Source organism: Salvelinus fontinalis, chromosome 6, assembly GCF_029448725.1.
Source record: "Salvelinus fontinalis isolate EN_2023a chromosome 6, ASM2944872v1, whole genome shotgun sequence".
NCBI classification, from domain to species: Eukaryota; Metazoa; Chordata; class Actinopteri; order Salmoniformes; family Salmonidae; genus Salvelinus; species Salvelinus fontinalis.
Window position 1 is genome coordinate 41,321,173 of NC_074670.1, and position 1,153,433 is coordinate 42,474,605.

General features: G+C 41.2%; 2 protein-coding genes, 1 long non-coding RNA gene and 1 other non-coding gene across 4 annotated transcripts; 2 read left to right on the forward strand and 2 right to left on the reverse strand.

Annotated features, from left to right (window-relative positions):
* The first annotated feature begins 198,753 nt into the window (after window positions 1-198,753).
* On the forward strand, window positions 198,754-198,830 carry trnar-ucu (transfer RNA arginine (anticodon UCU)). The gene has a single exon. It is a non-coding gene; the product is annotated as a tRNA-Arg (tRNA).
* Window positions 198,831-457,745: 258,915 nt separating this feature from the next.
* LOC129857846 (SLIT and NTRK-like protein 4) lies at window positions 457,746-463,944 on the reverse strand. The gene is made up of 2 exons (XM_055926483.1): window positions 463,146-463,944; window positions 457,746-462,572 (listed from the first exon to the last, which is right to left on the reverse strand). Exons 1-2 carry the CDS (start codon window positions 463,236-463,238, stop codon window positions 460,029-460,031), a joined length of 2,637 nt encoding a protein of 878 aa, XP_055782458.1. The 5' UTR covers window positions 463,239-463,944; the 3' UTR covers window positions 457,746-460,028.
* Window positions 463,945-911,523: 447,579 nt separating this feature from the next.
* Window positions 911,524-921,666, forward strand: LOC129857848 (SLIT and NTRK-like protein 2). The gene has a single exon (XM_055926484.1). The coding sequence runs from the start codon at window positions 912,125-912,127 to the stop codon at window positions 914,690-914,692; it is 2,568 nt and encodes an 855-aa protein (XP_055782459.1). The 5' UTR covers window positions 911,524-912,124; the 3' UTR covers window positions 914,693-921,666.
* An 87,956-nt stretch (window positions 921,667-1,009,622) lies between these two features.
* On the reverse strand, window positions 1,009,623-1,012,364 carry LOC129857849 (uncharacterized). The gene is made up of 2 exons (XR_008759955.1): window positions 1,011,961-1,012,364; window positions 1,009,623-1,011,857 (listed from the first exon to the last, which is right to left on the reverse strand). It is a non-coding gene; the product is annotated as an uncharacterized LOC129857849 (long non-coding RNA).
* Window positions 1,012,365-1,153,433: the final 141,069 nt, after the last annotated feature.

The following is a 1,153,433-nucleotide window of genomic DNA, read 5'->3' on the forward strand; positions in this document are numbered from 1 at the left end:
CATAGATAACAACAGAGAGTAGCAGCAGTGTGGGGGGATGCAAATAGTCTGGGTAGCCATTTGATTAGCTGTTCAGGAGTCTTATGACTTGGGGGTAGAAGATGTTTAGAAACCTCTTGGACCTAGACTTGGCACTCCGGTACCGCTTACCATGCGGTAGCAGAGAGAACAGTCTATGTCTAGGGTGGCTGGAGTCTTTGATAATTTTTAGGGCCTTCCTCTGACACCGCCTGGTATCAGAGGTCCTGGAAAGCAGGAAGCTTGGCCCCAGTGATGTACTGTGCCGTACACATTACTCTCTGTAGTGCCTTGTGGTCGGAGGCCAAGCAGTTGCCAAACCAGGCGATGATGCAACCCGTCAGGATGCTCTCGATGGTGCAGCTGTAGAACCTTTTGAGGATCTGAGGACCCATGCCAAATGTTTTCAGTCTCCTGAGGGGGAATAGGTTTTGTCGTGCCCTCTTCACAACTGTCTTGATGTGCTTGGACCATGTTAGTTTGTTGGTGATGTAGTCGCCAAGGAACTTGAAGCTCTCAATCTGCTCCAATACAGCCCCGTCAATGGAAATGGGGGTGTGCTCGGTCGTCCTTTTCCTGTAGTTCACAATCATCTCTTTGTCTTGATCACGTTAAGGGAGAGGTAGTTGTCCTTGCACCACACGGCTAGGTCTCTGACCTCCTCCCTATAGGCTGTCTCATCACTGTCATCAGCAAACTTAATGATGATGTTGGAGTTGAGCTGGCCGTGCAGTCATGAGTGAACAGGGAGTACAGGAGGGGACTGAGAACGCACCCGAGGGGCCCCCATGTTGAGGATCAGCGTGGCGGATGTGTTGTTACCTACCCTTACCACCTGGGCGCGCCCCGTCAGCAGGTCTAGGATTCAGTTGCAGAGGGATGTGTTTAGTCCCAGGGTCCTTAGCTTTGTGATGAGCTTTGAGGGAACTATGGTGTTGAATGCTGAGCTGTAGTCAATGAATAGCATTCTCACATAGGTGTCCCTTTTGTCCAGGTGGGAAAGGGCAGTGTGGAGTGCAATGGAGATTGCATCATCTGTTGTTGCGGTATGCAAATCGGAGTGGGTCTATGGTTTCTGGCATAATGGTGTTGATGTAAGCCATGACCAGCCTTTCAAAGCATGTCATGGCTACAGACATGAGTGCTACGGGTCGGTAGTCATTTAGGCAGGTTACCTTAGTGTTCTTGGGCACAGGAACTATGGTGTTCTGCTTGAAACATGTTGGTATTACAGACTCAGACAGGGAGAGATTGAAAATGTCAGTGAAGACACTTGCCAGTTGGTCAGTTTATGCTCGGAGTACACGTCCTGGTAATCCATCTGGCCCAGCTGCCTCGTGAATGTTGACCTGTTTAAAGGTCTTAATTACATCCGCTGCGGAGAGCGTGATCACACAGTCATCCGTATCAGCTGATGCTCTCATGCATGTTTCAGTGTTACTTGCCTCAAAGCGAGCATAGAAGTTATTTCGCTCGTCTGGTAGGCTTGTGTCATTGGGCAGCTCTCGGTTGTGCTTCCCTTCGTAGTCTGTAATAGTTTGCTAGCCCTGCCACATTCGATGAGCGTCGGAGCCGGTAAAGTACGTTCCGATCTTAGTCCTGTATTGACGATTTGCCTGTTTGATGATTCACCGGAGAGCATTGCGGGATTTCTTATTAGCTTCTGGGTTAGAGTCCCACTCCTAGAAAGCGGCTGCTCTGCCCTTTAGCTCGGTGCGGCACCGGGATCTTTTGCCTCAAAATCTATAAATCTCAACCGTAAAATTCCCAACCAAGATTTCTCTAAACAAAGGACATATTTCTCTGCTTTGTAGAGCATGTGTTTCCCTCTGCAGTCCCCCCATGAATCAAGCCTTGTATGATTCTCCCAGCTCCAGCTCAGTGCAATAATGACTGATTTACTAACTCTACTAACCCACAGAGGGAAAAGACAGACGCCAACGTGGCTCCGCTTCCACTCATTGGTTCTGCCCCTGAGAGCTATTATTGTTTTGTTACATCATTTGTTATGAGTGATATGCAAATGTTCTTGCACAATGATTAATCTGCCTTCCATTTGGCCTGTTTTACTTATAATTTTTTTGTTTTGTTATAATACCGAAAATGTTCTTATGTACTGATGTATTAGGTATGGATGGAAGATTTATGCATCGTCATTGGCTTTTAGATTGGTATGGTGGTGCTGCAAGTTGTTTTATAGATTTTCCATATTTCTCATTTTTTGTGACAAGTCTCTCCAAATGGGTTTCATATAGGGGGGTTGTATCGCTGATGTACAGAACGCAAATCAAAGTTGGTTTGACACAGCATTCTGTCTGTAGGCAGGCCTCATAAAACAGAATCTACTTGCTTCAGCAAAGTATTTCACTACATGCAGTCATTTTTTAAGACCAAATTGACAGTCTCGGGGGTCTTTGAACCTGTCCTTACAGCAATTTAATTGGTTCATTTGGCACAATAACGTTCTGTCATACCACTGCTCCTGTACAGTATGCTGACATGTGATACAATGGGTCACAGACATTGTCACTGTTGATCTTAGAGTTTCAGTAGTTTCAGTTTTAATTTGTCTGAAATCATTTGAGTACTTTGTAGCACCACCACTTTCTATCAGATCACTGGTACTATACAGTACGCAGATATGTGACACAATAGGTTACAAACAATGTCACTTTCAAACTAAGTTTCAGTGAGAGTGTCAGTTTTTATTTGCCTCTGAAAACATTGCAGCACCAAGCTACTGTATCTAAATATGAATTGGAAAACCAAACAGGGAAAGATCCTCTAGTTGGCAAGAATACAGCAGACAACAAGTGATAGGACTTTGAGCATCCTCCCCTGGTTCTATACTCATTAAAAACGATTAAAATGTTCTTGCAGAGTTTTCTGAGCTCTGGCCAATGAACAGAGCTTCACTCTGGGACAGCTTCCCTCACTTTTATTTCCCTTTTCAGTAGGTCGTCCTTCAAAAGTCACTGCCACATTAGTGTTCACTGCTTCACTGTTAACACCTATTGTTATTGTCTGAATTCTTATTAGGGGTTCATAGCAAAGCTGTTCATAGCAAAGCTGTTCATAGCAAAGCAAAGCTCAATTAACTAAACTATAGATTGGTAACTTTTTTCAAATTTGGCACACAGAAACTAGAAGCCATGAGTAATTTGTTCAAAAATAATATCACCGATTGGCCTATAGGTGGCGCTGTTATAAGCAGTCTATCAGGATAGATTTTCCTACATCTTGGACATTTTACAAAAAAAAACAAATTTGGTTTTTCAGCCCATGGTACATCTCTTAACTTAGTTTATGAAAAGCTAAGGGATTTGTTATCACTATCATGGACAAATTTGGTATTGATATCTAGAAAAACAAGGGAACTATCAACTCATAAACCATTAGTGAAATTGACTCCCGAATTGGTATATAAACTCAATTACGTACTGACTAATGATTACCTGCTGCATTCAAAAACTTTAATTGCGTCATCCTTGTGGTATTGAGAGATAAACATGGTAACTCTTTCACGGATTGCACACACTTAAAGGAAGATAGTTCCTACATGATAGAGTGCTCTTTTTGTTATCCAAGTGATCTTGTGTCCTTTCTGTCATCCTGTGAACCCTGTTCATTGCTGCTCGTAGATATATTTTATATTTGTTGCCTTTCGTCTTGGTGCTCTCTAACTCAGAATAATGTTCCACCTGCTAGTCTGTCAAGATTTGACACATTTTATCCACTTAAAGGTCTGTCACAGGCGTCTGACCAGCACCATTTCATGCTAATTCACTGTTACGTTCCCCAGTTTCTGTGTTGTAGTTTGTGTGTTTGAGTGTGTGTTTCAGGAGTTGGCTTCCTGAATTCTCCCCAAGCAGCTGATTGGTCAACTCCATGGCTAATTGGAGCTGACCCCGCCCCCTCGTGGAGACTCAGCTGTCTCCAATTACCCATTCCTTCTGAAGCTATGTAAAAGCCAGTGTTATGTTCAGAAGGGAGATCATTGCTGACAGTGACACAGGCAGTCGGTATGTACTATGTTAGTTGTGATGGAAGCAGATTGGTATGTTCGTTTGTTGCTCAGATAAAGCTTATTTGATGTCTTGTGTTTCTCAGTTTGTTTGTGAAACTGTTTAATATTCTTTTTCTTTTGATCCCAGGGGGGAAGGGGAAGGCACCTAGGGAGTGCTTAGGCAAGAGGCCCGCGGGCATACATACACCCGTAATATGTTCACTGTCTAGGCACACTAGCTAAGATCTGGGCGGACCACCCCCTTTTGGTTAGGGCACCAGGTGGTGCTAAAATATGTGGGTAGGCAGGTGAGGTAGGAGAGGGGTAATTTGATTTTTACTTTCTTTGCTTTGGTTCCGTCCAGCCCCTTTTCCCCACATTACCGTGTGAAGGAATAAATTCCTAGTAAATGGTAATTATCTGCCTTTTGTCATCCTTACTCGCACCTACAGTCCCATACCTCTTTCGCTTCACGGTGAGTTGAGTGGCAGCAGGGTGTTGCGTTCCCTCTTCTTAGAGGCGTGCGTAACATTCACCTTAAATGGAAAATACTTTTATTACTGTCTATAGGTTAGTGAGAAGAATCTGTTAGCACCTCCAAGTATACCGATTCCAGGGACACTGTCTGGCCATCTCAACCCTCACCAGGTTGTTTTGATTGTGTCATTCTAATGGATTTAGTCTCAGCTGGATGATAGTGCGAGTTGATCCGAAAGAATCCTAGTCTTGCATATGTGTATCACTGTCCAAGCAATCATATTTGACTTTGAATCACTGTGCCTGACAAAGTTATTTTGAGTGTCTACTATAATCTTATCCCATTAGCAGTCTGTCTGTGTAACAAAGAGTGCACCGTATTTTTTTTTCAATCAAAGACAAGTCATTTTAATGCAAACAAATTAACTTGTATTGCTGTACATCCTACATTTGGTGATTTGAGGACCAAAAACGAGAGCTGAAACAAATAGAATGATTCATCAAATTGTATGTAAAGAAGTATTGTTAAATCAGAGTTGTACATTAGTCACCACATTCCACATTCTCAAAGGAGAGAGAGAGAAGCCAAATAAGACACATGACTGAGGAGACAGACTGAGGCCATGTTTGAAGCCACCCTGTGGGTGTGGTGGTTAACAGGGGAGGGAGGAGTCATCATAGAGCAACCTGACCAGCAGGTGTGGACTGTTGTCTGGAGCTGTTCAACTACTGAGCATTCCCCTGGTTGTTTCAAATGACACCATATTTCCTATTTAGTGCACTACTTTTGATCAGTGTCTAAAGTAGTGCGCTATATAGGGAAATTGTTGACATTTCGGACACAACACCTGTCTATTCCCTAGAATAGGGACTGCCACTCCACTCTGCAATCAGTTCACTAGCTCTCCCCTGGTCTTATTTTTATTTTTTGCCTATCATCACCAGCCACCAGCCAGGCGTCCATGTGAGAGAAAGAGCACTCCTCCAGACCCTCATACAATATTAATGAGTAATTAGAGGTTGAGGCTGACCCCAGCCCTCTGATGAGAAGCAGTGCTGAAGAGACCACCATCTGAGTGCTAGCCCTATTTTGCGACAGAGACCTTTTAGTCCCCCCATTTATTACAGAGCACAGGGAGTCAATGTCCAATGAGAAAACAGCAAGGGTTGGGCCTTGCATGCACTCACCTTGTCTCACCCCTTGTGCTTCGCCTGGTTGTTTACATTTGTCTCCTTAATATCCTACCAATAATTACAGTATTTTGCTGTGATTGCACAATCTCAGGTGGATATTGCCTAAGGGGGGCTAGGTTTCTCCAGCCAATGATCATGGCCCATATTGAACGTCTTCAATATTGGAGCATAATTTAATTATTTAGGATGGCTAGGAGCGCTAAAGGGGTGCTGTGCAATGCCTAAAGTTGTTAACAGCAACACTCTAGGCGTCCAGGACCTTTCTGCTTGACAGAGGAATAACTTGTAGTAGTATTGTTTGGGGAGTCAACAACCTCAACTTTTAAGTAATGATAAAAAAGTTGCTATAAAGATTTTGGGGTATTGAACTTCCTTCAGGCTGCACACATTTGCCCAGGAAGGAGGCATCAACCAGAGTAATTTACATTTTCTGTTCAGTTAATGTGAAGTCCTCAATCTGAGCTGTGGGATAACACACGGGAAAATTGATTTCTTAGATCACCCGTAAGGGCATTAAATGGGTTTGGAGACACATCGCCACTTTCTCCTTACAAAGTCAAATAGTTTTTTCCCCATGCTCTATCACTGGGCTCAAATTCATCCATTATCAAAATGGCCAAAAATGGTTATTTGAAAGTGGTCCCAGCATGGCTTTATCAATGAAAATGTACAGTGCCTTAAAGTATTCACACCAATTGACTTTTTTAAAACATTTTGTTGTGTTACAAAGTAGGATTAAAATGGATTTAAAGATGCAGTATGCAGACATTCTAATAATTCACCTAATTTCAGTTTATGTGAAATAACAAGCACGTCTTTTTAAAAATGTATTAAGATCCCCATTAGCCAATGGCGACAGCTGATCTTACTTGGGTCCAACACATAACAGAAAATACATTACAAACAAAATACTTTGCAAGTTAAATACATTTAAAAACATTAACATGTTGTGTATGTGTGTGCCTCTATAAATTACACATGTATGTCAGTACATACACACAAGTAGGTCACAGGGGGGATATGTGTTGTGCCGTGAGGTTTATTTGTTTTCTAAAACCAGGCCTTTTCTATTTTTGGCTGTTTGAAGCTGGTGTAAAAGATGTAGCCGAAAGTAAAATACGCAGCATAGAAATAGCGCACATAGAACAGATCTACTGCTTCTTAGACTTGCTTTCAATGAGAGAGATCAAAACTGCCACATTTTTATGTGACTTTGGTCGGGTCACCCAAAAAGTTACATATTGCAGCTTTAATTGTCATTTGTTGTCAACAATCTACACAACATACTCTAATGTCAAAGTGGAAGAAAAATTCTAAAGAAATATGAAAAAATAAAACACTAATATATTTTTATTAGATAAGTATTCAAACTGAGTCAATACATCTTAGAATCACCATTGGCAGCGATTTAAGCTGTGAGTCTGGGCCAGTAACCGAAAGGTTGCAAGATAGAATCCCCGAGCTGACAAGGTAAAAATCTGTCGTTCTGCCCCTGAACAAGGCAGTTAACCCACTGTTCCTAGGCTGTCATTGTGAATAAGAATTTGTTCTTGACTGACTTGCCTAGTTAAATAAAGGTAAAGTTAAAAAAAAGTCTCAAATAGCTTTTGCACACCTGTAATGTAAAATATTTACATATCATTTTTTAAATGTCTGTCAAGTTGGTTGTTGATAATTCCTACACAGCCATATTCAATTCATGCCATAGATTTTAAGACGATTTAAGTCAAAACTGTAACTTGACCACCCAGGAACATTAAATGTCGTCTTGGTACACAACACCAGTGAATATTTGGCTTTGTGCTTAAGGTTATTGTCCTCATTATAAACCCACGTTGCTGACAGATCTTGTTTCTTTAAAAATAGTACTACTTCCTGTGTACTACTTCCTTTCTCATTGAATGATGAGATAATGATCAAACAGTAATAGCGCTCGTCAGCTTGTAGTCCTAAAACCCGGAAATATGTGAATTTGTCTCCCGGTGTCTATTGGAAACTGAACCAGATTTTCCTCTAGGATTTTGCATGTGCTTAGCTCTATTCAGTTTCTTTTGATCATAAAAAAACTCCCTTGTCCTTGTCGATGACTACCATACCCATAACATGATGCAGCCACCACCATGCTTGAAAATGTAAAGAGTGGTACCCAGTGATGTGTTGGATTTGCCCCAAATATAAGGCTTTATTTTCAGGACATAAAATAAATTTCTTTGCCACATTTTTTGCATTTTTACTTTTGTCCCTTTTTGCAAGCAAAAGAAATTCCACAAATTAACTTTTAATAAGGCACACCTTTTAATTGAAATGCATTCCATGTGGCTACCTCATGAAGCTGGTTGAGGGAATGCCAAGAGTGGCAAAGTTGTCATCAAGGCAAAGGGTGGCTACATTGATGAATCTCAAATATAAAATATTTTGATTTGTTGAACACATTTTTAGTTACATGATTCCATATGTGTTATTTCATAGTGTTGATGTCTTCACTATTATTCTACAATGTAAAAATAAAGAACAACCCTTGAATAAGCAGATGTGTCCAACTCGGAATTCCAAGTCGGGAAGTCGGGCCTCTTTCTAAAGCTATGACCTGAAGATCACTGACATCATGATTCAAACTTGTTTTTTTTCCGAGTTCCCAGTTGTCTTGAAAGCACCATAAATCCAGAGAATGCAAGACTTTGATAACAAAGTTTGATGACAAAATTTGCCCACGAAGACTGCCGTGCCTCTTTCCTGTTCAGCACAACAAAGTGAGTCTAAAAATGTATTGTGTGCTACTGCATAAATTATGTTTAATGCCAAGGAGATATGTATACTGTAGCGAAAAAAAGAAATACTAAGTGTATGTTGTGTAGTAAGCTGTTAGTAGCCCATGTACCTCACCCTAATAATTTGGTCCCTTTCCCACTCATAATTTTGCCTACTAATTGGTGGTGCACATGTAGCCTACAGCCTGTTTTCTAGAAATGTAATCATCGGATATTGTAAGAGCTTTCATTTGCTGCTTTTATGCCCACTTTATTTATCGTACGGTTCTGACTTGGTGTACAGGAAGAATACTGTAATATCAACCCATCTTCTGAATTCTGTCGCTGTACATTTCAGAAGTGCTGAAAAAATTGTTATATTAAATACTTCTGTTCTAGCTCGCTTATTAATGTCTTAATCAGAATTACGGATTGCCTTTTATCCGCTCGTCGCCCCCTTATGCCATAGTTTGTACATCTCAATTGTCAGTACAAACCAAATTTGTTTAAGCAAGTCAGCCATATCAGCTATGTTTTTTTAAAAGGCAGTAAATGAGGCTGAATGAACTGTTTCGCTGCCAGACGAGGCTCTGATGATTGCCAGGTGTAGCAGTGGTAAGGATTCACTCCATGGTGCTGAAAAGAATGCTCTGCTGTTGGGACAACTTTATTTAGGCCCTAACAGTTTGTGTGCACCGTTTGTCACATTTTTTTGCCCAACCAAGATTTACATGCTAAAATCGGCACTGGTCCTTTACACATTGCTCCCTTCTCAGTGCACTGGATGTCTTAGTCGCTACTTATATTCCACTGTGAAAAATGTTACTCATAATTGTGCCTCTCTCATGGGCGGACCGCATGCTCTTTGTTTCCTGGGAAATGGAGCGGCGGGCCGAGGTGGGGTGAAGAGACTGACAAACATGCAATTTAAAATATGCCATCATAACCTCACAGCACGGGAGTGACTCTCTTGGATTATCCACAGAAAGCCTCTTCTATTGCCAGAGAGGCATTATTTGATTTCCATCTCGTCTTCTGGCCAGGTAACACCCCCGCTGAAGCTAAAAGGCTGCGATTGGTTACTCGCCGCTAGTCTCGAAAATCCTCCTCATTGGCCAGCTGAAGAGTGCAGCAGGCAGGAACCACAGACACCGTGATATAGCTTGCTAGCTGCGTTGCTGTCTACTAGAAAATAAACTACTAATAAACTCTAAAGGGACAGGGAGACTAATTTATTTGTATCCCCGCTAACAGACACAGTGTGGCGTCTAGAGAGAGCAATGCATTTTTATTGCTTTCCTCCCTTAGCAATAAACACACAGATCAACAACTCCATTGGATTAGCTGGTTTATGCATCCTAAAATGCAGTTCCTTCCAACACTTTTTGAAACCAAAAATCTGAGCAAAAATGTCTACCTTGAAGTTGCTGAACATGGTAACAGAATGTAGTAGCAAATGCAGTACACCCCAATGTTAAATACTGCCCACCAATATCATGGCCATTCATTGAGAAGGTGGTGAAATGCAAACTTTGCAAGGTGGAATTGAGCTACAGTGGCACTACAGGTGCAATGCTTAACCATCTGAAAGGGAGGCACCGTGAACATGAGACCCAAACCATTGCTGGCAGCTGTTTGCTTAGGTTCGTTGTTCTTTTGGGAGGTGAACTTTCGCCCCCAGTCGGAGGTCCTGAGCGCTCTGAAGCAGGTTTTCATGAAGGATCTCTCTGTAATTTGCTCTGTTCAACTTTCCCTTGATCCTGACCAGTCTACCAGTCCCAATCTTGGTTTCATCAGACCAGAGAGTCTTGTTTCTCATCGTCTTAGTGTCCTTTAGGTGCTTTTTTGGCAAACTCGAAGTGGGCTGTCTTGTGCCTTTTACTGAGGAGTGGCTTCTGTTTGGCCACTCTACCACAAAGGCCTGATTGGTGGAGTACTGCAGAGAAGGTTGTCCTTCTGGAAGGTTCTCCCATCTCCACAGAGGAACTCTGGAGATCTGTCAGAGTGACCATCGGGTACTTGGTCACCTTCATGACCAACCATGACCAAGGCCCTTCTCCCCTGATTACTCAGTTTGGCCGGGTGGCCATCTCTACTAACAGTCTTGGTGGTTCCAAACTTATTCCATTTAAGAATCTTGGACGCCACTGTGTTCTTGGAGACCTTCAATGCTGCAGAAATGTTTTGGTACCCTTACAAACATCTGTGCCTAGACACAATCTTGTCTCAAAGCTCTACGAACAACTCCTTTGACCTCATGGCTTGGTTTTTGCTCTGACATGCACTGTCAAAAGTAGGACCTTATATAGACAGGTGTGTGCCTTTCCAAATCATTCGCATTTACCACAGGTGGACTCTAATAAAGTTGTAGAAACATCTCAAGGATGATCAATGGACACAGCATGCACCTGAGCTCAATTTTGAGTCTCATAGCAAACGGTCTGAAAACTTATGTAAATAAGGTATTGCTGATTTTATTTGTAAAAAATTAGCAAACATTTTTGAAACTGTTTTCACTTTGTCATTATGGGGTTATTGCGTGTAGATTGACGAGGATTTTTATTTATTTAATCCATTTTAACTTCACTAGCGTAGGGGGCAGCATTGGGAATTTTGGATGAAAAGCGTGCCCAAATTAAACTGCCTGCTACTCAGCCATAAAACTATAATATGCATATAATTAGTAGATTTGGATAGTCAACACGCTGACGTTTCTAAAACTGTTTGAATGATGTCTGTTAGTATAACAAAACTCATATGGCAGGCAAAAACCTGAGAGAGAATCCAACCATGAAGTGGGAAATCTGAGGTTTGTAGTTTTTCAACTCATTGCCTATCGAATTCACAGTGTCTATGGGGTCATATACTTCCTAAGGCTTCCACTAGGTGTCAAGTCTTTAGAACCTTGTTTGAGGCTTCTACTGTAAAGTGGGGGCAAATGAGAGGGGATTGCGTTAGGTCTCTCCCAGAGTGCAATGAGCTGACCATGCGCGTTCACGTGAGAGGTAGCTTGCGTTCCATTGCAATTCTAAAGACAAAATAATTCTCCGGTTGGAACATTATTGAAGATTTATGTTAAAAACATCCTAAAGATTGATTCTACACATTGTTTGACATGTTTCTACGGACTGTAACGGAACTTTTTGACTTTGTCTGCACCTAGTGATCGCGCTTCATGAATTTTGATTACTGGGCTAAACGCGCGAACAAAAAGGAGGTATTTGGACATAAATGATGGACATTATCGAACAAATCAAACATTTATTGTGGAACTGGGATTCCTGAGAGTGCATTCTGATGAAGATCAAAGGTAAGTTAATATTTATAATGCTATTTTTGACTTCTGTTGACTACACAACATGGCGGATATCTGTATGGCTTGGTTTTGTGTCTGAGCACTGTACTCAGATTATTGCATGGTGTGCTTTTTCCGTAAAGTTTTTTTGTTTTTTAAATCTGACAGCGGTTGCATTAAGGAGAAGTGGTTCTAAAATTCCATGCATAACAGTTGCATCTTTTATCAATGTTTATTGTGAGTATTTCTGTAAATTGATGTGGCTCTCTGCAAAATCACCAGATGTTTTGGAACTACTGAACATAACGTGCCAATGTAAACTCAGATTTTTAGATATAAATATGAACTTTACTGAACAAAACATACATGTATTGTGTAACATGAAGTCCTATGAGTGTCATCTGATGAAGATCATCAAAGGTTAGTGATTCATTTTCTCTTTCTGCTTTTTGTGGCTCCTCTCTTTGCCTGGAAAAATGGCTGTGTTTTTCTGTGACTTGGCTCTGACCGTTTGGTGTGCTTTCATCGTAAAGCCTTTTTGCAATCGGACACTGTGGCTGGATTTACAACAAGTGTATCTTTAAAAGGGTGTAAAATACTTGTATGTTTGAGGAATTTTAATTATGGGATTTCTGTTGTTTTGAATTTGGCGCCCTGCAGATTCACTGGCTGTTGACGAGGTGGAACGCATACCCTAGTGAAATTAAAATAAGACTGTAACATAACAAAATGTGGAAAGAAAGTCAAGGGGTCTGAATACTTTCCGAATGCACTGTACATTTACATTTTAGTCATTTAGCAGACGCTCTTATCCAGAGTGACTTACAGGAACAATTGACAGATTTTGAACAGTCGGGGAACCTTCAATCAATATTATTCTCTGCGGCTACCCGGATTATTTCCCAGTCCAAGTCATCAAAACAATCTTGAATCGTGGATTCCGATTGGTAAGACCATTGTTGAACAGTTCTCATCACGGGTACATCCTGTTTGAGTTTCTGCCTATAGGATGGGAGTAGCAAAATAGAGTCGTGGTCAGATTTGCCAAAGGGAGGGGGGGGCCTTGTATGCACACGGAAGTTAGAGTAGCAGTGTTTCAGTGCATTGCCCACATGAGTGCTACAATCAATATGCTGATAGAATTTAGGTAGCCCTTGTTCTCAAATTTGCTTTGTTAAACTCCACAGCTACAATAAATGCAGCATTAGGATATATGGATTCCAGTTTGCATAGAGTCCAGTGAAGTTCCTTGATTTTTAATGTATTATTATTATTTTCTTAAAACCTTTTTCTCCCCAATTTCATGATATCCAATTGGTAGTTTGTGATGGATAAATTACGTATTTACCTCATTTGTTGGATATTTACCAATTATTTACTTAACAAACAGTAACATATTTCTGTCCTGCTAATGCTGTGTTTTATGGTCTCCACTCTATTACCCTGCAGCTAACCTGGGCATATAGTTTTACTAGAGCTAGCTGTACGGACAATCAATTCTATGATTAGTGGTGCATGTGAGACATATGTCTCCGGTCTGATGAAGCTAGCATTCCATAGACAAGATATGGTGTGTGTTTAGCCTGCCATGACAGCATTTTTGTGTCTACTATATACAAAACTATGCATTTCTGTAAAAGTTAACCTTTAAATAAAGATCATTCCTCGAATAATTGTTCAAGTCTCTCTCAGTACTGAACTTTCCATGACAAATTACAGTCTTGTCCCATCACTGCAACTCCTGTACAGACTCAGGAAAGGTGAAGTTTGAGAGCCATGCATCCTCCAAAACACAAACCTGCCAAGCCGCACTGCTTTTTGACACACTGCTCGCTTTACCCTTCAGCAAGCCGCACCAATTAGTCCGAGGAAACACAATCCTACTGGCGACAGTGTCAGCGTGCATGCATCCCGCCCGCCACAGGAGTCACTAGAACGTGATGGGACAAGGACATCCCGGCCGGCCAGACCCTCCTCTAACACGGATGATGCTGGGCCAATTCTGCGCCGCCTCATGGGTCTCCCGGTTGCGGGAGTGATGCAGTGACTTAGACCGCTGCGCCACTCGGGAGGCCCACACTGTATATTTCTTTTACTTTTATGTAGGCCTAAATCATAATCATATTGCTGTACGTGAATCATAATCCTTTTCTAACGTAACTGATTTTATATTATTCCCGCTACAGTAAAAATAGAAAGCTAAATCACTCAAGTGGTGTTGGAGGGCCAGTAGGAGGCACTCTTTCCTCAGGTCTGAAAAAAATATCCCAATGTCCCAGGACACTGCCCTGTGTAGGGTGCCGTCTTTCGGATGGGACGTTAAACGGGTGTCCTGATTCTCTATGGTCACTAAAGATCCCGTGGCACTTATCATAAGTGTTAACCCCGGTGTCCTGGCTAAATTCCCAAGCTGTCCCTCACAGGGTCACCTAAGCCTACACTTGGCTCATTCATCCCCCTCTTCTCTCCTGTAACTATTCCCCAGGTCGTTGCTGTAAATGAGAAGGTGTTCTCAGTTAACTCACCTGGTAAAATAACGGTAAAAAAATTGAAATAATATAAAAATTCAATAGCAAAGCATGCTCGAAAGTAAATAGACTGGTAGTCTACCCATGTGACAGTATGGGTAGGCTACAGTATTGCTGTGCAATAGGCTATTATATCGCACTCCTAATCATATTTAATTTCAGAGCCTGTGCCAAGACAGGAGATAGAAACACAATCATGTACTGATGAACAAAATGTTGAAAAATATTTTGTATTTTCTATAAAATTGTGGGTTGTAGCATTTAACCTAATTGTAAATTGTTTGAACGGACAATCAAATTTGCACGGCCAGTGTTTGGCACTCTAGGTTCTAGGCATTCTGCCCACACCTCTACAGATGTGGTCAAATTTGCAATATAGTTTTCTTTTAGGAACTATCATGGCCCAGTTCCAACATCTCCCAATCATACAGCAAATAAGTGTTTTTGTTACTATAAAAGGTGAAGGAGGGCGTTATCCAGATGGGGTTGTAGCGCTCGTTCACGACCGAACAAATATAGTATGGCTCAGATTTTATGAAAACACATACAGTTGAAGTCGGAAGTTTCAATACACCTTAGCCAAATACATTTATACTCAGTTTTTCACAATTCCTGACATTTAATCCTGGTAAAAAATCCCTGTCTTAGGTCAGTTAGGATCACCACTTTATTTTAAGAATGTGAAATGTCAGAATAATAGTAGAGAATGATTTATTTCAGCTTTTAGTTCTTTCATCACAATCCCAGTGGGTCAGAAGTTTACATACACTCAATTAGTATTTGCTAGCATTGCCTTTAAATTGTTTAACTTGGGTCAAATGTATCAGGTAGCCCTTCCACAAGCTTCCCAAAATAAGTTGGGTGAATTTTGGCCCATTCCTCCTGACAGAGCTGGTGTAACTGAGTCAGGTTTGTAGGCCTCCTTGCTCGCACACGCTTTTTCAGTTCTGCCCACACATTTTCTATACGATTGAGGTCAGGGTGTTGTGATGACCTCTCCAATACCTTGACTTTGTTGTCCTTAACTTCTTATGGCTGAAGTGGCAGTATTGAGTAGTTTGGGTGAAAGGTGCCCATATCAAACGGCCTGCTCCTCAGTCACAGTTCCTAATATTTGCATATTATTATTATTATTATTGGATAGAAAACACTCTAAAGTTTCTAAAACTGTTTGAATTATGTCTGTGAGATTAACAGAACTCATATTGGCAGGCAAAATCCTGAGTTGAAATCAAAACAGGAAGTCAGAAATCTGAGCCTGTGTGTATTCACCAGAGTCCCTAAAGAAATCCACTTGAGATATTAATGATGTTGCACTGCCTTGGGCTTCCACTAGATGTCAGCAATCAACAGAACTAAGTCTGATGACTAATGTGAAGGGGGGTCGAATTACACAGAATTTAGTATCAGGTCCCATGAGGTGACCATGCATTTCCCACGCTCGTTCACGTGAGAGGCAGCTCCGTTCCATCTCTCAATTGAAGTCGATGTAATTCTCCGGTTGGAACGTTATTTAAGATGTATGTTAACATTCTAAAGATTGATTCAGTACATCGTTTGCCATGTTTCTACTGACTGTAACGGAATGGTTGGACATTGTCACGTTATAGTGGTCGCGCTTTGAGACTTTGGTTAGGGTTTTGGTAAACAATTCGAAAGTAGCTAATTTGACATAAATAACGGACATGAACGAACAAATCAAGCATTTATTGTGGACCTGGGATTCATAGGACTACATTCTGATGAATTCCTCAAAGGTAAGGAAACATTTATCATGTATTTTCTGGTTTCTGTTGAGTCCAAAATGGTGGCTAATCACCTGAGTGCCGTCTCAGATTATTGCATGGTTTATATTTCCGTAAAGTTTTTTTGAAATCTGACATAGCGGTTGCATTAAGGAGAGGTATATCTATAATTCAATGTGTATAACTTGTATTATCATCTATATTTATGATGAGTATTTATGTTGAAACGATGGGCTATGCAAAGTCACTTGATAATTTTGCATTTAGTCAATCTAGTCGCCTCAATGTAAACTCAGATTTTTTGATATAAATATAAATTTAATCAAACAAAACATGCATGTATTGTGTGACATGAAGTCTTATGAGTGTCATCTGATGAAAATAATCGAAGGTTAGCGATTAATTTTCTCTCTTCTGGTTTTTGTGAAGCTATATTTAGCTGGGAAAAATGGCTATGCTTATTGTGGTTTTGTGGTGACCTAACATAATCGCTTGTAGTGCTTTCGCTGAAAAGCATATTTGAAATCGGACACTTTGGTGGGATTAACAAGAATATTACTTTTAAAATGATATAAGACACATGAATGTCTGAGGAATTTTAATTATGAGATTTCTGGTTTTTGAATTTGGCGCCCTGCACCTGGACTGGCTGTTGTCATATCGGTCCCGTTACCGGGACTGCAGCCATAAGAATTAAGCCATTTTGCCACAAGTTTGGATGTATGCTTGTGGTCATTGTCCATTTGGAAGACCCATTTGCGTCCAAGCTTTAACTTCCTGACTGATGTCTTCAATATATCCACACAATTGTCCTTCCTCATGACGCCATCTATTTTGTGAAGTGCACCAGTCCCTCCTGCAGCAAAGCACCCCGACAACATGATGCTGCCACCCCTATGCTTCAGGGTTGGGATGGTGTTATTATGCTTGCAAGTCTCTCCCTTTTTCCTGCAAACATAGCGATGGTCATTATGGCCAAACAGTTCTATTTTTGTTTCATCTATTTTTGTTTCATCGGACAAGAGGACATTTCTCCAAAAAGTACGATCTTTGTCCCCATGTGCAGTTGCAAACCGTAGTCTGTTTTTTATGGCATCTTTGGAGCAGTGGCTTCTTCCTTGCTGAGCGGCCTTTCATGTTGTTGACATATGACTACTTTTACTGTGGATATAGATACTTATGTACCTGTTTCCTCCAGCATCTTCACAAGGTCCTTTGCTGTTGTTCTGGGATTGATTTGCACTTTTCGCATCAAAGTATGTTCATCTGTAGGAGACAGAACACATCTCCTTCCTGATCGGTTTGACGGCTGCATACTATTGTTTGTACAGATGAACGTGGTATGTCCAGGCGTTTGGGAATTGCTCCCAAGGATGAACCAGACTTGTGGAGGTCTACAATTTTTTTTCTGAGATCTTGGCTGATTTCTTTGGATTTTCCCGTGATGTCAAGCAAAGAGGAACTGACTTTGAAGGTAGGACTTGAAATACATCCACAGATACACCTCCAATTGACTCAAATGATGTCAATTATCGTATCAGAAGCTTCTAAAGCCATGACATCATTTTCTGAAATTTTCCAAGCCCTTTAAAGGCACAGTCAACTGGGCATGTGTAAACTTCTGACCCACTGGAAATTGTGATACAGCGAATTATAAGTGAAATAATCTGTCTGTAAACAATTGTTGGAAAAATGACTTGTGTCATGTACAAAGTAGATGTCCTAACCGACTTGCCAAATCTATAGTTGTTAACAAGACATTTTTGGAGTGGTTGAAAAACGAGTTTTAATGACTCCAACCTAAGTGTATGTAAACTTCCGACTTGAACTCTTTGTTGTGTGCACTACAAATGTCCATTATAAAATGGGTGCTTCAACCACTGAATGCTGATTGGCTGACAGCCATGGTATATCAGACCATATTCCACAGGTATGACAAAACATGTATTTTTACTGCTGTAATTAAGTTGGTAAGCAGTTTATAATAGCAATAATGCACCTCGGGGGCTTGTGGTATATGTCCATAATACTGTAATTATACATTGGGTGGTATGGAATTCCCATTGTTAGAGCCTATCCTGCCCATGATATACTAGACAACATACACATAGCCACATTCATAGAAAGTGCCATCATTTAAGTCCTTACCTAAGTCCTTACCAATGCACTACTACTTTCACAGAACCACTGTCTCATCTGCGCAGCCATGCAACTTATAAACTTGATCCCCACTGTAAAAGTATCCTGGGAGAGAGAGAGAGAGAGACACAGCTGCATGTGAGCTCTCACATTTTTCAACATGTTTTTTTAACAAAAGGATAGAGGTAGATAAACTTGGATTTTTTGTCAGGGACATATTCATGATGCTGCTCTCCACAGCATGGCCTTCGGTTCAGATCAAAACTCCAAACCTACAACCTAATTTTGGCAAACATTACCTGGAGGGATTACTGCTACCAAGGATTCCATTTTCCAAGCTATACAAAGAGTGCTCGAGCAAACAAACAGCAGAGACCCGAGGATACCAACCAACCTGGAACTGAGTGAGTAGTGTTTGGTCTGATGCTATTTTGAAAGCCAAGAAGAAAATTAATGATTTTGTATGATTTTTTAATATAATAAAGTAAATTACAATAATATATTTTACTGTATGGGACTGAATGCTGAGTTAAGGCTGCCAGGCTTGCTAGGACAGACCAGATACAACTTCAATTAGCACTAAGGTGTGAAGTGAGCTGTGTCGAGGCCTTTGGACCCAACAAGTGGCAGGAGTCTTTGAAGTCCCCTCCCGCTGTTCAAAGACTATCCACTGGCATTTTCTACAAGAAATCTGCCTCCAGAAAAAAGCTTCTCCCAAGTGGGTGTGACACCTACTCCTGTTGCCTGCTGCACTGCTGCTTGGATTCCTGGCGATCTGTTCACCATCTGCCCTGGCCTGTCTCCCCCTCTCTGGTACAGGTACTGTTGGGGTGACTGACGCTGAATTTACAATGGCTATCCCCAAGTTGTTATATGTATATTTTAAATATTGTAGATTTTGTTATTTGCCTCATGACTCCTGCATGCTTTGTTGACTATAAACTTTCTTGTTTACCCAACCGTGGGACAGACTATGTTTGTTCCCACACTCGGGACTCTGACTCTCTATTGGTTACGCAGACTTTTTGCCTCCCATCCTATTCTAACCACCTCTCGCCAGCTTTGTATTCATGTTATCTGATGTCATAAAGCCACACTGCAGAGCCTTCCCTGTCCTACGCCTTGCCTTGATAGTATTACTGGTGATGATATCTGGAAATGTGCATGAACACCCTGGCTCATCTACTGTTGCTAGCTCCAATTCTGACTTGTGCTCTGATATCTGCTTCACTGATTTCTGTTCTCTTAAACTTCTTTGGCCAAGGCGTGCCGCTACCGACCCACCTCGACAGCATTCGGTGAAATTGCAGAGCGCCAAATTCAATTTACCGAAATAGTAATAATAAACATTCATGAAAATACAAGTGTTATACATTGGTTAAAAGATTAACTTCTTGTTAATCCAGTCGCTTTGTCAGATTTCAAAAAGGCTTTACAGTGAAAGCATAACATGCAAATATCTGAGAAGAGCGCCGCACACACAACAGTATACAACCAATTTCCAACCAAGCAGAGGAGTCACGAAAGACAGAAAGAGTAATAAAATAAATCACTTACCTTTGAAGATCTTCATCTGGTTGCAATCACAAGGGTCCCAGCTACAAAACAAATGGTCCTTTTGTTCGATAAAGTCCTTCTTTATATCCCAAAAACTCAGTAATCCAATGGCTCAAAGGCGGTCAAACATGCAGACGAATACATCCTAATAGCACCGGTAAAGTTTGTTGAAACATGTCAAACATTGTTTGTAACTAATCCTCGGGGTGTAAATGATCTAAATAATCTATAATATTTAAACTGGACAATAGCGCATTCAATAGAAAGGAAAAACAACGAAGAGCGCGCACAGTCACGCGCGCAAACCAGTACTGCATGATTCCCCAGTCCCCTGACCAAAAGGTCTCATTCTTCTTCATTTTTCAGAAAACAAGCCTGAAACCATGTCTAAAGACTGTTGACATCTAGTGGAAGCCATAGGAACTGCAATCTGGGCCCTAACCCAAAACATAGTCAATAGGCATTCAGTGGAAAACCACTCACATAAAAAAAAATAATGACTGTCATATCAGTTCTGTTATACTCACGGACATTATTTTAACAGTTTTAAAACTTCAGAGAGTTTTCTATCCAATGCTACCAAGTATATGCATATCCTAGCTTCTGGGCCTGAGTAACATGTAGGTTTACTTTGGCCATGTCATTTATCCAAATTTCCGAATACGGCCCCCTATCACTAAAAAGTTAAAATCCTGGGTTTTCGGCACGTTAACACTTGACTTCCGGCGCTGACAGAGATGGCCGCCTCGCTTCGCGTTCCTAGAAAACTATGCAGTATTTCGTTTTTTTATGTGTTATTTCTTACATTGGTAACCCCAGGTAATCTTAGGTTTTATTACATACAGTCGGGAGGAACTACTGGATATAAGAGCAACGTCAACTCACCATCATTACGACCAGGAATACGACTTTCCCGAAGTGGATCCCCTGTTTTGCCCACCACCCAGGACAATGGATCGGATCCCAGCCGGCGAACCAAAACAACGTCGCCGTAAAAGGGGCAGACGAAGCGGTCTTCTGGTCAGGCTCCAGGGACGGGAGCGCACCGCTTCTGAGCATACTACTCGCCAATGTCCAGTCTCTTGACAACAAGGTTGATGAAATCCGAGCAAGGGTAGCATTCCAGAGAGACATAAGAGACTGTAACGTTCCTTGCTTCACGGAAACATGGCTCACTCGAGACACACTATCGGAGTCGATACAGCCAGCTGGTTTCTTCACGCATCGCGCCGACAGAAACCAGCATCTTTCTGGTAAGAAGAGGGGCGGGCGGTATGCCTTATGATTAAATAGACATGGTGTGATCATAACAACATACAGGAAGTCAAGTCCTTCTGTTCACCTGACTTAGAATTCCACACAATCAAATGTCGACCACATTATCTACCAAGAGAATTCTCTTCGATTATAATCTCAGCCGCATATATTCCCCCCCAAGCAGACACATCGACGGCCCTGAACGAACTTTATTTGACTCTATGTAAACTGGAAACCACATATCCTGAGGCTGCATTAATTGTAGCTGGGAATTTTAACAAGGCTAATCTGAAAGAATTTAGGGAGTCATGTTATCAGCATATCGATTGTGCTACCAGGGCTGGTAAAACCCTAGAGCATTGTCATTCTAACTTCCGTGACGCATATAAGGCCCTCCCACGCACTCCTTTTGGAAAAGCTGACCACGACTCCATTTTGTTGCTCCAAGCCTATAGACAGAGACTAAAACAGGAAGCTCCCGCGCTCAGGTCTGTCCAACGCTGGTCCTACCAGTCTGATTCCACGCTTCAAGATTGCTTCGATCACGTGGATTGGGATATGTTCCGCACTGCGTCAAACAACAACATTGACGAATACGCTGATTCGGTGAGCGAGTTTATTAGCAAGTGCATCGGCGATGTATTACCCACAGCAACTATTAAAACATTTCCAAACCAGAAACCGTGGATTGATGGCAGCATTCGCGCGAACCACTGCTTTTAACCAGGGCAAGGTGACCGGAAACATGACCGAATACAGTGTCGCTATTCCCTCCGCAAGGCAATCAAACAAGCTAAGCGTTAGTATAGAGACAAAGTAGAGTCGCAATTCAACGGCTCAGACACAAGAGGTATGTGGCAGGGTCTACAGTCAATCGCAGATTACAAAAAGAAAACCAGCCCCGTCGCGGACCAGAATGTCTTGCTCCCAGACAGACTAAACAACTTCTTTGCTCGCTTTGAGGACAATACAGTGCCACCTACACGGCCCGCTACGAAAACCTGTGGACTCTCCTTCACTGCAGCCGACGTGAGTAAAACATTAAAAACGTGTTAACTTCTACTTCATCACAATCCCGGATCCGGGAGCACCCCAATCAGTAAAAAAGCTGACTAGCATAGCCTAGCATAGCGTCACAAGTAAATACTAGCATTTAAATATCATTAAATCACAAGTCCAAGACACCAGATGAAAGATACACATCTTATGAATCCAGCCATCATTTCTGATTTTTAAAATGTTTTACAGGGAAGACAAAATATGTAAATCTATTAGCTAACCACGTTAGCAAAAGACTGCACTTTTATTACTCCATCAGTTTTTGACTCCATCAGTAGCTATCACAAATTCGGCCAAATAAAGAAATAAATAGGCACTAACCAAGAAACAACCTCATCAGATGACAGTCTGATAACATATTTATTGTATAGCATATGTTTTTTTCGAAAAATGTGCATATTTCAGGTATAAATCATAGTTTACATTGCAGCTACATTCAGAAATTGCACCGAAAGCAGCCATAATATTTACAGACACCAACGTCAGATACCTAATTACTCATCATAAAACATTTCTGAAAAATACATAGTGTACAGCAAATGAAAGACAGGCATCTTGTGATGCCAGACAATATTTCCGATTTATTAAGTGTTTTACAGCGAAAACACAATATAGCGTTATATTAGCTTAGCACAATAGCCAGAAAGACTTGGGTGCCGGCGCCGGCGCCTACGACAGATATATGAAATAACATCATAAATTGGGTCTTACTTTTGCTGATCTTTCATCAGAATGTTGAACAAGGTGTCCTTTGTCCAGATGATGTAACGGCGTTCCTCCTCCGGTCCATTTTCGGAAAAGGAGGAGTATTGAGGGAACCAAGGCGCAGAGAAGTTTGAACACATAATGATTTATTAAATAAACAAAATAGACAAAGACGAAAACGAACTATACTGGATATAACTAACAAAATAACAAAAGATGTAGACAGACCTGAACAAACGAACTTACATATACACGAAGCACGCTGACACAGGAACAGACTACATAAACCGAAACGAAACGAACAACCGAAACAATCCCGTATGGTGTAAGACATAACACAGACACAGGAGACAATCACCCACAAACAAACAGTGAGAATGCCCTACCTAAATATGACTCTTGATTAGAGGAAAACGCAAACCACCTGCCTCTAATCAAGAGCCATACCAGGCAAACCAAAACCAACATAGAAACAGAAAACATAGAATGCCCACCCAACCTCACGTCCTGACCAACTCACACACATAACAACTAACATAAATAGGTCAGGAACGTGACAGTACCCCCCCCACAAGGTGCGAACTCCGGACGCACCAGCACAAAGTCTAGGGGAGGGTCTGGGTGGGCATCTAACCACGGTGGTGGCTCAGGCTCCGGGCGCGGTTCCCACCCCACCATAATCCATCCTAACTTCCTCCCTCCAAGAATGTCCACCCTCTTTTTTCCCCCACACAATTCTCTTAATAATATATCTAATAAGGATAACACCGGGACAGAGAGATAAATCAAGATAGAGGGATAGATAAGAATATAGAGGTAGATGAAGATAGAGAGGGAGATCAGGATAGAGGGGCAACTCCGGACTGAAAGGCAGCTCCGGACAGAGAGACAGCTCTGGACTGATGGGCAGTTCTGGGTATTTAGCCTTTTCAGGCTGAAGGGCAGCTCATGGCTGACTGACGACTCTCGACGCTCATAGCAGGCTGACGGCTCTCGACGCTCATGGCAGGCTGACGGCTCTCGACGCTCATGGCAGGCTGACGGCTCTCGACGCTCATGGCAGGCTGACGGCTCTCGACGCTCATGGCGCTCTGACGGCTCTCGACGCTCATGGCGCTCTGACGGCTCTGGCTGCTCATGGCGCTCTGACGGCTCTGGCTGCTCATGGCGCTCTGACGGCTCTGGCTGCTCATGGCTCGCTGACGGCTCTGGCTGCTCATGGCTCGCTGGCGGCTCTGGCAGATCCTGTCTGGTTGGCGGCTCTGGCAGATCCTGTCTGGTTGGCGGCTCTGGCAGATCCTGTCTGGTTGGCGGCTCTGGCAGATCCTGTCTGGTTGGCGGCTCTGGCAGATCCTGTCTGGTTGGCGGCTCTGGCAGATCCTGTCTGGTTGGCGGCTCTGGCAGATCCTGTCTGGTTGGCGGCTCTGGCGGCTCCTGTCTGGCTGACGGCTCTGGCGGCTCCTGTCTGGCTGACGGCTCTAGCGGCTCCTGTCTGGCTGACGGCTCTAGCGGCTCCTGTCTGGCTGACGGCTCTGTAGGCTCATGGCAGACGGGCGGCTTTGCAGGCTCATGGCAGACGGGCGGCTTTGCAGGCTCCTGGCAGACGGATGGCTCAGATGGCGCTGGGGAGACGGATGGCTCAGATGGCGCTGGGGAGACGGATGGCTCAGATGGCGCTGGGGAGACGGATGGCTCAGATGGCGCTGGGGAGACGGATGGCTCAGATGGCGCTGGGGAGACGGATGGCTCAGATGGCGCTGGGGAGACGGATGGCTCTGGCCGGATACGGTACACTGTAGACCTGGTGCGTGGTGCCGGAACTGGAGGCACCGTTCTAATGACAAGCACCTTCCTACTAGTGCGGGGAGCAGGGACAGGGCACACTGTATTCTCAAAGCCTACTCTATCCCTGATGCGTGGTACCGGCACTGGTGACGCCGGGCTGAGGACAAGCACATCAGGATTAGTAGGGGGAGAAGATACAGTTTGTTTAGGGCTCTGGAGACGCACTGGTAGCTTAGTGCGTGGTGCCGGAACTGGAGGCACCGGGCTAGATACACGCACTACAGGGAGAGTGCGTGGAGGAGGAACAGGGCTCAGGATACGCACTGGTAGCCTAGTGCGTAGTGTATACACTGTAGGTACTAGGCTGGGGCGGGGAGGTGGTGCCGGAAATACCGGACCGTGGAGGCGTACTGGCACTCTTGAGCATTGAGCTTGCCCAACCTTACCTGGTTGAATACTCCCGGTTGCCCGACCAGTGCGGGGAGGTGGAATAACCCGCACCGGGCTATGTAGGCGAACCGGGGAAACCATGCGTAAGGCAGGTGCCATGTATGCCGGCCCGAGGAGACGCACTGGAGACCAGACGCGTTGAGCCGGCCTCATGACACCTGGCTCAATACTCAATCTAGCCCTACCAGTGCGGGGAGGTGGAATAACCCGCACTGGGCTATGCACTCGTACAGGAGACACCGTGCGCTCTACTGCGTAACACGGCGCCTGCCCGTACTCCCGCTCTCCACGGTAAGCCTGGGAAGTGGGCGCAGGTCTCCTACCTGCCCTTGGCCCACTATCTCCTAGCCTCCCCCCAAGAAATTTTTGGGAATTACTTACGGGCTTTTTTGGCTTCCGTGCCAGACGCGTTCCCTCATAGCTCCGGTTCCTCTCCCCGGTAGCCTCTGCTCTCCTCAGTGCCTCCAGCTGTTCCCATGGGAGGCGATCCCTCCCAGCCAGGATCTCCTCCCAAGTGTAGCAACCCTTTCCGTCTAATACATCGTCCCATGTCCATTGCTCCTTCTTTTCCTGTCCCTTTCTCCATTGACTCCGCTGCTTGGCTCTGGAGTGGTGGGTGATTCTGTAACGGCGTTCCTCCTCCGGTCCATTTTCGGAAAAGGAGGAGTATTGAGGGAACCAAGGCGCAGCGAAGTTTGAACACATAATGATTTATTAAATAAACAAAATAGACAAAGACGAAAACGAACTATACTGGATATAACTAACAAAATAACAAAAGATGTAGACAGACCTGAACAAACGAACTTACATATACACGAAGCACGCTGACACAGGAACAGACTACATAAACCGAAACGAAACGAACAACCGAAACAATCCCGTATGGTGTAAGACATAACACAGACACAGGAGACAATCACCCACAAACAAACAGTGAGAATGCCCTACCTAAATATGACTCTTGATTAGAGGAAAACGCAAACCACCTGCCTCTAATCAAGAGCCATACCAGGCAAACCAAAACCAACATAGAAACAGAAAACATAGAATGCCCACCCAACCTCACGTCCTGACCAACTCACACACATAACAACTAACATAAATAGGTCAGGAACGTGACAGATGAGTCGTTGTTTGGATTCAGAATGGCAACTTTCTCTCTCCATTTAGCAAGCGCGCTAGCCGGGTTGCACGGATCTCTCCATGTAAACAAACGGAAGAGAACGGAACACGTCAAAACTCCCGAAAAAATTTCAATAATCTGATGAAACTATATTGAAAAATACTTTACGATGATATGGTGACATTTATCAAATAAAATTAAAGCCGGAAATAATAGTCGCCTATAACGTCACAAAACAAAAGGCAACCCCACTGTCCAAATCGCGTTCTTCAGAGTACCGGAAATGGGGTACACGTCATTCCAAGAGGATTTATTCCATCCCAGATCGAGATAATCACCTCATTTCTTCTCTCACAGCGTTCTTGACAACCAGAGGAAGGTGTATGACGTGCATGTATACTAATAGCTCTTGTGCCCATTTATAGGCAGGAAGAGGAAGAGAGCATCGATTTCAGACTTTGAACTTCCGGGTCAGGAAATGTGCTGCAGAATGAGTTCTGTTTCACTCAGAGAAATAATTCAAACGGTTTTAGAAACTAGAGAGTGTTTTCTATCCAATAGTAATAATAATATGCATATTGTACGAGCAAGAATTGAGTACGAGGCCGTTTGAAATGGACACATTTTATCAGGCTACTCAATACTGCCCCTTGCAGCGAAAACACAATATAGCATTATATTAGCTTACTACAATAGCCAACCACACAACAGCATTGATTCAGGCCAACAATAGCGATAACGAATAAACCAGCAAAAGATATCAACCTGTTGAGGACAGAGGGCGCTGTTTTCACTTTGGGGGAAAAACGTGACCAAAAGATATACATTTTTTCACTAACCTTCTCAAAACTTGTTCAGATGACAGTCCTATAACATCATATTACACAATACATATAGAGTTTGTTCGAAAATGTGCATATTTAGCGGCACAAATCATGGTTATACAATGAGAATAGTAGCCAAGCTGCCAACAATATGTCGGGAGAAATCTTGGGAGAGGCACCTAATCTAATCAGTAACTAAATTTAAACTTGACTAAAAAATACAGGTTGGACAGCAAATGAAAGATACATTAGTTCTTAATGCAATCGCTGTGTTAGATTTTTAAAATTAACCTCTAACGCTTCCCTAACCCGGATCCGGGATCCCCCCCCCCCAACACAAAAGCTGACTAGCATAGCCTAGCCTAAAGTTACAGGGATATCATAAAATAAAATGTTCATGAAATCACAAGTCCAAGACACCAAATGAAAGATACAGATCTTGTGATTCAAGCCATCATCTCTGATTTGTAAAATGTTTTACAGGGAAGACACGATATGTAAATCTATTAGCTAACCACGTTAGCAAAAGACAACAATTTTCTTACTCCACCATTTTCTTACTGCATCAGTAGCTATCACCAATTCGGCCAAAAAAAGATATTGATAGCCACTAACCAAGAAAAAACCTCATCAGATGACAGTCTGATAACATATTTATTGTATAGGATAGGTTTTGTTAGAAAAATGTGCATATTTCAGGTAGAAATCATAGTTTACAATTGCACCCACCATCACAACTCGACTAGAATAAATACAGAGAGCAACGTGTATTACCTAATTACTAATCATAAAACATTTCTTAAAAATACACAGCGTACACTAATTGAAAGACACAGATCCTGTGAATCCAGACAATATTTCAGATTTTCTAAGTGTCTTACAGCGAAAACACAATAAATCGTTATATTAGCATAGCACATGTGCAAACATTACCCCAGCATTGATTCACGGCAAAAAGAGCGATAGCATTATCACCACCAAAATGTATAAATTTTTTCACTAACCTTCTCAGAATTCTTCAGATGACACTCCTGTAACATCATATTACAACATACATATAGAGTTTGTTCGAAAATGTGCATATTTAGCCACCGAAATCGTGGTTATACAATGAGAAAAGTAGCCAAGCTGGTCAGAAAATGTCGGGCGCCATATTGGACAGTGATCTTGTCTAATGCATAAATACTCATAAACTTGACTAAAAAATACAGGGTGGAAAGCGATTGAAAGACAATTTAGTTCTTAATGCAATCGCTGAATTACATTTTTTTAATTATCCTTACTTTTCAATACAGGTTGCGCCAAAGCGAAGCTACCCCAAAGAAAATGGCGGCATAAGCGTATAACATTTTTCGACAGAACGATTTATCATCATAAATAGTTCTTACTATTAGCTGAACTGCCATCAGAATCTTGGGCAATGAATCCTTTCTCCGGTCTAATCGTCTTTTGGTCGAAAGATGTCCTCTTGTCCCGTCGAAATGGCCACTAACGTTGACCATGCACTAGAAAAGTGCCCAGCTCCTCGAAGTGCGTCACACATAAATGCCATAAAATCGCCCTAAATGGATATAAATTGCTATAAAACGGTTTAAATTAACTACCTTATGATGTTTTTAACCTGTTGGGGATGGGGGCGCTGTTTAGACTATTTATGCTAATTGGGTAATTTTTGAAACGGCTTCCCACAAAATCCTTGATCGTACAATATGCATATTATTATTATTATTGGATAGAAAACAGTCTATAGTTTCTATAGGAGTTGAAATTTTGTCTCTAAGTGGAACAGAGCCCATTCTACAGCAATTTCCCTGACATGGATTCAGATTTCAGAAATGTTGGCCACTGTTCTGAAGTCAGTTAAAAGGGCACTGATATTGCTATGACTATACGGACACTTCTTACGTCTTCCCCTGGATGCCTTTACGTGATGACGATTCCAATGGGGTCGATTGCGCGTTCACAGGCCCTATAAATCAAAAAACCCTGTAGCTAGCAAGTCTTTTCTTGGTGCGTCACGCGCGTGGAGGACACCGACCCTCTCCTGTTCCAAGCGTTAGTTTAGCCTGTTATATTTCTCCGGTCATCTTTTCACTCGTTATAGGAGTTAAAAACATCATAAGGTAGTTAATTTAAAGCGTTTTATAGCAATTTATATCCGTTTAGTGCGATTTTGGGACATTTATTTTTGAAACGATGTGAATAGTTGGGCACGCTTTTCAGTTCATCCCGAACGCAGTTGGCATTTCCACATGGCAAGAGGACAGCTTTCCACCAAAAGACGTTTACTCCCAAGAAAGGATCCTTTGCCCAAGATACTGATGGAAGAACAGCTCAAGGTAGGACATTTTTATTATGATAAATCGTGTTTGTCGAAACATTTTAGTGGCTTAGGACGCCATGTTTTTTGACGTAGCTTCGCTTGGCGCAAACTGTATTGAAAAGTAAGGATAAATTAAAAAATGTAATTCCGCAATTGTATTAAGAATTAAATTGTCTATCAATCCCTGTCCACCCTATATTTTTTTAGTCACGTTTATGAGTATTTATGTATAAGAGTAGATCACTGTCTAAGTGGCGCAAGGACATTTTCTGACCAGCTTGTCTACATTTCACATTGTCTAACCATGATTTTGGTGGCTAAATATAAACATTTGTGATCAAACTCTATATGGATTGTGTAATATGATGTTACAGGAGTGTCATCGGAAGAATTCTGAGAAGGTTAGTGAAAAAATTAATATCTTTTGGCGATGTTGACTTTTATCGCTCACTTTGGCTAGAATCAATGCTGGGCTGCTATGTGCTATGTGCTATGCTAATATAACGATTTATTGTGTTTTCGCTGTAAGACACTTAGAAAATCTGAAATATTGTCTGTATTCACAGGATCTGTGTCTTTCGATTCGTGTATGCTGTGTATTTTTACGAAATGTTTGATGATTAGTAAGTAGGTAAACACGTTGCTCTAAGTAGTTTTTCTATTCCATTTGTGACGGTGGGTGCAATTGTAACCTATGCCATCTACCTGAAATATGCACTTTTTTCTAACAAAACCTATCCCATACCATAAATATGTTATCAGACTGTCATCTGATGAGTTTTTTTGTTGGTTAGGGGCTATAAATATCTTAGTTTAGCCGAATTGGTGATGGCTACTGGTGTTGGTGGACAAATAAAAGATGGTGGATTATGCTAATGTGTTTTTAGGTAATAGATGTACATCTTTACATATTGTGTCTTCCCTGTAAAACATTTAAAAAAAAAAAACATGTTGACTGGATTCACAAGATCTGTGTCTTTCATTAGCTGTATTGGACTTTAATGTGTGAAAGTTAAATATTAAAAAAAAATATTTTTTTTGAATTTCGCGGCACTGGTTTTTCAGTGGGGGGGGGGGGGTGTGCCGCTAGCGCCACGCTGATCCTAGACCTATAACGAGTAAAAACATGACCGGAGAAATATTACTGGCTAAACAACAGCTTGGAAGGAGGCAAGTCCGAAATCCATCGTGCGTCAGGCGCAGAGACGAAAAGAAAGCTACTTCCGGTCATTGGTCTTTTATACAGGCCCTGATTGCGCAATCGACTCCATTCAAAGCGTCACCACTTACTGACATCTAGAGGAAGACGTAGGCAGTGTTTGTTTCCCCATAGCATTTACAGGGACATTACAACTGACCTGGGAACAGGGGCCAAGATTTCTGAAATCCCACTCCCTGTCATGAAAAGTGCTGTAGAAGGAGTTCTGTTTCACTCAGAGACATAATTCCAACAGCTATAGAAACTAGAGAGTGGTTTCTATCCAATAATAATAAAAATATGCATATTGTACGAGCAAGAATTGAGTACTAGGCAGTTTAATCTGGAGATGAATTTATGCTAAGTCGAAACAGCACCCCCTATATTCGCAAGAAGTTACTACGACATACAGCGTGCGTTAAAGGGAGACTGCACCGAACTTAATGGCGGAATATGAGTTTTACATTTTTCAACAGAACAACGAATTAACATCATAAATAGTTCTTACTTTTTGATGAGCTCCCATCAGAATCTTGGGCAAGTTGTCCTTTTTCCAAAAGAATCGTTGCTCGGTTGTATATTGTCGCCTTCAACGTTGGAATTAGCAGTAAACATTAGCCATGTGGGCCAGATGTGCCCAACTCCCTAGAACGCAGCACAAATAAATACCCGAAAATCGCAATATACTGATATAAACTTATATAACTCGGTTTAAAATAACAACATTATGATGTCTTTAACACCTATATTGAATAAAATCAGAGCCGGATATATCTAAGGGCTATAACGGGAGCTTTCTAGAACGCCATCCTGAGGTCTGTCTTGCGTCATGGCGAAGAGAAGAAAGGGAGGACCCCACGTTGCCAGCCCATTTATAAGGCCTCAGATCTGCCTAGCAACTCCATTTCAATTCTCACTATTCGCTGACATCCAGGGGAAGGCATATGCAGTGCATCTCAACCAATAGAAGACATGCAAATTAATAAACCGACCTCAGAACAGCCTGCAGATTTCAGATTTCTCACTTCCTCATAGGAAAATTGCTCCAACTCGAGTTCTGTTTTACTCACAGATATAATTCAAACGGTTTTAGAAACTAGAGAGTGTTTCTATCCAATAGTAATAATATGTATATTGTACGAGCAAGAATTGAGTACGAGGCAGTTTAATTTGGAACGAAATTATTACAAAGTGCAAACAGCACCCCCTATTGAGAAAAGGTTAACCCTCGCAAGGTTGCAGGCCCAGACGGCATCCCCAGCTGCGTCCTCAGAGCATGCGCAGACCAGCTGGCTGATGTGTTTACGGACATATTCAATCAATCCTTATCCCAGTCTGCTGTTCCCACATGCTTCAAGAGGGCCACCATTGTTCCTGTTCCCATGAAAGCTAAGGTAACTGAGCTAAACGACTACCGCCCTGTAGCACTCACTTCCGTCATCATGAAGTGCTTTGAGAGACTAGTCAAGGACCATATTACTTCCACCCTACCTGACACCCTAGACCCACTCCAATTTGCTTACCGCCCCAATAGGTCCACAGACGACGCAATCGCAATCGCAACCACACTGCCCTAACCCATCTGGACAAGAGAAATACCTGTGTGAGAATGCTGTTCATCGACAACAGCTCAGCATTTAACACCATAGTACCCTCCAAACTCGTCATCAAGCTCAAAACCCTGGGTCTCGACCCCGCCCTGTGCAACTGGACACTGGACTTCCTGACGGGCCGCCCACAGGTGGTGAAGGTAGGTAACAACATCTCCACCCCACTGATCCTCAACACTGGGGCCCCACAAGGGTGCGTTCTGAGCCCTCTCCTATACTCCCTGTTCACCCACGACTGCGTGGCCATGCACACCTCCAACTCAATCATCAAGTTTGCAGACGACAATACAGTGGTAGGCTTGATTACCAACAACGACGAGACGGCCTACAGGGAGGAGGTGAGGGCCCTCGGAGTGTGGTGTCAGGAAAATAACCTCACACTCAACGTCAACAAAAACAAAAGAGATTATCGTGGTCTTCAGGAAACAGCAGAGGGAGCACCCCCCTATCCACATCGATGGGACAGTAGGAGAGGGTAGTACGTTTTAAGCTCCTCGGCGTACACATCACGGACAAACTGAATTGGTCCACCCACACAGACAGCGTGGTGAAGAAGGCGCAGCAGCACCTCTTCAACCTCAGGAGGCTTAAGAAATTCGGCTTGTCACCAAAAGCACTTACAGATGCACAATCGAGAGCATCCTGTCAGGCTGTTTCACCGCCTGGTACGTTAACTGCTCCGCCCACAACCGCAAGGCTCTCCAGAGGGTAGTGAGGTCTGCACAACGCATCACCGGGGGCAAACTACCTGCCCTCCAGGACACCTACACCACCCAATGTCACAGGAAGGCCATAAAGATCATCAAGGACATCAACCACCCGAGCCACTGCCTGTTCACCCCGCTATCATCCAGAAGGCGAGGTCAGTACAGGTGCATCAAAGCAGGGACCGAGAGACTGAAAAACAGCTTCTATCTCAAGACAATCAGACTGTTAAACAGCCACCACTAACATCGAGTGGCTGCTGCCAACACACTGACTCAACTCCAGCCACTTTAATAATGAAAAAATGCATGTAAAAAATTTATCAATAGCCACTTTAAACAATGCCACTTAAAATAATGTTTACATACCCTACATTACTCATCTCATATGTATATACTGTACTCTATACCATCTACTGCATCTTGCCTATGCCGTTCTGTACCATCACTTATTCCTATATTTTTATGTACATATTCTTCATCCCTTTACACTTGTGTGTATAAGGTAGTTGTGGTGAAATTGTTAGTTTAGATTACTCGTTGGTTATTACTGCATTGTCGGAACTAGAAGCACAAGCATTTCGCTACACTCGCATTAACATCTGCTAACCATGTGTATGTGACGAATAAAATTTGATTTGAATTCTCTCAAAGATGACCCTACTCTCAGCCCCTGCTTAACACTCACCACATGACTCTTACAGAGCCAACAAGGAATGATTGAACAAAGAGGCTTAACACAGGAAACGGCTCAGGGTCTGCTCCTACAGCCCTCAATATTTAACCTACACACAATATTGCCATGGTAACAATACTTCAAAAACAATATATATACATATATATATATATGTTTTTTTTGTGACAAATGCCAAAATGCAATTAGCTTGCCTATATGAATTTACATTTTTAGGGATTAAATATAGAAACAATATTGAATGGTGTCTTATGTTAACATTAAATACAATCACTTTTCTTTGTGTGCGCTGCTATATTCACTTATCAATAATACCATTGCTGTTATGGTGATAATAAATAAGGCCATTTTACAGAAGCCATTTACTCCAAATAAAGTGAAGGTTGTTTCCAGCACCCCAGATGAAATGAGAATTCATTATCTCTTCCCAAATTAGCAGAATGCTGGAAGGGAAACATATTGCTGCTGTCTTTCATTTCAGTGATTAAGCACCTGAAACTAACAACGATTTATCAAGCGGATATTACATTTCCGTAATATGTTGACAATCTTTCCCTCACTGAAAAAGATGGGACATGTGGTTGTCTTGATTAGGAAGTGTGAGGAACTGGTTTTGGACCCTATGTATTTTGTGACAGTAGGCCTCTTATCATTATTCAACCCATAAAGAACAGTGAGGGTAGCAACGGTCATCAGAATTGCGGTCATAACAGAGATTTGCACAGTCGTAAAACTAATGGGAAGATGTGCTTTGTGCAAGCAAGAGTTTGAATGTCCATTGCTTTTCTTTTCAAATAAATGTATTCAGCAACAATTATGTAACAAGTAAATTTACAACCCACAAAAACAGGAAAATAATGGCTAGAAAGACGGGCAGGTAATGCATGTTGCTTGATATAGCCAGCATCACCTCACCAGCACATATACTGTGCAAACGAAGGGCAGGCAACCATGGAAATGTGACAGCACCCACAAGTACACACTGCTGAGGGGGCCTCATTTAGCCAACTCTCAAGCCTAGATCCACACTACCTTAATTCCAAGACAATACGAGACAATTATTTATACAGCAAATGACACAACAGCTTCTACGCTAATTAGAAAAAGTGTACCTTAAAGAATGTTCGGCTTCAAAATGATCCCAAAAGGCAAAAAGCACCTTTTATTAATTAGACTGATTTAATGTGTTTCTGCCGTAACTAACACAGGCTCTAAAAACAGCCTTGGACAACAATGCCTTTATACGTTTTGGGTAATATGATTTATCATTCAAATTCCCCTAGTGCACCATAGCCCCTGTCCACTTCTGATCACCATCCCACCCCACCCCACTTCCCTCCATCATCATGAGCCTTGAGGGTCCCTCATCATGGGCCTTGGCACTAAGTGGACCACCATAGAGGTAAGGAGCAGCTTATGAGCCTGACACTGGTACTACCGCATTATTATCTGCCAATAAGCCCTTAGCTGAGGGCCATGGTCAACCTTTCGCTTCCAGATGAAGTCCCTATGATCTCCCACTCAGGCAATTAAGGACAATTATGAAGATATTTAAGTATGTAGAATTTAAATAATTGTCTCTTACTGAAGAGAATATGACTGGATCTAACTCAGTTGCCATCACCTTTTGGCCTGCATTGGCATGATTGGCAAGGCTCTTTGAGTTATACCATACATTGATTCTTGAGGGTGCAGTTACATTTGGGAATGATGAGTGTTGAATTTAAAACTTCTTCGGGATCGGTGTCCCATCCACGGGTGGGACCAAAACGTGATTTTTCTGTGTTTTATATATACTGAACAAAAATATAAAATGCAACATGCAACAATTTCTAAGATTTGATTGAGTTCCAGTTTATTTAAGGAAATCAGTCAGTTGAAATACATTTGTTAGGACCTAATCTATGGATTTCACAGATACAAAAACAAACAAAAAAGTAGGGGCATGGATCAGAAAACCAGTCAGTATCTGGTGTGACCACCATTTACCTCATGCAGCGCAACACATCTCTTCGCATAGAGTTGATCAGGCTGTTGATTGTGGCCTGTGGAATGTTGTCCCACTCTTCAATGCTGTGCGAAGTTGCTGGATATTAGCGGGAACTGGAACACTCTGTCGTACATGTCGACCCAGAGCATCCCAAACATTATCCACGGGTGACATGTCTGGTGAGTATGCAGACCATGGAAGAACTGGGACATTTTCAGCTTCCAAAGAATTGTGTACAGATCCAATATCCAGCAACTTCGCATAGCATTGAAGAGTGGGACAACATTCCACAGGCAACAATCAATAGCCTGATCAATTGAAGGAGATGTGTCGAGCTGCATGGGGTAAATGGTGGTCACACCAGATACTGACTGGTTTTCTTATCCAAGCCCCTATCTTTTTTTAAGGTACTGTATCTGTGACCAACAGATGCATATCTGTAATCCCAGTCATGTGAAATCCATAGATTAGGGCCTAATGAATTCATTTTAATTGACTGATTTCCTTATATGAACTGTAACTCTTTGAAATTGTTGCGTTTGTATTTTTTCAGTGTAGATAGATGAAAAAAAATATTTACCTTCACACAGAACAGCATTTAAAAAGAAAATAAACAATAAATAAAACACATTTTAAAGTGTTTACATTATATTAAAATTGTATTATATCAAAATTGTAATGTAAGATTAGTGAATAGCCCAAAAGGCCTTCACTACAGCCAAATCAGTCATCCAGTTGTTCTAAGAAGATTACAGTGTGTATAGCAGTGCACTGATTGATCAGTTGTTCTGGTATGGATTTGTTGTCTTGACTAAATCTACACTGCTTGGTTGAGGACAAGTTGACTTAATTCTGATGAGAAAAATAATATTTTGTTTAGCTTGTAACTCCCTCAATATAGGCTATATGTGAGTCATAGATGGATCAGTGGCTTGCAAGGCATTTCCATGGATGCACTTTCACCCTTGAGACAAAACCAGCTGGTTTCCCCACATCACCGAAAAGGCCTTCCCACTCTGTATGTTGGATTCAGTCTTTTCCGATTATAACATGTCAAACTGTGTGATGTTAACAAATTAAAATATTGATATCAACCTGGCCAGATTGTATGATTTGCTTCAGTTCTGTTGTCACATTCTGCGATTGGCTTGCGAGGCTATGTCAGCCGACGTAGGCTACATCAACTGCAGCATTGTATTTGATCTGCACATGTGCCAGTACCAGCAACACAAGCCTCCCAAGTGAGTTTGTAAAAAGTATGCATCTTAGAAATAGGTCGCGTAAACTTTATATGTCTGAATTAGGTTCCCAAAAACAACATGGTCACTGTTGTTGAATGTTTAATTTGATCGCCGAATTAGTGCATTTATGAAAATCCGATCATGAACCCTGATTTAATATGTCATGTAAACAAGCGAATTACGGAAATAGTTTCTTGCAAAGCATGTAACTGTTTAAAACAAACTATTATATGAATGTGACTATTCATAATAGTCATATAATTGGGTGCGTACTCAGTGCCGACTGTGTTCGTATTGGTCAGTTACCGGGATTGGCTCGTAACACCAGCCACACTACACATCTGACATTGCCAAAACCTTTCCTACGCCCGCACGTAGTGTTACTTAAAATCATCCGATGTAGACCCTGTCACACTGAACGAGCCAAGACGTCCAACAATCGCTTATAACTTCATAATTGTTCCACGATGTGGACATTTTGTATGGGAAGGCAACATCGTGGCATAAGATGGCTAAAATCATACATTCTGTGCGGGCCTTAAGGGTAGTCAAGGTCAAGTGCTTTTACACTACATTTCTCACTGGGGCTGAGGAAGTCTGAGTATTTGTGTCTCTCTGTATGCCTGGCTACCTATTTTATCATGGTAAGTAAATGAGCATAAAGGGGAAAATGTGGTGGGATGGTGTGCATTACATTGAAAGACTCTATCCCCTGATTCACAGTACCTCTAATTATATTTTACCGTGAGCCATTTTGAAAATCGGCAGAGGCAATATAAATGTTGTATCACACAGAGAGAGGCCAGCTAGGGTACCAGCCGCTCGTGCTTCATCATCCCACTGTATCCTGCTAGCTGGGGGTGAGGGAGTTTCACCGTCTCTTAGCAATAAGTCAAGCAGGTTAACCTGTTTGGGCTGCAGGGGCAGTATTGAGTAGCCGGATAAAAGGTGCCCATTTCAAACGGCCTCGTACTCAATTCTTGCTCGTACAATATGCATATTATTACTATTGGATAGAAAACACTCTCTAGTTTCTAAAACCGTTTGAATTATATCTGTGAGTAAAACAGAACTCATTTTGCAGCAAACTTCCTGACAGGAAGTGGAAAATCTGAAATCAATGCTCTGTTCTAGGCCCTGCCTATAAATGTCCTTGATATTTATTTGTATAGATGCACTTCATACGTCTTCCACTAGATGTCGACAGGCAGTGAGAGAAGAAATGGAGTGTATAACTTGATCTGGGGTCGAATAAAAGCTCTCGGCATGACGTGTCACCAGTTTCCTGTTTTCTGGAGAGCGCGTCAAGGGACCTGGTTTTGCCTTCTGATAAGCTGACGTTATAGATGACTAATATCTCCGGCTTTGATTTTATTTGATACATGGGACAATATCATCGTAAAGTATGTTTTTTCAATATAGTTTTATTAGATTATTGAAATTTATTTGGGACGTTAGGCGTGTTGCGTTGTGTGCCTTTGTTCAGGAAGGAGAGCTTTGCGCTACTTTGCTAGCTTTCCGTGCTAATTGACTGGAGAAGAGGACATTCTAAATCCAAACAACGATTGTTCCCGACAAAGGACCCCTTGTACAACATTCTGATGAAAGATCATCAAAAGTAGGACCCATTTTATGATGCTATTTCATATATCTGTCGAACATGTGAAATAGTCGTTTGCGCCCAGATTTTGGGTACTCTCTCGCTATACCTAAGCTGGATGTCGTAATGAAGTTATTTTTAGAATTCTAACACGGCGATTGCATTAAGAACTAGTGTATCTATCATTTCCTATACAACATGTATTTTTTTGTAACGTTTATGTATAGTTATTTGGTCAGAATAGTTGAGTGCCATAAAAATATCCGCACATTCTGGGAAAAAGCTGCTACGTTAGCACAATGTATAACCACTGATTTCAGCTCTAAATATGCACATTTTCGAACAAAACATAAGTGTATGTATAACCTAATGTTATAGGACTGTCATCTGATGAAGCTTATCAAGATTAGTCAAAAATTATATATCTTTTGCTGGTTTATTCGCTATCGCTAACGTGCCTATTGCTATCGCTAATGTGCCTTGATGAATGAATGCGGTAGTGTGGTAGGCTATTGTAGTAAGCTAATATAATGCTATATTGTGTTTGCTGTAAAACACTTTAAAAAATCTGAAATATTGGCTGGATTTACAAGATGTTTGTCTTTAATTTGCTATACACCATTGATTTTTCAGAAAAGTTTTAGGATGAGTATTTCGGTATTTGACGTTGGTGTCTGTAATTACACTGGCTGCTTCGGTCCTATTTGTGACAGTAGTTGTGATGGTAGCTGCAATGTAAAACTGATTTATACCTCATATGCAAATTTTTCAAACAAAACATGGATTTATTGTATAACATGTTATAAGACTGTCATCTGATGAAGTTGTTTCTTGGTTAGTTTGGTTGGTTCTTCGTTAGTTAGGTTGGCTTTGTGCATGCTACCTGTGCTGTGAAAAATGTCTGTCCTTTTTTGTATTTGGTGGTGAGCTAACATAAATATACGTGCTGTTTTCGCTGTAAAACATTTTAAAAATCGGACATGTTGGCTGGATTCACAAGATGTTTATCTTTCATATGCTGTATTGGACTTGTTAACCTGTCTGGCCGAGGCGTTCCGCTAGCGGAACTCCTCCCACATTACACTGAAAAGGAAGAGCGCGAAATTCAAATTTTTTTGTTGTTGAAATACACTGCTCAAAAAAATAAAGGGAACACTTAAACAACACAATGTAACTCAAAGTCAATCACACTTCTGTGAAATCAAACTGTCCACTTAGGAAGCAACACTGATTGACAATAAATTTCACATGGTGTTGTGCAAATGGAATAGACAAAAGGTGGAAATTATAGGCAATTAGCAAGACACCCCCAAAAAAGGAGTGATTCTGCAGGTGGTGACCACAGACCACTTCTCAGTTCCTATGCTTCCTGGCTGATGTTTTGGTCACTTTTGAATGCTGGCGGTGCTCTCACTCTAGTGGTAGCATGAGACGGAGTCTACAACCCACACAAGTGGCTCAGGTAGTGCAGTTCATCCAGGATGGCACATCAATGCGAGCTGTGGCAAAAAGGTTTGCTGTGTCTGTCAGCGTAGTGTCCAGAGCATGGAGGCGCTACCAGGAGACAGGCCAGTATATCAGGAGACGTGGAGGAGGCCGTAGGAGGGCAACAACCCAGCAGCAGGACCGCTACCTCCGCCTTTGTGCAAGGAGGTGCACTGCCAGCGCCCTGCAAAATGACCTCCAGCAGGCCACAAATGTGCAAAGGCGGAGGTAGCTGGATGAACTGCTGGATGAACTGCACTACCTGAGCCACTTGTATGGGTTGTAGACTCCGTCTCATGCTACCACTAGAGTGAGAGCACCGCCAGCATTCAAAAGTGACCAAAACATCAGCCAGGAAGCATAGGAACTGAGAAGTGGTCTGTGGTCACCACCTGCAGAATCACTCCTTTTTTGGGGGTGTCTTGCTAATTGCCTATAATTTCCACCTTTTGTCTATTCCATTTGCACAACACCATGTGAAATGTATTGTCAATCAGTGTTGCTTCCTAAGTGGACAGTTTGATTTCACAGAAGTGTGATTGACTTGGTGTTACATTGTGTTGTTTAAGTGTTCCCTTTATTTTTTTGAGTAGTGTATTTTTACTTTCACACATTAACAAGTCCAATACAGCAAATGAAAGATACACATCTTGTGAATCAAGCCAATATTTCAGATTTTTTAAGTGTTTTACAGCGAAAACACAATATAGCATTATGTTAGCTTACTACAATAGCCTACACACAACCGCATTCATTCATCAAGGCACGTTAGCGTTAGCGAATAAACCAGCAAAAGATATCAATTTTCACTAACCTTCATAAATCTTCCTCAGATGACAGTCCAATAACATCAGGTTATACATACACTTATGTTTTGTTCGAAAATGTGCATATTTAGAGCTGAAATCAGTGGTTATCCATTATGCTAACGTAGCTTCCTTTTCCCAGAATGTGCGGATATTTCTATTAGACTGACCTATTCTGACCAAATAGCTATTCATAAACATTACAAAAAAATACATGTTGTATAGGAAATGATAGATCCATTAGTTCTTAATGCAATCGCAGTATTAGAATTCTAAAAATATCTTCATTACGACATAAGGCTTATGTTATAGCGAGAGAGTGGCCAAAACCGAGGCGCAAAACTACTAGTATACAGTTGGACAGATATATGAAATAGCATCATAAAATGTCTCTTACTCTCTTGATCTTCCAGCAGAATGTTGGACAAGGGGTCCTTTGTCCAGAACAGTCGTTGTTTGGATTTAGAACATCGTTTTTCCCTCTTGAATTAGCAAGCACACTGGCTAAGTGGCGCGAAGCTCTCCTTTCTGAAAAAAGGCACACAACGCCACACGCCTAACGTCCCGAATAAATGTAAAAAATCTAATAAAACTATATTGAAAAAACATACTTTACGATGATATTGTGACATGTATCAAATAAAATCAAAGCCGGAGATAGTAGTCGCCTATAACGACGGCTTTTCAAAAGGCAATTCCAGGTCCATCTGCGCACTCTCCAGAAAACAGGAAATGGATGACTCGTCTTGCCAAGAGGATATATTCCACCTCAGACCAAGATAAACACTTAATTTCTTCTCTCACATCCTCTTGACATCTAGGGGAAGGTGTATGACGTGCATGTATACTCATCGTATCATGCCCATTTATAGGCAGGCCCTTGAACAGAGCATCATTTTCAGACTTTCCACTTCATGGTCAGAAAGTGTGCTGCCAAATGAGTTCTGTTTTACTCACAGACAAAATTCAAACGGTTTTAGAAACTAGAGTGTTTTCTATCCAATAGTAATAATAATATGCATATTGTACGAGCAAGAATAGAGTACGAGGCCGTTTAATGACTGAAATTACAAAGGTTATATTTCTTTGTCCCTCGCAGAGAGCGGGATTTATGTGAGCTGGCCCAATGTCAAGTGTGATCGGTAGGGGCTGGGCTTTTCACCGACATCCTGACAATGTGAATTGACAAGGCAGCGACTCTCACTCTTATTTAAACAATGTTTCCCCCCTTTCTCTTTCTCTCTCCTCTCTCTGGTTCTTTGAAGAATGACCAAATCTTTATTAATGATGCTGTGTAAGTATTGGGTCCCGAGGGTTACCTTGGTGGCCTTTCGTTATTGAGTGGCTGACAGGATAGAAAGGATTTGTAAGTTTCATAAAATGTCAAAGACAGCCTTGAGCGATATATACAAGGATGCCATTGATGTGGTTGGATATACTTGCACACAAACATTTTGAGGCTTCATAATAAACAATAATATATAGCCAACTTTGTTATGTGAATATATTATGTCCTTGATAAAAAAAAAGGGTTCATGGTATTTCTATACGCTGGTATGATAAGATCATAGCATTTTGACCGTCAAGCAGCTGTAGATCATTGCAGAAACATGTATACACTAGATCAGTGTGATGTTTTAAAACTTGTTAGGGCTAGGGCTAGAGTCTAGTTTCCTGAATTTCACCCTGACTGACGTGCCCAAAGTAAACTACCTGTTACTCAGGCCCAGATATGCCAGGATATGCATATAATTGGTAGCATTGGATATAAAACACTCTGAAGTTTCTATAACTGTTAAAATAATATCTGAGACTATAACAGAATTGATATGCCAGGCAAAAATCCAACCAGGATTTGGATTTTCAGCTCCCAGGCTCTTTGTTATGGAAACCTATTGCTTCTATATATGTCCGTCACCTAAATTGCAATTCCTATGTGGCTCACGGTTGAGTGAGCATCATACAATATATATGAACTGTTGTTTTCTTTTTAGTTTACTTCTACTTTTTATGGATAACTTACTCATTAGCAGAGCTTCAGTTATCTTGTAACGTGTATTTTCTGATCTTGTACTTCTATTCCCAGGCAGATAAGGTAAACAAAATAGTGAATTTCCTAATGTATTATGTTGTATTACTCAACATACTGTAAGTGTTGTCAGTGAGTGTTGAACAGCACATGATTACATGCTCCTTTGACAAGTCCTCACCCAATGACAGTGTCAACATAAATTCTGAACCTTTAGTGCCTTTATCAAATGGCTCTCCTATTTCGTTACTTTTATTCAGCCCACCGTTCTGTCTCCAGTATATTACAGAGCTGCATTGTGCTAAATGTCAGGGGCACTTTTCAGGCAAGTAACAGTTTAGGATACATTAGAACCAGCCGGTGTGTGTCAGGAGTTTAGAACAGTTACATCAGTAAATGGGTCTTGTTGACAACCCACTTTACCCACAGCCCACCTTCTGAAACACATTGTCAATCAGTTTGAGGCTGAGGAACCAGACATCATTAGCACAGGTGGTTGGTGTCACCGTGATTGAGGAGGACAGGCTTGTGGTAATGGCTGGAGCGGAATCAGTGGAATGGTATCAAACACATGGTTTGACGCCATTCCGTTTGCTCTGTTCCAGCCATTATTATGATTCGTCCTCCCATCAGCAGCCTCCACTGATCAGTAGCTACAGTATGTCTGCTTAAACTCTGCCCCCATGATAATTCAGCTGCTGAAAATATTTCATATTTCTCACGTGGCTCAATTAGCAGCAGAGGAGGGGACAGTGTCAGAAATGTTGTTCTTCACAGCTGTTAAGTGGAGCTCTTGTTGACCTGGAGTAATGCTGGTATCTGGAGAACATGTACTTTATGAGGCACCAAGGGGAGGGCTCAGCTAATTAACACAGCATCTGCTTTAAATGGCCGCAGACTTCAACCTCTCAGATAGCGTCTTCTGGGGCGGGACTGTGCTGTTTGGTCTTGCTCGCTGTGCTGAGAGGAGGAACACTGAGGTTACAGGGGAGAAAGGATTCCGCTGTAATCTTCTCCGTCCACGACACCACTGAAACCAATAATCTCTTACCTAACTATGTCATCAAATGTGAAAGGTTTACACATAGCTTTATGATGAACACTAGATGTGCAGCGTTTCTAAAAAATAGTGTTGCTCTGCTCTACCCCATCCATCACTCAGTAGGGTACCGTTCAGCAATGTATTTGTTTTAGATTACATAAACGAGGTGAGCTGTTGTTGATCTTCTATCTGAGCCCAGCTCACACCTTGTCATGCACTGCGTCCTTATCACTTCAATATGATGCTTCAGTAAAGCCCAGCTCATTGGCTATCTAGCTAGCTTCGTTTGACCCCGATTGGTGCTTATTTAACAAAGTTACAGTCAATCAAATGAAGACCGCCCGCGTCATCGGGGTGCCATGAAGGCGTCGCTCTCTGACCAAATATGGTGTCCTATAGTATATACTACACCCCTACTGATATAGTGAAGTCTCGTTACGTTCTAGGATCTCTGAAGAATACATACAAACTTAATTTGAATGGTTGAAACAACGTTTAGGGTGAGAATTTCACAGGTTCCTTTCTTTGTAAATTGAATGAGTGGAAATACAAAATCGATCATGCGTGCTATATGGACCTTTATATGATATGAACAATTATTTTATCTAACAAACGACACTTCATGTTATCTCTGGGACCCTTTGGATGATAAATAAGAGCAATATTTCAGAATGTATGTACACATTTCACCTTCAGAGGGGGATTTATCAAACCTATCGCGGTGAAAAAAAGTGTTTTGTTGTTAGGAGCTCTCCTCAAACAATACCATGGCATTTTTCTGCAGTAATCGCTACTGTAAATTGGACAGTGCAGTTATATTAACAAGAATTTAAGCTTTCAGCCGATATAAGACACTTATATGTACTGACATTTTTTGTTTCTCTAAAATCTGCGATGGTGACACAAGGCGCTGTATGATTTACAACATCCCCATTGACTGGATGCCTAACCCTAAAAAAAGCTGTGTAAAACAGGATTACCTACACATAGTGACTCAAATTGTCACACCATGACCTGTTTCACCTGTCTTTGGGCTTGTCTCCACCCCCCTCCAGGTGTCGCCCATCTTCCCCATTATCCCCAGTGTATTTATACCTGTGTTCTCTGTTTGTCTGTTGCCATTTTGTTTTGTTCGTCAAGCCTACCAGCCTACTAGTTCCTGTTTTCTAGTTTTCCTGGTTTTGACCATTCTGCCTGCCCTGACCTTGAACCTGCCTTCAGTTCTGTACTATTGTCACACCACCCTGGATTATTGATCTTTGCCTGCCCTGACCCTGAGACTGCCTGCCGTTCAGTTTCTTTTTGGACTCTGATCTGGATTACTGACCTCTGTCTGCCCTTGACCTGTCGTTTTTCCTGCTCCCTGTTCTAGAAATAAACTTTTGTAACTTTGACACTGTCTGCATCTGGGTCTTCTCCTGAAACGTGACAGTACGAACTGGCCATGACTGATCCAGCAGACTCAGACTAGCTCCGCAATGGCATCTCCTCCTAAGGAGCCACCATTGGAAGGCACGAGGAGTTGCTTCGTGTCTTGTGGAAGGGTTCCAGACCTTGCCCGACATCCATGACCGAGCGTTGACCCCATTGCTGGAGCAATTCCACAGGTTGTCTGTTAGGCAGCATACCACAATGATAACAACCCCTCAGTAACATGGCTGATACCAACGCCGCTTCCCCGGTCACCCCAATTTCCCGGGAACCTCCCTCGGAATGCTTCAATTGAGAGTCGGGCACCTGTCAGGCGTTTCTCGCTCAGTGATGCTTCATCATCGAGCTGCAGCCCTCCTCCTTCCCCTCAAACTGCTCTAAGATAGAGTACCTCATCACTTCATCACTTTGATGTCCGGGAGGACTCTCGCCTGGGCTACGGCAGTATTGGAACAACAGTTGGCCGTATGCTTCAGTATGGAGGGGTTTGTGGTGGAGGTGAATAACGTTTTCAATACTCCATTGTCCGGAAGAAATTCTGCCCGGAATATGCTCCAGCTTCGGCAAGACTCCCGCAGTGTGGCAGACTATGCAGTGGATTTCCACACATTGGCAGCTGAGAGTGCCTGGAACACGGAAGCACTGTTCGACATGTTCCTGCACGGAGTATCGGAGGAAGTAAAGGACAAGCTTGCAGCCCGGGAACAACCAACGGATCTCGACTCACTCATCGCCTTGACCATTTGGATCGATGGGCGACTACGGGAGCGAAGGAGGAAGAGGAGGTTCGATTTCACTCGCCTGCCCAAGGCTTCCACCTCACCGAGACATCCCGGAAGTCCCCGACTGCTTCGTTACCGAGAGAAACCGAGGCTACCCGAGCTCCCACGAGAGTCTCGGAAATCTGCCAATTCACCTCTTCCCTAGCCGATGCAACTAGGCATAGCTAGGCTGTGCCCAGCCGAACAGCTATACAGGCTTCACACAAACAGTTGCCTCTACTGCACGACTACTGGTCATTTCGTGGCCACCTGTCCACTAAAAGACCAGGCTCACCAGTAGGAGCGATTACTCTGGTGGGCCATACTGAAAACCTTTCCTCTCACTCCTTTTCATGCTATCTTGCTGTGGGGGAACCAGTCAATCTCTAAGGGTACTCATCGACTCTGGGGCCAATGAGAGGGGGCTCTATAGGCCGGGTCACCCACAATATCACCCCCATCAACTTAATTTAAGGGAACCACAGCGAGACTATCCAATTCCTGTTCATTAACCTCTCTGGGATAGCGGGACGGTAGCGTCCCACTTGGCCAATAGCCAGGGAAAATGTAGAGCGCCAAATTCAAAAAATTATATAAAATCAAACTTTCATTAAATCACACATGTAAGATACCAAATTAAAGCTACACTCGTTGTGAATCCAGCCAACATGTCAGATTTCAAAAAGGCTTTTCGGCGAAGCATAGATGCTATTATCTGATGATAGCACAATGTCAACAAAGAGAGAGTAGCATATTTCAAAAACGCAGATATAAAATATAAATCATGCATTACCTTTGACGAGATTCTTTTGTTGGCACTCCAATATGTCCAATAAACATCACAAATGGTCCTTTTCTTCGATTAATTCCGTCCATATATATCCAAATTGTCCATTTATTTGGCGTGGTTGATCCAGAAAAAAACAGCTTCCAATTTGAGCAAAGTCACTACAAATTATCTCAAAAATTACCTCTAAACTTTGCCAAAACATTTCAAAGTACTTTTGTAATACAACTTAAGGTATTTGTAAACGTTAATAATTGATCAAATTGAAGACGGGTTTATCTGTTTTCAATACAGGAGATAAACAAACTAACGCTACTTTCTTTAGTCTTGCGCAACTCTCAAACAGTACACATGACGTTACTCTAATTCCTGATGGCCTTCTTCTTCATTGCACAAATGAATAACCTCAACCTATTTCCTAAGACTGGTGACATCCAGTGGAAGCAGTAGGAACTGAGAACAGAGTGATTAGAAATCTGGCTTCCCAATGAAATCTCATTGAACAGACAGTGACATAAAAAAAATAAAAAATAATGGTTAGTCCTCAGGGTTTTGCCTGCTACATAAGTTCTGTTATACTTAAAGATATGATTCAAACAGTTTTAGAAACTTCAGAGTGTTCTCTATCCAGATCTACTAATAATATGCATATCTTATATTCTGGTGATGAGTAGAAGGGAGTTGAGATTGGGCATGCTATTTTTACAAAAGTGAAAACTTGGGAATCTCTTTGCTCCAGTGACACAATCCCCTTATTGATTGGTCTGCTGGTGCCATCATGGTCTGGAGCCCGTTCTGCAACGCTCATTGCCTGAAGTCAGCTCAGCCTGCCCCGGAACGTCTTCCTGGGGGCTCGGAAGTTGCCCCTGGGCTCTCTGCCATTCCTGCGGAGTACCAGGTCCTCCGGGGGGTGTTCAGTAAGGCCCGGGCCACTTTGTTTCCGCCGCACCCACCCTATGACTGCAGGATCGAACTTCTCCCAAGCACCACTCTGCTCCGGGGATGACTGTACTCTCTGTCGGGTCCGGAGACCAAGCCTATGGCGACCTACATTGAGGACTCCCTAGCTGCAGGGTTCATCCATCCTACTGCCTCCCCCACCGGCACAGGGTTCTCCTTTGTGTAGAAGACGGACAAAACCCTGAACCCGTGCGTCGACTACCGGGGCCTCAACAACATCCCGGTGAAGAACCGCTACCCATTACCACTCATCTCCTTGGCCTTCAAGCTGCTCCAGGGTGCCACGGAATGCCTACCACCTTGTGCGGATGCGGGAAGGGGACTAGTGGAAGACTGCCTTCAACATGGCCAGCGGTCACTACGAGTATCTGGTCAAGCCATGTGGCCTTACTAACGCCCCTGCTATGTTCCAGGCTCTGGTGAATGATGTTCTCCGCGACATGTTGAACAGGTTTGCCTATGTCTACCTCGACGACATCCTCGTTTTCTCCCGCTCCGCCCAAGAACATGTGCTCCAACGCCTCCTGGAGAACTAGATATTGGTGAAAGCAGAGAAGTGCAAATTCCATCGCTCCATCACCCCATTCCTGGGTTATATCCTTGCTGCAGACGGTGTACAGATGGATCCCAGGAAGGTGAGAGCAGTGGTGGATTGTCCCCAGCCTAAGTCCAGAGTGCAACAACGTTTCCTGGGATTCCCCAACTTTTATCACCGCTTTATCCGGGGTTACAGCACCCTGGCTTTCCCCCTGGCTGCACTCACCTCTCCAAAGGTTCTGTTCACGTGGACCCCAGTTGCTTACCTGTCGTTCCAGGATCTCAAAAACCGTTTCCCCACAGCTTCCATCTTGGTTCATCCTGACCTGTCCCGCCAGTTCGTGGTGGAGGGCAATGCTTCGGATATCGGTGTGAGGCTGTCCTGTCCCAGCATTCTGCCTTTGACCTCAAGTTACATCCCTTCGCCTTCTTCTCCCATTGCCACGGAGAGGAACTACGATGTGGGGAATCGTGAGAAATTTTTTGGGTGGCCTACCATGGTTCCTGACAGCTCCGCATTTGTCGCCACATGCACGATCTGCAGAACAAGACTCACCGGCAAGCTCCAGCTGGTCTCCTTCAACCTCTGCCTGTTCCTCACCGTTCCTGGTCTCACATCTCCCTGGAATTCATCACGGGTCTCTCCCAGTCTGATGGCAACACTGCCATCCTGACAGTAGTGGACCGGTTTTCAAAGCCGCCCACTTCATTCCTCTCCCCAAGCTACCCTCTGCCAAAGAGATGTCCCAGCTCATGGTGCAGCATGCTTTCCGGATCCATGGACTCCCAGTGGACATGGTCTCCGACCAGGGTCCTCAGTTCTCATACCGGTTATGGAAAGTGTTCTGCACACTCATTGGGTTGTCGACCAGCCTGTCCTCCGGGTTCCACCCCCAGTCCAACGGGCCAGTCGGAGCGAGCCAACCGAGACCTGGAGATGACTCTCCGCTGCCTGGTCTCCGCCAACCCCACCACCTGGAGCCAGCAACTCATGTTGGTCGAATATGGCCACAACACCCTTCCTTGCTCTGCCATGGGTCTCTCACTCTTTGAGTGTTCCCTGGGTCGGCATTCCCTCAGCCCAGATGTTTGTCCTCCCCTGTCGTCGTACCTGGAAGAGAGCCCGGTCGGCTCTTCTAAAAACCACCTCCAGATATCGACGACAAGCAGACCGCCACCAGACCCCGGCTCTCCAGTATCGTCCTGGGCAGAGGGTGTGGCAGTCCACCCGAGATATGCTCCTCTGGGTGGAGTCCCGCAAACTTTCCCCCCGGTTTATCAAGATCATTTGCCCCTCTGCTGTTCATCATCTGTTGCTCCGTACCCTCCGTACACATCCCACTTTTCATGTGTCTAGGATCAAACCCATGTCTCACAGCTCTTTGTCTCCTGTCTCCCCGTCTCATCGACGGCGTACCATCATACTCTTAAATCAATGTCATCATCTGTGATAGCAACATGTATAACAGGCAACATTTCACAAAAATGAAGAACCAGTGAATATTTTGGTAAACAGCAATCAGTTAGAGTGTATTGTATATTCTAGAGAATATGGCAGATTGATGTGCCCGGTTTAATCAATTTTGTCATTCTTCAAATGAAATATGAAATTGGAAGACATTTACCCTCAGATTGAAAAACCTTGAGTTGGGTGAAGCCGTATCCCTCCCCCTCAGACTTCTTGTTAGCAACAGTGTTGTTATGGAGGACACACTGTGGACGGCCAAGGGTTTCCTCATCAAAGGGCTGAAATGTCAACTCAGTGGCGCCAGGCACAGAGACAGAGAACATGTTCTGGGGGTATTGGAAGTGGGTTGTAGCAGAGCTTTTCCAAAGCTACGATATCAGGTATCAGGCTCTGCATGTAAATGAAAGGCATAATTATTGAAGGTACCTTGAGGTATTGGTTGAAACCTGGGAGTGTAGTCTGAATAGGCATTGGATGCACATGGATGAAGAAACTAAACAAGAACTGGGTTCTTGAGGTTCACAGAGGAATAGAAAGCATAGTGTTATTTTTTTAAATAACTCTAATTTGCATTAGAATGGATCTCTGGGTGGTAGTTTGTCATTACTTTTGTGTGACTCGCTACTTCAGCTAAACAAGTCAGTTGAATACCTTGGCTGGAGGTTGCTGTCTGTATCCAGGAAATATCAATCAAACTGCATTGGCTGAATAGAGTAGATTATGTGGATTTGAAAGTCCCCTCTGCATCTCCAGGCGCTGGTTCATAAATCACCAGCAGACTACTGTCTAAGCCACATTTGGGAATCAATGTTGCTTCTCAGCTAGCCTGTTTGGGATAGGGGGCAGCATTGGGAAGTTTGGATGAAAAGCATGCCCAGAGTAAACTGCCTGTTACTCAGGTCCAGAAGCTATGATATGCATGATGTGTGTAGATTTGGATAGAAAACACTCTAAAGTTTCCAAAACTGTTAAAATAATGTCTGTGAGTAAAACAGAACTCATATAGCAGGCGAAAACCTGAGAAAAAAATTCTACCAGAAAGTGGGAAATTGGAGTTTTGTAGTTTACAATTCAGCGTCTATCTAATATCAAGTGTCTGTGGGGTCAAATTGCACCTCCCAAGGCTTCCAGCAGATGTCAACAGTCTTTAGAAGTTGATTGCAGACTTCTATTGAGAAAGGGAGTCAAATAAGACCAGTTTGATTAGGTGGCTCGCACGAGGAAAATGGGATGGTTACCTCTCGGGAACACGGGCGCACCAGTTGTTCCTTTTCCTCTGTAATGGAAACGCTATTGTGCGGTTGTATTATTACTGCATATTTATGATAAAAAACACCCTAAGGAATGATTGAAAACATTGTTTGGCATGTTTTTACGAACTGTAATGGAGCTTAACCTCTAACGCCTCACAAACCCGGATCCGGGAGCACCCCCATCAAAAAAGCTGACTAGCATAGCCTAGCCTAAAGCCACAGGGATATCATATAATAAAATGTTCATGAAATCACAAGTCCAAGACACCAAATGAAAGATACAGATCTTGTGAATAAAGCCATCATTTCTGATTTTTAAAATGTTTTACAGGGAAGACAAAATATGTAAATCTATTAGCTAACCACGTTAGCAAAAGACACCACTCCCAAACTCCACCATTTTCTTACTGCATCAGTAGCTATCACAAATTCGACCAAATAAAGATATAAATAGCCACTAACCAAGAAACAAACTCATCAGATGACAGTCTGATAACATATTTATTGTATAGCATAGGTTTTGTTCGAAAAATGTGCATATTTCATGTATAAATCATAGTTCACAATTGCAGCCCGCATCACAACTCTCACTAAAATGACTAGAATAACTACAGAGACCATCGTGTATTAGCTAATTACTCATCATAAAACATTTCTTAAAAATACACAGCGTGCAGCAGATGAAAGACACAGATCTTGTGAATCAAGACAATATTTCAGATTTTCTAAGTGTTTTACAGCGAAAACACAATATATTGTTATATTAGCTTACCACAATAGAAAACCAGACAACAGCATTGATTCCAGCCAAACATAGCCATATCGTATTCACCACCAAAATAAAATAATTTTCCACTAACCTTCTCAGAATTCTTCAGATGACAGTCCTGTTCGGCCTCGTACTCAATTCTTGCTCGTACAATATGCATATTATTCTTATTATTGGATAGAAAACACTCTCTAGTTTCTAAAACCGTTTGAATTATGTCTGTGGGTGAAACAGAACTCTTTCTGCAGCGAAATCCATGACAGGAACTGCGAAGGTCTGAAAACTAGGCTCTGCTCTCAGATCAGTTTAAAGCTCTGTATGTATCCTATGGGTCGACATGAACTGCACCCGCCTTCCCCTGGATGTCAGTAACCAATGAGAAGTGGAATGGACTTTCTACGTAGTCCCCAGAGTTTATAAAAGGCCAAGGAGCGAGAGGACCTCTTTTCAACGCTCGCCATTACGCAAAGCAAGACCTCAGGATGGCATTTTGAAACGCTCAGTTATCGACCTTAGATATATCCGTCTGTAATTTAATTCGATATACGCGTTTGAAACATCATAACAAAGTTATGTTAAACCGAATTATATCAGTTTATGCGAGTATATTGCTATTTTCGGAATTTCCTTAGTATTGAGTTTGAGGATTTGGGCATGCTGTGGCCATATAGCTAATGTTAGCTGCTACTTCCGAAGTTGAACACGACGTTTTACAACCAAGCAACAATTATTTTGGACAAAGGACCACTTCGCCAAGATTCTAATGGAAGCTCGTCCAAAAGTAAGAGCTATTTATGATGTTATTCTGTATTTATGTGGAAAAATGTAAACGTATTTGTCCGCCATTATTGCGGCACTAGTCTGGCTGTAACGCACACTGTATGTCTAGTAACGTTAATTTTAAAAATCTAACTCAGCATTAATAACTAATGCAACCGCTGAAATCCAAATAAGTTTTCCACTAACCATCTCAGAATTCTTCAGATGACAGTCCTGTTCGGCCTCGTACTCAATTCTTGCTCGTACAATATGCATATTATTCTTACTATTGGATAGAAAACACTCTAGTTTCTAAAACCGTTTGAATTATGTCTGTGGGTGAAACAGAACTCTGTTTCACCCACAGACATCATATTACACAAGCCATATAGGTTTTGTTCGAAAATGTGCATATTTAGCAGCACAAATCGTGGTTATACAATGTGATTAGAAGCAACAGGTCATGCATTCTGGCCGGCGCCATCTTGGAAAGGCACCTAGTCTAATCAATAAATAATCGTAAACTTGACAAAAAAATACAGGTTGGACATCAAATGAAAGATGCATTAGTTATTAATGCAACCGCTGAGTTAGATTTTTAAAATTAACGTTACTAGACATACAGTGTGCGTTACAGCCAAACTAGTGCCGCAATAATGGCCAATACAGCATTTGAAAGATAAACATCTTGTGAATCCAGCCAACCTGTCCGATTTTTAAAATGTTTTACAGCAAAAACACCACGTATATTTATGTTAGTTCACCACCAAATACAAAAGAGGACAGACATTTTTCACAGGACAGGTAGCATGCACAAAGCCTACCTAACTAACCAAGATCCAACCAAACAAACCTAGAAACAACTTCCTCAGATGACAGTCCTATAACATGTTACACAATAAATCTGTTTTGTTCGAAAAATGTGCATATTTGAGCTATAAATCAGTTTTACATTGATGCTACCATCATAGCTACAGTCAGAAATAGCACGGGAGTAGCCAGAGTAAATACAGACACCAACGTCAACTACCTAATTACTCATCATAAAACATTTCAGAAAAATATATGGTGTATGGCAAAATGAAAGACAAAGATCTTGTGAATACAGACAATATTTCCGATTTTTTAAGTGTTTTACAGCGAAAACACAATATATCGTTATATTAGCTTACTGCAATAGCTAACACACAACAGCATTGATTCCAAGTAATCGGTAGCGATAGCACAGTTCGACAGATGTATGAAATAGCATCCCAAATTGGGTCCTTATCTTTGTTGATCTTCCATCAGAATGTTGTAAAGGGGTCCATTGTCCAGAACCGTCTTTGTTTGGATCCAGAACGAACTATTTCCCTCTTGAATTAGCAAGCACACTGGCTGTGCGGCGCTAACCTCTCCTTCTTGAACAAATTCTTCCAACGCATCACGTCTAAAGTCCCGAATAAATTTCAATAATATAATTAAACTATATTGAAAAAACATACTTTAGGATGATATTGTGACATGTATCAAATAAAATCGAAGCCGGAGATCATATTCACCTATAACGACGGTTTTCCAGGAGGCAATTCCAGGTCCAACTTCGCGCCTTCGAAAAAAAAAAAATGTCGGACCTCTCACTCCAAGAGGATGTATTCAATCCCAGAACGAGATATTCAAGTCATTTCTGCTCTCACTTCCGCATGACACCCAAGGGAAGGTGTATGACGTGTTTCTATAGTCCCAAGTGACATTTTATAGACAAGCTCTTGAAAAAAGACCTGGCTTTTGGAAATCTCACTTCCGGATAGGAAATGGGCTGCAGAAAGAGTTCTGGTTCACTTAGAGAAATAATTCAAACGGTTTAAGAAACTAGAGAGTGTTTTCTATCCAATAGTAATGATAATATGCATATTGTACGAGCAAGAATTGAGTAGGAGGCCGTTTGAAATGGCCACCTCTTTCCAGGTTACTCAATGCTGCCCCTTCAGCCATAACAGGTTAACACCCTTCCATTGTTGCAACATGTGATATACCCTGCCTACCAACCTTAACCTTCACTGAAACTGTTCTGTGAATATTGAGAGAGGTAGAGGAAAAACTCAGGTGTACTACTATGACAGTGTAATCTGAGACCGTCAGTGTCAAAAACTTCTTAGGGCTAGGCGTCCCATCAGCGGGACACCTGTCGACAACATCCAGTGAAATTGGAGGGCACGCAATTCATAGAAATAATCACAATATTAAACATTTATGAACATACCTAGTTTTTAATCTTAACAGTTAAAAGCTAGGGGGCAGAATTGTTATGTTTGGAAAAATAACATTCCCAACGTAAGCTGCCTATTTCTCAGGTCCAGATACTAGAATATGCATATAATTGACAGAGTAGGGTAGAAAACACTCTAAAGTTTCCAAAACTGTCAAAATATTGTCTGTGAGTATAACAGAACTGATTTTGCAGGCGAAAACCTGAGGAAATCCAATCCGGAAGTGACTCTTATTTTGAAAAATCACTGTTCTTTTGGCTGCCTTTCGTCCATTTAAAGGGATATCAACCAGATTCCTTTTCCAATGGCTTCCTCAGGGTTTGAACAGTCCTTAGACATAGTTTCAAGCTTTTATTCTGAAAAATGAAAGAGATTTATCAAAACGCGTCAGTGGATAGACGGAGGTCCTTACATTAACTCAGCATTAATAACTAATGCAACCGCTGAAATCCAAATAATTTTTCCACTAACCATCTCAGAATTCTTCAGATGACAGTCCTGTTCGGCCTCGTACTCAATTCTTGCTCGTACAATATGCATATTATTATTACTATTGGATAGAAAACACTCTCTAGTTTCTGAAACTGTTTGAATTATATCTGTGAGTAAAACAGAACTCATTTTGCAGCAAACTTCCGTGCAGGAAGTGAAAAATCTGAAATCGAGGCTCTGTTCCAGGGCCTTCCTATTAATTTGCCTGAAATCTATGGATCTACATGCACTGCATACGCCTTCCACTAGATGTCAACAGGCAGTGAGAGGTGGAATGGGGTGTCTAGCTTGATCTGAGGCCGAACAAGAGCTTTTGGAATGACGTGTCTGGAATTTTCATTGTCTTGGAAGGCGCGAGAAGGAACCCCAGGTTGCGTTCTGAAAAGCTTTCGGTATCGACGTTATATATCTCCGGCTCTGATTTTATTTGATATATGTGATAAAAGATCATAAAGTAGTTATTTTAAACCGAGTTATATCAGTTTATTGAACGTTTAATTGCGATTTTCTGAATTTTATTTTCTTTGCGTCATGTGAAGTTGGGCACGTTTGCACCACATGGCTAGCTTTGGTTCCTAATTCGACAGGGGAAGAGGACATTCTACAACCAAACAACGATTATTCTGGACAAAGGAGCCCTTGTATAACATTCTGATGGAAGCTCATCAAAAGTAGGAACCATTTATGATGTTATTTCGTATTTCTGTTGAAAATGTTTAGTCATATTTTCCGCCCTTATTTTGGGCGCTGTCTCGCTATAACGTAAGCTGTATGTCGTACTAAAGTTATTTTTTTTAAATCTAACATAGCGGTTGCATTAACAACTAGTGTATCTTTCATTTGCTGTACAACATGTATTTTTTAGTAAAGTTTATGATGAGTTATTTGATTAGATTAGGTGACTGTCCAAGATTTCTCCGGACAATTGTGCATTTTGACTACGTATTCACATTGTAAAACCACAATTTGTACCGCTAAATATGCACATTTTCGAACAAAACATGTATGTATTCTGTAATATGATGTTATAGGACTGTCATCTGATGAAGTTTGTCAAAGTTAGTGAATAAATTTATATCTTTTGCTGTTTTTTTGCGATCGCTACCTTTGCGGTGAATGAATGCGGTTGTGTGGTTGGCTATTGTAGTAAGCTAATATAATGCTATATTGTGTTTTTGCTGTAAAACACTTAAAAAATGTGAAATATTGGCTGGATTCACAAGATGTTTGTCTTTCATTTGCTGTACACCATGTATTTTTCATAAATGTTTTATGATGAGTATTTAGGTATTTCACGTTGCTCTCTGTAGTTATTCTAGCTGCTTTGGTGATATTTGTGATTGTAGCTGCAATGTAAAACTATGATTTATACCTGAAATATGCACATTTCTCGAAATAAACATAGATCTATTGTATAACATGTTATAAGACTGTCATCTGATGAAGTTGTTTCTTGGTTAGTGACTAATTCTATCTCTATTTGGGGGTTTTGTGCAAGCTACCTGTGCTGTGAAAGAAATGTCTTTGCTTTTTTGTATTTGGTGGTGAGCTAACATAAATATACGTGGTGTTTTTGCTGTAAAACATCGGACATGTTGGCTGGATTCACAAGATGTTTATCTTTAATTTGCTCTATTGGACTTGTTAACAGTTTTGGAAACTTTTAGAGTATTTTCTATCCAAATCACCAAGTTATATGCATAACATATCTTCTGGGCCTGAGAAGCAGGCAGTTTAATTTGGGCATGCTTTTCCTCCAAAATTCCGAATGCTGCCCCCTACCCTAGAGAAGTTAAAGATTGCTGTACACCAGCGGAACCCATCCAACTTGAAGGAGCTGGAGCAGTTTTGCCTTGAAGAATGGGCAAAAATCCCAGAGGATTTTGTGCGAAGCTTATAGAGACATACCCCAATAGACTTGCAGCTGTAATTGCTGCAAAATGTGGCTCTACAAAGTATTGACTTTGGGGGGATGAAAAGTTGTGCATGCTCAAGTTTTGTTTTTTGTCTTATTTCTTGTTCATTTCACAAGAAAAAAAGTTTTGCATCTTCAAAGTGGTAGGCATATTGTGTAAATCAAATGATACAAACCTCCCAAAAATCCATGTTAATTCCAGGTTGTAAGGCAACAAAGTAGGAAAAATGCCAAGGGGGTGAATACTTTCGCAAGCCACTATACAAACATTGGACTAAAACAAGCTTATATTTTGGGTTTTGAACGGGGTATGACCGTTGAACTAAGATAATGAGGCATGGTTAAAAGTTACATTCTTCAAGAATCAATGGGTAAATATAATTTGTTTATAGGTCCAAAAATGGATGTAGCTACTGCGAATTGCCCCTTTACGGACCGCAAAGACTTACATTTTTTTGCCATCTTCTGTCACATTTTTCCATCCCAGGCAAATTGTCCACTTTGTGTGCAAATTCTTAGGTCATAAACAATTGTCGGATGTCTCGGCTTCTTCAGTGTGACAGGGTGTCACGCCCTGACCATGGTAAGCTGTTTTTTCTCTGTTGGTTGGGGAGTGATAGTGACTTGGGTGGGTCAACGAGGTGTTTTTGTATTTCTATGGTGGCCTGATATGGTTCCCAATCAGAGGCAGCTGTATATCGCTGTCTCTGATTTGGGATCATATTTAGGTAGCCATTTCCTCATTTATGTTTGTGGAATCTTGACTATGTGTAGTTGCCTGTCAGCACAATTTGGTATAGCTTCACGTTTCATTTGTTCATTTTGTTGGTTTGTTCGGTGTCCATTCATTAACCTCTTTGGGCTCAAGGGGCAGTATTGAGTAGCCAGATAAAAGGTGCACATTTCAAAAAGGCCTTGTACTCAATTCTTGCTCGTACAATATGCATATTATTATTACTATTGGATAGAAAACACTCTCTAGTTTCTAAGACCGTTTAAATTATTTCTGAGTGAAACAGAACTCGACTTAGAGCAATTTTCCTGGCTGTTCTGAGACCTGTGTATTAATTTGCCTGTCCTCTATTGGTTGAGATGCACTGCATACGCCTTCCACTGGGTGTCAGCGAATAGGGAGAGTTGAAATGGAGTTTCTACGTAGGTCCCAAAGGTTATAAATTGCTTGGAACCGAAGTGTCCCATCTTTCCACTCTTCGCTCTGACGCAGGGAGGGTCTTGGCATGTCATTTTAGAAGCTCCCGTATTAGCTCCTAGATATATCCGGCTCTATTTTTATTCGATACAGGTGTTGAAGACATCGTAATGTTGTTATTTTAAACCGAATTATATCAGTTTATGTCAGTATATTGCGATTTTCGGGTATTTATTTTCGTGACGTTTTAGGAAGTTGTGTATCTCTGGCCCACATGGCTATTGTTTACTGCTAATTGCAAAGTTGAAGACGACGTTCTCCAACCTAGCAACGATTCTTTTGGACAAAGGACACATTTCCCAAGATTCTGATGGGAGTTCATCGAAAAGTAAGAACTATTTATGCTGATAACTCATTGTTCTGTTGAAAAATGTCAAATGCATAAGACGCCATTTCCTACAGTGTAGCCTTGCGTTATCGCAGCCTGTATTGCGCAGTAAGGTTAATTGAAAAAAATGTAATTCAGCGATTGCATTAAGAACTAATTTGTGTTTCAATTGCTGTCCAACCTGTATTTTTTTTGTCAAGTTTATGAATAGTTTTCGATAAGAAAAGGTGCCTTTACAAGATGGTGCCGGAAAGATTGCTTGACGTTATAGACACTATTCTCATTGTATAAGCACGATTTGTGCCGCTAAATATGCACATTTTCGAACAAACTCTATATGCATTGTGTAATATGATGTTACAGGACTGTCATCTGAAGAATTCTGAGAAGGTTAGTGAAACAATTAATATATTTTGGTGGTTTATACGTTATAGCTATTTTTGCCTTGAATCAATGCTGTTTTTATGTTTGCTATTGTGCTAAGCTAATATAACGCTATATTGTGTTTTCGCTGTAAAACACTTGATAAATCGGAAATATTGTCTGGAATCACAAGATGCCTGTCTTTCAATTGCTGTACACTATGTATTTTTCAGAAATGTTTTATGATGAGTATTTAGTTATTTGGCGTTGGTGTCTGTAATTTTTCTGTCTGCTTTCGGTGCAATTTCTGACTGTAGCTGCAATGTAAACTATGATTTATACCTGAAATATGCACATTTTTCTAACAAAACATATGCTATACAATAAATATGTTATCAGACTGTCATCTGATGAAGTTGTTTCTTGGTTAGTGGCTATTTATATCTTTATTTGGTCGAATTTGTGATAGCTACTGTAAAAATAGTGGTGTCTTTTGCAAACGTGGTTAGCTAATAGATTTACATATTGTGTCTTCGCTGGAAAACATTTTAAAAATCGGACATGTTGGCTTGATTCACAAGATGTGTAACTTTCATCTGGTGTCTTGGACTTGTTAAAACTTCTTGCGAATATAGGGGGTGCTGTTTCGACTTAGCATAAATTGGTCTCCAGATTAAACTGCCTAGTACTCAATTCTTGCTCCTACAATATGCATATTATTATTATTATTGGATAGAAAACTCTAGTTTCTATAGCCGTTGGAATTATGTCTCTGAGTGAAACAGAACTCATTCTACAGCACTTTTCATGACAGGGAGTGAGATTTCAGAAATCTTGGCCCCTGTTCCCAGGTCAGTTGTAATGTCCCTGTGAATGCTATGGGGATACAAACACTGCCTACGCCTTCCTCTAGATGTCAGTAAGTGGTGACAATTTGAATGGAGTCGATTGCGCAATCAGGGCCTGTATAAAAGACCAAAGAGCGGAAGTACTTTTCTTTTCCTCCCTGCGCCTGACGCACGATGGACGTCGGACTGGCCTCCTTCCAAGCTGTTGTTTAGCCAGTAATATATCTCCGGTCATGTTTTTACTCGTTATAGGTGTTAAAAACATGATAAGGTAGTTAATTTAAACCGTTTTATAGCAATTTATATCCGTTTAGTGCGATTTTCTGGCATTTCTTTGTGACGCACCTCCAAGAGTTGGGCACTTTTCCAGTACATGCCGAATGTTAGTGGCCATTTCGACGGGACAAGAGGACATCTTTCGACCAAAAGACGATTAGACCGGAGAAAGGATACATTGCCCAAGATTCTGATGGCAGTTCAGCTAATAGTAAGAACTATTTATGATGATAAATCGTTGTTCTGTCGAAAAATGTTAAACGCATATTCCGCCATTTTCTTTGGGGTAGCTTTGCTTTGGCGCACCCTGTATTGCACAGTAAGGATAATTAAAAAAATGTAATTCAGCGATTGCATTAAGAACTAATTTGTCTTTCAATCGCTGTCCACCCTGTATTTTTTTGTCAAGTTTATGAGTATTTATTCATTAGACTAGATCACTGTCCAATATGGCGCCCGACATTTTCTGACCAGCTTGGCTACTTTTCTCATTGTATAACCACGATTTTTGTGGCTAAATATGCACATTTTCGAACAAACTCTATATGTATGTTGTAATATGATGTTACAGGAGTGTCATCTGAAGAATTCTGAGAAGGTTAGTGAAAGAATTAATACATTTTGGTGGTGATAATGCTATCGCTCTTTTTGCCGTGAATCAATGCTGGGGTAATGTTTGCACATGTGGTATGCTAATATAACGATTTATTGTGTTTTCGCTGTAAGACACTTAGAAAATCTGAAATATTGTCTGTATTCACAGGATCTGTGTCTTTCGATTAGTGTATGCTGTGTATTTTTACGAAATGTTTGATGATTAGTAATTAGGTAAACACGTTGCTCTATGTATTTATTCTAGTCCATTTGTGACGGTGGGTGCAATTGTAAACTATGATATCTACCTGAAATATGCACATTTTTCTAACAAAACCTATCCTATACCATAAATATGTTATCAGACTGTCATCTGATGAGGTTTTTTTCTTGGTTAGTGGCTATCAATATCTTTGTTTGGCCGAATTGGTGATAGCACCTGATGGAGTAAGAAACTGATGGAGTTAGAAAAGTGGTGTCTTTTGCTAACGTGGTTAGCTAATAGATTTACATATTTTGTCTTCCCTGTAAAACATTTTAAAAATCTGAAATGGTGGCTTTATTCACAAGATCTGTATCTTTCATTAGGTGTCTTGGACTTGTGATTTAATGATATTTAGATGCTACTATTTAATTGTGACGCTATGCTAGGCTATGCTACTCAGTGTGGGGGGGTGGGGGGTGATCCCGGACCCGGGGTAGATACTCGTGAAAGGTTAAACGTTGAATAAACTGATTAAACTCGGTTGAAAAAACCTACTTTATGATGTTTTTCTAATTTCTATCAAATAAAAACAGAGCCGGAGATATTAGCCGTGTATACCGAACGCTTATCATAAGAGAACATGGAGGCACTTCCCGCGCCTAGGTAGAGAAAGGAAATTCTGGTCACGTCATTCCAAGAGCTCTTGTTCGACATCAGATCAAGTTAGACACCCCATTCCACCTTCCACTGCTTGTTGACATCTAGTGGAAGGCTTATGCAGTGCATGCATATCCATAAATATTAGGCAATTGAATAGGCAGGCCCTGGAAGAGAGCATCGTTTTCAGATTTTTCACTTCCCTTCTGGAAGTTAGCTGCAAAATAAGTTCTGTTTTACTCACAGATATAATTCAAATAGTTTTAGAAACTTGAGAGTGTTTTCTATCCAATAGTACTAATGCTATGCATATTGTACAATCTAGAATAGAGTACGAGGCCGTTTAAATTGGGCACGATTTTTTCCCAAAGTAAAAACAGCGCCCCCTATTCACAAGAAGTTAACCGTCCATGGCGGACACACCAACTGGCTCAAGGGAAACCCGCGATCCACCGAAAGAAAAGCCATGGACCTGCCTAAGATCTGAAAGAGGGTGTCAGGAGGGTGGTTACGGTGTCCAGAACAGAGACAGATGAATAGAGTGAGACTGGCATTTCTTGAAAACAATTATTATAATTTTTTTTATTTGAGATCCGAGGTAGCTGCCATCTAACTTTAACACCAACATTTACCAGATGAAAACTAATGTAAGCATCCAAACTTGTGTGGGCCGGATGACCATCCAAACCTGTGTGGACCAGATGGAAACTAGACCTGTATGGACTAGTTAATATTTAACTTTCACACATTAACTTCTACCGACTCAGAAACCCGGATCCGGGAGCACCCCCACCTCCCCCACCAGTAAAAAAGCTGAATAGCATAGCTAGCAAGTAAATAGTAGCATCTAAATATCATTCAATCACAAGTCCAAGATACCAGATGAAAGATCCACTTCTTGTGAATCCAGCAATCATTTCTGATTTGTAAAATGTTTTACAGGGAAGACACAATATGTAAATCTATTAGCTAACCACGTTAGCAAAAGACACCATTTTTCTTTGTCCACCATTTTTTCTCTCCACCAGTAGCTATCACCAATTCGGCCAAATAAAGATATTGATCGCCACTAACCAAGAAAAAACCTCATCAGATGACAGTCTGATAAGATATTTATGGTATAGGATAGGTTTTGTTAGAAAAATGTGCATATTTCAGGTAGATATCATAGTTTACAATTGCACCCACCGTCACAAATGGACTAGAATAAATACATAGAGCAACGTGTTTACCTAATTACTAATCATCAAACATTTCGTAAAAATACACAGCATACACTAATCGAAAGACACAGATCCTGTGAATACAGACAATATTTCAGATTTTCTAAGTGTCTTACAGCGAAAACACAATAAATCGTTATATTAGCATACCACATATGCAAACGTTACCAGAGCATTGATTCTAGCCAAAGAGAGCGATAACGTAAACATCGCCAAAATATATACATTTTTTCACTAACCTTCTCAGAATTCTTCAGATGACACTCCTGTAACATCACATTACAACATACATATACAGTTTGTTCGAAAATGTGCATATTTAGCCACCAAAATCATGGTTAGACAATGACAAAAGTTGCCCAGCTGGTCAGACAATGTCGTGCGCCATATTAGACAGTGATCTAGTCGTATACATAAATACTCATAAACGTGACTAAAAAACATAGGGTGGACAGCGATTGATAGACAATTTAATTCTTAATACAATCGCTGATTTACATTTTTTAAATTATCCTTACTTTTCAATACAGTTTGCGCCAAGCGAAGCTACGTCTAAAAAGATGACGTCATAAGCGATTAACATTTCTCGACAGAAACACGATTTATCATAATAAATTGTTCCTACTTTGAGCTGTTCTTCCATCAGAATCTTGGGCAAAGAATCCTTTCTTGGGTCTAATCGTCTTTTGGTCGAAAGCTGTCCTCTTGCCATGTGGAAATGCCAACTGCGTTCGGCATGAACTGGAAACCTGCCCGGCTCTTCAAAAAGTCTCAGAAATAAATGTCCCAAAATGCGCACTAAACGGATATAAATTGCTATAAAACGGTTTAAATTAACTACCTTATGATGTTTTTAACTCCTATAACGAGTAAAAACATGACCTGAGAAATATTACTGGCTCCACTAATGCTTGGAAAAAGAACGGGTCGGTGTCCACCGTGCGTCCGGCGCAGCTGGAAAGGAGTTCCTACCCACACGTGTTTTTGTTTTATAGTGGCTGTGATTGGGCAATCGATACCATTCAAAGCGTCATCACGTAAAGGCATCCAGGGGAATGTAAGCAGTGTCCGTATCCTTATAGCGTTCACAGTGGCCTTTAAACTGACTCCAGATCAGGGGCCAAAATGTGTGAAATCTGACTCCATGTCAGGGAAATTGCTGTAGAATGAGTTCTGTTCCACTCAGTGACAAAATTCCAACGGCTATAGAAACTAGAGACTGTTTTCTATCCAATAATAGTAATAATATGTATATTGTACGATAAAGTAGGAGAGTAGGAAGCCGTTTAATCTGTAATGCAAATATGCTAATGAGTAAACAGCACCCCCTGTAGTCGCAAGAAGTTAATGCAACCGCCGTGTTAGATTTTTTAAAATAACTTTACCATTACAAATAGCTTACGTTATAGCGAGACAGCGCACGCAAAAAGGGCGAATAATAGGACTCAACATTTTCCACAGAAATACGAAATAACATCATAAATTGTTCCTACTTTTGCTGAGCTTCCATCAGAAACTTGTACAAGGAGTCTTTTGTCCAGAATAAATCGTTGTTTGGTTTTTAATGTCCTTCTCTCCTGTCGAATTCGCTCCATAAGCCTAGCCAAAGTTGATGACGTTCCCAATTTCTCTCGACGCAGAGAACGGAAAACTCCAAAAGTCCCATTAACTTCTTGCGACTACAGGGGGTGCTGTTTACTCATTAGCATATTTGCATTACAGATTAAACGGCTTCCTACTAAATTCTTTATCGTACAATATGCATATTATTACTAATATTGGATAGAAAACAGTCTCTAGTTTCTATAGGCGTTGGAATTTTGTCTCTAATTGGAACAGAACTCATTCTACAGCAATTTCCCTGACATGGAGTCAGATTTCACACATTTTGGCCCCTGATCTGGAGTCAGTTTAAAGGCCACTGTGAACGCTATAAGGATACGGACACTGCTTACATTCCCCTGGATGCCTTTACGTGATGACGATTTGAATGGTATCGATTGCGCAATCACAGCCCCTATAAAACAAAAACACGTGTAGGTAGGCACTCCTTTCCTGCTGCGTCGGACGCACGGTGTACACCGACCCGTTCTTTTTCCAAGCATTAGTGTAGCCAGTTATATTTCTCCGGTCATGTTTCTACTCGTTATAGGAGTTAAAAACATCATAAGGTAGTTAATTTAAACCGTTTTATAGCAATTTATATCCGTTTAGTGCGCATTTTGGGACATTTATTTCTGAGACACTGAATCTCTGGGCACGGTTCCAGTTCATGCCGAACGCAATGGGCATTTCTACATGGCAAGAGGACAGCTTTCCACCAAAAGACGATTAGACCCAAGAAAGGATTCTTTGCCCAAGATTCTGATGGAAGAACAGCTCAAAGTAGGAACAATTTATTATGATAAATCGTGTTTCTGTCGAGAAATGTTAATCGCTTATGACGTCATCTTTTTAGACGTAGCTTCGCTTGGCGCAAACTGTATTGAAAAGTAAGGATAATTAAAAAAATGTAAATCAGCGATTGTATTAAGAATTAAATTGTCTATCAATCGCTGTCCACCCTATATTTTTTAGTCACGTTTATGAGTATTTATGTAAACGACTAGATCACTGTCTAATATGGCGCACGACATTGTCTGACCAGCTGGGCAACTTTTGTCATTGTCTAACCATGATTTTGGTGGCTAAATATGCACATTTTCGAACAAACTGTATATGTATGTTGTAATGTGATGTTACAGGAGTGTCATCTGAAGAATTCTGAGAAGGTTAGTGAAAAAATTAATATATTTTGGCGATGTTTACGTTATCGCTCTCTTTGGCTAGAATCAATGCTCTGGTAACGTTTGCATATGTGGTATGCTAATATAACGATTTATTGTGTTTTCGCTGTAAGACACTTAGAAAATCTGAAATATTGTCTGTATTCACAGGATCTGTGTCTTTCGATTAGTGTATGCTGTGTATTTTTACGAAATGTTTGATGATTAGTAATTAGGTAAACACGTTGCTCTATGTATTTATTCTAGTCCATTTGTGACGGTGGGTGCAATTGTAAACTATGATATCTACCTGAAATATGCACATTTTTCTAACAAAACCTATCCTATACCATAAATATGTTATCAGACTGTCATCTGATGAGGTTTTTTTCTTGGTTAGTGGCTATCAATATCTTTGTTTGGCCGAATTGGTGATAGCACCTGATGGAGTAAGAAACTGATGGAGTTAGAAAAGTGGTGTCTTTTGCTAACGTGGTTAGCTAATAGATTTACATATTTTGTCTTCCCTGTAAAACATTTTAAAAATCTGAAATGGTGGCTTTATTCACAAGATCTGTATCTTTCATTAGGTGTCTTGGACTTGTGATTTAATGATATTTAGATGCTACTATTTAATTGTGACGCTATGCTAGGCTATGCTACTCAGTGTGGGGGGGGGGTGGGGGGTGCTCCCGGACCTGGGGTAGATACTCGTGAAAGGTTAAGAACTAGTGTATCTTTCATTTGCTGTCCAACATGTATTTTTTAGTAAAGTTTATGATGAGTTCTTTGGTCAGATTAGGTGAGTGTCCAAAATATCTCCGGACAATTTGTTATATCGATGCTACATATTCACAATGTATAACCACGGTTTGCAGCTCTAAATATGCACATTTTCGAACAAAACATAAGTGTATTGTATAACCTGATGTTATGAGACTGTCATCTGATGAAGTTGGTCAAGGTTAGTGATTCATTTTTTATCTTTTGCTGGTTTTTGTGATCGCTACCTTTTGCTGCTAATAAATGCATTTGTGTGTTTGGCTATTGTGGTAAGCTAATATAATGCTATATTGTGTTTTCGCTGTAAAACACTTAAAAAAATCAGAAACATTGGCTGGATTCACAAGATGTTTATCTTTCATTTGCTGTACACCATGTATTTTTCATAAATGTTTTATGATGAGTATTTAGGTATTTCACGTTGCTCTCTGTAATTATTCTGGCTGCTTTGGTGATATTTCTGATGGAAGCTGCAATGTAAAACTATGATTTATACCTCAAATATGCACATCTCTGTCGCGTTAGGCTAGGCTATGCTAGTCAGCTTTTTTGATGAGGAGGATCCCGGATCCGGGAGAGAGAAGCGGTAGAGGTTAACTTCTTGAAGCACGGATCCCATTAGCGGGATCATTTTCGTAAACAACCGCTGAATTGCAGAGCGCCAAATAAAAATAAAAAACAAAAAATATTTATAATCAGTAAATCACAAGTTAAATATACCAAAACACAGCTTATCTTGTTGTTAATCCAAGCGTTTGCGAGTTTATCAATTACTAGACAAAACAGTAAGAACAGCTAGCCGCAAATTAGCTTGGTCACGAAAGTCAGAAAATAAATAAAATGAATCGCTTAACTTTGATGATCTTCGGATGTTTGCACTCACGAGACTCCCAGTTACACAATAAATGTTCTTTTTGTTCGATAAAGATTATTTTTATCACCAAAAACCGCCATTTGGTTTGCGCGTTGTGTTCAGAAAACCACAGGCTCGTGCCGGTCCTGAAGGGAAGACGAGTGCAGACGAAAATTCCAAAAGGTATCCGTAATGTTTGTAGAAACATGTCAAACGTTTTTTATAATCAATCCTCAGGTGGTTTTTAACATACATAATCGATAATATTTCAACCGGATGGTAAACTTTTCAATACTACAGAGAAAGAAAATGTCGAGCTATAACTCTTGGGCGCATGAACTAATCAAAGGACACCTGACGCGTTTTGATAAATCTCGCTAATTTTTCAAAATAAAAGCTTGAAACGATGTCTAAAGCCTGGTCACAGCCCGAGGAAGCCATTGGAAAAGGAATCTGGTTGATACCCATTTAAATGGAGGAGGGGCAGGCAATGGAACAGGCGTTTTTCCAAATAAAAGGAACTTCCGGGTTGGATTTCCTCAGGTTTTCGCCTGCAAAATCAGTTCTGTTATACTCGCAGACAATATTTTGACAGTTTTGAAACTTTAGTGTTTTCTATCCTAATCTGTCAATTATATGCATATTCTAGCATCTGGGCCTGAGAAATAGTCCATTTACCTTGGGAACGTTATTTTTCCAAACATAAAAATAGTGCCTCCTAGCTGAAAGAGGATAAACCCAGGTCATGAAGAGCCGTCAGTAGATGGAGTTTGATGTCCCATCTGGGTCGCCAGATATTGTGGTGGAAATTCTAACCAAGTGAGAGAGACTTTGTTATTTCTTCAAACAATTATCTTTATTCAATATCGATGAATTATTGTAATAATGAAACCATCGACCCCACACTCCAAAGTGTGTGTATCCAAGAACTTAACTGATAATGAAAAAACAGACCATTTATATAGGACCTAAAAATGCTTAATCACGGCTGGTTCCACTCTTCCGAAGACACCTTGGTACATCTCTTGGTTATCTGCACGGGATGTTGTTTTACCCCCATCCGGCTTAGTTTCCCAAATGCCAGGAAGATAAGACAATGAGCGATTGTTCTAAATTCTTCCAGGCTATCTCTATCTCGGCTCACACACACCACATCTTGTCTATGGAATGTCGGCTGTAGGTTTTTATCACCAAGTCATTGTCAGCTCAAGCTATCTCTGGCAAAACCCATTTTCCTTGACCATCCGCCCAGACTAACTGCATGAAGCTAGAGTGGAAACCATCCCTTAGAGAAACACAGAATTTAACAGAACAGAAATGTCTTACTATTCATTAACTTCTTATGGCTGAAGGGGCAGTATTGAGTAGCTTGGATGAAAGGTGCACAGAGGTGCCCATATTAAACTATTGTTCTGAGCTCCGTCTCAGATTATTGCATGGTTTATTTTTCCGTAAAGTTTTTTTGAAATCTGACACAGCGGAAGTATATCTATAATTCCATGTGTATAACTTGTATTATCATCTACATTTATGATGAGTATATCTGTTGAAACGATGAGGCTATGCAAAGTCACTTGATGTTTTTGCAACTAGTGAATCTAACGCATCAATGTAAACTCAGATTGATTAAGTTCATATTTATATAAAACAAACAAAACATGCATGTATTGTGTAACATGAAGTCCTATGAGTGTCATCTGATGAAGATAATCAAAGGTTAGTGATTCATTTTCTCTATTTCTGTTTTTTGTGAAAGCTATATTTTGCTGGAAAAATGGCTGTGCTTAATGTGGTTTTGTGGTGACCTAACATAATCGTTTGTAGTGCTTTCGCTGATAAACATATTTGAAATTGGACACTTTGGTGGGATTAACAACAAGATTACCTTTAAAATGATATAGGACAAATCTATGTTTGAGGAATTTTAATTATGAGATTTCTGCTTTTTGAATTTGGCGCCCTGCACCTTCACTCGCTGTAGTCATATCATCCCGGTAGCGGGATGGCAGCCATAAAAGGTTTTAAGTATATAATCATTAACGATTAATATCAAACAAATCAGGCAAATACGTAATTTTCTCTCACAGTTTCCCAAGAAATGATCACAAATATGATGTGAGACAGACAGATCCTAACATTCATTCAAACCCACGGCACCTTCTCCTTGCACTCATTAGTGGCATGGCTTACTTAAAACTTCTTGAGAATACAGGGGGTGCTGTTTTCACATTAGCATAATTGCCTCTACAGATAAAACTGCCTCTTATTCAATTATTGCTGTTACTATATGCATATAACCATATGCCATTGGATAGAAAACAAGCTATGGTTTCTAAAACCGTTCCAATTTTGTCTCTGAGTCAAACACAGGTCATTTCACAGCACTTTCCCTGAGCCAGAAAAAGATTGCAAGATGTGTATGCTCGCTTCAAAGCTCTGCCTATATATGGTCACGCGACCTATGACCCGAAACACACTTCCTTCTTCTTCCTCTGGGTGTCTGGAAGACGTCAGAGGAGAAATTTTTTGTTTATCTTGTACTGACGTGAAATAAGACCTATTTCTTTAGCGTGACCGACAACTTCCGGTTTCCTGAGATGCGCGTTTAGAGAAGCCATTGACTTTTGTTATGCTGACGTTACGGATGAAAACTATCTCCGTGTCAAAGTTTGTTTGATACATGTGACCATATCACCGTAATGTATGTTTTTTCAATATAGTTTAATCAGATTATTAGAATTTTTTCGGGAGTTTTGCCGTGTTCCGTTCTTTGAGTTTTTTAACTTTGGACAGAGCCGTGCTAGTCGACCAGTACCCAGGCTAAATGAAGAGGGGAGGTTGCCATTGTGAATGGATTGAACGACTCATCAGGACTAAGGACACCTTGATCAACATTCTGATGAAAGACCAGCAATAGTAAGACCCAATTTACGATGTTATTTCATATATCTGTCGTGCATGTGAACTGGTCGCGCGCGTCCAGCTGGTTCTGGCTGGCCTGGTTATGCTAATTAGCGCTACATTTTGTTTTCGCTATAAAACATTTAAAAAATCTGAAATATTGTTTGGATTCACCAGATGTTGGGCTTTCAATGTCTGTACGCTGTGTATTTTTTCTGAAATGTTTTAAGACAAGTAATTAGTTATATAACGTTGGTCTCTGTAATTGTTCTAGCTGCATCAGCACTATATCAGATTGCAGCTGCAATGTAGAACTGTGATTTATACCTGAAAAATGCACATTTAAAAAAAAAAAACTATGCTATACCATAAATATGTTATCAGACTGTCATCTTAAGAATTTTTTTGTTGGTTTGTGGCTATCAATATCTTAGTTTAGCCGAATTGGTGATAGCACCTGATGGAGTAAGAAACTGTTGGAGTAAGAAAATGGTGTCATTTTGCTAACGTGTTTAGCTAATAGATTTACATATTGTGTCTTCCCTGTAAAACATTTAAAAAATCTGAAATGGTGGTTTTATTCACAAGATCTGTGTCTTTCATTGGGTGTCTTGGACTTGTGATTTAATGATATTTAGATGCTACTATTTAATTGTGACGCTATGCTAGCGATGCTAATCAGTGTGGGGGGTGTGGGGGGTGCTCCCGGATCCGGGTTAGGTACTCTGTAGAGGTTAAACACCCCAGCAGAACTTTCCTAAATCCCTGTGGCCCTAAGACCGCACGTCTACAGTGACAAAGCTCAGGGTGAGGGACTGTGAATCACAGACGGACAAAAGACGCAACAGACAATCACGTAGGCTAAATGACAGTGTATCAGTTTGATTGACTGGACTTAATAATCACAGTGCAGTCCTGCCGCATCTGGATTCTGATAAAGAATCATTACGAAATAATCTCTTTTCCCATACTTTTTTTGTACCATTGTTTGTTCTTAACCTGTCTAGGATCAGCGTGGCGCTAGCGGCACACCCCCCCCCCCCCACTGAAAAACCAGTGCCGCGAAATTCAAAAAAAATATTTTTTTAAAATATTTAACTTTCACACATTAAAGTCCAATACAGCTAATGAAAGACACAGATCTTATGAATCCAGTCAACATTTCCGATTTTTAAAATGTTTTACAGGGAAGACACAATATGTAAAGATGTACATCTATTACCTAAAAACACATTAGCATAATCCACCATCTTTTATTTGTCCACCAACACCAGTAGCCATCACCAATTCGGCTAAACTAAGATATTTATAGCCCCTAACCAACAAAAAAACTCATTAGATGACAGTCTGATAACATATTTATGGTATGGGATAGGTTTTGTTAGAAAAAAGTGCATATTTCAGGTATATGGCATAGTTTACAATTGCACCCACCATCACAAATGGACTAGAATAATTACAATGAGCAACGTGTTTACCTAACTACTAATCATCAAACATTTCGTAAAAATACACAGCATACACGAATCGAAAGACACAGATCCTGTGAATACAGACAATATTTCAGATTTTCTAAGTGTCTTACAGCGAAAACACAAGAAATCGTTATATTAGCTTAGCACATAGCAATTAGCAGCCCAGCATTGATTCTAGCCAAAGTGAGCGATAAAAGTCAACATCGCCAAAAGATATTAATTTTTTCACTAACCTTCTCAGAATTCTTCCGATGACACTCCTGTAACATCACATTACAACATGCATATACAGTTTGATCGAAAATGTTTATATTTAGCCACCAAAATCATGGTTAGACAATGTGAAATGTAACTCGGCTGGTCAGAATTTGTCCTTGCGCCACTTAGACAGTGATCTACTCTTATACATAAATACTCATAAACGTGACTAAAAAATATAGGGTGGACAGGGATTGATAGACAATTTAATTCTTAATACAATTGCGTTATTACATTTTTTAATTTATCCTTACTTTTCAATACAGTTTGCGCCAAGCGAAGCTACGTCAAAAAACATGGCGTCCTAAGCCACTAAAATGTTTCGACAGAAACACGATTTATCATAATAAAAATGTCCTACCTTGAGCTGTTCTTCCATCAGTATCTTGGGCAAAGGATCCTTTCTTGGGAGAAATCGTCTTTTGGTGGAAAGCTGTCCTCTTGCCATGTGGAAATGTCAACTACGTTCGGGATGAACTGAAAAGCGTGCCCAACTTTTCACATCGTTGCAAAAATAAATGTCCCAAAATCGCACTAAACGGATATAAATTGCTATAAAACGCTTTAAATTAACTACTTTGTGATGTTTGTAACTCCTATAACGAGTGAAAAGATGACCGGAGAAATATAACAGGCTAAACTAACGCTTGGAACAGGAGAGGGTCGGTGTCTTCCACGCGCGTTACGCAGCAAGAAAAGACTTGCTAGCTAAAGGTTTTTTTCATTTGTAGGGCCTGTGAACGAGCAATCGAGCCCGTTGGAATCGTCATCACGTAAAGGCATCCAGGGGAAGACGTAAGAAGTGTCCGTATAGTCATAGCAACGACAGTGCCCTTTTAACTGACTTCAGAAAAGTGCCCAACATTTCTCAAATCTGACTCCATGTCAGGGAAATTGCTGTAGAATGGGCTCTGTTCCACTTAGAGACAAAATTTCAACTCCTATAGAAACTATAGACTGTTTTCTATCCAATAATAATAATAATATGCATATTGTACGATCAAGGATTTTGTGGGAAGCCGTTTAAAAAATTAGCCACATTAGCATAAATAGTCTAAACAGCGCCCCCATCCCCAACAGGTTAATGACGAGAGAGAGAGAGAATTCTTGACTCTTTGTGTATGTAATATAAATATATATTCTTAATGTGTCCACAATGGAAGTCATTGACTCCTGTGGTGAATAAGTTCAAAGTAAAAACCCGTTAATTCCTCTGAGGTTTGCTATCACCTCTTGAGAGCGTTAACCCAACAATATCCCTTTGATGGACCCCATACAGTAAGAAATGTACCTAGTATTCCTGAGCAAGGAAACACAGCAAGCATATTAACTTCTTGATGATAGGGTGCAGAATTTTCACTTAGGGAAAAATAGTGTGCGCAATTTCAACTTCGTGCTACTCATCCCCAGAATATAAGATATGCATATAATTAGTAGATTTGGATAGAAAACACTCTGAAGTTTCTAAAACTGTTTGAATCATATCTGTAAGTATAACAGAACTTATATAGCAGTCAAAACCCTGAGGACTAACTTTTTTATTGTTAAGTTCCTCTATGTTCAATGGATTGTTTTGGGCAAACCAGAATTCTAATCAGTAAATGCGCAGTTTCTACTGCTTCCACTGGATGTCGCCATTGTATGGAAAATGGTTAAGTTTTTTTCTTAGTGAGGTGAACAAGATATTGACCCGGAAGTGGAGGGACGTCGTTTGTTTATGTTTGAGATTTGGGCAAGACGTGAAATGTTCCGTGAGTTTGTTGATATCCTGTATTGAAAACAGATTGACCTGTCTTCAATTTGATCGATTATTAACGTTTACAAATACCTTAAGCTGTATTACTAAAGTACTTTGAAATGTTTTGGCAAAGTTTAGAGGTAATTTTTTTTAGATATTGTGTCGTGATTTTGTTCAAATTGAACGCTGTTTTTCCTGGTACAACGGCGCCAAATAAATGGACAATTTGGATATATATGGATGGAATTAATCGAACAAAAGGACCATTTGTGATGTTTATGGGACATATTGGAGTGCCAACAAAAGAATCTCGTCAAAGGTAATGCATGTTTTATATTTTATATTAGCGTTTTGAGTAGCGCTAGCATGGTTGAAATAGCCCAATGTAAACAAGAGTGTAGCCTATCATCAGATAATAGCATCTTATGCTTTCGCCGAAAAGCCTTTTTGAAATCTGACATGTTGGCTGGATTCACAACGAGTGTAGCTTTAATTTGATATCTTATGTGTGATTTAATCAAGTTTAATTTTATATAATTTTTTTGAATTTGGCGCTCTACATTTTGACATGGCTGTTGGGACGCAAGCGTCCCATCTATCCCAGAGAGGTTAAACTTGCTGCCTCACGCTCACTGAGTATTTGCCATGCATTACCTCAGCTAACATCAGCATCACTAATTACCCCCTACTGCAACCACATCCCCATGTGGATCATAAATTTGTTAGTGGTAATTAAAACAGGCCATTCAGATTTAATCCAAGTGACTCCCATTTCCAAATAGAGCCAAGTGTGAAATATAAAATGCCTATGGTTCTCAAATCAACTTGTTCTTGGTTTTTAATAGTCTGACTGACTAGCCTGTATGGGTGTTTTAACATCAAAATCTCATATTTGTCTTTCAAAAAACATTTCCCCTGTCAATTAAAGCAGTATGAATATACATTGAGAACAGTGGTGGTCAGTGCCGTTTATGATGAGGGAGGACAACATTGTTTTCATGAGCATATCCTTATTTCTATTACAGCATGTTGGATGACTGTCATTCATATTCCATTCACCCAGTTCAATGTAACATTGATAGGTGTAGGCTATTACATGATACTCAAATTTTCCACATGCCCATTATAAGGTTGCTACAACCTAGCCTATGAATGAAAATTTACAATGTAGGTGCACACAGGTCGAGAGAAACATTTGAGATGGCAGACAGTGACACATGGACAGACAGTGACATATATAATGCCGCCTTGCACACTCTTGCCTGCATCAGCTTATCTAGGGTGTAATCATTAGTCCAACAGTTTCTAATGGACAAATTCAGGCATTTTTATCCCTGTTTCTTTTGCTAAAATTTAAGAAAAGTTAACAGAATCAGAGTTCCAGTGTTGCGTTGGAAGGTCATAGCCAGCTAGCTAACATAGCTTCCCTCTGTTTGAGTGGGGTGTTTGAGTAACTAAACTAGCCAGCTACATTTGCTAACTAAGTAAGTGAAACTGAAAGTGAAAAAAAAGAATCTCTTTCTTGTTCCCTCGCTCTCTTGCTTCTCCTTCATTTTTGAAGAAATTAATATGTTGAAAACTGTTCAACTATTTTCTATATCTCTCTTTGAGTCAACTGCTCACCACATTTTATGCACTGCAGTGCTAGCTAGCTGTAGCTTATGCTTTCAGTACTAGATTCATTCTCTGATCCTTTGATTGGGTGGACAACATGTCACTTCATGCTGCAAGAGCTTTGATAGGTTTGAGCATGTACTCCAGAAGTTGTCATAATTACTATGTAGTCTATGGAAGGGGGTGAGAACCAAGATCCTCCTAGGTTTTGCATTGAAGTCAATGTACCAAGAGGAGGACGGAAGCTAGTTGTCCTCCGGCTACACCATGTGCTCACCTTTAGAGTGCTGTTTGGCTACTGTAGACTTTCATTGCAAAACAGTGTGTTTTAATCAATTATTTGGTGATGTGAATATATTTAGTATAGTTTTATCTAAAAAGTATGACTTTTTCAATTTTGTCCTCCATGTTTTACAATTTTTATTTTTATGAAATTCACCGAAGAGGATGGTCCTCCCCTTCCTCCTCTGAGGAGCCTCCACTGACTGAGTATACAAAAAATTAAAACATATTTTATTTCCATGACATAGACTGACCAGGTGAATCCAGGTGAAAACTATGATCCTTTATTGATGTCACTTGTTTAACACTTCAATCCATGTAAATGAAGCAGAAGAGTAAGGTTAAGGATTTTTAAGACTTTGGAATAGGGGGCAGCATTTTCACTTTTGGATGAATAGCGTGCCCGGAGTAAACTGCCTCCTACTCAGTCCCAGATGCTAATATATGCATATTATTATTAGTGTTGGATAGAAAACACTCTAAAGTTTCTAAAACTGTTTGAATGATGTCTGTGAGTATAACAGAACTCATATGGCAGTCAAAAACCTGAGAAAAAATCCAACCAGAAAATCGTCGTTTTTCAACTCATTCCCTATCGAATACTCAGTGGGATATGGGTTATTTTGCACTTCCTAAGGCTTCCACTAGATGTCAACCATCTTCAGAACGTTGTTTCAGGCTTCTACCGTGAAGGGGGGCCGGATGAGAGATGTTTGAGTAAGGCGTCTGGCAGCAGCCTCGTTCTCTGTCAGGTGCGTTCACATGAGAGGTAGCTCTCGTTCCATTGCTTTTCTACAGACAATGGAATTCTCCTGTTGGAACATTTTTGAACATTTATGGTAAAAAAATCCTAAAGATTGATTCTATACTTAGTTTGACAAGTTTCTTCGACCTGTAATATAACTTTTGAACTTTTCGTCCGACTGGACCTGAACGGCGTTTGGATTTGTTTACCAAACGCCCTAACAAAAGAAGCTATTTGGACATAAATGATGAATATTATCGAACAAAACAAACATTTATGGTGGAACTGCGATTCCTGGGAGTGCATTCTGATGAAGATCATCAAAGGTAAGTGAATATTTATAATGGTATTTTTGACTAATGTTGACTGCGCAACATGGCCGCTATTTCTTTTGGCTGGTTTGGGCTCTGAGCGCCGTACTCAGATTATGCTTTTTCCGTAAAGTTTTTTTGAAATTTGGCACAGCGGTTGCATTAACCTGGGTCAAACGTTTCGGGTAGCCTTCCACAAGCTTCCCACAATTAGTTGGGTGAATTTTGGCCCATTCCTCCTGACAGATCTGGAGTAACTGAATCAGGTTTGTAGACCTCCTTGCTCGCACACCCTTTTTCAGTTCTGCCCACACACTTTCTATAGGATTGAGGTCAAGGCTTTGTGAGGGCCACACCAAAACCTTGACTTCATTGTCCGTAAGCCATTTTGCCACAACTTTGGAAGTATGCTTGGAGTCATTGTCCATTTGGAAGACCCATTTGCGACCAAGCTTTATTAACCTCTACAGAGTACCTAACCCGGATCCGGGAGCACCCCCCCCCCCCCCCACACACTGATTAGCATCGCTAGCATAGCGTCACAATTAAATAGTAGCATCTAAATATCATTAAATCACAAGTCCAAGACACCCAATGAAAGACACAGATCTTGTGAATAAAACCACCATTTCAGATTTTTTAAATGTTTTACAGGGAAGACAAAATATGTAAATCTATTAGCTAAACACGTTAGCAAAAGACACCATTTTCTTACTCCAACAGTTTCTTACTCCATCAGGTGCTATCACCAATTCGGCTAAACTAAGATATTGATAGCCACAAACCAACAAACAAATTTATAAGATGACAGTCTGATAACATATTTATGGTATAGCATAGTTTTTTTTTTTTAAATGTGCATTTTTCAGGTATAAATCACAGTTCTACATTGCAGCTGCAATCTGATATAGTGCTGATGCAGCTAGAACAATTACAGAGACCAACGTTATATAACTAATTACTTGTCTTAAAACATTTCAGAAAAAATACACAGCGTACAGACATTGAAAGCCCAACATCTGGTGAATCCAAACAATATTTCAGATTTTTTAAATGTTTTATAGCGAAAACAAAATGTATCGCTAATTAGCATAACCAGGCCAGCCAAAACCAGCTGGACGCGCGCGACCAGTTCACATGCACGACAGATATATGAAATAACATCGTAAATTGGGTCTTACTATTGCTGGTCTTTCATCAGAATGTTGATCAAGGTGTCCTTAGTCCTGATGAGTCGTTCAATCCATTCACAATGGCAACCTCCCCTCTTCATTCAGCCTGGGTACTGGTCGACTGGCACGGTCAATTCCCAAAGTTAAAAAACTCAAAGAACGGAACACGGCAAAACTCCCGAAAAAATTCTAATAATCTGATTAAACTATATTGAAAAAACATACATTACGGTGATATGGTCACATGTAGCAAACAAACTTCGACACGGAGATAGTTTTCATCCATAACGTCAGCATAACAAAAGACAATGCCACCTCTGAAAACGCGCATCTCAGAAACCGGAAGTTGTCGGTCACGCTAAAGAAATAAGTCTTATTTCACGTCAGTACAAGATAAACAAAAAATTTCTCCTCTGACGTCTTCCAAACACCCATAGGAAGAAGTAGGAAGTGTCATTCGGGTCATAGGTGGCGTGACCATATATAGGCAGAGCTTTGAAGCGAGCATACACATCTTGCAATCTTTTTCAGGCTCAGGGAAAGTGCTGTGAAATGACCTGTGTTTGACTCAGAGACTCAATTGGAACGGTTTTAGAAACCATAGCTTGTTTTCTATCCAATGCTATATGGTTATATGCATATAGTAACAGCAATAATTGAATAAGAGGCAGTTTAGTCTGTAGAGGCAATTATCCTAATGCGAAATAGCACCCCCTGTATTCTCAAGAAGTTAAGTTCCTGACTGATGTCTTGAGATGTTCTTTCAATATATCCACATAATTTTCCTTTCTCATGAGGTCATCTATTTTGTGAAGTGCACCAGTCCTTCCTGCAGCAAAGCACCCCCACAAAATGATGCTGCCACTCCTGTGCTTCACGGTTGGGATGGTGTTCTTCAGCTTGCAAGCGCTTTATTCTCCAAACATATTGATGGTCATTATGGCCAAACAGTTTCATTTTTGTTTCATCAGGCCAGAGGACATTTCTCCAAAAAGTATAATATTTGTCCCCATGTGCAGTTGCAAACCGTAGTCAGGCTTTCTTATGGCGGTTTTGGAGCAGTGGCTTCTTCCTTGCTGAGCGGTCTTTCAGGTTATGTCGATATACGACTCGTTTTTACTGTGGATATAGATACTTATGTACCTGTTTCCTCCAGCATCTTCACAAGGTCCTTTTCTGTTGTTTTCGTATTGATTTGCACTTTTCGCACCAAAGTATGTACATCTCTAGGAGATAGACAGCGTTTCCTTCCTGAGCGGTATGATGGCTGCGTGGTCGCATGGTGTTAATACTTGCGTACAATTGTTTGTACAGATGAACGTGACACCTTCAGGCACTTGTAAATTGCTCCCAAGGATGAACCAGACTTGTGGAGGTCTACAAATTTTTTTCTGGGGTCTTGGCTAATTTATTTTTATTTTCCCATGATGTCAAGCAAAGAGGCACTGAGTTTGACGGTAGGCCTTGAAATACATCCCCAGGTACACCTCCAATTTGCTCAAATTATGTCAATTAGCTTTTCAGAAGCTTCTAAAGCCATGACATAATTTTCTGGATCTTCTTTTCTTCATTGGGATAGGGGGCAGTATTTTTTTACGTCCGGATGAAAAGCGTGTCCAATGTAAACTGCCTGTTTCTGAGGCCCAGAAGATAGGATATGCATATAATTGGTAGATTTAGATAGAAAACACTCTAAACTAAAACTGTTAAAATTATGTCTGTGAGTATAACATAACTTATTTGGCAGGCGAAACCCCGAGGACAAACCATCCAGGGGAAAAAAATGTTGAGGTCACTGTGTTTTCAATTAGTTTTCTATGGGAAACTATATTCATGAGGAACCTGGTTGCAGTTCCTATGGCTTCTACTAGATGTCAACAGTCTTTAGAAATTGGTTAATGTTTTTCTTTTGAGAAATGAAGAAGTAGGGCTGTCCATTGTGAGTGTCAAGCCAAGTGTGTGAACTGGAGCTCGCTCCACATTGTTTTTATCCGCTATTGAACACAGTATATTCCGTCTTAAATGTTATCGATTATTTACATTTTAGGATATCTACGGTTGGATTTGGAAAGTTGTTTGAAATGTTTGGACCAAGTTTACAGGTAATTTATTAGATACTTTGGAGTCATGTTGGGCGAGTTGGAACCGGTGTATTTCTGAATCAAACGCACCAAATAAATGGACTTTTTGGGGATATAAAGAAGGAATTTATCAAAGAAAAGGACCATTTGTGATGTTTCTGGGACATTTTGGAGTGCCAACAGAAGAAGATCTTCAAATGTAAGGCATGAATTATATCGTTATTTCTGACGTTTGTGTCGCACCTGCCTGGTTGAAATATGCTTTTCATGTGTTGGTATGCTGGGCTCTGTCCTCAGAAAAACGCATGGATTGCTTTCGCCGTAAAACCTTTTAGAAATCTGATACGGCGGCTGGATTTACAACAAGTGAAGCTTTTTTTAATGTATTGCACTTGTGATTTTATGAAAGTTAAATATTTATAGTAACTTCATTTGAAATTGGCGCTCAGCAATTTCACCGAATGTTGTCGACGTGGGACGCTAGTCCACTGATCCGAAAGAAGTTAAAGGCACAGTCAACTTGGTGTATGTAAATTTCTGACCCACTGAAATTACTGTAAACAATTGTTGGAAAAATGACTTGTGTCACGCACAAAGTAGATATCCTAACCGACTTGCCAAAACTATAATCTTTTAACAAGAAATTTGTGGAGTGGTTGAAAAACGAGTTTAATGACTCCAACCTAAGTGTATGTTTACTTCCGACTTCAACTGTATGTGAGTGGTAAATTCATGCAGGTGAAAGGATACCAAAAAGGAGTAACTACTGTGAGAAATGGCTCTGTCAAGATAGAGGGACTCCTGAGAGCTTGGTTCTGTTGGAGTTACCATAAAGGTGAGCTTGATGAGGGGGCGATGGTGTCTTCAGCTCTGACTGAGGCAGCAGAGTTTCCATCCCATTCACTTGGCTCTGCAGATAGATCCCATAAGAGGCTTTCCCTGTGTGTGAGATGAAAGGCAATGTGAATCCCACCTTAACCTCTTCTCTATTCCACTGACAGACAGTATCAACTGTTAGGGGATTTATGTGAAATAATTTAGAAAATATTAGCTCCATTTTGAATGATGTTCTACTCGTTGTAAGAATACAGAGACATGCTTGTTAGTTAATTGGCCTTGGGGTAGCCTAACCCAAGTCCAGTCACAGTTTGTAATGTTGGATTGAGTAGTTCACTTTTTGATCTGCACAGAGGGCAAATTCTCCATCATCGACCCCATCACAACACAAATTTACCTACCTCACCCCCCATACTGCTTTTATTTATTTACTTTTCTGCTCTTTTGCACACCAGTATCTCTACTTGCACATGATCATCTGATGATTTATCACTCCAGTGTTAATCTGTTAATCTGCTAAATTGTAATTATTCGATGTATTGCCTACCTCCTCATGCCTTTTGCACACATTGTATATAGATTCTCTTTTTTTCTACCATGTTATTGACTTGTTTATTGTCTACTCCATGTGTAACTCTGTGCTGTTGTCTGTTCACACTGCTATGCTTTATCTTGGCCAGGTCGCAGTTGCAAATGAGAACTTGTTCTCAACTAGCCTACCTGGTTAAATAAAGGTGAAATAAAAAATAAATAAAACATTTAAAAATATCCCCAGGCATTCCATTCAGGCAGAAAGAATATAATGTTGACAGATCTCAAGGGGATTGTTCCCCAAATTAGTGTTGATCTGGGAAATCATACTTTGCATCACATTGACACTTTTCATTTGATAATGAGCTGCTGTTAGCATGCCAGTTTCACATTTTACATGACAAGAATCACTGTGTATTTACACTGAGTATACCAAAACACCTTCCTAATATTGAGTTGCCCTCAGAACAGCCTCAATTCGACGGGACATGAAAAAAAAGCGCACCACAGGAATGCTGGCCCATGTTGACTCCAAAGCTTCCCACAGCTGTGTCAAGTTGTCGTGAAAAATCCAACCGCATTGCAGTTCTTGACACAAAGTCACTTCAATTTCTTGTCTTACCCATTCACCCTCTGAATGGCACACATACACAATCATGTCTAACCTGTCTAGGACATCGCCAACAGCCAATGAAATTGCAGGGCGCCAAATACAATTCAACAGAAATCTCATAAATCAAATTTCTCAAACATAAAAGTATTATACACCATTTTAAATATACATTTCTCGTTAATCCAACCACAGTGTCCGATTTCAAAAAGGCTTTTAGGTGAAAGCACAACATATCATTATGTTAGGTTAGCACCTAGTCACAGAAAGCATACAGCCATTTTCCAACCAAAGAGAGGAGTCACAAAAAGCAGAAATAGAGATAAAATTAAGCACTAACCTTTGATATTCTTCATCAGATGACACTCCTGGGACAACATGTTACACAATACATGTATGTTTTGTTCGATCAAGTTCATATTTATATCCAAAAAACCTCAGTTTACATTTGGCGCGTTATTTTCAGTAAGGCTTTGCCTACAAAACATCCCGTGAATTTGCACAGAGCCACATCAATTTACAGAAATACTCATCATATACTTTTATACTTTGATGAAAGATACAAGTGTTTTACACAGAATTAAAGATACAATTCTTTCTCATGCAAACGCTTTGTCAGATTTCAAAATAGCTTTCCGGCAAAAGCACATTATTCAATATTCTGAGTACAGTGCTCAGCCATCAAAGCAAGATATACAGTTACCCGCCAAGTTGTGGAGTCAACAAAAGCCATAAATTGAGTTGTAAATCTTCTCTTACCTTTGCTGATCTTCTTCGGAATGTACTCGCAGACTCCCAGTTCCACAAGAATTTTTTTTTTTGTTAGATCAAGTCCATCTTTATATTGTTGCGTCATGAAACAGATCACTCAAAACATGAGCACAATGGCAGCTCTTCCTTTAACCTTTTAGGCTGGCCCGACATCGGTACACTTATGACAACATCCAGCTCAATTGCAGGGCGCGAAATTCAAAATCTATTTTTTTTAAATATTTAAACAGAGAATAAACATGCATTATTTTAGCCAATAAACAATGCATGACACAGCAACAAAGCATGGCTTTGAATAAAGTAAACGTTTAAACAATTTCATCTAGCACTTCAAGCAATTACTTCTGCAGTCAGAAAATATCCACAACAAAAAACATGTAAATTGTGCTAAGCACTGGATGCAACATAATAAATAATTCCAAACATTACATACCAGTTGCGTCTTTAGGGTTGAACAATGAGCTGTTTGTATGTTGAGGACCCAGGCAAAGCTAAGCCCAAACATTTTATACCCATGCTTATCTGCCAGGTGCGCATGTAAAAGTAGTCCCTCCAGAAATCCTGGCTCAATTTTTTAGTTCCACCTGTGTTTTTGGGTTATCTGCCCTCTTGAGGCATGGAGTTCTTTAACTTCTTATGGCTGCAAGGGGCAGCATTGAGTAACCTGGAAAGAGGTGGCCATTTCAAACGGCCTCCTACTCAATTCTTGCTCGTACAATATGCATATTATCATTACTATTGGATAGAAAACACTCTCTAGTTTCTTAAACCGTTTGAATTATTTCTCTAAGTGAACCAGAACTCTTTCTGCAGCCCATTTCCTATCCGGAAGTGAGATTTCCAAAAACCAGGTCTTTTTTCAAGAGCTTGTCTATAAAAGGGCATGTCACTTGGGACTATAGAAACACGTCATACACCTTCCCTTGGGTGTCATGAGAGCAGAAATGACTTGAATATCTCGTTCTGGGATTGAATACATCCTCTTGGAGTGAGAGGTCCGACATTTCTTTTTTTTCGAAGGCGCGAAGTTGGACCTGGAATTGCCTCCTGGAAAACCGTCGTTATAGGTGAATATGATCTCCGGCTTCGATTTTATTTGATACATGTCACAATATCATCCTAAAGTATGTTTTTTCAATATAGTTTAATTATATTATTGAAATTTATTTGGGACTTTAGACGTGATGCGTTGGAAGAATTTGTTCAAGAAGGAGAGGTTAGCGCCGCACGGCCAGTGTGCTTGCTAATTCAAGAGGGAAATAGTTCGTTCTGGATCCAAACAAAGACGGTTCTGGACAATGGACCTCTTTACAACATTCTGATGGAAGATCAACAAAGATAAGGACCCAATTTGGGATGCTATTTCATATATCTGTCGAACTGTGCTATCGCTACCGATTACTTGGAATCAATGCTGTTGTGTGTTAGCTATTGCAGTAAGCTAATATAACGATATATTGTGTTTTCGCTGTAAAACACTTAAAAAATCAGAAATATTGGCTGTATTCACAAGATCTTTGTCTTTCATTTTGCTATACACCATATATTTTTCTGAAATGTTTTATGATGAGTAATTAGGTAGTTGACGTTGGTGTCTGTGTTTACTCTGGCTACTCCCGTGCTATTTCTGACTGTAGCTATGATGGTAGCATCAATGTAAAACTGATTTATAGCTCAAATATGCACATTTTTCGAACAAAACATAGATTTATTGTGTAACATGTTATAGGACTGTCATCTGAGGAAGTTGTTTCTAGGTTTGTTTGGTTGGATCTTGGCTAGTTAGGTTGGCTTTGTGCATGCTACCTGTGCTGTGAAAAATGTCTGTCCTCTTTTGTATTTGGTGGGGAACTAACATAAATATACGTGGTGTTTTCGCTGTAAAACATTTTAAAAATCGGACACGTTGGCTGGATTCACAAGATGTTTATCTTTCAAATGCTGTATTGGACTTGTTAATGTGTGAAAGTTAAATATTAAAAAAATATATATTTTGAATTTCGCGCCCTGCAATTGAGTTGGATGTTGTCATAAGTGTTCCGACCTCGGTCTTGCAGCCCAATCAGGTTAATACTGCTCATTCTACACCAAGCCGAGGAAAATTGCCCTCCTACCTGCTAAGAGCAATTCTAATGATTTCCCCTGCTCTAATTTATCAGCATTATGACTCCTGAAACGTCTTGGCTGTCACAGGCCTTCGGAGACACTCACCAAGTCTACCGAATCAAACACTGAATCATGATTAGAGCTCTGTGAAAAAAGCCCTGGTGGTTGTGATCCTATGTTGCTGCTAGGGCCCTGGCCGGGAGCCAGGGGCACAGTGTTCCTAAGCTGCTGTCCCCACAGTCTTATTAGTTAACAGAGAAAGACCATGATGAGCAAGCAGCGCTGCTTTGTAGCTTTGACACGGTGAGGGGCCAAAATCTGACTACCCCCCTGGCTTGCTCATAGCCAGGTAATTATGGGTTAGGTTGTTAGTACTCTGTTTTTCAGCTTAAAATCAGAGCTATGGAATGTTTTAAGGCCCACATCTGACTGAGTGCTGTGATTGTTATCAGTTGAATCTTGATTCTGTATAGATGACCAGCTATTTTAACTTTGAATCATCATTTATGCGTCGTATTGACTGTTTCTTCCTAAGTGGCTGATGTTTTGCAAGGAGCCAAGTAAGGGCCTTAAATGCGCTTGATCTGTCTTTGATGAACCCCTGCTTTCTATACTTGAGTGTTGTTGATCATGGCTTTAATGTTTGTACACTAATATGCCCAGGATGCTATACTGTGTTTTACATCACTACTGTAACCTTATGAACACATTAGAGCTTTGACACACCCACACCCTGTGGCACAGCTTTCCTCCTATGCATATAAAATAAATGGCACCATCTCATTATCAATTTGTGTTGCTTAGTGTAGATAGTCCCATGGCCTGTTGATAATAGATTAAACATTTAATTTGTTATGGTCATTTGAGAGAGTAAATGTATTTTTGTTATAGGTAAAGTACTGTATATCCTTACTTTCCTCTAACCAGGGATGGGCAACTTCGATGGGGGCCACAAAAAAATCTGAACTCATCACGAGGGGCCGCAGTGGCTCACGGGTCTGAATACCCGTATCCATACCCACACATACAGTCAGAAACGGCCCTAGCCTTTTGGCTAAGCAATATTTTGTTCGAAAATATAAAAATAATATTTTTTTTTAGGTTTTAGATTATAATATTATTTATTTTGTTTAGGTTTTAGAGTTAATTTCATGAAATTATGCACATTTTGCCATGGGGAATAGAGAACATGTTGCCGTTTTTAAAGCAAATTTGAAGCAATTCTACACATTTTGCCATAGCGTGGAGAGAAATGTTTGGAGTTTTGAAGTGAATTTCCTGCAATTCTACACGTTTTGCCTGACTCATGCCATGTTAATATGATATCTGAGTAAGAGTGACTAACAAAATCAATGGGGGCCCCCTGGAGGTCAGGGCCTCTGGGCAAGTGCACTGTGTGCCCGGTCGGTAATTCAACCATGATTACTATAAGTTTAGATAGCTGGCTAAACTAACTTACCAATCTAAAACATTTTAGCTGACATGGTCTAATTGAGTTACTGTCAGTGACTGACAGACATAACAAGAGAAACTGCTGATGCATAACCAAATTTCAAATTTACACCTTATGTATTCTACTATTCTAACTCTCATCAGCACGACATACCCTGTTTTCAGCACAATATTTAGAAAACAAGTAGCTCCTGTGATGGAAAAATTACATATTTACCTGATTTCTTTGATATTAACAGTTAGCAATTAACATTTAACTAATAGTAAGACATTTCTGTCCTACTAATGCTGTGTTTTTATGGTCTCCACTCTAGTTCCCTTCAGCTAAACTGGGCGTATGGTCACTAGAGATGGCTTGAGCTGAAAAAATGAGTTAAAGAGTGTAACTGAGATAGAGAGAGCCTGGAAGAGTTTAGAACAATCCCTCATTGTCTCAAAATCATCCTTGCACCTGGGAGACTAAACCAGGGTGGGGTTAAGACAACAACCCACGGGCAGATAACGACCGGATGAACCCAGAGTGGCTTATGATGCCCCAATCTGCATGGGAGGGGTGGAACCAACCATGACTAAGCATTTTTAGTGTCAGCTATATAGAATACTTTGCATTTGTGTAAATGTTAGGCTACTCGGCCCAACAGTCAAGACTGTGGTGTTGACTGGTCTCATTATTGTAATAATTAATCGATATTAAATAAAAATGAATGTATGAATTTCCACGACACTCCTCTATCACAAAAACATTTAAGGTAAAATAATGACTGGCCATAAATGTAACAGTCCAATCACGTTTCCACTGTCCAATAAAATAGGAGAAGCTAGAACAACAATAGAGATATGGTCAGCCACTAACTGTGTTTATAAATAATCCCAAACTAGACAAGAGTGCCAATGTAAAGAGTGATTCTTCCTTTTGATGATCATAGAAAAATGCAAGCACATAGTGGATGAAACATTTTATTTGCCTATCTGAATCAAGGCAAAAATTGAAAGCTCTAAATATCTTTCACAGGAGATTTACAAAACCTCTCAACTTAACAAAGGTATTAAAAATCAGAGAAAAAGCTCCAGCTAAATGGATGGGGAGAATTGTTGTGAAGGCTGGACCCCACAACAAAGACAGTCAGAGGTTAATGCTTTGATGCCTCAATTAAAGGAACTTAATAATAATGAATGTGCCAACCTCTAAAGATGGAGATCAGTTGTATTTCAGAGCTATTGTCTCCAAGGTATAAACAATAGAAGTCTCGCTCCCATGAGAGGAAGATGAAGTGCTCCTCACAGGTGCAGAGGATATGTCTACCAGGAAATGTCATGATAGACTTGATGAAATTAAAGAGTCTGCTCATTACACTATTGAATGGGAAGCTAAAGATATTTGACATCACAAACAATTGTGTTTTCTTTCAGGGTATTGCCTAGCAGCCTGTCTAAACTGAAAAGCTGCAGGGGTGGGGGGGGGGGGGGGTAGCACTGTGTGGTTCCGTGTCTTTGGCATCATTAAAACTGAAGACATATTTATCAAATAACTCTCTGTAATTATTATTACGTGATTAAACTGATAAATCATGTAACTGTAATTAACTAGGAAGTCGGGGCACCAAGGAAAATTTTCAGATATTTTAATATCTGATCAATTAGTCTTCGAATTAATGAATTATTCTTTACCTCATGTTAGTCTCTTTCCAAACGTCGTAAATTGTTGGTTATCTGCACGAACCCAGTCTTCACTATGAGTCATCAATACACCAATTGTCTCAAATCATGTATTTACTAACTAAGTAATCACATAAAGGAATAAACAAACAGTAGATATAATTACAAGGAAATGATAGCGGAGTTTCCCTTGTGGGATAAACCGGTATCGCGGCTTGGTGGACAAAAGGGAAGTGGGGGTCAACTGAGATAAGACACTACAAAGTTGAAAATTATAACAAGTGAAATGCTAACTCATTCGGGAATAATTGCAATCAATATATATATTTACGCACAGTGTGTCATCGGGATCTCTGTGGAAAGTTTGTTTCTGTTGGAGAGTTTGTCCGCCCTCTCTCTCGCTCTGCCGTGGTTAGAATGGATAGTTCAGAGTAACATTCATTAATGTCGTTATAGAAAAGATGTTTCGGCGGTGTTCGCTCTTCGCGTTCAATGATAACGAAATCCTAGCTGCAGACTAGTAATTAGTATCAAAGAATTTTTCTTTTTCTGTCAGTATCAATAGTCTAAGAGTTTAACCATGTGGTATGGTTAAAAGATTCAGCAATCTACTCAAACCTTAACTCCCTCTGTGATGAGAGTCTGGTCTCAACCCTTAGCCCTCTCGTATTTGAGGTAAGCTCGGTCTGAAGTGGGAAACCCAGGTGGGGGTTTTATTTGAAACAAAGAAAAGGGCTGTCCCATGACGTCAGGTCCTGCCTGTGCTCAGGGGCCGGTCCTCTGATTTAGTTAAACTCCAAAGGGAATTGGAGTTTCCTTCATTAAAACTTCTTATGTCTGAGGGCGCTATTTTCACGTTCGGATGAAAAGCGTGCCGAGAGTAAACTGCCTGCTACTCAGGCCCAGAAGCTAAGATATGCATATTATTAGTAGATATGGATAGAAAACACTATGACGTTTCTAAAACTGTTTGAATGATGTCTGTGAACATAACAGAACTCATATGGCAGGCAAAAACCTGAGAAAAAATTCAACCAGGAAGTGGGAAATCTGAGGTTTGTAGGTTTTCAAGTCTTTGCCTATCCAAGATACAGTGTAAATTTGGTCCGATTGCACTTCCTAGGGCTTCCACTAGATGTCAACAGTCTTTAGAACCTTGTTTCAGGCTTCTACTGTGAAGTGGAGAGAAAAAGAGCTGTTTGACTAAGGGGTCTGGCCATGAGAAAAGTCAGGCCGCGGCCGTGAGAGCGAGCTCTGTTCCTTTTCATTTCTAAAGACAAAGGAATTGTCCGGTTGAAACATTATTGAAGATTTATGATAAGAACATCCTAAAGATTGATTCTATACATCCTTTGACATGTTTCTACGAACTGTAATATAACGTTTTTGACTTTTCGTCTGGACTTAATGCTCGCACAGTGTGCATTTGGATTACTGGACTAAATGCGCGAAAGAAAAGGAGGTATTTGGACATAAATGATGGCCTTTATCAAACAAAACAATCATTTATTGTGGAACTGGGATTCCTGGGAGTGCATTCCGATGAAGATCATCAAAGATAAGTGAATATTTATAATGCTATTTCTGACTTTTGTTGACTCCACAACATGGCGGGAATCTGTATGGTGGCTGAGCGCTGTACTCAGATTGTCGCATGGTGTGCTTTTGTCATAATGCTTTTTTGAAATCTGACACAGCGGTTGCATTAAAGGGGGAAAAAACATTTTGTTTATTTATCTTGGGAATATACATCCAGGTACAGAACCAAATGTGAAGTTCAAAGAAATGTGCCACATACAGTATGCCTACGTAAGTGCAGCAAGTAGCTAACATAGAATATCCATATTAAAATCAGACAATACCTCATAAATTATCTGGTAATATCCGATTGCTTTAATTTATTGACCCCACAAGGTGAGCACAGCAGTAGTGTGACATATAATATAATTGGAGAAGTTCACTGTGGTTAAACCATTTGTTAAACAGCATCCCACTGTCCTGGTTTCTGTGATCTCTGTAGGAACATGTTGAACAATCTGTCTCACATGAATGCTATTAGCTAGGTTTTATCTATGTGCTAAAAACTAGACAAAAACTAGTCCCTCCTGGTTATATTGGATAGGTGTAATACTAGATTACAACATGGGATCTGATTACATTTTGATAATAGCCAGTTCACTGGAAACCAGTCTTCTCTCTACTTGAAAAGAACACGAAACACAGACAAAGCTTTGGTGAACAAACATGTTTCATCTTTGTCTACATATTGTGATATATTAAAATATGTCATGCTCTCAACACAACCGTATGAGGCTGCATTCCTCATCTTGGTTGGTAAATGAGGCATCATGACAAATGCTTCTGTTGGAAATAACGAATGGTACTTGAGTTACTTTTCATTACATTAAGACAATGGTTCCCCTCATTCATTAGAGGATAAGTTGGTGCAGATACAGTAGTACACACAGAAACATTACAAATGATGGCAGCACAACACTTCTAACATCCCAAATGCTACTACCACACCACTGTCATGTTGTTGCCCTCTTTGGGTACAGCAAGCACTATTCCCCATCCCTCTGCACCATCCCCCTCTCTCTGTCTCTCCTACACCCAGGCTGCTGCGACCTCAGGTCGTAAATTCCTGGAGAAGAATCCTGCTCATGGCCAGATAGTATAGAGAGAGTGAGTTTCATAAGAGAGATCAAAGGAATTTCTTCCACAGCCTAGAACTGGAGAACCGAACGATATTCATGTTCTGGAGAATGTATAAAATATCAGTAGAGTAATGAGCTACTTACTGGTCCGTTTGGTACAATTTTGTGAAACTCATGAGAGACAATACAGCCACATTACCACAATCCTATTTATACAAAAGTCTCAGTTATGAGGCTTACATCTAATTGTTGTATAAAATGAATGAGTGAAGATTAAACTATTTATGAAATTATGTAATGTGATTTTAGACTGTTTAACTTCTTACGGCGGAAATCCTGTTAGCGGGATCGATTTGATAACAGCCAGTGAAAGTGCAGGATGCCAAATTCAAACAACAGAAATCTCATAATTAAAATTCCTCAAACATACAAGTATTATACACCATTTTAAAGCTACACTTGTTGTCAATCCCAACACAGTGTCCGATTTCAAAAAGTCTTCACGACGAAAGCACACCATCTGAGTATGTTAGGTCAGCGCCTATTCACAGAAAAACACAGCAATTTTCCAGCCAAAGAGAGGAGTCACAAAAAGCAGAAATAGAGATAAAATGAATCACTAACCTTTGATGATCTTCATCAGATGGCACTCATAGGACTTCATGTTACACAATACATGTATGTTTTGTTCGATAAAGTTCATATTTATATCCAAAAATCTCAGTTTACATTGGCACGTTATGTTCAGTAATGTTTTGCCTCCAAAACATCTGGTGATTTTGCAGAGAGCCACATCAATTTACAGGAATACTCATCATAAACGTTGATAAAAGATACAAGTGTTTCGCATAGAATTAAAGATATACTTCTCCTTATTACTTCTTGAGGATTGGTGGGTCTCCTGCGGAACGGTTGAGATAACGCAGGCTAATGTGATTAGCATGAGGTTGTAAGTAATAAGAACATTTCCCAGGACATAGACAAATCTGATATTGGACACAGTGATTGGATTAACGACAATTTTATCGTTAAAATGGTGTCTAATACTTGTATGTTTGAGACAATTGAATTATGAGATTTCTGTTGATTGAATTTGGCGCCCTGCAATTACATTGGCTGTCGGCTAGCGGATCCCAGTCCTAGACTGGTTAATCAACTGCACTGTACAGTAGCTATTAGAGTGATAGAATACCATACTATTGTTTGAGGAGAGTGCACAGTTTTGATCATGAAAAGTTATTAATAAATAAATTAGGCACATTTGGGCAGCCTTGATGCAACATTTCGAACAGAAATACAATGGTTCATTGGATCAGTCTAAACCTTTGCACATACACTGCTGCCATCTAGTGGGCAAAATCTAAATTGCAGCTGGGCTGGAATAATACATTATGGCCTTTCTCTTGCATTTCAAAGATGATGGTACAAAAAAATACAAAAAAGCAGGTGATTTTTTTCTTTCTATTATCTTATCTAATGTGTTCTATTCTCCCACATTCCTTTCACCTTTCCACAAATTGCAAAGTGTTTCCTTTCAAATGGTAGCAAGACAATGGATATCCTTGCTTCAGGGCCTAAGCTACAGGCAGTTAGATTTGGGTTTGACATTTTAGAAGAAAATTGAAAAAAAGGATCTGATCCTTAATCATGTCCTAAACGGATCTGCAGAACAGATTGAGTGTAGTGAATGAGTTTGAAAATAACCTCCTGCTGCAGGTAGCAACATTGCTATGGAGAGCACTATGTAATCAGTAGAACAAGGTTGATCTACTCACCAGTCACCTTGAAAATCTGCAGAGGATAAGATGGATATTGGTTTTATTTCAATTATGCCCTGCCTTATCTTTCCCGCAACCAATCGTACCACATAATCAGATTATGAAGGGGCTGGCAATTAAAAACCTAAGAAGGAGTGAGATGATCCGACCTTCATGCTTCATTTAAAGAGCTACAGTACTTCTCCAGTCTAGGGGTTTACTCAGACTGATACTAAAAAATGGTTTCAAGACAATGCTGGAAAAATGTTCTGAAAATGATGGAGCACTTACACCAATATCAGACCAGTCTTGGGCCAGTCGGTGCAAATGAAGATAATATAATACACGTTGAATTGCTTATTTCTCAATCAAAAACCTTTAAACTAGTAATTTGATGGAAATTGGGGAATGCCATAATTATAGAGTTAACTGCCCACTTTCCTTTTATCGCAGTAATAGGACTAATTGATGAAACCTGAGTAAGAACGAGAAGTATAATTGGAAAACATTAAATTAGTCATGTTTGAACGTTAATGTATGAGGAACGTGCTGGTGGTGTGAGGAACTCTCAGGCTCAGATACCCAATATGCCACGAGTTCAAGCAAAATGTTATAGCCATTTTAAATATGGAATTTGCTAAATTAAATAATTGGTGTAATTTCAAACCAGATTGTTCCACCATTCTAGAGATCCAGCAATGGCCCCATAAATTCAACTGGCATATGAAAACACTCACAAAGAGACCGACAGACAGAAAGATGCATACACACACCATCGACGTATTGACGATGAGTGTAGCCTCAAGGGCTATTTTACAGGATAGGTGTTATGAGAAAGGTTGGATATATGTTGTCCAGCCTCAGTAATTAGCGGAGCTCCTCTTTAAACAAAGACACAGCTCAAGAGACCTAAGAGGAATTAGTGACACAACTACCGCTTTACTATACATGAGGGTACTTTACTACAAGAATGTATCTGTCACCTCGTCACACGTATGCCACCGGTTGCTCCTGGTGACTCTGCTTCACATTAAGGGGCCTTGTCACTAGGCACATCAACTGAATTCCCAAAGCTCTGGAGGCTGTGTGTGCATCATCATGACTCGTGATGCCTTGATGCCGGGCATGTCATGGTGTATGGGACCCCTGTTGTTATGATAGTCCCAGCTAAGACTTTATCTTTAGTCAACATATAGCATAGGGGTTTGGAGGGGGATTTTGCTGTTGACTGCATTTCGACCTGATATGATAATGTCCAGGCTTTACCCGCATATATGAATACCTAAGCTTATGCAATATGACATTTCCTTCTCCCCCATAAAGAAATGCCATTGTACGCAAACATAAAAAATATACAAAAATACAAAAATATACAAACATCATATGAAATATACAATAAAAGTGTAATACTTATGCAAATATGATCATGGTGGAAATTACTGGTGCAATATGTGACAGACCTTCCTTGATTCGGTCTTATGTAGCAAAATTTAAAATGGTGTTTTTTACATTGGGTAAAGCAGAGACACAGCCCTACAAAATGGTATATCATACGCTGCAATTGAGGAACAATGAGGAAGTTAATTCTGCTTTGAAAGTTGCTAAACTTGGAACCTCACTTTTGAGAAAATGGCCTTTGAATGTTTTGGTACCTACAGTACTGGAGAGCTCTTCTTTGTCTACACCTATTTAGCATCGTTCACACCCTCTTATGCTTTATCCCCCACCCAAACTCTGACAATTTTACTCGCCCTAGCAGAGCTGGTTAGCCTGTTTTCATGTTACCCATAGCGTTGGTGACTATAACTGTGCTGCGACATATGCCTAGTTTCCTGAAACGGGTCACATAGTCTGTGTGACCTGTTCCCACGAAACCAAACATATTGGATCTTGGATCAATATAACGTTCCACTGCAGTCCAAATTCTATCTCCTACCATTCAGAAGCAGCAAGTGTAATGTTTGCGTACAACATTTAGGTCGACACACATTGTTGACCTAAACATTGTAGCTATCATGCAAATACTGTACCATGTTTAAGCACAGTATTAAGGAAATGATTTCCCAAAGACTGAGACTAGAATCAAGAGTTGATGCTCAATCGGGTGTTACTGATACAATATGGCTTTTCTGTGATGTTTTTGAGAAGGGGAGCTTGAGATGCCAAAGACGACAGTCACAGTGGTGTGTCTTACTGTATTGCATTCCAACGCAAGTGTAATGAGTCCGTACTGGCGGCAGAGAAGTCAGGCGCAGGAGAGCAAAGACTGTGTTACAATGGCAGTTTAATAATAAAAATCACTGTGAACAAAAAACAATAAAAATATAAAATGGGACAAAAACCCTTCGCACGCCAGACATAACGTGAACAAACGCTTACAATAAACAAATCCGGACAAGGACATGGGGGAAACAGAGGGTTAAATACACAACATGTAATTATGGAATTGGAACCAGGTGTGTGGGAAGACAAGACAAAATAAATGGAAAATGAAAGGTGCCGACCGCCCGAACGCCGCCCGAACAAGGAGAGGGACCGACTTCGGCGGAAGTCGTGACAGCAAGGATACAATTGTCAGGAAGGTGTTAATAAATGAAAGCAAACCAGTTATAATCACACAGCATCCCAAATGGCAACCTATTCCCTATATAGTGTACAACGTTTGACCAGAACCATATGGGCCCTGGTCAAACGTAGTGCCCCATATAGGGAGTGGGGTGCCTTTTGGGTCACAGACAGTGTCCTCTCCGGGAGGCAGGAGTGGCTGAATGATGGCCATCCAGAAGCCTCCCTAAACTAGGAGGAGATGAAGCATGGCCAACAGGCCCCACCTGAGGAATGCCACTCTTTATTTTCCCTGTACACCTGATGGTCAGTCAAGGGGAATTAAACCAGCACAGGACCGAAGGACCGGCCACTTCACATTGTTACTGATGGTTGTCAACAAGAGGCAGCTTTGGATTTAACGTCTTATGGCTGGGGGGCAGTATTGAGTAGCTTGGATGAATAAGGTGCCCAGAGTAAACTACCTGCTACTCAGGCGCAGAAGCTAAAATATGCATATTATTAGTAGATTTGGATAGAACACAGTCTGACGTTTCTAAAACTGTTTGAATGATATCTGTGAGTATAACAGAACTCATATGGCAGGCAAAAACCTGAGAAAAAAATCCAACCAGGAAGTGGGAAATCTGAGGTTTGTAGGTTTTCAAGCCTTTGCCTATCCAAGATACAGTGTAAATTTAGTCCGATTGCACTTCCTAAGGCTTCCACTAGATGTCAACAGTCTTTAGAACCTTGTTTCAGGCATCTACTGTGAAGGGGGAGCGAATAAGAGCTGTTTTACTAAGGGGTCTGGCAGAATGCCTTGAGCTAAATTATGCGCTCCAAATTAAATATAATTATAATTTGGTATATAAATATTAATTACCAAATTAAAGCTACACTTGTGAATCCAGCCAACGTGTCAGATTTCAAAAATGCTATTATCAGAGGATAGCACCACAGCTAACAATCACAGACTATCATATTTCAACACTCCCGGCGCGACACAAAACGCAGAAATAAAGATATAATTTATGCCTTACCTTTGACGAGATTCTTCTGTTGACACTCCAATATGTCCCATAAACATCACAAATGGTCCGTTTGTTCGATTAATTCCGTCGATATATATCCAAAATGTCAATTTATTTGGTGCGTTTGATCCAGAAAAAAAACGGTTCCAACTTGCACAACGTGACTACAAAATATCTCAAAAGTTACCTGTAAGCTTTGTTACAAACATTTCAAACTACTTTTGGAATACAACTGTAGGTATTTTTTTACGTGAATGATCGATTAAATTGAAGACGGGATGATCTGTGTTCAATACCGGAGGAAAACAATGTGTAGCATGCTTTCTGGTCACGCGCCTCTAACAAACAGTACACTTCACTGGAGCCTCATTCTGAACATGGCTACTTCTTCATTTCTCAAAGGAAAAATCTCAACCAATGTCTAAAGACTGTTGACATCCAGTGGAAGCGATAGGAACTGCAGGAAGGTCCCTTGGAAATCTGGATTCCCAATGATTGGAAAGAGAGTGACCTCAAAAAAAAGAAAAACTGAATGGTGTGTCCTCGGGGTTTTGCCTGCCAAATAAGTTCTGTTAAAGTCACAGACATGATTCAAACAGTTTTAGAAACGTCCGAGTGTTTTCTATCCAATACTAATAGTAATATGCATATATTAGCATCTGGGACTGAGTAGGAGGCAGTTTACTCTGGGCACGCTTTTCATCCAAACGTGAAAATGCTGCCCCCTGTCCTAGAGAAGTTAAAAACATCTTAAAGATTGATTCTATACATCGTTTGACATGTTTCTACGAACTGTAATATATCTTTTTAAAATTTTCGTCTGGACTAAGTGCCTGCGCCTTGTGAATTTGGATTTGTGAACTAAACAAGCGAACAAAAAGGAGGTATTTGAACATAAATGGTGGACTTATCGAACAAAACAAACTTTTATTCTGGAACTGTGATTCCTGGGAGTGCATTTCGATGAAGATCATCAAAGGTAAGTGATTATTTATAATTCTATTTCTGACTTCTGTTGACTCCACAATATGGCGGGTATCTGTATGGCTTGTTTTGGTCCCTGGGCGCTGTCCTCAGATTATTGCATGGTGTGCGTTTTCTGTAAAGCTTTTTTGAAATCCGATACAGAGGTTGCATTAAGGAGAAGTATATCTTTAATTCCATGTATAACAATTGTATTTTCATCAACATTTATGATGAGTTTTTCTGTAAATTGATGTGGCTCTCTGCAAAATCACCAGATGTTTTGGAGGCAAAACATTACTGAACATAACGCGCCAATGTAAACTGAGATTTTTGGAAATATATATGAACTTTATCGAACAAAACATACATGTATTGTGTAAAATGAAGTCCTATGAGTGTCATCTAATGAAGATCATCAAAGGTTAGTGATTCATTTTATCTCTTTCTGCTTTTAGTGACTCCTCTCTTTGGCTGGAAAAATGTCTGTGTATTTCTGTGACTAGGTGCTGACCTAACATAATCACATGGTATGCTTTCGTCATGAAGCCTTTTTTAAATCGGACACTGTGGTGGGATTAACAACAATTTTATCTTTAAAATGGTGTATAATACTTGTATGTTTGAGGAATTTTAATTATGAGATTTCTGTTATTTTGAATTTGGCGCCCTGCAGTTTCACTGGCTGTTGACGAGGTGAGACGCTACCATCCCACATACCCTACCTAGAGAGGTTAACCATCACCGAACGGAAATTGAATTATTTCTCTTAAGAGTTAATATGGACCCCTCCCCCTATAACAGTTTGCCGCTGAAGAGTAGGCGCAAAGTGCACTGCTCAAAAAAATAAAGGGAACACTTAAACAACACAATGTAACTCCAAGTCAATAACACTTCTGTGAAATCAAACTGTCCACTTAGGAAGCAACACTGATTGACAATACATTTCACATGCTGTTGTGCAAATGGAATAGACAACAGGTGGAAATTATAGGCAATTAGCAAGACACCCACAATAAAGGAGTGGTTCTGCATGTGGTGACCACAGACCACTTCCCAGTTCCTATGCTTCCTGTTTTGGTCACTTTTGAATGCTGGCGGTGCTTTCACTCTATGAGTCCGTACTGGCGGCAGAGTCCGTACTGGCGGACTCTGCCGCCAGTACGGTGGTAGCATGAGACGGAGTCTACAAGTGGTAGCATGAGACGGAGTCTACAAACCACACAAGTGGCTCAGGTAGTGCAGCTCATCCAGGATGGTACATCAATGCGAGCTGTGGCAAGAAGGTTTGCTGTGTCTGTCAGCGTAGTGTCCAGAGCATGGAGGCGCTACCAGGAGACAGGCCAGTATATCAGGACACGTGGAGGAGGCCGTAGGAGGGCAACAACCCAGCAGCAGGACCGCTACCTCCGCCTTTGTGTAAGGAGGAGCAGGAGGAGCACTGCCAGAGCCCTGCAAAATGACCTCCAGCAGGCCACAAATGTGCATGTGTCTGCTCAAACGGTCAGAAACAGACTCCATGAGGGTGGTATGAGGGCCCAACGTCTACAGGTGGGGGTTGTTCTTACAGCCCAACACCGTGCAGGACGTTTGACATTTGCCAGAGAACACCAAGATTGCCAAATTCGCCACTGGCGCCCTGTGCTCTTCACAGATGAAAGCAGGTTCACACTGAGCACATGTGACAGACGTGACAAAGTCTGGAGACGCCGTGGAGAACGTTCTGCTGTCTGCAACATCCTCCAGCATGACCAGTTTGGCGGTGGGTCAGTCATGGTGTGGGGTGGCATTTCTTTGGGGGGTCGCACAGCCCTCCATGTGCTCGCCAGAGGTAGCCTGACTGCCATTAGGTACCGAGATGAGATCCTCAGACCCCTTGTGAGACCATATGCTGGTGCGGTAGGCCCTGGGTTCCTCCTATCGCAAGACAATGCTAGACCTCATGTGGCTGGAGTGTGTCAGCAGTTCCTGCAAGAGGAAGGCATTGATGCTATGGACTGGCCCGCCCCTTCACCAGACCTGAATCCAATTGAGCACATCTGGGACATCATGTCTCGCTCCATCCACCAACGCCACGTTGCACCACAGACTGTCCAGGAGTTGGCGGATGCTTTAGTCCAGGTCTGGGAGGAGATCCCTCAGGAGACCATCCGCCACCTCATCAGGACCATGCCCAGGCGTTGTAGGGAGGTCATACAGGCACGTGGAGGCCACACACACTACTGAGCCTCATTTTGACTTGTTTTAAGGACATTACATCAAAGGTGGATCAGCCTGTAGTGTGGTTTTCCACTTTAATTTTGAGTGACTCCAAATCCAGATCTCCATGGGTTGATAAATTTGATTTCCATTGATAATTTTTGTGTGATTTTGTTGTCAGCACATTCAACTATGTAAAGACAAAAGGATTTAATAATAATTTTTCATTCATTCAGATCTAGGATGTGTTATTTTAGTGTTCCCTTTATTTTTTTGAGCAGTTTATATCTTTGTAATCAGTGATTTATTTCAAGGCGGTAACACCAATGACCTGAAACTGAGGGGACACATTATCCTAGTAAAAAAATTGCTTTTTAATAGCATTTGTTTTTATTGATCTATACAATATATTAAATAGTTCTGTTCACTGTCTAGCATTCTAAATAATAGATATATCTTTATTCCATGTCACTACAACTCTACACCTCACTACTGGGAAAAGCCGATTTGCTTACCCTAAGCACTTTAAACGATTCATAAACATATCGTTTTGCAGAATAAAGGACTTGCATTATGTTTTTTCATTGATTAACAGTTCAATATAAACAAAAACATGTATGATGTGTAACTATACTGAACCAAAATATAAACCCAACATGCAACAATTTCAAAGATTTTACTGAGTTACAGTTCATTATGAGGAAATCAGTCAATTGAAATACATTAATTTGGCCCTAATCTATGGATTTCACATTACTGGAAATAAAGATATGCATCTGTTGGTCACAGATACATTTAAAAAAAATGGGCTTCACAATGGGCCTCAGGATCTCGTCACGGTATTTTTGTGCATTAAAATTGCCATTGATAAAATGCAATTGTGTTTGTTGTTCGTAGCTTATGCATGCCCCCACCGCCACTCTTTTCACAACGTTGACATCAGAAAACCTGGTCTGCGATTTTGAGGACAGTTGGATGTACAGCCAAATTCCTTAAAACAACGTTGGAAGCGGCTTATGGTAGAGAAATGAACATTAAATTATCTTTCAACAGCTCTGGTGGACATTCATGCAGTCAGCATGCCAACTGCACGCTCCTTCAAAACTTGAGACATCTTTGGCATTGTGTTGTGTGACAAAACTGCACGTTTTAGAGTGGCCTTTTATTGTCCCTAGCAGAAGTTGCACCAGTGTGATGATCATGCTGTTTAATCAGTTTTGTTGATATGCCATACCTGTCAGGTGGATGGTTTATTTTGGCAAATGAGAAATTGTCACTTACAGGGATGTAAACAAATCTGTGCACAACATTTGAGAGAAATAAGCTTTTGTGCGTATGGAACATTTCTCTGATATTTATTTGAGCCCATGAAACACGGGACCAACACTTTACATGTTGCTTTTATATTTATGTTCAATGTATTTGTCATTTTAAAGTGTTTTTCATGGTTTAAAAGGTAGGGAGGCAAATGCCACCACAATTCAAGATTGCCACAGAAGCAATACTGCCTTACAAAGGCAAACAAAGAAGCTACGCCAATAGTGAGACTGAGAAAAATGGCTTTGAAGTTTTTTGCTATCCAGCCAAGTAATGTTTATGCATATCAACCATAACCACTGATTTGACCTATGACCCCTAAAATGCAGTCACTGCACTCTGCCTTTGTAATGACCTTAAACAACTATATGGGTAATGTAAAGGCAACGTGCAGTATCTACAATCTAAGTGTGTATGCCAAACTTTCTTGTTGGTTTTTCTGTTTGATGGAAACAGTTTGAGAGTTAACTACATTCCAACTCTATTTAATGGGGTTATGCAGTTATGTTTTCATGTTTTGAATGTTGTATTGTAGTAACCCTCATTTAAGGTCAGGACTATTTTATCAGGCAGAATGTTTAAACGTAAAAACTTTTTGGACTTTTTGCAGTATCTACAACCTAAATGTGTTAATCCAACTTTCTTGCAGTTTTTCTGTTTAACTGTGTATGTTCATTTATTTGACCTAGGGGTCATATGTGAAATAAGTGTTAATGGTTGATATGCATAAGAAATTACTTCATAATTAGATAATAAATATACTGTGTGAACAACATTTTAAGGACACCTGCTCTTGTCATGACATAGACTGACCAGGTGAATCCAGCTGAAAGCTGTAATCTCTTATTGATGTCACTTGTTAAATCCACTTCAATCAGTGTAGATGTAGGCGATGAGACAGGTTATAGAATATTTTTAAAGCCTTGAGACAATTGAAACATGGATTGTGTACGTCTGCCATTCAGAGGGTGAATGGGAAAGACAAAAGATTTAAGTGTCTTTGAATGGGGTATGGTAGTAGGTGCTAGGCGCACCGGTTTATGTCAAGAACTGCAACGCTGCTGGGGTTTGTGTGTATCAAGAATTGTCCACCACCCAAAGGATATCCAGCCATCTTCATGCAACTGCGGAAACATCGGCTGGCCAATATGGTGTAGTATGGTTCGACACCCTGTGGGGGGGGGGGCGGGGGTGCAACTCAATATTAGGAAGGTGTCCTTAATGTTTTGTACACTAAGTGTACATCAGTGCATTAACACTTATCTACCTACAACATACAGTATTTGGCTAGACAGAAAATCAACTTTAAGGCAATTTTATCATTTACACTGTTTGCATAGTTACTGCTCTTTGCCTTTGTATTGCAGAGCGGGTAACTGCAGTCAAAACACGGTGGAGCAAAGCCAAAGTGAAGTAACTTCAATTACTGCTGTTTGTTTTTACTTGGATTTTGTAGTTACTGCAAACTTCACACTCCATTCTCTCTGAAACTGAATATAATTGAACCAGGACACTTTGTCACAAGATTCAACCAATAGTTCAAAGGCTGATATCAGTCTTAAGTCAATTTTGACCAAAAGTGTAGTTACTACGTTTTGCCTTTGTAGCGCAGAATAGATATCTGATCTAGTTTAAGGTCTTTGGGATGAATTTCAAGTGTGCTTCACTTCATCCTGACTTTACTTTGTAATAAATTATACTTGGAACATACTGTATGTCTCTGGCTAGGGAGATTATGATGGAACTCGACAGATCCAGACCTCTACATCTATTACCTCAATGGGAACATCCAATGAACAATTCTCAACCTCCAATGCTCAAGAAAGGCATGAATGTCATGAACATAATAAAGTTTATTCACAAATGAACCGACTGGCATACAGAATTAAACCAACACTCCCCAAAATACACTCAACGGTTTAGGCTCAGTCTCAGAATTACAAATTAAAATGCAAATCATGTCTCTGTTTTAGTTTAGCAACAATGTGTTTGTCCTCAAATAAAAGAAAATGTTACATTTATTTCAGTCAAAAATCCAGCAAGAAATCACAAAATAAGATCACAAAGAATCCAGCCACAAAATATATTAAATGTAATGCAGCAATACCAGGGCTGGATTTCACAAAAGCATCGTTGAACTAAGATCATCTTACATCCATTTAGTTTCAATGGAATTAAGATGATCTTAGTACGATGCTTTTGGGAAATCAAGCCCTGTTGTTGTGTGTCCAGAAGAAAACCCCAAAATACAGTACCAGTCAAAAGTTTGGACACACCTACTCATTCAGTTTTTCTTTATTTTTTCTATTTTCTACATTGCAGAATAATAGTGAAGACATCAAAACTATAAAATAACACATATGGAATCATGTAGTATGTTATATTTGAGATTCTTCAAAGTAGCCACCCTTTGCCTTGATGACAGCTTTGCACACTCTTGGCATTCTCTCAACCAGCTTCATGAGGTAGTCACCTAGAATGCATTTCAATTAACATGTGCCTTGTTATAAGGTCATTTATGGAATTGTTTTCCTTAATGCATTTGAGCCAATCAGTTGTGTTGTGACAAGGTACGTGTGGTATAAAAAGATAGCCAAATTTGGTAAGTCCATATTATGGCAAGAACAGCTCAAATAAGCAAAGAGAAATTACAGTCCATCATCACTTTAAGACATGAAGGTCCGACAATCCAGTAAATTTTAAGAACATTGAAAGTTTCTTTTAAGTGCAGTCACAAAAGCCACTATGATGAAACTGGCACTAATGAGGACCGCCACAGGGAAAGAAGACAGAGTTACCTCTGCTGCAGAGGATAAGTTCATTAGAGTTACCAGCCTCGGAAATTGCGACCCAAATAAATGCTTCAAAGAGTTCTGGTAACAGACACATCTCAACATCAACTGTTCAGAGCATGAATCAGGCCTTCATGGTCAAATTGTTGCAAAGAATACCCTACTAAAGGACACCAATAAGAAGAAGAGACTTGCTTGGGCCAAGAAACACAAGCAATGGACATTAGACCGGTGGCAATCTGTCCTTTGGTCTGATGAGTCCAGATTTGAGATTTTTGGATCCAACCACCATGTCTTTGTGAGACGCAGAGTAGGTGAACGGATGATCTACACATGTGTGAAGCATGGAGGAGGGATGTGTAGATGGTGTGGGGGTGCTTTGCTGTTGACACTGTCTGTGATTTATTTAGAATTCAAGGCACACTTAACCAGCATGGCAACCACAGAATTCTGCAGCGATACGCCATCTCACCTGGTTTGTGCTTAGTGGGACTATTTACATTTTAGTCATTTAGCAGACGCTCTTATCCAGAGCGACTTACAGTAGAGTGCATACATTTAATTAAATTTTTACATACTGAGACAAGGATATCCCTACCGGCCAAACCCTCCCTAACCGGGATGACGCTATGCCAATTGTGCGTCGCCCCACAGACCTCCCGGTTGCGGCCGGCTGCGACACAGCCTGGGCGCGAACCCAGCCCAGCCTGGGCGCGAACCCAGAGACTCTGGTGGTGCAGATGCACTGCCCTAGACCACTGCTCCACCCGGGAGGACTATTATTTGTTTTTTCAACAGGACAATGACCCAACACACCTCTAGGCTGTGTAAGGGCTATTTGACCAAGAAGGAGAGTGATGGAGTTCTCCATCAAATGACATGGCCTCCACAATCACCCGACCTTAACCCAATTGAGATGGTTTGGGATGAGTTGGACCGCAGAGTGAAGGAAAATCAGCCAACAAGTGTAGAGCATATGTGGGAACTCCTTCAAAACTGCTGGAAAAGCATTCCAGTGTAGCTGGTTGAGAGAATGCCAAGTGTGTGCAAAGCTGTCGTCAAGGCAAAGGGTGGCTACTTTGAAGAATCTCAAATGTAAAATACATTTTGATTAACACTTTGTATAATTACTACATGATTCCATTTGTGTTATTTCATAGTTTTGATGTCTTCACTATTATTCTACAATGTAGAAAATAGTAAAAATAAAGAAAAACCCTTGAATGATTAGCTGTGCCCAAACTTTTGATTGGAACTGAAAATAAATATGACTTATACATATAAATAGGAAATATAACCTTCCAAACATTGGTCCTTAGAAGCAAAAGTCCACAGAGTGATTGAAAAAAAGCTAGGCTTTTTAACAGATATCAAATAATTCTGACCACAAACAGCTGTGACCCCACCATGTAGTTAGTTTGAGTACTCAGCTTCATATCTGTCTCATCTGTGTATCTGTGTGAGAGCACGAGCAGCGACATTGAGTCTATCTCCATTTTGAAGTAGTCCATGTTTTTGTGTTTGTTTGAAAAAAGCATAAAGCTAATATTGGTGAAATACTGAACCAAATATTGTGTGTCATTTATCGTGCCAAGTAGATGGAGGTGATACAGCTTTAAGCCATTTACAAACCATGCAACCATATTTGAAGAAGAAAATGGTCTGATCATTGGTTGATTGCTCATAAGAATCCCCACCCAGTTGGGTACTTTTAAATAGTGGAAGCCCTCAATGGCAATGTCCATGCATGAAGGGGTTATATCCATGATGAATCATTTAACTAAATCTATGCTTCCACCTTCCTGATACACCCACTTCCGCTTTTACTCAAACCAGGAAGTGACTATGGGTGTGGCTAGGGAGTGACCGGGAGCCCACAGCCTATAGATGGGTTGGCATGAAAATGACGCACAGGTATTAATGTGGCCAGAAGGAGTTTGTTGTTATGATTCTAAACGGTCAAATAGCTAGCAACAATGACAAGAAGCTGCCTTGTGGGAAATAGTAGGTGGCTCATTTCATAACGTTGCATCTTGTTATTGATACCATGTCTTTATTTTAAGGTGTTTTGACATGTCAATGCTAATATGTTTAAAATTCGCTAGCTAGCTAAAAAATAACTCAAATTATGTATTTGAGAGGCAACAAGTGCTCATTGTGCAAATATATTTATGTTTTCAATAGACATTTCGGGAGGAAAAATAGTTTACATGTTGTCAACAGTCAAAGACAACCCCGTCTGTTTTGTCCCATAGTTGTGCACGCGTCGGTTTCGTTGCTAAACAACCAATACGTCTATACAAATCTCAAGGAACCATGGAACAATGAAAGTGGTCTTAAAGTCCATAAAGACATTATTGAGAATGGACCCAAGATAAAGTTATATTGAAATGAACAGATATTCAGACATACTATTGTGCTCTGAAAGTATTAATTTCAAAGCAGTTAAACATCTTTGATATGTTAAATAATGAGCATTTAAACAATCTAATAGTCTAACAGTCAATTTTTAGACTTAAACTCTAATTTAAAAATCATCTATTAAAAGCATCATGGGTTCCTGAGTGGTGCAGCGGTCTAAGGCACTGCATCTCAATTTTAGAGGTGTCACTACAGACCCTGGGTCGATCCCGGGCTGTATCACAACTGGCCGTGATCGGGAGTACCATAGGGCGGCGCACAATTGGCCCAGCGTTGTCCGGGTTTGGCCGGGGTAGGCCGTCATGGTAAAATAATAATTTGTTCGTATCTGACTTGCCTAGTTAAATAAAGGTTAAACAGACATTATCTCACATTTCTTTTAGACTAACATCTAGTTTTCAACAGCGGATATTTGTATAAACCTTGCTGTCTGTGTCTCCAACATTTGCAACATTGTTTCAATATTCAAATAGTAATGAATGTGTCGGGAGTCGGAATGAGAAAGACAGACAGGTAGGCAGCGTTTTTCAGCCAGTCAAAATCATGAATCAGCTAACATAATTGTTATGGATGTATACAAATAAATGTAAATTGAAATAAAGTCAAACTAAACGAAGTGCAGCTAGTTTGCAGTCTTTTCAGCTTCGGTTTGAAATGATTGTGTTAGCTGTGTTGTTGGCTAGCTCCTCTGAACAACAGTGTCCTGACGAGAGATCACATTTTCTATGCCAGGCAAAATCATGCCTTTAAAAGCTCATTGTTATGTATGTGTTCAAATAAATGTCACTAGAAAACAGCTTAAACAAATGCAAATGCAGCTACTGTTGGTATTCTGGCTGCACTGTTTGACGTTACTGTAAGTTTGCCATAACTGGCTAGCTAGCAGGCAAGGGATAAGAATGTTACCAGCCAGTATGGCAATGGAACATTTAGAACGAACGACTGGGTCACGAACGAACCAGCCGGCTTGGGTAGCAACCCTTGAATTGTGTCGGGACTATATCTTGTGTAAGGATGAAATAGTATCAATAAAATCATCAAAATAATGTTTTTAATGAAAATATTTCAATCATTATTTGAATATGTTGGTAACCGTATAAAAGTGATAATGCCCTTGAAGCCAGTGTTTGGAGGATATATTGGCACGGTTTGCTAACAACACCCAAACCAATATATCCTCCAAACACCAGCTTCCTCGGGCATTATCACTTAAATGTGATTGCAATCTCTACCAAATATGTTTTCGAAAGAAAAAAAACATTATTGGAATGGGGATAATATTGAAGTATAGATAATATATGAAAGGTAAAATAATAAGACATGAGTGTTAGTGGTGTCAGATACACTGTGAATAATGTTAAGAACTATTCTACAAATTAAATCAAGCTCTAGTAGTCCTGGCATTCATTTTTTTAAAGCGTTTTTAAGATGATATTTCATGAAAAATGGTAACGAAGGTAATGAAGTGATTGAATGAGCCTTCACTATGTGATTGTCTCGCCAAGCAATTTTAAGATGAATGCACTAACTGTAAATTGCTCTGGATTAGTGTCTGCTAAATGACTAAAATGTAAAATGTACTATAGCTTAGATGTTGTTTAGTCATCCTGTTTGCTGTGAGGGGAGTCTCTGTACGTAATTTAAGCAATACTATGTAAAATAAATATGTATAGAGTGCATTCAGAAAGTATTCAGAACCCTTGACTTTTTCCACATTTTGTTATGTTACAGCATTATTCTAAAAATGATTAAATTGCTTTTTTTCTCATTAGTCTACACACAATACCCCATAATGACAAATCAAAAACAGGTGTAAAAAAACCCTGAAATATCACATTTATTTAAGTATTCAGACCCTTTACTAAGTACTTTGTTGAAGCACCTTTGGCATGACGCACAAGCTTGGCATACCTGTATTTGGGGAGTTTCTCCCATTATTCTCTGAAGATCCTCTCAAGCTCTGTCAGGTTGGATGGGGAGCGTCGCTCCACAGCTATTTTCAGGTCTCTCCAGAGATCCATCAGGTTTGATCAGGTTGAAGTCCGGGCTCTGGCTGGGCCACTCAAGGACATTCAGAGACCTGTCCCGAAGCCACTACTGCATTGTCTTGGCTGTGTGCTTAGGGTCATTGTCCTGTTGGGAGGTGAATCTTCACCCCAGTCTGAGCTCTCTGGAGCAGATTTTGATTAAGGATCTCTCTGTACTTTGCTCCATTCATCTTTCCCTCGATCCTGACTAGTCTCCCAGTCCCTGCCACTGAAAAACATCCCCACAGAATGATGCTGCCACCACATGCTTCACCATAGGGATGGTTCCAGGTTTCCTCCAGACATGACGCTTGGTATTCAGGCCAAAGAGTTCATGTTGGTTTCATCAGATCAGAGAATCTTGTTTCCATGGTCTGATAGTCCTCTGGGTGCCTTTTGGCATACTTTAAGGGGGCTGTCATGTGCCTTTTACTGAGGAGTGGCTTCCGTCTAGCCACTCTACCATAAAGGCCTGATTGGTGCTGCAGAGATGGTTGTCCTTCTGGAAGTTTCTCCCAGCTCCACAGAGGAACTGTGCAGCTCTGTCAGAGTGACCATCGAGTTCTTGGTCAACTCACTGACCATGGCCCTTCTCATCTGATTGCTCTGTTTGGCTGGGCGGCCAGCTCTAGGAAGAGTCTTGGTGGTTTCAAAATTCTTCCATTTAAGAATGATGGAGGCCACTGTGTTCTTGGGGACCTTCAATGCTGCAGAAATGTTTTGGTACCCTTCCGCAGATCTGTCCCTTGACACAGTCCTGTCTCGGAGCTCTACGGACAATTCCTTCGACCTCATGTCTAGGTTTTTCCTCTGACATGCACTGTCAACTGTAGGACCTTATATAGACAGGTGTGTGCCTTTCCAAATCATATCCATCAATTGAATTTACCACAGGTGGACATCAATCAAGTTGTAGAAACATCTCAAGGATGATCAATGGAAACAGGATGCACCTGAGCTCAATTTCGAGTCTCATAGCAAAGGGTCTGAATACTTATGTAAATAAGGTATTTCAAAAAAAAGTTAACTGTTTTCACTTTGTCATTATGGGGTATTGTCTGTAAATTGATGAGGGGACAAATGATGAAATATATTTTAGAATATGGCTGTAACTTAACAATGTGAAAAAAGTCAAGCAGTCTGAATAATTTCCGAATGCACTGTATGTGTTGGATGCATTATAGTTGAACAATAGTATTATTTGTGTATAGACTCCCACCGCCATTGGCTGTTGCACACAAAAAGTAACAGTGGTTATGCCACAGGCATAATGACAAATTGTAGGTGATCCCTTCATACTAAACAATTTAAGTGTATTTAGAACATTTGATTTAAAACATTTAAAAATGTACTATGCTCTAAATAGTAAGAGATCCAATGATCAGATAATATGTCTCTAATTGTTTGTATATTCAAAGATGAACTCCGCTATGAGATTTTACAAACATGAGATAGAGGCTTCTCTATTGTTTCATTCATCACCCATCAACTTAGAACTCTTCTGTTTGAGAAACTATTAGCTAATTATATTAATTGATATCTTGTTTTACTGAAGATGACTTTTAGATATCTCCACTACATCATAAAAGTTCCTTTATAGAAACTCGATTAAGCAAAAGAGCTTTAAATTGGATCTGGCAGCAAACGCGTTGTTTACCATTGTTCATTTGTAAGAAGATCTGAGTGAGCGAGTGAGAATAAAGTGGGGAAAAAATAAATCTCATTTGTTTCCTTACCAATTAACCCCCTCAGGCAAAGTAAACAAAATGTTCTGTGTTGGATGAAAGACAATCTTCAAATTGCATCTGTAAACCTGACACATTGGCTTTGATCTTCTTTTTAAACAGATACAGTTGGTGGTTTAGGGATTCAAAATTGTATTAGTCGATTTCACTTGAAAATATTAGATTGCGCCACGTATCATGCTGGGACGAGCAGTGAGTGATTGAGCCCTTCCAAAAAACAGAGTTCATATAGCACTCTTACTGTATGTATAAGACCACAAATCCTGCCAATTTCACAAATCCTTATTATGCCAATTCAGTTTCTTTGTAAATTTATTTAATTAACTGGGGCATATGAGTTTGAGATTGGAGTGAGAGGTAGCATCTTCATTCTGAATAGAAAAGAGCATCAAGATTCTTAGCCTGAGAAGGATAAAAAGAGGTCATCTGGGAGCAGTGGTGTAAAGTACTTTTAAGTAAAAATACTTTGAAGTACTACTTAACTCGTTTTTTGGGGTATGTGTACTTTACTATTGATATGTTTAACTACTTTTACTTTTACTTCACTACAGTCGTTAAGAAAATAATGTACTTTTTACTCCATACATATTCCTTGACACGCAAAAGTGCTCATTACATTTTGAATGCTTAACAAGATCAATTCACACACTTCTCAACAAAACATCCCTGGCCATCTGTACTGCCTCTGATCTGACGGACTCACTAAACACACGTGCTTCATTTGTAAATTATGTCTGAATGTTGGAGTGTGCCCCTGGCTATCGTAAATAAAATAAAAACAAGAAAATGGCTATACATAAAATGCCCATACATATACATTGTTGTTAACTGACTTGCCTAGTTAAATAAAGGTTAATTAAAATAATTTTTTTTATTTTTTATTAAGGTATCTTTACTTTTAATCAAGTATGATAATTAGGTACGTTTTCCACCACTGTCTCGGAGTGGAGTGGTACCATCCGCTACCAAAGGATTGGGGGCAGAGGCTTTCCCTACAGTATGCCATTCTTCTTCATCAAAATAATTATTGTATAACAATCACACATCTTTTAATCATTAATACATGATGTAAGGAATGTGAAATTAAATTATGCAGGGGAAATGCCACAGAAACCTGACAGGTTATGCCACATCTAAAGCATTCAGGCTGAGAATACTTTAAGATTGATTTAGTTTTCATTAATTCAACCATGTACATATCTCGCCTATCCTTTTCTCCAAGAAAGTATAGTGACTGTTCCTTGTTTTTTCTGTATGGAATGTAAATGCAATATTATGGCTATACATTCAAAACAAAAGCTCAGATGAGATCTGAAATTGCTTTTGCACACACCATTTGCTATCGGCACAGGAGGAAGTCAAGGAAGGGCTACCACCTCTGACAGCTACTAATATAGAGCCTGGTACTGCCTTTAGAATAGTAGCCTGGCTAACTAGTGTAAGGCCATGTGTACTGAGGGTAGAGTTACATGTATCTCATAAGAGGGATTTGCAATTGTCATAAAACACGTTTAAGGTCAAGAGCATAGATTGAACTGTCCCCAGGGATAAAAACCCATACAGTTTAAATTATGATTCAGCAGTTCTCTACCAAACAGAAATGCAAAGTTAGAAGTTTTGGAAGTTACAAAACGGTACTGCTTTGCACTGTTTCGTATTACATTTATAGTCCTGAGCATTTAACAGAAATGATGTATATATTTTGGGGTTATTACACAACTAATTGACCGATGTCGGTTATTACGTGAATTTCATTCAGTTCATATTTTTGTGAGCTCAACGCGCCATTTCTCTAAAGTAGTCAAATCATTCACGAGAGAAGTGGAGTCGATAACTATGTGGGACGCTGGGCTGATTTGGGAGTTCTAGTTTTCATTGTGCAAATATTCAGAAACGTGGTAATTAACTACAATGTCCAAAATCCAGTGTTATTCCAGCATTTTCAGCGGGGTCCCATTTTTTCCTCAAGAATTTATTGCCATCCCACTTTACCCCAAATATAATGACACAACCTTAAAACCTCTACATTTCAATTTTTACATGACAAATAAACTTCAATTCATTACATTTTCAGCTATTATCAAAATGAAAATAAACCAATAAATATTTTCTTTTTTTCAAATTATCTTTCTCAAAAACGTGTGTAGATTGTCCCATATAATAATCTGTACCCCCCCCCACAGATTTTGAATACCACTACCATACTCCATTGCTCCTGTTCTTTCCAGCCACGGACAGAGGTGCACACAGTCTGTGTGTATGCGCCTCTGTCCGTGGCTGGAAAGAACAGGCGTAATGGATTATGGCAGTGGTATTCAAAGTCTGTGGGGGCATGTTCCTCTGCCCCAGGTGTTGCCAACGCATGCCAGATCTTACAACACCTGGATAGGTATTTTAAGTATCAGCTAAACACATACCTTATAGTAATCTGTTGGTTGATGACACAGGCGATGACATGGCGTTCAACCATTGGTTGATGAATGCAATGTCTGAGCAGGGGAACGCAATCCATATGAGACCGCATGAGAGGAATGACACAACACAACAACAAAAAGGATAGAGACAGTTCGTAAGGTACCTCTACCCGATTGATAGTTGTATTGTTGGTAATAAGCAGTCTTGAAAGTATGCCTTATTTACTTAGAAGTAAAATGATTTCGCCAGCCAGCTAGCTTAGCTAAATAGGATGGCGCTTTCAATGGGAATCACAGAGATAACGTTAGATGGTTGTCTGGCTGCCTGACTGCTACTGCCTGGGCAGAGATGAGATTATGACTTTAAGGAATGAAAAATAATAAAGTAATCAAATAAAAACTAGTAATATACACAACTGAAATATTTTTAAGTAATGTGTATAAGGTGACTGTCTGCCATATAATGTTCTGTGTTTTTTCAAGGTACTGAGGAGAGGGGAAATCACAGTTGTAACAGAACAGAAGTTTATTCAGGAGCAACACGTGATGCTTGTTTTTTCAGTTTGACTTGGCCTTTGTATTGAATATCTGACAATGTATTTAGAAAAATGCAGTTACACAAGCAAAAAACACGTTTGTACAAGCAGTCCCTGCAATTAAAAATCCAATTGAATTGTCCTCTGTAGTAAACATGTTTTCTATACTGTCTGGTTAGAGGCCTACAGCTTTAGATTTCCATTGCACCAGAAAATTATACAATTTTGCATGTTCCATATTCAGATATTTGATCTGTTCAGGTCGGTTTGCCGTATGTATCTAAGAATATTTGCCATCTGATATGTGGATGGCAAATATGCATAGTCACTTCACCCCTACCTATAATGTACAAATTACCTCGACTAACCTGTACCCCCACACATGGACTCGGTACCTACCCCCTGTATATAGCCTCGTTATTGTGTTACTTTTTACTTTAGTTTATTTGGTAAATATTTTCTTAACTCTTCTGCACTCTTGGTTAAGGGCTGGTAAGTAAGCATTTCACGGTAAGGTCTACACTTGTTGTATTTGGCACATGTGACAAATAAATGTTGATTTGATTTGAACCATGTTACTGAAATGAAAGCCCTCCATATGTTAAGAGACCCTGTTATGACAAATTCTATAATGCAGAACCTTACACAACCCAACAAACATGGGGGAGAAAACAACTACAATGTCAAAGTTACTGTGGATATTGTTTGTAATTGTTGATGTTTATCTTTTGATTGGTCTTTGCCTTATTCCAATACATACCAGTTCCTTAGTGCATTGATATACATTTTTGTCCTCTACAGCAGATTCCTTCCGATGAACTCTTACTGTTTACGAGCGTTCATCCTAAGTCTGCAGCGCTGAAAGGAACGTGGTGTTTTAATCAGTTTAAAATGTGCACCAGAGCCACTAGGGAACTGGGGGAGGAATTAATGACTGTGTAGCCAGAAGCCTCATGTACTTTTGTATTTGCAGGTGTCTAATTATAGGCTACTTTAAGTTTTTCTACATTAATGATTTTCTAGATGGTGAATTTCATTAATGAGCGTTTTAAGTAAATGTTTGAGTTTGCATAAAGTATGATTGGAATCGCTAATCTGCTCCTAATTTCTTGAATAAAATGTTTTTAAATCACAGGGAATCACCTAAGTGCAGCAACATATCTCAATACCCAGTGAGTCTGTGCAAGAGCACTCCACTGGGGCCAATTACGACAACCAAAAGACTCCTCTCGTGCTTTTGTATTAACTTGATTACTCGCAGGTTGTAATAACAGGTTTATAACAACATTTTGTCAAATGAGCTGTTAACACGGCTACCTTAAGCTGATAAAAGGTACCATCGCAACACATAAATAAATGAGGCCAGAAGTCTTGATTTAGCTCACGACATCTGCTCAGTTTATCTCCTTGCAAATCAAAACATTCATGGTTGATGTAAATAGCTTGCCATCCATCCAGCTATTTATGTTCATGGTTCATCACCAATTAATGAGTAATTTGGCTCATGGTAGCGGAATACCCGGATGAACATATTTCAGCTGCATTAGGTTTAATTAGAAAAGCACATTGCTGTGTTGGTGTGTTTTAAGGTTCATGAACCTTGGGACAAAACTGTTTCCCTGTCTGTATTGATCCAGGTTCAGATTACAAAGATCTTATCGGCGCGGCCATCAATTTCCCAATTGATTAAAGGATCAGGGGTCAGTGATAAATGGGCTACTGTAAGTAATTATGAAATGTGTACAGTATGTACACATTATGATAACACACAGTACCAGTCAAAGGTTTGGACACACCTACTCATTCAAAAGGTTTTTCTTTATTTTGACTATTTTCTACATTGTAGAATAATAGTGAAGACATCAAAACCATGAAATAACACACATGGTATCATGTAGTAGACAAAAAAAGTGTTAAAGAAATCAAAATATATTTTATTTCAGATTCTTCAAAGTAGCCACACTTTGCCTTGATGACAGCTATGCAAACACTTGGCATTCTCTCAACCACCTTCATGAGGTAGTCACCTGGAATGCATTTCAGTTAACAGGTGCGCCTTTGTTGAAAGTTAATTTGAGGAATTTCTTTCCTTAATGCGTTTGAGCCAATCAGTTGTGTTGTGACAAGGTAGGATTGGTAAATATTTGGTAAAATACCAAGTCCATATTATGGCAAGAACAGCTCAAACAAGCAAAGAGAAACAACAGTCCATCATTACTTTGAGACAAGAAGTTCAGTCATTCCAGAAAATGTCAAGAACTTTTAAAGTTTCTTCAAGTGCAGTCGCAAAAAACTATCAAGCACTATGATGAAACTGGCTCTCATGAGGATCACCACAGGAAAGGAAGACCCAGAGTTACATCTGCTGCAAAGGATACGTTCATTAGAGACCAGCCTCAGAAATTGCAGTCCAAATAAATGCTTCACGGAGTTCAATTAACAGATACACCTCAACATCAACTGTTCAGAGGAGAATGCGAGAATCAGGCCTTCATGGTCGAATTGCTGCAAAGAAACCACTACTAAAGAACACCAATAAGAAGAAGAGATTTGCTTGGGCCAAGAAACACGAGCATTGGGCATTAGACCGATGGAAATCTGTCCTTTGGTCTGATGAGTCCCAATTTCATATTTTTGGTTCAAACCATCGTGTCTTTGTGAGACACGGAGTAAGTGAATGGATGATCTACGCATGTGTGGTTCTCACTGTGAAACATAGAGGAGGAGGTGTGATGGTGGTGACACTGTCTGTGATTTATTTAGAATTCAAGGCACACTTAACCAGCATGGCTACCACAGCGTTCTGCAGCGATACACCATCCCATCTGGTTCGCGCTTAGTGGGACTATCATTTGTTTTTCAACAGTACAATGACCCAACACACCTCCCGGCTGTGTAAGGACTATTTGAAGAAGAAGGAGAGACATGGAGTGCTGCATCAGATGACCTGGCCTCCAAAATCACCCGACCTTAACCCAATTGAGATGGTTTGGGATAAGTTGGACCCCAGAGTGAAGGAAAAGCAGCCACTAAGTGCTCAGCATGTGTGGGAACTCCTTGGAAGACTGTTGGAAAAGCCTTCCAGGTGAAGCTTGTTGAGAGAATGCCAAGAGTGTGCAAAGCTATCATCATGGCAAAGGGAAGCTACTTTGATGAATCTCAAATATAAAATACATTTTGATTTGTTTAACACTTTATTTTTTGGTTACTACATGATTCCATGTGTAATTTCATAGTTTTGATGTCTTCACTATTATTCTACGATGTAGAAAATAGAAAAAATATACAAAATGTCTTGAATGAGTAGGTGTATGCAATCTTTTAACCTCTCTGGGATATAGGGGGTGCTGTTTCGACTTAGGGAAAATTGGTCTCCAAATGAAACTGCCTAGTACTCAATTCTTGCTCGTACAATATGCATATTATTGGTATTATTGGATAGAAAACACTCTCTAGTTTCTATAGCCGCTTGAATTATGTCTCTGAGTGGAACAGAACTCATTCTACAGCACTTTTCCTGATATGGAGTGAGATTTCAGAAATCTTGGCCTTTGGTCCCAGGTCAGTTTTAATGTCCCTGTAAATGCTATGAGGATACAAACACTGCCCACGCCTTCCTCTAGATGTCAGTAAGTGGTGACAATTTGAATGGAGTCGATTGCGCAATCAGGGCCTGTATAAAAGGCCAAAGACCGGATGTACCGTTCTTTTGCTCCCTGCGCCTGACGCACGATGGACGTCGGACCTGCTCTCTTTCCAAGCTGTTGTTTAGCCAGTAATATATCGCCGGTCATGTTTTTACTCGTTATGGGTGTTAAAAACATCATAAGGTAGTTAATTTAAACCGTTTTATAGCAATTTATATCAGTTTAGTGCGATTTTGAGTCATTGCTTTGTGATGCACTTTGAAGCGCCGGGCACGTTTCGGGGTCCCGGTCGAACGTTAGTGGGCATTTCGACGGACAAGAGGACATCTTTCGACCAAAAGAAGATTAGACCCAAGAAAGGATACATTGCCCAAGGTTCTGATGGAAGATCACCTCATAGTAAGAAATATTTAAGATGATAAATCGTTGTTCTGTCGAAAAATGTTAAACGCATATTCCGCCATTTTCTTTGGTATAGCTTCGCTTGGCGAACCCTGTATTGCACAGTAAGGATAATTTTAGAAATGTAATTCAGCGATTGCATTAAGAACTAATTTGTCTTTCGATAGCTGTCCAACTTATATTTTTTTAGTCAAGTTTATGAATAGTTATTCATGAGACAAGATCACTGTCAAATATGGCGCCCGACATTTTCAGGCTAGTTTTGCTAGTATTGTCATTGTATAACCACTTTTTTTTGTGGCTAAATATGCACATTTTCGAACAAACTCTATATGTATGTTGTAATATGATGTTACAGGAGTGTCATCGGAAGAATTCTGAGAAGGTTAGTGAAAAAATTTATATATTTTGGCGATGATTACGTTATCGCTCTCTTTGGCTTGAATCAATGCTCGGGTAACGTTTGCACATGTGGTATGCTAATATAACGATTTATTGTGTTTTCGCTGTAAAACACTTAGAACATCTGAAATATTGTCTGAATTCACAAGATCTGTGTCTTTCCATTGCTGTGAGCTGTGTATTTTTAAGAAATGTTTTATGATTAGTAATTAGGTAATACACCTTGCTCTCTGTATTTATTCTAGTCGAGTTGTGATGGTGGGTGCAATTGTAAACTATGATTTATACCTGAAATATGCACATTTTTCTAACAAAACCTATCCTATACAATAAATATGTTATCAGACTGTCATCTGATGAAGTTTTTTCTTGGTTAGTGGCTATCAATATCTTTATTTGGCCGAATTGGTGATAGCTACTGGTGGAGAGAAAAAATGGTGGACAAAGAAAAATGGTGTCTTTTGCTAACGTGGTTAGCTAATAGATTTACATATTTTGTCTTCCCTGTAAAACATTTAAAAAATCTGAAATGGTGGCTTTATTCACAAGATCTGTATCTTTCATTTGGTGTCTTGGACTTGTGATTTTATGATATTTCGATTTTCCTTTTCATTGTGACGCGATGCTAATCAGTGAGGGGGGGGTTGGGGGTGCTTGTCAGTTGGGACGCTAGCGTCCCAACTATCCCAGAGAAGTTAACTGAAGTTAACTATACACATACCTATACAGCCTGGGAGGATTAACAACTGTAATTAGCTCTCATTTAGCAGTCTGTGGAATATACTGTACACACAGACTCATGTGCCAGGTCGCAATTGTAAATGAGAACGTGTTCTCAATTTGCCTACCTGGTTAAATAAAGGTGAAATAAAAATAATGAAAATAAATGTGGATATTACAATGTTGTTGTGTATGTGTGTGTGTTACCATAAATTCCTGAATGCTGTATATGCTGTGAATCAGCTACTTATGTGTTCAATTTGGGTGGAATTTGTCAAACGTGTCTATTAATGTCTATTTAACACAAATTATGATTCAGCAGTTCTCTACCTAACAGCCAATACAGTATCTAAGGCTATCAAAACTTTACAAGTGTAAAATTTGTTTGCCCAGTAAGCCATTTAGCCTGTTGGGGATGGGGGCGCTGTTTAGACTACTTATGCTAATTTGGCTAATTTTTTAAACGGCTTCCCACAAAATCCTTGATCGTACAATATGCATATTATTATTATTATTGGATAGAAAACAGTCTATAGTTTCTATAGGAGTTGAAATTTTGACTCTAAGTGGAACAGAGCCCATTCTACAGCAATTTCCCTGACATGGAGTCAGATTTGAGAAATGTTGGCCACTGTTCTGAAGTCATTTAAAAGGGCACTGTCGTTGCTATGACTATACGGACACTTCTTACGTCTTCCCCTGGATGCCTTTACGTGATGACGATTCCAACGGGGTCGATTGCACGTTCACAGGCCCTACAAATGAAAAAACCCTGAAGCTAGTCATTCTTTGGGAGCTGCGTCATGAGCAAAGTGGACACCGGCGCGCACCTGTTCCAAGCGTTAGTTTAGCCTGTTATATTTCTCCGGTCATCTTTTCACTCGTTATAGGAGTTAAAAACATCATAAGGTAGTTAATTTAAAGCGTTTTATAGCAATTTATATCCGTTTAGTGCGATTTTGGGACATTTATTTTTGCAACGATGTGAAAAGTTGGGCACGCTTTTCAGTTCATCCCGAACGCAGTTGACTTTTCCACATGGCAAGAGGACAGCTTTCCACCAAAAGACGATTTCTCCCAAGAAAGGATCCTTTGCCCAAGATACTGATGGAAGAACAGCTCAAGGTAGGACATTTTTATTATGATAAATCGTGTTTCTGTCGAAACATTTTAGTGGCTTAGGACGCCATGTTTTTTGACGTAGCTTCGCTTGGCGCAAACTGTATTGAAAAGTAAGGATAAATTAAAAAATGTAATAACGCAATTGTATTAAGAATTCAATTGTCTATCAATCCCTGTCCACCCTATATTTTTTAGTCACGTTTATGAGTATTTATGTATAAGAGTAGATCACTGTCTAAGTGGCGCAAGGACAAATTCTGACCAGCTGAGTTACATTTCACATTGTCTAACCATGATTTTGGTGGCTAAATATAAACATTTTCGATCAAACTGTATATGCATGTTGTAATGTGATGTTACAGGAGTGTCATCGGAAGAATTCTGAGAAGGTTAGTGAAAAAATTAATATATTTTTGGCGATGTTGACGTTATCGCCCACTTTGGCTAGAATCAATGCTGGGCTGCTATGTGCTATGTGCTATGCTAATATAACGATTTATTGTGTTTTCGCTGTAAGACACTTAGAAAATCTGAAATATTGTCTGTATTCACAGGATCTGTGTCTTTCGATTCGTGTATGCTGTGTATTTTTACGAAATGTTTGATGATTAGTAGTTAGGTAAACACGTTGCTCATTGTAATTATTCTAGTCCATTTGTGATGGTGGGTGCAATTGTAAACTATGCCATATACCTGAAATATGCACTTTTTTCTAACAAAACCTATCCCATACCATAAATATGTTATCAGACTGTCATCTAATGAGTTTTTTTGTTGGTTAGGGGCTATAAATATCTTAGTTTAGCCGAATTGGTGATGGCTACTGGTGTTGGTGGACAAATAAAAGATGGTGGATTATGCTAATGTGTTTTTAGGTAATAGATGTACATCTTTACATATTGTGTCTTCCCTGTAAAACATTTTAAAAATCGGAAATGTTGACTGGATTCACAAGATCTGTGTCTTTCATTAGCTGTATTGGACTTTAATGTGTGAAAGTTAAATATTTTAAAAAAATATTTTTTTTGAATTTCGCGGCACTGGTTTTTCAGTGGGGGGGGGGGGGGGGTGCCGCTAGCGCCACGCTGATCCTAGACAGGTTAATTATGGTATTTCCCTTCACCAAGAGCAGCCACCTGGAAATGCAGAGGAACCTCTGGTTATATTGGACTTATTCTGTGAGTTATAGCTTGGTTTTAAGTTGACAGCTGCACTATGTTTGGAAAGTCCTACAGGAAAAGGGTGATTTATTGATTTGAGTTCATTAAATGTTGCATAATGGTGAGTCATGCTTAAGTGTGATGATCTTTGCCAGTGTTTCTATGAATATAGGGCATTTTCCTTGCTCATTACATCTATGCTATTTGAAGATTGCTCTTAATAAGATATGCAATGCTTAATGAAATGTCTACTAATTATTCCAGTGCATATCTATATTCAAGAGAAGCAAAGATACATATGGAGAATATTGCTGCGTCATTATGTTAATAACTTAACACAAATTGCCTTCATTTGTAAAAACAAAATGTCATTCTATTCTCCTGGGAAAAAATTCTTTCTTCAGTTTGGTTACAGAACACAGACAGAAACATTTACCATGACAGTTAAACCGAAGAGCCGGAATTGCAGAATACGGGTACAAACTGGCAATCACGTTGTGAGGTTGTGCCTTGAGTGTTAATCACCCAGGGTAGCATACGGTGTCTTCAGTGTCCCAAAGATGGCACAGCAGATGGCTCCACATCTCATTACTGAATGGCAGCACCCTTGGCACCGGTGCTGCAAATGCCATTGTTGCTATCCGTGCAAGGGCTGTGCAGGGTCAGCAGCTCTAACCCTGCAAAAAGCTCCCCTAATCCCAAACTCAATACCTTGTCATTTCTGAGCACAACCTGATGGGCGAGCTGCAGGAGCTCGCTCTCCCTCTCTCTCTCTCTCTCTCTCTCTCTCTCAACCTCTCTCTTTCTTTTTTTCTCTCTCTCTCTCTCTCTCTCTCTCTCGGAGGGTGTAGTGGAGGGGGCTGGGCTAGGGAAGTGTTGTTGGTTGTGTCAGACATTGTCTGACTCTGCAGGTGTGACTGCGATGGTCTCATTCCAGAGCTGGTGAGTCTGAGTAGAAGATCAATGAAAAAAACATATGATTAGAGGATCGCAACAGGATTCTAAAACAACTCAAGAACATGGGGTACATACTAACTAGTCTACCTGAATCCTGACAAAAGGCAGCAAATTGTATTCCTGGTAGCCCAATTTTCTGAACCACATCATAAGCTTTAAAGTTATTCAATAAATAGCTCAATAAAAGGCCCTCAGTGTGACTGTTTAGTACTGAAAGAGAAAAAGAGTTGTCACATTCTTGAGTCCGTGTCCCCCTATATGTTCCCTACTGAGTGGCTGGGGAGTGTTGGTGCATATTAGCTCATCTTTCACACCTGGACTAGTGATGCGGCCAGGCAGGGCCATACTACCAAATGTCAACCCTCCATTGAGTCATCAAAGAACCAGGTCGGTAGCACCACCCCACCCCTACACCCCAGAATGCTGATCAGGGGCAGTTACCATGGGGACGGACCATCGGCGAACCCCTCCACCAGCTCCTCTGGTCCCCCAGGCTTAGTCATGTCTCCCTGGGAAGTTTTGCAGGGCTTTTTACATGATCCAAAGTAGCAGTCGATTTTCCAGCGGCTCAGCCAGTCAAGCACCTGGGAGAATAAATCTCAAATCCAAATTCACAGGATCCCTGGCCAGGTTTTATGATTGGAAATGTAATATTATCTCAGCGTTTGCAGGCAAGTTGTTGCAGCCGGTTGCAGCCGGTTCAGGGAGATACAGTTTAGAGCTAAAATATGTGGTGCAAAACTGTCCATTTATATGTCCTTGCTTGGACAAATGAAGAAAACATATTTAAGAGATTCCTGAAAGTCTTGCCCTAAAGAGACCCTGAGACCATCATATGAATTCTAAGCAGAATGTGCTTTTACTCCCACCATTGGGGATTGTACTACATGCAGCAAACACATACACAAACAGTGGTTCGTCCTTTAAAAGTTGCAGCATATTGCTGCACAGAATTCTATGGCAGGTTATTTAACCTGTTTGGGGTGCAAGCCCGACCTCGGACCGAAAATGACAACAGCTGCAGAGCGCGAAATTCAAAATCTATTTTTTAAAAATATTTAACTTTTACACATTAACAAGTCCAATACAGCATTTGAAAGATAAACATCTTGTCAATCCAGCCAACATGTCCGATTTTTTAAATGTTTTACAGAGAAAACACCACATATATTTATGTTAGCTCACCACCAAATACAAAAGTGGACAGACACGTATGAATTATGATTATGAAGTATGAATTATGATTGAAGTAGCATGCACAACCAACCGAAATAAACTAAAACCAACCTAAAGAGCCCAGAAAAAACGACCTCAGATGACAGTCATATAACATGTTACACAATAAATCTATGTTTTGTTCATAAAAAGTGCATATTTTAGCTATAAATCTGTTTTACATTGATGCTACCCAAAAATGCTAACACATAGCTAGAGTCTGAATCCAGCCGGGAGTAGCCAGAGAAAATACATACACCAACGTCGGCTACTAATTACACCTCATAAAACATTTCAGAAAAACATATGGTGGATAACTAATGAAAGACAGATATCTTGTGAATACAGACAACATTTCCGATTTTTGAAGTGTTTTACAGCGAAAACACAATATATCGTTATATTAGCTAACATCATAAGCTAGCATAAGGCAGCATTGATTCTAGTCAAGCGCTAGCCTAGCATAGTTAGCAGCGTTAGCATTCAACAGTTCGACATATATATATGAAAAAGCATCCCAAATTGGGTCTTATCTTTCTTGGTACTCCATCAGAATGTTGTAACGGGGTCCAATGTCCAGTAGAGTCTTTAGTTGGGTTCCAGAACGAAGGATTCCCCTCTTTGGTTAGCTAGCACGGTAGCATTGCTGCGCCAGAAAGCGTTTCTTCAAAAAATTCTTCCGTCGTTTCACATCTAAAGTCCAGAATAAATTGCAATAATATAATTAAAGTATATTGAAAAAACAACCTTTAGGATGATTTTGTGACATGTAGCAAATAATATCGTAGTCAGGCATCATATTCAAAGTAACCTACCTTGTTCCAGAAGCCGAGATCAAATTATCCTTCGCGCCCGGATTTTTATTTTAACTGCGCATGTCTCACAAGAAGTTCTGTTATTCAGTCCAGGGACGAGATATTCGACCCCTTTCAATTCTCACTTCCGCATTACAGTCTGAGGTACGCCTCTGACGTGTCCGTATGGTCCTAAGTCAAATGGCCTTTTATAGAGAAGGTCTTAAAGAGACACATCGCATTTTGGGAAACTCAATTCGGCTGGGAAAATGGCTGTAAAAATATTTCTGTTCGACTTAGAGAAACAATTCAAACCTTTTTAGAAACTACAGACTGTTATCTATCCAACAGTAGTAAATATATGCATATTGGAAAATAAAAAGTTTCTTAGGAGGCCGTTTGAAAATGTGCACACATTTTCCAGTTTTTTCAATATTCAGCGTGCAGCCAGAACAGGTTTTAAGTGCTAGTTTGACCACCAGAGGGCATCTTTGAGAAGCATTTGATAGCCTTCAATAGTGGCTGTACTAGAGAATGTAAAACCTTTTTTTCTAAGACCATAATATATAGAACTGATTTTAAGAAATTTTGCTTGTAAGGGGTGCGTAACTGGTGGCAGCGAAGTCAGACGCAGGAGAGTAGAATTGGGTAATAACCGGAGCAGTTTAACTTCTTTGGGACTGGGGGGCAGTATTGAGTAGCTTGGATGAATAAGGTGCCCAGAGTAAACTGCCTGCTACTCAGTCCCAGTTGTACTCCTCTGTAAACTGGTCATCTCTGTATACCCATCGCAGACCCACTGGTTGACTGTATTTATAAAACCCTCTTAGGCCTCACTCCCACCTATCTGAAATATCTACTGCAGCCCTCATCCTCGACATACAACACCCGTTCTGCCAGTCACATTCTGTTAACTTCACTAGGGTAGGGGGCAGCATTCAGGAATTTTGGATGAAAAGCGTGCCAAAATTAAACTGCCTGCTACTCAGCCATAAAAGCTAGAATGCATATACTAGTAGATCTGGATAGAAAACACTCTGACGTTTCTAAAACTATTTGAATGATGTCTGTGAGTATAACAGAACTCATATGGCAGGCAAAAAACGGAGAAGAAAATCCAACCAGGAAGTGGGAAATCTGTGGCTTGTAGTTTTTCAAGTCTTTGCCTATCGAATATACAGTGTCTATGGGGTCATATTGCACTTCCTACGGCTTCCACTTGATGTCAACAGTCTTTAGGACCTTGTTCGATGTTTCTAGTGTGAAGGAGGGGGGAATGAAAGCTGTTTGAGTCAGGGGTCTAGCAGAGTGCCTAGGAGCTCAGTCTCGCGCGCTCCCGTGAGAGTTATCTGAGTTCCATTGCATTTCTACAGACAAAGGAATTCTCCGGTTGAAACATTATTGAAGATTTATGATAAAAACATCCTAAAGATTGATTCTATACTTCGTTTGACATGTTTCAACGTACTGTAATAGGACTTTTCATCTGAACTTTCTCCTGGACTTGCCCGCGCCTACTGAGTTTGGATTTGTGTTCTAAACGTGTGAACAAAAAGGTGGTATTTGGACATAAATGATGGACTTTATCAAACAAAACAAACAGTTACTGTTGAACTGGGATTCCTGGGAGTGCATTCTGATGAAGATCAAAGGTAAGTGAATATTTATAATGCTATTTCTGACTTCTGTTGACTCCACAACATGGCGGATATCTGTATGGATTGTTTTTGTGTCTGAGCGCTGTAATCAGATTATTGCATGGTGTGCATTTTCTGAAAATTAAAAAAAAAAAAATCTGACACAGTGGTTGCATTAAGGAGAAGTTTATTTATAATTCCATGCATAACAATTGTATCTTTTAGCAATGTTTATTATGAGTATTTCTGTAAATTCAGGTGGCTCTCTGCAAAATCACCAGATGTTTTGGAACTACTGAACATAACGCGCCAATGTAAACTAAGATTTCTGGATATAAATATGAACTTTATCGAACAAAACATACATGTATTGTGTAACATGAAGTCCTATGAGTGTCATCTAATGAAGATCATCAAAGGTTAGTGATTCATTTTATCTCTATTTCTGCTTTTTGTGACTCCTCTCTTTGGCTGGAAAAATGGTTGTGTTTTTCTCTGACTAGGTGCTGACCTAACATAATCGTTTGGTTTGCTTTCGTCGAAAAGCCTTTTTGAAATCGGACACTGTGGCTGGATTTAAAACAAGTGTATCTTTAAAATGGTGTAAAATACATGTATGTTTGAGGAATTTTAATTATGGGATTTCTGTTCTTTTGAATTTGGCGCCCTGCAATTTCACTGGCTGTCAGTGAGGTGGGATGCTAGCGTCCCGAACGATCCCAGAGAGGTTAACCCTCTGTTCCTCCCATGTCTTTGTGTGGTATTGTTTGTTGTAAGTGCTTGTGCACATTGTTATCTGGTGCGCAACGGGTTTTTATATGTGTATATATATATATATATATATATATATATATAACCAACCACCGGCATCCAGAATAATAAAGAATGGGTATATATATAACCACCGGCATCCAGAATAATAAAGAATGGGTACTAAACCCGTCGCGCACCAGATCACAATGTTACGTGACTGGGGGGGTTATTAACATTTACATTTAAGTCATTTAGCAGACGCTCTTATCCAGAGCGACTTACAAATTGGTGCATTCACCTTATGACATCCAGTGGAACAGCCACTTTACAACAGTGCATCTAAATCTCGTTTTTATCTCGTTTTTAGATTTCTAGGTTGATGGTTTGTGTGGTTCCCAATTAGAGGCAGCTGGTAATTGTTGCCTCTAATTGGGGATCATATTTACGTAGGTTTTTTCCCCACCTGCATTTGTGGGATATTGTTTGTGTTAGTGTGTTTGGGCATTACGACTTCACTTTCTTTGTATGTTTTGTTGTTTTGTTTCTAGTTTCACTTTGTATTAAAAAGATGTGGAACTCAATTCAAAATGCGCCTTGGTCCGTTCATTTCCAAGATCGTGACAACGTGACTCTCCGCCAACAATGACAAGCACCCCCAACCCCCCCCTCACTGATTAGCATCGCGTCACAATGAAAAGGAAAATCTAAATATCATAAAATCACAAGTCCAAGACACCAAATGAAAGATACAGATCTTGTGAATAAAGCCACAATTTCAGATTTTTTAAATGTTTTACAGGGAAGACAAAATATGTAAATCTATTAGCTAACCACGTTAGCAAAAGACACCATTTTTCTTTGTCCACCATTTTTTCTCTCCACCAGTAGCTATCACCAATTCGGCCAAATAAAGATATTGATAGCCACTAACCAAGAAAAAACTTCATCAGATGACAGTCTGATAACATATTTATTGTATAGGATAGGTTTTGTTAGAAAAATGTGCATATTTCAGGTATAAATCATAGTTTACAATTGCACCCACCATCACAACTCGACTAGAATAAATACAGAGAGCAAGGTGTATTACCTAATTACTAATCATAAAACATTTCTTAAAAATACACAGCTCACAGCAATGGAAAGACACAGATCTTGTGAATTCAGACAATATTTCAGATGTTCTAAGTGTTTTACAGCGAAAACACAATAAATCGTTATATTAGCATACCACATGTGCAAACGTTACCCGAGCATTGATTCAAGCCAAAGAGAGCGATAACGTAATCATCGCCAAAATATATTAATTTTTTCACTAACCTTCTCAGAATTCTTCCGATGACACTCCTGTAACATCATATTACAACATACATATAGAGTTTGTTCGAAAATGTGCATATTTAGCCACAAAAAAAAGTAAGTACTGTAAATAAAAACACAGCATCTTGTTTACATCTCTTTTAAATTCTTTATTGTAACTACAATTTCACAAATTTCACAAATTTCAAACGGCCTCGTACTCAATTCTTGCTTGTACAATATGCATATTATTATTACTATTGGATAGAAAACACTCTCTAGTTTCTAAAACCGTTTGAATTATATCTGTGAGTAAAACAGAACTCCTTTTGCAGCAAACTTCCTGACAGGAAGTGGAAAATCTGAAATCGATGCTCTCTTCTAGGGGCTGCCTATTAAAGTCCTTGATATTTATTCGTTTAGATGCACTTCATACGTCTTCCACTAGATGTCAACAAGCAGTGAGAGAAGAAATTGAGTGAATAACTTGATCTGGGCTCGTATAATAGCTCTTTGTATGACGTGTCACCAGTTTCCTGTTTTCTGGAGAGCGCGAGAAGGGACCTGGATTTGCCTTCTGATAAGCTGTCGTTATGGACAACTAATATCTCCGGCTTTGATTTTATTTGATACATGTGACAATATCATCGTAAAGTATGTTTTTTCAATATAGTTTACTCAGATTATTGAAATTTTTTCGGGAGTTTTGCCGTGTTCCGTTCTCTGAGTTTGTTGACGATGGAGAGATTTGCGCCACTTGGCAAGTGTGCTTGCTAAATCGAGAGGGAAAAAGGCTGTTCTAAAACCAAACAACGATTGTTCCCGACAAAGGACCCCTTGTACAACATTCTGATGGAAGATCAGCAAAAGTAGGACACATTTTATGATGCTATTTCATATATCTTTCGAACATGTTGTACTAGTCGTTTAAAGGAGGCTGTGGCACTTCGCTCCGCAGGTAGTATAACTTTTCATTACATTTCATTACATTTCATTATAGTACAACGGTTTGATTCGTCTAATCTTAGCAATTTCTTCTTAGCTAGCTACAAAGCCATCTTTGTATCAAAGATAATTGCGTAATTATCGTATTTCGTCGTCCTAACGTAGTCCACACTGCTATCTGCCCAGCAGCTAGCCAGCTAGCCAGCTAGCAAACGTCCACCGTCTACCGAATAGCAGCACTGTAGAAACTATTTACACTCAACGGAACGACTTGATTAGTGTAGTGTTAGCTAGCTACATAGTTGTCTTTGCTGTCTTCGTATCCAAGATAATTGGGTAGTTCAGAGTGTGTAGTTTTAGAGTGATTATCTTAATTTACCGAGGTTAGCTAGCCAGCTATTTGTCGTCCTTAACGTAGGAAACACTGCTAGCTAGCCAACAGCTAGCCAACGTCTACCGAATAGAACTTCCGCACTCAACAACCCGGTCGCATTCCGCTTCGCTCCACAGGTAGTATCACATTTTCATTTCATTTCATTACAGTACAACGGTTTGATTTGTTTGATCGTAGCTAGCTACATAGCTAGCTACATAGTTTGTATCAAAGATAATTGTGTAGTCTAGAGCGATTTTCTAGGTTAGCTAGCCAGCTATTGTCGTTCTTTTAACGCAACGTAAAGTAATCAACACTGCTAGCTAGCCAGCTAGCCACCGAATAGCAGCACTGTAGCAGCACTGTAGAAACTATTACACTCAACGGAACGACTTGATTAGTGTAGTGTCAACACCGCAGCCACTGCCAGCTAGCCTACAAAGTCACCAACGCAGCCACTGCCAGCTAGCCTACTTCAGCAGTACTGTATCATTTTAATCATTTCAGTCAATAAGATTCTTGCTACGTAAGCTTAACTTTCTGAACATTTGAGACGTGTAGTCCACTTGTCATTCCAATCTCCTTTGCATTAGCGTAGCCTCTTCTGTAGCCTGTCAACTATGTGTCTGTCTATCCCTGTTCTCTCCTCCCTGCACAGACCATACAAACGCTTCACACCGCGTGGCCGCGGCCACCCTAATCTGGTGGTCCCAGCGCGCATGACCCACGTGGAGTTCCAGGTCTCCGGTAGCCTCTGGAACTGCCGATCTGCGGCCAACAAGGCAGAGTTCATCTCAGCCTATGCCTCCCTCCAGTCCCTCGACTTCTTGGCACTGACGGAAACATGGATCACCACAGATAACACTGCTACTCCTACTGCTCTCTCTTCGTCCGCCCACGTGTTCTCGCACACCCCGAGAGCAGCTGGTCAGCGGGGTGGTGGCACCGGGATCCTCATCTCTCCCAAGTGGTCATTCTCTCTTTCTCCCCTTACCCATCTGTCTATCGCCTCCTTTGAATTCCATGCTGTCACAGTTACCAGCCCTTTCAAGCTTAACATCCTTATCATTTATCGCCCTCCAGGTTCCCTCGGAGAGTTCATCAATGAGCTTGATGCCTTGATAAGCTCCTTTCCTGAGGACGGCTCACCTCTCACAGTTCTGGGCGACTTTAACCTCCCCACGTCTACCTTTGACTCATTCCTCTCTGCCTCCTTCTTTCCACTCCTCTCCTCTTTTGACCTCACCCTCTCACCTTCCCCCCCTACTCACAAGGCAGGCAATACGCTTGACCTCATCTTTACTAGATGCTGTTCTTCCACTAACCACATTGCAACTCCCCTCCAAGTCTCCGACCACTACCTTGTATCCTTTTCCCTCTCGCTCTCATCCAACACTTCCCACACTGCCCCTACTCGGATGGTATCGCGCCGTCCCAACCTTCGCTCTCTCTCCCCCGCTACTCTCTCCTCTTCCATCCTATCATCTCTCCCCTCTGCTCAAACCTTCTCCAACCTATCTCCTGATTCTGCCTCCTCAACCCTCCTCTCCTCCCTTTCTGCATCCTTTGACTCTCTATGTCCCCTATCCTCCAGGCCGGCTCGGTCCTCCCCTCCCGCCCCGTGGCTCGATGACTCATTGCGAGCTCACAGAACAGGGCTCCGGGCAGCCGAGCGGAAATGGAGGAAAACTCGCCTCCCTGCGGACCTGGTATCCTTTCACTCCCTCCTCTCTACATTTTCCTCTTCTGTCTCTGCTGCTAAAGCCACTTTCTACCTCTCTAAATTCCAAGCATCTGCCTCTAACCCTAGGAAGCTCTTTGCCACCTTCTCCTCCCTCCTGAATCCTCCTCCCCCCCGCCTCCTCCCTCTCTGCAGATGACTTCGTCAACCATTTTGAAAAGAAGGTCGACGACATCCGATCCTCGTTTGCTAAGTCAAACGACACCGCTGGTTCTGCTCTCACTGCCCTACCCTGTGCTCTGACCGCTTTCTCCCCTCTCTCTCCAGATGAAATCTCGCGTCTTGTGACGGCCGGCCGCCCAACAACCTGCCCGCTTGACCCTATCCCCTCCTCTCTTCTCCAGACCATTTCCGGAGACCTTCTCCCTTACCTCACCTCACTCATCAACTCATCCCTGACCGCTGGCTACGTCCCTTCCGTCTTCAAGAGAGCGAGAGTTGCACCCCTTCTGAAAAAACCTACACTCGATCCCTCCGATGTCAACAACTACAGACCAGTATCCCTTCTTTCTTTTCTCTCCAAAACTCTTGAACGTGCCGTCCTTGGCCAGCTCTCCTGCAATCTCTCTCAGAATGACCTTCTTGATCCAAATCAGTCAGGTTTCAAGACTAGTCATTCAACTGAGACTGCTCTTCTCTGTATCACGGAGGCGCTCCGCACTGCTAAAGCTAACTCTCTCTCCTCTGCTCTCATCCTTCTAGACCTATCGGCTGCCTTCGACACTGTGAACCATCAGATCCTCCTCTCCACCCTCTCCGAGTTGGGCATCTCTGGCGCGGCCCACGCTTGGATTGCGTCCTACCTGACAGGTCGCTCCTACCAGGTGGCGTGGCGAGAATCTGTCTCCTCACCACGTGCTCTCACCACTGGTGTCCCCCAGGGCTCTGTCCTAGGCCCTCTCCTATTCTCGCTATACACCAAGTCACTTGGCTCTGTCATAACCTCACATGGTCTCTCCTATCATTGCTATGCAGACGACACACAATTAATCTTCTCCTTTCCCCCTTCTGATGACCAGGTGGCGAATCGCATCTCTGCATGTCTGGCAGACATATCAGTGTGGATGACGGATCACCACCTCAAGCTGAACCTCGGCAAGACGGAGCTGCTCTTCCTCCCGGGGAAGGACTGCCTGTTCCATGATCTCGCCATCACGGTTGACATCTCCATTGTGTCCTCCTCCCAGAGCGCTAAGAACCTTGGCGTGATCCTGGACAACACCCTGTCGTTCTCAACTAACATCAAGGCGGTGGCCCGTTCCTGTAGGTTCATGCTCTACAACATCCGCAGAGTACGACCCTGCCTCACACAGGAAGCGGCGCAGGTCCTAATCCAGGCACTTGTCATCTCCCGTCTGGATTACTGCAACTCGCTGTTGGCTGGGCTCCCTGCCTGTACCATTAAACCCCTAAAACTCATCCAGAACGCCACAGCCCGTCTGGTGTTCAACCTTCCCAAGTTCTCTCACGTCACCCCGCTCCTCCGCTCTCTCCACTGGCTTCCAGTTGAAGCTCGCATCCGCTACAAGACCATGGTGCTTGCCTACGGAGCTGTGAGGGGAACGGCACCTCAGTATCTCCAGGCTCTGATCAGGCCCTACACCCAAACAAGGGCACTGCGTTCATCCACCTCTGGCCTGCTCGCCTCCCTACCACTGAGGAAGTACAGTTCCCGCTCAGCCCAGTCAAAACTGTTCGCTGCTCTGGCCCCACAATGGTGGAACAAACTCCCTCACGACGCCAGGACAGCGGAGTCAATCACCACCTTCCGGAGACACCTGAAACCCCACCTCTTTAAGGAATACCTAGGATAGGATAAAGTAATCCTTCTGACCACCCCCCCCCCTTAAAAGATTTAGATGCACTGTTGTAAAGTGGCTGTTCCACTGGATGTCATAAGGTGAATGCACCAATTTGTAAGTCGCTCTGGATAAGAGCGTCTGCTAAATGACTTAAATGTAAATGTTTACTCCCAGCTTTTGGGTACTCTCTCGCTATACCTAAGCTGGATGTCGTAATGAAGTTATTTTTACAATTCTAACACGTCGATTGCATTAAGAACTAGTGTATCTATCATTTCCTATACAACATGTATTTTTTAGTTATGTTTATGAATAGTTATTTGGTCAATATGTGTGTCAGAAAAAGTGTCAGAAAAATATCCGGACGTTGTGGGAAAAAGCTGCTACGTTAACACAATGTATAACCACTGATTTCAGCTCTAAATATGCACATTTTCAAACAAAACATAAGTGTATGTATAACCTGATGTTATAGGACTGTCATCTGATGAAGCTTATCAAGGTAAATCAAAATTATATATCTTGTTGGTTTATTCGCTATTGCTAACGTGCCTATTGCTATCGCTAACGTGCCTTGATGAATGAATGCGGTAGTGTGGTAGGCTATTGTAGTAAGCTAATATAATGCTATATTGTGTTTTCGCTGTAAAACACTTAAGAAATCGGAAATATTGGCTGGATTCACAAGATGTTTGTCTTTAATTTGCTGTACACCATCGATTTTTCAGAAATGTTTTATGATGAGTATTTAGGTATTTGACGTTGGTGTCTGTAATTATTCTGTCTGTGCAATTTCTGATTGTAGCTGCAATGTAAACTACGATTTATACCTGAAATATGCACATTTTACGAACAAAACATAGATTTATTGAATAACATGTTATAAGACTGTCATCTGATGAAGTTGTTTGTTGGTTAGTTTGGTTGGTTCTTGGTTAGTTAGGTTGACTTTGTGCATGCTACCTGTGCTGTGAAAAATGTCTGTCCTTTTTTGTATTTGGTGGTGAGCTAACATAAATATATGTGGTGTTTTCGCTGTAAAACATTTTAAAAATCGGACATGTTGACTGGATTCACAAGATGTGTCTCTTTCATTTGCTGTATTGGACCTTTATGTGTGAAAGTTAAATATTTCAAAAAAATATCTTTTGAATTTCGCGCTCTGCCTTTTCAGTGGAATGTGGGAGGAGTTCCGCTGGCGGAACGCCAGAGCCAGACAGGTTAAAATCACCATAGAAATGGCCCTTCTCAACATAGATTGATTACCAATATAGGCAATGAAAGCCAAGGATCGGGAGGTGAAAATGACGAAGGTTTGATTGGTTCATCCAGCTGTCACCGCGTGCCACTGATGTGCGTGCATGTACATTTGTGCGTTTCAAGACCCTTGACTGGCACCGAAATCCAGCCTTGTGTGTGACCTTCACAATCCTTAGTGAGAGGGATAAATCCACAGCTCTGAAGACCAGGGCTCTTAGCCGTCTCGGCCCAATCCCTCCATTTCCCTCAATTGCTCAGCTCTCCCATGATTCCCCACACCAGCCCCCTGCCCCATCTATAGCTCCCACTCTAGTACACACACATCCCTCTCATCCCCTCATCCTCCCCATTGTCCCCTCTGTGTTACCGTTGGTTCGCCACAGCAGATCTGAGGTTCAGAATAAATCCAGGCCCTCGCTCTCCAGGATGAGCTGCTATCCCTGTGCCCATTCCCTAAATAGACATATTATTAATTAAAGAGAGACTCTGGCGGTCACATTAACATCAGCGTCCATCATGGAGCCTCACGCGCTGAAGCTGTAATCACTAACCCAACCCACTACAGAATCATTTTAAGATTGTTTTATTTTAATCTGCTCTTAATTGAATCAGAAATACATTCCAGCATCCCACTGGTTTATGTCCACAGTGACATACTTTTTATAGATATTCCAGATCAAAATAATCTCTCCCTGAGAAAAGTTGTACTTGGACAGAACTACTAGGAATAATGCTTCCGGTTGGGCCTACAAACTTTATTATACTTTTATTTCCTACTTTTTTCTTCCTATCACAAAGTTCACTGACCAACACAAAGGATGATTTTTTTTAAATTAACATGTGCCTTGAAAACCGCATGGGAGCTGTCCATGGTACCTATCTTTCTCACACCACTTCTGCCACTTCCTGAATCATAAATCTCAGACATTCATGTGGAAAATGTTATTCACTTTTTGCTTTCTGTCTTAATAAACTCTGGGACAGCACTGAGGTGGAAAACAGGTGTGAAACTATCTAGGGATTTAACCTTTTACGGGGGCAGCCCGACACCGGTACACTTATGACAACATCCAGCTCAAAGTGCAGGGAGCGAAATTCAAAATCTATTTTTTTTTTTATATTTAACTTTCACACATTAACAAGTCCAAGACACCAGATGAAAGGTGCACATCTTGTGAATCAAGCCAACATGTCCGAATTTTAAAATGTTTTACAGGGAAGACAAAATATGTAAATCTATTAGCTAACCACGTTACCAAAAGACACAACTTTTCTAACTCCATCAGTTTCTTACTCCATCAGGTGCTATCACAAATTCGACCAAATAAAGATATAAATAGCCACTAACCAAGAAACAAATTCATCAGATGACAGTCTGATAACATATTTATTGTATAGCATATGTTTTGTTCGAAAAATTTGCATATTTCATGTATAAACCATAGTTTACATTTCAGCTACAATCCGAAATTGCACCGAAAGCAGCCATAATATTTACAGACACCAACGTCAAATAGCTAATTACTCATCATAAAACATTTCTGAAAAATACATAGTCTGCAGCAATTGAAAGACAGGCATCTTGTGATTCAAAACAATATTTCCGATTTATTAAATGTTTTACAGCGAAAACAAAATGTATCGCTATATTAGCGTAGCTACAATAGACAGAAATAATTGGGCGCCCACGGCCAGTTCACATGCAAGACAGATATATGAAATAACATCATAAAATGGGTCTTACTTTTGCTGATCTTTCATCAGAATGATGACGAACGTGTCCTCTGTCCAGATGAGTCGTTGTTTCGATTCAGAATGGCAAATGTCCCTCTTCAATTAGCATTGGCACTAGCCGAGTGGCATAAATTTCTCCAACGTAAACACAGTCAGAGGACGGAACACGGCAGAACTCCCGAATAAAGTTTCAATAATCTGATTAAACTATATTGAAAAAACATACATTACGATGATATAGTCACATGTATCAAAAAAAAATCGAGCCGGAGACGTTAGCCGTTCGTTACCAAGGCAAAACAGAAGTCAATCCCACTTCCTTCAGAGTACCGGAAGTGGACGGTCACGTCAAAGAAATAGGTTTTTTTCCACCACGGACCAAGAGGAACAAAAAAAAAAATTCTCTGACATCCTCTTTACACCAATAGGAAGGCGTATAGAGTGTCAGCAGACTCCTAAGTGTTAAGACCATGTATAGGCATCAAGTTGAAAAGAGCATCGATTTCTGACATTTCACTTCCTGGTCAGGAAAAGTGCTGCAGAAGGACTTCTGTTTCACTCAGAGAAATAATTCCAACTCTTTTAGAAACTAGAAAGTGTTTTCTATCCAAAAAGAATAATAATATTCATATTGTACGAGCAAGATTTGAGTAGGAGGCCGTTTGAAATGGGCACGATTTCACTGGCTACTCAACACTTTGCCTTGCAGCCATAAGAATTAAGGTAATCTACAATGGTGAGATTCCCACCTCATAGCCTTATCCCAATGAACAGAGATGGCACTGATGTGAGCCTTTTACGCAGGCCTTTCCAAATGTCACGAAGACATAATGGACTCGCTGAGTAGTTAAAAGAATCCTCAGACATCTTTCTAATCAGAGTTCAAAAATTATCTTTTGGCTATCACACACAATTCCCCTGTAATGATGCTACTGCCTAGAAATGATGTCAACGAAGAACATGCATTATTTGTCCCCTAATTCGGGGGAAAGTGAGCTTTGAAACTAACGGATGAGAAATGTCACTCTCCCCATGATAGTGCTGTAATATACTAAACATTTTCTTCAAGGAAGCATTCAACATAGGTCACAGATGGAATTAGTTTACAGGCAAAATTGAAAAGATAAATGTAAACAGGGTGCTTGCTGTTCCCATAATAATAGAGGCACCTGAGTTTAGCATAGAATAATTGCCTTCGCCTTAGCCAAGTCATTTTCTGTTTTCAATTTATTCCACGTGTTCTACAGTAATCTTCCTCCACACTTGGACTGAGGTAAATGCAGAAGCAAAAACAAGGTACATGTCCGCAAACTCACAGTATAATCTGCCAATTGAAATGTTTCCATTATCCCAAAATATTTAATGCTGCCTATACATTGCGTACTGTAACTGTAAAAAAATTATATTGCAAGTACATATTTTTCTCTGCCATTTGAGCTGAATAAAATGACCCTAGTTCTTTAATTCTATATAGTGACGGCCGCCTAGGAAGCTTCTTTGGTTCATTTAATGCTTGTTATACTACAGTATGTTTTGGATCTCCTGGACCCAAATTTAAAGCGTGATTAGCATTAATGTCAGGCAGCAGAACAAGCGTAACCCTGCTCTGTTTAGTCTGATCAAAGAGCCAACCAGGAATCACATGCACAGTCTTACCAACTAGCCGAGCAGGAAGTAGAAATTACCAGTAATTGGGGCTGCTCGCAATATTAACTGAAAAATAATTAATGGCCTGAATGCAGAGCTTGGCAGGCAGCTCGTATTAATGAGGTTGGACTTCGAAAGAGCTGTTTTTCTCATGTCCTCATAAAACAGAAGGGAGAAGGTAACATTTAAAAAGGGCTGTGGCATGTGCCATCCCATTTCAATGCTATAAGGGTGATATAAGGTTGTTTTCAGACTTGGTCCCTTTCAGCCAATTTTTGTGAACTCAGTGCGGGTTCGCATACTTTTTCCGTGCAGTGTGAACACTCCAAAGGATCTCAGACCCCTCAGAAGAGCCCCTGAAGCGAACCGAACTGAGACCATCTCGAGAAGTGGTCTGAGTTTGGTTCGCCTGAATTCTTTGGTCCGTTTCCTTTTTTTAGGACAATGTGAACCCAAACCTCCCTAGGTTTGCTTGTTATTATTCCCGCACCACACACTAGACTACTGCAGCACCGTTTCCCCTGCTATAATCCCACACATTGGTTCTACAAAAGAGAGAAGATGATGATGTGGAGGTTCGCGGATGTGTGCTGTTTTTGGATATTGATTCTGCGATTGTCAAGGACGAACAGAAATTCCAAAATGTGTGAAGTTTTTAGTTCTGATTTGTTTGCAATATGTGATCTATAGGCTAAGATAGCTTCATAAGCTGTTTATTGATTGTGGGGTTTGAATAGTGTGAGAGGACAACATATTTGGTGAGAATCACAACATAGTGTACAACATTGATTCTCACTCTTAAAGGGGCAGTAGCCTACCTTGGGTGTAAAATTTCAAATGGAGCATTATTTGTTCTGCAGTTATTCTATCGCTATTTATTCAGTTACTTATCAAATTTACATGTTAATAGTACCTTCTGATTACAATTATTATCGCTCATATTTTAACTACATTCAATCTATTAGCTTGTAAGTAGGTATATCTAGCTGTCCGATAAAGCTTTCTGATTGAATGGCAATTTTGTTTCTGGTGTCCTTTGACAGCTCTTTGGTCTTGGCCATAGTGGAGTTTGGAGTGTGACTGTTTGAGCTTGTGGACAGGTGTCTTTTAAGTTCAAACAGGTGCCATTAACCTGTTATGGCTGCAGCCCGACACCGGTACACTTATGACAACATCCAGCTGTTATGCTGTAGCTGTGAATATCTGAACATTGCATCCAAAAATAAACTGGTCACATTCTGGACATTCAGTGGGGCAAAAAAGTATTTAGTCAGCCACCAATTGTGCAAGTTCTCCCACTTAAAAAGATGAGAGAGGCCTGTAATTTTCATCATACGTACACTTCAACTATGACATACAAAATGAGAAGAAAAAAAATCCAGAAAATCACATTGTAGGATTTTTAATGAATTTATTTGCAAATTATGGTGGAAACTAAGTATTTGGTCACCTACAAACAAGCAAGATTTCTGGCTCTCACAGACCTGTAACTTCTTCTTTAAGAGGCTCCTCTGTCCTCCACTCGTTACCTGTATTAACTTCTTATGGCTGCAAGGGGCAGCACTGAGTAACCTGAAAAGAGGTGGCCATTTCAAACGGCCTCCTGAATTATTTCTCTAAGTGAACCAGAACTCTTTCTGCAGCCCATTTCCTATCCGGAAGTGAGATTTCCAAATGCGAGGTCTCTTTTCAAGAGCTTGTCTATAAAAGGACATGTCACTTGGGACCATAGAAACACGTCATACGCCTTCCCTTGGGTGTCATGCGGAAGTGAGAGTAGGAAGGACTTGAATATCTCGTTCAGGGATTGAATACATCATCTTGGAGTGAGAGGTCCGCCATTATTTTTTGTTTCGAAGGCGCGAAGTTGGACCTTGAATTGCCTCCTGGAAAACCGTCGTTATAGGTGAATATGATCTCCGGCTTCGATTTTACTTGATACATGTCACAATATCATCCTAAAGTATGTTTTTTCAATATAGTTGAATTATATTATTGAAATTTATTCGGGACTTTAGACGTGATGCGTTGGAAGAATTTTTTCAAGAAGGAGAGGTTAGCGCTGCACGGCCAGTGTGCTTGCTAATTCAAGAGGGAAATAGTTCGTTCTGGATCCAAACAAAGACCGTTCTGGACAATGGACCCCTTTACAACATTCTGATGGAAGATCAACAAAGATAAGGACCCAATTTTGGATGCTATTTCATACATCTGTCGAGCTGTGCTATCGCTACCGATTACTTGGAATCAATGCTGTTGTGTGTTAGCTATTGCAGTAAGCTAATATAACGATATATTGTGTTTTCGCTGTAAAACACTTCAAAAATCGGAAATATTGGCTGTATTCACAAGATCTTTGTCTTTCATTTTGCTATACACCATATATTTTTCTGAAATGTTTTATGATGAGTAATTAGGTAGTTGACGTTGGTGTCTGTATTTACTCTGGCTACTCCCGTGCTATTTCTGACTGTAGCTATGATGGTAGCATCAATGTAAAACTGATTTATAGCTCAAATATGCACATTTTTCGAACAAAATATAGATTTATTGTGTAACATGTTATAGGACTGTCATCTGAGGAAGTTGTTTCTAGGTTTGTTTCGTTCGATCTTGGTTAGTTAGGTTGGCTTTGTGCATGCTACCTGTGCTGTGAAAAATCCTCTTTTGTATTTGGTGGTGAACTAACATAAATATACGTGGTGTTTTTGCTGTAAAACATTTTAAAAATCGGACACGTTGGCTGGATTAACAAGATGTGTATCTTTCAAATGCTGTATTGGACTTGTTAAAACCTGTTGGGGATGGGGGCGCTGTTTAGACTATTTATGCTAATTTGGCTAATTTTTGAAACGGCTTCCCACAAAATCCTTGATCGTACAATATGCATATTATTATTATTATTGGATAGAAAACAGTCTATAGTTTCTATAGGAGTTGAAATTTTGTCTCTAAGTGGAACAGAGCCCATTCTACAGCAATTTCCCTGACATGGATTCAGATTTCAGAAATGTTGGCCACTGTTCTGAAGTCAGTTAAAACGGCACTGATTTTGCTATGACTATACGGACACTTCTTACGTCTTCCCCTGGATGCCTTTACGTGATGACGATTCCAATGGGGTCGATTGCGCGTTCACAGGCACTACAAATGAAAAAACCCTGTAGCTAGCAAGTCTTTTCTTGCTGTGTAACGCGCGTGGAGGACACCGACCCTCTCCTGTTCCAAGCGTTAGTTTAGCCTGTTACATTTCTCCGGTCATCTTTTCACTCGTTATAGGAGTTAAAAACATCATAAGGTAGTTAATTTAAAGCGTTTTATAGCAATTTATATCCGTTTAGTGCGATTTTGGGACATTTATTTCTTTAACGCTGTGAATAGGTGGGCACGCTTTTCAGTTCATCCCGAACGCAGTTGGCATTTTCACATGGCAAGAGGACAGCTTTTCACCAAAAGACGATTCCTCCCAAGAAAGGATCCTTTGCCCAAGATACTGATGGAAGAACAGCTCAAGGTAGGACATTTTTATTATGATAAATCGTGTTTCTGTCGAAACATTTTAGTGGCTTAGGACGCCATGTTTTTTGACGTAGCTTCGCTTTGCGCAAACTGTATTGAAAATTAAGGATAAATTAAAAATGTAATAACGCAATTGTATTAAGAATTAAATTGTCTATCAATTCCTGTCCACCTTATATTTTTTTTATTCACATTTATGAGTATTTATTTTTAAGAGTAGATCACTGTCTAAGTGGCGCAAGGACTTTTTCTTTACCAGCTTGTCTACATTTCACATTGTCTAACCATGATTTTGGTGGCTAAATATAAACATTTTCGATCAAACTGTATATGCATGTTGTAATGTGATGTTACAGGAGTGTCATCGGAAGAATTCTGAGAAGGTTAGTGAAAAAATTAATATCTTTTGGCGATGTTGACTTTTATCGCTCACTTTGGCTAGAATCAATGCTGGGCTGCTAATTGCTATGTGCTAAGCTAATATAACGATTTATTGTGTTTTCGCTGTAAGACACTTAGAAAATCTGAAATATTGTCTGTATTCACAGGATCTGTGTCTTTCGATTCGTGTATGCTGTGTATTTTTACGAAATGTTTGATGATTAGTAAGTAGGTAAACACGTTGCTCTAAGTAGTTTTTCTATTCCATTTGTGACGGTGGGTGCAATTGTAACCAATGCCATCTACCTGAAATATGCACTTTTTTCTAACAAAACCTATCCCATACCATAAATATGTTATCAGACTGTCATCTGATGAGTTTTTTTGTTGGTTAGGGGCTATAAATATCTTAGTTTAGTCGAATTGGTGATGGCTACTGGTGTTGGTGGACAAATAAAAGATGGTGGATTATGCTAATGTGTTTTTAGGTAATAGATGTACATCTTTACATATTGTGTCTTCCCTGTAAAACATTTTAAAAATCGGACAAGTTGACTGGATTCACAAGATCTGTGTCTTTCATTAGCTGTATTGGACTTTAATGTGTGAAAGTTAAATATTTTAAAAAAATATTTTTTTTGAATTTCGCGGCACTGGTTTTTCAGTGTGTGCCGCTAGCGCCACGCTGATCCTAGACAGGTTAATGTGTGAAAGTTAAATATAAAAAAAAAAAGAGATTTTGAATTTCGCGCCCTGCAATTGAGCTGGATGTTGTCATAAGTGTACCGACGTCGGGACAGCCCGCCTAACAGGTTAAAAACCACAGCAGCCTCCATTACCCAGTGATCCAACACATTACATAGTTAGCCCAGGGATGTCATTTTCCAGTGGGCAAGAGTCTCCCGCCCCAGCCCCAATGAACACTCCACTCAGAACAGTCTGTATTGTTGTGTTGCCTCCAGACAGAAAGGACTGAGTATCATCATGCTTTTCCTGTTGCATGAGTTGAGGAGAGAAAGTGTCAAATTAAAAGATCTAAGGGACTCCTCAGGGAGGTACGCACATTTTTATTGCTGTGGAAGACGAGCCCTCTTCATAATTTAGTGCTTCATCATCCTTTATTTTTTTTCTATGTGCTAGCACTTTTATAGAGCTCACTACATTTTAAAATCTGTTGTTCTACACTACAAAACACTGTCATGGAGTACCTATGAGGACAACAACAAAAAATACCTTGATGTGTTAATGCCCATGTTAATTCTTCAAATTCAGACTTTTTATATGCAAATCTTCCTATTCTTCACTTTTTTTTCATGAATATGATATCACAGGTTCAGTAAGGGAATACAATACCTGATAAGTCTCCCCTTGATGTTGAGGTGAACATTTTAGTTTTTTTTTTATTTACTTTCAAGGATGTTATGAGGATGTTCTTGGCATGTCATCTAAGCTGCTTTCTATTGTTTTTTCCATTCATTGCATAAGACGAAATAATGCACCTAACTCACCTTTGCCACTGTTCTGTTCACTTCCATATGAAGAGGATGAGTTCTGGTCCTCAAGCATGGCCAACACTGTGGAATTGTTCCTTACCACCCACAACCCATAGGGAACTTCCAATGTTCAGTCTCTCAGGATCTGATTGAATGGTAATTTGAACCCAAGGAATCAAAAGTTGCTTTTCTGGTGTTCTATAAGCCAAAATAAGCGGGTGTTACATAGCAAAGGCACTGTTGAGCAATATAAATTATGCAGTCTTTTTTGGTTTTTCAGAGCAGAGCCTGAACAATAGGCAAATATTGAAAGTTAAATCCAATAGATGGCATTAGAATACAGGTCATAGTAGTTTTTTACTGACATGTTTCAATTAGTTCCCAGGGTAAAGAAAAATGTAATTAAAATACTGCACATTCTACATCTCAACAACCTCATTAAAACCTCTGACAGCTACCACCCGCTTCTTTCAATTTCCGCCTGAAGACATACCCAAATCTAACTGCCTCTAGCTCAGGCCCAGAAGCAAGGATATGAATATTCTTGGTACCATTTGAAAGAAAACACCCTGAAGTTTGTGTAAATGTGAATTGAATGTAGGAGAATATAACACAATAGATCTGGTTTAGATAATACAATGAAAAAACCATACGTTTTTTCTTTTTAATTGTTGTATCATCATCTTTAAAATGAACAAGATAAAACAAACATTCAGATATGAATATGGGGACAATTTCAGTGAAAAACATGAGGGCACCAGTACTTGTCCAAAGTTTCAGAATGATAATACCTTCCAAAATGAGTGTGCTACATTACATTTATTATGAAGTCACCCAGGTGTCCCACACAAGTAGTCCAAAAGTACCCAAGTGGCCAAATTGGTGAAGGTATACATTTTGAAACAAATAACTCTATACAAAATACCAAAATGGTATTCTAGCCCACCCCCCCAAAAATGGAGGGAAAGAAATGGGGGGGGGGAAAGGGAAAAAAATATACACTGCTCAAAAAAATAAAGGGAACACTTAACCTCTAACGCCTCACAAACCCGGATCCGGGAGCACCCCCATCAAAAAAGCTGACTAGCATAGCCTAGCCTAAAGCCACAGGGATATCATATAATAAAATGTTCATGAAATCACAAGTCCAAGACACCAAGTGAAAGATACACATCTTGTGAATCAAGCCATAATTTCAGATTTTTTAAATGTTTTACAGGGAAGACATAATATGTAAATCTATTAGCTAACCACGTTAGCAAAAGACACCACTTCTTTACTCCACCAGTAGCTATCACAAATTCGACCAAATAAAGATATAAATAGCCACTAACCAAGAAACAACCTCATCAGATGACAGTCTGATAACATATTTATTGTATAGCATATGTTTTGTTAGAAAAATGTGCATATTTGAGCTATAAATCAGAGTTTACCATTGCAGCCACCATCACAACTCTCACCAAAGCGACTAGAATAAATACAGAGACCATCGTGTATTAGCCAATTACTCATCATAAAACATTTCTTAAAAATACACCGCGTACAGCAGATGAAAGACACAGATCTTGTGAATCCAGACAATATTCCAGATTTTCTAAGTGTTTTACAGCGAAAACACAATATAGCGTTATATTAGCTTACCACAATAGCAAACATCACACCAGCATTGATTCAAGGCAAAAATAGTGATAACGTATAAACCACAATATATTAATTTTTTCACTAACCTTCTCAGAATTCTTCAGATGACAGTCCTATAACATCTTATTACACAATGCATATAGAGTTTGTTCGAAAATGTGCATATTTAGCGCCACAAATCGTGGTTATACAATGAGAAAAGTAGCAAAGCTGCCCAGAAAATGTCAGGAGAAATCTTTGAAGAGGCACCTATTCTAATCAGTAACTATTCCAAAACTTGACTAAAAAATACAGGTTGGACAGCAATTGAAAGACAAATTAGTTCTTAATGCAATCGCTGGGTTACATTTTTAAAATTAACATTACTTCAAAATACAGCGTGCGATAAAGCAAGGCTACACTGCAAGTAATGGCGTCTTATGCATTTTACTTTTTTCAACAGAACAATGAATTATCAGCATAAATAGTTCTTACTTTTTGATGCACTCTCATCAGAATCTTGGGATAGGTGTCCTTTGTCCAAAAGAATCGTTGCTAGGTTGGAGAACGTCGTCTTCCACGTTGCAATTAGCAGTAAACAATAGCATGAGAGAGAGAGATACCCAACTTCCTACAGCGCCAAGAAAATAAATACCCAAAAATCGCAATATACTGACATAAACTGATATAACTCGGTTTAAAATAACAACAGTATGATGTCTTTAACAACTATATAGAATAAAAACAGAGCCGGATATATCTAGGAGCTAAAACAGGAGCTTCTAACACGACATGCCAAGATCCTCCCTGCGTCAGAGCGAAGAGTCAAAAGAAGGGACACTTCGTTTCCAATCAATTTATAGACTTTCAGATCTGCCTAGAGACTCCATTTCAAAACCCTCTATTCGCTGACACCCAGGGGAAGGCGTATGCAGTGCATCTCAACCAATAGAAGACAGGCAGAGTTATACATAGGTCTGAGAGCAGGTTGGAAAATTCTGCATTCTCACATCCACATAGGGAAATTGCTCTAAGTCCAGTTCTGTTTCACTCACAGACATAATTCAAACGGTTTTAGAAACTAGAGAGTGTTTTCTATCCAATAGTAATAATAATATGCATATTGTACGAGCAAGAATTGAGTACGAGGCAGTTTAATTTGGGAACGTCAAGATTACATAGTGCTAACAGCTCCCCCTATTGACAAGAAGTTAAACAATACAATGTAACTCCAAGTCAATCACACTTCTGTGAAATCAAACTGTCCACTTAGGAAGCAACACTGATTGACAATAAATTTCACATGCTGTTGTGCAAATGGAATAGACAAAACGTGGAAATTATAGGCAATTAGCAAGCCACCCCCAAAAAAGGAGTGATTCTGCAGGTGGTGACCACAGACCACTTCTCAGTTCCTATGCTTCCTGGCTGATGTTTTGGTCACTTTTGAATGCTGGCGGTGCTTTCACTTGAGTGGTAGCATGAGACGGAGTCTACAACCCACACAAGTGTCTCAGGTAGTGCAGCTCATCCAGGATGGTACATCAATGCGAGCTTTCGCAAGAAGGTTTGCTGTGTCTGTCAGCGTAGTGTCCAGAGCATGGAGGCGCTACCAGGAGACAGGCCAGTACATCAGGAGACGTGGAGGAGGCCGTAGGAGGGCAACAACCCAGCAGCAGGAGCACTACCTCCGCCTTTGTGCAAGGAGGAGCAGATGGAGCACTGCCAGAGCCCTGCAAAATGACCTCCAGCAGGCCACAAATGTGCATGTGTCTGCTCAAACGGTCAGAAACAGACTCCATGAGGGTGGTATGAGGGCCCGACGTCCACAGGTGGGGGTTGTGCTTACAGCCCAACACCATGCAGGACGTTTGGCATTTGCCAGAGAACACCAAGATTGGCAAATTCGCCACTGGCGCCCTGTGCTCTTCACAGATGAAAGCAGGTTCACACTGAGCACGTGACAGACGCGACAGAGTCTGGAGACGCCGTGGAGAACGTTCTGCTGCCTGCAACATCCTCCAGCATGACCGATTTGGCGGTGGGTCAGTCATGGTGTGGGGTGGCATTTCTTTGGGGGCCGCACAGCCCTCCATGTGCTCGCCAGAGGTAGCCTGACTGCCATTAGGTACCGAGATGAGAACCTTAGACCCCTTTTGAGACCATATGCTGGTGCGGTTGGCCCTGGGTTCCTCCTAATGCAAGACAATGCTAGACCTCATGTGGCTGGAGTGTGTCAGCAGTTCCTGCAAGAGGAAGGCATTGATGCTATGGACTGGCCCGCCCGTTCCCCAGACCTGAATCCAATTGAGCACATCTGGGACATCATGTCTCGCTCCATTCACCAACGCCACGTTTCACCACAGACTGTCCAGGAGTTGGCGGATGCTTTTGTCCAGGTCTGGGAGGAGATCCCTCAGGAGACCATCCGCCACCTCATCAGGAGCACACCCAGGCGTTGTAGGGAGGTCATACAGGCATGTGGAGGCCACACACACTACTTAGCCTAATTTTGACTTGTTTTAAGGACATTACATCAAAGTTGGATTAGCCTGTAGTGTGGTTTTCCACTTTAATTTTGAGTGTGACTCCAAATCCAGACCTCCATGGGTTGATAAATTTGATTTCCATTGATCATTTGTGTGATTTTGTTGTCAGCACATTCAACTATGTAAAGAAAAAAGTATTTAATAAGAATATTTCATTCATTCAGACCTAGGATGTGTTATTTTAGTGTTCCCTTAATTTTTTTGAGCAGGGTATACATTTACAAAATAACATGGGTAACTATTTACACACTTTCAATATTTGGAAACCCTCAGTCCTCTATCAAATCAAATCTATTTACATAGCCCTTCGTACATCAGCTAATATCTCAAAGTGCTGTACAGAAACCCAGCCTAAAACCCCAAACAGCAAGCAATGCAGGTGTAGAAGCACGGTGGCTAGGAAAAACTCCCTAGAAAGGCCAAAAGCTAGGAAGAAACCTAGAGAGGAACCAGGCTATGAGGGGTGGCCAGTCCTCTTCTGGCTGTGCCGGGTGGAGATTATAACAGAACTATGCCAAGATGTTCAAAAATGTTCATAAGTGACAAGCATGGTCAAATAATAATCATGAATAATTTTCAGTTGGCTTTTCATAGCTGATCATTAAGAGTTGAAAAACAACAGGTCTGGGACAGGTGGCGGTTCCATAACCGCAGGCAGAACAGCTGAAACTGGAATAGCAGCAAGGCCAGGCGGACTGGGGACAGCAAGGAGTCACCACGGGCGGCAGTCCCGACGCATGGTCCTAGGGCCCAGGTCCTCCGAGAGAAAGAAAGAGAGAAGGAGAAAATTAGAGAGAGCCAAGATTTTCAAAATGTTCATAAATGACAAGCATGGTCAAATAATAATCAGGAATAAATCTCAGTTGGCTTTTCATAGCCGATCATTAAGAGTTGAAAACAGCAGGTCTGGGACAGGTAGGGGTTTCGTAACCGCAGGCAGAAACAGTTGAAACTGGAATAGCAGCAAGGCCGGGCGGACTGGGGACAGCAAGGTGTCAGCATGCCCAGTAGTCCTGACGTATGGTCCTAGGGCTCAGGTTCTCAGAGAGAAAGAGAGAACGAGAGAATTAGAGAGAGCATACTTAAATTCACACAGGACACTGGATAAGACAGGAGAAGTACTCCAGGTATAACCAACTGACCCTAGCCCCCCGACACATAAACTACTGCAGCATAAATACTGGAGGCTGAGACAGGAGCGGTCAGGAGACACTGTGGCCCCATCCCCATCCGGCCCCATCCACTCGATGAGAACCAGCTTCTCCCCTGAACGATCACAATGCTTTAGAATATGTTTCCCATTAAATTTCCACATTAGAGGAATTTAGCTCATGTGGCTGCTGCCACTGTGAGAGAAGAGAATATGAAATATTCTAGATTTATATTGAGAAAAACTCATTTGAAGTGGTTAGGAAATATAATAATTTCTTGAATGTTCATGATTCCTCTGTGTGAAGCTCAAATGTATATTTGAGAGAACATATGTTGTACAATATTTCCAGATCGCTGTTTTCAAGAAGGGAAAACCCTCATAATACAGGTCCAATGGACTGCACGGATATTCTTGTGGCTCTCTTTCTCTCTGGGTTTTGAGTCTGTTCAACAGGATGACTTGTATGTCTTGTATGCTCGGCTCTCCAGGCCCCGGGAACAACTCATGCAGACCACAAGCCGGCAGGGCCTGGAGAGCCGAGCAGCTACTATATAAGCTACAAATATATGTTACAGTGAACAACGGAAATGTCTCTTCTGCACTGCTCTCAACTGCCTTCCTGACAGCATACATCACCTATAATACAGTTGAGACAAGCACAGGGTCAAGATGCAGTACAGCGCCCGTGGATGGAGATCATGTTGTGGGGTTAAGGGCCTTACTCAAGGGCCCAATGGTAGGGGAACATCTTGAGGATGTGAATCCAGCAGCCTTCCAGTTGCCAGATCAGTTCCCCCTTTTTACAGCACCCGGCTGGGGTTTTTCTGACTGGCCACCTTTCGGTTACAGGTCTAACAACTCCTATCAGTACAATACTCCTTATTGTATTTCTGATTCCAATAGACTGACCACTACAGTACAGTATACAGGGATTCCTTTCTGTTATGAATATCTCCAAAGCAACTGTATATTAAACAGTAGTACAGTATCTGGTTGTAAACAGTAAGACATCAACCCCACAACCGCTTAGAACCCAGCAGCTCAAGCATTAGTTCTATCAAATAATATAAGTCAAAATGACATCACATGGAAAGAGCAGGACTGAAGCTTGTTACTTGTCAGACACAATACTCTTAAGGATCAGAGTCAAGCACACAGATCCAGATATCTTTGCCTCTGAGTGAAACTTATGATGTACAATATCTGAAGAATAGTATATGTACAGCAATATTTAAATAGGATAGGCCTTGACTAGAATACAGTGTACACATATGAAGTGAGTAAAACAGTATGTAAACTGTCTTTAAAGTGACCAGTGTCCCATAATTATTTACATAGTGCAGCAGCCTCTAAGGTGCATGGTAGAGTAATAGGTGGTAGCCATCTTGTGATAGTGACTAAAGGCCAGGGTACTGGGCAGTGGCCAGCTAGTGTACTCCCCTTAAGGATGGTAGAGGAGTTAAAAGGCCGTGTCTCGGGTGGCTGAGGTCCTTGATGGTCTTCTTGGTCTTCCAGTGACACCGGGTGCTGTAGATGTCCTGAAGGGCAGGCAGTGTGCTCCTGGTGATGCGTTGGGCTAAACGCACCACCCTCTGGGAGAGCTCTACAGTTGTGGACGGTGCAGTTGCTGTACCAGGCGGTGATGCAGCCTGACAAGATGTTCTCAATGTTCTCTTTACATCTGTAAAGGCTTGTGAGGGTCTTTCTTCAGCTTCAGGAGATTGAAGAAGTGATGTTGCGACTTCATCACCACACTGTGTGGGTGGACCATTTCAGCTTGTCGGTGATGTGTACGCTTAGGAACTTGAAGCTTTCACCTTCTCCATTGCGGCCCTGTCAATGTGGATGGGGGTGTGCTCCCTCTGCTGTCTCCTGAAGACCACAATCAGCTCCTTCATTTAGTTGACATTGAGGTACAGGTTATTTTCCTGTCACCACTCCGCCAGGGCCTTCACATCCTCCCTGTGAGGTGTCTCGTCATTGTTGGTAATCAGGCCTACCACTGTTGTGTAATTTGCAAACTTGATGATTTGAGTTGGAGATGTGCGAGCCCATGCTGTCAGAGGTGAACAGGGAGTACAGGAGGGGGCTGAGTACAGACGCTTGTGGGGCCCCTGTGTTAAGGATCAGTGTAGTGGAGGTGTTGTTGCCTAACTTCACCACCTGGGGGCGGCCCATCAGGAAGTCCAGTACCCAGTTGCATGGGGCGAGGTTCAGACCCAAGGCTCCGAGCTTAAGGATGAGCTTGGAGGGTACTATTGAGTTGAGCTGTAGTCAATGAACAGCATTCTTACATAGGTATTTCTCTTGTCCAGATGTGATAGGGCAGTATGCAGTGGGATGTCGATTGCGTAATCCGTGGATCTGTTGGGGCAGTATGTTAATTGCAGTGGGTCTAGGGTGTCGGGTAAGGTGGAGGTGATATGATCCTTAGCTAGCCTCTCAAAGCACTTCATGATAACAGAAATGAGTGCTATGGGGCGATAGTAATTTAGTTCAGTTACATTCGCTTTCGTGGGTACAGAAACAATGGTGGACATCTTGAATCAAGTGGGAAAAGCAGACTGGGATAGGAAGAGATTCAAAATGTCCGTAAACACTCCAGCCAGCGGGTTTGCACATGCTCTGAGGACCCGGCTAGGGATACCGTCTGGGCTGGCAGACTTGCGAGGGTTAACACGCTTAAATGTCTTACTCACGTCGGCTACGGAGAACAAGAGCTCACAGTCCGTGGGAGCAGTGGTGACCCGCGTAAGTGACACTGCGTTTACCCCGAAGCAGGTGAATGTGTTTAGCTTGTCTGGGAAGAAGACGTTGGTGTCTGCAACGTGGCTGATTTTCCCATTATAATCCTTGATTGTATGGAGTCCCTGCCACATACGTCTCTTGTCTGAGCCGTTGAATTGCAATTCCACTGTCTCTGTACTTACGTTTTGCCTGTTTTATTGCCTTACGGAGGGAATAACTTGACTGCTTGTATTCAATCATATTTCCAATCACCTTGCCGTGGTTAAATGTGATGCTTCGCGCGCTCTCAGTTTTGCGAGATTGCTGCTATTTATCCACGTTTTTTGTCTTTAATCATTGCAGTGGGAACAACATCCCCTATACACTTCCTGATGAACTTAGTCACTGTGTCAATGTATATGCCAATGTTATTCTCAGAGGCATCCCGGAACATATCCCAGTCATCAAAACAATCTTGAAGCATGGATTCGGATTGGTCAGACCAGCATTGAATAGTCATCAATGAGTCTAACCGTGATGTTGGTAGGCCGGTAAGGGTGAAAAAGAGTGAAAGTACAGAGCATGACTACAAAGAGATGTGTGCGTGCACTTTCATCCAAAACCTGAGAAGAACAGGCCCACATAGGGAATAACGTCACTGGTATTGAACAATAAAGAGCTCGGCTCCATGCTCACATACACACAAACTTTTTGGAATTAGTGCTACAGGAAGCAAATGTCTGTTTGATAAAGCTAGCCTTAGCTTTCCTAACTGACTGAGTATATTGGTTTCTGACTTCCCTGAAAAGTTGCATATCGCGGGGGCTATTCGATGCTAATTCAGAACACCACAGGATGTTTTTGTGCTGGTCAAGGGCAGTCAAGTCTGAGGTGAACCACGGGCTATATCTGTTCTTAGTTCTATATTTTTTGAATGGGGCATGCTTATTTAAGATGGAGAGGAAAGCACTTTTGAAGAGCAACCAGGCATCCTCTACTGATGGGATGAGGTCAATATCCTCTCAGGATACCCGGGCCAGGTTGATTAGAAAGGCCTACTCCCTGAAGTGTTTTAGGGAGCGTTTGACAGTGATGAGGGGTAGTCATTTAACCTGTTTGGGCTGCAGGGGCAGTATTGAGTAGCCGGATAAAAGGTGCCCATTTCAAACGGCCTCGGACTCAATTCTTGCTCGTGCAATATGCATATTATTATTACTATTGGATAGAAAACACTCTCTAGTTTCTAAAACCGTTTGAATTATATCTGTGAGTAAAACAGAACTCCTTTTGCAGCAAACTTCCTGACAGGAAGTGGAAAATCTGAAATCGATGCTCTCTTCTAGGGGCTGCCTATTAAAATCCTTGATATTTATTAGTTTAGATGCACTTCATACGTCTTCCACTAGATGTCGACAAGGAGTGAGAGAAGAAATTGAGTGAATAACTTGATCTGGGCTCGTATAATAGCTCTTTGTATGACGTGTCACCAGTTTCCTGTTTTCTGGAGAGCGCGTCAAGGGACCTGGATTTGCCTTCTGATAAGCTGTCGTTATGGACGAGTAATAACTCCGGCTTTGATTTTATTTGATACATGTGACAATATCATCGTAAAGTATGTTTTTTCAATATAGTTTAATCAGATTATTGAAATTTTTTCGGGAGTTTTGCCGTGTTCCCTTCTCTTCCGTTTGTTGACATGGAGAGATTCGCGCCACTTGGCAAGTGTGCTTGCTAAATTGAGAGGGGAAAAGGCCGTTCTAAGTCCAAACAACGATTGTTCCCGACAAAGGACCCCTTGTACAACATTCTGATGAAAGATCAGCAAAAGTAGGACCCATTTTATGATGCTATTTCATATATCTGTCGAACATGTTGTGCTAGTCGTTTGCGCCCAGCTATTGGGTACTCTCTCGCTATACCTAAGCTGGATGTCGTAATGAAGTTATTTTTAGAATTCTAACACGGAGATTGCATTAAGAACTAGTGTGTCCATAATTTCCTATACAACATGTATTTTTTTGTTATTTTTATGAATAGCTATTTGGTCAGAATATGTGTGTCAGAAAAAGTGTCCGAAAAATATCCGGACGTTGTGGGAAGTACAATGTGGTTAGTACAATGTATAACCACTGATTTCAGCTCTAAATATGCACATTTTCGAACAAACAATAAGTGTATGTATAACCTGATGTTATAGGACTGTCATCTGATTAAGCTTATCAAGGTTAGTCAAAAATTATATATATTTTGCTGGTTTGTTACGATCGCTAACTTTTGCTACTGGGAAATGGCTTGTGTTTCTGGCTATTGTAGTAAGCTAATATAACGCTATATTGTGTTTTCGCTGTAAAACACTTAAGAAATCGGAAATATTGGCTGGAATCACAAGATGCCTGTCTTTCATTTGCTGTACACTATGTATATTTCAGAAATGTTTTATGATGAGTATTTAGGTATTTGACGTTGGTGTCTGTAATTAGTCTGTCTGCTTTCGGTGCAATTTCTGATTGTAGCTGCAATGTAAACTATGATTTATACCTGAAATATGCACATTTTTCTAACAAAACATAGATTTATTGAACAACATGTTATAAGACTGTCATCTAATGAACTTGTTTGTTGGTTAGTTTGGTTGGTTCTTGGTTAGTTAGGTTGGCTTTGTGCATGCTACCTGTGCTGTGAAAAATATCTGTCCTTTGTATTTGGTGGTGAGCTAACATAAATATACGTGCTGTTTTCGCTGTAAAACATTTTAAAAATCGGACATGTTGGCTGGATTCACAAGATGTGTACCTTTCATTTACTGCATTGGACTTGTTAAAGGCCGGCAATCCGGCGGAAGCATTAAAGCCCAACGAGCCGGCTGAGGGATGAAAGCCCTACGAACCAGCTGAGGCAGGGGAGCCTGGCGATCCGGCTGACGCATGAGAGCCTGCTGAGGCAGGGGAGCCTGGCGATCCGGCTGACACATGAGAGCCTGCTGAGGCAGGGGAGTCTGGCAATCTGGTTGAGACATGAGCCTGTAGCAGTTCCCGGACCCAACAATCATTACTCTGACTCTGATGCTTCCCTTAGGTGAGGTGTTATTCTGTAACGAGTGCGCTGAGAGTTGGGAAGCAAGTTCAGGGAGTGAGTGTTTTAATAAATAAATAAAAATTAAACACGGAACACAAACAACACACCGACATGAAAACAGAGTCAATAACACCCTTAAAAAGAACCAAGGGGAGTGACAGATATAGGGACAATAATCAAGGAGGTGATGGAGTATGGTGACAGGTGTGCGGGATAATCAGCAGCCTGATGATCTAGAGGCCAGAGAGGGAGTATACGTGACAGCAAGTTTGTTTTTAAGGCACATGAAAGTTCACATTCCAGAAGGCATTTCATCCAAAAAACGCATTTTGGTAAAAAAATGTAATTAAAAAAGTTAAAATGGCTCTCCTGTTAAGTCGTGACGACATACGCCTAGTTTCCTGAAACGGGTCACATATTCCCATGGTCTAGTAAATAGATGACATGGTGTCTACACTCTGTACACAGTCTTTGGAGTAGATAAAAAATACATCATGGCAGGAGAGGAAAGAGTGGATGAGAGTGCGTTTTGGACCCATCCAAAAGTTCCTGCTTATACTTCTAATCAAAGCGATGTGAAAATGCAAAGTTAGTTGAAGATCAAACCCTCTGTGCCCTGGGAGAAGTCAGAAATGGACTTCTTTGTGACGTGAATTGTCAATATCTGAAGCAGCCCGTAGAGCGGGGGTGATTGGTCATAGGATTACATTGGAGACAACGAGAAAGTTTTTAAATTACAACCTGGCCTAGAATTGTATAGGTAAGTATTGTCCAGTACATCACAAACGCTTGCGCGACTGTCATTCTGTGCATCAATGCATCTCGTCTGAATGACTCCTGTTTTAACTGGCTATGTACTTACTTCCATTTCTATTTTTGTTCAGTTACCAAGGCTACCACAATGTTACTCTGTCCCTCAATTGACTGACCACTTATATACCTTTTGCAAAAGCAAGCTACACAGAAGCGTGTGGGAAGGCATTTAGACACATACAGTATAAACACTCATGTATATTTTCATCCACATCAGTGCGGGTTTGACACAGCTAATATGGAGCTGTAATGTATGCAATGTCATGTTTTCCATATTTAACCAACAGTGATTAGTCTTGGCAAGCCAGTGAAGGAAAAATGACATATAATTAAAATGGGAAAAAGACATTAATAAAAATGCACTGACACATAATTATCCACAACATCAACCATAGAAGATATGCTAAACAAGATCAATCATAAAATCCCAGTTATTCTCTGTTTTCAAAAATTTTGTCAACAGCAGTGAAGTTCTATATTTGGCCTCTCTCTAGAGACGGTATCCTGTACTGTATCAAATTGATATATCATGATTTAGTCCAAGATTGAGGAGCTACCACATAGCCACAAAGGTTTGGCATCCAACTCTTTCAAAACATTGATTGACTGAAAGAGCACCCTTTGGAGTCAGATACAAGAAAAAAAGAAATGGTGCTGATCTCAATTTCTCGAAGAACTTTATGCCACTATTTTGCTCACAGGACATGACTTCATTTTTAAGACCACAAAACACGTTTCTAGGAAGATATCACACAGTTATACCCTTAGCTTGATTATATATGTGGGTTTTCTCCTTTTCCCTTTCAGGTTTCTGCAGACTTCAGATTGAGAATAATTTCCAATTTGATGATTTTTTCACCTTTGATTTTGGGCTTTTGAGAATGACACAAACATTTATTTCCACAGATTGCTGTTTCAGTGTCTAGATATTTTTTGTCAGATGTTACTATGGAATACTGAAGCATAATTACAAGCATTTCATAAGTGTCAAAGGCTTTTATGGACAACTACATGAAGTTAATGCAAAGAGTCAATTTTTGCAGTGTTGACCCTTCTTTTTCAAGACCTCTGCAATCCACCCTGGCATGCTGTTAATTAACTTATGGGCCACATCCTGACTGATGGCAGCCCATTCTTGTATAATCTATGCTTGGAGTTTGTCAGAATTTGTGGGTTTTTATTTGTCCACCTGCCTTTTGAGGATTGACGTGAAGTTCTCAATGGGATTAAGGTCTGGGGAGTGTTTTAAAATGGGATTAACCTGTTTGGGCTGCAAGGGGCAGTATTGAGTAGCCAGATAAAATGTGCCCATTTCAAACGGCCTCGTACTCAATTCTTGCTCGTACAATATGTATATTATTATTACTATTTGATAGAAAACACTCTCTAGTTTCTAAAACCGTTTGAAAAATTTCTCAGAGTGAAACAGAACTCATTCTGCAGCACATTTCCTGAACAGGAAGTGAGATTTCTGAAATCGAGGTCCCTGTTCTAGGGTCAGTTTATAAGTCCCCATGTAAGCTATGGGGCTACATGCACTGCATACGCCTTCCTCTAGATGTCAGTAAGCGGTGAGAATTTGAATGGAGTGGATTGCATCATATGGGGCACTATAAAAGCTCATGGAACGGAAGTGCGCAAGAGGGACATCACAATGGCGTCCTGAAAAGCTTTCGTTTTAGCAGTTCTATATCTCCGGCTCTGATTTAATTAGATTTTTGTCATAAAAACTTCATAAGGTAGTTAATTTAAACCGACTTATAGCAGTTTATATCAGTTTATTGCGATTTTCTGGAATTTCTCTGTCTTGCGCTATCGTGAGTTGGACACCCCTCCGGTGGATGGCTAGCGTTAGCTGCTATTTCTACAGGAGAAGAGGACATCTTTCAACCAAAAGACAATTGTTCTGGAGAAAGGACACCTTGCCCAAGATTCTGATGGAAGCTCAGCAAATAGTAGGCAGTCTTTATGCTGTTAACTTCTTATGGCTGCAGCCTGACGCCGGTACACTTATGACAACAGCCAGCTCAAGTGCAGGGCGCGAAATTCAAAATATATATATTTTTAAAATATTTAACTTTCACACATTAACAAGTCCAATACAGCATATGAAAGGTTAGGACACGTTGGCTGGATTCACAGGATGTGTACCTTTCATATGCTGTATTGGACTTGTTAATGTGTGAAAGTTAAATATTTAAAAAATATATATATTTTGAATTTCGCGCCCTGCACTTGAGCTGGCTGTTGTCATAAGTGTACCGACGTCGGGCTGCAGCCATAAGAAGTTAAGGTCTGGGGAGTGTTTAAAACATTTAAAATGTTCTTACAACATTTTAAAATGACATTTTAACAAAATAGTGGGCCATGGACCCAAAATGTTGATGTTTTGTTCCCCGAGCCACTTAGTTATCACGTTTGCCTTATGGCAAGGTGCTGCATCATGCTGGAAAATGCATTGGTTATCACCAAACTGTTCCTGGATGGTTGGGAGAATTTGCTCTCGGAGGATGTGTTGGTTCCATTCTTTATTCATGGCTGTGTTCTTAGGCAAAATTGTGAGTGAGCCCACTCCCTTGGCTGAGAAGCAACCCTTCACATGAATGGTCTCAGGATGCTTTACTGTTGGCATGACACAGGACTGATGGTAGCGCTCACCTTGTCTTCTCCGGACAAGCTTTTGTCCGGATGCCCCAAACAATCAGAAAGGGGATTCATCAGGGAAATTACTTTACCCCAGTTCTCAGCAGTCCAATCCCTGTACCTTTAGCAGGAAATCAGTCTTTCCATGATGTTGTTCATGGAGAGAAGTGGCATCTTTGCTGCCATTCTTGACATCAGGCTATCCTCCAAAAGTCTTCGCCTCACTGTGCGTGCAGATGCACTCACACCTACCTGCTGCCATTCCTGAGCAAGCTCAGTACTGGTGGTGCCCAAATCCTGCAGCTGAATCAACTTTAGGAGAAGGTCCAGGCACTTGCTGGACTTTCTTGGATGCCCTGAAGCCTTCTTCACAACAATTGATCTGCTCTCCGTGGTCCCGTGTGGCTCAGTTGGTAGAGCATGGTGCTTGCAACGCCAGGGTTGTGGGTTCATTTCCCACGGGGGGACCAGGATGAATATGTATGAACTTTCCAATTTGTAAGTCGCTCTGGATAAGAGCGTCTGCTAAATGACTTAAATTTAAATGTAAATGTTGAGGTTCTTGATGAGCCGATAAATGGTTGATTTAGATGCAATCTTACTGGCAGCAATATTCTTGCCTGTGAAGCCCTTTTTGTGCAAAGCAATGATGACGGAATGTGTTTCCTTGCAGGTAACCTTCGTTGACAGAGCAAGAACAATGATTCCAAGCACCACCCTCCTTTTGAAGCTTCCAGTCTGTTATTCTAACTCAATCAGCATGACAGAGTGATCTCCAGCCTTGTCCTCGTCAACACTCACACCTGTGTTAACGAGAGAATCACTGACATGATGTCAGCTGGTCCTTTTGTGGCAGGGCTGAAATGCAGTGGAAATGTTTTTTAGGTATTCAGTTCATTTGCATGGGAAAGAGGGACTTTGCAATTAATTGCAATTCTTCTGATCACTTTTCATAACATTCTGGAGTATATGCAAATTGCCATCATACAAACTGAGGCAGCAGACTTTGTGAAAATTAATATATGTGTCATTCTCAAAACTTTTGGCCACGTCTGTACATGTATATTCCTAGTTTTTGTCAAAATTGCTCAAACTCTTTACATTTGTTTGGGAATCATTGATGGAAAACAAAACATAATCCTAACATTTCCACACCCTAATTGTAGGTTAACCATTACCCAATCTGAATTTCAGTGAAAATAAAAATCTCAGTGATTTATCAAGACCAGTCCCAATGCTTGGAAATGCTTTGTAAGACATTTTAAATATATATAGATATGTATTTTTTTTTTATTCCAGAACATTAACCATGTGTGTTCTCTTGTTTTGTACTGTTCTGTAGTTTTGACCGAATGATTAGTCTGACAAACAAAGCACTGTGCATTCTAAAAAAAACAGTTTGGATTTAAATATAACTTTTGTGAGAGGTCTAATGCTTTGAAATGTAATCATTTCTGCCCTACGAAATGTTTTCATTATATAAATAGGCCCATGATTGATTTATCAAGACCGGTCTCCATGATGTCATTAAGTGATATTTATTCCCATAGTAATTTGTTAATCCCTAAACTCGGCAAGAGTCTTTTGTCCTGCTGATAGTTGAAATAAACATCTGCATTTTGAAAGATTATTTTTATTATTATTTTATTAACGAAAGCCTAAAGATGTTGATGAAGAAAGTCAGTATATGCTTTACCCAACATTTTGCGGTTGCATGATGTTTGTCGTTAGAAATGTAAAACATTAGAGTACTTAATAGTACTTAGAGTACTTAGTATTTATGCTGCAGTAGTTTGTGTCGGGGGGCTAGAGTCAGTTGGTTATATCTGGAGTCTTTCTGTCTTATCCGGTGTCCTGTGTGAATTTAAGTATGCTCTCTCTAATTCTCTCCTTCTCTCTTTCTTTCTCTCTCTCGGAGGACCTGAGCCCTAGGACCATGCGTCAGGACTACCGGGCATGATGACTCCTTGCTGTCCCCAGTCCACCTAGCCTTGCTGCTGTTCCAGTTTCAACTGTTCTGCCTGCGGCTATGGAACCCTGACCTGTCCACCGGACGTGCTACCTGTCCCAGACCTGCTGTTTTCAACTCTCTAGAGACCGCAGGAGCGGTAGAGATACTCTTAATGATCGGCTATGAAAAGCCAACTGACATTTACTCCTGATTATTATTTGACCATGCTGGTCATTTATGAACATTTGAACATCTTGGCCATGTTCTGGTTCCTCTCTAGATTTCTTCCTAGGTTTTGGCCTTTCTAGGGAGTTTTTCCTAGCCGCCGTGCTTCTACACCTGCATTGCTTGCTGTTTGGGGTTTTAGGCTGGGTTTCTGTACAGCACTTCGAGATATTAGCTCATGTACGAAGGGCTATATAAAATAAACTTGATTTGAATACATTGCAAGGATATCTTTTCCCAGCTAGCCCGAGCTAAGGCGAAAGAGTGTCACGTTCCTGACCTTATTTTCCTTTGTTTAGCTTTGTTTAGTTGGTCAGGACGTGAACTGGGTGGGCAGTCTATGTTATTTGTTTCTATGTTTAGGTTCATTGTTATTTAGCCTTATATTGTTCTCAATCAGGGGCAGGTGTTTGACGTTTCCTCTGATTGAGAACCATATTATTAAGGTAGGCTGTTCACACCGTTTGTTTGTGGGTGATTGTCTTCCGTGTCTGTGTATGTACCACACGGGACTGTTTCGTTTGTTTAGTCTGTACCTGTTCGTGCATTCTTCGTGTTCTGTAAGTTCTCATGTCCAGGTCGGTCTACGTCGTTTTTGTTATTTTGTAATTTATCAAGTGTGCTTCGTGTTCGTCTTGTTTAAATAAATTCATCATGTATTCACATAAGCTGCGTTTTGGTCCGATCCATGCTCCTCCTCAGACGAGGAGGAGAACAATCGTTACAAAGAGTCTATTGTCTTGCTAATAGCCCATCATGGAAACATTGTTTGCACCCACAGGTTTTAGGCCTGCAGTAGGTCATAATAATCCATGCGTTCTGTGAATGTTTAAAAGTTATGGGTGGAGTTAAAAGTTTGGCTGTCAGAAGTATTAAAATCAACCAATGTCAACCTTTAAACACTTTATTATCCAAATGTTTAAAGTGTGTGTGGGCAATGGAGAGAATGCATTTGACTGTGTTTAATATTAGGCTTTCAGGGGGAATGGAAAATTGCGTGTCAATTCTTAACCTGTCTAGGACTGGGGTGCACCATTCCACTGAAAAGGCAGAGCCGCGAAATTCAAAAAAAATATTTTTTTTAAATATTTAACTTTCACACATTAAAGTCCAATACAGCTAATGAAAGACACAGATCGTGTGAATCCAGCCAACATGTCCGATTTTTTAAATGTTTTACAGGGAAGACACAATATGTAAAGATATAAATCTATTAGCTAAACTCATTAGCATAAGACACCATCTTTTATTTGTCCACCAACACCAGTAGCTATCACCAATTCGGCTAAACTAAGATATTGATAGCCACTAACCAAGAAAAAAACTCATCAGATGACAGTCTGATAACATATTTATGGTATAGGATAGGTTTTGTTAGAAAAATGTGCATATTTCAGGTAGATGTCATAGTTTACATAGTTTACATAGTTTACAATTGCACCCACCGTCACAAATGGACTAGAATAAATACATAGAGCAACGTGTTTACCTAATTACTAATCATCAAACATTTCGTAAAAATACACAGCATACACTAATCGAAAGACACAGATCCTGTGAATACAGACAATATTTCAGATTTTCTAAGTGTCTTACAGCGAAAACACAATAAATCGTTATATTAGCATACCACATATGCGAACGTTACCAGAGCATTGATTCTAGCCAAAGAGAGCGATAACGTAAACATCGCCAAAATATATTAATTTTTTCCCTAACCTTCTCAGAATTCTTCTGATGACACTCCTGTAACATCACATTACAACATACATATACAGTTTGTTCGAAAATGTGCATATTTAGCCACCAAAATCATGGTTAGACAATGACAAAAGTTGCCCAGCTGGTCAGACAATGTCGTGCGCCAAATTAGACAGTGATCTAGTCGTATACATAAATACTCATAAACGTGACTAAAAAATATAGGGTGGACAGCGATTGATGGACAACTTAATTCTTAATACAATCGCTGATTTACATTTTTTTAATTATCCTTACTTTTCAATACAGTTTGCGCCAAGCGAAGCTACGTCAAACAAGATGGCGTCCTAAGCGATTAACATTTCTCGACAGAAACACGATTTATCATAATAAATTGTTCCTACTTTGAGCTGTTCTTCCATCAGAACCTTGGGCAAAGAATCCTTTCTTGGGTCTAATCGTCTTTTGGTGGAAAGCTGTCCTCTTGCCATGTAGAAATGCCCATTGCGTTCGGCATGAACTGGAACCGTGCCCAGAGATTCACAGCGTTTCAGAAATAAATGTCCCAAAATCGCACTAAACGGAAATAAATTGCTATAAAACGGTTTAAATTAACTACCTTATGATGTTTTTAACTCCTATAACGAGTAGAAACATGACCGGAGAAATATAACTGGCTTCACTAGTGCTTGGAAAAAGTGCAGGTCGGTGTCCTCCGCGCGCCTGACGCACCTGGAAAAGAGTTCCTACCTACACGTGTTTTTGTTTTATAGTGGCTGTGATTGGGCAATCGATACCATTCAAATCGTCATCACGTAAAGGCATCCAGGGGAAGACGTAAGCAGTGTCTGTATACTCATAGCAATAACAGTGGCCTTTTAACTGACTCCAGATCAGGGGCCAAAATGTGTGAAATCTGACTCCATGTCAGGGAAATTGCTGTAGAATGAGTTCTGTTCCACTCAGAGACAAAATTTCAACGGCTATAGAAACTAGAGACTGTTTTCTATCCAATAATAATAATAATATGCATATTGTATGATCAAGAATTTAGTAGGAAGCCGTTTCAAAAATTACACGATTTACATAAATAGTGACAACAGCACCCCCTAGCCTCAACAGGTTAAATTAACTACCTTATGATGTTTTTAACTCCTATAACGAGTAAAAACATGACCTGAGAAATATTACTGGCCACACTAATGCTTGGAAAAAGAGCAGGTCGGTGTCCACCGCGCGTCCGGCGCATCTGGAAAGAAGTCCTACCTACAGGTTTTTTTCATTTATAGTGGCTGTGATTGCGCAATCGATACCATTCAAATCGTCATCACGTAAAGGCATCCAGGGGAAGACGTAAGCAGTGTCCGTATCCTGATAGCGTTCACAGTGGCCTTTCACCTGACTCCAGATCAGGGGCCAAAATGTGTGAAATCTAACTCCATGTCAGGGAAATTGCTGTAGAATGAGTTCTGTTCCACTCAGAGACAAAATTCCAACGCCTATAGAAACTAGAGAGTGTTTTCTATCCAATAATAGTAATAATATGCATATTGTACGGGCAAGAATTTAGTAGGAAACCGTTTAATCTGTAATGCAATTATGCTAATGAGAAAACAGCACCACCTGTAGTCGCAGGAAGTTAAGGGAACTCTGAGACGGGAGCCGTATGGTTAGTGATGAAAGTCCCATTGCAAATGTACGGTCCCTTACCTGACGTCTTAATACGTCGCAGAAAATCGCGGACGGCGTCGGGCCGTGGGCGGCGGAGAGCTCTTTCAGGAAGTCACTCAAAAAAACGTTTCGGAATTTCGGTTTCCGTTTTATAAAAATGACAAATTTTTGACTTTTTTCTGCATTCTCGAAAATTCCCACAAGAGGGAAAATAAATCATATTGCAGGCGCACGAGCACGTGGAAAACGAGCGCGGCCTTTTCTCCTAAACTGAAAATATTTCGAAGACGAAACTCGGCGAGCGTAGGTTTGGAGTAATGGGCAGTTGGCCCCGAACAAGATGGCGTCGAGACCTCAGCGCTTTTTGAGTTATGGCCATTTTTCTGGGATTAAAGGGTTAAAACGCAAGTAGGGTGCTAATTTGACCGCTTCATGTCAAAGTACATAAGCATACGGTGTCAGGAAAAAAAGAACCAGCCCTTTATCTATCGTAATTTAAGAGAAATCGTACATTGACCGTTTGGTGATGTTCACAAAGAGGATTTTTTTTCTCAAAAAAATCACAGATCCAGTTGCAGTGTGTTCAGACGTACATTTTTAAAGTGGGTCTCGAAGCTCTGCGAGAATCCTGTGATTTTATATGATTTTATGAAATAACACACACTCCTTTAACCCTCTTTAAATAAGTCCGCTCTTGACATAAAGACTTAAAACTCAATATTATATAAGAGTCTACACAGAGGAGGGTATGTGTTCACTCTCAGCTTCCTATGTAACCTGGAAGTGCCTTAAAATGGAGCCATAGGGTCAGGTTTGAAGGGTAATAAGGTCAGATCTTTTCAAAACTTCACTTGTGTGATTAGACAACCCTCATGAACTGTAATCAGTCATTTATCCCAACAGATGTCAAAGAAAAGCTCTCTCACTCAAACACACACACACAAAAAGGAAGGATGGAGTGAAAAAGTACGGTGCTTAAAGACACACAAAGCCCAAAATGGCATTACTATTATCTCTAGGCCGTGCCGAGTTCAACGAGATGCCCCGCTTGACCGTAGCTCGCTCGGTCTGAGCGCAGCGACCGTTACAAGAGAACGGACACAAATGACCTTTTGACCTCAATGTCAATTTCATTTGCTTTTGGGACACAGAGAGAGAACCGTTAAGGTTAGAAACACAATTTCACCTCAGGAGTGTTCTTAAGGTCCTCCCAATCTGTGCAAGCCTAACCCTGACCTTGTGGCATTAACCCTTCACAGTTAAAAGAAGGTGTTTACATCAAATAGTTTACAATGAAATGTCTCCCCATTGGAATACATTGACTGCACCTCTAAATTCAACCTAAAGCCTATGTGGGTTATGATTGTCTTATGGACCTGTCTTTGATGTCAGTCCATCAGGCCACCATGAGGTCTACCTGTGTCGATTCTAAGCTTCCTGGAGCAACCGTAAGTGGTTAAATCACCCTAAAAGTGTTTGCCATACCCAACATGCAGTTTGAGAGAAATAGTGCATTCAACCCTATGAAAATCAGTCAAATTTTTAACATACAGACTTAAAACTCAGGATTCTGTAACAACATACTCCAGTGATGATATGTGTTTTTTTTCAGCTTCCTGTGCCAACCGGAAGTGCCATAATTGGTGTCAAATGGGCTGTTTCAAAGGGTTAAAAATGTCAAATCTTTCCAAAACTTCATATATGTGAATAGACAACCTTCCTGAACTGTAAATCAGTCATTCATCCCATCAGATTTAAAAAAAAAATAAAAAAATACATACCCACACAGAAATGATGGAGGGACACACTGAGGGGCTAAGAGGTAGACAGTGCCTGCAGTAGTTACTTTTGTTCCAACTTTTAAAGAACCGTCAGACCTAGAGTTCTGAAAATTTACAAACCTGTTCTAGACCTTAGGTCGATTGTGCACGATGAATTATATGACTCTAGAAGGTTCTCGGATCGATAAAAAGCCTTGTGTATTTGCCATGTTTTCAATTCATTTGACCTCAACGAAACGGACGACCTTTAGAAAAGTCCCAGAGTCTCAAGACTAGGTGCGTTGAAACCGGCTCGGCCCATAGAGACAGACCCCAACGAGCCTGTTTGATTGCTCATTCAAGGACCCCGTAGCAAGGCAAAGAAAAAAGTGGATTTTCAGCACCAATTAGCGTTTTGCTCGGACACCGAATGACCTATCGAGCCGAAACTTGGGATTCGAGGTCGCCTCACATAGGGCTAAACATAATGTGAACATTGGACCCGCAGCTAGAACATAACTATGTCTTATTTGTTTTATTATGGTTTAAAGAGAAGGCGCTGTGAATTTTGGGCCTGCTCTGAAATATGTTATAGTTGGCATCTAAAGGAGTTGTAAAAGTGAGTTTGGAGTCAGATGGTATCAGTTTGGTGTCTGAAAATATCTATTTGACTGATGGACACTGACTTGCTCGTTGACTTTTGTACAATTGCAATATGTTTCAACGGGGAGGTACCATGAGGAAAAAGCGACATGATGAAATTTCACGAAACGAGCGATGGAGAGGAACCACTATCACTGCCCGGCCATCCTGAGGTCATCAGACCGTTGACTTTTGCAATTCTAAAGTATTTAAGAGAATGCACGTTACATTTGCAATATGATGTGATGTTTTTCATATTACAAATGCCTGTTACATTTGCAATATGATGTGAGGTTGAATCATATTGCAAATGTAACGTGCATTCTTTAAATACCTTAGAAATACAAAGTCAACGTGTTTACCTACTTACTAATCATCAAACATTTCGTAAAAATACACAGCATACACGAATTGAAAGGCACAGATCCTGTGAATACAGACAATATTTCAGATTTTCTAAGTGTCTTACAGCAAAAACACAATAAATCGTTATATTAGCATAGCACATAGCACATAGCAGCCCAGCATTGATTCTAGCCAAAGTGAGCGATAACGTCAACATCGCCAAAATATATTAATTTTTTCACTAACCTTCTCAGAATTCTTCAGATGACACTCCTGTAACATCATATTACACAATCCATATAGAGTTTGATCGAGAATGTTTATATTTAGCCACCAAAATCATGGTTAGACAATGTGAAATGTAGCCCAGCTGGTGAGAAAATGTCCGTGCGCCATATTAGACAGTGATCTACTCTTATACATAAATACTCATAAACGTGACTAAAAAATATAGGGTGGACAGGGATTGATAGACAATTTAATTCTTAATACAATCGCGGAATTACATTTTTTAAATTATCCTTACTTTTCAATACAGTTTGCGCCAAGCGAAGCTACGTCAAAAAACATGGCGTCCTAAGCCACTAACATTTTTCGACAGAAACACGATTTATCATAATAAAAATGTCCTACTTTGAGCTGTTCTTCCATCAGTATCTTGGGCAAAGGATCCTTTCTTGGGTCTAATCGTCTTTTGGTGGAAAGCTGTCCTCTTGCCATGTGGAAATGCCAACTGCGTTCGGGATGAACTGGAAGCGTGCCCAGCAATTCACAGCGTTTCAGAAATAAATGTCCCAAAATCGCACTAAACGGATATAAATTGCTATAAAACGCTTTAAATTAACTACCTTATGATGTTTTTAACTCCCATAACGAGTAGAAACATGACCAAAGTAATATTACTCCCTCCACTAATGCTTGGAACAAGTGCGGGTCGATGTCCTCCAGGCGCATTACGCAGCAAGAAAAGAGTTCCTAGCTACAGGGTTTTTTAATTTGTAGTGCCTGTGAACGCGCAATCGACCCCATTCAAATCGTCATCACGTAAAGGCATCCAGGGGAAGACGTAAACAGTGTCCGTATACTCATAGCAATAACTGCGGCCTTTTAACCTGTTTGGGCTGCAAGCCCGACGTCGGAACGAAAATGACAACAGCTGCAGGGCGCGAAATTCAACATCTATTTTTTTTAAATATTTAACTTTCACACATTAACAAGTCCAATACAGCATTTGAAAGATAAACATCTTGTCAATCCAGCCAACATGTCCGATTTTTTAAATGTTTTACAGAGAAAACACCACATATATTTATGTTAGCTCACCACCAAATACAAAAGTGGACAGACACGTATGATTATGATTATGATGTATGAATTATGATTCAAGTAGCATGCACAAGCCAACCGAAATAACCTAAAACCAACCTAAAGAACCCAGAAAAAACTACCTCAGATGACAGTCATATAACATGTTACACAATAAATCTATGTTTTGTTCATAAAATGTGCATATTTTAGCTATAAATCAGTTTTACATTGATGCTACCATAAATGCTACAGCATAGCTACAGTCTGAAATCAGACGGGAGTAGCCAGAGAAAATACAGACACCAACGTCAACTACTAATTACACCTCATAAAACATTTCAGAAAAACATATGGTGGATAGCTAATGAAAGACAGATATCGTGTGAATAGAGCCAATATTTCCGATTTTTGAAGTGTTTTACAGCGAAAACACAATATATCGTTATATTAGCTAACAACATAAGCTAGCATAAGGCAGCATTGATTCTAGTCAAGCGCTAGCCTAGCACAGTTAGCACAGTTAGCATAGAACAGTTCGACAGATATATGAAAAAGCATCCCAAATTGGGTCCTTATCTTTGTTGATATTCCATCAGAATGTTGTAACGGGGTCCAATGTCCAGTACAGTCTTTAGTTGGGTTCCAGAACGAAATATTTCCCTCTTTGGTTAGCAAGCACCACGGCTGTGCGGCGCTAATCTTTCTGTCTTCAAAACATTCTTCCAAAACATCACGTCTAAAGTCGAGAATAAATTGCAATAATATAATTAAAGTATATTGAAAAAACATACTTTAGGATGATTTTGTGACATGTATCAAATAATATCGTAGCAAGAGATCATATTCACCGTTATCGAGCTTCTTCCAGGAGCCGAGTCTAAATTCTGCCTCGCGCCCGGAAATTTTTTTTAACTGCGCAGGTCTCACAAGAAGGTGTGGTATTCAGTCCATGGACGAGATATTCGACTCCTTTCAATTCTCACTTCCGCATTACACCCAGATGAAGGCGTGTGACGTGTTTCTACGGTCCTAAGTGTAATGACCTTTTATAGACAAGGTCTTAAAGAGAGACATCGCATTTTGGAAATCTCAATTCTGGATAGGAAATGGGCTGTAAAAATAGTTCTGTTCAACTTAGAGCAATAATTCAAACGTTTTTAGAAACTATAGACTCTTTTCTATCCAATAATAGTAAATATATGCATATTGGAATATCAAAAATTTCTTAAGAGGCCGTTTGAAAATGTGCGCATATTTTCCAGTTTTTTCAATATTCACCCTGCAGCCTGAAGAGGTTTTAAGGGGGTGATAAGTTTTTGCCAAAACTTTCAAAATCTCAAAATTTTACTCTTGGGTCTTGACTTGCGTTACATAAAGCCTATGAAAAATTTAGATAGAACACATTCGCCCACTATAGGAATTTTGGAGTGTTACACAGCTCATTTGCAGCATGGCATTTGCCATCAGCTTTGGATGAAACACCGCCAGAAGTAGTGTACTTGTCCATCGTGTATATGCTACGCTCGGTGCCAATAACGTGCCATGTTATTTTGTACAATTGGGGGGGGGACTTCCCTTACAACAGTAAAACAAGAATGCAGGAGAACAGGGACTAACACTAGCAGTCAAATCTTTAACATTTTTTGTGTACATTTTGAGAAACTAGCCTAGATAATGGCAATGGAAGAGGTTGAAAGGATTTGCTGCTCCAGCAGTCAGAAAACGGAGTAGGTGTACTAGTTAGTTAGGGTAGGTTTTGGGAGGGCATTATGAAAAGATTCTCCAGTTCTACTCCCTGGAGGAAAACTATGACGACAGACAAAGAAATTGTAATTGTAATATAATGAAGCCTGTTTCTTTGTGAGGTTGTCTGTCCTCAGATATGGAGATTTGTGAAAGCCCGTCTGCAGATGAAGAGGTCACAGTGATTTCCCAATCCTTCTATGCCATGGGTTGAATGTATACTTATGTTAGCAAATGTTGTGTACAACAATACAGTTAAAGGTCACACACAATGTAAGCTATAAACTTATTACAACTTTTTCTATAATCTATTGATGGTCAAATACTTCAGTTGTAACTGTGGAACTCACTTTTTACAGTTGAAGACAACTTAAGCACTCTTAAAAACTCATTTGTATGAGTTTGTTTATTTCTTACAAAAGCCTATATATCTAAACATCTCAGGAGGTGCTGCATGGGCTCATTTGTTGTCTTACTATTAATTACACAGGCTGTATGACCTATTTCTTGGTCGACTCATATCAACATCAGCTCATTAGTGGCGGGGTAGGCTAAGTAAAGACAACAGAATATGCCTAATTAAAAGAACAGTAATGAAGGAAATTAAAAATGCTGGGCAAAGCATGCCAAGAGCTCATGTCTGAGCGGTACCGGAGCAGAATTGGAGCTAGAGAGAAGGCAAACTCTCCAACATATTTGCCATTGACACTTTATAATTATGTGTTGATCTATAAAAGAGACCAGGATGGAGTCTATAAGCTTTGACTTTCTTGAACTACCTGAACATAAAACCTTTACTCCAAAATGTGACTGCTTCCATACGATGTCTGTTTCACCTTCATCTGTCACAAAATGAGCCCAGACCATGATTGAAGGGAGGGAGGAATCCATGAATTGATGGGCTGTGCTATTTTCTCCTTGGAAGTACCCATTTCAAAGTGGCAGAGGCTTTCCCCACTACTGTACAGTCCCTGTTTGTGGGCTAAATGAGTGCTGGTCCACGCCAGCTTTTAAAGCCCATTATCCAAAGGCAGAGAAGAGGGAATACTGCTTCCGACTGCTGTCTCCCAGCCCAGGCTTCTCTCCGGCAAAGCATGAAGAATACCTTCCGTGGCAGAAAACCCTTCCCTTCTTTATGAGTCATTGACATGCAGAGTTACATCCACTATAGAAACCCTTATTCCCTGCATCATTATTAATTCAGAAAGTCAGTTCCCGAATGTATTATTCCGCCATAAATCAGGATTCCAAAACAATATGCCAACTATCGGAGGGGAAATATGATTGAGATGTAGCACTGACAGGGTCATAAGAGTTATCCAAATTTGCATTAATGAGCACTGTTCGTACGCTTTGAGTCCATCAAATACTGTGATTTACTCAAACGATTGAGTCCACATGCCTATCTCTGTACCAAATCCTCCAGTTAGAGCTATCGGTGGCCACCTAAGAGATGTCATGGCTGCCTGGTCGGAACTTGGGGTAAAATGAGGCAGGGGTCAATAGAGTTCACAGCATCATGACACAGTAAAGTCCCAGATCAGAACAAATCCCATTCCTCTAAACAACAGAAAAAAAGAGAATGTCCAGAATATTCCAACCCAGGCAAACTATCAGAAGAAGGTACTCTGGCAATGTATGAGTGAATATATTATGAACATGACAACTTTAGCTAACTAAATATATCTGCCAGGCTGATGCAAGAGTTCAGAGGGGTATAATACAAAGCTGAATCAATTATTTAGCCATCTACCTTTGATAAACAACCCTTAAATAACTATTGGTTTTCTTGTTCATCAGGGACTGATCGAAATTTACTGGGAGGGTCCAAAATAGGGGTGGGTCGTAAAAAAAAAAGTTTGCTTTGGGAGGGTTGTGTGTTTTTTTTATTGTGCACAGGGGAGGGGGAGGGTAGTAATGAGTTTTTCCCTAGTTCACATTTGGTCTTTTGCAGGATTTACTATATCATTTCTTACATCCTAGCCAAATTTCCTCATATGCTTGCATGCACCTCCCCTATATCATTGAGTTTTGGTACTTCCCTTATGCACTACGGTTTTCTGCTCGCTGACTTTACCACAGGTCAATATAGTTTACTAGTCTAACTAACTGTCTATCCTGCTCTCTCTGTCAATCAGTGGCGGTCGGTGCCATGAGGGAGAACAATATATATATGTTTATTTCTGTTACATCATATTGGATGACTGTGATTTATTTTCCATTCACGCAGCTCAATGTAATAGCGATAGAGTTAGGCTACTACATGATACTCACATTTTCCCTATACCCACTATGAGGTTGCTACAACCTAGCATATGAATGAAAGTTTACAATGTAGGTGCACATGTCAGAAGAAATTTGAGTACTCAAGGTGACAGACAGTGACACATTCAATACCGCCTTGCAAAATCTTGCCTGCATCTGGCTGATCTAGGGTGCAATCACTGGTCCAACAGTTGCAAACAAGAGTTTCTATTGGACAAATTCAGGTATGTTTATCCACGTTTTGTTCCGTTTGCTTCAGTTTAAGAAACGTTTTTCAACAGGAATTGGCAGAATGAGAAAGCCCATGATCACACGCAAACACAGTTCACTTTCATAGCAGCCACATACAAACAGCATGATCACTTTGCATGCTGTATAATTCCTTCTCACATCTACACGTTCTCCTCTTCTCACCCTTTCTCTTCGCTTGTGGTCTTCTGTGTACAACACATCAGCTGTCTGTGACCAGGCGCAAAAACCTTTCCAAGCCAAATCTTCATATCATAACCACGTTTATTTATTTTTATTTAACCCTTATTTTAGCAGGTAGGTTGACTGGGAACACATTCTCATTTACAGTAACGATGTGGCCAATTTGAAGCTGGGGATGATTAGGTGGCCATGATGGTATGAGGGCCAGATAGGTAATTTAGCCAGAACACCAGGGTTAACACCCCTACTCTTACGATTAGTGTCATGGGATCTTTAGTGACCACAGAGAGTCAGGACACCTGTTTCAACATCCCATCTGAAAGACGGCGCCCTACACAGGGCAATGTCCCTATCACTGCCCTGGGGCATTGAGCAATTATTATTTTTAGACCAGAGGAAGTGCCTCCTATTGGCCCTCCAACACCACTTCCAGCAGCATCTGATCTCCCATCAAAGATCAAGCCAACTGAGCTTCAGAGGCAAGCAATCTGTGGGATGCAGGGTGGTATGCTACACACAGCCTACATTGTCACCATATTAGCTAATGTCATAGTAAACATAGCTATACGAACTAATGCGTTAGTAAACCCACTACAATCATGCAGTACAGTGGACAGTCAGCAAGCAGTTACACCGGCGGGCCCCGGTGGCAATAAATTAATCAAACCAAAAGCTTACCTTGACTTGGAAGCCTGGTCACCCCTGATGCACTACATCATTTGAACATAAAACGTAGGTTCCAAAGAACTATTTCTGATGTACAGTGCAAGGAAATATCAAAGTCTCAATTCTTAGCTCCGGGTTAGAATCAATGAGAAGCCTGGTATCTTGTTGCTGTCTCTCACTCCCGTAGCCTAGTAGTTATTGAGGTGGTAATGTCTCCCAGGAAGGCACAAGTCAAATTGTACATGAGACTCCTGACCACTACCCTGGCCTCTCAGCCATGGACCTGCTACCGAGGATCAAGAATACTCTGCTCATCTCTTTCTCTAACGCTGCCAGGGGTAAACAGAGATTCATAACAGCATACTGAGGGATAACTATGAATGTAAAGATGACGATACAGTATGTTAAAGATGTGTAATGGTTTTACACATTCCTAAATACAGTTGTAACACCTTTCTATGTAAGCATATGGTGAGGCCATTTTTTAAAAAATATGGCTAAAATGGCTATGACTACAAGGTTAAGAGATGTCTTAGTTAAAGTTGAACTGATAGCATTTTAACTACTTTGCAGATATAAAACACAATCATAATATCAGGAAAAATATACAATTCAGAGTTTATGCTACAAAACCAACTTCATAAGAGGTTTTAAAAATAGTTTATATTGACTCAAAAGTAAGGCATTGTTGGCAGAATAGATGGATGCAGTTCAATGCATGATTAATACAATTCCCCAAAACATTTCTTTGTAGTCCAAAGAATATTGCTATCAGGTTGTAAATCAAAGCATTGTTTGCTCATTGTTAACTACCTCCACCCATTTGGGATGGACTGTTTAAATTTCAATGACTCAATATTTTGGAACAAAAATGGATGACTGTAAATAAAGCTGGGAATGTCAATACAATCAAACTAGGAAGGGCAATGGTCACAAGTCAGTCATATTGTGGGTAATAGGCTAGCGCACATGTCAAACACAAGGCGTGACACATTTCGATCCGCACCGTGCAATGATTTGGGTTGTCAATTCATTTTGGCCTGCTACCATACCGACCGCATTGCGCTGCACTACAAGTCACAGCAAGCACTGCCAAAGTCCTCCCAGACCCACACATAAGCCAGCAACATATTATCACTAATGGTACTAACCGAATCTTCTACCAGACCGGAAGCTTAAAGTTGTTGTAGACTAAACATTCATGCCATGTTCCGGTTCCAAAAGGCTACAGAAAATGTCACCTTGGTTGTCAAAAAGTTATAAAATAAAGGACTCACACGCAGGTATAAATTAGGACACACAAGTGAGTATAAATGAGTCAATAGCTGAGTCATCTACTTTATGAAATTGCACCCTAATGTGCTCACATTGGTGAATTCAACTTCCATTGTGCTGCTTTCCTGTGTTCTGTGTACAGCGGGTATCGGATGGAAAGTGTACAAACATGTGACAGTCCTAGCTAGGCCACTAAAATTATGTAGTGTGGCTTAGGTTTGTAAAGCTTGACAATGAATAACCAAAAAACTAAACCTGCAACAAAACACCATGCAAAGGAGAAACATGTAGGCCTATAACAGCAAACATTTTAGCAGTAGCATAGGCTGAATACATGTGAGAGGGTTTATCTGATGTTCCCTTTTTAGATTTTAGCTCATCTTGTTCTGGCTAGCATTAGCTAGTTGTTCATCTTGGGCTCCCGAGTGGCACAGCGGTCTAAGGCACTGCATCTCAGTGGTAGAGGCTTCACTACAGACACCCTGGTTTAAATCCAGGCTGTATACCAACCGGCTGTGATTGGAAGTCCTATAGGTTTGGTCGGTGTAGGCCGTCATTGCAAATAAGAATGTGTTCTTAACTGACTTGCCTAGTTAAATAAAGGTCCTATTATATACAGTGGGGCAAAAAAGTATTTAGTCAGCCACCAATTGTGCAAGTTCTCCCACTTAAAAAGATGAGAGAGGCCTGTAATTTTCATCATAGGTACACTTCAACTATGACAGACAAAATGAGAAAAAGAATCCAGAAAATCACATTGTAGGATTTTTAATGAATTTATTTGTAAATTATGGTGGAAAATAATTATTTGGTCAATAACAAAAGTTTATCTCAATACTTTGTTATATACCCTTTGTTGGCAATGACAGAGGTCAAATGTTTTCTGTAAGTCTTCACAAGGTTTTCACAAACTGTTGCTGGTATTTTGGCCCATTCCTCCATGCAGATCTCCTCGAGCAGTGATGTTTTGGGGCTGTTGCTGGGCAACACAGACTTTCAACTCCCTCCAAAGATTTTCTATGGGGTTGAGATCTGGAGACTGGCTAGGCCACTCCAGGACCTTGAAAAGCTTCTTACGAAGCCACTCCTTTGTTGCCCGGGCGGTGTGTTTGGGATCATTGTCATGCTGAAAGACACAGCTACGTTTCATCTTCAATGCCCTTGCTGATGGAAGGAAGTGTTCACTCAAAATCTCACGATACATGGCCCCATTCATTCTTTCATTTACACGGATCAGTTGTCCTGCTCCCTTTGCAGAAAAACAGCCCCAAAGCATGATGTTTCCACCCCCATGCATCACAGTAGGTATGGTGTTCTTTGGATGCAACTCAGCATTCTTTGTCCTCCAAACACGACGAGTTGAGTTTTTACCAAAAAGTTATATTTTGGTTTCATCTGACCATATGACATTCTCCCAATCTTCTTCTGGATCATCCAAATGCTCTCTAGCAAATTTCAGACGGGCCTGGACATGTACTGGCTTAAGCAGGGGGACACGTCTGGCACTGCAGGATTTGAGTCCCTGGCGGCGTAGTGTGTTACTGATGGTAGGCTTTGTTACTTTGGTCCCAGCTCTCTGCAGGTCATTCACTAGGTCCCCCCGTGTGGTTCTGGGATTTTTGTGATCATTGTGACCCCACGGGGTGAGATCTTGCGTGGAGCCCCAGATCGAGGGAGATTATCAGTGGTCTTGTATGTCTTCCATTTCCTAATAATTGCTCCCACAGTTGATTTCTTCAAACCAAGCTGCTTACCTATTGCAGATTCAGTCTTCCCAGCCTGGTGCAGGTCTACAATTTTGTTTCTGGTGTCCTTTGACAGCTCTTTGGTCTTGGCCATAGTGGAGTTTGTAGTGTGACTGTTTGAGGTTGTGGACAGGTGTCTTTTATACTGATAACAAGTTCAAACAGGTGCGATTAATACAGGTAACAAGTGAAGGACAGAGGAGCCTCTTAAAGAAGAAGTTACTGGTCTGTGAGAGCCAGAAATCTTGCTTGTTTGTAGGTGACCAAATACTTATTTTCCACCATAATTTGCGAATAAATTCATAAAAAATCCTACAATGTGATTTTCTGGATTTTTTTTCTCATTTTGTCTGTCATAGTTGAAGTGTACCTATGGTGAAAATTACAGGCCTCTCTCATCTTTTTAAGTGGGAGAACTTGCACAATTGTTGGCTGACTAAATACTTTTTTGCCCCACTGTATATATTTTTTTGTTGTGGTTTATGTGCATAAGCAACTAGAACGCATTTGTGAATGTGTTCTAATGATCTAAAGTTGCGCTGTTGCTACTGCCAGCAAACACACAATCCAGTTCAAAGTGAGTGATGGCAGGCCCATGTGGCAAATGGTTTATTTGCATGTAGGTCTACTGCAGCTCTGATTGGCTATGGCGCACCCGTCTGCGTAGTCTCAGGTCCCGTTTTATTTATTGCAGTGTGTATTAATTGTCGATACGTCTACTTTGTCGGCACGTCTACTTTGCCAGTCTATATTGCTAAAGTATTTTCACAAATACCTTACTATACCTAACTCCCAAACATTATATGAATTTCTGAAAATTTGAAAATGACCATATCTAAGTGCTCGCTTAAGATTTAAAAATAGTGTCATATTCTTCCTGGGGGTGTATATGATCACATTTTAATACGATTTCATGTAGCTAAAACACTGTCAGTTCCACTTTAACCTGTTGGGGATGGGGGCGCTGTTTAGACTATTTATGCTAATGTGGCTAATTTTTTAAACGGCTTCCCACAAAATCCTTGATCGTACAATATGCATATTATTATTATTATTGGATAGAAAACAGTCTATAGTTTCTATAGGAGTTGAAATTTTGTCTCTAAGTGGAACAGAGCCCATTCTACAGCAATTTCCCTGACATGGAGTCAGATTTGAGAAACGTTGGCCACTTTTCTGAAGTCATTTAAACGGGCACTGTCGTTGCTATGACTATACGGACACTTCTTACGTCTTCCCCTGGATGCCTTTACGTGATGACGATTCCAACGGGCTCGATTGCTCGTTCACAGGCCCTACAAATGAAAAAAACCTTTAGCTAGCAAGTCTTTTCTTGCTGCGTAACGCGCGTGGAAGACACCGACCCTCTCCTGTTCCAAGCGTTAGTTTAGCCTGTTATATTTCTCCGGTCATCTTTTCACTCGTTATAGGAGTTACAAACATCACAAAGTAGTTAATTTAAAGCGTTTTATAGCAATTTATATCCGTTTAGTGCGATTTTGGGACATTTATTTTTGCAACGATGTGAAAAGTTGGTCACGCTTTTCAGTTCATCCCGAACGTAGTTGACATTTCCACATGGCAAGAGGACAGCTTTCCACCAAAAGACGATTTCTCCCAAGAAAGGATCCTTTGCCCAAGATACTGATGGAAGAACAGCTCAAGGTAGGACATTTTTATTATGATAAATCGTGTTTCTGTCGAAACATTTTAGTGGCTTAGGATGCCATGTTTTTTGACGTAGCTTCGCTTGGCGCAAACTGTATTGAAAAGTAAGGATAAATTAAAAAATGTAATAACGCAATTGTATTAAGAATTAAATTGTCTATCAATCCCTGTCCACCCTATATTTTTTAGTCACGTTTATGAGTATTTATGTATAAGAGTAGATCACTGTCTAAGTGGCGCAAGGACGTTTTCTTTACCAGCTTGTCTACATTTCACATTGTCTAACCATGATTTTGGTGGCTAAATATAAACATTTTCGATCAAACTGTATATGCATGTTGTAATGTGATGTTACAGGAGTGTCATCGGAAGAATTCTGAGAAGGTTAGTGAAAAAATTAATATCTTTTGGCGATGTTGACTTTTATCGCTCACTTTGGCTAGAATCAATGCTGGGCTGCTAATTGCTATGTGCTAAGCTAATATAACGATTTATTGTGTTTTCGCTGTAAGACACTTAGAAAATCTGAAATATTGTCTGTATTCACAGGATCTGTGTCTTTCGATTCGTGTATGCTGTGTATTTTTACGAAATGTTTGATGATTAGTAGTTAGGTAAACACGTTGCTCATTGTAATTATTCTAGTCCATTTGTGATGGTGGGTGCAATTGTAAACTATGCCATATACCTGAAATATGCACTTTTTTCTAACAAAACCTATCCCATACCATAAATATGTTATCAGACTGTCATCTAATGAGTTTTTTTGTTGGTTAGGGGCTATAAATATCTTAGTTTAGCCGAATTGGTGATGGCTACTGGTGTTGGTGGACAAATAAAAGATGGTGGAATATGCTAATGTGTTTTTTAGGTAATAGATGTACATCTTTACATATTGTGTCTTCCCTGTAAAACATTTTAAAAATCGGAAATGTTGACTGGATTCATAAGATCTGTGTCTTTCATTAGCTGTATTGGACTTTAATGTGTGAAAGTTAAATATTTTAAAAAAATATTTTTTTTGAATTTCGCGGCACTGGTTTTTCAGTGGGGGGGGGGGGGGAGTGCCGCTAGCGCCACGCTGATCCTAGACAGGTTAAGAGACAACATTTTGTGCTCTAGCTGTAACCTGCTACTCTTTGGATAGCAGGCATTGCTCGCTAAGGTCTCCTGAGCGGCAGAAGCAGGTATTCCCTCATGGATGTAACCTTGTCTTACTTGGCCTGCGGTATGAGACCTACTGCCACATTGGCTGTTGTTATGGATCACTTCTGGGTTGGAAAAGGCCCACTGCGGCAGGCATACACTTGCCTGTACTGTCAATGTTATTGAGTCAGGGGTGGTACATTTATTTTTCCTCCTTTTTGCCCAGCAGCACTCAATTCCCTTTTAAGTACTTTGTCAATGAAAGCCTTTGCGCTGAATGCCCATCCCCCAAAATAACTAATGGTTTTGCTTGTCTAAGGCTTTTGTGTCCAGGAAGATGCCAGTCAGAAGGCTGGTCAGTTCCAGAGCACAGCCTCTTTACCTTGCTTCTGCCCCTGGTCTTGACTTTGTCCTCCAAAAAGAACCAGCAGGACCAAGCTCATTTACATGAGAAATATTAAATGTACAATATTGATGGTGATATAATGCGTTTCTGCAGTATGACTGCCTGTAGAGATATTTCCTAAAACATATAATGACTCCAAATCAAGTGTTTCTCTTGTGTTCTTCAATCTACGGCTTTCTCTCACTCTTTCTTATGGTTATCTTTGTGATTGTATGTATATCTAAACAAAGTCAAAATAGACTGCCATGAACACACAAAAAACTGAAGTCGGAGTAGTGCTCCTTTCTACTGCAATGCTTCATGTTCATTTTATTTTCTGTCAGCGAGTGCTGTGCCTGGAGTATGCTTTGCTACCACATTTACAAGTGTCTTTATTCACTTTACCATGTGTGTGGCTGAATACTTGAGAAATCGGCAAGAACCGCATGCAGATCTCCCTCGCTGAGTTGAAACAGAATGGGAGAGCATTACTATCTTATTCCACTATTTTACCAGAAACGCAATAGTTATCCGACAGTTCTCTTAATCGCGTGTCATGTAGGCACAAAAATGCTGGAATGTGAAATTTACAGGGCTGCTACGGGGCCATAAACACTGGTGCAGGTCCCACAGTACTCAGCTACAATTAGCCATATTGGGGTAATATTTGAAAAGGACACATTTCAACACATTTGTACTTGACAGTAATGACAATGTCCCATGCTGAACAGACCACTAGTTCTGGTCATTTTAAAAGTCTTGTCGGGGTAGAGCTTTACCTTCATTCGACGAAAAGTCCCTTGCTCCCTTCTTTTTTGCCAGCTGTATGATTGCCTAAATGGCCTGCATCCTTAAGATCACCACACGGGAATTGACATCACCTCCAACTGATTTTGGTCCGGTTTCTCCACAAACTGGGTCACGGGGGAGTTACTCAACCTGAAAAAAAGGATCTCCCATGCTCATCTTCTAGGTTTGTCTATGGAACAATGTAGATAATAGCTTATCCCATGTAGTAAAGGCAACCCATTGAAAAGCTCTTTTTGTACCCGCCAAATGCTCAATATACCAAATATCGTCTGGAGTGGACCTGGAAAATATGGAGAGTATGGAGAGTTATGAAAACTGGGTGTTTTGCAAATGTTGAACTTATAATAGGGCTACTGATACTGGAAAAGCTAAATCACAGTCAGAGTATACAGATATGACTATATTCTTGCAGAAGAATGTAATGTGAATGTAAATGTCTTCTTCACGATTTGCCCAAATGTACCTGGGTGACTTCACATTAAATGTCATGTAGTTTGCTCATACTTCAAGTTAACCATCTGAAACTTTGCACATACACTGCTGCCATCTTGTGGACACCATCGGAATTACAACCAGAGTGACAGCGATATTTGGGACCTTTCTGTTGCATTTCAAAAATAGTGGTAGAAAAAGAACTGTAGTTTTTTTCTTTGTATTTTCTTCTTCAAGATCTATTATGTTATATTCTCCTACATTTAATTCACATTTCCACAAACTTCAAAGTGTTTCCTTTCAAATGGTAGCAAGAATATGCATATCCTTGCTTCAGGGCCTGAGCTACAGGCAGTTCGATTTGGGTATGTCATTTTAGGCAAACATTTTTAAAAAAGGGGGCTATCCCTATATGAAAACCCAAATTTTCTCACTTAGAAGGTTAACATCACATTACATCTTTTCGCAAAGTGTCATGTTTAATCACATACTTTTCACAATATTTAGATATAAACCTGACAGCTAGGAAATGTACACTTTAAGAGATACAATTGTGTGTTTCCTGTCCTTCATGAGATCACCAAATGAAACACACTCGTCTTAAGTGTCCCCGGACCATTCCCACCTTCTCAAAAGTAGAGATATTGTTTAATTCTCCTATTTTGGGGATTAGGAGGTTTTCCAAGTCTCTCTTTGTTCTCTCTCGCCCTCAATACTGCATGTCCAAAGGGGGAGATGGTCCATTCCAGGAATTTACGATCTGTTGTAAATTTACAACATGTCTTTAACCTCTACTGCCTCAGAAACCCGGATCCGGGAGCACCCCCCACCCCCCACACACTGTTTAGCATAGCTAGCATAGCTTCACAAGTAGATAGTAGCATCTAAATATCATTAAATCACAAGTCCAAGACACCAGATGAAAGATACAGATCTTGTGAATAAAGCCACCATTTCAGATTTTTAAAATGTTTTACAGGGAAGACACAATATGTAAAGATGTAAATCTATTAGCTAAAAACACATTAGCATAATCCACCATCTTTTATTTGTCCACCAACACCAGTAGCTATCACCAATTCGGCTAAACTAAGATATTTATAGCCCCTAACCAAGAAAAAAACTCATCAGATGACAGTCTGATAACATATTTATGGTATGGGATAGGTTTTGTTAGAAAAATGTGCATATTTCAGGTAGCTGCCATAGGTTACAATTGCACCCACCGTCACAAATGGACTAGAATAATTACAATGAGCAACGTGTTTACCTAACTACTAATCATCAAACATTTCGTAAAAATACACAGCATACACTAATCGAAAGACACAGATCCTGTGAATACAGACAATATTTCAGATTTTCTAAGTGTCTTACAGCGAAAACACAATAAATCGTTATATTAGCATAGCACATAGCACATAGCAGCCCAGCATTGATTCTAGCCAAAGTGAGCGATAAAAGTCAACATCGCCAAAAGATATTAATTTTTTCACTAACCTTCTCAGAATTCTTCCGATGACACTCCTGTAACATCATTTTACAATATACATATACAGTTTGTTCGAAAAGGTGCATATTTAGCCATACAAAACCGTGGTTACACAATGAAAATAGTAGCAAAACAAGCCTGAAAATGTCGGTCGCCATCTTTCAGAGTGATCTAGTTTAATTAATAGCTAATCATATACTTGACTAAAAAATACAGGGTTTACAGGAATCGAAAGACAAATTAGTTCTTAATGCAACCGCTGATTTACATTTTTAAAATTATCCTTACTTTTCAATACAGGGTTCGCCAAGTGAAGCTATACCAAACAAAATGGCGAAATATGCGTTTAAAATATTTCGACAGAAACACGATTTATCATATTAAATATTGCTTACTTTGAGCTGTTCTTCCATCAGATTCTTGGGCAATGTATCCTTTCTATGTTATAAACGTCTTTTGGTCGATAGATGTCCTCTGTCCTTCGAAATGTCCACCACCAACGACCGACACCCCAAAACGTGTCCAAAGTTTCAGAGTGCACAACAAATAAATTCCTCAAAATCGCACTAAACGGATATAAATTGCTATAAAACGGTTCAAATTAACTACATTATGATGTTTTTAACACCTAAAACGAGTAAAAACATGACCGGAGAAATATTGCTGGTTAGAAAACGATTTGGAACGAGGCAGGTCCGATGCCCTTCACGCTTCAGGCGCACGACGAGAAAGGGCGGTCTCTATACATTTTGGTCTTTTATACTGGCTGTGAATATCCCATCGATTCCATTGAAAGCGTGATGACGTACAGACACCCAGAGGAAGACGTAGGCAGTGTCGGTTTCTTCATAGCATTCACTGTCGCCTTAAAAACAGACCCCAGATCAGAGGTAAAAAAAATTGAAATCTGAACCCTGTCATGAAAAGTGCTGTAGAAATTGTTCTGTACCACTCAGAGACAAAATTTCAACTTCTATAGAAACTAGAAGGTGTTTTCTATCCAATAATAACAATAATATGCATATTGTACGATCAAGAATTTAGCACGAGGCAGTTTAATTTGGAGACACAAATATGCTAATGCGGAACAGCACCCCCTATAGTTCCAAGAAGTTAAGTCATAAAACTGTTGAGAGAGAGAGATACTACCCTCTACAACATAACCTTCACTCCAAATCAAAACTCAAAACCTAAAACCTGATTTTGGACAGAATTACCTGGAAGGCTTACAACTACCAAAGATTATTATTCCAATGCTATAGAGCAAATGCTCTGGAAAACAAACAGAAACCTGAAAACACCATCCAACCTGGAACTGAGTGAGTAATGTTTAGTCTGAAGCTATATTTTATTAGCTTATTTATTAGCTTTTATTTTATCGCTTAGCAACCATGGTGCGAATGGCCACTGAACTTAAGCGAGTAGCTGAGGAATGGGACCCTTTGATGAGCCGTTCATTACAGTTCTCCAACGTAATCGATGGTGGCATGTCGGTGTACAAGGATCTTTTTGCAAAGAAGAAAAAAGAGCGACAACAGCTGCCTATCACTATGTTCTTCTCCCGAACAAACACACCTGCACCGCGGGCTTCAGAAGAAGAGAACACTGCAGAGCGCAGTCAGGATGCAGCGGCCCAGTCTGAAGAGCAGTGAAACGGCCTACACGTGAGTCACTGTATTTGTATACATGTAATAGTTGCTAATTGTAAATAAATAAAAAAATTCTATTTCGCGGATTTCACTTATCGCGGGTCATTTTCGGAACGTAACCCCCGCGATAAACGAGGGATATACTGTATTTTAAAAATACATTACAATGATATATTTTACTTTTTAAGGACTGAATCCTAAGTTAAGGCTACCAAGCTTGATACAACTTCAATTAGGCACTGACGTATCAAGTGAGAGGTGTCAAAGCCCTTTAGCCCAACAATGGCAGGAGAATCAAACAGGCTACCTCGGCCAAATACAGAGGGCTTTGAAGCTGCGTCCCGCTGTTCAGAAGTAATTAAAATACAGTTCCCTGTGTATGTAAAATATTATAAGGCAAGAAAAGTGCACAAAATGAACCTTCTTATGGAAAATCAAGAAACAGTTTTTGCTGACTGTTATAAAAATGGGAACATAAGCATCGTAATCTTCCACACAGGCCATCCCCTGGCATGGAACAGTATTATATTAATAACTTCTTATGGCTGCAGCCCGACGTCGGTACACTTATGACAACAGCCAGCTCAAGTGGAGGGTGCGAAATTCAAAATATATTTTAACCTGTCTAGGATGAGGGTGCCGCTAGCGGCACTCCCCCCCCCCCCCCCCCCCCCCCACTGAAAAGGCAGAGCCGCGAAATTCAAAAAAAATATTTTTTTAAAATATTTTACTTTCACACATTAACCTCTTGGAACTATAGGGGGTGCTGTTCCGCATTAGCATATTTGTGTCTCCAAATTAAACTGCCTCGTGCTAAATTCTTGATCGTACAATATGCATATTATTGTTATTATTGGATAGAAAACACCTTCTAGTTTCTATAGAAGTTGAAATTTTGTCTCTGAGTTGTACAGAACAATTTCTACAGCACTTTTCATGACAGGGTTCAGATTTCAAATTTTTTTACCTCTGATCTGGGGTCTGTTTTTAAGGCGACAGTGAATGCTATGAAGAAACCGACACTGCCTACGTCTTCCTCTGGGTGTCTGTACGTCATCACGCTTTCAATGGAATCGATGGGATATTCACAGCCAGTATAAAAGACCAAAATGTATAGAGACCGCCCTTTCTCGTCGTGCGCCTGAAGCGTGAAGGGCATCGGACCTGCCTCGTTCCAAATCGTTTTCTAACCAGCAATATTTCTCCGGTCATGTTTTTACTCGTTCTAGGTGTTAAAAACATCAAAATGTAGTTAATTTGAACCGTTTTATAGCAATTTATATCCGTTTAGTGCGATTTTAGAGGAATTTATTTGTTGTGCACTCTGAAACTTTGGACACGTTTTGGGGTGTCGGTCGTTGGTGGTGGACATTTCGAAGGACAGAGGACATCTATCGACCAAAAGACGTTTATAACATAGAAAGGATACATTGCCCAAGAATCTGATGGAAGAACAGCTCAAAGTAAGCAATATTTAATATGATAAATCGTGTTTCTGTCGAAATATTTTAAACGCATATTTCGCCATTTTGTTTGGTATAGCTTCACTTGGCGAACCCTGTATTGAAAAGTAAGGATAATTTTAAAAATGTAAATCAGCGGTTGCATTAAGAACTAATTTGTCTTTCGATTCCTGTAAACCCTGTATTTTTTAGTCAAGTATATGATTAGCTATTAATTAAACTAGATCACTCTGAAAGATGGCGACCGACATTTTCAGGCTTGTTTTGCTACTATTTTCATTGTGTAACCACGGTTTTGTATGGCTAAATATGCACCTTTTCGAACAAACTGTATATGTATATTGTAAAATGATGTTACAGGAGTGTCATCGGAAGAATTCTGAGAAGGTTAGTGAAAAAATTAATATCTTTTGGCGATGTTGACTTTCATCGCTCACTTTGGCTAGAATCAATGCTGGGCTGCTATGTGCTATGTGCTATGCTAATATAACGATTTATTGTGTTTTCGCTGTAAGACACTTAGAAAATCTGAAATATTGTCTGTATTCACAGGATCTGTGTCTTTCGATTAGTGTATGCTGTGTATTTTTACGAAATGTTTGATGATTAGTAGTTAGGTAAACACGTTGCTCATTGTAATTATTCTAGTCCATTTGTGACGGTGGGTGCAATTGTAACCTATGGCAGCTACCTGAAATATGCACTTTTTTCTAACAAAACCTATCCCATACCATAAATATGTTATCAGACTGTCATCTAATGAGTTTTTTTGTTGGTTAGGGGCTATAAATATCTTAGTTTAGCCGAATTGGTGATGGCTACTGGTGTTGGTGGACAAATAAAAGATGGTGGATTATGCTAATGTGTTTTTAGGTAATAGATGTACATCTTTACATATTGTGTCTTCCCTGTAAAACATTTTAAAAATCGGAAATGGTGGCTTTATTCACAAGATCTGTATCTTTCATCTGGTGTCTTGGACTTGTGATTTAATGATATTTAGATGCTACTATCTACTTGTGAAGCTATGCTAGCTATGCTAAACAGTGTGTGGGGGGTGGGGGGTGCTCCCGGATCCGGGTTTCTGAGGCAGTAGAAGTTAAAGTCCAATACAGCTAATGAAAGACACAGATCTTGTGAATCCAGCCAACATGTCCGATTTTTTTAATGTTTTACAGGGAAGACACAATATGTAAAGATGTACATCTATTACCTAAAAACACATTAGCATAATCCACCATCTTTTATTTGTCCACCAACACCAGTAGCTATCACCAATTCGGCTAAACTAAGATATTTATAGCCCCTAACCAAGAAAAAAACTCATCAGATGACAGTCTGATAACATATTTATGGTATGGGATAGGTTTTGTTAGAATAAAGTGCATATTTCAGGTAGATGGCATAGGTTACAATTGCACCCACCGTCACAAATGGACTAGAAAAACTACATTGAGCAACGTGTTTACCTACTTACTAATCATCAAACATTTCGTAAAAATACACAGCATACACTAATCGAAAGACACAGATCCTGTGAATACAGACAATATTTCAGATTTTCTAAGTGTTTTACAGCGAAAACACAATAAATCGTTATATTAGCATAGCACATAGCACATAGCAGCCCAGCATTGATTCTAGCCAAAGTGAGCGATAAAAGTCAACATCGCCAAAATATATTAATTTTTTCACTAACCTTCTCAGAATTCTTCAGATGACACTCCTGTAACATCATATTACACAATCCATATAGAGTTTGATCGAAAATGTTTATATTTAGCCACCAAAATCATGGTTAGACAATGACAAAAGTAGCTCAGCTGGTGAGAAAATGTCCGTGCGCCATATTAGACAGTGATCTACTCTTATACATAAATACTCATAAACGTGACTAAAAAATATAGGGTGGACAGGGATTGATAGACAATTTAATTCTTAATACAATCGCGGAATTACATTTTTTTAATTATCCTTACTTTTCAATACAGTTTGCGCCAAGCGAAGCTACGTCAAAAAACATGGCGTCCTAAGCCACTAACATTTTTCGACAGAAACACGATTTATCATAATAAAAATGTCCTACTTTGAGCTGTTCTTCCATCAGTATCTTGGGCAAAGGATCCTTTCTTGGGTCCAATCGTCTTTTGGTGGAAAGCTGTCCTCTTGCCATGTGGAAATGCCAACTGCGTTCGGGATGAACTGGAAGCGTGCCCAGCAATTCACAGCGTTTCAGAAATAAATGTCCCAAAATCGCACTAAACGGATATAAATTGCTATAAAACGCTTTAAATTAACTACCTTATGATGTTTTTAACTCCCATAACGAGTACAAACATGACCAGAGTAATATTACTCCCTCCACTAATGCTTGGAACAGGTGCGGGTCGGTGTCCTCTAGGCGCATGACGCAGCTCCAAAAGAGTGACTAGCCTCAGGGTTTTTTAATTTGTAGTGCCTGTGAACGCGCAATCGACCCCATTCAAATCGTCATCACGTAAAGGCATCCAGGGGAAGACGTAAGCAGTGTCCGTATACTCATAGCAATAACAGTGCCCTTTTAACTGACTCCAGATCAGGGGCCAAAATTTCTGAAATCTGACTCCATGTCAGGGAAATTGCTGTAGAATGGGCTCTGTTCCACTTAGAGACAACATTTCAACTCCTATAGAAACTATAGACTGTTTTCTATCCAATAATAATAATAATATGCATATTGTACGATCAAGGATTTTGTGGGAAGCCGTTTCAAAAATTACACGATTAGCATAAATAGTCACAACAGCGCCCCCATCCTCAACAGGTTAACTTTCACACATTAACAAGTCCAATACAGCATATGAAAGGTACACATCTTGTGAATCCATCCAACATGTCCGATTTTTAAAATGTTTTACAGGGAAGACACAATATGTAAATCTATTAGCTAACCACGTTAGCAAAAGACACCACTTCTTTACTCCAACAGTTTTTTACTCCATCAGTAGCTATCACAAATTCGACCAAATAAAGATATAAATAGCCACTAACCAAGAAACAACTTCATCAGATGACAGTCTGATAACATATTTATTGTATAGCATATGTTTTGTTAGAAAAATGTGCATATTTCAGGTATAAATCATAGTTTACATTGCAGCTACAGTCAGAAATTGCACCGAAAGCAGCCATAAAACTTACAGACACCAACGTCAAATACCTAATTACTCATCATAAAACATTTCTGAAAAATACATAGTGTACAGCAAATGAAAGACAGGCATCTTGTGATTCCAGACAATATTTCCGATTTATTAAGTGTTTTACAGCGGAAATAAAATGTAGCGTTATATTAGCTTACCACAATAGCCAGAAACACTTGTGCGCCGGCGACTACAACAGATATATGAAATAACATCATAAATTGGGTCTTACTTTTGCTGATCTTTCATCAGAATGTTGGACAAGGTGTCCTTTGTCCAGAACAGTCGTTGTTTGGATTCAGAACGGACACTTTCCCCTCTTCATTTAGCAAGCGCGCTAGCCAGGTGGCACGACACTCTCCATGTCAACAAACGAAAGAGAACGGAACACGGCAAAACTCCCGAAAGAATTTCAATAATCTAATGAAACCATATTGAAAAAACATACTTTACGATGATATGGTGACATGTATCAAATAAAATCAAAGTCGGAGATTGTAGTCGCCTATAACGGCAGCCAAACAAAAGACAATTCCACTGTCCAGCTCGCGCACTTCAGAGTACCGAAAATGGTGGACACGTCATTCCAAGATGATGTGTTCCAACTCAGACCAAGATAATCAACTCATTTCTTCTCTCACAGCCTCTTGACACCCAGAGGAAGGTGTATGACGTGCATGTATACTAATAAGTCTTGTGCCCATTTATAGGCAGGAAGAAGAACAGAGCATCGATTTCAGACTTTCCACTTCCGTGTCAGGAAATGTGCTGCAGATGAGTTCTGTTTCACTCAGAGAAATAATTCAAACGGTTTTAGAAACTAGAGAGTGTTTTCTATCCAATAGTAATAATAATATGCATATTGTACGAGCAAGAATTGAGTACGAGGCCGTTTGAAATGGGCACATTTTATCTGGCTACTCAATACTGCCCCTTGCAGCCCAAACAGGTTAACACACTACCCGCATCCGGGACCCTCCTCATCAAAAAAGCTGACTAGCATAGCCTAGCCTAACGGGACAGGGATATCATATAATATAATTTTCATGAAATCACAAGTCCAATACAGCAAATGAAAGATAAACATTTTGTGAATCCAGCCATCATTTCCGATTTTTTTAATGTTTTACAGCGAAAACACTATGTATTTCTATTAGCTAACCACAATAGCCAAACACACAACCGCATATTTTCACCATGTTTCCACCGCATAGGTAGCTTTCACAAAACCGACAAAATAGAGATATAATTCGTCACTAACCAAGAAACAACTTCATCAGATGACAGTCTTCTAACTTGTTATACAATACATTTATGTTTTGTTCGAAAAATGTGCTTATTTGAGGTATAAATCATAGTTTTACATTGCAGCTACCATCACAAATAGCACCGAAGCAGCCAGAATAATTACAGAGAGCAACGTGAAATAAATAAATACTCATCATAAAACATTTATGAAAAATACATGGTGTACAGCAAATGAAAGATAAACATCTTGTGAATCCAGCCAATATTTCCGATTTTTTAAGTGTTTTACAGCGAAAACACAATGTAGAATTATATTAGCTTACCACAATAGCCAAACACACAAACGCATTTATTCACCGCAAAGGTAGCTTTCTACTAATTATATCTCTATTTGGTCGGTTTTGTGATAGCTACCTGTGCGGTAAAAAAATGGTGAAAATATGCGGTTGAGTCTTTGGCTATTGTGGTTAGCTAATAGAAATACATATTGTGTTTTCGCTGTAAAACATTTTAAAAATCGGAAATGATGGCTGGATTCACAAGATGTTTATCTTTCATTTGCTGTATTGGACTTGTGATTTCATGATATTTATATGCTATTATTTACTTGTGGCGCTATGCTAGGCTATGCTAGTCAGCTTTTACTGATCAGGATGCTCCCGGATCCGGGATGGGTGTTAAGTAAAGGTTAACTCTGCAAAAATAGTGTATTATTTCTAAAATGGGGTTTTGGTTTAAAACAATAACAGGTGCACCTTACTATCTTATATTATATCATTCTCAAATATTTCTATCGCTAGTTTGAGTCTACACAGGTCTCTAGCCCACACAGGACCTTAATCCACACAGGGTTTTTGCTATAATGTCTTAACACCCGCCCGCTTAACCCAGAAGTGCACCAATGTGTCGGAGGAAAAAGCGGTCAACTGACACCGAAGTCAGCCTACGGGCGCCCGGCCTGCCACAAGGAGTCACTAGAGCGCGATGAGCCAAGTAAAGTACACTCAGCCAAACCCTCCCCTAACCCGGATGACGCTCGGCCAATTGTGCACCACCCTAGGGGACTCCTGGTCACGGCCGTTTGTGACACAGCCTGGGATCTAACCCGGATCTGTATTGACACCTTTGTTTTATTGTAGCCCCAAACAAGCACACCTGATTCAACTTGTCAACTAATCATCAGACCCTCAATTAGTTGAATCAGGTATGTTTGTCCGGGACTACAACAAACATGTGTGCTGTTGTGGGTACTGAAAGACTGGAGTTTGACTGTGTTGGTGTTGCATGCCATTATCAGCTGAAAAATGGCTTCACATGGCTGATATCATGAAAGTAAAAGAACTTGGAGAGCTTACGACTGAACAAAAAGGTCATGTTCATTTGAGGATACAGAAATACAGAGAAATTGGAGACAGATTGACTTCCCCTCTTTATTGCAGGGTTGTAATCTGTGATTAATCAACAATGACACTTGTTAATCTTGAATAATAGTTTTAAGTTAACAATTAAGACAAGATTAATGTCACGCCCTGACCTTAGAGATCCTTTTTATGTCTCTATTTTGTTTTGGTCAGGGTGTGATATGGGTGGGCATTCTATGTTCTTTATTTCTAGGTTTTGTATTTCTTTGTTTCTGGCAGAGTGTGGTTCCCAATCAGAGGCAGCTGTCTATCGTTGTCTCTGATTGGGGATCATACTTAGGCTGCCCTTTTCCCTCTTTCTGTGTGGGATCTTGTTCTATGTTTGAGTGCAGGGAGTTTGCACATCGAAGCTGTTTGGTCATTGTATTTTTTATTGTTTTGTCCTGTGTTAGTTTCACTTCGTGATTAAATTATGTGGAACTCAACGAACGCTGCGCCTTGGTCTCCTCCTTCCGACGACACCCGTTACAATTAAACACTTTACTTCAAAGAATTAACACTATTTTAATATAAATTCTAAGTGTACAAGTAAGCTAACACATATGTAAAGTTAGTCATCTTAGTAACAAGTAGGCTTTTATTATTAAAGCATTCTTTCAGGTAAACAAAAACAAAGTATATACCAGTGGTGGTCAACCTCGCTCCACTGATTCCTAATCTATTGGGTGAACATATTTATGTTCCAGCCCAGCAATAGCATAATTGCTTATCAACGAATTACAGTTGAAGTCGGAAGTTTACATACACTTAGGTTGGAGTCATTAAAACTTGTTTTTTAACCACTCCATAAATTTCTTGTTTAAACCTTTTCTCAATAGGGGGTGGTGTTTGCACTTTGTAATAATTTCGTTCCCAAATTAAACTGCCTCGTACTCAATTCTTGCTCGTACAATATGCATATCATTATTACTATTGGATAGAAAACACTCTAGTTTCTTAAACCGTTTGAATTATATCTGTGAGTAAAACAGAACTCGAGTTGGAGCAATTTTCCTATGAGGATGTGAGAATGCTGAAATCTGCAGGCTGTTCTGAGGTCGGTTTATTAATTTGCCTGTCTTCTATTGGTTGAGATGCACTGCATACGCCTTCCCCTGGATGTCAGCGAATAGTGAGAATTGAAATGGAGTTGCTAGGCAGATCTGAGGCCTTATTAATGGGCTGGCAACGTGGGGTTCTCCCTTTCTTCTCTTCGCCATGACGCAAAAAGGACCTCAGGATGTCGTTCTAGAAAGCTCCCGTTATAGCCCTTAGATATATCCGGCTCTGTTTTTATTCGATATAGGTGTTAAAGATATCATAATGTTGTTATTTTAAACCGAGTTATATCAGTTTATATCAGTATATTGCGATTTTCGGGTATTTATTTGTGCTGCGTTCTAGGGACTTGGGCACGTCCGGCCCACATGGCTAATGTTTACTGCAATCTACAACCGAGCAACGATTCTTTTGGAAAAAGGACAACTTGCCCAAGATTCTGATGGGAGCTCATCAAAAAGTAAGAACTATTTATGATTTTAATTCGTTGTTCTGTTGAAAAATGTAAAACTCATATTCTGCCATTAATTTCGGTGCGGTCTCGCTTTAACGCATGCTGTATGTCGTAGTAACGTTAATTTTAAAAATCTAACACAGCGATTGCATTAAGAACTAATGTATCTTTCATTTGCTGTCCAACCTGTATTTTTTAGTCAAGTTTAGGATTAGTTAATGATTAGATTAGGTGCCTCTCCCAAGATTTCTCCCGACATATTGTTGGCAGCTTGGCTACTATTCTCATTGTATAACCACGATTTGTGCCGCTAAATATGCACATTTTCGAACAAACTCTGTATGTATTGTGTAATATGATGTTATAGGACTGTCATCTGAAGAAGTTTGAGAAGGTTAGTGAAAAAATGTATATCTTTTGCTGGTTTATTCGTTATCGCTATTGTTGGCCTGAATCAATGCTGTTGTGTGGTTGGCTATTGTAGTAAGCTAATATAATGCTATATTGTGTTTTCGCTGTAAAACACTTAAAAAATCTGAAATATTGGCTGGATTCACAAGATCTTTGTCTTTCATTTGCTGTACGCTGTGTATTTTTCAGAAATGTTTTATGATGAGTATTTAGGTAATTCACGTTGGTTTCTGTAGTTATTCTAGTTGCTTTGGTGAGTTGTGATGGTGGCTGCAATGGTAAACTATGATTTATACCTGAAATATGCACATTTTTCTAACAAAACATATGCTATACAATAAATATGTTATCAGACTGTCATCTGATGAAGTTGTTTCTTGCTTAGTGGCTATTTATATCTTTATTTGGTCGAAATTGTGATAGCTACCTTGGTGGGAAAAAAAAGTTGTGTCTTTTGCTATCGTGGTTAGCTAATATATTTACATAGTGTCTTCCCTGTAAAACATTTTAAAAATCAGAAATGATGGCTGGATTCACAAGATGTGTATCTTTCATCTGGTGTCTTGGACTTGTGATTTAATGATATTTAGATGCTAGTATTTACTTGTGACGCTATGCTAGGCTATGCTAGTCAGCTTTTTTACTGATGGGGGTGCTCCCGGATCCGGGATTGTGTGCAAGTAGAAGTTAACACACTATAGTTTTGGCAAGTTGCTTAGGACATCTACTTTGGGCATGACACAAGTAATTTTTCCAACAATTGTTTACAGACAGATTATTTAAACTATAATTCACTGTTGACTGTGCCTTTATACAGCTTGGAAAATTCCAGAAAATAATGTCATGGCTTTAGAAGCTTCTGATAGGCTAATTGACATAATTTGAGTCAATTGTAGGTGTACCTGTGGATTTATTTTAATGCCTACCTTCAAACTCAGTGCCTCTTGGCTTGACATCATGGGAAAATCAAAGAAATTAGCCATGACCTCAGAAAAAAATGTGTGGACCTCCACAAGTCTGATTCATCCTTGGGAGCAAATTCCAAACGCCTGAAGGTACCACGTTCATCTGTACAAACAATAGTATGCAAGTATAAACACCATGGGACCACGCAGCCGTTATACCGCTCAGGAAGGAGACGCGTTCTGTCTCCTAGAGATGAAGGTACTTTGGTGCAAATCAATCCCAGAACAACAGCAAAGGACCTTGTGAAGATGCTGGAAGGAAACGGGTACAAAAGTGTCTATATCCACAGTAAAACGAGACCCATATCAAGATAACCTGAAAGGTCACTCAGCAAGGAAGAAGCCACTGCTCCAAAACCGCCATAAAAAAGCCAGACTCCGGTTTGCAACTGCACATGGGGACAAATATCATACTTCTTGGAAACATGTCCTCTGGTCTGATGAAACAAAAATAGAACTGTTTAGCCATAATGACCATTGTAATGTTTGGAGGAAAAGGGGGAGGCTTGCAAGCCGAAGAACATCATCCCAACCGTGAAGCACGGGGGTGGTAGCATCATGTTGTGGGGGTACTTTTCTGCAGGAGGGACTGGTACTAAACAAAATAGATGGCATCATGAGGGAGGAAAATTTTGTGGATATATTGAAGCAACATATCAAGACATCAGTCAGGAAGTTAAAGCTTGGTCGCAAATGGGTCTTCCAAATGGACATTGACCCCAAGCATACTTCCAAAGTTGTGGCAAAATGGCTTAAGGACAACAAAGTCAATGTATTGGAGTGGCCATCACAATGCCCTGACTTCAATCCCCTAGAACATTTGTGTGCAGAACTGAAAAAGCATGTGTGAGCAAGGACCTACAAACCTGACTCATTTACACCAGCTCTGTCAGGAGGAATGGGCCAGAATTCACCCAAGTTATTGTGGGAAGCTTGTGTGTTCATATATGTTCATACCCCTCTCTCACTTTGTTCACCATTATTGTATCAAACACATCGGACTTAGCTCCTCGGGTTTCCCGCCCTGTCTCACATGCCCAGCCCCTCAGACAGGCTAATACCAAAGCCTCTTTCAGTTAATAAATGTAATATAGATGATAATAATTATCTAATTAGCAATAATACTATAGATACTCGCTGCTACTACAATAGGCAGAAAGGATAAGAGATAGTGGTTAAACAAATACCATTTTATAAAGCCTAATTTGAATGACAAAATGCGGTCTTGATGCAGCGAGGGGTATAGCGGCAAAATGCAACAATCAAATTCTGGTACGTTGTGCAAAAAGAACTCATGCTGTAAGGGTCGTTATTCATATTTATAACTTAGGCGTCAGAAGGTTAATGTGACAAAAAAGTAAAATCAGTTGAAATTGGACTGTGGATGTATTGGACTTCAGAATTGCACAGGAGGAATTTTTATTTCACTTTACAGCCCAATGAAATTCGGTATCAGTCTACTCAGTACCCAAGTGCTTTTTTTCTACTCAGTACCCAGTCCTCCTCAGCATTATCGGACTCTAAAGCATCCATGCTCTATTATTTTTATTATGGAATAGTGTTCAATACACATAGTAGGTTGACTGGTACACATTTCACAATGGTTTCAGAGTCCTGCAATATTTGACTCACCACCTGGATTCGGTCTTATGTAGCAAAATTGTGTTTTGTGTTTTTTACATTTTATAAAAGTAGAGACTCAGAGCTACAAAATGATATATCATACACTGCATTTGAGGAGCAATGGTAAAGTTATTCTGATTTGAATGTTGATAAACTTGTAAACTCACTTTTGAGAAAATCGCCTTTGAATGTTTTGCAATCTAGTGATGAGCTCTCTTTGTCTACACCCATTCATCATCGTTCACACCCTCACCCTAAACTTTATCCCCACCCATTTAATTTCGCTCTCGAAGCGCACACTTGACACTCTGGCTGATGATTTGTTTACCTCTGAATAACATGAAAACAGCCTAACCAGCCCTGCTGGCAACAATTCCACAGTGCTGGGAGCTAACCAACCATGTTCAATGTTAGCTAGCTAACATTAGGCTATAACTACAACAGCACACGGCTCTGGGAAACAAATAATAATTTCAGCCAGGGAGCCAGCCCGCTAACATTAGCTAGCTAGCTAACAGTACACTTTAGCTTAAGACATATAGCTTGCTAGGTAAACAATGTACCTACCTAGGTAAACAAAGTGTAAGTTCACACATGTCACATAACGTTAGCTAACGAGCCAGCCAGCGAACATAAGCTAGTCATACAACAATGAACAGTGCCAACAATGCCACAGAGCTGGGAGCTAATCAACCATGTTCAATGTTAGCTAGCTAACATTAGCCAGCTAACGTTAGCTTGAAATGAAAACACTTTGTCAAAACTAGAACATGTGTAATATCTGAAAATGTAACGTTAGCTAGCTAACTCTAGACTATCTTCCCTGTATACATCATCGTGCATGGACGCGTCTCCCTGTCAGGAATGCCATGTCTCGGTTGCCCTTAGTTTGAAGATGAAATCCAGAGACAGGTGTTTCCTCCATCTCTTTAGCTATCATACTCTAGTTCCACTGATTTGAAAACGTGATCCTCCAGAACGTGGAGAACCACAATTATGCAGCTCTACCACACAATACATAAAAAAGCCGCATTCAACAGGATTACCAACACAGACTGACGAGCTTCTATGGCAGATCAATCCGAACTCCTCTCTCGGCATGTCATTATCTCAGCCAATCATGGCTAGTGGGAAGGTTGCTGTTTTTTTCTGTGGTTTAACCAACAGGGCTCATAATTTAACATTTGTATTTATATTTACAGATGGCATACGAGTTTGTTATTAAGGCACATAAAAGGTCACATGTTCATGTTTAAGTTGTGACTTGCGACAAAAGCCTAGTTTCCTGAATCAGGTCACATATGAGCTTTGACACTAAATGTTGTCTAATCTCTTCACAGGTGTGTTATTTGGGTGTCATTGAGTAGACTGATACCCCCGTGCCATTGATCCACAATCCATAGTTAAGGCTGTACAGTGAAATAAGTTTGACGCCAATGCAAATCTTTAGTCTAATACATCCATACTGTGTTTTCAACATTTCTCTCAAATATACAATTATTGACTTTTGTTCAATTTATATAACAACAATCCGGCCTTGTTGAGCATTATCTACACCAACTATGGCATGGTTCCATAATTTGCATCACTTTCAAATCAGGGACTTTTATTTTGAAGGCAAACAACAAATTCCACTATTGTGGCTAATCCTTACAGTGGCTAGCTTCACATAGGTAGGTCCACCTATCATCAACCAAATACGAAAATTTAGGGGTATTTTATGACACCTATTTAGACAGTTAGCTAGTTAACTATAGTTACTGAAACAGATGATGTCATTTTGCTGTTTTTGAAGGAGAAAATTGGTTGTATCCATCAGCTAGCTAACTTTTGTTTCTGACCAGGACTGTCCCAGAGCTTGGGAAATATGTGTCTTCCACATGCGGCAGTTGCTAAAGAAAAAAAGTTTACCAGCATCATAGCTTACATATAGGTCAATCGCTGTGACATATGAAATACGAGTAATAGTGTAATCAATGTGTAATAACTATGCAAAAAATTTCTGAATGTGTTAAATTATTATGTGACGTGCAGTCATATTCAGGTCCTGATGGTGAAAAATATTATTTAATGCTTCAAATTGTGTTATTAGACGTGTGTCTTTTTTGACACGCAAGACCCAAACGGTGTTCCATGTCTGGGTGCTTGTTCACAACTGAGGCAATATGTTCAAGGTAACTGCAGTTACCCTTCAATATGATACACACATCATGCTCAACTTCTAAATGAATAATGTGGCTATCATTACCGATTACTTTGAGGGTACTCAGGCATGCTATTTGAAGCAGGCTGACAGGGGTCCTACCACTTGACATTGTAAAGAACTTAAGTTTCCTTCCACTGAGAGTACAACTAAATGCAAATCTTGAGCATCAGCCAGCTTTTCTTTTAATGGATTGAATTAAGCCATTTGCTGTGTCGTGTCTTTGGCATCATTAAACTGAAGACTTATTTTTATCGAATAAATTCTCTGTTATTATTATTACGTGATTAAACTAACTTAATCATGTAAATGTAATTAACTAGGAAGTCGGGGCACCAAGAAAAATATTCAGATTACAAAGTTATAATTTTCCTAATATAACTTTCAGATATTTTAATATCTGATCAATTAGTCTTCTAATTAATGAATTATTCTTTACCTCACGTTAGTCTCATTCCAAACGTCGTAAATTGTTGGTTATCTGCACAAACCCCTTCTTCACTATGAGTCATCCATACATCAATTGTCTCAATCATTTATTTACTAACTAAATAATAACAGAAATGCATAAACAAACAATAGATATAGTTACAAGGAAATGATAGCGAAGTTTCCCTAGTGGGATAAACCAGTATCGCGGCTTGGTGGACAAAAGGGAGGTGGGGGTCGACTGAGATAAAAGACACTACAAAGTTGATAATTATAACAATTGAAATGCTAATCCTTTGCACATGAACGCTCACTCATTCGGGAATAATTGCAATCAATATATATATATGTATGCTCAGTGTGTCGTCGTGACCTTTGTTGGAAAGTTTGTTTCTGTTGGAGAGTTTGTCCTCTCTCTCTCTCTCTCTCTCTCTCTCTCTCTCTCTCTCTCTCTCTCTCTCTCTCTCTCTCTCTCTCTCTCTCTCTCTCTCCTCTCTCTCTCTCTCTCCTCTCTCCTCTCTCTCTCTCTCTCTCCTCTCTCTCTCCTCTCTCTCCTCTCTCTCTCTCTCCTCTCCTCTCTCTCTCTCCTCTCTCTCTCTCTCTCTCTCTCTCTCTCTCTCTCTCTCTCTCTCTCTCTCCTCTCTCTCTCTCTCTCTCTCTCTCTCTCTCTCTCTCTCTCTCTCTCTCTCTCTCTTAGAATGGATAGTTCAGAGTAACAATCAGCAATGTTGTTATAGAATAGATGTTTCGGCGGTTGTCGGTCTTCGCGTTCACGGGTACATATTTCCTAGCTGCAGACTAGTAATTATTATCAAAGATTTGTTCTTATTCTGTCCGTATCATTAGTCTCAGTGTTTAACCACATGGTTAAGTTCAGCAATCTACTCAAACCTTAGCCCTCTTGGTCATCGAGGTAAGCTGGTCTGGGCTCAAACCTTAGCCCTCTTGTAATTGAGGTAAGCTTGGTCTGAAGATAAATTCCCAAGGTGGGGGTTATATTAGGAAGAGCAGAAAGGGGCTTTCCAATGACGCCAGATCAATGTCTGTGCTCATGAGACGAGCCAATGATTTAGTTAAACTCCAAAAGGAATTGGTGTTTCCTTCATAAAACAGTTTAAAATCACAGTACATAAATTCACAAATAGTTTAATCTTTACTCATTCATTTTATACAACAATTAGATGCAAGCATCACAACTGAGACTCTTGTATAAACAGGGTTATGGTAATGTAGCTGTATTGTCTCATGAGTTTCACAAAATTGTACAAAACGGACCAGTTCGTAGTTGGCTACTTCACCGACCGTTTATACATTCTCCCAGATCATGAATATTGTTCAGTTCTCAAGTTCTGTGAGATGGAAGAAGTTCCTTTGTTCTCTCTTTGAAAACTCACTCTCTCTTATACTCTGGCCATGAGGAGAGAACTCCTCAAGGAATGTATGACCTGCCTAACAGAGCCTGGTGTTGGGAGAAGAGAGAGCGGGGGATGGTGCAGAGAGAGGGGGATGGTGCTCGCTGTACCCAAAGAGGGAAAACATCATGACAGCTGCCTGCCCAGACCGAGGGGAGAGCAGCACCCATAGAGAATAGGCATATTGCAATAATACCAGCAGTTGAACATGGACTCTCTAAGGTATTTTTGGACCACTTCAGTTTAAGGCCTCATCCAGTTTCTGAGGGGGTGGGGGAGGTCCTTTGGGTTTTCTGTGGCAAGAAAATCCTTTGAAATGGCACCTAGCAGAGGAGCACGCCAACACTGATATACACTTGGGAAATGCTGACCTTCTCATTAACTGGGTTTTCATAGCCGTCATTGTGGTATTTAGCCTTTTTACTTGTCAAATAAAAATGGGGTAAACTCTGTATGAGTGCCCTGAGCTAAGCAATGGCAATACTGGCAATATTAACTTGATAAGGAGTAATTTGTTGGCTTGGCAATAGTCATGCAGGATTTTACCTATAATACATGGAAGATGGGACAATTAGAATTTACCTGCTCGATATATTGGTGTGTTGATGAGGCGATGTGGATAATTATTTACGTTAAATCAGGTTCAAAGAATATGTCCATGGGAATATTCTGGGCAAATGCTGCAGAGCAGTTTCTGACTTGATTCATTTTTGCCAATTAAATAATCTGGCTCTTAGTACCTAGCATGCGAAAGTCCATCATATATCCGGTGAATCTCAGACTGCCAACCAATCTCTGGCTCCCCTGTCCTCTCTTTAGGAATCATGTGGTTCCAAAGCAGATGTGGGAAGGGGAGGGGCTCACCAATATACCCATAATTTATAGAGAAGGGTCGGGAGTGGAAGGGGGGGCTGTCTGACGCATTGAAACATGTTTAATAGAGACCCTGCAGGCAGGTTATATGGTGATAGACTAGAAGATGACAAATCCACAATAATAACACATTGTCAACAAAGCATCTGGCGTCAGTGGCCCCTCACCATTTCTCCCCACTGAGCGGAACACACAAGCATTTTGTTTGTATGCAATGCCTTTAATCCTCATTGAAGTTCTTCTTAAGTTCTAAAACAATTATTACCTTTAGATCTTTAATGAGTGTAGATTTCTCTAAATCACAAATTGTCCATCTTTATCTTAATTAAAAACAATCTCTTACTTTTGTATTATACATCAAAGTAAGTACACAAGCAGCCCCTAATTGGTGATACTTTTACAATATTTTGTTTTTCAAATTCCTCATGTGTACAGGTCCAGTAACAATTAACATAGTAAAAATAGTTTCAGACAGTAAAGCAGAATGCAGTTCTATCCTAATATTCACTTTCTCTTTATGTTCTGTTTACCAGATTACAGAGGTAAACATTTCCTGTGGGAGCTTGTCCCAATTTATCTTGTCAAAGCATTCACCCACTCAAGGTTATTGTTTTGACATTTACCTGTGAGTGAAATGGTATTGACATTTGGGGAGATTTCTTTTGTTTTAATAGTTGAATATAGATCAATACTGTGGTAATAACAGAGGCTTTATATAGTACTTAGTGTAATGACAACCATTTAACACCCACAACAGGTGATGGAGGACTGTGGACTCATTTACCAAACTCTCTCGCTGCCGAATCATTGATTCATAGATCCCATGTACACAAATAATTCAAATCAGTCCTAGAGTACATGGTACTCTTACCTCTGGTAAGCTTTTAAAACCTCATCAACAAGGTTTCACCAAAGTTAAGAATGACTGAGCAGGGCAAAGATCTGATTTGGACTGAATTCAAGCCCAAAACAGTAGATTGTCAATGCCTATTTCCACATTTAAAATGATGAATGGAAAATTAACCATTGATAATAGTGTACTTCTATTGTATGATAATGAACTGCTGTGGTCCCGTGTGGCTCAGTTGGTAGAGCATGGTGTTTCTAACGCCAGGGTTGTGGGTTCAATTCCCACGGGGGGGCCAGGATGAATATGTATGAACTTTCCAATTTGTAAGTCGCTCTGGATAACAGCGTCTGCTAAATGACTTAAATGTAAATGCTTGAAAGATTCTTGAAATAACTACTACTAGTACCACAGCTGCCTTCCATGGGGTGTTTTTGACCTTTTAGTAAAAAACTACATATTTCAAGGCTAAATCAAAGGGCAAATGAAGCTCACAAATTTTCCCTTCATTCTTTAACAAATTCAAAGAATAAACAATGGGCAATGTGATGCCCAATAAATCTCAGTTCAATTTCTATCTAATGAGCACAGGAGTCGCTAGAGCACGATGAGACAAGGACATCCCGGCCGGCCAAACCTTCCCCTAACCTGGACAACGCTGGGCCAATTGTGCGTCACCTCATGGGTCTCCCGGTCACAGCCGGCTGCGACACAGCCCGGGATCGACTCAAATCTATAGTGACACCTCAAGCACTGCGATGTCGTGTCTTAGGCCGCTGCGCCACTCGGGAGGCAGCACAAGACCTCTTTGAAGTAAGAGGTGAATCAGTGTAATTAGAATCCCACACTGTAATTAGAATCCCACACAGTGATAAAATACATGAATAAATGGCTCCTTGTAACAGAGTCAAACAAAACTACCTCTGCTCCAAGCACCTCTGTAGCTGATCACACATACTGTATATAGAACTCTCAGGGAGAGAAAGAAGATGTTTTTTCTGTCTGATCTTATTTTCCAACAAGGTACAGTACAAGCCCCAATTTACCAGTGGTAGCAGAGGAGGTAGGAGTGCTTCCAGAGCAGATCCCTTTGAACAATAAAACTCCAAGTGGCTAACAAATGTACATCACACACACACACACACACACACACACATCTAGTCACGCACGAACACACAAACATTCACTCACACACAAGCACTTGTACACGCGCACACACACACTGCTGGGCAGGGGAGGTGAAAAATCCGATAAATCTATATGTGATAATCTGTTTGCCCTGAGAGATGATAAACTTAATGAAGCAGTAAAAAAAAACTTCATACAGTACATGGTTAAAATGTTATTTTTGATATTTGTGGTATATTTATTTTAACCCCTTTTTCATGGTATCCAATTGGTAGTTACAGTCTTGTCCCATCGCTGCAACTCCCGTACAGAGTCGGGAAAGGTGAAGGTCGAGAGCCGTGCATCCTGCCTTAGACCACTGCGCCACTCAGAAGGTATGTTTAAACTTATGTTCTTATTTACTGATGTGATTATAAAAAGGTGTGTGGGTGTGATTTCAGATATTATTGCCTAGTCATGTTTTATCCTACACTCTACTTGTTGAGAAAATGTTGCTGATCAATTAAAATAAATGTCAAGAGCTCATCTTCTATTATGCAAAGGTATTTTATACCAAGTACAACAGAGAATACATATTTATCAGTTTCTGACGTGGAAAGAAATTATTTTTAGCAGCATCATCAACACAGAATCAGGTCAACAAAACACTGATTCTGAAAGATGGGGCATTATTTATATTTTATGTTATTTTATGAGAGGAACCGCAAAGCTTCAGGATCATCATTTGGAACAAAACAGCATTGAAGTAAATAATCAGAATGGGTATGTTATGGAAGTGCTGGGACCAAAAACATCTGATGTGACACAGTTGTGTAAATGGAAGTCTGATCAGACTTCCATTTGTCTTAAATAGCTCATCTGGAACACAATGACAAGTCAAAACCAAATCCTGTGTTTTTCATTTTGTCTTGGAAAATTCAAAGATGGAAAAAAAAATGTATGTCTCCTAATAGCATCTTTTGAAAATAAGATTTCTGCTCCACTTGTATTATCTTGTCCAGTGTCATGTCCCCTGGCAGGGGCTACCTGTACACCTGAGCGGCGCGTGGGAGGTGTTTGTACTCATGTGTACTGTAGATATGGAGTTGAGTTCAACTCACACTGACACAATGTAGCGCACAGCTTCCTTAGGGTTCTCTGTTGACTCCTTGAATTAATCATAATGTGGACATGGTACATGGAAATGATATTCTAAGTACCTTCCAGGGTTATCTTGTTTGTTCAGATTCTCCCAGCATCTTTGTCTCTAAATATATAATTAGCTACATGGAATTGGTATTTAGGTAAGCATTGATAACTTTTTCCCCGCCCTTCTCTTGGTGAGTCAGAGGGCACCATTCCTCAGTGGAATGATATTTTGCATAATGCATAGTTGTTCCTTCCTTCTTATCCAAGCTGTTTGCATTCTTGCATACTACACATTTTTGTGCAAAAATATCTAGAGGGCCAAATTCTTCATATTCAAGATGGTTTGGGGAAAGGCTGAGCTTTTTATATCCATGACAATTCTCCACAGACCAGCAAATTGTCAATGAACAAATGCATGTAGATCATTCATATGAACACATCCAGATAGGGCAACATCAGCCATAATTGCAGAATACGTTGGGAGAATGTGGACCACCTTCACATGAAAGCAAGAGATAGCTTGGAAGCATGAATCATTTGTATCATAAAAAAAAATGTAAGACTGAAATTGACACATTGCTCTTAGTTGGATTGATCCATCTCTGTATTTTACTGGAATTAGATAATGCCTCTATGTTGGTCATGGATCAGTTCCAACAGGCATGCTGGACTGAATCATATGTACTACAGCCTCTCCAGGCTTACAGTATGATGCCTTACATGACCAGTCTCCGGTCTGATAGCCTACCACTTAATGTCTTGAATAAAACATCACAGGAAACCCAACCAAACACAAACACAATGCTCTTCATGTTGTCACTGAAGAGCTTGCTTTTTGAGTAACCTTTGATCGTGACTTTTAAAAATGCACTGCCCACTTGTAACAAAACAAAATTGTCAGTCCAGTTGATCTTTGTAGAGTAGCAGTGCTCTTGCTCTCCCACAGTCGGTCGCTTCGAGGAAGACTTCAACCCACTTAATCCCCAAATATCAAAAATATGTACCATCATTGTAAAGCCCTAGTTATTTTATTGCTTTGCCTAAGTCATTTCAGAACATTATTATTAATTTCATGTGATAAGTGATTCATTTTAATCTGTCCCTCATTTTAAGGTCAACCCTGTAATGTGAACTGAACTCTTGCTTTAATATGGTGTAGCTATTCCTTTTTTACAACTCTGCCCTGAGCGACAGCTGGCAGCTGTCGGAATAACCTGGATATCTGGGGCCTCATTTATAACCGTTGCTACATTTCACAGACGCTTGGTAAAAAGCTTTCCTTCATGACCTGGCCTCTGTAAATTGGTGTAGAACCAGCTCTGTCGAATACGCTTTGACCTTTTTAAAAATATTTTCAGTGATATTGTTAACCTCACTAGGGTATGTGTGATGCTAGCGTCCCACCTGGCCAACATCCAGTGAAATTGCAGAGCGCCAAATTCAAAAACAGAAATACTCATTATAAAAATTCATAAAACATACAAGTGTTATATATCGGTTTAAAGATTAATATGGCTGCAGGGGGCGTATTGAGTAGCCAGATAATATGTGCCCATTTCAAACGGCGTCGTACTCAATTCTTGCTCGTACAATATGCATATTATTATTACAATTGGATAGAAAACACTCTATAGTTTCTAAAAACGTTTGAATTATTTCTCTGAGTGAAACACAAATCCTTCTGCAGCACTTTTCCTGACCAGGAAGTGAAATGTCAGAAATCTATGCTCTGTTCAACCTCATGCCTATACATGGGCGTGTTACGTAGGAGTCTTCAAACACTTCCTACGCCTTCCCCTGGTTGTCAAGATGCGGTGAGAGAAGAAATTTCGTGTCTATCTTGGTCAGAGGTGGAATAAAAGGTCTTTGTTTGACGTGACCGTCCATTTCCTGTTTCTGGAGCGTGCGAAAGAGGACACGGATATGGCTTCTGTTTAGCTGTCGTTATGAAAGACGAACATCTCCGTCTTAGATTTGATTTGATACATGTCACCATATCATCGTAACGTATGTTTTTTCAATATAGTTTAATCAGATTATTGAAACTTTTTCGGGAGTTTTGCCGTGTTCCGTTTTCTAACTTTGTTGACGTTGGAGTAATCCGTGTCACTTGGCAAGTGCCCATGCTAAATGAAGAGGGATATTTGCCGTTCCAGATCAAAACAACGACTATTCTGGACAAAGGACACCTTATCCAACATTCTGATGGAAGACCACCAACAGTAAGAAACATTTTATGATGCTATTTCTAATATCTGTCGTGCATGTTGACTGGTCGTGGGCGCCCAAGTGTTTCTGGCTATTGTGGCTATGCTAATATCACGCTACATTTTGTTTGTGTTGTAAAACATTTAATAAATCGGAAATATTGTCTAGAATCACAAGATGCCTGTCTTTCAATTGCTGTACACTATGTATTTTTCAGAAATGTTTTATGATGAGTAATTAGGTATTTGACGTTGGTGTCTGTAAATATTATGGCTGCTTTCGGTGCAATTTCTGATTGTAGCTGAAATGTAAACTATGAATTATACCTGAAATATGCAAATTTTTTGAAAAAAACATATGCTATACAATAAATATGTTATCAGACTGTCATCTGATGAGGTTGTTTCTTGGTTAGTGGCTATTTTTATCTTTATTTGGCCGAATTTGTGATAGCTACTGATGGAGTCATAAACTGATGGAGTAAGAATATTGGTGTCTTTTGCGAACGTGGTTAGCTAATAGATTTACATATTGTGTCTTCCCTGTAAAACATTTTAAAAATCAGACATGTTGGCTTGATTCACAAGATGTGCACCTTTCATCTGGTGTCTTGGACTTGTTAATGTGTGAAAGTTAAATATTAAAAAAATATATCTTTTGAATTTCGCGCCCTGCACTTAAGCTGGATGTTGTCATAAGTGTACCGGTGTCGGGCTGCAGCCATAAGAAGTTAACTTCTTGTTAATCCAACCACGGTGTCAGATTTCAAAAACGCGTTACGGCGAAAGAATACCATGCGATTATCTGAGAACAGCGCACAGCAGACAAATCATTACAAACAGTTACAGCAAGTAGAGGAGATACACAAGTCAGAAATAGTGATTACAATTAATCACTTACCTTTGATGATCTTCATATGGTTGCACTCACAAGACTCCCATTTACTCAAAAAATGTTAGTTTAGTTTGATAAAGTCCTTCTTTATATCCAAATCCTTAGTTTTGTTCGCGCGTTTTGTTCAGTAATCCAAAGGTTCAAACACAGTCGCAACAGGCAGACGAAAAATTCAAATAGTATCCGTAAGGTTCATAGAAACATGTCAAACAATGTTTATAATCAATCCTCAGGTTGTTTTTAGCTTAAATAATTGATAATATTTCAACCGGACAATAACGTCAATATAAAAGGTAAACGGGGTAAACAAATGGTAACTCTTCAGATTTATTTAGTTTGGCGTGGACATCATCGTATTTAGTTTTGGCTAAATTGAGTTGTTCCTGGAGCATACAATTTGGTTCCTGTAGAATACAATTTTGTTAAAGAGTTTTTGCAATTACATTTAATTGTTCAGTTTTCAAACGCAGTTCCATAGCTAGCAGAATTTTTTACTTTTCTACATTTGTCATTGATTTACCGGTTCTCTCCACCTGTCCCTTTATGTCTATCGTTACCTTCTCATGCTTCAGCTGTACACTGTGGTATTGGACCAATGCCAATACATCAGGGCTAGACTGGAGAGAACCTTTACGAGGCATGCGCCCGATGGTTGATTTTGGAGGGCGTTGTTCGCCATGTCTGCTGTTTTTCCGCTAATGGCATAATTACAGTTGTTATCGCTGCTGAGGTCAGAGATTAATCCATTTATGGGTGAGGTTCACTAATTAGCGGGCGAGTGGGGACTACCCCCTCTGATAGCTTGCACATTATTAGAACATTTGAAACGAAAAATGTTTTTCCTAATTTTCCAAAGTTTGGTTTTTGAATACGTTGTGAGCCGCAAAGACGATTTTAATATTTTTATAGATTACTGTACCAGTACTGAAAACGCTGTTTCCCTTTGTTAGCTTAGCATCTCGTGCAAGCTAATCCAAGCACAAAATAGGGTCCCCTCCACCATGGAAAGGGGGGTTTACTAGTGACGTCTCACATTAACCCTTTCGGCATACTATTTGCTAGAATTATATTACCGTAGTGCTCAGTACATAAAAACAGATATGCCTGTGGCCTACCCACACTGGCTTAGCTCGGTAGGCGGACAAATAACTTCGGCTCGGTCACTGACGAGATCTCTCTAATTTATAATAATACTGTCTCTCTGCCCTTCTACTAGTAATTAACCCTTTCACACGCACCATCACACGGGTGTGATCATTCCACAGTGGTCCCTGAAGCGTACGATCACACCTGTGTGATTAGAACGCTTATTTAGAACGCTTCTTTAGAAAGACCAGTTTCGAATGATGCAACAATCAGCATTGAGCTGGCCACACTATTCACACAAACACAGTCCTTACAAAGTTATGTCCAGAATGTGAGCAGTTTATTTTGGATGCAATGTTCAGATATTCACAGAGGTATCTATAGCATAACACAATCATCAAAACCGGAAAAATGTAGGCTACACTTGTCCTAGCGCTAACTGAGGAAAGATTGACGCAACACAAGCGGTAATATTTTTTAGAAACTACAGTATGAATTAGCTAATAGCAATTACTATTTCTAATTCACATCACAGGTGAGCTCACCATTGATCAAAATCATTGAGTAAAACACTCTAGAAATTGAAAGTAATCCGACGATGGGTAGTTTCTGCAAGCTGCCATGTTTTTTTTCCCTCACAGAAACCAAAGATAATAAGATGATTTTGATCTGTTTATAGTATGCATGTTCAAGGGGGGGTGTCGTCTACCATCGTTCAGATCTCTTTCAAAAGGAGACAACTCACAAATGCGGAAATCCTGGAGATTTTTAACAATTCTGACAATGAGTCCGAGTGAAAGTCAGGAATCAGATTCTGACAGTGACAGTGAGGAGCTGTCCCCGGCAATTGAGAACCCTGAATCTGAGGACCCCTTGTCCACTGACAAAGTCCCAGTTCCCTTTGCAGATGCTGGTGGTGATGGAGGCAGACCGACAGTGGATGAAATACAGGAGTTCTGTGGTAGTTGGAAGGCTGCCAGCCATTTCACCCCTCCGGGCCTTGCTGTTTACTTTGATGAGTCCCAGTCTGGAGTGTCACACCCCTTGCCATTTCCAACTGAGGCAGAGCGCTTCAAGCTGTTTCTGACAGAGGAGCTGGTGGGAGACATAGTAGAGACCAATCTCTATGCCTTGGAGCTACAGGAGAAGAGAGAGCCAGGAGTGGGGGGACAACCACAAACAGGGAAATGTATACCTCCCTGGTGACAGTCCTCATGGGGATAGTAAAAAAGATCTCCCTAAGAGGATACTGGAGCACAGATCCTATGTTTGCATCTCCCTTCTTTGCCACCCTCTTTTCCCAAGACGCTTCCTAGTTCTGCTGCGATGACTCCATTTCGTCAACAATGCTACTGCCATCCTAAATGGCCCATTTATACAAAATAAGAAATGTTCTTACCAGACAGACCATGGCATTTGGTTGAGTTTTGTGCCATACAAGGACCTATGCATTTGATGAGTATGAGGGGCTTGGGGTGTCCGGGTCCGTGGTGATGACCATGCTGGCTCCTCATCTCAGCAAGGGACACACTTTGTATGTGGACAATTGTTACAGCAGTCTCACACTCTTCCAGCATCTGCACTCCAACAGCACAGGAGCCTGTGGCACAGTCAGGTCGAACAGGAAGAGGAAGTCGGCATTCGGATGCAAGAAGATGCAGAGAGGGGAGGTGGAGTTCAAGGAGAACGGTCAACAGCTGGCAGTAAAGTGGCATGACAAACGAGACGTCCATGTCCTCTCCACTGTCCATACAGCAACCATGTTGGCCACAGGGAATGTGAACAATCTGACGGGAGAGAGGAAAATCAAAACACACTGCATGCTTGAACTATAAACTCAAAATGGCGGCATTGGATAAGGCGGACATGACAAACAGCTTTGTGGAATGCACTCAGAAAACAACCAAGTGGTATAAGAAGATATTTTTCCACATGACCGACACAGCCCTCAATGGCCACATAGTTCACCGCCAACAGGTGAGATGATTACTGAACAAGGGATTTTTTGTAATTAGACATACAGTTCATATACAGAAACTATTAACATAATAAGGCACTTACTTTGATAGAAACACAGCTTGGATTTGAACCTGGGTGTCTGTAATGATTCCTCTAGCACTGAGATGCTGTGCCTTAGACCGCTGCGCCACTTGGGAGTCAATAGTCAGGGGCAGCTTCAAAATACAATACAAGCTCATACTTCTCTGACGCAATTAGCGTTGTTTTACAGAGCTAATAGAAAAATGTAGCTGGCTACATAAGCACAATTGAATATAACACCATAAAGGTTATGAAATGAGTAACGTTACCTCACGTGTCCGCGGTCATAAAGGAATATACACAAAAATATTATGCTACAGTGGAAACGACATAACGCGAAATGCAGAAACTATTGTCCCGTAATAAGGCACTTACTTTGATAGAAACGCACACATTTCCAAAGTTATTATTGGTGACGAAAACAACTGACTGCGATGCAGGCAACAGACCGAAAATGTAAACACATGTGTGCAGGACAGGAGATGTGCAAATGTCTGCGGACTTGAACACAAACAATTGGGAAGTGCTTGGGGAATTATGTCCGGGTCAGAAATGTCAAAAAAATGTATTGGTCCGGCAAAGTAAAAATGACAACTTTTATGTGAATGAATGAGGAGGCGGAACACAACTCAATTCAAACTGTTCTTAGAAAAAATATTGAAAATAATTTGAAATTGACAAGTTGAAAACAGCCTATAAATAAAAACAGGCTGCGTGCCTTGGTTTGAGGGCAGCGCGGATTAAATGTACTGTTGCGTAACAATCACATGCATAACAAAATTCACGCTGGGGTGACCGTTAGAGATATTTGGAACTCACGCATGAAAGGGTTAATATTGACCGACAGAAATAGTACCGTTTGGCCTAATGACTAAATCTGGAATTTATAACTCATTGCTCTGAGCTATCGACACATGACCGGAGGCGCTTCCAAATAGCTTGTTCAAATGGAAACACACACGTAACCAATATCTTTTTCTATTCACATACAACAGTCTGTTTGCACAATTCTGTTTGCACAATTGACATATACATAGTTCAACAGCGAAGCCAAAATCTCTTAGATTCCTCACCATAATATGTTGTGTCTTTGGCATCATTAAAAATGAAGACTGTTATTTTATCAAATCAATTTTCTGTAATTATTATTACTTAATTAAACTAATCATGTAAATGTAATTAACTAGGAAGTCGGGGAACCAAGGAAAATCTTCAGATTACAAAGTTATAATTTTCCTAATATAACTCTTCAGATATTTTAATATCTGATCAATTAGTATTCTTACTAATGAATTATTTAGCTCACGTCAGTCTCATTCCAAAAGTTGTAAATTGTTGGTTATCTGCACAAAACCATCCTTTACTATGAATCTTTACTAACTAACTAAATAATCACAGAAATGCATAAACAAACACAGTAGATTTTGTTTACAAACAAAGGACATGGAAGATTCCCTAGTGGGCTAAGCTGATATGATGGCTTGGTGTATAAAGGGAAGTGGGTGTGGACTGAGAACAGGTGGGAAAGACCAGGGGAATTGAAATGCTTATCCTTTGCACATGAATGCCCACTCATTCAGGAATAATTGCAATCAACATATATTCACCCCCAGTGTGTCGTCATTGATTTCTGTTGGAATCCGGTCCATCTGCAGAGTCAGTTCATCATTCTCTCTCTCTGCTTCCCTGAAGATCAAAGTCTTTCATGGTTAGAATAGATACTTCAGAGTACCATTCAGAAATGGTCTCATAGAATAGATGTTTCGCTGGATGTCGGTCTTCGCATCCCAGGTTGACAATTTCTAGCTGCAGACTAGTAATTAGTATCTAAGATTTGCTCTTATTCTGTCGGGAACGATAGTCTGAGTTGAACCATTTCCCACTGTGTAGCCAATGCTCCATGTGGTATGGATAGGAATTCAACAACCATTGCAACCTTAGCTTACACTGAGGTTTTTGTGGTCTGAAGAGGATTTCCTCAGGAGGGGATTTTATTCGTTACAATAGAAAAGGCGGTTCAATGTCTGTGCTCGGGGTGGGCAAATGACTTAGTTAAACTTTAAAGGGAATACAATTCTCTCCCATTAAAGGTTTAACATCACATTACATAATTTCACAAATAGTTTAATCTTTACTCATTCATTTTATACAATAATTGAGAAATGTACACATTCAGAGATAGTTATGTGTGTTTCCTGTCCTCTCTGAGGTGGTCTACTGACCATTCCCATCTTCTCACAAGTGAACATTTTGTTTCAAATTTTGGGGATTTACCATGTGAAATCCTTTGTACTCTCTGTGTCTATCTTTCTGCATGGCCAGGGGAAAGAGTCTCCGCAAGGAATTTACGACCTGAGATAACAGAACCTGGGTGTAGGAGAGAGTGAGAGAGAAAGAGACAGGGGAAGCCCCTATCTAGACCCAGAAAGAGCCATGTCATGACATCAGAGAGGTCAGGGCGGGGTTTACAGACCTGGTCCACAATGACAGCACAATCATGTGGTTACCATCATCGTCAGTTGGCAAAAGAGTAGCAGGGTTAACCTGTCTGGGAACAGAACCCCGTTCCGCTAGCGGAACCCCTCACCAACAGCCAATGAAACTGCCGGGCGCCAAATTCAAAACAGCAGAAATCCAATTATAAAAATTCCTCAAATATACAAGTATTTCACACCATTTTAAAGGTACACTTGTTGTAAATCCAGCCACAGTGTCTGATTTCAAAAAGGCTTTACGACGAAAGCACTCCAAATGATTATGTTAGGTCAGAGCCAAATCACAGAAAACCACAGCCATTTTTCCATCCAAAGAAAGGAGTCACAAAATGCTGAAATAGAGATAAAATGAATCACTAACCTTTGATGATCTTCATCAGATGACACTCATAGGACTTCATGTTACACAATACATGTATGTTTTGTTCGGTAAAGTTCATATTTATATCCAAAAATCTCAGTTTACATTGGCGCGTTATCTTCAGTAGTTCCAAAACATCCGGTGATTTTGATAGAGCCACATCATTTTACAAAAATACTCATAATAAACATTGATAAAAGATACAACTGTTGTACATGGAATTTTAGATCCACTTCTCCTTAATGCAACCGCTGTGTCAGATGTAAAAAAAACTTTACAGAAAAAGCACACTATGCAATAATCTGAGTACAGCGCTCAGAGACCAGCACAACCCAAAGAGATATCCTCCATGTTGTGTAGTCAACATATGTCAGAATAGCATTATAAATATGCACTTACCTTTGATGATCTTCATCAGAATGCACTCCCAGGAATCCCAGTTCCACAATTGTTTTTGTTAGATGAAGTCCATAATTTATGTCCAAATACATCATTTTTGTTTGTGCATTTAGCCCAGTAATCAAAATTCATGACGTGCGATCACTAGGTGTAGACAAAGTCAAAAGTTCCGTTACAGTCCATAGAAACATGTAAAACGATGTACAGATTTAATCTTTAGGATGTTTTTAACATAAATCTTCAATAATGTTCCAAATGGAGAATTCCTTTGTCTTCAGAAGTGCAATGGAACGCAAGCTAACTCTCTCACGTGAATGCGCATGGTCAGCTCATGGCTCTCTGGCAGACCTGACTCATTCCCCTCTAATTCGCCCCCACTTCACAATGGAAGCCTCAAACAAGGTTCTAAAGACTGTTGACATCTAGTGGAAGCCTTGGAAAGTGTAATATGACCCCATTTCCACTGTATCTTGGATAAGCAAAAGAGTTGAATAACTACAAACCGAAAATGTGCATATTTAGCCACCAAAATCATGGTTAGACAATGACAAAAGTAGCCCAGCTGGTCAGAAAATGTCCTGCACCATATTAGACAGTGATCTAGTCTTATACATAAATACTCATAAACTTGACAAAAAAATACAGGGTGGACAGCGATTGATAGACAATTTCATTCTTAATACAATCGCGGAATTACATTTTTTTAATTATCCTTACTTTTCAATACAGTTTGCGCCAAGCGAAGCTACGTCAAACAAGATGGCGTCCTAAGCCATTAACATTTTTCGACAGAAACACGATTTATCATAATAAATTGTTCCTACTTTGAGCTGTTCTTCCATCAGAATCTTGGTCAAAGAATCCTTTCTTGGGTCTAATCGTCTTTTGGTCGAAAGCTGTCCTCTTGCCATGTGGAAATGCCCACTGCGTTCGGCATGAACTGGAAACCTGCCCGGTGCTTCAAAGTGTCTCAGAAATAAATGGCCCAAAATCGCACTAAACAGGGTATGAATTGCTATAAAACGGTTTAAATTAACTACCTTATGATGTTTTTAACTCCTATAACGAGTAGAAACATGACCGGAGAAATATTACTCCCTACACTAATGCTTGGAACAAGTGCGGGTCGGTGGCCACCGCGCGCCTGACGCAGCTGGAAAAGAGTTCCTACCTACAGGTTTTTTTGATTTATAGTGGCTGTGATTGGGCAATCGACACCATTCAAATCGTCATCACGTAAAGGCATCCAGGGGAAGACGTAAGCAGTGTCTGTATGCTCATAGCTATAACAGTGGCCTTTAAACTGACTCCAGATCAGGGGCCAAAATGTGTGAAATCTGACTCCATGTCAGGGAAATTGCTGTAGAATGAGTTCTGTTCCACTCAGAGACAAAATTCCAACGCCTATAGAAACTATGGACTGTTTTCTATCCAATAATAGTAATAATATGCATATTGTACGATCAAGAATTTAGTAGGAAGCCGTTTCAAAAATTACACGATTTACATAAATAGTGACAACAGCACCCCCTAGCCTCAACAGGTTAACAGAGCGGAAATCCCATTACTGGGATCAAATTCGAATGAATCGAATGATCAAATTCCAGTGAAATCGGAGTGCGCCAAATTCAAAATAGTAATATTAAACATTCATGAAAATACAAGTGTCTTACATCGTTTAAAAGCTTAACTTCTAGTTAATCCAGCCGCTTTGTCAGATTTCAAAAAGGCTTTACGGCGAAAGCATACCATGCGATTATCTGAGGACGGTGCCCCACGTACAAAAGCATTAAACATTTTCCAAACAAGCAGAGGCGTCACGAAAGTCAGAAATAGCGATAAAATAAATCACTTACTTTTGAAGATCTTCCTATTTTTACAATCCCAAGGGTCCCAGCTACATAACAATGGTCCTTTTGTTTGATAAAGTCCTTCTTTATATCCCCAAAAAAGTCAGTTTAGTTGGCGCGCTTGATTCAGTAATCCACCGGTTTCCCTCGTTCAAAATGCATACAAATAAATCCCAAAGGTTATAACTTTGTCCAAACAAGTCAAACAATGTTTCTAATCAATCCTCAGTTACCATAATATGTAAATAAACGAGAAAATTTAAGACGGAGAATAGTATGTTCATTACCGGAGATAAATAATGAAGTGCGCGCCTTCACCAATGCGCGCCACAACACTACAGCCAAAATGGGAGCCACTTCGAAAAACTACAAATTCTAGCTCATTTTTCAAAAAACAAGCCTGAAACTCTTTCTAAAGACTGTTGACATTTCCATAGACAGCCATTGTAATGAGTGGTGAGCTCAACGAAGAAAAATCCGGATGGATTCTCCTCAGGTTTTCGCCTGCTATATCAGTTCTGTTATACTCACAGACATAATTTAACAGTTTTGGAAACTTCAGAGTGTTTTCTGTCCAATACCAATTATATGCATATCCTAGCTTCTTGGCCTGAGTAACAGGCAGTTTACTTTGGGCACGTCAGTCATCCGAAATACCGAATACTGCCACCGGCCCACAAGAAGTTTAAGATAGCCCGAGAGCTCAACCGTCTCAACCGTCTAACTCAGGGGTGGGCAACTCCAGTCCTCGGGGGGTTGATTGGTTTCACACTTTTTCTCCATTCCTAGAAAACACAGCTGATTTAATGAAATTGCATTCTAAACTGAAGATCATGATTAGGTCATTATTGGAGTCAGGTGTGTTAGCTTGGGCTGGGGAAAAACTGTGACACCAATCATGCCCCTGAGGACTGGAATTGCCGAATCGTTTATAATAATAATTAATATTATTATGGGGGGGTGGGCCCATAGCGGCCAAGGAGCCCTAAGTGACTGCTTATGATGCTTATGCCTGAAACCGGCTCTACCACTGTATTAATTTGACTCTTTACAGTTATTTCAACTCCTGAATCAACTCTGGAAATGTTACACTGAAAAATCAACATTTGGTAACACTGGCCAATTTGTTGTGTATGCTACCCTCAGTCACTTTCCAAAGCAGCAAAAGAGCACGGAAGAGCCATGCTAAGTCTGTAAGCATGGCTCTTCCATACCGTCCTACTCAAGTCAAGTGTAATCAATGCATGCAAGTCCACTAATTGTTTGGACAGATTGGCACATCCCCCATGCATGGGGGAGTTTAGACACAGCCTGGGATTCCATCAGGAACAACTGCAGTAAATCATCACTGTTATCTTTGCATGCACATGGTTCCCAGCCTTCCTGGATCACTGGCACACTGCTCATGATCTCATGCCGCCTCCACCAAGGGATCAGCGTGTTTGCAACCAATCTTTGGGCACAAAATCTGGGCCAGCTAGTGTGGCATATTTCAAACAATTGATCAGGGTGTTGTTGGATGTTGTTGGAGTATGCTTGGTGCTTGGGTCTTATTGTGGCTGCGACTGGAAAACTGGACTGACTCTGATGGATGCTGCCAATGGTTGCTTGAAACCCAGACAAAAAATGTGATCTTGGATATTTTTTGTTTTTTCAATTGTAGGCAACATTTGTTATTACGGGAGAACACAATATGGAAGCATTGGCATGAATGGCCATAGAAAATGATTTCTCATGTTATCCCTCAAATAACAAAAGTTACAGAAACAACAAAACCTTCCATACAGGATACGTACTTTTACTTCAGCTTATGTCTATAGGAAATGCACATTGACCACATTTTAAACTGCAAAATCACCACATAGGCCCCTGCTGCTACAATCTTCATGTCATCTGTGGGAGTGAACATTAGGAAGGCATGAACCAGGGTTGTACTGCATAATGTGAGTACAGTATTGAGGTAAATATGGCTCCGTCGGGAGAGCGCTGCATAGCAAGGGGGTGTACAATCAGCCCCCATATTAATGACCCACGGGCATTCTTCCAAAGAACATTATATTGACTAATTTACAGTATATATAACAAATCAGCGTCATGTCTGTTTTTCAAGTGGTTTAAAGTTAGAATCTGTAATTGAAACAATAAGTGTCACCCCACCTCTATTTTGGTATAAAGCTAAGGGATGGGCCTGGAGAAATGTAATGACTCTCAAATTCATAGAAAGAACTATGGATGCAAGGACTGACCGTTCATGATTAAAAAAAAGTATATGGTATCACACTTGATCAAAGATCATGAGGCATTTATAAGTTAGATTCTTCAAGATGCAATTGGTATATATAACTAATCATTAAATCTAAAAATGTATGAAGCAACTAAGGATTCTAGCTTTAATGGCAAACTAATAGATAAACCACTTTGAATTCCTTTTATTCTGGCTCTATGTGATAACTGCAGGCAGTGCAGATTTTTCCAAACCCAAAATATATTGACTAAACAACGGAAATAACAACACCCCCACAAGGGATAGTGTTACTGAAGCCCTAAAAAGCTGTCTGGCCAGAGAGGCCTGATGAAAAATCTTGGCTGACTACACAGAGGCAATAACAAGTCCACACAGTTGTGAGAGGTGAGGAGGGAATGGAGGGGATACCAGACTCCTGGGGGACTTCCTAATGGGTTTTTCACTACGGCTTCTCCCCTTCAGAAATGTTGTCACACCCAGACCCATTTCCTCCCTCCCGCCCACCTGTCATAGTTCCCCGCCAACTTCTATTCACCAAGTAGCAATGTGGAGCTCTGGGGTTTGCTACTCTTGATGTATTTTCAACATTCCTCAGTCGCAAACTAACTCTGGGGAGATGTGAGAGTTGATCCATCCTAACATTTGTCAGTCACACAGACGTACACCTTTGTTTTGCAGCCTACCTCTCAGAGCCACAGCAAGAGGTTAGCTCTGCCATGAGGAAAGCCAATAAACGCTAATGTCTGCCATGTTATCTCCAGTGCAAACTCTCTGACACTACATTATTAATGTCAGTCAAAAACTATTTCCTTTCATTCATCTAGCTCAAGACAGGTGAAACAGATCAGGTGTGATGTTGTACATGACCCTAAGCATGATGGGATGTTAATTAAGCAATTAACTCAGCAACCACACCTGTGTGGAAGCATCTGATTTCAATATACTTTGTATCCCTCATTTATTCATGTTTTTCCATTATTTTGGCTGTTACCTGTAATACACCTGACAGTGAGCTATTAAAAGTGAAGTGTGTACCATACCTACCCAGGGATCGGTTTAAGTCCTATTAATATGCTTCAATACGAAATTATATTCTGATGAAAAAATATTGTGCACATATATAGTATACGGAGCTCTTTTCCGAGTGCATGTCAACTGAAGCTAAATTACTATGTTCTCTCTGCTATGCAACACTCTCTGTTTGTTACATTACCTAGCTGTGTAGTGCATCTTGTGCTCTGGGTGCTTGAATGACAGTAATTGTGCTGTTTGGGACCACTCTGGGAGATAGTGGAAGGCGAGGAGAGGCTAGAGATGAGTGGATAAAGGCCACAGGGTCACAGTAATTTCACTAGAGCTGTCCTGTCTATGTATATTCCAGGTGATCTAGCTAACTGGCCTGAGCCCACTTCATTCCACTGCGTATTACCTGTAGGGAGGACAGTCCACACAATTATGAACTTTTGTAATAGTGTCCAGTGGCTATTTGGTTATCCAAACAAAATCACAGTAGCAGAAGTTTAGGAAACTTTCAGAAAAAGTGCCTTCAGGAGATGGCAGATAGTGTAAGTATACAATGATACCCTTCCCGTCCCCTCTTATTAGTTGGATGTGTCACTAAAGGTTGAATGTATAATCTTTGCTAAAATGGAACCCAACATCGCCTTAGCTCATCCACTTCATTTTGCCTCCATTGATTTTCTGTCGCCCTAGTTCAGATCAAGTTCACCAGGTTATTAGATACGCTGCACTTTGTTTAAGTGGAAAGACCCACGATTGCCTACAACTTCCTTTATGGCAATTTGTATACAGTATTGATGACAATCCTCTGTAATTGCCATGTCTCCGTTGACCATAAATGTCAATGTAATACAACATGGTGATTTGCTTTGGAATTCTTAAGTATACAATGGGAAGACTTCCAATTAAACATTGTGTACATTGAGCTGTCATCTAACCGAAGTGCTAAGAATATTATCTGAGAGACAAGGCGACAGGGTGTGAGTGTATGAGAAGTTGTAGCTGAGGGGAGTCTTAGAAGCTGGGTAATGAATGTTTCTTTTTTGTTGTCACTCTCTCTGTGAGAGAGAGCACTTTGTGTATTTTGCGGAAGTGAGAGCTAATAACCTCATCAACGTGGAGCAGCGGAGCATGAATTTCCATCTAAGGAATGGATCTGTCTGTGCATCTCTCCCTATTACTGGAAGCATGAAAAAACTGACAACAACCATAATGAACCAATAAACATATTAAGTTGGTGAAAAAACCCTGACATAATGAAAACTAAAAAGAGCACTTAAACGGATAAACAAGGAGCGCAAATTGGTGAAGAGAAGCTAACATGAGGAAGTTAATTAATGTTTAAGAGTATATAAATGAACTTGTGGGCTTCTTTGCTGGAGGGAGGGAGAACTCTGGAGGGAGTTCTCACTCACACTGAATGCTATTATTGTAAAATAAGAATGTGTTCTTAACTGACTTGCCTAGTTAAATAAAATAAATACAGTAAATGTGAAATTCGAGTCTCATAGCAAAGGGTCTGAATACTTATGTAAATAAGTTAAGTATATTTATTCAATTTTTTATACATTTTCCAAATTTGTCTAAAAACCTGTTATTGCGTTATCGTTATGAGGTATTGTGTGTATATTGATGAGGATAAAAAAACGATTTAATCCATTTAGAATAAGGCTGTAAAGATGAATGGAGCAAAGTACAGAGAGATCAGTGATGAAAACCTGCTCCAGAGCACTCAGGACCTCAGACTGGGCCGAAGGTTCACCTTCCAACAGGACAATGACCCTAAGCAAACAGCCAAGATTGGCTTCGTCACAAGTCAACGTATATCCTTGAGTGGCCCAGCCAGAGCCCGGACTTGAACTCGATCTAACATCTCTGGAGAGACCTGAAAAAAGTGGTGCAGTGATGCTCCCCATCCAACCTGACAGAGCTTGAGAGGATCTGCAGAGAAGAATGGGAGGAACTCCCCAAATTGGGTGTTATTTTGTAATGTAGTTCCGCTGTACTGAAAGCTAGAACAACAAGGAGGAATTTGGACATAAATGATGGACAATATCGAACAATACAAACATTTATTGTGGAACTGGGATTCATGGGAGTGCATTCTGATGAAGATCATCAAAGGTATTGAGTGTTTATAATGTGTATTTCCTGACTTATGTTGACTGCACAATATGGCGGATATATTTGTGTCTTGATTGGGCACTGAGCGCCGACTCAGATTATTGCATGGTTTGCTTTTTCCGTAAAGCTTTTTTGAAATCTGACACAGCAGTTGCATTAAGGAGTAGTGCATCTAAAACTCTGTGCAAAACAGTTGCATCTTTTAGCAATGTTTATTATGAGTATTCCTGAAAATTGATATGGCTCTCTGCAAAATCAAAGGATGTTTTGGAACTTCTCAACGTAACGCGCCAATGTAAATTCAGATTTTTGGATATAAATATGAACTTTACCGAACAAAACATGAGTGTCATCTGATGAAAATCATCAAAGGTTAGTGATTCATTTTATCTATATTTCTGCTTTCTGTGACTCCTCTCTTTGGCTGGAAAAATGGCTTCGTTATTCTGTGAATAGGCACTCACCTAACATAATTGTTTGGGTTGCTTTCGTCGTAAAGCCTTTTTGAAATCGGACACTGTGACTGGATTTACAACAAGTGTATCTTTAGGATTGGATTTCTGTTGTTTTGAATTTGGCGCCCTGCAACTGGCTGTTGAAGGGGTGGGACGCTCCCCTCTCACGTACCCGAGTTAAGGACAACAAAGCCAAGATATTGGAGTGGCCATCACAAAGCCCTGACCTCAAACCTATAGAACATTTGAGGACAGAACTGAAAAAGCGTTTGCGAGCAAGGAGGCCTACAAACCTGACTCAGTTACACCAGCTCCGTCAGGAGGAATGGGCCAAAATTCACCCAACTTATTGTGGGAAGCTTGTGGAAGGCTACCCTAAACGTTTGACCCAAGTTAAACAATTTATAGGAATTGCTACCAAATACTAATTGAGTGTATGTAAACCTCTGACCCACTGGGATTGTGATGAAATAAATACAATCTGAAATACATCATTCTCTTTACTATTATTCTACCATTTCACATTCTTAAAGTAAATTAGTTATCCTAACTGACCTAAGACAGGAAATTTTTACGAGGATTACATTTCAGGAATTGTGAAAACTGAGTTTAAATGTATTTGACTAAGGTGTATGTACATTTCCGACTTCAACTGTACGTTAAATACATACTCACGCATAGTTTAATCCTGCAGGGGGGGGGCATGGCAGAATTATTCACCCAAGTTTTCAAATGAGCAGTTGTTTCTTTGTAAATATATACACCTATTTAGATTTTTCATGTAAAACCAGAATCACCACTGCTGCACATGCTGCCACTGATTTGATTACCACAAGTTATATTTCTGAACAAGCAGCGCACAGCCAGCTCACGTGTGCATCGGTGACACAAACACTGCGAAAATTCTACAAGCACAAATGCGACAAGTCAAAAAACTAATGTTTAAACTAGCTAGCATGATGGACTCACCAATAACCATATTTAGACTTGATTGGTATGCAGTGAAGAGGCCGTGGCTCGGGTGGCTGAGGTCCTTGATCATTTTCTTGGCCTTCCTGAGACACCAGGTGCTGTAGATGTCCTGGAGGGCAGGCAGTGTGTGACCCCAGTGATCCGTTGGGTGACCGCAACAGCCTCTGTATAGCCCTGCAGTTGCAGATGTTGCAATTGCCATATCAGGGGGTGATAGAGCCCGGCAGGATGATCTCAAGTTTGTGAAGGTCTTATGGGCCAAGCCAATTTTCTTCCGCCTCTTGAGGCACTATTGTGCCTTCCTCACCATGCTGTCTTTGTGAAGGGACCATTTCAGATTTTCAGTTATGTGAACGCCGAGGAACATGAAGCTTTTGACCCTCTCCCAGTCGATGTAGACGTAGTGTGCCGTGGTGTGCTCTATCTGCTGTAGTCCACGATCTGCTCCTTCATTTGTTGATATTGAGGGAGAGTTTATTTTCCTGGCACCACTCCGCTGTTGTGTTGTCAGAAAACTTGATGATTGAGTTGGAGACGTGCATGGCCACAGTCATGGGTGAACAGGGAGTACAGGAGGGGGCTGAGCACATACCCCTGTGGGGCCCCCCATGTTGAGGATTAACATAGCGGAGGTGTTGTTGCCTACCTTCACCACTTAGGGTCGGCTCATCAGGAAACCCAGGGCCCAGTTGCATAGGGAGGGGTTAAATCTTCTCATCTTAGTGATCAGCTTGGAGGGCAGAATGGTGTTGAATGCTGAGCTGTAGTCAATGAACAGCATTCTTACATAGGTATTTCTCTTGTTCAGTTGGATATAGGAGTGTGCAGGGCAATGGCGATTGTATCGTCCGTGAATCTATCTATTCGTTGCTTTCATAATATTTTCTCTGGGAACGTTGGCAAACACGCACACCCGACTCCAATTCACCTGAGTGCCAGTGAACAAAACCATTTTAAGCCACTTAATATTCAATGTCTGCTTTTCTTTTTTTTAATCGATCTACCAATAGGTGCCCTTCTTGCTGGGCATTGGAAAAAACACCCTGAAATTCCCTGCTCGACTGAGGGACCTTGCAAATAATTGTATGTATGGGGTACAGAGATGAGGTAGTCATTCAAAAATCATTTTAAAAACGATTATTGTACACGAAGTGAGTGCATCCAACTTATTATGTGACTTGTCAAGCAATTAGTTTTTCCTGAACTTATTTAGGCTTTCCATAACAAAGGGGTTGAATACTTAGACTGAATACAGCTTTTCATTTTTTTATACATTTGTAAAAATGTCTAAAACATAATTCCACTTTGTGTGTAGGCCACTGTCACGAATCCCGCCGAAGATGGTGCCTCTTCCTGTTCGGGCGGCGCTCGGCGGTCGTCGTCACTGGCCTACTAGCTGCCATCGATTATTTTTCTTTTGTTTCTGTTAGTTTGGGCTGATTGGGTGCACCTGTTTTGAGTTTAGTTTGGGGGGTAGGCTATTTAAGGGCAGGTAGCCCGCTGGCTTTTGTGCGGGCTTGTTTATCTGTTATTTGGTGTTGGATTATTATGTGGATTTTATTATTTTCTCTGGACAGTTTAGTCCGGTGTTTTTGGACTCGTTTTCATGCGCCCGTGTGTTTAGAGCATGATCGTTTGCCCTGTCTACTGGAGAATAAATCCACTTTCTTGAAACCCTGCTCTCTGCGCTTGACTCCTCCACCCAGTACTCCTAGCAGCTCTGACAGCCACTGAAAACAATTCTCAATATAATTTTTTTTTATTCAGGCATTACTACAACAAACACAAGGAAAAGTCAAGGGGTGTGAATGTTTTCTGAAGACACAATCTACTGTATTCTAGCCATTGAACACCGGTCACTTTAATAATATGTACACTCAAAACACACCATTATTTGTATATATTATTTGTCCTACCAGAGATAGTGTATCCCTCTGTCCTTCGATTGTTGACGGGAGTGCATGTCCGGTTCAGGTCCCAGGGTCCCAAGGACTGTCATTATTATTTATTTACAAGTTCATTGCAATTTGCTCTTCAGCGCCATTTGCTCAGTACCTGATAAAGCAATGCCAGGAGACCTGGGTGTTCATTTCAACGCCCCAGGATGGTTCATTACTTTGTGCTGTGAAAATCTTGTGATGAAATCCTGGAATTTTGTAGTTGCAGTCCCACCCAATAGCAAGCAATGTAATAGCTGGCAGTGCAATCCAAGTGCTAGGCACTAAACCGAACACCCGGAGCTTCTGTTGGCCGAGCAGTAGGTAACTGAACTGCTTGTTTTGAACAATATATTATTGAGTAAATTATAGAGTAAAATGTAAACAAATTAACCTTGCTTTTATGGACATTTTAAACATAATCCTTGAATTATATAATATATATTTTGTTGAGATGTTTTTTTTTTAACATATTTTCTGTGATACTGTATGACACCAACCGTTATAAATAAGAAAAGCAAGACCAGTAGATAATGCCAGAGCCTGAACTACTAAAAAGCTGTCACGCCCTGACCATAGTTTGCTTTGTATGTTTCTATGTTTTGTTTGGTCAGGGTGTGATGTGAGTGGGCATTCTATGTTGTATGTCTAGTTTGTCTGTTTCTATGTGTTTGGCCTGATATTGTTCTCAATCAGAGGCAGGTGTCAGTGGTTGTCTCTGATTGGGAGCCATATTTAGGTAGCCTGTTTTGTCATTGTGGGTTGTGGGTGATTCTTCCTGTGTCTGTGTTTTACCATACGGGACTGTTTCGTTTGTTCACTTGGTTGTTTTTGTTCAATGTTCTATTTCTTTATTAAAATACGGACACTTACCACGCTGCGCATTGGTCCTCCGATCCTTCCTACTATTCCTCCTCAGAAGAGGAGGAAGACGAGCGTTACAAAAGCTGAAGCAGATTTACGTTTTACTAGAAAAGCTGTGTTATTTTTTATTTAATGTTGATGAGATATTCTTTTTAAAATGTATTTAATTACATCAACTATTAGTTTCACAAAAAAACAAGAGAACCATTTGTTGTTACAAACAGCAGAGCATAAATAAAACATGCTCCATTTCTCTGACGTTTTGAAATGCATTCATTGAGCCCAAAATATAATCCTACATAGCTCTAGAGATTAAGATATTTTGCAATTTAAAACATAACAAACTTTTGAGATTAAATGCTGACATGGCTTTTCCTGAACAATCCTCCATTTCTTTGCGAACAGCTTGCAAAATTCCCAATGTACCAGAAGTAGGATCACTTGTGGTGCCCAAAACAAATTCTCCCTAAAGCTGTCATATGTTTCAGAAGCCTGCATTTTCAGTGCACATGTCCACATACAGTTACGGCAAGCATTGTATACAGTGTCCATTTTTTAGGACAGCATCCTCTGTGCATGAGAATTGAGCTTAACTCATGGTAGTGTCATAACTCTCCTGTGAAGATCTGAAGGATCAGGTTACAGTGGGTCCGCTCTACAGCGTGCTCTCTCTCGTAGAGAGACTGTTTTATGGCAGTCGTAAAATACGCTGCTCTGTAGTGTTCGAGATTGGAATGTAAACTGTCAAGCACAGAGAGACACTTGGACAATCAAAAGTTTGAATAACTAAACAATATTTATATTTTTGAGAAGGTGGGATTAGTCTGTGGGTATTTAAAGAACAATCCTGTCGAATTTGTTTAATTTGATGACCTCATGAAAGACAGGAGACCCACATTAGTGTACCTCTGTTTGTGTACACTTTCCAATTATCAGATTTCCATCTAGATCTTGGATAAAATGAATAAATAAATATGAAACTATTTGTGAAAAGATGTAATGTGATGTTAGCCTTCTAAATGAGAGTAGGGATTTTCATATAAGGTTTAATAAGTCTAGTGTTAGTTCTCCTTCTAGGTTGAGCAATAGCTGTGTCTGTGGTTTTTGAGCTTCCAGTTTTGCTGCTACATCCACCTTCATATTTCCTATTGAAACTGGATCTTTGTTCGAGGTGTGTGCAGCGCATTTACATACCACTATTTCCGTTGGTAATGTGCCTGCAACTAATATGTCTAATATCAGATTCACATGTGTAATCTGCTTGCCCGTAGTAGTTACCATACCCCTATTCCTCCATTGTTTGCAAATACATGTAGAACGTTGTAAGCATATGCACTGTCTGTGTATATGGTAACTCTTCTTCCTTCCCAAGTTCGCATGCTCGAGTTAAAGCTATCAGTTCTGCTTGCTGTGCCGAATAGTGAGGTGGTAACAAATCTGATAAAAGTTTTTCCCTGTGTTACCACCGCAAATCCAGTGGCATTCGTGCCATCAGGATTCTTTTTGCATTAACCATCCACAAACATGGTCAAATCCGCCCCACATCTTTTAGATCCGGTCTAGCAATCACTTGTGTTTCTGTCTCAGCTACACAATCATGTGACTCCCCATCCTCAGCGATAGGGAGGAGTGTGACCGGGTTTAGAGTCGTGCATCTCTCGATTGTAACGTCCGGTTGTCCTAACAGGATAGCTATACATGACAAATGTCTCGCTGGGAACATAAGACATTTTTTGTTCTATTAGTAATAGAGAAACGGCATGGGGTACTCTTAAGGTCAATGGTCGGTACAGTACTAACGTGGCTGAACTTTGTACCGCCACAGAGGCTGCAATTACTGCTTGAAAACAGACAGGCATGGCTTCAGCCACAGCATCTAATGTACCTGAGTAATAGGCCACCGGTCTCGCTTTTCCCCCGTGATCCTGGATCACCACAGATGCCATATATACCTGTCAACTTTCTACTGTTTGAAAGAAAATCTTCTCGTAATTAGGTAAGGCTAAAACGAATGCTGAACATAGCATATGTTTTAAATGTACAAATTGAGTCTCTCCTTCGGGAGTCCACTGTATTTTATCTAATGGTGACATGGGTTGGTCGTAAATCAGTCCCATCAATAATTTGGTGTGTGTTGCATAGTGTGGGATCCATTGTCTACAGTAATTTGCCATCCCTAAGAACTGTATCATGTTTCTTTTCGTAATTGGTTTAGGCGCTGGCTAGATCGCTGTTTTTCTGTCTCCATCTATTTCCCTGCCTTGTTGGCTTAAAGTATATCCTAGATACGTAACATGAGTCTGCCATAATTGGAGCTTGTTCTTGCTGACTTCGTGACCTTGTTCAGCTAAGAAATGTAGTAATGCTACAGTGTCAGTTTCACAGTCTTGTTGTGTTGGATTACACACTAGGATGTCATCTACAGACAATAATAGTTGACTACCTGACGGAGGGTCGAACTTGGCTAGGTTACTAGACATTATTTGAGCAAAAATAGTGGGACTTTCAGAATAACTTTGTGGCAATCTCTTATAAACCCACCTTCATCCCAAAAATGTGAATCCGAACCACCCCTGACTGTCTGGGTCTACTGGAATTGATAAGAACGCATTTGCCAAATCAATGACAGGGAAATATCTACTATCTGGTTTTACAGAATTTAAGAAAGTACTAGGGTCAGGGATGCAAGGAGCTCTTGGGATAATACTTCTATTTACTCCTTGTAGATCCAGCACCATTCTCCACCCTACTGAGGGTGGAGCCTTTTGGACTGGGAACATGGGCGAGTTGCAGAAAGCATCTTCTCCACCAATAATAACATCATTATCCATTAATTGGTTAAACGTGGGTGTAATTCCTGCTATTCCTTCTGGTTTCAATGGATACTGCCTTTGATAAGGTTGATAAGATGATTTAGGAGTAACAGTTACAGGTAAAACTCCTTAAATAAATCCCACATCTGCCACTCCTTTTGACCATAACATGTCTGGTATCCCTGCTAACACCCCCTCTTCTTTTACTGTAAGTCCTGTGAAACACTATCTGTTCATGATTTTGCACAATCCGCTTCTCTTGTTCTAATCAACTCATTCTTCTCCCCTCTGAGATATGTACTCCTGGAGTAACAGTAGCTCTCCAGTTTAATTTGGTCTGACACACATCTAAATCTTTGTTGTAGGAATATCCATTCCCTAAATCCTTCCACTCATGATGATTTGCCGCCTTTGACACAAAATAACCCACATCCTGCCACTTCGCTCCTCTGGGTTTAGTCATTGAAACACGTGGTTTGTTCCGCCCCTGATAGAGATACTTTTGTTCTGCCGTTAACCTCTACAGAGTACCTAACCCGGATCCGGGATCCCCCCCACCCCCCCACACACTGATTAGCATAGCTAGCATAGCTTCACAAGTAGATAGTAGCATCTAAATATCATTAAATCACAAGTCCAAGACACCAGATGAAAGATACAGATCTTGTGAATAAAGCCACCATTTCAGATTTTTAAAATGTTTTACAGGGAAGACAAAATATGTAAAGATGTAAATCTATTAGCTAAAAACACATTAGCATAATCCACCATCTTTTATTTGTCCACCAACACCAGTAGCTATCACCAATTCGGCTAAACTAAGATATTTATAGCCCCTAACCAAGAAAAAAACTCATCAGATGACAGTCTGATAACATATTTATGGTATGGGATAGGTTTTGTTAGAAAAAAGTGCATATTTCAGGTAGATGGCATAGGTTACAATTGCACCCACCGTCACAAATGGACTAGAATAATTACAATGAGCAACGTGTTTACCTAACTACTAATCATCAAACATTTCGTAAAAATACACAGCATACACTAATCGAAAGACACAGATCCTGTGAATACAGACAATATTTCAGATTTTCTAAGTGTCTTACAGCGAAAACACAATAAATCGTTATATTAGCATAGCACATAGCACATAGCAGCCCAGCATTGATTCTAGCCAAAGTGAGCGATAAAAGTCAACATCGCCAAAAGATATTAATTTTTTCACTAACCTTCTCAGAATTCTTCCGATGACACTCCTGTAACATCATTTTACAATATACATATACAGTTTGTTCGAAAAGGTGCATATTTAGCCATACAAAACCGTGGTTACACAATGAAAATAGTAGCAAAACAAGCCTGAAAATGTCGGTCGCCATCTTTCAGAGTGATCTAGTTTAATTAATAGCTAATCATATACTTGACTAAAAAATACAGGGTTTACAGGAATCGAAAGACAAATTAGTTCTTAATGCAACCGCTGATTTACATTTTTTTAAATTATCCTTACTTTTCAATACAGGGTTCGCCAAGTGAAGCTATACCAAACAAAATGGCGAAATATGCGTTTAAAATATTTCGACAGAAACACGATTTATCATATTAAATATTGCTTACTTTGAGCTGTTCTTCCATCAGATTCTTGGGCAATGTATCCTTTCTATGTTATAAACGTCTTTTGGTCGATAGATGTCCTCTGTCCTTCGAAATGTCCACCACCAACGACCGACACCCCAAAACGTGTCCAAAGTTTCAGAGTGCACAACAAATAAATTCCTCAAAATCGCACTAAACGGATATAAATTGCTATAAAACGGTTCAAATTAACTACATTATGATGTTTTTAACACCTAAAACGAGTAAAAACATGACCGGAGAAATATTGCTGGTTAGAAAACGATTTGGAACGAGGCAGGTCCGATGCCCTTCACGCTTCAGGCGCACGACGAGAAAGGGCGGTCTCTATACATTTTGGTCTTTTATAATGGCTGTGAATATCCCATCGATTCCATTGAAAACGTGATGACGTACAGACACCCAGAGGAAGACGTAGGCAGTGTCGGTTTCTTCATAGCATTCACTGTCGCCTTAAAAACAGACCCCAGATCAGAGGTAAAAATTTCTGAAATCTGAACCCTGTCATGAAAAGTGCTGTAGAAATTGTTCTGTACCACTCAGAGACAAAATTTCAACTTCTATAGAAACTAGAAGGTGTTTTCTATCCAATAATAACAATAATATGCATATTGTACGATCAAGAATTTAGCACGAGGCAGTTTAATTTGGAGACACAAATATGCTAATGCGGAACAGCACCCCCTATAGTTCCAAGAAGTTAACCTAACTAACACCCCACAAATCCTTCTTTATTTCAAAACATATGTGTCATAGTCAGTGTGTGTCCTCCCTTTTTCCCTCTTCGTATTGGTGACTCGGACCGGGAGTGTCTCGATAATACATGGTACAACGATAGTCATCTGTTTTCTGCTTGGTAACGCAGGGTCCCCTAGTTACTATTCCTTCCCTTTCTAACAGGGCTGTTATCATACCGCTTTCTTTCTTAGCCAATTCCCGCACTACTGACCCTGGTCCTGTGACCATCAGATCTAGACTGTACCAAAAGTTTGGTTGATCTTCTCCCAACATTACATAGTTTCCCTTTTTGTCATGTCTCACTGCCTCCATTCCCCTGTCTACAGGCACTATCCCAATTCCCATTTTATGCATCAAGTCTCATCCTAGGAGATTGACTGGACACCTGGTGGAAACTAAGACTGGTCCTAAGGCTGTTTTCCTGCTAACTGGGTCTTTGAAATGGAACAATTGAGTCAGTGGCTCTTTACAAATTTGTCCAGAGGCCATTCTAACTCTCACATAATCAGTGGACATTCTCACCCCATCTGGTTGATCTTTGTCAGTAATTACAGTTCGGCATGCTCCTGAGTCATACAAAAACACAACTTCCTTTTCATTCACCACAAGTGTCACAAATAGTTTTTTTTTCCTGAACTAATGCTAAATCCACTATGTCTAGTTCTAAAATATCTTCTACCTGCTGTAAACTCGGTTCTACCTGTTCCAAACTCTTAGGCTCATTTCTCCTGAACCCCCCTCACCCTTGGTGTCTGACGGTTAGTCATGCTGGGTCATGGTGGTTGGGATGATCTTGTCTATCAGTCCTTGTATAGTCACGTATGTCTCTAGGTTTTCTAGGCATAGGGCAGTCTCGGCTAATGTGTCCTGTCCTCTTACAGTTAAAACATTTTACATCATTTAATGACCCCATCCTTAAAAATACCTCACCTTTTGTTTCCCATTCTGACCTCTCCTGTCTCCCTGATTTTACACTTCAGATACCCCTCCCATATCCTTTTTCCACACTCAGTACTCCAACCAGAAATTATGCCATGTTTTTACCATTTCGTTTTTTCTTCTCTTTTCTATTTGTTTCATGTGGTACTGCGTGTCTTTTTACATCTTCTAACGGGGCCGTAGACCCTCCAATTATAATATTATTTTGTTGTTCTAGCCAATTCGGAATCCATTCCTCTAAGGAATGCATGTTTTAGCTGTTGCGCATACGGGTCATTTGGTCCCCATGGTTGGTTTGGTGGAATAAGTCCACTATTTGCATCAAATACTCGCTTCAATCAATCTAGAAAATACATAAGTTTCATCATCCTTTTGTGTACACTCCGAGATCCAAATATTGTCTTGGTGTGTCTGGTAATGAGTTCTTATTCTCCCTATTAGGGCATCTACTCTTTGTCTGGATTCCCCCTTTGGTGCCCACGGTATAATCTCTCTATCATTTCCCCGTGGATCCCAATCACCCTTGAAAATGCACCAATCTCGGTTTACCATTTGTCGTAGGGCTCTCTCCGTCTCTAGGGCATTCAATCTATAGCTATCGCATAGATTCATAAATTGTTCCCTAAATTCCCCCAAATTTTCTGTTGGCAACGTAATTCCTTCGGTGGCCTTAGTTACGTCGGCCTGGGAACATAGTCGATAGACATATATGGTGTCTGGTGCACCATCTTGACCTGCCTGAGGATTGGGTAAAGCGATCATGGGGGCCGGAAATATTTCTCCCTCCGGTTCCTCTCTCAAATTTGGCATTTTGTGGTATTACCTCCACCTGATTTCCCATACTCTCTTCCACTTCGATGTTGCCTACTTCCCTTAAGTAGATTATTTCCCCAAATATAGAAATCTATATTTATTTTCCTACCGTTTCATTAATTCTAATATCTTCCTCTCTCATAAATCTGGTGTCTCCCGGTTCCTGTCGTCCTCCCACACCCCCCAAACTAGTTCCAAAACACTGTCCCATTTTAGAAATATATTTCTTATTTTTAGTTTTCTAAATTCCGGGGGCCGGAATATTAGAATATTTAAACCTTTAGTTTGATTTAAATCATTTTTCATTATCGCTTGATACAATAACCATTCAACAATGACTAGGCAAATACACATCCACAAAATAACAAAAAACACACAACGACCATTCATTGGCAAATTTAGTTTATATTTAGGCTTTGAGGTCAATTATGGACCACCCCGACTAATGACGCAGATTAGTCATAGTTTAGTTTCCGAGAACACGACTCGATTATATTATCCTAACATAATCTACCTGAAACTCTGTTTCACAATTAGTTCCCTTCTGGTCTTTTTGGATCATCCACTAGTATAAATAAAAGCTTACAGACCTTGTTCGCAGTCTTGGATCTCGTCAACCCATTCCCTTTTCCAGGAGCAGATAGGAAGGTTAAAAAAGGCCTAGGCAGGCGTTCCGCTGGCGACCCACCTCGACAACATCCGGTGAAATTGCAGAGCGCCAAATTCAAAATGCAGAAATAGTCATAATAAACATAAAAAAAATACAAGTGTTATACATCGGCATTAAGATTAACTTCTTGTTAATCCAGCCGCTTTGTCAGATTTTAAAAAGGCTTTACGGCGAAATCATACCATGCGATTATCTGAGGACAGCGCCCCGCTAACAAATATTTTACAACCAAGTAAAGGAATTACAAAAGTCAGAAATAGAATGAATCACTTACCTTTGAAGATATGGTTGCACTCTCAAGAGTCCCAGCTACACAATAAATGTTTGTTTTGTTTGATAAAGTCCCTGTTTATATCCCAAAAACTCAGTTTTGTTGGCGCGTTTTGTTCAGTAATCCACTGGATCAAAGGCGATCAAAACATCGCCTTATAGTACCGATAAAGTTCGTCAAAACACGTCAAACAAGGTTTATAATTAATCCTCAGGTTATCAATTGCCTAAATTATCGGTACGTTTTCAACCGGACTATAGCGTATTCAATCGAAAGGAAATACAACGAAGGTGTGCACTCGGTCATGCGTGCAAACCAGCACTGCACGATTCTACAGTCCACTGACAGAAAGGTCTCATTCTTCTCCACTGACAGAAAGGTCTCACAAGCCTGACACAATGTCTAAAGACTGACATCTAGTGGAAGCCATAGGAACTGCAATATGGATCCTAACCTATTAGATACTCTATAGGCATTCAATTGAAAATACCCACATAAAAAAAAATCCCATTTCCTGGAAGGATTTTCCTCTGGTTTTTGCCTGCCATATCAGTTCTGTTATACTCACAGACATTATTTTAACAGTTTTGAAAACTTTAGAGTGTTTTCTATCCTAATCTGTAAATTATATGCATATTCACGATCTGGACTTGAGAAATAGTCTGTTTACCTTGGGAACGTTATTTAAAAAAAAAAAAGAATTCTGACCTCTAGCGTCAAGAGGTTTTAACCTGTTGGGGATGGGGGCGCTGTTTAGACTATTTATGCTAATGTGGCTAATTTTTTAAACGGCTTCCCACAAAATCCTTGATCGTACAATATGCATATTATTATTATTATTGGATAGAAAACAGTCTATAGTTTCTATAGGAGTTGAAATTTTGTCTCTAAGTGGAACAGAGCCCATTCTACAGCAATTTCCCTGACATGGAGTCAGATTTGAGAAACGTTGGCCACTTTTCTGAAGTCATTTAAACGGGCACTGTCGTTGCTATGACTATACGGACACTTCTTACGTCTTCCCCTGGATGCCTTTACGTGATGACGATTCCAACGGGCTCGATTGCTCGTTCACAGGCCCTACAAATGAAAAAAACCTTTAGCTAGCAAGTCTTTTCTTGCTGCGTAACGCGCGTGGAAGACACCGACCCTCTCCTGTTCCAAGCGTTAGTTTAGCCTGTTATATTTCTCCGGTCATCTTTTCACTCGTTATAGGAGTTACAAACATCACAAAGTAGTTAATTTAAAGCGTTTTATAGCAATTTATATCCGTTTAGTGCGATTTTGGGACATTTATTTTTGCAACGATGTGAAAAGTTGGTCACGCTTTTCAGTTCATCCCGAACGTAGTTGACATTTCCACATGGCAAGAGGACAGCTTTCCACCAAAAGACGATTTCTCCCAAGAAAGGATCCTTTGCCCAAGATACTGATGGAAGAACAGCTCAAGGTAGGACATTTTTATTATGATAAATCGTGTTTCTGTCGAAACATTTTAGTGGCTTAGGATGCCATGTTTTTTGACGTAGCTTCGCTTGGCGCAAACTGTATTGAAAAGTAAGGATAAATTAAAAAATGTAATAACGCAATTGTATTAAGAATTAAATTGTCTATCAATCCCTGTCCACCCTATATTTTTTAGTCACGTTTATGAGTATTTATGTATAAGAGTAGATCACTGTCTAAGTGGCGCAAGGACGTTTTCTTTACCAGCTTGTCTACATTTCACATTGTCTAACCATGATTTTGGTGGCTAAATATAAACATTTTCGATCAAACTGTATATGCATGTTGTAATGTGATGTTACAGGAGTGTCATCGGAAGAATTCTGAGAAGGTTAGTGAAAAAATTAATATCTTTTGGCGATGTTGACTTTTATCGCTCACTTTGGCTAGAATCAATGCTGGGCTGCTAATTGCTATGTGCTAAGCTAATATAACGATTTATTGTGTTTTCGCTGTAAGACACTTAGAAAATCTGAAATATTGTCTGTATTCACAGGATCTGTGTCTTTCGATTCGTGTATGCTGTGTATTTTTACGAAATGTTTGATGATTAGTAGTTAGGTAAACACGTTGCTCATTGTAATTATTCTAGTCCATTTGTGATGGTGGGTGCAATTGTAAACTATGCCATATACCTGAAATATGCACTTTTTTCTAACAAAACCTATCCCATACCATAAATATGTTATCAGACTGTCATCTAATGAGTTTTTTTGTTGGTTAGGGGCTATAAATATCTTAGTTTAGCCGAATTGGTGATGGCTACTGGTGTTGGTGGACAAATAAAAGATGGTGGAATATGCTAATGTGTTTTTTAGGTAATAGATGTACATCTTTACATATTGTGTCTTCCCTGTAAAACATTTTAAAAATCGGAAATGTTGACTGGATTCATAAGATCTGTGTCTTTCATTAGCTGTATTGGACTTTAATGTGTGAAAGTTAAATATTTTAAAAAAATATTTTTTTTGAATTTCGCGGCACTGGTTTTTCAGTGGGGGGGGGGGGGGAGTGCCGCTAGCGCCACGCTGATCCTAGACAGGTTAAGGAGAGGTCTATCTATAATTCCATGTGTATTATCATCTACATTTATGATGAGTATTTCTGTTGAAACGATGTGGCTATGCAAAATCACTTGATGTTTTTGGAACTAGTGAATGAAACGCGCCAATGTAAACTCAGATTTTTTTGTTTTAAATATGACGTTTATCAAACAAAACATGCATGTATTGTGTAACATGAAGTCCTATGAGTGTCATCTGATGAAGATAATCAAAGGTTAGTGATTCTATCTCTTTCTGCTTTTTGTGTTAGCTATATTTCGCTAGAAAAATGGCTGTGCTTATTGTGGTTTGGTGGTGACCTAACAATCGTTTGTAGTGCTTTCGCTGAAGAGCATATTTGAAATCGGACACTTTGGTGGGATTAACAACAAGATTACCTTTAAAATTATATAAGACACATGTATGTTTGAGGAAATGTAATTATGAGATTTCTGTTGTTTGAATTTGGCGCCCTGCACTTTCACTGGCTGTTGTCATATCGATCCAGGTAGCGGGATGCAGCCATAAGAATTTAACAACTCTAGCTCAAAACAGGAAACATCAGTGCTATCGCAGCGCCTAGCTTACTTCTCTTTCTCGGAACTTAGTCTCGGCTACTCTTCTGAGAATAGACTATACAAGAACCCTCACACAGACATGTTCCATTCTAACAGACACATTCTCTTATGCATTCAATATTTCTCTAACCTACTGTTAAACACACTTACAAATGCTAAATGTTCTCTTCTATTATTGAACATTAACTCAATAAATGAATACTATTTACAAGTTTTCGCCAACAGCCACCACCATGCTTCAATGTGAGAATGATGTTCTCGGGGTGATGTGAGGTGGTGGGTTTGCGCCAGACATAGTGTTTTCCTTGATGGGCAAAAAGCTCAATTTTAGTCTCATCTGACCAGAGTACCTTCTTCCAAATATTTGGGGAGTCTCCCACATGCCTTTTGGCGAACAGCAAATGTGTTTGCTTATTGTTTTTCTTGAAGCAATGGCTTTTTCTGGACACTCTTCCATAAAGCCCAGCTCTGTGGAGTGTACGGCTTAAAGTGGTCCTATGGACAGATACTCCAATCTTCGCTGTGGAGCTTTGCAGCTCCTTCAGGGTTATCTTTGGTCTCTTTGTTGCCTCTCTGATTAATGCCCAACTTGCCTGGTCTGTGAGTTTTGGTGGGTGGCCCTCTCTTGGCAGGTTTGTTTTGGTGTGATGGTCTTTCCATGTTTTAATAATGGATTTAATGGTGCTCCGTGGGATGTTCAAAGTTTCTGATATTTTTTATAACCCAACCCTGATCTGTACTTCTCCACAACTTTGTTCCTGACCTGTTTGGAGAGCACCTTGGTCTTTGTAGTGCCGCTTGCTTGGTGGTGCCCCTTGCTTAATGTTGTTGTAGACTCTGGGGCCTTTCAGAACAGGTGTATAAATATACTTAGATGATGTGACAGATCATGTGACAGTTAGATTTCACACAGGTGGACATTATTTAACAAATTATGTGACTTCTGAAGGTAATTGGTTGCACCAGATATTGTTTAGGGGCTTCATAGCAACGGGGGTGAATACGTATGCATGCACCATTTTTCAGTTTATTTTTTTGATTTTCTTGAAACAAGTAATTTTTTACATTTCACTTCACCAATTTGAACTATTTTGTGTATGTACATAACATGAAATCCAAATAAAAATCTATTTAAATTACAGGTTGTAATGCAACAATATAGGAAAAACGCCAAGGTGGGTGAATACTTTTGCAAGGCACTGCACCAGTTTAATTTAAGGACAAAAAAAGGGACCGCTGTACCATATAGATTGCACATGTTTGATGTTTTGATTCCACAGCATATGGTTTAGGAAATGACACGCAATTTTCCGTTCCCCCTAAAAGTCCTAATATGTTCACTTAAATGAATAGAGATCCAGCACATCAAAGTGAGGACAATCGGCAAACTGCTGTATACTTATGGCCTATTGTAACGTGGAGTCACACCTTCCAGTACTCCTCACCCCACCCCAAACTCCATCCTTAACACATTTACCTTTAAAAAAACGATCTGTTTATCTAAATAAAATGAGGTTGCGACCAAAGAGAACAGACGAAATGGACATAGATTTCATCTAGCCAACTTCTTTCTATGGTGCTACCCGTTCCAGGGTTAGGACTTGAAAATAATGTTTTCATAACCTACTGCAGGCCTAAAACCTAAGGGTTTAACCTTCTGAATTAATGGTTAAATTGAAGATAGAAGCCGCATCAATGAGTTCCCGAGAGCCGATCTGTTAACCAACGATTATTATTATTATTATTATTAACCCTGCATTATAATGATATAAAAGCCCCTTAGATATTTGATAAAAAAATGTCATACACTTGTTTTTCACAGGGGCTATTAGCAGGACAATAGACACAATGTGGTCCCAAAAACACCTCTCTGACATAGGGTCCAGCATATCTCTTGATGATGCCATTGAATGTCTCGCCAGCTTTAATCCATGCCTGGGCCTGCAGCATGCAATGGTCTTTGGTTGTCAGATGAATCTTTGGGTCGAATCTACAGAACAGTTCAAAACAAGAGAACACACATGGTTAATGGTGGCACATACTGTGTTTGTGCGCTTGCCTCCTATCCAATTGCAATGACATACTTTCTGACAGCCTATCTGGAGGAGATGAAGCCCTCAAACAAGCTTGGGTGGTCATCATCTACATATAGCAACGTGAGCATTGTGCAAAGTGAGTAGTATTCATATCTAGTGATTCACAGGTCTGCATAGAGCGAATACACACACTATTTCAAGACAGTCACTGACTCCTCAAGGTATGCATGTTGCCTCATCTTTTACGCTATTTTTTTCCATCTGTATTGGAATGACATTTGAATGAATCTATTACATTCAGTTCTGAAGGTATTCCATGTATTTTTCTTCATTATATCCTCACATATTTCTCTTTTGGAATGGCATAAACAATTAATTTCCCGCAATTCAGCAACCATTTGAAAGTAACTGAATTAAATTAAAATGGGTTCCTGTCAATATGAAAGGAATTCACTTTGGTCCTCTCAAATATTACTAGAAGTATTCCGCATCAGAACTTATAAATTCAGAGATGCTTTGCTGTTTTATTTGAGACATTCTCTTTCAAATTGTGGTAGGAAAGTTGAAAGTTGGCCTTCCTGACCCCAGACGCTGCTATGCCCGTTTTGCATGATGAGACACACAAAGTGGGGATCTAGAGCAGAGCAAAAACAAAAGAAACATAACTAGCTTATTTGGTCTCAGCTAGACAATAGAATGTCTTGATATTTGAGGATATCAAGGGGAAGATACTAATAAGCAGGGCCGGCGTTATGGGCATGCCTTAGGGGGCCTGACCCCTCCCTACCATACCTCCTTGCACACCCAAATAAAATATTGAGATTTATAAATCTCAGATAAAGCATACAAGCGAGTGCCCCTCTGTCTCAGTATGTTTAGACCATATAGTTATGATAGTTATGATGTTGAGAAAATAAAACGTTATTGTTGAAATTTAACTGTTCCACGAAAATACGCACATGAAAATCATAACTGGCATGCAGATCGGTAGAAATGGTAGGATACATTGTAAGTTTCCCCAAACTTGAATCTCATGTGTCTCATGGTCTTTACTTATTATAACACCCATTAAAAAAAAATTGCCCCCCATGGAAATCAAATGCCCTTCCAACTGATTTGTTCTGGCCGTGCTAATAAGATACTGGCATCAGCACTGTCTGCTATGGAAAAAATAAAGTAAAAGGAGAAAATAGTCAGAGAGGGCAGTGAGCTCTGAGGACCCTGTTCATATAAAGTGTTCTGTTCACACTGACTCAACAAGTGAACCATTGGCCACTCTAAGCTTGCACTAGATCCATGTTGTCATGGTAACTCCACTGTTGAAGCACAGGAGGCTCAAATGATGATATACTGTATAGAGATATAGACATTTGAATAGTTCACATTATTGCATTATACAGAGTATGATACTTTTATTGGTGTTAGTAAATTTTCAAACCTTATTTCTGTAGAATGCAACTGAAAGAAATATCCTTTTGTCAGTGTAACGATTTTCCTCCTCTTCAGACGAGTATGGTAAGTGTCCATGATAGTTTAACTGAACACGACAAAATAAAAAAATAACAAAGTGAATGATAACAAAAACCGAACCAGTCCTGAAATTTGAAACAATCATCCACAACACACAATGGAAAACTACCTAAATATTGCTCCCAATCAGTGACAACGATAAACAGCTGCCTCTGATTGGGAACCACACCAGGCCAAACACAAAGAAAAACAACAACCTAGAAAAAAGAATATAGACTGTCCACCCTAACTCACGCCCTGACCAAACTAAAATAGAGACACAAAAACGTAAATAAGGTCAGGACGTGACAGTCAGACCCCAAATATGTGAAACAAAAGTCCAAACATTAAGCTTTTGCTTATTTTTTTATTGTCATTGTGGCATGACTGCTGTTTTTTTGTCATCTTTATTCAATGTATGTTCCTCATGTTGACCTTGTTTTGTACATTTACTTGAAGTCATGCCGACTGCAAGAGAGTGTGATCAAAGACATCTTGTTCAAGCAAGAAAGTGGCCTGACAACAGTCAAATGTCAATGTGAAAGAGGAGAGGCTAAAGATCTGTATTCAGTCTTTACTCCTCATTCACAGAAGGGTTTAGGACTTTAACCTGTTGGGGATGGGGGCGCTGTTTAGACAATTTATGCTAATGTGGCTAATTTTTTAAACGGCTTCCCACAAAATCCTTGATCGTACAATATGCATATTATTATTATTATTGGATAGAAAACAGTCTATAGTTTCTATAGGAGTTGAAATTTTGTCTCTAAGTGGAACAGAGCCCATTCTACAGCAATTTCCCTGACATGGAGTCAGATTTGAGAAACGTTGGCCACTTTTCTGAAGTCATTTAAACGGGCACTGTCGTTGCTATGACTATACGGACACTTCTTACGTCTTCCCCTGGATGCCTTTACGTGATGACGATTCCAACGGGCTCGATTGCTCGTTCACAGGCCCTACAAATGAAAAAAACCTTTAGCTAGCAAGTCTTTTCTTGCTGCGTAACGCGCGTGGAAGACACCGACCCTCTCCTGTTCCAAGCGTTAGTTTAGCCTGTTATATTTCTCCGGTCATCTTTTCACTCGTTATAGGAGTTACAAACATCACAAAGTAGTTAATTTAAAGCGTTTTATAGCAATTTATATCCGTTTAGTGCGATTTTGGGACATTTATTTTTGCAACGATGTGAAAAGTTGGTCACGCTTTTCAGTTCATCCCGAACGTAGTTGACATTTCCACATGGCAAGAGGACAGCTTTCCACCAAAAGACGATTTCTCCCAAGAAAGGATCCTTTGCCCAAGATACTGATGGAAGAACAGCTCAAGGTAGGACATTTTTATTATGATAAATCGTGTTTCTGTCGAAACATTTTAGTGGCTTAGGACGCCATGTTTTTTGACGTAGCTTCGCTTGGCGCAAACTGTATTGAAAAGTAAGGATAAATTAAAAAATGTAATAACGCAATTGTATTAAGAATTAAATTGTCTATCAATCCCTGTCCACCCTATATTTTTTAGTCACGTTTATGAGTATTTATGTATAAGAGTAGATCACTGTCTAAGTGGCGCAAGGACGTTTTCTTTACCAGCTTGTCTACATTTCACATTGTCTAACCATGATTTTGGTGGCTAAATATAAACATTTTCGATCAAACTGTATATGCATGTTGTAATGTGATGTTACAGGAGTGTCATCGGAAGAATTCTGAGAAGGTTAGTGAAAAAATTAATATCTTTTGGCGATGTTGACTTTTATCGCTCACTTTGGCTAGAATCAATGCTGGGCTGCTAATTGCTATGTGCTAAGCTAATATAACGATTTATTGTGTTTTCGCTGTAAGACACTTAGAAAATCTGAAATATTGTCTGTATTCACAGGATCTGTGTCTTTCGATTCGTGTATGCTGTGTATTTTTACGAAATGTTTGATGATTAGTAGTTAGGTAAACACGTTGCTCATTGTAATTATTCTAGTCCATTTGTGATGGTGGGTGCAATTGTAAACTATGCCATATACCTGAAATATGCACTTTTTTCTAACAAAACCTATCCCATACCATAAATATGTTATCAGACTGTCATCTAATGAGTTTTTTTGTTGGTTAGGGGCTATAAATATCTTAGTTTAGCCGAATTGGTGATGGCTACTGGTGTTGGTGGACAAATAAAAGATGGTGGCTTATGCTAATGTGTTTTTAGGTAATAGATGTACATCTTTACATATTGTGTCTTCCCTGTAAAACATTTTAAAAATCGGAAATGTTGACTGGATTCATAAGATCTGTGTCTTTCATTAGCTGTATTGGACTTTAATGTGTGAAAGTTAAATATTTTAAAAAAATATTTTTTTTGAATTTCGCGGCACTGGTTTTTCAGTGGGGGGGGGGGGGGAGTGCCGCTAGCGCCACGCTGATCCTAGACAGGTTAATCTATTATTTGTTGATTCTCCTATACTAAAAATGACATCCATTGCTATCTACACAGAGGGTAAAACAGCACTGAATGTCGATGACATTAGGACATTTACTTTTGATACCATAGGTTTCTCTCTACCCCAAAGTTACTTAACCAACAAAAGACATGTATTAACCTGTTGAGGCTGGGGGCGCTGTTGTCACTATTTATGCTAATCGTGTAATTTTTGAAACGGCTTCCCACAAAATTCTTGATCGTACAATATGCATATTATTATTATTATTGGATAGAAAACAGTCTATAGTTTCTATAGGAGTTGAAATTTTGTCTCTAAGTGGAACAGAACCCATTCTACAGCAATTTCCCTGACATGGAGTCAGATTTCAGAAATGTTGGCCCCTGATCTGGAGTCAGTTAAAAGGCCACAGTTATTGCTATGAGTATACGGACACTGCTTACGTCTTCCCCTGGATGCCTTTACGTGATGACGATTTGAATGGGGTCGATTGCGCGTTCACAGGCACTACAAATTAAAAAACCCTGTAGCTAGGAACTCTTTTCTTGCTGCGTCATGCGCCTGGAGGACATCGACCCGCACTTGTTCCAAGCATTAGTGGAGGGAGTAATATTACTCTGGTCATGTTTCTACTCGTTATAGGAGTTAAAAACATCATAAGGTAGTTAATTTAAAGCGTTTTATAGCAATTTATATCCGTTTAGTGCGATTTTGGGACATTTATTTCTGAAACGCTGTGAATTGCTGGGCACGCTTCCAGTTCATCCCGAACGCAGTTGGCATTTCCACATGGCAAGAGGACAGCTTTCCACCAAAAGACGATTAGACCCAAGAAAGGATCCTTTGCCCAAGATACTGATGGAAGAACAGCTCAAAGTAGGACATTTTTATTATGATAAATCGTGTTTCTGTCGAAAAATGTTAGTGGCTTAGGACGCCATGTTTTTTGACGTAGCTTCGCTTGGCGCAAACTGTATTGAAAAGTAAGGATAATTTAAAAAATGTAATTCCGCGATTGTATTAAGAATTAAATTGTCTATCAATCCCTGTCCACCCTATATTTTTTAGTCACGTTTATGAGTATTTATGTATAAGAGTAGATCACTGTCTAATATGGCGCACGGACATTTTCTCACCAGCTGGGCTACATTTCACATTGTCTAACCATGATTTTGGTGGCTAAATATGCACATTTTCGATCAAACTCTATATGGATTGTGTAATATGATGTTACAGGAGTGTCATCTGAAGAATTCTGAGAAGGTTAGTGAAAAAATTAATATATTTTGGCGATGTTGACGTTATCGCTCACTTTGGCTAGAATCAATGCTGGGCTGCTATGTGCTATGTGCTATGCTAATATAACGATTTATTGTGTTTTCGCTGTAAGACACTTAGAAAATCTGAAATATTGTCTGTATTCACAGGATCTGTGTCTTTCGATTAGTGTATGCTGTGTATTTTTACGAAATGTTTGATGATTAGTAAGTAGGTAAACACGTTGCTCTATGTAGTTATTCTAGTCCATTTGTGACGGTGGGTGCAATTGTAACCTATGCCATCTACCTGAAATATGCACATTTTTCTAACAAAACCTATCCCATACCATAAATATGTTATCAGACTGTCATCTGATGAGTTTTTTTCTTGGTTAGGGGCTATAAATATCTTAGTTTAGCCGAATTGGTGATAGCTACTGGTGTTGGTGGACAAATAAAAGATGGTGGATTATGCTAATGTGTTTTTAGGTAATAGATTTACATCTTTACATATTGTGTCTTCCCTGTAAAACATTTTAAAAATCGGACATGTTGGCTGAATTCACAAGATCTGTGTCTTTCATTAGCTGTATTGGACTTTAATGTGTGAAAGTTAAATATTTTTAAAAAATATTTTTTTTGAATTTCGCGGCTCTGCCTTTTCAGTGGGGGTGGGGGGGGAGTGCCGCTAGCGGCACCCTCAGCCTAGACAGGTTTTAAGATACAGTGATATACAAATATACACAGCTTCATTGATGTACAACACAATATTCTAGTCTTCCACAATCCTCAAATCTCTTGTTCTACATTCTTCAAAGTTCATAGATGAAAGCAGTACTTCCCATTAAAGTTGTTTATGAAAAAGCAATGTTCTATTGCATGTGGTGTAGTGACTCATTGTTATAGGTCTATGTAAGTCTCACTGCACCAATGCACACACCAAAGGGATTGCTATTATAAAACAATATATCCGAGGATCTCCTTCAGGCATGCTGTTATCATTGACGACAAGTTGATATAACATGTTTTTCAGAGGAGTGAAATTCGCATATGTATAGATTACCATGTACATCTGGGATCTGCTTCCTTCCAGAGGGGCTTACAAATTAACGTTTATTGGGTTTCTTCTCTAACCAAGACAAGACTTGTAAGGGAACTGACAGTGCAGCAGCATATACTGTTCAATAGGAAAAAAAAATCTTATACATATTTGAGAACCTAGGAAAAAAGGTTTTTGAGAATAATAGTATTCCTGGAAAAGCTTATTTTTCATGCTGCCTAAAACTTTGTCTGCAATAAATAATCTGCTTCAAATCTTACAAGATTTTGTGTTGAACTTTGACTATTTCCTTTTTTTACGCTGCTGCTACTCACTGTTTATTATCTGTGCATAGTCACTTTACCCCTACTTACATGTACATATTACCGCAACTAACCTGTAGCCCCTCACGTTGACTTGGTACCTGTACTCCCTGTATATAGCCTCGTTATTGTTATTTTATTGTGTTATTTTTTTAACGTTAGTTTATTTGAATTTCTAACTTTTTTACATGTGTTAAGGGTTTGTTAGTAAGCATTTCACGCTAAGGTTCTATCCTGTTGTATTCGGCACATGTGACAAATAAAATAAAATTTGATTTGTATGAGAATTTGTATTGATGTTTTGATATATTCCTTTACAAAGTATAAGCATCTCATTTTCTGGGAAACAGTATCTATGCAATACCATTCAAAACACATGAGTCACTCCGTAAGCACAGCCAACATGGTATCAAGGATTGCACAATAGAGGATAAATAGGATGACATTTTTTTCTCGATTTGACACTTTTCTATACTTTATGACGTCTTTATTACCTGGCAGACTAGGGTAAAGGCCTTCCCACACAAAGCGAAAAACAGGTGTTTAGAAACGTTTGCAAATGTATAACAAATTCAAACAAATACCTTATTTACATAAGTATTCAGACTCTTTGCTATGACACTCAAAATTGAGCTCAGCTGCATCCTGTTTCCAGTGATCATCCTTGAGATTTTTCTGCAAATCTGACATGGACCTGTGGTAAATTCGATTGGTTCAACATTATTTGGAATGGCACAAACCTGTCTATATGTGACTCATCACCTGGATTCGGTCATATGTAGCAAAAGTTGAAAGAGCAAGAAAATGGTTTATCATACACTGCATTTTTGAGGAACAATGGGAAAACAATTCTGCTCTGAAAGTTGATACACTTGTAAACTCACTTTTGAGAAAATGGCCTTTGAATGTTTGGTACCTACCTGAGAGCTCTCCTTTGTCTACACCCATTCAGCATTGTTCACACCCTCTTGAGCCAGCCCCACCCATCTCTTTAAGGATGAACATGTGAGGTCTTGTGCTAAACAGCGAGTAGTGTAGTAAAGATTAAGACTAAAAGTGGAAGTGGCCTACAATAAGGAAAAATAACAGGTAAACCGAAAGTGTCCAGATCTAAAGGTACCTTAATCGAAAATGACTGAAGTAAGTCACCCAGTAAAATAATACTTGAGTAAAAGTCTAAAAGTATTTTGTTTTAAAAATACATAAGTATGAAAATAGATATAATTGCTAAAATGTACTTAAATATTAAAAGTAAAAGTATAAATCATTTCAAATTCCTTAAACCACATAGCCCAATTTTTGGTTTTATGTTTATTGATGGATAGCCAGGGGCACACTCCAACACTCAGACATAATTTACAAACAAAGCATTTGTGTTTAGTGAGTCTGTGTGGTATGTCACAAAATCATGTTACGACCACACATATCAATATAAATTTACATTATATTATATTATATAAAATTAAAGTCTTGCTTAGTGGATGGGTCTCTACAGAAGGTGTAAACAATACAACCAATGGTTACTTGTATATTAGCAATATCAGAAAAAGATAGTGTCAATATAAATAAAATAATATACAGTATGTACACAAACAATATCAATAACGATAGTGATAGACGAGGTAGTTGTATGCATACAATCAGGGGTAAAGTAGCTGAACAACGTATGGCGTGTGTGTTAGGAGAGAGTAATTTGAATAGAGGCACAGCAGAGAGTGCTGATGGCTGGTCTGTACGAACCATACATGAACAAGGGAATCTATATTCGGAGAGCCTGTTTCTGTCCTGCCCTTGACTTTGGTGCAGGAAATGTGATGTCCATAGCCTCTTCATTGATCTTTTCAAAAATATAAGTTTGTCTAGCTGTGTCCAGTCCAGCTGGTGCTTATACAGGCAGACCATATATGGGAGGAAGATTGTCAGCGTTATACAGCAGCTGAAACCTAGTCCCGACTGAGTCCTTGGTGACATCAACACTAGGGTCCAGAGCATTGAAGCTGTAAAACAGGAAATAACCCCCAAAAATGAGAAGACATTACAACCTTGCACAACATCAATTCACCTCCCAAGTTTAGATAAGAAGAATAACCTCATACAATGCAATGAAAATGATATTCACCTGAAGTGCTGCTGCTGTTTGATCTGTGGCAGTGGCCTAAAGTACAGAGTCAAATGTTGTTACCAGCCATAGCGTTCCACCAGCAAGGTACCATCCTCCAGTCCAACCAGCTGTGGGATGTTGACCCCTGTAACAGTGCTGTCCTTCACAACACCAGCAATTTCAAACAAAGTGTTTACTCTGGACTTTCTGAAGCTCTGCTTGATGAGGCTGAAGCACAAGTTGGGGGCAAACTTGGTGTGGCCTGTGATCAGGAAGTGAAGTTCCAGACTGTGGTGGAGCTTGTGCATGGTCCGACAGGAACAATACCAGAGCACAAACTTGTTCTCGTTTTGGCCACTGCAGTTACCACAATTCAGGTCCACACATGTTTCCCCAACTCCGTAGTTGGTGAAGAAAAGGTGCATGTAGTTGATGACTGCGCTGCTGTCTTTGCTGGATGACATGCCTTCATCAATGAAATAGTTGACTTGTTGTGGTATTCCTTCACTGCAGACACCAAACAAGCCACACTTACTTAAAAAGTAGATGGGACCTAGCTGCATAGGATCAGAAGGATAGTGCACCTGCAAACATCAAAATAACATTAAGATAAATTACAATTCATTGTCTCACCCCTGACAATATGTCTTTACACCTCTCAGTGAAATGTATGAGCCTGACACCCATATATATATATATATATATATATACAGTGGGGAGAACAAGTATTTGATACACTGCCGATTTTGCAGGTTTTCCTACTTACAAAGCATGTAGAGGTCTGTCATTTTTATCATAGATACACTTCAACTGTGAGAGACGGAATCTAAAACAAAAATCCAGAAAATCACATTGTATGGTTTTTAAGTAATTAATTTGCATTATATTGCATGACATAAGTATTTGATACATCAGAAAAGCAGAACTTAATATATGGTACAGAAACCTTTGTTTGCAATTACAGAGATCATACGTTTCCTATAGTTCTTGACCAGGTTTGCACACACTGCATCAGGGATTTTGGCCCACTCCTCCATACAGACCTTCTCCAGATCCTTCAGGTTTCGGGGCTGTCGCTGGGCAATACGGACTTTCAGCTCCCTCCAAAAGATGTTCTATTGGGTTCAGGTCTGGAGACTGGCTAGGCCACTCCAGGACCTTGAGGTGCTTCTTACGGAGCCACTCCTTAGTTGCCCTGGCTGTGTGTTTCGGGTCGTTGTCATGCTGGAAGACCCAGCCAAGATCTCGCGATACATGGCCCCATCCATCCTCCCCTCAATACGGTGCAGTCGTCCTGTCCCCTTTGCAGAAAAGCATCCCCAAAGAATGATGTTTCCACCTCCATGGTTCATGGTTGGGATGGTATTCTTGGGGTTGTACTCATCCTTCTTCTTCCTCCAAACACGGCGAGTGGAGTTTAGACCAAAAAGCTCTATTTTTGTCTCATCAGACCTCATGACCGTCTCCCATTCCTCCTCTGGATCATCCAGATGGTCATTGGCAAACTTCAGATGGGCCTGGACATACGCTGGCTTGAGCAGGGGGACCTTGCATGCACTGCAGGCTTTTAATCCATGACGGCGTAGTGTGTTACTAATGGTTTTCTTTGAGACTGTGGTCCCAGCTCTCTTCATGTCATTGACCAGGTCCTGCCGTGTAGTTCTGGGCTGATCCCTCCTATTAGAAAATGGAAGAAGTTCAAGATAACGGTCAATCACCCTCCGTCTGGGGCTCCATGCAAGATCTCACCTCGTGGGGCATCAATGATCATGAGGAAGCTTGGTTGAAAATCTACCACCCTCAGAAAAAATCCAAACAGGAAGTGGAACTTCTCAGGTTTTTGCCTGCCATATGAGTTTTGTTATACTCACAGACATAACTCAAACTGTTTTAGAAACTTCAGAGTGTTTTCTATCCAATACGAATAATAATATGCAAATATTAGCAACTATGACTGAGGAGCAGGCCGTTTACTCTGGGCACCTCTGTGCACCTTTCATCCAAGCTACTCAATACTGCCCCTACAGCCAGAAGAAGTTAAAAAATGAACTAAAATCCCAATCCATAAAGTAACGTCAGCAAGCCCGCCATCGATCTCCAGCCTGCTAGCTAACAGCAAGCTTTAACTAGCAATACAAACCGATTGTCATAGCTAGCTAAAGTTAACCAAAATAGGTTCAATGTTAGATTCTTACCCGTATAACGGTGACGAACCCCATTCCCTACAAATTTAGGCAACCGCGACATTCAAACGAGGCTGCAATGAAAACTAATGTGACTGTAGCGACTGTGTTGACATCAAAATCAGGGGTGTGAACTACGTTTCTATTCAAGCGTTCATTGACATGGTAATGGCTCAATAGTATTGGAGAAAAGTTGAAAAAACTGACCCCTCTGACGCTGTATTGTGACGTGTCATGACGTAACGTACAGCACGCATAAAGCAACTAATTATGTGTCTTACAGCCTCTCTCCACCAGGTGTAGCGCTTCTCTCACTGTTTAAAAACAAGAAAGGGACAGGGTAAGGGGGATACCTAGTAATTTTCTGTGTCATCACTGCAAGCCGTCATAACTCTCAAAAGCCGCTGTTTACTTCTGAAGTTAACTTTAGCGCCGCCCTAAAAATCTCATTCAAATTCGACACAAACCTTCAAATCGGTATGTAATGACACATTATATAAACTCTTTATTGAGTTTAATTTATATTTTAGAGGTGATAAGTTGGACAGATTGATTTTTCATTGATTTTGTTGGAAAGGGGCGAAATTGTGCTTTACAGTGGTATTGATAATACAGTTCATCTGGAAGTATTATGCTTTTTGGGCGCTAAAATAAGAACAATTGTACGGACCAGCTGTCACGTTCCTGACCTATTTCTGTTAGTGTTGTATGTGTTAGTTGGTCAGGACGTGAGTTTGGGTGGGCATTCTATGTTTTCTGTTTCTATGTTGGTTTATGGGTTGCCTGGTATGGCTCTTAATTAGAGGCAGGTGTTTGGCGTTCCTCTAATTAAGAGTCATATTTAGGTAGGTTGTTTCACAGTGTTCGTTGTGGGTGGTTGTCTCCTGTGTCTGTGTTTGTCGCACCATACGGGACTGTTCGGTTTGTTTTGTTCATCGTCATTTTTATGTGTAGGCTATATTCCCTGTTCGTGCGTTTTCGTGTTATGTGAGTCCGTCGTCCAGGTCTGTCTACACCGTTTGTTATTTTGTTAGTTTATCCAAGTGTATTTCGTTTCGTGTTTTTTCCCGTCTTGTTTAATAAATTATGTCTTCAACATCCGCTGCATCTTGGTTCCATCACTACTCCTCCTTTTCGGTTGAAGAGGAGGAGGACCACCGTTACAGAACCACCCACCGATCCAGAACCAAGCGGCGTGAGTTCGAGCAGGATTATACACAGGACTACTGGAATAGGGAGGATGAGCTGGATGGAAAAGGTCCTTGGGCTCAACCAGGGGAATATCGCCGCCCCAAAGCTGAGCTGGAGGCAGCGAAAGCAGAGAGGCGGAGATATGAGGAGGCAGCAAGGAGACGTGGCTGGAAGCCCGAGAGGAGACCCCAAAAATGTCTTGGGGGGGGGGGGGGTAAGAGGTAGTGGGCCGAGGGCAGGTAGGAGACCTGCGCCCACTTCCCAGGCTTACCGTGGAGAGCGGGAGTACGGGCAGGCTCCGTGTTACGCAGTAGAGCGCACGGTGTCTCCTGTACGAGTGCATAGCAGAGTGCGGGTTATTCCACCTCCCCGCACTGGTAGGGCTAGATTGGGCATTGAGCCAGGTGTCATGAGGCCGGCTCAACGCGTCTGGTCTCCAGTGCGTCTCCTCGGGCCGGCTTACATGGCACCAGCCTTACGCATGGTGTCCCCGGTTCGCCTACATAGCCCGGTGCGGGTTATTCCACCTCCCCGCACTGGTCGGGCGACGGGGAGCATTCAACCAGGTAAGGTTGGGCAGGCTCGGTGCTCAAGGGATCCAGTACGCCTGCACGGTCCGGTATTTCCGGCACTACCTCCCCGCCCCAGCCCAGTACCACCAGTGCCTACACTACGCACCAGGCTTCCAGTGCGTTTTCAGAGCCCTGTTCCTCCTCCACGCACTCTCCCTATGGTGCGTGTTTCCAGCCCAGTGCCTCCAGTTCCGGCACCGCGCACTAAGCCACCTGTGCGTCTCCTAAGTCCTGTGCACACTGTTGTTTCTCCCCGCACTCGTCCTGAGGTGCGTGCCCTCAGTCCGGTACCACGCACCAGGCCTATAGTGCGCTTCGAGAGGTCAGTGTGCCCTGTCCCTGCTCCCCGCACTAGGCTTGAAGTGCGTGTCCTCAGTCAGGTGCCTCCAGTTCCGGCACCACGCACCAAGCCTACAGTGCGTCTCAGCCGGCCAGAGTCTGCCGTCTGCCCAACGGCGCATGAACTGCCTGTCTGCCATGAGCCTGCAAAGCTGCCCGTCTGCCATGAGCCTACAGAGCCTTCCGCCAGACAGGAGCAGTCTGAGCCATCCGTCTCCGCAGCGCCATCTGAGCCATCCGTCTCCCCAGCGCCGTCTGAGCCATCCGTCTCCCCAGCGCCGTCTGAGCCATCCGTCTCCCCAGCGCCGTCTTAGCCGATAGTCAGTCAGGATCTGCCAGAGCCGCCAACCAGACAGGATCTGCCAGAGCCGCCAACCAGACAGGATCTGCCAGAGCCGCCAACCAGACAGGATCTGCCAGAGCCGCCAACCAGACAGGATCTGCCAGAGCCGCCAACCAGACAGGATCTGCCAGAGCCGTCAGTGAGCCATGAGCGTCCAGAGCCGTCAACCAGCCATGAGCGTCCAGAGCAGTCAGCCAGCCATGAGCGTCCAGAGCCGTCAGCCAGTCATGAGCTGTCCCTTAGCCCAGAGCGGCTATTTATTCAGAACTGCCCCTCAGTCCAGAGCTGTCTCTCTGTCCGGAGTTGCCCCTCTATCCTGAGCTACCTCTCTATCCTGAGTTACCTTACTATCCTGTTCTATCCCTCTGTCCTGAGCTATCCCTCTGTCCCGGTGCTGCCCCTGGTGTCGAGGTTACCAAAAGGATTTAGTGGGGGTAAGATGAGGGTGGTCATTCATAGGGGGAAATGGAAGCTGGGATTGACTATGGTGGGGTGGGGACCTCGCCCGGAGCCTGAGCCACCACCGTGGTCAGATGCCCACCCAGACCCTCCCCTAGACTGTGTGCTGGTGCGCCCGGAGTTTGCACCTTATGGGGGGGGGGGGTTATGTCACGTTCCTGACCTATTTCTGTTAGTGTGTTGTATGTGTTAGTTGGTCAGGACGTGAGTTTGGGTGGGCATTCTATGTTTTCTGTTTCTATGTTGGTTTATGGGTTGCCTGGTATGGCTCTTAATTAGAGGCAGGTGTTTGGCGTTCCTCTAATTAAGAGTCATATTTAGGTAGGTTGTTTCACAGTGTTCGTTGTGGGTGGTTGTCTCCTGTGTCTGTGTTTGTCGCACCATACGGGACTGTTCGGTTTGTTTTGTTCATCGTCATTTTTATGTGTAGGCTATATTCCCTGTTCGTGCGTTTTCGTGTTATGTGAGTCCGTCGTCCAGGTCTGTCTACACCGTTTGTTATTTTGTTAGTTTATCCAAGTGTATTTCGTTTCGTGTTTTTTCCCGTCTTGTTTAATAAATTATGTCTTCAACATCCGCTGAATCTTGGTTCCATCACTACTCCTCCTTTTCGGTTGAAGAGGAGGAGGACCACCGTTACACCAGCGCGATGTACAAAAGTGAGTTAACGTTATATAGATGAAAACTCCATGGCAGACTGCAACCCCTGTTATTAAATAAGACGCCCTCTGCTGTTTCCATTTAGTTTGAACAGCTTGTTTGTCTCGTTGTGTCAAGTCACTCTGATTCATACTGACCGTGTACAATGTCATAAGAATCATCAGATTTTTCTCCTTCTCGCTCAGTACCTCAGACTGGGGGCAAAGGTTCACCTTCCAACAGGACAACAACCCTAAGCACACAGCCAAGACAATGCAGGAGTGGCTTCAGGACAAGTCTCTGAATGTCCTTGAGTGGCCCAGCCAGAACCCAGACTTCATCCCGATCGAACATCTCTGGAGGAACCTGAAAATAGCTGTGCAGCAAAGCTCACCATCGAACCTGACAAAGCTTGAGAGGATCCGCAGAGAAGAATGGGAGAAACTCTCCAAAAACAGGCGTGCCAAGCTTGTGGCATCATACCCAAGAAGACTCGAGGCTGAATACATGTAAAAAAAAAAAAAAAATCTTAACCTGTTTTTTGCTTTGTCAGGTATAATTTTTTTTCTCGAAGGCGCGAAGTTGGACCTTGAATTGCCTCCTGGAAAACCGTCGTTATAGGTGAATATGATCTCCGGCTTCGATTTTACTTGATACATGTCACAATATCATCCTAAAGTATGTTTTTTCAATATAGTTTAATTATATTATTGAAATTTATTCTGGACTTTAGACGTGATGCGTTGGAAGAATTTTTTCAAGAAGGAGAGGTTAGCGCCGCACGGCCAGTGTGCTTGCTAATTCAAGAGGGAAATAGTTTGTTCTGGATCCAAACAAAGACCGTTCTGGACAACGGACCCCTTTACAACATTCTGATGGAAGATCAACAAAGATAAGGACCCAATTTGGGATGCTATTTCATATATCTGTCGAGCTGTGCTATCGCTACCGATTACTTGGAATCAATGCTGTTGTGTGTTAGCCATTGCAGTAAGCTAATATAACGATATATTGTGTTTTCGCTGTAAAACACTTAAAAAATCGGAAATATTGTCTGTATTCACAAGATCTTTGTCTTTCATTTTGCTATACACCATATATTTTTCTGAAATGTTTTATGATGAGTAATTAGGTAGTTGACGTTGGTGTCTGTATTTACTCTGGCTACTCCCGTGCTATTTCTGACTGTAGCTATGATGGTAGCATCAATGTAAAACTGATTTATAGCTCAAATATGCACATTTTTCGAACAAAATATAGATTTATTGTGTAACATGTTATAGGACTGTCATCTGAGGAAGTTGTTTCTAGGTTTGTTTGGTTGGATCTTGGTTAGTTAGGTTGGCTTTGTGCATGCTACCTGTGCTGTGAAAAATGTCTGTCCTCTTTTGTATTTGGTGGTGAACTAACATAAATATAAGTGGTGTTTTTGCTGTAAAACATTTTAAAAATCGGACACGTTGGCTGGATTCACAAGATGTTTATCTTTCAAATGCAGTATTGGACTTGTTAATGTGTGAAAGTTAAATATGAAAAAAAAATAGATTTTGAATTTCGCGCCCTGCAATTGAGCTGGATGTTGTCATAAGTGTACCGATGTCGGGACAGCCAGCCTAACAGGTTAAAATAAACATGGAAGATAAACATAGAAGACATGCAAATTAATAAACTGACCCCAGAACAGCCTGCCTGATTTCAGATTTCTCACTTCCTCACAGGAAGTTTGCTCCAACTTGAGTTCTGTTTTACTCACAGATATAATTCAAACGGTTTTAGAAACTACAGTGTGTTTTCTATCCAATAGTAATAATAATATGCATATTGTACGAGCAAGAATTGAGTACGAGGCAGTTTAATTTGGGAACAAAATTTTTACAAAGTGGAAACAGCACCCCCTATTGAGAAAAGGTTGTTTAATAATGGAAAAATGTATGTAATAAATGTATCACTAGTCACTTTAAACAATGTCACTTTATATACTGTTTACATACCCTACATTACTCATCCCATATGTATATACCGTACACTATACCATCTACTGCATCTTGCCATCTTGATGTAATTAAATGTATCACTAGTCACTTTATATAATGTTTTCATACCCTACATTACTCATCTCATATGTATATACTGTACTGTATACCATCTACTGCATCTTGCCTATGCCGTTCAGCCATCACTCATTCATATATTTGTAAGTACATATTCATATTCATTCCTTTACACTTGTGTGTATAAGGTAGTTGTTGTGAAATTTTTAGATTAGATTACTTGTTAGAAATTACTGCATGGTCGGAACTAGGAGCACAAGCATTTCGCTACACTCACATTAACATCTGCTAACCATGTGACAATTTTGATTTGATTTGATTTGATTGACCATAAGTTCTCAATGGGATTAAGGTCTGGGGAGTTTCCTGAAAATAAAGGAGCGCCGCACACTCTAGGAGCTCAGATGCAAAAATGTATGGTTCATTGGATCCGTCTAAAACGTTGCACATACACTGCTGCTTCCTAGTGGCCAAAAGCTAAATTGCATCTGGGCTGGAATAATACATTATGGCATTTCTCTTGCATTTCAAAGATGATGGTACAAAAAAAATACAAAAAACGGTAGGTTTTTTCTTTGTATTATCTTTTACCAGATCTACTGTGTTATATTATCCTACATTCTTTTCACATTTCCATAAACTTTTGTGTTTCCTTGAATAGCAATGAAACGTCAACGTTTTCAAGGTGAATGCTCTTAGAGGGAACAGAGAATACACATCATGCCAGAAGCTGTGCTGTAAAGCAACAGATAATTAGCCTTGGAACAGCTGCAATGCCAATCAAAACAAATGCATAAACTATCTTAAAAATATAGAGAAGTAAGTAAATCTCTATTCCCAAGCCCTGCCAACAGTGACACACTCAACAACCCTCATCTCCATATTATTTCCAGAACAGGAGGGAGGGCTGACTGCAATGTTCACTTTCTTCCCAAAAACACTGTGTGCCTACCTGTCCGCTCCTTTTACACATTCCTTGTGTCTGCAAAACCTGTCATGGCCCCTACCTCTGTCCTTTTTCCCCTTCTAAGGAGCTCACTCCCATCTTATGGTGTCTTGGCTTTTTTCTTCTGAAATTTTAGAAGATATTACCTCTCAAGGATATTCTCGATTTGCTTCTCATCACCATGGGGACTGTAATACTGGAGGTAATGAGGCCTGATTCATATTTCAAAGGTTCTCCAGCATCCGTGCTGAAAATGATAAGAGGCCACGATAAGGAGGGAGGGAGGAGATATAGGTGAAGATTATTTTTGAATCATTTAGCACCATACATTCACTATGTGACAAATTGACACAATAGTAGTTCACAATGATGAAACTGCTAGAGGGAATGAATGAGAGGATGTGATGGGTATATATGTAAAGAAAAGAGGCCTTATGATCAAATAGTTTGATAATGGTAATTAGAATTATTACTAATTTCCCACGAGGCACACACTGGTTAAATCAAAGTTGTTTCAGCGTAATTTGTCACTGTATTGTGACATGGATTCAACGTGGAAAATACATGATTTGAAAAAAAGTAATCAACCAGAACTGTTTTCTTCTCATTTCAACCAGTGTTGTAAACATATAAATTAGGGTCAAACTTCAACCTAAATACCTCGACTTAATCTGACTAAAAGTTTGTTAGATCAGTCCAATTTCAACATATTCATCAGAACTATGGTTCCCGCTTTAAATGACCTGTATCTTATAAAGGCCTTATAAAGCCTTCATAAATACTACACGTGTCACAAATCATCTGTACATGTTTGTCATGCTCTATAAAGGGTTCATAAATGTGGGGTAACTGTGTGATATAACCACAAATGTCAAATGTGACATAACCCACTATGACATAAAACTGTGTTTTATAAAGGGTGGCATAAGCACTGCTTAATAAAGGCTTTATAAATCATATTAAATTGAGGCTTCACGAACCTTGTCATGCATCTTGGTAGAGCATTACAATGCCAGGAAAGTGGGTTCTATTCCCGGGACCACCCATATGTAAAAATGTATGCATGCTTGACTAATTTGCTTTGGATAAAAGTGTTCGATAAATTGTAGATATTATATTACGCTAAAACATTTTTAGGATGGCCCAACCTCTTTCCCTCTTGCGTGCATTGCCAATATATGACCTTACACCAACTTTCTCAAAAATTCTGTGCTGCAGGATGATACACACTCTAAAGTGCAGTCATGCAAATTCTGTTTTCTCGTTTTAGTTTTTGCGTGTTTCTGTAGTGCAGTAAGTGCGCATGTGTTGAGCACGCAAATCAAATACCCACTTTTGGTCAACTGGACAGTGAAAAACAAGTAAGTTAACCGTTATTTATTGTAATTTTAAAAGTTTGTAGTTGTTAAAATGGGATTGCTTTGCTGGCCTTTTTGAAACATAATGTATGTGTATTGTTTAAAAAATAAACACAAATAAAGGAAATGGTTTAAACATGTCTTTAATGTTTATTTATTTGAAATGTTACTGTTACTGATAATTCCTTAAGTGTTAATACATTTGTGTTTACATCATTAAGCCTTTATGTATGTGTTATAAATGACCAAATGGGTCTGACTTTAAAGTAAGTACAGTGTCATGCAAGATAGTGTCATGCAACTCGAGCGGCACAGCGGTCTAAGGCACTGCATCTCACTACAGTCCCTGGTTCAAATCCAGGCTGAATCACATCCGTCCGTGATTGGGAGTTCCATAGGGCGGCGCACAATTGGCCCAGCGTCGTCCGTCATTGTAAATAAGAATTTGTTCTTAACTGGCATGCCTAGTTAAGTAAAGGTTAAATAAAACAAAATATATATAGAGTCTTTATGGATGTGTTATGAATGACCGAAGGTGTCTCACTTCAGAGATGAGGTGTACTGTGACTAACATGACATCACTTTAGAGAGTGTGCCATCCATCAGCACGTTTATATCATATTCGACATAGTGGGTTATGTCACATTTGACATGGGTGATTATGTAACACAGTAATGCCACATTTATGAACCCTTTATAAAGCATGACATACGGTTATAGATGCTTTGTAACACATTAATGTAGTGCTTATGAAGGCATTATGAAGGCTTTATGAAGCCTTTATAAACTGCATGTAATTTAAAGCAGGACCAAACTATGTATATGTTGAAATTGCGTTAAATTCCATGTTGAAATGTAAAAAATATTTTTCTTTCAAATTTTTTATATGTATCGATCGGGTGGTTGAAAATATGTTGATTTTCATATTTGATTTGACATTTGTTTAACCTTGTTTCAATGTTAATAATAAAATGGTATGTTTGAATCAACGGCATTGTTATAAAGTCATGCCATCAACCTAAATAAGAGGTATATTGAAGAAAAAGGACTCCTACTGGTACATGAGGGGTAATGCACTTCAGTGAAAACAAGTTGAACAGTAAAAAACATTGAATAGTTGAAATTAACACCTAACTTTCCTTACACAAGATAAATGTGGATTTAGGTTGGGTTTATTTAGGCTACATTGACATCTGATTAGCCCAATGTAATCCATAATTTCAATGTGAAGTTAGGTATGCTATCATTTGTCCATAGTTGATTGGATCTTTGGAAGTTAAGAAGTAGTTACCATTAGCCTTATAAATAGGATACCAAATATGTTAACCCATTCACATCCCTGTACTATACAGTACTTAGTACAATATCAAAATACACCACTGAACCAATTACGTTTGGTATAAATGCCTATTAATAGGCCTATGAAAAAAAACAAAGCCCCTGTGTCTATGAATTCTTAATTCTGTCCTGCACAGGCCACATTGAAATGTTAAGTTTGTCATTAACTATCATTCTCCAGTGTCCATCAAAGTCGGGATTTTAAGTAAATTTGACAAAAACATTCAAATTACTTCAGCATGTGAATTAAATTGGTTAAAAGCATATATTATTGTTATTGGACCTGTTCTAAGCCCAAATGTGACAAATATATGATTCATTTGTGAACTACATCCGTTTCTGTATCGAAAATAAATTTTGTCTTTGGACACATGTGGTACTGTTTTTTTTTTTTTTACACATTTCACAAATCAAGTCAAGTGAATACATCATTTTTGGTATATAGATTGTCCGGACCAATATATATACTGTATATGAAAACAATAACAAAAGACATTCCCAAATTATCTTTCTCATACACACACCAAGCGGGAAAAATGTATATTAAATATATAGCAGTTAAATCAAACTTTACTAACATATTTGAAGTATATTTAAAATGATCTAAATTGAAAAATTGTTAATACATTTCATGCATTTAATGTCAATATCATTTGTATTTTCTTAACATTTAAGTATATGAAATGCACTTAAAATGATCTAAATTGGTACATGTGCATTCATAACTTTCTGTTAAAATGTCCCCAAAGCACACACATCCCTGGGTTGCTCGTCTTTTCAATTTGCTGCAGCTAACGACTGGAATGAGCTGCAAAAAAACACTCAAACTGGACAGTTTTATCTCGATCTCTTCATTCAAAAAATCTATCATGGACACTCAGTTGTGGCTGCTTTGCGTGATGTATTGTTGTCTCTACCTTCTTGCCCTTTGTGCTGTTGTCTGTGCCCAATAATGTTTGTACCCTGTTTTGTGCTGCTACCATGTTGTGCTGCTACCATGTTGTTTTGCTATCATGCTGTGTGGTCATGTGTCTCTGACATGCTATGGTGTTGTCTTGCTAGGTCTCTCTTTATGTAGTGTTGTGTTGTCTCTCTTGTTGTGAAGTGTTTTGTCCTATATTTTTATTTAATAGATTTTTATTTTTAATCCCAGTCCCCGTCCCCGCAGGAAGCCTTTTGCACTTTGATAGGCCGTCATTGTAAATAAGAATTTGTTCTTAATTATTATTTTTTTTTTTAACCAGGTAGGCTAGTTGAGAACAAGTTCTCATTTGCAACTGCGACCTGGCCAAGATAAAGCATAGCAATTCGACACATACAACAACACAGAGTTACACATGGAATAAACAAAACATACAGTCAATAAAACAGTAGAAAAATAAGTCTATATAAAATGTGAGCAAATGAAAAGAGATAAGGGAAGAAAAGGCAAAAAAAGGCCATGGTGGTGAGGTAAATACAATATAGCAAGTAAAACACTGGAATGGTAGATTTGCAGTGGAAGAATGTGCAGAGTAGAAATATAAATAATGGTGTGCAAAGGAGCAAAATAAATAAATAAATAGAGGTAGTGGTTTGTGCTAAATTATAGATAGGCTATGTACAGGTGCAGTAATCTGTGAGCTGCTCAGACAGCTGGTGCTTAAAGCTAGTGAGGGAGATAAGTGTTTCCAGTTTCATAGATTTTTGCAGTTCGTTCCAGTCATTGGCAGCAGAGAACTGGAAGGAAAGACGACCAAAGGAGGAATTGGCTTTGGGGGTGACCAGTGAGATATACCTATGAAGCGCGTGCTACGAGTGTGTCATGCTATGGTGAGCAGTGAGCTGAGATAAGGCGGGGCTTTACCTAGCAGAAAATTGTATGGGCACCTGTAGATAACCTGTAGCCAGTGGGTTTGGCGACGAGTATGAAGCGAGGGCCAACGAACGAGAGCGTACAGGTCGCAATGGTGGGTAGTGTGTGGGGCTTTGGTGAAAAAACGGATGGCACTGTGATAGACTGTATCTAGTTTGTTGAGTAGAGTGTTGGAGGCTATTTTATAGATGACATCACCGAAGTCGAGGATCGGTAGGATGGTCAGTTTTACGAGGGTATGTTTGGCAGCATGAGTGAAGGATGCATTGTTGCGATATAGGAAGCCGATTCTAGATTTAATTTTGGATTGGAGATGCTTAATATTTGTTTCATTCTCCAAACTTTTGGCCACAACTGTACATTGTAAATAATACAGCAGCACAACTCTACTGAAAGTGCTGCCTGATGAAGGAATGCTTATATTTCTTCTAAATATGCCAGCTTAGCAAAACTTGTAGCTCCTATCAGCACATTAGATAATTACTTAATATTTACCATGAGAAACACATCCGCACCTCCGTCAGTGATCCATGTCTGATAATAAAAATAAGACAATGTCAAAATAAGCGTAAAACATAGTACATGATGCTTTGCTACCTTACATGGACAAACATTGGTTTGAAATGCTACCTTACAGCATTCATGAGAACAAAAGAAGGGAGACAAGTCAATAACATATCAATAGGGGCCTCAGGGCTGCTGAGTAGGCGAGGAAAATTAGATGAATAAACTGAAAAGTGCATCACATTGATAGAACGTACCGCTGCTCAACAAGGACTAAATAAACTCATAGCAGGAAAACAGTTGTACTGGGGCCAACTCAGTCTAGCACTTAACAACGTATCTGGTTTTCAAGCCATAGAGTGGAGGCTCACAAAAGCTTATTTTTCGAAAGGAAAAGGGACCAGGGAAGTCCAATAGCAATTTTTTTTCTGCATGGTGGTTTGTGGATTTGGATGAGGACACAGTGGTCTGACATTTACCAAGTGTAGGCCAACCTCAGTTCTGGTTATGTATCCCTCCATATCTCCTGGGGCCTCAATCACTCTTAGATCTATTTGCACAACCTTAACTTATTTGATATTGCTGCTAGGGGGCATTATTACGGAGTGATCTGTCGATAGTTTTATGCTTATTAATATACCCTTTCAGGTCAAGTCAAATGTTACATTTCTCAATCAAAACCTAACTTTAATCAGAGTATGAGGGTAGTGGCCTCAAGGCAGAAGATTAATTCAAGTATGTCGAGAGGGTAAAGGAGATACCCAAGTCTTTTTGCATGTTCTGTTGACCTGAACATTCCAAAGGTATCTGATGCATAGCTGTGAATCTAAGCTTTCCAATGATGTATGAATAAAGGGTATACATGAGCAATAACTTCTTGTATACTGACATTGTTTATCGTAGTGTAAAATTTCCATCTCAAAAATGTATGGGACGGAGGGATAAAATAAAGATTGATAACAAACAGAAAGCTACAATTGCTGCAATGGTATCAAACATTTTACAAGTGTAGGGACATAGACCTTAAAACAAATCACTATGAAACATCGTCACACCAGATGAAAACAACCGCCCCCCTGGCTCATGACCTATATGTCAATTTATATTGATTTCACTTGGCATACATTGATATAATGTCAATGAGTCAGTATGACTGGCTTGGAAATCGTTTGATTCCTTAGGTGAGATTCCTAGGTCCTTTCTGGCAGTCATTTCCATGAAATTATTATTAGAAGTAATATCCATTTTAAGAATGATTTTCAAACTCTGGTCCAAAAAGAGCCGCAGTGAAACTCAGATCTATTTATCTAAATTGCTTTAGATTGGGTATAGTGTCAGAGGAAATAATTCCATAGAAGAATTTCAATATTGAAATTGAAGGGTGCACTTAATAGAAATCTCCAGTAAAATACATATATCCCAGTGGTCCTTCTGATGAATTTGTCCACTTCACTGGATTACATTTACATTTACATTTACATTTAAGTCATTTAGCAGACGCTCTTATCCAGAGCGACTTACAAATTGGTGCATTCACCTTATGACATCCAGTGGAACAGCCACTTTACAATAGTACATCAAGATCTTTTAAGGGGAGGGGGGGGGGGGGGGGGTCAGAAGGATTGCTTTATCCTATCCTAGGTATTCCTTAAAGAGGTGGGGTTTCAGGTGTCTCCGGAAGGTGGTGATTGACTCCGCTGTCCTGGCGTCGTGAGGGAGTTTGTTCCACCATTGGGGGGCCAGAGCAGCGAACAGTTTTGACTGGGCTGAGCGGGAACTGTACTTCCTCAGTGGTAGGGAGGCGAGCAGGCCAGAGGTGGATGAACGCAGTGCCCTTGTTTGGGTGTAGGGCCTGATCAGAGCCTGGAGGTACTGAGGTGCCGTTCCCCTCACAGCTCCGTAGGCAAGCACCATGGTCTTGTAGATTGGTTTACTGGATTGGTTTACTGAAGAGCCCATTCATTTAAAAACACCTCCCATGTCACAAATCCATGATATGATTTTTAATGGCCGTCGCTAGAGTTCAGGAAGCCTATCATCTTAGTTTACTGGTAGTAAAATGATTATCTCACCTACTAATGTCTAAAACCTAAATAATAGTGCATCCAGCACTACCACCAACACTGCAATGCTCTGGTTAAATAAGGGTATCAAAGTGCACAATTGAACCAAGATCCTGACTCTATAGGTAATCTGGGGCTTGACAGTGGAACTGTCAGTCATACTGTTCTCTCTGAGTTTATTCCATGAAAAAATTTAACAAGTTCCAGCCACTTTGAGTAATTCTCCCACAAATCTCGACATTCCTAGAGGGCTACATGTTAATATGGCTTCCATCCCCCCAAGTGTACATGCCTCTCTCCGCCGAATGACCATAATATGGTTGAATGGTTGTAGCAATATATCAATAAAAAATTACAAGTGCCCTTTATGATCCACTAATCAATGATTAATTAGATCTGACATTGCTTGATATACAAGCAATTTGTGAATTTAAATGTTGGGCCTGATCAAATTTATGGTGTTTAACATCATATGAACTTCATGAAGTGACAGTGTTAACTGAACCCTCTTGCATGAAATAGAGCACAAGCCTTTAATCCAGATAGAGCTGAAGCCTTCAAAATAAGTCAATCATGACCTCTATTGTGCTGCTACAAATTGAGACACATCATCCAGGACCTTTTGAAACAATCATTGTTTAGTCATTTTAATTTCAAACATGTACATAAAGGCAACAGCAATTCACTCAAACAACTATTATTGTATCTCATCATGTGGAAACCAAGAAAGTATTAGGGAATGGGTACAGTATGTACACCATTTGAGTCTTTGAGTGTCAAAATATATAGACGTCCAACACTTTACCCATCAAATAATGCAATTTGACGTGACAAATAAGCTTTTAATTTAACATGTGGATCCAAACTCCAGTCCTCGAGTACCCCCAACAGTACACATCATTTTTAATTTGTATTAATTGTATTTCACCGCCTTTTTCTCCCCAATTTCGTGATCTCCAATTGCGATCCAATTACGATCTTGTCTCATTGCTGAAAATCCCCAACGGGCTCGGGAGAGGCGAAGGTCGAGTCATGCGTCCTCCGAAACATGACCGGCCAAACCGGGCTTTTTAAACCGAGTTATATCACTTTATATCAGTATACTGCGATTTTCGGATATTTCTTTGTGCTGCGTTATAGTGAGTTGGGCACGTCTGGGCCACATGGCTAATGTTTACTGCTAATTCCAAAGTTGAAGGCGACAATCTACAACCGAGCAACGATTCTTTTGGACAAAGGACAACTTGCCCAAGATTCTGATGAAAGCTCATCAAAAAGTAAGAACTATTTATGATGTTAATTCGTTGTTCTGTTACAAAATGTAAAACTCCTATTCCGCCATTAATTTCGGTGCGGTCTCGCTTTAACGCACGCTGTATGCGTAGTAACGTTAATTTTAAAAATCTAACACAGCGGTTGCATTAAGAACTAATGTATCTTTCATTTGCTGAAAAACCTGGATTTTTTTAGTCAAGTTTATGATTACTTATTGATTAGAATAGGTGCCTCTCCAAGATGGCGCCGGACAGATTGCTTGAAGTTTGGCCACTAATCACATTGTATAACCACGATTTGTGCCGCTAAATATGCACATTTTCGAACAAACCCTATATGCATTGTGTAATATGATGTTACAGGACTGTCATCTGATGAAGAATATCAAGGTTAGTCAAAAATTATATACCTTTTGCCTGTTTGTTACGATCGCTAACCTTTGCTGCTGGTAAATGGTTTGTGTTTCTGGCTATTGTGGTAAGCTAATATAATGCTATATTGTGTTTTTGCCGTAAAACACTTAGAAAATCTGAAATATTGGCTGGATTCACAAGATGTTTGTCTTTCATTTGCTGTACGCGGTGTATTTTTAAGAAATGTTTTATGATGAGTAATTAGGTAATACACGATGGTCTCTGTAGTTATTCTAGTTGCTTTGGTGAGAGTTGTGATGGTGGCTGCAATGGTAAACTATGATTTATACCTGAAATATGCACATTTTTCTAACAAAACATATTTATTGTATAGCATATGTTATCAGACTGTCATCTGATGAAAGTGTTTATTGGTTAGTGGCTATTTATATCTTTATTTGGTCGAATTTGTGATAGCTACCTAATACAGGAAAAAAATGGGAGTAAAAATAGTGGTGTCTTTTGCTAACATGGTTAGCTAATAGATTTACATAGTGTCTTACCTGTAAAACATTTTAAAAATCAGAAATGATGGCTGGATTCACAAGATGTGTATCTTTCATCTGGTGTCTTGGACTTGTGATTTAATGATATTTAGATGCTAGTATTTACTTGTGACGCTATGCTAGGCTATGCTAGTCAGCTTTTTTACTGATGGGGGTGCTCCCTGACCCGGGATTGGGAGGAAGTAGAAGTTAACTTGGCTTTCGAAGACCTTAGAAAGACAGGTTAGGATAGATATAGGTCTGTAGCAGTTTAGGTCTAGAGTGTCACCCCCTTTTGAAGAGGGGGATGACCGCGGCAGCTTTCCAATCTTTGGGAATCTCAGACGATACGAAAGAGAGGTTGAACAGGCTAGTAATAAGGGTTGCAACAATTTCAGCACATCATTTTAGAAAGAGTGTCACACCCATCTTTGTTTTCTTTATTATTTTAGTTAGGTCAGGGTGTGACATGGGGGATGTATGTGTTTTGTATTGTCTAGGGTTTTTTGTATGTTTATGGGGCAGTGTTCAGTCTAGGTGTATGTATGTCTATGGTTGCCTAGATTGGTTCTCAATTAGACAGCTGTCTATCGTTGTCTCTGATTGGGAACAATATTTAGGCAGCCATATTCATTAGGTAGTTCGTGGGTGATTGTCTATGTCTTTACGTTATTTGCTTGTGTCTGCACTTTCGTTTTATAGCTTCACGGTCGTTTGTTGTTTTGTTTAGTTTGTCAGTGTTCGTTTCGTTTTCGTCTTCAAATAAAAGAGAATGTATTGTTATCACACTGCGCCTTGGTCCTCCTCTCTTCCACAATGTTACGACGATCGTGACAAAGAGAGGGTCCAGATTGTCTAGCCTGGCTGATTTGTAGGGGTCCAGATTTTGCAGCTCTTTCAGAACATCAGCTATCTGGATTTGGGTGAAGGAGAAATGGTGGGGGCTTTGGCGGTTTACTGTGGAGGGTGCCGGGCAGTTGCCCCGTGGAAAGGCGTAGCCAGGTGGAAAGCCTGGCCAGTCGTAGAGAAATGCTTATTGAAATTCTCAATTATAGTGGATTTATCAGTGGTGACAGTGTTTCCTAGCCTTAGAGCAGTGGGCAGCTGGGAGGAGGTGCTCTTATTCACCATGTCCCAGAACGTTTTTGAGTTAGTACTACAGGATGCAAATTTCTGTTTGAAAAAGCTAGCCTTAGCTTTCCTAACTGCCTGTGTATATTTGTTCCTAACTTCCCTGAAAAGTTGCATATCACAGGGGCTATCCGATGCCAATTTAGAACGCCACAGGATATTTTTGTGCTGGTCAAGGGCAGACAGGTCTGGAGTGAACCAAGAACTATATCTATTCCTAGTTCTACATTTTTTGAATGGGGCATGCTTATTTAAGATGGTGAGGAAGGCACTTTTAAAGAATAACCAGGCATCATCTACTGACGGGATGAGGTCAATGTCATTCCGGGATACCCCGACCAGGTTGATTAGAAAGGCCTGCTCGCAGAAGTGTTTTAGGGAGCGTTTGACAGTGATGAGGGGTGGACGTTTGGTCGCAGACCCATTACGGATGCAGGCAGTGATCGCTGAGATCTTGATTGAAAACAGCAGAGGTGTATTTGGAGGGCGAGTTAGTTGGGATGACATCTATGACGGTGCCCGTGATTACGGATTTGGAGTTGACCTGGTAGGTTCATTGATCATTTTTGTGAGATTGAGGGCATCAAGCTTAGATTGTAGGATGGCCGGGGTGTTAAGCATGTCCCAGTTTAGGTCACCGAGTAGCACGAGCTCAGAAGACAGATGGGGGGCAATCAATCCACATATGGTATCGAGGGCACAGCTGGGGGCAGAGGGAGGTCTATAGCAAGCAGCAACAGTGAGAGACTTGTTTCTGGAAAGGTGAATTTTTAGAAGTAGAAGCTTGAATTGTTTGGGTACAGACTTGGATAGTAATACAGAACTCTGCAGGCTATCTTTGCAGTAGATTGCAACACCGCCGCCTTTGGCAGTTCTATCTTGGCGGAAAATGTTATAGTTAGCGATGGAGATCTCAGGCTTTTTGGTGGTTTTCCTGGGGCCAGGGTTCAAACACGGCCAAGACATCCGGGTTGGCAGTGTGCTAAAGCAGCGAGTAAAACAAACTTAGGGAGTAGGCTTCTAATGTTAACATGCATGAAACCAAGGCGGTTTTACGGTTACAAAAGTCAACAAATGAGAGCACCTGGGGAGTGGGGTTAGGCACTGCATGACCGGGATTAACCTGTTAAGGCTGGGGGCGCTGTTGTCACTATTTATGGTAATCGTGTAATTTTTGAAACGGCTTCCTACAAAATTCTTGATCGTACAATATGCATATTATTATTATTATTGGATAGAAAACAGTCTATAGTTTCTATAGGAGTTGAAATTTTGTCTCTAAGTGGAACAGAACCCATTCTACAGCAATTTCCCTGACATGGAGTCAGATTTCAGAAATTTTGGCCACTGTTCTGGAGTCAGTTTTAAGGCCAATGTTATTCCTATGAGTATACGGACACTGCTTACGTCTTCCCCTGGATGCCTTTACGTGATGACGATTTGAATGGGGTCGATTGCGCAATCACAGGCAATATAAATTAAAAAACCCTGTAGCTAGGAGCTCCTTTCCAGCTGCGTCATGCGCGTGGAGGACATCGACCTGCTATTTTTCAAAGCGTTAGTTTAGCCTGTTATATTTCTCCGGTCATGTTTTTACTCGTTATAGGAGTTAAAAACATCATAAGGTAGTTAATTTAAAGCGTTTTATAGCAATTTATATCCGTTTAGTGCGATTTTGGGACATTTATTTCTGAAACGCTGTGAATCGCTGGGCACGCTTCCAGTTCATCCCGAACGCAGTTGGCATTTCCACATGGCAAGAGGACAGCTTTCCACCAAAAGACGATTAGACCCAAGAAAGGATCCTTTGCCCAAGATACTGATGGAAGAACAGCTCAAAGTAGGAAATTTTTATTATGATAAATCGTGTTTCTGTCGAAAAATGTTAGTGGCTTAGGACGCCATGTTTTTTGACGTAGCTTCGCTTGGCGCAAACTGTTTTGAAAAGTAAGGATAATTTAAAAAATGTAATTCCGCGATTGTATTAAGAATTAAATTGTCTATCAATCGCTGTCCACCCTATATTTTTTAGTCACGTTTATGAGTATTTATGTATACGAGTAGATCACTGTCTAATATGGCGCACGGACATTTTCTCACCAGCTGGGCTACTTTTGTCATTGTGTAACCATGATTTTGGTGGCTAAATATGCACATTTTCGAACAAAGTGTATATGTATGTTGTAATGTGATGTTACAGGGGTGTCATCTGAAGAATTCTGAGAAGGTTAGTGAAAAAAATAATATATTTTGGCGATGTTTACGTTATCGCTCTCTTTGGCTAGAATCAATGCTGGGGTAATGTTTGCACATGTGCTATGCTAATATAACGATTTATTGTGTTTTCGCTGTAAGACACTTAGAAAATCTGAAATATTGTCTGTATTCACAGGATCTGTGTCTTTCGATTAGTGTATGCTGTGTATTTTTACGAAATGTTTGATGATTAGTAGTTAGGTAAACACGTTGCTCATTGTAATTATTCTAGTCCATTTGTGACAGTGGGTGCAATTGTAAACTATGCCATCTACCTGAAATATGCACATTTTTCTAACAAAACTTATCCCATACCATAAATATGTTATCAGACTGTCATCTGATGAGTTTTTTTCTTGGTTAGGGGCTATAAATATCTTAGTTTAGCCGAATTGGTGATAGCTACTGGTGTTGGTGGACAAATAAAAGATGGTGGATTATGCTAATGTGTTTTTAGGTAATAGATTTACATCTTTACATATTGTGTCTTCCCTGTAAAACATTTTAAAAATCGGACATGTTGGCTGGATTCACAAGATCTGTGTCTTTCATTAGCTGTATTGGACTTTAATGTGTGAAAGTAAAATATTTTAAAAAAGTATTTTTTTTGAATTTCGCGGCTCTGCCTTTTCAGTGGGGGTGGGGGGGGGTGTGCCGCTAGCGGCACCCTAGTCCTAGACAGGTTAACCTCTACATCACCAGAGGAACAGAGGAGAAGTAGGATTGTGGTACGGCTAAATGCTATACGAACTGGCCGTCTGGCACGTTCGGAACAGAGAGTAAAAATAGCAGGTTTCTGGGCTCGATAGCATAGATTCAAGGCATAGTGTACAGACAAAGGTAAGGTAGGATATGAATACATTGGAGGTAAACCTAGGCATTGAGTAATGATGAGAGAGATATAGTCTCTAGAGACGTTTAACCCATGTGATGTCATCGCATATGAGGAGCAGAAACAACATGGTTGATTAAGGCATATCGAGCAGGGCTAGAGGCTCTACAGTGAAATAGGACAGTAATCACTAGCCAGGACAGTAATGGACGAGGCATATTGATATTAGAGAGAGGCATGCGTAGCCAAGTGAACATATGGGTCCAGTGAGTGGTTGAGCTGACTAGGGACACAGCGATTCAGACAGGTAGCAGGCCTATGCTAACAAGCCAACAGTTAGTAGGCCGGGGCTAAACAAGCTAGCAGTTAGCAGACCGGGTTCTGGCAAGCTAACAGTTAGCAGACCGGGTTAGCAAGCAAGCAGTTTGCAGGGGCTAGCAGTTAGCCGACCGGGGAAGGCAAACTAGCAGTTAGCAAACCGGGGCAGGCAAGCTAGCAGTTAGCAGACCGGGGCAAGCAAGTTAGCCTTTGAGGGACATTGCGATGGGGGTAAGTCTGTTTTTGCCTCTCTGTGCGGTGATGTCGATAGACCAGTCGTGTAATTAGTACGGTTCCAGGTAGCTCTAGGTAGCCAGCAGGCCTAGCAGGTTAGCAGAATGGGCCTTCAGCGGGCATCGCGCCTGAGGGGCCTGTTGGAGTCCTCGGGCAGATTATGTCGGTATTCCAGTCGTAGAGGATCGGCGGGGTTCCGTGTCCCATACCGGCAGTAGAAGGGGTCCGGATATTGTAGCCCAGGAGTGGGCTTCGGTGGTAGCACAGGAGGCCTGGCCGGGCTAGCTTCAGGCTAATTGGTTCATGCTCCGGGATGGAAACGCTAGCCAGGAGTGGTCACCCAGGATTGAGGTTAGCTAGTTACGAAGATCCAGATGAAAATGTTCAGAGTTTGCGGTAGGAATCCGGGGATATGGAGAGAAATAGGTCCGTTATGCTCTGGTTTGAGTCACGTTGTTCGAACTGGCGAAAGCTTTCCGAGCTAAAGGTTAGCTGATGCCCGCTAGCAATGGTTTGCTAACTGATAGCTGGTAGGTAGTTAGCTGGCTATCTTCAGTTGAGGGATTCCAGATCCGAGGTAAATTTAAATACTTTAGAATAAAAGCAGATCCACGCCACATTGGGTGAGGCGGATTGCAGGAGAGTATTTAGAAGTTGCTGTTTAGGAAAATATTCTTAAGATATGCGAAGAAAAATATATATACAAGGGACAGGACAAAGACAAAGATGTCTGACTGCTACGCCATCTTGGAAAAGATCTGGAAATTAACTGACTTGCCTAGTTAACCTGTTTGGGATAGGGGGCAGCATTTTCACTTTTGCATGAAATGCGTGCCCAGAGTAAACTGCCTGCTACTCTGTCCCAAATGCTAATGTATGCATAGTATTAGTTATTGGATAGAAAACACTCTGAAGTTTCTAAAACTGTTTGAATGATGTCTGTGAGTATAACAGAACTCATATGGCAGGCAAACTTCCAAACAGGAAGTGGAAATTCTGGGGCTGGTTGATGTTAAACGCTTAGACTATCGATACCTACAGAATAAGAACAAGTCTTTGATATTAATTACTAGTCTGCAGCTAGGAATTCGGTATCGTTGAACGCGAAGACCGACAACAGCCGAAACACCTATCCTATAACGACATGAATGAATGTCACTCTGAACTATCCATTCTAACCATGACAGAGAGAGGGCGGACAGACTCTCCAACAGAAACAAACTTTTCAACCGAGATCCCGACGACACACTGAGCGTAAATATATATAGATATATATATATTGATTGCAATTGTTCCCGAATGAGTGAGCGTTCATGTCCAAAGGATTAGCATTTCAATTGTTATAATTATCAATCTGTCTAACAAGCCGCCATACCGGTTTAGCCCACTAGGGCACATCCCCCTATCATTTATTTGTAAACATATCTATGTTTGTTTGTGTGATGCATTTCTGTGAATTACTTAGTTAGTAAATAAATGATTTTAAGACAATTGATGTATGGATGACTCATAGTGAAGACTGGGTTCGTGCAGATAACCAACAATTTATGACGTTTGGAATGAGACCAACGTGAGGTAAAAAATCATTCATTAATCAGAAGACTAAGTGATCAGATTTCCTAATATAACTTTCAGATATTTTGATAATTATAACTTTATAATTTGAATATTTTCCTTGGTGCCCCGACTTCCTAGTTAATTACAGTTACATGATTAATCAGTTTAACTTCTTACGGCCATTTTTCCAGCCAAAGAGAGGAGTCACTAAAAGCAGAAAGAGATAAAATGAATCACTAACCTTTGATGATCTTCATTATATGACACTCACAGGACTTCATTTTACACAATACATGTATGTTTTGTTCGATAAAGTTCATATTTATTTCCAAAAATCTTAGTTTACATTGGCGCGTTATGTTCAGTAATGTTTTGCCTCCAAAACATCCGGTGATTTTGCAGAGAGCCACATCAATTTACAGAAATACTCATAATAAACAATGCTAAAAGATACAAGTGTTATACATGGAACTTTAGATAAACTTCTCCTAAATGTAACCGCTGTGTCAGATTTTTTTTTTCAACTTACGGATAAAGCACACCATGCAATAATCTGAGTATGGCGCTCAGACACAAAAACAAGCCATACAGGTACCCGCCATGTTGTGGAGTCAACAGAAGTCAGAAATAGCATTATAAATATTCACTTACCTTTGATGATCTTCATCGGAATGCACTCCCAGGAATCCCAGTTCCACAATAAATGTTTGTTTTGTTCAATAAAGTCCATAATTTGTCCAAATATCTCATTTTGGTTTGCGCGTTTAACCCAGTAATCCAAATGCACAGTGTGCGAACAATTAGTCCAGACGAAAAGTCTAAAAAGTTTTATTACAGTTCGTAGAAACATGTCAGACTATGTATAGAATCACTCTTTAGGATGTTTTTATCATAACTCTTCAGTAATGTTTCAACCGGACAATTCCTTTGTCTTTAGAAATGAAAAGGAACAGAGCTCGCACTCACGGCCACGTGCCTGACTTAGCTCATGGCAATCTGCCAGACCTCTTAGTCAAACAGCTCTTATTCGCTCCCCCTTCACAGTAAAAGCCTGAAACAAGGTTCTAAAGACTGTTGACATCTAGTGCAATATGTGCAATATGACCCCATAGACACTGTATATTGGATAGGCAAAGACTTGAAAACCTACAAACCTCAGATTTCCCATTTCCTGGTTGGATTTTTTCTCAGGTTTTTGCCTGCCATATGAGTTACTATTTTATACTCACAAACATCATTCAAACAGTTTTAGAACTGTCCATATCTACTAATTATATGCATATTCTAGCTTTTGGGCCTGAGTAGCAGGCAGTTTACTCTGGGCACCTTATTCATCCAAGCTACTCAATACTGCCCCCGTCCCCAAATAAGTTTTAACCACACCTTCTGTTTCATCACAAAACTGAGAGCAACATCTGTCCGCTGAAGACCACAAAACATTTTGCATGTAACCAGTGGCGACACATCATTGAGGGCAGGTGGGGGCTTGCCTGTTTTGCATGTTATGCTGGCATTAATACGTGTCACATATCTGTTTGCAAACAACGTAAAACATTTTTATCATTGGGTTAATAAAGCTGCATACAAACGTGGTCTCTTTTTTGTTTTCTCTTGAGTAAGGCATTTCCAAAATGCAGGTGTTTCAGCCTAGCTCAGTGCTTTCTGTGGTGGTGGAGCAAGCCAGCAGAAAATACTGAGCTTTGCGCTGTGATTGGCTCAGTGTTCTGTCACGCATAGGGACACTACGTCACCGTCAAGTCAAGGGTAGACTTCGAAAAATGTTGCCCTTTGGGTGCTGCCATAGAGTTACATTAGAAGTACCCATCCAAGAATGCTCAAGGTCATTGGCCACAGATAGAATTACGTCAAATCACGTTATATGTACAGTAGCTTTGTTTGGACTGATCATGTCAACATCATTCTTTCAAAATCTTAGCTAGCAGTCATCATCATGAATCAAGTCGACAATCTACTGGCTAATCCTTGTCATGTGAAGAGAAATTATAGATGAAACGTATCGGTGCTCAACGGCCATTGGACATGAACATTACACGACAAGTTGGAAATCGCAAATTCAACCATGGGTGATTTGGAAGGAATCAGTGACAGTGACTGTGGGGTCCCAAATCTGGATGAAGTATTATTAAGTATATATTTATGAAGCAAGCTAAAAACACAGAGCCTAACATTAGCTAGATCGCTAGCTAGCTGCTAGGAGGAAGTCATGTCATGCCATTGGAGGAGTGGGTGAGTGACTGACTTTTTCCCCGCATCTCTTCCCGTTTTTAAGTGGCTATACACAGCTAGCGATGCAGGTTACTTTTGTTAGTTAGCAAGAACTGCAACGACTGTTATCCAGTTAGCCAGAGTGGATTTGCAAACGCAAGAGATATGCTTTCTACTTCGATTTCAGAGCACACTCATCTGAATGTGCCAGAGCGCAGAACCACTGATGAATTCTCAAATGTGCAACACTCGCTGAATATGACTGGTGTCAGTAAATGTAGGCAAAAAGTAATAGTTAGTCGAGAACACTCTAGATAACATGTAAACAGCATAACCAGCTCTGCTACTGCGAGTAAAATGTTCAGAATTAGGTGATTTCTGATTTGTGTCTGGAAGTAGCAAGCTAGACAACTTTAGCGAGTTAGCTTGGGTGCTTGGTTGGTACCAACATGCATTGGCAGGCAAGCTGCAGAAGGATGAGGAGGCCACAACTCTCCGTCGTTTGTCAGTGCAATTTTGACGGCGAACTAGCTGAAAAGGTTTGAGAGAGTTTATCTGATGTTCGTTCATTCGATTTTAGCTCATCTTGCTCTGGCTAGCATTAATTGTCGATGTTGTTGTTGTTGATGAGCTTAAGTGAGGGAGAGAGCTAATGGCGAATGCGTTCTAATGATCTAATGTCATGATGTTGCAATGACAGTTCAGTTCAAAGTGAATGATGGTAGGCCTGTGTGGCAAAACGCTTGTTTGTATAAAGGCCTACTGTAGCTCTGATTGGCTATAGCTCACAGGTCTGTGTAAACTCCGGTCCTGGATAAGACAGATGTTTTTATTCAGTTTTATTTCCTGCAGTGTATATTAATTGTCCAAATGCACAGCCACCTTCCCACTCTATATTGCTATACAATTTTCCCAAATGACTAAGAATGTTTGGGAATTATGTATACTAAGAATTTATGAAAACGTGAAAATGACCATATCTAAGTGGTCGCTTGTCAAAAAAAAATGTAAGTGTCATATTCTTCCTGGGGGTGTGTACTCTATATGAACAGATTTGAATCAGATGTCATGCTGTCAGTTCAACTTTAAATGGAACAATGTTTCACAAACAAGTTATTTTCAAAGAACAACAGCAAGCACAGTGCAATAAAAAACACAGTTCCACTCACCAGATGATGATAATTTGAAACTTAACTTATTGTTGAAAGTTATTCTTGAAAAGGGAGAAGCGAACACATGAGCATCAACATCCTCTTTGATAACACCTGCTCCAGATGCTGCAAACTAGCCGACAAAGAAGCTAGCTAGCCCGACCGTCTGCTCGCTATTACGTAGTGACCTGTTGGCCTTTAAGAAGACAGAAAAAAATGGTCCCACCCATTATGTCAAAATATGATTGGTTGATTTCACTGTCACTCCAAAATTTTGCCCTAATACAGTTGAATGGCATATGCCTTTATCTAGCTTCTGATGGCCCAGCCAATTGCTGACTTAGCTAGCTAGATTTATCGAAGAAAATTCCCGAATTGATCTTTTTTTCTCTTCAGTGTTATCCTCTTCCTTTCCAACAATAACAGTGGTATGCCTGATCCCCGACAGCAACAAGACAGCCTATAGGGAGGAGGTCAGAGACCTGGCCGTGTGGTGCAAGGACAACAACCTCTCCCTCAACATGATCAATACAAAGGAGATTGTAGACTACAGGAAAAAGAGGACCGAGCACGCCCCCATTCTCATTGACGGGGCTGCAGTGGAGCAGGTTGAGAGCTTCAAGTTCCTTGATGTCCACATCACCAACAAACTAACATGGTGCAAGCACACCAAGACAGTCGTGAAGCGGGCACGACAAACCTATTCCCCCTCAGGAGACTGAAAAGATTTGTCATGGGTCCTCTGATCCTCAAAAGGTTCTACAGCTGCACCATCAAGAGCATCCTGACTGGTTGCATCACTGCCTGGTATAGCAACTGCTCAGCCTCTGACTGCATGACACTACAGAGGGTAGTGCGAACGGCCCAGTACATCACTGGGGCCAAGCTTCCTGCCATCCAGGACCTCTACGCCAGGCGGTGTCAGAGGAAGGCCCTAAAAATTGTTAAAGACTCCAGCCACCCTAGTTATAGACTGTTCTCTCTTCTACCACACGGCAAGCGGTACCGGAGCGCCAAGTCTAGGTCCAAGAGGCTTCTAAACAACTTCTACCCCAAAGCTATAAGACTCCTGAACATCTAGTCAAATGGCTACCCTGACTATTTGCATTGCAACCCCCCTCCACACCACTGCCACTCTCTGTTGTCATCATGCATAGTCACTTTAATAACTCTACCTACATGTACTTACTACCTCAACTAACCGGTGCCCCCGCACATTGACTCTGTACCGGCACCCCCCTATATATATTATTTTTTACTGCTGCTCTTTAATTACTTGTTACTTTTATCTCTTATCCGCATTTTTTTGAAACTGCACTGTTAGTTAGGGGCTCGTGAGTAAGCATTTCACTTTAAGGTCTACACTTGTTGTATTCGGCGCATGTGACTAATACAATTTGATTTGATTTGAGGAGAGTAGAGCATTATTTAAATTTTTCAGAAAACACTTCTATAAATTGGAAACATTAAATCAGATTAATGTGCGAGTGGCAGTTATGGAGTAGCGCCAAAACCTCAATTTTGCAGCGTTGAAAGAAATCCTTCCAGTAAGTGTCCTCCACTCTGCTGAAGCATTCGGAAGAAGCATTGTTGCATCACTGGCCTATTTTCCTTTCACATTGCCAATGTTAAAGTGCTACTCTATGTGTGTGTGTGTGTGTGTGTGTGTGTGTGTGTGTGTGTGTGTGTGTGTGTGGGTGTGTGTGTTTGCATGCGTGCGTGCTTCTGAACTAAACAAAAAGCATTTCGAAAACATTGCAGCCAATGTCATGACCCTTTCAGAGCACTGAGCTGAACAGCTAATACATTTTTTTCAAAGTATAGAGCAGAGCACTGCTGTTTCTCTGTGTAGCAAGTGTATTTAAGTGATAATACCAGAGAAGCCGGTGTTTGGAGGATATACTGGCATCGGTGTTGTTACCGTGCCAAACACCGGCTTCAAGGGCATTATCACTTTTATACAACGGGTTACCAACATATTAAAATAATGATTGACATATTTACATAAAAAAAATTATTTTGATGAATTTATTCATACTATTTCATCCTTCCACAATATATAGTACAGGCACAAATTAGTTAGTTGTATCGGTTCGGTCCAGAGACACGACCCAGTCGTTCAGTATTTTTGTTGCTGTATCGATGGACAGTCGTTCGTTCTAAATGTTCCATTGCCATACTGGGTGACAGCATTATTATCCCTTGCTTGCTAGCTAGCCAACTACTGCTAACTTGCAGTCGCGTTGAACAGTGCAGTCAGAATAACAACGGGAGCTGCATTTGCTTTTGTTTAAGCTGTTTTCTAGTGAAATGTATTTTGACACATCAATAGCAATGAGCTAATGAGGTGCGATTAGCCTTGCATAGAAAATGTGCTATCTTATCAGGGCGCTGTTGTTCAGCGGAGCTAGCTAACAACACAGCTAAAACAATCACTTCAAACTGAAGCTGGAAAGACTGCAAACTAGCTGCTCTTTAAGAACATTAAACCATCATGGGTTATTTCTGATGTGTATTCATTACTCAGTGTGCTTGAAGCAAATACCTGTCTACTTGTACTGTCAAAGCTATTAATTCCATAGTCAACATAGAAAAAAAAAAATAATAACTTGGGCTGAATGCAGGAACACTTATTTCTCATCACAGAGAAAATATTGAAATACAAAAAATACGTTTTTTTTTTCTTTAGCATGAGAGCAGTGAACACCCACGGCTGTGATGCTGAAAATTTAGACAGAAAGCTTACCACTGTCAAAGTAATATCTTATTAGATAGTGATGCATGGCAACTACTCTCTGCTGAAAGTGGGAAAATAAAATGAGGGGAAAATTGTCAAATGTTGTGAGAATCTGCCACAAAGCTCAGGGACAGAAATTATGGATGGGGTTTGGAGAGAAGGCAATTCTCAATTCCCCGTGGCACAATTTACAGAAAGAAGCACATGCCTTTGATTGTATTAAATTATATACAGTCCCTACCTGCGCTTGGTCTTAAACTATGGCTGGGAAGAGTGAGCCCAGAGGAAGCAGAGGCTTGTAAATCATCTTCAACTCAGAATGCCCCCAAAACGAGGTATCCAAATATGGTGTTGCTGATACATGACATGCTCCCAATTAGTCCATATCTACAGAGCACTGCATCCCTCTCAGGGCTAAAGATCATGATAATTAAATGAGAACATACAACACTAATGCTAGTGATAAGTTGCTATGATTCTAATCAAATTAAAGAAGTACAAATGTAGAAGTACAAATGTCTGCTTAATACGCACTTGGGGCAAATGTGAATGACACTTTCATAAGAGCTATAATCAGACCCAAAATGTCTAAGGTTGAAAAAGATTTACTAGAAATCTCAAACTGACTATTGAGTATGTTGGGAAAAACAACTGTTAATAAAGTCCACTCTATCTTCAGTGCCACAGTAATCTTTCCCCAACACTTTAAAAGACAATAATGAATCATTATCAATCATTATTAGAGCTCTTTTAGAACTTCTATTAAACGTAAGACTGTCAATACTCAAAAGCAGCATATGAGTATGCTTAATAAAAAAAATAATTTCACCACTCAAAACATGTCCATGTTTTTAAAATTTGTATTGTTAACGTAGGGCCGTTAAATAGTCTTAAACTTAACAATGCAGAACCAATCAAAATGTAGGTATTGTCTATAGGTTACACAACTCAAGATGTGTTCTTTCAAATACCAATTTCTGACATATAATACAGTGGGGCAAAAAAGTATTTAGTCAGCCACCAATTGTGCAAGTTCTCTCACTTAAAAAGATGAGAGAGGCTTGTAATTTTCATAGGTACACTTCAACTATGACAGACAAAATGAGAAAAACAAATCCAGAAAATCACATTGTAGGATTTTTTATGAATTTATTTGCAAATTATGGTGGAAAATAAGTATTTGGTCAATAACAAAAGTTTCTCAATACTTTGTTATATACCCTTTGTTGGCAATGACAGAGGTCAAACGTTTTCTGTAAGTCTTCACAAGGTTTTCACACACTGTTGCTGGTATTTTGGCCCATTCCTCCATGCAGATCTCCTCTAGAGCAGTGATGTTTTGGGGCTGTTGCTGGGCAACACAGACTTTCAACTACCTCCAAAGATTTTCTATGGGGTTGAGATCTGGAGACTGGCTAGGCCACTCCAGGACCTTGAAATGCTCCTTACGAAGCCACTCCTTCGTTGCCCGGGTGGTGTGTTTGGGATCATTGTCATACTGAAAGACCCAGCTACGTTTCATCTTCAATGCCCTTGCTGATGGAAGGAAGTGTTCACTCAAAATCTCACGATACATGGCCCCATTCATTCTTTCCTTTACACGGATCAGTCGTCCTGGTCCCTTTGCAGAAAAACATCCTCAAAGCATGATGTTTCCACCCCCATGCTTCACAGTAGGTATGGTGTTCTTTGGATGCAACTCAGCATTCTTTGTCCTCCAAACACGATGAGTTGAGTTTTTACCAAAAAGTACCATTTTGGTTTCATGTGACATTCTCCCAATCTTCTTCTGGATCATCCAAATGCTCTCTAGCAAACTTCAGATGGGCCTGGACATGTACTGACTTAAGCAGGGGGACACATCTGGCACTGCAGGATTTGAGTCCCTGGCAGCGTAGTGTGTTACTGATGGTAGGCTTTGTTACTTTGGTCCCAGCTCTCTGCAGGTCATTCACTAGGTCCCCCCGTGTGGTTCTGGGATTTTTGCTCACCGTTCTTGTGATCATTTTGATCCCACGGCGTGAGATCTTGCGTGGCGCCTCAGATCGAGGGAGATTATCAGTGGTCTTGTATGTCTTCCATTTCCTAATAATTGCTCCCACAGTTGATTTCTTCAAACCAAGCTGCTTACCTATTGTCAAGTTGACCTCCTTCTTGTGCAATTCCCCACTTGAAAAGGACAGTCCCTCCACATGAAGATTTTAACTTGATTTCACTCAATAAACAGCCATGGAATCAGTTGTTTGTCTTTTATTTACCATTCTTTGGTTGGCAGTAAACAGGTGAAAAACCTCAAAAAAGAGATGACAAATACAAGTTATTATTTGAGTTGACAGCCAAATTAAATACACAAAATTATCCACATTCACCTCAGATAAACACATTTCTGCCATTATAAAATACAAGGTTTCCACTTTTAAGCAAATGTTTCCCAAAATAGAAACCCACCATTTTTAATCAAATGAGCAGAATCAGTATATTTTTATCTAAATTTGCATTTTAGCCAAATACATTCAAAATATTTTTAGTAGTAAAAAATTACATTTATTTTCTAATCAGTAGTTTTAAGCAGACAAATCTTACATTTTTTAGCCAAAGATTTTTTTGACTATACATTTGTTACTGAATTAAGAACTTGGTTTACTAAGATTTCTACAAAGTTTAAATTACTTTTAACCATTTCAAACAAGTTTTGTCAACAATGAATTTGGCTCTTCTTACTTTTCCTTTATACCCCACAAACAACATTTGAAGTCATAAATAGCACTGTAAAAGTCCTATCAAAGTTAAGAGTTAAGAGTCTGTGTTTTCCAGAGAATCATTAGCAGTGCACTGCTTCAGTCAGTCTAGCCAAACATGGCCAATATGGCGCTTACCGGCTGTCTTTCACAGTTTTGTGGAGGGCTTGGACTTGCACAGTCACCTTGATCACAAAGATGAAGTTTCCTTGGTCTTGTGGTTTTATAAATGCTCCTTTCATATAAATGCTCCTGCGGTCTAAAGACAACAGCAGAGCCAGGTAGCTGGCACGCCCAGATTGCCTGGAAGATTTGTTCCACCTGGTTCACCACTGATTGAAGGAGGAGGAGTTTCACCACTGAGGAGCTCCCAGGCAGTTTGTCAGCACACCTATTGCAGATTCAGTCTTCCCAGCCTGGTGCAGGTCTACAATTTTGTTTCTGGTGTCCTTTGACAGCTCTTTGGTCTTGGCCATAGTGGAGTTTGGAGTGTGACTGTTTGAGGTTGTGGACAGGTGTCTTTTATACTGATAACAAGTTCAAACAGGTGCCATTAATACAGCTAACGAGTGGAGGACAGAGGAGCCTCTCAAAGAAGAAGTTACAGGTCTGTGAGAGCCAGAAATCTTGCTTGTTTGTAGGTGACCAAATACTTATTTTCCACCATAATTTGCAAATAAATTCATAAAAAATCCTACAATGTGATTTTCAGGATTTTTTTTCTTCTCATTTTGTCTGTCATAGTTGAAGTGTACCTATGATGAAAATTACAGGCCTCTCATATCTTTTTAAGTGGGAGAACTTGCACAATTGGTGGCTGACTAAATACTTTTTTGCCACACTGTATGTGGCATGGCCCCATTTGATTTTATGCATGGATCATTTCAGATTGTAAAGTTGCCTGAGGGAGATTGTCTGAGGACAAAATGGGAAAAGAAAAACCTTGATAATAAGTACAATTAAAGAATGCTCAGGGAACGTTGAGAAGGGAAGATCTTTCTCCCTGTCTATGGACCTCAAAACCCAACTATGTTTGGTTATAATACTATGTCCAGTTTGATATGTCTTGAAGATGCTCTGGACCAGGGGTGGCCAACCCTCCTCCTGGAGAGCAACTGATTCATCTGTGGGTTGAATCAGATTGTGTTACCTTCAAAGAGGGGGCATACATTTTTGTTCATAAACGTTCCATTCCCCACTCACAAGATAGACTACTGCCAACACCCCAAGCCAATAGCATACAGTAGTCCCAAGATGGCACCATGTCATTAACCATTTAGATCGTTGTTTCTTTCGTCAGTCTGTGAAATCTATGTAATTCTGACACCATTAGCTTCAACCCGTAATCTCCCTAGTTTTTGTGTTATTCCCAAAGCAGAGCTCTGGCATGGGCATTAGGGCAAGATGGCCTAGACTGCCCCTATTGGTTTGCATACTTACTGGAACATGCTGTCATGTATTCAAAACATTCCTCTGCATGTTTGGCAATGACACAGGATTATTACTGTATAATGTGTCTTAATTATGCAGCACAGCGTCAAAGCATCGGGAAAGATCTTTCCTCCGTAGTTTGGGTTTGCTCAGTATCCATTGTTAAAATTTTACTTCCTGGTCTCAGGGGACATATATAATTAAGTTACTCACTTGGCAGAGGAAATGCTGTTGTTTTATGCAGTTCGGTCGAATCGGCATTATGGAGCACAGAAGATGCCTTTTTCTTTTTTGGTTAAATCCCCAAGTCTTAACCTTTTTATACTGCAAGACTCGGGTAACCTTGCAAAACTCATAAATATATATATGTTTTCTTCTCCCAAAATGTAAGTTATAAAATAATGTTAAGATTGTTATTATTTGTGTGCTTGGTAACTTGGTGCAAAAATACACAGGCAGGTATCTATAATGAAAAAATATATAATTGCAACATGCAACATTTTCAAAGATTTGACTGAGTTACAGTTCATATAAGGAAATCAGACATTTGAAAATTGAATTAGACCCTAATCTATCGATTTCACAGACTGGGAATACAGATATGCATGGTTTTTAAGGTCATAGATACCTTTAAAAAAAAGTAGTGGCGTGGATCAGAAAACCAGTCAGTGTCTGGTGTGACACATCTCCTTCGCAGAGTTGATCAAGCTGTTAATTGTGGAATGTTGTCCCACTTCTCTTCAATGGCTGTGAAAAGGTGCTGGATATTGGCAAGAACTGTAAAAAGCTGTCGTGCACATAGATCCAGAGCATCCCAAACATGCTCAATGGGTGACGTCTGTTGCGTATGCAGGCCATGGAAGAACTGGGACATTTTCAGCTTCCAGGAATTGTGTACAGATGCTTGCGACATGTACACTATCATGCTGAAACATGAGGCGATGGCGGCGGATGACTGGCACGACAATGGGCCTCAGGATCACGTCACTGTATCGCTGTGCCTTTAAATTGCCATTGATAAAATGCAAATGTGTTTGTTGTCCGTAACTTATGCCTGCTCATTCCATAACCCCACCGCCACCATGGGGCACTATGCTCACAACGTTGACAACAGCAAACCGCTCGCCCACACGACACCATACATGTGGTTTGCGGTTGTGAGACCAGTTGGACCTACTGCCAAACGCTCTAAAATGACATTGTGTTAGAGAAATTAACTTCACATTTTCTGATAACTCTGGTGGACATTTCAGCAGTCAGCATGCCAATTGCACACTCCGTCAAAACTTGAGACATCTGTGGCATTGTGACAAAACTGCACATTTTAGAGTGACCTTTTATGGTCCCTAGCACAAGGTACACCTGTGTAATGATCATGATGTTTAATCAGCTTCTTGATATGCCACACCTGCCAGGTGAATTTATTATCTTGGCAAAGGAGAAATGCTCACTAACAGGGATTTAAACAAGTTTGTGCACCAAATTTGAGAGAAATAAGCTTTTTGTGCGTATGGAAAATGTCTGGGATCTATTTTAGCTCATGAAACATTTGACCAACACTTTACATGTTGCGTTTTCAGGTTATTTATGTTTTTATGTTCATGTGCAGGATTTCTAAAGGAAATGAAGGTCCAACAATAAAACATTCAGTGTGCATCAGATCTATCTGGTTTACAAGCCTGGATGAGGTTAAAGAAAAGCGATTAGAAGTACTAATAACCATTCTGCAAACACGTGAGCATGGATACTCAGTTAAATGGTGCATTGTCAGAAGCAATCTTGTCAAATTCTTAATTCAACCTTTACAGCTAAATGGGCTTGTTCTTCATCACAAAGGGCAACAAGCATTGTTTCACTGGGAGGTTTATAATTCGTTTGAATACAGAAAAAATGCTGCTAGTGTGACAACCGGACCGTGCCATTTAAAAGTAAATCAACAACCACCTTTAATTTTCTCACCGCATGGGTCTCTTTACAAGTGCATAATTTGAAATAGTTTCATCTCAATAAGACCACGTGTTCCCGAAAACAAAAGCCTGTGTCGATGGGCTGTGCGACCTCACTGCCATTTGTTAATAGTTTTGAATGTCATCTTATTAAGATGTGTATTGAAAGCCTAGTAAATATCGACACTCGGTGCAAGTTATTCTGTTCCATTTATTGTGCTTGGGGTCCATTCCCTCATTGTGTGACCTCGCAAGAGGGTGTTATTTCAATGATGACATTCATTTAATAAACATCTTGCTCAGTCTTTCTGTGACAAAGCAATAACTAATATAAAAATTTGATCTACGGGCTATTTACAGTTTTGTAGGTGTAACCAGCTAATCTGTCCAGGCATAACAAAGCTGTTCACTTAAGCCTCAAGTTAAGTTTCATATGTAGCACATAGACGGCAGTAAAGAATCATCTATTCAGTTTGCTCTAAGTGGTTACACATTAAATGCATAGCCTGCATTGGCAGAAGCTTATGATATGTACAGCACCAGTCAAATGTTTGGACACACCTACTCATTTAAGGGTTTTTCTTTATTTTGACTATTCTCTACATTGTAGAATAGTAGTGAAGACATGAAATAACACATATGGAATCATGTAGTAACCAAAAAAGTGTTAGGCAAATCAAAATGTATTTTATATTTGAGATTCTTCAAAGTAGCCACCCTTTGCCTTGATGACAGATTTGCACACACTTGCCATTCTCTCAATCAGCTTCATTAGGTAGTGCATTTAAATTAACCGGTGTGCCTTGTTAAAAGTTAATTTGTGGAATTTATTTCCTTCTTAATGCGTTAGAGCCAATCAGTTGTGTTGTGACAAGGTGTGGGTGATATACAGAAGATAGCCCTATTTGGTAAAAGACCAAGTCCATAGTATGGCAAGAACAGCTCAAATAAGCAAAGAGAAATGACAGTCCATTACTTTAAGACATGAAGGTCAGTCAGTGCAGTCACAAAAACCATCAAGCGCTATGATGAAACTGGCTCTCATGAGGACTTCCAAAGCAAAGAAAGGCCCAGAGTTACCTCTGCTGCAGAGAATAAGTTAATTAGAGTTAACTGCACCTCAGATTGCAGCCTACATAAATGCTTCACATAGTTCAATTAACAGACATATCTCAACATCAACTTTTCAGAGGAGACTTTGTGAATCAGGCCTTCATGGTTGAATTGCTGCAAAGATACCACTACTAAAGGACACCAATATTAATAAGTGACTTGCTTGGGCCAAGAAACACGAGCAATGGACATTAGACAGGTGAAAATCTGTCCTTTGGTCTGATGAGTCCAACATTGAGGTTTTTGGTTCCAACCTCCATGTCTTTGTGAGACGCAGAGTAGGTGAATGGATGATCTCCGCATGTGTGGTTCCCACTGTGAAGCATGGAGGAGGAGGTGTGATGGTGACACTGTCAGTTCTTCATTCAGAATTCAAGGCACACTTAACCAGCATGGCTACCACAGCATTCTGCAGTAATACGCCATCCCATCTGCTTTGCGCTTAGTGGGACTCTCATTTGTTTTTCAACAGGACAATGACCCAACACACCTCCAGGCTGTGTAAGTCCTATGTGACTAAGAAGGAGAGTGATGGAGTGCTGCATCAGATGACCTGGCCTCCACAATCACCCGACCTCAACCCAATTGAATTGGTTTTGGATGAGTTGGACAACAGAGTGAAGAAAAAACACCCAACAAGTGCTCAGCATATGTGGGAACTCCTTCAAGACTGTTGGAAAAGCATTCCTCATAAAGCTGGTTGAGAGAATGCCAAGAGTGTGCAAAGCTGTCATCAAGGCAAAGGGTGGCTACTTTGAAGAATCTCAAATATAAAATATATTTTAATTTGTTTAACACTTACTACATAAGTCCAAAGATGTCATTTCATAGTTTTGATGTCGTCACTATTATTCTACAATGTAGAAAATAGTCAAAATAAAGAAAAACCGTTGAATGAGTAGGTGTGTCCAAACATTTGACTGGTACTGTATGTGTTGATGCAGTGCAGGGGAAATTATTGGGCCATTGACAATAATCAATATATACCATTCATTATGTTATCTATCCACTGTGTCAGGAGATCAAGCTAGGATTTTATTTAAATGTTAATGAGCTGACTGATTGCATTACTAGAGCTGTGTCGTTCAGATTTCATCATCCCCTACATGTATTTGTAATCATGGTGCTATGTCAATTAAATGACTCCCCCATTTCATTTTGGGATTAACTCTGACATATCAAGGCTGTCAGTCTTAAATGTGACTCTTTTAGTGCTGACGCTTGGCATTTCAGACTCTCTTACACTATGGGGAGAGAAATGGGACCCCAGTTTCATTCCATTTATGTGTAATCTATAAATACAGTGCAGATGGATTGATGTGGATTGATAAATGCCCTCCCTCCCCCTGTGGCAATAGGAAGAGATCATCACTGATGTTGGTAATTGCTTTGGACGTAACAAACAGTTCATAAAGTATAAATGACTGTCCCCGTTTCCTAGAGAAATCCCATTAACACGCTAATTTTGAGTTTTCTGGGTGGTCCTACATGATAGATAATTTCTGAATTTGATGGGCATCCAGGATATCAGGCACATGGTGTACTCAAGGCTCAGCTGTTGACTAAAAGGTTTATTCAAAATAGTGGCATCATATTTTATAGGACCTCTGTGCTGATGTTGACAAGCTTCCATTGTGGGTTAAAATGGAGTGTGTGCATGTGTCACTGGGGGAGATCAATGTTCTAAATCCTACAGATATCACTCAGTGTCATGAAAATATGAATATATATGTGAGAGAGCTTGATTGCATTGTTTTGATGGACATTCTGTGCTTGGCAGCCCATCGCATATGTGCTCTTTATATTGTAGGCCTTTACTGTACCGGAGCAACCCTTCACACGTCCAAAATGAAGCTCGGGCCTCATTTTGTATTTTACTCCATTTATTATTCATATATCCCTCTTAAACTTCTCTTATCTACGGATACCGGATGCGGGTTTGAATTCGACAACCTACGGTGATCGCCACAAATAGTCATATTAAACATTCCTGAAAATGAAAGTGTCTCACATGCTTCAAAAGCCTAGAATCTTGCTAATCTAACTGCGTTGTCAGATTTAAAAAAGGATTTCCTGCGAAAGAATACGACGCGATTATCTGAGCACAGAGCCCCATTCCAAACAATTTTTTCAAGCAGCACAGGCATAACAAAATCACAGATAGCAATGAAATAAATCGTTTACCTTTGAAGATCTTGCTCTGTCTTTTGTTCGGTTAAATCCATTTTTATAGCCTAACCCGAAACATTTTGTGAACGCTTATCTCGTTGAATTTCGTGTCATTCAATTTTCGACTAAACATTCGACGTAAATACACAGACTAAACCTGACTTTATCCAGTCATGTATGGTTTCCTTGCAATCAACGTTTTGTTTGTAACACAACCAAACTGGATGGGTCATTTCGCGGGACATATTGACCGAAAGAAACCGTTTGGAAGACAACAAGTAACGACCTCATTGTGCACCAATTATATGACCGCTGTTTTGTTGGGCCACTTGTTTGGGACACCTGGGTGACTTCATGATAAATGTCATGTAGCACACTCATTTTGGAAGTTATCATTCTGAAACTTTGCACAAGTACTGTTGCCCTCTTATGTCTTTCACTGAAATTGTCCCCATATTCATATCTGAATGTTTGTTTTATCTTGTTCATTTTAAAGATGATGATACAACAATTAAAAAGAAAAAACGTATGGCTTTTTCATTGTATTATCTAAACCAGATCTATTGTGTTATATTCTACTACATTCAATTCTCATTTACAACAATTTTAGAGTGTTTTCTTTCAAATGGTACCAATAATATGCATAACCCTGCTCCTGGGCCTGAGCTAGAGGCAGTTAGATCTGGGTATGTCTTCAGGCGGATATTGAAAAAAGGGGGGGGGGGGGGGGTAGCTGTAAGAGGTTTTAAGTAACTATATGGACTCCTATAGAAGTTTCCCATCTCTCATGTGATGGTAATATTCCCCCTTTTATTACATAAAACAATAACATGCAAATGTGTGAATATTAGAGCATGATAATGATACATGAATACTGTGTATAGGCTTATACTTCGACATGAGCCTTGCTTGTGTTGAAATTAAAATATTCAACGGCAATAAACACAAGATTATCTAATTATGTTCTTTTAGAAAATGGAAATGTATTAATATTGCAAAGGCATGCGTTCAACCACATAATGCCAAATAAAATAAAATCAGAGATTGGAAGGTAATAACAGAGGTATAGACGCATATTGCATCAGCGGTACAACATATATGAAAGTGTTGACAGAATATAATTAGTGGTGAGATAATGAAAAAGGGAGAGCAGGTCAATATTCTCCTTTTCAATGCTCACAGAAATTGCTTAACTCAAACACTTGACTGTACACTAGTGGTAAATTACAGACCTTGGTAAGGCCAACTACCCACTACTCAATACCTGACCACTGGGCTGACTGCATGGCCCTTTGGCATCTTGTTCTTAAAAGTGTATTTGTTACAAAGAAGGTGTGGTATTATACCTTTGGGTTTCATTGTGAACCAATTACTGAATTACGTTGCATTAAGCAAAGTACACAATTTCAATATTGTTAGGGCTATATCAAAACAGTTTGAAGATGCTACCTAAGGACGTTGAATACTTGAGTGTAAACTTGAGATATATCCTTGAATTGCACTTTAAAAATGAATTGCACTTTAATGGAGAGATGTACCGTACAAATCAGTGGCCCTGCACTCTGATTCTCCTCCTCATCTAAGTTTCCTTTTCTCGCCTAATTTTCAATGTTAAGTCTGAGGACAGACTATGAATTTTAATTAGGGCTGTCAAACGTTATTGTTGTTTTGTTGAGTTAATCACATGGTTTTCAGAGAGATTAACTCGATTAATCTCAATTATAGAAATTGCTCAAATTTGACCCTAATCTAAGATGTTTCAATTAAAGAAAACATCACATTGGATGGTAGGTATAATATATTTTGATTATAGGGGAAGAAAACAAACTAAACTCTATTCTATGACAATAACACAATAAGACAAAGACACACAGTTGTTAAGAGGGCACGACAAAACCTCTTCCCCCTCAGGAAGCTGAAAAGATTTGGCATGGACCCTCAGATCCTTAAAAAGTTATAGAGCTGCACCAATGAGAGCATCTTGACTAGCTGCATCACCGCTGGGTACGGCAACTGCAGAGAGTGGTGAGTACGGCCCAGTACATTGCTGGTGCTGAACTCTTGCCATCCCGGACCATCTATACCAGGCAGTGTCAGAAGGCAAAAAAATTGTCAAAGACTCCAGCAACCCAAGCCATAGACTGCTATCTCTGCTACCGCACGGCAAGCGGTACCAGTGCACCATGTCTGTAACCAACAGGGCCCTGAACAGCTTCTACCACCAAGCCATAAGAATGATAAACAAGACTGATAATTGTCAATGACTACGTGAATTAACCTTTTTAGCACTAACTCTCTTGTACTGACTATGAAGACACATTGAACTCTACCAACACACTCACACATACACTGAACAAAAATATAAAGGCAACAGCCAACAATTTTACTGAGTTACAGTATCAGTCAATTCAAATAAATTCATTAGGCCCTAATCTATGGATTTCACGTGACTGGGAATACAGATATGCATCTGTTGGTCAAAGAGACCTTAAACAAATGTAGGGACGTGGATCAGAAAACCAGTCAGTATCTGGTGTGACTACCATTTGCCTCATGCAGCGTGACACATATCCTTCGCATATTGTTGATCAGGCTGTTGATGGTGGTCTGTGGAATGTTGTCCCACTCCTCTTCAATGGCTGTTGCTGGATATTGGAATGAATTGGAACACTCTGCCATAAACGTTGATCCAGAGCAGGTACTGTAAGGACTGGGACATTTTCAGCTTCAAGGAATTGTGTACAGATCCTTGCAACATGGGTCTGTGCATTATCATGCTGAAGCATGAGGTGATGGCGATCTCATCACAGTATCGCTGTGCCTTCAAATTGCCAATCGATAAAATGCAATTGTGTTTTTTTATCCGTAGCTTGTGTCTGCCCATACCATAACCCCACCGCCACCATGGGGCACTCTGTTCACAACGTTAACATCAGCAAATCGCTTGCCCACATGACGCCATACACGTGGTCTGCGGTTGTGAGGTCGGCTGGACGTACTGCCAAATTCTCTAAAACAACATTGGAGGCATCTTATGGTAGAGAAATGAACATGCAATTCTCTGGCAACATCTCTGTTGGACTTTTCTGCAGTCAGCATGCCAATTCCACGCTCCCTCAAAACTTAAGACATCTGTGGCATTGTGTTGTGACAAAACTGCACATTTTAGAGTGGCCTTTGATTGTCTTCAACACAAGGAGCACCTGTGTAATGATCATGCCGTTTAATCAGCATCTTAATATGCCACACTTGTCAGGTGAATGGATTATTTTGGAAAAGGATAAATGCTCTCAAACAGGAATGTAAACAAATTTGGGTACAAATCTGAGAGATCAAAGCTTTTTGTGCATCTGGAAAATTTCTGGGATCTTTTATTTCAGCTCATAGGACCAACATTTTACTTGATGTGTACAAACACCTTAGCCAAAGACATTTAAACTCAGTTTCACAATTCCTGACATTTAATCCTAGTAAAGATTCCCTGTCTTAGGTCAGTTGGGATCACCACTTTATTTTAATATTGTGAAATATCAGAATAATAGTAGAGAGAATTATTTATTTCAGTTTCAATTTCTTTCATCACATTCCCAGTGGGTCAGAAGTTTACATACACTCAATTAGTATTTGGTAGCATTGCCTTTAAAGCCACACAATGACTTTAGTATAGTATGTTTTCTTCCTTAAAACGTATTTCTCGTCAGTATTATTGAGTAGTTGATTGGACAAATTTTGTCTAAAAATCCCATTGTAAAGCCAAATTAATTCTGATTGATCTGATAATCTACATCGGTATCTTCTCAATACACTCGGTGTGGGTTTTCACAGCTATCTGCTCTCTGTAGGTTTATATCTTGATGTTTACAAACCAAAGTTACTGTAGAATATTGTGGTTGATTCAAATGGCTCCATCAGCGCTGTATCTATTTTCTTCAAAGTGCAATTTCAGTTTGAGGTATGAGTGAGTATTGTCAATGGAAACATAAAAATATATTGAATTATAGCCCCTCAAGGAGTGGTCTCTTTTAGTTTTTATCCTGTTTGAGAAAAAATAAGTATTTTAAAGTCAAGCTGTGACGATGAACATTACATCACATTTCCATATCCAAGGGTTCCAGAATAAAAACCTGCACAATCAAAATTGTAGTGTCTGGAGGAGATGGTTCGGAGGCAGATTTCCTTACATTTGTATTCAACTAAATTAAGGCCTGTTTCATCATGGGTCTGCAAGCAAATTAACCGAGAAACATTTGTTATCTGATGGGAATACATTCCAGCGTTTCTATCAGGGGAATTTCACAAATGTCGAGTCCCCTCGGTTGCCTCCAACATCTAACCACATTACACCAATGTAGTAGGCTAATCCTGACATGTTGTTGCAAAGTACTAAGACAAGAAAGGCATGTATAAGGCATGTTTAAGTCATAGTATTTTGGATACTTGTGCCCTCTTCACAATTGAGAAATAAACCAAACTACAATACTTCATTTATTTTTATTTTAACCGTAAAGTTTGAATGCATGGACCGTTGTGTTTAACAGGAATCGATGGCCATAGTACAGAAGCTAAAGGTATGGTATCCATTTAATTTTTTTTTTAATTTAACCTTTATTTAACCAGGAAGGGCTCATTGAGATTTAAAATCTCTTTTTCAAGTGTGTCCTGGCCAAGATAAGCAGCACCAAGTCATTACAAAAATTACAGACAAACAACATGAAAAACTACAAGTAATCTAGTAAAAACCATAGAATTCACAAGAGTATAACAAAAATCAAAAACAGCAAGTTCCAAGACGATGGCGCAGAGTACGTAAAAGCCCTTTTACCAAATTCAGTTCGGACATTTGGAACAGTTAGCAGGATAAAGTCCAGCGAACGAAGAGAGTACCCACCACATTTCTGAACAATAAAAATGCCCAGATAAAAAGGTAGTAAACCCCAAATGGCTTTATAAATAAAAGTATACCAGTGACTGAGCCTACGAGTGACTAGAGAAGGCCAGCCAACCCTGGTATACAAAGTGCATTGGTGCGTAAGGGTTTTGCAGTTAAAAATAAATCTCAAAGTACCATGGTAAAGGGTGTCAATTGATCTCAAACACTGAGCGGAAGCATTCATATATAAAATATCCCCATAGTCTAGTAAAGGCATAAATGTAGCTGATACTAGCCTCCTTCTGGCTTCAAATGAAAAACAGGCCTTATTCCTAAAATAAAATCCCAATTTCAGCTTCAATTTTTTTGTATGTTGTTGAATATGCAATTTAAAAGAGAAGCCATCATCAATTAAAATTCCAATATTTATATCAGGTCCTCAATCTCCTTGCCCTGACAGGTAGTAATAGGTGAAAGGTTCAGAGGTCTATTTCTTGCTTTAGAAAAAAACACCATTAGTTTAGTTTTGTCAGTATTGAGGATAAGCTTCAATTGACACAAGGTATGTTGAACAGTATAAAAAGCAGTTTGCAAGTTCTGGAAAGCTTTTGTAAGAGACGAGGCACAACAGTAAATAACAATATCCTCATCATTTTGGACATTTTTGTCTAAATCATTTATATAAATAGTGAATAAGAGAGGACCAAGTACAGAGCCTTGGGGCACACCATTAAAGACAGACAATTTAACAGACATAAGCCCATCAAATTGAGTGCGCTGAGTTCTATCAGAGAGATAGTTAGCAAACCATGCAACTGCATGCTCTGAAAGACCTATACTCGACAATCTCTGCCTTAGTATAGCATGATCAACTGTATCAAAAGCCTTAGAGAGATCCATAAAAAGTGAGACACAGTGCCGCTTTTTGTCAAGGGCTTCAGTGATATCATTTAAAACCTTCATGGCTGCTGTAATTGTGCTATGCTTCTTCCTGAAGCCCGATTGGTACATTGATAAAATAGAGTTAGTAAATGAAAACAATTTTAGCTGTTCACTCACAAGGGTTTCAAGTATTTTCACCAGGGGTGACAGCTTTGAGATTGGCCTATAATTATTTAAAAGAGTTGGATCTCCCCCTTTTAAAAGTGGTAGGACAAATGCTGATTTCCAGATTTTCTGAATTTCATTACATTCCAGGGTTAGATTGAACAGATATGTAAGGGTTTCAGCTATGAAATCAGCTGCCAGATTTAAAAAGCAGGGATCCAAAAGATCAGGACCTGCAGGCTTTCTCTGATCTAAGGATTTCAGGGCTTTATGTACCACCTGCACTGAGAATGGCAAAAAGCTAAAAGTTTGCCCAGCTCTCACTGGTTCATCCACACAGGGTTGTACAGAGACAGAGGACACTGGTTCATCCACACAGGATTGTACAGAGACAGAGGACACTGAATCAAACAGCCTAACAGTTGATACAAAGTGCTCATTGAAACAATTCAGCAGTTCAGTTTTGTCATATACAGCAACAGAGTCCTTCAAAACACACGACGGTGTTAACATTACTGTTACCAGACATAGACTTAATAGCCTTCCAAAACTTTCTAGGGTCATTCAGGTTATCAGTGGTAACAGACATAAAATATTCAGACTTGGCCTTCCTGAGAAGAAAATAACACTTGTTTCGTTACTGCCTAAAAATAAGCCAATCAGCATCAGAAAATGATTTCCTTGCTTTAGCCCAGGCTAGATTACGGTCGTGAATAATACAAGACAGCTCAGAAGAAAACCATAGATTATCCCGCCCTTTAACCCTGAACCTGCGGAATTGGGCATGTTTGTTTACTATTTGAAAAAAAACATCATGAAATGATATCCGGGCAGTTTCCACATCAGGGAATAGCTCAATCTTGCTCCAGTCAAAATAAAACAAATCATGAAAGAAAACCTGCTCATTAAAACACTTCAAATTTCTCTTACGAATAAAACGTGGGTTTGTCTTAGGAACCTTAGTATTTCTAACAGCAACAACAGCACAATGGTCACTTAAATCATTACAAAAAACACCAACCGCAGAATATTTATGTGGAACATTTGTTAATATCAAATCAAACAGGGTAGATTTATCTGGGCATTTAAGATTTGGAAGAGTGGGTGAGTTAATCAACTGGGTAAGATTCATAGAATTACAAAACATTTTTAAATCATCAGACACCGGCTTTAACCAACACCAGTTGAGATCACCAATCAAGATCATTTCAATGTAAAGAAGTTTAGACATAAGGTGCATCAAAGAAGAAATTGCATCACCGAGAGCAGAGGGGGGTCTATAACAGCCGATCACAGTTATAGAAAGACCCTTTGAAACCTCAATATTCATAGCAAGAAATTCCAACTGTTTACAAATAGTTTCAGACTTTGCCACAATTACAAGGAATTTAGTTTTTACATATATAGCCACACCCCCACCTTTCTTAACTCGATCAGTGCGATAAACATTGTAACCACTTATGCAAATATCCTTATCAAAAACAGACTTGCTATGCCAGGTTTCAGAAAACACAATTACATCATCACCATGGTGTTACTGTCTGCCAGACATATCCATACATGTCTATGGACAGACGTTGTCACGTTCCTGACCTATTTCTGTTAGTTTGTTATATGTGTTAGTTGGTCAGGACGTGAGTTTGGGTGGGCATTCTATGTTTTCTGTTTCTATGTTGGTTTATGGGTTGCCTGGTATGGCTCTTAATTAGAGGCAGGTGTTTGGCGTTCCTCTAATTAAGAGTCATATTTAGGTAGGTGTTTTCACAGTGTTCGTTGTGGGTGATTGTCTCCTGTGTTTGTGTATGTCGTTGCGCCACACGGGACTGGTTTCGGTTTGTTTGTTCAGTGTCATTTATGTGTAGGCTTTTTTCCCTGTTTGTGCGTTCTCGTGTGTTATGTGAGTCCGTCGTTCAGATCTGTCTATACCGTTTATTTGTTTTGTTAGTGTATTAGTCGAGTTCGTGTTTTTTTCGTTAATAAATCATGTCTACAAACTCAGCTGCATTTTGGTTCGATCCCTGCTCCTCCTCTTCTGATGAAGAGGAGGAGGAAAGCCGTTACAGAATGACCCACCGATCCAGAACCAAGCGGCGCGAGTTCAAGCAGGATTATACACAGGAATCATGGACTTGGGAGGAAATATTGGACGGGAGAGGTCCATGGGCACAGTCGGAAGAATATCGCCGCGCTCGTGAGGAGATGGAGGCAGCGAGAGCCCAAGAGCGGTGGTATGAGGAGGCAGCAAGGAGACGTGGCTGGAAGCCCGAGAGGAGACCCCAAAAATTTCTTGGGGGGGGGGCTAAGAGGTGAGGGCCAAGGGCAGGTAGGAGACCTGCGCCCACTTCCCAGGCTTACCGTGGAGAGCGGGAGTACGGGCAGGCGCCGTGTTATGCAGTAGAGCGCACGGTGTCTCCTGTACGAGTGCATAGCCCAGTGCGGGTTATTCCACCTCCCCGCACTGGTAGGGCTAGATTGGGCATTGAGCCAGGTGTCATGAGGCCGGCTCAACGCGTCTGGTCTCCAGTGCGTCTCCTCGGGCCGGCTTACATGGCACCAGCCTTACGCATGGTGTCCCCGGTTCGCCTACATAGCCCGGTGCGGGTTATTCCACCTCCCCGCACTGGTCGGGCGACGGGGAGCATTCAACCAGGTAAGGTTGGGCAGGCTCGGTGCTCAAGGGAGCCAGTACGCCTTCACGGTCCGGTATTTCCGGCACTACCTCCCCGCCCCAGCCCAGTACCACCAGTGCCTACACCACGCACCAGGCTTCCAGTGCGTTTTCAGAGCCCTGTGCCTCCTCCACGCACTCTCCCTATGGTGCGTGTCTCCAGCCTAGTGCCTCCAGTTCCGGCACCGCGCACTAAGCCACATGTGCGTCTCCTAAGTCCTGTGCACACTGTTGTTTCTCCCCGTACTCGTCCTGATGTGCGTGCACTCAGCCCGGTGCCACCAGTGCCGGTACCACGCACCAGGAATATAGCACGCTTTGAGAGTCCAGTGTGCCCTGTCCCTGCTCCCCGCACTAGGCTTGAAGTGCGTGTCCTCAGTCAGGTGCCTCCAGTTACGGCACCACGCACCAAGCCTACAGTGCGTCTCAGCCGGCCAGAGTCTGCCGTCTGCCCAACGGCGCATGAACTGCCTGTCTGCCATGAGCCTGCAAAGCTGCCCGTCTGCCATGAGCCTACAGAGCCTTCCGCCACACAGGAGCAGCCAGAGCCTTCCGCCAGACAGGTGCAGTCTGAGCCATCCGTCTCCGCAGCGCCATCTGAGCCATCCGTCTCCCCAGCGCCATCTGAGCCATCCGTCTCTCCAGCGCCGTCTGAGCCATCCGTCTCCCCAGCGCCGTCTGAGCCATCCGTCTCCCCAGCGCCGTCTGAGCCATCCGTCTCCCCAGCGCCGTCTGAGCCATCCGTCTGTCCTGAGCCATTAGAGCCGCCCGTCTGTCCCGAGCCGTCAGAGCTGATAGTCAGTCAGGAGCCGCTAGAGCCAGTTATCAGTCAGGATCTGCCAGAGCCGCCAACCAGACAGGATCTGCCAGAGCCGCCAACCAGACAGGATCTGCCAGAGCCGCCAACCAGACAGGATCTGCCAGAGCCGCCAACCAGACAGGATCTGCCAGAGCCGCCAACCAGACAGGATCTGCCAGAGCCGCCAGTGAGCCATGAGCGTCGAGAGCCGTCAGCGAGCCATGAGCGTCGAGAGCCGTCAGCCAGCCATGAGCGTCGAGAGCCGTCAGCCAGCCATGAGCGTCGAGAGCCGTCAGTCAGCCATGAGCGTCGAGAGCCGTCAGCCAGCCATGAGCGTCGAGAGCCGTCAGCCAGCCATGAGCGTCGAGAGCCGTCAGCCAGCCATGAGCGTCCAGAGCCGTTAGACAGTCATGAGCTGTCCCTTAGCCCGGAGCGGCTATTTACCCAGAACTGCCCCTCAGTCCAGAGCTGTCTCTCTGTCCGGAGCTGCCCCTCTATCCTGATCTCCCTCTCTATCCTGAGCTACCTCTATATCCTGATCTATCCCTCTGTCTTGAGCTATCCCTCTGTGTTGATCTATCCCTCTGTCCCGGTGCTGCCCCTGTCGTTGATGTTACCAAGAGGATTTTGTGGGGGTAAGATGAGGGTGGACATTCATAGGAGGAGATGGAAGCTGGGATTGACTATGGTGGGGTGGGGACCTCGCCCGGAGCCTGAGCCACCACCGTGGTCAGATGCCCACCCAGACCCTCCCCTAGACTTTGTGCTGGTGCGCCCAGAGTTCGCACCTTATGGGGGGGGGTTATGTCACGTTCCTGACCTATTTCTGTTAGTTTGTTATATGTGTTAGTTGGTCAGGACGTGAGTTTGGGTGGGCATTCTATGTTTTCTGTTTCTATGTTGGTTTATGGGTTGCCTGGTATGGCTCTTAATTAGAGGCAGGTGTTTGGCGTTCCTCTAATTAAGAGTCATATTTAGGTAGGTGTTTTCACAGTGTTCGTTGTGGGTGATTGTCTCCTGTGTTTGTGTATGTCGTTGCGCCACACGGGACTGGTTTCGGTTTGTTTGTTCAGTGTCATTTATGTGTAGGCTTTTTTCCCTGTTTGTGCGTTCTCGTGTGTTATGTGAGTCCGTCGTTCAGATCTGTCTATACCGTTTATTTGTTTTGTTAGTGTATTAGTCGAGTTCGTGTTTTTTTCGTTAATAAATCATGTCTACAAACTCAGCTGCATTTTGGTTCGATCCCTGCTCCTCCTCTTCTGATGAAGAGGAGGAGGAAAGCCGTTACAGAATCACCCACCGATCCAGAACCAAGCGGCGCGAGTTCAAGCAGGATTATACACAGGAATCATGGACTTGGGAGGAAATATTGGACGGGAGAGGTCCATGGGCACAGTCTTGAGAATATCGCCGCGCTCGTGAGGAGATGGAGGCAGCGAGAGCCCAAGAGCGGTGGTATGAGGAGGCAGCAAGGAGACGTGGCTGGAAGCCCGAGAGGAGACCCCAAAAATTTCTTGGGGGGGGGCTAAGAGGTAGTGGGCCAAGGGCAGGTAGGAGACCTGCGCCCACTTCCCAGGCTTACCGTGGAGAGCGGGAGTACGGGCAGGCGCCGTGTTATGCAGTAGAGCGCACGGTGTCTCCTGTACGAGTGCATAGCCCAGTGCGGGTTATTCCACCTCCCCGCACTGGTAGGGCTAGATTGGGCATTGAGCCAGGTGTCATGAGGCCGGCTCAACGCGTCTGGTCTCCAGTGCGTCTCCTCGGGCCGGCTTACATGGCACCAGCCTTACGCATGGTGTCCCCGGTTCGCCTACATAGCCCGGTGCGGGTTATTCCACCTCCCCGCACTGGTCGGGCGACGGGGAGCATTCAACCAGGTAAGGTTGGGCAGGCTCGGTGCTCAAGGGAGCCAGTACGCCTTCACGGTCCGGTATTTCCGGCACTACCTCCCCGCCCCAGCCCAGTACCACCAGTGCCTACACCACGCACCAGGCTTCCAGTGCGTTTTCAGAGCCCTGTGCCTCCTCCACGCACTCTCCCTATGGTGCGTGTCTCCAGCCTAGTGCCTCCAGTTCCGGCACCGCGCACTAAGCCACATGTGCGTCTCCTAAGTCCTGTGCACACTGTTGTTTCTCCCCGTACTCGTCCTGATGTGCGTGCACTCAGCCCGGTGCCACCAGTGCCGGTACCACGCACCAGGAATATAGCACGCTTTGAGAGTCCAGTGTGCCCTGTCCCTGCTCCCCGCACTAGGCTTGAAGTGCGTGTCCTCAGTCAGGTGCCTCCAGTTACGGCACCACGCACCAAGCCTACAGTGCGTCTCAGCCGGCCAGAGTCTGCCGTCTGCCCAACGGCGCATGAACTGCCTGTCTGCCATGAGCCTGCAAAGCTGCCCGTCTGCCATGAGCCTACAGAGCCTTCCGCCAGACAGGAGCAGCCAGAGCCTTCCGCCAGACAGGTGCAGTCTGAGCCATCCGTCTCCGCAGCGCCATCTGAGCCATCCGTCTCCCCAGCGCCATCTGAGCCATCCGTCTCTCCAGCGCCGTCTGAGCCATCCGTCTCCCCAGCGCCGTCTGAGCCATCCGTCTCCCCAGCGCCGTCTGAGCCATCTGTCTCCCCAGCGCCGTCTGAGCCATCCGTCTGTCCTGAGCCATTAGAGCCGCCCGTCTGTCCCGAGCCGTCAGAGCTGATAGTCAGTCAGGAGCCGCTAGAGCCAGTTATCAGTCAGGATCTGCCAGAGCCGCCAACCAGACAGGATCTGCCAGAGCCGCCAACCAGACAGGATCTGCCAGAGCCGCCAACCAGACAGGATCTGCCAGAGCCGCCAACCAGACAGGATCTGCCAGAGCCGCCAACCAGACAGGATCTGCCAGAGCCGCCAGTGAGCCATGAGCGTCGAGAGCCGTCAGCGAGCCATGAGCGTCGAGAGCCGTCAGCCAGCCATGAGCGTCGAGAGCCGTCAGCCAGCCATGAGCGTCGAGAGCCGTCAGTCAGCCATGAGCGTCGAGAGCCGTCAGCCAGCCATGAGCGTCGAGAGCCGTCAGCCAGCCATGAGCGTCGAGAGCCGTCAGCCAGCCATGAGCGTCCAGAGCCGTTAGACAGTCATGAGCTGTCCCTTAGCCCGGAGCGGCTATTTACCCAGAACTGCCCCTCAGTCCAGAGCTGTCTCTCTGTCCGGAGCTGCCCCTCTATCCTGATCTCCCTCTCTATCCTGAGCTACCTCTATATCCTGATCTATCCCTCTGTCTTGAGCTATCCCTCTGTGTTGATCTATCCCTCTGTCCCGGTGCTGCCCCTGTCGTTGATGTTACCAAGAGGATTTTGTGGGGGTAAGATGAGGGTGGACATTCATAGGAGGAGATGGAAGCTGGGATTGACTATGGTGGGGTGGGGACCTCGCCCGGAGCCTGAGCCACCACCGTGGTCAGATGCCCACCCAGACCCTCCCCTAGACTTTGTGCTGGTGCGCCCAGAGTTCGCACCTTATGGGGGGGGGTTATGTCACGTTCCTGACCTATTTCTGTTAGTTTGTTATATGTGTTAGTTGGTCAGGACGTGAGTTTGGGTGGGCATTCTATGTTTTCTGTTTCTATGTTGGTTTATGGGTTGCCTGGTATGGCTCTTAATTAGAGGCAGGTGTTTGGCGTTCCTCTAATTAAGAGTCATATTTAGGTAGGTGTTTTCACAGTGTTCGTTGTGGGTGATTGTCTCCTGTGTTTGTGTATGTCGTTGCGCCACACGGGACTGGTTTCGGTTTGTTTGTTCAGTGTCATTTATGTGTAGGCTTTTTTCCCTGTTTGTGCGTTCTCGTGTGTTATGTGAGTCCGTCGTTCAGATCTGTCTATACCGTTTATTTGTTTTGTTAGTGTATTAGTCGAGTTCGTGTTTTTTTCGTTAATAAATCATGTCTACAAACTCAGCTGCATTTTGGTTCGATCCCTGCTCCTCCTCTTCTGATGAAGAGGAGGAGGAAAGCCGTTACAGAATCACCCACCGATCCAGAACCAAGCGGCGCGAGTTCAAGCAGGATTATACACAGGAATCATGGACTTGGGAGGAAATATTGGACGGGAGAGGTCCATGGGCACAGTCTTGAGAATATCGCCGCGCTCGTGAGGAGATGGAGGCAGCGAGAGCCCAAGAGCGGTGGTATGAGGAGGCAGCAAGGAGACGTGGCTGGAAGCCCGAGAGGAGACCCCAAAAATTTCTTGGGGGGGGGGCTAAGAGGTAGTGGGCCAAGGGCAGGTAGGAGACCTGCGCCCACTTCCCAGGCTTACCGTGGAGAGCGGGAGTACGGGCAGGCGCCGTGTTATGCAGTAGAGCGCACGGTGTCTCCTGTACGAGTGCATAGCCCAGTGCGGGTTATTCCACCTCCCCGCACTGGTAGGGCTAGATTGGGCATTGAGCCAGGTGTCATGAGGCCGGCTCAACGCGTCTGGTCTCCAGTGCGTCTCCTCGGGCCGGCTTACATGGCACCAGCCTTACGCATGGTGTCCCCGGTTCGCCTACATAGCCCGGTGCGGGTTATTCCACCTCCCCGCACTGGTCGGGCGACGGGGAGCATTCAACCAGGTAAGGTTGGGCAGGCTCGGTGCTCAAGGGAGCCAGTACGCCTTCACGGTCCGGTATTTCCGGCACTACCTCCCCGCCCCAGCCCAGTACCACCAGTGCCTACACCACGCACCAGGCTTCCAGTGCGTTTTCAGAGCCCTGTGCCTCCTCCACGCACTCTCCCTATGGTGCGTGTCTCCAGCCTAGTGCCTCCAGTTCCGGCACCGCGCACTAAGCCACATGTGCGTCTCCTAAGTCCTGTGCACACTGTTGTTTCTCCCCGTACTCGTCCTGATGTGCGTGCACTCAGCCCGGTGCCACCAGTGCCGGTACCACGCACCAGGAATATAGCACGCTTTGAGAGTCCAGTGTGCCCTGTCCCTGCTCCCCGCACTAGGCTTGAAGTGCGTGTCCTCAGTCAGGTGCCTCCAGTTACGGCACCACGCACCAAGCCTACAGTGCGTCTCAGCCGGCCAGAGTCTGCCGTCTGCCCAACGGCGCATGAACTGCCTGTCTGCCATGAGCCTGCAAAGCTGCCCGTCTGCCATGAGCCTACAGAGCCTTCCGCCAGACAGGAGCAGCCAGAGCCTTCCGCCAGACAGGTGCAGTCTGAGCCATCCGTCTCCGCAGCGCCATCTGAGCCATCCGTCTCCCCAGCGCCATCTGAGCCATCCGTCTCTCCAGCGCCGTCTGAGCCATCCGTCTCCCCAGCGCCGTCTGAGCCATCCGTCTCCCCAGCGCCGTCTGAGCCATCTGTCTCCCCAGCGCCGTCTGAGCCATCCGTCTGTCCTGAGCCATTAGAGCCGCCCGTCTGTCCCGAGCCGTCAGAGCTGATAGTCAGTCAGGAGCCGCTAGAGCCAGTTATCAGTCAGGATCTGCCAGAGCCGCCAACCAGACAGGATCTGCCAGAGCCGCCAACCAGACAGGATCTGCCAGAGCCGCCAACCAGACAGGATCTGCCAGAGCCGCCAACCAGACAGGATCTGCCAGAGCCGCCAACCAGACAGGATCTGCCAGAGCCGCCAGTGAGCCATGAGCGTCGAGAGCCGTCAGCGAGCCATGAGCGTCGAGAGCCGTCAGCCAGCCATGAGCGTCGAGAGCCGTCAGCCAGCCATGAGCGTCGAGAGCCGTCAGTCAGCCATGAGCGTCGAGAGCCGTCAGCCAGCCATGAGCGTCGAGAGCCGTCAGCCAGCCATGAGCGTCGAGAGCCGTCAGCCAGCCATGAGCGTCCAGAGCCGTTAGACAGTCATGAGCTGTCCCTTAGCCCGGAGCGGCTATTTACCCAGAACTGCCCCTCAGTCCAGAGCTGTCTCTCTGTCCGGAGCTGCCCCTCTATCCTGATCTCCCTCTCTATCCTGAGCTACCTCTATATCCTGATCTATCCCTCTGTCTTGAGCTATCCCTCTGTGTTGATCTATCCCTCTGTCCCGGTGCTGCCCCTGTCGTTGATGTTACCAAGAGGATTTTGTGGGGGTAAGATGAGGGTGGACATTCATAGGAGGAGATGGAAGCTGGGATTGACTATGGTGGGGTGGGGACCTCGCCCGGAGCCTGAGCCACCACCGTGGTCAGATGCCCACCCAGACCCTCCCCTAGACTTTGTGCTGGTGCGCCCAGAGTTCGCACCTTATGGGGGGGGGTTATGTCACGTTCCTGACCTATTTCTGTTAGTTTGTTATATGTGTTAGTTGGTCAGGACGTGAGTTTGGGTGGGCATTCTATGTTTTCTGTTTCTATGTTGGTTTATGGGTTGCCTGGTATGGCTCTTAATTAGAGGCAGGTGTTTGGCGTTCCTCTAATTAAGAGTCATATTTAGGTAGGTGTTTTCACAGTGTTCGTTGTGGGTGATTGTCTCCTGTGTTTGTGTATGTCGTTGCGCCACACGGGACTGGTTTCGGTTTGTTTGTTCAGTGTCATTTATGTGTAGGCTTTTTTCCCTGTTTGTGCGTTCTCGTGTGTTATGTGAGTCCGTCGTTCAGATCTGTCTATACCGTTTATTTGTTTTGTTAGTGTATTAGTCGAGTTCGTGTTTTTTTCGTTAATAAATCATGTCTACAAACTCAGCTGCATTTTGGTTCGATCCCTGCTCCTCCTCTTCTGATGAAGAGGAGGAGGAAAGCCGTTACAGAATCACCCACCGATCCAGAACCAAGCGGCGCGAGTTCAAGCAGGATTATACACAGGAATCATGGACTTGGGAGGAAATATTGGACGGGAGAGGTCCATGGGCACAGTCTTGAGAATATCGCCGCGCTCGTGAGGAGATGGAGGCAGCGAGAGCCCAAGAGCGGTGGTATGAGGAGGCAGCAAGGAGACGTGGCTGGAAGCCCGAGAGGAGACCCCAAAAATTTCTTGGGGGGGGGCTAAGAGGTAGTGGGCCAAGGGCAGGTAGGAGACCTGCGCCCACTTCCCAGGCTTACCGTGGAGAGCGGGAGTACGGGCAGGCGCCGTGTTATGCAGTAGAGCGCACGGTGTCTCCTGTACGAGTGCATAGCCCAGTGCGGGTTATTCCACCTCCCCGCACTGGTAGGGCTAGATTGGGCATTGAGCCAGGTGTCATGAGGCCGGCTCAACGCGTCTGGTCTCCAGTGCGTCTCCTCGGGCCGGCTTACATGGCACCAGCCTTACGCATGGTGTCCCCGGTTCGCCTACATAGCCCGGTGCGGGTTATTCCACCTCCCCGCACTGGTCGGGCGACGGGGAGCATTCAACCAGGTAAGGTTGGGCAGGCTCGGTGCTCAAGGGAGCCAGTACGCCTTCACGGTCCGGTATTTCCGGCACTACCTCCCCGCCCCAGCCCAGTACCACCAGTGCCTACACCACGCACCAGGCTTCCAGTGCGTTTTCAGAGCCCTGTGCCTCCTCCACGCACTCTCCCTATGGTGCGTGTCTCCAGCCTAGTGCCTCCAGTTCCGGCACCGCGCACTAAGCCACATGTGCGTCTCCTAAGTCCTGTGCACACTGTTGTTTCTCCCCGTACTCGTCCTGATGTGCGTGCACTCAGCCCGGTGCCACCAGTGCCGGTACCACGCACCAGGAATATAGCACGCTTTGAGAGTCCAGTGTGCCCTGTCCCTGCTCCCCGCACTAGGCTTGAAGTGCGTGTCCTCAGTCAGGTGCCTCCAGTTACGGCACCACGCACCAAGCCTACAGTGCGTCTCAGCCGGCCAGAGTCTGCCGTCTGCCCAACGGCGCATGAACTGCCTGTCTGCCATGAGCCTGCAAAGCTGCCCGTCTGCCATGAGCCTACAGAGCCTTCCGCCAGACAGGAGCAGCCAGAGCCTTCCGCCAGACAGGTGCAGTCTGAGCCATCCGTCTCCGCAGCGCCATCTGAGCCATCCGTCTCCCCAGCGCCATCTGAGCCATCCGTCTCCCCAGCGCCGTCTGAGCCATCCGTCTCCCCAGCGCCGTCTGAGCCATCCGTCTCCCCAGCGCTGTCTGAGCCATCCGTCTCCCCAGCGCCGTCTGAGCCATCCGTCTGTCCTGAGCCATTAGAGCCGCCCGTCTGTCCCGAGCCGTCAGAGCCGATAGTCAGTCAGGAGCCGCTAGAGCCAGTTATCAGTCAGGATCTGCCAGAGCCGCCAACCAGACAGGATCTGCCAGAGCCGCCAACCAGACAGGATCTGCCAGAGCCGCCAACCAGACAGGATCTGCCAGAGCCGCCAACCAGACAGGATCTGCCAGAGCCGCCAACCAGACAGGATCTGCCAGAGCCGCCAACCAGACAGGATCTGCCAGAGCCGCCAACCAGACAGGATCTGCCAGAGCCGCCAACCAGACAGGATCTGCCAGAGCCGCCAGTGAGCCATGAGCGTCCAGAGCCGTCAGCGAGCCATGAGCGTCGAGAGCCGTCAGCCAGCCATGAGCGTCGAGAGCCGTCAGCCAGCCATGAGCGTCGAGAGCCGTCAGCCAGCCATGAGCGTCGAGAGCCGTCAGCCAGCCATGAGCGTCGAGAGCCGTCAGCCAGCCATGAGCGTCCAGAGCCGTTAGACAGTCATGAGCTGTCCCTTAGCCCGGAGCGGCTATTTACCCAGAACTGCCCCTCAGTCCAGAGCTGTCTCTCTGTCCGGAGCTGCCCCTCTATCCTGATCTCCCTCTCTATCCTGAGCTACCTCTATATCCTGATCTATCCCTCTGTCTTGAGCTATCCCTCTGTGTTGATCTATCCCTCTGTCCCGGTGCTGCCCCTGTCGTTGATGTTACCAAGAGGATTTTGTGGGGGTAAGATGAGGGTGGACATTCATAGGAGGAGATGGAAGCTGGGATTGACTATGGTGGGGTGGGGACCTCGCCCGGAGCCTGAGCCACCACCGTGGTCAGATGCCCACCCAGACCCTCCCCTAGACTTTGTGCTGGTGCGCCCAGAGTTCGCACCTTATGGGGGGGGGGTTATGTCACGTTCCTGACCTATTTCTGTTAGTTTGTTATATGTGTTAGTTGGTCAGGACGTGAGTTTGGGTGGGCATTCTATGTTTTCTGTTTCTATGTTGGTTTATGGGTTGCCTGGTATGGCTCTTAATTAGAGGCAGGTGTTTGGCGTTCCTCTAATTAAGAGTCATATTTAGGTAGGTGTTTTCACAGTGTTCGTTGTGGGTGATTGTCTCCTGTGTTTGTGTATGTCGTTGCGCCACACGGGACTGGTTTCGGTTTGTTTGTTCAGTGTCATTTATGTGTAGGCTTTTTTCCCTGTTTGTGCGTTCTCGTGTGTTATGTGAGTCCGTCGTTCAGATCTGTCTATACCGTTTATTTGTTTTGTTAGTGTATTAGTCGAGTTCGTGTTTTTTTCGTTAATAAATCATGTCTACAAACTCAGCTGCATTTTGGTTCGATCCCTGCTCCTCCTCTTCTGATGAAGAGGAGGAGGAAAGCCGTTACAGACGTTGAGCCTGTAACACAGAGAGACATGCAGTTTGTCCAAGCACTGAGCTATGCCTGCCAGGGGCACACTCCTCTCCATGTTTCTCAATCACCCTCACCCACATTAGGCTGATTCAATGGGAGAGCAGGCAGAGTTCAATCTGCATATTTGATTTGTGTTAGGCGCTGTATGGGCCTTGGTCCAATCCATCAGAATATTGTTATTGCGTTCTGGCTTATTTAGACAAGGAGAGAGGCAGCTTCAAATCATCAAAACAATTTCCCTGAAAGAAAGATGGCAGGTTACTGAAGTGGCCATATAATTATCTATAGCTCTCATCTTTGAGAACACAGCACTGATATAGCCTGTGTTGTTGGTATTGTTTCCACTGTACATTGAGAAACAAAGACGTTTACATGGTTGTTGTGATTCAGGTGTATTTTTGTAGTATCATAGTTTGCAATATTTATTGAAATGTCTGCCTGCCTAATTGTGGTGGAGCACTCTGATGTGGTTGATTGTGTTCAGAATGTGGGAGTTTTGTTTCAGTGGAGGTGACAGAATGGGGGCAGATGACAGATTACAGGGTTGCTTGATGTCAGTCGCTTTAAGTATATTCTATCCTACACAATGCAAAGCCTTCTACCATTATGGATCTAAGTACTGAGTCTTAGCTAAAATGGCCTCCTCTGCCTTGTTCTTATACTTTTTGATATTGATATTTTCTGTTCACCTCTCACAGTACATCAAGCACTTACAATAAATACTATATTCATCTGTGGATTAATTTGTTCGGGCTAAGTGGTCTGTTGGGACATCATTTGTAACCCTATCATAATCCAAATGATTTAAGTCATCGGTCACTTGAATGGGAAAACATTATCGGACAACCTGCTTATAATTGGAAACGGTATGGACATCAGAGAATCCATTTCAGAAGGGGGAAGCAGTGACAGAACTACTTTTGAAAGAAAAAATGAACAATTATGATTAACCTTCATGCCTTACTGTACCGACCTACTGTGGTCCACAATTTATATTGTGACATCACATCCACAGTAGTCTCGGGTTACCATACTCCCACATCACGTTGTTGTCATGCAGCTCCTTTGGAAGTCTGAAGAAGTTCCTATTAGCCGAACCGGCTAGATTTTATTGGATGCTACATTTCAAGAACTCTCCCCCCACATGCACGCAGATTGGGTGCTGCGTGTTATGACGTGTGTCACTGGGTGTTGGTGCTGCTCACTCTGAGGACTTTCTATTTAGTGGGTAGCAATCTAGCTACTAATTATGTGTCAGTTAGCCTGTGGTCAACGCACACTACAGTGGATATACTAGGCAGTTAAACATGCCTAAATGAACAGTGTGAATTTGTTAACGTATCAATTTTATAGTCAGGCAACATATGAGATGTGAATGGGCACATTTTCATTCAGATGTCGGGGTTCATTTTCCTTGCTTTGGAACTTCGCCCAAGCAAGACATTTGATTGGTTTGATGTGTTGCGGGTCATCAATGATTTACACCAGGTTTCTACCCCTTTTTTAGCTACTTTCTACCCATTACTAGGGAAGCCAGATTCGAGAGAGAGAGATAGAGAGAGAGAGAGAGAGAGAGAATGGCCAGCCTCCCCAATCTGACTTTCTCAATCGCTAATCTTATTAGATTATGTCCTTGCCACTGCAAATAATGTGTGGAAAACACCCTGGCACAAATCATCTGCCGTCTGTGTACCTATTAGTGCAGTAGGAGCTGCTATTATAAAAGAAATATATGCGCAATTACATTGTTGTTTTCACATGAGACTCTAAATATGGAACTGTTTAACAACACAAGGCAGGGACCTTTTTTTCTAGGACAATTGAGTAATAATCATTTATGTTTATTTCATTTATCCAGTAAATTTCCCATGCTCAATGAGCATAAGGTATAAAACAAAAAACAGCATAAATACATCAATAAGTGGAAACAACAATCACAATACATCAAAACATGACCTACAAATACAAAAGATAGACTTTAAACATGGTTTCCCATTCTTAAAAAAAAAAGTTTTTAAAAATGCACCTTTATTTAACCAGGTAGGCCAGTTGAGTACAAGTTCTCATTTACAACTGCGACCTGGCCAAGATAAAGCAAAGCAGTGCGACACAAACAACATCACAGAGTTACACATGGAATAAACAAACGTACATTTAATAACACAATAAAAAAGTCTATATACACTGTGTGCAAATGGCGTGAGGAGATAAGGCAATAAATAGGCCATAGTAGCGAAGTAATTACAATTTGGCAAATTAACACTAGAGTGATTGATGTGCAATTAGAAATACTGGTGTGCAAAAGAGCTGCTCAGATAGCTGACGTTTAAAGTTAGTGAGGGAGATATGAGTCTCCAACTTCAGTAATTTTTGCAATTCGTTCCAGTCATTGGCAGCAGAGAACTGGAAGGAAAGGCAGCCAAAGGCTTTGGAGATGACCAGTGAGATATACCTGCTGGAGCGCGTGCTACGGGTGGGTGTTTTTATCGTGACCAGTGAGCTGAGATAAGGCGGAGCTTCACCTAGCAAAGACTTATAGATGACCTGGGGCCAGTGGGTCTGGCGACGAATATGTAGCGAGGGGCAGCCGACGAGAGCATACAGGTCGCAGTGGTGGCTAGTATATGGGGCTTTGGTGACAAAACAGATGGCACTGTGATAGACTGCATCCAGTTTGCTGAGTAGAGTTTTGGCGGCTATTTTGTAATTCAACCATAAATAATGAATGAACGGTCATTAAGGCAATAACAGCTTACAGACGGTAGGCAATCAAGGTCACAGTTATGAAAACTTAGAACACTAAAGAGGCCTTTCTACTGACTCTGAAAAACACCAAAAGAAAGGTGCCCAAGGTCCCTGCTCATCTGTGTGAACGTACCTTAGGCATGCTGCAAGGAGGCATGAGGACTGCAGATGTGGCCAGGGCAATAAATTGCAATGTCCGTACTGTGAGAAACCTAAGACAGCGCTACAGGGAGACAGGACGGACAGCTGATCGTACTGGCAGTGGCAGACCACGTGTAGCAACACCTGCACAGGATCGGTACATCCGAACATCACACCTGTGGGACAGGTGCAGGACGACAACAACAACTGCCCGAGTTACACCAGGAAAGCACAATCCCTCCATCAGTGCTCGGACTGGCCGCAATAGGCTGAGAGAGGCTGGACTGAGGGCTTGTATGCCTGTTGTAAGGCAGGTTCTCACCAGACATCACTGGCAACAACATTGCCTATGGGCACAAACTTACCATCACTGGACCAGACAGGACTGGCAAAAAGTGCTCCTGACTGACGAGTCGCGGTTTTGTCTCACCAGGGATGATGGTCGGATTCGCGGTTATTGTCAAAGGAATGAGCGTTACACCGAGGCCTGTACTCTGGAGCGGGATCGATTTGGAGGTGGAGGGTCCGTCATGGTCTGAGGCGGTGTCACAGCATCATCGGACTGAGCTTGTTGTCATTGCAGGCAATCTCAACACTGTGCGTTACAGGGAAGACATCCTCCTCCCTCATGTGGTACCCATCCTGACATGACCCTCTAGCATGACAATGCCACCAGCCATTCTGCTCGTTCTGTGCGTGATTTCCTGCAAGACAGGGATGTCAGTGTTCTGCCATGGCCAGGAAGAGCCCGGATCTCAATCCCATTGAGCACGTCTGGGACGTGTTGGAAGGTGAAGGCTTGGGCCATTCCCCCCAGAAATGTCTTGGAACATGCAGGTGCCTTGGTGGAAGAGTGGGGTAACATCTCACAGCAAGAACTGGCAAATCTGGTGCAGTCCATGAGGAGGACATCCACTGCAGTACTTAATACAGCTAGCATGTACTGATCTTGTGTGTTGTGGGGACTGCAGGATCATTTGACTTTCACATACAGTTGTTATAATAATGGAGGTATTACAATTATGCAGGCTATAGGACTATCTACAATACTTATGCCTGAGACAGCAGCACACATGTTATTCCCAAAAAATTGTCTCAGGTCCTCAGACCTGTTACCTCCTGTACCAGTTACAACAGTATGCATAGTATGCAGTATGCATATCATGTGTGTAAATCATTTAAAATGTTTTGTAGGAGATAGAGGAGGGAGGTGGGAAAAATGGTCACTACCACAGGGATACATGAGATTTTATTCTGCCACAATTCTGTCTTTCTCTAACTTCCATTCTCAAACCTTTCCCTTTACACTCTGAACCAGTCGGAGAGATGGCCAATATCCTAATTGGATCCACGATGCGACAGAGAGCCTCACGTGCTTCCCTTTCATTAATTGATTTGTCTGTGCAGGGGGTTTGAATGGTCAGAGTACAGTACACTGGGTAACCAAGTCTACCCTCTTGGCCTGTACCCTCCACTACCTGGGATTCCAATCTCATTAAGCTTCCATTGGACTATCTTGATTGTCCCTTCCTTTTCACTCTGTAAATACTGTGTTATAAAGGAACTCTAGCTCTGAAGCAAATGTAGCTCCATTGAAGGGAGTAACACGACCTAGAGGTATCACCAGGATGTCATTCTAGACATGGCACCGTTATTATGGGATGGGCAGGATTGTGATTACAGGACTCCTAAAGGATTGCAATCTGTGTATTGGGGGAAACAAGGCCTATGGATGAATAATTGAGCATCCCTCTATCCACAGTGCAAGCAGCTTCTTTGGGATCAGCAACAGGCTGCAGCTATTCTCTCGCTCAGTAATAAAAGGCAGAAAGAAAGGTAGTGCTATTATTACGACCCTTTTCTGCTCAGCAAGGCAGGAAAATAATGTGTGAGACATGGGCTGATAGACCATTCTCACTGATAGAAAGTGATGTGTATTGAGCCAACAGGATAACAATATTGCGGTGTACAATGTTAGAACAAGACAAAGTTAATCCCAGGATGGCACTCAACAAATTGGTGAGAAGCCTGAATTGCTCTTGTTTCCCAAATACATTATGATAGCTGAAGAGGGAAACACTGGAGAGGGAAACATAACTTCCAGAGATCAACTGATTACAGGTCACATTAATCAAAACTACTCATTGGTCAATAGATTAATCATTTGATTTTGTATCAAGAAAAGGGTATATTTTACCCAGATGTCATTGCTGCGATACAGTATGTACCGGCAAATTACTTTTGCTGATAATGATTTAGAAACACTACTGCATGTTGCTATGGTTACAGTGGTCACTGATTCATTTCACAATCTGTGCACAAAAGGCAACACAGATAGTTTGTTTGACATAGAGTTCCTAGAGAGTATTTTCAACAAGACTATATGCTAGACACTATATGCCACATCCCATTAGAAATCCATACACTTAAAAGAAAGTTTCCTTTCCAAGTATCTGCAATTGCCTATTTGTTTAGAGGGCTTTTAAACTTCTGAGGAGCCTTGAGAGTTGGGCCCTTCAAAAACAATGCGGCCACCTTCTTTGTGAAAGTATAGTCCGTAGTGGACACCCTGCAGGGAATCCCAGGGCTAGTCATTATTGCAGGGATGTTATTTCCCTTAGAGAACATCAAGAGGTCTTGCAGGGAATGGATCTCTGTGCCAGTATCCATGTGTTATGCGGATACAGTGTTGATGTTTAACTTCTCTGCGCTACGGATACCGGTAGCGGGTTTAAATTCGACAACATACGGTGATCGCCACATAAATAGTCATATTAAACATTCCTGAAAATACAAGTGTCTCACATGGTTCAAAAGCCTAGAATCTTGCTAATCCAACTGCATTGTCAGATTTAAAAAATGTTTTACTGCGAAAGAATACGATGCGATTATCTGAGCACAAAGCCCCATACCAAAATACTATTTCAACCAGCACAGGCTTAAAAAAAATCACAAATTGCAATGAAATAAATCGTTTACCTTTGAAGATATTGCTCTGTTTGCAATCCCAAGGCTCATTGTTACACAATGAATGGTCTTTTGTTCGGTAAAATCCATTTTTATAGCCTAGCACAAAACCTAGCACGGAATTCAACGCTTATCTCGTTGAATTCCGTGTCATTCAATTTTCAACTAAACATTCGACGTAAGTACACAGACTAAACGTGACTTTATCCAGTCATGTTTGGTTTCATTGCAATCAACTGTTTGTTTGTAACACAACCAAATTTGATGGGTCATTTCGCGGGACGTATTGACCGAAAGAAACCGATTGGAAGACAACAAGTAATGACCTCATTGTGCACCAATTATTTGACTGCTGTTTCGTTGATTGACTGTATTTTAACCCAATGACCACTGATCGTCTTTAAATCTAGCTGGGTAGATAGCCAATGAGCAGAGGTAAACGGCAATATGTAATGGTTCTGTGTTGGAAGACCAACCCATGTAGTAAACTCCGGCGTAAAGACGGTCTATCGCCATTGAAGATTCATACTGAAAGGAGCCAAGCTTGTTACGCACAGCACTATTTCGGTAACGAGCATCTTCAGCTGTTTATATATCGAACATCATGGCGAATAAGTCAGGGAAAGCTAAATCTAAGACTAGATATACGAATGTAGACATAATTATAGAGGAAATTGATCGTGAAAGTGAGAAAGATATGCTTTTGGAAGAGGACTCAGTAAGCGACCATAGCTATTACTCAAATGGAAGCATATTTTTGGAACGGAAAGGACATTGTTTTGGACTAGTAAGTTCTTCTCATGCTAATGCCGTTGTTTGAAATTAATAATATAAAATATTATTTGTGATTGTTTTTGCATTTTATTTGCAATATATAAAAATGTAATGAAATGTGTAAAGTACACATTGGCTATACATTGTGGGTGGGGGTATGTTTTTATGTATGTGAATGACCCATAGCCTATGTTTGTATATATTTAACCTGTTTGGGGTGCAAGCCCGAAATCGGCCGAAAATGACAACAGCTGCAGGGCGCGAAATTCAAAATCAATTTTTTAAAAATTGTCACAAGTGGCAGAGGAAGTCAGGCGCAGGAGAGTCAAAATAGAGTGTAGCATGGAGTACTTTAACCTGTCTAGGATCAGCGTGGCGCTAGCGGCACACCCCCCCCCCCCCACTGAAAAACCAGTGCCGCGAAATTCAAAAAAAATATTTTTTTAAAATATTTAACTTTCACACATTAAAGTCCAATACAGCTAATGAAAGACACAGATCTTGTGAATCCAGTCAACATTTCCGATTTTTAAAATGTTTTACAGGGAAGACACAATATGTAAAGATGTACATCTATTACCTAAAAACACATTAGCATAATCCACCATCTTTTATTTGTCCACCAACACCAGTAGCCATCACCAATTCGGCTAAACTAAGATATTTATAGCCCCTAACCAACAAAAAAACTCATTAGATGACAGTCTGATAACATATTTATGGTATGGGATAGGTTTTGTTAGAAAAAAGTGCATATTTCAGGTAGACTTCATAGTTTACAATTGCACCCACCATCACAAATGGACTAGAATAATTACAATGAGCAACGTGTTTACCTAACTACTAATCATCAAACATTTCGTAAAAATACACAGCATACACGAATCGAAAGACACAGATCCTGTGAATACAGACAATATTTCAGATTTTCTAAGTGTCTTACAGCGAAAACACAATAAATCGTTATATTAGCTTAGCACATAGCAATTAGCAGCCCAGCATTGATTCTAGCCAAAGTGAGCGATAAAAGTCAACATCGCCAAAAGATATTAATTTTTTCACTAACCTTCTCAGAATTCTTCCGATGACACTCCTGTAACATCACATTACAACATGCATATACAGTTTGATCGAAAATGTTTATATTTAGCCCCCAAAATCATGGTTAGACAATGTGAAATGTAGCTCAGTTGGTCAGAAAATGTCCTTGCGCCACTTAGACAGTGATCTACTCTTATACATAAATACTCATAAACGTGACTAAAAAATACAGGGTGGACAGGGATTGATAGACAATTTAATTCTTAATACAATTGCGTTATTACATTTTTTAATTTATCCTTACTTTTCAATACAGTTTGCGCCAAGCGAAGCTACGTCAAAAAACATGGCGTCCTAAGCCACTAAAATGTTTCGACAGAAACACGATTTATCATAATAAAAATGTCCTACCTTGAGCTGTTCTTCCATCAGTATCTTGGGCAAAGGATCCTTTCTTGGGAGAAATCGTCTTTTGGTGGAAAGCTGTCCTCTTGCCATGTGGAAATGTCAACTGCGTTCGGGATGAACTGAAAAGCGTGCCCAACTTTTCACATCGTTGCAAAAATAAATGTCCCAAAATCGCACTAAACGGATATAAATTGCTATAAAACGCTTTAAATTAACTACCTTATGATGTTTTTAACTCCTATAACGAGTGAAAAGATGACCGGAGAAATATAACAGGCTAAACTAACGCTTGGAACAAGTGCGCGCCGGTGTCCTCTTGGCTCATGACGCAGCTCCCAAAGAATGACTAGCTTCAGGGTTTTTTCATTTGTAGGGCCTGTGAACGCGCAATCGACCCCGTTGGAATCGTCATCACGTAAAGGCATCCAGGGGAAGACGTAAGAAGTGTCCGTATAGTCATAGCAACGACAGTGCCCTTTTAAATGACTTCAGAACAGTGGCCAACATTTCTCAAATCTGACTCCATGTCAGGGAAATTGCTGTAGAATGGGCTCTGTTCCACTTAGAGACAAAATTTCAACTCCTATAGAAACTATAGACTGTTTTCTATCCAATAATAATAATAATATGCATATTGTACGATCAAGGATTTTGTGGGAAGCCGTTTAAAAAATTAGCCAAATTAGCATAAGTAGTCTAAACAGCGCCCCCATCCCCAACAGGTTAATTAAAGTCCCAGTAATCTGCTCCATAACACTCACGGAAAAATATAATACAAAATCTGGGTACGAAGACCCATCGCACACCGATACACAAACAACACAACACTTGACAACGAACAATCTCTGACAAACACATGAAGGGAAACAGAGGGTTAAATACACAACAGGTAATAAATGGGATTGACAACAGGTGTGTGGGAAGACAAGACAAAACCAATGGAAAATGAAAAATGGATCGATGATGGCTAGAAGACCGGTGAAGTCGACCGCCGAACACCGCCCGGACAAGGAGAGGCAACGACTTCGGAAGAAGTCGTGACAAAAATATTTAACTTTTACACATTAACAAGTCCAATACATTTACATTTACATTTACATTTAAGTCATTTAGCAGACGCTCTTATCCAGAGCGACTTACAAATTGGTGCATTCACCTAATGACATCCAGTGGAACAGCCACTTTACAATAGTGCATCTACATCTTTTAAGGGGGGGGGGGGGGGGGGGGGGGGGCAGCATTTGAAAGATAAACATCTTGTCAATCCAGCCAACATGTCCGATTTTTTAAATGTTTTACAGAGAAAACACCACATATATTTATGTTAGCTCACCACCAAATACAAAAGTGGACAGACACGTATGAATATGATTATGAAGTATGAATTATGATTGAAGTAGCATGCACAAGCCAACCGAAATAAACTAAAACCAACCTAAAGAGCCCAGAAAAAACTACCTCAGATGACAGTCATATAACATGTTACACAATAAATCTATGTTTTGTTCATAAAAAGTGCATATTTTAGCTATAAATCAGTTTTACATTGATGCTACCCAAAAATGCTAATACATAGCTAGAGTCTGAATCCAGCCGGGAGTAGCCAGAGAAAATACATACACCAACGTCGGCTACTAATTACACCTCATAAAACATTTCAGAAAAACATATGGTGGATAACTAATGAAAGACAGATATCGTGTGAATAAAGCCAACATTTCCGATTTTTTAAGTGTTTTACAGCGAAAACACAATATATCGTTATATTAGCTAACAACATAAGCTAGCATAAGGCAGCATTGATTCTAGTCAAGCGCTAGCCTAGCACAGTTAGCAGAGTTAGCATACAACAGTTCGACATATATATGAAAAAGCATCCCAAATTGGGTCTTATCTTTCTTGATATTCCATCAGAATGTTGTAACGGGGTCCAATGTCCAGTAGAGTCTTTAGTTGGGTTCCAGAACGAATTATTTCCCTCTTTGGTTAGCAGGCACGATAGCATTGCGGCGCTAGAAAGCGTTTCTTCAAAAAATTCTTCCGTCGTTTCACATCTAAAGTCCAGAATAAATTGCAATAATATAATTAAAGTATATTGAAAAAACATACTTTAGGATGATTTTGTGACATGTATCAAATAATATCGTAGTCAGGCATCATATTCAACGTTATCTACCTTGTTCCAGAAGCCGAGAACAAATTATCCTTCGCGCCCGGAATTTTTTTTTAACTGCGCAGGTCTCACAAGAAGGTGTGTTATTCAGTCCATGGACGAGATATTCGACTCCTTTCAATTCTCACTTCCGCATTACAGTCTGACGAACGCCTGTGACGTGTCCCTATGGTCCTAAGTCAAAGGGCCTTTTATAGAGAAGGTCTTAAAGAGACACATCGCATTTTGGAAAACTCAATTCGGCTGGGAAAATGGCTGTAAAAATATTTCTGTTCGACTTAGAGAAACAATTCAAACCTTTTTAGAAACTACAGACTGTTATCTACCCAACAGTAGTAAATATATGCATATTGGAAAATAAAAAGTTTCTTAGGAGGCCGTTTGAAAATGTGCACACATTTTCCAGTTTTTTCAATATTCAGCATGCAGCCATAACAGGATATATATATATATATATGAATGGAATGGAGTAGAATGTAACAGCAAACCCACACATCTCAACACAGCGACCATGCTTCCTCTACTCAGTCTACATATTATGGATTAGAGGGAGCATGGTCGAGGTGCGTGTGCCTGCCGCTCCACCCCACCCCCACATGAAATAGCCTATTTGAGGCAGGCCCACAACAGGCCCACAACAATGGCAAGTGAAATGGAACAGCACTTTATGTTCCCTGTACTCTAAATATCTGTTTATTATACCTGTTGATACAGGGCTCATATGTGAAACTATTCTAACTGAACATTTTCTTTCACAGTGACACTGACTCTGACTGGGAGACCCCAGTGCCAAAGTGTCCATCCCACTCTGAAGCTGGTTCATCCAGCAGGACCCTGGTGTCTCCGGCTCCACACCTCCCAGGCCACTGTGATTATTAGTGTCTGACCCTGCTGGTCATCTATGAACGTTTGAACATCTGTTCATTTATAATCTCCACCCGGCACAGCCAGAAGAGGACTGGCCACCCCTCATAGCCTGGTTCCTCTCTAGGTTTCTTCCTAGGTTTTGGCCTTTCTAGGGAGTTTTTCCTAGCCACCGTGCTTCTACACCTGCATTGCTTGCTGTTTGGGGTTTTAGGCTGGGTTTCAGTACAGCACTTTGAGATATTAGCTGATGTACAAAGGGCTATATAAATTGATTTGATTTGATAGAGGACTGAGGGTCTTCCAAATATTGAAAGTGTGTAAATAGTTACCCATGTTATTTTGTAAATGTATATATTCTTTTCTTCATATTTTTTCCCATTTAAAAACAACAAACATGTTTTTATCCATTTTTTGGGGGTGTGTGTTAGAATACCATTTTGGTATTTTGTATATAGCGATTTGTTTCAAAATGTATACCTTCACCAATTTGGCCACTTGGGTACATTTGGGCTACTTGTGTGGGACACCTGGGTGACTTCATGATAAATGTCATGTAGCACACTCATTTTGGAAGTTATCATTCTGAAACTTTGCACAAGTACTGTTTCCCTATTATGTTTTTCACTGAAATTGTCCCCATATTCATATCTGAATGTTTGTTTTATCTTGTTCATTTTAAAGATGATGATACAACAATTAACAAGAAAAAACGTATGGCTTTTTCATTGCATTATCTAAACCAGATCTATTGTGTTATATTCTCCTACATTCAATTCACATTTACACAAACGTCAGGATGTTTTCTTTCAAATGGTACCAAGAATATGCATATCCTTGCTTCTGGGCCTAAGCTAGAGGCAGTTAGATTTGGGTATGTCTTCAGGCAGAAATGGAAAGAATGGGGGGGGGGGGGGGTAGCTGTAAGAGTTAACGGACAAAGATGGCTACGATGAGTAGAACACAAACAGTTATAGTTTTCTAACAACTGGTCTGTGACTATGTATTGACCAAGTGTATGAGCCTTGCAAATGTGTTTGATTATTCATTTCCTTTGAAAGTAAATTAAAATGCAGTTTTCAAAAACAATTTCAAGCTTTTAATTTAATACACAAAGGACTCTCATTCTAGATGTTTTGTTGGACCTAATGTTTTCATAAATTCAGCCTTCACAGTGTTTTACACTCATTTGTATCCATTACAAGTGTATTGCTATTGTGAGAGTTCAGTGACCAGCCGGAGGAAGATGACCTGACAGCACCCTCCTCAGGGGATAGGTAATCAGTATAAATCCAATTAGTACACACCTGGGCCCACGAATTGCTTTGTGTCTTCCTTTATATAGGTGTGCGAGGAGAGGCACTGCGGGACAATTGGGAGTAGAGATGGGGACCTGTGAGGATGTCGGATTTTCCTACCTCAGAGAAAGCTTCTTTTACTGGGGCACCTTGGCTCTCTGTTAAAACCTCTTGAAGCTAGGGGGCAGTATTTTGATGTTTGGATAAAAAACGTTCCCAAAGTAAACTGCCTATTTCTCAGGCCCAGAAGCATATAATTGGCAGATTAGGAGAGAAAACACTCTAAAGTTTCCAAAACTGTCAAAAATATTGTCTGTGAGTATAACAGAACTGATATTGCAGGCGAAAACCTGAGGAAAATCCAACCAGGAAGTGCTGTTTTTCTGAAACTACTCTGTTCCATTGCAAGCCTATCCTCCATTTAAAGGGATATCAACCAGATTACTTTCCCTATGGCTTCCACCAGATGTGAACAGTCTTTAGACATAGTTTCAAGCTTTTATTCTGAAAAATGAGCGAGAATGATCACATCACGTCAGTGGATAGCCAGATGTCCTTAGATTTGTTCACGCGCGTGGCACTGGAGCGAGACCTTTTCTTTCTCTCTTGTATTGAAAAGGCTACCATCCGTTTGAAATATTATCGATTATTTATTGTATAAACAAGATGAGGATTGATTATAAAAAACATTTGACATGTTTCTACGAACTTTACGGATACTATTTGGAATTTCGTCTGCCCGTCGTGACCTGCACGAGCCTGTGGATTACTCAACAAAACGCGCCAACCAAATGGAGGTTTTTGGATATAAAAATATTCTTTATCGAACAAAACAAACATTTATTGTGTAACTGAGAGTCTCTTGAGTGCAAACATACGAAGATCATCAAAGGTAAGCGATTCATTTTATTGCTTTCTGGCTTTCGTGACCAATCTACTTTGCTGCTAGCTGTTTGTAATGTTTTGTCTACTGAGAGCTGTCCTCACATAATCGCATGGTTTTCTTTCGCCTTAAAGATTTTTTTGAATCTGACATGCCAGGTGGATTAACAACAAGCTATGCTGTGTTTTGGTATATTGCACTTGTGATTTCATGAAAATTAAATATTTTTAGTAATTTAATTTGAATTTGGCGCTCTGCAATTCACCGGATGTTGACAAAAATGATCCCGCTAAAGGGATCGACACACCACGCACTAATAATAGTCTTCCCCTAATTCAGACAGAGAAAAAGACACAGGAAGAGAGAGAAAGATAGTAAAAGTGTGAGATACAGAAAGAGACAGGGCTAGAGATAGAAAACAAGAGGTGGAAAGAGAGAGTGAGCTAGTCGAACAGTCAGTCTCTGACCTAATACACTCAGCCATTATCCAAGGGTAAAAGAAAAGAAGCTTCGTGCAGAAAGGCTTCAGTCTGATGTAGCTAGTGTAGAGGCTCCTCTCATCTCTGTCCTGATGCTTTGAGCCAGCAGCCAGCCCAGCGGTACAGCACTCACTCATTGCTTTGACTGGGTGAGTCAGTAGGTGCCCACTAGGGATTTGGTGTGTAAGAATGGGAAAATGCTCTGTTAATACCATCCCCTGCTTTTGCTGCTTTAAAAACGACATACAGGAGGGATATGAGCCACCTAGCTCACCCTGCGCTCTGGATCAGTTTACACCCAAGCAATATGACGCTCAGTGGGGAACCTCTAATAACAACGCACTCCTTGACCTGAATTACAATCAACTCCCAGCTAGCATTCATCGTTGTCTTATGCCACTGAAACCATATAAAAATGCACCATGGTAAATCATCAGCAACATAACAGAATAGCTTTGGTTTCCTAATGCAAATTGGACAAATAGGAAAATAAGCAAAGCACCCACTTATTTGTTTTTGATAGCACCCAATGTTAGACCACTTGACACAATTTCACAACTATTTTGTGAAGAAAATAATTTCCCAGTTTGTCAATAATAATCTTCATAAAAGGTACACTGAGTGTTTTCTCAACTGAAATTAATGGTTGCTTTTGCATTTTCTAATAATAATGTGTAAATGGCTCAGCTTGTTCGAAACACCCTAACACAGGCGGGAGGCACAAAATGAACAGACCAGAGGCAGTGGTACTATTACTAAACAGGTTTTCTTTCGCCCAACAAAATAACTCCTGTACAGGGTAACGTCCATCGCTGAAACACTAGCGTAAGCAAAACAAATAAACAAACTAAGCCGTTGACCAAATGGACGTTGCCACAAACGGAAAGCAAAACAACAAAACTCTACTCCTGTCTTTAGACTATCGTCTTCACAATAGTTACAGGAGGAACGATTCTCTCTACCTGTAGCCTGCCTTGGTTAATAAGGTACTGCTTCGCGTCGTCCAATCTTTAACATATTTTCAAACTGCACAGCACTATGGAAGAGCCTTTCTCTGGTCAGTAATGTCTTTGTTTAACAATTACTCATTCTCCTGATAATCCCACCCACCGTCTTTTGTTGATAACACCACAGGTTCTGCTTTCACCCAGACAACACTGTGAGCCTGTGATAGCACTCTAGACTGCAATAAAATTTGAATTACAGTTCATGTTAGAATTTTTGAACGCTGTAAAATAAATGTACACAGTTAATCGCATCTACATTTTTTTCACCCAAAATTCAGTGTTTCCTCACAGACCCTTTTAAGAGCAACACACAATGCGCTTTGCTGTGCTGTGTGCTCTCGGTCTCGGCTTTTGAGGTATAAAAGAACTGGAGACAGCTTCCAAGATGGACGCTCGTTGTTTTCAACCTAACCTACTCGCGTTCATATCAGCCGTTTCGTGGCCCCTGCAATCTGCTTTACAGACTCAGTTTTATAACGCCAGTGCACTAGCACTCAGTGCCCACTGGTGCAAGCGCAAGGAGACTTTGGATAAATATTAAATGTTAAAATCTTCAGCTGTGAGCAATGGGGGGAAAAAATGCCTTTTGATTATTTTTATTTGGACTTCTCTATGGGTCCGTCTCTGGGAATTGTCCTTTTGGGTTTCAGCTTCAGCTAAACTGCTTTCCAGAAAGTGCCCTCTAAGCACAGTGTAAAGTATGCTTCCAGACTAGAACCCTGTCCCCCTGCTCTTGGCATCTAGCTGCTGTAGAGCTGTTTGTCTCTTGTGTTGAGGTGCTTAAACATCCACTATGCACACGGTTTGAGCAACTATTTTGAAGTAAAACATACAGCATGTTCAACCATAAACACATCCCCAGCCTTTTCTTTCGATAACATTTGCACACACTCAGTAGCTAGCTAGTTATGCTAAAGTTAGCTCACCAAATGAGAATGTTTACAATGCCATGGCTGAATGCCTTTTGATTCAACTCTAATTTCCCACTATGATTTTAATCATAACATGACATCCATTCCATTTAGATTCTGATTTTGCTGCAGTTCTCAGGTCAAAATATTTAAGCAAATGATCCCAATTTTTGTAGCAGCTTGTCTAGTGTTGTGGAAATATTGGTTCAATATTGTGGAGGTCTACAAATATTTTTCTCAGGTCTTGGCTGATTTCTTTTGACTTTCCCATGATGTCTAGCAAAGAGGCACTGAGTTGGAAGGTAGACCTTGAAATAAATCCACAGGTACACATCCAATTGACTCAAATTAGGATAATTAGCAGAAGCTTCTAAGCCATGACATCATTTTCTGGCATTTTCCAAACTGTTTAGAGGCACAGTCAACTTAGTGTATGTAAACTTATGACCCACTAGAATTGTGACACAGTGAATTATAATTGAAATAATCTGTCTGTAAACAATTTTTGGAAAAATTACTTGTATTATGCACAAAGTAGATGTCCTAACCGACTTGTCAAAACTGTAGTTTGTTAACAAGACATTTGTGAAGTGGTTTAAAATTAGTTTAAATGACTCCAACCTAAGTGTATGTACATTTCTGACTTCAACTGTATATTAACTGAACACACCTTTCATCACAATACAATGGGCAATCCCCCCTTTGACACATTGCACAATCCAAGGGTTCAAAATGATGATAATTTCCATCTCTTTCTTTTCATCCCTTTGAGCACCACTTACAATATCCTCTTTTGGGGCACTGTTGGTGCCAATGTGCTCCTACATTCGGTTGAAACCTGTGATCAGTATTAGGATCCTAATTTTCCTTGACATAGTCCGGAACTGGATATATGTCAGGAAGTTCCCCATCTATTTCAGTCTAACAATTGTTGTTGTTCTTGATAGGTACGACAAGCCCATTCTCCCCCTGGAGCTACTCCCCACAGGCATTCAGGATTTCCAAATGGACAGTCCAATGGTCCTCCTTTAGCATTACACAGTTTTCCCTTTTTGTTGGTGTATTGTCCTGGAGCTCCAGTGACAGGGTAATGACTGTCTGTACTGTCATCTGGTTTGGATCAGGATAGATTTCAGAAAAGGTAAAACACAGCAGAATACGACTCCCATCACCACTAGTGCTACACCTATCATGATTGCCATTTTTGCAAACATTTCTCCCCATTTTCCCAGGATTGAGTCCAACCAGTCCCAGGCATGGAAATCATGTCCAGTATTGTTCTTTACTTCCTGTCGTAGTCCTTTTAACTTGGTCATTGCCTTCGTAAATGAACCATCTGGGGCAGTGTTATTGGAGATGAAGGTGCAGCATTCATCTCCAAACATAACAAGCTCCACCTTTTTCTGTTAAGAGCCAATTTAAGGCCTGCCTGTTCTGCCATGTCACTCTGCTTGTGGCCTGTGCTTGTTCTCCCAAAGCTGTCAATGCAGCGTCTGTATAATTAATGAATCTTTGTTGGTCATAGTAAATCTAATCAATCCATTCTAGATTTTTGTTTGGCGCTATCCAGAGAAATATTGATTCAAATCTGACTTAACCTCATCTCTTGCTTTGTATTCCTTGGGGATTCCTCTAGGTTGTTCTATTGCATCTAAATAGACCTTGGGGTCAGACTTATATTCTCTCCTTACTCTATATTTTGTAGTTTGTTGCTTAATATCACTGGATGCCATTCAGTGACAGTTATCTGTTGAATCAACCTAACCCTTGCTCAAAGGCCTGTCCATCCTTTTGGTAATGTTGCCCTTGATCTTTTCCCTCCACATATCCAGATGAAATATGCCACTACCACAGTATGACCTTCATATGGTGCAATTAATGGAAGTGCTAGAGTTTGATTTTGACAACTATCGTGAGTAATTACTTTTCCCACCCAACTTCCGGCTGCTTGATACGTAGCCCTTTTTGGTGCTTCTGCATTCCAATTGGTGTTATTAGTTAAGTGCCATGTGGTCTCACATGTGCCTCTGAACTTCCCCATCTCATGTTGTACTTCTCTGCTGTTAAAACATTCATATGTATGTTTATAATCTATTCAATATTTATATGGGGTCTCTAACTTCTGTGCTTCCACCCGTACATCCAATTCTTGAGACAATTTTCCCCAGCCTGTTTGGTTGTAGTATCTTTGATAGTGTTGATTACCCAAATATGACAAACATTCAGCTGGACAATAAGGCCTTTCTGATCTCTTCAAATAGCAAAAGTTGTGATTAAAGTCAGCACAGTCCCTATAATCATAAGGATTAGGTACCACCACTAACTCTTTCAGTGGAGAAGGCGCACACAATAAGCAATTTGTCTGTCTTAATTTAGATACTGTATATTGAGCCCATTCATACAAGTCGTTTTCTTCTGCTTCCCTCCATAGCTGTTCTTTTACTAGATCCCTGTTATGGGGACCATGAGAGGGCAGAGAAGTCGATGGCGGGGAAATCCCATCCATTTCCTGTTGTTTCTCCTTCTCCTGCATCATTGCCTGCGTTTGGGGTATCTGCCAGAGTAGATATCCCATCAATAACAGTGCACATGTCACTCTCTCCCCTCCTCTGATTCTCTGGGTGTTTAGGAAGGAGTGCCTTTTGACTCTCGGTAATTGCATTTTGGTCCTCTTCTCCCTCTGCTTCTTCCTGGCTCCTGCCTGGTGTATCAATATCCTCTGCTTCCTCATGGCTCGATGGTCACTCACCGATTCCCTCCAGAACGCTGGTGCAGTGGTTTAGATGGTACCACATAGTGCTTCCTTTCACCTTGATGGCTGTTGGTGTCACTAGGACCACCTTGTCAAATCCACCCTGTGGAAATGTGTTATTTGTCACATACACATGGTTAGCAGATGTTAATACGGGTGTAGCGAATGCTTGTGCTTGTAGTTCCAACTATGCAGTAAAATCTAACAAGTAATCTAACAAATTCACTACCTACCTTATACACACAAATACACACAAATGTAAAGGAATGAATAAGAATATGTACATATAAATATATGGATGAGCGATAGTGTGTGGCATTGGCAAGATGCAGTAGATGGTGTAGAATACAGTATATACATATGAGATGGGTAATGTAGGATATGTAAACATGATTAAAGTGGCGTTATTTAAAGTGACTAGTGATACCTTTTTTAAGTCTGTTTATTTAATTAAGTGGCCAGAGATTTGAGTCTATGTTGGCAGCAGCCTCTCTATGTTAGTGATGGCTGTTTAATTAACAGTCTGATGGCCTTGAGATAGAAGCTGTTTTTCAGCCTCTCGATAGGGACCCTCTCGCCTTGGCTCGTTCCACTTCCTCCGGAACGCTCGGATGTAGACCCGATCTCCTGGGATCTCTGGTCCTGGTTAAGGTTCTTGCTCTTTTTCCTGGAGATAAATAACTTCATGTATAGCAGTTAGTTGTCTCACATATGCTTTTAACTCCATTTCTAATCGCTCTAATGAGGGACCTTTATAGGGCCCTCTTAGAACTGACACTGGCATGGGTCGACCCGTAAGCATTTCATGCGGGGTTACAGTAGATGAGTATTTCTGTTAGTTTGCATGCGGTAACTCATTAGAGCAAGTGTTAGTGCATCCCCCCAATTAAGCTTTGCACTAGCACACATTTTATTCAGTTTAGCCCTGAGGGTTCCATTTATTCTGGGTATTACTTCTCTGGTTAAAATTTGTATCACTGTTCCTGATCCCACATCTGCTGATGGTGCCCATCTGCTAAATCTATTATAACCAACATGTATCTTTTACCATTTACCTTCTTTATCATATCCACATAGTCTATTACTAAATGTCGAAATGGCCCTTCTGGTACTGGTATATGACCTATGGGTGTGGTTATTCCATTTCAAACATTTGTTTTGCGCACACACCTCACATTTTGCTAATGCATCGTCCACCATTGTCTGTAGGTATGGTGACCAGTATCCTTGCCTTTTCAATGTTTCTTACAACTTCCCCTTTTGCGCAATGCTCAAAACCATGCGCATCAGTAATTAGTAGATTAAGCAGCATAGTAGGTGCCACTATGGTCCCTTCATGGGATCTCCATAGTCCCTTCCGTCATATCTTTGGTTGCCCCTCTCTGGTGCCACATGGATTGCTCATAGGGCCCAGCTTGTTTCTGTATTCTAATTATGTCATCTGGCTGAGGTGTAGATTCAATGATAACCATTGGGGCTGTTAATATTGGAATGGTGCACTTAGATGCCATTCTTGCTGCCTCATCTGCTGCGTTATTTCCTTTAACCTGTCTAGGATCAGCGTGGCGCTAGCGGCACACCCCCCCCCCCACTGAAAAACCAGTGCCGCGAAATTCAAAAAAAATATTTTTTTAAAATATTTAACTTTCACACATTAAAGTCCAATACAGCTAATGAAAGACACAGATCTTGTGAATCCAGTCAACATTTCCGATTTTTAAAATGTTTTACAGGGAAGACACAATATGTAAAGATGTACATCTATTACCTAAAAACACATTAGCATAATCCACCATCTTTTATTTGTCCACCAACACCAGTAGCCATCACCAATTCGGCTAAACTAAGATATTTATAGCCCCTAACCAACAAAAAAACTCATTAGATGACAGTCTGATAACATATTTATGGTATGGGATAGGTTTTGTTAGAAAAAAGTGCATATTTCAGGTAGATGTCATAGGTTACAATTGCACCCACCGTCACAAATGGAATAGAAAAACTACTTAGAGCAACGTGTTTACCTACTTACTAATCATCAAACATTTCGTAAAAATACACAGCATACACGAATCGAAAGACACAGATCCTGTGAATACAGACAATATTTCAGATTTTCTAAGTGTCTTACAGCGAAAACACAATAAATCGTTATATTAGCTTAGCACATAGCAATTAGCAGCCCAGCATTGATTCTAGCCAAAGTGAGCGATAAAAGTCAACATCGCCAAAAGATATTAATTTTTTCACTAACCTTCTCAGAATTCTTCCGATGACACTCCTGTAACATCACATTACAACATGCATATACAGTTTGATCGAAAATGTTTATATTTAGCCACCAAAATCATGGTTAGACAATGTGAAATGTAGACAAGCTGGTAAAGAAAAAGTCCTTGCGCCACTTAGACAGTGATCTACTCTTATACATAAATACTCATAAACGTGACTAAAAAATATAGGGTGGACAGGGATTGATAGACAATTTAATTCTTAATACAATTGCGTTATTACATTTTCTAATTTATCCTTACTTTTCAATACAGTTTGCGCCAAGCGAAGCTACGTCAAAAAACATGGCGTCCTAAGCCACTAAAATGTTTCGACAGAAACACGATTTATCATAATAAAAATGTCCTACCTTGAGCTGTTCTTCCATCAGTATCTTGGGCAAAGGATCCTTTCTTGGGAGGAATCGTCTTTTGGTGGAAAGCTGTCCTCTTGCCATGTGAAAATGCCAACTGCGTTCGGGATGAACTGAAAGCGTGTCCACCTATTCACAGCGTTAAAGAAATAAATGTCCCAAAATCGCACTAAACGGCTATAAATTGCTATAAAACGCTTTAAATTAACTACCTTATGATGTTTTTAACTCCTATAACGAGTGAAAAGATGACCGGAGAAATATAACAGGCTAAACTAACGCTTGGAACAGGAGAGGGTCGGTGTCCTCCACGCGCGTTACGCAGCAAGAAAAGACTTGCTAGCTACAGGTTTTTTTCATTTGTAGTGCCTGTGAACGCGCAATCGACCCCATTGGAATCGTCATCACGTAAAGGCATCCAGGGGAAGACGTAAGAAGTGTCCGTATAGTCATAGCAATGACAGTGCCCTTTTAACTGACTTCAGAAGAGTGGCCAACATTTCTCAAATCTGACTCCATGTCAGGGAAATTGCTGTAGAATGGGCTCTGTTCCACTTAGAGACAAAATTTCAACTCCTATAGAAACTATAGACTGTTTTCTATCCAATAATAATAATAATATGCATATTGTACGATCAAGGATTTTGTGGGAAGCCGTTTCAAAAATTAGCCAAATTAGCATAAATAGTCTAAACAGCGCCCCCATCCCCAACAGGTTAACAACAAAGTCATTTCCTTTTTTATGTGCTTGGCATTTTATTATAGCTAGCCTTTTAGGTTACATCAATGCCACCATTCATTTTACAGTTTGTTTGTGATGCTGTATGGGTGTGCCATCACTTTTCTTAAATCTTCTTTGTTTCCACTCAGCTCCAAATAAGTGGCATACTCCGTGTGCATATGCCGAGTTAGTATATATGTTTACTGTTTTTCTTTGTACGTAAACGAAAACAGATGTCTGCACTCCTCCGCCAGGGGCACACCAAACAAATGCTCAACATAAATCAATCACTATAAGGTACTTGGCATCTGGGGGAACATTGGTCAGCAGTGTGTGAGGGTTTGGAACATCCGCAAGCCAGTCCTGTGCTATGTAATTTATTGCTCTTTAGTCATGTACCAGTCTCCATTTCTTTCCATCTGCTTTAACGACCAGCAATAGAGGTTTATGACAGCAGTTCTGTGTTTCTATTAATACCCCTGCTTCTATTAACCCTTCAATAGTCATGCTTAAACCTTCTTTCGCTTCTGGTTTCATGTACTATTGGGCATTCCAGGGGGGTTTAGGGTCTGGTTTTACTTTAATATACACAGGACTTTTTTTTACCAATCCAACATCTGGATCATGTTGTGACCATACCTCATTCGGTACTCTTTCTTCCATTTCCTGCCTTTGCTGGTTATCTGGTGCCATCCCTTCTCCTAATTGTACTTGTTGGTTAGCTGTTAGCTACCTCCTTTGGGTCCCATTCATTACTGTTGTGGACAGTATTTTAATTAAGGCCTTATCTTTAGAGTGATACATCAGTGGATTGTCTGTTTAGTTCCACTTGCTTATTTTTGCTTGTTTCATCATGGGACCTAAATCCTTTGATATAGCTCCCTTATTTACTAGCAATGTAATGTGTGGAATGGAATCAGAAATATTATAAACATTTTCCACAAAGTCTGAACCATCACTGTCCATTACATCCATTGCTTCCCCGTTTCCCTTTAATTATGTACTGGGACATAATTGGTACTGATTTTCCATTTGTATTTATTATCCAAAGTTGTTCCAATAAATGATCTTGGTAGGGGTCATACTGCATTGTGCAGTGAAACGCTGGTTTTGCTCTATCAGCTTCAGATATCTGAGCCTGGGTAAACCTTCCCCATTTCTTTACAGTTTTATCTATTTCTGTCATAATTTCCCCTAACCAATACACATTTGCTGTCTCTCCTGTCATTAGCATGTTGATTTAAGAATATTGGTAGTAGTAATAATTTGTCAAACAGTAAATAATTTGTCTGGATTTCCTGAATCAGAAATGCCCTAAAGCAAACTGTTGTTCTGGTCTGTCCTCTCTCAAGGTTTTGGCAAAGGTGACTACAGATGGTGTCTAGCATCGCAGCAATAATTTGACAATAATAAAGAATGATACATTTAAGATTGACTTCCATTTTGCCTGTGTAGAAATTCCATGACAACAGCCTCGTTATTGTTTTTTATTTTGTTACTATTTTAAAATAATAATAATAAAAATATTAGCAGATTGGGTGATTTTTTACTCTTCCTTATTATTAGACTTGATTTATTGATTTATTGTCATCGCTAAGATAAAGTGCATGTCCTCCATTTCCATTTGAGCACCAGTAGACTCAAAGCATGAGAGAGCTTACCTGTAGACCATCTATTTGTGGAATTGATGAAGTCAGTTGTTAAGCAGCCCATTATTTCAGCGTCTTTGCTATTGTTACAGATAAGCATTGCTGAGTTTTTCTTTTCTTCCATTGTTCTTTTGCAGAGATGAAAAGACAGGAGAGACAAGCCTATGTAGAGTAGTCAAAACCAACCAGTTTTATTTTCCTTTTTGGGGATGGGAGGAGAGGTAGGAATCAAAGTGAGGTCAGGATCTTGTTCATTTATATTCACTAGTCTGTTATCTATTTTTCTACTGCATTACTATTTGCCAAAACTAATCTAGCAGACCTGGGGTGACGAGACAGGCCTGTGCTTTGAAACAGAACTAGTCTCTTTCTCTGTAGATGCATTTTCTACAGTGAACTAATTTCAGCAGCAGAATACCTGAATATGCAGTGAAGCACAAATGCCACATTCCCTTGTGAGCCATGATATGCAGTTCACATGCAGATAGGAACCAAAGGATAGGAACCAATGAAAAAGAGTTTCCTACAAACATAATTTTAAGTCATGACTATTCCTTTATATTTATCAGGGCTCTATGTGCCCTTATTTTATGGCATTAAATGGCATCAATAATACTTAATAATAATTAATAATTAATAATATATAATGTGAAAGGCTCTATTCTATTTCTAAAACATTAATAATAACCTGGCTATTGACAACGATTACATTTGTATTTTTTTTTTTTTTTTTTTTTTTTTTTTGGGGGGGGGGGTGGATCAGCTTAATATTGCGGAAAGAATGTTGCTTCCAATGTAATTGTCTGCATCATTTCCAATCCCCCATATTTTTTTGGGTAAATATATATATCCATTCACGTATGCATACATATACACATATATACATACACATACCTACATAGACATACATACTTTTTTAAAGAGTATACCTTTATTATTATTCCCCGCAAACCCTACCACCGATCCCCCAATTGGAGTAAACTGATAAACATTTCTGTTTTTACCTTCAATTTATACATCTTATACACATTTTACAGACACAGTCTACTTTATAATAGTTCTCTCTTGTTTGTTCTTAGTCCTTCCTCTATTTCTGTTGTCCATCCAGTTTGATTTCCACTTGTAACTGTGCTATTTCACAATAGCTCCGCACCTATACACATTTCACAGATCCCGTATGCCCTACATTGTTTATCTTGTTATTAGTCCCACCCTTCAGCTCCACTCAACCTTTCCCATCTATCTTCCAACATCATCCATTTCGGATTTTTATTTGCCATATATTTTTCAACTGTGCTGTGATGCTTCACAAAAGATTTGAATCTTCCTATTCTCATAGCTTCCACGGATTGTAAATTAAAAATAAACATTTTTGCTAAAATAATTATTATATTATTGATTGATTGACTATGGCTTTTCAGATCCCCCAGTATTGCTATCTGTAGCGTTAGTTCTACGCAAATGTTGCAATTCTTCAACCATTCCTGGACCTGTGACCAAAAACGAGCTACATGCGGACAATACCAAAATGAATGGTCTAATGACTCTGCCTCCTCACAGCAGAATCTACAGAGCTGGGAAGATTGTATCCCCCATATATATAACATTCTATTAGTTGCAAGAATTTTGTACAATAATTTAAATTGAAAAATTCAAAGTTTTGAATCCGGCGTTGTTTTGCATATCAATTCATAAACCATGTGCCATGGAATGGGTACATCGAAAATCTCTTCCCAACTATTTTGCAATTTATATGGCACAGCTGTAAGTTTTTTGGTCCTTAAATGAAATTGGTATATGTTTTTATTTATCACACTTTTCTTTAACCATTTATGTTCTTTAATATAAGGCCGACATACAAGTTCCTTACTTTTATCCCCTTCCACCTGCCTCTTCCATTTTTGTGGTAATGCCGCAATTAATTGGTTGTAATTTTGGGTAGAGCAGACATTTCCATATGTCTGTGTTAGCTGCATGTGTGACATTACTCCACCAGTCCTATTTATGATATCATTCACAAAAATTATACCTTTTTTAAACATTTCTTCGATAAATACAGTTTTTTTTATCAATTACTATATTTGAATTTAACCACAAGATTTGTTGTACTATTTGTTCTGTCCTTTCAGGTGGATTAAACTGAAATTGCAACCAACTTTCTAAGGCTTGTTTAAAAAATAAAGATATTTTGGAAATTATTTCCTTTTCAAGCAACCGAAAGTGAGCAGGTGTAATCTGAATAAAGGGAAAAAGGCCCTTCTTGAATATAGGATGAGACATTCGTACCAATCTACTAGAGAACCAGTTTGGATTTAAGTATAACTTTTGTATGACTGATGCCTTTAGTGAGAGGTCTAATGCTTTAATATTTAATAATTTCTGCCCTCCGAATTCCTATTCGTTATATAAATAGGCCCTTTTAATTTTATCTGGCTTGCCGTTCCAAATAAAATTGAATATTTTTTGTTCATATAATTTAAAAAGCAGGTCACTAGGTGTAGGCAAAACCATAAGCAAATAGGTAAACTGTGATATGATTAAAGAGTTAATCAGGGTGATTTTCCCACAAATAGACAGGTATTTTCCTTTCCTTGGTAGCAAGATCTTATCTATTTTTGCTAACTTTCTATAAAAATTTATTGGAGTGAGATCATTTCTTTCTTTTGGGATTTGTATACCGAGTATGTCCACATCACCGTCAGACCATTTAATTGGTAAACTACATGGCAATGTAAAATGTGTATTTTTTAGTGATCCAATACGTAATTTGGTTTTAATCCAGAGAGGATAGCAAATGTATCTAGATCCTCTAAGAGGCCGTGGAGAGTTTCTAGTTGTGGTTTTAAAAGAAAACATGAATCATCAGCGTACAATGACACCTTAGTTTTTAGGCCCTGGATTTCTAATCCCTTAATATTAATGTTTGATCTAATTTTAACAGCTAACATTTCGATGGCAATAATAAATAGATATGCCGATAGTGGACAACCTTGTTTTACTCCTCTAGATAGTTTAAAACTTTCTGAGATGTAGCCATTATTTACTATTTTACACCTAGGGTTACTATACATATTTTTTACCCATTTTATAAGAGATTCCCCAAAATTGAAATATTCTAGGCATTTATATATAAACTCCAGTCGTACTTTATCAAAAGCCTTTTCAAAATCAGCTATGAAAACCAGGCCTGGTGTCCCCGATATTTCATAGTGTTCCATTGTTTCCAGTACTTGCCTTATATTATCTCCAATGTATCGTCCATGTAAAAAACCTGTCTGATTAGGATGAATAATATCTGACAACTTTTTTTATTCTATGCGCCAAGCATTTTGCTAGGATTTTTGCATCACAACACTGAAGTGTAAGAGGTCTCCAATTTTTTAAATGGACTGGATCTTTATATATACCACTTGGGTCCTGTTTCAGTAATAATGATATCACACCTTCTTGTTGCGTGTCTGATAATCTATCATTTATATAGGAGTGGTTTAAACAAGCTAATAATGGTCCTTTGAGTATATCAAAAAAAAATTGTATACTTCCACTGGTATGCCATCCAGTCCTGGAGTTTTCCCATCCTTAAAGGCCCCAATTGCATCAAGTAGTTCCTCCTCTGTAATTAGGCCTTCACATGAGTCTTTCTGTACAGATGTTAATTTTACATTATTATTAGGGAAAAAATCCATACAATTAGTTTCAGTTAGTGGAGATGGAGGAGCCTGAAACGAAAATATATTCTTAAAGTACTTTACTTCCTCTTTCAAAATATCATTTGGTGAATCATGCGTGACTCCATCATTTGTAACAAGTTTTAATACGTTTTTTTTGGTAGCATTTCTATATTGACGATTGAAAAAGAATTTGGTGCATTTTTCCCCATATTCCATCCAGTTCGCTTTATTTTTGTAATATATTACACTGGATCTTTCTTGAATAAGTTCCTCCATTTCTTTTTGTTTTTCCTCTAACTTATTCTGTGCTTCTATGGTACCGTTTTTATTGTTATCTAACTGTACTGTTAGTCCTTCAATTTCCTTTGGACTCTTTTGATCGAAATTGCTTTTGTTTTATAGATGAGTACTGAATTGCATGGCCTCTAAAGGCACACTTAAAAGTGTCCCATACAATATGGGGATCTGCTGTACCTATGTTATGTCTAAAAAAGTCAGTTATAAATTCTTCTGTCCTAGTTCTAAACAATTTATCATCTAGTAGGCTTTGATTAAATTTCCAATATCCTCACCCACGTGGAAATTCTGTAAGAGTAATATATATGCCAATTATGTGATGGTCCGACCGCATTCTGTCCCCTATCAAACACTTTTTAACTTTTGGTGCCAGAGAGAATGATATAAGAAAGTAGTCAAGGCGACTAGCTTGATTAAGCCTCCGCCATGTATATCTCACTAGGTCAGGGTATTTAAGTCTCTATATATCCACTAATTCCAATACATCCATGACATTCCTGATTTCCTTAAGTGCCTGAGGGTGATAGTTTGTAGTGTGATTTCCTTTCCGGTCCATAGAGGTATTTAAGACCGTATTAAAATCTCCCACTATAATAATAGAGTCTAGTGTTGCTTGTAGAGTTGATACATTCTTATATATATTGTCAAAGAAGCTTGGATCATCATTATTCGGACCGTATAGGTTAATAAGCCATATATGTTTATTGTCCAATAACATATTTAAAATAATCCATCTACCTTGAGGATCTGTTTGGACAAGTTGCACATTTGGAGTTATTATTAATAAAGTTATTATTAATTAAAACCATCACCCTTTTTGAATTTCTTTGCCCATGGGAGAAATATATTTTGCCCCCCCAGTTCTTTTTCCACAAAACTTCATCTAAAACTGTCGAATGGGGTTCCTGTAAACAGTAGATATTATAATCCTTCTCTTTTAGCCAGGTAAATACTGATCGTCTTTTCTTATTATCTGCTAAGCCATTACAATTGTAACTGGCTATACTTAATGAGACACACCTTTCAATTATTTTTATCAAAATATATGTTTGTAAACGTCCTATTAAAAAGTAACATAATGATTGAGTGTCTATATAGTTGTACCATGACATTTGCATCTCCACTAAGCAAACCTCCAATTGGTCCCCACTATTCCACCCGCCAAAAGCCCCCATCTCGAGTTGGGTTGTCATCCCAATGCCCGGCAGACCACCCCCGACCCCCCGCATCACACAGCCCCGGACCGACTGGGATCCATCCTTCGAAAAGTGCACACAGCACCATCCACCGAACCGAAGCAGATCCATTGCCAAATGCATTTCCATCGCCCTCACCTCGATTTTTATTACATATTGCTATGAATCATCCTCTATAGTCCCTAACATGTTTTACTTCTTCCTTCGCAACAGTTGTGGGATACACACATACACCCACACACATTCAGCCCTTACCCCCACACAACCATAAGCTCACCCTCTCAACAATTGCACCATCCCAGAGCCCAACGCAAGATGGGTCATGATTTACAAATGTACTTGCAGTTGTACTTGCAGTTGCAGCTGCATTACATTTGTATTGATTAATACTGAACAGGCTGGAAAGAGTAACCACTAAATTTATGTATTGAACTTTAGCAGGCTCAAGTCAGTCTTTGGGAGGGAAGGGAAAAATGTTTTTACCTTGATGCAATCACTCCCTCCAGGAATTTCCATCCTTCCCAGTCATGGATCCAAATTGATTCTGAAATCTATTTGTTCTAGAAAGCAAAAAGGTACCGAATGTTCTGAGGGAAAAATGTAATTTCATAGTGCTTATAAAGGCCCTAGCTAGTTCTGATCCTGGTTAAACAGAATATCTCCCACAGAGGGGAAAAAACACTCAAGGTCAGTGGGAGCTCTCAGTACACAGAAGTCCTCACGTTCCGAGAAACAGGAACAAGCCAAAGAATCAACATCCTGACAGCAACAGAGGTGATATGAACAGAGGTGATATGGTCAAGCTATCTGCTACAATAATCCCTTCAGGATTATTGGCAGGTTAAGAATATGTGGGGTTTATGGGATCCTTAATTATGCAGCAGCATTTCCTGATTGTCCGACTAATGACGATAGAATTAGCACTGTTTGCCAATTAGCCGGCCTGCTCTCTGAGCCATAGCATATTGAGCAGGTGGGAATGGCTCCATTTGTCATGTGAAGGTTCTGCTTACCAAACAGCCCTGAAGAATTTTCAGCCTCATCCACTCAAAGTTCAGCAATTAGCTCCGGCAACAATAATTTATTAGAGCAAGTTTACCTCCCCTAATTTACTTGTCAGCATGATTAAGGGAAATCCAAAAACCACCGTGGTAAATCGAGAAGGGCGTTGAGATGGTTCGTTACAATGCCATCCTCTTAATGTAAAATTTAAGTGAGTCTTAAATATTTAAGAGGGACTTAGTTTGGTTAAATATATGTTATATGCTATTTCTCTCTTCAACAAACATCCAGCTACATTGATGTTTGTGTGTAAAGAAAGGATACAGTAAAAGTTCCACACTGGCCCTCAGTAACTTAACATTTACCTTTAGTGGGGCAAACATTCAAATATAGTAATTGATAAAAAAACTGTATTTATCGAAGAAATGTTTAAAAAAGGTATAATTTTTGTGAATGATATCATAAATAGGACTGGTGGAGTAATGTCACACATGCAGCTAACACAGACATATGGAAATGTCTGCTCTACCCAAAATTACAACCAATTAATTGCGGCATTACCACAAAAATGGAAGAGGCAGGTGGAAGGGGATAAAAGTAAGGAACTTGTATGTCGGCCTTATATTAAAGAACATAAATGGTTAAAGAAAAGTGTGATAAATAAAAACATATACCAATTTCATTTAAGGACCAAAAAACTTACAGCTGTGCCATATAAATTGCAAAATAGTTGGGAAGAGATTTTCGATGTACCCATTCCATGGCACATGGTTTATGAATTGATACGCAAAACAACGCCGGATTCAAAACTTCGAATTTTTCAATTTAAATTATTGTACAAAATTCTTGCAACTAATAGAATGTTATATATATGGGGGATACAATCTTCCCAGCTCTGTAGATTCTGCTGTGAGGAGGCAGAGTCATTAGACCATTTATTTTGGTATTGTCCGCATGTAGCTCGTTTTTGGTCACAGGTCCAGGAATGGTTGAAGAATTGCAACATTTGCGTAGAACTAACGCTACAGATAGCAATACTGGGGGATCTGAAAAGCCATAGTCAATCAATCAATAATATAATAATTATTTTAGCAAAAATGTTTATTTTTAATTTACAATCCGTGGAAGCTATGAGAATAGGAAGATTCAAATCTTTTGTGAAGCATCACAGCACAGTTGAAAAATATATGGCAAATAAAAATCCGAAATGGATGATGTTGGAAGATAGATGGGAAAGGTTGAGTGGAGCTGAAGGGTGGGACTAATAACAAGATAAACAATGTAGGGCATACGGGATCTGTGAAATGTGTATAGGTGCGGAGCTATTGTGAAATAGCACAGTTACAAGTGGAAATCAAACTGGATGGACAACAGAAATAGAGGAAGGACTAAGAACAAACAAGAGAGAACTATTATAAAGTAGACTGTGTCTGTAAAATGTGTATAAGATGTATAAATTGAAGGTAAAAACAGAAATGTTTATCAGTTTACTCCAATTGGGGGATCCGTGGTAGGGTTTGCGGGGAATAATAATAAAGGTATACTCTTTAAAAAAGTATGTATGTCTATGTAGGTATGTGTATGTATATATGTGTATATGTATGCATACGTGAATGGATATATATATTTACCCCAAAAAATATGGGGGATTGGAAATGATGCAGACAATTACATTGGAAGCAACATTCTTTCCGCAATATTAAGCTGATCCACCCCCCCCCAAAAAAAAAATAATAATAATAATAATTATAATAATAAAAAGTTCCACTCTGGCCCTCAGTAACTTAACATTTACCTTTAGTGGGGCAAACATAATTTTGAAAGGAATGGGAAAACATTCATTTAAACTATCTCAGTAAGAAAATGGCACCATAAAAAACACTGGCTGTGGCGTAGTGCAATGCTATTAAATTTCACTACTTCATGTCTTAATGCTATAAGAGTGCAACAATGCTGAACACTGCACATTTTACTGCTCTCTGTCCGTGAAGGTTCAAAACGCCATGCAGTATAACCTAAGCACTCATACAACAGATCATCAACTCATGAGTGCATTGATTTTTTATTAGGGGCCAGGAACGCAATAATGAATGACATATGAAGTGGATGCCCCCACCCCCATCAATATTGAGAGAGGGGCCAGTGTATTAAAAAATATGAGAATTGATGCCACCCCCTAGCTTAAAATGGAGCAGTAACACATTGTCAGTGATTTACACACCTGTAGTGATGCAGCTTGTTGAGTTGAATCTCTATGATGGACACTCAGTGGATCATAGCATGCAGTGGACAGGAATAACAGATGCCTAACAGTGATCGACTGCAGATCTGTGATTAATGAGTCCCCATCATCTATATTTAATGTGTGTGTGATATTAAGGGGCATCCTGGTAAGAAGTCACCCCATACCCTTCATCCGGCATACCCGTCTATTTTAGGCACTGAGAGATGACCGGTAATTGGTTTTCATTTTCATTATGAAATCCTTTGAATTTTTAATTCCACAGGGCCTCTTGCTCCTGACCAGTTTAATTACTACCTCTGTGCCTGCCGTGGCTGTGGCTGGGCCTGCAGGTCCACCATGCTGCAGTGAAAAGGCTCTCTCAAAACAGGGAGTGGTAGTGGGGGAGCCACCGGGGTGGGGATATTCTTACTGTTCTCAGCGAAGGAGGTCTTATTGATTATAGTCATACACTTGCAAGTATTTATTTGTATTAAAAAATATATGTATTTCCGTTTCACCCTAGGAGAGGTGGGTGTGGAGTCAGGCGCAGGAGAGAGCGAATTGCAAGAAAGGGCGTTTTATTTACAAGTCCAAAGAACAGGAACAGGACCACAACAGTAGCCACAAAACAACAGGAACGTAGCCCCGAAAAAAAAACACCTGTTCAACAGAACAAACCAAAACGCAACCCAAACAAACGACAGCTACACGAACAATCCCGCACAAAACCAAGAGGGTAGGGCGAGATTAAATACCCCACTAATAACCTAAACTATACACAGGTGCACAACAAGATAGACAAAACGAAACGAAAAAGAAAAGGGATCGGTGGCAGCTAGTAGACCGGCGACGACGACCGCCGAGCGCCGCCCGAACAGGGAGGGGAGCCACCTTCGGTGGAAGTCGTGACAATGTATTCTAATTTAACTTTTACAATATAGGCTACATGAATTGTAGATCAGGCCAGTGAAATACAAATTACAAAACAGTTATTGAAAATATTGAAATACCTATATCAAATACATGTAACAGAAATACTGCCCGTCGTTGGCACTAGCTACCTGCACTGTACATCTGCAACCGTCTACTAATCACTGTGCTTCCAGTAATGCACGGTAAATTCTAACAATATAGCATGTTACTGTAGTCAGGTGTTCCAGTAATTATGCTTTAAATATGTGTGACAGTAAAGGTCCTGTACATTTACAGTAATGTACTGGCTACTTTGCTGCCAGTCATTTACTGTAAAATTACAGGAAATGTTTTACATGGCACTTATGAAGAGGATAGATTTTTGTGACATTGTTTTGGATAAAAACCCAAAAGGTAATGTTTTACAGTATGAATAAAAAAACTCAGTCTTGATGAATTACAGCCAAATAGACATTGATTGCCAATAACTGAAACAGCAACGTATAGATTTTTGTCTTGGTCCAGAAAGGGCAGCTGCTATCTTATTTCAGTCACAGCTAAAGAAAAAGAGAGCTGCCGATATCTTGGTGACGCAGGGCTGAATGAAGGAAGATGGAAGACGTAACATCCAGTATTTCTGTACAGTATTACATGGCTCTGAAATGTGAAATAAGCTACACTTCCTGTTATTGTGTGTGTGTGCCTATGCACTTCTCCTGAAATAACATGCAGGTGTTTTGACAAAACATGCATTTATGCATACAAATGCAAACTACACTGCACAAAAATGCTATTCCTCTTTGTCTGCTTGTAAACACACAAGGTGAGGATTTCTCTAGTTTTCCCTGGTGAGCATGAACACATTAATATTTTAGTGAACTCGCATCCACATAAACACACACCCACTTGGAAAGTTAAATCTAGTGTTTTAAACATGGTGTTTCACCTAACATAACAGACCCTGAGTGGAAATGGAGCACAGATTTACCCAAACCTTTAAATCTGAATCAAGTGGTATTTTGTTCATTGGCTAGCAACGTTACACCCACTACTGATGGCAGCTACTGATTATCCATGTCACACTAAAATTAAATGATGTTGAGAGATATTAACAAACATGTTGATATTTTCAGCTTTAAAACTGAATTATTCTGATTTATTTCTGGCTGAGAAATAGTATCATAATAGTATCTGAATAGTTCAATCTTGGCAATATATTTTATACTGACGAATTTGACAATGTACCATCCTATCTTCATATACCCTACATGCAACAACTGGTTATCACACAATCTCCTCAAGCAAAATGTGCTTACCAGGCATCTTGCAATTATAGAACTGCATTGTTTACAAGTCAAAACAACCCAATGCACATCTTGCAGACACATTTATTTGCATAGTTGGATACAAATACATACATTTTTACATTTCAGCTAATGGAACAGAGGTGTTATATTGTTTTAATGATGGTAAAACCATCATTGGGGAGTGATACATGATTGTACCCATCTAATAGTAGTTGGTTTAGAACAAACAATTTGCCTTTCACTTTACCTGTCTGACTAAAGATGTGTGATGTTGCAGAGATAGCCCATTCCCACTTGTGTTTATGTTGTTTAGCCAATCTGCAGGCAGAGTGCTTCTTGTGATTGATTACTCGACTGCAGAAAACATTTCATTGAGAGAGATGCCCTTGCCTGGGCTATGGGGCCAATGTTGGTTAATGCCCTTTGTCAGTCTCCAATATAGATACACTGAGGAATCCTGGGAAGAAAATGGTCACTGTGCCTCACATACCTCCGCACATTACTCCTCACGCTCCACACATTCATATTGTACACAGCAACAGTGATTTTTTTTGTCACAACTCAAGTATAACAAAAACAAGGCGAAAAACTTTCAAAAGTTAAGGTATTGATGACTTCTAAGCAATAAAAAAATATAACTTTTTTTATTTATCTTAGAGTTTTCTTTGATGTTCCTCAAGTAATGCTATTTTGTAATTAACTAGCCCTCACATGGATATACCCATTCTATTTGTAGGGAGCAGTTGCCTCAATTTATAATGCTCACTATGTCGCTGTCACGCCCTAGGATGGGCATTAGGGTGGGCATTCTATGTTTCTATTTCTTTGTTTTTTGCCGAGTGTGGTTCCCAATCAGAGGCTCCCAATCAGAGTCTATCGTTGTCTCTGATTGGGAATCATACTTAGGGCGCCTTTTTTTCCCACCTGTGTTTTGTGGGTAGTTGTTTTCTGTTTTGTGTCTGCACCTGACAGAACTGTTTCGTTTTGTTCTACTTTGTTATTTTGTTTCAGTGTTCAGTTTTATTAAATATCATGAACGCTTACCACGCTGCACCTTGGTCTCCTTCTACTTCAAACAACAAACGTTACAGAAATACCCACCACAAACGGACAAAGCAGCGTGGTCAGGAGGAATGGACTTGGGAGGACATTTTGAATGGGAAAGGTTTCTGGACGTGGGAGGAGATCCTGGCTGGGAAGGCAGCTCGCCCAAAAATGGAGAGGCAGCGAGGCAGCTCGCCCAAAAATGTTTGAGGGTGGCACACGAGGAGATTAGGTGAGTCAGGTTGGAGACCTGAGCCAACTCCCCGTGCTTACCGTGGGGAGCGTGTGACTGGTCAGGCACCGTGTTATGCAGTGATGCGCACGGTGTCTCCAGTGTGCACTCATAGCCCGGTGCGCTATATTCCAGCTCCCCGCATCGGCCGGGCAACCAGCCAGGACGGTCGGTGCCAGCACAGCGCATCTGGCATCCAGTGCGTCTCTACGGCCCAGGATATCTTGCTCCGGCTCTACGCACTGTGTCTCCGGTGCGCCTGCACAGCCCAGTGCGTCCTGTGCTAGCGCCCCGCATTTGCCAGGCGAAATTAACCATCCAGCCAGGACGGGTTGTGCCAGCTCTACGCTTGAGACCTCCAGTGCGCCTCCACGGCCCAGTGTATCCGGTTCCTATTCCACGCACCAGTCTTCCTGTACGCCTCCACAGTCCAGTACGTCCTGTGCCTCCTCTCCGCACTCGCCCTGAGGTGCGTGTCATCAGCCTGGTGCCACCGGTGCCGGTCCCACGCATCAAGCCTCCAGTGCGCCTACACACACCAGAGCTTCCGGCGACATTTCCCAGTCCAGAGCTTCCGGTGACAGTTCCCAGTCCGGAGCTTCCGGCGACAGTTCCCAGTCCGGAGCTTCCGGCGACAGTTCCCAGTCCGGAGCTTCCGGCGACAGTTCCCAGTCCGGAGCTTCCGGCGACAGTTCCCAGTCCGGAGCTTCCGGCGACAGTTCCCAGTCCGGAGCTTCCGGTGACAGTTCCCAGTCCGGAGCTTCCGGCGACAGTTCCCAGTCCGGAGCTTCCGGTGACAGTTCCCAGTCCGGAGCTTCCGGCGACAGTTCCCAGTCCGGAGCTTCCGGCGACAGTTCCCAGTCCGGAACCTCCAACGACGGGCCACAGTCCGGAACCTCCAACGACGGGCCACAGTCCGGAACCTCCAACGACGGGCCACAGTCCGGAACCTCCAACGACGGGCCACAGTCCGGAACCTCCAACGACGGGCCACAGTCCGGAACCTCCAACGACGGGCCACAGTCCGGAACCTCCAACGACGGGCCACAGTCCGGAACCTCCAACGACGGGCCACAGTCCGGAACCTCCAACGACGGGCCACAGTCCGGAACCTCCAACGACGGGCCACAGTCCGGAACCTCCAGCGACGGTCCCCAGTCCGGAGCCTCCAGCGACGGTCCCCAGTCCGGATCCTGCAGCGACGGTCCCCAGTCCGGAGCCTCCAGCGAAGGTCCCCAGTCCGGATCCTGCAGCGACGGTCCCCAGTCCGGATCCTGCAGCGACGGTCCCCAGTCCGGAGCCTCCAGCGACGGTCCCCAGTCCGGAGCCTCCAGCGACGGTCCCCAGTCCGGAGCCTCCAGCGACGGTCCCCAGTCCGGAGCCTCCAGCGACGGTCCCCAGTCCGGAGCCTCCAGCGACGGTCCCCAGTCCGGATCCTGCAGCGACGGTCCCCAGTCCGGATCCTGCAGCGACGGTCCCCAGTCCGGATCCTGCAGCGACGGTCCCCAGTCCGGATCCTGCAGCGACGGTCCCCAGTCCGGATCCTGCAGCGACGGTCCCCAGTCCGGATCCTGCAGCGACGGTCCCCAGTCCGGGGCCTGCAGCGAGGGTCCCCAGTCCGGGGCCTGCAGCGAGGGTCCCCAGTCCGGGGCCTGCAGCGAGGGTCCCCTGGCCGGGGCCTGCAGCGAGGGTCCCCTGTCCGGGGCCTGCAGCGATGGTCCCCAGTCCGGGGCCTGCAGCGAGGGTCCCCAGTCCGGGGCCTGCAGCGAGGGTCCCCAGTCCGGGGCCTGCAGCGAGGGTCCCCAGTCCGGGGCCTGCAGAGAGGGTCCCCAGTCCGGGGTCGGCGACGAAGGTCCTTGCACCAGGGCCGCCACCTAAGCGGGGGGATCTGCGGGCGGAGGGGGTCTACGTCCCGCACCAGAGTCCGCACCTTTTGGGGAGGGTACTGTCACGCCCTGGCCATAGAGAGGTTTTTATTTTCTATTTTGGTTAGGCCAGGGTGTGATTAGGGTGGGCATTCTATGTTTCTATTTCTTTGTTTTTGGCCGAGTGTGGTTCCCAATCAGAGGCAGCTGTCTATCGTTGTCTCTGATTGGGAATCATACTTAGGCAGCCTTTTTTCCCACCTGTGTTTTGTGGGTAGTTGTTTTCTGTTTTGTGTCTGCACCTGACAGAACTGTTTCGGTTTGTTCTACTTTGTTATTTTGTTTCAGTGATCAGTTTTATTAAAAAGCATGAACGCTTACCACGCTGCACCTTGGTCTCGTTCTACTTCAAACAACGAACGTTACAGTTGCCTTCAAAGAGAAAGCCATCTAATTTATCCACACAAAGGAAATGATAGGCTATTGTCTACAATGCATAAATAGAATAGCATTGAAAAAGTGGTTTAAACATGTAAATGAATCATCATACTCTTCGCTAATCAGGACTGATCTATTTCAAACCTGTGGGCAAATGTTACCTGTGCGACACCATCACACAAGAGACATCGCTTCGAACAGGATGAAAATGATTCTTATCAATAAAGCATTTAAAACTTCATGGTTAATCATCTATCATCGCCTTTACAGCTATTCATCTATAATCTCCTGTACACTCAGATGCAGAGATTCTCTCCAAAATAAATGTTTAATATGAAGCCTCTAATGAGTACTTGACTTTACGGAATCCAAAAAAATGGGAATATGCGATATGCATATTTTCTCTTCAACCTTAAACCTTTACACTTGTGGGAATTGTCTTATATGGATAGGGCTAAATTGAAATGTGTAACGATCTTCTTCATCTGATGAAGAGTAGTCAGGATCGGACCAAAACACAGCGTGGTACGTGTTCATGATATTTATTTTAACTCAGAACACTAAGACAAAATAACAAAAATAGACGAAGGAGGCCTGGTGCGTGGGGCTGGCACAGTCTTCACCAGACGGCTAGCACGCACCTCAGGACGAGTATGGAGAGCTAACTCAGGTGACATCAAATCGAGGACACGCTCCGTCGGGCGGATGTCGTGCCTCATGCACCAACTCTCTCATTACTCTCTCCTCCAATCTCCCCATCAACTCCTTCATTGTCTCTGCTTCGCTCCCTTCGCTCACCTCCAATTTCACCCCGACTGGCTCTGGTTCCATCCTCGGCTCCCTACGGTAAGCACAGGGAGTTGGCTCAGGTCTGAATCCTGACTATGTCACACTCCCCGTGTGCCCACCCCCCAACATTTTGGGGGGCTGCCTCTCGTGTCTGCTTTGTTGCCGTGACTCCTGGTAGCGAAGTTGTTCCTCCCTCGCTATTCCAGCCTGTTTCCATGTTTCCATGGCAGGGTCTTGTCCCCTGCCATCACCTCCTCCCATGTCCACGATGTCCTCCATTCTCTCTTCTCCCGGGCCCAGGATCCCTGCTCCTCCTGGCCACGCTGCTTGGTACTTTGGTGGTGGGTAGTTCTGTAACGTTCTTCTTCGTCTGATGAAGAGTAGTCAGGATCGGACCAAAACGTAGCGTGGTCCGTGTTCATGATATTTATTTTAACTCAGAACACTAAGACAAAATAACAAAAATAGACCAACACGAAAAAGTTCTGTCAGGGGCAGACAAAAAGACAGAAAACAACTACCCACAAAACACAGGTGGGAAAAGACTACCTAAGTATGGTTCTCAATCAGAGACAACGATAGACAGCTGCCTCTGATTGAGAACAACACCCGGCCAAACACATAGAAATAGACAACATAGAACAAAAAAATAGAATGCCCACCCCAACTCACGCCCTGACCAACCAAAATAGAGACATAAAAATGATCTCTAAGGTCAGTGAGTGACAAAATGTTTCTTTCAGAAGAAATACTGTATGAAAAGCATATTCATAAGCATAGTAGCAATTGAAAGGGAACAGTTTGGAGATTATGGGAAATGTATTAGACCAAAGTTGAGAACACAACAGTTCACCGGACACAAGACTGAATCCAAACATTACACTGTTGACTTTATGTGCGTTTTACATTTATTATACTTTTCACTGCATTTGTTGATAATGAAATCTGACAACACTCTGGATACATTCAGTAACATGATAAGAATATGAATATTCCTGGAAAATGTTGGGTAGGTGCAACATAAGACAAAATAATGACAAGGGTTTGAGTGAGAGAACTAACTGGTGTCTCCATGTACGACACCCCCCCCCCCCCCCCCAAGTGTGCACAGTTCCTAAGTAATTTCAATCAACTTCTATGACTCAAGGAGGTCTTCAACTATACAGTGCTTTTTTGAGCTCTCATAGCTGTGCCGTTGAGGAACTAGAGCAAGCACCCTTGTAGTTTGTTTGAAACACAACCCTGCAATAACATTATTTATTCGCAATCTGGGTCAGGTGGGCATCATTTGAAAGCTTGTTCTATTGCCAACATGACTAGTTAAGTTATAAAATATGATCTTAAAGTGTTAGGCTTTCATAGGCAATTTAGAGAAACAGATTGTAATTTTGGTGTGCAATGAAAGGTGTCGTGCGTGCATTCAGGTGCGTGTTCTGAGGCGTATTTTCTTCACAATAGACAAATATAAGCTGTTCAGAACAACCCAGGGTATGACGCCATGTCACCTTGTAACTGTACATCAAATAAAGTAATAATAAGCATTGACACTGTATATGACATGAGCTTTATGATATGGAAATGTGAAATGCCCATTTGGACTCACGGGTGTTTGGCTTGCATGTATAACACCAGATCTGCATTTATTACAATCCTCAATGTCTCATCTTTCATAATACATTGAGTCTTCTTAATTGACACAATTTCTCTCACTCAGACAAAACCTTTGCAAAAGTTGCCAATTAGCGAGAAGGATGGGGGAACCTGTCGTGCGCAGTGCTAAAGTTCAGAACGGCTGTCAATCAAAATCCTTACATCACTGTGAAGCACAGAGACAGATTTGATTACAGAATTGATTACAGCCTGATTTTTACAGAATTTCCCTTACTCAGACAACAAAACATTTGCAAAAGTGGCCCAATTAACATGAAGGATGGGGGAACCTGTCATGTCTGGTGCTGAAGTTCAGAATGTCTGTCATTCAAAATCCTTACAGCGCTGTGAAGCGCAGAGGCTGAGCTCTGACGTCATTTATAACATTTTACTGTATAGCCACTGCGTACCAATTTAGGTGCTTATCAGTGCCCAAATATTTAATTTTAACTTGATAAGAAGTAAATACTAAATCATGTTAATTGACTCAAATCATGTGTAAATCTATGTGTATTTTTATATTCTAAATTAATCAAAATATCAAAGCGGGTAGGAATGCCAACTATTGGAATTTGAACAGCGGTTATAATGTATTAAATAGTTGGGGGAAAGTATTTAAAGCTTTCTGCTTATATATCTTGATTGTGCTAACTGTTGTATGTCTGTTTGCCCTTTGCATGTTGAGAGGAGAAACTCCCCAACTGAAGATCAATGACTGGGTGGTCCTCCCCTGAAACATATAAACGAGGAGAAATAGTGCAAAGCAGGCATGCCTTTGTTAATGTCCTTCATTACTCTATGATGTTTGTGGCCCATAAACAAGCTGGACCAATGAGTTCACTCCCGTGTCATGTTTACCTAAACAACACTGGGCGAGATCAGGGTCTGAATACCAACCGCAAAGGATCACTCTCACGGTTTTAGGTTTGAGTTGAGCCGCTTGATCGCACGGGGTGAAGTTGTGGATCTATGGCATAAAACATTTAACAGCATGGGGCGTGCTTATAGCCTCTTAGCAAGAATGCCAAGTAAAGCACTTGATTGTATCATAGTCTTTGCTGCAGAGTGTGCTTGAGTTTCAACTTAATGCTCGCTCCTGAAGAGAAAATGGGAAGAATTGGCCTCGAGAATGGTCCTCCTGCTTCACCACTAAGTTGTAAGCAATACAACTTAGTAGAAATACATTAGTAGAAATAGGTTGAGGCCTCAAGGTTGCCTTTTTTGATTAAAGTATGTTCTACGGCTATTAATCTCCTTAAGTTAAACATATTGATATGGCAAGGATACCTTGAAACTCAAAAGGAGGTCCCTTTAGTTGTATTTGCAAGGGGAAATTAAACATGTAATAGGTTTCAATATGCCAAGAGTCATTACACACATAATGAACAAACACAACCCAAAGAGCATGGTGATTGATGTGAGGAGAGATTGGCGTATGAAAATTAGGTTTCCTTAGGTGGAGGTGAGCCTTGAAGGCTGTCCGTCTCTCTGTGGGTGTTTGAGGGGTATCTCGAGATTACAGGGCTGATATCTATGTTAAACTCATCCATCATCGCAGATTCACCAGTGTAAATGAAGCTCACACTTGGGGATAAAGCTAGCAAGGGATGAAGGGTTTCAGCCCAAAATATATTGAAGGTAAATGGATTGATACATCTTGATTTAAATATCACTATAGATTTAAGTTAAGAAGCTTTAAGACATTTTCACTACCCCTGAAATCAGTTTGTAAATACGCAAGAGACTCAAATACTGTAGATACTGTATTTTCCTGTCTCAAATCATTTGGGAGCTGTTTCAATGTAAACAATTTTTTTATCTATAGTGTACTCACTCACAGTGTGCTAACGTTGCACAGCATGTGAAACATAGAGCTCATGAGACCCTAGCCCTAGCAATAGAGATGTGGCCATGTGGTTGCCTTGTAGAGATGCCTGTCAGTTGTACCCCAACAGCAGTGGAGGTGAGGGACTCTCCTCTCTCTCTATCCAGCCTGTGAGCTGTGAAGCATAAAGGGTTGTGAGCGGAATTGAGAGAGAGCGTTCCATTTTGTCCCTGCCCATCAGAGAGGGGTGGATAAACCGCTGGGACCAGGGAAAGGCCTTCATGTTGCCTGTCCCTTCACAGTGTAATCTTTTGTGACAGAGCCATAGAGTCCTGGGAAACAGCCTATAACAACCAAACCTCCTAATAAAATGGCCTCACAGGGAGAGAGTGAGAGACCACAGAGAGAGAGGGGGGAAGCAAACACACACACAACACACACACCTATTCACTGGCCTGGCTGTCTGCCTGTGTCAGTCAGCATGAAGGCTGCACAGTACAATATTTTTATCATCATAGTATGCGGCCTCTGTGACCTGAATCTGGGGTATAAAGACACCTGGCAACGATGGGTCAGAGGTCCTGGAGCTGCATGTGTCATCTTGCTTTGTTGGAAATGCCAAGGACCAAACTTAGTCACTTCTTATGTTCAGTGGTAAACTTACAGAAATGGAGGTTGAAAAAGAAAGAAAGGTTATGATGAATAGGGTTTATCACTCTGTCCTGTCACAAATTCCTCCAGGGCATGAAGAAAGGTGATTTGAAGAAATTCTGTTATATCAAGAATTGTTGGATTGTAACTACGGGTTGTTTTCACATAGTCCTCTATAAGGATGTTTCCATACTTGGTCCCTTTCAGTTTGTTTTGCTAAATGTTTTGTGCAGCATGAACATTTCAAAAGAACTCAGCCCCCACAAAAGTGACCCCAAAGTGAACTCGAGAGGTGGTCTGAGATCGGCTCGTTTGAATTCCGTGGCCCCGTTCACTTTTTGGGGGGAAATGTGAAAACAAAGCTACCCAGGTGCGCTTGTCATTATTCCGGCACCACACATTAGACTAGTGCACTAACGTTTCCCCTGCCTTAACCCCTCACATTGGTGCCAAAAACGAGAGAAGATGATGTTGTGTTTTTGCATATTTGGATATTGATTAGTGATTGTCAAGGACACACAAATTCCAAAACGTGTGGATTTTTTTGTTCAGATTATTTGTTTGCAATATCTGGTCTATAGGCTAAGAGCTTCATAAAGAGAGCTTCATAAACATTCCATTGTGGGGTTTCAATAGTGTGAGAAGACAACATATTTGCTGAGAATCACAACATAGGCCACAAAATTAATTATAGCTCTTAAAGGACCAGAAGCCTACATTGGGTGTACCATTTTCAATTACAGCATTATTTAATCTTCAGTTATTCTTCTACTATTTATTCTGTTACCAATAATATTTACATGTTAATAGTATCTTCTGTTTACAATTATTATGTCTCACCTTTTGCAATCTATTAGCTTAGTTATATCTAGCTGTCCGATAACACGTTCTGATGGAATGGCTTCACCTGCACCTTGTAAAAACCCAGAGTGCATTGTTTGAATGTTGTAAAAAGATATTGGTTCCTTTCTAAACATAGCATTGTGAATGCAAAGAGGACGTGGACCACAAAATAGGTGAAGTGAGCTGGCAGAAAAGTCCTCTTTCAAAGTCCTCATTTTAAATATGTCTTCTGTCCCTGAACAAGGTAGCTAACTTGCAGACGTGTTGCTGTGCGTTTTGTTGCCAACCTTACTTTGCTACCTGACAACTTTACGGTTTTTACTTTTTAATTACCGTTTATAATTTTAGTTTTTTCCTCACAACTTTTTTTTTTCATTCAACTTTTTCACTCCGGACGCTTTATCTGGACATGGTTCGTCAGCACCTTCAACAGCCGAAGCTAAGTAGTAACATTAACATGATGCCTTCTAATTGCAGTCGCTGTACTCATAATATACAGGATAATGATCACCTAAGGCGAGGATAGCTGTGCTGCAAGCCCAGCTTCAGACGCAATCGTTAGGCAAGGGTCATTTCAGTATAGGAAAGGATGAAACAACGTCTGTGCCAGATAGTACAGATAGTACTATAATTCCCCTCGCACAGTCCCCGCAGCCGGACAACTTTCTCATGGCTTCTGGAGGGAAATGCTGTAGGAATGCTCAACCGGTGTCGCTCATTCAGCCGACAGAAACTTTCAACCGGTTTTCCCCATTAACCTTTCAGGAGCCTCTACCCCGGGTCCGGGAGCACCCCCCCCCCCCCCCCCCCCACACTGATTAGCATCGCTAGCATAGCGTCACAATTAAATAGTAGCATCTAAATATCATTAAATCACAAGTCCAAGACACCTAATGAAAGATACAGATCCTGTGAATAAAGCCACCATTTCAGATTTTTAAAATGTTTTACAGGGAAGACACAATATGTAAATCTATTAGCTAAACACGTTAGCAAAAATCACAATTTTTCTTTGTCCACCATTTTCTCTCAACACCAGTAGCTATCACCAATTCGGCTAAACTAAGATATTGATAGCCACTAACCAAGAAAAAAACTCATCAGATGACAGTCTGATAACATATTTATGGTATAGGATAGGTTTTGTTAGAAAAATGTGCATATTTCAGGTATAAATCATAGTTTGCCATTGCAGCCAGCATCACAAATCTCACCAAAGCTCCTAGAATTACTACAGAGAGCAACGTGTATTACCAATTTACTCATCATAAAACATTTCTTAAAAATACACAGCACATAGCAATGGAAAGACACAGATCTTGTGAATTCAGACAACATTTCAGATTTTTTAAGTGTTTTACGGCGAAAACACAATAAATCGTTATATTAGCATACGCATTTGCAAACGTTACCAGAACATTGATTCTAGCCAAAGAGAGCGATAACGTAATCATCGCCAAAATATATTAATTTTTTCACTAACCTTCTCAGAATTCTTCAGATGACACTCCTGTAACATCATATTACAACATACATATAGAGTTTGTTCGAAAATGTGCTTATTTAGCCACCAAATAAATGATGATGTTTCTAACACCTATAACGAGTAAAAACATGACCGACGCTATATTACTGGCTAAACCAAGGCTTGGAAAAAGGCCAGTCAGATATCCTTCTTGCGTTGAGCGCAGAGTCCGAAAGAACGCTACTTCCGGTATTTTGTCATTTATAGAGCCCATGATTGCGCAATCGACTCCATTCAAATTGTCACCACTTACTGACATCTAGAGGAAGGCGTGGGCAGTGTTTGTATCTCATAGGATTTACAGAGACTTTTAAAACTGATCTGGAACCAGAGGCCAAGATGTCTAAATCTCACACACTGGGAGGAAAAGTGCTGTAGAATGAGTTCTGTTTCACTCAGAGACATATTTCAAACGGCTATAGAAACTAGAGAGTGTTTTCTATCCATTAATAACAATAATATGCATATTGTACGAGCAAGAATTGAGTACTAGGCGGTTTAATCTGTAGAGAAAATTATGCTAATGCGAAACAGCACCCCCTATAGTTGCAAGAAGTTAACTTCTCTAGGGTAGAGGGCAGCATTTTCACGTTTGGATGAAAAGCATACCCAAATTCAACTGCCAGTTCCTCATCCCCAGGAGATAATATATGCATATTATTAGTAGATTTGGATAGAAAACAATCTGAAGTTTCGAAAACAGTTTGAATCATATCTGTGAGTATAACAGAACTTATTTAGCAGGTGAAACCCCGAGGACAAACCATTCAGATTTTTTTTTTTAGGTCACTGTCTTTTCAATGAGGTTTCATTGGGAAACCAGATTTCTAAGAGAATTGCTTGCAGTTCCTACGGCTTCCACTAGATGCCAACAGTCTAGAGAAATAGGTTGAGGTTATTCCTTTGCGTAATGAAGAAATACGGCCATCTTGAAGTCGAGGCACTCCAGGTGTCCTGGACATGCGCTTCAATCAAACAGAAGGCATGCTACATATCGTTTTAATTCTGTATTGAACAAATATCATCCCATGTTCAATTTTATCGATTATTAACGTTAAAAAATATCTAAAGTTGTATTACAGAGGTAGTTTGACATATTTTGGCAAAGTTTACAGGTAACCTTTGAGATATTTTGTCGTCGCGTTTGAGCAAGTTGGAACCAGTGTTTTTCTGGATCAAACACGCCAAATAAATGGACATTTTGGATATATATCGACGGAATTAATCGAACAAAAGGACCATTTGTGATGTTTATGGGGCATATTGGAGTGCCACCAACAGAAGCTCTTCAAACGTAAGGCATGAATTATATCTTTATTTCTGAGTTTTGTGTCGCGCCTGCAGGGTTGAAATGTTTTCTCTCTTTTGTTTACTATGGTGCTATGCTCAGATAATAGCATCGTATGCTTTCTCTGAAAAGCCTATTTGAATTCTGACATGTTGGCTGGATTCACAACCAGTGTAGCTTTAATTTGGTATCTTTCATGTGTGATTTAATGAAAGTTTGATTTTATAGTAATTTTCATAGTAATTAATATTAATTTGCGTACTGCATTTTCTCAGGCTTTTTGCCAAGTGATACAGTAGCGTCTTGCCTAAACTCAGATTTTTGGATATAAATATGAACTTTACCGAACAAAAAATACATGTATTGTGTAACATGAAGTCCTATGAGTGTCATCTGATGAAGATTATCAAAGGTTAGTGATTCATTTTATCTCTTTCTGCTTTTTGTTACTGCTCTCTTTAGCTGGAAAAATGGCTGTCTTTTTCTGTGACTTGGCTCATACCTAATCTGTGACTTGGCTCATTACCTGTGACTTGGCTCATTTCGGTGTTCCTAATCTCCACCCGGCACAGCCAGAAGAGGAATGGCCACCCCTCATTGCCTGGTTCCTCTCTAGGTTTCTTCCTAGGTTTTGGCCTTTCTAGGGAGTTTTTCCTAGCCACCGTGCTTCTACATATGCATTGCTTGCTGTTTGGGGTTTTAGGCTGGGTTTATGTACTTTGAGATATTAGCTGATGTACGAAGGGCTATTTAAATCAATTTGATTTGATTTGATTAGATTAGTTAGGCCACGGTAGGCAATCATTGTAAATAAGAATTTGTTACTTCTTCGGGATCGGTGTCCCGTCCACAGGATGGTTAAGCTAACGTAGGCTGATGCAATTAGCATGAGGTTGTAAGTAACAAGAACATTTCCCAGGACATAGACATATCTGATATTGGCAGAAAGCTTAAATCTGTCGTTCTGCCCCTGAACAAGGCAGTTGACCTACTGTTCCCCGGTAGGACGTCATTGTAAAATAAGAATTTGTTCTTAACTGACTTGCCTGGTTAAATAAAGGTTACAAAAATAAAATTAAAAGGCAAGGGCAATGTGAATACTGAATACAGTGTGAGTTATATATATTTTTTTACCCCAGAGTTCACTTTAAAAAGAAATGAGATTGGTTATTTTAAAAAGGACAATATGTGAAAACACCCAAAGTTTTCCAATATAAAATCCAAGAGATGCCTGTGGCTTCAGGGGTAAATTGCCGTACAGTGCAGAGCCCACAGAGCCCACGATTTAATGGTGACTCCATCAGCAATCACTCAGTGTGCTTATCAGAGTTTCTCATGTTGCTGAAACGGAGGGGATTTGTTTTTCTTACTCTAATTAAAACACGATGACATTCTTTGGTTCCTTTCTCCTCTCCTATTTCTATACCCCAAGCAGTGAATGAGGAGGCAACCTGCCTTAAACTCAGTCAGGGGCACTGGCAGGCAGGTACTGGCACTCCAGGGTAAACTTCAGTGAACACATACTCCCCCGCTAACACTCCCACACAAACACACATCGCGGATCGGATCAAGCCTGTCACGCCTCTCACCATCTCCTGTTACAAGACAAAAGGATTGTAGAAGGCATCATGGTGCATGCAAAATTTGACAAAATATGTATCGGGTTTGCCAAATCTGACTTTGAGAGAGAGTTTTGCGGTTTTATCTTCCCCTCTGGATTGTTTGATATCAAAGGTGTAAGAATCCTGCATCTGGTCTGGCAGCACAAAGCAAAATCTCTGTCCTTGCACCTGAGTCCTACTTTTACATAATACTGACCCCTGTTAGCTATCACATCCATTTGATGCAAAAAAAATCAACCAAAAACTAAATGATTACATAAACCAAGCAATAACTACAGAGAAAATGTATTGCCTTTAAAATTCAGAAACCTTTTAGATATTTTGAAAATGAATATTTATTTTAACAAATCTGCTATCCCACATGAAAAATGTTGCATCTTTCACACTGTCTCATGGTATATGCATGTTTAAAATGCAGCATGGTAACTGCATTTACCTTTCATATCTTATTAAGCTGTAGCTGTACCATAAATATTTGGTCTACTTCTCTGAATCACTTTCCCTCTTCATCACTTTACAGTTCCATGAATATTGTTACACTCTGTTAGGCTTTCTCATGAAGCATGCACGTATATTATCTTTGCCAGATTGCCTCTTTACACTGTACATGTGGCTACAGTTTTATTTATTTATTTCAGACAATGTGCATGATAAACCCCTTGAGATGAGTCATCTAATTGCCAATGGTGTCCAGAGGCAACAGATACACAAACTGTATACTGTAAACAACACACATGGGTTCAAATAGGATTTGTTTTATTTTGAACATTTGATTGAGCCTGTCTGGACTACCAGAATGGTAGGGTTTGCACTTTGGGGACTATTCCATCGGTCCCATTGTACCAGGCAAGCTCAATCAAACTCAATACATAAAGTCAATAAGAGGGTACAATATGGTCAACCAAACAAACACACTCCCCAAGCATTTCAGGAGCGACTTGGTCTAAAGCAGACAGAATATTTGAATTGAGACAGATGGGTCTTTTATGCACCCTAAGCTCAGAGACAAACTCTCTCACTTTGATCTCTTACCCCATACCCACCCCTCTCAACCATCAGAATGGATCTGTAGCAAATATGTCATATTATGATAATAAACAACACATTCCAAATGAGATGAAGATGTTTGAAGAAAAAAGAACCATCGCTCACCTTTTATGAGTCCTTCATCTTGTTTTTCTTCGCCCCTGGTTGGCATTTTCAAAGTGTTTTAAATGTCTCCACCTGTCACAGGACAGCTCCTAGTGTCACCAATGGGAACTAATTGTTCCTCACATTTCTGTTGTCGTAGTGGCATGCTTCATCAAGAATGCAACAGGCAAATGTGGATTTCTAAGCTAATTGAAGATAATTTTGTGATTGCTGGAAAAAGCCATATGCACTGATGATGCCATTTATACACTTTATGAACCAGAGTGTATGTAGAATGTGACTGTGTGTGCATGTGTTAAAGTGAAAGATAAGGAGATAAGTGTCCCTGTGTGATTGTTGATAATCACAACACACTTTCATCCGCCGGCATAGATCTAAGGCTACTTTAAATCTAAAGAGTTTCTTCTAGATTTCCAGTTAATTGCATCTACCTAGATGGCTGTACAATGCTGCTATGTTGTTCGTGCGGAGGGTAGAGTGGAGTGGTTGAACGCTGTGTTTTCCCAAGCCAAAAAGAGCTGAGGTGAGCCTATAATGTGATAGAAAAAGTCCGTATTTACCTGATTTGTTTGATATTAATAGTTAGACATTAAAATGCAACTAACAGTAAGACATTTCTGTCGTGCTAATGCTGTGTTTTTATGTTTTTTTACGCTCAAGTTCCCAATCTAGGCTTATGGTCACTAGAGATGGCTTGAGCTGACAAATGTATTAAAGACTGCATTACATAGACAAGATGTGTTGGGTGTAACTGAGATAGAGATAGCCTGGAAGAGCTTTGAACAATCCCTCATTGTCTCAAAATCTTTCTTGTTATGGGACACTAAGCCAGGTTGGGTGTTAAAACAATACCAGGTGCAGATAACCACAACATGGTGGCTTATGGTGCCCTTGGTCTGCATGGGAGGGGTGGAACCAGCCATGACATAAGCATTGTTAGTGTCAGCTATATAAATAACTCTGCATTTCTGTAAAGGTCATTATTGCAATAATGAATCAATATTAAATAAAGGTAATTGTTTGAAGAAATGACAAAGTCTCTCTCAGCATGAATTTCCACAACAATGAGCAGGCATATCCAATGCACTACAGTACACTCACATTAAGCTCATTACTCATTCTTTGGCTCAGGTTTATACCGGTGACAGTAAAAAAGCCATCAGAGCATTTAATAGCTTTGACGTCTAGTAAATTACACAACACTATATACAGTGCCTTAAGAAAGTATTCACACTCCTTGACCTTTGGACAGTTTGTTGTGTTACAGTCTGAATTTAAAATGCATTAAACTGAGATTTTGTGTAATTTATCTACACACAATACCCCATAATGTCAAAGTGGAACTGTTTTAGTAATTGTTTCAAATTAAAATCTTAATTGTCTTCAATCAATAAGTATTCAACCCCTTTGTTATTTGATGCCTCAATACTTTCAGGAGAGAAAATGTGCTTAATCAGATTATTGAAATTTTTCCGGGAGTTTTGCCGTGTTCCGTTCTCTGACTTGAACGTGAACGTCCATTTCCTGTTTCTGGAGCGCGCGAAAGGGGACATGGATTTGCCTTCTGTTTAGCTGTCGTTATGGACGACTAACATCTCCGGTTTAGATTTTATTTGATACATGTGACCATATCATCGTAAAGTATGTTTTTTCAATATAGTTTAATCAGATTATTGCAATTTTTTCGGGAGTTTTGCCGTGTTCCGTTCTCTGACTTTGTTGACGTTGGAGTGATCCGTGCAACTTGGCAAGTGCCCATGCTAAATGAAGAGGGAAATTTGCCGTTCCAGATCCAAACAACGACTGTTCTGGACAAAGGACCCCTTGTACAACATTCTGACAGAAGATCACCAAAAGTAAGAAACATTTATGATGCTATTTCTAATATCTGTCTCGCATGTGAACTGGTCGTCGGCGCCCAAGTGTTTCTGGCTATTGTGGCTACGCTAATATAACGCTACATTTTGTTTTCGCTGTAAAACATTTAATAAATCGGAAATATTGTCTGGAATCACAAGATGCCTGTCTTTCAATTGCTGTACACTATGTATTTTTCAGAAATGTTTTATGATGAGTAATTAGGTATTTGACGTTGGTGTCTGTAAATATTATGGCTGCTTTCGGTGCAATTTCTGATTGTAGCTGAAATGTAAACTATGATTTATACCTGAAATATGCACATTTTTCGAACGAAACATATGCTATACAATAAATATGTTATCAGACTGTCATCTGATGAAGTTGTTTCTTGGTTAGTGGCTATTTATATCTTTATTTGGTCGAATTTGTGATAGCTACTGATGGAGTAATAAACTGTTATAGTAAAAAAAGTGGTGTCTTTTGCTAACGTGGTTAGCTAATAGATTTACATATTTTGTCTTCCCTGTAAAACATTTTAAAAATCGGACATGTTGGCTGGATTCACAAGATCTGTACCTTTCATATGCTGTATTGGACTTAAGTTAAGTTAAATATTTAAAAAAAATATCTTTTGAATTTCGCGCCCTGCACTTTGAGCTGGCTGTTGTCATAAATGTACGGACGTCGGGCTTGCACGCCAAACAGGTTAAGTCACATAATATGTGGAAGAAAACTGTGTGCAAGAAAACTGTTTAACATGATTTTTTAATGACTACTTACTCTCTGTACCACACGCATACAATTATCTGTAAAGCCCCTCAGTGAGGCAGTGAATTTAAAATAATATATGCATTTTAGCAGACACTTTTATCCAAAGCGATTTACAGTCATGCATGTATATCAAATCAAATCAAATTTATTTATAGAGCCCTTCGTACATGAGCTGATATCTAAAAAGTGCTGTACTGAAACGCAGCCTTAAACCCTAAACAGCAAGCAATGCAGGTTTAGAAGCACGGTGGCTAGGAAAAACTCCCTAGAAAGGCCAAAACATAGGAAGAAACCTAGAGAGGAACCAGGCTATGAGGGGTGACCAGTCCTGTTCTGGCTGTGCCGGGTGGAGATTATAACAGAATATGGCCAAGATGTTAAAATGTACATAAATGACCAGCATGGGCAAATAATAATAATCACAGTAGTTGTCGAGGGTGCAGCAAGTCAGCACCTCAGGAGTAAATGTAAGTTGGCTTTTCATAGCCGATCATTAAGAGTATCTCTACCGCTCCTGCGGTCTCAAGGGAGTTGAAAACAGCAGGTCTGGGACAGGTAGCACGTCCGGTGAACAGGTCAGGGTTCCATAGCCGCAGGCAGAACAGTTGAAACTGGAGCAGCAGCACGGCCAGGTGGACTGGAGACAGTCATCATGCCAGGTAGTCCTGAGGCATGGTCCTAGGGCTCAGGTCCTCCGAGAGAGAGAAATAAAGAGAGAAAGAGAGAATTAGAGAGAACATACTTAAATTCACACAGGACACCGGATAAGACAGGAGAAGTACTCCAGATATAACAAACTGACCCTAGCCCCCCGACACAAACTACTGCAGCATAAATACTGGAGGCTGAGACAGGAGGGGTCAGGAGACACTGTGGCCCCATCCGATGATACCCCCAGACAGGGCCAAACAGGAAGGATATAACCCCACCCACTTTGCCAAAGCACAGCCTCCACACCACTAGAGGGATACATTCAACCACCAACTTACCATCCTGAGACAAGGCCGAGTATAGCCCACAAAGATCTCCGCCACGGCACAACCCAAGGGGGGGGGCGCCAACCCAGACAGGAAGATCACGTCAGTGACTCAACCCACTCAAGTGACGCACCCCTCCGAGGGACGGCATGAAAGAGCACCAGTAAGCCAGTGACTCAGCCCCTGTAATAGGGTTAGAGGCAGAGAATCCCAGTGGAGAGTGCTTTATCCGGGTAGCCGGAAAGTAGAGCATTGCAGTGGTCTAACCTAGAAGTAACAAAAGCATGGATACATTTTTCTGCATCATTTTTGGACATAAAGTTTATGTATACATTTTACATATGGGTGGCCCCGGGAATCATACCCACAACCCTAGTGGTGCATGTACCATGCTCTACCAACTGGGCTACAGAGGACCTTGCAGAGTCAACCACAAAGACCAGGGAGTTTTGAATTATTGTGTGTAGATGGCTGAAAGAAAATGTATTTCATTCATTTTGAAATCAGGCTATAACACAACATTTTTTGGAATAAGTCAAGAGGTATGAATACTTTCTGAAGGCAAAGGTGGTGCTCACTCCCTAATGTTTTTAAGTATGTTGTCAAATATGAAAATGGTTAAATGATCCTAAATGATCCATAAATAGAGGAAGACAAATAAATGACACAGGATTCCATAATAATTGCCAACTAAGTCTGTTTGTTTTGATAAACATTTCCTCGCCTGCTTTATTGAAACTAAAGGGAAAAGTACAAGCTGAGTACTTATTTATTGCCCAAAATACTGCAATCAAGCCCATCTCCTGACTCCTCCAAAACTACATTTTTAAATAAGCTACTGTTTCTACCCTCCTCCTCTGTGGATGGTACTTGTGTGAATTAGCCACTCTGCTCTGAGAGAGGAGATACAGCAGCAATACTAAATTACTTTATATAACATGTGTTCTGTGCAACACAGCATTGACAACTATATGGTAACTCTAGCCAGGGGCTTTCTTTTTATATATATATATGTATATATATTTTTTTTTTAATAGGGGTGGATCAGTTTAATATTGCGGAAAGATTGTTGCTTCCATTGCATAATTTCCAATCCCCCATATAATTTTTGGTAAATATATATATATGCATACACGTATATATCTATATACACTGCTCAAAAAAATAAAGGGAACACTTAAACAACACAATGTAACTCCAAGTCAATCACACTTCTGTGAAATCAAACTGTCCACTTAGGATGCAACACTGATTGACAATACATTTCACATGCTGTTGTGCAAATGGAATAGACAAAAGGTGGAAATTATAGGCAATTAGCAAGACACCCCCAATAAAGGAGTGGTTCTGCAGGTGGTGACCACAGACCACTTCTCAGTTCCTATGCTTCCTGGCTGATGTTTTGGTCACTTTTGAATGCTGGCGGTGCTTTCACTCTAGTGGTAGCATGAGACGGAGTCTACAACCCACACAAGTGGCTCAGGTAGTGCAGTTCATCCAGGATGGCACATCAATGTGAGCTATGGCAAAAAGGTTTGCTGTGTCTGTTAGCGTAGTGTCCAGAGCATGGAGGCGCTACCAGGAGACAGGCCAGTACATCAGGAGACGTGGAGGAGGCCGTAGGAGGGCAACAACCCAGCAGCAGGACCGCTACCTCCTCCTTTGTGCAAGGAGGAGCACTGCCAGAGCCCTGCAAAATGACCTCCAGCAGGCCACAATATATATATATACAAATATACATACATACAGTTGAAGTCAGAAGTTTACATACACCTTAGCCAAATAATTTAAACTCTGTTTATCACAATTCCTGACATTTAATCCTGGTAAACATTCCCTGTTTTAGGTCAGGTAGGGTCACCACTTTATTTTAAGAATGTGAAATGTCAGAATAATAGTAGTGAGAATGATTTATTTCAGCTTTTATTTCTTTCATCACATTCCCAGTGGGTCAGAAGGTTACATACACTCAATTAGTATTTGGTAGCATTGCCTTTAAATTGTTTAAAACTTCTTGCCACTAGGGGGGTGCCATTTTGACATAGCACAAATTGGTCTCCAAATTAAACTGCCTCGTACTCAATTCTTGCTCGTACAATATGCATATTATTATTACCATTGGATAGAAAACACTCTCTAGTTTCTAAAACCGTTTGAATTATGTCTGTAAGTGAAAGAGAACTGGACTTAGAGCACTTTTCCTATGTCTGTGTGAGAATGGCAAATTTTATCATCTGCTCTGAGATCTGTCTTTAACTTTGCCTGTCTTCTATTGGTTGAGATGCACTGCATACGCCTTCCCCTGGCTGTTAGCGAATAGGGAGAGTTGAAATTGAGTCTCTACGCAGTTCAGAAAGTTGATAAATTGGTTGGAACCGAGGTGTCCATCCTTTTGGTCCTTCGCGCTGGCGCAGAGAGGGTCTTGGAATGACTTTTTAAAAGCTCTGGTTTTAGAAACTATAAATATCCGGCTTTGTTTTTATTCGATATAGGCTTTAAAGATATCATAATCTTGTTATTTTAAACCGATTTATTTCAGTTTATGTCAGTTTATTACGATTTTCGGGCATTTCATTTTCTCTCGTTATATTGAGTTGGGTTTCTCTCTCGAATGCCATTGTGTACTGCTAATTGCAGTCGAAGGAAAACGTGGAAGGAAACATTCTCCAACCCAGCAACGATTCTTTTGGCCAACGGACACCTTTCCCAAGATTCTGATGGGAGTTCAGCTAATAGTAAGTACTATTTATGCTGATAATTCGTTGTTCTGTTGAAAAAGTAAAATGCATGAGAGGCCATTATTTTCCGTGTAGCCTTGCGCTATCGCGCCCTGTATTGCACCCAGTATTGCGCAGTATGGTTAATTTTAAAAATGTAATTCAGCGATTGTATTAAGAACTAATTTGTCTTTCATATGCTGTCCACCCTGTATTTTTTAGTCAAGTTTATGAATAGCTTTCGATAAGAGTAGGTGGCTTTCCAAGATGGCACTAGACAGATTGCTTGATTTTTTTGCCCACTAATCACGTTGTGTAACCACGAATTGTGCGTCTAAATATGCACATTTTCGAAAAACAATATGCATTGTGTAATATGATGTTACAGGACATCTGAAGAATTCTGAGAAGGTTAGTGAAAAAATTAATATAGTTTGGTGGTTTATAACGTTATTGCTATTTTTGGCTTGAATCAATGCTACTGTGTGACTGACTATTGCAGTAAGCTAAGATAACGCTATATTGTGTTTTCGCTGTAAAACACATAGAAAATCTGAAATATTGGCTATATTCATAAGATCTGTGTCTTTCATCTGCTGTACGCTGTGTATTTTTAAGAAATGTTTTATGATGAGTAATTAGCTAATACACGATGGTCTCTGTAGTTATTCTAGTCTGTTTGGGGAGAGTTGGGATGGTGGCTGCAATGGTAAAACTATGATTTATACCTGAAATATGCACATTTTTCTAACAACCTATGCTATACAATAAATATGTTATCAGACTGTCATCTGATGAGGTTGTTTCTTGGTTAGTGGCTATTTGTATCTTTATTTGGCCGAATTTGTGATAGCTACTGATGCAGTAAGAAAATGGTGGAGTAAAAAAAAAAGTTGTCTTTTGCTAACGTGGTTAGCTAATAGATTTACATATTTTGTCTTCCCTGTAAAACATTTTAAAAATCTGAAATGATGGCTTTATTCACAAGATCTGTATCTTTCATTTGGTGTCTTGGACTTGTGATTTCATGAACATTTTAATTTATGATATCCCTGTAACTTTAGGCTAGGCTATGCTAGTCAGCTTTTGTGATGGGGGGGATCCCGGATCCGGGTTAGGTAGGCGTTAGAGGTTAACTTGGTTCACACATTTCGGGTAGCATTCCACAAGATTCCCACAATGAGTTGGGTGAGTTTTGGCCCATTCCTCCTGACAGAGCTCCTTTAAGGTAGGCTGTTCTCACTGTTTGTTTGTGGGTGATTGTTCCTGTGTCTGTGTCTGTTTGCACCACACGAGACTGTTTCGTTTGTTCGTTCGTTTAGGTAGTCTGTTTCCTGTTTCATGCGTTCTTCGTGTTTATGTATGTTCTTGTTCAGGTCAGTCTACATCGTTTGTTATTTTGTAATACATTCAAGTGTTCTTCGTGTTTTGTCTTTCATTTATTAAATTCATTATGTATTCATCACCCGCTGCACCTTGGTCCACTCATTGTCCTCAAGACGATCGTTACAGAATCACCCACCAAACCCGGACCAAGCAGCTGCATCAGGAGAGGCTGCACTATTTGGAGAAATGGACATGGGAGGACGACCTAGACGGCAAAGGACCCTGGGCAGAGCCAGGGGAATATCGCCGCCCCAAAGAAGAGCTGGAGGCAGCGAAGGCGGAGAGGCGCTATTATGAGGCGCTAGCAAGGCAGAGTGGCTGGACGCCCGAGAGGCAGCCCCAAAAATGTCTTGGGGGGGGGGGGGGGCACACAGGGATTGTGGCAGAGTCAGGAGTCAGACCTGAGCCAACTCCCCCTGCTTACCGTAAGGAGCCGGTGAGGGCGGAATTGGAGGTGAGTGACGCAGAGACAGTGAAGGAGTTAACTTCTTATGGCTGCAGCCCGACGCCGGTACACTTATGACAACAGCCAGCTCAAGTGGAGGGCGCGAAATTCAAAATATATATTTTTTAAATATTTAACTTTCAGAAATTAACAAGTCCAATACAGCATATGAAAGGTATAATTCTTGTGAATCCATCCAACATGTCCGATTTTTAAAATGTTTTACAGGGAAGACAAGATATGTACATCTATTAGCTAACCCTGTTAGCAAAAGACACCACTTTTTTTACTCCAACAGTTTTTTACTCCATCAGTAGCTATCACAAATTCGACCAAATAAAGATATAAATAGCCACTAACCAAGAAACAACTTCATCAGATGACAGTCTGATAACATATTTATTGTATAGCATATGTTTTGTTAGAAAAATGTGCATATTTCAGGTATAAATCATAGTTTACAATGCAGCTACAGTCAGAAATTGCACCGAAAGCAGACAGAAAAATTACAGACACAGATTTTATTTTTTTATGTGGATTTATTTTTGTGTGATTTAGAATCGACTCTAAGGGATTAAGCATAATGACCAAATCCCAGAGCCCCTAACAAATCAACTCTATTGGACATTATTATTACCAAATTTTGGAAACTAAAGAAATCAGTGTCAAATGAATCCTCTGGCCTTCCAGACCATTTAGTGATGGATTCAAATGAAGTGAAGGATAAAGATGATATTGTAGGGATATTTTACAAGCACTTCATATCTGATGTTTCAGTTTTTGATAAGGGTGGGGCACACGCCTCTAACGTAAGCTGTGTTACAGTGAGCTCTGTGGCCCTCATGTGAACCCTTTTAACTTTGAGGCTGTTTCTTATGCTGAGGTCTATAAAGCTCTAAAAGCAATAGACCCTAAAATGTCTGCAGGCCCAGACAACTTGGATCCCTATCTCATAAAGACAGCAGCTGGTATTATTGCTGAGCCTGTGGCTTACATTTTATACTTATGTTTCTGTAACCCACATTTTGAAATCAGCTTATGTCCTCACACTACTATACCCTTCAGATATAACTACCGCCCTATCTCCAAGCTCACTATCCTGGCAAAAGTCTTTGAATCCATTGTGAACTCCCAGCTAAAGAAATTATTACTTGAAAATAACATCCTGAGCGGGTTTGTCTGGTCTTAGGTTAGGGCACAGCACCAAAACCGCAGCTTGACCACGAAATGTTGCTAGCCAGACTCAGCAACATTGGTGTCCGTGAATGTGCTGTCAATTTGTTTAGAAATGATCTTGCAGACAGAACGCAATGTGTCAATACTGAGAATGACAAGTCTAGCTTCTTTTAGGTCACTAGAGGTGTAAGCCAGTGCTTCATTTTAGCTCCAATTTTATTTTCCATTTTTATCAATGACCTTTGAAATGGGATGCAACCAGCCAAAATGCATCTGTATGCAGATGATACGGTCATCTACTCAAATTCTCCATCTCTGGTTCAGGCTGATGAAGAGGGTCAGACTGCCTTTTAGTCACTGCAGACCTCCCTATGTGGTATCAAACTAGTCTTGAATGCTGAAAAAACTAAATTCACGACCTTCACCAGAGTACGCTCTCAGCCTGAGAAGGTTAGCTTTTTGATCTCAGGGGGCACAAACATTGAAAAGGGGTCATCCTACAAAGACCTTAGTCTTTGGTTACAAAGTTAATGTAGACCATTTTCGTAACAAGTCTTGCTTCTCGTTTGAGGATTGAAAGAAGCTTGTTCAAGCCACTTTTCTTTCTGGAATTGATTATGGTGACTAATTTTATAAACATCAAATCAAATTTTATTGATCACATGCACATATTTAGCGGATGTTATTGCAGGTGTTAGCGAAATGCTTGTGTTTCTAGCTAAAATGCATCTTGCATTTTGTTACAAAGGCCAAGTTGCTCATCCACCATTGCACTTTCTATCAAATGGTGGGATGGACATCGCTTTACATGCGCAAACAACTACATTTGTATATGTTTATTTATAAAGCCCTTCTGGGTAAACTCCCCCTCTCCCTTAGTAACCTGCTCTCTCCTTCACCGCTAGCAGTTACCAGACACGGTCTACTAGGTGGTTGCTATTTAAAGTAGAGTCACCAGGGCCCTTACCAAGACTGCCTTTTCCCAATGTGCAGCAGAGGCATGGAAGAGTCTGCAATGTGTGCTTCAACTAGATGTACCATCTATGGGGGAGTGTAGATGTTCCTGTAGGCTGAATCAACTCTTGATGACACGTTGATGTGCTGTTTATATTGTTGTAATGTTGTATTGACTGTTGCTGCTGCTTTTTTGGCCAGGTGTCCCTTGCAAAAGAAATCCAGTGTCTCAATGTTTATTTCCCCTGGTTAAATAAAGTTTCTTGAGGCTTTTCATGGGGAACACTTAACCATGTCATGAATATTTACAATGGTTGTTTCTTAAACAATGGTTTGCCGTGTGTCATAAACTTTCTTTAGCAGGGAGAGCACAGAGTAACACTATATATACAATAGTATGTGGACACCCCTTCAAATTAGTGGATTCGGCTATTTCAGCCACACCCCTTGACAACAGGTGTTTAAAATTGAGTACACAGCCATGCAATCTCCATAGACAAACATTGACAGTGGAATGACCTTACTGAAGAGCTCATTGACTTTCAACATGGATGGACCTTTCCAACAAGTCAGTTTGTCAAATGTCTGCCCTACTAGAGCTGCCCCGGGTCAACTGTAAGTGATGTTATTTTGAAGTGGAAACGTCTAGGAGCAACAACGGCTCAGCCATGAAGTAGAAGGCCAAACAAGCTCACGGACTGGACCGCCGAATGCTGAAGAGCATTGTGTGTAAAAATCGTCTGTCCTCGGTTGCAACACTCACTACCGAATTCTAAACTGCTTCTGGAAGCAACGTCAGCACAAAGAACTGTTCGTCGGGAGCTTCATGAAATGGATTTCCATGGCTGAGCAGCCATGGAAAGCCATGGAAATCCAAGTGTCGGCTGAAGTGGTGTAAAGCTCGCCGCCTTTGGACTCTGGGACAGTGGAAATGCGTTCTCTGGAGTGATGAATCACGCTTCACTATCTGGCATGAATCTGGATTTGGCGGATGCCAGGAGAACACTACCTGCCCGAATGCAAAGTGCCAACTGTAAAGTTTGCTGGAGGAGGAATAATGGTATGGGCTCTTTTTCATGGTTCGGGCTCGGCCCCTTACTTCCAGTGAAGGGAAATGTTAACGCTACAGCATACAATGACATTCTAGACCAAACTGTGCTTCCAACTTTGTGGCAACAGTTTGGGGAAGGCCTTTCTTGTTTCAGCTGTTATAGCAGCAAAGGGGGGACCAACTCCATATTAATGCTCATGATGTTGAAATGAGATTTGACAAGCAGGTGTCCAAATACTTTTTGTCATGTAGTATATTTCCAAATATAGCTTTTCTCTGCAGGGACAACGGTGCATATACGTAGGCTAGTGGTAATGGCTCGAAAGTATGATTCATGATCAGCCTATATTTATCTGACAATATTAATTGTTACTCATTGTCACTTCATTCTTAAGCTCTGCATGCAATGCACAGGCATAGTTATTATCAGAGGTGGCACCACAAGTTCAAAAGTGGTGTGGCAAAATTTGTAGGTGTATTTTCTGGGGCCTGGAGTTTTTCCTGATCTCATGGCCTGGTCAGGTAAAACTCTGGCTCATGTTAGTATGCTATGACAACATTCTATTATTATAGATAGCTTCCATTTTTTTCTGTGCTAAGACTATATGGCTATGGTTTTTCTTGTCGGGTCATGTGATTTGTAAACACTCCTGGCGTGATGGATCAAATCATTTTAGAACAATCACAAACCTTGTTATTATTCAAATCAAATACAATTTGATGTAACTGAGTTAATAAAGCCGCATACAAACATGGTCTATTTTAGTTTCTTGAGAAAGGCAGCTCCAAAATGCAGGTGTTTCAGCCTAGCTCAGTGCTTTCTGTGGTGATGGGGCTAGCCAGCAGAAAATACAGAGCGTTGCGCCTGATTGGCTCAGTTTTCTGTCTAGATTGGCTCAGTTTTCTGTCAGTCATTGGACATTACGTCATCCCCAATTCTAATGTTAGAGCTGAAAAATGTTTGCCCCTAGGATTCTGCCATAGAGTTATTTTAGAGTGCCCATCCAAGAAGGCTCAAGGTCATTGACCACAGAATGACATCAAAATGACTCGGTGCTCATCGGCCATTGGACAATAAAATTAAAACAAGTTGGAAATCGCAAATTCAACAATGAGTGGTTTGGGAAGGAATCAGTGGCTAACTGTGAGTTCAAGACAACTGGGAACTCGGGAAAAGCGAGCTACGACTAGGAAAATACGTTTTGAACAGTCATTCAACTTGGAATTGTAAATCCGGAATCTTTCTCTTTGATGACAAAATTTGCCCCACGAAGGACCGCCGCGCCACTTTCCTGTTCAAGCACATCATAACTTGAGTCCAACAATTATATAGGATGCCAGAGAGATATGTATACTGTAGCTAAAGTAATACTAAGTGTATGTTGTGTAGTAAGCTGTTGTGCCTCACCATAATAATTTGGTCTATTTTCACCAACGGGGTATTGTAAACACACCGTTTGTGGCCGGTGTGTGCTTGTTTGCAACTTTTTTTGTACAGCTTTGACAGTGCTACTGATATTAGTGGTGGCGCTTGGCAGCACACACAACGTTCCATAATAGAAATGTGTTATTTGATGTGTCAAATTAAACATTTATTTAACGCGTCAAATAGTGTAAAGTGACGTGTATCCTTTTTGACACACTACGACCCAAACGGTGTTCAATGTTTAGAGAAATGTAATCAACGAATATTGTAAGAGCTTTCATTGTCTGTTTATATGTAAGAACGGCCCATGTTCTGAATTCTGTCACCTGTACATTTCAAAAGTGCGGGACAAATCGTTATATTGACTACATCCGTCATCTCTCGCTCACTATTATCTTAATCGAAATTACAGATTGACTCATCCGCTTGTCGTCCCCTTATGCCATAGTTTGTACATCTCAATTGTCAGTAGAAACCACATTTGTTTCAGCAAGTCAGCCATATCAGCTATGTTTTTTTTAAAGGCAGTAAATGAGGCTGAATGAACTGTAGCAGTGGTAAGGTGTTGGGACTGCTGTTGAGAGACTACTGTTGGGATAGCTTTATGTAGGCCCTAACAGTTTATGAGCACCGTTTGTCACTGTTATAGTGCAATTAATGTCATGTTTAGTGTTGTGTTGTTGCTTTGCTGGCATGCATCCCACATGTTTGTTGTTTGCCCCTCCAAGATTTACATGCTAAAATCGCCACTGGGCCCGAGACATGGGCATTATCACTTTTATACAATGGCTTACCAACACATTCAAATAATGATTTACATATGTTCATAAAAAATGTTATTTTGATGAATTTATTCATACTATTTCATCCCTCCACAAGATATAGTCCCCACACAAATCTAAGGTTGCTACCCAAGCCAGAGGTGGTCATTCATTCTATTGGTTTGGTTGCCAGAGACGCAGCCCATCGTTCAGTCTTTTTGTTCTGTATCTATGGATGCGACCCAGTTGTTCATTCTAAATGTTCCATTGCCATACTGGCTGGCATTGTTCTTATCCCTTAATTGCTAGCTAACCAACTATGGTTGGGTTCCAAAATAAGCTTTAAATGTGTTTTATATACTGGATTCCAGAAGGCTGTTAAATGTCCAGAGAACTTTGTTTTTCTTTATAATGCTGTACAGAGCAATGAATGACATTCAAATTGATTCTATATACTCTGATATTTATTTGCACACAGAGTTTGTAATGTTTATAATAAACTGTTGTCTCAACATTCATAGTGTGGTCTTTCCTATTTACCTTTGTACATGTTTGACTCCTACATTTTCACCAAAGTTGACAGTATAAGACAGAATGTAATAAAATGCACTGCAATGTAGTAATACGCACTGCAGGTAAATATACTGGTAATGCAATTGACATGTTCTGTAACTTTTCCATGTCAGTTTTACTACATTTCAATAGTTACAAGCTTTGCATTAATTACTTACTACTTCCTTGATGAGTCATACAATGTACCCACACAGCATTTAGACATAAACATGTCTGTTTTTGAACATTGTTTGACTTGAACCATTCCAAAAATGTTGAACAATTAGGCAAGAGAACATTTGCTGCATCACAATTCTACAATAAAGTGTATTGTGTACCTTTCCATACATTGAAATAAATCACTACACAATCCCGGGTCTTGGCAATGTTTGGAGGGTGTAACGGGTCTGCGGTCAAATGCTCCCTAAAACACTTCAGCGAGCAGGCCTTTCTAATCGACCTGGCCCGGGTATTCTGGAAGGATATTGCCCTCATTCCGTCAGTAGAAGATGCCTGGTTATTCTTTAAAAGTGCTTTCCTCACAATCTTAAATAAGCATGCCCCATTCAAAAAACATTGAACCAGGAACAGATATAGACCGTGGTTCACTCCAGTCCTGACTGCCCTTGACCAGCACAAAAACATATTGTGGCGTGTTGCATTAGCATCAAATAGCGCCCGCGATATGCAACTTTTCAGGGAAGTTAGGAACCAATATACACAGACAGTTAGGAAAGCAAAGGCTACCTTTTTCAAACAGAAATTTGCATCCTGCAGCACAAACTCCAAAAAGTTCCTCCCAGCTGCCCACTGCACTAATGCTAGGAAACACTGTCACCACCGATAAATCCACAATAATTGAGAATTTCAATAAGCATTTTTCTACGGCTTGCCATGCTTTCCACCTACTCTGGTCAACAGCCCTACATCCCCCATAGCAACTCGCCCAAGCCTCCCCCATTTCTCCTTCACCCAAATCCAGTTAGCTGATGTTCTCAAAGAGCTGCAAAATCTGGACCCCTACAAATCAGCAGGGCTAGACAATCTGGACCCTCTCTTTCTAAAATTATCAGCCTAAATTGTTGCAACCTCTATTACTAGCCTGTTCAACCTCTCTTTTGTATCGTCTGAGTTCCCCCTCTTCAAAGGGGGAACTCAGACCCAAACTGCTACAGACCTATATCTATCCTACCCTGCCTTTCTAAGGTCTTTGAAAGCCAAGTTAACTTCTAGTTGGTCCCAATCCCAGATCCGGGAGCACCCTCATCAGTAAAAAAGCTGACTAGCATAGCCTAGCATAGCGCCACAAGTAAATACTAGCATCTAAATATCATGAAATCACAAGTCCAAGACACCAGATGAAAGATACACATCTTGTGAATCCAGCCATCATTTCTGATTTTTAAAATGTTTTACAGGGAAGACACAATATGTATTTATATTAGCTAACCACGATAGTAAAAGACACAACTTTTTTTCCCCACCATTTTTTTACTGCATAGGTAGCTATCACAAATTCGAACAAATAAAGATATAAATAGTCACTAACCAAGAAACAACTTAATCAGATGACAGTCTGATAACATATTTATTGTATAGCATATTTCAGGTATAAATCATAGTTTTACATTGCAGCCACAATCACAACTCTCACCAAAGCAACTAGAATAACTACAGAGAGCAACGTGAATTAACCAAATACTCATCATAAAACATTTATGAAAAATACACAGTGTACAGCAAATGAAAGACAAAGATCTTGTGAATCCAGCAAAAATTTCAGATTTTTTATTTTTTTTACAGCGAAAACACAATTTAGCATTATATTAGCAACTACAATAGCCAACCACACAGCAGCATTGATTTATGCACGTTAGCGATAGCGAATAAACCAGCAAAATATATTACATTTTTCACTAACCTTCTCAAAACTTCATCAGATGGCAGGCCTATATCATCATATTGCACAATACATATATTGTTTTTTCGAAAATGTGCATATTTAGCGGCACAAATACAATGAGAATAGTAGCCAAGCTGCAAACAAAATGTCGGGAGAAATCTTGGGAGAGGGACCTAATCTAATCAATAACTAATCATGAACTTGACAAAAAAATACAGGTTGGACAGCAAATGAAAGATACATTAGTTCTTAATGCAACCGCTGTGTTAGATATTTAAAATTAACGTTACTACGACATACAGCGTGCGTTAAAGCAAGACCGCACCGAAATTAATGACGGAATAGTAGTTTAACTTCATATGGCTGCAAGCCCGACGTCGGTAAACTTATGACAACAGCCAGCTCAAGTGCAGGGCGTGAAATTCAAAATATATATATTTTTTAAATATTTAACTTTCACACATTAACAAGTCCAATACAGCAAATGAAAGGTACACATCTTGTGAATCCAGCCAACATGTCCGATTTTTTAAATGTTTTACAGCGAAAACAGCACGTATATTTATGTTAGCTCACCACCAAATACAAAAAAAGGACAGACATTTTTCACAGCACAGGTAGCATGCACAAAGCCAACCTAACTAACCAAGAACCAACCAAACTAACCAACAAACAACGTCATCAGATGACAGTCTTATAACATGTTATTCAATAAATCTATGTTTTGTTCGAAAAATGCATATTTCAGGTATAAATCATAGTTTACATTGCAGCTACAATCAGAAATTGCACCGAAAGCAGCCAGAATAATTACAGACACCAACGTCAAATACCTAATTACTCATCATAAAACATTTCTGAAAAATACATAGTGTACAGCAAATGAAAGACAGGCATCTTGTTATTCCAACCAATATTTCTGAATTATTAAGTGTTTTACAGCAAAAACACAATATAGCGTTATATTAGCTTACCACAATAGCCAGAAAGACAAGCCATTTCCCAGTAGCAAATGTTAGCGATCGTAACAAACCAGTAAAATATATATATTTTTTGACTAACCTTGATAATCTTCATCAGATGACAGTCCTATAACATCAGGTTATACATACACTTATGTGTTGTTCGAAAATGTGCATATTTAGAGCTGAAATCAGTGGTTATACATGTTGCCATCGTAGCTACTTTTTCCACAACGTCTAAACAGCAACGATATTTTTCTGACACTTTTTCTGACACACATATTCTGACCAAATAGCTATTCATAAACATAACAAAAAAATACATGTTGTATCGGAAATGATAGATCCATTAGTTCTTAATGAAATCGCAGTGTTAGAATTCTAAAAAATAACTTCATTACGATATGCAGCTTCGGTATAGCTAGAGTACCCAAACGTTGGGCGTCGGCGACTAGTTCACATGTACGACAGATATATGAAATAGCATCATAAAATGTTTCTTACTTTTGCTGATCTTTCATCAGAATGTTGGACAAGGTGTCCTTTGTCAAGAACAATCGTTGTTTGGATTTAGAACGTCCATTTTCCCTCTCGATTTAGCTAGCACACTAGCCAAGTGGCACGACGGTCTCCATGTCAACAAACGGAAGAGAACGGAACACGGCAAAACTCCCGAAAAATGTTCAATAATCTGATGAAACTATATTGAAAAAACATACTTTACGATGATATGGTCACATGTATCAAAAAAAATCTAAGCCGGAGATATTAGTCGCCTATAACGGCAGCTAAACAGAATGCAAATCCAAGTCCCCCTTCGCGCTCTCCAGAAAACAGGAAATGGGCGGAAACGTCATACAAAGAGCTTGTATTCCACTTCAGACCAAGATAAGCAATACATTTCTTCTCTCACCGCCTCTTGACATCCAGGGGAAGGTCTATGAAGTGCACGTATACTCTTACGTATCATGCCCATTTATAGGCAGGAAGTAGATCAGAGCCCCGATTTCAGACTTTCCACTTCCTGGTCAGGAAGTTTGTGCCAAATGAGTTCTGTTTGACTCACAGATATGATTCAAACGGTTTTAGAAACTAGAGAGTGTTTTCTATCCAATAGTAATAATAATATGCATATTGTACAAGCAAGAATTGAGTACCTTTTATATGGCTACTCAATACTGCCCCTGCAGCCATAAAAAGTTAACATTTTTCAACAGAACAACGAATTAACATCATAAATAGTTCTTATTATTTGATGAGCTTCCATCAGAATCTTGTGCAAGTTGTCCTTTGTCCATAAGAATCGTTGCTCGGTTGTAGATTGTCGTCTTCAACTTTGGAATTAGCAGCAAACATTAGCCATGTGATGAAGACGTGTCCAACTCACTATAACGCAGCACAAATGAAATACCGAAAATCGCAATATACTGATATAAACTGATATAACCTCGGTTTAAAATAACTACATTATGATGTTTTTAACACCTATATCGAATAAAATCAGAGCCGGATATATCTAAAGCCTATAACGAGAGCTTTTCAGAATGCAATCCTGAGGTCTGTCATGCGTCATGGCGAACGTTGAAAAGACTGCACACCCGGTTCCAAGAGCTTTTATACGGCCTCAGAACTACCCAGACACCCCATTCCAATTCTCACTGCTTACTGACATCTAGGGGAAGGCGTATGCAGTGCATGTCGACCCATAGACTACATGCAAATTTATAAACTGACCCTGGAATAGAGCCACCGATTTGAGATTTTTCAGTTCCTGACAGGAGGTTTGCTGCAAAATGAGTTCTGTTTTACTCACAGATACAATTCAAACGGTTTTAGAAACTAGAGAGTGTTTTCTATCCAATAGTAATAATAATATGCATATTGTACGAGCAATATGTTTAATTGCTAAATTGTAATTACTTCGCCACTATGGCCTATTAATTGCCTTACCTCCCTTATCTTACCTCATTTGCACACACTGTATATAGACTTTTTTTCTCTATTGTGTATTGACTGTATGTTTGTTTATTCCATGTGTAACTCTGTGTTGTTGTTTGTGTCGCACTGCTTTGCTTTATCTTGGCAAGGTCGCAGTTGTAAATGAGTACTTGATCTCAACTAGCCTACCTGGTTAAATAAAGGTGAAAATATATATATTTTTAAAAGTGTCTCATGGAAGTGGCATGTTTTTGGCTCATATTCAATCCTCATAACCCACTGCTTGGAACGTTTGCAGAACACCTGGCTGAAACTGGGCTGTCCTGTAAAAATAGCAATCCAACAACCAAGCATATCAAAAGGTGAGATAATTGGCTTAGCACAGGGAAGAGCAGAGCAATTGGGAATTATCTCAGTGATGTCCAATGTAGATGAAACCTATTCATGTTTCTGTGTGAGAATACAGTATAGGTGAAGTATGGAAATACATTCAAACCCCACGTTATCGTTGTGGTCGAGTACTGCAATCTGTGTCCGCTGTTTCACGCAAGTGCAGTCAAAATGCTTTCGTTTTGGAGAATATTGTAGCAGGGAAATGTGAAATGTCTCCAGGTTTTCTGTAGTGATTTTATTTATTATAAGTAGATCAGTACACAATCCAACTGCGTATAACTACCAAAAAAATTATGTTTGTTTCAGCCCAGCTTGAAACAAAAAGGGAAAAACAAAAAAGGATTCAGGTGCTTGACTTTATGCCTAGGAAATCCCCCCAAAAACATGCCTTACCCATCCTTACCCATGGACACTTCAATAAGTGACTATCCCAGTATATAAAGAAATAGGCAAAAAAACATGCAGACTGCGTGTTTGTCCTGTAAATAAATTATCAGACAATGCAGAAACAGAGTGCTCCTTTTTCTTTATTTCCGGGGAAGGAATGCTTTTTTGGACATCAAGCAGATGATGGTGAAATACTGTTCTTACTAGTGTGTTTGCTCATCCTCCTCATTTAGTGCTTGTTGGGTGCACAGCCTTGCCAGACAACTGTTCCTCTGGAGATTGTACTGTTAGGTGTTCTGTATCGCATAAAATGTGGTCCTGCCAAACATGTTCAGAAGCCTTGACCATTGCTCCAGTGTTGTGTATGTGCCAACCTGTGAATAAAAGAGATGTGGCAGGCAGGAAATTGCTCTCTGGCATACCTCTTATATCAGGGAATGATGTCCAGGTATCCAAGTGTCCATTGATACAATCCCACTTCACCCTCAACTGTGTGCACAAATAATAGATGTCTATGTGCAAGACTGAGGTTGAAAAGTGGTAAAAGTTGTTTCTCAAAGACAATTGTTTGACTCTTGCCATGCTTGACTCTTGTCATGCTACATCTTCACTGTCAAGAGTCTGAAGATGAGCTTAAACTTGTTCCAGGCCTATAACCTGTTTGGGCTGCAAGCCCGAATTCGGTACGACAATGACAACAGCTGCAGGGCGCGAAATTCAAAATCTATTTTTTAAAAATATTTAACTTTTACACATTAACAAGTCCAATACAGCATTTGAAAGATAAACATCTTGTCAATCCAGCCAACATGTCCGATTTTTTAAATGTTTTACAGAGAAAACACCACATATATTTATGTTAGCTCACCACCAAATACAAAAGTGGACAGACACGTATGGATATGATTATGAAGTATGAATTATGATTGAAGTAGCATGCACAAGCCAACCGAAATAAACTAAAACCAACCTAAAGAGCCCAGAAAAAACTACCTCAGATGACAGTCATATAACATGTTACACAATAAATCTATGTTTTGTTCATAAAAAGTGCATATTTTAGCTATAAATCAGTTTTACATTGATGCTACCCAAAAATGCTAACACATAGCTAGAGTCTGAATCCAGACGGGAGTAGCCAGAGAAAATACATACACCAACGTCGGCTACTAATTACACCTCATAAAACATTTCAGAAAAACATATGGTGGATAACTAATGAAAGACAGATATCGTGTGAATAAAGCCAACATTTCCGATTTTTGAAGTGTTTTACAGCGAAAACACAATATATCGTTACATTAGCTAACAACATAAGCTAGCATAAGTCAGCACTAGGATTGGTCAAGCGCTAGCCTAGCACAGTTAGCCCACTTAGCACAACACAGCTCAACAGATATATGAAAAAGCATCCCAAATTGGGTCTTATCTTTCTTGATATTCCATCAGAATGTTGTAACGGGGTCCAATGTCCAGTAGAGTCTTTAGTTGGGTTCCAGAACGAATTATTTCCCTCTTTGGTTAGCTAGCACAATAGCATTGCGGCGCTACACAGCGTTTCTTCAAAAAATTCTTCCGTCGTATCACATCTAAAGTCCAGAATAAATTGCAATAATATAATTAAAGTATATTGAAAAAACATACTTTAGGATGATTTTGTGACATGTATCAAATAATATCGTAGTCAGACATCATATTCAACGTTATCTACCTTGTTCCAGAAGCCGAGACCAAATTATCCTTCGCGCCCGGAATTTTTTTTTAACTGCGCAGGTCTCACAAGAAGGTGTGTTATTCAGTCCATGGACGAGATATTCGACTCCTTTCAATTCTCACTTCCGCATTACAGCCTGAGGAAGGCGTGTGAAGTGTCCCTATGGTCCTAAGTCAAAGGGCCTTTTATAGAGAAGGTCTTAAAGAGACACATCGCATTTTGAAAATCTCAATTCGGCTGGGAAAATGGCTGTAAAAATATTTCTGTTCGACTTAGAGAAACAATTCAAACCTTTTTAGAAACTATAGACTGTTATCTATCCAACAGTAGTAAATATATGCATATTGGAAAATAAAAAGTTTCTTAGGAGGCCGTTTGAAAATGTGCACACATTTTCCAGTTTTTTCAATATTCAGCTTGAAGCCCAAACAGGATAACTTGTATCGTGGGGTCTGCAGCCTCTTCCTCCCGGGTGTCTTTGGAGGGTCTTTTTGAGGGTGTTGACATCATTGGCTGGGCTGAACTGGGTCCAGGTTGGTGCTTATGACAACTGAATAATATAAAGAGACTAGCTAATTGGCAACTTAATATTATAATACAAATAGCAAGTACAAATCATAGCAAGAGAAATAAAAGGTAACTGTAGCGACAGATTGCATAACATTACTTACTTTTGTTGGCAATGATGTAGAGGCAGTGGTCACACTTTGTAAATACTATGGGGTGAAAACAGAGCGAGACAATTAGCCAGCTAATTAGTTCCATCATTTTAAATTATCTCCATCCATAATGACCAAACGACTGTGTTGCGTTTTATGAACATTTTGGCTAGTTTAGATAACGCTTTGATAACTTGCACACACCATATGGCTTTTTAGGATCCTGAGGACTTGGTAGCTTATTAGCTCTATGGCTAGGTGGTATTAGCAAGCTAGATATATAGCTAGTATGTAACAAAACATCTTCTCTTACTTTGTGACTTCTCTTCTTTTGCGCTATTGTTTGGTCGTATGACACAGGTCGTTTGTGGAAAAGGGAAATATATACACACAATGTTAAGCAGTGGACTTGGGAAAAAAAACTTAAGTTAACTTTTAATTGTTCATTAAGATTAGTGCTCTTCTGGAATTATTCATTCTGTAAGCTTCATGTACTGTAAAGCAGGGTTACATTTAACACTATACACAGTATACGTTGTAACAGGGCAGGTTAAAACTATACACAGTAGACTTTGTAACAAAGTTTTATGTGTAAGTTATAAAACCACTAACCTTGTGTTGTTGTCCTGGTCTCCATCAGAGGTTGGGTCCCTGGTGCTCACTGTACACATTTATTGGCTGTAAAATCCATATATCCAATCATTAAGTCAACAACTTTCAACATGTTATTTTAAAATAATATCCCCTTTTTCATTAAGTATATTTTATTGAATGTCACTCATTCTATAGCACTCTATTCTAACCAAACCTGCCTTACCAGTTAATATCAACAGGTGTCACTATGCACTAGCTAGTCAAAAAACGGCTGATGCAATGATGGCTGCATGTCTCTGTAAGTTATGGTTGTGCTAGAATCCATACATTTTCTCTTTATGCAATAGCCATCCATCTGTTATGGTTGTACACGTGTTCATATTCTCCATGTAGACTGCTCTGTGGTGGAAATAGTATATGTTTTAATTATAAAATACTTTTAAAACTAGCTATAGATTGGATAACTAGTTTTAGAGGACGACTATTAACTGCTTTTATCAACACATACCTTGTTTTCCATTAAATTGAGTTTTTGCTCTCTAATGAGGCAGGCAACCAGGCAGGCAGGAGAGGAGGGTTTCTACTAGATTACACAGCCACAAAGTCAGATTCCACAGACCAGAGAGGACTGTGAGTGAAGAAAGAGTGCCAACCAAACAGTTGTTGAGGCGTGGTTGATGAGGCTCTGTTGGCTGTATCTAGGAGACCACTGTGACTTACAAGTGAATCCACCTGTCGCAGAGAGCGTGGGGATGACCGTGTTCGGAAATCCCAGGGATAGGGTTGCATGCACAAGACAAAATGGAAGCAAACGGGCTGAAATTGGGGGAGGTACTATGTCAACTTGTCCAATTAGAAATGACAGTGTTCTTAATGTTCAATAAGAAATGCCTGCTTTCTTTTCCGTTGCAAAAGGTTTTTCTATGAAGTGAACAAATGAATGTCTGGTAAACACGTTCGATGATGCTGTTTGAAAGCGGTGTGGCGGTGCATGGATAATCTCACTTTTATTCTATTTCTTGCATGCATCTCTTTTACATCTTTTACTATCGTTTTCAATCTTTAGATCCAATTGTCACGTTGTTGAGTCCCTTCTCCCTGGTAAGTAACTAATGTTATTTTTTATGCCTGCAGCCCTGCATAGGGCTACCTGCCATCATATCATCTGGCTCAGAGGATCTTCCCTCGGAGACGAGGCCATTCCCCAAACAATTTAAGAAAATGTTATATTGCATTTAGTTTTTGTTGTTCATTCACTTATGCCTGTACTCGAGTGAAATGTCACTTACGAAAGTTCAATCAGAAAGGCTGGTAAGAATGCTCGTTTAACTTCTTCTGGCTGCCAGCCAGACGTCGGTACACCTATGACAACAGCCAGCTCAAGTGCAGGGCGCGAAATTCAAAATATATATGTTGTAAATATTTAACTTTCACACATTAACAAGTCCAATACAGGAAATGAAAGGTACACATCTTGTGAATCCAGCCAACATGTCCGATTTTTAAAATGTTTTACAGCGAAAACAGCACGTATATTTATGTTAGCTCACCACCAAATACAAAAAAGGACAGACATTTTTCACAGCACAGGTAGCATGCACAAAGCCAACCTAACTAAACAAGAACCAACCAAACTAACCAACAAACAACTTCATCAGATGACAGTCTTACAACATGTTATTCAATAAATCTATGTTTTGTTTGAAAAATGTGCATATTTCAGGTATAAATCATAGTTTACATTGCAGCTACAATCAGAAATTGCACCGAAAGCAGACAGAATAATTACAGACACCAACGCCAAATACCTAAATACTCATCAAAAAACATTTCTGAAAAATACATAGTGTACAGCAAATGAAAGACAGGCATCTTGTGATTCCAGCCAATATTTCCGATTTATTAAGTGTTTTACAGCGAAAACAAGCCATTTCCCAGCAGCAAAAGTTAGCGATCGTAACAAACCAGTAAAATATATAATTTTTGACTAACCTTAATATTCTTCATCAGATGACAGTCCTATAACATCAGGTTATACATACACTTAGGTTTTGTTCGAAAATGTGCATATTTAGAGCTAAAAACAGTGGTTATACATTGTGGTAACGTAGCTACTTTTTCCCACAACGTCCGGATATTTTTCTGACACTTTTTCTGACACACATATTCTGACCAAATAGCTATTCATAAACATAACTAAAAAAAACATGTTGTATAGGAAATGATAGATCCATTAGTTCTTAATGAAATCGCCGTGTTAGAATTCTAAACATAACTTCATTACGACATAAAGCTTCGGTATAGCTAGAGTACCCAAAAGCTTCACATGTACGACAGATATATGAAATAGCATCATAAAATGTTTCCTACTTTTGCTGATCTTTCATCAGAATGTTGGACAAGGGGTCCTTTGTAAAGAACAATCGTTGTTTGGATTTAGAACAGCCTCTTTCCCTCTCGATTTAGTAAGCACACTAGCCAAGTGGCACGAATCTCTCCATGTCAACAAACTCAGAGAACGGAACACGGCAAAACTCCCGAAAAAAATTCAATAATCTGATTAAACTATATTGAAAAAACATACTTTACGATGATATGGTCACATGTATCAAATAAAATCAAAGCCGGAGATATTAGTCGTCCATAACGGCAGCTTATCAGAAGGCAAATCCAGGTTCCTTCTCGCGCCTCCAGAAAACAGGAAATGGGTGACACGTCATACAAAGAGCTTTTATTCCACTTCAGACCAAGATAAACACTCCATTTCTTCTCTCACCGCCTCTTGACATCCAGGGGAAGGTGTATGAGGTGCATGTATACTAATACGTATCATGCCCATTTATAGGCAGGACCCAGAACAGAGCCTCGATTTCAGACTTTCCACTTCCTGGTCAGGAAGTTTGTGCCAAATGAGTTCTGTTTTACTCACAGATATAATTCAAACGGTTTTAGAAACTAGAGAGTGTTTTCTATCCAATAGTAATAATAATATGCGTATTGTACGAGCAAGAATTGAGTTCGAGGCCGTTTGAAATGGGCACCTTTTATCTGGCTACTCAATACTGCCCCTGCAGCCCAAACAGGTTAACTTCGTCCAATAAGCATAACATAATTCACCTAGTTTCCTAATCTACGGGCATAGTGGGAATAAATACAAATGTATCAGCATAGCATCTTGTTTCTCCTCCTCTTTCCTATAAGCCATATGCCTATTTAACTGAGAGCATATAAGCATGGCACAATAATGCACATTCCTCGGGCTTACTGTTTAAGCTATGGGCTCACTCTTGGGGGGGGGGGGGGGGGTTCAATGCCTGCAGCCCCGCATAGGGCTAACTGCAATCACATCATCCTACGACGCCATTCCCCAAACTATTTAATAAAATGTCATATTGCATTCCGTTTTTGTTGTTCATTCAGTTAATGGCCTGTGTAGGGCGCCATCTTTCAGATGGGACGTTAAACGGGTGTCCTGACTCTCTGAGGTCATTAAAGATCCCATGGCACTTATCGTGAGAGTTGGGGTGTTAACATTGTTAGCATGGCAGACTCTGGTGCTTTCTTGCCGTGGCCTCAAAACAAAAGAGAAAATCATACCTGCTTGTTCTATAGTGTGTTACTTCATCAGTTTTCCTTTTTGTTTTGTCAACTTTACGGCATTTTATCTGTGAAGTAGCCTACGAGAGTTTTGTCAAATTTTCCACCTTGGCCTAGCGCGCTAGCTGACTGACATCTGGAATCAGTCTATTTTAGATTTCGGCCCAGTGAAGGGCCTGCCTCCCCAAGGCTTTGGTAGTTAACTCAGCCTGCACTCTTTTAAAAGTTTTACCATTGGATAGTCCCCAACCATCAATCTGTACGTGTCTGCTCTCTCTTTGCTTTCAATCTGTCGTTATGTTTTAGTTGTGTTGTGTTAGTTATGTTCTAGCTGTTCTCCAGTAGTTGGGCTTTAGCTTCCCGACAATAACCATCTTGCTTGGCTAGGCTAATAGCTAGTTGACTAAATAGCTAGTGTAAGCTGGCTGGCTAGATAGCTGGCTAAGATAATTGCAGATAGCTAACATTCTTTGATAACTGGTTAGATGGTGTTATGTATTTTGGTTTGCTTTAACATAGGTGTAAGCTAGGTGTTGATAGCAACTGGCTGACTCGTTCAGTAGTACATTATAGTTAACCTGTCTAGGATCAGCGTGCCGCTAGCGGCACTCCCCCCCCCCCCCCCACTGAAAAACCAGTGCCGCGAAATTCAAAAAAAATATTTTTTTAAAATATTTAACTTTCACACATTAAAGTCCAATACAGCTAATGAAAGACACAGATCTTATGAATCCAGTCAACATTTCCGATTTTTAAAATGTTTTACAGGGAAGACACAATATGTAAAGATGTACATCTATTACCTAAAAACACATTAGCATATTCCACCATCTTTTATTTGTCCACCAACACCAGTAGCCATCACCAATTCGGCTAAACTAAGATATTTATAGCCCCTAACCAACAAAAAAACTCATTAGATGACAGTCTGATAACATATTTATGGTATGGGATAGGTTTTGTTAGAAAAAAGTGCATATTTCAGGTAGATGGCATAGTTTACAATTGCACCCACCATCACAAATGGACTAGAATAATTACAATGAGCAACGTGTTTACCTAACTACTAATCATCAAACATTTCGTAAAAATACACAGCATACACGAATCGAAAGACACAGATCCTGTGAATACAGACAATATTTCAGATTTTCTAAGTGTCTTACAGCGAAAACACAATAAATCGTTATATTAGCTTAGCACATAGCAATTAGCAGCCCAGCATTGATTCTAGCCAAAGTGAGCGATAAAAGTCAACATCGCCAAAAGATATTAATTTTTTCACTAACCTTCTCAGAATTCTTCCGATGACACTCCTGTAACATCACATTACAACATGCATATACAGTTTGATCGAAAATGTTTATATTTAGCCACCAAAATCATGGTTAGACAATGTGAAATGTAGACAAGCTGGTAAAGAAAACGTCCTTGCGCCACTTAGACAGTGATCTACTCTTATACATAAATACTCATAAACGTGACTAAAAAATATAGGGTGGACAGGGATTGATAGACAATTTAATTCTTAATACAATTGCGTTATTACATTTTTTAATTTATCCTTACTTTTCAATACAGTTTGCGCCAAGCGAAGCTACGTCAAAAAACATGGCGTCCTAAGCCACTAAAATGTTTCGACAGAAACACGATTTATCATAATAAAAATGTCCTACCTTGAGCTGTTCTTCCATCAGTATCTTGGGCAAAGGATCCTTTCTTGGGAGAAATCGTCTTTTGGTGGAAAGCTGTCCTCTTGCCATGTGGAAATGTCAACTACGTTCGGGATGAACTGAAAAGCGTGACCAACTTTTCACATCGTTGCAAAAATAAATGTCCCAAAATCGCACTAAACGGATATAAATTGCTATAAAACGCTTTAAATTAACTACTTTGTGATGTTTGTAACTCCTATAACGAGTGAAAAGATGACCGGAGAAATATAACAGGCTAAACTAATGCTTGGAACAGGAGAGGGTCGGTGTCTTCCACGCGCGTTACGCAGCAAGAAAAGACTTGCTAGCTAAAGGTTTTTTTCATTTGTAGGGCCTGTGAACGAGCAATCGAGCCCGTTGGAATCGTCATCACGTAAAGGCATCCAGGGGAAGACGTAAGAAGTGTCCGTATAGTCATAGCAACGACAGTGCCCGTTTAAATGACTTCAGAAAAGTGGCCAACGTTTCTCAAATCTGACTCCATGTCAGGGAAATTGCTGTAGAATGGGCTCTGTTCCACTTAGAGACAAAATTTCAACTCCTATAGAAACTATAGACTGTTTTCTATCCAATAATAATAATAATATGCATATTGTACGATCAAGGATTTTGTGGGAAGCCGTTTAAAAAATTAGCCACATTAGCATAAATAGTCTAAACAGCGCCCCCATCCCCAACAGGTTAACAGGCTAGTAGGGCTAACGTTAGAAGGCGTTTTGGCTAGCAACATTACAAGTTATTTGTAACAATACATTCATAAAGTATCTTCTTGTATGTTGGCTGAACATACAATTTAAACCAGTAGTCAATTTTGGTTTGGTTTCATTTGAATATATACGGCTGTATATATTACTTGTCTATATATATTACTTGTCAACGGTGTGTGTACTGGGAGCGGAGTCAGGTGCAGGAGAGCAGAGTTGTGAACAGCCGCACACTTTATTAGGGCAGGAGAAACCAACAGACGGACGCCATTGCGTTGAAACCTCCAGCCAATTGCAAACCACGCAAACAGTCACAATAATTATGTACAAACAAATTAACATACCCCGTGAAATAAAACACGGAAATAAACGCATATCAGCATAACGCGTCAAAATAGACACGTAACACAAAATAATCTCACACCAAGACACGAGGGGAACAGCGGAATAAATACATGTAGTGTGATTGGGGAATGAAAACCAGGTGTGCAGGGAACAAGACAAAACAAATGGATAAATGAAAAATGGAGCGGTGATGGCTAGAAAGCCGGTGACGACGACCGCCGAACGTCGCCTGAACAAGGAGAGGAGCCGACTTCAGCGGAAGTCGTGACACTACTGGCCAAAAGTTTTAGAACAACTACTCATTCAAGGGTTTTTCTTTATTTTTTACATTGGAGAATAATAGTGAAGACATCAAAACTATGAAATAACACACATGGAATCATGTAGTAACCACATTTTTTTTAAACAAATCAAAATATATTTTATATTTGAGATTCTTCAAATTGCCACCCTTTGACTTAATGGCAGCTTTGCACACTCTTAGAATTCACTCAATCAGCTTCATGAGGTAGTCACATGGAATGCGTTTCAATTAACAGGTGTGCATTCTTAAAACTTAATTTGTGGAATTTCTTTCCTTCTTAATGCATTTGAGCCAATCAGTTGTGTTGTGACAAGGTAGGGGTGGTATACAGAAGATAGCCCTATTTGTTAAAATACCAAGTCCATATTATGGCAAGAACAGCTCAAATAAGCAAAGAGAAATGACATTCCATCATTACTTTAGGACATGAAGATCAATCAATATTGAAAATTTCAAGAACTTTTCAAGTTTCTTCGAGTGCAGTCCCAAAAGCCATCAAGCGCTATGATGAAACTGGCTCTCATGAGGACCGCCACAGGAATGAAAGACCCAGAGGTACCTCTGCTGCAGAGGATAAGTTCATTACAGTTGCCAGCCTCAGAAATTGCAGCCCAAATAAATGCTTCACACAGTTCAAGTAACAGAGGTGAATGTGTGAATCAGGCCTTTATGGTCAAATTGTTGCAAAGAAACCACTACTAAAGGACACCAATAATAAGAAAAGACCTGTTTGGGCCAAGAAACATGAGCAATGTACATTAGACCGGTGGAAATGTGTCCTTTGGTCTGGAGTCCAAATTGGAGATTTTTGGTTCCGACCACCGTGTCTTTGTGAGACGCGGTGTGGGTGAACGGATGATCTCCACATATGTATTTCCAACCGTAAAGCATGGAGGAGAAGGTGTTATGGTGTGGGGGTGCTTTGCTGGTGACACTGTCTGTGATTTATTTAGAATTCAAGGCACCCTTAACCAGCATGGCTACCACAGCATTCTGCAGTGCATTGCCATCCCATCTGGTTTGCGCTTAGTGGGACTATCATTTGTTTTTCAAAAGAACAATTACCCAACACACCTCCAGGCTGTGTAAGGGCTATTTGACCAAGACGGAGAATGATGGAGTGCTGCATCAGATGACTTGGCCTCCACAATCACCCAACCTTAACCCAATTGAGATGGTTTGTGATGAGATAGTGATGGAAAAGCACAGAGTGATGGAAAAGCAGCCAACAACTGCTCAGCATATATGGGAACTCCTTCAAGACTGTTGGAAAAGCAATGAGAGAATTGAGAGAATTCTGGTTGAGAGAATGCTAAGAGTGTGCAAATCTGTCATTAAGGCAAAGGGTGGCTATTTGAAGAATCTCAAATATATTTTTGTTTAACACTATTTTGGTTACTAAATGATTCCATACGTGTCATTTCATAGTTTGATGTCTTCACTATTATTCTACAATGTAGAAAATTGTAAAAATAAAGAAGAACCCTTGAATAAGTAGGTGTTCTAAAACTTTTGACCGTTAGTGTACATTTGAAGTTATTTCTGTTGGAGTTTACATTATAGGGAATATTCTGGCTTGCCAGGTCCTCCATATTAAATCACATCCCATCATTTTTTGTCTCCAACATAACCTGGGCATTCTTCTAAATGTTGATCGGTTTTATGTAATAACTCCAAAAATAGAAAAGTGAGGTGTAACTTTGCATTGGGACTTGATGCATATACTAATGCAAATTCATATGTTACATGTGGTTGTATTTATGCTACCTACCCTTTAAGCTTGTACTCGATTGAACTTATCTTGCATGACAATAAGGTGACAGTGTCGAGCGAAAAAATGTAACTTCATCTTTCTCACATTAAGAAATCATCACCTGACTCTGTAAGAACTTTAAGATAGGGAATGACAAAGCATTTTTTGCATTACAATCTAATGTGGTTCTCAGGAGAGAATCACTAAAGCATAGGATGAGGGATCGATTTGCTCATCGTGTAAAGAGACGGCAGATATGAGCATTGCATGATTATTTGCAGATAACCTCAGATGTTAAGAGATCCTTTATTGCTGCTACAGAAATACACATGGCTGGAGCTACCAGATGATAATAAACAAACTGACACTAATAAATTGTACATATGCCCCCTATATTATTTAGATGGCTACTGTATTAAAAGATAATCAGATGTCCTGTCAGTTACTCTGGTGATACAGCCATGAATTGCTATGTCAATAACCAACACAGCTCTGATGTGAATATTCCAAGAATATTTGCCATACAAATATTAGCAGAACATGAACCTTGGATATATCATGAGATAAGTGGTGTTATGTGTTTTCCAAGTACAGTAGCTAGTGTTTGCCATAGCAACTGACAGTATCACAACATGTGATCACCATATGACATCATGCAGTTTGTTTAGAGCAGCGGTTGGGTGTCAAACTCATTTTGCCATGCGGGGCGCATTCGGTCTTCATCGAGGTCTGAATGGCTGCACATAAAGACGTTCTCCAGCGATTCAAGTGTAAATACAGTAAAGTACACACACTAAAGGGTAAAAAAGTATATTTTTTAAACCACTGCAAACATGGCTCTATCGGGATATGTTTAAAGGAATCGGTTCAGCTACCGGGCTTTTCCATGCATAAACACCTCTCTGGGAAGAGGAAGGGCGGGAGAATTCTCGTCAGTTATAGTCACATGTGTACATTCCCTCTCAAGAGAACACCAAGAAGGCCCACAAGGAATTTCACTGGACTCTATGTAAACTAGAAACAATATATCAGGAGGCTGCATTTATTGTAGCTGGGGATTTTAACCTGTTTGGGCTGCAGGGGCAGTATTGAGTAGCCAGATAAACGGTGCCCATTTCAAACGGCCTCGTACTCAATTCTTGCTCGTACAATATGCATATTAGTATTACTATTGGATAGAAAACACTCTCTAGTTTCTAAAACCGTTTGAATTATATCTGTGAGTCAAACAGAACTCATTTGGCACAAACTTCCTGACCAGGAAGTGGAAAGTCTGAAATTGGGGCTCTGTTCTACTTCCTGCCTATAAATGGGCATGATACGTAAGAGTATACGTGCACTTCATAGACCTTCCTCTGGATGTCAAGAGGCGGTGAGAGAAGAAATTTAGTGTTTATCTTGGTCTGAAGTGGAATACAGGCTCTTTGTATGACGTGTCCTCCCATTTCCTGTTTTCTGGAGGCGCGAAAGGGTACTTGGATTTGCCTTCTGTTTAGCTGCCGTTATGGACGACTAATCTCTCCGGATTTGATTTTATTTGATACATGTGACCATATCATCGTAAAGTATGTTTTCTCAAAATAGTTTCATCAGATTATTGAAAATTTTTCGGTAGTTTTGCCGTGTTCCGTTCTCTTCCGTTTGTTGACATGGAGAGCTTTGTGCCACTAGGCTAGCGCGCTTGCTAATTCAAGAGGGAAAATTAACGTTCTAATTCCAAACAACGATTGTTCTTGACAAAGGACACCTTGTCCAACATTCTGATGGAAGATCACCAAAAGTAAGAAAAATGTTATGATGCTATTTTATATATCTGTCGTGCATGTGAACTAGTCGGCGACGCCCAACGTTTGGGTACTCAGCTATACCGAAGCTGGATGTCGTAATGAAGTTATTTTTTAGAATTCTAACACTGCGATTTAATTAAGAACTAATGGATCTATCATTTCCTATACAACATGTATTTTTTAGTTATGTTTATGAATAGCTATTTGGTCAGAATATGTGTGTCAGAAAACGTGTCAGAAAAATATCGTTGCTGTTTAGACGTTGTGGAAAAAGTAGCTAAGTTAGCACAATGTGTAACCACTGATTTCAGCTCTAAATATGCACATTTTCGAACAACACATAAGTGTATGTATAACCTGATGTTATAGGACTGTCATCTGACGAAGAATATCAAGGTTAGTCAAAAATTATATATCTTTTGCTTGTTTGTTACGATCGCTAACCTTTTGCTAATGGGAAATGGCTTGTCTTTCTGGCTATTGTGTTAAGCTAATATAACGCTATATTTTGTTTTCGCTGTAAAACACTTAATAAATCGGAAATATTGGCTGGAATCACAAGATGCCTGTCTTTCATTTGCTGTACACTATGTATTTTACAGAAATGTTTTATGATGAGTAATTAGGTATTTGACGTTGGTGTCTAATTATTATGGCTGCTTTCGGTGCAATTTCTGATTGTAGCTGCAATGTAAACTATGATTTATACCTGAAATATGCAATTTTTTTGAACAAAACATAGATTTATTGAATAACATGTTATAAGACTGTCATCTGATGAAGTTGCTTGTTGGTTAGTTTGGTTGGTTCTTGGTTAGTTAGGTTGGCTTTGTGCATGCTACCTGTGCTATGAAAAATGTCTGTCCTTCTTTGTATTTGGTGGTGAGCTAACATAAATATACGTGCTGTTTTCGCTGTAAAACATTTAAAAAATCGGACATGTTGGCTGGATTCACAAGATGTGTACCTTTCATTTGCTGTATTGGACTTGTTAATGTGTGAAAGATGACAGTCTTATAACATGTTATTCAATAAATCTATGTTTTGTTCGAAAAGTGTGCATATTTCAGGTATAAATCATAGTTTACATTGCAGCTACAATCAGAAATTGCACCGAAAGCAGACAGAATAATTACAGACACCAACGTCAAATACCTAAATACTCATCATAAAACATTTCTGAAAAATCGATGGTGTATAGCAAATTAAAGACAAACATCTTGTGAATCCAGCCAATATTTGCGATTTTTTAAGTGTTTTACAGCGAAAACACAATATAGCATTATATTAGCTTACTACAATAGCCTACCAAATTACCGCATTCAATCATCAAGGCACGTTAGCGATAGCAATAGGCACGTTAGCGATAGCGAATAAACTAGCAAGATATATAATTTTTGACTAACCTTGATAAGCTTCATCAGATGACAGTCCTATAACATCAGGTTATACATACACTTATGTTTTGTTCGAAAATGTGCATATTTAGAGCTGAAATCAGTGGTTATACATTGTGCTAACGTAGCTACTTTTTCCCACAACGTCCGGATATTTTTCTGACACTTTTTCTGACACACATATTCTGACCAAATAACTATTCATAAACATAACTAAAAAATACATGTTGTATAGGAAATGATAGATACACTAGTTCTTAATGCAATTGCCGTGTTAGAATTCTAAAAATAACTTCATTACGATATGCAGTTTACGTTATGGCGAGAGAGTACCCAAAACCTGGGCACAAACGACTAGTTCACATGTACGACAGATATATGAAATAGCATCATAAAATGGGTCCGACTTTTGATGATCTTTCATCAGAATGTTGTACAAGGGGTCCTTGTCGGGAACAATCGTTGTTTGGATTTTGAACGGCCTTTTTCCCTCTCGCTTTAGCAAGCACACTTGCCAAGTGGCGCGAATCTCTCCATCGTCAACAAACTCAGAGAACGGAACACGGCAAAACTCCCGAAAAAAATTCAATAATCTGATTAAACTATATTGAAAAAACATACTTTACAATGATATTGTCACATGTATCAAATAAAATCAAAGCCGGAGATATTAGTCGTCTATAACGACAGCTGTACAGAAGGCAAATCCAGGTCCCTTGACGCGCTCTCCAGAAAACAGGAAACTGGTGACACGTCATACAAAGAGCATTTATTCGAGCCCAGATCAAGTTACACACTCAATTTCTACTCTCACTGCTTGTCGACATCTAGTGGAAGACGTATGAAGTGCATCTAAACGAATAAATATCAAGGACTTTAATAGGCAGGCCCTTAATAGGGAGGCCCTAGAAGAGAGCATCGATTTCAGATTTTCCACTTCCTGTCAGGAAGTTTGCTGCAAAAGGAGTTCTGTTTTACTCACAGATATAATTCAAACAGTTTTAGAAACTAGAGAGTGTTTTCTATCCAATAGTAATAATAATATGCATATTGTACGAGCAAGAATTGAGTACGAGGCCGTTTGAAATGGACACCTTTTATCCGGCTACTCAATACTGCCCCTGCAGCCCAAACAGGTTAACAAAGAAGTGCATTTGAGATGTTCTATCCACTGTGACTATTAAAACCTACCCTAACCAGAAACCGTGGATGGATGGCTGCATTTGCGCAAAACTGAAAGAAAAACTGAAAGTGCGATTCACTGCATTTAACCATGGAAAGAGGTCTGGAAATATGGCTGAATATAAACAGTGTAGTTTTTCCCTCCGCAAGGCAATCAAACAAGCAAAATGCCGGTACAGGGACAAGGTGGGGTGGCAATTCAACGGCTCAGACACGATACGTATGTGACAGGATCTACAGGAAATCGCGGACTACAAAAACAAAAACAGCCACATCACGGACACTGACGTCACGCTTCCAGACAAACTAAAAACCTATTTTGCCCACTTTGAGGACAATACAGTGCCACTGTCGCGGATCACTAACAAAGACTGCCGCCCCCCCCCCCCCCCCCACCCTCTCAGTGGTTGACGTGAGTAAAACATTTAAATGTGTTAACCTGTTTGGGCTGCAAGGGGCAGTATTGAGTAGCCAGATAAAAGGTGTCCATTTCAAACGGACTCGTACTCAATTCTTGCTCGTACAATATGCATATTATTATTACTATTGGATAGAAAACACTATCTAGTTTCTAAAACCGTTTGAATTATTTCTCTGAGTGAAACAGAACTCATTCGGCAGCACATTTCCTGGCCAGGAAGTGGAAAGTCTGAAATCGATGCTCTGTTCTTCTTCCTGCCTATAAATGGGCAAAAGACCTATTAGTATACATGCACGTCATACACCTTCCTCTGGGTGTCAAGAGGCTGTGAGAGAAGAAATGAGGTGATTATCTTGGTCTGAGATGGAACACATCATCTTGGAATGACGTGTCCCCCATTTTCGGTACTCTGAAGAGCGCGAGCTGGACAGTGGGATTGCCTTTTGTTTAGCTGCCGTTATAGGCGACTACAATCTCCGGCTTTGATTTTATTTGATACATGTCACCATATCATCGTAAAGTATGTTTTTTCAATATAGTTTCATCAGATTCTTGAAATTTTTTGGGGAGTTTTGCCGTGTTCCGTTCTCTTCCGTTTGTTGACATGAAGAGTGTCGTGCCACCCGGCTAGCGCGCTTGCTAAATGAAGAGGGAAAGTGTCCGTTCTGAATCCAAACAACGACTGTTCTGGACAAAGGACACCTTGTCCAACATTCTGATGAAAGATCAGCTAAAGTAAGACCCATTTTATGATGTTATTTCATATATCTGTCGTAGTCGCCGGCGCCCAAGTGTTTCTGGCTATTGTGCTAAGCTAATATAACACTACATTTTTTTTCGCTGTAAAACACTTAATAAATCGGAAATATTGTCTGGAATCACAAGATGCCTGTCTTTCATTTGCTGTACACTATGTATTTTTCAGAAATGTTTTATGATGAGTAATTAGGTATTTGACGTTGGTGCCTGTAATTATTATGGCTGCTTTCGGTGCAATTTCTGACTGTAGCTGCAATGTAAACTATGATTTAAACCTGAAATATGCAAATTTTTCTAACAAAACATATGCTATACAATAAATATGTTATCAGACTGTCATCTGATGAAGTTGTTTCTTGGTTAGTGGCTATTTATATCTTTATTTGGTCGAATTTGTGATAGCTACTGATGGAGTAAAAAACTGATGGAGTAAAAAAAGTGGTGTCTTTTGCTAATGTGGTTAGCTAATAGATTTACATATTGTGTCTTCCCTGTAAAACATTTTAAAAATCGGACATGTTGGCTGGATTCACAAGATGTGTACCTTTCATATGCTGTATTGGACTTGTTAATGTGTGAAAGTTAAATATTTAAAAAATATATATATTTTGAATTTCGCCCCTGCACTTGAGCTGGCTGTTGTCATAAGTGTGCCGACGTCGGGCTTGCAGCCAGAAGAAGTCAACCCTCGCAAAGCTGCTGAAACAGACGGCATCCCTAGACGCGTCTTCAGAGCATGCGCAGACCAGCTGGCTGGTGTGTTTACGAACATATTCAATCGCTCCCTATCCCAGTCTGTTGTCCCCACATGCTTCCAAGATGGCTACCATTGTTCCTGTACCCAAGAAGGCAAAGATAACTGAACTAAATGACTACCGCCCCATAGCACTCACTTCTGTCATCATGATCATATCACCAGAACCTTACTGGCCACCCTAGACCCACTTCAGTTTGCATACTGCCCAAACAGGTCCACAGATGACGCAATCGCCATCACACTGCACACTGCCCTATCCCATCTGGTCAAAAATGATACCTATGTAAGAATGCTGTTCATTGACTACAGCTCAGCATTTAACACCATTGTACCTTCCAAGCTCATCATCAAGCTGGAGGCCCTGAGTCTCAACCCCGCCCTGTGCAACTGGGTCCCAGACTGGGGACGGGCCGCCCCTAGGTGGTGAAGGTAGGAAAAGCATCTCCACTTTGCTGACCCTCAACACTGGGGCCCCACAAGGGTGTGTGCTCAGCCCTCTCCTGTACTCTCTGTTCACCTACGACTGCGTGGCCATGCACATCTCCAACTCAATCATCAAGTTTGCAGACGACACAACAGTAGTGGGCTTGATCACCAACAACGACGAGGCAGCCTACAGGGAGGAGGTGAGGGAACTCGGAGTGTGGTGTCAGGAAAACAACCTCTCACTCAACGTCAGCAAAACAAAGGAGATGATCGTGGACTTCAGGAAACAGCAGAGGGAGCACCCCCTCTATCCATATCGAAGGGACAGCAGTGGAGAAGTTGGAAAGTTGCTGGGCATAGACATCACAGGCAAACTGAAGGTCCACCCACACAGGCAGTGTGGTGAAGAAGGCGCATCAGTGCCTCTTCAACCTCAAGTGGCTGAAGAAATTTGGCTTGTCACCCAAAACTCTGACAAACTTTTACAGATGCACAATCGAGAGCATCCTGTCGGGCTGTATCACAGCCTGGTACGGCAACTGCACCAACATCAATCGCAAGGCTCTCCAGAGGGTTGTGCGGTCTGGAAAACACATCACCGGGGGCAAACTACCTGCCCTCCATGACATCTACAGCACCCAATGTCACAGGAAGGCCAAAAAGATCATCAAGGACAACAACCACCCGAGCCACTGCCTGTTCAGACAGCTATCATCCAGAATGCGAGGTCAGTACAGGTGCATCAAAGCTGGGATAAGTGGCCAGGGTTACATTCTGGAAGCACGCTTTTGACTACAGTCTTGATTCGGTACTGCAGTTTAACTGACGTCCGGCTCAGAAAGACATCTCCCATAGAAAAGACAGTTTTGAAAATTACTATTAAGACACTTAGTCATCACCTTTGTGCATAAAACATCCATAGAATTATTCAAATAATTGTTGCTGAGGATTTTTTCCATTACTCACAGCTGAAGATGTTAATGTTTTATATTATATTATACTTTGTGTCGATATAGTGCCATTTATTGAATTTTGTCCTGCTAACTTTAGCAGAAAGGTTGGAGATCGTCCTCTGGAAGTCGCCGTAATTACAATGTAGGTCTATGGGGGTGAGGAGCACAGGCCTCGTAGGTTTTGTATTGAAGTCAATGTAGCCAGAAGAGGACAGAAAGTAGCTGTCCTCCGGCTACTCCATGATGCTAACCAAGAGGGTGCTGTTAAGACTACTGTAGACCTTCATTTCAAAACAGTGTGTTTCAATCAGGTATTTGGTGACGTGAATATATTTTGTGTAGTTTTATCTAAAAAGTCCTGTCCTTTTTCCTCCGAGAAGACTCCATTGACCTTTTGAGATGTAAATCAGGTGTTAAATGTAGTGAAAAGGAAACTAGAGTGCCACTTTAAAATTGGTTATATTTCCTCACCGTCAAAATTTGCAAATGCTTGTACTCTATCAATCGCTATTTGATGCACCCTGACTGTCTAGCTTTTGTTCCGATGACTGTTAGCAAGCTGGACAGAGTAAAAATAATATATATGTAGGTCCATTATCATTTCTACACAGACTTTGTGGTAGATATGACCCCCCTTCATCAACTCTTTTGGTTGGTGGCTCATTGCGTTACTGGCAGCCCTTTTGGTCCTGGATGGCACCACAGTGAGACAGGGATCAATATGCTGCAGAGCACTTCAGTTGCTCCACAAATTACCCCTCTCCTTTCCGCTCATCCATGGCTGGATGAAAGGTGGGAAGAGAGTAAGAGGAATGATTCTGTCGCCTTGGCTTACTCTTGTCACAGGCCTGAATGAGGAGTCAAGGACTGCTTTCCCTTTCCGTACATCCTGTCTAACCGCTTATCCCCCCTAACACATTACCTCCTGTCTCTACGCCCATCTCTCACTGAGTGAACCATGGCAGTGACAATGAGCTTTGTGCCATGGAAACAAACAAGCATGAATGTCCTCAGAGATCTATCTGAGAACAGATAGATCTCTGTGGTGTTGAGATGAATGTTGACCAAAAATATTGATTAAAACAGGGTTAATTTCAATCGAAGACCATTTCAAAGTAAACACTGTTGTGGCACTGGGAGAAAGTTGAAGAGAAAGTTTTTTTTTAAATGCCGGTATGATCCCTCTATCTGCCGTTTTTTCCCTGTAGTAGTTAATTTGGGCTGGGATTCAATCCAATCCTGTGTTGTAGCGCGCTTGACATTTAAAGGTCATTTTCATATTGAGCTGACATGTGCATTGTTTACCCAACGTGATCACAGGGAGAATTTACATTGGTGGATTGGTGAACTAATGGACAAAGGTTAGGATAATTTACGTGAAAGGTTAGAACTGAAACAACAAAAGTTAGGTTCATTTATGCTGCAGTTTATGTGAATTGGGTTAAGTTTAGAATAAGGGGAAAGGGGGGAAAGGTTAGCTAAAATGCTACAGTTGTCCGAGATGCAACTCAAACACAGGATTACTAGACGGTTGCGGATTACACCCATCCATCCTCTCTGACCAACCTCACTACTTTAATTTCTGTCGAAAGTAACTAGACCATTAGTAGGTATCATACTTCTTGGAGGAGCTCATGAATACGTAAAGTATGTTTAGTATTGCTCTGAGGACAGGCTGGTTTACAGTGAATGCAATCTCCGTGAATACGGGAACATTACCTTTAAAGATGCACCTTGGATAACAGTCAGTGGCAAAAGGTTATGTAGCACAGTATACTCCACATTCGTCAAAGGAAATATTGTGTCACAAGGTTATTTAAGTTAAATTCAAAAGTACCAGCACACTTTTATGGAGTGGTTAACCTGTTTGGCGTGCAAGCCCAACGTCGGAACACTTATGACAACAGCCAGCTCAAAGTGCAGGGCGCGAAATTCAAAATATATATTTTTTCAATATTTAACTTTCACACATTAACAAGTCCAATACAGCATATGAAAGTTACACATCTTGTGAATCCAGCCAACATGTCCAATTTTTAAAATGTTTTACAGGGAAGACAAAATATGTAAATCTATTAGCTAACCACGTTAGCAAAAGACACCACTTTTTTTACTCCAACAGTTTTTTACTCCATCAGTAGCTATCACAAATTCGACCAAATAAAGATATAAATAGCCACTAACCAAGAAACAACCTCATCAGATGACAGTCTGATAATAAATGTTTTAACACAACAAATATGTTATGTTTTGTTAGAAAAATTTGCATATTTCAGGTATAAATCATAGTTTACATTTCAGCTACAATCAGAAATTGCACCGAAAGCAGCCATAATATTTACAGACACCAATGTCAAATACCTAATTACTCATCATAAAACATTTCTGAAAATACATAGTGTACAGCAATTGAAAGACAGGCATCTTGTGATTCCAGACAATATTTTCGATTTATTAAATGTTTTACAGCGAAAACAAAATGTAGCGTTATATTAGCGTAGCCACAAGAGCCAGAAACACTTGGGCGCCGACGACCAGTTCACATGCACGACAGATATTAGAAATAGCATCATAAATGTTTCTTACTTTTGGTGATCTTCCGTCAGAATGTTGGATAAGGTGTCCTTTGTCCAGAACAGTCGTTGTTTGGATCTGGAACGGCAAATTTCCCTCTTCATTTAGCATGGGCACTTGCCAAGTGGCACGGATCTCTCCAACGTCAACAAAGTCAGAGAACGGAACACGGCAAAACTCCCGAAAAAATTTCAATAATCTGATTAAACTATATTGAAAAAACATACTTTACGATGATATGGTCACATGTATCAAATAAGATCCGAGCCGGAGATAGTAGTCGTCCATAACGGCAGCTAAACAGAAGGCAATCCCACTGTCCAACTGGCGCTGCCAAGAGTATGGGAAATGAGGGACACCTCATACAAAGAGCTTGTATTCCAATTCAGAACAAGATGAACACAACATTTCTTCTCTCACAGCCTCTTGACAACCAGGGGAAGGTCTATGAAGTGTACGTAGACTCTTACGTTTCATGCCCATGTATAGGCAGGAAGTTGAACAGAGCATCGATTTCAGACAATCCACTTCCTGGTCAGGAAATGTGCTGCAGAATGAGTTCTGTTTCACTCAGAGAAATAATTCAAACGGTTTTCCAAACTAGAGTGTCACGCCCTGGCCTTAGTATTATTTTTTTCCTTTATTATTTTAGTTAGGTCAGGGTGTGACATGGGGAAGGTATGTGTTTTTTGGTTTGTCTAGGGGTTTGTATGTTTAATGGGGCAATATCTTGTCTAGGTGTTTGTATGTCTATGGCTGCCTAGATTGGTTCTCAATTAGAGACAGCTGTGATTTATTGTCTCTGATTGGGAGCCATATTTAAGGCAGCCATGGGCATCATGTGTTTGTGGGTAATTGTCTATGTGTAGTGTTTGTGTCAGCACTATTTGGCTTTGTAGCTTCACGGTCGTCAGTTTGTTATTTTGTTATTTTGTGTATAGTTGTTCGTTTCTTGTTTTTTCTCTCTTCTAAAATAAAAGAAGATGTATTTTGCACACGCTGCGCCTTGGTCCTCTCTCTCACCCTTAGACGATCGTGACAGAATTACCCACCAATCCAGGACCAAGCGGCGTGTCAAGCGGCAACAGGACCCACCTACACAGGATTCATGGACATGGGAGGAGATACTGGATGGAAAGGGACCTTGGGCACAACCGGGAGAATATCGCCTCCCTCGTGAAGAGCTGGAGGCAGCGAAAGCCGAGAGGAGGCGATATGAGGAGGCAGCACGGAAGCAAGGCTGGAAGCCCGTGAGTACAACCCAAAAATTTATTGGGAGTGGGCTTAAAGGGAGAGTGGCGAAGTCAGGTAGGAGACCTGCGCCTACTCCCTGTACTTACCGTGGAGAGCGAGAGTACGGGCAGACACCGTGTTACGCAGTAGAGCGCATGGTGTCTCCTGTACGCGTGCATAGCCCGGTGTGGTACATTCCAGCTCCACGTATCGACCGGGCTAGATTGAGCGTTGAGCCGGATGTCATGAAGCCGGCCCAACGCATCTGGTCACCAGTGCGTCTCCTCGGGCCGGCTTACATGGCACCAGCCTTACGCATTGTGTCCCCGGTTCGCCTACATAGCCCGGTGCGGGTTATTCCACCTCCCCGCACTGGTCGGGCGACGGGGAGCATACAACCAGGTAAGGTTGGGCAGGCTCAGTCCTCAAGGGAGCCAGTACGCCTGCACGGTCCAGTATTTCCGGCGCCACCTCCCCGCCCCAACCCAGTACCACCAGTGCCTACACCACGCACCAGGCTTCCTGTGCGTCTTCAGAGCCCTGTGCCTCCTCCACGCACTAGCTCTATGGTGCGTGTCTCCAGCCCATTACCACCAGTGCCTCGTCCACGCACTAGCCCTATGGTGCGTGTCTCCAGCCCTTTACCACCAGTGCCTACACCATGCACCAAGCCTCCTGTGTGTCCCCAGAGTCCTGTGCGTCCTGTTGCTGCTCCACGCACTAGCCCTGAGATGCGTGTCCCCAGTCCGGTACCACCAGTTCCGGCACCACGCACTAGGCCTACAGTGCGTCTCAGCCGGCCAGAGTCTGCCGTCTGCCCAACGGCATCTGAACTGCCCGTCTGCCCAACGGCATCTGAACTGCCCGTCTGCCCAACGGCGCCTGAACTGCCGTCTGCCCAACCGCGCCTGAACTGCCCATCTGCCCAACGGCACCTGAACTGCCCGTCTGCCCAACGGCGCCTGAACTGCCCGTCTGCCCAACGCTGTCTGAACTGTCCGTCTGCCAAGCGCCGTATGAACTGCCCGTCTGTACTGAGTCTTCAAAGCCGCCAGTCTGTACTGAGCCTGCAAAGCCGCCCGTCTGCCATGAGCCATCAGAGCCGCCCGTCTGCCATGAGCCTTCAGAGCCGCCCGTCTGCCATGAGCCTTCAAAGCCGTCCGCCAGACAGGAGCCTTCAGAGCCGTCCGCCAGACAGGAGCCACCAGAGCCTGCCGCCAGAGCCTTCCGCCAGACAGGAGCCGCCAGAGCCTTCCGCCAGACAGGATCAGCCAGAGCCTTCCGCCAGCCAGGATCAGCCAGAGCCTTCCGCCAGCCATGAGCAGCCAGATCCGTCAGCCAGCCATGAGCAGCCAGATCCGTCAGCCAGCCATGAGCAGCCAGATCCGTCAGCCAGCCATGAGCAGCCAGATCCGTCAGCCAGCCATGAGCTGCAGTCCCTCAGTCCGGAGCTGCCCCCCCTCAGTTCGGAGCTACCCCCCCTCAGTCCGGAGCTGTCGTCCCTCAGTCCGGAGCTGTCGTCCCTCAGTTCGGAGCTACCCCCCCTCAGTCCGGAGCTATCCCCCCTCAGTCCGGAGCTACTCATCCGTCCGGTGGCGCCCTCTGGGATGGTTTTCAGTCCGGGACTTTCTACAAGGGCCGCCGCTCCAGAGGCGCCACCAAAGCGGGTATTGACAATGGTGGAGTGGGGGCCTCGTCCCGCGCCCGAGCCGCCGCCATGATGGGGGGCCACCCCGGACCCTCCCCTTCTGTTTCAGGTTCTGCGTCCGGAGTCCGCATCTTTGGGGGGGGGGATACTGTCACGCCCTGGCCTTAGTATTCTTTGTTTACTTTATTATTTTAGTTAGGTCAGGGTGTGACATGGGGAAGGTATGTGTTTTTTGGTTTGTTTAGGGGTTTGTATGTTTAATGGGGCAATTTCTTGTCTAGGTGTTTGTATGTCTATGGCTGCCTAGATTGGTTCTCAATTAGAAACAGTTGTGGTTTATTGTCTCTGATTGGGAGCCATATTTAAGGCAGCCATGGGCATCATGTGTTTGTGGGTAATTGTCTATGTGTAGTGTTTGTGTCAGCACTATTTGTCGTTGTAGCTTCACGGTCGTCAGTTTGTTATTTTGTTATTTTGTGTATAGTTGTTCGTTTCTTGTTTTTTCTCTCTTCTAAAATAAAAGAAGATGTATTTTGCACACGCTGCGCCTTGGTCCTCTCTCTCACCCTTAGACGATTGTGACATAGAGAGTGTTTTCTATCCAATAGTAATAATAATATGCATATTGTACGAGCAAGAATTGAGTACGAGGCCGTTTGAAATGGGCATCTTTTATCTGGCTACTCAATACTGCCCCTTGCAGCCATAAGAAGTTAAGATCTACGGGATCGGTGTCCCTATCCCGCGGCGGTTGTTGCTAACGTGCACTAATGTGCCTTGAATGACTTTGTAAGTAACAGCAAACTATATGGGCAGAAAGCTTACATTCTTGTTAATCTAACTACAGTGTCCAATTTACAGTAGCTATTACAGTGAAAAATGACCATGCTATTTTTTGAGGAGAGTGCACAACAACAACAAAAATCATCACGGCAACTGGTTTGATACATTGACCTCTGATGTTAAATAATGTACTTACATTCAGTAATCTTGCTCTGATTTGTCATCCTGAGGATCCCAGAGATAAAATGTAGCATAGTTTTGTTTGATAAAATCCATTTTTATATTCAAATGTTAGAACTGGGTTCTACAGTTTGAACCCCTGCTGTCAAAATCTAAATTGTGCCTGAACTCCTATATGATATTATGGCCATTCTCTTGCATTTCAAAGATGATGGAACAAACAAAAACATATGTTTTTTGTTTGTATTATCTTTAACCGGATATAATGTGATATATTCTCCTACATTCTCCTTTCAAATGGTATCAATAATATGCATATCCTTGCTTCAGGTCCTGACCTACAGGCAGTTAGATTTGGGTATGTTATTTTAGGCGAAAATTGATATGGTCTTCTAAAGACCATTGATATTTATGACTACCGTCACACAAAGTCATAGTTTTTACACCTGCTCTAAATCTGTCTAACCATAGGAAAGAAAGAAATTGAATGTAAGTGCTATAATTGTAATTTCTAATTATTTCCAACCCAACAAACAGAACATTCACTGTTATGTAATGGCCAAAGAGTGCCATGTTTAGAATCATTTATGTATGGAGACATCAAGATGAGGTTAAAAATCATTGCTTTATAAACCAAATATAGTAATAAAATGCTTTACAAAAACATTTATAGAAAGTTATACCTTCTTATTCCTTTCGGTTCTATAAGCACCAATTCATGTGAGGACTGTAGACATGAAAACGATGGGCACTTCATATTGGAAGGGATATGACCTGCCATCACACAGTGCACTCAATCAGTACCTCTCAGTGCAAAATGCATGCTATTGTAGGATGCAATACTTTCCAATAATTAATTAATATATTGTTAATAATAACAAACCACCAATAATGATCAACAAAAAACAGGTTGCGACAGCCAAGTTTCCTCTGTTCATCAATAGAGGTGATCAAGATCGATCACAGTCTCTAGTCAGTTAGATGTTCAAAAGAACACGTCTCTGACTCGTTTAGCCCAGAAAACACTCGGCTCAGCCTCATGTCCTCAATATAATTTCCAGGAAGCTTCAGTGTACTTCCCAGTTAATTGAAGTAGGATGTGGTTATTCAACTCCCAAAGACCCTGCAACCGTCCTTTGATTAATTCAGGCTGATTTCCCTCTCCACAAGCATCAAAATTAGCTGAGCTCTGGTGACAGACTGGATGTGGCATAACATTGAAATCAAACCCCACCCCAAACTGTTTGGAAGCCGGATGTATAGTGTCCGTCAAATACAGGAATCTTTAATGCTTGTGGTTCGAGTCGGTGGTCAGTTTTCATGACCTCCTTCACAACTCTAAGGATAAGGAAAAAACTTGTGCCACTAAAGTCAGGACTATAGTTGCCAAAACTATAGTTTGTTAACAAGATATTTGTGGAGTGGTTGAAAAACTAGTTTTAATATCTCCAACCTAAGTGTATGTAAACTTCCGACTTCAACTGTATATCTACACATATCTTTGTAATTACTTCAAGGCTTTACTGTACACATACTGTATGTAATCTGATTGGGTAAACACATACGTCTTTCTTCTCTTCGCATGATTTCCAACAAACACAACAAAGCCTACAACGTTATAATTTATTACATGTGATGGCATGAATATGGAGCAAGAACAATATCATACTTGATTTACTGACAAACGGAAGGAACACAAGTGATGCAACATACAGAAATATACCCAGTCACTCTGCAGATCAATTTGGGGTGTAGAGGTAGGAAGGTGTAAAGTGACGTCAAGTTGAGAACCACACAATCCAAAATCTAAATGAGTGGTTATTTTTATACATATTTGCACAAACATTGCATCACGGTAAATTAGCTGGAAGAGATGCTCTTAAAATGTATCAGATTATATCAGGATACTTTTGCATATTCTATGTGCATTTTCTGTCAAGGTTCATGTTATCAGGGTTCATTTATTTCATTAAGGTTCACAGTAACAAAAAGTCAATGACAAATAGTAATACAGTGCATTTGGAAAGTATTCAGACCCCTTCTCTTTTCTCACATTTTGTTAGGTTTCATCCTTATTCTAAAATAGATTCAATTAAAACATTTCCTCATCAATCTAAACACAATATCCCATAATGACAAAGTAAAATAAGGTTTTTAGAAATGTTTGCAAATGTATCAAAATAAATAAATAAAATAACTTATTTACATATGTATTCAGACACTTTGCTATGAGACTTGAAATTGAGCTCATCCTGAAAATGTTTCTACAACTTGATTGGAGTGCACCTATGGTAAATTCAATTTATTGGACATGATTTGGAAAGGCACACACCTGTCTATATAAGGTTCCACAGTTGACAGTGCAAGTCAGAGCAAAACCTAAGCAATGTTGAAGGAATTGTCAGTAGAGCTCCGAGACAGAAAAGTGTAGAGGCACATATCTGGGAAAGGGTACCAAAAAATGCTGCAGCATTGAAAGTCCCCAAGAACACAGTGGCCTCCATCATCCTTAAATGGAAGAAGATTGGAACCACCAAGACTCTTCCTAGAGCTGGCCGCCTGACCAAACTGAGCAATCGGGGGAGAAGCTGTTCCGGTGACCAAGAACCCAATGGTCACTCTGGCAGAGAGTGGCAAGAGAGTGGCAAGAAAGAAGCCACTTTCAATAAAAAGGCACATGACAGCCCTCTTGGAGTTTGCCAAACGGCACCTAAAGACTCTAAGACCATGAGAAACAAGATTCTCTGGTCTGATGAAACCAAGATTCAACTCTTTAGCATGATGTTGAATTACAGGCAACATCCGAACTGAGCTAAAGGGTAGAGTTGCCGCTTTCAAGGTGTGGGACCCCGCTATTCCCTTCAACGAACCATCAAACAGGAAAAACACAGGTCAATACACGACTAAGATTGAATCGTACTACACTGGCACCGACGCTGGTCGGATGTGGCCGGGCCTGCAAACTATTACAGACTACAAAGAGAAGCACAGCCACGAGCTGCCCAGAAACACAAGCCTACCAGATGAGCTAAATTACTTCTATGCTCACTTTGAGGAAAGTGACACCGAAACATGCATGAGAGTAGAGGTCGACCAATTATGATTTTTCAACGCCGATACCGATTATTGGAGGACCAAAAAAGCCGATGCCTATTTTATTTTATTTGTAATAATGACAATTACAACAATACTGAATGAACACTTATTTTAACTTAATATAATACATCAATAAATCAATAAAGCCTCAAATAAATAATGAAACATGTTCAATTTGGTTTAACTTCTACTTCCTCCCAATCCCGGGTCCGGGAGCACCCCCACCAGTAAAAAAGCTGACTAGCATAGCCTAGCATAGCGTCACAAGTTGATTCTGATTTTTAAAATGTTTTACAGGGAAGACACAATATGTAAATCTATTAGCTAACCACGTTAGCAAAAGACACCATTTTCCTTTTACTCCACCAGTTTTTGACTCCATCAGTAGCTATCACAAATTCGACCAAATAAAGATATAAATAGCCACTAACCAAGAAACAAATTCATCAGATGACAGTCTGATAACATATTTATTGTATAGCATATGTTTTGTTAGAAACATTTGCATATTTCAGGTATAAATCATAGTTTACCATTGCAGCCACAATCACAACTCGACTAGAATAACTACAGAGAGCAACGTGTATTATCCAATTACTCATCATAAAACATTTCTTAAAAATACACAGCGTACAGCAATTGAAAGAAACAGATCTTGTGAATCCAGACAATATTTCAGATTTTCTAAGTGTTTTACAGCGAAAACACAATATAGCGTTATATTAGCTTAGCACAGTAGCAAACCAAACAACAGCATTGATTCCAGCCAACAATAGCGATAACGTATTCACCACCAAAATATATTAATTTTCACTAACCTCAGAATTCTTCAGATGACAGTCCTGTAACATCATATTACACAATACATATAGAGTTTGTTCGAAAATGTGCATATTTAGCGGCACAAATCGTGCTTATACAATGAGAAAAGTTCCCAAGCTGCCCAGAAAATTTCGGGCGCCATCTTGGAGAGTCACCTAGTCTAATCAATAAATAATCATAAACTTGACTAAAAAATACAGGGTGGACAGCAATTGAAAGACAAATTAGTTCTTAATGCAATCGCTGAATTACATTTTTAAAATTAACTTTACTGCGCAATACAGGGTGAAATACAGTCTGCGATAACGCGGCAAATAATGGCGTCTTATGCATTTTACTTTTTCAACAGAACAACGAATTATCAGCATAAATAGTACTTACTATTAGCTGAACTCCCATCAGAATCTTGGGAAAGGTGTCCGTTGGCCAAAAGAATCGTTGCTGGGTTGGAGAATGTTTCCTTCCACGTTGCAATTAGCAGTACACAATGGCATTCGAGAGAGAGATACCCAACTCAATACAACGTCAGAAAATGAAATGCCCGAAAATCGCAATATACTGACATAAACTGATATAAATCGGTTTAAAATAACAGGATTATGATGTTTTTAAAGCCTATATCGAATAAAAACAGAGCCGGATATATCTAGTTTCTAAAACCAGAGCTTCTAAAAAGACATTCCAAGACCCTTTCTGCGTCAGCGCGAAGATCCAAAAGGGTGGACACCTCGATTCCAATCAATTTATCAACTTTGGGACCTACGTAGAGACTCCATTTCAACTCTCCCTATTCGCTAACAACCAGGGGAAGGCGTATGCAGTGCTTCTCAACCAATAGAGGACAGGCAAATTAATACACAGGTCTGGGAACAGCCAGCAAAATTCTGCACTCTGACATACACATAGGAAAATTGCTCTAAGTCGAGTTCTGTTTCACCCACAGATATAATTCAAACGGTTTTAGAAACTAGGGAGTGTTTTCTATCCAATAGTAATAATACTATGCATATTGTATGAGCAAGAATTGAGTACGAGGCAGTTTAATTTGGATACGAATTTGTGCTATGTCGAAATGGCACCCTCCTAGTGGCAAGAAGTTAACATTTACATGATTAGTTCAATCAGGTAGTATTAATTACAGAGAAATTATTTTATAGAATAGCATGTCATAGCAATTAATCTGGCATAGTCAAAGACACGACAAGTGGTATGGTGGCTGCGGGGTTCCATGGTGTTTATACTTGCGTACCATTGTTTGTGCAGATGAACGTGGTACCTTCAGGCGTTTGTAAATTGCTCCCAAGGATGAACCCGACTTGTGAAGGACTACAATTTATTTTCTGAGGTCTTGGCTGATATCTTTTGGTTTTGATGAAGTCAAGCAAAGAGGCTCTGAGTTTGAAGGTAGACCTTGAAATACATCCACAGGTACACCTCCAATTGACTCAAATTATGTCAATTAGCCTATCAGAAGCATCTAAAGCCATGACATAATTTTGGGGAATTTTCCAAGCTGTTTAAAGGCACAGTCAACTAAGTGTATGTAAACTTCTGACCCACTGGAATTGTGATATAGTGAATTATAAGTGAAATAATCTGTCTGTAAACAATTGTTGGAAAAATGACTCCAACCTAAGTGTACGTAAACTTCTGACTTCAACTGCATTTAGTTGTTTCTCTGTAATACTATACTAGCCACCTAGCAATTTAATGAAGTTGGCTTTAACTAGCCCAGATTGGGAACCTATCTCCCAACCTCATAACTAGCTACCAAAAAGCCATATCAGGTTAGCTAGCTTGTCTAACTATCTTAGCTGGCATGCATGCTGGCAAGGTTGATAGACTTTAGAAAAAGCAAGCAATAACTAAATAACTACATTTTTTTACCCAGATTTTACCAGAAATGCAGAAAAGCATATTTAGTTTATTTTATAAAAAGAACCACCAGATAGATAGACAGCTCATGAGGTATTCTTGTATATGCAGAAAAATGTACGCACACATATATATTTTTATTTTTTTAAATTAATTTTAAGTACAATTATTATGGCTCTAGATTGCAGGAGTAAGCTGTTTGAGGTGTTTGAAAAATGCTAAATTCTACAACCCCTAGCAATTCTCATGTACTTTAAAGTGTCCCCCTCTAATTTTTGGGTGAATGACGCCCCTGGTGGTGACCTAGTTCCAATTGTTTTAACCCGCAAAACACCAGTCTCCATGTCAACAGTGAAGAGGCGACTCTGGACAGAGGAAGTCTGCCTAGAAGGCCAGCATCCCAGAGTCGCCTCTTCACTGTTGACGTTGAGACTGGTGTTTTGCGGCTACTATTTAATGAAGCTGGCTGTTGAGGACTTGTGAGGAGTTTGTTTCTCAAACTAGACACTCTAATGTACTTGTCCTCATGCTCAGTTGTGCACCGGGGCCTCCCACTCCTCTTTCTATTCTGGTTAGAGACAGTTTGCGCTGTTCTGTGAAGGGAGTAGTACACAGCGTTGTACGAGATTCAGTTTCTTCGCAATTTCTCGCATGGAATAGCCTTCATTTCTCAGAACAAGAATAGACTGACGAGTTTTAGAAGAAAGGTCTTTGTTTCTGGCTATTTTGAGCCTGTAAACGAACCCACAAATGCTGATGCTCCAGCTACTCAACTAGTCTAAAGAAGGCCAGTTTTATTGCTTCTTTAATAAGAACAACAGTTTTCAGCTGTGCTAACATAATTGCAAAAGGGTTTTCTAATGATCAATTAGCCTTTTAAAATGATAAACTTGAATTAGCTAACACAACGTGCCATTGGAACACAGGAGTGATGGTTGCTGATAGTATGTCTATGTAGATATTCCATAAAAAATCTGCTGTTTCCAGCTACAATGGTCATTTACAACTTTAACAATATCTACACTGTATTTCTGATCAATTTAATGTTATTGTAATGAACAAAATAGTTAATTTTTATTTTTTAAACTAAGTGACCCCAAACTATTGAATGGTAGTGTCGTTGCATGGATTATTTGTGGGAGATGTCACTTTAATATAATTTTCTTTCAGGCATCAGTCTTAATTTTAATATTTTTTTGTTGCCAACTGATGCTCATCAAAGGAAAACAGACAGCGTCAGGGTTTTGAACTTGACAGAACACATACTGACAAGGTAATGTACACGAGCTGTGTAAATATTTGAATATATACTATCTTTGACATCTGGATTAATAATCATAATGCATTGAAATGAATATTTAAGAACAGAGGCTCTGTGAAGAAGAAACCAAAGCGGTGGATTGGACAGTGAGGAGACAGACAGGATGTTCTGGTGCGCACCTCTCTTAGAGGCATTTATTTAACTTCACTAGGGTAGGGGCAGCATTGGGAATTTTGGAATAAAAGCGTGCCCAAATTAAACTGCCTGCTACTCAGCCATAAAAGCTAGAATATGCATATCATTTGTAGATTTGGATAGAAAACATTCTGAAGTTTCTAAAACTGTTTGAATGATGTCTGAGTATAACATAACTCATATGGCATGGAAAAACCTGAGAAAAAATCCAACCAGGAAGTGGGAAATCTGAGGTTTGAAGTTTTTCAACTCATTGCCTATCGAATACACAGTGTCTATGGGGTCATATTGCACTTCCTAAGGCTTCCACTAGATGTCAACAGTCTTTAGAACCTTGTTTGAGGCATCTACTGAAGTGGGGGCGAATGAGAGGGGATTGAGTCAGAGGTCTGCCAGAGAGGCATGAGCTGACCTTGCACGTTCACGTGATAGTTAGCTTACGTTCCATTGCAATTCTACAGACAAAGGAATTCTCCGGTTGGAACATTATTGAAGATTTATGTTAAAAACATCCTAAAGATTGATTCTACACATCGTTTGACATGTTTCTACGGACTGTAACGGAACATTTTGACTTTTTGTCTGCACCTAGTGATCGCGCCTCATGAATTTTGATTACTGGGCTAAACGCGCAAACAAAAAGGAGGTATTTGGACATAAATTATGGACATTATCGAACAAATCAAACATTTATTGTGGAACTGGGATTCCTGTGAGTGCATTCTGATGAAGATCATCAAAGGTAAGTAAATATTTATAATGCTAATTCTGACTTCTGTTGACTACACAACATGGGGGATATCTGTTTGGGTTGTTTTGGTCTCTGAGCGCTGTATTCAGATTATTGCATGGTGTGCTTTTTCCGTCAAGTTTTTTGGAAATCTGACACAGCGGTTGCATTAAGGAGAAGTGGATCTAAAATGCCATACATAACAGTTGTATCTTTTAGCAATGTTTATTATGAGTATTTCTGTAAATGGATGTGGCTCTCTGCAAAATCACCGGATGTTTGGAACTACTGAACATAACGCACCAAAGTAAACTCAGATTTTTGGATATAAATATGAACTTTACCGAACAAAACATACATGTATTGTGTAACATGAAGTCCTATGAGTGTCATCTGATGAAGATCATCAAAGGTTAGTGATTAATTTTATCTCTATTTCTGCTTTCTGTGACTTCCCTCTTTGGCTGGAAAAATGGCTGTGTTTTTCTGTGACTTGGCTCTGACCTAATATAATCGTTTGGTGTGCTTTCGTCGTAAAGCCTTTTTGAAATCGGACACTGTGGCTGGATTTACAACAAGTGTATCTTTAAAATGGTGTAAAATACTTGTATGTTTGAGGAATTTTAATTATGGGATTTCTGTTGTTTTGAATTTGGCGCTGGCTGCTAGCGTCCCACATACCCTGAGGTTAAAATACTAACAGATGCAGGACTAATTGGCCAATAAACTATGTATAGAAAATAACAAACAGGACTTTGACAAAGACTTGAATAAATCAAACATATTCTCAGTATAAACTATAACTCTACTCTAGCCAACCTGTTACCTGCCCAGCCTGCTCTCCCCAAGGCAAAATCCAACTGAGCAACTGAGTTCTTTCCAGGAACTCCCTTCAGCTAAGAATGTTCCATCCTGATAGCCCCAAAACACATTTCTACCATAAATGCGTAATTTCCCATGGACATATTAACATCATAAACAACAGTTTTACATAAACGCACACTTCAATAACTTGTGCCATAAATTATTTTTTTAAATCACACAATACACATTCATGAAGTAATTCACCTCCACAATAATTAATCACTTTGGTTATTCCCGTCAACCAATAAATGTTCCTCGTAGACTAATTTGCCTCATTCATAACGCACACCGGCACTTCAACACTGAAACCGCACGGAGCTTCAGACAAACACACGAGGTAGGTAAAAATACTCTAAGAATACTTTGATTGTTATTCTAATAATATACACTGCTCAAAAAAATAAAAGGAACACTTAAACAACACAATGTAACTCCAAGTCAATCACACTTCTGTGAAATCAAACTGTCCACTTAGGAAGCAACACTGATTGACAATAAATTTCACATGCTCTTGTGCAAATGGAATAGACAAAAGGTGGAAATTATAGGCAATTAGCAAGACACCCCCCAAAACAGGAGTGATTCTGCAGGTGGTGACCACAGACCACTTCTCAGTTCCTATGCTTCCTGGCTGATGTTTTGGTCACTTTTGAATGCTGGCGGTGCTCTCACTCTAGTGGTAGCATGAGACGGAGTCTACAACCCACACAAGTGGCTCAGGTAGTGCAGTTCATCCAGGATGGCACATCAATGCGAACTGTGGCAAAAAGGTTTGCTGTGTCTGTCAGCGTATTGTCCAGAGCATGCAGGCGCTACCAGGAGACAGGCCAGTACATCAGGAGACGTGGAGGAGGCCGTAGGAGGGCAACAACCCAGCAGCAGGACCGCTACCTCCGCCTTTGTGCAAGGAGGTGCACTGCCAGAGCCCTGCAAAATGACCTCCAGCAGGCCACAAATGTGCATGTGTCAGCATATGGTCTCACAAGGGGTCTGAGGATCTCATCTCGGTACCTAATGGCAGTCAGGCTACCTCTGGCGAGCACATGGAGGGCTGTGCGGCCCCACAAAGAAATTCCACCCCACACCATGACTGACCCGTCGCCAAACCGGTCATGCTGGAGGATGTTGCAGGCAGCAAAACGTTCTCCACGGCGTCTCCAGACTCTGTCACGTCTGTCACATGTGCTCATGTGCTCAGTGTAAACCTGCTTTCATCTGTGAAGAGCACAGGGCGCCAGTGGCGAATTTGCCAATCTTGGTGTTCTCTGGCAAATGCCAAACGTCCTGCACGGTGTTGGGCTGTAAGCACAACCCCCACCTGTGGACGTCGGGCCCTCATACCACCCTCATGGAGTCTGTTTCTGACCGTTTGAGCAGACACATGCACATTTGTGGCCTGCTGGAGGTCATTTTGCAGGGCTCTGGCAGTGCACCTCCTTGCACAAAGGCGGAGGTAGCGGTCCTGCTGCTGGGTTGTTGCCCTCCTACGGCCTCCTCCACGTCTCCTGATGTACTGGCCTGTCTCCTGGTAGCGCCTGCATGCTCTGGACAATACGCTGACAGACACAGCAAACCTTTTTGCCACAGTTCGCATTGATGTGCCAACCTGGATGAACTGCACTACCTGAGCCACTTGTGTGGGTTGTAGACTCCGTCTCATGCTACCACTAGAGTGAGAGCACCACCAGCATTCAAAAGTGACCAAAACATCAGCCAGGAAGCATAGGAACTGAGAAGTGGTCTGTGGTCACCACCTGCAGAATCACTCCTGTTTTGGGGGGTGTCTTGCTAATTGCCTATAATTTCCACCTTTTGTCTATTCCATTTGCACAACAGCATGTGAAATTTATTGTCAATCAGTGTTGCTTCCTAAGTGGACAGTTTGATTTCACAGAAGTGTGATTGACTTGGAGTTACATTGTGTTGTTTAAGTGTTCCCTTTATTTTTTTGAGCAGTGTATTTCACATTGCTAGAGCATGCACTTTTAAATGGACAGCTTTATACATGGTAGAAACATTGTTAACAAGTTACATTGTTTTAGTAACTGGCGTGCACAACAAACACTCGACTTTGTGTCATGCCCTGGCCTTAGTTATCTTTGTTTTCTTAATTATTTTAGTTAGGTCAGGGTATGACATGGGGGATGTTTGTGTGTTTTTAATCTAGTCGAGGGTGTTTGTAGTGTCTAGGGGTTTTGGTAGAGTTTATGGGGTGTGTTCAGTGTAGGTGTCTAGGTATGTCTATGGTTGCCTGAATGGTAATCAGAGACAGCTGTCTATCGTTGTCTCTGATTGGGAGCCATATTTAAGGCAGCCATAGGCATTAGACAGGTTGTGGGTAATTGTCTATGTCTAAACGTTAGTAGCTTGTGTCTGCACTTTCGTTTTGTAGCTTCACGGTCATTTTTTTGTTAGTTTGTAAAAGTGCTTCGTTTCGTGTTCATCTTCGTCAATAAAAAGGAAGATGTATTCGTATCACGCTGCGCCTTGGTCCTCTCTTCCACATAAAGACGATCGTGACACTTTGGCACCTTATGTCAAAGTATTTTTGGTAAAGGAATTCACTACTCAATCCAACATCTTTGGTTTCAGGATTCTTGGCTATACCTTGAAGAGATACAATAAACAGTCTTTCTTCAACCAATAATTTGTTCAGTGTCATTGTCTAGAAGTCATGGACATGCACTCCATGACAGGCTCCTTCTTCTATATCAAGACATACACAACCAGATAATGGAATTATCCTCTGTCCCTTGTAATAATTTCCAATTATGTCTCCACTGATATGATTTTCTCTAGTTCACAAATAAACACATTGTTAGCTTTCCATTGCTTGTTACATATGAAGGATGGGCTTTTGATTGGAAGGTGAAAACATTAGGAGACATTTTGAGATACTTCAAACTGCCTCTTAATCTGTGATTGACAGCAATCTTGAGTCCCAGCAGAAGCAAGGCTCTGGGAATGGATTTATGAATACAATCTGCATAATTGCCCTCCAATCCTGAGTTTGGAAAGCCTGGGGGTCCTCACTCGCCTCTTACTCATTAGAATTTAGAGGACCGTCTGGGAAAAAATTGGGTATGGAATGTGCATGCTTAAGCAAAGAGGAGACACAATGGTGGAGGTAACATGAACAACGTTTATTCCTCAAGTCTCAGTTTTTGCCTATATTTGCAGCTTCATGGCACAAGGAAGAAAAAAAAGGTTTCCCTATATACTTGGCAAGGATCTTGCACAGCTTGTGACATCACTGGTTTGGGCATGCTGCTTCAGAAATGTCATTATTTTAAATAATTGCAAGGCAAGGAGGCATGTGTTGCAAGGTGAGATTCCTTAGCAAATATCACACTGTGGGAACTTAATCCGCATTAATATTGCTGATCTCCTTAACTGTGCTGTGATAGCAGGTTTAGTAGAATAAAATATATTTGATTTGTGTTTTATAAAAGCGGTATTGTTGCTGGGTGAGTTGAATTAATGCAGTAGGGCAGGCTCACTAACCACAGGGACCGGCATGTTTGCAGGAAAGGAAAGACAAACGGACAAACAGAAACTCACTGAAAATCTACTGTTCTCAAATTGGCATGGGACCAGCTGGTTAGTCCCCTAAACACGCAGCCACAGGGACTCCAGATTGACTAAAGAGTTATCTGACAGTAGAACAGATAACATGGAGGGTAAACCAAAAGCCTTCAGCCAAATCTACATTATCAGACTAAATGAGGAGAGATTTAACAGTGAGAAGAGTGATGGATCAGGGGAAGGCCCTGCAGTGTTCTGAGGGCCTGATAACAGTAGCTATTAACAGATAAATGAGCATCACCTGCCTGGGAGAGTGATCACATTTCAGCATGCAGTGAGCACCATGCTCTACCACTGCTACCCTAATCAACATCCTCTACCTAACCTCCTCACAGACTACCACAGGCTATATAACGACACTGTTCAGAGAGAGAGAGAGAGATACCCCGTCTCTCAAAATCCAACAACATACATACCAACTGGTCTTGAAGCATCCACTATACATTGGGTAAGTTAAAATGATTCTCTGGCGTCAGTATTTTAATTGAGTCATCATTGCTTTTGATGGATTGGCTTGATGTGGGAAGCCAAAGAGCACGATCCTGGGTTCTAAACAGAGCCTTTTCTGTTGGAACAGCAGAAATCAGACCGCTGTGGTTACAGAAAGGGAGAATCGCCATCCCCTAATGGACTGAGTCACTCTCCTGCTTTTCTCTGATTAAACTAATGACCCATTTGAACCAGTTTAAGAGGCACTTTACTCTGTCTCCACTCTGCAGGCAGGGAATGCAATATATAATATAGAATGATGTGTGGTGAGGCGCAGGAGGACAGAAAGAGAGAGTCCCTGATAGAGCAGTGCCCAGTCCCCAGCAGAGTGACGCTGTTTGTGACAACTGAGTGTCACTGTCCTTCTGCTGATCCTACATGGCACTGCATTGATATGCAGCATAAAACATTCTCACACACTCTCAGGCCACGGAGAGGGACTTTATGCTGCTGTAACTGATGTCCCATGAAGACAAGAATCTGGATCATGGCACCAGTGTAACAGATGTGATCGTACTTTGTAACTCTCTTGCGTTGTGCTTTTAAAGAAAGGACTGTCCAGACAGCAATCAAAGTTGATATTTGTTTATTCTGACGATAGGCACAAAGAAGCACATTAGATGTGCAGGATAACAGTGTGTTGAAGGCTGTAGATTCGTAATTCATGTGTTAGCATGGAGATAACTGTGAATTAGCTGGGAGCTAATGCGACCATGACAATTAAAGCAATAACATACAAAAACACATCCCAGGAAACCCCCAAAATCTAACAGGTACCGTACTCATATACAATATATACACGTCAGAAAATGTACAAAGTGAACTTGTACACATTGTAAATATGAAAATAGAATATAGTATTTCAGAACGTGACCTAACACTTGCATTGAAATATCAGACTGGGAAGAATTGATGTTCGCAATCTCCCTCTATCTGCAAGCATGACCAAATGCATAGCACCTTAATGATATGTAAATTCAACCAAACAACAGGAATACATAAACATAAAATACATATTTCTGCAGTGGCAAATTGACCAACCCTGTTAAACTGCAATGGTTTACTTGGCCTGCTTCATTTCTTGGTCTAATTTACATCAGGGGAGATTTCACACTCAAACGTCTACAAAGCCCACATAAAAATATAAAATGTAGATAAGATTATGTATGCAATATAAATAAATGCCATCAGTGATGTCCGGCGTCCAAATAGATGGGTTACCTGACAATGTCACAAAAACGATGTGCACACTTCTAAGGGCCAGAAGAGAGGGAGCTTTTGTGATTCTGGATAGTCAGATAGCTACCAACAATGACAAGAAACTGCCATGTGGGGAATCGTAAGTGACTCGTTTTAGCTAGATTCCTCTTGTTCTTGATACCAGGTCTTGTTATGATGCATTTCATGTCAATGCTAATATGGCTAAAAATTCGCTATTGAGCTAGTTAAACCTTTTCTCAATAGGGGGTGCTGTTTTCACTTTGTAAAAATTTGTTCCCAAATTAAACTGCCTCGTACTCAATTCTTGCTCGTACAATATGCATATTATTATTACTATTGGATAGAAAACACTCTCTAGTTTCTAAAACCGTTTGAATTATATCTGTGAGTAAAACAGAACTCAAGTTGGAGCAAACTTCCCGTCAGGAAGTGAGAAATCTGAAATCAGGCAATCTGTTCCAGGGTCAGTTTATTAATTTGCATGTATTCTATTGGTCGACATGCACTGCATACGCCTTCCCCTAGATGTCAGCGAGCAGTGAGAATTGGAATGGAGTTGCTAGGCAGATCTGAGGCCATATAAATGGTCTTGGAACGTGGGGTGCACTCTTTTCAACGTTCGCCATGACGCGAGACAGACCTCAGGATGGCGTTCTGGAAAGCTCTCGTTATAGGCCTTAGATATATCCGGCTCTGATTTTATTCGATATAGGTGTTAACCTTTTACGGGGGCAGCCCGACACCGGTACACTTATGACAACATCCAGCTCAAAGTGCAGGGCGCGAAATTCAAAATCAATTTTTTTAAAATATTTAACATTCACACATTAACAAGTCCAAGACAACAGATGAAAGGTGCACATCTTGTGAATCAAGCCAACATGTCCGATTTTTAAAATGTTTTACAGGGAAGACTAAATATGTAAATCTATTAGCTAACCACGTTAGCAAAAGACACAACTTTTCTAACTCCATCAGTTTCTTACTCCATCAGGTGCTATCACAAATTCAACCAAATAAAGATATAAATAGCCACTAACCAAGAAACAAAGTCATCAGATGACAGTCTGATAACATATTTATTGTATAGCATATGTTTTGTTCGAAAAATTTGCATATTTCATGTATAAACCATAGTTTACATTTCAGCTACAATCCGAAATTGCACCGAAAGCAGCCATAATATTTACAGACACCAACGTCAAATAGCTAATTACTCATCATAAAACATTTCTGAAAAATACATAGTCTGCAGCAATTGAAAGACAGGCATCTTGTGATTCCAAACAATATTTCCGATTTATTAAATGTTTGACAGCGAAAACAAAACGTATCGCTATATTAGCGTAGCCACAATAGACAGACACAATTGGGCGCCCACGGCCAGTTCACATGCACGACAGATATATGAAATAACATCATAAAATGGGTCTTACTTTTGCTGATCTTTCATCAGAATGTTGAAGAAGGTGTCCTCTGTCCAGATGAGTCGTTGTTTCGATTCAGAATGGCAAATTTCCCTCTTCAATTAGCATTGGCACTAGCCGAGTGGCATAAATTTCTCCAACGTAAACACAGTCAGAGGACGGAACACGGCAAAACTCCCGAATAAAGTTTCAATAATCTGATTAAACTATATTGAAAAAACATACATTACGATGATATGGTCACATGTATCAAAAAATATTCGAGCCGGAGAAGTTAGCCGTTCGATACGAAGGCAAAACAGAAGTCAATCCCACTTCCTTCAGACTACCGGAAGTGGACGGTCACGTCAAAGAAATAGGTTTTTTTCCACCACAGACCAAGATGAGCACAAAAACCTCTTCTCTGACATCCTCTTTACACCAATAGGAAGGTGTATAGAGTGTCAGCAGACTCCTAAGTGTCAAGACCATGTATAGACATCAAGTTGAAAAGAGCATTGATTTCTGACATTTCACTTCCTGGTCAGGAAAAGTGCTGCAGAAGGACTTCTGTTTCACTCAGAGAAATAATTCCAACTCTTTTAGAAACTAGAAAGTGTTATCTATCCAAAAATAATAATAATATTCATATTGTACGAGCAAGATTTGAGTAGGAGGCCGTTTGAAATGGGCACGATTTCACTGGCTACTCAACACTTTGCCTTGCAGCCATAAGAAGTTTTTAAAGACATCATAATGTTGTTATTTTAAACCGAGTTATATCAGTATATTGCGATTTTCGGATATTTCTTTGTGCTGCGTTTAAGTGAGTTGGGCACGTCTGGGCCACATAGGAATTAGCAGCAAACATTAGCTAAGTTGAAGACGGCAATCTACAACCGAGCAACGATGATTCTGGACAAAGGACAACTTGCCCAAGATTCTGATGGAAGCTCATCAAAAAGTAAGAACTATTTATGAAGTTAATTCGTTGTTCTGTTGAAAAATGTTGACCTACTATTCCGCCATTAATTTTGGTGCGGTCTCGCTTTAACACATGCTGTATGTCGTAGTAACGTTAATTTTAAAAATCTAACACAGCGGTTGCATTAAGAACTAATGTATCTTTCATTTGCTGTCCAACCTGTATTTTTTTGTCAATGTTTATGATTAGTTATTGATTAGATTAGGTGCCTCCCCCAAGATTTCTCCCGACATTTTGTTTGCAGCTTGGCTACTATTCTCATTGTATAACCACGATTTGTGCCGCTAAATATGCACATTCTCGAACAAACTCTATGTATTGTGTAATATGATGTTATAGGACTGTCATCTGAAGAAGTTTGAGAAGGTTAGTGAAAAAATGTATATCTTTTGCTGGTTTATTAGTTATCGCTATTGTTGGCTTGAATCAATGCTGTTGTGTGGTTGGCTATTGTAGTAAGCTAATATAATGCTATATTGTGTTTTCGCTGTAAAACACTTAAAAAATCTGAAATTGGCTGGATTCACAAGATCTTTGTCTTTCATTTGCTGTACACTGTGTATTTTTCATAAATGGTTTATGATGAGTATTTAGGTAATTCACGTTGCTCTCTGTAGTTATTCTAGTTGCTTTGGTGAGAGTTGTGATGGTGGCTGCAATGTAAAACTATGATTTATTCCTGAAGTAGGCACATTTTTCGAACAAAACATATGCTATACAATAAATATGTTATCAGACTGTCATCTGATGAAGTTGTTTCTTGGTTAGTGGCTATTTATATCTTTATTTGGTCGAATTTGTGATAGCTACCTATGCAGTAAAAAAATGGTGGGGAAAAAAAGTTGTGTCTTTTGCTATTGTGTTAAGCTAATAGAAATACATAGTGTCTTCCCTGTAAAACATTTTAAAAATCAGAAATGATGGCTGGATTCAGAAGATGTGTATCTTTCATCTGGTGTCTTGGACTTGTGATTTCATGATATTTAGATGCTAGTATTTACTTGTGGCGCTATGCTAGGCTATGCTAGTCAGCTTTTTTACTGATGAGGGTGATCCGGGATTGTGACCAAGTAGAAGTTAACCAACAACTGTAACATTGTATTTAAGAGACAACAAGTGCGCATTGCTCAAATGTATTTCTGTTTTCAGTAAATATTGGAGAAGAAATATAGTTAACATGTTGTCAACAATCTACGCCAACCCTGTCTGTTTTGCCCTATAGTTGCGCAAGTGTCAGTTGTGTTGCTTAACAGTCAGGTAGCCTAGTGGTTAGAGTGTTGGGCCAGTAACCAAATGGTTGCTAGATCAAATCCCTGAGCTGACAAGGTAAAAATATGTTGTTCTGCCCCTGAACAAGGCAGTTAACACACTGTTCCTAGGCCACCATTGTAAATAAGAATTTCTTCTTAACTGACTTGCCTAGCTAAATAAAATGTTTTAATAAAAACAACCAACCTGTCAATTTGAATTGATATCTCTGAGTCCAGTAAGATACATGAAAATATCTACATTAGATGCACCAGCCTGGCCATGTAGGGAAAAAAAGCCTAATTTATTAAAAGAGTTGCCATGGGGAATGGCATTCATGATTAATGTGGCGGTTGATTATGCAACCAATTGACTATAATTCACACCCAGTGAAACCTGGGCCAGAGGGGAAGATGTCAGGGGGAGATGTTATTAATAATAGATCCCCCTTTCCCTCAATCCAAAATAAAGGAGCCCAAATAAAAGGCAAACTTCAGGGATGAAAAGGGATCATTTCCTCACAATCAAACTGCAAAGCTGTCCTGCTGGTGTTGCTGCTGTACAGTAGCATTGTCATTGTCTGCCCCTGCACAACTAGTAAATGAGGAACATGAAGATAACGGAGGAGTCCATTCCCTTAAAATGTCATCAGATTGTAATCTGAGGACATGCATTGTTTGTTACAGTAAGGCAAGAAAGGATGGCTTGAGGTTAATTAAATAATAATACAGTCAGACAGCGTTCGTGCAGGCTAGTGTCTTCACGGAAGCCCTCGTACACAAGACTTTTAAGAATCCAATGATAACAATAATATTGTGTTACATGTAAATAAAATCCATGTTTGCATGATCAGCCTTAGTTTAGTCACCAACCTGCTTCAAAACAGAATATCACTTGTACCCACAGCCAGTGCCCTGTGGGTGATGCCCTCTTCTAAATCAAATCAAATTCAATGCAACGATATGTGCTTTGTTAATCGACAAGCAGCTAAGAAGAAATCCAGCTATGAAGCAAAAAGTCTGATGCACTATTCTTACATGGCATGTTTCTACGTAGCTTCACAGCTATAGGAGAAAATGTAGGAAATTAAGATATAACTAGGTTGTTATCGGTTAGAAAGCCAAACAACACATTGTAGCTCCAGGTACAGATGTAGGATCTTAATTGAATCACTCTTTTGTTGCTGAGAATTTGAGTTTAATGAATGCTTCTAAAGTTTGTAATTTCCACTTTGAGATTTCAGACTTGATTTGTCCTAATGAAAAATGTATCATCCACTAAAAAAAATGTCCATTAATTATAATCCACATAATTAACATTTCATGTTTCTACAGGATTATTTTCCTGCTGTAGCAAACTTGCTCAAATTAATATAATACATCTGTAGAGCCTCATGGCGACCAGTTACATAATCATGTGCACAAGCATTTACAATTCATGACATAATAACTTGTTTAAAACTGTATACATTCGAAAAATAAATAGCAATATTTACACTACATTCCATTACACTGTCAACAGGAAATCAAGATTGGATACATCTCAATGGCTAGTAAATGAACTACATGTCTTGAATGCTGAAGCATGCCTGTTTAATTTCATTGCAGGATCCCAAGAAGAATCTGAAGCGAGAACATTTGTGACCCATTTCAGGAAACTAGGCGTATGTCGCAAGTAGAGGTCGACCGATTAATCGGAATGGCCGATTTAATTAGGGCCAATTTCAAGTTTTAAAAACAATCGGTAATCAACATTTTTGGACACCGATCATGGCCGATTACATTGCACTCCACGAGGAGACTGCGTGGCAGGCTGACTACCTGTTATGCGAGTGCAGCAAGGAGCCAAGGTAAGGTCCTAGCTAGCATTAAACGTATCTTATAAAAAACGATCAATCTTTAAAAAATCTAGTTAACTAGTTAACTACACATGGTTGATGATATTACTAGTTTCTCTAGCTTGTCCTGCGTTGCATATAATCGATGCGGTGCCTGTTAATTTATCATTGAATCATAGCCTACTTCGCCAAACGGGTTATTTAACAAGCGCATTTGCGAAAAAAGCACTGTCGTTGCACAAATGTGTACCTAACCATAAACATCAACACCTTTCTTAAAATCAATACACAAGTATATATTTTTAAACCTGCATATTTAGTTAATATTGCCTGCTAACATGAATTTATTTTAACTAGGGAAATTGTGTCACTTCTCTTGCGTTCTGTGCAACAGAGTCAGGGAATATGCAGCAGTTTGGGCCGCCTGGCTCGTTGCGAACTGTGTGAAGAATATATTTCTTCCTAACAAAGACAGCCAACTTCGCCAAGTGGGGGATGATTAAACAAAAGCGCATTTGTGAAAAAAGCACAATCCTTGATCGAATGTACCTAACCATAAACATCAATGTCTTTCTTAAAATCAATACATAAAAGTATATTTCTTTAAATCTGCATATTTAGTTAAGAAATTCAGGTTAGCAGGCAATATTAAACTAGGGAAATTGTGTCACTTCTCTTGCGTTCATCGCACGCAGTCAGAGTATATGCAACAGTTTGGGCCGCCTGGATCATTGCGAAATAATTTGCCAGAATTTTACGTAATTATGACATAACATTGAAGGTTGTTCAATGTAACAGGAATATTTAGACTTATGGATGCCACCCGTTAGATGAAATATGGAACGCTTCTGTATTTCACTGAAAAAATAAACGTTTTGTTTTCGAAATGATTGTTTCTGGATTTGACCAATTTAACTTCTTATGGCTGCAAGGGGCAGTATTGAGTAGCCAGTTAAATCGTGCCCATTTCAAGCGGCCTCGTACTCAATTCTTGCTCGTACAATATGCATATTATTATTACTATTGGATAGAAAACACTCTCTAGTTTCTAAAACCGTTTGAATTATTTCTCTGAGTGAAACAGAACTCCTTATGCAGCACATTTCCTGACCAGGAAGTGGAATGTCAGAAATCGATGCTCTGTTCAACTTCATGCCTATTCATGGGCAATGAACGTAAGAGTCTACGTACACTTCATACACCTTCCCCTGGTTGAGAGAAGAAATTTCGTGTCTATCTTGGTCTGAGGTGGAATTAAAGCTCTTTGTATGACGTGACCGTCCATTTCCTGTTTCTGGAGCGCGCTGAAGAGGACATGGATTTGCCTTCTGTTTAGCTGTCGTTATGGACGACTAACATCTCCGGTTTAGATTTCATTTGATACATGTGACCATATCATCATAAAGTATGTTTTTTCAATATAGTTTAATCAGATTATTGAAATTTTCTCGGAGTTTTGCCGTGTTCCGTTCTCTGACTTTGTTGACGTTGGAGAGATCCGTGCCACTTGGCAAGTGCCCATGCTAAATCAAGAGGGAAATTTGCAGTTCCAGATCCAAACAACGACTGTTCTGGACAAAGGACACCTTGTCCAACATTCTGACGGAAGATCACCAAAAGTAAGAAACAGTTTATGATGCTATTTCTAATATCTGTCGTGCATGTGAACTGGTCGTCGGCACCCAAGTGTTTCTGGCTATTGTGGCCACGCTAATATAACGCTATATTGTGTTTTCGCTGTAAAACACTTGATAAATCGGAAATATTGTCTGGAATCACAAGATGCCTGTCTTTCAATTGCTGTACACTATGTATTTTTCAGAAATGTTTTATGATGAGTATTTAGTTATTTGGCGTTGGTGTCTGTAATTTTTCTGCCTGCTTTCGGTGCAATTTCTGACTGTAGCTGCAATGTAAACTATGATTTATACCTGAAATATGCACATTTTTCGAAAAAAACATATGCTATACAATAAATATGTTATCAGACTGCCATCTGATGAGGTTGTTTCTTGGTTAGTGGCTATTTATATCTTTATTTGGCCGAATTTGTGATAGCTACTGATGGAGTCAAAAACTGATGGAGTAATAAAAGTGGAGTCTTTTGCTAACGTGGTTAGCTAATAGATGTACATATTTTGTCTTCCCTGTAAAACATTTTAAAAATCGGACATGTTGGCTGGATTCACGAGATGTGTACCTTTTCATATGCTGTATTGAACTTGTTAATGTGTGAAAGTTAAATTTAAAAAATATATATATTTTGAATTTCGCGCCCTGCACTTGAAGTGGCTGTTGTCATAAATGTACCGACGTCGGGCTTGCACGCCAAACAGGTTAATGACCTAAGATTTGTGTGTTATTGTATAATTAAGTCTATGATTTGATAGAGTAGTCTGACTGAGCAGTGGTAGGCAGCAGTAGGCTCGTAAGCACTCATTCAAATAGCACTTTCGTGCATTTACCAACAACTCTTCGCAGTGCTGCAAGCATTGTGCTGTTTATGACTTCAATGAGGCTGGCAATACTAAAGTACCTATTAGAACATCCAACAGTCAAAGGTATATGAAATACAAATGATAAAGAGAGAAAAAGTCCTATAATAGCTACAACCTAAAACGTCTTACCTGGGAATATTTGAAGACTCATTTAAAACTTCTTATGGCTGAGATTCCGTTAACGAGTGAAAGTGCAAGGTGCCAAATTCAAACAACAGACATCTCATAATAATACTAAAAATTCCTCAAACATACAAGTATTTTACACCATTTTAAAGATAAACTTGTTGTTAATCCCAACACAGCGTCCGGTTTCAAAAAGGCTTTACGACGAAAGCACACCAAACGATTATGTTAGGTCAGTACCTAGTCACAGAAAAACACAGCCATTTTTCCAGCCAAAGAGAGGAGTCACAAAAAGCAGTAATCGAGATAAAATGAATCACTAACGTTTGATGATCTTCATCAGATGACACTCATAGATGACAGATGACACTTCATGTTACACAATACATGTATGTTTTGTTCGATAAAGTTCATATTTATATCCAAGAATCTCAGTTTACATTGGCGCGTTATGTTCAGTAATGTTTTGCCTCCAAAACATCCAGGGATTTTGCAGAGAGCCACATCAATTTACAGAAATATTAATAAACATACAAGTGTTTTACATGTAACTTTAGATAAACTTCTCCTTAACTTCTTGAGAATACAGGGGGTGCTGTTTTCGCATTAGCATAATTTCCTTTACAGATTAAACTGACTCTTATTCAATTATTGCTCTTACTATATGCATATAATTAATACCATTGGATAGAAAATAATCTATAGTTTCTAAAACCGTTTCAATTTTGTCTCTAAGTGAAACAGAAGTCATTTGACAGCACTTTCCCTGACCAAGAAGAAGAATGCAAGATGTGTATGCTCGCTTCAACGCTCTGCCTATATATGGTCACGCCACCTATGACCCGAAACACACTTCATTCGTCTTCCTCTGGGTGTCAAGAGGACGTCAGAGGAGAATTTTTTTGTTTATCTTGTACTGACGTGAAATAAGACCTATTTCTTTGGCGTGACCGACAACTTCCGGTTCTCTGAATCGCGCGATTTGGAAGTGCGATTGTCTACAGTTTTGCTGCCGTTACGGATGAAAACTATCTCCGTCTCGAAGTTTGTTTGATACGTGTGACCATATCATCTTAATGTATGTTTTTTCAATATAGTTTAATCAGATTATTTGAATTTTTTCGGGAGTTTTGCCGTGTTCCGTTCTGTGAGTTTTTTTACTTTGGACAGAACCGTGCCAGTCGACCAGTACCTATGCTAAATGAAGAGGGAAAGTTGCCATTGTGAATGGATTGAACGACTCATCAGGACTAAGGACACCTTGATCAACATTCTGATGAAAGATCAGCAATAGTAAGACTCAATTTACGATGTTATTTCATATATCTGTCGTGCATGTGAACTGGTCGGGGGCGCCCAGCTGGTTCTGGCTGGCGTGGCTATGCTAATTTAGCGCTACATTTTGTTTTCGCTATAAAACATTTAATAAATCTGAAATATTGTTTGGATTCACCAGATGTTGGGCTTTCAATATCTGTACGCTGTGTATTTTTTCTGAAATGTTTTAAGACAAGTAATTAGTTATATGACGTTGGTCTCTGTAATTGTTCTGGCTGCGTCGGCACTATTTCAGATTGCAGCTGCAATGTAGAACTGTGATTTATACCTGAAAAATGCACATTTTTCAAAAAAAAACTATGCTATACCATAAATATGTTATCAGACTGTCATCTTATGAAGTTGTTTCTTGGTTAGTGGCTATATATATTTTTATTTAGTCGAATTAGTGATAGCTACTGACGCAGGAAAAAACTGTTGGAGTAAAAAAAATTGTGTCTTTTGCTAACGTGTTTAGCTAATAGATTTACATATTGTGTCTTCCCTGTAAAACATTATAAAAATCTGAAATGGTGGCTTTATTCACAGGATCTGTATCTTTCATTAGGTGTCTTGGACTTGTGATTTAATGATATTTAGATGCTACTATTTAATTGTGACGCTATGCTAGCGATGCTAATCAGTGTGGGGGGGGGGGGGGGGGGGGGGGGGGGGTGCTCCCGGACCCGGGGTAGGTGCTCGGTAGAGGTTAATGCAACTGCTCTGTCAGATTTAAAAAAAAGCTTTATGGAAAAAGCACACCATGCAATAATCTGAGTACAGTGCTCAGAGACCAAAACAAGCCATACAGGTACCCACCATGTTGTTGAGTCAACAGAAGTCAGAAATAGCATTATAAATATTCACTTACCTTTGATGATCTTCATCAGAATGCACTCCCAGGAATCCCAGTTCAACAATACATTTTTGTTTTGTTCGATAACGTCCATAATTTATGTCGAAATACTTTTCACGTGTTTAGTTCCAAAATCCATATTGATGACGCGCAGGCCAGGCGAAAAGTAAAACAATTCCATTAGTTTGTAGAAACATGTCAAACGATATATAGAATCAATCTTTAGGATGTTTTTAACATAAATCTTCAATAATGTTTCAACCGGAGAATTCCTTTGTCTTTAGAAAGGAGAAGGAACGCAGCTACCTCTCACAGGGGCGCGCCTGAGTGAGCTCTTGGCACTCTGCCAGAAACCTGACTCAATCATCTCCTATTCCCCCCTCTTTCACAGTAGAAGCATCAAACAAGGTTCTAAAGACTGATGACATTTAGTGGAAGCCCTAGGAAGTGCAATATGACTCCCATAGACACTGTATATTGGATAGGCAAACCTACAAACCTCAGATTTCCCACTTTCTGGTTGGATTTTTTCTCAGGTTTTAGCCTGCCATATGAGTTATGTTATACTCACAGACATCATTCAAACAGTTTTAGAAACTTTAGTTTGTTTTCTATCCAAATCTACAAATAATATGCATATCTTAGCTTCTGGGACTTAGTAGCAGGCAGTTTACTCTGGGCAACTTATTCATCCAGGCTACTCAATACTGCCCCCAGCCATAAGAGGTTAAAAGGAACCACCAGCTTTCATATGTTCTCAAGTTCTGAGCAAGGAACTTAAATGTTAGCTTTTTACATGGCACATATTGCATTTTTACTTTCTTCTCCAACACTGTTTTTGCATTATTTAAACCAAATTGAACATGTTTCATTATTTATTTGAGACAAAATTGATTGTGTTGATGTATTATATTAAGTTAAAATAAGTGTTCTTCAGTATTGTTGTAATTGTCATTATTACAAATATATATATATATATATATATATATATATATATATATATATATATATATATATATATAAATAAATCGGTCGATTAATCGGCATCTGCCTTTTTGGTCCTCAAATAATCGGCGTTGAAAAATCATAATCGGTCGACATCTAGTCGCAAGTCACATCTCCACAGGATAGCCGTTTGAACGTAAAAAATGTTTTAACTCAAAATGCCTTCTCAGATATGTCAAATGTTTATGCTATCTGTTAATATGAATACAATTTTCAAATTAGGTGCCTATTTGTTTAAGCCACAGAAAAAAGGGAGCAACCTCCCTGCTAGCCATGATTGGCTGAGCTAATGAGTGGGCTGGACATGCTGAGAGATGAGTTTGGATTGGTCTGCCATATAGCACGCTTCTGTCTATTTGAGCTGGTCAGTATGTGTAGTGTAATCCTGTCTAACGCTGCTTTTTTATGTGTTGCGTATTAAAACTTAACGTAAGACTCCAGTATGCAAGTATCCATTTCAATAGATCACTGCAACAACTGTTTCACTCCCTTCTGAATGTACCAGAGCGCAGAATAACTGATGGATGTCCGAATGCTCAACACCGGTTGAATATGGCCGGTTTCAGTAAACTTCGGCAAAAAAGCGTAATTAAATTGTTGCCAGGAGCACAATTACAGTCACCAACGCTCTGGATAACATGAAAACAGCCTAACCAGCTCTGCTAGGGCGAGTAAAATGGTCAGAGTTTGGGTGGGGGCTAAAGCTTAAGATGTTTCTTATAGCATTGCACACAGTCAGTGTGATCTAGAGTGACTTGTCACAGCAACAATGGGCCAAGCAAGCTGTACATACAAAACGGAAATGACACAGGATATCTTATTTCATGAAACGGGTTGCAGTCTGCCATGAAGCTTTCATCCATGTATACGGGTAAGAGTCTAGTTACAGTTTCAGATATTGTAAGTTGTTGTTTTCATTGCAAGTTAAAGATTGCTGTTAGCTAGCTAACGTTACCTGAGGTTAGATAGCTGCTTGCTAGCTAACATTAACTTAGGTGTATGAACTGTGTGACGTTAGTGATGTTCTCAGAATGGCATTTCGCATTGCTAGTTATAGCCTAATGTTAGCTATCTAACATTGAACCTATTTTGTTAATTTTAGCTAGCTTTGACAATCGGTTTGTATTGCTACCATTCCGTACAGATTTGCGCAACCGCGGCATTCAAACGAGGCTGCAATAAAAACGAATGAGACTGTAGTGTTGGCATCAAAATCTGGGGTGTGAACTACGTTTCTACTCCAGTGGTGATTGACATGGTAATGGCCCGATAGTATTGGAGAAAAGTTGAAAGAACTGCCCCCTCTGATGCTGTACGTTAAATTGTGACGTGTCGTGACGTAACGTACAGCACGCATAATGCAACTCATTCTGTGTCGTACAGCCTCTCTCCACCAGGTGTAGCGCTTCTCTCGCAGTTTAAAAACAAGAAAGGGACAAGGGGGGATACCTAGTTAATTGTACAACTGAATGCACACATTTTTGCGTCATCAAAAGCCGTGAACTTCTGAAGATGAAAAAAAAAAAAGCCGTGAACTTCCGCCCTAAAAACCCGATTCAAATTTGACACAAACCTTCAAATAGGTATGAAATTACACATTGTATAAACTCTTTATAGTATTTTATTTACATTTTAGAGGTGATTTTGGAAAGATCGGGTGAATAAAGCCATTTCCCCACACAGCTTTTCTCCCCCTTTCCCTATCACTCAGTAGGTTTCTCTTCCCCACCCGCCATTTTTTAAAAAGACCAGACAGAGCTTATTGCCTTCTTCAATCATGCAGAGATGGGCAGCATGAAGGTCTCATCATTGATTTAGCTGGAAAGGGGAGAAATTGTGCTTTACAATGGTATTCATATTAGTTGACCTGGAAGTATTCCGCTTTTGGGCGCTAAAATAAGATCAATTGTACGTTACAGCGCAATGTACAAAAGTGTCTCAGCTAACTACAGTACTCTATGGATTGGGATTATGGTTAATCATTTCGCTGGCTAGCTAGCTAGCTACATGTCTAAACAAAAGAACCCAAGTTAAAGTATGCTGTTAGGTAGCTGACGTTAGATGGCTGGCTAGCTAGCTAACATTACGTGTACGAACTGTGTGTAGTGATGTTCTCAGAATGCCATTTTGCATCTACTGTATTATATTGCTAAAATATTTGGATCTGGAATTTCAGCATCAGTAGAACATGCCTGACTCTCCTCCACCAGTCATACAAAAAGAATAATCACCCATCAAAAAGAGAGCTGGCCCAAGCAAGCACAGGTTACACCTGAAGCATGAGGACTTGCAGCGAGTGGCGAACTCCATCAACAACTATGCAGAGGATAATGCAATAGTATTACCAGGACGCCACCCAGGACACAAAAGCTTTGGTGGAAAGCTGCTGTCATCCCATGTGACAAAAGCAGCAGAGTGGCGTCTCTACAAGGAATCGATGACAACACTTGGTATGTAAAGCATAAACCCGTTTTGATTATTTAATTGACCTCCAACATGATTGGCACTATTTTTATTGATCTCACATTATTTCTGTATTTTCCAGAAGCTGTTAAGTCAGCCAAGCTGAAGAAGCAAGAGCAGCATCTCCTGCTTGTTCAGATAGAGTGGTCTGTCTACCTGAAGATGGTTGCTGACTGCAAGACCACCTGTCCAGACCTGCAGTTGTCTCTTGGGGCCACTACTGAACCAGCCAGCAAAGACATCAGGATGCAATACAGCTTTGATTTTGCTCAACAAGTAAGCAACATTCCCTCCTTTATACTGATTAAGGAGATAGATAGACAGAAGAAAAAAAATATATATATGGGAGGCAGGCAAATACTTTTCGCTGAGCTGTGTAAAGACAGACTGACAGGGTTGAGACAATTAATTGTAATTTATCTTAAATTGTTTTTTTGTTTACAGGTGCACTATCCTTCTGATCCTATGCAGCCAGGTCCCATCTACTTTTTAACTCCTCGCAAGTATGGCTTGTTTGGTGTCTGCTGTGAAAGAATACAACAACAAGTCAACTACTTGATTGATCAAAGCATGTCATCCAGCAAAGGCAGCAGTGCAGTCATCAACTACATGCACCATTTCAACTACGGAGTTGGGAAAACACGTGTGGACCTGAATTGTTTTAACTGCAGTGGCCAAAACAAGAACAAGTTTGTGCTCTGGTATTGTGCCTAGCGGACCATGTGCAAGCTCCACCACAGTCTGGATCTTAACTTCCTGATCACAGGCCAAACCAAGTTTGCCCCCGACTTGTGCTTCGGCCTCACCAGCCAGCACTTCCGAATGACCAGTAAACACTTTGCTGGTGTTGTGAAGGACAGCACTGTCAGAGGGGTTGTTCCACCAGTGCTGGTGTAAAGCTATGGCTGGCAACAACAGCTGACTCTGTACTTCAGGCCGCTGGCAGAGATCATGCAGTACCCGTACTTCAGGTGAAAATAATTTTCATTGTATGAGGTTATAGTTCTTATATAAACTTGGGAGGTGAATTGATGCTGGGCAAGGTTGTAATGTCTTCTGATTTTTGTTGTTGTTTTAATTCCCTGTTTTACAGCTTCAATGCTCTGCAGCATGGTGTTGTTGTCGCCAATGCTGACATCCTTCTTCCCATAGATGGTCTGCCTGTACAAGCACCACCTGGACTGGACACAGCTAGACAAACTTATCTTTTCGGAAGATCAGGGAGATTTGCGACGAAGAGGCTATGGACATCACATGCCCTGCACCAAAGTCAAGGACAGGACAGAAACAGGCTCTCCGAAGGTAGATTCCCTTGTTCATGCGTGGTTCGGACGGACCAGTCATAAGCACTGTCTGTAGTGCCTCTATTCAAATGACACTCTCCTAACACACACGTCATACGTTGCTGCTACTATTTTTTTTTATCCTGCAGCTCAGCCACTTTAGCCCTGATAGTATGCATATAACTACCTCATCTATCAGTGATATCGTTATTGATATTGTTCTTGGACATACTGTATTTTATTTATATTGACACTATCTATTTCTGATATTGCTACTATGAAAGTAAACATTTGGCTGTACTGTTTACACCTTCTGTAGAGACCAATCCACTTACCAAGACTTAGCAAAATATTGATATATAAAATCTATATTGATATGTTTGGTCATAACATGATTTTGTGACATACCACAACAATATCATGTGACCGTATCATGAGTCCACCACATAAATATATGGCGCATGCATCTGTTTATGTACTGTACATGTGCACCTCACTCAGGTTTCAACTCAGGTTGCATGGCCTTAACTTATGTATGGATTACTATGTGATAAGTGCGTGTGTGTAACGGCGTTCCTCCTCCTCTTCATCCGAAAAGGAGGAGTAGTGATTCGACCAAAATGCAGCGTTTGAATTCGACATAATATTTATTTACAAAACGGAAAAACACGACAACACTAACAAAATACAAAACAATAAACGACGTAGACAGACCTGGACATGGAACTTACATAACACGAAGAACTCACGAACAGGAACAGACTACATAAACCGAGACAGTCCTGTGTGGCGCGACAAACACTGACACAGGAGACAACCACCCACAACAAACAGTGTGAAAACACCTACCTTAATATGACTCTCAATCAGAGGGAATGAAAACCACCTGCCTCTAATTGAGAGCGGGGAGGTGGCGCCGGAAATACCGAACCGTGCAGGCGTACTGGCTCCCTTGAGCACTGAGCCTGCCCAACCTTACCTGGCTGAATGCTCCCCATCGCCCGACCAGTGCGGGGAGGTGGAATAACCCGCACCGGGCTATGTAGGCAAACCGGGGACACCATGCGTAAGGCTGGTGCCATGTATGCCGGCCCGAGGAGACGTACTGGTGGCCAGATATGTAGGACCGGCTTCATGACATCCGGCTCAATGCTCAATCTAGCCCTACCAGTGCGGGGAGGTGGAATAACCCGCACCGGGCTATGCACACATACAGGAGACACCGTGCGCTCTACTGCGTAACACGGTGTCTGCCCGTACTCCCGCTCTCCACGGTTAGCCTGGGAAGTGGGCGCAGGTCTCCTACCTGCCCTTGGCCCACTACCTCTTATCCCCCCCCCCAAGAAATGTTTGGGGTTTCTTCTCGGGCTTCCTCGCTAGCTGCGTACCTTCATATCTCCGGTTCCCTTTTCCAGTTGCCTCTGCTCTCCTCAGTGCCTCCAGCTGTTCCCATGGGAGGCGATCCCTTCCAGCCAGGATCTCCTCCCATGTGTAGCAACCCTTGCCGTTTAATACGTCCTTCCATGTCCATTCCTGTTTCGTGTTCCACTGCTCGAATTTATGCTGCTTGGTTCTGGATTGGTGGGTGGTTCTGTAACGGCGTTCCTCCTCCTCTTCATCCGAAAAGGAGGAGTAGTGATTCGACCAAAATGCAGCGTTTGAATTCGACATAATATTTATTTACAAAACGGAAAAACACGAAAACACTTTAACAAACTACAAAACAATAAACGACGTAGACAGACCTGGACATGGAACTTACATAACACGAAGAACTCACGAACAGGAACAGACTACATAAACCGAGACAGTCCCGTGTGGCGCGACAAACACTGACACAGGAGACAACCACCCACAACAAACAGTGTGAAAACACCTACCTTAATATGACTCTCAATCAGAGGAAATGAAAACCACCTGCCTCTAATTGAGAGCCATATCAGGTCACCCTTTAAACCAACATAGAAACAGAAAACATAGACTGCCCACCCAAACTCACGTCCTGACCAACTAACACATACAAAAACTAACAGAAAACAGGTCAGGAACGTGACAATGTGTAACAGTCTATAAAGTATGCTAATGTACTGCTGTGAAGGCATTTGGGCAGTTGTGTAAAGTACTACTTAAGTATTTTTTTGAGGTATCTGTACAGTACTTTACTATTTATATTTTTGGGAACTTTTACTTTTACTTCACTACATTCCAAAATAAAAGTATGTATTTTTTTACTCCATACATTTTCGCTGACACCAAAAGTACTTGTTACATTTTGACAGGAAAAAAGTCAAATTCACACACTTATCAAGAGAACATCCCTGGTCATCCCTTCTGCACCTGATCTGGCAGACTCACTGAACACAAATGCTTATTTTGTAAATTATGTCTGAGTGTTGGAGTGTGCCCCTGGTTCAACATGAGGAATTTGAAATTATTTATAATTTTACTCAAGTATGACAATTTAAAACTTTTTACAAGACTGGATGTGGCTGGGGGTTAGAGCATTTTCTTTCACATGACCCATCAATTTTGACAAGTGTGTCTGTGTAAGCATCATTTAATACTCATCAAATATTTCTATCTGGACACTTTCTTTTTACCTGGACTTTTTCCTTATTGTAGGCTACCACCACTTTTAGTCTTAATCTTTACTAAAGTACTCACTGTTTAGCACATGACCTCAGATGTTAATCCTTAAAGAGATGGGTGGGGCTGAGGGTATGAACAATGCTGAATGGGTGTAGACAAAGGAGAGATCTCCAGTTGGTACCAAAACATTCAAATGCCCTTTTCTCAAAAGTAAGTTTACAAGTTTATCAACAGTCAAAGCAGAATTACTTTCCCATTGTTCCTCAAAAATGCAATGTATGATATCATTTTGTAGCTCTGAGTCTCTACTTTTATCCAATATAAATATAATCCAATATAAAAAACAATTTCAAATTTTGCTACATAAGACCAATTTGAGCCAGTCGATCGCATTTGTGACTCACCACCTGGATTTGGTCTGATATAGCAACATTTGAATGTCTGTTTTTACATTGGATAAAAGTAGAGACTAAGAGCTACAAAATGGTATATCATACACTGCATTTGAGGAAACAATGGGAAAGTATCTCTACTTTCAAAGTTGATCAACTTGTAAACTCACTTTTGAGAAAACCGTCATTCAATGTTTTGGTACTACTATTGGAGAGCTCTTCTTTGTCTACACCCATTCAACATTATTCACACCCTCTTAAGCATTAGCCCCACCCATCTCTTTAAGGGTTGATCCGGGCATTCTGTACTAACTTGCCAACTACTTCCAGACATCTAAGAGAGAGAGAGAGAACAGCTCACTGAACATTACTCACCCTAGCAGAGCTGGTTAGGCTGTTACAGTATGTTATCCCGAGTGTTGGTGACTGCAACTGTGCTGTCAGATTGTCCATTCATAAATTCAGAGAGTTTTGCGTTCAGAGCACACACTGGACACTCTGGCCAATAAGTAGGGTTGTTCAGAAAGCTCTGACCTCACAACTACAGTCAAGCACCCAAGCAAACTGCCTAACATTGGCTAGCTACTTCCAGACACATAATGAGAGAACACCCCACTCTGACTGTTTTACTCCCCCTAGCAGAGTTGGTTAAGCAGTTTTCATGTTACCCAGAGCGTTGGTGACTGTGACAGTGCTGCTGGCAACAATTGAATTACGCTTTTTTGCCGTTACCTGACACCGGACATATTCAACTTGAAAGCAGAGATACTTTCCCATTGTTTCCTCAAATGCAGCTAGCTAAACAATGGACCATAATCACAACCTGCATGAATCTGCTGGTAGCTAACCAACCAGGTTCTATGGCTATAACTAGTCAAGCAAATCTGTCTGAGATACGAAGGATAGGATCATACACATAACGTTAGCTAGTGAACCAGCCAGCTAACGTTAGCTAGCTAACAGTACACATGAAATTAAACCACTTTCTATCAACATTTTAAATGTGTAATATCTGAAAATGTTGGAATATTTTACCAGTATACATCATGGTTGGACGCATCTCCTGTCTGATGTCATGCACGATGTAGTCCAGACTGGTGTTTTCTCCATCTCCTTAGCTATCATACTCGAATTCCACTGATTTCAAAACTCGGTCCTCCAGAAAGTGGAGAGCATACACATAATGTTAGCTAGCGAGCCATCCAGCTAACGTTAGCTAGCTAACAGTACACTTTAACTTGACATTAGGTTAATGCAGTTTTTCTACACGATATATTTAACAAAAAGCAGTGTTTGACATTATTACCTACACATACTGACCAGCTCCAATAGACAGACAGGTGCAATATGGCAGACCAATCCAAACACATCTCTCGGCATGTCCAGCCCACTCATTATCTCAGCCAATCTTGGATAGCGGGAAGGTTGCTCGCTTCTCACTAAACCAACTAGGCTAATAATTTAACAATTTTATTCGTATTAACAGTTTGGTATTAAGGCAAATGAAAGTTCACATGTTCGAGAAGGCATTTCTTCCAAAAAACGCATTTTGATAAAACAAATATGTTTTACTATCAAACAGCTCTCCTGTAAAATCGTGACGTGCAACATATGCTTAGTTTCCTGAATCGGGTCACATTTGTCAACATGTGCACGCACCTCTGACAACTAGGTTACACACACACTATTCATGTGTAACTTGTTTGTTGGGGACTCTTAAAACCTCTACAGAGTACCTAACCCGGATCCGGGAGCACCCCCCACCTCCCCCACACTGATTAGCATCGCTAGCATAGCGTCACAATTAAATAGTAGCATCTAAATATCATTAAATCACAAGTCCAAGACACCCAATGAAAGACACAGATCTTGTGAATAAAACCACCATTTCAGATTTTTTAAATGTTTTACAGGGAAGACAAAATATGTAAATCTATTAGCTAAACACGTTAGCAAAAGACACCATTTTCTTACTCCAACAGTTTCTTACTCCATCAGGTGCTATCACCAATTCGGCTAAACTAAGATATTGATAGCCACAAACCAACAAACAAATTCATAAGATGACAGTCTGATAACATATTTATGGTATAGCATAGTTTTTTTTTTTAAATGTGCATTTTTCAGGTATAAATCACAGTTCTACATTGCAGCTGCAATCTGATATAGTGCTGATGCAGCTAGAACAATTACAGAGACCAACGTTATATAACTAATTACTTGTCTTAAAACATTTCAGAAAAAATACACAGCGTACAGACATTGAAAGCCCAACATCTGGTGAATCCAAACAATATTTCAGATTTTTTAAATGTTTTATAGCGAAAACAAAATGTAGCGCTAAATTAGCATAACCAGGCCAGCCAGAACCAGCTGGACGCGCCCGACCAGTTCACATGCACGACAGATATATGAAATAACATCGTAAATTGGGTCTTACTATTGCTGGTCTTTCATCAGAATGTTGATCAAGGTGTCCTTAGTCCTGATGAGTCGTTCAATCCATTCACAATGGCAACTTCCCCTCTTCATTTAGCCTGGGTACTGGTCGACTGGCACGGTCCCTGTCCAAAGTTAAAAAACTCAAAGAACGGAACACGGCAAAACTCCCGAAAAAATTCTAATAATCTGATTAAACTATATTGAAAAAACATACATTACGGTGATATGGTCACATGTATCAAACAAACTTCGAGACGGAGATAGTTTTCATCCGTAACGTCAGCATAACAAAAGACAATGGCTTCTCTAAAACGCGCATCTCAGAAAACCGGAAGTTGTCGGTCACGCTAAAGAAATAGGTCTTATTTCACGTCAGTACAAGATAAACAAAAGATTTCTCCTCTGACGTCTTCCTGACACCTAGAGGAAGAAGAAGGAAGTGTGTTTCGGGTCATAGGTGGCGTGACCATATATAGGCAGAGCGTTGAAGCGAGCATACACATCTTGCAATCTTCTTCTGGCTCAGGGAAAGTGCTGTGAAATGACCTGTGTTTCACTCAGAGACAAAATTGGAACGGTTTTAGAAACCATAGCTTGTTTTCTATCCAATGGTATATGGTTATATGCATATAGTAACAGCAATAATTGAATAAGAGGCAGTTTAATCTGTAGAGGCAATTATGCTAATGCGAAACAGCACCCCCTGTATTCTCAAGAAGTTTTAAGGAGTCAGAGGAAATGATCTCATCAGAATGGAAAGAGGTGTCTTTAACTTATGTAAAAGTTAAAGACAATGGATGGGGTTTTGAGAGATAACATTAGAATGCTTGATTTACCGGGAGGGAGGTGTTTCCTGTGTGCGGCATACTGTATGAAGCTGTCTTAGTGTGGCAAACTACAGTCAGTGATGGCCCACTGATACTACACAGAGCCCTGAGGGCAGGACAGACAATAACCACAGACACAACGTTTCCCATTTAGTTCAAGTAACTTTACATTAACTTGACATTGTATTACATATTAAAATGAGGGATGCAAGATATATCGGAATCGGCCGAAATGATCTAAAAATGCCAACATCGGTATTGGCCGATGTCTAGTTTAACAGCGATGTGCAAAACCGATGTCAAAGCTGATGTGCATACCTATATAACGTAGGTACATGACATAACGACGCCACGTAAAATGTTGCTCTCCACTTGCAACACAGCATTTCTAACCTAGCACACAATGTCTGCTGTGTGGATCGAGCAGTCAACAAGTTGAGCAGTCATTTGAAAGAGTAAGAAAATTTCAGCGAGACAACTCTAAGCGCGAACTCTATTAACGGCAAGATAATTGAATTCATTGCCCTTGACAATCAACCGTTCTCTGTCGTGGGTGATGTTGGCTTTTGCCGACTGGTCGAGCACCGGTACACACTACCAAGTGCGCTATTTTTCAGATGTTGCCCTACCGGAGTTACACAGTAATAGCGTCACTGCTGTCGCCTCTTCACTGTTGACGTTGAGACTGGTGTTTTGCGGGTCTATTTAATGAAGCTGGACTTGTGAGGCATCTGTTTCTCAAACTAGACACTCTAATGTACTTGTCCTCTTGCTCAGTTGTACATCGGGGCCTCCCACTCCACTTTCTATTCTGGTTAGTGACAGTTTGCGCTGTTCTGTGAAGAGAGTAGTACACAGCGTTGTACGAGATCTTCAGTTTCTTGGCAATTTCTCGCATGGAACAGCCTTCATTTTGCAGAACAAGAATAGACTGACACATTTCAGAAGAAAGGTCTTTGTTTCTGGACATTTTGAGCCTGTAATCGAACCCACAAATGCTGATGCTCCAGCTACTCAACTTGTCTAAAGAAGGCCAGTTTTAATTGCTTGCGCCGCCCTATGGGACTCCCAATCACGGCCGATGTGATACAGCCTGGATTTGAACCAGGCACTGTAGTGATTTCTCTTGCACTGAGATGCAGTGCCTTACACCGCTGCGTCCATGTGTGTGTGTGTGTTAACTATTTAACCTCTTTAGGCTAGGGGGTGCTGTTGTCACTATTTCTGGAAATCGTGTAATTTTTAAACGGCTTCCTACTAAATTCTTGCTCGTACAATATGCATATTATTATTATTATTGGATAGAAAACAGTCTCTAGTTTCTATAGCCGTTGAAATTTTGTCTCTGAGTGGAACAGAACTCATTCTACAGCAATTTCCCTGACATGGAGTCAGATTTCACACATTTTGGACCCTGATCTGGAGTCAGTTTAAAGGCCACTGTGAATGCTATGAGGATACAGACACTGCTTACGTCTTCCCCTGGATGCCTTTACGTGATGACGCTTTGAATGGTGTCGATTGCGCAATCACAGCCACTATAAAACAAAAAAACGTGTAGGTAGGAACTCTTTTCCAGCTGCGCCGGACGCGCGGTGGACACCGACCTGCTCTTTTTCCAAGCATTAGTGTAGCCAGTAATATTTCTCCGGTCATGTTTTTACTCGTTATAGGAGTTAAAAACATCATAAGGTAGTTAATTTAAACCGTTTTATAGCAATTTATATCCGTTTAGTGCGATTTTGGGACATTTATTTCTGAGACACTGTGAATCTCTGGGCACGTTTCCAGTTCATGCCGAACGCAATGGGCATTTCCACATGGCAAGAGGACAGCTTTCGACCAAAAGACGATTAGACCCAAGAAAGGATTCTTTGCCCAAGATTCTGATGGAAGAACAGCTCAAAGTAAGAACAATTTATTATGATAAATCGTGTTTCTGTCGAAAAATGTTAATCGCTTATGACGCCATTTTGTTAGACGTAGCTTCGCTTGGCGCAAACTGTATTGAAAAGTAAGGATAATTTAAAAAATGTAAATCAGCGATTGTATTAAGAATTAAATTGTCTATCAATCGCTGTCCACCCTATATTTTTTTGTCACGTTTATGAGTATTTATGTATACGACTAGATCACTGTCTAATATGGCGCACGACATTGTCTGACCAGCTGGGCAACTTTTGTCATTGTCTAACCATGATTTTGGTGGCTAAATATGCACATTTTCGAACAAACTGTATATGTATGTTGTAATATGATGTTACAGGAGTGTCATCTGAAGAATTCTGAGAAGGTTAGTGAAAAAATTAATATTTTTTGGCGATGTTGACGTTATCGCTCTCTTTGGCTAGAATCTATGCTCTGGTAATGTTTGCACATGTGGTATGCTAATATAACGATTGATTGTGTTTTCGCTGTAAGACACTTAGAAAATCTGAAATATTGTCTGTATTCACAGGATCTGTGTCTTTCGATTAGTGTATGCTGTGTATTTTTACGAAATGTTTGATGATTAGTAATTAGGTAATACACGTTGCTCTATGTATTTATTCTAGTCCATTTGTGACGGTGGGTGCAATTGTAAACTATGATATCTACCTGAAATATGCACATTTTTCTAACAAAACCTATCCTATACCATAAATATGTTATCAGACTGTCATCTGATGAGGTTTTTTCTTGGTTAGTGGCTATCAATATCTTAGTTTAGCCGAATTGGTGATAGCTACTGGTGGAGAGAAAAAATGGTGGACAAAGAAAAGATGGTGTCTTATGCTAAGGTGTTTAGCTAATAGATTTACATATTGTGTCTTCCCTGTAAAACATTTTAAAAATCGGACATGTTGGCTGGATTCACACGATCTGTGTCTTTCATTAGCTGTATTGGACTTGTTAATGTGTGAAAGTTAAATATTTAAAAAAAAAAAAAAATTTGAATTTCGCGCTCTGCCTTTTCAGTGGAATGTGGGAGGTCCTAGACAGGTTAAACTTAAGAACTACATGTAACACGAAGAACGCACGGACAGGGAAAACAGACTACACAAAAACCGAACAAACATACCGAAACAGTCCCGTGTGGCGCAACATACACAGACACGGAAGACAACCACCCACAACGAACACTGTGAAACAACCTACCTTAATATGACTGTCAATTAGAGGAAACGCCAAATACCTGCCTCTAATTGAGAGCCATACCAGGCAACCCTTAAACCAACATAGAAACAGAAAACATAGACTACCCACCCAAATTCACGCCCTGACCAATTAAACACATACCAAAACAACAGAAAACAGGTCAGGAACGTGACAGTAGGATACAGAAAATATATCATTAGCTCCATCAGACAATGGCATTGAATGTACATATTGTATCATCATTCACCTCAAGGATGAAACATTTTCAACACAAAAGCATTGAGGTAATTTTGTATCACATTCACATGATGGTGTTGCACAATGTGTCTCCACTGGGTATGCCAATATACTATTGACCTGAGACATATTTGAAAGCTCTGCACCTTTTCTTTGGGTTCATTTATTATCTATTAATTTATTTTCAATCGAAATGTAACAACAAATTGTTTATTCTGAAGATATATTCTCCTTTTCCCGAGGGAAATCACTGGGTGAGATTCCAAACCAAAAAAAGCACAATTACATTCGGTGCACTTGTAGGCGCAGGACAGATCAAATATAAAAGACCTCAAAAGAGCAATACCAGGGAGCTTGGGAATCCACCTGAGAGGAAAATATAAACTGCAGTGTTCTAGGGGCTAGAGTTTATTTCAAAGCGTTTCTTCTCTGTCACTATTTTGATAAGAGGGTTGTCACCTTTTCCATCTTTATCTGTCAAATAAGGGCTGTATATTTATTCCTGCACATACAGTATTGATTTTAGATTAACTCTAAAAGGGTTGCAGAGAAAATACAATTACTGGAACTACTGGTATTCAATTACTAATATTCTAATGCAGTGGTTTTTATTCAAAGAAAATGGTAACCCAATATTGCTTGTACTAAATTCAACTTTCGTTACATCACAGGAACTGCTTTAACTGAATCCAAACTTACCAAACATAAAACAACACAATCTCACACTTTGCGTGTTTTTGTGTGTTTTGTGTGACTTAATTCATGTAAAAAGACACACATTTTTGTGCAACTTAATTCATAGAAAAATACACACCTTTTGGTGCTACTTCATTCATAGGAAAATACATTTTTGGGTGGCAAACTTAGGAACAATCTTTTGAAAGTTATTGGAGCAATGCATGGTGGGCAATGATGTTATACATTGCCTTTTTTTTAGTTCCACATTTATTTATATAACAAAATAAAGGTTTTAACAACCCAATATTGTTAATCAACCAGGTTGACACTGAAATAATTATAATATAATATTAGCCTTATGTTGTTTTTTTATTTGTATTAATGCCAATACTGTTTTCCATGCTTGTTTTCGCTTTATACTTTGGGACACTGGTATACTTATAGTCAGAAAAGCAAGTTTTTCGTGTAGGCAACTAGGCCTACATTATTTTCTTCATAACGCATTTAATACAAGGCTCCAGTTTTTCGTGTATATTACACCATTTGTTTTATAATGCATTTTATACAAGGCTATGTCAAATTTAATGAGAGTTGCCAGATTGGAGAAAAAAGACAGATTGGCAATGGGTTTCATAACCCTATAATAATGATACAAGTTATATCACCTTTAAAATGATTTATTTACATCCTATGGGGTGTAATATGTTGGTAATAGTGACATAGGAAAGTCTGTAATTAACTAAATACCCTAAACCTAAGCTATGTCCAATGTCAGCAGCAATTTTAATTGAGAAATGCTCAGTCTGAAGCATTCAGCTATGGGTTTCACAACCCTATAATAATGATACATCCATCTCATCAGATGAGAACAAGATGGATCAACAGTGATTCATAGTACAGTTCGCCTCCTACTGCATAACACACTTACACTATGTGTCAACCCATATGATGTGGATCATTGTCAGGTTATTTGATATATAATCTTCAGTAACAACAGAACACCATGGTTGTAATAACACTTTAAACAGGTTGTTTGTAAATGTGTAGAAAGTGTTTGTTTTGAGTCCACACTGGTAATTTTCTGCTGAATAACTGGTCAGGGTATATAGCACTTTCCATTCAGCTTCAGGCTAGTTTGATGTAAGGCTTGATCACACCTGTAGTGACTACTTCTATCTGTTACGCCCATTGTTGCCTTTCCATTGTTCACTAGATATATCAATGTAATTACACCCAACACAATGTTGAAAAACAGAATGCTTCCCACCTCTAGATCACAAAACTATACGTGAGCTGGACGATCTCAACACTGCCACCAATGTAGCAGAAGAAAGTCAAATCTGCAACAGAGACTCTATCCAGGGCTCATATGTGGCAAAGTGAGCTGTAACGGCCGATGTCATGAAAGCCTAGTAGACCTCTGGGAAGAGACAGTAGGCCTACAATGCTGACATATGCCTCGTTACAATAGCCTAAGTATGTAACATGGTTGACAAGACCGTAATAATCATCATGAAATGGCCTTGGAAGTGCCATAAATGTAAGCCAACATTTTACATTCACTTGTTTAACTGCATTGGTATGGCTTAATTGATAATAGTCCAGACTCGTTATAGTTGAAAATACCATGCATTTGCACCAGGGGAATTTAAACCAAACATATTTTATTCCCCCTTATTTATTGATGAATGATTTTCCCATCATGAAAATGTATCTCAATCCACAATCAAATATCTTCATCGATACCGGGAAAAATGAAAATGTGGCTTTTTACTCCAATCTGGCAACACTCATAAAATACAACATATCCCAAAGTATTAAGTGAAAAGAAGCATAGAAAACAGCATTGGTATTAAAAAAATAAAAAAAAACGTAAAGCTACTAATATAAGTATTTCAGTGACAACCTGGTTAACAATATTGGGTTGTTAACACATTTGTTTTTTTATATAAATGAATGTGGGAAACAGTAAAAGGCAGTGTAGAGAACATCATTGCCAAAAATGCATTGCTCCAATAATTTTCAAAAGATTGTTCTTTAGTTTGCCCCCCCAAAAAATGTATTTTCCTATGAATGAAGTTGCACAAAAATGTATGTATTTTCATACCAATTAAGCCACACAAAAACAAAAAAAACCACACAAAATCTGCTGAAATGTGAGATTGTGTTAGATAAAAGTAAGGTTGCTGTAGGAATAGCATAAATCAGGTCAGCTTGCTTTCTAGAGTATAGAGAAAATAATTTAGCAATGCAAAGACATATAGTGAGTCAGAAAGTGACAGTAATACTGGATTATGTTTGCTAATCTGTCAATTTGTCACTCTTTTGAGGGGGATTTGGGATTTTGCCATGGAAAAGGTAATTTACTTTGACAACTTCTGCCAGGATACATGCATGAATCAATATACTTTTTGGGACAACTTAACCCAAACTCCAGCTATATTTGATTATAATACCAATGGTGGCTTAAGACTTACTGCCATGCTCAGAATACAAAATATTAAAAAATGCTATTATACAAGTGTCTCTCCCTACATTCCATAGGCCGTGTTCTCCCAGCAAATGACACTGGGAAAGTGACGTGATGCATACGCTAGACACCTCTCAGCACACTATAAACACAGCCAACATATGCAGTTGAAGTCAGAAGTTTACGGACACTTAGGTTGGAGTCATTACAAATTGTTTTTCAACCACTCCACAAAATTCTTGTTAACAAACTATAGTTTTGGCAAGTCGGTTAGGACATCTACTTTGTGCATGACACAAGTAATTTTTCCAACAAATGTTTACAGACAGATTATTTCACTTATAATTCACTGTCTCACAATTCCAGTGGGTCTGAAGTTTACATACTAAGTTGACTGTGCCTTTAAACAGCTTGGAAAATTCAAAAAAATTATGTCATGGCTTTAGAAGCTTCTGATAGGCTAATTTACATCATTTGAGTCAATTGGAGGTGTACCTGTGGATGTATTTCAAGGCCTACCTTCAAACTCAGTGCCTCTTTGCTTGACATCATGGGAAAATCAAAAGAAATCAGCCAAGACCTCAGAAAAATAATTGTAGACCTCCACAAGTCTGGTTCATCCTTAGGAGCAATTTCCAAATGCCTGAAGGTACCACGTTCATCTGCACAAACAATAGTGTCATGACTGTCCTGATCAGGTCAGGTTACAGGAGACCACAACCCTCCAGCTTATCTCTCAACCCCAACAGATGAGGAGAGATCTAAGGGTCTGAAGATGTGGGGGTTTTATGACCCCTCACACCCATGGTAATTCTGAGGCCACAGAAAACATTCCCTCTCACAATGGAGAACCAGCTTCAGAACTTTAAACATGCAATAAAGGTACTTTGGAACAATGGTTTCCGTCAACTACAATGGTGGTCATGACGATAGATGGAATATGAAAATGTATGTCATTTTTGTTTTGCTACTAAAGGTTAATAGATGACGTTATTATTAAAACATTGAAACGTTAAGAGTTTTCCTCGTATATGCTTGATGTTTATACATTGTACGTTGTGTGGAAAATGTCCAAATCAAAGAGAATGTTTCGGTAGAGATGAAATGTGAAGTTAGTTGTCTAAAATTGGATTTGAGTAAAATCTAGACCTTGCCCCTCAAACTTGGTACGCCCAGAGAATTGCCCTGAATGCGGTAACGCCCACTTCTGACCCGAGGGTATAAAACCTGTGAGTGCAGAATTAACATACATGACTAAGTGACCCGAGCTGCAGCCAAAGGTCTAAAAGGTCAACGAACCCAAAACTCAACAAGTTGAAGACAAAGAAATCTTTTTCTAACCAAGCTACGGATGAGTAGCGTGTCTAAGCGGGTGTATTCAAGCCGAACCACCTAGCCTCCACTCCCCATCGAATCGTTGTATCTACACTCTTTCCTCTTTACGCTGTGAGCTCTGAGCTACAGAGCTATTTGTCCTCTGAAGACCCCTTCCAGAGCGAGGACAAAGGAACAGGCCAGTAAAGCCAAAGGACACGGACATCGTGTCGTGAGGACACCTAGAGAGGTGCGCAGGAGAAGTGCGTCATTGAGCAGCTTGAACGGTCAACACGGGAACCTTCCACAAGTAATTACATCATTATATTCTGACTCATAACAGCGGCAGTTTGGGGCAAGGCTAGAATGAGGGTAAGGTTAGAATGAGCATAGCTGACAATTTCACCCAAATGTATATTCCTCTTGTGTACTTTCTCTCTCTTTTAAATCCCCATTTTGAGTAACACGCGCCCTAGTGTGTTGGCCCGTTATACTAAGTTCTAATCAATAGCCTAGAATGTGTTTTTGTGTATGTGTATCTTTTATCATCAATTTAGCTTTTTAGTAAATAAACATTCAACTAAGATTGGTGTGGTGCGAATTCATTAGTGAGACCCGGGTCCGTGCAGAATCCCGGGCTATACGACGTTCAGAACGAGACTGTTAGAGGCAACTCGTTAATTAGCGGCTGTCGATATAAAATCGATATTCTGATATTCTTTGAGTTAATTTGGGAAATAGAAACTCAATAAAAACTAGTTTTCCCATGGTGCCCCAGGTTAATGAGTTAATAATTGCTTGATTCAGTTAATCACGTAATTAGAAACTTGTAATCAGTCGATGAGCAACAGTCGCCACATTAACTAATACAACGTCACGACATATTGGCGCCCCCTGTGAGGATTCTAAGATAGGACTAGGCCGCACTGTTGGGTTAATTCCATACCAATTGTGAAGCCAGATATATATATATACCATTAATAGCTATAGGCAGGACTAGTGTGGGAGAGAAGCGTGTGTGACGTTCAATTTCACCCAGATACTGGTCGGGAGTAGACACCCGGTGGCATTTCTGACGAAAGCCAGTGTGTAGGGGGGGTCTACTGAATGCTATGGGCTAGGGCATATGTACCAGCCGATTGCAAGCATTCTGAGAATAATACTAGTTGGGCCCAAGTTAGTGTTATTTCTGTCGATCGCTTCAAGGAGCGACCTGACTCGGTCATAAGCAATTCCTAGAGCGAGGACATATGAGCCAGCCATTACGGAAATTGGAGTAGATATATTCGTTTGACCGAAGCGAAGTCATTATCTCTCTACCTCTCGCGTTTGGTAACGTGAAGAGTTTAAGGGTTGAACGTGAGACGTCACCTAGTAAATCCGTTCCCTCATTGGAGGGAATTTCCCGTGTGCGGCGAGGTGGAAACCCCGCGCAAGGAAAGCTAAGCATTGCACTAGATGCTAAGCTAACAAAGGGGAGCAGCCATTTTTGTTTCCCCCTTTGTTCATAGTGAACTCCCGCGCCAGGCGGGAATCCTGTGAGATCTCAGCTTGCGCTACCAGTAACCTCTGGAGAAGAATCGCCAGTCATTTTTCCTTAAATAAATCAGGTTACGCTGGAGGATATCAAACCAGTCTCAACTGATTGGATATCATTGTCTCAGTCAATTTTATACATTAAATTGATACGCTACCTTTCCAGGTTGGTTATTGGAATAATACACAAACGAATGTGTTCTAGCCAATGAGACATGGTTAAACTGTTCCACATTAACTGAGATATAGCAACTATTTCAGGTTAATTAAAGCTAATTCCTGTAGCCTATACGGGGTTGACTAATCATTCAAATTGATTAATTAATTAAATATGTTTTACCAGCTCCATGGTGTTTAGGGAGACCTTTTTACAGCATTGTGAAATTCTACCTTCACTGGTACCTGGTCGATTTTAGCTTGTGTTAACAGTGACCTCCGGTGGTGAAGAATCACCAGTAATTATTTTAAATAATTCAGGTTATCCTGTACGATATCTAACCAGTCTCAACTGATTGGATATCATTGTCTCATTCAATTTTATATATACATTAAATTGATACACTACCTTTCCAGGTTGGTTAATTGAATAATACACAAACTACTGTGTTCTAACCAATGACACATAGTTAAACTTTTCAACGTTAACTTAGAGATAGCAACTCTTTCAGGTGAATTAAAATTCCCAAATAGCCTATACAGGTTAGATTTTTCATTAAAATCGATTTAATCAATTAAACCTGTTTTGGCAAGTTCAGTAATAACCAACTCACATTACTGACCCAGTCTTGATGATTCATTGACGTTTACAAACTGAGTTAAATCGTGTTTGCAGCCTCCAACTCAAAAACCAAAACATTACGTAAATTGAAATAACTGATAATCGTAACAATGAGCAATCCATCATATGGGTTTCCACCCATTTCCCCTCTCATCAGTGGACCTTCACCCACGGAAAGATTGATCGCTGACCTCAGCAACGATGCAAATCCTAACTATGCCGAGGGGCTGAAAATGTTAGATTTCGAAGCCATAAGCGAGAAAAATGCAGACATTGCGACAGATGCTCTTCAAAATAGACCATCAGGCGGAGGCCTTGTGAAGGTTTTCTCCAGTTTAGCCCTCAACTATGCCCACCAGCAGAGATGGACAGTGCACCAGTACCTCAGTGCCCAGCAGAGGCACGAGCAGGAAGCTGGCATGTTCAAGGCACGGTGGAGAGAACCAAGGAGCTGGCATCGAAAGCCGAAAAGGATAAGCTACTGCTAGCCGAGGAACTGTGTGTGAGGACAGATAAATTGGAAGATCTGTCTAACACTTATAACAAAGAACGCGAACAAACTCAAACCCAAGTACGTATTCTAAAAGAACAACTCGTTTTAGCCAAAACTAAATACGATGAAGTCCATGCAAAACTTGATGAATCTAACGAGCTAGAAACCGGGGCGAGCAACTTGAGGCCCTGCAAACGGTCGTGAATGAAACCACTCAATGCAATAATGCTCTATTCCAAAAGCTGCAGACCAAAGACGATCAGTTAATGAACACAATGACCAAGTTGGAGGACAAAACAGCAGAACTCATTGAAGTCGCTGATTTAATGAAGGATGAGAAAGACCAAGTGAGAAAGTTGGAAAATGTGACCTTTAAACAAAAGGAGGACATTGCATCACTGGATCTCTCACTCCACACTCGAGACCTCTCACTGCAAACCATGACAGATAAGTACGAGGCCGAGCGGAGCAAGGGCGACACCTACGTGTCTAAAATAAACACCCTCAACTCCCAGGTGGACTCTGCGATGCAGCAGAACACCACCCTTAGGCATCATCTGGAGAAACTCCAGAACAGTCACGCGCTATCGCGGGACAACCAAACCAAGCAAAATAGATAAAAAAATAGCTCATCCGGAGCTCAGGGACCGAGGGAATGTAGATGACAGGAGAGGACAGCCTCTTTCTCTTGGCCATTCGACCCACAGTGAATTGGGGCCTCCTCGCCAACACAACTACAGCTTGACTTTTCCTCTTGGCCTTTCGGCCCACAATTGCCCACGGGAGAGTGCAGATGCTCCCTGTGCACTTGGCGGAGACCGCCTTGACAAAATCGTTAAAAACTTCCGCCTCTTTGACCCCGTTCCAGGAAAGCCAAACGACACTGAGACATTCTTAGCAGACATAGAGGACGCCTTGGATGGTTACCCAAACGCTACGAATGCAGACAGGCTCTACCTTTTGAAGCGAACGTCCAACAGACACGTGACAAGGTTCATCCGTTTACAAGAGCAACACGTACAAAACGACTATGCTCAACTTGCCACGGTTTTGAAAATAGAATTCAGTGGTTCTGCGACTCGCAAACACGATAGCTCGTTGGCTAACAATATCAGACAAGCTCGAAATGAACATCCACAAGCCTACTATCACCGGCTTCGTTCAGCTTACTTTGGCATGCTCACTGAAACCGGAATGGAAGATCTATTACCATTTAAACAACTGTTCCTGTCAAACATGTCTCCCAACTTCATAAACTACTTGGGCCCTACTGCCCACATTGGTTTGCAAATCTCGACGCTCCGAGAACTTGCAAGCACCGCTTTTGAAGCATCAAAAGCAAGCTGGGCTAAAAGCCTGGACACCTCAACTTTTGAGCTTAGGCGGGAACCATCACTCGAATTGGAAGGTGCTGCATCGGGGACATGTGCGGTAAAAGATGACGATCAAAGGGGGTGGCTACCAAGTAACCACCACTCCGACAACCACCGCCGTAACAATAGCAACGATGAACGTTCCCAATCTAACAGGTCCCGTAGAGATTAACCTAGCCGATATGCCCCTGCGCCTAACTCTCACAAATGGTCAGGACCTAAGGGTAAGAAGCGTAACAAGGGCAACAAAGTGTTCAACAATGATCTAAACGCTAACCGAAATGATATAGAAGCTATGGTAAGAGAGATACTGCAGCGTAAGAAACCTGAGAAAGAGCACAAGGATAAGTCATCATGACTAGGCGTAAAATCGTCGGAAACCAAGTCCGCCGAAACTCTTGCAATTCAAGAGGACGCAAACATTCCATTACCCCCGCCCCCACTCAAAACCCCGTCCAAGAACCGCTCGTTCTAGACACAAGCCCGCAGGTTTTGTCTACAGACTTGGATGCGGATGTGGAGATGCACAAGATAAGTAGCTTTGCAACAGATGATTCCTCTCCCATTCCGATAGAGGACCCACTGGGTCACGTTGGTGACTTATCTGTCTTGGAAATCGACACAGATTACAAACCGCTCCGTTCTCCCAACCCACTCCATTTTGTTGGAGATATGACGAGAAAAACCAACTCGAACAGGCCATACCTTAGAACAGTCCTGGAAGACTGTTTGACCTGTCATGCCCTGATAGATTCGGGTTCGACAATTTCCCTCATATCCGAAACCTTGCTGGATGACCTAAAAAGGGCAGTCGACCCTGCAGAACATTGCGATACGAATCTTCGAGGCTTCACGCAAGCCACCTCGCCCTTAACCAAGCGTCTCCTACTTAAACTCAACTTCGAAAGCGTGTCACTGATCCACCCCGTGTATGTGACTAGCATCGAAATTGAACGGATGCTGATTGGGATTGATTTAATTGACCGTCTGGTACCACTTATGGATTGGAAAACCAATCAAATCTGGTCACAAATACCGATGCCAACTCCGTTGACTGCACCGCATTCTTCCAAGGCTACCTGCCATACATTGTGCAACGACGTGGGTTCTACGTCAGCCTCTGACAAACCCGGTGAACTTGGCCATGAGCCCGCCATCGGTGACAAATGACAAGGTTAGTTCAACTCGGAACTTAACCGAACATGAGGTCTTCCTGTGTGGCTTGGGTGACTCACCAGCTGACACTTACCGCCCTCCTCTGATAGGGGGCGTGTGCCTTAACGGTACTAAGTTTGAGGATGCCATACTGGCAACCTGGTCAGAAAAATCCGCAATCAGTCTGGAATTGTTCAACGAAATTTCGAAAACGGTTAACTGCCATCCCCTTGTGCCGAAAACGTTTAGATTTCCACTGGGAACGACTCCCCAGACAACACTCACCGCAGTAGCGGTGTGTGCGCTATCGATCCGCATTGGAACCAAGGAAGTACAGTCTATGTGGGAGCGGACATTTTGGTAAGATTGGGTGTTAAACTTGACACCATACACCAAGTTCTTTGGTCTTTGGCTCAGCCAAACCAACATGCCTTGTCTTTCGACCCGGTGCGAATGGCATCCGGGCAGACTATTCCCGAAGCTTGCAAGGTGATTACTGAGTCCGCCATGTTGATCCCGGCAAGAACTACAGAGGTTTCTGTAAGACTGAACCTGGCGCCCGGATACCGGATGGAAGGCACCGCCGCGTTCTTCCAACCCTCTCCGCAACTATTCGACTTGGGGCTAACTATCAATGGCAACCCGCTGTTGGAACTAACCGCTAGATCCACTTACCTCCTGGTACAAAATCTGACTCAAGCGGATATTTCCATTTCTCAGCACACTCAGCTAGGAACATTGATCGATTACTCCTTCCATGATTTTGAACTGGTTGTTACCGTGATTGGGCCTCTTCCGTCCTCCCTAGACCTAGATGGCGAGGGAGGTACGCTGTTTACTTGTCAGTCAAAAGCAATCGCACTAACTCACGTATTGCCACTTGACGACACATCAACGTTCAGGCTGGATGTCGATTCTGACAGTAACCTGTTAATATACTCCATCGTCACGGAGGATGATATTGCGTCTCCTCCTGCGCGCGAAGTACACTCTTGTGAGGTAACAACCGATGACTCTCCCAAAGGTGACATGCCATCACCACCCGATGAAGACCTGTACAACATCGCCGAACCATATCCTGGTTTTCATGCGCAGGTAATACAACTACTGTCGGAGGCTGATGCTCTTGTCAATGACAATGAACGCCATCAGTTGAGAGAATTGTTTAACAAACACAGTGAGATCTGGTCAACTGACTCACTGGATTGTGGGGTTACGGATATCCATGTGGTGCGTATTCCTACGCCACCCGGAGCAACTCCTACGTTTGTTAGACAATACAAAATCCCGCTCGCAGCATACGCAGCGGTACAAGAGATTATCGATTCCTTATTAGCTAAACGGATAATCAGGGAATGTAACAGTACGTACAGCGCTCACGTGTGGCCTGTTCTAAAACCAACGGGTAAATGGCGTCTTACCGTTGACTATAGACAACTCAACAAACTGGTTCCGCTGTCTCGTTGGCCAATGACACAGCTAGACCAAGAGTTGCCAAAGGTGGCAAACGCCAAGTACTTCTCCACCGTCGACGTGGCTAATGGTTTCTGGACCATGACAGTCGACCCTCGTGACCAACACAAGTTGGCTTTCTCTTTCTCGAACAAGCTCTTTACGTTCAATCGCTGCCCATTCGGGTATGCGAACTCCCCTTCAGAGTTCAACATCTTGCTGCACAAGGCAATGCCAGACGCAGCCTCTAGGGGGACGATAATCTACGTGGACGACGTTCTCATGAGAAGTGAGACTTGGTCACATCACCTCAATGAAATGGACCACGTTCTCACCCAACTCGGGACTGCAGGGGCTAAGTTGGCCATCATGAAGGGACAATGGTGCAGGACCAAGGTAAACTACGTTGGGCTTCTGGTGGGTGCCGAGGGCATCCTGCCACAGTCGAACAGAATCCAGGCTGTCCGCAACATCAAAACACCTACGAACCTTCACGAAGTGCGCAGCTTCTTGGGAGTATGTAATTACTCCCGCCAATTCATCGAAAACTACGCCGACTTGTCAAAACCGTTGACTCATCTTCTTCAGAAAGACACCCCATTCATTTGGGAGGCCACTCACAACGAAACTGTGGCTTCCTTGAAAAACCAGCTTTGCAAGGCACCCTGCCTGGTATACACCAACAAAGACAAGACATTCTTCTTGGAAGTTGGTTTCTCAGAGCACTGCCTTAGCGCAGGGTTGTACCAAAAATACGACCAAGACAAACGTGTGGTTGCTTACGCGAGCAAAACACTCAACCCTGCAGAACACAAATACTCAGACTGCGAAAAAGCACTGCTGTCGACAGTCTGGGCAATCAAACACTTCACCAGTTATGTCGGAGGACAAAAGGTGATCATAGAAACATGTCACCAGCCTGTGACTTTTCTGAAAAGCCAACAAATCCGTGAAGGTGCTGTACACAACAGCAGGATAGCGGCTTGGCTCATGACGCTACAGAGCCATGATGTAGTGATCAACTACGCAAAAGCGAAAAACCTGCCTTTGGGCAGTGCTTTGGCGGTGTGTCAACGCTGTGGTGACGATGAAACCGACTCCGCACCACCCCCGCGTGACATCGGTCCGCCATTGCCTTCGAACCATCACTACTTCGAAGAGAACGTGTGTCTTGAAATGCCGATGGCATTTGTAGATGGCTGTTCTTACCGCCATCTAGATCACTTGCAAGCTGGTGTGGGATTGGTATGGCACAACGACATTCCGTGCAAGCCACTTCAATTTCAGCTTGGCAACAAGACCAGCCAGTTTGCAGAAGTGGCTGGCGTGCTGTTCACCCTGCAAACGGCGGTAAAACACGAATTGTCAGAACTGGCGATCTGCACCGATTCAAACTACGCAAGACTCACTTTCTTATGCCACTTGCCGTTTTGGAAACAAAAGCACATGACTACTTCAAGTGGTAAGGAGGTGAAAAACAAAGAGCTCATCCTAGCTTGTGATGACCTCATCACCAAACACGACATACAGGTGTATTGGAAAAAAGTCAAAGGACACTCCAAATCACCTGGTCGTGACAAAGTTGGCAACGACAATGCCGACAGCATGGCAAAATCCGGTGCAATTCACGGCACCCCTTGGGTTTTTGATGCTCGAGACAAAAAAAACACTGAGGATGCTATGGTGTCTGCGGTAACGCGTAGCCATGTAGCACCAGGGAAAACGTCTTTGCACGGACATAATGTGTTGCTAACGCATTCATTCCTGAATGACGACCTGGTAGCAATGCGACACCAAGATGAGTCCCTCGCCACTTTGATGGCGTTCCTGTCGGATCCTGTCAACCACCTAGTGTCCGAACTGGCTTTGGCAGGTTCACACGATTTGCGTTCGCTGTACGCAACTAAGCAGCACCTCACACTTGTAGATGACCTACTGGTGTATGTTTCAGAAACCGACACCGCTCGAAGGTGGGTGGTTCCTATAACACAGAGGGGGATAATGATATCCCATGCCCACGACGAGCCATGTGGAGGCCATAGGGGTGTCAAGGCTACATGTGAAACATTGCGACAGGTGGCCTACTGGCCTCACATGGAACAAGACGTGGCACAATACGTGAGGGGGTGTCTAGTTTGCTGCAGGTTTCAACCCTCCAAGCCACTTCACAGAGCATCCCTGCAACGCAAGGGTGTGTCCTTCCCCTGGAGCTCGATCCAGATCGACTGGGTCGGCCCAGTTGCCAGGTCGGCCAGAGGCAACAAGTATCTCCTCACAGTGACTTGCGCATTCACAAAGTGGGTGGAGTGCCTGCCGGCGACCAATGACACAGCGGAAACCACGGCCGTTCTTTTGCTAAACCACGTTTTCAGTCGTTTCAGCCTGCCAGGAGAAACCGTGGACAGCGACAGAGGAACCCACTTTACGGCAGCTGTAATGACCGAACTGTGGAGGCTTCTGGGAGTCAAAGCTAAACTCCACATCACATACCACCCTAGGAGTTCGGGCAGGGTGGAAAGGAGTCACCAGACCATCGTCAGAATCTTGAGGAAATATGTGGCAGCCAACCACAAAGATTGGGACCTCAAACTCCCATTGGTACTGATGGCGATCAGAGCCACACGCAACAGGTCTACAGGAATAACACCCTTCGAGAAGATGATGGGGCGGCAAATGAATCTTCCACGGCATCTCCTGTACCAACCGGGAGATGTCGCCGCAGCCACCGCCTACACGGCTCATCAATACGTGACCGACTTGCGGAACCATCTCCAGACTACCTTTGCGTATGCTCAAGGACAGTTGGAAAGAAGTGCAGAAGGGGACAAGACCTATTACGACAAAAAGGCCTCACACCAGGTGTTCGAGGTCGGGGATAAGGTGTGGTACTACATATACGCCAAACCCGTGGGCGTTGCAAGAAAGTTCCTGCCCCACTGGACGGGGCCACACGAGATTCTGGTGAAGCTATCCCCTGTAGCTTACCAGATCAGAATCAACAAAGGTCGACAAAACGCCACATTAAAGTGAGTCCACCGGAACCAAATCAAGTTGTACACTCCCCCCCATGGGAATAGAAGGGGTGCTAGCCAGCACCGAATAGATAAAACCTAGCAAAGTCAGAGGTACTAAGAAAATTCTTAAGTACCCTCAGCTGATCAGTACGTTGCACCTAAAATCTCTTATTTTCTTTCCAGCTACCAGATACACATCTGTTGACACTATTGATATCGTCCTGCGCTGTACTGTTTTCAAAAACAAAACCAGAAAAATAGTTGTCAAAACAATTTTTGCTTACAAAAACAAATAACTTAAATAATCCAACAATCTCTAATTAGGCGTTTCTGTAGGATGGAGTTCCTTTGGCTGATCCTGACACTCTGCGCCCTGGTCAAAACCAACTCAGCAGACGTAATCACGAACGGACCTCCTACGGGAATCGTTCTCCGCGACGATCCAGGACTCCTCAGAACTAACTGCAGAATACACACGCAGAAAGTGTATGTCTGCCTAGATGCAGAGAATATGTACCGCCAACACATTCCACCTGCGGCGCATTTGAGTTGGGCCGGGGCTGACTGGACCAGCCAGGCAATTAACACTGCCCATATGTTGGCCTAACTCCAAAAGTTCACAGTAACCCTGTCAGAACTAGCCGAGCCCAGGCGAGAGAAACGATTCGTCGGGGCCCTACTATCGATAGGGGCAGCCGTAGGGCACTATTTGCCCTAGGCACCATCAACGCAGTCAGTCTAGCCAGAGTAACGAGGAATGTTAGGGAGATTACTGAAGAGATGCCACTTATCCAGCAGCAGATGAAGGCACAGGCCCTCAAGTTGCAACATGTGGGAAAGTCTCTCCAGGACACTATTCTGGTGGTCAACACACACGTTACTCTCCTGAACAAAACTATCCTGACTGTTACCATGATCCTTGGTCTTATTTCCCTTGGCGTGTGCACCTACTACGTACACAGGCGCACACGTGCAATGGAAGACCGAATGAGGTCTTATACTAGGACCTGTGGGACGGAAACGATCCCAATTTTTGAAAGTTAGCAATAGATCCTGAAAGCCCCTTTGGGGACCCAGTCCCAGCCTCCTCTCCTGAACTCGCTAGGTCAGCCCAGTAATGTGCCCAATGTAAGCTTTGGCCTTCAGGGGCCAAGTTTTTCCAAGTGCCTTAACTACCCACCTGCAAGTAGGATCACCCTAGACAGGACATTAGAGACAATGCCATGATAGAGTCATTTAGCCAAGACCATGGACATATATAGGACATAGTCCAAATTAGATGATTAGGGTGTGGTAGACACATTTTGTATACTTTTATGTTTTATTCCAATTTTTCATTTAATTTCCTTTGACACTTAGGAAACAGTAGAGCCCAATGCCGCTCGTTTGAGGAGGAAATGTAATGATGTATTGCCTGAGTGTTGTGCGCTATTAACGTCTGCCAAGTTACTGCCTAGATCCACTAGCCGGGATTACTGGATGACGGGCCGGAACACGGAGCCACTGCCGGACCTCCCAGGGCCATTCTGGTGGTGGTCCGCAGCTTGCGGAAATCCTACCAGGGTGAACCACCAAGGGGGGGACTGCTATGATGATCCACAAACCAGGACATCCGATGGTCATTCTTATGGTGGGTTGCAACATGCAGAATCATTCCAAGTTGAACCTACCAGAGGGGGACTGTCATGACTGTCCTGATCAGGTCAGGTTACAGGAGACCACAACCCTCCAGCTTATCTCTCAACCCCAACAGATGAGGAGAGATCTAAGGGTCTGAAGATGTGGGGGTTTTATGACCCCTCACACCCATGGTAATTCTGAGGCCACAGAAAACATTCCCTCTCACTATGGAGAACCAGCCTCAGAACTTTAAACATGCAATAAAGGTACTTTGGAACAATGGTTTCCGTCAACTACAATGGTGGTCATGACGATAGATGGAATATGAAAATGTATGTCATTTTTGTTTTGTTACTAAAGGTTAATAGATGACGTTATTATGAAAACATTGTAACGTTAAGAGTTTTCCTCGTATATGCTTGATGTTTATACATTGTACGTTGTGTGGAAAATGTCCAAATCAAAGAGAATGTTTCGGTAGAGATGAAATGTGAAGTTAGTTGTCTAAAATTGGATTTGAGTAAAATCTAGACCTTGCCCCTCAAACTTGGTACGCCCAGAGAATTGCCCTGAATGCGGTAACGCCCACTTCTGACCCGAGGGTATAAAACCTGTGAGTGCAGAATTAACATACATGACTAAGTGACCCGAGCTGCAGCCAAAGGTCTAAAAGGTCAACGAACACAAAACGCAACAAGTTGAAGACAAAGAAATCTTTTTCTACCCAAGCTACGGATGAGTAGCATGTCTAAGCGGGTGTATTCAAGCCGAACCACCTAGCCTCCACTCCCCATCGAATCGTTGTATCTACACTCTTTCATCTTTACGCTGTGAGCTCTGAGCTACAGAGCTATTTGTCCTCCGAAGACCCCTTTCAGGGCGAGGACAAAGGAACAGGCCAGTAAAGCCAAAGGACACGGACATCGTGTCGTGAGGACACCTAGAGAGTTGCGCAGGAGAAGTGCGTCATTGAGCAGCTTGAACGGTCCATGCGGGAAAATCCACGGAGACCTTCCACAAGTAATTACATTCTGACTCATAATTATATTCTGACTCATAACAGCGGCAGTTTGGGGCAAGGCTAGAATGAGGGTAAGGTTAGAATGAGCATAGCTGACAATTTCACCCAAATGTATATTCCTCTTGTGTACTTTCTCTCTCTTTTAAATCCCCATTTTGAGTAACACGCGCCCTAGTGTGTTGGCCCGTTATACTAAGTTCTAATCAATAGCCTAGAATGTGTTTTTGTGTATGTGTATCTTTTATCATCAATTTAGCTTTTTAGTAAATAAACATTCAACTAAGATTGGTGTAGTGCGAATTCATTAGTGAGACCCGGGTCCGTGCAGAATCCCGGGCTATACGACGTTCAGAACGAGACTGTTAGAGGCAACTCGTTAATTAGCGGCTGTCGATATAAAATCGATATTCTGATATTCTTTGAGTTAATTTGGGAAATAGAAACTCAATAAAAACTAGTTTTCCCATGGTGCCCCAGGTTAATGAGTTAATAATTGCTTGATTCAGTTAATCACGTAATTAGAAACTTGTAATCAGTCGATGAGCAACAGTCGCCACATTAACTAATACAACGTCACGACATATTGGTGCCCCCTGTGAGGATTCTAAGATAGGACTAGGCCGCACTGTTGGGTTAATTCCATACCAATTGTGAAGCCAGATATATATATATACCATTAATAGCTATAGGCAGGACTAGTGTGGGAGAGAAGCGTGTGTGTGTGTGACGTTCAATTTCACCCAGATACTGGTCGGGAGTAGACACCCGGTGGCATTTCTGACGAAAGCCAGTGTGTAGGGGGGGTCTACTGAATGCTATGGGCTAGGGCATATGTACCAGCCGATTGCAAACTCGTTAATTAGCGGCTGTGGTAAAATCGATATTCTGATATTCTTTGAGTTAATTTGGGAAATAGAAACTCAATAAAAACTAGTTTTCCCATGGTGCCCCAGGTTAATGAGTTAATAATTGCTTGATTCAGTTAATCACGTAATTAGAAACTTGTAATCAGTCAATGAGCAACAGTCGTCACATTAACTAATACAACGTCACGACAATAGTACGCAAGCATAAACACCATGGGACCACACAGCCGTCATACCGCTCAGGAAGGAGACGTGTTCTGTCTCCTAGAGATGAACGTACTTTGGTGTGAAAACTGCAAATCAATCCCAGAACAACAGCAAAGGACCTTGTGAAGATGCTGAAGGAAACAGGTACAAAAGTATCTATATTTACAGTAAAACGAGTCCGATATTGACATAACCTGAAAGGCAGCTCAGCAAGGAAGAAGCCACTGCTCCAAAACCGCCATTAAAAAGTCAGACTACGGTTTGCAACTGCACATGGGGACAAAGATCATACTTTTTGGAGAAATGTCCTCTGGTCTGATGAAACAAAAATAGAACTGTTTGGCCATAATGACTATCGTTATGTTTGGAGGAAAAAGGGGGAGGCTTGCAAGCGAAGAACACCATCCCAACCGTGAAGCACGGGGGTGGCAGCATCATGTTGTGGGGTTGCTTTGCTGCAGGAGGGACTGGTGCACTTCACAAAATAGATGACCCCAAGCATACTTGGCTTAAGGACAACAAAGTCAAGGTTTTAGAGAGGCCCTAACAAAGTCCTGACCTCAACCCTATAGAAAATGTGTGGGCAGAACTGAAAAACTGTGTGTGAGCAAGGAGGCCTGCAAACCTGACTCAGTTACACCAGCTCTGTCAGGAGGAATGGGCCAAAATTCACCCAACTTATTGTGGGAAGCTTGTGGTAGAATACCTGAAACGTTTCACCCAAGTTAAACAATTTAAAAGGCAATGCTACCAAATACTAATTGAATGTATGTAAACTTCTGACCCACTGGGAACGTGATGAAAGAAATAAAAGCTGAAATAAATCATTCTCTCTACAATTATTCTGACATGTCACATTCTTAAAATAAAGTGGTGATCCTAACTGACCTAAGACAGGGAATTTTTACTTGGATTAAATGTCAGGAATTGTGAAAAACTGAGTTTAAATGTATTTGGCTGAGGTGTATGTAAACTTCCGACTTCAACTCTATTAAGAGCCTGCACTCTGCACGCACTCATAAGCTGATTGATTTGTTTATGTGGAAATACATACAATGCTTGAGGGATTGTCGCAGTCAAAATATGATGTTTGTACTTTTTTCTCTCTTTTAGTCAGTCATCAAACCATCATTGGCCTCCCCCCTATGTCCTCCTCCTAGCCAGGATAGACAGCAAGAATCCTTTCTGTATAACAGCACTATAACATCCTTGTCATGTCACTGTTGCAGCTGCACCAGCACAGAGGGAGTTTAAGATGCTCAGGTTGTTTCTGATGTTGTTTGTGTATGCCTGCCAACGGGGACATTTTTGTCCCCAAACTCCCACTCTTAGGATTCTTTCATATAAAACATTTATAAAGTAAAACATCCATTACGCAATCTAAATGGGAGAGAGACAAGGTCTGTGACAAATGTTGCACTAAAATTGATTGTTTGTAACTAAACTAAGCATGGGGGCAGATTACCTACTTACCTACTTGTTTTATCTTTATTTATGCTCCTGTGATTGGCCTCTGTCTCGGGAGTGAAACAGTGACTGTTTTTCATCATGACAACATGTTCTGGATGGGAACCCTGTCTGACAATTCAATTTCCAGAATAAAAATGCAATATACATAACTTATTAATGATTTTTATTTTGTTATATTCAAATCTGCTCAACTGAGAAATCCTAAAACATTACTTAGCTAAATGGAGGGGAGGCGAGCGAGCACTACCTTTTTAGTTCAAGGCAGACAACGATTTAGAGCAAACATACACACAAGTAAAAGCAACTCACCCACATGGGCCACTTTAAAATGTCCAGGACATAAAGTATTTTTAACACATTCTCTATGCTCAACAACCTCCCTGGAGAATCATAAGACACACCACTACAGGCACAAATACATGATTAGTAGCATGGGCACACAGTGGCATAAAACACCATAGCAAAATGAAAACGTGATCAATTTCATGTTACAAACAACTCTCTTTATTTCAATACTGCTGAAGACAATTATTTTCATCGTCATTTTACCAATTCAACTGCACACTTATTCACAAGCCATGGGCAATTCTCCATTGTTAAACTTGTCTTGACATAGAGAAGCTATGGGATCTCAGATAAGTAATCATTAAGCCTTTTCTCTGCAGCTCTCTGAGCCCTGCACACAGCCCTACACTGTAGTGCCTTGCTCTGCCTTTCTTTCTTCAAACCAATGACCACATTATTCAGGAGAGGCAAAGACCCTGAGATTTAATCCATCCCCGTTATCTGCCAATCACAGCTCGCACTCGGCACTCCTTATCGCTCTGTGGTTGAAATGGAAAGGCATCCATTGAGTGCCACAGTGTCTGCTTGTGCATGCAGCCCCGCACTCCTGCACCGCCGGGGCCTCCTACAGGAAGTGTGCTGCCTAATGAGCATGTGACATTGACTGGAGCAAATATACATGAATAAATGATTTGCCATTCCATGGCGTCATTTAGAAAGGCTTGAAATGGCTTGGCTTGCAGGGTGAGGGGCAGGGTTGGAGGGCCTGCCGGTCATACAGGACAGTGTAGCAAAGTTGAGAGTTCAGGGACAGGGGAAGAGACTCGAGCGGTGTATATTAAGATCACTCAGTTACGTTTTTAAAAATTCCTTCAAATGAATCCCCCCTTACAACCAAACATGATCTGTTCCTAGAGCCACAACAGAATCAAATAGTTAGTGTCACAGAAATTCAAACAAAGGAAAACAAATCCAGACAACAGTACCAGCCAGAAGGGATGTCAGAAATATGATTGGGAGCTTAATCGTTACAATAAAAGGGGTGGAATGCACGTGCACAGTCACACATACTTTGAGCAGATTACTAACGCAAATACAGATACACTTTATCGTTCAACCCCTCGCAGAGCAAAGTTAGCAAACGTATCTGGATAAAACATGCTACGGATAGATACATGTAAATCGTCTTGTAAACCCTGATGATGGGTTCAACCATGTGTAATCATGGAGCCAAGAAATCTGTTTCTTGATGCATCAAAAAAAGACGTCGTAGATCGCTGTATAGATTGTGATATAACATGCAGTAGAACAAAGGCAACTCCCATATGAAACAATAATGTGAAAATCTCAATGTCTATAAAATCACATGATAAACTGATGGAGTGAGAGATTCTGCTTTGAATATTACATCACAGGAAACCCAATCCATATGGATGCCATTATTGGTTTGACAAAACACAGCAATGCGCTTCCTTTGCAATTCCACAAGGGATCAAATTCACACATTAAGTCACAAAAGAAGGTGGAAGCAACAGCATTTGAGGGATTATACACTGAGTATACCAAACATTCGGAACACCTCCTGCTTTTGTGACTTCATGTGTTAATTTTGTCCCTTGTGGAATTGCATAGGAAGTGCATCGCTGTGTTTTGTCAAACCAATGATGGCATCGATATGGATTGGAAAGGGAGATACCTAGTCAGTTGTAATATTCAGAGCAAAATCTCTTACTCCATCAGTTTATCATGTGATTGAGTTGCCCCCCCCCCCCAGAACAGCTTAAATTAGTCAGGGAATGGAATCTACAAGGCGTCGTTCCACCGGGATACTGGCCTACAGGTACCCTTGATTCTAATGCTTCCCATTGTTGTGTAAAGTTGGCTGGATGTCCTTTGGTTGGTGGACCATTCTTGATGCACATTGACACAAACCGGTGTGCCTGGTACCTAATACAATACCCTGTTCAAAGGCACTTAACTATTTTGTCTTTCCCATTCACCCTCTGAATACATAATCCATGTCTCAATTGTCTCAAGGCTTAAAAATCCTTCTTTAACCCTTCTTCTCCCCTTCATCTACACTGATTGAAGTGGATTTAACAAGTGACATCAATAAGGGATCATAGCTTTCACCTGGTCAGTCTATGTCATGGAAAGAGCAGGTATTCCTAATGTTTTGTACATTCAGTGCATAATGTACAAACCTTGTCATCTCTATCAGCAGTTTCTGTAGTCAACATTCAGAACTGGCAACACATTAGATCAAAGTGTGTAACTATAAAAAAGAAAGACATCTGGTAAAACAGCTAAATGCAATGAAAAATCTAGGCTCTGCCAACGTGTTTACAGTCACAATGCAAATGCATGCGCACACACACAAATATGCAAACACACACAATCATGTGAAATTGACATCAACATGCAGTGCCCGCTTTCATGAGTCATTTAGAGCAAATTAGCATGTTACAATATAGGTTACTTTTTTCAGAAAAAAAATATTGAGGATGATTGGAAGTCTAAAACGATTTCCAAGGGGTGTTTCACATTTTGTATTCACCAAATGAGTTCACCATTGTAAGAATGTAAACAAGAAAACACAACATGACAAACAGACCAAATACACAAACATTCAGTAGACAATGAGACGAATTATGGCATAAGTATAACCTGAGTATTCACTCATCAATTTAACATCTGCTATGTTGGCAAGGCTTATTTGTAAGCTAGACATTTCATACAAAAAGACAGAAAATAAAACAGAAACAGACTACAACAGGCAGTGACTATGGGCCCACACTGCAGTATGCGCCAGACAATGGAAGCAAAACGATGAGACATCCATCTACTACATTACAGTACATGATCCCACGTCTCTCTAAGTGAATAAGACAAATTAATAACATGAATGTTTACTGGCAAGAAACACCTAATTCATAAAAGACCATATCAGCCAAAAGGAAAACTAAAATGACAAACATTTATTTGTGGGAGGAGTGCAAACATGAAATGCTTTTAAAGTACATAAAAAACTAACAAAAATAAACAAAAAATAAACAAAATAAATAAGTAGACACTGCCGATAACCACTAGATCCATATAGCATCAGGTGCATTGTTGTAGGTGCATACAGTATATTACAGAGTATAAAATTCAAGTTCACTTGACCTGTCCCTTGACAAACATCCTAACACTAGTTTAGTTCTCACCCACATCTTTAAAACGTTACTCCCTGTTTAACCATAGAACAAGACGCACCAAATATGCACCGGAACATCCGTAAAGGTTATGACACCATATCATCCTTTTACTCACTAATTAATTCCTCCCCTGTAAAGGACTACTGTAATGGCCTTAAAACAAAAATAAAGAATAATGCCCTAAACATTATTTTATCAGTCTAATGTGACATGATAAAAAAAAGAAAACACACAGCATTGATGATGGGGTTACATCATATGTATTCACTTTCATGTGTATCTGTTGATTGCTGAATTGAGATTCATGTCACATAGTATTAAAACAGATTTTGTGTTCAAATAGTCAACTAATTCTCAGGTTTTTCTGCATGAACATTCAAGGCTTTATTTATAAAGCAACTTAAACGACTGAGGAAACAAGATGACATTTTCTTGAGGAAAAGAAAAACACAGTGCATATAGGTGCTGATTTTAATACCTTGACTTAAACAGGTGTATACAATTCAAAACTAACCAATATACAGTATTCTGCTGTCTGATAGAAAATTGTATTTATTATATATTTGAAGGTACATTCTATCCATTGGTATTTCAAACACTCATTAACTTAGCAATACTTTAAATAAGGACTTGGTCAAATAAAGTGGATAAAATAATTTGAAATAACAATATAAAATGTCTCCACAATATAACCTTGAACGAATAAATAACATAAAATATTTAAGCTATTATGATTGAGCATATTAATATTCCACATGGTGTTTGATGTGATTCTGTCCAGATCAGCTATATAAAGCAAATTCTTAGCCACACAATTGTCTTCCAAAGTTAAATTGAACTCATCTCATACACTACCTTTCTCTGCTTTCTATTCCAATCCCAGGGTACACAGTCAAACAATCCAGAATCATATCACTTTAATGCACATTTATTTTGGTTGCATAATGTTAATAACAAACATTTTACAAGATACTGTGTGATATAAGAATAAGGAATTTGTTCAACTTCAAATACTATTAGACCTCAGTTCGTGCAACATCATCACTATTCCCCTTTCTTTCAGGCCATCAGTAGAGTTCCTGAAGAAACTCAGAAAACAGAAAGATTTAGACTTATAAATATTTTGTGGCTCAAGGTCTGAGCCTGAATTGCTTATGTATTCTACATGTCCATTTCACTTTTAAATAGTACCAATAATCTTTAAATAATCCTGCGTTGAAAAATAAATAAATAATGTAGGTAAATTAACTACCAATTGACAGTTGACAGGGGTCATCAATCATATATTAGTGTTTTTTATTTATTATATATATGTTTTAATCGGTATAGTTGTTGTTTTTACTTCTGTTGTAATTTACAAACTGTCCCACAGATACAAATAATGTAGACAAAATAAATCCAGGTACGCTTACATGGCAAGCAGCTGTTTTCTTGGGCCTAAAAAAATACAGACATGTGCCATACCCAAAAATATCAAGAGGAACCACATTTCATTCAAACACTATTAACATGGCTCTTTACACAAAAAAAAAATAACGGAATCATTCCAAATCTGCTATTCGGGTTGTAAGTGCCTTTTGTTAGTGAAAACAAGGCATCAGGGCCCCCAGCAGCGACCAGCAGTGATCAGTTATAATCCAGGCAGATCGTAAGTGTCTGTAAATGGGGGATGCCAACAACGTTATATTCCCAGGAGAACTGCAAAGTCACAATTTCTGATAGTTATTTCATCCAAAATACTGATTCGATATTTCCACAAAAACACTGTGGAAGGGTCACGATGAGTAACACTCAACATTGTTTCCGTGACCCAATGATTTGGTTGAAAAAAGTACCAATTTCAATAGCAGCAAAATACTACAATTGTCTCTTAAGGATGTCTTGTGGTATGATGTGATATTCATACATGTTATAATGGCATCACCACATCAGGGGAAAAGTCTGACTGGAGCCAGCTGTCCAGTTTATCCATTGGTCATTAAGGTTTTCCACAAGGCACTTTTGTAATTGGGGGAAGGGGGGGGGGTTGAGTGGATACATAGCCTACATTTTACTCATTTGAGTCTGTTCCTCCAGAACCTGAAGGTAGTCAGGTGTACCTTGAAGTTTTGCTTTAAGTTCATAATACTCATTTTTCCTTTGCTCCACTACTATCTTACTATGGTTTCCCCCTATTACTGACTTTTTAATATTTTTGTCATGTGGTTTCTCTGGGTAACGGATTTCAAACCCACTCACCCCTATACTGTTGAAATCCAGCCTTTTACTGTCTAAAAAGTTTTGAATGAACATGTTGGATTCTCTCGGCAGGAACTCATCCAGCTCATCAATGGTGCTCAGTCTCTTATTTCGGGGGTCCAGGGGGGACAGTGAGTCCTTGTCTTGGTCAGTGCTGTTGCGCATTATTATTTTCTGTCTCTGGGAGTCAGCAAATCTAAAGCCTGACTCAGAGTCTCTAATCGAACAGGTGTGGCTCTTGCTCATATGCTCGATAGTTTGGGGGATGAACGTCTCCCCTCCCAGGTCATCCTTCTTGCTAGATTTGTTGTGTCTTCTGAGCGTGAGTTGCATGGAACCACACTCCTGATTTCCCATGCCCTCCTGGCGTCCAGGTGGCTTTTTATTGCGCCTGAGCACAAACACCAAGAGGCAAAAAGCAACAAATACTGTGAGGATGAGCACCACCAGGATACTGAGGATCATGATGGATAGGGGAACTGGACCTCCCGGAGGGGCCTTGCCCACCCCTGCTGGGGACAAGGAGTTCACCACCGGAATAGCACTGGTCAGGATGAAAGGGGATCTAGCTATGAGTTTGGGGCATAGGACCTCATTTTTCAGCAGCCTTAACTCTATATTGGAAAACTGCACTGGGGATGCGCATTTGATCTCTTTCGCAGCCACTCCGTCATTCAGCTTCTCCAGCCAAAGTTTCAGAGCCACTAAATCACAGGAGCATTCCCATGGATTGCCTTCCAGATCAATCTGAGTGAGAGACCTCAGCTGGTCTAGGACGCCACTCACAGGCAGAGTCATGAAATGGTTGTTCTTAAGATTTAGCCTAGCCAAGGAAACGCTAGCAAAGATATAGGCAGGGAGGCTCCTTAGCACATTATTGTTCAGATACAACAACTGCAGATTTGGCATGGAGTCAAAGGTCTCTGCTAACACCTCTTTTATGGCATTGTATTCCAAGTACAAGTATTGGAGGTTACTGAGCCCAATGAACATCTCAGGATGCAGCTGCTCTAGTTGGTTCCCATTGAGATAAAGCCTACGGAGGTTGGTCAGATTTGCAAAGACACCTTTTTGAACTGTGACTATTTGATTGCTTCCCAAATGTAGTAAATCTAAACCCTCAAAACCTTGGAAATCAACTGGACTGATATCTTGTATATAATTACCACTTAGGTGTAGCTTCTTGGCATTTGGTGGTTTGGGAATGAGATCTGCTAGATTGTGTATACTTCTCTCTTGGCAACTCACACCAATGCCAAAGTCTGAGGGATGAGCTTTGCATGTGCAAGGCTGTGGGCAGGAGAGAGGTGGGGTTCTTGTTTGATAGGACATAATTGGAATATGTTTATTCAAACCAGGTAAACCAACAATCCCGTTACCATACATTTTAGATGGGTTTGTTGTTTTGGGATCTTTTGTGGCTATGGGGGGTATCGTAGTGGGTGCAGTGTCGGATGTTGTTTGGCCATTATCTGGCTGTGAAGGGGGCATCCTTACGTCAAAGTCACTACCTGTTCCCATGGGACACAGTTCCTGTTTGTTTGTTTCTTTCAACAGGCTTCCATACAGGTCACTAGGGGTTTCACATATAGCCTCCCCAATAAAAATGTTATAGGGCATGTTCTCCAACCAAGCTTTCAAGGGTAACAAATCACAAGTGCAATTCCATGGGTTGTCATCGAGCTGCAATTCCACTATACGTCCAATGTGTTCCAAAACTCCAAGATATGGTAGCTTCTGAATCCTGTTTCCTCTTATATCCAAATGAGTAAGGGAGGCAAAGCGAAAAATATTATCAGGAAGGATCTGGACGAGATTGTCATTTAGGATGAGAACTTTCAGCCTATGCAATTTGTTGAAGGATCCTTTTTCAACATACTTGATCAAATTGTAGTCAGCCTGGAGGTATTCCAAGTTTTCGATCCCATAGAAAGTGTCAGCTCGGAGCACTTTTAATTCATTGTTATTTAAGTGCAGCTGTTTCAACGAACTAAGGCCATAAAATGCCCCTCCCTCGATGTTCTGTAATTTGTTGTTTCCCAGTTGAAGAGAGACTGCGTGTGTGAAATTGAGAAAGGAATTGGGGTAAAGGACGATCAATAGGTTATTTTGGAAATTCAAATGATAGAGGCTAGAGACCGGGGGCAGCAGCTGAGTAGGTCTGTACACAGTTATTTTCTCACAGTTCACATAGAGGACGTTCTCGATGGACATGCAAGAACAGGCGCTGCAAGTCTCCGCTGAGAGGTCAGAATCCAAGTCAGAAAACGTATTCGATACGGAAAAGGCCAAAAGAACTAGAAGCAGCATTTTGCCTTTTATAAATCCCCCAGAAAACCATTTAGTAACCTTTGAGAGGAAAAACAAACAAACAAACAATCAAAACACAAATTTTTACTATACATACAAACAGTATTTCATAAATGGGTAATTAATAGCCTACTGCGGATGTTAGTAATGCTTTGGCAACACATCAGGCTACATGAATGTACACAAATCAACCCATTTCTTTATAGCAATACAGCTAACAAGTACTATTTTATCCTGAAAAAAATAGTACTTTCTCTCATATTAATAATAATAACCTAATAATAGACTAATAATAATTGCCCGATCAGCCTTATAATCATCATCTCCTTCTGATCCATAATGTTACCAAACATAAAATCACTAGAGGAATAAATAATTCTATATAGCAAGTGGACCAATTGTGTGGGCATATACCAGGTTATTCAACAAAAGAGGAGAAAATATATAGGCTACTGCATTCTACTGTATGGTGACATATTATGGGCTAAAACATCCCATGAAGCCTCTGCCCCAAAAGGGATCCAACCATATTATAATAAAAAAATATGAACAATGTAAAGAATGTATATTAAATCTTTCCAACCATGTATAAAAAAAGAACCGTTGTCTTACCTTAAGCGTTTGTAAATGTGGTTTCTTGAGAGACAGACATTGCTCCCATTCAGACGTCAGAATCGCAGTGAGCTCAGATTTCAGCCTATGCATCTCTTCTTGACAGACTCCACTTGTTTAAAACATGATTTCTCTCGTAGGGTCTCCAGTGCTGTTGTATATCCATGAAGCATTTCAGTACGGCATGAACTAAAGACAAGGTGCCCACCTCTGCGTTAAGACAGAAGGGACTGAAGGCAAGCAGCTGAAGTGACTGCAAAACAACTTCAGCCTGCTCTCCAGTTCATGAGAGAGGAGAAGGAAACAAATTGTGCTGCTCCAACAGCCCCAGTCCATAGAGATGCTCGCTGAAGTTGTACTGAATAGTTCAGGCAAAAACAAAACAGCAATAGGCTACCCACTCGATAAACCGAAATATATAATGCGTGGGTTTACTCACCTCAAAAAATAATAAATCGCTTCTCTTTTCGAATCATGTAGTTCACAGGGCTACCTACCAGTGATGTCTGAGGTTCAGCCAGTCTTTACACCAAGGCAAAGAAAATGAGGGGAAAAACACCACACTGATATTCAGGAAAAAAATGAGAACAGCGGCTGTCGGGAAAATGTATCATTCAGTTCAGTCAGATGCGGGCAATATTCCACCAAATCAAGAAACTGCGTTCAAATAAACTACTGATAAAACAGTCATCAGGGATCCGGATAAGTGGGAAAAGGGTGTGTGGTTCTTGTAATAGCAACTATCCCTGCCTGTGTCATTGGTATGCTGCTTTACAGCTGCATTGAGCTTCCCACACGACTTGTGGGAGGAGAGAATGCAGAGATGCAGAGAGAATGGGGGAGGAGGGGAGGGGGTGAAGAGATGCAGGGAGAGAGAGATGAGTGAGGAGAGGGGGTCTCATAGACCACACGGAGAACTTCAGGCCTTGAAATATACATTTTAAGAAGTAGATACATAGTAATTTAACAGATGTGTAAATTGTGTTTCTTATCCTTATTATGATCATTACCCATATACCTGACAATTCAAGGGGGCTTGGCACCTGGCTTTCTATTTTATGATTGGAGTGTTTTTAAAACGGCACGGAACGTGAGCGGCATTCTAATGGGAACTCCTATTCAAGGTGAACTGCAGTCAAAGCAAAGCAAGCATTGCTCAAGGAATAAAAAAAACAATACCTCTCAAATGTGTTTTTGAGTAGTATGCGTGGATTTGCCATTAGACACTAACTGCCGTTCAGCCTCACTTTAGTTTTCAGACAACAGGTGTGCACTTCCGAACTCCCTCATGTGACACCAAAAATAGACACCACTCAATGGTAGCCTAGACTTCACCTGTTTGTTCAAATAGACCATGTGAATAGCTCTAAATGTGTGAAACGCAAAGAGCTCTCCCTACGTTTCAGTGACAAATCACTAAAAGCTTTCTATTTTTGTAGAATATGAAGAGGAACAAAAAAGACAGAAACAATTTGAAAATTCAGAATGACACAGTGATAGTGAAAGTATGCTATTGTAAAAAATTATGTAAATGTATACTATTTTTTCCCATGTTAGTTTTGATATGAGGACATGTGGTACGGGTTGTGCAAGCGAGTGAACCCAAGTCATGGGCAGGATGTTACTGTATGGTTGTAGAAATGTAGAAATAAAAAGTAGCGCCCTCATCTGGCTGAAAGCAATTTTCACCTACTTTATAAACTTGGTCAGAGAGGAAGAGGTGATGCAAGATGGTTGACTCCGCCCAAAATCTGTCCGCACAGATTAAGGATAAGGGCAATGAGATAGTGTAGAATTTGGCCAAGATAAAAGTGAATTGCTTTTTTGATAGGTGAGACTTATTTGATTTAATAGAAGTTTCATAATGCTTAGGTTGTTACTAGTGTATTGATATGTTTTCTACAAAAGATAATTGCGTAGAATCTCGCCTCCTCCCGCCTGCCTTTCACCTTTGCGGACATGTATTTCTATTGTTAGAGCGGTAAGTCGACCATCTTGTAAATATAATAGATCATCTTTTGCCTGGTACCTATAGGCTCCAGTGCGGCAGGGCCGTACACAGCCCGCAGATGCTTCCTAAAATGATTTAGCCAAATTATTACCAACATATTTTTTTGACATGGCCATAGTTCGTTATTTCCTGCACAAAACAATTGAGCTAAGATGTCTCAATACAAACGGATGCTCTCATCAGTGGTTGCGCTCGCTCCCCAACGGCTCCGACCCGCCGGCAGGGCGAAGCCCCCACCCCAAAGGGATTTTCTAAGGACAGGAAGGACCAGGCTCCACTGGACAGCCCAGGGGTCTTATTTATAACGTTGAGTAAATGTCACACAACATTTCTGAGTGCACCATTTATGAAAAGTCTATGCACATATAAAAACATTGAGATTTATAAACTTGGCACATGCCATACATACGCATGTTTGTCATTATAAATCAGATCTGTTGTAAAACTGCACGCGTGAACAATCATTAAAACTCTGCCTGGAAAACACCTCCATTTACCTTTCCAACTCCAATAAATATTTCCAATAAATATTGTTTCCAATAAATATTGTCAGTTTGACTGATAGGTGGGCCAGAGCAATGATGTGTTGCGTGGTTCTAGGTTGGATATTACCCACCCTACTCCCTAGTAGGCACACTACAGGAAACAATGGATACATACATTCAACATATAAACTACCTCAGTCCAGAATCTTTTGACGGCTGGACATTTCCAGAACAGATGCATTAGTGTACTGACCTCACCACAGCCATGTTGACACAAGTCTAAGAAGCTTTGATCCATCCTTTTCTACGTGTGTGGTGTGATGTATGCCCTGTGTAAGATCTTCATTTGAATAATCTTATATCTAACACAATTGGATATGAATGTTATATTCTTTGATATTGCATCCCATTGTGCTGCAGTGATAAATAGGCTACATCCATGTCCTGCTCCCAACGTAACTGAGTAGGGGTTTTGCTATTTGGGGAGGAGAGGCCCACCAGCTTGTATAGGGTGAAAACTGTTCCTTTCCCAATAGCAACATTCCTCAGTTTGTTGTCTTAATAACTTTTAGATCCTACATCAATACCCGTTGAGGAAATACACTTCAGGCAAAACTCTTATATCAGCTCTTGGAATGGTATAATATATTCCCTTACGACCTGCCCCACCTGACTGATGTTTTGGCATTGCCAGGTAATATTAGCCAGTGTCTTTCCACCACAAGGGGTTGTTCCATATTGGACATGAAGGGAGGGATGCTCCATTGTTAGATAACCTTTTATGAAGTTTCCTTGCCACTTCACAAGATAACTCCAGTAGTGGAGTTACCTATCTTGCAGTGTGAGTTTTTTCATAATTAATGAGTTCATGAGAAATTATCTATTTTGATAGGCAATTTGTTGCATTTAAACTTACAACAGAGAAAAGAGACTAAAAAGGGTACTTTTTCATAGGAGGGCAAAGGGGCAGGTGCTCCAGCACCCCTAAGGCTCTGTCTGTGCATGTGGCTGCAGTACAGTCTACACCCTTGATTGTTGACTGTAATGTAGTCTATGCTACAATTATACAACAAAAAAATGTAAGTGCATAAGGCTATGATATCATTATGAAGCCAAATCCAAATACTGGATTGCCTATGGAGCCTATAGACCCAGTAACATCAGCAATAGGCCTACATAATGCAAGTGTATTAGTAGACTACTCCAGAAAGAGCCTTGTGTATATTTTACACTGTCAAGCAGTGGAAGGAAAGTAAGTGCTTGCATACCAGTTGTTTTGTTTAAATCAACAGTATTTGATACCTCATTATTTATTTATTAACATCACATTCTCGAAGTCTCCCATTTTGATCAAGAAAAACAGTTGAGGCATGGAATGTACACTGTTATTCAGACAGGGGTGTCATGCACCCAAAAATCTGAGAAGGACAAAGTACGTGAGGTTGGCTTTGGGGCTGCCGTAGGGTGGCTACTCACCCCGTCCATATTTTTCTAACAGATGAAACCGCCTTTTCCTGCAATCTAGAGCCATCATTATGCTTAATTAAAAGTAAAGAATATGTATATTCTTCTGCATATCTACAGTGAGCATAACTCTTGAGCTGTCTGTATCCTCCTGGCTGGTGGTAATTTTTTTCTGAAACTATAAATACTTCTCTGCTAAAATCTGTGTAAAAGATTGAAAGGAATATGATTTTTATTCAGTACATTTATTTATTGCTTGCTTTTCTAAAGTCTACCAACCTTGCCAGGGGACATACCAGCTAAGATACTTAGACAAGCTCGCTGCTCTAACTTGATAGCCTGAAATTGCTTCTTGGTAGCTAGTTATGAGGTTGGGAGATTGGGAACTTATCTGGGATAGCTGGAGCCAACTTCATAAAACTGCTAAGTGGCTAGTAGTATGACAGATAATTTAAAAAAAAAACTATATTTTGATTAGATTTTTTAATTTACAGGACAAATCTGAGGGGGGACGTGCCCTATGTGCATGAGTCATGATTGCAGAAACATTTGTTAATATCCTTTCTCTTCAACAGGGTATGAAATAACAGCAGCAGAGCCTTGACAGGATGTGTGTAGTGCAGCTGTTGTGCTAAGGTAATTCTCTGTAGGTAGGCAGGTAGAGCTAGGCTGCGTCAGAAAGTCTTGTGTTTAGCAGAGTGACAGTATTTGCTCTTGGAGTACAGGGGGTCACGTTCATTTTCTTCTACTTCTTCTCTTTCTCCAGCCTCTCTCTTTGACATGCTAAACAGATGTCTATTTATAACCCACACAGAGGGATAGGTGATGGGGACAGATATTAAATGACCATGCCTGGGAAGGGATGGAGGTTGTTATTTCAATCATTTTTTAATTGTTATCTGAGGACACCAAGCTTGATTAGATATGCATACCATTAATGAAATGGGTCAGACTCATGCTTATTAGTTGTATTACTCTTTAGTGAACTTACCTCAAGGCTACAGTGGGATTCCTTATCGGCAGACAAAATGCTAGTCTGTATCACAGTATTAGTTGTGCGAACTGACACATATAAAATATGAATATGCATCAAATGGAATAAATGTCTTTGTAGTTGTTAAGTGAGAAAATGGGCTTGGATTGTGACGTCTTTTTAATTTGATGAAATATATCATCATCGTCTCTACTTATCAGTACAAATGCTGACAGACTATCTTAGTGATAATGTTGGCATCATGAGATGAGGGAAGCTGAGGCCTAATGTAAATTACCCTCCTCAGAGGGTGTGCACATTTCAAATCAAATCAAATTGTATTTGTCATATGTGCCGAATACAACCTTACAGTGAAATGCTTACTTACAAGCCCTTAACCAACAATGCAGTTTTAAGAAAATACCTCCAAAAAGTAAGAGATAAGAATAACAAATGATTAAAGAGCAGCAGTAAATAACAATAGGTATTTGAGGTAATTGAGGTAATATGTACTACATGTATGTAGAGTTATTAAAGTAGCCATGCATTGATAATAGCAAAGTCTGGATAGCTATTTGGTTAGCTGTTCAGGAGTCTTATGGCTTGGGGGTAGAAGCTATTTAGGATCCTCTTGGACCTGGACTTGGCGCTTCGGTACCGCTTGCCGTGCTGTAGCAGAGAGAACAGTCTTTGACAATTTATAGGGCCTTCCTCTGACACCGCCTGGTATAGAGGTCCTGGATGGCAGGAAGCTTGGCCCAAGTGATGTACACGCTACACTATGTAGTGCTTTGTGGTCGGAGGCCGAGCAGTTGCCATACCAGACAGTGATGCAACCCGACAGGATGCTCTCGATGCAGTAGAGACTGCATCATCTGTGGATCTGTTGGTGCGATATGCAAATTGGAGTGGGTGTCACATCTGCTCCTGCAATGCCCTCAACTGCTCATCCTGTGTCTCCTTGACCTGCCGCCACCCCCCCAGTACTCTCTCACTCTCCCTCTATCTCTCTGTGTGTATGTTTGATTGTGTGGGCGGAGACAGGCGTGCTGGAGTCAGAGCAGATCCCCGCCAGCTGCAACCTGTTCCATAATCAAGACCTCTACAATTACACAGCCCTGCCACTTCCACGCTGCCAGATCGTAATCTCTGCTCATTCTGCCCGCTCTGACTCTGGTCCCAGTCTCCAGTCCCACTTCTCGTCATCCTGCTACTCTGTCCTGGATTCCTCACTCTACTACTCCCTTGGATTCCCCTCCGGACCTGCTTATCCTGTCTCAACCCCTCTCGTTCCAGCCTCAGCCTCTGCACCTGATTTCCAGCAACCCGCCCAAGCTTCCCCTGACCTGCACTCAATCTCCCCCCTGTGTTTCAATAAATACCTTGGTATCTTCATCCCAGTCTCTTCGTCTGAGTCTGCTCTTGGGTTCCACTGACCACACTCCTCGTAACAGTGGGTCTAGGGTTTCTGGGATAATGGTGTTGATGTGAGCCATGACCAGCCTTTCAAAGCATTTCATGGCTACAGACGTGAGTGCTACGGATCGGTAGTCATTTAGGCAGGTTACCTTTGTGTTCTTGGGCACAGGGACTATGGTGGTCTGCTTGAAACATGTTGGTATTACAGACTCAGACAGGGAGAGGTTGAAAATATCAGTGAAGACACTTGCCAGTTGGTCAGTGGATGCTCGGAGTACACGTCCTGGTAATCCATCTGCTGGTAATCCGTCTGACCCTGCAGCCTTGTGAATGTTGACCTGTTTAAAGGTTTTACTCACATCGGCTGTGGAGAGCGTGATCACACAGTCATCTGGAACAGCTGAAGCTCTCATGCATGTTTCATTGTTAATTGCCCTGAAGCAAGCATAGAAGTTATTTTGCTCATCTGGTACGCTCGTGTCACTGGGATGCTCTCGGCTGTGCTTCCCTTTGTAGTCTGTAATAGTTTGCAAGCCCTGCCACATCCGACGAGCGTCGGAGCCGGTGTGGTAAGATTTGATCTTTGTTCTGTATTGAAGCTTTGCCTGTTTGATGGTTTGTCGGAGGAAATAGCGGGATTTCTTATAAGCTTCCGGGTTAGAGTCCCACTCCTTGAAAGCGGCAGCTCTACCCTTTAGCTCAGTGCGAATGTTGCCTGTAATTCATTGCTTCTGGTTGGGATATGTACGTACAGTCACTGTGGGGATGACGTCCTCGATGCACTTATTAATAAAGCCTGTGACTGATTTTGTGTAGTCCTCAATGCCATCGGAAGAATCCCAGAACATATTCCAGTCTGTACTAGCCAAACAGTCCTGTAGTTTATCATCTGCTTCATCTTATCACTTTTTTATAGACCGAGTCACTGGTGCTTCCTGCCTACATTTTTGCTTTTAACCTGTTGAGGATGGGGGCGCTGTTGTGACTATTTATGCTAATCGTGTAATTTTTGAAACGGCTTCCCACAAAATCCTTGATCGTACAATATGCATATTATTATTATTATTGGATAGAAAACAGTCTATAGTTTCTATAGGAGTTGAAATTTTGTCTCTAAGTGGAACAGAGCCCATTCTACAGCAATTTCCCTGACATGGAGTCAGATTTCAGAAATTTTGGCCACTGTTCTGGAGTCAGTTAAAAGGGCACTGTTATTGCTATGACTATACGGACACTGCTTACGTCTTCCCCTGGATGCCTTTACGTGATGACGATTTGAATGGGGTCGATTGCGCGTTCACAGGCCCTATAAATAAAAAAACCCTGTAGGTAGGAGCTCCTTTGCAGCTGCGTAATGCGCGTGGAGGACATCGACCTGCTATTTTTCCAAGCGTTAGTTTAGCCTGTTATATTTTTCCGGTCATGTTTTCACTCGTTATAGGAGTTAAAAACATCATAAGGTAGTTAATTTAAAGCGTTTTATAGCAATTTATATCCGTTTAGTGCGATTTTGGGACATTTATTTCTTTAACGCTGTGAATAGCTGGGCACGCTTCCAGTTCATCCCGAACGCAGTTGGCATTTCCACATGGCAAGAGGACAGCTTTCCACCAAAAGACGATTACTCCCAAGAAAGGATCCTTTGCCCAAGATACTGATGGAAGAACAGCTCAAAGTAGGACATTTTTATTATGATAAATCGTGTTTCTGTCGAAAAATTTTAGTGGCTTAGGACGCCATGTTTTTTGACGTAGCTTCGCTTGGCGCAAACTGTATTGAAAAGTAAGGATAAATTAAAAAATGTAATTCCGCGATTGTATTAAGAATTAAATTGTCTATCAATCCCTGTCCACCCTATATTTTTTAGTCACGTTTATGAGTATTTATGTATAAGAGTAGATCATTGTCTAAGTGGCGCAAGGACATTTTCTGACCAGCTGAGCTACATTTCACATTGTCTAACCATGATTTTGGTGGCTAAATATAAACATTTTCGATCAAACTCTATATGGATTGTGTAATATGATGTTACAGGAGTGTCATCTGAAGAATTCTGAGAAGGTTAGTGAAAAAATTAATATATTTTGGCGATGTTGACTTTTATCGCTCACTTTGGCTAGAATCAATGCTGGGCTGCTATGTGCTATGTGCTATGCTAATATAGCGATTTATTGTGTTTTCGCTGTAAGACACTTAGAAAATCTGAAATATTGTCTGTATTCACAGGATCTGTGTCTTTCGATTCGTGTATGCTGTGTATTTTTCCGAAATGTTTGATGATTAGTAAGTAGGTAAACACGTTGCTCTAAGTAGTTTTTCTATTCCATTTGTGACGGTGGGTGCAATTGTAACCTATGCCATCTACCTGAAATATGCACTTTTTTCTAACAAAACCTATCCCATACCATAAATATGTTATCAGACTGTCATCTAATGAGTTTTTTTCTTGGTTAGGGGCTATAAATATCTTAGTTTAGCCGAATTGGTGATAGCTACTGGTGTTGGTGGACAAATAAAGGATGGTGGATTATGCTAATGTGTTTTTAGGTAATAGATGTACATCTTTACATATTGTGTCTTCCCTGTAAAACATTTTAAAAATCGGACATGTTGACTGGATTCACAAGATCTGTGTCTTTCATTAGCTGTATTGGACTTTAATGTGTGAAAGTTAAATATTTTAAAAAAATATTTTTTTTGAATTTCGCGGCATTGGTTTTTCAGTGGGGGTGGGGGGGGAGTGCCGCTAGCGGCACACTCATCCTAGACAGGTTAAGCAGGAATCAGGAGGATAGAGTTATGGTCAGATTTGCCAAATGGAGGACGAGGGAGAGCTTTGTACGTGTCTCTATGTGTGGAGTAAAGGTGGTTTAGAATTTTTTTCCCCTCTGGTTGCACATTTGACATGCTGATAGAAATTTGGTAAAACTGATTTAAGTTTCCCTGCATTAAAGTCACCGGCCACTAGGCACGCCGCCTCTGGATGAGCGTTTTCCTGTTTGTTAATGGTGGAATACAGCTCATTGAGTGCGGTCTTAGTACCAACCTCGCTCTGTGGTGGTATGTAGACAGCTACGAAAAATACATATGAAGTGTGGTCTATCATGAAATACTGTGACAAAACTTTGACACTTCCTTAGATATCATGCACCAGCTATTGTTTACATAAATGCATAGGCCCCCGCCCCGTGTCCTATCAGAGGCTGCTGTTCTGTCTTGCGGATAGAGTCTTTTACCCGCCAGCTGTATGTTCTTAATGTCGTCGTTCAGCCACGACTCGGTGAAACATAAGATATTACAATTTTTTTATGTCCTGTTGGTAGGATATACGTGCTTTCAGTTCGTCGCATTTATTTTCCAGCGATTGAACGTTAGCTAGCAGAACGGAAGGCAAGGGCAGATTAGCCACTCGTCACCTGATCCTCGCAAGGCACCCTGATCTTTTGCCTAGAAATCTCTGTTTCCTTCTCCATCGAATTACGGGGATTGGGTCCTAGTCAGGTGTCTGCAGTATATCCCTCGTGTCCGACTCATTGAAGAAGAACTCCTCATCCAATTTGAGGTGAACAATCCCAGTTCTGATGTCCAGAAGCTCTTTTCGGTCATAAGAGATGGCAGCATTAACATTATGTACAAAACAAGTTACGAACGAAGCGATAAAACAAACAAAATTGCATGATTGGTTGAGAGCTGATAATCAACCCTACCTGGATGCCTGATTAGCGGAACAAGAGGAGGTTGTTCCTGGAGCAGGTGGGAAAGGCACTTGTAACCCCACACATTCAAAGATGGGAGCGCCACCCCTGTACAGCAGCCTCTGCAGCTCTTATGGGGGCTGAATCTTGTCGTGATCCACCTGAGGCTGCAGCTGGGGAAGGCAAGAGGAGGATATGCCAATTCTGCCCCTCAAAGAAGGACTGAAAAACAAATACTATGTGCTGCACATGTGAGAAATACATCTGCAAAGTCCATGCACACACACTTGCATACTGTCCTACATGTGCTAATGTGCTAATTAGAGTTTGATTTATTGATTTAGGTTAAATTTGGTTCTTCACGTTTTGGTTTTCTGTTTATCTTATTCTTATTTATTGTTGTTGTTTATACACCTTGTTGGTGGGGGCAATGGTAAAAAAAATGAATTCCTCATTGTACAGTATATAAGAATATATCACTATGTTGCCAAAAAAGTTCAAGTGTTATTGTTTCCCTTCAATAAAATGCATTCAAAACTACTTTCTGCACATTTCTGCTTCTTAGGCTATACAAGTGATATCTCTTACTAAAAAGTGTGTTTACACATTTGCAGTACCTTTAGCAAAAATAATAATAACGCTCTACTTTAGTAAAGAAAACTATTATGGCAGGTGTGTTGTAATAAAACTGAGTGGTGTCCACTGATTAAATGATTGTCTTTCTGCATTGTGGAGAGTGAAAATCCAGATATTCACAAAGTTTGTGATGAATGACGTGTTGTTTCTTCATGCAAAATAGATTTGGGAATCAAATTTCAATTAAGCTGCTTTATTTTAGGGGTTCAGTGAAGGAGGGGTCATTTTTGACCCTTAGGATTAGGGGAGTATACAGAATGTTAAGACTACACAAGGGTTAATATATTTGTCTTTGATTTCTATATATGTATATGTAATATATAGACCTGAGGCATATTAGTATTGTCTATACGTCTTAGTCTTTTGATCCAAATATTTTATTATAGTGACTGTGTTCCCCATACAATATACTGTGTGTATATATACTGTATATATAAATATTTGTAATTTTTTTTTTATGTTTAACCTGTTAGGCGGGCTGTCCCGACATCGGTACACTTATGACAACATCCAGCTCAAAGTGCAGGGCGCGAAATTCAAAATCAATTATTTTTTTATACTTAACTTTCACACATTAACAAGTCCAATACAGCATATGAAAGGTACACATCTTGTGAATCAAGCCAACAAGACACCATTTTTCTTAGTCCACCATTTTTTCTCTCCACCAGTAGCTATCACCAATTCGACCAAATAAAGATATTGATAGCCACTAACCAAGAAAAAAACTCATCAGATGACCGAGTCTGATAACATATTTATTGTATAGCATAGGTTTTTTTTGAAAAATGTGCATATTTCAGGTATAAATCATAGTTTGCCATTGCAGCCACCATCACAAATCTCACCAAAGCGACTAGAATTACTACAGAGAGCAACGTGTATTACCAATTTACTCATCATAAAACATTTCTTAAAAATACACAGCGCACAGCAATGGAAAAACACAGATCTTGTGAATTCAGACAACGTTTCAGATTTTCTAAGTGTTTTACAGCGAAAACACAATAAATCGTTATATTAGCATACCACATATGCAAACGTTACCCGAGCATTGATTCAAGCCAAAGAGAGCGATATCGTTATCATCGCCAAAATATATTAATTTTTTCACTAACCTTCTCAGAATTCTTCCGATGACACTCCTGTAACATCATATTACAACATACATATAGAGTTTGTTCGAAAATGTGCATATTTTGCCAGAAAAATCGTGGTTATACAATGAGAATAGTAGCCAAACTGGTCTGAAAATGTCGGGCGCCATCTTTGAGAGTGATCTAGTCTAATCGATAACTAATCATAAACTTCAATAAAAAATACAGGGTTGACAGGAATCGAAAGACAAATTAGTTCTTAATGCAATCGCTGAATTACATTTCTAAAATTATCCTTACTGTGCAATACAGGGTTCGCCAAGTGAAGGTACAACAAAAAAAATGGCGGAATGTGCGTTTAACATTTTTCTACAGAACAACGATTTATCATCATAAATAGTTCTTACTATGAGCTGATCTTCCATCAGAATCTTGGGCAATGAATCCTTTCTCCGGTCTAATCGTCTTTTGGTCGAAAGATGTCCTCTTGCCCTGTCGAAATGTCCACTAACGTTCGGCATGTACTGGAAACGTGCCCAGCGGTGCATCAGAAAGAAATGCCTCAAAATCGCACTAAACGGATATAAATTGCTATAAAACGGTTTGAATTAACTACCTTATGATGTTTTTAACACCTATAAGAGTAAAAACATGACCGGAGAAATATTACTGGCTAAACAACAGCTTGGAAAGAGAGCCAGTCCGACGTCCATCGTGCGTCAGGCGCAGGAAGAAAAGGAAGCTACTTCCACCTTGTGCTCTTTTATAAAGGCCCTGATTGCGCAATCGACTCCATTCAAAGCGTCACCACGTAATGACATCCAGAGGAAGACGTAGGCATTGTTTGTATCCTCATAGCATTTACAGGGACTTTAAAACTGACCCCAGAACAGGGGCCAAGATTTCTGAAATCTCACTCCCTGTCATGAAAAGTGCTGTAGAAGGAGTCCTGTTTCACTCTGAGACAAAATTCCAACGGCTATAGAAACTAGAGAGTGTTTTCTATCCAATAATAATAATAATATGCATATTGTACGAGCAAGAATTGAGTACGAGGCCGTTTGAAATGGGCACGATTTAGCTGGCTACTCAGTAACGCCCCCTGCAGCCATAAGAAGTTTTTAAGATATGTGTTGTGTATTTGATGTATTGATGCGGTGCTCAACCCTGCTAAAATAAATGATAAATAAAAGAAGTAATAGTAAACTTGAGTTTTAACAATTTTTTAAATCCTCATTAGTGGTAGAGAGTAACATATCCTATGGGAGCCAACTTCAAAGACTACATTTAGGTCCTCCATCCCCCACTCATTCAAATGTTGGAACTGCCTTCTCCAGGCTGACCTCTCTGCTGTCTCTTGCTCCTCACCGACCCCCGCCCGGCCATCTAGAGGTACGGCTATGGAACACTGACCTGTTCACCGGACGTGCTACCTGTCCCAGACCTGCTGGTTTCAACTCTCTAGAGACCGCAGGAGCGGTAGAGATACTCTTAATGATCGGCTATGAAAAGCCAACTGACATTTACTCCTGAGGTGCTGACTTGCTACACCCTCGATAACTTTTGCGATTATTATTATTTGACCATGCTGGTCATTTATGAACATTTGAACATCTTGGCCATGTTCTGTTATAATCTCCACCCGGCACAGCCAGAAGAGGACTGGCCACCCCTCATAGCCTGGTTCCTCTGGGTTTCTTCCTAGGTTTTGGCCTTTCTAGTGAGTTTTTCCTAGCCACCGTGCTTCTACACCTGCATTGCTTGCTGTTTGGGGTTTTAGGCTGAGTTTCTGTACAGCACTTCGAGATATTAGCTGATGTACGAAGGGCTATATAAAAATAAAATTTAATTTGATTTGAATGTTAGTACCTTTAAGGGAAACGGAGAAACCTAGTCAGTTGTCCAACTGAATGTATTCAACTGAAATGTGTCTTCCGCATTTAACCCAACCCCTCTGAATCAGAGAGGTGCAGGGGGTAGGGAAGCTAGTGATCCATCATGTAAGACATTCCTGGGAGTGTTTAAACTAAACAAATGCATTACCATAGCATTTTTGTATGTTATCTTTAGTTGTGTACTTGGAAATGTATCAATTCACCAATTCGTCCACTAGAGTACATTTGGGCAAACTCATGAGGGTCACCTGGGAGACTTGACACAAAATATTATGTAGAGCTCTCATTCTTGAAAGTATCACTCTGAAACTTTGCACACCCACTACTAAATTACACCCATAATCCTAGGTATGGCCTTTCTTTTGCATTTCACAGTTGATGCAAATAAAAAATAAAATGCATGTTTTTTAGTTTGTTTTATCTTTTACCAGATCTAATTGATTTCACGTTTCCTTTCACATAGTATCAAGAATATGCATATCCTTGCTTCAGGTCCTGAGCTACAGGCATTTAGATTTGGGTATGTCCTTTTAGGCGGAAATTGAGATTAAGGGTCTGATCCTTTTAAACAACATGATCATTACACAGGTGCACCTTGTGCTGGGGACAATAAAAGGCCACCATAAAATTTTCCGTTTTGTCACTCAACACAATGCCACAGACAACTCAAGTTTTGAGGGAGCATTTGACATGCTGCCTGCAGGAACGTCCACCAGAGCTGTTGCCAGAGAATTGAATGTTCATTTCTCTCCCATAAGCAGCCTCCAAAATCGTTTTAGAGCTTTTGGCAGCACGTCTAACCGGCTTCACTACCGCAGACCACGTGTAACCACGACAGCCCAGAACCTCAACATCCGAAATACCTAAACATACTCAATGAGTGAAATGTCTGGTGAGTATGCAGGCCTTGACATCATGCGTTTACATGTTGCGTTTATATTTTTGTTCAGTGTGTCTATATATAAATATATATGCGGTGCCTTCGGAAAGTATTAGGACCCCTTGTCTTTTTCAACATGTTGTTATGTTACAGCCTTATTCTAAAATTGATTAAATAAACAAAACATCCTCAATCCACACACAATACCCCACAATAACAAAGCGAACATTTAAAAAAAAAATGTTTGCACAATTAATAAAAATAAAATTCAGACCCCTTGCTATGAGACTCGAAATTGAGATCAGGTACATCCTGTTTCCATTGATCATCCTTGAGATGTTCCTACAACTTGATTGGAGTCCACCAGTGGTAAATTAAATTGATGGGACATGATTTGGAAAGACACACACCTGTCCATATAAGGTCCTACAGTTGACAGTGCATGTCAGAGCAAAAACCAAGACATGAATTCGAATACATTTTCCGTAGAGCTCTGAGACAGGATTGGGTCGAGGCACAGACCTGTGGAAGGGTACCAAGACATTTTTGCAGCATTGAAGGTCCCCAAGTACACAATCGCCTCCATCATTGTTAAATGGACGAAGTTTGGAACCACCAAGACTCTTCCGAGAGCTGGCCGCCCGGCCAAACTGAGCAATCGGTGGAGAAGGGCCTTGGTTAGGGAGGTGACCAAGAACCCGATGGCCACTCTGACAGAGCTACAGAGTTCCTCTGTGGAGATGGGAGAAACTTCCAGAAGGACAACCATCTCTGCAGCACTCCAACAAGCAGGCCTTTACGGTAGCGTGGCAAGACAGAAGTAAAAGGAACATGACAGCCTGCTTGGAGTTTGCCAAAAGGCACCTAATGACTCTCAGACCATGAGAAACAAGATTCTGGTCTGATGAAACCAAGATTGAACTCTTCGGCCTGAATGCCAAGCGTCACGTCTGAAGAACCTGGCACCATCCCTACGGTGAAGCATGGTGGTGGCAATATCATGCTGTAGAGATGTTTTTCAGCGGCAAGGACTGGGAGACTAGTCAGGATCGAGGCAAAGATGAGTGGAGCAGAGAGATCCTTGATGAAAACCTGTCCAGAGCGCTCAGGACCTCAGGCTGGGGTGAGGTTCACCTTCTAACAGCAAAACGACCATATGCACAGAGCCAAGACACCGCAGGAGTGGCTTCAGGACAAGTCTCTGAATGTCCTTGAGTCACCAAGCCAGAGACCGGACTTGAACCCGATCGAACATCTCTGTAGAGGCCTGAAACTAGCTGTGCAGCAATGCTTCCCATCCTACCTGACAGAGCAAGAGAGGATCTTCAGAGAAGAATGGGAGAAACTCCCCAACTACAGGTGTGCCAAGCTTGTGGCGTCATACCCAAGACTTGAGGCTGTAATTGCTGCCAAAGGTGCTTCAACAAAATACTGAGTAAAGGGTCTAAATACTTATGGAAATGTAATATTTTCATTTTATATTTTTTATAAATTAGCAAAAATGTTAAAAAATAAATGTTTATGCTTTGCCATTATGGGGTATTGTGTGTAGATTGATGAGGGAAAATAACAATTTGATAAAATTTAGAATAAGGCTGTAAACCTAACAAAATGTTGAAAAGGTCAAGGGGTCTGAATACTTGCAAAGGCACCGTATATGAAGCAAGCATAGAACCAAGCAAATTTTAGCTAATGTGAATGGAAACTTGAACGTTGTGAGATTTTTGTGAAACTTCCGTTTGTATTTAGTGAACACTGAGGCTGCACCCTTACAGTTTTAGACAGATATTTGAGCATAATGTATGCTTACCAACAAAACCAAAGGAGCAAATCCCATAACATTTTCATAAGGAAATAGCATTGGATTTCTCTTGTATAGCCCACAGTAGCCTAAATGTGGTGTTATATGCAGGCTTACATTGCATGAGACTTTGAAAACGTTTTTACATATTTTAGGGCTTGACATTAATTAATATTTTTTTACTTGGGTTTGTAAAACCATGGGGCAAATAGGTGGCTGTTGTATGATGCAAGAAACACCTTTACAAAATACAATTAATTATTACCATACAGAGAATTAGACAATGTAGACTACCCCTCTGCCTATTGACTTATTTGCCTAAGTCTACATGTTTGTTCTCTTGTAGGAAGCAGTAACTCTCCATTGCCATTGGTGGAAAAAGGACCCAAATGTCATACTTGAATCAAAGTAAAGATACCTTAATAGAAAATGACTCAAGTAAAAGTCATCCAGTGTCACGGTCGTTGTTGGAAGGAGACCAAGGTGCAGCGTGGTAGACGTACATTTGACTTTATTTTCAAATGACAACAAAACACGAAACGAACGTAAAGCTCTGTAGCGCTAACCAGCAACTATACAAAGACAAGATCCCACAAACTAGGGTGGAAAACAGGCTGCCTAAGTATGATTCCCAATCAGAGACAACGATAGACAGCTGCCTCTGATTGGGAACCATACCCGGCCAACAAAGAAATAGAAAACTAGAATGCCCACCCAAATCACACCCTGACCTAACCAAATAGAGAAATAAAAGGCTCTCTAAGGTCAGTACATTTCTACTTCAGTAAAAGTCTAAAAGTATTTGGTTTAAAATATACTTAAGTATCAAATGTAAATGCAATTGATAAAATAAATACTGTCAGACTTTTCTGGAATGTTAACAGTAAAACACTGTAGGATGCACAGTATAATACCATACATGTGTTTTACAGCATTCATGCTGTAGATTGCATTGCATTTTGGGAATACTGTTGTTAACTTTAATTCGGAAGCCTCCTGTAAAAATACATCTAACATACTGTATTTCTTTTAATAGCTCATACCTACTGTAGATTCAAATGACCCATTTCAGATACCAACATCATGCTGGTGATACACATGAAGCTGAGACTATTTTAGTAAACATCTTCTTGAAGCAGTTGAGTCTTATTTATAAGTATATTTATTTCTAGCCAACGTTGAACTACTGCATGTTTCCTCAGCTAACCTAGCTAGATAGCTGGCTAGTTCAAATTGACCCAAGCCATTTCGGTCTGCTCTAAATTGATCGTAAATATCTAGCTGTGCGACCTAGAAAAACATTACAGAGAATATTGTGATTATAGGCTCTATAGCAGTCTCGGAGTGCCATAGAGAATACACTGAGTGCAGATGTGTTTCCACCATTACTACAGAGAAAATTGCTTGTTTCTAGCAGTTCAAAAGATTACACATATTTTGCGGCGATTGACAGGCAACATTTTACACATAAGACGCGTTGTGGGCCGTACTCGCGAGCCGCTAAAGCGGATGCGAATGACCAGTGCACCATGTTGTATCGAGGTGCCTGCCGACCTAATGTGCAGTGCCACTGGTCAGCTGTAGCCTAACACAGTGTCAGTGGTGGAAACTACTAAAGCAACACATTTTTCCCCTCCCAGGATTATACAGTATTTCAAGTAGGATAGCAGCCTACCCAAAACATAACTAATATTCGTAGCCATCTAGATATCCTGGACTGATATATTCTACTCAATGGGGAGAGCATAAATGGCAAAAACACTGGGCCAGTGTCTTCCTTAGCTGTCACAACCCTTTTTGACTCAGTTCACTTGAATCTCATCTGTGCGGCATAAATCATAGTTTTGTAGGCCAGGAACGTCCATTTAGCCTCTCCCGCTAAGCATTTGTTTAATAAATAAAACATGTTTTGGATAATGTTATAGTATTAGCTAAACCTGTTCACTTTACCAGTAGTATGCAAACATTTGGTGGCACAGCTAGAAAGGAAAATGTTGTGAGGTGAAATAATCTGTGATATTGTGTAGGCTATAGCATTGTAGTTTGCTAGGGATTGAAGTACGTGTATCTAGCTGTCTTACTTGTGTTTGTTCAATGCCTCAATTGATTTCATAAACAATATTGGATATATGCTGTAGGTTCGAATCAACCCAAGATGATGAGTCTTGAAGATGGGACTAAGTGCATGCTAAGGTGGCCCAGAGGAAGCCAGCTGTTTGTTCTCAATCCCTATCTTGCCTCATCCTTCCAAGAGCTCACTGAGTTTGAATGAAGACCTCTTGTGAGGTAAGTACACATACACAAACACACACACGACACCAGCTTGATATGTCTCTTGTACCCTGTCTTTTTACCCACAGAGTAACAGCCCTGGTGCTCTCTGTCTCTCATTCTATTCCTTATTTTTTTATGCTTGTCCTAGGGGCGAGAAGAGCTGACAAATCATAATTGAGGTGGTTTGTTAACGAGCCCCATGAGGAACACCTGATACAGTTCTGACTTCTCTCTCCTGGATGCTCTCCGGCCCAAATGTACTGTTGTGTGTTTCACTGCCTCTGGACCCCCTTACCCCAAACAGAGTTGCCCCTGATCAAAGATCGGGCTGCATCACAGCCTGGTATGGCAATTCCACCACCGCAGACCGCAATGCACTTCAGAGGGTGATTAGTGCAGCCGAACGCACTATTGGGTGTACACTGCCTGCCCTCCAGGACACCTACAACACCAGGTGTCGCAGGAAAGCCAAGAAGATCATCAGGGACCTCGGCCATGGCCTGCTCTCCCCTTTTCCATTACTCAGATGCAGGTGGCACAGGAGCATTATGGCAAAAACTGGAAAACTGGCTAATAATTTCTATCCCCAGGCCATCAGCCTGCTGAATAGCCACCACTTACTTATTGTTTTATTTCACTTGGTCCTTACACCCCCTCAATGGTCATTTAGTTTCACTGCTGCTCCCCATATGGTCAATGTCCACCTTAATGGACGTTTATTTATTCATCACTGCTGCAGTTTATGTATATAGTACTATTTCTATGCTTCTTAATACCATTTGCATTGTTTTATTTCACTAGTCCTGCATGTTGGAGATCGGAGCTCTGAATCTGAAGATCTAGGATTGTACCCAATCCCAATTTTAACTCAGTCTCCCTCTCTGTCTCTCTCTCCCACACAGCCCACACGCATAATATAGTTTTTACATTAGTGTGGTAATGATTCTCTTATTTGGTTGTGTGTTAACTTCTTGTTACTTCTATTGTCAATGCTGCTGTTAATTTGTTTTTAATGTGGTTACCAATGTGAATAAATGTATTCTATGTACAAATGTATAGTTTTTCTTACATTTAGATTTCAGATAAAATTTCACAGTAAATTTACAGCATTATTGTTACGGCTGTCCTCGCTGACAGAAGGTGTGGACCAAAACGCAGAGTGGTTAGTGTTCATTCTTTTAATGAAAGTCAACAAAACAATTAAAAATACAAAAACAACCAACGTGACAAAACCGAAACCGTCCTGTGTGGCAACAAAACCTCCACAGGAACAAACACCCACAAAACACAAGTGAAACCCAGGCTGCCTTAGTATGATTCTCAATCAGGGACAACGATAGACACCTGTCTCTGATTGAGAATCATACCAGGCCGAACACCAAAATCCCAACATAGAAATAGAAAACATAGACTGCCCACCCAAAACTCACGCCCTGACCGATAAACACATACAAAACAAGAGAAAACAGGTCAGGAACGTGACATAACCCCCCCCCCTTAAGGTGCGAACTCCGGGCGCACCAGCACAAAGTCTAGGGGAGGGTCTGGGTGGGCATCTGACCACGGCGGTGGCTCAGGCTCTGGGCGAGGTCCCCACCCCACCATAGTCACTCCCCGCTTCCGTATCCCCCTCCCAATGACCACCCTCCAACTAAACCCACCTAAATGAAGGGGCAGCATCGGGATAAGGGGCAGCACCGGGATAAGGGGCGGCAGCTCCGGGATGAGGGACTCTGGCAGGTCCTGGCTGAGGGGCTCTGGCAGGTCCTGGCTGAGGGGCTCTGGCAGGTCCTGGCTGAGGGGCTCTGGCAGGTCCTGGCTGAGGGGCTCTGGCAGGTCCTGGCTGAGGGGCTCTGGCAGGTCCTGGCTGAGGGGCTCTGGCAGGTCCTGGCTGAGGGGCTCTGGCAGGTCCTGGCTGGACGGCTCTGGCTGGTCCTGGCTGGACGGCTCTGGCTGGTCCTGGCTGGACGGCTCTGGCTGGTCCTGGCTGGACGGCTCTGGCTGGTCCTGGCTGGACGGCTCTGGCTGGTCCTGGCTGGACGGCTCTGGCTGGTCCTGGCTGGACGGCTCTGGCTGGTCCTGGCTGGACGGCTCTGGCTGGTCCTGGCTGGACGGCTCTGGCAGGTCCTGGCTGGACGGCTCTGAAGGCTCGGGACAGACGGGCAGCGCTGGGCAGGCAGACAGTTCAGACCACGCTGGGCAGGCAGGCAGTTCAGACAGCGCTGGGAAGGCAGACAGTTCGGGAAGCGCTAAGCAGGCAAGCAGCGCAGGCAGCGTTGGGCAGACGGCCGACTCTAACCTGCTGAGGCGCACAGTAGGCCTGGTGCGTGGTGCCGGAACTGGAGGCACTGGGCTGGAGACCTGCACCACAGGGAGAGTGTGTGGAGGAGGAACAGGGCTCTGGAAACGCACTGGAAGCCTGGTGCGTGGTGTCGGCACTGATGGTACTGGGCTGGGAAGGTGGCGCCGGATCTACCGGACCGTGAAGGAGGACAAGCGCTCTTGAGCACCGAGCCTCCCCAAGCTTACCAGGTTGAATGGTCCCCGTAGCCCTGCCAGTGCGGCGAGGTGGAATAGCCCGCACTGGGCTATGCAGGCGAACCGGGGACACCACCTGTAAGGCTGGTGCCATGTACGCCGGCCCGAGGAGACGTACTGGAGGCCAGATATGTTGGGCCGGCTTCATGACACCTGGCTCGATGCCCAAAAAATGTCATTATGTCTACATGTACATTTAATTATTATTTGGATTGTCACTATGACAATAAACACACCCTGAAGCAATGAATGGTCTGTTTAATAGGTCTACTGGTATGGATGCTCGCCAATGTTTATAGGTAAGTATAATTTATCGTTATAGTTATCGTTATAGTTATCGTCCTGGTGTGGATGGCCCTTAGAAAGTATGCACAGGTGTGTCTGAGTTACCTTATCTGGTATGCCTGTCAGAGGCAGTAACTGTACATTAAGGAGAACTGCATGGAGCTGCTGCTTCCCTACCATCCGTTTTTTGACAGTTTTATTCTCTTGAAGGTGAGAAGATATCCCATTCCAACCTTTGCCATGAGTCATTGTGCTCCAAAATCGCACATAAAGAAACAACTTTTATAAAGTGTCAGTTCTCTTGTAATAGGTTTGGCTTTTTAAAATGTCTGTCCAACCTAAAGGTACATACAAGGATTTATCCTCACATGGAGCTGTGCTTGTTATAAATGTGAGTAGAGTAAGCGTGACATACTGATTCTACTTTATTTACTCAGCTGCATGTTTCTATCAGAACAGCCTGATGGTTATTACAGATCTACAGTATGCTCATGGCAGGTATAATTTTTTGGCCAATATTCCACACTTCCGTATCGGACTTAGTAAATGAGATTTAAGTGAAATATGTAATGTAAAATGCATATACATTACACAGAGAGTAAGTCCATTCCAGTTACAAGGCAAAAGGAAAGCAGAATGGGATTTATGCATTCAGAACACTTGAAATGTTGCTTTAAATCATGTTGAATTTTGGATTTCCATATGCCAGAAAGTTGAGTCTCTATAACCAAAAAAGTTTGCCAAAAGAAAATAGTTATGAACAACATTTCCTTAATTGGCAGTGTTCTCTGATCAGGTTATAACCTTATTCTCTTGATGAGTGTTGTCAAATTACATATAATCAATTTAATGAGTTTGACTTCTGTGGTTATTTTACGTTTAGTGTTACTCACACTTGGTAATATCTACTTACAGGTGCTGTCAATAAACAAAGTCTAATTGGATTCTTGTAGTTGTTCTTCCTCTGTAACATATGTCTGTTTCCTGAGAAACTGTTGCAGTATGTCCCTGTAGGGGTGAGTAGAGTGTACACTGGTAATAGTCTACTGCCACCTGGTAGTATTAGGACACATCCATGACACACACCCAGTCCCACACACCTAATAGGCAGAGAGAGACTACAAAGTACACCATAAGTGTCACTTATTGCATAGGGGATAGGAAGCACTGGCATGTGTCAGCCACCCAAAGGTGTATCACCAGTTTGGCGTAATTGTGCTGTCGTGTTAAACTGTCACAATGGTTATTAGCAGGGACACTCAAGTGGAGACAGAGAGATGCGCACAGGCCTCTCATCTGTCATCTTTTTCCCTTTCACATCATTAGTGCATGCCACGAGAGAAAGTTGTACTGTAGACCATATACCTGACTTCAGGTCCAAATTAAAAGTGCATGAAAACCATTCTGGGGTGTAGGCACAAGTGGGCCTGGGTGGGTGTAGGCACAGCTGGGCCACCCAATCAGATTGAGCAAAGAAAAAATGTTTAATATACTGTATATATATATAAAGCTCTTTATTTGTCAGTGTTCCAAACAGGACATTATTTGAATGTTTACCTAAAAGTAAGCTGTGCACTGGGTTAGTCAGATTTGATGAAATATGACACAACAGATGAACTGGAATGACATTCATTCTCACGGGATGGGTTGCCAAAAATAACTAACTGAAAGTCACACCCCCAATAGACCACAAATATTACTGCATTGGGGCATGTCACTGTGCTTCTATGGCTATATACACCATGCCACTGCCTATTTGATTTGTTCATTTTGCAAACAAAACAGCTCATAATCCATTGCCTTTAACACTGTCAACACACCTGCCTATATTTGCAGCTTTAATGCAACATTTTCTCTCAGCCTCATGTCAATATGTATAGAATAGCATGAGATGAGCTATAAAACTAAACATTTTCCTCTCTGCCCCATGGCAAAATGTGTAGAATTGTAGGAAATGTATAAAACAGAAGCATTTTCTCTCAGACAGATGCCAAATTGTGTAGAATACCATGAGATTAGCTATAAAGCTGCAGATTATTCTCTTTGCCCCATGGCAAAATGGGTAGAATAAGGTGAAGATGGAAAAACAGTAGCTTGCTTCTATTAGTTCACCAATAAACGTAACATTTTCTAAAGAAAAGACTTTGAAGGTATTTTAATATGTTACATTTTGTCACTTGGTTTCAGCAAGACATCACGATCCAGGCTGTATCACAACCGAGTCCCATAGGGCGCCGTCTGGGTTTGGCCGGTGTAGGCCATCATTGACTGACTTGCCTAGTTAAATAAAGGTGAAATAAAAAAATATTTAGAAAATAACATATGCAACCCACAACAACACCTATTTGCACTAACAGAACACAAAGTCTTAATTAATTATGAAGTGTGTGTAACGGCAGCCTTCCTCCTCTTCGTCTGAAGAGGAGGTGTGGCAGGGTTCGGACCAAGACGCAGCGTATTCCGTGTTCAACATATTTAATGACAGACGAAAACGTGAACACTTACAAAACTACAAAATAACAAACGTGGCTTACCGATACAGTCCTTTCTGGTGAAGACAAAACACAGAGACAGGAAACAACCACCCACAAAATCCCAACACAAAACAAGACACCTATATATGATTCTCAATCAGGGACAACGATTGACAGCTGCCTCTGATTGAGAACCATATTAGGCCGAACACAGAAACAGACAAACTAGACGCACAACATAGAATGCCCACCCAGCTCACGTCCTGACCAACACTAAAACAAGCAAAACACATAAGCACTATGGTCAGGACGTGACAGTGTGATACCACCCCCACAACATTGGGACCCCCTTGAATTTCGCTAGAAAGGAGAGGGGATAGGGTGAGCGGGTAGCTGTTGGTTTGGAATTGAGTTGATATCTACTACAAGTCCTGCATTGATACTACAGCCGCTGACTGCATGGCCAATCATTTGGGAACCAAATTGAACATGCAGGCACCAGGCTATCAAATGAAATCCAATCATATTTGAAATCATTAAACACAATTGTTATTGGAGAGCAGCAACCAAAAGTAATCCCTATGAACGTCGTAATGATCACAGTAGAGAATGAAATGTCAGCCATGGTGGTATTTCTATAATATAACCGTGGTGGCATTCACAGGGATCTAAGCAATCAGAGAGCAATGTGGGGTTAGGGCACACCTGGAGGCTCTTTGTTCCATGGAATGCAAAACAAATTCTTAAACAGATATTACAGTAGTCGAACAATAAACACGATGTTCATCCTCAGGGGCATTGCCAACTGAAAGTATTTTTTCTATAAGCACTGGCAACAACAGCTATTTAAAGTGAGTTAATCCTTGATCTGATTAATCAGTTATCAGCTATGTAAATAGTTAGCCTATTGCTCTTATCCCCAATAGTATCTGAAATTCTATCTACTGTTCTATACTGAAACATTTAATTCACATGAATGATTTTATCCCAGTCAATAGAAAACTAAATCCTCAATCTTTGCAACGTCATTCAATTAAATGTGATATGACATTCTTTCAATAGTCTGAAAATAGATTTGTATGTGACAGGTTTAGAGTGAGATATACTTTACTCCCAAGCTCCTTATTAGCTTAGGCCTTCACACCCCACTTGAGTAATTCATGCTAACAAGTACTGACAGAGCAGGCTAATCCTACTGCTACATGTCAGTTTCGTGACTTTTTAGATTTGCTGTTGTAGAAACATTTCTATTATTTTTGTTTTAGATCATCCAGGAACATAACATTCTTTAAAAAATGGTTGCTCACAATGTAAAAAACTTTGTGATTTCTGTCTGTAAATGTGACCCACCATCTCTTTTCAGTTTTCTGTTCCAAAATTTGAAATTGTGTTTTTATGTTGCATAAAAGTAGAGACTCAGAGCTTCAGAATAGCATATTTCGTTGGAGGAAATAGCACTGTCGTTCAGAATAGTACTGTCGTTGGAGGAAATATAGGGAAGTGATGCTGATGTAAAAGTTGACAAATTTATAATCCCATTTCGGAGAATGGTTTGTGTCCAGTCTGGGGGAAGCTTTCACATCTCTGGGAGGAAGGACGTCAACATTGCATAGCAGCTGAAACTGTCACGTCTACTCTCGCTACAACCCTTCGGCACTCAACGTCGCCGGTCTACTAACCACCGGTCCTGGCAACCCATCATTATGCACACCTTGCAACCATCATTACCCACACCTGCGCCTCATCATTAGGCATCTTCCCTGATTACTCCCCCTTTATCTAGCACTCGTCAGGCAGCATGGTTTCTGTGTTCATGTTCAGACGCTACTCTTGTTCATGTAGTCACTCTGTTTGGTCGTATTGGTCGTATTGGTCGTATTAAACCGACTGCACCTGCTTCCTGACTCCCTGCGTCTTCATTACAGAAACCTGTTTCCATCCAAGTGAAAGCTCATTGGCCACAACAACTTTAAGCTCCAGATAATTGAAGCTGTAAAGGAGGAAAGCAGACAAAAATAGACAAGACATTAAAAGCTTGTATTGCAGAAATAACACTCATTGACCCACAAATTCAATAATCTCAAATCCAGTTGGCAATGAGCAATTGGGAGGCCGGTGTCTTTCCAGAGTGGTCACGCTCCACACGAGAGCTATTTTGTCTATCACCTCATTCACTGGGCACCTGTGATATGCCACTTTTTCAAGCGGCAGCCGTGCTCTGCCGTTCACATGCCGTTTTCCTCTTTTTTTTATTATTTAAAGCTTAACGGTCTAGTTTAATAAGAGGGCCACAGCTGGGGTAACTAGCAGGACTGAGTTGAGTTGATAAGAGTGTTCTGAAGTGAGGTATCCTTGGACATGATTGTTAATTAACCAGTTGCGGGCTAAGAAAAGTCCAGATCCGTGGTACTGGGTTGATCACAGTAGGTCTGGTGAGGTTAATGTATTGAACAAGGAATTAGAGTGCAGGTGACGCCTTGCCAGGGCATCTGGCTTGGTGAAGTTCAAATGAAAACGTGTAATGTTTTTATAAACAAAGTAACAGGTATGGCCTGGGTTACTATTGGTATATATTATTGTGAGTGTTTTGTTATTCCTGGCACTTCACCGGAGGTGGAGGTTAGAATATACTAGGTAAGATTGGATTTTTGAGGATCGTGTTGTGCAATTTCATAGACACGGGTTCTCAGTAGGTAGTTTTGCACATTTGGATAGACATAAGAGAATCTGTACCACAGTAATCGCAGTAGGTGATATCCCAGTGTGGAGACAACACCCCATTTTGAGACCACTAATTAGGCAATAATTTTGATAGTGTTATGGGTTACCCTGTTCATATAGACAGTTTTAAATTTAAAAACAGCGCTAACCAGTTTTTCTTGTCTGCCTCATCCCCTGTGTGTCAGCGTTTGTTTTCTGTGAGTGTGTATGAGTGAAAGAGCAGGAACCATGGGAGCACACGGGAGCAAAGGACACAGCATTCCAGATCCCCCGACGGGTGCTCTGAAGGCTATGGTAGATAAATGGGGAGGGGACATTCTGGACCAGGTGAAATTGTGGCATATCGAAGGAGGCTTTCCTTTGACAGGGACACTGAGTGTAACACTGTTGGATGAGGTTAGAGAGAGAGAGTAACAGATTATGAGGGTACTAAGAAAAGTAAGAAAGATAAGGTAGACTGGGTCAAATTTCAGAAATGGGAAAGAGGTGCAGACAGATGCATACAAAGGCAGGACGCATTCAGGGGAAGGCCCCGTCAGAACATGGTAGTACAGACTGAGGAAGAAGGGAAAACAGACAAAGATGAGACAGTAAGGAAGAATAGGTAAGACGAGAGAGACCCCCCCCACCTCCCTATTCTTCTCCTCACAATCACTACCCAGTGCTGCCGGTGCCTGTAGCTGCAGCTGTCGACCTCCCTCTCTGGCCTCCGCCTGATCCAAACAACCCAGTGGATGCCCTAGCTCTGCACTCTGCTGTGTCTCCTCCCCCAACTCCACAGTTCATTCCTGTCCCTCCCCTCCCGTATTAATCTCCCCTAGCAGCAGCGGTGGACAAACTGCTCTCTGGACTGGTCATGCTGGGTGCAACGTTAACTTCCAAAACCAACCAGAAAGGGGGCAGCTGGAGGAGCCAGAGCAGCAGGTAGGAAGAGCAACATCCCCTTCTCACAACAACCACCCCCAGCCACCCCGGTGGACAATGATGACGGCTGCAGTCATACGACCTCTCAGAATGGAGCAGCAGCTCCCCTACTGTCACGCCCTGGCCTTAATGTTCTTTGTTTTCTTAATTATTTTAGTTAGGTCAGGGTGTGACATGGGGAATGTATGTGTTTTTTGTAGCGTCTAGGGTGGTTGTAAAGTTTAGGGGGTTTATTAGAGTAGTTGGGTTTATGTTTAGTATAGAAGTCTAGCTGTGTCTATGGTTGAGTGTAGGTATCTAGGAAAGTCTATGGTTGCCTAAATTGGGTCTCAATTAGAGACAGCTGGTTATTGTTGTCTCTGATTGGGAGCCATATTTAAGGCAACCATAGGCTTTAGCTGTTTGTGGGGAATTGTCTATGTTGAACGTAAGTAGCTTGTGTGTGCACTTTTGTTTGTAGCTTCACGGTTGTTTGTTGTTTTGTATAGTTTGTATAAGTGTTTCGTTTCATGTTCATCTTCAAAATAAAGAGAAGCTGTATTTTGCACACGCTGCGCCTTGGTCCACTGTCTCTAAAGAAGACAATCGTGACACCTACTCTCTTCCCCTCTGCTCAAGAGCCACCTGCGAAGGAAGATAAACCCGCCAACACTCTCACCATATGATCCAGCACCAGATATGTATCAACAGTACCCTCGGATGTCATGCCCGAACCCTCAGCCACGACCAGCTGCTGGCCACGCGGATTTGGCTGCCTGGCAACCAATTGTGTACATCCAGAGGACATGGAGACACAATGAAATTAAAGACATTCTTGAGGATCTGCCTGACCCCATCAACGGTTAAGTTTGCAGCAGAAATGAAGGTTCTGGCAGGACAGTACCAGGCATCTGCAGCTGAGATAGCCCATGTCTGTAAGAAGGAACTGGGGCTTAGGTGGGCTGATGTAGAAGGGGACTTTTATTACAACCAGCTCTGGGCTGAGAATGGCCTAATATCAGGACCAACTGGTGGCCGTTTTGGGAAGAATAGGAGCACTGTATCCCCCCAAGACTGACTGGATGACCATCAGAGAATGCAACATGGTGAAGGATGAGCACTTGGAAGCGTATCGAAGGAGACTGTAAACCTGTTTCAGGCTGCACAGCGGCATCAGACCTAATGAACTTGCATATGGAGATCTATTGGACGCCCTGGTGAGGGGCCTGACACCAGACCTGGAGAAAGCAGTGAGAACCACCTGTATCAGTTGAGAAACTGAACCCCTGGCCACTGTGGTACAACATTACAAACATGCTGAGTGACGACAATGTGCTCAGAGGGATGAAGAAAAAGTGAAGACTCAGAAAGTTGCCCAGCTGACATTCTACCAGGGGCAGGTGCCTGCTGGAGTGGGAGGTCGTGCAAGTGGAGAAAAAAAAACTTGGAAGTTGCTTCACCTGTGGCAAGCCAGGCCATTTCGTTGCACAATGCAATCAAGCCCAGCAGCTGAGGGGAAGAGGCAGGGGCGGACCAAGAGGCAGAGGAGCCCCAAGGGGGGCCCTTCAAGGAGGAGGTCCACCCGGAGGACAAGGACTGTGGTATCCCCTTGCTCAACAGCCATGGCAGTCGCCACCCAACCAACGGCCAGGGCCACCCCCACAGTGAGGACCACAAGGGGGGCCCCCAATACAGAGGCCCATCTGGGCAATGGGAGACGGTTCCGCCTGCACAGACGACCCTGTACCAGCAAGGACAAGAACAGGAGGAAGAATACTGACATGCTGAAGAGACAGGGACAAATGAGGTAGAATTGTCAGAGCAACCAGAGCATTTGTTTTTAAAGAGTCAAACCCTTCCCAGAGTAGAGCCCACCGTGGAGGCTTGCGTCAATGGTGAGTCAATAATATTTATTGTTGATACTGGGGCTCCCAAGTCTGTCATTAAATGCAAGCCGATGACAAAACCTCCCATGTCTAGTGAAACAATCAAAACTGTAGTGGCTTCAGGCCTCCCATTCAGAGAGCATGTAACTATGCCTTTGCCTGTCTCCTTTTGTGAGGAGAAGTGTCAACATCAATTTCTCTACTCTGACCACTGTCTGGCAATCTGATGGGCAGGGACCTCCTGTGTAAACTGGGTATGAACATAACATGTGGCCAAACAGGTTTAACTGTTATTCATGAAGAGGGGGAGCAATTGATAATGTCTGAGTTTTGGGACTGGTATTATGCATGGGATGTTGATAATGAGGTGCCCAATACGGCTTGTTTTCTCAATGACTAAAACCCATTGGGGCCACGAGGGCAGTTTCATGTCTGAAGCAGCCTTACATTGCAACTCCCATTTTTCACCATTGACAAGAGATCTACATTATGTGAAACAATGGCTGTGTGCTACATTACAGGATGAGTCAGTACTGTGTGAAGGTTTATACTGTAGCAGTGATTTCTGTGCTTTAGGGGTTAATCTAACCCCTGCATAGAAAGAGCTCTACCTGTTTGAGGATAGTGCACCACATGTGTCCCATGCAAAATCAGAGTAGAAAGGGCGCATACTGGTATGTGGATGAAATGCTTGGTTGATGCTATTGACTGGGAGATGCGCCCTGATGGGTCAACTTATTCACCTAGCACACAAGTTGTTACCTACCCAGTTTTCTACCAATATCATGTTGTTGAGTGAAGACTCACCCCTCCTGAGAGGGGTCCCTGAATGCCTATGGGCAAGGGACAAGTATGATTTTGGGAGAATGAAGGGAACTGAGCAAATGGTAGTTCTCCATTTGGTAGTCCACTCCTAAAGATACCAGGCGCCCATTTAGAGCACAGTATCCACTCAGTAGGGAGGCAATAGCAGGTATTACCCATGTTCATGCATCTATGTTAGCCAATGGTGCTTTAATTCCCTGTCCAGAATCACCCTGTAACACCCCTAACTTGCCTGTTGGAAAACATTCAGGTGACTGGAGATTTGCCCAGGACTTAAGGCCTGTAAACAATGCAGTTTTTTCCTGTGCCTCTGTGGTTCCTAATGTTACTACTCTGTTGGGGGCGGTACCACCCACAGCAGAGTGGTTCTCTATGATTGATTTGGGTAATGCGTTTTTCAGTATTCCTGTGGCATCAGAATCTCAGTTCTGGTACGCCTTCACAATTCTCAATAAGAGATGTACATGGACAGTGGGGTACGTGGAATCCCCCCATAATTTTTGTCAGTGGCTTTAGCACAAAATCTGGAGGATTTTATACCCCCTGAGGGCAGCACTCTGATTCAGTATGTGGATGATTTGTTGTTGTGCTCCAGCTCAATAAAAGCTTGTGAAACTGATACTCGTGCTCTGTTGATATTTCTCGCTGTGAATGGCCACAACGTTTCAAAGAAGAAGTTAGAGTTGGTTTCACAGACAGTCAAGTATCTAGGTCATGACATCACTCCCTATGGCAGGCAGCTGTGTACAGAGAGGATACAGGCTATTCTCTCCGTCCCACAGCCGCTTACTAAACAACACATTATGTCATTGACTGGTATGGCGTGGTTACCTGACTATGCTGAGGTGGTGCACCCGCTTTCTGACCTTATTTATGGCTATGAATGACAAAATGAAGTGGACACCGGACGGACTGACTGCTCTGACCAGACTAAAACAACTCATGACTACTTCTCCCTGTCTGGGGCTCCCTGACCATTCTAAACATTTTAACCTATTTGTTTGTGAGGAAAAATGGGATCATGGAGGAAAGCAGCGACCTGTTGGGTATTATTCCAAACAGCTGGACAGTGTGGCAAGAGATCTGGTTTGTTGTTTGAGAGCTGTGGCTGCTTGCTACTGAAGCTGTGCTGACATGTGCAGACTTTTTTGCCATATGTGAACTCATTGTACATGTGCCTCATGCTGTATGTGCTCTTATTTCACAGGTAAAGACGGCCCATCGGGGCCTCCCGGGTGGCGCAGTGGTCTAGGGCACTGCATCGCAGTGCTAACTGCGCCACCAGAGTCTCTGGGTTCGCGCCCAGGCTCTGTCGCAGCCGGCCGCGACCGGGAGGTCCGTGGGGCGACGCACAATTGGCATAGCGTCGTCCGGGGTAGGGAGGGTTTGGCCGGTAGGGATATCCTTGTCTCATCGCGCTCCAGCGACTCCTGTGGCGGGCCGGGCGCAGTGCGCGCCAGCCAAGGGGGCCAGGTACACGGTGTTTCCTCCGACACATTGGTGCGGCTGGCTTCCGGGTTGGAGGCGCGCTGTGTTAAGAAGCAGTACGGCTGGTTGGGTTGTGCTTCGGAGGACGCATGGCTTTCGACCTTCGTCTCTCCCGAGCCCGTACGGGAGTTGTAGCGATGAGACAAGGTAGTAATTACTAGCGATTGGATACCACGAAAATTGGGGAGAAAATGGGATAATTTTTTTTTTTTAAAGACGGTCCATCTAACACCATCTCGACTGCTCCATTATCAGAATGTTCTTCTGACAATGGCTCATGTGACCCTGAAGAGGTGCACTGTGTTAAATCCTGCTACTTTGTTGCCTACCGAGGACGATGGAGAGCCACACGACTGTTGCTCTGGTGGAGCTTGTATCTAAACTAAGATCATACTTAACTGATGTCCCTTTGCAAAAGGCTGATTTGGAACTGTTTGTAGATGGATCAGCGTTCTAAAGAACGAGAACCATTGGTTGCATGTGCGGTTAGTACTGCCTCAACCACACTGGAAAGTGCTAAATTACCCTCCCACCTTTCTGCTCAAGCAGCAGAACTCTTTGCACTCACCAGAGCTTGCATATTAGCTAAATGCCAGTCTGCTACTATCTATACAGATAGCAGACATGCCTTTAGTGTGGTAAATTATTTTGGTACTCTGTGGAAACAGCGTGGCTTCTGGACCTCTGGTAAGACAATCTCTCATTCAAAACCTGTTGATAACGTACTAAAGGCTATTTTGCTCCCTTCTGAAGTTCTGAAGAACCTCACTCATACTAATTCTTCTGACCCTGTCTCCAAAGGTAATGATATGGCTGACTTGGCAGCTAAGGCAGCGGCTGTCTCCATGGAGGCCCCTGTGTTACAGATGGTTTCACTTCCTGCTCATAACCCTTTCTCTCACACTGATATAACTGACTCACAATCCTCTGTAGGTCCTGTTGAGTTGAGGAAGTGGAAAAAAACTATGTACATTTGACCAGGTGCAGAATCTCTGGCTGGGCCTGGCTTTTGTAAATACATTTTGTATGACCAACAACATGCTTTATAAAAATAAAGTAATATCCTGATTGGTGATTGACTTTTCTCTTCTCATTATTGATTAGAATTTCCGCAACAATCTACACAAGTTATTAGGATTGTAACGTTCTCTACATAGAATTTTATGTATATCTAATAAGGATTTTCATACAGAAGAGTCGAGTGTAACACTTCTACTACAAGCCATAGACATCTTCTTAGCCATAGCTCTCAAGAATCAAGAGGCCATCCCAGTAATTTTCTTAGCTAGCTACTATAGCTAGGAGTCAGAAGGGCAAAGGATTGAATGCATGCCAAGGTTATTTCCAATGAATACAGAGCTATGACAAAAATTATACTTCTACAATCAATATACATCTTCATAGCCATAGCTCTCAAGAATCAAAGGGCCATCCCAGTAATGTAATTAGCAAAGGACTTTACCAAAGCCAAGGTTATTTTCCATAAATGCAGTGCTATGATAGTCAAAATGCATTATATTACATTGCTTTTTTTACGCAAGTGTGATAACCAATGTACTAAAGCTATCGTCATATTGTTATCTAGTACAAGGCTGGTAAAATCACGGTAGTTATTATCAACCATGTAGTTACCTAAGTTAGGTAGCTACCTTCACATTGCTAACTTGCTAGCTGACAACTTGAATATTATAACATAACATTTTTAGTAACTATTCTGAAGACATTGTTGCTCTTCAATCTTGTCCATAACTGTTATCGCCTCGGAGTCCACCGTCTCAAATTTCCCGACTCTATTGGTTGTCACTAGTTACCATAGCCACAAAGTCAACATTCGCTACACTGGGTTACCACTAGATAACACAACAACAAAGTGTCAGAGTGGATGTTGAGCGTACGTAATCCCAACGGCAACAAACAACGAGAGCTGGTGTTTCTGAGATATTGTTTTAAAAACAAGAAAAATACTCCATTCTTGCAAGAAAGGTCTCAAAAAACATCTGTACACATGTAGTTACGCAGTGCAGGTTGAAGTGATTAGGACACATGCTAAATTGGCTTGCTAGCTGGCCACAATGAAATGATAGCTAAATAGTTAGCAATTGGATTATAGATTTCAAGGCCGCTTTTAGCATATTCAACTAGCTGGCCAGCTAGATTCATACAATTTGCATCTAGCCAACTGCTAATTATGAAGCTAAATGTTTGCTAAATCTAGCTAGTTATCTTGTAGTTATCTGCATTGCCATTGATTGGCTGGAAGCAGGTTGAGTGTAGCAGTCAAGCAGTCAATTATAGCTGTAACAGTCAATGCAATGTGTGTAAGATAGCACAGACTGGTGGTTACTCGCAACAACGACTGTCTCGTCATTTAAAGCCATTAATAGCCTACATTTTTTCCTTTGTTCTATATACTAGGCTATATTTGAGGCAATACCAACAATTCCTAGCAACTTTTCCAGTTCCTTTGTTAGAGATGCCACTCCCTAAACCGCTTCACACAGTGTTGATTACTGTCATTAAGGGGGAAATTGTCTGTGATCATGAAGCCAATTCTAAACTTATGTTGATGCCATTAATTAATACATTGCCTACATTCCAATGTAAATTTAATATCATGGCCTGTTTATTGTTTCAAACTATGTTCAAATTGAAGCCACAGTCCATGTTGCCACTTGCAATGTAAATGTGAATTGTTTCAAGAAACTTGTAGTATGTCGTGCATCATCACTTCACACGAGACGCATTTTTAATGTAAACATGTATTTTTTCAAAAAAAATAAAAAATTCTTCAGAAATGTGCCTTAATAACAAACGGGTATGCCATCTGTAAATACAAATACATTGGTTAAATTAGGAGCCTACTTGGTTTAGCCACAAAAAAAGTCAGGAGCCTTCCTGCAAGCCACGATTAGATGAGATAATAGTTTGGCCGGACATGCCGAGAGATGAGTTCGGAATGGTCTTCTGTCTATAACATCAACTGCTCAGTATGTGTAGGGAATCCTTTTTAACACGTCTTTATTGAAAGACACTGCAAAGTGTTGCTTAATGCTCTGCACTTTCTGAAGGACTGAGTTTTGTAATCAGTGGAATATCCGGTGGAAGCAGTATGATAGCTAAGGAGATGGAGAACATTCTGGCATTTGATTGCAATTATGCGGAGTGAGTTAAAAAGAGAACACACAGAAAGCTGTTGTATAAAACACATGTCTCCAGATTACATCTTCAAACTAAGAGTAACCATGGCATCCGTGACAGAGAGGGAGAAGCATTCATCCATGTATAGAGTCAAGCTAGCTACATTTTTAGATATTAGACATTTCCAATTTTGTCAAGGTCATTTTCATTGTAAGTTAAAGCTAACTATGATCTGTGTATGATTTGTGTAGTAATATTATTCGTATCGCAGAGCCACTTGCATTGCTAGTTATAGCCTAATGTTAGCTAGGTGGCTAACATTGAACCTAATTGGTTAGCGTTAGCTACCTGCAGATTCATGCAGGTAGTAACGTTATGAGTAGGGATTATGGTTAATTTTTTTGCTAGCTAGCTAGCTACATGTCTAAACAAAAGACTTCACTATGCAATGAACCATTTCACAGTAGTGTTTACACCTTCTGTATCCTGTGCATGTGACAAATAAACTTTTATTTAATTTGATATAGTGTGTGTTTACCAGAGATGTTAATGTGAAGAACAACATGACCTGCACCAAAGTCAAATTATGATATAAAGTTAGGCCAACGAGAGTCCAAGTTCAACAATTATATGGTGGAATGCCCTGCTTTTATTTTGTTAAACTCACAACCGTAAGCTATTTTCTGTAATTATCTCACCATTAACTTAAATAATGATATTTAGTGAGTTCATTTTCTTGTAATAATGAATACAAATTATCTAAAGTTAAGACGTTGTCAGCTATATGATATGGTCATTATTTGAACAGGCTAACCAGCTAACAAGCTAGAAACAAACCAAAACATTGTTTAGAAAGTTGCCTTTAGTTGCCTGGTTTGCTAGATTGACATATACTAAATTCATTTTTAAATGAATGGGTGTCATGCAGCCTGTCGTTTTTGTGTTTATACTTTTTAATGACGACAACAATACGTTTGTTGTCGGATGACAATAGAATGTTCATGATTTCAATGTGACAACTGTCTACAGACATGTCAATAGATGTAGTATAAACCAGTCTTTAGACTTGAAATCTTTGGTTGTTTAGTACACTACCATACTCACTCTGTTAACTTCTCTAGGGTATGGGGCAGCATTCGGAATTTTGGATGAAATGCATGCCCAAATTAACTGCCTGCTTCTCGGGCCCAGAAGATATGATATGCATATAACTGGTAGATTTGGATAGAAACACTCTAAAGTTTCCAACACTGTTAAAATAGTGTCTGTGAGTATAACAGAACTGATTTGGCAGGCGAAAACCTGAGAAACATCCATTCAGGATTTTTTTTTTTTTGGTTTTGTAGTTTGCTATTCAATGCCATTACAGTATCCATTGACTTATGACTCAAATTGCAGTTTCTATGCCTTCCACTAGATGTCAACAGTCTTTATAAATTGTTTCAGGCTTGTATTCTGAAAAATAAGTAAGTAAGAGCAGTCTGAATGAGTGGACCCTAAAGTGTCACAGAGCTTTTTCATGCACCAGACCGAGAGAGTGTCTTTCTTGTTTACCTTTTAAATTGACGACGTTATTGTCCGGTTGAAATATTTTCGATTATTTAGGCTAAAAACAACCTGAGGATTGAATAATAACATCGTTTGACATGTTTCTATTAACTTTACGGATAAAATTCGTTTTTTTTGTCTGCCTGTTTTGACTGCGTTTGAGCCTGTGGACTACTGAAGAACACACGCAAACAAAACAGAGGTTTTTGGATATAAAGAGACTTTATCGAACAAAAGGAACATTTACTGAGTAAATGAATGTCTGCTGAGTGCAACCATATGAAGATCATCAAAGGTAAGGGATACATTTTTTCTCTATTTCTGACTTGTGTAACTCTTCTACTTGGCTGGTTACTGTTTGTAATGATTTGTCTAGTGGGCTATGTTCTCAAATAATTGTAAGGTATGCTTTTGCCGTAAAGCATCTTGTAAATCTGACACTGTGGTTGGATTCACAAGAAGTTCATCTTTAAACCTATGTAAAATATGTTTTGTTTTCAGAATTTTTATAATGAGTATTTCTGTATTTGAATTTGGCGCCCAGCAGTTTCACTGGCTGTTGAAGAGGTGGGACGCTAACGTCTCACGTACCCAAGAGAGGTTAATTCTTGTCAATAGGGGAGCGCTGTTTTCACTTTGGAAAAAGTCGTACTCTTTTCTAGATCATACAATATGTATATTATTATTACTATTGGATAGAAAACACTCTCAAGTTTCTAAAACTGTTTGAATTATATCTGTGAGTAAAACAGAACTCATTTTGCAGCAAACTTCCATACAGAAAGTGGAGAATCTGAAAACGAGGCTCTGTTTCAGGGCCTGCCTATTCAACTGGCTTTTATTTATCAATATGCATGCACTTCATATGCCTTCCACTAGATGTCAACAGGCAGTGGAAGGTGGAATGGGGTGTCCAGCTTGATCTGAGTCCCAACAAAAGCTTTTGGAGTGACAGGTCCGGAATTTTCTTTGTCTTCTTAGGCGCACGGCGGTGCTCGACACTGTCTTCTGAAAAGCGTTCGGTTTACACGCCGAATATATCCGGCTCTGATTTTATTTAATACATATGATAATTTCATCATAAAGTAGGTTTTTTCAACCGAGTTTTATCAGTTTATTCAACGTTTATTGGGACTTTTGGAGTTTTCCGTTCTTTGCGTCAAGAGAGGATGGGAATGTTAGCAACCTTGGCTAGCATTGTGGCGCGAATTCGACAGAAGAAATGGACATTCTAAAACCAAACAACGATTTATTCTTGACCAAGGACTCCTTGTACAACATTCTGATGGAAGCTCAGCAAAAGTAAGAAAACATTTATGATGTTATTTCGTATTTCTGTGTAAAATGTTGACTCCTATTCTCCGCCGTTTTGGTGAGCGATGTCTCACAATAACGCAAGCTGTATGTTATGGTAAAGGTATTTAAAAAAAAATCTAAAACAGCGCTCACCTGTCGCTGCGCTCACCTGTCGCTCAACAGCGCTCACCTCTCGCTGTCTCACAACATTATTGTGAGACAGCGCTCACCAAAACGGCGGAGAAAAGGAGTCAACATTTTACACAGAAATACAAAATAACATCATAAATGTTTTCTTACTTTCATTTGCCATACAAGTAATTTTATGTAAAGTTTATGATGAGTTCTTTGGTCAGATTAGGTGAATGTCCAAAATATCTCCGGAGATTCTGGTGAACGATGCTACGTATTCACAATGTATAATCAGGATTTGTAGCTCTAAATATGCACATTTTCGAACAAAACATAATTGTATTGTATAACATGATGTTATAAGACTGTCATCTGATGAATTTGTTCAAGGTAAGTGATTCATTTTATCTCTATTTTGTCGGTTTTGTGCAAGCTATTTTTGAAGGAGTTGCGTTGTGTGTTTGGCCACTGTATTGAGCTAATAGAAATATATCTTATGTTTTCGCTGTAAAACACTTAAAAAATCGGAAATAATGGCTGGATTCACAAGATCATCTTTCATTTGCTGTATACCATTTATTTTTCATAAATGTTTTATGATGAGTATTTAATTATTTCACATTGCTCTCTGTAATTATTCTGGCTGCTTTGGTGCTATTTGTGATTGTGGCTGCAATGTAAAACTATGATTTATACCTCAAATATGCACATTTTCAAACAAAACATAAATGTATTGTATAACATGTTATAAGACTGTCATCTGATGAAGTTGTTTCTTGGTTAGTGACTAATTTTATCTCTATTTTGTCGGTTTTGTGAAAGCTACCTATGCGGTGGAAACATGGTGAAAATATGCGGTTGTGTGTTTGACTATTGTGGTTAGCTAATAGAAATACATATTGTGTTTTCGCTGTAAAACATTTTAAAAATCGGAAATGATGGCTGGATTCACAAGATGTTTATCTTTCATTTGCTGTATTGGACTTGTGATTTCATGAAAATTATATTATATGATATCCCTGTACCGTTAGGCTAGGCTATGCTAGTCAGCTTTTTTGATGAGGAGGATCCCGGATCCGGGATGGGTATTAAGTAAATTAAGCACATGGCCTCACGTAAATCCTTAAAGAGATGGGTGGGACAAAGGCTTAAGAGGGAGTGACTGATGCTGAAACGGATGTAGACAAGAGCTTTCCAGTAGGTGTACCAAAACATTCAAGGCCCATTTTTTAAGTGGGGTTACAAGTTTATCAACTTCCAAAGCATAATTACTTTCACACTGTTCCTCAACAGTCGATGTACCGTATTTCTAACGCAAATAACATTACTTGTCAAAGGAGGGTAAAAAAGGGGTTAGTTTGAGTTTACCCTCCACTATTCAAAGGCTGACATCCCCCCAACCACTAGGCTACCTAGTGCGGAAGGTAGTCACCCTTGTGGCACAGGAAATACACTCCCTGGTGGTATACAGTGCCTTGAAGTATTCACCCCCCTTAGAATTTTTGCTATTTTGTTACATTACATCCTGTAATTTAAATGGTTTTTATTTGGATTTCATCTAAGGGACATACACAGAAAACTCCAAATTGGTAAAGTGAAATGAAAATAACTTGTTTAACCTCTAACGAGCCTCTACCCCGGATCCGGGAGCACCCCCCACCCCCCCCCACACTGATTAGCATCGCTAGCATAGCGTCACAATTAAATAGTAGCATCTAAATATCATTAAATCACAAGTCCAAGACACCTAATGAAAGATACAGATCTTGTGAATAAAGCCACCATTTCAGATTTTTGAAATGTTTTACAGGGAAGACACAATATGTAAATCTATTAGCTAAACACGTTAGCAAAAAACACCATTTTTCTTTGTCCACCATTTTCTCTCAACACCAGTAGCTATCACCAATTCGGCTAAACTAAGATATTGATAGCCACTAACCAAGAAAAAACCTCATCAGATGACAGTCTGATAACATATTTATGGTATAGGATAGGTTTTGTTAGAAAAATTTGCATATTTCAGGTAGATATCATAGTTTACAATTGCACCCACCGTCACAAATGGACTAGAATAAATACATAGAGCAACGTGTATTACCTAATTACTAATCATCAAACATTCGTAAAAACACACAGCATACACTAATCGAAAGACACAGATCTTGTGAATACAGACAATATTTCAGATTTTCTAAGTGTCTTACAGCGAAAACACAATAAATCGTTATATTAGCATACCACATACGCAAACGTTACCCGAGCACTGATTCTAGCCAAAGAGAGCGATATCGTATCATCGCCAAAATATATAAATTTTTTCACTAACCTTCTCAGAATTCTTCAGATGACACTCCTGTAACATCATATTACAACATACATATATATACATACATATACAGTTTGTTCGAAAATGTGCATATGTAGCCACCAAAATCATGGTTAGACAATGACAAAAGTAGCACAGCTGGTCAGAAAATGTCGTGCACCATATTAGACAGTGATCTAGTCTTATACATAAATACTCATAAACTTGACTAAAAAATATAGGGTGGACAGCGATTGATAGACAATTTAATTCTTAATACAATTGCGGAATTACATTTTTTTAATTATCCTTACTTTTCAATACAGGTTGCGCCAAGCAAAGCTACATCTAACAAAATGGCAGAACGTGCGTTTGACATTTTTCTACAGAACAACGATTTATCATCTTAATAAATATTTCTTACTATGAGGCGATCTTCCATCAGATTCTTGGGCAATGAATCCTTTCTTGGGTCTAATCTTCTTTTGGTCGAAAGATGTCCACTTGTCCGTCGAAATGCTCACTAACGTACGACCGGGACCCCGAAACGTGCCCGGAGCTTCAAAGTCTATTACAAAGCAATGCCTCAAAATCGCACTAAACGGATATAAATTGCTATAAAACGGTTGAAATTAACTACATTATGATGTTTCTAACACCTATAACGAGTAAAAACATGACCGACGCTATATTACTGGCTAAACCAAGACTTGGAAAAAGGCCAGTCAGATATCCTTCTTGCGTTGAGCGCAGACTCCAAAGGAATCCTACTTCCGATCTTTGGTCATTTATAGAGCCTGTGATTGCGCAATAGACTCCATTCAAATTGTCATCACTTACTGACATCTAGTGGAAGGCGTGGGCAGTGTTTGTATCTCATAGGATTAACAGAGACTTTAAAAACTGATCTGGAACCAGAGGCCAAGATGTCTAAATCTCACACACTGGGAGGAAAAGTGCTGTAGAATGAGTTCTGTTTCACTCAGAGACATAATTCAAACGACTATAGAAACTAGAGAGTGTTTTCTATCCAATAATAACAATAATATGCATATTGTACGAGCAAGAATTGAGTACTAGGCAGTTTAATCTGTAGAGTTAATTATGCTAATGCGAAATAGCACCCCCTATAGTTGCAAGAAGTTAAAAAATTCAACAAAAAAACCCCGGAAAGGTGGTGCATGCATATGTATTCACTTCCTTTGCTATGAAGCCCCTAAATTAGATCTTGTGCAATCAAATACCTTCAGAAGTCACATAATTCGTTAAATGAATTCCATCTGTGTGCAATCTAAGTGTCACATGATCTGTCACATGATCTCAGTATATATACACCTGTTCTGAAAGGCCCCAGAGTCTGCAACACCACTCAGCAAGGGGCACCACCAAGAAAGCAGCACAATGAAGACATAGGAGCTCTCCAAACAGGTCAGGGACAAAGTTGTGGAGAAGTACAGATCAGGGTTGGGTTATAAAAAATATATCTGAAACTTTGAACATCCCACGGAGCACTATTAAATCCAATATTTTTTTTTTTAAAGAATATGGCACCAGAACAAACCTGCCAAGAGAGGGCGACCCACCAAAACTCACGGACCAGGCAAGGAGGGCATTAATCAGAGAGGTAACAAAGAGACCAAAGATAACCCTGAAGGAGCTGCAAAGCTCTGCAGGGGTTATCTTTGGGCTGCAGGGGCAGTATTGAGTAGACTGGATAAAAGGTGCCCATTTCAAACGGCCTCGTATTCAATTCTTGCTCGTACAATATGCATATTATTATTACTATTGGATAGAAAACACTCTCTAGTTTCTAAAACCGTTTGAATTATATCTGTGAGTAAAACAGAACTAATTTTGCAGCAAACTTCCTGATAGGAAGTGGAAAATCTGAAATTGATGCTCTGTTCTAGGGCCTGCCTATAAATGTCCTTGATATTTATTAGTATACATGCACTTCATACGTCTTCCACTAGATGTCGACAGGCAGTGAGAGAAGAAATGGAGTGTATAACTTGATCTGGGGTCGAATAAAAGCTCTTGGCATGACGTGTCACCAGTTTCCTGTTTTCTGGAGCGCGCGAGAAGGGACCTGGTATTGCCTTCTGAAAAGCTGTCGTTATAGACGACTAATATCTCCGGCTTTGATTTTATTTGATAAATGTGACACCATCATCGTAAAGTTTGTTTTTTCAATATAGTTTTATTAGATTATTGAAATTTATTCGGGACGTTAGGCGTGTTGCGTTGTGTGCCTTTGTTCAGGAAGGAAAGCTTCGCGCTACTTTGCTAGCTTTCCGTGCTAATTAACTGGAGAAGAGGACATTCTAAAACCAAACAACGATTGTTCTGGACAAAGGACCCCTTGTACAACATTCTGATGGAAGATCATCAAAAGTAGGACCCATTTTATGATGCTATTTCATATATCTGTCGAACATGTGAAATAGTGGTTTGCGCCCAGATTTTGGGCACTCTTTCGCTATAACTAAGCTGGATGTCGTAATGAAGTAATTTTTTTGAATTCTAACACGGCGATTGCATTAAGAACTAGTGTATCTATCATTTCCTATACAACATGTATTTTCTAGTAACGTTTATGAATAGTTATTTGGTCAGAATAGTTGAGTGTCATAAAAATATCCGCACATTCTGGGAAAAAGATGCTACGTTAGCCACTGATTTCAGCTCTAAATATGCAAATTTTCGAACAAAACATAAGTGTATGTATAACCTGATGTTATAGGACTGTCATCTGATGAAGCTTATCAAGGTTAGTCAAAAATTATATATCTTTTGCTGGTTTGTTACGATCGCTAACTTTTGCTGCTGGTAAATGGCTTGTGTTTCTGGCTATTGTGGTAAGCTAATATAATGCTATATTGTGTTTTCGCTGTAAAACACTTAAGAAATCGGAAATATTGTCTGGATTCACAAGATGCTTCTCTTTCATTTGCTGTACACCATGTATTTTTCAGAAATGTTTTATGATGAGTATTTAGGTATTTCACGTTGGTGTCTGTAATTACTCTGGCTGCTTCGGTGCTATTTGTGACGGTAGCTGTGATGGTAGCTGCAATGTAAAACTGATTTATACCTCAAATATGCACATTTTTCGAACAAAACATAGATTTATTGTATAACATGCTATAAGACTGTCATCTGATGAAGTTGTTTGTTGGTTAGTTTGGTTTGTTCTTGGTTAGTTAGGTTGGCTTTGTGCATGCTACCTGTGCTGTGAAAAATGTCTGTCCTTTTTTGTATTTGGTGGTGAGCTAACATAAATATACATGCTGTTTTCGCTGTAAAACATTTAAAAAATCGGACATGTTGGCTGGATTCACAAGATGTTTATCTTTCATTTGCTGTATTGGACTTGTTAATGTGTGAAAGTTAAATATTTCTAAAAAATATCTTTTGAATTTCGCGTCCTGCACTTGAAGTGGCTGTTGTCATATTGTGCTCGGCTTCGGGCTTGCAGCCCAAAGAAGTTTTAACCCCACACGTATCTGCTTTCAACTGTTTTACAATTAAGCATGAAACTATGAAGGGTAGGTAACAGCATATCCTATGACCTTCTGAGACTTAGAGACTTATGAAGTAACAAAGCCAAACTAAGCTAAAAAGAAATACTGGTCCAGACACCAATGCTCTCAAACACTGCAACTTGCAAGGAGAGAAAAAGATGTGGGACACCTAAGCAACATGCCAGATTTATTTATTGTTGTAATTCAAAAGCCTCTGAAGCAGCGCCAACAAAATGTATAGGCCCAATGAGCATTCCGCTCAATACCTGCTCCACCTTGAGAGTGACTTGTCAACAGTCCATTGTCTCTTCCCGTTATACTGTGCATCTCTGTGAGGCCACATAAAATGTGAGGTTCCTGATATCCTGGGTCTCGGTGGGACCTACTTACCTCAATTGATAAAAAAAAGGATCCTCTCTGTAACTCTAACTGTTGCTCTGCTCCTTGGGTAGGTCCCCCATCTGTCACCCAAGCCGTTCTAAACCAAGATGCTTGATTACAACAGAGTCCTTGCCTTCACTCATGTGATGACCCATGACACGTTTGGATTCTGTTTTGCATTACAATTTCATTGTGTGGAAATTATTACACCACGCAGTCAATGCACAGGGGGGTGATCATGCATACTGGATGGCAATTTGATTTGCTCTACTTCACCACTTGTGCTTATTGACTGGAGGGCAGGGGCTTTAATAGTTCAAATGCTTAGTCAAGGGAAGAATTTGGGGACATTTTGGGGGACAATTGTTTTAGTTCAAATAAATGTTGTTCATAACGAATGAATCATGTAAACTAGACAGCTATCAAATGCTTCATATGCTGGGTGTCTAAGTCTAAATAGGCTGAATGTGTGCCCACCAAAACCTGATAGGACGTGCTAGTCAAAAGATTTTTTACTTTGCATAGGATTGGGAGGATTCAGTGTTGTCACGCAACCACTGGCAGTACACCACATTAGATTTACGAGGCTAAAAATAGCTGAGGCTGTGCTCCTTTAGGTGCCCTAACTGCACGGCCAGGATCACTGTATCTGAACCGTTCTAGTTGATTGGCTGGCACTTCCTCTGAAGTGGTTCCAAGTGCTGCTATTGTAGTTAAGGCAGCCTTCGTGCTGCTCTCCTACTTAGGGGGAGCCAGCCAGGCAATATAAAAACTGCAAGCCCTCATTTGAGAATTGCACTTGATGTACATGAATGTTCTTGACAAAGCAAAATTATATTCTCCATCAATATGGCTTCTCTTCGGTGATATAGTAGTTGCAAACACCCTCTAAATGTATGCTTTGTAATCAACATTTACATTGTTATATTATTTTTTTTAGCAGTTGATCATAAAATCCATTAACCAGATAATTGACTATTATAAGTGCTTTATTGGCATTATTTGAGCATATGAAAAAGGCCCCCAAAAATGTTGCTTTCTAAAGTAAATAATTCCACTAAAAAGGGAAGTATACAATTCACATGTTCTTGCCTTAAGCAATATTAAAATGTCTTCACATTTTGTTTCTTTAATAATTTTTTACGGCATGGCTCAAGGTCTAAATCTACAAAATCCCATAATGTGGATTCTAATCAATGTTATTCAATAAGTAAATGAAAAGTGAAATGGAATGTTTTGTTTAAAACATCTTGGCTTCAAGGTCAGATCTCCGAAGATAAAATAATCAATGCCATCTGTTTGCCTATGTCGAGATATATGAGATACCTGCACTGTGCAAGCATGCCTCATTATGAAATGTCTCCCGTTCCCACTCAGTGCATGTAATTTACAGTGTTCCCCTCTTAAATGTGGAGAGGCAAATAAATAAAGAACATTAAATTAAGGCTGTCTGAGTTGATGCAGGACGGGATTCTGTAGGTGTCTAGTGCCAGTGTGCATAATGCTTTGGGATCTAAGGTCAAGAATATTGTTTACAGTTCTTGGTACAGTGAAAGGATGCTAACATTTAATTTAATTCATGTGGGGTTTGCATGTGCTAAATACACAAAGGAGAGCATGTTGTCGTGTAAACAGATTCATGTACATGAAGCCCTGTGGTATATCACGGATATGGCTTAGCTACAGGGTGTGGCTCGTTTCTCTTTCTAAATAACACCCCTTAGTAATGCCAATATTAGTGATATACCACAGTCTCGAGTGCATTATCGGCTTTATAAAACTAATCAATATACATTTCAGGGCCCACGAGTGCATTATTGCAGTCATAAAATGGACCAACATGTTCATTAAATAAATAACAATAATAGGTATGTCAAAAGTTCAGCCTGCTGCATATTCTGTAGTCCAGAGTGCCTAGTTAAATTGTGCATAGGAGCCTTCATTTTAATCTCTAAATGGTAAACTAGTGAGAAATGTGATTATTGGAAAAATCGGTGAGTTTGCTTTTTACTATCCTCCTAAAATAAGATATTTAATTATTTTGATAGAGTAAATGTAATTAATTTTATTACGCTACTTTCCAAGACGGTTTCGCTCTCGGAGCACACACTGGATGTTCAGGCTGAGGAGTAGGGTTGATTTGAGTGTTCTGGCCTTACAAGGGCAGTCAAGCACCCAAGCTAACGTTGGCTAGCTACTTCCAGACACAAATGAGACCACTCTGACTATTTTACTTGCCCTAGCAGAGCTGGTAAGGCCGTCTCTTTGAAGCAATCGCCAGCTCCTATTAGTCCAATTGAGCACCGTGGCACCAACTCGCCTTACTAAAGTTCTATTCCCAGCTTATTGTTCAACGTCACAATGCCTGCTTCGCTATTGTTGACAGTGAGACCTGCTCACGTTGTTTTTTAGTTAGTAGTGTCCCACCTTGCCAACATCCGGTGAAATTGCAGAGCGCGATATTCAAAGTACAGTATTATAAATATTTAACTTTCATAAAATCACAAGTGTAATACATAAAAATAAAGCTTAACTTCTAGTTAATCCAGCCGCTGTGTCAGATTTCAAGAAGTCTTTATGGCGAAAGCACACCATGAGATTATCTGAGGACAGCACCGCGCATACAAACACATGAAAAATATATTTCATCCAGACAGGTAGGATACGAAAGTCAGAAATAGCGATATAAAAAATGCCTTACCTTTGATGATGTTCTTCTGTTGGCACTCCAAAAGGTCCCAGTTACATCACAAATGGTCCTTTTGTTCGATAATGTCTTTTTTTATATCCATAAAAACTCAGTTTAGCTGGCGCTCTTCAGTCAATAATCCACCCAGTTTCCCTTCATCTAAATGCATACAAAATTAATCCCAAACGTTACACTTAAACTTTTCCAAACAAGTCAAACAACGTTTATATCAAACCTTAGGTACCCTAATACCTAAATAAACTATAACATTTTAGACGGAGAAACGTTATTGTCTTTACCGGAGATAAATACCAAAGAACGCGCTCTCTTCCACGCGCTTGGAAACACTACAGCCAAAGTCGGAGCCACCTAGAAAAACTACAATTTCTGGCTCATTTTTCCTAAATCCAGCCTGAAACTCTTTCCAAAGACTGTTGACATCTAGTGGAAGCCCTAGGAACTGCAATCTGGGAGGACTTGGCCATTGAAAATAGTGGTAGGCTGAATTTCTTTGGTGGGGGGGTGGTTTGTCCTCGGGGGTTTCGCCTGCCATATCAGTTCTGTTATACGCACAGACATAATTTTAACCGTTTTAGAAACTTTTGTGTTTTTTATCCAAATCTACCAATTATATGCATATCCTAGCTTCTGGGCCTGAGTAACAGGCTGTCACGTTTCTGACCTTATTTCCTTTGTTTAGTCTTTATTTAGTTTGTCAGGACGTGAGCTGGGTGGGTATTATCTAGGTTGTATGTTTATATGTGGGGTTTTCTTGTTTGGCCTGATGTGGTTCTCAATCAGAGGCAGGTGTCATTGTCTCTGATTGGGAACCATATTTAGGTATCCTGTTTTGTAGTGTGTTTTGTGGGTGATTGTTCCTGTTCGTGTGTTCATATGTTCTGTGTTCACTAGTTCGGGACTGTAGCGTCTTCGGTTCTTGCTGTCAGTTTGTTGTTTTTGTTCATTGTTTAAGTAGCCTATTAAACTATGGATTATGAAGACAGTCGTTACACAGGCAGTTTACTTTGGGCACGCTTTTCATTCGGACGTCAAAATACTGCACCCTATTTAAGAGAAGTTAAAATGTAAACAACAGAATGTAAACAACAACAATAATTTTGGATCTCTGTGGTCTTCCCATTGTTTCCTATGGGGGAAATATAGGCATGTCTGTCTGTTTTGCCAAGTATCTCGCAATGTGTATATTTAGATTTTTTTCAAGACGGGTGTAACCGGTGTGAAATGGCTAGCTAGTTAGCGGAGTGCACGCAAATAGTGTTTCAATCGGTGATGTCGCTCTGAGACCTTGAAGTAGTTGTTCCCCAAGTCAATAAATGTTGGGTAGTTACATAACCTATAGTCAATATACTGGCAAGTTTGATGTATAACTACTAACGTTTGGTAGCTAGCTAACATGCCGGTACATACGAGTGTAATGATATGTTATGTGGTTCGTAAGGACAGCGTAGCTAACAAATTGTCAGCCAACATAACGTGTAAGGTAACTTATTTGATAAGTCATTACCTTATTACATTGAGTAGCAAGCTAACGTAAACTCACTCACTTTTGTACATTGCCTTGGTCCGTACATTTTACCTTATTTTAGCGCCCCAAAAACGTAATACTTCCAGATCAACAGTAATTTCAATACCATTCTAAAGCACAATTTCTGCCCTTTCCAACAGAATTCATGCCGAGATCTTCACTCTGCCCATTTCTGCATAATTTAAGTGTTCCCTTTATTTTTTTGAGCAGTGTATTTGTTCAAAACTGTTTAACTATTGTCTTTCTCTCTCTTTGAGTCAACTAGTCACCACATTTTATGCACTGCAGTGCTAGCTAGCCGTAGCTTATTCTTTCATTCTCTGATCCTTTGATTGGGTGGACAACATGTCAGTTCATGCTGCAAGAGTTCAGATAGTTTGGAGGACGTCCTCCGGAAGCTGTCATAATTACTGTGCAAGTTTATGGAAGAGGATGACAACCTTAAGCCTCCTAAGTTGTGTATTGAAGTCAATACAAAACCTACCCAGAGGAGGACAGAATCTAGCTGTCCTCCGGCTACAACATGGTGCTATCCTACAGAGTGCTGCTGAGGCTCTTGTCGACCTTAATTGCAGAATAGTGTGTTTTCATCAATTATTTGGTGACGTGAATATATTTAGTATAGTTTTATCTAAAAACAATAACTTTTTTTAAATTTCACTATTTAACAAATCAGAAACTCACTGAGGTCCTCCCCTGAGGAGCCTCCACTGCTTGCCTGAAACACAATTATATATGCCATTTAGCAGACGCTTTTATCCAAAGTGCATTCATTTTACCTATCGGGGGCCCTGGGAATCGAGCCCACAACCCTGGAGGTGTAAGCACCATGCTACACACAACAGATGAAGGGAGCCCAATGGCAAAAAATAAAGCCAGAGTAAAAGCTGCATTTGTGAATTTGCCTCACAAAACAGATTGTAAGAATGTTCGTAGGACATTCTTCCTTTATTTCCTTAGACAGCTTCACAAACTATGACAAGTTCACTCCCAAATGAAAAGGAATCATAAGTGATTCTGAAGTTTTAGAGAAAGTGAATGGTCTAGGATTTGTTAAAGTATCATGTAGAGAGTAGAGGGGATATCATTTTTATGAGGTCATATTGTTTACATAGACATTTACAAGAATGTGACATTTGGGTCGTTTATTTCATGCCTTCTAAGCTCATTAGTGTTGTGTAGTCATATGGATTTATAGTCATGTATTAAAATGAATGGCAATATACATTTCTCATTGGTGTCATTTTGATGTGGTTAATAATCTAGGGCTCTTGGCCTTCGTTCCAGGTATTCTTACATCTCAGTCTCATGAAAACCACTAAAGTCCTGACTGAGTACTGCATCACAGCTTTGTTTTCTCTATATCTATCTTACCAGAGAGTGGAGTATTGAAAATGCATTAAATTAGTGCCTGTGAAGTAAAGTGCAACACTTTTTTGGGAAATTACAGAAGCTATTCAATCAAACACTTGTATCAAGTTTTCGAGACTCAATTAAACACACTGGGTTTCAATCAAACACAGACCGAATTCTGGGGACACCTCTTGGGTGGGAAAGTGGAAAAGTGGAGGGAATGTATTTTCTTCACCTGTTACTGTAGCCTCTAAAAGAGCATGGGACTGAACAATAGAACATAGAATGCTAACTAGGGCCAGATCCCCCCCCAGCTTGGAAATAGAGAGTGATTAGTATAATATTCCTTATGACTGTATTTAGGAAACTAAGTATGCAAAGGCGTAACTCCAGGGTTTCAAGGAGAAGTTTTCGCCGTACTTTTCTTTTTCAAATCCATGAAGGTATGGCACCACAGGGCAACAGTTCCTATCACAGCTGCAATAATACAATGGAAGAGGGAGAGGATCAAGACATGAAAGATAATACAAAATAATAACCCTCCCACCAGTATTCTCAGCTTAGTCATCCAATGAATAGAGCAAAAGGAATAAAAACATGCTGATGGTTGAATGTCCTTCATAAGACAAGTTTCTATAAAAGCCTAAATAGGAGATTGCTTTGAAATTACACTATAGACCACTATGACTATCGCCCATTGTGTATTGTTTCAGGAAGACAGTGTACTTTAAAGCAACACACAATGCACACATAATCTCCCTCCACTCTTGTGTAACTACAATGAATGTTTTCTCTATGTGTGTCTGTACTTGACAGCAATCCATGTTTTTTGAATTTTTAGACAAATTGATGCCTTCACCACCTATTGATAAGGTTTTACTGGGTGGGCTAGGAGCTGCTCCATTTTCATCTGCATTCACTTGTCAGAAAGACACAGAAACCAAATTCAGACTGTAGCTTTAAGTTTCAAGTTATTAGTCATAATAATTCTCAGCTTCCAGTCAGTCAGCGCGTAAAACCACTTTGTCAGGCCAAATATATACACCCCTTTCTTGAAACATACATTTCTAAACAACCTCTATATATCTATTATAGACATGTTTGCGCAGTAGGAAACCTGGCACGTTCACGTTCATGTTCATATGAACGTGAACGTGCCACAATCATATTTCTTACTCTCAATCTCTACTCCTCATATTCTGGTCATCATGCTTAAACCAAACACATATACAGACACCCTTTGAAGTTGTGTGCCTCATTCTCTCCCTCTTGGTTTTTCATGTCCTGGAGCAAACCTGGCAACTCTGAAAATATAGAACATAATGTGCTGTCATTACACTTGCATGCAATATACATTCAACTAATAGATCGGTAGACACTATACAACTGCACCTACTCACAGATACACCTACAACTGAACCTAATCACAGTATCTATGGTTATTAACACAACTAAACCTGGACTTGCATGCAGGGTGAGAATATTCAGTGGGAGCATCCACAAACAGGAAAGCTTACCTTCAATCACAGAGAGAGATTGTCTGAGTGCTGCATTTTCTCTATTGAGCTCCCTTATTTGAAAGTTTGCAGTGCTTAGCTGCATTTGCATTTCCTGTTTTGACACTAAGGTGATGTCCTCCTCACGCTCTGTGTCACTTTGAGGTCTGGCCTGGGAGGACAAAGATTCTTTGTCCAATTTACACATTTAGACATGAATAGGAGACATGTTTTTTGAAGATAAAATCCACCAATTTACACTATTTGTGGTGTTTTTTAGTCTCAATGATTGGAGGTGTTTCAGACATAATAATTAACCACTGAACTTTTTTTCAAATGTATTTGGTTGTGTTGAGGAGAAATTAGATGTTTATGCTAATATTGGTGATTAGTACATTAAGTAAGTGAGACAATATTAAATTCACCTTTTAATGCATCAACTTAAATTGCACAAATAAAGCTACAAAGTGTTAGAAACTTACTTGACATGATACATTGGTCATTAGTTCTGCCTGATGTTTTTTTTTCAGACTTGGCCCTCTTCATTCTCTAGGATACACTCTGGTAGAGTGACATAGCTACAGTCTGGAAATTATAGGTTTTGCGCAAATATATACATGTAGCTAGTCAATTTCACAACTAAGCATACCTTTTGAGTAGTATTTTCCGCTTCTTCCACATAATGCGGGTTCTTTCTTTTCTCCCTCATTCCTTCCCCAATCTTGTCTTGCACATTCTGACATGGTCCTTTTTTGACATTTCTAATAGTCTCCTGCGATCTTCTACAAAGTAAAAATGAACATTATTAGCTAGGCAATAGCTAGGAGCGGCTCACATAACTCACCATGTTGCATACCCCCCTCACCCCATAATATCATAAGCTGTGTTTGCAACTTAGCTTACTAGCTAGCTATAGCTTTTATTTTATTTTACCTTTATTTTACCAGGCATGTCAGTTAAGAACAAATTCTTATTTACAACAACGACCTGGCAATCAGCCCAGTTAGTATGTGTTAGCTAAGTTTCATGCTTACCAGCAGCTAATTAGCTGGTTGATCGGCCTGCCGAGCAACTAACTAGCCAGTGGTTAGCATGCTACCTACACATACTAGTATACTTAAGGGAGATAACTAGCTCCTTAGCTAGCTAACATTAGCTACATTTGTTGTTATTGTTATAGCCAATGTCTTGGCTGTATTACTTTTTTATAACTAAGTTTAACGATTGATAACATTAATCGTATCTTGTTAGCTAGCTACATTATCCTGTGTCATTAGCTGGGTAGCTAGCTACTTAGCTTACCATCCAGAGCCATGACATAGGCGGGATATCTCTTCCCCATGTGCTGCCAATTAACAATTTATTATTTAAAATTGTCGCACGTCCTATCAAACTCTTCAATATTTTCCACTGGAACAATTTCTGATGTCCCTTCTTCAAAAAAATCCACGAGTGAATAGATTTTTTGTGAAATTTTGCTTGTGCTGCAAAATGCAAACTGAGAGTATACCGTTATTTTCTTTGCTCGCGCGTGTGCATGATTTAGTTACGTAGAGACGTTTATGCTTTGCCGCAAAGTTTTTTTATAGCTAGCTAAGGAATCAGTTTCATTAGCAGTTGACATGATGCAAGCAGTTTTCAACAATTAGCTAATTTGCTTAGCCTTGTAAGAAACTCCTCCAGTCTGAGTGATAAGGGACCATATAAAAAATGGATGCGTGATGAAAACTTCCCTTTTCCTCGACAGACCAGGTCAAGCAGGTATATTAAGGTATTGTTGTTGTTGATATATTGCCTTAGCTAGTTGTGAGCTCTAGAAAACTAGATTCATTTTTTAATGTAACTACAACCATATTACTGCTTGGGGTGTTCAATTGCTTATGCTCTGCGGTTATTGGTATGTATACACTAGCTGTATATCTGCTAGCTAGATACAGTAGCTAGTTGACCTGCTAGCTAGATGGTACATTGTCAGTGTTTGTATTCTGCATCTAGCTTCTAGCTAGCTACTTACAAACCTTAATCAACATGTCTCTGATTATTCAGAGCTTAATGAGGATGTAGTCATGTCAGGTACACACAGACACCCACACCCACGCACGCACACACACACACACACACACACACACACACACAGTTTCTTAGCCTCATCCTTGTGAAGTCAGTGCCATGTATTCTAGCTAATGTTTTAAATATATAATGTTCTGTGTTGGTTTTCTATGTTCATTTTTTAAGACTCTCTAACACACCCCAATCAACCTGGCTCTGATGATTTAGATCGTGATGATGCCCCTGAGATGGTTAGTGTCAGGTCCACGCATGCACATATACACACACAGAGACATTCAGTTTCTTAGCATCACCTTTGTGAAGTCAGTGTTATGTATTCTATCAAATGTTTTAGTTACATAATGTTCTCTGTTTGTATTATACATGTATTCCTAATTAGAACCCACTGACACACCCCAATCAACCTGGCTCTGATGATTTGGACTATGATGATGCCCCTGAGATGGTAAGTGTCTGTTGCACAAGCACACACCCACACACACATGTTTCTTTTTCTATCCTTGTGGGATAGAGTATTGATAAGACCTTAAGACCTAAACTTGACCCCAAAAAACATGTTCCCTCGCCCTAAACATAGCCCTAACCCTAACTCTTCTCCTAACCTTGACCATACGCTTATCTTAACTCTAACCATAACCTTTACCTCAATAACCTAAATGTTAAGGCTAACATTCACCTGGCCCTAATGCCTAACCCTAAGCTTAACCCGCAATGCCTAAACCTAATAGTAACCCCAATTCTAACCCTATGCCCAATTGTACATTTTTCCCTAAACTTAACCACTGAGCCAAAAATCGCAAATCCCTTCATAGGGACTTGCTAAATGTCCCCACGAGGTCCAATTTGTCCGGTTTTTGTACATGTGGGGACACCAAGTACCCACACACACACACACACATTCAGTTTCTTAACCTCACCCTTGTGCAGTCAGTGTTATACATTCTGTACAATATTTTAGTTAGATATTGTTCTGTGTTGGTTTTCTCCATGCATTAGGACCCCCTGACACACCACAGTCAACCTGGCTCTGATGATTTAGACCGTGATGATGCCCCTGAGATGGTTAGTGTCAGGTGCACAAACACACACAACTCTCAGGCCATAGCAATCTGTTCTACCTTTGCAGATGTATTATACATTTCCTTCTGGCTTAAAACATGTCTAAATATACCTTGCATCTAACTCTTTTCAGAACAAAGAAAGGATTTACCCTGGGGCATCAGTAACAAAGGGGCAATGTCGTATGACAATAATGCTCTTTGTTCTGCGTCATCACCTGACTGGAACTGCCCTGATAGACCTACTTGCCTTGCTGAATTTGCTTGTCCCCAACTTGGTTCCAACACCTAAATATACACCTAAATGCCAAAATTGCTTAGGAAAGCAACCCGAAGACACAAATTGTTCACATTGTGGAACGTCCTTCATCAGAGAAACAAAACGTTTATTTTTGTCAATAACTTTGAGGGACCTTTTGCGAGATACACTGGATAACCATGGAATAGATATTTTGAGGAAAACAATGAAGGAAGAAGAATATGAAATTGAGGATGTCATGGATGGAAAGATGTACCAGACATTACTGAAAGAGAATAGGCTATCTGCTGATGATTTAACATTAACCTGGAACTGTGATGGAGTACCCATTTTTAACTCCTCAAATTACTCAGTTTAGCCCCTTCAATTTACCATAAATGACATACATCCTTACATACATCGGAAAGAAAATGTGATGGTTGCAGGACTTTGTTTTGGCCCAGAAAACCCCAGAATGAATACCTTTTTAATACATTTTATTGATAAATATTGCAATTTAGCCCAAAACCCATTACTTTGGAAAGATAACAGTGAGATTCTGAAGAGGAGAAAGGTCTTCTCCATGATTTGTTCCTCAGATGCAATAGCCAGGCGAATCCTTCATTACTGAATGCAAATCAATGGTGAATATGGTTGTGACTGGGGCTTGCACCCCGGTAAAGTTGTCCCTAAAGGCAGAGGATATGTAGATCCTTTCCTTACAGTCAACAACTGCAAATTCAAAGATCACACAATCCATTTAAGGATAATTCAATTCACGCTGCTCACACTCACATTCCGCAAAATGGTGTAAAGGTGTTGTCAACACTGGTTTTGCTTCCATTGTTCTACATTGTGTTTGGTTTTGTGGCTGACTACATGCATTCTTGTTCTCCTCGGCATAACTCGATAACAGTCTCTTTGATTGGAAACGTGCAACTGTTTGAATCTATGGTACATAGGTCGACTGCGAAATCTCAAGACACCAAAGGAAATCACAAGAATATCGCGATCATTGCATATAAGAACATTTTGGAAAGCATCGGAGTGTCGTGAAATTTTTTCTGTTTTATTCAATCACTGTTCTGCCTGACTGTAATGGCTTTCGTCAGTAGAAGGAGAGGAGGACCAAAGCGCAGCGTGGTGCGTATCCATAATTTATTAGAATACTTCTCAATATGAACAAAAACAATAAACAGATGAAAAACCAACAAAGCTACAGTCCCGAACTAGTGAACACAGAAAAACCAGGAACACACAAACAGGAACAATCACCCACAAACCAATAGAGAAAACAGGCTACCTTAATATGGTTCCCAATCAGAGACAATGCCAAACACCTGCCTCTGATTGAGAACCATCAGGCCAAATGACAAACCTAAACATAGAAACACATAACATAGACTGCCCACCCCAACTCACACCCTGACCATGCTAACTAAAGACAAAACAGAGGAAAAGAAAGTTCAGAACGTGACACTGGCATCCTCCTTCTGGCTCCATTACTACTTACATTCAGCATGCATATTTTGCTTCAAGGATCTATTTCACAGCGTTACCTTAGATTAGCTCACATTTCTTTAGTCCTCTTTGTCAAGAAAAATGAAGAATTGTATGGACAAGAAAATGTTTATTTCAATTGCCATCAGCTAATCCACCTTACTGATTGTGTACTGGGGCCTCTCTGGGCAACGTCATATTTTACATTTGAGGTAACAATGGTAGTTTGAAATGTCTTTTCCATGGGACGCAGTGTGTTCCACAACAAATTTGACAGCTTTTCCTTCTTTGGCGAGACATTCCCAAACATCTTAGTGTTTTACGATTTCACCCAGAGTCAGAGTTCGGTATATTCCTTACAAAGCTTGCAGACAGAAGACTTAAAGGAGAAAAAAATCTCAGGCTCCCTAAAAACTCTTGGAAAATCTGTACCTCTTCACCTCACAGCTTCTGTAAAACTTGCTGTAGAATAACTAATTACTGTCCCGTCCCAGCCTGTGTAGTCATACGGCCATTTCATTTATGAACAGATTGTTTATCACACAACTTACTACAAAATCTCAGAAAAAAGGGATAACACCTCAGTCGTGTTCAAAAATGGATGTTGTGCACAACTGCTGCTTTTTCTTTGTTAAACTGAATTGCATTTGTCAAACAAACTGCTTATGTCAACGTATTCAAATTGTTATGGTTCAACCATATGTAATTTAAGCTGACAGTTTGTTCATCAACAAGAATCTTGGCATCTCATCAAATGTGTGTGAAAGTTGAGGTAGAGACACAATATATTTTTTTCTTTGGAAGATGTCAAGTGTAAATGTATTTATGTGGATGGCTGGCTTGTCCCTCTGCCAAACACTTATGAGATATATTAGTTATGGGTGTTTTTTTTAGAGAGCTGGTTGATGTTATTGAGCTGATTGATAATGAGAGCTGATTCCCATTTGCAATGGTGACCTGACCAAGAAAAGCATCAACATACTTTAATTCAGGTCCGTCCAGTGTGAGGATATGTTAGGGACTTGCAGCTCTGTCGGCTTCACCTTGGGGTCATGATAGGGGCTGTACCAAATGTTTGATGTATTATAATAATTGATTATGCTTATGTTCTATTAATAGAAGGGAAAGGGTTATAAGACTCCTCCCCCTTACATTTATAGGGTCCTGGACTACAGATGAACAATATATATTCATTATAAGGTTTAATATTGTTCCACAGTCTTTTGTAGTCTCTGGTTCTTATAAAGACATGGACTGGGAGATATGTGACTGAGAAAGAACCCTGCAGGGGAGTGAAAGAGATAAAAGACTAGTCAGACATTCCACTATAAATGAACTTGGGGAGTGGACATTTGCTGCTGTGCCTTTAGATAACACTGAAACTCTTGTTTGCATAGCTGTGTAGGCATGGGCTTGGTCTCATGAGTAGAAGGTAATGACGTAGGCAGTGACATCACTAAGGCTGGACTTCGGGCTTAATAAAATAACTTGGACCCTTTACTATAACATGCCTGCTATGTTCCTGTTGTCAACTTCTGGCTGCAATTGCATTAATACAAGTTTTTGATTGATTTAATTAAAGATACTGTCTGAATGCTAATTTCAACAAGGAGCCAATGATTGACAATGAACAAGGAACGAACCCCAACAGCTCCCAGTTAAAACGCATGCATTTAGATTCACTTGAATTGAGCAATAGTTGGAGATCACAAAATGTGTGTTGTATGTCATTGAATCTGTGTGATTCTAATAGTATCACTCATTGATAACTTATCAGGGACATACATCAGTGATGGAAGGGACATCGCATATACAGTATATCACAAAAGTGAGTACACCCCTCACATTTGTGTAAATATTTGAGTATATCTTTTCATGTGACAACACTGAAGATATGGCACTTTGCTACAATGTAAAGTAGTGAGTGTACAGCTTGTATAACAGTGTAAATTTGCTGTCCCCTCAAAATAACTCAACACACAGCCATTAATGTCTAAACCGCTGGCAACAAAAGTGAGTACACCCCTAAGTGAAAATGTCCAAATTGGGCCCAATTAGCCATTTTCCCTCCCCGGTGTCATGTGACTCGTTAGTGTTACAAGGTCTCAGGTGTGAATGGGGAGCAGGTGTGTTAAATTTGGTGTCATCGCTCTCACACTCTCTCATACTGACTGGTCACTGGAAGTTCAACATGGCACCTCATGCCAAAGAACTCTCTGAGGATCTGAAAAAAAGAATTGTTGCTCTACATAAAGATGGCCTGGGCTATAAGAAGATTGCCAAGACCCTGAAACTGAGCTGCAGCACGGTGGCCAAGATCATACAGCTGTTTAACTGGACAGGTTCCACTCAGAACAGGCCTCGCCATGGTCGACCAAAGAAGTTGAGTGCACGTGCTTAGCGTCATATTCAGAGGTTGTCTTTGGGAAATAGACGTATGAGTGCTGCCCGCATTGCTGCAGAGGTTGAAGGGGTGGGGGGTCAGCCTGTCAGTGCTCAGACCATACGCCGTACACTGCATCAAATTGGTCTGCATGGCTGTCGTCCCAGAAGGAAGCCTCTTCTAAAGATGATGCACAAGAAAGCCCGCAAACAGTTTGCTGAAGACAAGCAGACTAAGGACATGGATTACTGGAACCATATCCTGTGGTCTGATGAAACCAAGATACACTTATTTGGTTTAGATGGTGTCAAGCGTGTGTGGCGGCAACCAGGTGAGGAGTACAAAGACAAGTGTGTCTTGCCTACAGTCAAGCATGGTGGTGGGAGTGTCATGATCTGGGGCTGTATGAGTGCTGCCGGCACTGGGGAGCTACAGTTCATTGAGGGAACCATGAATGCCAACATGTACTGTGACATACTGAAGCAGAGCATGATCCCCTCCCTTCGGAGACTGGGCCGCAGGGCAATATTCCAACATGATAACGACCCCAAACACACCTCCGAGACGACCACTGCCTTGCTAATGAAGCGAAGGGTAAAGGTGATGGACTGGCCAAGCATGTCTCCAGACCTAAACCCTATTGAGCATCTGTGGGGCATCCTCAAACGGAAGGTGGAGGAGTGCAAGGTCTCTAACGTCCACCAGCTCCGTGATGTCGTCATGGAGGAGTGGAAGAGGACTCCAGTGGCAACCTGTGAAGCTCTGGTGAACTCCATGCCCAAGAGGGTTAAGGCAGTGCTGGAAAATGATGGTGGCCACACAAAATATTGACACTTTGGGCCCAATTTGGACATTTTCACTTAGGAGTGTATTCACTTTTGTTGCCAGCGGTTTAGACATTAATGGCTGTGTGTTGAGTTATTTTGAGGGGACAGCAAATTTACACTGTTATACAAGCTGTACACTCACTACTTTACATTGTAGCAAAGTGTCATTTCTTCAGTGTTGTCACATGAAAAGATATACTCAAATATTTACAAAAATGTGAGGGGTGTACTCACTTTTGTGATATACTGTATATTGTATGGTACATGTGGTTAACTTCTTATGGCTGGGGGCAGAATTGAGTTGCTTGGATGAATAAGGTGCCCAGAGTAAACTGCCTGCTACTCAGGCCCAGAAGCTAAGATATGCACATTAATCATAGATTTGGATAGAAAACACTCTGAAGTTTGAATGATGTCTGTGAGTATAATAGAACTCATTTGGCAGGCAAAAACCTGAGAAGAAATCCAACCAGGAAGTGGGAAATCTGAGGTTTGTAGGTTTTCAAGTCATTGCCTATCCAATATACAGTGTAAAATTTGGTCCGATTGCACTTTCTAGGGCTTCCACTAGATGTCAACAGTCTTTAGAACCTTGTTTCAGGCTTCTACTGTGAAGGGGGTGAGAATAAGAGCTGATTGAGTCAGGTGTCTGGCAGAATGCCATAAGCTCGGTCAGGTGCGCGCCAATGAGAGGTAGCTGCGTTCCTTTTCCTTTCTAAAGACAAAGGAATTGTCCGGTTGGAACATTATTGAAGATTTATGATAAAAACATCCTAAAGATTGGTTCTATACATCGTTTGACATGTTTCTACGAACTGTAATGGAACTGTCGTCTGAACTAAGTGTCTGCGCCGTGTGAATTTGGATTTGTGAACTAAACGCGAGAACAAAAAGGAGGTCTTTGGTCATAAATTATGGATTTTATCGAACAAAACAAACATTTATTATGGAATTGGGATTCCTGGGAGTGCATTCTGATGAATATCATCAAAGGTAAGTGAATATTTATAATGCTATTTCTTACTTCTATTGAGTCCACAACATGGCGGGTATCTGTATGGCTTGTTTTGTTCTCTGAGCACTGTACTCAGATTATTGCATGGTGTTTTTTCCGTAAAGCTTTTTTGAAATCTGACACAGCGGTTGCATTAATTAAAATGGTGTATAATACTTGTATGTTTGAGGAATTTTAATTATGAAATTTCCATTGTTTGAATTTGGCGCCCTGCACTTTCACTGGCTGTTGTCATATCGATCCCGTTATCGGGATATTGGCCGTAGGAAGTTTAATATGTTCAGTGGAATAGATGTTTTTTTTAAATGAAAATAAATTAACATTAATATTACTGGTCTGATTTTACTGAGATTCAACATGTTTTTAATGGATATAATTTATTGAAATTATCCATCCCAAAAATGCACACTACTTTAAAAGTAACCTGGCTATAGTGACGTTGGAATATAAAATAAATATTAGTTGGCTTTCCTTTTTTGCTTGCAGGAAATATTTATTCTTGGATCATTTTCATCACCTCAATTATAATACTATTACAAACCCGACATTAATAGCCTATGGGAATGCTTTCAATAACTTCAGGGGAACACTATAGAAAATAATACATGAAAACTATTTAAATTCATAAGAATACTAGAGATACTGCATAATATTTATACTATTGAAATCTTATAGGATATTTTGAAGTTATTATAGGAAAAAAATACATCCTGTAGAGACTCCTATAATCATGATATAGTTTTTCCATAGCAAAATAATATATCATAGCATACTATAAGCTAACTATAAGGTATTATAAAAAATGTATAGTTTCTTACAGAAAAACTATAGTGCTTTTTTGTAAGGGTATGGCCCTCCAGGACCAGAATTGGCCAATAAGAAACCCTTTGACACAGGAAATCACTTGCTGGTGACATGATGTCAAAAGTCTAAATATAGTTACAGTACTGTAAGTATGTCATTACTGTGTTTGTCCATCTATTGAATGCTACAAGGACATTCTGTTACGTGGCTGTACTGGATGCGAAGTCAGGTGCAGGAGAGCAGAGTATAGTAACAAGCTCACTTTAATAGCGTTCCACATAAAAAGCACTAAAAACATACAATGTGCTCAAAAACCGGAACATAGAAAGGAAAGCGCGTAACTAAACCGCATAACATCCAAACAATTACATACAAAGACATGATATGAAACAGAGGGCTAAATACATATAGATGATTAGGGGGAATGACAACCAGGTGTGTATGGAACAAGACAAGAAATGGACAATTGAAAAATGGAGCGGCGATGGCTAGAAAGCCGGTGATGTCGATCGCCGAACGCCGCCCTAACAAGGAGAGGAGCCGACTTCGGCGGAAGTCGTGACACATTCATAATTTGTTTAGCTCATTACTGTATTTTAATTTACATTTTAAACCAGTTATGATTGCATGCTCATAACTGTAATTTAGAACATTTTTGGGGAAACTGCAATGCCAATCATGCTGTTGATTTATCTGTATAAATTATTAATTAAAAAGTGACTGTTGACTGCTAGCACTGTTGAAATGCACAAAACCTTCCCACTGAGATAGGATCAACCTAGCCACATGTGTCACTGAGAGATACCTAAGCCCGTCTGCTTTTAAGGGCACGGAAAATGTGTAAACCTCAAATTGCACAATACAATTTTAAGCACGGACTTCCTGAAAGAATTATGTAGACATGTGTTTAGGCGCTGTGGGGTTGAGGGAAGGGCTGACTGAGATGTAATCTACACGTTGATTAGGCTGATAGAAATCCTCATTATTTAATTTAATGATTTTTAGTTTGAGTATTATTATTTCTACATAGCCTACACTTTCTCGTTCAGAACTTCTGGGACGGTGTAGCTTCGTGACAATGATCACAAGAGCTGTTTACCGATTTGATAGCTCCAACGCAGTTGCACCTCCGACACCGCCAAAACATCAGCTATGCAGGTGTCTGCTATCGCCGGTAAACGCTTGATATGATTAAATATAGGCCAAGATAAGAAGTTATATGGCTATGGCTTGTAGCCTGCATTCATGGACTGATTATCCATGTGTTTACTCTGGCATTGTGTAAAATGAAATGTGAGCTCATGCGTTACCAATATGTTTTTCCTTGACCTTCCCTGCTTAGCTGTGCCAAGTGAATAGCCAAATAAATCAGGACCCTGGTTCACCCGGCGGCACAGCCATTTGGAGGGACCAAGAGCTCAGCTCACTCCATTACTTTGCAGTTCATTTCCCAGTGTCACCTGGTCACGACACCTCAATAGATTTCTCTGCATTTTTCTTCAACTTGATTAACTTTGATCTTGATATGACTAGATTAATTTGCTCCCTCCCCACATAAGCGAGGATGTAAGAAGAATGAACGAGAGCAGATAAATCTGGTCCTGTGAGGTGGATTGATTGCTGAACTGGTGTCACTTCAAATGGAGACAAATTATTAGTTCTGCTAGAAGAGCACAGGGAGCATCTTCTAGCATCTTTCCCTTCAAGATGGTAAGTATACCACTTTAGATATTCTGTATTCAAAAGTGTGTCATGTGTACCATTGTGCCGTGTCTAATCTGTGTTACAGAGACGTGTCCTACCACTGTCATCTGCAAACACATCTCAACAGTAGACAAACACTAGATGAAAGAATATGTGGTCTAGTCTGTCAGTGGAAGGCACAGCACGGCTATGCTGTAGAATAATGTCAGAGAGCTTTCATGTTTCTATCATTGAGTCCTCAAAGATTATAGGGAGATTGGGCGGTAAGAGAAGAACGAGTAATCTGTGCTACTTTCTATACATTTTGATGAGTTCATGAGTTTGATAACAGCGTATCAACCTTCAAGCTTTGTCCTTTTCCTTTTTATATACTATATATAATATATATAATACTTTTTTAATATTTTTTTTTCAAACGAGTTACAAACATACACATACAAACAACAACTTGCTGACGCATATTAACAACGACTACATCTCATCTTCCCAGACTCACATGCTCACACCCCATCCCTAGTGCCTGCATTATTGTTTGCCATATGGCCTTAAATTATACCAATTTGTTTTTCCTCGGTCGCCCGTGCTATTTCAATAATTCAATAATAAATCATTCGATTTTTCCATTGTGTTAATGATGGCGGGTGGATTTCCAGATTTTTTGTATACGTTTTTGTGATGAGAAGAGAATCGTCCAGCCCTTTGAGTCTCATTACACCCGTCCCTTTTTCAGGACCCTGTCTTTCAAAGATCATTCGTAAAAATTCAAATAACTACACAGATCTTCATTGTAAAGGGTTTAAACACTGTTTCCCGTGCTTGTTCAATGAACCTTAAACAACTAATTAAATACACCTGTGGAACAGTCGTTAAGACACTAACAGCTTACAGACGGTAGGCAATTATACAGTTATGAAAACTTAGGACGCTAAAGAGGCCTTTCTACTGATTCAGAAAAACACCAAAAGAAAGATGCCCAGGGTCCCTGCTCATCTGCATGAAAGTTCCTTTGGCATGCTGCAAGGATGCATTAGGACTGCAGATGTGGCCAGGGCAATAAATTGCAATGTCCGTACTGTGAGACGCCTAAGACAGAGCTACAGGGAGACAGGACAGACAGCCGATCGTCCTTGCAGTGGCAGACCACGTGTAACAACATCTGCACAGGATCGGTATATCCGAACATCCCACCTGCGGGACAAGTACAGGATGGCAACAAGAACTGCCCGAGTTACACCAGGAACGCAGAATCCCTCCATCAGTGCTCAGACTGTCGCCAATAGGCTGAGAGAAGCTGGACTGAGGGCTTGTAGGCCTCATGGATGTTCATGAACATCCTTTTCTGACTCAAATATGAATCCCTCAAGGTTCCTCTGATGTCCAGAAGAGTTCAAATTGAAATTTTGTGATATTTAACTTTTAAGTTGCATGTATATGGAACAATTTAAAAGATTTGACAGAGTTACAGTTCATATAAGGAAATCAGTCAATTGAAATAAATGAATTAGGCCCTAATCTATGGACTTCACATTAGAGATATGCATCTGCTAAATAAAGGTTTTAAAAAAAGTTAAACAATCTGTTGAACACAGATACCTTAAAAAAAGGTAGGGGTTTGGATCAGAAAACCAGTCATTATTTGCTGTTGCCACCACTTGCCTCATGCAGTGTGACACATCTTCATCACAAAGAATTGATCAGGCTGTTGATTGTGGCCTGTGGAATGCTGTCTTTCTTCTCTTCAATGGCTGTGCGAAGTTGCTGGATATTGGCGGGAAATCATTTACTTGGTGCGTTTATATTTTTGTTCAGTGTATTTGAAGCGATCAACGTTGGTCAGTCCAAAATTGCTTTTGAATTACTCTGTCATGGAAATAAACGTATTTCCTGTCACCAAGTCATTTACGGTTTCTACGCCTTTTGTTTTCCATGTAGACCAATTTATTGGTGAATTCTGAAAAGCTGTCCAAGGGTTGTGTTTTTAGGGAGTCATATTGGTTCTTGTTGTCACGTTCCTGACCTGTTTTCTGTTGTTTTGTATGTGTGTGATGGTCAGGGCGTGAGTTTTGGGTGGGCAGTCTATGTTTTCTGTTTCTATGTTGGTTTTGGGTTGCCTGGTATGGCTCTTAATTAGAGGCAGGTGTTTTGCGTTTTCCTCTAATTGAGAGTCATATTAAGGTAGGTTGTTCTCACTGTTTGTTTGTGGGTGATTGTCGCTGTGTCTGTGTTTGTTGCACCACACGGTACTGTCTCGTCTCGTTCGTTCGGTCGTTCCTGTTCATGTGTTCTTCGTTTCATGTAAGTTCGTAGTTTAGGTCTGTCTAGTTCGTTTTGTTATTTTGTATATTAGTCAAGTGTATTTCGTGTCTGTTCTTCGTCTTACAATAAAGTCATTATGTATTCATCACCCGCTGCGCCTTGGTCTACTAACTCACCGAAAGACAGTCGTTACACTTGTAGAATAAGTTTCATTGTCTTCCACATTGTTATAACGTTCTTAACAAGAAGTTGTAAATGTTCTTAGCTTCATCCTTTTGAAAATAAACACGTAAAAAAGATTATGGGGATGAGCATTGTCTTTTTCCAACAACATCCCCAAAATTATGGCTTATCTCATAGTCATCAACGTGACATATGCAGTTACAAGCATAGAGTGTGCTGTACAGACTTCAACTCATTCAGATGCATTCAACTTTCAAGCGTGATCCTTGTTCAAAGCAGACAAAGGTTATTGCTGCCTCGAGGGTCTCTTATGCCCAAAGCATAAGGGGGGGGGAAGTGACCCTGAGCTGGCATACAAGAGTGCCTCCATTCAATGGGAAGAAATGGACTGTGTGATCAGTGCTAAGTGTCTACTACGGCCCTAATGGTCTTGCTGTGAACCTGCTGGAACCCTGACGTTGACGTGCTGCATATTCATGCGAACATGCCTCCCACCATACGGACACATTAGCTCAGGCCGTGCCAATGCCCTCTAATCCTCAACTCTATGCCTGATCTTTCAGGTTCACTGGAGCCCAGCTGGCATCCACAAGACACCAAAATGAATCTACATGTTAAGAAACTGCATGGCCCTGGGTAATGAATTACTTTCTAAGCAGCTTGAAGCTGTCAACGAGCGCGTTTAGTGTTATCACGTTTCCTAAGTTATCCAGTTTCCTCTAAGGATTACAGTAGGGACAACTGCTATAAGTATTTAAAACTGATTCTAATTAAACTTTGGTGCATGGAGCACCGGTGAGAAAAATTGGATAAATTTGAATTCCCCACGTCGATTGATTCTGGGTCTCTTCATCAGTGGAGGCTGCCAAGGGGAGGACGGCTCATAATAATATCTGGAAGGGAGTTAATGGAGTTGTATCAACAACATGTAAACCACATCTTTGATGTGTTTGATACCATTCCATTGACTCCATTCCAGCCATTATTATGAGCCGTCCTCCCCTCAGCAGCCTCCACTGCACTGCATGTACAATTGAAGTCAGAAGTTTACATAAAATTATGTTGGAGTCATTAATTAAAACTAGTTTTTCAACCACTCCACACATTTCCTGTTAACAAACTATAGTTTTGGGAAGTCGGTTAAGACATCTACTTTGTGCATGACACAAGTAATTTTTCCAGCAATTGTTTACAGAGAGATTATTTCACTTATAATTCACTGTACCGCAATTCCAGTGGGTCACAAGTTTACATACATGAAGTTGACTGTGCCTTTAAACAGCTTGGAAAATTCCAGAAAATGATGGCATGGCTTTAGAAGCTTCTGATAGGATAATTAATATAATTTGAGTCAATTGGAGGTGTACCTGTGGACCTATTTCAAGGCCTACCTTAAAACACAGTGCCTCTTTGCTTGACATCATGGGAAAATCAAAAGAAATCAGCCAAAACCTCTGAAAAAAATTGCAGAGCTCCACAAGTCTGACTTATCCTTGGGAGCAATTTCCAAGCGCCTGATGGTACCACGTTCATCTGTACAAACAATAGTACGCAAGTATAAACACCATGGGACCACGCAGCCGTCATACTGCTCAGGAAGGAGACACGTTCTGTCTCCTAGAGATGAAAGTACTTTGGTATGAAAAGTGCAAATCAATCCCAGAACAACAAAGGACCTTGTGAAGATGCTGGAGGAAACAGGTACAAAAGTATCTATATCCACAGTAAAACGATTTCTATATCGATCCTGCTGTTTTAATCATCTTCTTGATATGCCATAACTCTCAACTGGATGGATTATCTTGGCAAATGAGAAATGCTCACTAACAGGCAGGTAAACTAATGTGTGCACAAAATGTTAAAGAAATAAGTGTTTTGTGTGTATGGAACAATTCTAGGATTCTTTTATTTCAGCTCATGAAACATGGGACCAACACTTTAGATGTTACGTTCATATTTTGTTCAGTGTAATTCAAAAAGTATATATAGTGTCAAAAAGCTGTTGACAAGTAATCTAAAGCCTTGTTCACACTGCAGGCACTAATGCTCAATCAGTTTTGTTTTTCAAATCCATTTTGGTATATTGACTGTCCAAACAGCAAGTTTACAAGGTACCAAATCGGATGTGTGTGTGTGTTCAGACAGGATTCATTTGCTGACATGGCTATGCTAGTTATCATAGTAATGACGGGTGTGTGCGCACAGTGGTGTAGGCTGATTGGTGGTGGTGCTATCACTCAGAAGTTATGTAGCAAGCAAGCTAAGATGACAACACCTTTGTAGGTGGTTTGTAAGATATCAGTGAAATGGTGGAGAATGTATGACAAACTACCAGAGCACGAGGATGGTGTTACAGGACAAGAACTGTTACTGGAAATGGAAAAATCTGCAGCATACCGTAACAACAGCTACAGGTATAGACAGTCAGCTGCAGAGACAAATCCAGTCAGAAATGTATAAAAACAGAGCACTTCTAGAAAGGATTTTGGATTTGACACTGTACTTAGCATCTAGGAATCTGCCATTCTGGGGGAAATCACTCAATCTTGATGACGTGCATAATGGACATTACCTAAGCTTCCTTGAACTGTTATTTGAGCACTTACAGAAAGTCAGGGACAAAAAGAAAGGAGCACGACTGACTCTTTACCTCAGCCCTGAGAGCCAAAACGAGTGCATAAGAATATGTGGTCAAAGGGTTTTGAAAACAATACGTTATGAAAGAAGAAGATGCAATCTTTTACACGGTTATATGTGATGCAACTCCAGACATTTCACATTCTGAGCAAAATATATTATTGGTGAGATATGTACACAAAGATAAAGTTCAGGGAACAGGTGAATGTGAAATAATTGAGTGTTTTCTTGAATTTAAAGACTTGAAAGAAAGGCTGTGAAAATTCTGAAATGATTTTGAGTGCATTGGAAGGTAATGGTATTGACATAGCAGATTGCTGTGGTCAAGGCCTTGATAATGGTGCAAATATGTCAGGGAAAGTGAAGAGAGTTCAAGCACACATACTGCAAAAAAATCCACATGCCACATACTCACCTTGTGCCTCCTCTACTCTTAATCTTGTGGGTGTACATGCAGCTCAGTCGTGCCAAGAGGTATCAACCTTTTTTTGGCTGTGTGAAACATCTTCACAATCTGTTCAGTGCCAGCCCAGAGTGATGGGCCATTCTCAAGGAAAATACTCGCTGCTGTCTTATCTGCCTTTCAGACATGCGATGGTGTGCGTGTATTGCTGTGGTCCGACCAGTGGTAACTCATTTACTGTCTATCATCAATGCCTTAAACATGCTTCTTGCTACCTGCAGCCTGACAAATGAAGCCAAATCTGAGGCAAAAGGTCTGAAAAGCTACTTCATGTCTTTCAAGGCAATCTTCCTGCTCACTTTCTGGGTAAAATTGTTGCAGTGTACTGAGAATAGAAGCCTAATTCTTCAGTCAGGAAATATTTCTCTGGACACTGAAGCAGCTCACATTAAGGGGCTATAGGAAGAAATACAGGCTCTGCCAGAAGAGTGTACAATTGATTATGCAGAAGCCTCCATGGTTGCAAATTAAATGGATGTAACTTCTCAGTTTCACAGTGAACAGAGGAGCCACCAGAAAAAAATTAAATGTTTCCCTGATGAGACTAAAGATGACATAGCAAATGAACAGCTTAGTAATTCAGAGCGTTTCTCATTCAGAGCACACACTGGACGCTCTGGCCAATAAGTAGGGTTGTTCCCGAAAGCTCTGACCTCACAACTACAGTCAAGCACCCAAGCTAACTGGCTAACATTGGCTAGCTACTTCCAGACACATAATGAGAGAACACCCCACTCTGACCATTTTACTCGCCTTAGCAGAGCTGGTCATGTTATCCAGAGCGCTGGTGACTGTAACTGTGCTGCTGGCAACAATTGAATTGCTGACGTTTACTGACACCGGACATATTCAATGGGTGTTGAACGTAAAAAAATGCATCAGTTATTCTGCACTCTAGCACACTAAGACGAGAGTCTTTTGTTATGAAATGGAGCTAGATAGCTAGATTCGTAAACAATGAATCCCAACGCATGCATTAACTTTAGTTTGCGAGCCAGCCAGCTAACGTCAGTTAGCTAACTAACAGTACACTTTAATTAACTTGAAATGAAAATACTTTGTCAAAATTAGAGTTGAGTCTTCTGTTAAGACATGAAGCTACAGTAACACCTGATTTACTTAACAAAAGGCACATCAAAATAGGTGGTCCAGGTTAGTCATGGTCCACCCTTTAGTGTGTGTAGTTTCCTGTATTTATATATTGGGACATTGCTTTCCAGCAGTAAAAGTAAAACAATAGCTGGAGGAGGTATTTAATAACAGTGTGCATGGAGTTATTTCTGTTCAATGTCACATCAATGTCCTGGGACACTAGGTCTGATATCCGGGAAGCATAGGAGTGTTAGGCTTCACAACCAGAATACATGTCATATAATGCAAATGTAACATTGAAAAACTGTTGATGCGAATTACTGCTCTTTCCTTGTACTTACCTGGGTCTATCTGGATGCTGTTCAAGTTCAGGGCTCGTTGAGAGGCATCAAATCGTTTAGCCATTTGTGACCCGTTTCAGAAATCTGTGTGTATGACTGATGTCACTACTTCACAGGATCTGCTTTCAATAACAGTGTTGTCCTGAATACAGCTGCTGGTATCGACACAGCTCTGTCTTTTGTGGCAAAAGCAGTCTGGACTGGTTGAATCCGAGTGGGAAGGATTATTTTGAGTGTTTCAGTCTGCCGTGAATCATAATAATCCATAAACAGTTAAGAATCTACAGTTAAAATGCTGACATAGTTACATGTTGTCACAACTGTATCAAAAAGTTGTTTTCATGCTAGCTATTTTTAGCAATATAGCTAGCTAGACAGTTGCATACAGGTAACATTTTAGTCATTCTGCTGTTAATGTTGATTGCTGATGTGTTTAGCCTTGCATGATATGATGATAATCATGTTTGTCATGTTTAAAAAAAAATAGCCACTTGTGTGAATGCTAATCGATTAGCAAGCTAATCAAACCTCCTGTTAAAGCTGCAATATGTAACTTTTTGTATTTTTTGTAATGTTCAAAAGCTCCAATAAGTCACTAGTGGTTATCCAATGTCATGCAACAGTAACAATAGTTTGCCCCTAGCCTGTCAGAGAACCGCTGTATTCACTGGTATTCATTTTCTGACCAAGCAGCAACTACTCCTCCATCTAAGCTATAGGAACAGAGACACTTGGAGAGTAGACAGGCAAAAAGGGAAAGCGATTGAAGGGAGTTGACCCAGCATTAGAATGTGTTATGAAAAGGTAAGACATAGCTAGCTAGATAATATATCTTGATAGATATAAAGTGAAATGTTGCTATTTCGTTTTTTCAGCTATGTGTTCAATAGTTCGTAGTAGCTAACTAGCTAATGTTAGCAAGTAGCTTGTGAGTAGACTGCGACATTGGTTTGTTTAATTTGAAAATAAGATGTCGCTTCACTAGTTAGTCTTATGTGTATAACATTACTTGACCTTGTGTTACATTTCTGATGTCTGGTCTGAAAACCATGCTGATATTGCCTAGCTGGCTGACTACAGTTCACACAAGTGTACTGGCACGGAATAGCCACAATGCCCAGCTCAGATACACAAGATGAGACACAATGCGACAGTTAAACCAACTGACTCAGACATCAGTGTCAGAATTACTATGGATAGTGAATAATGACAGTGCGGTAGGCAACATTTGGACGTGACAGCTACATGATTTAAAGTATGCTTTTGAACGTTGGTGGCATTTCAATCCATGACGCATAAGGCGCAAACAATTTAACGTAGTCGTCGGTCATGTTTTGTCTTGTACTATATCAAAGAATCGAATAATGTTAATTTACATTGATTTGTGATTAAAATTGTGCTTTGTCTGTATTTCAGCTGCGATTGTGATTGATGGAAGTCCTCTTGGTCTGATATTTAACCTGCTTCTCAAACTGATGGGAGACATACACATTTTGCAATCACAGCCTTTGATTAGAGCGTACTGTAGTATTATTATAATCTGCTGTGCATGAGCGAGAAAGTAAATGGGTTTTTCTTTATTTTTTATGATGCAGTTCTCTCCAGATGGTGAAGGGCTCATTTTGACAGAGTGGGAGAGGAGAGGAGTGGAGTATCATATCACCAGCATTTCACAATAACTATTGTTGAGAGTAACTACCAAACGTCACGGGATCTGGTAATTTAATGCAAAGCTGCCGTGACAGTATTGAAATGCCTTGCTCGTGACGGTAAGGCACACCCACACACATTCTCCACAGTAACCCTCAAATAAGATTTTCTACTGTAATTTAATCTCAATATCTCCTCCAAGATTATATTGAGTCTGTATTTAAATGTGATGCTCCTTTCTTTCCATCTCACAATGTGTTCAACCACTCTGACTGCTCAACAACAGACACTGAGCATGCTGAGAATCAACACTGTTGATCTCAAGACACACTCTCTGTCAATGAATGTGCATCATAAAGTACAAGTGAAACAAATATTTTCAATATATTGTACTATGGTGTTTGTTTGCAGATTATAATGTCTCAATGTTAGGTGTTTAAGCAAAAACACTTACTGCATTTGTTTCATGTTCTTGAGATATTAATCCAAAGTAATCATATTTGGATATTTATGTTAGATAATGGAAAGGTTTGAGACAACATAATCGGTATGTGAATTATCTAAATGGTTCAACCACCAGAGTCATTGCTATTTCAACCTTGTAACAAACATCTCAGGAGATGATGTTGTAATGAATACTTGCATTGGTGCAGTTCCTAAGATAGAGGTGTGGGCTTGCATTTCACAGCAAATCACCCCTGACCCCACCATGTTCGCAGCATCTGTGAATGCTAAAGTATATATTTATTTAATTATGGATTTTTGGATTCATTAATACATCAGTGGCACAAAACAATTAACAGATTGCATTTCACCCCCAAAACAGTTGAACGTCAAAACAAAACATTTACATAACCACAAAGGCCCTATGCTTGATAATTGTTCTGCTGGCAATTATTATTCCCACTTAGTGACTTTCAGTGCTTTGGGAGTTGGAACCAAAATGAGAATCTTGACAGGAATATTCGCAACAAGTGACAGAAGGGCACCAGTGTTTAAATAATCTGAACCCTACTGAATGTGTTCCTTCATGTATATTAAGAAGGGTGAGGGTAGAAATATTATTATTTTTCCTAATTAACTGATAATGATGCTGAGTTTGTGTTAAGTGCACACGTTGTTTGTTCCACTAGCGCCATATGGGTCTCAATGCCGGTAGCTACACTTGTAGAAATTGCTCACTTGCTAATTGAATGTACAGATACAAACATACCCACTGTTTTCTGCTACTGTAGACTGAGGCTGATCTCCTGTTTGACTCTGCCTTTCATGACATCTCATGGCAACAGACGTAACATTTCAGTTTGTCATGACATTGTTATATAATTGTGTAATGAGGCATGATGGCACTGAGGACATTTATCGAACTCTGGTCACTTAGCATCACGGTCCAATGGGAAAATCCTGCGTCAAGAAGCTGACTTAATAGTGTCATCATGACTCATTAGTCACGTGTTGAATGAATATTAAGTTAAACTACTACTACGACTTCTACTATCTACCATTTGCTATCTACGTATCTACAATATAATGAGAAATGTTCAGTCAAGTTCATGACAGCATGATGTTGCCATCAATCCCATGAAACAGTACATCTCTCAACATTTACAGTGAAGTTGGAAGTTTACATACACCTTAGCCAAACACATTTAAACTCAGCTTTTCACAATTCCTGACATTTAATCCTAGTAAAAATGCCCTCTCTTAGGTCAGTTAGGATCACCACATTATTTTAAGAATGTCAGAATGATAGTAGAGAGAATGATTTATTTCAGCTTTTATTTCTTTCATCACATTCCCAGTGGGTCAGAAGTTTACATACACTCAATTAGTATTTGGTAGCATTGCCTTGAAATTGTTTAACTTGGGTCAAACATTTAGTGTTGCCTTCCACAAGCTTCCCACAATAGGTTGGGTGGATTTTGCCCTACTGACAGATCTGGTGTAGCTGAGTAAGGTCTGCAGGCCTCCTTGCTAGCTGCCCTACTGACAGATCTGGTGTAGCTGAGTAAGGTTTGCAGGCCTCCTTGCTAGCTCACGCGTTTTCAGTTCTGCCCACATTTTCTGTGGGGTTGAGGTCAGGGCTTTGTGATGGCCACTCCAATACCTTGACTTTGTTGTCCTTAAACCATTTAGCCACAACTTTGGAAGTATGCTTGGGGTCATCGTTCATGTGGAAGACCCATTTACGACAAAGCTTTAACTTCCTGACTGATGTCTTGAGATGTTGCTTCAATATATCCACAACATTTTCCTGCCTCATGATGCCATCTATTTTGTGAAGTGGACCAATCCATTTTGCAGCAAAGCACCCCCACAACATGATGCTTACACCCCTGTACTTCACGGATGGGATGGTGTTCTTCGGCTTGCAAGTGTCCCCCTTTTTCCTCCAATCATAACGATGGTCATTATGGCCAAACAGTTCTATTTTTGTTTCATCAGACAGGAGGACATTTCTCCAAAAAGTATGATCTTACATTTACATTACATTTTAGTCATTTAGCAGACGCTCTTATCCAGAGCGACTTACAGTAGAGTGCATACATTTTATTACATTTTTTTACATTTCATTACATTTTACATACTGAGACAAGGATATCCCTACCGGCCAAACCCTCCCTAACCCGGACGACGCTATGCCAATTGTGCGTCGCCCCACGGACCTCCCGGTTGCGGCCGGCTGCGACAGAGCCTGGGCGCGAACCCAGAGACTCTGGTGGCGCAGCTAGCACTGCGATGCAGTGCCCTAGACCACTGCGCCACCCGGGAGGCCCAAGTGTCCCCATGTGCAGTTGCAAACCGTAGTCTGGATTTTTTTATGGCATTTTTTAGCAGCAGCTTCTTCCTTGCTGAGCGGCCTTTCAGATTACGTCGATATAGGACTCGTTTTACTGTTGATATAGATACTTTTGTACCTATTTCCTCCAGCATCTTCACAAGGTCCTTTGCTGTTGTTCTGGGATTGATTTGCACTTTTCGCACCAAGTATGTTCATCTCTAGGAGACAGAATGCGTCTCCTTCCCTAAGCGGTATGACGGCTGCGTGGTCCCATGGTGTTTATTATTGCATACTATTGTTTGTACAGTTGAATGTGGTACCTTCAGGCATTTGGAAATTTCTCCCAAGGATGAACCAGACTTGTAGAGGTCTAAAAAAATATTCTGAGGTCTTGGCTGATTTATTTTGATTTTCCCATAATGTCAAGCAAAGAGGCACTGAGTTTGAAGGTAGGCCTTGAAATACATCCACAGGTACACCTCCAATTGACTCACATTATGTCAATTAGCCTATCAGAAGCTTCTAAAGCCATGACATAATGTTCTAGAATTGTCCAAGCTGTTTAAAGGCACAGTAAATTGAGTGTATGCAAACTTCTGACCCACTGGAATTGTGAAACAGTGAATTATAAATGAAATAATCTTTCTGTAAGCAACTGTTGGAAAATTGACTTGTGTCACGCACAAAGTAGATGTCCTAACCGACTTGCCAAACTATAGTTTGTTAACAAGAAATTTGTGGAGTGGTTGAAAAACAAGTTTAATTGACTGCAACCTAAGTGTATGTAAACTTCCGACTTCAACTGTAGATGCTCTGTTGTTCTTATCAACCCAACAACTGAACGAGTCTTTGTTATAACTGAAAACCCAAATAATCAGAAATATTTCAGTATCTGGATGTTGCCTCTGAAATTAGCTGCCATTCTTTCTTTCTCAATGTCTGTGACCTTTAGAGAGAGTGGGGAGAGCCACTCCAGAAGACACCACTGAGCTATTAAAAAGTACCAAAATAGAGTCCTTGGACATGAGAATAAAAGAGTGTGATTGCAGGGGAGAGAATTGAGTGTTCTCACTGGGTTCGTATGTCGTTTTACATATCATAATGTGCCATATCAAAATATATAATTTACCTTTTTCTTCTTATAATTAGCTTTATAATTTGTTCGATTTTGCAGGAAATACATATTGATGTCATCTTCCACCCACAAAGGCTAGGATGAATTGGATTAAATGTGTTTGTTTGTGTATATACTGCATAAGAAAATGCATGGTTCTCCATGGCCTTGAATTTTTACACCACAATGATGAATAAATAAAGCTTTAGATCCTGGATTCATGTTCGCTAGCAAGTTCTGGCACAGCCTTCGATTCACAAACTCAAATGTTACATTTAAGGAGACAAATGTGGCATCAAACTTTTCCAGCCTTGTAAGCGTTCTCACAGTCTGAGACCCGTTTTATTGACATAATTTCAATTGCATGGCTCATGGTGATATATGTGCTGTAGAGAAACCTGACCCTGTCAGACCACGTTTTCTGAGCGCACAGCCTCGTCTTCTCAATTATATATGCACTTGCCTGAAAGAATAAAGGAGTCAATCCATTTTAACTGACCAACACTCAATAGCAGGGGGATCACAATCGCTGTGCACATAATATGGTTCTTACCTCTGTCGTGTCTTTGCTATCGTTAAATTGAAGACTTATAGTTTTTATCAAAGATTCCTGTAATTAGGGATTACGCGATCACTTGAGTAATAACGTAACTAATTAACTATGAATTCGAGGGCACACGGGAAAGTTATTAGATTACAAAGTTATAATTTCCCAATATAACCTTTCAGATATTTTCATATCTCATCAATAGTCTTCTGATTAATGATTTATTTATTTTTTACCTCATGTTAGTCTCATTCCAAACGTCGTAAATTGTTGATTATTTGCACAAACCCAGTCTTCACTATGAGTCATCCATACATCAATTGTCTTAAATCATTTATTTATTACTAACTAATTAATTCACAGAAATGCATAAACAAACAAACAAACTTAAAATAGTTACATGAAATGATGGGAGAAATATGCCCTAGTGGGCTGAACCGGCATAGCGGCTTGTTAGACAAAAGGAAAGTTGCGTTCGACTAACAATTCACTACAGAGTTCACAATTATAACAATTTACATGCTAATCCTTACACATGAACGCTCACTCATTTGGGAACAATTGCAATCAATATATATATAGTTACGCTCGGTGTGTGTCATCTTGATCGTTGGAGAGAAGTTCGTTTTGGTTGGAGTTCCTTCTAAAATGCTGTCAGTTCCACTTTAAATGGAACAATGTTTCACACACAAGTTATTTTCAAAGAGATGGCTAACAACAGCAAGCATGCTGCAATAAAAAACAAATTTCCCCTCACCAGATGATGATTATTTGAAACTTAACTTATTGTTGAAAGTTATTCTTGAAAAGGGAGAAGCTAACAAATTAGCAACAACATCCTCTTTGATAATACCTGCAACAGCCGCAGCAAACTAGCCGACAACAAAAGCTAGACTGTGTCAAAACTACTGCTCGCTATTGCACAGTGACCTGTTGTCCTTCAAGAAGGCAAAAGTTTCCATACGTTTTTGTAAAAACGGTCCCACTCATTAAGCCCAAATTGTTCCCTAATATGGGTGAATGGCAGATGTCTTTATCCAGCTTCTGATGGCCAAGCCAATTGCTGATGTAGCTAGCTAGGTTTATCTCCCAAGAGACCAGCAAAGAAAAATCCTGATTGGATAGATTAAATCTGAACATCAATGAAATAATAATAAAATTATAATTATTTAAATAATTATTGAATAAATCCTTAGCCCTTCTCATAATGCCCATTGTTACCTACTGTGTTTGGGTTAGTAATCATTTTTAGAGTGGCTCTATTTTCCATCAGCATATATTTCTTTCACTTTTCTGAATGTCTAAAGAATTCATAATGTTCTGAAATATGAACACAGAAATAGTATATATTTTGAACTCTTGTTATGGCGGTGATTTGACAAAATTACAATCATAGTCTCCAATTGGACTCGCATTTTTCTGGTCTTGGTCTTCAATCGGTCTCGCTTTAGGTGGTCTCGAACACAAGACTGGTTGTAGTACACTCTCAGAAAAAAGGGTTCCAAAGGCTCTCCCCATAGGAGTACCCTTTGAAGAACCCGTTTTGGTTCCAGGTAGAACCCTCTGTGGAAATGGTTCTTTGTCGAACACAAAAGGGTTCAACCATGGAACCAAAATGGTTCTACCTGGAACCAAAAAGGGTTCTTCAAAGGGTTATCATATGGGGACAGCTGAAGAACCATTTTAGGTTCTAGATAGCACACTTTTTTTCAGTGTGAGTGTTCACTAGTGAGTGACAGTAATGTTTATCTTTATTTCATGACTTTTTCCCTCGAGTGCTTCCCTTTGATTTAGACTAGTTCCATTTACACCATGGACAAGTGAAGGGAAAGAAAAACAAAAGAAATTAGCTGTGCCAAAGAGTTCCAGACATTTAACACTGCTGCTTTCTTTCTTCCAGGAGTCACTTCCAGTATTCTGTTTTTCCTGATGTATGCCACCTTTACAAAACAACTTCTTTGGCAGTCCTTTTGATATCTCTGTGTTGCATGATGCAACTTATTCCAAAACGAATTGGCATCATTAAAATATCACTCCATTCTCTTACAATTTAACTAATCACCATACATCTTTGTGAAAGATCCTGGGGCATGTTATGACATCATTAACATATTGTTCAATTTATGCAAGCACTCATGTTTCTAGGGGCCATACAAAGGCTTCCCTGAGCAAGCCCCCCTTCACCGCTCTATATTTTTCTCCGTTACTCTGAATGCTTGAGGAATTGTCAGAATATACTATCTTTGAAACAAAATTGTTGCGCAGTACAGGGCTGGAAGAGGTTTCCACTGCTGCATGTGGGTGGATGAATTCTCATTATTTAAGTGAGACAGTTAAGTGTCAATAATGTATGCATTACATTCAGACGTCTTATCTTACCCATTTAGCTGACTCATTCCATGTTAAATCTGATTTATTTTATTGATTAATTTCTTATGGCTGCAGGGGGCGTATTGAAAAACTGGAAAATATGTGCACATTTTCAAACGGCCTCTTAATCAATTTTTGCTCTTACAATAAGCATATTATTACTACTATTGGATAGAAAACAGTCTCTAGTTTCTAAAAACGTTTGAATTATTTCTCTAAGTGGAACAGAACTATTTTTACAGCCCATTTCCTATCCGGAAGTGAGTTTTCCAAAATCGATGTCTCTCTTCAAGACCTTGTCTATAAAAGGGCATGTCACTTAGGACTGTAGAAACACGTCATACGCCTTCCACTGGGTGTCATGCGGAAGTGAGAGCAGAAAGGACTTGAATATCTCGTCCAGGGACTGAACACAACCTATTGGAGTGAGACTTGCGCACTTTATTTATTTTTCTGGGCGCGAAGTAGAACCTGGACTCGGCTCCTGGAAAACGCTTGTTAAAGGTGAATATGATCTCTGGCTTCGATATTATTTGATACATGTCACAATATCATCCTAAAGTATGTTTTTTCAATATAGTTTAATTACATTATTGAAATTTATTCGGGACTTTAGACGTGATGCTTTGGAAGAATTGTTTGAAGAAGGAGAGGTTAGCGCCGCAGGCCAGTGTGCTTGCTAATTCAAGAGGGAAATAGTTAGTTCTGGATCCCAAACAAAGACTGTACTGGACAATGGACCCCTTTACAACATTCTGATGGAAGATCAACAAAGATAAGGACCCAATTTGGGATGCTTTTTCATATATCTGTCGAACTGTGCTATGCTACCGTTTGACTAGAATCAATGCTGCCGTGTGCTAGCTAATGTAGTAAGCTAATATAACGATATATTGTGTTTTCGCTGTAAAACACTTCAAAAATCGGAAATATTGGCTCTATTCACACGATCTTTGTCTTTCATTAGCTATCCACCATATATTTTTTTGAAATGTTTTATGATGTGTAATTAGTAGTTGACGTTGGTGTCTGTATTTTCTCTGGCTACTCCCGTGCGATTTCAGACTGTAGCTATGATGGGAGCAGTAATGTAAAACTGATTTATAGCTAAAATATGCACATTTTTGAACAAAACATAGATTTATTGTGTAACATGTTATAGGACTGTTATCTGAGGTAGTTTTTTCTAGGTTATTTAGGTTGGTTCTAGGTTAGTTAGGTTGGCTTGTGCATGCTACTTGCATCCTACTTGTGCTGTGAAAAATGTCTGTCCTCTTTTTTATTTGGTGGTGAGCTAACATAAATGTGTTTTTTTCTCTGTAAAACATTTAAAAAATCGGACATGTTGGCTGGATTGACAAGATGTTTATCTTTCAAATGCTGTATTGGACTTGTTAATGTGTGAAAGTTAAATATTAAAAAAAAATAGATTTTGAATTTCGCGCCCTGCACCTGAGCTGGATGTTGTCATAAGTGTACCGGCGTCGGGCTGCAGCCATAACAGTTTAAAAGCAATCAAACTGAGGAAATGTGACATCAGAGGGGTAGTAATTGTATTATTTTTAATACAGTCAGATCACATGAACAGGAAAACCTTTTATCATAGTGGTTGAATTGACTTTTTCCTTTGATATTTCACTCTGTCATAACCATGGCCACCGTTGTTGGTTTGTTTTTTCTCATGATCCGGCCTATTTCCTCAGCATTACCAGAGATACATGTTGTGTTATTCATGGGGATTTACCCTCCAGCCAAATGCAGAATCGGTCCAAATGGGTTGTCCATAAAAATGGCATTGCATTGAGTGTGTTATGATTTTTCACATTGAGCAGTGACCACAGTTCACAAAGGTACATTCAATTCTGACTGCAGTTTCTCTAGTGGTTGACATTATCCTTTATCTTGTTTGAGTGTTCAGCACAAACAGACGATGATATAATCCAATTGTCATATCTTACTGACAGTTAGGTTTCAGTGACCTAGTATTGCATCACATACATTTTTTTATCCTCGTTTTGTGTTTTTGGTATTAGGCAGTTGGTTCTTTGGGATTTCATGATGTATTCTTGGTTCATTATCCGATTTTTTTTTTCACCACCACATTTCCAACATCAAAACTTTTATGGTCTATAAATGGAGTTTGGTAAACATTAGGTAGGCAAATGTGCAGTTGATTTGCTCCCTTCCTATAGGCAGAAACTCAAACAGGAAGCACCCATGATAAGGTCTATTCGACAATGGTCTGACCAATCGGAATCCATGCTTCAAGATTGTTTTGATCAAGTGGACTGGGATATGTTCCGGTTTGCCTCTGAGAATAACATTGACATATACGCTGACACGGTGACTGAGTTTATCAGGAAGTGTATAGGGGATGTTGTTCCCACTGTAACTATTTCACTTTTCACGTGTGAGTTCCAAATATCTCTAATCGTCACCACCTATGTGAGTTTTTTCATGCACATGATGTCAAAATGCTCTAACTGTTCAAAATGTGATTTATATTACGCAACAGGACAGTTACCCGCGCTGCCCTCAAACCAAGGCACGCTGCCTGCTAATTATCAACAGGCTATGTTTCAACAATTTCAAATTATTTTCTAACAAGTTTTATTTTCTAACAACAGTTGGAGTTGAGGTGTGTTCCGTCTCCTCATGAACTGGCATTAGAAGTAGCCCATTTCACTCTTGCGGACAATTTATGTTTGAGGCTTTACTGAGTGGACAAACTTCTCTCTTCAAAGTGAGCCCAAGCACTTCCCGAGTTTATCACCCAGATCAAGTATGAAGACATTGCACATCTATTCAGAACAGGCCTTGCACAAACGTTTTACCCCAGCACATTTTCTGGCTGGCGCCCGCATTGCTTTCATTGTTGTTTGTTGTACAAATTGGACATGTGTGTATTCCTATCAAAGTAAGTAGCTTATTGTAGTTTCTGCTGTAGCACACCCTATGTATGTGTGGATCATAATGTAAATACTGTTTTATTTACTTGTTTTCAAGTACTGGTGACATATCATGCATTCCGATTCATGATGTGTGTAAAATACTTGAATGTTCAAATCAAATTTATTTGTCACATACACATGGTTAGCAGATGTTAATGCAAGTATAGCAAAATGCTTGTGCTTCTAATTCCGACCATGCAGTAATATCTAACAAGTAATACAACCTAACAATTTCACAACAACTACCTTATACACACAAGTGTAAAGGAATGAATACGAATATGTCATAAAAATATATCAATAAGTGATGGCCGAACGGCATAGGCAAGATGCAGTAGATGGTATAGAGTACAGTATATACATATGAGATGAGTAATGTAGGGTATGTAAACATTATATAAAGTGGCTAGTGATAAATTGATTACACCAATTTTTCCATTAAGACTAGGGGGCGGTATTTTCGTTTTTGGCAAAAAAACGTACACATTTGAAACTGCCAATTTCTCAGCCCCCCCAAACTAGAATATGCATATGCTTGTCAGATTAGGATAGAAAACACTCTAAAGTTTCCAAAACTGTCTGAATATTGTCTGTGAGTTGAACAGAACTGATATTGCAGGCGAAAACCGGAGGAAAATCCAATCAGGAAGTGCCCCTGTTTTTGAAACCTCTGTTCCTATGCATTCCTATTGCCCATTTAAAGGGATATCAACCATACTTCCTTTTCTATGGCTTCCTGAAGGTGTCAACAGCCTTTAGACATAGTTTCAGGCTTTTATTTGAAGAATGAGCGTGCACGACCACATTGCGTAAATGGATAGGTGGGGGCTCTCAGAGTGAGTTGTGCGCAAAAGGGAAAGGCAGCCATTTTTACTCCCGGTCCTAGTGAAAAGCAAACTGTCCCGGTTGATATATTATCGAATAGATATTTGAAAAACACCCTGAGGATGGATTATAAAAAACGTTTTGACATGTTAAAGTTTGACATGTTTCTGTGGACATTATGGATATAATTTGGAATTTATGTCTGCGTTGTCGTGACCGCTCTTTCCGGTGGATTCCTGGGCATAATGCAGCAAACAAACGGAGATATTTGGATATAAAAAATATCTTTATGGAACAAAAGAACAAAAACATACAAGTATTAGGCACCATGTTAAAGATAACATTCTCATTATCCCAGCCACAGTGTCTGATTTCAAAAATGCTTTACAGCGAAAGCTCCACAAACGATTATGTTAGGTCACCACCAAGTCACAGAAAAACCCAGCCATTTTTTCCCGCCAAAGAGAGGAGTCACAAAAAGCACAAATAGAGATAAAATGTATCACTAACCTTTGATGATCTTCATCAGATGACACTCATAGGACTTCATATTACACAATACATGTATGTTTTGTTCGATAAAGTGCATATTTATATCCAAAAATCTCATTTTACATTGGTGTGTTATGTTCAGTAGTTCAAAAACATGCTATGATTTTGCAGAGACACATGAATTGACAGAAATACTCATTATAAATGTTGATGAAAATTAAAGTATTATGCATGGAACTTTAGATACACTTCTCCTTAATGCAACCGCTGTGTTAGATTTCAAAAAAAACTTTACGGAAAAATCATCTTCTGAGAACAGCGCTCAAAACCCAAACCAGCCAAAAGAAATATCCGCCATGTTGCGCCGTCAACATTAGTCTGAAATAGCATCATAAATATTCACTTACCTTTGATGATCTTCATCAGAATGCACTCCCAGGAATCGCAGTTCCACAATAAATGTTTGTTTTGTTCGATAATGTCCATCATTTATGTCCATTTATGTCAAAATAGATTATTTTGTTAGGGCATTTGGTAAACAATTCCAAAAGCGCTTTCAGGTCCAGTCGGACGAAAAATTCAAAAAGTTATATTACAGGTCGAAGAAACTTGTCAAACTAAGTATAGAATCAATCTTTAGGATGTTTTTATCTTAAATGTTCAATAATGTTCCAACCGGAGAATTCCATTGTCTGTATAAAAGCAATGAAACGAGAGATACCTCTCATGTGAAATGCGCATGACTGAGAATGAGGCTGCTGTCAGACCCCTTAGTCAAACAGCTCCCATCCGGCCCCCCTTCACTGTAGAAGCCTGAAACAACGTTCTAAAGACGGTTGACATATAGTGGAAGCATTAGGAAGTGCAACATAACCCATATCCCACTGTGAATTCGATAGGGGCTGAGTTCAAAAACTACAAACCTCAGATTTCCCACTTCCTGTTTGGATTTTTTCTCAGGTTTTTGCCTGCCATATGAGTTCTGTTATACTCACAGACATCATTCAAACAATTTTAGAAACGTCAGAGTGTTTTCTATCCAATACTATGCATATATTAGCATCTGGGACTGAGTAGGAGGCAGTTCCCTCTGGGCACGCTAATCATCCAAAAGTGAAAATGCTGCCCCCTATCCCAAAGAAGTTAATGCAACCGCTGTGTCAGATTTCAAAAAGACTTTACAGAGAAAGCACACTTTGTGATTATGTTAGGTCTGCACCTAGCCACAGAAACCCATACAGCCATTTTACAGCCAAGGAGAGTGTCACAAAAGTCAGAAAGAGCATTAAAATTAATCACTTACCTTTGATGATCTTCCTCTGGTGGCACTCCCAGGTCTTTATGTTAGACAATAAATGTTTGTTTTTGTACGATAATGTCCCTCTTTATGACCAAATACCTCCTTTTTGTTTGTGATGTTTTGTCCAGTAATCCGAATGCTTAAGAACCAGTGTATCTTTAATTATATGTGCAACGTGTATTTTTCAGCAAAGTTTATGATGAGTTTTTCTGTTAGATTACGTGGCTGTCTAAAATGTCTCCGGACATTTATACCTATAAATGTGCACATTTTCGAACAAAACATAAATGTATTGTATAACATGATGTCTTAAAACCTGTCTAGGATGAGCGTCCCGCTAGCGGCACACCCCCCCCACCCCCACTGAAAAGGCAGAGCCGCGAAATTCAAAAAAAAATTATTTTTTAAATATTTAACTTTCACACATTAAAGTCCAATACAGCTAATGAAAGACACAGATCTTGTGAATCCAGTCAACATGTCCGATTTTTAAAATGTTTTACAGGGAAGACACACTATGTAAAGATGTACATCTATTACCTAAAAACACATTAGCATAATCCACCATCTTTTATTTGTCTACCAACACCAGTAGCTATCACCAATTCGGCTAAACTAAGATATTTATAGCCCCTAACCAAGAAAAAAACTCATCAGATGACAGTCTGATAACATATTTATGGTATGGGATAGGTTTTGTTAGAAAAAAGTGCATATTTCAGGTAGATGGCATAGGTTACAATTGCACCCACCATCACAAATGGACTAGAATAATTACAACGAGCAAGGTGTTTACCTAACTACTAATCATCAAACATTTCGTAAAAATACACAGCATACACTAATCGAAAGACACAGATCCTGTGAATACAGACAATATTTCAGATTTTCTAAGTGTCTTACAGCGAAAACACAATAAATCGTTATATTAGCATAGCACATAGCACATAGCAGCCCAGCATTGATTCTAGCCAAAGTGAGCGATAAAAGTCAACATCGCCAAAAGATATTAATTTTTTCACTAACCTTCTCAGAATTCTTCCGATGACACTCCTGTAACATCATATTACACAATCCATATAGAGTTGGATCGAAAATGTTTATATTTAGCCACCAAAATCATAGTTAGACAATGTGAAATGTAGCTCAGCTGGTCAGAAAATGTCCTTGCGCCACTTAGACAGTGATCTACTCTTATACATAAATACTCATAAACGTGACTAAAAAATATAGGGTGGACAGGGATTGATAGACAATTTAATTCTTAATACAATTGCGGAATTACATTTTTTAAATTATCCTTACTTTTCAATACAGTTTGCGCCAAGCGAAGCTACGTCAAAAAACATGGCGTCCTAAGCCACTAAAATTTTTCGACAGAAACACGATTTATCATAATAAAAATGTCCTACTTTGAGCTGTTCTTCCATCAGTATCTTGGGCAAAGGATCCTTTCTTGGGAGTAATCGTCTTTTGGTGGAAAGCTGTCCTCTTGCCATGTGGAAATGCCAACTGCGTTCGGGATGAACTGAAAAGCGTGCCCAGCTATTCACATCGTTTCAAAAATAAATGTCCCAAAATCGCACTAAACGGATATAAATTGCTATAAAACGCTTTAAATTAACTACCTTATGATGTTTTTAACTCCTATAACGAGTAAAAAGATGACCGGAGAAATATAACATGCTAAACTAACGCTTGGAACAGGAGCGGGTCGGTGTCCTCCACGCGCGTTACGCACCAAGAAAAGACTTGCTAGCTACAGGGTTTTTTAATTTATAGGGCCTGTGAACGCGCAATCGACCCCATTGAAATCGTCATCACGTAAAGGCATCCAGGGGAAGACGTAAGAAGTGTCCGTATAGTCATAGCAATAACAGTGCCCTTTTAACTGACTGCAGAACAGTGGCCAACATTTCTGAAATCTGAATCCATGTCAGGGAAATTGCTGTAGAATGGGCTCTGTTCCACTTAGAGACAAAATTTCAACTCCTATAGAAACTATAGACTGTTTTCTATCCAATAATAATAATAATATGCATATTGTACGATCAAGGATTTTGTGGGAAGCCGTTTCAAAAATTACCCAATTAGCATAAATAGTAACAACAGCGCCCCCATCCTCAACAGGTTAATAAAACAATGTCTGTGAGTATAGCATAACTGATACGGCAGGCGAAAAACCTGAGAAAAATCCATCCAGGAAGTGGGATTTTTTGGATGTGGGTATTTTCAATTGAATGCCTATAGAGTATCTAATGGGTTAGGACCCAGATTGCAGTTCCTATGGCTTCCACTAAATGTCAACAGTCTTTAGACATTGTTTCAGGCTTGTTTTCTGAAAAATGAAGAAGAATGTTCCTGTCAGTGGACTGTAGAATCTTGCAATGCTGGTTTGCGCACGTGACCGATTGAGCGCCCTTCGTTGTTTTTCCTTTCTATTGAATATGCTATTGTCCGGTTGTAATATGATTGATTATTTAGACAATTGACAACCTGATGATTAATTATTAACATCATTTGACATGTTTCGACGAACTTTACCGGTACTATTAGGATGTATTCGTCTGCATGTTTTGACCGCCTTTGAGCCAGTGGATTACTGAACAAAAAGCACCAACAAAATTGTGTTTTTGGGATATAAAGAGGGACTTTGTCGAACAAAACAAACTATTATTGTGTAGCTGGGACTCTTGTGACTGCAACCATATGAAGATCTTCAAAAGTAAGTGATTAATTCTATCACTATTTCTGACTTTTGTAATTCCTTTACTTGGTTGTAAAATGTTTGCATGCTTTGTAAGCGGGGCGATGTCCTCATAGAATTGCATGGTATGCTTTCGCCGTGAAGACTTTTTGAAATCTGACAAAGCGGCTGGATTAACAAGAGGTTAATCTTTAAGCCGATGTATAACACTTGTATTTTTCATGAATGTTTTATGACTATTTCTGTATTTTGAATTTGGCGCTCTGCAATTTCAACGGATGTTGTCGAGGTGAGTCGCTAGCGGAACGCCTGCGCCAGAAAGGTTAACTGAACAAGTTTCACAGACATGTGACTAACAGAAATGGAATAATGTGTCCCTGAACAAAGGGGGTCAAAATCAAAAGTAACAGTCAGTATCTGGTGTGGCCACCGGCTGCATTAAGTACTGCAGTGCATCTCCTCCTCATGGACTGCACCAGATTTGCCAATTATTGCTGTGAGATGTTACCCCACTCTTCCACCGAGGCACCTGCAAGTTCCTGGACAATTCTGGGGGGAATGGCCCTAGCCTTCACTCTCCCATCCAACAGGTCCCAGACGTGCTCAATGGGATTGAGATCTGGTCTCCTCGCTGGCCATGGCAGAACACTGACATTCCTGTTTTGCAGGAAATCACGCACAGAACGAGCAGTATGGCTGGTGGCATTATCATGCTGGAGGGTCATGTCAGGATGAGCCTGCAGGAAGGGTACCACATGAGCGAGGAGGATGCCTTCCCTGTCACGCACAGAGTTGAGATTGCCTGCAATGAAAACAAGCTCAGTCCGTTGATGCTGTGACACACCACCCCAGACCATGACGGACCCTCCAGTTTAAAAAAATCTGAAATGTAAAATAAATGTTGATTTGTTTAACCTGTCTAGGATCAGCGTGGCGCTAGCGGCACACCCCCCCCCCCCCCACTGAAAAACCAGTGCCGCGAAATTCAAAAAAAAAATTTTTTTTAAATATTTAACTTTCACACATTAAAGTCCAATACAGCTAATGAAAGACACAGATCTTATGAATCCAGTCAACATTTCCGATTTTTAAAATGTTTTACAGGGAAGACACAATATGTAAAGATGTACATCTATTACCTAAAAACACATTAGCATAATCCACCATCTTTTATTTGTCCACCAACACCAGTAGCCATCACCAATTCGGCTAAACTAAGATATTTATAGCCCCTAACCAACAAAAAAACTCATTAGATGACAGTCTGATAACATATTTATGGTATGGGATAGGTTTTGTTAGAAAAAAGTGCATATTTCAGGTATATGGCATAGTTTACAATTGCACCCACCATCACAAATGGACTAGAATAATTACAATGAGCAACGTGTTTACCTAACTACTAATCATCAAACATTTCGTAAAAATACACAGCATACACGAATCGAAAGACACAGATCCTGTGAATACAGACAATATTTCAGATTTTCTAAGTGTCTTACAGCGAAAACACAATAAATCGTTATATTAGCTTAGCACATAGCAATTAGCAGCCCAGCATTGATTCTAGCCAAAGTGAGCGATAAAAGTCAACATCGCCAAAAGATATTAATTTTTTCACTAACCTTCTCAGAATTCTTCCGATGACACTCCTGTAACATCACATTACAACATGCATATACAGTTTGATCGAAAATGTTTATATTTAGCCACCAAAATCATGGTTAGACAATGTGAAATGTAGACAAGCTGGTAAAGAAAACGTCCTTGCGCCACTTAGACAGTGATCTACTCTTATACATAAATACTCATAAACGTGACTAAAAAATATAGGGTGGACAGGGATTGATAGACAATTTAATTCTTAATACAATTGCGTTATTACATTTTTTAATTTATCCTTACTTTTCAATACAGTTTGCGCCAAGCGAAGCTACGTCAAAAAACATGGCGTCCTAAGCCACTAAAATGTTTCGACAGAAACACGATTTATCATAATAAAAATGTCCTACCTTGAGCTGTTCTTCCATCAGTATCTTGGGCAAAGGATCCTTTCTTGGGAGAAATCGTCTTTTGGTGGAAAGCTGTCCTCTTGCCATGTGGAAATGTCAACTACGTTCGGGATGAACTGAAAAGCGTTCCCAACTTTTCACATCGTTGCAAAAATAAATGTCCCAAAATCGCACTAAACGGATATAAATTGCTATAAAACGCTTTAAATTAACTACTTTGTGATGTTTGTAACTCCTATAACGAGTGAAAAGATGACCGGAGAAATATAACAGGCTAAACTAACGCTTGGAACAGGAGAGGGTCGGTGTCTTCCACGCGCGTTACGCAGCAAGAAAAGACTTGCTAGCTAAAGGTTTTTTTCATTTGTAGGGCCTGTGAACGAGCAATCGAGCCCGTTGGAATCGTCATCACGTAAAGGCATCCAGGGGAAGACGTAAGAAGTGTCCGTATAGTCATAGCAACGACAGTGCCCGTTTAAATGACTTCAGAAAAGTGGCCAACGTTTCTCAAATCTGACTCCATGTCAGGGAAATTGCTGTAGAATGGGCTCTGTTCCACTTAGAGACAAAATTTCAACTCCTATAGAAACTATAGACTGTTTTCTATCCAATAATAATAATAATATGCATATTGTACGATCAAGGATTTTGTGGGAAGCCGTTTAAAAAATTAGCCACATTAGCATAAATAGTCTAAACAGCGCCCCCATCCCCAACAGGTTAACACTTTTTTGGTTACTACATGATTCCATATGTGTTATTTCATAGTTTTGAAGTCTTCACTATTATTCTACAATGTAGACAATAGTAAAGAAAAAAAAACCTGCAGTAATTAGGTATCTCCAAACTTTTGACTGGTAATGTATGTCATCTGCCTGTAAAGATATTACCTGTAACACATGATGAACAAAAATATATTCTATTCTATGATGCTTTCGTAATCCTAAGGAGTAGACTCCATCATAAGAAACCCAGATCATGCAGTACGTTCATCTTGTACCCTCTACTCAGACAATTCATAAGCAACATCCTGACTCTTAAAACTTCTCTGTGATTTTAATGATGCTAGCAATGGGTTCCATTTTAGAAATGCGTTTCATTAAACTTAATTTTCCCCAAAAACTCTGAAGGTAATAATGTCCGTGGCAGTAGAATAATTGAATACTTCTGCCACCCCTCGTTTCCTGTAGTCCACGATCAGCTCCTTAGTTTTACTGATGTTGAGGGAGTTTCTGCTCTGGCACCACATTGGCAGGTCCCCAACCCTCTTCCTGTAGGCTGACTCATCGTTGTCTGTGATCAGGCCTACCACCATCGTGTCGTCAGCAAACTTGACCATGGTGTTGGAGTTGTGTGTGGCCAAGCAGTCATTGGTGAATAGGGAGTACATGATGGGACTAAGCACACACCCCTGTGTTGAGGGTCGGCGTGGCGGAGGTGATATTGACTACCCTCACTACCTGGGGTTGGCCAGTCAGGAAGTCCAAGATCCAGTTGCAGAGGGAGGTGTTCAGACCCAGTGTCCTAAGCTTATTGGAATAGCACTGGTTCAGTGGGGAAGGTAGTGTTCATTTTAATACATTGTGTCTCCCTCACCAATGTGTGCAAATTTTTTTATCCTGTCGCTAATGCCATTAGTGTAGTATTAGTGGAGTGGGTCGAGAGAAAAGTTTCCTCAGCTCTTAAACGCCATGGGGATAATATGAATGAGATTTACATACTCCTGCTTTCAGTTTTAATGTGCCCATGCATTCTTGTGAACAAGGATTTAGCGAGCAGGGAACTTGAGCAAACAGCATTCATCAGCAACCTGCAGTGTTCAGGGATAGCAATACCACCACAAGGGTGCTGTGGTAATACCCTTACATAAAGCCTTTGTTGCTAATCTCATAGGTCAATGCAACCCTTGGACAGACATCGAAATGAACAGCCTATCCACACATCAAAATTGTGGCATGTGCCGGCAACAGACACTGTCCGGATAGGCTCCACTCTTCTGTGTGATCTCACTCTGTGCAGCTGTTCTTAGGGCCTCTAGCATGGGGCCTCAGCAATCCTCTCTGATCACTGTCCCACCCATGAAGCATGGATGTTTTATTCCTGCCATATAGATTCACTTCATATTATTGTTTGTGTCTTTCATGCTTCTTTACCCTCCTGCCATTCCAGTCTGTTGAAATTAAAGCAAATACAGTTTGCACACAAATAGTGGTCACACTATAATGTTTCAATTCCCTGCTATCCTTATTCCCAGCTATCCGCAGGCATTTTTCAATTTAGTTAGTAATCCATGCAATATGATTACAAATCTTGCACAAACATGTGAGAAATCCAAGAGATAGATGATTAGAGATAAGAGAGCATGTGATGCACAGTCCTAACCATTTCAAGTGTCCTATACAAACAAACTAAACATCTAACTACTAGAAAAATGCTAATTAGACCCAAATGCTCCACACTTTGTGAATATATTAATGTGACTATCAAAGTAATTACTTTCCCACAAATTCTAATTAAACACAATCACATACGCTAATATGAACCAATCCTATATTGCACAGCTAAAAATAGCTATGCCATCCGTGTTTGAAGTCCACTGACATAACCCACAGTAATCCACTAATTGCTGCTGAATAGATTAATAGTTGGCGTTTGTGCTCGATATGTCAACATGAGTTTGATGTCTCAGTTGGTGACGTACCATTTATGAATTATAGGACAGCACAAGGAGGCTAATTGTTAGGACTCAGTTGATGAGCATGTGATTATTTTTCATTACTTAAAACATATTTCAGATTTTTGTGTTTTGAAATAGAGGTATTGGTTAAATGTATTTCCATGGCTCATAATCTCTCATCTCCGTCTTACAGGAAAGCATTGATCTCTATATTATGAACTGGGTAGTTTGAGTCCTGGATGCTGAATGGCTGAAAGCCGTGGTATATCAGATAATATACCATGGGTATGATGCAAAATTACTTGTTTACTTTTCTAATCAAATCAATCAAATTGTATTTGTCACACACATGGTTAGCAGATGTTAATCCGAGTGTAGCGAAATGCTTGTGCTTCTAGTTCCGACCATGCAGTAATATCTAACAAGTAATCTAACAATTTCACAACTACCTTATACACACAAGTGTAAAGGAATGAATAAGAATAAGTACATAGAAATATATGAATGAGTGATGGCCGAACAGAATAGGCAAGATGCAGTAGATGGTAGAGAGTACAGTGTATACATATGAGATGAGTAATGTAGGGTATGTAAACATTAAATAAAGTGGCATTGTTCAAAGTGGCTAGTGAAACATTTATTACATACATTTTTCATTATTAGTGGCTAGAGATGAGTCAGTATGTTGGCATCAGCCACTCAATGTTAGTAATGGCTGTTTAACCTGTTGAGGACAGAGGGCGCTGTTTTCACTTTGGGGGAAAATCGTGCCCAATTTAAACGGCCTCGTACTCAATTCTTGCTCGTACAATATGCATATTATTATTGGATAGAAAACACTCTCTAGTTTCTAAAACCGTTTGAATTATATCTGTGAGTAAAACAGAACTCATTTGGCACAAACTTCCTGACCAGGAAGTGGACAATCTGAAATCGATGCTCTGTTCTAGGTCCTGCCTATAAATGGGCATGATACGTATTAGTATACATGCACGTCATACACCTTCCCCTAGATGTCAAGAGGCAGTGAGAGAAGAAATTGAGTGTTTATCTTGGTCTGAGATGGAATAAATCCTCTTGGAATGACGTGTCACCAATTTCCTGTTTTCTGGAAAGCGCGAGGTTGAACCTGGAATTGCCTTCTGAAAAGCTTTCGTTATAGGCAACTACTATCTCCGGCTTTGATTTTATTTGATACATGTGACAATATCATCGTAAAGTATGTTTTTTCAATATAGTTTTATTAGACTATTGAAATTTATTCAGGACGTTAGGCGTGTTGCGTTGTGTGCCTTTGTTCAGGAAGGAGAGCTTCGAGCCACTTGGCTAGTGCGCTTGCTAATTCAAGAGGGAAAAAGGAGGGTTCTAAATCCAAACAACGATTGTTCTTGACAAAGGACCTCTTGTACAACATTCTGATGAAAGATCAGCAAAAGTAGGACCCATTTTATGATGCTATTTCATATATCTGTTGAACTTTGTACTATTAGTTTGCGCCCAGGTTTTGGGCACTCGATCGCCATAACTAAGCCTTATGTCGTAATGAAGTTATTTTTAGAATTCTAACACGGCGATTGCATTAACTTCTCTGGGATAGTCCCAACTGACAAGCACCCCCAACCCCCCCCCCTCACTGATTAGCATCAATGAAAAAGGAAGGAAAATCTAAATATCATAAAATCACAAGTCCAAGACACCAAATGAAAGATACAGATCTTGTGAATAAAGCCACATTTTCAGATTTTTTAAATGTTTTACAGGGAAGACAAAATATGTAAATCTATTAGCTAACCACGTTAGCAAAAGACACCATTTTTATTTGTCCACCATTTTTTCTCTCCACCAGTAGCTATCACCAATTCGGCCAAATAAAGATATTGATAGCCACTAAGAAAAAACCTCATCAGATGACAGTCTGATAACATATTTATTGTATAGGATAGGTTTTGTTAGAAAAATGCGCATATTTCAGGTAGAAATCATAGTTTACAATTGCACCCACCATCACAACTCGACTAGAATAAATACAGAGAGCAACGTGTATTACCTAATTACTAATCATAAAACATTTCTTAAAAATATACAGCGCACAGCAATGGAAAGACACAGATCTTGTGAATTCAGACAATATTTCAGATGTTCTAAGTGTTTTACAGCGAAAACACAAATAATCGTTATATTAGCATACCACATATGCAAACGTTACCCAAGCATTGATTCAAGCCAAAGAGAGCGATATCGTTATCATCGCCAAAATATATTAATTTTTTCACTAACCTTCTCAGAATTCTTCCGATGACACTCCTGTAACATCATATTACAACATACATATAGAGTTTGTTCGAAAATGTACATATTTAGCCACAAAAAAACGTGGTTATACAATGAGAATAGTAGCCAACCTGGGCTGAAAATGTCGGGCGCCATTTTGGACAGTGATCTCGCGTAATGAATAACTAATCATAAACTTTACTAAAAAATATAGGGTGGACGAAAGACAAATTAGTTCTTAATGCAATCGCTGAATTACATTTTTTAAATTATCCTTACTTTTCAATACAGGTTGCGCCAAACGAAGCTACACCAAACAAAATGGCGGCATAAGCGTTTAACATTTTTCGACAGAAACACGATTTATCAACATAAATAGTTCTTACTATGAGCTGTTCTTCCATCAGAATCTTGGGCAATGAATCCTTTCTCCGGTCTAATCGTCTTTTGGTCGAAAGATGTCCTCTTGTCCTGTCGAAATGGCCACTAACGTTCGACCGGTACTGGAAACGTGCCCAGCTCTTCAAAGTGCATCACAAAGAAATGCCTCAAAATCGCACTAAACGGATATAAATTGCTATAAAACGGTTTAAATTAACTACCTTATGATGTCTTTAACACCTATAATGAATAAAAACATGACCGGCGATATATAAGTGGCTAAACCAAAGCTTGGAAGGAGGCCAGTCCGACGACCACTCTGCGTCGAGCGCACTGTTGAAAAGGACGTTCTTTCCGCTCCAGGGTCTATTTATAGAGCCCGGATTGCGCAATCCACTCCATTCAAAATCTCCCCGCTTACTGACATCTAGAGGAAGGCGTAGGCAGTGTTTGTAGCATCATAGCATTCACAGGGACTTATGAACTGACCTGGGAGCAGGGGCCAAGATTTCTGAAATCTCACTCCCTGGCAGGAAAAGTGCTGTAGAATGAGTTCTGTTTCACTCAGAGACATAATTCCAACGGTTATAGAAACTAGAGAGTGTTTTCTATCCAATAATAACAATAATATGCATATTGTACGAGCAAGAATTGAGTACTAGGCAGTTTAATTTGGAGACCAATTTTCCCTAAGTCGAAACAGCCCCCCCTCTATTCCAGAGAGGTTAAGAACTAGTGTATCTATCATTTCCTATACAACATGTATTTTCTAGTTATGTTTATGAATAGCTATTTGGTCAGAATAGTTGAGTGTCAGAAAAATATCCGGACGTTGTGGGAAAAAGTAGCTACGTTAGCACAATGTATAACCACTGATTTCAGCTCTAAATATGCACATTTTCGATCAAAAAATAAGTGTATGTATAACCTGATGTTATAGGACTGTCATCTGATGAAGCATATCAAGGTTAGTCAAAAATTATATATCCTTTGCTGGTTTGTTACGATCGCTAACTTTTGCTACTGGGAAATGGCTTGTGTTTCTGGCTATTGTGGTAAGCTAATATGACGCTATATTGTGTTTTCGCTGTAAAACACTTAAGAAATCGGAAATATTGGCTGGAATCAGAAGATGCCTGTCTTTCATTTGCTGTACACTATGTATTTTTCAGAAATGTTTTTTGATGAGTAATTAGGTATTTGACGTTGGTGTCTGTAATTATTATGGCTGCTTTCGGTGCAATTTCTGATTGTAGCTGCAATGTAAACTATGATTTATACCTGAAATATGCACATTTTTCAAACAAAACATAGATTTATTGAATAACATGTTATAAGACTGTCATCTGATGAAGTTTTTTGTTGGTTAGTTTGGTTGGTTCTTGGTTAGTTAGGTTGGCTTTGTGCATGCTACCTGTGCTGTGAAAAATGTCTGTCCTTTTTTGTATTTGGTGGTGAGCTAACATAAATATACGTGCTGTTTTCGCTGTGAAACATTTAAAAAATCGGACATGTTGGCTGGTTTCACAAGATGTGTACCTTTCATTTGCTGTATTGGACTTGTTAATGTGTGAAAGTTAAATATTTCAAAAAAATATATTTTGAATTTCACGCTCTGCCTTTTCAGTGGAATGTGGGAGGAGTTCCGCTGGCTACCTAACCCGGATCCGGGATCCCCCCCATGACAAAAGCTGACTAGCATAGCCTAGCCTACAGTTACAGGGATATCATAAAATAAAATGTTCATGAAATCACAAGTTCAAGACACCAAATGAAAGATACAGATCTTGTGAATAAAGCCATCATTTCTGATTTTTAAAATGTTTTACAGGGAAGACACAATATGTAAATCTATTAGCTAACCATGTTAGCAAAAGACACCATTTTCTTTTACTCCACCATTTTCTTACTGCATCAGTAGCTATCACAATTTCGCCCAAATAAAGATATAAATAGCCACTAACCAAGAAACAACCTCATCAGATGACAGTCTGATAACATATTTATTGTATAGCATAGGTTTTGTTAGAAAAATGTGCATATTTCAGGTATACATCATAGTTTACCATTGCAGCCACCATCCCAACTCTCCCCAAACCGACTAGAATAACTACAGAGCCCATCGTGTATTAGCTAATTACTCATCATAAAACATTTCTTAAAAATACACAGCATACAGCAGATGAAAGACACAGATCTTGTGAATATAGCCAATATTTCAGATTTTCTAAGTGTTTTACAGCGAAAACACAATATAGCGTTATCTTAGCTTATTACAATAGTCAGTCACACAGTAGCATTGATTCAAGCCAAAAATAGCAATAACGTTATAAACCACCAAACGCTATTAATTTTTTCACTAACCTTCTCAGAATTCTTCAGATGACAGTCCTGTAACATCATATTACACAATGCATATAGTTTTTCGAAAATGTGCATATTTAGCCGCACAATTCGTGGTTACACAACGTGATTAGTGGGCAAAAAATCAAGCAATCTGTCCGGTGCCATCTTGGAAAGCCACCTACTCTTATCGAAAGTTATTCATAAACTTGACAAAAAAATACAGGGTGGACAGCATATGAAAGACAAATTAGTTCTTAATGCAATCGCTGGGTTACAATTTTAAAATTAACGTTACTGCGCAATACTGGGTGCAAAACAGGGTGCGATAGCGCAAGGCTACCCGGAAAATAATGGCCTCTTATGCATTTTACTTTTTCAACATAACGAATTATCAGCATAAAAAGTACTTACTATTAGCTGAACTCCCATCAGAATCTTGGGAAAGGTGTCCGTTGGCCAAAAGAATCGTTGCTGGGTTGGAGAATGTTTCCCTCGACGTTGCAATTAGCAGTACAGAATGGCATTCGAGAGAGAGCTCCCCAACTCAATACAACATCAGAAAATGAAATGGCCGAAAATCGCAATATACTGACATAAACTGATATAAATCGGTTTAAAATAACAAGATTATGATGTCTGTAAAGCCTATATCGAATAAAAACAGAGCCGGATATAACTAGTTTCTAAAACGGGAGCTTCTAAAAAGTCATGCCAAGACCCTTTCTGCGTCAGCGCGAGGATCCAAAAGGCTGGCCACCTCGTTCCCAATCAATTTATCAACTTTTGGAACTGCGTAGAGACTCCATTTCAAATCTCCCTATTCGCTAACAACCAGGGGAAGGCGTATGCAGTGCATCTCAACCAATAGAAGACAGGCAACGTTAAAGACAGGTCTCAGAGCAGATGACAAAATTTGCCATTCTCACACAGACATAGGAAAAGTGGTCTAAGTCCAGTTCTCTTTCACTTACAGACATAATTCAAACGGTTTTAGAAACTAGAGTGTTTTCTATCCAATATTAATAATAATATGCTTATTGTACGAGCAAGAATTGAGTACGAGGTAGTTTAATTTGGAGACGCATTTGTGCTATGTCGAAATGGCACCCCCCTAGTGGCAAGAAGTTAACAGTCTGATGGCCTTGAGATAGAAGCTGTTTTTCAGTCTCTCGGTCCCCGCTTTGATGCACCTGTACTGACCTCGCCTTCTGGATGATAGCGGGGTGACCAGGCAGTGGCTCGGGTGGTTGTTGTCCTTGATGATATTTTTGGCCTTCCTGTGACATCGGGTGGTGTAGATGTCCTGGAGGGCAGGTAGTTTGCACCCGGTGATGCGTTGTGCAGACCTCACTACCCTCTGGAGAGCCTTACGGTTGTGGGCGGAGCAGTTGCCGTACCAGGCGGTGATACAGCCCGACAGGACGCTCTCGATTGTGCATCTGTAAAAGTTTGTGAGGGTTTTTGGTGACAAGCCGAATTTCTTGAGCCTCATGAGGTTGAAGAGGCACTGCTGCGCCTTCTTCACCACGCTGTCTGTGTGGGTGGACTATTTCAGTTTGTCCGTGATGTCTACGCCGAGGAACTTAAAACTTTCAACCTTCTCCACTACTGTGACGTCGATGTGGATAGGGTGCTGCTCCCTCTGCTGTTTCCCGAAGTCCACGATCATCTCCTTTGTTTTGTTGACATTGAGTGTGAGGTTATTTTCCTTACACCACACTCCGAGGGCCCTCACCTCATCCCTGTAGAACATCTCGTCGTTGTTGGTAATCAAGCCTACCACTGTAGTGTCGTCTGCAAACTTGATGATTGAGTTGGAGTCGTGCATGGCCACGCAGTCATGGTTGAACAGGGAGTACAGGAGAGGGCTGAGAACACACCCTTGTGGGTCCCCTGTGTTAAGGATCAGCGGGGTGGAAATGTTGTTACCTACCCTCACCACCTGGGGGCGGCCCGTCAGGAAGTCCATGACCCAGTTGCACAGGGCGGGGTCGACACATTTGACTAGTCTCTCAAAGCACTTCATGACGACGGAAGTGAGTGCTACGGGGCGATAGTCATTTAGCTCAGATACCTTTGTTCCTGTTCCCAAGAAAGCAATGGTGGCCCTCTTGAAGCATGTGGGAAAAGCAGACTGGGATAAGGATTTATTGAATATGTCGGTAAACACACCAGCCAGCTGGTCTGCGCATGCTCTGGGTACAATAGTACGCCAGTATAAACACCATGGGACCGCGGAGCTGTCATACCGCTCAAGAAGGAGATGTGTTCTGTCTCCCAGAGATGAACGTACTTTGGTGCAAAAAGTGCAAATCAATCCCAGAACAACAGCAACGGACCTTGTGAAGATGCTGGAGGAAACAGGTACAAAAGTATCTGTATCCACAGTAAAAAAACGAGTCCTTTTTCGAAAAAACCTGAAAGGCCGCTCAGCAAGGAAGAAGCCACTGCTCCAAAACCGCCATAAAAAAGCCAGACTAAGGTTTGCAACTGCACATGGGGACAAAGATCGCACTTTCTGGAGAAATGTCCTCTGGTCTGATGAAACAAAAATAACTGTTTGGCCATAATGGCCATTGTTAAGTTTGGAGGAAAAGGGGGGAGGCTTTCAATCCGAAGAAGACCATCCCAACCGTGAAGCACGGGGGTGGCAGCATCATGTTGTGGGGGTGCTTTGCTGCAGGAGGGACTGGTGCACTTCACAAAATAGATGTTATCATGAAAAAGGAAACTTATGTGGATATATTGCAGCAACATCTCAAGACATCCCAAATGGGTCTTCCAAATCATCAAATCAAATCAAATCTTCGTGCTTCTACACCTGCATTGCTTGCTGATTGGGGTTTTAGGCTGGGTTTCTGTACAGCACTTTGAGATATCAGCTCATGTAAGAAGGGCTATATAAATACATTTTATTTGGTCTTCCAAATGGACAATGACCCCAAGCATACTTCCAAAGTTGTGGCAAAAAGGCACAAAGCCCTGACCACAGTCCCATAGAAGATTTGATGGTAGAACTGAAAAAGTGTGTGCGAGCAAGGAGGCCTACAAACCTGACTTAGTTACACCAGCTCCGTCAGGAGGAATGGGCCAAAATTCACCCAACTTATTGGGGGAAGCTTGTGGAAGGCCTCCCGAAATGTTTGACCCAAGTTAAACAATTTGAAGGAAATGCTACCAAATACTAACTGAGTGTGTGTAAACTTCTGACCCACTGGGATTGTGATGAAAGAAATTAAATCTGAAATAAATGTTTCTCTACTATTATTCTGCCATTTCACATTCTTAAAATAAATTGGTGAACCTAAGTGATCTAAGACATGTCATTTTTAAATGTCAGGAATTGTGAAAACTGCGTTTAAATGTATTTGGCTAAGGTGTATGTACATTTTTGACTTCAACTGTACCTCTCGTGTCTGAGCCATTGAATTGCGACTCTACTTTGTCTCTATACTGACGCTTAGCTTGTTTGATTGCCTTGCGGAGGGAATAGCAACACTGTTTGTATTCGGTCATGTTTCCGGTCACCTTGCCCTGGTTAAAAGCAGTGATTCGCGCTTTCAGTTTTGTGCGAATGCTGCCATCAATCCACTGTTTCTTGTTGGGGAATGTTTTAATAGACGCTGTGGGTACAACATCACCGATGCACTTGCTAATAAACTCACTCACCGAATCAGCGTATTCATCAATGTTATTGTCCGACGCTATGCGGAACATATCCCAGTCCATGTGACCGAAGCAATCTTGAAGCGTGGAATCCGATTGGTCAGACCAGCGTTGAACAGACCTGAACACGGGCGTTTCCTGTTTTAGTTTCCTGTATATAGGCTGGGAGCAACAAAATGGAGTCGTGTTCAGATTTTCCGAAAGGAGGGCGGGAGAGGGCTTTATATGCGTCGCGGAAGTTAGATTAACAATGATCCAGGGTTTGCCAGCCCGGGTTGCGCATTCGATATTGTCACGTGGAATGACGCTGGAGGGACGAAGCAGGTACGGGGAGTAAACATTTTATAAACAACTGACATAGACGAGACAGGAACAGCGTCAGAAACATATTCAAAAGACAAAAACAATACAATGCAGCAGCGAGGAACAGAGCAAGGGAACTAGACAAATATAGGGGAGGAAAAGAACATGTGACAAGTGAGTCCAGGTGAGTCCAATAATGCTAATGCGAGTGACGAGGGAGGGCAGGTGTGAGTGATGGATGGCAGAAGCGTGTGATGCAGGGTAATCTGGCGCCCTCAAGCGCCAGGGGAAGGGAGGAGCGGGAGCAGACGTGACAGATATGCTGATAAAATTTAGGGAGCCTTGTTTTCAGATTAGCTTTGTTAAAATCCCCAGCTACAATAAATGCAGTCTCAGGATATGTGGTTTCCAGTTTACATAGAGTCAAATTAAGTTATTTCAGGGCTGACGATGTGTCTGATTGGGGTGGGATATCTCTACTGTGGTTATGATCGATGACAATTCTCTTGGTAGATAATGTGGTCGGCATTTGATTGTAAGGAATTCTAGGTCCGGTGAACAAAGGGATTTGAGTTTCTGTATGTTGTTGTGATAACACCACGTCTCGTTAATCATAAGGCATACACTCCCGCCCTTCTTCTTACCAGAGAGATAATTGTTTCTGTTGGCGCGATGCGTGAAGAAGCCAGGTGGATGTACCGACTCTGACGTATCCCGAGTGAGCCATGTTTCCGTGAAACAAAGAAGGTTACAATCTCTGATGTCTCTCTGGAAGGCAAACCTTGCTCGGATTTTGTCTACCTTGTTGTCAAGAGACTGGACATTGGCAAGTAGTATGATCGGGAGCGGTGCGCGATGTGCCCGTCTATGGAGCCTAACCAGAAGAGTTAGGCTCCGCTCCTTCTGCCCCTTCTGCTCCTTCTGCCTCCTTCTGCCCCTCCTTCTCCTTCTGCCCCTTCTGCAGCGCCATTGATTACGTTGGTAATCCGTTTATAATAGTAATAAGGCACCTCTGGGTTTGTGGTAAATGGCCAATATACCACAGGGCTATATCTAGGCACTCCTCGTTGGGTCGTGCTAAAGAACAGCCCTGAGCAGTGGTATATTGGCCGTATACCCCCCCCCCCCCCTCTGCATTATTGTTTAAATATGCTATACTATCTCCATGACCAGAGACGTTGATATTATTTTCCATATTACAGCAAAAATACCTTCCTTATCCTTTTTCTCTCCTCAGCACCAACCATAAATGCAAATGTAATCAAGCAATAAACTGTTAGCATGAGTAATCAGGTTTAAAAATTATTTCCTCCCAAACTTTATTTATTTTCTGCATTGCAGAGTGGCTCAATTCCTTGATCTTTGCAAAGTCACACCCCTCATCCATCACTCATTGTCACCTGTCAGAGGGCCCAGCTACTGAACACTCCTCTGTCAGAGAGATCTGCTCTGCTCCTGTCCCAAATACTGAGCACTACTCTGTCAGAATGCTATGGCCCTCTGATATATAACACACCTCTCGGAAGGCTGTGGCCCTGTAATACACAACACATCTCTGTCATATGGAAATGTCCCTGTCCATGGTGCTGAACAGCTTTATCATAATGCTGCACTTTTGTCCATGGTACTGGACAAAGGTGCAACTCTCAGAGGTATGTGCACCTGTCTGTGTCCTTGACTCCCTCCATTATATGACTGTGTCCCTATCCGTCATGGACACCTACTTCTTACTTTCATGTCCCTGGTACTGAACACCTCTTAGGTTCTGCCTCTGTTCTTGGTCCTGAATATTTTATCAAGATGCTTCACACCTGTCCATGTTGCTGAACACCTCTGTTAGAGGGATGTGCCCCTGTCCATGGTGCCAAACACCTCTGTCAGCCTCTATTACTGCATGAAGGTCAATGGTATAGTGCTCTTTCCCTGTCAACCTCACTAAGCATCTCTTTAGAACCTACCACTGCTGTAATACACATACAGTAGATAAACATGTATGACTCTACCTGCCATATGTAACCTTTATTTAACTAAGCAAGTCAGTTAAGAACAAATTCTTATTTACAATGACGGTCTACCGGGGAACAGTGGGTTAACTGCATTGTTCAGGGGCAGAATGATATTTTTACCTCAGCTCGGGGATTCGTTCCAGCAACCTTTCGGTTACTGGCCCAACGCCCTAACCACCAGGCTACCTGCCGCCCCATAGCTTCCTACACCACTCCTGCTAATTTTATAAACCACTCTCTCATATGCTAGTCACTCCAGAAGCACAGTGTCATCCTTAATTATCATACTGACGCCTCCCTACAGCAGTATCGCGAATGACAATTCAAAACAATTAGACGTAAGTCAGGTCAAAAGTTACATCAAGAACTTCAAAGGTTTTTACAGTATCGCTGTAAAGAAAAGTCCCCTCCCCTTTAAATTATAAAATAAATAACCTGTAAGTTCCAGGGAAAAGAAACAAGCTATTAAAACCAAAAATGATGCCACTATCAGTTTCCTCTAATTTGGTGAATGCAAATAGAATACATTGAAATTAACTTTCACAGTATAGGACTGTGCTGACAGTATCAGTACAATAAGCAGAATCATTGGCCTTTAGAATCTGCACTACCAACTGAGCTGAAGCAGTCTGCACGTTCCAGCCCTCTGACCCCACTCTAGAAGAAAATGACCACAGTTCCAATGCATGACTGCTGATGCTCAGGGGATAAAATATTACTGCATTGTTGAAGCGATGGAGGGGCAATGATTACAGAGCGCTGTGATATCTCTGTAACCCGTCCATGCGAGCACGCTAATCAGGATAGCTACAAACAAGACGGATTACAGCATGCATTTACTGTGTAAACCAATATATCACCACCTCAACCAACAATGGCTGGATCTGTTCACGAAGGTTTAGAAGGAGAAACCAAACGTCTGTCTGGACTGCATAGCACAAGTCATGCAGTGTGCAATTAGGAGGAAAAGTATCTCAGTAGAGATGGCTACAGTCAATCCCTCGAGCACAGCATAGCCTACACTGTCAAGGCTCAGGAGAAGACCCAGATGCAGACAGTTTCGAAGTAACAAACGTTTATTACAAAAACAGGGGGGCAGGCAAACGACAGGTCAAGGGCAGTCAGAGGTCATTAATCCAGAGCAGAGTCCGAAAGATACAGAACGGAAGTCAGGTTCAGGGCAGGCAGAGGTCAGTATTCTAAGATGGTGTGACAAGGTAAAGACTGGCATGCAGGCTCAAGGTCAGGGCAGGCAGAATGGTCAAAACCGGAAAAACAGGAACTAGAGAAAGACAGGAGATTGGGAAAAACCACTGATAGGCTTGACGAAACAAAACGAACTGGCAACAGAGAACACAGGTATAAACACTGAGGAAAATGGGCGACACCTGGCAGGGGGTGGAGACAATCACAAAGACAGGTGAAACAGATCAGGGTGTGACATACACAGAGTTAATGGAAACCAATGTCACTGCTTTCCTCAAAAGAGAACTCTGACATTGCTGCCAAACTACTGCACATTTGATGTACACTGACACATGTCGGTCTGGCATGACTGACATAGTCAATTAGGGCTCCTCCATGCTTCCATTATTAAAAGTCCCTGACCATACTGTATTAAAAACACAATTCTATGTTTTAAGTGAAAAAACAGAAAAGAAAGGAAATTCACATGAGCACCACAATGCCTCTTCCACCCATGCTCTTCCAAGGTTTTCCAGCACACAGCTTTGACCTACTACAGTAGCTATGCTGGTCTACTGCACTTCAAATAATGTGCATACTGGTTACTTACGATTCAAACCTTCTCAAACTGCTTAATTAATTAATACTCTTAGAGGAAGTGCTCCCACAATAATGTGATTTGTACAGCATACAAGTATTGGATTTTAAAAGACCATCATGCTTGATTGAGTGAGCTATTTTGTCTTGTAGGAATGTGGTGCCTGCCTGTATTTCCTTAAACCATTATTTTAGCAATACATGTAATTGAGAAGAAAATACACTGAACAAAAATATGAATGCAAACTGTTGGTCCCATGTTTCATGAGCTGATATGAAAGATCCCAGAAATGTTCCATATGCACAAAAAGCTTATTTGTCTCAAATTTTGTGCACAAATTGGTTTACATCCCTTTTAGTGAGCATTTCTCCTTTGCCAAGATAATCCATAATCCACAGGCATTGCATGTCAAGAAGCTGATTAACCTGTTTGGGCTGCAGCCCGACACCGGTACACTTATGACAACATCCAGCTCAAGTGCAGGGCGCGAAATTCAAAGGATATTTTTTTTAAAGATTTAACTTTCACACATTAACAAGTCCAAGACACCAGATGAAAGGTGGACATCTTGTGAATCAAGCCAACATGTCCGATTTTTAAAATGTTTTACAGGGAAGACACTATGTAAATCTATTAGCTAACCACGTTAGCAAAAGACACCAATATTCTTACTCCATCAGTTTATGACTCCATCAGTAGCTATCACAAATTCGTCCAAATAAAGATAAAAATAGCGACTAACCAAGAAACAACCTCATCAGATGACAGTCTGATAACATATTTATTGTATAGCATATGTTTTTTTATTTTTTTTTGCATATTTCAGGTATAAATCATAGTTTACATTTCAGCTACAATCAGAAATTGCACCGAAAGCCGCCATAATATTTACAGACACCAACGTCAAATACCTAATTACTCATCATAAAACATTTCTGAAAAATACATAGTGTACAGCAATTGAAAGACAGGCATCTTGTGATTCTAGACAATATTTCCGATTTATTAAATGTTTTACAGCGCAAACAAAATGTAGCGTGATATTAGCGTAGCCACAATAGCCAGAAACACTTGGGCGCCCACGACCAGTCAACATGCACGACAGATATTAGTAATAGCATCATAAAATGTTTCTTATTTTTGGTGATCTTCCGTCAGAATGTTGGACAAGGTGTCCTTTGTCCAGAACAGTCGTTGTTTTGATCTGGAACGGCAAATATCCCTCTTCATTTAGCATGGGCACTTGCCAAGTGGCACGGATCACTCCAACGTCAACAAAGTTAGAGAACGGAACACGGCAAAACTCCCAAAAAAATTTCAATAATCTGATTAATCTATATTAAAAAAACATACGTTACAATGATATGGTCAAATGTATCAAATAAAATCAAAGACGGAGATGTTCGTTGTTCATAATGACAGCTAAATAGAAGGCATATCCATGTCCTCTTTCGCGCGCTCCAGAAACAGGATATGGACGGTCACGTCAAACAAAGACCTTTTATTCCACCTCAGACCAAGATAGACACGAAATTTCTTCTCTCACCGCATCTTGACAACCAGGGGAAGGCGTATGGAGTGTATGTAGACTCTTACGTATCACGCCCATGTATAGGCATGCAGTTGAACAGAGCATAGATTTCTGACATTCCACTTCCTGGTCAGGAAAAGTGCTGCAGAAGGAGTTCTGTTTCACTCAGAGAAATAATTCAAACGGTTTTAGAAACTAGAGAGTATTTTCTATCCAATAGTAATAATAATATGCATATTGTACGAGCAAGAATTGAGTACGAGGCCGTTTGAAATGGGCACATTTTATCTGGCTACTCAATACGACCCCTGCAGCTATAACAGGTTAAACAGCATGATCATTATACAGCACCTTGTGCTGGGGACAATAAAAGGCCTCTCTAAAATGTGCAGTTTTGTCACACAACACAATCCCATAGACGCCGGAATGTCCACCAGAGCTTTTGCAAGAAAATTGAATGTTCATTTCTCTGCCATAAGTCGCCTCCAGCATCGTTTTAGAGGATTTAACAGTATGTCCAACTGGCCTCACAACCACGTGTAACCACGCCAGCCAAGTACCTCCACATCCGTTTTCTCCACCTGTGGGATGGTCTGAGATGAGCCACCCAGACAGCTGATGAAACTGTCATAAATCGTATCAGTGAAGCTCATCTGCTTGCTCTTCGTTCTCACCAGGGTCTTGACCTGACCGCAGTTTGGCATTGTGGGGAAATGGGTCTTGACCGACTTCCATCGCCAAGCCTATCGCTGACCTTTTTAACCTGTCTCTCCTTTCTGGGGAGGTTCCCATTGCTTGGAGGGCAGCCACGGTTCATCCTTCATTTACAGTGGGAGATCAAGCTGATCCTAACTTGAAAAAAGTCAACTGACTGGCTTTATTGATGTCCACCTCCATGACCAGAGACGTTGATATGATGTCTATAGTATTCTCCATGATATGCGATCTGGTTTCCGCTCAAGTTATGGATGTGTCACTGCAACCTTAAAAGTCCACAATGATGTCACCATTTCCCTTGATTCTAAGCAATGTTGTGCTGCCATATGGTAGACCATTCCATTCTTGTGGGCCGGCTAAGGAGTTTTGGAGTCTCTGAGGGGTCTTTGGCCTGGTTTGCTAACTACCACGCTCAAAGAGTGCAGTGTATGAAGTCAGACAATCTGCAGTCTCAGTCACTGCCTGTCACCAAGGGAGTACCCCAAGGCTCGATCCTAGGACACAAGCTCTTCTCAATTTACATCAACAACATAGCTCAGGCCGTAGGAAGCTCTCTCGTCCATATATATGCAGATTATACAGTCTTATACTCAGCTGGCCCCTCCCCGGATTTTGTGTTAACCTCTTTGGGCTGCAGGGGCAGTATTGAGTAGCCTGGATAAAAGGTGCCCATTTCAAAAGGCCTTGTACTCAATTCTTGCTCGTACAATATGCATATTATTATTACTATTGGATAGAAAACACTCTCTAGTTTCTAAAACCGTTTGAATTATATCTGTGAGTAAAACAGAACTCATTTTGCAGCAAACTTCCTGACAGGAAGTGGAACATCTGAAATCGATGCTCTGTTCTAGGGCCTGCCTATAAATGTCCTTGATATTTATTAGTATACATGCACTTCATACGTCTTCCACTAGATGTCGACAGGCAGTGAGAGAAGAAATGGAGTGTATAACTTGATCTGGGGTTGAATAAAAGCTCTTTGTATGACGTGTCACCAGTTTCCTGTTTTCTGGAGAGCGCGAGAAGGGTTCTGGTATTGCCTTCTGATAAGCTGTCGTTATAGACGACTAATATCTCCGGCTTTGATTTTATTTGATAAATGTGACAATATCATCGTAAAGTATGTTTTTTCAATATAGTTTTATTAGACTATTGAAATTTTTTCGGGACGTTAGGCGTGTTGCTTTGTCTGCTTAATTTCAGGAAGGAGAGCTTTGCGCCACTTTGCTAGCTTTCTGTGCTAATTGACTGGAGAAGAGGACATTCTAAATCCAAACAACGATTGTTCTGGACAAAGGACCCCTTGTACAACATTCTGATGGAAGATCGTCAAAAGTAGGACCCATTTTATGATGCTATTTCATATATCTGTCGAACATGTTTTACTAGTAGTTTGCGCCCAGATTTTGGGCACTCTCTCGCTATGACTAAGCTGGATAACGTAATGAAGTTATTTTTTGAATTATAACATGGCGATTGCATTAAGAAATAGTGTATCTATTATTTCCTATGCAATTTGTATTTTTTAGTAACGTTTATGTATAGTTATTTGGTCAGAATAGTTGAGTGTCATAAAAATATCTGCACATTCTGGGAAAAAGATGCTACGTTAGCACAATGTATAACCACTGATTTCAGCTCTAAATATGCACATTTCCGAACAAAACATAAGTGTATGTATAACCTTATGTTATAGGACTGTCATCTGATGAATCTTATCAAGGTTAGTCAAAAATTATATATCTTTTGCTGGTTTGTTACGATCGCTAACATTTGCTGCTGGTAAATGGCTTGTGTTTCTGGCTATTGTGGTAAGCTAATATAATCCTATATTGTTTTTTCGCTGTAAAACACTTAACCTGTTGGGGATGGGGGCGCTGTTTAGACTATTTATGCTAATTTGGCTAATTTTTTAAACGGCTTCCCACAAAATCCTTGATCGTACAATATGCATATTATTATTATTATTGGATAGAAAACAGTCTATAGTTTCTATAGGAGTTGAAATTTTGTCTCTAAGTGGAACAGAGCCCATTCTACAGCAATTTCCCTGACATGGAGTCAGATTTGAGAAATGTTGGCCACTCTTCTGAAGTCAGTTAAAAGGGCACTGTCATTGCTATGACTATACGGACACTTCTTACGTCTTCCCCTGGATGCCTTTACGTGATGACGATTCCAACGGGGTCGATTGCGCGTTCACAGGCCCTACAAATGAAAAAACCCTGAAGCTAGTCATTCTTTGGGAGCTGCGTCATGAGCCTAGAGGACACCGGCGCGCACCTGTTCCAAGCGTTAGTTTAGCCTGTTATATTTCTCCGGTCATCTTTTCACTCGTTATAGGAGTTAAAAACATCATAAGGTAGTTAATTTAAAGCGTTTTATAGCAATTTATATCCGTTTAGTGCGATTTTGGGACATTTATTTTTGCAACGATGTGAAAAGTTGGGCACGCTTTTCAGTTCATCCCGAACGCAGTTGACATTTCCACATGGCAAGAGGACAGCTTTCCACCAAAAGACGATTTCTCCCAAGAAAGGATCCTTTGCCCAAGATACTGATGGAAGAACAGCTCAAGGTAGGACATTTTTATTATGATAAATCGTGTTTCTGTCGAAACATTTTAGTGGCTTAGGACGCCATGTTTTTTGACGTAGCTTCGCTTGGCGCAAACTGTATTGAAAAGTAAGGATAAATTAAAAAATGTAATTCCGCAATTGTATTAAGAATTAAATTGTCTATCAATCCCTGTCCACCCTATATTTTTTAGTCACGTTTATGAGTATTTATGTATAAGAGTAGATCACTGTCTAAGTGGCGCAAGGACTTTTTCTTTACCAGCTTGTCTACATTTCACATTGTCTAACCATGATTTTGGTGGCTAAATATAAACATTTTCGATCAAACTGTATATGCATGTTGTAATGTGATGTTACAGGAGTGTCATCGGAAGAATTCTGAGAAGGTTAGTGAAAAAATTAATATCTTTTGGCGATGTTGACTTTTATCGCTCACTTTGGCTAGAATCAATGCTGGGCTGCTAATTGCTATGTGCTAAGCTAATATAACGATTTATTGTGTTTTCGCTGTAAGACACTTAGAAAATCTGAAATATTGTCTGTATTCACAGGATCTGTGTCTTTCGATTCGTGTATGCTGTGTATTTTTACGAAATGTTTGATGATTAGTAGTTAGGTAAACACGTTGCTCATTGTAATTATTCTAGTCCATTTGTGATGGTGGGTGCAATTGTAAACTATGCCATCTACCTGAAATATGCACTTTTTTCTAACAAAACCTATCCCATACCATAAATATGTTATCAGACTGTCATCTAATGAGTTTTTTTGTTGGTTAGGGGCTATAAATATCTTAGTTTAGCCGAATTGGTGATGGCTACTGGTGTTGGTGGACAAATAAAAGATGGTGGATTATGCTAATGTGTTTTTAGGTAATAGATGTACATCTTTACATATTGTGTCTTCCCTGTAAAACATTTTAAAAATCGGAAATGTTGACTGGATTCACAAGATCTGTGTCTTTCATTAGCTGTATTGGACTTTAATGTGTGAAAGTTAAATATTTTAAAAAATATATTTTTTTTGAATTTCGCGGCACTGGTTTTTCAGTGGGGGGGGGGGGGGGTGTGCCGCTAGCGCCACGCTGATCCTAGACAGGTTAAGAAATCGGAAATATTGGCTGGAATCACAAGATGCCTGTCTTTCCTTTGCTGTACACCATCGATTTTTCAGAAATGTTTTATGATGAGTATTTATGTATTTGATGTTGGTGTCTGTAATTACTCTGGCTGCTTCGATGCTATTTCAGACGGTAGCTGTGATGGTAGCTGCAATGTAAAACTGATTTATAGCTCAAATATGCACATTTTTCGAACAAAACATACATTTATTGAATAACATGTTATAAGACTGTCATCTGATGAAGTTGTTTCTTGGTTAGTTTGGTTGGTTCTTGGTTAGTTAGGTTGGTTTTGTGCATGCTACCTGTGCTGTGAAAAATGTCTGTCCTTTTTTGTATTTGGTGGTGAGCTAACATAAATATACGTGGTGTTTTCGCTGTAAAACATTTTAAAAATCGGACATGTTGGCTGGTTTCACAAGATGTTTATCTTTCATATGCTGTATTGGACTTGTTAACCTCTCTGGGATAGATGGGACGCTTGCGTCCCAACAGGCATGTCAAAATGTAGAGCGCCAAATTCAAAAAAATTATATAAAATTAAACTTGATTAAATCACACATATAAGATATCAAATTAAAGCTACACTCGTTGTGAATCCAACCAACATGTCAGATTTCAAAAAGGCTTTTCGGCGAAAGCATAAGATGCTATTATCTGATGATAGCCCAATGTAAACAAGAGAGTGTAGCCTATTGCTAGCGCTACATGCTACATGCTAGCGCTACTCAAAACGCTAATATAAAATATAAAACATGCATTACCTTTGACGAGATTCTTTTGTTGGCACTCCAATATGTCCCATAAACATCACAAATGGTCCTTTTGTTCGATTAATTCCATCCATATATATCCAAATTGTCCATTTATTTGGCGCCGTTGTACCAGGAAAAACAGCGTTCAATTTGAACAAAATCATGACACAATATCTAAAAAAAATTACCTCTAAACTTTGCCAAAACATTTCAAAGTACTTTTGTAATACAGCTTAAGGTATTTGTAAACGTTAATAATCGATCAAATTGAAGACAGGTCAATCTGTTTTCAATACAGGATATCAACAAACTCACGGAACATTTCATTTCTTGCCCAAATCTCAAACATAAACAAACGACATCCCTCCACTTCCGGGTCAATATCTTTTTCACCTCACAAAGAAAAAACCTTAACCATTTTCCATACAATGGCGACATCCAGTGGAAGCAGTAGAAACTGCGCATTTACTGATTAGAATTCTGGTTTGCCCAAAACAATCCATTGAACATAGAGGAACTTAACAATAAAAAAGTTAGTCCTCAGGGTTTTGACTGCTATATAAGTTCTGTTATACTTACAGATATGATTCAAACAGTTTTAGAAACTTCAGAGTGTTTTCTATCCAAATCTACTAATTATATGCATATCTTATATTCTGGGGATGAGTAGCACGAAGTTGAAATTGCGCACGCTATTTTTCCATATGTGAAAACTCTGCACCCTATCCTCAAGAAGTTAATGTGTGAAAGTTAAATATTTCTAAAAAATATATTTTGAATTTCGCGCCCTGCACTTGAAGTGGCTGTTGTCATATTGTGCCCGGCTTCGGGCTTGCAGCCCAAAGAAGTTAAACACTCTACAACAAAGCTTTCTTAGTGTCCAACAAGCTTTCTCTACCCTTAACCTTGTTCTGAACACCTCCAAAACAACGGTCATGTGGTTTGATAAGAAGAATGCCCCTCTCCCCACAGGTGTGATTACTACCTCTGAGGGTTTAGTGCTTGAGGTAGTCAAGTACTTGGGAGTATGGCTAGACGGTACACTGTCATTCTCTCAGCACATATCAAAGCTGCAGGCTAAAGTTAAATCTAGACTTGGTAATCGCTCCTCTTTCACCCCAGCTGCCAAACTAACCCTGTATCTGATGACCATCTTACCCATACTAGATTACGGAGGCATAATTTCTAGATCTGCAGGGTTCTCTTGAGCGGCTTGATGTTCTTTACCATTCCGCCATCAGATTTGCCACCAATGCTCCTTATAGGACACATCACTGCACTCTATACTCCTCTGTAAACTGGTCATCTCTGTATACCCGTCGCAAGACCAACTGGTTGATGCTTATTTGTAAAACCCTCTTAGGCCTCACTCCCCCCTATTTGAGATATCTACTGCAGCCCTCATCATAATTCAACAGCCGTTCTGCCAGTCACATTCTGTTAAAGGTTCCGAATGCACACACATCCCTGGATCGCTTGTCTTTTCAGTTTGCTGCAGCTAGCGACTGGAACGAGCTGCAACAAACACTCAAACTGGACTGTTTTATCTCAATCTCTTCATTCAAAGACTCAATCATGGACACATGCTGACAGTTGTGGCTGCTTTGTGTGGTGTATTGTTATATCTACCTTATTGCCCTTTGTGCTGTTGTCTGTGCCCAATAATGTTTGTACCATGTTTTGTGTTGCTACCATGTTGTTGTCATGTTGTGTTACTACCATGCTGTGTTGTCATGTGTTGTGGCCTTGCTATGTTGTTGTTTTAGGTCTCGCTTTATCTAGTGTTGTCTCTCGTAGTGATATGTGTTTTGTCCTATATATATATACGTATATATATATTATTTTTTTGTCCAGCCCCTGTCCCCGCAGGAGGCCTTTTGCCTTTTGGTAGGCCATCATTGTAAACAAGAATTTGTTCTTAACTGACTTGCCTAGTAAAATAAAGGTTAAATAACATTTTATTAAATTAAAATTAAAATTAACAGCTTGTATGGCGTCATGTAGGTGAACAGTTTGCTGATGTCAATGTTGTGAACATAGTAACCAATGGTGGCGGTGGGGTTATGGTATGGGCAGGTATAAGCTAAGGACAGTAAACACAATAACATTTTAATGATGGCAATTTAAATGCACCGAGATACCGTGACAAGATCCTGAGGCTCATTGTTGTGCCATTCATCCGCCGCTATCACCTCATGTTTCAGCATGATAATGCATGGCCTCATGTCGCAAAGATGTGTACACAATTCCTAGGAGCTGAAAATGTCCCAGGTCTTCCATGGCCTCGACGTGTACGACAGCGTGTTCCAGTTCCAGCAAATATCCATCTGTCACGCCCTGGCCTTAGTATTCTTTGTTTTCTTTATTATTTTAGTTAGGTCAGGGTGTGACATGGGGAATGTTTGTGTTTTGTTGGTTTTGGGTGATTCTATGGTAAGGGGGTGTTGGGTGTAGTATATGGGTTTGTGTTGAGTACATGTGTCTAGCGTTGTCTATGTATGTTTAGTTGTCTAGGAGAGTCTATGGTTGCCTGAATGAGTTCCCAATTAGAGACAGCTGATTTCTGTTGTCTCTGATTGGGAGCCATATTTAGGGTAGCCATAGGCTTTCATTTGATGTGAGTAGTTGTCTATGTTATACGTTTGTAGCCTGTGTGTGCACATCGTTATTTAGCTTCACGATCGTTTTCTTGTTTTGTTAGTGTGTAAGTGTTTTTGTTTCGTTTTGCCTTCTTCCTCAATAAAAGGAGATGGCTTATTTTCCTACTGCTGCGTTTTGGTCCGTCAATCCTCCACTCGATCGTGACACCATCAACTTTGCAGAGCCATCGAAGAGGCCACAATCCACTGCCAGATCAACTCTATGCGAAGGTGATGTGTCATGCTGCATGAGGCAAATGGTGGTGATAGACTATATACACTGAACAAAAATATAAACGCAAGATGTATACTGAACAAAAATTCAAACGCAAGATGTAAACTGTGTGTCCAATGTTTAATAAGCTAAATAGAAAATCCCAGAAATCTTCCACAAAAACCTTATTTCTCGCAAATGATGTGCACAAATTTGTTTACAGCACTGTTATTGAGCATTTCTCCTTTAATCCATCCACCTGACAGGTGTGCCATATCAAGAAGCTATAACAAAATGTGGAAAAAGTCAAGGGGTTTGAATACTTTCCGCACTATATATGATTTGGAAACTCTTTTTTTGGTTACCACATGATTCCATATGTGTTATTTCATAGTTTTGATGTCTTCACTATTATTCTACAATGTAGAAAATATCAAAAATAATGAAAAACCCTGGAATGAGTAGGTGTGTCCAAACGTTTGACTGGTACTGTATGTCATCTGACTGTAAAGATAGTACCTGTAACACATGATGAACAAAAATATATTCTATGTTATGATGCTTTCATAATCAAAAGGAGAAGACACCTTCAAAAGAAACCCAGATCATGCAGTACGGGAACCTCTTGATAAAAACATTTTAAAAAAACAGACACCGAATAGCCGTTTGAGCATGGTGCAGTTATTAAATAAACTTTGGATGGTGTATCGATACACCCAGTCACTATAAAGATACATGCGTATCTTATACCCCCTACTCAGACAATTCATAAGCAACATCCTGACTCTTGTCTTAACACTTCTCTGTGATTTTAATGATGCTAGCAATGGGTTCCATTGTTAGAAATGTGTTCCATTAAACATTGTTTTCCCCAAAATGACTCCCAACTCTGAAGGTAATAATGTCAGTGGCAGTAGTTGAATACTTGTTTTCTCTGATGTTTTTAGAAATAATTGGATAAATAGGTCCGCGTTGGGTCCGCGTTGTAAAGAATTTTGTGAGTGAATCCCAAATTGATCTGAATAGCACTTCCAAAAGACCAATTCCTTAAAGTACTTGTTAACCAGATGTGCTAGTGAGAACTTTTAAAAGCCCAACGCTTACTAATTAATTCTTAGAGGTCTTTAATTTATTGTGAACATGCCTTGGGTTATGCTTTAACAAAGTTATTATTTATCAAACTTGGACTAAAATATGTATACGTATCGGAGCACAGCACATCAGCGACTGACATGAAGGCTTCAATCAAGCAAATCAACCTTCCAAAACCCTCAATCTGGTCCTCCCCACCCCACATCTTCAACTCCCCTGAAACAACTGTGAGGATTAACATTTGTGAAAAGTCTGACCTGTCTAAGGTTTCTCGAGGACAAATAGCAGTCTAAGGGATGACACAGGCCATTAACTTTGATTTCATTATGGTTTCCTCAGCACAAACAGCCTCACACTCCTTAAACAGAATGAGACTTGCCCTGGAATACCTCACATTAAACATAATTGGGTGGGTTCATATGAAGCACAGCTTTTATTGTATGTTATTTCATTTTCATTGTAAATGCAAAAATGTGTCAGTATGATGGTTTCCATTTACAAATTATAATATCATCTTTTACCAAGTTGCTTGTGTAACAGTTTTGCTCCATCGCTCTCCTTTCCCCAACCTGGACTCGAACCAGAGACACTCTGAACACATCGACAACTGTCACCCACAAAGCATAGTTACCTGTCATTCCACAAAAGCCTTGGCCCTTGCAGAGCAAGGGAAATGTCTACTTCAAGATCTCAGAGCGGGTGACGTCCCTGATTGAACACTATAGGGCGCAATTCATGATAACATTGCATTTTCATGCCCCATCTGCCGAAACCCTTTTTGTCCATTGTTTCTTTGTCACCAACAGGTTAACCCCTTAAATTAATTTGCTTGTATTACTGTGCAATATCAGTTTAATTACTCTCGGAACAACATTGCAATTTAGTATTGGTTTATAATTGCATAATAATGGGGTTGAACATTTGACACCATGGTTTCTCATGAATGTTGGCTAGGCTATACAAGGGCTATAGCCAACAGCACCCCTCGCTGAGCCAATAAAAGCAACTAGGTGACATTTATACTTCCCTCTGGTATTGTCAATACTTTAATTATTTATTGTACAATGTATAATATTACAATATAAGCATTCTGCAAACATTTCAAGCCTGCAACAACATTAAAGAAACAATCAGGCATGCAATCACATTATATTGTTTTTGGAATGTGTAGGTGTTTGCTTGTACTGCAAATCCTCCATACACAAACTGCTAAAGATTGAGAATGATTGCTGCTCTAAGAGGCTATGCAAGGTTTATTTATCAACTGCCCTCTTTTCTGTCCCAAAAATAACACAAACACACACATGGAGACAAGCTCAGAGTGAGACTGTTGAGTGTGCCAGCATGACTCCCAACTCTTTGAAAAAATAAAATGAAATCTGGGACAGAATGGTGTGGTTGGGGCTGGCTAGGGCAGAGACTATGAGGAAACCCAATGCATAGTAAGTGTTGAAACAATGCCCTTTGATGTCTAATTTCCATGTACAGTATATGGCCAGGCAATTAATATTGTATCGGAAATGTTTCTGCCCAGAGATTTCAAAAAGAGAATGGCTAATATCACCCCGTAAGGAATGATGCTGGAGATGAGAAGCAGGTAAGGGGAGATGACGTTTAATTTGGAACGGACATGCTACAGGACAGGAACAGCATCAGAACTGGGTAACACAATGACAGTCGACAATCAACGCTGAGGCAGGGAACAGAGCGGGGAACCAGACAGATATGGGGGAGGTAATGACAGAGGTTATTGAGACCAGGTGAGTCCAAAAACGCTGAAGCACGTGACGGGGGGAAGGCAGGTGTGCGTAATGATGGTGGCAGGAGTGCGCAATGCTGGGTAGCCTGGCGCTTTCGAGCGCCAGGGAGTGGGAGTATTGGGTATGTCTGTATCAGCTTTGCACATCTGGATTTGGAGATTTGGGGAATTTCTCCCATTCTTCTGTGCAGATGTCCTCAAGCTAAGTTAGACGGGGAGCAGCAGAGCAATCTTCCCATAGATTTACAATGGGATTTAATCTGGGTATTGGATGGGCCGCTCAAGAACTTTCAGATTCTTGTCCTGAAACCATTCCGATGTTGCTTTGGTTGTATGCTTGGGGTCATTGTCCTGTTGGAATGTAAATCTTTACCCCAGTCTAAGGCCGTTTGCACTCTGAAGAAGGATCTCATCAAGGACTTGCCTGTATTTGGCTCCAATCATTGTTCCCTCTATCCTTACCAGTCTCCCAGTCCGTGTCACTGAAAAGCATTCACATAACATGATACTGCCACCACCATGCTTCACGGTAGGGATGGTGTTAGACGGGTGATGAACTGTGCCTGATTATCTCCAGACATAGCACTTTGCATTCATGCAATAGAGGCGCTACCACAGAATATTTTTGCCTTGTGTTCTCAGAGTCTTTCTTGTGCCTTTTTGCAAACTCCAGGCATGCTACCATGTGCCTTTTTCTCAGGAGTGTCTTCCATCTGGCCACTCTCACATAAAGTCCAGATTGGTGAAGTGGTGTAGAGACTGTTGTCCTTCTGGCAGGTTCTCCTATCTCAGCCAATGACCTCTGTAGTTTTATCAGAGTGGTCATTGGCTTCTTGGTCACTTCCCTGACAGAGGTCATACTTTCCCAATTGCTCAGTTTAGACAGCCAGCTCTAGGCAAAGTCTGGGTGGTTCTATATTTTTTTCAATTTCCCAATGATGGACACCACTGTGCTCTTGAACATTTTTACCCTTCCCCAGATATATGCATCACCACAATTATATCTCGGAGATCTACGGACAGTTCCTTAGACCTAATGGTATAGTTTCTGGTCTGACATGAACTGTCAACTGTGGGACCTTATATAGACAGGTGTGTTTCTTTCTGAATCATGTCCAAACAATTGAATTGGCCACCGGTGGACTCCAATCAGGTTGTAGTGACATCTCAGAGTTGGTCAAACTGAACTGGATGCACCTGAGCTCAATTTGGAATGTCATAGCAATGGGGTGTGAATAAATTTACAAAAATGTCTAAACTTTCTTTCACTCATTATGGGGTAGAAAAAATATATATTTAAACCATTTTGAATTCAGGCTGTAACAAAACATAATGTGAATTAAATCAAGGGGTTTGAATATATTCTGAAAGCACTAAATACTTTTACATATTGTTATCATATTGCTTGTAGTGATAAAAATAATGTAACACTTTTTTAAATATTGATGTCACAAGTGTATCATTTGTACAGTTCTTTATTACAAATGTAGTTATTTGTCACATTTGACTGTGTAAAACCTAGGGGATGACCATCTGTGGCTGCCCATCTGCTGGAGGCTTCAAGAAGCACTCAAACAGACTTGATCTAGCTGATCTAGCTACAGTTGTAGTCTATATTTATTTGTAATTCACTTCTTGTTGTTTATTTTGCTTAACAAGCGTTTTGAGATTCTGTTTGTAATGAAAAGCATTATAAAAGTTGAATACATTATTACACTGCTCAAAAAATTAAAGGGAACATTTAAACAACACAATGTAACTCCAAGTCAATCACACTTCTGTGAAATCAAACTGTCCACTTAGGAAGCAACACTGATTGACAATAAATGTCACATGCTGTTGTGCAAATGGAATAGACAAAAGGTGGAAATTATAGGCAATTAGCAAGACACCCCCAAAAAAGGAGTGATTCTGCAGGTGGTGATCACAGACCACTTCTCAGTTCCTATGCTTCCTGGCTGATGTTTTCGTCACTTTTGAATGCTGGCGGTGCTCTCACTCTAGTGGTAGCATGAAACGGAGTCTACAACCCACACAAGTGGCTCAGGTAGTGCAGTTCATCCAGGATGGCACATCAATGCGAGCTGTGGCAAAAAGGTTTTCTGTGTCTGTCAGCGTAGTGTCCAGAGCATGGAGGCGCTACCAGGAGACAGGCCAGTACATCAGGAGACGTGGAGGAGGCCGTAGGAGGGCAACAACCCAGCAGCAGGACCGCTACCTCCGCCTTTGTGCAAGGAGGTGCACTGCCAGCGCCCTGCAAAATGACCTCCAGCAGGCCACAAATGTGCATTTGTTTACAGATCCTTCTGACATGGGGCCATGCATTATCATGCTGAACAATGTGATGGCGTGTCACGTTCGTCTTGCTGTGAGAGATTGGACCAAGGCGCAGCGTGTGCAAAATACATCCTCTTTTATTTAGAAGAGAGAGGGAAAAAACACGAAACGATTACTATACACAAACTAACAAAACAACAAACTGATTTAGAAGAGAGAGGGAAAAACACGAAACGAATACTATACACAAACTAACAACCGTGAAGCAAATAAGACAAATAGTGCTGACACAAACACTACACATAGACAATTACCCACAAACAGCTAAAGCCCATGCCTGCCTTAAATATGGCTCCCAATCAGAGACAACAATAACCAGCTGTCTCTGAGAACCAATTTAGGCAACCATAGACTTTCCTAGACACCTACACTGAACACTAACCCATCTACTCTACGTAACCCCCTACACATTACAACCACCCTAGACAATACAAAAAACACATACCTTCCCCATGTCACACCCTGACCTAACTAAAATAATAAATTAAACAAAGAATACTAAGGCCAGGGCGTGACAGTACCCCCCCAAAGATGCGGACTCCGGCCGCAGAACCTGAAACAGAAGGGGATGGTCCGGGGTGGCCCCCCCATCATGGCGGCGGCTCGGGCGCGGGACGAGGCCCCCACTCCACCATTGTCAATACCCGCTTTGGTGGCGCCTCTGGAGCGGCGGCCCTTGTAGAAAGTCCCGGACTGAAGACCAACCCAGAGGGCGCCACCGAACGGATGGGTAGCTCCGGACTGGGGGGGGGTAGCTCCGGACTGAGGGGGGGTAGCTCCGGACTGAGGGACTGCAGCTCCGGACTGAGGGACTGCAGCTCCGGACTGAGGGACTGAGGGACGGCAGCTCCGGACTGAGGGACTGCAGCTCATGGCTGGCTGACGGATCTGGCTGCTCATGGCTGGCTGACGGATCTGGCTGCTCATGGCTGGCTGACGGATCTGGCTGCTCATGGCTTGCTGACGGATCTGGCTGCTCATGGCTGGCTGACGGATCTGGCTGCTCATGGCTGGCTGACGGATCTGGCTGCTCATGGATGGCTGACGGATCTGGCTGATCCTGTCTGGCGGAAGGCTCTGGCTGATCCTGTCTGGCGGAAGGCTCTGGCTGATTCTGTCTGGCGGAAGGCTCTGGCTGATCCTGTCTGGCAGAAGGCTCTGTCTGATCCTGTCTGGCGGAAGGCTCTGGCTGATCCTGTCTGGCGGAAGGCTCTGGCTGATCCTGTCTGGCAGAAGGCTTTGGCTGCTCGTGTCTGGCGGAAGGCTCTGGCGGCTCCTGTCTGGCGGAAGGCTCTAGCGGCTCCTGTCTGGCGGAAGGCTCTGGCGGCTCCTGTCTGGCGGATGGCTCTGAAGGCTCATGGCAGACGGGCGGCTTTGCAGGCTCAGTACAGACGGGCAGTTCATACGGCGCTTGGCAGACGGACAGTTCAGACAGCGTTGGGCAGACGGGTAGTTCAGGCGCCATTGGGCAGACGGGCAGTTCAGGCGCCGTTGGGCAGACGGGCAGTTCAGGCGCCGTTGGGCAGACTGGCAGTTCAGGCGCCGTTGGGCAGACGGGCAGTTCAGGCGCCGTTGGGCAGACGGGTAGTTCAGGCGCCGTTGGGCAGACGGGCAGTTCAGGCGCCGTTGGGCAGACGGCAGACTCTGGCCGGCTGAGACGCTCTGTAGGCCTGGTGCGTGGTGGGAAACAAAGAATACTAAGGCCAGGGCGTGACATGGCGGCAGATGAACAGCACAACAATGGGCCTCAAGATCTCGTCATTGTATCTCTGTGCATTCAAATTGCCATTGTTTGTTGTCCGTAACTTATCCCTGCCCATACCATAACCCCATCCCCACCATGTAGCACTCCACTCACAATGTGGACATCAGCAAACCGCTCGCCCACACAACGCCATACACGTGGTCTGCGGTTTTTAGGCCGGTTGGACGTACTGCCAAATTCTTTAAAACAACGTTGGAGATGGATTATGGTAGAGAAATGAACATTCAACAGCTCTGGTGGACATTCCTGCAGTGAGCATGTTGTGGCATTGTGTTATGTGACAAAACTGCACATTTTTGTGGCCTTTTATTGTCCCCAGCACAAGTTGCACCTTTGTAATGATCATGCTTTTTATTCAGACTTGATATGCCACACCTGTCAGGTGGATGGATTATCTTGGCAAAGGAGAAACGCTCACTAAAAGGGATGTAAACAAATTGTGCCTAAAAATATAGAAATATGCTTTTTGTGCATATGAAATATTTCTGGGATCTTTTATTTCAGCTCATGAAACATGGGACCAACACTTCACATGTTAAGTTTATATTTTTGTTCCGTGTAATAGTGCCACATATGCATCATTGAAGTCTATTCAGGTAGCCTTCGTTTCTGACATTCTGTCTCTCAAATACAGTTCATTCCCCCAATGGCTCAACTCTCACCTGTGAAGTTATGTAATATATTTATCTTAGCCCCGACCATAGAGAGCCTTTTTATTCTCTATTTTGGTTAGGCCGGGGTGTAACGGGTGGGTGATCTCGTGCATTTATTTCTATGTTGGCCTGGTATGGTTCCTAATCAGAGGCAGCTGTCAATCATTGTCTCTGATTGGGGATCATATTTAGGCAGCCATTTCCCCACTGGTTTTTGTGGGATCTTGTTTCTGTGTAGTTGCCTCTGAGCAAAGCTTAAGCTGCACGTTTCGGTTGCTGTTCATTGTTTTTGTGAGTTTCCTTTATTAAACATGTGGAACCCAAATCACGCTGCACGTTGGTCTGAGTATATTTCAAGTTATATTTCACGTACGACGATCGTGACAACAATGTCTCTTGAAATGTCTCCCCAAGGAACACAGTTGTACTGTACTATACAGCCCGGTGGGCTAACATTGTCAAAGAGATGAGAATATCCCGACCCATCGGCAGAGAAATCAAATCAAATGTTACTTGTCAAATGCTCCATAAACAACAGGTGTAGACTAACAGAGGTCAAGATAAACATGAAAAAAGTACAACAAAAATAGAAATACTGCATTGACATGAGGAATAAATACACAGTGAATAATGAATAACAATAACTAAGGAATAATCAACAATGGGCTCTGCGTTCTCTGGAAAATATTGCACAACGTGGAAGGTGTGCTCCATGACGCATTAGCGGGGGAAAACTACCTGCCCTCCAGGACACCTACACCACCCGATGTCACAGGAAGGCCATAAAGATCATCAAGGACAACAACCACCCGAGCCACTGCCTGTTCTCCCCGCTATCATCCAGAAGGCGAGGTCCGTACAGGTGCATCAAAGCAGGGACCGAGAGACTGAAAAACAGCTTCTATCTCAAGGCCATCAGACTGTTAAACAGCCACCACTAACATTGAGTGGCTGCTGCCAACATACTGACTCAACTCCAGCTCACTTTAATAATGGGAATTGATGGAAATTGATCAAAAATGTTTCACTAGCCACTTTAAACAATGCCACTTAATATAATGTATATGTATATACTGTACTCTATATCATCTACTGCATCTTGCCATCTTTATGTAATACATGTATCACTAGCCACTTTAAACTATGCCACTTTTATGTTTATGTAACAGTATAACTTTACGTCGTCCCCTCGCCCCGACCCGGGCGCGAACCAGGGACCCTCTGCACACATCAACAACAGTCACCCACGAAGCATCGTTACCCATAGCTCCACAAAAGCCGCGGCCCTTGCAGAGCAAGGGGCAACCCTACTTAATGTCTCAGAGCAAGTGACGTAACTGATTGAAATGCTACTAGCGCGTACCCGCTAACTAGCTAGCCATTTCACATCCGTTACCTTTACATACCCTACATTACTCATCTCATATGTATATACTGTTCTCGATACCATCTTCTGCATCTCGCCTATGCCATTCTGTACCATCACTCATTCATATATCTTTATGTACATATTCTTTATCCCTTTACACTTGTGTGTATAAGGTAGTAGTTGTGGAATTGTTAGGTTAGATTACTCGTTGGTTATTACTGCATTGTCGGAACTAGAAACACAAGCACTTCGCTACACTTGCATTAACATCTGCTAACCATGTGTATGTGACAAATAAAATTTAATTTGATTTGATTTGGTCTGATGACACAAAATAGAACTGTTTGGCCATAATGGCCATTGTTCTGTTTGGAGGAAAAAGGGGAGTCTTGCAAGCAAAAGAACACCATCCCAACCATGAAGAACGTGGGTGGCAGCATCATGTTGTGGGGGTGCTTTGCTGCAGGAGGGACTGGTGCGCTCACAAAATAGATGGCATCATGAGGAAGTAAAATTATGCAGATATATTGAAGCAACATCTCAAGACATCAGTCAGGAAGTTAAAGCTTGGTCGCAAATGGGTTTTCCAAATGGACAATGACCCCAATTATTCTTTAAAAGTTGTGGCAAGATGGCTTAAAAACAACACAGTCAAGCTTTTGGAGTGGCCATCACAAAGCCCTGACCTCAATTATTCAGAAAATGTGTGGGCAGAACTGAAAAAGCGTGTGCGAGCAAGGAGGCCTACAAACCTGACTCAGTTACACCAGCTCTGTCAGGAGGAATGGGGCAAAATTCACCCAACTTGTCGTGGGAAGCTTGTGGAAGGCTACCCATCATGTTTTACCTAAGTTAAATAACTTAAAAGCAATGCTACCAAATACCAATTGAGTGTATGTAAACTTCTGACCCACTGGGAATGTGATAAATGAAATAAAAGCTGAAATAAATAATTATCTCTGCTATTATTCTGACATTTCACATTCTTAAAATAAAGTGGTGAACCTAACTGACCTAAAACAGGGAATTTTTACTTGGATTAAACATCAAGAATTGTGAAAAACTAAGTTCAAATGTAATTGGATTATGTGTATGTAAACTTCCCACTTCAACTGTAGGTCTAGGCTCTGAAGAAATAGACTCCAAGTAAGCCCTCTTGTTGTTTGTAAAGTCAAATTAAAATGAAGATTATTGTTGAAATTAATTACTCGACTGGTGTAGGTCTTCTCCATCTGTTGGTTTTTGGAGAAGGACATCCCGGGCCGGCCAAACCCTCCCCTAACTCAGACGACGCTGGGCCAATTGTGCGTTGCCTCATGGGTCTCCTGGTCGTGGTCGGCACGGATATCGAACCAGCATCTGTAGCATCTGTAGCAACGCAGATAAGGAATTTGACTGTAAGTGCTTTCAGGAGGAATGGAAAATTGCGTCTCAATTCGTAAACCATGTGCCATGGTATCGCTTCACAACTATTTTGCAATCTATATGGCTCTCCATCAATAATAACATTTTGAGGATTGGGGCGGGGTGACGTGTACTGGAAAGGTGTGACTTTCAGTATACAACAGATCACCGATTGTTCTCACTTTGTGTCACGTTCCTGACCTGTTTTTCCTTTTTCTTGTATTTATTTAGTTGGTCAGGGCGTGAGTTGGGGTGGGTTGTCTATGTGTTATTTTCTAGGTTGGGGTTTTGTGTTCGGCCTGGTATGATTCTCAATCAGAGGCAGCTGTCAATCGTTGTCCCTGATTGAGAATCATACTTAGGCAGCCGCGGTTTCACGTGTGTTTTGTGGGTGTTTGTTTCCGTGTCTGTGTTTGTTGCACCACACGGTACTGTATCGGTTTATGCACTTCGTTTATTTGTTTTGTAAGTCAGTTTCAGTTTCGTTATAATAACTCATTATGAACCTTAACCACTCTGCGTATTGGTCCGATCCGTCTCGCCTCTCCTCTCCTCGTCCGAGGAAGAATATGACGATAGCCGTTACACTTTGATTATGCTGTAACAACATTCTGTAGTGCCATGGCCAGGATCTATTTTCATTTAAGTGAGCAGATTAGGGCTTTCAGGAGAAACAGAAAACTTTGGAAACATTTCAAAAATACTGGTAGACTTGGGGATTCGGACAGTACTGTTCACAAACACTATCATCAGATGCCTGTCTTACACCAAACGTGAAAGCCCAGGAAAATGAACAGGTACAGTAGGCGACAATACTGTAAAGTAGGCCTAATAATAATAAAAAAACGACTGCTGATGTGTACCTTTCATTTGCTGTATTGGACGTGTGAAAGTTAAATATTTAAATCACAAGTCCAAGACACCAGATGAAAGATACACATCTTGTGAATCCAGCCATCATTTCTGATTTTTAAAATGTTTTACAGGGAAGACACAATATGTATTTCTATTAGCTAACCACGATAGCAAAAGACACAACTTTTTTTCCCACCATTTTTTCCTGCATAGGTAGCTATCACAAATTCGACCAAATAAAGATATAAATAGGCACTAATCAAGAAACAACTTCATCAGATGACAGTCTGATAACATATTTATTGTATAGCATATGTTTTGTTAGAAGAGTGTGTATATTTCAGGTATAAATCATAGTTTTACATTGCAGCCACCATCACAACTCTCACCAAAGCAACTAGAATAACTACAGAGACCAACGTGAATTACCTAAATACTCATCATAAAACATTTATGAAAAATACACAGCATACAGCAAATGAAAGACAAAGATCTTGTGAATCCAGGCAATATTTCAGATTTTTTAAGTGTTTTACAGCGAAAACACAATATAGCATTATATTAGCTAACTACAATAGCCAACCACACAACAGCATTGATTCAAGCCAACAATAGCGATAACGAATAAACCAGCAAAAGATATACATTTTTTCACTAACCTTCTCAAACTTCTTCAGATGACAGTCCTATAACATCATATTACACAATACATATAGAGTTTGTTCAAAAATGTGCATATTTAGCGGCACAAATCGTGGTTATATAATGAGAATAGTAGCCAAGCTGCCAACAAAATGTCGGGAGAAATCTTGGGAGAGGCACCTAATCTAATCAGTAACTAATCCTAAACTTGACTAGAAAAATACAGGTTGGACAGCAAATGAAAGATACATTAGTTCTTAACCTGATGAGGACAGGGGGTGCTGTTTTCACTTTTGGGGGAAAACGTCTCCAATTTAAACGGCCTCGTACTCAATTCTTGCTCGTACAATATGCATATTATTAATTTTATTGGATAGAAAACACTCTCTAGTTTCTAAAACCGTTGGAATTTTGTCTGTTGGTAAAACAGAACTCATTTGGCAGCACACTTTGTGACCTGGAAGTGGAAAGTCTGAAATCTATGTTCTGTTCAAGTGACTGCCTATAAATGGCCATGATAGGTATGGCTATACGTACACGTCATAAACCTTCACCCGGATGTCAAGAGGAAGTGAGAGGAAAAAGCAGTTGATTATCTCTGTCTGACGTTGAATAAGCCCTCTTGGAACGTGTCCCCAATTTTCTGTTTTCTGCAAGGCGCGTGTCAGGACCTGTTATTGCCTACTGGAAACCAGTCGTTATGGGCGAATATGATCTCCGGCTTTGATTTTATTTGATACATGTTACAATATCATCCTAAAGTATGTTTTTTCAATATAGTTTCATTAGATTATTGAAATTTATTCGGGACGTTAGTTGTGTTGCGTTCTTTGACTTTGTTGAGGTTGGAGAGCTTAGCGCCGCATGGCCAGTGTGCTTGCTAATTCAAGAGGGAAAAAGAACGTTCTGAATCCAAACAAAGACGCTTCTGGACAAAGGACCAAAGGTACAACATTCTGATAGAAGATCAGCAAAAGTAGAAACCATTTTGTGATGCTATTTCATATATCTGTCGAACTGTGTACTAGTAGCTTTGCGCTCAGGTTTTGGTTATTCCCTTACCATAACTAAGTCTTATGTTGTAATGAAGATATTTTTAGAATTCTAACACTGCGATTGCATTAAGAACTAATGGATCTATCGTTTCCTATACAACATGTATTTTTTGTAATGTTTATGAATAGCTATTTGGTCAGAATAGGTGAGAGTCTAATAGAAATATCCGCACATTCTGGGGAAAAGATGCTACGTTAGCACGTTATGCTACGTTATGGTACGTTGTATATCCACGGATTTCAGCTCTAAATATGCACATTTTCGAACAAAACATAAGTGTATGTATAACCTGATGTTATAGGACTGTCATCTGAGGAAGGTTTATGAAGGTTAGTGAAATTTAATATCTTTTGCTGGTTTATTCGATAACGCTAACGTGCCTATTGCTATCGCTAACGTGCCTTGATGAATGAATGCGGTCGTGTGGTAGGCTATTGTAGTAAGCTAATATAATGCTATATTATGTTTCGCTGTAAAACACTTAGACAATCGGAAATATTGTCTGGATTTACAAGATCTGTGTCTTTCAATTACTGTACGCTGTGTATTTTTAAGAAATGTTTTATGATGAGTAATTAGGTAATACATGTTGGTATCTATAATTGCTCTGGCTGCTTCGGTGCTATTTTTGACAGTAGCTCTTATGGTAGCTGCAATGTAAAACTGATTTATACCTCAAATATGCACATCTTTTGAACAAAACATAGATTTATTGTGTAACATGTTATAAGACTGTCATCTGATTAAGTTGTTTCTTGGTTAATTTGGTTGGTTCTTGGTTAGTTAGGTTGGCTTTGTGCATGCTACCTGTGCTGTGAAAAATGTCTGTCCTTCTTTGTATTTGGTGGTGAGCTAACATAAATATACGTGCTGTTTTCGCTGTAAAACATTTACAAAATCGGACATGTTGACTGGATTCACAAGATGTGTATCTTTCATTTGCTGTATTGGACTTGTTAATGTGTGAAAGTTAAACATTTCAAAAAAATATTTTTTGAATTTCGCGCTCTGCCTTTTCAGTGGAATGTGGGAGGAGTTCCGCTAGCGAAACACCGGGGCTAGACAGGTAATGAAACCGCTGTGTTAGATTTTTAAAATTAATGTTACTACGACATACAGCATGCGTTAAAGCGAGACCGCACCGAAATTAATGGCGGAATAGTAGTTTCACATTTTTCAACAGAAAAACGAATTAACATCATAAATAGTTCTTACTTTTTGATGAGCTTCCATCAGAATCTTGGGCAAGTTGTCCTTTGTCCAGAAGAATCGTTGCTCGGTTGTAGATTGTCGCCTTCAACTTTGGAATTAGCAGTAAACATTAGCCATGTGGCGAAGACGTGCCCAACTAACTATAACGCAGCACAAAGAAATATCCGAAAATCGCAATATACTGATATAACTCGGTTTAAAATAACTACATTATGATGTCTTTAACACCTATATCGAATAAAATCAGAGCCGGATATATCTAAGGCCTATAACGAGAGTTTTCCAGAACGCCATCCTGAGGTCTGTCTTGCGTCATGGCGAATGTTGAAAAGAGTGCATCCCACGTTCCATACCCTTTATATGGCCTCAGATCTGCCTAACAACACCATTCCAATTCTCATCGCTTGCTGACATCTAGGGGAAGGCGTATACAGTGCATGTCGACCAATAGAAGACATGCAAATTAATAAACTGACCCTAGAACAGACTGCCTGATTTCAGATTTCTCACTTCCTGACAGGAAGTTTGCTCGAACTTGAGTTCTGTTGTACTCACAGATATAATTTAAACGGTTTTAGAAACTAGAGAGTGTTTTCTATCCAATAGTAATAATAATATGCATATTGTACGAGCAAGAATTGAGTACGAGGCAGTTTAATTTGGGAACAAATTTTTACAAAGTGAAAACAGCACCCCCTATTGAGAAAAGGTTAAAGGCACTTAAATATTTTGTCTTGCCTATTCACCCTCTGAATGGTACACACACATACAGTGTATACAGTCGCTAAAGAAAGTCTACACATCCTTTGCAGTCCTAACATTTTGCTGCCCTAAAATTACAACGAAAAAGGATTACATTCGATTTTTCCCTACCAATCAATAAAATATTCTGCATTTTTTTTTAAAGTGAAATATAAATGATAGAACATTTTCCAAACTAAAAACAAAATATAAATTGTGTCTTCACACCCCAGAGTTATTGCTTGGTGCAAGCACTTTTGGCAGCCATTACAGCTTTGAATCACTTTGAATAAGATTCTACCAACCTTGCACAACTATTGGGGAAACATACAGTATAACTATCGTTTTCGTCAAAATTGCTCAAGCTCAGTACATTTGGATTGGGAATCATTAAAAAACAGCAATATTTAAACCTGCGTTTCTCTATGTGAGCTTCCACTATAAAAGTATAGACCCAGAGCTTCAAAATGGTATATCATACACTATAGTTTGATTGGACAAACATGGGAAAGTTACACTGTGTTGCTTTGCAAGTTGATAAACGTGTTATCCCACTAAGGAGACAAGTTGGCGAAAAATGCCCTTGAATGATTTTGCTGAGATTTTCACACTTGCTCGAGAGCTCTTATTTGTTTATGCCCATTCAGCATAGTTCACACACTCTTAAGCCCCCCACCCACACATATAAATGCATGTAAATGCATGCATGTGAGTCAGCATGGCATTGTCCTCCATAAAGTAGTGTCTCTACTTAAACTTTCTCCCAGTGAGCTTTGTCGATAGCACCAGCTAAATTCAGGGCATCAATGTTTTTGAGAGCTGTAGCAACACTTTTGCAGTTGTCAATAGCTATTTCCTTCTAAAAATCTGCAGTAGCAAATATTATCTATATAATGACTAGCGAAGCCACCATTCTGTAGCCTGTGATATGATAGATCAATCAGTTCTCATATTTCAGGATTTCCAACCACTCCATTTTCTCAGCCAATCATGGCTAGCCAGGAAGAAAATACAGAAAGCTCTGTTTAAATATCCACTCTGTTTTCAGCAAGGCAAGTTATAATTAATGCAAGACAACATTGACTGCCAAAGGTGCTTCCAACAAGGATTAACTTTGGGGTGTGAAGACATACGTAATCAAGACATCGTCATTCTTTTTTTTCTATTAATGATGAAGATTTTGTGTAATTTCCTATAATCTTTTACCTCGAACATGTGGAGCAGGTTGTGTATATCAGTAGGGGGATAAAAGTACATTTTAAGGCAGCAAAACAGTACTTTGTAAGGGGTGTGTAGACTTTCACTATGCACTGTACATGCCCTTTACGATATTTTATGTGATCACACGCCTGTGGTCTTCTGATATCCTTTTCTTCCCTGCACCGGGCACGTGCGAGGCAGGCGGTCATTGTGAGAAATGTCCTCACTCTGTATTGGGGAGCACAGTCATAGCACCCCCTTTGGCCAAACTGTGGGTGACAGTATGACTCCAAATAAGCTTATTGCTCCCACTCATTGTACAAGGCACTGTAGTGTTTGCCAAAATGTTTTCATCTGTCCCCGACTTCATGCATCCTCTCCTGGGTAAAGAGAGGTGCCAGGGGTCCCTGGAGCACCCGCCCACAGTTCTCCTCCACAGCAATTTTACCAGCACGTCTTCAGCCGTGGGTGGGAAGACTGAGACTGATGCACTGATGCTTCATCATAAACGCCTTCCTCAAAATAGAGGCTTCTGTGTTTGCTGTTGTAGAATTATGCTTTCAATGTCAGATTTCCTTCAATGTGAAGGAGCACTGTTGATTGTATGCGTGGTCGAGCTCATCAGGAGCCAGTGAGTTTCTCAGTCAATGAAAATGATATCCGCATTATGATAACTCTTGATTAAAGCTTTGAGCAGCTGCACGTAATTGGCACATTTGTTTCACACCATCAACATGAGTGAATACTGCACTGAGGTTTCCACGGAACAAAGGGAAAAAGAAAACTACATCAATCTTCTTGTGTTTACATGCAAATCTACGCCCATCCTCATTTACATACTGTTTGCCTGACATAACAGCCTTCAGCAGAGGGTTAAACTGCATAGGAGGCAATTGAAACTCATTAAGACAAATAAAATGCTTAATTGAAGTTTGATTATAGTTTTGGAAACGTTTTGCAATACTGAGGCAGTTTTGCAGATATAAAACAATATTCATCAACTGGTTGGCAGAGGGTAGCTTTACCCTCATTGTACTTTACATATCAAGCATTAAATCCAACTGTGGAATTGCATTTATGAACAATAATTACACTACTGACTCTGAATTAGGACATAGTGATAAAATAATGTATATGTTGAAAGATAATGATCAAATAATTCCACTCTGAAACCTTATAATTGTATGAAATTGATTAGAATCAGAAAATTATAATCTGATGATGTGTGTAGTTTTAGTCGGAATTAGGTTAAACAATGGATCTGTGTAGTGGAAAAACACAGACTGTCTGAGCAAGGCGTAGTTTAGGATTTGGACTCGGATGTGGGTGCCTAGGAAAATACCGAAGAACAATTAAAACTGTGTTTGGACCGACCTGGCTAGGCCTCTAAGGAATTTATGATAGCATAGGGAGTACTTCTCAAGGTTTCTCTAATCTCGGGGGAATGGAACTGTCGGCTTGGTAGTGATAAACAGTGGATACAACTCACCTACTGTTCGTGTGTATGTATGTGCGTAGGATATCTACTGTTTGTGTGGAAGTATGTGCGCAGCTATAAAATGGATGTCTTTGTATAATGGACTTTAGAACGCTCTCTGAATAAACTGTACTAGCCTGTACGAGTCTTTTGACTAATTATTATTAAACCCATGGTCTTACAAACTTTGGGGATTGGTCAAAGCTATTGATTGATTGATAGTTATTATCATTGGGATTGAAAATTCTCATGACACATAGGCACGAAAAAAATATCAACAAAATTGCTTACAAGCAGGGAGGAAAGTACATATCATAGCTTGGTTACCTGCTCTCTAAAAGCACTGCTAAAAAGAAGTCCAGAATTTCACACCTGTGATCTTCAAACTGGAGTTATGCCTTATCTCCTAAAGACAAACATCCCCAATAAGGAATTATTTACCAGCGTTGTCATGGTTTGGAGAGTAGGGAAAGGGATTGCAGGCATATCCTTAATTTGTTATTCCTCTCTAAACAATAGCAGCCCAGATAAGGCTGTGATTGGACTGGCCCAATGCTATCAGAGAACCCATTCCTCTTCCCTCCCTGGCTAGCCAGGTCCAGCTGCCCAGCTTTTGGGAAAGAGAGGCTACTTGGCTGATTGAAACCCTCCCCATCAACCTGATACGACATTGTCTTCTATCTTAATTACTCTTTGCTCGTTGAACGCAGGTATGCCATGTTTTGTTTTTGAGCACAGCTGTTCAAGGAGCAAAAGGCCCAGTCTCACCTTGAAGATGGCTAAAAACATAATGTGGTCACATTAGCACTTCCTGTTAATTTAGGCGGGGGGATGTGAGGCAAGGAGACTTGATGAGAGGACTGTTGCTAATTTAAGGTGCAGCCGGTCTTTTCAGAAGTCCCAGAGTCCAGGCAGCATCAGGACAGTACCCAGCAGGACCCAGCAGGACACAGACAGGAAACAGCTCACAAAGAGCAATAAAGCCCTTACTAGCTGTAGAGGTGTCACTCTCCCCTGCACTCTCAGGAAAATAATCACTTCTGCTAAGTGCCACAAGAAGGACACAAAAAATATAAAATTTCTCCTCAGGGTCTGTAATGACACAATAGGATAATTAGGTCTGGAATCAGAGTCAACAGGCCTGGAAAATAATGCTGCAACGTTGGTAATAGCCACAATGACTCATGATTACGAATAACACTGGTCTAATGCTGGATGTGCATCATACCCTGTGCTTATCTTTCCGTTTACCATCAATTTTGTCCATAGTGACTGCATGTTATTAGCAATACACTAAAAATAGGGGCCGATAACTTTCTGCTTAGATGAGTTTTGGTAAGGTTGATCTCTATTGCAGTTGGACGGAGTGCTAGTGTTAAGACAATGGCTCTTTAATGGGATGGCATAACTCGTTAGGGTACTGTAAATGCATTACATATGCTTTGTCATTACACTAGTGCTTCCTGCTCTCTACCTGGCTCCCTAGACTGATAATTTAAAGTCTATTGGTACCCAGCAAGTGAAAAACGTGACACCATATCCCCTTGCGGGATTTCTATAATCTTGATTTCATTCTGCCACCTGTTTTCCTGAGAGTAGACCAGACTCGCCTGTGGATGAGTTTGCAGAGTTTCACAGCTTAGAGACTCACACTTCTTGAGGTGGATGGTTAGTCTTGGCATTTGTCCTTTCCACATCTCATAGATATTATCTCTATATACAGTATTTGTTCCTTCTCTTACCAGTTGGTCGTAGTGTAAAGACGGTTATTGTCTCTTTCCCCACTGTTATGGCTGATGTACTAACTGGGGATGTAGTGAGCAGACACATGGCGCCTTCTTTGTAGCCCTTTGCTGGGATTGAACAGTAGTTACAGATGATTTGAAGGACCACGCTGAGGTGCCAGGTGTCTGATGCAGCCAGAGCCATATGGATGCTTGTTGCATCAATTCAGGTGTTTAGGCTTCGGTCTCCTCAGTTGCTGCAGTGCTTTAGTGAGATCAACATTTTATATTCTTCTCTCAAGTTTAGGGTAGTTCTCTCTTAGATATCCATTTGATGGTGTGGGAGCTGTGCTTTGGCAAAGTGGGTGGGGTTATATCCTTCCTGTTTGGCCCTGTCCGGGGGTATCGTTGGACTGGGCTACAGTGTCTCCTGACCTCTCCTGTCTCAGCCTCCAGTATTTATGCTGCATTAGTTTATGTGTCGGGGGGATAGGGTCAGTTTGTTATATCTGGAGTACTTCTCCTGTCTTATCCGGTGTCTTGTGTGAATTTAAGTATGTTCTCTCTAATTCTCTCTTTCTTTCTCTCTCTCGGAGGACCTGAGCCCTAGGACCATGGCTTAGGACTACCTGGCCTGATGACTCCTTGCTGTCCCCAGTCCACCTGGCCGTGCTGCTGCTCCAGTTTCAACTGTTCTGCCTGCGGCTATGGAACCCTGACCTGTTCACCGGTCGTGCTACCTGTCCCAGACCTGCTGTTTTCAACTCTCTAGAGACCGCAGGAGCGGTAGAGATACTCTTAATGATCGGCTATGAAAAGCCAACGGACATTTACTCCTGAGGTGCTGACTTGCTGCACCCTCGACAACTACTGTGATTATTATTATTTGCCCATGCTGGTAATTTATGAACATTTGAACATCTTGGCCATGTTCTGTTATAATCTCCACCCGGCACAGCCAGAAGAGGGCTGGCCACCCCTCATAGCCTGGTTCCTCTCTTGATTTCTTCCTAGGTTTTGGCCTTTCTAGGGAGTTTTTCCTAGCCACCGTGCTTCTACACCTGCATTGCTTGCTGTTTGGGGTTTTAGGCTGGGTTTCTGTACAGCACTTTAAGATATCAGCTGATGTAAGAGGGGCTATATAAATACATTTGATTTGATTTAGCCAGCTTCTATTGGAATCTCTTAAAATCCTGGAACCTGAATACAGTACAATTGTTTCTGAGATATAGCACCCAGGGGACTGTGATTTGTGCAGCCTGTGGGATGTCGCTGAGGGGATGTCACATTTTATTGGTCACATACACATGGTTAGCAGATGTTATTGCGAGTGTCGCGAAATGCTTATACTTCTAGATCCAACAGTGCAGCAGTATCTAACAGGTAATATCTAACAATTTCCACAACAAATCCTAATACCCACAACAAAACCTACAATCTAACAAATTCCACAACAAAACCTAATACACCCAATCTAGTAAAGGAATGAGAAGAGAATATCTAAGTATAAAATATATGGATGCGCATTGACCGAGCGGCTAAGATGCAATAGAAAGTAAAGAATAGATAGTGAAGGATACAGTATACAGTATATACCGTGGGGAGAACAAGTATTTGATACACTGCCGATTTTGCAGGTTTTCCTACTTACAAAGCATGTAGAGGTTTGTAATTTGTATCATTTGTACACTTCAACTGTGAGAGACGGAATCTAAAACAACATGCAATGAAATTAAAATGAATTACTTAAAAATCATACAATGTGATTTTCTGGATTTTTGTTTTAGATTCCGTCTCTCACAGTTGAAGTGTACCTATGATAAAAATTACAGACCTCTACATTTTTTGTAAGTAGGGAAACCTGCAAAATCAGCAGTGTATCAAATACTTGTTCTCCCCACTGTATATATGAAATGAGTAACGCAAGATATGTAAACATTCTTAAAGTGGAATTATTAAAGTGACTAGAGTTCCGTTTATTAAAACTCTTAGTGAATAGGAGGCGCTGTTTTCACTTTGGGAAAAAATCGTGCCCAAATTCAACGGCCTCGTACTCTGTTCTTTATCATACGATATGCATATTATTATTACTATTGGATAGAAAACACTCTGAAGTTTCTAAAACAGTTTGAATTATATCTGTGAGTAAAACATAACTCATTTGGCAGCAAACTTCCAAACAGGAAGTGAAAATTCTGAAAATGGGGCTCTGTGTAAAGCCTTGCCTATTCAATTGCCTTTTATTTATGGATCTGTATGCACTTCATACGCCTTCCACTAGATGTCAACATGCAGTAGAATGTTGAATGGGGTGTCTAGCTTGATGTGAGACTGAAGGAGAGCTTTTGGAGTGACAGGTCCGCCCTATTGGCAGTATTCAGCTGCGCACCAGGGAACACTACATTGTTTTCTGCAATACGTTAGGTATACACGACGAAATTCTCCGTCTTCAACGTTATTGGATACATATGAGAAAAACATCATAAAGATGGATTTTCAACTGAGTTTGACCAGTTTATTCGACGTTGTGACTTTTAGAATTTTTCGTTCCATACACCAAGAGTTGATGGACATGTGCTCTCCATAATGCTAGCCAAAGTTGCTAATTCGACAGAAGAAATGGACATTCTAAAACAAAACAACGATTTATTGTGGAACTAGGATTCCTTGCACTACATTCTGATGGAAGATCATCAAAGGTAAGAGAATATTTATGATGTTATTTCATATTTTTGTGGAATATGTTGGCTCCAACATGGCAGATAATGGCTGGGCGCTGTCTCAGAATATTGCATGCTGTACTTTATACTAAAGTTATTTTTTTTTATCTAACACAGCGGTTGCATTAAGAACCAGTGTATCTTTCATTTGCTGTACAACATGTATTTTTTAGCAAAGTTTATGAAGAGTTTTTTGGTTAGATTACGTGACTGTCCAAAATGTCTCCCGGACAATTTGGTGCATTATGGCGCCGTATTCACAATGTAAAACCAGGATTTGTAGCTATAAATATGCACAACAAAACAAATGTATTGTATAACTTGATGTTATAAGACTGTCATCTGATGAAGTTGTTCAAAGGTTAGTGATTAATTTTATCTCTATTTGTGGGTTTTGTGAAAGCTATGTTAGCGGTGAATAAATTGCGTTGTGTGTTTGGCTATTGTGGAGATGTTGTTTCCTACAATCACCACCTGGGGTTGGTGCGTCAGGAAGTCCAGGACCCAGTTGCACAGGGCAGGGTCTTGTCCAGATGGGATAGGGCAGAGTGCAGTGTGATGGTGATTGCATCGTATGTGGACCTATTGGGGCGGTTCGCAAATTGGAGGGGGTCTAAGGTGCCAGGTAGGTTGGAGGTGATATAACTAGTCTCTCAAAGCACTTCATGATGACAGAAGTGAAGTGCTACAAGGCGATAGTAATTTAGTTCAGTTACCTTCGCTTTCTTGGGAACAGGAACAATGGCCATCTTGAAGCATGTGGGGACTGCAGACTGGGATAGGGATTGATTGAATATGTCTGTAAACACACTATCCAGCTGGTCTGCGCATGCTCTGAGGATGTGGCTAGAGATGCCGTCTGGGTTGGCAGCCTTGCGAGGGTTAACATGTTGAATTGTTTTACTCACGTCGGCCACGGAGAAGGAGAGCCCACAGTCTTTGGTAGCGGGCAGTGTCGGAGGCACTGTATTGGCCCTCAAAGCAGTTGTGTAATTTGTCTGGGAGCAAGACGTTGATGTCCGCAACATTGCTGGTTTTCTTTTTGTAATCCGTGATTGTCTGTAGACCCTGCCCCATAGGTCTCGTATTTGAGCTGTTGAATTGCGACTCCACTTTGTGTTGTCACTGACACTTTGCTTGTTTGATTGCCTTACGGAGAGAATAACTATACTGTTTGTATTCAGCCATGTTTCCAGTCGCCTTGCCATGATTAAATGTTTCCAGTCTTCTTGCCATGATTAAATGTGGTGGTACGTGCTTTCAGTTTTGCGTGAATGCTGCAATCAATCCACAGTTTCTGGTTAGGGAAGGTTTTAATAGTCACAGTGGGTACAACATCTCCTATACACTTCCTTATCATCTCGCTCACCAAGTCAGCGAATACGTCAATGTTAATGTCTGAGGGTATGCGGAACATATCCCAGTCCACGTGACCGAAGCAATCTTGAAGCGTGGAATCCATTGGATAGACCTAAGCACGGGCACTTCCTGTTTTAGTTTCTGCCTATAGGTGGGGCGCAACAAGATGGAGTCATAGTCAGATTTGCCAAAAGGTGACAAGCGCCGATAGAGAAGGCAGCTTCACTTCAAGTCCTTAGGAAATTGTGCAGTATTTTGCAGTTTTTTTAATGTATTGTTTCTTACATTGTTAGCCCAGAAAACCTTAAGTGTTATTGCATACAGCCGGGAAGAACTATTGGATATCAGAGATACGTCATCTTACCAGCACAACCAGAACTACGACCAGGAATACGACTTTCCCGAAGTGGATCCTTTGTCTGCACCTCCCAGGGCATTTGAACTGATTCCAGAGGCGGACCCTAAACAACGCCATCGGAGGCGCGTACCACCCACTGCTTCTGAGTTTATTACTCGTTAATGTCCGGTCCCTAGTTAACAAAGTCGACGAAATTAGGGCAACAGTTGATTTCCAAAGAGATATCCGGGATTGTAAAATACTTTGTTTCACAGAGACATGGCTAGCTGGGAACATGCTGTTGGAGTCCACACAGTCAACGGGATTTTCAGTGCGTCGCGCCGACAGGAACAAACAGATGTCTGGTAAGAAGAATGGCGGGGATTTATGTTTCATGATTAACGACTCATGGTGTAATTGTAACAACATACAAGAACTCAAGTCCTTTTGTTCACCTGACCTAGAATTCATCACAATCAAATGTAGACCGTATTATCTCCCAAGAGAACTCTCCTCGGTTATCGTCACAGCCGTGTATATCCCCCCGCAAGCGGATACCAAGACGGCCATCAAGGAGCTTCACTGGACTTTATGCAAACTGGAAACCATATAACCTGAGGCTGCATTTATTGTAGCTGGGGATTTTCACAAAACTAATCTGACAACAAGGCTACCTAAATTATATGAGCATATCCTTTGCAATACACGAGCGAGTAACACACTCGACCACTGCTACTGCAAAATCTGCTTGTGCATCAGCAGTCACTAAATTAGCCAATGTCAAAAAACATTTTTGGGATTGATAAATTAGTCTAGCGAACAGCTATTTAAACTTGTAGTAACCATGGTCAAATTGCCATCCAAATTTCAAGAAATAAGTTATAAAATTGCTAAATCTTCTCTCCGCCTCATGGAAAATTTGCAGAATTGCAGGAAACGAACTTTAAGCCACTTCACCCTCTCATGATGAGTTCTGTTTTTTTGTGATCCCCACCTACATCAAAGTTGTCCATTCCTGTGCTCGGATGTTGTAGACGGGGATGATGAATGGGAGTAAGCATCTCCCAGTGATACAATGTTTTTACCCTTTCCCAAACCTTAACCATTTGGAGTTAATGCCTAGCCTTAAGATTTCCGGGTTAATACCTCTACTTAATAATCTTAAACACTTTGACATTTGACAACTGGAACAATTTAGAAATTTGACGTTTGACAAAAATGGATGAATATTGTGTGAAAGTTAAATATTTCTAACAAATATATTTTGAATTTCGCGCTCTGCCTTTTCAGTGGAACGTGGGAGGAGTTCCGCTGGCGGAACGCTGGAGCAGTAAAGGTTAATCAGATGGACAATGACACACACTCAGGCCCCCATCTAGATTTTTGTTTATGGCCTCCGTCACCAAACTTTTGTGGGAAATAAGAATAAAGTCTACACTGTCTTTGGTTGGTGCTATTTTTTAAGAAAATAGGTATCGGCATACACATTCAACCAAAGGGTAACTTATAAAATTCTTAATATAAAATCATTATCATTACTGACAAAGTGCATTCCCCTGCATTTAATTATTAAGTTAAACAGGCTTTCTCCAAAATGTTCAGTGGGTCCCAGAAAGTGACGGGTAGCCAATCCAGCCAGCCCACATAGAGAGCACTGTGACATTATCAAAGGTCATGTCAAATCAATGAGTGTTGACACAATTCAGCTTGGTCCCTGTTAGATTTGCAGATTGGCTATAAACACCTCCAGATGGTATTTGCTTGTGTGAGCGTCTTCTGAAAGTCTTCCTCTCCCCAGAGGGTTCTGAGCATTGATTGGGTTTGAAAACTACAAAGGAAAAGACTTCAAATGCATCCTTTTAGAAAGGGAGACATGCGTGACATTGTGATCACATCGTATTTCAATAATGTACACCCTCTTTAATTTGACTATTTATTTATTTACATGACAATTTGATAACTCACAAGTCTACTGTAGTATACATTCAACTCTGGTAGGTAATGTCATCATAAAATGCTCAGTTTGCCCTTTCATGTCATTCCACAGTAAGAAGTTGTTTTGTTTTCCTTTCCCAATTGCACTTCTTGTCACAGTAACTTTTAACACAGTATAAAAGTCACATGGCTACAAACCTTTCTGCTAACTCACTGCAGAATTTTGAAGTCAAAGTAGATACTTTCAAAATGATGTGTTCTATGTTTTATACATAATTCGATTGTAACCTCTAATGTGAGACAGGAGATATTAAAGGATATTCCTTCTGTTGAATATGGAACACTGCGCCATTTCGTTTTTACATAGAGCAACAACTCTGTGAAATGCATAATGCTCATATTATGAATCATTTCTGTCTCTTCACAAATAAGTCCATTTTTTTATCCCCCTGTTGAAACGGTAAAGGTTATTTGTCTACTTTCCTTATCTCTCATTGTGATGGCAATATCACAACCAGAGGCATCTTATGCCATCTCCTCAGGCATAATATGAATTAATTATGTCAGAGGGGGTCTAAATACCTACATGGCCCCATAATACAAAAAAATATTTAAAAAATGTACTTAAAACAGGTCAGGAACGTGACAGAATGCCAAGTTATTTATGTTATTTTTGTATGTGTTTAGTTGGTCAGGGCGTGAGTTGGGGTGGGCATTCTATGTTTTGTGTTTCTATGTTTAGGTTTGTAATTAGCCTTATATGGTTCTCAATCAGAGACAGGTGTTTGACTTTTCCTCTGATTGAGAACCATATAAAGGTTGGCTGTTCACACTGTTTGTTTGTGGGTGATTGTCTTCCGTGTCTGTGTCTCACACGGGACTGTTTCGGTTTGTTTGTTTGTTCGTTCGTTTGTTGTAGTCTGTACCTGTTCGTGCGATCTTCGTGTTACATGTAAGTTCTCAGAGTTCAGTTCTGTCTACGTTTTCGTTTTGTTATTTTGTAATCATTTCAAGTGTTCTTCGTGTTTCGTCTTCGTCTGTCAATAAATCATTATGTATTCACAAGTCGCTGCATTTTGGTCCTCAAATCCCTACTCCTCCTCTTCGTCACCCGTTACACATACAAGTAGTGGCATTTTCAACTCTCTTTGCAACGATCATCAGATGCTTGTGGAGCTTGTGTCAAGTTTAATGAACACTACAGAGATATGGGAGGACCTTGAGTTATCTTAGAACAACTGTTCTGTTCTGCCCTCCAGGTAAAATAGGAGGCTAATCAGAAGAGAAAGTGTCTGTTGACTTTTGCCACGGTAATGAGGACTCTATGAAGTTGGTGAAGTTACAGACAGACTAGTGGTCAGACAGAGACAGACATAATAATTCACGATGACACCATTCAAACTTGTATGTGGAAGTAATTATAACCTTAAAATCTTGACATCACAGAGCATGTTTTCAGCAAGTGAATATTTTTTTTTTGATGAGGTCAAAAATGGAGCAATGAATGCATCAGCAAGAAGGAAGGGCTCTATCAATCTAAGCCAAACATATTTCTGCGGTTTTGCTGCCTCCATATCTTGTTTAAAATTTAATTCACATTATCTGTCAGCACATATCAGACACAGCCAATGGAATGCATGTGTTGACTGAAAATAGTACAGCATGTTTTCAGATCCATCATGATCGATATCGAAAAATCTGACAGTAATATAGATGTGAATCATAATAGCCAAGGAATACGTGTTATGACAATGTCTTACATCTTTGAATGATATGATTGTCCTGTTGACACACAAACAAATCAACAAAACACAAACATAGAAAGCAAATAAACAAAACAGTTTTAGTGCATTTAAGAGCTTTTGGGGGATTTTGCCAAAGTTTAGGCAATTTTCAATTTGAACTGCATCGTACTATAACATTCTCTATCACCTGTGTGTGTGTGCGTGTGTGTGTGTGTGTGTGTGGGGGGGGGGGGTGTATGTCCCGCATTGAGATTGGCCCAATATGACTCTTCCTCTGAAGACATCCTTCAAGGATGCCTTGAATTGTGGAGTCTTTTTATGAGACTTTCCCCACAATTTAGATTTTATTTTGGAAAGCACTTGATACAATATTATTACATGGTAACAGAATTCAAGGTTTAACTTTAAAGAAGTTCATAATTTCCTAAAGATCCTAAAGATCCATTCCTAAAGATCCATTTAATATTTTAGTGTAATGACATGGTTTGGAAGCATAACCTTTTCCTCTGAATAAAGGATTTCGCCACAAGGGCAGTTCTTCATACCCAGCTAGATTTTATTGCATTGCTCAAATGGGATGGAACACTTTTATACTGTAAAAGATTGCACCAACAGCTCAAAGCTTCAGTGTGTATTGACTAGTCTCTTGACTGAGCACAGCTGTCAGACATTATGACCTGGGTACTCAAAACGAACCTCCTTGGTGCCTATCGCATGCTTTGGTATTACCCTTAATTAATTTGAGGTAATCTAGAATCTATGCATCAACAAGCTCTCAAAGTCTCACATTAGAATTGGATTAACAAGTCCAATACAGCAAATGAAAGGTACACATCTTGTGAATCCAGCCAACATGTCCGATTTTTAAAATGTTTTACAGCGAAAACAGCACGTATATTTATGTTAGCTCACCACCAAATACAAAAAAGGACAGACATTTTTCACAGCACAGGTAGCATGCACAAAGCCTACCTAACTAACCAAGAACCAACCAAACTAACCAACAAACAACTTCATCAGATGACAGTCTTATAACATGTTATTCAATAAATCTATGTTTTGTTCGAAAAATGTGCATATTTCAGGTATAAATCATAGTTTACATTGCAGCTACAATCAGAAATTGCACCGAAAGTGCAAAAAATAATAAATAATTAATTTTTATTTATTTCACCTTTATTTAACCAGGTAGGCTAGTTGAGAACAAGTTCTCATTTGCAACTGCGACCTGGCCAAGATAAAGCATAGCAGTGTGAACAGACAACAACACAGAGTTACACATGGAGTAAACAATAAACAAGTCAATAACATGGTAGGAAAAAGAGAATCTATATACAATGTGTGCAAAAGGCATGAGGTAGGCAATAAATCAAGTAATTACAATTTAGCAGATTAACACTGGAGTGATAAATCATCAGATGATCATGTGCAAGAAGAGATACTGGTGTGCAAAAGAGCAGAAAAGTAAATAAATAAAAGCAGTATGGGGGTGAGGTAGGTAAATTGGGTGGGTAGTTTACAGATGGACTATGTACAGCTGCAGCGATCGGTTAGCTGCTCGGATAGCAGATTTTTAAAGTTGTTGAGGGAGATAAAAGTCTCCAACTTCAGAGATTTTTGCAATTCGTTCCAGTCGCAGGCAGCAGAGAACTGTAAGGAAAGGCGTCCAAATGAGGTTTTGGCTTTAGGGATGATCAGTGAGATACACCTGCTGGAGCGCGTGCTACGGGTGGGTGTAGCCATCGTGACCAGTGAACTGAGATAAGGCGTCACTTTACCTAGCATAGCCTTGTAGATGACCTGGAGCCAGTGGGTCTGACGACGAACATGTAGCGAGGGCCAGCCGACTAGGGCATACAGGTCGCAGTGGTGGGTCGTATAAGGTGCTTTAGTAACAAAACGGATGGCACTGTGATAAACTGCATCCAGTTTGCTAAGTAGAGTATTGGAAGCTATTTTGTAGATGACATCGCCGAAGTCGAGGATCGGTAGGATAGTCAGTTTTACTAGGGTAAGTTTGGCGGCGTGAGTGAAGGAGGCTTTGTTCCGGAATAGAAAGCCGACTCTAGATTTGATTTTGGATTGGAGATGTTTGATATGAGTCTGGAAGGAGAGTTTGCAGTCTAGCCAGACACCTAGGTACTTATAGATGTCCACATATTCTAGGTCGGAACCGTCCAGGGTGGTGATGCTAGTCGGGCGTGCGGGTGCAGGCAGCGAACGGTTGAAAAACATGCATTTGGTTTTACTAGCATTTAAGAGCAGTTGGAGGCCACGGAAGGAGTGTTTTATGGCATTGAAGCTCATTTGAAGGTTAGATAGCACAGTGTCCAGGGAAGGGCCGGAAGTATACAGAATGGTGTCGTCTGCGTAGAGGTGGATCAGGGAATCGCCCGCAGCAAGAGCAACATCATTGATGTATACAGAGAAAAGAGTCGGCCCGAGAATTGAACCCTGTGGTACCCCCATAGAGACTGCCAGAGGAACGGACAACATGCCCTCCGATTTGACACACTGAACTCTGTCTGCAAAGTAGTTGGTGAACCAGGCAAGGCAGTCATTAGAAAAACCGAGGCTATTGAGTCTGCCGATAAGAATATGGTGATTGACAGAGTCGAAAGCCTTGGCCAGGTCGATGAAGACGGCTGCACAGTAATGTCTTTTATCGATGGCGGTTATGATATCGTTTAGTACCTTGAGCGTGGCTGAGGTGCACCCGTGACCGGCTCGGAAACCGGATTGCACAGCGGAGAAGGTACGGTGGGATTCGAGATGGTCAGTGATCTGTTTGTTGACTTGGCTTTCGAAGACCTTAGCTAGGCAGGGCAGGATGGATATAGGTCTGTAACAGTTTGGGTCCAGTGTGTCTCCCCCTTTGAAGAGGGGAATGACAGCGGCAGCTTTCCAATCCTTGGGGATCTCAGATGATACGAAGGAGAGGTTGAACAGGCTGGTAATAGGGGGTGCGACAATGGCGGCGGACAGTTTCAGAAATAGGGGGTCCAGATTGTCAAGCCCAGCTGATTTGTATGGGTCCAGGTTTTCCAGCTCTTTCAGAACATCTGCTATCTGGATATGGGTAAAGGAGAAGCTGGGGACGCTTGGGCGAGTAGCAGCGGGCCGGGCGGGGCTGCTGGCCAAGTTGGAGTCGCCAGGTGGAAGGCATGGCCAGCCATTGAGAAATGTTTGTTGAAGTTTTCGATTATCACGGACTTATCAGTGGTGACCGTGTTATCTAGCCTCAGTGCAGTGGGCAGCTGAGAGGAGGTGCTCTTGTTTTCCATGGACTTTACAGTATCCCAGAACTTTTTGGAGTTAGAGCTACAGGATGCAAATTTCTGCTTGAAAAAGCTGGCCTTTGCTTTCCTGACTGACTGCGTGTATTGGTTCCTGACTTCCCTGAACAGTTGCATATCACGGGGGCTCTTCGATGCTATCGCAGTTCGCCACAGGATGTTTTTGTGCTGGTCGAGGGCAGTCAGGTCTGGAGTGAACCAAGGGCTATATCTGTTCTTGGTTCTGCATTTTTTGAACGGAGCATGCTTGTCTAATATGGTGAGGAAGTAACTTTTAAAGAATGACCAGGCATCCTCAACTGACGGGATGAGGTCAATATCCTTCCAGGGTACCCGGGCCAGGTCGATTAGAAAGGCCTGCTCGCAGAAGTGTTTCAGGGAGCGTTTGACAGTGATGAGGGGTGGTCGTTTGACCGTGGACCCGTGGCGGATACAGGCAATGAGGCAGTGATCGCTGAGATCTTGATTGAAGACAGCAGAGGTGTATTTGGAGGGCAAGTTGGTCAGGATAATGTCTATTAGGGTGCCCATGTTTACGGATTTGGGGTTGTACCTGGTGGGTTCCTTGATGATTTGTGTTAGATTGAGGGCATCAAGCTTAGATTGTAGGACTGCCGGGGTGTTAAGCATATCCCAGTTTAGGTCACCTAACAGAACAAACTCTGAAGCTAGATGGGGAGCGATCAATTCACAGATGGTGTCCAGGGCACAGCTGGGAGCTGAGGGGGGTCGGTAGCAGGCGGCAACAGTGAGAGACTTATTTCTGGAGAGATTAATTTTTAAAATTAGAAGTTCAAACTGTTTGGGCATAGACTTGGAAAGTATGACAGAACTTTGGAGGCTATCTCTGCAGTAGATTGCAACTCCTCCCCCTTTGGCAGTTCTATCTTGACGGAAAGTGTTATAGTTGGGTATGGAAATCTCAGAGTTTTTGGTGGCCTTCCTAAGCCAGGATTCAGACACGGCAAGGACATCAGGGTTGGCAGAGTGTGCTAAAGCGGTGAGTAAGGCAAACTTAGGCAGGAGGCTTCTGATGTTGACATGCATGAGGCCAAGGCTTTTTCGATCACAGAAGTCAACAAATGAGGGTGACTGGGGACATGCAGGGCCTGGGTTTACCTCCACATCACCCGAGGAGCAGAGGAGCAGTAGGATGAGGGTGCGGCTAAAGGCTATCAAAACTGGTCGCCTAGAGCGTTGGGGACAAGGAATAAAAGGAGCAGATTTATGGGCGTGGTAGAATAGATTCTGGGCATAATGTGCAGACCAGGGTATGGTGGGGCACGGGTACAGCGGAGGCAAGCCCAGGCACTGGGTGATGATAAGAGAGGTTGTATCTCTGGACATGCTGGTCTCAATGGGTGAGGTCACCGCATGTGTGGGGGGTGGGACAAAGGAGGTATCAGAGGTACGGAGAGTGGAACTACGGGGTCCATTGCAAACCAAAACAACGATAACTAGCCTGAACAACAGTATGCAAGGCATATTGATATTTGAGAGAGACATACAATAAGGCATAAAGTGATTGCAGGTCATGATTGGGAGAGCTAGCTAAAACAACAGGTGAGATAACAGCAGCTAGTCAGCTAACACAGCAACAGAAGGTAAAAATGGCGACGACTAGGCAGAGAGGGTCGGATTAACTACACACAGATCCTGAGTTAAGGCACAGAGCCGACAGATAAAACACAAATAAACAGAATGGAGTACCATGAATTAATGGACAGTCAAGCAGGCATCAGCTATGTAGCCAAGTGATCATAGTGTCCAGGGGGCAGCCGTAGATGGAGCAGTGAGGCCTCCACTAAGCTAGCACGCGTTTAAAGTTAGTAGCCCGGCGGGTGGTCTGCTCAGACGGAGGCCGGTTGAGGGCACAGCGGATGGGGTATTTGTCTGCAGACCAGACGTGGTCGTGTCGACAGAGAATCCAAGCCGGATGGCGGTGGCGAAAGAGAGGTTGTGAGTTGTAGAATTGTGTTTGCTAACTGGTGCTAGCTTCGTGATTCAGACTGCTAGTCATGGGTAGAAAGCTAGCAGAAGATGGAGGTCTGTTTTTAGCCACGCCGTGCAATTCCGTCGGTAGATTAGTGGGGTTCCGTGTGGTAGAGGGGACCAATCCAGTTGTCAAAATAGTTATAGTGGCCTAAGAAGATTGTTCGATAGACCTGTTCAGATAGCAGCCGATATGCTCAAGACAGCTAACGATTAGCGGGCCGCAGTTAGTATATGGACGTTCAGGTTACGTCACGATGGAGGGGCCGGTTGAAATACTCCCTCGGGCAGATAACGTCGGTATCCCAGTCGTGAAGGCCCGGTGGGGATCCGCATCGGCAGTAAAACGGGTCCGGATAGGTGATTGTAGCCCAGGAGTGGCTGATGGCACTCTTCAGCTGGCTAGCTCCGGGATAATTGGTGTTTGCTCCGGAATTGATGTTAGCCGATAGTCACTCGGATAGCAGCTAGTTAGCTGCAAGATCCAGGTGTAAATGTCCAGAGCTTGAGGTAAAAATCCGGGGATATGGAGAGAAAAATAGGTCTGGTATGCTCTGGTCTGAGTCGCGTTGTACAAAACTGGCAATAGTTTTCCGAGCTAAAGGATAGCTGATGAGCGCTAGCTGTGGTTAGCTGAACTATTAATGTTAGCTACTAACGTTAGATTGTGAGCTGGCTAACTTCTGGTTAGCTTGTTAGCTTCTGTTGTAGATTTCGGATACGAGGTGAATAATACTTTTGAGGAAGAAAAAAAAACAGATCCGCACCACATTTGGTGAGGTGGGTTGCAGGAGAGTGTTTTGAAGTTGAGTTAAGAAGAAAATAATATGTATATAAAAAAGATATGCGAAGAAAAATATATATACACGGGTCAAGACGAGGACAATGGACATCTGACTGCTACGCCATCTGGGACGTAATTACAGACACCAACGCCAAACACCTAAATACTCATCATAAAACATTTCTGAAAAATACATAGTGTACAGCAAATGAAAGACAGGCATCTTGTGATTCCAGCCAATATTTCCGATTTATTAACCTGTTTGGGCTGCAAGGGGCAGTATTGAGTAGCCAGATAAAATGTGCCCATTTCAAACGGCCTCGTACTCAATTCTTGCTCGTACAATATGCATATTATTATTACTATTGGATAGAAAACACTCTCTAGTTTCTAAAACCGTTTGAATTATTTCTCTGAGTGAAACAGAACTCATTCTGCAGCACATTTCCTGACCAGGAAGTGGAAAGTCTGAAATCGATGCTCTGTTCTTCTTCCTGCCTATAAATGGGCACAAGACTTATTAGTATACATGCACGTCATACACCTTCCTCTGGGTGTCAAGAGGCTGTGAGAGAAGAAATGAGTTGATTATCTTGGTCTGAGGTGGAACACATCATCTTGGAATGACGTGTCCACCATTTTCGGTACTCTGAAGAGCGCGAGCTGGACAGTGGGATTGCCTTTTGTTTAGCTGCCGTTATAGGCGACTACAATCTTCGGCTTTTATTTTATTTGATACATGTCATCGTAAAGTATGTTTTTTCAATATGGTTTCATCAGATCATTTAATTTTTTTCGTGAGTTTTGCCGTGTTCCGTTCTCTTCCGTTTGTTGACATGGAGAGTGTCGTGCCACCCAGGCTAGCGCGCTTGCTAAATGAAGAGGGAAAGTGTCCGTTCTGAATCCAAACAACGACTGTTCTGGACAAAGGACACCTTGTCCAACATTCTGATGAAAGATCAGCAAAAGTAAGACCCATTTTATGATGTTATTTCATATATCTGTCGTAGTCGCCGGCGCCCAAGTGTTTCTGGCTATTGTGCTAAGCTAATATAACGCTACATTTTGTTTTCGCTGTAAAATACTTATTAAATCGGAAATATTGGTTGGAATCACAAGATGCCTGTCTTTCATTTGCTGTACACTATGTATTTTTTTCAGAAATGTTTTATGATGAGTAATTAGGTATTTGACGTTGGTGTCTGTAAGTTTTATGGCTGCTTTCGGTGCAATTTCTGACTGTAGCTGCAATGTAAACTATGATTTATACCTGAAATATGCACATTTTTCTAACAAAACATATGCTATACAATAAATATGTTATCAGACTGTCATCTGATGAAGATGTTTCTTGGTTAGTGGCAATGTATATCTTTATTTGGTCGAATTTGTGATACCTACTGATGGAGTAAAAAACTGTTGGAGTAAAAAAAGTGGTGTCTTTTGCTAACGTGGTTAGCTAATTGATTTACATATTGTGTCTTCCCTGTAAAACATTTTAAAAATCAGACATGTTGGCTGGATTCACAAGATGTGTACCTTTCATAAGCTGCATTGGACTTGTTAATGTGTGAAAGTTAAATATTTAAAAAATATCTATATTTTGAATTTCGCGCCCTGCACTTGAGCTGGCTGTTGTCATAAGTGTACCAACGTCGGGCTTGCAGCCAGAAGAAGTTACGTGTTTTACAGCGAAAACACAATATAGCGTTATATTAGCTTACCACAATAGCCCGAAACACAAGCCATTTCCCAGCAGTTAAAGTTAGCGATCGTGACACACCAGCAAAATATATATAATTTTTGACTAACCTTGATAAGGTTCATCAGATGAAAGTCCAGTAAAATCAGGTTATACATACACTTATGTTTTGTTCGAAAATGTGCATATTTAGAGCTGAAATCAGTGGTTATACATTGTGCTAACGTAGCTATTTTTTCCCACAACGTCCGGATTTTTTTCTAAAACTTTTTCTGACACATATTCTGACCAAATAGCTATTCATAAACATAACAAAAAAAATTGATGTTGTATAGGAAATGATAGATACACTAGTTCTTAATGCAATCGCCGTGTTAGAATTCTAAAAATAACTTCATTACCACATAAGGCTTACGTTATGTCGACCGAGTGCCCAAAACCTGGGCGCAAAACTAATAGTACACAGTTCGACAGATATATGAAATAACATCATAAAATGGGTCCGACTTTTGCTGATCTTCCATCAGAATGTTGTACAAGGTGTCCTTTTCAAGAACAATCGTTATTTGAATTTAGAACGTCCATTTTCCCTCTTGAATTAGCAAGCGCACTAGCCAAGTGGCGCGAAGCTCTCCTTTCTGAACAAAGGCACACAACGCAACACGCTTAACGTCCCGAATAAATTTCAAAAATCAAATAAAACTATATTGAAAAAACATACTTTACAATGATATTGTCACATGTATCAAATAAAATCAAAGCCGGAGATAGTAGTATAACGACAGCTATTCAGAAGGCAAATCCAGGACCAACTTCGCGCCTTCCTGAAAACAAAAAATGGGTGACACGTCATTCCAAGAGGACGTATTCCATCTCAGACCAAGATAAACACTCCATTTCTTCTCTCACTGCATCTTGACATCCAGGGGAAGGTGTATGACGTGCATGTATACTAATAGGTATCATGCCCATTTATAGGCAGGACCCAGAAGAGAGCATCGATTTCAGATTGTCCACGTCCTGGTCAGGAAGTTTGTGTCAAATGAGTTCTGTTTTACTTACAGATATAATTCAAACGGTTTTAGAAACTAGAGAGTGTTTTCTATCCAATAGTAATAATAATATGCATATTGTACGAGCAAGAATTGAGTACGAGGCCGTTTAAATTGGGCACGTTTTTCCCCCAAAGTGACAACAGCGCCCTCTGTCCTCATCAGGTTAATGATTGGCAGCCATTAAGGCCCTGAGTGATCATCACGTCATCTGAGAAGAGACGCATTAAGTTAGGGTTTTTTCTACCATCAGGATGATAACATCCCAAATACATTCAAAGAATATTTTTGTTACCATAAAATGTTTTTAATGAAATATCCTTGGAATGTTCTCCTAATGTTCACAATACTGTTGTGCTCAACATCTGCAACAACCACCAAAGAACATTCTCCAAACGTTCTCATTAGGTTTTCAGGTAATGTACAGTAATAACACAATGTACTAGTCATGAAAATACTGCCACAACAAAATGTGAGAGCAATAGAAATGTTTCTGAGAAAACATTACGGGAATGTTCTGATAATGTTGATGGAGATGTCATTAAAAGCACCCATACTGTAACAACAAGCAGGACATATTCCCACTATGCACTCTAAAGTTATAATGTGACATGATTGTTCCAATAACGTTCCCGAAACATTCTTCAGCATTCATGTCTGGATTAAATTCGTTCTGAGAAAACAATAATGGAATGTTCAGCAAACATTTACGGAGATGCAAATCAAGTCTGACATTTTAAATTGGAAACTACAAACTTCAAAAGCATTTTAAATGTTTAACAATGCATTTACACTGGAAGCGGCATTGTGCAGTGAAACATTTGAAGCCATTCACTTTCAAAGGAAGGTAAGCAAGAGAAGTGGCATTGGCGAGGGAGATGAACAGGGCGGGACTAAAGTCGGGGAAAGCGGAACTTTATTCCACTCCTACACGATATTGCGATGTGAGTGACCAATCGAAGCTCACCATAGCTTCCAAACCCTACTGGATTGGCTGACAATGGCTGTTGATATTTAGCACTACCTAGCTGGTCTGCTAGCTTGTTAGCACCCACATAAGGGAAAAGCTAGCGTGGCTAGGCGAGTACCGCTTGTATAGTTTAAACGGACGATAACAACCAATTATGTGAATTGATAACAAAAGACAGCCCATCAAACCTGGACATTTCCAGAACATTAGCTAACATTCCCAAACATTGAAGTTCTAGTTAGGGTTTGAGCTAACATTAGGATGATAACATCCCACAAACAGTTAAATAATGCTTTTGATCACCAAATAGTTTTTTCTAAGAAAGTGTTTGAAATGAAATAACCTTGGAAAGTTCTCATAACATTCACTAAAATCTTGTTCAGAACATCTGTAAAAACTACCAAAGAACATTCCCCTAAGGTTATCATTAGTTTGCCAGGGAATGTAAGAATGCAATGTTCCGGTAATGTTCTTAGAAAATAATTCCATAACAAAATGTGGGAGCAATAGAAGTGGTTCTGAGGAAACATGACAGGAATGTTGTGCTATGTTGCTGGATATGTTATTCAAATCACCCATAAGAACGAGAAGGGAATATTCCTAATAATTTTCCCTGAACATACTTCAGCAATAAAATGTTGGAGCAATAGAAGTTGCTAAAAAAATTATACCGTTTTTAATGTTGATGGAGATATTTTCTACTAACGCATATAACAACAAACAAGAAACATTCCTGCGAGACTCTTATAAAGTTATTCTGTAAGGTTATAACATGATCCAGAATTGTTCTAAAACAGACTTCAACAATAATGGAAGTAGTTCCGAAAACAATTCTGCAATATGAAGTTGTAAAATGTTTAAGGAAATGGCATTTCAATCATCTTACTAGGGTACTGTACAAACATAGTTCTAGTTTTTTAAAAGGTTAATCAAGTGGATTTGAACCTGTGATCTGTCATCTTCAAGCCCTGTAGGCTACTTAGTCTGCTGTGCCACCAGGATCCTTATGTTCTAGTGGATTTCCCTTTGTACTGAAATCCTTAACCTGTCTAGGATCAGCGTGGCGCTAGCGGCACCCCCCCCCCCCCCCACTGAAAAACCAGTGCCGCGAAATTCAAAAAAAATATTTTTTTAAAATATTTAACTTTCACACATTAAAGTCCAATACAGCTAATGAAAGACACAGATCTTATGAATCCAGTCAACATTTCCGATTTTTAAAATGTTTTACAGGGAAGACACAATATGTAAAGATGTACATCTATTACCTAAAAACACATTAGCATAATCCACCATCTTTTATTTGTCCACCAACACCAGTAGCCATCACCAATTCGGCTAAACTAAGATATTTATAGCCCCTAACCAACAAAAAAACTCATTAGATGACAGTCTGATAACATATTTATGGTATGGGATAGGTTTTGTTAGAAAAAAGTGCATATTTCAGGTATATGGCATAGTTTACAATTGCACCCACCATCACAAATGGACTAGAATAATTACAATGAGCAACGTGTTTACCTAACTACTAATCATCAAACATTTCGTAAAAATACACAGCATACACGAATCGAAAGACACAGATCCTGTGAATACAGACAATATTTCAGATTTTCTAAGTGTCTTACAGCGAAAACACAATAAATCGTTATATTAGCTTAGCACATAGCAATTAGCAGCCCAGCATTGATTCTAGCCAAAGTGAGCGATAAAAGTCAACATCGCCAAAAGATATTAATTTTTTCACTAACCTTCTCAGAATTCTTCCGATGACACTCCTGTAACATCACATTACAACATGCATATACAGTTTGATCGAAAATGTTTATATTTAGCCACCAAAATCATGGTTAGACAATGTGAAATGTAGACAAGCTGGTAAAGAAAACGTCCTTGCGCCACTTAGACAGTGATCTACTCTTATACATAAATACTCATAAACGTGACTAAAAAATATAGGGTGGACAGGGATTGATAGACAATTTAATTCTTAATACAATTGCGTTATTACATTTTTTAATTTATCCTTACTTTTCAATACAGTTTGCGCCAAGCGAAGCTACGTCAAAAAACATGGCGTCCTAAGCCACTAAAATGTTTCGACAGAAACACGATTTATCATAATAAAAATGTCCTACCTTGAGCTGTTCTTCCATCAGTATCTTGGGCAAAGGATCCTTTCTTGGGAGAAATCGTCTTTTGGTGGAAAGCTGTCCTCTTGCCATGTGGAAATGTCAACTACGTTCGGGATGAACTGAAAAGCGTGCCCAACTTTTCACATCGTTGCAAAAATAAATGTCCCAAAATCGCACTAAACGGATATAAATTGCTATAAAACGCTTTAAATTAACTACTTTGTGATGTTTGTAACTCCTATAACGAGTGAAAAGATGACCGGAGAAATATAACAGGCTAAACTAACGCTTGGAACAGGAGAGGGTCGGTGTCTTCCACGCGCGTTACGCAGCAAGAAAAGACTTGCTAGCTAAAGGTTTTTTTCATTTGTAGGGCCTGTGAACGAGCAATCGAGCCCGTTGGAATCGTCATCACGTAAAGGCATCCAGGGGAAGACGTAAGAAGTGTCCGTATAGTCATAGCAACGACAGAGCCCTTTTAAATGACTTCAGAAAAGTGGCCAACGTTTCTCAAATCTGACTCCATGTCAGGGAAATTGCTGTAGAATGGGCTCTGTTCCACTTAGAGACAAAATTTCAACTCCTATAGAAACTATAGACTGTTTTCTATCCAATAATAATAATAATATGCATATTGTACGATCAAGGATTTTGTGGGAAGCCGTTTAAAAAATTAGCCACATTAGCATAAATAGTCTAAACAGCGCCCCCATCCCCAACAGGTTAAACTATGATCCAAACTATGGCTCTACGTCTTATCTATAACTCACTGCAATCTGCCAGGCAGTAATTTAACATGATTTCTGAAATCAAATTTGTAGGAAACTAGATACATTTTTTAACCCCTCTGGATTACAACCAAATTATGATAAATGTGCTATATTACGTATTGGATCACAAAAAAACTTTTGCATTACCGTGTAGTTTACCAATACAATGGTCTGATGTGATGTGGACATATTTGGTATTCATATCCCGAAAGAAATATGTGATCGCACTACAACACATTTTAATAGAAAGTTAGCAACAATACAGTAGATAACATCTTGATATCATGGATAGTAAAATACCTATTTGTGGAAAAATCTCCCTGATTTAGTAATTTCCCAGTTTACCTATTTGCTTAAAGCCTTGCCTACACCTGGCAACCTGTTTTTTAAATTATATGAGCAAAATATATTATATTTTATTTGGAACTTCCAGACAAAATTAAACAGGCCTATTTTTGTAATTAATATGAATTAGCGGGGCGGAACTTATTAAATATTAAAGCATTAGACCTACAGTATAGCTAAAGGCCTCAGTCATAGAAAAGTTAGACTTAAATCCAAACTGGTTCTGGAGCAGATTAGTAAGAGTGTCTCACCCCATGTTCAAGAATTGGCTTTTTCTCTTTATTCAGATTACAACCTTGTGGTTATTTGAAAATTAAATAATCTCCCAAATATCGCTATTTTTTAAACAAGCCATATAAAGTTGGCTGCAAATTCAGTTTAATCCACCAGAAAGACAGCACAAATAATGCAACAAATATTATGGTTAAACTCAAATACAACAATTGATAAAGAAATATATATATAGACAAAAATAAAAAAGTATAATCTTTGTAAATTATTTGATAAATAGGAGTGGTGGAGTTGTCACATGCAGCTAACAAAAATATATGGAAATGTCTGTTCAACCCCAAATTACAACCAACTAATTGCAGCATTACCACAAAAATGGAAGAGGCAAGTGGAAGGGGGAAAAAGTAAAACTTGTATGTCGGCCCTGCATTAAAGACCAAAATCGATTTAAAGAAAATGATGATAAAGTATACCAGTTTCATTTAAAAAGTTTGTAGGGAAAATAAAAGTCTAAATGTCTTTGAAATATTTTCACAGTCAATAAAGAAGATTGGTCGAGTAAGAAATGATATAATATACTTATTTAGATTTGAAAGACAAAGCCAACAACCTGGAAGTCAGAGTAAAAGTAACAGCTTTATATTTGCGTTAGTCTCATCCCAGGGGTGCAGTGGATTCATTGCTTTTGACTATCAACGAAATACTGTAAATCTATGTTTGTACAATAAATTGTCATGTGATTCCAAATAAATACCACATACTATATGCGTTACACAGTATATTTTACATTAGTTATCTCATTATTTAAAAAAATTCTCCCACCCAGCTACCCTCAACCCCTCCAATCTATCTCTGAAAACCATGCAGTTTTGATTTCTAATTGCCATATTTTTTTCAACTGTTCTGTGATGTTTCACAAAAGTTCTGAACCTTTCTATTCGCATGTCTTTTGTGATGTCCCGACAATTTTTCCACCAGACCTTTCCCATTACCTAATGAAACATTCTGGGAACATTTAAAGAACAGATGAATGTTTTATACACACATTGTATAATCGTCAGCACAACTGGACAGTTTTTGTCTCATGAGAACATTTGCTTCAAACTAAGGAATGTTCTGGGAACTTTCACATAACCAATTACTTATCTGGGGAGGCTATAACGAAGCAGTGGATCTTCAGAGTGTCCAGTTGCTGAGAACCAGGCTGGGGTTCTGACCGACTGTTCTGACTGACTAATCACCATACCACAGGAGTGGATCATCTCCCAGCGTGATTTACTTATCTCAAGCAGGACAGCAGCACCAGATTCGGCATAGGGAAAATAGCCTGCTCCTCTCAGGTAGGTTATGTTATCTCCTTTGGCCTAAATGTAAAGTGTATGCTTAAGTGTTGGATTATGAAATTGCCTGTGATTTCTCATCAATGTTGGAACAAGGCACGTGTAAAGAACATATTTTGTGGTTGTTCTTAACTCTTGTCTGGAATGACTTAATACCCCATTTGGGTTTCCAGCATCCATAGGTTTAAATCGACTTAATTATACATTTAATAATTAATGCCTCTTTCTATGCTGTCTTACACAAAACACCAAATCAATATGGGTACTGATTAATGCAGTTGTGGTGATGTACTTATTAAAAGCTTTCAAGGCCCAGTGAAGGGTGAAATCACCTCAGGAGCTGAGATCTTACAGTGGGGCATACTGGCCCCCTGCCAGTGGCTAGCTAACAACCAAGTGGAGAAGCAACAGCATAGCTCCTGCCCATACAAGTGGGCTTCTACAACCTGCATTTAACGCTTTGCTGCTTCTGCTAAAGATCTTTGGGTTAGTTGACAAGGCTTTATTCTTATAAAAAGTCTGTAGTGATTTTGTTGGCAATTCATAGTGGTTGAAATTAATGCTAACTTACACTGAAATATACATTTCATGCCCAGGTAATTCAATATAGTACATATGCTGTATACGCTCCCGAAGAGTTGTGCCCTTGTTAGACCCTGATCAGCAGCATGCTACTAACAGAAAACAACTAGACATGCGTACATATAAAACCACTGAAAAACAAACACATCTCACAGGATCTTCTGGTTGATTTTCTATGTTGTCATGTTCACTTTTATCTGTGAATGTGAGAAGAGGAAGATGCATCTAATCTCAGAGTTTGTTATCGTGCTCATTCGGTGATACCATTGTACTAACAGCATGGCAGTTGCTTTGTATGTACAATGCAATAAATACTATGTTACTGCAGCTTTTCCCAAACTCGGTCCTGGAGACCCCAAGGTGTCCCCAGGACTGAATTTGAGAAAATATCATGACTCAGGATGAGACCCAGATGCAGACACATGATGCAGGTTCAGAGGTTTATTGAATATACAGGGGCAGGCAAAAGGCAGGTCGAAGGCAGGCAGAGGTTCTTAATCCAAGGAAAAGTCTATCAATGATAGAACGGCAGGCTGGCTCAGGGTCAGGATAGGCAGAAAGGTCAAAACTGTGAAGACTAGAAAACAAAACTTGAGAGCAGGTGAAATGGGAAACATGCTGGTAAGACCTGACAAAACAAGATGAACTGGCAACAGACAAACAGAAAACACAGGTATAATTTTACAGGGGATAATGGGGAAAAATAGGAGACAAGCACAAGACAGGTGAAACAGATCAGGGTGCGAAAGAAACGCTGTGTTACGGTCACATCAATTCAGTCAGTGACAGACTCTTTTGCATAACAGAAGTCCATATCTCCCCACTATCAGTTGTGGCTGACACCTCTGCGTTGGGTTCTGTCCGACTGGCCCGAGATACAGTGCTAGACCCCCAGAATGCCTTGGCACTGTGACTGACCTTGTGTTGTCTGTCTTCTCACATGCTGTGGCTCAGCCAGCCTCCTGGCCACTACACAACACTCTGTCACCCCAATCAGATGTGTAATTTGTTTGCATCGATACGAATAATGTTAGCTCCGCTTTCAACTATTATCATCTCATTTTTTCTTCTACAATTCTTCAAACAAAAACAAAGGGATTTAGGCAAACTAGAACAACAGAGGCTTCACCTCAAAAAGTAATATTTTCCTTTATTTTGCTGCACAATCAGAGCAATAATAATCTTCCTCCCTGAGCCCACAGCCATTGCTGCTCACCAACTTTTACCGGGGCATCATATATTCACTGTAGCAATACTTCACTAATGATGTGTTTGCTGATGGTAAGATAACAGCCTAATATATATCCTGAATGCAGAATACTCAACATTATGAAAAAAAGATGTGGTTGCACAAGATGTCAAGCATACATTACTGCAATGCTTTGAGGACACCGAGGGAATAATAAGAGGATGGCTCATAAAATAGCAACGGAGGGATCACTAGTTATAATATGGCAATGTAAAAGATGAATGAAATAGGTGGGACCTCTGATTCAAAGCACTAAAAGATTACTGTCTCCAGCAGCAGTAACAATAAAACACCAGCGATGGACCTCACTGGATGTTTGAAACCCTGTGTTAATTGTATAGGTATAGTATAGGCTTACTGGTCCATCTGATAGTTTTATGATTCTATTGTCTGTAAGGGCAGGTTGTTGTGACACCTGTCTACTACTTCAGTGATTGGGAAATCTCTCAACACACATGCTCTGGTTTACTGATTGGTCTAACTGTCACGATCGTTGTAATGTGGAAGAGAGGAGGACCAAGGCGCAGCGTGATACGAATACATACTTCTATTTAATAAACGAAGAGAAACACTAAACAGACTAATACAAAACAACAAAACAAACGTGAAGCTATAAATGACAAGTACAGGCAACTTACAAAGAGACAATAACCCACAACCCACAATACAAAAAAGGCTACCTAAATATGGTTCCCAATAAGAGACAACGCAAAACACCTGTCTCTGATTGAGAACCATATCAGGCCAAACACATAGAAATAGACAAACCAGACATACAACATAGAATGCCCACTCAGATCACACCCTGACCAAACAAAACATAAAACATACAAAGCAAACTATGGTCAGGGCGTGACACTAACCAAAAATTGGGATGACTCGACTTCTTTTCTTATGAAAATTACTTTTAAACATGTAGGTCTTCCTGGTTCACCATCAGTGCAGGAATCTCTGCCCAGCTTATTGGTCTCTTATTGATCGCTTATCAATACTGTGTCTTTATGCATTTACATCATGTCTGGTGTCACCAAGAATGTTCAGATCTGGAATACATGGAGAAGTGAAGACAGTGCCATGCGATGTTGGTTTGGACTCTATGTGCTACATGGTAGAGGGTGTATATAGAATGAGATACCATCTGTTGAGCCTCTATGGAGGGCCTATACTGTGACTATAAATATAATGGATATATTCGTACATACAGATTCCAGGTGAACGAGCTTTGATGATTTAATTCTGTTTCATGCTATGACTCGAAAATAAAAAAGCATCAAGATCACTTAATTTGCATAAAGCTCTTTATCCTCCACCAATTAAAGAGCAGAACAATGAGCTTGGGAGAAAGGGAACTTTTGGAGCCAAACTCCCACGTGTGCCTGTTGGCTCCAGAAGCATCAACTGAAAAGAGGATTTAACCCAGTTTAGGACCACACACACGCCGCCGCTGTCACTCAAGCTCAACTTTGGCTTTGTGTTGTACTTGCTGTTATTTTGAAAATGGTCACTTAGGAACCTTTCAATCAGCTTTATCACAACACTTTAAAATATACAGCGCTGACTTTAATTTGAGAAAACATCACAATACATCACAAACAATAGACTTGATAATCAGTTTCTATTGAAAACCAGCAAATCTTTGTATTTTCATACGTGATATGTGTTTGTGTGAAGTGAGTATGTTGTGCAGTGGGGAGGTGAGTGCATGCACTGCACATGTGCGTGGTGTGTCCGTCTGATGCCGAGGGAATAGGGAGACCATTAGACAGTGCAGCTGTGTGGACTGAGGGGCATAGAGGCCTGATCCGCTACGCTTGTTTCTGGAACATAATCAGTGAGTTAAGCATCTGCCAATGGCCTGGCAACACCTCCGCTCACGTTGTCAGCCTGTGATGTACGCAAAGGCCAGATATAACACTGTAGTACAAATCAACTCTACATTAACTCCCTCAGCGCTACTACATACTTAACATAGTCGGCCAGGTTAGGAAGGCCTGTTCAAATGTCCTCGTATTGCCATTAGAGAAATGTCTTCCTGTCCTCCTTTCATTAAAAGATGCAATCGCAAAATTTCACTCCCATGAAAATGATTCCTGTGTGGTATCGCCAAACACCTGTCCACCAAACCTCATCATCGCTTACAGATATCAGGGTCTAGCTGCTTGCACCATAGCACATTGGACAACAGACAACACAGGCATTTTGAATGTCAATGCATGGAGCACTGCTGCCAAATTCTAAATATGAGTGGATAATGTATTAATATACATTAGTGATCCAGAATCAACAAATCAGTCCATTTAATCAAGCAGTCTAATCTGTATGTTTAATAATCTGTATGTATTGGCCTTGCATGACAGGACCTATGTTTCATCATTGATAATGTGTGTCAAACTATTGGACAGAACCTGACAACCTGACAATGAGTCACTAATAAGAAAGAACAGGAGTAAGACTACATCTTGCCAGGGCTTCATACAATCCCTCTAGTAATGTTATGTGTCATTCTGAGTAAAATCTGCTTTAGACATGAACTAAAAATAGTGTAGTAATTGGTCACAATCATGGTGAAGCAGATTGATTCTAGATATGTGCTGTATGGTGGTAGATTCATACTATTAGATAAAAAGGCCCCTCAATGCAATGGTTTATTCATTCCTAATTCCTGACTAAAGCAAAGACAGCATGTTTCTATCAATAATACAATTTATATTAGTTCCACTTCACTAAACAGCATGTAACGCTCGTCGGAAGGATGAAACCAAGGTGCAGCGTGGTACGTGTTCATGATTCTTTATTAAATCCAAACTCCAAACAAAACAAGAAAAGAACAACGAAAGTCACGTTCTGTAGGCTACGCAGAGCTAACAAGAAACAACATCCCACAACCTAAGGTGGCAAAACAGGCTGCCTAAGTATGATTCCCAATCAGAGACAACGATAGACAGCTGTCCCTGATGGAGAACAATACCCGGCCAAAACATAGAAACACAAATCCCAGAAATAAAGAACATAGAATGCCCATCCAAATCACACCCTGACCAAACCAAATAGAGACATAAAAAGGCTCTCTAAGGTCAGGATGTGACACAGCATGTGCTTATGAGCATGTGGGTATCTAAATTTGCTAAAATTGCTTCTTATCTTTGCTATTGTAACATGTACAGTACTATTTTTCATGCATGTACATATAGAGTGGGGGAGTGAGTGCGATTTGCTGGTTCATGAGAATATCAAATGTATAAACTCCTCTCAGGATAATTTCAAAGCACAATAAATTCACTTCCTCTTAGACCCAGTGGAATCATTTGAAACGTATGCCTCAAATATTTGAATAATCACTCTACCAGCTGTCACATTTCATATAGCAGTGGTTTTTCCTTTGCCTTTCTCTGAGGCTGTACTGAACCATAACTATTAAGGTGTTTGCACCTTAAGCAGAAATATTAATAGATACCCACAAACACACCTTGGAGAGGAGTAATTATTAAAATGTATGATTATTAAAGATGTGGGGCTATGGACACTATGATAAGGTCTATGAACATGATAAAGGCATTTTGTTTCTTCCAATCAATCTCTTTGTCTAGTGTGTGTCAATCTGCATTCAACATTCAATTAGTTTGTTAATTATTCCAAATAATATATTAGTTAATATGGTAAGCATTGCATTTTCATTCCACCTTTGCATACTTTATTTCTCTTAATACACCCACTTAAAATTCCTTCTGTATATTTTGCACAATAAATAATTTGTAAGTAAAAGGACAGCATGCTGTGTTTTTCAATGCTCCCCACTTCATTACACAGCAGTCCAATGTTCAAGTGCGTACCATTGATCATTTGTACCCCTATTCAAATATTCCACATATTTACTGTTCAGTGTTGAAGAATTGGTCTGAGCTGTATTAGTATTGATCTGCACAGAGAAATTGAAATGTGATCATGTAGCAAAGACAGGGTTGTAGCCTACAGACCAGACTGACCCTGAGACTGCCTGTGTTTCTGTACCTTTTGGACTCTGACACGGTTAACTAACCTCTGACTGCCCTTGACCTGTCGTTTTGCCTGCCCCCTGTTCCAATAATCAACTTTTGTTTCTTCAACACTGTCTGCATCTGGGTCTTCCCTGAAGCGTGATATTTATGTAGCATTCAGCTTTGCTTTTTGCCATAGAACCGCTCTGATTCTGTCGGTTGGATTGGATTTCACCATCTGTCTGGAAAGAGGGATAGTAGAATGTCTGCCGTTGTCCAGCCAGACGGGGCAAAAGATCACGATGGCTGATGGTCCATTAATCCACACTGGCAGATAACCTCTGTGTGTCCTCAGGGCCGGGGCTGCATGGGGCTGGGGCTGATTTATGCAAAGGAGCGCCAAGGAAGCATGCTATTCCTCCACCACTGGCATGTCCAACTTCCCCACAGAAACCATCAGGGTTTGCCGAGAGGATTCTATGTCCATATTATTAGATGCAAGTCTTTACTGTTGCCACAGTACCGTTGTTCTCCATTCCTCTGAAGAGGAAAAAATAACTATGGGCAATATGACAAGTCCCAGCATTAGTTTGTGTTGACAGTGCCATATGTTTGGAAGACAGGGTGCTGCCTTTCCCAATGAATCTGTGGACCAGTGGGAAAACAGTGCCAAAGAGGTGGCATGACAGTTTTGTACTTCGAGGAAGTTCCACCCTGTTTGCTGTCATTCACAGCGCCTCGCCCTGTTGCTCTCAGACACCAGAGAATAGACAAGAATATCTGGGACACTCATATTCCCTTGGAACATTGAAAATCTCTAAACAGAGCCAAATCCCTCCCTATCTCTGTCTGTACAATTGAATCTATGATCAAATAAGCTTTAGTGATGCACATCAAAAATGATGCAAACAAATAATAACAGCTTTTGGCATTGAATGAGGCTATAGCTAACACATTCTGAATACACTATTTTTATTCATAACCAAAACTGTCTGAATACACTCTGAATAGCACTTTGAATACATGATGTTGCACCAATCTTTAACCCTAAATGCGGCAACATATTTATAACCCTAGAAACGCCATCTGGGGCTTTGACCCCAAAATTGGTAACGATTGCAATTTGCAAAGTGTCACTGTCTGTCAAGCAGTAACACTTTTTATTTTATAAACCTTTCGTGACACAAGTTAATGGTTCAAATACCCCAAAATAAGCATATATAAAGTTGAAGTCGGAAGTTTACAAACACTTAGATTGGAGTCATTAAAACTCTTTTTTCAACCACTCGACAAATTTGTTGTTAACAAACTATAATTTTGGCAAGTCGGTTAGGACATCTAATTTGTGCTTGACACAAGTAATTTTTCCAACAATTGTTTACAGACACATTATTTCACTTATAAATCACTGTATCACAATTCCAGTGGGTCAGAAGTTTACATACACTAAGTTGACTGTGCCTTTAAACAGCTTGGAAAATTCCAGAAAATGATGTAATGACTTTAGAAGCTTCTGATAGGCTGATTGACATCATGTGAGTCAATTGGAGGTGTACCTGTGGATGTATTTCAAGGCCTACCTTCAAACTCAGTGCCTCATTGCTGGATATCATTGGAAAATCAAAAGAAATCAGCCAAGATCTCAGAAACAATTTGTAGACCGCCAAAAGTCTGGTTCATCCTTGGGAGCATATTCCAAATGCCTGAAGGTACCACGTTCATCTGTACAAACAATAGTACGCAAGTATAAACACCATTGGACCACGCAGCCGTCATACTGCTCAGGAAGGAGGGGCGCTCTGCCTCTTAGAGATTAACATACTTTGTTGCGAAAAGTGCAAATCAATCCCAGAACAACAGCAAACGACCTTGTGAAAAAGCTGGAGGAAACAGGTACAAAAGTATCTATATCCACAGTAAAACGAGTCCTATATCGACATAACCTGCAAGGCCGCTCAGCAAGGAAGAAGCCACTGCTCCAAAGCCGCCATAAAAAAGCCAGACTACGGTTTGCAACTGCACATGGGGACAAAGATCGTACTTTTCTGAGAAATGTCCTCTGGTGTGATGAAACAAAAATATAACTGTTTGGCCATAATGACCATCGTTATGTTTGGAGGAAAAAGGGGGAGGCTTGCAAGCCGAAGAACACCATCCCAACCGTGAAGCACAGGGGTGGCAGCATTATGTTGTGGGGGTGCTTTGCTGCAGGAGGGACTGGTGCACTTCACAAAATAGATGGCTTAATGAGGAGGGAAAATTATGTGGATATATTGAAGCAACATCTCAAGACATCAGTCAGGAAGTTAAAGCTTGGTCGCAAATGGGTCTTCCAAATGGACAATGACCGCAAGCATACTTCCAAAGTTGTGGCAAAATGGCTTAAGGACAACAATGTCAAGGTATTGGAGTGACCATTACAAAGCCCTGACCTCAATCCTATAGAAAATGTGTGGGCAGAACTGAAAATAAACAAGGAGGCCTACAAACCTGACTCACTTTCACCAGCTCTGTCAGGAGGAATGGGCCAAAATTAACACAACTAATTGTGGGAAGCCTGTGGAAGGCTGCCCAAAACGTTTGACAGAAGTTAAACAATTTAAATGCAATGCTACCAAATACTAATTGACTATATGTAAACTTCTGAAGCACTGGGATTGTGATGAAAGAAATAAAAGCTGAAATAAATTGTTCTCTCTACTATTATTCTGACATTTCACATTCTTAAAATAATGTGGTGATCCTAACTAACTTAAGATAAGGAATTTTTATGAGGAATAATTGTCAGGAATTGTGAAAAACTGAGTTTAAATGTATTTGGATGACTGGCTGCGAATGCTTATTGAATTGTTTTATTTCTGCCTTTTCTATTCCAGACATTTTGAAATTCAATAAAGCATCCCATGTATGTAACTTTAGTCTTTCACTTTTCAATTACTTAGTAAACGTCCTACTTCAACTATATACACTGCTCAAAAAAATAAAGGGAACACTTAAACAACACAATGTAACTCCAAGTAAATCACACTTCTGTGAAATCAAACTGTCCACTTAGGAAGCAACACTGATTGACAATAAATTTCACATGCTGTTGTGCAAATGGAATACACAACAGGTGGAAATTATAGGCAATTAGCAAGAAACCCCCAATAAAGGAGTGGTTCTGCAGGTGGTGACCACAGACCACTTCTCAGTTCCTATGCTTCCTGGCTGATGTTTTGGTCACTTTTGAATGCTGGCGGTGCTTTCACTCTAGTGGTAGCATGAGACGGAGTTTACAACCCACACAAGTGGCTCAGGTAGTGCAGCACATCCAGGATGGCACATCAATGCGAGCTGTGGCAAGAAGGTTTGCTGTGTCTGTCAGCGTAGTGTCCAGAGCATGGAGGCGCTACCAGGAGACAGGCCAATACATCAGGAGATGTGGAGGAGGCCGTAGGAGGGCAACAACCCAGCAGCAGGACCACTACCTCCGCCTTTGTGCAAGGAGGAGCACTGCCAGAGCCCTGCAAAATGACCTCCAGCAGGCCACAAATGTGCATGTGTCTGCTCAAACGGTCAGAAATAGACTCCATGAGGGTGGATGAGGGCCCGACGTCCACAGGTGGGGGTTGTGCTTACAGCCCAACACCGTGCAGGACATTTGGCGTTTGCCAGAGAACACCAAGATTGGCAAATTCGGCACTGGCGCCCTGTGCTCTTCACAGATAAAAGCAGGTTCACACGCACATGTGACAGACGTGACAGAGTCTGGAGATGCCGTGGAGAACGTTCTGCTGCCTGCAACATCCTCCAGCATGACCGGTTTGGCGGTGGGTCAGTCATGGTGTGGGGTGGCATTTCTTTGGGGGGCCGCACAGCCCTCCATGTGCTCGACAGAGGTAGCCTGTCTGCAATTAGGTACCGAGATGAGATCCTCAGATCCCTTGTGAGACCATATGCTGGTGCGGTTGGCCCTGGGTTCCTCCTGATGCAAGACAATGCTAGACCTCATGTGGCTGGAGTGTGTCAGCAGTTCCTGCAAGAGGAAGGCATTGATGCTATGGACTGGCCCGCCCGTTCCCCAGTCCTGAATCCAATTGAGCACATCTGGGACATCATGTCTCGCTCCATCCACCAACGCCACGTTGCACCACAGACTGTCCAGGAGTTGGCGGATGCTTTAGTCCAGGTCTGGGAGGAGATCCCTCAGGAGACCATCCGCCACCTCATCAGGAGCATGCCCAGGTGTTGTAGGGAGGTCATACAGGCACGTGGAGGCCACACACACTACTGAGCCTCATTTTGACTTGTTCTAAGGACATTGCACCAAAGTTTGATCAGCCCGTAGTGTGGTTTTCCACTTTAATTTTGAGTGTGACTCCAAATCCAGACCTCCATGGGTTGATAAATTTGATTTCCATTGATAATTTTTGTATGATTTTGTTGTCAGCACATTCAACTATGTAAAGAAAAAAGTATTTAATAAGAATATTTCATTTATTCAGATCTAGGATGTGTTATTTTAGTGTTCCCTTTATTTTTTTGAGCAGTGTATATACATACTGTATATACACTACCGTTCAAAAGTTTGGGGTCACTTAGACGTTTCTTTGTTTTTGAAAGAAAAGCACATTTTTGTCCATTAAAATAACATAAAATTGATCAGAAATACAGTATAGACACTGCTAACTTTGCAAATGACTACTGTAGCTGCAAAGGGCTGAAATTTAATGGAATGTCTGCATAGGTGTACAGAGACCCATTATCAGAAACCATCACTCCTGTGTTCCAATGGCACGTTGTGTTACCTAATCCAAGTTTATCATTTTAAAAGGCTAATTGATCATTAGAAAACCCTTTAGTAATTATGTTAGCACAGCTGAAAACTGTTGTACTGATTAAAGAAGCAATAAAACTGGCCTTCTTTAGACTAGTTGACTATTTATGGGTTCGATTATAGGCTCAAAATGGCCAGAAACAAAGACCTTTCTTCTGAAACTCATCAGTCAACTCTTGTTCTGGGAAATGAAGGCTATTGCATGCGAGAAATTGGCAACTAACTGAAAATCTCATACAATGCTGTGTACTACTCCACAGAACAGCGCAAAATGGCTCTAACCAGAAAAGAAAGAGGAGTGGGAGGCTCCCGTGCACAACTGAGCAAGAGGACAAGCAGAGTCGTGGCCAAAAGTTTTGAGAATGACACAAATATTAATTTTCAAACTCTGTTGCCTCAGTTTGTATGATGGCAATTTGCATATACTCCAGAATGATCAGATGAAATGCAAATTCCCTCTTTGCCATGCAAATTAACTGAATCCCGAAAAACATTTCCACTGCATTTCAGCCCTGCCAAAAAACGACCAGCTGACATCATGTCAGTGATTCTCTCGTTAACACAGGTGTGAGTGTTGACGAGGACAAGGCTGGAGATCACTCTGTCATGCTAATTCAGTTTGAATAACAGCATAGAAGCTTCAAAAGGAGGGTGGTGCTTGGAATCATTGTTCTTCCTCTGTCAACCATGGTTACCTGCAAGGAAACACGTGCCATCACCATTGCTTTGCACAAAAAGGGATTCACAGGCAAGGATATTGCTGCCAGTAAGATTGCACCAAAATCAACCATTTATCTGATCTTCAAGGAGAGCGGTTCAATTGTTGTGAAGAAGGCTTCAGAGCTCCCAAGAATGTCCAGCAAGTGCCAGGACCGTCTCCTAAAGTTGATTCAGCTGCGGGATCGGGGCACCACCAGTACAGAGCTTGCTCAGGAATGGCAGCAGGCAGGTGTGAGTGCATCTGCATGCACAGTGAGGCAAAGACTTTTGGAGTAATGCCTGGTGTCAAGAAGGGCAGCAAAGAAGCCACTTCTCTCCAGGAAAAACATCAGGGACAGACTGATATTCTGCAAAGGTACAGGGATTGGACTGCTGAGGACTGGGGTAAAGTAATTGTCTCTGATGAATCCCCTTTCCGATTGTTTGGGGCATCCGGAAATAAGCTTGTCCGGAGAAGACAAGGTGAGCGCTACCATCAGTCCTGTTTCATGCCAACAGTAAAGCATCCTGAGACAGGTCATGTGTTGGGTTGCTTCTCAGCTAAGGGAGTGGGCTCACTCACAATTTTGCCTAAGAACACAGCCATTAATAAACAAGGGTACCAACACATCCCCCGAGAGCAACTTCTCCCAACCAGCCAGGAACAGTTTAGTGACGAACAATGCCTTTTCCAGCATGACGGAGCACCTTGCCATAAGATAATGGTGATAACTAAGTGGCTCGGGGAACAAAACATCAATATTTTGGGTCCGTGGCCAGGAAACTCCCCAGACCTTATTTTATATTTAACTAGGCAAATCAGTTAAGAAAACATTTTTATTTTCAATGACAGCCTAGGAACAGTGGGTTAACTGCCTTGTTCAAGGGGTAGAACAACAGATATTTTACTTTGTCAGCTCAGGGATTCGATCTTGCAACCTTTCGGTTACTAGACTAACGCTCTAACCACTAGGCTATGCTACCTGCCACCCATTGAGAACTTGTGGTCAATCCTCAAGAGGTGGGTGGACGAACAAAAACCCACAAATTCTGACAAACTCCAAGCATTGATTATGCAAGAATGAGCTGCCATCAGTCAGGATGTAGCCCAGAAGTTAATTGACAGCATGCCAGGACGGATTGCAGAGGTCTTGAAAAAGAAGGGTCAACACTGCAAATATTGAATCTTTGCATCAACTTCATATACTTGTCAATAAAAGCCTTTGATACTTATGAAATGCTTGTTATTATACTTCAGTATTCCATAGTAACACCTGACAAAAATATTTAAAGACACTGAAGCAGCAACCTTTGTGGAAATTAATATTTGTGTCATTCTCAAAACTTTTGGCCACGACTGTATATTAGTGTCTACTCCAGTCTCAACGTCAACGGTGAAGAGGCGACTGATTCCTCTGTTCAGTGTCTGTGTTCTTCTGCCCATCTTAATATTTTATTTGTATTGCCCATTCTGAGATATGGCTTTTTCTTTGCAACTGCCTAGAAGGCCAGCATTCCGGAGTCGCCTCTTCACTGTTGACGTTGAGACTGGTGTTTTGCGTGTACTATTTAATGAAACTGCCAGACCTTATAACCATGTATTGCTACCACTGTAAATGGAAAACTAATGTTGAAGGTGTAGCCTACTGTTGTGATTTTGTTTCCAATTCATGCAATCTATTAAATACAACTGTCTTTGAAATAAAATTGTCTGATATGGCCATTTCTTATCAAGATTGGGGGTAAAATATCCTGTACAGTCCATATTTGAAATGTGTAACTACTGTAAATCATGATTGAGTTATATAACATATGTATAATATATTTTTTTAATCAACTGAAAATGTAGTCAATAAAGATCTCGAATGGCATAATTTGAAGCGTTTGAATGAAGTATAGGCCTACTATTTTTCTAATGGAATAAGTATTTTTACATTCATCAGCCTTGGTTTCCGATGCTCCTGATAAGTCGATATTTAATTGGGGGCAGGAATAGAGAATCTAGACCAGCTGTCTGGAACAATAATCACTTGATACGGTTACAGCAGAGATCAACTGATCCCTTATTATATCCTTGTGGGATTTTCATTGCAATCAAGCTTAGTTTAGCCCACAGGTGCATGTAATCTTCTGTCGTGACACGACAATCATTAATATAATGACTGCTATTTATCGAATAATTACCTTCTATGTTTAATTACTACTCGATTAAATGAATCATGTAACAATTAACCCATTAAGAATGGGTTGGGCACCACAGGAACATTTGTTTCCCGAATTAACTCAAGAATACAGTTGAAGTCGGAAGTTTACATACACCTTAGCTAAATACATTTAAACTCAGTTTCTCACAATTCCTGACATTTAATCCAAGTAAAAATTCCCTATTTTAGCTCAGTTAGGATCACCACATTATTTTAAGAATATGAAATGTCAGAATAATAGTAGAGAGAATGATTTATTTCAGCCTTTATTTCTTTCATCACATTCCCAGTGGGTCAGTAGGTTAAATACAGTCAATTAGTATTTGGTAGCATTGCATTTAAATTGTTTAACTCAGGTCAAATGTTTTGGGTAGCCTTCCACAAGCTTCCCACAATAAGTTGGGTTATATTTGGCCCATTCCTACTGACAGAGCTGGTGTAACTGAGTCAGGTTTGTAGGCCTCCTTGCATACAAACTTTTTTCCGTCCTGCCCACATATTTTCTATAGAATTGAGATCAGGGTTTTGTGATGGTCACTCCAAAACCTTGACTTTGTTGTCCTTAAGCCATTTTGCCACAACTTTGGATGTATGCTTGGGGTCATTGTCCATGTGGAAGACCCATTTGTGACCAAGCTTTAACTTCCTGACTGATGTCTGGAGATGTTGCTTCAATATATCCACATCATTTTCCTTTCTCGTGATGCAATCTATTTTGTGAAGCGCACCAGTCCCTCCTGCAGCAAAGCACCCCCACAACATAATGCTGCCACCCCTGTGCTTCACGGTTGGGATGGTGTTCTTCGGCTTGCAAGCCTCCCCTCCAATCATAACGATGGTCATTATGGCCAAATAGTTTTATTTACGTTTCATCAGACCAGAGGACATTTCTCCAAAAAGTACAATCTTTGTCCCCATGTGCAAACCATAGTCTGGCGGTTTTGGAGCAGTGGCTTCTTCCTTGCTGAGCAGCCTTGCAGGTTATGTTGATATAGGACTCATTTTACTGTGGATATAGATACTTTTGTACCTTTTTCCTCCAGCATCTTCACAAGGTCCTTTCCTGTTGTTCTGGGATTGATTTGCACTTTTCGCACCAAAGTATGTTCATCTCTAGGAGACAGAACGCATCTCCTTCCTGAGCAGTATGATGGCTGCGTGGTCCCATGGTGTTTATTCTTGCGTACTATTGTTTGTACAAATGAACGTGGTACCTTCAGGCGTTTGGAAATTTCTCCCAAGGATGAACCAGACTTGAGGAGGTCTACAATTTTTTTTCTGAGGTCTTGGCTAATTTCTTTAGATTTTCCCATGATATCCAGCAAAGAGGCACTGTGTTTTAAGGTAATCCTTGAAATACGTCCACAGGTACACCTCCAATTGACTCAAATTATGTCAATTAGCCTATCAGAAGCTTCTAAAGCCATGACATAATTCTCTGGAATTTTCCAAGCTTTTTAAAGGCACAGTCAACTTATTGTACTGTATGTAAACTTCTGACCCACTGGAATTGTGATACAGTGATTTATAAGTTAAATAATCTCTCTGTAAACAATTGTTGGAAAAAGTACTTGTGTCACGCACAAAATATGTGTCCTAACCGACTTGCCAAAACTATAGTTTGTTAACAAGTAATTTGTGGAGTGGTTGAAAAACGAGTTTTAATGACTCCAACTTAAGTGTATGTAAACTTCTAACTTCAACTGTACATATGGCAGCAGCCTCTAAGGTGCAGAGTTGAGTAACCAGGTGGTAGCTATTTTAATGTTATTCCCGGTCTGTGATCTGAACCCCCTCATGCAAAAAATGTAAAATATGAAAATGTTGGTCATAAAAACAAATAATAATATGAACAACCACCTTATAACTTACATGGTTGAAACTATAATGTTGATATCATGGATGGTCAGTCCTTGGATTTGAGAGTGGTTGCATTTCTCCAGCACCATCCATCTGCTTTTACAAAAACTGTGGTGGGGGGTACATTGTTATTGTTTCAATTTAAGGATTGCTCTTTTAAACACCTTTTAATAGAGTAATAGTGCTCTAGTGAGTGAGTTACTTTTGTGCAACTTAATATCAAGCAAAACGTCTGAAGTAGAGAACAAAATTCTTAATATTGCGAACTAAAATAGTGATATTGAAAGCAAAACAGAACAAATGAATTGCAACTGGTTGGCAAAAAATATTTGTCAGTGATATGCTTTCATGATAATGAGATTAAATAAAACCCCACCCTCCTGCAATTTTCCCTATCTTTTGTTACGTTACCAAGGTCTTCACTTTTGCTGTCTTTTTCCCAGTTGGGTCACATTCATTCCAGAAACATAGCACCCTGCATCCCACTGCTGATTTTCCTCTGAAGCTAAGCAGGGTTGCTCCTGGTCAGTCTCTGAGTGGCAGACCAAATGTAGTGGTAGTAAAGAAACATGTGTGGAATGAATTCACAAGGGATAAACAACATAGAGAATTTTGACGTGTGGAAACGAAAAAAATAGAATTAAATACATGTGACGTGTCCAAAAATCGAATGTTTTTTTACCTGAATTTGTAATGTTTTCTTTTTAAAGGCTTTACGAGAGTAACAGCTAGCTCTAGAATATCAAACAACCATTGAGTTTTTCATAAGAGGGTGTCCCCACTGCATTGCTGGTGATACATCTATGATGCCCTGATTCACGCTAATGGCTTTACAATAGGCATAGGAACATCTCCACATTAAATATTCCACTCCCAAAGCATGGCAGAATCCACATAATTTGTATTTCTCTTTGGACACCCAGGGTATTCCACTCAAGCACAAATGTCTTGCCACACCACATATTTCCTACACACAGTGAGACAAAGGCCATTTCCAATCCCCTGGCCCTATAAGGGCACAAGGCAAGACCCAGATGCAGACACGGGAGGCAGATGGTTTGAGTCTGATATTTATTAATCAATCCAAAAGGGAATAGGGAAGAGACTGGTTGTGGACAGGCAAAAGGTCAAAACCAGTTCAGAGTCCAAGAGGTACAGAGTGGCAGGCAGGCTCGAGGTCAGGGCAGGCAGAATGGTCAGGCAGGAGGTTACGGAGTCCAGAAAACAGGCAAGGGTCAAAACTGGGAGGACTAGCAAAAAGAGAATAGAGCAGGAGTATGGGAAAACACGCTGGTTGACTTGAAATACATACAAGACGACCTGGCACAGAGAGACGGGAAACAAAAGGATAAATACACCAGGGAAAATAAGCGACACCTGGAGGGGGTGGAGACAATCACAAGGACAGGTGAAACAGATCAGGGTGTGACAGGCAATTACAGCTAGAGCCACTATCGCCATAAAGTATGAGACCTGCTGCTCACTGATTCCATTTAATCATCTCAGACAATCTTTTGTAATCTCTTGATTTATGATGGTTTTATGTTTATACAGGAAGTTATAGCAAGACTGCTTGAGAGGTCTGAACTCCTGAACCTGCCTTAGGTTACATTGAACAATTCTAAAGCATTGTCCACTGACAGCCTTTCAACACAATTGGTTTCATGCCGATGGGGCCACCAAGGGAGTGTCAACAAAAGGCCAATGCCAAGAGTGTTCCAGATCCAGGTTAAATGGAAAAGTCAACTGAAACCATTCAATTCAAAATGCTTGCTGTAACATTTTCTTAAAATATCTTTAAATCTAAGCTTCCATAGAGATCCCTCTACTGGGAGATGTGTATTTGGAACTAAAATCGTTCCACGGATAGACCATCATTATCTTTGAGTTTTACAGTCCAAGTTCACAGTAAAAGAAGACATCGAAGTTATGCCACATGAAAAAGTGACAGTCAAAGCTAAAAAGGGATTTTTCCATTCAATTATAATGAAACTACAGAGTAGTTGTGACATTTTTATCGTGCATGGACAAAATCAATCTGCCTCAACTTCTACCCTCTGACTTTCACTCTCTAGAAGAAGCAGGTATGAAAAGTTTCCACACAGTACTTGGCTTGGTGACAACAAACACTAAGTGTAACTATGCTGCACATCGGCCATAGTCAGACTCTCTTGGGCTGAAGTACCTCATCCCACTAAATCATCCCACGAATACAAGCATGTTCAGGTACAGTTTCTGGATAATTCATTGCAAAGGGATGCTTGACTCTCCACATCAAGCTTGACCGATGATTCAGAAAGCATAAGCATAAAAGCCTTTATAGCATTTGACTCTCTGTGTAAAGTGATTGGCTCCTGACCAGGGTAGCAAGACTGCCTGAGAGGTCTCCACTCCCTAAGAGATAGCGTACCTTGTACTCTGAGGAATTATGTGAATCTTTAATGTGGCGACAGCCCTCAAAGGGACAGGGAACATGCTATTGCATTTACAAAATTACAAATTAAAAAAAAAATATATTATTTATTACAGAGATGAATTACCTGATAAAGTAATCTACGCCCTCCCTCCTGTACCCTCCCATGGCTGACACATGTCATCTGTTCTGTGGTTAACTGCATGCAAGTGAAGGCATGCCTTCAGGTCATGTGATAATCCCATACGTTTAACTGCTTCTGCTAATTGCGTTAGAAGCAACCCATTATGCTTGGGAATCAGAGAATGAAATGGTTTTAATTTGAATTGCCAGCTCATTGAATCATCATACTTAACCCTAATTAGCACAGTGGGTGATACCTCAGCCTGGGTTACCTTACCTGCTCTGTGGATGGGGAGTGCAGATGCAGCACTTACAGGTCAGTTATCTATTCACGGCTCTTTTGATTATCATGAAGGCTCCTTCAATACAGTAAGAATAACAATTAAAAGCTAATGTGGGGCTTAATGATTATCAGTGGTGAACTCAATTGCAGCCCCATTGGTCAATTACATTAGACCAGCCTCATCTTATTCCATCAAACTGAGACATAGCAACAACAACACAAAATGTGTTGATCTGTGCTGAGCAAAACATTTTATTAATTAGACACATTGATTGATCAGAGGCTGGTGGTGAATTGTATTGATTGGGTACTGTAAGTGCACATTATATTGATCAGTACTGGAACCTCTCACACTTGACCCTGAACCTTCTCTCTGTCCTTGCATTGTCCCGCCCCTCTCTCCCTCTATCTCTCTCTTGACAGAATTCAATCAAAGTGTTCGTAGGATTGCAATGCATTTCCTGTCACATTGTTTATGTTGTATTGGTGGTGTCAACTGTGTTATGGCAGACTGTTGTGTACTAAAAAAAGTCTCTTGCATATACTTCAAAACCTTGTGAATAATTTCACCCATCTAAACCTCCAAGGTTAGTTAGCTCAAGGGCCTCCAAGACTCACCCTGAGTGGTGAGAAACCATTTACAGGGTGCAAATTACTTTGTTTCAATTGTCAAATTACTTTCAACCCATTATCACTAAATACTGAAATCCTGAATTTTTTAAGCAAAAGACCTTTGGATTCAACAGCAGATAACTCTGGGTGTTACAAAAAACATTTTTTTTCATTATTAATTTCTCCATCCTATAATGTAATCTCTGAAACTAACAGAAACCAGAACTAAGACGTTCCATGACCGTGGTCTAGTGATTATAGTAGTTGAATGAAAACATTTTGGCAGGCTTTGGAGATTTTCAATGAGTCAATGAGCAGCCATGATCATAATAATCATTATACAATTATGTGTGATATGGGATACCAATCCGGTCATGTACCTCTGAAAGTCTGCTCTGAGATACATGGACGCCCAACGATATCATAATCAGTTGGGAAACCATGTTAGTGGTATACTGGATGTTCAGTTTATCTTAATCATACAAAATAGGAATATCAAATCAAATGTATTTATAAAGCCCTTCTTACATCAGCTGATATCTCAAAGTGCTGTACAGAAACCCAGAAACCCACGACTTCTACCGAAGGTGGCTCCCCTTTGTAACGGCTGACGCTCTCCTCATCCTCGGATGAGGTGAGGAGAGAAGGATCTTCAGACCAAAACGCAGCTTGCGGGAAATAAGCCATCTTTATTATGAATACGATGGCAAACACGAAACGAAACAAAACACTTTCAAAACTACAAAACAAGAAAACGACGTTGACGAAACCTGAACATAAACTTACATAACTAAACATAAACTTACGTACAGGAAACAGACGACATCGAAACGAAACAAACAAACGCTACAGTCCAGTGTGGCACGAACATACATACTGACACAGGAGACAATCACCCACCACGAACACTGTGACAACGCCTACCTAAATATGACTCTTAATTAGAGGAACGCCAAACACCTGCCTCTAATTAAGAGCCATACCAGGTAACCCAAAACCAACACAGAAACAGAAAACATAGAATGCCCACCCAACCTCACGTCCTGACCAACTAACACACATAACAACTAACATAAATAGGTCAGGAACGTGACATTACCCCCCCCACAAGGTGCGAACTCCGGACGCACCAGCACAAAGTCTAGGGGAGGGTCTGGGTGGGCATCTAACCACGGTGGTGGCTCAGGCTCCGGGCGCGGTTCCCACCCCACCATAATCCATCTTAACTTCCTCCCTCCAAGAATGTCCACCCTCTTTTTTCCCCCACAAAATCCTCTTAATAATATACCTAATAAGGACAACACCGGGACAGAGAGATAAATCAAGACAGAGGGATAGATAAGAATATAGAGGTAGATAAAGATAGAGAGGGAGATCAGGATAGAGGGGCAACTCCGGACTGAAAGGCAGCTCCGGACAGAGAGACAGCTCTGGACTGATGGGCAGTTCTGGGTATCTAGCCTTTTTAGGCTGAAGGGCAGCTCATGGCTGACTGACGAATCTCGACGCTCATGGCTGGCTGACGGCTCTCGACGCTCATGGCAGGCTGACGGCTCTCGACGCTCATGGCAGGCTGACGGCTCTCGACGCTCATGGCAGGCTGACGGCTCTCGACGCTCATGGCGCTCTGACGGCTCTGGCTGCTCATGGCGCTCTGACGGCTCTGGCTGCTCATGGCGCTCTGACGGCTCTGGCTGCTCATGGCTCTCTGACGGCTCTGGCTGCTCATGGCTCTCTGACGGCTCTGGCAGATCCTGTCTGGTTGGCGGCTCTGGCAGATCCTGTCTGGTTGGCGGCTCTGGCAGATCCTGTCTGGCTGACGGCTCTAGCGGCTCCTGTCTGGCTGACGGCTCTAGCGGCTCCTGTCTGGCTGACGGCTCTAGCGGCTCCTGTCTGGCTGACGGCTCTGTAGGCTCATGGCAGACGGGCGGCTTTGCAGGCTCATGGCAGACGGGCGGCTTTGCAGGCTCCTGGCAGACGGATGGCTCAGACGGCGCTGGGGAGACGGATGGCTCAGATGGCGCTGGGGAGACGGATGGCTCAGATGGCGCTGGGGAGACGGATGGCTCAGATGGCGCTGGGGAGACGGATGGCTCAGATGGCGCTGGGGAGACGGATGGCTCTGGCCGGATACGGTGCACTGTAGACCTGGTGCGTGGTGCCGGAACTGGAGGCACCGGGCTAAGGATAAGCACCTTCCTACTAGTGCGGGGAGCAGGGACAGGGCACACTGTATTCTCAAAGCCCACTCTATAACTGATGCGTGGTACCGGCACTGGTGACGCCGGGCTGAGGACAAGCACATCAGGATTAGTAGGGGGAGAAGATACAGTTTGTACAGGGCTCTGGAGACGCACTGGTAGCTTAGTGCGTGGGGCCGGAACTGGAGGCACCGGGCTAGATACACGCACTACAGGGAGAGTGCGTGGAGGAGGAACAGGGCTCAGGATACGCACTGGTAGCCTAGTGCGTAGTGTAAACACTGTAGGTACTAGGCTGGGGCGGGGAGGTGGTGCCGGAAATACCGGACCGTGGAGACGTACTGGCACTCTTGAGCATTGAGCTTGCCCAACCTTACCTGGTTGAATACTCCCGGTTGCCCGACCAGTGCGGGGAGGTGGAATAACCCGCACCGGGCTATGTAGGCGAACCGGGGAAACCATGCGTAAGGCAGGTGCCATGTATGCCGGCCCGAGGAGACGCACTGGAGACCAGACGCGTTGAGCCGGCCTCATGACACCTGGCTCAATACTCAATCTAGCCCTACCAGTGCGGGGAGGTGGAATAACCCGCACTGGGCTATGCACTCGTACAGGAGACACCGTGCGCTCTACTGCGTAACACGGCGCCTGCCCGTACTCCCGCTCTCCACGGTAAGCCTGGGAAGTGGGCGCAGGTCTCCTACCTGCCCTTGGCCCACTACCTCCTAGCCCCCCCCCAAGAAATTTTGGGAATTACTTACGGGCTTTTCGGGCTTCCGTGCCAGACGCGTTCCCTCATAGCTCCGGTTCCTCTCTCCGGTAGCCTCTGCACTCCCCAGTGCCTCCAGCTGCTCCCATGGCTTTTCGGGCTTCCAGCCACGTCTCCTTGCTGCCTCCTTAAACCACCGCTCCTGGGCTTTAGCCGTCTCCCTCTCTTCCTGAGAACGGCGATTTTCTCCTGCCTTAGCCCAGGGACCTTCTCCATTCATTATCTGTTCCCATGTCCAGAAATCCTTGTTTTTCTCCTGTCCCTTACTCCGTTTATTTTTCCCTTGCCGCTTGGTCTTAGCGTGGTGGGTGATTCTGTAACGGCTGACGCTCTCCTCATCCTCGGATGAGGTGAGGAGAGAAGGATCTTCAGACCAAAACGCAGCTTGCGGGAAATAAGCCATCTTTATTATGAATACGATGGCAAACACGAAACAAAACAAAACACTTTCAAAACTACAAAACAAGAAAACGACGTTGACGAAACCTGAACATAAACTTACATAACTAAACATAAACTTACGTACAGGAAACAGACGACATCGAAACGAAACGAAACAAACAAACGCTACAGTCCAGTGTGGCACGAACATACATACTGACACAGGAGACAATCACCCACCACGAACACTGTGACAACGCCTACCTAAATATGACTCTTAATTAGAGGAACGCCAAACACCTGCCTCTAATTAAGAGCCATACCAGGTAACCCAAAACCAACACAGAAACAGAAAACATAGAATGCCCACCCAACCTCACGTCCTGACCAACTAACACACATAACAACTAACATAAATAGGTCAGGAACGTGACACCCTTCCTGTTCGTGTGGTGCTCGGCGGTCGTCGTCACCAGCCTACTGCCCCTGATCCTTTTTTCCCCTTTTCTGTTTATTGGTTTCACCTTGGTTTGTTTTAGGCTGATTGGTTGGCCTTTATTTTCCAGCAGGCCCGCCTGCTGGTTGTGCGGGATTGTTTCGTTGTACATGTGTACACGTCTGTGTGTCATAGGTTTTCCCATGTGCTTGGGTTTTTTGTTGGACTGTTTAAGTCCCCCGTGTTTGGGGCATTTGTTAGGGTTGGCGTATGTTCACCGTTGTGGTGCATTAAAATATTAGCACTACCCTGATCTCTCTGCTTCCTGCGCCTGACTTCTCATCCACTACACCCCGGACGTTACACAAACAGCAAGCAATGCAGGTGTAGAAGCATGATGGCGAGGAAAAACTCCCTAGAAAGGCCAGAACCTAGGAAGAAACCTAGCGAGGAACTAGGCTATGAGGGGTGGCCAGTCCTCTTCTGGCTGTTCTGGGTGGAGATTATAGATTACATGGCCAAGATGTTCAAATGTTCATAGATGACCAGCAGGGTCAAATAATAATAATCATAGTGGATGTCGAGGGGGCAACAGGTCAGCACCTCAGGAGTAAATGTCAAATGGCTTTTCATAGCCGATCATTCAGAGTATCTCTACCGCTCCTACTGTCTCTAGAGAGTTGAAACAGCAGGTCTGGGACAGGTAGCACGTCCGGTGTACAGGTCAGGGTTCCATAGCCGCAGGCAGAACAGTTGGAACTGGAGCAGCTAATAAGATAATAAGAACCATACTTAGGTAGCCTTTTCCCACCTGTAATTGTGGGTAGTTGTCCATGTATAGTTGCCTGTGAGCACTGTTAGCTTCACGTTTTCGTTTTGATGGTTATTGTTTTGTTGGAGACATCTTAAAATAAAGAAGTATGTACGCTCACCACGCTGCGCTTTGGTCCACTGTTTCCACCTTAGACGATCGTGACACCCGGGTTCATTCCTGGGCTGTGCCACAACCGGCCGTGGCCCGGGAGTGACATAGGATGGCACACAATTGGCCCAGCGTCGTCCGGGTTAGGGGAGGGTTTGGCCAGGGGGACTTTACTTGGCTCATCATGCCTTAGCGACTATTTGTAGCGGGCCGGGTGCCTGCATGCTGACCCCGGTCGCCAGTTGAACAGTGTTTCCACTGACACATTGGCTGGCTTCTGGGTTAATCTGGCGGGCGTTAAGGAACGTTAGGAGGGTCATGTTTCGGAGGACGGATGCCTCCACCTTCGTCTCTCCCGAGCCCATGGTGGAGTTGTAGTGATGAGATAAGAACGAAATTGGGGAGACATTTTTTTTATTGTGCATTCCTGTATTATACGTATCCTAAAATATTTATTATATTCCATTGTGCCATTTACTTTGTTTTGTATTTTAATCTTCTATTATTTCCCATTGTAGTTGCATGTAAGCATTTCTTTGGACGGTGTATACCATGTGTATCCTGTACATACGACTAATAAAACTTGAAATTGAAACTTGAAACACCCAATAGTCATTTCTATGCTGGTAGGTATGCTGTGAGTTGAATGTAATTTCAGTAACAATTCCTGTTTTTATTGTAGTTTTCAATGGGAACTCACTGTTGTATAATCATATCAAAACATTATAAAAAGGTTATTTGACTGTTCCGGTATGCTTCCATTTATCCAGTCATCAATGTCAGCCTTTGAACTAAAAGTACCATACGGCTAGAACATAATGGTGAACAGTACGCTTTGTCATTTATCTACTGTGTGTCCCTTCATCCTTTATCTTACTGTCCTACACCTCTATCTGAACAGTACAGCTCACCAGACTTAACAATGAACATCAAAAGCATTTGTTGCTTGACCCAAACGGTTGCTTCTGCATAATAGAGCTATTAAAGCAGTACACTTGCAGTATCAGAATTCAGGAAAGGCAAACAATGTCACTGCAACTGAGTAATGGCAGAGATAATGACACGGCTCAGGATAAATTTCACAGGAGAATGCTTTTCGCATTTGCTTTCAGTTATATTCCTATTAAAGGTCTAACTACACTACATTGTTTGTTATTGGATGAAACACATCATGGATCTCACTGTCTCTGTTTCAGTTTCTGGTTAGCGTGTAGCGTAGGTCTTCATCTTCTTGGCTGTGATGTGCTTTACATAAAACAATGACATATAATTTATATTTTCAGTAATACAGTACCTGAATATGGTTTATATTTCCAATAGAATTATGCATTCATTCTTGGCATGTCACTCGACATGACAAGAAACATTGTCCGGCAAATCAGTAAAGGTGGTGGTTGGAACCGATGAGAGTGCTGGCTACATTATAAATGTCATATTACTCATATAATTACGTGCTGTAAGTTGTTGAAGCCATTACTTTATGGCAATTCAACTACAGATGAGGTCCATGACCAGGGGTACATTGCAAAATATTTCCATAAAATGTCCATATCAATCTATACATGAATTTAATGGGTCACACTTTATTTGAAATTATCTGATAATAAGCGACTGCTTGCTAAGGTTACGGTTAGAGTTAGGTTTAGAATAAGGGTAAGGGTTAGTAAATAGTTTGTTGAAATGCTACTGAAGAACATATGGACTACCCAAATAAAGTGTTACCACTTTGTCATAAAACATCTATAACGCCACCACACACTATCACAATGACCATTTAAACAGTCTCCTTGGATTTGAATGTGTCTATAAAATAGGGTTAGAAGGGCGGTGAAAAGTGAAGTGGGTGTTTGTGATGGGCTTCATGTGTCACGGATTCCGTCGAAGTCGGTCCCTCTCCTTGTTCGGGCGGCGTAGGGCGGTCGACGTCACCGGCCTTCTAGCCATCGCCAATCCACTTTAAATTTTCCATTCGGTTTTGTCTTTGTTTTACACACCTGGTTCAATTCCCCAATTACATGTTTATTATTTAACCCTTTGTTTTCCCCATGGTTTTTGTGCGTGTTTGTTTATTGTAAGTTCGGTCCGTTGTTTGTGTGCCTGGTGTTACTTCATGTATTTAATATTTTGAGTAAAGTTCCTTGTGTTACTAATCTCTGCTGTCCTGCGCCTGACTCCTCTGCACCAGCTACACCAAGATTCTTACATCATGTAATAATATCTCTTTCCTCTTTTTACTTACCAATGCTATGGTTTGAAAGTCCAAAGAGTTACTTATATTTCCGATCAAAGCACTAGCATATGTAACAGATTTAAAAATAAGAATGTAATCTACGGAAAAGAGTACATCAAGCAAATCAATAGGTGTCAAATCTTAACTTAATGTATTCAAGTCATATCTACATCGACGAAGCTCAGACAGCCAACAGCGTTCCAATATAGCATGATGCTTCCAGTAAAGAGGTTTAGGGTGTCAAGTGTGCTCCCTCTCCGGCCTCTAGGTCACCAGGCTGCTCGTTTTGGCACAAACCTGTCACCATCGTTACGCGCACCTGCGCGTCATCAGACTCACATGGACTCCATCACCTCCTTGATTACCTGCCCTATATATGTTCAGTCCATTTGGTTCCTTACCCAGGCGTCATTGTTTCTGTTTCAGTTTCCTGTCTGTGCGTTGTTTGTGTTTCTTGTTTTTTTCATTTGTTTATTAAATTATGCACTCCCTGAACTTGCTTCCCGACTCCCAGCGCACACATGACATAGGGAAAACAAGTACATACATTGAACTGACACTACCTGGGCGAATTGGATGAGTGAACCAGTAAGATCTTCAGAATATTTACATTACAGAATAAATAGCCCTGTGCCTCTAGATATTGCATATACTTACTTAGAATTCAGACGTTAGCATTCCCACTGGAAGTACCATCCACAACCATACTCAAATCAGCAACATCAAAGGGCCCCGTCTCAAATCAGATAATAACCCTGAAATACCCTATTAATGGGGGGTTTGCTGGGCATTTGACAGTAGCCTGTTACTGGCACCAAACATATGGGCAGACTAATTGGATGGGAACTTGCAGCTTGGTTGCCTCTGTTCCTTTGCTCCCTTTGTTGGCGTGTAATGGGAATACACTGTATTTTGTTTGCTTGACGTGCACATACAGTAGTGTGAAGTGCTTTTACTGGCATGCAGCACGGTTGAAATACGTAGACCGTCTTGTGAGGGACCAAGTCTAATTCTGTGGCTGATCCCCGGTGACTTCTTATTAGATAACTGATGCCCTTCTTGGCATTCAGCATTTCAGAGAAGTGTCAACCTATAGGGGAATTACTGTATGAATAATGTATGTCTTCAGCTTTGGTAGCATGATCATCAGTGGTAAAATAGGTGAATGACATGTTACTACAGGCTGGTATCAGCTTATAAGCCACAGAACTTGATGCTTCTGTAAAAAGATATGCATAACTGTTTTAGCTTTAGAACTGTAACAGTACAGATTCAACTGCTGAAGACTTTACCCTTCATTCGGAACGAGTTGATCCTTCACTTATCGGAAAACAAGTGAATACAGTACAGTAAATTAATTCAATGTCTTGTGAGAATAAGCCTCTGCCTACGATAAACTCATCATGTGGTTCATGTTTCTATTTTCGATTAGTTGGTAGGTCAACTTCTTGATGTGGCCAAGCCCTAGTCCATTTAATGAGAATTCCTATCTTGTCAAATTGAACAGTGCATGGCCTCCAGCCTGCCCTTGCTGATTTAAAAGCCCAAGTAGTACAACTTAATTGTCACGTTCCTGACCTGTTTTCTGTTAGTTTGTGTATGTGTTAGCTGGTCAGGACGTGAGTTTGGGTGGGCAGTCTATGTTTTCTGTTTCTATGTTGGTTTAAGGGTGACCTGATATGGCTCTCAATTAGAGGCAGGTGGTTTTCATTTCCTCTGATTGAGAGCCATATTAAGGTAGGTGTTTTCACACTGTTTGTTTGTGGGTGGTTGTCTCCTGTGTCTGTGTGATGTTACGCCACATGGGACTGTTTCGGTTTTGTTTGTTCGGTTTATGTAGTCTGTTCCTGTTTTCATGCGTTCTTCGTTATACGTAAGTTCTTATGTTCAGGTGCGTCTACGTCGTTTGTTGTTTTGTAGTTATTCAAGTATAGTTCGTTTTCTGTCTATGTCGTGTCTTGTTTAAATCAATAAATCATGTCATCATACCTCGCTGCATATTGGTCTTCAGATCCCTCTCTCCTCTCCTCGTCTGAGGAGGAGGAGGATTTAGAGTATCGTTACAGAACCACCCACCAAATTACCAGAACCAAGCAGCGGGGAAAAGGGCAGCGAAAGCAACCACAGAAATCCCAGGATTCATGGACATGGGAGGAGATCTTGAATGGAGAAGGACCCTGGGCACAGGCTGGGGAGTATCGCCGCCCCAAAGCTGAGCTGGAGGAAGCGAGTGCTGAGCGGCGGCGATATGAGGAGGCAGCACGGCAGCGGGACAGGTACGAGAGGCAACCCCAGAAATTTTTTTTGGGGGGGCTAGAGAGGAGTGTGGCTAAGCCAGGTAGCAGACCTGAGCGCACTCCTCGTGCTTATTATAAGCAACGCGTCACTGGTCAGGCACCGTGTTATGCGGTTAAGCGCACGGTGTCGCCAGTGCGTGCCCATAGCTTGGTGCGCTATAGGGCAGCCCCCCGAAAGTGTCAAGTGAGTGTGGGCATCCAGCCGGGGCGTATTGTGCCTGCTCAGCGCGTCTGGTCTCCGGTACGCAGTTTCGGTCCAGGGTATCCTGCGCCGGCTCTGCGTGCTGTGTCTCCGGGGCGCTGGGAGGGTGCAGTGCGTCCTATGCCTACGCTCCGCTCGTACCGGGCAAATGTGGGAGTGGAGCCTAAGGGAGAAGTGCGCGTAGTAGGCACTAGATCTCCAGTGCTCATCCACAGCCCGGTTCAACCTGTGCCTGCACTCTGGAGGGTACGGGCTGGAGTAGTATGCCAGCCTGGGGGAGTGGTGCCAAGGCTGCGCACCAGAGCTCCAGTGCTCCCCCACAGCCCGGTCCTTCAGGTGCCTTTTAACATCAAGCCTCCTGTAGGTCTCTCCAGCCTGGTGGGTCCTGTGGCAGCCCCACGCACCAGGCTGTCTCTCCGTCTCCTCCCTACAGGTGTGCCCGTCTGCCCAGCGGTGCCTGAGCTGCCCGTCTGCCCAGCGTCGCCTGAACTGCCCGTCTGCCCAGCGGCGCCTGAACTGCCCGTCTGCCATGAGCCTGCAAAGCTGCCCGTCTGCCATGAGCCTGCAAAGCTGCCCGTCTGCCAGGAGCCTGCAAAGCCGCCCGTCTGCCAGGAGCCTGCAAAGCCGCCCGTCTGCCAGGAGCCTACAGAGCCGCCCGTCTGCCAGGAGCCTACAGAGCCGCCCGTCTGCCAGGAGCCGCTAGAGCCGTCCGCCAGACAGGAGCCGCTAGAGCCGTCCGCCAGACAGGAGCCGCTAGAGCCGTCCGCCAGACCGGATCAGCCAGAGCCTTCCGCCAGACCGGATCAGCCAGAGCCTTCCGCCAGACCGGATCAGCCAGAGCCTTCCGCCAGACCGGATCAGCCAGAGCCTTCCGCCAGACCGGATCAGCCTTCAGAGCCGTCCAGCCAGGACCAGCCTTCAGAGCCGTCCAGCCAGGACCAGCCTTCAGAGCCGTCCAGCCAGGACCAGCCTTCAGAGCCGTCCAGCCAGGACCAGCCTTCAGAGCCGTCAGCGAGCCATGACCAGCCAGAGCCGTCAGCCAGCCATGACCAGCCAGAGCCGTCATCCAGCCAGGATCCGCCAGAGCCAGCCAGCCAGGATCCGCCAGCCAGTCCGGTGTTGTCCCTCAGTCCGGAGCTGCCGTCCCTCAGTCCGGGGCGGCCCTTAAATCCAGCGGGACCCATGTCTAGGGTTCCCAGTCCAAGGTCGGTGGCGAGGGTCGCCACCTTGAGGAAGACACAGAAGCGGGGATTTATTATGGTGGGATTGGGACAGCGTCCGGAGCCGGAGCCACCACCGTGGTCAGATGCCCACCCAGACCCTCCCCTAGACTTTTGGTGGTGCGTTCGGAGTACGCACCTTGAGGGGGGGGTTATGTCACGTTCCTGACCTGTTTTCTGTTAGTTTGTGTATGTGTTAGCTGGTCAGGACGTGAGTTTGGGTGGGCAGTCTATGTTTTCTGTTTCTATGTTGGTTTAAGGGTGACCTGATATGGCTCTCAATTAGAGGCAGGTGGTTTTCATTTCCTCTGATTGAGAGCCATATTAAGGTAGGTGTTTTCACACTGTTTGTTTGTGGGTGGTTGTCTCCTGTGTCTGTGTGATGTTACGCCACATGGGACTGTTTCGGTTTTGTTTGTTCGGTTTATGTAGTCTGTTCCTGTTTTCATGCGTTCTTCGTTATACGTAAGTTCTTATGTTCAGGTGCGTCTACGTCGTTTGTTGTTTTGTAGTTATTCAAGTATAGTTCGTTTTCTGTCTATGTCGTGTCTTGTTTAAATCAATAAATCATGTCATCATACCTCGCTGCATATTGGTCTTCAGATCCCTCTCTCCTCTCCTCGTCTGAGGAGGAGGAGGATTTAGAGTATCGTTACATTAATACATGCTCTCTTATCACATCATTCATATTTGGCAACTATTTGACTAGCTAAATCCCCTGGGTCATGCATTCTACATTACACTTAGTTGTCACAAGGGAACTATGATCATTTTTGCCTTGCTCTACCAGATCCTCTGTTACTCTTCCTGCTACTCTTCCTGCTTCCTGTTACTCTTCTCAGTCCATTTTTTTTATCTTTCCATTGGGTACAGAATAGTTTATATTCTCTTTGATTTGTAACTTGTATTAAACTTAAAACCCAATGAATCACACTTTATTGTTTGATAACACTTTGTTGATGGTGACAAATAATGTCTCTCTATACACCGCACTGTATACACTATGTTTAGCAATAGAAAAAAAACGATGCAAATATTAGTAAGGAAGTGATATGCTTATTTGACTTGGGGAAATGTACTGCTCACTGCTTCGGAAATGTACTTCTGCTGTTACAGTGAGCCATGTTTAAACAGTTTCTGAGCAATATAACTTGTAGGTAAATCTTAAAAATGGATGAGGAGCTACACACCAATGAAATCAGCCACGTGTATTGTTAGAGAAAATGCTTAAGTTATTTTACAGGATAAGCCTGCTTTCACCTGCCTTGGACAATTAGAGTCTACAACTTTAAAACTTGTTTTTCATCTAAGGACGTATCCAAGAGCAAGTAATAGTTTTTTAACCATTGATTTTAAGCACTCACTACCCCCCTGGTGTACATTAGACCAATATATGTGATGAAGGGTTTGGTTATTTTTTTTACCTTTATTTAACTAGGCAAGTCAGTTAAGAACAAACTCTTATTTTCAATGACAGCCTAGGAACAGTAGGTTAACTGCCTTGTTTAAGGGCAGAACAACAGATTTTTACCTGACAACTCAGGGACTCAATCTAGTCCAACACTCTAACCACTAGGCTACATGCCATTATCCTCCTGATCATCAAGTTCTTTAGATTTAATTAAGAATACCATTATTTCAGTCGACATATCTTCAGGGCAAAGATATGTGAGAAGGGGATACATAGTTAGTTGCACAATTGAAATGCGTCTTCTGCATTTAACCCAACCAGGGTTCTGGGGCTTGGCAGGGGGCTGGCTTAATCTACATCCACAGTGCCCAGGGAGCAGTTGTTGTTCTGGGTTAACTGCCTAGCTCAAGGGCAGAAAGGCAGATTTTTTCACCTTGCCAGCTCAGGGATTGAAAACAGCGATCTTTCCGTTACTGGCCCAACGCTCTAAACTGCTCTTAACAGCTAGGCTACCTGCCATCCCTGGACAGAATGAAAACAAAAAAGGGGAGAGAGAATCCTTAAATGGAAAGAATGTAATTACCTTACATCAAACCGGATCCAAAAGGCTTATTAAATCAATAGGTCAATATAAATTGAATTGTAATTATTAAGTCTGAGGGAATAAAAAAAGAGTGTGGAACAGTTTGACAATGAGAAAGCTTACTCATTATGAGTGGTGAGAAGGGTCATGTATAATAACAGTGATTGGGCCCATCAGGCCTGTATAATAGAGTGAGGCATGTGCATACAAAAAGGTAATACATAGCCAATGCAAAGTTCTCAGCAATAAGACTTTATATACAAGTCCTATATGTTCACCTTCAGGTCATATACAGTCATTTCTCCTTTAAAAGCTGTGTCATACTGCAGCACACCTTGCGGGCTGCTGCAGCATTCTATGTCACGTTATTTAATTGTCAGACATTTTTTACGTTAATGTAAGTTAGTGCTAGTTTTAGCACCAGGTGGCATCTTTGAGAAGCATTTGATAGTCTCCCATATTGGCATTACTAGAGAATTGAAAACCTTTTTTGTAATAACATAGTACATGGGATTGATTTTAACAAATGTGGCTTAATTAATTTGATTAATAGTATGGTGTTTCTATTCCTGAAAAAAACAAACCCTCAGGGTTTCCGTCTGGAAGGAATGTAAAATATTGCACTATACAACGTGATGGTCGGGAGTAGGCTACAGCATAAGAGGCTTGGAGGATTTTAACTAGCCTCTCAAAGCACTTCATGATGACAGAAGTGAGTGCTTCAGGGCGATATTCATTTAGTTACCTTTGCTTTCTTGGGTACAGGAACAATGGTGGACATCTTGAAGCAAGCGGGGACAGCAGACTGGGATAGGGAGAGATTGAGAATGCGGCTAGGGATGCTGTCCGCTCCGGCTGTAACGGCTGTTTTCCTCCTCTTCTTCTGAAGAGGAGGTGTGGGGATCGGACCAAAACGCAGCGTGTTGTGAAGACATGATGAATTTATTTAGACAAGACGAACACGTAACACACTTGAGAAATTACAAAACAAAAAACGACGTAGACCGACCTGAACATATGAACTTACATAAACACGAAGAACGCACAAACAGGTACAGACTAGAACTCAGGACATAGAGGTAGCTCAGGACAGAGAGGTAGCTCAGGACAGAGGGGCAACTCCGGACTGAAGAGCAGCTCCGGACAGAGAGGCAGCTCTGGACTGAATGGTTGCTCCGGACTAGTGGCAGCTCCGGACTGGAGGGCAGCTCATGACTGGAGGGCAGCTTATGACTGGCGGCTTTGAAGGCTCAGTACAGACGGGCAGCGCAGGCGGCGCTTGGCAGACGGACAGCTCAGACGGCGTTGGGCAGACGGGCAGTTCAGGCGCCGCTGGGCAGACGGCAGACTCTGGCCGACTGAAGTGCACTGTAGGCCTGGTGCGTGGTGCCGGAACTGGAGGTACCGGGCTAAGGACACGCACCTTAAGGCTAGTGCGGGGAGCAACAACAGGACGCACAGGACTCTGGAGGCGCACAGGAGGCTTGGTGCGTGGTACCGGAACTGGAGGTACTGGGCTGGAGACACGCACCACAGGGCTAGTGCGTGGAGGAGGAACAGGGCTCTGGAGACGCACAGGAGGCTTGGTGCGTGGTGCTGGAACTGGTGGTACCGGGCTGAAGACACGCACCATAGGGCTAGTGCGTGGAGGAGGAACAGGGCTCTGGAGACGCACAGGAAGCCTGGTGCGTGGTGTAAGCACTGGTGGTACTGGGCTGGGGCGGGGAGGTGGTGCCGGATATACCGGACCATGCAGGCGTACTGGCTCCCTTGAGCACTGAGCCTGCCCAACCTTACCTGGTTGTATGCTCCCCGTCGCCCGACCAGTTCGGGGAGGTGGAATAACCCGCACTGGGCTGTGTAGGCAAACCGGGGACACCATGCGTAAGGCTGGTGCCATGTATGCCGGCCCGAGGAGACGCACTGGAGACCAGACGCGTTGAGCCGGCTTCATGGCACCTGGCTCAATACTCAATCTAGCCCTGCCAGTGCGGGGAGGTGGAATATCCCACACCGGGCTATGCACACGTACAGGAGACACCGTGCGCTCTACCGCATAACACGGTGTCTGCCCGTACTCTCGCTCTCCACGGTAAGATCGGGAAGTTGGCGTAGGTCTCCTACCTGACTTCGATACACTACCCTTTAGCCCCCCCCCCCCCAGACATTTTTGGGCTTGACTAACAGGCTTCCTACCGCGTCGTCGTGCTGCCGCCATTCGCCGGTATCCCTCCTCACACTGCGCCAAAGAACCCCAGGCGGGCTCCGGCTTTCTCCCTGGATCGATCGCCCACCTGTCGATCTCCTCCCACGTAGTGTAGTCCAGATTTTGCTCCTGTTTCCTTGCTGCCGCCTCATACCGCCGTCTCTCGGCTTTAGCTGCCTCCAGCTCTTCACGAGAGCGGCGATATTCTCCAGGTTGTGCCCATGGACCTTTACCGTCCAGTATTTCCTCCCATGTCCAGGAATCCTGCGATCGCTGCTGCTGCTTTCTCCCACACCGCTTGGTCCTTGGTTGGTGGGTGATTCTGTATCGGCTGTTTTCCTCCTCTTCTTCTGAAGAGGAGGTGTAGGGATCGGACCAAAACGCAGCGTGTTGTGAAGACATGATGAATTTATTTAGACAAGACAAACACGTAACACACTTGAGAAATTACAAAACAACAAACGACGTAGACCGACCTGAACATATGAACTTACATAAACACGAAGAACGCACGAACAGGTACAGACTAGAACAAACGATACAGTCCCGTGTGGTACAAACACTGACACGGAAGACAATCACCCACAAACAAACAGTGAGAACAGCCTACCTTAATATGGTTCTCAATCAGAGGAAACGTCAAACACCTGCCCCTAATTGAGAACCATATCAGGCAACACATTGAACCCAACATAGAAACACATAACATAGACTACCCACCCAGCTCACGCCCTGACCATACTAAACAAATACAAAAACAACGGAAAACAGGTCAGGAACGTGACACCGGCAGCCCTGTAAGGGTTAACACGCTTAAATCGGCCACGGAGAACAAGAGCCCACAGTCCTTCAAGTTCAAGTTCTTGATTGATAGCAAATATCTGACATGTATTATACAATGAATAGTGAAAGACATATCATAATTACTCAATCATTAATTTATAACGGTGGATAGTCGCTCTTGAGATCCGTGTTGCAGCGTGGTATCACTACACATGTCTTCACTTCATGCAGGAGAGAGGCAGCCATGATTGTTTTATTTTGGATAATTGTGTGGAGTGGAGATTGATTCATTTGTATTCTTTTTATTATAACAGTTAAAAGTGCATGTTCCTGGTTATTACAGTATAATAATTGTATTATAAGATGAAAATATTACGTAAAAAATGTCCTCTAGGGATTTTTGTACTTTACCTGTTGAAAAGTGATATCCTCAGTATAAATACAGTAAGTACACACACTAGAAAGGTAAAAAAATGTTTTGTCAAAATAGTTTTTTTTGTCAACTGCTAACTTCAAGGAGAAGGTCATTCAATGAGTTGATTTAGGCCATCATTGTAAATAAGAATTTGTTCTTAACTGACTTGCATAGTTAAATAAAGGTTAAATAAAAAACATATTTAAAAAATTGATGGAAGTCGTGATGTCATCAACCTCCCCCCTTGCTTGAGGAACAATACAGAAGCAAAAGAGAACAAAAGAGGAAAGGCACACCCCCCACTTGTGCTATGTCATGACTTACCTATACCATCTATTGAGATGTGCCTTTTGTTAAGTAAATCAGGTGTTAAATTAGGTGAAAAGGAGACTGGAGTGTGACTAAGTTTCAAACCATAATGTATGAAGAGCAGAAGTAGTAACAACCTGACATAGGAGAAGTGATAAAAATATTAGGAAATGAATCATACAGTAGCAAAGAAAGAGTACGCAATTGGTGTTTAATGACTGTATCCATATTAACAGTCACGCTGGAATTCAGTACAGTATGAATGACCATGGCTCTAAGACTGATTGGATTGTACCAGAGTAGGTGCCCCTCTGCAAGGCCCCCCTTAGCCTTGTACATTTGCCCATTTGTAAATAACATTTGTCTGTATCCTTTTATCAAAAGTGAATAGAAATGAGCATTTAAAACCTTTTTTATTCATTTATTTGTATCTGGGGCATGACCCCTGGCCCCCGTAGCAAAATGTCCCCCCCAATGTCAGAGTCGCTCCTACACCCCTGGTGCTCACTGCAAAATGTCATGGCAGTGTTTTAGACAAAATGATAGAGCTAGTCTTTTGCTCACTCTATACAACATGTTATATATTTTCAAACTATAGCTGTCTTGACCTGTTTTTGCACACACTGAATGCACTATAGTGAACTCAAAAATGATAATGATTTCAATGATAGTCATCTTTTGGCCTATTTACCTCAATATTGTAGTTTTAAATTACACAGCATACCATGCAGTTAAAAGATCATACAAAGCAAAAGTATACTACAACTGGAGGCTTAGTGCTTCCTCGCATAGCGTAAACTAAAGGCTATCTTTAAGCCGGGCAAGTTCTGCTTCTCATTGCAGTGTGACATGCACAAAGGTCTAATGATAAATCTCACTTTAAAAACCCTTCAGTATGATCGTTTCCATGGACACCAGTTTCCCATTATCAATGCAGGATAATAATTCTACCTTGGAAAGAGTACGTTTCATGTACAGTGTTATGTACTATCTACAGTGCATTCAGAAAGTATTCAGACCCGTTGACTTCTTTCACATTTTGTTACGTTACAGTCTTATTCTAAAATTGATTAAATAATGTTTTACCCCTCATCAATCTACACAAAATACCCCATAATGACAAAGTGGAAACAGGTTTTTAGAAACTTTAGCAAAAATATTAAAATACTAAACAGAAATACCTTATTTATATGTATTCAGAACCTTTGCAGTGAGACTTGAAATGAGCTCAGGTGCATCCTTTTTCCATTGATAATGCTTGATTGGAGTCCACCTCTGGTAAATTCAATTGATTGGACATGATTTGGAAAGGACCACACCTGTCTATATAAAGTCCCACAGTTGACAGTGCATTTCTGAGCAAAAACCAAGCCACGAGGTCGACGGAATTGTCCGTAGAGCTCAGATGCAGGATTGTATCGAGGCACAAATCCGGGGAAGGGTACCAAAAAATTGTCTGCAGCATTGAAAGTCCCCCAAAACACAGTGGAGTTTAGAACCACCAAGACTCTTCCTAGAGCTGGCCGCCCGGCAAAACTGAACCATCGGTGGAGATGGACCTTGGTCAGGGAGGTGACCAAGAACCCGATGGTCACTCTGACAGAGCTCGAGAGTTCTTCTGTGGAGATGGGAGAACCTCCCAGAAGGACAACCATCTCTGCAGCACTCCACCAATCAGGCCTTTATGGTAGAGTGGCCAGATGGAAGGTACTCCTCAGTAAAAGGCATATGACAGCCCGCTTGGAGTTTGCTAAAAGGCACCTAAAGGACTCTCAGACCATGAGAAACAAGATTGTTTCATTAGACCAGACAAAGACTGAACTCTTTGGCCTGAATGCCAAGCGTCATGTCTGGAAGAAACCTGCCACCGCCCCTATGGTGAAGCATGGTGGTGGCAGCAACATGCTGTGGGGATGTTTTTCAGCGGCAGGGACTGGGAGACTAGTCAGGACCGAGGGAAAGATGAATGGAGCAAAGTATCCTTAATTAAAACCTGCTCCAGAACACTCAGGACCTCAGACTGGGGTGAAGGTTCACCTTCCAACAGGACAATGACCCTAAACACACAGCCAAGACAATGCATGAGTGGCTTCGGGACAAATCCTCTGAATGTCCTTGAGTGGCCCAGCTAGAGCCCGGACTTGAACTCGATTGAACATCTCTGGAGAGACCTGAAAATAGCTGAGCAGCTAAGCGTCGCTTCCCTTCCAACCTGACAGAGCTTGAGAGGATCTGCACAGAAGAATGGGAGAAACTCCCCAAATACAGGTGTGTCAAGCTTGTAGCGTCATACCCAAGAAGACTCGAGGCTGTTATCGCTGCCAAAAGGTACTTCAACAAAGTACTGAATACTTAATGTGATATGTGATATTTTATTTTAGATTTTTTATACATTTGCAATAATGTCTTAACCTGTTTATGCTTTGTCATTATGGGGTATTGTGTGTAGATTGATGAGGGGAAAAAAACGATTTAATATATTTTAGAATAAAGCTGTAACGTAACAAAATGTGGAAAAAGTCAAGGGGTCTGAATATTTCCGAATACACTGTATATATCATCCCTATCTGCATCACATATAGGACACAAATTCAAATCTCCATAGATGTCCTCCCCACGATATGCAATTAATTTCCATTTTATTTTCAATATCTGGTAGTTTCCAAGACAACGTGTGAGGATAAATGCTATCTGTTTTGCCCTCCCTGCAGATATTTCTTTGTGCAGTGTGTCCCCAATGAGAAGCCTGTTCTGTACCTCACTGAGCAGCGACATGAGAAAAAACCTGTTTACTCAGCAGAGCACGATGTTAGGGTGTGTACACGGCTAATGATTCAAACGGTGAAGAGACGTGAACGTACATTTTCATGTTTAGACGTGTGGGATAGACGCTCAGGACGTGAATTAAGGATATGCATATTCTTGATACCATTTGAAAGGAAACACTATGAAATTTGTTCAAATGTGAAATTAATGTAGGAGAATATAACACATTAGATCTGGTAAAAGATAATACAAAGAAAAAAAGAAAAACATTTTTGTACCATTTGTACCAAATGCAAGCGGAAGGCCATAATGTATTATTCCAGCCCAGGCGCAATTTAGATTTTGGCCACTAGATGACAGCAGTGTATGTGCAAAGTGTTAGACTGATCCAATGCACTATGGCATTTCTGTTCAAAATGTTGTATCAAGACTGCCCAAATGTGCCTAATTGGAATATTAATAACTTTTCAAGTTCACAACTGTGCTCTATCCTCAAACAATAGCATGGTCTTCTACTGGAAATTGGAAATTGCAGTTAGATTAACAGCAATTCAAGCTTTCTGCCAGTATCAGATGTGTCTTTGTCCTGGGAAATGTTCTTGTTACTTACAACCTCATGCTAATCGCATTAGCGCACATTAGCTCAACTGTCCTGTGGCTGAGACACCGATCTGTAGAGATCCTTAAGAGGTAAAATTTTGCTGGTACTGTTGCTGGTGTTGGTACTGTAGTAAAAGGGGGTTGTGTGTGTGATTTGTATGTATTCCTTTTGTTTTTTTCCTTCCAGCTGTGGTAGTTGACAGTTCAGCTTTTTTGCTTTTTCATGCATCACACTTCAACAAACTTTCTTGCAAAAATACAGATTACATTTAAGTGTGCGTGTGTGCATGCACTTGTAAGTATACAGTGTAGTATGTGTACTGTACATTTTCTCATGGCCATGAACGCATCATCTTAATTCAAGTAATCATATGAAACTGTCTTAAAAGCTGTTTAATTAGCATTGGTCTACTGTGTTAATCTTTCTTTTTTATCCTAAATGCTGCTAGAATTATTTAATACTGAGAATCAGGCTTCACAGTACTACTCTGACCATCTTGCAAAATAAGATTGTTGTGTCAATTTGTTAAGGCCGAATGGATCTATATGAAATGTGAATACATTTGCATTTTGCTGGTCTTTTGTCACATGTACAGATGTAGCATTTAGCATCACTTTTGAACCAACAATGTAATTTTGTAATTAAAATGATATAATTTCAAGCAGTCTTGCCCACTGGGGGACCAGTCCAGATAACTAAAAAGCCCCATTTATACCTGGCTTTAACATTTGTCCTTTGATCTTGTCCACATTCTGATTGTGCCCACATATTAGCAATTACATCTACACGTTATTAAAATGTTTCTCCTATCTGTCCACTGTGTCCGAATTGTGACCAGATTTCCCTGTATGCAAATTATTTGATAGATATTCTGTCCAAATAATATATATTTTAAGAGACATAAGTATGCCATAAGTCAATGATGCCATCAGTCAATGGTTTTAGGCTGAAAAATTAGGATTTAAATGTCTTCACTGTCCACATCAAATCAAATTTTATTTGTCACATGCTTCATTGAAATGCTTCCTTACAGGCCCTTCCCAACAACGCAGAGAGAAAGAACATAGAGAAATAATAAAAGTAATAATAAATACACAATGAGTAACGATAACTTTGCTATATACACGGGTAACAGTACCGAGTCAATGTGTATGGATAATTGAGGTAGAGATGTACATATAACTAGGAATAAACTAGAAATAAAGTGATAGATAATAAACAGTTGCAGCAGCGTATGTGATGAGCTATTTGGTCAACTATTTAACTCACTATTTAGCAGTCTTATGGCTTGGGGGTAGAAGCTATGACTTCTTCCAGGCATCGGTACTGCTTGCTGTGCAGTAGCAGAGAGAACAGTCTACGTATGACTTGGGTGTCTGGAGTCTTTTACAAATTGTCTTTCCTCTGACACCGCCTGGTATAGAGGTCCTGGATGGCAGGGATTTTGGCCACAGTGATGTACTGGGCTGGACGCAGCACCCTCTGTAGAGTCTTGCAGTTGGATGCCAAACAGTTGCCATACCAAGCAGTGATGCAGCCAGTCAATGATGCTCTCAATGGTGCAGCTGTAGAACTTTTTGAGGATCTGAGGGCTGATGTCAAATCTTTTCAGCCTCCTAAGGGGGAAGAGGCGTTGTCGTGCCCTCTTCATGACTATGTTTGAGTGTGTGGACCTTGATAATGCCATAGAGATGTGGACACAAAGGAACTTGAAGCTCTCAATCTGCTCCACTACAGCCCCGTCGATGTGAATGGGGGTGTGCTCGGCTCTCAGGTTTCTGTAGTCCACAATCAGCTCCGTCTAGACTTGTAAGATATCTAGACAAAATGGGTCCCTGACTACCTCTGGAGGTGGGCAGGGAGATCTGATCACAATGTGTCTTTTGATTCCCTGCACCATTTAATAATGTGGGCAAAATCAGAATGTGGGAAAGATCAGGACAAAGGACACATTTTAAAACCAGGGATTAACTGGGCTCAAGACATCATTGTCTGTCCTACCCCACACTCTACCTTCATCCACAGGGGAGCATCAACCAGATGTGCTGCATTCAAGGTCTAATGCATGTGGATAATTACTCTTATAAAGTTAAGTGATGTCAGACATATTAAAATTACAGAAGTGTCTATGCGGTTATCTAATTGACTGAGATGGTTGATAGTACTTGCTCTGGACTGTATAGATTGGGAATCCTATTGAATAAAACAGGGTTGATTTCAGCAAGTTAGTGTCCTGGAAGCAAATTCATTGCCATTCTGATCCAGCCTTTTCAGAATGATTTATAATCATTACAGCACAAAAAAGTCACATTTTGTAACAAATTTTATAATATAGAACTGTTACTATACTTTTTTCTTACATATTCAGATTGATACAGCAGGATTCAATGCACCTGAGGGCATATATTATTGGATAATGGAAGTGACCCTACCTTTTCAAAGGGAAGGCATGCAAGGCAGGCTACAACTTTCACTCTCTCTATCTGCCTCTCTCTATGTCAGGGTTGTATTTGGCACTTTTCCCTACACAGCGGAAAAAGATTGTGTGGTGTCCTACTGACAATCCCCACCTAATGCCACCATTGTTCACATTGAGACAGCAAAGTCAAGGAGAATTATCACTGGGCGGTATTGATGTCATAATAGCTTGAAATATATTTACCCCAAAAATTTAAGGTGGCTGAGCAGTTAAGAGAGTTCAAATCCCTAAGCAGACTAGCTGAAAAATCGGTCATTGTGCCCTTGAGCAAAGCAATTAACCATAATTGCTCTTGATAAGTCTGCTAAATGTAAAAATCCTCACCTTTGCAATGCCAATGGTTTAGTCCTTGCCTAAAATATATTAATGGGGATATTTTGGGACGTTGAAATTGTTTAACTTGGGCCAAAACGTTTCAGGTAGCCTTCCACAAGCTTCATTGTCACGTTCCTGACCTGTTTTCCTTGTTTTTGTATGTGTTTAGTTGGTCAGGGCGTGAGTTGGGGTGGGCATTCTATGTTATGTGTTTCTATGTTGGGTTAAATGTGTTGCCTGATATGGTTCTCAATTAGAGGCAGGTGTTTGACGTTTCCTCTGATTGAGAACCATATTAAGGTAGGCTGTTCTCACTGATTGTTTGTGGGTGATTGTTCCTGTGTCTGTCGCACCACACGGGACTGTTTCGTGTTCGTTCGTTTGGTTAGTCTGTTCCTGTTCTTCGTGTTATATTGTACGTTTTCAAGTTCAGGTCTGTCTACGTCGTTTTGTTGTTTTGTAATTTTTCAAAGTGTTTTTTCGTGTTCGTCTTGTCTTTAAATAAATTCATTCATGTATTCATCTACCGCTGCGTTTTTGTCCGATCCCTACTCCTTCTCCTCGTCCGAGGAGGAGGAATTAGACAGCCGTTACATTCATACAATAAGTTGGGTGAATTTTGGCCCCTTCCTCCTGACAGAGCTGGTGTAACTGAGTCAGGTTTTATAGGCCTATTTGCTCATAAAACCTTTTTCATTCTGCCCACAAATGTTCTATAGGATTGAGGTCACGGCTTTGTGATGGCCACTCCAATACCTTGACTTTGTTGTCCTTAGGCCATTTTGCCACAACTTTGGAAGTATGCTTGGGGTCATTGTCCATTTGGAAGACCCATTTGCGACCAAGCTTTAACTTCCTGACTGATGTCTTGAGATGTTGCTTTAATATATCCACATAATTTCCCTCCTCATGGTGCCATCTATTTTGTGAAGTACACCAGTCCCTGCTGCAGCAGAGCCCCCCAAAAAATGATGCTGTCACCCCCGTGCTTCACGGTTGGGATGGTGTTTTTCGGCTTGCAAGCCTTCCCTTTTGCCTCCAAACATAACAATGATCATTATGGTCAAACAGTTCTATTTTTTTTCATCAGACCAGAGGACATTTATCAAATAAGTACGATCTTTGTCCCCATGTGCAGTTGCAAACTGTAGTCTGGCTTTTTTATGGCGATTTTGGAGCAGTGGCTTCTTCCTTGCTGAGCGGCTTTTCAGGTTATGACGATATAGGACTTGTTTTACTGTGGATATAGATACTTTTCCTCCCGTTTCCTCCAGCATCTTCACAAGGTCCTTAACTGTTGTTCTGGGATTGATTTGCACTTTTTGCACCAAAGTACGTTCATCTCTAGGAGACAGAACGCGTCCCTTGCTGAGTGGTATGATGGATGCGTAGTCCCATGGTGTTTATACTTGCGTACTATTGTTTGTACAGATAAACGTGGTACCTTCAGCCGTTTGGAAATTGCTTCCAAGGATGAACCAGACTTATTTCTGTGATCTTGGCTGATTTCTTTTGGTTTTCCTATGATGTCAAGCAAAGAACCACTGAGTTTGAAGGTAGGCCTTGAAATACATCCACAGGTACACCTCCAATTGACTCAAATTATGTCAATTAGCCAATCAGAAGCTTCTAAAGCCATGATATCATTTTCTGGAATTTTCAAAGCTGTTTAAAGGCACAGTCAACTTAGTGTTTGTAAACTTCTGACCCATTGGAATTGTGATACAGTGAATTATAAGTGAAACAATTTGTCTGTAAACAATAGTTGGAAAAATTACTTGATTCATGCACAAAGTAGATGTCCTAACCGACTTGCCAGAACTCTAGTTTGTTAACAAGAAATGTGTGGAGTGGTTGAAAAATGAGTTTTGTAAACTTCCGACTTCAACTGTAGTTGAGAGCAGTAGCAACACTTTCGCAGTTCTCCATGGCTAGGGTTATATCTTTATATCAAATGCTTCTCCTGTGAAGTAGTGACGTGCGACATATGCCTAGCCTCTTGAAATGGGTCACACTAATGTGCAATGTGTAATAATAGTGACTTTATTACTCACAGTGAACAAAGCTGCCAATACTATTCAGTTTATAGCTGAAAAATATAACAATCTTTCATGAGATTTCAGAGAAGACACACAAGTACACAGATCCTCTGAGGGGAAAAGACAAATCATGTGAATGTTGTTGGTATGTGTGTGTTACAGCATAAACCGTTCCTATTATTAGGGTGCCTGTCACAGCTGGCTTAGGGCGGAGTGGGGAGGGGGGATCTAATGCTTCACATGAATAGGAGAAAGTGTCTCCTGTCTCCTGTCTCATTCCTCAGGTGCATGTGTTCTCTGTCGATTTCAACATGCAACACAAAAGGGATGATGAAAACGGGCTGGGTGTTCCCCCACTGCTGGCCTCCTTAGCAGCTCTCCCGCTCACTGCTTTTTAATTACGATCCGACAGGGGGAAAATGGTACATCAACTAGACTCTGGAAATGTATTTACATTTTCTGTCATTAATTTATGTATTTTTTTGTGACGCACTTGTCTTTATGGCCGATTGTGTTGCTTTTGTTGCTGTGTTATGAAATGTGCTCTGGGAAAGCATATTTAAAATCCGGAAGACAACTGCCTTTGTCACATTGAGATTTGAATACATTTTGTCATTACTGTTCAAGAAGAAATGTCAAACTCATGTCAAAATGTCAAAAATGTCAAACATAACACAAATGAATCATTCCATTTATCTGCGGGTCCACCAAGCCCATGTAATTTTATGTAGGTTGACATAAAATTAGCTGAACAATACATAAAACACTATATATCCCAGGCATTATACTTGGTGGAGCAGAGATAAGTGTTCTGTGCAATGTTTATCTTCCCCTGATTGACTTTGCTCTAAAAGCACATTGATTCAAATTCTGGTGCCCGTATTTAAATATAAAATATACATAAATATAAATGCAACATTCAACAAGTTAAAAGATTTTACTCTGTTACAGTTCATGTAAGGAAATCATTCAGTTGAAATACATTAATTTGCCCCATGCAGCACGACATATCTCCTTCACCTAGACTTGATCATGTTGTTGATTGTGGCATGTGGACTGTGGTCTTCAATGGTTGTGCAAAGTTGTTGGACATGTGCGGGAACTGGAACAGGCTGTCGTACACGTTGTTTCAGAGCATCCCAAATATTATCAATGGGTGATATGTCTGGTAAATATGCAGGCCGTGGAAGAACTAGGACATTTTTAGCTTCCATGAATTATGTACAGATCCTTGCGACATGGGGCTGTGCATTATCATGCTGAAACATGAGGTGATGAATGCCACGACAATGGGCCTCAGGATCTCGTCACAGTATCTCTGTATATTCAAATAGCTCCAGATAAAATGCAATGGTATTCATTGTCCTTAGCTTATGCCTGCACATTCCATAACCCCACTGCCACCATGGGGCACTCTGTTCACAACATTGACATCAGTAATCCGCTCGCCCATAGGATGCCACACACGCTGTCTGCCATCTGCCCACTACTGTTGAAACCGGGATTATCCATGAAGAGGACACTTCTCCAGCATACCAGTGGCCATCAAAGGTGAGCATTTGCCCACTGAAGTCCGTTATGACGCCAAACTGCAGTCAGGTCAAGACCCTGGTGAGGATGACGAGCACACAGGTGAGCTTCCCCGAGACGGTTTTTGACAGTTTGTGCAGAAATTCTTCAGTTGTGCAACGCCACAGTTTCATCAGCTGTCAAGGTGGCTGGTCTCAGAACGTCCCGCATGTGAAAAAAAAAACTGATTTGGAGGTCCCACTCTGGCATGGTTACAAGTGGTCTGCGGTTGTGTGGGCGGTTGGACGTACTGCCAAATTCTCTAAAACAATGTTGGAGGCGGCTTATGGTAGAGAAATTAACATAAAATTCTCAGGCAACATTCCTGCAACATTCCTTCCTGAAACAATTGTATGTGCTATCCTGGGGTAAGGTAGCATCTGTTGTTGTCAACAGCACTACTAAATACATGCTGTCCTGTCTGTAGACCAAATTAATCTAGTGGAGTGATTCACCTTTTAGAAAAGGATCCTTCAGACAAGGGGAAGAACATGTATTTTGTAGAACTCTGAAGTGTAGTCAAGTTCTTTGAATCACCCTAAATTAATAAGTAATACTAATTTGCATAACAGTGTCTAACGTTACAAAGTCTTACACAGCTTTGGTTGAAATTAAAGCAATACTTCTAAGTAAGGACTAATTGTCAAAATGTCATCATGCTTCATATTTCCTGTCATGTGAGTTGGTCAATTTGATCAAGTCTCACTATGTTGCCAATTTATGCAACCCCTATATACAGTACAATATGTAGGCCTAGAAAATGGGTTTCCATCATGCTGTGAAATCTGACTACAGTGGTTCCTCCTTTAAAAGTTGCGAGCTTACACCGCGGGACTTAGAGGTACCCAGCGTCATGGCTTCATTGCTCCAGACCACCGCAAGGGGGAGTTAGAGCACTCATTATGCATTTGGGTCCCACGGTTTTTATATGACCAATCATATTGAGTGGTTCCAATGACAAATTTGACACGAGCCACCCGTTGCTGGTGACTTTCTTCAGCAAAGATGGCTGGCAAAACATTACGGTGGAAGCAAATGTAAGTAATTATAACGCCATAACAAGTTGATTGTACACAACTAATTGATTGTACAATTGTGTAAGCTTGCCTTGCTTATATTTGCCATGCAATTCAGCTGAAGTAACATAGCTAGCAAACTATTTACTTGCTTACTGTGTAGTGGAGGATAAAAATAACTGCATTCCTATGGATGTGTAGCTAGCTACCGTATGTAGCCGATCTGTGTATGGACCCTAAAATGTTAAGTTTTGAACTAATATTCATACAAATCTTTGAACCTCAGCTGTCATAGTTGTGTCGACTTCAAGTCTGAATGGCATTAATGAAGCCTATGGATGAGTAGAAAATAATATCTTTATTGTGCCAAGGATGCAAGTCCTATAAACAGTATAGGTAGGTATTACCATGCATGAGATCCCGACATTGTAGCCTGTACATTGAATATATTCACTGATCATGTACTCTTCCTTGGCAAATAAAGGTGCGGTTCCATTCTTTGAATGATGCTGTGTCTGCATGTATGTATTACAATTATACACTTCAACAGTGTTTACCACTCCTGCTCCTGGGACATCAATGATTACAAATTGTAACTATGCAATAGACTAGAAACATGATTTAAGTAAAGGCTGATTTGCAATTCATATACACAGAACAAAAACACTACACTACACTTCCTATGCATATCTAACTCCCTTCATCTACATTAATCTGAGGACACAGGATAGGTGTAGTATTTCATTGAGATACTTAATTTCAACCAGTGGAGAATGTGAAACGCTTTATTGAAAGTTCATTATCCAGGTATTATAAATAAATAATACTTGCATTATAAATATTATAATTGTAATATTATATTATACTTACAAGTTCAATCTGTACTTTAACTTCTCTAGGGTAGGGGGCAGCATTTTCACGTTTGGATGAAAAGCATACCCAAATTCAACTGCCAGCTACTCATCCCCAGAAGATAAGATATGCATATTATTAGTAGATTTGGATAGAAAACACTTTGACGTTTATAACACTGTTTGAATCATGTCTGTGAGTATAACAGAAGTTATTTAGCCCGAGGACCCCGAGGACAAACCGTTCAGATTCTTTTTTTTTTAGGTCACTCTCTTTTCAATGAGTTTTCATTGGGAAACCAGATTCCTAAGCAAGTTGCTTGCAGTTCCTACGGCTTCCACTGGATGTCAACAGTCCTGAGAAATTGGTTGAGGTTATTCCTTTGTGTAATGAAGAAATACGGCCATCTTGAAGTCGAGTCACTCTAGGTGTCCTGTTTGATTGAAGCGCATGACCAGAAGGCATGCTACATTTGTTTTTAATCCTGTATTGAACACAGATCATCCCGTCCTCAATTGTATCGATTATTAACGTTAAAAAATACCTAAAGTTGTATTACAAAAGTAGTTGGCAAAGTTTACAGGCAAAGTTTACAGGTAACCTTTGAGATATTTTATCGTCACGTTTGAGCAAGTTGGAACCTGTGTTTTTCTGGATCATACGCGCCAAATAAATTGCCATTTTGGAAATATATCAACGGAATTAATCGAACAAAAGGACCATTTGTGATGTTTATGGGACATATTGGAGTGCCAACAACAGAAGCTCGTCAAAGCTCGTAAGGCATGATATACATTTTTATTTCTGCGTTGTGTGTCGGGCCTGCAGGCCGAAATATGCGTATCTCTCTTTGTTTACAATGTTGCTATACTCAGATAATAGCATTGTATGCTTTCGCCGAAAAGCCTATTTAAATTCTGACATTTTGGCTGGATTCACAACCAGTGTAGCTTTAATTTGCTATCTTTCATGTGTGATTTAATGAACGTTTGATTTTATAGTAATTTTCATAGTAATTAATTTGAATATGGCGCTCTGCATTTTCTCAGGCTTTTTGCCAAGTGAGACAGTAGTGTCTTGCCTAAACTCAGATTTTTGGATATAAATATGAACTTTACCCCCAAAAAATACATGTATTGTGTAACATGAAGTTCTATGAGTGTCATCTGATGAAGATCATCAAAGGTTAGTGATTACTTTTATCTCTATTTCTGCTTTTTGTTACTGCTCTCTTTGGCTGGAAAAATGGCTGTCTTTTTCTGTGACTTGGCTCATACCTAACATAATCGTTTGGGGTGCTTTCGTCGTAAAACCTTTTTGAAATCGGACACTTTGGCTGGATTTACAACAAGTGTAGCTTTAAAATTGTCACAAATATCACCGAAGGGGGCTCCTCTTCCTGTTCGGGTTGCGCTCGGAGGTCGTCGTCGCCGGTCTACTAGCTGCTACCGATCCTTTTTTCCCTTTTCGTTTTGTTGGGTCTAATTGGTTTCACCTGTTCCTTGTTTGGGGTTTTGGGTTGGGTTATTTAGGTTCAGTTAGCCCGCTTGTGTTCGTGCGGGATTGTTTTGCTGTCGGTGGTATAGGAGTGTCTCTGTTTTTTGTATTGTCCACTGTACAGTATATGTACCTGTGTAGTACATTATTTTTGGAGTGTTTACGCCTGTGTTCTGTGTCACCCTCGTTGTACGCAGTATTGTACGGAATAAAGTGTTTTTTTCCGAATCCTCTTTTCTCTGCACCTGACTCCACACCCATCACTCTACGCACCGTTACAAAAATGGTGTAAAATACTTGGCTGTTTGAGGAATTTAAATGATGGCATTTCTGTTGTTTTGAATTTGGCGCCCTGCAGTTTCACTGGCTGTTGACGAGGTGGGACGCTACCGTCCCACATACCCTAGAGAAGTTAATGCACATATGGTGTGCATTATCAAAAATAGGAAGAAAGACAATGTGGGGAGAGAGGTGTAGAAGACAGAAAGGGAAAGAGGTAAGAGCAGAGGAGCAGGGAAGACAGCATATAATTAATGAATTACAGTGCTACCCTAATATTCTCTCAGTTCATCACAATTACATAGTGTCTCTAGCGGTGTCTCCTAACCAGCCTTGGGCCCGCAGTTGGCCCGAAGGTTATATTAACCTATCTGGCACCGGGGTTCCGCTTCCGGAACTCCTCCCACATTCCACTGAAAAGGCAGAGCGCGAAATTCAAAAAATATTTTTGAGAAATGTTTAACTTTCACACATTAACAAGTCCAATACAGCAAATGAAAGATACACATCTTGTGAATACAGTCAACATGTCCAATATTTTAAATATTTTACAGCGAAAACACCACATATATTTATGTTCGTTCACCACCAAATACAAAAAGGACAGACATTTTTCACAGCACAGGTAGCATGCACAAAGCCAACCTAACTAACCAAGAACCAACCAAACTAACCAAGAAACAACTTCCTCAGATGACAGTCTTATAACATGTTATACAATAAATCTATGTTTTGTTCGAAAAATGTGCATATTTGAGGTCTAAATCAGTTTTACATTGCAGCTACCATCACAGCTACCGTCACAAATAGGACCGAAGCAGCCAGAGTAATTACAGACACCAACGTCAAATACCTAAATACTCATCATAAAAAATTTCTGAAAAATCGATGGTACTTTCTCCCTCTTGAAAAGCTCACTTATGACCTCCACAAGAGACAGCCCAAGTTTGATAGACTCTGGTCTCCACTACTCAACTATATTTCAAATTGGACAGAGTGAATAGGGGAATCAGGGAGATGAGCAGATGCGTGTTGTGTAAGGTGCTGTAAAATCTAAAAACGAATTATTGGCTTGTCATCTCAGCTAAGGCTGGAAATAGCTAATAAGAACCTTGATAGTGCTGCTGCAAGTTCTATAATTTAAATTTTGTTATAATTATTATTTGTGTGTGTATGTATGTATATATGTATGTGTGTGTGTTTGTGTATGTGTATATATCTATATATATATATATATGTGTATGTATATGTATATATATATACATATATATAAAAAAAAATATTATTATTATTAATATTTTTTTTTTTAACCTGTCTAGGATGAGTGTGCCGCTAGCGGCACTCCCCCCCCACCCCCACTGAAAAACCAGTGCCGCGAAATTCAAAAAAAATATTTTTTTAAAATATTTAACTTTCACACATTAAAGTCCAATACAGCTAATGAAAGACACAGATCTTGTGAATCCAGTCAACATGTCCGATTTTTAAAACGTTTTACAGGGAAGACACAATATGTAAAGATGTACATCTATTACCTAAAAACACATTAGCATAATCCACCATCTTTTATTTGTCCACCAACACCAGTAGCCATCACCAATTCGGCTAAACTAAGATATTTATAGCCCCTAACCAAGAAAAAAACTCATTAGATGACAGTCTGATAACATATTTATGGTATGGGATAGGTTTTGTTAGAAAAAAGTGCATATTTCAGGTAGATGGCATAGGTTACAATTGCACCCACCGTCACAAATGGAATAGAAAAACTACTTAGAGCAACGTGTTTACCTACTTACTAATCATCAAACATTTCGTAAAAATACACAGCATACACTAATCGAAAGACACAGATCCTGTGAATACAGACAATATTTCAGATTTTCTAAGTGTCTTACAGCGAAAACACAATAAATCGTTATATTAGCATAGCACATAGCACATAGCAGCCCAGCATTGATTCTAGCCAAAGTGAGCGATAAAAGTCAACATCGCCAAAAGATATTAATTTTTTCACTAACCTTCTCAGAATTCTTCAGATGACACTCCTGTAACATCATATTACACAATCCATACAGAGTTTGATCGAAAATGTTTATATTTAGCCACCAAAATCATGGTTAGACAATGTGAAATGTAGCTCAGCTGGTCAGAAAATGTCCTTGCGCCACTTAGACAGTGATCTACTCTTATACATAAATACTCATAAACGTGACTAAAAAATATAGGGTGGACAGGGATTGATAGACAATTTAATTCTTAATACAATTGCGGAATTACATTTTTTAATTTATCCTTACTTTTCAATACAGTTTGCGCCAAGCGAAGCTACGTCAAAAAACATGGCGTCCTAAGCCACTAAAATGTTTCGACAGAAACACGATTTATCATAATAAAAATGTCCTACTTTGAGCTGTTCTTCCATCAGTATCTTGGGCAAAGGATCCTTTCTTGGGAGTAATCGTCTTTTGGTGGAAAGCTGTCCTCTTGCCATGTGGAAATGCCAACTGCGTTCGGGATGAACTGAAAGCGTGCCCAGCTATTCACAGCGTTAAAGAAATAAATGTCCCAAAATCGCACTAAACGGATATAAATTGCTATAAAACGCTTTAAATTAACTACCTTATGATGTTTTTAACTCCTATAACGAGTAAAAACATGACCGGAAAAATATAACAGGCTAAACTAACGCTTGGAAAAATAGCAGGTCGATGTCCTCCACGCGCATTACGCAGCAAGAAAAGAGTTCCTACCTACAGGGTTTTTTTATTTATAGGGCCTGTGAACGCGCAATCGACCCCATTCAAATCGTCATCACGTAAAGGCATCCAGGGGAAGACGTAAGCAGTGTCCGTATAGTCATAGCAATAACAGTGCCCTTTTAACTGACTCCAGAACAGTGGCCAAAATTTCTGAAATCTGACTCCATGTCAGGGAAATTGCTGTAGAATGGGCTCTGTTCCACTTAGAGACAAAATTTCAACTCCTATAGAAACTATAGACTGTTTTCTATCCAATAATAATAATAATATGCATATTGTACGATCAAGGATTTTGTGGGAAGCCGTTTCAAAAATTACACGATTAGCATAAATAGTCTCAACAGCGCCCCCATCCTCAACAGGTTAAGTCACATCTGTGAATGTGGAATATGTTTGGTTGGTTGATTGAAAACTTAATAAAACTTTAAATTTAAAAAAATAAAATAAAATCGATGGTGTACAGCAAATTAAAGACAAACATCTTGTGAATCAAGCCAATATTTCCGATTTTTTTAAGTGTTTTACAGCGAAAACACAATATAGCATTATATTAGCTTACTACAATAGCCTACCACACTACCGCATTCATTCATCAAGGCACGTTAGCGATAGCAAAAGGCACGTTAGCGATAGCGAATAAACCAGCAAAATATATTAATTTTCACTAACCTTCATAAACCTTCATCAGATGACAGTCCTATAACATCAGGTTAAACATACACTTATGTTTTGTTCGAAAATGTGCATATTTAGAGCTGAAATAGAGCTGAAATACATTGTGCTAACGTAGCATCTTTTTCCCAGAATGTGCGGATATTTTTATGACACTCAACTATTCTGACCAAATAACTATTCATAAACGTTATTAGAAAATACATGTTGTATAGGAAATGATAGATACACTAGTTCTTAACCTTTTACGGGGGCAGCCCGACACCGGTAAACTTATGAGCTCAAAGTGCAGGGCGCGAAATTCAAAATCAATTTTTTTTAAATATTTAACTTTCACACATTAACTTCTTGGAACTATAGGGGGTGCTATTTCGCATTAGCAAAATTAACTCTACAGATTAAACTGCCTAGTACTCAATTCTTGCTCGTACAATATACATATTATTGTTATTATTGGATAGAAAACACTCTCTAGTTTATATAGTCGTTTGAATTATGTCTCTGAGTGAAACAGAACTCATTCTACAGCACTTTTCCTCCCAGTGTGTGAGATTTAGACATCTTGGCCTCTGGTTCCAGAACAGTTTTTAAAGTCTCTGTTAATCCTATGAGATACAAACACTGCCCACGCCTTCCACTAGATGTCAGTAAGTGATGACAATTTGAATGGAGTCTATTGCGCAATCACAGGCTCTATAAATGACCAAAGACCGGAAGTAGGATTCCTTTGGAGTCTGCGCTCAACGCAAGAAGGATATCTGACTGGCCTTTTTCCAAGTCTTGGTTTAGCCAGTAATATAGCGTCGGTCATGTTTTTACTCGTTATAGGTGTTAGAAACATCATAATGTAGTTAATTTAAACCGTTTTATAGCAATTTATATCCGTTTAGTACGATTTTGAGGCATTGCTTTGTAATAGACTTTGAAGCTCCGGGCACGTTTCGGGGTCCCGGTCGTACGTTAGTGAGCATTTCGACGGACAAGTGGACATCTTTCGACCAAAAGAAGATTAGACCCAAGAAAGGATTCATTGCCCAAGAATCTGATGGGAGAACAGCTCATAGTAAGAACAATTTATGATGATAAATCGTGTTTCTGTCGAAATATGTTACACGCTTATGCTGCCATTATGTTTGCTATAGCTTCGCTTGGCGCAACCTGTATTGAAAAGTAAGGATAATTTAAAAATGTAATTCCGCGATTGTATTAAGAATTAAATTGTCTATCAATCGCTGTCCACCCTGTATTTTTTAGCCAAGTTTATGAGTATTTATGTATAAGACTAGATCACTGTCTAATATGATGCACAACATTTTCTGACCAGCTGACCTACTTTTGTCATTGTCTAACCATGATTTTGGTGGCTAAATATGCACATTTTCGAACAAACTCTCTATGTATGTTGTAATATGATGTTACAGGAGTGTCATCTGAAGAATTCTGAGAAGATTAGTGAAAAAATTAATATATTTTGGCGATGATTACGTTATCGCTCTCTTTGGCTAGAATCAATGCTCTGGTAATGTTTGCACATGTGGTATGCTAATATAACGATTTATTGTGTTTTCGCTGTAAGACACTTAGAAAATCTGAAATATTGTCTGTATTCACAGGATCTGTGTCTTTCGATTAGTGTATGCTGTGTATTTTCACGAAATGTTTGATGATTAGTAATTAGGTAATACACGTTGCTCTATGTATTTATTCTAGTCAGTTGTGACGGTGGGTGCAATTGTAAACTATGATATCTACCTGAAATATGCACATTTTTCTAACAAAACCTATCCTATACCATAAATATGTTATCAGACTGTCATCTGATGAGGTTTTTTCTTGGTTAGTGGCTATCAATATCTTAGTTTAGCCGAATTGGTGATAGCTACTGGTGTTGAGAGAAAATGGTGGACAAAGAAAAATGGTGATTTTTGCTAACGTGTTTAGCTAATAGATTTACATATTGTGTCTTCCCTGTAAAACATTTAAAAAATCTGAAATGGTGGCTTTATTCACAGGATCTGTATCTTTCATTAGGTGTCTTGGACTTGTGATTTAATGATATTTAGATGCTACTATTTAATTGTGACGCTATGCTAGCGATGCTAATCAGTGTGTGGGGGGGGGGTGGGGGGTGCTCCCGGATCCGGGGTAGAGGCTCGTTAGAGGTTAACAAGTCCAAGACACCAGATGAAAGGTGCACATCTTGTGAATCAAGTAAACATGTCCGATTTTTAAAATGTTTTACAGGGAAAACAAAATATGTAAATCTATTAGCTAACCACGTTAGCAAAAGACAACAATTTTCTTACTCCACCATTTTTCTCTCCACCAGTGCTATCACCAATTCAACCAAATAAAGATATTGATAGCCACTAACCAAGACAAAACCTCATCAGATGACAGTCTGATAACATATTTATTGTATAGCATAGGTTTTGTTAGAAAAATGTGCATATTTCAGGTATAAATCATAGTTTGCCATTGCAGCCACCATCACAAATCTCACCAAAGCGACTAGAATTACTACAGAGAGCAACGTGTATTATCAATTTACTCATCATAAAACATTTCTTAAAAATACACAGCGCATAGCAATGGAAAGACACAGATCTTGTGAATTCAGACAACATTTCAGATTTTCTAAGTGTTTTACAGCGAAAACACAATAAATCGTTATATTAGCATACCACATATGCAAACGTTACCCGAGCATTGATTCAAGCCAAAGACAGCGATATTGTTACTCCATCGGTTTCTTACTCCATCAGGTGCTATCACAAATTTGACCAAATAAAGATATAAATAGCCACTAACCAAGAAACAAATTCATCAGATGACAGTCTGATAACATATCTATTGTATAGCATATGTTTTGTTGGAAAAATTTGCATATTCAATGTATAAACCATAGTTTACATTTCAGCTACACTCCGAAATTGCACCGAAAGAAGACATAATATTTACAGACACCAACGTCAAATAGCTAATTACTCATCATAAAACATTTCTGAAAAATACATAGTCTGCAGCAATTGAAAGACAGGCATCTTGTGATTCCAAACAATATTTCCGATTTATTAAATGTTTTACAGCGCAAACAAAATGTAGGTATGTTTTGATGAGAGAGGAAGCCAGTCCCATCATCACCACCTCACCCGCTCTTAAAGAGACTGTGTTCAACAGGAATCTCTGTGTGTGTACTCTAACCTGATGTCCACACTAAGTGGCTAAAGAGTACTGCATCCTGAATAACAGACACATGAGGACAAACAATAGCAGATAATGTCATTATTAGACTTTTACATTACCAGATTATTATGAATTACTAAAGAATAATGTCCCTTATAACAAATCATAACATTGGATAGATAGATACTTGTGCATGTGTAGCATGTGACAATAGCAGGATCATTTCAAGGATAGCGTCACAAATGAATACATAAATACTACTTGAAACTTGATGATGACTTGATAATTTGAAAGTGCTGTGTAGTGCTAAGGCAAAAACAAAAATGTGCACCCCTTTGAGTCCCCAGGACCAGGACTGAGAACCGCTGCTCTTCATTGGGACCTCTTAATCATCAGACAGGCTTTCATAGCTCTCTGTATCTGAGGACAGACCTCACAAGAAATAGATTTCATTATACTCAAATTAGACAGCACTGAATATGATGTTCTCTGTCCTCACCTGTAAGGACTGCAACTACACAAAAGTACCTGCTCTATCCAGAATAGCCTACTGTCTCACTTTGACAGCTGGGCCTGATATCCTTTCACCCTCCTACATGGCTGTTACCTAGCTACCTACACATGTATTTACAGGGTTAAATATATCAAGATAGCGAGCTAATATGAATTTAGGTAGCTGGTCAAATGTAATTCCCTTAGATAGCTATCTATACAGTATGTAAACTAGCTAGCTACGTTAGCAACTCATTTGAGTTCAAATGCAGTAGCTAACATACATCATTTTTTTTACATTTTTGAAATGTATTTACTTCCTTGAATAGGTTTTCCCAACCATGTGGACGATTGAAAACAGGGCAGCAAAGTTTGTTTGTCACCAGAGCTGTTTAGAGCATATTGCTATTTGCCTGTGAATAACCAAAACTTCATACAAACTTGCTATGCTGAATTCTTGACGCACAACTGAAGGTGCTGCCCAGTACTGTACTGCTGACCGTCACGTTGTACAGCGCCATATTTTACGTTCTATTCTAATGGGAACCCAGAGGGTTTTTTGTTTATCTTGGAATAGAAACACCATAATATTAATCAAATTAATTAAGCAAGTACCATTCAAAAGTTTAGACACACCTACGCATTCCAGGATTTTTCTACATTTTTAGTATTTTCTACATTGTAGAATAATAGTGAAGACATCACATCTATGAAATAACTTAAATGGAATCAGTTAAGAACATATTCTTATTTACAAGGACAGCCTACTCCTTCCTCCCCGGAAATGAGCCGCAGTCTCCTGCGTGCCCACATTCTCTAGTACAGCCATTATTGAAGGTACTTGAGGTCACCGAGAAAGTCTGGACATGGCTTGCTCTCCCTTATGTAAAAAATGATTTACGTTTACTACAGTATGCCTTGTATGCTATGTTTACTTGTCAGGCTGCACAGTGGCCTAATAAACAAATGCAGGTAGCTTATATCTTCAAAATGCTTTAAATGCTTTATTATCCAAATGTAAAAGCATAAACTGTACAGTACTGCATTTCTTCATCAGCATCTTTATGCTTTCGTTAATAAAATAATTATAAAAATACTCTTTCAAAATGTAGATGTTGATTTAGTTATGGATTAATAACGAATTACTATGGTGTCACGTTCCTGACCTTATTTCCTTTATTTTGTCTTTGTTTAGTATGGTCAGGGCGTGAGTTGGGGTGGGCATTCTATGTTATGTGTTTCTATGTTGGGTTCAATGTATTATCCTGATATGGTTCTCAATTAGGGGCAGGTGTTTTACGTTTCCTCTGATTGAGAACCATATTAAGGTAGGCTGATCTCACCATTTGTTTGTGGGTGATTGTTCCTGTGTCAGTGTTTGTACCACACGGGACTGTTTCGTTTCGTTCGTTCGTGTGTTCCGTCCGTTCGTGTGTTCCGTCCTGTTCGTGCGTTCATGTGTTTTGTTCTCAAGTTCAGGTCTGTTCACGTCGTTTGTTATTTTGTAGTTTGTTCAAGTGTTTTTCATCTTCGTTTAAATAAACGTGATTATGTCTTTAACCTGTTTGGCGTGCAAGCCCGACGTCTGTACATTTATGACAACAGCCACTTCAAGTGCAGGGCGCGAAATTCAAAATATATATATTTTTAAATATTTAACTTTCATACCTTAACCTGTTGGGGATGGGGGCGCTGTTTAGACTATTTATGCTAATGTGGCTAATTTTTTAAACGGCTTCCCACAAAATCCTTGATCGTACAATATGCATATTATTATTATTATTGGATAGAAAACAGTCTATAGTTTCTATAGGAGTTGAAATTTTGTCTCTAAGTGGAACAGAGCCCATTCTACAGCAATTTCCCTGACATGGAGTCAGATTTGAGAAATGTTGGCCACTTTTCTGAAGTCAGTTAAAAGGGCACTGTCGTTGCTATGACTATACGGACACTTCTTACGTCTTCCCCTGGATGCCTTTACGTGATGACGATTCCAACGGGGTCGATTGCTCGTTCACAGGCCCTACAAATGAAAAAAACCTTTAGCTAGCAAGTCTTTTCTTGCTGCGTAACGCGCGTGGAAGACACCGACCCTCTCCTGTTCCAAGCGTTAGTTTAGCCTGTTATATTTCTCCGGTCATCTTTTCACTCGTTATAGGAGTTAAAAACATCATAAGGTAGTTAATTTAAAGCGTTTTATAGCAATTTATATCCGTTTAGTGCGATTTTGGGACATTTATTTTTGCAACGATGTGAAAAGTTGGGCATGCTTTTCAGTTCATCCCGAACTCAGTTGACATTTCCACATGGCAAGAGGACAGCTTTCCACCAAAAGACGATTTCTCCCAAGAAAGGATCCTTTGCCCAAGATACTGATGGAAGAACAGCTCAAGGTAGGACATTTTTATTATGATAAATCGTGTTTCTGTCGAAACATTTTAGTGGCTTAGGACGCCATGTTTTTTGACGTAGCTTCGCTTGGCGCAAACTGTATTGAAAAGTAAGGATAAATTAAAAAATGTAATAACGCAATTGTATTAAGAATTCAATTGTCTATCAATCCCTGTCCACCCTATATTTTTTAGTCACGTTTATGAGTATTTATGTATAAGAGTAGATCACTGTCTAAGTGGCGCAAGGACATTTTCTGACCAGCTGAGCTACATTTCACATTGTCTAACCATGATTTTGGTGGCTAAATATAAACATTTTCGATCAAACTGTATATGCATGTTGTAATGTGATGTTACAGGAGTGTCATCGGAAGAATTCTGAGAAGGTTAGTGAAAAAATTAATATCTTTTGGCGATGTTGACTTTTATCGCTCACTTTGGCTAGAATCAATGCTGGGCTGCTAATTGCTATGTGCTAAGCTAATATAACGATTTATTGTGTTTTCGCTGTAAGACACTTAGAAAATCTGAAATATTGTCTGTATTCACAGGATCTGTGTCTTTCGATTCGTGTATGCTGTGTATTTTTACGAAATGTTTGATGATTAGTAGTTAGGTAAACACGTTGCTCATTGTAATTATTCTAGTCCATTTGTGATGGTGGGTGCAATTGTAAACTATGCCATCTACCTGAAATATGCACTTTTTTGTAACAAAACCTATCCCATACCATAAATATGTTATCAGACTGTCATCTAATGAGTTTTTTTGTTGGTTAGGGGCTATAAATATCTTAGTTTAGCCGAATTGGTGATGGCTACTGGTGTTGGTGGACAAATAAAAGATGGTGGATTATGCTAATGTGTTTTTAGGTAATAGATGTACATCTTTACATATTGTGTCTTCCCTGTAAAACATTTTAAAAATCGGAAATGTTGACTGGATTCACAAGATCTGTGTCTTTCATTAGCTGTATTGGACTTTAATGTGTGAAAGTTAAATATTTTAAAAATATATATTTTTTTAATTTCGCGGCACTGGTTTTTCAGTGGGGGGGGGGGGGGTGTGCCGCTAGCGCCACGCTGATCCTAGACAGGTTAATAAAATGTGAGTAATGTACTTTCATACAGTTCTTATACATGTGTAATTGACCTAAAAATCGAAAGAATTTCGAAAAACGGTCCAGAAAGCACTTTTTTAAGAGGGTGATAAGTTTTTGGCAAAACGTTCAAAATCTCAAAATTTTACTCTTGGGTCTTGACTTGCGTTACACAAAGCCTATGAAAAATTTAGATAGAACACATTCGCCCACTATAGGAATTTTGGAGTGTTACACAGCTCATTTGCAGCATGGCATTTGCCATCAGCTTTGGATGAAACACCGCCAGAAGTAGTGTACTTGTACATCGTGTATATGCTCTTCTCGGTGCCAATAACTTGCCATGTTATTTTGTACAATTGGGGGGGGGGCTTCCCTTACACACATTAACAAGTCCAATACAGCATATGAAAGGTACACATCTCGTGAATCCAGCCAACATGTCCGATTTTTAAAATGTTTTACAGGGAAGACAAAATATGTAAATCTATTAGCTAACCACGTTAGCAAAAGACTCCACTTTTATTACTCCATCAGTTTTTGACTCCATCAGTTGCTATCACAAATTCGGCCAAATAAAGATATAAATAGCCACTAACCAAGAAACAACCTCATCAGATGACAGTCTGATAACATATTTATTGTATAGCATATGTTTTGTTAGAAAAATGTGCATATTTCAGGTATAAATCATAGTTTACATTGCAGCTAGTCAGAAATTGCACCGAATCCAGACAGAAAAATTACAGACACCAACGCCAAATAACTAAATACTCATCATAAAACATTTCTGAAAAATACATAGTGTACAGCAATTGAAAGACAGGCATCTTGTGATTCCAGACAATATTTCCGATTTATCAAGTGTTTTACAGCGAAAACACAATATAGCGTTATATTAGCATAGCCACAATAGCCAGAAACACTTGGGCGCCGACGACAAGTTCACATGCGCGCCAGATATTAGAAATAGCATCATAAAATGTTTCTTACTTTTGGTGATCTTCCGTCAGAATGTTGGACAAGGTGTCCTTTGTCCAGAACAGTCGTTGTTTGGATCTGGAACGGCAACTTCCCCTCTTGATTTAGCATGGGCACTTGCCAAGTGGCACGGATCTCTCCAACGTCAACAAAGTCAGAGAACGGAACACGGCAAAACTATCAAAAAAATTTCAATAATCTGATTAAACTATATTGAAAAAACATACTTTACAATGATATGGTCACATGTATCAAATAAAATCTAAACCGGAGATGTTAGTCGTCCATAACGACAGCTAAACAGAAGGCAAATCCATGTCCTCTTTCGCCCGCTCCAGAATCAGGAAATGGACGGTCACGTCATACAAAGAGCTTTAATTCCACCTCAGACCAAGATAGACACGAAATTTCTTCTCTTACAGCCTCTTGACAACCAGGGGAAGGTGTATGAAGTGTACGTAGACTCTTACGTTCATTGCCCATGTATAGGCATGAAGTTGAACAGAGCATCGATTTCTGACATTCCACTTCCTGGTCAGGAAATATGCTGCAGAAGGAGTTCTGTTTCACTCAGAGAAATAATTCAAACGGTTTTAGAAACTAGAGAGTGTTTTCTATCCAATAGTAATAATAATATGCATATTGTACGAGCAAGAATTGAGTACGAGGCCGTTTGAAATGGTCACGATTTAACTGGCTACTCAATACTGCCCCTTGCAGCCATAAGAAGTTAAACTACCCTGCATATTGGTCCGATCCTTGCTCCTCTTCAGATGAGGAGAAAGACAAGCGTTACATATGGGAATAAATTTCACTGAATTACAGAAGTATTGGAACAAAGTTGTCTACTGAAGGCAAACAAATTGTTGCTTACTGGAAAATACTCTTTCAAACACACATAGTCATGTTGTACAGGATCATTATGGCTATTAGCAGGGCTATATTCTGGCCTTATGAATATTATTTTGGTCTTTATTCAGATTATAAATGCTCACTGTTGTTTTTTTAAAACAAAATAATCTCCAAAATATTCTTATATATAGCCTTCCCACTGTGGAGATCTATTTCAGCACCGTTTCGTGCTGCTCTGAGACAAGCATGGAGAAATGAAAATGTTCAATTATATTCCATGATATTCTTAAAATATATGTATTGACTGAATATAAGCAAGTGATGTCTGCTAAATAATCAAGTTAAATAATTCTAAATGACAAACTGGCTTTATTTACAAATTAGTGAGAATGTCTCACCCCATGTTCAAGAATTGACTTTTTCTCCCCTCACTCGCTCACAAAATCTCAAAAATATTGTTACTTTTTAAACAAAGCGATTATTATTATTTTATAAAAGCCCCTTAGATATTCTCAGATATTCTCACAGATCCTCACGGAAAATGCCCCATAGATATTAATTTAGAATCCTTCAATCCTCTAAATGCAATTATTGGCGGAGAGTCACATCATTGAAAAAAATTGTTGTTTTACTTGTAGGCCTACCATAGGCAAAATGATTATTGGTAGCACTACAATTAGGTTGTGGAAATGTTATGCCTCTTAGATATTAATTTAAGGATCATATCACCTCCACCTTACCTGACACCCTAAACCCACCTCAATTTGCATACGCCCCAATAGATCCACAGATGATGCAATCGCCATTGCGCTGCACACTGCCCTAAATCCATCTGGACTATAATGTATAGACATCCCCTCAATGCATGGTATGAGTGGGTAATTAAAGAGTAGTTTATCCTGCAAACCTTCTTTGACAAATATCCTGCCTTATTTGAGAAACGGTGAGGTCACTATCCCAATTCCTTTATCACAAAATGCTGCTGTCCTGGAGCTCAGATGCTAGGACTAACTGTAACTCAGATGCTAGGACTAACTGTAATTCTAACATAGCGGTATGCGCTGTGACAATGTAGTCTCAAACATGTACTGTATTTAATCCTGTTGTGTTGTAATTTGTTATTACATGTGTGCATGGGTTTTCTTCTAGGTTAATAGCAATACAAACCGATTGTCATAGCAAGCTAAAGTTAACCAAATAACGTTAGGTTCATTGTTAGTTAGCAAGCCAGCCATCTAACTCCAGCATGCTAGCTAACAGCAAGCTTTACCTTGCAATGAAAACAACTTTCTGACCAAATTAGAAACGTATAATATCTGATGAAAGCTTCACGTTAGGTTCATTGTTAGTTAGTTAGCAAGCCAGCCATCAATCTCCAGCTAGCTAACAGCAAGCTTTAATTTGCAATGAAAACGACTTTAGGACAAAATTAGAAATGTATAATATCTGAATCTGTAGCTAGATTCTTACCTGTATACATGGATGGAAGCTTCACGGCAGATAGCAACCCCTTTTATAAGACATCCTGTGTTGTTTCCATTTAGTTTGCACAGATTGTTGGGCTGTTGTGTTCCACTGATTTCAAAATGTGTTATGAAATGAGAGTCAGCATTGCATGACACGATCATCATCCAGAAAGTAGTCCATCACAACTTTTTCCACTGACCTTTGTCGATAGCGCCTGCAAAATTCATGACGCAATGTTATTGAGAGCAGTAGCAACATATGTGCAGTTCTCCATGGCTAACATAATATCTTAAAAAAAAAGAGCAGTAGAAACAATTATTTACGCATTACGAGCAGCTCATTTTAGAGACACAAGATGCAACACCGATCAATCCAAACTCATCTTCAGCATGTCCAGCCCACTCATTATCTCAGCCAAACATGGCTAACAGGAAGGTTGCTTACTTTTTCTGTGGCTAAACCAGCTAGGCTCGTAATATAACAATTTTATTCATATTTACAGGTGACTTTCAAGTTTGATATTAATGCACATGAAAGTTCACATGTTCGAGAAGGCAATTCTGCCAAAAAACAAAATGTTTTCTCCTGTGAAGTCACCTTCCAACATGGTTACATGGTGTTTGACTAAAGGCCTTTATAGACTGTGTGCCGGATTATGTCCAAAAATGTAGTCCAATAGGATTCTGATAGAGGTGACACAAAATCCTATAGAATTGTGCGAATCCTATTGGAAAAATTACAAATCCTGTAGGATGTTTTGACGAGGGTGGAAGACAGAGCTGTGGACTTAATTCATTTCAAACATGACAAAATCATATTCAAATATTAATTTAAAATGATGCTATCTTCAGCATGTCACCTATCAGATTAGGATGAAAGCAACTTTTTGAATAAACCTTGGGAGTGAGATCCAAAGCTCACCCACTGCTTGTGTAAATCAAATTTTAATAATTCAGTAGTTTGTGAAAGCAATGTGCGGGCATCTATAAAACAGGAATTAGGCAGTGGCTATCTGAGCCCCCCTGTTGAACAGACACAAATTATGGTGGGTGTGATCAACAGGAAGATTTACCCGTTGTTTCTATGTCACAAGGGTTTGTTATTTTTCAGTCTTCTATATAAAGGGTAATATTGGGATGCAAACTCAATGTAATACATTTCAACTCTATATCTGACATTGTACAGGTGTCCTCTTTTTTAATCCCATAACCATATGTGTGAGGTGTATACTTTTGTAGACTATCAAGAAACTCTGTGTGACCCTGATTTAGCCCACTGCAGTAAAAGGTTATTAATGTGGCCACCGCAAAAGGGTTGGAATTGTTTTGGCATAACCTAAAACAAGACATGTTTGATTTGGGTTAGTAAGCTTGTAAATATAATTGTTTAGCAAAACGTTGGGTTATTCTCAAGACAAGACAGAAACATTCAACAAGTAAGGCATGGAACATTTAACATACATCAGCCAGTTCTCTTATCCTGCACATAAAAGGTGCGTCGAGCCGAAGCACAGAAATCCATTCAAGGACTCAGCTTTCCATATTTTCAGTGATTAGATAAAATAAGCAACAGCAGTAAGTAGATTCATAAAAAGTTTAAATTTGAAATCTGAATCTGAATCTTTACTGTGTAAGGGGGAAAAAGTCAATCATCATGATAACAGCAAGCAAACAAATGTAAACATAGTAGTCTCATGCAAATTATCTTAAACCATCCTGTGTAGCCTATCAATAAACAACCACCCAGCTAGCCACTGGCTAGCAGAGGGGTGGGACAAAACTCAAAACTCACAAACATCTTCACATATCAGATGGATTTGGCAATATGCACAATACACATAGGAACACAAACTATTCAGGAGCCATTCAAATAGCACTCTGTTTAATGTTACTCTATGGATTGGGATTATAGTGGATTTTTTAGCTCGCTAGCGAACGTTAACGTAACATGTCTTAACAAAAGATCCCAAATTAAAGCTTGCTGTTAGCTGATGTTAGGTGGCTGGCTTGCTTGCTAACATTAACTTATGTGTTTGAAGTGTGTGTAACGTTAGTGATGTTTTCTCAGAATGCCATTTCCCATTGCTAGTTATAGCCTAATGTTAGCTAGCAAACATTGAATGTATTGGTTAACTTTACCTAGCTATGACAGTCGGTTTGGATTGCTAGTTAAAGCTTGCTGTTAGCTAGCCATGTGATGTTAGATGGCTGGCTAGCTACAGTACCTATCATTAACTGTATGAAGTGTCTGTAGTGATCTTATCTTAGAATGCCATTTCACATCTATTGTATAATAATGCTAAAATATTTGTGTTTCAGCATTAATCAGTAGAACAGGCCTGACTCTAATCCACCAGTCATACAGTCATCAAAAAGAGAGCTGGCCCATGCAAGCAAAGGCATCATCAATTACATGCACCATTTCTTCACCAATTACAGAGTTGGTAAAACACGTGTTGACCTGAATTGTGGTAACTGCAGTGGCCAAAACAAGAACAGGTTTGTGCTCTGGTATTGTGCCTGGTGGACCATGCACAAGCTCCACCACAGTCTGGACCTTCACTTCCTGATCACAGGCCACACCAATGTTGCCCCTGTTTTGTGCTTCAGCCTCATCAAGCAGCGCTTCATAAAGACCAGAGTGAACACTTTGTCTGAGATTGCTGGTGTTGTGAAGGACAGCACTGTGACAGGGGTCAACATCACACAGCTGGTTGGACTGGAGGATGGTACGGTGCTGGTGGAAAGCTATGGCTGGCAACAACACCTACTGTAACTCTGTACTTCAGGCTGCTGCCACAGATCAAGCAGTACCAGTATTTTAGGTTAAAAATAATTTTGTTTCTATGAGGATATTCTTATATAAACTTGGAAAGTGAATTGATGTTGTGCAGGGTTGTAACGTGATGTTTTGTTATTCCCTGTTTTACAGCTTCGATGCTTTAGAGCCTGGTGTTGATATGATTTGTACTTTTACTCAACTATGACAATTAAGTACTTTTTCCAACACTGGATGTGGATGGGAGTTATAGCATTTCTTTCACATGACCCATCAATTTAGACAAGTGTATCTGTGTAACCGTCATCTAATATTTATAAAATATTTGTATCTGGACACTTTCTGTTTACATGGAAATGTTCCTTATTGTAGGCTACTACCAATTTTAGTCTTTAGCACATGACCTCATGTGAATGCTTAAAGAGATGAGTGGGGCTGGCTTAAGATGGTGTGAACAATGCTGAATGGGTGTAGACAAAGGAAAGCTCCCTAGTAGGTACCAAAACATTTAAAGGCCCTTTTCTCAAAAGTGAGTTCATCAAGTGTGTCAACTTTCAAAGTAGATTTACTTTCCCATTGTTCCTCAAAAATGCTGTGTATGATATACCATTTTGACGCTCTGAGTCTTTACTTTTATCCAATGTACAAAACTGAAATTATAACGTTGCTACATAAAACCGAATCCAGGTGTCGAGTCACAAATACATTTCAACCCCTGTACTTTGCAGACTCTGCCGGTTTAGAAACCACTTCAAAATTGTAATCCTCTTATGACCAATCAGTTCTCAAATGTTGACTGAACTGATGTAATCTTTCTCCCCTAAAAGGCCATGTTGCAAGTTACATTTGCCAATAAAAATAGAATATACACCACTTGCAATTGTCCTCTCCCTATCAAGCCACTGCATGCTGTGTCATGGGCCTGGAGGGTGAAACACATCTTCTTCAAGTAGCCTGACGGAACAAAGGGCAATGATTTAAGGGCCAGTATGCCCTTCCCCCCTTTGAGGGTGTTACGCACGCCTCTATGAAGAGGGAACGCAACACCCTGCTACAACTCAACTCCCCGTGAAGTGAAAGAGATATGAACTGTAGGTGCGAGAAAGGACGACAAAGGCAGAAATGACCGATTACTAGGATTTATTTCCTTTACACGGTAATATGGGGAAAAGGGGCTGGATGGAACCAAAGCAAAGAAAGTGAATATAAAAGCTCCCCCTCTCCTATCTAACCTGCCTACCCACTACTTACCTAACTTAGCACCACCTGGTGCACTAACCAAAATACAGGGGGTGGTCCGCCCAGGTCTTACCTAGTGTGCCTAGACAGTGAATATACTACGGGTAAATGTATGCCCGCGGGCCTCTTGCCTAAGCACTCCCTAGGTGCATTCCCCTTCCCCCCTGGGAACAAATGAAACAGAATATCAAACAATATCTCAAACAAACTAAGAAACAAAGGACATCAAATAAGCTCTATCTGAGCAACAATCTCACACAGAACATACCAACTGAGCCCAGCAACAACTAACACAGTACATACCAACGACCAACATGCTATAACCCTCAGCCATCAACCTCCTCTTAGCAATGATCTATATCACATTCATTTCGTTTGGGACCCGAAAGGATGTGACCTGACGTTAACCAAAGAAGTAGACGAGTGGGTACTCATCATGAACAAGATTGAACCAGTGGAAGGAAGAACCTGTGACAATGACAACAACAAGGGTGGCGGCTGCTGTGACGACCACAGTAGCTACCTCTAAGATGACATCGACTGCCCTTACCAAGCAGACCACCGTACCCACAAAGCAACCTGAGACATCAGAGCCAGGACGTTTTTTTACTGACATTTGGAACTTTCTGATAAACTCTAATGATCTACCTCAAGATAAGAACATTGTAAAAGCGACAGAACTAGATATCTCAGAATCAGAACCACTCAAGGACAGCACACGAGAAGAAGTAGTGAAGAACGAGTGGTACGAATGGGCTAAGTATATGGCAAACAAACACAGAACGGACAATTGTATTTTGTGTAGAAAATCACCTTTGTCTGATCTTTTAATAGTCCCTGAACCGGCATCATTTAAAAACTGTGTAAGTTGGAAAAATGACCATTGTACCAATAGAAAGTATTCTATTCCCTTGTGTGACATAGAATGTAGGATTGCTCTGGGTAAGCACTAGGGATAAAACTATGTTGAATGAGACCATGCTGGGTGACAATGATTGTGCTGCCTATAACATTAGAACTGATATTAAATGGACCTCAATTAGACAGAGGTACCGTGGGTAAAGGAAAATATGAATGTTTTTACAGACACCACACCGAAGGAATTGACGTAGGAAACACCACCGTAGAATGTGATACTATTTGGGTGTTAGAGAATGCGGGAGTTCGTAAAAGTAATGATAAAGGGTTGATTATGAATAGAAAAGGGTTGTGTGGTCACATAACTCAGGTTGCGCCACATCTTACTATGTTGAAAAATCAAGACAGAGGTATTGCTGATAGTTTCTGGATGTGTGGAAAGAACAAACTGTTGAATGTATTGCCTGATGGATGGATTGGTCTTTGTGCCTTAGTTAGAGCAATTAAACAGGTTACTATTATTAAATCACCCCATGATGACTTTGTTAAACCTAGAGTTAAAAGGGCTTATGAGAAGGATTCTGAGGTATACCTTGATGCAATTGGACAGCTTAGAGGTGTACCTCGGGATTTCAAGGCCAGAGAGGAGGTTAAATCAGGATTTGAATCTATATTCTTGTGGATAACACCAAATAAGAACTTAGAGTGGATTAATTATATATACTATAACCAACAGAGATTCATTAACTATACTGACTCGGCTCTAACAGCGTTGGGGGAACAGGTACAGGCTACCAGTAAAATGACATGGCAAAATAGACAGGCTCTCAATTGGCTCTTAGCGGAGAAGGGTGGAGTTTGTGTCATGTTCGGTAACAGAGGGTATTCCGGTTACAAGTGTCTACGGACCATGTCTTTAATCTTCTAACAAAGGTTGGTATCATTGATATTACTTTGTTAGAGAGGTGTCTGCAAGGGAGGATCATGTTGAAATGCTTGATTTTAGAATGAAGTTTTTTAAACTGCATGCAGGCTTCTTATTATATCATATTCATTGTATTATTTTTATTCCACATAATTGAGATAACCTCAGGCAAGGCTACATACTACATGCTCATTGCTTCGTTAAAGTATAATGGTTGATTATAAGTGTTTTTTATTTTTATACTAACTAGATCTTTCACTCCTATTTTATGTTGAACATTGAACTCAGAAGTGAGTTTACTTCTTGACCAGCTTTCAAATCAGAAATACTTTCCCCAAATGCAGTGTATGATATAAAATTTTGTTGCTCTGAGTCTCTACTTTTATCCAATGTAAAAAACAAAAATTAAAATGTTGCTACATGAGATCGAATCCAGGTGGTGAGTCACAATTTTAAAGTGACTAAGATACTGTAGAATAGTGTGGAGTGCAGTTTATACATATGAGATGAGTAATTCTAGATACGGAACATTATTAAAGTGGCTAGTGATACATTTCTAAAAGTGTCCAGTGATTCCAAATCTATGTCTATAGGCAGCCGCATCTGATGTGCTGGTGATGGCTGTTTAACTGTCTGATGGCCTTGAGATAGAAGCTGTTTTTCAGTCTCTTGGTCCCAACTTTGATGCACCTGTACTGACCTCGCCTTCTAGATGATAGCGGGGTAAACAGGCAGTGGCTCGGGTGGTTGATGTCCTTGATGATCTTTTTGGCCTTCCTATGGCATTGGGTGCTGTAGGTGTCCAGGAGGGCGGGAAGTTTGACCATGCTAACGCATTGAGCAGACCGCACCATCCTCTGGAGAGCTTTGCAGTTATGGGCGGTGCAGTTGCCGTACCAGGCAGTGCTACAGCCCGACAGGATGCTCTCAATTGTGCATCTATAAAAGTTTGTGAGGGTTTAATGTGTTACGCAAAATTTCTTTTGCCTCCTGAGGTTGAGGAGGCACTGTTGCGCCTTCTTCACCACACTGCTGTGTGGGTGGACCATTTCATTTTGTCAGTGATGTGTACGCCAAGGAAGTTGAAGCTTCCACCTTCTCCTCTGCGGTCCCATCGATGTGGATAGGGGGTGCTCCCTCTGCTGTTTCCTGAAATCCACAATCATCTCCTTAGTTTTGTTGATGTTGAGTGAGAGGTTATTTTTCTGGCACCACACTCCCGGAGCCCTCACCTCCCTGTTGGCTGTCTCATCGGTGTTGGTAATCAAGCCTACTACTGTTGTGTTGTCTGCAAACTTGATGATTGAGTTGGAGGCATGCTTGGCCAAGCAGTCATGGGTGAACAGGGAGTACAGGACGGGGCTGAGCATCAGTGAAGAGGAGGTGTTGTTTCATACCTTCCCCACCTGGGGGCGACCCGTAAGAAAGTTCAGGACCCAGTTGCACAGGGCTGGGTTCAGAACCAGGCCTCGAGCTTGATGATGAACTTTGACGGTACTATGGTGTTGAATGCTAAGCTGTAGTCAATGAACAGTATTCTTACATAGGTATGCTTCTTGTCCAGATGGGACAGAGCAGTGTGCATTGTTGTGGCGATTACATCGTCTGTGGATCTATTGGGGCGGTAAGCAAATTGAAGTGGGTCTAGGATGGCAGGTAAGGTGGAGGTGATATGATCCTTGACTAGTCTCTCGGAGCACTTCATGATGACAGAGGTGAATGCTGGGGCGATAGTCACTTATTTCAATTATCTTTGCTTTCATAGGTACAGGGACAATGGTGGCCATCTTGAACCATGTAGGGACAACAGACTGGGATAGGGAGAGATTGAATATATCTGTGAACACACCAGCCAGCTTGTCTGCGCATGCTCTGTGGACGAGAACGGGTACACCATCTTCCCGGCAGCTTTGCGAGGGTTAACATGCTTAAATGTCTTACTCATGTTAGTCACGGAGAAGAAGAGCCCACAGTCCTTGATAGCGGGCCGCATCGGTGGCACTGTATTATCCTCAAAGTGAGCGAAGAATGTGTTCAGCCTGTCCGGAAGCAAGACGTCGGTGTCCGCAACGTGGTTGGTTTTCCTTTTATAATCCGTGACTGTCTGTAGACCCTGCACATACGTCTTGTGTCTTAGCCGTTGAACTGGGACTCAACTCTGTCGCTATACCGACATTTAGCCTGCTTGATTGCTTTGCAAGAATACTGTGTGTATTCTTCCATATTCCCAGTCTTCTTGCCCTGGTTAAATGCAGTGGTTCACGCTTTCAGTTTTGCGTGAATGCTCCCATCTATCCACGGTTTCTGGTTGGGGTAGGTTTTAATAGTCACAGTGGGTACAACATCTCCTATGCACTTCCTGATAAACTCATTCACCATATTGGTATATGTGTCGATATTATCTTCTGAAGCTACTCTGAACATATCCTATTCCGCGTGATCAAAACAATCTTGAAGCCTGGATTGCAATTGATCAGACCAGCATTGAATAGTCCTGTTTGGATTTCTGCCTAGGAGGGGAGGAGCAAGATGGAATCGTGGTCCGATTTGTTGAATGGAGGACAGGGGAGGGCCTTATATGGATTCTGGAAGATAGTATAGCAATGGTCGAGGATTTAAGTTGTGCGAGTACTACAATCAAAACGTTGATAGAATTTCGGGAGCCTTTTCCTCAAATTTGCTTTTTTAAAATCCCCAGCTACAATAAATGCAGCCTCAGAATATGTGCTTTTCAGTTTGCATAAAGTCCATTTGAAGTTCTTTGAGGGCCGTCGTGGTATCCGCTTGGGGGGGGATATAGACCGCTGTGGCTATTATTGATGAAAATTCTCTCGGGAGATAGTACGGTCCGCATTTGATTGTGAGATATTCTAGAACGGGTGAACAGAAGGACTTGGATTCCTGTACGTTATCACAGTTACACCATAAGTTGTTAATCATAAAACATATACCTCCACCCTTCTGATTCCCGGGGAGATGTTTGTTCCTGTCCGTGCGATGTACTGAGAACCCAACTTGCTTTGCAGAGTCAGACAGTATATCTCGAGAGAGCCATGTTTCCGTGTTTCTGTGAAGCTGAGTATTTTACAATCCCTGGTGTCTCTCTGAAAAGCAACTCTCGCCTTGAGCTTATCAATTGTATTATCCAGAGATTGGACATCAGCAAGTAAAATACTCGGGAATGGTGGGTGGTGTGCAAGCTTCCTAAGTTGGACCAGAAGACTGCCTTGAGTACCTCTTCTCCGCCGGCTTTGTTTTGGGTCAGCCTCTGGAATAAGTTAAATTGCCCTGGGGAGAGAAAACTAAGGATCCGCTCCAGGGAAGTCGTAATCCTGGTCGTAATGCTGGAAGTTCTGGTGAGTTACCGCCACTTTATTATCCAATAGTTCTTCCTGGCTATATGTAATGACACAAAACAATTCCTGAGCTAATAACATAAAAATGTGTACATAAACAAACAAAATACTGCAGAGTTGCTTAACTCTACCACTTCTCTCTCCCGGATCCGGGATCCTCCTCATCAAAAAAGCTGACTAGTATAGCCTAGCCTAACGTGACAGAGATATCATATAATTTTCATGAAATCACAAGTCCAATACAGCAAATGAAATCATCAATCATTTCCGATTTTTAAAATGTTTTACAGCAAAAACACAATATGTATTTCTATTAGCTAACCACAATAGCCAAAGACTCAACCGCATATTTTGACCATGTTTCTACCGCATCACAAAACTGACCAAATAGAGATATAATTAGTCACTAACCAAGAAACAACTTCATCAGCTGACAGTCTTATAACATGTTATACAATACATTCATGTTTTGTTCGAAAAATGTGCATATTTGAGGTATAAATCATAGTTTTACATTGCAGCTACCATCAAAAATAGCACCGAAGGAGCCAGAATAATTACAGAGAGCAACGTGAAATATATAAATACTCATCATAAAACATTTATGAAAACTACATGGTGTACAGCAAATGAAAGATAAACATCTTGTGAATCCAGCCAATATTTCCGATTTTTTAAGTGTTTTACATCGAAAACACAATATAGAATTATATTAGCTTACCACAATAGCCAAACACACAAATGCATTTATTCACCGCAAAAGGTAGCTGTCGCAAAAACCAGCAAAAGATATAAAATTAATCACTAACCTTTGAACAACTTCATCAGATGATAATCTTATAACATCAGGTTATACAATACACTTATGTTTTGTTCGAAAATGTGCATATTTAGAGCAGCAAACCGTGGTTATACATTGTGAATATGTAGCATCGATTCACCAGAATGTCCGGAGCTATTTTGGACACTCACTTAATCTGACCAAAGAACTCATCATAAACTTTACAAAAAAATACTTGTTGTATGGCAAATGAAAGATACACTGGTTCTTAACCTGTTTGGGCTGCAGGGGCAGTATTGAGTAGCCGGATAAAAGGTGCCCATTTCAAACGGCCTCGTACTCAATTCTTGCTTGTACAATATGCATATTATTACTATTGGATAGAAAACACTCTCTAGTTTCTAAAACCGTTTGAATTATATCTGTGAGTAAAACAGAACTCCTTTTGCAGCAAACTTCCTGACAGGAAGTGGAAAATCTGAAATTGATGATCTCTTCTAGGGGCTGCCTATTAAAGTCCTTGATATTTAAAAGTTTAGATGCACTTCATACGTCTTCCACTAGATGTTGACAAGGAGTGAGAGAAGAAATTGAGTGTGTAACTTGATCTGGACTCAAATCAAAGCTCTTGGCATGACGTGACCCCAGTTTCCTGTTTTCTGGAGAGCGCGAGCAGGGACCTGGATTTGCCTTCTGATAAGCTGCCGTTATGGACGACTAATATCTCCGGCTTTGATTTTATTTGATACATGTGACAATATCATCGTAAAGTCTGTTTTTTCAATATAGTTAAGAACGCACCCGAAATGGTTACCTGCATAGTGGAGTCTTTTGTTAATCAGATTATTGAAATTTTTTCGGGAGTTTTGCCGTGTTCCGTTCTCTTCCGTTTGTTGACATGGAGAGATTCGTGCCACTTGGCAAGTGTGCTTGCTAAATCGAGAGGGAAAAAATTCAAAAGATATTTTTTAGAAATATTTAACTTTCACACATTAAAACCTGTTGAGGATGGGGGCGCTGTTGAGACTATTTATGCTAATCGCGTAATTTTTGAAACGGCTTCCCACAAAATGCTTGATCGTACAATATGCATATTATTATTATTATTGGATAGAAAACAGTCTATAGTTTCTATAGGAGTTGAAATTTTGTCTCTAAGTGGAACAGAGCCCATTCTACAGCAATTTCCCTGACATGGAGTCAGATTTCAGAAATTTTGGCCACTGTTCTGGAGTCAGTTAAAAGGGCACTGTTATTGCTATGACTATACGGACACTGCTTACGTCTTCCCCTGGATGCCTTTACGTGATGACGATTTGAATGGGATCGAATGCGCGTTCACAGGCCCTATAAATAAAAAAACCCTGTAGGTAGGAACTCTTTTCTTGCTGCGTATTGCGCGTGGAGGACATCGACCTGCTATTTTTCCAAGCGTTAGTTTAGCCTGTTATATTTTTCCGGTCATGTTTTTACTCGTTATAGGAGTTAAAAACATCATAAGGTAGTTAATTTAAAGCGTTTTATAGCAATTTATATCCGTTTAGTGCGATTTTGGGACATTTATTTCTTTAACGCTGTGAATAGCTGGGCACGCTTTCAGTTCATCCCGAACGCAGTTGGCATTTCCACATGGCAAGAGGACAGCTTTCCACCAAAAGACGATTACTCCCAAGAAAGGATCCTTTGCCCAAGATACTGATGGAAGAACAGCTCAAAGTAGGACATTTTTATTATGATAAATCGTGTTTCTGTCGAAACATTTTAGTGGCTTAGGACGCCATGTTTTTTGACGTAGCTTCGCTTGGCGCAAACTGTATTGAAAAGTAAGGATAAATTAAAAAATGTAATTCCGCAATTGTATTAAGAATTAAATTGTCTATCAATCCCTGTCCACCCTATATTTTTTTGTCACGTTTATGAGTATTTATGTATAAGAGTAGATCACTGTCTAAGTGGCGCAAGGACATTTTCTGACCAGCTGAGCTACATTTCACATTGTCTAACCATGATTTTGGTGGCTAAATATAAACATTTTCGATCAAACTCTATATGGATTGTGTAATATGATGTTACAGGAGTGTCATCTGAAGAATTCTGAGAAGGTTAGTGAAAAAATTAATATATTTTGGCGATGTTGACTTTTATCGCTCACTTTGGCTAGAATCAATGCTGGGCTGCTATGTGCTATGTGCTATGCTAATATAACGATTTATTGTGTTTTCGCTGTAAGACACTTAGAAAATCTGAAATATTGTCTGTATTCACAGGATCTGTGTCTTTCGATTCGTGTATGCTGTGTATTTTTACGAAATGTTTGATGATTAGTAAGTAGGTAAACACGTTGCTCTAAGTAGTTTTTCTATTCCATTTGTGACGGTGGGTGCAATTGTAACCTATGCCATCTACCTGAAATATGCACTTTTTTCTAACAAAACCTATCCCATACCATAAATATGTTATCAGACTGTCATCTAATGAGTTTTTTTCTTGGTTAGGGGCTATAAATATCTTAGTTTAGCCGAATTGGTGATGGCTACTGGTGTTGGTGGACAAATAAAAGATGGTGGATTATGCTAATGTGTTTTTAGGTAATAGATGTACATCTTTACATATTGTGTCTTCCCTGTAAAACATTTTAAAAATCGGACATGTTGACTGGATTCACAAGATCTGTGTCTTTCATTAGCTGTATTGGACTTTAATGTGTGAAAGTTAAATATTTAAAAAATATATATTTTTTGAATTTCGCGGCACTGGTTTTTCAGTGGGGGTGGGGGGGGAGTGCCGCTAGCGGCACACTCATCCTAGACAGGTTAACAAGTCCAATACAGCAAATGAAAGATAAACATCTTGTGAATCCAGCCAACATGTCCAATTTTTTTAATGTTTTACAGCGAAAACACCACTTATATTTATGTTAGCTCACCACCAAATACAAAAAAGCACAGACATTTTTCACAGCACAGGTAGCTTGCACAAAACCAACCAAACTAACCAAGAACCAACCAAACTAACCAAGAAACAACTTCATCAGATGACAGTCTTATAACACGTTATACAATAAATCTATGTTTTGTTCGAAAAATGTGCATATTTGAGGTATAAATCATAGTTTTATATTGAAGCTACAATCGGAAATAGCACCGAAGCAGCTAGAACAATTACAGAGACCAAATTGAAATACCTAAATACTCATCATAAAACATTTATGAAAAATACATGGTGTACAGCAAATGAAAGACAAACATCTTGTGAATCAAGGCAATATTTCCGATTCTTTAAGTGTTTTACAGCGAAAACACAATATAGCATTATATTAGCTTACCACAATAGCCAACCACACAACTACATTGATTCAAGGCAACAGTAGCGACAGCGACAAAACCAGCAAAAGATATTAATTATTTCACTAACCTTCATAAACTTCATCAGATGACAGTCCTATAACATCATATTACACAATACATATATGGTTTGTTCGAAAATTTGCATATTTTGAGCTGAAATCCGTGGTTATATATTGTGAAAACGTAGCAAATATTTTCCAGAATCTCCGGATATATTTCTGACACTCACCTATTCTGACCAAATAACTAATCATAAACGTTACTAAAAAATACTTGTTGTACAGCAAATGATAGATACACTAGATTTTAATGCAATCGCCGTGTTAGAATTCTAAAAATAACTTTAGTACGACATGCAGCTTACGTTATAGCGAGACAGCGCCGAAAATCAAGGCGGAAAACACAACAACACATTTTCGACAGAAATAGGAAATAACATCATAAATGGGTCCTACTTTTGTTGAGCGACCGGGAGGTCCGTGGGGCGACGCACAATTGGCCTAGCGTCGTCCGGGTTAGGGAGGGTTTGGCCGGTAGGGATATCCTTGTCTCATCGCGCTCCAGCGACTCCTGTGGCGGGCCGGGCGCAGTGCGCGCTAACCGAGGGGGCCAAGTGCACGGTGTTTCCTCCGACACATTGGTGTGGCTGGCTTCCGGGTTGGAGGCACGCTGTGTTAAGAAGCAGTGCGGCTTGGTTGGGTTGTGCTTCGGAGGACGCATGGCTTTCGACCTTCGTCTCTCCCGAGCCCGTACGGGAGTTGTAGCGATGAGACAAGATAGTAATTACTAGCGATTGGATACCACGAAAATTGGGGAGAAAAGGGGGTAAAATTTTAAAATATATATATATATATATTTTCCCTCCAAAAGACACAGGTTTCGGGTCAAGTTCTTTGTAACGTGCGACGTGAAGACAAGATTTGTAGAGGACATTAACGTTTACACAGGGTCCACCACTAACATCTAACATTATGAGGGGCTTGGGGTGTCCGGGTCCAGTGGCCTGGATTTGAACCAGGGTGTCTGTAGTTATGCCTCTAGCACTGATACGCTGTGCCTTAGACATCTGCGCCATGTAAGGGCAGGGTAGCTTCAAAATACAACACAAGTTAATTCTTCTCTGAGTCAAGTAGCATTGTTTTACAGAGCTAATAGTTTAATGTAGCTAGTTACATAAGCTCGATTGGATATAACACCATAAAGGTTATGAAATGAGTAATGTTACCTCGCGTGTAAGGAATATACACAAATATATTGTGCTCCATAATTACAGTATCCTACAGTAGAAACGACATACAGAAACTATTATAACGTAATAAGGCACTTACTTTGATAGAAATGCACACATTTCCAAATTTGTTATTGGTAACGAAAACAATGACTGCAATGCGAGCAACAGACAGAAAATGTGAACATATGTTTGCAGATCGTGTTCTGATGGAACATGTGCAAATGTCTGCAGACTTGAACTGCACAAACATTTGCAAAGTGCTTGGGGAATTTTGTCCGGGTCAGAAATGTCAAAAAAATGAATTGTCCGCAAAAGTAAAAATTACAAATTTTATCTAAATGAATGAGGCGAAACACCCCTCAATTCAAACTGTTCAGAAAATAATTTTAAATTGACAAGTTGAAAACTATAATATATAAATAAAAACAGGCTGCGTTACTTGGTTTGAGGGCAGCGCAGATTAAATGTACTGTTGCGTAACAATAACATTCTGGAATGGAGAGAACATTCTAACATCACATGCATATAAAAACTCTTGCTGGGACGACCGTTTGAGATATTTGGAACTCACACCTTGAAATGAAAAAACTTTGTCAAAATTAGAGTGGAGTCTTTTGCAGCTAGCTAGCTAAACAATGGACCATAATCACAACTCATGACGTTACTACACTGCATGAATCTGCAGGTAGCTAACCAAACAGATTCTATGGCTATAACTAGTCAAGCAAATGTGTCTGAGATATGAAGAATAAGATCATACACATAACATTAGCTAGCGACCCAGCCTGTTAATGTTAGCTAGCTAATGGTAAACTTGAAATAAAACCCCTTTCTGTCAAAATTAGAAACGTGTAATATTTGAAAATCTTACCAGTATACATCATGGTTGGAAACATCTCCTGCCTGATGCCATGCATGGTTGCCTTAGTTTGACGATGTAATCCAGACTGGTGTTTTCTCCATCTCCTTAGCTATCATACTTTATTCCACTGATTTCAAAACTCGGCCGCCCAGAAAGTGGAGAGCATACACATAGCGTTTGCTAGCGTGCCAGCCAGCTAACGTTAGCTAGCTAACAGTACACTTTAACTTTACATTAGGTTTATGCAGTTTTACTATGCGTTACATAAAATAAAAAAAGCTGCGTTCGACATGATTACCTACACATACTGACCAGCTTCAATAAACAAAAGCGTGCTATATGGCAGACAAATCCAAACTCATCTCTCGGCATGTCCAGCCCACTCATTATGTCAGCCAATCACGGCTAGCGGGGAGGTTGTTGGCTTTTTCTGTGGCTAAATCAACTAGGCTCGTAATTTAACAATTTTATCCGTATTTACAGATTGCATACAAGTTTGATATTAACGCACATGAAATTTCACATGTTCGAGAAGGCATTTCTGCAAAAAAAACATAATATATATATTTTTTTTTACATTCAACCAGCTCTCCTGTGAAGTTGAGACTTGCAACATACGCCTAGTTTCCTGAATTGTGTCAAAAATATGTGATCGTACACGACAAAGGGTTAAGTTATGTTTTTGCGTCTTTTACTTTTGGTTTTGTACATCAGCTGAAAGCAAATTATTTTTGGTTATGCAAAATAAATTTCACAGCGGCTTAGATGGTACAATAATTCGCAATACTACACTTGCTTGTTTTGTCACTGAAATTACAGTGCATTCGGAAAGTTTTACACAACACTTTGAATATATGAACTGACAATCTGACAGCACAGTTGCGGTCACCAACGCTCTGTATAACATAAAAATAGCCTAACCTGCTCTGCTAGGGCGAGTGATGGACAGTGAGTAGTTCTCTCAATTGTGTCTGGAAGTAGCTAGCAAGTTAGATTGGGTGCTTGACTGCTGTTGTTAGTACAGAAGGCTCAGATCAACCCTTAAAGAGATGGGTGGGGCTAAAGCGTAAGAGGGTGGAACGATGTTGAATGGGTGTTGACAAAGAAGAGCTCTCCAGTAGATACCAAGACATTCAAAGGCCATTTTCTCAAATGTGAGGTTTTATCAACTTTCAAAGCTTAATTAACATCCTCATTGTTCTTCAAATGCATTGTATGATATACCATTTTATAGCTCTGTGTCTCTGCTTTTATCCAATGTGAAAAACCCCATTTCAAATTTTGCTACATAAGACCGAATCAAGGCGGTCGGTCACAAATGTGAGATAATGTCTAGATGCTTTTTATAGTGGAGATCAAGTTTATAAATTGCCTGGCTGGTCTGATGACAGTGGATTGCGCAGTTAGATGGAACAGAGTAAATAGGCATTTTAACGTTATAGATTTAGCCTGTGGTAACTTGTGGAATAGACTGGCTGGAATGCGGTGTTAAACAGTCTTCCTTGGTTAAAACCATTTTTTCCCCCTGCTTATAAAACGTTTGGGGGCGGCATGTTCCTCCGGGGGCAGGGGGCCTGTCGCTCTGTGTCCTGGCTCCTACACCCTTGGTGAGGACCCACTCCCCATCCTCCCATGGGTGAGCATTGTTTGCTATTCATGTGTCTATTGTCACTTTGTGAGCTGAACAGGTTAAGTCAAAGATATGTGATGCAGGGAGTGAGTGGGTACACTGCAAGTATGAGAACTCCAAATAACTGAACACCTGGGGCAGAGAGAAAAAAAACACCAGACCTGACTGAATCTTACCGCAGTGTTTCACATCCAATCAAAATGCAATACTGACCCCTAGTGTCTCAGGCTAGACTATCAGTGCAATGTGGATTTTCCAGGAGAAAGTAAAGGGTTAAAACATACAAGCCATGGAAGTCTAATTGTATTGATCCAACTCATACAGTAGTTATTCTAGTATGTTTCAGGTGTCATTAGAAGCCTGCTTTTCTGTTGACACACCTTTTAAAAGAAATGCCGTATTCCTGTCACCCAATGAGTAGTAGCTCTTGTGGGTTTTCTGTATATTAAATTTGCGACAGCTTTTCAAGGGAATATAATATTATTATATTATTTTCATAACAGAGATGTTTCCATCAAATTGACTTATTGTGGATAAATGTGTGTGCGTAATGACATAGTGCACATTAAAATAACTTACTTTGTACCAAATTAAAAATAAATGGGTTTCCATTACATTTCCAACACTACTGATGTTTTGTCACAAAAACGGTTGCGTTATATAGCAAACATGCCCACTCTAGTCTTGGTACGTGTGCTCTAGCCAACAGCTCGCAGATTATGAGACTATTATGTATAATCAATATTATTTTGATTTGTCAAATGGCAGCCAAGCATCGATCATCATGTCACCAGAATAAGACACTTAATATTTAAAGGAGCATCAAGCATCAATCTCAACGAATGCACTGTCACCACCCTGTGAAGTTCATCATCATTTATTTAATCTGTAGCCTAATAAACTACATGGTTTCCTGAGTTGTAGTGGGAGGACCACACAACATATCACCAAGTTTACTTCGATATGATGGTTATTATCAGGGGTGCAACTTTCACTGGGGACATGTGCCCGCACATTCTGAACTTGCACCCCCCCCAGTTTTATCATTGGAATGTGATACAAAACGAGGCAACGGTGTGCTTTAGGACCATGCCTCCGAGCGGTCAAGGAGGGCTGCTTGGACTATTTAAAAAAATAATATTATAATTATGTCCCCCCCCACTTTTAAAATCAAAGTTGTGCCCCTGGTTATTAGATCAATATTTGCCCATATCCACTGGCATTTCTCGCATAATTAATTTTACAGACACAAAAATATCCCACCATGTCGACTGAGTACACCCTGGCCTGACACCTGGATGTGCCTGGCCCAAACGCACCTGGCTCCACTCTACCTGCCTGTTGCTGCCTACACTGGTTCTTTTTCCCGCTCAAGTCACTGACCCCTCCCCCCCCCCCCCCCCCCCCACACACACACACACACACACACACACACACACACACACACACACACACACACACACACACACACACACACACACACACACACACACACACAGAAACTTGCATTCCATTGCTTACCATGACATCTTTATGAAAAGCCATCTTTCCATCTGACCAAGACGCTGTTCAAAAGTAGTGCATTATACAGGGAAAGGTTATGGTGAATAGGGTTCCTTTTGGGATGCATTCTGCCTGTTGTATTTGTATTTTTTAGGAATCCCCATTAACTGCTGCCAACAATTATAAATGTTACATTTCATTTCTTTTTTTAAAGTTACATATCTTAATTGCTGAGAAACAAAACATTTTGGGACTATGTCAATGATGAACTAATTAAACAAATACCAAAAGTTACTTTTGGGATGGAATTTTCCTTTAAGTGTGTGCCCTCAGGCCATTACTCTACTACCCCATATCGACAACGCAAAACCCATGCGTATGTTGTCACGTGTGTGTGTGTATGCATGTCTCTTCACAGTCCCTGCTTTTCCATAAGATGCATTTTTATAATTTTTCTTGTCTGATTTTACTGCTGCATCTGTTGCTTGATGTGGAATAGAGTTCCATGTAGACATGGCTCCATGAGCCCCACCCTGCCTATTGTAAAACATTTCTCCATTCCATTCCCTCAGTTTAGCAAACAAAGAGGAGAGACTGTGACTTTAATTCATGTGGGGAATTACATTTGCTGTCAATTACTTTATTTTATAAATACCCTTTATTTTGTATGTCCTTTTTCAAGGTTTAATAAAACCTTAATTTAGCCAAGAAATACATATTTTCGTTGGTGAAATATTCAACAGACTGAACAGTCATGTACCAATGGGATAAATTAATTGCATTGCAGTTGTGTGTGGTGTTGTTGCCATTCAGCCTCATTTAGCGTTGGTATGGAATAATGGATAAGTGACAAATTATCTCAGCCTTAGGAAATATTTGGAGAAAGAAGTCACACTTACAGTTTGCACAAATCTTTATTTGATTTGCTGTAATACAGAGAGGCAGACAGTTTAAAAGCATACATTCAACCTAACAATGTCTTCGTTGTATTTTAATTGAAAAAGAAAGCATAGTCTTCCTTTATTCATCATTTCAATAAGGAAAGGGCAATACCAGTATTAATGGCCTGCAAACTCAGACAATATCCATAATGACTATAGAGAAAGTACTCACAATTCAAGACCCTATAGACAATGGCTTTTCATGAAGTAACATGGTAAGTAATGAAATACAAGTTTATGGGTGTGTGCTGAGTGGGTGAGTGACTTGAGGGGGAGAAAGAACCAGTGGAGGCAGCAACAGGCTGGTAGAGGGGGCAAGGTGAGATTGGGCAAGCCATGTCCAGGTGTCAGGCCAAGTTGCCCTCAGTCGCGGTCCAAGAGCCTCAGGCCCTCCGGAAGGGGAGAATGAGAAAAGATGAGGGTTAGTGTGAGCATGGCTAAGACCATGGTACACCAAATACACTGGGGGTAGAGAATAATCAATAGTGATGCTGTGGACACTGGATAATAGAACTAAATGCTACCTGAATGGATAATCTGACTAAATGCTACCTAAACTGACTCAGAAAAGTAACATAAGTATGCCTACAGTATCACAGCGAGGTCAAACTGGTGACAGCCAGCTATGTTAATAAAGAGATATGCAGAAAGATAATCAGCCTCTATGTCTGTGTATCCTTTCAAGTTTTTTCATGTCAGGCAGGCCCATCTTTTCAAAGAAACACCATTATTTCAATCTCTAGTTCTGTAAAATAAGTAGTTTTGTTATGGCCACAAAATAATCGAGAAGAATTTAGTAAACAGCACCACACTCAGGCAGAAAACGGAATGTTCTATTTTCAACCGGGCCCATCTTTTCAAAGAAAAGACAATTGTATTATATCTCTATTTGAACAAAATAAGTCGTTTTTCTGTGATCACAAGAACATCCTAATTATTCAGGTAAAGATCCCCACAGTCAGGCAGATAAATGAGTGAGAACAATTACTTTCCATGGCTAATCTGGCTTCTACGTAGAAATAATATAATAGTAAATTAATAGAAGACATTCAAAATCAAATCATCAAATCAAATCAAATTGTATTGGTCACATAGACATGGTTAGCAGATGTTATTGCGAGTGCAGCAAAATACTTGTGTTTTTAGTTCCAACAGTGCAGCAATTCCACAACAACTACCTAAAACACACAAATCTAAGTCAAGGAATGGAATATAAAGAATATATACATATAAATATAGATGTTTGACCAATGACAGAGTGGCATAGGCAAGATGCAATAGATGGTATAACATAAGGTATATACATATGAGATGAGTAATGCAAGATATGTAAACATTATTAAAGTGACTAGTGATCCATTTATTAAAGTGGCCAATGATTTCAAGTCTGTATGTAGGCAGCAGCCTCTCTCTGTTAGTAATGGCTGTTTAACTTCTCTCAGCTACAGATCCCTTTTACGAGATCACTTTCCTACACAACCGCTAGAGTTGCAGGGCGCCAAATGCAAAAATATGACTAAAAATATGTATAATCATGCAATCACAAGTGAAATATACCAAAACACAGCTTAGCTTGTTGTTAACCTTTCACGAGCCTCTACCCCGGGTCCGGTGAGCACCCCCCCCCCCCCCCCCACACTGATTAGCATCGCTAGCATAGCGTCACAATTAAATAGTAGCATACAATAACGATTAAATCGTTAACACAATAAATCGAAAGAAAATCGAAAGATGTCCACTTGTCCGTCGAAATGCCCACTAACGTACGACCGGGACCCCGAAATGTGCCCAGCGCTTCAAAGTGCACAACAAAGCAATGCCTCAAAATCGCACTAAAAGGATATAAATTGCTATACAACGGTTCAAATTAACTACCTCATGATGCTGTTAACACCTATAACGGGTAAAAACATGACCGGAGAAATATTACTGGCTAAACTAACGCTTGGAAGGAGGCGAGTCCGATGTCCTTCGCACGCAAGGCGCAGGCAGCAAAGGGAAGCTACTTCCGCTATTTGGTGTCTTATAGAGGGACTGATTGCGCAATCGACACCATTCAAAGCGTCATCACGCACTGACATCCAGGGGTAGACGTAAGAAGTGTCTGTTTCTCCATAGCATTTACACGGACCTTTAAACTGACTCCAGATCAGTGGCCAACATGTTTGAAATCTGACTCCCTATCATGAAAAGTGCTGTAGATTGAGTTCTGTTTCACTCAGAGACAAAATTCCAACGGCTATAGAAACTAGACACTGTTTTCTATCCAATAATAATAATAATATGCATATTGTCCGAGCAAGAATTGAGTAGGAAGCCGTTTAATCTGTAGTGCAAATTATGCTAATGAGAAACAGCACCCCCTATAGTCGCAAGAAGTTAATCCACCTATCATGTCAGATTTTGAAAATATACTTTACAGCGAAAGAAATCCAAGCTTTTGTGAGTGTAGCTTTCAATGCTACAACAAGCTAGCCTTATATTAGCTTGGTTAGCTTGGTCACGAAAGTCAGAAAAGCAATGAAATTAATCGCTTACCTTTGATAATCTTCGGATGTTTCCACTCACGAGACTCCCAGTTACACATCAAATGTTATTTTTGTTCGATAAATATTACTCTTATAACAAAAAAAACGCCATTTGGGTTGCGCATTATGCTCAGAAAATCAAAGCCGTGTTCCGTTCGACAAATTCCAAAAAGTATCCGTACTGGTCGTAGAAACATGTCAAATGTTTTTTATGATCAATCCTCAGGTTGTTTTTAACAAACATAATCGATAATATTTCAAACGGACCATTAACTATTCAATAAGAGACAAACGGAAAATGGGGAGCTCCTCTCGTGCACGCAGGAACTATTCGGAGGACACTTGACTAGTGAGACCATGCCTCAGGAATACCTGGCCTGATGACTCCTTGCTGTCGCCAGTCCACCTGGTCTTGCTGCTGCTCCAGTTTCAACTGTTCTGCCTATGGAACCCTGACCTGTTCACCGGAGGTGCTACCTTGTCCCGGACCTGCTACCTTGTCCCGGACCTGCTATTTTCGACTCTCTCTACCGCACCTGCTGCCTCTAGCTCTGAATGCTTGGCTATGATAAGCCAACTGACATTTACTCCTGAGGTGCTGACCTGTTGGACACTCTATAACCCTCTATTATTACTATTTGACCCTGCTGGTCATCTATGAACATTTGAACATCTTGGCCATGTACTGTTATAATCTCAACCCGGCACAGCCAGAAGAAGACAGACTCAGAGCCTGGTTCCTCTCTAGGTTTCTTCCTAGGGTTCTGCCTTTCTAGGGAGTTTTTTGTAGCCACCATGCTTCTAAAATCCCCAGCTACAATAAATGCAGCCTCATGATACATTATATGGCTTCCAGTTTGCATAAAGTCCAGTGAAGTTCATCGAGGGCCGTCGTGGTATCGGCTTGAGGGGGGATATACATGGCTGTGACAATAACCGTGGAGAAGTCTCTTCGGAGGAATTCTTCGGAGGAATTTGTGAGGAATTCTAGGTCAGGTGAACAAAAGGACTTGAGTTCCTGTATGTTGTTACAATTACACCATGAGTTGTTAATCATATTTATTTCTGTCAGCGCAACGTACAAAGAATCCAGTGGCTGTATTGACCCCGACAGCATAATCACTGCAATAAACTTGTCTTCAATATAATCACATAATTTACACAGACCCACCGTGGACCTTTGTGTGAAAAGGCGTGCCATGGTCTGTTTTGTCAACAAGCTTAATGTATTCCAAACACTTGTGGTAACCAGATGATCCAAATTATTTAGGTAGCCTAGTAAACAATGCCTCCTCTGGTATGTTCTATTGCAAACTGTCTGGGACTCGTTGTTTCCCTGTTAACCACTCAAAAATATTTTACTTATTAAGTCAAAGATGAAATTAACTTCAATACACAGAACCATTGCAGACCCACTGTAAAATGAGATGCTTTTTTATTGTATTAAAACATTTCCCAGTCCAACACGCATAGCTCTGACCACTGGGGGCGTGGCTTACAGAGCGCTCTCTGAAATAAGCGCTCGTATCGTCCTATTCCACCGGATCGAGTTATCTAATCACACCAATATCCCAGGGAGCAAATTAACGTTTTATAAACTTTTTTTACGTGTTGGATTGGTTGTCTAAATATTCTGAATGCATTCAGATAAACGTTGGATTTTGCAGGTTTTCCTACTTACAAAGCATGTAGAGGTCTGTAATTTTTATCTTAGGTACACTTCAACTGTGAGAGACGGAATCTAAAACAAAAATCCAGAAAATCACATTGTATGATTTTTATGTAATTAATTTGCATTTTATTGCATGACATAAGTATTTGATACATCAGAAAAGCAGATCTTAATATTTGGTACAGAAACCTTTATTTGCAATTACAGAGTTTATACGTTTCCTTTAGTTCTTGACAAGGTTTACACACACTGCAGCAAAGAGTTCAAACAGGTGCAGTTAATACAGGTAATGAGTGGAGAACAGGAGGGCTTCTTAAAACTTCTTATGGCTGCAAGGGGCAGTATTGAGTAGCCAGTTAAATCGTGCCCATTTCAAACGGCCTCGTACTCAATTCTTGCTCGTACAATATGCATATTATTAATACTATTGGATAGAAAACACTTTCTAGTTTCTAAAACCGTTTGAATTATTTCTCTGAGTGAAACAGAACTCCTTCTGCAGCAAATTTCCTGACCAGGAAGTGGAATGTCAGAAATCAACTGTTCAACTTCATGCCTATACATGGGCAATGAACGTAAAAGTCTATGTACACTTCATACACCTTCCCCTGGTTGTCAAGAGGCGGTGAGAGAAGAAATTTCGTGTTTATCTTGGTCTGAGGTGGAATTAAAGCTCTTTGTATGACGTGACCGTCCATTTCCTGTTTCTGGAGCACGCGAAAGAGGACATGGATGTGCCTTCTGTTTAGCTGTCGTTATGGACGACTAACATCTCCGGTTTTGATTTTATTTGATACATGTGACCATATCATCGTAAAGTATTTTTTTTCAATATAGTTTAATCAGATTATTGAAATTTTTTCGGGAGTTTTGCCGTGTTCCGTTCTCTTCCGTTTGTTTACATGGAGAGATCCGTGCAACCCGGCTAGCGCGCTTGCTAAATGGAGAGAGAAAGTTGCCATTCTGAATCCAAACAACGACTCATCTGGACAAAGGACACCTTGTTCAACATTCTGATGAAACATCAGCAAAAGTAAGACCCAATTTATGATGTTATTTCATATATCTGTCGTAGTCGCCGGCGCCCAAGTGTTTCTGGCTATTGTGCTAAGCTAATATAACGCTACATTTTGTTTTCGCTGGAGAGATGGAGAGATCCGTGCAACCCTTTATCATTACTTTTACGAACTCCCGCATTCTCTAACACCCAAATAGTATCACATTCTACGGTGGTGTTTCCTACGTCAATTCCTTCGGTGTGGTGTCTGTAAAAACATTCATATTTTCCTTTAACCACGGTACCTCTGTCTAATTGAGGTCCATTTAATATCAGTTCTAATGTTATAGGCAGCACAATCATTGTCACCCAGCATGGTCTCATTCAACATAGTTTTATCCCTAGTGCTTACCCAGAGCAATCCTACATTCTATGTCACACAAGGGAATAGAATACTTTCTATTGGTACAATGGTCATTTTTCCAACTTACACAGTTTTTAAATGATGCCGGTTCAGGGACTATTAACCTCTACCGAGCACCTACCCCGGGTCCGGGAGCACCCCCCACCCCACCCACACTGATTAGCATCGCTAGCATAGCGTCACAATTAAATAGTAGCATCTAAATATCATTAAATCACAAGTCCAAGACACCTAATGAAAGATACAGATCCTGTGAATAAAGCCACCATTTCAGATTTTTAAAATGTTTTACAGGGAAGACACAATATGTAAATCTATTAGCTAAACACGTTAGCAAAAATCACCATTTTTCTTGTCCACCATTTTCTCTCAACACCAGTAGCTATCACCAATTCGGCTAAACTAAGATATTGATAGCCACTAACCAAGACAAAACCTCCTCAGATGACAGTCTGATAACATATTTATGGTATAGGATAGGTTTTGTTAGAAAAATGTGCATATTTCAGGTAGATGTCATAGGTTACAATTGCACCCACCGTCACAAATGGACTAGAATAACTACATAGAGCAACGTGTTTACCTACTTACTAATCATCAAACATTTCGTAAAAATACACAGCATACACTAATCGAAAGACACAGATCCTGTGAATACAGACAATATTTCAGATTTTCTAAGTGTCTTACAGCGAAAACACAATAAATCGTTATATTAGCATACCACATGTTCAAACATTACCAGAGCATAGATTCTAGCCAAAGAGAGCGATAACGTCAACATTGCCAAAATATATTAATTTTTTCACTAACCTTCTCAGAATTCTTCCGATGACACTCCTGTAACATCACATTACACAATCCATATAGAGTTTGATCGAAAATGTGCATATTTAGCGGCACAAATCGTGCCTACACAATGGAAATACTGTCCAACTACTCAAGCAATCTGCCCGGCAGCATCATGATAATACAACTATTTTTATCGAAAACTATTCATAAACTTGACTAAAAAAATACAGGTTGGCCATGAAATGAAAGATGCATTAGTTATTAATGCAACCGCTAAGTTAGATTTTTAAAATTAACGTTACTAGACATACAGTGTGCGTTACAGACAGACTAGTGCCGCAATAACTGCGTCACTATTTACCCCTATTGAGTTTACATTTTTCCACATAAAAATGGAATAACATCATAAATAGCTCTTACTTTTCGACGAGCTTCCATCGGAATCTTGGCCAAGTGGTACTTTTGTCCAAAAGAATCGTTGCTTGGTTGTAAAACGTTGCATTCAACTTCTGATATAGCAGCTAACTATAGCTAACAATTGCTAACATTAGCTAACGTGTCCAAATCCTCAATACGCAATACTGTGGAAATTCCGAAAAATAGCAATATACTCGCATAATCTGATATAACTCGGTTTCAAATAGCTTCGTTATGATGTTTCTAACACCTATATCAAATTGAGCGCTCGAAAATGGCATGCCCAGGTCTCTCTCTGCGTAAAGTTCAACGACGAAAAGATGGCGTACCTCACTCCTTGGTGTTTTATAACCTCTGAGAGATACCTAGGAAGCCAATTCCACTTCTCATTGGTTACTGACATCCAGGGGAAGGCGGGTGCAGTTCGTGTCATTCCATAGGATATACACACCCCTTTAAACTGAACTGAGATCAGAGCTTCGCTCTCAGACCTTCGCAAAACCTGTCATGGATTTCGCTGTAGAAAAAGTTCTGTTCCACTCAGAGACATAATTCAAACGGCTATAGAAACTAGATCGTGTTTTCTATCCAATAATAACAATAATATGCATATTGTACGATCAAGAATTGAGTAGGAAGCCGTTTCATCTGTAGAGACAATTATGCTAATTTGAAACAGCAGCCCCTATAGTCGCAAGAAGTTAATAAATCGGAAATATTGTCTGGCATCACAAGATGCCTGTCTTTCATTTGCTGTACACTATGTATTTTTCAGAAATGTTTTATGATGAGTAATTATTTATTTGACGTTGGTGTCTGTAAATATTATGGCTGCTTTCGGTGCAATTTCTGAATGTAGCTGCAATGTAAACTATGATTTATACCTGAAATATGCACATTTTTCCCCAAAAAACATATACTATACAATAAATATGTTATCAGACTGTCATCTGATGAGGTTGTTTCTTGGTTAGTGGCTATTTATATCTTTATTTGGCCGAATTTGTGATAGCTACTGATGGAGTCAAAAACTGATGGAGTAATAAAAGTGGAGTCTTTTACTAACGTGGTTAGCTAATAGATTTACATATTTTGTCTTCACTGTAAAACATTTAAAAAATCGGACATGTTGGCTGGATTCACGAGATGTGTACCTTTCATATGCTGTATTGGACTTGTTAATGTGTGAAAGTTAAATATTAAAAAAATATATATTTTGAATTTTGCGCCCTGCACTTGAAGTGGCTGTTGTCATAAATGTACCGACGTCGGGCTTGCACGCCAAACAGGTTAAAGAAAAACGAACAGATCTGTGAGAATCGGAATTCTTACTGGTTGGTAGGTTATCAAATACTTATGTCATACAATAAAATGCAAATTAATTACTTAAAAATCATACAATGTGATTTTCTGGATTTTACTTTTAGATTCCGTCGCTCACAGTTGAATTGTACCTATGATACAAAGCATGTAGAGGTCTGTCATTTTTTAAGTAGGAAAACCTGCAAAATCGGCAGTGTATCAAATACTTGTTCTCCCCACTGTATATATTTTTTTTAACCAACAAATACAAAATACAATATAAAACTGTTAATTACTAACTCTTGATTAACTATAATTGGATTGGTAACTATTTACATGAATGAAAAGGGGACTATTATACATAACATTATTTATTTAACCAACAAGGAAATAAAAAATACAATATTAAACTGTTAATTACTAACTCTTGATGAACTATAATTGGATTCTAGTTCCCTATACTTTACCACTGGACACATTTAATAAAATCACTGGAGTTACAAAATGTCCTCTTTAGTCAAAAAGCATTAGGGTTGACTCCAGGCTTGTGCTCCTCACTCTTGTGCTTCTGTGTCTTGGGCTTCTGTCTCTTTGTTAGAGCATTGGGCCAGTAACCGAAAGGTTGCTGGATTGAATCCCCGAGCTGACAAGGTAAACATCTGTCGTTCTACCCCTGAGCAAGGCAGTTAACCCACTGTTCCCTGGGTGCCGTGGATGTTGATTAAGGAAGTCCCCCGCACCTCTCTGTTTCAGAGGTGTTGGGTTAAATGCAGAAGACACATTTCAGTTGAATGCATTCAGTTGGAGAACTGACTAGGTATCCCCTTTCCCTTCTGTCTCTTGGGCTTCTGTCTTTTGGGCTCGTGCTTAAGCATCCGTCTCTCTCCATTAGAGAGACGGAAGTGTTAAAACTCATCATTGGACTTGTAACATTATTTGAGGGGCACAGTCAGCTCGTGCTCTGTCACATTTGGGCACACAGAGCTCTTTCTGTTTATCTGCGACTCTCCTTCTCTGGAGACAGATATGTCAATTTTGACAAGAAAGAAGAAGAAAGTTACCTAGCATTATAAGATAGTGGTGAAGTAAACAAACATGGATGTACCCATGAAGTAGACCTGTCAACAGCTTAATAGGTTTTATAGTTACTAATGTATAGTTAGGCATAACTTGCATGTGGTAAGTCGTAGCTACTGCTGTTACTTCGTGAATGTTTTGCCTCTTGGATTACTGCGATATTTAGCTAGACTAGGCTAAACATCCAGCTGTTGTGTTAGCGAGCTACGACGGAGTCGATCATATAAATTAATTATTCAGAGAAATTACAATGAAGAACAACATTTTCATGAAAGTAAAACACTTGTGCTACTGTTGCGTACTGTTTATGGTTAATGAACAAAAAATATCTGATGTGGAACTCTACCTGTCCTACAGTTGATCTGTATTTGTTGCCCCCCTCCGTAAATGACGCATGCTTCAGACATTCACCCATTTTGGTCTCACACTCTTTGTGGCATCTGCTGCATGCTTCTGAATCTGTTTAATTAGTAGTAAAGCAGCACAATATGGTATTGTACTGTAGATCTAGGACAAGGAGGCCAATGGATTCTGGGTAAATAGATGCTGGTTGTCTTCTGAGCTATCAATAATAAAGGTTCTACTAGGGTACCCAGTATTAATGTACACCTACTTGTCATGACTCTTAAAAGAGGCAGGTCTTCAAATGCCAACTTTTCATCCCTTTCATACTGAACTGGGACCACAGTCTGTTGGTCCCAATGTGCCCTATCCTCCTCCCGACCTTCTTCCCCACTGTGTTGGACCCATTAATACTGAGATACGATGTCTAGTCGAGTAATTGAGAATTTGATTAATGGTATGTCTGACAGAAACAATGAAAAACGACCTACAGTAGAAGCCCTATAATACTTTATCGGCCGGTGTTTATGTTGCTGTTTTTTTGTGTTAAAGAGGTACTTGCAGTGAGAACATACCAATTGTTTGCGAAAATTCTTCTCTGTTGAGATCCGCTTACACAGCAGCTTCAGGTCAGCCACAGAGTCTAACTGTGATGGCAGAATGGTGAGGTCCTCAGTCTCATCTGTGAAGCAACTTGGACACTTGTATATGTTCTTCTTCAGCATATTCTCTACTCCCAAAAACACATAGTCAATGCCAGACTTAATTTCTACCCGCACATGTTAATCAGTTTTTAACAGTGTGGCAGATCATCAACTCCATGTTTTTTCGGTATCTTGAGAAAACAATCTGCTGCGGTGTGGTGTGTATTATTCACAACAAGCCAAGAGGCTAAGTCTTCTCTTCGAGTGGATTCCATCACTGTGCCATTGTCTGAGTCCCCATAAATATCCCTTTGACTGATTTCACCATCATCATCATCATCGGCTCCATGAATGTCCCCTTCACTGACTTCCCCATCATCATCGTTGGTTCCATGATTGTCACTTTCTCTGATTTCGTTTGATGTGTCTAAGTCATATGGCCTTGATGTGCATCCCACAGCAATCTCTGACTCTGCAGGATCAATACGCCTTTCTTGGCCTGGCCGAATTAGGCTACAGTCCATTAGTAGCTTTCTCCTTGAGGCAATCCATTTGCTGTTGTAGTAGCGTTTTCTCGCTCTATCCATTATATCCTAACTGTAACTGTATACAGAAAACATAGATTGCCATGTTGCAATGCAAGGTGACTTGATATAAGTTACATTGAAACATCTGTGTCAGTGTCAGCGAACACACCCAGGGTTTGGCTAGAGAAATCTGAAGCAGCAGTAACTTACTTGGCAAAAGGAGAATAATGATCCAAAGAACACAAGGCAAGGGGGTACAGTAACGTTACAGCTGGTCAGTTGGCTGGTTAACTAGCAGAACTATAAAGTTAGATGGTGTTAATAAGGATCGGTGTCCCGCTAGCGGGACAACTTCCGGTGAAACTGGAGGGCGCGTAATTCAAATAAATTCTAATAGTTATTATAGATTTTAAACATTTAGGTACATATAAGTGTCTAATATCGGCTGTTAATCTAATTGCACTGTCCGATTTATAGTAGCTATTACAGCGAAAACATGCCATGCGATTGTTTGAGGACGGCACCCCAGAACAAAACATTTTTCCACCGGCACAGGCTTCATACATTCACATATAAAGATGAAATATTCACTTACCTTTTGAAAATCTTCCTCTGATTTGTCATCCAAAGGGTCCCAGCTATAACATGTAGTGTCGTTTTGTTAGATAAAATAATTTTTTATATCCCAAAAAGTATGTTTAGTTGGTGCCATCGATTTGAGTAATCCACTCGTTCAGAGAGAGGAATCCAAAAATCTACCCCTAAACTTTGTTTCAACAAGTCAAAATATGTTTCTATTTACTCCTCAGACACCCTAAAATGTAATCAAACTATAATATTTATTTCGGAAAGAAGTATGTTCAATAGGAAACTGATTTTAGCAGGTGTGCAACTTCATCATGGCGCGCAAAGACACGGATTTCCAATACTGTGTCCTCATACAAGAACTGTTACTTCTTATTCGATTTTGAAGTTACAAGCCTGAAATCTTGAATATTGACTGCTGACATCCTGTGGAAGCCATGGGAATTGCATCCAGGGAGCTATTGTACAATATGACATTTCTCTTGCATTTCTAAGAGGATGGTCTCTATCAACTTTATTTTTCTTGTTGGTGTTTCTTTGGATTTTCTCCTACCATATCTATTGTGTTATATTGTTTTAACATTTCTACAAACTTCAAAGTGTTTTCTTTCCAATGGTACCAATTATATGCATATCCTGGCTTCGGGGCCTGAGCTACAGGCAGTTTACTTTGGGCACGTTATTCAGGCGGAAATGGAGAAAAAAGGGGCCTATCCCTAAGAATTATCAATAAGCCTAGTTTACTCTAACGTTAGTCAACTTAGCTAACGTTACGTTACGTGAGTCAACTGAGTTAGGTATGCTAACATTAGCTAACCTTGTACTAAAACGATAACTTACTTAACTTAACGTTAGCTAGCTAACTCCAGTCATTGTTGTTTAATAATCCAACATCAACATTGATTACATAATTAAAAGCTAATGGTACATGTTATCACATATAAAAATTACCAAGTAACCCAACGACATTACTGCAATGAATTTACTTAAGTGACAGTTAGAAAAGAGAGTTGTGTCTGCACTCAAGTGGTCACGCGTTTAGGCATTCTGCAAACAAGTTGATGGAACTGTGCGTTTCTATGGCAATGGGAGTGCAAGCAAGAGTACATTTTAAAACCTACTGACAACATTTATAAACATTGGCCAAGAGTTCATTCTCGTTCGTGTCAAACAGTACCAAATCCCAACCTATTGGCTACCTTGGAATAGGTTTCAAATCCATTTATTTTTTATCTTTAATTTTGAAACCTGACAACATTTAGAAACATTGGCCAAGAGTTCCCTTTCGTACGTGTCAAACAGTACCAAAGCTCAACCTATTGGCAACGTTGGAATATGTTTCAAATACATTTATTTTGGAATGTTGAGAAACATTGTTACAACATTTGTTTTTGCAATACCAATATACAACCTTTCCCAACCTAAATCCAATGTTGGTTTAGGTTCCAGGAACGTTTTGTGCTACCTGGGATATCCTGTTTCCATCGTGACTTTTTTAATGTGTCAGGTAATTCATCCGCATGAAATGGTTAAATTGAAACCTGGTATATGTGTCACAGTGTTTGCGAAGCTTGATAAAACAAATGGTGCAGTAAGGACAAAGTGCAGGCCTACAATAAATAACATGCTGCTATTTATACCATCTGGGTATAATGGATTAATAAAACTGCTGATTTTAGAAGTCATTTTAAACTATAGAGGAGATGGATTGACTATCAAGGGAATAGTTTGATTCTACGAAACACTCGCATATCACTTCTGTCATAGTTTCTCATCCAGCACAACATAACATGGAAGCCTTCATAACAGGGCTGAGGAACTGAACGCAGCATACAATTGAAAACTTGTTTCTCACTGCCTAAATTCCCCCGTTATTCATCTAGATATACAATGTTATGGTACATCTATTCATAATTGTGACCAATTCGTAACAAATCATTGTAGTCAAAGTGTTAGGCCAGCATTTTCCACAAGATGGCAATGTAACTTCACTTATGTTTCTCTCTTTTATTGCATAGCAGATTATGCTCTCTGTAAGCACTGCACTCTACTCTAGGTTTAGGCAGTGATGGAAGAAGTACTCAATAGTCATACTTAAAGTAAAGATACCTTAATAGAGCATAACAAGTAACATTGATAGTCACCCAGTAAAATGTAACTTTAGTAAAATTATTTGGTTTTAAATATACATAAGAATCAAAAGTAAATGTAATTGCTAAAATATACTAAAGTAAAAGTATCGAAGTACAAGTATAAATCATTTCACTTTCCTCAAATTAAGAAAACCAGACGGCACAATTGTCTTAAAAAAAAAACCGGATAGCCAGGGGCACACTTCAATACTCAGACATAATTACAAAGGATTTGTGTTTAGTGAATCTGCCAGATCAGAAGCAGTAGGGATGACTAGGGATGTTCTCTTGAGAAGTGTATGAATTTGGACCATTTTCCCATCCTGCTAAGCATTCAAAATGTAGCGAGTACTTTTGGCTGCCAGGGAAAATGTATGGGGTAAAAAGTACATTATTTTCTTTAGGAATGCAGTGGAGTAAAAGTTGTCAAAAATAGAAATAGTCAAGTAAAGTACAGTTACCCAAAAACGACTTAAGTAGTACTTTACACCACTGGGTTTAGGGCACTCCTACCTGTGCACCTGCCACAGCTACTGTATATTATCACATTGTGTTGTGTACAGGAGTAAACAATAATCTGTCAAACAAGTCATGTGCGTGAAATTGACTCAGCATTGACTTTGTATTTATGTGGTCTCCTGTAGGAAGCTGACAGCCACCAAAAGGATAAGTTGTTAATTCATGGTCGAGAGAACCGAACTAGTTAGCCATGTGGGCAGGCTCAGGGCTGGTGCTCTGGGCGACAGTGAGGCTGGGGGATTTGACTTTGAATGGGGAGGAGGCCCTCTCTCTGCAGCCTGGCACTGCCATAAAGAGCCCTGTTATGGGCGACAGAGGCGGGTTGGGTAGAGAGGGTTGGGGGAGTAACTGTCCCAGGCAGAGACAGAGTAGGGATTGTGAGGGTGGCCCGGGCCAGCTGGGGAGGGACAGAAGGCGCTCAGTGGAGGGCAGGAAGTGGGACTTGTGTGAGGAGGGAAGGACACACACACTCGCATGTGCTCACACAAACACACACATGCAACACAACACTGAGGAGCGATGGGGTGGTGCTGTGCAGACTCCGCTGCAAGGTCCTCCACTCCTGGGCATAGATGCTGACAAACAAGATGTCCCTCATTTGCCTGTGACTCTTAGCTACAGGGCCAAGCCCCCTCCTGTCATGCTATCTGCACACTCTAAAGGCCGAACAGGCTTTGGCATCTATACAGTAGAGGTATTTTGCATTCATGATGCCCATTTACTAATTCATTTTTTGTTTTATCATCAAGGACATGGAGATACCCTTACCCTGGGCAGCTAACTGTAAATACATAGGGCAATGGAAGTGCACTGAGATTTAGATTATCTGGAAAAAAACGACTTTGATTTCAAAGTCTAACAAACCATACATATCTATGCACGAGGACTACTTTAATAATTTTTGACATTTTAACAAAAACACATTTACAGGAAGAACTGTACATTTTTATACGACCACATTTTCCAAAAACTCTGTTAAATATCTGCTCCACATTAAGATTCACGATTAATGTCTGCAGAAAGACTGGGGTGTCCGTTATGACATGACCTGACACCTTGAGTTGGAAAAAATCCATTTTGGTTATTGAACTACAGTAAGTGAAGTGGATATACACCCGGTAACCGAATTGCGGTAACAGAATTTCATGGGTCCCTGATCTGTACTACACATAAATGCATAATTATGGATATGAATGTCATGGTGCTGTATCCTAAATAGGCACAAAAAGGTAGCAACATGTAATATCCTCCTTTGCATATTTGGGTATTATTCTACACACGGCTATTATTTTAACGTGCTCCGACACCAAAAAAGACCACATTTGGTTGGTCAGGATCTGAACCAATCATAGATGTCTATGTTTTACAAGTTTGGAAATAAAAGTACACCACAGTAAAGCTCAGAACAGTACAACACAGAATGGAACAGTAGAATTCAATTGCGTATCGTCAAGTAGAGTATAGTACAGTACAGTAGAGTATAGTTCACTATTCTACTTTTCTGTACTGTACAGAAATATACTCTACTTTTCTTTACTGTACTATACTACTCTACTTTTCTTTACTGTACTCTACTGTACTGTGCTGTCCACAGCCTTCTGGACAGGACAATATCTGAACCAATCATGGACGTTTATGTTTGGGCCAAATGAAGGCTGAAAGAGAAAGAAAACAGTTATGAGCTGAACATAACAGTATGCCAGTGGAAGGGAAGACAGTAGCAAATCAAATATTATTTGTCACATGCTTCGTAAACAACAGATGTAGACTAACAGTGATGCTTGCTTACGGGTCCTTTCCCAACAATGCAGAGTTAAGATAAATATATAAATAGTGACACAAGGAATAAAAATGAGTAAAAGTAAAATGGCTATATACATGGAGTACCAGTACCGAGTTGATGTGCAGGGGTACAAGGTAATTAAGGTAGCTATGTACATATAGGGTAAAGGGACAAGACAGATAATAAGACGTATGTGGTGTGTGTGTGGCATCAATATGCATGCGTGCACGTGCTATGTGTGTGTGTGTTCGGGTGTCAGTATAAGTATGTGTGAGTCCAGTGTGTGTGCAAAGATTCAGTGCAAGAGAGAGTGCAAAAAAGGGTCAATGCAGGTCGTCCTTGTAGCCATTTGATAAGCTGTCTTATGGCTTGGGGTAGAAGCTGTTCAGGGTCCTGTTGGTTCTAGACTTGGTGCACTGGTACCACTTGCCGTGAGGTAGCAGAGAGAACAGTCTATGGCTTGAGAACCTGAAAAAAAATCTCTACAGTCAAGCAGGCCCAGGCTGATACGAAGGTGTCGGTCATTGAAATAAAATAAAAACTCTAAAATAAAAAATCCCGACATGACCAGGGAAGTTGCAGAGAAAAGTTCACGTTTCATCCCAGTGGGGAAAAGACTGTCACAATACAGAGGCGGATGCAAGCAACGATGGTTTAATGAAATAGTTTACAGCATCAACAGGACAGACAGAATATACTCAGACAGAATCCAACCCAGGGCCTAGGGCACATCCTCTGATGATAGCGTGCTGAGAAATCCAAGGGAGTGAGTCCGGCTGGGTAGGAAGGAGCACAGCAGATAATCCCCACAAGGGCTGCGAGAGAAAGAGCACTGACACACGACACAACCTCAGGGAAGAAACAACGATCTGACAACAAGAAACACAGGTTACAGAACATATAAAGGAGAAGATAATTAATTCCAGCTGGCGCAGACAATCAGGCCAAGATTGGGAACCACGCCCACACAAACACAGGAGAGAGAGAGAGAGAGAGGCAGTGGATTCATGAACCGTGACACTACCCCCCCCCCCCCCTGGTAACGCCTCTTGGCACTGGCAATTGTGAGCGTACTCAACCATAGAGAGTTGTTGACTCCAGGAAGAGGGGTTCTTAGAAACCAAACATCGCAACACTCTCTCCAAATCTTGGTTGGCCCTCTCCGTTTGACCGTTGCTCTGGGGATGAAACCCTAAAGAAAGACTTACACTTGCTCCCAGTAACCTGCAAAACTCCTGCCAAAACTTGGACACAAATTGGGGCCCCCGGTCAGAAACTACGTCCATCGGCAGGCCATGTAAGCGAAAGACATGATCCACGACCGTTACCGCTGTTTCCTTGGCAGATGGTAATTTAGGCAAGGGAATAAAATGAGCCGCCTTCGAGAACCGGTCCACCACGGTCAAAACAACCGTCTTGCCCTGGGAGGGCGGGAGACCGGTAACAAAATCTAGCGCGATGTGGGACCAGGGTCTCGAAGGGACCGACAGCGGTTGGAGTAACCCATCTGGGGGTCGATTAGAACTCTTCCCAGTGGCACAAACCGAGCAAGCCAAGACAAAACTGTGAATGTCACGAGCCATCAGCGGCCACCAAAAGCGTTGCTTCACTAAAAAGCTAGTACGGCTGACTCCTGGATGACACGCTACGTTGGAGCAATGCCCCCACCGAATAACATCGGACCGACACCCCTCCGGCACAAACAACCGATTAGGCGGACAACCGGGCGGAGGCTCTACTCCTTCTAAGGCCGTTTTGACCCTCGATTCAACCTCCCATGTGAGAGTGGAGACCACTAGGGTCCCGGGTAGGATGCACTCGGGAGTGGATGGACGTTCGGAATGGTCAAAAATACGAGAAAGGGAATCGGGTTTGACATTCTTGGAACCCGGCCGATACGAGAGAGAGAAGTCAAAACGTCCGAAAAAGAGTGCCCACCGCGCCTGCCTGGAGTTGAGTCGCTTGGCGGTTCTGATATATTCCAAATTTTTGTGATCGGTCCAAACTATAAAAGGTACCCCCGAACCCTCTAACCAATGGCGCCACTCCTCCAGTGCTAACTTCACTGCCAACAACTCTCTGTTGCCAATGTCGTAGTTGCGTTCCGCAGGTGATAACCGATGGGAAAGGAACGCGCAAGGGTGCATCTTGTCGTCAGAAGAGGAACGTTGGGAAAGTACCGCACCTACCCCCACCTCTGAAGCGTCCACCTCCACCACGAACTGACGCGAGGGATCGGGAGCTATGAGGATGGGAGCCGAAACAAAGCGGCTCTTGAGTTTGGTGAATGCAGCCTCGGCTGCATCGGACCACCTGAACGTCACTCTGGGGGAGGTTAAGGCGTTAAGAGAAGCGACTATCTGGCTAAAGTTGCGAACGAAACGCCGGTAGAAATTGGCGAATCCCAGAAACCTCTGTAGGGCCTTACGGGAATCTGGGCTTGGCCAATCCACCACAGCCTTAACCTTGTCAGGATCCATGCGAATACCTTCAGTCGAGACGATGTAACCTAGGAATGGAACGGATTGTGCATGGAAAATGCATTTTTCCGCCTTGACAAAAAGTCCATTCTCCAACAACCTCTGAAGCACGCGTCTGACATGCTGAACGTGTTCCTGGAGAGAAGAAGAAAAAATCAGTATGTCATCCAGGTAAACATATATGAACTGATCAATCATATCTCTCAGCACGTCATTGACGAGTGCCTGGAAAACCGCTGGGGAGTTGGATAACCCAAAAGGCATGACCAAATACTCGAAGTGCCCTCTGGGGGTGTTAAACGCGGTCTTCCATTCGTCCCCCCTCCTTATGCGAACCAAATGATAAGCATTACGTAAATCCAACTTAGTGAACACGGATGCTCCCTGTAACCTTTCAAAGGCTGAGGACATCAACGGTAAGGGATAGGTATTCTTCACTGTGATGTTATTCAACCCACGGTAATCAATGCAAGGACGCAGAGATCCGTCCTTCTTCCCCACAAAGAACCCCGCCCCCGCTGGAGAAGAGGAAGGACGAATGAATCCAGATGCCAGAGAATCAGAGATGTATCTCTCCATAGCCTCTCTCTCAGGAACAGAGAGTGAATATAACTTGCCTTTAGGCGGAGACTCACCTGGCAATAATTCTATTGCACAGTCATAGGGACGATGCGGAGGAAGAGAAGCAGCACGGGACTTGCTGAACACCTCCTTCAGGTCGAGGTATTCAACGGGCACGTTAGACAAATCCACTGCCTCCTCTAGAAACACAGAATCAGACACTGATGAACAAGCAGACACTAAACAGGACTCAAGACACTTGTTACTCCACATAGATATAGAGTTATGACCCCAGTCAACTCTGGGGTTGTGTTGGGTGAGCCAAGGGTGGCCGAGAACTAATGGTGCAAGGGGTGAGTCCATGAGTAGAAATGATAGTGTCTCAGTGTGATTGCCAGAAGTGATGAGTGTGATAGGTTCAGTGGTGTGAGAAATGTTGGGGAGTTCTTGACCATTGAGAGCGTTGACGGATATCTTGTGCGTGAGTGAGGTGATAGGAATCTGGAGCTTGTGAGCGAGCTTGAAGTCCATGAAATTACCCTCTGCTCCTGAGTCCTGTAAAGCTTGGGTGTCGTGCGTGTGGGTGGCCCATCTTAGTCTTACCGGGAGGAGAGTAGATGATGAGGTCTTCTCTGTGATGACACCACCCGATAGTAGCCTCATACTTACTACCGGGCCTGATCTTTTACCGGACAGGAGTGGATAAAGTGGCCCGCTCTACCACAGTAGAGACAAAGTCCTTGGGATCTCCGCCTCTCCCTCTCCTCCCGGGAGAGGCGAGCTCTCCCCACCTGCATGGGTTCGTGAGCGGAGGCTGAACTGGCCGTGTTCCCGCTGCTGGCATGCCAACCCTCCGTGTCGTTATACGGTCTGTTAGGGTATGCTCGGCGGCCAATACGACTCAGACGAGCGTCGACCCTCAATGCTAGTTCCACTAGTCCATTTAAACTCCTGGGAAGGTCCAGAACATAAATCTCCTTCTGGATCCGGTCCTCCAGCCCATGCAGGAACATGTCCCACTGCGCCTCCTCATTCCACTGACATTCTACGGCCAGAGTGCGGAATTGAATGGAGTATTCCGATACTGAACGGTCTCCTTGGCGAAGGTCAGCGAGTAGTCTGGCCGCCTCCCTACCCGCCACGGCCCGATCGAAGACCCTTCTCATCTCCTCGGAGAGTGTCTGGAAGGAGGTGCAGCATGGGTCCTGGTTCGCCCACACCGCCGATCCCCAAAGGGCCGCTTTGCCTGATAGCAGTGTGAGTACGAATGCTACCTTAGACTGTTCACGGTTGAAGGTCCGTGGCTGCAACGAGAAATGCATGGAACATCTCGTCAGAAAAGCTCTGCAATAGTCAGGATCACCTGAATAACCCTCTGGTGTCGGTAGCCGTGGCTCTAGCTGGGAATCCGGCTCTGGCGGGGCGTGTTGAACTGCCGGTGTAGGTGGCACAGCGAGACCCCCCAGATGTTGTAATTGTTGGGTCAGCTGGGATACCTGCGTCGCAATGGCTTGTACTGCCCGACCTGTGCTAGAGATGTTCTCCTCTTGTTGGTCCATTCTCGTGATACTGCGGGAAATGAATTCGGTCAGAATCGTTGAACTCGCTGCATCCATGATGTGGTCAGATCGTTCTGTCACAATACAGAGGCGGATGCAAGATGCAAGCAACGATGGTTTAATGAAATAGTTTACAGCATCAACAGGACAGACAGAATATACTCAGACAGAATCCAACCCAGGGCCTAGGGCACATCCTCTGATGATAGCGTGCTGAGAAATCCAAGGGAGTGAGTCCGGCTGGGTAGGAAGGAGCACAGCAGATAATCCCCACAAGGGCTGCGAGAGAAAGAGCACTGACACACGACACAACCTCAGGGAAGAAACAACGATCTGACAACAAGAAACACAGGTTACAGAACATATAAAGGGGAAGATAATTAATTCCAGCTGGCGCAGACAATCAGGCCAAGATTGGGAACCACGCCCACACAAACACAGGAGAGAGAGAGAGAGAGAGAGAGAGAGAGAGAGGCAGTGGATTCATGAACCGTGACAAAGACAACATGAACTTGACATTTGTTTGAATGTTGCTTTTCCTGCTAAACTGTTCTTTACATGGGAGTGCACCAGACTGAGCTTTGAATGTAATAGCAGGGTTCCCTTCGACAAGATCGTTTGAGGTGAGGAAATCACAGCGTAGTCGATTAAATAAAACATGTATTTTATGGTTTTAGATATCTTTCTTGTCATATATCTTCAGAAAGACAAACACTAGCAACAAAAAGAAGAAGAGCTCTGAGCATTTAGTTTATAGGGAATACAGGGATGGATGGAGGGTTGGTATATATGACTAATCTATGCTACAGAGCATTTGGAAATTATTCAGACCCCTTTACTTTTTCCACATTTCGTTACGTTACAGACTTGTTCTAAAATAGATTTTTTTTTATCTTCATACATCTACACACAATACCCCATAATGACAATGCAAAAACTGTTTTTTAGAAATGTTTGCAAATATATTAAAAAGTATTCAGACCCTTTACTATGAGACTTGAAATTGGGCTCAGGTGCATCCGGTTTCCATTGACCATCCTTGAGATGTTTCTACAACTTGATTGGAGTTCACCTGTTGTAAATTCAATTGATTGGACATGATTTGGAAAGGCACACACCTGTCTATACAAGACCCCACAGTTGACAGTGCATGTCAGAGCAAAAACCAAGCCATAAGACTGAAGGAATTGTCAGTAGAGCTCCAAGACAGGATTGTGTTGTGACGCACAGATCTGGGGAAGGGTACCAACAACTTTCTGCAGCACTGAAGGTCCCCAAGAACAAAGTGGCCTCCATCATTCTTAAATGGAAGAAGTTTGGAACCACCAAGACTCTTCCTAGAGCCTGCTGCTTGGCCAAACTGAACAATCGGGGGAGAAAGGCCTTGGTCAAGGAGGTGACCCAATGGTCACTCTTGCTCCACAGTTCACTCTTGCTCCAGAGCTCCAGAGTTCCTCTGTGGAGATGGGAGAACCTTCCAGAAAGACAACCATCTCTGCAGCACTCCACCAATCAGGCCTTTATGGTACAGTGGCCAGACGGAAGCCACTCCTCAGTAAAAGGCACATGACAGCCCGCTTGGAGTTTGCCAAAAGGCACCTAAAGGACTCTCGGACCATGAAAACAAGATTTTCTGGTCTGATGAAATCAAGATTGAACTCTTTGGCCTGAATGCCAGGCGTCATGTCTGAAAGAAATCTGGCACTATCCCTACGGTGAAGCATGGTGGTGGCAGCATCATGCTGTGGGGGTGTTTTTCAGTGGCAGGGACTGGGAGACTAGTCAGGATCGAGGCAAAGATTAATGGAGCAAAGTACAGAGAGATCCTTGATGAAAACCTCCTCCAGAGCGCTCAGGACATCAGCCTGGGACAAAAGTTCACCTTCCAACAGGACAATGACCCGAAGCACACAGCCAAGACAACACAGTACTAGCTTCGGGACAAGTCTCTGAATGTCCTTGAGGGGCCCAGCCAGAGCCCGGACTTCAACCCGATAGAACATCTCTGGAGAGACCTGAAAATAGCTGTGCAGCGACGCTCCCCATCCAACCTGACAGAGCTTGAGAGGATCTGCAGGGAAGAATGGGGGGAAAAATCTCCAAATAAAGGTGTTCCACGCTTGTAGAGTCATACCCAAGAAGACTCAAGGCTGTAATCAATGCCAAATGTGCTTCAACAAAGTTCTGAGCAAAGGTTCTGAATACTTACATGACCATTCAAAAGTTTGGGGTCACTTAGAAATGTCCTTGTTTTTGAAAGCAAAGCACATTTTTTTTTCCATTAAAATAACAGAAAATGTATCAGAAATACAGTGTAGACATTGTTAATGTTGTAAATGACTATTGTAGCTGGAAACGGCAGATGTTAATGGAATATCTACATAGGCATATAGAGGCCCATGATCAGCAACCATCACTCATGTGTTTCCAATGGCAGGTTGTGTTAGCTAATCCAAGTTTATAATTTTAAAAAGCTAACTGATCATGAGAAAACACTTTTGCAATTATGTTAGCACAGCGGAAAACTGTTGTACTGATTAAAGAAGCAATAAAACGGGCCTTCTTTAGACTAGTTTGAGTATCTGGAGAATCAGCATCAGTTCGATTACAGGCTCAAAATGACGAGAAACAAAGTACTTTCTTTTGAAAATCGTCATCCTATTCTTGTTCTGAGAAATGAAGGCTATTGCATGCAAGAAATTGCCAAGAAACTGAAGATCTCATACAACGTTGTGTACTACTCCCTTCGAAGAACAGTGCAAACTGGCTCTAACCAGAATAGAAAGAGAAGAAGGAGGCCCCGGTGCACAAATGAGCAAGAGGACAAGTACATTAGAGTGTCTAGTTTCAGAAACAGACGACTCACAAGTCCTCAACTGGCAGCTCCATTAAATAGTACCCGCAAAAAACCAGCCTCAACGTCAACAGTGAAGAGGTGACTCCTGGATGCTGGCCTTCTAGTATCCCCCCATCACAAAAGCTGACTAGCATAGCCTAGCCTAAAGCCACAGGGATATCATATAATAAAATGTTCATGAAATCACAAGTCCAAGACACCTAATGAAAGATACACATCTTGTGAATAAAGCCATCATTTCTGATTTTTAAAATGTTTTACAGGTAAGACAAAATATGTAAATCTATTAGCTAACCACGTTAGCAAAAGACACCACTTCCATACTCCACCATTTTCTTACTGCATCAGTAGCTATCACAAATTCGACCAAATAAAGATATAAATAGCCACTAACCAAGAAACAACCTCATCAGATGACAGTCTGATAACATATTTATTGTATAGCATAGGTTTTGTTAGAAAAATGTGCATATTTCAGGTATAAATCATAGTTTACCATTGCAGCCCCCATCACAACTCTCACTAAAATGACTAGAATAACCACAGAGACCATCGTGTATTAGCTAATTACTCATCATAAAACATTTCTTAAAAATACACAGCTTGCAGCAGATGAAAGACACAGATCTTGTGAATCAAGACAATATTTCAGATTTTCTAAGTGTTTTACAGCGAAAACACAATATAGCGTTATATTAGCTTAGCACAATAGCGAACATTACAACAGCATTGATTCAAGGCAAAAATAGCTATAACGTATAAACCACCAAAATATATTAATTTTTTTACTAACCTTCTCAGAATTCTTCAGATGACAGTCCTGTAACATCATATTACACAATGCAATTAGAGTTTGTTCGAAAATGTGCATATTTAGCGGCACAAATTGTGCTTATACAATGAGAAAAGTAGCCAAGAGCTCAAGCAATCTGTCCGGCGCCATCTTGGAAAGCCACCTACTCTTATCGAAAACTATTCATAAACTTGACAAAAAAAACACAGGTTGGACAGCAATTGAAAGACAAATTAGTTCTTAATGCAATCGCTGAATTACATTTTTAAAATTAACCTTACTGCGCAATACAGGCTGCGATAACACAATGCTACACTGCAAACATTGGCGTTTCATGCATTTAACATTTTTCAACAGAACAATGAATTATCAGCATAAATAGTTCTTACTTTTCGATGAACTCTCATCAGAATCTTGGGAAAGGTGTCCTTTGTCAAAAAGAATCGTTGATAGGTTGGAGAACGTCCTCTTCAGAGTTGCAATTAGTAGTAAACATTAGCACGAAAGAGAGAGATACCCACATTCCTACTGCGCCAAGGAAATAAATACCCGAAAGTCGCAATATACTGACATAAACTGATATAATTCGGTTCAAAATAACAACATTACGATGTCTTCAACACCTATATCGAATAAAAACACAGCCGGAAATGTCTGAGATCTATAACCGATGGTTCCAAAAGAACGTCCCCAGGTCCTCAATGCGCCCGAGCGATGGTGAAAAGAATGAGCCACCTCGTTCCCAATCAATTTATAAACTTTGGGAACTACGTAGAGACGCCATTTCAAGACTCCCTATTCGCTAACAACTAGGGTATGCAGTGCATCTCAACCAATAGAAGACAGTCAGAGTTATCTACAGGTCTGGGAACAGCAAGCAGATTTCAGCATTTTCAAATCCTCATAGGAGAATTGCTCTTAGTCTAGTTCTGTTTCACTTACAGACATTATTCAAACCGTTTTAGAAACTAGAGAGTGTTTTCTATCCAATAGTAATAATATAATGCATATTGTACGAGCAAGAATTGAGTACGAGGCAGTTTAATTTGGAAACGAACTATGAACTATGTCGAAAAGTACTATGTTTGTACTATGTCGAAATGGCACCCCCCTAGTGGCAAGAAGTTAACAAAAGACTCCACTATGCAGGTAACCATTTCGGGTGCGTTCTTAAATTCAGTCTAGCCATATACTCCGATTTCAGAGCACTCTCATCTGAGTGTGTCAGAGTGCAGAATAACTGATGAATTTACAAATGCTCAACACCCTTTGAATATGGCCGGTGTCAGTAAACGTTGGGAAAAGGGTGTAATTAAATTGTTGTCAGCAGCACAGTTACATTCACCAATGCTCTGGATAACATGAAAACAGCCTAACCTCATCTGCTAGGGCGAGTAAAATGGTCCGAGTGGGGTGTTCTCTCATTTGTGTCTGGAAGTAGCTAGCAAGCTAGCCAATGTTAGCCAGTTAGCGTGGGTGTTTGACTGCCGTTGTGAGGTCAGAACGCTTGGATCAACCCTACTCATCGGCCAGCGTGTGTAGTGTGCGCTCTGAATGCACGAACAGACAATCTGACAGCACAGTTGATGTCACCAACGCTCTGGAAAAAACAAAAACAGCCCAACCAGCTCTGCTAGGGTGAGTAATGTTTAGTGAGCTGTTCTCTCATTTCTGTCTGGAAGTAGCTTGCAAGTTAGCCCGTTAGTTTGGGTGCTTGACTGCTGTTAGTACAGAACGCTTAGATCAACCCTTAAAGAGATAGGTCAGGCTAAAGCTTAACTTCTTCAGGCTGCAGGGTGAATATTGAAAAAAATGGAAAATATGCGCACATTTTCAAACGGCCTCTTAAGAAATTTTTGATATTCCAATATGCATATATTTACTATTATTGGATAGAAAACAGTCTATAGTTTCTAAAAACGTTTGAATTATTGCTCTAAGTTGAACAGAACTATTTTTACAGCCCATTTCCTATCCAGAATTGAGATTTCCAAAATGCGATGTCTCTCTTTAAGACCTTGTCTATAAAAGGTCATTACACTTAGGACCGTAGAAACACGTCACACGCCTTCATCTGGGTGTAATGCGGAAGTGAGAATTGAAAGGAGTCGAATACCTCGTCCATGGACTGAATACCACACCTTCTTGTGAGACCTGCGCAGTTAAAAAAAAATTCCGGGCGCGAGGCAGAATTTGGAGTCGGCTCCTGGAAGAAGCTCGATAAAGCTGAATATGATCTCTTGCTACGATATTATTTGATACATGTCACAAAATCATCCTAAAGTATGTTTTTTCAATATACTTTAATTATATTATTGCAATTTATTCTGGACTTTAGACGTGATGTTTTGGAAGAATTTTTTGAAGACAGAAAGATTAGCGCCGCACAGCCGTGGTACTTGCTAACCAAAGAGGGAAATATTTCGTTCTGGAACCCAACTAAAGACTGTACTGGACATTGGACCCCGTTACAACATTCTGATGGAATATCAACAAAGATAAGGACCCAATTTGGGATGCTTTTTCATATATCTGTCGAACTGTGCTATGCTAACTGTGCTAACTGTGCTACGCTAGCGCTTGACTAGAATCAATGCTGCTGTATGCTAGCTTATGTTGTTAGCTAATATAACGATATATTGTGTTTTCGCTGTAAAACACTTCAAAAATCGGAAATATTGGCTCTATTCACACGATATCTGTCTTTCATTAGCTATCCACCATATGTTTTTCTGAAATGTTTTATGAGGTGAAATTAGTAGTTGACGTTGGTGTCTGTATTTTCTCTGGCTACTCCCGTCTGATTTCAGACTGTAGCTATGCTGTAGCATTTATGGTAGCATCAATGTAAAACTGATTTATAGCTAAAATATGCACATTTTATGAACAAAACATAGATTTATTGTGTAACATGTTATATGACTGTCATCTGAGGTAGTTTTTTCTGGGTTCTTTAGGTTGGTTTTAGGTTATTTCGGTTGGCTTGTGCATGCTACTTGAATCATAATTCATACATCATAATCATAATCATACGTGTCTGTCCACTTTTGTATTTGGTGGTGAGCTAACATAAATATATGTGTTTTTTTCTCTGTAAAACATTTAAAAAATCGGACATGTTGGCTGGATTGACAAGATGTTTATCTTTCAAATGCTGTATTGGACTTGTTAATGTGTGAAAGTTAAATATTTAAAAAAAATTGATTTTGAATTTCGCGCCCTGCAGCTGTTGTCAAAACAGCCCAAACAGGTTTTAAGAGTGTGTGAATGATGATGAATGGCTGAAGAGAAAAAATAGCTCTCCAGTTGGTACCAAAACATTCAAAGGCCATTTTCTCAAAAGTGAGGTTACAAGTTTATCAACTTTCAAAGCAGAATTACTTTCCCATTGTTCCTCAAATGCAGTGTATGATATACCATTTTGTAGCTCTGTGTCTCTGCTTTTATCCAATGTAAAAAACACAATTTCAAATTTTGCTACATAAGACTGAATCAAGGAGATCAGTTACATTTGGCAAACACTGACCAGTTATTGCACTATTTTGACCAATGCGATATAACCGTTTATTAATGGTTAATTAACAAATGATTAAATAATTGTTAATATTTAATTTAAACCCCTTTATAAACTTTTCCAAATGAAGCCTTATTGTAAAGTGTTAGCAAGATGAATCAAGAAATCTGTCATAAATGTTGATGTTTTTGCAGATGTCTTATTCGCGCAGTTTTAAATCTAGCTAAGATGTTTGGTGCAGTATTTTTCAAATATTTTCTCTTCTCAGGAAAACTAGTTGTCTCTTGTTGAATGACAAAACAAATGTAATGTTCCCACTCCTACTACTGACTAGTATTGTTGACCAATCACTGACGAAGGGGTGTAGACTGGCTACCGAACTTCGACTTGCCTGGGATCACATCTTCCTCACCATGCCACTCTTAGATCAGCACTTCTGTGGGTTCAAGATAATCAGTGTCATCAAGAAGTGTCTTCGCTCACCTCATCAGCTGTTTCACAGTCTCCAAGGCTTCCTTCTTCCCGCAGGGCACAAGCCAGGGCACTTCTCAGCTCTCTGCGGTGCACTTGCCTTACCATCCTGCTCAGCTGGAGCAATGAAATAAACCACTGGGTGGACCTTTGGCCGTCGAACCACCCGATAGAGTGTAGGGGTTAGGCATCCTGGATCTTGTGTGACCTCTGACCGAATGGTTTCTGGTGTAGTTCGCTCACCTGACTGCTATACCTCTGATCTCTGAGCTGCCTCCTTGCATTCAGTCACTGCTGCACATGGTCATATGCTTCGCCCAAGGACTGCTTGTGCTCCTGTACCCAATCATCCACAATGATCTCTCCAGAATCCTCTGTGTCCACACTTATTGTAGAAACTATTATAACATAATAAGGCACTTTGATAGAAACGCACACATTTCCAAAGTTATTATTAGTAATGAAAACAACAATGACTGCGATGCGGGCAACAGTCGGAAAATGTGAGCACGTGTGTGTAGATCCTGTTCTGACGGGAGATGCATAAATGTCTGCAGACTTGAACTGCACAAACAATTGGGAAGTGCTTGGGGAATTTTGTCCAGGTCAGAAATGTAAAAAAAAAAATGAATTTGTCCGCAAATGTAAAAAGGCCTACTTTTATGTGAATGAATGATGAGGCGGAACACACCTCAATTCAAACTGTTATTACAAACTAAAAACTTGTTAGAAAATCATTTGAAATTGACAAGTTGAAACAGCCTATACATAACTACAGGCTGCATGCCTTGGTTTCAGGGCAGCGCGGATTAAATGTACTGTTGCGTAACAATCACATTCTGGAATGGAGAGAACATTCTAACATCAAGTGTGAAAAGGTTAAATAAATAGACCTACACCACTTTTAACAGCACATTACTCAACACTAGTGAGACTCATGTCGCCTATGGTAGGCCTACAGTATATCGAAAAATATGACGTGACTCTCCGCCAATAATTACATATAGATAATTGGAAGATTCTAAATTAAAACCAAAAGCCGCCTCACGGTTCTCCCGGTGGCGGCCAGCATGGTTATTTTATTTTATTTTATTTTACCTTTATTTAACTAGGCAAGTCAGTTAACAACAAATTCTTATTTTCAATGACGGCCTAGGAACAGTGGGTTAACTGCCTGTTCAGGGGCAGAACGACAGATTTGTACCTTGTTTGCTCAGGGATTTGAACTTGCAACCTTTCGGTTACTAGTCCAACGCTCTAACCACTAGGCTACCCTGCCGCCCCGTATCAGTAGCAAAGCATTTTGCATTGCGATTGTGGTGACTTAGACAGCTGCTCCATTGGGGAGGCCCCATCCACTATGTAGCAAAATAAAGAGAGGTGTTAGTAAAGGTATATTGTCCTGCTAATAGCCCATAATAGGCTATTATAATACTGTACATGGTGTCCAGGTCAGGATAACCAAAACATTTATTTATTAAAGACTATCAGAAAGAATGTACTTATTTATTTTGATCCAAAGCCATGACTGAGTGAGTCCCTCAGCTTTATGTTGGTTTTTATTTTTAATTCACCTTTATTTAACCAGGTACGCCAGTTGAGAACAATTTCTCATTTACAACTGCGACCTGGCCAAGATAAAGCAAAGCAGTGCGACACAAACACAGAGTTACGCATGGGATAAACAAATGTACAGTCAATTACACAATAGACAAATCTATACACAGTGTGCGCAAATGTAGTAAGATTAGGGAGGTGGGGCAATAAATAGGCCATAGTGGCGAAATAATTACAATTTAGCAGTTAAACACTGGAGTGATAGAAGTGCAGAAGATGAATGTGCAAGTAGAGATCCTGGGGTGCAAAGGAGCGAAAAATAAATAGCAATATGGGGATGAGGTAGTTGGGTGGGCTATTTACAGATGGGCAGTGTACAGGTGCAATGATCGGTAAGCTGCTCTTACAGCTGATGCGTAAAGTTAGTGAGGGAGATATAAGACTCCAGCTTCAGTGATTTTTGCAATTCGTTTCAGTCATTGGCAGCAGAGAACTGGAAGGAAAGGCAGCCAAAGCAGGAGTTGGCTTTGGGGATGACCAATGAAAGATACCTTCTGGAGCGCGTGCTACAGGTGGATGCTGCTATGGTGACCAGTGAACTGAGATAAGGCGGGGCTTTACCTAGCAAAGACTTATAGATGACCTGGAGCCAGTGGGTTTGGCGACGAATATGAAGCGAGGGCCAGCCAACAAGAGCATACAGGTCACAGTGGTGGGTAGTATATGGGGCTTTGGTGACAAAATGGATGGCACTATGATAGGTGCCGGCTATATGACTGAGCCATTAACTTGATAATACATAACGATATTTTGGAGGTTATTTCGTAAAAAAAAATAACTAAGTGAGCGATTGTAATCTGAATAAAATGCCAAAATAATCTTTGTAAAGGCCAAAACATTTATTTATGTTTTTAGAGGGAGAGAAACGTCCCTAAGGGATTCACAATCATGGTCGGATGTGATACATAATAATAATAACACTTAACTTAGAAATACATTTGACAATAGAATTCTCCCTCTACCCTCCACCTAGGCAAGTCTATTGTCCAGCTACCTGCTAGAACAACTGGGACATTTCCCTGGTCAGCGCCATTATTAGTGCAATGTCCCTTAAAGAGCCCGCACTGCTGCTCGATCATCCTATATTTCCAATTTATTTGAGGAGAATAGGAACAATCCAAAATGTCTTTTTGATACAGATCGCAAAGCTAACCAAAAAGCAGCATTCCCCAAGAGAGGATGGCTTTCATTTCAGCAGTAATGAATTCAGGAACTTCTTTGACGAAAAGATCATGATCATTAGAAAGAGTATGCATCTGCATATTTCTCCAAAGCTCAGTTGTCCTGAGTCTGCACCACACTGCCAGTACCTAAAAAAACTCACGTTTTTAAATCTTATATCTCTTGACACATTCATGAAAATAGTCATTCCAACTAAACCACTGAATATTCCCTATTCCAACTAAACTACTGAATGAGCTGCTTCCTGTGCTTGGCCCTCCCATGTTCAACATAAACGTCTCACTATCTACCGGATGTGTACCAAACTCACAAAAAGTGGCAGCAATAAAGCCACAATTAAAAAAGCCAAACTTTGACCAAGAAAATGTAAAAAACTATCGGCCTATATTGAATCTCCCATTCCTCTCCAAATATTTTGAAAAAGCTGTTGCGCATTAACTCACTGCCTTCCTGAAGACAAACAATGTATATAAAAAGCTTCAGTCTGGTTTAAGACCCCATCATAGCACAGACTGCACTCGTGAAAGTTGTAAATTAGCTTTTAATGGCGTCAGACCAAGGCTCTGCATCTGTGCTGCTTTTTTTAATCGACACCATCGATTACCACATTCTTTTGGAGAGATTGGAAACCCAAATTGGTCTACACGGACAAGTTCTGGCCTGGTTTACATATTATCTGTTGGAAAGATATCAGTTTGTCTCTGTGGATGGTTTGTCCTCTGACAAATCAATTGTAAGTTTCCTCAAGGTTCAGTATTGTTTTCACTACATATTTTACCTTTTGGTGATGTCATTCGAAAACAATGTTAACTTTCACTGCTATGCAGATGATACACAGCTGTACATTTCGATTAAACATGGTGAAGCCCTAAAATTGCTCACCCTGGAAGCCTGTGTTTCAGACATAAAGAAGTGGATGGCGGCAAATGTTTTACTTTTAAACTTGGACAAAACAGAGATGCTAGTTCTAGGTCCCAAGAAACAAAGAGATCTTCTGTTGGATCTGACAATTAATCTTGATGGTTGTACAGTCGTCTCAAATTAAACTGTGAAGAACTTCGGCTTTACTCTGCACCCTGATCTCCATTTTGTCTAAACATATCAAGGATATTTCAAGGACAGCTTTTTTCCATCTTTGTAACATTGCAAAAATCCTAAACCTTTCGTCCAGAAAATATACAGTAAAGCTAATCCATGCTTTTGTCACTTCTAGATTAGACTACTGCAATGTTCTACTTTCCAGCTACCCAGATTAAGCACTAAATAAACTCCAGTTAGTGCTAAACACGGCTGATGGAATCTTGACTAGAACCAACATTTTTTATCATATTACTCCAGTGTTAGCCTCTCTACACTGGCTTCCTGTTAAGGCTAGGGCTGATTTCAAGGTTTTACTGCTAACCTACGAAGCATTACATGGGCTTTCTCCTACTTATCTCTCTGATTTGGTGCTGCCGTGCATACCTACACGTATGCTATGGTCACAAGACGCAGGCCTCCTTATTGTCCATAGAATTTCTAAGCAAACAGCTGGAGGCAAGGCTTTCTCCTATAGAGCTACTGTGTCTTTGTGAGATAAAGATCTCACAAAGACACAGCAGCTGGAACCAAAAATCTCAAATTTGGACACATCAGACCAAAGGACAGATTTCCACTGGTCTAATGTCCAATTTGATGTCTTTCCTTTTCCCCCCTCCCCAGTGTGTTTAATATTAGATTGCCCGCTTGTGGACTGAGATACAGCAAGTTAACTGTTGGATCCACTCACATAGTTATTTAGCACAACAGCCTAGAATAGCACAGCACAACAAACAGGTTGTATAAGTTAGAATGAATTGTACCTGTAGAATTATTGTCTATAACCATGCTCTCCTGATACTACACTGTTCGTGTAGGCCTTGGCCTGAGGGTGACTCAAACAAGAGTCTGTAACATGACAATATCAGTGACTGTATAGCAAACAAAGAGATCACAATAACCTCTGTTATCACCTCCTTCTGCAGCTTCTGCACTGCCACACAACTAGTGAGACAGATTGTAGGAATGTCTGATGTAAGAATAGGACACATTACAAGAGTAGGGAGAAGACAAAAATGGATTAATGCCTATGCTACGTATCTTAGTCCGTTCCGCTCTGACATCGCTCATCCAAATGTATATAGTCATTCCTACTTAGATTTTAGTGTATTGTGTATATGTTGTGTAATTTGTTAGATATTACTGTACTGTCATTTCGCTACACCCGCAATAACATCTGCTAATCACGTGTATGTGACTAGTGAAATTTGATTTGGTTTTGATGCTCCAACTATAGCCTACGCTACCATCAAATACAAGGTGTCTATTCCCCCTCAGCTTTCATCTTAACTTACTCTGCCCTTTAAACAATGAACATTTGCCCTCAAAAGTATTCTAAGGTTGCACTTTGATCAGAAGAAAGCATTGACATTCATAAATGCAGAACAGGGTGGATAGAATATAAATGACAAGGCACATTTTATTCCAATGTAAATTAGAATTGTTTTGCAGTTTTTCCCTAAAATTGTATGTCCTTGTAAAGAAATGAAAGTTAAATCAGCAAACATCAAGATGGCATGAGGTTAACCTTGAAATACCGCAATAAACCAACTGCGTAAGCCTATAGTATGAGTAGGTTGATGGGGCCTTTGTAGCTAAATCTTCCACTCTATAGGCAACGATTTCCTTCCATTCCATTTTCATGAAGTACAGCCTCTTATTCTCTTCTGAAAACGTTTTCATTCACTGCACTGTGCTCCACTGCAGCAACCGTGTTGCCTTCAAATGTGTGGTTACCGGAATCTGGAGAGGGACTGCTACACTAACAAAATAGCTACAGTAACAAAATAATGCAATAACAGGTTGTTTCCTTCTCTGAGAGAAACCTTTGATCCTCTTCTTTCTAGTTTTGAAATAAACAAGTCCAGTCTAGCTTTCTTTATTTGGAAGCCCACTACGTGTTGAGTGAATGTACTGGAGGATACAACTGGAGGAAACAACTTTGCTACTCAAAAACTCATTCAATGCTCTTAGAATAATCACAATCACTAACATTTCAACCGAATATCCTGAAAAGGTAGGAAAACAATAACATTTATGAAAAGTCAGGATATTTTCAAGTCCTACATTTGTTCAAATAACAATTTAAGGGTTAGGTTTAGCATTACGGGTTAGGGAAAATAGGATTTTTACACTCTAAAAAGTCCAGAAATTTCACGAAAACAAAGCTGTGCGTGTGTGTCTGACCAATCATCTCTCATTGGCAAATCGGATCTTGTCATTAACTGACCCTTTATGATAAGAAAATATGACAATGAATAATTGAAAATATTGTCCAACCTGAAATGAATATGCAACAGAAGCATATGCATAATGCATGTTGTTTTTGCACCTATCCCATAAATCCAAATTAATGAATCCATCAATGTAACCCAGAGAAGTGGTTAACAGCTGTGAATTTGGTTACCATGAATGACCCATAAATATACATGGAGAGCTAATATTAATAATATGCATATACATATCTCCTGGCTCAAAGTAGAGGAGAGTTAACTTCATCACTACTTGTATTTGTGAGAAGTATTGACATGATGAATGCACTAGCTGTCTGTTTAAAACACAGCTCAGTCACCCATGCAGACCCCACAAGACATGCCACCAGAGGTCTCTTTACAGTCCCCATGTCCAGAACAGACTATGGGAGGTGCCCAGTACAACATAGAGCCATGACTACATGGAACTCTATTCCACATGAAGTGACTCATGCAAGCAGTACAATCTGATTGAAAAAAAAAGAGACAAATACACCTTATGGAACAGCGGGGACTGTGAAGACACACACACATGCACAAACACACGCATAAACGTAGATACAGCATGTGTTAGTAGAGGCCTGAGGGCACACACTTTAATGTGTTGGGAAATGAAATGTAATGTAATGTTTTTAATTGTGCATAACTGCCTAATTTTGCTGGACCTCAGGAAGAGTGGGAATGGGGATCCATAATAAATACAAATACAAACATAACTACTCGCAGGAAATTAAGGTGTCAATGTGTGGAATGTAAGATGTGCTTTATTTTTCATCATCTTAGCTTATCACAAGTGGCTGCATTTCCCCAGACATCTTGAATAGGATGAAGAAAGCTAATGGCGGAATCTGCTAAAGCAGGGAACAGAATGTCAAAGCAGTGTGAACACCTTCCTTCTCTTGACAAAAAGCCTGCTACAAAAAAGTATCATTTTGCATACTGTACATGTGTCAAATTCACTGTCCTCCTTATGTAAAACACAAACCTCAGATCGGCGTCTTCAGTCAAATATGAATTTCCCAAAATTGCAGTGTTTACCAGTACTGTAACAGGAACCACACTGGTTTTTTGATTAGTCTCTAAAATACTAATTAGTGAATAGATAAACCCTGGGTAAACTTCTCATTCACCTCTCGCTGAAAAAATGTGATAAAATTACAACAGGCACCAATTGCAATAAAACTAGTAATGAATTAATAAGGGAATACGATTATGACTAGATTGAATACTTACATGTGGGGCTGTCCCTATTAACTGCTCCATTTTTTGGAGTGGTTGACACAAATGATGAGGTAGCAACTAACTGAAAGGTATGCTATCCTGAGGTGCATTCTGTACCCCACAATGTTCCATGGTTCCTTTAGATGTGTATAGCTTGTGGGCTCTGGCCCGATCACTCCATAGTCATGCTCATAGTCACTTCCTGGTTTGAGTGGGTGTGTCAGAAGTGGGATGCACTGTTGAGTGCTACATCCCGAGGAGTTTGTGCTGATTGTACGGAGATTGTGAGAGCCAGTTAAATGGCATCCCTTGACAAGGCAAAAACAATATGTATGTCAGGAGATGTGCAGTATTATCATAATGAGAGTTATACTTGGAATATGGAGGAGGAATGGAGGAAAAAAGAGGGAGAGGAGGTCAGAGAGGGAGGAAAATAGTGAGTTTGAGTCGGTTAAAAATGGCAGAAAAAAAGGAGATGGTTTGTTAAAAGAGAATGGTAGAAAGTGTAAGCAGAATGAGTTGAAGATAGGCGTAGAAATGGAAGTGAATGAGGGTGAAGTATTAGAGGTGGTAGGTGTGGTGAAGTTCTCGGAGCCCGAGGCTTTTACCGAGGGTCAGGATAAAGATGAGTCTCTGACAGAAGGAGTGAAGTTTTTGGAAAAAGTGGACCCTTTCCTTTTGGCTGATCAATTTGATGTTTCAGGGTGGTTGAAAACTGTTGGGTGCTGTGGAATCGGTGAAGGTAACCAGAAGTGGTCTTGTGATAATGATATGTGTTTCTGCTGGTCAGAAGGAGCAGGCGCTCTGTGTTCAACAAATGGGGGCAAGAGATGTGAATTGTTTTGCTCTCAAGAAAAGGGTGCCATTGAAAGGAGTGATTTTTTTTATTTTTTTATTTCACCTTTATTTAACCAGGTAGGCTAGTTGAGAACAAGTTCTCATTTGCAACTGCGACCTGGCCAAGATAAAGCATAGCTTTACTGGGGTAGCGGATAATGTGAAAGCTGACCAACTGAAGGGCAAGATTCCCGGTGTTTGTGATACTCGTTGTTTGGTGCGAAGCAGACAGGGTGGCGTGAGTGGAGAAACTGAAGAGTCATTGTCAGTTCTTTTGAGTTTTGATGTTGAGTCTTTGCTGGACAAAGTGATGTTAGGATATATACGTTTTCCTGTACAAGCTTTTGTGCAGACTACATTATGTTTTTACAGGTGTCAAGCTTATGGGCATGTGGCAGCAGTGTGTTGGAGAAAGGATCCTAGGTGTGAGAAGTGTGCAGAAGGGCATGAGACAAAGGAATGTGCAGCATTGGGGAAAGTAGTGGTGTATGTTATTTGTAGGGGTGTCCATGGCTGGGGATCAGAAATACCCCTTGTGAGAGAGGCAGGATGAGGTTTCCAGGGTTAGAGTAGTGCAGAAGTTGTCGTATGCTGAGGCAGTGAAGAAAGTAGAGGAAGATGGGGGAGGGATCCTGAGAGGAGTGGTGTAAGTAGTAGATCTGTACCAGTACAGAGGGATAAACCAAGAAGTGATATGTTTCAGTAAGATTGCATTTTTGGCATTGAGAGTAATGGTTATCAACTGTACTGCAGGTATGGAACGGAACATAAGTCGCAGAAAATAGAGGTTGTGGTGGCAGCTGCAGAGAGATTTTTGGGTGTGCGAGACTTGACATCAGAAGAGTTAAAGGGTGTGTTAAGAGGTGGCGTCCCATCCTTTCAGGCTGGCCCTGAAGTAGGACTAAATATATTAAAATATTGGAGTATGGTACTTATTATTATTTTTTGTGAGTGTAGTGTTTGATGCTAGAGTATTTTTGTAGATTTTTTTAGAAGGGAAAAAAATTAAGCAAAGTATAAGGGAGTTAAACTCCAGTCTAGTAGGTGGCGGTAATGCAACATTTATTCGATGCCGACTGCCGTTAAACCTCATCGAAGAAGAAGTGGCTGTGTCAGGAAAGGGAGACGCAATCTTGACTACATTTTGTGTTTGGAAATGTTTGGTAAATGTTTTAGTTTAGTAACACTTTAGTTACTTGACTAAAACAGATACTTGACTTTGCATTTGTATTTGTGATTCAGAGACTGAGCCAATACATTTGAGTGAAGTTTTGTATATTTATGTAATTATGTATAATTATGTATCCTAGCTGATTCAATTGTGGAACACATACGTCATGCCCTCACTTATTATTGACATGCCCTTACTTATTTGTCTATTATAGATGTTGGCTTTAGTGATAACTGAACGTTAAAACTGTTTAAACTGTCAAATAAAATCAAAATCAATCAAACTTCAATAAGGTTGATTGTTACCAAATGTTAGCTTTGTTGAATACACATGGAAATCTTCTCTCTGTGCACAAACATATGTAGAAAGTAAGAGTAGACACATGACAAGAAAACATACACTAAAACTTTTCCCTGTAAATTTACAGCAATATGCTGGCACCAGAGTTGCCATCTTAATACTGTAATTTTGCTTAACAGCAGAGATGCTGTAATATATTTTACAGTACTATTTCCTTTACTGTAAAACATATTACAGAATCCCTGCTGTAAATGTACATGGATGCTGTAAGGTTTTACACTAAGGACAATAGTACAGTGAAATATATTACAGTATCTCTGCTGTAAAGCAAAATTACAGTATTAAGATGGCAACCCTTGGGTTCGCCCCCAGGCTCTGTCGCAGCCGTCCGCGACCGGGAGGTCCGTGGGGCGACGCACAATTGGGCTAGCGTCGTCCGGGTTAGGGAGGGTTTGGCCGGTAGGGATTTCCTTGTCTCATCGCGCTCCAGCGACTGCTGTGGCGGGCTGGGCGCAGTGCGCGCTAACCAAGGGGGCCAGGTGCACGGTGTTTCCTCCGACACATTGGTGCGGCTGGCTTCCGGGTTGGAGGCGCGCTGTGTTAAAGAAGCAGTGCGGCTTGGTTGGGTTGTGCCTCGGAGGATGCATGGCTTTCGACCTTCGTCTCTCCCGAGCCCGTACGGGAGTTGTAGCGATGAGACAAGATAGTAATTACTAGCGATTGGATACCACGAAAATTGGTGAGAAAGGGGGATAAAAAAATAAATTTTTTTAAAAAAAGATGGCAACCCTGGTGCCAGGATAATGCTGTACATTTACAGTGAAATTCTTCCTGCAATCTAAATATAAGAAAAACAATACATGTATTCAAATTGGTAACAACATGAACAAATTAACAACAAAATGGACAATATAAGTAACAACAAGCACATATGTGTCCAAATAACAGCATCATTACAACACTAATTTAAAACTATACTGTGGGGTGTAGGGGTGAGAGAGACAGAGAGGGAGATGGAGTTAAAATTGCGATTGGGTACAACATAACTACCCAGCAGCTGCTGAAAATATTATTCCACTTCATAGCCACTTGTAGAAGATATTTACTAAAACTGAGCTTCATGTGTCTAACCCAACAGCATGAGTTTGGTGCCTGAAATGGATCATTTGAATCTACAGTAGGCACAAGCTATGACTGTAAAGAAATACAGTATGTTAGAGTAATTTTACAGGCTTCCAATTAAAGGTAACAGTATTTTTCCAAATGTTACCCATAATGCAGTGCAATCTACAGCATTAATGCTGTAAAACACATTCACAGTATTTTACTGTTGAAATTACAGAAAAGTCTTACAATATATTGGATTGCACTGAGAGGGAATAGAAAAATATTTCAGTGATGAACGCAACCCAAAACTCTTTGAATAAGACCAACCCTACCTGGGAATCAGGCCTAGTGGGAGTGGGATGCATCATGTTGGTTCACTGCGGTGTCCTACACTGTGGACCTGGCACACTCAGAAAGGTGAAGAGAGACTAGATTGGGGACTAGATTGAGAGCACAGTTTGACAAGTCAAAGGTCTGCTGGAAATAGCTGCAGAGCAAGAGTTGCTCCCGCTGTTTTTGGCTGTCCTCTTGTCAAGCTCAAACTTACAGACATTGTTGTATGTGCTCTAACTGAATGTGAATGCATTATAAAAGTCTCTGCAGGCCCCTAAGATCTTGTCAAGATGACATATCTTCTGATTAAATCACAGGGCACGTACCTCTGATAATTTAGGCTAAATGCATTCATTATTTATAATGTTAGCATCGCTTGGCTAACATGCCTATTGGATGTAGAAAAGTATTGATGTAGATTTGCTTGGAATTGTTTCAGTCCACACATCTCCGTTGGAGAAAATAAATGTAGCCAGTGGCACCTAGTGTCTGATGTGAGAAGAGGTGAGATTTAGGGATAAGTAGTGAGACGGAACTCTCGACTAGCGAGCAGGTGTTTCTGCTACGGACCACAAAGCAGGGTGCACCCTCCTTGTCCATACCCAGAGGGGTTGTGTTTGTCAGAGTAAGTTCAACATTTGGTAAGCTAAGTTTTGTAAATTTTTCTGTAAATGTTGTACTGCTTACTCAAGTAAACAAAAGGCATCTGAAACATTGATTTGTGTTGCCATGACATCTTCAATTCTGCTTTCAGGGAGATGCGGCTTGGAAGCCGGTCGTGAGTGTATGGGTTGGGAACAGGGTATAGCCCGGGGACATTAAAGGTATGCATATATTACATGGGAATGTGAAGTCTTTAATGTTTTGCATTTAATAAAGTATTCAAGTTTTAATATTGCTGTTATAATTTTATTTTATTTTACATAAAGTTTGAGAAGCCTTTCACTTCTCTCACAGTGTTATTAGTTTAAGTCCATCCATTGCATTAACATTAGGTAGCTAGGTAGTTAGTTTGTTTGTCTGGTACGAGCGGGCAAATGAGCTGGTATTCAAGGCAAAATACTTGGAATTGCCCTGGCTGGTGGACTAGTTTTAATTTTCTTTCTTATATGTTCATTTGTCTGTCGTATTTTGTCACCACATCCCCAGAGACCTCCAGGGCTGGCTGTATTTAGGAAGGAGTGATTTACAGTAGTTCAGAGAGCAGAGGAAAGTCCCATTTACACATGTGTGCAAGCTAATTATTACAAGTGTTTTCTTCTTGCCAAGAGTGTGTAATCACGAATGTGCTATTCTACAAGGATTGCATGAGCACAAGTGTGTTATTCTGCAAAGTGTTTCAACACAAGTGTGCTATTGTTAAGAGTGCCAGTAGTGGTGTGTGGGTAAAATCACTGGGGTAGCCAAGCCAGGAAAACATTGCCATATTACAACCTACTGTATGTGTTGTGATAATTTAATTGTTTGCTCTATAACCTGTTAGTTCGTATCCCTTACGACGAGGATATATAGGCTTAAGGCTGAGACAAATAAAAAGACACAGTGGCAGAATGAATTTAACCACACCTTTGTTTCATCACAAAACTAGAGTGCAACATCTGTCCGGTGAAGTCCACAAAGCATATTGCATTTTACAAACAGTTACATGACCTACAGCATGGTCAAGTAAGTTAATTTATGGCTGAAGTCCCGTTAACGGGATCGATATGGCAACAGCCAGTCGAAGTGCAGGGCGCCAAATTCAAAAAACAGAAATCTCATATAAAAATTCCTCAGACATTCATGTGTCTTATATCATTTTAAAGGTAATCTTGTTGTTAATCCCACCAAAGTGTCCGATTTCAAATAGGCTTTTCAGTGAATGCACTACAAACGATTATGTTAGGTCACCACAAAACCACAATAATCACAGCCATTTTTTCCAGCTAAAGATAGCTTCACAAAAACCAGAATAGAGATAAGATTAATCACTAACCTTCGATTATTTTCATCCGATGACACTCATAGGACTTCATGTTGCACAATACATGCATGTTTTGTTTGATTAAATTCATATTTATATCAAAAAATCTGAGTTTACATTGAGGCGACTAGATTCACTAGTTGCAAAAACATCAAGACTTTGCATAGCCACATCATTTCAACAGAAATACTCATCATAAATATAGATGATAATACAAGTTATACACATGGAATTATAGATATACCTCTCCTTAATGGAACCGCTGGGTCAGATTTCAAAAAAACTTTACGGAAAAAGAAATCCACGCTATAATCTGAGACGGCGCTCAAAAGTAAAACACCACAGCCGCAAAGATGGCGTCAACAAAAACAAGAAAATATATGATAAATATTCCCTTACCTTTGATGATCTACATCAGAAAGCACACCAGGAATCCCAGGTCCACAATAAATGTTTGTTTTGTTCGAAAAAATCCGTTATTTATGTCCAAATACCTTCTTTTGTTAGCGCGTCTGGTTTACATATCCAAACGCTAATTCTGGTCAGCGTTATATCGGACAAAAACTTCAAAAAGTGATATTACCGGTCGAAGAAACATTTCAAAGTAAGTACATAATCAATCATTAGGATGTTTTTAACATACATCTTGAATAACGTTCCAACCGGAGAACTACATCGACTTCAATTGAGAGATGGAACAGAGCTGCCTCTCACATGAACGCGCCTGTTGAATGCATGGTCACCTCATGGCACCTCGTACTAAATTCTGTCTCCTTCAACCCCCCTTCACATTAGAGTCATCAGACTTAGACTGCTGACATCTAGTGGAAGCCGTAGGAAGTGAAAACTCATCCATATGTCTCTGTATTTTGAATAAGAGCTTGGTTGAAAATATGGCACCCCCAGAAAAAATACAAACAGGAAGTGGAACTTCTCAGGTTTTTGCCTGCCATATGAGTTCTGTTAATCACACAGACTTAATTCAAACAGTTTTAGAAACTTTAGAGTGTCTTCTATCCAATATTAATAATAATATGCATATATTAGCAACTGAGACTGAGGAGCTGGCCGTTTACAATGGGCACCTTTCATCCAAGCTACTCAATACTGCCCCTTCAGCCATAAGAAGTTAATTTTTCCGACATTTTCGCAATATGAAACAACTATTGATTTAGAACCATAGAGAGTTAGGCAACCGCAAGTCGCAAAGAAGACAGGAGCTGCCTCCACTATTCCATCACCTGAGAGAAAATTATGAAGCACAGGGAGATGAAGATAAATTATTTTAATTTCTGTTCATTTTTTTACCGTCTTTGGTGGAAGCTTGGCTTCTTTTGGCATCCATGAATACATGCCATTGAAAAATGTTTTATCACAAATGTGCTATTATTTATTGCCCTGCTGCTGTGTTTGTGTAATCCTAATATTCTCAGACAGTGGTTGTAAAGCTGTTGGAAAGGTGACTCCTGTTTTAATTGTATTTATTACTGCGCATGTTAATAAACCTCCGTGCTTTGGTAAACTTTTCGGTGATCTCGATCTCTGTAACCGATGTGAGTAAGTCATTTAAACAGGTAAACATTCACAAGGCCGTGTTGACAGATGGATTACCAGGAAGCGTACTCAGAGCATGCGCTGATCAGCTGGCAAGTGTCTTTACTGACATTTTCAACCTCTCCCTGATGCTGTCTGTAATACCTACATGTTCCAAGCAGACCACCATAGTCCCTGTGCCCCAAAACACGAAGGTAACCTGTCTAAATGACTATCGCCCCGTAGCACTCACATCGGTAGCTATGAAATGCTATGAAAGGCTGGTCATGGCTCACATCAACACCCTGGACCCACTCCAATTCGCATTCAGATCCAAAGATGGTGCAAAATCTTTTGCACTCCACACTGCCATTTCACACCTGGACAAAAGGAACACCTATGTGAGAATGCTAGTCATTGACTACAGCTCAACATTCAACACCATAGTGCCCTCAAAGCTCATCACTAAGCTAAGGACCCTGGGACTAAACACCTCCCTCTGCAACTGGATCCTGGACTTCCTGACAGCTACCCCGGTGGTAAGGGTAGGTAACAACACATCCGCCACACTGATCCTCAACACGGGGCCCCTCAGGGGTGCGTGCTCAGTCCCCTCCTGTACTCCCTGTTCACTCATGACTGCATAGCCAGGCACGACTCCAACACCATCATTAAGTTTGCCGACGACACAAGAGTGGTAGGCCTGATCACCGACAACTACAAGACAGCCTATAGGGAGGAGGTCAGAGACTTTTACCATGTAGTGCAAGGACAACAACCTCTCCCTCAACATGATCAAGACAAAGGAGATGATTGTGGACAACAGGAAAAGGACGACCGAGCATGCCCCCATTCTCATCAACGGGGCTGTAGTGGAGCAGGTTGAGAGCTAAAAGTTCTTTGGCATCCACATCACCAACAAACTAACATGGTCCAAACACACCAAGACAGTCGTGAAGAGGGTATGATAAAACCTATTCCCCCTCAGGAGAATAGATTTGGCATGGGTCCTCAGATCCTCAAAAGGTTTTACAGCTGCACCATCGAGAGCATCCTGATGGGTTGCATCACTGCCTGGTATGGCAACTGCTTGGCCTCCGACCGCAAGGCGCTACAGAGGGTATTGTGTACAGCCCAGTACATCACGGGGCCAAGCTTTCTTTACATTTACATTTAAGTCATTTAGCAGACGCTCTTATCCAGAGCGACCAGGACCTCTATACCAGGCGGTGTCAGAGGAAAAAAATTCCCAAAGGGGTCCTGTCGAAAGATACTTCTTATGGAAGACTGTGTTGCAGCCTGCGCTAGGAGAAGACTGTGTGGTCAGTGGAGACAATTTGATGTTTTTCCAATCCATCAAGTCTGCTCATTGTAGAATGTGTTCAGTGTTGAGACTGGTAACATACACAGGGTGAACAAGCGATTCATGTTGGAAGTGTAGTTTCAGCATGAGTCTCATTCTGAGAGGAGAGGTAGTTTGAGTGAAACCTCAACGTTTACTGTCGCATTGTTCCGTTTTTAACCAACATTTAGTTGGGTTCACAGCCCTTTTGAGATCATTGAACAATGTTTGAGAGATGAGCGATATTGTCGAGCCCAACTCAATTAGCGCATCACAGGTTAAGCAGTCCTCCAGGAGTGTTTCCAGGTAGAGACTTTCAGAGTCGCGTTTTTTTGGTCATATTCCCCACAAAGTGAAGTGATTAGGCCAAAGTATGCTGAACGAAGCCGATGATAGTATGCTTGTGGGTGTTCACTCTGAGCTTGTTTGATGGTGTTGGCCAGCGAGCTGTTGTGTTTGCGAGTCGCAGAACCACTGAATTCTTTTTTCAAGGTCGTGACAAGTCATTGACTGTTCTGGAGTTCCTCCAGGTGGTACATAAGGGTGGTATTCAGTCAAATCAATCAAATGTATTTATAAAGCCCATTTACATCAGCCAATGTCACAAAGTGCTACACAGAAACCCAACCTAAAACCCCAAACAGCAAGCAATGCAGATGTAGAAGCACAGTGGCTAGGAAAAACTCCCTAGAAAGGCAGAAACATAGGAAGAAACCTAGAAATGATCCAGGCTCTGAGGGGTGGACAGTCCTCTTCTGGCTGTGCCGGGTGGAGATTATAACAAGATGTACGGAGTTCCAAATTAAGCAGCAGCAGCTGAAAAGATGAGCTCCTACAAATATTGAAATTTAAATGTTTTTTTAGAGTAAAGTACATCGAAAAAAAATCAAAAGAAAACTGCAAACTGAATAGGAGACCAAACAAGCAGCAAACAAAGAAGAAAGGCTTTTGAAAAAGTAACAATTTTTTTCATAAAATTATACCGTTTTCTTAGCTAGCTAAGTTGTTTACCTGTTGCTAGGCAGTTGCTAGGGACATTCCTGGAAGAAGCTAGCTAGCTAACAAGGAGTGTCTAGTTGGCAGAAGAGAAGAAGGGACAAAGAAGGGACAAAGTGGGACAAAATAAGGACAGAAGAAAAGGGAAAGGGGGGAAAGGGGACATTAAGGTGAAGCAGTCCTCTAAAGACACAAAAGACAATAATACAAGAAACAACACTTCTATTGCCTCTCCCTCTACGATACGCACTTCCGGGTTGGAGCGAGTAGTTGCATTCCGCTTTGCTCCACAGGTAGTATTACATTTCATTTCATTACAGTACAACAGTTTGATTTGTTTGATCTTAGCTGGCTACATAGCCGTCTTTGTATCCAAGATAATTGTGTAGTCTAGAGTAATTGTCGAGGTTACCTAGCCAGCTACACTTTCAAACAAAGTCAACAACGCAGCCACTGCTAGCTAGCCTATTTCACCAGCCAGCAGTACTATATCATTTTAGTCAATAAGATTTTTTGCAACGTAAGCTTAACTTTCTGAACATTCAAGACGTGTAGTCCACTTGTCATTCCAATCTCCTTTGCATTAGCGTAGCCTCTTCTGTAGCCTGTCAACTATGTGTCTGTCTATCCCTGTTCTCTCCTCTCTGCACAGACCATACAAACGCTTCACACCGCGTGGCCGCTGCTACTCTAACCTGGTGGTCCCAGCGCGCACGACCCACGTGGAGTTCCAGGTCTCAGGCAGCCTCTGGAACTGCCGATCTGTGGCCAACAAGGCAGAGTTCATCTCAGCCTATGCTTCCCTCCAGTCCCTCGACTTCTTGGCACTGACGGAAACATGGATTACCACTGATAACACTGCTACTCCTACTGTTCTCTCCTCGTCTGCCCACGTGTTCTCGCACACCCCGAGAGCTTCTGGTCAGCGGGGTGGTGGCACTGGGATCCTCATCTCTCCCAAGTGGACATTCTCTCTTTCTCCCCTGACCCATCTGTCTATCGCCTCCTTTGAATTCCATGCTGTCACAGTTACCAGCCCTTTCAAGCTTAACATCCTTATCATTTATCGCCCTCCAGGTTCCCTTGGAGAGTTCATCAATGAGCTTGACGCCCAGATAAGTTCCTTTCCTGAGGATGGCTCACCTCTCACAGTTCTGGGTGACTTTAACCTCCCCACGTCTACCTTTGACTCATTCCTCTCTGCCTCCTTCTTTCCACTCCTCTCCTCTTTTGACCTCACCCTCTCACCTTCCCCCCCTACTCACAAGGCAGGCAATACGCTTGACCTCATCTTTACTAGATGCTGTTCTTCCACTAATCTCATTGCAACTCCCCTCCAAGTCTCCGACCACTACCTTGTATCCTTTTCCCTCTCGCTCTCATCCAACACTTCCCACACTGCCCCTACTCGGATGGTATTGCGCCGTCCCAACCTTCGCTCTCTCTCCCCCGCTACTCTCTCCTCTTCCATCCTATCATCTCTTCCCTCTGCTCAAACCTTCTCCAACCTATCTCCTGATTATGCCTCCTCAACCCTCCTCTCCTCCCTTTCTGCATCCTTTGACTCTCTATGTCCCCTATCCTCCAGGCCGGCTTGGTCCTCCGCTCCTGCTCCGTGGCTCGACGACTCATTGCGAGCTCACAGAACAGGGCTCCGGGCAGCCGAGCGGAAATGGAGGAAAACTCGCCTCCCTGCGGACCTGGCATCCTTTCACTCCCTCCTCTCTACATTCTCCTCTTCTGTCTCTGCTGCTAAAGCCAATTTCTACCACTCTAAATTCCAAGCATCTGCCTCTAACCCTAGGAAGCTCTTTGCCACCTTCTCCTCCCTCCTGAATCCTCCTCCCCCTCCTCCCCCCTCCTCCCTCTCTGCTGATGACTTCGTCAACCATTTTGAAAAGAAGGTCGACGACATCCGATCCTCGTTTGCTAAGTCAAACGACACCGCTGGTTCTGCTCACACTGCCCTACCCTGTGCTTTGACCTCTTTCTCCCCTCTCTCTCCAGATGAAATCTCGCGTCTTGTGACGGCCGGCCGCCCAACAACCTGCCCACTTGACCCTATCCCCTCCTCTCTTCTCCAGACCATTTCCGGAGACCTTCTCCCTTACCTCACCTCGCTCATCAACTCATCCTTGACCGCTGGCTACGTCCCTTCCGTCTTCAAGAGAGCGAGAGTTGCACCCCTTCTGAAAAAACCTACACTCGATCCCTCCGATGTCAACAACTACAGACCAGTATCCCTTCTTTCTTTTCTCTCCAAAACTCTTGAACGTGCCGTCCTTGGCCAGCTCTCCTGCTATCTCTCTCAGAATGACCTTCTTGATCCAAATCAGTCAGGTTTCAAGACTAGTCATTCAACTGAGACTGCTCTTCTCTGTGTCACGGAGGCACTCCGCACTGCTAAAGCTAACTCTCTCTCCTCTGCTCTCATCCTTCTAGACCTATCGGCTGCCTTTGATACTGTGAACCATCAGATCCTCCTCTCCACCCTCTCCGAGCTGGGCATCTCCGGCGCGGCCCACGCTTGGATTGCGTCCTACCTGACAGGTCGCTCCTACCAGGTGGCGTGGCGAGAATCTGTCTCCGCACCACGTGCTCTCACCACTGGTGTCCCCCAGGGCTCTGTTCTAGGCCCTCTCCTATTCTCGCTATACACCAAGTCACTTGGCTCTGTCATATCCTCACATGGTCTCTCCTATCATTGCTATGCAGACGACACACAATTAATCTTCTCCTTTCCCCCCTCTGATAACCAGGTGGTGAATCGCATCTCTGCATGTCTGGCAGACATATCAGTGTGGATGACGGATCACCACCTCAAGCTGAACCTCGGCAAGACGGAGCTGCTCTTCCTCCCGGGGAAGGACTGCCCGTTCCATGATCTCGCCATCACGGTTGACAACTCCGTGGTGTCCTCCTCCCAGAGTGCTAAGAACCTTGGCGTGATCCTGGACAACACCCTGTCGTTCTCAACTAACATCAAGGCGGTGACCCGTTCCTGTAGGTTCATGCTCTACAACATTCGCAGGGTACGACCCTGCCTCACGCAGGAAGCGGCGCAGGTCCTAATCCAGGCACTTGTCATCTCCCGTCTGGATTACTGCAACTCGCTGTTGGCTGGGCTCCCTGCCTGTGCCATTAAACCCCTACAACTCATCCAGAACGCCGCAGCCCGTCTGGTGTTCAACTTTCCCAAGTTCTCTCACGTCACCCCGCTCCTCCGCTCTCTCCACTGGCTTCCAGTTGAAGCTCGCATCCGCTACAAGACCATGGTGCTTGCCTACGGAGCTGTGAGGGGAACGGCACCTCCGTACATTCAGGCTCTGATCAGGCCCTACACCCAAACAAGGGCACTGCGTTCATCCACCTCTGGCCTGCTCGCCTCCCTACCTCTGAGGAAGTACAGTTCCCGCTCAGCCCAGTCAAAACTGTTTGCTGCTCTGGCACCCCAATGGTGGAACAAACTCCCTCACGACGCCAGGTCAGCGGAGTCAATCACCACCTTCCGGAGACACCTGAAACCCCACCTCTTTAAGGAATACCTAGGATAGGATAAAGTAATCCTTCTACCCCCCCCCCCTTAAAAGAGTTAGATGCACTATTGTAAAGTGGTTGTTCCACTGGATATCATAAGGTGAATGCACCAATTTGTAAGTCGCTCTGGATAAGAGCGTCTGCTTAATGACTTAAATGTAAATGTAAATATAAATGTTAAAACGTTCATAGATGAACAGCAGGGTCAAATAATAATAATCACAGTGGTTGTACCGGGTGCAACAGGTCAGCACATCAGGAGTAAATGTCAGTTGACTTTTCATAGCCGAGCATTCAGAAATAGAGACAGCAGGTGCGGTAGAGAGAGAGAGTCGAAAACAGGTCCGGGACAAGGTAGCACATCCGGTAAACAGATCAGGGTTCCATAGCCGCAGGCAGAACAGTTGAAACTGGAGCAGCAGCACGACCAGGTGGACTGGGGACAGCAAGGAGTCATCAGGCCAGGTAGTCCTGAGGCATGGTCTCAGGTCCTCCTGGAAGGGAGGGAGAGAGAATCAGAGGGAGCATACTTAAATTCAAGACAGGAAAAATACTCCAGACATAACAGACAGACCCTAGCTCCCCAACACAAACTATTGAGGCATTGATACTGAAGGTTGAGACAGGAGAGGTCGGGAGACACTGTGGCCCCGTCCGACGATACGCCCGGACAGGGCCAACCAGGCAGGATATAACCCCACCCACTTTGCCAAAGCACAGCCACCACACCACTAGAGGGATATCCACAAACTACCAACTTACTTCCCTGAGACAAGGCGGAGTATAGCCCATGAAAATCTCCCCCATGGCACGAACCCGAGGGGGCGCCAACCCGGACAGGAAGATCACGCCAGTGACTCAACCCACAAAGTGATGCACCCCTCCTAGGGACGGCATGGAAGAGCACTAGTAACCCAGTGCCTCAGCCCCTGCAATAGGGTCAGAGGCAGAGAATACCAGTGGAGAGAGGGGAACCGGCCAGGCAGAGACAGCAAGAGCAGTTCGTCGCTCCAGTGCCTTTCCGTTCACCTTTGCACCCCTGGGCCAGACTACACTGAAACATAGGACCTACTGAAGAGACGTGTCTTCAATAAAGACTTAAAGTTCGACACAGAGTCTGCATCTCTCACATGGATAAGCAGACCATTCCATATAAACTGAGCTGAATGGATGATCTCCGCATCTGTGGTTCCCACCGTGAGCATGGAGGAGGAGATGTGATGGTGTGGGGGTGGTTTGCTGGTGACACTGTCTCCGATTTATTTAGTATGCAAGGCACACTTAACCAGTGCAGGACAGGATTTGACTGGGAAGACAAAAAATGATAACACAACACACTACACAGTTAGACAAAAGAGCTAAGAATGAGTTAGTCCAAGCAAGGAGTAAAATCATTGATGTGTAATAATGTGATTGACTCTACATACAGTAATGAGAGAAAATTGATAGGGGTAGTCACAGTGCTTGGAGAGGAAACATTCAATGTGCCAGTGGATGAGCGGGCACATGAGACGTGGCTTCAGTTCATGTCATCAGAGAGTTGACAATGGTAGTGTTAAATCAGGGAACAGGAGGAGACTTAGCTATAAATACAAAGAGCAGATACATTCCAACAAGCAGATAGATTTACAACAAGTTTCTCTATGACGTTAAACTCAGACATCTCAAAATGTATAAAGTCAAACACAGACTGCGCATCTCCCACTTGAGACATCAAAGTAGCCAAAGAAATGTTCCTGTATAAAGCCCTGATCATCCACATACCTGACGATAACTAACAACTGCAAGCAGAATGGTGGCACCATATGTCCCAGAGCGTTGGGGCAATTTTTACCACCTGGGGCCTGGAGGTTTTACTTATTTGTTAACCTAACTAGGAAAACTCTGGACCCTGTAAGGTATGACAAGCGTGTAAATAAAAATAAAAAAAGGTTTTATATGGGCTATGATGGGACCAGATTTTCCTAATCGGGTCACATGGTTTAAAACAATTCCTGGCCCTGGGGGGATAAAACCTCTGTCAAACTGCAGCTAGCTACCTTATATTTGTTCATATAAATTATAATTAGACTGGATTAGGAGGGGGATTTCCTCTACCCAGACACAAAGACAATAACTCACAGGGCTGAGCTTGCTTTATGCATGTTTGCATCATGCTGGCCTATACAACTGTAGGCCTTATAAAACATTTATTCACATCTGTCATCACTATTATGTTGACTGATTAATTCCAGTGAATAATTAGCCAGCCCAATTTTGAATGTAAACTAAATTTGATCCCTTTTTCTCCAGACACACAAATGGAATATAAATACATAATGTTTCCAATTAGTTTCCAATGACCAGATGGACAGGGCACATAGGATGCAACCTTATGCAGCTGCTCTTATTAGTAGCAAACACTCCCATAAACCATGTCAGATTTCTAATGTTTAGGTTTAGCCTAGGCTGCTGCAATATTTATGCCATGAATTTTTGCTTGTGTCTGTCCAGAGTGATTATGTGTTATCATCCCTGTTAATTAAATACCGGAGGAAAGTGGATAGCCTACTTGAGCTCACGCGAATCAAATCATTCGGAATTGTTTTCAACATCCTAGAAAAGACAGTCGAAAGTTCGATATGTTCAGCAAGTAAAGCATTGTAACGTGCAGTTCTCTGCTAGCTCATTGTAGTTGACTTTGTTGGTGGAACCTTCCCTCTCGTCGTGTCCTCTATAGATGCAGCTTTTTCCCAAAAGCTTGAATCTGATGTGGGCATTTATGTGCTTCCTGCTTTTCTTTTGCCATTTAGCTGAACAACACAGTCTCTCATTATTGATGTACTATATGTAAAAATTAGCACAATATTTTTTATGTACTAATAGCACAAACTCTTGGTGTTCCGAACTCACTATATGTACAAATTAGCACAATGTTTTTATGTACTGATAGCACAAACTCATGGCGCACCGAACTCCATCAATGCCACGCCCCTACTGAATTTCTTAAATCGATGTTCTCGGAATTTGTGCTATTATTACAAATAAACATAAATGCTTATTTGGATGTAGCTAGCTAGCTATTTTAAAGTGAAAGCGAGGTAAATTATTGGATAAGAAATTACCAATAATCTAGTCGTTTCTGTATTTCTGCCCGCATAATTCTAGAATATTATTTTATTTTAATCAGTTATGTGCATTTCTTTATCATCTTGTATACTGGAAGTGAGCTTTTTTCGCTTTGGCCAACATTGTTTTGTAACATAACGCGTTAGCTTGTTGGTTCCCGGGAGCATGTAGGCCTTTTAGCTAGCCGTTTAAAAATCTACTCGCTGTTGTTATCATTTATGTAAAAAGACAACCAATAATATCAATCGTCTAAGCACGTGGAAATACTTTTTAGAAAATGATTTATTTATTTCAGACTCATGATTTAAGTGGTGGGCTGTGAGTGACGGACTGTGAAACTCAATCTCCCATGATTCTGTAGTACCGGAACTGACCATATAAGTAATCAATTTATGTTGTATTCTGCACCAAACTTTAGAAAAAACTATTAATCTGCATATATTACACTGCATAATAATGTATAGTAATAGAAAAAACAATTGTATTTAGCATTTTAATTAGATCTGTGATAGTGTAGCTAGTTTATTTATTGGCTTGGATGTGTCCAATAGAAGAAAAAAAATGGTATGTCCTGTCTGCACAACCATTGAAATTATCAGAGAGAAAACATGAGAAAATGCTTTGAGCCTTTGTAGTTGCTCAGTGAAATATTGTTGACAGTATATTGAGATGTTATTCACAGTACACTCTGCTTTGGGGCACCATTTGTGCATGTAGGGAACCTTAAAAAAAAAGAGAGATTATTTATTGTCACACAGCTCACTGTCTTTATTGACGATCAGGTAAAACAGAGAATGACTGTTGTAGCCTAAGTTTTTGCGCTAGGACAGCATCAGTGGGCAGCATCAGTGGACTAGACCAGGAATGTTTACTGTCCAAGTCTACAGGGGCACCAGGGTTTTGACCCGGCAGTAGTGCAACCAATTAAGCTATACTACTTTGGCAAGATTGCCCTACAAAGGCAAAACGCTGTAACTATGAATTTGGTATAACATCTTTGATCTGTTGTAATGGTTTCCTGATACAACAAATTGTTTGAAGTCAGATTTTGCAGTAAAGTAAATTGAGTTCCTGCATTTGACATTTGTAGCGCAGAAGTGGGAGCCTAATAATCATAACTCACTATCAATATATAGCAACTATACAATATAATATAGGCCTACAACATTTTACAATCATGGAGGAACCCTCAAGTATGGCCATAGAAATAAAATACAAAACTATTGCATTAGGTAAAACGTACCTCCTAAATCTTTCTGTTTAGCACTTTGGCATTACAATCTAGTTGTTAAAAGTACTCCTAGGGTCATTGGAAGTACTATACAGATATCCAGTTTCTGTCTGGTTCTATCCAGTTTCTGTCTGGATCTCCAGAGAGTCTGGAGTCAGGCCAACAACTAACTCCAATAACTGAATCAGCCTTCTTAATCAGTATATTGATCTTGTTCCTAATGTGGACAAGTTCATATCCAACATAACCCTCTACTTACTACCTCATTCTGGAATTATTATGTTATTAAACAGTTAGCCTATGATTTTGTGTTCCTATTGACAGATTATCAATATGCACATTGTCCTCAATTTCAGAAATGCCGGGATCAACAACATCAAAGATGTGTCCAAACTGTGCCCAAAACCTTGGGGTGAGGGCTAAAAAATGTAAGTTCTGTGCGGCCCCTCAGCCCTACAAAGAGAGAAATAAAGGCTGGGGAAAAAATAGGGAGGAAAAATTCAAACAAGGATGTCCAGGACTGTAGATAATGCATACATTCATGTGATGGAAAATATTGTCGTCACAAGCATATCTGTTGATATGAGTCACTGGCTTACTGGTGCTCTTTCATGCCGTCCCTAGGAGGGGTGCGTCACTTGAGTGGGTTAAGTCACTGACGTAATCTTCCTGTCTGGGTTGGCGTCCCCCCCCCCCCCCCCCCCCCCCCGGCTACACCCGGCCTTGTCTCAGGATGGTAAGTTGGTGGTTGAAGGTATCCCTCTAGTGGTGTGGAGGCTGTGCTTTGGCAAAGTGGGTGGGGTTATATCCTTCCTGTTTGGCCCTGTCTGGGGGTATCATCGGATGGGGCCACAGTGTCTCCTGACCCCTCCTGTCTCAGCCTCCAGTATTTATGCTGCAGTAGTTTATGTGTCGGGGGACTAGGGTCAGTTTGTTATATCTGGAGTACTTCTCCTGTCTTATCCAGTGTCCTGTGTGAATTTAAGTATGCTCTCTCTAATTCTCTCTATCTTTCTCTCTCTCGGAGGACCTGAGCCCTAGAACCATGCCTCAGGACTACCTGGCATGATGACTCCTTGCTGTCCCCAGTCCACCTGGCCGTGCTGCTGCTCCAGTTTCAACTGTTCTGCCTGCGGCTATGGAACCCTGACCTGTTCACCGGACGTGCTACCTTTCCCAGACCTGCTGTTTTCAACTCTCTAGAGACTGCAGGAGCGGTAGAGATACTCTTAATGATCGGCTATGAAAAGCCAACTGACATTTACTCCTGAGGTGCTGACTTGCTGCACCCTCGACAACTACAGTGATTATTATTATTTGACCATGCTGGTAATTTATGAACATTTGAACATCTTGGCCATGTTCTGTTATAATCTCCACCCGGCACAGCCAGAAGAGGACTGGCCACCCCTCACAGCCTGGTTCCTCTCTAGGTTTCTTCTTATGTTTCTTCCTTTCTAGGGAGTTTTTCCTAGCCACCGTGCTTCTACACCTGCATTGCTTGCTGTTTGGGGTTTTAGGCTGGGTTTCTGTACAGCACTTTGAGATATCAGCTGATGTAAGAAGGGCTATATAAATACATTTTATTTGATTTGAATTTGATTTGATATATTGTTTGTTGAGGCTTTTTTGTAAGACTATAAACTTTCCTTTGATATTGTACAGAAATATTGACCATAACATATGTTGTGGTTTCAGCTTCATAGTCTAAAGACAGCAGGGCATGTCCCCATACTGTTTCTGGGGGAAAAGAAGAAGATGGAGGGTTTAATAAAGCCCAGGTCCTCACCACCTCTAGGGACCTGTCAGAAGAGAACACAGTGGCTCACGCTGCCCTTAGATTTGGGTTTGAGAAGTTACTCTACTGTAAGTATACTTGATTGATATTCACTGAGTGCACAAAACATTATGAACACCTGCTCTTTCCATGACTGACCAGGTGAATCCAGGTGAAAGCTATGATCCCTTATTGGTGTGACTTGTTAAATCCACTTCAATCAGTGTAGATGAAGGGGATGAGACAGGTTTAAAGAAGACATTTTAGGCCTTGAGACAATTGAGACATGGATTGTTTATGTGTGCCATTCAGAGGGTGAATGGGAAAGATACAATATTGAAGTGACTTTGAACGGGGTATGGTAGTAGGTGACAGGCGCACTTGGTTTGAGTGTGTCAAGAACTGCAACAATGTTGGGTTTTTCACGCTCAACAGTTTCCTGTGTGTATTAAGAATGGTTCACCACCCAAAGGGCATCCTGCCAACTTGACACAACTTTGGGAAGCATTGGAGTCAACATGGGCCAGCATCCCTGTGGAATTTTTATTTATTTTTTTATTTCACCTTTTTTTAACCAGGTAGGCTAGTTGAGAACAAGTTCTCATTTGCAACTGCGACCTGGCCAAGATAAAGCATAGCAGTGTGAACAGACAACAACACAGAGTTACACATGGAGTAAACAATAAACAAGTCAATAACATGGTAGAAAAAAGAGAATCTATATACAATGTGTGCAAAAGGCATGAGGTAGGCCTTTTAGATTCTACACCTTTTAGATTGCATGGCCCAAGTGCATCTCAGTATTAAGAAGGTGTTCTTAATGTTTTGTACACTCAGTGTACATGCAACATAATGTCGTATTGCAATGAGAACATTGCATTTTACAAACATTATATGACTCTATAAGGGAATACCCCAATATATTGCCATAAGGGATGGATGCAGATTAACACAAATATTATTTACTTAGTTTATAACCAATGATGCTACACTAGCCAAATAAGCAGTGCATGAGTGAAGTCTTTTATGAAAAAAACATGTTTTTAAGTACAATCGCTCTCAAACTCAAAATGTTGGTGTGTTAAACCAATGAATGAAGGGTGGTTTGCACACAAAATATACAAAACTTGCCAACTTCCTTTTTTGTTTTTTTTGGTCTTCAGCAAGCAAGGGAATAAACTAACACAAATATTTCAGTGTCCACCTTCTTCAGCGTATGTCTGGTTTCAGACATCAGTTATCTAGAGTGAGACACAGGCGTGAATGATAGTAATCAACAGGACCAAGTTTTACAAACCTTTTCTAATCAGATTTCAGAAATCTGATTGGATCAAATGTTAGAATTGGGTATTTCAAAACTGAAAATTTGATTCTAATCCTTGACACAGGTGAATGATAGTAAACAACAATTGGTTGGTAACAGTTTGGTATTTGCAAATATTGCCTGAACTTTTACCTATTTTTTGTTGTGAACCACCCTTAAATTTGTTACATTTCCATTCAAATTAATGAACAATCGATTTTCAAATGACATCTTTGTTGTAATACCGTAAGCATCAGGAGAGTGCCAAAATCTCCGTCTATAGTAATGGACGTGTGTTTGTACATTTTTGCCTTTTTATTTTTCACAGAATCACACAGTGGCATCACTAGTGTATCGAATTCCTATGATGTTTGTAGATTTTCTATGATGTAGGCATATAACCAGTCGCATTTCAACCACAATATTTTACTGTATCTGGTCGTACTGTATGTACACAGGCTTTTGTGGTTATTGAAATTTAGTAGCCTAACAAGTTTCTGCCAGGCCCCAGTCACATTTGCAATCAAATTATTTGAAATATTGCAAATACTGTTGTATATGTCATTTGTAATTTAGAAAATGTAAAATTCTATGGTATTTCCACCAGAAAAGTGTATTACTTCATAGTATGCACGGTTTTCAGTATCGGCTTGTGAGCCAGCCAACCAGGAGGAGGCAGCTGAGGAAGGGCCTGTGGTAATTCAGGATGCAGAGAAGGTGACTGTGGTCACCATAGAGGAGGCAGCTGAGGAGGGGCCCGTGATGATGGAGAAGGCGGAGAAGGTGACCATGGTCAACATGGAGGATGCCGTTGAGGCGCCCGTGGTGACGGATGCAGAGAAGGTAACCATGGAGGAGGGAACTGATCCCAATCAGGGCAGGTAAGCAAGAAAGCAGAATTTTAAGCAGAAATAACACTGGGGACTCCATCAACCACGTGCGACAGCAGTAAGCGTTAATTCACCTAGACAGTGTAGTCTGTGCCAGCGTAATTGTCAGGAAAAGCCTAGGCTACATGCCAATGATCTACATAAAGAGTAGTCGGTGCATTTTATTTCAAAATAGGTATCCAGTCTATTTGTCAGATAAACCATAGCCTACAGCTAAAATTATATTTTTAAACCATATAACTTTACTTAGCAGAGTAGGGAAGATCATAACAATTTCTTGAACTCTTTCTACAAACAACCCACTCAATCTCTAAACCAGATTTAATCAATTTTAACCACTTCGTTTAAACTGTACAATCAAACCAGTTGTAAGCAACAACGGTGATAAGGTCAAGAAAATTACACTGACAACGTGATATCATTCGGAAACACAATCGAGTTTATAAATGTAGAATAACATTGCATTCATACATTGCTTCATAAGCACTTGTCACGGTCGTCATAATGTGGAAGAGAGGAGGACCAAGGCGCAGCGTGATACGAATACATACTTATATTTAATAAACGAAGAGAAACACTAAACAGACTAATACAAAACAACAAAACGAACGTGAAGCTATAAATGACAAGTGCAGACACAGGCAACTTACAAAGAGACAATAACCCACAACTTGGCTTGAATTAAACGTATTTACACCAAATACAGATTTTTTTATTAACTTCACAAGCCTACACGAGCATAACAGACGAGCTAAATTACTTATATGCTCGCTTTGAGGACAGAAACACTGAAACAAGCATGAGAGCATCAGCTGTTCCGGGCGACTGTGTGATCACGCTCTTCGCAGCCGGTGTGAGTAAGACCATTAAACACGTCAACATTCACAAGGCCACTAGGCCAGAAGAATTACCAGAACATCTACTCCGAGCATGCGCTGACCAACTGGCAAGTGTCTTCACTGGCATTCTCAACCTCTCCCTGTCTGAGTCTGTAATACCAACATGTTTCAAGCAGACCACCATAGTCCCTTTAACCAAGAACTCTAAGGTCACAGCCTAAATGACTACCTACCCGTAGCACTCATGTCTGTAGCCATGAAGTGCTTTGAAAGGCTGGTCATGGCTCACATGACATCATTATCCCAGAAACCCTAGACCCACTCCAATTTGCATACTGCCCCAACAGATCCACAGATGATGCAATCTCTATTGCACTCCACACTGCCCTTTCCCACCTGGACAAAAGGAACACCTATGTGAGAGTGCTATTCATTGACTACAGCTCAGTGTTCAACACCAAAGTGCCCTCAAAACCCATCACTAAGATAAGGACCCTGGGACTAAACACCTCCCTCTGCAACTGGATCCTGAACATCCTGACGGGCCGCCTCCAGGTGGTAAGGGTAGGTAACAACACATTCGCCACGCTGATCCCCAACACAGGGCCCCCTCGGGGGTGAGTGCTCAGTCCCCTCCTGTACTCCCTGTTCACTCATGACTGCACAGCCAGGCACGACTCCAACACCATTATTAAGTTTGCCGATGACACAACAGTGGTAGACCTGATCACCGACAATGACAAGACAGCCTATAGGGAGGAGGTCAGAGACCTGACTGTGATGCCAGGACAACAACCTCTCCCTCAACATGATCAAGACAAAGGAGATTATTGTGGACTACAGGAAAAGGATGACCGAGCACGACCCCATTCTCATCGACGGGGCTGTATTGGAGCAGGTTTAGAGCTTCAAGTTCCTTGGTGTCCACATCACCAACAAACTAACATGGTCCAAGCACACCAAGACAGTCGTGAAAAGGGCACAACAAAACCTATTCCCCCTCAGGAGACTGAAAAGATTTGGCATGGGTCCTCAGATCCTCAAAAGGTACTACAGCTGCACCATCGAGAGCATCCTGACTGTTTGCATCACTGCCTGGTATGGCAACTGCTCGGCCTCCGACCGAGAGGCACTACGTATACCCCAGTGCATCACGGAGGCCAAGCTTCTATCCCAAGCCATTAGACTCCTGAACATCTAATCAAATGGTTACACAGACTATTTGCATGTTTTAATATTTTTTTTTTAACTGCATTGTTGGTTAAGGGCTTGTACATGTAAGTAAGCATTTCACTGTAAGGTCTACAGTCATGGCCAAAAGTTTTGAGAATGACACAAATATTCATTTTCATAAAGTCTGCTGCCTCAGTTTGTATGATGGCAATTTGTATATACTCCAGAATGTTATGAAGAGTGATCAGATGAATTGCAATTATTTGCAAAGTCCCTCTTTGCCATGCAAATGAACTGAATCCCCCCAAAACATTTCCACTGCATTTCAGCCCTGCCACAAAAGGACCAGATGACATCATATCAGTGATTCTCTCGTTAACACAGGTGTGAGTGTTGACGAGGACAATAATGGAGATCACTCTATCATGCTGATTGAGTTTGAATAACAGAATGGAAGCTTCAAAAGGAGGGTGGTGCTTGGTATCATTGTTCTTCCTCTGTCAACCATGGTTACCTGCAAGGAAACACGTATCATCATTATTGCTTTTGTCACGCCCTGGCCTTAGTATTATTGGTTTTCTTTATTATTTTAGTTAGGTCAGGGTGTGACATGGGGAATGTTTTTGTTTTGTTGGTTTTGGGTGTTGTTTATGGTAAAGGGGTTGTGTATAGTATATGGGTTTGTGTGGAGTACAGGTTTCTAGTATTGTCTATGTATGTTTAGTTGTCTAGGAGAGTCTATGGTTACCTGAATGAGTTCCCAATTAGAGACAGCTGATTTCGGTTGTCTCTGATTGGGAGCCTTATTTAGGGTAGCCATAGGCTCTCATTGGTTGTGGGTAATTGTCTATGTAAAACGTTAGTAGCCTGTATGTTTGTGCACAACGTTTGTAGCTTCACGGTCGTTTTGTTATTTTGTTGTTTTGTTAAAGTGTTTTTGTGTCGTGTTCATCTTCGTGTTATAATTAAAGAAGATGGCTTATTTTCCAACTGCTGCATTTTGGTCCGTTAATCCGCCACACGATCGTGACAGCTTTGCACAAAAAGGGCTTCACAAGCAAGGATATTGCTGCCAGTAAGATTGCACCTAAATCAACCATTTATCGGATCATCAACAACTTCAAGGAAAGCGGTTCAATTGTTGTGAAGAAGGCTTCAGGGCGCCCAAGAAAGTCCAGCAAGCGTCAGGACCGTCTCTAAAGTTAATTCAGCTGCGCGATTGGGAAACCACCAGTACAGAGCTTGCTCAGGAATGGCAGCAGGCAGGTGTGAGTGAATCTGCATGCACAGTGAGGCGAAGGCTTTTGGAGAATGGCCTGGAGTCAAGAAGAGCAGCAAAGAGGAGCACCAACGGAAACCCCTACACACTTCCCTAAGCACTCTCCCGACCACCCCGTGAGAGCCCTCTGTTGCCAGGAAATAGTGTGGTTATGCAGAGCCAACCAGGGAAGGCCTAGTACCACAGGAAACATAGGAGAGTCAATGAGAAAGAGACTGATTATCTCCTCATGATCCACCTGCATAACCATGACCAAGGAGATGGTGGCCTCCCTGTTTAGCCCGGACCCTAATGTTTGACTATCTAGAGCGTGTACCGGGAATGGTCTAACTATAGGCAGAATGGGGTTCCCTAAACTAATGGCTAATGCTCTGTTGATAAAATGCCCAGCTGCGCCTGAATCGACGAGCGCCTTAAGCTGGGAATGTGGGGAAAACTCAGGGAAACAAACAGGCGATCAACAAAGGACTCTGGATGAGTGTGGTGCAAACTCACCTTGGGTGACGCCTGAGTGCCCTGCCTGTTGCCTCGACTCCCAGAGGAACAAACACGGCTCCGACCGGCAGTGTGTCCTCTGCGGCCACAGATGGCGCACGTGATGGCTCCACCTCCAATCGCCCTATAAGCAGCCCCTCCTAACTCCATGAGCACCGGAGCGTGGGTGACCAGCAGGTTATCTAACCGGATGGACCACTCCACTAGTTGGTCAAAGGAAATGGTGGCATCCCTACAGGTCAGCTCATGTCGGATGTCCTCTCGTAGGCTGCATCGATAGTGGTCGATGAGGGCCCTGTCGTTCCAGCTTGCTCCGGCGGCCAAGGTCCGGAATTCCAGGGCGAAGTTCTGGGCGCTCCTCGTCCCCTGCCTCAAATGGAAGAGCCTTCCCCCGCCGCTCTGCCCTCAGGTGGATGGTCAAAGACGGCCCGGAAGCGACGGGTGAACTCCTCGAAGTGGTCTGGCGCCGTGTCTCCTACTCTCCACACAGGGTTTGCCCACTCCAGCGCTCTTCCTGTGAGGCAGGAGATGAGGGCGGCCACTCTCTCCCCTCCCGAGGGAGTTGGGTGCACAGTGGCCAGGTAGAGGTCCAGTTGTAACAAGAATCCCTGGCACTGTGCTGCCATTCCATCATACTCCCTGGGAAGGGAGAGACACATCCCACTGGAATTCTCTCCGGATGGAATGGGTGGAGGCAACCCCGGTTGGCTGGTCGAGGCACTGGAGAGACTTTCTGTCTCTCCCAGCGGTCCATGGTCTGGACAACGCGATCCATCATGGCACCAAGATGATGTAACATGGCCGAATGTTCCTGGACGCGCTCCTCGACTCCTCTAACCGGGGTACCTGCTTCTGCTGACTCCATTAGAGATGTGTAATTCTGTCAACGGGTGTATAAGAGGCGAAGTCAGGTGCAGGAGAGTAGAGTGATGTAAACAGGAACACTTTTATTTTAGTTCCAAAAACGAGAGCACTACAAATAAAACACGGTCAAAACACGGAACATAACAAAAGTAAAGCGTGTAATAAAACACCACAATAACATGAAACAATTACACACAAAACATGGAAAACAGAGGGTTAAATACAAGTAGATTGATTGGGAAAATGAAAAGCAGGTGTGTATGGAACAAGACAAGACAAATGGATATATGAAAAATGGAGCGGCGATGGCTACAAAGCCAGTGACATCGATCGCTGAATGCCGCCCAAACAAGGAGAGGAGCCGACTTCGGCGGAAGTCGTGACAAAATTGCACTAACTGGACACAAAAATAAAGTTCTAAAACCAAGAACACAATTTATAATATACCGCTTCCGTGTCCTGTAATTTGAAATAAACGAATTTGAATGCTCAAATATCACTCTTAATCTTTATCCAACAATGTCAAAGCTTCCTAGGAGGCCTACGGGCTACATTGACTTTGTATTGAAGTCAATGTAGCCAAAGGAGGATGGAAGCTAGCTGTCCTTCGGCTACACCATGGTGCTACCCCAGACAGTGCTGTTGAAGTTACTGTTGACCTTCATTGCAAAATAGTGTATTTTAATCAATTATTTGGTTACATATGAATATATTTAGTATAGTTTTATCTAAAAAGGATCACTTTTTTTAATGTTTCTAATGTTTTTATTTTCATAAAATTTCACTGAAGAGGATGGTCCTCCCCTTCCTCCTCTGAGGAGCCTCCACTGGTGTGTCCAAACTTTTGACCGGTACTGTATATTTATATATTTGCAGCATAGACTTGATTGGTCAACCCATAAAGCATAAGAGCAAACATAACCAGTGACTATTACACCCAAGCAGAACGCACTGCACGCCAGTAAACACAGCAGAGGTGACAGTGCACATCCAATTACGATTGGCCATGAGCTGGTTTCGACAAGGAACCTGCAGTCTCATACATTAATTCTTCGAAGGGAATGATAGGGAATTTTCTTGTTTTAAAATTGTTCAGGTAGCACTGTGATTTCACACACCTAGCTGGGTGCAAGAGGGATATATATCGCCCCCAGGGGTGCCCACTCTCGAACTGGTGTGTACTGACATCTCTTGGAGAGTGACATCTCTGAATGGTGTGTACTGACATCACTGGTGTGTACTGACATCTCTGAAAATACTGAAGATTCCATTTTTGGTTCAATGTTCTTTGACAGTCTGTGATATAGTGAAAGAGAGGCAAACTCAGGAATGGATTAAACTGAGGTCGTATGTTTAGTCTGTCTTTAACTGGAGTGGTTTGGGTGTTTGTTAGCAATGCCTGAGGGGTTGAAAGCATATGGGGGAGATCTCAAATGCAGGCAATGAGATGAATTAAGCAAAACAGCTCTGAAGAGTGAGAAATAGCTGACATCACAAATAGGTAATGTTAAAACACCTTCTCGTGGCTGAGAGGAAGTTGAACAGTTAGAGTTGATTCATACTGTGAACAAACGTCCCGAAAGTTGCAGCTTTCGGGGAGGGCAGCAACACTAATGTGAGATGTGAAAAATACAAATGTTTCAAGTTGTGCCTCTCTGACACCAATTAGTTAGCAGATATTGATATATACATCTGATATCCTGTCTCTATGGGTAGTTTTGAAGAGGCCATGATTAATTTCGCTATGTAATTTAGCCGTCACATAACTTTTGTTAGTAAGAAAGTTGTCTCCAACTAGGTGCAAAGCAAACTTCCATATGAAGATTTTGGCAGAAAGTTAAAATCATAAAGTATGGGTTGACCTTGCTTGCTGAGATAGGGCCGTCATACTGAAATAACATATTCTCTGCTGCACTCCTGGAGGTACTTGTGTAAGTTTTATAGAAGGCTATAAACATCAGTAAGAATACCTATATCTTGATAACGGTCAATGATAACATGTAAGAGCAATAACATTTCATACTAACAGATGCTTCAATGGATGCTTCCTTGACAGGTAAGATGAGGTCACTACTCAACAGGGGACTGTGCAAGCAGATACACTGGAAGACAGATCATTTCCCTCATTATGATGATCTTGTCCATGTCTTTCCAAGTCTTTCTTTACCATGTTTGAACAAAATGTGAATGTTTATTATACCAGCTCATTTCAGCATGTTTGCATTCTATAAGCCATGACATTGTCTTTGCTCTGCCTCTTTACATTGGCAATATGGCAGCGCTACGCTGTTCTGACATGCATAACTTTATTCCCTATAAGAATGTGTCATAAACATTTCAAATATCTGTAAACATTGCAATGATAACAACATGTCACTTGTTCCCTTCTAAACTTGAGAATAATATTATTCAGAACATGAATTTATAATACCTTTGGTTGACGAATCGGGAAATCACATAAAATAAGGGCCGAGCCTTGACATACAGTATGCAATATACACAACCACATTGGATGTGTCCCACTGGTTCATTAGGGACCTTAACAGAGGCATTATGAAATAATTTCACATGTAGAGATCAAATGTTTGCAAAACCACAAGCATCCATGCTGTTTTTTACTTGTTTTACTTACTCACCACTTACCCCATATGTAAAAGTCCCCCCAAAAGCTTGCACCCTGCATCAAATACATGTCTCGTTAGCAGAAATAAATAATTTGTCTCAACTTCAAACAGTGCAGGCCCATGCTATTCTCTTGTTGTTATTGTTATTTAATGTGATAAAGGAACTGCAAATTAGACATCACGACAGGACGGACAGCCTTGCATGCGCTTAGTAATTAATAAAAGGGTCTTCTTTTTTTAAAATCATCTCTCTCTTGTAGCCAGTACTTGTGTTCTATTCTACTAGCCATTGGGATTTCTGAGTTCTCATTTTGAAAGGACCGGTGCTGTATTATAAACACTTGCAGCAAAAGGCATCAGTAAACTGTCTAATACTTTCTGTTGAGGAGAATAGAGCAGGGCTGAGATGGGCTTTCCCACAGAATTAATGAGGCCTGCAGTGAGAGACAGCCAAGACTAGGAAAAAAGGATGGATCTGTAGCTCAGGGATTTCGATTCAATAAGATTTATTGCAGACGAGCAGATCCCCCTCAACCACTGTTATTATTCTCAGGAAATTGCAGCATCCTCTGGGGTTAGTTTGGGTATTGTGTACAGGAGACGTCTGTCTCCTATGCTTGTGTCTCTCTGGTCTGTGTTTGATGGGCTGGTGTGCTGGTAGACAAAAGATGAGGGTTGCACGCTGCCACGTAAAACACAATGGCCAACAGAGCAGCACAAAATACTTCACTGTGGACAACAGATACACTCTGAAGGACGAGTGCAATGGCAATTGCAGCATGTAAATCTTGGTGGAGCAAAAAAAAAAGTGGGATGCAAAGCCACTACACAACACTAACAATACATTAATTCCACTATAACAGTGACAAACAGTGCCCACAAACTGTTAGGGCCTACTGTACATAAAGCTGTCCCAAAAGAGTCCCAACAGCTTACCACTGCTACACCTGGCTATCAGCGTAGCCTTGTCTGGCAGTGAAAAAGTTAATTCAGCCTCATTTACTGCCTTTAAAAAAAAACATAGCTGATATGGCTGAATTACTTAAACAAATGTGGTTTCTACTGACAATTGAGATATGCCATAGTTTGCACAAGGGGACGACAAGCAGGTAAGAGGGAATCAATAATTTCGATTAAGACATTAAGTAGCATGCCAGGACTGACTAGTCAATGTAACTATTTGTTCAGCACTTTTGAAATATACAGCGACAGAATTCAGAACGTGGGTGTAACGGTCATCGTTGCATGGAGAAGGATCGGACCACAGCGCAGCGTGGTAAGTGTTCATGCTTTTATTACAACTGAACACTAATAACAGAAAATAACAAAGAGAATGAACGGAAACAGTCCTGTCAGGTGCAGAAAACACAAAACAGAAAATAACTACCCACAAAGCATTGGTGGGGAAAAGCTACCTAAGTATAATTCTCAATCAGAGACAACGATAGACAGCTGCCTCTGATTGAGAACCACACCCGGCAAAACACAAAGAAATACAAAACATAGAAAATTAACATAGAATGCCCACCCAAATCACACCCTGACCAAACCAAAATAGAGACATAAAAAGCTCTCTACGGTCAGGGCGTGACAGTGGGCTGTTGCAACAGTGTTACTTTCTTAGCTACAGTATACATATCTCCATGGCATATTACATAATTTATTCAGCAGCATATAAGACATTTTTGGACTCACGTTGTTGTAATGTGCTCACTTGAAAAGGAAGGTGACGCGGCGGTCCTTCGTGGGCAAATGTTGTCATCAAAGAAATATAAAGGATTTACAATTCCAAGTTGGATGACCGTTCAAAACGTATTTAGCTAGTTTATTCCCGACTTGCCAGTTGCAATGCTTGCAGTTAGCCACTGTCACCGATTACATCCAAACCACTTTTTAATGAATTTGCGATTTCCAACTTGTTGTGTAATGTTTATGTCCAATGGCCGATGAACACTGATGCGTTTTATCTATATTTTATCTTCATTATTTTTCTTCATATGACAAGAATTAAAAAGGATTTGGCCGTAGATTGTCTACTTGATTCATGATGATGTAGGTGGCAGGTAGCATAGTGGTTAGAGTTTTGGGCCAGTAACCGAAAGGTTGCTATATCGAATCCCCGAGCTGACATAGTAAAAATCTGTCGTTCTGCCCCTGAACAAGGCAGTTAACCCACTGTTCCTAGGCTGTCATTGTAAATAACAATTTGTTCTTAACTGACATGCCTAGTTAAATTAAAATGACTGCTAGCTAAGATTTTGAAAGTAAGACGTTAACAGTCCAATCAAAGCTATTATAGATATAACGTATTTTGACGTCATTTTATCTGTGGCCAATGACCTTGAGCCTTCTTGGAAGGGCAAGTCTATTGCAGGAAACAAAGGGCTTACATTTTTATTTTTAATTATTATTTAAAATTGTATTTATTTTTAACAAATCAATACAAATCATGTAGGAACACAAGTAAATATAAATAATATGCAAAGGACAATTGAGCTAGGGGGTAAAATATCACATTACACAAGGACAGGCTTACCTTTATGAAGTCTACCCTTACTAAGGGCAGGTGACGTAGTGTCCCCATGAGTGACGGAACACTAAACCCATTACGGTTTGATTTGGATTTGGTGCAACGCTCTTGTTTTCTGCTGGCCTGCCCCACCACAGAAAGCACTGAGCTAGGCTGAAACACCTGCATCTTGGAGCTGCCTGTTTTTATGCGGTTTTATTAACTCAATGATGCATTTTTCTTTTACACTGTTTGCGAACTGATATGTGACACGTATGTCACGCTCGTCGTTACATGAAAGAGAGGACCAAGGCGCAGCGTGATATAAATACATTCTTCTCTTTATTTGAAGAAGACAAAACTAACACTATACAAACTAGACACAACAATAAACCGACGAACATGAGGCTATACAAAACAAATAAGTGCAGACACTGGCAACTTACACATAGACAATCACCCACAACCTACCTAATGACTATGGCTGCCTAAATATGGCTCCCAATCAGAGACAACGATAGACAGCTGTCTCTAATTGAGAACCAATCTAGGCAACCATAGACTTACATAAACCCCTACAATGAACACAACCCCATGAACTCTACAAACACCCCCTAGACAATACAAACACCCTAGACGAGACAAAAACACACAAACATCCCCCATGTCACACCCTGACCTAACTAAAATAATAAAGAAAACAAAGATAACTACGGCCAGGGCGTGACAGTATTAATGCCAAAATAACATGCAAAACAGGCAAGCCCCTGCCCTGAATGACTTGTCGCCACATGACGAGTTCATTACAGTATGTCTCTAAATTGTATTTCAAACACATTACAATTCCCAGAAGATGTCTTCTTCCATGCATGTAGTATATAATACTGTCCAAAATAATACTTCCAAAATAAGATACAGGAAGTCCAAAAGAACTCAATACAAAGAACTGTGATTGCTGCTTTAAGATTCAATTATGGGTTCAATGGTGGGTACATTACTCATCTGCAACGATAACCTCCCCATGGGCACAGATGAAACTGACCAGATTGTCCTAATTTGGATCAAGTACAAATAATGTGTTTAATTGGGATCATTGTGCTAGAAAATAGTGCCAGCTGTGATGAGCTATCAAGCCTGGCTAACAAGTTACTTTAATATCTGAAGACAAAAGTATATGGTTCAAGGGTTGCACACAAACTGTGCAAAATGAAAGGCTTTTATTACTCTATTAACCCACTCTACTGACTGAGCTTAATAGCCCTAGGGCTCAAATTGGCAAACATATGGTCAAAAATATTGACAAGCAAGGCGATTAGATATTGTTTATAACAAAGTTGTGTACATGATAAGGTTACACCGTTTCAAAGCATCACTCTGCAAACATGTTGCACAGGAAAATTAACCAGCTACAGTAATAATTATTGAATTATCAGCATCCGTGACGCACATAAGGCATGTCATATCCCGGAGACATAAACATTCCTTAGTTATGACAAGATGCAGAGATGCCGCCTCTTCACCTAGCTTCTGTTGAGGTATGCTGGTAACTGCTCTGCATTGCTATGCAGTTCAGAGGAATCACGTAGAAAAGGGAGATCACACACTGCGTTTGCCTGAGACAGCTTTGAGCATTGTTTGTCTCCTATTACATAACGGGCTCAATCCTAATTGCCAGATATATGCACAAGATGAAAGCTTCATTAGAGATGTGCAACAGTCAGAGGAGCCTTCTGATAAAAAGGATATGGAAGGTACAAGGGGAGGTGGTCGGGGGAGGAGGGGGAGGGGGTTTACAAAGATCAGAAATGTGGCATAGCAAGGTAGGTCTGTGAGTTATTTAAAACATTCCACAGGCAAGTGATCCCAGGATATGTCATGAGTGTCAGAGAGGCAGCAGAGGCAGAGAGTGGTGCAGTAGGTACATGGGGATTATGAGTAGGTACAGAGATCGGACAGGCAGCTTCTGAATAGAACCATTCTACCAGCCAAGTGATTACCCAATGTCACAAATATCATGCCGCAACACTGAAAGAATGAGTGGGTATTGCCTCTTCAGCTTTTTAAACCCCCTCCTCTCTCCTCTTTGCATATTGCACAGAAATTATAAAGTTGTCAAGAGGAGAAAAAGTTGTCATTGGAGGGGTGACCTGGAATTTGTCGCCCGTCATTGTGTTTTGGTTAAACGGGTTGTCCTGTGAGGACTCACAGACTGCAATTGACTAGCATCTGGAGACAATGGACACATTCATTGGTGAACTCTTAGCTAATGCTTTGGAGAAGCTTGTCGAGGGGGCAAATCAATGGAGCTTTTATTTTGGGCCCGTTACATGCCAACATTCAGCCCTGCGCTGTAACTAACGCTCAGCCATCCCCTCCCAGTCACAGCAAGTCTTCACCGATGATTACCACAATACAGTAACAGGTCTGAATGCTGCTGGCCATGCTCAGAGGAGAAGGCCTAATTAATAAGACTATAACCCGGGCCAGGAGGGGGCTGCTGAAAGAAGAGAGAACGACAGAATGACGAGCGCAGAGCCAGAGATCTCCTCAGAGCTCACACTGCATACTGCTGCTGGAGTAAATTCGTTTTTCTAAATCAAATTTTAATCTCATAATTTGGGTCAGCGCTGATTATTATACTTTAAGTAATTGTTTAAATACACATTTTTATTCCATTAAATACATATTATTTTTCCAGGCAGTAGGAATGCAGAGAGAGAGAGAAGCTCAGAGGAAGTGAGCTGATAATCAGCTACTTGTCCCTGAAGACACAATTCACTGTGCCAAAACGTTCATCACATTTGCATTAAAATGCCAAAACCTCCTGAAAGACATGGATGTTAGGGAAGTGAAAGGCCCTCCCAGGCCATTGACCATGACAAAGTAAGCTTCGAGGCTGTTTTTCCAGGGACTGTTATGTGGATTCACTCATGCGAGTACTATTGCAGAATCTGTGATTGACATTCCTTAAAGGGAGAAGCAACATAATTTAAGAGATATATTGGTTCAAACTCCATTATATCCTCTGTCCCTCAAAATAATATTGAACTGACATTTAAATGTCAGAGCGCTCCCATAACAAATACCTGAACTACACAGTGTACAAAACATTAGGAAAACCTTCCTAATATTGAGTTACACCCCCTTTTGTCCTCGTTGGGGATGGACTCTACAAGATGTTGAAAGCGTTCTACAGAGGTGCTGGCCCATGTTGACTCCAATGCTTCCTTCCCACAGTTATGTCAAGTTGTCTAGATGTCCTTTGGGTGGTGGACCATTCTTGATACACACAGGAAACTGTTGAGTGCAAAAAACCCAGCAGCATTGCAGTTCCGTTTCAAAGGCACTTAAATATTTTGTCTTTCCCATTCACCATCTGAATGGCACACATACACAATCTATCTCTCAATTGTCTCAAGGCTTAAAAATACTTATTTAACCTGTTTTCTCCCTTTCATCTACACTGATTGAAGTGGATTTAACAAGTGACATCAATAAGGGATCATAGCTTTCACCTGATCAGTCTATGTCATAGAAAGAGCAGGTGTTCCTAATGTTGTGTATACTCATTGTATAGAACTTGGTAATATTGTGAGTTGTAATATATTACAAGTTGTATTCCTGAAGCAGTATGCAATCATGTCACGCAACAGTTCTGTGCATACTAATGCACAAAAAGCTATATTGTGATAGAATACAACTAAAGAGAATGCAAGTGCATGTTTTTTTCTATAATAATATGCAAAATGACTATTTGATAACAATTCTTTAGTTGAACCACATCCTCAGTATTCCACATTACACATTCACTTTTAATAAAAAATGGTCTGTCTGAGCAATTTAGTTGTTTGCAGATTACTGTGTGGCAAAAAATGTGGCATCGTTTCAGACGACAATGGCATGTGTATGACGCTCTTTTGATACATTATTATTAGTTTTTTTCATGGAGGCTCTACTTTGATGTTGCCATGGCAGCTGTAGATTAATTACTACCTGCCAGCAGTTCCTTAAAAATGTATTTGCTGAAGCATCTCCAAGTATGACATCTTGTTAAATAATGCAAGGCCGAAATGGAAGAAGTCTCTCCTTTTCAGCTGTTGCAGGGCCAAACACAAATGAGAAAGGGAAGAAATTGATAAAATAGACTTCTAAGTTTCAAATCCCTCCTTATTAATGTTCAAAAAGACGGTGAATAATGTGGTACTGTAACGATTGTTCTCCTCCTCGTCTGAGGAGGAGCATGGATCGGACCAAAACGAAGCTTGTGGAGAATACATGTTTGATTTATTTTAAAGAAGACGAAACGAAGAACACTGACAAACTATACAAAACAACAAACGACGTCAACAGACCTGAACATGTGAACTTACATATAACGAAGAACGCACAAACAGGTACAGACTAAACAAACGAAACAGTCCCGTGTGGTACAAACACTGACACGGAAGACAATCACCCACAAACAAACGGTGTGAACAGCCTACCTTAATATGGTTCTCAATCAGAGGAAACGTCAAACACCTGCCCTTGATTAAGAAACCATATAAGGCTAAATAACAATGAACCTAAACATAGAAACAAATAACATAGACTGCCCACCCAGCTCACGTCCTGACCAAATAAACAAAGCTAAACAAAGGAAAATAAGGTCAGGAACGTGACAGGTACAACTTCAGATGAGAAAGCGGGGTCCCAGAAGTGGACCACTCAATGTCTAATTATCCCAACCCGCCAATACCCTAATTCTTCTGGAGGCAGTGCCTTGGCTCAGATCCCCTTGATGAACCTAATGAGAGGGTGGACATGACAATTTCAACAATCACATTACCACTGAGTGGGTCACAATAACCACTCACAACCTCCTGAGAATTAGTGATGAGAAAAAATTCAAATATTAACCAGAATTAGAGATCAAACTGGTGCTTCTTTGCTCATGTGACAACAGGTAGAGTTTGAGGATATGTTCTCCTCAAAAAACTGACACTTCAATTTTCAATGGAGAAATATCATAAATCAAGAAAGATAATTTGGAACCTTACTTTGCATGGAGACATGATGTAGCATTGTCCTGCCTTCACTGTGACTCAGTTCGCAGGGTGTCAGTGCGGCAGAGTGATAACACATAATGATTGTGTTGACCAGTACATTCGCAGTGTTCCCGGGTGCTGTCAGCAGCTTCGTAGTGTTCTCTCTGCTGAGTGTTTCATTAGAGATAACAGCGGTGTGGAACGCTATGGATGGAGCTTCACAGTAGTAGCCACCTGCTATAGCATCAATATATAGTGTTCTCTAGCCACCTTTCATATCCTCCTTTCCTCGCTCCCTTAATTACACTTACAGTTACAGAGTTTAATGGTTTTGATAGGAGAAAACTAAGTATGGATCAGCAACATTGTAGTTACTCTACAATAGTCACCTAAATAACAGAATGAAAAGAAAGAAGCCTGTAGAGAATAAAAATATTACAAAACATGCATCCTGTATGGCCTAAAGTAAAGCTGAAAAAAATATGGCAAAGGACAACACATCACTGCGTAAGTACCACTCTTCATATTTTCAAGCATAGTGGGGACAGCATCATATTATGGGCATGCTTGTCATCAACAAGAACTAGGGAGTTTTTTAAGATAAAAAGAAACCGAATAGAACTATGCACAGTCAAAATCCAAGAGGAAAAGCAAACCGAACCAGGTTTCCAACAGACACTGGGAGACACATTCACCTTTCAGCAGGAAATTAACCTAAAACACAAGGCCAAATGTACAGTTGCTTACCAAGACGACACTGAATGTTCCTGAGTGGCCTAGTTACAGTTTACTTAAATTGTCTTGAAAATCTATGGCAAGACTTGAAAATGGCTGTCTAGCAATGACCAAAAACCAACTTGACAGAATAATGTTCAAGTATGTGACCTGTTTCAGGAAACTAGGCGTATGTCACGGGTCACTACTTCACAGGAGAGCCATTTGAACTTAAACTTTTTTTTAATCGAAAAACATGTGAACTCTCATGTGCCTTAATAAGAAACTTGAATGCCATCTGTAAATACGAATACAATTGTTAAATTACGAGCCTAGTTGGTTTAGCCAAAAAAAAGGCTGCAACCTTCGCGCTAGCCATGATTGGCTGAGATAATGAGTGGGCTGGACATGCCGAGATGAGTTTGGATTGGTCTGCCATATAGCACGCTTCTGACTATTTGAGCTGGTCAATCTACTCTGATTTCAAACCACGGGATAGTCCAGCTAGCTACATTTTCAGACATTACACGTTTCTAATTTTGACAGAAAGTGGTTTAATTTCAAGTTAAAGTGTACTGTTAGCTAGCTAGCTAACATTAGCTGGCTGGCTCGCTAGCTAACAGTACGTGTATGATCTTATTATTTGTATCTCAGAGCCATTTGCTTGACTAGTTATAGCCTAATGTTAGCTAGCTAACATAAAACCTGGTTGGTTAGCTACCTGTAGATTCATGCAGGGTAGTAACATCATGAGTTGGGATTATGGTTCTTTGATAACCTAGCTAGCTAGCTACATGTCTTAACAAAAGACTCTCGTTCGAGTGTACGAGAGAGCAGAATAACTGATGCAATTAGGAACGCTCAACACCCGTTGAATATGGCCGGCGTCAGTAAATGTCAGGAAAAAAAGCTTCCTTAAATTGTTGCCAGTAGCACAGTTGGTCACCAACACTATGGATAACATGAAAACAGCCTTACCAGCTCTGCTAGGGCGAGTAAAAAGGACAGAGTGGCGTGTTCTCATATTATGTGTCTGGAAGCAGCAAACAAGCTAGCCAATGTTAGCCAGTTAGCTTGGGTGCTTGACTGCGAGGTGAGAACGCTCGGATCAACCCTACTCCTCAGCCAGAGCATCCACAGTTGCAGTCACCAATGCTCTGGATAACTTAACAGCCTACCCAGCTCTGCTAGGGCGAGTAATGTTTAGTGAACTGTTCTCTCATTTGTGTCTGGAAGTAGCTAGCAAGTTAGCTTGGGTGCCTGACTATTATTATTTATAAAAATAAAAAACAGTGGCGCAGCGGACAAAGGCACTGCATCTCAGTGCACGAGGTGTCACTACAGTCCCTGGTTTGAATCCAGGCTGTTTCACATGCGGCTGTGTTTGGGAATCCCATAGGGCGGTGAACAATTAACCCAGCGTCGTCCGGATTTGGCCGGGGTAGGCCATCATTGTAAATAAGAATTTGTTCTTAACTGACTTGCCTAGTTAAATGACTTAAATGTAAATGAAGGAGACATTTTAAATGTAAAATTATGAACAAAACAAAAACATACAAAGAAGAGTACATAAACCTAACAGACGGGTATTACATATTGAGATACGTTTTCAATTTGTCAAAAAGTTTTATGACAGGCTTTTTGTTTTTACAATTACCTATAGAAATGAAATATTATTTTGAAATTATCTTAAACAATGTGAAGAGGGGTTTGTTTTTCGCCCACTTCATTTCATGGATAAAGTATCTGGCATGAAAAATAAACAAATTAACAATGAAAGTTAAATCAGGGTCCATATATTTTTTATCAAAATAAAACATCATATCAGAGTCTTTCAAATTAACATTAATAGTAGTTTCTTTTCAAATAAAATTGTCTAACTCGCTCCAAAATCTTCTGACATAAGAACAGTCCCAAAATAAATGGTCAAGAGTCTCTGGATCACAACCACAAAATACACGTGTTAATAATAGATATTTTAATCTGTGTATAATTAAGGTCTTTACTGGGTTCTTGTCTGCTGTTGTTAGTACAGAATGCTCAGATCAACCCTTAAAGAGATGGTTGAGGCTAAAGCTTAAGAGGGTGTGAACGATGCTGAATTGGTGTAGACAAAAGAAGGGTTCTCAAAATATTCTAAAGGCCATTTTCTAAAAAGTGAGTTTTCAAGTTGATCAACTTTCAAAGCAAAATGTCTTTCCCATTGTTCCTCAACTGTAGTGTACGATATACAATTTTGTAGCTCTGAGTCTCTACTTTTATTCAATGTAAAAAACAACTTCAAATGTTGCTACTTAGGACCGATTTGAGCCAATTTGACTATCTCTCTTCATGGTAGCATCCACATTATTGTAGAAGTGTTTGAAACATTCTTTTCTTATTTTAAATAAAAGTGACTCCAAAATGACACAATATATTATTTACCATTAATTTCTATTGGGCACAAAATAATCTGAAATACAATCAATACAAACAGCAAATGCATCCAACAAATGTGTAGTCACAAGCCTGATGTAGTCATTGAGTGCTATGAATATGGGACTAAATACTTATCTTTTGACTACTTTAATACACAATTAAGTGAATTTTACCAATACCTCTAGTCCCCTAAAACGGGGGGGAATATGTAAAAATAAATTGCTGTAATTTCTTATTTCTAAAAGGATATGGATTAAAATACCCTCAACTTAAAGCTGACATTTTGCACTTTACCCTCATTGTCATTGTTTCATTTCAAATCAAAAGTACTGGAATACGGAGCCTAAACAACAACAAAAATCTGTCACTGTCCCAATACTTTTGAAGCTCACTGTATAAAAGTGGTTAGAAGTCCTAAATCACTGTAGCGGGGTGCGTACTTGGCGGCAGAGAAGTCAGGCGCAGGAGAGCAGAACTGAGTGATAACCATAGATTTATTAAGCAAAACCAACGGCAACCAGAACAACAAGATAGATAGGCACAAAAAAAACCTGTTGTGCACTGACGGGGAACGTGCACAAGCACTACAATAAACGATCCCACACAAAGACATGGGGGGAACAGAGGGTTAAATATACAACAAGTAATTGAGGGAATTGAAACCATGTGTGAGGAAAAACAAGACAAAACACATGGAAAATGAAAGTGGTTCAATGATGGCTAGAAGACTGGCAACGCCAACAGCCGAGCGCCACCCGAACAAGGAGAGGACCCGACTTCGGCGGAAGTCGTGACAATCACGCTGACGTTACAGTGGAATTCATTGTGTTAAACAAGCCAAGCAAGCTGTTTATGTCAGTAAGGTATGGATCGCTGGACAGCTAGTTAGCTATGTCAGTAAAATAGCTAAAGCAAGTTAGCTAAGCAGCTGATCAAGTCGCTAGCGCCGAGGTGCCTTCACATCATTTTAGCAGGAGGTAGCCACCGTTTTGTTTTTTGTTTTCTCACATTTGCAAATGATTAAATCACTGTCAAAACATGTGTAATAATTTAGCTAGCTATTCTGCTTATTTAATATGGAATAGATTAGAGCGCGTGATATAAATTAGGAACTATGTTTTCATATTTAAATAGCGGATGCTCGGGAATATTACAATTTGAATATGATTTCCACGTCCTACAAGATAGATCAGTTGAGGAACAAGCATCACGAAGGAGTGATGCCATCTGCCTTAAGACAACATTACATTTGAAATAAAATCTAAAGTATTTAAGTTAATGTAAATTAATTTACATGGAACATGGCATGTGTTGTGAATATGTTATTTAATGTTCAACCTCATACCTCATAAATGGCATACAGATACAGTATATGAGTAGTTGTGGACAGAAATATTTATCATGTATGATATTCTATATACCTCACATGCAACTCGTAATAAGACTTGGCAATTAGGCCATTAAATTAATTATATTTATCTGACTCCATAAGATAAATAGCAATATGCAAGAAGACTATGGTTGAGTTACAGTAATAGGCAATGAAGAAATGTCAGAGAATGGAATTAAATACAATTTGCCTAGTTAAATAAAGGTTGAATAAATAAAATAAAATAATTACTTTGTAAAACGAATGGATTCACATACATTTACATTTAACATTTAAGTCATTTAGCAGACGCTCTTATCCAGAGCGACTTACAAATTGGTGCATTCACCTAATGACATCCAGTGGAACAGCCACTTTACAATAGTGCATCTACATCTTTTAAGGGGGGGGGGGGGGCAGAAGGATTGCTTTATCCTATCCTAGGTATTCCTTGAAGAGGTGGGGTTTCAGGTGTCTCCGGAAGGTGGTGATTGACTCCGCTGTCCTGGCGTCGTGAGGGAGTTTGTTCCACCATTGGGGTGCCAGAGCAGCGAACAGTTTTGATTGGGCTGAGCGGGAACTGTACTTCCTCAGTGGTAGGGAGGCGAGCAGGCCAGAGGTGGATGAACGCAGTGCCCTTGTTTGGGTGTAGGGCCTGATCAGAGCCTGAAGGTACTGAGGTGCCGTTCCCCTCACAGCTCCGTAGGCAAGCACCATGGTCTTGTAGCGGATGCGAGCTTCAACTGGAAGCCAGTGGAGAGAGCGGAGGAGCGGGGTGACGTGAGAGAACTTGGGAAGGTTGAACACCAGACGGGCTGCGGCGTTCTGGATGAGTTGTAGGGGTTTGATGGCACAGGCAGGGAGCCCAGCCAACAGCGAGTTGCAGTAATCCAGACGGGAGATGACAAGTGCCTGGATTAGGACCTGCGCCGCTTCCTGTGTGAGGCAGGGTCGTACTCTGCGGATGTTGTAGAGCATGAACCTACAGGAACGGGCCACCGCCTTGATGTTAGTTGAGAACGACAGGGTGTTGTCCAGGATCACGCCAAGGTTCTTAGCGCTCTGGGAGGAGGACACAATGGAGTTGTCAACCGTGATGGCGAGATCATGGAACGGGCAGTCCTTCCCCGGGAGGAAGAGCAGCTCCGTCTTGCCGAGGTTCAGCTTGAGGTGGTGATCCGTCATCCACACTGATATGTCTGCCAGACATGCAGAGATGCGATTCGCCACCTGGTCATCAGAAGGGGGAAAGGAGAAGATTAGTTGTGTGTCGTCTGCATAGCAATGATAGGAGAGACCATGTGAGGTTATGACAGAGCCAAGTGACTTGGTGTATAGCGAGAATAGGAGAGGGCCTAGAACAGAGCCCTGGGGGACACCAGTGGTGAGAGCGCGTGGTGAGGAGACAGATTCTCGCCACGCCACCTGGTAGGAGCGACCTGTCAGGTAGGACGCAATCCAAGCGTGGGCCGCGCCGGAGATGCCCAACTCGGAGAGGGTGGAGAGGAGGATCTGATGGTTCACAGTATCGAAGGCAGCCGATAGAGTATGCTTACATACAGTACAAGGCATAAACTTAGTTACAAAGCATTATCAAATATTACAAGGCATTATTCTAAGCATGGTCAGAGAGAGAGAGCGAGAAACTATAGCCTGAAAGGCCATGCCTCAAAAGTTCATGGGGTGGAGAATGAAAGAAGGAAAGTATCTCACCACAGCAAGTCAGGAACAAATAAGAGAAAGAACAATGACTCTTAGACCCTTTTATGAGCATCTGCATTGTTTTGATTCAAAACCTGAGTTGTTGACCAATAGTATTACTGTAAAGTTAACCTCCAATCAGATATCAGACCTACATGATGTAATCTCTGTTTTTCAGAGGTCGAGGTCTGACAATGGGGGTTGGCAAGACCAGCACAGAGAATGTTGAATTCCTAAAACAACACATAGCAAATTCTTGCATGCAGTTGATAAGAAGAGTCACTTGTGGGGTGGGGCTACCCTACAATGTTATGAAAAGGTATGAGCATTTGCCAAGCATTACATTGTTGCACAATACCACGCAGTTACCTGGAATATATTTGTGTTCTTGCAACTATACACAGCAACTCCTTGTCACCAAATAAAAATATAAATTGGCAAGTTTCATTATATTACATTGAAATCATTGTTATACGTATCTTATTAGCAGGTACCAACCAGCTATGTAATTACGTTGTGTTTATCAACGTAGCTATGCAACTACATGTGTTAAATCCATGGCTGGGGTGTTCACGGGTCTTGAAAACAACTACCTCTCACAGTCTCACGTCAAAATTAGACGTTCACCCATGTTTCTGAAATGTCAAATTTTTAAGTTGTTGCAAACGTCAATTTTCAAAGTGTTTAATGTTAGAGTTAAGTTTAAGAATTGACTCCAAAATCTTAAGGTTAGGCATTAAGGTAAGGGTTAAGGTTTGGGATAGGCTTAAAACAAAACAAAACAAAAAACATTACGTCGCTGGATTTCATCTTGCAACCTTTGGAATCAGAGGCAGATGCTTACGCACATCCACCATTCCCATCCACAACATCCTAGCAAAAACAAAACCTAATTGAAGGTACGAGCTCTCACTGTTGCCCCTAGTGGACGATTTGCCACGTCATCTCCCGACATCCTCAAACATGGATGGACGTCGAATACTGACTTGTATTACAGGTGACCTGGCTCCTTAAAAAAAGCCTGGGGTTAGCCTTTAGGCCATAGTTTATGTTAGAAATGGAAAGTACAATGAGGGGTATTATAATAGGGAGCAGCTTGACATGGTGCAATGCATCACAGGGGTCATGGTGACATCTTTGTTGGAACCTGTATGAGACCCTGGTGGTAGACGTGTCCTTCCATCCCCCTCACCCTTCTCTCAATTATTAAAGTGTCTGTCATTACAGTCACAGTACGCCTTGGAAGCCTTGTCCTGTACTGACACAAATTGTGTTGTGTGTGTGTGCGCGTGTATGCGTGTGTGTGTTTGTGTGCACACTGTGCAAGGGGGGTTTATTTGAGTCACAGTGTGGCAGTGGCAGTATGAGAGTTGGTGACCTTTGCTCAGGGTCAACAAGGCTGTAAATAAAAACATGATCCATCAGTCACACAGAAAAATGAGGGAGGAACAGGAGTCAGAATGACAAGACAGAAAATAAATACAATAGCAATACAATACCCCTGGAGAAGGAGAGAGATGGAGGGGGAAAAAAGAGATGCATCAAGTTACAGGGTGAAGGAACACAAGCATCATGGTGCTGGAAGTACACACATAGTTTAGGAAGTGATGAAGCTTTTTATGACAGTTGTCTACGAGTGAACCGGCCACAGAGTGATGTTTCCTTAGAATTACATCAGTGACATATAGTGCTTAAGTCAGGTAATTGCTCTGAAATAATGTATTGTCCTTGAGGGTGGATTGAATGATTATTTCGTAAGAAATGACAGGCAGAGAGGAGACAACACAAGTGCCACCATGGTTTGCATTGCCAATACAATTGCAGGCTTTCAAACAGGGAACCTGGTATCATCAAAACTATTAATGGAGCAAAACGGAGAACACCATCTTGTAGACGTCCTAGAGCAAAACAACCGACTTGTTTGTGTTTGTGAGAGTCAGGCTCACCTTACCATAGAGGGGTCATATTAGTCTGAAGCCCAACCTATTCTGACACTACAGACAGATGTTGGCAGATCGGCGGTACCGTTTTCAGATGAGTCCTTTGACGCTCGTGGGGGTCATAGAGCAAATTAAAAATCACCATCGAGTTCGTGAGAATGTCATCATGTACATGTACATAGTTTGTGGTATTCGCTTGTTGTAGGCCATACTGCTCGGACGCTACAGACGTTTTTGTGAGAAGACCGATTTTCCGGATATCTCGTGGTCTGGCAAACACCACTTTAGTTCTGCCACCTTTCACCGCAGATGTGGAAAGCGGACATCGGCGGATGCAGTGGAAAAAACTGATATCTCTATCTTAAATTGACAGATTTTGGGGGGATTTTTTAATTATGCTAATTCGATTTCCACTGGGCCAGACAGACTCTACGGACACTGGAGAACATCCTGTGAATAAAGCCTCTGGTGGTTAAGAAAATGTGCTGTTGATAAGGAAGGGGTAACATAAATTCCAGGGAATGTGCCAGGTTCTTTGACCAATAATGAGATGGGTAGAAATGGTTGTTAATGTTTTCATTCACTTATTCCTTATAGTTGGCACCATAAGATGACATCAGTCATTCAGTCAAAAAAAAGTTATACAAATCCGATGACCTGCAAATACAATTGACAACTTCCCTGACTGGTCTTAAAGATATTTACTTCACTTTGGTACTCCTCGCCAACTTCCACTTGATCCACTTTTTATACATCTGTTTATACATGCGTACTATTGTTTGTACAGATGAACGTGGTACCTTCAGGCGTTTGGAAGTTGCTCCCAAGGATGAACCAGGCTTGTGAAGGTCTACAATTTTTTGTCTGAGGTCTTGGCTGATTTCTTTTGATTTTCCCATGGTGTCAAGCAAAGAGGCACTGAGTTTGAAGGTAGGCCTTGAAATACATCCACAGGTACACCTCAAATTAACTCAAATTATGTCAATTAGCCAATCAGAAGCTTCTAACGCCTTTACATAATTTTCGGGAATTTTCCAGTTTAAAGGCACAGTCAAATAGTGTATGTAAACTTCTGACTCACTGTAATTGTGATACAGTGAAATAATCTGTCTGTAAACATTTGTTGGAAAAATTACTTGTGTCATGCACAAAAAGTAGATGTCCTAACCGACTTGCCAAAACTATAGTTTGTTAACAAGCAATTTGTGGAGTGGTTGAAAAACAAGTTTTAATGACTCCAACCTAAGTGTATGTAAACTTCCGACTTCAACTGTATGTCCTGGTGAGACATTAGGTGTAGTCACACCCTGCCTTGTTATACGCCAACACATGGTAAGAGGAGTGTGATTCTCTGTGAAATGATCAGTTGGACCCTCTCTGATGACCCTCCCATCGCTCTGTCTTCACTGTCAGCTTGTGGGGAGATTGATGACAGCAGAATGTTGGCACTCTCACTTTAACACTAACTACCAGCTGTCAGTCTCAGGTATAAGCCATCATCCCTCCTTTTCCCTCTGCATTAATAACTCATCCCCTCTCTCACTTCGCGTTTTTGTCCTGTAGCCAAATTAATTCCCTTTCTGTCGCAGCTGTTTACTCTCCTTTAACCAGCAGTGCTGTAGCTGTGCATCCTCTCTCTTATTAGAAAGAGCCTACAAGTTCTGTCCAGACCTCTGCACTGCAAAGCGACGACACTTGCCATTTGGCTCACTATTATAGTAGAATAGAGTGAAAAACAATTCTGCCTGACCTTTCAGACATAAAATGGTGAACCTCATTCGAGTCAATGCTCCTCACTTTCCGCACAACATACACAAAGCATTGTCCCCTGGAGAAGGAGAGAGATGGAGGGGGAAAAAAGAGAATTGAGAGACCAAGAGAGTGCAAAGGGCTAAGTGCTTGGCTAAGATTAATGACATCTCATAATGTGAGACACTAGAGTGACAGACAGGACAATAACCATCAATATGACATTGCGCCTAGAACACAACCCATTTAAGGATTGCCAAAAACCACTGGTGGAGAAGACCCAAGTACAATCCAAGTACAATCCAAGTACAATATTGAACATAATGTTACAATAGGAGACCTTACTTAGTTGTTAGCCAGCTGTTGAAATACTTAATTGTACACAAACTTGTTTTCTTTGGTTAATCAGCCCAAAAATACCTCGATCTGTTTCAATGTACTATCACGGGTCAGAAGTCCCAGATGCAGACAGTTTCGAAGTAACAAACGTTTATTACAAAAACAGGGGCAGGCAAACGTTAGGTCAAGGGCAGGCAGAGGTCAGTACTCCAGCGCAGAATCTGAAAGGTCCAGAACGGCAGGCAGGCTCAGGGTCAGGGCAGGCAGAGGTCAGTAATCAAGGGAAGGTGTGACAGGTACGCCTCTCCTCTGAGCCATAACCCTCCCAGTCAACCAGGTACTGAAATCCCTTGCCCCGCTGTCGAACCCTCAGGAGGCACATCACCGTGTATGCCGGTTGGCCGTCGATGAGATGGGGAAGAGAGGTGGGCCTAGAAACAGGAGACAAACAGCTGTGAGACAGGTTTAATCCTAGACACATGAAAATTGGGATGTATATGGAGGGTATTGGGCAACAAAAGACGAACCGCAGAGGGGCTAATAATCTTGGAGATGGGGAAAGGGCCAATAAATAGAGGCCAGTTCGTACTCTCACGGCTCAGGAGAAGACCCAGTTGCAGACAGTTCCGAAGTAACAAAAGTTTATTACAGAGACAGGGGGACAGGCATACGACTGGTCAAGGGCAGGCACAGGTCAGTAGTCCAGAGCAGAGTGTGAAAGGAACAGAACGGCAGGCAGACTCAGGGCAAGCAGAGGTCAGTAATCCAGGGTGGTGTGACAAGGTACAGAATGGCAGGCAGGGTCAGGGCAGGCAGAATGGTCAAAAACCAGGAAAGCTAGAAAACAGGAAGTAGAGAAAGACAGTAGCACGGGAAAACACTGGTAGGCTTTATGCAATAAAACGAACAGGAATCAGACAAAAAGGGAACACAGGTATAAGTACACTGGGGTTAATGGGGAAGATGGGCGACGCCTGGAGGAGGGTGGAGACAAGCACAAGGACAGGTGAAACAGATCAGGGTGTGACAGTACTTCTGTATGTCTACAAATCAATAATTCATTCACATTCACATGCCAACACCTAATTTGGCCGCCTTTCCTTCCAGTTCTCTGCTGCCTGTGACTGGAACGAATTGCAAAAATCGCTGAAGTTGGAGACTTTTATTTCCCTCACCAACTTTAAACATCTGCTACCTGAGCAGCTAACCGATCGCTGCAGCTGTACATAGTCTATCTGTAAACAGCCCACCCAATTTACCTACCTCATCCCCTTACTGTTTTTATTTATTTACTTTTCTGCTCTTTTGCACACCAGTATCTCTACTTGCTCATGATCATCTGATGATTTATCACTCCAGTGTTAATCTGCTAAATTGTAATTATTCGCTCCTATGGCCTATGTATTGCCTACCTCATGCCTTTTGCACACAATGTATATAGACTCATTTATTTTTTTCCCACTGTGTTATTGACTTGTTTATTGTTTACTCCATGTGTAACTCTATTTTGTTGTCTGTTCACACTGCTATGCTTTATATTGGCCAGGTCGCAGTTGTAAATGAGAACTTGTTCTCAACTAGCCTACCTGGTTAAATAAAGGTGAAAAAAAAAAAAAAAACATGTCGGATTAATTCTTATAACACCCAACAAACAATTCACTCAAGGAAAAATGAAAGAAAAATTCACTCAAGGAAATATTAAGCTCATTAAAAGGAAAACTTTCTGGGGTGATAAAAAACGGGGATGTTTTTGCAATACTTTCTCACTCAGTAATGGGGGGGGGATATAATCATACTTTTTGAAAGGCAACTGTTCACACAAACCCAACGATCGGATTCCGTTACTCTAAATGTGCCATTTTACTTCATACACAAATGCAGAGCAGATATAGCATCTATCTGCAATCAACCTGTGCAACAAAAGCCAAATGTCAAATTTATTTATGATTCTTCTCACCCCAATGGGTAAACAGCACTTGCTGAATTACAAAAGTTGAATGTCAGAGGAATTTCACTTCAAAGCAAAGGTGCACTTAGTGGCTCACTGTTCAGCCTTTCAAATGTCAGTCACAGCTTTGCATGGCTTCTGGTCTCACAACAGGCAAAGGCAAAATACTGCATGCATTGACTTTGTTTTTGATAAAAGTATACATGTACCAGTTAGAAAGAGCGCAAGTATGGGAAGTACAGAACAGAGAACATGATTTCCATTCCTCAGGCAGAGTTCTATAAAAGCTCTCCCCAGTGCACAAGGCCAAGATACCAATTACAAGAGCTAGTCCAGTGAGCATGCCCAGTAGAGACTAAAAACATATGCTTCAGTTCTTCTCTGGCTGGACTGCTCGTCCTCATAGAGACCCACAGAGAGGCTGTATCAGACCCAGGGGTCAAACTTGGTCGGTTTGGTTAGGTTTTGTATAGCAAAGTTGTGGCTCTAATGCGGGCTGGAGCTAGCATTGCCAAGCATGGCCGGGTACTGGACCAGCTCCAGGGTCTGCCTACGTTTGATCTGTGACCTTGAGGGAGCGGGCGCTGCCAGCTGAGCTCCCAGTGCAGCAGTACTCTCTGTAGCACAGCAGGTACTGATAAGGCTGGCAAAGGCTGGCAGAGGACAAACCTCAATGGGAAAGCTAGACCATGGCCACCTTCATTTACTCAACTCTTGTCACATACGGACATAGAAACTACTCCAAGACATGAAGTATCTATAAATACTACACCAAAACTAGGTGGTTGGTCATTGATAGTCTTACACAGTTATACATAGTAACCAATATTTTATAAATGTGTTAATTTCACAGATAATCATAAGAAATTAGATTCTATCCATTTCCTTATTCTTTCCCTGTTGTTGAATAGAGATGTGTAGAGATCGACAGGTTCTATCTGTCTCAATGGATGAATAGAGATCGCAAAGTTCTGTCTGTCTCAATGGCTGTATAGAGATCGCAAAGTTCTATCTCAATGGTGCTGCCTGTGCGCTCACTGATGCCATAATGGAATAGACACAAAGTTGTGATCTCTATACCTATGAGACAATGGGGAAAGTGGTTAGAATCTTGTTTCTTATTATTTTCAGTGAAATTAACACATTTATATAACCTCAAGTACTATGTATATCTTTGTAAAACTAACCACCCAGTTTCAAAATAATTAGAAGGTCCATTCCCCTGCTTTTGAGAGGACCTGGCTACTGTACCAGCAGACTTCCAGCATTGGCGCTAAGGTAACCATGTGCTAACTCCAATAATCTCCAAACTGCATGCAGAGACAAAAAATTGTATCCATGAGTACTCTGACTTTGGGTAGATAGTATCCCTTTAATATGATGAGATACATTTTGTCATTAAGATGGCAGGATGATCATTTGGGGATGGAGAGACATGGTTAAAGCAGTCTTAAACACCAAAGAGAGTGTGTTCTGTGCTTTTAAGGTAAAGTTTGAAGTGAGGATAAGGCCTGGCCTCACGATACTCACATAGACAGGGCTCTACCCTAGAGCTCTGCCCTAGATCAGGCTGGGCTGAACTGTAAGTGGGCAAGGAGGGATTATAAAGAATATGTCAATGTTATCAAACCAACCAGCAATGTCTTCCACAGCAAGACAAACTTTCTCAACCTGAGTTTAGCATACATGATTCCCAAATAGAAAATATGGAAATATCATGGAAAAAAGGACTAGCTATTATGGTAGCAGAGGAATTTTAAACATGTTTATTTAAATAAGACAAAAGGAGGCTCCATGGAAATTCATTCCCTGAGGAGTTTGTACTGAGACTGCCTGCCAACAATTTGTTTATGAGCGTCAGTAAAAAAAAAAAAAAATTCAAAGGGCTTGTTTCACCATTCACCTAACTACAGAACATGAACAGACAGACCAAATAAATGTAAGCGTGGATAAGAAAAGATAAAGATATACACATACTGAAACTGCCAAACAGGATGTAACAATGGCAGTTCCTCTTGATAACTGGAAGCCCAATTTACTCAGTTGCAAACATGCAGTGTTTGGGTTAAAGGGAGACATGATGGAGTGGTGACAGTGTGAGTTAGTGTTTTAGGAGATAATTTATTGGAAAATATCAAATTAAGTTACTCCACGCATTGCCTGTGGGGAGAGGAAGTACAGTTTTAGAACTCATGGAGGGTCAAAATGAATTCATCAATCACAACAGACAGATGAAGAGAAAAAAAATGAAGAGCTAATTGGTTGTCTAACCACGCTTCCTACCCCGCCTCCAGGTGGACTCGTTTTGTTTGGATGGAGATATAAATTCAGTTCTAAGTCTTGTTATTATCCCTATTTGCTATGGTAAAATGAAGGTGGGCCTAATGAATGTCATGAGGGCAACTCTGTTATCATCGATGCAGGGTACATTAGGGTATAATTATAGGTTAGGTGTGCTATTTGTCTGATTCATGCTCTTGTTTTTAATGTATTAATGGCCAAAACATTACAGACAAACCGTCCCTTTTAACCACTTCAATTGCATTAAATACAAAAATAACACTGAGATGTGCAACATGATCATTAGTCACATTGCATCCTTTTTGGATTGAAACTTTATGTGTTTACCATTACTGTTGGTTGTAGTTAACACCCTGGCCATCCTACAATCTAAGCTTGATGCCCTCAATCTCACACAAATTATCAATGAACCCACCAGGTACAACCCCAAATCAGTAAACACGGGCACCCTCAAAGATATCATCCAAACCAACTTGCGCTCCAAAAACACCTCTGCTGTTTTCAACCAAGATTTCAGCGTCCACTGCCTTATTGCCTGCATTCGTAATGGGTCTGCGGTCAAACGGCCACCCCTCATCACTGTCAAACGCTCCCTAAAACACTTCAGCGAGCAGGCCTTTCTAATCGGCCTGGGTATCCTGGAAGGTTATTGACCTCATCCTGTCAGTAGAGGATCCCTGGTTATTCTTTAAAAGTGCCTTCCTCACCATCTTAAATAAGCATGCCCCATTCTAAAAATTTTGAACCAGGAACAGATATAGCCCTTGGTTCTCTCCAGACCTGACTGCCCTTGACCAGCACAAAAGCATCCTGTGGCGTTCTACATTAGCATCAAATAGCCCCCGTGATATGCAACTTTCAGGGAAGTTAGGAACAAATATACACAGGCAGTTAAGAAAGCTAAGGCCAGCTTTTTCAAGCAAAAATTTGCATCCTGTAGCACAAACTCAAAAAAGTTCTGGGACACTGTGAAGTGCATGGAGAATAAGAGCACCTCCTCCCAGCTGCTCGCTGTACTGAGGTTAGGAAACACTGTCACCACCGATAAATCGACTATAATTGAGAATTTCAGCATTTTTCTACGGCTGGTCATGCTTTCCACCTGGCTACCCCTACCCCGATCAACAGCCCTCCACCCCCCATAGCAACTCGCCCAAGCCTCCCCCATTTCTCCTTCACCCAAATCCAGATAGCTGATGTTCTGAAAGAGCTGCAAAATCTGGACCCCTAAAAATCAGCCGGGCTAGACAATCTGGACCCTCTCTTTCTAAAATGATCTGCCGAAATTGTTGCAACCCCTATTACTAGCCTGTTCAACCTCTCTCTCATATCGTCTGAGATTCCCATAGATTAGAAAGCTGCCGCGGTCATCCCCCTCTTCAAAGGGGGAGACACTCTAGACCCAAACTGCTACAGACCTATATCTATTCTACCCTGCCTTTCTAAGGTCTTCGAAAGCAAAGTTAACAAACCATTACCGACCATTTCGAATCCCACCGTACCTTCTCCGCTATGCAATCTGGTTTCAGAGCTGGTCATGGGTGCACCTCAGCCACGCTCAAGGTCCTAAACGATATCATAACCGCCATCAATAAGAGACATTACTGTGCAGCCGTATTCATCGACCTGGCAACGGCTTTCAACTCTGTCAATCGCAACATTCTTATTTGCAGACTCAACAACCTTGGTTTCTCAAATGATTGCCTCGCCTGGTTCACCAACTACTTCTCTGATAGAGTTCAGTGTGTCAAATCGGAGGGCCTGTTCTCCGGACCTCTATGAGGGTGCCACAGGGTTCAATTCTCGGTCCGACTCTCTTCTCTGTATACATCAATGATGTCGCTCTTGCTGTCGCTCTTCTTTGATCCACCACTACGCAGACGACACCATTCTGTATACCTCTGGCCCTTCTTTGGACACTGTGTTAACTAACCTCCAGACGAGCTTCAATGCCATACAACTCTCCTTCCTTGGCTTCCAACTGCTCTTAAATGCAAGTAAAACTAAATGCATGCTCTTCAACTTATCGCTGCCCGCACCCGCCCGCATCACTACTCTGGACGGTTCTGACTTAGATTATGTGGACAACTACAAATACCTAGGTGTCTGGTTAGACTCTAAACTCTCCTTCCAGACTCACAATAAACATCTCCAATCCAAAATCAAATCTAGAATCGGCTTCCTATTTCGCAACAAAGCATCCTTCACTCATGCTGCCAAACATACCCTTGTAAAACTGACCATCCTACCGATCCTCGACTTCGGCGATGTCATTTACAAAATAGCCTCAAACTCTACTCAACAAATTGAATGCAGTCTATCACAGTGCCATCCGTTTTGTCACCAAAGCCCCATATAATACCCACCACTGCGACCTGTACTCTCTCGTTGGTTGGCCCTCGCTTCATACTCGTCGCCAAACCCACTGACTCCAGGTCATCTACAAGTCTCTGCTAGGTAAATCCCTGCCTTATCTCAGCTCACTGGTCATCATATCAGCACCCATCCGTAGCACGCGCTCCAGCAGGTATATCTCACTGGTCACCCCCAAAGCCTATTCTTCCTTTGACCGCCTCTCCTTCCAGTTATCTGCTGCCAATGACTGGAACGATCTGCAAAAATCACTAAAGCTGGAAACCAATCTCCCTCACAAGCTTTAAGCACCAGCTGTCAGAGCAGCCCACAGATCACCGCACATGTACATAGCCCATCTGCACCTGTGCATAGCCTATCCAACTACCTCATCCCCATACTTTGTTTATCTTGCTCCTTTGCACCCCATTATCTCTACTTGCACATTCATCTTCTGCACATTCGTCCATTCCAGTGTTTAATTGGTATATTGTAATTACTTCGCCACCATGGCCTATTTATTGCCTTACCTCCCTTATCCTACCTCATTTGCACATGCTGTATATAGACTTTTTCTACTGTATTATTGATTGTATGTTTGTTTATTCCATGTGTAACTCTGTGTTGCTGTATGTGTCGAACTGCTTTGCTTTATCTTGGCTAGGTCGCAGTTGCAAATGAGAACTTGTTCTCAACTAGCCTACCTGGTTAAATAAAGGTTAAATAAAAATAAAATAGTTCTTTGCATATTTAGTTATATTATACAGTCCTTTGTTTTGAGTGTTATTATTATTCCAGTTGTGATACTGTTAATATAGTTAATTCTATTCTGTTGTACTCTGGATCCACTTGCTTATTCTGTTGTATCCATTGTATATATTCATACATGTAGCTCTTATAGTACAGATAACCACATCCTGCTGTGTTTATGAATAAAGTTATACGTGTGTGTAACTCTTGTGAGGCTACCTTATTCACCTCTAACCGGGGGTGGTGTCAGTTGGACACCGACCAGAAAACAAGTAGAGTCGTGTCACTCTTTCATCCACAAATAATTGTCAAAATAGCCCTATTCTTGAGATCAAGTAGAACCTTCTGTCTGCGTTCAATGTACAGTATCTTTACCAACGTGATCACATGTATTAGCCCATGATGCCTTTCAGAACAAATAGATCTGGATAGTCTTTGTGATGAAATCTCCAGTTTATTTTCATGTTCATGGCATATTTGAAAAGTATATTCCTGTCATAACAATTTAGGGAGGAGACATGCATTTGGAAACTACTGTAGATGCCTGAGAAGTACTCTATATAAAAAAAGCTAAAATTCATATTGCATACACTGGCTGGTGGAAGCTAGAATACTAAAGGTTATTGCCTGTCAAGATGTGTTGCATTGCCGTTATGCGCCCCTCATCTTTTTTCTCATATTGGGGTAATTTTAAGCTTAGATGCTGAAGCCGCTCTTAGAACCTGCTGTAGTAATTGGAGCCACAGGTGACTTCAGATGGTCATCTGGAAATCAATAACTGTCAGTGGGGCCTGTTTCCCCGAGTCTTTATTCATCACAGGAATCTGATAAAAGTGGCATGGATGAGAGAGTTGGGATGTCATCATCATGAAGCTATGTCTCTTGGCTGGCTAGCTGGCTGGTTGACTGGTTAGCTGTGATGCTAATGAGCTGGAAAGGCTTCTTTGTGCAATGTGGCCTTTAGAAAGGAAAGGTCTTGACCATTTTAATAGCCACTGCAGTCAAACCTGTGAAGTTTTTGAGTAGTAATGGAAAAACAACTCCCGATAAGGGCATCTAAACTCTAATCTCTAAGACATTGTTTAACTGAAATAAGAGCCACCAAGTGACTCATGCAACAAAAAAAACAGTGAGTTATTTAATTAAGCACACAATACACATCATTCTACAACAGTGAATTTAATTATACTTATTCTCAACAATGTAAACATTTAGTGGGATCACATTAATCTCTAGAAATCAATGCAGAGAAGATTCTGCAATCCTCCTCCATCACACCAGCTAGCACTGAGGATAAGACCATAAGAATGAGTCGAGGCTTTAATCCTGGAGCATTGGAGAGGGGCTTACACAGTGTTGTTGATGAAGACAAACTACTTGTGCATCCCTGAGCTAACGAGACAGACTACTGGCAGTCAGAGCTGTAATGCTACCTTGTACCCAGGCACCAGCAGCCAGTAAAGGGTGCTTTAGTTTTCAACTGGGCCTGGCTAGTTGACTGATGGTGATGGGAGGAGGGCTGGCCTGGGAAGCAGCTCCATCTAGCAGAGCCCAATAAACCCCACTTTGAGAGGAGCCAGGGCCTGGCAGCGTGTTAATCCCACTGAGCCTCAGCAGGCAAAAGACAGTTTAGCTCAGCCTGCACTGCAGCGGCTGCAGGCAGTCTTGCCAAGTAGAGAAAGGAAATCCAAAGCCATCTTTAAAAGGAAGCCACGGACACAATATAATCTATTTTATTTGTCAATCATTGCCTAATAAATCACCCTTTTCTTAATCTGTCCGCATGCAGAGACATACCTTTTAAACCAACAATCCCTGCCTTTATGCACACATGCTTTAATATGTTTCCCTTGAGGATATGTTCTTCTTAATATCCAAATGTATAGTATACGGCAGCTAGTCCCTGCCTGAGAGGACATTTCTTGTTCATTTATTTGTTTGTGATGGAATGTCTATAAAGTTTTGCTTAGCTGAGCAATTTGTGCATTGGAAAAATAGCCGTGTTTGTTTTGATTATTAAGAGTAACTAACTTCATTGTTTTGTATTCTGCCTGTTCATTAGGTTACCCTCCTGTCCCTAATGTTGTCCATGGGTTGGTGGAGCATTTATTCCAATTGTTACATTTCTACAAAATGGCTTGAATGTCAATGGAGTCATTCAATTGAATTTCGCTTAGTCTTATGGAGCACTGTAAACATCAACTTTATGCTAGAATATGATACTTGCAGTAGTGCAGGGCAAAAAATGTTAGGAGTACGACATACCTCAGTACAACAGAAACACACATGTAGGATTTATTGTCAAATCTAGAGTAACGAAACTCTTCTTTTAACTATGACAGGTTAAGGGTTTCCTATTTTAGAGTCATTTCATTATTACTCGTCATGGGATATTACACCATTACCTCATGGTATTCGGTCTACTTCCAGGATCCTATGAGATTTTCAGAACACTTGTCCTGGAATGATTCATAATCCCAAGTAATTTAGGAGAGACTAATCCCCAAAATTGGCTAAAATCAAGTTCACAAAATGTTCTACAACTACACTGCTAAGGAAAGTTTCACCTTCAGATTCTTGGCTTGAATCAGCTTTGCTTTCCTCCCAGCATTAGCTACAACTTCCATTTTTATTGGGGAGGATCAACTCCTTGCCCAGTCTCCACTCTAGTGGACTAAACACACGACACTTTTATCGATTTCTCTCTTGGCAAGCAAGGCAAAAGGCCTGTCTGCATTGCCCTTAAAAGTATCTCTCCTTTCTTCCAAGACCCCCTAGCAATGCATCGAAGATTCATCTACCAATTGTTCCATTATGGGGCAGAGTCAGGGGCATAGGAGTGACTGACATTGGGGTTAGCAAGTTTTGCTTCAGGGGTCAATGGGATTTTGTTGTTGAAAAACATGGTTTTAAATACTTATTTCTAGTTACTTTGACAAAAGGATACAGACAAATCTTAATTTACAAATGTGCAGATTCTTTCTTTTTAGTTACATTGTTTTACTTCGAAAGTGCAGACTTTTTTGTAGGATGCTACATTTTTGACCAGTTGCAATTGTAAGTAGGCCTAATAAAAAAAATCCTACCTCTATTAGGCTGTTAAGCCTCATAGCCCACTTCAGCCAGATAAATTATTTTATATAGGTCTAGGCTCCGAAGAAATAGACTCCAATTAAGCCCTCTTGTTGTTTGTAAAGTCAAATTAAAAATTCAAAAGGCACTCGCACATCTGAGCTATCTTTATTGCAGGTGCATGGCAACAGCCGGATAAGATGAGGAAAAAGAAGCAGGAACCCGCACACTGTTCTTGATCGTATTACTGATCTTTAATAAGCTTTTACGTATCGGCCTTCGTCAGAGCTTTGTGAGTTTTTTTAATTAGCACCCTTATGTAGACCTAGCCGCAACCACATCCGTTCCAAGCATGGAAAGGAGTTGGAGGCGAAGGAAAAACAAATAAGTGTGTCACGACTCCGACCGAAGCCGGCTCCCCTTCCCGTTCGGGTGGCGCTCGGCCACCCGAATGGCGGTTGTCGTCGTCGCCGGCCTACTAGCTGCCACTGATTCTTTCCCCCCTCCTTTTCCCCCTCCTTATGTGTTTATTGATTACAACTGTTTTGAGTTTATTGTAATTAAACATGTCTGTAAAACCACAATGAGGTCATCAACTTAACAAGCAAGTTTTCAAAAATCATTGGGTACAGTGTAAAAAGAAATGGCAGAGTAATGTGAAATAAAGGGCATAATTCATGTTCAAATTTACAACACAATATGCTGCTTTTTCTAGATAGTCCTGAAAACGATTTGTTGCAAGATGGGGAGGAGGGGGGGGGGTTTTCACACCTAGCCCAAGTTGGGGGGGGTTCACACCTAGTTCGGCTATTATACAATTATTTTGTAAATGTTGAATAGTCTATTGTTCAGCTAGAAGTCATCCTGATATGCTTGTGAAAAGTAATAATAGTACTTATTCACCTTTCCACATTAAAGATTCCAATTGACAAAGTGTTTTTAGCAACAATCGGCCCCAACCCAAAATAATATATTTGGGCACAGTCGATAGCGTGCTGGACTTTGGGCTAGAATGTTGAGGGTTTGAAACCTGCTCCCTGCTTGCTATAATGAATGACTTTGATACACCTGGTATTGGACATGGCTGTAAAAAACTTGTCGAATAGCGATTTTCGTAAATTAACTTTATGACAAAAAAATACACACAATTGTTTGTCTCTACATTAACTAACATATTCCTCTCAATTGTAAATGTTTTGCTAGACTCGTTATGACGTTATAACTACATACATTTGCTTCCGTAATGTTTTGTCAGCCATCTTTGCTGAAGTCACCAGGGACGTGTGGCCCACGTCAAATTCGTCATTGGAACCACTTGATATGATTGGTCATATAAAAACCTTGGGACCCAAATACATGAGTGCTCTAACTCCACCTTGTGGTGGTTTGGAGCAATGAAGCCGTGACGCTGGGTACCTCTAAGTCCCGCCATGTAAGCTCGCAACTTTGAAAGGAGGAACCACTGTAGGTAGATGTAAAGACAGTTACAAATTATTTGTTGCAAGTTGGGGAGGGTGGGTTCACACCTAGCTCAAAAACATAATTAAAATGTTGCCAGCAGCACAGTTAACATGAAAACAGCCTAACCATCTCTGCAAGAGCAAGTAAAATGATCAGAGTGGTGTGTACCGTGAGGGTAGGTAACAACATCTCCACCCCGCTGATCCTCAACACTGGGGCCCCACAAGGGTGCGTTCTGAGCCCTCTCCTGTACTCCCTGTTCACCCACAACTGCGTGGCCATGCACGCCTCCAACTCAATCATCAAGTTTGCGGAAGAGACTACAGTGGTAGGCTTGATTACCAACAACGACGAGACGGCCTACAGGGAGGGGGTGAGGGCCCTCGGAGTGTGGTGTCAGGAAAATAACCTCACACTCAACGTCAACAAAACAAAGGAGATGATTGTGGACTTCAGGAAACAGCAGAGGGAGCATCAACGCAGGGACCGAGAGACTGAAAAACACCTTCTATCTCAAGGCCATCAGACTGTTAAACAGCCACCACTAACATTTAGTGGCCGCTGCCAACATACTGACTCAACTCCAGCCACTTTAATAATGGGAATTGATGGAAATTATGTAAAAATGTATCACTATCCACTTTAAACAATGCCACTTAATATAATGTTTACATACCCTACATTACTCATCTCATATGTATATACAGTACTCAATATCATCTACTGCATCTTGCCATCTTTATGTAATACATGTATCACTATCCACTTTAAACAATGCCACTTAATATGTTTACATACCCTACATTACTCATCTCATATGTATATACTGTACTCTATACCATCTACTGCATCTTGCCTATGCCGTTCTGTACCATCACTCATTCATATATCTTTATGTACATATTCTTTATCCCTTTACACTTGTGTGTATAAGGTAGTAGTTGTGGAATTGTTAGGTTTGATTACTTGTTGGTTATTACTGCATTGTCGGAACTAGAAGCACAAGCATTTCGCTAGACTCGCATTAACATCTGCTAACCATGTGTATGTGACAAATAAAATGTGATTTGGCTAATGTTAGCCAGTTAGCTTGGGTGCTTGACTTCCGTTGTGAGTTCAGAACGTTCGGATCAACCCTACTCATCGGCCAGAGTGTCCAGTGTGAGCTCTGAACGCTCCGAGAGTGAAACGCTCTGAATTTACAAACGGACAATATGACAGCACAGTTGCAGTCACCAACGCTCTGGATAACATATCAGCCTAACTAGCTCTGCTAGGGTGAGTAGTCTTCAGTGAGCTGTTCTCTCATTTGTGTCTGGAAGTAGCTAGCAAGTTAACTTGGGTGCTTGACTGCTGCTGTTAGTACAGAATGCTCGGATCAACCCGTAAGGAGATAGGTGGGGCTAAAGCTTAAGAGGGTGTGAACAATGCTGAATGGGTGTAGACAAATAAGGGCTCTCCAGTAGTACTACCAAAAATATTCAAAGGCCATTTTCTCAAAAGTGAGTTTACAAGTTTATCAACTTTCAAAGCAAAAGGACTTACCCATTGTTACTAAACTGTATTGTATTTTAAACCATTTTGTAGCTCTGAGTCTCTAATTTTATCCAAAGTAAAAAACAACTTCAAATTTTGAATGATTTGAGCCGGTCAGTCACATTTGCGGCATCAGACCGTTTTTGAAAGACAAAAATATCAGTAGCGGTGCGTGGGTAAATTCACTGGGGAAGCCAAGCCTGGAAAAAAAGCCATATTACAGCCTATGTGTTGTTTGCTCTATAACCTGTTAGTTCATATGCCTTGACACTGTGATATATGCAGCCGTGGCCAAAAGATTTGAGAATGACACAAATATTAATTTTCACAAAGTCTGCTGCCTCCGTTTGCATTATACTCCAGAATGTTATGAAGAGTGATCAGATGAATTGCAATTAATTGCAAAGTCCCTTTTTGCTATGCAAATGAACTGAATCTTTAAAAAACATTTCCACTGCATTTCTGCCCTGCCACAAAAGGACCAGCTGACATCATGTCAGTGATTCTCTCGTTAACACAGGTGTGAGTGTTGCCGAGGACAAGGCTGGAGATCACTCTATCATGCTGATTGAGTTCGAATAACAGACTGGAAGCTTCAAAAGGAGGGTGGTGCTTGGAATAATTGTTCATTGCTCTGTCAATCATGGTTACCTGCAAGGAAACACGTGCCGTCATCATTGCTTTGCACAAAAAGAGCTTCACAGGCAAGGATATTGCTGCCAGTAAGATTACACCTAAATCAACCATTTATTGGATTATCAAGAACTTCAAGGAGAGTGGTTCAATTGTTGTGAAGAAGACATCAGGGCGCCTAAGAAAGTCCACCAAGCGCCAGGACCGTCTCCTAAAGTTGATTCAGCTGCGGGATTGGGGCACCACCAGTGCAGAGCTTGCTCAGGAATGGCAGCAGGCAGGTGTGAGTGCATCTGCACGCACAGTGAGGTGAAGACTTTCGGAGGATGGCCTGGTGTCAAGAAGGGCAGCAAAGAAGCAATTTCTCTCCAGAAAAAACATCCGGGACAGACTGATACAGGGATTGGACTGCTGTGGACTGGGGTAAAGTCATTTTCTCTGACGAATCCCCTTTCCGTTTGTTTGAGGCATCCGGAAAAAAGCTTGTCCGGAGAAGACAAGGTCAGTGCTACTATCAGTCCTGTGTCATGCCAACAGTAAAGAATCCTGAGACCATTCATATGTGGGGTTGCTTCTCAGCCAAGGGAGTGGGCTCACTCACAATTTTGCCAAAGAACACAGCCATGAAAAAATAATGGTACCAACACACATCCTCTGAGAGTAACTTCTCCCAACCATCCAGGAACAGTTTGGTGATGAACAATGTCTTTTCCAGCATGACGGAGCACCTTGCCATAAGGAAAAAGAGATAACTAAGTGGCTTGGGGAACAAAACATTGATACTTTGGGTCCATGGCCAGGAAACTCCCCAGACCTTAATCCCATTGAGAATTTGTGGTCAATCCTCAAGAGGCGGGTGGACAAACAAAACCCCACAAATTCTGACAAACTCCAAGCATTGATTATTCAAGAATGGGCTGCCATCAGTCAGGATGTGGCCCAGATGTTAATTGACAGCATGCCAGGGCAGATTGCAGAGGTCTTGAAAAAGAAGGGTCAACACTGCAAATACTGACTCTTTGCATCAACTTCATGTAATTGTCAATAAAAGCCTTTGACGCTTATGAAATGCTTGTAATTATACTTCAGTATTCCATAGTAACATCTGACAAAAATATCTAAAGACACTGAAGCAGCAAACTTTGTGAAAATTTATATTTGGCTCATTCTCAAAACTTTTGACTGTAGACGTAAGGCCAAGAAAATAAGAAATTCAACTACACCTTTGTTTCATGAACAAGACTGGAGAGCAACATTTGTCCGGTGGAGTCCACAAAGCATATTGGTTGCAGTTACATTACCTGCAGCATGGTCATTCAAGTTAATGTTTCCAACATTTTCAGACTACAAACAACTATTGATTTAAAACACTGTAGAGTTACTAAAAGTCACAAAGAAAACTGGAGCTGCCTCCACTATTCAAGAACCATTTCAACTTTAACATTTCAATATCATCACATCACCTATGCTTATTCTAATATAGTGACAGCTAAAAGATTCCAAAAACGATTTATTCCAATTAACGTGTGTGTGTGTATAACTAGAAAGAACATGTTGACTCAACCTCCTTGTAGAGAAACGCCAAATGACATTCTCCTCTCTCCACATGTTGCCAAAACAGTCTATGACTATATCATATAGAACAAGCTTTCAGTTTTTGTTGCCCTAGGCTACGGCTAAGATGTTTGCTCGCTAACCTAACTTCCTTTCATGGGCAATGATGAGCCAGCTAGTTAAAACCTCTTAAGGATCAGACCATTTAAAAATAAAAATCACCTAAAATTAAATACCCATACCCGGAAATTATAATAGCTTCACTAATAATAGCCTAACTAATAGTCCCAATTAAATTAGAGATGCGCATGGTCATTTGGTGTATGGCGAATACAAGAATATAAACTCATCGTGGACAGAAAAGGTGAGGAATTTATTCTGCAATGGTTATGATATATGTATTATGTATCATGTTTATAAACTAAATATTGTCGACGCAAGAAATGTCACATTACAGTACTCAGATGTAGCCTACACATGTTAATGGAAAAGGTGAACCATCTGTTCTACCTTTAAACTGTGCATCGGATCACATAGAGTAACTAGGCTACTTGAAATAGCTTATCTATTTACTACTGTGAAGTGGGTCCAACTAAATGAGAGATGGGACGAATGGTAGTCTATCCTAACTTGTTGTAGGCCGATAGGCTATTTCGCACGTAACCTAGAAAACCAACAGTCAGGAAAGGTGAGGAATTTATTCTGCAATTACCATGGAAATGAAAAGAATAACAAGAAATATATGTATATTTCAAAGATAAATAGATTTTCACTCTTAATAACACTAATGGCAAATGATTGCATATTTCTATTATACTTAGCTCAACCTGTTTTTTGTTATGAATTAGAGTCATCATATATTCCCAATTTGCACTAGGCTACTGCTAGGTTACGTTTGCCTTCTTGCAATGCAAGAGTTTAACCACCCAACCACTGCATATGCATGGTCTAAAGTTTGTGTGAGGATAAGCACATTGTCGCTTCAAGTTCAGTTTTTATAAATGCCAACATTTGTGTGAAAACCTGGCGCACGCATGTTTTGGGGCATATTTTGTGCGTACACAACATTTATAAGTGAGGCCCAAGGTCCTTTCAAGTGAGACACACTTTCTCCGGACCATGTGGGAAAGGAAGCTGGGGCTTTGAGTGCCGGCCCTTTTTACAATCCCCTCTCCCTGCTTCTGCAGTCCTGTGAATGAGAGGCCACCTCCACTATCTTTTCTTATTCAATGACTGGCTTTTGTGCTTTTGTACCTTCCCTATGAAACTGCTCAGCTTGCCCTTCTGCTATTCACTTCAGATTCACAAACATGTGCAGTCTGCCAGATATGGACACAGAAAATTTGGATGTGCTTTAGACTGCCAGTACCATCATTACTTACTCGTATTAAGATCAAACCTTTTACTCTGTGAGAATAAAGATGAGATTGGCTTGCTTTTCTCTGGTTGCCTGGTTTATCTCTGAACATCCCCATACAGTCCTATGCCACCACCAAACAAGAGTATAAAGCCAAATGATCCGGAGAAATGTCTTCTTTAGAGTACTTTAGAGAGATGCAGGCCTTACAAATTCAGATTGAAGACAACTACAAAATACTAAAAAGCTGCTCTCAAGTAAATAACTCATTAGGCATTCTCAAAGTTGATGAGAGACAAATTACCTCAAAATAAAACATATTCTTTCATATGTTTGTTGCTTTCACAAATTACCCATGGCTTATTTGTATTTGGGATTTAATATTTTGAGAGGCATTGCACACTACCTGGTTCAAGTGAGAAAAAGGGGCAGATTTTTATCAAATTAATTATTTGTATTCAAATAGGATGGTATGTATTTCACCTGGGTAATTTTTTATTTAACTGTATGAAATAATTGAAGGTAGGGAATAGGTCATGAAATACAGTAGGATCATTTTCTTTATAATCATTTTTTAACATGCCATTAAATTGTTAAAGAAACACAGATAGTATCATTAATAAGAATAACACATTCAATATTAAACAGCTATTCTGAGCGTGAACGTCAGCCACCACCATTGAGAGCACCACAAAAACCGCACTGAGAATGGATGTCATGAGTTCCTTATGTTATGAAATAACAACAGTATCAAACACCAGCTGTCTGGAGGGGTCGTGGACTCGGATAAAGAGAGATTGTTGTGGTTTCGTTATTAACTAGATTTGACTGGACTGTCATTATCACTCAGGCACAGAACTGCAAGTCTTCCCTCCAGGGGCCATGACGAGTCTCAGAGGCTCCATGGTTAACAAAGTAAAACAGTGTCCACACTTGTGCTCCTTTTAAATGAATTAGACACTCTCCACTGTAGCCTCCTCGAGCAGTGCCACCCCATTACCCTTCACCATCAGAGATTCAGATTCAGATCAACTTTATTATCCCACCAGGAGACAAATTATTTGGTCATGTGCTTAAAAGACGGTACATTAAACATAAAAACACAGAAACTACACAATCTAAGTCATTCAAAGTGCTATAGCTACACATTTAAAGTGAAAGTGCAATATGCGATGTACTTGAAGGACCAACAGACGATCTATCATACAGCCTAATGGTTGTTGGAATTAAAGAGTCCCTATATCTGTTTTAATTTTCTTTTGAAGAAATCTCTTTCCCCTTGTCCGTATGCTGTTGTGACTGAATTTTAAGTGAAGGGGATGAGTACTGTCCTGTAAAATGCTTTCAAGTTTTAGGAGGATGAGTTTTGTGTACAGGTTGGTGGTTGATTCTTGATTTATTCTTCTCGCCGTCTTAATCAAGCGCTGAAGCTTGACTGGGTCTTGCACTTCCATGTTTCCAAACATGCATACGCAGACCAAAGGACAGCACACTCAGCAGGACAGATTTTATAGAACATTTGTAAAATGGTTCAGTTGCGTAAAAAAACATTATCTGTTGCAATTTCTTTATCTTTGCAAAGGCAGGACCTGCCTCTCTCACTGGTGTTGGGTCTAAAGAAAGGAGAAACAGAGGTGCATCTCTGCTCACACCCTTGTCCTGTCACTCAATATGTGTCAAGAAAAACCTTGGCGCATACATACTTAGCATTTCAAACCTATTCAGATTGTCAGTGGCATACTCAAAAGTAGGCCTTTCAGTGTAGACCTTTCCTGCAGTCAAGTGATCAAATCAGCCTCTAGTGGTGGAATGTTATTCATATTTTCATAATTTAATAATTCATAAACATTATTTTAACAAAAACTGCAGAAAATCCGGTGTTACTATGTTAAACGGTTTTGTCATATTTCAGTCTTCTGTGATGTATATAAAGTGCTATAGTGGGATGCAAACTCAAAATGGAATACATTTCAACTCTATATCTGACATGGTATAGGTGTAACGGCTTTCCTCTTCCTCTTCATCAGAAGAGGAGGAGCAGGGATTGAACCAATATGCAGCGGATTGTGAAGACATGATTTATTAAAGAAAAACACGAAAACACGAACTTTAAACTAACAAAAACAACAAACGGTGTAGACAGATCTGGACGACGGACTCACATAACACACGAGAACGCACGAACAGGGAAAAAGCCTACACATAAATGACACTGAGCAAACAAACCGAAAACAGTCCCGTGTGGCGCAACGACATACACAAACACAGGAGACAATCACCCACAACGAACACTGTGAAAACACCTACCTAAATATGACTCTTAATTAGAGGAACGCCAAACACCTGCCTCTAATTAAGAGCCATACCAGGCAACCCATAAACCAACATAGAAACAGAAAACATAGAATGCCCACCCAAACTCACGTCCTGACCAACTAACACATATAACAAACTAACAGAAATAGGTCAGGAACGTGACATAACCCCCCCCATAAGGTGCGAACTCTGGGCGCACCAGCACAAAGTCTAGGGGAGGGTCTGGGTGGGTATCTGACCACGGTGGTGGCTCAGGCTCCGGGCGAGGTCCCCCACCCCACCAATCCCAGCCTCCATCTCCCCCTATGAATGTCCACCCTCATCTTACCCCCACAAAATCCTCTTGGTAACATCAACAACAGGGGCAGCACCGGGACAGAGGGATAGATCAAGACAGAGGGATAGCTCAGGATAGAGAGGGAGATCAGGATAGAGGGGCAACTCCGGACTGAAAGGCAGCTCCGGACAGAGAGACAGCTCTGGACTGAGGGGCAGTTCTGGGTAAATAGCCGCTCCGGGCTAAGGGACAGCTCATGACTGGCTAACGGCTCTGGACGCTCATGGCTGGCTGACGGCTCTCGACGCTCATGGCTGGCTGACGGCTCTCGACGCTCATGGCTGGCTGACGGCTCTCGACGCTTATGGCTGGCTGACGGCTCTCGACGCTCATGGCTTCCTGACGGCTCTGGACGCTCATGGCTCGCTGACGGCTCTGGACGCTCATGGCTGGCTGAAGGCTCTGGACGCTCATGGCTGGCTGAAGGCTCTGGACGCTCATGGCTCACTGACGGCTCTGGCAGATCCTGTCTGGTTGGCGGCTCTGGCAGATCCTGTCTGGTTGGCGGCTCTGGCAGATCCTGTCTGGTTGGCGGCTCTGGCAGATCCTGTCTGGTTGGCGGCTCTGGCAGATCCTGTCTGGTTGGCGGCTCTGGCAGATCCTGTCTGGTTGGCGGCTCTGGCAGATCCTGTCTGGTTGGCGGCTCTGGCAGATCCTGTCTGGTTGGCGGCTCTGGCAGATCCTGACTGATAACTGGCTCTAGCGGCTCCTGACTGACTATCGGCTCTGACGGCTCGGGACAGACGGGCGGCTCTAATGGCTCAGGACAGACGGATGGCTCAGACGGCGCTGGGGAGACGGATGGCTCAGACGGCGCTGGGGAGACGGATGGCTCAGACGGCGCTGGGGAGACGGATGGCTCAGACGGCGCTGGGGAGACGGATGGCTCAGATGGCGCTGGGGAGACGGATGGCTCAGACTGCACCTGTCTGGCGGAAGGCTCTGGCTGCTCCTGTCTGGCGGAAGGCTCTGTAGGCTCATGGCAGACGGGCAGCTTAGCAGGCTCATGGCAGACAGGCAGTTCATGCGCCGTTGGGCAGACGGCAGACTCTGGCCGGCTGGAACGCACTGTAGGCTTGGTGCGTAGTGCCGGAACTGGAGGCACCTGACTGAGGACACGCACTTCAAGCCTAGTGCGGGGAGCAGGGACAGAACACACTGACCTCTCGAAGCGCACTATATTCCTGGTGCGTGGTACCGGACTGAGGGCACGCACCTCAGGACGAGTGCGGGGAGAAACAGTGTGCACAGGACTTAGGAGACGCACATGTGGCTTAGTGCGCGGTGCCGGAACTGGAGGCACTGGGCTGGAGACACGCACCATAGGGAGAGTGCGTGGAGGAGGCACAGGGCTCTGAAAACGCACTGGAAGCCTGGTGCTTGGTGTAGGCACTGGTGGTACTGGGCTGGGGCGGGGAGGTAGTGCCGGAAATACCGGACCGTGAAGGCGTACTGGCTCCCTTGAGCACCGAGCCTGCCCAACCTTACCTGGTTGAATGCTCCCCGTCCCCCGACCAGTGCGGGGAGGTGGAATAACCCGCACCGGGCTATGTAGGCGAACCGGGGACACCATGCGTAAGGCTGGTGCCATGTAAGCCGGCCCGAGGAGACGCACTGGAGACCAGACGCGTTGAGCCGGCCTCATGACACCTGGCTCAATGCCCAATCTAGCCCTACCAGTGCGGGGAGGTGGAAAAACCCGCACTGGGCTATGCACTCGTACAGGAGACACCGTGCGCTCTACTGCGTAACACGGCGCCTGCCCGTACTCCCGCTCTCCACGGTAAGCCTGGGAAGTGGGCGCAGGTCTCCTACCTTCCCTTGGCCCACTACCTCTTAGCCCCCCCCAAGAAATTTTTGGGGTCTCCTCTCGGGCTTCCAGCCACGTCTCCTTGCTGCCTCCTCATACCACCGCCTCTCTGCTTTCGCTGCCTCCAGCTCAGCTTTGGGATGGCGATATTCTCCCGGCTGTGCCCATGGACCTCTCCCGTCCAATATTTCCTCCCAAGTCCATGATTCCTGTGTATAATCCTGCTTGAATTCACGCCGCTTGGTTCTGGAATGGTGGGTGATTCTGTAACGGCTTTCCTCTTCCTCTTCATCAGAAGAGGAGGAGCAGGGATTGAACCAATATGCAGCGGATTGTGAAGACATGATTTATTAAAGAAAAACACGAAAACACGAACTTTAAACTAACAAAAACAACAAATGGTGTAGACAGATCTGGACGATGGACTCACATAACACACGAGAACGCACGAACAGGGAAAAAAGCCTACACATAAATGACACTGAACAAACAAACCGAAAACAGTCCCGTGTGGGGCAACGACATACACAAACACAGGAGACAATCACCCACAACGAACACTGTGAAAACACCTACCTAAATATGACTCTTAATTAGAGGAACGCCAAACACCTGCCTCTAATTAAGAGCCATACCAGGCAACCCATAAACCAACATAGAAACAGAAAACATAGAATGCCCACCCAAACTCACGTCCTGACCAACTAACACATATAACAAACTAACAGAAATAGGTCAGGAACGTGACAATAGGTGTCTTCTTTTTTTAAGCCCATAACCATGGTATATACTTTTGTTTCAAAATAGATTTGTTTAAGACTACCAAGAAACACTCTGTGTGATCCATATTTAGCCCACTGCTGTAAAAGGTTAAGCTGAGTAAGAGTGGCAAATTACAGTTCTACTTGTTAGAGGATATTCTTGGATTGAGTATAAATTATCGTCGCCTCTAATTTCATGAGTGCTAGTCAGAGAAGCTTGAGAATCATGAAGGTCATGCGCATACAGTCAAACTTGATTCCCGTTCAATTTGTTTGCAGCACATAAAATAACTTCAGCGATTCAATCTCTCCATGGTGCTACATAGTTAGTAGTTAATTAACCCTCAACAGCATAGCTGCAATTATGAGTTCATGACACTAGACAATATGACCTCGTTAAATTAATTAGACCTAAATCTAATTTGTGTTAATTACACAAGACACACCTTATTGGTTAAATTAGGCTTGGCAAATTAAATAAAAGAGCAGAGAGATGGCAAAGATAGCTCAAACAGCCCATATTCAGGTCAAGAACCCATATCCCATAGCAACCTGTATTACTGTACTTTAAGGCATCCCAGCATAAAGATAGCAGCCAAGAACCCATATCCCATAGCAAGCTGTATTACTGTATGGTAAGGCATCCCAGTATAAAGATAGCAGCCAGTGATTAGGGCTCTATAAAAGGAATGAAGTCAGGAAGGGGAACAATTAAACTGCACATGGAGGAAGAGAAAAGAATGAGGAGAGGATTTCAAAGTGGCTCCAGCAACCCAGAGCAAGCCAAGGGGGAGTAGGCAGCACTTTGGATTTGATGCCTTCCTAGAGTGGAGAAGGAGGAGGGGGAAGGAGAGAAAGGGGGAGGGGGAAAGAGGAGAGGGGGGATGGGAGAGGCATCCCTACTTTCGTTATGCTGAATATTATGAGGGGTTGTTATTGTGAAAAAAGATTTGAATGAGTAAGAGATGTGTGAAAATGTGTGTGTTTGTTAGAATGATTGACTGCATTTGTGGGGTTGCACACTCCACCAAAAAGAATCACAGCATAAAAGTTTTGTAAGTGGCCAAAGCACACAGACCTGAATACATATCCCATCCTGAATGAAAGAGGTTTAGATATGCAGCTGCCAGAGAGCGCGCTTGTAAAGCAATCTGATGTACTAGGTGCTAGAAAATACCTCAGTGCCTTTACGGGATGACACCTCATCCATTCCAGAGTGATATAAAGGTGGTGGAGGGCACAGGGCAATCCATGATCTTGTTCTGTGCTAAATATATGTCCATGTCATGTAGGCTCCATGGTGGTGGGATATGAGAGAACATGCGAGAGAGCTGAGCAGAGAGTCTAGGTCTGCTACTGCTTACCAGCACTGCTCTCTCCATTCAATCACAATTATGCTTTAAGAAGAGCATTTTAAAGGGAGGGATCATACGGTCCATTCTAAACCTTAAGTAAAAAATTTATCGGACTGATCAAATCTGATTTACTGTGCTTTGTGTTAACGGGAATAAATGTGTAACATTACAATAATCCAGGCGACACAATAATACGTTGTAATTACAAGATCAAAAAGACAGACTGAGGAAACCCATTGGTCTGAATTTATGTAGAGTTTAAACTGTACCAGAAAGCCAAACGTGCGAGACTCAAATTGTTTGACATACAGTATACGATGTAGAGCACTAATGAGACACTATATTACATCAAACTAATATCATTTATGACCCCTTTTCTTGTTTTTCTTATTAATCAACATTAAGCAGAACATTAAATCCAGCAGCATATCACCCTTCCTCCCACTGCTGGCTTGCCTCTGAAGCTAAGCAGGGTCGGTCCTGGAATGGGAGACCAGATTCTGCTGGAAGTGGTGTTGGAGGGCCAGTAGGGGTCTCTCTTCCCTCTGGTCTAAAGAGATCCCAGTGCAGTAAAGGGGGCATTTCCCTGTGTAGGGTTCTGTCTGTCAGATGTGATGTTAAACGGGTGTCCTGACTCTCTCATTCGTAAGAGTAGGGGTGTTAAGCCTGGTGTTATGGCAAAATTCCCAGCTTGGCCCCATTCCATCATGGCCATGTGTGGTGAGTGTTCTGCAACAACTAATTGTTGCCGTGATTCACATTGGTGGTGGATAAGGTGAGGTTCCACCTACTATGTAAAGTGCTTTGAGTACTTCAGTTGGTATAAAACTGCTTTATAAACCCAATCAATTACTATCTGATAAAGGGATTCACATGTAATTTGCCATTGCATATGCCAGCATTATAAAATGCTGGCATATGCAGATGAATCAAGCGATGGAACCACAATACTATAATGGTAAGGCTCCAGTGAGTCAGTGATTTAAAAATACCTTAACCATTGATCTGCTGACTCGTTAAAATAATCTTTGTGGTCTTTAAACTTGTCCCTCCCTGCATGTCCACAAAAATACCCATACCCTGACCTCTACATCTAGTGAGTTCCAAAGCAGCAATTTCAGTCTGTTGGCAAGTGTCCATCATAGTCGACATGGCATAAATCAGATTGTTGCCCTAGTCATCGATTCTCTTCTAACTGTCCAACAACTTTTCATTTATTTTGGTAAACCTCTTAAAATTCTTTGCATGCTTCACAGCACATCACTAGGGGTTTTGCGATGATCAAACACTGATGATGTGCTTTGCAGTTTTGCTGGCAACAACATAATTCTTTAGCCGCACAATTTAGATCACTGCTGACACGGGGAGTACATGATATAATGCTGACGACACCGCCAAGTCTTCCAAACTAACATGAAAGCCCATTGTTGAAAGGATGAGGGAGGACTAAAGAAATAGAAATGCTTCATAAGTAAATTGTACCTGATTGATGGCGTTTGAAATAGATGATATGCGTGCAAAAACAAAGCACTGACAAAAGGCAAATGGGCTTCGCCTACTACATTACCACACCTCATGAGTTACCAAATTAGTTGTGAACTCATGAAAACATTTAGAACAAACAATTACTTTCTGAAGCCATGTAGTTAAGCATATTAGAAGATAAATACATGTGGCATTTAGCATCTGTTTACAGACAAATTAACTTCAGAGTGTCAAACAAACTTAATTAGAATCATGAATTGGCCATTTCTCATTTAGCTAACAAGCCCATCTAATGATAAAGGTCAAATTGAAGAGACATTGCAGAATGATCCCCATCTTCATCTAGAAAACAGGAAGGGCTAAATAATCATTTCAGGTATGACAAACTATGACATCCCACAACTGTTATGCCATTTCAGCCTCCAGTATATTAGTATGCCCATTTCAGGCTCTCCAATCATGAAGTATGGGCCTGAGGCAGCAGCATAGGATAGCATGTCACAAAGCCTTTAATCCAGATTAAATGTTAATTGAATGTATGATACTGGAATGTTGATCCTGTAGCTGACTTCAGAGGAGACCTCTAGCTATGTCTTCCTTAATGTTCAAGGTTTACAGCCAAGGAGCAAGACTCTCTTTTAATGAAGACATTTGACTATTCAGTGCAGTACCCATGCACCAAGACAGTCTTTGGAAGCCAAAGAGGTTCTGTGTGACAAAAGCATATACTACAGCTCATTACGTCATGCGTCAACAAAGTTTTTGACAGTTCACAAACAGCTTCATATTAACACAGAAGAAGCAAGCTTTGACAAAGACCACACGTTCAAAATGCAACAGCTGTTTTCAAAAGAAAAAAATAGCACCATGAACTAGAAACTTTGTTGTTGTGGTCATTTACGGGAGATGCTATCACCCTTTCTTTTTTTGTGAGAACAACATTGCACATTTCAAAACCATGGTAGGGAGTTGGAAGAATTAACTTGAGTACTGAATGTACTCTACCACTACTGTAGATGGTGAAACTATCACTATCTGCTATATCTGATTAGTGACTTCCATTTGAAATGTGAGTCATTAAATATAGCTCTAATTACTGTGGTAGGAAACGACACATAAAAATATAGCAGCGAGCAGCAATAAACGGGGTTCACAGGATGACATAAAGGACACAAGATAAGTTGGAAAATAAAGCATCACTCTTATCATGTAGGAACTATCTTCCTTTATGTGCAATCAGTGAGAGCATTACCATGTTTATCTCTCAATACCACAAGGATGACACAAGTGAAGTTTAGTCTAGAGCTGTAGGTTGGTTAACTTTCAAAAATTCATTAGAGGCCAATTCATTGAGTCGACATAACACATCTGACTTGTGGTTCATGAAGATCATTTAAGTATTTTTTTTTGCATTAGTGTATGTTCTAACGTGCATCTATAGGTACAGTGCAGCCATATTTGAATGCAGCAACAATAACGACTGATATAATGAGTCTAAACACAAAATCTGGAGTGAATCTGACGTATGGTTCATGAGGAGAAGATGATTGCAGATGCTTTTGAGCATTAGCGTTACATATGCAAATAATTAGTTCTTAAAAGTTTCCTCATGTTTTGAGATATCAATACCAAATTTTGTGTGGTTCATTTTAACGATGTCCATAATAACAATGACAGGTTTCAAATTGCTAGGCCACTGTGGAGTGTATTTACAGTGGTTTAAATCGACACGTAAAATCAGATTTTTGATTTGTCAAACACTCAGCCATCTTTTGACCAAACCCTTCCTAAGCTCAAACTAATTTAAGACATGTACCATGGGCCTACATTCAATTTTTTAAGTATTCTGGGTGTATTTGACCATATTAGTATCAGGAATAAGGTAAGACCCAAGTGCAGACCATGTGAAGTAACAATGTGTATTGTACACCGGTGGCAGGCAAACGACAGGTCAAGGCAAGCAGAATCAGGGCCAGGGTAGGCAGAGTTAAAAAATCCAGACGTGGGACAAAGGTACAGGACGGTAGGAAGGTCAGGGACGGGCAGAGTGGTCAGACGGGCGAGTACAAGGTCACGACAGGCAAGGGTCAAAACACAGGAGGATGAGAAAAAGAGAGGAAACAGGAGACAATGGCCAGTCAGACATAGTTTTAACTCGGTAGGAAACATACGGAGGGTACGGGGCAAGAGGACGAAGAACAGAGGAGCTAATGATTTTGGAGCGGGGGAACGGTCTTGGCTTCCGGGGGTGTAACCGTGGCACTATAGCGGCGTGCCAGCGCCTCAGGCTTGACCTTCTTGGACACCGGTCAGTGCTGCGGAAGCGAAGTGTCCTGGGCATTACTTATCCCCTCCTGGGAGGTTCTGGTACTCTGCGGGGCTGGCGCAGAGGTCCGGGGCAATTTCCAAGCCTCCCAGAAGACATTCCAGGCCAGGCAGAGCTGACTTCAGACAATGAGTGTGGCAGGACGGGCTCCAGCCCATGATGGCACCAGTAGCCCAGTCGATGAGGGGATTGTGTCGCTGGAGTCAGAAGAACCCCAATACCACGGGAATCTGAGGAGACTTGATGAGCGGAAATTGAATAGTCTCGCTGTGATTCCCTGACACCCTTAGGTTGATGGGAGTGGTAATAGGATTGACCCGGCCTTTGGGGCGCCCGTCCAACGCTCTTACCTCCACGGGAGTGGAGAGGGGCTGAGTGGGGATGTTCAGCTCGGAAGCCAGGGTAGCGGAAGATGGGTGACATCTGGAGGGCGGTGGAGACAAGCACAAAGACAGTTGAAACAGATATAGGCGTGACAATTTATGTGCTATTATGCACCTACATAAATAGTGTAGTATAGTGTGACCATATTTGAACATTATCATTATTTTCTCAAACTCTTTAGGGACTATTGTGATGAGTCCAAAGACCAAATTTGGAGTGAATTACTTTTTGTCCATGAGAAGAGTCAATTTTTTAAATGATTATTATTAGCGTTACATAGTCAAAAAAAGTGAATTGTTAACAGTTTTGTCATGTTTAAATTTAAAGAGATCAATGCCAAACTTAACATGGTTCATCATGGTAAAGTATTTGATGACCCTAAAACGTTTCAAGTTGATAGGGCATTGTGGAGTGGATTTACAAAGGATTTAAGCGGACATGTAAAATTTCCTGATTTATTTATTACTCAACCATCTCTTCGCCAATCAGTTAGCTTTGTTCAAATTTGGTGTTATTTGGACGTACGGTTCATGAGAACACGTTTTTCAAATGTTTTCCAAAATATCCAATCCTGACGGACTTATGGCAAAATTGTTCACCATGAGGAAAGACACCTTCATATAAAGTCTCTAGGTCAAATGGGGCGACAGATATGACGGTTTAGTGAGACTGCTTATAATAGTGCCCCCTATTTGCCAGCAGCATACCACCCTGCATACCACTACTGGCTTGCTTCTGAAGCTAAGCAGGGTTGGTCCTGGTCAGTCCCTGGATGGGAGACCAGATGCTGCTGGAAGCGGTGTTGGAGGGCCAGTAGGAGGCACTCTTTCCTCTGGTCTAAAAAATATCCCAATGCCCCAGGGCAGTGATTGGGGACACTGCCCTGTGTAGGGTGCCGTCTTTCGGATGGGACGTTAAACGGGTGTCCTGACTCTCTGAGGTCATTAAAGATCCCATGGCACTTATCGTAAGAGTAGGGGTGTTAACCCCGGTGTCCTGGCTAAATTCCCAATCTGGCCCTCAAACCATCATGGTCACCTAATAATCCCCAGTTTACAATTGGCTCATTCATCCCCCTCCTCTCCCCTGTAACTATTCCCCAGGTCGTTGCTGCAAATGAGAACGTGTTCTCAGTCAACTTACCTGGTAAAATAACGGTAAAATAAAAAAATAAAAAAAAATCGGTGCCATTATTTTTGACAAAGATACTTATGGCATCTAGTTTCTGTGTGCCAAACTAGAAGAAGAAGAAAATACCAGTCTATGCTTGAGTTATTTGTCTTTGAGAGACTCTTCACCAGTGCAGGCTGATTATTAATTATAAAGCAGCCATTTAAATATTTGCAATTTCAGTCCTGGGTGCTTCTTCACCAATGAAGTCGGTCACATTTGATGGAATACATTTAAATCCTCTAGTGTCAACTCCATACATCCACAGGACTAACTCATATGCATGCAACACAAGAACCTGTCAATGTTCATACGGGCCTCCGAGTGGCACAGATGTCTAAGGCACTGCATCACAGTGCTAGCTATGCCACTTGAGATCCTGGGTTCTAGTCCAGCCTCTGTCACAGCCGGCCACGACCAGGAAACTCATGGGGTGGCGCAACAATTGGCCCAGCGTCGTCCGTGTTAGGGGATGGTTTGGCTGGCAGGGATGCTCTTGTCCCATCACGCACTAGCGACTCCTGTGGTGGATGGCCAGGCGCTAACGCTAACATAGTCGGTGTTTCCTCTGACACATTGGTGCAGCTGACTTCCAGGTTAACCTGTTTGGGCTGCAGCCCGACACCGGTACACTTATGATAACATCCAGCTCAAGTGCAGGGCGCGAAATTCAAAATATATTTTTTTTAAATATTTAACTTTCACACATTAACAAGTCCAAGACACCAGATGAAAGGTGCACATCTTGTGAATCTAGCCAACATGTCTGATTTTTAAATTGTTTTACAGTGAAGACACAATATGTAAATCTATTAGCTAACCACGTTAGCAAAAGACACCAATATTCTTACTCCATCAGTTTTTGACTCCATCAGTAGCTATCACAAATTGGGCCAAATAAAGATATAAATAGCCACTAACCAAGAAACAACCTCATCAGATGACAGTCTGATAACATATTTATTGTATAGCATATGTTTTGTTCGAAAAATGTGCATATTTCAGGTATAAATCATAGTTTATATTTCAGCTACAATCAGAAATTGCACCGAAAGCAGCCATAATATTTACAGACACCAACGTCAAATACCTAATTACTCATCATAAAACATTTCTGAAAAATACATAGTGTACAGTAAATGAAAGACAGGCATCTTGTGATGCCAGACAATATTTCCGATTTATTAAGTGTTTTACAGCGAAAACAAAATGTTGCGTTATATTAGCTTAGCTTAGCACAATAGAAACACTTGGGCGCCGGCGACTACGACAGATATATGAAATAACATCATAAATTGGGTCTTACTTTTGCTGATCTTTCATCAGAATGTTGAACAAGGTGTCCTTTGTCCAGATGAGTCGTTGTTTGGATTCAGAATGGCAACTTTCTCTCTCCATTTAGCAAGCGTGCTAGCCAGGTTGCACGGATCTCTCCATGTAAACAAACGGAAGAGAACGGAACACGGTAAAACTCCCGAAAAAATTTCAATAATCTGATGAAACTATATTGAAAAAACATACGTTACGATGATATGGTGACATGTATCAAATAAAATCAAAGCCGGAAATAATATTCGCCTATAACGTCAGCAAAACAAAAGGCAACCCCACCGTCCAAATTGCGTTCTTCAGACTACCGGAAGTTGGGTACACGTCATTCCAAGAGGGTTTATTCCATCCCAGATCGAGATAATAAACTCCTTTCTTCTCTCTTCTCTCGCTTTCCTGGGTTGTGTTTTGGAAGACCTCTTGACCTTTGCCTCTCCTGAGCCTGTACAGGAGTTGCAGTGATGGGACAAGACTGTAACTACCAATTGGATACCACGAAAAAGGGCAAAAACAATTTTTAGGCAGTTGTTCTGCCTTATGCATAGAAACCCTAATTTCCATTTTATGCAAAAGTAAAAGCTATGAACATTACTATTTACAGTGCGTAAACAACCCACAAGATATTACAGTTGGCAATCAACTCAATTTCCTTTCCAACTCCCCAAATTGTGTATGCTGATACGGTGACATCAATCTAGAACATAACAGTATTCACAAAATTACTCTTGACAGACAGATATGAAAGATATGAAAGAAGAGATCCTCAATGTAATCTGTGTCATCTGGTATTGTCAAGCAAAAGCTAAAAAGACTGTGGGGAGGATTACATGCTAATGTCAGTCACAGAGAATAGAGTAGAATAGAGTCTCTTATTAGAAAATGGAGAACAGCTAATAATGTGTCTTGATGAAAAAGTGTCAGTAATATCCTATATACTATCCACTATCAGGATAGCAGAGAGATTGATTAAATCAGGGTCCTGTATAGGGTTGCAGAATTCCAGGAAATTTCAATACATTTCCTCGTTTTCCTGATATCCCGGTTGGAGAAGGATTCCCAGAATCTGGGTTTCTGGAAAACCAGGGAATTTAATGGAAGTTTCCCGCAATTATCCAACCCTGGTCCTGTAAGACATCATAATGCGTATAGGACTGTCAACAAGACTGTCTGTGTCCCATAATTAAAGGCTCACTCAGCATTCATGTTTGATATGGATTTGAGATTGGTTTTAGATGAAATGGAAACTGTAAGCTATTGCTTTGTAATTGTACAGAAATTCCAGTCCATATCCACTTATGTAATAAAAAATACTTGACTCCATCACTTTGCAATCCAATGCAATTGCTACAGTAACTACATTGTTTTTTACACATGCAGAAGAACCTCTGCCTATTCTCACTACACGTGCTGCGCCTAGCAACCCCGACCATTAGGGGGCCTGTCATGTGAAATACCATCCACTTGCCAATATGTATCTATTACGTTCCCTAAAGACAACCCTAGATTTCGTCGCTCAACAGAAAAGGGAACTAACAAAGGAGTCACTTTGACAACCAAATCAAAACCGAAGGGGTTTCAAATGGGTTCTGAAAGACACCCATGGGGATGTCCACTGAATGTTGGCAAAGCAACGAGAAATGGACCTAAAAGACACCCAGCATGGATGTCCACTAGATTTGCCTCAGATAAGACAAACTGAAAGCAAAAAAAACACAAGACTTATAAAGAATACGGATCAAACAGGGGAGAACACTACATTCAGGCTTTGTTGGCCACCTAAAGTGGAAGCACTAATGTGAGTAGTAGCTCTCCCAACAGCTCTTTTTCCACTTGATGCACCGGGCCAGTAGGTCTTAAATACCAGCTGGGCCAGCACAGGTGAAACCCATCCTGACTAACGAGGTGACTCCGATCAGTGTGCACCTCAGCTAACTTGCTAACGTGCTAACCAACTTTGAAATGGAAAGAAAACCCATTACTATATCAACGCGATGAGCTAACCCGTCAATCATTAGAGCCAAATTAACGTTCTTTTATATCCCCACTATGTAATTTAAAACATTTCTACGTTTCAAAATAGCAAATAAGGTACAGTCAGGTACAGTCAGGTCCAGAATAATTGGATTAATATGAGCAGAAAAGACTGTATAAAATAAATAATAGAAATACTGAGCTATATTGTATGACAATAACCCCAAGCACATATAAAAATCCACAAAGAAATGGTTAATTGACCACAAAATCAACATTTTGCAATGGGCATTTCAGTCCCCGGAGTTAAGCCATTGAAAACCTCTGTTTTGAACTGAAGAGGGTAGTCCATTAGCACAGACGAAGGATATCAAGGATCTGGAAAGATTCTGTATGGAGGAATGGCCTAAGATCCCTCCCAATGTGTTCTCTCATAAAACATTTTAGGAAAAGACTGTGCCATTATCCTTGCAAGGTGAGGCATTGAAATGTATTGAAATTAGGGCTACCAACTCCCCACCCACTTATCTTTTGAGAAAACAAATTTTACCCTCCAAAAAATTGCATACAATATAGCTCAGTTTTTGTATTATGTATTTTATACAGGGCTCTATTTTAACAAACCTAACACAATGGTAAATCTAAGCGCTGGCGGTAGTCCTATAGGCCCTACAGCGGTCTATGGCATTGCTTCGCACTCTAGCAACTCCTTGTGGCAGGCCAGGCGCATGCACGTTGAATTCGGTCACCAGTTGTACAGAGTTTACTCCGACACAGTGTTTTGTGGGTTAAGCAAGCGATGTGTCAAGAAGCTGTGCGGCTTGGCACTGCAAGGTCGTGTTTCAGAGGACGCATGGCTCTCAACTTTCGCCTCTCTTGAGTCTATCTGGGAGTTGCAGCGGTGGAACAAGACTGTAAATACTACCAATTCGATATCACAAAAAATGGGTAAAAAGTACAAAAAGTAAAAAAAATTGTCAGGAGAAGAAATTCACCAGACGCATTACACCAGTTTTTGTTATAGTAGGGTAAGGGTAGCCTACTAAAGGCTTGTTTTTTTAATCAAATGGAAAACAAGCAATTGTTACAGGAAAATAACTTACTTTTCTAAATACGAGTGTCACCGGATTATCTCATCTCTCATTACATGATGGGCATATGTGATGGGCATATCCCTACTCCAAACCAGAGGCATTTGAACGTAAAAAAACATATTTTTGGGGCAGAAATACCTTTTTGAACGTGAATTTTCATGTCCTATAATAACAAACTCGTATGTAATCTGTAAATATAAATAAAATGAGAATTCAAAAAGCTGTTTAGACACGGAGAAAATACAGAATCTTGCCTAGCCATGATTGGTTGCAATAATGAGGGGGCTGGGACATTCTGTCACTCAAGGCTTCTCTGTCAAATTGTACAGTACATCCTGCTCTCTGCTACCGTGGATATTTGAAAGATCTATTGGATTTACTCATATTTTCATCATGGACAACATGTAAAGTGTAGCTACAGCTTTCAATAACAATTGTTGTCCTGAATACAGCTGCTGGTATCTGTCTTCTGTGGCAGCTCTGTATTCTGTGGCGAGAGCAGTCTGGATTCCATACACAGGTAATAGTCTACACTTAAAATGGCAAGATTCGCACCGAGAAAGGCACCAGAAATGGATTGCTTTCCCATAGAATTCTATACAACATTTAGGGACAAAGTAGCCCCTTATTTACACAAATGACAACACATATGTCTCTCAATTCAGCACCTCCTAGTTCCATGTGACAAACAGTTATTTCAGTTATATTAAAACCAGGAAAATCTGGAGAGTCCCCAGCTGATTATAGACCCATAGGTTAAATAAATTATGACAACAAAAATCTAAGCTTATCGCCAATAGAATGGCAAAGTCTTACCAGACTTGATACATATCAATCAAACAGGGTTTATAAAAAAACACTGACAAATACAAGAACATGTTTCAGGTTTCAAACTGTCTTTTCTTTTCAAAACTTTGGTAGCTTCCCAGCTGAATTAATACATTTTATAAAAGTATTCTATAAATGTCATAAAGCAAAAATATATACAAATAATACATTATCTAATGCAATTGCTTTAGAAAGGAGCACAAGACAGAGATGTCCTCTCTCCCCCCTCTGTTTTCACTGGCAATTGAACCAATTGCAGAAATAATTAGACACGACCCAAACGTAACAGGTATCTGACCAATATGAAAGCTCAATGCACCCTTTGCTAAAAATGTTTTCAGAATTCTCAAAAATCTCAGGTTAGAAAAACAACATGGAAAAAACAAATAAAAAAACAAATATGAAATATGAAATGAAATTTATGCTAAATAACTCACAACAAACAATACATGGTAATCCATTAATCAACAATATGAAAGCAGATTTAATTAAATGGATTAATCTTCCCATAAATATTACAGGTAGAATAAACCTGTTTAAAATAGCATGGCTGCCAAAGTTTTTGTATTTATTTTATGTAATGCCAATTACCCCACCGAAGACAGTCTTTAAAAAAGTATACTTGGTCATAACAGACTTTATATGGGCAAATCAAATTCATAGAATAAAAGGAACATTTTACATCTTCCTAAGTCTGTGGGTGGTTTCAACCTTCCAGACTTGGAATGGTATCAACTCGCTACCCAAGGATTTTACTTGCGACGTATAGTTATATGCACTAAAGAGGAACAATGAGTACATTTTGGAGATGCACATCTCCAGATTTTTACTTCTCAATTTTCAAAAGAATAAACTATTAACAACTTCATAGTTAAGAACACTATAACAATATGGAAGAAAATATAACGTATTCTACAAGAACCAATATCACAAACTTCTGAAACAATCATTGGATAGCTTTTCAGAATTCACAGATAAATTGCTCCACATGGAAAACTAATGGCATAGAAATTGTAAATGACAGAATGAAAAAGTCATTTTGGATTGACAAATGGAGATCCAAAATGTTTCAAATACATGTAACTTAAAAGTTACATATTACAAAATGTTGACTTGAAATCTTAATTGACATCAGAGCAACCTTGAGGGAATCTTATTTGAGTCGGAAAATTATGTTCATATGATAGGGAAGATATACAAAACCTTGGAGAGAGAGCATATCTAACTGACAGTCTTAGCTAAAAATATAAAGTATTGGAAGCAAGACTTAAAAAGAACATATGTTGGCACAAGATGGAGGAAAGTTAGAGCATAACTAACAATATTACATTGCTGTGCTCGTTCCAGTGCTGGTTTCAGTGTCCCTACCTCTGCTCCTCTCTCTTCTCACGCAGTTCTAGATGAACTGGCAAAGAGGGGACTAAAGCCAGGGCCTGCAGTGGGGATAGTAGCCGGCTGGTGACTTTTAGCACACCATCTCACTGCCCTCTCTGAGACAAACGCTGTACATTTCCAACTCCTGCAGCGGCCAGCTGTGTAGGTCCAGTATCCGATCCCCCCTGCTATGCCCAGTGGGTAAGGGAAGCCTACTGCAGGAGTTAGAAAGTTAGAGTCAACAGAATTCTCCAAGCTCTCTGTCTCTGAAGAGAGAGAGCAGCAAGCTCACCTCTGTCCTGCACAGCAATATCTGGGCCCGTATCAACAAAGCATCTCAGCGTAGGAGTGCTGCTCTAGGAGCAGTTTTGCTTTTAAGATCATAACGAATAAGAATATATGGACAAATCCTACATCAGCACTCCTACTCTGAGATCCTTTGTGGATATGGGCCCTGGACACTATCTGCAGAGTGCCTCACACAGAGGTGTGAAACAGACACACACATACGCAATGTGAACACTTTACAGACAAATTAGTAATGGCTACAAGAGTTTGATAGCCTCCCAGTGGAAAACTATTTTTTAAAATACGGCACAAACAGGACCCAGTTACATAGGCCTATACTGTATACTATACTAGCAGTCCAAAACACAAAAAGCATACCACAACTATATAACAAACTACATTTGTAATGGCTCTCGTTTGTGGAATGACCGGACCAAGGTGCAGCGTGGTAGGCGTACATCGTTCTTTTTATTGATGACACCAAAAGCAAAATAACAACGACAAAAACGAAAGCGCACAGTTCTGTAAGGCAAATAAACTTTACAGAAAACAAGATCCCACAAAACCCAAACGGAAAATGACAACTTATATATGATCCCCAATCAGAGACAACGATAGACAGCTGCCTCTGATTGGGAACCACACTCAGCCAAAACAGAGAAATAGAAAACATAGATTTTCCCACCCGAGTCACATCCTGACCTAACCAAATATAGAGAATAATAGGGATCTCTAAGGTCAGGGCGTGACAACATTACTGTGATGTAAAAGCAATATAATAGCCTATACAAAGCAAACCGTGGGAAAGAGGTAGCCTACTTTTAGAGATAAAAGTAACAATTGGCCTCTCTGAAGTTACATAGAATATATCCAACTTTCACCAGCAAAAAAATATGAAATACACTACCGGTCAAACGTTTTAGAAACCCTACTCATTCAAGGGTTTTTCTTTTTTTGACCTATTTTCTACATTGTAGAATAATAGCGAAGACATCAAAACTATGAAATAACACAAATGGAATCATGTAGTAACCAAAAAGAGTAAGACAAATCAAAATACATTTTATATTTGAGATTCTTCAAATTGCCACCCTTTACCTTGATGACAGCTTTGCACACTCTTGGCATTCTCTCAACCAGCTTCATGAGCTAGTCACCTGGAATGCATTTAAATTAACAGGTGTGCCTTCTTAAACGTTAATTTGTGGAATTTATTTTCTTCTTAATGAGTTTGAGCCAAACAGTTGTGTTGTGACAATGTGGGGGGTATACAGAAGATAGCCCTATTTGGTCCATATTATGGCAAGAACAGCTCAAATAGCAAAGAGAAATGACAGTCCATTACTTTAAGACATGAATGTCAGTCAATTCGGAACAATTCAAGAACTTTGAAATTTACTTCAAGTGCAGTCACAAAACCCATCAAGCGCTATGATGAAACTGGCTCTCATGAGGACCGCCACAGGAATGGAAAACCCAGAGTTACCTCTGCTGCAGAGGATAATTCATCAGAGTTACCAGCCTCAGAAATTGCAGCCCAAATAAATGCTTCACAGAGTTCAAGTAACAAACACATCTAAACATCAACTGTTCAGAGGAGACTGTGTGAATCAGACCTTCAGTGGACATAATTATGTTAATTATTTATTTGTCTTCACAGTCCCTGCTGTTCCATAAGGCGTATTTCCATCTGTTTTTTTTATCTACTTTTACTGCTTGCATGAGTTGCTTGATGTGGAATAGAGTTCCATGTAGTCATGGCTCTATGTACTACTGTGCGCCTCCCATTGTCTGTTCTGTTTAGGTTAGTGTGTAGTCAAGGCTTTGTCATAAAAATTATATTGTGCCCATTTTTCAGATCTGCCAACCTGCTCGGTAGGTAACAGGTAACCAACTGTCTTTCCACCAAGCTGTTCCAGGCCTGGAGTGGCAGGCTGGAACTTCCAGAGGCTTGTAGACCTGAAGCAGTGTGATGTGGTCCAGGTAATTATCAAACACTCTCAATCAATCAATATTATTCACTCTCAATCAATCAATCTATTTTGTTGTATAATTATTTTAACTTAAGAATATTGTTCCTCTCTCTTTTAGATCTGACACCCCTATTAGCTCGACCACAGTCTTCACAGCTGCAGTCGTCTGCCCCTGCATCTGCTAAACCGGCCACAACAGGTGATACAGGTAATTATCACATGAATGTATACACACATGCACACTCTCCCTCACTTGGGGCTCTATTCAATCATGTTCGCTTTAGCTGACATCCACATAGCGGTTGTTTTGGTGGTGTCTGAGGTGGAACTGTGTTAGAGTTGTCAAATTCACAAGCGGCTCATGGCATTATACCTAAAGTGGACATTGCCATTGGCTGCACGGAGTAGCATTAACAGAAGTCTCATGCACCCCTGTTTACAAGTTAGAACACTGCAATTTGAGATGTTTTCTACACCTCAAATAGACTGATAGAAATCCTCTTTATTTAGTCGAATGTCTGAATTTGAGCGGCATTATTTCTATATAACCTATACTTTCTCGTTCTAAAAAACTTGGAACGAGAGTAAGACGGGTGTCGTTTTGTGACAATGATCAAGAGCTGCTGCTTACTGATTTGACAGATCAAACGCAGTTACACCTCAGACACCGCCAAAACATCAGCTATGCAGGTGTCGGCTATCGCCGGTTAACGCTTGATCTGATTGAATCTAGGCCTTACACTCATTCAGTCTATTTAGTTGTATGATTATTGTCAGTTAAGAAAATTGTGCCTCTATTTTAGATCTGCCACCCCCAGCAGTTCAGCTGCAGTCACAGCAGTCCCCTGCTGTGTTATTTAATTTACCGGCTGCACCAGTTCCTACTACACTGGGCGTGAAGGGAGAAACTTTTGAGGATACCCAGATGGACACATGTAATTCAGAATTATATTGCATATGCTCACTCATACCAGCAGATGTACACACAGACATGTTGTTGAGCTGTATACTTACTGTCACTTTGTGCATCTCTCTTTCAGATCTGCCATGTACTTCACCACTGCCTGACAGCGTCACCCAGAAGTGCATACACTGGGCCTATCAAGACTGACAAAGCAGAGATGGGTGGCTGACAAGGAAAAATAAAACAACATGCACTCACACACATTATCCACAATGTAAATAAGTTGTTTATTTAATGTTTGCTCCATTTTATTTTCGGATTGGAGATATCTACTCCTTCATATCCAATATCTACTTAATTACTCTAAATATCTATCAGATCAAAGTGTGATTGATAATATTGTAAAAGACTATGGCTTAATGTTTACAGTTTGAGGAAATTCTGTGTGCTTTTTTCAGAGTTGAAAAACATGTCTCCCTCTCACACACACACATTAGACCCAATGTAAATAAATTGTAATAACTTGTTTATTTTATGAATGCTACATTTTATTTGAGGAAAATATCTGCAATAATGTACATTCACAGTTAAATCAATGTCTTTGGTTTATTGGATATTTCTCTCAATACAATGTATGACCAGAAGGAAGTTGGCAGACCTGCAACCCTTGGACTGTGTGTAGGTTTTGTCATCTGGAGCTGAAAAATAGAGTGATGGGAAGAGATAGGGAGGGAGGGGAGGAAGAGTGCAGTTTAAAGATTTATCATTAATAACTGACACAATTCTACAATGAATACATAGAATAATAGAGTGAACAATAGTTACTGTGTTGTGATTGTTTAGTATTTTATTTACTCAGTCAAGTAGTGCACCAAGGAGGGATTGAACCGTGTCTCAAAAGCAGCAGAAAAGGTCAAATAAGGTCACTAAAATTTCCGTTACGGTTATACACGACTGGCCCCTGCGCAGGATGGGGTTTCTGGGGTTGGGGTTTCTTTAGCTAAATAGCACAGCACTGTACTACCGACCATCACGTTGTACAGCGCCATATTTTTCATACAATCCTAATGGAGACCCAGAGGGTTTTTCATTTTTCTTGGAATAGAAACACCATAATATTAATCAAAAGAAGCAAGTACCAATCAAACGTTTGGACACAGCTTCTCATTGTAGGAGTTTTCTTAATTTTTGACTATTTTCTCCATTGCAGAATCATATTGCAGACATCACAACTATGAAATAATACATATGGAATCAGTTAAGAACACATTCTTATTTCCAAGGACAGCCTACTCCTTCCTCCCAGTCTGGGAATTGAACCCTGTTCTCCCGCGTGCCTGCATTCTCTAGGACAGCCAATATTGAAGGTAATTGAGGTCACTGAGAAAGTCTGGACATGGCCTGCTCTCCCTTGTTGTAAGGAATTAGGCACTTTCCCATGTTTACTACAGTATGTATTGTACGCTATGTTTACTTGTCAGACTGCACAGAAGTCTGATAAACAAATGCAGGTGGCTTATATTTTCAAAATGATTTAAATGCTTTATAATCCAAATGTAAAAGCATATACTGTACAGTGCTGTATTTTTTCATCAGCATCTTTATGCTTTCGTTAAAAAAATAATGATAAAAATACTCTTTCAAAATGCAGATGTTGATCTACTTACGGATCCATAAAGAATTACTATGGGAATAAATATCACTGAATTACAGAAATATTGGAACAAAGTTGCTTACTGGAAAAGGCTCTTTCAAACACACATGGTCATGTTGTCATTATGGCTATTAGCAGGGCTATATTTTGGCCTTAATTCAGATCACAATCGCTCACAGTAATTTTTCTTAAACAAAATAATCTCCAAAATAACATTATATATAGCCTTCCCGCTGTGGATGTCTATTTCAGCACCGTTTCGTGCTGCTCTGAGACAAGCATATGTTCAATCATATTCCATGATATTCTTAAGATATTTTTTATTTGTTTTACCTTATATGTGTTAACTGAATATAAGCAAGTGATGTCTGCTAAATAATCAAGTTAAATAATTCTAAATAACAAACTGGCTTTATTTACAAATTAGTGAGAATGTCTCACCCCATGTTCAAGAATTGCTTTTTTCTCACTCACTCTAGGTTAAATGAAATCTCCAAAATATAGTTACTTTTTAAACAAAGCGATGATTATTATTAATGAATTAATTTAGAATTATATAAAAGCCCCTTAGATATTCTCACAGATCCTAATGGAAAATGCCGCTTATAAATTAATTTAGAATCCTCTAATCCTCTAAATGTAATTATTGGCGGAGAGTCACATCATTGAAAATATATTTTTAGATATACTGTAGGCCTACCATAGGCGAAATGATTATTGGTTACACTACAATTAGGGTTTGGAAATGTTATGCCCCTTAGATATTAATTTAGAATCCTCCAATCCTCTTATGCTGTAGCCTACTCCCGACCGTCATGTTGTACAGCGCAATATTTTCCATTCCATCCTAACGGAAACACCATAATATTAATCAAATTATTTAAGACAAATTTCTTCTAATCAATCCCATGTACTATGTTATTAGATTTTTTTTTTAATTCTCTAGTAATTCCGACATGGGAGAATATCAAATGCTTCTCAAAGTTGCCCTCTGGTGGTCAAAATAGCACTAACTTGCATTGACTTAAAAAATGGCTGACAATTAAATCACATGCCATAGAATGCTGCAGCAGCCTGTAATGTGTGCTGCAGTATGACCATCTTTTAACTTCTTATGTATCAAATTCCTTTAGCGGGATCGATTTGACAACATCCGGTGAAATGGCAGAGCACCAAATTTAACTTTCATGAAATCACACATGCAATACACCAAATTAAAGCTACACTTGTTGTGAATCCAGCCGCAGTGTCAGATTTTCAAAACGCTTTACGGAGGTCGCACGCACCAAATCATTAGAGTGCACCTGGAGTGACACAGGAAAATAACAGGGCTACTTCTTCATTTCTCTGAAGAAAAACATCAACCAATTTCTAAAGACTGTTGACATCTAGTGGAAGCTATAGGAATTGCAAGGATATTTCTATTAAAACGGCCTTGCAATAGAAACTCAATGGAAAACAGATTGACCTAAAAAAAATCCCTGGATGGATTGTGCTCGGGGTTTCACCTGACAAATCAGTTATGTTATACTCACAGACTTTATTCAAACAGTTCTCGAAACCTTTGAGTGTTTTCTATCCAAATATACCAATCATATGCATATCCAAGCTTCTGGGCCTGAGTAGCAGGCAGTTTACTTTGGGCACACCTTTCATCCAGACGTGAAAATAGTGCCCCCAAGCCATAAAGGAGGAACCACTGTACATGATTCCATATGTGTTATTTCATAGTTTTGATGTCTTCACTATTATTCTACAATGTAGAAAATAGTACAAAATAAAGTAAAAACTCGAAAGAGCAGGTGTTCTAAAACTTTTCACTGGTAGTGCATATACAATATACTGTATAACTGCTTTGGAATGATACACAGGATATAGGCTACACAGGACAGGACATCACTATACTGTAAATACAAAGCACAAAGATGCAGCCCACAACTATATACTAATGGTAAGTTCATATAGTAAACTATAGAAAGTTATACAAATAATTTACTTACATAATCCAATCCTTCTCGAAAACATTCTTCTTCACCTGAGTGTCCAGGTTGCTGCCATCATATAGGTCCGACTCACTGAGAATTTCCACCAAAGCCTCTTACTCTGCCATTTTTAAAGTCGATGTCCCCCTCCTTGACTTTTCCTAAATAAGTCTTTATAACACACTGTCATTGATTGAATCTTAATATCACAAACGGAACTGGAGTTATAACCAGGGCATGTCATTTTTTTTATGGTTTCCCTGGCCTGCTCTGTCCATCTCCGATAGTTGAACATGCCATGCCCAGTTGATAATCACTGCAATAATTTCCTCGAATCTGAACCTAAACTATACTGAAACTAATTTCACACATGTAACAACAGATTCAATAAATTAAGTATAGTATGATGGGGGAGAAAAGGGGAGAATGGGTTAGTTGATGAGTGAGGGGAAGAGAATATGCATAATTATGTAATCACTTGTGAATGAAGAACCGGGCAGGCCACTATTGTATGCATATATTCTAATTATACTCTCAAAACAGTGTACCCTATATTAGTCCACCATATCCAAGCAGTCCGTCCTGGTCTTAGACTTGACGTAACATAGTAAATGTAAATCCAGGACACTCAAATTAGTATGATATGTTATGTTTGGTATGGTTAGATAATACAGATGGTTACTTAAGTTGTAATTCATAACATATCATACAAAATGATGATGGACATACACAAATTAATACATACAATATGAAATGTAACATATCATACTAAATGGACTGTCTCAGATTTACATACATAATAATATGAAATGCTCTGAGACTAGGTTGCGGCCTTATTAGTCTTCTTCAGGCCTACTTGGAATAGGCTGTCATGTTTTGTCTTTGATCTTCATGTCTTGTCCCTGTGCTTCCCTCTGCTGGTCTTATTAGGTTCTTTCCCTCTTTCTATTCCTCTCTCTCCTCCTCCCTCTCTCCCTCCCCCGCTCTCTCTCTCTATCGTTCCGTTCCTGCTCCCAGCTGTTTCTCTTTCTCCTAACGACCTCATTTACTCTTTCACACCTGTCCCCTATTTTGCCCTCTGATTTGAGTCCCTATTTCTCCCTCTGTTTTCTGCTTCTGTCTTTGTCGGATTCTTGTTTGATGTTTGCTGTTCTGTGTCCTTGTTCCGCCCTATCGTGTTTTTGCCTTCATCAGATGCTGCGTGTGAGCAGGTGTCTAGTGGTCGCGTCTCCAGTCGTTCATCTCTACTGACGAGAGGATTTCAGTTTTCCTGTTTTGTTTTTACCTTAGATATATCAGGAGTATCGTTTTTGTCTAAGACTGGAATAAAGACTCTGTTTCTATTTCGTCGCTTTTGGGTCCTCCTTCATCAGCATAACAGAAGAATCCGACCAAGAATGGACCCAGCGACTACGGATTCTCTCTACACTACCGTCAAGTTCCAGGGAGCAATGCTCGGCAGACACGAGCAGGAATTGTCTGCTGCTCGTCAGGCCGTTGAGACCCTGGCCGCTCAGGTTTCCGATCTCTCAGGACAGTTTCAGAGTCTTCGTCTCGTACCACAAGCTACTTCCTGGTCTTCCGAGTCTCCGGAACCCAGGGTTAATAATCCACCATGTTACTCTGGACAGCCCACTGAGTGTCGCTCCTTTCTCACCCAGTGTGATATTGTGTTCTCTCTCCAGCCCAACACATACTCTGGAGAGAGAGCTCGGATCGCTTACGTCATATCACTCCTTACTGGGCGGGCTCGGGAGTGGGGCACAGCTATCTGGGAGGCAAGGGCTGAGTGTTCTGACGTTTATCAGAACTTTAAGGAGGAGATGATACGGGTCTTTGATCGTTCAGTTTTTGGGAAGGAGGCTTCCAGGGGTCTGGCTTCCCTATGTCAAGGTGATCGATCCATAACGGATTACTCTATAGAGTTTCGTACTCTTGCTGCATCCAGTGACTGGAACGAGCCGGCGTTGCTCGCTCGTTTTCTGGAGGGACTCCACGCTGAGGTTAAGGATGAGATTCTCTCCCGGGAGGTTCCTTCCAGCGTGGACTCGTTGATTGCACTCGCCATCCGCATAGAACGACGGGTAGATCTTCGTCACCGAGCTCGGGGAAGAGAGCTCGCGTCAGCGGGGCTTCCCTTCTCCGCATCTCGACCATCTCCTTCCATCGGCTCAGAGACTGAGCCCATGCAGCTGGGAGGTGTTCACATCTCGACTAAGGAGAGGGAACGGAGAATCACCAACCGCCTTTGCTTCTATTGCGGTTCTGCTGGACATTTTGTCATGTCATGTCCAGTTAAAGGTCAGAGATCATCAGTAAGCGGAGGGCTACTGGTGAGCGCTACTACTCAGGTCTCTCCATCAAGTTCCTGTACTACCTTGTCGGTCCATCTATGCTGGACCGGGTCGGCTGCTTCCTGCAGTGCCTTGATAGACTCTGGGGCTGAGGGTTGTTTTATGGACGAAGCATGGGCTCGGAAACATGACATTCCTCTCAGAGAGTTAGGGAGGATCACACCCATGTTCGCCTTAGATGGTAGTTCTCTCCCCAGTATCAGATATGAGACACTACCTTTAACCCTCACAGTATCTGGTAACCACAGTGAGACCATTTCTTTTTTGATTTTTTGTTCACCTGTTACACCTGTTGTTTTGGGTCATCCCTGGCTAGTATGTCATAATCCTTCTATTAATTGGTCTAGTAATTCTATCCTATCCTGGAACGTTTCTTGTCATGTGAAGTGTTTAATGTCTGCGTTTCTTCTGTCCCCTCTACTCAGGAGGAGCCTGGTGATGTGACAGGAGTGCCGGAGGAACATCATGATCTGCGCACGGTCTTCAGTCGGTCCAGAGCCAACTCTCTTCCTCCTCACCGGTCGTATGATTGTTGTATTGATCTCCATCCGGGGACCACTTCTCCTCGGGGTAGATTATTCTCTCTGTCGGCTTCCGAACGTAAGGCTCTCGATGATTATCTGTCTGCTGAAGGCATTCAGATGGATCCCGCTAAGGTCCAGGATGTCAGCGATTGGCCTGTTCCTAAGTCACGTGTCGAGTTACAGCGCTTTCTCGGTTTCGCTAATTTCTATCGGCGTTTCATTCGTAATTTCGGTCAAGTGGCTGCTCCTCTCACAGCTCTGACTTCTGTCAAGTCTTGCTTTAAGTGGTCTGGTTCCGCCCAGGGAGCTTTTGATCTCCTCAAGAAGCGTGTTACATCCGCCCCTATCCTTGTTACTCCTGACGTCACTAAACAATTCATTGTCGAGGTTGACGCTTCAGAGGTGGGCGTGGGAGCCATTCTGTCCCAGCGCTTCCAGTCTGACGATAAGGTCCATCCCTGCGCTTACTTTTCTCATCGATTGTCGCCATCGGAACCCGAGGGGATTCTCCCTGAAGGGCGTGTTGTCGGGTTGACTGTCTGGGGAATTGAGAGACAGGTAAAGCAAGCACTCACTCACACTGCGTCGCCGCGCGCTTGTCCTAGTAACCTTCTGTTCGTTCCTGTCTCTATTCGTCTGGCTGTTCTTCAGTGGGCTCATTCTGCCAAGTTAGCTGGTCACCCCGGCGTTCGGGGTACGCTTGCTTCTATTCGCCAGCGGTTTTGGTGGCCTACTCAGGAGCGGGACACGCGCCGTTTCGTGGCTGCTTGTCCGGACTGCGCGCAGACTAAGTCAGGTAACTCTCCTCATGCCGGTCGTCTTAGACCGCTTCCCATTCCTTCTCGACCATGGTCTCAGATCGCCTTAGACTTTAGTACCGGTCTGCCTTCGTCTGCGGGGAGGACTGTGAGAGCCGCCAATAAACGTAGGATTAAGAGTCCTAGGTATTGTCGCGGTCAGAGTGTGGCTTTCCACTCGAAACCTTTCCCTTACGACAGCTTCTCGCAAGTTGACTCCGCGGTTCATTGGTCCGTTTCGTGTCTCTCAGGTCGTTAATCCAGTCGCTGTGCGACTGCTTCTTCCGCGACATCTTCGTCGCGTCCACCCTGTCTTCCATGTCTCTTGTGTCAAGCCTTTTCTTCGCGCCCCCGTTCGTCTTCCCTCCCCCCCTCCCGTCCTTGTCGAGGGCGCACCTATTTACAAGGAACGGAGGATCATGGACATGCGTTCTCAGGGACGTGGTCAACAGTACTTAGTGGATGGGGAGGGTTTCGGTCCTGAGGAGAGGAGTTGGGTTCCATCTCGGGACGTGCTGGACCGTTCGTTGATTGATGATTTCCTTCGTCGCCGCCAGGGTTCCTCCTCGAGTGCGCCAGGAGGCGCTTGGTGAGTGGGGGGGTACTGTCATGTTTTGTCTTTGATCTTCATGTCTTGTCCCTGTGCTTCCCTCTGCTGGTCTTATTAGGTTCTTTCCCTCTTTCTATTCCTCTCTCTCCTCCTCCCTCTCTCCCTCCCCCGCTCTCTCTCTCTATCGTTCCGTTCCTGCTCCCAGCTGTTTCTCTTTCTCCTAACGACCTCATTTACTCTTTCACACCTGTCCCCTATTTTGCCCTCTGATTTGAGTCCCTATTTCTCCCTCTGTTTTCTGCTTCTGTCTTTGTCGGATTCTTGTTTGATGTTTGCTGTTCTGTGTCCTTGTTCCGCCCTATCGTGTTTTTGCCTTCATCAGATGCTGCGTGTGAGCAGGTGTCTAGTGGTCGCGTCTCCAGTCGTTCATCTCTACTGACGAGAGGATTTCAGTTTTCCTGTTTTGTTTTTACCTTAGATATATCAGGAGTATCGTTTGTCTAAGACTGGAATAAAGACTCTGTTTCTATTTCGTCGCTTTTGGGTCCTCCTTCATCAGCATAACATAGGCTACACAGTGAGAGCGTACGTTTTTTTTACAATGGTAGACCAAGATGAATGGATGAACATGCTGCATTATCATTGCTATAAGATCTGAATGAAAATGACTCAGATGGCAGGGAAGAAATGGATCATGACATCTCTGATTAATATTATTCTGATTCATATTGAATGGCTTTCCACATCTTGGAAAGGATCCGTATCAGACAGCAGGTGAGTGAGTGTAGGATAATGTTTTGAATCAGATGGCACGGCTGTACACGGTGAAAGGAGGAACTTGATGCTGGCCTGTTCCTGTTTTCTACAACATGCTTGACTTGGCTGGTATCAACACACACATGTTGTACAACAGTGCATGAACAACACCCATGTGAAGGAGAACCTTCATCATTAGTCTGGCACATGGACTATGTGAGAGACATAATGAGGGCCAAAGCAGCAGCAAAGATTCCACGGGAGCCAAAAATGCGCATAGTTCCCCGGCACCTATTTCAACTGCAAAAGAGTGTTCGTGGGAAGTGATGCAATTAAGTGAAAGTGATGAAATGTTCTTTCAAACATTTACATTTGGTATTCCAATGTTACCTAACACATTCATAAAACACATCCAAATTACATTGACATGAAGGGGGGTCCACTGAGGCCAGTCTTTTCTAGTTAAATATATTTATTAGACTTGTGGCTATTGGTACTCATTAAGGCCCTGCTATTCTACCCTTAAATACGCATATGATCATTTGACCCGGCACTTTGAGGATGAAATGCTCAGAAAGTTTGTGTATTTTATGATATTTGTCTGAAAGTTCTGCTAGAGTGTAAAATACACATATTTAGAATAAGTCAGGGACAGGTGGGTTCAAGGTTTTTATTGAAATCAAGTTATTGAAATTACAAAATTACAAAAAAACATCTTGATGCTTCTGGTGTTAGAATCCACTAAAATGGCGTCGACAGAGCTTTGCTTGCTTCTAGCTCTTAGGAAACTTTGCAGTATTTTGTTTCGTATGTATTATTTCTTACATTATTTGCCCAGAATTATTAATTCCATTCCTTCACTTGGATTTGTGTGTATTGGGTATACGTTGTGAAAATGTTAAATATTACTTGTTAGATATTACTGCACTGTCGTAGCTAGAAAGCCAAGCATTTGCTACACCCGCAATGACATCTGCTAAACACGTGTATGTGAGCAATCACATTTGATTTGATATGTTTAACCTACATTTCTGGAATTTGTCTTTCAGCATAAACCTGCTCTCTGTCACCAGTACAAGGAGATGATCTAGGGTGAACAAGCAACACTTCAGGTATTTTGTCTTTGTGCTTTGATCTTATTGATTGAACTTGCAGGTCATTTAATGTCATTGCTGGTATGTAAGGTTTTAATGTCTTGTCTATTTTTGTCTCCTTTACAGCTTCAATTGTCTGGTCTCTGGTGTTGTTGTGGCCAAGGAGCTTTCAGTTAGATTGAACCAGGTTTCAGCTGCTGTGCAACGTTAACGTCCTATGATTGAGTATGCTCGCCCAGCGGTGCGACGGTGAAGGGCAAAGTACTGGAGTGACGAACAGCCCTTACTGTCTCTACCTGGCCGTCTCCCATCTCTCCACTGGGATTCTATGCTTCTGAACCTATTACAGGGGCTGAGTCTCTGGCTTACTAGTGCTCCTCCATGCCTTCCATAGGAGGGGTGCGTCACGTCGTGCCAGGCTTTTTTCGCTATACTCGACTTGAGTGGGTTGAGTGACTAACGTGATCTTCCTGTCCGGTTCTACGTCCCTTCGGGCTCGTGCAGTGGAGGCGATCTTCGTGGGCTATACTCAGCCTTGTCTCAGGGTAGTAAGTCAGTGGCCTGTTGATATCCCTCTAGTGGTGTGGGGGCTGTGCTTTGGAAAAGTGGGTGGGATTATATCCTGCCTGGTTGGCCCTGTCCAGGGGTAATGTCGGATAGGGCCACAGTGTCTCAGCCTCCAGTATCTTTGCTGCAATAGTCTATGTGCTGAGGGGCGAGCGTCAGTCTGTCCCATCTGATGAAATTCTCCTGTCTTATCTGGTGTCGTGTGTGAATTTAAGTACGCTCACTCTAATTCCCCCATCTCTCTCGGAGGAGGAGGAGGAGGACCTGAGTCCTAGGACCATGCCTCAGGACTATCTGGCCTTAAGACTCATGGCTGTCCCCCGTCCGCAGTCTACCTGGTCATGCTGCTCATCCAGTTTATCCTGTTTGCCTGTGGCTATGGAACGCTGACCTGTTCACCAGACATGTCACCATGTAGTGCTGCTGAGTCCCATGTTAACTACAGTATGTTTTATAGACTGCACAGTAGCCTAATAAAGAAATAAACACATTTCGTTAATAAAATAAATGATAAAAAAAATACTCTTTCAAAATACAGATGTTGATTTAGTTTTGGGATCCATAACGAATTAATATGGGAATAAAAATCACTGATTTACAGAAATATCAGAGAAAAATTGTCTAATGAAGGCAAACACCTTAGAATCCTCCAATCCTGTAGCCTACTCCCAACTGCCATGTTGCACATTGCCATATTTTAAATCCTAACTGAAACCCTGAGGGTTTGGTTTTTCATGGAATAGAAACACCATAATATTATTCAAATGAATTAAGCAAGTACCAGTCAAAAGTTTGGACACACCTACTCATTCCAGGATTTATATTTTTACTATTTTCTACATTGTAGAATAATAGTGAAGACATCACAACTATGAAATCACACAGTTCTCCCGCGTGCCCTGCATTCTGTAAAACAGACATGGCCTGCTCTCCCTTAAATAAGGAATTAGGCACTTTCGCATGTTAACTACAGTATGTATTGTAGACTGCACAGTAGCCTAATAAACAAAAACACATTATGTTAATAAAATAATGATTAAAAAATTAAGTGCCTAATTCATTAGGCCATGTAAACGTCCGACTTCAACTGTATTATTGAAACAATGTTGCGATTGTTTGTGAGAATGCCAACAGGTGTGGTTCCCGTGGGAGAAAGATTCTATTGGGGAAAGGATCCCGTGGGGGCTGCCATGGAAGCCAAGAAGGGGAGTGAGATGTGTGTGTGTGTGTGTGTGTGTGCTCTCAAACACACATGCATGTTGGGAATGAAGTGTGTCCATCTGATGAATGGGCATGTGCCTGAACTCAATTTTAGACAGTAATTGTAGTCTCCACATTCATTTCTAATGACCGGTCATTTTTGACCGGGAACCCCACAGGTGTATAAAAGTTAAATAAAACACACAAAATGTTATGATAATCATCAAAATGTATTTTGTGTGTTCAGATGCCCTGTGTGGACAAAGTCATGGAACCTTATTGAGATTATTGAGATCAGATTAACTGAACTACATTTTACAGAGAGAAAACTTGTAAATCGGTCTAATTCGACCGGAAAACAGCAGGAGGGTTAAAGAGAGTGAGAGAGAGCAAGAGAGAAAAGCACCACTTGGACACATTTGTAAACTACGCTTAGTTTAACCCTTATACCTTGTCCCGAACTGCCGCTGGTATGGGTAAGAAGTGCAATGCATGTATTTAGGTGTTGAAGGTCTTCGTTGGGTATCTCTGTTGGGCCCACTTTGGATGGCCTGGTCTTTCGTTCTCAGGTGTAAGTCTGATTGTCCACAAGATGTCACAATGTCCTTTCTCTTAGTTGTCTGTTTACTTGTACTCGTTCTGTAAGAGGGGTCTTCTGAGGATGCCTAAACAGCCGTGTCGATGATCCCAGTGTGGGGATGAAAGCCATGTAGACAACCGATGCTTTGAAGAGAATAACCGGATGGTTCTGCTTAAATTCACCTTCTTAGACACAGTAAATCTTCTCAACCATAGCATTGATTGTTAACCTGTTGGGGATGGGGGCGCTGTTTAGACTATTTATGCTAATTGGGTAATTTTTGAAACGGCTTCCCACAAAATCCTTGATCGTACAATATGCATATTATTATTATTATTGGATAGAAAACAGTCTATAGTTTCTATAGGAGTTGAAATTTTGTCTCTAAGTGGAACAGAGCCCATTCTACAGCAATTTCCCTGACATGGATTCAGATTTCAGAAATGTTGGCCACTGTTCTGAAGTCAGTTAAAACGGCACTGATATTGCTATGACTATACGGACACTTCTTACGTCTTCCCCTGGATGCCTTTACGTGATGACGATTCCAATGGGGTCGATTGCGCGTTCACAGGCCCTATAAATCAAAAAACCCTGTAGCTAGCAAGTCTTTCCTTGGTGCGTAACGCGCGTGCTGGACACCGACCCGCTACTGTTCCAAGCGTTAGTTTAGCCTGTTATATTTCTCCGGTCATCTTTTCACTCATTATAGGAGTTAAAAACATCATAAGGTAGTTAATTTAAAGCGTTTTATATCAATTTATATCCGTTTAGTGCGATTTTGGGACATTTATTTTTGCAACGATGTGAATAGTTGGGCACGCTTTTCAGTTCATCCCGAACGCAGTAGGCATTTCCACATGGCAAGAGGACAGCTTTCCACCAAAAGACGATTCCTCCCAAGAAAGGATCCTTTGCCCAAGATACTGATGGAAGAACAGCTCAAGGTAGGACATTTTTATTATGATAAATCGTGTTTCTGTCGAAACATTTTAGTGGCTTAGGACGCCATGTTTTTTGACGTAGCTTCGCTTGGCGCAAACTGTATTGAAAAGTAAGGATAAATTAAAAAATGTAATAACGCAATTGTATTAAGAATTAAATTGTCTATCAATCCCTGTCCACCCTATATTTTTTAGTCACGTTTATGAGTATTTATGTATAAGAGTAGATCACTGTCTAAGTGGCGCAAGGAAATTTTCTGACCAACTGAGCTACTTTTCACATTGTCTAACCATGATTTTGGTGGCTAAATATAAACATTTTCGATCAAACTGTATATGCATGTTGTAATGTGATGTTACAGGAGTGTCATCGGAAGAATTCTGAGAAGGTTAGTGAAAAAATTAATATCTTTTGGCGATGTTGACTTTTATCGCTCACTTTGGCTAGAATCAATGCTGGGCTGCTAATTGCTATGTGCTAAGATAATATAACGATTTATTGTGTTTTCGCTGTAAGACACTTAGAAAATCTGAAATATTGTCTGTATTCACAGGATCTGTGTCTTTCGATTCGTGTATGCTGTGTATTTTTACGAAATGTTTGATGATTAGTTAGTAAGTAAACACGTTGCTCTAAGTAGTTTTTCTATTCCATTTGTGACGGTGGGTGCAATTGTAACCTATGCCATCTACCTGAAATATGCACTTTTTTCTAACAAAACCTATCCCATACCATAAATATGTTATCAGACTGTCATCTAATGAGTTTTTTTGTTGGTTAGGGGCTATAAATATCTTAGTTTAGCCGAATTGGTGATGGCTACTGGTGTTGGTGGACAAATAAAAGATGGTGGATTATGCTAATGTGTTTTTAGGTAATAGATGTACATCTTTACATATTGTGTCTTCCCTGTAAAACATTTTAAAAATCGAAAATGTTGACTGGATTCACAAGATCTGTGTCTTTCATTCATTAGCTGTATTGGACTTTAATGTGTGAAAGTTAATATTTAAAAAAAATATTTTTTTTGAATTTCGCGGCACTGGTTTTTCAGTGGGGGGGGGGGGGGGTGTGCCGCTAGCGCCACGCTGATCCTAGACAGGTTAAGAGGTTTGCTTTGTCTTCAACCTCGTGTAGCTTTTTGGGGGTCGTAACTAATTGTAGACCCCGGCTGCAGCGCGGGGTTATCCTAGTCTGATATGTTCATTTTACCTCACATGCTTTATACCCTCGGGTAGAAAGGGGCGTTTCTGACTTGCTGGCACGTTCGCTGGGGTGTAGTTAGTTACAAGGCAACGTATCACAATTTACTATGATCTCATTAGACAACTAGTCTCATCGTCACAAAACCATTCTCTTAAATATGGATATTTTCTACACAACGTAAAGTATGTAAAAATCATACCCATGTTATGAAAACTCTTAAAGTTGCAATGTTTTTGTTATAATGTCTTCATTCAACTTTTAATGACATCACAAAATAGACATTAATCTTCCACATTCCACCTCTCATTGTTACCAGCATTCGGAGGATGAAATATGGTGTCAATTGTTTAATTTGTTGTAAACTCTTCATAAGACACACAAAGAAATTCCAGTCACCCATTCAAGAGCAGAAAGGAATCATCTGCTGCCTTACAATTTATGATGGGTGTGGGGTGTCATAAAACCCCCACATCCCTCCCTCCCCCCTCTGTGGGAGATAGAGAGTTCTGTAGAGTTGATACACTAACCTGATCCTTTGGATCATCATAGGACAGTCATGACATTGTCAAGGTAAACAAACACAAATCGGTTCAACATGTCTCAGAGCACATCATTGACCAGGGCCTGGAACACTGCGGTAGCTTTGCTCAGTCCAAATGGGATCACCAGGTATTCATAGTGCCAGCTAGCTGTGTTAAAAGGCAGTTTTCCACTCATCCCCTTCCCATATCCGAACTAGATGGTAGGTGTTCTGAAGGTCCAACTTGGAGAAGATGGTTGCCCCCTAGAGAAGCTCAAAAGATGCGGAGATGAGTTGTAGAGGGTATCAGTTTTTAACCGTAATGTAATTGAGACCCCGGTAGTCGATACACGGACACAGGGTCTTGTCCTTCTTCTCCACAAAGAATAACCCTGTGCCAGTGGGGGAGGAAGAGGGCATCATAAACCCAGCAGTGAGAGAGTCCTCAATATACCCTTCCATCGCTTTTGTCTCCGGACCCGACAGGGAATAAAGTCACCCCCGAGGAGATGTACTACCCGGTAGAAGGTCGACTGCACAGTCATAGGGCCGATGCTGAGGAAGCGAGGTGGCACGGGCCTTGCTGAAAACCTTCTGGAGGTCCTGGTATTCCACGTGAATGGCGGAGAGGTTTGGGGCTTCTCCCAAGCCCTCAGAAAGACATCCCAGGGCAGGCAGTGCTGACTTCAGGCAATACTCATGGAAAAACGGGCTCCATCCCAGGATAGAACCAGTAGCCCATTCGATCAGAGGATTTTGCCTCTGGAGCCAGGAGAACCCCAAAACCACGGGTGCATGAGAGGATTCAATGGGCAGGAACTGCATATTCTCACTGTGATTGCCTGACACTCTCAGGTTAATGGGAAACATAGTGTGGGTGACTCTGCCAAAAGAGCGCCCATACAAAGCTCTGACTTCCAAGGGAATGGAGAGAGTTCATGTGGGGATTCCCAGCTCTGACACCAGGGTAGCGTTCATAAAGCTCTTGTTAGCCCCAGAGTCAATGACCACCTGGAGAGAATTGGACCGGTCACCCCACAACAGGGTAGCATGGAAAGGGGTACGAGCAATGGAGGATGGGAAACCCCCCATACAGCTCACCAGCGTACCCGTACCTACTTGATGAGCCTGGGTTTTTAATGGGCAGGTAGCTAAGAAATATCCCATTGCTCCACAATATAGACATCTCTGGTTGTTAAGTCTGTGTAAGCGCTCAGCCGGAGACAATATAGCCCTGCCCAGTTGCATGGGCTCCGAAGGAGGCGAGTCGGCAGCCCTCGGTGATCCCCGAGAGAACTCGGACATGTAGACTTCGGGGGTCTCTGGAATTCCTCGGAGGTGAGGTGGGAATCGAGGGCGAGCGAAGGCGACAGGGCACAGATTCCCTCTCCCTACTACGTTCTCGTAGCCACCCATCGATCCGGATGGTCAATGCTATGAGGGAGTCAAGGTCCATGGGCAGCTCTCCGGATGCGAGCTCATTTTGGTTCACCTCCGATAATCCGTGAAGGAACATGTCAAACAATGCTACTGGGTTCCAGGCACTCTCAGCTGCCAATGTGCGAAAACCACCGTGTAGTCAGCCACACTATGGGAATCTTGACGTAGCTGGAGCAGCTTATCAGCAGCCTCTCTCCCGGACAACGGAAAATCAAACACCTTCCGTACTTCCACCACGAACTCCTCCAGACTGAAGCAGATGGCGGACTGTTGCTCCCACACCACCATTGCCCAGGCGAGTGCCCTCCTGGACATTAGCTTCTTAGCGTCGCACCTGGCCAACATCCGGTGAAATTGCAAAGCGCGAAATAAAAAAATACCAAATCCAAATATTTAACATTCTGGAAAATATATGTGTTATACATCAAAATAAAGCTTAACTTCTTGTTAATCCAGCCGCTGTGTCAGATTTCAAAAAGGCTTTACGGCAAAAGCAAACCATGCAATTATCTGAGCAAAGCGCCCTGCATACAAACACATTAAAATCATATTTCAACCAGGCAGGTGTGCGATATAATTCATGCATTACCTTTAAAGATCTTCTTCTGTTTGCACTGCAAAATGTCCCAGAAACATCACAAATGGTCCTTTTGTTGATAATGTCCTTCTTTTTGTCCCAGAAATTTCAATTTATTTGGCGCATTTGATTCAGAAATACATCGGTTTCAACTCCCCCAACATGGCTACAAAGTATCTATTAAGTTACCTGTAAACTTTGTCCAAAGATTTCAAACAACGTTCCTAATCCAACCTCAGGTACCCTAAAATGTAAGTAATCAATAAAATTTAAGACAGAATAAACTGTTTCTAAAACCGGATAAAAACAATGTGAAGCACGCTCCAGTTAACGCGCATCAAAACAGTAGAGTCCACCTGGAGTGACACTTACAATGAATAGGACTACTTCTTCATTTCTCATAAGAAAAACATTGAACAATTTCTAAAGACTGTTGACATCTAGTGGAAGCCATAGGAACAGCAACCAGGTTCCTAATAATAAAATAGAAAGAAAAGAAAATTGGAAAATCCTATGACCTCAAATTATTTTCCCCCTGGACGGTTTGTTCTTGGGGTTTCGCCTGCCATATAAGTTCTGTTATACTCACAGACATTAATTTAACAGTTTTAGAAACTTTAGAGTGTTTTCTATCCAATTATATGCATATCCTAGCTTCTGGGCCTGAGTAACAGGCAGTTTACTTCGGGCACGCTTTTCATCCGGAGGTGAAAATACTGCCCTCTACCCAAGAGAGGTTAACGTTATGACGTACGCTATCCTTGAGCGGTCTGAGGGGAAGGAAGAAGAATTGGTAATTTAGGTAATTTATCTGTTTTATATGACCTTGCATAGACTGAGGTGGGAGGGGTCCCATCTCAGTCTATGCGAGCTCATATATAACAGATAAATTACCTATCCTGGGCTTTAAAAGGTTGAAATTGCAAACAAGTGTGCGTTTTACAATTGTGATGGCTTAACACCAGCCAGAAACAGAGTACATAGTCTTTCTTGCTCATCTTTATCAATGGTGCCAATCATTTTGGTTCTGACTGTTGAAGAGCAACTTCAAATGTAAAGTGACCCTTGCTCCATAGACATTAGCCAACAGCCTATTTCAGAATATTGCTTGTGAAACTTCTCACTGCTAGTATCTGACTGCTAGAGGAGGAACATTCAAATGTGTTCAAGTGTTTGTTATCTCTTGGCATGGGGCATGCCAGCTCTGATTATGACCTTTCCCAGGTGGCCTATCTACTCTGAATGGAGATAGTCAGTAATCAAATTTTATGTTAAAAAAATATTTTGAAATTATTTTCCCAACCTTTCGGGATACAACGTTTTCTTTAATTATCATATTTGACATTTTATGCAAGCTCTGCCATTCACTATGAACCTGTTTTGGGTGTACTGTAGATTAATTTCCTGAAAATGAACATATAACCTTTTAAAGTGTGGCCTATGGCTCCTGGAAAAAGTGTACCTATTTCTATAAAATCATATCTCATATATGGGAAACCCCTTGCTTTCCATTTAAGACCGATGCATCACAAAGCATTTTTGCTTTTTTGCAATAACTCCAAGCAATAAATATGCTTATGCAGAAATGGGTCAGTAGCATTTCAGAGTTCAACATTATTTTCATGAAAAAGTGTGACCTACTTACTTCTAACAGAGATTAAACACTGTGGTTGCAGGTGTAGAGGTCAACATGAAGCATTGTTCTATAACTCATTCTGCCTTCCCTTGAGCGGTTATTTTCCTCAACGCAATTTAATCAAATGATAAATATTATTTAATCCATCTCTTCCTGGGGAAACACCTGCCCAATATACCACTGTACCTTTCAGATTGCAGCATAAAAAAACCTCCCTATAATTGCTGTCCAAAACAATGCAAAACATAAAAAGTCCAAAAGCAGAATAGAGTGTAGGAGCTGTGCTTTAACAAAGTGGGTGGGGTTATATCAATGCCCCAGGACTACCTGGCTGTCCCCAGTCCACCTGGTTGTGCTGCTGCTCCAGTTTCAACTGTTCTGCCTGTGGCTATGGAACCCTGTGTTCACCGGATGTGCTACCTTCTCCCGGACCGGCTGTTTTCGACTCTCTCTCTCTACCGCACTTTCTGTCTCTAACTCTGAATGCTTGGCAACTAACAACTCCTGAGGAGTAAATGTTATTATTATTTGACCCTGCTGGTCATCTATGAACGTTTGAACATCTTGGCCATGTACTGTTATAATCTCAACCCGGCACAGCCAGAAGGGGACTGGGCACCCCTCAGAGCCTGGTCCTCACTAGGTTTCTTCCTAGGTTCTTGCCTTTCTAGGGAGTTTTTCCTAGCCACCGTGCTTCTACATCTGCATTGCTTGCTGTTATGGGTTTTAGACTGGGTTTCTGTATAGCACTTTGTGACATGGGCTTATTTAAAAAGGGCTTTATAAATACATTTGATTGATTAGTAGTGTTGGGGTTAAGGTATGCAGACACAAAACCATTACCTGATAACTTGTTGTTCGAAAGGTTGACCTTTACATGTATTAAAGGCCCTAGGCAGATCATAGCGACAAAACTTTACTCCCCCAATTCATTAATTTTCCCTTTTGTTCACTTAAAATGGCTCTGTGCTTGTACCTATTTGTTCAGCAGCGATTGAGTCATTGAAATGCAACTGGCTTGTGGGGAAACAGAGATACATCAATTATTTTACCAGGAAGAGCCTTCTAAAAATCCAATCAATAGTACATCCTTCTGTTTTGAGTTCAGACCTGAGATCCATGGCCAGGTCACAAATGGCTTAGTTTAAATTAGATTAGAAGATATGGACCTGGGATACCTCGCAAAAGGATAAGAGAGTATTAGAGAAGTCAATTTAATGCAGCAAACTGTTTTTCATTAGGCAGCAAAGTCCCCATCTTTTTTTTTACCACTCAAACACCTAAGGTTTCCATGGTCACCACATTCAGCACTACTGAAATAGCCAGTGTTACCTGAGTTTACACTATCAACCAGGCCCACTGTCTGTCGCTGAAATACCCATGATTACCACAGCCACTGTATCCATTAGTGCTAATATAGCCATGGTTTAACATTGTTCCTGTGGCCAGTTTCTGCAGTGTCATCATCCTCTCTGCACTGCAGTGCTCATTTATAAACTCCAGACAATCCAGATTTCCAGCATCAGAGCTAATTTATCACCTCTTCACTAGTACTCTACACGGAGCAGGGGATAGTAGGGCATAGCAGAGGTCTGACTGACTTCCAAATAGAGTGTCAGCCTAGCAAATAGAAAACACATAGCTTTAACCCTAAAAGCACCAACATACACTGAGTGTATAAAACATTAGGAACACCTTCCTAATATTGAGTTGCACCTCCCTTAGCCCTCAGAACAGCCTCAATTCGTCAGAGCGTGGACTCTACAAGGTGTCGAAAGCATTCCACAGGGATGCTGGCCCATGCTGACGCCAACACTTCCCACAGTTGTGTCAAGTTGGCTGGATGTCCTTTGGGTGGTGGACCATTCTTGATACAGGGGAAACTGTTGAGTGTGAAAATCCCAGTAGCGTTGCAGCTCTTGACACACTCAAACCGGTGCCCCTGGAACCTACTACCATACCCCGTTCAAAGGCACTTAAATATTTTGTCTTGCCCATTCACCCTCTGAATGGCATACACAATCAATGTCTCAAAGGCCTAAAAAGAATGATTTGTCTCATCCCCATCATCTACACATATTGAAGTGGATTTAACAGGTGATACCAATAAGGGATGATAGGATTCACCTGTTCAGCCTGTGTCATATTCCTATTGTTTTGTACGCTCAATATATTTTGACCCCTAAAAGCACCAACGAGGGTAATGGAATTGATTTTTTTTTAAATTACAACTTTTATTAACCTTTTGTAAAATTCACCCCTCACTAAAAACCAAAATGCGCACCACACAAGTGGGACCGATCTTTCGTACATAAAAAAAGGAATACATGGACTTAAATTCCCCAAAATAACACATTCACAGTCAAATCTTCTGTCATCAAGAAGTGCTTTGAGACGAGGGTTGATAAAGCAGTTCAAGGACTGCTTGACAAAGGCATAAAGAAAATCCCTTTGCGGTCCCTTCGAAGAGCACCCCACAAGCGTTGTGCCAGGACATCTGTGCTGCACCTATTGCCATACATCATGTTCATATTCATCTGAGTTATTAAAATAATATCTTTGCATTGCAGGGAAATGTAGAGAAGTAGGACCTGGGGACAAAACTTTGATGATCAGGGAGGGACATGTTAGAGGAGTAAAGGAGCCATTTGTTTAAAGGCACAGCACATCTCTACACTAGCAAGGCAACCTGTACTGGATTTAGCACTGAACTGAGGTGGAAGTTGAACACAGTGCACAAATATTTGACAAGACCTACATTGTCAAACTTCCAGTATTCAGATTACACCATGCAAGAGAAAGTCTGCACATCATCAGTGAAGTTTTGGATGACATTGAGAGTATAGAGCCTACTTCCCATCAGGATAGATTCACTGAGCTAGATGTTGATTACATTGGTTATTTTGAAGAGGAAGATTAGAACTTTGAGACACCACAGCAGATCCGACTTGGATAGATAAATAAAAGGAATACTTTCAAACGTGGCACCACTGGTCAGCAGTAGGCCACTAGAAGCTGTTATAACACAACTGTCAATTTATGGGCGGCGTACAGTGCCTTCAGAAAGTATTCACACCCCTTGACTTTTTACACATTTTGTTGTGTTACAGCCTGCATTTATAATTGATTAACTTGAGATGTGTCTCTGGCCTACACACAATACCCCAAAACGTCAAAGTGGATTTAGGTTTTTCTAAATGTTTACAAATTCATCAAAAATGAAAACCCCTTTGTTATGACAAGCCTAAATAAGTTCAGGAGTAAAAATGTGCATAATTTTAAACATGATTTTATCATGAAACTAGGCGAGACCCAAATACAGGAGTCATGGTTGCTGATAATGGGCCTCTGTACGCCTATGTAGATTTTCCATAAAAAATCTGCTGTTTCCAGCTGCAATAGTAATTTACAACGTTAACAATGTATTACACCGTATTTCTGAACAATTCTATGTTATTTTAATGGACAAAAAATTGTCTTTTCTTCCAAAAACAAGGACATTTCTAAGTGACTCCACACTTTTGAACGGCAATGTATATTTAATCCATGTTGAATTCAGGCTGTAACACAACAACATGTGGAATAAGTCAATGGGGTATGAATACTTTCAGAAGGTTCTGTAATTATTTAGTTGAATGACTGCTCAGAAATGAGACTGTGTTACTATCGCTGTATGTTCCTAATTGTTACTTGTTGTTATGAGTAAAACTGTCAAAACTGTTGCTCCAAACTGTCAATAGTGATGTTTAATGTCAACTGTTAACATTGTGGATGTCAAATAATGATGCAATCATCAAGAACCATAAGTCAAAGTTAGATTTGTACTTTATTACAGTAGAAAACAGAACAATGATACTTGAACAGTTATACAGACAAAAGTAAATAGCCTACAATTATAGATAAATAAAATATTTACTGTGACCACGTTAGTTGACGTACTCCTGCTCATTATCATTATGCTCATCCATAGCATCCCAAACATAATCAATGGGTTACATGTCTGGTGAGTATGCCGGCCATTGAAGAACTGCAACATTTTCAGCTTCCAGGATTTGTGTACATATCCTTGCGACTTGGGGCTGAGCATTATCATGCTGAAACATGAGGTCATAGCAGTGGATGAATGGCACGACAATGGTCCTCAGGATCTCATTACGATATGTTTGTGCATTCAAATTCCATTGACAAAATTGAATTGTGTTCATTGTCCGTAGCTTATGCCTACCCATACCCCCACCGCCACCATGGGGCACTATGTTCACAACGTTGACATCAGCAAACCGCTCGCCCACACAAAGCCATACATGCGGTCTGGCATCTGCCTGTTACAGTTTAAACCGGGATTCATCCATGAAGAGCACACTTCTCCAGCGTGCCAGTGGCCATCGAAGGTGAGCATTTACCCACTGAAGTAGGTTCCTGAAGACGAACTGCAGTCAGGTCAAGACCCTGGTGAGGACGACGAGCACGCAGATAACCTTCGCTATGATGGTTTCTGACAGTTTGTGTAGACATTGTTTGGTTGTGCAAACCCATATTTTCATCAGTTGTCCAGGTGGCTGTTCTCAGACGATCCTGCTGGTGAAGAAGCCGGATGTGGAGGTACTGGGCTGGTGTGGTTGCACGTGGTCTGCGGTTGTGTGGCCGGATGGATGTACTGCCAAATTCACTAAAACAACGTTGGAGGCGGCTTATGGTAGAGAAATTAACATGAAATTATCTTACAACAGCTCTTGTAGACATTCCTGCAGTCAGCATGCCTATTGCTTGGTCCTTCAAAACTTGAGACATCTGTGGCATTGTGTTGTGTGACAAAACTGCACATTTTTAAGTGGCCTTTTATTACCCCCAGCACAAGGTGCACCTGTGTAATGATCATGCTGTTTATGCAGCTTCTTGATATACCACACCTGTCAGTTGGACGGGTTATCTTGGCAACAAGAAATGCTAACTAACAGGCATGTGAACAAATTTGTGCACCAAATTTGATAGAAATAAGATTTTTTTGTGAGTATGAAAAATATCTGGGATCTTTTATTTCAGCTCATGAAACGTGAGGCCAACAATTTACATGTTGCGATTATATTTTTGTTCAGTGTAACTTCTAACCTCTTGGATTAGATGGCTAGTGAAAAATGACCTGAAAGATAAAGCAAAGGGTTTATTTGTAATTATACAACGGGTGGGTCTAATCCTGAATGCTGATTGGTTAAAACCGCATTCCAACCGGTGTCTATTCCACAAGTTACCACCTGCTAAATCTATGACTTTAATATGCCTATTTACTCTGTTCCATGTGACTGCGCAATCCACTGTCTCATCAGCCCAGCCAAGCAATTTATAAATTTGATCTCCACTATAAAAAGCATCTAGACATTATCTCACATTTATTTTAGATTAATATCTAGTTTTCAACAGCGGAGTTTTGTATAAACCTTGCTGTCTGTCTATCCGACATTTTCAAAATTATTTCAATATTCAAATTCGATCTCCAGCTATCCTATAGTAATGAACGTGTTGGGAGTCGGGACGAGACAGACCGGCAGGCAGCTTATCTCAGCCAGTCGAAATCATGAATCAACTGGCATAATTTTTGGGGATATATACAAAGAAATGTCAATTGAAAAAAGGTCAAACGAAATGAAGTGCAGCTAGTTCGTAGTATTTCCAGCTTCAGTTTGAGGTGATTGTGTTAGCAGTGTTGTTGGCTAGCTCCTCTGAACAAAAGTGTCCTGACGAGTGAGCAAATGTTCTAATCTTCTTGCTGTTATTCTGGCTGCACTTTTTGACGTGACTAAGTTAGCCGTAGTTGGCTAGTTAGCAAGCAAGGGATAAGAATGTTGCCAGCAAGTATGGCAATGGAACATTTAGAAAGATTGACTGGGTTGCGTCCATAGATAGAGAACAAAAAGACTGAACGACTGAGTCTCATCTCTATTAACCAAAGCGATAGAATGAATGACCATCCAGCTTGAGTAGCAACCCTAGATTTGTGTCAGGACTGTATCTTGTGGAAGGATGAAATAGTATGAATAAATACATCAAAATAACGTTTTTAATAAAAATATCTAAATCATTATTGGAATATGTTGGTAACCCGTTGTATAAAAGTGAAAATGCCATCGAAGCCTGTGTTTGGAGAATATATTGGCACTGTTTGCCGGCCCTCGACACCATTCTGTTAACTTCTGGCCAATCTTTGGACACTGTGTTAACTAACCTCCAGACGAGCTTCAATGCCATTACAACTCTCCTTCCGTGGCCTCCAACTGCTCTTAAATACAAGTAAAACTAAATGCATGCTCTTCAACCAATCACTGCCCGCACCTGCCCGCCCGTCCAGCATCACTACTCTGGACGGTTCTGACTTATGTGGACAACTACAAATACCTAGATGTCTGGCTAGACTGTAAACTCTCCTTCCAGACTCGCATTTAGCATCTCCAATCCAAAATTAAATCTAGAATCGGCTTCCTATTTCGCAACAAAGCTACCTTCAGTCATGCTGCCAAACATACCCTCGTAAAACTGACCATCCTACCGATCCTCGACTTCGGCGATGTCATTTACAAAATAGCCTCCAACACTCTACTCAATAAATTGGGTGCAGTCTATCACAGTCCCATCCATTTTGTCACCAAAGCCCCATATACTACCCACCACTGCGACCTGTACCCTCTTGTTGGCTGGCCCTCGCTTCATATTTGTCGCCAAACCCACTGGCTCCAGGTCATCTACAAGTCTTTGCCAGGTAAACCCCCACCTTATCTCAGCTCACTGGTCACCATAGCAGCACCCAACCGTAGCACGCGCTCCAGCAGGTATATCTCACTGGTCACCTCCAAAGCCAATTCCTCCTTTGGCCGCCTTTTTTCCAGTTCTCTGCTGCCAATGACTGGAACTATCTGCAAACATCATTGAAGCTGGAGACTCATATCTCCCTCACTAGCTTTAAGCACCAACTGTCAGAGCAGCTCACAGATCACTGCACCTGTACATAGCCCATCTGTAAATAGCCCATCCAACTACCTCATCCAAATACTGTATTTATTTATTTATCTTGCTACTTTGCACCCCAGTATCTCTACTTGCACATTCATCTTCTGCACATCTATTCACTCCAGTGTTTAATTGGTATATTGTAATTACTTCGCCACCATGGCCTATTTATTGCCTTACCTCCCCTATCTTACCTCATTTGCACACACTGTACATAGACTTTTTCTACTGTATTATTGACTGTATGTTTGTTTATTCCATGTGTAACTGTGTTGTTGTATGTGTCGAACTGCTTTGCTTTATCTTGGCCAGGTCGCAGTTGTAAATGAGAACTTGTTCTCAACTAGTCTACCTGGTTAAATAAAGGTGAAATAAAATAAATAAATAAACATCTTGAGCCTAACAATTCCCATGCCAACATATCCTCCAAACATCGGCTTCAAGGGCATTATCAATTAATTAGGCTTAAATGCCTCATAACGTGCTTAACATTGTGATTAACTATACATACTGATATGTATTTTGTATGCTGTGACATACTGTTTTGGGAATGCCACAAGGTGTTGCTGTCCTTCTCTCATCTTCACCATCTAACACCTCACACCACTGTCCATCCCCATACCCTCTTCTACATTCTAAGGGTCTTAAACTGTGGCTCCTAGCTGTAACTTTCCTCACTTTCCCCAAGAAATGGTGACATTCCCAACTACCCAATCAGATGTAGTATTTTATCTGGCCACACCCTCCTGCTTGTGCAGGTGTAGGGTAAAGTTGCGCCGAGACACTGATCTTGGTTCAGATTTGCTTTTCCCACACTAATGGTTAAGGTTAGGATTAAGGGAGGGGAACCTGATTTTAGATCTGTACCTAGGGGAAACTTCATCCTGGAGTGCCTCACAGTGACTCATTGGTTTTACTCCAAGTGAACATTTCTGATGGTTAGCGTGGACAGAAAACCACCTCATTCACATATGTGTTCTGGCAATAAAGTTCCCTTTATGAGAGCTGCTCTCCTCTAAAAAATGAGACTTTTTTAAATAAGTTTGAAATTCATTGTTTTCAACAAAATCATGCAGCCAGCCACTGCGAAATGTAACCAATCTCAAACACATATACACAGAGATGCAAGGGCTGACAGTCCATTCGATTGACATGATATTAAAATAGTCTATAGAAGCATAGTACATCTACATATACTCAAATGACAAAACAAACAGAACTAATGAAATTGACAATGTTGGATTTGGACTGACAAGTAGCCTACAACAGTATTACATCTTAAGTGGTATTCTTCTAGAATCATTGTGTAGATTTTAGCTGTAATATTTTTAAATCACTGTTGAAACCATGAATAGTCCCACATTGAGCAGATTAACTTTGCAGTGTGTTCTGTTTCACAGCCGCATGCAATTTACTGTACCTCCGTCAGACTACGCCAGATGGATGGCCTTGACAACTTGGTCCGAACTGGAGTTGGGGGATTAGGACAACTTTTTTTAGAGCCCTTGGGGTCGTTGAAGGTGTTGGCTCTGGTACCGTTTGTCAGCTGTTGAAGTTGTTGGTTCGACATTGGGACTTGTTTTCTTCTGCTTCTTGACATCTTTTAAAAATGCTGAGATCCTGTTCTACTCTACCAACCAAGCGAAGGCACTTGATGCAAATTCTGATTGATGGTTCTGGAACTTGAGACAATGTTAATCTTAATTATATTAGTCATTCGTAAAAAACAAATCTAATTTGCTGCATTTGTTGAATGAAATATTTTCTTGGTGTTCGCTAAGGTGCCTTTAATGCGCACATTGTCGTGAAAGACGGCAAGAATCGTGTACAGACACTCTAACTAGTTAGTTACACTGATCTGCCTGCTTGACAACTGCTGTTAGCATTGATGTTGTTAACATACATAGAACAGACGCATGTACAGAAATTGTGCTCTGTTACTACATCATATAGTTTGTTTGTCTGGTTGAAGGTTGATCAAATCGCATGCAAAATAATTTTGCTCATCGCCCATTGCAATGCCCCTAGTTCAAACAGTTTGAATCACAGCACTGCCAGACTGTATCCGTGCAGCGAACCATATATGGAATTGTGAGATCAGGCGGCTTTGCGAGGCTAGCTACAGGTACCAGCGGAGGAGAATAAGAAGTATGTAAGATTTGTAAAGTTGTTATTGCATTCAGCAAGCACATCTAAAAATAAGTATATTGGATTATTATTATGAATATGAATTATATTAGTATGTGCACCACGTGAAAAAAAGCTACGACTATATAACAAGGAGACCCAAGCATACCCAGAGTTAATGCCAGAATTGGGACTTGAGCAATGTGTAGCCATGCAGTGTTGTTTATAATTTAGTGACAAGAGAAGAAGTAAACATATGTGACAGCCCACAAATCAGGTTTCCACACAATGTTTGTCCATCTGGAACAAAAACCTTCATTAGCGGTTTAACATAGTCATTAGCTTCAGATAAAACCCAACATCCACTCCGCTCATAGAACACAACAGCTACAGACATCCCCATCCTTTCAACTACAGCTTGGTGTAGATTATTTAACAAGTTATGTTATAGAATTTTGATATTTGTTGATGTTTTCTAAGAACTGGGTGTGCATGGGATTCCATAAGTCCATGTCCTTGGTTGGCCTGCCTTTCACTTCCTATCAGTTTAACTGGGACTTTTAGTTTTGGTAGATTTGACTCAGTTTAGCTCTCATCCACAATGTCCTTTCGATGCCAAATCTTCATATTCTGCTAAGTGGAAAATAACTCAATAGTGAACTGTCTCTGGAACGAAGTCAGCACTGAGCACAGAAATCAACATTATTTTGTTGCCAAACAGTGACAGGAGATGTTCATCATATTAGTGGGTTCTTCCAAGTAGATTAGTAATGCATTAATCGTGTTAGCTGATGAAGAGGAACATGGGGGAAAGAAAGGCTACAGCCAACAGGAACAGGAACAACAACAGGAATAAAACAAACACGTAGGATGTTACTCTAACCTATGCATATAGTTACTCTAACTAGCCTTTAGCGCAAGTTCTCTAACAATATATTTTGTTTTTAATGCAAAGCATGGTTTGAAGTTATATTGAGAGCATTCTGTACTTTTGATGCTGGCCTAATACATTGACAATGGCGCTCTGCTATATTATTTGTCTTTCCCTGTGGTTAGATGGACTTCCTTTCGTCCTTACAATGTTTAACAATGTCCCAGTAATGTATTCAGGAAAAGAAACATAATGGACTGTTGAAATTAGAAGTATAATGCAGGTGTTATACATAATATATGCAGATGAAAATTATTATCATCCAACAGTAATTGGATTAGTAATTAGACAGTAACATTTACATGTTTTTCATAACCAGTTTTAACAAACCAGTGGGGAACTATTAGTACCTTCTACAAATTCAGAGAAGGCCTAAGCATTTATAAAATGATTACACATCTGAAATTAAAATGTCGTTTTTAAATTGTAAAAAAACTTGATCTAGTTAAGTTAGCCATTGGCTAAGCCCTCAGAAGCTATACAGAAAGCATCTGCCATTCAACTGTATTAGGGCAGAATTTTGGCGTGACAGAGAAATCAACTAATCTGGTCGGCATTCGGCCATGATTTCCTACAAGTTTAGATAGCTGACTAGCTAGACTAACTTACCAATCAAAAAATGTTAGCTGACATGGCTAATTGAGTGACTGTCAGTGAATGACATACAGTGCATTCGAAAAGTATTCAAACCCCTTGAATTTTTCAAATTTTGTTATGTTACAGCCTTATTCGAAAATGGATTAAATTAATATTTTTCCTTCATAGCCTGTGCCATGAAAAGGCACGGGCTACGAAGCCAAAAACAAACACGTATACAAAAACACAACCCAAACAAAAGAGCGAGGTTAAACCACTAATAAATAGACGGCACGAGACCCGTAATAACAATGCACAGGACGAGACCCGTAAACAATGCACGGGACAAGACCCGTAATAACAATTGCACAATACTACACAGGACGAGACCCATAATAGCGAGTACGCAATACATGCAGGCCAAAAACCGAAACAACAAAGCACAGGTACTCACAAGACCAACGGACATGGGAACAATAACCAACAAGACAATGGTGAACAGAGGGCACATATATACAATTACTAATCAGGGGGAATGGGAACCAGATGTGCATAATGAAAGAGTTCAATGACTCCTAGAGGTCGGTAACGTTGACCTCCGGAACTGGTGCACAGAATGAGCAACAGTATCGGGGGGATCCGTGACAGAAATGCTTACTTACAAGCCCTTAACCAACAGTGCAGTTCAAGAAAGAGTTAAGCAAACATTTACCAAATAAACTAAAGTAAAAAATACTCAAAAAGTAACACAATAAAATAACAATAGCGCTATATATAGTGGGTACCAAGACCGAATCAATGTGCGGGGGTACAGGTTAGTCGAGGTAATTTGAACATGTAGGTAGGGGTGAAGTGACTATGCGTTGATAATAAACAGCGAGTAGCAGCAGTGTGCAAAACAAATGGAGGGAGGGGGTGTCAATGTAAATATTCCGGTGGCCATTTGATTAATTATTCCATCAGTCTTATGGCTTGGGGGTAGAAGCTATTATATGGGGACCCATGCCAAATCTTTTCAGTCTCCTGAGGGTGAAAGGTGTTGTCGTGCCCTCTTCTCGGCTGTCTTGGTGTGTTTGGACCATGATAGTTTGTTTGTGATGTGGACACCAAGGAACTTGAAACTCTCGACCTGCTCCACTACAGCTCCATTGTCTTGCTCACATTGAGGGAGAGGTTGTTGTCCTGGCACCACACTGCCAGTTCTCTGACCTCCTCCCTATAGGCTGTCTCATTGTTGTCGGTGATAAGGCCTACCACTGTTGTGTTGTCAGCAAATGTAATGATGGTGTTGGAGTCGTGTTTGGCCATGCAGTCATGGGTGAACAGGGAGTACAGGAGGTGACAAAGCACACACCCCTGAGGGGCCCCAGTTTTGACGATCAGAGTGGCAGACGTGTTGTTGCCTAACCTTACCAATGGGGGCAGCCTGTCAGGAAGTCCATGATCCAGTTGCAGAGGGAGGTGTTTATTTCCAGGGTCCTTAGCGTAGTGATGAGCTTCATGGGCATTATGGTGTTGAACACTGAGCTGTAGTCAATTAACCTGTCTAGGATCAGCGTGGCGCTAGCGGCACCCCCCCCCCCCCCCCACTGAAAAACCAGTGCCGCGAAATTCAAAAAAAATATTTTTTTAAAATATTTAACTTTCACACATTAAAGTCCAATACAGCTAATGAAAGACACAGATCTTATGAATCCAGTCAACATTTCCGATTTTTAAAATGTTTTACAGGGAAGACACAATATGTAAAGATGTACATCTATTACCTAAAAACACATTAGCATAATCCACCATCTTTTATTTGTCCACCAACACCAGTAGCCATCACCAATTCGGCTAAACTAAGATATTTATAGCCCCTAACCAACAAAAAAACTCATTAGATGACAGTCTGATAACATATTTATGGTATGGGATAGGTTTTGTTAGAAAAAAGTGCATATTTCAGGTATATGGCATAGTTTACAATTGCACCCACCATCACAAATGGACTAGAATAATTACAATGAGCAACGTGTTTACCTAACTACTAATCATCAAACATTTCGTAAAAATACACAGCATACACGAATCGAAAGACACAGATCCTGTGAATACAGACAATATTTCAGATTTTCTAAGTGTCTTACAGCGAAAACACAATAAANCCAATTCGGCTAAACTAAGATATTTATAGCCCCTAACCAACAAAAAAACTCATTAGATGACAGTCTGATAACATATTTATGGTATGGGATAGGTTTTGTTAGAAAAAAGTGCATATTTCAGGTATATGGCATAGTTTACAATTGCACCCACCATCACAAATGGACTAGAATAATTACAATGAGCAACGTGTTTACCTAACTACTAATCATCAAACATTTCGTAAAAATACACAGCATACACGAATCGAAAGACACAGATCCTGTGAATACAGACAATATTTCAGATTTTCTAAGTGTCTTACAGCGAAAACACAATAAATCGTTATATTAGCTTAGCACATAGCAATTAGCAGCCCAGCATTGATTCTAGCCAAAGTGAGCGATAAAAGTCAACATCGCCAAAAGATATTAATTTTTTCACTAACCTTCTCAGAATTCTTCCGATGACACTCCTGTAACATCACATTACAACATGCATATACAGTTTGATCGAAAATGTTTATATTTAGCCACCAAAATCATGGTTAGACAATGTGAAATGTAGACAAGCTGGTAAAGAAAACGTCCTTGCGCCACTTAGACAGTGATCTACTCTTATACATAAATACTCATAAACGTGACTAAAAAATATAGGGTGGACAGGGATTGATAGACAATTTAATTCTTAATACAATTGCGTTATTACATTTTTTAATTTATCCTTACTTTTCAATACAGTTTGCGCCAAGCGAAGCTACGTCAAAAAACATGGCGTCCTAAGCCACTAAAATGTTTCGACAGAAACACGATTTATCATAATAAAAATGTCCTACCTTGAGCTGTTCTTCCATCAGTATCTTGGGCAAAGGATCCTTTCTTGGGAGAAATCGTCTTTTGGTGGAAAGCTGTCCTCTTGCCATGTGGAAATGTCAACTACGTTCGGGATGAACTGAAAAGCGTTCCCAACTTTTCACATCGTTGCAAAAATAAATGTCCCAAAATCGCACTAAACGGATATAAATTGCTATAAAACGCTTTAAATTAACTACTTTGTGATGTTTGTAACTCCTATAACGAGTGAAAAGATGACCGGAGAAATATAACAGGCTAAACTAATGCTTGGAACAGGAGAGGGTCGGTGTCTTCCACGCGCGTTACGCAGCAAGAAAAGACTTGCTAGCTAAAGGTTTTTTTCATTTGTAGTGCCTGTGAACGAGCAATCGAGCCCGTTGGAATCGTCATCACGTAAAGGCATCCAGGGGAAGACGTAAGAAGTGTCCGTATAGTCATAGCAACGACAGTGCCCGTTTAAATGACTTCAGAAAAGTGGCCAACGTTTCTCAAATCTGACTCCATGTCAGGGAAATTGCTGTAGAATGGGCTCTGTTCCACTTAGAGACAAAATTTCAACTCCTATAGAAACTATAGACTGTTTTCTATCCAATAATAATAATAATATGCATATTGTACGATCAAGGATTTTGTGGGAAGCCGTTTAAAAAATTAGCCACATTAGCATAAATAGTCTAAACAGCGCCCCCATCCCCAACAGGTTAACAGCATTCTCACATAGGTATTCCTTTTGTCCAGGAGGGAAAGGGCAGTGTGGAGTGCGATTAAGATTGTGTCATCTGTGAATCTGTTGGGGAGGTATGTAAATTGGAGTGGGTATAGGGTATCCGGGATGATGCTGTTGATGAGAACCATGACCAGCCTTTCAAAGCACTTCATGGCAACTGACGTGAGTGCTACGGGAAGGTAATCATTTAGGGAGTTTACCTTCGCTTCCTTGGGTACAGGGACTATGGTGCTCTGCTTGAAACATGTAGGTATTACAGACTCGGTCAGGGAGAGGTTGAAAACGTAAGTAAAAACTCTTGCCAGTTGGTTCGCGCATGCTTTGAGTACACGCCCTGGTAATCCTTCTGGCCCTGCGGTTTTGTGAATGTTGACCTGTTTAAAGGTCTTGCTCACATTGGCTACCGAGAGCGTTATCACACAGTCGTCCGGAACAGCTGGTGCTCTCATGCATGCTTCAGTGTTGCTTGCTTCGAAGTGAGCATAAAAGGCATTTAGCTCATCTGTTAGGCTCGCTTCACTGGGCAGCTTGCGGCTGGGTTTCCCTTTGTAGTCTAATGGTTTGCAAGCCACATCCGACGAGCATCAGAGCCTGTGTAGTAGGACTCAATCTTAATCCTGTATTGACGCTTTGCCTGATTTATGGTTTGTTTGAGGGCATCGTGGATTTCTTAGAAGCGTACGGATTAGTGTCCCGCTCTTTTAAAGGGGCAGCTCTAGCTTTTAGCTCGATGCAGATGTTGCCTGTAATCATGGCTTCTGGTTGGGATATGTATGTACGGTCACTATGGGGACAATGTCGTCGGTGCACTTATTGATGAAGCCGATGACTGCGGTAGTATATTCCTCAATGCCATTGGATGAATATCGGAAAACTTCCAGTTTGTGCTAGCAAAACAGTCCTGTAGCATAGCATTTGCATCATCTGACTACTTCCTTATTGAGCGAGTCACTGATACTTCCTGCTTTAGTTTTTGCTTGTAAGCAGAAATCAGAAGGATAGAATTATGGTCAGATTTGCCAAATGGAGGGCGGGGGATAACTTTGCATGCATCTCTGTGTGTGGAGTAAAGGTGGTATAGAGTTTTTTTCCCCTCTAGTTGCACATGTGACATGCTGGTAGAAATGAGGTAAAAAGGATTTAAGTTTCCCTGCATTAACTTCTTGCAACTATAGGGGGTGCTGTTTCAAATTAGCATAATTGTCTCTACCGATTAAACTGCCTAGTACTCAATTCTTGCTCGTACAATATGCATATTATTGTTATTATTGGATAGAAAACACTCTCTAGTTTCTATAGCCGTTTGAATTATGTCTCTGAGTGAAACAGAACTCATTCTACAGCACTTTTCCTCCCAGTGTGTGAGATTTAGACATCTTGGCCTCTGGTTCCAGATCAGTTTTAAAAGTCTCTGTTAATCCTATGAGATACAAACACTGCCCACGCCTTCCTCTAGATGTCAGTAAGTGGTGACAATTTGAATGGAGTCGATTGCGCAATCATTGGCTCTATAAATGACAAAATACCGGAAGTAGCCTTCTTTTGGACACTGCGCTTAACGCGAGAAGGATATCTGACTGGCCTTTTTCCAAGCATTGGTTTAGCCAGTAATATAGCGTCGGTCATCTTTTTACTTGTTATAGGTGTTAGAAACATCATAATGTAGTTAATTTAAACCGTTTTATAGCAATTTATATCCGTTTAGTGCGATTTTGAGGCATTGCTTTGTAATAGAATTTGAAGCTCCGGGCACGTTTCGGGGTCCCGGTCGTACGTTAGTGGGCATTTCGACGGACAAGTGGACATCTTTTGACCAAAAGAAGATTAGACCCAAGAAAGGATTCATTGTCCAAGATTCTGATGGGAGAACAGCTCATAGTAAGAACAATTTATGATGATAAATCGTGTTTCTGTCGATAATTGTTAAACGTTTATGCCGCCATCTTGTTTGCTATAGCTTCACTTGGCGCAACCTGTATTGAAAAGTAAGGATAATTTAAAAAATGTAATTCCGAGATTGTATTAAGAATTAAATTGTCTATCAATCGCTGTCCACCCTGTATTTTTTAGTCAAGTTTATGAGTATTTATGTATAAGACTAGATCACTGTCTAATATGGTGCAGGACATTTTCTGACCAGCTGAGCTACTTTTGTCATTGTCTAACCATGATTTTGGTGGCTAAATATGCACATTTTCGAACAAACTCTCTATGTATGTTGTAATATGATGTTACAGGAGTGTCATCTGAAGAATTCTGAGAAGGTTAGTGAAAGAATTAATATATTTTGGCGATGATTACGTTATCGCTCTCTTTGGCTAGAATCAATGCTCTGGTAATGTTTGCACATGTGGTATGCTAATATAACGATTTATTGTGTTTTCGCTGTAAGACACTTAGAAAATCTGAAATATTGCCTGTATTCACAGGATCTGTGTCTTTCGATTAGTGTATGCTGTGTATTTTTACGAAATGTTTGATGATTAGTAATTAGGTAATACACGTTGCTCTATGTATTTATTCTAGTCTAGTTGTGACGGTGGGTGCAATTGTAAACTATGATTTCTACCTGAAATATGCACATTTTTCTAACAAAACCTATCCTATACCATAAATATGTTATCAGACTGTCATCTGATGAGGTTTTTTCTTGGTTAGTGGCTATCAATATCTTAGTTTAGCCGAATTGGTGATAGCTACTGGTGTTGAGAGAAAATGGTGGACAAAGAAAAATGGTGATTTTTGCTAACGTGTTTAGCTAATAGATTTACATATTGTGTCTTCCCTGTAAAACATTTAAAAAATCTGAAATGGTGGCTTTATTCACAGGATCTGTATCTTTCATTAGGTGTCTTGGACTTGTGATTTAATGATATTTAGATGCTACTATTAAATTGTGACGCTATGCTAGCGATGCTAATCAGTGTGGGGGGGGGGGGGGGATTTTCCGATGCATGGAAAATCCCACCAGCTCTATATTATCCGTGTCGTCGTTCAACCACAACTCGGTGAAACATAAGATATTACAGTTTTTAATGTCCCGTTGGTAGGTTAATCTTGATCGTAGATCGTCAATTTTATTTTCCAATGATTGCACGTTGGCCAGTAGAACGGATGGCAGTGGGGGTTTCGTCAATCACCTACGAATTCTCAGAAGGCAGCCCAACCTCCGCCCTGTTTTTCTCCCTCTTTTCTTCATGCAAATGATGGTGATTTGGGCCCGTTCCCGAGAAAGCAGTATATCCATTGCGTCGGACTCGTTAAAGAAAAAATATTTTTCCAGTTCGAGGTGAGTAATCGCTGATCTGATGTCCAGAAGCTATTTTCAGTCATAAGAGACAGTAGCAGCAACATTATGTACAAAATAAGTTACAAACAATGCGAAAAAAAACGAACAAAAAAGCACAGTTTAGGAGCATGTAAAACGGCAGCCATCACCTCCGGCGCTATTATCTCTACCCTATCTCTACCCTACCCTATCTCTACCCTATAATGACAAATCGAAAAACAGGTTTTTAGAAATGTTTGCTAATTTACAGAATAACCTTATTTACATAACTATTCAGATCCTTTGCTATGAGACTCCAAATTGATCTCGGTGCATCCTGTTCCCATTTATCATCCTTGTTGTTTCTACAGTCCACCTGTGGTAAATTCAATTGATTGGACATGATTTGGAAAGGCACATACCTGTCTATATAAGTTCCCACAGTTGACAGTGCATGTCAGAGCAAAAACCGAGCCATGAAGTCAAAGGAATTGTCTGTAGAGCTCAGAGGCAGGATTGTGTCGGGGCCCATATCTGGGGAAGGGTACCAAAACATGTCTGCAGCATTGAAGGTCCCGACGAACACAGTCACCTCCATCATTCTTAAATGGAAGAAGTTTGGAAACGCAAAGACTCTTCCTAGTGCTGGCCACCTGGCCAAACTGAGCAATCAGGGAGAAGGGCCTTGGTCAGGGAGGTGACCAAGAACCCGATGGTCACTCTGGAAGAGCTCCAGAGTTCCTCTGTGGAGATGCGTGAAACTACCAGAAGGATAACCATCTCTGCAGCACTCCACCAATCAGGCCTTTATGGTAGTGGCCAGCCGGAACCACTCCTCAGTAAAAGGCACATAACAGCCTGCTTGGAGTGCGCTAAAAGGCACCTAAAGGACTCTGAGACCATGACAAACAAAATTCTCTCATCTGATGAAACCAAGACTGAACTCTTTTGCCTGAATGCCAAGTGTCACGTCTGGAGGACGGTGGTGGCAGGGACTGTGACACTACTCAGGATCGAGGGGAAAGATGAACAGAGCGAAGTAGATAGAGATCCTTCATGAAAACCTGCTCCAGAGCTTCGGGACAAGTCTCTGAATGTCATTGAGTGGCCTAGCCAGAACCCGGACTTGAACCCGATAGAACATCTCTGGAGAGACCTGAAAATAGCTGTGCAGCGACGCTCCCCATCCAACCTCATAGAGCTTGAGAGAGTCTGCAGAGAAGAATGGGAGAAACTCAAATACAAATACAGGTGTGCCAAGCTTGTAGTGTCATACCCAAGCAGAGTTGAGGCTGTAATCACTGCCAAAGGTGCTTCAACTAAGTACTGAGTAAAGGTTTTGAATACTTAGGTAAATGTTATATTTCAGTTTTTTTTAATACATTTGCAAAAATGTCTAAAAAACAGTTTTTGCTTTGTCATTGTAGGGTATTGCGTGTAGATTTATGAGGGGGAAAAAACAATTTAAGTAATTTTAGAATAAGGCTGTAACGTAACAAAATGTGGAAAAAGTCAAGGGGTCTGAATACTTTGTGAATGCACTGTAACAAAAACGGCTGAAGTACAATCAACTTTTCACAACGATTTTAACAGTAACTGATTTCCTAGTCGTGGTTGAGACCCCTTATGTCACTTAAGCCTGGGGCCGGCCCTGCCTACTTACGTATTATGAATGGGTTGCTTTTAACAGTATGCTGTGTGTGACTGCTATCTTTCTATCAGCTGTCTCTGTGTTTAACAAAAAGTGTTCTCTCCTGAGATTACGGTCGCTGTCCTTTCAGCACCACAAGCTTGTCACCTATGATGTTTCACTGTTGTCATTGCTAGGCTGTGTGTGATAGTGTTGGTGTTAGCTTACAACAGGTTGTTAAAACGGCTGTTGTTGTTGCTGGTTGCATTATTCTGTGCCAGGCCTGTGAGTGATAGCCCAATGCTTGGCTCAGACCTGTTTGGTTCATGATGTCATCAAAAAGCATTGCTACTAGAGCTAGATATAATGTTGTGTGCACGAAGGGCCCGATTCACATAAATGGAACGTAATTACCTTTTTATGCACTTTTCTTTTTATGTGTATTCTGACCTTGAACTTAAGCATGAGAATATCATGCTATTCAACCACTATTTGTTTGGGGTGGAGATCGAATAAATTAAGGTGTGGCGGAGGTGTGTCTTCAGACACGTCGTATTCTGACCTTGGCTTAATTCCCTAATAATTTCACCACCTTAACGCATAAGGAAATCTTGAATAAGGTCTAACGAACCTACCGGTTCCAAGAGTCAATAAGTAATCCGTTTGCATAAGGGAATTGTACGAATAAGTCCCTTACAAAAGTGTCCCACATGATGCTTGTAGGAATTTGATCCTCTGTGAAGGAATTGTGCAGGTGAGCTGCAGGAATCCTGCAGAACTAATGCAATCCTGCAGGACAAAAGTTGATGACTGTCAGAAGTTTTTCCTATGTTTCTGTAGGACTCCTGCAGGAATTTGTATTTGTCATGCAGGGACTTCTAAAGACCTGCAGAAGCAGATCCTGCAGGATAAAGCAAATTCCTGCAGGAAAAAGTCAAATTAAGCCATAATCAGCAAATTCTAGCTGAGGCAGATCCTGGATTTGTTTTTTTACAAACCTGTAGGACAAGGATTATTTCTAAAACACTAGATTAATTCACGCAGAGCAAGGCAAATTCATGCAGTATTTTTGATAATCCTGTAAAATATCAATATTATTCAAGATATCCTTTTTTTCTAAAGCATGTTTGACTCATGTTTTGTGTTCACACACACAAACTGGACATTTTCTAGGGACTGGACACCTTGGGTTGATGACAGCAACAAATAAACAATGGAATATATTCAAAATAGACAAAATCTATATGAATAGTAATTTCAATTCATTCATATTCATTTGAAAACATTACAATTTATAGAACAATATTATTATATGCAGTATATATCTTCCAAATACTGAAACTAAATTACACATACAAAACATACAATACAAAACATATGAATGGGAGTGTGTTGTCTTCGAAAGTGGAGTGTCTGGGTTGCTGCATAGTTCAGCTCCCTCACCCAAACCAACCACCACAAAGTGAGTGTCAGTATTTATGTGTAGGCAATTAATTAAGTGCTTGTGTTATGAAAAATGTTTAAAGTAACCAACAACAGAAAAAACGATAACAAATATAGCTGCAAATAGCAATGACCCAGGGTCCTTTTGTCTTTTTTGCTTTCTTATAACACTCTTATTTTGTAAGTCATCAAATGTGATTTAGGCACAACATCAACTATCCCTCACTGTCAAAGGATGCCTATCTGAAATCAGAAGTGGCAGGATTCAAACCTGGCTCCCCATGGGTCTGTATGTATTACTAGATGAGCGCCTCAGGCAAGTCTGAACCATGGAAAAACCATGGAAGAGCATGCATGTATGAATTGCAGAATATACTTCCTATATTGCCATCTTATTAATATGTAGCATTTGGGCTCAGTTGTGACCTGTTGGCCTACTGAATTGTTATACAAAGTTTTGTGAAAATCTGAAAAAAAGCAAGATTTGAACTCAGGCTGCCATGGGTCAGTATATATTACCAGCAAAAGACACTAATCCTATGCACTACGCATGTCTCCTATTAGATGTAGTATTAGAAAACCGTGGAAGACGACACGTTTGTATGAACGGAAGAATATATGCCTCCTATATCACCATCATAGGATTTTTATAGATAATTGTTTTACCAAGCCTTAACCATTTTGTATTTGCAAGACTTGAAGTGTCAGGCCACGCCCTCAATAACAGCTGTTCACAGAAAGGATGGGTGGACAGCAGTGTGAAGCAACTTGCTGTGCTGGGATTACACAACTCCCATGTAAAACATCCATTATCCAGCACCAACCTACTGCATACTGTACTGTCAGATTAATGTAGGCTAACCCCCAAATTCCCAACCCTAATCTACCTCCCATCTGTTAGGCTGAACACATTACAATTTGCTATCAAGACCTGGGATGTCTTTCATGCAGACACAGGTTGTGCGGATGTCTGAGCATTTTATTAACTGCACAGTTGGAGACGCCACTCTCTTTAAGTATTCCTGAAGCAGTAGCCCATGTGTTTTGCTGTATAGTTGGTTGTATTAACGGTGTCAGTGAATGCATACCCCACGTCACAGCTATGACCCACGTCTATAAAACTCCTTATCAGCACCACTGACCTTTTGTTTGTGACAACTGCATGGTTGACCGATTTTGATAGTGTGGTATTAGATTTTGCATGAATGCGATTGCCATGCACTATTGCTCTTAGATTAAATCCTCAAGGCTGGTCATTCACTTCCGTTGGTGTTGGCATTCTCACACTTGGGTAATCAAGGAAAATCTACATTTTTAAGCTGACAACACTTTGTTGATAGCTTATAGGCTCTTAGGATTCTTTCTACAAAGCTTTTACTTTGCTGGTTGGAACTACTGGCATAAGCAACTGTGACAAGCCTTTGTACATATTGGTAAAGGCAGAACATCTCAACAATCTGTTATTGTACAGAATGATTGCCATGGAAGAGTTTCAGCAAGTTCCCATTGTGGCTCTCAAATATGAAGGCACTTTGACACCATAAAGGACCCCAATTTCTCACTGATGATGTAGTGTGTAGAAGTATATGACACTTCCCATACAATGTTTCAAAATGACCAACAAATATATTGAGGAACATATCAGTTTCATCAATGTCATGAGGGGAAATAGCATCTTTCAGGAGACAGTAGCTTCCTTGTACAAGGAGCAGTAAGTACTCTAGATAGTACCAAGTTAAAGTTCATTTTAAGCAAGGACGAGTGTAAAACAGGAGGAAGTGTCTGAACCCTGAGACTTTCCAGAATTTGCTTGAATGTTTTGAGCGTGGAGGTCTTGTGACGTTTACTGGTGGTTTTATGGCAAGCAACCTCTTGTCGATTTGTTCTTTGTCCCTTCCCATGTACCAGAACTCAAGGTGAAACTTAGAGTCAAACCACAATTTGCCGACATGCCGAGTAAGGTGCCGTGCATGTAATCAAATCCAAACCCTGCAATCATGTTGAAAATGTAGGAAAAATTAAAGGTCCTTTGACCTTTCCCTGACTCAACAGTAGAATACACTCTAGTGAGCACATTTCCCTTTTCGACAATTTCTCCTTTGTGGTACCACCAATTGCACCCATGTTCTCCATTGAATTGTTTGATATTCTGCACTGTGCAACGAGCACAGAGTCACAAATGCACAGTGAACTGTATACATGAATAACTGTGGGTCTCCCTCTCCACTGGCATGTCAAGCCCTCACTCTCAAATGATGCACACTCATCTACAAAGTGCTGAAGGAAATAATTAAAATCTGGCCTTGTTGGTCCAAACCACGGCCCTCTGAGAATGATGTGCTCTTAGGTTGGGGGGCAGTTCATTAACTGTAACTTGCAAGGAACAAATGTGAAAGGGAGAAAGACGACTTAAATATAGGAACACCATCAACATTCCATGCGAGTGAAATGTTCCGAAAATCAGGGTCATTAAGTGGGTCTTTTGACTTGTACATGGCATCATCACAAATGTAATTCTGACTATATGGGCAGCTCTTTGACCTAGTATACTTACAATCTGATGCTTGTATACTTACAATCTGAATCTGACCATTCATATCGAGTGGTTCCCATGACGAATTTGACGCAAGCTACCCGTCCCTGGTGACTTTCTTCAGCAAAGATGGCTGACAAAACATTACGGAGGAAGCAAATGTCAGTAATTATAACATTATAATGAGTCAAGGTAAAAATGTACAATTGAGAGGAATATGTTAGTTAATGTAGAGACAAACGATTGTGCATATTTTTTGGCCATAAATTTAATTTACGAAAATTGTGATTTAGCAAGTTATTAACTGACTAGCTAACAGTAGCCAGCTAGCTAGCAGTGTTATGACATGAGTACAGTATGACATTGTAATTTGTGTTGGTTATTGTTTTAGAGACTCCTGAGAAAACCAGCAAACCAGGCTGTCGTCTTTGGAAACAGTGGATGTGAAGAATCTAGCAAACTAAAGCATTTACCGCAAATTTAATATAGAATTTTGCAATTGCGTGTAAGAGGGAGAGGAATGAGATGGGAGTAACAATAATTTGTTTCAAGTTGGGGAGGGGGTCTAATAGCTGAACAATCGACTATTCATCCTTTACTAAAGAATAGTCTAATAGCCGAGCTAGGTGTGAAACCCCCCCCCTCCCATCACAGACCAGATTTTCCCTAACGTCCAAGGGGTAGCTTGCTACTCAATGTAATAAAGTAATGACTTTTCAAACAAGTTACATTACACGTTATGTTGGCTGATAATTTGTTAGCTACACTGTCCTTACGAACCACATAGCATATCATTACAGCAATATGAACCGGTATGTTAGCTAGCTACCTAACGTTAGTAGTTATACATCAATCTTGCCAGTATTTTAACTATAGACTATCTAACTCTCCAAGGTTTATTGAGTGATTATTCCAATCATTCTTAGCTTAGCTAAATGTTATAGTCGTGGTACGTTTTCAATGGACATTTGAGTGCTTTCGTAAATTCGCTCCGGCTATCTAAACCGATTTCAGAGTGCTCTCATCTGAGTGTACCAGAGCGCAGAATAATGAATTTATGAACGCTCAACACCCGTTGAATATGACCGGTGTCAGTAAACGTCGGCAAAAAAGCGTAATTAAATTGTTTCCAGCAGCACAGTTACAGTCACCAGCGCTCTGGTTAACACAAACTGCATAACCAGCTCTGCTAGGGTGATTAAAATGGTCAGAGTGGTCTCATTTATGTCTGGAAGTAGCTAGCAAGCTATTCAACGTTAGCTTGGGTGCTTATCTGCCGTTGTAAGGCCAGAACGTTGAAATCAACCCTACTCCTCAGCCCGAACGTCCAGTGTGCGCTCCGACAGTGAAACGGTCTGAATTTACAAACTGACAATCTGACAACGCTCTGAATTTATGAGCATCGCATTGTACAGCGCCATATTTTCCATTCCATCCTAACAGAAACCCAGAGGGTTTTTCGTTTTTCATGGAATAGAAACACCATAATATTAAACAAATTAATTAAGCAAGTACCAGTCAAAAGTCTGGATACACCTACTTTTCTATATTTTTACTATTTTCTATATTGTAAAATAATAGTGAAGATATCACAACTATGAAATAACACATATGTAATCAGTTAAGAACTAATTGTTATTTACAAGGACAGCCTACTCCTTCCTCCCCGTTGGGGGATTGAACCCCGGTCTCCCGCGTGCAGGCAATATGGAAATCTATCAAATGCTTCTCAAAGATGCCCTCTGGTGGTCAAACTAGCAATAACTTACATTAACAGACAAAATTACTGACAAATAGATAACGTGCCACAGAATGCTGCAGCAGCCCGCAACATGTGCTGCAGTATGATAAAACTTTTAAAGGAAGAACCACCTATACAATTAAAAGCTAAATAGTTATAGGATAACAAAATGTATTCTTACTGTGCTTACGGGACAGTAAAGAGAGAGAGTGGTAGTGTACTTCAAATCCATTGTTCTTGTTGTTTGCATTTGTTTGTTTGTTTCCACTCCAGATACAAATACCTCATTTACTTTGGAAAGTGTAAATTAATTATCTAATGGGGAATACATAGATTCCAATTTGCCAAAGAGCTTCACATACAGTATATGACACAAAAATAAACATTACATTCATAAATAGTGTAAAAGATTAAATGCTGGGTAAGAACATAAAGTCAGAATGTACTTTATACATAAAATACTGACCCATCTCCCTTTTGTGACTGTTCGGACAAGTGTCTTATCATGAAGTTAAGCCTTGTATTCCATGATGTGACTTTAAGACTCAATTTTTTTTTAAATATTTAAAATAAATTTCACTAACAAAACCCTAAGAATAATATACTGGAGAGTAGGGTTGCACATTTTGGGGAATATTCAGAGGTGGAAACTTTCCGTGGGAATTACGGGAATATATGGGAATTAACGGAAATATAAGGAAATTCATATTAATACCATTTAAATGTAGATGTTTTTGCATTGGATATATTTACCAGATCATATGGAGACAGAAACAATATGAATTTAACTTTAATTAAATGAGTTGACTATTCACATGGGAGGAATTCACTGAACAACAAAAGAAAGGGAATATTGAATGATCCCCAATGATCCATCGCATCTCCCAAAAACGTTTTCAACATACATCTGTAAAATGATAGTCTAGAAACTAAAGCTTTGGTTGTCTTCCTCTCAGGCTTCCATGTCTTCTCCCTGGACCTCCTCAATGTCCACCTCTTGAACATCAGACTCTGAGGCCACATCTTCACTGTCACTTTCCAACCTTGTTGAGGGTGGCTCGTTGTCAGGCTCAAAAAGCCTCAAATTTGCCCGGATGGCCACCAATTTTTCAACCCTTGTATTCGCCAGACTGTTGTGGGCTTTGGTGTGTGTGATCCCAAACAAGGACCAGTTGCGCTCTGAGGCGGCTGATGTTGGTGGGATTTGGAGGATGATGGAGGCAACAGGGAAAAGAGCCTAAGATCCACAGTCCCTTCCACCAGGTGGCTGATGAGATATACTACCGTTCAAAAGTTTGGGGTCACTTAGAAATGTCTTTGTTTTTGAAAGAAAAGCACATTTTCTGTCCATTAAAATAACATTGAATTGATCAGAAATACAGTGTAGGAATTGTTAATGTTGTAAATGTATATTGTAGCTGGAAACGGCAGATTTTTTATGAAATATCTACAGATAATGGGCGTACAGAGGCCCATTATAAGCAACCTTCAGTCCTGTGTTCCAATGGCACGTTGTGTTAGCTAAACCAAGTTAATAATTTTAAAAGGCTAATTGATCATTAGAAAACCCTCATGCAGTTATGTTAGCACAGCTGAAAACTGGAACAAATAAAACAGGCCTTCTTTAGACTAGTTGAGTAACTGGAGCATCATTTGTGGGTTCAATTACAGGCTCAAAATGGTAAGAAACAAAGATTTTCTTCTGAAACTCTAACTCTATTCTGAAACTCTACTCTAAAGTCTATTCTTGTTCTGAATAATAAAGGCCATCATGTATTATTCCAGCCCAGGTGCAATTTAGAAGTGAACGATGTTAGACGACACACCCCTTTCAACAGCAACATGCATACTATAAACAGACCAAACTCATCTTATCTTCTCTTATTATCTTTGGTTTTTGTGAGGAAAAAGCATGGCGTCGCGCAGAAACTACCCATCGTCAGATTACATTCGATTTCTAAAACGTGTTTTACTCAATTATTTAGATCCATGGTGAGCTCACCCGTGATGTGATTAATTATAATAGTAATTGCTATTAGCTAATTCAATATTGTAGTTTATGTCAACCGAGAGTAAAAAAATATGACCTCTTGTGTTATGTCAATCTTTCCTCAGTTAGCACTTGGACAAACGTAGCCCACATTTCTCCGGTTTGGATGATTGTGTTATGCTGTAGATACTTCTGTAAATGTCTGAACATTGCATCCAAAAATAAACTGCTCACATTCACGACATAGCTTTGTAAGGACTGTGTTTGTGCAAAATGTTTCTGAAAAAACAGTGTGGCCAGCTCAAATGCTGATTGTTTCGTCATTCGAAACTGGCCGTTCTAAATAAGCGTTCTAAATAAGCTTTCTAATCACACCGGTTTGATTGTATGCCACAGGGAGCACTGTAGATTGATCACACCGTGTGTTGGTACGTGTGAAAAGGTTAACATTATTTTGAATTCTCATGTGTTTGTTGTTCCCCTATATGTACCCCAAAAGATAATTGACCAAATGTAGGGTGTCTGAATCATTCAGTGGGGTCTTGCTCTGACATGTCATTAACATTATATCCAAAACGTTCGATTCCGTAGCCAAATACACTTGTTTTTGTGATGAATTAATATGAAGAGTGTATAATAAAATATGAAAATACTACATGTCATGTCTCAAAATCGATATCCATCTTACCTCTATATTGTTTTATGTCCTGGAAAAATGTGACAAGTTCAATGGGAACGTGAGCCTTTCAGGTTGAAAGTATCCTTAATTCTTTCACGGAATCCAGCCTAGCTGACACCATGCAAATATCTTGAAATTAGACCACTTTTTTTCTCTGCCCTCAATTGATTTAGTCACTCTAATTTTGGCCATCCTATAAGGGAAACAGTTTTGAACATATTATGAAAGAGACATGAGGTTTGGACCATGGTTTTTCTTTGAGAATTATCTACACAATTAACTGATTATTTTACCCATTGGTCAACAGATGCGTTTTTGATTGGACACCCTACCAAAAGTATAGTGGTATAACCAGCTTTCACTCAAATACTCCTCAACCAACCCATATTTGTAGATGTGGATCTCCTAACAATTTTGATGTGCAATAATTGTCACGACTTCCACCGAAGGTGGTTCCTCTCCCTGTTCGGGCGGCGCTCGGCGGTCGTCGTCGCTGGTCTACTGGCTGCCACCAATCCCTTTTCTTTTTCGTTTGGTTTTGTCTGTTTTGTTGTTCACCTGTGTCTAGTTTAGGTTAATTATGTGGTTATTTAATCTCGCCCTGCCCTCTAGGTTTTGTGCGGGATTGTTTGTGTAGCTGTCATTTTTGGTTTGGGATGTGTTTGGTTTGTTCTGTTGAACAGGTGTTTTTTCTGGACTGCGTTCCTGTTGTTTAGTGGCTTCTGTTGTGGTCTGTGCCTGTTCTTGATGGACTTGTAAATAAACGGCCTTCTTGCAATTCGCTCTCTCCTGCGCCTGACTCCACACCCACCTCTCCTAGGGAGAACCTGACAATAATGACATACATAAAACTATGTTTCAGAGTAAATGTAAGAGTGTAACTTCTGCACCTCTTTTTGCCGCAACCTGGGTTTGAAACACAGACCCTGTGAACACATTGACACGTTGCTCTACAAAAGCTGGGGCCCTTTGCAAGGGAAACAACTTCTTCAATTTCTCAGAGCAGGTGACGTCACCGATTGAACACTACTAGTGCAAACCTAGCGAGCCATTTCATATTGGCTACACTCATCCCTTGTTTGACCTCCTTCAACGGGAAGAAACCCCAGCAGTCAGGCAGAGCCCGACTGAGGGATCCAGTTCACGGCACCAATGTAACAGTGTAAGACTTGATTTGGATGGTCCCATACACAGTGCCTTCAGAAAGTATTTACACCTAGTGCTGTTGCGGTGACTGTATTATTGCCACATCTGCAGTCATGATGCAGTAAAATTCCACGTGACCTTTGAGTCATGGTAATATCCTTTTATGCACTCTGGACATGTGTTGGTAGTACCCAACTTGCTAATGACTATCTGGTCGCTAATGGCCAGCGCTCTCTTGTCCCACTAACCAGTCTAAGGTCAATGCAAATAGAACTCAAAATCACATCAAACACTTATCATCAAGACAGTATCGTGCTTTTAAAACTAACCTCAATGTGATGATCAATTTGAAAAAAGAAGTTCAACAACAGGTTGAAACTGATTGGAACATTGTTGTGGATGTTGTTTCAAAGCATAACACAACGAAATGGACAGGTGATGATTAATTTAAAACACACATATGCATATTTGAGCTGATGCATAGGCATAGGACTATATGTGAGCCCAAGCCCCCCCCCCCCCAAAAAAAAATGAATTAAAATAATGATTGTGCATTATATACAATACATAGCACAGTAGAAAAATATAAAACTGATTTAAGATGTCTTTAGTACATAATTTGTCTAACCTATACTCCAAAATGTAACAAATTCTAGCATTTGAATGTGGACTGAATTAGTATGCATACTGGATGGACTGGTTACCAAACAATGGTTGATGCGTGGAGTGAAAACACTGTTCTTATAAGCCCAGACATTTCTATATGCAATCATGTGTGAAAGCGGAGTTTTGATGGTACCCATTGAATAGAGCAGGATCCCAGCTGCATCTATATTGATTTCTCAGCTGATTATATTAAGCACATGCTCCGCTGTAAAACTGAAGTTGCCTACCCAGCATCAAAAACGAACTGGCTGGAAAGCATTCACTATTTGAGTGCATATGAATGATACATTTTGTCCCATGCCTGTTCCTGCCCATTTGTTAATTAGCCATTCTAAATCTAAACTAATTTAAAACAGTAAAGAATAGACTAAAATGTCTGATGGGTGCAAATATGATCGCTTGATGAGAAACAGATGGGCAGCACAAAGGCGCACATAAACGGCTTGTATGCCACTTGTATGTGTGGAGGCTTGGAAATGATAAATGTGTTTATGTTAAATAAAAGTCAATTTGACCATTGCAAAAGACTGGGAGTCTTTTGCATGACAATAACCGACGGTCAAATGTAATGACAGCACTTTGACATTTTCCACATTTTATTATGTTACAGCCTTAATTTTAAAATGGGTTGAATTGAGATTTTGTGCCACCGGCCTACACACAATGCCCCCAATTTTCAGTGGAATTATGTAAAAAAAATGTTTACAAATTCATAGAAACTGAAAAGTATTGAGTCATTAACTATTCAACTATTATTTATGGCAAGCCTAAATAAATTCAGGATTAAAAATTAACTCACGTAAAAATTTGTATGGACTCACTCTATGTGCAATAATAGTGTTGAACATCATTTTTGAATAACTACCTCATCTCTGTACCCCACACATACTGTATAATTATCTGAAAGGTCCCTAAGTCAAGCAGTTTATTTCAAACACAGATTCAACCAGAAAGACCTGGGAGATTTTCCAATGCCTCGCAAAGGCACTTATTGGTAGATAGGTTCAAAAAAGCAGACATTGAAAATCTCTTTGACCATGGTTATTAATTACACTTTGAAAGGTGTATCAATACACACAGTCACTACAAAAGATAGAGGCATCTTTCCTAACTCAGTTGCCGGAATGGAACGAAACCGCTCAGGGATTTCACCATGAGGCCAATGGTGACTTTAAAAAACGTATAGTTTAATGGCTGTTATATGAGAACGCTGAGGATGGATCAAAAACATTGGTGTTAGGTTAATATTGTGGAGAAACTACAGAGTGAAAAGAAGGAAGCCTATACAGAAAAAATATATAAAAAAACATCCTGTTTGCAATAAGGAAATAAAGTAAAACTGCAAAAAACGTGTCAAAGAAATGACCTTTATGTCCTCAACACAAAGCGTTATGTTTGGGGCAAATCCAACAAAACACATCACTGAGTACCACTATTCATATTTTCAAGCATGTTGTGGCTGCATCATGTTATGGTTATGCTTGTCATTGGAAAGGACTAGGGAGTTTTTTGTTGTTGATAAAATGAAACAGAATAGAGCAAAGCACAGGCAAAATCCTAGAGGAAAACCTAGTTCAGTCTGCTTTCCAACAGACACTGGGATACAAACCTGGGATACAAACTCACCTTTCAGCAGGACAATAACCTTAAACACAAGGCCACAAATTCACTGGAGTTGCTTACCAAGATAACATTAACAATTCCTGAGTGGCCTAGTTACAGTTTTGAAATCTATGGCAAGACTTGAAAATGGTTGTCTAGTAATGATCAACAACCAACAGAACAGAGATTGAAGAATTTTTTTAAGAATAATGTGAAAATAATGTACAATCCAGGTGTGCAAAGCTCTTACAGACTTGTAATCGCTGCCAAAGAGCACTCTAACATGTAATGAATACTTATGTGAGATATTTATGTTTTTAATTTTCAATGAATTTACAAATATTTCTAAAAACATGTTGTTTTCAATTTGTCATTATGGGTTATTGTGTATAGATAGGTGCAAAACATGTATATTTAATCAATTTTAAATTCAGGCTTTAACACAACAAACTCTGGAATAAGTCAAAGGATATTAACACTTTCTGAAGGCAATGCCGAGGATCTACAGAGGGTTATACTATCAACAAACTATCTGTTGATAACCAACTGATTGCTAAAGTTATGGTTAGGGTTTGGGTTAGGTTAAGTGTTAAGGTTAGGGTTAGTAGATAGTAGGTTGAAATGGTGTGTACAGTTAATGAACATCTACTGAACATCTACAAACCATCTACTTGGGACTATCCAAATAAAGTGTTGCCTAACAGTGTTGCTACCGTCCTTCTCTTTGGCCCAACCTGGGCTCCAAGGACTCTCTGAACATGTCACCAATTAAGCTTCTTTACCAGTGACTCCACAAAAGCTGTGGCCCTTGCAGAAAAAGGGAATCAACTACTTCTAGGTATCAGAACTGGTGACAATGGTATGTTTCTAGCGTGCACCTCTAACTAGCTAGCCATTTCATATCGGCAACAAGAATGTGAAAATGAAGGGCTGGGGATTTAGGGAAAATACTTAAACAAAAACTGTCAACAAATAGACTTTGTTTTCTTCCTTCCCTCTAGTTCCTTGCATTGTTGTGTCTGTTGTTGTGTCTGTGACGTATAGTAAGCCCCAGACTCACTGGACGGCACTCAAGTTGAGACAGTGATAGACAATCGAGATTGTTTATGCCAATGAAGACGTAAGGGGAAACAAGTTTTATAATAGCGGAGACGAAATCTATGAAGACTCCATCTATGAAACTGACTAGAGAAACATGACTGTGGACGTTACCCTTGGGAGTAGATTAGGTAACAAACAAATACACATGCATACACTCGCACATGCACACACACACACACCTTGTGTTGGCTGATCTTTTTCAGATGACAGCTACAAGAAGGTTCTGGAGACCAGGAATAACGGTGAGATGAGACGGTAGTTCCCTTGTTCTCTCAACATATTTTATCAAAGCCCAAACTCTAAAGGATTACATTGGAGTAGATCGTTCTTGTAAATTGGGAATTTATGAATCCCTAATGAGCTTAGTTCAAACCTAAATGTAAGCTTATTTTACTCCATTGTTTGTAAACATTGCTTTGACAAAATAGTGGCGGCGTAACCACTTATTATTTGAACTGCAGATTGTCCCTTTAAACTCTACCACAATATTATCCAAACTCACAGGCGTTAATACCTGAAACAGTAATTATTATAATACAATTCTTATAAATGAGGTTAGGGTTAGGGTTAAGGGTTAGGGTTAAGTTGGCATTCTGTCCTTTGTTGTGAAGAGAGCAAGGTGTTGTTTGCAGCTTCTCTGGGACTTATATCACCCTGGACTACCTTCATGTCTTCGTTAACACAGGATGAGCCTACAACTCAGCCGCAGGTACACACACACACACGCACACACACACGCACAGCTCAGGCACAGGTAGAAGTTTTCCACAACTGATAAGATCACACAGTAATTGAATAATCTCCAAATCAGTTATATGACAGTGATGGTACTAGGCATCTTCACAGGCATCTTCACAGCCCCTGTTAGGGGAGTCTACTACATCAGCTTCTCTGGACATAACTAATTCAATACACCCATGGGTCTGAAGTTGATGAATAATGGCAACCAGATAGAATCAGTCTACAACTATGCTTCAGAGTTCCGCGCGCCAGAAGACAGCCACCAACGGCATCTCTCTGAATCTGGATGTGGGAGACCAGGTCTACATACAACACTTTGCAAACACAAATAATGATCCAAATTAAGATGGCAGACTTAACACAGCAGTGCAGATCACCTCAAGAGAAAAATGTAAAGATGAAAGAATGCCAAAAGTGTGCAAAGCTGTCATCACAGCAAATGGTGGTGTCACGACTTCTGCCGAAGTCGTTGCCTCTCCTTGTCCGGGCGGTGTTCGGCGGTCGACGTCACCGGCCTTCTAGCCATCATCGATCCATTTTTCATTTTCCATTGGTTTTGTCTTGTCTTCCCACACACCTGTTGTCAATCCCATTCATTACCTGTTGTGTATTTAACCCTCTGTTTCCCCTCATGTGTTTGTCAGAGATTGTTTGATGTCAAGTGTTGATTGTTGGTGTATAGGTGAGCGACGGGTCCTCGTACCCCTGTTTATTTTATGGATGTATATTTTCGTGTTTGGAGCATGCTATGTGGACATTTATTAAAAGTCTCCATTTACACTTCGTTTAACTCTCCTGCGCCTGACTTCCCTGCCACCTATATACACGACGTTGACAGAATCTCTGACCATCAAAAATGAAGTCAGCCGGAGGAGGCATTTCGCTAATGGAGGTAGAGGAACGCGTCATGGAACAAGCGGAGGAGATTGACAGTCTGAGCGCTGCCATGGATCGCATTGTACAGAATGTGGACCGCTGGGAGAGACAGGGAGCTTTTCCAGCACCTCCACCACTACCACCTGGAATTCCTTTGAACGCTTTTCCTCCCCCTGAACAGAACAGGATCCATTTATCCCTACCCACGGGATACAATGGAGATACTGCCAGCTGCCAGGGTTTTCTCCTAAAACTGAACTTGTATCTGGCCACGGTCTCTCCAGTACCATCAGACCGTGAGAAACGTTCCGCCCTCATCTCATGCCTCACCGGGAAAGCCCTGGAGTGGGCCAACGCTGTGTGTGGAGAGGATACGGCGTTGGACCATTTTGAGGAGTTCATCTGCCATTTCCGGAAGGTATTCGACCACCCATCCGAAGGCAGAGCAGCGGGTGAGCTCCTCTATCATCTGAGGCAGGGGACGAGGAGTGCACAGGAGTTCGCTTTAGAGTTTAGGACCTTGGCTTCCGGCGCTGGATGGAGCGACAGGGCCCTGATCGACCACTACCGTTGTAGTCTACGCGAGGACGTCCGTCGGGAGCTGGCCTGTAGAGACACCACCCTCAACTTCGACCAGCTGGTGGATATGTCCATCAGGCTGGACAACATGCTGGCTACTCGGGGACGTCTAGATCGGGGTCTGGTTGTTCCATCCTCCCGCACTCTCTCTCCCGAACCTATGGAATTGGGAGGGATGGTGCGCAGGGAGACCGGAGGGGGTACCCGCTCGAGCACCATCTATGATCGCAGAGATCACACTGCTGATCGGTGCCGGGTTGGTTCCTCTGGGAATAGAGAAGGCAGGCAGGGCACTCCGGCATCACCCCAGGTGAGTAGGCACCATACTCATCCAGAGCCCTCTGCTGCACTTATGTTTGTCTCTGTCACTTTTCCGGATTTTTCCCTTCATTCCCAGTATAAGGCGCTAGTAGATTCAGGCGCGGCTGGGAATTTCATTAATAAAAATTTAGCTCATAGTTTAGGGATTCCTATTGTTTCTGTGGATATGCCTTTCCCTATTCATGCCTTAGATAGTCGACCAATAGGGTCAGGGTTTATCAGGGAGGTCACCGCTCCTTTGTCTATGATAACGCAGGAGGGTCACAAGGAGAAGATTAGTCTTTTCCTTATTGATTCCCCTGCGTATTCTGTGGTGCTAGGCCTACCCTGGTTAACTTATCATAACCCCACTGTTTCTTGGCCACAGAGGGCTCTCACGGGGTGGTCGCGAGAGTGCTCAGGTAGGTGTGTAGGGGTTTCCGTTGGTGCTACTACGGTGGAAAGTCCAGACCAGGTCTCCACCGTGCGCATTCCCCCAGAATATGCCCATTTGGCACTGGCCTTCTGTAAAAAGAAGGCGACTCAATTACCACCACATCGACAGGGGGATTGTGCGATAGATCTCCTGGTAGACGCTGCATATCCCAGGAGTCACGTGTATCCCCTGTCGCAAGCGGAGACAGTGGCTATGGATACATATATCTCTGAATCCCTGCGTCAGGGGTTCATTCAGCCATCCATTTCACCCGCCTCTTCGAGTTTCTTTTTTGTGAAGAAGGATGGCGGTTTACGCCCGTGCATTGATTATCGAGATCTCAATAAAATCACGGTAAAATATAGTTACCCGCTACCTTTGATTAATACAGTAATGGAGTCAATGCGCGGGGCCCGCTTCTTCACAAAATTGGATCTCAGGAGTGCGTACAATCTGGTGCGTATTAGGAGGGGTGATGAGTGGAAGACAGCATTTAGCACCACCTCAGGTCATTATGAGTACCTGGTCATGCCATATGGGTTGATGAATGCTCCATCAGTCTTCCAATCATTTGTAGATGAGATCTTCAGGGACCTGCACGGGCAGGGTGTAGTGGTGTATATCGCTGATATTTTGATATACTCCGCTACACGCGCCGAGCATGTGTCCCTGGTGCGCAGGGTGCTAGGTCGCCTGTTGGAGCATGATCTATATGTCAAGGCTGAGAAATGCTTGTTCTTCCAACAATCCATCTCCTTCCTAGGGCATCAGATTTCCACTTCAGGAGTGGAAATGGAGAGCGACCGCATTACAGCCGTGCGTAATTGGCCGACTCCAACCACGGTAAAGGAGGTGCAGCGTTTTTTAGGGTTTGCCAATTACTACCGGAGATTTATCCGGGGTTTTGGTCAGGTTGCAGCTCCCATTACCTCACTGCTAAAGGGGGGACCGGTGTGCTTGCGGTGGTCGGCCGAGGCGAATAGGGCTTTTGGACAACTGAAGGCTCTGTTTACCTCGGCGCCTTTGTTGGCTCATCCGGATCCCTCTTTGCCCTTCATAGTAGAGGTGGACGCATCCGAAGCTGGGATAGGAGCAGTGCTCTCTCAGCGTTCGGGTGTGCCACTGAAGCTTCGCCCCTGTGCTTTCTTTTCGAAGAAGCTCAGCCCGGCGGAGCGAAACTATGATGTGGGGGACCGAGAGCTGTTAGCTGTCGTAAAAGCCTTGAAGGTGTGGAGGCATTGGCTTGAGGGGGCTAATCACCCTTTTTTCATCTGGACTGACCACCGCAATCTGGAGTACATCCGGCAGGCGAAGAGACTAAATCCTCACCAGGCAAGGTGGGCCATGTTTTTCACTCGTTTTGTGTTTACGCTTACTTACAGACCAGGCTCCCAGAACGTCAAGGCAGACGCATTGTCTCGGCTGTATGACACAGAGGAGCGGCCCATGGATCCCACTCCCATACTCCCAGAGTCATGTTTGGTGGCGCCAGTAGTGTGGGAGCTGGACGCTGACATTGAGCGGGCGTCACGTGCAGAGCCCTCTCCTCCTGAGTGTCCAGCTGGTCGTTTGTACGTTCCGTCTGCAGTCCGCGACCGATTGATTTATTGGGCTCACACATCACCCTCCTCTGGTCATCCTGGGATAGGTTGGACGATGCGCTGTCTTGATGGGAGTTACTGGTGGCCCACTTTAGCTAAGGACGTGAGGATTTATGTTTCCTCCTGTTCGGTGTGCGCCCAGTGCAAGGCTCCTAGACACCTGCCTAGAGGTAAGCTTCTACCTTTACCCGTTCCTCAACGGCCGTGGTCGCACCTGTCAGTGGATTTTTTGACTGATCTTCCACCTTCACAGGGTTACACCACGATCCTGGTCGTTGTGGATCGGTTCTCTAAGTCCTGTCGTCTTCTCCCTTTGCCCGGTCTCCCTGCGGCCTTACAAACTGCAGAGGCCCTGTTTACACATGTTTTCCGGCACTATGGGGTGCCTGAGGATATAGTGTCTGATCAGGGTCCCCAGTTCACGTCAAGGGTCTGGAAGGCGTTCATGGAACGTCTGGGGATCTCGGTTAGTCTTACCTCATTTTTTCACCCCGAGAGTAATGGGCAGGTGGAGAGAGTTAACCAGGATGTGGGCAGGTTTCTGCGGTCCTATTGCCAGGACCGGCAGAGGGAGTGGGCGAAGTTCGTGCCCTGGGCAGAGATGGCCCAGAACTCGCTACGTCACTCCTCCACTAACCTTACCCCTTTTCAATGTGTATTAGGGTATCAGCCGGTTCTGGCTCCTTGGCATCAGAGTCAGACCGAAGCTCCTGCGGTGGACAATTGGTTTCGGCACGCTGAGGAAACCTGGGAGGCAGCCCACGTCCACCTTCAGCGTGCCATAAGGCGCCAGAAAATTGGCGCAGACCGTCGCCGCAGTGAGGCCCCGGTGTTCGCACCAGGGGCAGGGTTTGGCTCTCGACCCGAAACCTGCCCCTCCGCCTGCTCTGCCGGAAGCTGGGTCCGCGGTTTGTGGGGCCGTTTAAAATCCTGAAGAGAGTGAACGAGGTATGTTATAGGTTACAACTGCCCACTAATTACTGTATTAACCCCTCGTTCCATGTGTCTCTCCTCAGGCCGGTGGTGGCTGGCCCGCTCCAGGAGGCTGAAGTGCGTGAAGTTCCTCCGCCTCCTCTAGACATCGAGGGGGTCCCGGCGTACTCTGTTCGATCCATTTTGGATTCGAGACGTCGGGCGAGGGGCCTTCAGTACCTCGTGGACTGGGAGGGGTACGGGCCGGAGGAGAGATGCTGGGTTCCGGTGGAGGACGTTTTAGATCCTTCCATGTTAAAATAATTCCACTGCCTCCATCCGGATCGCCCTGCACCTCGCCCTCCGGGTCGTCCCCGAGGCCGGTGTCGACGCGCTGCTGGAGCCGCGCCCGTCAGGGGGGGGGGGGGGGTAATGTCACGACTTCTGCCGAAGTCGTTGCCTCTCCTTGTCCGGGCGGTGTTTGGCGGTCGACGTCACCGGCCTTCTAGCCATCATCGATCCATTTTTCATTTTCCATTGGTTTTGTATTGTCTTCCCACACACCTGTTGTCAATCCCATTCATTACCTGTTGTGTATTTAACCCTCTGTTTCCCCTCATGTGTTTGTCAGAGATTGTTTGATGTCAAGTGTTGATTGTTGGTGTATAGGTGAGCGACGGGTCCTCGTAACCCTGTTTATTTTATGGATGTATATTTTCGTGTTTGGAGCATGTTATGTGGACATTTATTAAAAGTCTCCATTTACACTTCGTTTAACACCGACTGGTGCCCTAACCAAAATACAGGGGGTGGTCCGCCCAGGTCTTACCTAGTGTGCCTAGACAGTAAATATACTACGGGTATATGTATGCCCTCGGGCCTCTTGCCTAAGCACTCCCAAAGTGCCTTCTCCTTCCCCCCTGGGAACAAATGAAACAGAGTAATTATTAACGATTTCACAAACACAGGACATAGCAAAACTGCTACCAACAACAACAGTACATACCACACTTTCTGATACACAACCAACACTATATATATATATATCTCTCTCTCTCTCTCTCTCTCAACACTGGCTTTTATCTTCAGGTGGCAATGGTGATTAGAGTCAGCTGCTTCTTGACGAGGGGGCGGGGTCAGCTCCAATCACCAATTAGCCTGGGGTTGACCAATCAGCTGGTTGGGGAGTACTTCAGGAAGCCATCTCCTGAAACACACACTCAAATACAAAACAGAACACAGAAACTGGGGAACGTAACACGCCCACCACAAAAATTGCAAACATACAGTTTGTAATAACAAAAACCAACGCTTCCCCAGTTAGTAAACCCGTGATAGAGCGTCAGCAACCACATTCGCTGAGCCCTTCACATAGGCTATCTGTACATTATATCCTTGTACAATCAGAGCCCACCGCATAAGGCGGCGGTTCTGATTGTACATTTGCTTTAAGAACACTAAAGGATTATGGTCCGTGAAGACCATTACAGGCAAGGCACTGGATCCCACATATACTTCAAAGAACTGTAAGGCTAGCAATAAAGCTAGCGTCTCTTGTTCAATTGTCGAGTACCTTGACTGGCCGATCACCTGACGGGCCGATCACCTCCTTGTCGGCTTCTATTTTCCTAATTTCAAGGTCGAAATGCATTTGTCTCACTTTATCTTTTTGCTCCATTTCTAACCGGGCCTGCCTCACCTACACATGCTTTGAGATACAATATCCAACCCTAGGCATGTCAGGGCCTCAAGTCAAAGAGGGCAGCATTCGGAATTTTGAATGTAAAGCATGCCCAAATTAAACTGCCAGCTACTCATCCCCAGAAGATAAGATATGCATGTTATTAGTAGATTTGGATAGAAAACACTCTGAAAGTTTCTAAAACTGTTTGAAATTATGTCTGTGAGTATAACATCAATTATTTAGCAGGCGAAACCCCGAGGACAAACCATTCAGATTTCCTTTTTTTTGAGGTTGCTCTATTTTCAATGGATTTTCATTGGGAATACAGATTTCTAAGGGACCTTCTTGCAGTTCCTACCGCTTCCACTGGATGCCAACAGTCTTTAGAAATTGGTTAAGGTTATTCCTTTGTGTAATGAAGAAGTACGGCCATCTTGAAGGAGAGTCACTCGAAGTGTCCTGTTTGTTAGAAGCGCATGACCAGAAAGCTAGCTACAGTTGGTTTTAATCCTGTATTGAACACAGATCATCCCGTCTTCAATTGTATCGATTATTTACGTTACAAAATACCTAAAGTTGTATTACAAAAGTAGTTTGAAATTTTTTGGCAAAGTTTACAGGTAACCTTTGAGATATTTTGTAGTCACGTTTCACAATTAGGAACCGGTGTTTTTCTGGATCAAACGCGCCAAATAAATGGACATTTTGGATATATATCGATGGAATTAATCGAACAAAAGGATCATTTGTGATGTTTAAGGGACATATTGGAGTGCCAACAACAGAAGCTCGTCAAAGGTAAGGATAAATTATATTTTTATTTCTGCGTTTTGTGTCACGCCTGCAGGGTTGAAATATGCTTATCTCTCTTTGTTTACAATGGTGCCAACTCAGATAATGGCATCGTTTGCGTTCGCCGAAAAGCCCTTTTGAATTCTGACATGTTGGCTGGATTCACAACCAGTGTAGCTTTAATTTGGTATATTTCATGTGTGATTTAATGAAAGTTAGATTTTTATAGTAATTGTTATAGTAATTAATTTGAATTTGGCGCTCTGCATTTTCTCTGTCTTTTTGCCAAGTGAGACAGTAGCATCCCGCATAAACTCAGATTTTTGGATATAAATATGAACTTTACTGAACAAAACATACATGTATTGTGTAACATGAAGTCCTATGAGTGTGATTTGATGAAGATCATCAAAGGTTAGTGATTAATTTGATCTCTATTTCTGCTATTTGTTACTCCTCTCTTTGGCTGGAAAAATGGCTGTCTTTTTCTGTGACTTGGCTCTAACCTAACATAATCGTTTGGTGTACTTTCTTAGTAAAACCTTTTTGAAATCGGACACTTTGGCTGGATTTACAACAAGTGTATCTTTAAAATTGTGTAAAATAATTGTATGTTTGAGGAATTGAAATTATGGGATTTCTGTTGTTTTGAATTTGGCGCCCTGTAGTTTCACTGGCTGTTGACGAGGTGGGACACATACCCTAGTGAGGTTAACTTCTTGCCGCACAGATCCCTTTTGCGGGATCATTTTCGTAAACAACCGCTGAATTGGCAGCACATCAAACTCAAAAAATAATACTAAAAATATTTTACAATCAAGGAATCACAAGTGAAATATACCAAAACACAGTTTAGCTTTTAATCCACCTATCGTGTCAGATTTTGCAAATATGCTTTACAGCGAAAGCAATCAAAGCATTTGTGAATGTATCAATCAATGCTAGAACAGCTAGCCTTAAATTAGCTTGGTCACGAAAGTCAGAAAAGCAATAAAATGAATCGCTTACCTTTGATAATCTTCGGATGTTTGTACTCACGAGACTCCCAATTACATAACAAATGTTATTTTTATTCGATATAAATTAGTTTATAACCAAAATTCGTCATTTCGTTTGAGCGTTATGTTCAGAAAACCACATGCTCGTTCCGGCCCTGAAAGGCAGACACAAATTCCAAAAAGTATCAAATTCAAAAATATTTATAAAAATATTTATAATCATGAAATCACAAGTGAAATATACCAAAACACAGCTTAGCTTGTTGTTAATCCACCTATGGTGTCAGATTTTGAAAATATGCTTTACAGCGAAAGCAATCCAAGCGTTTGTGAGTTCATCAATCACTAGACAAAGAACAAAAGAATAGCTAGAACAGCTAGCCTTAAATTAGCTTGGTCACGAAAGTCAGAAAAGCAATAAAATTAATCGCTTACATTTGATAATCTTCGGATGTTTGTACTCACGACACTCCAAGTTACACAATAAATGTTATTTTTGTTCGATAAAGATCAGTTTTATAACCAAAAATTGCCATTTGGTTTGCACGTTATGTTCAGAAAACCACAAGCTCATTCTGGTACTGAAGGGCAGACGAAAATTCCAAAAAGTATCCATAATGTTCTTAGAAACATGTCAAAGGTTTTTATAATCAATCCTCAGGTTGTTTTTAACCTCTACCGAGCACCTACCCCGGGTCCGGGAGCACCCCCCACCCCCCACACTGATTAGCATCGCTAGCATAGCGTCACAATTAAATAGTAGCATCTAAATATCATTAAATCACAAGTCCAAGACACCTAATGAAAGATACAGATCCTGTGAATAAAGCCACCATTTCAGATTTTTATAATGTTTTACAGGGAAGACACAATATGTAAATCTATTAGCTAAACACGTTAGCAAAAGACACAATTTTTTTACTCCAACAGTTTTTTCCTGCGTCAGTAGCTATCACTAATTCGACTAAATAAAAATATATATAGCCACTAACCAAGAAACAACTTCATAAGATGACAGTCTGATAACATATAAACAAAAAATTTCTCCTCTGACGTCCTCTTGACACCCAGAGGAAGACGAATGAAGTGTGTTTCGGGTCATAGGTGGCGTGACCATATATAGGCAAAGCGTTGAAGCGAGCATACACATCTTGCATTCTTCTTCTTGGTCAGGGAAAGTGCTGTCAAATGACTTCTGTTTCACTCAGAGACAAAATTGAAACGGTTTTAGAAACTATAGATTGTTTTCTATCCAATGGTATTAATTATATGCATATAGTAAGAGCAATAATTGAATAAGAGGCAGTTTAATCTGTAGAGGAAATTATGCTAATGAGAAAACAGCACCCCCTGTATTCTCAAGAAAGTTAAGTTAAGTTAGGTAAGTTAAGTGGGTAGGCAGGTTAGATAGGAGAGGGGGAACTTTGATATTTACTTTCTTTGCTTTGGTTCCGTCCAGCCCCTTTTCCCCATATTACCGTGTAAGAAAATAAATTCTAGTAAACGGTAAATTCTGCTTTTGTGTCATCCTTACTCGCACCTACAGTCCATACCTCTTGCACTTCAGAGAGTTGAGTTGTAGCAGGGAGTTGCGTTCCCTCTTCTCAGAGGCGTGCGTAACAGTGGATGTCAGAAAACAAATCAAAGATGTTTTTTCCCACCCTCACTTACGTGCATATCCACACTATCAAAGCACACACACACACACACACACACACACACACACACATTAAAACAGTCACGTATCAGGGGTTCAGATTTAGTACATTGCTCACTGTTCTTAGAATTGGTCTCCTGAGAATTCATAATTTCTCACCCCTGAGCAAAGCCCATTAATCAGAGAATCTCTGTCTCTCTGTCACATCAAAACAACATAGAGCCAGAGTTCAGCCGTTGAACCCCAGGAAAATATGCCATTACCTCAGGGATTTACAGTAATAGCCTTATTTTATTGATTTTAACTGCAGTGCAGGGAATGGCTAAATTGATATTTCACTCTTCTATGAGGAATCGGTGTTGAAAACAAAAGACCACTGGTTAAGGCACTATACAGGGAAAAACCATATAGTTAGTAATACTTGCATGGCATACATGAAAACTGAGTGATAGTAATTCAGCATAACCTGTGTTAATCATGAGGTAAACAATCGGAAATCGCATGATATGCATTTCAATTCCCATACCGGTAAGCATGTAATAGCGATGTGTCACAAAATAGAATTCAGAGAATGCTGACTCTTTTGTGCTATACAGTATGTCATGACCTTTTTATCATTGTTTGGATTGCTCAGTGAAAATATCAATAGATACATTTTTGTTTAGTCTCAGAAAAATAATGGTCCCTGAAAATCTTGCACAGTTTTCTAATTGGTGTCAGGGGATGTTTAAAATGTTCACCTTGTCTTCTTTTTACAACACTAACACGATCAAAGTATTTTTCTTTTACTACCAGCTAGAATTATTTAGCAGAGTTGCAGTAATTTCTACACACAAAAAAACACATTACAAAATGCCTGTGGTTGTGGCTGTGCTGGTAAACCATATACATTATCAATCACCTTGGACAGAAATACATTAAGGTTGTTGACTGAGGGGGTCAAATAAGGATTACCGCGATTATGTTAGGATTTTAGCACCTACTACCATACCCCGTTCAAAGGCACTTAAATATTTTGTCATCCACTCACCCTCCGAATGGCACACATACACAATCCATGTCTCAGTTGTCTCAAGGCTTAAAAATCCTTAATTACCCTGTCTCTTCCCCTTCGTCTACACTGTCTAAAGTGGATTTAACAAGTGACATCAATAAGGGATCATAGCTTTAACATGTATTCATCTAGTCAGTCGATGTCATGGAAAGAGCGGGTGCTCTTAATGTTTTGTACACTCAGTGTATATACAGTACCTATCGAAGACTATAACTTATAAATGTCTAATGAGCTCTGTTCATTTGTCTTACCCCATTAGAAACCAAAACATAAGCTTGTATTACTGCTTTGTTTATAGACGAAGTAACTAAACAAACACTGTAAACATTCTTAGAAAAAAGGGTTTTCCAAAAGGGTTCTTCGGCAGTCCCCTTTTTGGCTCCAGATAGAACTCTTTTGGGTTCCATGTAGAACCCTTTCCCTTGTGGAAAAGGGTTCAAAAGGGTTCTACCTGGAACCAAAAGGGTTCCAATCTGGAACTAAAAAGGGTTCTTCAAAAGGTTATCAACAGCCGAAGAGTGCTTTTAGGTTCTAGATAGTACCTTTCTTCTAAGCCTCATGGATCTCATGGATAGTCAGTCCATGCATAAACATAGTACTGTCCATGATTTTCAGAGTGGTTACATTTCTCAATCCCATCCCTCACTTATTTACCAAATTAGTAACTGCTTTGATATTGTTTGAACTGCAGATTGACCCTTTAATTAAAGGGATATGGAGGCTGTAGTAGAGCAATGGCCACACAAACACATTATCAGTATTAGAGAGATCATGTAATTTAATTCATCCAGCCTCTTCATAACCTGGTACAGTTAGAGTGATTAGTCAAGGCGGAGGAACACTTGATGAGCTAATGGCATAAAGCATTTTTTTTCCTTTCAATAACTTCAGCAAATTTAGACAGATGGTCAGCACCATCCTTTTTTCAAGGTGCTTCTGGTCTGTGCTTCTGGTCAAGGGGCTTTTGGTCTGTCAATACTTTTTTAACAAGGTACCTCATATCATATCTACGAGTACTCACCATGCTTGAATAATAATTAGCCATTGCAAGCACTAGCCATTACAATTATAAAATAATTGCCCCTGATGAATGAAATCTTATTCTACTTGACTGTCAGATTCACAATGTACTCTATGGGACTCTCTTCCCAGTCTTCTCCAGGAAGTCAGCTTGGAAAGCATATCCTGGTATGGGCAAAGAGTTTCAGGGAATTGTGACAGAGGTTTGTGTCAGTCTCTTTGCTCATGGTCTGATTCTCTCCCCCTGTGCTTGAGCTGGGTAAATTTAAGCTGGGATGTAATTGTTCCATTTTATGATACAGGTATCAAACTTGCTACACTAATAATAGATATCTTAAAGGGAAACTGCACTTGCTGATTTGTAAGAATTTTTTGGCTTGGTCCTCAAGCAATGCTGGCGGCCAGGACAGAAGCCAAACGTGAGTTGGTTTGGGGGTGTGGTTTATGTGGGTGTTTCTTGGGAGTGTCTTTGTTGCCACTACCAAGACACACTCACCTTTCAGAACCTTGCCCACAGCCGTTTCCCACCACTCAATCACAACTAACAAAGCTCCTGCAGGTTGAGTTCATGAAGTTCTTATGGGCAGGTTGGACGGTGGCGTCCCACCTGGCCAACATCCAATGAAATTGCAGAGCGCAATACCAAAAAAATACCAAATTGAAATATTTAACATTCTTGAAAATATGTGTTATACATCAAAATAAAGCTTAACATCTTGTTAATCCAGCCGCCGTGTCACATTTCAAAAAGGCTTCACGGCGAAACCAAACCATGTGATTATCTGAGGACAGCGCCCCGCATATAAACACATAAATCATATTTCAACCAGGCAGGTGCGCAACAAAAGTCATAAATAGCAATATAGTAAATGCCATACCTTTGAAAATCTTCTTCTGCTGGCACTCCAATATGTCCCAGAAACATCACAAATGGTCCTTTTGTTCGATAATGTCCTTCTTTATGTCCTAAAAATTTCAATTAATTTGGCGCGTTTGATTCAGAAATACACCGGTTTCACCTTGCCCAACATGGCTACAAAGTATCTAATAAGTTACCTGTAAACTTGGTCCAAACATTTCGAACAACTTTCCTAATCCAACCGCAGGTATCCCAAAACGTAAATAATCGATCAAATTTAAGACGGAATAAACTGTTTCTAATACCGGATAAAAACAACGTGAAGCTCGTTGTAACGCTCGTCTTGTGGTGAATGAGTGGACCAAGGCGCAGCGGGTGATGAATACATAATGACTTTAATTAAACAAAGACAAAACACGAAGAACACTGGAACTACAAAACAATAAACGACGTCACCAAACCTGAACTAGAGAACATATAACATGAACGCACGAACAGGAAGGAACACATGAAAAGAAATGAAAGAACGAACGAACGAAACAAAACAGTACCGTGTGGTGCGACATACACAGACACAGCAACAATCACCCACAAACAAACAGTGAGAACAGCCTACCTTAATATGGTTCTCAATCAGAGGAAACGTCAATCACCTGCCTCTAATTGAGCACCATATCAGGCAACACATTAACCCCAACATAGAAACACAACACATAGAATGCCCACCCCAACTCACGCCCTGACCAACTAAACACATACAAAACAACAGAAAACAGGTCAGGAACGTGACACTCGTTCCAGTTCACGCGCACCAAAACAGTAGAGTCCACCTGGAGTGACACTTATAATGAACAGCCGTACTTCTTCATTTCTCATAAGAAAAACATTGAAGCCATAGGCCATAGGCCAAACATTGAAGCCATAGCCATAGTGGAAGCCATAGGAACTGCAACCAGGTTCCTAATAAGGGTATCCCATAGAAAATACATTGGAAAATCCTATGACCTTTTATTCCCCTGGATGGTTTTTCCTCTGGGTTTCGCCTGCCATATCAGTTCTGTTTTACTCACATACATTATTTTAACAGTTTTAGAAACTAGAGTGTTTCTAGAGTGTAGAAATTAGAGTCTTTTCTATCCAAATCTACCAATTCTATGCATATCCTAGCTTCTGGGCCTGAGTAACAGGCAGTTTACCTTGGGCACGCTTTTCATCCAAAATTCTGAATGCTGCCCCCTACCCTAGTGAAGTTAATTCCAAAACCAACGGAATCAAGAAAATAACAACGTGGGTAGATAACCCGATGCGCACCATTCAACATGTGCACAAGCACTTACAAACAAACAATACCACACAAAGACATGGGGGGAACAGAGGGTTAAATACACAACACGTAATGAGGGAATGAAAACCAGGTGTGTGGCAAAACATGACAAAACAAATGGAAAATGAAAAATTGATCAGCGATGGCTAGAATACCGGTGACGTCGACCGCCGAACACCGCCCGAACAAGGAGAGGAACCGAATTCGGCAGAAGTCGTGACAACAGTGCCTTCATAAAGTATTCACACCCCTTCACTTTTTCCAATTTTCTTGTTGTGTTACAGCCTGGATTTACAATGGATTAATTTGAGACTTTGTGTCACTGGTCTACACACTACCCCACAATGTCAAAGTCGATTTATGTTTTTCAAAATGTTTACAAATGTTTTTAAAATTAAAAGCTTAAATGGTTTGAGTCAATAAGTTTTCAACCCCTTTGTTATTGCAAACCTAAATAAGTTCAGGAGTAAAAATGAGCTTTTACGGGATCATTTTCCTAAACAACCGCTGAATTGCAGGGCGCAAAATATTACAAAAAATATTTATAATCATGCAATCACAAGTGAAATATACCAAAACACAGCTTAGCTTGTTGATAATCCACCTATCATGTCAGATTTTGAAAATATGCTTTACAGAGAAAGAAATCCAAGCTTTTGTGAGTGTATCAATCAATGCTAGAACAGCTAGCCCCAAATTAGCATGGTCACGAAAGTCAGAAAAGCAATCAAATTAATCGCTTACCTTTGATAATCTTCGGATGTTTGCACTCACGAGACTCCCAGTTACACAATAAATGTTATTTTTGCTCGATAAATATTACTTTTCTAACAAAAAAACGCCATTTGGGTTGCGCTTTATGTTCAGGAACTACAGCATTGTTCCGGTGCTGAAAGGCAGAAGAAAATTCCCAGACGTATCAGATTCAAAAATATTACTAAAAATATTTATAATCATTCAATCACAAGTGAAATATACCAAAACACAGTTTAGCTTGTTGTTAATCCACCTATCGTGTCAGATTTTGAAAATATGCTTTCTCAGGTTTTCGCCTGCAGAGTCAGTTTTATTATACTCAGAGACAATATTTTGACAGTTTTGGAAACTTTGGAGTGTTTACTATCCTAATCTGTAAATTATATGCATATTCTACGATCTGGACCTGAGAAATAGTCAGTTTACCGTGGGGACGTTATTTAAAAAAAATAATAATAATCTGACCCCTAGCGTCAAGCGTTAAATCACAATACAAGTTGCATGGACTCGCTTGTGCTATAACAGTGTTACATTTAACATGATTTTTGAATTACTACATCATCTCTGTACCCCACACATACAATTATCTGTAAGATCCCTCAGTCGAGCAGTGAATATCAAACACAGATTCAACCACATTGACCAATAGGTGCCCCTCGCAAAGAGGGGCACCTATTGGGATATGGTTAAAAAAACAGCGAGAGTTAAAAGAAGGAAGCCTGTACAGAATAAAAATATTCAAAAACATGTATCCTTTTTGCAATAAGGCACTAAAGTAAAACAGCAAAAAATGTGGCAAAAATTTTTACTTTTAGGGCAAATCCAACACAACACATCACTAAGTACCACTTTTTATATTTTTAAGCATGGTAGTGTTTGCATCATGTTATGACTATGCTTGTCATCGGAAAGAACTAGGGATTTTTGGGGAGATGAAAATAAACAGAATAGAGCTAAGCACAGGCAAAATCCTATTGGAAAATGTGATTCAGTCTGCTTTCCAACAGACAATGGGAGACAAATTCACCTTCCAGCAGGACGAAATCTAAAACACAAGGCCAAATATGCACTAAAGTTGCTTACCAAGACGACATTGAATACTACAGTTTTGACTTAAATCAGCTTGAACATCTATGCCAAGACTTGAAAATGGCTGTCTAGCAATGATCAACAACCAACTTGACAGACCTTAAAGAATTTAAATAAGAACAATGTGCAAATATTGTACATTCAAGGTGTGCAATGCTCTTAGGCTCACAGCTGTAATCTCTGCCATATGTGATTTTAACAAATATTAAAGATATATTAGTGTTTTATTTTAATTTTATTTTTTACAAAAGTTATAATCTTTCTTCCACTTTGAAGAGTCTGAGAATCTAGTGGAGATCGTTGACAAAAAAAGATAATTATATCATTTTTAATCCCACCTTGTACCACAACAAAATGTGGAAAAAGCCAAGAGGTTTGAAAGCTTTCTCAATGTAAATTTCCAATCTGGGTGCAAGCATGGCAAAATAGCATAGCGGTGGCTTTAACAGGTTAAGATTTCCTACTCCTTTACCACTGGTAGATACCTCACATACCTCAGTCTAAAGGTAAATGTTGGAACACATTCCAATTTCAGGCTAGAAAATTGGCTGGAGGACATTCATTGCCTTCCTGCTCTCCTTTGGGGCACCTACAGTATGTTGAATGACTTACCTCAAAAGGTCAGTATCGTTCATAGACTGAAAATACTGATAAATAGACAGAGTTAATTAAATGTTTGTATTTTCATTTTTTATTTGCACAATTGTCACATACATTGCTACCGTGGCACTGATAAGTCATTGCTGATTTTGTTGGAACAGTCACATGGTCAAATTAAGGTAAATAAAGGATAAATAAAATAAAATAAATATCATCCAAAGGTCATAGTTGTGTGTCTCAAAGCAAATGTTATCACACTGGAAAATGTAGTGTAGTGATGTTTACAGGAACATACAAAGCCATCTAAATGCGTTACATTTATAATGAAAGGTCTTGTATTGGACTCTTTAACTTTCTATGTACACATCCAATTATAGAATCCATGGTAAATGGTTTTCTTCCATAAATATTAAGCATCATCTGGAATCATGTACATTTTGTTTGTTGGCTGGCAGCTTGAGTTTCTGTGAGTATCTAATAAATTTGAATTTCAATGGGGAAGTGATGCATAGATAGATCAATAAAATAAGTAGCAAATCTGGCTCTTTTTGAATGACTTTAAACTTGTAATAACATTAGCTAAGCCAATTAAATTGATGGACAAGGAAATACATGTTGAGCGGAGTTCAACACCAGCATGCCTACAGGATTTGCAGCTGCAATGTTAAGAACCCATTTTCAAACAAACACTCACATCATTACTTATGCAGCATTAACTTACGGAAATCTAACTCATATTGTGTTGTCTATTTGGCCGCTATGATGTTTTTACAGTAAGGATTTGGACAGAGTTGCCCATAGCTTGCCTTAGAACAAGGACACTCCATTTACAAACTAAAATAGAACTTCTGTTCACATTTGGCATATACCCAAGACAGTCAGGCAGGTCACATGAACACTGGGCCAGAGTCCTGGGAAAACAAATGAAGAGGGCATTTCAACAGGGAGCCAGGAAAATGTGTTTGACCTTTGCATTATTTTGATTTAATACACTCCTAACTTCCCCACGACTTGAGAGTTGGGTGATATAATTATGTAATTAGTATATGTATTATCTGGTGGATTGTTCTCCACACTGCATGTTGATCAAATGTCTCAGAGCACATGCATAGAACCCACAATGCATTTATAAAACAAATACTGTAGATCAGTATATTACTGCTATTCCAAATAAGCCTTGCTTTGTCACTGAAAGCAATTTAAATTGCTCTTATGCATAACTTACTTCCTCAGTACAATAATTTAATTACACATTCCATTCGAATATAGGAAAAAATACACACGTTGTCATTTCATGGAGAGAATTAAACAAAGATCACAGGAAATGCCTTGCATTTCTTCAATTGGTATGTTACCCATGGGAATGCATGGGTACATCCACACCCATAGTGTATCACACAATGAATTGAACAATGTGCAGTTTTCATTTTCAACACAATTCCAATTCATATGTCACTGATACTCCTGTTGAAAAGGCTCAGTGTGAACTGAACAAACTTAGTTATAACAAAGGGGTACGAACCACAAATGAAAAAAGAGCAACCAATTTCATCTGTACGATGAAAGTTAAGTAAAGAAATATGTTTTTTTTCACCCAGCCCTTATTCAACCTGGGTCCAAGCATAAAAAAATATATCATTAGCAGAACAAAGTGATATGAAACAGAGGACAGGCAGAAGGTACCCCCAATACACTGGCCAGATGCTACTTTAATCTTTTATAATCGTTTAAATTTTATGTATTTTTTTTGTTCAATAATTTAGCAAAGTCCCTACATTAATACACATGAACGTTGTGTAATGGGGATGCCAGCCATTTGATCTCAGCTCAGTGTCGACAGAGTACATTGTTCTCTTTAATCTTGGGATCCTAACATTTTTTGGGGGAAAATATGAATCATTTGAGTTGATAAAGTGATGTGATTTACAAGGATCGTTAGCTGCATTGCGTTTTATATTATGCATCAATATGTTTCAATCCAAGTACTTTTCTAGTCCGAATTAAATCCTTCTCAGGAGAATATATCAACTATATGACAACTTATTGTTATCTCTGGTTATCAAGAACTTTGAATACTTTTCTCGGTGATAATGCCCCTTGAGTAATTTTCTTTTTATTTGTTTATTTCAACTTTAATTAACATCTCTGCGCTACGGATCCCTTTAGCAGGATCATTTTCCTAAACAACAGCTGAATTGCAGTAAAAATATTTGGTATAAATATACCAAAACCCAGCTTAGCTTGTTGTTAAAGAGATGAGTGAGTCGAGATCCGTCGGTAGTTCTCGAGCTGCCAGCTCATCCTTCACCTCTTCCGATAATCCGTGCAGGAATGTGTCGAATAACGCTTCTGTGTTCCAGGTACCATCCGCTGCTAACGTGCAGAACTCCACCACATAGTCTGCCACACTGAGGGTGTTCTGTCAAAGTTGGAGTAACTTCCGGGAAGCCTCTCTCCCGGACACCGGAGCCTCTAACTAAATACCTCCAGACTGAGGCAGGTGGCGGATTGCTGCTACCACAGCGCCGCGGCCCAGGCGAGTTCCCTCCAGGACATCAGCGTAATAATTTACGCTATCTTCAAGCGGTCGTAGAGGAACGAAGAAGGCTGCAGCTCGAAAACGAGGGAGCACTGGGAGAGAAAGGCCCGGCAGGTTTTGGAATCTCTATCGTACCCATCAGGGGGTAAGCGGGGATCCTGGGAAACCAGGGTGACGGTGCTGCTACCAGCCAGGTTATTGAGGAGCTGGGAGGTTACCATCGTGGTAGGCTGCCCATGGAATTAATCCCGCAATGCGTATAAGGCTAGGTTGTTACGTTCGGCCACGTCCTGGAACACTTCCATCAGACCGCAAAGCAACTCCTTGTGTCTAATAATATTGGCTCCCTGGGAGGAGATGGCATTGCGGAGCGGGTCGAAGTCTGCTAGGTCAGTCATGACCAGTTTGTACTATTACGTTTGAAGGTAAGAACAGACAATGTCAAAGTAACAAAAGTGTATTAATTCGAACACGGGTAGGCAAAGGTACAGGATGGCAGGCAGGCTCAGGCTCAGAGCAAGCAGAGGTCAGTAATACAGAGGAGAAGGCAAAGGTACAGGACGGCAGGCAGGCTCAGGGTCAGGGCAAGCAGAAAGGCCAAGACCGGGAAAACTAGAAACCAGGAAAATAGACAAGGCAGAAGCAAGGGGGAAAAGGCTGGTAGGTTTGAGGAACAAAACTAACTGCCAACAGACAAACAGAGAACACAGGTATAAATACACAGGGGATAACGGGGAAGATGGGCGACACCTGGAGGGGGGTGGAGACGAGCACAAAGACAGGTGTAACAGATCAGGGCATGACACATACAGTTGAAGAAGGATGTTTACAATCACTAGGTTGGAGTCATTAAAACTCATTTTTCAACCACTCCACACATTTCTTGTTAACTACAAAACTATAGTTTTGGCAAGTCGGTTAGGACATCTACTTTGTGCATAACACAAGTAATTTTTCCAAAAAATGTTTACAGGCATATTATTTCACTTAAAATTCATTACATTACAAATCCAGTAGGTCAGAAGTTTACATACACTAAGTTGACTGTGCCTTTAAACAGCTTGGAAAATTCCAGAAAAGAATGTCATGGCTTTAGAAGCTTCTGATAGGCTAATTGACATAATTTGAGTCATTTGGAGGTGTACCTGTGGATGTATTTCAAGGCCTACCTTCCAACTCAGTGTTTCTTTGCTTGACATCATGGGAAAATCAAAATAAATCAGCCAAGACCTCAGAAAAAAAATTATAGACTTCCACAAGTCTGGTTCATCCTTGGGAGCAATTTCCAAATGCTTCAAGGTACCATTTTCATCTGTACAACCAATAGCATGCAAGTATAAACACCATGGGACCACGCAGCTGTCATACCACTCAGGAAGGATATGCGTTCTGTCTTCAGAGATGAACGTATTTTGGTGCGAAAAGTGCAAATCATTCCCAGTACAACAGCAAAGGACCTTGTGAAGATGGTGGAGGAAACAGGTACAAAAGTATCTATATCCACTGTAAAACGAGACTATATATCGACATCACCTGAAAGGCCGCTTGGCAAGGAAGAAGCCACTGCTCCAAAACCACCATAAAAAAGGCCAGACTACGGTATGCACATGGGGACAAAGATCGTACTTTTTGGAGAAATGTCCTCTGGTCTGATGAAACAAAAATAGAACTGTTTGTTAGGAGTAAAAAGGGTTAGGCTTGCAAGCCGAAGAACACCATCCCAACCGTGAAGCACGGGAGTGGCATCATCATGTTGTGGGTGTGCTTTGCTGCAGGAGTGATTGGTGAACTTCACAAAATGTATGGCACCACGAGGAAGGAGAATTATGTTGACATATTGAAGCAACATCTCAAAACATCAGTCAGGAACTTAAAGCTTGGTCGCAAATGGGTCTTCCAAATGGACAATAACCCAAGAATACTTCCAAAGTTGTGGCAAAATGGCTTAAGGACAACAAAGTCAAGGTATTGGAGTGGCAATCACAAAGCCCTGACCTCAAACCTATAGAAGGTTTGTGGGCAGAACTGAAAAAGCGTGTGCGAGCAAGGAAGCTTACAAACCTGACTCAGTTACACCAGCTCTGTCAGGAGGAATGGGCCGAAATACACCTAACTTATTGTGGGAAGCTTGTGGAAGGCTACCCGAAACATTTGGCCCAAGTTAAACAATTTAAAGGCAATGCTACCAAATACTAATTGAGTGTATGTAAACTTCTGACCCACTGCGTATGTGAATAAATAAATAAAAGCTGAAATAAATCATTCTCTCTAATATTATTCTGACATTTCACATTCTTAAATTAAAGTGGTGATCCTAACTGACCTAAGACATGGAATTTTTACTTGGATTAAATGTCAGGAATTGTGAAAAACTGAGTTTAAATGTAATTTGCTAAGGTGTATGTAAACTTCCGATTTCAACTGTAGACCTTGATGGTTTTGGCGACAGCACTTGAAGAAACTTTCAAAGTTCTTGAAATTTTCCACAACGACTGACCTTCATGTCTGAAAGTCATTTCACGTTTCACTTTGTCGTTTCACTTTGCTTATTTGAGCTGTTCTTTCCATAATATAAACAAGTTTTTTTACCTATTAGGAATATATTCTGTATACCAACCCTACCTTGTAACAGAACAACTGATTGGTTCAAACACATTAACAAGGAAAGAAATTCCACAAATTCACTTATAACAAGTTACACCTGTTAATTTTATATGCATTCCCAGTGACTACCTCATGAAGTTGGTTGAGAGAATGCCAAGAGTGTGCAAAACTGTCATCAAGGCAAAGGGTGGCTACTGTGAAGTCTGAAATAGAAAATACATTTTGATGTGTAATTTCATAGTTTTGATTTCTTCACTAATATTCTACAGTATATAATGTAAATGCAAAAATATTACTAAAAATATGTATTACATTTACATTTTAGTCATTTAGCAGACGCTCTTATCCAGAGCGACTTACAGTAGAGTGCATATATTTTATTACATTTTACATACTGAGACAAGGATATCCCTACCGGCCAAACCCTCCCTAACACAGACGACGCTATGCCAATTGTGCGTCGCCCCACGGACCTCCCGGTTGCGGCCAGCTGCGACAGAGCCTGGGCGCGAACCCAGAGACTCTGGTGGCGCAGCTAGCACTGCGATGCAGTGCCCTAGACCACTGCGCCACCCGGGAGGTGTATATAATGCAATCACAAGTGAAATATACCAAAACACAGTTTAGCTTGTTGTTAATCCTCCTATCATGTCAGATTTTGAAAATATATTTTACAGCGAAAGAAATCCAAGCTTTTGTGAGTGTAGCTTTCAATGCTACAACAGCTAGCCCCAAATTAGCATGGTCACGAAAGTCAGAAAAGCAATAAAATGAATCGCTTACCTTTGATAATCTTCGGATGTTTGCACTCACGAGACTCCCAGGTACACAACAAATGTTATTTTTGTTCGATAAATATTACTTTTATAAGAAAAAAAACGCTATTTGGGTTGCGCGTTATGTTCAGAAAACCAAAGCCTCGTTCCGTTCGACGAAAATTCCAAAAAGTATCCGTAATGTTCATAGAAAAATGTCAAATGTTTTTTATAATCAATCCTCAGGTTGTTTTTAACAAACATAATCGATAATATTTCAACCGGACGGTAAACTATTCAATACTACAGAGAAAGAAAATGTTGAGCTACAACTCTCAGGCGCATGAACTAATCAAAGGACACCTGACGCGTTTTGATAAATCTACTAATTTTTTTAAATAAAGCCTGAAACTATGTCTCAAGCCTGGTCACAGCCTTAGGAAGCCATTGGAAAAAGAATCTGGTTGATACCCCTTTAAATGGAGGAGGGGCAGGCAACGGAACAGGGATTTTTCCAAATAAAAGGCACTTCCGGGTTGGATTTCCTCAGGTTTTCGCCTGCAAAATCAGTTCTGTTATACTCACAGACCATATTTTGACAGTTTTGGAAACTTCAGAGTGTTTTCTATCATAATCTGTCAATTATATGCATATTCTAGCATCTGGGCCCGAGAAATAGTCAGTTTATCTTGGGAATGTTTTTTTTCCAAACATAAAATAGACCCCTCTACCTGAAAGAGGTTAACCTAGTGATAAATATAATTTGGTCGGTATAAATGCCATTTGGACATTGTTTCCTGCCATTTGGGTTCAGAAGCCGACTTCCTATGATCATACTGTATATGGCAAATAAAATAAAATAAAATGTATTTATGTAGCCATTTTTACATCACTAATGCTGATGGAAATGGACATAACATCCTGATTTGGTACTTTCAATACTTATGTATGGCATTTGGACATTTCTTATGCCATTTGCCCATGGTTCACTGACTTTTGACTTCCTGGTCATATATTGCAAATGGACAAAACATGGGCCTTATGGGCAAACTCAATACAATAAGACAAAGGTATGTTCTTACAGTTGTTATATATGTATTATTGACAAAATATATTTTTAAATCAATTTGACTTTATGTCCATTAGCAATATTCAAATTTACGTTGGAGCGTGCTCGCCATCTTTGGGATTTTTGCTGTATGACACTTGGCATTTGCCATATGCCAGTTGCCATAAGGTTTGAATAAATCAGCGTCCATTTGAGTGGTATTTGCAATCGTGTATATGTACTGGCTGGAAGGAGCAGAACAGCCATTCCTGATCTGGACTGACCATAAAAACTTGGAATATCTCCGTACAGCCAAGCGTCTCAACTCTAGGCAGGCCCGGTGGTTCCTCTTGTTCACCAGATTTAACTTCACCATCTCCTACCGCCCAGGGTCAAAGAATGTGAAGCCTGATGCCCTCTCCCGCCTATACAGTTCCTCTGCCACACCCTCAACCTCTGAAACCATTTTTCCTACCTCATGCCTTGCTGACACTGTGGAATGGGGTAGTGAGGCACAACGCTCCAAACCTGGACCTGAAGGGGGCCCGGTTAACCGGCTGTTTGACCCTAATCCAGTCCGATCCCCGGTCCTGGAATTGGCTCATTCCTCCAGGCTGACCTGTCATGCAGGGTCCCGTCATACACTAGCCTTCCTCTGACAATGTTTTTGGTGGTCCACAATGGTCCCTGACATCTCTGCCTTCGTCGCCGCATGCACAGTGTGTGCTCAGAACACGACACCACTGCAAGCTCCTTCTGGCCTCCTTCAGTCACTACCGGTCCCTCATCATCCCTGGTCTCATATCTCTGGACTTTGTCACTGGGCTCCCTCCGTCTGATGGCAACACTGTCATTCTGACGGTAGTCGACCAATTCTCCAAGGCCACCCATTTCATCCCTCTCCCCCCCCAAACGACCTTCTGCCAAGGAGACAGCCCAGATTATGGTGCAGCATGTCTTCCGGATCCATGGACTCCTTGTAGACATGGTCTCCGATCGGGGTTCTCGTCTCAGTTCAGGAAGGCATTCTGCACCTTTATTGGGTCGGCGGCCAGTCTGTCATCCGGATTCCATCCCCAAACTAACGGTCAGTCGGAGCGAGCCAACCAAGACCTGGAGACCACCTTAACTTCTCTGGGATATGTGGGACGCTAACGTCCCACTTGGCCAAAAGCGAGTAAAAATGCAGAGCGCCAAATTCAAATAAATTACTATAAAAATCAAGCTTTCACTAAATCACACATGAAAAGACACCAAATTAAAGCTACACTTGTTGTGAATCCAGCCAACATGTCTGATTTCAAAAAGGATTTACGGCGAATGCACACCAAACGATTATGTTAGGTCAGTACATAGCCACAGAAAAACACAGCCATTTTTCCAGACAAAGAGAGGAGTAACAAAATGCATAAATAGAGATAAAATGTATCACTAACCTTTGATGATCTTCATCAGATGACACTCATAGGACTTTATGTTACACAACTCATGTATGTTTTGTTCGGTAAAGTTATTATTTATATCCAAAAATCTGAGTTTAGGCGGGAAGCTACTGTCTCACTTGGCCAAACGCCAGAGAAAATGCAGAGCGCCATATTCAAATAAATTACGATAAAAATCAAACTTTCATGAACTTCTTTGTGATAGGGGGCAGCATTTTCACTTTTGGATAATTTGCGTGCCCATAGTGAACTGCCTCCTACTCTGTCCCAGATGCTAATATATGCATATTATTATTACTATTGGATATAAAACACTGAAGTTTCTAAAACTGTTTGAATGATGTCTGTGAGTAAAACAGAACTCATATGGCAGGCAAAAACCTGAGAAAAAATCCAAACAGGAAGTGAGAATTCTGAGACTGGTCAATGTTCAACTCATCGCCTATTCAATTCCCTGTAAGATATGGATGGATTTCCTACGCCTTCCACTAGATGTCAACAGTCAGTAGAACGTGGAATGAAGACTCTAGTGTGATGTGGGGCCAGATGGGAGGTGTTTCAGTCATTGGTCTGGCAGAATGCCAGTTCCTGGTCATCCGCGTTCCAAACGATAGCGTCTTGCTTTCCGTAACTTCTAGCGACACAAAGGAATTCTCCGGTTGGAACGTTATTGGATAGTTATGATAACAACATCCTGAAGATTGATTCTCTACTTAGTTTGACCAGTTTATTTGACCTGTTATATAACTTTTTGAAATTTTCGTCCGAGTTCGCCTGCATCTGCGCGAGCGTTTGGACATGTGCACTAAACATGCTAGCAAAAGTAACTACTTAGACATAAGTAATGGACATTATCGAACAAAACAACGATTTATTGTGGAACTAGGATTCCTGGGAGTGCATTCTGATGAAGATCATCAAAGGTAAGGGAATATTTATGATGTAATTTTGACTCCAACATGGCAGAGAAATTTGTTATTTTTGAGCGCCCTCTCAGATTATAGCATGGTGTGCTTTTTACGTATAGTTTTTTTTTTAATCTGACACAGCGGTTGCATTAACCTCTAACGAGTCTCCCTCCCGGATCCGGGATCCTCCTCATCAAAAAAGCTGACTAGCATAGCCTAGCCTAACGGGACAGGGATATCATATAATTTCATGAAATCACAAGTCCAATACAGCAAATGAAAGATAAACATCTTGTGAATCCAGCCATCATTTCCGATTTTTAAAATGTTTTACAGCGAAAACACAATATGTAATTATATTTTCGCTCACCACAATAGCCAAACACACAACGCCATGTTTTCACCATGTTTCCACCGCATAGGTAGCTTTCACAAAGCCCACAAATAGAGATAAAATTAATCACTAACCTTGAACAACTTCATCAGATGACAGTCTTATAACATCATGTTATACAATACATTTATGTTTTGTTCGAAAATGTGCATATTTGAGGTATAAATCGTAGTTTGACATTGCAGCCACCATCACAAATAGCACCAAAAGAGCCAGAATAATTACAGAGAGCAACGTGAAATACATAAATACTCATCATAAAACATTTATGAAAAATACATGGTGTATAGCAAATGAAAGATAAACATCTTGTGAATCCAGACAATATTTGCAATTTTTTAAGTTTTGTACAGTGAAAACACAATATATAATTATATTAGCTCCCCACAATAGCCAAACACACAAAGCCATTTATTCACCGCCAACATAGCTTTCACAAAAAACAGCAATAGAGATAAAATGAATCACTAACCTTTGGACAACTTCATCAGATGACAGTCTTATAACATCATGTTATACAATACATTTATGTTTTGTTAGAAAATGTGCATATTTAGAGCTGCAAATCGTGGTTTTAAATTGTGAATACGTAGCAACAATACACCAAAATGTAAGGAGATATTTTGGACAGTGACCTAATCTAACCAAAGAACTAATCATAAACTTTACTAAAAAGTACATGTTGTACATCAAATGAAAGATACACTGGTTCTTAATGCAACCGCTGTGTTAGATTTTTAAAAATAGCTTTATTACAACATACAGCATGCATTATTGTGAGACAGCGCTCACCTATTCTCTGCCTTGTTGGAGCCAACATATTACACAAAAATACGAAATAACATCATAAATATTATCTTACCTTTGTTGATCTTCCATCAGAATGTTGTGCAAGGAGTCCTAGATCCAGAATAAATCGTTGTTTGGTTTTAGAATGTCCATTTCTTCTGACGAATTAGCAACTTTGGCTAGCCATGTGGAGCTCACGTGTCCAAAATATCGTTGCGCCTGGAACGAAAAATTCCAAAAGTCCCAATAAACGTTGAATAAACTGGTCAAACTCGGTTGAAAAATCCTACTTTCTGATGTTTTTCTCATATGTATCCAATCAAATCAGAGCCGGAGCAATTCGTCATGTATACCGAACGCTTTTCAGAAGACAATGTGAGGTTCCCCGGCGCGCAGTTGATAACTGACAAAAGAGCGGACCTGTCACTCCAAAAGCTCTTATTCGGCCTCACATCAAGCTAGACACCCCATTCAACCTTCTACTGCCTGTTGACATCTAGTGCAAGGCGTATTAAATGCATACAGATCCATAAATATAAGCCAGTTGAATAGGCAGGCCCTGACACAGAGCCCCTTTTTCAGAATTTTCACTTCCTGTCTGGAAGTTTGCTGCCAAATGAGTTCTGTTTTACTCACAGATATAATTCAAACAGTTTTAGAAACTTCAGAGTGTTTTCTATCCAATAGTAATAATAATATGCATATTGTATGATCTAGAACAGAGTATGAGGCGGTTTAATTTGGGCACGATTTTTTCCAAAGTGAAAACAGCGCCCCCTATTAAGAAGAAGTTTTAAGAACAAGTGTATCTTTAATTCTATGTAAAACATGTATCTTTCATCAAAGTTTATGGTGAGTATTTCTGTTATTTGACGTGGCTCTCTGCAATTTCTCCAGATACTCTGGGCACCTCTGTGCACCTTTCATCCAAACTACTCAATACTGCCCCTGCAGCCATAAGAAGTTAACAAGAAATTTGTGGAGTGGTTGAAAAAAGTGTTTTAATGACTCAAACCTAAGTGTATGTAAACTACCGACTTCATCTGTATATATATATTTTTTTTTTACCTAAAAATGTTGGGCTGAATGACGGATTGCCATTGCCATGTGTCCAGCTTGTCAAACATTTGGCATATGACACAGAGTACAAGGAGTGGAATGTTAGCTAAACATAGACTGGTACCCAGGCTAGGAGGGTCCAGCCGGCTGAGGTCAATAACTACAGGCAGATGTGAGATGCAAGTGAGATGCAAGTAGCCTACATAGTTCTCATACTACTCTGTAGGCCACTGAAGACTGCAATAGCTGAACTTCTGTTGATATTCTGAAACCTTACGAAAAAAGATTGCAATCAGAGTGCAGTATAACTGCAATATACTGCAAATACACTGCATACAAAATAAAAAAGTTTTATTTACTGCAGTAGTTTTGCAGTATAACCTCAGTTCAAGTCCCGTACACTGCAGTTATTCTGCAATTACTGCGTCCAAAATACCAGAGTCGACTGCAGTTACTGCACTTTGACTGCAGTTTCAAACTGCAATCTTTTTGTAAGGGTGTTTTGATTACATTCAAGAAGCAGTATTCTGCCAATATAAAAATGTGCAAATATTACATTTGTCTTTCATCTTCTATTGTCATTCACAGCTGATAGATACTGTACCTATTAGCATTTTGTGTGGTGGTGCTGGGGCCATCTTGCCAAACATTCATTCGTCATCCCTTCCTGTATGGTGTCACGTAAAGACAGTTCCCTGACATGTTCGAAGAATATACGGGGTCCCCCCCACCGTTCGATTCAATAATAACAAAAGACGATAAAAAGTAATAGATGTGTATAATTTTAATGCTGAGTGAAAGGTCTTTCCCAATTCAGACATCAGTATCAGCCTGTCTTTCAGTCAGAGGACTCCATGACAAAACCTCTACTGACCTCCATCTGTAGAAAAAACAGATAGTGTGATATTACTAAACACTTGTGATCTACTGTCTTATTAGTAATCGCCTCCTGTCCCTTCTGAGTTGTTTACCAGCACCTGATGAGCATGGCAGCGTAGATCAGCTCCAGGCCAAACATATGGAAATGTAACCACATGTCTGCACATCCCACAGCATGGCATTAATAAGAAGTGAGTTGCTCTAGAGGCCAACAAAATTTGGACACTTAGAAAAATCTCCATTATGCACCACATAACACTTTTCTTAGGTTTATTCAAAGCGGAGTGACATGACCAAGTCTATAGAAACTTTGTGGGGAATGCATAAGCAGCAAAACCCTTTACAATTGATTCTGTTCTGTTTAAAGAAAGCTATGGTGTCCAGGGCTGCTGGGTTGGAATATGTCTTAATTTCCTTAAGGCTCAATGAGCGCATATGGTTATGACTGCAAACAGGGTCATAACAGACCACAGAAAGCTGTAAATATAAAGGTAACAAGACTGATTATGAATTACCGAGTACACAGTAAAACAGGGAGAGAGGAAAGAGCTTGTATAAGTTATACACAATTTTAACATGGGTTTTCTTTGATGAAAGGCTCTTTTTTCATGTCCTCCATAAAAGAGAGAGTGCTTTTTCCAGCTCTATCACAGTATGACTGGGAGGGTGGCTTTGAACTTCTTTAGGCTACATCTGACATTCTTGCAAATGTAATAGGAAGAGGTTTATCACGTGTACTGTACTGAAGAGTTAGCATGTAGTTAAATAAAAGTATTGCCATGTACCAAAAAGGTGCTTTGGGGTGTATCTTTGTTCCATGAAGGAGTTGCCAAAATGTAAACTATTTCTCTACAGCAGTCTAAATGATACTTCAAGACATACAAATAATATGTGTTCCTCTTCCTGGAAGTGTGCTAGGTGTTGACATGTCTGCAGTGCTCAAATGGCAGCAAGCCTGAAATAGATTGCTTTCTAAGCTAAGAGTAGACACTTCCTGGCATCCTACAGTTCCATTATATAAAAAATCAGGGCTCCAGGCTGTGACCGTTTAGTTGACTTAGCTGTGCGAGATACATTTTTAATTGGTCGCACTGGTGCGAGCTGCACATTCTACCTGGTCACCTCAACCAAAAACGCCCTATATTTTGTTAGCTAAAGAGTAAAGTGCATTAACCTCATGATTCCTGTAATAATGTTGTCTGCTCTTCTGTTGTGCTTGCCTGTTTCACTAGCGCCGGCTGCTGTACTGAGTAAGCCTCTCACACATTCTCTCTCTCCTTGTGACATTTCAAAATGCAATTATGGAAAAAAAACTACTTTGAAAGCAACTAGTTGTTCATATTAAACAGAGGAGGGTCTCAGCTTTCTGTGGCTATAATTTATATTTATTAACTATCATTACTGAGCTCAAAGCACACTGTTTTACAATCAAGATATCTGATATGACTTTGAAAAATGGAGGGCACGAAGTTGCACTTTGGCCATCAAGAGTGCACTAGGCCTCATTGCAACGTTTTTTTAGGACATTACATTTACTGTTACATTAATAAATGGATACTGGCATATGTGTTATAAGTATACTGAACAAAAATATAAACGCAACATCTAAAGTGTTGGTCCCATGTTTGATGAGGTGAAATATAAATCCCAGAAATGTTCCATGAGCACAAAAAGCTTTTTTCTCTCAAATGTTGAGCACACATTTGTTTACATCCCTGTTCGTGAGCATTTCTCCTTTGCCAAGATAATTCATCCACCTGACAGTTGTGGCATATCAAGAAGCTAAATAAACAGCATGATAATTACACAGGTGCACCTTGTGCTGGGGACAATAAAAGGCCACTAAAATGTGCAGTTTTGTCACACAACACAATTCCACAGATGTCTCAAGTTTTGAAGGAACGTGCAATTGGCATGCTGACTGCAGAAATGTCCAGCAGAGCTGTTGCCAGAGAATTGAATGTTCATTTCTGCACCATAAGCTGCCTCCAACTTCATTTTAGAGAATTTGCCAGTACGTCCAACCGGCCTCAAAACATCAGACCACGTGTAACCATGTCAGCCCAGGACCTCCACATCCGGCTTCTTCACCTGCGGGATCGTCTGAGACCAGCCACCGGACAGCTGATGAAATTGAGGATTTCCGTCTGCAATAAAGCCTTTTGTGGGGAAAAAAAATTCTGTGGGTGCCCTCCCAGGCCCACCCATGGCTGTGCCCCTGCCCAGTCGTGAAATCCATAGATTAGGGCCTAATGAAATTATTTAAATTGATAGATTTCCTTAACTCTAACTCGAGTAAAAAAAAAAAAAAAATTGTTGGACGTTTCGTTCATATTTTTGTTTAGTTTAGATAGTGATCTAGCTAATGTGTTTTCAGTTTCTACTTCATCAGCTGGTGAATTACCACCAGTTAAATTAAGCCTGTATAAAATATTAGTGCACATAAAGATGAAGGCAAATTTATCTCTGTTGAAAATTCATGACAATCACTGCTTGGACTTATCAACTTTTTTATTGAATACCATCTCAGTAATCTATTACACTTCTTATTAAAGCATTGTGAATTACTTTATAAGATGATGACTCAAATGTATTTTATTGTGTGACATTGCCCCACCAGGGGAAAATGTTAGTCTGGAGCCCTGTCCCAAAGGAGAGCCACATCTATTCTCACAACTCAGGGTGGAGACCACAATAGCAATAGCTGTCTATCTCTTATATTCGCCAAAGTGTGTATCCTCTTGAGAACCATGTGTATATTAAAAACCTGGAAAAAAGGGCTATGATTATATAAGAACTGATCTTCAAATTACCAAAACCAGCTGGATGAAGGCCGGGGAGCAGTAGGAGGACATTTCTTAGGCCGGCAGAAAGAATCCAGGGATTTGAGCTGTCTAGCTAAAGGCTGCACATTGCTGTTTCAATTTGTGTGTAAAGACACACAGACTTGTCCCTGCTTAAACTTGTGTGTGCATCATGTCCACAGAGACCAGAGAGTGGTGGGTCTGACCTTTGAGGTCAGACCCAACACTCCATTCCAAGCTCTGTCTGCCTGGGATCTTTTCTGTCTCCAATTGCTTTCCTATGGAAAGATGTGTGGTCACACAGACTCACGGCTATACACAAACTGCAGGGGATAGAGCCACTGTCTGGCACCCTCACGCGTGGCAGGGTAAGAGACGTTTTCTGGCACTCTCTCACACACCAGAGTACTGTTGGAGGCTCTGGTTGCATTCTCCCTCAGCCCTGGAAATCCATAGGTTGTGCTAGATACTGGATATCCAGGGATGACTGTCATTACAAATGCATCAACAAACAACAATACTGTCTGGAGTTTCAGGATCCTTGTTCAAATGGATTACAAATAAATAAATAAATAGCTAATTGTGTTATCTTCTTTCTTCCTCATAACCACTACACAACAAGTGTGCTGTAGTTTCATAAATGAACCTTAATAATGATCCATTTTCAATGTCACCCACTATTGCTGCAGCTACTGTACTGACACTTAAGAGTTGTGGTAAAGTAGGACAAAGATCATTGGTCTTTATAGCGAGTTTTATAGAAACAGTAAACTATTGCAGATTGAAAACAGGGAGACAGCAAATAAAGAAGTGATTATCTTGTGGCCTCTGAAATTGAAGGGGACATTATTACTCGTTAACAATCTTCTCAATCAAATGGACACCTAATCTATCTCAGACAATTCCTTCTGCTAAATTAATTTACCATAATGATTTTCCAGTTCAGGTGGTGAGATTTCTCTCAGGAGATAGTTATATTAGATTCTGCTGAGCCCCTGGAATGGGAGAGAACAAAAACCTGGTGTTCTGGAATTAAGTAACATCTCTTTCTATCTCCCTCTCTCTCTCTTTCTCTCCCTCTTTGCTTTTCTTTCTTTCCTTTTCCCTCTTTCCTCCCCCCCTCTCTCTCTCCCTCTGTCTCTCACTCACTCTCTCGCTCCCTTTATCTCTCTCTCCAGCTCTCCTGTCTATGTAGAGAACACTATAATATTTATTTTCTTCTGTGATTGAATTTGAATATTAAATAATTTTTTTTTACTGGTGCAGAATCGCAGTACTTCGTTTTACAGAATTTTTCATAGCACTCTTTCATACCACAGTTTTCATCAAGCACATAAGCGAGACAAAATGCAGTTATGGAATGAGATTAAAATCATGCGAAAGGGAATTTTGTCTTTGCTTCACCATTATGTCTAAGCCAAAAAACACAAAGGCAAATACATAAAGAAATACAAAACAATAACTATTAAGGCCAGAGTGAAAATTGTCTGTTCTGTTCTCTTACCTGCTTAGTCACCATTAACAAAAATGGTTGCACTTAAGAAAAGAGACAGAGAGACAGACCTCTCAGGGACATAGCCTGTAAAAAAGTGGAACAGCAGAGATACACACAGGTGGCAACACCTGACTCCGGGGTAACAGATTGATGTGTCCAAGCCCTCAATCCATCACTCAATGCCTCTAGCAGACAACAGGAAATCGTTCATAGCAACTTGTGTTCAGGTCAGCACTTCTGCAGGCTTCTGTAACACAATTCATCACTGTGTGACTTGACAGGACCATAGAAGTTATGTGTGAGGAGCACATTGTCTCAGGATGGGAGTGAATCTGTAGGAAAATACAAGCTCCTGCCCAGTGATGGGTTAATAAAAGAGAAGTAGCAGAGAGAGAGAGAGAGACTATGTTCTTTCTGGTTGAACTGCTTTGAGTGCTCATCGATGTCAAGTCCTTCTTGAGACAAGGATAGGGTTTTGATAGCAGGATTTCTGACATCAAATATGTACAAAATCTTTAGAGAAATACAGCTATACAGATTGTGGTAAATGGCATGTTACGACTATAGTGATAGACTGGTCTAATCTGCGGAAATGCTTGATTTACAGTGTTTTACATTCGCTTACACACTTGAGGCACACTCAGTGAAACCATTAACTAATGCACCTAATCTTCAGACCAAGTCTGCAAAATTGCAAGCACATTATCTGCTTTACACTCAGTTTGCAATTGTAATACACACTTTTTGCAAAACACTAAACACAGTTCTCTACATTAGACACATCATTCAAAACTAACAGGTCTTGTGTTTCGTTTGGAAAACACTGTCATTCAAAATGCCACACTCATTTATAGCTAATTTCTTCACTTAGAAATCAGAGCTTGAGCACTACAAAAATAAACTGTTTAGAGGAGACTGTGTGAATCTGGCTTTCATGGTCAAATTGCTGCAAAGAAACCACTACTAAAGGACACCAACAAGAAGAAGAGACTTGCTTGGGCCAAGAAACACGAGCAATGGACATTATTCCCCCCCCCCCCCCTTGCATTTCTGTTTATAGTGTAAATATATACTGAATATGCATACATACTGTACATATTTGTGCACAAACACTTGAAGTTGGAAGTTTACATACACTTAGGTTGGAGTCATTAAAACTTGTTTTTCAACCACTCCACAAATGTATTGTTAACAAACTATAGTTTTGGTAAGGACATCTACTTTGTACATGACACGTAGTTTGTACAACAATTTCTTACAGACAGATTATTTAACTTATAATTCACTGTACCACAATTCCAGTGCGTCAGAAGTTTACATACACTAAGTTGACTGTCTCTTTAAACAGCTTGGAAAATTCCAGAAAATTATGTCATGGCTTTAGAAGCTTCTGATATGATAATTGACATAATTTGAGTTAATTGGAGGTGTACCTGTAGATGTATTTCAAGGCCTACCTTCAAACTCAGTGCCTCTTTGCTTGACATGGGAAAATCAAAAGAAATCAGCCAAGACCTTAGAAGACAATTGTAGACCTCCACAAGTCTGGTTCGTCCTTGGGAGCAATTTCCAAACGCCTGAAGGTACCACGTTCATCTGTACAAACAATAGTACGCAAGTATAAACACCATGGGACCACGCAGCCGTCATACCGCTCAGGAAGGAGACGCGTTCTGTCTCCTAGAGATGAGCGTACTATGGTGAGAAATGTGCAAATCAATCCCAGAACAACAGCAAAGGGACCTTGTGACGATGCAGGAGGAAACAGGTACAAAAGTATCTATGTCCACAGTAAAACGAGTCCTATATTGACGTAACCAAAAAGGCTGCTCAGCAAGGAAGAAGCCACTGCTCCACAACCGCCATAAAAAATCCAGACTACGGTTTGCAACTGCACATGGGGAAAAATATCATACTTTTTGGAGAAATGTCCCCTGGTCTGATGAAACAAAACTGTTTGTCCATAATGACCGTTGTTATGTTTAGAGGAAAAAGGGGGAGGCTTGCAAGCCGAAGAACACCATCCCAACCGTGAAGAACAGAGGTGGAAGCATCATGCTGTGGGGGTGCTTTGCTGCAGGAGGGACTGGTGCACTTCACAAAATAGATGGAATCATGAAGAAAGGAAAATTATGTGGATATATTGAATCAACATCAAGACATCAGTCAGGAAGTTAAAGCTTGGTCACAAATGGGTCTTCCAAATGGACAATGACCCCAAGCATACTCCAAAGCTGTGGCAAAACGGCTTAAGGACAACAAAGGAAAGGTATTGGAGTGGCCATCACAAAGCCCTGACCTCAACCCTACATAAAATCTGTGGGCGGAACTTAAAAAGCATGTGCGAGCAAGGAGGCCTACAAATCTGAATCAGCTACACCAGCTCTGTCACGAGGAATGGGCCAAAATTCACCCAACTTATTGTGGGAAGCTTGTGGGAGGCTACCTGAAAAGTTTGACCCAAGTTAAACAATTTAAAGGAAATGCTACCAAATACTTACTGAGTGTATGTAAACTTCTGATCCACTGGGAATGTGAGGAAATAAAAAAAAGCTGAAATAAATCATTCTCTCTACAATTATTCTGACATTTCACATTCATAAAATAAAGTGGTGATCCTAATAGACCTAAAACAGGGAATATTTACTTGGATGAAATGTCAAGAATTGTGAAAAACTGAGTTTAAATTTATTTGACTAAGGTGTATGTAAACTTCCGACTTCAACTGTACATACACCTTAGCCAAATACATTTAAACTCAGTTTTTCACAATTCCTGACATTTAATCCTAGTAAAAATTCCCTGATTTAGGCCAGTTAGGATCACCACTTTATTTTAAGAGTGTGAAATGTTAGAATACTACTAGAGAGAATGATTTATTTCAGCTTTTGTTTCTTTCATCACATTCCCAGTGGGTCAGAAGTTCCAATTGACTCAATGTCACGACTTCCGCCGGAGTCGGTCCCTCTCCTTGTTCGAGCGGCGTTCGGCGGGCGACGTCACCGGCCTTCTAGCCTTCAGCGATTCACTTTTCATTTTCCATTTGTTTTGTCTTTGGTTTTTACACACCTGGTTTCAATTCCCCAATTACATGTTCATTATTTAACCCTCTGGTTTCCCCCATGTTTGTGTACGTGTTTGTTCTATGTTGATGGCTGTATCTGACGGCTGGTATTTTGTTAACGGATTTTGGGGTATTTACGCCCGTTTATTTGTGGTACCGGTATATATCACACACCGTTGTATTGTTTCTATAATGGTGTTTTTTCGTGTATTAAATACCTTGTCCACGCATCCCAACTCTCCTGCGCCTGACTCCTTTTCACCAGTTTCCCAAAGCGTTGACACTCAAATGATGTCAATTAGCCTATCAGAAGCTTTTAAAGCCATGACATACTTTTCTGGAATTTTCCAAGCTGTTTAAAGGCACATTCAACTTAGTGTATGTAAACTTCTGACCCACTGGAATTGTGATACAGTGAATTATAAGTTAAATAATCTGTCTGTAAACAATCGTTGGAAAAATGACTTGTGTCATTGTAAGGCCTGGGTGTCGGAGTCTGGAGTCAACACGCAGGAAACAGCAGGTGCCAAATCCAAAATGTTCTTTAATGATCACGGACCATCTAGTCCACCCTATTAACACACTGGGTGTACTATATAACCAACCCCAGACACGGGGAAAAGGAACACAGTCCAGAAACACGTAGCACACAATCAACACCACTACTTACAAGCAAACAATCCCGCACAAAGAAACATGCGGGCCGGCTGACTAATAAGCCCAACTAATTAACCCTAATACACCACAGGTGAACCCAATAACCACATAGGGAGGGGGAGAAAAAGATCAGTGGCAGCTAATAGCCCGGTGACGACGACCGCCGAACGCCACCCGCACGGGAAGGAGAGCCTGCCTCGGTCGAAGTCGTGACAGTCATGCACAAAGTAGATCTCCTAACCGACTTGCCAAAACTATAGTTTGTTACCAGGAAATGTATGGTGTGGTTGAAAAACGAGTTTTAATGATTTCAACTTCTGACTTCAACTTTATTTACAATGACAAAGACCTGACCTCACAGATGGATTAAAGAAGGAGTCCTCTAATGGGTTGCAAAGAGCCACAGATCAATTCCACATGTGTCCTAAATAAAGACTTACATCGTTGCATGTACTGTATATTTGTTACCTCTCACTGTGTCATACGTGACACTTTATCTATCCTGTGTCAACAGTCCAAAGACAAAAATTCTGTTATCTCCTGTCTTGTTATGTGTGGGCTGTGCAAATACCTTATCAGCTTATAGGATCCATCCTGTCCATTAGAGACTACAGGAAGAAAACGTTTCCCTCCAGAGTTTACCATTACTCCATCCAAAGTCAGTTCTCCATCATCACGTTCTGGTCAAATGTTGTGTGATAGAGATGGCTACAACTGAAAGCTTTTGAACGTTTAGTTGTGCTGTGTGTAACTTTGGGGCAAAATGCCAAAAGGCACAATGCCACATAGGGCCTGCCGCATTTCTGTCTATCGTTGGCTATCGTGTATTTTTATGACCACATTGCTTTATGCAAACAGATAGTTAAAACACCAAGCCCACTCTTGCAGTGGTGCATTTGGTAATCATTCCCCTCTGTGCCCTGTAATGAATTTGACAATTGGCCTGTCAAGCTGTGCCCTCACAAATATGTAAAAATCCATCTTAATCTATTTGGAAGTTATTGTTATTGTCCTTTGTGTTATTCTATCAGAAAATGATTTATTGCGTTTATGACATGATTCTCATCTTAAGTTCTGGATACGAAACAATTTTAAATAGTGTAATATCAAACAATGTGCAGAAACATGAAAAACGTTTCAATGGATATGAGTCCTTAATCTAGACAGAGTAAACATCATGGTCACTGACTGTGATGATGAAAGCCAGCCTAGCGCAGTCTGCATTTCACAAATTAATATTCCCATTATTCCCCCGCCATTACATTACTTTGGTTGTCTACCCGTTACCGAATACATACCTAAACGCTAGGTATTTTGTTGTAGGTTTACCTCAGTAATTAGAACATTATTATCAAAGTAATGGCAAAGTCATTTAGTCTTTATGGTGTTTGGACATATGTGAATTTTATTCACCTTCCTTCCGTGTTTGTTTGAATAGGCCTATTTCAGCAATGGCAATTATTGCTCTCATGCAAGCGTTTGGTTTAATAGTTTACACGGTCAGCTAATGATTATGATTTTTGTTTACCATAAGACCTACAGGTCATGAATAACTCACTTTAGAAATGTTAATCGCATGCTCATTCATTGTTTCTCACATTTCCGAGTGCACTTCCTGATCCTATAAGACTGGGTGCCTATTCATATCCAGTAACAGACGCGCAGAACGTAAGGTTGCCCTTACAAAAAAATATTGCAGTTTTGAAACTGCAGTAAATGTTCAGTAACTGCAGTCGACTATAGTATTTTGGACACAGTAACTGCAGAATAACTGCAGAATTCCACCTCCTAGTGGTGTGCAAAAAACAAGAATCCACTTACAATACTGAGCTTGGTTTCTAAATATTTTAAAATAATAATACAACTGACGATTGTATTGAAGATTCATATTTCATATATTTTCTCATGCATTTTGTAGGGGAAATCAAATCAAATTAAATTGTAGTACACTACTTTTCTGAAGTTCCCATTAATGTCGTTAATACTCTACAAAAATATGTTGTATTCAAATTGAATTGATATTACCCAATGGCAATGTGTTTATTATTATAGCATTAGCATGGTGTTTATTATAAACTATCCTACTACTGCTATTTTCCTTTAGTAGCCAAGGTACCAGTAGTACTAGCCTGAGAAATAATTATATTTTTACAATTACTATGAGAAGAATGGAAAACTTTTCTAAACAAGTATGACAGTTGTCGATGCTAGTGACGTAAGGCTGAATGCCTTTAATGTGGGAGGACGTAGAGCAGAAATTCTAAGGCATAGATAGCCCTCTGCGGATGCGCAAGCAGCGGATGCTTCAGCCCGTTATTGCTCAGTATCCAGTCTTTCTCAGAGTTGGATCTCTCAGTGTTTTCATCGAGAAAGTGAAGGAAAACTCAAAGTGATATGCTACATACATTTTATTTTTTGTAAAAATCGAAATTGTACTTAACGAAGAATGGAATTTCGTGGGATCAAGGCGAGCAGAGACTGTACAATCTCTGTCGCTGAGTGAGTATCTATCTCACTGTTTCTGATTGTGCTGCTGCGGAAATGCTTGAAACTGCTGCATGAATGGTCGTGGGTAACACCGGGGATTGCGGTAGGCTACATTGCGAAGCTATCCCCTGACTAACAGACAATGTGCCCACTCAAGCCTGACGCAGAAGGTATCCGATGAATGATTCCTGGTTTAATTTGTCTTTTGGGTTGTAACGAAGATCAATGGAGAGACCTGCGCGTCCGTGCGCCCTGGTACCATTTTTACACTAATGCTGTGTTAATTTGGGTTACATGTCCCTACTGAAATTCCCAACTCCAAGGCTCATACAACGTTGATGCTGGATAATTCAGCAACATTGTTGTAAAAATGCTGAACAGCGTTTTGTTGCTCAGCGTTTTAACTGTGACCAGTTTCGCATCGAAGACAGAGAGCCGCAAAACATCGAAAGAAATTTGTAAGAACCGCTGCTCCTGTGAGGAAAAGGAGACTATATTGAGCATTAACTGCGAAAACAAAGGGTTTACAACGGTGAGTCTATTTCAGCCTCCACCGAACAAAATCTGCCAACTCTTTCTCAATGGAAACTTTCTTTCGAGACTGAATCCGAACGAGTTTATCAATTATGGTAATGTCACATCCCTTCATCTGGGAAACAACGGGTTACAGGAGATACAGAATGGAGCTTTTACTGGACTGAGGTTTTTAAAACGACTTCATCTCAACAACAATAACTTGGAGATAATCAAGGAAGACACCTTTGCTGGTTTAGAGAGTTTGGAGTATTTACAGGCAGATTATAATTACATCAGTGCTATTGAAGCAGGTGCATTCGGCAAATTAAATAAACTCAAAGTCCTGATTCTCAACGACAACCTCATGCTGTCTCTTCCCAACAATGTATTTCGTTTCGTTATGTTAACGCATTTGGATCTAAGGGGGAACCGGCTTAAGATGCTGCCTTTTGCTGGTGTGCTGGAGCACATAGGCGGCATTATGGAGATCCAACTGGAGGAGAACCCGTGGAATTGCACCTGTGATCTGATACCCTTAAAAGCCTGGCTGGACACCATCTCGGTCTTTGTAGGGGACATCGTGTGCGAGACCCCCTTTAGACTGCATGGAAAGGACATTACGCAATTGATTAGGCAAGATCTATGCCCCCGACGTAATGCTGGTGATTCTAATCACCGCGCAATGCAGCCCCCTTCTGATTCTCAATACGACGGCCCCTCTCCCACCCTACACCCCGGTGTCACTCCAACAAAAGGTCCACGAGCCTCCCGTCCCCCTAAAATGAGAAATCGCCCTACACAACGGATAACGTCTGGTAAGGACAAACAAGTGCTGGGGCCTATAATGGTTTATCAGACTAGGTCCCCTGTTCCCATGACCTGCCCTAGTATATGCGTCTGTACCTCCCAGAACGCAGACAGTGGATTAAATATCAACTGCCAGGAGAGGAAATTGCATAATATAACAGAGCTTACCCCTAAACCCTCCTATCCAAAGAAATTGCATTTAACAGGGAATTACTTACATACCATATATAGAACAGACCTAACCGAATACAGCACACTAGAGCTCCTCCATTTAGGAAATAATAGGATAGCTGTTATTCAGGACGGGGCCTTTGACAACCTGGCTAATCTACGGAGACTTTACCTCAATGGCAATTACATTGAAAGTCTATCCCAATCATTATTCGTAGGGCTGCAGAGCCTTCAATATTTATACCTGGAGTACAATGTCATCAAGGACATTTTACCACAGACGTTTAACTCATTACATAATCTGCAGCTGCTGTTCCTAAACAACAATCTATTAAGATCCCTTCCCGACAATATTTTTTGGGGGACTATGCTAACAAGACTGAACCTGAGGAACAATCACTTCTCCCACCTGCCGGTGCGCGGTGTGCTCGACCAGCTCTCCGCATTCATTCAGATCGATCTGCAGGAGAACCCATGGGATTGCACATGCGACATCGTTGCCCTTAAAAACTGGATGGAGCTGTCCAGTACCAGCGTAGTGGTAAATGAAATCACATGTGATTCGCCCTCCAAACACGCAGGGCGACTGCTCAGATCCCTGCGTAATGACGCAATTTGTCCCGAGCCTAACGAGGTCACAGTAGGCCTAACCAAGGCTCCCACCGTCAGTCCCAGCACCGACTCCACTCCCCCGCTTGCCATCACGTCAATAGCAGAGCAGATACCCGAGATGCACGCGGAGGTGCCCCTGTCTGTTCTCATACTTGGACTACTCGTGGTGTTCATTCTGTCGGTCTGCTTCGGGGCTGGTCTTTTCGTATTCGTCCTCAAACGACGCAAAGGAATTGATAGCGTTCCCGCCAGTGCCAATAATTTAGATATAAACTCTTTCCACGTACATTATGGTTCATATAGCTCAGAGCCCACTGCAGATAAAACAGAGACACATGTGTATAACTACATCCCTCCCCCCGCTAGCCAGATGTGTCAGAACCCCATCTACATGCAGAAAGATAGCGAGCAGGTGGCGTACTATAGGAATCTAAAAGAGCTAACTTTCAGCACCATGGACCCGAAAAAGTCGGAGTTGCCCCCAAGCCCATATACCATAAGCACAGTGGAACTCATTGAGAAACAATCTTGTGGCAATCGACAGCCGGAGCTGCTATATCAAAACATTGCAGAGAGAGTTAAGGAGCTTCCGACTGCTGGCGATCAGAATTACAGTTTCTGCACTTTACCGAAAAAACAATTCATCCCTCCATTTGAAACTACTAGACGACACAAACAGGACAGGTTGAATAAAACTGTTCTCTATGGGACTCCACGAAAGTATTATGCTGAACAATCAAAAAATGAACACCCTTTGCTGCCTGGGAAGCTAAAAACAGAACCAGACTACCTCGAAGTTCTGGAAAAACAAACAGCAATGAGTCAGTTGTAAGATATGGCCCTACTTACTATCATCACACGTATTACATCGATATGTATCTATGTATTCCACAAATTGACGAGTCCAACTCAAACAAAGCAACCTAAGCCTTTTTATCTTTTTTATGTTCCAGCTGTATTGAGTCAACGTAGCCCTTTATGCAGACAGTTATATTATATTACTGGAGGTTTAACATATTTATTCTACTTTAAATATAAAGACTGTAGCAGGTACCGCAAGAACTATGTATAATACTGCTGTGTGCATTTTATATAATATATTTTATTTTCTCTGTGGAAACAAATATCCTTTTTAGATGAATAATTGAGAAATTACATTCCTGTATATAATAATGAGTGTGAAACACATGTAAAGGTTCCGTCACACATGACGCTCCATTTATTCCAGAAGTGCCTTTGCACTCCGGGTATTTTATCTTTGCTTTCTGCAAATGGAAATTTGCTGTATTTTAAGAATCTTTATGTACAATTTAATTATTTGTCCATTACATTAAACATAATTGAAGAGGGTATGATATGTATGGTAAATAATGTTTTGAATATCTAAGTGTCTTTCAAGATGTACAATTTAGCGATTTGCATAACATTGTATGCTATAGATGAGCAATACAAGTGCCATAAGAGCAATTACATTTTCACCGAAGCACTTTGTCAAGTCTGAATTTGAGGTGAGCATTATTAAGATTATCACTGTCTGTCTTTGTGTTTGTGTGTGTTAGTTTGTGTGTGTGCTCCCATGTGATGAGGGGTTGGGTGCTTTGGGGGCGGTAACATCGCTCTCTTTGATGGAATCCATAGACCAAGGTGTATTGATGAGGAATTTGCTGAGTACTTTTGGCACGAATTACGAATTTATCGACCAAGGGCCCTCACAGGAATACCATTAATTTCACACTTATTATTTTGTCACCCAAAAGTTAGAGAGAAGCAGTTTCCACTAAAAGTGTAGATTATTTATCTCTATATTCTGATTTAAGGGTGATAAAAACTGTCTCGAACAGGAACAACCACAGCCCTCCAGGAGCCTACTTGAAAGGCACAAATTATGATTAGTTCTCAAAGCTCCTCATACACAAAATGTCTTGTTTCTAGTGGTTTTAATGAGACAAGTTTATATTCTGCCCTTCAGGTGACATTTGCTTTGAGGTCTGCTGTAGACCTATACCTTCTTCAAGCCCAGATTGTTCTGCTGTTTTTTCTCTCACTTTGTTTCCCGGCTGCTTCAAGTAGCTACTATTGTGTCACTGTCCATGTTGCAGATTTTTTTCAGCTTGTGCATTTTCTATGGATTCTACAGTGTGGGGACCTTTCACTTGATTTGTTGGATTTCACATTGACTTTGTAAAGAGTGCACAGTGTTGTTGTTTTTTATCACAGGTTGTTAATCACATTGGTCAAATTAATTAATGAAATAAGTGTCTACTGAGAACCAACAGAAATTGGGAATTTAAGTTAGCAATAACAGGCCTTCTGATTTGATTGAATCATGGATTTTATGCTTAAACATTTTCAATACAGAACACTGACGATGAAAAAGTTCATTATGTGAGTCTTATCTTAAATTACCAATATTCTACTTGTGGGTAAGTGAGCTTGTGCTTGTGGGTAACTAGCAGAGGCCATTGAGTTGGTGTGAGTGAGACTGAGTGAGAGTTCTGTTCATTCCTTCTGAAACAGAGTGATTTTTTTTGCCTGGGCACAATGGGCCTCTTTGTTGCTGTTTACTGGTGCTGTGGAGAATGAGGGGTTGGACATGTCTTGCACACCAATGAGGCAGCTAGCTCCCACAGTCCCCACCACACTCCTCCTCTCCTCATATCACACATGGGACTGGGAGGAGGAGAGATGGCGATGGAATGCAATAGCTTTACAACAGAAGCTATCAATCACTCCGGTCAGTTCACACCGGAAAATAGGATAAAATATTATAAATTGCTTCACAATTTGAGGTTGAGTGACTATTATGTTGTTTGGAACATTTGAGTCGTTGTGTCACAAAGGATTTCCTTCAATCCATGGATCCTATAAAGGAATCAGTTGTCAGGTATCTTTATTGATCAACAGATTGTAATTGATTCACTAGATTGTAATTGATTCACTCTCCCTCTTTCATTTAATTCCAACAATATGGTTCCTGTTGTAGACAGGAAGGGGATGTAAAGCTTGACCTTGCTATGCTAAGGCACTATCGGTGAACTAGAGTGAATCAATGGAGACTGCTTTCAGATGCTTGCTGCTAGGGGCCTCAATCCCAGACCTCTTCAGAAATACTCTCGGCAAAGTTCATGTTTATTCAAAGGTCGGACTGTCTTTTTTTCCTCTTTGATTTGTGATGAGGCCCAACGAGAGTTGCCTATGCTTGTTGTGTATGATACTGAATCTCTTTGACATGGTGGAGACTACGAGACCTGTGGGAAGCATGGAAGGTCTATGTTCCTCCTTCCCAGTGTCCCCGGGATTGTCCGGAGTCACAACCAATTCACTCTCAAAGTAATGAAGTGATATTTTGAAACCAATAGTAAGGTCAGGCTCTGTGACATATTTAATGAACCTTTATTTTATTTTACAACCTTTACATATTACTATTTCATATTTTGGATCAATATAGATGCATTTTTTCCACATTAACTATCAGATTGTATAGTTTATCTAAGAAATGTTCAGATAAATGCTAGGCTCTCATAATGTAAACAGTGCTACAGGAATATTTGTTATTGATTAAATCAAAGTAATCAAGTAAACATCTCAAAGTACAGTTAATTGAAATAATCAGCCATATGCTGAAATATGAGCCATGTTCACAATATGTTCAGCTTATTTACAGTCATTTTAAGTGTTCAGTAGAGTCAATGTTTCCTGCTGACATGGTTGTGCAAATTATGGGGATATATTATGCGTTCTAGTCTTTGTTTCAGAGATGAGGTTTGTCTAAGAGAGAGAGCGAGAGCGCGCGAGAGAGAGAGAGAGAGAGTGTGTGTCTTCTTTCCTTCCACAGTCCTTTGACGAATATTGCACCAGTTTCATGGCTGCTTAATCATTTAGACATTAATGATGGGCCATGTTAGATGTTGACAGAATTCCTTGAACAACTGTCGCAGGATAAACAACCTTGTAGTCGCTGCACAATGTACAGTCTGCTGCCTAACAGTACAAATGTGTGCCCTGTTTGTGATCTATGAACACTGACGTGGCAATGGTTTAAAACAGCCACAACCTCTCTGTTAAACACACCGCATGAACAGTGAAGGCTGTTGGACTCACAGCCATGACTAAGATCAATGGGCTGCTTTCCCCCATTTTTCTGTATGGTTGAGGGATAATCCTAATGCACACAGCAGCCGGCCGACATCTGTGTGTTAAAGGAATGGTGACAGACTGCCGACTTCTCCAAAGGTTAACTCAAGCTAAATCTGACCTTGTGTCCACTTTCTCTGGAACACAACACATTGATCTTATTAGAAGAAGAAAAAAAGAGCAATTGAAGTGAAACTCCATCCAAGTGAATATGATAAATGAGAAGGGCCAAATCTACGCTAGCTAGCATTCACTTTTGTGTTGTCCTTTCATATGAGATTACATGTAGTACAGAGTTCAGAGGAACTGTGGAGGGGTAATGAGGATATCTGAATTGTGCTCTGGGGAATTTATGAGTGTGTTATTTCAGTGGAGGTTGTTCCATGCATGTGTGATTGAGAAACAACAAAATATTGGAAACCATCTTGAACCACCCTTCCACCGCTCAGCCCCATATTATGCTGAGTTTTCAATGTCCTCGGTTTAAAACACTTTTTCCACATGAGACAATATTAATAAGCCTTTCCTGTTCAATGCCTGCCACAAAATGTTATCACTGCAGTCATTATTTGACACTTGAAGTGTGAAGCGGCTACACAGTAAGCAAATGTCCCAGGGAAGACTTTATTGGTTTGTGTAACAAGGCATGGCAAGTGGCTCCTCTATAATCCAATCAGCTCCTTCTCCCACTGGTTAGCCGTCCTACCATATAACCCTCACACAATGTAGCATTCATGTCTGCCATGGCCACAGACATTTTTCCAGGAAGTGCATGGAGGCCTTTCTCCCAGCAACATGGAAAAGTCTATTTTTTACCCCCAAGAATGCAATGGAAATCCAACTCGCTTGTGAGACCAATATAACTCTAATGGCTCTGTAAATGGAGCATGTTATATAGAATATGCAACAATGAATGGAAAAGGCATCTAATTTGTTAACATCAACATACCTCGACCTTACCTATATTTCCAACATATTTGTTTAATTCATAGATTTGTATTGTTTCGTATTCACATGCAGTACATGACGCAACCTGACTTTTGTTATACAATACTGTATATTGATATCAATCCATATTTCTGGAAAATTACTAATAAAATGTTGAATTAATAATATAGCCCGGTTGTTTATAACAGATGTGACAGCAGTGCCTTTGGGAACTCACAGGGAGGTCTGGCATCTCCTCATCAGTGGCTTAAAATAACAGTACTAATAATATTGAGCACAATCTGACACCCCAAACAACTGTTGACACATTATTCACATCGAATAACATACATGGGAACGTGATGCTGAAGTACTGAAAAAAACTAAATTTGAACCCGTGCTATTGCCTGCAGGAAATTCTTGCAGTCCCAATTTTTGGAAGTGCATAAGTCCTTGACTCAACTGCAGCTGGTTCTTCAAGGCTACTGCATTTTCACATTGCAACGTGAAACAGCTGGTGCTCATTCAAGGATTCCTGCAATCAAATAATTCCTCCTGTGCTGAGTATAGAAGAATAATCAGAAAATGTGCCATACGATGGGATTTCTAACAGCAAGAACATTTATATTGACATACAGTAGAAAGAAGGAGAAGCTTGCAGGATAAATTATTGAAATATCAACCAGAGTACAGAGGATAACGATTTTCTTACACTTTTTTCTCCGTCAGTCAGCCATTTGACAAGATGGGCACCATACATACAAAAATCTATTATTGGTTCTCTCTTTTCATTAAAACATGCAATAGAAATAAAAATACAACTCTGTTATCCAATTCAACTAATATATGATTGTACTATTTATTTTTATTGAGGGTATGACTAATCCCGAAGGGTTTACACATTAACATGCAAATATTAATATGTGCTCTAAATCTGTGTGTTACTGACTCTGCCTATACAAGGGAAACAGCACAGGAGGCCTTATGGTAGTCTGGGAATGTTAATAAGATGGTTCTCTCGAGGCAGCAGCAAAGTCACGGACGATGGTTCAGATATCCAGATGATCAATAGCAAGCCCAGACTGTGTTAGTGGGGGGGGGATGCATCCGTGTCAAACTGTCAGTGGAATGCAGCTGACCACTGATGCCCTTGAGGATGGATTTACACCACTGGCCACCACGTTGCACTTCCCATCCCATCAAACCCTTACTCAACGACAATGGAGGGCCCAAAGGAGGTCTCTCTACGGCCACCATCAAGGCTACAGCCATCCGTCTATTTAGAGTGACTCAAATGAAGACAAGACTGTCTGTTTGACTTAATATTAACCCATCTGTTGCCAATCCCCTCCAATTGTCAAATGGCAGGAGGGGAAGATGCATTCTGTTGCTCAAGTGAAGAACAACACCCCGTAAATCTATGTATTTGAGTTACAGGGTCACAGGCTTTGTAAATGGAGTCTACGGAGTGTACAAAACATTAAGGACACATGCTCTTTCCATGACATAGACTGAATCCAGGTGAAAGCTATGATCCCTTATTGATGTCAATTGCTAAATCAGTGTAGATGAAGGGGAGGAGACAGGTTAAAGAAGGATTTTTAAGCCTTGAGACAATTGAGACTTGGATTGTGTACGTGTGCCATTCAAATGGTTAATGGGCAACACAAACTATTTAAGTGCCTTTGAACGGGGTATGGTAGTAGGTGCCAGGCGTACCGGCTTGTGTCAAGAACTGCAGTGTGGCTTGGTTTTTCATGCACAATAGTTTCCCGTGTGTATCAGGAATGGTCCACCACCCAAAGGACATGCAGCTAACTTGACAACTGTGGGAATCATTGGAGTCAAATGAGCCATCCCTGTGGAACGCATTCGATACCTTGTAGAGTCTGTGCACCGATGAATTGAGGCTGTTCTGGAGGCAATATTAGGAAGGTGTTCTTAATGTTCTGTACATCCAGTGTAGATTACAGTTCTAATGACCACTATGCAGATACAATTTGGACTGAAAGAGTATAAGCTTCTCCTTTAACATAGCATGTGCACCATCTAAAACACATTTAAAATGTCACATCCATGTGTATTGTTGGATTTGTGACTAGTGAAGAAGCAAAGTCTGGTGAATTATGAGGTTAGATCCCCTAGTGAATGCCAGTGAAATATTGCCCTACGAGCTCACTGATCAGCCTTCCTTCTACATCCAGTCTGAGAATGATAAGCGATAGCACAGGTCCATCCATCTGCGATTACAGCAGAATCTAAAACCTTTAAACTTCCCTCTGGGTGGAGGCAATTTGTCAGGGAAGTGCAGTGCAGTCAAAAATGTGATTTTCCTTTGTTGTGTATATATATATATATACACACATATATATGAACAATACTGGGAAATTGTGAAATGATAGTGCTATTTTACTGTAAGAGCTATTTGAAAAGGCTATCAGAAATATCAGCTTGTTTTAGGTGGGATGGAGTTCTGACCTGCCTTGTCATATCACCAGTTTTCAGTTTTCCCCTCCTCACTCAAACCACTCCCAGAAATTGTTCTTTGCTAAGAAGCAATTATATATATTTTTTTACCATTTTAAATGAGAAAAAAAAATCACAGTAAGGTACTTAATTGTTACACAGAAATGACTTTATATTGAGGTAAAAACAGCTGCATTGGACCTTTAAAAGAGTGACTAAACAAGCATATTGTTCTATGTGTTTTTCTGTTGCTCGTAAAAATAAAAACTTTCAGTCCTGGAGGTGTGTTTCCTGACTGATTCCGCATTTGGTTAATGATGTTTGTCCCCCATATTTCATATTCCAGAATTAATCTAAGATCACTGAAGAAATCTGTAAATCATTTTGAGGATGTTTTAGTTGGGCAATTTTACATTAAGGTGTTTGATGCAGTATTTCTCAATTGAAAAAATGCGTGACGTGTTGTCTTATGTAAACAAAGTCGGCGCTGCTGGGCAGGTCTGTCTCACTGTCTACGCTATTGGATAGAGACCATTCACCACAGCTGTTCCGCCCTGTTAGTGGGTAAATAGACATCCTCAAATTAAAACCCAACCTTCAGTTACCCATTGTGATGCATGAACGCGCCAAACTCCGTTTAAGACAAGACTGACTTTATGATCAAAATAATCCTATTTTTACTTTGTAGTCCATTTTGACACAAGAATAACTTTGATATGAGTCAATACTACATAGGCTGTTTTGCAAAGGGATTCATTGATTTTTAAGCAAAGCCTGAAGGTGGTTTTTCATTGAAACCCAATTCGGTATTATTCTGCTATCTATGTGCTCAGCCTCCGAATGGGCCCTTTACATCAAATCATTCTTGCATAAATGGAGCTACTTGCACAGATTTCAGAATTTGTTCCAACAGTGATGCCACTAGTTCGTTTTATGAGAGAACGCAAGATGCATTCAAATCATTGCATTGGGGGAAACACAGTGAATAGCTTGCTTAGAGCAGTTTCTCTCCTGTTTCAGCATGTCAAACTGAACTATATTACAGCTTCAACACAATTTTGTCTTCAATTGAAAAGCCCTCTGGTACGCTGTTAAAATCATATTCAGGCACTGAACTAACAGTTGATTCACTGACCAGAAGATTATTAAGCTCCCAAGAACCACAAGCAAGCTAGCCTTCTCTGTTACAGGATACACAAGAGGCTGCCATTTATCTCAACAGGTTATTGGCCAAACAAATGCAATGATGTAAATCAAAGCATCTTATTCATACATCAATTAAAAATCAACAGACAGATTGTACATTCAATGTACATTCAATATCCATACAATCGGTAAACATTGACATTTTAGTCATTTAGCAGATGCTCTTATCCAGAGCGACTTACAATTAGTGTATTCATATTAAGACAGCTAAGTAGGATAACCACATATCACAGGTATAGAGGTAAATTTTTCCTCAATAATATCAGTAGACAGAGCTGGGAGGACGGCTCAATTGCAAGTGTTTATTTTTTTTTTTTTGGAGGGGAGGGGGGGGGGGGGTCGAGATAAGGAGGAGGATTATTATTGAAGATACTGTTTGAAGAGTTAGGGTTTCAGATCTTTTGGGGAGATGGGCAGGGATTCTGCTATCCTAGCTTCCGGGTGAAGCTGGTTCCACCATTGGGATGCCAGGACAGAGAAGAGCTTGGAGTGAACTGAGCGGGAGCTGCACTCCCGTAGGGTTGGGTTGTAGGTTATGAGCTTAGCCAGAAGGTAGGGAGGGACAGTTCCTCTTGCTGTTCCATAGGTAAACACCACGGTCTTGTAGTAGATGAGAGCTTCGACTGGAAGCCAGTGGAGTGTGCGGAGGAGCGGGGTGACAGAGAGAACTTGGGAAAGTTGAAAACTAGGCAGGCTGCAGTGTTCTGGATAAGATGCAGGGGTTTGATGGCACAAGCGGGGAGCCCAGCCAACAGCGAGTTGCAGTAGTCCAGACGGGACAGGACAAGTGCCTGGATTAGGACATGTGCCACTTCCTGTGTGACATAAGGTCGTACTCCATGGATGTTGTAGAGCATGAACCTGCAGAACACTGCTGAGTTGTAAACCATGATGGAGAGGTCTTTGAGTGGGCAGGCTTTCCCTGGGAGGAAGAGCAGTCCTGTCTTGTTGAGCTTGAGGTAGTGGGCCGATATCCAAGTTCAGATATCTGCCAGGCATGCAGAGATGCATGTCAACACCTGGGTGTCAGAATGGGGGAAGGAGAAAATTAGGTGAGTGTCATCTGCATGGCAATGATAGGAGAGACCATGTGAGGATATGACGGGCCGAGTGACTTGGTGTAGAGAGAGAAGAGGAGAGGGCCTAAAACCGAGCTCTGGGGGACACCAGAAGTGAGAGTACATAGTGCAGACACAGATCCTCTCCACATCACCTGGTAGGAGCGGCCTGCCAGGTATGATGCAATCCAAGAGTGTGCAGAGCCTGAGATGCCCAGCCCTGAGAGGGTGGAGAGGATCTGAGGGTTCATGGTGTTAAAGGCAGAAGATAGATCTAGGAGGATGAGAACCGAGAGAGAGTCAGCTTGGCTGTGCATAGAGCCTCTGACACAGAGAAGAGCTGTCTTGGTTGAGTGACCCATCTCAAAGCCTGACTGTTTAGGGTCAAGAAGATTGTTCTGAGAGAGATAACGAGAAAGTTGAGACAGCACACTCAAGTGTTTGATGAAAGAAGAGGGATAAACGTCTATAGTTTAATGTCAGATGGGTCAAGTGTTGGGTACTTGAGGAGGAGAGCAACTCGGGCCATTTTGAAGTCATAGGGGACGCAGCCAATGGTCAGAGAAGAGAAGTTGATGAGGGAAGTGAGGAATGGGAGAAGGTCTCCAAAGATGGTCTGGAAGAGGGGATGGGGTCGAGCGGGCAGATTGTTGGGCTGCCAGACCTCACGAGTCACAGGAAGGCACCTGAAGAAAGAGGGGAGAAAGGTCAAGGCATAGGATAGCCCTGTGTCAGTGAGACCAGTGGACTCAATAGGCTGAGTGAATTAGTAGCAGATGTCATCAGCCTTTTTTTCAAAGTGGTTAACAAAGTTGTCCGCAGAGAGGGAGGGGGGAGAAGGTTGCAATTTAGAGGGGTAGAAAGTGGCTTTAGCAGTGGATACAGAGGACGAGAAGGTAGAGAGGAGGGAGTGAAAGAATGAATGTTCCTGCAGAAGATTAGTTTTCCTCCATTTTTGCTCAGCTCCCCACGGCCCTGTTCTGTAAGCTCGCAATGAGAGTAGTGGGGGAGCGAGAGAGCGAAGATTGCTAAGTCACATGACCATCTGGGTAGGGGCTGAGTGGTTAGGGTTGGAGGAAAGGTAAACAGAAAAGGAAACAAAGTAGTTAGAGACCCGGAGGGGGGTTGCAGTGAGATTAGTAGTTGAGCAGCCACTGGTAAAGATGAAGTCAAGCGTATTGCCTGCCTTGTGAGTTGGAGGGGATTGGGAAAGGGTGAAGTCAAAAGAGGCAAGGTGGGGAAAGAGAGTTGGAAGGAAATTAATCAAAGGCAGATGTCGGGAAGTTGAGGTCGCTAAGTACGAAGAGCGGTGAGCCATCGGCAGGAAATTAACTTACCTTGGTGTCAAGCTCATTGAGGAACTTGCCAAGGGGACCTGCTGGGTAATATGTGACAATAATGTTAAGCTTGAGTGGACAAGTGACAGTGGCAGCATGGAATTCAAATGAGGAGATGGACAGGTGAGAAAATCTCCACTTAGGAGAAATTAGTAGACCTGTGCCACCACCACAACGACCAGGTGCTCACGGACTATGAGAGAAAACATAGATCAGCTGGAGTAGCAGTGTTCTATGGGGTGATCCTTGTCTCTGTCAGGGCCAAAAAGTCAAGGGACTGAAGGACAGCATAGGCTGAGATGAACTTGGTGTTCTTGACCGCAGATCGGCAGTTCCCAAGACTGCCAGAGACCCGAAATTCCACGTGGATTGTGGGCGCAGGGTACACTAAGTTAAAAGGGTTGCAGCCAATGGGCGAGGATCGTCTGTCAAGCCTTCAGGGAGAGGTGCGAACAGGTATAGAAAACACACGCATAGTTGACAAAGCTACAAAAGAGCAAAATTAGAGAATCTGTAAATAACTAGGTAAGATACTCAAGTGAGACAGCGGCATGGACCTCTCTTTCCTTCCTCAAGCAACTCGGCAGAACCGTCTTTGTTCCGTTGACGGTCTTAGGTTTGCGACAAAACCGCCACTGGCAGGACCATCGCTTACAGCTGCCGCTGCGAAACCAGGGTAGACTGAAGAACAAACAGTAATTGATCATTTCCTTGCAGAGGTGGAGAGCACACCTCCCTGTACTAATTGCTGATTGCCAGGGAGAGGTGAAACCACTCCCTCCCAATAAAGCCACTGATTAACAAAACAAGTCACAAATTACAAATTATGAGCAGTCAGCAGTTCATACACCAAGTAGGCCACTGGGAAGACAGGCAGCACTTAAAGTTGATGGCCCTAGCTAGCAAAAAGACAGTACTAGACCACAAGAGATAAAGATATATATATATATATATATATATATATATATATATTTATTTATTTATATATATATATTTATACTTATCACTACTGGAGATATCAGGAGTCCTCTAGCTATAGAATAAATTCAATTTATTTGAGCAATAATCACTTACACATATTGACTGCTAGGGAAAGAAGCTTTATGCTTCAATTTAAAAAGTAATGCAAAACCAGTGTTTACTGAAGTAGAGTTCCGGTGAAAATATGTGATGTACCTTAGTAGGGCTGTCCTCCCATCACCCAGTCTGAGATGAAATGTCACCAAATGCCCATCATTATTTTCCTGGTGGCTGCAGCCCACTGGGTGTCATTGAGACATCAGAAGACTGTATTTTCCCCCTCTGTGTTCCTTAGTAGGACTAATCACCATGCAAGGATTGTGCCACCAATTGCAATGACAAAATTCACTTTCACGATGTGGTGCGGCCAGCTTGAACAACACTACACTTTAATTATTCACAGTGGTAGTGGTCTGACCAGCACTTCCTTCCACTTCAGCTTAAGCCTAGTTTTTTCAGCCCTGTTAGTTCCATTCTCTTCAAACTGATTAATTGCATGCTTTTCCCACCATTGTATCCAAGCTAATTAATCATGTCGTACTCGCCATCCCATCACTAACATTCTGTCCCAGCTCTTTCACCTTTACAATTTGACCTTAATTGCACTTGTGTCCCCATTCAACCCTGCAATCCAATTCCCTCACTATTCTTTTCTAGGTCTGCAGTCCTACAGTATCAAGTATTAGCCTATTACTGTGTTCGAATACACAGAACTCACCTCTCCAATTGGCTACCCTGCCAGCTGTAAGTCACATTGCTGGAATAACTAATTGTGCCTTGGAAAATGACAACACACATCATTAACTCTCTAAATGGGGCAGAGGCAATTACTACTGGATACAACAAACACACAGAGCTTGGCTACATGGGGCCCAATTCTCCGGGGTTAATTAATGTAACATTATCTAGAAATTAGGAACCTTGATTAAAGTTAGCGGATGGAGGGGAAACAGCAGAACAAACATTGAGGTAATTGATTCTTGCTTTGGAACTTTGGTGGACATTTAGGAGTTAGTCGCCAACAGCAGCAGACAGAGAACACAAACAAGAGAGGGACTTTGCACAGAATAGCCTGCAAATAATCCCATTCTGTGTTCATCATGTGTGTGCTGTCAACTCCAGCAGAAGTTAAAAACAAAAAGTATTCAACCCTGTTCAAACCTACGCCGTTCTGTCTTTTGCCTCAAGCCTCTAGGAAAGGCCATCATGATACCGATATAGCTAGCCCTTTTTCCTTCTGCTCTACACACATGCAGTATACCCTATTTCATAATAACACGAAGTGTCTTTGTGCTGAATGGTATGGGTAAATAAGGACAGTGAGAAGATAAACTGAACCAGAGAGGAAGAGCCGAAGCGAGAGGTTTTACTCCACCCAAAATCTGTCCATTAAATTTAGACCACGAAGTGAGGAAATTTAGTAAGGCGGTCAATGAGTATTTTGTATTGCTAATTTGCTACATGAGGCTTATTTGATCGAATAGAAGTTTCAAAATGGTTAGGTTGTTATGAATGCACTGATATAAGCGGACACATACGGCATTTTGGCAACAAAAAAACAACGTTTTGTGCCTTTTGTTCACACGCATATCTGCCCTCTCATTGGTTAGAATGGTACCACCTGATCTCGCCTCCTCCTTCCATCTTTGAGGACATGTATTTCCATTGTTAGAGTAGTCATTCAACTACCTTGTCAATATCATATATCATCTTTGACTGAACTCTATATTGAACTGACCCACTCATGCCGCTAGTGGAGGGAGGCTAGTAATATCTCTGTTGACTTCTTCAAAGTTACACAAAACACACCATTTTAGCTTTCCACTTTCAGGCATTGCTAACAACTGTTTTGAGCTTTGTCCCTGCATGCCCTTGTAAACGGCATTGATGAGTATCTTTTCTGTGAATATAGTCGTATTGCGCAATCCTTAAGAAAATTATTATTATGGTGCGCCTTTAAGAAAACAGGTGCAAATCTTGAGAAAAACACAATTTTGTGTCAGTCTCTTAAAGACTGAAGTCCAATTTTAAGATTGGGGGTTTGACAATTCAAGACTGGTCTGGCAACGCAGTTCCTTGGGACTGTCATCAGGAATAGGGTGCTCCGATACTGACAGATCCAGCACAGGCTCAGCTGATAGCAATGCTTTGAGGTGGGTAGATTAGCGGTTTGAAGACAAGCTGAGCCTTGAGTGTGAACAAACTTGTCAACATAGTGTTTTACCTTTGCCCAGTAATTCCCAAGCAAGATTGGCTGTACATACAAGCTGTTGAGTAGCCAATAAATGTTTGAGTTCTTGATCTATGGTGTGACTAAGAGCCATGGATATCTACCCTTCAGGCTGCTGAACATGTTGCAGATTTACAGTGCACGCTCCTGGTGGCATCTCAAATGATTGTCCTGCTGAAAGGTGAATTTGTCTCCCAGTGTCTGTTGGAAAGCAGACTGAACCAGGTTTTCCTTTAGAATTTTACCTATGCTTAGCTCTATTCGGTTTCTTGTAATAAAAATAAATAAATCTCTCGTCCGTGCCGATGACAAGCATACCCAAGCATACACATAATAATGCTTTGTATTCAGGATAAAAAGTACATTTCTTTGCCACATTTGCAGTTTTACTTTAGTGCCTCATTGCAAACAGGATGCATGTTGGGGAATATTTTTGTTCTGTACAAGATTCTTTTCACTCTGTCATTTAGGTTAGTATTGTAGAGTAACTACAATGTTGTTGATCCATCCTCAGCGTTCTTCTATCACAACCATTAAACTCTATAACTGTTTTAAAGTCACCATTGGCCTCATGGTGAAACCCCTGAGCGGTTTCCTTCCTCTCCGGCAATTGAGTTAGGAAGGGCGCATGTATCTTTGTAGTGATTGAGTGTTTTGATACACCATCCAAAGTGCAATTAATAACTTTACCATGGTAAAAGAGATATTCAATGTCTGTTGTTTTTATTATTTTACCCATCTACCAATAGGTGCCCTTCTTTGTGAGGAATTGTAAAACCTCCCTGGTCTTTGTGGTTGAATCTGTGTTTGAAATTCACTGCTCAACTGAGGGACATTAAAGATTATATTACGTTTGGGGTACAGAGTGTAGAGTTCTGTCATTCAAACATCATGTTATACACTATTATTGCACACAGAGTAAGTCCATGCAACTTATTATGTCACCTGTTAAGCACATTTTTACTCCTGAACTTATTTATGCGTACCATAACAAAGGGGTTGAATACTTATTGATTATATACATTTCAGCTTTTAATTTTAAATAAAAAAATCTAATCATATTTATTTATAAATCCCTCTTTACATAAGCAGATGTCACAAAGTGCTACAGAAACCCAGCCTAAAACCCCAAACAGCAAGCAGTGCAGATGTAGAAGCACGGTGGCTAGGAAAAACTCCCTATAAAGGCAGGAACCTAGGAAGAAACCTAGACAGGAACCAGGCTCTGAGGTGTGGCCAGTCCTCAGATGTGTCGAGTGGAGATTGTAAGAATACATGGGCATTAAGGCCAGATCATATTTCAAGATGTTCAAAAGTTCATAGGTGACTCGCAGGGTCAAATAATAATCCCAGTAGCTGTAGAGAGTGCAAAAGGTCAGCACTCAGAGGTTGAGACAGCAGGTGCGGTAGAGAGAGAGAGATATAGGGAGGGAGGGAGAGAGAGAGAGAAAGGGTCGAAAAAAGCAGGTCCGGGACAAGGTAGCACGTTAGGTGAACAGGTCAGGGTTCCATAGCCGCAGGCAGAACAGTTGAAACTGGAGCAGCAGCACGACAAGGTAGAAAGTCTGGTGAACATGTTAGGGTTCCATAGCCACAGGCAAAATAGCAGAAACTGGATCAGCAGCATGACCAGGTGGACTAGGGACCGGGACAGCCAGGATTCATCAGGCACGGTAGTCCCGAGCCATGTCTTAGGGGGACAATATGGCTCCGTCCGACGATAAACCCAGACAGGGTCAACCGGACAGAGCCAACCAGGCAGGATATAACCCGACCCACTTTGCCAAAGCATAGCCCCACACCACTAGGGGGATATCAACAGACCACCAACTTACTATCCTGAGACACGGCTGAGTACAGCCTACGAAGATATCCGTCACACGAGCACAAGGGGGCGCAAAACCAGAGAGGAAGATCACGTCAGTGAGTCAACCCACTCAAGTCGACTAAAAAAAGCCTAGCACGACGCAACGCACCCCTCCCAGGGATGGCATTGAAGAACCCTATTAAGCCAGTGACTCAGCCCCCATAATATTTCACAGGCAGAGAATCTCAGTGGAGAAAGGGGAGCTGGCCAAGCAGAGACAGCAAGGGCTATTCATCACTCCAGTGCCATGTCGTTCACCTTCGCACCCCTGCACCAGACTACACTCATTCATAGGACATACTGAAGAGATGAGACTTTAGTAAAGACAAAGGTCGAGACCGAGTCTACTTCTCTCACGTGGATAGACAGAGCATTCCATAAAAATTGAGCTCTTTAAGAGGTATGTATTGCAGGACCAAATCGGATAAATAGGTAGGAACAAGTCCATGCAATTCTTTTTTAAACCTTCAAATCAGCCCTTGCCATCACAGGAAGCCAGTGTAGAGAGGCTAGCACTGGAGTAATATGATCAAATGTTTTGGTTCTAGTCAGGATTCTAGCAGCCGTATTCAGTACTAACTGAAGGTTATTTAGTGCTTTATACGGGTAGCCGGAGAGTAGAGCTTCGCAGTAGCCCAATCTTGAAGTGAAAAAAGCATGGATTAGATATTCTGCATCATTTTTGGACAAAAAGTATCAGATGCAATGCTATGAAGATATAAAAAAGCCGAATATTGTTGATATTCAGGGTCCAGAGTAATGCCGAGGTCATTCACAATTGTATTTGAGACGACTGTACAACGAACAAGATTAATTGTCAGATCTAACAGCAGATATCTTTGTTTCTTGGGACCTAGAAATAACATTTCTGTTTTGTTTGAGTTTGAATGTAAAGAGTTTGCCTCCATCCAAGTCCTAATATCTGAAACACAGGCTTCACTGTACAGCTGTGTGTCGTCCGTATAGCAGTGAAAGTTGACATTGTGTTTCCCGAATGACTTCACCAAGCGGTAGAATATATAGCGAAAACAATAGTGGTCCTAAAACAGAACCTTGAGGAACACTTCTACCAAAACATTACAACGGAACGATTTGATTAGTGTAGTGTTGGCTAGCTACATAGTTGTCTTTGCTGTCTTTGTATCTAAGATAATTGTGTAGTTTAGAGTAAATATCTAGCCAGTTATCGAGGTTACCTAGCCAGCTCCACTTTCAAACAAAGTCAGCTAGCCAGCTATTTTCGTCATCCTAACTTTGTCAACACTGCTAGCTAGCCAGCTAGCCAACTTCTACCGAAACATTACAACGGAACGATTTGATTAGTGTAGTGTTAGCTAGCTACATAGTTGTCTAAGATAATTGTATAGTTTAGAGTAATTATCGAGGTTATCGAGGTTACCTAGCCAGTTATCGAGGTTACCTAGCCAGAAACACTTTCAAACAAAGTCAACAACGCAGCCACTACTAGCTAGCCTACTTCACCAGCCAGCAGTACTGTATCATTTTAATCATTTTAGTCAATAAGATTTTTGCAACGTAAGCTTAACTTTCTGAACATTCGAGACGTGTAGTCCACTTGTCATTCCAATCTCCTTTGCATTATCGTAGCCTCTTCTGTAGCCTGTCAACTATGTGTCTGTCTATCCCTGTTCTCTCCTCTCTGCACAGACCATACAAACACTTCACACTGCGTGGCCGCTGCCACTCTAACCTGGTGGTCCCAGCCCGCACGACCCACGTGGAGTTCCAGGTCTCCGACAGCCTCTGGAACTGCCGATCTGCGGCTAACAAGGCAGAGTTCATCCCAGCCTATGCTTCCCTCCAGTCCCTCGACTTCTTGTCACTGACGGAAACATGGATTACCACAGATAACACTGCTACTCCTACTGCTCTCTCCTCGTCTGCCCACGTGTTCTCGCACACCCCGAGAGCTTCTGGTCAGCGGGGTGGTGGCACTGGGATCCTCATCTCTCCCAAGTGGACATTCTTTCTTTCTCCCCTGACCCATCTGTCTATCGCCTCCTTTGAATTCCATGCTGTCATAATTACCAGCCCTTTCAAGCTTAACATCCTTATCATTTATCGCCCTCCAGGTTCCCTTGGAGAATTCATCAATGAGCTTGACGCCTTGATAAGTTCCTTTCCTGAGGATGGCTCACCTCTCACTGTTCTGGGTGACTTTAACCTACCCACGTCTACCTTTGACTCATTCCTCTCGGCCTCCTTCTTTCCACTCCTCTCCTCTTTTGACCTCACACTCTCACCTTCCCCCCCTACTCACAAGGCAGGCAATACGCTTGACCTCATCTTTACTAAATGCTGTTCTTCCACGAATCTCATTGCAACTCCCCTCCAAGTCTCCGACCACTACCTTGTATCCTTTTCCCTCTCGCTCTCATCCAACACTTCCCACTCTGCCCCTACTCGGATGGTATCGCGCCGTCCCAACCTTCGCTCTCTCTCCCCCGCTACTCTCTCCTCTTCCATCCTATCATCTCTTCCCTCTGCTCAAACCTTCTCCAACCTATCTCCTGATTCTGCCTCCTCAACCCTCCTCTCCTCCCTTTCTGCATCCTTTGACTCTCTATGTCCCCTATCCTCCAGGCCGGCTCGGTCCTGCCCTCCTGCTCCGTGGCTCGACGACTCATTGCGAGCTCACAGAACAGGGCTCCGGGCAGCCGAGCGGAAATGGAGGAGAACTCGCTTCCCTGCGGACCTGCCATCCTTTCACTCCCTCCTCTCTACATTTTCCTCTTCTGTCTAATGCTGCTAAAGCCACTTTCTACCACTCTAAATTCCAAGCATCTGCCTCTAACCCTAGGAAGCTCTTTGCCACCTTCTCCTCCCTCCTGAATCCTCCTCCCCCCCCTCCTCCCTCTCTGCGGATGACTTCGTCAACCATTTTGAAAAGAAGGTCGACGACATCCGATCCTCGTTTGCTAAGTCAAACGACACCGCTGGTTCTGCTCACACTCCCCTACCCTGTGCTTTGACCTCTTTCTCCCCTCTCTCTCCAGATAAAATCTTGCGTCTTGTGACGGCCGGCCGCCCAACAACCTGCCCGCTTGACCCTATCCCCTCCTCTCTTCTCCAGACCATTTCCGGAGACCTTCTCCCTTACCTCACCTCGCTCATCAACTCATCCTTGACCGCTGGCTACGTCCCTTCCGTCTTCAAGAGAGCGAGAGTTTCACCCCTTCTGAAAAAACCTACACTCGATCCCTCCGATGTCAACAACTACAGACCAGTATCCCTTCTTTCTTTTCTCTCCAAAACTCTTGAACGTGCCGTCTTGGCCAGCTCTCCTGCTAGCTCTATCAGAATGACCTTCTTGATCCAAATCAGTCAGGTTTCAAGACTAGTCATTCAACTGAGACTGCTCTTCTCTGTGTCACGGAGGCGCTCCGCACTGCTAAAGCTAACTCTCTCTCCTCTGCTCTCATCCTTCTAGACCTATCGGCTGCCTTTGATACTGTGAACCATCAGATCCTCCTCTCCACCCTCTCCGAGTTGGGCATCTCCGGCGCGGCCCACGCTTGGATTGCGTCCTACCTGACAGGTCGCTCCTGGCGAGAATCTGTCTCCGCACCACGTGCTCTCACCACTGGTGTCCCCCAGGGCTCTGTTCTAGGCCTTCTCCTATTCTCGCTATACACCAAGTCACTTGGCTCTGTCATATCCTCACATGGTCTCTCCTATCATTGCTATGCAGACGACACACAATTAATCTTCTCCTTTCCCCCTTCTGATAACCAGGTGGCGAATCGCATCTCTGCATGTCTGGCAAACATATCAGTGTGGATGACGGATCACCACCTCAAGCTGAACCTCGGCAAGACGGAGCTGCTCTTCCTCCCGGGGAAGGACTGCCCGTTCCATGATCTCGCCATCACGGTTGACAACTCCATTGTGTCCTCCTCCCAGAGCGCTAAGAACCTTGGCATGATCCTGGACAACACCCTGTCGTTCTCAACTAACATCAAGGCGGTGGCCCGTTCCTGTAGGTTCATGCTCTACAACATTCGCAGAGTACGACCCTGCCTCACACAGGAAGCGGCGCAGGTCCTAATCCAGGCACTTGTCATCTCCCGTCTGGATTACTGCAACTCGCTGTTGGCTGGGCTCCCTGCCTGTGCCATTAAACCCCTACAACTCATCCAGAACGCCGCAGCCCGTCTGGTGTTCAACCTTCCCAAGTTCTCTCACGTCACCCCGCTCCTCCGCTCTCTCCACTGGCTTCCAGTTGAAGCTTGCATCCGCTACAAGACCATGGTGCTTGCCTACGGAGCTGTGAGGGGAACGGCACCTCCGTACCTTCAGCCTTTGATCAGGCCTTACACCCAAACAAGGGCACTGCGTTCATCCACCTCTGGCCTGCTCGCCTCCCTACCTCTGAGGAAGTACAGTTCCCGCTCAGCCCAGTCAAAACTGTTCGCTGCTCTGGCACCCCAATGGTGGAACAAACTCCCTCACGACGCCAGGTCAGCGGAGTCAATCACCACCTTCCGGAGACACCTGAAACCCCACCTCTTTAAGGAATACCTAGAATAGGATAAAGTAATCCTTCTAACCCCCCCTTAAAAGATTTAGATGCACTATTGTAAAGGGGTTGTTCCACTGGATATCATAAGGTGAATGCACCAATTTGTAAGTCGCGCTGGATAAGAGCGTCTGCTAAATGACTTAAATGTAAATGTAACACTGAAAGTTACAATTGATTTGTCAGAGGACAAAACATCCACAGAGACAAACTGATATCTGTCCAGGCAAGAACTTGTCCATGTAGATCAATTAGGGATTCCAATCTCTCCAAAAGAACGTGTTGATCGATGGTGTCAAAAGTGGCACTGAGTTCTAGGTGCACGAGAACAGATGCAGAGCCTTGGTCTGATGTCATTAAAAGGTAATTTACCACCTTCATGAGTGCAGTCTCAGTACTATAATGGGTCTAAAACCAGACTGGAGCGTTTCAAATACATTATTTGTCTTCAGGAAGGCAGTGAGTTGCTGCGTAACAGCTTTTAAAAAATGTTTTGAGAGGAATGGGAGATTCTATATAGGCCGATAGCTTTGACATTTTTCCGGGTCAAGGGTTGGCTTTTTTAGGAAAGGCTTTATTACTGCCATTTTTTGTGTGAGTTTGGTACACATCCAGAGGATAAGGAGCCATGTATTATGTTCAACATTGCAGGGCCAAGCACAGGAAGTAGCTCTTTCAGTACTTTAGTCGGAATTAGGTCTAGTAGGCAGCTGGAAGATTGAGAGGCCATGACTATTTTCGTGAACGTTTCAAGAGATAGAAGATTAAAAAACTTGAGTATCTCTATTGATCTTAGGTCCTGGCAGTTCTGTGTAGACAATTGAGTTTGGAGAAATACGCAGATTCAGAGAGGAGTTCGTAATTTGGTTTCAAATAATCTTTTCGTTGAAGATGTTCATGAATTCATCACTGCTGAAGTGAAGGCCCTCCTCTCTTGGGAAATGCTGCTTCTTAGTTAGATTTGTGACAGTATCAAAAATACATTTTGGATTGTTTTTATTCTCCTCAATCAGATTGGAAAAGTAGGCTGATCAAGCAGCAGTGAGGGCTCTTCGATATTGCACAATACTGTCTTTCAAAGCTAGTCAGAAGACTTCCATTTTGGTGGACAGCCATTTTCGTTCCATTTTTCTGGAAGCTTGCTTCAGGGCTCTGGTATTTTCTGTATACAAGGGAGCTAATTTCTTGTGACAAATGTTTTTAGTTTTTAGAGGTGTGACTGCATATAGGGTATTGCGCAAGGTTACATTTAGATCCTTCGATGGGTGGTTAACTGATGTTGTACTCCGACGTCCTTGGGTAGGTGCAGGGAGTCTGGAAGGGTATCTAGGAATTTTTGGGTTGACCAAGGCTTTTGATAATACTTAGTTGGGGTCTGAGCTGTTTATGTGTTGCTATTGCAAATGTAATAAAATTGTGGTCCGATAGTCCAGGATTTTGAGGAAAAACATTTAGATCCACAATATTTATTCCATGGGACAGAAATAGATCCAGGGTATGACTGTGGCAAGGTTATGATCAGTGATTAGTTTATTGACTATGACTTCCTTCGAAGTGAGGGATCTAACATTAAGTAGTCCTATTTTGAGTTGTGAGGTATTATCACAGTCTCTTTAAAAAATGACAGGGATGGAGGAGGCCTTTATTCCAGTGAGATTCCTAAAGCGAACACCACCATGTTTAGATTTTTCAACCTAGATTGAGGCACAGACATGGTCTCAATAGGGAAAACGAAGCTGACTACACTGACTGTGCTATTGGCAGACTCCACTAAGCTGGTGCCTGGCCTGCACCCTATCTCATTGTGGAGCCAGAGGAGCCAGAGGAGTTAGAGCCCTGACAATGCTGATAGATAAAATGAGAGCACCCCTCCAGCTAAAATGGAGTCTGTCACTCCTCAGCAGGCCAGGTGTGGTCCTGTTTGTGGGTGAGTCCCAGAAAAAGGGCTATTTTATCTACAAATGTTATATTTTCAAGAGGGGCAGAAAACAGTTTTTAACCAGCGATTGAGTTGTGAGACTCCCCTAAATGCCAGAGACAATTACTCGATGCCGACACATCTTTCTCGCTAATTTACACACTGAAGCTATGTTGCACTTGGTGACCTCTGTTTCATCCTAACATCATTGGTGCCTACATTGCTTTGGCATGTTTCCCATGCCAATAAAGCCCTTAAATAGAAATTGAAATTGAATTGATAACAATATTCTTACATTTTCTACAGTCACTAGTTTTATCCTTAGCAAGCACCATCTTCAGATTAGCCTTTACTTCGGTAGCCCTGCCCCCTGGTAAACAGTGTATGATCGCTGGATGATTATTTTTAAGTCTAATATTGCGGGTAATAGAGTCACCAATGACTAGGGTTTTCAATTTGTCAGAGCTAATGATGGGAGGCTTCGGCTGCTCAGACCCCGTAACGGGTAGAGGAGAGACCTGAGAAGGCTCGGTCTCTGACTCCGACTCGATGCTTAATGGGAAGAACCGGCTGAAATTTGCTGATGGCTGAATGAGCGACACCGGTTGAGTATGCCAACAGCATTTCTTTTCAGATGCCTTGAGAAAATTGTCCAGTGGCGGGGACTGTGAGGGGGGGGGGATTTATATGCTATCTGTACTTACTGGTGGCACAGACGCTGTTTCATCCTTTCCTACACTTAAATTGCAGATTGCATCTGAAGCTGGGCTTGCAACTCGGCTATACTTCACCGTAAGGCGATAGTTCTCCTGCATATTATGAGTACAGCAGCAGCAATTAGATGGCATAGCGTTAATGTTACTACATATCTTTTTGGGCTGGTGGAGTTCCTGTAGAAACATATCCAGATAATGCGTCCAACGTTGGTAAATTTGTTAAATGCAAAGTAGCAGCACGGAGACAACATGGAAGTGTGATGTGTGTACTGGCCAAAACATAATTACACTTTGACATTATGGGGTATTGTGTGGAGACCAGTGACACAAAATCTTAGTTAAATCAATTTTAAATAAAATGTGGAAGATGTCAAGGGTGTGAATACTTTTGGAATGCACTGTATGTGAACCTCATCTATGGCTGTATTGACTAAAAAAAGTTCAAATAAATAAATATATCAGTATTCCTCTACATTCACTATTACATTGGATTATTGTCAGAATGAGAATTGACTATAGATTAAATATTGTCCATAAGGAAAATATGTTATGGTATCATAGGTCCCTTAAAATCAGCATTACAGATTTATAGTCCACGATTTACGCATAGGCCAGTTGAGTAAACAGATACAAATCAAGATGTTTCAGTCAATCACTATAGCATAGTCATCCTTCACTTAAACAACGTTTCCAGCTGCCAGATACACAGACATCACAGGGATCTACTTATGTTTATAGATCGCTAGCGGAGTCGTCGACCTACTCATCAAAGGATCTCATTAAGTATTAATGGCTCGCCAATAGTTTGTTGAGGGATGTATCGATCTGTATATATGAGATCCTTAATCTAGATTGTTACCAGTCTGTCTCAGGGGAGGAAGCAGTTTATCCCTCTGGTAATTTGTTTTCTGTTCTATATGATGAAGGCTTTGACCCCTGAGGAAGAGCTAGCTTCTCCAGTTTTTCCTCTCTTTTCTCTTCCCATGCACTGATTAAAGGTTTAACTGCATGTGCTCTAATGTTTCCATCTAGGTCATTGCTCCTGTATATACTGTAGGTTTACCAGGATGGCTCTTCTCTAGTGCCCTTCATATGACATTAAAGATGTTGATCATTCTTTAACGTTCACTCCTTTTAGCCCCTGAAAAATACCTTGACTAACGTTAACAGGTAAAGGTCTAATACCATGAATGACAGAAGTGTCTTTGAAGTGCAGCCATTTTAGTCAACACAGGGGCATTCCATCCATATACCACTTGAAGTGTGGTGTCAGGAAAATAACCTCTCACTCAATGTCAGCAAAACTAAAGAGATGATCGTGGACTTCAGGAAAAATCAAAGGGAGCACCCTCCTATCCACGTCGACGGTACAGCAGTGGAGACGGTGGAAACTTTTAAGTTCCTTGGTCAACGACAAACTTAAATGGCCTCTTCAACCTCAGGAGACTGAAAAAATTGGGCTTGTCACCGAAAACCCTCACTAACTTTTACAGGTGCACAATTGAGAGCATCCTGTCGGGCTCTATGTCAAAGCCATCATATTGTTAAACAGCCACCACTAGCACAGAGAGGTGGCTGCCTACCTACAGACTTGATATCATTGGCCACTTTAATAAATGGAACACTAGTCACTTTCATAATGGTACTTTAAGAATGTTTACATATCTCGCATTACTCATCTCATATGTATAGACTGTATACTGTATCCTTCACTATCTATTATTTACTATCTATTGCATCTTAGCTGCTCTGTCACTGCTCATCCATATATTTTATACTTATACAGTGGGGAGAACAAGTATTTGAAACACTGCCGATTTTGCAGGTTTTCCTACTTACAAAGCATGTAGAGGTCTGTAATTTTTATCATAGGTACACTTCAACTGTGAGAGACAGAATCTAAAACCAAAATCCAGAAAATCACATTGTATGATTTTTAAGTAATTTATTTGCATTTTATTTTATGACATAAGTATTTGATCACCTACCAACCAGTAAGAATTCCGTCTCTCACAGACCTGTTCGTTTTACTTTAAGAAGCCCTCCTGTTCTCCACTCATTACCTGTATTAACTGCACCTGTTTGAACTCGTTACCTGTATAAAAAACACCTGTCCACACACTCAATCAAACAGACTCCAACCTCTCCACAATGGCCAAGACCAGAGAGCTGTGTAAGGACATCAGGAATAAAATTGTAGACCTGCACAAGGCTGGGATGGACTACAGGACAATAGGCAAGCAGCTTGGTGAGAAGGCAACAACTGTTGGTGCAATTATTAGAAACTGGAAGAAGTTCAAGATGACGGTCAAACACCCTCGGTCTGGGGCTCCATGCAAGATCTCACCTCGTGGGGCATCAATGATCATGAGGAAGGTGAGGGATCAGCCCAAAACTACACGGCAGGACCTGGTCAATGACCTGAAGAGAGCTGGGACCACAGTCTCAAAGAAAACCATTAGTAACGTGCAGCACACGCAAGGTCCCCCTGCTCAAGCCAGCGCATGTCCAAGCCCGTCTGAAGTTTGCCAATGACCATCTGGATGATCCAGAGGAGGAATGGGAGAAGGTCATGTGGTCTGATGAGACATAAATAGAGCTTTTTGGTCTAAACTCCACTCGCCGTGTTTGGAGGAAGAAGAAGGATGAGTACAACTCCAAGAACACCATCCCAACCGTGAAGCATGGAGGTGGAAACATCATTCTTTGGGGATGCTTTTCTACAAAGGGGACAGGACGACTGCACCGTATTGAGGGGAGGATGGATGGGGCCATGTATCGCGAGATCTTGGCCAACAACCTACTTCCCTCAGTAAGAGCATTGAAGATGGTTCGTGGCTGGGTCTTCCAGCATGACAACGACCCGAAACACACAGCCAGGGCAACTAAGGAGTAAGAAGCATCTCAAGGTCCTGGAGTGGACTAGCCAGTCTCCAGACCTGAACCCAATAGAAAATCTTTGGAGGGAGCTGAAAGTCCATATTGCCCAGCGACAGCCCCGAAACCTGAAGGATCTGGAGAAGGTCTGTTTGGAGGAGTGGGATAAAATCCCTGCTGCAGTGTGTGCAAACCTGGTCAAGAACTACAGGAAACGTATGATCTCTGTAATTGCAAACAAAGGTTTCTGTACCAAATATTAAGTTCTGCTTTTCTGATGTATCAAATACTTATGTCATGCAATAAAATGCAAAATAATTACTTAAAAATCATACAATGTGATTTTCTGGATTTTTGTTTTAGATTCCGTCTCTCACAGTTGAAGTGTACCTGTGATACAAATTACAGACCTCTACATGCTTTGTAAGGAGGAAAACCTGCAAAATCGGCAGTGTATCAAATACTCGTTCTCCACTGTATATTCTCATCCCATTCCTTTATTAGATTGGGTGTATTAGGTTTTGTTGTGGAATTTGTTAGATATTATCACTGTCGGATCTAGAGGTATAAGTATTTCGCTACACTCGCAATAGCATCTGCTAACCATGTGTATGTGACCAATAAAATTTGATTTGATTTTGAGATGTCATACCACAGCATACCCTTCTTGTGAATTGTTTAAATACTAGCTAATTTAGAGACATGAGGCCTTAAGACAATATAACTGCAAAGTACTGTACATATTCCCCTGATATCATGTTGTATATCCTCCTGTATGTTCAAACGTATTACATTTAGTCATAATTGAAGAGAACAAAATAGTAAATAGTATTAAATTGACGACGTGAAAGACACGTTTGCCTGACTCACTATGTCCCCTTCAGACATACTGACATGTATAAACTTTGACCATAACCTGTGTCACTTCTGTTTAGCAGAAATATGTGCCTTTATTTAAATGTTTAAGTTTACATTCTAGAAATATAAATAATGCATGTTTTTAGCTTGCAGCTATTGGCCAGATCTGACTTTACCTGTATTTGAGACATCAATGTTTAAATACTATAAACATTGTGGATACTATAAATTCAGGTTGCATTTGAGAGGTGTTTGTGAGAGGACAGTGAGGGTCTTCTACACACAGTGCTCGAATTGAGGGTGTACTAGAAAAAAGAACAGAAATTTTATCCCTTGTGCTTCTGCCAAGGAAATCTCCAAAATCCTCTGTAGAAAAATGACAGCCGGGCCTGATCGAGAGGAGGGATGGAGAAAAGGGGCAATCATTGCGGAAGAATCAACATACACCCGCCCATTTCTTTACTGACAGCAATACTAGCCAATTGAGTTATTCACTCAGCAGGGACAGCAGTAGTGGCAGAACGTGTGCACTGTTTGAGTGACAGAAACTAATTTGATCTGGCAGCAAAACTACTTGTGCAGGAAAAGATAGATATTCAGATATTTTAACAAATATTTATACTTTTGTTTGCGTTTGTCTGCTTTTTGAGATTGTTGATTGTTTGGTTGGTGAGTGACTGAGTGTGTTTTATTAAGGCAACCCATAGCTAGAAAGTTAGAATGTGTTAGATTACTATTAACAATGTGAGTGAATTGTGAGAGCCAAGGCTAGCTAGCTAGCTAGCTAGTGTAGCTGACAAAAGGAAAGCTGGCATTTCACTGATCTGCGTAGCTATTTCAAAACTGGAGGATGCACAAAAAGGAGGAATAATGCACGTGAATTTTTTTTCTAATGTGACGAAGTTGTATTTTTGTGTCAGGTCACATATTATATTTTCCAGTTGTAATAATAGGTCTAATCATTTTGTAAGCAATGTTGATAGTGAATTGCACTGATTGTCATACTACAGTACACATTTGTGGCCTGCTGGAGGTCATTTTGCAGGGCTCTGGCAGTGCTCCTCCTTGCACAAAGGCGGAGGTAGCGGTCCTGCTGCTGGGTTGTTGCCCTCCTACGGCCTCCTCCAAGTCTCCTGATGTACTGGCCTGTCTCCTGGTAGCGCCTCCATGCTCTGGACACTACGCTGACAGACACAGCAAACCTTTTTGCCACAGCTCGCATTGATGTGCCATCCTGGATGAGCTGCACTACCTGAGCCACTTGTGTGGGTTGTAGACTCCGTCTCATGCTACCCCTAGAGTGAGAGCACCGCCAGCATTCAAAAGTGACCAAAACCTCAGCCAGGAAGGATAGGAACAGAGAAGTGGTCTGTGGTCACCACCTGCAGAATCACTCCTTTTTTGGGGGTGTCTTGCTAATTGCCTATAATTTCCACCTTTTGTCTAGTCCATTTGCACAACAGCATGTGCAATTTATTGTCAATCAGTGTTGCTTCCTAAGTGGACAGTTTGATTTCACAGAAGTGTGATTGACTTGGAGTTACATTGTGTTGTTTAAGTGTTCCCTTTATTTTTTTGAGCAGTGTATATTAGCTCATGATGCACTGCATCTGCTTCTGGCTCCATGACTCTTTGAAAGAGACAAGACAAAACAATGTAGCACAGTACGAAAAGACAGGGATCAGTCAATATGATGTAGCACCATCCACATCCAGATTCAGTACCAATAATTGGATAGTATAGCTTACCTGCACATTTTCATATCTTAGTTGTTTTACACATCTGAGTTTCTTTCGAAAGGGACTCTTTACAGCTGCCTCAAACTAATTATATTGCATTTCAGTAGAGGAGACAGTACAGAGAGACTCACTCTGTTGATATTTTGGAATATGGTGTTAACTGCCATTATGTGGTCCTGCAGTTCTCTGAGTCTGATGCAGTTATTTCTAATGGCCATATCTACAATATGGGTCTCCTGCTCTGGGGTGAACAGTCGACCTCTTCCAACAGTGGTTTTCTGACAGTTCTGTAAAAACATTTGAATGGTTTTAGTGATAGATCTTTCTCATTATGAAAGTACAGTACATATTACTGTACCAGTAAGACAACAGCACTTACAGTTATTTAACGGTTCTCATTTCGAAATATCCAGATGATACCTGCAACAGTATAGGGGCTCAGATTCGGTTGAACCCGTTGCCCAGCCTCCTTCATGCTCATCCCATGGTTGACAACATGGTCAACCACAGTCACTCTGATTTCATCAGTTATTGTGTCTCTGACTCCCCTTCCTCTCCTTCTCCCCTGTCCTACTTCGCCTCTTCCTTCTCCTCCTCCTCATACTTCTTTACCTTGTCCTCTTCCTCCTCCTCATTCTCCTCTAGTTCTCACTGCTCTTACTCTGTCCAATATTGGCTTCCATTGTTGTTCAAACCAAATGTTTACCTGTGGCATATTTATAGTGCTCAAGCTCTGATTTGTAAGTGAACTCATTATCTAAAAGTTTTTTCACATGTATCAATGTGGAAAGGCAATGGGCGAAATAGTGTAGCAATGTAGAGACAGTTTCAAGCTTTGCAAGAAGTGTGTTATTAAATTGCAAACTGAGTGTAAAGCAGAGAATGTGTATTTAGTTTGGCACACTTGGTAAATGCATTGGCTACAAGTGTTAATGGTTTCAGAGATAGTACTTAAAGAATCACTCTTAATGATAAAGCATTCAGAAAAAACTGTAAGAAGGAAAGAAATTCAACAATTTTACTTTTAAAAAAGGCACACCTGCTGATTGAAATGTATTCCAGGTGACTACCTCATGAAGCTGGTTGAGGGAATGCCAAGAGTGTGCAAAGCTGTCATCAAGGCAAATGCTACTTTGAAGTATCTCAAATAGAAAATACATTTTGATTTGTTTAACACTTTTTGGGTTACTACATGATTCCATGTGTTATTTCATAGTGTTGATGTCTTCACTATTATTCTACAATGTAGAATATAGTAAAATAAACTAAAACCCTTGAATGAGTAGGTGTGTCATTAATGTTTGTGTTTTATTTTACTTTCAGCTCATGTCCAGATAGGTTTTGAGAGGGTGGACAAGGCCTCAATAAGGACTGCATGCCCTACAAGCTAAAGGAAGTCATCACCCAACTGAAACCAAAAGCAGTATATTATCAATGAAATCAATTAATTTTTTCACAATGGGAATCCAATTGGAATTTCCAATGAGAATCCTATGGGATTTTTTTAAGGGTAGCGAACATTTCTCCAGCCGAATTGTAGCCAAACCAATATCCAAATGGAGATTCAGTAAAACTAAAATCTGACAATGATAGATTTATTAAGATGAGTCCCCACACTTGTCAAAGCAGCTCGACGGCGCTGTCCCAATCAAAACGGTGATGAAATGAGCATGTAGTTGGTCACACGTGGGTAGGCTTTTCCTTTAAATTTACTACGATTGGATGAATTTGGGAGTTTCAATAATCAAAAGTTTGATACATGGCTTCAATTGCAATAGCCTACTTTATTACAATATTTGTGTCATTCAGTGAAGTATATGGACACCTGCTCTGTGAAAATCTAATTTTAAAATCATGGGCATTAATATGGAGTTGGTCCCACCTTTGCTGTTATTACAGCCTCCAGTATTCTGGAAAGGATTTCCAGTAGATGTTGGAACACTGTTGCGGGGACTTGCTTCCATTCAGCCATAAGAGCATTAGTGAGGTCGGGCACTAATGTTGAGCGATTAGACCTGGCTCACAGTCAGCGTTCCAATTCATCCCAAAGGAGTTAGATGGGGTTGCGGTGGGGGCTCTGTGCAGGCCAGTCAAGTTCTTCAACACCAATCTCGACAAACCATTTATATATGGGCCTCGCTTTGTGCACTGGGGCATTGTCATGCTGAAACAGGAAAGGGCCTTCCCCAAACTTTTCCCACAAAGTTAGAAGCACAGAATCGTCTACAATGTCAATGTATGCTGCAGCATTACGATTTCCCTTCACTAGAAGTAAGGGGCCTAGCCCGAACCATGAAAAACAGTCCCAGATCATTATTCCTCCTCCACCACACTTTACAGTTGGCACTATCCATTGGAGCAGGTAGCATTCTCCTGGCATCCGCCAAACCCGGTATTGTAAATTTTTCTTACTATGAAAGGGATATGAGAGAGTGCTGAAAGAGTGTTCAAGGGCAACTGTAGGGGTTTTCTACAGCTAAGACCATCTTTTGTTTGGTAATAAATATTAGCACTGACTGAATTGGCTTTGATGCATGTTTTTAAGGACACACCTCAGATATTGCCACCCATCCCCTACATCGCAAGCGAGCTGATATAGGACAGGTACAGTACAGTTGTAAGGGGTGCATACCTGGTGGCAGGGAAGTCAGACGCAGGAGAGCCGAACTAGGTAATAGCCGAAGCAGTTTAATTCCAAAACCAACGGCATCAAGAAAAAACAACTTGGGTACAAAACCCGACGCGCACCAGTCAACATGTGCACAAGCACTTACAAACAAACAATACCACACAAAGACATGGGGGGAACAGAGGGTTAAATACACAACACGTAATGAGGGAATGAAAATCAGGTGTGGGAAAACAAGACAAAACAAATGGAAAATTAAAAATGGATCGGCGATGGTTAGAAGACCGGTGACGTCAACCGCTGAACACCGCCCGAACAAGGACAGGAACCGACTTCGACAGAAGTCATGACAGTACCCCCTCTTGACGCACGGCTCCAGCAGCGCGCCAACACTGGCCTCGGGGACGACCCGGAGGGCGATGCGCAGGGCGATCCAGATGGAGACGGTGGAACTCCCGCAGCATTGAAGGGTCAAACACGTCCTCCACCGGAACCCAGCATCTCTCCCCCGGACCATACCCCTCCCAGTCCACGAGTTACTGAAGGCCCCTCGCCCAATGCCTCGAATCCAGTATGGAACGAACGGAGTACGCCGGGGCCCCCTCGATGTCCAGAGGGGGTGGAGGAACCTTACGCACCTCAGACTCCTGGAGCGGGCCAGCCACCACCGGCCTGAGGAGAGACACATGGAACGAGGGGTTAATACGGTAATCAGGGGGAAGCTGTAAGCTGTAACTCACCTCGTTCAGTCTCCTCAGGACTTTAAATGGCCAAACAAACTACGGACCCAACCTCCGGCAGGGCAGGCGGAGGGGCAGGTTTCGGGTCGAAAGCCAGACCCGGTCTCACTGCGGCGACGGTATGCGCCGGCTTTCTGGCGCAGCAAGGCGCGCTGAAGGTGAACATGGGAGTAGTCCCATGTTTCCTCCGTGTGCCACAACCAGTTGTCCACTCCAGGAGCCTCGGTCTGACTCTGATGCCAAGGAGCCAGAACCGGCTGATACCCCAGTACGCACTGGAAGGGGGAGAGGTTAGTGGAGGAGTGGCGGAGTGAGTTCTGGGCCATCTCTGCCCAGGGCAAGAACGCTGCCCACTCCCCCGGCCGGTCCTGGCAATAGACCTCAGAAACCTACCCACATCCTGTTTACTTTCTCCACCTGCCCATTACTCTCTTGGTGAAAACCCCCCAGACGTTCTATGAACGCCCTCCAGACCCTCGAAGTGAACTGGGGACCCCGATCAGACACTGGTCTCATGCACCCCGTAGTGCCGGAAGATGTGTGTTAACAAGGCCTCCACAGTCTGTAGGGCCGTAGCGAGACCGGGCAGCGGGAGGAGACGGCAGGACAGAGAAACAATCCACAACAACCAGGATCATGGTGTTTACCTGTGATGGGGGGAGATCGGTCAGGAAATCGATCGACAGGTGTGACCATGTGGAAATGGGTAAGGGTTGTAACTGACCTCTGGGCAGGTGCCTAGGAGCCTTACACTGGGCGCACACCGAGCAGGAGGAAACATAAACCCTCACGTCCTTAGCCAAAATGGGCCACCAGTACTTCCTGCTCAGACAGTGCACCATCCGACCGATGCCCGGATGACCAGAGGAGGGTGATGTGTGGGCCCAATAGATCAAACAGTCACAGACAGCAGACGGAACGTACAGATGCCCAGCGGGACACTGGAGAGGAGCAGCCTCTTCACACAACGCCTGCGCAATGTCCGCGTCTAGCTCCCACACTACCGGCGCCACCAGGCAGGAGGCCGGGAGTATTGGGGTGGGATCCATGGGCCGCTCCTTTGTGTCATACAGCCTGGACAGTGCGTCTGCCTTCACGTTCTGGGAACAATAAATGTTTATTTTGTTCGATAATGTCCATAATTTATGTCCAAATAGCTCCTTTTGTTATTGCGTTTGGTAAACAAATCCAAACTCACGAAGCGCATTCACTAGGAGCAGGCGAAAGTCAAAAAGTTCCGTTACAGTCCGTAGAAACATGTCAAACGAAGTATAGAATCAATCTTTAGGATGTTTTTAACATAAATCTTCAATAATGTTCCAACCAGAGAATTCCTTTGTCTTCAGAAATGCAATGGAACTCAAGCTAACTCTCACATGAACGCACATGGTCAGCTCGTGGCACTCTAGGAGAGACCTTACTCAATCCCCTCTCATTCGCCCCCCCTTCACAGTAGAAGCATCAAACAATGTTCTAAAGACTGTTGACATCTAGTGGAAGACGTAGGAAGTGCAACATGACCAATGTCCCACTGTATCTTCAATAGGGAATTAGTTGAAAAACGACCAACCTCAGATGTATCACTTCCTGGTTGGATTTTTTTTCTCAGGGTTTTGCCTGCCATATGAGTTCTGTTATACTCACAGACATCATTCAAACAGCTTTAGAAATTTCAGAGTGTTTTCTATCCAAATACACTAATGATATGTATTAGCAACTGGGACTGAGTAGTAGGCAGTTTACTCTGGGCACCTCTGGGCACCTTATTCATCCAAGCTACTCAATACTGCCCCCAGCCATAAGAAGTTAATGACAGAGTTAAAAAAAAGAAGCCTGTAAAGAATAAAAATATTCTGTATCCTTCTTTATTCTGTATCCTTTTTGCAATAAGGCACTAAAGTAAAACAGCAAAAAATGGGGCAAAGAAATTTACTTTTAGGGCAAATCCAACACAACACATCACCACTTTTCATTTTTTTAAGCATGTAGTGTTTGCATCATGTTATGACTATGCTTGTCATCGGAAAGAACTAGGGATTTTGGGGGGGATAAAAATAAACAGAATAGAGCTAAGCACAGGCAAAATCCTATTGGAAAATGTGATTCAGTCTGCTTTCCAACAGACAATGGGAGACAAATTCACCTTCCAGCAGGACAAAATTTAAAACACAAGGCCAAATATGTACTAGAGTTGCTTACCAATACGACATTGAATATTACAGTTTTGACTTAAATCAGCTTGAACATCTATGCCAAGACTTGAAAATGGCTGTCTAGCAATGATCAACAAGCAGACTGGACAGACCTTGAAGAATTTAAAAAAGAATAATGTGCAAATATTGTACATTCAAGGTGTGCAAAGCTCTTAGGCTCACAGCTGTAATCTCTGCCAAATGTGATTTTAACAAATATTAAAGATATATTAGTGTTTAATTTCTATTTTATTTTTTACAAAAGTTATAATCTTTCTTCCACTTTGAGATGACTGAGAATCAATTGGAGATCGTTGACAAAAAAATATAATTAAATCCTTTTTAATCCCACTTTGTAACACAACAAAATGTGGAAAAAGTCAAGAGGTTTGAATACTTTCTGTAGGCAATGTAAATTTCCAATCTGGGTGCAAGCATGGCAAAATAGCATAGCAGTGGCTTTAACAGGTTAAGATTTCCTACTCCTTTACCACCGGTAGATACCTCACATACCTCAGTCTAAAGGTAAATGTTGGATCCATTCCAATTTCAGGCTAGGAAATTGGCTGGAGGACATTTATTGCCTTCCTGCACTCCTTTGGGGGCACCTACAGTATGTTGAATGACTTACCTCAAAAGGTCAGTATCGTTCATAGACTGAAAATACTGATAAATAGACAGAGAGTTAATTAAATGTTTGTATTTTCGTTTTTTATTTGCAAAATTGGCACATACATTGCTACCGTGGCACTGATAAGTCATTGCTGACTTTGTTGGAACAGTCACATGGTCAAATTAAGGTAAATAAAGGATAAATAAAATAAAAAATGTATCATCCAAAGGTCATAGTTGTGTGTCTCAAAGCAAATGTTATCACACTGGAATATGTAGTGTAGTGATGTTTACAGGAACATACAAAGCCATCTAAATGCATTACATTTACAATGGTATAACGGTCTCCCGGGTGGCGCAGTGGTCCAGGGAACTGCATCGCACTGCTAGCTGCGCCACCAGAGTTTCTGGGTTCGCCCCCAGGCTCTGTCGCAACCGGGAGGTCCGTGGGGCGACGCACAGCGTCGCTGTGGCGGCATAGCGTCGTCTGGGTTAGGGAGGGTTTGGCCGGTAGGGATATCCTTGTCTCAGTATGTAAACATGTAATACAATGTATGCACTCTACTGTAAGTCGCTCTGGATAAGAGCGTCTGCTAAATGACTAAAATGCAATGAAATGTCCTGTATTGGACTCTTTAACTTTCTATTTAGACATCAAATTATAGAATCCATGGTAAATGGTTTTCTTCCATAAATATTAAGCATCATCTGGAATCATGTACATTTTGTTTGTTGGCTGGCAGCTTGAGTTTCTGTGAGTATCTAATAAATTTGAATTTCAATGGGGAAGTGATGCATAGATGGATCAATAAAATAAGTAGCAAATCTGGCTCTTTTTGAATGACTTTAAACTTGTAATAACATTAGCTAAGCCAATTAAATTGATGGACAAGGAAATACATGTTGAGCGGAGTTCAACAGCAGAATGCGTACAGGATTTGCAGCTGCAATGTTAGGAACCCATTTTCAAACAAACACTCACATCATTACTATGCAGCATTAACTTACGGAAATCTAACTCATATTGTGTTGTCTATTTGGCCTCTATGATGTTTTTACAGATAACGATTTGGACAGAGTTGCCCATAGCTTGCCTTAGAACAAGGACACTCCATTTACAAACTAAAATAGAACTTCTGTTCACATTTGGCAAATACCCAAGACAGTCAGGCAGGTCACATGAACACTGGGCCAGAGTCATGGGAAAACAAATGAAGAGGGCATTTCAACAGGGAGCCAGGAAAATGTATTTGACCTTTGCATTATTTTGATTTAATACACTCCTAACTTCCCCACGACTTGAGAGTTGGGTGATATAATTATGTAATTAGTATATGTATTATCTGGTGGATTGTTCTCCACACTGCATGTTGATCAAATGTCTCAGGGCACATGCATAGAATCCACAATGCACTTGTAAAACAAATACTGTAGATCAGTATATTACTGCTATTCCAATTAAGCCTTGCTTTGTCACTGAAAGCAATTTAAATTTCTCTTATGCATAACTTACTTCCTCAGTACAATAAGTGAATTATACATTTCATTCGAATATAGGAAAAAATACACACGTTGTCATTTCATGGAGAGAATTAAACAAAGATCACTGGAAATGCCTTGTATTTCTTCAATTGGTATGCTACCCATGGGAATGCCTGGGTACATCCACACCCAATGAATTGAACAATGTGCAGTTTTCATTTTCAACGCAATTCCAATTCCTATGTCACTGATACATACTCCTTTTGAAAAGGCTCAGTGTGAACTGAACAAACTTAGTTATAACAAAGGGGTACGAACCACAAATGAAAAAAGAGCAACCAATTTAATCTGTATGATGAAAGTTAAGTAAAGAAATATGTTTTTTTCACCCACCCCTTATTCAACCTGGGTCCAAGCATTAAAAAATATATCAGTAGCAGAACAAAGTGATATGACACAGAGGACAGACAGAAGGTACCCCCAATACACTGGCCAGATGCTACTTTAATCTTTTATAATCTTTTATATTTTATGTATTTTTTTTGTTCAATAATTAAGCAAAGTCCCTTCATTAATACATATGAACGTTGTGTAATGGGGATGCCAGCCATTTAATCTCAGCTCAGTGTCGACAGAGTACATTGTTCTCTTTAATCTTGGTATCCTAACATTTTTGGGGGGACACATATTAATAATTTGAGTTGATAAAGTGATGTGATTTACAAGGATCGTTAGCTGCATTGGGTTTTATATTATGCATCAATATGTTTCAATTCAACTGCTTTTCTAGTCCGAATGAAATCCTTCTCAGGAGTATATATCAACTATATGACAACTTCTTGTTATCTATGGTTATCAACTTTAAATACTTTTCTCAGTGACAATGAGAAAACACTGGGGTGATAAATGTGCAGAAGATGAGTGTGCAAGTAGCGGTACTGTGGTGCAAAGGAGCAAAGAAAATTATAAAAAATAACAATATGGTGATGAGGTAGTTGGATGGACTATTTACAGATTGGCTATGTACAGGTGCAGTGATCTGTGAGCTGCTCTGACTTAAAGCTAAAAGTGCGTAAAGCTAGTGAGGGAAATATGAGCCTCCAGCTTCAGTGATTTTTGCAGTTAGTTCCAGTCATTGGCAGCAGAGAACTGGAAGGAAAGGCGCCCGAAGGAGGAATTGGCTTTGGGGGTGACCAGTGAAATATACCTGCTGGAGCGCGTGCTACGGGTGGGTGCTGCTATGGTGACCAGTGAGCTTAGATAAGGTGGAGCTTTACCTAGAAACGACTTATAGATGACTTGGAGCCAGTGTGTTTTGCAACAGATATGAATCGAGGGCCAACCAAGGAGAGCATACAGGTCTCAGTGGTGGGTGGTATATGGGGCTTTGGTGACAAAACGGATGGGACTGTGATAGACTGCATCCAATTTGTTGAGTAGGGTGTTGGAGGCTATTTTATAAATGACATCGCCGAAGTCAATGATCGGTAGGATAGTCAGTTTTACGAGGGTATGTTTGGCAACATGAATGAAGGATGCTTTGCGAAATAGGAAGCCGATTCTAGATTTAATTTTGGATTGGAGATGCTTAATGTGAGTCTGGAAGGAGAGTTTACAGTCTAACCAGACACCTAGGTATTTGTAGTTGTCCACATGTACTAAGTCAGAACCGTCCAGAGTAGTGATGCTGGACGGTTGGGTAGGTGTGGGCAGCGATCGGTTGAAGAGCATGCATTTAGTTTTGCTTGCATTTAAGAGCAGTTGGAGGCCACGGAAGGAGAGTTGTATGGCATTGAAGCTCGTCTGGAGGTTAGTTAACACAGTGTCCAAAGAAGGGCCAGAAGTATACAGAATGGTGTCAGCTAGCCTAGTGGTTAAGATCATTGGTTCGAATCCTCGAGCCCACTAGGTGAAAGAAATCTGTCAATGTGCCCTTGAGTAATGCACTTAATCCTATTTGATCCTGTAAATGGCTCTGGATAAGAGTGTCTCCTAAATGACAAAAAATGTACATGTAAAGGCACAGTAGTGATTACTGTAGTAAGGGCTGTTTTGAACTCAGATTAATAATGTTGGTAGGTGTGTGTATCAGTAAAGGTTTGTTCTTCCTGATTTCTCTATTATGTGATATAAGAAACATGTGAGTTTACAGCAGGCACACCTACCAGCCGTCCTTCTTTTGGCCAGCTTCCTCCACCATATGGATCTCCCAGCAGCACCTCTTACTGCAGGCAGATGGGAAATGCCACCAGGCTGAGAGCTGTGGTTCCAGCCATGCTCCGTTCACCGAGATCACACATACTATATGTGGTGACTACTGGAGTATGACTAATCCTAATGAATCTCTTATCATCTCAACAAGCTAGATGTGAAATCAAGGGTCCTTGACATTTCTAATGCAGTAAGAAAGTGCATGAAAGGATTTCTATTAACAAGTTGCATGATACATATCATTCTTTGCCTGCACACTAGTTGTCAACATGCATAATAACCCATGGCTCCATATTACAGCTTACACAAATCCATAATGAAATTGCCTTTGTATTCATACATAGCACACTGGTTTGCATGGCTACGTGTTGCTGATGCATAACATAAGTACTCTCTCTGAGGGCAGAGGCAATTTAAGTGGTGTCCTTATAGGTTTAAAAAATATGATTTAACACTAGATGTCTCCAAGCTTTTCTAGCGTGAGAGCTACTCAAAAATGAAACATTGTAGCGAGCTACACATTTTTCTCTAGCTTTAAAATAGGCACACTCATCTCTTCTCTTCCCTGCAACTCTTCCCCAGGTCCTTAGTGTACAAGACTGGTGGTAGCTTGCGATCAACCTGTTAGAGACCCCTGATTTACACTATATTATTTGCAACCTTTACTTGGAAGGTTATTAGGTTTGTGTAATTATAAATTATTAATTCACATTGATATTATGGATCAATTATCATTTACAAACTTAAAGGACTTATTGATCCTCACAGAATCAGCACAATACAATATTACTCCCTCTCTTATGAAGTGTATTACTGGATTATAGGCAAATTATATTGATTACTGGTCAGGGTTTGATTTCAGTTCCCTGTCTACCACTTACAGTTGTGTGGTATAGCTACAGTACTGAGCATATTCTCAACATGTCTCAGTGTAATTTGTTCTCATAGCAGTTGACAAGAGGTGTGTCTGCTGGCCTTTCTACACAGGGGGTCTTCAATGGGCATGAGCTAACATTCTCAATCAGGGTTCTCTAGTTCTGAAGTGCACTTCAGTTTACACATGAGATCACACATTTCACCACTTCATGTACCTTGAGGGGAAGCTCCTTGAGGGGAAGATGTCTGTCATTTATACTCCCTAGCTCTGATGCGAGCACAATATTGACCTTAGGTCTGAACTCAACATTGGCCTTTGACTTTGCCCTATCTGTCATATATTAGATTGCCCTTTTCAAACATTGATTGGATGCTGATTTAATGTCAATAATGTTTAGGGGATGGCTAATCACTCTTCTTTATTGATCAGTCATTTATTCAACGGGACCCCGCCTGTAATCTCAGCGGACAAAGCACATTATCAAGGTGAATCATGGCAACGGAGAAGATGGCTGACGTTTTACGTGCTCTGAACCGAATGTGTTTTGGGTTCATTTTTTTGCATTGTTCGTAACATTTTTAAAACTTATTCTGTACATATTGTTGCTGCTACAGTCTCTTATGACTGAAAATAACATCTGGACATCAGAACAGAGAATACTCAGGCCCCGTGTGGCTCAGTTGGTAGCTTACAACGCCAGGGTTGTGGGTTCGTTTCCCACGGGGAGCCAGTACAAAAAAAGTATGAATGTATGTACTTGTAAGTCGCTCTGGATAAGAGTGTCTGCTAAATGACTTAAATGTAAATGTACTCACCACAAATTGTCAGAAGATTTTGCCTTCCTTTAACGAGTCCCGACGAACCCGATGTGAAGGACATACTGCTTTCCCAGGAACCGGCCCAAATCCCCGTTATTTGCGTGAAGAGAAGACAGAGAAAAAGAGGACGGAGGTCGGGCTGCCTTCTGAGAATTGTTAAACAATTGAATAAACCCCCACTGGCTTCCGTTCTACTAGCTAACAGGGAATAATCGGAACATTCAAAATTGTAATATCTTACGCTTCACAGTCGTGGCTGAACGACGACATTATCAACATACACCTGGCTGGATAAATGCTGTATCGGCAGGATAGAACAGCGGCGTCTGGTAAGACAAGGGGGTGTGGACTATGTACACTGCTCAAAAAAATAAAGGGAACACTTGAACAACACAATGTAACTCCAAGTCAATCACACTTCTGGCGGAGGTAGCGGTCCTGCTGCTGGGTTGTTGCCCTCCTACGGCCTCCTCCACGTCTCCTGATGTACTGGCCTGTCTCCTGGTAGCGCCTCCATGCTCTGGACACTACGCTGACAGACACAGCAAACCTTCTTGACACAGCTCTCATTGATGTGCCATCCTGGATGAGCTGCACTACCTGAGCCACTTGTGTGGGTTGTAGACTCCGTCTCATGCTACCACTAGAGTGAGAGCACCGCCAGCATTCAAAAGTGACCAAAACATCAGCCAGGAAGCATAGGAACTGAGAAGTGGTCTGTGGTCACCACCTGCAGAATCACTCCTTTATTGGGGGTGTCTTGCTAATTGCCTATAATTTCCACCTTTTATCTATCCCATTTGCACAACAGCATGTGCAATTTATTGTCAATCAGTGTTGCTTCCTAAGTGGACAGTTTGATTTCACAGAAGTGTGATTGACTTGGAGTTACATTGTGCTGTTTAAGCGTTCCCTTTATTTTTTTGAGCAGTGTATATATGTAAACAACAGCTGGTGTATGATATATAAGGAAGCTTCAAGATTTTGCTCGACTGAGGTAGAGCATCTCATGATAAGCTCTACCTAGATAGTTTTCATCTGTATTTTATTTTATAGCTGTCTACATACAGTTGAAAAACTCAGTTTTTCACAATTCCTGACATTTAATTCTAGCAAAAACCCCGGTTAAAGGTCTGTTAGGATCACCACATTATTTTAAGAATGTGAAATGTCAGAATAATAGAAGAGATCATTATTTATTTCAGCTTTTGTTTCTTTAACTTCTCTGCGCTACGGATCCCTTTTACGGGATCATTTTCCTAAACAACCACTGAATTGCAGGGCGCAAAATATTTATAATCATGCAATCACAAGTGAAATATACCAAAACACAGCTTAGCTTGTTGTTAATCCACCTATCGTGTCAGATTTTGAAAATATGCTTTACAGAGAAAGAAATCCAAGCTTTTGTGAGGGTATCAATCAATGCTAGAACAGCTAGCCCCACATTAGCATGGTCACAAGAGTCAGAAAAGCAATAACATTAATTGCTTACCTTTGATAATCTTCGGATGTTTGCACTCACGAGACTCCCAGTTACACAATAAATGTTCTTTTTGTTCAATAAATATTACTTTTATAATAAAAATACGCCATTTGGGTTGGGCGTTATGTTTAGAAAACTACAGCCTCGTTCCGGTCCTGAAAGCCAGAAGAAAATTCCCAAACGTATCAGATTCAAAAATATTACTAAGAATATTTATAATCATGCAATCACAAGTGAAATATACCAAAACACAGCTTAGCTTGTTGTTAATCCACCTATCGTTTCAGATTTTGAAAATATGCTTTGCAACGAAAGCAATCTAAGCTTTTGTGAGTGTATCAATCAATGCTAGAACAGTTAGCCTTATATTAGCTTGGTTAGCTTGGTCACAAAAGTCAGAAAAGCAATACAATTAATCGCTTACCTTTGATAATCTTTGGATGTTTGCACTCACGAGAGTCCCAGTTACACAACAAATGTTATTTTTGTTCGATAAATATTACTTTTATAACAAAAACATGACATTTAGGTTGCGTGTTATGTTCAGAAAACCAAAGCCTCGTTCCGTTCGACGAAAATTCCAAAAAGTATCCGTAATGGTCGTAGAAACATGTCAAATGTTTTTTATAATCAATCCTCAGGTTGTTTTTAACAAACATAATCAATAATATTTCAACTGGACCATAACCTACTCAATAAGAGAGAAAAAGAAAATGGAATGCTACCCTCTCGCACGCAGGAACTAATCTGAGGACACCTGACTACTTTTGAAAAATCTCGCTCATTTTTCAAAATAAAAGCCTGAAACTATGTCTAAAGCCTGGTCACAGCCTGAGGAAGCCATTGGAAAGGAATCTGGTTGAAACCCCTTTAAATGGAAGAAAGACGGGCCAGGAAACACAGATAAAAAAAATATATATATCACTTCCGGGTTAGATTTTCTCAGGTTTTCGCCTGCAGAATCAGTTTTGTTATACTCACAGACAATATTTTGACAGTTTTGGAAACTTTGGAGTGTTTTCTATCCTAATCTGTAAATGATATGTATATTCTACGATCTGGACCTGACACATAGTCCATTTACCTTGGGAATGTTATTTAAAAAAAAAAAAGTCTGACCCCTAGCGTCAAGAGGTTAATCACATTCCCAGTGGGTCAGAAGTTTACATACACTCAATTAGTATTTGGTAGCATTGCCCTTAAATTGTTTAATTTCTACAGCTTGTGTATCCTCACATTTGATCACTCATCAAAACAAATGTCAAAATGAAGGCTGAATTGGGCCTAATTAGACCAAAGACGGAGTTCTCTTGAACATTTTGGTTCCCACTAGGAGCACATTGATTTCTGTCTGGAGACTCTCCCTCTATCAAGCAACACCTGCAGCTGAAGTGACTCATTGGCATCTCTCTAACATGATGCTTCATTACCTGCATTGTATTACCATGCTTTTGCATTCCCCTCACAGGCCCTCTTGCCACTCTCTCAAAGTGAGCTTGGCTTGGCAGCAGTAGCCAGCCAGAAATCTCCACTGCTAGAGAGCTTCCTCTTGGCTCCATCTCTGTGCAGTTAATTGGTTTATTCAGCAAGACTCCCAGTAGTCCCTGGTTAGCTTTATGTCCTTTCTCAATGGTTAACCTTAGCAACAGCTAAAGTGTCCAATCCACTCAAATGCCAGTGTTTTGGAATGAATTGCCCCACATGCAATTGGAATGAGGGTGAAAGGATAAAAGCTCTAAAATCTGTTGTGTGATAGGCAAGATATGGCATTCTGATAACACTTAACGCAATACCTGTTATAAAAGTGGGAAGAAAAGTCGGTCGAAGCAAATCCCCACTAAATAACCCAGGAAAGCTGATTTACGAAACAAAGTTGGTCATAAATACTCAAGATAAACTATCTGCATTCATCTGTAGTCTGTATAGATTTTTTCACCACACAGTTAATAACCACCAGCTCTCTCAAAATGGCTACAGAGCACAATTTATGAAGCCTACTTCCTCTGCTACATATTTATAATTACTATCTTTAAAAAATGTATTAAGTTTATTTGGCAGGGACAATACACAACAAGAACATAAGTCTCGGAGCACTGAGAGAACATGACGCTTCAGATTTAGCTAATAGCTCATATCCATCTGTAGTCCCTAAAACATCTAGAGATAGATGAACATCTAGACATTGGAACATTATCTACAAAACAGAAAAACATCAATACATCATACAGTAAAAAAAAACTAAACAAATCAGGGCATAGAGACATGGTTCAACACAGAAGTCAAAATATTGCCAATAGAAACACATTGCTATTGGATAGCAAGTGTAATATATCCATAAACTGCATGTGCTAAAAATACAACTGTGTATGTACAGTGTGAGTCTTTCTGGGTTAGTCTCTAAGACCTTTGTACACCTGGATTGTACAATATTTCCCCATTATTAGTTTCAAAATTCTTCAAGCTCTGTCAAATTGGTTGTTGATCATTGCTAGGCAACCATGTTCAAGTCTTGCGATAGATTTCATGCAGATTTAATCAAAACTGTATCTCGACCACTCAGGAACATTCACTTCTTGGTAAGCAACTCCTTGACCTTGTGTTTTACAGTAGGTTATTGTTCTGCTGAAAGGTGAATTTATCTCCCATGTGTCTGGTTGAAAGCTGACTGAAACAAGTTTTCCTCTAGGATTTTGCCTGTGCTTAGCTCCATTCCGTAAATTTTTTATCTTGAAAAACTCTGTGGTCCTTAACAATTTCAAGCATACATACATAACATACATAACATACATAACACGATGCAGCCACCACTATGCTTTAAAATATGAAGAGTGGTCCTCAGTGATGTGTTGGATTGTATTTGCCCCAAACAAAACATTTTGTATTCAGGACAAAAAGTGAATTGCTTTGCTACATTTTTTGCAGTATTACTTTAGTGCCTTGTTGCAAATGGAATGGAATGCATGATGGGAATAACGTGTGTGGTAATGGGAGCATAAAAGATCTAAGCTGTGTGGAAAACGAAGAGATAAGGAGTGTCCTGGCAAAACTAGCACAGTTATTCGATACTGGGAGAAGATATCACCATTGCATTTAGTCTTGTGATGTGTTGACCCATTGGTCTGAGTTGAATTTCAATTCACTTCCTGCAGATGTTCTTTTCCCCTCATCTGTCCACACCCTCCGTACACCTCCCACATTCACTCCCATGAGCTCCATGGAGCTGCTGCCCGTTAATGTACTATGCTGCCAATGTGTGTCGTTGTGCCCCTGAAGAAGGCAGTTAACCCACTGTTTTTATTTATTTATTTTTTATTTCACCTTTATTTATCCAGGTAGGCCAGTTGAGAACAAGTTCTCATTTACAACTGCCACCTGGCCAAGATAAAGCAAATTAGTGCGAGCAAAAACAATACAGAGTTACACATAGGATAAACAAAAGTACAGTCAATAACACAATAGAAAAATCTATATACAGTGTGTGCAAATGGAGTAAGGAGGTAAGGCAATAAATAGGCCATAGTAGCGAAGTAATTACAATTTAGAAAATTAACATTGAAGTTATAGATGTGCAGATGATGATGTGCAAGTAGAAATACTGGTGTGGAAAAGAGCAAAAAATGAAATAAAAACAATATGGGGATGAGGTAGGTAGTTGGTTGGGTGGGTGGGCTATTTACAGATAGGCTATGTACAGCTTCAGCAATCGGTAAGCTGCTCATATAGCTGATGCTTAACGTTAGTGAGGGAGATATAAGTCTCCAACTTCAGCAATTTTTGCAATTCGTTCCAGTCATTGGCAGCAGAGAACTGGAAGGAAAGGTGGCCAAAGTGGGTGTTGGCTTTGGGGATGACCAGTGAGATATACCTGCTGGAGCGCGTGCTACGGGTGGGTGATGCTATGGTGACCAGTGAGCTGAGATAAGGTGGAGCTCTACCTAGCAAAGACTTATAGATGACCTGGAGCCAGTGGGTCTGGCAACGAATATGTAGCGAGGGCCAGCCGACGAGAGCATACAGGTCGCAGTGGTGGGTGGTATATGGGGCTTTGGTGACAAAACGGATGGCACTGTGATAGACTGCATCCAGTTTGCTGAGTAGAGTGTTGGAGGCTAGTTTGTAAATGACATCTCCGAAGTCGAGGATCGGTAGGATAGTCAGGTTTACGAGGGTATGTTTGGCAGCGTGAGTAGTCGGCCGGGCGGGTGTGGGCAGCGATTGGTTGAAGAGCATGCATTTCGTTTTACTAGTGTTTAAGAGCAGTTGAAGGCCACGGAAGGAGTGGTGTATGGCATTGAAGCTCGTTTGGAGGTTTGTTAACACAGTGTCCAACGAAGGGCCAGATGTATTTAGAATGGGGTCGTCTGCAAAGAGGTGGATCAAGGAATCACCCGCAGCAAGAGCGACATCAGTCATATATACAGAGAAAAGAGTCGGCCCCTGTTCCTAGGCTGTCGTTGTCAATAACAATTTGTTCATAACTGACATGCCTCCATGGGGCGACGCACAATTGGCTTAGCGTCATCCGGGTCCGGGTTAGGGAGGGTTTGGCCGGTAGGGATATGTGGATATTGTAAAGTGTAAAGTGAATATTGTAAAGTGGTTGTTCCACTGGATATCATCATAAGGTGAATGCACCAATTTGTAAGTCGCTCTGGATAAGAGCGTCTGCTAAATGACTTAAATGTAAATGTAATGCCTAGTTAAATAAAGGTTCAATAAAATTGAATAAATAAAAATGGTGTTACGGGAGATAGGAAATGCAATGTGCTTTGGTGGGCACCATTGCATGTAGATTTTTTTTCAATTAAACACCCATTGAGGAAAAGAGAGGGTTCATGTCTGCTGTATCCACCTTTAAAAAAGTACTGTGTTAATGCTATGTTGCTCTCTCCAAATCAAGTAAATTGGGAAGGCAAAAAATAATAACCTTGGTTTAATCACAACTTTAACCCAGAATTTTTGTTGCAAATTCTGTGAGGCTATATTTGGTTTCAGTGCTCAAAACCGTGACCTTGGGATGTCAGAATACAAACTCCAAACCAGTTAAAATCCAAGAGGATCAAAACCTAATGATTACTTTGTGTTTGGCTGTTGTTCTTATTGTAACTATCTTTTTGAATCATAGACTGTGTTGAATATCAACTTGAATATACTTGAATGACTCACTGTATTTGCTTTCACAAAGACCCCATTAACCAATTTGAACACGTTACACTGAAACTCATCCTGTAAACATGTGCATTAGATGTAGAGAGGCATAGCCATCATGTCTCTCCATGCAGTACCGTGGCTTATCTCAGCCTTAATGGGCCTGCTGGTGTCATCTTATCAACAGGCCGAATCACAACTCTCCATCCAAACCACCTCTTCTCTCTCTACTTTGTCATCGCAAATGTGTTGATAGGAGAGTTCTTTCTGCCTGCCTGTGTCATTCTGTACACGCTGGGTGACTTTTCACCACCTGTCACGAAGTGAAAAAATTCATCAGCAGGGCTAATGTGCATCAGTGTGAAACCAGAATTCCTGCAATCCTCACAATAATTTGTTTCCCTCAACTGCCTGTAACGTTCTTCGTCGGGCGAAAGAGAGGAGGACCAAAATGCAGCGTGCTGATTATCCATTTTAATAGAATACTTGAACAAGAACCAAAACAATAAACCGACAAACGAACAAAGACGAAACAGTCCAGTAACGTGAACACAAACACAGGTAACAGGAACAATCACCCACAACCCGCAATACAAAACAGGCTACCTAAATATGGTTCCCAATCAGAGACAACGACTAACACTTGCCTCTGATTGAGAACCATATCAGGCCAAACACATAGAAACAGACAAACTAGACATACAACATAGAATGCCCACTCATATCACACCCTGACCAAACTAAACATAGAAACAAACAATGCAAACTATGGTCAGGGCGTGACACTGCCAAAGTAAAAAAAAAAATGAATTCAAGGTTCTTCATTTTGGCTGAATATTACTTACTGTGTAATTGATGTTCAGGGTTTTCCTCTAACATAGTTCACAGATGAATATGATTATGCATTGGAACACTTATGATACATTTAGAAACCTCTTGGTGCAGAATCCGATCCAAGGAGATATTACGATATCTCGACACATTCCATCACCAAACCTGATTGACCATTTTATTCATGATTTCGAGCCAGCAGTCTCTGTGATTGAGCAATTTTCCTCTTCTTTGAAGTTGTGCAAAACTATAGTTGAGATGAACTTCTCTTGCCCTTCGGACACTTCCGCAAGCACTGCTTCCGTCTCAGTAAGAAAAACATTGATGCACAGAGTGTACTCTGATTCCGATTATAAATCTTCCGCTTTGTGGGGGACTGTCACCCCTAAGACTAAGCAAAACCCAGCGTGAGCTGTGGTTGCAAATGGTTAAAACCCCTACAAACGATAAGACGAGAAAACCGTCCCACGTGGATGTCACGGTTGTCGTAATTACAGGACCAAGGCGCAGCAGATGTTGAGTTACACATATTTAATTCAAAGGGAAAGATATATCAATAAACAAACAACTAAACCTGACTATGTGATGCATTTGCACAACACAAAACAATATCCCACAAATGCAGGTGGGGAAAAAGCCTACCTAAATATGATCCCCAATTGGAGGCAACGATTACCAGCTGCCTCCAATTGGGAACCAAACAAACCACCTACCTAGAAATCTATAAACTAGATAACCCCCCCAGTCACGCTCTGACCTGACACTATGGTCAGGGCGTGACAGTACCCCCCCCCAAAGGTGCAGACTCCGGCCGCAGAACCTGAAACCAAATGGGGGAGTTAGGGGGGGGGGGGTGACTAGTGTTGGTGGCGGCTTCGGTGCGGGTCTTTGCCCCCGCCCAGACCACGGGTCCGGCCATGGAGCCGGGTAGAAGGCCGTGCCCCCGACTTGGCTTCGGCGCAGAGGAGGACCCTGGCCATGGAGCTCGGTTGGACGCCACACCCGGACTGGGAACCGGTGCTGAGGAAGGCTCCGGCCATGGAGCTGAGTTGGCCGTTGTGCCTGGACTGGGCATCGGCGCAGAGGAAGGCTCCGGCATTGGAGTTGGACTGGATGCCGTGCCCGAACTGGGCCCCGACGCAGAGGAAGGCTCCGGCCTTGGAACGGAACTGGATGCTGTGCCTGGACTGGGCACCGGCGCAGAGGAAGGCTCCTGCCATGGAGCGGGACTGGACGCCGTGTCTGGACTGGACACCGGCGCAGAGGAAGGCTCCTGCCATGGACCGGGACTGGACGCACTGCCTGGACTGGACATCGGCACAGAGGAAGATTCCCGCCCTGGAACAGGACTGGACACCGCTCCTGGACTGGGCACCGGCGCAGAAGAAGGCACCGGCCATGGAGCAGAACTGGACGCCGTGCCTGGACTTGACAACGGCGCTGAGGAAGACTCCCGCCCTGGACGCCTTGCCTGGAAGCTCCGGACCGTTGACCGTCGCTGGAGGTTCCGGACCGTTGAACGTCGCTGGAGGTTCCGGACCGTTGAACGTCGCTGGAGGTTCCGGACCGTTGACCGTCGCTTGAGGTTCCGGACCGTTGACCGTCGCTGGAGGTTCCGGACCGTTGACCGTCGCTGGAAGTTCCGGACCGTGGACCATCGCGGAAGGTTGCGGACCGTGGACCGTCGCGGGAGGTTCCGGACTGTGGACCGTCGCGGGAGGTTCCGGACTGTGAATCGTCGCCGGAAGCTCTAGACTGTGAACCGTCGCCGGAAGCTTTGGACTGTGAACCGTCGCCGGAAGCTCTGGACTGTGAACCGTCGCCGGAAGCTCTGGACTGTGAACCGTCGCCGGAAGCTCTGGACTGTGAACCGTCGCCGGAAGCTCTAGACTGTGAACCGTCACCGGAACTTTGGATTGTGAACCGTCGCCGGAAGCTCTGGACTTGTGAACGCGCACTGGAGGCCTAGTGCGTGGAGCCGGTATAGGTGGCACCGGACTGGTTACACGCACTTCAGGGCAAGTGCGAGGAGCAGGCACAGGACGTACCGGACTGGGGAGGCGCACTGGAGGCCTAGTGCGTGGAGCCGGCACAGGTTGTATCGGACTGGTGACACGCACTTCAGGGAGAGTGCGGGGAGCGGGCACAGGACTTACCGGACTAGAGAGGCGCACTGGAGGCCTGATGCGTGGATCCGGCATAGGTGGCATCGGACTGGTGACACGCACTTCAGGGCGAGTGCGGGAAGCTGACACAGGACGTACCAGACTGGGAAGGCGCACTGGAGGCCAGATGCGTGAAACCGATGCAGACGGCACCGGACTGGTGTCAGGCTCTTCAGCACGGCTGTACGGCAGCATTCTCATTGCTACCACCTCTCTCTGGAATCTTTCATCAAATTACTCCTCCGACTCCCAAACAGGATCTGGCACTCTCCGCTACTCGACCACAAGCTCCATGTGCCCCCCCCACAAAAGAATCATGGGGTTTCTTTGGCAGCGGCCTGACGCTTGTGTTTTTAGCTCTGACAGTGCAGTAATATCTAACAAGTAATATCTAACAATTTCACAACATATACCCAATACACACAAAACTAAGTAATCCAATCAAATCAAAATGTATTTGTCACATGCGCCAACAGGTGTAGATGTTACAGTGAAATGCTTACTTCCAAGCCCGAACCAACAAAATAAAATGATTAAAAACACCTCAGAAATAAGAATAAGAAGTAAAAGTAACAAATAATTAACTACTCTAGGGTATGTCAACAGCCAGTGAAACTGCACGGCGCCAAATTCAAAACAAGCTACACTTGTTGTAAATCCAGCCAAAGTGTCCGATTTCAAAAAGGTTTTATGACGAAAGCACACCAAACGATTATGTTAGGTATGAGCCAAGTCACAGAAAAAGACAGCCATTTTTCCAGCCAAAGAGAGCAGTAACAAAAAGCAGAATTAGAGATAAAATGAATCACTAACCTTTGATGATCTTCATCAGATGACACTCATAGGACTTCATGTTACACAATACATGTATGTTTTGTTCGGTAAAGTTCATATTTATAAAAAAAAATCTGAGTTTAGGCGGGACGCTACTGTCTCACTTGGCAAAAAGCCTGAGAAAATGCAGAGCGCTATATTCAAATTAATTACTATAAAATCAAGCTTTCATTAAATCACACACAGGCCTAGTGCGTGGAGCCGGCACAGGTTGTATCGGACTGGTGACAAGCACTTCAGGGCGAGTGCGGGAAACTGACACAGGACGTACCAGACTGGGAAGGCGCACTGGAGGCCAGATACATGAAACCGATGCAGATGGCATCGGACTGGTGTCACGCTCTTCAGCACGACTGTACGGCAGCATTCTCATCGCTACCACCTCTCTCCGGAATCTTTCATCAAATTACTCCTCCGACTCCCAAACAGGCTCTGGCACTCTCCGCTGCTCGACCGCCAGCTCCATGTGCCCCCCCCCCCCCCCACAAAAAAATCATGGGGTTTCTTTGGCAGCGGCCTGACAACAAGCTCCTCAAGGCGAGTGCGGGGAACCGGCACAGGACATACCGGGCTGAGGAGAATCACTGGAAATCTGGTGCGTGGAGCCATCACATATGGCACCGGACTGATGACCCACTCTTCAGCACGCTTGCGCTGCCGCATATCCTAGCCAACTCCATTCTCCGGTATCCTTCCTCACACTTCCATCGACTCCCATGCTGCCTCTGGCACTCTCCTTTTGTCGACTGATCACTTCTCTATCACCTGCTCCATGTGCTCTGGCTCTTCCCGTGGCTCAGCCGGCCACCCCTTGTGTGCACCCCCCCAAAGAAATATTGCGGTTGTCCTTGGAATTTCTGTGGACGCGAACCCTGGCGTCGTCGCTGTCCTCCATTATTACCTTCCGTCTGCCGCCAAGGAAGGGTCTCGCATCCACCAATCACTTCTTCCCATGTCCAAAACTCCTTTACCTAGTAGATACGCTGCTTGGTCCTCTTTTGGTGGGATATTCTGTCACGGTTGTCGTAAGAACGGAACCAAGGCGCAGCGGATGTTGAGTTCCACATATTTAATTCAAAGAGAAACTAAAACAAAACAAAATATATCAATAAAAGAACAACTAAACGTGACTACGTGGTGCATATGCACAAATACAAAACAATATCCCAGAAATGCAGCTGGGGAAAAAGCCTACCTAAATATGATCCCCAATTAGAGGCAACGATTACCAGCTGCCTCCAATTGGGACCCAAACAAACCAGCAACCTAGAAATCTATAAACTAGATAACCCCCCCCCAGTCACGCTCTGACCTAAACACCATAGAGAACCGAGGGCTCTCTATGGTCAGGGCGTGACAGTGTAGCATTGACTACATGGCTGGAAATGGTTTTAAACTCTGAGACTATCGATTCACTACAGAATAAGTGACAACTTCTAGACAACATAAATTACTAGACTGCAGCTAGAATTTATGTAAACCTAGGAAGAGAATACCAACAACCGCCGAAACATCTAGTCTATGAGAACATTCTTGAATGGTGCGACATACGGGCGTAAATATAAATGTACATTTATTTTAGAATGAGCGGTTGTTCATGGGCAAAGGATTAGCATTTAAATTAATATAATTATAGACTGTGTGTAATGAATCCATTTTGTCTTTGCCGCTCTTTCTCAGTCCACACCCCCTTCCCTTTGTCTACCAAGCCATCATATCAGCTTAGCCCACTAGGGACCATCATTGTTAGTAACCAATAAATACTGTTTGTTTTTTATGTATTTCTGTGATTGTTTAGTTAGTTAGTAAATACATAATTAAACCAATTTGTATATTGTTGATTCATAATTTATGCTAGGGTTTGTGCAGATAACCAATAATCTTTTGCCGTTCAGATGAGACTGATAGAAGTTGATGATTAACAATTGACTGCTATTTATATAAAATATATTCAGATCTTTAAGAGAGTGGATTCAAGAGATAACAGCTCTATATAAATGAATGCTTTTGTGGTGTCCCAGGATATTAATGGTTTAATTGTTGCATGGTTTAACTCAATCATGTAATCAATTAAACGTTAATTAATTTATTTGATAAAAGAACAGGTCATATAATTTAGTCACATTTAAGGATAGTAAAGACACCACACATCACAACTTGGCAGTTAGTTTTACCTGAACAATTACTCTTTCTAGGGGAAATCATGAGCAAAGCTATACAAATAAATGAATAGTATATCTCATTTTATTTTATTTGACATGCAACTTTGATTGTGTCAAATTTAGCTTTTTCAACAGCGAAACACCCTTATTGATGCAAAGCAACAGGTAATATTCAGCAGAGGGAAGTGGATTCTGAGAACAGTTTTAGTATACACTCACAGTACAGTATATTGTACCATTGTTCATAGACGAATGCCACCAACCAGATGATCCATAGTTTGTATTTTCAACATGCTGCCCCTTTAACTCAACAACCACTTGGTTTTGACTGAACAAACAAACGGTACATAGTGTAGTGTGATAAAATATACTCTGAGAAAACTATTCCACAGGAGGAGCTAATCCATTAATCCAATTATAATATCTATAATAAAGATTTTGCCCCTTGAATGAATGAATGAATCTGTTATGATGATAAGCAAGAGCCAGATTTAATCTAATGAGGCCAGCTGAGTGTAAATTTACGTGATACTTTGCTTTAGTCATTCTTAATGGGTTCCCTATAGACCCCATACATAAATAAACAGCAGCCAGAGCATGAAAGCCACTTCAAAAATTCAACCTGAGCTGCTGCATAGATATGGGTTAATTTGATTTACTTTTTGCTGGAATGGGTCATCGTCATTCCACATCATGTGATTTGCTCTTTTCATTTTCAATGGTAAATAATGAGACTGCAAAACAATCATTTAAAAAATAAGAAATAGTGTGTAACTTACAGCCGAAATGGAACTAGTTATGCAGCATTGTTCAGAGTTAACACAATAAAACATATTTATCATAACATTAAAATAAGGCTCCTTAATGTCAAGAAAGTTCAAGATGAGTTTGATGCTGCAGGACTCCACTGATATAAATGCAAAAGGTGAAGTGATGATAAAAAAAAGCGTAAGATACTAGAGACCAAAAAATAATAAATAATAATAATAAATAATAAATAAATAATAAATTGTTATTACCATGGCATTCCTTGATAAAATTGTGTTCTGCCAACACTGTAATTCACTATTGTTCAGTTAGCAAAATGCTTCAGAACCCCATTCAAGTAAAATGGCTCACTTATATAAGGTTCTCAAATAAAATTAAACAGAACGATATTGGTCACATACACGTGTTTAGCAGATGTTATTGTGGGTGTAGCAAAATGCTTGTGTTTTTAGCTCTGACGGTGCAGTAATATCTAACAAGTAATATCTAACAATTTCACAACATATACCCAATACACACAAAACTAAGTAATCCAATCAAATCAAAATGTATTTGTCACATGCGCCAACAGGTGTAGACTGTCACGTTCCTGACCGGTTTTCTGTTATTTTGTATGTGTTTGACAGTCAGGGCGTGAATTTGGGTGGGTAGTCTATGTTGTGTGTTTCTATATTTGTTAAGGGTGACCTGATATGGCTCTCAATTAGAGGCAGGTGGTTTTCATTTCCTCTGATTGAGAGCCATATTAAGGTAGGTGTTTTCACACTGTTTGTTGTGGGTGGTTGTCTCCTGTGTCAGTGTCTGTATGTTACGCCACACCTGACTGTTTCGGTATCGTTCGTTCGTTCGGTTTGTATGTAGTCTGTTTTCTGTTCATGCGTTCTTCGTGTTATATGTAAGTTCGTGTCCAGGTCTGTCTACATCGTTTATTTGTTTTGCAGTTTATCAAGTGTATTTCGTTTTGTCTTCGTCTTGTTTAATAAATCATTATGTCCCATAACCACGCTGCATTTTGGTCGAATCACTACTCCTCCTCTTACAGTGAAATGCTTATTTCCAAGCCCTAACCAACAAAATAAAAATTATTAAAAACACCTCAAGAATAAGAAGTAAAAGTAGCAAATAATTAACTCTCTAGGGTATTTCAACAGCCAGTGAAATTGCAGGGCGCCAAATTTAAAACAAGCTACACTTGTTTTAAATCCAGCCAAAGTGTCCGATTTCCAAAAGGTTTTATGACGAAAGCACACCAAACGATTATGTTAGGTATGAGCCAAGTCACAGAAAAAGACAGACATTTTTCCAGCCAAAGAGAGCAGTAACAAAAAGCAGAATTAGAGATAAAATGAATCACTAACCTTTGATGATCTTCATCAGATGACACTCATAGGACTTCATGTTACACAATACATGTATGTTTTGTTTTGTAAAGTTCATATTTATTTAAAAAAATCTGAGTTTAGGCGGGACGCTACTGTCTCACTTGGCAAAAAGCCTGAGAAAATGCAGACTGCTATATTCAAATTAATTACTATGAAAATTACTATAAAATCAAACTTTCATTAAATCACACATGAAAGATGCCAAATTAAAGCTGGACTGGTTGTGAATCCAGCCAACATGTCAGAATTCAAATAGGCTTTTCTGCGAAAGCATACGATGCTATTTTCTGAGGATAGAACCATTGTAAACCAAGAGAGATAAGCATATTCAAACCCTGCAGGCACCACACAAAACACAGAAATAAAAATATAATTCATGCCTTACCTTTGACGAGCTTCTGTTGTTGGCACTCCAATATGTCCCATACACATCACAAAGGGTCCTTTTGTTCGATTGATTCTGTCGATATATATCCAAAATGTCCATTTATTTGGCGCGTTTGATCCAGAAAAACACAGGTTCCAAACTGCTCAAACGTGACGACAAAATATCTCAAAGGTTACCTGTAAACTTTGCCAAAAAATGCCAAACTACTTTTGTAATACAACTTTAGGTATTTTTTAACGTTAATAATCGATAACAGTGAAGACGGGATGATCTGTGTTCAATACAGGATTAAAACCAACCGTAGCATGTCTTCTGCTCACGCGCTTCGATCAAACAGGACACATAGAGTACACAAAGGAATAACCTCAACCAATTTCTCAGGACTGTTGACATCCAGTGGAAGCCGTAGGAACTGCAAGCAAGTCGCTTAGAAATCTGGTTTCCCAATGAAAACACATTAAAAAGAGAGTGACCTCAAAAAAATACAAATCTGAACGGTTTGTCCTCGGGGTTTTGCCTGCTAAATAAGTTATGTTATACTCACAGACATGATTCAAAGAGTTTTATAAACTTCAGAGTGTATATGCATAGATAATAACAGAGAGTAGCAGCAGTGTAAGGGGGGCGGGGGGGCAATGCAAATTAGATTAGATTGGGTAGCCATTTGATTAGATTAGATGCCTTATGACTTGGGGGTAAAAGCTGTTTAGAAGCCTCTTAGACCAAAATTGGCGCTCCGGCACTGCTTGCCGTATGGTAGCAGAGAGAACGGTCTATGACTCGGGTGGTTGGAGTCTTTGACAATTTTTAGGGCCTTCCTCTGACACCGCCTGGTATAGAGGTCCTGGACGGCATTAATGGAAGTAAGAATATATGATATATGGACGAGCAATGTCAGAGCAGAATTTACTAAGATTCAGTAGAATAGTATAGAATACATTCGGCGCTGTAGGTGTCCTGGAGGGCAGGTAGTTATCCCCCGGTGATGCGTTGGGCAGACTGCACCACTCTATGGAGAGTGCAATAGCTCTACGATAGCCAGGATTTTCAATGAAAGCTCCATCTGCGACTGTCAATGCCAAACTTACCCTCAGATACCCAAATTATTTAAACAAATTAGTCCATGAAATTGACAGGTAAAGATATTTTCCTTGAGAAAAAAAATGTTTTTAAAAAAGTCAAGTTCCTAGTGTTCAACCTGGGGCACGAGATTACTCCCTGTTTCAAATGACAAGACAGACGTCAGCACTATGCTCTAATACATCTGAGCAGTACAAAGCCACTTACAGTACAAACCCACTTTCTGCACTATTATCCATCAGTGAGAATAGTCCGCCTTTGGCATGGGTCCAGCAGGTGCCAAAGTTAAAGGAATCTGTTTTATGAACAATAGACAGTTCTTCCTTTTGAAATCGGAAGCAATCAACTGATTGAACCGCTTAAACATGTGTCATTGAGAAGATTTAAAGACGTTGGAATGCCTGAAATTAGTTATGGCAGAGACTATAATAACATAGGGTCGTTGAACGACTACACTGGTTCTTTCATAATTGGATATGACATTAAACGCACCTTGAGCTTCTGCTGGGGGAAACGTCTACACGTTTTAGCAATAAGTCAAAGTGAAAGAATGCAATGATGGCAAATCCTCGCCCTACATTTAAGCAATTACTTTGCTAGCTAACTACCCACATTGGGCATTTGAGACAATTTCAATGACTTGCAAAACACAATGGGTGAACAAAATGAACCAGTACAGCCCTCAACTGCTTCCAAATGCTTTAGTAGTTAGTCTAATATAGAGAGGGACTTGGGAGTATAGAACACTGTGCAAGTTAATTTTGTTTGTTTTCAACTGTTCAACCCACCCAGCCCATGACATCTATTCACTGAGGGAGTTGAGTACTGGCACCTCTAATGTTTCTCCTGCTTGAGCTCTTGTTCCTCTCATAGAATATTAGCTCAAAAGTATTGTGGAGCTCCTGCTCCAAAATATAAAAGGAACCGGCACCCAAAATGAGTACCGGAACCTACAGTATTTCAGTCCAAGTTAAGCACTGATTATTCTTGGTTGATTTTTATTAAAAGTGCCCCTCATTATGCTGCTAGCACATGCGTACCCCTGCACTGTGTTCATTGCTGACGGGCCTCATCTGGACCTATTAGCTTAAGATAATCATCAGTACCTGAAGAATAGTGGAAATTATTCCAACCCAAACTGTCTTCTCTCTGGGCATCCGAACCAAATCGCATCTTCTGAAAAGGAAAGCTATGATTCAATTATCCCCAGTTGCGTTAATTCAGGGCTAAGTTGTTAGGTTAGCTTCTTTCCTTTCTTGGCTGACAGTGATACAATTAGCTTCTAAACTTTTGTATGACAGAAATGTAACGGTCAATGTCTGTGTCAGTTACATGGGCGATGAAGGTCAAAGTTGATGGCACTTCTGTTTTGTGTTCACCTAGTGTAAAGGAACTGTTATTTAAGGTAGAACAATATGCACAGTTCAAATGGTGCATATATTATGCCCCTCCATGTATCCACTGAAGTCTACATATTTACCTCAAAAACTATAGTGCTTTCGGAAAGTATTCAGACCCCTTGATTTTTTCCACATTTTGTTGCTCTACAGCCTTATTCTAAAATGGATTCAATTGTTTTTCCCTCATCAATCTACAGATAATACCCCATTATGACAAAAGCAAAAACAGTTTTATAGAATGTTTTGCAAGTTTATATAAAAAAGGAAATATTACATTGACATAAGTTTTCAGACCCTTTGCAATGAGACTCCAAATTGAGCTGAGGTGTATCCTGTTTCCATTGATCATCCTCGATATGTTTCTACAACTTGATGGAAGTCCACCTGTGTGAAATTCAATTGATTGGACATAATTTGGAAAGGCACACCCCTGTCTATATAAGGTGCCACAGTTGACAGTGCATGTCAGAGCAAAAACCAAGCCATGAGGTCGAAGGATTTCAAATCAAATCAAATGTATTTATCACATACACATGGTTAGCAGATGTTAATGCGAGTGTAGCGAAATGCTTGTGCTTCTAGTTCCGACAATGCAGTAATAACCAACAATTAATCTAACCTAACAATTCCACAACTACTACCTTATACACACAAGTGAAAAGGGATAAAGAATATGTACATAAATATATATGAATGAGTGATGGTACGGAATGGCATAGGCAAGATGCAGTAGATGTTATAGTGTACAGTCTATACATATGAGATGAGTAATGTAGGGTATGTAAACATAAAGTGGCATAGTTTAAAGTGGCTAGTGATACATGTGTTACATAAAGATGGCAAGATGCAGTGGATGATATACAGTATATACATATACATACGAGATGAGTAATGTAGGGTATGTAAACATTATATTAAGTGGCATTGTTTAAAGTGGCTAGTGATAAATTTTTACATAATTTCCATCAATTCCCATTATTAAAGTGGCTGGAGTTGAGTCAGTATGTTGGCAGCGGCCACTAAATGTTAGTGGTGGCTGTTTAACAGTCTGATGGCCTTGAGATAGAAGCTATTTTTCAGTCTCTCGGTCCCTGCTTTGATGCACCTGTACTGACCTCGCCTTCTGGATGATAGCGGGGTGAACAGGCAGTGGCTCGGGTGGTTGTTGTCCTTGATGATCTTTATGGCCTTCCTGTGACATCGGGTGGTGTAGGTGTCATGGAGAGCAGGTAGTTTGCCCCCGGTGATGCGCAAACATCTCTGCAGCACTCCAACGATCATGCCTTAATGGCAGTGGCCAGATGGATGCCACTCCTCAGTGATAGGCACCTGACAGCCCGCTTGGAGTTTTCCAAAAGGCACCTAAGAATCTCAGAGCATGAGAAACAAGATTCTCTGATCTGATGAAACCAACTCTTTGGCATGAATGCCAAGCGTCATGTCTGGAGGAAACCTAGCACCATCATTATGGTGAAGCATGGTTGTGGCAACATCATGGAGGGGGGATGTTTTTCAGGGGCAGGGACTCGGAGACTAGTCAGGACAGTGAAAGATTAACGGAGAAAAGTACAGAAAGATCCTTGATGAAAACCTTCTCCAGACTTCTCAGGACCTCAGACTGTGGCGAAGGTTCACCTAAGCACTCAGCCAAGACAATGCATGAGTTGCTTTGGGACAAGTCTCTGAATGTCCTTGAGTGGCACAGCCAGAGCCTGGACTTGAACCCGATCAAACATCTCTGGAGAGACCTGAAAATAGATGTGCAGCGCAACGCTTAGCATACTGTATTACACAAAAAACAAGTCCACTAATTTAACAGATACCCATATATAATCTGTCTATTCCACATACAAAAAAGTTGATGCAGACATTGGTGAGAATGAGGATCACTTCAACTAGTGCAAAGGATTCATGTGCGTTAATCCGAATGAAAGTAAGGAACGAGAAAATCTGTGATTTTACTGGCAAATGATTTCTGTGCTTTGTAGATTGACTTAGATCAAAGTGAACAAACAGTTAATTAAGATAAATAATATTAAACCTACACTGCTCCAAAAAATAAAGGGAACACTTTACTTTTAATGGCTGCAAGCCCGACGTCGGTACACTTATGACAACAGACAGCTCAAGTGCAGGGCGCGAAATTCAAAATATATATTTTTTAAATATTTAACTTTCACACATTAACAAGTCTAATACAGCAAATGAAAGGTACACATCTTGTGAATCCAGCCAACATATCCAATTTTTTAAATGTTTTACAGCGAAAACAGCACGTATATTTATGTTAGCTCACCACCAAATACAAAAAAAGGACAGACATTTTTCACAGCACAGGTGGCATGCACAAAGCCAACCTAACTAACCAAGAATCAACCAAACTAACCAACAAACAACTTCATCAGATGACAGTCTTATAACATGTTATACAATAAATCTGTTTTGTTCGAAAAATGTGCATATTTCAAGTATAAATCATAGTTTACATTGCAGCTACAATCAGAAATTGAACCAAAAGCAGACAGAATAATTAAAGACACCAACGTAAAATACCTAAATACTCATCATAAAACATTTCTGAAAAATTCATAGTGTACAGCAAATGAAAGACAGGCATCTTGTGATTCCATCCAATATTTCCGATTTATTAAGTGTTTTACAGCGAAAACACAATATAGCGTTATATTAGCTTACCACAATAGCCAGAAAGACAAGCCATTTCCCAGCAGTAAAAGTTAGCGATCGTAACAAACCAGCAAAGGATATATAATTTTTGACAAACCTTGATATTCTTTATCAGATGACAGTCCTATAACATCAGGTTATACATACACTTATGTTTTGTTCGAAAATGTGCATATTTAGAGCTGAAATCAGTTGTTATACATGTTGCTATCTTAGCTACTTTTTCCACAACGTCTAAACAGCAACGATATTTTTCGGACACGTTTTCTGACACACATATTCTGACCAAATAGCTATTCATAAACATAACTAAAAAATACATGTTGTATAGGAAATGATAGATCCATTAGTTCTTAATGAAATCGCAGTGTTATAATTCTAAAAAATAACTTCATTACGACATCTAGCTTCGGTATAGCTGAGTACCCCAAAGTTGGGTGCCGGCGACTAGTTCACATGCACGACAGATATATGAAATAGCATCATAAAATGTTTCTTACTTTTGGTGATCTTCCATCAGAATGTTGGACAAGGTGTCCTTTGTCAAGAACAATCGTTGTTTGGATTTAGAACGTCCATTTTCCCTCTCAATTTAGCAAGCGCATTTAAAAAATCAGACATGTTGACTGGATTCACAAGATGTGTATCTTTCATTTGCTGTATTGGACTTGTTAATGTGGGAAAGTTAAATATTTCAAAAAAATTATTTTGGAATTTCGCGCTCTGCCTTTTCAGTGGAATGTGGGAGGAGTTCCGCTAGTGGAACACCTCGGCCAGACAGGTTAAACAACACAATGTAACTCCAAGTCAATCACACTTCTGTGAAATCAAACTGTCCACTTAGGAAGCAACACTGATTGACAATTAATTTCACATGCTGTTGTGCAAATGGAATAGACAACAGGTGGAAATTATAGGCAATTAGCAAGACACCCCCAATAAAGGAGTGGTTCTGCAGGTGGTGACCACAGACCACTTCTCAGTTCCTATGCTTCCTGGCTGATGTTTTGGTCACTTTTGAATGCTGGCGGTGCTTTCACTCTAGTGGTAGCATGAGACGGAGTCTACAACCCACACAAGTGGCTCAGGTAGTGCAGCTCATCCAGGATGGCAAAACAATGCGAGCTGTGGCAAGAAGGTTTGCTGTGTCTGTCAGCGTAGTGTCCAGAGCATGGAGGCGCTACCAGGAGACAGGCCAGTACATCAGGAGACGTGGAGGAGGCCATAGGAAGGCAACAACCCAGCAGCAGGACCGCTACGTCCGCCTGCAAAATGACCTCCAGCAGGCCACAAATGTGCATGTGTCTGCTCAAACGGTCAGAACAGACGCCATGAGGGTGGTATGAGGGCCCGACGTCCACATGTGGGGGATGTGCTTACAGCCCAACACCGTGCAGGACGTTTGGCATTTGCCAGAGAACACCAAGATTGGCAAATTCGCCACTGGCGCCCTGTGCTCTTCACAGATAAAGCAGGTTCACATGTGACAGACGTGACAGAGTCTGGAGACGCCGTGGAGAACGTTCTGCTGCCTGCAACATCCTCCAACATGACCGGTTTGGCGGTGGGTCAGTCATGGTGTGGGGTGGCATTTCTTTGGGGGGCCGCACAGCCCTCCAGGTGCTCGCCAGAGGTAGCCTGACTGCCATTAGGTACCGAGATGAGATCCTCAGACCCCTTGTGAGACCATATGCTGGTGCGTTTGGCCCTGGTTTCCTCCTAATGCAAGACAATGCTAGACCTCATGTGGCTGGAGTGTGTCAGCAGTTCCTGCAAGAGGAAGGTATTGATGCTATGGACTGGCCCGCCCGTTCCCCAGACCTGAATCCAATTGAGCACATCTGGGACATCATGTCTCGCTCCATCCACCAACACCACGTTGCACCACAGACTGTCCAGGAGTTGGCGGATGCTTTAGTCCAGGTCTGGGAGGAGATCCCTCAGGAGACCATCCGCCACCTCATCAGGAGCATGCCCAGGCATTGTAGGGAGGTCATACAGGCACATGGAGGCCACACACACTACTGAGCCTCATTTTGACTTGTTTTACGGACATTACATCAAAGTTGGATCAGCCTGTAGTGTGGTTTTCCACTTTAATTTTGAGTGTGACTCCAAATCCAGACCTCCATGGGTTGATAAATTTGATTTCCATTGATAATTTTTGTGTGATTTTGTTGTCAGCACATTCAACTATCTAAAGAAAAAAGTATTTAATAAGAACATTTCATTCATTCAGATCTAGGATGTGTTATTTTAGTGTTCCCTTTATTTTTTTGAGCAGTGTACATTAAAGTAAATTATCCGCAATCACGGTGGTGCTGCCCACTCAATTATAGCTGTGGAATATTCACTATGTTTTATGTTCACTTAGTCAAGTGTCCATACATTTCAAGCCATGCCCTCAGATCTGTTACTGTTAGCCAATGCAACTTGTATCTTGGAAAGTATGCTAGCATGAATTATTTGGCTTGCAACACGCCAGGGTAATAGGATAAGAGCACAGCTGAATGAACAGAGGACTCGCTGGTGAGATAGAAACTGACAGTTGCCATAACCAGCAGCATTTAATACCTCAGAGGTTGGAGCGTGCCATGGCGCTCCTGTGTTTATGCATTTAACATTTCAACGGTGTGAGTTTGTAACCTTCAGACAGATTTAACATAGGAATCCATAAAGTATACATTAGTATTTGTACATGTTTAAATCATTTACCATAACCGGGAACTAAATAATTTCTGTAATAATACATTGCATAGTGTAATGCAGCAAGGACCCTATCAATTTACAGTTCAAGTCAAAAGTTGTCAAGTGTCCATACATTTCAAGTCATGCCCTCAGATCTGTTACTGTTAGCCAATGCAACTTGTATCTTGGAAGGTATGCCAGCATGAATAGTCAAGGTAGTCAAGTGTCCATACATTTCAAGTCATGCCCTCAGATCTGTTACTGTTAGCCAATGCAACTTGTATCTTGGAAAGTATGCTAGCATGAATTATTTGGCTTGCAACACGCCAGGGTAATAGGATAAGAGCACAGCTGAATGAACAGAGGACTCGCTGGTGAGATAGAAACTGACAGTTGCCATAACCAGCAGCTTTTAATACCTCAGAGGTTGGAGCGTGCCATGGCGCTCCTGTGTTTATGCATTTAACATTTCAACGGTGTGAGTTTGTAACCTTCAGACAGATTTAACATAGGAATCCATAAAGTATACATTAGTATTTGTACATGTTTAAATCATTTACCATAACCGGGAACTAAATAATTTCTGTAATAATACATTGCATAGTGTAATGCAGCAAGGACCCTATCAATTTACAGTTCAAGTCAAAAGTTGTCAAGTGTCCATACATTTCAAGTCATGCCCTCAGATCTGTTACTGTTAGCCAATGCAACTTGTATCTTGGAAGGTATGCCAGCATGAATAGTCAAGGTAGTCAAGTGTCCATACATTTCAAGTCATGCCCTCAGATCTGTTACTGTTAGCCAATGCAACTTGTATCTTGGAAAGTATGCTAGCATGAATTATTTGGCTTGCAACACGCCAGGGTAATAGGATAAGAGCACAGCTGAATGAACAGAGGACTCGCTGGTGAGATAGAAACTGACAGTTGCCATAACCAGCAGCTTTTAATACCTCAGAGGTTGGAGCGTGCCATGACGCTCCTGTGTTTATGCATTTAACATTTCAACGGTGTGAGTTTATGTAACCTTCAGATAGATTTAACATAGGAATCCATAAAGTATACATTAGCATCTGTACATGTTTAAATCATTTACCATAACCGGGAACTAAATAATCTCTGTAATAACACATTGCATAGTGTAATGCAGCAAGGACCCTATCAATTTACAGTTCAAGTCAAAAGTTTGGACACACCTACTCAGTCAAGGGTTTTTCTTAATTTTTACTATTTTCTACAATGTAGAATAATAGTGAAGACATCAAAACTATGAAATAACACATATGGAATAACAAAAAAGTGTAGTAACCAAAAGAGTGTTAAACAAATCAAAATATATTCTATATTTGAGACTCTTCAAAGTAGCCACCCTTTGCCTTGATGACAGCTTTGCACCCTCTTGAATGAGTAGGTGTGTCCAAACTTTTGACTAGTACTGTATATACACAAAGAAAGAAGAAGGAGAAGTGTAAATCCAATAGTGGACACAAAATGGAAATAAAGTGATTATTTTGTTTTCAAATAGCAATTAAGGTTAGCATATGCAAACTACAAATCAAGCCATGTTCATTGGCGAAGGGAGAACAATATTTATGCTGTCTGTAAAAATGTTCATCTTACCCACATGCACCAATATTCTGACGAGTATATAAATCTTCCATTTAATTGTAGGATTGTATTAGAATTCCCTTTAAAAAACTTCACAGGGACACTGGAACCTCATCATTATGTGTACACTGTATATACACTGAGTACATAATCCTCTGCTATAGAGATCATGTAGACAGATTATACCAACCTTACATAAAAATATCAACCTCTACCTCGTTGAACATAACACAGCTTTGTAATTTTTGCTCCATTAAATAAGTTCAGCACTTTGTTCATATTTTTATGTGTTGAGAGGAAATGTTTTACATTCGCACATTTCAATTATGCGACTACACAGTGACCTATCAATAATTACAGTGCTGTGAAAAATTATCTATATTTGCATATTTTTGATACTGAATGTGTCACGATCGTGTGGAGGATTGATGGACCAAAACGCAGCTTTAGGAAAATAAGCCATCTTCTTTTATTTTTAAAGATGACGAAAAATAAACACGAAACACTTAATACAAACTAACAAAACAACAAACGATCGTGAAGCTAATAAACGTCGTGCACATACAACAGGCTACAAACGTACTGACATAGACAACTACTCACAACCAATGAGAGCCTATGGCTACCCTAAATAAGGCTCCCAATCAGAGACAACCGAAATCAGCTGTCTCTAATTGGGAACTCATTCAGGTAACCATAGACTCTCCTAGACAACTAAACATACATAGACAACACTAGACACATGTACTCCACACAAACCAATATACTATACCCAACAACCCCTTTACCATAAAAAACACCCAAAACCAACAAAACACAAACATTCCCCATGTCACACCCTGACCTAACTAAAATAATGAAGAAAACAAAGAATACTAAGGCCAGGGCGTGACATAACCCCCCCCTTAAGGTGCGAACTCCGGGCGCACCATTACACAGTCTAGGGGAGGGTCTGGGTGGGCTTCCATCCACGGTGGCGGCTCCGGCTCTGGTTGTGGTCCCCACGTCACCACTGTCCCTAACCACCTCCTAGGCTTCCTCCAAATGACCCCCCTCCACATTAACCCCATTGCATTAAGGGGCAGTTCCGGACTAAGGGGCAGCTCCGGACTAAGGGGCAGCTCCGGACTAAGGGGCAGTACCAGGGTCAGGGGCAGTACCAGGGTCAGGGGCAGTACCAGGGTCAGGGGCAGTACCAGGGTCAGGGGCAGTACCAGGGTCAGGGGCAGTACCAGGGTCAGGGGCAGTACCAGGGTCAGGGGCAGTACCAGGGTCAGGGGCAGTACCAGGGTCAGGGGCAGTACCAGGGTAAGGGGCAGCTCCGGACTGAGGAATGGCAGCTCCGGACTGAGGAATGGCAGCTCCGGACTGAGGAATGGCAGCTCCGGACTGAGGAATGGCAGCTCCGGACTGAGGAATGGCAGCTCCGGACTGAGGAATGGCAGCTCCGGACTGAGGAATGGCAGCTCCGGACTGAGGAATGGCAGCTCCGGACTGAGGAATGGCAGCTCCGGACTGAGGAATGGCAGCTCCGGACTGAGGGACTGCAGCTCCGGACTGAGGGACGGCCCATGGCTGGCTGACAGATCTGGCTGCTCATGGCTGGCTGACGGATCTGGCTGCTCATGGCTGGCTGACGGATCTGGCTGCTCATGGCTGGCTGACGGATCTGGCTGCTCATGGCTGGCTGACGGATCTGGCTGCTCATGGCTGGCTGACGGATCTGGCTGCTCATGGCTGGCTGACGGATCTGGCTGCTCATGGCTAGCTGACGGATCTGGCTGCTCATGGCTAGCTGACGGATCTGGCTGCTCATGGCTAGCTGACGGATCTGGCTGCTCATGGCTAACTGACGGATCTGGCTGCTCATGGCTAGCTGACGGATCTGGCTGCTCATGGCTAGCTGACGGATCTGGCTGCTCATGGCTAGCTGACGGATCTGGCTGCTCATGGCTAGCTGACGGATCTGGCTGCTCATGGCTGGCTGACTGATCTGGCAGATCCTGTCTGGTTGGCGGCTCTGGCAGATCCTGTCTGGTTGGCGGCTCTGGCAGATCCTGTCTGGTTGGCGGCTCTGGCAGATCCTGTCTGACGGACGGCTCTAACGGCTCCTGTCTGGCTGGCGGCTCTAGCGGCTCCTGTCTGGCGGACGGCTCAGTGGGCTCATGGCAGACGGGCGGCTTTGCAGGCTCATGGCAGACGGGCGGCTTTGCAGGCTCATGGCAGACGGATGGCTCAGATGGCGCTGGGGAGACGGATGGCTCAGATGGCGCTGGGGAGACGGATGGCTCAGATGGCGCTTGGCAGACGGGCAGTTCAGTCATCGCTGTGCAGACGGCAGACTCCTGCCGGCTGAGGCGCACTGTAGGCCTGGTGCGTGGTGCCGGGACTGGTAGCACCGGGCTGGGGACACGCATCTCAGGGCTAGTGCGGGGAGCAGCAACAGGACGCACAGGACTCTGGGGACACACAGGAGGCTTGGTGCGTGGTTTAGACACTGGTGGTAAAGGGCTGGAGACACGCACCATATAGCTAGTGCGTGGAGGAGGCACTGGTGGTACTGTGTTGGGGCGGGGAGGTGGCGCCGGAAATACCGGACTGTGCAGGCGTACTGGCTCCCTTGAACGCCGAGCCTGCCCAACCTTACCTGGTTGTATGCTCCCCGTCGCCTGACCAGTGCGGGGAGGTGGAATAACCCGCACCGGCCTATGTAGGCGAACCGGGGACACCATGCGTAAGGCTGGTGCCATGTACGCCGGCCCGAGGAGACGCACTGGTGACCAGATGCGTTGGGCCGGCTTCATGACATACGGCTCAACGCTCAGTCTAGCCCGGCCGATACGTGGAGCTGAAATGTACCGAACCGGGCTATGCACACGTACAGGAGACACCGTGCGCTCTACTGCGTAACACGGTGTCTGCCCGTACTCTCGCTCTCCACGGTAAGTACAGGGAGTAGGCGCAGGTTTCCTACCTGACTTCGCCACACTCCCTTTAAGGCCCCCCCCAAGAAATTTTTGGGTTGTACTCACGGGTTTCCAGCCTTGTCTCCGTGCTGCCTCCTCATATCGCCTCCTCTCGGCTTTAGCTGCCTCCAGCTCTTCACGAGGAAGGCGATATTCTCCCGGTTGTGCCCACGGCCCCTTACCATCCAGTATCTCCTCCCATGTCCACGAATCCTGTGTAGGTGGGTCCTGTTGCCGCTTTCCATGCCGCTTGGTCCTGTATTGGTGAGTAGTTCTGTCACGATCGTGTGGAGGATTGATGGACCAAAACGCAGCTTTAGGAAAATAAGCCATCTTCTTTTATTTTTAAAGATGACGAAATATAAACACGAAACACTTAATACAAACTAACAAAACAACAAACGATCGTGAAGCTAATAAACGTCGTGCACATACAACAGGCTACAAACGTACTGACATAGACAACTACTCACAACCAATGAGAGCCTATGGCTACCCTAAATAAGGCTCCCAATCAGAGACAACCGAAATCAGCTGTCTCTAATTGGGAACTCATTCAGGTAACCATAGACTCTCCTAGACAACTAAACATACATAGACAACACTAGACACATGTACTCCACACAAACCCATATACTATACCCAACAACCCCTTTACCATAAAAAACACCCAAAACCAACAAAACACAAACATTCCCCATGTCACACCCTGACCTAACTAAAATAATAAAGAAAACAAAGAATACTAAGGCCAGGGCGTGACAGAATGTTATCCGATCTTGTTAATTTGTTAATGTTAATTGCAACACCAAATTCTTCTGTGTGAAAAAGTAATTGCAACTTACACTTAGTAAGTTGTTGTGCCACCGTTAGCTGCAATGACTGCAACCAAATGCTTCCTTTAGTTGTTAATCAGTCTCTCACATCGCTGTGGATGAATTTTGGCCTCTTCTTTTATGCAGAACTGCTTTAACTCAGCGACATTTGTGAGTTTTTAATCATGAACTGCTCGTTTCAAGTCCTGCCACAACATGTCAATTGGGATTAGGTCTGGACTTTGACTAGACCATTACAAAACTTCAAATGTGTTGCTTTTTAGCCATTTTCATGTAGACTTGATTGTGTGTTTTGGATCATTGTCTTTGCTGCATGACCCAGCTGCATTTCAGCTTCAGCTCACAAACGGATGGCCTGACATTCTCCTGAAGAATTATCTGATACAGAGCAGAATTCATGGTTCCTTCTATTAACCTCGCTTGGGTAGGGGGCAGTATTTTGACATCCGGATGAAAAGCGTGCCCAAAGTAAACTGCCTGTTACTCAGGCCCAGAAGCTAGGATATGCATATAATGGGTAGACATGGATAGAAACACTCAAAAGTTTATAGAACTGTTCAAATTATGTCTGTGAGTATAACAGAACTGACCATCCACCCCCCCCAAAAAAATTTGATCTACCACTATTTTCAATGGCTATCACTTTTATTATAAGGACAAGTCCACCCAGATTGCAGTTCCTAGGGATTTCACTAGATATCAACAGTCTTTAGAAAGAGCTTCAGGCTGGTTTTTGGAAAAATGAGCCAGAAATTGTAGTTTTTCTAGGTGGCTCCCATTTTGGCTGTAGTGTTTCCAAGCGCTTGGAAGAGAGCGTATTCTTTGGTATTTTTCTCTGGTAAAGACAATAACGATTCTCCATCTTAAATTGTATAGTTTATTTACATATTAGGGTACCTAAGGTTTGATTATAAACGTTGTTTGACTTGTTTCGAAAAGTTTATTAGTAACGTTTGGGATTCATTTGTATGCATTATGATGGAGGGAAACTGGGTGGATTATTGACTGAAGCGCGCCAGCTAAACTGAGTTTGTATGGATATAATGAAGGACATTATCGAACAAAAAGACAATTTTTGATGTAACTGGGACCTTTTCGACTGCCAAGAGAAGAAGATCATCAAAGGTAAGGCATTTTTATATCACTATTTCTGACTTTCGTGTCGCACCTGCCTGGTTGAAATATGTTTTTCAAAGGGTTTGTTTGCGGGGCTCTGTCCTCAGATAATTGTCCTCAGATAATGGGCAGGTGGGACGCTACCGTCCCACCTGCCCATAATAAGTTTTAAGGCAAGTCATTCAGGTCCTGAGGCAGCAAAGCATCCCCAAACCATCACACAACCACCACCATACTTGAACGTTGGTATAAGGTTCTTACTGTGGAATGCAGTGTTTGGTTTTTGCCAGGCATAATGGGAACCATGTAATCCAAAAAGTTATCCTTTTGACTCATCTGTCCATAGTCTTTCAAGAGTCTTGATGATCATGAAGGTGCTTCCAAGTGCTTTTTTGGTAAACTTGAGTCAAGAGATGGGTCCCATTATGTCAGGCGACCCTTAAATATAAGATATAATGTAGATCTACACTATTTTTATAATTTTTTAAAATGTAATCTTTATTTAACTAGGCAAGTCAGTTAAGAACAAATTCTTATTTACAATAACGGCCTACAAAGAGTAGACCCGAAGCTGGCACAACATTTCTGTAACGGCTTTCCTCCTCCTCTTCATCAGAATTTGACTAATAAACTAACAAAACAATTAAACGGTGTAGACAGATCTGAACGACGGACTCACATAACACACGAGAACGCACGAACAGGGAAAAAAGCCTACACATAAAAAACACTGAACAAACAAACCGAAACCAGTCCCGTGTGGCGTAACGACATACACAAACACAGGAGACAATCACCCACAACGAACACTGTGAAAACACCTACCTAAATATGACTCTTAATTAGAGGAACGCCAAACACCTGCCTCTAATTAAGAGCCATACCAGGCAACCCATAAACCAACATAGAAACAGAAAACATAGAATGCCCACCCAAACTCACGTCCTGACCAACTAACACATATAACAAACTAACAGAAATAGGTCAGGAACGTGACATAACCCCCCCCCATAAGGTGCGAACTCTGGGCGCACCAGCACAAAGTCTAGGGGAGGGTCTGGGTGGGCACCTGACCACGGTGGTGGCTCAGGCTCTGGGCGAGGTCCCCCACCCCACCATAGTCAATCCCAGCCCCCATCTCCCCCTATGAATGTCCACCCTCATCTTACCCCCACAAAATCCTCTTGGTAACATCAACGACAGGGGCAGCACCGGGACAGAGGGATAGATCAAGACAGAGGGATAGATCAGGATATAGAGGTAGCTCAGGACAGAGAGGGAGATCAGGACAGAGGGGCAACTCCGGACCAAAAGGCAGCTCCGGACAGAGAGACAGCCCTGGACTGAGGGGCAGTTCCGGGTAAATAGCCGCTCCGGGCTAAGGGACAGCTCATGACTGGCTAACGGCTCTGGACGCTCATGGCTGGCTGACGGCTCTCGACGCTCATGGCTGGCTGACGGCTCTCGACGCTCATGGCTGGCTGACGGCTCTCGACGCTCATGGCTCGCTGACGGCTCTGGACGCTCATGGCTCGCTGACGGCTCTGGACGCTCATGGCTGGCTGAAGGCTTTGGACGCTCATGGCTCACTGACGGCTCTGGCAGATCCTGTCTGGTTGGCGGCTCTGGCAGATCCTGTCTGGTTGGCGGCTCTGGCAGATCCTGTCTGGTTGGCGGCTCTGGCAGATCCTGACTGATAACTGGCTCTAGCGGCTCCTGACTGACTATCGGCTCTGACGGCTCGGCACAGACGGGCGGCTCTAATGGCTCAGGACAGACGGATGGCTCAGACGGCGCTGGGGAGACGGATGGCTCAGACGGCGCTGGGGAGACGGATGGCTCAGACGGCGCTGGGGAGACGGATGGCTCAGATGGCGCTGGGGAGACGGATGGCTCAGATGGCGCTGCGGAGACGGATGGCTCAGATGGCGCTGCGGAGACGGATGGCTCAGACTGCACCTGTCTGGCGGAAGGCTCTGGCTGCTCCTGTCTGGCGGAAGGCTCTGTAGGCTCATGGCAGATGGGCAGCTTTGCAGGCTCATGGCAGACAGGCAGTTCATGCGCCGTTGGGCAGACGGCAGACTCTGGCCAGCTGAGACGCACTGTAGGCTTGGTGCGTGGTGCCGTAACTGGAGGCACCTGACTGAGGACACGCACTTCAAACCTAGTGCGGGGAGCAGGGACAGGACACACTGACCTCTCGAAGCGCACTATATTCCTGGTGCGTGGTACCGGACTGAGGGCACGCACCTCAGGACGAGTGCGGGGAGAAACAGTGTGCACAGGACTTAGGAGACGCACATATGGCTTAGTGCGCGGTGCCGGAACTGGAGGCACTGGGCTGGAGACCCGCACCATAGGGAGAGTGCGTGGAGGAGGAACAGGGCTCTGAAAACGCACTGGAAGCCTGGTGCGTAGTGTAGGCACTGGTGGTACTGGGCTGGGGCGGGGAGGTAGTGCCGGAAATACCGGACCGTGAAGGCGTACTGGCTCCCTTGATCACCGAGCCTGCCCAACCTTACCTGGTTGAATGCTCCCCGTCGCCCGACCAGTGCGGGGAGGTGGAATAACCCACACCGGGCTATGTAGGCGAACCGGGGACACCATGCATAAGGCTGGTGCCATGTAAGCCGGCCCGAGGAGACGCACTGGAGACCAGACGCGTTGAGCCGGCCTCATGACACCTGGCTCAATGCCCAATCTAGCCCTACCAGTGCTGGGAGGTGGAATAACCCGCACTGGGCTATGCACTCGTACAGGAGACACCGTGCGCTCTACTGCGTAACACGGCGCCTGCCCGTACTCCCGCTCTCCACGGTTAGCCTGGGAAGTGGGCGCAGGTCTCCTACCTGCCCTTGGCCCACTACCTCTTAGCCCCCCCCCCAAGAAATTTTTGGGGTCTCCTCTCGGGCTTCCAGCCACGTCTCCTTGCTGCCTCCTCATACCACCGCCTCTCAGCTTTCGCTGCCTCCAGCTCAGCTTTGGGACGGCGATATTCTCCCGGCTGTGCCCATGGACCTCTCCCGTCCAATATTTCCTCCCAAGTCCATGATTCCTGTGTATAATCCTGCTTGACTCCACGCCGCTTGGTTCTGGATTGGTGGGTGATTCTGTAACGGCTTTCCTCCTCCTCTTCATCAGAAGAGGAGGAGCAGGGATCGAACCAAAATGCAGCTGAGTTTGTAGACATGATTTATTAAAGAAAAAACACGAAAACACGAACTTGACTAATAAACTAACAAAACAAATAAACGGTGTAGACAGATCTGAACGACGGACTCACATAACACACGAGAACGCACGAACAGGGAAAAAAGCCTGCACATAAAAAACACTGAACAAACAAACCGAAACCAGTCCCGTGTGTAAAGACATACACAAACACAGGAGACAATCACCCACAACGAACACTGTGAAAACACCTACCTAAATATGACTCTTAATTAGAGGAACGCCAAACACCTGCCTCTAATTAAGAGCCATACCAGGCAACCCATAAACCAACATAGAAACAGAAAACATAGAATGCCCACCCAAACTCACGTCCTGACCAACTAACACATATAACAAACTAACAGAAATAGGTCAGGAACGTGACAATTTCATGTATTGTGTCAACATTCAAACACTTTAAAAATGTTAATCTGAAGGTTATGTAACAGAGCAGTGGACTTGACTATAGAAAAAGTAATTGTTAGTAAGTTAAGTGGCCTCAGTAATATCTCAAACACTTTGTGTCCTCCTGTCACATTCTATCAGATGTCCTCTACACTGAGAAATAACTATGGCAGTGTAGCCAATGCTCTGAATAGTTCTGTTTCTGTGTTGTTATACAAGCTATGTCATAACAAACTTACCACTAATATAATGTTTGTCTACAAAGATACCTAGCGTACGTGACTGCCTACACGTTCATGACAAATCCCGTCTGACAGACATATAATAACTAGGTACTGAGTATACCATCATGATTTCCCTGTCTGATTTGGAGCACAGCATCACGTGTAAGAGGCAAGTGCACTCTTCTGACTCATTGCCTCTGATCCCTCATGCATATTCAATGGTGGGTGTTCCTTGTCATGTAGATATCTGTGCTATGGCATGTAAAATTGATCCTTTGGACAAAAGCACTGAGTTTTATCAAAGCCACAATCACTCTAAACTAACATTGGCTTGAGACCCTAATTAAATCTCAGTGCTTGAGATGCACGTTAGGTTTCAAGTGAGACGATGTCGTCTCTCTTCCTAGTCCTCACCCTGCACTTAACTGTCTAACGAACCACACAACAGTTTCTAAAGTAAATGTAATCATTGCATAACGCTGCACTTTCCTAGTACAAAGGGAAGCGTCCCATCAGATTTGATTCTTATCGGTATTTTACTAGTATGTTATGTCGTTTTGGCCTGAGGGGTAGTGTCTCTCTGGCTTCTATTAAATAAATTCAGAGGCTGACACACACCGGCAGGTTTTGAGAGGTTCCACTGGCTGCCTGCTGGATGGCAGGATGGCATTCAGGCCCCTGCTGAGCCCTGGCTGCTCAGCCAATATATCATAATCCAATCTCCCACTCCCAGCAAGAGGAGAGAAGAGGCCCGCACCCCAGCCGCTCTCCCCATAGCCCTGCAGAGCAAATGCAGCGCTTACAGGCATACTAGCCACCACAACCACAGCAGGAAACTCTTATTTATATGTGAATGGAAAAGGCCCGGTCAGGGCTATGGCACTTAGTCATATTTATAAGCAGAGTGCCTACTAACGTTTTTGTGAAGAGAGGAAAGTGAGGTCCGTTTCAACAAATCCAATTCAAATTCTAGTTCCTGCAGGGGAAATCATTGCTGCTCTGCAACTTTGAATTTATTCCATCAAGTCTACACCATGTTGGGATAAACCAATGTGTTTACAGTCCAACTCCATACAGCACTGAGCAATCAATGGAATGTGGCTCCCTTGAATATTTAATAATAACCCTTCAGTTTACTGAGGCAATGGACACATGTAATCTTCATTAAGGCAAAGCTAGACCAGCAAATGCAGAGAGAATCTTCAGCAGTGAGCATCTATTACCATATCCAGGAAGGGGAAAATAATCTGGCATGTAACCAACTGCTATGAGTCCTTAATCACATGAATGTCTTCGGCAAAGGCAAACGTTCACACCACCAGACACAGCAATTAGCATTTATAATATATTATAAACTGGATGGTTCGAGCCCTGAATGCTGATTGGCTGAAAGCTGTGGTATATCAAACCGTATACCATGGGTATGACAAAACGTTTATTTGTACTGTTCTAATTATGTTGGTAACCAGTTTATAATAACAATAAGGCACCTCAGGGGTTTGTGCTATATCGCCAATATACCATGTCTAAGGGTTGTATCGTGCTAAGAATAGCCCTTAGCCGTGGTATATTGGCCATATACCACACCCCCTTTTTGCTTAAATATAAAGGCTCAGAGCTTACATGCTGTTCTTTAAAGTTTGCTATTTGGCTAGGTTATTGGCTTTCGTATAGGCTAAATTATGACTCCTGCACACATTTGCATCCAAAAATCAATAATGTTATTGACAACTTTGGTGTTACTACCTTTGAATGGGTATGTTTTTAACATCATCTAACTGTTGTGAAATGAGTGCAGAAGGAATAGAAATAGGTTATTTTAACTTTAAGCCTTAGTTTAGGCCATAGTAGATGGCCATCTACACTCCGGTGAGTTCATCGGTTTTATTGTTTGTTTATTTTATTTTTTTAAGGGGTGTTTTATTGTTTTAATATCAAGGCTGGAGTGATAAATAGAGCACGCCATGATCATCCTTGTATGACACTAAGATCAATAATGCTGCATTGTTACCAAAAAGTGTTTTTTCATTTTCCAGAGATACAATACAATCAAAATACAATCAGTACTATTATGGAATGGACTGTGGCATCTTACTCTGATCATGTCTATTCCTGACTGAAAGCCAAACTATAAATATGTAAAATAGAATTTCCACATTGATCTCAATCTGAAAAGTCGAACTGTGCCCCCCTGAGCAAAATGACATTAGGTAATTACTGTAACCAAAATGACTACAGTCAATATCTTTGCTGATTATCATCAAGGCTATTCTTTTGCATTTATAAATAATTGAATCAAGTTTGACAATGCTAAACTTCACATTTTTCATGACAATATGATGGAATACTGTATCTCTTGGAATCTAGTGATGCAATTAATGATGACTATATTGTAAGATGAAGATTTACTCAACATCTGTTGCAAATGTTCAAAGTCACATGAAATGTAGAAAAGAAGAGGAAGAAGGGAAGCGCTACTAAGGGACACAATAGTAGATTTTGGTAGACAGAAGGTGCTGTTTGGTAAAAGGGGTAAATTGGTTATCAAAAAGAAAGGAGGACCTAGGCACTCTTCATATAATTAAAATACCTTTATTTGTATGGCATGTTCAATGGAAACAAAGTTTTAAAAAACCGACATGTTTTGGCTGCATGGCCTTCGTCAGGAAGTACAACGAAATTATACTACAATGTCCACGCAGGTTCCTCAACAAGAGAGGGAGAGGATGCGGAAGAGGCCAACACAGAGGGGGGGAAGAAATCAAGACTATCCAACCACACGGAGCAGGACCAGAACAAGGCTGTGATCAACATTTCTGGAGAACCCCTTTCTGATGATTGTGTAAGAGTCTTGTCTAAAGGACTGTCATTTGCCCCCACATACTCAACTAATGAATTCAATACAAATATTGATCTATTTCGTTTCTACAGGAATCTACATCTAAAGGCTTGGTACAAGCAAAACATCTCTCCAACTACAGACACCAGTGTCTCAGGTCAGGCATTTTCTTTGCCCTCTAAAACACCTTTTAAACCTAAGTCCACCTTTTGTCCCATTGTCCAGAATGCAACACTAAATACATTTGCCAAGAAGATTAATTTTGATGTGTTGAATCTGTTTAATCTTAAGGCTAGGTGTTCTGCTAGCGGAACCCTTCACAAAATCCGCTGAAAAGGCAGAGCGCAAAATTTTTGTTGAAATTTCTCACTTTCATACATTCACAAGTGCAATATACCACATTAAAGCTTAACTTCTTGTTAATCTACCCATCGTGTCCGATTTCAAAAAGGCTTTATAGCGAAAGCACACCATATGATTATGTTAGGTCAGAGCCTAGTCACAAAAACACACATAATTCCAGCCAAAGAGAGGAGTCACAAAAAGCAGAAATAGAGATGAAATGAATCACTAACCTTTGATGATCTTCATCAGATGGCACTCATAGTACTTCATGTTACACAATACATGTATGTTTTGTTCGATAAAGTTCATATTTATATCCAAAAATCTCAGTTTACATTGGTGCGTTATGTTCAGTAATGTTCTGCCTTGAAAACATCCGGCGAATTTGCAGAGAGCCACATCAATTTACAGAAATACTCCTCATAAACTTTGATAAAAGATACAAGTGTTATGCACAGAATTAAAGATATACTTGTCCTTAATACAACCGCTGTGTCAGATTTCAAAAAATCTTTACGGAAAAAGCACACCATGCAATAATCTGAGTACAGCGCTCAGACACAAAAACAAGCCATACAGATACCCGCCATGTTGTGGAGTCAGTAAACGTCAGAAATAGCATTATACATTTTCACTTACCTTTGATGATCTTCATCAAAATGCATTCCCCAGGAATCCCAGGTCCACAATAAATGTTTGTTTTGTTCGATAAAGTCCATAATTTATGTCCAAATACCTCCTTTTTGTTTGCGCGTTTAGTTCACCAATCGAAATTCACAAGGCGCAGGCAATTCCAGGCGAAAGTTCAGACGAAAAGTCAAAAAACTTATATTATAGTTCGTAAAAACATGTCAAACGATGTTTAGAATCAATCTTTAGGATGTGTTTATCATAAATCTTCAATAATATTCCAACCGGAAAATTCCTTTGTCTTTAGAAATGAAAAGGAACGCAGCTCGCTCTCACGGCCGCGCACATGATTTAGCTTATGGCCTTCTGCCAGACCCCTTAGTCAAACAGCTCTTATTCGCTCCCCCTTCACAGTAGAAGCCTGAAACAAGGTTCTAAAGACTTCATACATCTAGTGGAAGCCTTAGGAAGTTCAATATTTCCCCATTTTCACTGTATCTTGGAAAGGCAATGAGTTGAAAAACTACCAACCTCAGAATTTCCACTTCCTGGTTAGATTTTTCTCAGGTTTTTGCCTGCCATATGAGTTCTGTTATACTCACAGACATCATTCAAACAGTTTTAGAAACTTCAGAGTGTTTTCTATCCAAATCTGATAATAATATGCGTATATTAGCTTCTGGGCCTGAGTAGCAGGCAGTTTACTCTGGGCACGCTTTTCATCTGAATGTGAAAATGCTGCCATCTATCCCAAACAGGGTAAAATTGACTCTGACCAAAAACAACGTAGTCTTTCTAAGACAGAGAGGGATGCAGTTCAATCATTGTCCAAAAATGGACGGATTGCTGTTAAAAAAGCAGACAAAGGTGGCACTACAGTAGTGTGGAGTAAAGACAAATATGTGACAGAAGCCTACCGTCAATAAAACAATGATGAATTCTACCAATCGCTTACCTTCAACCCTACAGAGGACCTAAAAACTGAATTGAAAGGAATCCTCACAGAAGCTAAGGAGAATGGCTTCATTTCAGACAATGAGTTCAAATTAATTTTTAATGGCAGTCCACATATGGCTTCTTTTTATCTTCTTAAAAAAGTATTGAAAACCCCCCAGGCAGACCAGTCATTAGTGGTAATGAAAGTCTAACAGAACCCATCTTTAAGTACATTGATTGCTTTATTAAGCATTTTCTGCCGCCACTCCCAGCCTATCTTAAACACAAAATTAAGGAATTAAACAATATAGGTACAGCTTCCTTTTTAGTCACCATGGATGTGGAGTCTCTATACACCACCATTAAACATGAACAAGCATTGACTGCTATGCACCATCTCTTGAGTACCCGGCCTGAGACTGAGATGCCTCCTACAGAATTCATCGTCTCACTGACTGAATGGACTCTTAATAATAACATCTTTGTCTTTCAAGACCGTATTTTTAAACAAGTCAAAGGATGTGCCCTGTGAACTTGCTGCACTGAGCTTTAAGCAAACTGTTTGATGAAATAATTAAGACACACAATTGAGTAGAGTGAGTCTGACCGCAATTGATTTGATTGTGCTGGGCCTGGCTCAGACTTGCTGCGCTGTGTTATAAAAAACAGAGAGTGACTGTGTGACTAGCACCAGTTGTCTCTCTCTCCTCCCTGCTGCAGCGACCACCAACAATGTTAATTGCTCTGTCTGTTTTGCTGAAGCTGCAAAATAATTACAGCCATTTCTGACTGAAAAATTATGTTACCGAAATCCCTCATTTGTTTAGGAAAAATATTCCCTATTCCCTCAACCCTTGTTCCCTTTACGTGCCACATGTATGAATCAATAGGACCTATTGCATATCATGATCACATCAATAAATTGGTTATAACACACTCTGAAGACCGTAACACGTGACAGCAAAATGGATGCAGAAGACATGACAAATAAACTACTGGTTGCTCATGAGGTAAAGGGAAGTGAAACGTGTGGAGTAAATGTGTCTAGTTGTGGAAAATACTAGAGATCAAGAAAAAGAAGGTAGGAAGCAAGTGCTGTGTGCATATTATGTGTGCCAAACAGGTGCTGTTAGATTACAATATATGTTTACTGACCGTTTGGATCAATGTAAATAACACTAAATAAATGATAAGCGTACCAGCGAGTCTGTTGTAACATTTCTTTGTAAAGCCTTTATTACATTATTGTTTACGCAAATTATTCAACGGTTACTTATTTATTTTATTTTAAAATTAAAATGCTTGATTAAATTTCAAATCATGAATGACTCCTATGCTGTGTGATGACATGAACGAATACATTATTGATTGATACAGTAGCCTGTATAAGTATTGAACGGTATTACGGTATTAAGACTAAACAGGATGTGCTCTTAGGCCTACACCTCGATGGTGGTTATACAAGGCTGCTCTACTAAGCCTGCTAATGATAATGACATTACTTATTATTATTATAATGATGATCATAATAATAGTAAGAATTAGAATAAGAAGGAGATCAATAAAAACGTTGGGTTATTATTATACATTAAAATGTTCTAACAATTTGGAACAGTGTAAACAACACCAAATAATGGATAAATAATAGCAGAGAGGCTGGTCTAACAAAAAAACAGTGGAAAGCCTTTATTACAGCATAGAACACTTGTGAAATTGTTTTTCTGACATTGTGGTTTGTGGACGTTGTGGTTGCCTGAGGCTTGGTGCTCATGGAATCAGTAGGCTATTAAACAAACAGTTAAACAGGCAACAGAAGCAGGATCTGTTTAATTTCTGTAGATGCAGTATAGACGGATGATTTACAAAACCAGGCACATTTAACCATTAGGCTATTGATTATAGACCGAATTAAGTTGGGGTTTCCTCTCTCCTCACTTTTCTTAGACTATTAAGGCAAGGGCTGTTTTCTCGTCTCCTAACTTACTGTTATGTACATAACAACATTGTATAGGAAAAAGTGGCAATTCACCACTACAATGATGTGTTTCGTAACCGTGGACAGCAACCGCCATCCAACGCAGAAGAAAGCGCTTTTGTTATATAGTAATATTATTGATGTTGCACCATTGTTCTTACATAATATATCCATATCCAATTTCAGTAGCAAATGTCTTAGAATGATGGGCGGTGCCATCCCCATGGCCTCCACCATGGATCAGTATGCTCAGACAGGCACGAATCAGATAGGTGTCTTGCACACCATGATTACTTTTCGTTTTTTTTTTTGCTACTGCTTGACCGAAGAAATCTCGGTCAACCAACAGCCTATCGACCAAACAATCGACCAGTCGACTAAATGGGGTCATCCCTATGAGAGTCTCCCCTTTCCATAGAGTGTAGGTCATAATAGTTTGTAGGTCAAACCCATCGGACGCTACAGACGTTTTCGTGAGACGATCGACTTTCGTGACGCCTCAAGGTCTGACAAATACCACTCCAGCTCTGCCACCTTTCGCCGCAGATGTGGAAGTGCAACATTGGCGGATGTGGTGGATTGAGACGCATCCAATGCAAAACAACTGATATCTGTGGCTTAAACGGACAGATTTTGATGGGGATTTCTTTGTTATGTAACTTAGATGCAATCGCCTATAGGGGGATACTATTAAGAGGGCATGTATCATGACTAATGGATACTACACGGAGGGTAGACCATTTCACTCGTGCCCGTATACAGGTTGAAAATGGCAGATTTGGGCACTGATAAATGCCTAAATTGGAGTGCAGTTGGAGTGCAATTGGAGTGCATGAATTTTATAAATGTACATTTGTGTTAGGATATTGAATTTATAATTATGATTTTTTTTTAGGATATTGAATTTGAATTTATAATTTTTGAATTTGCAATTGTAATGTACACGTTGAATTCATTCAATTTTAAATTTTACTTGTATTTCAGGATTTGAAAATGAATTGAATCAATATTGCATTCAGTTCAAATTTTTCATTTCAATTTAATTAAATATTCAAATTCAATATTTATATATTCTGTTTTAATATGGTGTATATTGCCTTCATTTTCGATGTATCTGGTTTACAAACTATCATTTGAAGATTACCAAAGTTTCATATATTACATTTCTCAGATTCATTCAGATTCAAAACTGCTCTAAACAAGATCCTGGTGCTTAGCCAGCCAGGAAAAGTAGAAGAATAACGATAAATCTAATTCCCTTCCAGCCAATCACAAAGTAAAACAGGGTACCACCTCATTAATGGCCTGTCTTTGCTGGCAGAGGAAGCAAGAGAAGGTAGTGATCACTGAGCAGTCAATATTAACTAACTCTTCCAAGAAAGGAGTGGTCTTTGATAATACACCTGATCAAGCACGTGGCCTGATGCCACGCTGAACAGTCAGTCATTCATTATCCTCTGCTTCCACCTTGTGGCGCATTTATTTATACATAATTTCTGTTGCTTTACAAAATTTAACGAGCTAAATCGGAGGCTTTGAATTACACTGAAAAAATATGTAAACTCAACAATGCAACAATTTCAAAGATTTTGCTGAAAACAGTTCATATAAGGAATTCAGTCAATTGAAATAAATTCATTCGGCCCTGATCTATGGATTTTACATCACTCGGCAAGGGCACAGCCAATTGGGAGCAAGACCCAGCCAGTGGTCTGTGGTTGTGAAGCCGGTTGGCCGTACTGCCAAATTCTCTAAAACGACATTGGAGGCGGTTTATGGTAGAGAAATTAACATTCAATTATCTGGCAAATGCGCTGGTGGACATTCCTGCAGTCAGCATGCCAAGTGAATGTTCCCTCAAAACTTGAGACATCTGTGGCATTGTGTTGCATGACAAAACTGTACATTTTAGAGTGGCCTTTTTTTGTCCCCAGCACAAGGTGCACCTGTGTAATGAGATGCACCTTGCTTTTTGTGCGTTTGGTATATTTCTGGGATCTTTTATTTCAGCACTTCACATGTTGCATTTATATCTTTGTTCAGTGTATGATTCCATTAAAGCTAGGATCTGTGAAAGGTGAAACAGCATCACTGGTCACCCCAGGCACATTTGTTGTTGTTTTGTTAATCATGCGGAGGTGATAAACATCCAGCATTGTGGTAAAAAAAAAAATGTAGTACGTAGTCTGCTTTTCTATCGAGTGTACAATGATGTCCAAAGGGAAAAAAACAGTGTTTACTTGTTTAAAGTCTTTGTTGTTATAATATTGTTATAAATTCTTATAAATTGTTATAATATCGCAAACTGACGTGGCAGTTTCTTTGTATTTATTATGCGTACATATATACATTATTACATCGATTAACCTACAGTTGTGACTCATTACTTTATAATTGTTTTTTTTTTAAGTCAAAATAAGTCAACATAAGGCATGAGATGGAATTCAAGAGATTGTAATCGATATAGGCTACAAAAAGTTGACATAATGGTTTCTGAAATAATTGGGCTACAGCAAGGTGGTGTGAAAGTGTGACAATTAATATTGGAAGATGTTCCACTGCCAGCTGACTGCACCCTCCGGCGAGTTGAAGTACTCCTTGTTCTCGTCTCTGACATTCTTGGCTTTACTGGCTTAGTTATTGCTGGAACCTACCCTGATATGCAGCATGGACTCAGTGTCACTAGCCAGGCACCACCACTCCACTCCCCACATCCTCCCTGTCCACCAACTCTGGAGATGAGTACACCTGTTGTGTGCACCCTAAAATAAACATTGTGTAATCATCCATACAACATGCATTTTAAGTAATTTTCTGGGAATAATCCTGGTTTGCTGGGTAGGATGATAGGATAACAGGAGGAACTTTAATGTCCCCATGGGGAAAATTGTCTTCGACAACCAGCCAATTTCCCCCCTTTCCCACATTTCATCCTAGCAACCTATACCATTGGTCTCTAGAGTTTACAAAACATTGCATTCTCATTAGCTCAACATGATACTAATGTCACTAAACTAATATGTAAGGGATGCTAATATACACCATGCATTGTTAGATCATAGTGATATTAACACTGATACACAAACATGCACACTTTCCCCTCATACTGAGTTTTCCAGTGCCGGCATATCTCTGTATCTCTACTCTCTACTAATTATATAGATCATCATAACACTGCGTATCTTATGTCTCATGTACTGTGCGTGACAGGTGATTTAATTAGCTATGTACAGAAATGCATGTCCAGTTTTGTTATGGTGTTTTTTTTGTGCATTTCTACAAGGGGAAATTGCAACGCATGTCAATTGAGGCCTGAAGCAAGTGTTCTGGTGTAATAAACAGTGTGTTATGCTGGTTGAGTTGGAATAAATAGTATATTGTTAAATGTAAAATATGGTAATGTTATATTGTGGGTGGGAAATGTTTTTAACATCAGGGAGTCATAAGGAAATAGATGGTTGATATTATTTCCAATGTCAGGTGTTTGCTAAATCCACAAAATGTAATGGCGATGAATTGACATGTATTTTCTGTAACGGCGTTCCTCCTCCTCTTCATACGAAGAGGAGGAGTAGTGATTCGACCAACGTGCAGCGGGTTGTGCATACATAATAATTTATTAACACAAATACGAAACACGAAAACAAACACTCGGAAGGATTACAAAATAACAAACCGACCTAAACAGACTTAAACTTAAGAACTTACATGTAACACGAAGAACGCACGGACAGGGAAAACAGACTACACAAAAACCGAACAAACATACCGAAACAGTCCCGTGTGGCGCAACATACACAGACACGGAAGACAACCACCCACAACGAACACTGTGAAACAACCTACCTTAATATGACTCTCAATTAGAGGAAACGCCAAACACCTGCCTCTAATTGAGAGCCATACCAGGCAACCCTTAAACCAACATAGAAACAGAAAACATAGACTACCCACCCAAATTCACGCCCTGACCAATTAAACACATACTAAAACAACAGAAAACAGGTCAGGAACGTGACAGAACCCCCCCCCCTCAAGGTGCGAACTCCGGGCGCACCCCTAAAACTCAAGGGGAGGGTCTGGGTGGGCATCTGTCCGCAGTGGCGGCTCCGGCGGTGGGCGAGGACACCACTCCACCACTGTCTTTGTCCCCCTCCTTAGCGTCCTTTGAGTGGCGACCCTCGCCCCCGACCATGGTCCAGGAACCCTCACTAAGGCCCCTCCACAATAGAGGAGACAACTCAGGACAGAGAGGTAGCTAAGGAAAAAGAGGTAGCTAAGGAAAAAGAGGTAGCTAAGGACAAAGAGGTAGCTAAGGACAAAGAGGTAGCTAAGGACAAAGAGGTAGCTCAGGACAGAGGGACAACTCTGGACTAGTGGCAGCTCCGGACTGAGTGGCAGCTCCGGACTGAGTGGCAGCTCCGGACTGAGTGGCAGCTCCGGACTGAGTGGCAGCTCCGGACTGAGTGGCAGCTCATGACTGTAGGGCAGCTCATGACTGTAGGGCAGCTCATGACTGTAGGGCAGCTCATGACTGTAGGGCAGCTCATGACTGTAGGGCAGCTCATGACTGGAGGGCAGCTCATGACTGGAGTGCAGCTCATGACTGGCTGGCGGCTCTGGCAGCTCATGACTGGCTGGCGGCTCTGGCAGCTCCTGACTGGCTGGCGGCTCTGGCAGCTCCTGACTGGCTGGCGGCTCTGGCGGCTCCTGACTGGCTGGCGGCTCTGGCGGCTCCTGACTGGCTGGCGGCTCTGGCGGCTCCTGACTGGCTGGCGGCTCTGGCGGCTCCTGACTGGCTGGCGGCTCTGGCGGCTCCTGACTGGCTGGCGGCTCTGGCGGCTCCTGACTGGCTGGCGGCTCTGGCGGCTCCTGACTGGCTGGCGGCTCTGGCGGCTCCTGACTGGCTGGCGGCTCTGGCGGCTCCTGACTGACGGACGGCTCTAATGGCTCGGGACAGACGGGCGGCTCTAATGGCTCGTGGCAGACGGATGGCTCAGAAAGCGCTGGACAGACGGATGGCTCAGAAGGCGCTGGGCAGACGGATGGCTCAGAAGGCGCTGGGCAGACGGATGGCTCAGACGACGCTGGACAGACGGATGGCTCAGACGGCGCTGGGCAGACGGATGGCTCAGACGGCGCTGGGCAGACGGATGGCTCAGACGGCGCTGGGCAGACAGATGGCTCAGACGGTGCTGGGCAGACGAGCAGTGCAGGCGGCGTTGGGCAGACAGCCGACTCTGACCTGCTGAGGCGCACAGTAGGCCTGGTGCGTGGTGCCGGAACTGGTGGTACCGGACTGGAGACACGCACCTCAAGGCTAGTACGGGAACAACAACAGGGCACACTGGACTCTCAATGCGCACTATAGGCCTGGTGCGTGGTACCGGAACTGGAGGTACCGGGCTGAGGGCACGCACATCAGGGCGAGTGCGGGGAGAAGGAACAGTGCGTACAGGGCTCTGGAGACGCACAGATGGCTTAGTGCGTGGTGCCGGAACTGGAGGCACTGGGCTGGAGACACGCACCATAGGGAGAGTGCGTGGAGGAGGAACCGGGCTCTGGAGACGCACTGGAAGCCTGGTGCGTGGTGTAGGCACTGGTGGTACTGAGCTGGGGCGGGAAGGTGGCGCCGGATATACCGGACTGTGTAGGCGTACTGGCTCCCTCGAGCACTGAGCCTGCCCAACCTTACCTGGTTGTATGCTCCCCGTCGCCTGACCAGTGCGGGGAGGTGGAATAACCCGCACCGGGCTGTGTAGGCGAACCGGGGACACCATGCGTAAGGCTGGTGCCATGTAAGCCGGCCCAAGGAGACGTACTGGTGGCCAGATATGTAGAGCCGGCTTCATGGCACTTGGCTCAATGCTCATTCTAGCCATACCAGTGCGGGGAGGTGGAATAACCCGCACCGGGCTATGCACACGTACAGGAGACACCGTGCGCTCTACTGCGTAACACGGTGTCTGCCCGTACTCCCGCTCTCCACGGTTAGCCTGGGAAGTGGGCGCAGGTCTCCTACCTGCCCTAGACCCACTACCTCTTAGGCCCCCCCCCCAAGAAATTTTTGGGTTGTACTTGCGGGCTTTTCGGGCTTCCGTGCTAGATGCGTCCCCTCATAACGCCGGTTCCTCTCTCCAGTTTCCTCCGCTCTCCGAGCTGCCTCCAGCTGTTCCCATGGGCGGCGATTCACTTCCACTTTAGCCCATGGTCCCTTTCCTTCCATGATTTCCTCCCAAGACCATAAATCCTGCTTCGTGCGCTGTCCGTTAACCCGCTGCTTGATCCGGGTTTGGTGGGTGGTTCTGTAACGGCGTTCCTTCATATGAAGAGGAGGAGTAGTGATTCGACCAACGTGCAGCGGGTTGTGCATACATAATAATTTATTAACACAAAGACGAAACACGAAAACAAACACTCGGAAGGATTACAAAATAACAAACCGACCTAAACAGACTTAAACTGAAGAACTTACATGTAACACGAAGAACGCACGGACAGGGAAAACAGACTACACAAAAACTGAACAAACATACCGAAACAGTCCCGTGTGGCGCAACATACACACACACGGAAGACAACCACCCACAACGAACACTGTGAAACAACCTACCTTAATATGACTCTCAATTAGAGGAAACGCCAAACACCTGCCTCTAATTGAGAGCCATACCTGACAACCCTTAAACCAACATAGAAACAGAAAACATAGACTACCCACCCAAATTCACGCCCTGACCAATTAAACACATACCAAAACAACAGAAAACAGGTCAGGAACGTGACATTTTCTTTGTATTCTCCCTTTTGCTCTTGGTGTGATGGGTGCGTCTTGGTGGCAGGGATGTCAGGCGCAGGAGAACGAACTTGGTATTAACGGAGTCGTTTAATAAAAGTTAACAAAACTCCAAAAAACAAAATCTATAAAATATTCAAAGTGGGAACAAAATCTGTCGATTACCAACACATAACTTGCACAAACATCCAATCAAACAATCACTGGCAAGGACATGAGGGGGAACAAAGGGTTAAGTACACAACATGTAATTGATGGGATTGGAACCAGGTGGGATGGAAGACGAGACAAAATCAATGGAAAATGAAAAATGGATCAGTGATGGCTAGAAGATCGGTGACGTCGACCGCCGAACACCGCTCGAACAAGGAGAGAGGCCGACTTCGGCGGAAGTCGTGACACTTGGACACAAATTGGGTGGGTTAACCCTTTACAATCATAGGATTAGCCTATATGGATAGGGTTGAATTGAAATTTTTCTTACAAAATAAGTATGAAAAGCATATTCATAACCATGGTAGCAATTGAAAGGAAACAGTTTATGGATTATTGGAAAATGATTAGGCCAAAGGTGAGGACACAACAGTTCACCTGACACAAGACTGAATCCAATCCACTGTTGATTTTATGTGCATTTTACTATACTTTTTGCTACATTTGTTGATAACCAAATATGGAAATACAATATTACAGTGTTAGGCTTTCACAATGCAATTCAGGCAACAGATCCGAATTTTGGTTCACATAGAAAGGAGTCATGAGTGCATTCAGGTGCGTGTGCTGTGGAAAATGTTCTTTAACAATTGGCAAACAGGCGCATTCTGTTCAGAACAACTCAGTGTATGACACCATGTCACCTTGTAACTGTCCATCTAAAATAGTGATCGTAAACGTTGACACTATATATGACATGAGTTTTATGATATGGAAATGTGAAGTGCACATTTGGACTCATGAGTGTTTGGCTTGCTTGTATGACATCAACATTGTATTTATTATAATCCTCAAGGTATATTCTTTCAACACACATAGTCTTCTAAATGTACAGAATTTCCCTCACTCAGACAACAGAAAATTAGCGGGAGGGATTCGGACAACTTCTTGTTGCATGAGGTGCTCAAGTTCAGAACGGCTGTGAAAACACATACAGTGCTGTGAAGCGCAGCACCAGAACTCTGATGTCATGTATAGCATGTTTATGGAGTGATTTCAGTGCTAACAGAAATTATATTTGAATTTAATACTTTTGAATTTGTGTTGGGATATTGAATTAGAATTGTATAACTCTGAATGTGTGTTAGGATATTGAATTTGAATTCAATATTTTTGAATTCGTAATGCACAAATTTAATCATTAAGGAGAAGTTTATCTTTAATCATATGTTAAACACTTGTATCTTAGATCAATGTATTTCTGTAATTTGATGTGGCTCTCTGCACTTTTACCGAATGTGTGTTTGAGACTGCATTTCTGAACATAACACGCCAATTTCAAAGGAGTTTTTTGGACATAAAGATTAACTTTATCGATCAAAACACACATTTTTTTGCCTAACATGGAGTTATGGGAGTGCCATCTGATGAAGATCATCAAAGGTTGGATTTACAAGAAGCTTATCTTTAAAATGGTGTATAATACTTGTATGTTTGAGGAATTTTAATTATGGGATTTCTGTTGTTTTGAATTTGGCGCCCTGCAATTTCACTGGCTGTTGTCGAGGTACCGTCCCACTTGTACCAGAGAGGCTAGGAACAGTTTACATCACACCATGGCGCTGGTTAGCCAGATCCAGATATCATCACAACTGAGCATATTTTGTGTTTTGGGAACTTATCTCTTGTAATGTGCCCACACTGTTGCCGCAACCTAATTAAATATTCTGGGAACCTTTTAAAGAACTCAGAAAGGCTGTTCTGTCAACATTCTTGCAACATCAAAGGAATGTTTTGTGTACCCTAATACAAACACTATCTAAATGTCAGCACAACCGGACAATTGTAGTGTTTTGGGAAACTATCTCCTGTCATAGGTCTACAATGTTACTACAACCAAAGAAATGTGTTAGGAACTTTTAAAGAACATAAAAATGTGGTCTGCTAACGTTGTAACATCAGGTGAATGTTTTTTACACCGTAAAATTAACACTGTGTAATCATCCGCACAACTGGACAGTTTGTTTGTGTTTTGGGAACATCTCTTTTGTGATGTTCCCACAATGTTCTCACCAGACTGTTCCCACAACCTAATGAAACATTCTGGGAACCTTTAAATAACCGGTTACATGTGTTCTAGGAAGGTTCTTGCTACATCAGGCACAACTTTTATACAAACGTTCTATAATCATCAGCATGACTGGACAGTTTTTGTGTTATGAGAGCATTTGTCTCGACCTAACAAATGTTCTGGGAACTTTCACAGAATCAATTTTGGTTTACTGGGTATTCTATTGGTGTTAATAAAACGTTTACTGTTGACAGGAGAACAAGAGGAGACAATAGGACGAGGTGGATATTTTATAATAAGGCCGTTTAATTACATGTAAAGATATCTTAGTAAAATCTTGCAGCAAGGCTCTTTCAGTCTGACTCCTAGTGAATCGTCCGGGAAAGAGGCAGTTTCCAGAAATGTTCAGTACTATATAGTCAACAAGCAAAGTAGGTAGATCTGCGAGTCCGGCCTTCCGGTTGGTCGATCTGGGTCTTGGGTAGTCCTGATCAGGCCTGGTGTCCACGTTCCATTGGTTCCTGAGAGTTCTTTGTCCTGAGGTCCAACCATGGGTTGGGTGTGTCTGTGTGATTGTCATGGGGGAGGGGAATTGTGGGTGCCGTGTATATGTCCTATGTGTCCAGCATATGTCCAAGAGAAAGAGGGGGTGTGTATGTTGTGTCAACTTATAGGTAATGTTGAGAAGTTGTTAAAACAAGTTACCAATATCTAATACAATTTCTTACATTGGTCTCTACAGTTTGGTCTCTACAGTCTCATTAGCTCAACATGCTACTAGTATCACTTTCTCATTGGCTGTATGATAACTTGGTACGGCCATACCATTTGGGAAGAGAGTGACAGTGTGAATTAAATGTAAAAGCATGAAGGGTGACGTTGCTCAATGCTTTACAAGTTGCCAAATTTTATTGGCCAGATGCTGTCAAAGATCCTTGGACCATTACAAAAAGTGTGTTCAGTAATACATCATCTGTTGAATCTTTGAACTTTAGATGCATCTGATATTGTTTTTAGAGAAAATTAGATACAAGATTAGTGTTGTGTTCAGGAAGCAGAGGGTGTCAATTTTGCCACCACATGAGGGATGTAGAGGCCCATCCAAAGGGACATGGGTATAGTGGGTTTCATCATTGAGGGGGAAAATAGTGTGTTTTTGCTGATAACGCAGCAATGTACAATGCTAAACATAAGGGAATGAACATTAATCTTGCCTTAATTAGTCAATCGATCTTTCAATGGCGGTAGAGGAGGAACAAAGTCTTAATGACCGAGCATGACCTGGGATGGGCTGTACAGTCGACCCAATCCCCATGGGGGAGGGATGGTAAAACATTGCTCTAGTATACCACTTTCACTGCCAACACCAAATAGAGGTCTAATGCAAGGGTTGTGTGTGTGGGAGATGTTTCCTGGGTTTTTCTTTACTGTTGTTGTTGTTGTTTTCAATGTGTGTGCACCATCATGATGTTGGATTTTCTTAATTGCTTTGCTCTAGCCAATTACTTCTACTTAGTAATGACTTCTTAAAAAATCTGTTAGGGAACTTCAATGTTTGTTTCATTAATAATGCTAAAGCCAATTTGGATGTGAAATGAGAATAGTCGGGGGTCTATGAAAAGGATCCCCCTGAATATGCATTTAATCACACATCTGACCACAATACAGCTTCCTGAAAATTGCTGATAAATGATCATGCAATCTTTCCAAATGAACTATCCATCAATGGTGACAGGTAAGATATTATCTTAATTAAAAATAGATGTGGGTTAACGATGGTAATGAATTTAGATTGTGAATCGGATTCATACTGTGTCTCTTCCCCTCTTGTTCTCTTATCGTGATGACGATGGTACAAGACTTGTGGACTTGTGAACTGGGTCACAGTTAAATATTTACAGGAAATTACATCGGTTAGACATTTCATCTCATGGAATGTGTGTGAAAGGAAAACTCATAGCCATCTCTAGTGTTGGAATGAAATAGGATGTCTTTGTTTATCTTGCCCCAAATGCTTTTTATTTCTGATTCGTATGACTCATACCCTCTTAAGAACATTAGTCACGTATTCTCAAGACTCTTCAGCCAATGCTAAGCCACAATCCTCCCAGCAAATGGTGCAACAGTGAAACAATTAGGGACTTGGATATACTAACGAGAGGGAGGATTTCATTTCGCTCACGTTTCACAATGTTATGTTATAGAAATCAAATCCATAAAATTATGATAAAAATAGAGATTATGACAAAAGTCTAATTTGTGCTTGTAGCCATTTCAGTTTCACAGTAACTTTTAGGTCACTTCAGAATGATTAATGAATGGAACATGGAGCATTTGGACTCAGCGGTTCTGGTATTTTTTAACTTCAATATGATATAGTGGACTTGATCTGGATACTATAGAAGAGATGTGACCAGGGCAGCACCAGGCCATCATGGTACTAAGGTCATACATACCATGACACACACACACACACACACACACACACACACACACACACACACACACACACACACACACACACACACACACACACACACACACACACACACACACACACACACACACACACACACACACACACACACACACACACACACACACACACACACACACACACACACACACACACAAGCCACACTAAATGGGAGGGTGAGAGAGAGAAATAGAAAGGAAAATAGGGAGAGGGAGTGAAAGAATAGAGAAATCAAGGGAGAGGGAGGAAGAGTTGTCTGTAGGGATGTCGTAAGATCTATGCACTTGGAAGGACAGGGCTTGTGAGGCTGGTATATGAGGGCTTTGAGCCACAGAGCAGAAAAGAGCTGCTATAAATAAACAGTGCAGAAGCACCGATGCGCAGAGATCTGGAGCAGGGGATTCAGATTTATCACTGCCATGACATTTCCCACATGTATCCCTAGTATGGTTGCAAATCTTCCATAATCTACAGTAATTTTGGTAATAAACAGAAAATCTATGGCAATCTATCGTAGCTTTGGTAATTTACAGTATACTGGAATAATTGCCTTGCAAAATATTTCACCCCCCTTGGCATTGTTCCTATTTTGTTGCATTACAACCTGTAATTGAAATTTATTTTTATTTGGATTCCATGTAATGGACATACACAAAATAGTCCAAATTGGTGAAGTGAAATGAAAAAAATAACTTGTTTTAAAAATATGTAAAGAATGTAAAACTGAAAAGTGATGTGTACATTTGTATTCACCCCTTTACTATGAAACCCCTACATAAGATCTGGTGCAACATATTACCTTCAGAAGTCATATAATTAGTTTTTAAAAAGTCCATCTATGTGCAATCTAAGTGTCACATGATCTGTCACAGGATCTCAGCATATGTTCTGAAAGGCCCCAGAGGCTGCAACACCACTAAGCAACACCACTAAGCAAGGGGCACCACCAAGCAAGCGACACTATGAAGAACAAGGAGCTCTCCAAACAGGTCAGGGACAAAGTTGTGGAGAACTACAGATCAGGGTTGGGCTATAAAAAAGATCTGAAACGTTGAACATCCCAGGGAGCACCATTAAATCCATTATTAAAAAATGGTTTTAATATGGCCTCACAACAAACTTGCCAAGAGAGGGCCACCCACCAAAGCTCATGGACCAGGCAAGGAGGGCATTAATCAGAGAGGCAACAAAGAGACCAAAGATAACCCTGAAGGAGCTGCAAAGCTCCACAGCGGAGATTGGAGTATCTCTCCATATGACCACTTTACACACTCCACAGAGCTGGGCTTTATTGAAGAGTGGACAGAAAAAAAGCCATTGCTTAATTATAGAACAAAATAATCAAACATGTTTGGTGTCCGCCAAAAGGAATGTGGGAGACTCCCCAAACATATGTAAGAAGGTACTCTGGTCAGATGAGACATTTTTTTTGCTTTTTGGCCATCAAGGAAAACGCTATGTCTGGCACAAACCCAACACCTCACATTACCCCGAGAACACAATGTTTTTCATTGGCAGGGACTGGGAAACTGGTCAGAATTGAAGGAATGATGAATGGCGCTAAATACAGGAAAATTCTTGAGGGAAACCTGTTTCAGTCTTCTAGAGATTTGAGACTGGGACAGAGGTTGTGTTTTAAGGGGAAACATTTAAATGTCTGGGAATGGCCTAGTCAAATCCCAGACCTCAATCCAACTGAGAATCTGTGGTATGATTTAAAGATTTCTGTACACCAGCAGAATCCATCCAACTTGAAGGAGCTGGAGCAGTTTTGCCTTGTAGAATGGGAAAAAATCCCAGTGGCTAGATGTGTCAGGCTTATAGAGTCATACCCCAAGAGACTTGCAGCTGTAATTGCTGCAAAAGGTGGCTCTACAAAGTATTGACTTTGGGGGAGAATAGTTATGCACACTCAAGTTTTCTTTTTTTTAGTCTTATTTCTTGTTTGTTTCATAATAAAAAATATTTTGTATCTTCAAAGTAGTATGCATGTTGTGTAAATCAAATGATACAAACCCCCCAAAAATCTATTTTAATTCCAGGTTGTAAGGCAAAAAAATAGGAAAAATGCCAAGGGCGTGAATACTTTCACAAGCCACTGTATAGGCTATTCATTTATTCTATCTGTATTTGTATATAGGTCATATGGTTCAAGAGAAAATAGCCACATTTTTGAAAAAAGTATATCATCAACAATCACATTATTTTCAATTAGTTCTGCAACTAGACTTTGTGTCAAACTGACACCAGTTTGACACGAACAGATTAAAAACAAATACATATTGACATAGTAAAATAAATTAAAGTTTGAAAAACAATCAAATATTCAGGACATTTAATGCTGAAGCGCTCATTTTAAACACCAATGATATTCACTAACTTGATGTTTAATATTTAGGATAATATTTTACAGTTTTTTCATTCTATAGTGCATTCGCAAAGTATTCAGACCCCTTGACATTTTCCACATTTTATTACGTTAAAGCCTTATTCTAAATTGTATAAAACAAAAATGTTTCCTCAATAATCTACCCAGACTATTTGCATTGCCCCCCACTTATATTTTACCTTGCTGCTACTGTTTATTATCTATGTCATTTAAATAACTCTACCGACATGTACATATTACCTCAATTACTTCGATTAACTGTTGCCACCACACATTAACTCGCTGTTGTTATTTTACTGCTGCTCTTTAATTATTTGTTACTTTTATTTTAAAAAAAAGTTTTACTTTTTATAAAATTGCATTGTTGGTTGAAGGCTTATAAGTAAGCATTTCACTGTATTCGGCGCATGTGACAAATATCATTTGATTTGATTTCAATACCCAGAATGACAAAGCGAAAACAGGTTATACATTTTTGTACATTTATTAAAAATAAAAAACAGAAATACCTTATTTACATAAGTATTCAGACCCTTTGCTATGAGAATCTAAATTGAGCCTGCTGGAGGTCATTTTGCAGGGCTCTGGCAGTGCACCTCCTTGCACAAAGGCGGAGGTAGAGGTCCTGCTGCTGGGTTGTTGCCCTCCTACGGCCTCCTCCACGTCTCCTGATGTACTGGCCTGTCTCCTGGTAGCGCCTGCATGATCTGAACACTACGCTGACAGACACAGCAAACCTTTTTGCCACAGTTCGCATTGATGTGCATCGTGGATGAACTGCACTACCTGAGCCACTTGTGTGGGTTGTAGACTCCGTCTCATGCTACCACTAGAGTGAGAACACCGCCAGCATTCAAAAGTGACCAAAACATCAGCCAGGAAGCATAGGAACTGAGAAGTGGTCTGTGGTCACCACCTGCAGAATCACTCCTGTTTTGGGGGTGTCTTGCCAATTGCCTATAATTTCCACCTTTTGTCTATTCCATTTGCACAACAGCATGTGAAATTTATTGTCAATCAGTGTTGTTTCCTAAGTGGACAGTTTGATTTCACAGAAATGTGATTGACTTGGAGTTACATTGTGTTGTTTAAGTGTTCCCTTTATTTTTTTGAGCAGTGTATAACATACATCTGTGATAATCTGAAGTACCCAAAAGGGCCACTAGATGTATTGTGATAGATTACATAAAATCCTTGAAAGGTTTTGTTAAAGGAATTTTGATTCCTGTTCATTAACCAATTCAATTAAAACACTCTGCCCATCAATAAGAATTTGTAAGATAATTATCAGCATAAAATGGACAGATACCAGTCTTAAAATCAATCAATCAATAGCGTTTATTCTCGAGAGTACTGAATCATAGTACAATTTACATCAGGTTATATAATAAAGATGATGTCATAGGTTTTAATGTCCAACCTCCTCTCGGATACAATGGCAATACAGTTCGAGTTCTCACTACTGTCTGCCACCTGTTAAACCATCTACAACCAACCCAAGGTCTTTCCCCTCCTTGGGTAGAGACATCCTTCTAGCCTGTCTGAAGATAAACCCATTCTTTCTAACAAGGAACACATAACATTCAACATTTATGAGTTATAATTCTAAGTCAAATGTATACATATTTTAGTCATTAAACACAAAAATCCCGTAACAGTTTTCGTGGTAAACTTGAAAAGTTTCCACTAATATGACCCTCCCTTTGCAACCCTACTCCCTGCTCTACTCTCCCTGCTCTCTCTGTCCCAGCATCCCTCCCATGACTTGTGCACTATTTACATCTCTTTATCTAGAGTGGATGTGGGCAAAATAAAATAAACTCCCTGATCAATGTATGTATCAGTAGCAAGCTACTTCATCAACTGCCTGAAGTGTTACTCTATATTGTATACCCATGCTGATTCCTATCGGAAGATTTCTATAAAACAGCTTAGCTAAAACCCTGACGGGCCCAGGGCGCAACTCAATCGAACCCACATTGCAGTATTTGCACAGTTTGCATCATACAGTATGAGAATGTATTTTTCCAGAGCTCAAATAAAATAGCAGAATGGTTGTGGATACTGTAACAATACCAGGGAGACTCCCATCACAGCTAGATGTTTCAGATAAGTCACGGTATTGCACATGCTGTGGTTTGTTAATAACAAAGATACATTGCTATAGTGGCTGCCATTAAATATTAAGTATTTTTGCTGTCCTCACCTCGCTAATATAAAGTATGAATTGTTAGATTAATTACTGTGTTGGATAAAAATCAATAGTCATGATAGAATGATGATTTGTGTTTCACTATATCATATGTATGTTTATTTACTTTGTAAGGTTTTAAGGTCACATTGAAAGTTCATAACACTTTCGGGGGAACAAGAAATGAATGCACGGTGTATGTAGTTTCATGCAGTTAAACAGATTTTATGATACCTGCAATATTTATTGTGCACTTTTCTTAATTTTAATGTTTAATGCTTTTTCAAAGCCCTGGACAGTGTAATGTTCAAAAGTTGCCAGGTAAAATTCTGAATTAAGTGGAGTTGAAAGCAAATTCTACCACCCTTTCTTTGTTACTCACATAGCATTGCACTCCACCAGCCATGAATCTCTCTACTAAGTCCAGCTTTGAAAACAACAAAAAATAGGAAAGACTCAGTGGGCAAGTGCATCCTGCTTGTTCATGATGCCATCACATATTAATGAGTACAGTGTCAAATAAGGTTGGTAGAGTGCAGCGTTAACTATGCAAATAGTTAATTATTGGACAAAAACGTTTTATTTTCTCATATGAAGGTTGTCTGAGCTACAATTTTCAGCACACAAATTGTTTTCCCGTAACCCTGTACCTTGTCTCATAGAACTAATGAATCCGTCCTCATTGACAATAGTAAGTTAATATTAGTTCATACACTTTTTAAAGCAACATACATTTGTAATTAAATAGCCATATTGTGAAAAATAAGAAAAGGTAAGTAGCTAATTAGTTTATTTGTAAGGTTGTATGACTCGATACATACAGTATCCAATTGTACTACTTGGTCAACTAACTACAGAGCAGAAACTGTGGCCTTTAAAGAGGTGTGCTGCTTCAACTTGATCTATTTCCGAGTGTAGTGGGTGGGCACAATTCATCTTCCTACAAAAGCATTAACATCACATTAAGAAAACACATACCACAAGTCCCATAGCCAAATGCTAAAGAGCACCCTCTCAAACTGCACCATATCGCTCAACGTAATGTAGTAAAGAGCTGCAGTCCAGAGCATTTCCAGCACAGAGATCTCTCTCCAATTTGGCTAGTGTTTCTCTTTTCAACAGGAATTCTTGGCGACTCACTGTGCATGAATAATGACCAGTGTTAATTCAATCAAGCAACCTTTAAAAAAATCCCCCCATCTCACATAACAATATGACAGCCCATGTCAACAGCAATCACTCTGAATCAAAGATGAAGGTGAGGATGAATACATTCACTTGATCGTACGACACAACTATCTTTCCTTCCGTCTCCTCTCAGTTTGCATCATTCTGCAGGAAAGAGGCTGATGTAATACCTGCAAAACAAGTTTGATTACACATTAAAACACAAATGTTAATACAACCTCTAGCAAATCACTACATGAGTAGATTTCACTCAGATGAAAATGCCTGACTTACCGACAGCCTGGTGCTGACAAATATACTGCTACCGCTTGAGAGCTGAACAGCTTTTTGAATCAGAATCTTGGCAAATTGAATTTCAGATAACCACTGAATTAGTTTTTTGTCCAGATACCCAAGGCCTATATGGATCTGAAAGAGTCTTTCTCTTTTTTTCAACGCCGACAGATAATGACTTTCAGAGAGTGAGAGTAAGATATTGAGCGAAGAACGGAGAGAGTAGAGAGATAAAGAGGAGAGTGAGGAGAGATGACTACATTTGTAATATGTGAGGTTGAGCCATGATGCCATGAGGAAATGACGGGTCATTGATCATTAGAGCTCACAGAGCCAAGAGACTCTCCTGAGAGATGGCTAAATAAACACTCAGGGGGGAAAATGGTTAGTGTTGGAAATGACACTCTCAGCAAGGACAATGTGTGACTGGCACATCAGACAGCGGGATTATGGGTGGTGGGGTTACCTTTCCTGCACCTCACCCACCCCCATACAGTCCCCCTAAAGATCTATTTGGTGACGTAAGGGGGTCTTTGAAACCACTGAGTAAGGAGCAGATATATCGAAGGGTACGGAGGTTATTGCAAATGCTGATCCAGTTGATTTGGAATGTAAAGTTAGTTGAATCTCGAGGACTAGACCCTGTTTCATAAAACATTGGCTAGTGGGTTTGATGGCTTCGAGGAGCATACAGATGTAGGATCTTAATTTGAGCCAGTTTGTTACAGCAGGAAATGTGAATTATTATGTGGATTTTAATTCATGGATATTTTTTGTAGAGGTTGATACATTTTACATTAGGGTAAAAAGTCTGACTTTTTAAAGTGGAAATGACAAACTTTAGAAGCTTTTTTAAACCTTGAATTCTCAACAACAAAATACTGATCAAATTAATATCCTTCATCTGTAACACTGCAGTCCTTTCAGCTGTAGGATCCCTACAACTTACTATTGATACTATACTATTGACAAAGGGAATTTCTGGGGTAATGTTGGGGTAACTTGTCCAAAGAACTCATTACAGGCTGACTACACTGCTAGCGTCGCGTGTGCGAGCGTTTCAAAATAAATTTAGACATACATGTTATTCAATTATTTCACTCACACTGCTCGAGCACGCCAACAAGCGTCTGCGTTGCCAAGGGCTAAAATAGATGCAGAAATAGAGCGTCTGCGTTGCCAAGGGCTAAAATAGATGCAGACATATTCAAATCTATTGCTGACGCAGATCGCGCTGCAAGTCCTGCCTCTCCCATCTCCTCATTGGTTTATAGGAGCAGGTACCCACGTACCGTCTCCTCATTGGTTATACCCACGTGGGTGACGAACAAGGTCAGTGGCGGTAATGCACGTAACTTATGAAAGTTGCAATATGAAGTCAAGAAGAAAAAGCCTGGAAAGAGGAGAGATGACTAGAAACGATTCGGTTGACTGTTTTGTGCTTGGATTAATTGGCGGAGTGGAGGACCTTGTGCATTTCAGGTAAAATAACAACTCAATGTTTAAATCAAATAAAATTGATTTATAAAGCCCTTCTTACACCAGCTGATATCTTAAAGTGCTGTACAGAAACCCAGCCTAAAACCCCAAACAGCAAGCAATGCAAGTGTAGAAGCACGGTGGCTAGGAAAAACTCCAGAACATAGGAGGAAACCTAGAGAGGAACCAGGCTATTAGGGGTGGCCAGTCCCATTCTGGCTATGCCGGGTGGAGATTATAACAAAACATGTTCAAATGTTCATAGATGGCCAGCAGGGTCAAATAATAACAGTGGTTGTCAAGGGTGCAACAGTTCAGCACCTCAGGAGTCATTGTCAGTTGACTTTTCATAGCCGATCATTCAGGGTATCTCTACTGCTCCTGCTGTCTCTAGAGAGTTGAAAACAGCAGGTCTGGGACAGGTAGCATGTCCGCTGAACAGGTCAGGGTTCCATAGCCGCAGGCAGAACAGTTGAAACTGGAGCAGCAGCACGGCCAGATGGACTGGGGACAGCAAGGAGTCATCAGGCCAGGTAGTCCTGAGGCATGGTCCTAGGGCTTAGGTCCTCCAAGAGAGAGAAAGAAAGAATTAGAGAGAGCGTACTTAAATTCACACAGGACACCGGATAAGACAGGAGAAATAATCCAGATATAACAGACTAACCCTAGCTCCCCGACACATAAACTACTGCAGCATAAATACTGGAGGCTAAGACAGGAGGGGTCGGGAGACACTGTAGCCCAGTCCAACGATACCCCCGGACAGGGCCAAACAGGAAGGATATAACCCCACCCACTTTGCCAAAGCACAGCCCCCACACCACTAGAGGGATATCTTCAACCACCAACTTACCATCCTGAGACAAGGCCGAGTATAGCCCACAGAGATCGCCGCCACGGCACAACCTAAGGGGGGGGGGTGCCAACCCAGACAGGAAGATCACGTCAGTGACTCAATCCACTCAAGTGACGCACCCCTCCTAGGGACGACATGGAAGAGCACCAGTAAGCCAGTGACTCAGCCCCTGTAATAGGGTTAGAGGCACAGAATCCCAGTGGAGAGAAGGGAACCGGCCAGGTATAGACAGCAAGGGCGGTTTGTTGCTCCTGTGCCTTTCCGTTCACCTTCACACTCCTGAGCTAGACTACACTCAATCATAGGACCTACTGAAGAGATGAGTCTTCATTAAAGACTTAAAAGTTGAGACCGAGTCTACGTCTCTCACATGGGTAGGCAGACCATTCCATAGAAATGGAGCTCTACAGGAGAAAGCCCTGACTCCAGCTGTTTGCTTAGAATTTCTAGGGAGAGTTAGGAGGCCTGCGTCTTGTGACCAGAGCGTACGTGTATGTATGTACGGCAGGACCAAATCAGAAAGATAGGTAGGAGCAAGCCCATGTAATGCTTTGTACGTTAGCAGTAAAACCTTGAAATTAGCCCTTGCCTTAACAGGAAGTCAGTGTAGGGAGGCTAGCACTAACATGATCAAATTTTTGGGTTCTAGTCAACATTCTAGCAGCCGTGTTTAGCACTAACTGAAGGTTATTTAGTGCTTTATCCGGGTAGCCGGAAAGTAGAGAATTGCAGTAGTCTGACCTAGAACTGACAAAAGCATGGGTCATTTTTTCTGCATAATCTTTGGACAGAAATGTTTGCAATGTTACATAGATGGAAAAAACTCATCCTTGAAATAGTCTTCATATGTTCGTCAAAAGAGAGATCAGGGTCCAGAGTAACGCCGAGGTCCTTCACAGTTTTACTTGAGACGACTGTACAACCATCAAGATTAATTGTCAGATTCAACAGAAGATCTCTTTGTTTCTTGGGACCTAGAACAAGCATCTCTGTTTTGTCTGAGTTTAAAAGTAGAACATTTGCAGCCATCCACTTCCTTATGTCTGAAACACAGGCTTCCAGCAAGGGCAATTTTGGAGCTTCACTATGTTTCATCGAAATGTACAGCTGTGTGTCATCTGCATAGCAGTGAAAGTTAACATTATGTTTCCGAATGACATCACCAAGAGGTAAAATATATAGTGAAAACAATATTGGTCCTAAAATGGAACCTTGAGGAACACCAACATTTACAGTTGATTTGTCAGAGGACAAACCATCCACAGAGACAAACTGATATCTTTCCGACAGATAAGATCTAAACCAGGCCAGAACTTGCCCGTGTAGACCACTTTGGGTTTCCAATCTCTCCAAAAGAATGTGGTGATCGATAGTATCCAAAGCTGCACTAAGGTCTAGGAGCACAGGGACAGATGCAGACCCTCGGTCTGACGCCATTAAAAGGTCATTTACCACCTTCACAAGTGCAGTCTCCGTGCTATGATGGCGTCTAAAACCAGACTGAAGCATTTCGTATAAATTGTTTGTCTTCAAGAAGGCAATGAGTTGCTGCGCAACAGCTTTTTCAAAGAATTTTGAGAGGAATGGAAGATTCGATATAGGCCGATAGTGTTTTATATTTTCTGGGTCAAGGTTTGCTTTTTTCAAGAGAGGCTTTATTACTGACACTTTTAGTGAGTTTGGTACACATCCGGTGGATAGAGAGCAATTTATTAGATTCAACATAGTAGGGCCAAGCACAGGAGGCAGCTCTTTCAGTGGTTTAGTTGGAATAGGGTCCAGTATGCAGCTTGAAGGTTTAGAGGCCATGATTATTTTTATCTTTGTGTCAAGAGATCTAGTACTAAAACACTTTTGTGTCTCCCTTGATCCTAGGGCCTGGCAGAGTTGTGCAGACTCAGGACAACTGAGCTTTGGAGGAATATGCAGATTTAAAGAGGAGTCGGTAATTTGCTGTCTAATGATCATGATCTTTTCCTCAAAGAAGTTCATGAATTTATCACAGCTGAAATGAAAGCCATCCTCTCTTGGGGAATTCTGCTTTTTAGTTAGCTTTGCGACAGTATCAAAAATACTTTTTAATATTTCTTATTTTCCTCAATTAAGATGGACAAATAGGATGATCGAGCAGCAGTGAGGGCTCTTCGATACTGCACGGTACTGTCTTTCCAAGCTAGTCGGAAGACTTCCAGGACAAATTAGCTAGCAAGTGCAGGAGTAATTAGCTAGCTTAGCTATCCCAGGACAAATTAGCTAGCAAGTGCAAGCTAGCTAGCTAAATTGCCATAAATGTTTAATGCTTTTTGACCTGTGTCGTTATCGCCTTTGGTGTGGGGGTACAAAAGGCATTTATGCACGATGGTGCACGATGGCGCACGCGCACAGCCGGTTTCGGTTCCGTGTTATACAAAACATTCCCAGATGAGTATGAAAAAGACTACAAGGGAGAAACAAATCATTGTGTTTATTCAACAACAAAACAGTATTCTACTATTCAAATAGGCAATGCAATACCTAACATCTTGTGGACGTCAAAGACGTCTTTGTCATCAAAATGTGTTAGATTGTTGATGGATATTTTTATGATAAGAGTAGTGTAATTGTATTTTTTTTGTTTCTTCTGTTGGTGATGTCAGATGCCACCAGTGCACAGACAATAACTGTAGACATACTTGTTAATGCAATAACACCACTGGCCAGCTGGTGATGGGACGGCCCACTGATTCTGTCTGTCTAAAGATAAAGCTGATGCAGTCTAGTAGCTGGAGAATCTTGAGCACTCATGAAACTACAGCACTAAAAAATCGATTCAAACCTCATTTGAAGACATTGAACCTTCCTCAGGGTCTATTCTGTGCACTTTCATGCACATAGAATGGCCACCGAACGTCCAAGTTCAGCAACACCAAGGTTACAGTCATACAGGTGCCTTTGTCCTGAACGGTGGCATTATTTCAACCATGGTTTGAAACACGGGAGAGGATCTTATATATGGTTATAGATGTATACAATGAGGTGCTCTTTGGTCATGGAATGAAATACTATAGAACATAAAGAAGTTGGTGCTGGTTACTAAACAACGCCGACAAAGCATTTTGTCAACAAACTTCCAGAAGTAATCAAGGCACTCTAATGTAGTGGACACATTTAAAATACTTTTTTTCTTTCCAGCATATGCATAGAAAGAATACAAACACAATGTCTCGTGGCTACAATAGCCTTCATCAGGGTGACGAATAGTATTTTGAGTTTTCCCACATTGACTTGTGTCCAGAATATAAGTATTTGGGAGTGCTTCTATTATTCTTTGGTGTTGACAAGAATGAATAGCTATCGGACTTAGAGCCCACGATTATACTTCTCTTATAATGTGGATTAATAGATTGTATATTGTTAGGATTGGGAAATGGAATGATGGTAATCAGGAGGACTGGAGTTTTTCGTTTCAACAGCAAATCTTACAGGTCCTCATAATTTCGTCATTTATTTGTGGGCTGAAATCTTAAGGCTTTAAGAGTTAGAACAGGAGGCTTTGCAATTAATCAGTCACTGACTCAGTATGCACAGGTCGTGCTCACGTTGTCACTGGCCCCGTTTATACCTGGTTCTAACTTGTGTCCTTTGTCCTGATGTTGTCCACATTCTGATTGTTTCCACATTTCTTGACCGGTGTACACAATCAAAATACACATTGTGATCTGATTGTGATCATCCTGCCCAACTCACGAGATAGTCAGACACACATTGTGTCTGGATATCTTACAAGCGTAGATAGATCTGGACAGAGAAACCATTTAAATCATAATTATAATTATTCCTAAATCATTGACAGGTGGGACCATTGACTGATTACATCAATATGTGTCTAACAATGAAGAAAAATATATATTATTTTGAAACAATTGCTGTGAAATAATTTGAATAGAGGAAGGGACCAGGAAATCTGGTCACAATTCAGACACAGTGGACAGATAACAATCAGAATGTAGACAAAAGAACAAAGGACCCATGTATAAAAGGGACTAAAGAGGGACCAGAAAGACGTTCCATCTGAACAAGGCAACTATCGACATTGAAAAGCACATTTTGTAAAATATGTGAAAGAGTGGTTCAATTTTACCACATTTTTTGGATGACAACACAAAATTGATTGAGTTCTGTTTCACGAGAATCTTATAACTGAGAATTTAAGTTTGATCAAATAAGGTCAAAATACAATCAAGACAATAGAATATAGATTAAATACCTTACATTGATTGATTACCACTAATGCTCCTTAATAGACAACAGAGTGTCTGGGTAGTGCGAGGAAAACACTTTGCTTATGTCTAACATATTTCCACTAGGTAACTACAAAGGCATCAGACCACAGATAATTATGCACAATTAGTTCTGGCATATCGCTTTATGATAACCAAGATTAATTAGAATCGCATGACTCTTCATGGACAGGGGTTGAATGCAATTATTAAATAAATACAGTATATAATAAATTATGTATAGGGAAAACATGGTCAATTGTCATACATCACAATTACCACGAGAAGAATGCCAAAAAACTATGACAGCACTATTCATTACCGTTATTCTCTAAAGTGTGTTAGAGAGACAGGGAGATTGTGCTTTGAAGTGTGTGTGTGTGTGTGTGTGTGTGTGTGTGTGTGTGTGTGTGTGTGTGTGTGTGTGTGTGTGTGTGTGTGTGTGTGTGTGTGCGTGTGTGCGTGTGTGTGTGCACATCCCAAGAGTAAAACAATCAAAACATACAATATGAAGTCTATTCTCAGCTCCTGTAGTTAAAACTTATTTGTGGGAACATTTAAAGCAGTGAATGTTAAAGAGGTGGATCCCCGGGTACAGGGTCTTAACATATCTCAGGTGTAGTTGTGTTGTGCTTTGTACATTACGTATTCTAGTCCCTTTATTCCCTGGTAAACAGAGAGAAATAACCCTTACAAAAAATGATTGCAGTTTTGAAACTACAATAACTGCATTCAACTGTGATATTTTGGACACAGTAATTGCAGAATAACTGCAGTGTATTGCAGTTGAACTGCAGTTATACTGCACTCTAACTGTAGTTACACTGCAAAATTACTGTTGTACAATTTTTATTTTTATTTTGGATGCTGTATAGTGTACTGCAGTTATACTGCACTCTGACTGCAATCCGTATTTACTATTTTTGAACTAGCACTCACCTCTGAGGGAGCCAGTGACGACTGCTCACATTTTTTATTTTTAACAATTAACTAAATTATGTAATTTGCCTTCGACTATATTTGGGTATGGTACAAATGTATTACCATTCCAAGGCAAAAACTACTTCCAGGAAATTACAGAATTGCTCGAAATGATGAATTACTTTTGAGTGTAGTCCTCCGAGTAGTTTATATCAACCATTTATTTTAATGTGATTTTCATAAAAAAATGAATGAGCCTTGGAATTGAAAAATGGATCAAGGCCAGACTGTGTAACTGTCAGTCTGTCATATGATGCTAATAATGCTGCCCGAAATGAAGGCAGCTTTCCTCCACAATGCCTGCTGTCTGCACAAACAACCTACTGGCCAGGCTTCTCAGAATTAGCCTGAAGTAAAGCCCCAACCAGTGTTCAGGATTGTTATTCCTTTTGGGGGATATGCAGCAGAGCTAAGTTTTCCATCTTCCAACCTGAAGCAATTTGATCTTCAATGTTACAGCTGGAGCTTTGGTGACAGACCCACTTGGGATTCTTTAATTTGGTTTCCGCTGTGAATTTTCATTACTCATGTAGGTGACAGTGTCATCACCCACTACATGTTTCCTGTGTTTGAGCGAGGGAGGCCCTGTGGCCCCATAATACCTGTTCCCTAGGGGGCCCCGTCCAATCCCTAGAGGATTCCCCCTGTCTTCCCAGCAGTCACTCTGTATTATATTCCCCACAACAGGCACATCCTGCATGAGGAAATGACACTTTAAAGATTATTATCCACACATTTATGCCACTCTATGTGCCAGGGAGACTGACAAAACTGTCAGTGTGATTATGTCTCGATGGAAACACAGTTGTAAGTTCTGCCTTCTTGTTCCCAGTGAAGAGTCTCCCAGCCACCACTGCTTATTACCACGAATCAAACCAAGCATATCGACAAGCATGAAGAAATGAGTTCTGATAGTTGGGGAAATGTCTTTTATATCAGTTATTTTCTTCTTTTTCACTTTTTACCTACCCTGAAATGACAAACCAAAGCTTCTACAGTTATAAAGTACTTGTTTCCCATTCAAAAGAGTATCGACTACCTAACTGCTCTGGAAGATGTTAATATTTAACAATGGTTTTTACATGGCCTGGCAAGAATCAAATATCTTTTAATGAGTCAAACAAACTGTATGTCTCTATTTCAGGGTTCCCTGCTTTTGTCCTTGAAGTTTCAATTTAATACAGAAACAAAAGAGAGCATATATTTGTATTTTATAAACCTTTATTTAGGCAAGGAGTCCCATTGAGACAGAGGCATCTTTTTCAAGGGAGCCCAGCATGACAAGACAAGCAGCATTTACACAATAAAAGGTAGAGACACATATACTACAATCATGGCAGGAGTATCTAGCAAGTGACAACACATATAGTGCAAGGGCTACATAGGGTATCTGTATGCACCACATTACTCCATCCTGCAAGCTTTCCTCACTCATAGAACCTGCCATAACAGGCTCCCCTCTCTGTGGGGAGTATACTAGGTTTGTGTACAGGCCAGTGGGCAACGCAATGTGCTTGGGAATGAGGAGATGTTTGGAACTGTTGGACTCCCTCCTCCTGTGCAGACGTGAGAGCTACTTAGGTCACATTGGTTCACTCTACTGCACGGAAGGTCAGTGACCCGGGTACAATCACACAGCAAACAGACATTGGTGATGTCAGAGACCTTCAGTCCTCATAGTATTAAATACGGTTTATCCGCAGACCTCAGACTTGAACAAAGGCACACTATCTTTTAGAATATCTTTTTAATTTATAGTTCCTCGCCTAGACCCAGCGGGTGTCTTTTGAAGTGAAATACACAATTCAAACAGCTAAGGTTAGCCCATTAATAGCTTACAAACGGGAAACACAAGCCCTGCTTATTATGTGCCAAGATGATAACCTAATTTATAGTACATTATGGTTGTCTGGGGTTTTGACACGGTTCAGTCACTTAATTTGGACTAAGGGCTGACACGTTTTTAGGCTTCCAGTGTTCACTACTGAGGGTGAGTGGTGGTGGAAGACAAATAGTTGATATAAGTATTCTTAAAACCATGTCTCAGCACTCACATTGCCACAAATGTTCAGATTTTCTATTCCACAAACATTCAGATTTTCTTCATGTTCACATTAAAGCAGATCCTGAAATGTCATGCTTGAGTGGATGTTTACTTTTAGAAGGTGCCCACAAAGCAAAAGTCGAAAACTGCACAACAAATGTGTTCTGACAATTTCCTATATTGCAGTAATTTTTGGAGTGAGGACGAGTGACAGTCTGAACCTAAGGCATTGTGAGGTGTTGCCTCACAGGCATACGGTTTTATTTGACAATCTTTTAGATACAATTTATGCTGTTTATTGTAGATGTATGTGCATGATTTAGGGCTGTGGGACAAATGTTTAGGTTTGTCTTAGCATCTCAAAGTCATCAAACTGCTTGTTATTGTGACGGATCAGCTAGTCCGAAACACCCTAACACAGGCGGGAGGCATGCAATGAACAGACCAGAGGCCGTGGTTGTGGTTCCTTTTCGTTGCGTTGTCACTGAACAGGTTCTTTCGCCCAACAAAATAATTCCAATACAAGGTAACATCCAACAATGAAACAACCGCGCAAAAATCATAAACATAAACATAAACTAAGCAGCTGACCAGAAGGCTGTGGCCAAAAAGGGAACCCAAAACAACAAACGGCTCCCCTTGTCTTTAGACTATTGTCTACACATCATATTTACAGGGGGGACGCTTCCCTCTATCTATAGCCTGCCTTGTTTCACATAGAGCCAAGGTACATCAGATGAAGACGCTTTCTCTGAATGAGGGAGGGAGGGAGGGAGGGAGGGAGGGAGGTTGGTTGGTTGGTTGGTTGGTTGGTTGGTGGGACGTCCTCACAGGTCCCTGTGTCTGCTCCCAATCCATCTCAAGCCTGGCACACCTATATAGAGGGAGACAGTAAGCCAATTAGTGGGCCCAGGTGTGTACTAATTGGCTTTACACTGAGTACCTATCCCCTGAGGAGGGTGCTGTTGTGTCATCTTCCTCCGGCTAGTCACTGAACCCTCATATTATCTACTGAGTCTTTTAGATTTTTTCAGTTTGTGTGGTTTCTTTACATGCTGTTCATACCCTGTACAATAAGTGTATTAGAAGGCTAACCGTCACCATTAACTCTGCATCGATAAATCTAAATATTAATTCTAAACGCAACCCGCTTCAAGCCATGTTGACTTATTCATATTGCTGCAGGACATAATGACTTGTACACTTGAGTAACTATGACTACTAAGAGGAGGGGAATGTGTTTTCCAAATTCATGAAATTGGCTATGTTCTGACAAGATTATGAAAGATGGGGGAATGAGTTTCAAAATCCCTGCTGTTTGAATATTCAAAACACATCAGATTATTTGATTTTATGAATGTTATTGATAAAAAACTTGGAAAAATGGATTCAGTTTTGGGATTAAAAACAGTCTTCAGTATTTTATACACAATTGTATTTAACTTCATTATACTAATAACTTATTTTTTTTCTCATTCCCCCAAGTATTTGCTGCTTTGGAAGCACATTGGATTCCCCATCCCATGTGCTTGCTGCTAAGTATAATCACAGAAATTACAATTTAAAAAGCTTAACATTAATCAATTCCTGTGCTGCAATCACCCCAACATGGATAAACGGATGATCAAACTGATTGGAGCAGCTCTCGTTTGAGTATTTGTCTTGCATATGAATTTCCATTCAATAATCATATGATGCTACCAAATCTCTACTTATAGCATGAACTACACTGAACAAAATTATAAATGCAACATGCAACAATATTTTACTGAGTTACAGTTCATATAAGGAAATCAGTCAATTGAAATAAATAAATCAGGCCCTAATCTATTGGTTTCATATGACTCAAGTGAAGGTAAATTAGCTGGATGTGGAGGACCTGGGCAGGTGTGGTTACACGTGGTCTGCAGTTGTGAGGCCAGTTGGGCTTCTTGATATGCCACACTTGTTATTTCTCCTTTGTTTACATCCATGTTTGTGAGCATTTCTTCTTATCCAAGATAATCCATCCACCTTCACTTGAGTTATGTGAAACCAATTTGAAAGAAATAAGATTTTTGTGCGTGTGGAACAGTTCTGGGATCTTTTATTTCAGCTCATGAAACATGGAAACACTTTACATGTTGCGTTTATATTTTTGTTCAGTATAGTATCTAGGATGAACCAGTCTCATTACTGAACGTATGGCACATCTATGATATATGAAGACTAAGCTTATGTGGCATAATTGCAACCCATAATTCATGTAAATGACTCAGTCAGGATTCAATCAAAGGTGCATTGTTGACAAGCGTATTGCACTTTACTAAGGCAATTTCCCAGACACCTGCATCCATTGCATTCGCGGTAATCGCTGCGCATATCGGCTCAAGCGTAAATTTCCATTAAAAGTAAAGTGCGCTTGTCAACAATGCACCTATTGAATTTCAGCCTTAGAGACAGTCGAAACATATTCCAGTGTTTACAGTTCATGAATTCCAAGTAATTAAGCATTATTTGCCAAAACAACACTTTGTGCTTTTACTGAAAAGTGTTGACCAACAATGCAAACCACAGTTGTCACATGTGGTGGTTAATTTCTGTATTATCAAATGAGGAGAGTCAAACTTATCACACAAGTCAGAGCTATACTTAAACTGAATCTTTATTAGTGAGAGCTCTGCAATAGCGATGGCTGGTCAACGAACCACCCTCAGATGATTCGTTGAGAGCCACGACACAAAGGCTACTAAAATCGTTTATAGCAAAGATCCACCCCCTAGTCTACATGACAAACAACAGATGTGTGGAATGGGTCACAAGGTGAGACTTGATAAATGAGAAAGGAGTATCCCATAGCCAGATAGCATTTGCTATGAAGACTGTTCTTATTGTTCAGTTTGGCCCCTAAGACGAGACTCTGATCTTGTTCCTGATACTTCATAGCACAAAAACAACTCATTCTACGGCATAAATAAATTGTCAACTCGAGATACTCCTATCTCAAGTAAAACCCCTTCTTGACCACACACCTGGACAAGCTCACTGAGGGGAGTGAGCCTTTAGGTCATACACTATCCCAGGATTGGATGCTACATCAGAGATGACATACAATGGTTCCAGACACTACCCCACACATCTTGTCTCAGACCTTATCTCCCCAAAGGCCAAAGGAGGGAGGGACCGGAGCACAGACATTGTGGAGACAAGTAATTGGTTCCCCATTAAGCACGCCATCCCTTCACATGGTTTAAAAATAGGTAAAGACATTCACATATGAAGACAATGTTCCCTCCTGTCCTCCTTTCTGATATTCTGCATAGCTCAAGGTACATGTGAAAAACAAGCCTGACTTCTCCACTCTCTGGGTCCCAGGTGACTGAGCCCTAGCAGAGGGAGGAAGTGGAACTGCCAACATCAGAGTCCAAAGGGATACATTCAAATAACAAGCATATCATATAAGTATATTATGCAGATAATTATCTATGTTACTTAACTAATTATGATTCTTCCGCCACACACATTTCAACTGTCTCCTATGGCACTAAGATGAGAGCAGTACTCTGATGAAACCCTGTTATTCTCTAAAATCCTTATGTAAGGAGCAGGGCAGATTCTAATCATTAGTTCTGCATGTGTTCAGCTCTGTGTGTGTCTGTGTTTGTGTGTGTGTGTGTTTGTGTGTGTGGTAGGGACTGTGGAGCTGGTGAGAACACATCTGACTGGGAGGTTGTTGTGCAACAAAGCCAGCACCACCCACGCTGACCATATGTCAGGACTTCTCACTACTCCACATTCAAATATGCTTGCGCACACTTGCTCACACACACACTCAAACACGCTCACACGCACGCACACGCACTGCCTGTCCCAAATCTTAACCTTAACCATTTGGAGTTAATGCCTGACCTTAAGATTTCTGAGTTAATGCCTAAACTTAACCCTAACCTTAAACATTTGGGAATTAATGCCTAAACTTAACCTTAAACACCTCAAAATGTTACATTTGCAGCAACTTCGAAACTTGACGTTTGAGAAACATGGATGAACATTTAATTCTAACGTGAGACTGTGAGAGGTAGTTGCACACACACAGCAGATGTCAGGACCCCTCACCACTCCACACTCTTTCCCTGTATCACACGCAACACACACACACACACACACACACACACACACACACACACACACACACACACACACACACACACACACACACACACACACACACACACACACACACACACACACACACACACACACACACACACACACTCACCTGCTCTGCTCCTTATCCCTGCCTGTGTTTGGTTTTGTAATACCTAGTATGGATGTGTGCACCACGTTATTAGCCTACTGTAGACATGTCAGGCATTAATATTAATGTATGACTCAGCCATGTCTTGGCACTTCCTCAATGGAACATAGCCACTTGCCCTCTCTAGCCCCCACTTGGCATATGTATCTTGCTGCCATTGGTATAATCCATAGTCCCTGGTCAGGGAGACTTTGCTAAACAATCTGCCCTTTACCTGAAAACACTTTCAGAGTGGCTCAATTGGTACGTGTGTGGACGCTTCAAACAATTCAAATAATGGCGGACTGAAGACAGCGGGGAAGAATCTCTCAAGATAAAAACGTAATATTCAATATATGACTTAATTTTTTTAATGTATTTTTATTTAACGAGGCAACTCAGTTAAGAACAAATTCTTATTTACAATGACAGTCTACCCCAGCCAAACCCTAAAGACACTGTGCACCACCCTATGGGACTCACAATCACGGCCAGTTGTGATACAACCTGGAATCAAACCAGGGTCTGTAGTGACGCCTCTAGCACTGAGATGCAGCGACATAGACCGCTGCGCCACTCAGGAGCCAACTTCACTCCACATACTTGTATACTCGTGGGTAATAACCGTCAATCTGACTAGCAAAACAAAATAAATTATAAGGTTAGAGAAATGTATCTACCAATATTACCAACACACTCAACACCCAAATATGTCGGTGAGTAAGCATGGAGAACCAATTCACAAAATAAATATATATATATATTTACCTTTATTTAACTAGGCAAGTCAGTTAAGAAGAAGTTCTTATTTACAATGACGGCCTAGGAACAGTGGGTTAACTGCCTTGTTCAGGGGCAGAACAACAGATTTTTACCTTGTCAACTCGGGGATTAGATCTGCCTTTTGGTTACAGGCTCAATGCTCTAACCACTAGGCTACCACAGACGATTTATGCTTTTCACCACCTGGAACGGTAAGTTTAGAAAGCGACTTGCAAAAGTTGATAAATGATGAATAGGAAATTCTTGAAATAGTCAGTAAAGATATAAAGGAGTTGAAGGCGAGCCTCGAGATGAGTGACATAAAAATCAGCGACAATGGAGAAAGAAACAAACAAACTAAAAGGTGCAGTCAATACTATTGAAACGGGCGTTAAAGAACTTAAAAAATATATGTTTTGGAGAGAAGCCTTACTTTTAATACAGACAAGATCTATACCAGAAAAGCTGGTAGTTACCAGTATTAAAGAGAATGAGGGTGAAGATTCAGAGTGTGATCAATGATTCCCTGGTTAATGCACTACAGATCACAGACGATACTGTCGACAAACTCAAACCCGAACATGTACATTATTTCGGACCGAGAGGACAGTGATATGAGCGCCCAATCATTGCCAAATTTGCATTCTTAAGGATACATTTTTTTTTTTTTTAGCTGGGCAAAAGACTCGCTGGCACGAAAATAGGCATGAATGATAAGTCCCTGAAGGAAATTGCAAAGTTCTGTACCAACTCTTCAAAGTGAATAGACTTAAAGGCAAAGCGTAGCTCTCCTAGTCGATAAACTGTACATTGATAACCAACTGTTACGAGACACCAAGACTACTCCATGGCTATTCTAAATAATACAAAGTTCCCATAGAGGAGTTGAATAATGGAACACCCAATATTATTCATTGTAGGGATTGTAATATAAAATAATCTGGAAAACAAAATACAACAATTGATAAAGAAATAAACTACAAATTCAGTATTCCATTCAAGATAGGGAATAATTACAATAATTAGTATTCAACTTTCTATTTATAGTATTTATAAATAGATAAAGACAGCATTAGAAGAAAGGACAATTATTGAAATAATCTTCAAATATAAGGAACTGGAACACAAAAGTACGCCAAAGCCTGAAATTAGGTACGAATCAACACGGTAGAGATAAAAATACAGCAAACAAAGGACAAAGAAGGCACAGTATGTGCAGTTTGTGCGGGTGTATATTTGGGGTGAATGTTTTTGTGATTGGAAAAGTGTGGTGAGTGAAAAAAGAAAACGTTTGCAAATGCCAGAGCCCATGTATGATTGTGAGCAGGAGCTGTGACAGACACAGTTATAAATGTGGGATATACATTTTAAAATGAATTATAAATGAAGTATATTTATTTATTGACCTATCAGGACGGAATGGTCCCCAACCCTATTGTCACGACTTCTGCTGAAGTTGGCCCCTCTCCTTGTTTCAAGCGGTGTTCGGCGGTCGACGTCACTGATCTTCGAGACATCACTGATCCATTTTTCATTTTCCATTGGTTTTGTCTTGTCTTCCATCACACCTGGTTCCAATCCCATATATTACATGTGTATTTAACCCTCTGTTTTCCCTCATGTCCTTGTCGGTGATTGTTTGATTGTATGTTTGTGCAAGTTAGGTGTTGGTGCTTGACGGGTTTTGTACCCACTTTGATTATTTTATATATTTAGTTTTTTGTTTTTTTGTTCTGTTAACTTTTATTAAACGACTCCGTTTATCTTCTTATGGCTGGGGGCAGTATTGAGTAGCTTGGATGAATAAGGTGCCCAGAGGTGCCCAGAGTAAACTGCCTGCTCCTCAGTCCCAGTTGCTAATATATGCATATTATTAGTATATTCGGATAGAAAACACTCTGAAGTTTCTAAAACTGTTTGAATGATGTCTGTGAGTATAACAGAACTCATATGACTGGCAGAAACATGAGAAAAAATCCAACCAGGAAGTGGGAAATCTGAGGTTGGTCGATTTTCAACTCAGCCCCTTTTGAAGATACAGTGGGATATTGGTCATGTTGCTCTTCCTAAGGCTTCCACTAGATGTCAACCGTCTTTAGAAACTTGTTTGAGGCTTCTACTGTAAAGGGGGTGGCTGAATGAGAGGAGATTGAGTCAGATGTCTGGCAGAGTGCCAGGAGCTGGTCATGTGCATTCACATGAGAGGTAGCTCCCGTTCCATTTGCTTTTTCTGAAGACAAAGGAATTCTCCGTTTGGAACATTATTGAAGATTTATGTTAAAAACATCCTAAAGATTTATTTTATACTGTTTCTACGGACTGTAACGGAACTTTTTGACATTTCGTCTGCAACTAGTGAACGCGCTTCGTGAGTTTTGATTTGTTTACCAAACGCGCTAACAAAAGTAGCTATTTGGACATAAATATTTGACATTATCGAACAAAACAACAATTTGTTGTGGAACTAGGATTCCTGGGAGTGCATTCTGATGATGATCATCAAAGGTAAGGGAATATTTATGGTGTAATTTCATATTTCTGTTGACTCCAACATGGCGGAGAAATGTTGTGTATTTCTGAGCGCCGTCTCAGATTATTGCATGGTGTGCTTTTTCGGTAAAGTTTTTTTGATATCTGACACAGGGGTTGCATTAAGAACAAGTGTATCTTTAATTCTAAGTAAAACATGTATCTTTCATCAAAGTTTATGATGAGTATTTTCCGTTATTTGATGTGGCTCTCTGCAATTTCTCCGGATATTTTGGAGGCATTTCTGAACATGGCGCCAATGTAAACTGAGATTTTTGGATATAAATATGCACATTATCAACAAAACATACATGTATTGTGTAACATGATGTCCTATGAGATTCATCTGATGAAGATCATCAAAGAATAGTGATTCATTTTATCTCTATTTCTGCTTTTTGTGACTCTATCTTTGGCTGGGAATAATGGCTGTGTGTTTTTTGGACTTGGCGGTGATCTGACATAAATATATGTTGTGTTTTCGCTGTAAAACATTTTTTAAATCGGACACGATGGGTAGATTAACAAGATGTTCATCTTTCTTTGCTGTATTGGACTTGTTAATGTGTGAAAGTACAACATTTCAAAAAAATATTTTTGAATTTCCCGCGCTGCCTTTTCAGCGGAATGTTGTTCCGCTAGCGGAACGTGTGTCCTAGAAAGGTTTTAATATGGATTATTTTGTTTTAACTTAAATCCATGTTTTATTGAGTCCACATTAACCTGTTGGGGATGGGGGCGCTGTTTAGACTATTTATGCTAATTTGGCTAATTTTTTAAACGGCTTCCCACAAAATCCTTGATCGTACAATATGCATATTATTATTATTATTGGATAGAAAACAGTCTATAGTTTCTATAGGAGTTGAAATTTTGTCTCTAAGTGGAACAGAGCCCATTCTACAGCAATTTCCCTGACATGGAGTCAGATTTGAGAAATGTTGGCCACTTTTCTGAAGTCAGTTAAAAGGGCACTGTCGTTGCTATGACTATACGGACACTTCTTACGTCTTCCCCTGGATGCCTTTACGTGATGACGATTCCAACGGGGTCGATTGCGCGTTCACAGGCCCTACAAATGAAAAAAACCTTTAGCTAGCAAGTCTTTTCTTGCTGCGTAACGCGCGTGGAAGACACCGACCCTCTCCTGTTCCAAGCGTTAGTTTAGCCTGTTATATTTCTCCGGTCATCTTTTCACTCGTTATAGGAGTTACAAACATCATAAAGTAGTTAATTTAAAGCGTTTTATAGCAATTTATATCCGTTTAGTGGGATTTTGGGACATTTATTTTTGCAACGATGTGAAAAGTTGGGCACGCTTTTCAGTTCATCCCGAACGCAGTTGACATTTCCACATGGCAAGAGGACAGCTTTCCACCAAAAGACGATTTCTCCCAAGAAAGGATCCTTTGCCCAAGATACTGATGGAAGAACAGCTCAAGGTAGGACATTTTTATTATGATAAATCGTGTTTCTGTCGAAACATTTTAGTGGCTTAGGACGCCATGTTTTTTGACGTAGCTTCGCTTGGCGCAAACTGTATTGAAAAGTAAGGATAAATTAAAAAATGTAATAACGCAATTGTATTAAGAATTAAATTGTCTATCAATCCCTGTCCACCCTATATTTTTTAGTCACGTTTATGAGTATTTATGTATAAGAGTAGATCACTGTCTAAGTGGCGCAAGGACATTTTCTGACCAGCTGAGCTACATTTCACATTGTCTAACCATGATTTTGGTGGCTAAATATAAACATTTTCGATCAAACTGTATATGCATGTTGTAATGTGATGTTACAGGAGTGTCATCGGAAGAATTCTGAGAAGGTTAGTGAAAAAATTAATATCTTTTGGCGATGTTGACTTTTATCGCTCACTTTGGCTAGAATCAATGCTGGGCTGCTAATTGCTATGTGCTAAGCTAATATAACGATTTATTGTGTTTTCGCTGTAAGACACTTAGAAAATCTGAAATATTGTCTGTATTCACAGGATCTGTGTCTTTCGATTCGTGTATGCTGTGTATTTTTACGAAATGTTTGATGATTAGTAGTTAGGTAAACACGTTGCTCATTGTAATTATTCTAGTCCATTTGTGATGGTGGGTGCAATTGTAAACTATGCCATCTACCTGAAATATGCACTTTTTTCTAACAAAACCTATCCCATACCATAAATATGTTATCAGACTGTCATCTAATGAGTTTTTTTGTTGGTTAGGGGCTATAAATATCTTAGTTTAGCCGAATTGGTGATGGCTACTGGTGTTGGTGGACAAATAAAAGATGGTGGATTATGCTAATGTGTTTTTAGGTAATAGATGTACATCTTTACATATTGTGTCTTCCCTGTAAAACATTTTAAAAATCGGAAATGTTGACTGGATTCACAAGATCTGTGTCTTTCATTAGCTGTATTGGACTTTAATGTGTGAAAGTTAAATATTTTAAAAAAATATTTTTTTTGAATTTCGCGGCACTGGTTTTTCAGTGGGGGGGGGGGGGTGTGCCGCTAGCGCCACGCTGATCCTAGACAGGTTAACTTCTCTGCGCTACGAATCCCGTTAGCGGGATCACTTTCCTAAACAACCGCTAGAATTGCAGGGCGCCAAATGCAAAAATATTACAAAAAATATTTATAATCATGCAATCACAAGTGAAATATACCAAAACACAGCTTAGCTTGTTGTTAATCCACCTATCGTGTCAGATTTTGAAAATATACTTTACAGCGAAAGGAATCCAAGCTTTTGTGAGTGTAGCAATCAATGCTTGAACAGTTAGCCTTATATTAGCTTGGTTAGCTTGGTCACGAAAGTCAGAAAAGCAATAAAATTAATCGCTTACCTTAGATAATCTTCAGATGTTTGCACTCACGAGTCTCCCAGTTACACAACAAATGTTATTTTTGTTCGATAAATATTACTTTTATCACAAAAAAACACCATTTGGGTTGCGCGTTATGTTCAGAAAACCAAAGCCTCGTTCCATTCGACAAATTCCAAAAAGTATCCGTAATGGTCGTAGAAACATGTCAAATGTTTTTTATAATCAATCCTCAGGTTGTTTTTAACAAACATTACATTTACATTTACATTTAACCTGTTGGGGATGGGGGCGCTGTTTAGACTATTTATGCTAATTTGGCTAATTTTTTAAACGGCTTCCCACAAAATCCTTGATCGTACAATATGCATATTATTATTATTATTGGATAGAAAACAGTCTATAGTTTCTATAGGAGTTGAAATTTTGTCTCTAAGTGGAACAGAGCCCATTCTACAGCAATTTCCCTGACATGGAGTCAGATTTGAGAAATGTTGGCCACTCTTCTGAAGTCAGTTAAAAGGGCACTGTCGTTGCTATGACTATACGGACACTTCTTACGTCTTCCCCTGGATGCCTTTACGTGATGACGATTCCAACGGGGTCGATTGCGCGTTCACAGGCCCTACAAATGAAAAAACCCTGAAGCTAGTCATTCTTTGGGAGCTGCGTCATGAGCCTAGAGGACACCGGCGCGCACCTGTTCCAAGCGTTAGTTTAGCCTGTTATATTTCTCCGGTCATCTTTTCACTCGTTATAGGAGTTAAAAACATCATAAGGTAGTTAATTTAAAGCGTTTTATAGCAATTTATATCCGTTTAGTGCGATTTTGGGACATTTATTTTTGCAACGATGTGAAAAGTTGGGCACGCTTTTCAGTTCATCCCGAACGCAGTTGACATTTCCACATGGCAAGAGGACAGCTTTCCACCAAAAGACGATTTCTCCCAAGAAAGGATCCTTTGCCCAAGATACTGATGGAAGAACAGCTCAAGGTAGGACATTTTTATTATGATAAATCGTGTTTCTGTCGAAACATTTTAGTGGCTTAGGACGCCATGTTTTTTGACGTAGCTTCGCTTGGCGCAAACTGTATTGAAAAGTAAGGATAAATTAAAAAATGTAATAACGCAATTGTATTAAGAATTAAATTGTCTATCAATCCCTGTCCACCCTATATTTTTTAGTCACGTTTATGAGTATTTATGTATAAGAGTAGATCACTGTCTAAGTGGCGCAAGGACTTTTTCTTTACCAGCTTGTCTACATTTCACATTGTCTAACCATGATTTTGGTGGCTAAATATAAACATTTTCGATCAAACTGTATATGCATGTTGTAATGTGATGTTACAGGAGTGTCATCGGAAGAATTCTGAGAAGGTTAGTGAAAAAATTAATATCTTTTGGCGATGTTGACTTTTATCGCTCACTTTGGCTAGAATCAATGCTGGGCTGCTAATTGCTATGTGCTAAGCTAATATAACGATTTATTGTGTTTTCACTGTAAGACACTTAGAAAATCTGAAATATTGTCTGTATTCACAGGATCTGTGTCTTTCGATTCGTGTATGCTGTGTATTTTTACGAAATGTTTGATGATTAGTAGTTAGGTAAACACGTTGCTCATTGTAATTATTCTAGTCCATTTGTGATGGTGGGTGCAATTGTAAACTATGCCATCTACCTGAAATATGCACTTTTTTCTAACAAAACCTATCCCATACCATAAATATGTTATCAGACTGTCATCTAATGAGTTTTTTTGTTGGTTAGGGGCTATAAATATCTTAGTTTAGCCGAATTGGTGATGGCTACTGGTGTTGGTGGACAAATAAAAGATGGTGGATTATGCTAATGTGTTTTTAGGTAATAGATGTACATCTTTACATATTGTGTCTTCCCTGTAAAACATTTTAAAAATCGGAAATGTTGACTGGATTCACAAGATCTGTGTCTTTCATTAGCTGTATTGGACTTTAATGTGTGAAAGTTAAATATTTTAAAAAAATATTTTTTTTGAATTTCGCGGCACTGGTTTTTCAGTGGGGGGGGGGGGGTGTGCCGCTAGCGCCACGCTGATCCTAGACAGGTTAAGTCATTTAGCAGACGCTCTTATCCAGAGCGACTTACAAATTGGTGCATTCACCTTATGATATCCAGTGGAACAACCACTTTACAATAGTGCATCTAAATCTTTTAAGGGGGGGGGGGTTAGAAGGATTACTTTATCCTATCCTAGGTATTCCTTAAAGAGGTGGGGTTTCAGGTGTCTCCGGAAGGTGGTGATTGACTCCGCTGACCTGGCGTCGTGAGGGAGTTTTGTTCCACCATTGGGGTGCCAGAGCAGCGAACAGTTTTGACTGGGCTGAGCGGGAACTGTACTTCCTCAGAGGTAGGGAGGCGAGCAGGCCAGAGGTGGATGAACGCAGTGCCCTTGTTTGGGTGTAGGGCCTGATCAGAGCCTGAAGGTACTGAGGTGCCGTTCCCCTCACAGCTCCGTAGGCAAGCACCATGGTCTTGTAGCGGATGCGAGCTTCAACTGGAAGCCAGTGGAGAGAGCGGAGGAGCGGGGTGACGTGAGAGAACTTGGGAAAGTTGAACACCAGACGGGCTGCGGCGTTCTGGATGAGTTGTAGGGGTTTAATGGCACAGGCAGGGAGCCCAGCCAACAGCGAGTTGCAGTAATCCAGACGGGAGATGACAAGTGCCTGGATTAGGACCTGCGCCGCTTCCTGCGTGAGGCAGGGTCATACTCTGCGAATGTTGTAGAGCATGAACCTACAGGAACGGGTCACCGCCTTGATGTTAGTTGAGAATGACAGGGTGTTGTCCAGGATCACGCCAAGGTTCTTAGCACTCTGGGAGGAGGACACAATGGAGTTGTCAACCGTGATGGCGAGATCATGGAACGGGCAGTCCTTCCCCGTAAACATAATCGATAATATTTCAACCGGACCTTAACCTATTCATTAAGAGAGAAAAGGAAAATGGAGCGCTCCTCTCGCGCGCAGGAACTATTCGGGGGACACCTGACTTTTGAAAAATCCCGCAAATTTAAAAGCCTGAAACTATGTCTAAACCTGGTCACAGCCTGAAGAAGCCATTGGAAAAGGAATCTGGTTGATACCCCTTTAAATAGAAGAAAGACGGTCCAGGAAACACAGATTAAAACAAAATATATATCACTTCCGGGTTAGATTATCTCAGGTTTTTGTCTGCAGAATACGTTTTGTTTTACTCACAGACAATATTTGGACAGTTTTGGAAACTTTGGAGTGTTTTCTATCCTAATCTGTAAATTATATGCATATTCTACAATCTGGGCCAGAGAAAATGTCAGTTTACCTTGGGAACATTATTTCAAGAAATAAAAAAATTCTGACCTCTAGCTCTAAGAGGTTTTAATGTCTACATATCTCAAGTCTGAATCGGGCCCCATGTGCTCAGTGTTACTAGTTTGATGTGCTGAACCACCCTTGTCCGGAAGACTGGCTGAGTGGACTAAGGCAGGGTTTTGACAAGCAGGAGTTTACATCCACCTTCTCACATGAAAGCCCACTTCATACTGTATATGTTACCTCTGCTATACATACATACAGTAGCCGAAAACGTTTTGATTGTAACATTTATTATGACACTGTAGCCTGTAATGAGTGCCATTGTGTACCATAGGAAAAGTATTCAATTCCCAATGTCTTCTTTAAATTGTTAATTAAAATGTTGTCTGAAAATCATCATATATAAATATTTACGCTGTTAAAACTTCTTGTCAATAGGGGGAGCTGTTAGCACTTTGTAATAATGACGTTCCCAAATTAAACTGCCTCGTACTCAATTCTTGCTCGTACAATATGCATATTATTATTACTATCGGATAGAAAACACTCTCTAGTTTCTAAAACCGTTTGAATTATATCTGTGAGTGAAACAGAATTGGACTTAGAGCAATTTTCCTATGTGTATGTGAGATTGCCAACTTTTCCAAGCTGCTCTGAGACCTGTGTATAAATCTGCCTGTCTTCTATTGGTTGAGATGCACTGCATACACCTTCCCCTTGATGTTAGCGAATAGGGAGACTTGAAATGGAGTCTCTACGTAGATCTCAAAGGTTATAAATCACTTGGCAAAGACGTGTCTGGTCTTTTCCCTCTTCGCTCTGACGCACTGAGGACCTTGGCATATTGTACTAGAACCATCGGTTATAGATCTTAGACATTTCCGGCTGTGTTTTTATTCGATATAGGCTTTAAAGACATCATAATCTTGTTATTTTAAACCGAAATATATCAGTTTATGTCAGTATATTGCGATTTTCAGGTATTTCATTTCCTGGCGTTCTAGGGGGTTGGGTATCTCTCTCTCTCATGCTAGTGTTTACTGCTAATTGCAACGTTGAAGAGGACGTTATACAACCTAGCAATGATTCTTTTGGACAAAGGACACCTTTCCCAAGATTCGGATGAGAGTTCATCAAAAAGTAAGAACTATTTATGCTGATAATTCGTTGTTCTGTTGAAAAATGTCAAATGCATAAGCCGCCATTAATTGCAGTCCAGCCTCGCTGTATTTTTTAGTCAAGTTTTGGAATAGTTCCTGATTAGAATAAGATTTCTCCTGACATTTTCTGGGCAGCTTTGCTACTTTTCTCATTGTATAACCACGATTTGTGGCGCTAAATATGCACATTTTCGAACAAACTCTATATGCATTGTGTAATATGATGTTATAGGACTGTCATCTGAAGAATTCTGAGAAGGTTAGTGAAAAAATTTATATATTTTGGTGGTTTACACGTTATCGCTATTTTGGCTTGAATCAATGTTGTTGTGATGTTTGCTATTGTGGTAAGCTAATATAACGCTATATTGTGTTTTCGCTGTAAAACACTTAGAAAATTTGAAATATTGGCTGGATTCACAAGATCTGTGTCTTTCATTTGCTGTACGCTGTGTATTTTTAAGAAATGTTTTATGATGAGTAATTAGGTAATACACGATGGTCTCTGTAGTTATTCTAGTCGCTTTGGTGAGAGTTGTGATGCAATGGTAAACTATGATTTATACCTGAAATATGCACATTTTTCTAACAAAACATATGCTATACAATAAATATGTTATCAGACTGTCATCTGATGAAGTTGTGTCTTGGTTAGTGGCTATTTATATCTTTATTTGGTCGAATTTGTGATAGCTACTGATGGAGTAAAAAAATGGTGGAGTAAAAAAGTGGTGTCTTTTGCTATCGTGGTTAGCTAATAGATTTACATATTGTGTCTTACCTGTAAAACATTTTAAAAATCAGAAATGATGGCTGGATTCACAAGATGTGTATCTTTCATTTGGTGTCTTGGACTTGTGATTTCATGAACATTTTATTATATGATATCCCTGTGGCTTTAGACTAGGCTATGCTAGTCAGCTTTTTTGATGGGGGGTATCCCGGATCCGGGTTTGTGAGGCGTTAGAGGTTAAACCATTGGCATTTCAAAACCATGTGATTTTATGAGAGACAGTCTGCCAAAACACACTTTTTGTGTTTTGATGCTGCCTTTTACGAGCACAGAAACACCAAAAATGTTTTTCACAAGACTTTCTCAAAACATCAATTTTCAGATTGAAGAACCACTTTTGGTGTTTCAGAGTAGTTCCATTCTGTTTTGAAATACATTCAGTGTATTATAACACTTAAATTGGATGTGCATTAAAACACCCTCCATACATCAAACCTCACCTTAGGTGCACTATTTTTCATGGTTTCACTTCACAATGATGGTGTTTTGAGTCTTTCTATTTTAATTAACTTCTTGAGGGCAGGGGGCAGCATTTTCACTTTTGGGAAAAATAGCATGCCAAAATTCAACTGCTTGCTACTCATCCCCAGAATATGAGATATGCATACTATTAGTAGATTTGGATAGAAAACACTCTGAAGTTTCTAAAACTGTTTGAATCATGTCTGTGAGTATAACAGAACTTATGTAGCAGGCAAAACCCTGAGGACAAACCATTCATAATTTGTATTTTTTGTTTTGATGTCACTGTCTTTTCAATTAAGCTTTTTAGAGACACCAGATTTCAAATGGACGTGCTTGCAGTTCCTACCGCTTCCACTGGATGTCACCAGTCCTTGGAAATCGGTTGAGGTTATTCCTTTGTGTAGTGAAGAAGTAGGGCTATCGTAATGTGAGGGTCACATGAAGTACATTTTTTGAGAGAGTCACGTTACGAAAAAAGTTGTGTCAGTTTGTTTTCTTTTTGTATTGAACACAGATCATCCCGTCTTCAAATTGATTGATTATTAACGTTTAAAAATACCTAACGTTGTATTACCAAAGTAGTTTGAAATGTTTTGGTAAAGTTTACATGTAACTTTTGATATATTTTGTAGTGACTTGGCGAAAGTTGGAAACTGTGTTTTTCTGGATGAAACGGTCCAAATAAATTGACATTTTGGATATATATCGACGGAATTAATCGAACAAAAGGACCATTTGTGGTGTTTATGGGACATATTGGAGTGCCAACAAAAGAATTTCGTCAGAGGTAAGGCATCATTTATATTTTATTTCTGCGTTTTGTGTCGTTCTTGCAGTTTTGAATTATGCTACTCTCTTTGTTTACAATGGTGCTATCATCAGATAATAGTATCTTAAACTTTCGCCGAAAAGCTTTTTTGAAATCTGACATGTTGGCTGGATTCACAACGACTGTAGCTTTAATTTGGTAACTTACATGTGTGATTTAATGAAAGTTAGATTTTTTTATATTGTTATTTGAATATGGCGCGCTGTATTTTCCCTGGCTATTGGCCGGTGGGACGTTTGCGTCCCACCTGCCCCAGAGAAGTTTTAACAGTGAAGCTATTACGGAATCTGACCGTCTCACTAGGGTTGCCAAAACTCACTATGTTGTGCTTCCTGGTGCATTTCTCTCAATCACTCCATGAGGGATTTGAAGAACACAACACACATGGACCTCCATCTGCTCTTTACCACATTGTAGAACTGTTCCTAAGCAACGACCAGGGTCATTTGTCCCTGTTAGCTAATTCTCTGTCACTGTGATAGTAAGTGTATTTACTCTCATAACCCTGTAGTGGAGGGGCCAAGAGACAGTTTTTTAATAACAGTCATACAACGGACAATCATATTTAGCATATTACCTTTCCAACTTTGCGTGAGGAGAGGGAGAAAAGGAATACCATTGTGTCTTCAATCCCATCCCAGTCTGATTTTGTGGCATACACAAACGTCATTAAGGAGAGGAGCAGTGAGAGGAGCAGACGGGTTTTAGAATACACAGAGAGAAAGAACTGTAGGTCACAGTGTTGATGTTCGTTAGGATCAGTCATGCAGCAGCAGGGTTTGCCTTGGGAGCTGAATGCTGACGTCACAGACAGAGCACACTGCTCAGTCCTGGACAGAGAGCAGAGAGTTGTTCATAGAGCACTCACTGCCCAGCCCAGTCAATGTTCTGGTGTCTAGCACTGCATAATCTAACATTATCTTAATTGTTTTTAATAGAGCAATGTTGTGAAGAACAATGATTTTATAAGGCTTTATTCTGCAAGTCACTGTTTCACAGAGCTCATGCTCATCGTCAAAGGTAAACAGACTCCCCAGCTTTTTGAGAAGGATTTAGCATGACATACGTCAACTGACAATGTGTACGCTAAAGCAATAGTGTTAGGCTACTTTGACTTATCATTTCAAATCAAATCAAATTGTTGTTATCACATGTACCAAATACAGCAAGTGTAGGTAGACCTTACAGCGAAATAATTACTTACAAGCCCTTAACCAACAATGCAATTTTAAGATTTGAAATATAACAAATAATTAAGGAGGAGATGGCATTGAAGCGTACACCACATCAATCATTGGCTTCATCAATAAGTTCATCAATGACGTCGTCCCCACAGTGACGGTACGTACATACCCCAACCAGAAGGCATGGAATACAGGCAACATCCACACTGAGCTAACGGGTAGAGCTGCCGCTTTTAAGGAGTGGGACTCTAAACCGGAAGCTTATAAGACATCCCACTATGTGTCACAGTTCCAAGAGTGGTGATGAAGGAGTCAGGCGCAGAGAGCAGGTGGATTTAATATTCCAAAGAGATACAGCGAGACGGCTACGCCATACATACGAGGGCGCGTCAAGAAACAGTCCAAAACAAACAGGACAAAATCTACTTGGAACAGACACCACAAGAAAATAACGAACACCACAAACAGAAAAACAAGCCCTCACAAAAGTCGTCGGGCCAACTGGGTTTAAATAGCCCACAATAAACCTAAACACAAAACAGGTGTAACAAATCAGACAAAACTAAATGAAACAGAAAAGGGGCTAGGTGGCAGCTAGTAGGCCGGAGACGACGACTGCCAAGCGTCGCCCGAACGGGAAGAGGCACCATCTTTGGCGGGATTCGTAACACTATGCCCTCCGATGAACCATAAAACAGTCAAAGTGTCAATACAGGACTAAGATCGAATCGTACTACACCTGCTCTGACGCTCGTCGGATGTGGCAGGGCTTAAAAACTGTTACAGACTACAAAGGGAAGGACAGTCGAGAGCTGCCCAGTGACAGAAACCTACCAGATGAGCTAAACTACTTCTATGTAACGCTGAAACATGCATGAGAGCAGATTTGCCAAATGGAGGGGGAGGAAGAGCTTTGTATGGGTCTCTGTGTGTGGAGTAAAGGTTGTCTAGAGCTTTTTCCCCTCTGGTTTCACATTTAACAAGCAGGTAGAAATTAGGTAAAACGGATTTAAGTTTCCATGCATTAAAGACCCCGGGCACTAGGAGCGCCGCCTCCGCATGATCATTTTCTTGTTTGTTTATGGCCCTATACAGCTCGTTGAGTGCAGTCTTAGTGCCAGCATCGGTTTGTGGTGGTAAATAGACAGCTATGAAGAATATAGATAAACTCTCTTGGTAAATTGTGTTGTCTACAGCATATCATGAGATACTCTATTTATTTATTTTTTTATTTTTTATGTCACCTTTATTTAGCCAGGTAGGCAAGTTGAGAACAAGTTCTCATTTACAACTGCGACCTGGTGTCACGATCGTCTTGCTGTGAGAGATTGGACCAAGGCGCAGCGTGTGCAAAAATACATCTTCTTTATTTAAAGAAGAGAGAAACAAACAAGAAACGAACAACTATAAACAAACTAACAAAATGACGACCGTGAAGCTATTGCTGACACAAACACTACACATAGACAATTATCCACAAACAGCTAAAGCCTATGGCTGCCTTAAATATGGCTCCCAATCAGAGACAACAATAACCAGCTGTCTCTGATTGAGAACCAATTCAGGCAACCATAGACTTTCCTAGACACCTATACTAAACACTAACCCATCTACTCTATTTAACCCCCTAAACCATACAACCCACCCCAACTCACGCCCTGACCAACTAAATAAATCAAAGAAAAAGGAACAATAGGTCAGGAACGTGACACCTGGCCACGAATAAAGCAAAGCAGTTCAACACATACAACAACAGACTATATTTTAGTATTCTCCAGTATACTACAAAATTCTATAGTAAGTACTACACATGATCCAGGGATACTACTGTGTGTAGTGTATTCTGCAGTGTACTACACAATTATATAGGAAGTACTACACAATGGAAGGATACTAAAGTATGGTATAGTATTCTACAGTTTCTACAGTTTCTACAGATTTCTATAGAATTCTATAATAAGTAGAGTAACACTTTATAACAGTCTTTATAACAGTTATATAACACATTAGAACATTTGTCATAAGCTGTCATAAGTAGTTTTAAAGAGTAACAAGTTATTTCTTAAACCTTTATTTAACTTGGCAAGTCAGTTAACTTCTTAGCGCAAGGGGTCAGATTTTTTTAAATGATTAAATAACGTGCCCAACGTAAACGGACATTTTCTCTGGCCCAGATCGTAGAATATGCATATAATTTACAGATTAGGATAGAAAACACTCCAAAGTTTCCAAAACTGTCAAAATATTGTCTGTGGGTATAACAATACTTATTCTGCAAGCGAAAACCTGAGTAAATGTAACCCGGAAGTGATATTTAAAAAAGGAAATCTGTGTTCCCTGGCCCGTCTTACCTCCATTTAAAGGGGTATCAACCAGATTCCTTTTCCAATGGCTTCCTCGGGCTGTGACCAGGCTTTAGACATAGTTTCAAGATTTTATTTTGAAAAATGAGCGAGTTTTTTCAAAAGTAATCAGGTGTCCTGTCACACCCTGGCCTTAGTTATCTTTGTTTCCTTTAGTGTTTGTTGGGTCATTGTTGGGTTTCACGGTCTTCGATTTGTTGTTTTGCTTCGTTTGGTCATCTCCTTAATAAAGAGAAGATGCATTTTTTACACGCTGCGCCTTGGACTTCTCTCTCTCCCATGGACGATCGTGACAGAATGACCCAACCACTCAGGACCAAGCAGCGTGAAAGGAGGGAGCCAGAGCCCGTTGTGCAGATACTGGAGGTGAGCAATGGGAAGGATACAGAGACTGTTAAGGATTTATTGAGGAGTTTGGAGGAGAGTGAAAAGAGGGAGCTGCTGTGTTGGTGCGTGAGGCACGACATCCACCCGACAGAGCGTGTGCGGGATGTGATGTTACCTGAGTCAGCTCTTCATGCTCGCCCTGAGTTGCGTGCTAACCGTCTGGGAATGACAGTCCCACGAACCAGGACTCCTGTGTGCATTCCTAGTCCTACACCTCCTGTAACACCTTCCCGCCCCAGCCCAGTACCACCAGTTCTGGCACCACGCCCCAGGATTCCAGGGTGTCTCCAGAGCCCTGTTCGCATTGTTGCTTCTCCCCGCACCACGCACTAGGCCTAATGTGCGTATCCAGGGTCCAGTATGCCCTGTTCCTTCTCCCCGCACTAGCCTTCAGGTGCGTGTCCCTAGCCCGGTACCACCAGTTCCGGCACCACGCACCAGGCTGATAGTGCGTCTCAGCCGGCCAGAGCTGCCAGTCTGCCCCGAGTCGTCAGAGCTGCCAGTCTGCCCCGAGTCGTCAGAGCTGCCAGTCTGCCCCGAGTCGTCAGAGCTGCCAGTCTGCCCCGAGTCGTCAGAGCTGCCAGTCTGCCCCGAGTCGTCAGAGCTGCCAGTCTGCCCCGAGTCATCAGAGCTGCCAGTCTGCCCCGAGTCGTCAGAGCTGCCAGTCTACCCAGCGCCGTCTGAGCCATCCGTATACCCAGCGCCGTCTGAGCCATCCGTCTACCCAGCGCCGTCTGAGCCATCCGTCTACCCAGCGCCATCTGAGCCATCCGTCTACCCGGCGCCATCTGAGCCATCCGTCTACCCGGCGCCATCTGAGCCATCCGTCTACCCGGCGCCATCTGAGCCATCCGTCTGCCCGGCGCCTTCTGAGCCATCCGTCTGCCACGAACCAGAGTCGCCCGCCAGCCATGATCAGCCAGAGTCGCCCGCCAGCCATGATCAGCCAGAGTCGCACGCCAGCCATGATCAGCCAGAGTCGCCCGCCAGCCATGATCAGCCAGAGTCGCCCGCCAGCCATGATCAGCCAGAGTCGCCCGCCAGCCATGATCAGCCAGAGTCGCCCGCCAGCCATGATCAGCCAGAGTCGCCCGCCAGCCATGATCAGCCAGAGTCGCCCGCCAGCCATGATCAGCCAGAGTCGCCCGCCAGCCATGATCAGCCAGAGTCGCCCGCCAGCCATGATCAGCCAGAGTCGCCCGCCAGCCATGTTCAGCCAGAGTCGCCCGCCAGCCATGTTCAGCCAGAGTCGCCCGCCAGCCATGATCAGCCAGAGTCGCCCGCCAGCCATGATCAGCCAGAGTCGCCCGCCAGCCATGATCAGCCAGAGTCGCCCGCCAGCCATGATCAGCCAGAGTCGCCCGCCAGCCATGATCAGCCAGAGTCGCCCGCCAGCCATGTTCAGCCAGAGTGGTCCGCCAGCCAGGATCGGCTAAATCCGCCATTCAGCCAGGATCTACCAGAGACACCGAAGCGGAGATCGACTATGGTGGAGTGGGGGCCACGTCCTGCACCCGAGCCGCCGCCATATTAAGGCCTACCCCGGATCCTCCCCTAGACTTTATGTTGGTGCGCCCGGTGTTCGCACCTTAAGGGGGGGGTTATGTCACACCCTGGCCTTAGCTCTCTTTGTTTCCTTTATTATTTTTGTTAGGTCAGGGTGTGACATGGGGGAGGTTTGTGTTTGGGTGATTATATGGTTAAGGGGTTGTTGGGTTTGGTGTGTGTGGTTTTGTGTTGAGTGAGTATGTCTAGGTATGTCTATGGTTTAGTGAGGGTTTCTAGGTATGTCTATGGTTGCCTGAGTGGTTTCTCAATCAGAGACAGATGTCTTTCATTTGTCTCTGATTGGGAGCCATATTTTATGCGGCCATAGGCATCATGTGTTTGTTGGGTCATTGACTTAGTCGGTGTCTTAGTCTGTGTCTAGGTCTGTGTCAAGTTTGCATGTTTTGCATTTAGTCGGTTTTGGTTTCACGGTCTTCGATTTGTTGTTTTGCTTCGTTTGGTCATCTCCTTAATAAAGAGAAGATGCATTTTTTACACGCTGCGCCTTGGTCTTCTCTCTCTCCCATGGACGATCGTGACAGTCCTCTGACTATTTCCTGCACGCGAGAGAGGGGCACCCCATTTTCCTTTTGTCTCTTAATGAATAGGTTATGGTCCGGGTGAAATATCGATATTGTTTGTTAAAAACAACCTGAGGAAGGATTATAAAAAACATTTGACATGTTTCTACGACCATTAAGGATACTTTTTGGAATTTGTCGAACGGAACAAGGCTTTGATTTTCTGAACATAATGCGCAACCCAAATAGCGTATTTTGTGTTAAAAGTAATATTTATCGAACAAAAATAACAGTTGTTGTGTAACTGGGAGTCTCGTGAGTGGAAACATCCGAAGATTATCAAAGGTAAGCGAATCATTTAATTGCTTTTCTGACTTTCGTGACCAAGCTAACCAAGCTAATATAAGGCTAGCTGTTGTAGCATTGAAAGCTACACTCACAAAGCTTGGATTTCTTTCGCTGTAAAGTATATTTTCAAAATCTGACACAATAGGTGGATTAACTTCTTGCCACTAGGGGGGTGCCATTTCAACATAGTACAAATTCGTTTCCAAATTAAACTGCCTCGTACTCAATTCTTGCTCGTACAATATGCAAATTATTATTACTATTGGATAGAAAACACTCTCTAGTTTCTAAAACCGTTTGAATTATGTCTGTAAGTGAAACAGAACTAGACTTAGAGCAATTCTCCTATGAGGATTTACATTTACATTTACAATTAAGTCATTTAGCAGACGCTCTTATCCAGAGCGACTTACAAATTGGTGCGTTCAAGACATCCAGTGGAACAGCCACTTTACATTAGTGCATCTAAATCTTTTAAGGGGGGGGGGGGTCAGAAGGATTACTTTATCCTATCCTAGGTATTCCTTAAAGAGGTGGGGTTTCAGGTGTCTCCGGAAGGTGGTGATTGACTCCGCTGTCCTGGCGTCGTGGGGAAGTTTGTTCCACCATTGGGGTGCCAGAGCAGCGAACAGTTTTGACTGGGCTGAGCGGGAACTGTACTTCCTCAGTGGTAGGGAGGCGAGCAGGCCAGAGGTGGATGAACGCAGTGCCCTTGTTTGGGTGTAGGGCCTGATCAGAGCCTGAAGGTACTGAGGTGCCGTTCCCCTCACAGCTCCGTAGGCAAGCACCATGGTCTTGTAGCGGATGCGAGCTTCAACTGGAAGCCAGTGGAGAGAGCGGAGGAGCGGGGTGACGTGAGAGAACTTGGGAAGGTTGAACACCAGACGGGCTGCGGCGTTCTGGATGAGTTGTAGGGGTTTAATGGCACAGGCAGGCAGCCCAGCCAACAGCGAGTTGCAGTAATCCAGACGGGAGATGACAAGTACCTGGATTAGGACCTGCGCCGCTTCCTGTGTGAGGCAGGGTCGAACTCTGCGGATGTTGTAGAGCATGAACCTACAGGATTTGAAAATGGTGAAATCTGCTTGCTGTTCCCAGACCTGTGGATAACTCTGACTGTCTTCTATTGGTTGAGATGCACTGCATACGCCTTCCCCTGGTTGTTAGCGAATAGGGAGTCTTGAAATGGCGTCTCTACGTAGTTCCCAAAGTTTATAAATTGATTGGGAATGAGGTGGCTGATTCTTTTCACCTTCGCTCGGGCGCATTGAGGAGCTGGGGACGTTCTTTTTGAACCATCGGTTATAGATCTCAGACATTTCCGGCTGTGTTTTTATTTGATATAGGTGTTGAAGACATCGTAATGTTGTTATTTTGAACCGAATTATATCAGTTTATGTCAGTATATTGCGATTTTCGGGTATTTATTTCCTTGGCGCTGTAGGAATGTGGGTATCTCTCTATTTCGTGCTAATGTTTACTGCTAATTGCAACTCTGAAGAGGACGTTCTCCAACCTATCAACGATTATTTTTGACAATGGACACCTTTCCCAAGATTCTGATGAGAGTTCATCGAAAAGTAAGAACTATTTATGCTGATAATTCATTGTTCTGTTGAAAAATGTCAAATGCATGAAACGCCATTGCTTGCAGTGTAGCATTGTGTTATCGCAGCCTGTATTGCGCAGTAAGGTTAATTTTAAAAATGTAATTCAGCGATTGCATCAAGAACTATTCTGTCTTTCAATTGCTGTCCAACCTGTATTTATTAGTCAAGTTTTGGAATAGTTACTAATTAGATTAGGTGCCTCTTCAAAGATTTCTCCTGCCATTTTCTGGGCAGCTTGGCTACTTTTCTCATTGTATAACACGATTTGTGCCGCTAAATATGCACATTTTCGAACAAACTCTATATGCGTTGTGTAATATGATGTTACAGGACTGTCTTCTGAAGAATTCTGAGAAGGTCAGTGAAAAAATGTATATATTTGGTGGTTTATACGTTATTGCTATGTTTGGCTTGAATCAATGCTGTTGTAATGTTTGCTATTGTGCTAAACTAATATAACGCTATATTGTGTTTTCGCTGTAAAACACTTCGAAAATATTGAAATTATACTGAAATATTGTCTTGATTCACAAGATCTGTGTCTTTCATCTGCTGCACGCTGTGTATTTTTAAGAAATGTTTTATGATGAGTAATTAGCTAATACACGATGGTCTCTGTAGTTATTCTAGTCGCTTTGGTGAGAGTTGTGATGGGGGCTGCAATAGTAAACTCTGATTTATACCTGAAATATGCACATTTTTCTAACAAAACATATGCTATACAATAAATATGTTATCAGACTGACATCTGATGAGGTTGTTTCTTGGTTAGTGGCTATTTATGTCTTTATTTGTTCGAATTTGTGATAGCTACTGATGGAGTAAAAAAATGGTGTCTTTTGCTAACGTGGTTAGAAAAAGAAACATACAAATCATTAAAATCCAGACGGAAAATATTTATACAAGAAGCCACCTAACATCACACAGTCAAACTCTTCAGTCATTTAGTAAAATCACCATTCTGCGATTTCTCACCGATTTACATATTGTGTCTTCCCTGTAAAACATTTTAAAAATCAGAAATGATGGCTTGATTCACAAGATGTGTATCTTTCATTTGGTGTCTTGGACTTGTGATTTCATGAACATTTTATTATATGATATCCCTGTGGCTTTAGGCTAGGCTATGCTAGTCAGCTTTTTTGATGGGGGTGCTCCCGGATCCGGGTTTGTGAGGCGTTAGAGGTTAATTCGGGAGTTGGTAACTCATTAATCAACTTATTCCGTAGTGCCCCAAATTCCTAATGAGTTAATTGTTACATGATTAATTTAATCTGGTAAAAATTAAACATAGTAGGTAATTATTCAATAAATAACAGTTTAACACATGAATGAAAGTCTTGTCATGACACTCTACATCACATTATTACATTGAATGGTAACCATGTCATATGCGATTATAGAGTGTGCACAGACAACTTAAAGAGTGCGTTCGTAAATTCAGCGCAGATTCTGATTATTTTATGACTGAGCAACACCTGTTTGAATATAACTGGTGTCAGTAAACGTCAGCAAAATAACGTAATAAAATTGATCCGGCAGCACAGATACAGTCAACAACGCTCTAGACAACATGAAAACAGCCTTACCACCTCTGCTAGTGTGAGTAAAATGGTCAGAGTTAGGTGTTCTCTTATTTGTGTCTGGGAGTAGCTCCCAAGCTAGCCAACTTTAACCTTGACTGCCATTGTGAGGTCAGAACGTCTGGATCAACCCTTCTCCTCCGCCAGAGTGTCGAGTGTGTGCTCTGAATGTTCAGAGAGTGAAACACTCTGAATTTACAAACAAACTACCCAGAGGGCACTCCAGAGTGAATTTACAAACACACTCAAAGTGAGGTGTTATAAAACAGTTATGAAATTTGAGAGTCACAAAACCATTCTTGATATCCAGGATATACTTCTTCCGGCGCCGACAGAGATGGCCGCCTCGCTTCGCGTTCCTAGGACACTATGCAGTTTTTGTTTCTTTATATGTTATTTCTCACATTGTTACCCCAGGAAATATTAGGTTTTATTACATACAGTCGGGAGGAACTATTGTACATAGGAGCAACGTCAACTCACCAACATTACGACCAGGAATACGACTTTCCTGAAGCGGATCCTCTGTTTGGTCCACCACCCAGGACAATGGATTGGATCTCAGCCGGCGACCCAAAACAACAGCACCCCATAAGGGGTAGACGGAGTGGTCTTCTGGTCAGGCTCCGTAGACGGGCACCACTCCCGAGCATTCTACCGCCAATGTTGACCACAAGGTAGACGAAATCCGAGCAAGGGTTGCCTTCCAGAGAGACATCAGAGATTTAACGTTCTTTGTTTAATGGGAACATGGTTCACTCGGGATACGTCATCAGAGTCGGTACAGCCACCTGGCACGCATCACGCCGACAGAAACAAACATCTCTCTGGTAAGAAGAAGGGTGGGGGTGAATGCCTTATTATTAACAAGACGTGGTGCGATCATAACAACATACAGGAACTCATGTCCTTTTGTTCACCTAACCTAGAATTCCTTACAATCAAATGCCGACCGCATTATCTACCAAGAGAATTCTCTTCGATCATAAACACAGTCGTGTATATCCCGCCCCAATCAGACACATCGACGGCCCTGAAAGAACTTCAATTGACTCTACGTAAACTGGAAACCACATATCCTGAGGCTGCACTTATTGTAGCTGGGGATTTTAGCAAGGATAATCTGAAAACAAGGCTCCCTAAATTTTATCAGCATATTGCATGTGCAACCCGGGCTGGCAAAACCCTGGATCATTGTTTTTCTAACTTCCGTGATGCATATAAAGTCCTCCCCCGCCCTCTTTTGGAAAATCTGACCACGACTCCAATTTGTTACTCCCAGCCTATAGACAGAAACTAAAACAGGAAGCGCCCGTGCTCAGGTCTGTTCAACGCTGGTCTGAACAATCGGATTCCACGCTTCAGGATTGCTTCGATCACGTGGGCTGGGATGTGTGCCGCATAGCGTCGGACAATGACATTGATGAATACGCTGATTCGGTGAGCGAGTTTATTAGAAAGTGCTGTGTGTATAAGGTAGGTGTTGTGAAATTGTTAGATTCGATTACTTGTTGGATATTACTGCATAGTCGGAACTAGAAGCACAAGCATTTGCTACACTCACATTAACATCTGCTAACCATGTGTATGTGACAAATAAAATTTGATTCAATTTGATTTGATAGCCCGCACATCTTCCTTTTTTGCACAGCTTTTACAAATCCTGTTGTGGTTTTGTTGAATACTTATATTTGCTTCCATTTAGTTTGAAAATTGTTGTTTTTTAGCAAGTTGTTGTTATTGTAATAATCTACATGTTTAATCTCTGGATTTATATACAATTTTTACAACTCAGCAGTTTGTTGTCTTGTTGTCTAACAAATCCTAAATATATCTGTGCTCCAACTTGCCCATGGTTCATGGAAATCCTGGATGGCTTACCGATACCCTTTTACATTCTGTGGTATTAAGCACATTCATAACTGTATTGTAACACCTCAAATGAATGTCACTTAATTGAAGGTGTCTGTGCACACTCTATAAAAGCATATGACACGGTTATGACGCCCATCATTCCATTTAATGTAATAATGTAACACAGAGTTTGGTAAATTATATAACACCATGTTATTACATCTGTTATGTAGACACTTATGTAGCATGTAATAACATGACATAAGTTGTCATGCAGAGTGTGTAATAGTAGTTGTTACTAACAGTTGACATAAGAGCATATCAAATATCTTATGCCGTTACTCATAACTATTTAAAACGACTTATGACAGCTTATGACAAATGTTTGAATGTGTCGCATAGCTATTTTAAAGGCTTTATGAATGCATGAATAATGGACACCTATAGTAAAGTGCTACCATAAGTACTATAGTACTCTATAGTAAACTGTTTGAGTCACAATAGGATTTGTTCTGCTTGGGAACAGTCTTCATGAAAGAAGAACAGAAATAAACATAATTATGCATGCTTTCCAACACACTATACTGTATATTCTTCCTACAGAAAAAAATGTGTTAATTGAAACCGAATGGAAACCAAACATACAGTATATGGAAACATTTACATGCAATTATATACAAATAATTGCATACACGTTTGCCTTCCCACTGTCTTATAGTGCCTTTAACCCAGGCGGTCATTTTGTGACATCACCCACTTGGAATGCGCTAATAAAGATCAGAGATACTAGCAAGAGCAGTGTGCGGGTTTCTTATTTTTTCAACAAAAAAAAAAATCTCATGTGACATTCGTCAGAGCAATTTCCCATGCATCATTCCATAACATTTTCAGTTGAAAATAAATCCCTTTTCATAGTGTGTAGATATCTTTCATCTTATTCCAGACCTTTTGGCATGGGGATGAGCTCTGAGAGAAATATCCTGCTCAGTGTCATCTTGGCAGGATGTCTCCGCATCGGTATCCTTTCCCTGGGCTTGGGGCAATATAGCTCTGAGAGCCAATCTTACAGCTGGCTGACTCCAGGCCAGGCCAGACACCTACCGGCCTCATGAAGTAATGGATATAAGAAGGTACCAGAGCACATGCACTCTTCACACAGCACACACATGGTTCAAATATACAGAAACTGAGCAGATGAGCACACAAAGGCATGCACATGTACACACGCATGCACATGCACACACACACACACACAAACATGCACACGCACACGCATACAGTAAGGGGGCAAAACAATAAGGGCTTAATAAGGGACACAACACAAATAACATCTTGTCATAAATTGGTAATCCCCTCTGTGCAGTGCATCCCTGTCTGTCCCATTAGCCCGCCATCGTACAGTTAACTCACAGAGGGCTCGAAATGAGCAATTCATTTTTCCTGACAGATACACAGGAAACCTCCAGTCACAGTTAATCTCAGAAAGCATTCTCACAACTTCGTTGTGTCATTATCATTCCCCTTTCTCACAAGAGACCTGGCCATTACCACTGACCCCTGTGGAGAACAATTTATTTCAGGCAACAGATACTGTCTAATTGTGTTTGTCAGGGGAGGATAGAAAGGCAGATATCCAAGATTATTTTGACTATTTTCCAATTCATTTTAGGAGGACTGGGGAGATAAGTTCCTCAGCAGTGAATGAATTGTTATGACATGCTTAAACTTCATCCTTGTTATATAGGTCAAAGCAAGGTTTTAATCAGTAATTAATATATGTTTTATTTGAAATGGGACTTGCTTCAGTAGTAAAGGCAGTCATTAGTTACTGTTACTTTTTACAGCCAGCTTTTTTCAAAATGTTATACAAAAATTCCACAAAATTATTAACAGAGTCTTAGTCCTCAGGCGTATCTAGATTCTTCCAACCTTTTGGGGTGGCTCCTCGTTGGTGAATTCAACAGTATTTCAGTGCGCTATCCTCTCTTTGCTGCCAGCCCTTTCCCTGACAATGTAGCTGACATACACAGCCAATCAAGGGATCATGCCACCAGGCGCTTGCGCCGAATGTTAATTGACAACTTCACTCTCTCCGGATGTTTACAAAAATAAAGATATAATTCATTTTTGGTCTTTTCCTCTTTTCTATGCATATAGCTGTTCTATTCTAATCGTAAAATAATATGTTCTATTGAAACAAGTTCTTTCCAACCAGAGATTGGATCGACAGTGCTGATTCTTCCTAGGATTAGCATACAATACAATTAACATACAATACAGTAGCTGCTGTTCTTTCTGCTGTGGTGCCAGTCTGCCAGGCAGGCAGGTGCCAGGTTTGTTCTGTGCAGCAGCAATTGAAATCCCTTTATAACACTGCTGTACAGTCGCGGCCAAAGGTTTTGAGAATGGCACAAATATACATTTTCACAAAGTTTGCTGTCTCAGTGTCTTTAGATATTTTTGTCAGAATTTACTAAGGAATACTGAAGTATAATTACAATCATTTCATAAGTGTCAAAGGCTTTTTTTGACAATTGCATGAAGTTGATGCAAAGAGTCAATATTTGCAATGTTGACCCTTCTTTTCAAGACCTCTGCAATCCGCCCCGGCATGCTGTCAATTAACTTCTGGGCCACATCCTGACTGATGGCTGCCCATTCTTGCATAATTAGTGCTTGGAGTGTGTCAGAATATGTGGGTTTTTGTTTATCCACCCACCTCTTGAGGATTGACCACAAGTTCTTAAGGTCTGGGGAGTTTCCTGGCCATGGACCCAAAATATTGATGTTTCGTTCCCCGAGCCATTTAGTTATCACTTTTGCCTTATGGCTCCATCATGCTAGAAAAGGCATTGTTCGTCACCAAACTGTTCCTGGATGATTGGGAGAAGTTGCTCTCGGAGGATGTGTTGGTACCATTCTTTATTCATGGCTGTGTTCTTAGGCAAAATTGTGAGTGATCTCACTCCTTTGGCTGAGAAGCAACCCCACACATGAATTGTCTAAGGATGCTTTACTGTTGGCATGACACAGGACTGATGGTAGCGCTCACCTTGTCTTCTCCAGACAAGCTTTTTTCCGGATGCCCCAAACAATCGGAAAGGGAATTCATCAGAGAAAATTACTTTACCTCAGTCGTCAGCAGTCCAATCAAAGTACATTTTGCAGAATATCCGTCTGTCCCTGATGTTTTTCCTGGAGAGAAGTGGCTTCTTTGCTGCCCTTCTTGACACCAGGCCATCCTCAAAGTCTTCACCTCACTGTGCATGCAAATGCACTCACACCTGCCTGCTGCCATTCCTGAGCAAGCTCTGTACTGGTGGTGCCTCGATCCCACAGCTGAATCAACTTTAGGAGACAGTCCTGGTGCTTTCTTGGGCGCCCTGAAGACTTCTTCACAACAATTGCAGTTCTTGAAGATCAGATAAATGGTTGATTTAGGTGCAATCTTACTGGCAGCAATATCCTTGCCTGTGAAGGTATTTTTGTGCAAAGCAATGATGACAGCATGTGTTTCCTTGCAGGTAACCATGATTGACAGAGGAAGAACAATGATTCCAAGCACCACCCTCCTTTTGAAGCTTCCAGGCTGTTATTCAAACTCAATCAGCATGACAAAGTGATCTCCAGCCCCCATCCTCGTAAACACTCACACCTGTGTTAACGAGAGAATCACTGACATGATGTCAGCTGGTCATTTTGTGGCAGGGCTGAAATGCAGTGGAAATGTTTTTGGGGGAATCAGTTCATTTGCATGGCAAAGAGCGACTTTGCAATTAATTTAAATTCATCTGATCACTTTTCATAACATTCTGGAGTATATTCAAATTGCCATCACACAAACTGAGGCAGCAGACTTTGTGGAAATTAATATTTGTGTCATTCTCAAAACTCCATGAGCAAGCTAGCCCACAGTCCCAGGTTTTCAGCGATGACAGACTCTGGTGTCTGGTTTCTAGGCCCACAGTCACATTGAACTATGACACATTGAACTATGACATCCTCTTAATGAGAAGTGACATGGAGTAGAGTGGCCGGACATAGATAAGGGTTAGGACTAAAATAGGCTTTGCAGGTGTTTCCTGGCTGATCCTGAGTTTGTGTTTGCATTATTTTTCCCTCACCTCACTGTCTGGCAAATATTTGTATTTGTATTTTGTCATGCATACAAATACATGACAAAATACAGAACATTAATAGACAAGAACAACTCAGGATATTACATTAAATTCAAAATAAACAATTAAATAAGAGTTACAGATAGGAAAGACACCAAAAGACAACAAAAATGCTATTTACACACTAATCATATGTAGAGTTGAAGTCGGAAGTTTACATACACTTAGGTTGGAGTCATTTAAACAAATTTTTCAACCACTCTGTAGACCTCCACATGTCTGGTTCATCCTTGGGAACAATTTCCAAACGCCTGAAGGTACCACGTTCATCTGTACAAACAATAGTACGCAAGTATAAAAACAATGGGACCACGCAGCCATCATACCGCTCAGGAATGAGACGTGTTCTGTCTCCTAGAGATGAACGTACTTTGGTGCAAAACGTGCAAATCAATCCCAGAACAATAGCAAAGGACGTTGTGAAGATGCTGGAGGAAACAGGTACAAAAGTATCTATATCCACAGTAAAACGAGTCCTATATCGACATTACCTGAAATGCAGCTCAGCAAGGAAGAAGCCACTGCTGCAAAACCACCATAAAAAAGCCAGACTACGGTTTGCAAATGCACATGGGGACAAAGATCGTACTTTTTGGAGAAATGTCTTCTGGTCTGATGAAACAAAAATAGAACTGTCTGGCCATAATGACCATCGTTATGTTTGGAGGAAAAAGGGGGAGGCTTGCAAGCCAAAGAACACCATCCCAACCGTGAAGCACAGGGGTGGCAGAATCATGGTGTGGGTGTGCTTTGCTGCAGGAAGGACAGGTGCACTTAACAAAATAGATGGCATCATGAGGCAGGAAAATTATGTGGATATATTGAAGCAACATCTCAACACATCAGTCAGGAAGTTAGAGCTTGGTCGCAAATGGGTCTTCCAAATGGACAATGACCCCAAGCATACTTCCAAAGTTGTGCAAAAATGGATTAAGGACAACAAAGTCAAGGTATTGAAGTAGCCATCACAAAGCCCTGACCTCAAACATATAGAACATTTGTTGGCAGAACTGAAAAAGTGTGTGCGAGCAAGGAGGCCTACAAACCTGATTCAGTTACACCAGCTCTCTCAGGAGGAATGGGCCACATTTCACCCAGCTTATTGTGGGAAGCTTGTGGAAGGCTACCCGAAATCTTTGAGCCAAGTTAAATAATTTAAAGGCAATGTTACCAAATACAGTAATTGAGTGTATGTAAACTTCTGACCCACTGGGAATGTGATTTAAGAAATAAGCTGAAATAAATAATTCTCTCTACTATTATTCTGACATTTCACATATTTCAAATAAAGTGGTGATCCTAACTGACCTAAGACATGGAATTTTTATTAGGATTAACTGTCAGGAATTGTGAAACTGAGTTTAAATGTATTTGGCTTGTATGTAAACTCCCAACTTCAACTGTACATATTCATATTCTTATATACAGAGGAGTGGCTCTGGTGAACATTATGTTTTATATCTGTTTTTTAAAGCTAAACTAGATTTTTGCCTGAGTAACTTCTGGTGGCAGAGCTTTCCATGATGACATGGCTCTATACATAACTGAGTGACACATTAAATCTGTTTTTGGTTTGGGTACCCTGAAGAAACCCATAGTGGCGTGTCTGGTGGGGTATGTACGGTATGTCTTTTTGAAGTGTATGTACTGTAAATAGATTGTACATGTTGTTAGGCATTTTCAACACACAAACTTTTCTTAAAAAGACTAGGATAGATGTAGTCAGATTCTCCTCAACCCTTCAACATGAAATACTGTCATGCATGTTGTTGATGTTAGTTCTGTGTGTGCTGTTAAGGGCAAGGCTTGCTGCTTTGTTTTGAACCCTCTGCAGCTTTGCTAGGTCTTTATTTGCTGCACCTGACCATATCACTGGACAGTGATAAAGATGGGACAAGATCAAAGCCTTTTTTTTCATTTAACTAGGCAAGTCAGTTAAGAGCAAATTATTATTTACAAGGACAGCCTGCAACAGATTTGTAACTCGTCAGCTCTGGGATTTGATCCAGCAACCTTTCGGATCACTGGCCCAATGTTCTAACCACTAGGATACTTGTCGCCCCTCATTCTGTTGTATAAGTAACTCTCCAAACATGTGATAGCAGGTGATGTAAAGGCATAACAAGTGAGTTTTTTCAATAAATGATGATCAATAGCACCAAAGGCGGCACTGAAATCTAACAATACAGCTCCAACTAAAATCTTATTATCGATTTATTTTAGCAGATCATCAGTCATCTGAGTCAGTGCAGTACATGTTGAGAACCCTTCCCTACATGCATTTAGTAATTGTCATTCCTGTATTGTTTTGAACTACTTATTTTCACCATATGGGTACACTCTTAGAAGAAAAGGTACTATTTAGAACCTAAAATGTTCTTTGGCTGTCCCCATAGGTTAACCCCTTAGGTAGAACCTTTTTGGGTTCCATGTAGAATCCTTTCCACGCAGGGTTGTACACTTTAGTAGACACTCTTATCCAGAGCACCTTACAGGATCAATTAGGGTTAAGTGCCTTGTCAAGAGCACATTGACAGATTTTCCACCTAGTCAAGTCATGGGTTTGAACCAGCAACCTTTTGGTTACTAGCCCAATGTTCTTAACCCGCTAGGCTACCTGCCACCCCACATAGAACACAAAAGGGTTCTACCTTGAACCCAAAAAGGTTTTCAGATTTTTCTAAGAGAGTGTGCACTACCGCTACGCTATTGTTAATGTGAATTCATGTGAATTGATTGGTATTCAGTCAGTAGTGAACCTCTGTAGCTATATCTAAGACAATGCATTTAAAAAGAGACATTACATTGTAAGGGACTGTCATCTATGCAAAGTATAAGTGACACCAATTGTCTCAATATATTATCCATTGCACAGATATCATACATTTTAAATTACTTATGGCTTATCTTGAATTTATCAGAATGAAAAAGGAACATAATGAGCTCTGTGAAAACAGTCGGTGACAGCAATCAGTGAAGAGTTGTCTGTGCAGCTAATTACAGTAAGCATGGATGACAGTCGAAAGGCCAAGAGTGCATCAGACTCAGCTGAGTCTTTTCAATTAATTATGAATAACAAGTTGTCACAATATAAAAAACTATCGGCCTATATCGAATCTTCCATTCCTCTCAAAAATTTTAGAAAAAGCTGTTGCGCAGCAACTCACTGCCTTTCTGAAGACAAACAATGTATACGAAATGCTTCAGTCTGGTTTTAGACCCCATCATAGCACTGAGACTGCACTTGTGAAGGTGGTAAATGACCTTTTAATGGCGTCAGACCGAGGCTCTGCATCTGTCCTCGTGCTACTAGACCTTAGTGCTGCCTTTGACACCATCGATCACCACATTCTTTTGGAGAGACTGGAAACCCAAATTGGTCTACACGGACAAGTTCTGGCCTGGTTTAGATCTTACCTGTCGGAAAGATATCAGTTTGTCTCTGTGAATGGTCTGTCCTCTGACAAATCAACTGTACATTTCGGTGTTCCTCAAGGTTCCGTTTTAGGACCACTATTGTTTTCACTATATATTTTACCTCTTGGGGATGTTATTCGAAAACATAATGTTAACTTTCACTGCTATGAGGATGACACACAGCTGTACATTTCAATGAAACATGGTGAAGCCCCAAAATTGCCCTCGCTAGAAGCCTGTGTTTCAGACATAAGGAAGTGGATGGCTGAAAATGTTCTACTTTTAAACTCGGACAAAACAGAGATGCTTGTTCTAGGTCCCAAGAAACAAAGAGATCTTCTGTTAAATCTGACAATTCATCTTGATGGTTGTAAAGTCGTCTCAAATAAAACTGTGAAGGACCTCGGCGTTACTCTTGACCCTGATCTCTCTTTTGACGAACATATCAAGACTGTTTCAAGGACAGCTTTTTTCCATCTACGTAACATTGCAAAAATCAGAAATTTTCTGTCCAAAAATGATGCAGAAAAATTAATCCATGCATTTGTTACTTCTGGGTTAGACTACTGCAATGCTCTACTTTCCGGCTACCCGGATAAAGCACTAAATAAACTTCAGTTAGTGCTAAATACGGCTGCTAGAATCCTGACTAGAACCAAGAAATTTGATCATATTACTCCAGTGCTAGCTTCCCTACACTGGCTTCCCGTTAAGGCAAGGGCTGATTTCAAGGTTTTACTGTTAACCTATAAAGCGTTACATGGGCTTGCTCCTACCTATCTTTCCGAGTTGGTCCTGCCGTACATACCTACACGTACGCTACGGTCACAAGACGCAGGCCTCCTAATTGTCCCTAAAATTTCTAAGCAAACAGCTGGAGGCAGGGCTTTCTCCTATAGATCTCCATTTTTATGGAACAGTCTGCCTACCCATGTGAGAGACGCAGACTCGGTCTCAACCTTTAAGTCTTTACTGAAGACTTATCTCTTCAGTAGGTCATATGATTGAGTGTAGTCTGGCCCAGGAGTGTGAAGGTGAACGGAAAGGCTCTGGAGCAACGAACCGCCCTTGCTGTCTCTCCAGGGCCGGTTCCCCTCTCTCCACTGGGATTCTCTGCCTCTAACCCTGTTACTGGGGCTGAGTCACTGGCTTGCTGGTGCTCTTTCATGCCGTCCCTAGGAGGGGTGCGTCACTTGAGTGGGTTGAGTTACTGACGTGAACTTCCTGTCTGGGTTGGCGCCCCCCCTTGGTTGTGCTGTGGTGGAGACCTTTGTGGGCTATACTCGGCCTTGTCTCAGGATTGTAAGTTGGTGGTTGAGGATATCCCTCTAGTGGTGTGGGGGCTGTGCTTTGGCGGAGTGGGTGGGGTTATATCCTTCCTGTTTGGCCCTGTCCGGGGGTTTCTTCGGATGGGGCCACAGTGTCTCCTGACCGCTCCTGTCTCAGCCTCCAGTATTTATGCTGCAGTAGTTTGTGTCGGGGGGCTAGGGTCAGTTGGTTATACCTGGAGTACTTCTCCTGTCTTATCCAGTGTCCTGTGTGAATTTAAGTATGCTCTCTCTAATTCTCTCGTTCTCTCTTTCTCTCTGAGAATCTGAGCCCTAGGACCATACGTCAGGACTACCGGGCATGCTGACACCTTGCTGTCCCCAGTCCGCCCAGCCTTGCTGCTCTTCCAGTTTCAACTGTTTCTGCCTGCGGTTACGAAACCCCTACCTGTCCCAGACCTGCTGTTTTCAACTCTTAATGATCGGCTATGAAAAGCCAACTGAGATTTATTCCTGATTATTATTTGACCATGCTTGTCATTTATGAACATTTTGAAAATCTTGGCTCTCTCTAATTTTCTCCTTCTCTCTTTCTCTCGGAGGACCTGAGCCCTAGGACCATACGTCGGGACTACCGGCCATGGTGACTCCTTGCTGCCCCCAGTCCGCCTGGCCTTGCTGCTATTCCAGTTTCAACTCTTCTGCCTGCGGTTATGGAACCCCTACCTGTCCCAGACCTGCTGTTTTCAACTCTTAATGATCGGCTATGAAAAGCCAACTGAGATTTATTCCTGATTATTATTTGACCATGCTTGTCATTTATGAACATTTTGAAAATCTTGGCTCTCTCTAATTTTCTCCTTCTCTCTTTCTTTCTCTCGGAGGACCTGGGCCCTAGGACCATGCGTCGGGACTGCCGCCCGTGGTGACTCCTTGCTGTCCCCAGTCCGCCTGGCCTTGCTGCTATTCCAGTTTCAGCTGTTCTGCCTGCGGTTATGGAACCGCTACCTGTCCCAGACCTGTTGTTTTTCAACTCTTAATGATCAGCTATGAAAAGCCAACTGAAAATTATTCATGATTATTATTTGACCATGCTTGTCACTTATGAACATTTTTGAACATCTTGGCATAGTTCTGTTATAATCTCCACCCGGCACAGCCAGAAGAGGACTGGCCACCCCTCATAGCCTGGTTCCTCTCTAGGTTTCTTCCTAGGTTTTGGCCTTTCTAGGGAGTTTTTCCTAGCCACCGTGCTTCTACACCTGCATTCTAGCTGTTTGGGGTTTTAGGCTGGGTTTCTGTACAGCACTTTGAGATATTATCTGATGTACGAAGGGCTATATAAAATAAAATTGATTGAAATTGATCATAAAGGTGTTACTGACTTTACATGTAAAGGCCATAGATAACGAGACACAAAATACAGCAATATCTCCTTCACGACCATAGACCATATGTTGGCTGTTCCTGACAATAGAATAACTCACCAAAGTGTTTGCTCATTGGATCTACAGTAGTTAAATGTGGAAAAAATAACACTTCATCTTCCATTACTTTTCAAGTGCATATACAATGTGTAATCCACTAGGACCTTGTAACCATATCCCATGCAGCATCCTTGAATGCACTTCTGTGCTCTTAGAAGTCAAATGCAGCAGACTATAGATTTTTGATTCGCTTGAATGATAAGTACCAAAATAGGAAACATTTTGCACTTAACCTGATCCTCACAGGACGTGGCGTCTCCTTGTCTAATCTACTCTGCTGTAACCAAATAACAAAATGATCCTTGAAAGGTATCACTGTTCTCGTCACCGCTGAACTCAAAACTCAGCATACATTGGTGTGTGTGTGCCTGTGCATAAGATTCTTCTCTCTGTGGCTTGTAATGCTTCAGCGAGCTATGTACTCCATAGTCACGCTGGATGCTATCTACAGGCGAGGGGAGAGGCAGTGAGAACTAAGTAATGTGAGGCCAGACACACTTTCACAGCTGCACCACGGTTGAAAAGTAGGCCATTCTGACTCACGTAGACTGAGGGGATGTATTCACACGTTCACTCAGCTTACGGACCAGGTTCTTGCTTCAGCGACAACCTGTTTACTTATGAATTATCATGTCAAATCCGGTTAATGTTGAGTAAATTACCCTTATGAAAAAAACACGTCAAATTTGCAGTATCAAATGTGAGCTGCAGTTGCACGTCAAATTTGTGGTTTCACATGTGAAAAACTTTCTCATGTGAAAATCTCACCTTTACATGTGGAATTGCAAGTTCACATGTGGTGGTGAAATAGTGTCATTCTCCTCACATGTGAAAAGGTGGTGTTAACATGTTGCAGTAGCAATGTTTCCACGTATGGAATTGCAAATTCTGTAATGCCATTATGTAAAAAGTGAACTTAGCCTAACTTAGTATAACACTTAAAGATTATTATTTATTATTTCTGAACCAACCATTTAGAGTGTTAATGCTGCATGCCTCTAATCTTCATATGTTGGTCAGTAACCGTTGGAAGAAGCCCAGTGAATAGAACTAGTGCTCCGTGTGTCCTTATTTATCCTATTTAACATGTTAAAATTAGCGCTATCAGAGTTAACCTTTAGTAATTTTAGTGCACATTTTTTTAAATCACATTTTCACACTGAAAAAATCCAACATAAATTACAGCTCAATATGAGTAAATTATGATTTAGTGAAAAATTGTGATTAATCACAGCAAATCATTAAACTCGATTACATTTCTGAGTCGTTTGATAGCCCTTTGATATTAAAGTGTGAAAATGTGCACATAAAATGTAGCGGGCATTAGTTGGTCATGGTTGCTCATATTCCTGCGACTTCAAAGTTGGTGTTGGCCTTGGTCAAATGGTCAAGATGTTGTCTTACCCTGTGGAAAACCTGGGTTCTAAACCTGCCAGTTAATAATGAAACTTATAATATAATATGATTATATTATAATATAATATCTGTGTGCCATGTACTGACCTTTGTGTGTGTGTCCATGTATGATTGGCATCTAGTCAGTGGATCTGATGATCCATGATTAAAGGTTTTTAACAGCACATTGCTATCAGGTTGCTTCTCCCCCCCACTGTGTGCTCTAGTCACATCACACTTCATTTGTGGCCTGTCATACTATATCAACCACCCTCTGTATAACGGCTGGCATGGCAAGACAACATCCCCGAGCACAAGCAAGTCTCTAACCCTAACCTTAAACCTTAGATTTCTCTTCAGCACCGTAGCAAGCCTCATGGAGAAGCTGGCCCCATCCATAGGGCTCTCCAGAGTATGGTGATGTCTGCCCAACGCATCACCGGGGGCACACTGCCTGCCCTCCAGGACTACTACAGCACCCGGTGTCACAGGAAGGCCAAGAAGGTCCTCAAGGACCTCAGCCACCCGAGCAACAGCCTGTTCACCCTGTTACCATCCAGAAGGCGAGGTCAGTACAGGTGTATCAAAGCTGGGACCGATATAATAAAAAACAGCTTCTATCTCTAGGCCATTTTTTATTTTATTAACCCCTCCACGTCCCTCCTCTTTGGAGGACAAATATCTTTTAGTTTTTTTACAGCTTTTTTGCTACATATACATACATTTTACATATACATTTTACATGCACATTTTAAATACACATTTTACATGCACATTTTAAATACGCATTTTGCATACACGTACTCCAACGTGCTCGTCCTAATATTACTATATTTCTTAATTAGATTCTTTTACTTTTTAGATTTGTGTCTATTATTGTATTGTGTAGTGTTATATTTTACTGCACTGTTGGAGCTAGGAACATAAGCATTTCGCTACACCCGCAATAACATCTGCTAAATATGTGTATGCGACCAATACAATTTGATTTGATTATTTTTTCTCACCCTACCTGTATTGAAAAGACTGAATCCCATCAGCTGACTTGAATTTTGTTTTTCTCAAACATATCTTTGAACATACCAATCCGGTTTTAGACCATTTTAAAATAGGAAATTACCTACTGCTGTCCTTTGATCATGGTCATGTCTCTATTCTTGTTCTTTTAGATTTAACTGCTGCCTTTGACACTCTTGATCACACTATCCTTACTAAGTGGTTAGAAGACTTGGTTGGTCTACGAGGACAGGTTCTTAACTGGCTCAAATCATACCCTTCCGAGCAGTACACAATTTGTTCAGCTGGGCAATAATTCATTGGAACATTCTAAGATTGAATTTGGTGTTCCTCAAGGTTCTTTGCTTGGGAGCCCTTTTATTTTCACTATACATGGTACCCCTTGGTAATGTCATCCGTAAGCACAACACACACTTTCATTGCTATTCTGATGACACTCAGTTGTATTTATATTTTAATTAAACCAGATGATACTTCACTGTCAGCCCGCCATGAGAAATGCCTCACTGATGTTAAACACTGGAGGACAACCAACTTCTTGCTTTTAAAATCTGACAAGAAAGAAATTATGCTACTTGGCCGCAAGAAACTCACAAATAAACTATCAGACCTCACTCTTAACATTGATAGTTGCCCCATCACACCAAACATGGTTGTTAAAACATTGGTGTTACCCTTTACCCTGGCCTAAACTTTGACCTTTGACAGCAACTTTCCATCCCAGGAAAATGTCCAGAATTAGACACTAAAACTCTCAGCAATGCCGAAAAATTGGTCCATGCATTTGTTTGATCTAAATTAGACTATTGTAATGTCCTCCTCTCCAGCTGCTCAGACTCTTAAAAGCTTGGATTTTAACCAACACTAGAAGGAACAAACACATCACTTCTGTGAACTATCGGTCTGATTTCAAGATCTTATTCTTAACTTTTAAAGCACTGCATGGACTTGCCCCCTCTTACCTGACAGACATGCTCATACCATACAACCCAGTAAGGGCACTCCACTCCCAAAGAGACCGTTTTCTTACTGTACATAGATGCAGAACGAAGGCGGGGGCATGGCGTTCATCAGATTTGCCACCAATGCTCCTTATAGACACATCACTGCACTCTATACTCTCTGTAAACTGGTCATCTCTGTATACCCGTCGCAAGACCCACTGGTTGATGCTTATTTATAAAACCCTTTTAGGCCTCACTCCACCGTATCCGAGATATCTACTGCAGCCCTCATCCTTCACATACAACACCCGTTCTGCCAGTCACATTCTGTTAAAGGTCCCAAAAGCGCACACATCCCTGGGTCGCTCCTATTTTCAGTTCGCTGCATCTAGCAACTGGAACAAACTGCAACAAACACTCAAACTGAACAGTCTTATCTCAATCTCTTCATTCAAAGACTCAATCATGGACACGCTTATGGACAGTTGTGGCTGCTTTGTGTGACGTATTGTTGTCTCTACCTTCTTGCCCTTTGTGCTGTTGTCTGTGCCAAATAATGTTTGTGCCATGTTTTGTGCTGCTAGCGTGTTGTGTTGCTACCATGTTGTTCTCATGTTGTGTTGCTACCATGTTGTTGTCATGATAGAAAACCCTTTTGCAATTATGTTAGCACAGCTGAAAACTGTTGTTCTGAATAAAGAAGCAATAAAACTGGCCTTCTTTAGACTAGTTGATTATCTGGAGCATCAGTGTTTGGATTCGATTACAGTTTCAAAATGGCCAGAAACAAATAACTTTCTTCTGAAACTCGTCAGTCTATTCTTGTTCGGAGAAATGAAGGCTATTCGATGCGAGAAAATGCTAAGAAACTAAGAACTCGTACAACGCTGTGTACTACTCCCTTCATGGAATTAAGCAAACTGACTCTAACCAGAATAGAAAGAGGAGCGGGAGGTCCCGGTGCACAACTGAGCAAGAGGACAAGTACATTAGAGTGTCTAGTTTGAGAAACAGACGCCTCACAAGTCCTCAACAGGCAGATTTATTAAATAGTACCCACAAAACACCAGTCTCAACGTCAACAGTGAAGAGGCGACTCCGGGATAGTGTATATATATTTATTTTTTAATCCCAGCCCCCATCCCCGCAGGAGGCCTTTTGCCTTTTGGTAGGCCGTCATTGTAAATAAGAATTTGTTCTTAACTGACTTGCCTAGTTAAATAAAGGTAAATTAGAACATTTAAAAAATAAATAAAAATAAAACAATTAAAGCTCTTCCGTTATGGACCAGTTTGCCCTGTCAGGTAAGAGGGGCAGACACCATTGAGGTTTTTAAATCACTTTTTAATCCCCAGCTTTTAGTTAGGCCTTTAATAAGTGATTGTTTTGCACATGTGTGTTTTATTGTTATTTTATTTATTCTCTTTACTACAGTGTTGCAATTTTAAATGCACTTTGAATAAAGTTAGATTTGATTTGACTCTAACATGAAATGATATAAATAAACTACATGAGGCTGCTCATCATTCTAGTCACTGGAATTGTGCACCAGGGAGCAGACTAAAAAGGAGGAAGCTGGAGAGCATCTGAAATAGCACCCTGTTCTGCATCTAAAATAGCACCCTATTCCCTAGGTCAGGGTTCCCCAAAAGGCAGTGGTTTTATTTGCCACCCCCCCCCCCTAGTTTCTGGAGAAAAAAAATATGTATAATTGTTGGACATTAAAGATGGTAAAACACCAGGAAATCAGCTCCAAATTATTTTAATTTAAGAAATCTGTTCCCAAGTGTTCTCACACATTATAGAGAGACACATGATCGTAAACAAATACAAGCAAGGTTTGAAATTATTCTGTTTTAGCCAAACACTGTATCTGTTTGAGCTTCTTGTGGTCAATTTGCAGTCTACGAATTATGTGTAATTACTTTCTTGCTGAAACAAGTTTATGATCTCTGCCGTACTGTAGGTGCACTACTTTTGAACAGTGCCCGAAAAGGGCTCTATTCAAAAGTAGTGCACTACAATAGGGAATAGGGTGCCATATCAGACACAATCCTCTGAATAAACAAGCAGGGCATTTTTGAGGCAATTTGTGTCAGGAAAGATTAGACTAGACAGAGTTTTTTTAAAGAGAAAATGGACTTTGGTACAGTTGGGGGTTTGACAAGGTCCGGCAGTTGCACAGCTGGCCTGATTATTCCACATGGGCTATGGGTAGCAGACAAAAAAATAAGATTAGCTAATTAAAGAATGAGCTATTCACCTAACCGTGGTGACATCTTTCAAACCCTTTGCTTTCGCTCCATCTAGCGTAAGTAAATACGCAAATTGTGTATTTGAAGGTGAACTATTTAAGGGGCAGTTTAAGTATTTTGTGTAATTGTTTTCATTCATACATTTATCAGGGACTCACTGTTGTACCAGAGTTAACTATTCAACTTAGCCAGCCTACATATGGGGTCCCTGGGTGCAAGTTGACGTTTATTGGGATGAGTCTTGTCCTGGAGGCCGAAATGAGACATTTCAGCTAGATGTGCCAGCTGCCAACCTTAATTTAAGGTTAGGGTTAGTCATTAATGTTAGCAGTGTGGTTAAGGTTCGGGTTAGGTTTAAAATCAGATTTTATGACATTGTGGCCATGCCACTCTGCATCGTCATCCCAATAAAGGCTATCCTGTTCCCTGCATGTGTTACTTTTGCCATTCGCACAGCCTATATCTTAATCTGCCAGGAGAAAGAACGTTTTATGGCATGCACATGAAAGAGAGTAATTCCGCGAAAATCTGAAGGATTAGTCTCCATCCTGAAGTGTTGGCTCTATAAACAATAAAGGCAATAAACATACTTGTCAGATATTATACTTAAGTCTCTATTGTGGGTGTCTAGAGGGTGTCTATGTACGCTGATGACTCAACAGTATACAAGTCGGCTGCAACAGTAAAATAAATAACTGACACCCTTAACATAGAGCTCCAGACAGTATTAGAATGGGTAACTAGCAATAGGCTGCTGCTAAATATCTCAAAAACGAAAAGCATCATTTTTGAGACAAATCACTTACTCAATGCTAAATCTCGTTTAGATCTATTATTGAATAATGTGGTTATTGAGCAAGTTGAAGAGACTAAACTGTTGGGTGTAACCCTAGAAAGCAAACTGTCATGGTCAAAACATATAGACTTCTATCTCAAGGCCATCAAATTGTTAAATAGCCATCACTAGCACCTTAGAGGCTGCTGCCCTATATACATAGACTTGAAATCTCTGGCCACTTTAATAATGGAACACAAGTCACTTTGTTTACATATGTTGCATTACTCATCTTATATGTATATACTGTATTCAATTCTACTGTATTTTAGTCTATGCCGCTCCGACATCGCTTGTCCAAATATTGATATATTCTTAATTCCATTCCCCTACTTTAGATGTGTGTGTGTTGTGGGTATTGTTGTGAAGTTGTTAGATATTACTTGTTAGATATTATTGCACTATGTTAGCAGTGCTAGAAGCACAAGCATTTCGCTACACCCTTAATAACATCTGCTAAACACGTGTATGTGACCAATAAAATGTGATTTGATTTTGATTTGATTTTGATTTCAATGGTTGCTAAAATGGGAAGAGGTCTGTCCATTATAGGTCTTCTTGACATCGCAAACGATCAGACAGGTCCTACGAGCCCTAGTTTTGTCACACCTAGACTACTGCCCAGCTGTGTGGCCATGTGCGGCAAAGAAGGACATAGGCAAATTTCAGTTGGTCCAGAACAAAGCAGCACATATCGTATTTAGATGTACATGGAGGGAAAAAATCAGTAACATGCATGTCAGTCTCTCCTGCCTCAAAGTTGAGGAGAGATTGACTGCATCACTATTGGTCTTTGTGCAAGGTATTGATGTGTTGAAGGTATCGAACTGTCTGTTCAAGCATCTGGCAAACTGTTCAAGAAGGACACTCATCAGTACAACATAAGACATGCAACCAGAGGTTTCTTCTCAGTCCCCAGGTCAAGAACAGAGACTGGGAAATGCACAATGTTAAATAGAGCCATAACTATATGGAACTCTCTGCCACCCCAGGTAACTCAAGCTAGCAATAAAACCATTTTAAAAAAACGGATAAAAGAACACCTTACTGCACAGCCATTTTATATATCTTCTATTGTAATTGTCGCTGTATTATGTATTAAACATAGATATTGTGTGTATGTACTGATATGTAGGCTATGTGTGACATTTTAATTGTATGTAGTCCTTGGAAAATAAAGTTCTGTGCTATGTATTATGTCATGTTTCATGTGGACCCCAGGAAGAGTAACTGATGCTTTTGCAGCGGCTAATGGGGATCCTAATAAATACCAAATACCAAAGTAATCAAGATGTGAAGAGTTGGCCTGTTAAAGGAAATGTGTCTAAAATGTATTATGTCTATTCATCATGATTGGCGAGGCCCTCTGGAGTTCCAAACCTCCTCATGCCCTTTTCTATACTTTATCACTGCTCTTTCCTTTCTCGGTCAGACATGTGTCATATGAATCTCTCTTAGCAGGCTCCCTAGGATACCTGATGTCAATCAATCATGTCACTGCATAGCTGTGTATTGTTGACGCACGGTTTATGGAAAACAGCTTCGACGTTTGGTGCATCAAATGCCAAACACTAAAACTAGAAGCATTGGCAGGTAAGGGCAGAGCATCATAAATTCAAAAGGCACTCGCACATCTGAGCAATCTTATTTGCAGGTGCATGGCAACAGTTGAACAAGATGAAGGAAAAAGGAAACCGCACAGAGGGCAGAGCATCCGTCAGAGTCGAGTCATCGCTAATTACCATATGGCACTCCAAAATGTGGTTTTAATTCAAATAAAAATTGTGGGACCCGGCATCCTAGCAAAACTAATTTGGAAGTGCAGCGTGTCCTATTGCTCAGCCATGATCAAGCTAACGCCTTTGGCGTCAGTTATCATTAATCAGATTATTGGGAAATGAATGAACCATCAGCTGCTGGAAGCCATCCAAACCTCTGGATGGGTGTTGTGTTGAGAGGGCTGAGTATGGAGATTAAGGACCTCTGCAGTCTGCAATGAACACGCCACCTTGTAAACTCCGGCACAGTGGCAATGTCAAAGAGCTCATTCTTCGACACCTTAACGACACTTGGAAAATGATTATGATGATATTGCAGGCAGGCTTATTCACAGCAGTGTCGAAATTGCTATAATTTAAAGGGATGCCAAAGTAAACCAGATTTGAGTACTCTTCTCTACATTAACATTAAAAACGAACTTTATTAAATTTACAATATTGTGTCGTTCACTAAGTGGAATATACACCTCATTCAGAATATGTCAAGAAGTTGGAGGTTTGTTATTTTTCCGGTTTCTTCTCACAATTATTTTATTATTTAGTTGTGTCACACAACATTTCCTTGATGTTTCTTAATGAGAGGGCGTTAGCACAGTTTAATTTGAAGTACTCGGAACTGTCATTTCACTTATGGCTACCATGCAGCTCCAATGCAGCTCCGATAACTGTCAACATCTAATCAGAGCAGAAAAAGACACATCACAAATTTAGAGAATGAGTAGACAGAAAGTGTTCTGTGATTCCAGGATAAATGGAACTAAATCCTTCAGGATCCTTCCATACTCCTTTTGATAATGCTGGTTAGCCATGACGTTGATTCATACCCCAAGGTGTTAGCCAAAGGCCAGTGTGTTATAGCCCATGAGAGCGCTAATGTAAAAGTGCCTGAGGCCAACGACCTTGCTGACTATTGCATTACCCACTGTAGCTGGGGCAGCAGAGGCTAGGCCACAACAAATATGACCTAGTCTGGCAGTGAGGAGAAAAGAACAGACTAACTGGTTCTTTCAATCCAAGAAAAGCAGCATTAGTGTCAGATAAGAGGAATCTAAGCCTTCCCCTTGTGGCAGGATAAAGCAGTGTCAATATGGCAGCAATGATCTGATCCTGTGTTCCCTGGCCTTTTGAAAATTTCTGGAGATGAAAGAGACTTGGAAAAGCAACTTAAATCTCTCCATCTCTCTCTTGATGAGTCAGCAATAGAGTCAATGTTACAGCATGTCAAGTGAATGTCTTAGACTGGATGTGAGAGCGAGTTTGATCTTAAAAAGATATGAAAGGCTTTTCACTCCACATGCTTTTTTCATGTGTACCCAGTTGATACAGTGCTCCCATTTTCTAAGCTGCAAAGCATGTGTGAGAACAGAGTCAGATCGCCAAGAGATATCAGCTCTGTGAATACCGACTTTGGCTTATGATATGAAAAGGAGATAACATGGTTTGGGGAATCACTGTAGAGACTCCAGCCCTACTCAAAATGCCTTAGCTAGACCGTTTGCTTCACCTCCCACACATGTGGTGACCTCACCTGGTCTAAATGATGTCTCTAGAAACAAAACCTCTCTCATCATAACTCAATGCCTAGGTTTACCTCCACTGTATTCACATCCTACCATACCTTTGTCTGTACATTATGCCTTGAGTCTATTCTTCCGCGCCCAGAAACCTGTTCCTTTAACTCTCTGTTCCGAACGAACTAGACGGCCAGTTCTTATAGCCTTTAGCCATAACCTTATCCTACTCCTCCTCTGTACCTCTGGTGATATAGAGGTTAATCCAGGCCCTGCAGCATCTAGCTCCACTCCCATTCCCTAGGCGCTCTCATTTGTTGATTTCTGTAACCGTAAAAGCCTTGTTGTCATGCATGTTAACGTTATAATCCTCCTCCCTAAGTTTGTTTTACTCACTGCTTTAGCACACTCTGCCAACCCGGATGTCCTAGCCGTGTCTGAATCCTGGCTTAGGAAGGCCACCAAAAATCCGGATATTTCCATCCAGAACTATAACATCTTCCGACAAGATAGAACTGCCAAAGGTGGCGGAGTTGCAATCTACTGCAGAGACAGCCTGCAGAGTTCTGTCATACTATCCAGGTCTGTGCCCAAACAATTCGAGCTTCTACTTCTAAAAATCCACCTTTCCAGTAACAAGTCTCTCACTGTTGCCACTTGTTATAGACCACCTTCTGCCACCAGCCGTGCTCTGGACACCATATGTGAATTGATTGCCCCGCATCCATCTTCAGAGCTCGTGCTGTTAGGTGACCTAAACTCGGACATGCTTAACACCCCGGCCATCCCACAATCTAAGCTCGATGCCCTCAATCTCACACAAATGATAAATAAACCTACCAGGTACAACCGCAAATCTGTAAACAAGGGCACCCTCATAGATATCATCCTGACCAACCTGCCCTCTAAATACACCTCTGCTGTCTTCAATCATAATCTCATCGATCACTGCCTCATTTCCTGCGTCCGTAACAGGTCTGCGGTCAAATGACCACCCCTCCTCACTGTCAAACGCTCCCTTAAACACTAAAGTGAGCAGGCCTTTCTAATCGACCTGGCCTGGGTATCCTGGAAGGATATTGACCTCATTCCGTCAGTAGAGGATGCCTGGTTATTCTTTAAAAGTGCTTTCCTAACCATCTTAAAACCTCTTGACGCTAGAGGTCAGAAGTTTTTTTCTTCTTAAAATATCGTTCCCAAGGTAAACGAGCATTTTCTCTGGCCCAGATCGTAGAATATGCATATTATTTACAGATTAGGATAGAAAACACTCCAAAGTTTCTAAAACTGTCAAAATATTGTCTGTGAGTATAACAAAACGTATTCTGCAGACGAAAACCTGAGAAAATAGTACCCGGAAGTGATATGATTTTTTTTTAAACTGTGTTTCCTGGACCGTCTTTCTTCCATTTATAGGGGTATCAACCAGATTCCTTTTCCAATGGCTTCCTCGGGCTGTGACCAGGCTTTAGACATAGTTCAGGCTTTTATTTTGAAAAATGAACAAGATTTTTCATAACTAGTCAGGTGTCCCCCAAATAGTTCCTGCGCGCGTGAGAGGAGCTCTCCATTTTCCGTTTTTCTCTTAATGAATGGGTTATTGTCCGGTTGAAATATTATTGATTATGTTTGTTAAAACCAACCTGAGGATTGATTATACAAAGCATTTGACATGTTTCTACGACCAGTACGGATACTTTTTGGAATTTGTCGAACGGAACACGGCTTTGGTTTTCTCAACATAATGCGCAACCCAAACAGCGTATTTTTGTGACAAAAGTAATATTTATCGAACAAAAAGAACATTTGTTGTGTAACTGGGAGTCTCGTGAGTGGAAACATCCAAAGATTATCTAAGGTAAGCGATTAATTTTATTCCTGCCTGCCATCCGAATTAACCTGTCTAGGATCAGCGTGGCGCTAGCGGCACCCCCCCCCCCCCCCCACTGAAAAACCAGTGCCGCGAAATTCAAAAAAAATATTTTTTTTAAATATTTAACTTTCACACATTAAAGTCCAATACAGCTAATGAAAGACACAGATCTTATGAATCCAGTCAACATTTCCGATTTTTAAAATGTTTTACAGGGAAGACACAATATGTAAAGATGTACATCTATTACCTAAAAACACATTAGCATAATCCACCATCTTTTATTTGTCCACCAACACCAGTAGCCATCACCAATTCGGCTAAACTAAGATATTTATAGCCCCTAACCAACAAAAAAACTCATTAGATGACAGTCTGATAACATATTTATGGTATGGGATAGGTTTTGTTAGAAAAAAGTGCATATTTCAGGTATATGGCATAGTTTACAATTGCACCCACCATCACAAATGGACTAGAATAATTACAATGAGCAACGTGTTTACCTAACTACTAATCATCAAACATTTCGTAAAAATACACAGCATACACGAATCGAAAGACACAGATCCTGTGAATACAGACAATATTTCAGATTTTCTAAGTGTCTTACAGCGAAAACACAATAAATCGTTATATTAGCTTAGCACATAGCAATTAGCAGCCCAGCATTGATTCTAGCCAAAGTGAGCGATAAAAGTCAACATCGCCAAAAGATATTAATTTTTTCACTAACCTTCTCAGAATTCTTCCGATGACACTCCTGTAACATCACATTACAACATGCATATACAGTTTGATCGAAAATGTTTATATTTAGCCACCAAAATCATGGTTAGACAATGTGAAATGTAGACAAGCTGGTAAAGAAAACGTCCTTGCGCCACTTAGACAGTGATCTACTCTTATACATAAATACTCATAAACGTGACTAAAAAATATAGGGTGGACAGGGATTGATAGACAATTTAATTCTTAATACAATTGCGTTATTACATTTTTTAATTTATCCTTACTTTTCAATACAGTTTGCGCCAAGCGAAGCTACGTCAAAAAACATGGCGTCCTAAGCCACTAAAATGTTTCGACAGAAACACGATTTATCATAATAAAAATGTCCTACCTTGAGCTGTTCTTCCATCAGTATCTTGGGCAAAGGATCCTTTCTTGGGAGAAATCGTCTTTTGGTGGAAAGCTGTCCTCTTGCCATGTGGAAATGTCAACTACGTTCGGGATGAACTGAAAAGCGTTTCCAACTTTTCACATCGTTGCAAAAATAAATGTCCCAAAATCGCACTAAACGGATATAAATTGCTATAAAACGCTTTAAATTAACTACCTTATGATGTTTTTAACTCCTATAACGAGTGAAAAGATGACCGGAGAAATATAACAGGCTAAACTAACGCTTGGAACAGGAGCGGGTCGGTGTCCTCCACGCGCGTTACGCACCAAGAAAAGACTTGCTAGCTACAGGGTTTTTTAATTTATAGGGCCTGTGAACGCGCAATCGACCCCATTGGAATCGTCATCACGTAAAGGCATCCAGGGGAAGACGTAAGAAGTGTCCGTATAGTCATAGCAATAACAGTGCCCTTTTAACTGACTTCAGAACAGTGGCCAACATTTCTGAAATCTGACTCCATGTCAGGGAAATTGCTGTAGAATGGGCTCTGTTCCACTTAGAGACAAAATTTCAACTCCTATAGAAACTATAGACTGTTTTCTATCCAATAATAATAATAATATGCATATTGTACGATCAAGGATTTTGTGGGAAGCCGTTTAAAAAATTAGCCACATTAGCATAAATAGTCTAAACAGCGCCCCCATCCCCAACAGGTTAATACACTTTTGTTACTTTGACATTGTCTGCACCTGGTTCTTACCTTCAAACGTAATAGTACAAACTGGCCATGACTGACCTAGCAGACTTCGACCCACTCCGCAGTGCCATCTCCTCCCAGGGAGCCAATATTATTAGACACAAGGAGTTGCTTTGCGGTCTGATGGAAGTGTTCCAGGATGTGGCCGAACGTCACAACCTAGCATTATACGCATTGCGGGATTAATTCCATGGGCAGCCTACCACGATGGTAACCTCCCAGCTCCTCAATAACCCGGCTGGTAGCAGCACCGTCACCCTGGTTTCCCAGGATCCCTGCTTACCCCCTGAGCGGTACGATGGAGATTATAAAACCTGCCGGGCCTTTCTCTCCCAGTGCCCCCTCGCTGCAGCCTTCTTCGTTCCTCTACGACCGCTTGAAGATAGCGTAAATTATTACGCTGATGTCCTGGAGGGAACTCGCCTGGGCCGCGGCGGTGTGGGAGCAGCAATCCGCCGTCTGCCTCAGTCTGGAGGTATTTAGTTATCGAGGCTCCGGTGTCCGGGAGAGAGGCTTCCCGGAAGTTACTCTAACTTTGACAGAACACCCTCAGTGTGTCAGACTATGTGGTGGAGTTCCGCACGTTAGCAGCGGATGGTACCTGGAACACAGAAGCGCTATTTGACACATTCCTGCACGGATTATCGGAAGAGGGGAAGGATGAGCTGGCGGCTCGAGAACTACCGACGGATCTCGACTCACTCATCTCTTTAACCAATTGTGGTCCCAATCGCTCACTCAAGGATCCCACCTTGCATCTGATGAACACCGGAAGTCCCTTATGTCTACGTCCCCGAGAGGATCCGAGCTTACCCGAGTCCATCCAAGAGCCTCCGGAGACTCACGATTCACCTCTTCCCGAGCCAATGCAGCACGGCAGGGCTAGGCTGTCTCCAGCCGAACGCGTACGCAGACTTGAGACCCAGAGTTGTCTGTTTTGCAGTACTGCTGGTCATTATTTGTCTACCTGTCCCTTCAAGAGACCTAGCTCATTTGTTGGAGTGAGTCCTCTAGTTGGCCTTAAAGATCATTTTTTATCTCCCCTTGCCCGCCCCCCTCTCCGTGCCATCCTGCGGTGGGGCAACCAGTCCAAGTCTCTCCAGGTACTCATCGAATGGGGGACCGATGTGAGTCTCATGGATGTTACCCTGGCGTCTGAGCTGGGCTTGCCCACTCAACCCCTCTCCATTCCCATGGGTGTTAGAGCACTGGACGGAAGCTCTACAAGCCGGGTCACCCACCAGACCACAGCGTCAACCTACGAGTGTCGGGGAACCACAGCGATACGATCCAAGGATACTATGATGAAGCTAGCTCCCATGAGGACCGCCAAAGGAAAGGAAGACCCAGCGTTACCTCTGCTGCAGAGGATAAGTTCATTAGAGTTAACTCCATCTCAGATTTCAGCCCAAATACATGCTTCACAGAGTTCAAGTAACAGACACATCTCAACATCAACTGTTCAGAGGAGACTGTGTGAATCAGGCCTTCATGGTCGAATTGCTTCAAAGAAACCACTACCAATAATAAGAAGAGACTTGCTTGGGACAAGAAACCCGAGCAATGGACATTAGACTGGTGGAAATCTGTCCTTTGGTCTGATGAGTCCAAATTTGAGATTTATGATTCCAACCCCCGTATCTTTGAGAGGCGCAGAGCAGGTGAACAGATGGTCTCTGCATGTGTGGTTCCTACCGTGAAGCGTGGAGGAGGAGGTGTGATGTTGTGGGGGTGCTTTGCTGGTGACAATGTCAGTGATGTATTTAGAATTCAATGCACACTTAACCAGCACGGCAAACACAGCATTCTGCAGCGATACGCCATCCCATCTGGTTTGCCCTTAGTGGGATTTCATTTGTTTTCCATCAGGACAATGACCCAACACACCTCCAGGCTGTGTAAGGGCTATTTGACCAAGAAGGAGAGTGATGGAGTGCTGCATCAGATGACCTGGCCTCCACAATCTCCCAACCTCAACCCAATTGAGATGGTTTGGGATGAGTTTGACCGCAGAATGAAGGAAAAGCAGCCAACAAGTGCTCTGCTTATATGGGAACCCCTTCAAGACTGTTGGGAGAACATTCCAGGTGAAACTGGTTGAGAGAATGCCAAGAGTTTGCAAAGCTGTCATCAAGGCAAAGGGTGGCTACTTTGAACAATCTAAAATATATTTGGATTTGTTTAACAAGTTTGTGGTTACTACATGATTCCAAATGTTTTATTTCATAGTTTTGATGTTTTCACTATTATTCTACAATGTAGATAATAGTAAAAAAATAAAGAAAAACCATTGAATGAGTAGGTGTGTACAACATTTTTACTGGTCCTGTATGTATTCTGCACATCCATTAAATATTAATATTAGCGCAGTTGATCACAGTGGAACATGGAGAGGAACTTGTCTCCAGAGTAGAGTCATGGAGAGCTGAGTATGGAGCAGCCATGCAAGTACTCTGTTATATTATGGAAGGTGGTAGGGAGAGAAGTACTTCTTCAGTTATTGTTAATGTTGAAATAATGCACTCTGTCTTACGTCTGTGACTAGTCACTATCCTACTAGTCTTGTTTGAGTTAGAATTGTAAGAAAGAGACAGTCAGACACTCGCAGTAGATAGTTAATTGGTGCATAGGGCAGGGATAAGATTTATCTCTAGCTTGTACTGTGGAGTGGAGAAGATCCATTTTGTGAAATATGGGAAAGACTATATCCAGGGACCTAAGTCTTGATGTTGCAGCCCTGCATAAAATACCACCTCTGCGGTTTAGCACTATTTCATAATCATATGACTGCAGAAAATATCCCTTTGAGATTATTTCCGGGGACGCTGTCACGGCTGCTAAATAACTTTTCATATAAATCTGTCATCATATTATCATGACTTGTCTATGAGAATGAAAATATTTGTATTAAGCTGATTTACACACATTGCAAATCCTTGGGAAAGGGGTGAGCTATTGAGTGGGAATATACTGACTTGATTATCTCACATCCTATTTCACCCAGAAGGGTATTTGCATATAGAAAAGGACGTGAGATTTGCAGATTGTGAATCAAAACACTGACCTCTAAAATAAAATGTGTTCGCTTTTTTTGTTTATTGTTTCCTGCTGTTTGAATCATCATATCCCAGCTTCTGTATACCGTACCATACAATGCCTATGGAACAGAGAATAGATTCATTCATAACGCTATTGCATAATAAATACACCACTATGCTGCGATTACTGTATGTAGATTCAAAATTTCAAACAATTGATGGTGAAAAAAGTGGCTTATCTGCTGTGCACTGTGCGGCTGGCTCACACAGTGAAGGAGGAAGAAGAAAGAGAAGATGAGAGAGAGGAAGTGGACTTGTATAACCTAAATAGGAAAGGCTGCATGGTGAAGGAGAAGTGAAGAGGATCAGTGATTAAACAGGCAGATGGACGGTAATGCCATGCCCGAGATTAGCAAAGTCGTCTGTAGCAGTAGAGCTTCTCTTCATGACGTTTCCACCAGCTCTAATGTGACCTCATGAGAATCACCAGTGATGTGCACCCTACTTTAGGAACAGGAATAACAGTAGCAGGCCCGTAAAATGGGCTAGAGAAATCACACCACGAAGCATGCAGTGACGAAGCAGTGACTATGTCACAACATTTACTCTAAAGTGATTATCTGTGAAGAACTTCACAAGGTTGGTGACAAAACCATTTATCCATTCATTTATAGCCCCAAATTCTACAACATGACATTTCAATGATTTCTTATTCCCCCTATTGAAGAAAAATGTATTTTCAAGTGAAACGACGCCGTTGGTTATTTCATTCAACTGTGTGACCTTATTTAAAATCTTGTACTTTGCCACCACTGTGCATATTGAAAAAAGTTATGATTGAAAGATAGGCACTGTTGCAGTCTTAAATGTCAAAATACATCACTGTCATACATCCACACTAGGTGTTTGGCTGTCTGTTTGTTGAGAGCCTAATAATACATTCATATCTTCAATGATTTTCAAGTTGCCATTGTTGGATGTTTGGGAATATAGTTTGTACTGTATTGTTCCATTCATACCAAAGTGGGATAAGAGAAGTTATCTGGTCTTTTTCAAAAGTAATTAATAAAAGGTATTACCGTTGATTAACTTGTACTCAAGCGTATTAAAAGGATAAGCACATAAAAGCCAGTTATTGGTATTTAAACTCCTGTTCGCTCTTATTAAACGTCTTGTCAAATGAAGCATTCTTAATTTTACAGTGGGCTAGCTGAGTGTTGTGCACTCACACAGATTTATCAGAGCAAGCTTGATTAATCTTTTCAGGAGTTAAATTGTTTAATTTGTTCAATGACTAAACAGGTTGGTAATGTGGGGTGACATAATGAATTACAGTCAATTAGATAAACAGATGGTTGTTTTATTGGAGAGGCATTAAAGGAGTTCATCATTACGTCATTTGGAGTTGGTTTGGATTTCATCAGGGACCAGGGTCCATGATGTACACTACGGTTCAAAAGTTTGAGGTCACTTAGAAATGTCCTTGTTTTTTTAAAGAAAATATATTTTTTTGTCCATTAAAATAACATAAAATGTATCAGAAATAAAGTGTAGACATTGTTACTGTTGTAAATAACTATTGTAGCTGGAAATGGCTGATTCTTTTATGGAATATCTACATAGGCGTACAGAGGCCCATTATCAGCAACCATCACTCCTGTGTTCCAATTCCAATTGTGTAAGCTAATCCAAGTGTATCATTTTAAAAGGCTAATTGATCATTAGAAAACCCTATTGCAATTTTGTTAGCATGGCTGAAAACTGTTGTCTGATTGAAGAAGCAATAAAACTGGCCTTCTTTAGACTAGTTGAGTATCTGGAGCGTCTGCATTTGTGGGTTCGATTAAAGGCTCAAAATGGCCAGGTACAAAGACCTTCTGAAACTGGTCAGTCTATTCTTGTTCTGAGAAATGAAGGCTATTCCATGCGACAAATTGCCAAGAAACTGAAGATCTCGTACAACGCTGTGTACTACTCCCTTCAAAGAACAGCGCAAACTATCTCTAACCAGAATATAAATAAGAGTGGGAGGCCCCAGTGCAAAACTGAGCAAGAGGACAAGTACATTAGAGTGTCTAGTTTGAGAAACAGATGCCTTACAAGTCCTCAACTGGCAGCTTCATTAAATAGTACCCACAAAACATCAGTCTCAACGTCAACAGTGACGAGGCGACTCCGGGATGCTGGCCTTCTAGGCAGAGTTCCTCTGTCCAGTGTCTGTTCTTTTGCCCATCCATCTTTTATTTTTATTGGCCAGTCTGAGATATGGCTTCTTCTTTGCAACTCTGCCTAGTAGGCAGAAATCTTCAGTTTCTTGGCAATTTCTCGCATGGAATAGCCTTCATTTCTCAGAACAAGAATAGACTGACGAGTTTCAGAAGAAAGTATTTTTTTCTGGCAATTTTGAGCCTGTAATCAAACCCACAAATTCGGATGTTCCAGATACTCAACTAGTCTAAAGAAGACCAGTTTTATTGCTTCTTTAATCAGAGCAACAATATTCAGCTGTGCTAGCATAACTGCAAAAGGGTTTTCTAATGATCAATTAGCCTTTTTAAAATTATAAACTTGGATTAGCTAACACAACGTGCCATTGGAACACAGGAGTGATGGTTGCTGATAATGGGCCTATGTAGATATTACATACAGAATCTGCAATTTACAGCTATAATAGTCATTTACAACATTAACAATATCTACGTTGTATTAATGATCAATTTGATGTTATTTTAATGGTGTCAAGCCCTGACCTTAGTATTCTATGTTTTCTGTATTATTTTGGTCAGGTGTGACGAGGGTGGGTATGATTGTTTTGTATTGTCTAGGGTTTTTGTATGTCTAGGTGTCTGTGTGTAATCTAGGCATATGTAGGTCTATGGTGGCCTGAATTGGTTCCCATTCAGAGGCAGCTGTTTATCGTTGTCTCTGATTGGGGATCCTATTTAGGTTGCTATTTTCCAGTTGGGTTTGTGGGTTATTGTCTATGTGAAGTTGCATGTCTGCACTCGTTGTATATAGCATTCACATTAGTTTTGTTATTTTGTTTAGTTTGTTCAGTGTTATTTCTTTATTAAAAGAAGTATGTATTCATATCACGCTGCGCCTTGGTCTCCTCACTACGACCAACGTGACAGAATAACCCACCAAACAAGGACCAAGCAGCGTGATAAGGAGGAACAGCGCTTAATGGGGAAATGGACCTGGGAGGAAATTCTGGATGGAGCAGGACCCTGCACACAGCCGGGGGAGTATCACCTTTCTGAAGAGGAGATAGAGGCAGAGAAAGCGGAAAGGCGATACTACAAGGAAAAATACCGGAGAATAGAGGAACGGCAACGATATGTAGGTACACGGCTAGCACGGAAGCCCGAGAGGCAGCCCCAAGATTTTTTGGGGGGGAGGCACACGAGGAGATTGGCTGAGTCAGGTAGGAGACCTGAGCCAACTCCTCGTGCTTACCGTGCGGAGCGTGTAACTGGTCAGGCACCGTGTTATGCAGAGATGCACATTATGTCTCCAGTTCGCATTATTAGCCCGGTGAGCTCTATTCCAGCTCCACCAGTTCCGGCACCACGCACCAGGCCTCCAGTGCGCCTCCAGGGTCCAGTACGCCCTGTTCCTGCTCCCCGCACTCGCCCTGAGGTGCGTGTCCTCAGCCCGGTACCACCAGTCCACCAGTTCCAGCACCACGCACCAGGCCTACAGTGCGCCTCCGCAGTCCAGAGCGTCCGGCGACAGTACCCAGTCCAGAGCGTCCGGCGACAATACCCAGTCCAGAGCGTCCGGCGACAGTACCCAGTCCAGAGCGTCCGGCGACAGTACCCAGTCCAGAGCGTCCGGCGACAGTACCTAGTCCAGAGCGTCCGGCGACAGTACCCAGTCCAGAGCGTCCGGCGACAGTACCCAGTCCAGAGCGTCCGGCGACAATACCCAGTCCAGAGCGTCCGGCGACAGTACCCAGTCCAGAGCGTCCGGCGACAGTACCCAGTCCAGAGCGTCCGGCGACAGTACCCAGTCCAGAGCGTCCGGCGACAGTACCCAGTCCAGAGCGTCCGGCGACAGTACCCAGTCCAGAGCGTCCGGCGACAGTACCCAGTCCAGAGCGTCCGGCGACAGTACCCAGTCCAGAGCGTCCGGCGACAGTACCCAGTCCAGAGCGTCCGGTGACAGTACCCAGTCCAGAGCTCCCGGCAACAGTTTTCAAACCGGAACCTTCAAGGACGGGCCACAGTCCGGAACCTCCAACGACGGGCCACCGTCCGGAGCCTCCAGCGACGGCCCACAGTCCGGAGCCTCCAGCGACGATCCCCAGTCCGGAGCCTCCAGCGACGATCCCCAGTCCGGAGCCTCCAGCGACGATCCCCAGTCCGGAGCCTCCAGCGACGATCCCCAGTCCGGAGCCTCCAGCGACGATCCCCAGTCCGGAGCCTCCAGCGACGATCCCCAGTCCGGAGCCTCCAGCGACGATCCCCAGTCCGGGGTCTCCAGCGACGATCCCCAGTCCGGGGTCTCCAGCGACGATCCCCAGTCCGGAGCCTCCAGCGACGATCCCCAGTCCGGAGCCTCCAGCGACGATCCCCAGTCCGGAGCCTCCAGCGACGATCCCCAGTCCGGGGTCTCCAGCGACGGTCTCCAGTCCGGGGTCTCCAGCGACGGTCTCCAGTCCGGGGTCTCCAGCGACGGTCTCCAGTCCGGGGTCTCCAGCGACGGTCTCCAGTCCGGGGTCTCCAGCAACAGTCCCCAGTCCAGAACATCCGGCGATGTTCCACGCAGCGAGGGTCCACAGCCCGGGGCCTACGGCGAGGATCCGCAGTCCATCGCCTCCGGCGATTATCCACGGGTCAGTTCTACAAGAACGGACTCAGTGTAAAGAAGGGGGACGGCGTCCAGAACCAGAGCCGCCACCGAGGGTAGATGCCCACCCGGACCCTCCCCTATAAGTTCAGGTTTGCGGTCGGGAGTCCGCACCTTTGGGGGGGGGGGGGGGGGGTACTGTCACTCCCTGACCTTAGTATTCTATGTTTTCTGTATTATTTTGGTCAGGTCAGGGTGTGACGAGGGTGGGTATGATTGTTTTTGTATGTATAGTTGTCTGTTTGTAATCTAGGCATATGTAAGTCTATGGTGGCCTGAATTGGTTCCCAATCAGAGGCAGCTGTTTACCGTTGTCTCTGATTGGGGATCCTATTTAGGTTGCCATTTTCCAGTTTGCTTTGTGGGTTATTGTCTATGTGAAGTTGCATGTCTGCACTCATTGTATATAGCGTTCACTTTCATTTTGTTATTTTGTTTAGTTTGTTCAGTGTTATTTCTTTATTAAAATAAGTATTTATTCACATCACACTGCACCTTGGTCTCCTCACTACGATGAACGTGACAAATGGACCAAAAAAATTGCTTTTCTTTCAAAAACATGTACATTTCTAAGTGACCCCAAACTTTCTAATGGTGGTGTAGTCTAAAAGCAACATCACCAGCTGAGGGCTTGTATTGCCCAATAATGCAATTATTTGACATTGATAGGTTAAAGCACACAGATGACCACGTTATCAAATGCTGGACAGTCTTTCCTTCTAGCAAGACATATGGAGAGACATGTTATCCTTTAGATTAATAATAGGATGGCAATTTCCAAATATGATTAAATGTTTTATTTCAAGCTCTGAACTGTATCCCAAGGCATTCTTTCAAACGTTAAGCTTTCTGTTTGTTTATTATGTCAATTGACAAGTAATAATAACCACAACTGCAGTGTGCTTCATGTTCTCAATATCCTCCAGACAAAAACAAGGCAATTAGTCTTGCTGTGTGAATAGGATTCTCACACTATTATCCATTCTCCTCTGGAGATATTCTGTAATATTCCATCTATTAGCTGTTAGTGGTTCAGTATAGGCCTATTCTTAAAGTAGCTGTGTATTGTATACTGTATGGTCTTATGTCGGGTATGGGTATTCAACCAACAGATAGTGATCAGAGGTTCCTAAGCTCAACACACACATTCCTATTGATCTGCCTTCAACCAGGCATGATATGAAATGATATGAGACGAGCTACTGAATGATATCTGTCCTTGAGATGTTTCTGTAGAGAAATGGAAAGACATTTTAGAAATGGACCTTTTATCAAATAATATCACTAGGCTCAAATACATTGTTGGGTTTTCTGATAAAATGTGAAGGGAAGCAATTTAGATATTAAGCATTGGGTTCGATGATATTATGGACTACTTACAATACTGTAACCTTGCCAAAGATCAAAATCTCCAACTTAAAGAAAGATTCTACCCAAAAACCATCTTTTGGCATTTGCTTCATTAGTCCCGTTGTTGAAATAGTCCCAAAATGTTTTGCTGGTCAACAATCAGCTTTTCAAGATATGCAATATTAAGTACAGATCTTATGCATCATATGGGGAGGATTTCTGTATTTTGAAAGTTAAATATATTGAAAACTTGAGTGCTGAAAAGCAAAACGTTTTGCGACTATGTCAACAATTGACTAATGAAACAAATACCAAAATATTGTTTTGGGGTGGAATTTTCCTTTAAGTTGGAGATTTTGATCTTTGGTCTTCCTAATACTTTCTCCAAGCCAATCTCCCCAGTATTGAGGCCGCAGTAGTGCATCAGATTTTATTAAGGTACTGTCAGGAAGTCTTCTTTGAAGATGACAAGGAAAATTATGGAGAACGGAAAGAAATCATCCTAAAAATGGAACCAGAGAAAACCAAAGAAGGTATATCCAATATAATATATTGTTTGTCGCACAAGTAGTTTGAGCGATTCCATAATAATGTGACCTGCAGGATTCCTTTTCAGCACAGTCATATTAGGGAAGATTATTTTCGGACCTGCTCAAAATGAGTCAGAGGAGGCCTGGGGTTAAACAGTTGAAGCATTATTACCTTGCAAGTTTTTTGTGGGAAAAAAGCTTAATGTGAAATAGATGTTTGACAAATAAAAAAGAGGTTGCAGACATTCTATGAATGGATACAGTACAGTACGTGAAATATAGGTCTTGGTTCTACGTGTCTATGTCACGACTTCCGCCAAAGTCGGTGTTCAGCGGTCAATGTCACCGACCTTCTAGCCATCACTGATACATTTTTCATTTTCCATTGGTTTTGTCTTGTCTTCCTTCACACCTGGTTCCAATCCCATCAATTACATGTTGTGTATTTAACCCTCTGTTCCCCCTCATGTCCTTGTCGGAGACTTTTTTGTTTGTATGTGATGTGCTATTTAGTGATGGTGTGCGACGGGTTTTGTACCCACTTGTTATTTTGTAAATGTTGCTTGTTTGACTTTTTTCAGTATTTATTAAACAACTCCGTTTATACCAAGTTCGTTCTCCTGCGCCTGACTTCCCTGCCACCAACACGCACCCCTTACAGTCTATATCAAGGCTGTCTAGTTTCCAATATTTTCTAGGCATATTTATTATGTTCACATATTTGTTGACATTCAGTGCCCGCATAATAAATGTGTGCACCTTCATTTATATTGAAATTGGAGAGAGATGTCACGCTCTGACCTTAGAGAGCCTTTTTATGTCTCTATTTGGTTTGGTCAGGGTGTGATTTGGGGTGGGCATTATATGTTTTTGTTTTCTATGATTTTGTATTTCTATGTTTTGGCCGGGTATGGTTCTCAATCAGGGACACCTGGCTATCGTTGTCTCTGATTGGGAACCATACTTAGGTAGCCCTTTCCCTCATGCACATGCAATAGACTGGAAATTGCATGTGTGTCCCGCGGATGATCTGGCCAAGCCAGTATTGTCCCATTCATGAAATATCTTAATTGATTGTCATTTGCTTACTGTAAACACAATTGTTCTCTTTCTCCATTGCTTCCAGTAATACTTAAGGGGCCGGTAAACAGAATACAGGGAAACCTGTTGCTCTGAAATGTCTAGGAGAAGATAAATGCAACTAAGTTTCCAACCAATTGGAGACAGATTTAAAGTATTTAGTCAGCCACCAAATGTGCAAGTTCTCCCACTTAAAAAGATGAGAGAGGCCTGGAATTTTCATCATAGGTACACTTCAACTATGCCAGACAAAATGAGAAAAAGAAATCCAGAAAATCACATTGTAGGATTTTTAATTCATTAATTAATATATATATATATATATATATATATATATATATATTTTCCACCATAATTTGCAAATAAATTCATAAAAAATCCTACAATGTGATTCTCTGGATTTTCTTTTCTCATTTTGTCTGTCATAGTTGAAGTGTACCTATGATGAAAATTACAGGCCTCTCTCATCTTTTTAAGTTGGTGAACTTGCACAATTGGTGGCTGACTAAATACTTTTTTGCCCCACTGTATGTACATGTAGGTAGAGTTAAAGTGACTATGCATAGATAATAAACAGAGAGTATAAAAAGGGGGGCGATGCAAATAGTCTAGGTAGCCCTTTGATTTGCTGTTCAGGAATCTTATGGCTTGGGGGTAGAAGCCTTTTGGACCTAGACTTGGCGCTCCGGTACCGCTTGCCATGCGGTAGGGCCTTCCTCTGACACAGCCTGGTATAGAGGTCCTGGATGGCAGGAAGCTTGGCCCAAGTGATGTACTGGGTAGTACGCACCACTTTCTGTAGTGCCATGTGGTCTGAGGCTGAGAAGTTGCCGTACCAGGTAGTGATGCAACCAGTCAGTGTGCTCTTGATGGTGCAGCTGTAGAACCTTTGAGGATCTGAGGACCCATGCCAAATCTTTTCAGTCTCCTGAGGGGGAATAGGCTTTGTCGTGCCCTCTTCACAAATGTCTTGGTGTGTTTGGACCATGATCGTTTGTTGGTGATGTGGACACCAAGGAACTTGAAGCTCTCAACCTGCTCCACTACAGCCCCGTGCTTGTCCTCCTTTTCCTGTAGTCCACAATCATCTCCTTTGTCTTGGTCATGTTGAGGGAGAAGTTGTTGTCCTGGCACCACATGGCCAGGCTGTCTCATCGTGGCGGTGATCAGATCTACCACTGTTGTCATCAGCAAACTTGATGATGGTGTTGGAGTCATGCCTGGCCATGCAGTCATGAGTGAACAGGGAGTACAGAAGGGGACAGGACAGTGTTGTGTGCAATAGAGATTGCATCATCTGTGGATCTGCTTGGGTGGTATGCAAATTGGAGTGTTGATGTGAGCCATGACCAGCTTTTCAAAGCACTTCATGGCTACAGGCGTGAGTGCTACGGGTCAGTAGTCATTTAGGCAGGTTAACTTAGTATTCTTGAGCACAGGGACTATTGTGGTCTACTTGAAACATGTTGGTATAACAGACTCAGTCAGGGATAGGTTGAAAATGTCAGTGAAGACACTTGCCAGTTGTTCAGCGCATTCTCAAAGTACATGTCCTGGTATTCCAGCGTCCTTGTGAATGTTGACTTGTTTTAAGGTCTTACTCACATTGGCTACGGAGAGCGTGATCACAAAGTATTCTGGAACATTATGAATGTTTCAGTGTTACTTGCCTCAAAGCGAGCATAGAAGTAATTTAGCTCGTCTGGTAGGCTCACTGGGCAGCTCTTGGCAGTGCTTCCCTTTGTAGTCTGTAATAGCTTGCAAGCCCTGCCACATCTGACGAGCGTCGGAGCTGATGTAGTACGATTCAATCTTAGTCCTTTATTGACGCGTTGCCTGTTTGTTGGTTCGTCTGAGGGCATAGCGGGATTTCTTATGAGTTTCCGGGTTAGAGTCCCTCTCCCTGAAAGTGTCAGCTCTACCCTTCAGCTCAAGGCGGATGTTGGCTGTAACCCATGGCTTCTGGTTGGGGTACGTACAGTCACTGTGGGGACAACATCATCGATGCACTTATTGTTGAAGCCAGTGACTGATGTGGTGTACTCCTCAATGCCATCGGAAGAATCCCGGATCATATTCCAGTCTGTGCTAGCAAAACAGTCTGCTTCATCTGACCACTTTTTACTTCACAGAGTTACTGGTACTTCCTGCTTTGGTTTTAGCTTGTAAGCAGGAATCAGGGGGATAGAATTATGGTCAGATTTGCCAAATGGAGGGTGAGGGACAGCTTTGTACGCGTCTCTGTGTGTGGAGTAAGGTGATCTAGAGTTTTTTTCCCTCTGGTTGCACATTTAACATAATGGTAGAAATTAGGTAAAACGGATTTAAGTTTCCCTGCATTAAAGTCCCTGGCCACTAGGAGCGCTGCCTCTGGATGCTAATGGCCGTATACAGCTCAGTGGGTGCGATTTTAGTGCCAGCATCGGTTTGTGGTGGTAAATAGACAGCTACAAAGAATATAGATGAAAACTCTCTAGGTAAATGGTGTGGTCTACAGCTTTTCATGAGACACTACCCCAAGCGAGCAAAACCTCAAGACTGCCTTAGATATCGTGCACCAGCTGTTGTTTACAAATATTCATAGACAGCCATCCCTTGTCTTACCAGAGGCCGCTGTTCTATCCTGTCGAAAAAGCGTAAAACCCGCCAGCTGTATGTTATTAATGTTGTCGTTCAGCCATGTCTCTGTGAAACATAAGATATTACAGTTTTTATTGTCCCACTGGTAGGATACACGTGATCGTAGGTCGTTTATTTTATTATCCATTGATTGGACGTTGGCTAATAGGACCTAATAGTCCTATTTGGTTGGTAAAGTGACAGACACAGGAAATGTAAAAAAAGACTACATTTTTACTCATGCTTACATTTAGTAAGCAGTGGTGGGGAAAATTTGTGACACACCGTATATAAATATATGTCCCGATCGATTCAGTTTTGCAGGCTTACCACAAAGGACTCCATAGACTATGTCAAACCTCTTGAGAAAAAAATGCTTCAAATAGTTAGACATTTAGCATGGTGTTCCACAAGGACCTGTCTAAAGTAATTAACCTGTTATGGCTGCACGCTGAATATTGAAAAAACTGGAAAATGTGTGCACATTTTCAAACGGCCTCCTAAGAAACTTTTTATTTTCCAATATGCATATATTTACTACTGTTGGATAGATAACAGTCTGTAGTTTCTAAAAAGGTTTGAATTGTTTCTCTAAGTCGAACAGAAATATTTTTACAGCCATTTTCCCAGCCGAATTGAGTTTCCCAAAATGCGATGTGTCTCTTTAAGACCTTCTCCATAAAAGGCCATTTGACTTGGGACCATATAAACACGTCAGAGGCGTTCGTCAGACTGTAATGCGGAAGTGAGAATTGAAAGGAGTCGAATATCTCGTCCCTGGACTGAATAACAGAACTTCTTGTGAGACCTGCGCAGTTAAAATAAAAATCCGGGCGCGAAGGATAATTTGATCTCGGCTTCTGGAACAAGGTAGATAACGTTGAATATGATGCCTGACTACGATATTATTTGCTACATGTCACAAAATCATCCTAAAGTATGTTTTTTCAATATACTTTAATTATATTATTGCAATTTATTCTGGACTTTAGATGTGAAACGACGGAAGAATTTTTTGAAGAAACGCTTTCTGGCGCAGCAATGCTACCGTGCTAGCTAACCAAAGAGGGAAATAATTCGTTCTGGAACCCAACTAAAGACTCTACTGGACATTGGACCCCGTTACAACATTCTGATGGAGTACCAAGAAAGATAAGACCCAATTTGGGATGCTTTTTCATATATATGTCGAACTGTTGAATGCTAACTCTGCTAACTATGCTAGGCTAGCGCTTGACTAGAATCAATGCTGCCTTATGCTAGCTTATGATGTTAGCTAATATAACGATATATTGTGTTTTCGCTGTAAAACACTTCAAAAATCGGAAATGTTGTCTGTATTCACAAGATATCTGTCTTTCATTAGTTATCCACCATATGTTTTTCTGAAATGTTTTATGAGGTGTAATTAGTAGCCGACGTTGGTGTATGTATTTTCTCTGGCTACTCCCGGCTGGATTCAGACTGTAGCTATGTATTAGCATTTTTGGGTAGCATCAATGTAAAACAGATTTATAGCTAAAATATGCACTTTTTATGAACAAAACATAGATTTATTGTGTAACATGTTATATGACTGTCATCTGAGGTCGTTTTTTCTGGGCTCTTTAGGTTGGTTTTAGTTTATTTCGGTTGGTTGTGCATGCTACTTCAATCATAATTCATACTTCATAATCATAATTCATACGTGTCTGTCCACTTTTGTATTTGGTGGTGAGCTAACATAAATATATGTGGTGTTTTCTCTGTAAAACATTTAAAAAATCGGACATGTTGGCTGGATTGACAAGATGTTTATCTTTCAAATGCTGTATTGGACTTGTTAATGTGTAAAAGTTAAATATTTTTAAAAAATAGATTTTGAATTTCGCGCCCTGCAGGGGTGTCATTTTCGGTCCGAGGTCGGGCTTGCACGCCAAACAGGTTAACCTGTTGGGGATGGGGGCGCTGTTTAGACTATTTATGCTAATTTGGCTAATTTTTTAAACGGCTTCCCACAAAATCCTTGATCGTACAATATGCATATTATTATTATTATTGGATAGAAAACAGTCTATAGTTTCTATAGGAGTTGAAATTTTGTCTCTAAGTGGAACAGAGCCCATTCTACAGCAATTTCCCTGACATGGAGTCAGATTTGAGAAATGTTGGCCACTCTTCTGAAGTCATTTAAAAGGGCACTGTCGTTGCTATGACTATACGGACACTTCTTACGTCTTCCCCTGGATGCCTTTACGTGATGACGATTCCAACGGGGTCGATTGCGCGTTCACAGGCCCTACAAATGAAAAAACCCTGAAGCTAGTCATTCTTTGGGAGCTGCGTCATGAGCCTAGAGGACACCGGCGCGCACCTGTTCCAAGCGTTAGTTTAGCCTGTTATATTTCTCCGGTCATCTTTTCACTCGTTATAGGAGTTAAAAACATCATAAGGTAGTTAATTTAAAGCGTTTTATACCAATTTATATCCGTTTAGTGCGATTTTGGGACATTTATTTTTGCAACGATGTGAAAAGTTGGGCACGCTTTTCAGTTAATCCCGAACGCAGTTGACATTTCCACATGGCAAGAGGACAGCTTTCCACCAAAAGATGATTTCTCCCAAGAAAGGATCCTTTGCCCAAGATACTGATGGAAGAACAGCTCAAGGTAGGACATTTTTATTATGATAAATCGTGTTTCTGTCGAAACATTTTAGTGGCTTAGGACGCCATGTTTTTTGACGTAGCTTCGCTTGGCGCAAACTGTATTGAAAAGTAAGGATAAATAAAAAAATGTAATAACGCAATTGTATTAAGAATTAAATTGTCTATCAATCCCTGTCCACCCTATATTTTTTAGTCACGTTTATGAGTATTTATGTATAAGAGTATATCACTGTCTAAGTGGCGCAAGGACTTTTTCTTTACCAGCTTGTCTACATTTCACATTGTCTAACCATGATTTTGGTGGCTAAATATAAACATTTTCGATCAAACTGTATATGCATGTTGTAATGTGATGTTACAGGAGTGTCATCGGAAGAATTCTGAGAAGGTTAGTGAAAAAATTAATATCTTTTGGCAATGTTGACTTGTATCGCTCACTTTGGCTAGAATCAATGCTGGGCTGCTAATTGCTATGTGCTAAGCTAATATAACGATTTATTGTGTTTTCGCTGTAAGACACTTAGAAAATCTGAAATATTGTCTGTATTCACAGGATCTGTGTCTTTCGATTCGTGTATGCTGTGTATTTTTACGAAATGTTTGATGATTAGTAGTTAGGTAAACACGTTGCTCATTGTAATTATTCTAGTCCATTTGTGATGGTGGGTGCAATTGTAAACTATGCCATCTACCTGAAATATGCACTTTTTTCTAACAAAACCTATCCCATACCATAAATATGTTATCAGACTGTCATCTAATGAGTTTTTTTGTTGGTTAGGGGCTATAAATATCTTAGTTTAGCCGAATTGGTGATGGCTACTGGTGTTGGTGGACAAATAAAAGATGGTGGATTATGCTAATGTGTTTTTAGGTAATAGATGTACATCTTTACATATTGTGTCTTCCCTGTAAAACATTTTAAAAATCGGAAATGTTGACTGGATTCACAAGATCTGTGTCTTTCATTAGCTGTATTGGACTTTAATGTGTGAAAGTTAAATATTTTAAAAAAATATTTTTTTTGAATTTCGCGGCACTGGTTTTTCAGTGGGGGGGGGGGGGGTGTGCCGCTAGCGCCACGCTGATCCTAGACAGGTTAACAGTATGTACAGTCTGATGTCTCAGAGGTAATGTATGGACATAAAACACTTGCTATTACTGTATGCTGTGAGAACAAGATAAACTCATAGTGACAATTTACAGTAGTAGCTACTGGTGTTTGAGAGGTTCTTAGGATAGATTTGGCAAGGGAATTGAACGCTGGGATTCTCCTCTGCACTCTTCTTGGAACTGCCTATCATTCCCCCACTTCACCTCCAAATAGTTCTGCACACCTTTTTACCATCAAAGGGATTCAGAAGTGACCACTTCTTTTGAAAGTCCAATATCAAACTGGTGTCAAGTAAAGGTTGGCTTTATCAACATTTCTGGGAATTTAGCAATGATATGGATGTTAGAAGCTATTTTCACTCAGCTATCATCGTTTCTGCGAATCTGTGCTGGTTGCTGCATGCTTAAATATAGGACAGGGAGGCCTAGAGTGGCCTTGCTAATGAGTTTCTTCCCAGAACTGTTAAATAAGAAATCAGTGTCTCACAATGACAGTGTGTGCAGCTTAATTAAACTTTAATTGTTTATTGCTGAGTCAAACTCCAGAGAGATACAGCATCTTTAGTAGAGAGGAGCAATTTGTCTTCCTTTGCTTGTAAAACTCACTGGTCTCTCACTCTTTTCAACAGATGATGAAGTGTTGCTCTCCTTGTTGTTTTCAAGTGCATGTTCTTACATGGCTCAAAGTGTTTTTTGTACTCAGAAAGGTCAGTTGTTTATAGTAAGAATATCGCTTCAGATAAAAGCCTGGCTGTCTTAAGGAGTCAAATTTGACAGCCATTTCGAAGGACAATGTTCTCCAGCTTACACCCTATCACATTAAAATGTGTTGCCTGAAGCTCAGTCACAGTAGCTGACTGAACTTGTTTTCACAAAGCATTTATGTTAGAAAAACTCTGAAGAGAGACACATATCACAATGTCTTACTCATAATGTATTATGTTGACAATGTCCTGCTGTGTTCCTATCAAGACTAATACATTTCTGGTCACATTTTTTGCAATTTTTTTTGAGTAAAGGTTGTCCTTATAAAATAATGCACAGGGGATTCACTTGTGAGTGAAATCATGGATTCTGTATGTATCTGAATGACTGAATTCAGAACCATGGACGGCTACTTACATAATATGGAGAAGGGTAAGTGTAGTGAATAAATTGCCATCAAACGCATGGCTTTGGAAGACTCTGATGACACACAGATATGGATTCCCACCCATGCACTTCAATATTTACAGTATGCTAAATCTTCCTATGGCTTATTGTAATGATGACTTGTCAGAAACATAACAAACCTTGCATTTATTCAGGCATTATAAAAGCAGACTGTAATGTCAGACTACCAAATACCTGTTAGGAATTCTATATTGTGAACCGGAATCATTGCTATTCTTCAAAAGAATGTTCTGTCATTCATGAAATATTCTAAACATCTGCATGTATAATAATGTTGTTGTCAGGAAGTGTGCTGTTGACTGCAGTGCTACTCATTTGACCACTTAAGATGAAGAGTTTGGAGATGCATGAACATAGACACAGCCCCTCCACCTTGGTCTGACATGTGCATCACCTTTCCCTAGTGGGCAATTACTCAAAGGCTGTGTTACAGGCCATCCACATTGTAATGCTCAGAGCTTTAATTAATTGTAAGTGTGTTGACTTTACAAATGATCTCCGGCTGGAACATGCATATGCACTATGTTCAGGTAACTAACAGACAGTGTGACTAATTGACATTATCAATATGCAATATGCCACCGAATGGCTGCTGCTGTATAATGCTGTATTGTATTTTTTCACACTTGATTCATTAATTCACTCTCTACTGTTTTGAAGCAATACAGACTAAATAAAAATACAAAGACGCAATCAGTTAACTTAATAATGCCTGACAATCAACAAACCGCATGGTATCAAGAATAAGATACAACTACCTGATACAAGCCACATACAATTCCCCACATGGCAGCTTCTTGTCATTGTTGCTTGCTATCTGGCCACAAGCAAGCTACTGGAAAATGTGATTAAATTACCAGACAAACTACATGTAGTTCGTGACTCCTCATCATTGCACACGTACACAGGCACACAAACACACACACACACACACTAGAATGGCTTAACATTGAGGACTTCTCTCCACTCTCCGCCGTGGAGAGGAATGGGAGGTGAATGAATATTTCCAAACTGTGTTTATGCTGTTCCAGAATTTACCACCAGCTCTTAATTCCACACTCTCTAATATTGCTTCCATGCATTCCTCATTCCATATGCATCCTAACAGACTGCTTTAGTTAAGCAGAATGCAAATGAAATGGAAAACACTATCTATCTGAAAATGCATTGTCCCAAGTTAATTTTACAGGCCTCTTATACAACCTAATGGAATTCCTTTTAGGATAAACTTTACCTAAATTGACTTTGAACAGAGGGAGAGGGAACCAAGAAAGCTGACCTACCATTAGAGGCAAGTGGTCACCACAGGATACATCCATATTACTTTCAGTCTGATCTCTGTGTGACCCACTGAAAGACCACAGGTCTCTCCATTAAACAGAAAAAGACCAGGATCAATCTTTCTTTTCCTATTTTCTACAAAGGTGAAACATTGACATCCTAATGATAACATTCAAACATGATATTGATCATAATTAATAATACTAATACTATTTATCGATTACACAACAATTCTACTTTGAGAAATAATGAACCATAATCGCTGTATGCAATGTCTCAAGATCAATTCATGTCAACAGACATTTAGAATTCACAGCAACAGAACTAGCTGGATGATGTGTACGTATAGTGAACTCAACAAGAGATGGATTACACAGTCTTATTCTGGGCAAACTAAATGTATGAATGTCCTTATGTCAGTCAACTTTCTGCTGGAGGAAGGAATACCAAAATAGATAATGTCACGCCCTGACCATAGAAAGCCTTTTTATTCACTATGTTGATTGGTCGGGGTGTGACTAGGGTGGGTGATCTAGTGCATTTATTTCTATGTTGGCCTTGTATGGTTCTCAATCAGAGGCAGCTGTTTATCATTGTCTCTGATTGGGGATCATATTTAGGCAGCCATTTCCCCACTGGTTTTTGTGGGATCTTGCTTCTGTGTAGTTGCTGTTTTATTGTTTTTATGCGTTTCCTTTGATTAAATATGTGGAACCCAAATCACGCTGCACGTTGGTCTGAGTATATTTCCAGTTCGTACGACGAGCGTGACAGATCAACTCACAATAACACAGAAGAAGATCCAGGCATGATTCTTTTTGAGGAGAGGGCTAGGTCTCTGTGTTAAAATATTAGTACAGTAATGTCATGTTTGCAGATAGGTTGCATGTGATATTGTTGATTAAATGACAGTGTAATGGCGTGTAAAGGCCAGCTCTAACAGACCTTGCTCTGTGAGGAGTAGTAAGAATGCAATGCTGCAGTGACATGTGTAATGAGCATGCCCATAGCAACATACTCCTTCAGAGCTAGTCTGCGATGAGCGTTGGAGGGTGGGAGGGTGAGCGTTGGAGATGGGAGGGCCGAGAACAGCTCAATCCCACAGGGTAATTATGTGGTGTCACCAGAGGCTAGGCAATCTTTACTGAAACCTTCAGGGTTAGCAGGTCCTGTACTGTGTCAGTGGTACAGCTGCAAATAGTTTAGGCGTAAGCAGCAGCAGCACAGTAGATTGACTGACTGGTTGCAATTACCCTTCCCTAATTTATCGCCTCCTCTCCTCCTCTGTATTGTTTCTCTGATGAGGATGTGGATTCATAGTAGCACTAATAAATGAATTGTTGCACTTTTCCTTTTTGTATTTTTCCTTCTCTTTTCCCTTTTTTTTCTTTGTTTTGAAAAGTGGGGTGAGGTAGATAAATTATATCCAATTGTTCCGAGCATGAATGATCTCTGATTAGGCTTGAGTGCAGTCCAACTGCTCAGTCAGACATGCTGGCTGCCAATAGTCTCTTCACTCACTTTCTTTCTCCCAGACATATGCATTGTTGTGATGTTGTTATCTTTAATGTGATGGAATGCTATTTATCAAATAGTTAAATATTTTTATAATTATGTGATTCAATTAATCAGGTAACCATTAACTCAGTAACCTGGGGCACCACGGGAAAAGTTTGTTTAATGACTTACTGTTTCCCAAATTAACTAAAAGAATATCAGAATATATCGATTTCATAGAAGTCACCAAATAATTAATTCAGTGTCATACTGAATGTCGCATAATTCGTAAATCTGCACAAACCCGGGCCTCACTAATCATTCTGAACCACACCAATTCAGTTGATTATGTATTTACTAACAAGCTAAATGACAACATAAGATACACAAACAGTCTAGGTTATTGGTTAGATTTTCATACAATGGCAACAGGTCCCTAGCGGATCAACACAATATGACACGTGTTACACAAGATGGAGATTTACAGAGAGAGAGAGAAAGGGCAAGAGAGAAATTCAACACTTAGATATATTTGTAAACTATGCTTAATTTCAGCCCTAACACATTTCCCGAACTGCCGCTCTTATGGGTAAAAAGTGTAATACACGTATTTACGCGTTGAAGGTTTCCATTGGGTATCTCTTCGTGGGCCAAGCTCCGCTTAGTGGGAAAGGTTTGGCCGAAGCTTTGTTCTTTCATCTTCAGGTGTAAGTCTCTGATTGTCCAAAAGATGTCACAATGTCCTTTCTATTAGTTGTCTGTTTCCTTGCACTCATTCTGTGAGAGTGGGCTTCTGAGGAGGCTAATCAGCCATGTCGACGCTCAGCCGTGTCAACTCTCTCAGCGTGGGTAGGAGGGCCGTGTAGACAACCGATGACTTATATAGCCGGAGGGTCCTGCTTAAATTCACCTTCCTAGATACAGTATTTAGAAATGCTTTAGAAAATCATTTTCATATTCCACCCATCATTGTTTCCACCATTTGGCTGATCAAATTTCACTTCCCAAAGTCCATTTATTTGATGTTTTGTAGTTTTGGCTCTAAACTCTTCCTAAGGCACACAGACATTCCAGTCTCTCACATTAGAGAACAGAATGGAGATAGGTGCCTTATAATATTACGATGGGCATGAGGTCATAACCCCCCCCCCCCCAATAAAAACCCTCTGTACCTCGCCCCCTCTGCGGGAGGGAGAGAAATCTCTGTAGAACCGTGATCCACTGTAACCTGATCCCCACAGGCCAGTCATGACAGCATTCTCTCACCAAAAATAATTTACTTCAGATCGAAGGAAAGTTTATTTAAGATTCGACTCTCGAGTATTTTTTTTACATGTACGCTTCCGAGAAATGTATAGATTCAAGGCCTCCCTTTCCACGCCCCCATTCTCCCAGGAAACGGCTGCTGAGAGGAGGCAGTGACTGTGTGCCTCCAGCCCCATCCTGGCCTCTGGCCCCGGTCCAGAGCCCAGTGGAAAGCACCTATTGATGCCTGAAAAACTCCCACAGTCCACAGCTTCCTGTGAGCACAATGCCTACAGAGACTCACTCCAACTCACCACTCATACAGGCTTCAAAAAGCCTCAACATAACCACAACGCACCCTCTTTATCTTTATTTGTATAAAAATAAAATATAGACCTACACAGTGTGGGATTTCAACCGAAATTACAGAAGAAGTTTATTGATGCGAGGTCAGATATTTGAGGTTTGTTCGATTTTTAGGGCGGCAGATTGGTGATTTGGGATTGAGTCCAGTTAGGCAGGAGATAATAAAAAGGAATAGCATGTCCAACATGTACTGAGGCTTTGTAAATGGTACCATCTGTCCAAGCATACTGTCCCTAGGTAGGGAAGGTGCCAGGAGTAGGTGGGCTGATGAGCTTTTCTCTTTCCTCTGTGTCTGTACAGTATGTCCCACATTTACAAGTGCAAAAGAGGAAAAAGCTAGAATCAGCCAATGCTATGATTTGCTGTGGCTGCCAATACACCCAGTTTGATGATCCTACTAGTGAAATACTACACCCTTAACATACTATTTACACAATTTATTACCCTTTTGTCAGCAGTATAAAACTGTTATCATCCAAAGTTCAAATGTTAAGAGTGAACATTGTCAGTATATTTAACATTCTGCACTTCGAATTAAGCATTGAGAAACTAGCAGAGAGAAAGTAGTGCAGAGCAAATCTCCATGGGAGCCAGAGGGAGCCTTGCTCCGAGTCCCATACACCCTGTGGCGAAGGCAGAGTGCCACCAGCACCACCAATCAACATTGGTACCTATATTTAACTAGGCAAGTCTAATCTCTCTCTCGCTCACTCTCTCTCATTCTCCCTTATCCCCCTGCACCAGCCCGCCTACACTTTCTGACTGCATTTCCACCTCTACGGCAGGTTCCCTCAACTGCCAAACCCCTGGGTACCTATCTGAATGGCTCTTCCTTTCCTTTTTCACAACACAGTCTAATACTGCTTTAACTCAGACGCCAATGGGCAAAATCTTGGACGTCCTTCATACCACCCTGCCACAAAAGGTAGTGATTTTGGCCATCCAATAGAAGTATGAGTCAACTGCGGTGGCCCACAAGCTGTTCCAAATGGCAGTGGCCAACAGACAGGTGTAACAGTAAGGCCCCAAATAAGTCCCATGTGCCTGGTGTCTGTGGGACAGAGATAGATGATGAGGTAGGAATGCAAACCACAGACCAAAGATAAAGCCACTGCTGCAGTGAAATAAAAGTAAAAAATCTGCTTATCTAGTATGCAATGTAAAATTCCATCAGGCGTTGAAAGGGAGCATTTACTTGGGCTTGGTGCAAAACATTGAAATGAAATAGTAATTTCAAAATAATGTGCTTTTTAAATATACTGATTTGAAGTCGAAAATGCCAATATAAACTGGAAAAGAAAGTCAAGCTGTTCCAGAAAATGTACAATCAACTTGAACACTAAAGTTGTGTGGTAACTGTTGTAGTTAACAACTAGAGCATGTGTGTAGTGTTTTATAAAGGACTGTGAATAAGGTGGAGATGGCACTTCCTCCCTGCTCTCACCATTCAATACATTCAAAAATATTTCTAACACTTTGGCACTGAGTGCTTTTGTCCACCATTGCAGCTGAGTTCTGGGTTGAGAGTCCTGCGCATTTGCGGTCCTTTGTACCAGTGGGTAATGACATTCGCTCTCTAAAGAGAAAAGCAGATGGACTTGAAAGAGATTTTCATGGAGTTTGCTGCCAAGCTACAGGGCACAGTGTCAGAGATACACCACATTTCATAAGCAGCTTTTTAATATTTCGTGGCTGATTCTCTTTTTCACATGCAGTCGTTATCAGCCCATTTACATTTGGTGCGGGTACACATTTGGTGTGGGTACATAGCGCAACGTGTGTCGCACCATGAGACATACTGCGCTTCAAGGCTATTATATAGTATGGTCAGTCTTCTCTGGTTGTGCCAGATTAAGTAAAATTCCCTTCATCCTCATCGCTGCTCCAGCTTACCAGTTTTCAAAGGCATCTTGAGCGGCCATAATGCAAACTGGATTTAAGTGTGGTTGTCATGCTTGTGCCTTGTGAGAGTGCATGGAGACTGGGCTCAACATCTTCCCATGAACAGAGCTAGAGAGAGAGAGACATACATCCTTCCTTAGGCAGGGCTGAGGACCTTCTCAAGTTAGTATTGGACACAGTTTACACGAGCTGCCCCATATCCACAGGCGCAGGCTAACCACTCCACTACACAACATTCTCACAGTGGAGGACGCCTTTGATGAATGTTCTCAAATGTGTCTTTTCATCTGTCACATTGGTCTTTATGTGGAGCAATTGGAAAAACTGTTTGACAGAAAGATTATTTAGACGGTAGAGAACAATGGTTGTCATTGTTGTTGACAGATTAAAGCATGACTAAATTGACCACTTCTAATAGGCTAACTAACTACTTTATCACAAAACGAGACCAGAGGAAATCACTTAATATACAAATCACCCTTATTACCCGGGACAAAATTAAAACATCCTGATCTCTGGCTGAGATCAATAAATTGGATGTTCCTTCCCACTGCCACCCTGTAAGTCATCAAATCGAATCAAATCAAATGAATTTATATAGCCCTTCTTACATCAGCTGATATCTCAAAGTGCTGTACAGAAACCCAGCCCACAACCCCAAACTGCAAGCAATGCAGGTGTAGAAGTACGGTGGCTAGGAAAAACTCCCTAGAAAGGCCAAAACCTAGGAAGAAACCTAGAGAGGAACCAGGCTATGAGGGGTGGCCAGTCCTCTTCTGGCTGTGCCGGGTGGAGATTATAACAGAACATGGCCAAGATGTTCAAATGTTCATAAATGACCAGCATGGTCAAATGGTAATAATCACAGTAGTTGTCGAGGGTGCAGCAAGTCAGCACCTTAGGAGTAAATGTCAGTTGGCTTTTCATAGCCGATCATTAAAAGTATCTCTACCGCTCCTGCGGTCTCTAGAGAGTTGAAAACAGCAGGTCTGGGACATGTAGCACGTCCGGTGAACAGGTCAGGGTTCCATAGCCGCAGGCAGAACAGTTGAAACTGGAGCAGCAGCACGGCCAGGTGGACTGGGGACAGCAAGGAGTCATCATGCCAGGTAGTCCTGAGGCATGGTCCTAGGGCTCAGGTCCTCCGAGAGAGAGAAAGAAAGAGAGAAAGAGAGAATTAGAGAGAATACTTAAATTCACACAGGACACTGGATAAGACAGGAGAAGTACTCCAGATATAACAAACTGACCCTAGCCCCCCGACACAAACTACTGCAGCATAAATACTGGAGGCTGAGACAGGAGGGGTCAGGAGACACTGTGGCCTCATCCGATGATACCCCTGGACAGAGCCAAACAGGAAGGATATAACCCTACCCACTTTGCCAAAGCACAGCCCCCACACTACTAGAGGGATATCTTCAACCATGAACTTATCATCCTGAGACAAGGCCGAGTATAGCCCACAAAGATCTCCGCCAAGGCACAACCCAAGGGGGAGCGCCAACCCAGACAGGAAGATCACGTCAGTGACTCAACCCACTCAAGTGACGCACCCCTCCTAGGGACGACATGAAAAAGCACCAGTAAGCCAGTGACTTAGCCCCTGTAATAGGGTTAGAGGCAGAGAATCCCAGTGGAGAGAGGGGAACTGGCCAGGCAGAGAGTGCAAGGGCGGTTCGTTGCTCCATGGCCTTTTCTGTTCACCTTCACACTCCTGGGCCAGACTACACTCAATGATATGAACCACTGAGAGATGAGTCTTCACATGGATAGGCAGACCATTCCATAAAACTGGAGCTGGAGCTCCATTCCATAAAACTGGAGCTCTATAGGAGAAAGCTTGCTTAGAAATTCTAGGGACAATTAGGAGGCCTGCGTCTTCTGACCGTAGCGTACGTGTAGGTATGTACGGCAGGACCAAATCGGAAAGATAGGTAGGAGCAAGCCCATGTAATGCTTTGTAGGTTAGCAGTAAAACCTTGAAATCAGCCCTTGCCTTAACAGGAAGCCAGTGTAGGGAGGCTAGCACTGGAGTAATATGATTTAAAAAATTGGTTCTAGTCAGGATTCTAGCAGCCGTATTTAGCACTAACTGAAGTTTATTTAGTGTTTTATCTGGGTAGCTGGAAAGTAGAGCATTGCAGTAGTCTAACCTAGAAGTAACAAAGGCATGGATGAATTTTTCTGCATAATTTTTGGACAGAAAGTTTCAGATTTTTGCAATGTTACGTAGATGGAAAAAAGCTGTCCTTGAAACAGTCTTGATATGTTCGTCAAAAGAGAGATCAGGGTCCAGAGTAACGCCGAGGTCCTTCACAGTTTTATTTGAGACGACTTTACAACCATCAAGATTAATTGTCAGATTCAACAGAAGATCTCTTTGTTTCTTGGGACCTAGAACAAGCATCTCTGTTTTGTCCGAGTTTAAAAGTAGAACATTTTCAGCCATCCACTTCCTTATGTCTGAAACAAAGGCTTCCATCGAGGGCAATTTTGGGGCTTCACCATGTATCATTGAAATGTACAGCTGTGTGTCGTCCGCAAAGCAGTGAAAGTTAACATTATGTTTTGGAATGACTTCCCCAAGAGGTAAAATATATAGTGAAAACAATAGTGGTCCTAAAACGGAACCTTGAGGAACACTGAAATGTACAGTTGATTTGTCAGAGGACATACCATTCACAGAGACAAACTGATATCTTTCCGACAGATAAGATCTAAACCAGGACAGAACTTGTCCGTGTAGACCAATTTGGGTTTCCAATCTCTCCAAAAGAATGTGGTGATCGATGGTGTCAAAGGCAGCACTAAGGTCTAGGAGCACAAGGACAGATGCAGAGCCTCGGTCTGACGCCATTAAAAGGTAATTTACCTCCTTCACAAGTGCAGTTTCCAGTGCTATGATGGGGTCTAAAACCAGACTGAAGCATTTTATATACATTGTTTGTCTTCAGGAAGACAGTGACAGCTTTTTCAAAATGTTTTGAGAGGAATGGAAGATTCGATATAGGCCGATAGTTTTTTATATTTTCTTGGTCAAGGTTTGGCTTTTTCAAGAGAGGCTTATTACTGCCACTTTTAGTGAGTTTGGTACACATCCGGTGGATAGAGAGCCGCTTATTATGTTCAACATAGGAGGACCAAGCACAGGAAGCAACTCTTTCAGTAGTTTAGTTGAATAGGGTCCAGTATGCAGCTTGAAGGTTTCAAGGCCATGATTATTTTCATCATTGTGTCAAGAGATATAGTACTAAAACACTTGAGTGTCTCTCCTGATCCTAGGTCCTGGCAGAGTGCAGACTCAGGATAGCTGAGCTTTGGAGGAATACGCAGATTTAAAGAGGAGTCCGTAATTTGCTTTCTAATGATCATGATCTTTTCCTCAAAGAAGTTCATGAATTTATTACTGTTGAAGTGAAAGCCATTCTCACTTGGGGAATGCTGCTTTTTAGTTAGCTTTGCGACAGTATAAAAAATAAATTTCGGATTGTTCTTATTTTCCTCAATGAAGTTGGAAAAATAGGATGATCGAGCAGCAGCGAGGGCTCTTCGATACTGCACGCTACTGTCTTTCCAAGCTAGTCGGAAGATTTCCAGTTTGGCGTGGCGCCATTTCCGTTCCAATTTTCTGGAAGCTTGCTTCAGAGCTCGGGTATTTTCTGTATACCAGGGAGCTAGTTTCTTATGACAAATGTTTTTAGTTTTTATGGGTGCAACTGCATCTAGGGTATTGCGCAAGGTTAAATTGAGTTCCTCAGTTAGGTGGTTCACTGATTTTTGTCCTCTGATGTCCTTGGGTAGGCAGAGGGAGTCTGGAAGGGCATCAAGGAATCTTTGTGTTGATGCTCCTTGGTTGGGGTCTGGATTATTTGTTGTGATTGCAAACGTAATAAAATGGTGGTCCGATAGACCAGGATTATGAGGAAAAACATTAAGATTTACAACATTTATTCCATGGGACAAAACTAGATCCAGAGTATGACTGTGGCAGTGAGTAGGTCCAGAGACATGTTGGACAAAACCCACTGAGTCGATGTTGGCTCCGAAAGCCTTTTGGAGTGGGTCTGTGGACTTTTCCATGTGAATATTAAAATCACCAAAAATGTGAATATTATCTGCTATGACTAGGAACGCTGTATATGGCCCAGGAGGCCTGTAAACAGTAGCTATAAAAAGTGATTGAGTAGGCTGCATAGATTTCATGACTAGAAGCTCAAAAGACGAAAACGTCATTTATTTTTTTGTAAATTTAAATTTGCTATCGTAAATGTTAGCAACACCTCCGCCTTTGCGGGATGCACGGTGGAAATGGTCACTAGTGTAACCAGGAGGTGAGGCCTCTATTAGGTGACCATGATGGTTTGAGGGCCTGATTGGGAATTTAGCCAGGACACCGGGGTTAACACCCCTACTCTTACGATAAGTGCCATGGGATCTTTAATGACCTCAGAGAGTCAGGACACCCGTTTAACGTCCCATCCGAAAGACAGCACCCTACACAGGGCAGTGTCCCCAATCACTGCCCTGGGGCATTGGGATATTTTTTAGACCAGAGGAAAGAGTGCCTCCTACTGGCCCTCCAACACCACTTCCAGCAGCATCTGGTCTCCCATCCAGGACCAACCCTGCTTAGCTTCAGAAGCAAGCCAGTAGTGGTATGCAGGGTGGTATGCTGCTGGCTGATAGCCACTAACCAAGAAAAAAACTCATCAGATGACAGTCTGATAACATATTTATGGTATAGGATAGGATTTGTTAGAAACATTTGCATATTTCAGGTAGATGTCATAGTTTACAATTGCACCCACCGTCACAAATGGACTAGAATAATTACATAGAGCAACGTGTTTACCTAATTACTAATCATCAAACATTTCGTAAAAATACACAGCATACACTAATCCAAAGACACAGATCCTGTGAATACAGACAATATTTCAGATTTTCTAAGTGTCTTACAGCGAAAACACAATAAATCGTTATATTAGCATACCACATATGCAAACGTTACCAGAGCATTGATTCTAGCCAAAGAGAGCGATAACGTAAACATCGCCAAAATATATTAATTTTTTCACTAACCTTCTCAGAATTCTTCCGATGACACTCCTGTAACATCATATTACACAATCCATATACAGTTTGTTCGAAAATGTGCATATTTAGCCACCAAAATCATGGTTAGACAATGACAAAAGTAGCTCAGCTGGTCAGAAAATGTCCTGCACCATATTAGACAGTGATCTAGTCTTATACATAAATACTCATAAACTTGACTAAAAAATACAGGGTGGACAGCGATTGATAAACAATTTAATTCTTAATACAATCGCGGAATTACATTTTTTTAATTATCCTTACTTTTCAATACAGTTTGCGCCAAGCGAAGCTACGTCAAACAAGATGGCGTCCTAAGCCATTAACATTTTTCGACAGAAACACGATTTATCATAATAAATTGTTCCTACTTTGAGCTGTTCTTCCATCAGAATCTTGGTCAAAGAATCCTTTCTTGGGTCTAATCGTCTTTTGGTCGAAAGCTGTCCTCTTGCCATGTGGAAAAGCCCACTGCGTTCGGCATGAATTGGAAACCTGCCCGGCGCTTCAAAGTGTCTCAGAAATAAATGTCCCAAAATCGCACTAAACGGGTATAAATTGCTATAAAACGGTTTAAATTAACTACCTTATGATGTTTTTAACTCCTATAACGAGTAGAAACATGACCGGAGAAATATTACTCCCTACACTAATGCTTGGAACAAGTGCGGGTCGGTGGCCACCGCGCGCCTGACACAGCTGGAAAAGAGTTCCTACCTACAGGTTTTTTTGATTTATAGTGGCTGTGATTGGGCAATCGACACTATTCAAATCGTCATCACGTAAAGGCATCCAGGGGAAGACGTAAGCAGTGTCTGTATGCTCATAGCTATAACAGTGGCCTTTAAACTGACTCCAGATCAGCCTCAACAGCCTCAACAGGTTTTAATAATGGCAGGAATGGAGGAGGTCTTTATCCTAGTGAGATTGCTAAGGCGAACACCGCCATGTTTAGTTTTGCCCAACCTAGGTCGAGGCACAGACACGGTCTCAATGGGGATAGCTGAGCTGACTACACTGACTGTGCTAGTGGCAGACTCCACTAAGCTGGCAGGCTGGCTAACAGCCTGCTGCCTGGCCTGCACCCTATTTCATTGTGGAGCTAGAGGAGTTAGAGCCCTGTCTATGTTGGTAGATAAGATGGGAGCACCCCTCCAGCTAGGATGGAGTCCGTCACTGTAAGTGTCGTTCAATTGCAGCAGCCAGGCACAATGACACACTCCATATCTTATCATACAAACAAGAAACAGCACAATATATCAACCAATCAAACAGAAAGAGCACAGTGCTGGGGCATCTTTTTTTTCTCATCTAAATTGTATTTTAATTAGATGACACTGAAGACCATTCGTCATTTAACTGTTAGATGTGCTCGTCATCAATCACATCAGCCAAATTGAGTCACAGTTATCTAGTAAATTATCCAATAAAATTACACATTTGATACCTGTCTAATGAGTTTGTCTTATTAAACTGTTTATTAGTGAATTCGTTTATGGTGATGGATCTGCTTCCTTATCTTAGTCCTGCTCATACACTATGCAGACAGTCAGTCACGTGGTCAAGTAAAATAAAATCTAATTGTATTTGTCACACGCAGCGAATTTACCTTACAGTGAAATGCTTACTTACAAGCCCTTGACCAACAATGCAGTTTTATGAAAAATACCTAAATAAAAATAAGAAATAAAACTAACAAATAATTAAAGAGCAGCAGTAAAATAACAATAGCCCAGTAAAATAACAATGGTGTGAATGATCTGCTGCTAACCTCTTGCTATTGCATTGATTAAATTGTCTGGCAGCAGACACATGTGCCTCTGGAGAACTCCCCCAGCTAGCATAGTTGCTGACACACACAATCCTCTTCTGTGGATTGGCTATAAAATCCTCTGAGTTCCGACTCTAAGGGATATGCTGACCACTTACCCTGCTTTTCTAACATGCAACCCTATTTCTTCTATTTTTTTCAGAGCAATAAAGGGAGGGAGTGAAGGAGGCAGATCTCCCGAGTGGTGCAGCGTTCTAAGGCACTGCATCTCAGTGCTAGAGTTGTCACTACAGACCCTGGTTCGATCCTGGACTGTATCACAACCAACCGTCATCGGGAGTCCCATAGGGCGGTGCACAATTGGCCCAGCGTTGTTGTTTGACCGGGGTAGGCCGTCATTGTAAATAAGAATTTGTTCTTAAAACTTCTTGTCAATAGGGGGAGCTGTTAACTGTTCCCAAATTAAACTGCCTCGCACTCAATTCTTACTCGTACAATATGCATATTATTATTACTATTGGATAGAAAACACTCTCTAGTTTCTAAAACCATTTGAATTATATTTGTGAGTGAAACAGAACTGGACTTAGAGCAATTTTCCTATGTGTATGTGAGAATGCCAAATTTTCCAACCTGCTCTGAGACCTGTGTATAACTCTGCCTGTCTTCTATTGGTTGAGATGCACTGCATACGCCTTCCCCTGGTTGTTAGCGAATAGGGAGACTTGAAATGGAGTCTCTACGTAGATCTCAAAGGTTATAAATCACTTGGCAAAGACGTGTATGTTCTTTTCCCCCTTCGCTCTGACGCACTGAGGACCTTGGCACATTGTACTAGAAGCATCGGTTATAGATCTTAGACATTTCCGGCTGTGTTTTTTCTCGATATAGGCTTTAAAGACATCATAATCTTGTTATTTTGAACCGAATTATATCAGTTTATGTCAGTATATTGCGATTTTCGGGTATTTATTTTCGTGGCGTTGTAGGAAGTTGGGTGTCTCTGGCTCAAATGCTAATGTTTACTGCTAATTGCAACGTTGAAGAGGACGTTCTCCAACCTAGCAATGATTATTTTACACAAAGGACACCTTTCCCAAGATTCTGATGAGAGTTCATCAAAAAGTAAGAACTATTTATGCTGATAATTCGTTGTTCTGTTGAAAAAAGTCAAATGCATAAGCCGCCATTAATTGCAGTGCAGCCTCGGTTTATCGCACGCTGTATTTTGAAGTAACGTTAATTTTAAAAATGTAACCCAGCGATTGCATTAAGAAGTAATTTGTCTTTCAATTGCTGTCCATCCTATATTTTTTTAGTCAAGTTTATGAATAGTTTTCGATTAGAATAAGTACCTCTCCAAGATGGTGCCGGACAGATTGCTTGAGGTTTTGCACGAGTTGTGCCGCTAAATATGCACATTTTGTGCCGCTAAATATGCACATTTTCGAACAAACTCTATATGCATTGTGTAATATAATGTTATAGGACTGTCATCTGAAGAATTCTGAGAAGGTTAGTGAAAAAATTAATATATTTGGTGGTTTATACGTTATCGCTATTTTTGCCTTGAATCAATGCTGTTGTGATGTTTGCTATTGTGGTAAGCTAATATAACGATATATTGTGTTTTTGCTGTACAACACTTAGAAATCTGAAATATTGGCTGGATTCACAAGATCTGTGTCTTTCATCTGCTGTACGCTGTGTATTTTTAAGAAATGTTTTATGATGAGTAATTAGCTAATACACGATGGTCTCTGTAGTTATTCTAGTCGCTTTGGTGAGAGTTGTGATAGTGGCTGCAATGGTAAACTATGATTTATACCTGAAATATGCACATTTTTCTAACAAAACATATGCTATACAATAAATATGTTATCAGACTGTCATCTGATGAAGTTGTTTCTTGGTTAGTGGCTATTTATATCTTTATTTGGTCGAATTTGTGATAGCTACTGATGGAGTAAAAAAATGGTGGAGTAAAGAAGTGGTGTCTTTTGCTAACGTGGTTAGCTAATAGATTTACATATTGTGTCTTCCCTGTAAAACATTTTAAAAATCAGAAATGATGGCTGGATTCACAAGATGTGTATCTTTCATTTGGTGTCTTGGACTAGTGATATCATGAACATTTTATTATATGATATCCCTGTGGCTTTAGGCTAGGCTATGCTAGTCAGCTTTTTTGATGGGGGTGCTCCCGGATCCGGGTTTGGTAGGCGTTAGAGGTTAACTAATTTACCTAGTTAAATAAAAAATAAGTGAAAGAAGGAATGATGGAGGGAAAATGTGCAAATTTTTTGTAATATCCAACAGATCAATTGAAATTACATTGTCACACAAACAGACCGAAATAGATTTGGAGGGCAACATAGATTACTTTTCCTAAATAAAACTGTTTGTAATTAGTTTGCAGAGTTAATTTCCTAACTGAAACAGAGTGGTTGGCATAACCCCAGAAACTAGGCAAAATGCTGTACATAATTGTGGGTGAGCTTTAAAAAGACAGTGACACTGATGGCACCTCCGGACTAGTCTGCCTTCCCAGGGGCTACAAACCCTTTGGATGTGTCTCTCTACCTTGAATATCTCATTAGTGTCATGCTTATGAGAATTACCCTCCAGGTTAGCTTGAAGAATAAAGGTTCAGAGAGGTTTGATTTGTTTCAAAAAACTTTGGCTCTGACAGTCTAGCATTGCAATGTGTAGAGTCAAACAACACCAATTACCAGGGAGAGAATGAAGACATAAGCTAACAGAAACAGAAGCCATCGAAAGTAAAGCACTCCTTGGACTTTATTCAACACAGAGGCTCCAGTAACCTCTCAAAATAATGTTGACCCCAAACTGACTAGAGTTGAGGAATGGTGGATGTTGTAATGATTAAAGAGAAGCATGCACATAATCTTAATGAGAATGGACTAGCGCCTGAGGGGCTATAGAATTTCAATAACACATCACTGATGGTAAATGCCAGTGAGCCTTAAGTACTGTAACAAAACAAAGCAGGTAATTTACATGCCATTCGACCACAGACTGGATGGATAAAACGTTTTCTATGAAACAAAGCTCAGTTTCAGTAATTGTACTGGAAGAGCAGTACAGAATTAACTTTACGTAATCACATAATCAATGGAGCTTTGCTGAATAGTTGTTCAGGGACTACAGTCTCACATAATTCACACTGTAACTGATTGTGTCTTCACAGGAAACTTGAGCAAGTTAAGTTCTGTGGCAAAAACACACAGTGATAATTGCCTGTGTTGATAAGGGTTTTACCTTAAACACATATCTTAAACAAACCAGTACTGCACTTCCAGTACAACATGCTGTAATTCAGTCAATATTTGATGATATTTTTTTTTTAAACGTTTGGAGTATTTTGGTCCATCGAACATCTGTTACATTTATTAGAATTGTTTTTAAAACCTTTTTTTTCCATTTGATAACCTTTGCTAATCTGAGTTGTAGAGGAGATTCCTGCTTCAGCAACGTCAGCAACGAGAATGCCCACTGGCTGGGCTCTACCTGCAGAGAGATTATCCTGAGATTGATGGACACTCCAGCACCAGGCCCACTTCAGAGCCAGTTGACCAGATGAACTGCATCTTAATGAAAACCTTAAACATTTGTGATGGAGAATGGTTGCTTGTAATTGCACATTCAATCTCTCCCCATGTCACGACTTCTGCCAAAGTCGGTCCCTCTCCTTGTTTGGGGGGCATTCGGCGGTCGACGTCACCGGCCTTCTAGCAATCGCCGATCCACTTTTCATTTTCCATTTGTTTTGTCTTCGTTTTACATGTCGTGTCTTTGACTATGCCAGATTAATTGCTATGACATGCTATTCTATAAAATAATTTCTCCATAATTAATATTACCTGATTGAACTAATCAGGTAAATGTAATTAACTAGAGAGGGACACCACGAAAGAATATTTATAGAGCTGTTATCTTCCGAATAAACTCTTAAAGATTTAGTAATATTTTACATCCATAGCAGTCACATTAATCGTCATTGTATTCAGTCTCATCTGAAAGTGTTAAATCCTTGGTTATCTGCAAGAGTCCTGGCTAACAAGTTGAATCAGCAATACAAAATTGGGTTTAATTATTTATTTACTAAATACCTAACTAAACACACAGAATCACACATAACACAATTAAATCATAACTTGATCACAAATTCGTCCTACAGGAAAACGTCCCTAGCGGGCGGAACAGATATGACAGCTTGTTACACAAAGAAAAGGGGCGGGATATTTAGTGAAAGAGCGGGAGACTGGAACAGGGCCGAAGCTGTGCTATCGTAAATACAGTATCTTATGCATTCTAAATTACCGCCCATTTGAAAAGGAGAATGCAAAAAATATTTACTCTGAGCTGCGCTTCAGCAGGTTGGTGGTAGATGGAAAACCGTATCGCCAAACCGAGTCCCCTGTCCTTTGAAGAATGTCTCCGGTGGTCACTGGATCCGTTGGAGTAGCGTCGATGTGTAGTAGACGGGATACTCTGACTGTCCTTCCTAACCTGCGTTTGTAGCAGCTGTTGCTAACTCAACGGCTAGGAGGTATCCCTTCTGTAGTGAATACGAGTTCAAAGTCCATGCTGATGTTGGCTTAGTTCTGTAGTTATTATCTGGACCATTCTGACATCGGATCATCATCCTAAATGTACCCGGAACAGGAAGTTATATTTTTGTCAATGGCTTTTATAGTGGAGGGAGAGGGGTGTGTCTGAAAAGTTTATCACCCATGTCTCTTCACAGGGGCCCCTAGTTGAGCAGAAGCCCAAATTTATGAAAATCCAAATCTCTCATGTGGAAGCTAAAATTACATTTAACCTGTTTGGCGTGCAAGCCCGACCTCGGACCGAAAATGACACCCCTGCAGGGCGCGAAATTCAAAATCTATTTTTTAAAAATATTTAACTTTTACACATTAACAAGTCCAATACAGCATTTGAAAGATAAACATCTTGTCAATCCAGCCAACATGTCCGATTTTTTAAATGTTTTACAGAGAAAACACCACATATATTTATGTTAGCTCACCACCAAATACAAAAGTGGACAGACACGTATGAATTATGATTATGAAGTATGAATTATGATTGAAGTAGCATGCACAACCAACCGAAATAAACTAAAACCAACCTAAAGAGCCCAGAAGAAACGACCTCAGATGACAGTCATATAACATGTTACACAATAAATCTATGTTTTGTTCATAAAAAGTGCATATTTTAGCTATAAATCAGTTTTACATTGATGCTACCCAAAAATGCTAATACATAGCTTGAGTCTGAATCCAGCCGGGAGTAGCCAGAGAAAATACATACACCAACGTCGGCTACTAATTACACCTCATAAAACATTTCAGAAAAACATATGGTGGATAACTAATGAAAGACAGATATCTTGTGAATACAGACAACATTTCCGATTTTTGAAGTGTTTTACAGCGAAAACACAATATATCGTTATATTAGCTAACATCATAAGCTAGCATAAGGCAGCATTGATTCTAGTCAAGCGCTAGCCTAGCACAGTTAGCAGAGTTAGCATTCAACAGTTCGACATATATATGAAAAAGCATCCCAAATTGGGTCTTATCTTTCTTGGTACTCCATCAGAATGTTGTAACGGGGTCCAATGTCCAGTAGAGTCTTTAGTTGGGTTCCAGAACGAATTATTTCCGTCTTTGGTTAGCTAGCACGATAGCATTGCTGCGCCAGAAAGCGTTTCTTCAAAAAATTCTTCCGTCGTTTCACATCTAAAGTCCAGAATAAATTGCAATAATATAATTAAAGTATATTGAAAAAACATACTTTAGGATGATTTTGTGACATGTAGCAAATAATATCGTAGTCAGGCATCATATTCAACGTTATCTACCTTGTTCCAGAAGCCGAGATCAAATTATCCTTCGCGCCCGGATTTTTATTTTAACTGCGCAGGTCTCACAAGAAGTTGTGTTATTCAGTCCAGGGACGAGATATTCGACTCCTTTCAATTCTCACTTCCGCATTACAGTCTGACGAACGCCTCTGACGTGTTTATATGGTCCCAAGTCAAATGGCCTTTTATAGAGAAGGTCTTAAAGAGACACATCGCATTTTGGGAAACTCAATTCGGCTGGGAAAATGGCTGTAAAAATATTTCTGTTCGACTTAGAGAAACAATTCAAACCTTTTTAGAAACTACAGACTGTTATCTATCCAACAGTAGTAAATATATGCATATTGGAAAATAAAAAGTTTCTTAGGAGGCCGTTTGAAAATGTGCACACATTTTCCAGTTTTTTCAATATTCAGCGTGCAGCCATAACAGGTTTTAATCTCTTCACAAATAATTTCATATTCAAACATTTGAATTAAACAACAATTCCATGTGAATCCGATACCTCTGACGTTTAGACTTTCCACAGTAGAGTTTATGTCATTCTATCATTGATGAGAATGTGTCAGAGGGCAACCGAACTGACATAATATACCTTAAGTACGACCGCATATGTTCAGTTGGACGGATTACCAGAATATAGTTCATTTCCCCCCACTTCTGATGTTCCCAGAATCTCTATGTTAACCAAGGGGTTTTCTTATGTCACATCAGTTATAGTAGGGAGAGGGAAAAGTGGGGAAAGAGGTATTTATGACTGTCATAAACCTACCCACACTGCCAACGTCATGTCATACACACTTGGTTTCAATCCCCAAATTACTTGTTCATTTTTCAACTCTCTGTTCCTCCATGTTTTTTTGTGAGTGATTGTTTGTATATATATATATATATATATATGTATATTTTGTATATATATGATCTGTTATTGTGGGCTAGTTTATTGTGTTGTATATATTTGATTTCTTGAGTAAACTACGTTCATTACTCATATCTGCAGTCATGCGCCTGACTCCTCCACACCAGCTACACACAGGCCGATTACAGAATCACTCACCTAGGAACGGAGTCAGTAAGAGCAGACGCCCTCCCTGTGGCGGTAGATCAGCTGGTGGACCTGTCCATCCGGCTGGACAACCTGCTGGCTACCCGCGGACGTCCGGATCGGGACGTGTCAGTTCCATCCCCCCTCCGCTCCGACACCCATGGAGGTGGGAGGTGCTGCGCTTAGGGCGACCGGAGGAGGGACCATTCCCTGCACCATCGATGGCCGCAGAGGGCACACTGCTGGACGGTGCTGAGGGGGTTCCTCGGAGTCGAGGCAGCAGGCAGGGCACTATCGTGTCACCCCAGGTGAGTCGGCACCAGGCTCTTCCAGAGCCACCTGTTCCTCATATGTATGTGTTTATTACAGTTCCTGAGTTTTCCCCGCATTCTCAGCATAAGGCGCTCGTAGATTCAGGCGCAGCTGGGAATTTTATTGATCATGCTTTTGCCCATAGTTTAGGGATCCCCCTTGTTCCTGTGGATATGCCCTTCCCTGTGCAGGCCCTAGATAGTTGACCACTTGGGTCAGGGCTGACTAGGGAGGCCACCGCTGCACTAGACATGGTTACCCAGGAGGGTCACAAGGAGAGAATCAGTCTCTTCCTTATTGATTCTTCTGTGTTTCCCGTGGTGCTGGGCCTACCCTGGTTGGCCTGTCATGACCCCACTATTTCGTGGCAACAGAGAGCTCTCAAGGGGTGGTCACAAAAGTGCTCAGGGAGGTGTGTGGGGGTTTCCATCGGTGCGACAACGGTGGAAAGTCCGGACGAGGTCTCCACCGTGCGCATCCCCTCTGAATATGTCGATTTGGCTCTCGCCTTCTGTACCACCCCCTCGACGGGGGGATTGTGCGATAAATCTCCTGGTAGACGCAGCACTTCTCAGGAGTCATGTGTATCCTCTGTCACAGGTGGAGACGGTGGCTATGGAAACATATGTCTCCGATTCCCTGGGGCAGGGATACATTCGGCCCTCCACTTCACCCCGAGTTTCTTTTTTGTGAAGAAGATGGATGGAGGTCTGCGCCCGTGTATTGACTATCTGGGTATCAATCAGATCACTGTGAGGTACAGCTACCCGCTGCCTCTCATCACCAGTGCGATCGAGTCAGTGCACGAGGCGCGCTTCTTCACAAAATTGGATCTCACAAGAACTTAAAACCTGGTGCGTATCCGGGTTGGGACGAGTGGAAGACGGCATTTAGTACCACCTCAGGGCACTATGAGTACCTCGTCATGCCGTACGGGTTGATGAATGCACCATCAGTCTTCCAGGCCTTTGTTGACGAGATTTTCCGGGACCTGCACGGGCAGGGTGTAGTGGTGTATATCGACAACATTCTGATATCCTCCGTTACACATGCCGAGCATGTGTCCCTGGTGTGCAGGGTGCTTGGTAGACCGTTGGAGCATGACCTGTACGTCAAGGCTGAGAAATGTCTGTTCTTCCAACAGTCCGGCTCCTTCCTAGGGTACCGCATTTCCACTTCAGGGGTGGAGATTGAGTGACCGCATTTCAGCAGTGCGTAATTGGCCGACTCCCACCACGGTAAAGGAAGTGCAGCGGTTTCTAGGGTTTTCCAACTACTACCAGAGGTTTATCCGGGGTTTTTGTCAGATAGCGGCTCCCATTACCTCACTGCTGAAGGGGGAACAGGTACGACTGCCGTGGTCGGCTGAGGCGGACAGGGCTTTTGGTCACCTGAAGGCTCTGTTTACCTCGGTTCCCATGCTGGCTCATCCGGATTCATAATCCATGAAACTATGATGTGGAGGACCAGGAGCTGTTGGCTGTTGTCAAGGCTCTGAGGCGTGGAGACATTGGCTTGAGGGGGCTAAACATCCTTTTCTCATCTGGACTGACCACCACAATCTGGAGTACATCCGGACGGCGAGGAGACTGAACCCTCGCCAGACAAGGTGGGCCATGTTCTTTACCCGTTTTGTTTTCACTGTCCTACAGACCAGGTTCCCAGAACGCTAAAGCAGACGCACTGTCCCAGATGTATGACACAGAGGAGCGGTCCATGGATCACACTCCCATACTTCCGGCCTCTTGCCTGGTGGCACCGGTAGTGTGGGACTTGGACGCGCACATCGAGCAGGCGTTTCGCACAGAGCCCACTCCTCCCCAGTGTCCAGCTGGGCATCTGTACGTTCCGTCTGCTGTCCGCGATCGTTTGATCAATTGGGCCCACACATCACCCTCCTCTTGTCATCCTGGCATCGGGCGGACGATGCGTTGCCTTAGTGGGACGTACTGGTGGTCCACCTTGGCCAAGGACGTGAGGGTTTATGTTTCCTCCTGCTCGGTGTGCGCCCATTGGAAGATTCCCAGGCACCTGCCCAGAGGGAAGTTACAACCCCTACCCATGCCACAACGACCGTGGTCGCACCTGTCGGTGGACTTCCTGATGGATCTTCCTCCTTCACACGGCAACACCACGATCCTGGTCGTTGTGGATCAGTTTTCTAAGTCCTGCCGTCTCCTCCCTTTGCCCGGTCTCCCTACGGCCCTACAGACTGCGGAAGCACTGTTCACTCACGTCTTCCGGCACTGGGTCTGGCTCTCGACCTGGAACCTGCCCGCAGTTTGTGGGGCCATTCAAAGTCCTGAGGAGACTGAACGAGGTATGCTACAGGTTACAGCTTCCCCCAGATTACCGTAATAATCCATCGTTCCATGTGTCTCTCCTCAGGCCGGTGGTGGCTGGTCCACTCCAGGAGTTTGAGGTGCGAGAGGTTCCTCCACCCCTTCTGGACATCGAGGGGGCCCCGGCGTATGCTGTTCGAGCCATCCTGGACTTGAGACGTCGGGCTAGGGTCCTTCAGTACCTCTTGGAGTGGGAGGGGTATGGTCTGGAAGAGAGATGCTGGGGGCCGGTGGAGGACGTCCTGGACCTTCCGTTGCTGTGGGAGTTCCACCGGCTCCACCCGGATCGCCCTGCGCCTCATCCTCCGGGTCGTTCCCGGCACGCTGCTTGATCCGCGCGTCAAGTGGGGGGTACTGTCACGACTTCCGCCAAAGCCGGTCTCTCTCCTTGTTCGGACTGCGTTCGGCGAACGACATCACCGGCCTTCTAGCCATCACCGATCCACTTTTCATTTTCCATTTGTTTTGTCTTTGTTTTACACACCTGGTTTCAATCCTCTAATTACTTGTTCATTATTTAACCCTCTGTTCCCCCATGTTTTTTTGTGAGTGATTGTTTGTATGTATACGGTCCGTTATTGTGGGCTAGTTTATTGTGTTCCGTTATTGTGGGCTAGTTTATTATTACTCATATCTGCTGTCCTGCGCGTGACTCCTCCACACCAGCTACACACAGGCTGATTACACCCACTGAGCTCATCACAGGATTGAGCCACAAACTATAATTGCAGTATGCTTTTGCCCATAACTACTGGAGGTCACTCATAAACATTTATTTTCACCTTCACACTTTTGGTATGTGATAGCTTTCCTGCAGATTGACAGCCTATCATTTAGAAACTTGTGTTTTGAGCTAGATGTTATGTCCAAGTCCACATGTATTATCATGTGTTTTTGATTTGAAAAGATCAGTAGAATGAATGGCAGAAGTTATAAAGTTTCTTTATCTAATTACTTAACTTTGCTATTAAATAAATGACAAGTATCATATTAATCCAACTTTGAAAATTGTCTTGCTGAATAAAAATGTGAAGTCTTCTTCCATCTTTATCAACAGGATACACCATTACAGTTTGCTTCATAACAGCCACTGTCATAAATGTTGATAATCAAGCAAGGACAAGCTAACAATAATAAATAGGTCTAACAGGAACTATGCCAAAAAAACACTTTGTCAATGAAATTGGTGCTGACGCACACAGTCACTGTTTGTGTACCGTATTCTTAAACATTTGTTTATTCTCTGATGCTGCTCCAAACACCAATGAATAACCAGTGAATGCATTCTGAAATTCATCAAATGTGTTGCTCCAGCATTTGTGACCCCTGATACCCTCAAAACATAATTTACATCTCAGAAATGTGCATTGGTTTTTCTTTTGTTCTGTTATTGATGTATGCATAGACACATTTCAGAGTATGAAGATTGGTTCCACTGAAGCGAAAGGATGGTACTGAGTGTCTGCTACCAGATGTGTCTAAGCTAAATCCCTTGTTGACGCAGACAATTATCACAGTGTGTTTTCGCCACAGAAGTTAATTTGCTCAAGTTTCCTGTGAAAACACAATCAGTTAGTGTGTAAATTATGAGTCTGTAGTCCCAAAACAACTATTCTGATTCTGTGATAAGTACAAGCTCCATTGATTATGTGATTACAAAAAGAGGAGTTATATTCTATTTGTTATACTGTACTGCCCTTCCAGTACTGCCAGTAGTGCAGTACTGTTTGTCTACTCTCCGGCTACCCAGCTAAAGCACTAAATAAAACTTCAGTTAGTGCAAGATTCGGCTGCTAGAATATTGACTAGAACCCCCAAAAATGATCACATTACTTCAGTGCTAGCCTCTTTACACTTGCTTCCTGAAAACTTACCACGCTGCACCTTGGTCCTCTCTTTCTCCCGACGACAACCGTTAAACTCAGGTTGTTTTTAACAAACATAATCGATAATATTTCAACTGGACCGTAACCTATTCAATAAGAGAGAAAAAGAAAATGGAGAGCTCCCCTCTCGCGCGCAGGAACTATTCAGAGGACACCTGACTACTGTTGAAAAATCTCGCTCATTTTTCAAAATAAAAGCCTGAAACTATGTCTAAAGCCGGGTCACAGCCTGAAGAAGCCATCGGAAAAGGAATCTGGTTGATACCCCTTTAAATGGAAGAAAGACAGGCCAGGAAACACAGATTTTGAAAAAATATATATCACTTCCGGGTTAGATTTTCTCAGGTTTTCGCCTGCAGAATCACTTTTGTTATACTCACAGACAATATTTTGACAGTTGTGGAAACTTTGGAGTGTTTTCTATCCTAATCTGTAAATTATATGCATATTCTACGATCTGGACCTGAGATATAGTCCGTTTACCTTGGGAACGTTATTTAAAAACAATTATAATAATCTGACCCCTAGCGTCAAGAGGTTATTAAAGTCCCTGGCCAATAGGAACACCGCCACTGGATGAGCATTTTCTTGTTTGCTTATGACTTTATACAGCTCGTTGAGAGCGTTCTTAGTGCCAGCATCGGTTTGTGTTGGTGAATAGACAGCTACAAAATAATCTATGAAAACTCTTGGTAAATAGTGTGGTCTACAGCTTTTCATGAGATACTCTACCTCAGGCGAGCAAAACCTTGAGACTTCCTTAATATTTGATATCGCTCACAAGCTGTTATTGACAAATTGACACAGACCGCCAACCCTTCTCTTACCGGAGGCAGCTGTTCTGTCTTGCCGTTGCACGGAAAATCATCCAACTGTATATTATTCGTGTCATCTTTCAGCCATGACTCGGTGAAACATAAGAGATTACAGTTTTCAATGTCCAGTTGGTAGGATAGTCTTGAACGGAGCTCATCTAGTTTATTCTCCAATGATTCCACGTTGGCGAATAGGACAAATTGTAGAGGCGGGTTACCCACTCACCGACTAATTCTAACAAGGCACCCGGATCTGCGTCCCCTGTATTGGCTTCTTCTCTTCATATGAAAACAGGGATTTGGGCCTGGTCGGTATCTGGAGTAAATCTTTTGCGTCTGTGTCACGAATCCCGCTTCCTGAGTCTGGGTTTGCCTGTGTGTCTGTCCTGGAGTGTGTTTCAGGTGTCCTGGAACGCATCCTGTCTGGTTGCCGGGCGAATTAGCTCGTTGGGAGATTGATGTTCACCCGCACCTGTTTCCCATCAGTAATCTGCACACCTGTCCTGATCATCATCTCTCCCCTTCAAAAGCTCTGACCTGACTTCCATTCCCTGCCGGATCGTTATCCATGAACAGTATCTTGTGCCTGAATACTAGACTCCAGTTGGATAGTATTTGTTTTGTTGTTTTCATTTACGTATTGCTTGCCTTGAACTTACCTCCGTTTGTTTTGCCTTCAGTTACTCACCTGGATCATTCACTCCATTCCCGCCTGGTTGACAGAGGATTCTACTACTACATTGGATTCACCTATTTCCTCTCATCTATTCACCACCGCTGCCCGCTACGCCATCTGGATATATCTACCTTTTCACATTTAAATGTAAATAAATACTCACCTTCTTCCTACGCTCCTTGTCCTGGTCTGCTTCTGGGTTCGATCTTGAAAGATCGTGACAGAACGATCCGGCCAGTAATGAACCCAGCGGACCTGGACTCCGTTTGCCATGCCAATACCCAGCAGGGGAAGACATTGGGACAACACAATACGCACTACAGGAGATAGCGAGTTCGATCCAGAACTTATCTGCTAGCTTGACACAAATCCAGGATCAGCTCAGTTTGCCGGCGATTCATTCACCACCGGTTTCACCCATCTCACCTGCCGTGTCTGGAGCAGTGTCATTCCGTGAACCCAAGGTACCGACTACTGATAAATATGAAGGGGATTTGGGAAAATGCCGTTCGTTTCTTATGCAGTGTGGGTTAGTGTTTGATCTACAGCCCCATTCTTACGCCACTGACAAGGCTAGGATAGCCTTTGTTATTGAACTGTTGCGTGGAAGAGCTCTGGAATGGGCTTCAGCAGTTTGGGAACGACAGGGAACCTGCACGGCTTCATATCAGGAGTTCACGGGAGAGATGAGAAAGCTTTTTGATCATCCAGTCCGAGGTAAGGATGCAGCTAAACGTTTGTTCTCTCTTCGCCAAGGAGATCGCATTGTGGCAGATTTTATGATTGAGTTCAGGACATTGGCTGTGGAGAGTGGTTGGAATGAGGAGTCACTACAAGCGGTTTATTACAAGGGGTTGTCAGAGGAACTTAAGGAGGAGCTGATATCTTATCCAGAGCCTAGTGACCTGGACAGCTTGGTCGCTTTATCTATTCGGGTAGATAATAGAGTCCGAGAGAGAAGGAGGGAGAAGCAGTGGGGCCCATCCAAGCAATCTGCAACTCGGTTACCATTTGGTTCAGGAGGTGAACCAGGACGTATTGAGCATTATTCTCCACACGGGATTAGTGGAGGGGTCTTGCCACCAGATTCTGAACCAATGCAAGTGGGACGACACGGGCTAACTAAGGAGGAGCGCCAACGTAGACGTGAGACCAATAGCGGTTTCTACTGTGATAGATCGGGACATTACATCTCCGCTTGTCCACAGCGCCCGTTAACCTGTTTGGGGTGCAAGCCCGACCTCGGACCGAAAATGACACCCCTGCAGAGCGCGAAATTCAAAATCTATTTTTTAAAAATATTTAACTTTTACACATTAACAAGTCCAATACAGCATTTGAAAGATAAACATCTTGTCAATCCAGCCAACATGTCCGATTTTTTTAAATGTTTTACAGAGAAAACACCACATATATTTATGTTAGCTCACCACCAAATACAAAAGTGGACAGACACGTATGAATTATGATTATGAAGTATGAATTATGATTGAAGTAGCATGCACAACCAACCGAAATAAACTAAAACCAACCTAAAGAGCCCAGAAAAAACGACCTCAGATGACAGTCATATAACATGTTACACAATAAATCTATGTTTTGTTCATAAAAAGTGCATATTTTAGCTATAAATCAGTTTTACATTGATGCTACCCAAAAATGCTAATACATAGCTACAGTCTGAATCCAGCCGGGAGTAGCCAGAGAAAATACATACACCAACGTCGGCTACTAATTACACCTCATAAAACATTTCAGAAAAACATATGGTGGATAACTAATGAAAGACAGATATCTTGTGAATACAGACAACATTTCCGATTTTTGAAGTGTTTTACAGCGAAAACACAATATATCGTTATATTAGCTAACATCATAAGCTAGCATAAGGCAGCATTGATTCTAGTCAAGCGCTAGCCTAGCATAGTTAGCAGAGTTAGCATTCAACAGTTCGACATATATATGAAAAAGCATCCCAAATTGGGTCTTATCTTTCTTGGTACTCCATCAGAATGTTGTAACGGGGTCCAATGTCCAGTAGAGTCTTTAGTTGGGTTCCAGAACGAATGATTTCCCTCTTTGGTTAGCTAGCACGGTAGCATTGCTGCGCCAGAAAGCGTTTCTTCAAAAAATTCTTCCGTCGTTTCACATCTAAAGTCCAGAATAAATTGCAATAATATAATTAAAGTATATTGAAAAAACATACTTTAGGATGATTTTGTGACATGTAGCAAATAATATCGTAGTCAGGCATCATATTCAACGTTATCTACCTTGTTCCAGAAGCCGAGATCAAATTATCCTTCGCGCCCGGATTTTTATTTTAACTGCGCAGGTCTCACAAGAAGTTCTGTTATTCAGTCCAGGGACGAGATATTCGACTCCTTTCAATTCTCACTTCCGCATTACAGTCTGAAGAACGCCTGTGACGTGTCTCTATCGTCCCAAGTCAAATGGCCTTTTATAGAGAAGGTCTTAAAGAGACACATCGCATTTTGGGAAACTCAATTCGGCTGGGAAAATGGCTGTAAAAATATTTCTGTTCGACTTAGAGAAACAATTCAAACCTTTTTAGAAACTACAGACTGTTATCTATCCAACAGTAGTAAATATATGCATATTGGAAAATAAAAAGTTTCTTAGGAGGCCGTTTGAAAATGTGCACACATTTTCCAGTTTTTTCAATATTCAGCGTGCAGCCCAAACAGGTTAAACTGCCCGGCTCGCTAGTTTTGGGAGGAATTTTAGCGAGCCAGTTTCAATCTCTCAAGGATCTTGTCAGACCCCGTTTTCCTGCGACCCTTATGAATAAGGATCAGAGTTTTGACATGAACGCTTTTATCGATTCAGGTGCCGATGGCAGCTTTATGGATGCCGACTTGGTGGAACAGCTGGGGCTTTCCAAGGAGCAATTGCCGGAAGCCATTGAAGCAACCACTCTGAACGGCAGTAGTCTGGCACGGATCACTATGAGGACTGAACCGGTTAAGATGTTGGTGTCGGGAAATCATTCAGAGTTTATCTCTTTCTTCATTTTGTCCTCGCCCCATGTTCCTCTGGTTCTTGGTTACCCCTGGCTGAAGGAACACAATCCCTCGTTTGATTGGGTGACAGGGAAGGTAACTAGTTGGAGCATTGAGTGTCATGCTAACTGCCTTAGGACTGCCTGTTCTCCTGCTGTTTCCAGTCAGGTCAGTGACTCTGCTCCTCCTGATTTGTCCCTGGTTCCAGAAACATATCACGAGTTGGGTGAGGTATTCAGTAAACAGAAGGCTCTGTCCCTTCCTCCCCACCGACCTTACGATTGTGCGATTAATCTGTTTCCTGGATCTGCTTTTCCCAAGGGACGGTTATACAGTATCTCTCGACCGGAACGTGAAGCCTTGGAGACCTACATCAAGGAGTCTCTAGCTACAGGTCTCATTCGGCCATCGTCATCACCTTTGGGAGCAGGATTTTTTTTTGTGAGCAAGAAGGATGGCTCTCTTCGACCGTGTATTGATTATCGGGGTTTGAATGATATTACGGTTAAGAACAAGTATCCCCTGCCCTTGATGAGCTCGGCTTTCGATTCCTTACAAGGTGCTACGGTTTTTACGAAGCTTGATTTACGTAATGCTTATCATTTGGTTCGGATCAAGGAGGGGGACGAGTGGTTGACTGGGTTCAATACTCCGATGGGACATTTTGAGTACCAGGTGATGCCGTTTGGACTGACCAACGCTCCGGCTGTGTTCCAAAGTATGGTGAATGACGTTCTGAGAGATATGATTGGTATTTTTGTGTTCGTTTACCTGGATGATATCCTCATCTTCTCAAAGGAGCTTTCTAGCCACGTTCTGCATGTCAAGCAGGTCCTGCAGCGGTTATGGAGAACCGTCTGTTCGTGAAGGCTGAGAAGTGTGATTTTCACGCCCACACAACGTCCTTCCTCGGGTACATCATATCCAGGGGAGAGATCAAGATGGACCAAGAGAAGGTTCGGGATTGGGTCCAGCCCGGTACAAGATTGCAGCTCCAGAGATTCCTGGGGTTTGCGAATTTTTATCGGAGGTTTATCTGTGACTACAGCCGGGTGGCTGCACCTTTAACTGCCCTGACGTCTTGCACCAGAAAGTTCTGTTGGACGCCTGAGGCAGACCGAGCATTTCTGGACTTGAAGAGCCGATTCACCAACGCCCCGATTCTCTCTCAACCTGACACTTCCCGTCAGTTCGTTGTGGGTGTGGGCGCCATCCTGTCCCAGCGTAGCTCCACTGACGGTAAACTCCATCCCTGCGCTTTCTACTCTGGTCGTCTTTCTCCAGCTGAAAGAAACTACGATGTGGGTAACCGGGAGCTTCTCGCTGTGAAGCTTGCCTTGGAGGAGTGGCGTCACTGGTTGGAGGGAGCGGAGCAACCGTTTGTGGTCTGGACTGACCACAAGAATCTGGCTTACGTACAATCGGCTAAACGTCTCAACGCCCGTCAGGCCAGGTGGGCTTTGTTTTTTGGACGTTTCAATTTTTCCCTGACGTTCCGACCTGGGTCGAAGAACGGGAAGGCGGACACCCTGTCCCGGATGTTCTCTAAGACGGAGGAGAGTGGGGTCAAGACTGAGACGATTCTTCCCCAGAATGTGGTCGTGGGAGCCGTTACATAGAGGATAGAGGAGGATGTGATGGCGGCCCTTCGGACGCAGCCCGGCCCCGTTAACGGTCCACCCGGTCGGTTGTTCGTACCCGAGTCGGTCCGTTCTGCTGTCCTTCAGTGGTCCCACGCCAGCAAGATAGCTTGTCACCCTGGCGTTGCTCGGACTATGGCACTACTGCGCAGACGTTTTTGGTGGCCTGCCATGGGAGAAGATACCCGGAGGTTTGTTGCCGCATGTCCTGTTTGTGCCCAGAACAAGAGTACCAATCGGCCCAGCTCTGGGCTTCTTCACCCCCTACCTATTCCTCGGCGACCTTGGTCGCATCTGGCCCTGGATTTTGTCAGGGGATTGCCCCCTTCTGTTGGGAACACGGTCATTCTGACCATTGTGGACAGATTCCGCAAGTTTGCTCATTTTGTTCCTCTCTCCAAGCTTCCATCGGCTACGGAGACGTCCGAGATCCTGGTTAGGGAGGTTTTCAGGGTTCATGGATTGCCCAGTGACATTGTTTCTGACCGTGGTCCTCAGTTTACCTCTGCTGTCTGGAAATCCTTCTGTTTGGCCATTGGAGCTACGGTCAGTCTCACTTCTGGATTTCACCCACAATCTAATGGTCAGGCGGAGAGAGCCAACCAGAAGATGGAGTCCACGCTGCGTTGTCTTGTCTCCTCTGATCCCACCTCTTGGTCATCTCAATTACCCTGGGTTGAGTATGCCCATAATACCCTTCCTTCATCTGCCACTGGGATGTCCCCCTTCCAATGCCTTTACGGATACCAACCTCCTTTGTTTCCTTCTCAGGAGAGGGATCTCTCGGTTCCCTCTGTCCAGACCCACATTCGTCGTTGCCACCGGACCTGGCATCGGGCCAGGAAGGCTCTCCTTAGAGTTTCTGACCGGTATCAGATCCAGGCGAACCGTCGCCGTATTCCTGCCCCAGCTTATACGGTTGGAGATAAGGTTTGGTTGGCTACACGGGATCTTCCTCTACGGACGGAGTCAAGGAAGTTGTCACCGAAGTTTATTTTTGACCGTTTGTAGTGGAGAGAATCATAAATCCTGTGGTGGTTCGACTCAAGTTGCCTGCAACACTTAGAGTGCATCCCACTTTTCATGTCTCCTGTCTCAAGCCGGTTCACCTCAGTCCTCTGTTGCCTCCTCCTCCTCGTCCTCCTCCTCGGATGATCGGAGGTGGTCCTGTCTACACGGTGCGCCGCATCATGGACTCCAGACGGCGGGGTCGAGGGTACCAGTATCTAGTGGATTGGGAAGGATATGGTCCAGAGGAGAGGAGTTGGATTCCTCGGCGACAGATCCTGGATGACGACCTGCTTCGTGACTTCTACCGCCTCCATCCTGGCGCTCCAGGTAGTCCGCCCGGTGGCGTTCGTCGGAGGGGGGGTACTGTCACGAATCCCGCTTCCTGAGTCTGGGTTTGCCTGTGTGTCTGTCCTGGAGTGTGTTTCAGGTGTCCTGGAACGCATCCTGTCTGGTTGCCGGGCGAATTAGCTCGTTGGGAGATTGATGTTCACCCGCACCTGTTTCCCATCAGTAATCTGCACACCTGTCCTGATCATCATCTCTCCCCTTCAAAAGCTCTGACCTGACTTCCATTCCCTGCCGGATCGTTAGCCATGAACAGTATGTTGTGCCTGAGTACCAGACTCCAGTTGGATAGTATTTGTTTTGTTGTTTTCATTTACGTATTGCTTGCCTTGAACTTACCTCCGTTTGTTTTGCCTTCAGTTACTCACCTGGATCATTCACTCCATTCCCGCCTGGTTGACAGAGGATTCTACTACTACATTGGATTCACCTATTTCCTCTCATCTATTCACCACCGCTGCCCGCTACGCCATCTGGATATATCTACCTTTTCACATTTAATTGTAAATAAATACTCACCTTCTTCCTACGCTCCTTGTCCTGGTCTGCTTCTGGGTTCGATCTTGAAAGATCGTGACAGTCTGACTCATTAAAGAAAAACTCTTTGTCCAGTCCGAGGTGAGTAATCGCTGTTCTAAAATCCAGAAGCTCTTTTCGGTCAAAAGAGATGGCGAAGGAACATTATGTACAAAATAAGTTACAAACAACGCGAAAAAACACACAAAATTGCACAATTGGTTAGAAGCCGGTAAAACGGCAGCCATCTCCGGCGCCACTCCGGCGCCATCAGTCTTGTGGAAAGCTCTTAGAGACTTACTCAGATTGTCTCACAGCTGTTTTCACTTTAATTACGGAGTATTGTGTGTAGATGGGTGAGGAAAAAAATATTTCATTAATTTTGAATTCAGGCTGTAAAAACAAAATGTGGAATAAAACATTGGGTATGAATAATTTCTGAAGGTACTTTACATTGTTCGAGAGATAAGACATATCACTTATCCCATTGTTCATTTTCAGAATTTGCATTCACTTCATAGCATCTAATTTTTTCAAATTTCAACTGTATTAAACTATTACTTTCTACAAAAAGAACACTCATAAAAATAAAGTTATCTTTCCTCTCTTTCTTGTGACGTATGTTTTTGAGGTGATACATTAAATCCCAGACTAAACTTTAGCGTTCTTATAGATGCAAAGTAAAGACAATGTATTCCATTGAGCCCATTTCAGCCATTACCTGTGTGAGTATGTTTAACAGGTCATTACAAACATTTCCGCGGTCGTAACACTAACGGGAAAAAACAACAAGTACAAGCAAGAGCATGAAAGAGTCGCAGAAGTAAAATGAAAGCAATCAATCCAGCGATAATTTTGTATCCCTCAAAACACAGGAAAAAGACAGATCTCAGGTGTCCGGAAAAAGTGCGTTCCTACTCATATGCAGGTGCCCCAAGCACTTTACAGCAGCTCTGATTGCTAACACACTGGCCATTCACGCTCCAGGTTAATTAAGGTGCTTTGCAATTGGGATTTAGGGGAATTTAGCCACGTAGATGGATTACTCTCAAGGTGTGGCACAGACTCCAGTTCTGGTTTCCAACCTCAGTCAGCCTGAGTGCACTGCAGCTACTCCTCCCTAGATCCAACTTCACACAAATGTCTATTCTCCCCTCTTCTATTTTAGCTGGAGGTGGTCAATCTGCAACAGGATAAATTCATTATTTTACATCACCTCATCGGCCCTCCTCAGTGAACGGGGCACACACTGATCCATTTAAATCACACTTCCTCCTCTCCTCTCCCCTTTTTCTCCCGCAGCTCTTTTACCAGTAGAGCTAGCAGACACCTTTCCGCAACTTCCATGTCTCATTCCTTAAGAACCCTATAATTTGGGCTTCTCACTGGCATCGGCAGTGTTAATTGGCTGTGGATCTGTGGCAGCGGGAGGGGGAGGAGGATACAGATGATGTGGGGCTGAGGGGGATGCTGGGGGCTTGAGGTTCACTATGGCAACTGCCTTAATTAGGGGGAGAATATACGTAGGCATGTCCCTGTGTCGGCTGCTCAAAGCAGCACTTTGCCATGGCAGCATGGAGGCAGACCAGTTATCTTACTGATTGCATGCTGCAAGGTAGAGCACCTTTGACCCCCACTTTGTACAATGGAAGTATATAATCATCTCTGCCGAGTGACTCGGGGAAAAAGACTACTCAAATTAAATTTTCAAACAAACAAATATGAAATATTACAAAGCAAAGATAGTGTTTAGGAACTGTTGATATGACAGTAATGACTGAGCTGGGATGTTATCATAAACAAGGACTGATTTGGGTGGAAAGTAAAACTGAGCCTCTACACTTTTTATTTACAGTAAAAGTGTACATTTCACTTTTCTAATTACCGGTAATACATTTCTCGATGAATGAAAACACATATATAAACTAGATGTTATTATAATTTGAGGATAGCTTTCTACAGAAGCACCATGAGATTTAAGTCTATTAATGTTCATAATCTAACAAACTGATCCATCATAGTTTTATCATCTTTTAATTATAATTCCAATTGAGTGAGGATACATTTTTGGGAAAGAGCGATACATATCAGTTGATACTTGGCTCCCTTATCAGCAGATAGTGATTGCCTTCTCTGTTGTGCATTATAAGTGGGAGCTTAATAAATGCCTTGCTGGATTTTAGTTACATGTTCGCTCACAGCATTTCACCCCAACTCCAGGGCATATACCATTTGGCACAAAAGGAAAATGGTGATAACATAAGGCAAGCCCAAAAATGAAATCCAGACATTCAACAGAGGCCTAGAACAGATTTCTGTAAATGCCAATTAATTCTATGTGGATTGGTTGTAACCCTGGGATCCTGGGGTATGGGCCAAGACTTCAGTACTTCCCTATTCTGAACCAGGAAGAGATCTAATAGGGGTGGCAGGTAGCCTAGCAGTTAGAGCGTTGGGCCAGTACCCGAAAGGTTGATCGAGTCCCTGACCTGACAAGTTAAAAATCTGTCGTTCTGCACCTGAACTAGGCACTGCTCCTATGCCGTCATTGTGAATAAGAATTTGTTCTTAACTGACTTGCCTAGTAAAATAAAAAAAATAGATAACAGTGATGTGCAGAAGAAGCTGCAGTATACACAGTCTGAAATAAACTATAAATAAAGCTAATTGGATTCAGAACGAAGACAGATGGAGAGGAGGAAGTATATCGGAGTCAATATTAGCTGACGATGGAAACACTGACGGCATGAAAAGTCTATACTTTTGACTATTCCAACTTGGCCTTGATGTATCATATTTTCGGCATTCCAACCTTACTTTCGTCGTTAGTAGAAAATGTATTTAGGGTATATAGGCTAGCGTGATACTCATCTGTTTCATGTTGTCCTCTGCAATACCTCTAGGGTCTATGTTTTATTCAACATAGAGAGCACACACATATTGATGGCATCTAATCATTAAAAACCTTATGCATGTGACAGAAAAGAGCATGGTGCTCAATTCCCCCAGAAATCCAGTGTCACCAGATGCACATGCATTTCATTTCATGCATTGATAACACCTCCGTGCACTTCCAGAGGAGGATAAAGCACCAGGCAGCATCCTCAGGGTGTATGTCCTGGTTTTATGGACATACATAGAAAGAGACAGAGAGAGAGGGGGGGATGAATGAGAAAGGTGGAGGGAGAGCAAAATGGGGGGGAGGAGTATTTTAGACTTTCAACTGCTGCAGTTTGAGTAGAGGGTAATTGACAGATGTGTCCCCTGTGTGTCAACTTAATCCATGCATGCCTAAAAGTGGCAGTGGAGGTGACAGTGCCACAAGGATTTTCCTCATGTGTATCTGTCAATGCAGCCAGGCCTCAATAGTTTGGGTCCCTGCCAGTGCTTAACTCATCTGTAGGGCTGCCTGCTTCCATACTGCCTAAATTATGCATAATGTTACATAGCTGATCAGCTCAAATCGGCACCACACAGCGAGTAAGCAACTTTCTGCTTTGTACAGAAATCAGTTGAGGGAGGTATTTATGAGTATTTGTTAAACCCTTATGCGTGATTGTAATGCTCATCAAGATTGACTGTGCTAATCGAGAATCTGGCACTGCAGTGGAACGTGTTCATGCCACAGCTACTCTTCCTGGGGTCCAGCAACATTAAGGCAGTTATATACAATTTAAAATATTGCATTACATTACATGATGGGATAGGGCAGTGTGAAGTGCGATGGCAATTGCCTCGTCTGTGGATCTATTAGGGCGGTACTGTCACGTTCTGACCTTTATTTCCTTTGTTTTGTCTTTATTTAGTAGGGTCAGGGCGTGAGTTGGGGTGGGCAGTCTATGTGTGTTTTTCTTTGTTGGGGTTTTGTGTTCGGCCTGGTATGATTCTCAATCAGAGGCAGCTGTCAATCGTTGTCCCTGATTGAGAATCATACTTAGGTAGCCTGGGTTTCACTTTTGGTTTGTGGGTGTTTGTTTCCTGTGTCTTTGTGTATGTCACCAGACAGGACTGTTTCGTTTTGGTTTATTCTCGTTTATCGTTATTTTGTTGTTTTGTTCAAGTATTTCGGTTTTCATTAAAAGGAATATGAATACTCACCACGCTGCAGTTTGGTCCTCCTCTCTTTCTCCTAACGACGAGTGTTACAGGTACGCAAATTGAACTGGGTCTAGGGTGTCATGTAGAGGTGATTTGATCCTTAATTATCCTCTCAAAGCACTTCATGAAGACAGAAGTGAATGCTACGGGGCGATAGTCATTTTGTTCAGTTTCCTTTGCTTTCTTGGGTACAGGAACAATGGTGGACATCTTGAAGCAAGTGGAGGCAGCAGACTGGGATAGGGAGAGATTAAATATGTCCGTAAATACTCCAGCCAGCTTGTCTGTGCATGCTCTGAGGACGCGGCTAGGGATGCCGCCTGGGCCGGCAGCCTTGCGAGAGTTAACACGTTTAAATGTCTTACTCACGTCAACCACAGAGAACGGGAGCCCACAGTCCTTGGGAGCGGTCCGCCTTGGTGGCACTGTGTTATCCTCAAAGCGGACGAAGAAGGTGTTTAGCTTGTCTGGGAGCAAGATGTCGGTGTCTGCGACATGGCTAGTTTTCCCTTTGTAATCCGTGATTGTCTGTATACCCTGCCACATACGTCTCATGTCTGAGCCGTTGAATTGCGACTTGTTCTCTGTACTGATGTTTTGCCTGTTTGATTGCCTTACAGAGGTAAGAACTACACTATTTTGACCTTTACTATTAGTATTATTAATTCATTTAGAATTATATGAAAGCCCCTTAGATGTTCTCACAAATCAGATTTGCCCTTATGAAAAATGCCCCTTAGATATTCATTTATAATCCTCCAATCCTCGAAATGTAATTATTAGTGGAGAGTCACGTCATTGAAAAAAAAAAAAAAACATATACTGTATGCCTACTGTAGGCGACATGAGTCTCACTAGTGTTGAGTAATGTGGTCTTAAAAGTTGTGTAGGTCTAATTTATTTAAAAGGATATTGAAGTTAGAAGCGATAGGATTTGAAGCAATAGCCTACCCGCGTGTGGTCAACTATTTCAGCACCATTTCGCGCTGCTCTGAGACAAGCATGGTCTTGATAAATCAATGAGATTTTTATTTTCACTGAATCTCCGTTTGGGTATGCTCTTAGTACGGTAGGTTGCTTCCGACCGTCACGTTGTACAGCACCATATTTTCCTAATGGAGGGTTTTGTTTTTCTTTGAAATAGAAACACCATAATATTAATCAAATATTAATCAAATTAATTAAGCTAAATTTCTTAAAATCAATCCCATATTCTATGTTCTTACAAAAAAAGTTTTAAATTCTCTAGTACAGTCAATATTGAAGACTATCAAATGCTTCTCAAAGATGCCCTCTGGTGGTCAAACTAGCCCTGACTAGCATTAATAGCAACAATGGCTGACAAATAAATAACGTGCCATAGAATTCTGCTGCAGCCCACAAGGTGTGCTGCAGTATGATGCAACTTTTACAGGAAGAACCACTAACAGTATAACTCTTGTTTATAGCCACATGATTAATGCATACAATAGCTGAAGGATCAGCAGAGGCATTCAGGGAAGATAGAGGGACATCAATTATGTTACTTACATTATATCTACCAATGCCCATGGGATAATGTACATTTGCTGAAGCATTATGACAACTCAGCGACACAATGGTAGGGTTTAACTGAGCTGAGCTTGGGTCATTGTCTCAGCACAGCCTTATAATGATGTAAAATGATCCAGGAACCCAAATGATTTGGGTGGATCCCATCCTCATAAAACAAGGTTTGTTTCCAGAAGGTATCAACATTGTCAATAAATGTTACAACCACACAGCTGAAATAGTCACGTAGCCATGATGGAGGGCTAAAAGTCTGTTGAAACGTTCAATGCCACAATTTAGTGAGGACACAGGGGCAGATGTTATTGGGCATGTTTAGGTTTCAAGTAGACACCCAATCAGTTCTTTAAAATCCTTCTTTTAGCTGTTCTGAGCAGTCGCTGAAGGCGCAGGTAGATCAGGCACGAGGGCGCCGAAGCTCCGGACCTCTCGCAGACACTCTAGTCTCTTTAGCAGAATGTCGCTGCCTTCGGTTTCCACGACTTGTGACATGGGACCAGTGCTGATTGGAACAATCCTCATGCTATTACCCGTCTACTCCACTACAAGATGGAGGAGGAGGAGAAGCAGATGGAGAAGACTTCCTAAGCAGGCAAGTTCCTGGTAGCACGGGCCATTCGGAGAGAGACAGATGACAAGGCGAGCCGCCTCCAGCCACTAAGGATAGCCACCTAATTCCAGTAATCCTCTGCAAGAAAACAATTTCCACATTGGAAATCAGGATTGTCAATATTGTCCTGGACAAGAGCATAATAAACACAGTTTCTACGGCTTTGGAAAAGTTTGTTAGCTATTCCAGACGCAGCGGGCTCCATTGCAACCTAGCTAACTAGCTAGCTGGCTAGTTGGTAAACATCCAGTCCAAACTAGCAGGTTTGACACAAACACTTATGAACAAAATAAAACTTCAGAAACAACAGGCTAAGGCGCAGTAGGTATCCGAGTTCGTGACAGGAAATGATGTGAGTGAGTTCTGGGAGGACAGCAAAGAGCACGAAATCCCTCTTGTAATTCAGATATAGTACATCCCAGATATCCCATGCATGTCCCATGTCGCTAGCCTGTGTATAATTACCTTACCTAGCCCATAGTTCCACTGCTGGCATGGCCTGGATAATGTAGAGTGAGGGGCTATTTACTGTGGCTGAGCTCATACTGCTCTCAGAGGCCTAGAATCTCAGATTTACAGCCCAGGAAATGTACTGTGGGGTGCTTAATCTCAATAGCTGTGTTATCAATCAGTATGTTATCCACCTGGAACTGCCCTCATTCCACATAGCCAGGGAGCCCTGATTACTCTGGGGAGATGCAGGCAAGACACACTCACGGACATGCACTTGCACACACACTAATACACTCACAGAAACGCACACACACACTCTGAAGCCCTGCTCTTAAGGCTGGGGGCGCTGTTGTCACTATTTATGCTAATCGTGTAATTTTTGAAACGGCTTCCCACGAAATCCTTGATCGTACAATATGCATATTATTATTATTATTGGATAGAAAACAGTCTATAGTTTCTATAGGAGTTGAAATTTTGTCTCTAAGTGGAACAGAACCCATTCTACAGCAATTTCCCTGACATGGAGTCAGATTTCAGAAATGTTGGCCCCTGATCTGGAGTCAGTTAAAAGGCCACTGTTATTGCTATGAGTATACGGACACTGCTTACGTCTTCCCCTGGATGCCTTTACGTGATGACGATTTGAATGGGGTCGATTGCGCGTTCACAGGCACTATAAATTAAAAAACCCTGTAGCTAGCAACTCTTTTCTTGGTGCGTCATGCGCGTGGAGGACACCGACCCGCACCTGTTCCAAGCATTAGTGTTGGGAGTAATCTTTCTCCGGTCATGTTAAGACTCGTTATAGGAGTTAAAAACATCATAAGGTAGTTAATTTAAAGCGTTTTATAGCAATTTATATCCGTTTAGTGCGATTTTGGGACATTTATTTCTGAAACGCTGTGAATCGCTGGGCACGCTTCCAGTTCATCCCGAACGCAGTTGGCATTTCCACATGGCAAGAGGACAGCTTTCCACCAAAAGACGATTAGACCCAAGAAAGGATCCTTTGCCCAAGATACTGATGGAAGAACAGCTCAAAGTAGGATATTTTTATTATGATAAATCGTGTTTCTGTCCAAAAATGTTAGTGGCTTAGGACGCCATGTTTTTTGACGTAGCTTCGCTTGGCGCAAACTGTATTGAAAAGTAAGGATAATTTAAAAAATGTAATTCCGCGATTGTATTAAGAATTAAATTGTCTATCAATCGCTGTCCACCCTATATTTTTTAGTCACGTTTATGAGTATTTATGTATAAGAGTAGATCACTGTCTAATATGGCGCACCAACATTTTCTCACCAGCTGGGCTACTTTTGTCATTGTGTAACCATGATTTTGGTGGCTAAATATGCACATTTTCGAACAAACTGTATATGTATGTTGTAATGTGATGTTACAGGGGTGTCATCTGAAGAATTCTGAGAAGGTTAGTGAAAAAAAGAATATATTTTGGCGATGTTTACGTTATCGCTCTCTTTGGCTAGAATCAATGCTGGGCTGCTATGTGCTATGTGCTATGCTAATATAACGATTTATTGTGTTTTCGCTGTAAGACACTTAGAAAATCTGAAATATTGTCTGTATTCACAGGATCTGTGTCTTTCGATTAGTGTATGCTGTGTATTTTTACGAAATGTTTGATGATTAGTAGTTAGGTAAACACGTTGCTCATTGTAATTATTCTAGTCCATTTGTGACGGTGGGTGCAATTGTAAACTATGCCAGCTACCTGAAATATGCACATTTTATAAACAAAACCTATCCCATACCATAAATATGTTATCAGACTGTCATCTGATGAGTTTTTTTCTTGGTTAGGGGCTATAAATATCTTAGTTTAGCCGAATTGGTGATAGCTACTGGTGTTGGTGGACAAATAAAAGATGGTGGATTATGCTAATGTGTTTTTAGCTAATAGATTTACATCTTTACATAGTGTCTTCCCTGTAAAACATTTTAAAAATCGGACATGTTGGCTGGATTCACAAGATCTGTGTCTTTCATTAGCTGTATTGGACTTTAATGTGTGAAAGTTAAATATTTAAAAAAAATATTTTTTTAATTTCGCGGCACTGGTTTTTCAGTGGGGGTGGGGGGGGAGTGCCGCTAGCGGCACCCTCATCCTAAACAGGTTAAAGACCTGGTAATGTTTTATATCAATAGCAGCAATTATTAAATGTCACCTTGTTCAGTCTCATCTGAACGTCGTAAAATTATTGGTTATCTTCACGAACCCTGGCTAACAAGTTGAATCACCAATATCAAAATGTACTAAATACCTAAATAATCACACAATTACATATACACAGGATGGATCATACATTGATTACTAATTATGTCATACAAGAACCGATATGACGGCTGGTTACACAAAGAAAGGGGTTTGGGTTTGAATGAAAGCGCGGGAAGACTGAGGAACAATAAGATTGGGTCTCTATCGGACCTTATGAAGCTATGCTATCGTAAATACAGAATCTTATGCATTCTAAATAACTGCCCATCTGGAAAACGAAAATGCAAGCAATATTTACTCTGAGCTGCGCTTCGATAGATTGGTCGTAGATGGAAGCCTGGGTTGCCCAGCAGAGATCTCTCTTGTCCTTTGAAGAATATGTCTTGTGGTAGAATGGATACATTGTAGTACCGTCGTCGCGTGGTAGAACGGATACGTTGTAGTACCCTGTCTTTCTTAAGAGATTGTCCGTCCTTTCCTAGCCCACGTTTACAGCTGCTAACTCGACGTCTAGAATGTATCACTTCTTTAGTGAATAAGATTTCAAAGTTCATACCAAGTTGCCATACTATAAGCTCATGCTATATTCTGGCTGGTATAGTTGAAATTCATCCTTCCATTGTGTCGATGGTCACCTCCACGTTGAAATTCGCCCTTTTAAACGTATGGACATCAGTCCTCACGTCACCGAGAACACAATGTTATTTTCGTTTTAGTCGTTCAACCATTCGCAACCAGAGCTCAAGCTGAGGTTGGCTTAGTTCTGCAGATGATATAAGCCCTTTTAAACGTATGGACAGCAGTCCTCACGTCATCGGGAACACAAGGTTGACTTTTCGTCAATGGGCTTTTGTAGTGGTGGAGAGAAGGGCGTGTTTCATAGTTCACAACCAATGTCTGTTCACTTGAGTGGGGCCACTGAGTGAGCAGAGTTTACTTTATGAAAACAATTCTCTCATTTAGAAGCTAAATTACATTTCATCTTTTCACAAATAGTTTCATATTTAAACATTTAAATTGCACAACAACTCCATGTGAATCTGATAACTAGAATGTGTAGACTTTCCAAGATACAGTTTGTCATCCTATCATCAGTAATAATGTCTCAGCCGACAATTGATCTGACATCATATTCTTTAACTTCTTATGGGCAGGTGGGACGGTAGCGTCCCAACATCCGGTGAAAATGCAGAGCGCGAAATTCAAACTACAGAATTATAAATATTTAACTTTCATAAAATCACAAGTGTAATAAATAAAAATAAAGCTTAATTTCTTGTTAATCCATCCGCTGTGTCAGATTTCAAAAAGGCTTTACGGCGAGAGCACACCATGCGATTATCTGAGAACAGCGCCCCGCACACAAAAGCATGAAAAACATATTTCAATCAGGCAGGTGCGCCACGGAAGTCAGAAAAAGGGATATAATAAATGCCATACCTTTGATGATCTTCTTCTGATGGCACTCCAAAAGGTCCCAGATACATCACAAATGGTCCTTTTGTTTGATAATGTCCTTCTTTATATCCATGAAAACTCAGTTTAGCTGGCGCGCTTCAGTCAATAATCCACCCAGTTTCCCTCCATCAAAATGCATACAAAATTAATCCCAAACAAGTCAAACAATGTTTATAAATCAAACCTTAGGTACCCTAATACGTAGATAAACTATACAATTTAAGACGGAGAATCGTTATTGTCTTTACCGGAGAAAAATACCAAAGAACGCGATCACTTCCACGCGCTTGGAAACACTATAGCCAAAATGGAAGCCACCTAGAAAAACTACAATTTCTGGCTCATTTATCCAAAAACCAGAATAAAACTCTTTCTAAAGACTGTTGACATCTAGTGGAAGCCCTAAGAACTGAAATCTGGGAGAATTTCGCCTTATAATAAAAGTGACAGCCATTGAAAACAGTGGTAGGCTGACATTTTTTGGGGGGGAATGGTTTGTCCTCTGGGACTATCGCCTGCCATATCAGTTCTGTTATACACACAGACATAATTGTAACAGTTTTAGAAACTAGAGTGTTTTCTATACAACTCTACCAATTATATGCATAGCCTAGCTTCTGGGCCTGAGTAACAGGTAGTTTACTTTGGGCACGATTTTCATCCGGACGTGAAAATAATGCCCTTTACCCAAGAGAGGATAACAAAGGGCTTTCCAACAGTCACATCTGTAGAGTAGAGAGAGGAAAGGGGGAAATGTATTTATGAGGGTCATAAACCTCACCAACAGGGCAACGTCATGCCACTTCCCACAATAAGTTGGGTGAGTTTTGGCCCATTCCTATTGACAGAGCTGGCCACTCCAATACCTTGACTTTGTTGTCCTTAAGCCATTTTGCCACAACTTTGGAAGTATACTTGAGGTCATTGTCCATTTCGAAGACCCATTTGCAGACCCATTTCGCTTCAATATATCCACAATATTGTCCTTCCTTACGGTGCCATCAATGTTATGAAATGCACCAGTCCCTCCTGCAGCAAAGCACCCCCACAACATGATGCTGCCACCCTCGTGCTTCACAGTTGGGATTGTGTTCTTCTGCTTGCAAGCCTCCCCCTTTTTCCTCCTAAAATAACGATGGCGAAAAAGTCATTTTTTGTTTTATCAGACCAGAGGACATTTTTCCAAAAAGTACGATCTTTTTCCCCATGTGTAGTTGCAATCCATAGTCTGGCTTATCTATGGCCGTTTTGGAGCAGTGGCTTCTTCCTTGCTGAGCGGCCTTTCAGGTTATGTCAATATAGGACTTGTTTTGCTGTGGATATAGATACTTTTGTACCTGTTTCCTCCAGCATCTTCACAAGGTCCTTTGCTGTTGTTCTGGGATTGATTTGCACTTTTCACCCCAAAGGTTGTTCCTCTCTATGAGACAGAACGTGTCTCCTTCCTGAGAGGTATGCGGCTACGTGGTCCCATGGTGTTTATACTTGCTTGACATCATGGGAAAATCAACAGAAATCTGCCAAGACCTCAGAAAAACAATTGTAGACCTCCACATGTCTGGTTCATCCTTGGGAGCAATTTACAAACGCCTGAAGGTACCACATTCATCTGTTCAAACAATAGTACGCAAGAATAAACACAATGGGACCACGCAGCCGTCATACCGCTCAGGAAGGAGACGCGTTCTGTCGCCTAGAGATGAACGTACTTTGGTGAGAAAAAATTCAGGCTATAACAGCAAAATGTGGAATAAGTCAAGGGGTATGAATACTTAAATACAATAAACACGGCTGCCTGCACTTCTGTCTGTGAGCTGTTGGCAGGGGAAGGAAGTGTGGATCTCTACACGCTCTTCCTTCTCCCCATATCCCTTTCCTGTCTACTGTACCATTGCTATGGGACACATGCCTGCCTTCAATCAACGTGTCATTGACGTGTCAGGTAAATCCTTTACAGTGAGAAGCTTCGCATCACGTTGCTCTGCTTGACTTTTTGGATGTGTTTGGCTGTGCAGGGTGTTTTTCTGAGGGCAGACATTCTCTGTGTGGTTGTTTATGGTTGTTTAAATAAGTGGCTCTGTCATAAAGTCCATATGAATCTAACTCCTCTCTGAGAAAATTTGAAGATGGCTCACTCCTGCACACACAACAGGGCAGGTGCAGATGATTCTGCTACTATTGGGTCATAAACACCTCTCATAACGCATCCTTGCAGGAAAAAACATGTCCTTTACAAGGACTTTGTCACTATTTTTAGAATTGCACAGATAGCAAAACAAGGAGCAGCTCCTGTAAATTGTTCTGGGTATTTTCTCTCTATGCATCAGAGACAGCTTGGAGTTTACAATGTAGAGAAATGTAATGCTGCTCTTGCAGAACGGAAGCTTAGCTGATTTGTAAAGCTCCATTCAATCAGGACAAAGGCAAGAAAGTGACATCATGTCATGCTAAATATGACTGGTGCATTGCAGATTGAAAGTGAAATGGGTGAACATGTGCAATTACATTTCCGGACCTACAATTCACAACCAGACTTCCGCAGAAAATATCAATGCCAAAAATGTTGGATTCAAGAATGCTTTTGCTGAAGAGGCTCAAATGTCCTGTCTTCAATTTTCCTTTAAGAGTGGTGTCTTTTTTACTACTCAAAACTATCAGACCAAATACTAGGTTGGATAAACATTGTTGTTTTCTCAGACATTCAGGTGTAACCTTTTCAATGTCACACTCAATATTGGCTGGTTTTCTTGTCATGATACTTTGATTTTCAGTTCAAATAAAAGCTTTTGCCTGTTGGGTCCCAGACAGTGACTCAAAAATGATTTGTGTGCAAGAGACATGGGATGACAGTTGTTGCAAGGATTCTGGTTTTGACTTTCGACAACCCACCGAAATTACACGTTTCTGTGGATGAAACGTGATTTTGTAAAACTTCTGGAATGGGAAGACTGCATGTTGGCGGTGGGGGGGTTGGGGTGGAGGGGGTAGGTTACTTTAGTAGAATACATAACGCATTTGGCCACTTCTACTGTAGCCCATAAAACACATTAAACCTGTTTGGGCTGCACCCCGACATCGGTACACTTATGACAACATCCAGCTCAAGTGCAGGGCGCGAAATTCAAAAGATATTTTTTTTTAATATTTAACTTTCACACATTAACAAGTCCAAGACACCAGATGAAAGGTGCACATCTTGTGAATCAAGCCAACATGTCCGATTTTTAAAATGTTTTACAGGGAAGACACTATGTAAATCTATTAGCTAACCACACTAGCCAAAGACACCAATATTCTTACACCATCAGTTTTTGACTCCATCAGTAGCTATCACAAATTCGGCCAAATAAAGGTATAAATAGCCACTAACCAAGATACAACCTCAGATGACAGTCTGATAACATATTTATTGTATAGCATATGTTTTGTTCGAAAAATTTGCATATTTCAGGTATAAATCATAGTTTACATTTCAGCTACAATCAGAAATTGCACCAAAAGCAGCCATAATATTTACAGACACCAACGTCAAATACCTAATTACTCATCATAAAACATTTCTGAAAAATACATAGTGTACAGTAAATGAAAGACAGGCATCTTGTGATGCCAGACAATATTTCCGATTTATTAAGTGTTTTACAGCGAAAACAAAATGTTGCGTTATATTAGCTTAGCTTAGCACAATAGAAACACTTGGGCGCCGGCAACTACGACAGATATATGAAATAACTTCATAAATTAGGTCTTACTTTTGCTGATCTTTCACCAGAATGTTGAACAAGGTGTCCTTTGTCCAGATGAGTCATTGTTTGGATTCAGAATGGCAACTTTCTCTCTCCATTTAGCAAGCGTGCTAGCCGGGTTGCACGGATCTCTCCATGTAAACAAACGGAAGAGAACGGAACACGGTAAAACTCCCGAAAAATTTTCAATAATCTGATGAAACTATATTGAAAAAACATACGTTACGATGATATGGTGACATGTATCAAATAAAATCAAAGCCGGAAATAATATTCGCCTATAACGTCAGCAAAACACAAGGCAACCCCACCGTCCAAATTGCGTTCTTCAGACTACCGGAAGTTGGGTACACGTCATTCCAAGAGGGTTCATTCCATCCCAGATCGAGATAATCAACTCCTTTCTTCTCTCACAGCCTTCTTGACACCCAGAGGAAGGTGTATGAAGTGTACGTAGACTCTTACGTTCATTGCCCATGTATAGGCATGAAGAGGAAGAGAGCCTCGATTTCAGACTTTGAACTTCCGGGTCAGGAAAAGTGCTGCAGAATGAGTTCTGTTTCACTCAGAGAAATAATTCAAACGGTTTTAGAACCTAGAGTGTTTTCTATCAAATAGTAATAATAATATGCATATTGTACGAGCAAGAATTGAGTACGAGGCCGTTTGAAATGGGCACATTTTATCTGGCTACTCAATACGCCCCTTGCAGCCATAGCAGGTTAAATAACACATTCATAAATGGCAAAAAGAGCAACAAAAAGAAATCATAAGGAATAAGGTTTTGAAGTGTCTGTCCTATATCTAGAACATATTAGAAATCTTAGTAAATATACATATAATTTTGGAAACATACAGTGCCTTCACACCCCTCGACTTTTTCCACATTTTGTTACAAAGCGGGATTACGTTTTCTTTAGGTCAGCAATCTACACAAAATACTCTGTAATGTCAAAGTGGATGAAACACTTGAACATGTATTATAAATTAATAAAAAATAAACCCAAGTATATCTTAGATCTGTTACGAACACCTTTGGCAGAAATTACAGCTGTGAATCTTTTGGGGTAACTCTCTAAGAGATTTGCACACCTGGATTGTACAATATTTTCCTATTATTATTTTCAAAATTCTTAAATCTATGTCAAGTTTTTTGTTGATCATTGCTAGAAAGCCATTTTCAAGTCTTGCTATAGATTTTCAAGCCGATTTCAGTCAAAACTACAACTAGGCTACTCAGGAACAGTCAATGTCATCTTGGTAAGCAACTCCAGTGTAGATTTGGTCTTGTGTATTAGGTTATTGATAAAAAAAGTCATTGCCGATGACAAGCATACCCATAGCTTGAAAATATGAAGAGTGGTACTCATTGATGTGTTGTGTGTGATTTGCCCCAAATATAACACTTTGTATTCAGGACAAAATGTTAATTTCTTTGCCAAATTTTTTGCAATATTACTGTATTATTGGCTTGATGTAAACAGGATGCATTTTTTGAACTATTTCTATTCTGTACAGGCTCCCTTCTTTCCATTCTGTCATTTAGGTTAGTACTGTGGAGTAACTACAATATTGTTGATCCATCCTCAGTTTTCTTATTTCACAACCATTAAACACTTTAACTGTTTTAAAATCCCCATTGGCCTCATTGTGAAATAACTGAGCAGTTTCCTTCCTCTCCGGCAACTGAGTTAGGACGGACGGGTGTATCTTTGTAGTGACTGGTTGCATTGATACTCCATAAGCGGATGCGGTAGAATGAAAAGCACCCCATGCAAAAAAACAGATATCTCTATTTGAAACAGACAGATTTTGATGGGGATTTTTGTGTTATGGTAATTAGATTGACACTCCGGTGCGTCAATCGACACTTAAGGGTTAATGGTAGATTTATGACAACAGGAATATTTTCCATTTTATATAGAGTATGCCACCATGATATATGATTGCAAAGGACTTTTTCTTAAGCGTTTCCCAGTGAACGCATGTGTGAGTGAATTTAATGATTTATACATTTAGCTGAGGATGAATGCTTCAGCTTTATCTGCTCCTTTCTTTCAAGATAATAAAGCATTTTTCTTTAATGACAGTAAAATCACTCTGGCACCTAAGTAGATTTTGGCAGGCTTTTTTGGTCAGTTCCACTGAGCACACACTGCTTGAATCAACGTTGTTTCCACGCGATTTCAATGAAATTACGTTGAACCAATGTTGAATAGACATTCAATTGACATCTGTGCCCAGTGAGATGGCTCTCACAAGCAAAGTCATGGGAGAATAAAATGGTGGTTGAAATAAATGATCTCGTTTGAGAATGGGTTTACTCTGGGTTTCTCATTAGCTTGATGCCCCTTTCATGTCACCTTCAAACTGTGCAAAGTCATTTTTGTTGTTAAAGTGAGAGAAATGTAAATGCACCCTCCCTCTTCAAACTTTTAATCATGGTAGAAAAATATTCCCCCGAAACAACTAATAAGAGCCTCTGTTGAAAGAAATGTCACGCTATGAAGAGGTAGTATGACGATGACAGGACAATGAATATTTCAAAATCCACAGTGGACTACTATGCTGCATTTTGGTGAAGGGAATATATCTAACACAATTAACTTCATGGGGAAGAGAGAGAGAGGCATTCAAATACTCAAGTTTTGCTCTACTAAAATGCTACGTACAGTACTTACAGGCAGATACAGTTCCAAATGTAATCAAATTGGTGATTAACCAGGTTCAGGTAAGGTTATGTATATGTCCCAAATGGCACCCTATTCCCTACATAGCGTAATACTTATGGTCAAAAGTACAGCGCTATGGGGAATATAGTGCCCTTTGGGACACAACCCTGATGATCCTCATAAGATGATGACATTCATCCAGTATGTGATAAAGGCGATGATCTTTAGGTTGAAGGCCTTTACTGATACATGCAGTATATTTTTTATTTCTCTCCCCTGTAGATTTAATTTAAACTCAAAGGGCATGGTATGCATTATGAAACCTCAGAGTGTAACTTTTTCCCTTATCTTCAAATACAAATCCATTAAAGATAATCCTGAAGGACAGGAAGAATAGACGTTAGAATAGACGTTCCATCATTAGCATGTAGAATACAACTCAATTGAAACTGCATACTGTCTAAACGTGTACAGCAAAAACTATTGTTGAAACTTTTAAAAAAAATACCAATGGTAGATGTTACAATGCAACATTAGCTAAATTAAGCTTCAAATGACTGACTGTTTGTTTACATAGACCTGGAATTCCTAGTGAGAAGACTCACAGAATGTGGTCCATGGCTGTTCTGCTATCATGCTAATTTATAGAGCTGCAGCAGCAGGTTCTGTTAGAGGGAATTGGGGCTAGCTAGCTAACGACCAAGCCCATAAGCAAACCAGCCTCTGAACATGAGGTGCAAGCCAATTTACAGGCACACATACAAAGAGCCCTTCCCCATTGGGACACAGCTGGTCAGCAATAACAGCTTACCCATCTGAAGTCACCAGTTTTGAAGTAATGTGAGATGTTTTTCTCTTTCTATCCTTTTGTTGCCGTGTCCCTGGCAATCTGTTGTTGTTCTACTGTCTGCTTCGGAAACATAAATGGGTTATTTACAGAATTGGCTTGGAATCAGCTGTTGGCTTGCAAGGTTAATTTTGTGCAGTCCATCATTTGTGTTTCATATCAATTAATGCTGGTGTGGTGTCTTTTTCTGTCCTCATTAAAAACGATTAAACCAGGGAAGACGACAAAACTTCTCCATGAATGTGTAACGCCGTAAGCACTATACGGTTTCACACATGCTTGCAATTAGCAATTGAGAAGGGAACTTTCTCTGGGAGACCTTTGTCTAGTTCCCTGTAAGTTCCCAGGACGCATAGAGGACCATGTCAGGACCTTTTTAGGATGTTCTCAAGACGTTCATTTGACTAGTCCTCAGACCGTCGCGATGGTCACAAGGGAACGTTCTCTGGGGGCCTTTCTCTAGTTCTGTCATGTCTACTCCCGCTCCTCCCCTACGGCGTTCGTTGTCACCTGTTTACTAACGGTCCTGGAATTCATCATTACGTGCACCTGGCATTCATCATCATGCGTGCCTGCGCTTCATCATTAGGCACACCTGGACTCTATAACGTCACATGATTACCTCCCTTATTTATGTCACCTCCTTAGTTCCAATCCCCAGGCAGTGTTTCATGCCTATACGCTACTCATGTTTCTTGTACTGGTCTATGTTCCAGTTATTATTAACTTCACTAGGGTAGGGGGGACTATTTTCACTTCCGGATGAAAAGCATATCCAAAGTAAACTGCCTGCTACTCAAACCCAGAAGCTAAGATATGCATATAATTGGTAGATTTGGATAGAAAACACTCTAAAGTTTCCAAAACTGTTAAAATGATGTCTGTGAGTATAACAGAACTGATTTGGCAGGTAAAAACCTGAGAAAAATCCAGGAAGTGGGATTTTTTTATGTTTGTAGTTTTCTATTGAATGCCATTACAGTATCCATTGATTTAAGACTCAAATTGCACATCCTATGGCTTCCACTAGATGTCAACAGTCTGTAGAGATTGTTTCAGGCTTGTGAGAGAGTAAGATGAGAGAGTAAGACCACTCTGAATGAATGGACCCTACAGTGTCCCAGAGGTTTTTCATGCGCACGACCGAGAGTGCGCCTTTCTTGTTTACCTTTTATATTGACGATGTAATTGTCCGGTTGAAATATTATCGATTATTTAGGCTAAAATCAACCTGAGGATTGGTTATAAACATCGTTTGACATGTTTCTACAAACTTTACAGGTACTATTTGGATTTTTTTGTCTGCCTGTTGTGACTGCGTTTGAGCCTGTGGATTACTGAACAAAACTGAGGTTTTTGGATATAAACAGGGACTTTATCGAACAATACAAACATTTGAGTAAATGGGAGTATTGTGAGTGCAGCCATATGAAGATCATCAAAGGTAAGTGATTAATTTTATCGCTATTTCTGACTTGTGTAACTCCTCTACTTGGCTGTAAACTGTTTGTAATGATTTGTCTGCTGGGCGCTGTAAAGCCTTTTTGAAATCTGACATCGTGGTTGGATTAATAAGAAGTTAATCTTTAAACCGATGTACAACACTTGTATGTTTTATGATTTTTTATAATTAGTATTTCTGTTTTTGAATTTGGCCCTCTGCAATTTCACTGGATGTTGGCCAGGTGGGACGCTAGTGAGGTTAAACTCGCCACCTGCACTTGCTTTCTGACTCCCAGCATATACGTTACAGAATATTGCCTCAACAAATGGAAGCAGCAGGTAATCAGGACATCTCCCAGACGGTTGACGAACAGGGGTACCTACTTCGTCAACACCACGACCAGCTGGCGCAACTGGGGAAGGCTATTGAAGAGGTTCTTCGCAGTCTTCAATGTCTCGAACGTGCCCGAGAGGCGTTGCCTTCATCTCGCGAAGGATACTCTGCCACCAGTCTACCCAGTGAGCCAGCACACCAGTCCACTCAGCAGTTCACCCAGGTCAGCGATGCCTGGCTGTCCCTCCAAAATAAATATGGAACACTATCTAAATGCCATGGCTTCCTAATCCAGTGCTCCCTCTATTTTGCGCACCAGATGGAAGCTCCCACCACTGAGGTCCAAGGTTGCCATGTTATTTCTCTGCTGACTGGGCAGGCATTGGAGTGTGCTATGGTCGTCTGGGAGAGGAGGAGATGGAATCATATGAGGGGTTTATGGCCCTGTTCAGAGGTATCTTCGATCATCAACCGGAAGGCAGAGAGAGGTGTGAGTGCCTATTCCCACTACGGCAGGATGACCAGACCGCTGCCGAGTACGCACTCACCTTCCAGACTGTAGTAGCATCCAGCGGATGGAATGAGCCAGCTATTCAGAAGAGGATTGCACGAGGAGGTCCAGACGCAACTGGCATGTCGAAGACAACCTCTTCTTGGACACAATCATCGCGATGGCCATCCGTCTGGATAACCTACTTTGGGAGCGTCGGTACCCTCATCGCTTCTTTCCCTCCCTCAGTGACCACTCTTTATCAGAGCCTGAGCCCATGGAGGTAGGGGTCACACGCCTCCCCGCGGCTGAACGACGTAGACGGAAACAGCTGGGGCTCTGTCCCAATTGTCGTCAAGGAGGGCACCAGCTTCAGTAGTGTCTGTTATGTCCTAACTCAGGAATCACGAGAACAGAGGGATATTCCACCCCCTGGGCCAGGAGTCATTTTCTGTCAGAACCTTTTTAGCGTCGATCACACTAGCCGTCTGACCCTCAGGTACTGTTTCTACAGCACTAGCTGAATCTGGTGCCGCTGGGAACTATATTGACCCAGACCTGTGCCTCCGCTCTTAATATCACATTATACCCACTCTCCTCTCCATTTCTGGTTCAAGCCCTTTATAATCGACCACTAGGATCCGGAATTCATCACACACATCACCACACCACTCACCCTCACCATGGAGTCCATTCATCAGGAGAATATTCCCTTCCTCCTCACGAGTGCATCAAATCATATTCGGTTTCCCATGGCTCCAACACCATAACTCCACCATCAAGGATGAACGATGAAAGGATGAAATGTGCTTTCCTGTTCCATCTCGTGTTGCATCCCTTGTGGTCTGTGACGTAAATGTGGACATTCGCCAGGTTCTGGAGAGGGAACATGCACCCACTACCTGTCCTCCTGAGCGCATCTACATTCCCACAGGGATAAGGGAGCAGCTGTTGACCTGGGCACACACAGCTGTCGTTGCTGGACATCCTGGGATCACCCGTACTATTCAATCTCCTTCCGAGAAGTATTGGTGGCCCACCTTGGCGCAGGATGTTATTCGTTATATAAACTCCTGTTCTGTGTGCTCAAACAAAGTCTCCCTGGGCACACTCCAGCAGGGCAGCTCCTTCCCGTTCCTGTGGTCTCATCTGTCCATTGGTAACAAAGTCAATCTCCCCTTCAGTGACGGTTTCACCTCCATTCTGGTGGTTGTGGACACATTTTCAAAATCATTCCAGTTTATTCCTCTCTAGTCTCCCCACAGCTCTGCAGGTTGCTGAGGCACTGTTCCAGCAGGTCTAACGACACTATGGCCTTCCGGAAGACATTGTGTCCAACCGTGGCCATCAATTCACGTCATGGTATGGAGGGCTTTCATGGAGAAACTGGGCATCCCGGTAATGTACCGGCCTCAGTCCAATGGGTAGGTGAAGAGGACCAGGAGCTGGAGAGGTTTCTGAGGAGTCAATGCCAGGACCGACAGGGGGGAGTGGGCCCGACTATTTCCCTGGGCAGAATGCGCCCAGAATTCATTACGTCACTCCTCCACCGGGCGTACTCCCTTCCAGTGTGTCCTGAGTTATCAGCTGGCTCTGGCTCCGTGGACTCCGAGTCAGACCGAGGCCCCAGCGGTGGACTAATTGTTCCCTACTTGCAGAAGAGGCTCCAGTGTGCCGTCCGTCACCAGAAGGAACAGGCAGATCACCACCGCAGCGAGGCGCCAGTGTTCCATCCTGGTGATCGTGTTTGGCTCTCCACCAGGAACCTCCCACTCCACCTGCCCTGCAAGAAGCTGAGCCCCCAGTTTGTGGGGCCGTTCAATGTTCTCTGGAGGCTCAACCCAGGGATGTATAGGTTAGCTTTTCAGTGAATTCCGTATCTCACATATGTTTCATGTCTCCATGAGACCCGTTGTTCCTGGTCCCCTGGTTGATGCTGTTTCCCATGACCCCCCCCGCAGACCCTGGACATCGAGGGAGGTCCTGACTATGCCGTCAGATCCCAGAATGGTGGTGAAACTGACCTCAACCCAATTGAGAGGGTTTAGAATGTGTTGGATCACAGAGTGAAGGAAAAGCTGCCAAAAAGTGCTCAGCATATGTGGGAACTGTTAGAAAAGCATTCCAGGTGAAGCTGGTTGAGAGAATGCCAAGAGTGTGCAAAGCTGTCATCAAAGCAAAGGGTGGCTATTTTGAAGAATCTCAAATATAAAATATATTTTGATTTGTTTAACTTTATTTTTTGGGGTTACTGCATGATTCCATGGTTTTGATGTCTTCAATATTATTCTACAATGTAGAAAATAGTAAAAATAAAGAAAAACCCTTGAATTAGTAGGTGTGTCCATACTTTTGAATGGTGCTGTATACATATGATACATTTTGAAATCTAACTGCAGCATTTAATTAGCTGCTCTACCTCAAACAAGCCTGGCTGTATAACTTGGAAGTTGAAAATCTAGCCATAAGCAAAAATAGTTGTGCTGCATTCTTAATGATGTCAGCCAGGTGTTTTCTCCCTTCATGCACACATAGCAGGAAGAAAATTGAAAACCCCTCCGGTCAGAAAACATTGGCTCTAAAATAGCAGTGTGTGCTACCTTCGTAAAGCAATTTCCTCTCCCTTTGCTAGAAAATGTGCAAGCTTAACTTTATTTTGCAGGTGAAAAGACAATGAAAGGGCTGCTGCATTGGCTTTTCTTGACATGCCTGAGTGAACTTGCGCCTGCAACTGAGCTAGCAAGTCAGCAAAATACAGGGTTCATTGCTGAATAACTTAGATATAATTATTTAGACTAACGACCTCCGCATGATAATCTAACTAAAACTGTACAAAAAGGACATCAGGGAGATTTTCCCATGTAGTACAATAGAAGGTCATCTCAGACACAACACTGTTAGATTACACCCAAGTGCTGCCATTATGTGGTAAACATATTTCCAAATGGATCTCACAACACCTCTCTACTGCCATCCTCCAACCAAACTCATGTTATGTTTAAGCTCTCTTTAAATTGCATCGACCATAAACCTTCAGGGGAACATGTATCTTCATGGACAAAGGCCGGAGCAGCCTTTGACATCCATTAGATACAGCCTCAGTGTACCTCATAACCCAAAGGAGTCACACATGGATTTATCTGAGAATTCTCTCAGAAAGGTCAATCACAGGCCTGAGAGTAAAATATAATCGTTTTATTTTTGCACTCTCCATGCACGCTCACAGGGCCCTACAAACTCACAGGGCCCTACAAACACTGATACTCCAACACTTACAATTCATGGCCAAAAGTATGTAGACGCCCCTTCAAATTAGTAGATTTGGCTATTTCAGCCACACCTGTTGATGACAAATGTATAAAATTGAGCACACAGCCATGCAATCTCCATAGACAAACATTGTCAGGATAATGGCCTGTACTGAAGAGCTCAGTGACTTTCTACGTGGCACCATCATAGGATTCCACCTTTCCAACAAGTCAGATAGTCATATTTCTGCCCTGTTAGATCTTCCCTCATCAACTGTAAGTGCTGTTATTTTGAAGTAGAAAAGTCTAGGAGCAGTAACGACTCAGCTGCGATGTAGTAAGCCACACAAGCTCACAGAACAGGACCGGCGAGTGCTGAAGTGCGTAGCGTGTAAAAATCGTCTGTCCTCGGTTGCAGCACTCACTACCGAGTTCCAAACTGCCTCTGGAAGCAACGTCAGCACAAGAACTGTTCGAGTGTCAGCTGGAGTCGTGTAAAGCTCGCCGCCATTGCACTCTGGAGTATTGGAAACACGTTCTCTGGAGTGATGAATCACACTTCACCTTCTCGGAGTCCGATGGACAAATCTGGGTTTGCCGGATGCCAGGAGAATGGTACCTGCCCAAATGCATAGTGTAAACTGTAAAGTTTGGTGGATTAGGAATAATGGTTTGGTGCTGTTTTTCGTGGTTCGGGCTAAGCCCCTTAGTTCCAGTGAAGGGAATTCTTAAAGATACAGCATACAATGACAGTCTACATGATTCTGTGCTTCCAACTTTGTGGCATCAGTTTGGGGAAGGCCTTTTCCTGTTTGAGTATGACAAAGCCCCCGTGCACAAAGCGAAGTCCATAAAGAAATGGTTTGTCGATATCGGTGTGGAAGAACTTGACTGGCCTGCACAGAGCCCTGGGATGAATTGGAATTCACCTTTGGGATGAATTGGAAAGCCGACTGCTAGCCAGCCTTAATCGCCCAACATCAGTGCCTGACCTCACTAATGCTTTTGTGGCTGAATGGAAGCATGTCGGCACAGCAATGTTCCAACACCTAGTGGAAAGCCTTTCAAGAAGAGTGGAGGCTGTTATAGCAGCAAAGGGGGACCAACTCCTTATGTCAAATCCCAATGTCAATGATTTTGGAATGAGATCTTCGAAAAGCAGGTGTCCACATACTTTTGTATGCCGTGTAGTGTATTTCAGGATGTTGTGTATCCTTGGAAATAATCAGCATTCATAGTTTTCCTAAACATGTTAAACTGCAATGCTGAAGAACTTGGTTTGCCTTTTAGGACCGAGGGAAGTGACATGTACCACATCATTACAGAATATGGTGGATGTTGAGTGTGTCCTGTCTCACTATTCCTCAGTGTCTGACATCACACAAAGCATGACTTCAATATACAGAAAATACTAAAAGACAAACTGGCCATATCACTTCAGGCAGTCATTTGACCCCTCTGATGGAAATAATGCTTATATAATCATCCCATGGATGACATCCCCAGAACAGATATTTATGATAAGCTGAGATCAGATACATGTAAAAAAGCGGGTTGGGCAAACAAGATAAAGGACAAATATACATTTAGGGAGGAAATAAGAAATAGAGGCCAGTGTGAATCAAATTCTTCCAATGACCCAAAATGCTCCTTATTATTTATAAAGGAAAACTGGAGACGCATTTCGTAAAGGTTCAGTGGGGACAAGCGACACCATTAACATTCTCGCTTTTTCAGTGGAAAAAGTGCCATAGTTGCAGAGAGTTTGTTAGCACTGAACTCAAATTGGATTAACTACATCACAAAGTAATTGAATCCACTATGGGTACCTATAAGGGCCTCCTGATTGATTTATTATAGACTTCAGGCGGAAAATACTTATTCAAGGTGTACGAGATGATGAGATTTTGCTTCCATTATTTGCAAAATGTTCTCTCTGCGATGGAAAAACGTATAAAGCCACAGCTGTACACGGTTAACTAAGAATTGAGAACAATGGCTGGCGTGTGAACAAAGACTAACAAAAACTTTAAATGAACATTTCAAGCCTGTTGTATGGTGTCTGTTCTCTAAAAATACACTACTCTGATACCCATTGCCAGTGGAATCGTTTTTGATGCACATGATGCCAGCCTCCCTGCACCCAGCATTCCACCCCTGGCGACAGCTGTTCCCCTCCCTGCCTGCTGCCTGGGCACACACACATACACACACACACAAACACACAGATGCACGCTCTCTTAGACACATAAGCACACTCACATAGACGAACACACACACACAAACATAGACACCATACAGACAAACACTCTTCTACACAGACGCTCACACGCACACATGCACACACACACACACAGAGAGAGACACCACAGAGCAAGGCACACAGCAAGTGACCCAAACACACAGAATGACTCAAACTTGAATAAACAGAGAGCAATTCAAATACAAAGTGTAACTCAAACATTCACAACACACAGCAAGTGACTCAAGTGACAAACACTCACTTAGACAAAGGAACGTGCCTCGAACACAGAAACCAAATCAGTAAAAACACAGAGAGGGGAAAGAGACTCCATGAACACACGAGAGGCAATTCAAACTCACAATGTGCCAGTGAGCCACACAAACACACCCGGAGCTCAGTGCCTGATAGAACCAGGCAAAATTGCATCATGCATCCCTTACAGTGTCATTGCTTCAACACCAGCACTTGTGTTGAGTGTTGACCATACTGGCCAGTCTCCTCGCTGCCTTTATCCGAGCGGATGACGAGAGAAGAGCAAAGCAGCCTGTAAGAAACTATCCATGCTAAGAAAGTTACTTCTTCTGGATTGACTTAAGGATGCAATTGACCCCCTGCTTGTCCTTCTCATAGATAATCTGTCAACCAAAAGATAAGGCTGTCCTGGCACTTGTCTGGTGTCATTGTAAAAGCATGCACGACCTGCAGTGCATCACTCATGTGGACATGCCATTGGGTTAGATTATTCAAAACATAGGCCTTTTCCTCCAGTATCCATAAGAGTTTTTATTCACACTTATTTGCTGCTTTACAGTTTCACGTTTCCTTACGTACAAAATTACATTTTAAATGGAATGTCATGTAATTAAGCAACAGTCACTTTTCATTTCAATAACCTGGAGTTCTGCCCTACTAGTTTTCATCTGCATTGCTCTCTCTACAGTAAGAAGTGGCCAGTGTGAGTGTGTGCGTGTGTGCCTGTGTACTGTGAGGGGCTGCATAAAGATTATCTGGCAAGAGTCTTCACTGACATGTTCAAACTCTCCCTGTCTGAGTCTGTAATACCAACATGTTTCATGCAGACCACTATAGTCCCTGTGCCCAAGAACACTAAGGTGACCTACCTAAATTACTACCGACCCATAGCACTTATGTCTGTAGCCATGAAATGCTTTGAAAGGCTGATCATGGCTCACATTAACAGCATTATCCAAGAAACCCTAGACCCACTCCAATTTGCATAGCACACCAACAGATCCACAGATGATGCAATCTCTATTGCACTCCACACTGTCCTTTTACACCTGGACAAATGCAACACCTACGTGAGAATGCTTTTCATTGACTACAGCTCAGCGTTCAACATCATAGTGCCTTCAAAGCTCATCACTAAGCTAAGGACCCTAGGACTAAACACCTCCATCTGCAACTGTATCGGGGACTTCCTGACGGGCCACCCCCATGTGGTAAAGGTAGTAACAACACATCCGCCATGCTGATCCTCAACACAGGGGCCCCACAGGGGTGCGTGCTCAGTCCCCTCCTGTACTGCCTGTTCACTCATGACTGCACGGCCAGGCACGACTCGAACACCATCATTAAGATTGCTGATGACACAACAGAGGTAGGCCTGATCACCGACAATGATAAGACAGCCTATAGGGAGGAGGTCAGAGACATGATCGTGTGGAGCAAGGACAACAACCTCTCCCTCAACGCGATCAAGACAAAGGAGATTAATGTGGACGACAGGAAAAGGAGAACCCGAGCATGCCCCCATTCTCATCGACGGGGCTGTAGTGGAGCAGGTTGAGAGCTTCAAGTTCCTTGGTGTCCACATCACCAACATACTAACATGGTCCAAGTACACCAAGACAGTCGCGAAGAGGGCACGACAAAACCTGTTCCCCCTCAGGAGACTGAAAACATTTGGCATGGGTCCTTAAATCCTCAAAATGTTTTACAGCTGCACAATCGAGAGCATCCTGATGGGTTTTATCACTGCCTGGTATGGCAACTGCTCGGTCTTCGACTGTAAAGGAACTACAGAGGGTAGTGCGTACGGCCCAGTACATCACTGGGGCCAAGCTTCCTGCCATCCAGGACCTCTATACCAGGTGGTGTCAGAGGAAGGCCCTAAAATTGTCCAAGACCCCAGTCACCCTAGTCATAAACTGTTCTCTCTGCTACCGCACGCCAGCGGTACCAGCGCACCAAGTCTAGGTCCAAGATGCTCGTAAATAGCTTCTACCCTCAAGCCATAAGACTCCTGAATAGCTAATCAAATGCATCAAGTACATGCACTTTAGTTTCACTTATATACATTCATCTCTAGTATGGAATATTATCCTGCTCCTCTGAATACATCCCATATTGTCTGCCTGACACCAATACCAGTACACGGTACGAGTCAAAGGTTTGGACACACCTACTCATTCCAGGGTCTTTCTGTATTTTTACTATTTTCCGCATTGTAGAATAACAGTTAAGACATCACAACTATGAAATGACACATGGAATCATGTAGTAACCAAAAAAGTTTTAAACTAATAAAAGATGTATTTGAGATTCTTCAAAGTAGCCACCATTTGCCTTGATGACAGCTTTGCACACTCTTGGCATTCTCGTAACCAGCTTCATGAGGTAGTCACCTGGAATGCATTTAAATGAACCCGTGTGACATGTTAAAAGTTAATTTGTGGAATTTCTTTCCATCTTAATGCATTTGACCCACTCAGTTCTGACAAGGTAGGGGTGGTATACAAAAGATAGCCTTATTTGGTAAACAAACAAGTCCATATTATGGCAAGAACAGCTCAAATAAGCAAAGAGAAACGACAGTCTATCATTACTTTAAGACATGAAGGTCAGTCAACAACAAAAAAATTTAGCAATGGACCGGTGGAAATCTGTCCTTTGGTCTGATGAGTCCAAATTTGAGATTTTATGTGGCAACCGCAGTGTCTTTGTGAGAAGCAGAGTAGGTGAACAAATGTTCCCACCGTGAAGCATGGAGGAGGAGGTGTGATGGTATGGGGGTGCTTTGCTGGTGACACTGTCAGTGATTTATTTAGAATTCAAAGCACACTTAACCTTCATGGCTACCACAGTATAATGCAGCGATA

Excerpts from the sequence above, each read along its gene's own strand:
- LOC129857846 (XM_055926483.1), bottom strand. The coding sequence starts at position 463,238 with ATGCATAGGCTGAAATCTGAGCTCACTGCGATTCTGACGTCTGAATGG. Across the intron at positions 462,573-463,145 it reads CACATTTACAAACGCTTAAG|GTTACTAAATGGTTTTCTGG; the intron begins GTAAGACAACGG and ends TTCCTCTCAAAG.
- LOC129857848 (XM_055926484.1), top strand. The coding sequence starts at position 912,125 with ATGCTGAACAGCGTTTTGTTGCTCAGCGTTTTAACTGTGACCAGTTTC.